The sequence below is a fragment of the Periplaneta americana genome, chromosome 6, assembly GCF_040183065.1.
Source record: "Periplaneta americana isolate PAMFEO1 chromosome 6, P.americana_PAMFEO1_priV1, whole genome shotgun sequence".
NCBI classification, from domain to species: domain Eukaryota; kingdom Metazoa; phylum Arthropoda; class Insecta; order Blattodea; family Blattidae; genus Periplaneta; species Periplaneta americana.
Window position 1 is genome coordinate 152,783,217 of NC_091122.1, and position 1,031,238 is coordinate 153,814,454.

The window sequence follows — 1,031,238 nt, forward strand, 5'->3', positions numbered from 1 at the left end:
ACAAAAACCTAGAACTAACATGTAAAAGTCACTAAAAGATCACTAACATTTAACTCTGAAATAAAGAAGTTGGTAATACTTACTATATTCAACCAAGTGCCCGTCTTCTATGAAATTACCAAACTTGTAAATATTAATGAGACTATAAATATAAATTGAAGCTATTTTTAGTATAAGTTTATAACAAATTTAAGTGATAAGTACATTTTTTTTTCGAAGAAATTGTAGAAATATTCCCAACATTTGATTTCAAGACTCAACAGCACAGCTTAAATGTAAGAATTTCACAACGATGTTAATATTATAATGAGAAGTAACCTTGAAAGTATATAAGACTAAAAACAGCTAGGCTAATAATTCTTTGTACACAAAAATAAAACTCTTTTTAGTGTATGCTATATCTAACCTACAGTATTACATTGTTTTCCTATACATTTTTCCTTTAAACTTTATAATTTAATTTATTGTCAGAGTTTATTTATTTAATTTCAAATAGTAAATATTAAACTACTACACTTCAAAAATTAATTTTTTACTATCTTATACTTCATAAAAGATCCATAGCTACATATGAAAGTGACTTGTAGAATCCGTTACAATTGAATGTAGAATCCGTTACGCTAAAAAAATCTTGTAAGGAAATGAAGTGCAATTCTTAATATATAAACAAGAAAGAGATGAATTTGCTAACCTCATCCTAGAACCTGAACTTTCAGTGAGAATAATGGTAAGTCATGAATTTAACAGAGAGGCGGTAGCATCCGTTACAGCAGCTAAAAACAGTCAGTCTCCTTTATAACTAAGAACTGTAAACCAATATTTTTCAGAATGAATGTTTGACTTCCATATAATCAGAGAATTATAAAATATTTCTTAAAACTGAATTATTTTTTAGAAGAAAAGGGATTTAAGGTGTGAACATGTAGAATCCGTTACAAATGGATTGGCTGTTTTTTTATTCCCTCTTTCCTCGCTCGTCGATTTGACTGCGATTTTACATCGATTTAATATCTGCGCACGAAGAATTTAAAAACTCTGGAATTGAGGTAAGTTAAGTGTCTATTATCCTAAAACATTTTTTTTATTCTTGCAGATCTTTGTTTTTTTTTTTCTATCTTTCAGGTCTCGCTCATTGTCCCGTGCCTCATCGTGGCGGGCGGGTGTAACAAGGAAGGATGCAGCCTTGATTAACTTGCAACCTAAAACTGACATCGGCCGCGTCTGTGGCTCAGTGCTAGCGCGTTGATCTTTCTTCCAAGCGTCCCAGGTTTGATTCCCGGTGAGGTCCAGATGAAATTTGTGGTACACAAAGCAGACGTTTTCTCCGAGTACTCTCGTTTCTACCGCTCCACAAACTCTCCTCTTCCTTCTCATTTCATCTATCATCTGCAATAGTAAGTGAAGTCTTTGTGGTAGTACGAGTTTCCGATGCTGATAGAGGAAGAACTTGAAGTTCCGGGCTTATCAGGCTATTCGTGTACGAATGGGGCATGGCAGGATGGGCCATCCGTCGGCGTCGGATTCACAAAAGCACTATTTCAATAATTTCAATAAAATTGACGTGTTTTTTGCAAATTAAATAGAAAATATTAACACGTAGACTATCGTTACTTCCTGCCCTTAGGAATTCTGGCAACCCTGCTGCAGTAAGTAACGAAATGCTTCTATTCAGATATAATTTCGAAAGTGTTTTCGTAGGGGTGAGCCGGCGTTGCGTTATTGCCAAATTATGCAGGCGTTGTCTAATTTCCTAATTTATTTATTTGAATATACAATTTCTTGAACCCTATTTTACCCGAAAGTACATTAGGGTTATAGTTATAGACTGATATTTTATATTATTACAAGGAGAATTAATTTGACCCAGTCTTGCTACTTGAAATTAACACATATCTACTACATTAATTTGAATTAATTACAAATTCTTAAATATATTACATATAAAATTACAAAATTGTTTATAACAGCATGTTTTTCTGAACACATTGAATAATGGTTTGTCATATATTACATTACAAAAATGTAAATGTCCGACCAAAATAAATCTTCTGTTTTCGAATACTGGACAATGAAACAAAAGATGATCCACAGTTTGCTGTTCCTCACAGATACATAAGTACCTAGCCATTTTCCTTATGTAATTTAAATCGTTCTAAATAAGACCCAAATTTTCCATGACCCGATAAAAATTGGGTTAGTATAAAATCCGGCATAATTTTGTTTGCTATTTAAGCGGAAAAAAGATTTCTCTCGTAACTTTGTACTGCATAGCCATTGGTTGTTCCACCTATTCATTATGTGCTCATTTATTTTTCTTTTCACATATGAGTAAGGACACAGACTACAGCTCAAACTGAAGTTCGAAACTGCAGCACTTTTTGCCGGTTCATCAGCCCTTTCATTTCCTGCTGTTCCACTGTGTCCTCGTACCCGTGAGAAGCAAATGTTTGTCGCAATGTATTAAATTTCTTCCGATTTCCACAGCCAGATGTTGATGTTTATTGACTTTACTGGCTTTGAGCCAGAGGCCGTTTTAGGGTCTTATACGCGCAGGATGCCCTCTCCAGCCATTGTACATAAATAACAATAAATATATATTTACATACTTATACACTATTTCTGGCTTAAGTGCCAGTAGGTGTGTGAGTGCGGTGATTGGCTTTTTATTTATTTTATTTTTTACTTTATTTTTTTTTTTGTTTTAATTATTTTGGTGTAGGCCTAATTTGTTAATTTGGAATGCTTAAGGAATGGTGAACTGGACAAGAGTTCGGGGTAAAAGATATCAGTTGATAGACAGCATTAAAGTATTATATGGGGAGATTAAGAGGAAAGCAAGAAAGGGAAATGCTGGGTTTGCAGTTAAAGACCTGCTCTTGGGCAGAACACTGTGCATACATACATACATTTTTGAGTTTCCCCTTCCGGTGGCAGAAGCGTCTGAATCGTTATGGAGACTTTCATGGTGTGGTGTTATTTTATTCATCTGCGTCTCTGTTGCTGTCGTGTGTCCTCTCAGACAGTATTCAAATTTCCAACACGTGTTTGCGGTTTTGTTTGTGTGTTTTAGTTTGGTGGTTGGGTCTGGTGGTAGTTGTAGAGGAGTTTCTCCAGTGTTGTTCTGTTGTTTGTGTTCGGTGGATTTGCGAAGGTGTGTTGTGTATATACGCGATTTACTGCCGAATGTGTGTATTTCCTGTTTATGTTGTTTAGGTGTGTGAAGAGTGGCTTTGTTTTTGTGGTAGTGTAAACTGTGTTATTTCTGGTGCGTCTGTGCAGGTGGAAGATTTGGCGGAGAATTCTTCTTTCGCGTGCTTCAAATTTCAATTGGGTCGTTGGAGGGGCTTGTGCGAGGAAAATGGAGGGACATATGCATAGGGATCTAACCAATGCTTTGTATAGGTGGAGGAGTGTTTCGGTTATACAACCGGGTCGATTGATGCCACTTAGGTAGCTTATTGCTCTGGTGGCTGCATTATATTTCCTCCAGGTTTCTTTAGCTACTTCGGTCCAGGAGAGTTTGGAGGTGAGGGGTATTCCTAGATATGTGAGATTCCGCTGGAGTGGAAGTTGAGTGTTGGCTATTGTGATTGGGTTGTTCTGGAGGACCCGAGTCCGGAGTTTTGGGCGGAAGACGCATATCTGTGTTTTGTCTGTGTTGACTGTGATCCGCCACGTGTTTGTCCAATTTAGATACTGCCTGAGTGTTGCGTTTAGTAACTTCCTAGCGGAGGGGAGTCGGGGGTGTGTTGCCCAATATGCGACGTCGTCTGTATATTGTGCCAGTCCTACTAGCGGGTTATTAGGTAGGGGAATATCTGCCACATAGATGTTATACAGAGGATTTAAGTTAAACTTATTATCTATAGATTTGAGGGCTGTTTGAGAATCACTGTAGATACAACAATTATAATTATGAATTTTAGTCCATGTCAGTGCTTCCTTAATAGCTTCTTCTTCTCCTCCTCCTTCACGGTTTTAGGCCATGTTAGCCTGTTCCGGCTCCAAAATCTTATGTCCATGTCTTCTTTGGTCGTCCTGGGTTTCTACGTCCTTGGGGTCTGTAGTTGTATGATGCTTGCGATATCCTGTTTACTGACATTCTTTCCAAGTGTTCTTTCCAATTGGTTCTATATTCTGTTATTGTTTTATTTAATTCCTCTATTTTTAACTCTTGTCTTATTTCATTGTTTGGTTTTTTATCTAGTCTTGTGTATCCTGATATAGGTCTGAGAAATTTCATTTCAGTTGTCTGTATTCTTTTTTTTTATACAGTTTTATTATTGAGTCTTTTCTAGTTTTATTTTTTAGTGTTCTCTTTATGATTCCCGTTATGTAATTAAATTTATTTAGTTTTTTATTAATGTCTATTTCAGACCCAAATGTTATTTCGCATCCTAGGAAATTAAATATTGACACTCTTAAATTACATAAGTTAGGTCAGATGCAACAGTGTTCATGAGTAATATAGTTATATATAATAAAAGTAATATAATACAGTTATATGAACACTTTTTAATGATTGAATAAAATTATAAAAATCGGTTAAAAACCATACATGTTTCGGAGGAATGCTCCTCCATCTTCAGTGGTAGTACCACGACGCTAGTACAGATGTTCGACCGCGTAACGTAGCTTAAGGAAGACTCAAGAAGTGGTACTACCAATGAAGATGGAGGAGCATTCCTCCGAAACATGTATGGTTTTTAACCGATTTTAATAATTTTATTCAATCATTAAAAAGTGTTCATATAACTATTATATTACTTTTATTATATATAACTATTGCCACTCTTGTTCTATGCTTTTATTTTCTATAATTATTTTGGACCGGACCGAATGAGTACCTTTAAATGCCATAACTTTAGTTTTCTCAATTGAAATTTCCATGCTTTCGATATTAATAGTAATATGCGTTACAAGAGCGGTATGTTGACGTTTTCATGGTCGAGGAAAAGATTGAAAAAGCGAAACGTAGTTGAGCTTTTTTAATTTCCAAGAACATGAAAACAAACATACCGCTCGTGTATCGTACATTATTTTGTGCGAAGATCGTTTATTACATACCTGAAAGACGAATTTCTAATTAGTTGCAATGAAATCTCCATGTTTGTTTCTGTTTAATGACGGCAACTTCGAAAAACTTAATATCTTCCTTCAACATTGTTGCTATAAAATGTTTTCTGTGTTTACTATACTCCAGCAGGCCGTGATATACGTCTGTCTTTTTTTTTCCCCCAGTCTATAAATGCGAACTTAAAACAAACGGTAAGGTTATGTAATGATTTATTTTTCATTTTAATATTTTAACAATATTATTTATATAACATATTGCAGTAATAACATCCGCATCTGGAATTTTGTTGATTTTTTAACGGCTTCCTTAATGTTACTTATATCAGGAATGCAATAAGTTTCGTGGAGTAGTAGACTTTACTTAATTTTTGCAAACATTTAAAAACAATAATTAACATTGCAATTTAGGTGAAATTGCAGTGGTAAGTTTCCAATTTATAATTATTACTATGTTAAACGTCTCTAAAATAATATGTTAAAAGCCTAAAGCAGTAAAATGAATGTCGCGCTTAAGCGGTAAGAAGAGGGAAATTGTTATGTGTGTTACGTTGGGAATACTGAATGTGGTATTTCACACTTACCGCGTATTGGTTCTGTGCGGAAAACAAGCAAATACGCACGATCTCGCACAAAGATAATTTGTGTGTCATCCTTTGAAGTTCCTCTTCACTTTTCGCTATCAGTATCTGGTCGTCTGCGAGGACCATTGTCTTTACTATTCTTGACCCCAGGTTAATTCCTCCTACTGTTTGTTGTTTCCATAATGTAACCATGTCATCATTGTATAAATTAAAAAGAGTGGTTGACATTGGGCAACCTTGTCTAACACCTTTTGAAATTATTATAGGTTTTCGATTATTTATTCTGATTTTAGTTTTTACATACAGATTTCTAATTACATTTATTAAATGTGTTGATACTCCTTTATTCTCTAATATTTCCCATAATTTTGTTCTACATACCTTGTCAAAGGCTTTCTTATAGTCTATAAAGAGAATGCGTGTTTCTAGGTTAAACTCTCTGCGTTTTTCGATTATTTGTTTGAGGGAGAAGACATCAATACAACTTCTACCTTTTCTTCCTTAATAGCTAATTTTCTAATTAACCACGAACTTAATTACAAAACACGTTAGTTTATTTTAATGTATCGTATTGCCCATTTAATCTGCAAAGTTATCACTTCCATCCTGTATGTGTAATATTTACCGTGAAAAATTTGCTTTTCCCTAATAATTTTTCCTTTGGCATTAATGCCGTATCGCCGCGTGAGCCGGAGTAACGACCGGCAGATCAAAGAAAAGGTTAACAACAATAACAGACCTGTCGATTGCATACTGTTCTAAAGCGATCCTGGATTGCCATTGGCGGCAACCGTTTTTTGTGGAATATGATTGGAGCGGTGGGACTAAAAGAACCACAATCACAAGCGACAAACAATGACTTATAAATATCAAAGACTCGCCGGTCGTTACTCCGGTCGGCGCGGCGATAATAACAGTGGGAGAAATCCGTAATAGTTGGTACCCCTGTATGGCACATCTGTATGATATTTGCATCCTTCCTTGACTAAACAGGACACTTTTCAGATCTTAAATATATTTTCACACTATTAAAAGCTTCTTGCCCTTCCAGCTAACAAAGAGCACTCTTGTCACGTGCCAGGCTATGCCCAGTTATCCTGCAACCTCAGGGAGGTAAGCTATTAGATGGTAACACTGTTTTTTCGCCTAATAAGAATGCGTTTTGATGTGTATTTATAGTTCGGGCAACTAAAATTCAAATTAAGAATTTGAAGTGTCACTGCCAGCTTCGCGAACATTCCCGAGATTTTGCTTAAATGTCAACGTAACTAGTTATGAACGTTTAACCATGAAAAAAAAATTATAATTTTAAGTAAGCATATAAGAATATGTTTGATATAAGCATAGGTAAGTACAGACGAGGTATAATTATTGTTCAGTAAATTATAGTGGACATTGTCTTGTTTGTAATGTCTCATGGAAGCAAATTCAAAACGAAGAAATGTTCCATTTTTAAGGCTAAAGCAACCCTGGGCATAAAGGGGAAGTGAAAGGAAGCAAAAGAACCACCGTTCATTTCTTTTTACTTACACCGCCTTAGAAACAAACAATCTGTAAGGCATCAGTGGTGGATTTTAGGGACCGGGAGAGCAGAAAGTTTGTAAAAGCTCTGTCACTGCTTACCTTCCTGTCTGAGGCCAAAACATGATAGGGACAAGTCCCTGGTTGAGGTTTTTTTCCGATGTTTTCCCCTCAATCCATAGAGATAATTTTTTTAAATTTATTTGACAATTTTTGTACATTAGTACTATCAATTGTGCTTAAATAATTAACGTTACAATAATATGAGACTTGTGGAGAGGGTGACGTCCATTAACGTTCCTCAAAGCATCAACAAATCAGTGTGCCTTTTCCTCTTGAGGCGACGATCAGGCCGTGCAGGGGGTAGGTTCCGAGGGATCTGGTTGATTAAGTTGTTAGAATGTGTTGACAATGTTGCAAATAAGCGTGCGTAGGAAGAATGAATTACAGTCTCTATTTTGGCTAGGTCTAGATCTGAATAAAGTGTTTCATTTCTTACGTACCATGGTGCTCCAGTGATTATCCTTAGTGCCCGATTTTGGAATGTTTGAATACGCTTGATTTGGCTTATAGAAGCCGATCCCCATAATGAACATCCATAGATCCAAATAGGTTTGAGAAGCATTACATATATTAACCTTTTGTTGGAAAGGGAAAGACAAGAGCTGGAAAGTATTGCTTTCAATCGATGAAGTCTGTATCTTAATCTCTGGAGGGTGTAAGTGAGATGTTTATTCCAGGTCAAGCGAATATCTAGGATGAGTCCAAGATATCGTATTTCTTCATGCTGTGGTACTGGTGAACAGTTGAGGTATAATGGAAGTACTTTTTCTTTTTTGAGGTATGTGAATGTTACTGTTGATGACTTATTTGTGTTCATGACTGTTCTCCATTTTTTGTTCCATACTTCAATTTCTTGAAGAAAGTTTTGTAGAATGGTTGTCACTTGTTCACCAGTATCTCCTTTGCTAAGGACAGCAATGTCATCAGCGAACTAAGCTACAGTTAGAGAATCTGATTTAGGTGTTGGTATATCATGAGTGTAAATTAAATAGACAAAAGGGGCTAGAATGCTCCCTTGAGGTACACCTGCAGAAATATATCTAATCTGATACTGTACACCTTCATATATTACTGAATAAGTTCGTCTTCTAAGAAATGATTGAATTAAACGGTAGTATATGTCAGGAAGATGGTTTTTTTAGTTTGAATAAGAGGCCATTATGCCACAATTTATCGAACGCCTTTTCTGTATCAAGGAAAAGGCCTAAACAGATTTGTTTCTTTTCATAGGTGTCAAGAATTATGTCAATAATCCTGTGTAATTGTTGCGGACAGGAATGCATTTTTCTGAATCCAAATAGAGTATTTGGTAACAATGACTCGAGATACGTTAATAGTCTAGGTAATAAAAGACGCTCAAATATTTTTGAAAAGAGAGGCAGAAGACTTATAGGTCTGTAGTTAAATGGATCAGTACGAATTTTATTCGGTTTAGGAATCATCACAATATTAGCGTGCTTCCATGCTGAAGGAAAATATGATAAGCGTATATCATTGCATTGTATATCTGTGTTAACAGTACTATAGTTCTTCTAGGCACTTGCAAGAGGAGAGGTTGTGTTATATAGTCATGTCCAGGGGCTTTTTTCGCGGGTAATCTATTAATCGTGTTTCTGACTTCAGCTGGAGTGAATAGTTTACAAATTGGAGACAGTTGTAGAGGCTGGTCTAGAGTATTATTCACTTTTAAAGTTGTAATATTATCTTCGTTGTCATTAGGTTTAAACTGGTCTTCTAAAATTTTGGAAAATATCTCAGTTTTATCATTCGGGCTTGTGAGCCACTGATTGTCATATTTTAGCGGTGGAATCTTTTCAGTTTCTGTAGTAATTTGTCTTGTTTTACGCATAGACTGCCATCCTTTGAATCTAAGGATTTTAACTGAATGTCAGTTGCCTCTGTGTATAATTCTTTTAGGGCTAATTTTAGTTCTTGTGTAGCTTTATTATAATTTTGCTTATGAGGAGGATATTTTGTTCTTTGCCATAGTGCCCTGGCTGATCTTTTCACATATTGGAGCTGTAAGATATGTGGTGGAAATACTGTTTTTCTTCTAATTCGATTAAAGTTTGAACTATTGGAAGAAGCCGTATTTGCAGCTGTTTTAATATTATTGGTAAGTGTATTTATTGCCATATCTATATCTCTTTTATTTTTTAGGGGACTCTTCAAGTTAGTAGAGATATCAAGACAAGATACATATTCATTCCAGTTAAAGGGGTGTCTTATGAGCGTGTATTTATTACATGAATTCGGAATAGCTTCTGATAAAGTCAGAAGAACAGGTAAATAATCTGAACTCAATTCATGTATAACTCTTGGAACGTTACAGAAATGTTGGAATTGTTTACCAATAAAGAAATTAAGCAGATCAGGCATATGTCCTGAATCTGGATAATGTGTAGGTTCAAAAGGGTATGCTATTTCCAAATTAAGTTTAAAAATTTGATCATATAGCATAATGCCTCGTGGATTGGTTACGTTGGATCCCCATCTAGGGTGTTTGCTATTAAAATCACCTCCTAGTATGAATCTGAATTTCATTTCATGAACTATTCCCCAAATCAAAGTGGGCGTGACACGCTGGTCCGGAGCAGAATAGAATGAACCTATTTGATAGTCAGTATTATCAATTTGTATCTGTACTCTTGAAATTTGTACTTCATCCTCTAAAATTGGGGGAAGTTCGTTGTGACACAAATCTGCTCTGATAATTACTGCAGATCCACCTTTTCTGCTTCCAGAGGGATGATCAGCTCTATATAACTTATATCCAGATATGAAAAAGTTTAGATTTGGAGCAAGTTTAGTCTCAGTAATCAACATTATATCAATATGATAAGTATTCAGGAAGCAGACTAATTCATAGTATTTATTATTTAAACTCTGGCAATTCCATATGCTGATAATGAAACTTGTCTGTGGAATGTTATTCATTTTGCAGTACTCTTGGGAGTAACAAGTTCAATGAATTAACCAGAGGTTATATTAATGATATGAGCATATCTAGTTTCTTAATCATATCAGAGAATAATGCATTATTTGCAATTAGAGTATTATCTACAGTACCTTGCTTGTTAACCGAAGATGCTGCAATACTTGAATATAAGGGCCGATTGGAAAATTCCCTGTGTACATCTGAAAATGGAGAGTCTTGTGCAGGAACCTTTTTCAGCTCTGGAGGGGAAGCTGAAGTTTTATCTAAAGAAGATGTTCCTGGTGCTGGTTGAGATCTGTATGGAATTGTCTGATGCCTAGTTGCTCCTCTTTGTAGTCTTGTATGTTCAGGACAACCTCTGTAGTTGGCTGGATGATTCCCTTTACAGTTTGTACAAATGGGAGGAGTGTCTTTGGTTTATTACATTTCTCTGTAGGGTGAAGACCTTCACATTTCACACATCTTGCAGTCTGATTACAGAAGTTTCTTGTGTGTCCAAATTGTTGGCATCGCATATATTGTACAATAGCTTTTCTTGGTTTAGGCGGCTCCACTTTTATTATTCCGTTATAAAGTCGGGTTAAGCTGTATATTTCAGGATTCTTAGGATTGTGTTTTAAATCTAGGAAAAATAAAGGTAACGGTAATTTGGTGATTGGATGTCTAACTGGTAGCATCTGTATAGGTTCATAACCCAATTCTTTAAGTTCTGACATCATGAATTCTATATTACAACTGTGATGTAGTCCCCTGATGACTACACGAAAAGCTTTCTTAGATTTCATCTGATAGGTATGGAATTCAGCATGATGTGATTTTAAATAATCAATTACCTTTCTGTATCCATCTATGAGATCCATATTTAGCTTCACTTTGTTATTTTCGATAGTTATGTGTCGAAAACCGCTACAGTCCAGCGTTTTGAGCTCATTAAGCATAGAATTAATATTCAGAATATTGTGAATATAAATTGGTGGTGGTTTCTTTGGTGTAGATGTTTCCATCTGAATGTGATACGATGACTCTTGTTGGTCTCTCTCGTTCAAGTCAGTTAAAGGTGCAAATGCATTTGATGTCGGTGTAGTGGTTTCGTGATGTAGTTTTTGACGTTTTGTTGAATTTGTATCAGTCGCAGAGTTGGACATGTTATTTTGAGACATATTAAATTAATTTATACAAATCAATGTAATAGAAGTGATTGTTTGCAATATGAGATAGTCACTTGTCTTAAGTTATGGCAAGATTCACTGATAATATTAAACACAATTAATAATAAAATAAAACTTTTCAGTAGAATGAAATGTCACAACACATCAATGAGTTCACAATTAACAATTATTAATACACAACAAATATTATTGAACACGAATTCCTTTTAAAAAACTTAATATTAAGAGCACACAATCAATCTCTATTCTGCTTATTTCACCGCCTTCTTGATGATCCTCGAGATCAAATGCTGGTAACTTTCGGCGCTGGATCCAGGATTCATCTCGCCAGCATTAGGCCTATCATCTTCATCTCAGACGCTAGCAGTTGATAAAGCGTCGTAAAATAACATCTGAAAAAGACCGAAACATTATTGTCTCAGCCGGGGAGTTAAGTGATAATCTGCAGTGACTGGATTCAGGTATTACTGCCCAGGCTTGAGGTAAAATGTTCTCATCTCTAGCCCATCAATTTAACATTTTTTTTTTCAAACGCGGTTACAAAGAGTGAGATTGGTGACTCGGCAAGGTAAATTGGAAGGTTTGCATAAATTGGTGGATCCTTGAAACCGCACCAACCAAAACGTCTTGGAAAGTATGCTTCGTGCAAAATAAATTAAACAAATAGTCGGTACTTATGAAATAAACATAAAACACAAAACTATCACTGTTTCAGCTTTATATTCCAGAAAACGGAAGTGAAGGAGCCAGAAGTTTCCTACAGGTTACGTGGAAGAAAGAAAATTAAGTAACACGTAATTAATTTCAATAGTTTACGACCATTGAATAGGGAGAGCGATTCTTTGAAGTCCGAAATAGCGTAATGTCTTAGTATTCACTGCCTATACAGTGTAATGGTATCAAAGTAATTTTATCTCATTGTGTTGTAGTGTTTTCGAAGTTTAAAAAATACCATTCGGTATAAAGTAACAGAAGGTAATATATTTCATTTATTCGGTCATTAGGACTACAGATATAATAATACAATGTATATTTATAATGCCTAATTACATTACTTCTGTTATCTGCAGGTTTTGCTCTTAAAAGAGCGTATTTCCTACTGGGATATTTTAGCCTCGAGTTTTAGACCATTTTTCATTGGCATATTACCACAATAGGTTTGATGATGGTTTTGTACAGTTAATCTTATTTTTATGTAGTGTTTTGCTCCCGTAAAAGATTGTCACACTACAAGGTGATCCGTTTGGGTATGGATAAAATTAAAACACCGTAAAACATTTACTACTGAACTTTATTTGTTGAAACTTTGTGCATACAATACTGAAAGATGGGAGATTCCTCAGAGCTCAACATGACCCCCATTGCTCACCCTGCACAACTGATAGCGGTGATGCAATTCAGCCCATGTGGAGTGATTTGTGAAAAGTTTGAGTAATTTTTACTGTCAGATCATCAATGTTCCTGGGTTTCTGTGAATATACAATATATTTAACAAAACTCCACACGAAGAAGTCAGGAAGGGTTAAATCTGGGGAGTTTGGGGGCCAAGCCAAGAGATAGCTGCTTCTCGTACTAGGTTTCGCCTGCGACCTCCTGCATGTTTTTTTTAACACAGAACCTGTTACTGCAAATGTTCGATACCAAAACATTATAGAATTGTATTTAGGTACATTACGCACACCATATTCACGTCGAAATTCCCTTTGAACTCTTTTAACACTCTCAAATTTAGCATACTAAAGAACACATTGTGCCCGCTGTTGATTTGTAGGAGCCATTTTAATCATCTACGATTTTCAGGTTATACATTGTTGATTGTCATATATGGAAACTCCGATCTTTTAATTATAATATAACAAGCAAGAAATTTTTCCTACTATCATAATAGCTTTATAATCAAAGCTCGGACCTTGGGGACTTGTGTGTCGTGTGCTTGAGTAAGGTTACAGGCATAACGTACACAAAGCTCACGCTGCAAGTGCTCAGGGACAGTCGTTTGTACTAAGAAAGTGGTCACATCGAATGGCAAGAAGACGAACGAATAAACTGTGTCACGTCGAAGCCAATGACATTAAGAGAATTACAGGTAAACGGTCTGTTTGAGGAATTAGAAAATACGTGTTATTCGAATGGGTGTTATGGAAGTTTGAAAATGCATTTCTTAAATTTTAGATACAGAATTTCGTGGAGGAATTCTGAGGAGATACATTATTTTCTTCTAATGCAGAGTTTATATCTTGTAAGTTGTACCACACATAAACTAGAGCTGGAAACGGGCATTCATTGAAAGACACTGCAGTCCTTTAAATTGATGGAGAATTTGTCCATAGCCATGGATCAAGTCGTAGAGGGACCTTCCCTAGTAGTGATACACTAATTGAAAACTATTTGCGAGAAAAATTTAGGATATACTTATCTTTCTCATATACGAGATCTGCTGAAAATCGAACAGGAAACAGTGACAGTGAAATATTCAGTATTTTATTTAGACCCAAGACTTTATAATAAAATTTCAAACCATTTTCCAAATTTGAAATTTTTTAAAATTGAAACTTTTAAAAAAGAATTTTGTAAAATTATCCATGATATATAATAGTAACAAATGTACTTTTTTTACCTTTTATTTCTATTGACTATATTCATGTTTTTATTGAATATCATGGCTTCTGTCGGATTGTCAATTTATATTAAATGTGTATTTTTCTCTCGTTTTCCCTTTCTTCTTTATTCTTGCTCTTGTGTTGTATTTATTGGTTTGAATTAAGTTAATTACTGTATTTAGTAAACTGTCCTTGTAAATTTTATGTTATATTATTCACTAAGACCACACCGTACACGAGCCTGACTCTTACGGTAGTGGCTAGAAACATTTTTATTTTATAAATGCAATTTGTACTCACTAGGTAGCTAGTTAAAATAAATGAAATAAAAAAAATTAAAGTTTGCTCCCGTCACTTCATGTGACGTGGAAATAAGTTTCCTTCGTTTCAAATCATGTTTAACTAACAGACGAAGAATTTATGGGTTCGAAAATCTTCGAATGCATGTAGTCATACACTGTAATGAAATGTACAGAGCAGAACTGTAAATTTGATGTATTTTGCATGTTTATTTATATATATGCTATAAAATTAGATGTTTCAACCTATCATAATATTATCATTATGTTGTTCCAGCCAGGAACCACTTTTATAGCAGACCTGACAGTACCTCCGTGCTGGAAGCGGGAGTTTGTTGACATTGAAGTCCTGTCGCTTAGCCACGTTCAAAGACACAAGTCCCCAACTTCCGAGCTTTGTTTATAATAATAAATTAATATTATTCACACCCAAACGGATCAGACTGTATTATAAAGTAGATATGTATCGTATAGTAAACATTCGTTTTATGTAGTTAGTAGAATTTATATTACTTTCCGGTACCCATTATTAGTTTAATTTGTGTCCTAAATATTTTTCAGGATTTCGAACTTCTGTCCGGCAGTCCGCAAGCTGACATCAGCAGCCCTTTCACACGAAACTGTCTTCGCCATTTCACCTGAAATCAGGAACATTGGCTAACACGGGAATACTATCTCAACTCTCAAATACGAACTGTTAAAATACTGTAGCTTCATGAACACAATATACGTTACAAATTAACTATTCAAAACTTTTAATAAACTTCATGTATAAGTAGACGTAATGAAAATGTTATGTATGTTTTCATACATAAGTTCAAATAAAATATACAATCACACTGAATCTTTTAGACATTATCACTGTTAAGAATTCGTTTCCACAATTCTCCCTTCTCAGCAAATAGTTTCCAGTACAATACAACAACTGATCAGAGTTGTATATAGACTTCGGCAAACAGGCTGCCAAAATCAACGTTATTAAACAATTAAAATGGAGTGTGACTGAGATGTTTTAAGTCAAAAACTGAATTTCAGAAGTCTTAAGTGCTGTCCTATTTTACAGCAGCTTTCTACGAGCGGGGGTGCTATCTCTGTCTCTTTCACTCCCGCCACCCCTCATCCCCTAACCTGGCTGATAGCTACTGACTCCTGTTCTGTAAGTTGAGAACTTAGTCCCTATTTACACTTGCTATTTGTCGCGCAACATGAAGCGCTTTCTGTCGGCTATATGTAGCATCACCGTTTACACTTGGCAGTAGAGTTGGGCAACACGATTCTTTTTCAGAAGTCGATTCCAATGATTCAATCATACATTACGAATCGATTCTAACGATTCGTTCACGATTCTTCTCAGTCTGCGATTCCAACTATTCTTTTGAATCCCCAACGAGTTCACGATTCTTCCTACTCTGCGATTCCAACGATTCGTCAACGAACGACTTAGAGGACACTTTCCTTTGCAAACCACGCGTAGAACAAAAACGTTCTACATCTCTCGCATAGATGGCATAAGAGGCGAGACATTGGATTGTCTCTTTCTCATTGGCTGGAACCATTCAGCATGACCTCCATTAGTCTACAAAATTACCCAAGATAATGTTTCTAAATTATAATTTATCAACTGAACCTTATGAAGTACATTTTTTGCATTACATCTCTATTTAACTATGCACATTTCAGGTTTGTGTTCATTATTTTCCATACTCAACAAATGCAGTGTTTTCATTTCACTCTCGCTCGGGAGTATTCGGCACGGTTCGGAAATGTCCGTTGACAGGTTACATCAAACAAGTAAACAGAATCGTGGGTTACGATACCATGTCAATTCGCTGCTATTCTTTTGAACGACGATTCGTTGATACCACGACTCGACTCTTACGATTCTTTATTATTAGTCGTTCGAATGAACGATTCGTTCACGAATCGACCCAACTCTACTTGGCAGATTTTTCGTCCACAAGTCGACGCAAGTTGTCGTTCTTTCTGTCGGCTAAATGTAGTATCACCGTTCACTCTTGGCAGATTTCTCGTCTGCTACTCGAGACTAGTTGTTGAGCTCGAGCAACGTGTGAATGATGTGGTGAGCCTTTTAAATGAACAGAATGGATTTTAACAATAAAAAGTAGCTGTGTTAGCTTCTGCAGCTTCAAGTGTTTTGTTAGCTTGCACTAATGAGAAGCAAAAAAAAAAAAAAAAGAGAGAGAGAGACTGGGAAAGGAGATGGAGGTCCAGATAGCAGGAGAAAGGGCTATTCCATGTTCTCAGTAAAGATTTCAAACTGGAACAAAATTGTTCAATAGATATTTATTATATTAAAATGAATTGAAAGTTTAATTTTTTTTTCTTGCATTTTGACTCCTGATGTTCTTTATTTTTGTTTTGATGTCGGAGGGAATAGTATTGGGACGAACAGACTCCAAATTTTTACAAATAAATTCCAGTGCATTTTCCCTCCGAATCCTATTGTGATAGTCCTTATTTCTGATGTCATAAAAGTATGGAAATTCCTCGTAAAGCTTGATTAATTTCATTACTTGGTTTTTGTTCCACTCTGACATGATGCTACAAAGCGCGCGGAAAGAGAGAAACAGCTGATTAAAAGTTGTCTGCTACTGCTTTTCCGAACCATGTTCGGGTCCTGTTGCGTCAATTCGGCTGGCCCACCTAGGACATGTCGCACAGAAATAGAAACAGCTTCTACTCAGCAATGTCGAAAGGAAAGGAACGAAATCCGTACTGCGCATGCGCCCGCGCTGTAAGTCGAACGACAAATAGCAAGTGTAAATAGGGACTTAGGATTTCGTTTACTAACAATTCTCAAGTTGTGCTAGAGAAACCCCCCCCCTCATCCCTTCGCCCTGGAAAGGGTCCTAAGATCCACCCTGTTTCCATAAGAAATACATGCGTTGACTCCGGTGATAAATGTTAAAGGAGTGGAAAATATCGTTATAATGATTCTTTCCGAAGTTTTATGAACGTTAACACACGTTACTACTGATGTCAACAGTGTTAACCTTATAGCGGACAAAGAGGGTGCAAAAACTCTCTCTCTTGTAATGTTGAGTGTAAGTTTCCCAAATGTGTTTTCATTAGATCAAGGCCACTACGAACCTAGGACTTCGAATCAACTCTATAGTGAGGATCACGTAACTGCAGTTCCTAAAAATCTAATTTGGCCGTCTCTTCAATGTTGCCAACCAATACAAGATATCACCAAAGAGGGTAAAATCACAATGCTACGTACTGAAATAATAATAATAATAACAATAATAATAATCCTATTAACAATAACAATATTTTGCTTATTTACCACATCTCATCTTTATGTTGCGAGGTGTTTCCTAAATGGTTCAATAATTTATGAAATACTTAGTATATTTTCCTCCTGGACTTCTCGCATATTATGTTGGTAATTAGGATTAGTATGATGTAATATTGAAATCTATTTTGTCTGGGAACATGAAATTCATTGCTTTGACTAAACAGTTTACGATTTATGATATCTAACCTAAAAATATATTTACTTGCTTGCATTTTCATCACTATCCTTTACTGCAAACCGAAATTGTTGCTGCCGACATAACAGAAAATAACTGCCAGTTGTAGTATTTGTCAGTATCCGAAATTCGAAATGAAGTTGGTAAAAGAAAATTCAACCTGAGAGCTAGAAAATCACTATAATCCACTAGCATATGTAGTAATAGGGGGAAGAATGGTTAGGTTTCAAGGTGACCCGGGCTATACACCCCTGGAGGATAGGGGCCAGAATTGGTTACAGTGGCTTGAAGATGGCAACACCACAGTCAGTAGCTGTAGCAAATCTAAACAGTGAACGCAACTGCTAACTGCATCATACCCATAGCGAGTTTTAAGCAACTATGGTAATTGGACTCGATCGCGCATTGAGCACAGACAGGCGAAGGCTGAAATTTGTGTAAATCTCATGTTCTGCATGGGATTACAAGACCTGAACCATTCTGCGCGCAATGAACGAGTCACCTCGTTAGCTGCGAGCAGGAGCGCTGGTTGAAATGTTGTTAATTAGTCTTCATTGTGTCCACCCTTCACGCTACTCATTGTGAGGGACAAAGAAGAAAGTAACTTGATTGAAAACTAAATTAGCTGGTCGGGCACCAAATACAGCGCCAGGGGTGTATGAGGATTGCCAATACAATTCCGGAGACAGCCATTTGCGAAACAAATATCGATTGGATTTCGAAAAGGAAGTTTCAAAATAAAAAAAAATCAGTTGTATATTTAATATAATCTTATAACTAGGGACCCTATTCTGTACTAAGGCGTATAGAGATAGGCCTAAGGTTAGTTGTTCATGGACTATATTGGCGTGACGTTATATTTGGCGTGTGGCACAGGTACCATGAGGGAACACCTGCATCTTTTATGAGCTGCTGTTCATGTTCTATTCATGATTCAAAACTGTCCCCGTAGTCTGTTGAAAATGCATTCTAGCGATGAAGATTGATACTATAATGACCTTTTCTATAATTTAAAGTGTTTATTTATTAAGTTATTTACTTTATTTTTACTTGTACTGGCAGAGTAGAGGCCATAAGGCCTTCTATTCCACTCAACAGTATAAAAATACATAGCAAATATAAATAACATCAATACAGAAAACAGTGGAATAATAATAATAATAATAATAATAATAATAATAATAATAATAATAATACGTACTTACTTACAAATGGCTTTCAAGGAAACCGCATCGGTCCCTATCCTGCGCAAGATTAATCCAGTCTCTACCATCATATCCCACCTCCCTCAAATCTATTTTAATATTATCCTCCCACCTACGTCTCGGCCTCCCCAAAAGTCTTTTTTCCCCTCCGGTCTCCCAACTAACACTCTATAAGCATTTCTGGATTCGCCCATACGTGCTACATGTCCTGCCCATCTCAAACGTCTGGATTTAATGTTCCTAATTACGTCAGGTGAAGAATACAATCCGTGCAGTTCTGCGTTGTGTGACTTCCTTCATTCTCCTGTAACTTCAACCCTCTTAGCCCCAAATATTTTCCTAAGAACCTTATTCTCAAACACCCTTAATCTCTGTTCCTCTCTCAATGTGAGAGTCCAAGTTTCACAGCCATACAGAACAACCAATAATATAACTGTTTTATAAATTCTAACTTTCAGATTTGTTGACAGCAGACTAGATGACAAAACTTCTCAACCGAATAATGACACGCATTTCCCATATTCTGCGTTTAATTTCCTCCCGAGTGTCAATTATATTTTTTACTGTTGGTCCAAGATATTTGAATTTTTCAACCTCTTTTTTTTTAAATAAGCTCAAAATTTATCATATCACGAATGGGCCTTTTTATATATAGGGAAGTTACTTTCTGGCAATACTGAACTTAATAAAACAGTAGGCGTAGTGTCCGTATAACATTTCCATGGATTTGAAGAAACTGCTATTTTACAATATTTTACAAGCAGGAAGTTACCACCATATTGTCGTTAATTCGAACCGTGATTTCCAATAATCTCTCAGCCCGGTTACAGGAAGCATATATTTCTTCGTAAATATGTTTAAACTTGTTGAAATATTTTCTATCAGTTTCAGACATTTTTATTACATTAATTGATTTCAATATTATTTTAGTAAACGTCTAAAGCAAGCATAGGTCTACTTGTATAATTGTATTTATATGATGCAAATCCGTTAATTAGACCTTGCGTTTGGGTGTAGTATTGCTTAGAAAAAAATTAAGTTTTAAGTTCAGTATTAATATTACTACATATTGAGTACTGTGGAACGATCCGGACACCCTGGGCCATCGTTTCTCTAAGCTCTTGTCTCTTCTGGTACTTAAGGAAGTCGTAACAATAGTTATTTTAGGCTAATTCGCATATATTGATAATGTTAATAGCGGTTATAGTGACTGTAGTAGCACTACCTGCCACCTAGCGACAAAATAACTTTTTTCATTACTCGCACATAAGCGCTGATTGAGCAGGCAGTGTAAGCAGCCATAAGATGCGATCCAGCAGGCAGTGGGATTAGGTTAAAACATCATTATAACAGTTCATTAACCTGTCGTTTTGCCATTGTCACTCACAAAAGCTGCTTTGCAAAACTGATAATGACATATTGTTTCTCATTTGACATGTAGTTATCGTTAATTCCTTTGTGTGTTGTTAATTTAATCACCTGTGTGTTTTGTATCAATTTTTACTGAAACTTGTTAAATGAAATAAAAACAATTGCGAATGATTTATAGCTGTCATTTGCTTGCATTCGCCTCCTGCAGTATCTCCAACACATCGTTATTGGGAAACGAATTACCGATACGTTTATAATTCCTTACACAGTGCTCAAATTCTTGTTCCTTCAGTGGCGTTGCGTGGGAATTTCCTGGATTTTGCCGGTTCGAAAATGATACCACAGTCGAGTAGAGGATGTATTTATTTCGAGCGTTCTACCACAGTCTAGTACAGTGATGTCAAAGCAAGCGCATTTTTCTGACCTTGACGTCGTGCGCGGGCAGCAAGCGCTAAGTATGGAAAGAGGAAGCAACCTGTTGGATTAAGAAAACAGTGGTGCACAAACTTCAAACGGAACGTGAAATTTTATGTCGTTATTTTTATATGGCTTCTTTCTGTTTAATATTATCTATAGTGTCTGTAAAACAAAAGTACTAACACTGATTTCTTAATATTGCACTTGTGTTTTAAATCTTAATAACATAATAGAGAGTTAAGAAGGAATATTCACTTAAATTCCATAGTAGTATAATATTATACTGTATTAAGAGATGAAACACATCATTCATAAAGAAAGTGATATTCCAAAGAAAGAGTGAGTATGGCATGATAAGTTGGAATTTATATTGATGGTATCTTTAGCCTTACAAAAGTAATCAATAAACTAATCAAAACAATATTACAGTACAAAGCAAAGTTACCTAGGTACTGTATCTGTTTTAAGTGTAACTAATATTACATAACAAAACTCTTATCGTATTATGCTTTTAAGGTGATATTTGTGAGAAACTTCCTATCATCAGAATATTAAATTATTTTCTCGAAATCTGCTGAAGCTATAGAGCTGACATTTTTGCAACACATGGGCACGTATCTTTTGCTTATGATGTAACAGTAGTTGCTTTGTTAATTCATTTCCTTACAAACGATTTCCATGCGAATATTTTCAAAATTTTCAATACACTATCTTCAGTAATACGTATATACGGTATATTAGATTTACGAAAACATTTTGAAAAGCTACTAAATAAATACGCCTATACCTGAAAATTTCACTTTTCTATACGAAAAGTTGAGAAAATATTTCTTTTAAATAAAAAAATCGAACTTGTGAAAAATGAGCATTAAAATTAAAACTTACATTCTTATAATGCACTTATACTTCTCAGGCAAATCTAAAAATTAACATGGATACAGTTTTAATAAGTTCTCTTCCCTTTATCTATTGAATCAGTGCTGGCCATCCCTGAATATAGCTCGACCAAGCGGCATATACCACCCCTTTCGTCTGTCTCTTTCCTTTCCGCTGTAAAGCGCTCAGGCTCTCCTGGGCTCTAAAGCGCGCGCTTTCTCCTGTGGGCATCAATTGACATGCCTGGTCTAGTATATACAGTCACGAAGCTCAATACATAGGGAATATGCATCCATAGATATAGTTTGCTAGTTGATGATTTATTAATGGATTTTAGAAATCATCGTAATATAGCTACGAACCCATTATGTTTCCCTATCATTGCTGAGGTGCAGTCTGTATGATCTTTGACTATACAAATCCATTTTTCCCAGGATAATTCATATTTTGCCACAACTTCTAGAATATCATTTCCCCTTGTATTGCCTCTCAAAGATACAAAATCAAGAAAATCCCCAAATATGTTGAGTTCAGAATCCACACACCGTAGAAAAATAGTTAATTGCGCAGTGTCTTTTGTGTCATTGCTTTCGTCGATAGCCAAAGAGTACCATATCAACTCTCTCAATTTTACCTTTTGCTGATCTTCAGCGTCCTTAGCTATTTCCGTCATTTTGTCTGTGTTAGTTCGCCGAGAGAGACTTATTGATTTAAATATAAATACTTCACTTTTTTCCGAACAAAGATGCTCGGAGACAATCATCAAACATTCTCTAATAAATTCTCCTTCCGAAAAACATTTTAAATTTTCGGCTTTGTGCTTCGAGATAAGATAACTGACTCGAATTACGTTTGTTCCTAAACAAACTGAAGCGTGCTCATGTCTAATTTTATTTCCTTTAACTCTTATAACTTTCTGAGACGGTTTGGACGTATACAGAAGGAATATAAAAAGTATACTTTTATAGTACATTATGCAACGAGCCTATAATGAAGGTAATTAAGAAGCGAGTATGGATATTTATGAAACGAGCGCAAGCTCGTTTCATAATTTTCATTCGAGCTTCTTAATTACCATTATAGGCGAGTTTCATACGACTTTTTATGCTCGACCATATTTCTAAGTTGATATTATTAATTTTCTTTGTATCTGACCTTGACGAATGTCCCGTATGTTGTGAGATGTGCGCAGACGCGAAAGTATTGATTTTTTTCCGAGGAACAGATGTTCACATTGACCTTGCTAGGCCATAAGAACCTACAGAGATAACATTGAAATTAAATTAGACATTGAAAAACAAGATGACAAATTGAATTTATTTGAATATTATTTACAATTAACGCTAATTATTATTGTAACAGAACATAACCTTCTGCGACAGTATTGGATTTCCAGCCTCCGTGACTTTTCGCTAATTCTCTTTCGATTGCATATCCGAGAATAATCGATACTTGCGGTTTTATAACGGTAGAAAGCTGACCTGTCATTGGCTGAACAGTTGTAACCTGAGTCGTCATTGGCTGAAAGACCTGACCTTTAATGAGTAGGTGTACTTTAATGACATGCATTAAAGGTCTGCTACCAGGTGTATAATTACTACATTTCGGCATGGTCGAGCATAAAATAATTTATGCTCGACCATGCCGAAATGTAGTAATTATACACCTGGTAGTAGCCCTTTAATGCACCTCATTAAAGTACACCTATTCATTATAGTACAGTTGTTCAGCCAATGAAAAATCACCATTGTACCATTATAAAACCGCAAGTATCGATTATTCTCGGATATGCAGTCGAAAGACAATTAGCGAAACGTCATGGAGGCTGGAAATCCAATACTGTCGCAGAAGGTTATGTTATGTTACTATAATAATTAGCATTAATTGTAAATAATATTCAAATAAATTCAATTTGTCATCTCGTTTTTCAATTCTAAATCAATTTCCAGGTTATATCAATATTAAATGTTCATGTTATTCTCTAGAATATATAAAGGTCAATGACATTCGTCCCTCGGAAAAATCAATACTTTCGCGTCTGCACACATCTCACAATAGAAGGTCAGTTCCGCTCTTCACTTAGATAACCATAACATGAATACTTACGAATAATTTCAAGTTAGAAATATGGTCGAGCATAAAAAGTCGTATGAAACTTGGCTATAATGGTAATTGAGACGCTCGTATGAAAATTATGAAACTCGCTTGCGCTCGTTTCATAAACAAACATACTCGCGTCTTAATTACTACCATTATAGGCTTGTTGCATAATGCACTATTATGCGTAATTCGGAATATCTTAAAATCACAAACATTTTGTAAAAAATTGTACACATATATAATGAGACAGCCAACTACCTACTGTATATGACAACCGCCATGTGAAAAATGAAATGAAATAACAATTTAAATACACCTGAAAAACATTGTTAACTGTAATCCTTTGCGTTAACAGTGTTAAAATGTCGTCGCACATTAAACAGGGCACAATAGAACAAACGAAATGCCTTATCATTATGAGAGACACAATAGTAATATGCGTTACAAGAGCGGTATGTTGACGTTTTCATGTTCGAGGAAAAGATTGAAAAAGCGAAACGTAGTTGAGCTTTTTTAATTTCCGAGAACATGAAAACAAACATACCGCTCGTGTATCGTACATTATTTTGTGCGAAGATCGTTTATTACACACCTGAAAGAGGAATTTCTAATTAGTTGCAATGAGATCTCCATCTTGGTTTCTGTTCAATGACGGCAACTTTGGAAAACAAATATATCTATCTTCAACATTGTTCCTATAAAATGTTTTCTGTGTTTACTATATTGCAGCAGGCCGTGATATACGTCTGTCTTTTTTTCCCCCAGTCTATGATGAGTCTGGAATCTTGTTCATTTTTTCACGGCTTCCTTAATGTTACTTGCATTACAAATGCAGTAACTTTTGTGGTGTTGTAGAGTTTACTTAATTTTTGCAAATATTTAAAAACAATAATTAACAGTGCAATTTAGGTGAAATTGCAGTGGTAAGTTTCCAATTTATAATTATTACTATATTGAAAGTCTTTAAAAATAATATGTTAAAAGCCTAAAGCAGTAAAATGAATATGACGCTTAAGCGGTAAGAATAGGGAAATTGTTATGTGTGTTACGTATGGAATACTGAATGTGGTATTTCACACTTACCGCGTATTGGTTTTGTGCGGAAAGCAAGCAAATATGCACGATCTCGCACAAAAGTACTTTAGTTTCATTCGAGTTTGAAAACATATTTCTTTGCTCTACCACGAGACATGAGTTCACCACTGATGCCCACTCAAATGTTATGAAAGACATACTGGTGCTTGCCTAGTAAAGGCAGGCAAGTCATGGTAATGGGCGGAAGGGGTTAAAACAAGGACAGAGGGGAGGGAACACAATGAGGCACTTTTCCCCATGACTGGTATAGCCTATGTATAAAAATTTTAAATTTTAAATTATGGTTTATTTAACGCCGAGATATCAGCGTCGTCGGGTGTGCCGGAATTTTGTCCCGCAGGAATTCTGTCGCATTTAAGCACACTTAATTGCCATCGACCTGGGCCGGGATCGAACCCGCAACCTCGAGCACAGAAGGTCAGAGCTATACCGACTGCGCTACCCAGGCCGACCTTATATATATATATATATATCATAAAAATAAATTATACATGAACACTTTTAAGTTAGCTTTAAATTGAGGAAAAATTATCTCAGGTTTGCGATATTATTAATTCTCATAATTTATTAGCCGTGTTTTTCCTTTAGTTAATATCGGTAATTTGCTAGGAGACGTCGTTGCACATAGGTCTGTTTTACACTAATCCTGTACATCTTCAGCATGACGAAATTGTCGTTAATATCATTATTTATTTGTATTTTTTTTATTGGTGCCTTGAAGTGGACATATGAGACATTAGACAAAATGAAAATTAGCAGAAAGCAAAGAAAATGCGTATTTAGGCAAGATAAGCGGCAATTATGATAGAATATACGTAATTTAGTCGATTTTCGTAGAAAAAACATAATGAGGCCCATTCACAACGAAAATTAAACATAACCGTAACATAAACACAGAAGTTTGCGCCCAGGCTACCAAATGGGATCATTCACAATGATTCACATAAGCATTGACATAAACATTACCGTAAGACGTTAACATGAAAGTTTGCAAACTCCAAACTTTCATGCTTATGCTTACGTGATTTGCAGACAGAACACAATCGTGGAGCGCCGAAGTATACGACAGAATATGAGGAAATGGCGTCGTTGTTATGTTTCTATGGTTACCAAGTATGTTTGCGGTTATGTTTATGTTCCCATCGTGAATGATCTTGATTTTACCGTAACGTTTATATTCTTAAGTTAACGCTTACGTTATGTTTAATTTTCATTGTGAATGAGCCTTAATACAATACGTGAAACAAATGAACTGCGAATGATAACATATTTTGCGGTCGTATGACCCCTTATGACATTATGACGTCACAGAGATGAAGGGAATTTGAAGCATGTTGCAACGATACTGTCAACAATGAAGAACACGTTTTAAAAATGTGTCTGAAAACCTGTGAATGATAATATAAAAAACAAAAGTAGTCTAATTTCGCCCTTTCGATTTTTGAAGTAGCCTAAACTGCGCTAAATCGCCCACTTTGTCAACCATGAGGCAGGTTTAAAAAATGCAACGATCCCCTATTATACTTTTCTCGCGCCCCATACCCACATCCCCTGTAACCCCCAATTTATTTTTTATTCCCTCCCCCTCATTGCTGATGTAGGATCTGTGGAATATAATAAATGAAATGGATTATACTACGTTCCGATTTGGTTTGATCATCAGCTATTCATGTATTCAGTCATGTTGTACTGCCAGTCGCATAGTGCATAGTGACCTTACGGGACTGATAAAATGGTAATAGAAATGATTAATGTTGTACGTTTAAACAGGATACCAGAATGAATTTTGTCAGTAGTTTACGACTACCAAACACCAACCGTAACCTGTAACTCGTAAACTACAGTAACAATAGGTGGCAGAATACGACACTTTCACCTTCCTGCCATCTGTTGGAATTTTATAACATTAGTACAAGCTGCAGTACTGGTTGTGTTGCTTTCCAAGAGTTGGTAACATTTAATCTTTCGGATGTACTAACTGAATCGTTTTATAACAGTAAATAATGTATATGAAGGTCTTTTGATAATCATAAATATATAAATATACTTGCAATAATCAGTTTACTTCATTTTTATATGTATTTGAAAATTCATTGTCAGCAATGTATTACACGAATATTAACAGGAGGTGACGTCATGGCCATCACCCTATAAGGTGGAATGGGAAGACTGGAGAAAGTATAAAAGAGCTCGGTGCGGCAACGGAGTTGGCTTCTCAGAAGCCCATCATCCAGTAGTATTTTGTACAAATTGATTGTACGCTCACAATTTTTATAAAAATACAAATGTCAGCAGCACAAAGTCAGACAAGTGTGGTAAGTAAAAATAAGATGAAACATAATTCCTAATAAAGGCACAAAGCCATTTAAGCAGGTATTTTGTTCTAAATGATGACACATCATCTCCCATTAACGGTTGTAACGTGATGTCCATTGCATTCCGTGTCTTGCAAATAATAAATATTCAAGGTAAAAGTATACAGAGAAGTTATTATTCATTATGCATATTTGTAGCTCTATCAAACCATTCAGAACTTGCATATACTCTAATTCGTAAACATTCGTCTAAAGAATTTCTGAAGGAAGTACTGTACGGAAACGAGTACATTTTTGTTTACGTTCGCAAACAATATCCCTTGTCATCCTTTTTGTAAATGTGAATGTATAAAGATATAGTTACGGGATTTGTTGGAGTGACCATGTGAGTAGTAATTCGAGTAGGTAGAGAAGTTCATTAAAATCGAGGGATTGAATGTAGCCTTAAATATGTCCGTATATACCGGTACTGTAATAGAACTATGAAAAATGTCGATTTTTGTAAGTAGATAGTTGTTATATACTGTAGTACATAGAATCGAAACCAAGAGAATAATTTTAATGTACTTTTTTGCACATAGCTATTTCACTTTTGTAGTTAAAATTTTGGTCACATGAGTCGGCTTAAAATGCTGTATGATGGTAACATTTTTAACATCATTAAAACATTTAACTATGATGGACCTTTAAAATTTATTACTTCGTGTAACTTATATGTAGGTATTATGCTGCCAGAACAAAATATGTTAGATACTAGAAATTTTGAATGTGGAAGGAAAAAAAAAAAAAAAGACTACAAGTCATGTTCCTCTGTAAATACTGTACAAAATGGGTTAACATGCTACGTTCATAGAAAATTAGATATTCAATCCTCGAAGCTCATTATTTGGGCAGGTTTTTAATTATTTGCCCGTTCTTTCACAAAAGTACAGGAATAGGCCTATTGTATTATTACTGCCCACGTCCTTTCGATTCTTTTCAAACAATTAGGCGTAGGCCTAACTTAACTTATTTTATCATGTCACTAGCACTTAAAAAGCTGAGTTTAAAGTAACAAATAAAAGTGATATGCACTTTCATTAGAATTATAAGGTAGCTAAAGGCTATTATTAATTTAAAATTTAGTGTAGGATAGATAAGAAATATTACCATATTCGAGAATGAAAAGAATCATCCTTTCTAAGTTTCCATTGGATTCATTGTTGTCTTTGTTGACTGTTCCTAAATATTTAATATCTCTTAATGTATAGTGACGTATTTAGATATAGAACTGAGTAACCATACAGTAATGGAGTAATTGTGGAAAAAGATCAATTGGCAGAGGAAACCAAAGCTTTAATTAAAGAAACTCCCCCGTACCATTTCAAGATCTAAGCCTATCAGAAATAAGTCAGTCCAAACTAGCAGAGCCACATAAGTTCATGTCAACGTTTATGTTAGTCTATTGAAAATCATTATATAGGCCTAGGTATACTACCATATTCTGGCCATTTTTACAAACACATCCTAATAATATTAATTAAAAAGCAAGTGCAGCTACTCCTTATGTATGTAATATTATGAATTATTTCTTTGGGCATATGCTCTGTCCTAAGGAGATTAATTAATAAACCTATGTTTTATAGTTTTCAGCTATCATATACTGTCTTTGTCTTCCATTATAGAATCAGTAACTCTTTAGATGCTGTAGACCTACTACTGTTTTGTGTTGTCTGAAAATAAGTGGTAGTTCAAGTATTGCCGATGAGACAATGTAGTGTCTACAGAATATTCCATTACATGTTTACAACTTGGTGGGCACAATCTGTTGTCGTTTGCAGCCTCTCTGAAGGACAGTTTTTGTTACTTACAAATTAAGGTAGATTGGAGCTTCAAGCATATCACTAATTTTTTTAATAAGAGGAACTTCTTCACAATTGCGTTACCAAAGGAAGGTGATGTACTAAAAGTCTGGATTAGCCAAACCTTTATAATGTTGGTAACTTCGGCCTTCATTTTCTACACATTTTGATAGCTCTGTCTTAAAAATTACTGACTAGAAATTGAAGTTATTTTCCCTTAGATCAGTGATTTCAACAAAATAGCACAGCATTTACCTTCCGTGCTCCCACGCGGATCTGTGCTCTAGAGTAAGACTGTGTACATTCAGGTGGAAACTTGTAAAAAGGTGAATAGAATACAAACACATTTTCTGTTTAATTCTCTTCTTTTCTTGTGTTTTGATATTGTCATTAAATAATAATGTGATAGGTCTACAAATGTTGTAACACAAATGTACATAATTTCATTTGTAGTAAAAAATAGTCGCCATTATATATTATAATTAAGTACCTATATTATTATATTACAATACACAAAACATAAGAAAAACACGTACTATATGCCCTCCTATATTTTAATTTCATATTTAAATGTATTAATATCATGCAAATGTATATACCTAATTTAACTGAATGTTTCCTATTTTGAATTACAATATAAAGAACATAACTAACAAAAACCTACTGTACGTAATACCTCACACTACTACAGTACGGTAATGTCACATAAATTAAATAAATTCAGATTCCTGAACTTCCTCCTAATTGTTATGTGTTTGTGCCATTGTTTTCTGCCATCAGTCTTCGAATGTTTGGTGAGAGATTATTTGCAACAACAAGTGAAAGCATAACCTGCAAATTATTATCATAAAATCTGGATGTTAACTTGAGGTTAGTTAACTTCATTAGAGAGAACAATTGTTCATATGAGTCTGTGCTACCGAAGATTGACAAAATTTGTACAGGAAATTTACGAAATGCTGGGTATAGAGCAGGATTTAAGGCTTTGTAAAAGCTAATAGTATCATCATTATATTTCCTTTTTAACTATGTATCATTTATTAACTCATTTAGTTTAAACTGTAGGCCTAACTCTAAAGTTAACTTCACCCAATGGTCTTTCTTAACATCTTTATATTTCCTCTCGTGGTGGCTTTCATTATGCCATTTAGTGCTACTTTTCTTTGTGATCAATTGTTTTCCACAAATTAAACATAACATGTCCAATTCATGTTCTTTGCATAGAAAATCAACATATCACAGGCCCTCTTTCTAGTTCCCATTACGTTGTAATGTGTGTACTATACATCCCTTGTTGACTGCCGTCTTTGCTATAGAACGCACACTGTTTCTTCCATGCGCACAAGCACGTCTGCACTTCAGTTGACATTACTGCCTTAGATATTGCATTTCATAACTCCATACTGTCTATCCCGTAGCCTATATACTGACAAGGATTAGACTCTAAGGCAGTGATCATAAAATGTGATCTTGCGTGACATGCCCCTGAATGGGCCTGAACCCAGACCAGCATTAAGTAAGGCATCACAACATATCCCTCCTTGCTCCACCCCTTCGCTCAGCTTAGAGTTTAGAAAGTAATATCAGCGACGGAATGGGAAGATAATTTATTTCTTCTGTAGTCAGAACAAGAATGTTTCCAATCAAATTCAAAACATTCTGCAATTCTTAAAAATGAAATATTACAAAATATTAAAGTAGAATACATGAAAGCAGTAGTAGCAGTTTCTTAGAAAATGAAAATACTTCTACTATGTGTCCTGAATAGAAAGATGTTTCACATCAAAAATAGAAAAAAAAAAAAGATAAGTAACCAATAAAATAAATAGTTCCACCGCTATGGAGTAACGGTTAGCATATCTGACCATGAAACGAGCAGGCCCGGGTTCAAATCCTGGTTGGGGTTTTTATCGGGATTTTCCCTCAGCCAATCGAAACAGAATTTCAGGGAACTTTCGGTGTTGGGCCTTGTATTAATTTCGTCATCATTAATCATATATCATTATCATCCATACTATAGCCCGGGTTAAGTTCATAGTATGGCATGCTATACTTGTACAAGAGCACAGCCGTTTGGCTACTCAATCATTCACAGAACATAAGTGGTAAGCACAATAAGCCTCAGGCTGCAGTGTAAGCCTTATGGTCCCTTCGTACAAGAGAGATAGAGATTACAATGAATGTGTGACAATGAGAGTGAAGATTGTGTTATGAGGAAATATAATCTTTGTGTACATAATAATGTAGCATGGAAATTGACATTTTCAATCAAACAGTGGGTTAGCAAGATAGAAAACAAATAGTGAGCAAGAAATTAAAGTGAAAAGATTGTTGAAGGTGAAATACACCTGAAAATTGTACTTTGTCTAAATGTTTGCGCCACAACCCATGTGCAGAAATGGTCCACATGATCCCAGTACTACAAATTTCCAGCTGTTACAGGCTAACGTTTTATTTCAGACAGCACCAGTACACAATATCATAACAAAACAGTGTTTGCCATACTGCAATAAAATATCTTCCAGACAACTTTCCACACATAGTTCAAATTTCATGAAATTATTCAGAATCAGACAATTGCATGGGTGGCTCCTGAATTGTAACATTGTTAACCGAGTTTCCTGACTACTTTTCCTGTACGGACATTATTGTATATAAGTAACAAACTATTCATTATTCTGAATAAAGAAAAGTTATTTTCTACGTTATTTGGCTGTTACTAATTTACTAACCTTAACCTTACTTCTGATTGAGGTTCTGGCTGATAGCCTATATCAGGCAGTTCATGACACTTGAGGAAAAACAGTTGTTGTGTATATCTTAAATCTGAGTAATGAACTATGTTACTAGTCAGCAATGTATACAATGGAGGGGAAAGGAACTGGCCACCATTATCTCCAGGCTTAGTTGCCAATGCTGGTGTACTAAAAAAAATAGCATATGAAATTCATTTATAATATTATACAGTTATTGCATTCATAAAAATTAGGAAATTCTCTTGACTGGTTTCCTAAAATTAACCCCTGCAATAAATTTTAACATTATAAATTAATTTAATAATATTCCATTAATTTTCGGTTCTGCCATAACTAGATGCTTATTCTTAAGAGTTTGGCAAGTAACTGTATAGCTATATATATTTTAGATTCTTTAAAAGGAAAAAATAATTAAATTTTCTCTTAATGAAAATGCAGCCCAGTCCACCGCTGTGAAGTAATGGTTAGTTTGCCTGACCGTGAAGCGAGTGGGCCCTGGTTCAAATCCTGGTTGGGACATCTTACCTAGTTGAGGTTTTTTCCGGGGTTTTCCCTCAATCCAATAAGAACAAATGCTGCGTAACTTTCGGCTTTGGACCTTGGACTCATTTCACTAGCATTATTACCTTCATCTCATTCAGACGCTATATAACCATAGCAGTTGATAAAGCGTCGTAAAATAAATAAAATGCAGCCTATTTTAATAGATTACCGTGGACAATTTCTGAGAAAAGTCTTTAAGTTCTTTCCAAATAAATAATAGGCCTAACACTGGTTAACAGCTATTTTGCATCTAGTGTGTGATATATCAGTTCATACAATTTTTGGTTATAGAATGTGAAACGGCCTTCGGAATTGCTGTATCACGTAAGGTTTTGAGATATTTTAGATTTTATATGAACTTTTTAATATTCTTATATGGCTAATGTTGTCATTTTATCAGAGATAGTGTATCAGAATTATGATGGTTAAATTCTGTATTTGAATGTAATATATGGTGAAAGAAGTTTTCAAAAGATTCACTATATGGCAGAGGTATTTAGTTGTGCAAAAAGAGTACTGGCTTTGCCTGGTAGAGGTGACTCAGCTAGCGATGTGAGCCCTGTAGTCTAGTGCGTACCAAAACGTGATTTTGCTGGTTTATACAAGTTTTTTTATGTTGTCAAGAAAACTTTAGTTGGTTTCTAAGTGTTATGTTATGCTTGAATTTAAAATTGTCCGTATTTACCAATATAATACTGTCTTTGTATTTAGTGCTGTGTATCTAGGAAATTTAATTTCATTTATTATATTCCATAGATCTTACATTAGCAATGACAAAATTTGATAACACAATCTTAAGGGGAAAAAATGGAACTCTCTGTATCATAATCCACAGTTAATTCCCGATTTACCACGAAAATCGTCTGTAGCTGCATTTAGATTGACAACAGGCCATGGCTGTTTGGCTAAACACCTGCATAGAATTGGAATATATCAGTTCCCTAATTGCCCATTGTGCAACTCAAACCAAGAAATGGATTCGGAACACCTCAAAATCTGTGCTTCATTGGCTGGTCATGATAATATCTTTGAAAAATATTGGAGTGCAAGAGGTCAAATGACTTTATTGTCAAACGCCTGGCATTAGAAAACAACATCATTAGCAATGAAGCTTTAAGATGTGAAAATTTTACAACATTACAATTACAATATTACAAATTTTTTTATAATTTTTACAATATTTTACAATTTTTTACAATATTTTGGCGAGTTATAGTGAGATGAGGTGAGGCCCGAGGATTCGCCAAAAGATTACCTGGCATTTGTCTTATGGTTGGGGAAAACCTCGGAAAAAATCCAATCAGGTAATCAGGTCAAAGGGAGTGAAATGAAGTGAGGCCGAGGACGTGATGTGATAAAAAGAAACTGATTTTTCCACTGAATTCAACATAACAAAATTAGGTAAATCCACCCATTTACACACCAGATACACGAAAAAAGTTTTAATGTGTTAACTAGTGTAATTGAGAACCGTTTTTGCAAAACTTGCTAACTGAAAAAAATTAATTTTACAGGAGAGACAAAACACTATAGTAAGTAAGTTTTGCTGTATGTCTTACTTAGAGCAGAAAGCAAGTTTTGAAAAAACGATCACAATTTGACACACTATAATGAAGAGAAATAACCCAGTTTTACTAAGACGCTTTGAACATCATGTAGAGGCCTGCCTTATGTTAACGAATCCATCAAAATCTCAATTTTGCAAATTTTGCAGTTAGCAAGTTTTGCAAAAACGGTCCTCAATTGCTATTCTGATATCACAACGATAAACTAGGCATGCACAGTTTTTTCACCTGCTTTTAAACATACATTAAGTGAATATGCTGTAGCTTGACAGGACTCTGCTCCATCTTGCACAATAGAACATTAGTTTTCTGAAAAATCGGCTTCAACAGCAATTTCAGAATCTCTTCCCTCTCCCATAACTGCACTTGGAAACTTTCTCACAAAGCAAACTTTTGAGTACTTGAATTCCAGGGAAGGGTGCACAATTTCTGAAGTAGCAGCCATTTTGTTCATGGGTTGCATACTATCTTACAACAACACGCTTGTAGCATGTTTTTTTTTATCTCACCATTAGCTTCTGACTGTAATCTGGCATTTTAAATTATTTGTTTTACATTTTGATGTATGGTACATGCAAGCTGAAACTCAATTCATTGTGCCTTACTAATATCTCAGCATCAAGAACAGCTATAAACCTTTGCGGCCACTCGTGTGATTTTTAATCATGAATTCTGCAATATTATTCATATGAATGAATGATAGTCATAATGTTCCATGTTGGGCAAAGGCCTCCTGTGCTGTGGGTAGGACCCCCTTTACAAGAGTGGCTCATGGCTACTCGTTTGGTGAGCCAATCCAGGCAAGTTTATTCATATGTGAAAAGGAAAATAAATGAGCACATAGTGAATAGGTGGAACAACCAATGGCAATGCAGCACAAAGGGATCATTTATGAGAGAAATCTTCTTTCCAGGGATCGACTCCCACGTAAATAGTAACAAAATTATGCCAGATTTCATGTTGAAAATTTTTGTCAGGTCATGGAAAATTTGGCCCTTATTTAAAAGCTTTAAATTACATAAAGAAACTGGCTACTTATGTGTCTGTGAGAGATGAGAAACTGTGGGCCATCTTCTTTTTCATTGTCCTGTTTTCGAAAATGGAAGATTTCTTATGGTCGGACATTTATATTATTGTAATATAATATATGACAAACCACTATGCAGTGTTTTCAGAAGAAACATGTTGCTACAAAGAGTTTTGTAATTTTATATGTTATATACGAGGGTCATTTCATAAGTCATGGCAACTATATTATATCAGCTAATAAAGCTGCATGAATAGAAATTCACTATATGCAATTGAAGATCACTAGAATATGCTTCACAGTTCTAATACCAAATTGGGTCCAGGTACAGGATGCAATGGGTAAGGGAAATTGAAAGATGTGTAAATAGAAATCATTGATATTGAAGCCTATTTACAATCATTTGGGTAACTTTGTACCACTTCTATCACATGTTTATACTTACCTAAAATAATGTCTATTGAAATTGATGTTTAAAAGTAAATTATTAAAAAAAAAACTATATATTTTATGGATTGAGACATAATAAACATCGTCGACCTGGTTGGCAAGTTGGTATAGCGCTGGCCTTCTATGCCCAAGGTTGCGGGTTCGATCCCAGGCCAGGTTGATGGCATTTAAGTGTGCTTAAATGCGACAGACTCATGTCAATAGATTTACTGGCATGTAAAAGAACTCCTGCGGGACAAAATTCCGGCACATCCGGCGACGCTGATATAACCTCTGCAGTTGCGAGCATCGTTAAATAAAACATAACATTAACATAATAAACATCAAAAATCATGTTTTAAATAGGTGAAATTTGGCATTTAATGGTGGTACAAAGTTACAATTAGAGGACCTTTGTACCACATATGTGATTTCCTATTAAATTCTATTCTCTGTATTCCCCTTCAAATTCAAGGTACCGTTTGACCATACAATAAGGAAATACATTAAATTTTATTTCGTATGAAGTCACAAAAAAAAAATAAAATAAAACATTGGAAATGTAGAATATTTGCTAGCCTATAACAGTAAATTATATTAGCACTACAAAAGAAAATATAAACACATAAATGTTTGATATAAGTTATTTTTAAATCACAGTTTTAATTCTTCACAGTTCTAACATAATCAGTTCATACATGCGCCTTTTATTTACCGACTTATTAACTTTCTTTATTACTTAAAACTGGTCAGACCAGATTCAATGCATTCCCTTCTTGACCTTAGAACTGACTTGGTATCTGGAGATAAGACCATGCAGTTCATTGTCATTGTCTGTAGGCCTACCAGGCAATAGTGATCCGTTATATGAGACTATTACAAAGTCATTGTAGCACAGAGCACCAACAGTCTTGGTGAAAACATATTTGACCTCCCAAAATTATTTCTGTGTTTATTTTTCAATTTATTCACTAGTGTTTGTCTTGAGATAGAATAAAATAGTGCAGCTTCTCGTTGACCAAGTTTTCCAGTGTTAGATCATCTAGTGCCTGTTGTAGCGTTTCACTGGAATACCTTGCTTTTATTGCATAATGTCTTGTCTCTGGAGAATCTTTGACCTCTTGCCATCTAAAAATTTCAGCGCATTATGCAAATCCAAGATGAGTGTAAAAATTATAACAGCAGTTGAATAAAGGTGAAAGAAATTTCATTAATAAACCAACTATGTGAGACTTAGTAAAAAAATTAATTCTTCAATATAAACTTAAAGTTTGTCTGTAGTAGATCTAGTAGTTATGTTTCATATTAATTTTATGTAATAATTGACCCATGTTATTTAGTAAACAAATTAATTGTGTTTATTCATAATCAAATTTAAATGTTTCTAATAGAATTGATGTTATCATGCAGACTTTGTAGTGATAGAAAGTAACCCTGAAATTGAACCAAAACAGCACTGTCGGATTAATTTTATAGTTTACAAGACATAGGATTATGTATGTCACGAGGTGGTTGTTATATTTTAAGGAAGAGAGGATAAGCGTTAACATTTACAATAATAAGTAAGATAAAGCTACATACTTACTGTCTTACTAATAAACCGTGTATAGTTTTTATACGAGACTTATGCAGAGTTGAGACAGAAAATGTTACTAATAAACCGTGAATAAGCTATGGACGTATAAACAGGCTGTAACTATACAATGGGAATTGCTTTGCAGTAGTTATATACACGAAACCCCTTGTTTAAGTGTTGTATATAGGGAAAAAATGGCCGCCCCTCTAACAGCTGTTTGTATCGACTGTCATTTTATGATGATGGTTACCTTATAACCACAGAAGAACAAACCAAAGTCCATAGAATTATTAGAATAATATTGCTGTAGCTTGTACTCTTTGACCAAAATATAGTGTGGTAATCGATTAGAGCCAGTTGTACTATCGATATTTAACACGCCACACTAGAGCGCTCTACCAGATGCAATAGAGAACCTCAGATATTCTATTACCTTTCGTAACGAAGTAATGACGAAATTATGACGTAGCTGTGTAACAGTTATACTGTTATACACGACGTATGTAGTGATTATTAGTAAGGAATTTACACACGACTTATAAACGAGCTACTCATTGTATAAGACAGTTAAACGTCTGTATATAGAGTTTTTATTAGTAAGACCGTTACTATATAAAGTTGAAAATTGTTCATAAACCAGCTATTATGAATAGAATTCAATATTTACAGCTTGATTCAGGGATTTTGGCCCCTGCAAAAAGTAAGTAGATAGACCAAGAGCACTTTACTCATCACTACTGGTGGGCCGGGTCACACAGGTCAGGCGGCCAGTCATAACACCTAACATTTCCTTCTTATCATGTCGCGGTACACTCCCCCTTAAAAACACAATATTCTTCCATACGTCCCCTTACTAACCACCGCGTCTGTTGACTAAACAATGTCATGATTTATATTTTCTTGACAGGAGTGTCACTCAGCTTCGAGCATAGATATTATTTTGATTCTTCCTCTTTCCTCTTCCCCTGCTAAGCACATTTGTGATCAAATTTCTTTCTTATGACGCAACACACAACTCACTCACTAGCGAAACAACCAAGGACAGGGGTCATTAACGCTGAATCGAGCTGTACCTATGTGGAGCCTTAAATATTCTTTAGGAACCGCACATAATAGATAGAAAGGAAAGCATAGATGAGGAGCATCGTTTCAAAACGTATTAAGTCCCCCAGTGGACGAAATTAAATTTGTTACTTTCTATTTATTTATCTTTCATGCTGTGAAGTCTGATGGTTCCAAGTCGTCATATTTGTAAACTGTTAAACCAGTACTTAAAAATGGTTTTGTGTAGTGTTTTGAAAACTTCTCCGGTTTACGAGTAATCCAGTTTTTCGTCGTTCATGTAAAAAAATTGTAAGGGGCACATAATACGTTTTGAAACGATGCTCCTCAGATATCGTAGGTTAAGAAGATGACCTCAATTCAAAGATATTACACTTAAGAAACGTGAAAGTAAATCTTCTAGTAAAATCAGAAACTGGTACAAAGTTACACTGACCAGTACAAAGTTACCTCAAATGACTGTAATGAAATTTTTTTACATATTTTTTTCTGTTTACACGGTGTGGACAAAGATATTAAAGAAGTTTTGTCAGTTTGTTGAAGTTGAATATTCGTTTGTGTCATATAAAACACTTCGGTTTTCTCTATTTTCGTGTCTAAAGAAAAGGCTTCAAAATCCTTATTGAATTTTTTCAAAGATCCACTCAATGAAGCTTACTTATGGTTCATTCATAGCCAGCTAAGCTTTTTTTATATCTAAAGAAAATATAAGGAAACAGAACAAGTATTATGGAACTTATGGTGGTACTAAAGGATACAAATGAAAGGCCACTGGAGTAGCTCTGTCGGCTAAGGTGCTTGCCTGCCGATTCGGAGTTGCTTACGGGTGTGGGTTCAATTCCTGCTTGGGCTGATTACCTGGTTGGGTTTTTTCCGAGGTTTTCCCCAGCCATAAGGCAAATGTCAGGTAATCTATGGTGAATCCTCAGCCTCATATCGCCAAAATACCAATTCCATCGATGCTAAATAACCTCGTAGTTGATACAGCATCGTTAAATAACCAAGCAAAATAAATAAATAAAATAAATACAAATGAAAAAAGTAACAAGGCAAGAACATTTTTTATTTTAGGATATTAAATCGGTTATAAAAGAGAAGAGCTCATAGAATTATCAAGATCTGAGTTTGCTTAAGAAAAAAAAAATTATTAAATAGATCAAATCATTTTATGTAAGTAAATATTGTACAACTGTAAACTTCTAGGTGGTGTACTTTAGTGAGAACCATCTCAGATTCTGAATGTGTTAAGAGAAGCTGTACATTGAACAAAAATGAATAAATTCACTCAAACCTGTACAAAAATTGTGATACATTTTATTTACCAGAAACAAATTATTGTATTGTGTTCATATACATCGCCTATTGCTACACTGCTACTAATTGCATTAAATTTCTGGTTTTAGCTGAAGCTGTACCACAGTGTCATTGAAGATGTGATTACTGGAGTACGCGACTCATTCCTGGACGAAGGTGTAGACGAGCAGGTGTTACAGGAGCTGAAACAAATCTGGGAAACAAAACTAGAATCCAGTAAAGCATTAGAGTTGAATACAGATTCTTCTGACCCCCATCCACCTCAGATTGGTAACCAAAAAGATGCCCGAGCCAATATGGCTGCAAAAGCTGGTATGTAAGCTTATATAATATTATACATTTTCTGACTTTATATTTGCATGTGATTAGTTAATTTTTAACCCCTTTCTAAATGTGTTCATAATACAGTGCTGCACAACCATAAAATTCTGGCAAATATTGAGAGATTTGCGTAATTTAAGTGACTATAAGCAGTATTCTCGGAGCACTGATATGAAATCTTGGTATTACATCCCCACCTTCTGATATTTTTTCATTTCGCCTGTTCAGCTATGTTACCATCTCATCTTTTCTGAATAACTGTTTCTAGCTTTAGAAAGAGTGTTAAGCTTGCACAGTATGTGAATCATACTGTATATTTCCCTTATATCCTCGGCATAATTGCAGTTTCATTTTTAAAATTCGCAAGAATTAATTAATATATCAGTTTTTCGTCATAACTTTTAAAATTTACTTTTCTAAAAGATTTAGACATTAAAATAAATACAGCAAAATCTTCTTTATTCGAACTCTAATGGCAATGTGCATCAACTTCTGTTAAAATCGCAGTAACCAAAGATTACGAAACCATGGTTAAAATGTAATTTCTGTGCACCATTCATAATCATTAGTTACTTAAACATGGTAAAGTTTGATTGTACATTGTTTCTACAAAATGACTAAGGGGAAGCATTCATACATCTGCAAAGATAATAGTCAACGTCTAAAAATGGCTGTTCTTACTCCATTCTGCATCAAATTGAACTATCCTACAAATTCGAGTTGCATTTGTTTGTCTTTGGGTGCTGTTATGTTTGCTGGTTGCATTTCTTTGTTTTTCAGGGCTGTTAGGTTAAAAATCTTACAAAATGTTAATGAAATGCGAAAATGATTATATCCCAATGTGAGATTGAAGTACTGATGGGCTTAATTATTAAATTTAAATATGTTATGTTAAAAAATGAAATATCCATAAATGAAAAGGATGAAAAAGATTAGTAGGAATGTGTGTAGACTACAATCCAGGGCCCCATTTATACCAGGGAACTGTGAAATATCCTAAGATCCATCCATAACCTCTCTTTGTTCAGCCTACGACATAGGAAGAGAGATACTCGATTGTTCCCTCTTAAAATACCGAAAATATCAGTTGCATAGTATCATAATATAAGCAGCTGATTCTTAGAAGAAATGGGACTGTTTCTGGGTTATTCTGAGTGATCCATTTGTTGCAGCAGAAATGACGGAGTAGATTTTGTCTTCCTTATTGTATAAGTTTCACTTAGAACACACTGTGCGTGTATAATAAACAAGAACCCCTGTATATATGCTATAGCTCGCACAAGGAACGAACAGCTTCGAAGCTGGGTACCTAGTTCTAATGAAGTGCACTGGAAGCAATTTAAACATGGGGGCATGAGATAGTTACTCTGCCTGCCATAAAAATTCATTTCAATTAAATCCCCAAGAAAAAAAAAAAGGAACGATTACCGAAAAGCAATGGTGATGTTGCTGTCTGTTTTGACGTGTGTATGTAAGCATGCCAAGGGGGTGAGAGATGTGAGCCGATGAAAGTACTGTCTCTTCCAAGAAGATGAACAAATGAGGACATCACTGTGGAAATAAAGAATGTAGCAAGAGAAAAGTTCGAAGCTAATTAAACGTGCAACATATGTTATGAATGAAATAATAATACCATGCGATACAAGACACGTATTCACATGCAATGGAACAAACTAAAGTCATAATGTAACTATCACAATGCAAGACTGATTCTATCGATGTCATTTCTCTTTCGGCTGTACTCTTGAATATCATTCAAGCTACCTCGTGACCTTTTCTGTCATCCGCTCTTCCTTATCACATTGTTTGATTCGCATTTCTTCCATCGGTATTCCCTGCTTGCGAGACCTATACTTGTGGCCAATAATAATAATAATAATCCGTGGTGCTACAGCCCATGAAGGGCCTAGACCGACCAGCCGGCTGCTGGCCTCACGCCCACATGCCGAAGCAGAGGTGGACGATCATCCAACCAGAATGGAGTTATGATGTGGTTAGCACGATGATCCCCCCCCAGCCGTTATAGCTGGTATTCGCAACCGGATTTCGCTACCTATCGTAGCTCCCCAAGTGCATCACGATGCTGGGTGGGCAATCGGTCCCATACATTGGCCGAAATTTCATGAGAAAGTTTCTTCCCCCATGAGGACTCGAACCAGCGTGCATTCCGTAACGCGAGTCCTAGGCGGAATGCCTTAGACCGCGACGCCACGGCGCGGGACCCTATACTTGTGGACAGTCGTGTGAAATTATTGCCTACATACAAGTGTACTCCCATTCAAGACTCGCTCCAAATTTTAATTTTCTATCTGTAAATAGCCATCTGAAGTATGGAATAATGATTCTGAAATAATAAAACTATAAAAACTGCAAAAGAGGGCAATAGGAATAATTTGTAATGTTGATAACCATGCATATTGTAAACCTTTATTTAGAAGACTTGAAATTTTAAAATTTTAACTATACCACCTTTATATATTTTAAGTTGGTTAATATATTTACAAACAAATATTAATAAGTTCAATGCAAATAGTTCAGTGCTTAAAAAAAGGATTTAAGAAAAGGACAATATATAAGTACACCACAACCAATAGGAACTTTGTAGAAATTTGTAAAAAAATTATATAATGTTTTACCAGATAATATTAAATACTTAAACTTTAGACTTTTTAAGAAGGAAATTAAAAACAAATTAATCAATTTGTCGTTATTTAATATTGAAGATTATTTCATCTCATTATAAAGAATGCATAGTTATTATTGTAATTCTACATGCCCTATTTATCTTGTATTTGACAATGCCTGGTAATTTATATGTTTAATGACTAAATAGATAAATAAATTGATTAATAAAAATAAATAAACAAACAAAAAAAGAAAGAAAGAACATTATCTTTTATGTTGTGTGAATGTGTATAAGTCTTTAAAAAAGGTATAAACTGTAGCAGTCGGAATTGACCTTTCCATTATGTTTGGGAATATTCCAGCTGCTTAACTTAAAAGTTCACATCATGCACGCTTTAAACCTGCACGAAAACAGATATCAATAAATTGATATTTATTATTTACTAGCAGTATTGATCTTCAGAACACGAGACTTGGTTTCAGTTCTTTAATGTGGTTTAACGATCATTTTTAATTCTTCTCGAGTATATTGTGCGAGGTTCCAGTATGGTTCTATTTTATCATATTTTTTATATTAATGATAATAATTATCATCATCGGCTCATCATCAACAACAACAAAAGACGTTTCCACTATTGTGGATTGTCTCAAACAAAAACAAAACTTATTTCAAGTTCATGTTTAATCTTTATAAATTGTTTTCTTTATTCTGGCTCTTTTCTTGTTTATATTAACTGTGTTCTGGGTCTTTTTCACTGTTTCATTTCCGTAAAGCTAAATTGGGAATCCATTTTCCTTTTCCATTCTTTTAACAACCCCAAAACATTGTAACCCTTCTTGTCAGATAAATAATGTTAAGACTTTTGCTTGTAGACCCAGATTAGTATTACCATTAATTTATCTAAATTAGGCGAGATCTCCTCTGAATTCTCGAGTTTTTTTTGTCATTCCTGAGTGCATTACTTATAAATTTTCGTCTGTATCTTCATTGATATAGATAATTAATTTATATTGCAAATCAGTCACAGCTGATTTCCTAAAGCAAGTGAGGCCTTGCCTCAGTCACTTGGCTTACTTAAACTCAATTTTTATTTTTTTATAATATATGATATTAGTTATTTGAATGAAACATATTAGTGTTGTAGAAGTATTTGAAAACTCTGTGATGTAGGTCTATATAGACCTGTATTTCACTAAAATTTGTTCCTGAGACCCGAAATGTTCTGGCCGAGTCTGGCTTCTGCATTTCGTATTATTTTACAGCTTTAAGGTTGCACTCGAAAAGCTGCAACTGAGGCACATTTCTTGTGGCCTCGTGACCAGTGGCTTTCACTTTTCTCATCTTGCCAATGCCCGTCTGGAGGGTGGGATAGATTGAGAATAGCAGTGGTGACTCGTCATCCTAAATAAGCCATAAATAACATTAAAATTTCCACTGTCTAGCAGACAATAGCCCATACTGTTCTTTCCCCTTATGTCTCAGTTTATAACTTATGCGAGGGTATTGTACTATTGTGCTTAGTGAGTGTGATCCAGTGTTGTTATGCGTTTCGGGAAATTAAAAGTCAAAAGAGATGCGAGCAATAATGATATAATTAATTCATTGTTAGAGTATCCTTTGTGGAGAAGAAATAATATTGAAAGAAGGGTAGTTTTAAACGTAGACAGAGACCTATGCTAAAGGTGTACAGAATTTTAGCTGATATCTCAAAAATATAACTGATAACCAAAGTGTGAAATATTGTAATTTAAAAAATTACGTGACTTGGCTAAGCGACACGAGGTCTTTGAATATCACAAGGTTAGAGTGAATTAGAAGGGGGGTTAGATAAGTGACAGGAGACAAAGAGATGTTACAAGGTTAGGTTAGGTTAGTTGAGGGGATAAATAAGTGACAGGATATATATTACATACGAATTATAACCTCGTTCACATTTTCTTTTATTTCGTCTTGGCAGAGGTAAAATTAATAAATAATATGAACAATGTGGTAAATAATTTTATGGCTGCTGAAAGTATCTTCGTAAAAGACGAGCTATTTTCTCTGAACCAACAAATTTTATCCAAACAAATGTAACATTGTAAAATTCCTTTGCAGAACGAGAAGTTACATTTGTTCACACCAAATTTCTGCACATTTAAAAGACAGAACTAAAATTCTTTAAACAATTTATTATTGTTATACACTGCTCTCGTAAATTGACTGAGCGTGTTAGAAATACAATCAATGGCTTTCCCAAAACATACTATGAAATGTTTCATATAAAACTATTTTTATCTCGAAAAGGAAGCAAAAAACGAGCAAAATTGTATTAATATTTTTTTTGTTTGAAATATCTCCAAGAATAACACCCTAAAATCCACCCTGTAATCGTATATTTTACTACTGATATTTCGATTGTGTTTTACTTTTTAGCTTCACTCTAGAATATGCCATTAGGAAAGTTCAGGATAACACAGAGGGTTTGGAATTGAACTGGTTACATCAGCTTCTTGTCTATGCAGATGACGTGAATATGTTAGGAGAAAATCCACAAACAATTAGGGAAAACACGGAAATTCTACTTGAAGCAAGTAAAGAGATAGGTTTGGGAGTAAATCCCGAACAGACTAAGTATATGATTATCTCTCGTGACCAGAATATTGTACGAAATGGAACTATAAAAATTGGAGATTTATCCTTCCAACAGGTGGAAAAATTCAAATATCTTGGAGCAACAGTAACAAATATAAATGACACTCGGGAGGAAATTAAACACAGAATAAATATGGGAAATGCCTGTTATTATTCGGTTGAGAAGCTTTTGTTATCTAGTCTGCTGTCAAAAAATCTGGAAGTTAGAATTTATAAAACAGTTATATTACCGGGTGGACTCTCACTTTGACTCTCACTTTGAGAAAGGAACAGAGATTAAGAGTGTTTGAGAATAAGGTTCTTAGGAAAATATTTGTGGCTAAGAGGGATGAAGTTACAGGAGAATGGAGAAAGTTACACAACACAGAACTTCACGCATTGTATTCTTCACCTGACATAATTAGAAACATTAAATCCAGTAGTTTGAGATGGACAGGGCATGTAGCATGTATGGGCGAATCCAGAAATGCATATAGAGTGTTAGTTGGGAGGCCGGAGGGAAAAAGACCTTTGGGGAGGCCGAGACGTAGATGGGAAGATAATATTAAAATGGATTTGAGGGAGGTGAGATATGATGGTAGAGACTGGATTAATCTTGCTCAGGATAGGGACTGATGGCGGGCTTATGTGAGGGCGGCAATGAACCTCCGGGTTCCTTAAAAGCCAGTAAGTAAGTAAGTATTTCGATTGTGTTTTGTTTCACATGGTTCGGTACAGCCTGGTCACTAGTTGCGAGCAGTCGGCTTTATTGTGCATTTCTCCTTTCCCAGTTATTCCAAGAATGGCGTTTGCTCATTAAGTGGTTATAAGATTTCAGCATTGAGATTTTTCACTGCAGACGAGAGTTACAAACTCTTTATTTCTTTCATATAAAAGCGTATTTTTCTCTCATAAATTGTTGTTTATGGTTTGCAGCAAATCTCGGAAATCAGGCAGCTATCTTCGCAACCAACCAACATGGAACACAGCAGACTCTCGGCACCCAACAAGCACATTTGGTTCAGCAAGTTGGCCAGCAACCTACAACACAAGCACAGACTTTACAGCCCCAGTCACAACTGCAGCAGAATTCACAGCAAATGACGCTGGCCTCCCAGAATCTGCAACCAGGGCAGCAGAATCAAACACCTCAGCAGACCACCACTGTGATTACAACTGACCCAAATAAACAGGTTCCTATTCACATAACCCTGCCGCCGCAGCAGGGAAGTCCTGCAGATACACAGAATCGAATCCTTACCATTCAAGTTCCAGCAGCTGCTTTACAAGGTATGTTAGATTCAGAATGAGTGAATCCTTCATCCAGTTATCGTCTGACCTGGAAAAGTATGGTCTAATACATTATTAGTTATTAGTAAAAGTTCTTGTATAGTATGGAGTTATAACTTTCTATTCCATAAAATAATGTACAACAATTGTATAGTATTAGTGAAAAGTTATTAGTGATGTCATAAAAATGTATGGCAAAGAAACTGCTGTTTGCCATATGACGAACGTAAATTGACATTACTGACATTACTTGATTTCAGTAAGGCATTTGATACAGTTGACACGGACCTTCTACTATATAAATTAAGACTTCTGAATCTTTCTGAAAGTTCTGTTACTTGGTTTGAATCCTACCTTCGCGAATGTCAACAATGTCTCATTGCATGCGATTATTCTTCAAAATGATGTGTCGTGAAATCTGGAATTCAACAAGGATCAGTTCTCGGACCTTTACTCTTCATGATCTACATTAATGACGTGACCAATATGATAAAACACTGCAGATGCTGACGACTTGCAAATTTATTTGCATTTCCACCCTGACGAGACTAGTGATGCAGTAAACAAAATAAACGAAGACTTGAATCCGATTTCACTGTGGGCACACAAATTTGGATTAAGGTTAAATCCAGAGAAATCGCAAGCGATCGTAATGGGACATAATCATCTACGAAGCACTCTTGATAGAGTACTATACCACATATAAAATTGAATGGGATTATTGTTAAATACAGTGAAACAGTTAAAAATCTTGGCATTTTTATGGATAGCGATCTAAATTGGATCACTCAAGTAACACACATTTGCAAAAAAAAATTTTCTCAACTTCACTCCTTGTTCCATATGAAAGAATTTCTACCACTTAGTCTAAAAAGGAATCTTATTCAGACGCTTGTAATGCCCCATTTCGATTATTGCGATTTCTTGCTAACTAATGTAAGTTCACTCTTAGCTGAGAGACTACAACGTGTTCATAATGTGTGCATACGATTCATCTGCAATACTCGTAAATTTGACCATGTAACACCTTCCCTCCAGTTACTTTCATGGGTACGTCTGAAGGAACGAAGAACAATACATTCACTGTCTCTTCTCTTTAGAATCATGCATACTTCTACTCCGAATTATCTGTTATCGCACTTTCAATTTCTTACAACTCTTCGAAACCGACATCAAGCACTTCTTTCTATCCCTCATCATAGAACGTCTTTATATTCATCTTCCTATACTGTAGAAATACCTCGCCTCTGGAATTCGTTACCTAATGACGTCAGGGACTGCCGGACTTTATCACAATTCAGAATTAAATTTGAACATTTTGTCTTAGTTAATGTTTTTAGGTATTGCTAGAAGTATTGATTTGTTTTTTTTTTCTTTTTCTTTTTTAATCTAGATTAAAATTCCAAGTTTCTTGTTTACGTTAGTTAATTAGTTAGGATACAATTAATTATGATACTTAATCACTCATTTAAAGTTTGTGTGACTGCAACCTGTGTATATTTTGTGTGGCTTTACTTTGTTTATAGTGTTTTTTTCTCTCTCTCTCTTTATTTCTTGTGTAGCTTTATTTTGTATATAGTATATTTTTTTTCTGTTTATTTCTATTATTTTATTTGTATTCCTGGTGTTGTGGAAGAGAAGGCCTGATGGCCTTAACTACACCAGAATAAATAAATAAATAAATCATATTATGTTGTTAGTTTATGTCCACCTTAGTAATAATTTCGTATTTCAGGATGTAAGGAAAGGTTTGTCACCATTCTTATAATATTTATCTGAATTATTTTATCAGGAATAATGAGAATTTAAATACTTCATCATATATTTGTCAATATGTAAACGCGAAATGACAGTCATAATTTTCCGTGCGTAACAGTATCAATTGTAGTCAAGATACGATCCAAGTATCATTCCCATATGCACACATTAATTTGTTTGTTTATTGTTTCACAAACCAGGAAAATTCCTGAAAACTTTGTTAAAAAAAACATTTTGAAGAGCTAGAGGCAAGGAACATTTAAGTATGTTATTCGTTAGTAATATTTCTTGAGTAATGAGATAGCAACAAAATAGGTTCAAACGTAAGAATCCAGGGCTTAGTTATAAACAATCCAAATGTTTAATATAATATTGTCGGACCATCGGATCTGTTCCCCCATAAGATATGCGAACTGAACCCTTATTCCTTCTCAGCCTCAGCAATTCATTTCTCTCCCTGCATCCCTATCTCTCTCTCTTTCTCTCCCCACTACTCACAATTTGGGGCCTTCTTGCCGGACAGTTTATTTGCACTTGCAGTCCAGTGTTGTCAATTCAACATGAACATTGTAGCAAGGAGTGGCGAAAGAAATATTATTAAGCAACTACATAATAGCATTTTGTGATGAAGAGAAACAAACAGGTCAATATCTCTTTCGTATAAATAAGGCAACGAAAAGAGCAGCTGTGATCACTGGTGAGGCTTATTTTATTTCAGTTGATTACGTATTAAAATTACTTACTTAACTAATACTAATACAACATGTTATGTAATTTATATAGGCAGGTCAGAGCGCCTAATAAAGAAAATCAGGAGAGAGGGAGTCTGTGCAGGGGATGAAAAGCTAGAATCACCAGGGAAGGACAGATCAAGGGAATCTTTAATTCTTGTAGATGATATGAACCGATGTATATTTTAAGAAGAAAGATACAAAAATTTTATACCGTGCAGTAAGAAGTTCCGACATTGAAGAAATTACTGAAGGTTGTGAGAGAAGCAATAATTTCCCAGGTTGGAGGGAAACGCTACGGAAAGTGTTTCGAGACGTGGGATTTAGGTTTAAAAAATGTAGAAATACAAGATGTATTTTGATTGAAAGAAATGATATTGTAGCATGGAGGACCAGTTATTTATGACACCGTTTGACTAAAGTTTGGCGACATCCCTATTCGGCAAGGTTTGTGGCCTGCTGTTTAACGTGGTGGGAGGAAAGCGAGTGGAATGGAGTGAGTACAGGCTTTAACTTTTCCAAGAACAACGACAGCACTGAAGGGGCACAGATCTGATGGTCCGACAATAATAATAATAATAATAATAATAATAATAATAATAATAATAATAATAATAGGGAAAACACGGGAATTTTACTGGAAGCAAGCAAAAAGATAGGTTGGAAGTAAATCCCGAAAAGACAAAGTATATGATTATGTCTCGTGACGAAAATATTGTATACAATGGAAATATAAAAATGGAAATTTATCTTTTGAAGAGGTGGAGAAGTTCAAATATCTTGGAGTAACAGTAACAAATATAAATGATACTCTGGAGGAAATTAAACACAGGATAAATATGGGAAATGCCTGTTATTATTTGGTTGAGAAGCTTCTATCATCCAGTCTGCTGTCAAAAAATCTGAAAGTTAGAATTTATTAAACAGTTATATTACCGGTTGTTCTTTATGGTTGTGAAACTTGGATTCTCACTTTGAGAGAGGAACATAGGTTAAGGGTGTTTGAGAATAAGGTGCTTAGGAAAATATTTGGGGCTAAGAGGGATGAAGTTACAGGAGAATGGAGAAAGTTACACAACACAGAACTGCACGCATTGTATTCTTCACCTGACATAATTAGGAACATTAAATCCAGACGTTTGTGATGGGTAGGGCATGTAGCACGTATGGGCGAATCCAGAAATGCATATAGAGTGTTAGGTGGGAGGCCGGAGGGAAAAAGACCTTTAGGGAGGCCGAGACGTAGATGGGAAGATAATATTAAAATGGATTTGAGGGAGGTGGGATATGATGATAGAGAATGGATTAATCTTGTTCAGGACAGGGACCAATGGCGGGCTTATGTGAGGGCGGCAATGAACCTCCGGGTTCCTTAAAAGCCAGTAAGTAATAATAATAATAATATGTTACAGGTAACCAGCTGCAAACAGCACTAACAGGTCCCATAATTTCTACCATAATGACACTGCCACACCACCTTGCATCTACTGTGCTGCAGCAGCATGTAACAGCGGTATTGCAAGGTCAGGCAGCATCAGGGACGAGTCAGTTGCAACATGTAACACTTCCAGTTGGTGTTGGTCAGAACTCAACCAGCAACGGAAATGTAATGGCAGCACGGCCAGGTTTCCAGCAGACAACTGGAACCATCAGACAATTGGATGGGCTTCACGACACCTCCGATGAAGATGACGACGACGATGACGACGATGACCTAGATGATGATGATGAAAATGATGATAAAGACGATGACGAAAATGAAGAAGAAAATGATGGAGGCCCAGAAGAGGTATAGTGGTTCTAGTTATTTCTGAATGAAATTACAGTAAAACCTCATTATCGCTTCTCCGCATACCATAGAATTGGATACAGCATGGTGACATGTCTCCAATTTTTTTAAGATGCAATATTATGTATTTCAATGTACAGTCTTGGAAAAAAGTTTTGTCGCACAGACACTAGCCTATATAAATCCCAGAGAGGAGGTAGTGTGCAAGATCAGATATACGGGCTATTCCATATGAAATCGATCAGTAAAAAACCTCGCATTTTTTTTATGCTCTAATTTTTTCCCTACTTATACAAGGTGCTGAGGGGAGTGCATTTTCAAAAATATACTATCGAAAGTCAAATGGTTTTCGTATTATTGAGGGACAAATTTAACATATTTTATAAAAACAAGCCTCTTTCAGCGCTTAGAACTCTGGAACCATTTACTGCAGAACATTGAACGAGAGTTTATTTTGAAGCTGACATTTGGTAGGTTATGTTAAGAAGTCATCCTTATTTTTATTGTACACAGAGAGACAGATAATCTGATTTAACTGCTTTTAGGCTTTTTGGCCATTTGTAAAAATGTAAAAAAATATTGAGAAAAAACCTTACATTATTAAGAGGGATTCGGCATTGTTTGCTTAGTGGTATGACAATAAGTTTCGAGGGTATTAAATAGATTATTTTCACATGCCTGGACTTGAACAGCGCAGTACCATACGCACTGGCCAAGAGCTGAAGATAAGTGAGTGTTGGGCGTCATTTTACTCCTGTGTTTATGAAAACCTGTGATAAAGCTAGTATAGCCATGCGCTGCTAGACGACACATCACGTGTTTGTCTCCTGGCCTTGCTTGTCTCTTGGCTAGCTCCACACAGTCAGCTGGTTACTTCACGTGTGTACTATTTATTTTCTTTATTTGATATTTTCAATACTTTCTTATCAACATACCATCAGTAAAAAATATGTGTTTATTTGTACTTTCAATGCGGAATCTAACTAGGCCTATATATTTTTAAAATATTTTTTCGGTGGCAAAGCCATCTTAATGAGAAAAAATCTAAATTTCTCCATTTCCATAAAAAGTAAGAAAATCTGTTTATATGTCAATGTAAACTTTAATTTCTCAGCATCAAAATAAACCATGATTTTGATCATTGGGTGAAAGGGTTTCGGAGCTACAACAGTTTAAAGTTGCTAATTTTATGAAAATACGATAAATTTAAATATTTTAAATTTAAACACTATGAAGTTCTGATGCCTCAAACTTTGCACAAAGCATTGTATCACAGTTCTCTACGTACAAAAAAAGTTTCATTGTATTTGGAAATTGTAAGGTCAATTTTCTCTATATTTCGGTCGATTTGAGATGGAATAGCTCATACAATGATACAAAACTAATTTTATTACCTCAACTAGTCCTCCTCTTGTGAACCAGGTCACTTGTCCTCTGATCGTGCACACTGCCTCTTTTCTGGTACTTATAAAGTATCTGTGTAATAAAAGTTTTTTCTAAGACTGTACAGCACTCTATTTATGTATTTTTTTTGTAATTCAGTCTAGTTTTGCATTCCAGCCTCTTTTATTGTGTGTGTTTTACACAGTGATAAATGGAATGTTGTTCCATTATTTTTTATGTAGAACTGCGTCTTTGTATTTGCCACTGTAAGTCACCAACCGTTTGGTAATGATGTCCAGAAAATGTGTTACATTAGAATTCTTGTAACTAGAGGCACTCGATTTTCGCAAATGATTTTTACACGCATTTCCCTTAATTGAGTCAATCAATCAATCAATCAATCAATCAATTTAGGACATTTCAAAACCAAAGTGGTTTTAGCCTCATTCACGATATATCACCATTCGTCTCTGTTCTCTGCATCTTCTTGTCGTCCTCCCACTGTACAAAGATTATCATATACTTGGTCCTGCCATCGGAGACGAGGTCTACCAAGAGGTCTCTTACATCTTGGAGAAATGTGTATAGGGTCGAAAGCTTTACGTAGAAGAAAGTCTTCATCACGCCGTAGAATGTGTCCAAGCCAACGTAGTCTTAGACTTTTTATTAAGGCTTATATGTCCGGATCTTTATAAATATCTCTTAGTTACCTGCTGTTCAAAATTCTCCATGTGTTATTTTCTTGAATGGGACCAAAAGTCTTCCTCAAGATTTTGTTCTCAAAAGTAAAAAGGGATTTTTTTTTTTTTTTTTAATTCAAGTTTCGCGACAATATAGGAGAGTTGGTAGGATTATTGTTTTATAGCATCTTAATTTTGATAATCTAGAAAGGAGTTTGGAACTAAGCAATTTATCTTAATTGAATCAGAGTTAAAATGTTTATACATATGAGCGAGACCCATTCTATAGACACATTTTATTTCATCGCATATTTTGCTTGCTTTTCCCGTTTTTTGCGAATTTGGAAATTTTTTTGCAATAAACGCGATTCTTTTTACGAATATCGCTGAATCATACATTCATCAGTCATGGAATTTCATTATTTTATTTTCGACAGTGAAACATTCAACATAAGTACGAAAATGGGTTCGTCTTTCTTGTTTTATTACGTGGATAGCATGGCTGCCCAGCTGTAAAAAACAAAAATCTGTTTTCGTGCATGTGCAATGCGTAGGTTAGTTACACACTAACACAATAAGGAGAAAAGTGTGAAAGATATTTACCACATATTCACCAAGAGTATGCAGGAAGACTAAGGAATAATGTATTTTAAATGCGATAATCAAGCGGTCTGTCATAGTCTATAAATGAACATAGGCCTAATGTTTTTTATATTCACGTGACACTTTTCTCCATCTAGTGTGTAACTGGGAAAATCTGCAAGGGACTGAATGTTTTATTACCCATTTTTTAAAAGTGATTTCCATGTTTAAATTCAAACTTTTTTTTCACGATTTACATGTTTAAATACCGACTTTTTTCACGATTTACATATTTAAATAACGACTTTTTTTACGAATTATAGTAAGTTTTGTTTGCCGACTTCGATGTATTATTTTATTCACCATTTTACCGTGTTTCTGCTTATAATGTTCGAACAAACGAACATAGCAAAATGAGAAGTATACTACCGCATAGATAAAGGAATCTCATAACCGTAATCATCCACTTGAGACTGATCGGATCTTCAAGGCTGACAAGACAGGACAAAATATGCGTCGAAAACTGCTTTCTAGCGGCCATTTTATATGCATAACTTGATGAAATCTGAATTAATCAGAATGTTTGAGATATTGATCAATCGAGCACATTGAGATCAACTAACTAAATACAAAGAAACAGTGATCCTGAGTAAATTGGACCTTCCAATTTCAAAAAGTAGTATGTTTCATATCACAGCTGCAACAGTTAAACAACATGAGTATGGTGTTCCAGCAGAATGGTACATTATTTCATTGAGGAAAAGAAGTTCGTGAATAACATTCCACATCAACTGATGGTGAGATCGTGATATCCAGTTACATGGCGTCCAAATTTTCCACACCTGATGTCCCTCGAATCCTTTGTTTGGTGTTTTGTGATAAATTATATCTGTGCACAACAACCCAGGGTATTGATGACCTCAAGGCAAAGATTGTCTCAGTTTTTGGAAAAAAATACCCCTGAAATGTTACATCGTCCATGGGAGAAATAAATCTCACAATATGAATTGTGTTGTGTACGCTCTGGTGGCACATTTTTCCGAGGTTTTCCCCAGCCATAGGGCAAATGCCAGGTAATCTTTTGGTGAATCCTCGGGTCTCACTTCATCTCACTACATCTCGCCAAAATATTGTAGAAAATTGTAAAAGTTGTAAAAATTGTAGTCGTAATCTTGTAAAATTTTGACATGTTCCACATCTTAAAGCTTCGTTGCTAATGTAAGATCTATGGAATATAATAAATGAAATGAAAAAAAAAAAAATTGAGGCCCAGTGTGGGCAAATCTTCCATCCTTCTAGAAAGTATTTACAGATTACTGAAAAATAAATGGCAACTGTTCTCATGTTACAGAATTTTTTTTATGTCTTCCCAAATGCATTACATTTTAGATAGTTTCAAATTTGTTATGAAATCTTTGGAAAAGTTTGGACATTGAGAAAGAGAGTTACAAAATTATTGCCATATATTTTTTTTGGTAGTACTTAGGCAAAATAAGCTGCAGTGAGTTTAAAAAAAAATATATGCAATAAGTATGTTTTCAGGCATGGGTTGCTCTTTCCCAGGTTTCTTCTTCTTCTTTTTTATGTATAAAATAAAAAATTGTTCTTTGAATTTTCGTTGAATAGTTTTTACTGTTTCTGTTTTCTTTATGTTCTTCTTTTAAGTAGATTTTCTACATAATGCAGTGTTATTGTTGTTGTTTTCTAATGCCAGGCGTTTGACAATAAAGTCATTTGACCTCTTGCACTCCAATATTTTTCAAAGATATTATCATAACCAGCCAATGAAGCACAGATTTTGAGGTGTTCCGAATCCATTTCTTGGTTTGAGTTGCACAATGGGCAGTTAGGGGACTGATATATTCCAATTCTATGCAGGTGTTTGGCCAAACAATCGTGGCCTGTTGCCAATCTAAATGCAGCTACAGACGATTTTCGTGGTAAATCGGGAATTAACTGTGGATTTTGATGCAGAGAGTTCAATTTTTTCCCTTGGGATTGTGTTATGAAATTTTGTTTGTTGAAGTCTAAGTATGTAGATTTAATAAATCTCTTCACAGAGTAATACATAGATTTAGTAACAGGTCTGTAAGTAGCAGTGCTGCCCTTCTTTGCTAAAGCATCCGCATTCTCGTTTCCCAGGATTCCACAATGGGATGGTATCCATTGGAATACAATTCTTTTATTGAGTGATATTAATTGAGAGAGCATTTTAGTTATTTTTGCTGTTTGAGATGAAGGTGTGTGTTTAGAGACGATTGATAGAGTAGCTGCTTTGGAGTCTGACAGTATAACTGCATTCCTAAATTTATTGATGTGGCATAGAAGATTCCTGAGACATTCACTTATTGCAATGATTTCACCATCAAAACTTGTTGTTCCATACCCAAGAGATCTATAAAGTGAGAAGAGACAGCACGTAACACCTGCTCCGGCACCTTGTTCTCTGGAGATCAAGGATCCGTCAGTGTATAAATGAAGCCAGTTTTGTGGAGGATACCTAATATTAATTGTCTCTAAAAACAATTGTTTCAGTATTTCAGTGTTTACTTCTGATTTCAGTATTTCTTGTGTTAAATTTAGATTATATTCTATATTTAATAGAGTTAAAGGGTTTACACAAATACAGTGTAACTTCTATTATCGTCATTAATTTGTTCCACCAAACTGCAATGGTTATGAAAACTACGTTATTGAATTATTGAAACCAATATGTGTCTAATGCCTACCCACTTGACTTAATGTGATTCGGATTCCACATATTACAGATAGATGGCGGGATTGTGACCCATTTTCAAGTTGCACACCACTTCGGCCTGCCATGCTGTGCATAATGGGTGTCTGAGTTATGTCACAATAATATCTATTTATAGAATTAATTCGCAATAATGGAACTGACTTGAAAGGGTTGCAATTGTAAAGAAATGTAAAGAGAAGTGAAACAAAGAGCAAAAAGCATGCTTCTTATATATTTATTGCATTTGCAATATTTTCATGCCTATAATTGTGACTTTTAATTCAGTGTAACACTCGTTAATTTTTAATTATGCTGGAGATTTCATACAGTTTTAAGTAATTTGCTCTTACATTGTTTCCAGGAACCACTTAACTCGGAAGACGATGTCAGTGACGAAGACCCATCAGACTTATTTGACACTGATAATGTTGTTGTGTGTCAGTACGACAAGGTTAGTGAAGGCATGATTTATGTTTTAGCTAATAGAGAATTTTAATAATTATCTTCGTATTGAATGTGGGATAGTAAAATAAATAAATAAATGTGTATAGGGTCAACAGTTAAAGCATCTTTCTTCCATGCAATGTTTGTCTTGTTCACTAGCTTTTAGCACAGATGGCTAAGTTAGAATCAAGGCCAGCAGGTTAGAGTTCTGTTACATCAATTTTACATGTGTTGTGTTACTGTCTAACCACAAAGTATTCCATTTCATCAAGTCTTGTTTTTTTATGCAACTAAACAGTTATATTACCGGTTGTTCTGTATGGTTGTGAAACTTGGACTCTCACTTTGAAAGAGGAACAGATGTTAAGGGTTTTAGGAAAGTATTTGGTGCTAAGAGGGATGAAGTTACAGGAGAATGGAGAAAGTTACACAATGCAGAACTGCATGCATTGTATTCTTCACCTGACATAATTAGGAACATTAAATCCAGATGTTTGAGATGAGCAGGGCATGTAGCACGTATGGGTGAATTCAGAAATGCATATAGAGTGTTAGTTGGGAGGCCAGAGGGAAAAAGACCTTTGGGGAGGCCGAGACATAGATTGAAAGATAATATTATAATGAATTTGAAGGAGGTGGGATATGATGCTAGGGACTGGATTAATCTTGCTCAGGATAGGGACCGATGGCGGGCTTATGTGAGGGCGGCAATGAACCTCCAGGTTCCTTATAAGCCATAAGTAAGTAAATATTTCCTAACACAATCAGAATGAGAAAGTTCAAAAACAATTTCAAGAAAGATCCCCAGATCAGATAACAAAGTTCCAAGTCACATAGTTATTCATAAACTGATGAATAATTTTCGGGAGAGAGGGAATGTACGAGATAGGAAGCCTAGATGTCAGCATGAAGTCCTCACTGATGAATGTTGGGATCACATTGCCTAGATAATTCTCCTAGAAAATCACTTCGGCTTTAATTATACAACAATCTGGCATGATCTTGGTGGTCTGGCAGTTACTATACTGGACATTGGATACACATAAATTTATGGTATGTCAAGGAATCCTGTCCCTGTTGACCCAGGAGAGGTCACTATATACAGTATCATTTGGGTGGTCGCATACCTGGCATTTGGCTGAGACTAGTGCAGCATTGTGAGAACACGTGTTTTCTTAAGATTTGGGATTTTCTTTTTATATATCACAATATATATTTTCTTGGAAAAGAATGTCTGTACCTGCTTCAATACTTCTTGTCCCTATTTATGTTCAGCTGGCTTTTGTACTGCAAAATACGTATTTTTAATTATTTTAGGAAGGAGGCGGAATACCTGCATTCAAAGAAAGGTTTAGAAACTTTTAAAAGGAAATAATAAACCTTAATAGGATTAGAAATGTACAGATATTACGAAGGCATGACAATAATTACTCCATCATTACTGAGCTACTGGTCTGACAAATATTTTCTCTATTTTGCCATTCATTTTGTATTCAGATAAATCTAATATAATATAGTGAAAATATTTTGAGTTCAATCATAAGATTTATCCATTTGCAAATGTTTATTTGCTACAATATGTATAAAGTATTAACGTTTTCACCTTTTTGGCATCATCAGATATGTTAAAACACGTAATCTAGAACTTGGACAAATTAACGAATATACATTGTAATATACATGACAGGTAAATTTCATGAGTTTTATGTATTATGTAGTTATGAGTAAAAAGTTTTTGTAAAAATGATTTCAATTTGGAAGGACAATTGTGATTGTATATACATATAACTCATGTTACAAACATATGTGAATGGTTAAATGACACAAATTAAATTATTGCCAAGTACGAATATCAGTGATATGAGAGGTTTAAATTGAATTTGTTAATTATGAGTGAAATGGTAATAGCAATAGATTTAAAAGACAAAGTATTATAAAACGATGAGAGATGATTAATGATTGTAAAATGATTTCAGAACATGTAACTTAGGAAGGACAATTGTGATTATATATACATATAACTCATGTTACAAACATATATGAATGGTTAAATGACACGCATTAAACCTATTGCTGTTACCATTTCACTCATAATTAACAAATTCAATTTAAACCTTTCATATCACTGATATTCGTACTTGACAATAATTTAATTTGTGTTATTTAACCATTCACATATGTTTGTAACATGAGTTATATGTATATACGAGGGGGATCCCGGAAATAACGACCGTTTTGTTGTAATAATTAAAAAAAATATATTTATTTGAAAAAGCAAAGTCTGTTACATAACTGAAACTTCCTTTACTTCTCTACATAATCACCACCTACATTTAAACATTTGTCATGTCTGTTCACTAGCTTTAGAATTCCCGTGTTATACTCCTCTGCCGCCAGTTCATTAAGCCAGTTGTTCACTGTCTTCTTTAACTCTTCATCACTTCCAAAATGCGTACCACCCAGAAAGTCTTTCAGCTTAGTGAAAAGGTGAAAATCGCTAGGAGCAAGGTCTGGACTATAGGGCGGATGATCAAAGATTTCCCAACCGAATTGATCCAGCAATTCTCGAGTTGAAGCAGCAGTGTGCGGGCGGGCACAGATTTTGTGGTAGCCAAGATGTTGCGACAAAATTTCACCAAGCAAAGAACGAGAAATGTCAGGAAAGGCAATATGCAATTCGTCGAGTGATGTGCGCCTGTCTTGCAAGATTCTGTCGTTCACTTTAGTCTTCAGGTCTTCTGTGATGAGTGATGGGCGTCCGGGTCGAGTTTCATCGTGAACATTTGTTCGCCCATTGTTGAACATTTCGCACCATTTTCTCACATTTCTTTCATTCATTACAGTATCACCATACACTTCTTTCAATTGCCGGTAAATTTCTGCAGGTTTCAAATGTCGGGCATTCAAAAATCGAATCACACTCCTCACCTCACAGTAGGCGGGATTATCAATCACGTCGTTCATTTTGAAGTAACACAAAATGCACAATGGCGACTTGTTGCAACCAGTACTCACAACATTATGAGAACACATGTTAAGGAAGCCAGTTGACCTTCAAACAAGGAAGGGGAGTCAGCTGCGCGGCGGGTATGCGCGAACGGTCGTTATTTCCTGGATCCCCCTCGTATAATCACAATTCTCCTTCCAAATTTACATGTTTGAAATTATTTTTACAAAAACTTTTTACTCATAACTACATAATACATAAAACGCATGAAATTTACCTGTCATATATATTACAATGTATATTCGTTAATTTGTTCAAGTTCTAGATTACGTGTTTTAACATATCTGATGATGCCGAAAAGGCGAAAACGTTAATATTTTATACATATTGTAGCAAATAAACATTTGCAAATAGATAAACCTTATGATTGAACTCAAAATATTTTCACTATAAAATATTTTCTCTTCAGAGTATCATGTATTGTTCGAAGAAAATTCTTCTAGCAGGTTGATACCAAACATTTGTAAGATCAGCTATAAAGAGAGACAAACTTGCAACCCCTTCCATTTTGATGTGATTGCCATTTGAGTTCAACACTTAGCAAAATGCTCACATAGCGACCAGCACTGGGTTAAGGGGAGTATTTTTGCTCATGTTCACTTTTGATGCAAATTGCTACTACTACCACAGTCTAGTATATAGTCACGAAGCTCAATATGTAATAAATATGCATCCATAGATAGTTGCTAATCACTAGGATCGCTACAATCACCTCATTACAGACAATGCAAAATACTACCTGCACAGTCTATTGTTCCTGGCAACCTCGCAACTCAAACTTCGTGACTGTATATACTAGACTGTGCTACTATTACACTTTATTATAGATTTCGCCTAACTGAAAAGATAATTATTATGAACAATTTCCATTGTTACAGATTACACGGAGTAGAAACAAGTGGAAATTTTATCTCAAAGATGGGATTATGAACCTCAGTGGCAAGGATTATGTGTTTCAAAGGGCAAATGGTGATGCAGAGTGGTGAGAATTTCTGTACAGAATAAGGAAGACTTTTGTCTGAATTGATATTAAGTTAAGGTCAGTCACTCACTGTTACCAATTGAAAGTAGGCTATCAGCACTCGGGGTGAAAAAAAAAATATATCTATGCAAAAAAATTTAAATAATAATGGGAAAACTAAACACTTGTGATGTGTGAATGTGGCGATGTGTGTTCAATGAGTGCTTGGAAGACAAAGTGCATAATCTTGTTGGATTGAGTTGAAAGAATCCATACTCTTTGAGTCTGGAATACATGTTACAAAGAAAAAGCAGTTCACAGGAAAAGGATATTCTATAGATAATATTCGCAGAGTCCGTAAACAAGCAAGCATATTGAGGCTATTACAGCTCTGGTCAGGCCATTTATTTCAGTCAGTAAATGTAACTATTTGGAAGTGCTTTTGATGTAAGCTCGGTATTGCAGACATTAGATCAAGGTGTGCCAAAACTTTACCCTCCGATTTTCTGATAATAATAAGAATAAGTAAATAATGATAATAAACAAAAAGGAACTTGATGAATAGGCTGTGTATTTTGTGTAGCTTCTGTATTGTGATATAACAACTGAAGAAAGCATTTGGGGGTTTGGGAACCGGGATTACTTAATTGCAGAGCACAACCAGTTAAAATAAAAGACTTCTATTAAGCTTGCATCACCAGCATGAAAATGTTCCTTTCTAATATTTCATTGCATTTTTATTGTTCTTAGATACGCAAACCTGTATAAATACCATTCATTGTGAAGATGTGGGACTATTATTTTCTTTTCCTTCAAAAGTGCAATGAATTTGTTACGAGAAATCACAAAATGAATGTCATAATTAAGTATTTTTGATAGATATTTTGTATTTCTCTTAATGATGATGTGTCTGATTTGAAATTGAGATGTTAGTGAAAACAAATAAGTTAAGTAATGTGTATTTAATTCCACTTACTGTAGAGATGCAAAAATGATTGTGTGATACTTAGACATTAATATTATGTGGAGGGAAGTCATTGTAAGAACTTGAACGTATAGTTTCAGTGAATACACGAGGATTTCTCTGGAAGAAATGCCATTATTTTTTATTCAAATACTACTGAAGCTAGGGAAATTAAATTTATGTATGCTACAGTTCAGATCTTTCTACGTTTTTTCTTCACTTTCTCTAGCACTTGATAAATCTCTTTATCTTTGCTGTGTAAAAGTCATTATACGAGGGTCATGCCGAAAGTAATGCCTCCTGTTTTTTTTTGTTTACTTGTAACATCTGAGTTGGATGTTAGTGGCGTAATGAAGGTTGAACCTTCATACTAATGTCCTGTTAAGGCTGGTCCACAATAAACCGGGAACAGAAACGACAACGAGAATGGAAATATTATTAAAATAAATGTATTTAAATGTGAGCATTCACAATTAACGAGACGCTTGCTGGAGTCTGGGAATGGGAACATGAAAATTAATTGAAGGGTACACGGGAAAAATGAACAATGTCACAATTCCTTTATGGCCGATGTCGTTATTTAATTCACTGTATTACTACAAACTTTAGTGTTATTTTTACCAAAAGTGGTAAAGCAGAATTAAAATCACGGATACACTCATCATATCCTTCATTTCAAGTAGAAAAACCAATAAATTTTGCAGTAATATACTGAAATAGATCAATATCTCACCCTTAATGGAAATGTAACATTGTTCGTTTTTCCCGTATGCCCTTCAATTGCGAATGCTCACATTTAAATACATTTATTTTAACAATATTTCCATTCTCGTTCTCGTTGTCGTTTCTGTTCCCGGTTTATTGTGGACCAGCCTTTAGTTTGGTTGTCCTGCGACAAATAGTGGCAGGCAATCTACCAAAATGGCATCTGATATAGAGGTGTGTAAGAAACAGAAATGTTTTACTGAATTTCTCACTGCCGAACAAATTGCACCCATTGACATCCATCGAAGTTTGCTGAAGGCGTATGGAGACCATACAGTGTATGTGAGGACAGTAAGGCCGAAAGTAGTGCATTTTAACAGTGACAAAAATGACAGTCTTCTGAGATAGGCGAGGTGTGATTCTTTTGGGTGCCCTGGAGTCTAGAGAAACTGTCAATTCTGGCTAAGTTTAAAGCTTGAATTTCCAGAGTCAGGCCAGAGAAGAAAACCTTTTGCTTGCAATGCAATAACACCAAACCCCACACCAGTTTCGCGACCACTGAGCACGTTGAAAAATTTGGCTGAATTGTCCTATCACTTCCGCCATACAGTCCGGACTTAGTGCCTTCAGATTTCCATCTCTTTGAGCCTAGGAAAGTTGGACTACATGGGCAGCAACATTTTCCAGACAAGGATGCTGTCATCGCAGCTGTAACAAAATGACTTGTCTCTGCTGGTTCAGATTTTTACGAGTACGCCATACAGGCTCTTGTTCATCGCTGACAAAAATGTATAACAAATAGTGGTGACTATTGTGAAAAAAAAAAAAAAAAATTGTATGTAGCTGAAACCTTGCTCTATTTAACTGTGTTGTTATGCTCTGTGTATTTGTTGTTTCCATGAAAATAAATAGAAGGCATTACTTTCGGAATGACCCTCATAACATGGGAAACCTCCATGAGAGCATCATTATCACAAGAGCACTCACTACCCTTGAAGTTATTTTCCATAGGAACAAACAGATGGAGCAATATCAGGCCTATGTAGCAGATGTAGTTAAACTATCCAACCAAATTTTTTATTGTAGTCTATTTTAAGTCGCTATATTGGATCTTGTGTAGCAGTGCTGAAGATGTTTTTCTCTGGTCAATTTCACCCAATCTGAGATTTTATCTCCTGTCCCAACATAGTAAAATTCATTATCGGGACATCAACAACTATTATCTCTTTCAATCACCTCAGTGCACAAGCAACTTGATCTTATTATGTCTTTTAAACCACTTCCAATATCACTAACACTTCTGCCTCATAGTGCCGTCTAGTGTTGTTCCCTGTATAATTTTTTTAAATGCAGATAGTTTTCCATAAGCGTATTGCAAGTTTAGGCGCTAAAACTCAGGTCTTAGGCATCTCAAAAGACACTTAAAAATATAAAAATCTGGAAAGAGAAGTACACTAAAATTTAAAACTTACTGATCTTTCCAGAGACTTTTGAAACACTTAAAAAGTTTCTTCTTTATTCTCATTTCCATAGTTTGAATTGTGTACAATGGCAGAGGGCCGTTAACTTACCATTTTTCGTCCATCTCATAGGTGTCTGTATGCCTAGACATATAGACCTTGTATTTAGGGTTCCCCTGTGGCATCCCAACAAATCTCCATTGTCATCTTATCTCATTGCGTGTGTAGCGTAGACCAGCCTCCTATGGCACACCCTGGACAACAACTCTGTCAGTAAATTGGTCTACACAACTGGCTTCATATGGGTGAACAATGAACAGTCAAGTACCCATCTTTAGTATTAAAAAAAAAAAGACAGAATGGAATATTTTATGGGAAAAAAAATATTTTTGTGACAATCTTGTGCAAGTTATGACATCATCGAGAATATTTTAAAATGATATCTTATAGTTTTTTTTAATATTGTCTGAAAGAGCATATTTTTAAATTTATGTATAGGAAGATCTCACTCTTTTAATTAAATTTGAGACCTCTCTGAATTTTTAAAAAATTTATAAGTTTTTTTATCTTATTTTTCGATCCCAGGTGGTGACAGTATTTTTTCTCGTTGCCAAAATTTCAGAACTGCCCCGAGGTTCACTCAGCCTCCTATAAAATTGAGTACCGGGTCTTTCCCAGGGGTAAAAGGCGGTCAGAGCATGGTGCCGACCACACCACCTCATTCTAGTGCCGAGGTCATGGAAAGCATGAGGCTCCACCTCCATGCCCCCCAAATGCCTTCATGGTATGTTACGGGGACACCTTTATCTTATTTTAAACATTCAATTGATTTATTTAATTAGATATTTCGAAATGTTCCCCATTTATGACGTGACAGTATCTAAGGCGCAGTACGAACTCCTTTTTAACATTTTCAGTTGCTGCTTGTTGTATTTCTGTACACTCTTTCCTTACTCCCATCTTTAACTCGTCAATAACGCCAGATCTCATAGCAAATGAAGGTTACACGGGAATAACGATCAAGGTCCATTTTAGAAAGTTTCGAGAATAACGAATTTTAAAGTTTAAGCACTTAATACTTTCTTATGTGTGTATTTAATAGAAATTGACGTAATGGAATGTCAAGAACGATGATTTCTTATTACTAGCTAGACCACATGATAGTACTTCTTTTCCACTATAAGATAGCATTATTAACTCAATTTCGATTTTTGATGGACCTTGATCGTTTTTCCCGTGTACCCTTCAAATATCTTAATTTTCAGACAACCCCATAAAAAATAATCAAGAGGAGAAAAGTCAGGTGATCTTGCAGGCCACTGTACCTGTTCTCTTCTTCCAATCCATCTATTTGAAAACATTTCATTCAGATATTCCCGAACAGGAGCAGCAAAATGAGGAGGAGCACCATCTTGTCAATACCAAATTCTATCATCATTGAGTTCTCAGTTCTGCCATTATCTGTTAAGAACATCTTGTTATATGTTGGTTTTATCAATAAAACTACTTTCATAACACAAGGACTACCAAAATGTAACAGCAGTTAAATTGCTACCATAGTAACCATAACCATAGTGTTTCTATATAAAACAAATAAAGTATTGCATAGTGATATGAAAAATGTTTTTTTTTTTGGACAATTTTTAAAAAACTTTAAAATCACTTATCGATCATTTCATTCAGTAGAACTTAAGTAATTTGGTTTTGTCATGAGCATGGCACGGCTTCATTCAAATTTAACCCAGAGAGAATTTCTGCTGGTGGGAAAATCCTGGCATTAACGAGCAAACCACGTGGAGAAAAGAGTTACGTGAATAACAAAAACATTAGGCATTTGCACACTATGACAGGCTGCTTAGCTTCCGAATTATCAAAATACATTATTCATTAGTCTTAGATGCTGAAAATGTGGAAAACATCTTTTACACATATGTGACACATAGATTTTCATTTTTCACAGTTGAGCAGCCATGCTTTCCACATAATAAAGCATGAAAGACAAACCTATTTTGGTACTTATTTTTAATGTTTCATTGTAGAAAATAAAATAATGGAATTTTGTGAGAGATGAATGTACAATTCAGTGATATTCGTAAAAAAAAATTGTCAAATTTGCAAAATAGGGAAAATGAGCAAAATTCGCGACTAATCGCAAAAACTTGTCTATAGAACGAGTATCATTCATACTTATAAAAATTTAACTCTCTGAATCAATTAACAGCAGAAATTTTCGAAAATTGAATGTCACTAACTATAGGTTGTCATTAAAAAATGTTCTCGATGATGCCATAATTTGAACAAGAATAGCTGTAAAAATATATTTTTTCCATAAAAAATGCTATTTTATAAATATAAGGTTTGACGTGTCTGAAGCTTTTTGTCAAAAATCCTTTCATTCAATTTTAATTATAAAATTATGCGTTGCTTTTGAAAAATCTTGTGTAAGTAATACCTTTCTAAGATTTGTGCTCGCAAATTTGTGACACCTGTTGAACAAAATTAATTTGGTGGGCGAAGAAATAAAAGTTTTCAACATTTACTAAGGTAGCATTGTTCATTATGATGCCTTTCACCAGTATTGTAACACGGAAAATCTTCTACCCATATACCTTGAACACAGCAGTCAGAAGAACTACTACCTGTTTGTTCATAAAACATTTAGTTAGAGTGGAATAACATATTATTTCTTATTAAGTTTCTTGAAATCCAAGTGACATCATTGTTGTTAAATTTATGGAATTTACAGACTTCCCACACTGCTACAATCCAGCTACCAGATTTGAATTATCCTTGCATCATGTACATGAATTCTTTTTTTTTTCTTTTTGAAAATTCAATCCTTAAATAGGGCACATTCTCTCAGTGTTTCGGAAATTAGATCTAAAGAATTAAATATAACAGGTATATACCCATATATCAAAATAGGCAATATAAAACTTTCAAGTCTGCTTCACAAGGAGCTTTTACCTGAAAGCTAGATTTGTGTAATCTATTCGTTACTATAGGTACGTTAACAGAAAGCCACAATTTAAGTCACACAGAATTGTGTGCACTCAAAGTTGGGTTTTTGGCGTCTTGTCAGCCCATTTGAGTTGTATGGATATAAAGGGAAGAATTGTGATGGTGTCGTGTATGGTATCTGAGGTAGCTCAGTCGGTAGAGCATTCGTGTGCTAAGCGAAGGGTCCCAGGATCGGTACCCGGCCCCAGAACAATTTTTCCCTTGAAATTATTCAAGCCTGCTTTAGAGGAAGCTTCTGCCTGAAAGCCAGATTTGCATAATATAAAACTTTATCAAAGTGCTTAGTGTTAAAAAATTCGCATATATAGTGATTTTCGGAACTTTCATTCACAGATAAAATAAACATTTGCCTAGCATTTGATATTTACTATACTCACAACAGCAATGTCATTCCCTGTTTTGGTCCACTGCTACAACTATGTCATCTGGTAGAAAAAAGTGAAAGATACAAGACATGAACGGTATTCACATAGCACAATAAAAATTAATTTTCAAGGTCATATTTCCAAAATAAAAATGTAGGGGCATTTCTTTTGGAACGACCCTCGTAATTTTATACAGTCAATTTAATTATCCACTGTAGTGAGGAAACCAGATAGAGAATGCAAGTGGTTATGTAAAATCTACACACGAATACTTTTGTTAGAGCAGTGTTGTAGAACTGTACTACTGCACGTTGTTAAACTTCTCGTCACTAAGAATCAAGTTGAAGCAAATTTGAAATAATGAAAAATTGTGATCAATTAGAATATTAAACTTATATGTTTATAGTGTTGTGACATTTTTATAAGAACTGTATACGTTACTTGCATGCCCAATATATATGTTTGGTCACTAATAATTTTGTTAATTTTGGAAGTCCCACATACAACTGTTTTGTGTAATATCATGTATTTTATTTTATAAGAAAAGCAGAGGATAAAAAATTTGTTGCTTACAACAACATATATTTACTTAATACTCTTTGAACTCCTATGTACCTTCTTCATTTTGTATTCATATTATTATTGATATCTTTTACTAAGAATTTTTCAACCACCAGCGTGGCTCAGTTAGTTAAGGCGCTTATCTGCCAGTCTGAAATTGCATGCAGGCACGGGTTCGATCCCCACTTGGGCTGATTACCTGGTTGGGTTTTTTTCCGAGGTTTTCCCCAACCCTAATGTGAATGCAAGGTAATCTATGGCGAATCCTCGGCCTCATCTCGCCAAATACTATCTCGCTATCACCAATCTCATTGATGCTAAATAACCTAGTAGTTGATACAGCGTCAATTCAATTCAATTTGTTAAGCCATTAAACATACAGTGATAGGCTGAAACACAAAACATTTTGAAACTCTAAAATTAATGAAAACACTTCACCCTTATGTAATAATTGTAACTAATCTAAATAACTTTTATTTATTAAAAAACAATTTCGTATGAATTTATGTTAAGAAACTCATCTACAGAGTAGAAAGGATTCATTAAAAGCCAATTATAAAATCTAGCTTTGAAACTATTGGTTGGTAACTTATAATATTGAATAATTGTCAGCCCACTTTGAGGTCTGTGGATATAGAGGGAAAAATTGTATCGGTGTCGGTTAGAGTTCCCGGGTAGCTCAATGGTAGAGCGTTGGTACGTTAAACTAAAGGTCCCGGTACCCGGCTCCGGAACAATTTTTCCCTCGAAATTATTCAAATCAACTTTACAGGGAGTTATACCTGAAATCTTGATTTGTATAATACACGTCACTGTTCGTTAACAGAAACCCACAATTTAAGTCACACGGAGTTAGTGTGCACTCGAAGTTGGTTGCTTGACGGTTGTCAGCCCACTTTGAGGTCTGTGCATATAGAGGGAAAAATTGTATCGGTGTCGGTTAGAGTTCCCGGGTAGCTCAGTGGTAGAGCGTTGGTACGTTAAACTAAAGGTCCCGGGTTCGATAACCGGCTCCGGAACAATTTTTCCCTCGAAATTATTCAAATCAACTTTACAGGGAGTTATACCTGAAATCTTGATTTGAACTTATAATATTGACTGGGAAGCTTAAATAATAACCAACCAACTAAGAATTTTCGGTCTCTCCTGTCTTACCCTCTTTGTGTAACGCATCATCAGAAGCAAATATGTATACTGATTTTTGTTTGGGATGTGCTCTTAGCCTCTAAATTAAAAATGAAAAAGCTTTGTAAGGTGTACCAGGAGAATGTTGTCAAGATACTACACGAGTTATATAATAAAATCGTAAAACTCGCCAAATTAGATGTGCGATGTAAAATACTTTAAAAAACTCAAGACAATATATTCATTTCATAACTCACAATCTACAGTGATACAAAAGATGAGTAATGTATTCCTTTGAAAATTCACAATTTACAAGGATATTGAAGATAGTATATTTAATTTGGTTTTGATATATACACACACACAAAATATTATCATGCAGGGAAGAAATTTGACCTTTAAATAGTTAACCATATTAGGTTCAACCTTTATTTGAATTCAACTTCAGCTTTCTTTTTGTTCGGGATGAACACTCATCATAACATGAAATCATTGATTTCAGCTTTCAAAATAAAGTAAAGCTTCCATTAAGCTTATCATTGTTTCTACTAATCATAATTGTTTTCGGATCATGTACCAGGACATTTCACCTGAATGAATGACTAACATTCACATGTCCACACTGGAGAATAATGACCACGAAACAAACTGGCCCAGGATCGAGACAAGGTACCTGGTTGAGGTTTTTTTCGGGGTTTTCCTCAACCCATTAAGAGCAAATGTTGGCTAACTTTAGGTGCTGGACCCTGCACTCATTTCGCTGGCATTATCACCTCATTTCACATAGATGCTAGATAACAATAGCAGTTGATAAAGCATCGTAAAAGAAACCAATTAAAAAAATCATTCGCGCAATTTCGAGCATCCAGCCACACATTCAATCAAGGAAGGAAGTTCATGAAACAACGAAATTTTGATAATTTCAAGAAACAAAATGATCTAACTTTTCAACTCTAGTCATTGACTGTGTTCAGCTAGGACAGCGCTAATTCAGCTATTCATTTTTGCTGAGTTACAGCAGCTGTGAGGTCCTGAATGACCATTGCAAAATGTCCGCTGTGTTTACAAAGAAACACGCTGCTATTGTTCCGTCTACTCCGGAATATATGATACTATTGGTTGTTGCCTACCCCCTCCACTTTCGCTGGCTAGCAGCAGGCTTGCAGCGAAAAAAATTTTGCTATAAAAAATGGCGCCCGCTATTTCAGCACTGTCGGCCAGCAAGGCGTTCAGTGCTGTCGCTATTTCAGCGCTACCTCAGCGCTGTCCCGGCTGAACGCAGCCATTCACTCCAAAAACAAAGACATCACTTCACAGCTTCTGATTAAATTTCACGTTCTGTGCAACATTTCAACACATGCACCTGTCTTCCAAATTATTACAAGTAGAATAGGTACAGCATTAGTTGGGAGGCCAGAGAGAAAAATATCTTTGGAGAAGCCGAAATGTAAATGGGAGGATAATGTTAAAATGGATTTGAGGGAGGTGGGATATGATGATAGAGACTGGATGAATCTTGTACAGGATAGGGACCGATGGTGGGCTTATGTGAGGGTGGCAATGAACTTCTGGATTCCTTAAAAGCCATAAGTAAGTAAGTAAGCAAAGAAGTAGCTGATAGTTTTCAGTCGTGTTTATTGCATATTAGTTTTTCTGGTCACGAAATGTAGCTCTTTTGTTCGGTTTTGAGATTTTTGTTTCTTTACACAATTACTTCAACTACTGTAAGCCCACTGTGACATAAGCATTTAAGATATTATAATTTCAATGTTAAAATTGGTAAACATGACATCTCATCAAAACACGAGATTCATTGTTATTGACTTCTACTACATTTGGTTTTCTTTTAAAGTGGTATAAAATCTAACAGATTTAATATTTTTTATTAAATTAAATGTCATGTTAATGGGTGATATTTCCTGTAATATATAATTTTGCTCAAAACTGTAATGTAAAAGGCATATGCTTATATGTGGCTAGATTTTAGTTTCGAACAAATTTTCATCCATTAGGCTTCAGTGATTTCATAATCATCTTAATTTTATAGACTGAATTGATGATAATCGAAGTTCTTTTGTCGTTTTTTCCTGTAGGTAATCCAAATCTACGTAATCTCTCTTGTGACTGAATTATCCTACAGGGTAGACTCCTCGAACTTCCCTGATTTCCATTGATTCTATTAAAAAAAACTAGGTTTATTTTCTTTTTTTATTTTTATCAGAAAGAACAACTCAAATATTTTCATTGAAAGAAATAGATATCTACATGGGCTCTGTTGATGGCACAAACAATATTAAATTTCTGACCAGATTCACACCAGCGTATATGGTGTGATGGTTGCTACTGCTTCTACGATGCCTGCACGTAAGACATTAATATCAGGTATCATGGTGGAGTACACATTGTCCTTCATTTAGCCCCAGAAGAAAAAATCTAAAGAAGTTATGCCGGGTTAACGAGGAGGCCAAGCTATGGGACTACCGTGGCTGATCCAACGGTTTGGGAAGGCGTTGTTCAAAGCTGTACCCACAATGTTGCTCCAGTGAGGTGGTGCTCCATCTTGTTAAAAGATTATGTTTGGCTGTTTTTGTGCTATCTGAGGAAATGCAAATTGTTCAAACATGTCTAGATAGCCTACGTAATTTGTGACAGCAGGCTCCAAGAAGAAGAAAGATCCAATTATCATGTCCTTCATCAGACCACACCATACATTTACTTTAGGCCTATCTCGAATATGCTCCTGGACTTTAATTGGGTTTTCGGAGCCCCATAAACGAATATTGTGCCAGTTAATTTTTCCGGACACATGGATGTTGTCTCGTCCGAAAACATGAATCTGGCTGATACCTCTATTATCAGGGAGTATATCTCACTTGACAATATGTGTTGGAGAAAAAACAGTAATTGTTGGATACATCTTAAGTCTGATTAGTGAACTACTGTATTACTAGTCAGCTATGTATTCAATGGTACCCCATTATCTCCTGGCTTCGTTGCCTCATGAGTAGGGGCTCTATTTTTTTTCGTGAAATAAGTTGCCAATTAAATTCATTGTGTTATGTTTAATAGAAAACTTGTTACTTTTCTCTTACACATATCTCATATCAGCATTGCCAAAATATAAACTAAGCATGATTTCTGTATTGTCAACACGAAGATTTGTGCAACAGTCGTTTTTCGTTTACACTGAAAAGCTTCTCTCATTGTCCACATTAGATGTATAGTCCCGTTGCTCTAATTTCCGGCAGCCAATCACGTTGCAGGTCGGCTACATTTAAACATGTGCGTCTTGTGATTCACTGATGAAGATGTTAAACATTTCTTAAGGCTGGATAAATACTTAATATATAATTGCCCGCCATTTTGGCCCTTTCGTTGGCATTCGCAGAAAGCACACGAGGACGTTATTTGCTGAATTACAGTGTGTTTGATTTATTATCATAGGAGCTACGACATGATAATATTTAACGGTGTGGCAAATAGATCCCTCGTTTGGTAGCTCGGCAACGAAAGAACAAAAATGGCGAACGACACTACCTACCTAGCCTTTATAGAGCCTTGACTTCCTAAGACGTAAGCAAAGAGGAGGAGTCACGCCGGGAATAACAGCATCGCGACTATAGCAAATCACTCTGCGTACAAATCATACCAAATTCATTGTGGTTCTTCCATTTGTCCCCACAAATTGCCTTTGCATCAAAATATAGCCTCAGATACAAGACATTCTACAGCAGCGATTGAAGAATCTTTTGCAGCCAACTACAAAAATCAATCTTTTTTTGATAGCCACAGATATAGTAAAAGTGTATACAATATCCATAAATATTGGTGTTACCAAGCAGTTGACAAATTAACTGACAAACTCACAAACATGTTTTTTAACAATATTGTAGAAAATTTTGGTGCATATTTCGTAGTTTTTGTAACAGAAGATGTATATATCATGGTTATTGATATACGTATTCTGCACAGTGATTCAAATTTTTCGTTATTTCGCTAGTTTGTTTTGCTTAAATATGATATGTAGAAGGGTAAATGTAACAAAGAAGTATTTATGGAAAATTTCGCTCATATCACTATTACAAAAAAGAAAATAGTCCCTATTCATGTGTTATGCCTTATTGGTGTCACTTATGAGGTTTCAGACTGCTGACTAAACATACATAACCAAATTAAAAAATAATATATTATGCAAGCTTTTATTATGATCGCTATATTCCCAGTGTATTATAACTACAACTTTCCTTCTGTTCTTGAAAACAGGACAGCCATACTGTACTCAGATAAACAATGACAATCAGATTTCAACTCGGTGAACAAGTTCAGAATAAAGAATGCAATATTAAAGTTGCTGTTTCTTTCATTGCTAAGCCAAAGAAAACGAACTACAATAAAATCTTTGGAATATGTATTATATGTCTTTCTCGTGTTAAATTCTATCGTACCTAGTTAATATGTTTGTCTGTTATTGATCTTCTTCAGAACTGGCTGTTGCTGGTCTTGGCACCTTTTGTTTTGTTTCCTGTGGGGATGTGTTTCTGTAGTGTAATGTGGAGTCACATTATGCTACACAAACACACCCACACAGGAATCAGAACAAAAGGCACCAAGACCAGCAACAGCCAGTTCTGAAGAAGGTCAATAACAGACCGAAACATGTTAACCAGGTGCGATAGAATTTAACACGAGAAAGACATATAATACATATTCCGAAGTGATATAGTGTTAAAAGTTGTGTAATCAAGATGTATAATACAATAAAATCTTAAAATATTGAGCATTGTAAAACGTAGTTAAGAATATTTTGAAGTAGAGACCACACTGGTTTCAATCATTATAGTTGCAACAATAGCAACACCAAAAATCGCTTTAAAACTTCCATTTATAAAAGATATCCTGTCTGAAATGCAAAAAGTAGACATACCGTACTAATCTTCATTCCATACAAGAAGACTATGCATGTCAACAAATACAAATGCTTGAAGACCTTCTTTATGGTGCCTAGAGCACAACGTTAATTACTTTCGTGTCTGAAACACATGTTACATATTTTCGAAGTTTTAGTGGAAAATTTGCTGTATTAATAAATACGAGAAAGAAATAAGATATTTGAAGTAGTTAGAAAACTAATTAAGACTGCCAAAAAGAAAAGTGATATGTAGGTGGTATTGATAACAGACTGTTGACAATGGGTCGTGATAACATAACAAGATCCACACCTGTGGATTAACTGTCAGCGCATCTGGCCGCAAAACCAGGTGGCCCGGGTTCGAATCCCAGTCGGGGCAAGTTACCTGGTTGAGGTTTTTTCTGGGGTTTTCCCTCAACCCAATACGAGCAAATGCTGGGTAACTTTTGGTGTTGGACCCCGGACTCATTTCACCAGCATTATCACCTTCATTTCATTCAGATGCTAAATAACCTGAGATGTTGATACAGCGTCGTAAAATAACCCTATAAAATAAATAAAACATAACAAGGAGGTTGTGTAATTTATCTTCGGCTGCATCAACACTCGGTCAGTTTCTGTTACTGTTTGCTTCTTGTGCTGTACTACAATATGTGTTGGTACAGTGCTATGTTAAATTGCTTGAAGTTAATGTACTGCAGTATATGTTCAGCATGATTAATTATCATCCATGTCGACGTTCATATACCTTTTTCTCCCTCTTCTTATGTTGGTAATTCATAATTTGTTCATCTACCAAATTTTGTGATATTTGACCAAGAGTACTTTCATGATCCAGTTACGAACAGTGGTCTAAGGAATATATAAAACAAATTACTTAATTTCTTAATAGGATTATTTTCTTCTTAATCTCGAAGGTTTCCTCTCAGTGAATGATAAAGAATTGGCTGTATATTCTCTCCTTCATAATCATTCTTTAAATGTTTAAGATTACTTACTTGAGATAAAATAAATATATGTACGAGTATTTACATGAATGGTAAATGCTTACAAAGAAAATGTATTTAGCAAATTGCACAGCATATAGGTATGTTTCTTTAAAATATGTTCAGTTGAACAACATACAATCACAAAACCTCTGTAAGGAAACATCATAACACAATTTGAAATACTAATCCATTAATTTTTAATTCTAGTCTTATTTACTGTTTATTGAATGTTGTCTGAGTGGTATTCTAATTACATTCCATTGATGAACTTTTAATAATTGTTCAGAGTCATAAACATTCAGCATTAATGAATACAGGGAAGTTATGTTATAGAAAAACAACTGAAATGTGTGAGTATATATTATCAGTTCCTCCTGTGCTCTACATGATGGTGTTAAATAAAAGAGGAGATGAGATTTTGCCACATTTACTCACATACAAGAAATCGACAAAAACTTTCTGACAAAACAGGTTAACTTATCAAACTATCTGAACTGAGAATCTCTGTTTTAAATACGTTGTATATGACAAAAATTTGCATGGTTGTCCTTGATGATTGTGGCATGATTACAATGTCGGCCATTAAATCAGAGGTTCGTGAATTCAAATCCTGTTGAGAGCAATGTATTTTAAGGGAATACAAGATCTTAGTAAGACTTCTCTTTTAGAAAGGGACGAAAGTCCTGTACTAGATTTTCAACACTTTAAAAACTCTGTCCCTGAATGAGATAGCTTGAGGCAAAATTGACTGTTCGTTTGTCGTCTGTCTTAAAATTCAACTCTTTCAGTTATCATCCCTACTTTTCATTCTGTGGCCAGATATAATAAATCCTGTCTTACTTGCACCCTTAGCTTAGAAATGAAATTTGGCACTGTAAGACTAGCTTACTCCAGAAAGGTCTACCTCACCCGTATTTCAAGGCACTGTAAGTCAATTATTTTATGTTTATTTAATATTAAAGATACGAGCTCATAACCCAATGAGTCCCAAGTGAAATTTGTGGTTATGTTGGGGCAGATTTTTCTCAGGATATTTTCACATCATCTGTCATCATTCCATCGATTTTCCATCACCATCTCATTATCATAGCCTTTTTAGAAAATGCCCGATCTTGTCAGCAATATTACATCATATTGTCTGACACATTGTTTGAGCTTTATATCTGATCAAACACTTTAACTGAAAACAGATAGAGAGAAATTATTTATTTTAATGTTAGTTTTCAACGTCATGTAAAATTTTAATTGTACAGCTATGCAGGAGAATGAATGTGAGTAAATATGGTAAAAAATATAATAGTGTACTCTGGAATAAAATAAAAATAAGTTTATACTTTTAGATATGAGAACTATATAGAAGTCAATTAATTTGTAAATAAATACAGTACATATTTTCGAAATAATAATGTACACTATTTCTATAATATTATGTTTCAAAATTAATTTGCAATAACTTGATAACCATTGAACATATTTTTATTCCATTCGATACTATGAAATGTTCACAAAAGTTCGGAGTTTTCAACTATTGTCAACCCATTTGTGCATATTGATGTTCAGCTATTGCTTTGTTACAAAATTACTAAAGTACTGTATGATCATATATCCAGATGATTCTTCTTCGCAGAAAATGCACTGTTCTTTATTGTGTATGTGAGCAAGTTAGAACAATTTGTTCTACTTCATCTTCACATGCTTCAAAATATCCTGTTCCTGCATTGAACTCTTAATGTAAGAGAGGTTCTTATAAATTTCCTGGGGAATACATTGGTCGAGATGGTTCAGTCACCTGGCCACCCAAGCCACCAGATTTGACAGCCTGGACATTTTCATGCAAAATTATATGAAAGACATTGTTTACATAAGATGTGTTAGAGTCCTCCTGGATATAACAAATTCTCAAATGCCATAACTATAATCACATAAGACATGCTGGAGCAGAGCATAGGCCTACATGGGTACAGATTAGATTATGTCCAAGCAACAAATGACGCACATTTGGAAACTGTAAGAAAACTCCAAATTTTTTTATCCTAAGTGATATAGTGTTAAAAGTTGTGTAATGAAGGTGTATAATCAAAATTTTTGTGAATATTATGTAGCAAACGCAATAAAAATATGAGAGTTGTCAAGTTGTTAAGTTTAGTTTTGTAACATGGATATAGTGTATGTTTTTACTGTGTTTTCACTGTGAATAATGTTCTGTTATTTAAACAGAAAGCAAGTCAAGCCTATGTTGCCAGCATTCTTAAAGAACTACAAGGTTCCTTTCTGATATGTGGCACATTGAGTTTCGCTGGCCTCTTGTTCACTTCAAATCCAAAAAAAGGGACATAATGCGTTGGTTTTTCTTTTCAACTGTTGCAATAAGCTGACAACACAGTTCTGTTTACACAATCAGTCAGTTGTCTCAACTGTATTATGAAATACATACTTTTAACCATGGTTAGACACACAGTACAACAACGCATTTTACTTGTGTGCGCAATACTGGATCAACTGATTTCAATTTATGTACCACTGACACGTCAGAGAACTTGAGAAATTTCAAAGCTCTTACCACAGAACATTATGATATGTGAATTTCTTTGTGTTAGTCGATGAATATTTTTTCTTGCACACAACTTCGTCCTCAAACACATATCTTGTCGTTGTTGGTCAATTGCCTAGGTAATGAAGTCATTCGCCATCTTGCATGCCAGTATTTTTGTATGATTTCATTTTCTTATTGCAATGCTGTGGATCTTTTGATGTGTGTTCCATGTTCATCTCTTCATTTACATCACACAGTACCCAAGCGGTTGTACGAGAAATTCCTGTCCTGTGTAGTAGCTTGCCAAGCAATCATGACTAAGAACAATGTAAAATGATGAATAGTAGAGTAGACGCAAGAAGTGCTTGCCACGGAAAGCTGCGCGAACTTTCGGAAATGTTCGGGTGCACTCGACCTCGCTTCGATTCAATTGGTAAACTGTTGACAGCGCATGTAACGTAATCTAAACCTAGTTGCAGAGTAACTAATAACATGACATTGTTGAAAATACAGAAGCACGATTTTTTTATATATAAAATCACTGAATGAAATGACAAAGATGATATAAGAAATATGTAATTGTTGAAAATACAGAAGCACGAATTTTTTTGCATATAAAATCACTGAATGAAATGACAAAGATGTTATAAGAAATATGTAATTGTTGAAAATACAGAAGCACGAATTTTTTTACATATAAAATCACTGAATGAAATGACAAAGATGTAAGAAATATGTAATAATTGATATTTGACGTTGTAATAAAACACTATTTTTGCGATTTTATTAAAATGTTCCGATAACTAGGGTATTATGGTCGGTTTATTTTAATCTGTATATACTCCTATGTTACGAGCGGAGCCTGTTTCGTTTTTCATAAATTTATAAATGTTATAAACATTTCCCTAGTTTAACTGTGTAATGTTTTATTAGCACTTCCTAATTTAGAGCCAAACGGGGGGCATTGTTAAGTACATTGAATGTTATACAGAACTTTGTTATTTAACAAACACACTTTGAACTATATAAAACTCCTGATATAAGGGACAAAACACAGAGTTTGTAATGCATATGCTGGCTTCTACCCGCTCTGCACAATACACTCCACGATACGAACAGCCCAAGACCGCGCTTTCGAATGCGCCCTGTAATCAGCATTCGGTGATTCATAGCAGTCCTGTAATGAGCATGGCGGCACGAGAACCGAGTATTATTATCTGTGTATCAGTCAAATAGGCAAGCTTTCTTTGCGCTTCCTCTAATAGTAATTTATTTTCCACTACACAGGTACAGTGTGTGGACATTAAAATTGAAATAGAAATATTTAAATAACATAATCATTAATAGCGTCCTTACATCAACAGTGGTTTTACAATAAACATTTACACGAAATAATAAAATATATAGGCCTATAAGTATATAAGATTTTTTTAATAAAATACATCAAAGTCGGTAAATAGAACTATTGTAATTCGCGAAAAAATCGTTATTTAAATATGTAAATCATGAAAAAAGTTTGTATTTAAAGATGTAAATCGTGAAGAAAAAGTTGAAATTTAAACATGCAAATCACTTCTAAAAATTCGTAATAAAACACTCATTCCCTTACAGGCTTCCCCACTATTAAATAAGACCGGTTATATACTAGATTGAGAAATATGTTAAGTGAATATGAAAAACATTAGGCCTATGTTCATTTACACACTGTGACAGGCCACTTGGCTGTGAAATGATCAAAATACATTATTCCTTAGCCTTCGTTGCGTACTCTGGCTGAAAAATGTTGTAAATATCTTTTACACATTTCTTATTGTGTTAGTGCGTAACAAACTTAAGATTGCACATATGTGACACATAGATTTCCAGTTTTCACAGTTGAACAGTCATGCTTTACACATGATAAAACATGAAAGACCAATCTATTTTCGTACTTATTTTGAATGTTTCATTGTCGAAAATAAAGTAATGGAAATTCGTCACCGATGAATATATGATTCAGTGATATTCGTAAAAAAAATTGCCAAATTCACAAAGAAACGGGAAAAATAAGCAAAATTTGCAACAAATCGCGATCGTAAAACATGTCTACACACTGTACAGAGTGCATCTCATTCATATGTACGTACAAAGATTTTAACTCTTGATTCATTTAGTAGAAATTCGTGAAAAAAATCATTGCTGAAAATCGTATGTTCCTAATGATGACCTTATCAACCTAAACATCGCAACAGGAGGTAATTATCGATAAAATTTCCCAGAATTTATCTTTTGCTTTATCCGAATTTTGTTGTTTTTGGGCAGATCTGAATTTACTTTTGATTAGCTGTTTTACAGATTAAAATGGAAGTCCATGTTGTAAAATTTCAGTCCCTTTTAGCCAAAAAGTCTGCTGTTTGTTTCCCTTTATAACACAGTGGGAAGTAATACACTGAAAACTAATTTCTTTTTTCTATAGTTTGGTTAGGCAATAGATAATTTTTTTACAATCCTGAATTTTAGCCCCTTTTGTAGACTGTTGTGAGACTATAGCTTGCATGGCTGCCCTTGGATCTGATAATATAATAGCTTTTTGGAATTTATTTAATCTAGAGGTTTTAAAATATATATATAATAAATAATAATAATAAATTTAGCCCGTACACATCCCGTAAGGGTAAGGGCCTCCTGTTGTCACAGGGAATTGCTCTTAAGTAGACTCCTAAGGTGAGTGAGTCTTTGGGAGCTTGGTCATATTACTGATATTTCTTCGTTTCACTGTTTCCTGACTTCCCTCTTCGATCATTTCTACCATACTCATCTCCCACACTTCCTCATATCACTTCACATGAATTACACTCACTATCCTTGACTTTCTGCCCTATCTGGTGCTTGTCGATTCATGTGTGGTGCCAGCTGCCTCCATACTTCTCTGTCTCGTGCCACTCTCGACCATTGACTTCCCGCTCTGGTTCTGAAGTAGTCTGCCCATCTGGTTTTTTGTCGTCCCACGTGCCGTCATCCTTCTCTCGGGTCTCACATTATGATGTGATTAGTCCATTTCTGGTGATCCATACGTGCTACGTGGCCGCCCCACTTCCATTTTAGGTTTTCTGCCCTTTCTACCACATCACGCATTTTTGTCCTCCTTCTTATTTCCTCGTTTCTGAGTCTGTCTCTTAGTGAAACATTTAGGATCTTCGTTTCCATTCTCCTTTGACAAACCTGTAGCTGTTTTTTCTGTCAAGGACCACGTTTGACAGCCATAGAGTAATGTCGGCATGACACATTTGTCTAGGATTTCAGCTTTCGTACTTGCTTTTTGCCGTTTGTCCATGAGTAGGAATTTGAGCGACCAAAATTTGTTCCATGCCAGTCCTATTCTGCATTTGATTTCATTCTCTGTGTTCTTGTTTAGGGAGATGCTTTTAAAATATATATAAATAGCAGTAAATTCAAAAATCTGTTGTGCTCCTCTTGAATGTACAATACTTGCTCTGTTACAACTTTCTTTAGGCAATGTCTTTTTTTCTTATCAAGAACGAAATCTGTTTCTCATCACAACACACCATTCAGTAGACACGTTTCACTGAGGAAAATGCTTTGCTGTACTAGGTATGTATCTAACCATGGATAAAAATACTGTATTTCTCAATACAGTTCAAGCAGTTCATTAACTGAGATTGCCAGTATAAAATGTCAGCAGAATTGTATCGCTGGCTTAGTGTAACAACTGATGAGGAAAGCCCACATGTTGTGTTCTTTACCAGGCTTAAAGGAAACAAAAGGTTGGGGGAAACCCAACATGCCACCAGCAAAGAACCTTGTATTTCGGTAAGAATGCCAGTAACTTAGGTTTGATTCTATCTGTAAGTTGATTTAGATTCCTGTATCAAGGTCTGACTTAACCAATAATTGTTTTCTATAATTAAATACATTCTGTATATATATATGTTTTTTTTTCTGTTTGTAATCGTTGTTTTAACTTCTGTATTAACATTAAACCTAATGACTGTGCAATTTAACTGATGATAGTGTTATACAGTAGATTCAATAAAAATGCTTATTGAGTATTTGAAGGGACAGAGTGAACATATTGTTATGACTTATGGGGGAAAATTTCATTTGTTTCATTGTCTGAAATTTGTGCCTGGTGTATAGTGGGAAGAGCTTAAAAGTTTGTAAACGAAGTTAACTAAAGAATGATGTGACTGATTTCAAAGTGTTTCACACTTACTGACCCATTCCTGAAATGTATCTTCCTGTCAGCTGTCATTTGGAGTTGTTGAATTGATGTTGCGTATTTTCCATGCATTGTGATCATTAGACCTCGGACTTTTAGGTCCTAAAAATCTTAAATTAGGTACCTAAAATAGATTCTATCACAATTCAAAATAGGTTCTAAAATTATAAAAATAGGTGAACAAGAAATGACATTATTTCATTTCCCATTACAAATTAGCCGAAACATTTGACATTATTTCATTGTACATGTCCATAATTAGAGCCAGAGTAAACAACTAACACCTTTTCTAAATTTTTCATTGAGAAACTGCATCGCTTCTCAGATAACACCATCTTATATGCCGAAAATGAGCATTCCACATCAACTGATGACACCAGAGCATATTTAAATGTTGGTATTAGATGCAAGGGAACAGCATATTCTTGTTCAGGTGTTTTGCCAGCCAAGATGTCAGCAACTGTGCGGAGAACTGCCAGTCCTGGGTTTTTTTGAAGCACTGATTTGAGTTTTTCAGAAACTTTTTCACCAACATAACCAGGAACCAAGTTGATTTTTTCTGTCACCTCTTCTATCAATCCCAGTTGCGTGTAGACCAGTTTGCCTGAAGACTCTAGAGCATTAATAATGGGGACCAGAAATACATAATGTGATTTGATGAATGCAATATCCCGGGCAATTGTTGGGTCCTGCAGAAGTTTTTTAGCTGAAGTAATGCTCAATGCATCCTCCCCCAGTTTCAAAACAAAGTTCTTAATGTCCTCCAAATGATTGCTGCAATATTCCACGGCCTGTAACCATGTTCCCCATCGGGTAAGAATAGGTTCTGGTGGAAGTGGCACATTGGGAAGTTGCTCTCGAAATAATTGAATCCTCATAGGTGCTTTAATAAAAACCTTTTTAATTGTGGAAACCAGCTTATTCACTTGTGGATATTCAAGCCGTATCGTCTCAGCTATGCAATTCATGGCATGGGCAAGACAAGTAATATGGAGCAAGGCAGGGTAAAATACTTTAAGTAATTTAACTGCAGCAATCATGTACGGGGCTGCATCAGTGTAGATTACTAGCTGCGATTGTTGTCAAGGCATGACTGGCATACAGAATTACACAGCGTTTCCATATTACCAACTGTAGAAATTGGAAAATGTAAAATTAGGTAAAAATAGTTTCTAACGTGAAATTAGGTATTTTTAGGTTGTATAGGACCACCATTTTCGAACATATATTACTATAATTCGTATATATACAACTTTTCTTTTGTATATATCATGAGGAACAAAATAGGTTTTTACCTAAAATCCGAGGTCTAGTGATCATAATTTAAAATTATTATCTGCCCTGGTTGTTTGCGTTTATGGAACACATCATTTCTGTCTTTGGTATTTCCCCAACTTAAAGTCTTATGTACTCCTCAGTCTCGCATTCTTTTTCTTCGTCAGGTACTACAACTTTTTAGAACAAAGTTTTGTCCTCGACAGGTTTTCTCCATCCCTTCCTCTCCGGATTATTTTTGTTCAATTTTTAACTTTTAGTTCTTAAGGTTTTTAATCACATCATCTTTCCATCTAAGTTCGTCTCTTCCATGTACTTTAGTTAATAATGGATACCAATTATTAATTTTTTAAACTAATTTGTTATCTTTCATTATATTAGCATGACCAAACCACCCTATTCTTTGGGATCTAACAATATTTATGATATGTTATTATGATGTACCGAAGTACATATGATATTTCAGTGCAGAAATTTTGCGTCATCATGTGATGATGAATGAGTGGAACAGAGGAAAATTCTCTCCGGCACCGAGATTTGAACCCGGGTTTTCAGCTCTACTTGCTGACGCACTATCCACTAAGCCACACCGGATTTCCATCCCGATGTCGGATTGAATCCTCTCAGTTTAAGTTCCAACTCTTGGGTTCCCTCTAGTGGCCTACCCTCATACACTGTACTTCGGTACATCGTAACAATATATATGATATGCGAAAAATAATCACTTCGTGATTTAAGACGGCGCTTATTCCGTCGGATCCCGGCCACTTAGTCACTCATAACGAGTGCACCTCTGCACATGTGTGGACATTGTGCCACTGTCATACATCTATGACGCAGTGCATGAGGGTAGACCACTAGAGGGAACCCAAGAGTTGGAACTTAGACTGAGAGGATTCAATCCAACATCGGGATGGGAATCCGGTGTGGCTTAGTGAATAGAGCGTTAGCACATAGAACTCAAAACCCGGGTTCAAATCCCAGTGCCGGAGAGAATTTTTCTCTGTTCCACTCATTCATCGTTATGATGATGCGGAATTTCTGCACTGAAATATCATATGTACTTCAGTACATTGTAATAATATATAATATGCGAAAAATAATCACTTCGTGATTTAAGACAGCACTTATTCCGTCGGATCTTGGCCACTTAGTCACTCATAATGAGTGCACCTCTGCACATGTGTGAACATTGTGCCTCTGTCATACATCTATGATGCAGTGCATGAGGGTAGGCCACTAGAGGGAACCCAAGAGTTGGAACTTAAACTGAGAGGATTCAATCCGACATCGGGATGGGAAGTGGCTAGAGCATCAACACATAGAGCTGAAAACCCGGGTTCAAATCCCGGTGCCAGAGAGAATTTTTCTCTGTTCCACTCCTCCATCATCAAATATTTATGATGTTTTTATTATGTAATGCTCGTATGATTACTAAGTAAACTAAAAAAACTCCAAAATGAAATAACATTTCAGTGGATACCTAGTCATTGTGGTATACCTGGAAACGACAAAGTTGATAACATTGCAAAACAGGTAACATATTGCAACCAAGACCTCTTCAAGTGATATCTCTATCCAGTGCCTTTGTTTCAGTAAAGTCGCATTTTATATACCTATGGATCAACAATTGGCTCTCTTCTGACAGGAAAATTTTTAAAGTGTGTACCAGGGGCGTATTTTGCGGACTACCGGGGCTACCGGCGGTAGCCCAAGGAAATTACAAAAGAAAAAGTTTATAATATAACATAATGTAATAATTTTGTATTCTTAGTTTTACCATAGTAATTAAAATTAAAATAATTGTTAGATATATTTTGTGTAATAATAGGGTCAGCGGTAGCCCAAACCCTTTAACCAGTATACGCCTCTGGTGTGTACAAAAGAAACTAAATGATCTGGAAATATACAAAAACTTGCCCAGACATATTCAAACATTTTTAACAAGAGCCAGAACAGGTCACATTGTTACAAAATTGTACTACACCGATTTCACCTTTCTGATAATCCTACTTGTCTGTGGTGTAATAATCATGATGAAGATCTGTAAACTGTCCATCCATAAACCACCATCCATAAACCACAAAAGAAGTAAATTAAAATCATCTGTACCAGTTGCAGAAGACAGAGCCCTGCAGTATATATTGACCACACCCCAACTCTGGCTACTAACAACAGGCATCTATAATGAACACCGATCAAAATACCCCTTGTCCACACCTGTGGAGTAACGGTCAGTGCATCTGGCCGCGAAACTAGGTGGCCCAGTTCGAATCCCGGTCAGGGCAAGTTACCTGGTTGAGGTTTTTTCCGGGGTTTTTCCGGGGTTTTCCCTCAACCCAATACGAGCAAATGCTGGGTAACTTTCGGTGCTGGACCTCGGACTCATTTCACCGGCATTATCACCCTCATTTCATTCAGACGCCAAATAACCTAGATGTTGATACAGTGTCGTAAAATAACCAAATAAAATAAAATACCCCTCATTTCTCATGAAAAAAAAAACTGAATCGACTATAGTGGATACAGCAAACAGTTGGATACATTAAGAAGATTGAGTGATTGATTGATTGATTCTACACCATTTGGTTCATTAGTTGGTCCATATATTTTTCTTAAATTTCCCAATATGTAAAGAAAATTTAATTAATAAAATTAACCCTACACAAGCGATAGAAATAGAGTAGCTACTATCTGGACCTGGTTGAAGATATCAAAAAAAGTGACACTCGAAAAGGTGTTCTAAAATTGCTAGCATTCCAAACTGTTCATAGTAGATTTCCTGAGATATAATGGCTTCTTATTTTTATTGTTATATCCCTGCTTCCAAGCAAAATAGAGCAGGTACTGGTGCTACATTTCCACTTTTCCCGTTTTGTAAATCCTTAGATTATGGAGCTACAAATTTTGATGAAGTTGAAGCCATCTACTCGACACTTCAAAATCTCTTATTTTCAACAAGCTGTTATATTCAGTGATTCTAAAGCAGCTATTACTGCTATAACAACTGATCTGTCACCTAAAAGTAAAAAATAACTGAATGTTGGAAAATTATACACCTTCTGATGAAGTTTAACAAAGGAATAGTTTTTCAGTGGATACCAGTACATTGTAGGATTATCTGGTAGTGAAGCCGCTGACAATCTTGCTAAGAAGGGAAGTAAAATCTTACAAAACTCCATGTCAACTTTGTAATTTTCAATAGTTAAAAGATTAATCAACTCAAAGTATCAAGATGCGAGTGTCTAAATGTATACTTACTTACTTACTGGCTTTTAAGGAACCCAGAGGTTCATTGCCGCCCTCACATAAGCCCACCATTGGTCTCTATCCTGAGCAAGATTAATCCAGTCTCTATCATCATATCCCACCTCCCTCAAATCCATTTTAGTATTATCGTCCCATCTACATCTCGGCCTCCCCAAAGGTCTTTTTCCCTCCGGCCTCCCAACTAACACTCTATATGCATTTCTGGTTTCGCCCATATGTGCTACATGCCCTGCCCGTCTCAAACGTCTGGATTTAATGTTCCTAATTATGTCAGGTGAAGAATACAATGCGTGCAGTTCTGTGTTGTGTAACTTTCTCCATTCTCCTGTAACTTCATCCCTCTTAGCCCCAAATATTTTCCTAAGCACCTTATTCTCAAAACACTCTTAATCTCTGTTCCTCTCTCAAAGTGAGAGTCCAAGTTTCACAAGCATACAGAACAACCGATAATATAACTGTTTTATAAATTCTAGCTTTCAGATTTTTTGACAGCATACTGGATGATAAAAGTTTCTCAACCGAATAATAACAGGCATTTCCTATATTTATTCTGTGTTTAATTTCCTCCCAAGTATCATTTATATTTGTTACTGTTGCTCCCAGATATTTGAACTTCTCCACTTCTTCAAAAGATAAATTTCCAGTTTTTATATTTCCATTTCGTACAATATTCTCGTCACGAGACATAATTATATACTTTGTCTTTTCGGGATTTACTTCCAAACCTATCTCTTTACTTGCTATAAGTAAAATTCCCGTGTTTTCCCTAATCGTTTGTGGATTTTCTCCTAACATATTCACGTCATCCGCATAGACAAGCAGCTGATGTAACCCGTTCAATTCCAAACCCTCTCTGTTATCCTGGACTTTCCTAATGGCATATTCTAGAGCAAAGTTAAAAAGTGAAGGTGATAGTGCATCTCCTTTGCTTTAGCCCGCAGTGAATTGGAAATGCATCTGACAGAAACTAACCTATACGAACTCTGCTGTACGTTTCACTGAAACACATTTTAATTAATCGAACTAGTTTCTTGGGAATACCAAATTCAATAAGAATATCATATAAAACTTCTCTCTTAACCGAGTCATATTGCTTTTTGAAATCTATGAATAACTGATGCACTGTACTCTTATACTCCCATTTTTTCTCCATTATCTGTCAAATACAAAATATCTGATCAATAGTTGATCTATTACGCCTAAAACCACACTGATGGTCCCCAATAATTTCATCTACATATGGAGTTAATCTTCTCAAAAGAATATTGGACAAAATTTTGTACGACGTCAACAAAAGTGATATTCCTTGAAAGTTACTACAATTAGTCTTGTCCCCCTTCTTAAAGATAGATACGATTATGGACTCCTTCCATTGTTCGTCTAAATGTATAAGAAAATATAATTCCTGATTAATGTTGACACTTTATTTTAAAATTACTTTCATGTTTAATTGGGAAATACTGAATTCTATATTGACTGTTTTCATTTGTGAGATGATATAAAGTAGACTGAGTAAAAAAAAAAAAAAAAAACGGGCCAGTCCCTCGATTCTTGTGGATGAGGGGTTTGTGGTTTATCTAGCTTGGCAATCCTTGAAATGTGGCAACCCTAAGTGATGACCTGGATCCCTGGACCTTCGGTGGAAAAGAAATCATCTTCATAAGAATGGATAAACAAAAGCAAAACATTGACACTCGTCAGTGAAGGATGCTGGAGTGTAAGGATGATCCCAAGGGCGTAAGACTTGTGCTGAGCATAAAGCAGAGAAGCTCCTGTAGATGAATCAGCTTTTCTCTGGAGCAGGCCTGGCAACATTTACCATACTCAGTCCTGGTGCTGCAAAGAAGGAGAGGAATTGAGGAACAAGAGGAGGAAACTTACATATTGTGAGTAATAACTTTACTGTTTATTGTGTGCAGGCTAATCTTCAACACACTATTGATGCCTCCAGGGTTCTTACCTGTAGGTTGCTGTCTGAGAAAACAAATCACCCTAATACAGGAACCATGGATCCATGAGGGCTGTACTAAGATCTGCTCACACCAATGTGGAAGCAGGAGCGGAAGTAAAACCGACGCGAATTATTGTGAATACAACGGGATATGAATTCATTCACACCGCAGCAACATATTCACGACTGCGTCCAGTTTGATGTGAAAACAAGGACGAATTTCGCAGAATTACAAGTTTCATTGTCGCTCCCGCATTCTGCATTGGTGTGAGTGGACCTTTATGGGTATAAAAGTTCCAGGCTTCTCTATTTTTAGTGATGGTGCAATAGAGAGGCCTGGAAAATGTATTCTTATTAAAGCTATGAACGCCTGGGCAATATCACAGTTCTGTTGTCAGGATATTGTGGCTGTCCTGATGAGATTTAAAGAGGGGAATACAGTAGAATCCCTCTTAACCAGCACCAAAGGGACCAGATGAGATTTTGCCGGATAATTGAATAATACTATAGTATATAATTCTTTAGTTGGCAGAGAAATTTAGACAGAGAAAGATATATTTCTTACCTCTCACTCACTCAGTGGCTGACCGGACATCTGCGGGGGGGGATGGTGGCAAGAGGCAGGCACTCTCCATAAAACTATTTGTATATGCAGTGGCGGATTCTTCTACTTGTACTTCCATGTTGTCGTCACCGTCATCGTCATCACTATCAGAGTCCAAACTTATTACGAAACGATCCACTGCTTTGTCAAGCATTCCATCCCTTTCCCATTAAAAATATTCTTCCTTTTTAACATGTTCACACGCATTTTTCCAATTCTCTGGCGTGAAGTTGGAAAACGCTTCTTCAAATAATTTTATGACTTCACTGGATTTGAAAGATACATTATGTTTCATCTGAATACTCAGATTCAACATAGCGTTCGTATGTAATTTGTGAAGTACGACAATATACTTACAGGTTATATATTTAAGTACGACAATATATGTAAATAAATACATAATGTATAATATTTCTCCCAACGAGTGATTCCTATAATCAGACAAATGCTTTCTGCATGAAGGCTGTGCATAGATGATCATAGCGAGGTGTGATCTGTGATAGCGAGAACTCTCCAAGTGTGTGGAGGAAGGCTCTTCGTCTCTTTATCGCAACACATTTCTCGCTGGCGAAAACTCTGCAAGTGTGTTACGGGCCTTAGAAATGGAATCGCTTAGCAATTATGTTGGGTATCTCTGTCAGAAGCTTCCGTCCGAAGTTATTTTTTTTCTTGATTCATCTGCTTCTCTCTTTTCATTTAGGATACGGTAAACAGTGCATTCAGATACTCCACACGCAAGCAGCAGTTCGTTACGCTTATTGTAGGATTTCCGACTTTCAAGGCATCATACTGCTCTACGAAAAACTTATGTACATTGCACACTATTTCTCTAGCGTCAGACTGTAGTGGCTTTCCTCTTGTTCCTACACCAAGAATCACAAACACTAGGACAAGTAGGCCTAATATAAAGCACAATACTTCTACAATTTTAATTATAAAATTATTATAGGCACCTTCTCAAACTACACTGAAAAATGTTGTTAACACATAGTTGTAATAACATCCACCACTGACAACCTTTCCAGATGTCTTTGGGAGGGAGAGGGAGGAAAGAAAGAGGAAATGCTGTTCTACAAGTGGCTGTGTCATAAGATTAGTTCAACTCACCCTCCCTGACCCTTCCCAAGACATCAGGTAGCTCTGCCAACATAGACCTTCCCAAGTATAGTATATATAAAAAAAAGATTGTATTTCATGGTGCCAAATGTTGAAACTGCAGCCATGTGAAGCTTATTTCTCTTTCACTTGCCCATAACTGAATAAACATAAAAACTGTGTAGATTTTCTTTATTAAAAACATAACACAAATAATATACTACTTTTAGGTTCATAAAAACTTCCTAATTAGGTTCATAAAAACTTCCTAATGTGGCAAAACTGACAACCCAGACTGTGGCAATGTGGCAGATTTAAACTTTTTTTTTTTCTGGCCTAGCCAAAAGTGCCATTGTTTTGGTATTTCCGGTTACGAGGGATTCTACTGTACTAGAAGATTTTGTATGATCGATATACAGGGTGTTTCAGAATTCAACCGAAGAAATTTATCTGGGTACAAAGGGGTTGTAGATAAGCAATTTGAGATAGGGAACCCAGGTGTAAAATTGTCCCATAAAGCCGATGTTAAGTGTTCTGTTTACATAATCCCTCTAAATTTAGTAGGCCAACAAGTAATAATTACTCAGTGATTAAATTAGACAAATGTATTTTCCAACAGCTTTTCTAAAGTTTTTAAAGGACATTAATATGAATCCTTCGCCTGTTTCTTTTAAGAGTTTCGAGGTCATTTTTAAATGCATTTCACACAGTTTACAAAATACACCACCCCTAGTATGACCTAAATACAATCAATCATATTATTCATAACCGATTATCTCCTGGCTTAGTTGCCTCATGAGCGATACCTTATTGGTGTCACGAGGTTTAGACCTGTCTTCAGACAGTTGACTAAACAACAACATATTTATCTTTCCATCGTTTTTTATATTTGATTTCTCTTCCAGCCATTATATTCATTAACTCACCACTAACAGCACTAGGTGAAGGTAACACAGATGGCATTACCGGTTCACAGATCATACTTTCACTTAAAAGCTAATTGAGAATTTTCTTCATTAAATGCAACGGATGCACTTTCCATTGACTCCTTAATACGTCTTTTCTTTTAAAAAAAGTAAACAATGTCTCATGTTTTGCCATCATAGACTGAAATATTTATATTTATTGTATATGCTGTAAGTATTTTAGTATACATAATTATTATATTTACTAAACAAAACGAACACTGAAAACTACACCAATAAAAAAACACAGCACATCCGACTTCTTAACTGTAACAATCAAGACTTAAAATTCAGATGGTTTAAATTTCAGCCAATCAAGATTGGCTGGCAGACCACCAACCTTCAAGAAAACAGCTACCTGAAAATCTACATAACAGAATTAAGTTTGGCTACTGCAGAGTCATATCAGATTTAAATGTTATATGTATAAATTATATATTTTTTTGTTAAAATATGTTTAAAATCTCTGGGGGTGGGGGAACATACTGGAATCCAGCTGAAATTTACTTGCTCCCACCTGGGCCACTCCTTGAATTCATCGCTGCAGTTTGTACCTGAATAAAAACTTATTTGCAAAGCAACCTTCTAATGCGACAAAACCTTTAATATTTCAGCCTTGACTCGTACATCAGATCGTGGTTACTGTCTGGAAGACCGACCCTGATGAAAACCAAAAAGGAAACTCGATCAAGAAGTCCGCGAGAATGATCCTCTGTGGAAGATTTGAAATCCTTGGTGAGTACCAGAATTTATTTCCTTCCAAATAAACTCCTGCTGATATAAATTCCACACATTGGCCCAATATGGATTTTATTTCGTCAGTCCAGATTGTCAAAGCTGTGTATATTGAGTAAGTACTGCTGTATTAATGAGGTACCGGTACTGTATGTTGATTTCCTCAGTTTATCATTTAATATCTGACCAGTTATGCTATATTTGTCTATCTATTAAGGATTATTATTATGCTTCTATTAAAGTGGAGCTTTTATTTGGTATTGTTCAACGTAATTTTCTGATATGTAGACCTAACTGTAGTATATTATATTACTTTTTGTAAGTTGGTATTACCTGATTTTTTTGATGCGAATACGTCTATAAGTTTGATCAACACATTTTAGGCGAGTTTTGTCACACCTAAGATTTCTAAAGTACATCACATATTCCAATTCGGTAAACAGTGATCGACAGACGAAGGATCAATGTATCCAACGTGCCCTTGAGTTGGAGTGACGTCATCTAGTGATATGCAGAAGGAGAAATTTGAGACACGAATTGGCAGGTCGCGCAGCAGCCAAGGCAGGGTAACTCAAAAATGCGAAGTGATAGAATGATCTTAGTGGTGAAGGATGGGTGGAACGGAGAAAAATTGTCTCTGATACTGAGACTCGAACCCAGGTTTTCAGCTCTACATGCCACACCAGTGTGGCTTAGTGGTTAAAGCATCAGCACATAGAGCTGAAAACCCAAGTTCGGATCTTGGTGCCAAGAGAATTTTTCTCCGCTCCACCCATCCTTCATCATATAGTAATGCAGAATTCCTCCATGGAAATATCATATGTACTTCGGTACATCACAGTAATATATGTATAAAATAATCACTTAGTGATTTAAGACGGCACTCATTTTGTCAAATCCCAGCCACTTAATCACACGTAATGACGTGCATCTCAGTACATAGTGTGTTGGACATTGTGCCACTGTCACATATCTGTGACACAGTGCATGAGAGTTGGCCACTAAAGGAAAACTAAGAGGTGGAACTTAAACTGAGAGGATTCAATCCGGCATCAGAACTCGAATCCGGTGTGGCTTAGTGGATAAAGTACCAGGACGTAGAGCTGAAAACCTGGGTTCGGTTCCGGTGCCGGAGAGAATTTTTCTTTGCTCCACCCATCCTTCATCATGTGGTAATGCCGAATTCCTGCATGGAAATATCATATGTACATCGGTACATCACAGTAATATGATATGTATAAAATAATCAGTGATTTAAGACGGCGCTCATTCTGTCGGATCCCAGCCACTTAGTCACTCGTAATGAGTGCACCTCTGCACATAGTGTGTTGGACATTGTGCCACTGTCACAACATCTGTGACACAGTGCATGAGGGTTGGCCACTAAAGGGAAACTAAGAGGTGGAACTTAAACTGAGAGGATTCAATCCGGCATCAGAACTGGAATCTGGTGTGGCTTAGTGGATAAAGCATCAGCACGTACAGCTGAAAACCCGGGTACAGTCCTGGTGCCGGAGAGAATTTTTCTCCGCTCCACCCATCCTTCATCATATGGTAACGCACAATTCCTATACGGAAATATCATATATACTTCGGTACATCACAATAATATGATCGCAGTGGTGTCAAACAAACCAGGCTACAATCTGAATTGAACAGCAATCAGTAGTCTAGAAGCTGAATTAGAAAAATTCGCGAGTGAAGTTGAGTGAAGAGAGAAAATTCACAATGTTGAGTCATACGCAGTGCAAATGGTAGCAGACATACAGTATATATAACTAATGTAACGGGTAGTAAACATAGAGCATGATGATGGCAACCAACATGTTTACGCTCAATGCATACAAGATGCCCCTTTCAGGAGTCCCAGCACAGTAAAGATATAGGCCTACTGAGTTTTCAGGGTATCTTCTTTGATATAGCCTACCTCGATTTTTTTATTATTAATTATCTCTGCAACCTAGCCTTTGCTTTTCAATGTAGGCCTATTCTTTAGGGACAAAGTTCTTGCTATCTGCAATTATGTGTTGGATAGTTTCAGACATTTCTCCATATCTTCGACTTTTGTTCTCTAACTCTGATTCTTTGAGATAAACTTCCGGCAGTTTCTCTACATTTAGTATTAATCAAATCATTCATAATTTTAGTATAAGACATAAGTCTGATCTGCATCTATCCATTCATTCATTCATTCATTTATTTTATTCCATACATCTTACATGAGCAATGAAGCTTTAAGATGTGGAACAAGTCAAAATTTTACAATATTACAATTACAATTTTTACAAATTTTTATAGTTTTACAATTTAGTAATTTTCTACAATTTTTACAATTTTGTGCAATTTTTTACAATATTTTGGCGAGATGGAGTGAGATGAGGTGAGGTCCGATGATTCGCCAAAATATTACCCGGCATTAGCCTTTTGGTTTGGGGAAAACCTCGGAAAAACCCAACCAGGTAATCAAATCAAAGGTGGGTAATCTAATCTGTTAGTCCCAGCTATTATAAAATGGAGTTCGCTATTCATGTATTACAGAAAAAATGGAAAAAGATCATTATGATACAAAGGTTTTGAAGTGTATAAATATAGTGCAAAGGTACTAATTGAAATAATGAAGTGATGTAAGAAGAAAAGTGAGCTAGGAGTAGGAAGTAACCATGACACATGCCAATAAGATCTAAGAAGTAGGAAAGAAATGTTGAAACGGTTAGAATAAATAGTAAATGTAGTGAATAATTTCAAGGTAAAAATTGTTCCGGGGCTGGATATTGATCCCGGGGCTCTGGTTGAACATACCAGCACTCTACCGACTAAGCTACCCAGGAACTCCACCCAACACTGTCTCAATTTTTCCCCTTATATCCACACAACTCGCGTGGGTTTACAAGACACTAGAAACCTACATCAAATGCACACAATACTACATTCCTTGTACATGTAGTGTTGGATGGAGTTCCTGGGTAACTCAGTTGGTAGAGTGCTAAAAAAAAGACGTTTAAATCTGCCATATTCTGGGCCATCAGTTCTACCACATTAGAAAGTTCGCTCGAACTTTCTTTTTCACTGAATATTCCAAACTAAAATTAGTGTATTATTTGTGTTGTGTGATGTGTTTTAATAAAGAAAATCCAAACAGTTTTTATGTTCATTTAGTTATGTTCGGGCCGTCTCAGTGTTGCCACATTAGGAAGTACAAACGAACTTTCGTTTTCAGTTAATATTTGAACCTAAAATTAGAGTAGTATTTGTGTTGTGTGATGTGTTTTAATAAAGAAAATCCACACAGTTTTTATTATTTAGTTATGTTCGGGCCGTCAGTTTTGCCACATTAGGAAGTTCGTTTTCAGTGAATATTCGAACCTAAAATTAACGTATTATTTGTGTTGTGTGATGTGTTTTAATAAAGAAAATCCACACAGTTTTTATTATTTAGTTATGTTCGGGCCGTCAGTTTTACCACATTAGGAAGTTCGTTTTCAGTGAATATTCGAACCTAAAATTAACGTATTATTTGTGTTGTGTGATGTGTTTTAATAAAGAAAATCCACACAGTTTTTATTATTTGGTTATGTTCGGGCTGTCAGTTTTGCCACATTAGGAAGTTCGTTTTCAGTGAATATTCGAACCTAAAATTAACGTATTACTTGTGTTGTGTTATGTGTTTTAATAAAGAAAATCCACACAATTTTTATGTTTATTCAGTTATGAGCAAGTGATAGAGAAATAAGCTTCATATGGCTGCAGTTTCAACATTTGGCACCATGAAATACGATTTTTTTTTTTTTGTATATACCGGTATTTATTCAATTATCCGGCAAACTCTCATATCTGGAACTAGCCCGGTCCCTTTGGTGCCAGTTAAGAGGGATTCTACTGTATTACGATCTTCAATGCACATTTGAAAATCATAACCAGTTGAATTGATAAGCGATGAGAGGGAATTCACACCATGGCGAACCATAGTGAGTAAGATTACCTAAGAATCTGTAATATCCCTCATTTGATTTTTATTGGTTTTGCTGCTATATTGTGTTGCTTCCAAAACTGATAGCATATTGTTCACAGTTGTAATTGTAACGAGGTCTACTTTGTACACGTCTAATATATGGATGAACCATTATATCATCATCATCATCATCATCATCATCATTAGGGCTAGGATTTTGATGACGTATTTACATAATTGGCTTAGTAGGAAAAGAGGTTTTGTACTACTTAATATTTAGACTAGTAATTAAATTAAATTCTACGAGTAGTACCAACATTTAAGTTTATTTAATTTTACATCATGTTTTCTATGTGGTACACTTTAATTAATTATTTCCATGTAGTCCACCACAAGGCCACTCTTATCAGGAATTAGCAGGTATAGAGGAGTCTATATTGAAGGGGTGGTTGGAGTGTACTACGTTAAAATGGCATTATTTGTGTAGAAAAACGATTAAAATATTATACAAAATAATGGGTATTAGCCATAGGCGTAGCTTGGTCGGTTAAGGCGCTTGCCTGCCGATCCGGAGTTACACTCGGCCGCGGGTTCGATTCCCGCTTGGGCTGATTATCTGGTTGGGTTTTTTCCGAGGTTTTCCCAACTGTAAGACAAATGTCAGGTAATCTATGGCGAATCCTCGGCCTCATCTCGCCAAATATCATATCGCTATTACCAATTTCATCGACACTAAATAACCTCGTAGTTGATACAGCGTTGTTAAATAACCAAGTAAAAAAATATGTAGACAAATATCAAAGGAAATAAACATTATTTTATATTAATAATGGGGATTTGTGGCCAAAATTAAATTAAAATGCCTAAAAAAGTCCGAATAAAACAAAAGATGCTCTTATGAGTTGAAACAGGCAAAAAATGCAAAAAAAATGCCCTAACAAATATGTTTTAAAACACTCAGTTTATCACATAACATATAAATACTAAAGCAGCTATGCTTCTGACTTACTAGAAAAAAGATGCAATTTCATCAAAATCCTAGCCCTAATCATCACCATCATCATCATCATCATCATCATCACCATGGGGAGACAGGGTATACATCGTCTACCCAAAAGTCATAAAATAATTCATACTACCAGTATCTATTATAATTTTTTTATATGTTCTTTTTAAATAAATTTCTAAACAGATTTCTTTTAATTTCTGATAAAGTTAATAAAGTTCTGCGTAATCTATTTAGGCACCTCAGAAACAAGTTTCTGCAACCATGGTAGATACTGCATGTGGAGTAGACAGAACATGATCTCTCTCTTCCATCTGCTTCAGTCTCTCGTAGCTGCACCAGAGTACCCGCTATGGCTTCGCTTTAAAAACGTGCGTGTACAGGACCATCTTCTGTCACACACAGAATATAACACAGCTGCTCGCAGGGGCTAGATGTATCTATCCCAGTTTGTACACTGCAGCGATATGATAGTGTTTCCTTCCCGTGATTATTGTTTCTTGTGCTGCAGTTTTTAACATCACAAGCATGGAAAGAGATCAGGTGATGATCAGCGTGAAAAATGTGACTTTTGATTCAGATAGTTTCCTTGAAAGCAATTCTTTGTTGTCTTTAACATTGAGAAGAAGTTGAACTTAAGTCTAAAATAAATAGACAGTCTTCAATTAAATATGTCGAAGAAAGACAAAAACGTGACTAGAAAATGTCAAAGTACTTGGTACCGGTTCTCTAAATATAGGTGACTATATGGCTTTGAGCGGGTGAAGAACCTTGGAGTTGTACTGGTATTTCCACAGTAAAAAGCTCTGAAGTAAAAGCTATAAAAACATATTCAAAATGCAGAAATATTCCACATGTTGGGAATAAACAATAGAAAGCTGGGGGAAACATCATGCTTAGAAGCTGTTGGACATAATGAAAATGTGACATGGAATAGACGAATATTTGATTACATTGTTGATGTAGTATGACACTTCGGAAGGCAAGAATAAATTAGCCTTTAGAAGAAATCAAAAAGCCCAAGAATCAATAAGTAAATACAGTTATTTAGAAACCCTAGACTTAATGGCAATAGATGAAGCCTTCCATGAAAGACCAACTTGTAAGCAATTCTGTTTTTGAAAGCACATATTCCGAACTATTTGGCCCAGTCTGTCACTAATGCTTTAAGCGAAAAGATATTATTGTTCTCGGAATGATTTAGATATTTTGTGTGTATATCCCCATACTTTTTTGTTACGTTTTGCTACTGGTTATTATTATTATTATTATTATTATTATTATTATTATTATTATTATTATTATTATTGTAAATTTATTTCAACTCAACAATAATAATTCCTTTCCACAATTCACAATTAACGCTCTTGGCAACAATGGGATTTGCTCTCCGCACAGCAACACAGCGTTCGTTATTGCACTCCACAAACGACAATGACAATTTACTTGGACTATTAAGAACAACAATGAACTGTTAATCTTAACTAATATTTACAAAGCACTATTTACAAATCAGAACTGTCAGTTCTCAGTTCACAGTTCTTCTAGCTCAGTCACTCGAGTTCACAGTATCTCGAACCACAGACCTTCAGAGACAGTCCACTGTACTCGAACTCAGGTCCCTCCAAGTGCGGTCCACTGCACTCGAACTCAGGTCCCTCCAACTGCGATCCACTGCACTCGAACTCAGGCCTTCGGATGCTGACACAGTTGCGGACGCACACTCGAGTCGAACTCCGGTACATAAGACTGGCTTGCTTGCTCTGGCTTACTCACTGAACTAATCATGAATCACACTCTCTCTGAGTTCCCTCGCGCTTCTTCTTTTATAACCACAGTGACGTGGCCTGGAAAGTTCGAGTTATTTCGACGCTTGTGTCCGTTCTCGAATCATCTCGCACGCTGCTGCTCTTCGGATGAACTTCTCTAGAAGATTCGGGAGGGTCCGTCCCCCCTTCACTCTGCGAGTAGCAGCTGCGCGCGCACTCTCCCCTCGTCGCGTTAACGTAATACACCCCCTCTGCCCTTCAGCATGCAGATGCTCCCCGTACCAGCGTTTCGTCTGCCGCGCGCCCTGTCGGACGCGTGTTCAAACCCCGTTGCAGCTGTCACATTATTATTATTATTATTATTATTATTATTATTATTATTATTATTATTATTATTATTATTATTATTATTATTGGTTGAAAACGGAATGAAAATTAATCAATCCAAAACTTTTGCTATTTCTTTCACATGTAAAACAACCTCCCAAAAATTTAATTATACTCTTAATAATGCCATAATTACTAGGAAAGATACTATTAGAGATCTTGATGTCTTACTTGATTCTAAATTATATTTCCATGATCATGTGCAATATATTTATACCCATTCATTAAGAATGCTTGGTCTAATTAGATCTATAACTTATTCTTTTTTTACTCCTATGTGTTTATTAATTTTATACTATACATTGGTCAGATCCAAGCTTGAATATGCATCTGTAGTATGGAACTCTATTACTTCCACTGACTCGGCTAAGCTTGAGAATGTTCAAAGAAAATTTATTTATCTTTGTTCTTATAGATTTTTACCTATTCTGATGATTATAAATATGAGATTAACTGCAAATATTTTAATTACTGTAGTTTATTTGCCAGACGTCAAGATCTTGATTACTTATTTTTTTGTAAAGTTCTTAAGGGTGATATTGATTGTGAATCTTTCCTAAGCAATATCAGTCTTCGTATTCCTGCTAAGGGTTTAAGATATCATAAAATGTTTTACAATAGAAATTCTAAATCTCTCTCTCCGGTCTGCAGATGTATAAAATATGCTAATTTGCATGGATCAAGCTTGGATCCATTTAATGTGTAGTATATATTTTGAAGTTTTATATCAGTTTTCATTTATATCTTTTGTTTAAATATGTATTTTAATATTATTCTCGCTAACTTTTATATCATTTTGTTATTTATTAACTTACTAGATTCCATCCTTTCATTTTCAAATACAATTACTTTTATCTCATTATGCTATGTAGTTTAGTCATCCATTTTATCCCGTCCATTCATGGTCATTATTGTCGTTGTATTATAATCTTGTATATCTTTGTAATACTATTTTATATGATTCCATTCTTCATTTATGATTCCATTATTTCATTTGTAATTATCTTTTTAATTAATTGCCATTTATTTAATTATTTCTTTGTACTTTTATTGTAAATTATTGCTAATGTTTTTGTTATATTGTCTGTGCTGAACTGTAATTGGCCTCTGGTTGTTGTACAGCACATTAAATATAAGTAAATAAATAAATAATAAATTATTATTATTATTATTATTATTATTATTATTATTATTATTATTATTATTATTATTATTATTATTATTATTATTATTATTACAACTGTGTTAATTTATTTCAGAAGTAACTTAAGAACAGACATAACAACAACTACAGATGCTTTTAAAAATGGAACATGACCCCAGATAGGTCATCTGAGTTATCTAACCTTACATTATATAATTAATGACAAACAAGTGGAGCTGTTATCACTTCTTGTTAAATGCCTTTAGCCATAATAATCGTAAAATATAATGTACAATGTAGAACTATTCAAATATGTACTTGTCGATCACATATTATGAATTCGTGACATTAAGTTAGGATAAGAACTACGTGACCCTTCATAAAAATGTTGTTTGCTCTTCATAGAGCGTCAGGTACAATCTGTGGCAATGACAGCATGTCTGCCAGTTCTATGACATCATTTCCGATCGGGAATGGAACATGTTCATAAACTGCATAATTCTTCTTCTTTAGCTCTTCAAATATAGGTTAATTACTGCTAGCCTATTTGGTGGTACCAGTGCCCATCATTTGTCAGCTGTTTTCTTGATTCCTTATTTTTATTCAGGGTCCTTAAAGGTGTACAATCTGTGAATCTTTCGTAAACAATCATAGCTTTCTTGTTGGTATGAAAGGTGTGAGAACTGAAAGTTTTTTTTTACAACAGAAATTCTAAATCTCTTTCTCCTGTCTCCAGACGTATTAAAACTGCAAACCATTTAATTTATAAACTAAGAATTTGCATAGTTAATTGTTAAATATTTACCATAATCATTTTCATTAGTATTGTATTATTATTATTATTATTATTATTATTATTATTATTATTATTATTATTATTGTTGTTGTAAACCTTGTAATATCCCGTTATTGGCTAATCACTGTTGGCTAGTACATTAATATTAATAATAAATCACATAATAATAAAATAAGATGATGTTGATGATAATAATGATTATGATGATTTAAATTATTTAGATATTACTACTTATAAATTTCCAGACAAACTAGTAATTTTTCTGAATACGTGCTGAATGATTCTTTTGATATTTAAAATAATGACATAAATGGAAAAATTAGGACGAGTGGTGTTCCCCGCTGAATAGACAAGAAAAGAAATAGAAAATCATCGCCAAAATATATCCTTAGTGTTTATCAGGTTTCAGTTCATAAGAAAGTAAAAAAGATCCATGTCTCAGACGTGACATGAACCCATGGCTCCCACGCTTGAATCATGGGATAAATATCAACACGTTTTTTACTAGTGTGCGGTTATACTGGTTGTTAATTTTAAAGAATCCTAATAAACAAACATGTGTTATTTATGTTGGCCAACAGCCCTCTGGCAGAATCTGTGTTTATAAAAACTGAGATATCTATGAATTTGATAATACTCAGGCTGGGTGATGTCTGATGACTGATCTGCAGGTCACTTAGTAACACTAAGTTCAACAGAACGAATGCAGGGAAAGCTCTTGAATCTGGCACAGTTTTTACATGTAAGTAAGTATTCCTCATTTTATCATTCGCTGTAAAAAAATTGTTAAATATATTTTTTTTAATTTTAAACAGTTGATCATTCGAATATATAAAACAAATCTAAGGGAATCTTACTAATAAAATAGTTCAGCATACTCCAGTATCTTCATGAAAAATGTGTTCCCTCTAGCATCATAATTATCCATCTTCTTTATTTACAGGGATTAGCCTAGGTCATATTTCCTGTTTCTTTTTCAAGGGTTGAGCTAACCAATCTTAGTTGATCTGATTTGATTGGTTGGTTCTGTCAAAGCATCAGAAGATGCTACAACATAGTCAAGTACAAATTAGAATAACAATCAAAAACATAGACAATACACTAAAATTGCAAACAACGCTATTAAAATATTTCTCGATATTGTAAAAAGGGTTAATGGCAAGCCATTGATTTAAGGCAGGGGTCGTCATCTCAGTGCACTATGGTGCAGGCACAGTTTGCTCGCTAGCTGAGTTCTATCCCTTAGACATCAACTGTGCAGCAGGAGGTGGGGGAAGGAATCAGGTGATGGCAGTGGCGTCTGTTCACTTGTTCAACCCTTTTAATCAGTCTCTAATAATTATAATGAAAATAAACACGGAAGAAGCATGTACTTAATTTATTTTAAGAGGAACTGTGTAATAAGTGAATCACTTTTCAGTTTAAGACAAGAAACCAGTTGTATTTTTCCGTTATGTATTTTAACGGTTTTGAAAGTAAATAGTTCTTTTTGCATATTAAAGCAATTGAGAACTTACAGACCTAAATTGCATTTTCACTGTTACAAAATATAAACAAATCGAATCCATTAATAATTTAAAATCATGTCATCCTATTCCTTTGTTCAAGTCTCGTCAATAAAATAAAATTACTTATCCATTTTTTTTTATCTGACACTATATCACAAAACCAATTATTTGTTATTATGTATAACATAATGAAACATATTATCGTTTCTGTTACAAGACTGAAGTAGGCCTAAATTATTTTATTACAATGTAAATAACAATAACAATTATTTTCGCTGATTGTTAGCATTGGTTTTCCTGGATTTTTTAATTCATATTCCCCTCACTAACTGGTCAATGTTAGGTGTCAATGCTCGTGTAGAACACAATCGAAGAAGATATTGTAAATTATGGTCAGAAAGTTGGCTTCTGTGATGGCTTGGCTCGACACACTGCACACTGCACAGTACTACCTCCTCAGCCAGCGTCTTGGTGCTCCGAACTAGTATCCAGGCCAGTTGACGATGGCTGATCTAAGGAAACTTTGGCTCTATTAAAACTAACAATGTGAACCCCATAACATACCATTAACTTACAAGGAAGGCTCACCAAAATGATAATGAATTTTCATAATGATTGTTCCCCCATAATTTCCATAACCTCTCTATAAATTTCTACATCCGGAAAGGACCTAGTTTTCGAGATATGAATTTTTCAAATTCTTAAATCCAGAGATAACAGCTAATACAAACAGTGCTATGTGCTAGACATATCAGGCAATAAATATCATTTAGCTGCTTACCATATTGTCAAAATCTTCTTAAATAATGTAAGTTATGAAAATAGCATATCAGATACATAATATTCATGAAATTGACTATAGAACAGTCTATGAAGAAATGATAAGTAAATGTAAGCATACATGAAATTACTCACTGTACTGATCATAGTAGTGGATATCGTTGTAAAAATGCTCAAAACACAGTGACACTTTGCACCACGAACTTTTCAGAAAAATAAGTTGCAGATAAAGACAGTAAAATTAGTGCTTATTGTGAGATAATTTTTCATTGAGGATTGTATTGCATTTCATGACTTAATTCTTTGGAACAAACAATAATTGCTAAAAATTCATTGTTCAGAAAAGTATTGTACATGTAACTTCGAATTATAACAGTATATTCTCAGGTTACCTATTTTGTAAGGAGTACATTTTGAATTCGTTGTATTAGTTTATTCTTTAAGTACTTTATTTTCAATAACAGTTATTTAATTTGATTTAATTCTATTGTTTTAATCTATTCAAGACAACAAATGCAACCTACATTTCCATCTTCAATATTGTTACAGCCTGCGTCACCGTTTTTGGCGTGTGAAATAAGTAATGGGAACATTAAGTGCTAATGTCTTACCTTTACCATAGTCAGTCTGATAACTGTGTTTGGAAAATGTGACGTGTATAGGAAGTGGTACCATTCTCAGCTGCACTAGCAACATGCTCACAAACTGGGCACTGTACTCTAGGACACACGCCAAAAAAGCTGGCGCCAGCTGTACTGATGGAGTATGTTTCAGACGTGATAGAGTGTTAGTGGAGTGAATTCAATCCACATACCACAATAATGCCTGGTCATTAACAGAGAATGTGTAGGTCAGCATAATTGACGATTTTCTCATTGGGACCCTATCAGGAGGGCTATAATAGGAGAGAGAGGTTCAATCCAATATTTTTCCTTTTAATAGCTTTCAACTCTAAACAGCCTGTACTGAGAGTACTAACATAGTGTCTTACCACCATTGCGCCACTGAATTTAGACTCCTGAAAATGGAATATTTACATCCGTGCTCATGGTTCAAATTGTTAGTCCTGGAAATAAATTTTAAGGAAGATATTTTGAATGTTTTTATTTTAGTTGCAGAATTATTGTTTATGCCCGTTATATTGCAATGGCTGTACGTATTAAGGGGAGTGGATAGTGATGCCAGTGCGATTAAAAAATTTCAGTGCAAAAGTTTAGTTCAATATTTCTAGGCTTTCAGTGCTTAGAATGGAATAAAAATTTCCATGTTCATACAATCAATCATTCCGAATTCAGTGGTATAAAAACAACTAATTAGTTTCGTATCTAAGTGCAAAATAAAGGCCCTAACTTTACTAAGTGTACCTCATTCTTCAGGTGCACTTTACTTGCTACAATCTTCACTCATATGCCTTGTATTTTTCATGTTATCTAGTAGTGTATATTTTAAATTCTAAAGCAAAATTTAGTTAAATATTTCACACCTAGTGAAACGGAAAAAATACTGAACTTTGCTTAACATCTTTTTAAATTTTTTTCAGTGCACATATATTTTTTTCTCGTGTTATGTATGTGATATGCTTAAACCCGTAGGTCTACTATGTAGAATACAGGCTGCAGAAAACACTGTAAAAATTTCATGTAAATTGATTCAGTAGTTTCAGAGAAAAATGCACTTAAGTTTTAAAAATGTGAACTTATGGAAAACTGCATTTTTAAAAAAGCAGGATGTACTGTTTGAATTACATGCACCACCAAATTTAAAGAGGCCATTTACAGGACTTATATATAGAAATACACAATATTTATATTGTTTTAAAGAGTAAGTTTTTTACTTTTTTAAACATAAAATAAAAAATCGGATTTTTGGCCTCATAATGCAAGTATTCCGATTGTGGAAATAGGAGGAGTAACCCCACAAAACGTTTCTTCAAAATACCGGGAGAGAGTGAAAGGTGAATTTTCATTTACAATATATAGGAATGGTATCACATAAAACTAATTTGATATAGATTGTAGATTTTCCTAGCCACGTGCATAAATTATAAATCATATGTTACTGGAAACAGCAAACAGTTAATTGCAATAAAGATATTTGTATATGTACGAAATAAAATATGGTTACTAAATAAATCTGATAAATTCTAACACAACAGATTTGATTGGTCATGTCTAATCATTTAAAATTTCGTAGCCCATTTCCTACCTCTACTTTCTGGGATATCATGTTCTGAAAACGCTGATGGTATTGGCTTAGGTTTTTTTTTACAAGAAAGGAGAAAAAAAGTGTAAAAAATTGTAATAGGAATGATTACATTTCAAACATTAATGTAAATATGAATATAACGGTTAGGTGAAGAGAAGTCATTTGAAATTCCCGCCATTTTTTGTGCATGTGGCGCTCTGCTCATGGCTGCTAGAAGCTTCTTGACAGATTACACTTAATCCGGCTTATGAACCCCTCTCTCCTAATATAGCCCTCTTGGATCCTACATCCTATCTGTGCATATAAATGGCACCAGCTACTGAACATTCCTTAGGGCAATTTTGCCTGGATTGTTGGAAGATGTGGGACATGTAACAAGACAGCGAATGCGGTACCAACATGATGGTTTCCTACCATATTATTGTTGTGTGCGCAGGTATTTAGATCCACGATTTTCACAGTACTGGATTGGCAGACGAGGCCCTTTTCCGTGGCATTTCTGTTCCCTGAATTTTGTCTCCTTTACACACTATTGTTGAAGGCCCTACTTTACAAATCACTTTTTTAAACAGGATCTGGTGGTCCAGATAGTTGCAGCAGCAGGGGAAATTAAAGACGATCAAAGAACCTTTGCCAACATAAGGCATATGGTGCAATTTTGCATAGAAGTGAATGGAGGTATTTTGGCTTTTTTTTTTTTTTTTGTAAAACTACCTGACTGGTGGTATGTAGTGTGTTGTCATTAACATAAAATACAAGAAGTATTAATTCTACTATCTTAAAATGTAATATCCTCACAAATTTATGTCTCATTAATATAAATGGCATTAGAAACAATGTTTTGTTTTGAGTCCTGTAGAACCTCTCAAAGTTCAGAAAACAGACAACAATAAAGAACACTATAGACCTTGTCAACAAAACAAAACAACAACACATACCGCACAGTGCAACACTAGCATCTTTCGATATCACTAACTTATACACTAACATACCAATACAGGACACATTACAGATACTAAAACAAATGCTCATAGACAACAACACACCGCAAGAACACATCAAAGAAATCATCGAAATCACAGACATCATAACAAAGCAAAACTATTTCACACACAACAACAAATACTACACCCAAACAGAAGGATTGCCAATGGGATCACCCATATCCAGCATACTATCAGAGATATTTCTACACAACATAGAACAAACATACATACTCAACAATGAACATAACAAATATGCAGACAACATAATATACTGGCACAGATACGTAGACGACATACTCATACTATACAAAGGAAACAAAAGACAAATACACAAACTACACCAATACATAAACAAATTACACCCAAAACTTCAATACACACTGGAACTTGAAAACAACAACTCCATAAATTTCCTAGACATCACCATAACAAAAATTGACAACAAACACACCTTCAAAATATACAGAAAACCAACCACCACCACCACACACATACACAACACATCTAACCACCCCATACAACACAAACATGCTGCATTCAGGACAATGGTACACAGATTACTCAACATACCCACGAGCCAACAACACTACAATGAAGAAGTGAACACAATCAAATACATAGCACAAGAAAACGGTTGCAATCCAAACATAATAGACAACATCATAAAAAAGACAAAACAAAAAACCTTAACAAACACAAAAACACGCAAAACACAACACAGACACAAGAACACAAGAAATACATCACACTAACATATGAAAACAAAAGCACACATAAGATCACATCTTCATTCAGAAACCAGAAATACAACATAGCATACAGAACAGAAAACACACTACAAAGACATCTCAACACACAAAAAACACAAACAAATAAATATGACCACACAGGTGTATACAAACTCACATGTAATAGTTGCGACAAGTTCTATATTGGACAGACAGGCAGATCATTCCAAACATGCTACAAAGAACACATTAAAGCAATAACCAGAGGATACAATACATCTACATACGCCGATCACATAACCAATGCTAACCATACATACAATAACATAAATGCGGATATGGAAATCCTACACATACAACCCAAGAACCAAAAACTCAACACACTAGAACAATACGAAATATACAAACACACTAAAACACACCCTGATCAAATTCTCAACACACAGATCAATTTCAATACACACACACTATTTGTCTCCACTATTCAACACCTTTCAACAATCAAACGCACTCACATAACAGGTAGAGAAGTTCGAGATGATGCCGAGATCTAGTAGGCTCTGAAGATGGTGTGATGATACACCGAAACAGCTGTAAGCCGCACAGACTTGCATAATTAACACGAATAAGTTCCAGTAGTTAATCAATGACCTTTTTTCCTCTCATATTTTCTTTTGTTGCACCCTTTCTTCTCTGTTCGAAAATTTTCTGGCCAGAAATAGCGACAATTGGCGCATCACCCCCCCCCCACAAACTTCGGCCCATCTTCTCCGTTACTCACTCCGGTTTCCCCTCTCTTCACCTATGACCATAGCAAGCAGAGGAACATCAACAGAGACTGGCACACGACATAGCCTATGTATATTTGTCGAAAATGTAATTTAAAGTAAAAAACAGATGTGTTCCTATAAAGTTGTAAATTATTTTTAACATCAGAAAATTTTTTCTTTTGTAGAGTTATGAAGACTGCTCTGAAGATAATTCTCCTTCTCGGAATTACTAAGATTCTGCAAGTCACGTGTTCTCCTTGTATCTGGGGAAGTAACGCAGGCTCCTGTTTCAACAGCAGTCTCACAGAAGTGCCAAATGATGTCAGCAGTGCAATACTCTACCTTGACCTCAATTACAACAATATACCGATTCTCAAAACAACAAGCTTCAGTAATCTCAAACAGTTGATAAAACTCTCCTTAGTCTCATCTGAAGTCTCGCACATCGATAATGATTCCTTCAAATCCATGACATCACTAGAAGATCTCAATCTAGCTAGCAATAACATTAAAAGTCTACAAACTGGAACATTTCACGGGTTGGACAAACTCAAGAAAATCAATTTGTTTTATAACCAATTGGAATCAGTTCAATCTGATGTGTTCTCTTCTTTGAAAAGTTTAGAAGAATTACATTTAAGCCACAATTCCATAACATACATACAGCCAAGAAGTTTCCAAGGTCTTCATGCTCTGCTGATTTTGGATTTACGACATAATTGTTTGGATTCTATTAGTTTTGGCGACTTTCAAGATTTGACCAACTTACAGTTCTTGCATTTAAGTCACAATTCAATAAAACAAATTGCGCCAGATTCATTTCACTCTCTTGAAAATTTAGGTGTGTTAGATTTGTCCTGGAACAAACTACATAGCCTTAATACTGACACATTTCAGGGTCTTCAAAGTTTGACTGTGTTACGACTCGACAATAACGGACTATCTGCATTGCCTGATAATGTGTTCCAAGATCTGTCATCCCTCACGGATTTAGAGCTTAATAACAATTCCTTAAGCACACTCACTCCAGGAACATTTGAAGAGCTCACGAAACTTATGGTTCTCGAACTTTCCGAAAACCAACTCAAATCGATACTGAAGGACACATTCCTGGGATTATCAAAACTTAATTTTCTCAATTTGGCACATAACGTTATAAAGGAGTTAGATTCGAGTGCCTTCCATGGCCTTCAAGGTCAAACTAGCACTCATTATAATGGGCTTAAAATTAATCTTGAAGGCAATAAAATAGAAAGTATACCACACGATGCTTTTACAGGAATCAAATACATCAACACTATTAACTTAGCTAATAACAGCATTAACGGTATAAAGAAAGAAACGTTTCAAGATTTGGGCAGGTTAAGAAGACTATATTTGGATAATAATAACTTGGAAATACTCCGCTCGAATATGTTCCAGTCATTGACAAATTTGGATTTATTGAGTGTTGGTGGAGCCAATATTCATACTATTGAGGACAAGGCTTTCAATGGTCTTGGATATTTGTCAAAACTAAGTTTAGAAGAAAATAAAATTCAGACTATTACTTCTGAAATATTTCATAGCTTGTCCAACTTGCAAACTCTTACTCTTAAAAGTAATATGATCAAAAGCATCGATGCAGCGTCTTTTAAATCATTTGAAAACCTACTGACACTTGAGTTGGAAAATAATAAAATAGAAAAAATTCCGAAAGACTTGTTTAAAACACTGGGACAACTCAGTTCATTAACGCTATCTAACAATTCAATCCATACTCTTGAACCAGGCGCATTCAATGGACTTAATGAAGTTGAAATGCTTCTGATAGATGACAACAAACTAGAAACTCTTGAGGAAGGTATTTTCGATGATTTATCTGTAGTTAGAGCCATATCATTTGTGAATAATTCGATTCGAGTACTGAAGCCTAGTGTTTTTGCGAAATTAGATGATTTACGAGGTATTAGCTTTGAAGGCAATTTAATTGAAAATATAGAACCTGGAACATTTGAAAGTTTGTCTAACATATGGTTTCTGGATATAAGTCGTAATAAAATTAAGTCCCTTAAAAGTGGTGCATTTCGAGGTATACGAGAAATAGATCAGCTATCACTCAGTCAAAATTGTATAGAAAATATAGAGGAAGATGCTTTTGAAGGAGCAACCGAGATGACTGAACTGCGACTTCAGAATAATTCTATACGTTCGTTGCCTCCTGGAGCTTTTAATGGACTTCGGGATTTACGGGTACTTGATTTGGCCTCTAACGAAATTAAAACATTGCATCCGGACGTATTTGAGAGTGTTCCTAGACTGAGGCGCCTATTTTTATCCAACAATCATCTGAGAAAATTAGAGAAAAATACGTTCAGTAGCATAAGGTCCCTTTCTGTACTTTTACTTGAAAACAATAATATTCCAGAAATTGACACAGAAACGTTCAAAAATATGACATCCTTGGAGAACCTTGATCTCTCTTCCAATCCCATATCTCATCTCCAACCAGAACACTTTGTTGATCTTGAAGATCTTGTTTCTTTGGACATTTCTGACTGCAAGATAACACACTTGAAGCCGGGAATATTTAATTCCAGTCCTAATCTCGAGAAATTGAACTTGGCTCGAAACAGTCTTCGTTCTCTGGATTTGAAAGTAGTGCAGCCTTTGGAGCAATTATCAGAGCTTGAATTACACGGAAATCCCCTTGAGTGTGACTGTCAGCTTCAACCCTTGTGGTACTGGATTAGGGAAAAAAAGGTGGTTACCAGTACAGAATCAGAAGGCGAGCCTAAGTGCGAGGGGGCTAACGAACCTGACTGGAACATGCTACAAGATATTACTTGCTCTTTGCAGAAAAAAGCTACAGATGGGGAAAGGACAGTAGTGCTAGTTGGTACAGCTGTCAATGTATTGGAGATGTTTATTCTTTTTTCTATATTTGTACTTATTCCATAAAATTCTGCAGACTTCATGAAGATATGAGTACTGAGATCTACATGCATTGTTTATTGTAATTTGTATTAATTGTAGGTATTATAGGCTCCTCCATATGTGACACTTTTCTGACACTGCGAGCTCAGTGGTATTTTCTGCATAGTTACTGCAAAACTGCCATCATGTCAATGATAGTACCAGTGGTGGTTCCTCGGGGGAGGGAAGGGAGGAACGTCCTCCTCACATTTTCTTCTTTTGAAAGTAAATACCAAATAAAATAATTATGTGCCTTGAAATTCAAGGAAGATTCTATAATTTTTAAGTTCACAGCTATAAGAAAACCTCGGTTGATCGAGTTTCAAACGATGCGCGCTCATGTGCTGCTAGAAAACTGTGAGAAAGATGCGAGATTGTTTGTGTGGAGGAAAGTCAATCCATTTCTCCTTTACTGCAGTTAACACACATAGACAACAGCGCTCTAGCGGCCAGAGAAAGAAGCAGAGTTTTAAAGCACGTAAATGAACGGAAAGGGAGAAGATTCTCCTCTGAATCAGCGCATGGGCGGGAAATAGAAACCAACTGGTCGTGCAGCAAGCTCGCTATCGCTGCCATCTAACGATCTTGCATTCAACCGGACTATAACACATCTAGGAGGAGGCACAATAAAAATAGTTTTAACGCAACACTATGAAAGACACCATAATATACACTTTTTTTTAAATTATAAATCAAATATATTATTCATTGCACTTTATATAGGCTACTATTCATCGTTGAAACTTTCAAGGATATTTGAAAGTTAAAGTCGGGTTTATATAAAACAAAGAGGAAGTAGTTCTATGTTAGTATTGTAGATCTTTTTGGCCCCTGAAATTCACTTCCATTCATTGTGTACTAGACAGGGCAACAGCCAAGTTGTCAGTTTTGTACAAATATATTTGAAATTGAAAGTAGGTACTCCAAACTACATTATTTTTAACATAAAAAATTGGCCACCAGCAACTTTGAACAATAATGGTAATAATTATGACTTTACAAGAACTGATATTCTTCAAAAGCATGTGATACTGAATTTGTAAAATGTACATGTGGCAACACAGACCACATGGGTGGGTGCAGTGTTCTCGCTTTCCTCAGATTATTTCCCATTCCCGATTACGTGTTAGTAGCTATAGTCTCTTCCAACACGTGTGATGCTGTAGTGTGCTCGAAAAATGCTGTGAGGCGAATTTCCTTGTAATTGTTAATTTGTGCAATTATTCAACAATGAATGGAAGTGAAAACATTATATATTTTGGATAATTTAGGAAACTCAATTTACAAGAACAGATTATTGCTATACAGAAGGGAAGGCCAACCCCAACACTACCTGGTCTTACATGTATGCATGTAGGCTAATTTGTAGCATGTTTCATTCAAGAAGGTGTCATTTCGTCCTGTTACCTTCTTTCCTCCTCTTAAGAAATACGCAGGAGCCGCCACTGGATAGTACCTTTGTTTTCTAAAACCTGTTTAGCAGAGAAAATGTTTATAAATATATTAAATTGAATACAAGTGCATCTTACATAAGTATGTCACAAGAAATGCCAAAGTGTCCTCTTCTTGCTTCAGTACGTTTTTGACATCTCGGAAGACTGTTCTGAAATACTAGTATAATCTCTTCTTGATGAATTTCCGAAATGACTTGTCAGGTATTTTCTTCCACTTGTATAACTTAAAGCTGCAAAAACTGGCTGTAATAACCTGTACACCATTATCACACAATTATAAAAAAACGATTAATAATGTTTTTTATGTATTTACAATAATTATTAGTATTATATAACTATATACTGTAATTATGTATGTGCATATATCATGTTATGTAATTAAAAAGTTCACACAGTGTCATAATCGTCACAAAGCGATCACAACTAAAAAACATACATTTACAAAAAGAAGTTTTCAATAGAGCTAGAGCATCATATCTGCAGGTTGTAATAGAATAACTATTCCTAATTTTTTGATGTGATGGGGGACATGAAATTAAACATTTTTTTTTAAATAAAGTAAAGTCCGAAAATGCTTCATTTTCAAGTGATAGTGGTATGAATGGAAAAAAATGAAAGAATCTCAACTTGGAAAGTTACTTTATATACTTTCTCTGATTACACAGTAAAAAAAGGTAAAAGGTAAAGGTATCCCCGTAACATGCCATGAAGGCACTTGGGGGGCATGGAGATAGAGCCCCATACTTTCCATGACCTCGGCACTTGAATGAGGTGGTGTGGTCGGCACAACGCTCTGACCACCTTTTACCCCCGGGAAAGACCCGGTACTCAATTTTATAGGAGGCTGAGTGAACCTCGGGGCCGTTCTGAAAGTTTGACAACGAGAAAAAATCCTGTCACCACCTGGGACTGATTACACAGTAACTTTTTTTATCTACTGTATTAAGAAAATAAGACAAACTGTAGGAACTGTTCAAAATTGCGACCGCCACTGTTGACACACAAAATATAATGCTGTATGATTAAATGACGAATCCGTCGAAATATCTGTGGTCGGTTACGAAGATCGTCAAAAGCAAGAATAATTCTAGCAAGTAATTCTTCTGCTGTGTCGATGGATGTTTCATAAACAATTGATTTAATATCACTACAAACACAAAAATCAACTGGAGTCATATCTGGAGAACGTGCAGGCCAAGCAACTGGACCTACTGTCCCTATCCACAATTCGGAAAATGTACATTTAAATAATTTCGACAATTTAAGCTGCAATTTGCGAGTGCACTATCGTGTAGAAAGATCATGTTCCTCCGAATATTAATCGGGACATCTTCAAGTAGCTCCGGAAACATTTCCGGAAGTAAAATACCATAAACATGTTAATTCAATCGTGCAGCATAAGATATGACATGTCTGCAAGTTTAATATTTGTATACTGATTCATTTTAGTATCATGAAATTAAATTATCGCCATGGCTAACGAGAAAGACAGGTTACGGCGCGACGTCACATTCTTAGTCATAACATGACCAACATTTAACAAGTTTATATATAAATACACATTTAACATGAGTTTAATATAGAAATTCCTTTGTTTTTTAGAACTTTGAACATGTATCTATATTAGGTGATTGTCAAGATGGCCATGACTAGACCATGATAACCACGTGACTCCAAGTCGTGCCGCAACCTGTTTTTCTCGTTAGCCACGATTATCGGTTTGTGACATACAACAACAAACTAACTTCAATTATTATTTCCATGGTAACAAGAACAGCTGAAACATAAATGCAGCTCTAATGTAAATGATGAGCTCTGTCTTTTATACGAAGGATTTCTGGACACTATTTTATTAAGAAAAAATTTTTATTTTCATGTCCTTTATCACATCAGAAAATTAGGAATAGTTATTCTGTTACACCCTCTATGTATGAATCCTTACCTATTGCTATCTAATAATATTATATATATTATATCAGGAAAAAAAAAAATGTCAGTTGATATTGCTTATCCCAAAACTTCACTGAGATCTTGTTTTAAAGAACCGTTGTGGGAACTTCATGCCATAAAATGGCCACACCTGTCACATGAAATAAATTATGTTTTGTAGGATCTACAGTATCTATTATGATTTTCTTTTAGAGATTTTTAAGTTCTTGTGTAAACACTGTAGAAATAAATTTTGAACAAATTGTAACTTGCAGTTTTATTGTAGTGCTATTATTAAAAATATTTTCTTTCTTGAATTATAGCTGAAATGTCACAACCGTAACAATGGAATGATCAACTTATTTAATTGGAATACACTCAAGTCCCTGTGCCTCATGTCATTTGCTCTGATAGTAGGTTATATTGTTTGTGCGAGATCGTGCGTATTTGCTTGGTTTCCGCACAAAACCAATCCGCGGAAAGTCTAAAATTCCACATTCAGTATTCCCAACCTAACACACATAACAATTTCCCTCTTCTTACCGCTTAAGTGACATATTGATTTTACTGCTTTAGGCTTTTAACAGATTATTTTTAGAGACGTTCAGTATAGTAATAATTATAAATTGAAAACTTACCACTGCAATTTCACCTAAATTGCACTGTTAATTATTGTTTTTAAATATTTGCAAAAATTAAGTAAACTCTACAACTCCACTAAAGTTACTGCATTCGTGATGCAAGTAACATTAAGGAAGCCATGAAAAAATCAACAAGATTCCAGACTCATCATGGCGGCTACTTTGACCGGCAAAATTAAACTTCCTGATATTATTACTGCAATATGTTATATAAATAATATTGTTAAAATGCCTATTAAAATGAAAAATAAATCATTACATAACCTCACCGTTTGTTTTAAGTTCGCATTTATAGACTGGGGAAAAAAAAAACAGACGTATATCACGGCCTGCTGGAGTATAGTAAACACAGAAAACATTTTAAAGCAACAATGTTGAAGATAGATTTTTTTTTTTTTTTTTTTTTTTTTTTGCCATCATTGAACAGAAACCAAGATGGAGATTTCATTGCAACTAATTAGAAATTCCTCTTTCAGGTATGTAATAAACGATCTTCGCACAAAATAATGTACGATACACGAGCAGTATGTTTTCTTTCAATTCTCGGAAATTAAAAAAGCTCAACTACGTTTCGCTTTTTCAAACTTTTCCTCGAACATGAAAACTTCAACATACCACTCTTGTAATGCATATTACTATTATCATTACTTAGTAACGAATAAATAGTTTTAATAGAAGTAATCTGTCTCGAATGTTACATTGATGTGATTTTTTTATCAATGTTTTACACGAATTTCACAAAACTCCCCGTGTTATGAAAGTACGAGTACTTACACTAAAATTATCTGAAAGAGACAAACACATAGGCCTACCCATCTATTGATATTTTTGATATTTATTATATTATAGATCACAAAATACCCTTACATTACACACTTTATAATAATTTTTTACGCAAAGATATACTATTATTTAAATACAATTCCTACAATTTACATATTTAATGAACAACATTTTTTTGTTTTATCTTGCACTTGCTTTTAGTTTTGTGCAAGACTCAACTCATTCTAGAATGTAGTTACAATCAGTATTTGTTCACCTTCCTAAGTTGTACTTCCCGCTTCAATCTGCAATGTGCAGCTAGCATATCTAAATCTTCTCTTATTCTAGTATTTTCCATCCCTCTTTCGTTACAGAAATACTTATACAGTTCATACAAGATCTCTCTCGTTGGTAAGCCTTCATTTCTTAATTTTATTTCATAGTATTCTTTTGTCGTACCATCAAAACTATTAAATTTAGAAATAAAAATATAGCTAAATAGTTTCTAACCAAGTCAAATATGTTATTATCGGTGAGTCTAGAAAATGCATACTTGCCAAAATTGAATTTATTTGTCAGTTCAGTAACTTTACTTTCCTTTAATAATTCCATCCTTTTATTTTTTATTTTAGCAATCTTCTCTGGTATTTTATTTTCAGTGTATTTGTTCATTATTAAGAGATGCTGGCTTTCCTCGTATTTCTCCATACAGCAACCCTTGCTACTTTCGTCTATGCATAATTTTACATCTATAACACGAGGGAAAAAAACAAAATAAAATAAAATGACATAAAAATCAAATCAAATAAAATAAGCGTTAAAGACATATTTGTTTGATAATCATTATTCTTATTTTTACTTGTTTGTTTGTTTGTTTGTTTGTTTGTTTGTTTGTTTGTTTGTTTGTTTGTTTGTTTGTTCGTTCATTCGTTCGTTCGTTCGTTCGTTCGTTCGTTCGTTTCTTTCTTTCTTTCTTTCTTTCTTTATTTATATATTTATTTTTTATTTTTTCATTCAATTCTATTTCATTTATTCTTTCCATTCTAATTTTGTGTTATTATTCATCAGGTTTTTTATAGCTATGTCTTTATTTATTTGTAGGAACTTTTCTTTTATAAATTTCGTCCGTATATCTTTTGTATTTTGACATTCAAGAACGATGTGAATGTCATCTTCTCTCCGTCCACATAATGGGCATGTGCCTTGAGAGGTATATTACCTCTATTACTTCTTAATTTCTAAATCCCCAGTCTGAACCAGGCTAGTTCAAATTTTTCTTTCATATTCATATTTTCTATATATGTACTCCTTCCCCATATTTTTTTTTTATATTCATTAAAAAATATTAGGGATCGCATCTCATTGTTACTACTAAAATCATTTTGCCTAGTTATATTTTTACATCTTGATTTAATTAGATTTAGGATTGCTGACATATTTCTTGTAGCTAAGCTATTCTGTAACCACCCTAGCCCTACCCATCTATTGAAACATCAGTATGTTCCCAAGCCATACACTGATTGATGTCTGATTTCCTTTGCATTATTTCATGATCAAAATATGAAAATGAGAAATGGAATAACTTTACAAATATACACCCGACACATATTAAGTATTAATTATTCCGTAAGGTACACATTTTAATTACTTACGTGCAGATTTGTTTCCTACATTTCTTAAAATAATGCAAATGTGCTATGTTAATTTTTATATGCTTTTATTTACACTTGACAGCGGGAGTTTTTAATTCCAATCCTAAACTCGAGAAATTGAATCTGGCTCGAAACAGTCTTCGTTCTCTGGATTTGAAAGTAGTGCAGCCTTTGGAGCAATTATCAGAGCTTGAATTACACAGAAATCCTCTTGAGTGCGACTGTCAGCTTCAACCTTTGTGGTACTGGATTAGGGAAAACAAGATGGTTACCAGTACAGAATCAGAAGGCGAGCCTAAGTGTGAGGGGGCTAACGAACCTGACTGGAACATGCTACAAGATATTACTTGCGCTACGCAGAAAAAAGCTACAACTGGGGAAAGGACAGTAGTGCTAGTTGGTACAGTTGTCAATGTAATGGAGATGTTTATTCTCTTTTCTGTATTTGTACTTATTCCATAAAATTCTGCAGACTTCATGAAGATATGAGTACTGAAATATAAATGCATTGTTTATCATAATTTGTATTAATTATTGTAGACATTATACAGGGACATCATTTTATTTTTACTAACATTTCTAATATTAACATGGCTGTACCAGCGAATAGGGATTATAAAGAATGGACACTGAGCGAATTTTCCTGTGTTTTGTTTCTCTGTGCGCCAGCGGCTAGTTCCACTTTCAAGCGCTAGAGGTAGTGTAATCGAGCATACGCTAAGATAATAATTGAGAATAGAATTAAGATACAGGATCCAAACATCGCCTACCTTACTGCATAAGCCAGTAACGCTTTGCTTCAAATAAATTCAAGTTAACAGCTTTTCCTTATTTCTCAGTGACAAACTAGTTGTAATAATAATATTTTATATTTCAGATATCATAAATTATATTATAAAATAATATAATACATTATAAAATTAAGTATTGAATTCGTTTAATATTTGTATATAATATAATATAGGTATATGGTTTTACTTCTCGTAAGAGTTTTGTTTTTCCATTTTCAGCGCTATCAAATCATTACATATTTTAATTGTTGTTGGGGGTCAACGTCTGAACTCTCATTATAAAGGAACTCTAGAGTCTAGACATTACAGTTAATGAGGATTTATTATTTTATGAATCCAATTTATTTTATTTGAGTACATAATGTACCTAGATGTATTAATTGTATGTGTTATATTTTCGCTGTGTCGACTGCTAGCTGGTGTGATGTCAGCGCCAACTCTAGGGAGAAAGCAGAATCTGACGCTCTAGCTGGCTTGAAGGTCATTGAAATCGGTCCGGCTACATCAAAGGTACCGACTCGAAGTGTCCATTCTTTATAATCCCTATTCGCTGGCTGTACCTTTGGATAAATGGTTGAGAACCGGAAACACAGTTTGCTACCTCCTTCCACGACTGGAGTTCAGTGATACTGGCGTAAAATACAAACAAATCACTTTATTAGGTATAGGAGGGAAGAAAAGTAGTTCATTTATGTAATCTAGGAAATATCGCGATTTTGAGTTTGATAATTTTCATTAGGTTTTTGTTATTACAAATACAGTAGGCTACTGTATTAACAATAAGTGTTTTTACTCACGAACTGAACTATCCATTCGGGCGTATTCATTATGCAGTGTATATTATACTGTCTACAGCACATTAGCGTACAATGTAAAGAATGAAGTTAAATTGAAAAATAATCATAATATGGATATTTAAACACATTTTTTAAAATGGTGGCCGTTCATTTCGATACAGGCTTCAGTTCTTTTATGCATATTATCGCTCTATAGACTATTGTACCTAATTCCAATTAGCAGTTTCTTCCTTCGTATTAGTAACTCATGTTGAAATAATTCTGTACCTACTCTATAAAAGAGTACCTTACATACTGTAAATTCAATCTTCACTTCTGCCCGATCCGAAAAGATAAAATTACTCAGACATGCTATCTACTCTCCGTCCAAGGGGTTATGTCACAGGGTCGTAGAAATGGTGGAAATCGCGTGACAGTTAATTAGTTAACGAGATCCTTTTATTTAAGTTATTTTAAACAGTTGTATAATATTAAGTAGACGTCCAATTCCTAACAGAAATTGTTTTGAGAAAACAGCTAAGACAGTCCAGCCATTAGCCTTTACAGAAGGGTGAGCAGAAGCGGGCGGGAGGACCGGGATGTGACATAGGCAAAGGGACGACAGTACCTGTGCGAAAATATGATTTAATATTGAAAGCTCTTTCGTCACTGGATGTTTACTAGTAGATGAGGAGGGAGTGAACTCGTACATTCAAAAACTCAGATACAATAAAAATTGAAGTAAAAATAAAATGATGTCCCTGTAGATAATATATAGGCTCCTTCATAATATGTGGTGCTTCCTTCATACGGGTACTGCCAGCTGAACAGCATTTCCTCTTATATGCCTTGCACAGTTAATGCAAATCAGCCATCATTTTCATGGTAGTGACTTAAGTTTCTCAAACCTTTTAACTGGGAAAATGTTTATAACAACCTACAGCAAAACTGAATACAAGTGCATCTTACGTGTGTCGCAAGAGATGTTCAAAGTATCCTCTTTCTGCATTAATACGACTTTGACATCTCTGAAGATTGTTGTGAAATACTTGTCTAATCTCTCCTTGCAAAATGTTCGACATGGCTTGTCAGTTATATTCTACTAGTTTTGTATAACTTAGGCCTAAAACTACAAAACTCGCTGCAATTTGCTGTACACATTTCTCAAACAATTGCATGCACTACACTAGACACAAACGAATAATAATAATCACATCAGTTTTTAAACAGTCACAAAAACATAATATGTATTTTATTGCTTTCGCATGTTAAATATTGGGTACAGTAGGCCTACCCTGTTGACTAGTTTCAGCCTTTTATGGGCTGTCTTCAGAACTGATTGTTCCTGGTCTTTGCGTCTTTTGTTTGTGTATGAGTATAGTAGTAGTAGTAGTAGTAGTAGAAGTAGTAGCAGTAGTAGTAGGTTTATTTTGCCTGGCAGAGTTAAGGCCATGAGGCCTTCTCTTCCACTCAACCAGGTTTCAATAATATACATGAAATACAAAATTAGATTACAAAACAACAGAAAAGAAAATACCTTAGAAATTACATAAAATATAGTAGAAAATTACAATAGTCAAGATCAGTTACATAATATAAAATTACAAATAGTCAAGATCGGTTACATAATATATAAAATAAAGTAGAAAATTACACATAATCAAAATCAGTTACATAACATAAGGGGAATATACACACTCACACACACACACACACACACACACACACACACAATTTATAAGACCTAAAATGCCCGAGATAAATTCGACGATTAATTCACTTGAGATATATTATACAGTTAATATACCAATAGGAGAATACATGTGGGTTACAAGACATAAAATGTTGATTAGCAAAGTCGTACTAAATGGCATACAAACAAATGATTAAGTAATATATCAAGATAATAAAAAAAGAAGAAGAAGAGAAAGGAGAAAAAAATAACAATTTGGTCATTTAAGACTATTTAGAAACTTCCGCAAGAGTCTAGTTCTGTTCATTAAAAACATTTCTAAGTAGAGTGTACTTAAAAGATTTTAGACTCCGACTGCTCCTGATTTCCAGTGACAAGGAATTCCAGGAACGAGCTGTGTGTATTGTGAAGGAAGCAGAGTAGAGAGAGAGATGTTTGATGAAATGGAATTGATAGAACAAGGTTATGCTGTGAACGTGTATCACGGTTGTGGTGGGATGCTAAAAGTGTGAAGCGAGGAACTAGGTAAATAGGTGTGGAATTATTTAAAATCTGATACAGCAAACAGAGTGAATGAACTGAACGTCTCTCCCGTAAACGAAGCCAAGATAATTGAAAGAAATACTAGGAGACATGATCATAGTGACGGCTGTTAAAAATGAAACGGACACAAGCATTATGAACATGCTGAAGCCTCAATGACAATTCAACACTAAGATCACTATACAAAACGTCGCAATAGTCAAAGTAAGGCATCACCAGGGTCTGTATCAAGATCTGTAGTGTAATTTGGAGTTAAAAAGTGTGTGTGTTCTGGAAATGAGTTGTGTGTTGAGAATTTCATGTGGATGTGTTATTGTGTACCTTTATATTTCGTATTGTTCTAGTGTGTTTAGTTTCTGGTTTTTCGGTTGAATGTGTACAGTAGTGGCAAAAGAAACCGGAACAATCCTTGTAGCTGATTTCAGAGCCGTGTTCACAGTGACAGCACGATAGACTGGTAACTAAGACTTTCGTGGTTCGAATCCTGCCCGGGGTAATGCTGTGAATGAATGTTGATGTCATAAGATGTCATAAGGTCACACACATGGGTACTTGTATCTCTATTGGCTCGCTCTCACAGCACAAACAATAACATTGTTACACACATATTTATACTACCCTAGTTACAAAATTAGATCACTGTTAATCTCCTGGTCTTTTAATCCCTCCATACAGGAAATAACATATGCAGGAGAGCACATGGTTTTTAAACTGACGTTATAACGATAATATTATCTATCTACTTCGCTCCAATAGATGACGCAATAGTAAGCACATTCCTTTCACGGTTGATCTCCTGGTTGGAGAACAGTACTTTTCGATTGCAGCAATATTTTACTACTTAATTAACTTATTATTCCCAGAACATGAATTTTACCAGCTTATTTTCTAATGGCTTTCGAAATGGGCTACGTCAGCAGTCGAAACTACAACAATTTCAATAGATTACTCGCTATCTTGTGAATGCGGGCGTGGCATGTGCAGTGGCTCATTTCGGGGACTTTGATTATTCTGTCAGTCCGATTTTTTTTGCCACTACTGTAGAATTTCCATGTCTGTGTTTATGTTGCCGTAGGTGTGGTTGGCATTTGTGATATGTTCTGCGTATGTGGAAGTGTTTTGTAATTTTGTTTTGGCTGTGATGTGTTCTTTGTAACGTGTTTGAAATGATCTGCCTGTCTGTCCTATGTAGAAGTTGTTGCACATAGGACAGACAGGTAGACCAACCAGTTCTGAAGATAGCCCATAACAGGTTGGAACTATTCAACAAGATACTGTACCGGCACCTAATATTTAACACGCAAAAGCAATAAAATACAGTAGAACTTGGTTATAACGACATCCAAGGGACCTTGAAAATTATGTTGTTATAAAAGAGTGTTGTAGTAACCGAGATTCATATTATCAGTCTAGTGAGGTGGAAAATGAAAAATAATAAACATAATTAGGCTTATTTTAGATTTGTGTATTCACTTTTAACACAATAAAATACATGTACAATTATAAATACAGTATTCTGTATTAAAACAGTTTGTTCATTACTCACCAAACTTATTTACTGAGGAGAGAAGTAATCAGTCATTTTATTCTGTTGTCTCCTAATTGCCCAATATACACTTTCTAAATTAAATTCTATGTTCATTATTTCAGTTGCAATTTCACTGCTCCTTCTCCTAACTTCATACTCCCTCCTCTAGCTTCATAGAAATGTTCACAATTGTAATGGCTTCTAAAGTGTCACTCACTTCTTTTAGTGGCCATACTGCGTTAAAATGCGTGCACTTAGTGAAAACTTCATGTCGAAACTGACCACATGCAGGTACCATTAATACCGCATGAATTCGGGCAGGTTACAATGGGATGGGGAATCTGCCTGCATTACAGAGGTCTATGATAGGAGGGAACAGTAAAGGATTTGCCAGATTTCAGCAAAATACTTTGGTTCTTAGAAAATTGTATTCCAAATTGAGGTTGAAAATTACGTTATATGCGAGTTAGACGCATATACGTTTGTCGTATTAAGCAAGGTAGAAAAGCAAATGTCTTATGGGGAATTAGTTGGGACCACAGAATATTTGACGTTATAGGCGAGGTGTTGCACAAAACGAGGTCGCTATAACGAAGTTCTACTGTACATATTCCGAAGTGATATAATGTTAAAAGTTATGTAATCAAGATGCCTAAAAACTAATAGCTTACACTACACTATACACGAATGAGTATTTCTTCTGTGTTGCTAAATGATTAATAAACACACAATAGCTTGCACTGTGTTATGCACGAAAGAGTAATTCTTCTGTGTTGCTAAGTGATTAATAAACACACAATAGCTTGCACTGTGTTATGCACGAATGAGTAATTCTTCTGTGTTGCTAAGTGATTAATAAACACACAATAGCTTGCACTGTGTTATGCACGAATGAGTAATTCTTCTGTGTTGCTAAGTGATTAACAAACACACAATAGCTTGCACTGTGTTATGCACGAATGAGTAATTCTTCTGTGTTGCTAAGTGATTAATAAACACACAATAGCTTGCACTGTGTTATGCACGAATGAGTAATTCTTCTGTGTTTCTAAGTGATTAATAAACACAATAGCTTGCACTGTGTTATGCACGAATGAGTAATTCTTCTGTGTTTCTAAGTGATTAATAAACACACAATAGCTTGCACTGTGTTATGCACGAATGAGTAATACTGTCAGTAGCTCACAACAGACTGAGGTGAACTGCACATATGACATGCCCTACAAATGCCCTTGAACTTCGGTGCATAGAGGAAGTGCACTGTGGGAGGCAATATTTCTCTACATCCAGTGGCATCATATACGAGGACTCTGTGTATTCATATTTCAGATTAATGGTATGTAGGCTATAAAGTATTGAAGGAAATAAGTGCAAATATAATTGTATAATGGAGGGAGGGAAATGAACAGGCAAGCATTTTGGCATTTATTATTCACCATGTAGATTTTTACAAATCTTTGGCTTAGTGAAGCTTATTTCAAGGTTTGTAATGATATGTACTTTATAAAACCACATTGTGATTCACGATGCAAATTGATTAAAATGTAATACCGGTAATTGAATTTAAACACTCCCACACACTTTAATGTTATGAAACTTAGTTTGTAATATTTTAATTGACTAATACTACTAAGAACAAATTTACTACTAAAGTTCCGACGCTGTTATTTCCGGCGTGACTCCGCCTCTTTGCTTACGTCTTAGGAAGTGAAGGCTCTATAAAGTCTAGGTAGGTAGTATCCTTCGCCATTTTTGTTCTTACTTTGCCGAGCTACCATACGAGGAATCTATTTGCCACACCGTTAAACATTATCATGTCGTAGCTCCTATGATAATAAATCAAACGCAATGTAATTCAGCAAATAATTGAGCGGCAAATAACGTCTTTGTGTGCTCTCTGCGAACGCCAACGAAAGAGCTAAAATGGCGGGCGATTATATTAAGTATTTATCGGCCTTAAGAAATGAATCAGCGAATCACAAGACGCACACGTTTAAATGTAGCCGACCTGCAACGCGATTGGCTGCCAGAAATTAGAGCGACCGGACTATAATAAGTGTTCGCGTAGGCTTCAGCGGCTGGTGTACATGGTGTGTGGATAAGCTTCAGGGCTTCTACCGCGTTGTCTTGGTGTTATTGGCTGACGTTTCGACCGCTGTGTTGTGGTCATCTTCAGAGCAGTTGTTGGATAAGGAAATAGTCTGCGACTCGTGTATATATATATAGTAGTCTCGATGGGGGGAGTACTTGCGGTGATAGGTCGTAGGTTCTCCTTCTGGCATCTGATTGGTCCTACGTTGTCCAATCCGGTTGAGGTCTGTATGAAGGGGAGTATTCATATTAAATACTGGCCCTCATAAGGTCCGAAAGAGTGCCCTTGATACCGTGCCCGATGTCCGGATGAAGGGGGCCGCCGCGTACTTGTGGAGACCTGGTTTCTCGTTCCTAAGTATGATCTTGGAATAGACTTCCCCATGAGTTGCTGAGTTGTAACCCCTCGTCCTTGTTGATGTAGTTGGGATGTTGTTTGATGTGGAAGGCTTCTTTAACCAGTCTTCTGTGTAAGTTGTCTTCTTTATCTATTATCTGGATATTGTCGAATTCGATGGTGTGGCCTGAATCTGCTGAGTGTAAGGCTATTGCTGATTTTTCGTATGGTCCGTATTTGCAGAGTCGGATGTGTTCCTTCCTTCTATCTTCCACCGTATGTCCAGTTTGGCCTATGTATTTTAAACCGCAGGAGCAAGGGATCATGTATATTCCGGCTGATTGGAAGTATGGAAGTTTATCTTTAACTTTGACCAATGAGTGGGAAATCTTGTGTGGGGCGTTGTATACCTTCTTGAAGATGACCACAACATAGCGGTCGAAACGTCAGCCGCCAACACCAAGACAACGCGGTAGAAGCTCTGAAGCTTATCCACACACCACTTACTACTAATAAGTTTGACTAATTTTTTGTAAGTTCTTCTCTACTATCTCATTCTTAGATACAACATTGCATACCACAAATGATAAAATAAATACACAATTATTCCATTACTCAATTATTCTGCTACATGGTAAGCCATGAAACTAGAAAAAATCTTCATTAATTCATACGCAATCTGATTTATTGGTAAGATATGCATTTCTATATTTCATTTCTTATTGACCAAATTTACAAACCATAAATTTGAAAATATAAACATCATTTTAAACTTAATGAAAGGGATTAATGATTAAAATTGAATTGAAATCAGATAAAAATTGTGGATGTTTTGAAACTATATTGTACATACACTTAATGTCGATATGCATTGTCTCTAAATAGCTTATTTTTTCGTAGTTTATACAGAATGACAAAAAATTTGACCCACAAACTCTGAGAGCTTGTTATTTAGGACATCGCAAAAACCATTGTTTGTAATACCGCACCACATTTTCCTGTGAGGTATTGTATTGCACTATATTGTATTTATTTACATTCCATTCTATTCGTATGTTGCTTCACAGCTAGAATATGGAACATAAAAAAAATCTTAATAGTACTATAATATCATAATTCTAGTCACGGTCTAATTGAAATATATACAGAAGAGTTTTGAATATAGCCTACTAGTACGAGGTGCATCCAGAAAGTAAGTTTCCCCATTTTTTTTTTAAGAACACACACTTTCAGGAAAACCTTTATTGGCAACAGGTACAGCAATGTTTCAGCTATTTTTCAACATAGCTACCATCAGAATTGAGACACTTGGCGTATCGTGGGATCAACTTTTGTATCCCTCTGTCGTAGAACTCTGCCGCCTGTGAATGGAACCAGCATGTGACAGACGTCTTCAGCTCTTCGTCATTGCCAAAATGCTCACCGGAGGACAGGAATTTCTTGAGGTGCAAGAAAATGTGAAAATCGCTGGGAGCAAGATCAGGACTGTAGGGTGGATGATCAAACAACTCCCAGCCAAATTCCGTCAAAACAGCTGCTGTACATCGAGCCGTATGTGGACGAGCATTGTCATGGAGGAGCACAACACCTGCAGTAAGCATTCCACGCCTCTTGTCTTGAATGGCACGTCGCAATTTTCGCAGTGTTTCACAGTAACGGTCAGCGTTCACTGTTTCAATGAGGAAGTCAATGAGCAGAATGCCCTTCCTATCCCAGAACACCGTGCACATCACTTTCCGTACCGACAGCATCTGTTTGAATTTCGTCCTGACCGGAGATCCACTATGCCGCCAATGCATTGACTGCTGCTTGGTTTCTGGGGTGAAGTGCGAAATCCAAGTCTCATCGCCCGTGACGATCTTGTCGAGGAACTCGTTGCCGTCATCGTGATACCATTGCAGAAATGTCAGTGCTGCTCCTAAATGTTGCATTTTGTGTTCCGGTGTCAGGGTTTTCGGCACCCACCTGGCACACACTTTTTTGAACAGCAGGTGCTTAGTGACAATCTCATGCAACAAGGATCGCGATATTTGCGGAAAATGGCTGCCAGAGCTGCCGATGAATTTCAATTGGTGCAATGCTTTGTGCATTAAAGAACCTCGCAGGCGGCAGGAGAAGGAATAAGATCTTCCATTTCGGACCACTGCTGCCACGCTACTGGCACCAGGCGGGACCTGTCCGGCTGGCATATGATTGATACGTCATAGATCTGTTATGCATGCGCAATTGACACGGCTAATTACGTTTACTTTCAAGGGGAAAAAATCGGGAAACTTACTTTCTGGATGCGCCTCGTATAACACAAAGGTTTAGTATCAATACTTAATATAAGACAGAAATATTCATGAAGCATGTCGGCCTGGTTGGCGCAGTTGGTATAGCACTGGCTTTTTATGCCCGAGGTTGTCGGTTCAATCCCGGGCTAGGTCGATGGCATTGAAGTGTGCTTAAATGCGACAGGCTCATGTCAGTAGATTTACTGGCATGTAAAAGAACTCCTGTCGGACAAAATTCCGTCACACTGGCGACGCTGATATAACCTTGGCAGTTGCAAGAGTCGTTAAATATAACATAACATTTCATGAAGCGTTGTTGAATGTTATAAGTTCACTTATAGAATAGAAGGTGTAAGAAATTAGATACGGTACTTCTTTAAATTGGCCCTAAATAATCTTATGTTTTGAGTTTGATTTTTTATAGCCATAGGGAGGCTATTAAACGTTTTTACTGCCATATAATGCACTCCTTTTTGATAGCATGATAGACTTGCCGATGGAGTATGAAAATCATTTTTTTGACTCGTATTTATGCTATGAACTGTTACAAAGTTTTCATGATTACATACGAAGAAGTTTATTAATGAAAAAATATACTGACATGCCATGGGCATTATTTGTAGTTTTTTTGAAAATAGTCCTACATTGCTCCCTAGATTTGACACCTATTATTCTAAATACTCTTTTTTGTAGTAGGAATACTGCTATACTGTTACTATCTGTAGAATTTCCCCAAAATATTGTTCCAGAACTCATTACCGAGTGGAAGTATGCAAAGTATATTGTTTTTAAGGTATTGATATTTACTGTTTCTTCCTATGTAATAGCAAAGCATGCTGAATTTAGTTTGGGGCTAATTTCTTTAATATGATTTTTCCAGTGTAACACATTATCGATTTCTAAGCCAAGAAATTTGGATGTTGCTGTTTCTATTAGTGACTTATTGTTAATTAGATGCTGTTTGACCGCTGGATGTCTCTATCACTGTTTGTGACTTTAGAATTCACGACATTGGGTCAAGTGAATAAAATCTAGCAAAAGCTTTTACTAGTACATTTTACGCAAAAGCTACTAATATCAGTGAATAACATCTAAGATAAAGCTTTTGCTAAATAGAAAGATCTAGCGTTACTAGTAAAAGTTAAATTTTCCAGCATATACTAGAAAAAGTGTGAATAAAATAAAGCATTGTCTTGATTTTATTAGCAATTGCTTAAAAAAATTTTAAGTGTGGGTCAACCCAGACTTGAAGATTTCAGTCTTTTTCTAAACTCTCACCTGAGATGGCGGGATTTATGCAGATGAGGTCTCTCAAGTTCTACAGGGAACGAGTAAGGACCAGGGAAGAAGACTACTGTGATTTCTACAGGTTTAGTGAGGAGAATATGGAATGGATTGCTAATTATTTTCTTGGTGCGACGAATGAATCCAGAGGTGGTGCCTTGTCTTCCAAGCAACGGATGGAAATCTTTCTTCGCTTTGTAAGTGACCCTGGATTTCAGGCAAAACGGTGAGTTTTGTACTAGGCAAAATTATGGCTAAGTCTCACTTATGGATTAAATTTTCTAGAGATAATAATGAACTCAATACTGCCAGATTAGAATGGGCAGAAAAGTATCAATTTCCCAGCACCATAGGAGTCATAGATTGTACTCATGTCCACATTGTGAGGCCGTCACATAACGGGGATGAGTATATAAACAGAAAGGGCGAGGCTACTATCAATATGCAAGCTACCTGTAATACTAAAGAACAATTTACAAGTATAGATGCACAATGGCTGGGATCAGTCCAGAATTCTGAAATGCTCTGATATCTACCGTGCAATGAACAACCAGGAGGATTATGTACTTCTTGGTGATAGTGGTTATGGAATAACTCCCTGGCTCATGACACCATATAGACTACCCAACACTCCTCAAGAAATAGTCTACAACAACTTGTTTACAAAAGAGCGGGTAATAATTGAGAGGTGCTTTGGGCAATTAAAAAGAAGATTTCCTATCCTAAATCACGTGAGAGTTAAACTGGATAAGGTACCTGCTGTAACAATTAGTTGTGCCATACTTCATAACCTAGCCAAATACTTGAGGGATCCCAACCACTTTGAAGGAAATCAGATTGATGAATTTGAAGATGATCTTGAAGAAGGAAATTTGAGACGTCTGGAGCAAAGGAAGAGAGATGACATAAAGGAAGTTATTTATAATTTAAGACTTTAGTTGTATTTCAATTCAAACTTACGAAAATTACATTATTTTTACAATCATTATTAATTTAAATGCAAGAGATGTTTTCATTCTGTGACCATTCACAAAATTGTGTAAGTTAAGTCATTACTCTCACTATTACTTAGCCTATCGTTTTTCAATCTCTCTAATATTAACATCTCTTTTTCTTTTTGAATTTTTGTCAGCTGTAATTGTTCCAATAAAAGAAGTCTTTGTAATTCACTCGTTGTCAAATTCTTCGTTTCCTCTGTTTCCGTCAGAAAGAACTTGGACGTTTTTTAGGTGGCGATGGTGGGGAAAATTCCTAAGTAACTTGGGGTACCTCAGACCAATTACTAACAGTTAGGGCTCCTAAAATGAAAAAAAGTAATGTAAACTTTCATATTTTTAACGTCTCATACTTTTTTAATGTATCTAAGTAAATAAAATTATTTTGCCCCACCTGGAATTTTACTGAAGACAGGATTTTGATCCGAAGTCAGTAAATCTTCGCTCTTTTCCCCATGGCATTAGGACGATTTTCTTGTTACCTGTCGCTGTTTTGTCCGTTTTCTTTTTTGCCTTTGCTTTCATATTCTGAACTTTCTTCTTTAATTGCTTCTCTGAAGTAGACTTCCCTAGTTCTTGCTGATATTCATTCACGATCTCTCCCCAAGCAAGTTCTTTTTTAACTTTGATCATAGGAATCTGTCACAAGCCTTGCTCGGGAATCGCCTCCACAATCATCAGGATACTCACTTTCGGAAGAAGACATTTCTAAAACTACACACCTGAACTAACAGAGTCGAACTAAATAAATATTAAAGAAAACATCTGAATTAACCGAACACAGAGTCAAACTAAAGAAAATAGGTGTTAATTAAAGTAATTTCAACAATCGATAATGGTATTGTCGTCAATACATGCCACACTGCAAATACACCTGTCTAGCCAGCAAAAGCTGAGATTTTCCAGCACTTTCTACCTAGCATTAGCAAATGATTATTCACACAATGTTAAGCTAATGCTAATGCTAGTACTGAATGCTACATAGGAATTGCTTTTGCTAATACTTAATTCTAACAGCTAATGCTTACTTTTTATTCACTTGGCCCATTAGCAGTATTGGACGTGATACTGAATGAATACAATGTTTTCACCTTTTATTTTAACAATTCATGCTACGTTACTTTTTATTGAATACCGAGTGCCACTTACATCACTTCCGATTCACTGCCAAGTCACTCTTAGATCACTCTCGAGTGAGTCGAAAGTGATTTTCGACTCACTCCCGACTCATTAGGGATTCACTCCCCAGTCTCTTAGGTCATTTCCGATTCACTCCCCAGTCACTTCCTTTCCACTCCAGATTCACACTACAGTCACTCCTGAGTTATACTCGAGTCACTCCAAGGTCACTCCAAATACACTCCCGGGTCATTCCAGATTACCTCACGAGCCTCTACTCATTCGTTCCCTAGTCACTCCTGAGTCACTCTCATTACCGAGTTACTCTAGAGGTGCAATCCCGAGTTATCACTCCCGAGTCACTACCGAATCACCCCAGATTCACTTGCAATTCACTCCAGTCACTCCTGAGTCAATCCCGAGTTACTCCAGATTCGATCCCCAGCCAATCCTGAGTCACTCCCGAGTTACTCCAGATTCACTCCCGGTTCGCTCCCCAGCCAATCCTGAATCACTCTCCAGTCACTCCTGATTTACTTTGGGTTCACTCCCGAGTAAGCTCATTCACTCCCAAGTCGCTCCCGATTCATTCACGAGCCAGTCCCTTGTCACTCCCAAGTCACTCGCGAGTCATTCACGAGCCAGTCCCTTGTCACTCCCAAGTCGCTCCCGATTCATTCACGATCCAGTCCCTTGTTACTCCCAAGTCACTCGCGAGTCATTCCCGATTCACAGCCTAGTAACTCCAGAGTCACTCTTAGATCACTGACGAGTCACCCGATTCACTCTCCAGTCACTCATAGATAACTGTCGAGTCACTCTCTGTTCAATACCGAGTCCGTCTTAGATCACTCTCGACTCACTCTCCATTCACTCCCCAGTAACTGTAACATCACTCTCGACTCACTTCCGAGTCACTCTTAGAGCACTTTCGACTCCCGAGTCGCCACCGAATCACACCCCAGTCTCTGAAGTCATTCCCTATTCACTTCACAGTCACTCCCTAGCCACTCCAGATTCACATCCTAGTCATTCTTGAGTTACACCCGGGTAACTCCAGATTAACTCTCGAGTCACTACCAATTCGTCCCCTAGTGACTGCCGAGTCTAGTGATTCCGGAGTCACTACCGAGTTACTCCATATTCACTCCCGGTAAAGTCCCGATTAAATCCTGGGTCACTCCCAATTCACTCCAGTGATTCCTGAGTTACTAACGAATCACCCCAGATTTTCTCCCGAGTCACTCCCTACTTACTCGAAATTTACTCAAGATTCGTTCCCCAGCCAATCATGAGTCACTCTCTAGTCACTCCAGATGTACTTCGGATTCACTCCCGAGTCAGCCCATTCACAACCGCGTCGTTACCGACTCACTTCCAAGTCGATCCCGATTCACTTACAAACCACTCCCTTCTCACTCCCATGTCATTCTAGAGCCAATCTCGATTCACACCCTAGTCACTCCCGTTCACTCCGATACACTCCCGTTTCACTCCGAGTGATTACCGAATCACTCCAGGTTCACTCCCGAGTCACTCCCATTTCGCTCTCGTGTCACTCCCGATTCACTTTAGATTCGCTCTCGAGTCACTCCTGAGACACCCGAGTCACCAATGTTTCACTCCGTGTCACTCGATCCACTCGTATTTCACTCCGAGTCACTCCCACATCACTCAAGATTTACTCCTGAGTCACTCCCGTGTCACTCCCGATTCCCTCTTATGTCACTTTAGATTCAATAACGAATCACTCCACATTCAGTCTTGAGTCACTCCTGAGACACTCGAGTCAATCCTAATCACTCGTATTTCACTCCGAGTGATCTCCGACTTACCCCTGAGTCAATCCAGATTTACATACGAGTCACTCGTGTTTCACTCCGTCACTCGACACAATATCTAGTCACTCCCAGCCAATCGTGTTTCACACCGAGTCACTCCGGCCACTCCCAAGCCACTCCGGGACACTTCATATTCACTGTAGTCACTCTTGATTCACTCCGTAGTCACTCCCGACTTAAAAATTACATTAAAAAATCAAATTAAAAAAGAATCAAGATTTACAATAAAAAATAACTGAAATTTCAAAAAATTTTCAAATTAAAAAATACATATAGGCCGAAAACGCAAGTAACAATGTCAGAACGATCAGTCGGCTGTACATGTGGGAGTGAAGCAATAGCTATTTCAGGTTATTGTGGATTGTAAGTTAGTTATGAAAATATCCTCTCCCATCTGCCCTCTGCCCTCTGCTCTCATGCCCTCTGCCCTCATGACCTACCCTCTGCCTTCGTGCCCTGCCTTCATGCTCTCTGCCCTGCCCTCATGCCCTGCCCTGCTGCCCTGCCCTCATGCCCTGCCCTCGTGCCCTGCCCTCATGCCCTGCCCTCGTACTCTGCCCTCGTGCTCTGCCCTCATGCCCTCTGCCCTCATGCCCTGCCCTCGTGCCATGGCCTCATGCCCTGCCCTCCTGCCCTGCCCTCGTGCCCTCTGCCCTCGTGCCCTGCCCTCTTGCCCTGCCCTCTTGCCCTGCCCTCGTGCCCTGCCCTCGTGCCCTGCCCTCGTGCCCTGCCCTCGTGCCCTGCCCTCGCGTCCTGCCCTCGTGCCCTGCCCTCATGCCCTGCCCTCTTGCCCTGCCCTCATGCCCTGCCCTCGTGCCCGGCCCTCATGCCCTGCCCTCGTACACTGCCCTCGTGCTCTGCCCTCATGCCCTCTGCCCTCATGCCCTGCCCTCGCGCCATGCCCTCATGCCCTGCCCTCGTGCCCTGCCCTCATGCCCTCTGCCCTAATGCCCTGCCCTCGAGCCCTGCCCTCTTGCTCTGCCCTCGTGCCCTGCCCTCGTGCCCTGCCCTCGTGCCCTGCCCTCGTGCCCTGCCATCGTGCCCTGCCCTCGTGCCCTGCACTTGTGCCCTGCCCTTGTGCCCTGCCCTCATGCCCTGCCCTCATGCCCTATCCTCTTCCCTCATGCCCTGCCCTCGTGCCCTGCCCTCATGCCCTGCCCTCATGCCCTATCCTCTGCCCTCATGCCCTGCCCTCGTGCCCTCCCCTCATGCCCTGCCCTCGTGCCCTGCCCTCGTGCTCTGCCGTCGTGCCCTGCCTTGTGAATTGAAACAAATCAAAATAAAATTACATAAAGGAAATAAATTTATATTAAATAAAACTAGTAATTTCAGATAAATTGATATTAAATAAAGTTACAGAAAATTAAATTATAATAAATTAAATAATATGACATTAATTTAAAATAATGTAAGTTAAATTAACATAAATTAAATTAAAATAAATGGAATTAAATTAAAATTAATTTTATTAAATTAATCTCAGCTAAATTAAATTATAATAAATTGAACTAATTAAATTAATTTAAATTAAAATGAAATTAATTATAATAAAATAATTTTAAATTAAGTTAAGTAAAATTGAATTACTGTAGTTAAAATTGCATTGAATAAACTGATGTAGAATTAACTCAATCATTTTTCCGGCTGCCGTGCTTTCCAGTGCCGAGGCATGTTTCAAGTTTCTCATTTTTCCGGTTGCCGCGATTTCCGGCGCTGGGTCGGATCCCCCAGAACCCCGAAGCAGGTTTCAAGAGTTTCGTATTTCTGGTTGCCGCGTTTTCCTGCTCTGGGGCGTCCCAAACATAGCCCAGAAGCGTGGTCCATGCTTCCCGTTTTTCCGGTGGCGGCGTTTTCCGGAGCTGGATTGGGACCAGCACAGCACTGAGGCATGTTTGAAGTTTTTCGACACTCCGATTGCCGCGTTTTCCGGCAGAGCCCCGAATTATGTTTCAAGTTTGTCTTTCTTCGCGTTGCCGCTTTTTCCGCCACTGGGTCGGCCCCGCATGCCCTCCGAAGCATGTCTCAATTTTATCATTTTTACGGTTGCCACGTTTTCTGGAGCTAGGGTGCCCCCCACTGTGCCCCTAGACATGTCTCAAATCTCATTTTTACGGTTGTTGCATTTTCCGGCGCTGGGGCGGCTCCCACCGAGCCCCGAGGCGTGTTTCAAGTTCCCCCTTTTTCCTGTTGCTTCGTATTCCGGCGCTTCCCCATTTCAGTTTGGTTGATAGGCTTTCCCCTCTACTCACACTCTTTACCATCCGTGAAGGGGAAGAGGCTACTGTCTATCTTACTAACGTTCGACTAATTGACTTTGAACATAGTGAAAATTCTTATTATTGAAAACGTTTACCGGTAATCTATATTAGGCGTTTATGCTCGACAATGCCGAAATGTACTAATTATACACCCGGTAGCAGTCAATGATAACTCAGCTTACATGTGTTCAGCCAATGACAAGTCAGCTTTGTACCGTTATAAAACCGCAAGTATCGATTATTCTCGGATATGCAATGGAAAGAGAATTAGCGAAAAGTGACGGATGCTGGAAATCCAATACTGTCGCAGAAGGTTATGTTCTGTTACTATAATAATTAGCGTTAATTGTAAATAATATTCAAATAAATTCAATTTGTCATCTCGTTTTTCAATGTCGAATTCAATAATCAAGGTTATAATATTATAATATCAAGTTTAACGGGACTACGTCAAGGTCAATGACATTATTGTTCCTCGGAAAAAATCAATACTTTCGCGTCTGCGCACATCTCACAATTCACGACCTAGAACAAGGTCACTTCCGATCTTGTCAGATACAAATAAAATGTATACATCTGAATACCGGTAATTTCAAGTTAGAAATATGGTCGAGCATAAAAAGTATGAAACTCGCCTATAATGGTAATTAAGAAGTTCGTATGTAAATTATGAAACTCGCTTGCACTCGTTTCATAAATATCCATACTCGATTCTTAATTACTATAATTATAGGCTCGTTGCATAATGTACTATTATATTTCAGTTTATTGTTGTTTATATCAACTGGCACATTAAAAAGCTACCGACAGCAGAAGATAAATGCTTTCTTCACTGCTAGTTGCTGCTCTACAGCATAAACGACGGAACAATCTGCACTGTGTCGCTCCCCCCTGACTTCATAGTACAAACTAGCATCCCTTTATTTAATTATTAGTTGAAAATATTGTAAAAAACGACACTAAAATATACTGAAACATGTAATTGTCAAACATCTGTGTCACTGTATTTTATATCCATTTATGTACTTTATTTAATATTTTATTTTCTTGTGTGTACAACTTGGGGGGTGCAGGTATAAGAGGTAACAGCTACCGGTCTGTTATAGTGACGGACTCAGGGCAAGTGGGAGGGGAAAGAAATGCCTTCGCATCCTCTCAACTTGTATGAAATGTCGTTTAGTTTATCGTTTTTCTTGTTTCCGCGTTGCCCGGCGCTGGGGCGTCCCCTGCAGAGCCCGTTTTTCCGTTTGCCGCGTTGTCCTTAGTTTGGGGCGGGACCCGCAGAGCCCAGAAGAATGTTTCATCTTTCCCGTTTTTCTGTTTCTCTCGGTTTCCGCCGCTGGGGCGTTCCTCGCTGAGCCCCGAGGCGTTTTCATATTTCTCCTTTTTCTGTTTGACGCGTTTTCTTGCGATTATTCTGCCTTAGCAGAGCCAGGAGTCATGTTTCAAGTTTCCCGTCGTTATATCAGTCTCACTTCACTCCCGAGTCACTCGATTTATTTCCGAGTCCCTCTGCATTCTTCCCGTGTCACTCTTCGCTCATTGTCGATTAATTCGAGTCACTCCATTCAGTCCCGAGTCACTTTCAAATCACTCTAGATTCACTCCATAACATTCTCGATTAACTCAATAGTTTTTCTCGATTCACTCTTTGATCACTCGATTCACTCTCAAGCAACTCGTAGATCACTCTCGATTCACGCCGAGTCAGTCTTAGATAAGTCTCGATTCACTCTCGTGAGTCAGGTCAGCCTCGATTCACTCACGTTTCAATTTCGACTCTTCTGATTACTCCCAAGTGTCCGTATCAGTCTTGAGTCACTTCCGATTCACTTCCGAGTGACTCCAGATTCGCTCCCGAGTCACTTCCCTTTCACTACAGATTCCGGAAATAATTGCTATACCGAGGAACGGGACGCGGCTCTGTATTCCCCCTTGAGTTACTTGTTACACGATAGCATTAAAATCGCAATCGCGAACACTTTTCACTCTTAAACACTCATAAACTCATTCCTAGTCACTCCCAAACTCACTCCAAGTCGCTCACAAATTCACTCCTAATCACTACCAATTCACTCATAGTCGCACTCAAATTCACTCCTAGTCACTTGCACATTCGCTCCTAGTCACTCCCAAATTCAATCCTAGCAACACCCAAATTCACTGCTATTCAGTCCAAAATTCACTACTAGACACTCGATTCGCTACTAGTCACAATAAATTCACTCCTAAATTCGCCTCTCGTCACTCCCAAATTCACTCTTACTCACTCCGAAATGCAGTCCTAGCCACTCCCAAAATCACTGCCAAATTCACTGAGAGCCCATCCCAATTCACTCTTAGTCACTCCTAAATTAACCCTTTAGTCACTCATAATTCACGCCTAGTATCTCCCAGTCACTCGCAATTTGCACCTAGATCCTCCCAAACGCACTCCTAGTCACTCCCAACTTCAGTCACTCAAAATGACAAAGTCTATCCCATTTTCACTCATAGTCGCTCACAAATTAAATCTCAGGCAATCATAAATTCACCCATAGTCACTTCAAAATTCACTCCTAGTCATTCCCAAAATCACTCCTTCTCACTCACAAATCAACACCTAGTCACGCCCAAATCCAATACTAGTCACTCACAAAACGTCACAGTCACACCCATACTCACTCCGTACTCACTCCCAAACTCACTACGAGTCACTCTCAAATTCACTCCTAGTCACTCCCCTTTCACACCCAATTCCTCCCAAATTCACACATAGTCGCTACAAAATTCACTCCCAAACATTCCCAAATTCACCCATAGTCAATTCCAAATCCACTCTTAATCACTCCCAAATTCATTGTCACTCCCAAATTCAAACCTAGCCACTCCCAATCTCACAAAAGTCACTACCAAACTCACTCCCAGTCACTCCCAAAACCACTCCTAGTCACTCCCAAAACCACTCCTAGTCACTCCCAAAACCACTCCTAGTCACTCCCAATTCCACACCTAGTCACTCCCAATTCCACACCTAGTCACTCCCAAAATCACATTCACTCCAAAATACACTAGTCACTTCGAAATTCACTACTATCAGCTCCCAAATTCACTCCTAGTCGCTCTCAAATCCACTCCCAGTCGCTCTCAAATTCATACCCAGTCGCTCTCAAATTCACTCCTACTCGTTCTAAAATTCCCTCCTATTCGCTCTCAAATACACTCCTAGTCACTCTCAAATTCACTCCTAGTCACTCTCAACTTCACTCCTAGTCGCTCTCAAATTCAATCCTAGCCACTCCCAAACTCATTCATAGTCACTCCAAGACGCACTTAGTAACTTCCAAATTCACTCCTAGTCACTTCGAAACACTCCCAGTCATTCCGGAATTCACGCCTAGTCACGCCCAAACTCACTCCTAGTCACTAAAAATCATTCTTAATAACTCCCAAAATTACTCTCAAAATCACTCCTAGCTATACTAAACTCAATCCTAGTCCCTCCAAACTCATAGTCACTCCCAAACTCACTCTTAACCACTCTCAAAACTCTCCCCTAGTCACTCTAAAATTCACTCCTAGTCTCTCCCAGATACGCTCATAGAAACTCCGTCACTCCCTTTCCTAGTCACTCAAAAGCAATCCCGAGTTCACTCCGTGTCACAAATTCAAGTCACTTCAAAATACACTACTAGCTACGCCCAAAATCATTCCTTGTCACTCCAAAATTCACTCCTTGTCACTCCCAAATTCAAATTGTGAAAATAAAAAAAAATACAAATTCTTAAAACAAAATAATTTAAAAATTTTTTAAATTAAAAAAAATATGAAAATTTTCAATAGTTATTAAAATTTTTCAAAATTCAAAATAATTTCAAAAGTTTTCAAAATTAAAAAACAATTTCAAAACAAAAAATTTAAAAAAATTTCAAAATTAAAAAAAATTTCAAAACAAAAAAAATTTTCAAAATACAAAAAGTTCAAAATTTTCATAAATTTAAATTTTTCAAAATGCAAACAAATTTAAACAAATTTTTAAATTTTTCGAGATTAAAAGTAATTACAAAAATTTAAAAAATTGTAAAAAATTCAAAATTTAAGTACTTTCAAAATTAAAAAATATTGAAAATTTTTCAAAACTCAAAATAATTTTAAAAATTTTCAAAATTACAATAATTCAAAATTTAAACAATTTTCGTAATTCAAAAAATTTCAAAATGTTGAAAATTTCAAATTTTTTAAAATTTAAAATTTTTTCAAATTTTTCAAAATTCAAAATAATTTCAAAATTTTTGGAAATTAAAACATATTTCAAAATTTAAAAAAATTAGAAAATTTCTCAAAATTAAAAAAAAAATTCAAAATTTTCAAATATATTTGAAATTTTTCAAATTTTTAAGTTTTTTAAAATTTTTAAAATTTGAAAAAAATTTCAACATATTGAAAAAAAATTCCAAATTCAAAATAATTTTAAAAATTTCAAAACTGAAAGAAATACAAAATTAAAAAAAACCTCAAAATGATATCAAAATTATTAAATTTTTCAAAATTCAAAGTTTTTTTCTAAATTTTAAAAAATTCACAAAAATTACAAAATTTTGAAAATTAAAATAAATTTGAAAATAAAATTTTTTTAATTTTGTAAAATTCAAAATCATTTCAAAAATTTTGAAATTTGAAAATTAATGAAGTCAAAATTTTAATAAATCAATTTTCGTAATGGAAAGAATTTCAAAAATTTTAAACTCAAAATTTTTCAAACTTCAAAAAATAATATTAAATTAAAATTACCAAATGTTCTTCAAATTCAGCGCAGAAAAATTTTCAAAATTTTTTTCAATTTTGACGTTTTGAAAAATTTGAATTTTTTATTTTCAGTGTTTGAAAATTACTGAATTGTGAAAAATTTAAAAATTTTGAATTGATTTTGAATTTCTAAATTTCTAAAAATTTTGAAAATTTTGAAATTTTTTTAAAATTTTGAAATTTTTATTAATTTTGAAAATTTTTGTAATTGTTTTAAAATTTGAAATAATTTAAAATTTTTCAAAATTTTGAAATTTCTTTTTTTTTTTAAATCAAAATTTTTTGAAAACGAACTGTTTTTCAATTTTGATTTTTTTTTCAATTTTCAATTAATTTCCAAAAAATATTGAAATGATTTTGAAAAACTAGAAAAATTTTGAAAATTTGAAAAATTTTAGAAATTTGAATATTCTGAATTTTGAATTAATTTCTAAATTTCTCAAAATTTTGAAAATTTTGAATTTTTTTTTTAAATTTTGAAATTTTTATTAACTTTTGAAAATTTTGTAATTGTTTTCAAATTTGAAAAAATTTAAAATTTTTCAAAATTTTGAAATTTATTTTTGAAAAATCAAATTTTTTGAAAACTAATTGTTTTTTAATTTTGAATTTTTTTTAATTTTAAATTAATTTCCAAAAAATATTGAAAAAAAACTAGAAAAATTTTGAAATATTGAAGAATTTTAGAAATTTCAATATTCTGAATTTTGAATTAATCTTGCAATTTTTTGAAATCATTTTTAATTTTTTAAAATTCTAAAAATTTTTGAAATTTGCATTTTGAAAAATTTAGGAAAATTTTAATATTGTGAAATTTAAATTTTTGAAAATAGTGAAATTTTTTTTCGACTTTTGAAAATTAAAATTTTTTTTTATTTTGAAAGTTTTTTAATTTTTAAAACTTTTCAAAATATTTTGATTTTTGAAAAATATTTTATTTATTTTGAGTTCTGAAAATTTAAAATTTTCTGAAAATTTTGAAATTTTATTCAATTTTGCTAATTTGAATTTGGGAGTGACAAAGAGAGAGTTTTGGAACGACTAGGAATGATTTTGGGATTGCGTTTGGTAGTGAATGCTGAATTTGCAACTCGGAGTGAATTCGGGAGAGCGTATGAGAGTGACTAGCAGTGGGAGTGGATAGGAGCGATTGTGCAAGACTAGGAGTGATTATCGGAGTGACTATAAGTGAATTGTGCGTGATTTGTTGTGATTTTACGACTCGGAGTGGGTTTGGGAGTGACAAGGAGTGAGTTTGGGAGAGACTACGAGCGACTTTTGGAGTGACTAGGAGTGAACATGGGAGTGACTGATAGTTGATTTGGGAGTGATTATGAGTGGATTTGGGAGTGATTAAGAGAGCGTTTTGGAGTGACTAGGAGTGAGTGTTTAGTGACTAGGAGTGAGTTCTGAAGTGACTAGGAGTGAATTTGGGAGTGACTCTGGGAATGAATTTGGAAGTGACTAGAAGTGACTTTGGGAGTGACTGGGGAGTGAATTTTGGTTTGAATTGGAGATTTTTGTAGTGACTAGAAGTGAATTTGAGTGACTAAGAGTGAATTTGGGATTGAATATGAGTGGATTTTTGAGTGATTAAAAGTGTTTTTGGGAGTGAATTTTGGAGTGGATGGGAGGTAATTTGGGAGTGACTAGGTGTGAAATTGATAGTGAATATAAGTGGATTTGGGAGTGACTAGGAGCGATTTTTAGAGTGACTAGGAGTGATTTCGGAAGTGACCAGGAGTGCATTTGGGAGTGACTGAGAGTGAATAAGAGAGTGACTAGGAGTGAATTTGAGCGAATAAGAGTGAATGTGGGAGTAACTGTGTGTGTATTTGGGAGTAACTATGTGTGGATTAGGGAGTGATTAAGTCTGTATTTTGGAGTGAATTTGGGAGTGATTTGTAGTAACTTTGGGAATGGGTAGGAGTGAGTTTGAGATTGACTAGGAGTGAGTTTGGTAGTGACGAGTGAGATTGGGAGTTACTATAAAATTTTGCATGGACAAGGGGTGATTTTAGTGCGTAGGAATGAATTAGGGTGTGACTAGGAGAGAATTTGGGAGTGACTAGTAGTGAATTTGGAAGTGAGTATGGAGTGAATTTGGGTGACTTGGAGATTATGGTAGTGACTAGAAGTGAATTTGGGAGTGACTAAGAGTGATTTTGGGAGTGACTGTGAGTGGATTTGGTAGTGAATAAATGTGAATTTGGGAATGATTTATGGAATGGATGGGAGTGAATATGGGAGTGACTAGGTGTGAAATTGATAGTGAATAGAATTGGATTTGGGAGTGACTAGGAGTGATTTTGCGACTGACTAGGAATGATTTTCGAAGTGACTGGGAGTGAATTTGGGAGTGACTGTGTGTGGATTAGGGAGTGATTAAGACTGGATTTGGAGTTACTTTTGGAGTGGGCAGGAGTGTGTTAGGAGTGACTAGGAGTGAGTTTGGTAGTGACGAGGAGTGAGTTTGTGAGTTACTATTAAAGGACAAGGAGTGATTTTAGTGCGTAGGAATAAATTAGGGTGTGACTAGGAGAGAATTTGTGAGTGACCAGTAGTGAATTTGGGAGTGACTATGGAGTGAATTTGGGTTGAGTTGGAGATTTTGGTAGTGACGAGAAGTGAATTTGAGAGTGACTAAGAGTGAAATTAGGAGTGGCTGAGTGGATTTTGGAGAGATTAAAAGTGAATTTGGGAGTGATTTTTGGAGTGGACGAGAGTGAATTTGGGAGTGACTAGGTGTGAAATTGAGAGTGACTTGGAGTGAATATGGGAGTAACACAGTGGATTTTGGAGTGATTATGATTGGATTTGGGAGTGATTAAGAGTGGGTTTGGGAGTGATTTCAAGTTACTTTGGGAGTGGGTAGGAGTGAGTTTGGGAGTGACTAGGAGTGAGTTTGGTAGTAAGGACAATTGAATTTGGGATGGACTGGAATTGAGTTTGGGAGTGATTAAATGTGAGTTTGGCAAAGACTAGGAGTGAGTTTGGGGTGACTAGGAGTGAGTTTGGGTGCGTCTAGTAGATTTTGCATGGACTTGGATTGAGTTTGTGACTAGTGGGTTTTTGTGAGTTTTGGGGTGACTGGGAGTGAATTTGGGACTGACTAGGAAAGAATTTGGAATTGACTAGGGAGAAATGGGGAGTGATTAAGAGTGAATTCGGTTGTTTGTCAGTGACTATAAGCGAATTTAGTAGTGACTAATTGTGTATGAGAGTGTGACTGGGTGTGATTTTGGGAATGACGGAGTGAATTAGGGTGATGGAGTGAATTTGAGTGACTAGGAGTGAATTAGGGGTGTTCTAGGAGTAAATTGGAGCGACAAGGGGTAAATTTGTCATTGAGTGAAGTTGGGAGTGAGTAGGAGTGAATTTGGGAGTGACCAGCATTGAGTTTGGGAATGACAAGGAGTGAATTTGCGAGTGACATAGATTTAGTTTGTGAGTGTCAAGGTGAGAATTTGGAGTGACAAGTAAATTTTTTAATTTTGAGAAAATTTGAAATTTCTTTAAATATCGAAATATTTTTAGTTTTGAAAATATTTTGAATTTTGAAAAATTTTAAATTTTGAAATTTTTTGAATTTTGGAAATTTTTTTAATTTTCAATTTTTTTTAATTTTGAGAATTTTTTAAATTAGATTTTGGAATTTTGAAAAATTCAAATTTGTGAATTTTGAAAAATTTAAATTTTTGAATTTTGAAAAAATTAAATTTTTGAAAATTTTGAAATTTTTTGAATTTTGAAGTTTTTCTAATCTTGAAAATTTTTTAAATTATTTTGAATTTTGAAAAATTAAAAAAAATTGAAAATTTTTAATTTTTTAATTTGTCGAAATAGGTTAAATTATTTTGTGATCTGAAATTATTGAGAAATTTTGAATTTTTTTTCAATTTTGATAATTTGAATTTGGGAGTGACAGGTAGTGAATTTGAGGTGACAGAGTAATTGTGGGAGTGACTAGGAGTGATTTGAGAGTGACAGAGTGAATATTGGAGTGACTGATAGTTGATTTGTGTGTGATTGAGAGTGGATTTTGGAGAGATTAAGAGTGGATTTGGGAGTGGCTACGAGTGAATTAGTAGTCACAAGTGGTAAATTTGTGAATGAGTGAAGTTGGGAGTGACTAGACGTGAATTTGGAAGTGACCGGCATTGAGTTTGGGAGTGATTAAGAGTGAGTTTGGGAATGTCTAGGAGAGAATTTGCGAGTGACCTTGATTTAGTTTGGGAGTGTCCAGGAGTGATTCTGAAGAGACTAGTAAATTTTTTAATGTTGAGAAAATTTGAAATTTCTTTAAATCTCAAAATGTATATTTTAGTTTTGAAAATTTTTTAAAATATTTTTAATTTTGAAAATTTTTAAAATTTTAAATTTTTTTTTAATTTTGAAAATTTTTTTAATTTTTAATTTTTTTAATTTTGAAAAATTTTTAAATTAGTTTTTTAATTTTGAAAAATTACAAAATTTTTTTGAAATTTGTTTGCATTTTCAAAAATTTAGATAATTTAGAAATTTTTTGAATTTTAAATTTTTTTTAATGTTGAAAAATTTTTAAATTTCGAAAATTTTTGAAATTATTTTGAATTTTGAAAAATTGAAAAAAAATTAAAAATTTTAATTTTTTAGTTTTTGAAAATAGTTTAAATTATTTTGTGATCTGAAATTATTGAAAAATATTGAAATTTTTTCCATTTTGATAATTTGAATTTGGGAGTGACAGGGAGTGAATTTGAGAGTGAATATGGGAGTGACTAGGAGTAATTTGAGAGTGACTGGGAGTGAATATGGGAGTAACTGAGATTTAATTTGGGAGTGATTAAGTGTGAATTTGGGAATGATTTGGAGTTAATTTCGGAGTGGGTAGGAGTGAATTTGGTAGTGACTAGTAGTGAATTTGGGATTGACTGGAATTGAGTTTGGGAGTGATTGGAAGTAATTTCGGGAATGACTAGGAGTGAGTTTGGGGTCACTAGGAGTGAGTTTGGGTTTCTCTAGGAGATTTTGCATGGACTAGGATTGAGTTTGTGACTTGTAGTGGGTTTTTGTGCCTAGGAGTGAATTTGAGATTGAATAGGAAAGAATTTGGAATTGACTAGGAAGAAATGGGGAGTGATTAAGAGTGAATTCGGTTGTTTGTCAGTGACTATAAGCGAATTTAGTAGTGACTAATTGTGTATGAGAGTGTGACTGGGTGTGACTTTGGGAATGACGGAGTGAATTAGGTTGATGGAGTGAATTTGAGTGACTAGAAGTGAATTAGGGGGTTCTAGGAGTAAATTGGAGTGACAAGGGGTAAATTGGTCAATGAGTGAAGTTGGGAGTGAGTAGGATTGAATTTGGGAGCGACCGGCATTGAGTTTGGGAGTGATTAGGAGTGAGTTTGGGAATGACAAGGAGTGAATTTGCGAGTGACCTAGATTTAGTTTGGGTGTGTCCAGGTGAGAATTTGGAGTGACTAGTACATTTTTTTAATTTTGAGAAAATTTGAAAATTCTTTAAATGTCGAAATATTTTTAGTTTTGAAATTTTTTAAAAATATTTTGAATTTTGAAAAATTTTAAATTATGAAATTTTTTGAATTTTGGAAATTTTTTTAATTTTTAATTTTTTTTAATTTTGAAAATTTTTAAATTAGATTTTTGAATTTTGAAAAATTGAAATTTTTGAATTTTGAAAAATTAAAATTTTTGCATTTTGAAAAAATTGAATTTTTCAAAAATTTTGAAATTTTTTGAATTTTGAATTTTTTCTAATCTAGAAAATTTTTTAAATTTTGAAAATTTTTGAAATTATTTTGAATTTTCAAAATTAAAAGAAAAATTGAAAGTTTTTAATTTTTTAATTTTTGAAAATAGTTTGAATTATTTTGTGATCTGATTATTATTGAGAAATTTTGAATTTTTTTTCAATTTTGATAATTTGAATTTGGGAGTGACAGGTAGTGAATTTGAGAGTGACAGAGAGTGTGGGAATGACTAGGAGTGAATTTGAGAGTGACTGGGAGTGAATATGGGAGTGACTGATAGTTGATTTGGGAGTGATTGAGAGTGGATTCGGGAGTGATTAAGTGTGGATTTTGGAGTGGTTGCGAGTGAATTCGGAGTGACAAGTGTAAATTTGTGAATGAGTGAAGTTGCGAGTGACTAGAAGTGAATTTGGGAGTGACCGGCATTGAGTTTGGGAGTGATTAAGAGTGAGTTTGGGAATTACAAGGAGAGAATTTGCGAGTGACCTAGATTTAGTTTGGGAGTGTCCAGGAGTGATTTTGAAGTGACTAGTAAATTTTTTAATGTTGAGAAAATTTGAAATTTCTTTAAATCTCAAAATATTTTTTAATTTCGAAAATTTTTGAAAATATTTTGAATTTTAAAAATTTTAAAATTTTAAATTTTTTTTGAATTTTGACAATTTTTTAATTATTAAATTTTTTTAATTTTGAAAATTTTTTGAATTAGTTTTTTAATTTTGAAAAATTAAAAAAAAAATTTGATGTGTGTGCATTTTCAAAAAATTTAGAAAATTTTTGAATTTTGAAAAAGTTAAATTTTTGAATTTTGAAAAATTTAAATTTTTGAAAATTTTGAAATTTTTTTAATTTTAAATTTTTTCTAATCTTGAAAAATTTTTTAATTTCGAAAATTTTTTAAATTTGAATTTTAAAAAATTGAAAAAAAAATTGAAAATTTTTAATATTTTAGTTTTTCAAAATAATTTAAATTATTTTGTGATCTCAAATTATTGAAAAATTTTGAAATTTTTTCAATTTTGATAATTTGAATTTGGGAGTGACATGGAGTGAATTTGAGAGTGAATATGGGTGTGACTAGGAGTGAATTTGAGAGTGACTGTAAGTGAATATGGGAGTGACTGAGAGTTGATTTGGGAGTGATTATGAGTGGATTTGGGAGTGATTAAGTGTGAATTTGGGAGTGATTTGGAGTTACTTTGGGAGTGGGTAGGAGTGAGTTTGGTAGTGTCTAGTAGTGAATTTGGGATTGACTGGAATTGAGTTTGGGAGTGTTTGAAAGTAAGTTTGGGAATGACTAGGAGTGAGTTTGGGGTGACTAGGAGTGAATTTGGATTTCTCTAGCAGATTTTGCATGGACTAGGATTGAGTTTGTGACAAGTAGTGGGTTTTTGTGCCTAGGAAAGAATTTGGAATTGACTAGGGAGAAATGGGTAACTGATTAAGAGTGAATTCGGTTGTTTGTCAGTGACTATAAGTGAATTTAGTAGTGACTAATTGTGTATGAATGTGTGACTGGGTGTGAATTAGAGTGATGGAGTGAATTTGAGTGACTAGGAGTGAATTAGGGAGGTTCTAGGAGTATATTGGAGTGACAAGGGGTAAACTTGTGAATGACTGAAGTTGGGAGTGACTAGGAGTGAATTTTAGAGTGACCGGCATTGAGTTTGGGAGTGATTAAGAGTGAGTTTGGAAATGACAAGAATTGAATTTGCGAGTGACCTAGATTTAATTTGGGAGTGTCCAGGAGTGATTTTGAAGTGACTAGTAAATTTTTTTAATTTTTGAGAAAATTTGAAATTTGTTTAAATCTCGAAATATTTTTTAGTTTCTAAAATTTTTGGAAATATTTTGAATTTTGAAAAACTTTAAAAATTTGAATTTTTTTTTGACTTTGAAAATTTTTTAAATTAGTTTTTTAATTTTGAAAAATTAAAAGTTTATTGAAATTTGTTTGCATTTTGAGAAATTCAGAAAATTTTTGAATTTTGAAAAATTTAAATTTATGAAATTTGAAAAATTTAAATTTTTGAAAATTTTGAAATTTTTTCAATTTTGAATTTTTTTCTAATCTTGAAAATTTTTTTATTTTTAAAATTTTTTAGATTATTTTGAATTTTGAAAAATTAAAAAAAAATTGAAAAATTTTAATTTTTTAATTTTTGAAAATAGTTTAAATTATTTTGTAATCTGAAATTATTGAGAAATTTTGAAATTTTTTCAATTTTGATAATTTAAATGTGGCATTGTCAGGGAGTGAATCTGAGAGTGACTCAGAGTGAATGTGGGAGTGACTACGAGTGAATTTGAGTGACTGATAGTTGATTTTGGAGTGGTTATTAGTGGATTTAGGAGTGATTAAGAGTGGACTTGGGAGTGAGTGAATTTGGCTGTGGCTAGGAGTGAATTTAATTTTGAAAATTTTTTAAAATTAGTTTTTTAATTTTGAAAAATTAAAATTTTTTTTGAAATTTGTTTGCATTTTGAGAAATTTAGAAAATTTTTGAATTCTGAAAAATTTAAATTTTTGAAAATTTTGAAATTTTTTGAATTTTAAATTTTTTCTCATCTTGAAAATTTTTTAAATTTTGACAATTTTTGGATTTATTTTGAATTTTGAAATATTGAAAAAAGAAATTGAAAATTTTTAATTTTTTAGTTTTTGAAAATAGTTTAAATAGTGACAGGGAGTGAATTTGAGAGTGACTGAGAATGAATGTGGGAATGACTAGGAGTGAATTTGAGAGTGACTGGGAGCGAATATGGGAGTGTCTGAAAGTTGCTTTGGGAGTGATTAAGAGTGGACTTGGGAGTGATAAAGAATGGATTTGGGAGTAATTAAGAGTGGATTTGGGAGTGGCTAGGAGTGAATTTGGGAGTGATTTGGAGTTACTTTTGGGAGTAGGTTTGAGTGAGTATGGGAGTGAGTTTGGTAGTGACTAGTAGTGTATTTGGGGTTGACTGGAATTGAGTTTGGGATTAAGTGAGTTTGGGAATGACTAGGAGTGAGTTTGGGGCGACTAGGAGTGAGTTTGGGTTTGTCTAGTATATTGTGCATGGACTAGGATTGAGTTTGTAACTAGTGGGTTTTTGTGCCTAGGAGTGAATTTGGGATTGACTAGGAAAGAATTTGCAATTGACTATGGAGAAATGGGGAGTGATTAAGAGTGAATTCGGTTGTTTGTCAGTGACTATAAGTGAATTTAGTAGTGACTAATTGTGTATGAAAGTGTGACAGGGTGTGAATTAGGGCGATGGAGTGAATTTGAGTGACTAGGAGTGAATTAGGAAGGTTCTTGGAGTGAATTGGAGTGACAAGTGGTAAATTTGTGATTGAGTGAAGTTGGGAGTGAGTAGGAGTGAATTATGGAGTGACTTGCATTGAGTTTGGGAGTGATTAAGAGTGAGTTTGTTAATGACCAGGAGTGAATTTGGGAGTGACCTAGATTTAGTTTGGGAGTGTCCAGAAGTGATTTTGGAGTGACTAGTACATTTTTCTAATTTTGAGAAAATTTGAAATTTCTTTAAATCTGAAAATATTTTTCAGTTTCGAAAATTTTTGAAAATATTTTGAATTTTGAAAAATTTTAAAATTTTGAAATGTTTTTTAATTTTGAAAATTTTTTAAATTTCAATTTTTTTAATTTTGAAAATTTTTTAAATTAGTTTTTTAATTTTGAAAAATTTAAAATTATTTTTGAAATTTCGTTTGCATTTTGAGAAATTTGGATATTTTTGAATTTTGAAAAATTTAAATTTTTGAAAATTTTGAAATTTTTTGAATTTTGAATTTTTTGTAATCTTGAAAATTTTTTAAATTTTGAAAATTTTTAATTTTTTAATTTTTGAAATAGTTTAAATTATTTTGTGATCCGAAATTATTGAAAATCTTGAAATTTTTTCAATTTTGATGACTAATGAGTGACTAGGAATGATTTTGGGAGTGCATTTGGGAGTGACTCCTGAATTTGTGACTCGGAGTGAATTGGGGAGTACGTTTGAGAGTGAGTAGGAGAGGGAGTGACGGTGTGGCTAGGAGCGAATGTGGGAGAGACTAAGATTGAATTTCGGAGTGACTATGAATTGGGGGTGACGGAGTGAATTTTGGGAGAGACTAAGAGTGGTTGTGAGAGTGACTGAGTTTGGGAGCAAACTCGTAGTGGTTTTGGGAGTGACGGTGTGAATTTGGGAATGGATAGGAGTGATTTTGTGAGTGACTAGGAGTGAGATTTGGGAGTGATTATTAGTGAGGTTTGGAGTGATTAGGAGTGACGGAATTTGGGACAGATTAAAAAATTTTACAGTAAGTTGCAGTGAGATTGAGAGTGAAAAAGAGTGAGTTTGTTAATGACTAGGAGTTAATTGGGGAGCGACTATGAGTGAATATGGAATTGACTCGGGATAATTTGGGGGTGACTAGGAGTGTGTTTGTGAGTTACTATTAAATTTCGCAAGGACAATGAGTGATTTTAGTGCGTAGGAATAAATTAGGGTGTGACTAGGAGAGAATTTGGGAGTGACTAGTGAATTTGGGAGTGACTATGGAGTGATTTTGGGTGTGAGTTGGAGATTTTGGTAGTGACGAGAAGTGAATTTAAGAACGACTAAAGGTGAATTTAGGAGTGGCTGTGTGGATTTGGGAGTGAGTAAAAGTGAATTTGGGAGTGATTTTTGGAGTGGACGGGAGTGAATTTGCGAGTGAATAGGTGAGAAATTGAGAGTGAATAAAAGTGGATTTGGGAGTGACTAGGACTGATATTGGGAGTGACCAGGAGTGAATTTTGGAGGGGATGGGAGTGAATGTGGAAGTGACTAGGTGTGAAATTGAGAGTGAATAGAAGTGGATTTGGGAGTGCTAGGACTGATTTTGGGAGTGACTAGGACTGATTTTGGGAGTGACTATGCATGATTTTTGGAGTTACCTGGAGTGAATGTGAGAGTGACTGAGAGTGAATATGGGAGGAGCTAGGAGTTAATTTGAGAGTGACAGAGTGAATTTGGGAGTGACTATGAGTGGATTTGGGAGAGACTAAAAGTGGATTTGAGAGTGATTGGGAGTGGATTTGGGAGTGATTTGGAGTTACTTTGGGAGTGGGTAGGATTGAGTTTGGGAGTGACTAGGAGTGAGTTTGATAGTGACTAGTAGTGAATTTGGGAGTAACTGTAATTGAGTTTGGGACTGATTAAAAGTGAGTTTGGGAATGACTAGGAGTGAGTTTGGGTTGACTAGGAGTGAGTTTCGGTGTGTAGTAGATTTTGCATGGACTATAATTGATTTTGTGACTAGTAGTGGGTTCTTTGTACCTAGGATTGACTAGGAAAGAATTTGGAATTCACTAGGGAGAAATTGGGAGTAATTAAGAGTGAATTCGGTGGTTTGTAAGTGACTATAAGCGAATTTATTAGTGATTAATTGTTTGAGAGTCTGACTGGGTGAGATATTGGGAATGACTGGGAGTGAATTAGGGAGATGGAGTGAATTTGAGTGACTAGGAGTGAATTAGGGAGGTTCCAGGAGTGAATTGGAGTGACAAGTGGTAAATTTGTGAATGAGTGAAGTTGGGAGTAACTAGGAGTGAATTTGGGAGTGACCGGCATTGAGTTTCGGAGTGATTAGGAGTGAGTTTGGGAATCACTAGGAGTGAATTTGCTAGTGACCTAGACTTAGTTTGGGAGTGTCCAGGAGTGGTTTAGGAGTGACTAGTAAATTTTTTTTAATTTTGAGAAAATTTGACATTTCTTTAAATCTCGAAATATTTTTTAGTTTCGAAAAGTTTTGAAAATATTTTGAATTTTGAAAAATTTTAAAATTTTGAAAATTTTTTAGAATTTTTTAAATTTTTTTAATTTTAAATTTTTGTTAATTTTGCAAATTTTTTTAATTAGTTTTTTAATTTTGAAAAATTTAAAATTGTTTTTTGAAATTTCTTTGCATTTTGAGAAATTTAGAAAATTTTTAAATTTTGAAAAAACTAAATTTATGAATTTTGAAAAATTTAAATTTTGAAAATTTGAAATTTTTTTAAATCTTGAAATATTTTTAGTTTTGAAAATTTTTGAAAATATTTTGAATTTTGAAAAATTTTAAAATTTTGAAATTTTTTGAATTCTGAAAATGTTAAATTTGAATTTTTTTTTAATTTTGAAAATTTTTTAAATTTGATTTTTGAATTTGGAAAAAATTAAATTTTTCAATTTTGAAAAAATTAAATTTTTGAAAATTTTGAAATTTTTTGAATTTTGAATTTTTTCTAATCTTGAAAATTTTTTAAATTTTGAAAATTTTTGAAATTATTTTGAATTTTGAAAAATTAAAAAAAAATTGAAAATTTTTAATTTTTAATTTTTGAAAATAGTTTAAATTACTTTGTGATCTGAAATTATTGAGAAATTTTTTCAATTTTGATAATTTGAATTTGGCAGTGACAGGTTTTGAATTTGAGGGTGACAGAGTGATTGTGGGAATGACTAGGAGTGAATTTGAGAGTGACTGGGAGTGAATAAGGGAGTGACTTATAGTTGATTTGGGAGTGATTGTGTGGATTTGGGAGTGGCTACGAGTGAATTCGGAGTGACAAGTGGTAAATTTGTGAATGAGTGAAGTTAGGAGTGACTAGGAGTGAACTTGGAAGTGACCGGCATTCAGTTTGTGAGTGATTGAGAGTGAGTTTGGGAATGACTAGGAGAGAATTTGCGAATGAGCTAGATTTAGTTTGGGAGTTTCTGGGAGTGATTTTGGAGTGACTAGTAAATTTTTCAATGTTGAGAAAATTTCAAATTTCTTCAAATCTCAAAATATTTTTTAGTTTCGAAAATTTTTGAAAATATTTTGAATTTTGAAAAATTTTAAAATTTTTTTCAATTAGTTTTTAATTTTGAAAAATTAAAAAAATTTTTGAAATTTGCATTCTGAAAATTTAGAAAATTTTTGAATTTTGAAAAATTAAATATTTTGTATTTTGAAAAATTTTAATTTTTGAAAATTTTGAAATTTTTTGAATTTTAAATTTTTTCTAATCTTGAAAAATTTTTAAATTTCGAAAATTTTTTAAATTATTTTGAATTTTGAAAAATTGAAAAAAAAATTGAAAATTTTTAATTTTTTAGATTTTGAAAATAGTTTAAATTATTTTGTGATCTGAAATTTTGGAAAAATTTTGAAATGTTTTCAATTTTGATAATTTGAATTTGGGAGTGACGGGGAGAGAATTTGAGAGTGAATATGGGAGTGACTAGGAGTGTATTTGAGTGACTGGGAGTGAATTTGGGAGTGACTGAGAGCTTGTTTGGTAGTGATTATGAGTGGATTTGGGAGTGATTAATTGTGAATTTGGGAGTGATTTGGAGTTACTTTGGGAGTGGGTACGAGTGTGTTTGTTAGTGACTAGTAGTGAATTTGGGATTGACTGGAATTGAGTTTGGGAGTGATTGAAAGTAAGTTTGGGAATGACTAGGAGTGAGTTTGGGGTGACTAGGAGTTTGGGTTTCTCTAGCAGATTTTGCATGGACTAGGATTGAGTTTGTGACTAGTAGTGGGTTTTTGTGCCTAGGAGTGAATTTGGGATTAACTAGGAAAGAATTTGGAATTGACTAGGGAGAAATGGGGAGTGATTAAGAGTGAATTCGGTTGTTTGTCAGTGACTATAAGTGAATTTAGTAGTGACTAATTGTGTATGAATGTGTGACTGGGTGTGAATTAGGGTGATGGAGTGAATTTGGATGACTAGAAGTGAATTAGGGAGGTTCTAGGAGTAAATTGGAGTGACAAGGGTAAATTTGTGAATGACTGAAGTTGGGAGTGACTAGGAGTGAATGTTGTAGTGACCGGCATTGAGTTTGGGAGTGATTAAGAGTGAGTTTGGGAATGACAAGAATTGAATTTGCGAGTGACCTAGATTTAATTTGGGAGTGTCCAGGAGTGATTTTGGAGTGACTAGTATATTTTTTTAATTTTGAGAAAATTTGAAATTTGTTTAAATCTCGAAATATTTTTTAGTTTCTAAAATTTTTGAAAATATTTTGAATTTTGAAAAAATTTAAAAATTTGAAATTTTTTTGAATTTTGAAAATTTTTTAAATTAAAATTTTTTTTTAATATTGAAAATTTTTTTAAATTAGTTTTTTAATTTTGAAAAATTTAAACATTTTTTGAAATTTGTTTGCATTTTGAGAAATTTAGAAAATTTCTGAATTTTGAAAAATTTAAATTTATGAATTTTGAAAAATTTAAATGTTTGAAAATTTTGAAATTTTTTGAATTTTGAATTGTTTCTAATATTGAAAACTTTTTAAATTATTTTGAATTTTGAAAATTAAAAAAAAATTCAAATTTTTAATTTTTTAATTTTCGAAAATAGTTTCAATTATTTTGTGATCTGAAATTATTGAAAATTTTGAAATTTTTTCAATTTTGATAATGACTATGAATGATTTTGGGAGTGCATTTGGGAGTGACTGCTGAATTTGTGACTCGGACTGAATTGGGGAGTACGTTGGAGAGTGAGGAGTGGGAGTGACGGTGTAGCTAGGAGCGAATGTGGGAGAGACTAGGAGTGAATTTGGGAGTGACTATGAATTGGGGGTGACGGAGTGAATTTTGGGAGTGACTAAGAGTGGTATTGAGAGTGACTGAGTGAGTTTGGAAGTAACTCGGAGTTGGTTTGGAAGTGACTAGGTGTGAATTTGGGAGTGGCTAGGAGTGATTTTGAGAGTGACTAGGAGTGAGATTTGGGAGTGTTTAGGATTGAATTTTGGAGTGACTATTAGTGAGTTTTGGAGTGACTAGGAGTGACAGTTTGGGAGAGATTAATAAATTTTGCTGTAAGTTGGAGTGAGTTTGAGATTGACTAAGAGTGTTTTTGTTAGTGACTAGGAGTGAATTGGGGAGCGACTATGAGTGAATTTGGAATTGACTCGGGATAATTTGGGAGTGACTAGGAGTGAATTTGGGAGTGTCTATGGAGTGAATTTGGGAGTGTCTTGGGGAGTTTGGCAGTGACTAGGAGAGTATTTGAGTGACTGGGAGTGAATTTTGGAGTGTGTGGGAGTGAATATGGGAGTGACTAGGTGTGAAATTGAGAGTGAATAGGAGTGAATTTGGCAGTGACTAATAGTAATTTTGGGTGTCACTAGGAGTTAGTTTGGGAGTGACTAGGAGTTAGTTTGGGTTTGTCTAGTAGATTTTGCATGGACTAGGATTGAATTTGTGACTAGTAGTGGGTTTTTGTGCCTAGGAGTGAATTTGGGATTGACTAGGAAAGAATTTGGAATTGACTAGTGAGAAATGGGGGGTTATTAAGAGTGAATTCGGTTGTTTGTCAGTGACTATAAGCGAATTTAGTGGTGACTAATTGTGTATGAAAGTGTGACTGGGTGTGAATTAGGGTGATGGAGTGAATTTTAGTGACTAGGAGTGAATTAGGGAGGTTCTAGGAGTAAATTGGAGTGACAAGGGGTAAATTTGTGAATGAGTCAAGTTGGGAGTGACTAGGAGTGAATTTGGGAGTGACCGGCATTGAGTTTGTGAGTGATTAAGAGTGAGTTTGGGAATGACTAGGAGTGAATTTGCGAGTGACCTAGATTTAGTTTGGGAGTGTCCAGGAGTGAATTTGGAGTGACTAGTAAATTTTTTTAATTTTGAGAAAATTTGAAATTTGTTTAAATCTCGAAATATTTTTTTTAGTTTCGAAATTTTTTGAAAATATTTTGAAATTTGAAAAATGTTAAAATTTTGAAATTTTTTTTAATTTTGAAAATTTTTTTAAATTTTTAATTTTTTTTAATTGTGAAAATTTTTTAAATTAGTTTCTTAATTTTGAAAAATTTAAACATTTTTTGAAATTTGTTTGCATTTTGAGAAATTTAGAAAATTTCTGAATTTTGAAAAATTTAAATTGATGAATTTTGAAAAATTTAAATGTTTGAAAATTTTGAAATTTTTTGAATTTTGAATTGTTTCTAATATTGAAAATTTTTTAAATTATTTTGAATTTTGAAAATTAAAAAAAAAATCAAATTTTTAATTTTTTAATTTTCGAAAATAGTTTCAATTATTTTGTGATCTGAAATTATTGAAAATTTTGAAATTTTTTCAATTTTGATAATGACTATGAATGATTTTGGGAGTGCATTTGGGAGTGACTGCTGAATTTGTGACTCGGAGTGAATTCGGGAGTACGTTGGAGAGTGAGGAGTGGGAGTGACGGTGTAGCTAGGAGCGAATGTGGGTGAGACTAGGAGTGAATTTGGGAGTGACTAGGAATTGGGGGTGACGGAGTGAATTTTGGGAGTGACTAAGAGTGGTATTGAGAGTGACTGAGTGAGTTTGGAAGTAACTCGGAGTGGGTTTGGAAGTGACTAGGTGTGAATTTGGGAGTGGCTAGGAGTGATTTTGAGAGTGACTAGGAGTGAGATTTGGGAGTGTTTAGGATTGAATTTGGGAGTGACTATTAGTGAGTTTTGGAGTGACTAGGGGTGACAGTTTGGGAGAGATTAATAAATTTTGCTGTAAGTTGGAGTGAGTTTGAGATTGACTAAGAGTGTTTTTGTTAGTGACTAGGAGTGAATTGGGGAGCGACTATGAGTGAATTTGGAATTGACTCGGGATAATTTGGGAGTGACTAGGAGTGAATTTGGGAGTGTCTATGGAGTGAATTTGGGAGTGTCTTGGGGAGTTTGGCAGTGACTAGGAGAGTATTTGAGTGACTGGGAGTGAATTTTGGAGTGTGTGGGAGTGAATATGGGAGTGACTAGGTGTGAAATTGAGAGTGAATAGGAGTGAATTTGGCAGTGACTAATAGTAATTTTGGGAGTCACTAGGAGTTAGTTTGGGAGTGACTAGGAGTTAGTTTTGGAGTGATTAGGAGTGATTTTGAGAGTGCCTAGGAGTGAGTTTTGGGATGACTGGGGGCGAATTTGGGGGTGATAAAGTGTGAATTTGGGAGTGACTGCGAGTGAATTTGGGAGTGGCTAGAAGTGAGTTTGGGACTGACTAGGAGTGCGTTTGGGAGTGACGTAAGTTTTGCATGGACTAGGGATTGATTTTTAGTGCGTAGGAATGAATTTGGGAGTAAGAGAGAATTTGGGAGTGACTAAGATTGAATTTGGTAGTGACATATTGAGTTTGGGAGTGATTAGAAATGAGTTTGGGAATGACTAGCAGTGAATTTGGGAATGACTAGAAGGGAGTTTGGTAGTGACTAGGATTGAGTTTGGGAGTGACTAGTAATTTTTGCATGGACTATGAGTGACTGAGTGCCTAGCAGAGTTTTTTGTGCCTAGGAGTGAATTTGGGGAGTGGCTAGGGGAGAATTTGAAATTGACTAGGGAGAAATTGGGAGTGACTAGGAGTGAATTCGGCGGTTTGGCAGTGACTAGAAAAGAATTTATTAGTGACTAATAGTGTATGAGGGAGGGACTGGGTGTGATTTTGTGAATGACTGGGAGTGAATTTTGGAGTGTCTCGGAGTGAATTTTGGAGTGGAGGAGTTTTTACTCCTTCAGGGAAGAATTAAGACTGTATTTTTGTACATGTTATTTTCCTAACAATAAACAACAATAAACAATTAATATTACTTTATTGCCATAAAACACAAAGTATACAGGCATAGTCAGACATTTACATTCAAATATACAGTAAGTTATATTAAAAAATATCAACATTATATAAACATTCATTTGTTAAAATAGACTTAATTTTATTTTTAAACACATTACCAGGCAAACACCTCATATTAAGATGTAAACTGTTACAAAGTTTAACTGACATAAAATACCAAATGATGACATTCCCTTCATATTACCTATTAACTTTCTTTGCCAATACAAATAATATTATTCAGAGACATTATGACATGAAGCGAGAAAATGGCGGGTTACTGAGTCTGCAATGCACAGGCTGTTAGATGTGCGGGTGGACCCTCAGTCTCCATATGGCATTCACTGTAGTCCAGTTACAAAATCCTTCATCTCTAAAGTGTAGTGATTATAATGTATTGCAATGTCCACCAAGAAAACTAGACGTAAACTCCGAACAAATTTCCAAACATACCTGTCTTTTCTGTTCAAACAATTTCAAAACTCACTGAAAGGTACAGCCTCAGTGAACAATGCAAAATCAAACAGAAAACGTAGTATTCTAACACAAGAAAAATTATATTAGGCTGGTGAAAGAATAGAACTAAGGAGTATTGTTGATATGTCAGGTATGTCTATGGTAGCAAATGGAGACCATTTCCAGCAACGACTGTGAGCATGAGAAGTCCAAATCATCGAACATTTATTGTTAGTATTGTTATGTATTATAGAATTCCCGGTGAAATGGTTACACAATCGCAGGAAACCACGGTAGCATGAGTCACCCGATATTTTTTCGCATCACACCATAATGTCTCTGCTCAATGCATATATTGCATTTTGGTCAATATTGTTGCTAGTCGTAGACATAAATGTCCATGCAATGTAACGAGCAACATATGCCTGTGTTTTGTTTTTTCTCATAATACATCACCACCAACTCCATGGTGCTGAAAAAAAGCAGACATACTCACAGTGATACAAACAGCTTTTATAGGACTATAGCCGAATATGTTTCAATTTGTAAACACGTGTCCATTCCTAATATTACTCCTTATTCTAATTTGATGACATTACACAACAGGGACCTCTTCATACCACTCAACAAATTTCCTCCACTATGGCTGCTGCATCCTTGCTTGGATTCTGTAACCTGACACTTTGTAACAAAGAATATAATTCAATTATGCAAATCTAGTCTTTCAGGTAAGGCTCCCTGTAAAGCAGATTTGAATAATTTCAAGGGAAAAATTGTTCCCTTGAAATTATTCATAATTCAATTATGTTTTCCAAAACGTATCTATAATTTAAAATGTGTCCCAAATCTGGGTGTAATGTGTTGCATCACTCTCATTTGTAAACGTAAATCCTAATCTCCATCTTGTCTGGTAATTATTGCCTTCCCAAATAAATGTATACTGTTCCTACATTCCTTAATTAACTTATAACACAATTCATGTCTCCAGCATCTACGATATTCACAGCGAATAGAGATTATAAAGAATGGACACTTCGCGTCGGTCCCTTTGATGTAGCCGGACTGATTTCAATGACCTTCAAGCCAGCTAAAGCGTGAGATTCTGCTTTCTCCCTAGAGTTGGCGCTGACATCACACCAGCTAGCAGTCGACACAGCGGAAATATAACACATATAATTAATAAATCTAGGTACATTATGTAAAAAGGTTCTTAGGAAAATATTTGGGTCTAAGAGGGATGAAGTTACAGGAGAATGGTGAAAGTTACACAACGCAGAGCTGCACGGATTGTATTCTTCATCTGACATAATTAGGAACATAAAATCCAGACGTTTGAGATGGGCAGGACATGTTGCACGTATGGGCGAATCCACAAATGCATATAGAGTGTTAGTTGGGAGGCCGGAGGGAAAAAGAACTTTGGGGAGGCCGAGACGTAGGTAGGAAGATAATATTAAAATGGATTTGAAGGAAGCGGGTTATGATGGTAGAGACTGGATTAATATTGCTCAGGATAGGGACCAATGGCGGGCTTATGTGAGGGCGGCAATGAACATCCGGGTTCCTTAAAAGCCAGTAAGTAAGTAAGGTACATTATGTACTCAAATAAAATAAATTGGATCCATAAAATAATAAATCCGTCATTAACTGTAATGTCTAGACTCTAGAGTTCCTTTATAATGAGAGTTGAGACGTTGACCCCAACAACAATTAAAATATGTAATGATTTGATATGGAAAAACAAAACTCTTACGAGAAGTAAAACCATATACCTATATTATATTATATACCAATATTAAACGAATTTGATTCATAATTTTATAATGTATTATATTATTTTATAATATAATTTATTATATCTGAAATATAAAAAATTATTATTACAACTAGTTCGTCACTGAGAAATATGGAGAAGCTGTTAACTTGAATTTATTTTAAGCAAAGCGTTAATGGATTATGCAATAAGGTAGGCGATATTCGAATCCTATGTCTCAACCATAGACAAATACAGTAAATAGAAAGACCCCCAACTCAATGTATTACCTTCGACACGCTCAACTCTATTCTCATATTATCTTAGCCTATTCTCGATTACACTAACCTCTAGCGCTTGAAAGTAAAACTAAACGCTGGCTCACAGAGAAACAAAACACAGGAAAATTCGCTCAGTGTCCATTCTTTATAATCCCTATTCGCTGCTATTCCTTCAACACATTCTATTTACGAAATACTAAGCCTAATGATGTCAAACATTTTATACTGTTAGCACTTGCAATACGAGTATGTTAGAGAGTGAATATCACTGAGAATTAAATTACCTTTTATACAGATTACAGTAGTATGTCTTTTATTGTTAACAATTATATTATCTCCTCTATTCCACACGCACACGAAAACACACACACGCAATTAAAATGTTTAATACATTTGAAGAAATAAAATTATTTTATTTAAATAACTGCTTTACATTGGGTGATAACTAGACATCGGATTTTTAGGCACTAAAAATTGCAGTTTTAGGCGCCTAAAATAAGCTCAAAATTTGTAAAATTAGGCTCTATTTTAATGAAAATAGGCATTTTAGGCACATCAAGGTATCATACTTATTTCTTTCACTGAAATTTTTAGTTATACACTAAAATACGCACAAAAAAGTATGTTTAAACATTAAAAAAGAATACTATATTATATTTATAAACAGAGCTGCACAAATTTAATATATTGAGACTAATGAAATAATGATTATTGATATCAAGAATACTCATTTTAAGTTATCGAAATTCAGTTCCATGCTCAGACTTTATTATAATTATCTGCACAGTACACCACCAGAATTTTTTCTAAATTCTCCACAGTTAACCTTTGCCTTTTGTCACTGAGAATCATTCTGAAAGCAGAAAAACTTCTTTCAACCGAAACTGATGTGAGAGGCGCAAATTTTAAATTAGGTACAATAGAAACATCAATACTTACTGGAACATTTACACCTAATCCTAATTGTTGTATTGCCGTATTTCTATCACAAAGTTAGTGGGTTCGAACAATCAAAATTTTAATGACCTGCAAATACTTTAACTATCGGAATTTAAAAGGTTAAAGTGTAGTGGTCTTAAAAAGAATTATACCTCAGGATAGCTCAGTCAATGTATAAATATTATAGGCCTACTCATTAAAATTAATAGAATTTATATATTTCAACTATTGTTACATACCTGTTTGCTACAAATCTTGCAGAATATTATTTTTCCATCATAAGTGAATTCTGAATATTCTGTTAGCCATTGCCGGATCAATGTAGATTTTGCACTTATATTTTTCGGCATTATCGCGTTAAGCTTCACAGGAAAACGTCCTACCGCTCAAAACTTCTCAACACAAATAAGGTGAGGGAAAGAGCAACTGTTAACGAGCATTCAAATGAACCGTTGTTATTGAGATTCAATTGGACAAAAATACAAAGTTCCACTTATTGTTGCATTTCCTGGTAGTGTTAACACTAGAGGGCCATTCTTTTAAATATTTTGTAACGGCTTACCCTACTAATTTGCAGTTTTACGACTTTTCATGAATATTTCAAAAACACTCTTTCTCCAAAAATTGTGATTTTCTGACACTCTGAAGGGCAGTACAGCTAATCGGTTTCAGACCGAAAACAGTCATTTTTATAGTATAGTATATCCCTGAATCGGTAGCAGCACATGTTGTGATTGTTGCCTGCTTCAAAACTAAGGTTGGTTCTTTGTCGGCATTTATGCCTCCAAACATGTTAAATTCGGTGAAATCTATTGCGAGTGTCGTGAGATTCAAAACATTTTGTTTCCTTTATCAATGGTTTCATGGCCGGTGTGAAGCAAACTTTCCACTTTTTAAATGCCTTAAATTTCGCAGTGAATGCATGTATAAATTATAAAAAGTAAGAGTAAAATGCGAAACTTTACAGTTAGTTAGGCATTTTTAGGCGAATATTAACAAATTAGGCTCTAATAACCGTTTTAGGGCATTTTAGGGCACTATAAAACTCTTTGAATACCTTTCAATTTCCATGAAACACAAATATTAATAATTATTTTTACTTTTCTCCTAAAGAAACAAAATAGGCATTTGCCCTAGAATCCGATGTCTGGTGATAACACAGACAGGTACAGATCCTAACAGCACTTTAGTTTACAAAAGCGTTCAAATAGTAGGATACGCAGATGACTTGGATGTAATGGGACGGTCGTTGACAGCAATAGAAGAAGTGTATAATGACCTGGAACAAGGAGCCGCTAAAATCGGGTTGCAGATTAACGCAAGTAAAACCAAACGGATGACACAAATAAGAAATAAACAGAATATATACAACCCTCCTAATCTGACGAGAAACATTTTTGAAGAAACTGAGAAGTTTAAATATCTTGGAACAGTAATGACAAGTAACAATAATGATTGTTTCCTTAATTGAAGTACAGAGTCGAATCACTGCAGCCAATAAGGCCTATTTTGCATTACGCGCAATATTGAAATCTAACTGTGTGCACAAGGAAACAAAACTTAAAATATACAAAACAATTAATAGAAGTATTCTCTGTTATGCAAGCGAGACAGAAGCTAAACTAGGTATATTTGAACGCAAAATACTGAGAAGAATTTTTGGGCCGGTGCAAGAAAATATGCAGTGGAGAATACGTTATAATAACGAGGTATATAAATTATATAGAAGTTTTGATATTGTTACTTTCATCAAATTAAGGAGGCTTGAATGGGCCGGGCATGTCTATCGGGTGGAAGGGAACAGAATACCAAAGAAGATCTTAGAAGGGAAAATACATGGTACAAGACCAATTGGAAGACCCAAAAATAGATGGATAGATGCGGTAAAGATCGATTCTCAGGACTATCTCGGAACAACTGCCTGGAGGAGATTACCACAGGACAGGGACAGTTGGAGGAAGAAAATTGAGGAGGCTAAGGCTCGACTTTGGGCTGTGATGCCATTGTAGTAGTGGTAGTGGTAGTAGCAGTAGTAGTAGTAGTAGTAATAGTAGTTTTTAAATAACAGTCACTCTTCCAAACTTGTCTTCTCCTCACATTGCAACTCTTCACATGTCTAGCTGCAACATGCCACAAGGACACTGCTACATGTATCTTCACACCAATCTGCGACATGAAGGAAACATCACTGCCAGGCTCTCCAGCGACATACGACCATCTACCCAAGGAATCAGCCTGCAAACATAAGCAATGTTATAGCTGCAATATCTCTATGTTTGAAATCAACAATGCAACAAAGAAATGAAATACATAAACAAAACAAAGCAAATGAAGAATGCCATAAGAAAAATATTCATAACTGGAAAATCAAACATTCAAAACAGATCCCATGTTAGAATATATGAAATTAAATAATTACATTCAATTCAAAATATTAATTTCAATTTACAACATAGATACAAATTTGAACTTCGACATCCTATCTCAATGAAGTCTTCTGCCCAATTTTAAAACAACATTTTGTACGTTGCAAGAATAATATATGTCAGAAAATGTGCGACAGGAGAAACAGACACTGCAGATGGTACGAGTATAAGTGTAAGATAAGCAAAGTACAATGCGCTTATAACCACAATAAATGTCCAAATAATTATGAAACTATTTACATAAAGAGTACAAATTATATATCTTCTAAAGCCTAAAAGAGAGGAGCTACCAGATGAGACAAAAACAACGCTAATTGCCAAACAACAATCAGTTCCAAAGCAATTCTCTCACTGCAAGGGATAAAAAATGCACAGCTGAAGAGCACAAGACTACAAAAAAGTGCAAAGGATTTGCTCGATTTTATTCGTCAGTATTAAAAAATATGCGGGGATGCTACAGTGAAAAGGGCGAGTCTCTGAGCACCTTCGTTCTACTTGTGTAGAGAAAATTCTCTTTTGGAAGGACAAAAAGACCATTTTTTTTTCAATATCACTTCCACTACAGTCCACATCCCTGGGGACAGAGGGATGCATTTTATACCACAGATACAGTTCGTGGAGGACTATTCGCTGTTTTTCATCAGCTTTATTCCCACTACACACAATGAGGAGATATGGCGGCGAGAATATCGGCGGAATAGAAGTTTAAAGCCTTGGTATTTTCTCTCGTTAATCAGTTTGTGTTCGCGATTACCATTTTGATGATATCGTGTCCGAAATAAGTCAAGGGGGAATAAAAGAATACATCCCGTTCATCGATATAGAAACTATTCCACCGACATTCTAGCCACTATAACTCCGCAGTACGTGTAGTAGGAATAATGCCGATGAGTGCGTTGAATACAGCTCCTCGAACTCTATCTTCAGTATAAAGGACAACTATCTATCCCCGAGCGTTTGGACGGGAGAGGCCGGCAAAATTAAAAAAAATGGTCATTTTGACCTTCCGAAACCTAAAATATTTGAGTCTCTAATTCCGGAAATAATGGCCATACCGAGGAACGGGATGCGGCCCTGTACACCCCATTGACTTAGTTCTTACACGATAGTATAAAAATGGCAATTACGAACTTTTCCTGATTTTCGAGAAAATCCGCCGACATTCTAGCCGCCATAACTTCGCTGCACGAGCAGGTACAATAATGCCGATGAGTACGTTGAATACAGCTCCTCGAACCCTATTTTCAGTATACAGGACAACTATCTATCCCCGCGCGTTTGCACGGGAGAGACCGGGAAAATTAAAAAAAAAAGGTCACTTTGACCTTCCAAAACAGACATTTTTCTACACAAGGACAACGAAGCGGCTCAGAGGCCCGCCCTTTTTACTGTAGTATCCCCGCATCTTCCATTGTAATCACCGCAAAAATCCAGCAAATCCGGCGCACTTTTTTCTAGCCCCAATTTTTGGGTACCTAAAATATTTGAGTCTCTAATTCCGAATATAATGGCCATACCGAGGAACGGGATGCGGCCCTGTATTCCCCACTGACCTAATTCTTACACGATAGCATTAAAATGGCAAACGCGAAAACTTTCTGATTTTCGAGAAAAAAAGGGGAAACCACTATTCCGCCCACATTCTAGCCGCCATAACTCCGCTGCACGTGCAGTTAGAATAATGCCGATGAGTGCGTTGAATACAGCTCCTCGAACTCTATCTTCAGTATATAGGACAACTCTCTATCCGCGCGCGTTTAGAGAGGAGAGGCCGGCAAAATTAAAAAAAATCGTCATTTTGACCTTCCAAACTGACTTTTTTCTACACAAGGACAAGGAAGCGCCTCAGAGGCCCACCATTTTAACTGTAGCATTCCCGAATCTTCCATAGTAATCACCGCAAAAATCCAGCAAATCCGGCGCACTTTTTTCTAGCCCCAATTTTTTGGTACCTAAAATATTTGAGTCTCTAATTCAGGAAATAATGGCCATACCGAGGAACGGGATGCGGCCCTGTATTCCCCACTGACCTAATTCTTACACGATAGCATCAAAATGGCAATCGCGAACACTTTCTGATTTTCGAGAAAAAAAAAAGCCACTATTCCGCCGACATTCTAGCCGCCATAACTCCGCTTCACGTGTAGTTACAAAAACGACGATGAGTGCGTTGAATACAGCTCCTCGAATTCAATCTTTAGTATAAAGGACAACTCCTTATCCCAGCGTGTGTGGACGGGAGAGGCCGGCAAAATTTAAAAAATGGTCATTTTGACCTTCCAAAACAGAATTTTTTTCTACACAAGGAGAACGAAGCGACTCTGACACCCGCCTTTTAACTGTAGCATCTCCACATCGTCCCTAGTAATCACCGCAAAAAGCCAGCAAATCCGGCGCACTTTTTTCTAGCCCCAATTTTTGGGTACCTAAAATAATTGAGTCTCTAATTCCGGAAATAATGGCCATACCGAGGAACGGCATGCGGCCCTGTATTCCCCAACTGACCTAATTCTTACACGATAGCATCAAAATGGCAAACGCGAACACTTTCTGATTTTCGAGAAGAAAACCACTATTCCGCAGACATTCTAGCCGCCATAACTCCGCTGCACGTGTAGTTATAAAAATGACGATGAGTGCGTTGAATACAGCTCCTCGATTTCTATATTCAGTATAAAGGACAACTCTCTATGCCCGCGCGTGTGGACGGGAGAGGCCGGCAAAATTTCAACAAATGGTCATTTTGACCTTCCAAAACTGACTTTTTTCTACACAAGGAGAACGAAGCGACTCAGAGGCCAGCCTTTTTAACTGTAGCATCCCCACATCATCCCTCGTAATCACCGCAAAAATCCAGCAAATCTGGCGCACTTTTTTCTAGCCCAAATTTTAGGGTACCTAAAATATTTGAGTCTCTAATTCCGGAAATAATGGCCATACCGAGGAACGGGATGCGGCCCTGTATTCCCCACTGACGTAATTCTTACACGATAGCATCGAAATGGCAATCGCGAACACTTTCTGATTTTCGAGAAAAAAAGGGGAAGGGTATAAAACACTATTCCGCCGACATTATAGCCGCCATAACGACGCTGCACGTGTAGTTACAAAAATGACGATGAGTGCGTTGAATACAGGTCCTCGAATTCTATCTTCAGTATAAAGGACAACTCTCTATCCCCGCGCGTGTGGACGGGAGAGGCCGGCAAAATTGAAAAAAATGGTCATTTTGACCTTCCAAAACGGACTTTTTTCTACACAAGGAGAACGAAGCGACTCAGAGGCCCGCCCTTTTAACTGTAGCATCCCCACATCATCCCTAGTAATCACCGCAAAAATCCAGCTAATCCGCCGCACTTTTTTTTGCCCCAATTTTTGGGTACCTAAAATATTTGAGTCTCTAATTCCGGAAATAATTGCCATACCGAGGAACGGGATGCGGCCCTCTATTCTCCACTGACCTAATTCTTACACGCTAGCATCAAAATGGCAATCGCGAACAATTTCTTATTTTCGAGATGAAAACCACTATTCCGCAGACATTCTAGCCGCCATAAATCCGCTGCACGCGTAGTTACAAAAATGACGATGAGTGCGTTGAATACAGCTCCTCGATTTCTATCTTCAGTATAAAGGACAACTCTCTATCCCCGCGTGTGTGGTCGGGAGAGGCCGGCAAAATTTCAAAAAATGGTCATTTTGACCTTCCAAAACAGACTTTTTTCTAAACAAGGAGAACGTAGCGACTCAGAGGCCCGCCCTTTTAACATCATCATCCCCACATCATCCCTAGTAATCACCGCAAAAATCCAGCAAATCCGGCGCGCTTTTTTCTAGCCCCAATTTTTGGGTACCTATAATATTTGAGTCTCTAATTCCGGAAATAATGGTCATACCGAGGAACGGCATGCGGCCCTGTATTCCCCACTGACCTAATTCTTACACGATAGCATCAACATGGAATCGCGAACACATTCCGATTTTCGAGAAAAAAAGGGGAACCACTATTCCGCCGACATTCTAGCCGCCATAACTCCGCTGCACGTGTAGTTACAAAAATGACGATGAGTGCGTTGAATACAGCTCCTCGAATTCTATCTTCAGTATAAAGGACAACTCTCTATGCCCGCGCGTGTGGACGGGAGAGGCCGGCAAAATTTCAAAAAATGGTCATTTTGACCTTCCAAAACAGACTTTTTTCTACACAAGGAGAACGAAGCGACTCAGAGGCCCGCCCTTTTAACTGTAGCAACCCCACATCATCCCTAGTAACCACCGCAAAAATCCAGCAAATCCGGCGCACTTTTTTCTAGCCCCAATTTTTGGGTACCTAAAATATTTGAGTCTCTAATTCCGGAAATAATGGCCATACCGAGGAACGGGATGCGGCCCTGTATTCCCCACTGACCTAATTCTTACACGATAGCATCAAAATGGCAATCGCGAACACTTTCTGATTTTCGAGAAAAAAAAGGGGAACCACTATTCCGCCGACATTCTAGCCGCCATAAATCCGCTGCACATGTAGTTACAAAAATGACGATGAGTGCGTTGAATACAGCTCCTCGAATTCTATCTTCAGTATAAAGGACAACTCTCTATGCCCGCGCGTGTGGACGGGAGAGGCCGGCAAAATTTCAAAAAATGGTCATTTTGACCTTCCAAAACAGACTTTTTTCTACACAAGGAGAACGAAGCGACTCAGATGCCCGCCCTTTTAACTGTAGCATCCCCACATCATCCCTAGTAATCACCGCAAAAATCCAGCAAATCCGGCGCGCTTTTTTCTAGCCCCAATTTTTGGGTACCTATAATATTTGAGTCTCTAATTCCGGAAATAATGGTCATACCGAGGAACGGCATGCGGCCCTGTATTCCCCACTGACCTAATTCTTACACGATAGCATCAACATGGAATCGCGAACACATTCCGATTTTCGAGAAAAAAAGGGGAACCACTATTCCGCCGACATTCTAGCCGCCATAACTCCGCTGCACGTGTAGTTACAAAAATGACGATGAGTGCGTTGAATACAGCTCCTCGAATTCTATCTTCAGTATAAAGGACAACTCTCTATGCCCGCGCGTGTGGACGGGAGAGGCCGGCAAAATTTCAAAAAATGGTCATTTTGACCTTCCAAAACAGACTTTTTTCTACACAAGGAGAACGAAGCGACTCAGAGGCCCGCCCTTTTAACTGTAGCAACCCCACATCATCCCTAGTAACCACCGCAAAAATCCAGCAAATCCGGCGCACTTTTTTCTAGCCCCAATTTTTGGGTACCTAAAATATTTGAGTCTCTAATTCCGGAAATAATGGCCATACCGAGGAACGGGATGCGGCCCTGTATTCCCCACTGACCTAATTCTTACACGATAGCATCAAAATGGCAATCGCGAACACTTTCTGATTTTCGAGAAAAAAAAGGGGAACCACTATTCCGCCGACATTCTAGCCGCCATAAATCCGCTGCACATGTAGTTACAAAAATGACGATGAGTGCGTTGAATACAGCTCCTCGAATTCTATCTTCAGTATAAAGGACAACTCTCTATGCCCGCGCGTGTGGACGGGAGAGGCCGGCAAAATTTCAAAAAATGGTCATTTTGACCTTCCAAAACAGACTTTTTTCTACACAAGGAGAACGAAGCGACTCAGATGCCCGCCCTTTTAACTGTAGCATCCCCACATCATCCCTAGTAATCACCGCAAAAATCCAGCAAATCCGGCGCACTTTTTTCTAGCCCCAATTTTTGGGTACCTAAAATATTTGAGTCTCTAATTCCGGAAATAATGGCCATACCGAGGAACGGGATGCGGCTCTGTATTCCCCACTGACCTAATTCTTACACGATAGCATCAAAATGGCAATCGCGAACACTTTCTGATTTTCGAGAAAAAAAAAGGGGATCTATTCCGCCGACATTCTAGCCGCCATAACTCCGCTGCACGTGTAGTTACAAAAATGACGATGAGTGCGTTGAATACAGCTCCTCGAATTCTATCTTCAGTATAAAGGACAACTCTCTATGCCCGCGCGTGTGGACGGGAGAGGCCGGCAAAATTTCAAAAAATGGTCATTTTGACCTTCCAAAACAGACTTTTTTCTACACAAGGAGAACGAAGCGACTCAGAGGCCCGCCCTTTTAACTGTAGCATCCCCACATCATCCCTAGTAATCACCGCAAAAATCCAGCAAATCCGGCGCACTTTTTTCTAGCCCCAATTTTTGGGTACCTAAAATATTTGAGTCTCTAATTCCGGAAATAATGGCCATACCGAGGAACGGGATGCGGCCCTGTATTCCCCACTGACCTAATTCTTACACGATAGCATCAAAATGGCAATCGCAAACACTTTCTGATTTTCGAGAAAAAAAGGGGAAGGTTTTAAACCACTATTCCGCCGACATTCTAGCCGCCATAACTCCGCTGCACGTGTAGTTACAAAAACGACGATGAGTGCGTTGAATACAGGTCCTCGAATTCTATCTTCAGTATAATGGACAACTCTCTATCCCCGCGCGTGTGGACGGGAGAGGCCGGCAAAATTGAAAAAAATGGTCATTTTGACCTTCCAAAACGGACTTTTTTCTACACAAGGAGAACGAAGCGACTCAGAGGCCCGCCCTTTTAACTGTAGCATCCCCACATCATCCCAAGTAATCACCGCAAAAATCCAGCAAATCCGCCGCACTTTTTTTTGCCCCAATTTTTGGGTACCTAAAATATTTGAGTCTCTAATTCCGGAAATAATTGCCATACCGAGGAACGGGATGCGGCCCTCTATTCTCCACTGACCTAATTCTTACACGATAGCATCAAAATGGCAATCGCGAACAATTTCTTATTTTCGAGATGAAAACCACTATTCCGCAGACATTCTAGCCGCCATAAATCCGCTGTACGCGTAGTTACAAAAATGACGATGAGTGCGTTGAATACAGCTCCTCGATTTCTATCTTCAGTATAAAGGACAACTCTCTATCCCCGCGTGTGTGGTCGGGAGAGGCCGGCAAAATTTCAAAAAATGGTCATTTTGACCTTCCAAAACAGACTTTTTTCTAAACAAGGAGAACGTAGCGACTCAGAGGCCCGCCCTTTTAACATCATCATCCCCACATCATCCCTAGTAATCACCGCAAAAATCCAGCAAATCCGGCGCGCTTTTTTCTAGCCCCAATTTTTGGGTACCTATAATATTTGAGTCTCTAATTCCGGAAATAATGGTCATACCGAGGAACGGCATGCGGCCCTGTATTCCCCACTGACCTAATTCTTACACGATAGCATCAAAATGGAATCGCGAACACATTCCGATTTTCGAGAAAAAAAGGGGAACCACTATTCCGCCGACATTCTAGCCGCCATAACTCCGCTGCACGTGTAGTTACAAAAATGACGATGAGTGCGTTGAATACAGCTCCTCGAATTCTATCTTCAGTATAAAGGACAACTCTCTATGCCCGCGCGTGTGGACGGGAGAGGCCGGCAAAATTTCAAAAAATGGTCATTTTGACCTTCCAAAACAGACTTTTTTCTACACAAGGAGAACGAAGCGACTCAGAGGCCCGCCCTTTTAACTGTAGCAACCCCACATCATCCCTAGTAACCACCGCAAAAATCCAGCAAATCCGGCGCACTTTTTTCTAGCCCCAATTTTTGGGTACCTAAAATATTTGAGTCTTTAATTCCGGAAATAATGGCCATACCGAGGAACGGGATGCGGCCCTGTATTCCCCACTGACCTAATTCTTACACGATAGCATCAAATTGGCAATCGCGAACACTTTCTGATTTTCGAGAAAAAAAAGGGGAACCACTATTCCGCCGACATTCTAGCCGCCATAACTCCGCTGCACATGTAGTTACAAAAATGACGATGAGTGCGTTGAATACAGCTCCTCGAATTCTATCTTCAGTATAAAGGACAACTCTCTATGCCCGCGCGTGTGGACGGGAGAGGCCGGCAAAATTTCAAAAAATGGTCATTTTGACCTTCCAAAACAGACTTTTTTCTACACAAGGAGAACGAAGCGACTCAGATGCCCGCCCTTTTAACTGTAGCATCCCCACATCATCCCTAGTAATCACCGCAAAAATCCAGAAAATCCGGCGCACTTTTTTCTAGCCCCAATTTTTGGGTACCTAAAATATTTGAGTCTCTAATTCCGGAAATAATGGCCATACCGAGGAACGGGATGCGGCTCTGTATTCCCCACTGACCTAATTCTTACACGATAGCATCAAAATGGCAATCGCGAACACTTTCTGATTTTCGAGAAAAAAAAAGGGGATCTATTCCGCCGACATTCTAGCCGCCATAACTCCGCTGCACGTGTAGTTACAAAAATGACGATGAGTGCGTTGAATACAGCTCCTCGAATTCTATCTTCAGTATAAAGGACAACTCTCTATGCCCGCGCGTGTGGACGGGAGAGGCAGGCAAAATTTCAAAAAATGGTCATTTTGACCTTCCAAAACAGACTTTTTTCTACACAAGGAGAACGAAGCGACTCAGAGGCCCGCCCTTTTAACTGTAGCATCCCCACATCATCCCTAGTAATCACCGCAAAAATCCAGCAAATCCGGCGCACTTTTTTCTAGCCCCAATTTTTGGGTACCTAAAATATTTGAGTCTCTAATTCCGGAAATAATGGCCATACCGAGGAACGGGATGCGGCCCTGTATTCCCCACTGACCTAATTCTTACACGATAGCATCAAAATGGCAATCGCGAACACTTTCTGATTTTCGAGAAAAAAAAGGGGATCTATTCTGCCGACATTCTAGCCGCCATAACTCCGCTGCACGTGTAGTTACAAAAATGACGATGAGTGCGTTAATACAGCTCCTCGAATTCTATCTTCAGTATAAAGGACAACTCTCTATGCCCGCGCGTGTGGACGGGAGAGGCCGGCAAAATTTCAAAAAATGGTCATTTTGACCTTCCAAAACAGACTTTTTTCTACACAAGGAGAACGAAGCGACTCAGAGGCCCGCCCTTTTAACTGTAGCATCCCCACATCATCCCTAGTAATCACCGCAAAAATCCAGCAAATCCGGCGCACTTTTTTCTAGCCCCAATTTTTGGGTACCTAAAATATTTGAGTCTCTAATTCCGGAAATAATGGCCATACCGAGGAACGGGATGCGGCCCTGTATTCCCCACTGACCTAATTCTTACACGATAGCATCAAAATGGCAATCGCAAACACTTTCTGATTTTCGAGAAAAAAAGGGGAAGGTTTTAAACCACTATTCCGCCGACATTCTAGCCGCCATAACTCCGCTGCACGTGTAGTTACAAAAATGACGATGAGTGCGTTGAATACAGCTCCTCGAATTCTATCTTCAGTATAAAGGACAACTCTCTATGCGCGCGCGTGTGGACGGGAGAGGCCGGCAAAATTTCAAAAAATGGTCATTTTGACCTTCCAAAACAGACTTTTTTCTACATAAGGAGAACGAAGCGACTCAGAGGCCCGCCCTTTTAACTGTTGCATCCCCACATCATCCCTAGTAATCACCGCAAAAATCCAGCAAATCCGGCGCACTTTTTTCTAGCCCCAATTTTTGGGTACCTAAAATATTTGAGTCTCTAATTCCGGAAATAATGGCCATACCGAGGAACGGGATGCGGCCCTCTATTCTCCACTGACCTAATTCTTACACGATAGCATCAAAATGGCAATAGCGAACAATTTCTTATTTTCGAGATGAAAACCACTATTCCGCAGACATTCTAGCCGCCATAAATCCGCTGCACGCGTAGTTACAAAAATGACGATGAGTGCGTTGAATACAGCTCCTCGATTTCTATCTTCAGTATAAAGGACAACTCTCTATCCCCGCGTGTGTGGTCGGTAGAGGCCGGCAAAATTTCAAAAAATGGTCATTTTGACCTTCCAAAACAGACTTTTTTCTAAACAAGTAGAACGTAGCGACTCAGAGGCCCGCCCTTTTAACATCATCATCCCCACATCATCCCTAGTAATCACCGCAAAAATCCAGCAAATCCGGCGCGCTTTTTTCTAGCCCCAATTTTTGGGTACCTATAATATTTGAGTCTCTAATTCCGGAAATAATGGCCATACCGAGGAACGGCATGCGGCCCTGTATTCCCCACTGACCTAATTCTTACACGATAGCATCAAAATGGAATCGCGAACACATTCCGATTTTCGAGAAAAAAAGGGGAACCACTATTCCGCCGACATTCTAGCCGCCATAACTCCGCTGCACGTGTAGTTACAAAAATGACGATGAGTGCGTTGAATACAGCTCCTCGAATTCTATCTTCAGTATAAAGGACAACTCTCTATGCCCGCGCGTGTGGACGGGAGAGGCCGGCAAAATTTCAAAAAATGGTCATTTTGACCTTCCAAAACAGACTTTTTTCTACACAAGGAGAACGAAGCGACTCAGAGGCCCGCCCTTTTAACTGTAGCATCCCCACATCATCCCTAGTAATCACCGCAAAAATCCAGCAAATCCGGCGCACTTTTTTCTAGCCCCAATTTTTGGGTACCTAAAATATTTGAGTCTCTAATTCCGGAAATAATGGCCATACCGAGGAACGGGATGCGGCCCTGTATTCCCCACTGACCTAATTCTTACACGATAGCATCAAAATGGCAATCGCAAACACTTTCTGATTTTCGAGAAAAAAAGGGGAAGGGTTTAAACCACTAGACTTTTTTCTACACAAGGAGAACGAAGCGACTCAGATGCCCGCCCTTTTAACTGTAGCATCCCCACATCATCCCTAGTAATCACCGCAAAAATCCAGCAAATCCGGCGCACTTTTTTCTAGCCCCAATTTTTGGGTACCTATAATATTTGAGTCTCTAATTCCGGAAATAATGTCCATACCGAAGAACGGGATGCGGCCCTGTATTCCCCACTGACCTAATTCTTACACGATAGCATCAAAATGGCAATCGCAAACACTTTCTGATTTTCGAGAAAAAAAGGGGAAGGGTTTTAAACCACTATTCCGCCGACATTCTAGCCGCCATAACTCCGCTGCACGTGTAGTTACAAAAATGACGATGAGTGCGTTGAATACAGCTCCTCGAATTCTATCTTTAGTATAAAGGACAACTCTCTATGCCCGCGCGTGTGGACGGGAGAGGACGGCAAAATTTCAAAAAATGGTCATTTTGACCTTCCAAAACAGACTTTTTTCTACACAAGGAGAACGAAGCGACTCAGAGGCCCGCCCTTTTAACTGTAGCATCCCCACATCATCCCTAGTAATCACCGCAAAAATCCAGCAAATCCGGCGCACTTTTTTCTAGCCCCAATTTTTGGGTACCTAAAATATTTGAGTCTCTAATTCCGGAAATAATGGCCATACCGAGGAACGGGATGCGGCCCTGTTTTCCCACTGACCTAATTCTTACACGATAGCATCAAAATGGCAATCGCGAACACTTTCTGATTTTCGAGAAAAAAAAGGGGAACCACTATTCCGCCGACATTCTAGCCGCCATAACTCCGCTGCACATGTAGTTACAAAAATGACGATGAGTGCGTTGAATACAGCTCCTCGAATTCTATCTTCAGTATAAAGGACAACTCTCTATGCCCGCGCGTGTGGACGGGAGAGGCCGGCAAAATTTCAAAAAATGGTCATTTTGACCTTCCAAAACAGACTTTTTTCTACACAAGGAGAACGAAGCGACTCAGAGGCCCGCCCTTTTAACTGTAGCATCCCCACATCATCCCTAGTAATCACCGCAAAAATCCAGCAAATCCGGCGCACTTTTTTCTAGCCCCAATTTTTGGGTACCTAAAATATTTGAGTCTCTAATTCCGGAAATAATGGCCATACCGAGGAACGGGATGCGGCCCTGTATTCCCCACTGACCTAATTCTTACACGATAGCATCAAAATGGCAATCGCAAACACTTTCTGATTTTCGAGAAAAAAAGGGGAAGGGTTTAAACCACTAGACTTTTTTCTACACAAGGAGAACGAAGCGACTCAGATGCCCGCCCTTTTAACTGTAGCATCCCCACATCATCCCTAGTAATCACCGCAAAAATCCAGCAAATCCGGCGCACTTTTTTCTAGCCCCAATTTTTGGGTACCTAAAATATTTGAGTCTCTAATTCCGGAAATAATGGCCATACCGAGGAACGGGATGCGGCCCTGTATTCCCCACTGACCTAATTCTTACACGATAGCATCAAAATGGCAATCGCGAACACTTTCTGATTTTCGAGAAAAAAAAGGGGATCTATTCCGCCGACATTCTAGCCGCCATAACTCCGCTGCACGTGTAGTTACAAAAATGACGATGAGTGCGTTGAATACAGCTCCTCGAATTCTATCTTCAGTATAAAGGACAACTCTCTATGCCCGCGCGTGTGGACGGGAGAGGCCGGCAAAATTTCAAAAAATGGTCATTTTGACCTTCCAAAACAGACTTTTTTCTACACAAGGAGAACGAAGCGACTCAGAGGCCCGCCCTTTTAACTGTAGCATCCCCACATCATCCCTAGTAATCACCGCAAAAATCCAGCAAATCCGGCGCACTTTTTTCTAGCCCCAATTTTTGGGTACCTAAAATATTTGAGTCTCTAATTCCGGAAATAATGGCCATACCGAGGAACGGGATGCGGCCCTGTATTCCCCACTGACCTAATTCTTACACGATAGCATCAAAATGGCAATCGCGAACACTTTCTGATTTTCGAGAAAAAAAAGGGGATCTATTCCGCCGACATTCTAGCAGCCATAACTCCGCTGCACGTGTAGTTACAAAAATGACGATGAGTGCGTTAATACAGCTCCTCGAATTCTATCTTCAGTATAAAGGACAACTCTCTATGCCCGCGCGTGTGGACGGGAGAGGCCGGCAAAATTTCAAAAAATGGTCATTTTGACCTTCCAAAACAGACTTTTTTCTACACAAGGAGAACGAAGCGACTCAGAGGCCCGCCCTTTTAACTGTAGCAACCCCACATCATCCCTAGTAACCACCGCAAAAATCCAGCAAATCCGGCGCACTTTTTTCTAGCCCCAATTTTTGGGTACCTAAAATATTTGAGTCTCTAATTCCGGAAATAATGGCCATACCGAGGAACGGGATGCGGCCCTGTATTCCCCACTGACCTAATTCTTACACGACAGCATCAAAATGGCAATCGCGAACAATTTCTTATTTTCGAGATGAAAACCACTATTCCGCAGACATTCTAGCCGCCATAAATCCGCTGCACGCGTAGTTACAAAAATGACGATGAGTGCGTTGAATACAGCTCCTCGATTTCTATCTTCAGTATAAAGGACAACTCTCTATCCCCGCGTGTGTGGTCGGTAGAGGCCGGCAAAATTTCAAAAAATGGTCATTTTGACCTTCCAAAACAGACTTTTTTCTAAACAAGTAGAATGTAGCGACTCAGAGGCCCGCCCTTTTAACATCATCATCCCCACATCATCCCTAGTAATCACCGCAAAAATCCAGCAAATCCGGCGCGCTTTTTTCTAGCCCCAATTTTTGGGTACCTATAATATTTGAGTCTCTAATTCCGGAAATAATGGCCATACCGAGGAACGGCATGCGGCCCTGTATTCCCCACTGACCTAATTCTTACACGATAGCATCAAAATGGAATCGCGAACACATTCCGATTTTCGAGAAAAAAAGGGGAACCACTATTCCGCCGACATTCTAGCCGCCATAACTCCGCTGCACGTGTAGTTACAAAAATGACGATGAGTGCGTTGAATACAGCTCCTCGAATTCTATCTTCAGTATAAAGGACAACTCTCTATGCCCGCGCGTGTGGACGGGAGAGGCCGGCAAAATTTCAAAAAATGGTCATTTTGACCTTCCAAAACAGACTTTTTTCTACACAAGGAGAACGAAGCGACTCAGAGGCCCGCCCTTTTAACTGTAGCAACCCCACATCATCCCTAGTAACCACCGCAAAAATCCAGCAAATCCGGCGCACTTTTTTCTAGCCCCAATTTTTGGGTACCTAAAATATTTGAGTCTCTAATTCCGGAAATAATGGCCATACCGAGGAACGGGATGCGGCCCTGTATTCCCCACTGACCTAATTCTTACACGATAGCATCAAAATGGCAATCGCGAACACTTTCTGATTTTCGAGAAAAAAAAGGGGAACCACTATTCCGCCGACATTCTAGCCGCCATAACTCCGCTGCACATGTAGTTACAAAAATGACGATGAGTGCGTTGAATACAGCTCCTCGAATTCTATCTTCAGTATAAAGGACAACTCTCTATGCCCGCGCGTGTGGACGGGAGAGGCCGGCAAAATTTCAAAAAATGGCCATTTTGACCTTCCAAAACAGACTTTTTTCTACACAAGGAGAACGAAGCGACTCAGATGCCCGCCCTTTTAACTGTAGCATCCCCACATCATCCCTAGTAATCACCGCAAAAATCCAGCAAATCCGGCGCACTTTTTTCTAGCCCCAATTTTTGGGTACCTAAAATATTTGAGTCTCTAATTCCGGAAATAATGGCCATACCGAGGAACGGGATGCGGCCCTGTATTCCCCACTGACCTAATTCTTACACGATAGCATCAAAATGGCAATCGCAAACACTTTCTGATTTTCGAGAAAAAAAGGGGAAGGGTTTAAACCACTAGACTTTTTTCTACACAAGGAGAACGAAGCGACTCTGATGCCCGCCCTTTTAACTGTAGCATCCCCACATCATCCCTAGTAATCACCGCAAAAATCCAGCAAATCCGGCGCACTTTTTTCTAGCCCCAATTTTTGGGTACCTAAAATATTTGAGTCTCTAATTCCGGAAATAATGGCCATACCGAGGAACGGGATGCGGCCCTGTATTCCCCACTGACCTAATTCTTACACGATAGCATCAAAATGGAATCGCGAACACATTCCGATTTTCGAGAAAAAAAGGGGAACCACTATTCCGCCGACATTCTAGCCGCCATAACTCCGCTGCACGTGTAGTTACAAAAATGACGATGAGTGCGTTGAATACAGCTCCTCGAATTCTATCTTCAGTATAAAGGACAACTCTCTATGCCCGCGCGTGTGGACGGGAGAGGCCGGCAAAATTTCAAAAAATGGTCATTTTGACCTTCCAAAACAGACTTTTTTCTACACAAGGAGAACGAAGCGACTCAGAGGCCCGCCCTTTTAACTGTAGCAACCCCACATCATCCCTAGTAACCACCGCAAAAATCCAGCAAATCCGGCGCACTTTTTTCTAGCCCCAATTTTTGGGTACCTAAAATATTTGAGTCTCTAATTCCGGAAATAATGGCCATACCGAGGAACGGGATGCGGCCCTGTATTCCCCACTGACCTAATTCTTACACGATAGCATCAAAATGGCAATCGCGAACACTTTCTGATTTTCGAGAAAAAAAAGGGGAACCACTATTCCGCCGACATTCTAGCCGCCATAACTCCGCTGCACATGTAGTTACAAAAATGACGATGAGTGCGTTGAATACAGCTCCTCGAATTCTATCTTCAGTATAAAGGACAACTCTCTATGCCCGCGCGTGTGGACGGGAGAGGCCGGCAAAATTTCAAAAAATGGCCATTTTGACCTTCCAAAACAGACTTTTTTCTACACAAGGAGAACGAAGCGACTCAGATGCCCGCCCTTTTAACTGTAGCATCCCCACATCATCCCTAGTAATCACCGCAAAAATCCAGCAAATCCGGCGCACTTTTTTCTAGCCCCAATTTTTGGGTACCTAAAATATTTGAGTCTCTAATTCCGGAAATAATGGCCATACCGAGGAACGGGATGCGGCTCTGTATTCCCCACTGACCTAATTCTTACACGATAGCATCAAAATGGCAATCGTGAACACTTTCTGATTTTCGAGAAAAAAAGGGGAAGGGTTTAAACCACTATTCCGCCGACATTCTAGCCGCCATAACTCCGCTGCACGTGTAGTTACAAAAATGACGATGAGTGCGTTGAATACAGCTCCTCGAATTCTATCTTCAGTATAAAGGACAACTCTCTATGCCCGCGCGTGTGGACGGGAGAGGCCGGCAAAATTTCAAAAAATGGTCATTTTGACCTTCCAAAACAGACTATTTTCTACACAAGGAGAACGAAGCGACTCAGAGGCCCGCCCTTTTAACTGTAGCATCCCCACATCATCCCTAGTAATCACCGCAAAAATCCAGCAAATCCGGCGCACTTTTTTCTAGCCCCAATTTTTGGGTACCTAAAATATTTGAGTCTCTAATTCCGGAAATAATGGCCATACCGAGGAACGGGATGCGGCCCTGTATTCCCCACTGACCTAATTCTTACACGATAGCATCAAAATGGCAATCGCAAACACTTTCTGATTTTCGAGAAAAAAAGGGGAAGGGTTTAAACCACTAGACTTTTTTCTACACAAGGAGAACGAAGCGACTCAGATGCCCGCCCTTTTAACTGTAGCATCCCCACATCATCCCTAGTAATCACCGCAAAAATCCAGCAAATCCGGCGCACTTTTTTCTAGCCCCAATTTTTGGGTACCTAAAATATTTGAGTCTCTAATTCCGGAAATAATGGCCATACCGAGGAACGGGATGCGGCCCTGTATTCCCCACTGACCTAATTCTTACACGATAGCATCAAAATGGCAATCGCGAACACTTTCTGATTTTCGAGAAAAAAAAGGGGATCTATTCCGCCGACATTCTAGCCGCCATAACTCCGCTGCACGTGTAGTTACAAAAATGACGATGAGTGCGTTGAATACAGCTCCTCGAATTCTATCTTCAGTATAAAGGACAACTTTCTATGCCCGCGCGTGTGGACGGGAGAGGCCGGCAAAATTTCAAAAAATGGTCATTTTGACCTTCCAAAACAGACTTTTTTCTACACAAGGAGAACGAAGCGACTCAGAGGCCCGCCCTTTTAACTGTAGCATCCCCACATCATCCCTAGTAATCACCGCAAAAATCCAGCAAATCCGGCGCACTATTTTCTAGCCCCAATTTTTGGGTACCTAAAATATTTGAGTCTCTAATTCCGGAAATAATGGCCATACCGAGGAACGGGATGCGGCCCTGTATTCCCCACTGACCTAATTCTTACACGATAGCATCAAAATGGCAATCGCAAACACTCTCTGATTTTCGAGAAAAAAAGGGTAGGGTTTAAACCACTATTCCGCCGACATTCTAGCCGCCGTAACTCCGCTGCACGTGTAGTTACAAAAATGACGATGAGTGCGTTGAATACAGCTCCTCGAATTCTATCTTCAGTATAAAGGACAACTCTCTATGCCCGCGCGTGTGGACGGGAGAGGCCGGCAAAATTTCAAAAAATGGCCATTTTGACCTTCCAAAACAGACTTTTTTCTACACAAGGAGAACGAAGCGACTCAGATGCCCGCCCTTTTAACTGTAGCATCCCCACATCATCCCTAGTAATCACCGCAAAAATCCAGCAAATCCGGCGCACTTTTTTCTAGCCCCAATTTTTGGGTACCTAAAATATTTGAGTCTCTAATTCCGGAAATAATGGCCATACCGAGGAACGGGATGCGGCTCTGTATTCCCCACTGACCTAATTCTTACACGATAGCATCAAAATGGCAATCGTGAACACTTTCTGATTTTCGAGAAAAAAAGGGGAAGGGTTTAAACCACTATTCCGCCGACATTCTAGCCGCCATAACTCCGCTGCACGTGTAGTTACAAAAATGACGATGAGTGCGTTGAATACAGCTCCTCGAATTCTATCTTCAGTATAAAGGACAACTCTCTATGCCCGCGCGTGTGGACGGGAGAGGCCGGCAAAATTTCAAAAAATGGTCATTTTGACCTTCCAAAACAGACTATTTTCTACACAAGGAGAACGAAGCGACTCAGAGGCCCGCCCTTTTAACTGTAGCATCCCCACATCATCCCTAGTAATCACCGCAAAAATCCAGCAAATCCGGCGCACTTTTTTCTAGCCCCAATTTTTGGGTACCTAAAATATTTGAGTCTCTAATTCCGGAAATAATGGCCATACCGAGGAACGGGATGCGGCCCTGTATTCCCCACTGACCTAATTCTTACACGATAGCATCAAAATGGCAATCGCAAACACTTTCTGATTTTCGAGAAAAAAAGGGGAAGGGTTTAAACCACTAGACTTTTTTCTACACAAGGAGAACGAAGCGACTCAGATGCCCGCCCTTTTAACTGTAGCATCCCCACATCATCCCTAGTAATCACCGCAAAAATCCAGCAAATCCGGCGCACTTTTTTCTAGCCCCAATTTTTGGGTACCTAAAATATTTGAGTCTCTAATTCCGGAAATAATGGCCATACCGAGGAACGGGATGCGGCCCTGTATTCCCCACTGACCTAATTCTTACACGATAGCATCAAAATGGCAATCGCGAACACTTTCTGATTTTCGAGAAAAAAAAGGGGATCTATTCCGCCGACATTCTAGCCGCCATAACTCCGCTGCACGTGTAGTTACAAAAATGACGATGAGTGCGTTGAATACAGCTCCTCGAATTCTATCTTCAGTATAAAGGACAACTTTCTATGCCCGCGCGTGTGGACGGGAGAGGCCGGCAAAATTTCAAAAAATGGTCATTTTGACCTTCCAAAACAGACTTTTTTCTACACAAGGAGAACGAAGCGACTCAGAGGCCCGCCCTTTTAACTGTAGCATCCCCACATCATCCCTAGTAATCACCGCAAAAATCCAGCAAATCCGGCGCGCTTTTTTCTAGCCCCAATTTTTGGGTACCTATAATATTTGAGTCTCTAATTCCGGAAATAATGGCCATACCGAGGAACGGCATGCGGCCCTGTATTCCCCACTGACCTAATTCTTACACGATAGCATCAAAATGGAATCGCGAACACATTCCGATTTTCGAGAAAAAAAGGGGAACCACTATTCCGCCGACATTCTAGCCGCCATAACTCCGCTGCACGTGTAGTTACAAAAATGACGATGAGTGCGTTGAATACAGCTCCTCGAATTCTATCTTCAGTATAAAGGACAACTCTCTATGCCCGCGCGTGTGGACGGGAGAGGCCGGCAAAATTTCAAAAAATGGTCATTTTGACCTTCCAAAACAGACTTTTTTCTACACAAGGAGAACGAAGCGACTCAGAGGCCCGCCCTTTTAACTGTAGCAACCCCACATCATCCCTAGTAACCACCGCAAAAATCCAGCAAATCCGGCGCACTTTTTTCTAGCCCCAATTTTTGGGTACCTAAAATATTTGAGTCTCTAATTCCGGAAATAATGGCCATACCGAGGAACGGGATGCGGCCCTGTATTCCCCACTGACCTAATTCTTACACGATAGCATCAAAATGGCAATCGCGAACACTTTCTGATTTTCGAGAAAAAAAAGGGGAACCACTATTCCGCCGACATTCTAGCCGCCATAACTCCGCTGCACGTGTAGTTACAAAAATGACGATGAGTGCGTTGAATACAGCTCCTCGAATTCTATCTTCAGTATAAAGGACAACTATCTATGCCCGCGCGTGTGGACGGGAGAGGCCGGCAAAATTTCAAAAAATGGTCATTTTGACCTTCCAAAACAGACTTTTTTCTACACAAAGAGAACGAAGCGACTCAGAGGCCCGCCCTTTTAACTGTAGCAACCCCACATCATCCCTAGTAACCACCGCAAAAATCCAGCAAATCCGGCGCACTTTTTTCTAGCCCCAATTTTTGGGTACCTAAAATATTTGAGTCTCTAATTCCGGAAATAATGGCCATACCGAGGAACGGGATGCGGCCCTGTTTTCCCCACTGACCTAATTCTTACACGATATCATCAAAATGGCAATCGCGAACACTTTCTGATTTTCGAGAAAAAAAAGGGGATCTATTCCGCCGACATTCTAGCCGCCATAACTCCGCTGCACGTGTAGTTACAAAAATGACGATGAGTGCGTTGAATACAGCTCCTCGAATTCTATCTTCAGTATAAAGGACAACTCTCTATGCCCGCGCGTGTGGACGGGAGAGGCCGGCAAAATTTCAAAAAATGGTCATTTTGACCTTCCAAAACAGACTTTTTTCTACACAAGGAGAACGAAGCGACTCAGAGGCCCGCCCTTTTAACTGTAGCATCCCCACATCATACCTAGTAATCACCGCAAAAATCCAGCAAATCCGGCGCACTTTTTTCTAGCCCCAATTTTTCGGTACCTAAAATATTTGAGTCTATAATTCCGGAAATAATGGCCATACCGAGGAACGGGATGCGGCTCTGTATTCCCCACTGACCTAATTCTTACACGATAGCATCAAAATGGCAATCGCAAACACTTTCTGATTTTCGAGAAAAAAAAGGGGAACCACTATTCCGCCGACATTCTAGCCGCCATAACTCCGCTGCACATGTAGTTACAAAAATGACGATGAGTGCGTTGAATACAGCTCCCCGAATTCTATCTTCAGTATAAAGGACAACTCTCTATGCCCGCGCGTGTGGACGGGAGAGGCCGGCAAAATTTCAAAAAATGGTCATTTTGACCTTCCAAAACAGACTTTTTTCTACATAAGGAGAACGAAGCGACTCAGAGGCCCGCCCTTTTAACTGTTGCATCCCCACATCATCCCTAGTAATCACCGCAAAAATCCAGCAAATCCGGCGCACTTTTTTCTAGCCCCAATTTTTGGGTACCTAAAATATTTGAGTCTCTAATTCCGGAAATAATGGCCATACCGACGAACGGGATGCGGCCCTCTATTCTCCACTGACCTAATTCTTACACGATAGCATCAAAATGGCAATCGCGAACAATTTCTTATTTTCGAGATGAAAACCACTATTCCGCAGACATTCTAGCCGCCATAAATCCGCTGCACGCGTAGTTACAAAAATGACGATGAGTGCGTTGAATACAGCTCCTCGATTTCTATCTTCAGTATAAAGGACAACTCTCTATCCCCGCGTGTGTGGTCGGTAGAGGCCGGCAAAATTTCAAAAAATGGTCATTTTGACCTTCCAAAACAGACTTTTTTCTAAACAAGTAGAACGTAGCGACTCAGAGGCCCGCCCTTTTAACATCATCATCCCCACATCATCCCTAGTAATCACCGCAAAAATCCAGCAAATCCGGCGCGCTTTTTTCTAGCCCCAATTTTTGGGTACCTATAATATTTGAGTCTCTAATTCCGGAAATAATGGCCATACCGAGGAACGGCATGCGGCCCTGTATTCCCCACTGACCTAATTCTTACACGATAGCATCAAAATGGAATCGCGAACACATTCCGATTTTCGAGAAAAAAAGGGGAACCACTATTCCGCCGACATTCTAGCCGCCATAACTCCGCTGCACGTGTAGTTACAAAAATGACGATGAGTGCGTTGAATACAGCTCCTCGAATTCTATCTTCAGTATAAAGGACAACTCTCTATGCCCGCGCGTGTGGACGGGAGAGGCCGGCAAAATTTCAAAAAATGGTCATTTTGACCTTCCAAAACAGACTTTTTTCTACACAAGGAGAACGAAGCGACTCAGAGGCCCGCCCTTTTAACTGTAGCAACCCCACATCATCCCTAGTAACCACCGCAAAAATCCAGCAAATCCGGCGCACTTTTTTCTAGCCCCAATTTTTGGGTACCTAAAATATTTGAGTCTCTAATTCCGGAAATAATGGCCATACCGAGGAACGGGATGCGGCCCTGTATTCCCCACTGACCTAATTCTTACACGATAGCATCAAAATGGCAATCGCGAACACTTTCTGATTTTCGAGAAAAAAAAGGGGAACCACTATTCCGCCGACATTCTAGCCGCCATAACTCCGCTGCACATGTAGTTACAAAAATGACGATGAGTGCGTTGAATACAGCTCCTGGAATTCTATCTTCAGTATAAAGGACAACTCTCTATGACCGCGCGTGTGGACGGCAGAGGCCGGCAAAATTTCAAAAAATGGTCATTTTGACCTTCCAAAACAGACTTTTTTCTACATAAGGAGAACGAAGCGACTCAGAGGCCCGCCCTTTTAACTGTTGCATCCCCACATCATCCCTAGTAATCACCGCAAAAATCCAGCAAATCCGGCGCACTTTTTTCTAGCCCCAATTTTTGGGTACCTAAAATATTTGAGTCTCTAATTCCGGAAATAATGGCCATACCGAGGAACGGGATGCGGCCCTGTATTCCCCACTGACCTAATTCTTACACGATAGCATCAAAATGGCAATCGCGAACACTTTCTGATTTTCAAGAAAAAAAAGGGGAACCACTATTCCGCCGACATTCTAGCCGCCATAACTCCGCTGCACGTGTAGTTACAAAAATGACGATGAGTGCGTTGAATACAGCTCCTCGAATTCTATCTTCAGTATAAAGGACAACTCTCTATGCCCGCGCGTGTGGACGGGAGAGGCCGGCAAAATTTCAAAAAATGGTCATTTTGACCTTCCAAAACAGACTATTTTCTACACAAGGAGAACGAAGCGACTCAGAGGCCCGCCCTTTTAACTGTAGCATCCCCACATCATCCCTAGTAATCACCGCAAAAATCCAGCAAATCCGGCGCACTTTTTTCTAGCCCCAATTTTTGGGTACCTAAAATATTTGAGTCTCTAATTCCGGAAATAATGGCCATACCGAGGAACGGGATGCGGCCCTGTATTCCCCACTGACCTAATTCTTACACGATAGCATCAAAATGGCAATCGCAAACACTTTCTGATTTTCGAGAAAAAAAGGGGAAGGGTTTAAACCACTAGACTTTTTTCTACACAAGGAGAACGAAGCGACTCAGATGCCCGCCCTTTTAACTGTAGCATCCCCACATCATCCCTAGTAATCACCGCAAAAATCCAGCAAATCCGGCGCACTTTTTTCTAGCCCCAATTTTTGGGTACCTAAAATATTTGAGTCTCTAATTCCGGAAATAATGGCCATACCGAGGAACGGGATGCGGCCCTGTATTCCCCACTGACCTAATTCTTACACGATAGCATCAAAATGGCAATCGCGAACACTTTCTGATTTTCGAGAAAAAAAAGGGGATCTATTCCGCCGACATTCTAGCCGCCATAACTCCGCTGCACGTGTAGTTACAAAAATGACGATGAGTGCGTTGAATACAGCTCCTCGAATTCTATCTTCAGTATAAAGGACAACTTTCTATGCCCGCGCGTGTGGACGGGAGAGGCCGGCAAAATTTCAAAAAATGGTCATTTTGACCTTCCAAAACAGACTTTTTTCTACACAAGGAGAACGAAGCGACTCAGAGGCCCGCCCTTTTAACTGTAGCATCCCCACATCATCCCTAGTAATCACCGCAAAAATCCAGCAAATCCGGCGCACTATTTTCTAGCCCCAATTTTTGGGTACCTAAAATATTTGAGTCTCTAATTCCGGAAATAATGGCCATACCGAGGAACGGGATGCGGCCCTGTATTCCCCACTGACCTAATTCTTACACGATAGCATCAAAATGGCAATCGCAAACACTCTCTGATTTTCGAGAAAAAAAGGGTAGGGTTTAAACCACTATTCCGCCGACATTCTAGCCGCCATAACTCCGCTGCACGTGTAGTTACAAAAATGACGATGAGTGCGTTGAATACAGCTCCTCGAATTCTATCTTCAGTATAAAGGACAACTCTCTATGCCCGCGCGTGTGGACGGGAGAGGCCGGCAAAATTTCAAAAAATGGTCATTTTGACCTTCCAAAACAGACTTTTTTCTACACAAGGAGAACGAAGCGACTCAGAGGCCCGCCCTTTTAACTGTAGCAACCCCACATCATCCCTAGTAACCACCGCAAAAATCCAGCAAATCCGGCGCACTTTTTTCTAGCCCCAATTTTTGGGTACCTAAAATATTTGAGTCTCTAATTCCGGAAATAATGGCCATACCGAGGAACGGGATGCGGCCCTGTATTCCCCACTGACCTAATTCTTACACGATAGCATCAAAATGGCAATCGCGAACACTTTCTGATTTTCGAGAAAAAAAAGGGGAACCACTATTCCGCCGACATTCTAGCCGCCATAACTCCGCTGCACGTGTAGTTACAAAAATGACGATGAGTGCGTTGAATACAGCTCCTCGAATTCTATCTTCAGTATAAAGGACAACTATCTATGCCCGCGCGTGTGGACGGGAGAGGCCGGCAAAATTTCAAAAAATGGTCATTTTGACCTTCCAAAACAGACTTTTTTCTACACAAAGAGAACGAAGCGACTCAGAGGCCCGCCCTTTTAACTGTAGCAACCCCACATCATCCCTAGTAACCACCGCAAAAATCCAGCAAATCCGGCGCACTTTTTTCTACCCCAATTTTTGGGTACCTAAAATATTTGAGTCTCTAATTCCGGAAATAATGGCCATACCGAGGAACGGGATGCGGCCCTGTTTTCCCCACTGACCTAATTCTTACACGATATCATCAAAATGGCAATCGCGAACACTTTCTGATTTTCGAGAAAAAAAAGGGGATCTATTCCGCCGACATTCTAGCCGCCATAACTCCGCTGCACGTGTAGTTACAAAAATGACGATGAGTGCGTTGAATACAGCTCCTCGAATTCTATCTTCAGTATAAAGGACAACTCTCTATGCCCGCGCGTGTGGACGGGAGAGGCCGGCAAAATTTCAAAAAATGGTCATTTTGACCTTCCAAAACAGACTTTTTTCTACACAAGGAGAACGAAGCGACTCAGAGGCCCGCCCTTTTAACTGTAGCATCCCCACATCATACCTAGTAATCACCGCAAAAATCCAGCAAATCCGGCGCACTTTTTTCTAGCCCCAATTTTTCGGTACCTAAAATATTTGAGTCTCTAATTCCGGAAATAATGGCCATACCGAGGAACGGGATGCGGCTCTGTATTCCCCACTGACCTAATTCTTACACGATAGCATCAAAATGGCAATCGCAAACACTTTCTGATTTTCGAGAAAAAAAAGGGGAACCACTATTCCGCCGACATTCTAGCCGCCATAACTCCGCTGCACATGTAGTTACAAAAATGACGATGAGTGCGTTGAATACAGCTCCCCGAATTCTATCTTCAGTATAAAGGACAACTCTCTATACCCGCGCGTGTGGACGGGAGAGGCCGGCAAAATTTCAAAAAATGGTCATTTTGACCTTCCAAAACAGACTTTTTTCTACATAAGGAGAACGAAGCGACTCAGAGGCCCGCCCTTTTAACTGTTGCATCCCCACATCATCCCTAGTAATCACCGCAAAAATCCAGCAAATCCGGCGCACTTTTTTCTAGCCCCAATTTTTGGGTACCTAAAATATTTGAGTCTCTAATTCCGGAAATAATGGCCATACCGACGAACGGGATGCGGCCCTCTATTCTCCACTGACCTAATTCTTACACGATAGCATCAAAATGGCAATCGCGAACAATTTCTTATTTTCGAGATGAAAACCACTATTCCGCAGACATTCTAGCCGCCATAAATCCGCTGCACGCGTAGTTACAAAAATGACGATGAGTGCGTTGAATACAGCTCCTCGATTTCTATCTTCAGTATAAAGGACAACTCTCTATCCCCGCGTGTGTGGTCGGTAGAGGCCGGCAAAATTTCAAAAAATGGTCATTTTGACCTTCCAAAACAGACTTTTTTCTAAACAAGTAGAACGTAGCGACTCAGAGGCCCGCCCTTTTAACATCATCATCCCCACATCATCCCTAGTAATCACCGCAAAAATCCAGCAAATCCGGCGCGCTTTTTTCTAGCCCCAATTTTTGGGTACCTATAATATTTGAGTCTCTAATTCCGGAAATAATGGCCATACCGAGGAACGGCATGCGGCCCTGTATTCCCCACTGACCTAATTCTTACACGATAGCATCAAAATGGAATCGCGAACACATTCCGATTTTCGAGAAAAAAAGGGGAACCACTATTCCGCCGACATTCTAGGCGCCATAACTCCGCTGCACGTGTAGTTACAAAAATGACGATGAGTGCGTTGAATACAGCTCCTCGAATTCTATCTTCAGTATAAAGGACAACTCTCTATGCCCGCGCGTGTGGACGGGAGAGGCCGGCAAAATTTCAAAAAATGGTCATTTTGACCTTCCAAAACAGACTTTTTTCTACACAAGGAGAACGAAGCGACTCAGAGGCCCGCCCTTTTAACTGTAGCAACCCCACATCATCCCTAGTAACCACCGCAAAAATCCAGCAAATCCGGCGCACTTTTTTCTAGCCCCAATTTTTGGGTACCTAAAATATTTGAGTCTCTAATTCCGGAAATAATGGCCATACCGAGGAACGGGATGCGGCCCTGTATTCCCCACTGACCTAATTCTTACACGATAGCATCAAAATGGCAATCGCGAACACTTTCTGATTTTCGAGAAAAAAAAGGGGAACCACTATTCCGCCGACATTCTAGCCGCCATAACTCCGCTGCACATGTAGTTACAAAAATGACGATGAGTGCGTTGAATACAGCTCCTGGAATTCTATCTTCAGTATAAAGGACAACTCTCTATGACCGCGCGTGTGGACGGCAGAGGCCGGCAAAATTTCAAAAAATGGTCATTTTGACCTTCCAAAACAGACTTTTTTCTACATAAGGAGAACGAAGCGACTCAGAGGCCCGCCCTTTTAACTGTTGCATCCCCACATCATCCCTAGTAATCACCGCAAAAATCCAGCAAATCCGGCGCACTTTTTTCTAGCCCCAATTTTTGGGTACCTAAAATATTTGAGTCTCTAATTCCGGAAATAATGGCCATACCGAGGAACGGGATGCGGCCCTGTATTCCCCACTGACCTAATTCTTACACGATAGCATCCGCCGACTTTCTAGCCGCCATAACTCCGCTGCACGTGTAGTTACAAAAATGACGATGAGTGCGTTGAATACAGCTCCTCGAATTCTATCTTCAGTATAAAGGACAACTCTCTATGCCCGCGCGTGTGGACGGGAGAGGCCGGCAAAATTTCAAAAAATGGTCATTTTGACCTTCCAAAACAGACTTTTTTCTACACAAGGAGAACGAAGCGACTCAGAGGCCCGCCCTTTTAACTGTAGCAACCCCACATCATCCCTAGTAATCACCGCAAAAATCCAGCAAATCCGGCGCACTTTTTTCTAGCCCCAATTTTTGGGTACCTAAAATATTTGAGTCTCTAATTCCGGAAATAATGGCCATACCGAGGAACGGGATGCGGCCCTGTATTCCCCACTGACCTAATTCTCACACGATAGCATCAAAATGGCAATCGCGAACACTTTCTGATTTTCGAGAAAAAAAAGGGGAACCACTATTCCGCCGACATTCTAGCCGCCATAACTCCGCTGCACATGTAGTTACAAAAATGACGATGGGTGCGTTGAATACAGCTCCTCGAATTCTATCTTCAGGATGCCCGCGCGTGTGGACGGGAGAGGCCGGCAAAATTTCAAAAAATGGTCATTTTGACCTTCCAAAACAGACTTTTTTCTACACAAGAAGAACGAAGCGACTCAGAGGCCCGCCCTTTTAACTGTAGCATCCCCACATCATCCCTAGTAATCACCGCAAAAATCCAGCAAATCCGGCGCACTTTTTTCTAGCCTCAATTTTTGGGTACCTAAAATATTTGAGTCTATAATTCCGGAAATAATGGCCATACCGAGGAACGGGATGCGGCCCTGTATTCCCCATTGACCTATTTCTTACACGATAGCATCAAAATGGCAATCGCGAACACTTTCTGATTTTCGAGAAAAAAAGGGGAAGGGTTTAAACCACTATTCCGCCGACATTCTAGCCGCCATAACTCCGCTGCACATGTAGTTACATAAATGACAATGAGTGCGTTGAATACAGCTCCTCGAATTCTATCTTCAGTATAAAGGACAACTCTCTATGCCCGCGCGTGTGGACGGGAGAGGCCGGCAAAATTTCAAAAAATGGTCATTTTGACCTTCCAAAACAGACTTTTTTCTACACAAGGAGAACGAAGCGACTCAGAGGCCCGCCCTTTTAACTGTAGCATCCCCACATCATCCCTAGTAATCACCGCAAAAATCCAGCAAATCCGGCGCACTTTTTTCTAGCCCCAATTTTTGGGTACCTAAAATATTTGAGTCTCTAATTCCGGAAATAATGGCCATACCGAGGAACGGGATGCGGCCCTGTATTCCCCACTGACCTAATTCTTACACGATAGCATCAAAATGGCAATCGCAAACACTTTCTGATTTTCGAGAAAAAAAGGGGAAGGGTTTAAACCACTATTCCGCCGACATTCTAGCCGCCATAACTCCGCTGCACGTGTAGTTACAAAAATGACGATGAGTGCGTTGAATACAGCTCCTGGAATTCTATCTTCAGTATAAAGGACAACTCTCTATGACCGCGCGTGTGGACGGCAGAGGCCGGCAAAATTTCAAAAAATGGTCATTTTGACCTTCCAAAACAGACTTTTTTCTACATAAGGAGAACGAAGCGACTCAGAGGCCCGCCCTTTTAACTGTTGCATCCCCACATCATCCCTAGTAATCACCGCAAAAATCCAGCAAATCCGGCGCACTTTTTTCTAGCCCCAATTTTTGGGTACCTAAAATATTTGAGTCTCTAATTCCGGAAATAATGGCCATACCGAGGAACGGGATGCGGCCCTGTATTCCCCACTGACCTAATTCTTACACGATAGCATCAAAATGGCAATCGCGAACACTTTCTGATTTTCAAGAAAAAAAAGGGGAACCACTATTCCGCCGACATTCTAGCCGCCATAACTCCGCTGCACGTGTAGTTACAAAAATGACGATGAGTGCGTTGAATACAGCTCCTCGAATTCTATCTTCAGTATAAAGGACAACTCTCTATGCCCGCGCGTGTGGACGGGAGAGGCCGGCAAAATTTCAAAAAATGGTCATTTTGACCTTCCAAAACAGACTTTTTTCTACACAAGGAGAACGAAGCGACTCAGAGGCCCGCCCTTTTAACTGTAGCAACCCCACATCATCCCTAGTAATCACCGCAAAAATCCAGCAAATCCGGCGCACTTTTTTCTAGCCCCAATTTTTGGGTACCTAAAATATTTGAGTCTCTAATTCCGGAAATAATGGCCATACCGAGGAACGGGATGCGGCCCTGTATTCCCCACTGACCTAATTCTCACACGATAGCATCAAAATGGCAATCGCGAACACTTTCTGATTTTCGAGAAAAAAAAGGGGAACCACTATTTCGCCGACATTCTAGCCGCCATAACTCCGCTGCACATGTAGTTACAAAAATGACGATGAGTGCGTTGAATACAGCTCCTCGAATTCTATCTTCAGTATAAAGGACAACTCTCTATGCCCGCGCGTGTGGACGGGAGAGGCCGGCAAAATTTCAAAAAATGGTCATTTTGACCTTCCAAAACAGACTTTTTTCTACACAAGGAGAACGTAGCGAGTCAGAGGCCCGCCCTTTTAACTGTAGCATCCCCACATCATCCCTAGTAATCACCGCAAAAATCCAGCAAATCCGGCGCACTTTTTTCTAGCCCCAATTTTTGGGTACCTAAAATATTTGAGTCTCTAATTCCGGAAATAATGGCCATACCGAGGAACGGAATGCGGCCCTGTATTCCCCACTGACCTAATTCTTACACGATAGCATCAAAATGGCAATCGCGAACACTTTCTGATTTTCGAGAAAAAAAAGGGGAACCACTATTCCGCCGACATTCTAGCCGCCATAACTCCACTGCGCGTGTAGTTACAAAAATGACGATGAGTGCGTTGAATACAGCTCCTCGAATTCTATCTTCAGTATAAAGGACAACTCTCTATGCCCGCGCGTGTGGACGGGAGAGGCCGGCACAATTTCAAAAAATGGTCATTTTGACCTTCCAAAACAGACTTTTTTCTACACAAGGAGAACGAAGCGACTCAGAGGCCCGCCCTTTTAACTGTAGCATCCCCACATCATCCCTAGTAATCACCGCAAAAATCCAGCAAATCCGGCGCACTTTTTTCTAGCCCCAATTTTTGGGTACCTAAAATATTTGAGTCTCTAATTCCGGAAATAATGGCCATACCGAGGAACGGGATGCGGCCCTGTATTCCCCACTGACCTAATTCTTACACGATCGCATCAAAATGGCAATCGCGAACACTTTCTGATTTTCGAGAAAAAAAGGGGAAGGGTTTAAACCACTATTCCGCCGACATTCTAGCCGCCATAACTCCGCTGCACGTGTAGTTACAAAAATGACGATGAGTGCGTTGAATACAGCTCCTCGAATTCTATCTTCAGTATAAAGGACAACTCTCTATGCCCGCGCGTGTGGACGGGAGAGGCCGGCAAAATTTCAAAAAATGGTCATTTTGACCTTCCAAAACAGACTTTTTTCTACACAAGGAGAACGAAGCGACTCAGAGGACCGCCCTTTTAACTGTAGCATCCCCACATCATACCTAGTAATCACCGCAAAAATCCAGCAAATCCGGCGCACTTTTTTCTAGCCCCAATTTTTCGGTACCTAAAATATTTGAGTCTCTAATTCCGGAAATAATGGCCATACCGAGGAACGGGATGCGGCCCTGTATTCCCCACTGACCTAATTCTTACACGATAGCATCAAAATGGCAATCGCAAACACTTTCTGATTTACGAGAAAAAAAGGGGAAGGGTTTAAACCACTATTCCGCCGACTTTCTAGCCGCCATAACTCCGCTGCACGTGTAGTTACAAAAATGACGATGAGTGCGTTGAATACAGCTCCTCGAATTCTATCTTCAGTATAAAGGACAACTCTCTATGCCCGCGCGTGTGGACGGGAGAGGCCGGCAAAATTTCAAAAAATGGTCATTTTGACCTTCCAAAACAGACTTTTTTCTACACAAGGAGAACGAAGCGACTCAGAGGCCCGCCCTTTTAACTGTAGCAACCCCACATCATCCCTAGTAATCACCGCAAAAATCCAGCAAATCCGGCGCACTTTTTTCTAGCCCCAATTTTTGGGTACCTAAAATATTTGAGTCTCTAATTCCGGAAATAATGGCCATACCGAGGAACGGGATGCGGCCCTGTATTCCCCACTGACCTAATTCTCACACGATAGCATCAAAATGGCAATCGCGAACACTTTCTGATTTTCGAGAAAAAAAAGGGGAACCACTATTCCGCCGACATTCTAGCCGCCATAACTCCGCTGCACATGTAGTTACAAAAATGACGATGAGTGCGTTGAATACAGCTCCTCGAATTCTATCTTCAGTATAAAGGACAACTCTCTATGCCCGCGCGTGTGGACGGGAGAGGCCGGCAAAATTTCAAAAAATGGTCATTTTGACCTTCCAAAACAGACTTTTTTCTACACAAGGAGAACGTAGCGAGTCAGAGGCCCGCCCTTTTAACTGTAGCATCCCCACATCATCCCTAGTAATCACCGCAAAAATCCAGCAAATCCGGCGCACTTTTTTCTAGCCCCAATTTTTGGGTACCTAAAATATTTGAGTCTATAATTCCGGAAATAATGGCCATACCGAGGAACGGGATGCGGCCCTGTATTCCCCATTGACCTAATTCTTACACGATAGCATCAAAATGGCAATCGCAAACACTTTCTGATTTACGAGAAAAAAAGGGGAAGGGTTTAAACCACTATTCCGCCGACTTTCTAGCCGCCATAACTCCGCTGCACGTGTAGTTACAAAAATGACGGTGAGTGCGTTGAATACAGCTCCTCGAATTCTATCTTCAGTATAAAGGACAACTCTCTATGCCCGCGCGTGTGGACGGGAGAGGCCGGCAAAATTTCAAAAAATGGTCATTTTGACCTTCCAAAACAGACTTTTTTCTACACAAGGAGAACGAAGCGACTCAGAGGCCCGCCCTTTTAACTGTAGCATCCCCACATCATACCTAGTAATCACCGCAAAAATCCAGCAAATCCGGCGCACTTTTTTCTAGCCCCAATTTTTCGGTACCTAAAATATTTGAGTCTCTAATTCCGGAAATAATGGCCATACCGAGGAACGGGATGCGGCTCTGTATTCCCCACTGACCTAATTCTTACACGATAGCATCAAAATGGCAATCGCAAACACTTTCTGATTTTCGAGAAAAAAAAGGGGAACCACTATTCCGCCGACATTCTAGCCGCCATAACTCCGCTGCACATGTAGTTACAAAAATGACGATGAGTGCGTTGAATACAGCTCCCCGAATTCTATCTTCAGTATAAAGGACAACTCTCTATGCCCGCGCGTGTGGACGGGAGAGGCCGGCAAAATTAAAAAAAATGGTCATTTTGACCTTCCAAAACAGACTTTTTTCTACACAAGGAGAACGAAGCGACTCAGAGGCCCGCCCTTTTAACTGAAGCATCCCCACATCATCCCTAGTAATCACCGCAAAAATCCAGCAAATCCGGCGCACTTTTTTCTAGCCCCAATTTTTGGGTACCTAAAATATTTGAGTCTCTAATTCCGGAAATAATGGCCATACCGAGGAACGGGATGCGGCCCTGTATTCCCCACTGACCTAATTCTTACACGATAGTATCAAAATGGCAATCGCGAACACTTTCTGATTTTCGAGAAAAAAAGGGGAAGGGTTTAAACCACTATTCCTCCGACATTCTAGCCGCCATAACTCCGCTGCACATGTAGTTACAAAAATGACGATGGGTGCGTTGAATACAGCTCCTCGAATTCTATCTTCAGAATGCCCGCGCGTGTGGACGGGAGAGGCCGGCAAAATTTCAAAAAATGGTCATTTTGACCTTCCAAAACAGACTTTTTTCTACACAAGAAGAACGAAGCGACTCAGAGGCCCTCCCTTTTAACTGTAGCATCCCCACATCATCCCTAGTAATCACCGCAAAAATCCAGCAAATCCGGCGAACTTTTTTCTAGCCCCAATTTTTGGGTACCTAAAATATTTGAGTCTATAATTCCGGAAATAATGGCCATACCGAGGAACGGGATGCGGCCCTGTATTCCCCATTGACCTATTTCTTACACGATAGCATCAAAATGGCAATCGCGAACACTTTCTGATTTTCGAGAAAAAAAGGGGAAGGGTTTAAACCACTATTCCGCCGACATTCTAGCCGCCATAACTCCGCTGCACATGTAGTTACATAAATGACGATGAGTGCGTTGAATACAGCTCCTCGAATTCTATCTTCAGTATAAAGGACAACTCTCTATGCCCGCGCGTGTGGACGGGAGAGGCCGGCAAAATTTCAAAAAATGGTCATTTTGACCTTCCAAAACAGACTTTTTTCTACACAAGGAGAACGAAGCGACTCAGAGGCCCGCCCTTTTAACTGTAGCATCCCCACATCATCCCTAGTAATCACCGCAAAAATCCAGCAAATCCGGCGCACTTTTTTCTAGCCCCAATTTTTGGGTACCTAAAATATTTGAGTCTCTAATTCCGGAAATAATGGCCATACCGAGGAACGGGATGCGGCCCTGTATTCCCCACTGACCTAATTCTTACACGATAGCATCAAAATGGCAATCGCAAACACTTTCTGATTTTCGAGAAAAAAAGGGGAAGGGTTTAAACCACTATTCCGCCGACATTCTAGCCGCCATGACTCCGCTGCACGTGTAGTTACAAAAATGACGATGAGTGCGTTGAATACAGCTCCTGGAATTCTATCTTCAGTATAAAGGACAACTCTCTATGACCGCGCGTGTGGACGGCAGAGGCCGGCAAAATTTCAAAAAATGGTCATTTTGACCTTCCAAAACAGACTTTTTTCTACATAAGGAGAACGAAGCGACTCAGAGGCCCGCCCTTTTAACTGTTGCATCCCCACATCATCCCTAGTAAACACCGCAAAAATCCAGCAAATCCGGCGCACTTTTTTCTAGCCCCAATTTTTGGGTACCTAAAATATTTGAGTCTCTAATTCCGGAAATAATGGCCATACCGAGGAACGGGATGCGGCCCTGTATTCCCCACTGACCTAATTCTTACACGATAGCATCAAAATGGCAATCGCGAACACTTTCTGATTTTCAAGAAAAAAAAGGGGAACCACTATTCCTCCGACATTCTAGCCGCCATAACTCCGCTGCACGTGTAGTTACAAAAATGACGATGAGTGCGTTGAATACAGCTCCTCGAATTCTATCTTCAGTATAAAGGACAACTCTCTATGCCCGCGCGTGTGGACGGGAGAGGCCGGCAAAATTTCAAAAAATGGTCATTTTGACCTTCCAAAACAGACTTTTTTCTACACAAGGAGAACGAAGCGACTCAGAGGCCCGCCCTTTTAACTGTAGCAACCCCACATCATCCCTAGTAATCACCGCAAAAATCCAGCAAATCCGGCGCACTTTTTTCTAGCCCCAATTTTTGGGTACCTAAAATATTTGAGTCTCTAATTCCGGAAATAATGGCCATACCGAGGAACGGGATGCGGCCCTGTATTCCCCACTGACCTAATTCTCACACGATAGCATCACAATGGCAATCGCGAACACTTTCTGATTTTCGAGAAAAAAAAGGGGAACCACTATTCCGCCGACATTCTAGCCGCCATAACTCCGCTGCACATGTAGTTACAAAAATGACGATGAGTGCGTTGAATACAGCTCCTCGAATTCTATCTTCAGTATAAAGGACAACTCTCTATGCCCGCGCGTGTGGACGGGAGAGGCCGAAAAAATTTCAAAAAATGGTCATTTTGACCTTCCAAAACAGACTTTTTTCTACACAAGGAGAACGTAGCGAGTCAGAGGCCCGCCCTTTTAACTGTAGCATCCCCACATCATCCCTAGTAATCACCGCAAAAATCCAGCAAATCCGGCGCACTTTTTTCTAGCCCCAATTTTTGGGTACCTAAAATATTTGAGTCTCTAATTCCGGAAATAATGGCCATACCGAGGAACGGAATGCGGCCCTGTATTCCCCACTGACCTAATTCTTACACGATAGCATCAAAATGGCAATCGCGAACACTTTCTGATTTTCGAGAAAAAAAAGGGGAACCACTATTCCGCCGACATTCTAGCCGCCATAACTCCACTGCGCGTGTAGTTACAAAAATGACGATGAGTGCGTTGAATACAGCTCCTCGAATTCTATCTTCAGTATAAAGGACAACTCTCTATGCCCGCGCGTGTGGACGGGAGAGGCCGGCACAATTTCAAAAAATGGTCATTTTGACCTTCCAAAACAGACTTTTTTCTACACAAGGAGAACGAAGCGACTCAGAGGCCCGCCCTTTTAACTGTAGCATCCCCACATCATCCCTAGTAATCACCGCAAAAATCCAGCAAATCCGGCGCACTTTTTTCTAGCCCCAATTTTTGGGTACCTAAAATATTTGAGTCTCTAATTCCGGAAATAATGGCCATACCGAGGAACGGGATGCGGCCCTGTATTCCCCACTGACCTAATTCTTACACGATCGCATCAAAATGGCAATCGCGAACACTTTCTGATTTTCGAGAAAAAAAGGGGAAGGGTTTAAACCACTATTCCGCCGACATTCTAGCCGCCATAACTCCGCTGCACGTGTAGTTACAAAAATGACGATGAGTGCGTTGAATACAGCTCCTCGAATTCTATCTTCAGTATAAAGGACAACTCTCTATGCCCGCGCGTGTGGACGGGAGAGGCCGGCAAAATTTCAAAAAATGGTCATTTTGACCTTCCAAAACAGACTTTTTTCTACACAAGGAGAACGAAGCGACTCAGAGGACCGCCCTTTTAACTGTAGCATCCCCACATCATACCTAGTAATCACCGCAAAAATCCAGCAAATCCGGCGCACTTTTTTCTAGCCCCAATTTTTCGGTACCTAAAATATTTGAGTCTCTAATTCCGGAAATAATGGCCATACCGAGGAACGGGATGCGGCCCTGTATTCCCCACTGACCTAATTCTTACACGATAGCATCAAAATGGCAATCGCAAACACTTTCTGATTTACGAGAAAAAAAGGGGAAGGGTTTAAACCACTATTCCGCCGACTTTCTAGCCGCCATAACTCCGCTGCACGTGTAGTTACAAAAATGACGATGAGTGCGTTGAATACAGCTCCTCGAATTCTATCTTCAGTATAAAGGACAACTCTCTATGCCCGCGCGTGTGGACGGGAGAGGCCGGCAAAATTTCAAAAAATGGTCATTTTGACCTTCCAAAACAGACTTTTTTCTACACAAGGAGAACGAAGCGACTCAGAGGCCCGCCCTTTTAACTGTAGCAACCCCACATCATCCCTAGTAATCACCGCAAAAATCCAGCAAATCCGGCGCACTTTTTTCTAGCCCCAATTTTTGGGTACCTAAAATATTTGAGTCTCTAATTCCGGAAATAATGGCCATACCGAGGAACGGGATGCGGCCCTGTATTCCCCACTGACCTAATTCTCACACGATAGCATCAAAATGGCAATCGCGAACACTTTCTGATTTTCGAGAAAAAAAAGGGGAACCACTATTCCGCCGACATTCTAGCCGCCATAACTCCGCTGCACATGTAGTTACAAAAATGACGATGAGTGCGTTGAATACAGCTCCTCGAATTCTATCTTCAGTATAAAGGACAACTCTCTATGCCCGCGCGTGTGGACGGGAGAGGCCGGCAAAATTTCAAAAAATGGTCATTTTGACCTTCCAAAACAGACTTTTTTCTACACAAGGAGAACGTAGCGAGTCAGAGGCCCGCCCTTTTAACTGTAGCATCCCCACATCATCCCTAGTAATCACCGCAAAAATCCAGCAAATCCGGCGCACTTTTTTCTAGCCCCAATTTTTGGGTACCTAAAATATTTGAGTCTATAATTCCGGAAATAATGGCCATACCGAGGAACGGGATGCGGCCCTGTATTCCCCATTGACCTAATTCTTACACGATAGCATCAAAATGGCAATCGCGAACACTTTCTGATTTTCGAGAAAAAAAGGGGAAGGGTTTAAACCACTATTCCGCCGACATTCTAGCCGCCATAACTCCGCTGCACATGTAGTTACATAAATGACGATGAGTGCGTTGAATACAGCTCCTCGAATTCTATCTTCAGTATAAAGGACAACTCTCTATGCCCGCGCGTGTGGACGGGAGAGGCCGGCAAAATTTCAAAAAATGGTCATTTTGACCTTCCAAAACAGACTTCTTTCTACACAAGGAGAACGAAGCGACTCAGAGGCCCGCCCTTTTAACTGTAGCATCCCCACATCATCCCTAGTAATCACCGCAAAAATCCAGCAAATCCGGCGCACTTTTTTCTAGCCCCAATTTTTGGGTACCTAAAATATTTGAGTCTCTAATTCCGGAAATAATGGCCATACCGAGGAACGGAATGCGGCCCTGTATTCCCCACTGACCTAATTCTTACACGATAGCATCAAAATGGCAATCGCGAACACTTTCTGATTTTCGAGAAAAAAAAGGGGAACCACTATTCCGCCGACATTCTAGCCGCCATAACTCCACTGCGCGTGTAGTTACAAAAATGACGATGAGTGCGTTGAATACAGCTCCTCGAATTCTATCTTCAGTATAAAGGACAACTCTCTATGCCCGCGCGTGTGGACGGGAGAGGCCGGCACAATTTCAAAAAATGGTCATTTTGACCTTCCAAAACAGACTTTTTTTCTACACAAGGAGAACGAAGCGACTCAGAGGCCCGCCCTTTTAACTGTAGCATCCCCACATCATCCCTAGTAATCACCGCAAAAATCCAGCAAATCCGGCGCACTTTTTTCTAGCCCCAATTTTTGGGTACCTAAAATATTTGAGTCTCTAATTCCGGAAATAATGGCCATACCGAGGAACGGGATGCGGCCCTGTATTCCCCACTGACCTAATTCTTACACGATAGCATCAAAATGGCAATCGCAAACACTTTCTGATTTACGAGAAAAAAAGGGGAAGGGTTTAAACCACTATTCCGCCGACTTTCTAGCCGCCATAACTCCGCTGCACGTGTAGTTACAAAAATGACGGTGAGTGCGTTGAATACAGCTCCTCGAATTCTATCTTCAGTATAAAGGACAACTCTCTATGCCCGCGCGTGTGGACGGGAGAGGCCGGCAAAATTTCAAAAAATGGTCATTTTGACCTTCCAAAACAGACTTTTTTCTACACAAGGAGAACGAAGCGACTCAGAGGCCCGCCCTTTTAACTGTAGCATCCCCACATCATACCTAGTAATCACCGCAAAAATCCAGCAAATCCGGCGCACTTTTTTCTAGCCCCAATTTTTCGGTACCTAAAATATTTGAGTCTCTAATTCCGGAAATAATGGCCATACCGAGGAACGGGATGCGGCTCTGTATTCCCCACTGACCTAATTCTTACACGATAGCATCAAAATGGCAATCGCAAACACTTTCTGATTTTCGAGAAAAAAAAGGGGAACCACTATTCCGCCGACATTCTAGCCGCCATAACTCCGCTGCACATGTAGTTACAAAAATGACGATGAGTGCGTTGAATACAGCTCCCCGAATTCTATCTTCAGTATAAAGGACAACTCTCTATGCCCGCGCGTGTGGACGGGAGAGGCCGGCAAAATTAAAAAAAATGGTCATTTTGACCTTCCAAAACAGACTTTTTTCTACACAAGGAGAACGAAGCGACTCAGAGGCCCGCCCTTTTAACTGAAGCATCCCCACATCATCCCTAGTAATCACCGCAAAAATCCAGCAAATCCGGCGCACTTTTTTCTAGCCCCAATTTTTGGGTACCTAAAATATTTGAGTCTCTAATTCCGGAAATAATGGCCATACCGAGGAACGGGATGCGGCCCTGTATTCCCCACTGACCTAATTCTTACACGATAGTATCAAAATGGCAATCGCGAACACTTTCTGATTTTCGAGAAAAAAAGGGGAAGGGTTTAAACCACTATTCCTCCGACATTCTAGCCGCCATAACTCCGCTGCACATGTAGTTACAAAAATGACGATGGGTGCGTTGAATACAGCTCCTCGAATTCTATCTTCAGAATGCCCGCGCGTGTGGACGGGAGAGGCCGGCAAAATTTCAAAAAATGGTCATTTTGACCTTCCAAAACAGACTTTTTTCTACACAAGAAGAACGAAGCGACTCAGAGGCCCTCCCTTTTAACTGTAGCATCCCCACATCATCCCTAGTAATCACCGCAAAAATCCAGCAAATCCGGCGAACTTTTTTCTAGCCCCAATTTTTGGGTACCTAAAATATTTGAGTCTATAATTCCGGAAATAATGGCCATACCGAGGAACGGGATGCGGCCCTGTATTCCCCATTGACCTATTTCTTACACGATAGCATCAAAATGGCAATCGCGAACACTTTCTGATTTTCGAGAAAAAAAGGGGAAGGGTTTAAACCACTATTCCGCCGACATTCTAGCCGCCATAACTCCGCTGCACATGTAGTTACATAAATGACGATGAGTGCGTTGAATACAGCTCCTCGAATTCTATCTTCAGTATAAAGGACAACTCTCTATGCCCGCGCGTGTGGACGGGAGAGGCCGGCAAAATTTCAAAAAATGGTCATTTTGACCTTCCAAAACAGACTTTTTTCTACACAAGGAGAACGAAGCGACTCAGAGGCCCGCCCTTTTAACTGTAGCATCCCCACATCATCCCTAGTAATCACCGCAAAAATCCAGCAAATCCGGCGCACTTTTTTCTAGCCCCAATTTTTGGGTACCTAAAATATTTGAGTCTCTAATTCCGGAAATAATGGCCATACCGAGGAACGGGATGCGGCCCTGTATTCCCCACTGACCTAATTCTTACACGATAGCATCAAAATGGCAATCGCAAACACTTTCTGATTTTCGAGAAAAAAAGGGGAAGGGTTTAAACCACTATTCCGCCGACATTCTAGCCGCCATAACTCCGCTGCACGTGTAGTTACAAAAATGACGATGAGTGCGTTGAATACAGCTCCTGGAATTCTATCTGCAGTATAAAGGACAACTCTCTATGACCGCGCGTGTGGACGGCAGAGGCCGGCAAAATTTCAAAAAATGGTCATTTTGACCTTCCAAAACAGACTTTTTTCTACATAAGGAGAACGAAGCGACTCAGAGGCCCGCCCTTTTAACTGTTGCATCCCCACATCATCCCTAGTAAACACCGCAAAAATCCAGCAAATCCGGCGCACTTTTTTCTAGCCCCAATTTTTGGGTACCTAAAATATTTGAGTCTCTAATTCCGGAAATAATGGCCATACCGAGGAACGGGATGCGGCCCTGTATTCCCCACTGACCTAATTCTTACACGATAGCATCAAAATGGCAATCGCGAACACTTTCTGATTTTCAAGAAAAAAAAGGGGAACCACTATTCCTCCGACATTCTAGCCACCATAACTCCGCTGCACGTGTAGTTACAAAAATGACGATGAGTGCGTTGAATACAGCTCCTCGAATTCTATCTTCAGTATAAAGGACAACTCTCTATGCCCGCGCGTGTGGACGGGAGAGGCCGGCAAAATTTCAAAAAATGGTCATTTTGACCTTCCAAAACAGACTTTTTTCTACACAAGGAGAACGAAGCGACTCAGAGGCCCGCCCTTTTAACTGTAGCAACCCCACATCATCCCTAGTAATCACCGCAAAAATCCAGCAAATCCGGCGCACTTTTTTCTAGCCCCAATTTTTGGGTACCTAAAATATTTGAGTCTCTAATTCCGGAAATAATGGCCATACCGAGGAACGGGATGCGGCCCTGTATTCCCCACTGACCTAATTCTCACACGATAGCATCACAATGGCAATCGCGAACACTTTCTGATTTTCGAGAAAAAAAAGGGGAACCACTATTCCGCCGACATTCTAGCCGCCATAACTCCGCTGCACATGTAGTTACAAAAATGACGATGAGTGCGTTGAATACAGCTCCTCGAATTCTATCTTCAGTATAAAGGACAACTCTCTATGCCCGCGCGTGTGGACGGGAGAGGCCGGTAAAATTTCAAAAAATGGTCATTTTGACCTTCCAAAACAGACTTTTTTCTACACAAGGAGAACGTAGCGAGTCAGAGGCCCGCCCTTTTAACTGTAGCATCCCCACATCATCCCTAGTAATCACCGCAAAAATCCAGCAAATCCGGCGCACTTTTTTCTAGCCCCAATTTTTGGGTACCTAAAATATTTGAGTCTATAATTCCGGAAATAATGGCCATACCGAGGAACGGGATGCGGCCCTGTTATCCCCATTGACCTAATTCTTACACGATAGCAACAAAATGGCAATCGCGAACACTTTCTGATTTTCGAGAAAAAAAGGGGAAGGGTTTAAACCACTATTCCGCCGACATTCTAGCCGCCATAACTCCGCTGCACATGTAGTTACATAAATGACGATGAGTGCGTTGAATACAGCTCCTCGAATTCTATCTTCAGTATAAAGGACACCTCTCTATGCCCGCGCGTGTGGACGGGAGAGGCCGGCAAAATTTCAAAAAATGGTCATTTTGACCTTCCAAAACAGACTTCTTTCTACACAAGGAGAACGAAGCGACTCAGAGGCCCGCCCTTTTAACTGTAGCATCCCCACATCATCCCTAGTAATCACCGCAAAAATCCAGCAAATCCGGCGCACTTTTTTCTAGCCCCAATTTTTGGGTACCTAAAATATTTGAGTCTCTAATTCCGGAAATAATGGCCATACCGAGGAACGGAATGCGGCCCTGTATTCCCCACTGACCTAATTCTTACACGATAGCATCAAAATGGCAATCGCGAACACTTTCTGATTTTCGAGAAAAAAAAGGGGAACCACTATTCCGCCGACATTCTAGCCGCCATAACTCCACTGCGCGTGTAGTTACAAAAATGACGATGAGTGCGTTGAATACAGCTCCTCGAATTCTATCTTCAGTATAAAGGACACCTCTCCATGCCCGCGCGTGTGGACGGGAGAGGCCGGCAAAATTTCAAAAAATGGTCATTTTGACCTTCCAAAACAGACTTCTTTCTACACAAGGAGAACGAAGCGACTCAGAGGCCCGCCCTTTTAACTGTAGCATCCCCACATCATCCCTAGTAATCACCGCAAAAATCCAGCAAATCCGGCGCACTTTTTTCTAGCCCCAATTTTTGGGTACCTAAAATATTTGAGTCTATAATTCCGGAAATAATGGCCATACCGAGGAACGGGATGCGGCCCTGTTATCCCCATTGACCTAATTCTTACACGATAGCATCAAAATGGCAATCGCGAACACTTTCTGATTTTCGAGAAAAAAAGGGGAAGGGTTTAAACCACTATTCCGCCGACATTCTAGCCGCCATAACTCCGCTGCACATGTAGATACATAAATGACGATGAGTGCGTTGAATACAGCTCCTCGAATTCTATCTTCAGTATAAAGGACACCTCTCTATGCCCGCGCGTGTGGACGGGAGAGGCCGGCAAAATTTCAAAAAATGGTCATTTTGACCTTCCAAAACAGACTTCTTTCTACACAAGGAGAACGAAGCGACTCAGAGGCCCGCCCTTTTAACTGTAGCATCCCCACATCATCCCTAGTAATCACCGCAAAAATCCAGCAAATCCGGCGCACTTTTTTCTAGCCCCAATTTTTGGGTACCTAAAATATTTGAGTCTCTAATTCCGGAAATAATGGCCATACCGAGGAACGGCATGCGGCCCTGTATTCCCCACTGACCTAATTCTTACACGATAGCATCAAAATGGCAATCGCGAACACTTTCTGATTTTCGAGAAAAAAAAGGGGAACCACTATTCCGCCGACATTCTAGCCGCCATAACTCCACTGCGCGTGTAGTTACAAAAATGACGATGAGTGCGTTGAATACAGCTCCTCGAATTCTATCTTCAGTATAAAGGACAACTCTCTATGCCCGCGCGTGTGGACGGGAGAGGCCGGCACAATTTCAAAAAATGGTCATTTTGACCTTCCAAAACAGACTTTTTTCTACACAAGGAGAACGAAGCGACTCAGAGGCCCGCCCTTTTAACTGTAGCATCCCCACATCATCCCTAGTAATCACCGCAAAAATCCAGCAAATCCGGCGCACTTTTTTCTAGCCCCAATTTTTGGGTACCTAAAATATTTGAGTCTCTAATTCCGGAAATAATGGCCATACCGAGGAAAGGGATGCGGCCCTGTATTCCCCACTGACCTAATTCTTACACGATCGCATCAAAATGGCAATCGCGAACACTTTCTGATTTTCGAGAAAAAAATGGTCTCTCTATTCCGCCGACATTCTAGCCGCCATAACTCCGCTGCACGTGTAGTTACAAAAATGACGATGAGTGCGTTGAATACAGCTCCTCGAATTCTATCTTCAGTATAAAGGACAACTCTCTATGCCCGCGCGTATGGACGGGAGAGGCCGGCAAAATTTCAAAAAATGGTCATTTTGACCTTCCAAAACAGACTTTTTTCTACACAAGGAGAACGAAGCGACTCAGAGGACCGCCCTTTTAACTGTAGCATCCCCACATCATCCCTAGTAATCACCGCAAAAATCCAGCAAATCCGGCGCACTTTTTTCTAGCCCCAATTTTTCGGTACCTAAAATATTTGAGTCTCTAATTCCGGAAATAACGGCCATACCGAGGAACGGGATGCGGCCCTGTATTCCCCACTGACCTATTTCTTACACGATAGCATCAAAATGGCAATCGCAAACACTTTCTGATTTACGAGAAAAAAAGGGGAAGGGTTTAAACCACTATTCCGCCGACTTTCTAGCCGCCATAACTCCGCTGCACGTGTAGTTAGAAAAATGACGATGAGTGCGTTGAATACAGCTCCTCGAATTCTTCCTTCAGTATAAAGGACAACTCTCTATGCCCGCGCGTGTGGACGGGAGAGGCCGGCAAAATTTCAAAAAATGGTCATTTTGACCTTCCAAAACAGACTTTTTTCTACACAAGGAGAACGAAGCGACTCAGAGGCCCGCCCTTTTAACTGTAGCAACCCCACATCATCCCTAGTAAACACCGCAAAAATCCAGCAAATCCGGCGCACTTTTTTCTAGCCCCAATTTTTGGGTACCTAAAATATTTGAGTCTCTAATTCCGGAAATAATGGCCATACCGAGGAACGGGATGCGGCCCTGTATTCCCCACTGACCTAATTCTCACACGATAGCATCAAAATGGCAATCGCGAACACTTTCTGATTTTCGAGAAAAAAAAGGGGAACCACTATTCCGCCGACATTCTAGCCGCCATAACTCCGCTGCACATGTAGTTACAAAAATGACGATGGGTGCGTTGAATACAGCTCCTCGAATTCTATCTTCAGAATGCCCGCGCGTGTGGACGGGAGAGGCCGGCAAAATTTCAAAAAATGGTCATTTTGACCTTCCAAAACAGACTTTTTTCTACACAAGAAGAACGAAGCGACTCAGAGGCCCGCCCTTTTAACTGTAGCATCCCCACATCATCCCTAGTAATCACCGCAAAAATCCAGCAAATCCGGCGCACTTTTTTCTAGCCCCAATTTTTGGGTACCTAAAATATTTGAGTCTATAATTCCGGAAATAATGGCCATACCGAGGAACGGGATGCGGCCCTGTATTCCCCATTGACCTATTTCTTACACGATAGCATCAAAATGGCAATCGCGAACACTTTCTGATTTTCGAGAAAAAAAGGGGAAGGGTTTAAACCACTATTCCGCCGACATTCTAGCCGCCATAACTCCGCTGCACATGTAGTTACATAAATGACGATGAGTGCGTTGAATACAGCTCCTCGAATTCTATCTTCAGTATAAAGGACAACTCTCTATGCCCGCGCGTGTGGACGGGAGAGGCCGGCAAAATTTCAAAAAATGGTCATTTTGACCTTCCAAAACAGACTTTTTTCTACACAAGGAGAACGAAGCGACTCAGAGGCCCGCCCTTTTAACTGTAGCATCCCCACATCATCCCTAGTAATCACCGCAAAAATCCAGCAAATCCGGCGCACTTTTTTCTAGCCCCAATTTTTGGGTACCTAAAATATTTGAGTCTCTAATTCCGGAAATAATGGCCATACCGAGGAACGGGATGCGGCCCTGTATTCCCCACTGACCTAATTCTTACACGATAGCATCAAAATGGCAATCGCGAACACTTTCTGATTTTCAAGAAAAAAAAGGGGAACCACTATTCCGCCGACATTCTAGCCGCCATAACTCCGCTGCACGTGTAGTTACAAAAATGACGATGAGTGCGTTGAATACAGCTCCTCGAATTCTATCTTCAGTATAAAGGACAACTCTCTATGCCCGCGCGTGTGGACGGGAGAGGCCGGCAAAATTTCAAAAAATGGTCATTTTGACCTTCCAAAACAGACTTTTTTCTACACAAGGAGAACGAAGCGACTCAGAGGCCCGCCCTTTTAACTGTAGCAACCCCACATCATCCCTAGTAATCACCGCAAAAATCCAGCAAATCCGGCGCACTTTTTTCTAGCCCCAATTTTTGGGTACCTAAAATATTTGAGTCTCTAATTCCGGAAATAATGGCCATACCGAGGAACGGGATGCGGCCCTGTATTCCCCACTGACCTAATTCTCACACGATAGCATCAAAATGGCAATCGCGAACACTTTCTGATTTTCGAGAAAAAAAAGGGGAACCACTATTCCGCCGACATTCTAGCCGCCATAACTCCGCTGCACATGTAGTTACAAAAATGACGATGAGTGCGTTGAATACAGCTCCTCGAATTCTATCTTCAGTATAAAGGACAACTCTCTATGCCCGCGCGTGTGGACGGGAGAGGCCGGCAAAATTTCAAAAAATGGTCATTTTGACCTTCCAAAACAGACTTTTTTCTACACAAGGAGAACGTAGCGAGTCAGAGGCCCGCCCTTTTAACTGTAGCATCCCCACATCATCCCTAGTAATCACCGCAAAAATCCAGCAAATCCGGCGCACTTTTTTCTAGCCCCAATTTTTGGGTACCTAAAATATTTGAGTCTATAATTCCGGAAATAATGGCCATACCGAGGAACGGGATGCGGCCCTGTATTCCCCACTGACCTAATTCTTACACGATAGCATCAAAATGGCAATCGCGAACACTTTCTGATTTTCGAGAAAAAAAAGGGGAACCACTATTCCGCCGACATTCTAGCCGCCATAACTCCACTGCGCGTGTAGTTACAAAAATGACGATGAGTGCGTTGAATACAGCTCCTCGAATTCTATCTTCAGTATAAAGGACAACTCTCTATGCCCGCGCGTGTGGACGGGAGAGGCCGGCACAATTTCAAAAAATGGTCATTTTGACCTTCCAAAACAGACTTTTTTCTACACAAGGAGAACGAAGCGACTCAGAGGCCCGCCCTTTTAACTGTAGCATCCCCACATCATCCCTAGTAATCACCGCAAAAATCCAGCAAATCCGGCGCACTTTTTTGTAGCCCCAATTTTTGGGTACCTAAAATATTTGAGTCTCTAATTCCGGAAATAATGGCCATACCGAGGAACGGGATGCGGCCCTGTATTCCCCACTGACCTAATTCTTACACGATAGCATCAAAATGGCAATCGCAAACACTTTCTGATTTACGAGAAAAAAAGGGGAAGGGTTTAAACCACTATTCCGCCGACTTTCTAGCCGCCATAACTCCGCTGCACGTGTAGTTACAAAAATGACGGTGAGTGCGTTGAATACAGCTCCTCGAATTCTATCTTCAGTATAAAGGACAACTCTCTATGCCCGCGCGTGTGGACGGGAGAGGCCGGCAAAATTTCAAAAAATGGTCATTTTGACCTTCCAAAACAGACTTCTTTCTACACAAGGAGAACGAAGCGACTCAGAGGCCCGCCCTTTTAACTGTAGCATCCCCACATCATCCCTAGTAACCACCGCAAAAATCCAGCAAATCCGGCGCACTTTTTTCTAGCCCCAATTTTTGGGTACCTAAAATATTTGAGTCTCTAATTCCGGAAATAATGGCCATACCGAGGAACGGGATGCGGCCCTGTATTCCCCACTGACCTAATTCTTACACGATAGCATCAAAATGGCAATCGCGAACACTTTCTGATTTTCGAGAAAAAAAAGGGGAACCACTATTCCGCCGACATTCTAGCCGCCATAACTCCGCTGCACATGTAGTTACAAAAATGACGATGAGTGCGTTGAATACAGCTCCTCGAATTCTATCTTCAGAATGCCCGCGCGTGTGGACGGGAGAGGCCGGCAAAATTTAAAAAAATGGTCATTTTGACCTTCCAAAACAGACTTTTTTCTACACAAGAAGAACGAAGCGACTCAGAGGCCCGCCCTTTTAACTGTAGCATCCCCACATCATCCCTAGTAATCACCGCAAAAATCCAGCAAATCCGGCGCACTTTTTTCTAGCCCCAATTTTTGGGTACCTAAAATATTTGAGTCTATAATTCCGGAAATAATGGCCATACCGAGGAACGTGATGCGGCCCTGTATTCCCCATTGACCTAATTCTTACACGATAGCATCAAAATAGCAATCGCGAACACTTTCTGATTTTCGAGAAAATCACTATTCCGCCGACATTCTAGCCGCCATAACTCCGCTGCACATGAAGTTACATAAATGACGATGAGTGCGTTGAATACAGCTCCTCGAATTCTATCTTCAGTATAAAGGACAACTCTCTATGCCCGCGCGTGTGGACGGGAGAGGCCGGCAAATTTTCAAAAAATGGTCATTTTGACCTTCCAAAACAGACTTCTTCCTACACAAGGAGAACGAAGCGACTCAGAGGCCCGCCCTTTTAACTGTAGCATCCCCACATCATCCCTAGTAATCACCGCAAAAATCCAGCAAATCCGGCGCACTTTTTTCTAGCCCCAATTTTTGGGTACCTAAAATATTTGAGTCTCTAATTCCGGAAATAATGGCCATACCGAGGAACGGAATGCGGCCCTGTATTCCCCACTGACCTAATTCTTACACGATAGCATCAAAATGGCAATCGCGAACACTTTCTGATTTTCGAGAAAACAAAGGGGAACCACTATTCCGCCGACATTCTAGCCGCCATAACTCCGCTGCACGTGTAGTTACAAAAATGACGATGAGTGCGTTGAATACAGATCCTCGAATTCTATCCTCAGTATAAAGGACAACTCTCTATGCCCGCGCGTGTGGACGGGAGAGGCCGGCAAAATTTCAAAAAATGGTCATTTTGACCTTCCAAAACAGACTTTTTTCTACACAAGGAGAACGAAGCGACTCAGAGGCCCGCCCTTTTAACTGTAGCATCCCCACATCATCCCTAGTAATCACCGCAAAAATCCAGCAAATCCGGCGCACTTTTTTCTAGCCCCAATTTTTGGGTACCTAAAATATTTGAGTCTCTAATTCCGGAAATAATGGCCATACCGAGGAACGGGATGCGGCCCTGTATTCCCCACTGACCTAATTCTTACACGATAGCATCAAAATGGCAATCGCGAACACTTTCTGATTTTCGAGAAAAAAAAGGGGAACCACTATTCCGCCGACATTCTAGCCGCCATAACTCCGCTGCACATGTAGTTACAAAAATGACGATGAGTGCGTTGAATACAGCTCCTCGAATTCTATCTTCAGTATAAAGGACAACTCTCTATGCCCGCGCGTGTGGACGGGAGAGGCCGGCAAATTTCAAAAAATGGTCATTTTGACCTTCCAAAACAGACTTTTTTCTACACAAGGAGAACGAAGCGACTCAGACGACCGCCCTTTTAACTGTAGCATCCCCACATCATCCCTAGTAATCACCGCAAAAATCCAGCAAATCCGGCGCACTTTTTTCTAGCCCCAATTTTTGGGTACCTAAAATATTTGAGTCTCTAATTCCGGAAATAATGGCCATACCGAGGAACGGAATGCGGCCCTGTATTCCCCACTGACCTAATTCTTACACGATAGCATCAAAATGGCAATCGCGAACACTTTCTGATTTTCGAGAAAAAAAAGGGGAACCACTATTTCGCCGACATTCTAGCCGCCATAACTCCGCTGCACGTGTAGTTACAAAAATGACGATGAGTGCGTTGAATACAGATCCTCGAATTCTATCTTCAGTATAAAGGACAACTCTCTATGCCCGCACGTGTGGACGGGAGAGGCCGGCAAAATTTAAAAAAATGGTCATTTTGACCTTCCAAAACAGACTTTTTTCTACACAAGGAGAACGAAGCGACTCAGAGGCCCGCCCTATTAACTGTAGCATTCCCACATCATCCCTAGTAATCACCGCAAAAATCCAGCAAATCCGGCGCACTTTTTTCTAGCCCCAATTTTTGGGTACCTAAAATATTTGAGTCTCTAATTCCGGAAATAATGGCCATACCGAGGAACGGGATGCGGCCCTGTATTCCCCACTGACCTAATTCTTACACGATAGCATCAAAATGGCAATCGCAAACACTTTCTGATTTTCGAGAAAAAAAGGGGAAGGGTTTTAAACCACTATTCCGCCGACATTCTAGCCGCCATAACTCCGCTGCACGTGTAGTTACAAAAATGACGATGAGTGCGTTGAATACAGATCCTCGAATTCTATCTTCAGTATAAAGGACAACTCTCTATGCCCGCACGTGTGGACGGGAGAGGCCGGCAAAATTTAAAAAAATGGTCATTTTGACCTTCCAAAACAGACTTTTTTCTACACAAGGAGAACGAAGCGACTCAGAGGCCCGCCCTATTAACTGTAGCATTCCCACATCATCCCTAGTAATCACCGCAAAAATCCAGCAAATCCGGCGCACTTTTTTCTAGCCCCAATTTTTGGGTACCTAAAATATTTGAGTCTCTAATTCCGGAAATAATGGCCATACCGAGGAACGGGATGCGGCCCTGTATTCCCCACTGACCTAATTCTTACACGATAGCATCAAAATGGCAATCGCAAACACTTTCTGATTTTCGAGAAAAAAAGGGGAAGGGTTTTAAACCACTATTCCGCCGACATTCTAGCCGCCATAACTCCGCTGCACGTGTAGTTACAAAAATGACGATGAGTGCGTTGAATACAGCTCCTCGAATTCTATCTTTAGTATAAAGGACAACTCTCTATGCCCGCGCGTGTGGACGGGAGAGACCGGCAAAATTTCAAAAAATGGTCATTTTGACCTTCCAAAACAGACTTTTTTCTACACAAGGAGAACGAAGCGACTCAGAGGCCCGCCCTTTTAACTGTAGCATCCCCACATCATCCCTAGTAATCACCGCAAAAATCCAGCAAATCCGGCGCACTTTTTTCTAGCCCCAATTTTTGGGTACCTAAAATATTTGAGTCTCTAATTCCGGAAATAATGGCCATACCGAGGAACGGGATGCGGCCCTGTATTCCCCACTGACCTAATTCTTACACGATAGCATCAAAATGGCAATCGCGAACACTTTCTGATTTTCGAGAAAAAAAAGGGGAACCACTATTCCGCCGACATTCTAGCCGCCATAACTCCGCTGCACATGTAGTTACAAAAATGACGATGAGTGCGTTGAATACAGCTCCTCGAATTCTATCTTCAGTATAAAGGACAACTCTCTATGCCCGCGCGTGTGGACGGGAGAGGCCGGCAAAATTTCAAAAAATGGTCATTTTGACCTTCCAAAACAGACTTTTTTCTACACAAGGAGAACGAAGCGACTCAGAGGCCCGCCCTTTTAACTGTAGCATCCCCACATCATCCCTAGTAATCACCGCAAAAATCCAGCAAATCCGGCGCACTTTTTTCTAGCCCCAATTTTTGGGTACCTAAAATATTTGAGTCTCTAATTCCGGAAATAATGGCCATACCGAGGAACGGGATGCGGCCCTGTATTCCCCACTGACCTAATTCTTACACGATAGCATCAAAATGGCAATCGCGAACACTTTCTGATTTTCGAGAAAAAAAAGGGGATCTATTCCGCCGACATTCTAGCCGCCATAACTCCGCTGCACGTGTAGTTACAAAAATGACGATGAGTGCGTTGAATACAGATCCTCGAATTCTATCCTCAGTATAAAGGACAACTCTCTATGCAGGCGCGTGTGGACGGGAGAGGCCGGCAAAATTTCAAAAAATGGTCATTTTGACCTTCCAAAACAGACTTTTTTCTACACAAGGAGAACGAAGCGACTCAGAGGCCCGCCCTTTTAACTGTAGCATCCCCACATCATCCCTAGTAATCACCGCAAAAATCCAGCAAATCCGGCGCACTTTTTTCTAGCCCCAATTTTTGGGTACCTAAAATATTTGAGTCTCTAATTCCGGAAATAATGGCCATACCGAGGAACGGGATGCGGCCCTGTATTCCCCACTGACCTAATTCTTACACGATAGCATCAAAATGGCAATCGCGAACACTTTCTGATTTTCGAGAAAAAAAAGGGGAACCACTATTCCGCCGACATTCTAGCCGCCATAACTCCGCTGCACATGTAGTTACAAAAATGACGATGAGTGCGTTGAATACAGCTCCTCGAATTCTATCTTCAGTATAAAGGACAACTCTCTATGCCCGCGCGTGTGGACGGGAGAGGCCGGCAAATTTCAAAAAATGGTCATTTTGACCTTCCAAAACAGACTTTTTTCTACACAAGGAGAACGAAGCGACTCAGACGACCGCCCTTTTAACTGTAGCATCCCCACATCATCCCTAGTAATCACCGCAAAAATCCAGCAAATCCGGCGCACTTTTTTCTAGCCCCAATTTTTGGGTACCTAAAATATTTGAGTCTCTAATTCCGGAAATAATGGCCATACCGAGGAACGGAATGCGGCCCTGTATTCCCCACTGACCTAATTCTTACACGATAGCATCAAAATGGCAATCGCGAACACTTTCTGATTTTCGAGAAAAAAAAGGGGAACCACTATTTCGCCGACATTCTAGCCGCCATAACTCCGCTGCACGTGTAGTTACAAAAATGACGATGAGTGCGTTGAATACAGATCCTCGAATTCTATCTTCAGTATAAAGGACAACTCTCTATGCCCGCACGTGTGGACGGGAGAGGCCGGCAAAATTTAAAAAAATGGTCATTTTGACCTTCCAAAACAGACTTTTTTCTACACAAGGAGAACGAAGCGACTCAGAGGCCCGCCCTATTAACTGTAGCATTCCCACATCATCCCTAGTAATCACCGCAAAAATCCAGCAAATCCGGCGCACTTTTTTCTAGCCCCAATTTTTGGGTACCTAAAATATTTGAGTCTCTAATTCCGGAAATAATGGCCATACCGAGGAACGGGATGCGGCCCTGTATTCCCCACTGACCTAATTCTTACACGATAGCATCAAAATGGCAATCGCAAACACTTTCTGATTTTCGAGAAAAAAAGGGGAAGGGTTTTAAACCACTATTCCGCCGACATTCTAGCCGCCATAACTCCGCTGCACGTGTAGTTACAAAAATGACGATGAGTGCGTTGAATACAGCTCCTCGAATTCTATCTTTAGTATAAAGGACAACTCTCTATGCCCGCGCGTGTGGACGGGAGAGGCCGGCAAAATTTCAAAAAATGGTCATTTTGACCTTCCAAAACAGACTTTTTTCTACACAAGGAGAACGAAGCGACTCAGAGGCCCGCCCTTTTAACTGTAGCATCCCCACATCATCCCTAGTAATCACCGCAAAAATCCAGCAAATCCGGCGCACTTTTTTCTAGCCCCAATTTTTGGGTACCTAAAATATTTGAGTCTCTAATTCCGGAAATAATGGCCATACCGAGGAACGGGATGCGGCCCTGTATTCCCCACTGACCTAATTCTTACACGATAGCATCAAAATGGCAATCGCGAACACTTTCTGATTTTCGAGAAAAAAAAGGGGAACCACTATTCCGCCGACATTCTAGCCGCCATAACTCCGCTGCACATGTAGTTACAAAAATGACGATGAGTGCGTTGAATACAGCTCCTCGAATTCTATCTTCAGTATAAAGGACAACTCTCTATGCCCGCGCGTGTGGACGGGAGAGGCCGGCAAAATTTCAAAAAATGGTCATTTTGACCTTCCAAAACAGACTTTTTTCTACACAAGGAGAACGAAGCGACTCAGAGGCCCGCCCTTTTAACTGTAGCATCCCCACATCATCCCTAGTAATCACCGCAAAAATCCAGCAAATCCGGCGCACTTTTTTCTAGCCCCAATTTTTGGGTACCTAAAATATTTGAGTCTCTAATTCCGGAAATAATGGCCATACCGAGGAACGGGATGCGGCCCTGTATTCCCCACTGACCTAATTCTTACACGATAGCATCAAAATGGCAATCGCGAACACTTTCTGATTTTCGAGAAAAAAAAGGGGATCTATTCCGCCGACATTCTAGCCGCCATAACTCCGCTGCACGTGTAGTTACAAAAATGACGATGAGTGCGTTGAATACAGCTCCTCGAATTCTATCTTCAGTATAAAGGACAACTCTCTATGCCCGCGCGTGTGGACGGCAGAGGCCGGCAAAATTTCAAAAAATTGTCATTTTGACCTTCCAAAACAGACTTTTTTCTACATAAGGAGAACGAAGCGACTCAGAGGCCCGCCCTTTTAACTGTTGCATCCCCACATCATCCCTAGTAAACACCGCAAAAATCCAGCAAATCCGGCGCACTTTTTTCTAGCCCCAATTTTTGGGTACCTAAAATATTTGAGTCTCTAATTCCGGAAATAATGGCCATACCGAGGAACGGGATGCGGCCCTGTATTCCCCACTGACCTAATTCTTACACGATAGCATCAAAATGGCAATCGCGAGGACTTTCTTTTTTTCGAGAAAAAAAAGGGGATCTATTCCGCCGACATTCTAGCCGCCATAACTCCGCTGCACATGTAGTTACAAAAATGACGATGAGTGCGTTGAATACAGCTCCTCGAATTCTATCTTCAGCATAAAGGACAACTCTCTATGCCCGCGCGTGTGGACGGGAGAGGCCGGCAAAATTTCAAAAAATGGTCATTTTGACCTTCCAAAACAGACTTTTTTCTACACAAGGAGAACGAAGCGACTCAGAGGCCCGCCCTTTTAACTGTAGCATCCCCACATCATCCCTAGTAATCACCGCAAAAATCCAGCAAATCCGGCGCATTTTTTTCTAGCCCCAATTTTTGGGTACCTAAAATATTTGAGTCTCTAATTCCGGAAATAATGGCCATACCGAGGAACGGGATGCGGCCCTGTATTCCCCACTGACCTAATTCTTACACGATAGCATCAAAATGGCAATCGCGAACACTTTCTGATTTTCGAGAAAAAAAAGGGGAACCACTATTCCGCCGACATTCTAGCCGCCATAACTCCGCTGCACGTGTAGTTACAAAAATGACGATGAGTGCGTTGAATACAGATCCTCGAATTCTATCTTCAGTATAAAGGACAACTCTCTATGCCCGCGCGTGTGGACGGGAGAGGCCGGCAAAATTTAAAAAAATGGTCATTTTGACCTTCCAAAACAGACTTTTTTCTACACAAGGAGAACGAAGCGACTCAGAGGCCCGCCCTATTAACTGTAGCATTCCCACATCATCCCTAGTAATCACCGCAAAAATCCAGCAAATCCGGCGCACTTTTTTCTAGCCCCAATTTTTGGGTACCTAAAATATTTGAGTCTCTAATTCCGGAAATAATGGCCATACCGAGGAACGGGATGCGGCCCTGTATTCCCCACTGACCTAATTCTTACACGATAGCATCAAAATGGCAATCGCAAACACTTTCTGATTTTCGAGAAAAAAAGGGGAAGGGTTTTAAACCACTATTCCGCCGACATTCTAGCCGCCATAACTCCGCTGCACGTGTAGTTACAAAAATGACGATGAGTGCGTTGAATACAGCTCCTCGAATTCTATCTTTAGTATAAAGGACAACTCTCTATGCCCGCGCGTGTGGACGGGAGAGGCCGGCAAAATTTCAAAAAATGGTCATTTTGACCTTCCAAAACAGACTTTTTTCTACACAAGGAGAACGAAGCGACTCAGAGGCCCGCCCTTTTAACTGTAGCATCCCCACATCATCCCCAGTAATCACCGCAAAAATCCAGCAAATCCGGCGCACTTTTTTCTAGCCCCAATTTTTGGGTACCTAAAATATTTGAGTCTCTAATTCCGGAAATAATGGCCATACCGAGGAACGGGATGCGGCCCTGTATTCCCCACTGACCTAATTCTTACACGATAGCATCAAAATGGCAATCGCGAACACTTTCTGATTTTCGAGAAAAAAAAGGGGAACCACTATTCCGCCGACATTCTAGCCGCCATAACTCCGCTGCACATGTAGTTACAAAAATGACGATGAGTGCGTTGAATACAGCTCCTCGAATTCTATCTTCAGTATAAAGGACAACTCTCTATGCCCGCGCGTGTGGACGGGAGAGGCCGGCAAAATTTCAAAAAATGGTCATTTTGACCTTCCAAAACAGACTTTTTTCTACACAAGGAGAACGAAGCGACTCAGAGGCCCGCCCTTTTAACTGTAGCATCCCCACATCATCCCTAGTAATCACCGCAAAAATCCAGCAAATCCGGCGCACTTTTTTCTAGCCCCAATTTTTGGGTACCTAAAATATTTGAGTCTCTAATTCCGGAAATAATGGCCATACCGAGGAACGGGATGCGGCCCTGTATTCCCCACTGACCTAATTCTTACACGATAGCATCAAAATGGCAATCGCGAACACTTTCTGATTTTCGAGAAAAAAAAGGGGATCTATTCCGCCGACATTCTAGCCGCCATAACTCCGCTGCACTTGTAGTTACAAAAATGACGATGAGTGCGTTGAATACAGCTCCTCGAATTCTATCTTCAGTATAAAGGACAACTCTCTATGCCCGCGCGTGTGGACGGCAGAGGCCGGCAAAATTTCAAAAAATGGTCATTTTGACCTTCCAAAACAGACTTTTTTCTACATAAGGAGAACGAAGCGACTCAGAGGCCCGCCCTTTTAACTGTTGCATCCCCACATCATCCCTAGTAATCACCGCAAAAATCCAGCAAATCCGGCGCACTTTTTTCTAGCCCCAATTTTTGGGTACCTAAAATATTTGAGTCACTAATTCCGGAAATAATGGCCATACCGAGGAACGGGATGCGGCCCTGTATTCCCCACTGACCTAATTCTTACACGATAGCATCAAAATGGCAATCGCGAGGACTTTCTTTTTTTCGAGAAAAAAAAGGGGATCTATTCCGCCGACATTCTAGCCGCCATAACTCCGCTGCACATGTAGTTACAAAAATGGCGATGAGTGCGTTGAATACAGCTCCTCGAATTCTATCTTCAGCATAAAGGACAACTCTCTATGCCCGCGCGTGTGGACGGGAGAGGCCGGCAAAATTTCAAAAAATGGTCATTTTGACCTTCCAAAACAGACTTTTTTCTACACAAGGAGAACGAAGCGACTCAGAGGCCCGCCCTTTTAACTGTAGCATCCCCACATCATCCCTAGTAATCACCGCAAAAATCCAGCAAATCCGGCGCATTTTTTTCTAGCCCCAATTTTTGGGTACCTAAAATATTTGAGTCTCTAATTCCGGAAATAATGGCCATACCGAGGAACGGGATGCGGCCCTGTATTCCCCACTGACCTAATTCTTACACGATAGCATCAAAATGGCATTCGCGAACACTTTCTGATTTTCGAGAAAAAATTCCGCCGACATTCTAGCCGCCATAACTCCGCTGCACGTGTAGTTACAAAAATGACGATGAGTGCGTTGAATACAGCTCCTCGAATTCTATCTTCAGTATAAAGGACAACTCTCTATGCCCGCGCGTGTGGACGGGAGAGGCCGGCAAAATTTCAAAAAATGGTCATTTTGACCTTCCAAAACAGACTTCTTTCTACACAAGGAGAACGAAGCGACTCAGAGGCCCGCCCTTTTAACTGTAGCATCCCCACATCATCCCTAGTAATCACCGCAAAAATCCAGCAAATCCGGCGCACTTTTTTCTAGCCCCAATTTTTGGGTACCTAAAATATTTGAGTCTCTAATTCCGGAAATAATGGCCATACCGAGGAACGGAATGCGGCCCTGTATTCCCCACTGACCTAATTCTTACACGATAGCATCAAAATGGCAATCGCGAACACTTTCTGATTTTCGAGAAAAAAAAGGGGAACCACTATTCCGCCGACATTCTAGCCGCCATAACTCCGCTGCACGTGTAGTTACAAAAATGACGATGAGTGCGTTGAATACAGATCCTCGAATTCTATCTTCAGTATAAAGGACAACTCTCTATGCCCGCGCGTGTGGACGGGAGAGGCCGGCAAAATTTCAAAAAATGGTCATTTTGACCTTCCAAAACAGACTTTTTTCTACACAAGGAGAATGAAGCGACTCAGAGGCCCGCCCTTTTAACTGTAGCATCCCCACATCATCCCTAGTAATCACCGCAAAAATCCAGCAAATCCGGCGCACTTTTTTCTAGCCCCAATTTTTGGGTACCTAAAATATTTGAGTCTCTAATTCCGGAAATAATGGCCATACCGAGGAACGGGATGCGGCCCTGTATTCCCCACTGACCTAATTCTTACACGATAGCATCAAAATGGCAATCGCGAACACTTTCTGATTTTCGAGAAAAAAAAAAGGGGATCTATTCCGCCGACATTCTAGCCGCCATAACTCCGCTGCACGTGTAGTTACAAAAATGACGATGAGTGCGTTGAATACAGCTCCTCGAATTCTATCTTCAGTATAAAGGACAACTCTCTATGCCCGCGCGTGTGGACGGGAGAGGCCGGCAAAATTTCAAAAAATGGTCATTTTGACCTTCCAAAACAGACTTTTTTCTACACAAGGAGAACGAAGCGACTCAGAGGCCCGCCCTTTTAACTGTAGCATCCCCACATGATCCCTAGTAATCACCGCAAAAATCCAGCAAATCCGGCGCACTTTTTTCTAGCCCCAATTTTTGGGTACCTAAAATATTTGAGTCTCTAATTCCGGAAATAATGGCCATACCGAGGAACGGGATGCGGCCCTGTATTCCCCACTGACCTAATTCTTACACGATAGCATCAAAATGGCAATCGCGAACACTTTCTGATTTTCGAGAAAAAAAAGGGGATCTATTCCGCCGACATTCTAGCCGCCATAACTCCGCTGCACGTGTAGTTACAAAAATGACGATGAGTGCGTTGAATACAGCTCCTCGAATTCTATCTTCAGTATAAAGGACAACTCTCTATGCCCGCGCGTGTGGACGGGAGAGGCTGGCAAAATTTAAAAAAATGGTCATTTTGACCTTCCAAAACAGACTTTTTTCTACACAAGGAGAACGAAGCGACTCAGAGGCCCGCCCTTTTAACTGTAGCATCCCCACATCATCCCTAGTAACCACCGCAAAAATCCAGCAAATCCGGCGCACTTTCTTCTAGCCCCAATTTTTGGGTACCTAAAATATTTGAGTCTCTAATTCCGGAAATAATGGCCATACCGAGGAACGGGATGCGGCCCTGTATTCCCCACTGACCTAATTCTTACACGATAGCATCAAAATGGCAATCGCGAACACTTTCTGATTTTCGAGAAAAAAAAGGGGAACCACTATTCCGCCGACATTCTAGCCGCCATAACTCCGCTGCACATGTAGTTACAAAAATGACGATGAGTGCGTTGAATACAGCTCCTCGAATTCTATCTTCAGTATAAAGGACAACTCTCTATGCCCGCGCGTGTGGACGGGAGAGGCCGGCAAAATTTCAAAAAATGGTCATTTTGACCTTCCAAAACAGACTTTTTTCTACACAAGGAGAACGAAGCGACTCAGAGGCCCGCCCTTTTAACTGTAGCATCCCCACATCATCCCTAGTAATCACCGCAAAAATCCAGCAAATCCGGCGCACTTTTTTCTAGCCCCAATTTTTGGGTACCTAAAATATTTGAGTCTCTAATTCCGGAAATAATGGCCATACCGAGGAACGGGATGCGGCCCTGTATTCCCCACTGACCTAATTCTTACACGATAGCATCAAAATGGCAATCGCGAACACTTTCTGATTTTCGAGAAAAAAAAGGGGATCTATTCCGCCGACATTCTAGCCGCCATAACTCCGCTGCACGTGTAGTTACAAAAATGACGATGAGTGCGTTGAATACAGCTCCTCGAATTCTATCTTCAGTATAAAGGACAACTCTCTATGCCCGCGCGTGTGGACGGCAGAGGCCGGCAAAATTTCAAAAAATGGTCATTTTGACCTTCCAAAACAGACTTTTTTCTACATAAGGAGAACGAAGCGACTCAGAGGCCCGCCCTTTTAACTGTTGCATCCCCACATCATCCCTAGTAATCACCGCAAAAATCCAGCAAATCCGGCGCACTTTTTTCTAGCCCCAATTTTTGGGTACCTAAAATATTTGAGTCACTAATTCCGGAAATAATGGCCATACCGAGGAACGGGATGCGGCCCTGTATTCCCCACTGACCTAATTCTTACACGATAGCATCAAAATGGCAATCGCGAGGACTATCTTTTTTTCGAGAAAAAAAAGGGGATCTATTCCGCCGACATTCTAGCCGCCATAACTCCGCTGCACATGTAGTTACAAAAATGGCGATGAGTGCGTTGAATACAGCTCCTCGAATTCTATCTTCAGCATAAAGGACAACTCTCTATGCCCGCGCGTGTGGACGGGAGAGGCCGGCAAAATTTCAAAAAATGGTCATTTTGACCTTCCAAAACAGACTTTTTTCTACACAAGGAGAACGAAGCGACTCAGAGGCCCGCCCTTTTAACTGTAGCATCCCCACATCATCCCTAGTAATCACCGCAAAAATCCAGCAAATCCGGCGCATTTTTTTCTAGCCCCAATTTTTGGGTACCTAAAATATTTGAGTCTCTAATTCCGGAAATAATGGCCATACCGAGGAACGGGATGCGGCCCTGTATTCCCCACTGACCTAATTCTTACACGATAGCATCAAAATGGCATTCGCGAACACTTTCTGATTTTCGAGAAAAAATTCCGCCGACATTCTAGCCGCCATAACTCCGCTGCACGTGTAGTTACAAAAATGACGATGAGTGCGTTGAATACAGCTCCTCGAATTCTATCTTCAGTATAAAGGACAACTCTCTATGCCCGCGCGTGTGGACGGGAGAGGCCGGCAAAATTTCAAAAAATGGTCATTTTGACCTTCCAAAACAGACTTCTTTCTACACAAGGAGAACGAAGCGACTCAGAGGCCCGCCCTTTTAACTGTAGCATCCCCACATCATCCCTAGTAATCACCGCAAAAATCCAGCAAATCCGGCGCACTTTTTTCTAGCCCCAATTTTTGGGTACCTAAAATATTTGAGTCTCTAATTCCGGAAATAATGGCCATACCGAGGAACGGAATGCGGCCCTGTATTCCCCACTGACCTAATTCTTACACGATAGCATCAAAATGGCAATCGCGAACACTTTCTGATTTTCGAGAAAAAAAAGGGGAACCACTATTCCGCCGACATTCTAGCCGCCATAACTCCGCTGCACGTGTAGTTACAAAAATGACGATGAGTGCGTTGAATACAGATCCTCGAATTCTATCTTCAGTATAAAGGACAACTCTCTATGCCCGCGCGTGTGGACGGGAGAGGCCGGCAAAATTTCAAAAAATGGTCATTTTGACCTTCCAAAACAGACTTTTTTCTACACAAGGAGAATGAAGCGACTCAGAGGCCCGCCCTTTTAACTGTAGCATCCCCACATCATCCCTAGTAATCACCGCAAAAATCCAGCAAATCCGGCGCACTTTTTTCTAGCCCCAATTTTTGGGTACCTAAAATATTTGAGTCTCTAATTCCGGAAATAATGGCCATACCGAGGAACGGGATGCGGCCCTGTATTCCCCACTGACCTAATTCTTACACGATAGCATCAAAATGGCAATCGCGAACACTTTCTGATTTTCGAGAAAAAAAAAGGGGATCTATTCCGCCGACATTCTAGCCGCCATAACTCCGCTGCACGTGTAGTTACAAAAATGACGATGAGTGCGTTGAATACAGCTCCTCGAATTCTATCTTCAGTATAAAGGACAACTCTCTATGCCCGCGCGTGTGGACGGGAGAGGCCGGCAAAATTTCAAAAAATGGTCATTTTGACCTTCCAAAACAGACTTTTTTCTACACAAGGAGAACGAAGCGACTCAGAGGCCCGCCCTTTTAACTGTAGCATCCCCACATGATCCCTAGTAATCACCGCAAAAATCCAGCAAATCCGGCGCACTTTTTTCTAGCCCCAATTTTTGGGTACCTAAAATATTTGAGTCTCTAATTCCGGAAATAATGGCCATACCGAGGAACGGGATGCGGCCCTGTATTCCCCACTGACCTAATTCTTACACGATAGCATCAAAATGGCAATCGCGAACACTTTCTGATTTTCGAGAAAAAAAAGGGGATCTATTCCGCCGACATTCTAGCCGCCATAACTCCGCTGCACGTGTAGTTACAAAAATGACGATGAGTGCGTTGAATACAGCTCCTCGAATTCTATCTTCAGTATAAAGGACAACTCTCTATGCCCGCGCGTGTGGACGGGAGAGGCTGGCAAAATTTAAAAAAATGGTCATTTTGACCTTCCAAAACAGACTTTTTTCTACACAAGGAGAACGAAGCGACTCAGAGGCCCGCCCTTTTAACTGTAGCATCCCCACATCATCCCTAGTAACCACCGCAAAAATCCAGCAAATCCGGCGCACTTTCTTCTAGCCCCAATTTTTGGGTACCTAAAATATTTGAGTCTCTAATTCCGGAAATAATGGCCATACCGAGGAACGGGATGCGGCCCTGTATTCCCCACTGACCTAATTCTTACACGATAGCATCAAAATGGCAATCGCGAACACTTTCTGATTTTCGAGAAAAAAAAGGGGAACCACTATTCCGCCGACATACTAGCCGCCATAACTCCGCTGCACATGTAGTTACAAAAATGACGATGAGTGCGTTGAATACAGCTCCTCGATTTCTATCTTCAGTATAAAGGACAACTCTCTATGCCCGCGCGTGTGGACGGGAGAGGCCGGCAAAATTTCAAAAAAATGGCAATCGCGAACACTTTCTGATTTTCGAGAAAAAAAGGGGAAGGGTTTAAACCACTATTCCGCCGACATTCTAGCCGCCATAACTCCGCTGCACATGTAGTTACATAAATGACGATGAGTGCGTTGAATACAGCTCCTCGAATTCTATCTTCAGTATAAAGGACAACTCTCTATGCCCGCGCGTGTGGACGGGAGAGGCCGGCAAAATTTCAAAAAATGGTCATTTTGACCTTCCAAAACAGACTTCTTTCTACACAAGGAGAACGAAGCGACTCAGAGGCCCGCCCTTTTAAATGTAGCATCCCCACATCATCCCTAGTAATCACCGCAAAAATCCAGCAAATCCGGCGCACTTTTTTCTAGCCCCAATTTTTGGATACCTAAAATATTTGAGTCTCTAATTCCGGAAATAATGGCCATACCGAGGAACGGAATGCGGCCCTGTATTCCCCACTGACCTAATTCTTACACGATAGCATCAAAATGGCAATCGCGAACACTTTCTGATTTCCGCCGACATTCTAGCCGCCGTAACTCCGCTGCACGTGTAATTACAAAAACGACGATGAGTGCGTTGAATACAGCTCCTCGAATTCTATCTTCAGTATAAAGGACAACTCTCTATGCCCGCGCGTGTGGACGGGAGAGGCCGGCAAAATTTAAAAAAATGGTCATTTTGACCTTCCAAAACAGTCTTTTTTCTACACAAGGAGAACGAAGCGACTCAGAGGCCCGCCCTTTTAACTGTAGCATCCCCACATCATCCCTAGTAACCACCGCAAAAATCCAGCAAATCCGGCGCACTTTCTTCTAGCCCCAATTTTTGGGTACCTAAAATATTTGAGTCTCTAATTCCGGAAATATTGGCCATACCGAGGAACGGGATGCGGCCCTGTATTCCCCACTGACCTAATTCTTACACGATAGCATCAAAATGGCAATCGCGAACACTTTCTGATTTTCGAGAAAAAAAAGGGGAACCACTATTCCGCCGACATTCTAGCCGCCATAACTCCGCTGCACATGTAGTTACAAAAATGACGATGAGTGCGTTGAATACAGCTCCTCGAATTCTATCTTCAGTATAAAGGACAACTCTCTATGCCCGCGCGTGTGGACGGGAGAGGCCGGCAAAATTTCAAAAAATGGTCATTTTGACCTTCCAAAACAGACTCTTTTCTACACAAGGAGAACGAAGCGACTCAGAGGCCCGCCCTTTTAACTGTAGCATCCCCACATCATCCCTAGTAATCACCGCAAAAATCCAGCAAATCCGGCGCACTTTTTTCTAGCCCCAATTTTTGGGTACCTAAAATATTTGAGTCTCTAATTCCGGAAATAATGGCCATACCGAGGAACGGAATGCGGCCCTGTATTTCCCACTGACCTAATTCTTACACGATAGCATAAAAATGGCAATCGCGAACACTCTGATTTTCGAGAAAAAAAGGGGAAGGGTTTTAAACCACTATTCCGCCGACATTCTAGCCGCCATAACTCCGCTGCACGTGTAGTTACAAAAATGACGATGAGTGCGTTGAATACAGCTCCTCGAATTCTATCTTCAGTATAAAGGACAACTCTCTATGCCCGCGCGTGTGGACGGGAGAGGCCGGCAAAATTTCAAAAAATGGTCATTTTGACCTACCAAAACAGACTTCTTTCTACACAAGGAGAACGAAGCGACTCAGAGGCCCGCCCTTTTAACTGTAGCATCCCCACATCATCCCTAGTAATCACCGCAAAAATCCAGCAAATCCGGCGCACTTTTTTCTAGCCCCAATTTTTGGGTACCTAAAATATTTGAGTCTCTAATTCCGGAAATAATGGCCATACCGAGGAACGGAATGCGGCCCTGTATTCCCCACTGACCTAATTCTTACACGATAGCATCAAAATGGCAATCGCGAACACTTTCTGATTTTCGAGAAAAAAAAGGGGATCTATTCCGCCGACATTCTAGCCGCCATAACTCCGCTGCACGTGTAGTTACAAAAATGACGATGAGTGCGTTGAATACAGCTCCTCGAATTCTATCTTCAGTATAAAGGACAACTCTCTATGCCCGCGCGTGTGGACGGGAGAGGCTGGCAAAATTTAAAAAAATGGTCATTTTGACCTTCCAAAACAGACTTTTTTCTACACAAGGAGAACGAAGCGACTCAGAGGCCCGCCCTTTTAACTGTAGCATCCCCACATCATCCCTAGTAACCACCGCAAAAATCCAGCAAATCCGGCGCACTTTCTTCTAGCCCCAATTTTTGGGTACCTAAAATATTTGAGTCTCTAATTCCGGAAATAATGGCCATACCGAGGAACGGGATGCGGCCCTGTATTCCCCACTGACCTAATTCTTACACGATAGCATCAAAATGGCAATCGCGAACACTTTCTGATTTTCGAGAAAAAAAAGGGGAACCACTATTCCGCCGACATACTAGCCGCCATAACTCCGCTGCACATGTAGTTACAAAAATGACGATGAGTGCGTTGAATACAGCTCCTCGATTTCTATCTTCAGTATAAAGGACAACTCTCTATGCCCGCGCGTGTGGACGGGAGAGGCCGGCAAAATTTAAAAAAAATGGCAATCGCGAACACTTTCTGATTTTCGAGAAAAAAAGGGGAAGGGTTTAAACCACTATTCCGCCGACATTCTAGCCGCCATAACTCCGCTGCACATGTAGTTACATAAATGACGATGAGTGCGTTGAATACAGCTCCTCGAATTCTATCTTCAGTATAAAGGACAACTCTCTATGCCCGCGCGTGTGGACGGGAGAGGCCGGCAAAATTTCAAAAAATGGTCATTTTGACCTTCCAAAACAGACTTCTTTCTACACAAGGAGAACGAAGCGACTCAGAGGCCCGCCCTTTTAAATGTAGCATCCCCACATCATCCCTAGTAATCACCGCAAAAATCCAGCAAATCCGGCGCACTTTTTTCTAGCCCCAATTTTTGGATACCTAAAATATTTTAGTCTCTAATTCCGGAAATAATGGCCATACCGAGGAACGGAATGCGGCCCTGTATTCCCCACTGACCTAATTCTTACACGATAGCATCAAAATGGCAATCGCGAACACTTTCTGATTTCCGCCGACATTCTAGCCGCCGTAACTCCGCTGCACGTGTAATTACAAAAACGACGATGAGTGCGTTGAATACAGCTCCTCGAATTCTATCTTCAGTATAAAGGACAACTCTCTATGCCCGCGCGTGTGGACGGGAGAGGCCGGCAAAATTTAAAAAAATGGTCATTTTGACCTTCCAAAACAGACTTTTTTCTACACAAGGAGAACGAAGCGACTCAGAGGCCCGCCCTTTTAACTGTAGCATCCCCACATCATCCCTAGTAACCACCGCAAAAATCCAGCAAATCCGGCGCACTTTCTTCTAGCCCCAATTTTTGGGTACCTAAAATATTTGAGTCTCTAATTCCGGAAATATTGGCCATAACGAGGAACGGGATGCGGCCCTGTATTCCCCACTGACCTAATTCTTACACGATAGCATCAAAATGGCAATCGCGAACACTTTCTGATTTTCGAGAAAAAAAAGGGGAACCACTATTCCGCCGACATTCTAGCCGCCATAACTCCGCTGCACATGTAGTTACAAAAATGACGATGAGTGCGTTGAATACAGCTCCTCGAATTCTATCTTCAGTATAAAGGACAACTCTCTATGCCCGCGCGTGTGGACGGGAGAGGCCGGCAAAATTTCAAAAAATGGTCATTTTGACCTTCCAAAACAGACTTTTTTCTACACACGGAGAACGAAGCGACTCAGAGGCCCGCCCTTTTAACTGTAGCATCCCCACATCATCCCTAGTAACCACCGCAAAAATCCAGCAAATCCGGCGCACTTTTTTCTAGCCCCAATTTTTGGGTACCTAAAATATTTGAGTCTCTAATTCCGGAAATAATGGCCATACCGAAGAACGGGATGCGGCCCTGTATTCCCCACTGACCTAATTCTTACACGATAGCATCAAAATGGCAATCGGGAACACTTTCTGATTTTCGAGAAAAAAAAGGGGAACCACTATTCCGCCGACATTCTAGCCGCCATAACTCCGCTGCACATGTAGTTACAAAAATGACGATGAGTGCGTTGAATACAGCTCCTCGAATTCTATCTTCAGTATAAAGGACAACTCTCTATGCCCGCGCGTGTGGACGGGAGAGGCCGGCAAAATTTCAAAAAATGGTCATTTTGACCTTCCAAAATAGACTTTTTTCTACACAAGGAGAACGAAGCGACTCAGAGTCCCGCCCTTTTAACTGTAGCATCCCCACATCATCCCTAGTAATCACCGCAAAAATCCAGCAAATCCGGCGCACTTTTTTCTAGCCCCAATTTTTGGGTACCTAAAATATTTGAGTCTCTAATTCCGGAAATAATGGCCATACCGAGGAACGGGATGCGGCCCTGTATTCCGCACTGAACTAATTCTTACACGATAGTACAAAAATGACGATGAGTGCGTTGAATACAGCTCCTCGAATTCTATCTTCAGTATAAAGGACAACTCTCTATGCCCGCGCGTGTGGACGGGAGAGGCCGGCAAAATTTCAAAAAATGGTCATTTTGACCTTCCAAAACAGACTTTTTTCTACACAAGGAGAACGAAGCGACTCAGAGGCCCGCCCTTTTAACTGTAGCATCCCCACATCATCCCTAGTAATCACCGCAAAAATCCAGCAAATCCGGCGCACTTTTTTCTAGCCCCAATTTTTGGGTACCTAAAATATTTGAGTCTCTAATTCCGGAAATAATGGCCATACCGAGGAACGGGATGCGGCCCTGTATTCCCCACTGACCTAATTCTTACACGATAGCATCAAAATGGCAATCGCGAACACTTTCTGATTTTCGAGAAAAAAAAGGGGAACCACAATTCCGCCGACATTCTAGCCGCCATAACTCCGCTGCACATGTAGTTACTAAAATGACGATGAGTGCGTTGAATACAGCTCCTCGAATTCTATCTTCAGTATAAAGGACAACTCTCTATGCCCGCGCGTGTGGACGGGAGAGGCCGGCAAATTTCAAAAAATGGTCATTTTGACCTTCCAAAACAGACTTTTTTCTACACAAGGAGAACGAAGCGACTCAGGCGACCGCCCTTTTAACTGTAGCATCCCCACATCATCCCTAGTAATCACCGCAAAAATCCAGCAAATCCGGCGCACTTTTTTCTAGCCCCAATTTTTGGGTACCTATAATATTTGAGTATCTAACTCCGGAAATAATGGCCATACCGAGGAACGGGATGCGGCCCTGTATTCCCCACTAACCTAATTCTTACACGATAGCATCAAAATGGCAATCGCAAACACTCTCTGATTTTCGAGAAAAAAAGGGTAGGGTTTAAACCACTATTCCGCCGACATTCTAGCCGCCAGAACTCCGCTGCACGTGTAGTTACTAAAATGACGATGAGTGCGTTGAATACAGCTCCTCGAATTCTATCTTCAGTATAAAGGACAACTCTCTATGCCCGCGCGTGTGGACGGGAGAGGCCGGCAAAATTTAAAAAAATGGTCATTTTGACCTTCCAAAACAGACTTTTTTCTACACAAGGAGAACGAAGCGACTCAGAGGCCCGCCATTTTAACTGTAGCATCCCCACATCATCCCTAGTAACCACCGCAAAAATCCAGGAAATCCGGCGCACTTTCTTCTAGCCCCAATTTTTGGGTACCTAAAATATTTGAGTCTCTAATTCCGGAAATAATGGCCATACCGAGGAACGGGATGCGGCCCTGTATTCCCCACTGACCTAATTCTTACACGATAGCATCAAAATGGCAATCGCGAACACTTTCTGATTTTCGAGAAAAAAAAGGGGAACCACTATTCCGCCGACATTCTAGCCGCCATAACTCCGCTGCACATGTAGTTACAAAAATGACGATGAGTGCGTTGAATACAGCTCCTCGAATTCTATCTTCAGTATAAAGGACAACTCTCTATGCCCGCGCGTGTGGACGGGAGAGGCCGGCAAAATTTCAAAAAATGGTCATTTTGACCTTCCAAAACAGACTTCTTTCTACACAAGGAGAACGAAGCGACTCAGAGGCCCGCCCTTTTAACTGTAGCATCCCCACATCATCCCTAGTAATCACCGCAAAAATCCAGCAAATCCGGCGCACTTTTTTCTAGCCCCAATTTTTGGGTACCTAAAATATTTGAGTCTCTAATTCCGGAAATAATGGCCATACCGAGGAACGGAATGCGGCCCTGTATTCCCCACTGACCTAATTCTTACACGATAGCATCAAAATGGCAATCGCGAACACTTTCTGATTTTCGAGAAAAAAAAGGGGAACCACTATTCCGCCGACATTCTAGCCGCCATAACTCCGCTGCACGTGTAGTTACAAAAATGACGATGAGTGCGTTGAATACAGATCCTCGAATTCTATCTTCAGTATAAAGGACAACTCTCTATGCCCGCGCGTGTGGACGGGAGAGGCCGGCAAATTTCAAAAAATGGTCATTTTGACCTTCCAAAACAGACTTTTTTCTACACAAGGAGAACGAAGCGACTCAGACGACCGCCCTTTTAACTGTAGCATCCCCACATCATCCCTAGTAATCACCGCAAAAATCCAGCAAATCCGGCGCACTTTTTTCTAGCCCCAATTTTTGGGTACCTATAATATTTGAGTCTCTAATTCCGGAAATAATGGCCATACCGAGGAACGGGATGCGGCCCTGTATTCCCCACTGACCTAATTCTTACACGATAGCATCAAAATGGCAATCGCAAACACTCTCTGATTTTCGAGAAAAAAAGGGTAGGGTTTAAACCACTATTCCGCCGACATTCTAGCCGCCATAACTCCGCTGCACGAGTAGTTACAAAAATGACGATGAGTGCATTGAATACAGCTCCTCGAATTCTATCTTCAGTATAAAGGACAACTCTCTATGACCGCGCGTGTGGACGGGAGAGGCCGGCAAAATTTCAAAAAATGGTCATTTTGACCTTCCAAAACAGACTTTTTTCTACACAAGGAGAACGAAGCGACTCAGAGTCCCGCCCTTTTAACTGTAGCATCCCCACATCATCCCTAGTAATCACCGCAAAAATCCAGCAAATCCGGCGCACTCTTTTCTAGCCCCAATTTTTGGGTACCTAAAATATTTGAGTCTCTAATTCCGGAAATAATGGCCATACCGAGGAACGGGATGCGGCCCTGTATTCCCCACTGACCTAATTCTTACACGATAGCATCAAAATGGCAATCGCGAACACTTTCTGATTTTCGAGAAAAAAAAGGGGAACCACTATTCCGCCGACATTCTAGCCGCCATTACTCCGCTGCACATGTAGTTACAAAAATGACGATGAGTGCGTTGAATACAGCCATACCGAGGAACGGGATGCGGCCCTGTATTCCCCACTGACCTAATTCTTACACGATAGCATCAACATGGCAATCGCGAACACTTTCTGATTTTCGAGAAAAAAAAATGACCACTATTCCGCCAACATTCTAGCCGCCATAACTCCGCTGCACATGTAGATACAAAAATGACGATGAGTGCGTTGAATACAGCTCCTCGAATTCTATCTTCAGTATAAAGGACAACTCTCTATGCCCGCGCGTGTGGACGGGAGAGGCCGGCAAAATTTCAAAAAATGGTCATTTTGACCTTCCAAAACAGACTTTTTTCTACACAAGGAGAACGAAGCGACTCAGAGGCCCGCCCTTTTAACTGTAGCATCCCCACATCATCCCTAGTAATCACCGCAAAAATCCAGCAAATCCGGCGCACTCTTTTCTAGCCCCAATTTTTGGGTACCTAAAATATTTGAGTCTCTAATTCCGGAAATAATGGCCATACCGAGGAACGGGATGCGGCCCTGTATTCCCCACTGACCTAATTCTTACACGATAGCATCAAAATGGCAATCGCGAACACTTTCTGATTTTCGAGAAAAAAAAAACCACTATTCCGCCGACATTCTAGCCGCCGTAACTCCGCTGCACGTGTAATTACAAAAATGACGATGAGTGCGTTGAATACAGCTCCTCGAATTCTATCTTCAGTATAAAGGACAACTCTCTATGCCCGCGCGTGTGGACGGGAGAGGCCGGCAAAATTTCAAAAAATGGTCATTTTGACCTTCCAAAACAGACTTTTTTCTACACAAGGAGAACGAAGCGACTCAGAGGCCCGCCCTTTTAACTGTAGCATCCCCACATCATCCCTAGTAACCACCGCAAAAATCCAGCAAATCCGGCGCACTTTCTTCTAGCCCCAATTTTTGGGTACCTAAAATATTTGAGTCTCTAATTCCGGAAATAATGGCCATACCGAGGAACGGGATGCGGCCCTGTATTCCCCACTGACCTAATTCTTACACGATAGCATCAAAATGGCAATCGCGAACACTTTCTGATTTTCGAGAAAAAAAAGGGGAACCACTATTCCGCCGACATTCTAGCCGCCATAACTCCGCTGCACATGTAGTTACAAAAATGACGATGAGTGCGTTGAATACAGCTCCTCGAATTCTATCTTCAGTATAAAGGACAACTCTCTATGCCCGCGCGTGTGGACGGGAGAGGCCGGCAAAATTTCAAAAAATGGTCATTTTGACCTTCCAAAACAGACTTTTTTCTACACAAGGAGAATGAAGCGACACAGAGGCCCGCCCTTTTAACTGTTGCATCCCCACATCATCCCTAGTAATCACCGCAAAAATCCAGCAAATTAGGCGCACTTTTTTCTAGCCCCAATTTTTGGGTACCTAAAATATTTGAGTCTCTAATTCCGGAAATAATGGCCATACCGAGGAACGGGATGCGGCCCTGTATTCCCCACTGACCTAATTCTTACACGATAGCATCAAAATGGCAATCGCGAACACTTTCTGATTTTCGAGAAAAAAAGGGGAAGGGTTTAAACCACTATTCCGCCAACATTCTAGCCGCCATAACTCCGCTGCACATGTAGATACAAAAATGACGATGAGTGCGTTGAATACAGCTCCTCGAATTCTATCTTCAGTATAAAGGACAACTCTCTATGACCGCGCGTGTGGACGGGAGAGGCCGGCAAAATTTCAAAAAATGGTCATTTTGACCTTCCAAAACAGACTTTTTTCTACACAAGGAGAATGAAGCGACACAGAGGCCCGCCCTTTTAACTGTTGCATCCCCACATCATCCCTAGTAATCACCGCAAAAATCCAGCAAATTAGGCGCACTTTTTTCTAGCCCCAATTTTTGGGTACCTAAAATATTTGAGTCTCTAATTCCGGAAATAATGGCCATACCGAGGAACGGGATGCGGCCCTGTATTCCCCACAGACCTAATTCTTACACGATAGCATCAAAATGGCAATCGCGAACACTTTCTGATTTTCGAGAAAAAAAGGGGAAGGGTTTAAACCACTATTCCGCCAACATTCTAGCCGCCATAACTCCGCTGCACATGTAGATACAAAAATGACGATGAGTGCGTTGAATACAGCTCCTCGAATTCTATCTTCAGTATAAAGGACAACTCTCTATGCCCGCGCGTGTGGACGGGAGAGGCCGGCAAAATTTCAAAAAATGGTCATTTTGACCTTCCGAAACAGACTTTTTTCTACACAAGGAGAACGAAGCGACTCAGAGGCCCGCCCTTTTAACTGTAGCATCCCCACATCATCCCTAGTAATCACCGCAAAAATCCAGCAAATCCGGCGCACTCTTTTCTAGCCCCAATTTTTGGGTACCTAAAATATTTGAGTCTCTAATTCCGGAAATAATGGCCATACCGAGGAACGGGATGCGGCCCTGTATTCCCCACTGACCTAATTCTTACACGATAGCATCAAAAAACCACTATTCCGCCGACATTCTAGCCGCCATAACTCCGCTGCACGTGTAGTTACAAAAATGACGACGAGTGCGTTGAATACAGCTCCTAGAATTCTATCTTCAGTATGAAGGACAACTCTCTATGCCCGCGCGTGTGGACGGGAGAGGCCGGCAAAATTTCAAAAAATGGTCATTTTGACCTTCCAAAACAGACTTTTTTCTACACAAGGAGAACGAAGCGACTCAGAGGCCCGCCCTTTTAACTGTAGCATCCCCACATCATCCCTAGTAATCACCGCAAAAATCCAGCAAATCCGGCGCACTTTTTTCTAGCCCCAATTTTTGGGTACCTAAAATATTTGAATCTCTAATTCCGGAAATAATGGCCATACCGAGGAACGGGATGCGGCCCTGTATTCCCCACTGACCTAATTCTTACACGATAGCATCAAAATGGCAATCGCGAACACTTTCTGATTTTCGAGAAAAAAAAGGGGAACCACTATTCCGCCGACATTCTAGCCGCCATAACTCCGCTGCACATGTAGTTACAAAAATGACGATGAGTGCGTTGAATACAGCCATACCGAGGAACGGGATGCGGCCCTGTATTCCCCACTGACCTAATTCTTACACGATAGCATCAACATGGCAATCGCGAACACTTTCTGATTTTCGAGAAAAAAAAATGACCACTATTCCGCCAACATTCTAGACGCCATAACTCCGCTGCACATGTAGATACAAAAATGACGATGAGTGCGTTGAATACAGCTCCTCGAATTCTATCTTCAGTATAAAGGACAACTCTCTATGCCCGCGCGTGTGGACGGGAGAGGCCGGCAAAATTTCAAAAAATGGTCATTTTGACCTTCCAAAACAGACTTTTTTCTACACAAGGAGAACGAAGCGACTCAGAGGCCCGCCCTTTTAACTGTAGCATCCCCACATCATCCCTAGTAATCACCGCAAAAATCCAGCAAATCCGGCGCACTCTTTTCTAGCCCCAACTTTTGGGTACCTAAAATATTTGAGTCTCTAATTCCGGAAATAATGGCCATACCGAGGAACGGGATGCGGCCCTGTATTCCCCACTGACCTAATTCTTACACGATAGCATCAAAATGGCAATCGCGAACAGTTTCTGATTTTCGAGAAAAAAAAGGGGAACCACTATTCCGCCGACATTCTAGCCGCCATAACTCCGCTGCACGTGTAGTTACAAAAATGACGATGAGTGCGTTGAATACAGCTCCTCGAATTCTATCTTCAGTATAAAGGACAACTCTCTATGCCCGCGCGTGTGGACGGGAGAGGCCGGCAAAATTTCAAAAAATGGTCATTTTGACCTTCCAAAACAGACTTTTTTCTACACAAGGAGAACGAAGCGACTCAGAGGCCCGCCCTTTTAACTGTAGCATCCCCACATCATCCCATAGTAACCACCGCAAAAATCCAGCAAATCCGGCGCTCTTTCTTCTAGCCCCAATTTTTGGGTACCTAAAATATTTGAGTCTCTAATTCCGGAAATAATGGCCATACCGAGGAACGGGATGCGGCCCTGTATTCCCCACTGACCTAATTCTTACACGATAGCATCAAAATGGCAATCGCGAACACTTTCTGATTTTCGAGAAAAAAAAGGGGAACCACTATTCCGCCGACATTCTAGCCGCCATAACTCCGCTGCACATGTAGTTACAAAAATGACGATGAGTGCGTTGAATACAGCTCCTCGAATTCTATCTTCAGTATAAAGGACAACTCTCTATGACCGCGCGTGTGGACGGGAGAGGCCGGCAAAATTTCAAAAAATGGTCATTTTGACCTTCCAAAACAGACTTTTTTCTACACAAGGAGAATGAAGCGACACAGAGGCCCGCCCTTTTAACTGTTGCATCCCCACATCATCCCTAGTAATCACCGCAAAAATCCAGCAAATTAGGCGCACTTTTTTCTAGCCCCAATTTTTGGGTACCTAAAATATTTGAGTCTCTAATTCCGGAAATAATGGCCATACCGAGGAACGGGATGCGGCCCTGTATTCCCCACAGACCTAATTCTTACACGATAGCATCAAAATGGCAATCGCGAACACTTTCTGATTTTCGAGAAAAAAAGGGGAAGGGTTTAAACCACTATTCCGCCAACATTCTAGCCGCCATAACTCCGCTGCACATGTAGATACAAAAATGACGATGAGTGCGTTGAATACAGCTCCTCGAATTCTATCTTCAGTATAAAGGACAACTCTCTATGCCCGCGCGTGTGGACGGGAGAGGCCGGCAAAATTTCAAAAAATGGTCATTTTGACCTTCCGAAACAGACTTTTTTCTACACAAGGAGAACGAAGCGACTCAGAGGCCCGCCCTTTTAACTGTAGCATCCCCACATCATCCCTAGTAATCACCGCAAAAATCCAGCAAATCCGGCGCACTCTTTTCTAGCCCCAATTTTTGGGTACCTAAAATATTTGAGTCTCTAATTCCGGAAATAATGGCCATACCGAGGAACGGGATGCGGCCCTGTATTCCCCACTGACCTAATTCTTACACGATAGCATCAAAAAACCACTATTCCGCCGACATTCTAGCCGCCATAACTCCGCTGCACGTGTAGTTACAAAAATGACGACGAGTGCGTTGAATACAGCTCCTAGAATTCTATCTTCAGTATGAAGGACAACTCTCTATGCCCGCGCGTGTGGACGGGAGAGGCCGGCAAAATTTCAAAAAATGGTCATTTTGACCTTCCAAAACAGACTTTTTTCTACACAAGGAGAACGAAGCGACTCAGAGGCCCGCCCTTTTAACTGTAGCATCCCCACATCATCCCTAGTAATCACCGCAAAAATCCAGCAAATCCGGCGCACTTTTTTCTAGCCCCAATTTTTGGGTACCTAAAATATTTGAATCTCTAATTCCGGAAATAATGGCCATACCGAGGAACGGGATGCGGCCCTGTATTCCCCACTGACCTAATTCTTACACGATAGCATCAAAATGGCAATCGCGAACACTTTCTGATTTTCGAGAAAAAAAAGGGGAACCACTATTCCGCCGACATTCTAGCCGCCATAACTCCGCTGCACATGTAGTTACAAAAATGACGATGAGTGCGTTGAATACAGCCATACCGAGGAACGGGATGCGGCCCTGTATTCCCCACTGACCTAATTCTTACACGATAGCATCAACATGGCAATCGCGAACACTTTCTGATTTTCGAGAAAAAAAAATGACCACTATTCCGCCAACATTCTAGCCGCCATAACTCCGCTGCACATGTAGATACAAAAATGACGATGAGTGCGTTGAATACAGCTCCTCGAATTCTATCTTCAGTATAAAGGACAACTCTCTATGCCCGCGCGTGTGGACGGGAGAGGCCGGCAAAATTTCAAAAAATGGTCATTTTGACCTTCCAAAACAGACTTTTTTCTACACAAGGAGAACGAAGCGACTCAGAGGCCCGCCCTTTTAACTGTAGCATCCCCACATCATCCCTAGTAATCACCGCAAAAATCCAGCAAATCCGGCGCACTCTTTTCTAGCCCCAATTTTTGGGTACCTAAAATATTTGAGTCTCTAATTCCGGAAATAATGGCCATACCGAGGAACGGGATGCGGCCCTGTATTCCCCACTGACCTAATTCTTACACGATAGCATCAAAATGGCAATCGCGAACAGTTTCTGATTTTCGAGAAAAAAAAGGGGAACCACTATTCCGCCGACATTCTAGCCGCCATAACTCCGCTGCACGTGTAGTTACAAAAATGACGATGAGTGCGTTGAATACAGCTCCTCGAATTCTATCTTCAGTATAAAGGACAACTCTCTATGCCCGCGCGTGTGGACGGGAGAGGCCGGCAAAATTTCAAAAAATGGTCATTTTGACCTTCCAAAACAGACTTTTTTCTACACAAGGAGAACGAAGCGACTCAGACGCCCGCCCTTTTAACTGTAGCATCCCCACATCATCCCTAGTAATCACCGCAAAAATCCAGCAAATCCGGCGCACTTTTTTCTAGCCCCAATTTTTGGGTACCTAAAATATTTGAGTCTCTAATTCCGGAAATAATGGCCATACCGAGGAACGGGATGCGGCCCTGTATTCCCCACTGACCTAATTCTTACACGATAACATCAAAAAACCACTATTCCGCCGACATTCTAGCCGCCATAACTCCGCTGCACGTGTAGTTACAAAAATGACGACGAGTGCGTTGAATACAGCTCCTAGAATTCTATCTTCAGTATAAAGGACAACTCTCTATGCCCGCGCGTGTGGACGGGAGAGGCCGGCAAAATTTCAAAAAATGGTCATTTTGACCTTCCAAAACAGACTTTTTTCTACACAAGGAGAACGAAGCGACTCAGAGGCCCGCCCTTTTAACTGTAGCATTCCCACATCATCCCTAGTAATCACCGCAAAAATCCAGCAAATCCGGCGCACTTTTTTCTAGCCCCAATTTTTGGGTACCTAAAATATTTGAGTCTCTAATTCCGGAAATAATGGCCATACCGAGGAACGGGATGCGGCCCTGTATTCCCCACTGACCTAATTCTTACACGATAGTATCAAAATGGCAATCGCGAACAGTTTCTGATTTTCGAGACACTATTCCTCCGACATTCTAGCCGCCATAACTCCGCTGCACGTGTAGTTACAAAAATGACGATGAGTGCGTTGAATACAGCTCCTCGAATCCTATCTTCAGTATAAAGGACAACTCTCTATGCCCGCGCGTGTGGACGGGAGAGGCCGGCAAAATTTCAAAAAATGGTCATTTTGACCTTCCAAAACAGACTTTTTTCTACACAAGGAGAACGAAGCGACTCAGAGGCCCGCCCTTTTAACTGTAGCATCCCCACATGATCCCTAGTAATCACCGCAAAAATCCAGCAAATCCGGCGCACTTTTTTCTAGCCCCAATTTTTGGGTACCTAAAATATTTGAGTCTCTAATTCCGGAAATAATGGCCATACCGAGGAACGGGATGCGGCCCTGTATTCCTCACTGAAATAATTCTTACACGATAGCATCAAAATGGCAATCGCGAACACTTTCTGATTTTCGAGAAAAAAAGAAAAACAACACTATTCCGCCGACATTCTAGCCGGCATAACTCCGCTGCACGTGTAGTTACAAAGTGACGATGAGTGCGTTGAATACAGCTCCTCGAATTCTATCTTCAGTATAAAGGACAACTCTCTATGCCCGCGCGTGTGGACGGGAGAGGCCGGCAAAATTTCAAAAAATGGTCATTTTGACCTTCCAAAACAGACTTTTTTCTACACAAGGAGAACGAAGCGACTCAGAGGCCCGCCCTTTTAACTGTAGCATCCCAACATCATCCCTAGTAATCACCGCAAAAATCCAGCAAATCCGGCGCACTTTTTTCTAGCCCCAATTTTTGGGTACCTAAAATATTTGAGTCTCTAATTCCGGAAATAATGGCCTTACCGAGGAACGGGATGCGGCCCTGTATTCCCCACTGACCTAATTCTTACACGATAGCATCAAAATGGCAATCGCGAACACTTTTTGATTTTCGAGAAAAAAAAAGGGGAACCACTATTCCGCCGACATTCTAGCCGCCATAACTCCGCTGCACATGTAGTTACAAAAATGACGATGAGTGCGTTGAACACAGCTCCTCGAATTCTATCTTCAGTATAAAGGACAACTCTCTATGCTCGTGCGTGTGGACGGGAGAGGCCGGCAAAATTTAAAAAAATGGTCATTTTGACCTTCCAAAAGAGACTTTTTTTTACACAAGGAGAACGAAGCGACTCAGACGCCCGCCCTTTTAACTGTAGCATCCCCACATCATCCCTAGTAATCACCGCAAAAATCTAGCAAATCCGACGCACTTTTTCTAGCCCCAATTTTTGGGTACCTAAAATATTTGAGTCTCTAATTCCGGAAATAATGGCCATACCGAGGAACGGGATGCGGCCCTGTATTCCCCACTGACCTAATTCTTACACGATAGCATCAAAAAACCACTATTCCGCCGACATTCTAGCCGCCATAACTCCGCTGCACGTGTAGTTACAAAAATGACGATGAGTGCGTTGAATACAGCTCCTCGAAATCTATCTTCAGTATAAAGGACAACTCTCTATGCCCGCGCGTGTGGACGGGAGAGGCCGGCAAAATTTCAAAAAATGGTCATTTTGACCTTCCAAAACAGACTTTTTTCTACACAAGGAGAACGAAGCGACTCAGAGGCCCGACCTTTTAACTGTAGCATCCCCACATCATCCCTAGTAATCACCACAAAAATCCAGCAAATCCGGCGCACTTTTTTCTAGCCCCCATTTTTGGGTACCTAAAATAATTGAGTTTCTAATTCCGGAAATAATGGCCATACCGAGGAAAGGGATGCGGCCCTGTATTCCCCACTGACCTAATTCTTACACGATAGCATCAAAATGGCAATCGCGTACACTTTCTGATTTTCGAGAAAAAAAGAAAAAAACCACTATTCCGCCGACATTCTAGCCGGCATAACTCCGCTGCACGTGTAGTTACAAAGTGACGATGAGTGCGTTGAATACAGCTCCTCGAATTCTATCTTCAGTATAAAGGACAAGTCTCTATCCCCGCGCGTGTGGACGGGAGAGGCCGGCAAAGTTTCATAAAATGGTCATTTTGACCTTCCAAAACAGACTTTTTTCTACACAAGGAGAACGAAGCGACTCAGAGGCCCGCCCTTTTAACTGTAGCATCCCCACATCATCCCTAGTAATCACCGCAAAAATCCAGCAAATCCGGCGCACTTTTTTCTAGCCCCAATTTTTGGGTACCTAAAATATTTGAGTCTCTAATTCCGGAAATAATGGCCATACCGAGGAACGGGATGCGGCCCTGTATTCCCCACTGACCTAATTCTTACACGATAGCATCAAAATGGCAATCGCGAACACTTTCTGATTTTCGAGAAAAAAAGAAAAAAAACCACTATTCCGCCGACATTCTAGCCGGCATAACTCCGCTGCACGTGTAGTTACAAAGTGACGATGAGTGCGTTGAATACAGCTCCTCGAATTCTATCTTCAGTATAAAGGACAACTCTCTATGCCCGCGCGTGTGGACGGGAGAGGCCGGCAAAATTTCAAAAAATGGTCATTTTGACCTTCCAAAACAGACTTCTTTCTACACAAGGAGAACGAAGCGACTCAGAGGCCCGCCCTTTTAACTGTAGCATCCCCACATCATCCCTAGTAATCACCGCAAAAATCCAGCAAATCCGGCGCACTTTTTTCTAGCCCCAATTTTTGGGTACCTAAAATATTTGAGTCTCTAATTCCCTAAATAATGGCCATACCGAGGAACGGAATGCGGCCCTGTATTCCCCACTGACCTAATTCTTACACGATAGCATCAAAATGGCAATCGCGAACACTTTCTGATTTTCGAGAAAAAAAAGGGGAACCACTATTCCGCCGACATTCTAGCCGCCATAACTCCGCTGCACGTGTAGTTACAAAAATGACGATGAGTGCCTTGAATACAGCTCCTCGAATTCTATCTGCAGTATAAAGGACAACTCTCTATGCCCGCGCGTGTGGACGGGAGAGGCCGGCAAAATTTCAAAAAATGGTCATTTTGACCTTCCAAAACAGACTTTTTTCTACACAAGGAGAACGAAGCGACTCAGAGGCCCGCCCTTTTAACTGTAGCATCCCCACATCATCCCTAGTAATCACCGCAAAAATCCAGCAAATCCGGCGCACTTTTTTCTAGCCCCAATTTTTGGGTACCTAAAATATTTGAGTCTCTAATTCCGGAAATAATGGCCATACCGAGGAACGGGATGCGGCCCAGTATTCCCCACTGACCTAATTCTTACACGATAGCATCAAAATGGCAATCGCGAACACTTTCTGATTTTCGAGAAAAAAAGGGGAAGGGTTTAACCACTATTCCGCCGCCATTCTAGCCGCCATAACTCCGCTGCACGTGTAGTTACAAAAATGACGATGAGTGCGTTGAATACAGATCCTCGAATTCTATCTTCAGTATAAAGGACAACTCTCTATGCCCGCGCGTGTGGACGGGAGAGGCCGGCAAAATTTCAAAAAATGGTCATTTTGACCTTCCAAAACAGACTTTTTTCTACACAAGGAGAACGAAGCGACTCAGACGCCCGCCCTTTTAACTGTAGCATCCCCACATCATCCCTAGTAATCACTGCAAAAATCCAGCAAATCCGGCGCACTTTTTTCTAGCCCCAATTTTTGGGTACCTATAATATTTGAGTCTCTAATTCCGGAAATAATGGCCATACCGAGGAACGGGATGCGGCCCTGTATTCCCCACTGACCTAATTCTTACACGATAGCATCAAAATGGCAATCGCAAACACTTTCTGATTTTCGAGAAAAAAAGGGGAAGGGTTTAAACCACTATTCCGCCGACATTCTAGCCGCCATAACTCCGCTGCACGTGTAGTTACAAAAATGACGATGAGTGCGTTGAATACAGTTCCTCGAATTCTATCTTCAGTATAAAGGACAACTCTCTATGCCCGCGCGTGTGGACGGGAGAGGCCGGCAAAATTTCAAAAAATGGTCATTTTGACCTTCCAAAACAGACTTTTTTCTACACAAGGAGAACGAAGCGACTCAGAGGCCCGCATTTTTAACTGTAGCATCCCCACATCATCCCTAGTAATCACCGCAAAAATCCAGCAAATCCGGCGCACTTTTTTCTAGCCCCAATTTTTGTGTACGTAAAATATTTGAGTCTCTAATTCCGGAAATAATGGCCATACCGAGGAACGGGATGCGGCCCTGTATTCCCCACTGACCTAATTCTTACACAATAGCATCAAAATGGCAAATCGCGAACACTTTCTGATTTTCGAGAAAAAAAGGGGAAGGGTTTAAACCACTATTCCGCCGACATTCTAGCCGCCATAACTCCGCTGCACGTGTAGTTACAAAAATGACGATGAGTGCGTTGAATACAGCTCCTCGAATTCTATCTTCAGTATAAAAGGACAACTCTCTATGCCCGCGCGTGTGGACGGGAGAGGCCGGCAAAATTTCAAAAAATGGTCATTTTGACCTTCCAAAACAGACTTTTTTCTACACAAGGAGAACGAAGCGACTCAGAGGCCCGCCCTTTTAACTGTAGCATCCCCACATCATCCCTAGTAATCACCGCAAAAATCCAGCAAATCCGGCGCACTTTTTTCTAGCCCCAATTTTTGGGTACCTAAAATATTTGAGTCTCTAATTCCGGAAATAATGGCCATACCGAGGAACGGAATGCGGCCCTGTATTCCCCACTGACCTAATTCTTACACGATAGCATCAAAATGGCAATCGCGAACACTTTCTGATTTTCGAGAAAAAAAAGGGGAACCACTATTCCGCCGACATTCTAGCCGCCATAACTCCGCTGCACGTGTAGTTACAAAAATGACGATGAGTGCGTTGAATACAGCTCCTCGAATTCTATCTTCAGTATAAAGGACAACTCTCTATGCCCGCGCGTGTGGACGGGAGAGGCCGGCAAAATTTCAAAAAATGGTCATTTTGACCTTCCAAAACAGACTTTTTTCTACACAAGGAGAACGAAGCGACTCAGAGGCCCGCCCTTTTAACTGTAGCATCCCCACATCATCCCTAGTAATCACCGCAAAAATCCAGCAAATCCGGCGCACTTTTTTCTAGCCCCAATTTTTGGGTACCTAAAATATTTGAGTCTCTAATTCCGGAAATAATGGCCATACCGAGGAACGGGATGCGGCCCAGTATTCCCCACTGACCTAATTCTTACACGATAGCATCAAAATGGCAATCGCGAACACTTTCTGATTTTCGAGACTTTTTTCTACACAAGGAGAACGAAGCGACTCAGAGGCCCGCACTTTTCACTGTAGCATCCCCATATCATCCCTAGTAATCACCGCAAAAATCCAGCAAATCCGGCGCACTTTTTTCTAGCCCCAATTTTTGGGTACCTAAAATATTTGAGTCTCTAATTCCGGAAATAATGGCCATACTGAGGAACGGGATGCGGCCCTGTATTCGCCACTGACCTAATTCTTACACGATAGCATCAAAATGGCAATCGCGAACACTTTCTGATTTTCGAGAAAAAAAGGGGAAGGGACATTCTAGCCGCCATAACTCCGCTGCACGTGTAGTTACAAAAATGACGATGAGTGCGTTGAATACAGCTCCTCGAATTCTATCTTCAGTATAAAGGACAACTCTCTATGCCCGCGCGTGTGGACGGGAGAGGCCGGCAAAATTTCAAAAAATGGTCATTTTGACCTTCCACAACAGACTTCTTTCTACACAAGGAGAACGAAGCGAATCAGAGGCCCGCCCTTTTAACTGTAGCATCCCCACATCATCCCTAGTAATCACCGCAAAAATCCAGCAAATCCGGCGCACTTTTTTCTAGCCTCAATTTTTGGGTACCTAAAATATTTGAGTCTCTAATTCCGGAAATAATGGCCATACCGAGGAACGGAATGCGGCCCTGTATTCCCCACTGACCTAATTCTTACACGATAGCATCAAAATGGCAATCGCGAACACTTTCTGATTTTCGAGAAAAAAAAAGGGGAACCACTATTCCGCCGACATTCTACCCGCCATAACTCCGCTGCACATGTAGTTACAAAAATGACGATGAGTGCGTTGAATACAGCTCCTCGAATTCTATCTTCAGTATAAAGGACAACTCTCTATGCCCGCGCGTGTGGACGGGAGAGGCCGGCAAAATTTCAAAAAATGGTCATTTTGACCTTCCAAAACAGACTTTTTTCTACACAAGGAGAACGAAGCGACTCAGAGGCCCGCCCTTTTAACTGTAGCATCCCCACATCATCCCTAGTAATCACCGCAAAAATCCAGCAAATCCGGCGCACTTTTTTCTAGCCCCAATTTTTGGGTACCTAAAATATTTGAGTCTCTAATTCCGGAAATAATGGCCATACCGAGGAACGGGATGAGGCCCAGTATTCCCCACTGACCTAATTCTTACACGATAGCATCAAAATGGCAATCGCGAACACTTTCTGATTTTCGAGAAAAAAAGGGGAAGGGTTTAACCACTATTCCGCCGCCATTCTAGCCGCCATAACTCCGCTGCACGTGTAGTTACAAAAATGACGATGAGTGCGTTGAATACAGATCCTCGAATTCTATCTTCAGTATAAAGGACAACTCTCTATGCCCGCGCGTGTGGACGGGAGAGGCCGGCAAAATTTCAAAAAATGGTCATTTTGACCTTCCAAAACAGACTTTTTTCTACACAAGGAGAACGAAGCGACTCAGACGCCCGCCCTTTTAACTGTAGCATCCCCACATCATCCCTAGTAATCACTGCAAAAATCCAGCAAATCCGGCGCACTTTTTTCTAGCCCCAATTTTTGGGTACCTATAATATTTGAGTCTCTAATTCCGGAAATAATGGCCATACCGAGGAACGGGATGCGGCCCTGTATTCCCCACTGACCTAATTCTTACACGATAGCATCAAAATGGCAATCGCAAACACTTTCTGATTTTCGAGAAAAAAAGGGGAAGGGTTTAAACCACTATTCCGCCGACATTCTAGCCGCCATAACTCCGCTGCACGTGTAGTTACAAAAATGACGATGAGTGCGTTGAATACAGTTCCTCGAATTCTATCTTCAGTATAAAGGACAACTCTCTATGCCCGCGCGTGTGGACGGGAGAGGCCGGCAAAATTTCAAAAAATGGTCATTTTGACCTTCCAAAACAGACTTTTTTCTACACAAGGAGAACGAAGCGACTCAGAGGCCCGCATTTTTAACTGTAGCATCCCCACATCATCCCTAGTAATCACCGCAAAAATCCAGCAAATCCGGCGCACTTTTTTCTAGCCCCAATTTTTGTGTACGTAAAATATTTGAGTCTCTAATTCCGGAAATAATGGCCATACCGAGGAACGGGATGCGGCCCTGTATTCCCCACTGACCTAATTCTTACACAATAGCATCAAAATGGCAAATCGCGAACACTTTCTGATTTTCGAGAAAAAAAGGGGAAGGGTTTAAACCACTATTCCGCCGACATTCTAGCCGCCATAACTCCGCTGCACGTGTAGTTACAAAAATGACGATGAGTGCGTTGAATACAGCTCCTCGAATTCTATCTTCAGTATAAAAGGACAACTCTCTATGCCCGCGCGTGTGGACGGGAGAGGCCGGCAAAATTTCAAAAAATGGTCATTTTGACCTTCCAAAACATACTTTTTTCTACACAAGGAGAACGAAGCGACTCAGAGGCCCGCCCTTTTAACTGTAGCATCCCCACATCATCCCTAGTAATCACCGCAAAAATCCAGCAAATCCGGCGCACTTTTTTCTAGACCCAATTTTTGGGTACCTAAAATATTTGAGTCTCTAATTCCGGAAATAATGGCCATACCGAGGAACGGAATGCGGCCCTGTATTCCCCACTGACCTAATTCTTACACGATAGCATCAAAATGGCAATCGCGAACACTTTCTGATTTTCGAGAAAAAAAAGGGGAACCACTATTCCGCCGACATTCTAGCCGCCATAACTCCGCTGCACGTGTAGTTACAAAAATGACGATGAGTGCGTTGAATACAGCTCCTCGAATTCTATCTTCAGTATAAAGGACAACTCTCTATGCCCGCGCGTGTGGACGGGAGAGGCCGGCAAAATTTCAAAAAATGGTCATTTTGACCTTCCAAAACAGACTTTTTTCTACACAAGGAGAACGAAGCGACTCAGAGGCCCGCCCTTTTAACTGTAGCATCCCCACATCATCCCTAGTAATCACCGCAAAAATCCAGCAAATCCGGCGCACTTTTTTCTAGCCCCAATTTTTGGGTACCTAAAATATTTGAGTCTCTAATTCCGGAAATAATGGCCATACCGAGGAACGGGATGCGGCCCAGTATTCCCCACTGACCTAATTCTTACACGATAGCATCAAAATGGCAATCGCGAACACTTTCTGATTTTCGAGAAAAAAAGGGGAAGGGTTTAACCACTATTCCGCCGCCATTCTAGCCGCCATAACTCCGCTGCACGTGTAGTTACAAAAATTACGATGAGTGCGTTGAATACAGCTCCTCGAAATCTATCTTCAGTATAAAGGACAACTCTCTATGCCCGCGCGTGTGGACGGAAGAGGCCGGCAAAATTTCAAAAAATGGTCATTTTGACCTTCCAAAACAGACTTTTTTCTACACAAGGAGAACGAAGCGACTCAGAGGCCCGCACTTTTCACTGTAGCATCCCCATATCATCCCTAGTAATCACCGCAAAAATCCAGCAAATCCGGCGCACTTTTTTCTAGCCCCAATTTTTGGGTACCTAAAATATTTGAGTCTCTAATTCCGGAAATAATGGCCATACTGAGGAACGGGATGCGGCCCTGTATTCGCCACTGACCTAATTCTTACACGATAGCATCAAAATGGCAATCGCGAACACTTTCTGATTTTCGAGAAAAAAAGGGGAAGGGACATTCTAGCCGCCATAACTCCGCTGCACGTGTAGTTACAAAAATGACGATGAGTGCGTTGAATACAGCTCCTCGAATTCTATCTTCAGTATAAAGGACAACTCTCTATGCCCGCGCGTGTGGACGGGAGAGGCCGGCAAAATTTCAAAAAATGGTCATTTTGACCTTCCACAACAGACTTCTTTCTACACAAGGAGAACGAAGCGACTCAGAGGCCCGCCCTTTTAACTGTAGCATCCCCACATCATCCCTAGTAATCACCGCAAAAATCCAGCAAATCCGGCGCACTTTTTTCTAGCCTCAATTTTTGGGTACCTAAAATATTTGAGTCTCTAATTCCGGAAATAATGGCCATACCGAGGAACGGAATGCCGCCCTGTATTCCCCACTGACCTAATTCTTACACGATAGCATCAAAATGGCAATCGCGAACACTTTCTGATTTTCGAGAAAAAAAAAGGGGAACCACTATTCCGCCGACATTCTACCCGCCATAACTCCGCTGCACATGTAGTTACAAAAATGACGATGAGTGCGTTGAATACAGCTCCTCGAATTCTATCTTCAGTATAAAGGACAACTCTCTATGCCCGCGCGTGTGGACGGGAGAGGCCGGCAAAATTTCAAAAAATGGTCATTTTGACCTTCCAAAACAGACTTTTTTCTACACAAGGAGAACGAAGCGACTCAGAGGCCCGCCCTTTTAACTGTAGCATCCCCACATCATCCCTAGTAATCACCGCAAAAATCCAGCAAATCCGGCGCACTTTTTTCTAGCCCCAATTTTTGGGTACCTAAAATATTTGAGTCTCTAATTCCGGAAATAATGGCCATACCGAGGAACGGGATGAGGCCCAGTATTCCCCACTGACCTAATTCTTACACGATAGCATCAAAATGGCAATCGCGAACACTTTCTGATTTTCGAGAAAAAAAGGGGAAGGGTTTAACCACTATTCCGCCGCCATTCTAGCCGCCATAACTCCGCTGCACGTGTAGTTACAAAAATGACGATGAGTGCGTTGAATACAGATCCTCGAATTCTATCTTCAGTATAAAGGACAACTCTCTATGCCCGCGCGTGTGGACGGGAGAGGCCGGCAAAATTTCAAAAAATGGTCATTTTGACCTTCCAAAACAGACTTTTTTCTACACAAGGAGAACGAAGCGACTCAGACGCCCGCCCTTTTAACTGTAGCATCCCCACATCATCCCTAGTAATCACTGCAAAAATCCAGCAAATCCGGCGCACTTTTTTCTAGCCCCAATTTTTGGGTACCTATAATATTTGAGTCTCTAATTCCGGAAATAATGGCCATACCGAGGAACGGGATGCGGCCCTGTATTCCCCACTGACCTAATTCTTACACGATAGCATCAAAATGGCAATCGCAAACACTTTCTGATTTTCGAGAAAAAAAGGGGAAGGGTTTAAACCACTATTCCGCCGACATTCTAACCGCCATAACTCCGCTGCACGTGTAGTTACAAAAATGACGATGAGTGCGTTGAATACAGTTCCTCGAATTCTATCTTCAGTATAAAGGACAACTCTCTATGCCCGCGCGTGTGGACGGGAGAGGCCGGCAAAATTTCAAAAAATGGTCATTTTGACCTTCCAAAACAGACTTTTTTCTACACAAGGAGAACGAAGCGACTCAGAGGCCCGCATTTTTAACTGTAGCATCCCCACATCATCCCTAGTAATCACCGCAAAAATCCAGCAAATCCGGCGCACTTTTTTCTAGCCCCAATTTTTGTGTACGTAAAATATTTGAGTCTCTAATTCCGGAAATAATGGCCATACCGAGGAACGGGATGCGGCCCTGTATTCCCCACTGACCTAATTCTTACACAATAGCATCAAAATGGCAAATCGCGAACACTTTCTGATTTTCGAGAAAAAAAGGGGAAGGGTTTAAACCACTATTCCGCCGACATTCTAGCCGCCATAACTCCGCTGCACGTGTAGTTACAAAAATGACGATGAGTGCGTTGAATACAGCTCCTCGAATTCTATCTTCAGTATAAAGGACAACTCTCTATGCCCGCGCGTGTGGACGGGAGAGGCCGGCAAAATTTCAAAAAATGGTCATTTTGACCTTCCAAAACATACTTTTTTCTACACAAGGAGAACGAAGCGACTCAGAGGCCCGCCCTTTTAACTGTAGCATCCCCACATCATCCCTAGTAATCACCGCAAAAATCCAGCAAATCCGGCGCACTTTTTTCTAGACCCAATTTTTGGGTACCTAAAATATTTGAGTCTCTAATTCCGGAAATAATGGCCATACCGAGGAACGGAATGCGGCCCTGTATTCCCCACTGACCTAATTCTTACACGATAGCATCAAAATGGCAATCGCGAACACTTTCTGATTTTCGAGAAAAAAAAGGGGAACCACTATTCCGCCGACATTCTAGCCGCCATAACTCCGCTGCACGTGTAGTTACAAAAATGACGATGAGTGCGTTGAATACAGCTCCTCGAATTCTATCTGCAGTATAAAGGACAACTCTCTATGCCCGCGCGTGTGGACGGGAGAGGCCGGCAAAATTTCAAGAAATGGTCATTTTGACCTTCCAAAACAGACTTTTTTCTACACAAGGAGAACGAAGCGACTCAGAGGCCCGCCCTTTTAACTGTAGCATCCCCACATCATCCCTAGTAATCACCGCAAAAATCCAGCAAATCCGGCGCACTTTTTTCTAGCCCCAATTTTTGGGTACCTAAAATATTTGAGTCTCTAATTCCGGAAATAATGGCCATACCGAGGAACGGGATGCGGCCCAGTATTCCCCACTGACCTAATTCTTACACGATAGCATCAAAATGGCAATCGCGAACACTTTCTGATTTTCGAGAAAAAAAGGGGAAGGGTTTAACCACTATTCCGCCGCCATTCTAGCCGCCATAACTCCGCTGCACGTGTAGTTACAAAAATGACGATGAGTGCGTTGAATACAGATCCTCGAATTCTATCTTCAGTATAAAGGACAACTCTCTATGCCCGCGCGTGTGGACGGGAGAGGCCGGCAAAATTTCAAAAAATGGTCATTTTGACCTTCCAAAACAGACTTTTTTCTACACAAGGAGAACGAAGCGACTCAGACGCCCGCCCTTTTAACTGTAGCATCCCCACATCATCCCTAGTAATCACTGCAAAAATCCAGCAAATCCGGCGCACTTTTTTCTAGCCCCAATTTTTGGGTACCTATAATATTTGAGTCTCTAATTCCGGAAATAATGGCCATACCGAGGAACGGGATGCGGCCCTGTATTCCCCACTGACCTAATTCTTACACGATAGCATCAAAATGGCAATCGCAAACACTTTCTGATTTTCGAGAAAAAAAGGGGAAGGGTTTAAACCACTATTCCGCCGACATTCTAGCCGCCATAACTCCGCTGCACGTGTAGTTACAAAAATGACGATGAGTGCGTTGAATTCAGTTCCTCGAATTCTATCTTCAGTATAAAGGACAACTCTCTATGCCCGCGCGTGTGGACGGGAGAGGCCGGCAAAATTTCAAAAAATGGTCATTTTGACCTTCCAAAACAGACTTTTTTCTACACAAGGAGAACGAAGCGACTCAGAGGCCCGCATTTTTAACTGTAGCATCCCCACATCATCCCTAGTAATCACCGCAAAAATCCAGCAAATCCGGCGCACTTTTTTCTAGCCCCAATTTTTGTGTACGTAAAATATTTGAGTCTCTAATTCCGGAAATAATGGCCATACCGAGGAACGGGATGCGGCCCTGTATTCCCCACTGACCTAATTCTTACACAATAGCATCAAAATGGCAAATCGCGAACACTTTCTGATTTTCGAGAAAAAAAGGGGAAGGGTTTAAACCACTATTCCGCCGACATTCTAGCCGCCATAACTCCGCTGCACGTGTAGTTACAAAAATGACGATGAGTGCGTTGAATACAGCTCCTCGAATTCTATCTTCAGTATAAAAGGACAACTCTCTATGCCCGCGCGTGTGGACGGGAGAGGCCGGCAAAATTTCAAAAAATGGTCATTTTGACCTTCCAAAACAGACTTTTTTCTACACAAGGAGAACGAAGCGACTCAGAGGCCCGCCCTTTTAACTGTAGCATCCCCACATCATCCCTAGTAATCACCGCAAAAATCCAGCAAATCCGGCACACTTTTTTCTAGCCCCAATTTTTGGGTACCTAAAATATTTGAGTCTCTAATTCCGGAAATAATGGCCATACCGAGGAACGGAATGCGGCCCTGTATTCCCCACTGACCTAATTCTTACACGATAGCATCAAAATGGCAATCGCGAACACTTTCTGATTTTCGAGAAAAAAAAGGGGAACCACTATTCCGCCGACATTCTAGCCGCCATAACTCCGCTGCACGTGTAGTTACAAAAATGACGATGAGTGCGTTGAATACAGCTCCTCGAATTCTATCTTCAGTATAAAGGACAACTCTCTATGCCCGCGCGTGTGGACGGGAGAGGCCGGCAAAATTTCAAAAAATGGTCATTTTGACCTTCCAAAACAGACTTTTTTCTACACAAGGAGAACGAAGCGACTCAGAGGCCCGCCCTTTTAACTGTAGCATCCCCACATCATCCCTAGTAATCACCGCAAAAATCCAGCAAACCCGGCGCACTTTTTTCTAGCCCCAATTTTTGGGTACCTAAAATATTTGAGTCTCTAATTCCGGAAATAATGGCCATACCGAGGAACGGGATGCGGCCCAGTATTCCCCACTGACCTAATTCTTACACGATAGCATCAAAATGGCAATCGCGAACACTTTCTGATTTTCGAGAAAAAAAGGGGAAGGGTTTAACCACTATTCCGCCGCCATTCTAGCCGCCATAACTCCGCTGCACGTGTAGTTACAAAAATGACGATGAGTGCGTTGAATACAGCTCCTCGAAATCTATCTTCAGTATAAAGGACAACTCTCTATGCCCGCGCGTGTGGACGGAAGAGGCCGGCAAAATTTCAAAAAATGGTCATTTTGACCTTCCAAAACAGACTTTTTTCTACACAAGGAGAACGAAGCGACTCAGAGGCCCGCACTTTTCACTGTAGCATCCCCATATCATCCCTAGTAATCACCGCAAAAATCCAGCAAATCCGGCGCACTTTTTTCTAGCCCCAATTTTTGGGTACCTAAAATATTTGAGTCTCTAATTCCGGAAATAATGGCCATACTGAGGAACGGGATGCGGCCCTGTATTCGCCACTGACCTAATTCTTACACGATAGCATCAAAATGGCAATCGCGAACACTTTCTGATTTTCGAGAAAAAAAGGGGAAGGGACATTCTAGCCGCCATAACTCCGCTGCACGTGTAGTTACAAAAATGACGATGAGTGCGTTGAATACAGCTCCTCGAATTCTATCTTCAGTATAAAGGACAACTCTCTATGCCCGCGCGTGTGGACGGGAGAGGCCGGCAAAATTTCAAAAAATGGTCATTTTGACCTTCCACAACAGACTTCTTTCTACACAAGGAGAACGAAGCGACTCAGAGGCCCGCCCTTTTAACTGTAGCATCCCCACATCATCCCTAGTAATCACCGCAAAAATCCAGCAAATCCGGCGCACTTTTTTCTAGCCCCAATTTTTGGGTACCTAAAATATTTGAGTCTCTAATTCCGGAAATAATGGCCATACCGAGGAACGGAATGCGGCCCTGTATTCCCCACTGACCTAATTCTTACACGATAGCATCAAAATGGCAATCGCGAACACTTTCTGATTTTCGAGAAAAAAAAAGGGGAACCACTATTCCGCCGACATTCTAGCCGCCATAACTCCGCTGCACATGTAGTTACAAAAATGACGATGAGTGCGTTGAATACAGCTCCTCGAATTCTATCTTCAGTATAAAGGACAACTCTCTATGCCCGCGCGTGTGGACGGGAGAGGCCGGCAAAATTTCAAAAAATGGTCATTTTGACCTTCCAAAACAGACTTTTTTCTACACAAGGAGAACGAAGCGACTCAGAGGCCCGCCCTTTTAACTGTAGCATCCCAACATCATCCCTAGTAATCACCGCAAAAATCCAGCAAATCCGGCGCACTTTTTTCTAGCCCCAATTTTTGGGTACCTAAAATATTTGAGTCTCTAATTCCGGAAATAATGGCCTTACCGAGGAACGGGATGCGGCCCTGTATTCCCCACTGACCTAATTCTTACACGATAGCATCAAAATGGCAATCGCGAACACTTTTTGATTTTCGAGAAAAAAAAGGGGAACCACTATTCCGCCGACATTCTAGCCGCCATAACTCCGCTGCACATGTAGTTACAAAAATGACGATGAGTGCGTTGAATACAGCTCCTCGAATTTTTTCTTCAGTATAAAGGACAACTCTCTATGCTCGCGCGTGTGGACGGGAGAGGCCGGCAAAATTTAAAAAAATGGTCATTTTGACCTTCCAAAAGAGACTTTTTTTACACAAGGAGAACGAAGCGACTCAGACGCCCGCCCTTTTAACTGTAGCATCCCCACATCATCCCTAGTAATCACCGCAAAAATCTAGCAAATCCGACGCACTTTTTGTAGCCCCAATTTTTGGGTACCTAAAATATTTGAGTCTCTAATTCCGGAAATAATGGCCATACCGAGGAACGGGATGCGGCCCTGTATTCCCCACTGACCTAATTCTTACACGATAGCATCAAAATGGCAATCGCGAACACTTTCTGATTTTCGAGAAAAAAAAGGGGAACCACTATTCCGCCGACATTCTAGCCGCCATAACTCCGCTGCACATGTAGTTACAAAAATGACGATGAGTGCGTTGAATACAGCTCCTCGAATTCTATCTGCAGTATAAAGGACAACTCTCTATGCCCGCGCGTGTGGACGGGAGAGGCCGGCAAAATTTCAAAAAATGGTCATTTTGACCTTCCAAAACAGACTTTTTTCTACACAAGGAGAACGAAGCGACTCAGAGGCCCGCCCTTTTAACTGTAGCATCCCCACATCATCCCTAGTAATCACCGCAAAAATCCAGCAAATCCGGCGCACTTTTTTCTAGCCCCAATTTTTGGGTACCTAAAATATTTGAGTCTCTAATTCCGGAAATAATGGCCATACCGAGGAACGGGATGCGGCCCTGTATTCCACACTGACCTAATTCTTACACGATAGCATCAAAATGGCAATCGCGAACACTTTCTGATTTTCGAGAAAAAAATGGGACATTCTAGCCGCCATAACTCCGCTGCACGTGTAGTTACAAAAATGACGATGAGTGCGTTGAATACAGCTCCTCGAATTCTATCTTCAGTATAAAGGACAACTCTCTATGCCCGCGCGTGTGGACGGGAGAGGCCGGCAAAATTTCAAAAAATGGTCATTTTGACCTTCCAAAACAGACTTTTTTCTACACAAGGAGAACGAAGCGACTCAGAGGCCCGCCCTTTTAACTGTAGCATCCCCACATCATCCTTAGTAATCACCGCAAAAATCCAGCAAAACCGGCGCACTTTTTTCTAGCCCCAATTTTTGGGTACCTAAAACATTTGAGTCTCTAATTCCGGAAATAATGGCCATACCGAGGAACGGGATGCGGCCCTGTATTCCCCACTGACCTAATTCTTACACGACAGCATCAAAATGGCAATCGCGAACACTTTCTGATTTTCGAGAAAAAAAGGGGAAGGGTTTAAACCACTATTCCGCCGACATTCTATCCGCCATAACTCCGCTGCACGTGTAGTTACAAAAATGACGATGAGTGCGTTGAATACAGCTCCTCGAATTCTATCTTCAGTATAAAGGACAACTCTCTATGCCCGCGTGTGTGGACGGGAGAGGCCGGCAAAATTTCAAAAAATGGTCATTTTGACCTTCCAAAACAGACTTTTTTCTACACAAGGAGAACGAAGCACCTCAGAGGCCCGCCCTTTTAACTGTAGCATACCCACATCATCCCTAGTAATCACCGCAAAAATCCAGCAAATCCGGCGTACTTTTTTCTAGCCCCAATTTTTGGGTACCTAAAATATTTGAGTCTCTAATTCCGGAAATAATGGCCATACCGAGGAACGGGATGCGGCCCTGTATTCCCCACTGACCTAATTCTTACACGATAGCATCAAAATGGCAATCGCGAACACTTTCTGATTTTCGAGAAAAAAAGAAAAAAACCACTATTCCGCCGACATTCTAGCCGGCATAACTCCGCTGCACGTGTAGTTACAAAGTGACGATGAGTGCGTTGAATACAGCTCCTCGAATTCTATCTTCAGTATAAAGGACAACTCTCTATGCCCGCGCGTGTGGACGGGAGAGGCCGGCAAAATTTCAAAAAATGGTCATTTTGACCTTCCAAAACAGACTTTTTTCTACACAAGGAGAACGAAGCGACTCAGAGGCCCGCCCTTTTAACTGTAGCATCCCCACATCATCCCTAGTAATCACCGCAAAAATCCAGCAAATCCGGCGCACTTTTTTCTAGCCCCAATTTTTGGGTACGTAAAATATTTGAGTCTCTAATTCCGGAAATAATGGCCATACCGAGGAACGGGATGTGGCCCTGTATTCCCCTCTGACCTAATTCTTACACGATAGCATCAAAATGGCAATCGCGAACACTTTCTGATTTTCGAGAAAAAAAGGGGAACCACTATTCCGCCGACATTCTATCCGCCATAACTCCGCTGCACGTGTAGTTACAAAAATGACGATGAGTGCGTTGAATACAGCTCCTCGAATTCTATCTTCAGTATAAAGGACAACTCTCTATGCCCGCGCGTGTGGACGGGAGAGGCCGGCAAAATTTCAAAAAATGGTCATTTTGACCTTCCAAAACAGACTTTTTTCTACACAAGGAGAACGAAGCGACTCAGAGGCCCGCCCTTTTAACTGTAGCATCCCCACATCATCCCTAGTAATCACCGCAAAAATCCAGCAAATCCGGCGCACTTTTTTCTAGCCCCAATTTTTGGGTACCTAAAATATTTGAGTCTCTAATTCCGGAAATAATGGATATACCGAGGAACGGGATGCAGCCCTGTATTTCCCACTGACCTAATTCTTACACGATAGCATCAAAATGGCAATCGCGAACACTTTCTGATTTTCGAGAAAAAAAGGGGAAGGGTTTAAACCACTATTCCGCCGACATTCTATCCGCCATAACTCCGCTGCACGTGTAGTTACAAAAATGACGATGAGTGCGTTGAATACAGCTCCTCGAATTCTATCTTCAGTATAAAGGACAACTCTCTATGCCCGCGCGTGTGGACGGGAGAGGCCGGCAAAATTTCAAAAAATGGTCATTTTGACCTTCCAAAACAGACTTTTTTCTACACAAGGAGAACGAAGCGACTCAGAGGCCCGCACTTTTCACTGTAGCATCCCCATATCATCCCTAGTAATCACCGCAAAAATCCAGCAAATCCGGCGCACTTTTTTCTAGCCCCAATTTTTGGGGTACCTAAAATATTTGAGTCTCTAATTCCGGAAATAATGGCCATACCGAGGAACGGGATGCGGCCCTGTATTCGCCACTGACCTAATTCTTACACGATAGCATCAAAATGGCAATCGCGAACACTTTCTGATTTTCGAGAAAAAAAGGGGAAGGGACATTCTAGCCGCCATAACTCTGCTGCACGTGTAGTTACAAAAATGACGATGAGTGCGTTGAATACAGCTCCTCGAATTCTATCTTCAGTATAAAGGACAACTCTCTATGCCCGCGCGTGTGGACGGGAGAGGCCGGCAAAATTTAAAAAAATGATCATTTTGACCTTCCACAACAGACTTCTTTCTACACAAGGAGAACGAAGCGACTCAGAGGCCCGCCCTTTTAACTGTAGCATCCCCACATCATCCCTAGTCATCACAGCAAAAATCCAGCAAATCCGGCGCACTTTTTTCTAGCCCCAATTTTTGGGTACCTAAAATATTTGAGTCTCTAATTCCGGAAATAATGGCCATACCGAGGAACGGAATGCGGCCCTGTATTCCCCACTGACCTAATTCTTACACGATAGCATCAAAATGGCAATCGCGAACACTTTCTGATTTTCGAGAAAAAAAAAGGGGAACCACTATTCCGCCGACATTCTAGCCGCCATAACTCCGCTGCACATGTAGTTACAAAAATGACGATGAGTGCGTTGAATACAGCTCCTCGAATTCTATCTTCAGTATAAAGGACAACTCTCTATGCCCGCGCGTGTGGACGGGAGAGGCCGGCAAAATTTCAAAAAATGGTCATTTTGACCTTCCAAAACAGACTTTTTTCTACACAAGGAGAACGAAGCGACTCAGATGCCCGCCCTTTTAACTGTGGCATTCCCACATCATCCCTAGTAATCACCGCAAAAATCCAGCAAATCCGGCGCACTTTTTTCTAGCCCCAATTTTTGGGTACCTAAAATATTTGAGTCTCTAATTCCGGAAATAATGGCCATACCGTGGAACAGGATGCGGCCCTGTATTCCCCACTGACCTAATTCTTACACGATAGCATCAAAATGGCAATCGCGAACACTTTCTGATTTTCGAGAAAAAAAGGGGAACCACTATTCCGCCGACATTCTAGCCGCTATAACTCCGCTCCACGTGTAGTTACAAAAATGACGATGAGTGCGTTGAATACAGCTCCTCGAATTCTATCTTCAGTATAAAGGACAACTCTCTATGCCCGCGCGTGTGGACGGGAGAGGCCGGCAAAATTTCAAAAAATGGTCATTTTGACCTTCCAAAACAGACTTTTTTCTACACAAGGAGAACGAAGCGACTCAGAGGCCCGCCCTTTTAACTGTAGCATCCCCACATCATCCTTAGTAATCACCGCAAAAATCCAGCAAAACCGGCGCACTTTTTTCTAGCCCCAATTTTTGGGTACCTAAAACATTTGAGTCTCTAATTCCGGAAATAATGGCCATACCGAGGAACGGGATGCGGCCCTGTATTCCCCACTGACCTAATTCTTACACGACAGCATCAAAATGGCAATCGCGAACACTTTCTGATTTTCGAGAAAAAAAAGGGGAACCACTATTCCGCCGACATTCTAGCCGCCATAACTCCGCTGCACATGTAGTTACAAAAATGACGATGAGTGCGTTGAATACAGCTCCTCGAATTCTATCTTCAGTATAAAGGACAACTCTCTATGCCCGCGCGTGTGGACGGGAGAGGCCGGCAAAATTTCAAAAAATGGTCATTTTGACCTTCCAAAACAGACTTTTTTCTACACAAGGAGAACGAAGCACCTCAGAGGCCCGCCCTTTTAACTGTAGCATACCCACATCATCCCTAGTAATCACCGCAAAAATCCAGCAAATCCGGCGTACTTTTTTCTAGCCCCAATTTTTGGGTACCTAAAATATTTGAGTCTCTAATTCCGGAAATAATGGCCATACCGAGGAACGGGATGCGGCCCTGTATTCCCCACTGACCTAATTCTTACACGATAGCATCAAAATGGCAATCGCGAACACTTTCTGATTTTCGAGAAAAAAAGAAAAAAACCACTATTCCGCCGACATTCTAGCCGGCATAACTCCGCTGCACGTGTAGTTACAAAGTGACGATGAGTGCGTTGAATACAGCTCCTCGAATTCTATCTTCAGTATAAAGGACAACTCTCTATGCCCGCGCGTGTGGACGGGAGAGGCCGGCAAAATTTCAAAAAATGGTCATTTTGACCTTCCAAAACAGACTTTTTTCTACACAAGGAGAACGAAGCGACTCAGAGGCCCGCCCTTTTAACTGTAGCATCCCCACATCATCCCTAGTAATCACCGCAAAAATCCAGCAAATCCGGCGCACTTTTTTCTAGCCCCAATTTTTGGGTACCTAAAATATTTGAGTCTCTAATTCCGGAAATAATGGCCATACCGAGGAACGGGATGTGGCCCTGTATTCCCCTCTGACCTAATTCTTACACGATAGCATCAAAATGGCAATCGCGAACACTTTCTGATTTTCGAGAAAAAAAGGGGAACCACTATTCCGCCGACATTCTATCCGCCATAACTCCGCTGCACGTGTAGTTACAAAAATGACGATGAGTGCGTTGAATACAGCTCCTCGAATTCTATCTTCAGTATAAAGGACAACTCTCTATGCCCGCGCGTGTGGACGGGAGAGGCCGGCAAAATTTCAAAAAATGGTCATTTTGACCTTCCAAAACAGACTTTTTTCTACACAAGGAGAACGAAGCGACTCAGAGGCCCGCCCTTTTAACTGTAGCATCCCCACATCATCCCTAGTAATCACCGCAAAAATCCAGCAAATCCGGCGCACTTTTTTCTAGCCCCAATTTTTGGGTACCTAAAATATTTGAGTCTCTAATTCCGGAAATAATGGCCATACCGAGGAACGGGATGCAGCCCTGTATTCCCCACTGACCTAATTCTTACACGATAGCATCAAAATGGCAATCGCGAACACTTTCTGATTTTCGAGAAAAAAAGGGGAAGGGTTTAAACCACTATTCCGCCGACATTCTATCCGCCATAACTCCGCTGCACGTGTAGTTACAAAAATGACGATGAGTGCGTTGAATACAGCTCCTCGAATTCTATCTTCAGTATAAAGGACAACTCTCTATGCCCGCGCGTGTGGACGGGAGAGGCCGGCAAAATTTCAAAAAATGGTCATTTTGACCTTCCAAAACAGACTTTTTTCTACACAAGGAGAACGAAGCGACTCAGAGGCCCGCACTTTTCACTGTAGCATCCCCATATCATCCCTAGTAATCACCGCAAAAATCCAGCAAATCCGGCGCACTTTTTTCTAGCCCCAATTTTTGGGGTACCTAAAATATTTGAGTCTCTAATTCCGGAAATAATGGCCATACCGAGGAACGGGATGCGGCCCTGTATTCGCCACTGACCTAATTCTTACACGATAGCATCAAAATGGCAATCGCGAACACTTTCTGATTTTCGAGAAAAAAAGGGGAAGGGACATTCTAGCCGCCATAACTCTGCTGCACGTGTAGTTACAAAAATGACGATGAGTGCGTTGAATACAGCTCCTCGAATTCTATCTTCAGTATAAAGGACAACTCTCTATGCCCGCGAGTGTGGACGGGAGAGGCCGGCAAAATTTCAAAAAATGATCATTTTGACCTTCCACAACAGACTTCTTTCTACACAAGGAGAACGAAGCGACTCAGAGGCCCGCCCTTTTAACTGTAGCATCCCCACATCATCCCTAGTAATCACAGCAAAAATCCAGCAAATCCGGCGCACTTTTTTCTAGCCCCAATTTTTGGGTACCTAAAATATTTGAGTCTCTAATTCCGGAAATAATGGCCATACCGAGGAACGGAATGCGGCCCTGTATTTGCCACTGACCTAATTCTTACACGATAGCATCAAAATGGCAATCGCGAACACTTTCTGATTTTCGAGAAAAAAAAAGGGGAACCACTATTCCGCCGACATTCTAGCCGCCATAACTCCGCTGCACATGTAGTTACAAAAATGACGATGAGTGCGTTGAATACAGCTCCTCGAATTCTATCTTCAGTATAAAGGACAACTCTCTATGCCCGCGCGTGTGGACGGGAGAGGCCGGCAAAATTTCAAAAAATGGTCATTTTGACCTTCCAAAACAGACTTTTTTCTACACAAGGAGAACGAAGCGACTCAGATGCCCGCCCTTTTAACTGTAGCATTCCCACATCATCCCTAGTAATCACCGCAAAAATCCAGCAAATCCGGCGCACTTTTTTCTAGCCCCAATTTTTGGGTACCTAAAATATTTGAGTCTCTAATTCCGGAAATAATGGCCATACCGAGGAACGGGATGCGGCCCTGTATTCCCCACTGACCTAATTCTTACACGATAGCATCAAAATGGCAATCGCGAACACTTTCTGATTTTCGAGAAAAAAAAGGGGAACCACTATTCCGCAGACATTCTAGCCGCTATAACTCCGCTCCACGTGTAGTTACAAAAATGACGATGAGTGCGTTGAATACAGCTCCTCGAATTCTATCTTCAGTATAAAGGACAACTCTCTATGCCCACGCGTGTGGACGGGAGAGGCCGGCAAAATTTCAAAAAATGGTCATTTTGACCTTCCAAAACAGACTTTTTTCTACACAAGGAGAACGAAGCGACTCAGAGGCCCGCCCTTTTAACTGTAGCATCCCCACATCATCCCTAGTAATCACCGCAAAAATCCAGCAAATCCGGCGCACTTTTTTCTAGCCCCAATTTTTGGGTACCTAAAATATTTGAGTCTCTAATTCCGGAAATAATGGCCATACCGAGGAACGGGATGCGGCCCTGTATTCCCCACTGACCTAATTCTTACACGTTAGCATCAAAATGGCAATCGCGAACACTTTCTGATTTTCGAGAAAAAAAGGGGAACCACTATTCCGCCGACATTCTATCCGCCATAACTCCGCTGCACGTGTAGTTACAAAAATGTCGATGAGTGCGTTGAATACAGCTCCTCGAATTCTATCTTCAGTATAAAGGACAACTCTCTATGCCCGCGCGTGTGGACGGGAGAGGCCGGCAAAATTTCAAAAAATGGTCATTTTGACCTTCCACAACAGACTTCTTTCTACACAAGGAGAACGAAGCGACACAGAGGCCCGCCCTTTTAACTGTAGCATCCCCACATCATCCCTAGTAATCACCGCAAAAATCCAGCAAATCCGGCGCACTTTTTTCTAGCCCCAATTTTTGTGTACCTAAAATATTTGAGTCTCTAATTCCGGAAATAATGGCCATACCGAGGAACGGGATGCGGCCCTGTATTCCCCACTGACCTAATACTTACACGATAGCATCAAAAAACCACTATTCCGCCGACATTCTAGCCGCCATAACTCCGCTGCACGTGTAGTTACAAAAATGACGATGAGTGCGTTGAATACAGCTCCTAGAATTCTATCTTCAGTATAAAGGACAACTCTCTATGCCCGCGCGTGTGGACGGGAGAGGCCGGCAAAATTTCAAAAAATGGTCATTTTGACCTTCCAAAACAGACTTTTTTCTACACAAGGAGAACGAAGCGACTCAGAGGCCCGCCCTTTTAACTGTGGCATCCCCACATCATCCCTAGTAATCACCGCAAAAATCCAGCAAATCCGGCGCACTTTTTCTAGCCCCAATTTTTGGGTACCTAAAATATTTGAGTCTCTAATTCCGGAAATAATGGCCATACCGAGGAACGGGATGCGGCCCTGTATTCCCCACTGACCTAATTCTTACACGATAGCATCAAAATGGCAATAGCGAACACTTTCTGATTTTCGAGAAAAAAAGGGGAAGGGTTTAACCACTATTCCGCCGACATTCTAGCCGCCATAACTCCGCTGCACGTGTAGTTACAAAAATGACGATGAGTGCGTTGAATACAGCTCCTCGAAATCTATCTTCAGTATAAAGGACAACTCTCTATGCCCGCGCGTGTGGACGGGAGAGGCCGGCAAAATTTCAAAAAATGGTCATTTTGACCTTCCAAAACAGACTTTTTTCTACACAAGGAGAACGAAGCGACTCAGAGGCCCGACCTTTTAACTGTAGCATCCCCACATCATCCCTAGTAATCATCACAAAAATCCAGCAAATCCGGCGCACTTTTTTCTAGCCCCCATTTTTGGGTACCTAAAATAATTGAGTTTCTAATTCCGGAAATAATGGCCATACCGAGGAAAGGGATGCGGCCCTGTATTCCCCACTGACCTAATTCTTACACGATAGCATCAAAATGGCAATCGCGTACACTTTCTGATTTTCGAGAAAAAAAGAAAAAAACCACTATTCCGCCGACATTCTAGCCGGCATAACTCCGCTGCACGTGTAGTTACAAAGTGACGATGAGTGCGTTGAATACAGCTCCTCGAATTCTATCTTCAGTATAAAGGACAAGTCTCTATGCCCGCGCGTGTGGACGGGAGAGGCCGGCAAAGTTTCATAAAATGGTCATTTTGACCTTCCAAAACAGACTTTTTTCTACACAAGGAGAACGAAGCGACTCAGAGGCCCGCCCTTTTAACTGTAGCATCCCCACATCATCCCTAGTAATCACCGCAAAAATCCAGCAAATCCGGCGCACTTTTTTCTAGCCCCAATTTTTGGGTACCTAAAATATTTGAGTCTCTAATTCCGGAAATAATGGCCATACCGAGGAACGGGATGCGGCCCTGTATTCCCCACTGACCTAATTCTTACACGATAGCATCAAAATGGTAATCGCGAACACTTTCTGATTTTCGAGAAAAAAAAGGGGAACCACTATTCCGCCGACATTCTAGCCGCCATAACTCCGCAGCACGTGTAGTTACAAAAATGACGATGAGTGCGTTGAATACAGCTCCTCGAATTCTACCTTCACTATAAAGGACAACTCTCTATGCCCGCGCGTGTGGACGGGAGAGGCTGGCAAAATTAAAAAAAATGGTCATTTTGATCTTCCAAACCAGACTTTTTTCTACACAAGGAGAACGAAGCGACTCAGACGCCCGCCCTTTTAACTGTAGCATCCCCACATCATCCCTAGTAATCACCGCAAAAATCCAGCAAATCCGGCGCACTTTTTTCTAGCCCCAATTTTTGGGTACTTAAAATATTTGAGTCTCTAATTCCGGAAATAATGGCCATACCGAGGAACGGGATGCGGCCCTGTATTCCCCACTGACCTAATTCTTACACGATAGCATCAAAATGGCAATCGCGAACACTTTCTGATTTTCGAGAAAAAAAGAAAAAAACCACTATTCCGCCGACATTCTAGCCGGCATAACTCCGCTGCACGTGTAGTTACAAAGTGACGATGAGTGCGTTGAATACAGCTCCTCGAATTCTATCTTCAGTATAAAGGACAACTCTCTATGCCCGCGCGTGTGGACGGGAGAGGCCGGCAAAATTTCAAAAAATGGTCATTTTGACCTTCCAAAACAGACTTTTTTCTACACAAGGAGAACGAAGCGACACAGAGGCCCGCCCTTTTAACTGTAGCATCTCCACATCATCCCTAGTAATCACCGCAAAAATCCAGCAAATCCGGCGCACTTTTTTTTAGCCCCAATTTTTGGGTACCTAAAATATTTGAGTCTATAATTCCGGAAATAATGGCCATACCGAGGAACGGGATGCGGCCCTGTATTCCCCATTGACCTAATTCTTACACGATAGCATCAAAATGGCAATCGCGAACACTTTCTGATTTTCGAGAAAAAAAGGGGAAGGGTTTAAACCACTATTCCCCCGACATTCTAGCCGCCATAACTCCGCTGCACATGTAGTAACAAAAATGACGATGAGTGCGTTGAATACAGCTCCTCGAATTCTATCTTCAGTATAAAGGACAACTCTCTATGCCCGCGCGTGTGGACGGGAGAGGCCGGCAAAGTTTCAAAAAATGGTCATTTTGACCTTCCAAAACAGACTTTTTTCTACACAAGGAGAACGAAGCGACTCAGAGGCCCGCATTTTTAACTGTAGCATCCCCACATCATCCCTAGTAATCACCGCAAAAATCCAGCAAATCCGGCGCACTTTTTTCTAGCCCCAATTTTTGTGTACGTAAAATATTTGAGTCTATAATTCCGGAAATAATGGCCATACCGAGGAACGGGATGCAGCCCTGTATTCCCCACTGACCTAATTCTTACACAATAGCATCAAAATGGCAAATCGCGAACACTTTCTGATTTTCGAGAAAAAAAGGGGAAGGGTTTAAACCACTATTCCGCCGACATTCTAGCCGCCATAACTCCGCTGCACGTGTAGTTACAAAAATGACGATGAGTGCGTTGAATACAGCTCCTCGAATTCTATCTTCAGTATAAAGGACAACTCTCTATGCCCGCGCGTGTGGACGGGAGAGGCCGGCAAAATTTCAAAAAATGGTCATTTTGACCTTCCAAAACAGACTTTTTTCTACACAAGGAGAACGAAGCGACTCAGAGGCCCGCACTTTTCACTGTAGCATCCCCACATCATCCCTAGTAATCACCGCAAAAATCCAGCAAATCCGGCGCACTTTTTTCTAGCCCCAATTTTTGGGTACCTAAAATATTTGAGTCTCTAATTCCGGAAATAATGGATATACCGAGGAACGGGATGCAGCCCTGTATTCCCCACTGACCTAATTCTTACACGATAGCATCAAAATGGCAATCGCGAACACTTTCTGATTTTCGAGAAAAAAAGGGGAAGGGTTTAAACCACTATTCCGCCGACATTCTATCCGCCATAACTCCGCTGCACGTGTAGTTACAAAAATGACGATGAGTGCGTTGAATACAGCTCCTCGAATTCTATCTTCAGTATAAAGGACAACTCTCTATGCCCGCGCGTGTGGACGGGAGAGGCCGGCAAAATTTCAAAAAATGGTCATTTTGACCTTCCAAAACAGACTTTTTTCTACACAAGGAGAACGAAGCGACTCAGAGGCCCGCACTTTTCACTGTAGCATCCCCATATCATCCCTAGTAATCACCGCAAAAAATCCAGCAAATCCGGCGCACTTTTTTCTAGCCCCAATTTTTGGGGTACCTAAAATATTTGAGTCTCTAATTCCGGAAATAATGGCCATACCGAGGAACGGGATGCGGCCCTGTATTCGCCACTGACCTAATTCTTACACGATAGCATCAAAATGGCAATCGCGAACACTTTCTGATTTTCGAGAAAAAAAGGGGAAGGGACATTCTAGCCGCCATAACTCTGCTGCACGTGTAGTTACAAAAATGACGATGAGTGCGTTGAATACAGCTCCTCGAATTCTATCTTCAGTATAAAGGACAACTCTCTATGACCGCGCGTGTGGACGGGAGAGGCCGGCAAAATTTCAAAAAATGATCATTTTGACCTTCCACAACAGACTTCTTTCTACACAAGGAGAACGAAGCGACTCAGAGGCCCGCCCTTTTAACTGTAGCATCCCCACATCATCCCTAGTCATCACAGCAAAAATCCAGCAAATCCGGCGCACTTTTTTCTAGCCCCAATTTTTGGGTACCTAAAATATTTGAGTCTCTAATTCCGGAAATAATGGCCATACCGAGGAACGGAATGCGGCCCTGTATTCCCCACTGACCTAATTCTTACACGATAGCATCAAAATGGCAATCGCGAACACTTTCTGATTTTCGAGAAAAAAAAAGGGGAACCACTATTCCGCCGACATTCTAGCCGCCATAACTCCGCTGCACATGTAGTTACAAAAATGACGATGAGTGCGTTGAATACAGCTCCTCGAATTCTATCTTCAGCATAAAGGACAACTCTCTATGCCCGCGCGTGTGGACGGGAGAGGCCGGCAAAATTTCAAAAAATGGTCATTTTGACCTTCCAAAACAGACTTTTTTCTACACAAGGAGAACGAAGCGACTCAGATGCCCGCCCTTTTAACTGTGGCATTCCCACATCATCCCTAGTAATCACCGCAAAAATCCAGCAAATCCGGCGCACTTTTTTCTAGCCCCAATTTTTGGGTACCTAAAATATTTGAGTCTCTAATTCCGGAAATAATGGCCATACCGAGGAACAGGATGCGGCCCTGTATTCCCCACTGACCTAATTCTTACACGATAGCATCAAAATGGCAATCGCGAACACTTTCTGATTTTCGAGAAAAAAAGGGGAACCACTATTCCGCCGACATTCTAGCCGCTATAACTCCGCTCCACGTGTAGTTACAAAAATGACGATGAGTGCGTTGAATACAGCTCCTCGAATTCTATCTTCAGTATAAAGGACAACTCTCTATGCCCGCGCGTGTGGACGGGAGAGGCCGGCAAAATTTCAAAAAATGGTCATTTTGACCTTCCAAAACAGACTTTTTTCTACACAAGGAGAACGAAGCGACTCAGAGGCCCGCCCTTTTAACTGTAGCATCCCCACATCATCCTTAGTAATCACCGCAAAAATCCAGCAAAACCGGCGCACTTTTTTCTAGCCCCAATTTTTGGGTACCTAAAACATTTGAGTCTCTAATTCCGGAAATAATGGCCATACCGAGGAACGGGATGCGGCCCTGTATTCCCCACTGACCTAATTCTTACACGACAGCATCAAAATGGCAATCGCGAACACTTTCTGATTTTCGAGAAAAAAAAGGGGAACCACTATTCCGCCGACATTCTAGCCGCCATAACTCCGCTGCACATGTAGTTACAAAAATGACGATGAGTGCGTTGAATACAGCTCCTCGAATTCTATCTTCAGTATAAAGGACAACTCTCTATGCCCGCGCGTGTGGACGGGAGAGGCCGGCAAAGTTTCAAAAAATGGTCATTTTGACCTTCCAAAACAGACTTTTTTCTACACAAGGAGAACGAAGCGACTCAGAGGCCCGCATTTTTAACTGTAGCATCCCCACATCATCCCTAGTAATCACCGCAAAAATCCAGCAAATCCGGCGCACTTTTTTCTAGCCCCAATTTTTGTGTACGTAAAATATTTGAGTCTATAATTCCGGAAATAATGGCCATACCGAGGAACGGGATGCAGCCCTGTATTCCCCACTGACCTAATTCTTACACAATAGCATCAAAATGGCAAATCGCGAACACTTTCTGATTTTCGAGAAAAAAAGGGGAAGGGTTTAAACCACTATTCCGCCGACATTCTAGCCGCCATAACTCCGCTGCACGTGTAGTTACAAAAATGACGATGAGTGCGTTGAATACAGCTCCTCGAATTCTATCTTCAGTATAAAGGACAACTCTCTATGCCCGCGCGTGTGGACGGGAGAGGCCGGCAAAATTTCAAAAAATGGTCATTTTGACCTTCCAAAACAGACTTTTTTCTACACAAGGAGAACGAAGCGACTCAGAGGCCCGCACTTTTCACTGTAGCATTCCCACATCATCCCTAGTAATCACCGCAAAAATCCAGCAAATCCGGCGCACTTTTTTCTAGCCCCAATTTTTGGGTACCTAAAATATTTGAGTCTCTAATTCCGGAAATAATGGATATACCGAGGAACGGGATGCAGCCCTGTATTCCCCACTGACCTAATTCTTACACGATAGCATCAAAATGGCAATCGCGAACACTTTCTGATTTTCGAGAAAAAAAGGGGAAGGGTTTAAACCACTATTCCGCCGACATTCTATCCGCCATAACTCCGCTGCACGTGTAGTTACAAAAATGACGATGAGTGCGTTGAATACAGCTCCTCGAATTCTATCTTCAGTATAAAGGACAACTCTCTATGCCCGCGCGTGTGGACGGGAGAGGCCGGCAAAATTTCAAAAAATGGTCATTTTGACCTTCCAAAACAGACTTTTTTCTACACAAGGAGAACGAAGCGACTCAGAGGCCCGCACTTTTCACTGTAGCATCCCCATATCATCCCTAGTAATCACCGCAAAAATCCAGCAAATCCGGCGCACTTTTTTCTAGCCCCAATTTTTGGGGTACCTAAAATATTTGAGTCTCTAATTCCGGAAATAATGGCCATACCGAGGAACGGGATGCGGCCCTGTATTCGCCACTGACCTAATTCTTACACGATAGCATCAAAATGGCAATCGCGAACACTTTCTGATTTTCGAGAAAAAAAGGGGAAGGGACATTCTAGCCGCCATAACTCTGCTGCACGTGTAGTTACAAAAATGACGATGAGTGCGTTGAATACAGCTCCTCGAATTCTATCTTCAGTATAAAGGACAACTCTCTATGCCCGCGCGTGTGGACGGGAGAGGCCGGCAAAATTTCAAAAAATGATCATTTTGACCTTCCACAACAGACTTCTTTCTACACAAGGAGAACGAAGCGACTCAGAGGCCCGCCCTTTTAACTGTAGCATCCCCACATCATCCCTAGTCATCACAGCAAAAATCCAGCAAATCCGGCGCACTTTTTTCTAGCCCCAATTTTTGGGTACCTAAAATATTTGAGTCTCTAATTCCGGAAATAATGGCCATACCGAGGAACGGAATGCGGCCCTGTATTCCCCACTGACCTAATTCTTACACGATAGCATCAAAATGGCAATCGCGAACACTTTCTGATTTTCGAGAAAAAAAAAGGGGAACCACTATTCCGCCGACATTCTAGCCGCCATAACTCCGCTGCACATGTAGTTACAAAAATGACGATGAGTGCGTTGAATACAGCTCCTCGAATTCTATCTTCAGTATAAAGGACAACTCTCTATGCCCGCGCGTGTGGACGGGAGAGGCCGGCAAAATTTCAAAAAATGGTCATTTTGACCTTCCAAAACAGACTTTTTTCTACACAAGGAGAACGAAGCGACTCAGATGCCCGCCCTTTTAACTGTGGCATTCCCACATCATCCCTAGTAATCACCGCAAAAATCCAGCAAATCCGGCGCACTTTTTTCTAGCCCCAATTTTTGGGTACCTAAAATATTTGAGTCTCTAATTCCGGAAATAATGGCCATACCGAGGAACAGGATGCGGCCCTGTATTCCCCACTGACCTAATTCTTACACGATAGCATCAAAATGGCAATCGCGAACACTTTCTGATTTTCGAGAAAAAAAAAGGGGAACCACTATTCCGCCGACATTCTAGCCGCCATAACTCCGCTGCACATGTAGTTACAAAAATGACGATGAGTGCGTTGAATACAGCTCCTCGAATTCTATCTTCAGCATAAAGGACAACTCTCTATGCCCGCGCGTGTGGACGGGAGAGGCCGGCAAAATTTCAAAAAATGGTCATTTTGACCTTCCAAAACAGACTTTTTTCTACACAAGGAGAACGAAGCGACTCAGATGCCCGCCCTTTTAACTGTGGCATTCCCACATCATCCCTAGTAATCACCGCAAAAATCCAGCAAATCCGGCGCACTTTTTTCTAGCCCCAATTTTTGGGTACCTAAAATATTTGAGTCTCTAATTCCGGAAATAATGGCCATACCGAGGAACAGGATGCGGCCCTGTATTCCCCACTGACCTAATTCTTACACGATAGCATCAAAATGGCAATCGCGAACACTTTCTGATTTTCGAGAAAAAAAGGGGAACCACTATTCCGCCGACATTCTAGCCGCTATAACTCCGCTCCACGTGTAGTTACAAAAATGACGATGAGTGCGTTGAATACAGCTCCTCGAATTCTATCTTCAGTATAAAGGACAACTCTCTATGCCCGCGCGTGTGGACGGGAGAGGCCGGCAAAATTTCAAAAAATGGTCATTTTGACCTTCCAAAACAGACTTTTTTCTACACAAGGAGAACGAAGCGACTCAGAGGCCCGCCCTTTTAACTGTAGCATCCCCACATCATCCTTAGTAATCACCGCAAAAATCCAGCAAAACCGGCGCACTTTTTTCTAGCCCCAATTTTTGGGTACCTAAAACATTTGAGTCTCTAATTCCGGAAATAATGGCCATACCGAGGAACGGGATGCGGCCCTGTATTCCCCACTGACCTAATTCTTACACGACAGCATCAAAATGGCAATCGCGAACACTTTCTGATTTTCGAGAAAAAAAAGGGGAACCACTATTCCGCCGACATTCTAGCCGCCATAACTCCGCTGCACATGTAGTTACAAAAATGACGATGAGTGCGTTGAATACAGCTCCTCGAATTCTATCTTCAGTATAAAGGACAACTCTCTATGCCCGCGCGTGTGGACGGGAGAGGCCGGCAAAGTTTCAAAAAATGGTCATTTTGACCTTCCAAAACAGACTTTTTTCTACACAAGGAGAACGAAGCGACTCAGAGGCCCGCATTTTTAACTGTAGCATCCCCACATCATCCCTAGTAATCACCGCAAAAATCCAGCAAATCCGGCGCACTTTTTTCTAGCCCCAATTTTTGTGTACGTAAAATATTTGAGTCTATAATTCCGGAAATAATGGCCATACCGAGGAACGGGATGCAGCCCTGTATTCCCCACTGACCTAATTCTTACACAATAGCATCAAAATGGCAAATCGCGAACACTTTCTGATTTTCGAGAAAAAAAGGGGAAGGGTTTAAACCACTATTCCGCCGACATTCTAGCCGCCATAACTCCGCTGCACGTGTAGTTACAAAAATGACGATGAGTGCGTTGAATACAGCTCCTCGAATTCTATCTTCAGTATAAAGGACAACTCTCTATGCCCGCGCGTGTGGACGGGAGAGGCCGGCAAAATTTCAAAAAATGGTCATTTTGACCTTCCAAAACAGACTTTTTTCTACACAAGGAGAACGAAGCGACTCAGAGGCCCGCACTTTTCACTGTAGCATTCCCACATCATCCCTAGTAATCACCGCAAAAATCCAGCAAATCCGGCGCACTTTTTTCTAGCCCCAATTTTTGGGTACCTAAAATATTTGAGTCTCTAATTCCGGAAATAATGGATATACCGAGGAACGGGATGCAGCCCTGTATTCCCCACTGACCTAATTCTTACACGATAGCATCAAAATGGCAATCGCGAACACTTTCTGATTTTCGAGAAAAAAAGGGGAAGGGTTTAAACCACTATTCCGCCGACATTCTATCCGCCATAACTCCGCTGCACGTGTAGTTACAAAAATGACGATGAGTGCGTTGAATACAGCTCCTCGAATTCTATCTTCAGTATAAAGGACAACTCTCTATGCCCGCGCGTGTGGACGGGAGAGGCCGGCAAAATTTCAAAAAATGGTCATTTTGACCTTCCAAAACAGACTTTTTTCTACACAAGGAGAACGAAGCGACTCAGAGGCCCGCACTTTTCACTGTAGCATCCCCATATCATCCCTAGTAATCACCGCAAAAATCCAGCAAATCCGGCGCACTTTTTTCTAGCCCCAATTTTTGGGGTACCTAAAATATTTGAGTCTCTAATTCCGGAAATAATGGCCATACCGAGGAACGGGATGCGGCCCTGTATTCGCCACTGACCTAATTCTTACACGATAGCATCAAAATGGCAATCGCGAACACTTTCTGATTTTCGAGAAAAAAAGGGGAAGGGACATTCTAGCCGCCATAACTCTGCTGCACGTGTAGTTACAAAAATGACGATGAGTGCGTTGAATACAGCTCCTCGAATTCTATCTTCAGTATAAAGGACAACTCTCTATGCCCGCGCGTGTGGACGGGAGAGGCCGGCAAAATTTCAAAAAATGATCATTTTGACCTTCCACAACAGACTTCTTTCTACACAAGGAGAACGAAGCGACTCAGAGGCCCGCCCTTTTAACTGTAGCATCCCCACATCATCCCTAGTCATCACAGCAAAAATCCAGCAAATCCGGCGCACTTTTTTCTAGCCCCAATTTTTGGGTACCTAAAATATTTGAGTCTCTAATTCCGGAAATAATGGCCATACCGAGGAACGGAATGCGGCCCTGTATTCCCCACTGACCTAATTCTTACACGATAGCATCAAAATGGCAATCGCGAACACTTTCTGATTTTCGAGAAAAAAAAAGGGGAACCACTATTCCGCCGACATTCTAGCCGCCATAACTCCGCTGCACATGTAGTTACAAAAATGACGATGAGTGCGTTGAATACAGCTCCTCGAATTCTATCTTCAGTATAAAGGACAACTCTCTATGCCCGCGCGTGTGGACGGGAGAGGCCGGCAAAATTTCAAAAAATGGTCATTTTGACCTTCCAAAACAGACTTTTTTCTACACAAGGAGAACGAAGCGACTCAGATGCCCGCCCTTTTAACTGTGGCATTCCCACATCATCCCTAGTAATCACCGCAAAAATCCAGCAAATCCGGCGCACTTTTTTCTAGCCCCAATTTTTGGGTACCTAAAATATTTGAGTCTCTAATTCCGGAAATAATGGCCATACCGAGGAACAGGATGCGGCCCTGTATTCCCCACTGACCTAATTCTTACACGATAGCATCAAAATGGCAATCGCGAACACTTTCTGATTTTCGAGAAAAAAAGGGGAACCACTATTCCGCCGACATTCTAGCCGCTATAACTCCGCTCCACGTGTAGTTACAAAAATGACGATGAGTGCGTTGAATACAGCTCCTCGAATTCTATCTTCAGTATAAAGGACAACTCTCTATGCCCGCGCGTGTGGACGGGAGAGGCCGGCAAAATTTCAAAAAATGGTCATTTTGACCTTCCAAAACAGACTTTTTTCTACACAAGGAGAACGAAGCGACTCAGAGGCCCGCCCTTTTAACTGTAGCATCCCCACATCATCCTTAGTAATCACCGCAAAAATCCAGCAAAACCGGCGCACTTTTTTCTAGCCCCAATTTTTGGGTACCTAAAACATTTGAGTCTCTAATTCCGGAAATAATGGCCATACCGAGGAACGGGATGCGGCCCTGTATTCCCCACTGACCTAATTCTTACACGACAGCATCAAAATGGCAATCGCGAACACTTTCTGATTTTCGAGAAAAAAAAGGGGAACCACTATTCCGCCGACATTCTAGCCGCCATAACTCCGCTGCACATGTAGTTACAAAAATGACGATGAGTGCGTTGAATACAGCTCCTCGAATTCTATCTTCAGTATAAAGGACAACTCTCTATGCCCGCGCGTGTGGACGGGAGAGGCCGGCAAAATTTCAAAAAATGGTCATTTTGACCTTCCAAAACAGACTTTTTTCTACACAAGGAGAACGAAGCACCTCAGAGGCCCGCCCTTTTAACTGTAGCATACCCACATCATCCCTAGTAATCACCGCAAAAATCCAGCAAATCCGGCGTACTTTTTTCTAGCCCCAATTTTTGGGTACCTAAAATATTTGAGTCTCTAATTCCGGAAATAATGGCCATACCGAGGAACGGGATGCGGCCCTGTATTCCCCACTGACCTAATTCTTACACGATAGCATCAAAATGGCAATCGCGAACACTTTCTGATTTTCGAGAAAAAAAGAAAAAAACCACTATTCCGCCGACATTCTAGCCGGCATAACTCCGCTGCACGTGTAGTTACAAAGTGACGATGAGTGCGTTGAATACAGCTCCTCGAATTCTATCTTCAGTATAAAGGACAACTCTCTATGCCCGCGCGTGTGGACGGGAGAGGCCGGCAAAATTTCAAAAAATGGTCATTTTGACCTTCCAAAACAGACTTTTTTCTACACAAGGAGAACGAAGCGACTCAGAGGCCCGCCCTTTTAACTGTAGCATCCCCACATCATCCCTAGTAATCACCGCAAAAATCCAGCAAATCCGGCGCACTTTTTTCTAGCCCCAATTTTTGGGTACCTAAAATATTTGAGTCTCTAATTCCGGAAATAATGGCCATACCGAGGAACGGGATGTGGCCCTGTATTCCCCTCTGACCTAATTCTTACACGATAGCATCAAAATGGCAATCGCGAACACTTTCTGATTTTCGAGAAAAAAAGGGGAACCACTATTCCGCCGACATTCTATCCGCCATAACTCCGCTGCACGTGTAGTTACAAAAATGACGATGAGTGCGTTGAATACAGCTCCTCGAATTCTATCTTCAGTATAAAGGACAACTCTCTATGCCCGCGCGTGTGGACGGGAGAGGCCGGCAAAATTTCAAAAAATGGTCATTTTGACCTTCCAAAACAGACTTTTTTCTACACAAGGAGAACGAAGCGACTCAGAGGCCCGCCCTTTTAACTGTAGCATCCCCACATCATCCCTAGTAATCACCGCAAAAATCCAGCAAATCCGGCGCACTTTTTTCTAGCCCCAATTTTTGGGTACCTAAAATATTTGAGTCTCTAATTCCGGAAATAATGGCCATACCGAGGAACGGGATGCAGCCCTGTATTCCCCACTGACCTAATTCTTACACGATAGCATCAAAATGGCAATCGCGAACACTTTCTGATTTTCGAGAAAAAAAGGGGAAGGGTTTAAACCACTATTCCGCCGACATTCTATCCGCCATAACTCCGCTGCACGTGTAGTTACAAAAATGACGATGAGTGCGTTGAATACAGCTCCTCGAATTCTATCTTCAGTATAAAGGACAACTCTCTATGCCCGCGCGTGTGGACGGGAGAGGCCGGCAAAATTTCAAAAAATGGTCATTTTGACCTTCCAAAACAGACTTTTTTCTACACAAGGAGAACGAAGCGACTCAGAGGCCCGCACTTTTCACTGTAGCATCCCCATATCATCCCTAGTAATCACCGCAAAAATCCAGCAAATCCGGCGCACTTTTTTCTAGCCCCAATTTTTGGGGTACCTAAAATATTTGAGTCTCTAATTCCGGAAATAATGGCCATACCGAGGAACGGGATGCGGCCCTGTATTCGCCACTGACCTAATTCTTACACGATAGCATCAAAATGGCAATCGCGAACACTTTCTGATTTTCGAGAAAAAAAGGGGAAGGGACATTCTAGCCGCCATAACTCTGCTGCACGTGTAGTTACAAAAATGACGATGAGTGCGTTGAATACAGCTCCTCGAATTCTATCTTCAGTATAAAGGACAACTCTCTATGCCCGCGCGTGTGGACGGGAGAGGCCGGCAAAATTTCAAAAAATGATCATTTTGACCTTCCACAACAGACTTCTTTCTACACAAGGAGAACGAAGCGACTCAGAGGCCCGCCCTTTTAACTGTAGCATCCCCACATCATCCCTAGTAATCACAGCAAAAATCCAGCAAATCCGGCGCACTTTTTTCTAGCCCCAATTTTTGGGTACCTAAAATATTTGAGTCTCTAATTCCGGAAATAATGGCCATACCGAGGAACGGAATGCGGCCCTGTATTCCCCACTGACCTAATTCTTACACGATAGCATCAAAATGGCAATCGCGAACACTTTCTCATTTTCGAGAAAAAAAAAGGGGAACCACTATTCCGCCGACATTCTAGCCGCCATAACTCCGCTGCACATGTAGTTACAAAAATGACGATGAGTGCGTTGAATACAGCTCCTCGAATTCTATCTTCAGTATAAAGGACAACTCTCTATGCCCGCGCGTGTGGACGGGAGAGGCCGGCAAAATTTCAAAAAATGGTCATTTTGACCTTCCAAAACAGACTTTTTTCTACACAAGGAGAACGAAGCGACTCAGATGCCCGCCCTTTTAACTGTAGCATTCCCACATCATCCCTAGTAATCACCGCAAAAATCCAGCAAATCCGGCGCACTTTTTTCTAGCCCCAATTTTTGGGTACCTAAAATATTTGAGTCTCTAATTCCGGAAATAATGGCCATACCGAGGAACGGGATGCGGCCCTGTATTCCCCACTGACCTAATTCTTACACGATAGCATCAAAATGGCAATCGCGAACACTTTCTGATTTTCGAGAAAAAAAGGGGAACCACTATTCCGCAGACATTCTAGCCGCTATAACTCCGCTCCACGTGTAGTTACAAAAATGACGATGAGTGCGTTGAATACAGCTCCTCGAATTCTATCTTCAGTATAAAGGACAACTCTCTATGCCCACGCGTGTGGACGGGAGAGGCCGGCAAAATTTCAAAAAATGGTCATTTTGACCTTCCAAAACAGACTTTTTTCTACACAAGGAGAACGAAGCGACTCAGAGGCCCGCCCTTTTAACTGTAGCATCCCCACATCATCCCTAGTAATCACCGCAAAAATCCAGCAAATCCGGCGCACTTTTTTCTAGCCCCAATTTTTGGGTACCTAAAATATTTGAGTCTCTAATTCCGGAAATAATGGCCATACCGAGGAACGGGATGCGGCCCTGTATTCCCCACTGACCTAATTCTTACACGTTAGCATCAAAATGGCAATCGCGAACACTTTCTGATTTTCGAGAAAAAAAGGGGAACCACTATTCCGCCGACATTCTATCCGCCATAACTCCGCTGCACGTGTAGTTACAAAAATGACGATGAGTGCGTTGAATACAGCTCCTCGAATTCTATCCTCAGTATAAAGGACAACTCTCTATGCCCGCGCGTGTGGACGGGAGAGGCCGGCAAAATTTCAAAAAATGGTCATTTTGACCTTCCACAACAGACTTCTTTCTACACAAGGAGAACGAAGCGACACAGAGGCCCGCCCTTTTAACTGTAGCATCCCCACATCATCCCTAGTAATCACCGCAAAAATCCAGCAAATCCGGCGCACTTTTTTCTAGCCCCAATTTTTGTGTACCTAAAATATTTGAGTCTCTAATTCCGGAAATAATGGCCATACCGAGGAACGGGATGCGGCCCTGTATTCCCCACTGACCTAATACTTACACGATAGCATCAAAAAACCACTATTCCGCCGACATTCTAGCCGCCATAACTCCGCTGCACGTGTAGTTACAAAAATGACGATGAGTGCGTTGAATACAGCTCCTAGAATTCTATCTTCAGTATAAAGGACAACTCTCTATGCCCGCGCGTGTGGACGGGAGAGGCCGGCAAAATTTCAAAAAATGGTCATTTTGACCTTCCAAAACAGACTTTTTTCTACACAAGGAGAACGAAGCGACTCAGAGGCCCGCCCTTTTAACTGTGGCATCCCCACATCATCCCTAGTAATCACCGCAAAAATCCAGCAAATCCGGCGCACTTTTTCTAGCCCCAATTTTTGGGTACCTAAAATATTTGAGTCTCTAATTCCGGAAATAATGGCCATACCGAGGAACGGGATGCGGCCCTGTATTCCCCACTGACCTAATTCTTACACGATAGCATCAAAATGGCAATCGCGAACACTTTCTGATTTTCGAGAAAAAAAGGGGAAGGGTTTAACCACTATTCCGCCGACATTCTAGCCGCCATAACTCCGCTGCACGTGTAGTTACAAAAATGACGATGAGTGCGTTGAATACAGCTCCTCGAAATCTATCTTCAGTATAAAGGACAACTCTCTATGCCCGCGCGTGTGGACGGGAGAGGCCGGCAAAATTTCAAAAAATGGTCATTTTGACCTTCCAAAACAGACTTTTTTCTACACAAGGAGAACGAAGCGACTCAGAGGCCCGACCTTTTAACTGTAGCATCCCCACATCATCCCTAGTAATCACCACAAAAATCCAGCAAATCCGGCGCACTTTTTTCTAGCCCCCATTTTTGGGTACCTAAAATAATTGAGTTTCTAATTCCGGAAATAATGGCCATACCGAGGAAAGGGATGCGGCCCTGTATTCCCCACTGACCTAATTCTTACACGATAGCATCAAAATGGCAATCGCGTACACTTTCTGATTTTCGAGAAAAAAAGAAAAAAACCACTATTCCGCCGACATTCTAGCCGGCATAACTCCGCTGCACGTGTAGTTACAAAGTGACGATGAGTGCGTTGAATACAGCTCCTCGAATTCTATCTTCAGTATAAAGGACAAGTCTCTATGCCCGCGCGTGTGGACGGGAGAGGCCGGCAAAGTTTCATAAAATGGTCATTTTGACCTTCCAAAACAGACTTTTTTCTACACAAGGAGAACGAAGCGACTCAGAGGCCCGCCCTTTTAACTGTAGCATCCCCACATCATCCCTAGTAATCACCGCAAAAATCCAGCAAATCCGGCGCACTTTTTTCTAGCCCCAATTTTTGGGTACCTAAAATATTTGAGTCTCTAATTCCGGAAATAATGGCCATACCGAGGAACGGGATGCGGCCCTGTATTCCCCACTGACCTAATTCTTACACGATAGCATCAAAATGGTAATCGCGAACACTTTCTGATTTTCGAGAAAAAAAAGGGGAACCACTATTCCGCCGACATTCTAGCCGCCATAACTCCGCAGCACGTGTAGTTACAAAAATGACGATGAGTGCGTTGAATACAGCTCCTCGAATTCTACCTTCACTATAAAGGACAACTCTCTATGCCCGCGCGTGTGGACGGGAGAGGCTGGCAAAATTAAAAAAAATGGTCATTTTGATCTTCCAAACCAGACTTTTTTCTACACAAGGAGAACGAAGCGACTCAGACGCCCGCCCTTTTAACTGTAGCATCCCCACATCATCCCTAGTAATCACCGCAAAAATCCAGCAAATCCGGCGCACTTTTTTCTAGCCCCAATTTTTGGGTACCTAAAATATTTGAGTCTCTAATTCCGGAAATAATGGCCATACCGAGGAACGGGATGCGGCCCTGTATTCCCCACTGACCTAATTCTTACACGATAGCATCAAAATGGCAATCGCGAACACTTTCTGATTTTCGAGAAAAAAAGAAAAAAACCACTATTCCGCCGACATTCTAGCCGGCATAACTCCGCTGCACGTGTAGTTACAAAGTGACGATGAGTGCGTTGAATACAGCTCCTCGAATTCTATCTTCAGTATAAAGGACAACTCTCTATGCCCGCGCGTGTGGACGGGAGAGGCCGGCAAAATTTCAAAAAATGGTCATTTTGACCTTCCAAAACAGACTTTTTTCTACACAAGGAGAACGAAGCGACTCAAAGGCCCGCCCTTTTAACTGTAACATCTCCACATCATCCCTAGTAATCACCGCAAAAATCCAGCAAATCCGGCGCTATTTTTTTTAGCCCCAATTTTTGGGTACCTAAAATATTTGAGTCTATAATTCCGGAAATAATGGCCATACCGAGGAACGGGATGCGGCCCTGTATTCCCCATTGACCTAATTCTTACACGATAGCATCAAAATGGCAATCGCGAACACTTTCTGATTTTCGAGAAAAAAAGGGGAAGGGTTTAAACCACTATTCCCCCGACATTCTAGCCGCCATAACTCCGCTGCACATGTAGTAACAAAAATGACGATGAGTGCGTTGAAAACAGCTCCTCGAATTCTATCTTCAGTATAAAGGACAACTCTCTATGCCCGCGCGTGTGGACGGGAGAGGCCGGCAAAGTTTCAAAAAATGGTCATTTTGACCTTCCAAAACAGACTTTTTTCTACACAAGGAGAACGAAGCGACTCAGAGGCCCGCATTTTTAACTGTAGCATCCCCACATCATCCCTAGTAATCACCGCAAAAATCCAGCAAATCCGGCGCACTTTTTTCTAGCCCCAATTTTTGTGTACGTAAAATATTTGAGTCTATAATTCCGGAAATAATGGCCATACCGAGGAACGGGATGCAGCCCTGTATTCCCCACTGACCTAATTCTTACACAATAGCATCAAAATGGCAAATCGCGAACACTTTCTGATTTTCGAGAAAAAAAGGGGAAGGGTTTAAACCACTATTCCGCCGACATTCTAGCCGCCATAACTCCGCTGCACGTGTAGTTACAAAAATGACGATGAGTGCGTTGAATACAGCTCCTCGAATACTATCTGCAGTATAAAGGACAACTCTCTATGCCCGCGCGTGTGGACGGGAGAGGCCGGCAAAATTTCAAAAAATGGTCATTTTGACCTTCCAAAACAGACTTTTTTCTACACAAGGAGAACGAAGCGACTCAGAGGCCCGCCCTTTTAACTGTAGCATCCCCACATCATCCCTAGTAATCACCGCAAAAATCCAGCAAATCCGGCGCACTTTTTTCTAGCCCCAATTTTTGGGTACCTAAAATATTTGAGTCTCTAATTCCGGAATTAATGGCCATACCGAGGAACGGGATGCGGCCCAGTATTCCCCACTGACCTAATTCTTACACGATAGCATCAAAATGGCAATCGCGAACACATTCTGATTTTCGAGAAAAAAAGGGGAAGGGTTTAACCACTATTCCGCCGCCATTCTAGCCGCCATAACTCCGCTGCACGTGTAGTTACAAAAATGACGATGAGTGCGTTGAATACAGATCCTCGAATTCTATCTTCGGTATAAAGGACAACTCTCTATGCCCGCGCGTGTGGACGGGAGAGGCCGGCAAAATTTCAAAAAATGGTCATTTTGACCTTCCAAAACAGACTTTTTTCTACACAAGGAGAACGAAGCGACTCAGACGCCCGCCCTTTTAACTGTAGCATCCCCACATCATCCCTAGTAATCACTGCAAAAATCCGGCAAATCCGGCGCACTTTTTTCTAGCCCCAATTTTTGGGTACCTATAATATTTGAGTCTCTAATTCCGGAAATAATGGCCATACCGAGGAACGGGATGCGGCCCTGTATTCCCCACTGACCTAATTCTTACACGATAGCATCAAAATGGCAATCGCAAACACTTTCTGATTTTCGAGAAAAAAAGGGGATTCCGCCGACATTCTAGCCGCCATAACTCCGCTGCACGTGTAGTTACAAAAATGACGATGAGTGCGTTGAATACAGTTCCTCGAATTCTATCTTCAGTATAAAGGACAACTCTCTATGCCCGCGCGTGTGGACGGGAGAGGCCGGCAAAATTTCAAAAAATGGTCATTTTGACCTTCCAAAACAGACTTTTTTCTACACAAGGAGAACGAAGCGACTCAGAGGCCCGCATTTTTAACTGTAGCATCCCCACATCATCCCTAGTAATCACCGCAAAAATCCAGCAAATCCGGCGCACTTTTTTCTAGCCCCAATTTTTGTGTACGTAAAATATTTGAGTCTCTAATTCCGGAAATAATGGCCATACCGAGGAACGGGATGCGGCCCTGTATTCCCCACTGACCTAATTCTTACACAATAGCATCAAAATGGCAAATCGCGAACACTTTCTGATTTTCGAGAAAAAAAGGGGAAGGGTTTAAACCACTATTCCGCCGACATTCTAGCCGCCATAACTCCGCTGCACGTGTAGTTACAAAAATGACGATGAGTGCGTTGAATACAGCTCCTCGAATTCTATCTTCAGTATAAAAGGACAACTCTCTATGCCCGCGCGTGTGGACGGGAGAGGCCGGCAAAATTTCAAAAAATGGTCATTTTGACCTTCCAAAACAGACTTTTTTCTACACAAGGAGAACGAAGCGACTCAGAGGCCCTCCCTTTTAACTGTAGCATCCCCACATCATCCCTATTAATCACCGCAAAAATCCAGCAAATCCGGCGCACTTTTTTCTAGCCCCAATTTTTGGGTACCTAAAATATTTGAGTCTCTAATTCCGGAAATAATGGCCATACCGAGGAACGGAATGCGGCCCTGTATTCCCCACTGACCTAATTCTTACACGATAGCATCAAAATGGCAATCGCGAACACTTTCTGATTTTCGAGAAAAAAAAGGGGAACCACTATTCCGCCGACATTCTAGCCGCCATAACTCCGCTGCACGTGTAGTTACAAAAATGACGATGAGTGCGTTGAATACAGCTCCTCGAATTCTATCTTCAGTATAAAGGACAACTCTCTATGCCCGCGCGTGTGGACGGGAGAGGCCGGCAAAATTTCAAAAAATGGTCATTTTGACCTTCCAAAACAGACTTTTTTCTACACAAGGAGAACGAAGCGACTCAGAGGCCCGCCCTTTTAACTGTAGCATCCCCACATCATCCCTAGTAATCACCGCAAAAATCCAGCAAATCCGGCGCACTTTTTTCTAGCCCCAATTTTTGGGTACCTAAAATATTTGAGTCTCTAATTCCGGAAATAATGGCCATACCGAGGAACGGGATGCGGCCCAGTATTCCCCACTGACCTAATTCTTACACGATAGCATCAAAATGGCAATCGCGAACACTTTCTGATTTTCGAGAAAAAAAGGGGAAGGGTTTAACCACTATTCCGCCGCCATTCTAGCCGCCATAACTCCGCTGCACGTGTAGTTACAAAAATGACGATGAGTGCGTTGAATACAGCTCCTCGAAATCTATCTTCAGTATATAGGACAACTCTCTATGCCCGCGCGTGTGGACGGAAGAGGCCGGCAAAATTTCAAAAAATGGTCATTTTGACCTTCCAAAACAGACTTTTTTCTACACAAGGAGAACGAAGCGACTCAGAGGCCCGCACTTTTCACTGTAGCATCCCCATATCATCCCTAGTAATCACCGCAAAAATCCAGCAAATCCGGCGCACTTTTTTCTAGCCCCAATTTTTGGGTACCTAAAATATTTGAGTCTCTAATTCCGGAAAAAATGGCCATACTGAGGAACGGGATGCGGCCCTGTATTCGCCACTGACCTAATTCTTACACGATAGCATCAAAATGGCAATCGCGAACACTTTCTGATTTTCGAGAAAAAAAGGGGAAGGGACATTCTAGCCGCCATAACTCCGCTGCACGTGTAGTTACAAAAATGACGATGAGTGCGTTGAATACAGCTCCTCGAATTCTATCTTCAGTATAAAGGACAACTCTCTATGCCCGCGCGTGTGGACGGGAGAGGCCGGCAAAATTTCAAAAAATGGTCATTTTGACCTTCCACAACAGACTTCTTTCTACACAAGGAGAACGAAGCGACTCAGAGGCCCGCCCTTTTAACTGTAGCATCCCCACATCATCCCTAGTAATCACCGCAAAAATCCAGCAAATCCGGCGCACTTTTTTCTAGCCCCAATTTTTGGGTACCTAAAATATTTGAGTCTCTAATTCCGGAAATAATGGCCATACCGAGGAACGGAATGCGGCCCTGTATTCCCCACTGACCTAATTCTTACACGATAGCATCAAAATGGCAATCGCGAACACTTTCTGATTTTCGAGAAAAAAAAAGGGGAACCACTATTCCGCCGACATTCTAGCCGCCATAACTCCGCTGCACATGTAGTTACAAAAATGACGATGAGTGCGTTGAATACAGCTCCTCGAATTCTATCTTCAGTATAAAGGACAACTCTCTATGCCCGCGCGTGTGGACGGGAGAGGCCGGCAAAATTTCAAAAAATGGTCATTTTGACCTTCCAAAACAGACTTTTTTCTACACAAGGAGAACGAAGCGACTCAGACGCCCGCCCTTTTAACTGTAGCATTCCCACATCATCCCTAGTAATCACCGCAAAAATCCAGCAAATCCGGAGCACTTTTTTCTACACAAGGAGAACGAAGCGACTCAGAGGCCCGCACTTTTAACTGTAGCATCCCCATATCATCCCTAGTAATCACCGCAAAAATCCAGCAAATCCGGCGCACTTTTTTCTAGCCCCAATTTTTGGGTACCTAAAATATTTGAGTCTCTAATTCCGGAAATAATGGCCATACCGAGGAACGGGATGCGGCCCTGTATTCCCCACTGACCTAATTCTTACACGATAGCATCAAAATGGCAATCGCGAACACTTTCTGGTTTTCGAGAAAAAAAGGGGACATTCTAGCCGCCAGAACTCCGCTGCACGTGTAGTTACAAAAATGACGATGAGTGCGTTGAATACAGCTCCTCGAATTCTATCTTCAGTATAAAGGACAACTCTCTATGCCCGCGCGTGTGGACGGGAGAGGCCGGCAAAATTTCAAAAAATGGTCATTTTGACCTTCCACAACAGACTTCTTTCTACACAAGGAGAACGAAGCGACTCAGAGGCCCGCCCTTTTAACTGTAGCATCCCCACATCATCCCTAGTAATCACCGCAAAAATCCAGCAAATCCGGCGCACTTCTTTCTAGCCCCAATTTTTGGGTACCTAAAATATTTGAGTCTCTAATTCCGGAAATAATGGCCATACCGAGGAACGGGATGCGGCCCTGTATTCCCCACTGACCTAATTCTTACACGTTAGCATCAAAATGGCAATCGCGAACACTTTCTGATTTTCGAGAAAAAAAGGGGAACCACTATTCCGCCGACATTCTATCCGCCATAACTCCGCTGCACGTGTAGTTACAAAAATGACGATGAGTGCGTTGAATACAGCTCCTCGAATTCTATCTTCAGTATAAAGGACAACTCTCTATGCCCGCGCGTGTGGACGGGAGAGGCCGGCAAAATTTCAAAAAATGGTCATTTTGACCTTCCAAAACAGACTTTTTTCTACACAAGGAGAACGAAGCGACTCAGAGGCCCGCCCTTTTAACTGTAGCATCCCCACATCATCCCTAGTAATCACCGCAAAAATCCAGCAAATCCGGCGCACTTTTTTCTAGCCCCAATTTTTGGGTACCTAAAATATTTGAGTCTCTAATTCCGGAAATAATGGCCATACCGAGGAACGGGATGCAGCCCTGTATTCCCCACTGACCTAATTCTTACACGATAGCATCAAAATGGCAATCGCGAACACTTTCTGATTTTCGAGAAAAAAAGGGGAAGGGTTTAAACCACTATTCCGCCGACATTCTATCCGCCATAACTCCGCTGCACGTGTAGTTACAAAAATGACGATGAGTGAGTTGAATACAGCTCCTCGAATTCTATCTTCAGTATAAAGGACAACTCTCTATGCCCGCGCGTGTGGACGGGAGAGGCCGGCAAAATTTCAAAAAATGGTCATTTTGACCTTCCAAAACAGACTTTTTTCTACACAAGGAGAACGAAGCGACTCAGAGGCCCGCACTTTTAACTGTAGCATCCCCATATCATCCCTAGTAATCACCGCAAAAATCCAGCAAATCCGGCGCACTTTTTTCTAGCCCCAATTTTTGGGTACCTAAAATATTTGAGTCTCTAATTCCGGAAAAAATGGCCATACTGAGGAACGGGATGCGGCCCTGTATTCGCCACTGACCTAATTCTTACACGATAGCATCAAAATGGCAATCGCGAACACTTTCTGATTTTCGAGAAAAAAAGGGGAAGGGACATTCTAGCCGCCATAACTCCGCTGCACGTGTAGTTACAAAAATGACGATGAGTGCGTTGAATACAGCTCCTCGAATTCTATCTTCAGTATAAAGGACAACTCTCTATGCCCGCGCGTGTGGACGGGAGAGGCCGGCAAAATTTCAAAAAATGGTCATTTTGACCTTCCACAACAGACTTCTTTCTACACAAGGAGAACGAAGCGACTCAGAGGCCCGCCCTTTTAACTGTAGCATCCCCACATCATCCCTAGTAATCACCGCAAAAATCCAGCAAATCCGGCGCACTTTTTTCTAGCCCCAATTTTTGGGTACCTAAAATATTTGAGTCTCTAATTCCGGAAATAATGGCCATACCGAGGAACGGAATGCGGCCCTGTATTCCCCACTGACCTAATTCTTACACGATAGCATCAAAATGGCAATCGCGAACACTTTCTGATTTTCGAGAAAAAAAAAGGGGAACCACTATTCCGCCGACATTCTAGCCGCCATAACTCCGCTGCACATGTAGTTACAAAAATGACGATGAGTGCGTTGAATACAGCTCCTCGAATTCTATCTTCAGTATAAAGGACAACTCTCTATGCCCGCGCGTGTGGACGGGAGAGGCCGGCAAAATTTCAAAAAATGGTCATTTTGACCTTCCAAAACAGACTTTTTTCTACACAAGGAGAACGAAGCGACTCAGACGCCCGCCCTTTTAACTGTAGCATTCCCACATCATCCCTAGTAATCACCGCAAAAATCCAGCAAATCCGGAGCACTTTTTTCTAGCCCCAATTTTTGGGTACCTAAAATATTTGAGTCTCTAATTCCGGAAATAATGGCCATACCGAGGAACGGGATGCGGCCCTGTATTCCCCACTGACCTAATTCTTACACGTTAGCATCAAAATGGCAATCGCGAACACTTTCTGATTTTCGAGAAAAAAAGGGGAACCACTATTCCGCCGACATTCTATCCGCCATAACTCCGCTGCACGTGTAGTTACAAAAATGACGATGAGTGCGTTGAATACAGCTCCTCGAATTCTATCTTCAGTATAAAGGACAACTCTCTATGCCCGCGCGTGTGGACGGGAGAGGCCGGCAAAATTTCAAAAAATGGTCATTTTGACCTTCCAAAACAGACTTTTTTCTACACAAGGAGAACGAAGCGACTCAGAGGCCCGCCCTTTTAACTGTAGCATCCCCACATCATCCCTAGTAATCACCGCAAAAATCCAGCAAATCCGGCGCACTTTTTTCTAGCCCCAATTTTTGGGTACCTAAAATATTTGAGTCTCTAATTCCGGAAATAATGGCCATACCGAGGAACGGGATGCAGCCCTGTATTCCCCACTGACCTAATTCTTACACGATAGCATCAAAATGGCAATCGCGAACACTTTCTGATTTTCGAGAAAAAAAGGGGAAGGGTTTAAACCACTATTCCGCCGACATTCTATCCGCCATAACTCCGCTGCACGTGTAGTTACAAAAATGACGATGAGTGAGTTGAATACAGCTCCTCGAATTCTATCTTCAGTATAAAGGACAACTCTCTATGCCCGCGCGTGTGGACGGGAGAGGCCGGCAAAATTTCAAAAAATGGTCATTTTGACCTTCCAAAACAGACTTTTTTCTACACAAGGAGAACGAAGCGACTCAGAGGCCCGCACTTTTAACTGTAGCATCCCCATATCATCCCTAGTAATCACCGCAAAAATCCAGCAAATCCGGCGCACTTTTTTCTAGCCCCAATTTTTGGGTACCTAAAATATTTGAGTCTCTAATTCCGGAAATAATGGCCATACCGAGGAACGGGATGCGGCCCTGTATTCCCCACTGACCTAATTCTTACACGATAGCATCAAAATGGCAATCGCGAACACTTTCTGGTTTTCGAGAAAAAAAGGGGAAGGGTTTAAACGACTATTCCGCCGACATTCTAGCCGCCAGAACTCCGCTGCACGTGTAGTTACAAAAATGACGATGAGTGCGTTGAATACAGCTCCTCGAATTCTATCTTCAGTATAAAGGACAACTCTCTATGCCCGCGCGTGTGGACGGGAGAGGCCGGCAAAATTTCAAAAAATGGTCATTTTGACCTTCCACAACAGACTTCTTTCTACACAAGGAGAACGAAGCGACTCAGAGGCCCGCCCTTTTAACTGTAGCATCCCCACATCATCCCTAGTAATCACCGCAAAAATCCAGCAAATCCGGCGCACTTCTTTCTAGCCCCAATTTTTGGGTACCTATAATATTTGAGTCTCTAATTCCGGAAATAATGGCCATACCGAGGAACGGGATGCGGCCCTGTATTCCCCACTGACCTAATTCTTACACGATAGCATCAAAATGGCAATAGCGAACACTTTCTGATTTTCGAGAAAAAAAGGGGAACCACTATTCCGCCGACATTCTAGCCGCCATAACTCCGCTGCACGTGTAGTTACAAAAATGACGATGAGTGCGTTGAATACAGCTCCTCGAATTCTATCTTCAGTATAAAGGACAACTCTCTATGCCCGCGCGTGTGGACGGGAGAGGCCGGCAAAATTAAAAAAAATGGTCATTTTGACCTTCCAAAACAGACTTTTTTCTACACAAGGAGAACGAAGCGACTCAGAGGCCCGCCCTTTTAACTGTAGCATCCCCACATCATCCCTAGTAATCACCGCAAAAATCCAGCAAATCCGGCGCACTTTTTTCTAGCCCCAATTTTTGGGTACCTAAAATATTTGAGTCTCTAATTCCGGAAATAATGGCCATACCGAGGAACGGGATGCGGCCCTGTATTCGCCACTGACCTAATTCTTACACGATAGCATCAAAATGGCAATCGCGAACACTTTCTGATTTTCGAGAAAAAAAGGGGAAGGGACATTCTAGCCGCCATAACTCCGCTGCAAGTGTAGTTACAAAAATGACGATGAGTGCGCTGAATACAGCTCCTCGAATTCTATCTTCAGTATAAAGGACAACTCTCTATGCCCGCGCGTGTGGACGGGAGAGGCCGGCAAAATTTCAAAAAATGGTCACTTTGACCTTCCACAACAGACTTCTTTCTACACAAGGAGAACGAATAGACTCAGAGGCCCGCCCTTTTAACTGTAGCATCCCCACATCATCCCTAGTAATCACCGCAAAAATCCAGCAAATTCGGCGCACTTTTTTCTAGCCCCAATTTTTGAGTAAATAAAATATTTGAGTCTCTAATTCCGGAAATAATGGCCATACCGAGGAACGGAATGCGGCCCTGTATTCCCCACTGACCTAATTCTTACACGATAGCATCAAAATGGCAATCGCGAACACTTTCTGATTTTCGAGAAAAAAAAAGGGGAACCACTATTCCGCCGACATTCTAGCCGCCATAACTCCGCTGCACATGTAGTTACAAAAATGACGATGAGTGCGTTGAATACAGCTCCTCGAATTCTATCTTCAGTATAAAGGACAACTCTCTATGCCCGCGCGTGTGGACGGGAGAGGCCGGCAAAATTTCAAAAAATGGTCATTTTGACCTTCCAAAACAGACTTTTTTCTACACAAGGAGAACGAAGCGACTCAGACGCCCGCCCTTTTAACTGTAGCATTCCCACATCATCCCTAGTAATCACCGCAAAAATCCAGCAAATCCGGAGCACTTTTTTCTAGCCCCAATTTTTGGGTACCTAAAATATTTGAGTCTCTAATTCCGGAAATAATGGCCATACCGAGGAACGGGATGCGGCCCTGTATTCCCCACTGACCTAATTCTTACACGTTAGCATCAAAATGGCAATCGCGAACACTTTCTGATTTTCGAGAAAAAAAGGGGAACCACTATTCCGCCGACATTCTATCCGCCATAACTCCGCTGCACGTGTAGTTACAAAAATGACGATGAGTGCGTTGAATACAGCTCCTCGAATTCTATCTTCAGTATAAAGGACAACTCTCTATGCCCGCGCGTGTGGACGGGAGAGGCCGGCAAAATTTCAAAAAATGGTCATTTTGACCTTCCAAAACAGACTTTTTTCTACACAAGGAGAACGAAGCGACTCAGAGGCCCGCCCTTTTAACTGTAGCATCCCCACATCATCCCTAGTAATCACCGCAAAAATCCAGCAAATCCGGCGCACTTTTTTCTAGCCCCAATTTTTGGGTACCTAAAATATTTGAGTCTCTAATTCCGGAAATAATGGCCATACCGAGGAACGGGATGCAGCCCTGTATTCCCCACTGACCTAATTCTTACACGATAGCATCAAAATGGCAATCGCGAACACTTTCTGATTTTCGAGAAAAAAAGGGGAAGGGTTTAAACCACTATTCCGCCGACATTCTATCCGCCATAACTCCGCTGCACGTGTAGTTACAAAAATGACGATGAGTGAGTTGAATACAGCTCCTCGAATTCTATCTTCAGTATAAAGGACAACTCTCTATGCCCGCGCGTGTGGACGGGAGAGGCCGGCAAAATTTCAAAAAATGGTCATTTTGACCTTCCAAAACAGACTTTTTTCTACACAAGGAGAACGAAGCGACTCAGAGGCCCGCACTTTTAACTGTAGCATCCCCATATCATCCCTAGTAATCACCGCAAAAATCCAGCAAATCCGGCGCACTTTTTTCTAGCCCCAATTTTTGGGTACCTAAAATATTTGAGTCTCTAATTCCGGAAATAATGGCCATACCGAGGAACGGGATGCGGCCCTGTATTCCCCACTGACCTAATTCTTACACGATAGCATCAAAATGGCAATCGCGAACACTTTCTGGTTTTCGAGAAAAAAAGGGGAAGGGTTTAAACGACTATTCCGCCGACATTCTAGCCGCCAGAACTCCGCTGCACGTGTAGTTACAAAAATGACGATGAGTGCGTTGAATACAGCTCCTCGAATTCTATCTTCAGTATAAAGGACAACTCTCTATGCCCGCGCGTGTGGACGGGAGAGGCCGGCAAAATTTCAAAAAATGGTCATTTTGACCTTCCACAACAGACTTCTTTCTACACAAGGAGAACGAAGCGACTCAGAGGCCCGCCCTTTTAACTGTAGCATCCCCACATCATCCCTAGTAATCACCGCAAAAATCCAGCAAATCCGGCGCACTTCTTTCTAGCCCCAATTTTTGGGTACCTATAATATTTGAGTCTCTAATTCCGGAAATAATGGCCATACCGAGGAACGGGATGCGGCCCTGTATTCCCCACTGACCTAATTCTTACACGATAGCATCAAAATGGCAATCGCGAACACTTTCTGATTTTCGAGAAAAAAAGGGGAACCACTATTCCGCCGACATTCTAGCCGCCATAACTCCGCTGCACGTGTAGTTACAAAAATGACGATGAGTGCGTTGAATACAGCTCCTCGAATTCTATCTTCAGTATAAAGGACAACTCTCTATGCCCGCGCGTGTGGACGGGAGAGGCCGGCAAAATTTCAAAAAATGGTCATTTTGACCTTCCAAAACAGACTTTTTTCTACACAAGGAGAACGAAGCGACTCAGAGGCCCGCCCTTTTAACTGTAGCATCCCCACATCATCCCTAGTAATCACCGCAAAAATCCAGCAAATCCGGCGCACTTTTTTCTAGCCCCAATTTTTGGGTACCTAAAATATTTGAGTCTCTAATTCCGGAAATAATGGCCATACCGAGGAACGGGATGCGGCCCTGTATTCGCCACTGACCTAATTCTTACACGATAGCATCAAAATGGCAATCGCGAACACTTTCTGATTTTCGAGAAAAAAAGGGGAAGGGACATTCTAGCCGCCATAACTCCGCTGCAAGTGTAGTTACAAAAATGACGATGAGTGCGCTGAATACAGCTCCTCGAATTCTATCTTCAGTATAAAGGACAACTCTCTATGCCCGCGCGTGTGGACGGGAGAGGCCGGCAAAATTTCAAAAAATGGTCATTTTGACCTTCCACAACAGACTTCTTTCTACACAAGGAGAACGAATAGACTCAGAGGCCCGCCCTTTTAACTGTAGCATCCCCACATCATCCCTAGTAATCACCGCAAAAATCCAGCAAATTCGGCGCACTTTTTTCTAGCCCCAATTTTTGGGTAAATAAAATATTTGAGTCTCTAATTCCGGAAATAATGGCCATACCGAGGAACGGAATGCGGCCCTGTATTCCCCACTGACCTAATTCTTACACGATAGCATCAAAATGGCAATCGCGAACACTTTCTGATTTTCGAGAAAAAAAAAGGGGAACCACTATTCCGCCGACATTCTAGCCGCCATAACTCCGCTGCACATGTAGTTACAAAAATGACGATGAGTGCGTTGAATACAGCTCCTCGAATTCTATCTTCAGTATAATGGACAACTCTCTATGCCCGCGCGTGTGGACGGGAGAGGCCGGCAAAATTTCAAAAAATGGTCATTTTGACCTTCCAAAACAGACTTTTTTCTACACAAGGAGAACGAAGCGACTCAGACGCCCGACCTTTTAAATGTAGCATTCCCACATCATCCCTAGTAATCACCGCAAAAATCCAGCAAATCCGGAGCACTTTTTTCTAGCCCCAATTTTTGGGTACCTAAAATATTTGAGTCTCTAATTCCGGAAATAATGGCCATACCGAGGAACGGGATGCGGCCCTGTATTCCCCACTGACCTAATTCTTACACGTTAGCATCAAAATGGCAATCGCGAACACTTTCTGATTTTCGAGAAAAAAAGGGGAACCACTATTCCGCCGACATTCTATCCGCCATAACTCCGCTGCACGTGTAGTTACAAAAATGACGATGAGTGCGTTGAATACAGCTCCTCGAATTCTATCTTCAGTATAAAGGACAACTCTCTATGCCCGCGCGTGTGGACGGGAGAGGCCGGCAAAATTTCAAAAAATGGTCATTTTGACCTTCCAAAACAGACTTTTTTCTACACAAGGAGAACGAAGCGACTCAGAGGCCCGCCCTTTTAACTGTAGCATCCCCACATCATCCCTAGTAATCACCGCAAAAATCCAGCAAATCCGGCGCACTTTTTTCTAGCCCCAATTTTTGGGTACCTAAAATATTTGAGTCTCTAATTCCGGAAATAATGGCCATACCGAGGAACGGGATGCAGCCCTGTATTCCCCACTGACCTAATTCTTACACGATAGCATCAAAATGGCAATCCCGAACACTTTCTGATTTTCGAGAAAAAAAGGGGAAGGGTTTAAACCACTATTCCGCCGACATTCTAGCCGCCATAACTCCGCTGCACGTGTAGTTACAAAAATGACGATGAGTGCGTTGAATACAGCTCCTCGAATTCTATCTTCAGTATAAAGGACAACTCTCTATGCCCGCGCGTGTGGACGGGAGAGGCCGGCAAAATTAAAAAAAATGGTCATTCTGACCTTCCAAAACAGACTTTTTTCTACACAAGGAGAACGAAGCGACTCAGAGGCCCGCCCTTTTAACTGTAGCATCCCCACATCATCCCTAGTAATCACCGCAAAAATCCAGCAAATCCGGCGCACTTTTTTCTAGCCCCAATTTTTGGGTACCTAAAATATTTGAGTCTCTAATTCCGGAAATAATGGCCATACCGAGGAACGGGATGCGGCCCTGTATTCGCCACTGACCTAATTCTTACACGATAGCATCAAAATGGCAATCGCGAACACTTTCTGATTTTCGAGAAAAAAAGGGGAAGGGACATTCTAGCCGCCATAACTCCGCTGCAAGTGTAGCTACAAAAATGACGATGAGTGCGCCGAATACAGCTCCTCGAATTCTATCTTCAGTATAAAGGACAACTCTCTATGCCCGCGCGTGTGGACGGGAGAGGCCGGCAAAATTTCAAAAAATGGTCATTTTGACCTTCCACAACAGACTTCTTTCTACACAAGGAGAACGAATAGACTCAGAGGCCCGCCCTTTTAACTGTAGCATCCCCACATCATCCCTAGTAATCACCGCAAAAATCCAGCAAATTCGGCGCACTTTTTTCTAGCCCCAATTTTTGGGTAAATAAAATATTTGAGTCTCTAATTCCGGAAATAATGGCCATACCGAGGAACGGAATGCGGCCCTGTATTCCCCACTGACCTAATTCTTACACGATAGCATCAAAATGGCAATCGCGAACACTTTCTGATTTTCGAGAAAAAAAAAGGGGAACCACTATTCCGCCGACATTCTAGCCGCCATAACTCCGCTGCACATGTAGTTACAAAAATGACGATGAGTGCGTTGAATACAGCTCCTCGAATTCTATCTTCAGTATAATGGACAACTCTCTATGCCCGCGCGTGTGGACGGGAGAGGCCGGCAAAATTTCAAAAAATGGTCATTTTGACCTTCCAAAACAGACTTTTTTCTACACAAGGAGAACGAAGCGACTCAGACGCCCGCCCTTTTAAATGTAGCATTCCCACATCATCCCTAGTAATCACCGCAAAAATCCAGCAAATCCGGAGCACTTTTTTCTAGCCCCAATTTTTGGGTACCTAAATTTTTTGAGTCTCTAATTCCGGAAATAATGGCCATACCGAGGAACGGGATGCGGCCCTGTATTCCCCACTGACCTAATTCTTACACGTTAGCATCAAAATGGCAATCGCGAACACTTTCTGATTTTCGAGAAAAAAAGGGGAACCACTATTCCGCCGACATTCTATCCGCCATAACTCCGCTGCACGTGTAGTTACAAAAATGACGATGAGTGCGTTGAATACAGCTCCTCGAATTCTATCTTCAGTATAAAGGACAACTCTCTATGCCCGCGCGTGTGGACGGGAGAGGCCGGCAAAATTTCAAAAAATGGTCATTTTGACCTTCCAAAACAAACTTTTTTCTACACAAGGAGAACGAAGCGACTCAGAGGCCCGCCCTTTTAACTGTAGCATCCCCACATCATCCCTAGTAATCACCGCAAAAATCCAGCAAATCCGGCGCACTTTTTTCTAGCCCCAATTTTTGGGTACCTAAAATATTTGAGTCTCTAATTCCGGAAATAATGGCCATACCGAGGAACGGGATGCAGCCCTGTATTCCCCACTGACCTAATTCTTACACGATAGCATCAAAATGGCAATCCCGAACACTTTCTGATTTTCGAGAAAAAAAGGGGAAGGGTTTAAACCACTATTCCGCCGACATTCTAGCCGCCATAACTCCGCTGCACGTGTAGTTACAAAAATGACGATGAGTGCGTTGAATACAGCTCCTCGAATTCTATCTTCAGTATAAAGGACAACTCTCTATGCCCGCGCGTGTGGACGGGAGAGGCCGGGAAAATTTCAAAAAATATTCATTTTGACCTTCCACAACAGACTTCTTTCTACACAAGGAGAACGAAGCGACTCAGAGGCCCGCCCTTTTAACTGTAGCATCCCCACATCATCCCTAGTAATCACCGCAAAAATCCAGCAAATCCGGCGCACTTTTTTCTAGCCCCAATTTTTGGGTACCTAAAATATTTGAGTCTCTAATTCCTGAAATAATGGCCATACCGAGGAACGGAATGCGGCCCTGTATTCCCCACTGACCTAATTCTTACACGATAGCATCAAAATGGCAATCGCGAACACTTTCTGATTTTCGAGAAAAAAAGGGGAACCACTATTCCGCCGACATTCTAGCCGCCATAACTCCGCTGCACGTGCAGTTACAAAAATGGCGATGAGTGCGTTGAATACAGCTCCTCGAATTCTATCTTCAATATAAAGGACAACTCTCTATGCCCGCGCGTGTGGACGGGAGAGGCCGGCAAAATTTAAAAAAATGGTCATTTTGACCTTCCAAAACAGACTTTTTTCTACACAAGGAGAACGAAGCGACTCAGAGGCCCGCCCTTTTAACTGTAGCATCCCCAGATCATCCCTAGTAATCACCGCAAAAATCCAGCAAATCCGGCGCACTTTTTTCTAGCCCCAATTTTTGGGTACCTAAAATATTTGAGTCTCTAATTCCGGAAATAATGGCCATACCGAGGAACGGGATGCGGCCCTGTATTCCCCACTGACCTAATTCTTACACGATAGCATTAAAATGGCAATCGCGAACACTTTCTGATTTTCGAGAAAAAAAGGGGAAGGGTTTAACCACTATTCCGCCGACATTCTATCCGCCATAACTCCGCTGCACGTGTAGTTACAAAAATGACGATGAGTGCGTTGAATACAGCTCCTCGAATTCTATCTTCAGTATAAAGGACAACTCTCTATGCCCGCGCGTGTGGACGGGAGAGGCCGGCAAAATTTCACAAAATGGTCATTTTGACCTTCCAAAAAAGACTTTTTTCTACACAAGGAGAACGAAGCGACTCAGAGGCCCGCACTTTTAACTGTAGCATCCCCATATCATCCCTAGTAATCACCGCAAAAATCCAGCAAATCCGGCGCACTTTTTTCTAGCCCCAATTTTTGGGTACCTAAAATATTTGAGTCTCTAATTCCGGAAATAATGGCCATACCGAGGAACGGGATGCGGCCCTGTATTCCCCATTGACCTAATTCTTACACGATAGCATCAAAATGGCAATCGCAAACACTTTCTGATTTTCGAGAAAAAAAGGGGAAGGGTTTAAACCACTATTCCGCCGACATTCTAGCCGCCATAACTCCGCTGCACGTGTAGTTACAAAAATGACGATGAGTGCGTTGAATACAGCTCCTCGAATTCTATCTTCAGTATAAAGGACAACTCTCTATGCCCGCGCGTGTGGACGGGAGAGGCCGGCAAAATTTCAAAAAATGGTCATTTTGACCTTCCACAACAGACTTCTTTCTACACAAGGAGAACGAAGCGACTCAGAGGCCCGCCCTTTTAACTGTAGCATCCCCACATCATCCCTAGTAATCACCGCAAAAATCCAGCAAATCCGGCGCACTTTTTTCTAGCCCCAATTTTTGGGTACGTAAAATATTTGAGTCTCTAATTCCGGAAATAATGGCCATACCGAGGAACGGGATGCGGCTCTGTATTCCCCACTGACCTTATTCTTACACGATAGCATCAAAATGGCAATCGCGAACACTTTCTGATTTTCGAGAAAAAAAGAAAAAAACCACTATTCCGCCGATATTCTAGCCGGCATAACTCCGCTGCACGTGTATTTACAAAGTGACGATGAGTGCGTTGAATACAGCTCCTCGAATTCTATCTTCAGTATAAAGGACAACTCTCTATGCCCGCGCGTGTGGACGGGAGAGGCCGGCAAAATTTCAAAAAATGGTCATTTTGACCTTCCAAAACAGACTTTTTTCTACACAAGGAGAACGAAGCGACTCAGAGGCCCGCCCTTTTAACTGTAGCATCCCCACATCATCCCTAGTAATCACCGCAAAAATCCAGCAAATCCGGCGCACTTTTTTCTAGCCCCAATTTTTGGGTACCTATAATATTTGAGTCTCTAATTCCGGAAATAATGGCCATACCGAGGAACGGGATGCGGCCCTGTATTCCCCACTGACCTAATTCTTACACGATAGCATCAAAATGGCAATCGCAAACACTTTCTGATTTTCGAGAAAAAAAGGGGAAGGGTTTAAACCACTATTCCGCCGACATTCTAGCCGCCATAACTCCGCTGCACGTGTAGTTACAAAAATGACGATGAGTGCGTTGAATACAGCTCCTCGAATTCTATCTTCAGTATAAAGGACAACTCTCTATGCCCCCGCGTGTGGACGGGAGAGGCCGGCAAAATTAAAAAAAATGGTCATTTTGACCTTCCAAAACAGACTTTTTTCTACACAAGGAGAACGAAGCGACTCAGAGGCCCGCCCTTTTAACTGTAGCATCCCCACATCATCCCTAGTAATCACCGCAAAAATCCAGCAAATCCGGCGCACTTTTTTCTAGCCCCAATTTTTGTGTACGTAAAATATTTGAGTCTCTAATTCCGGAAATAATGGCCATACCGAGGAACGGGATGCGGCCCTGTATTCTCCACTGACCTAATTCTTACACGATAGCATCAAAATGGCAAATCGCGAACACTTTCTGATTTTCGAGAAAAAAAGGGGAAGGGTTTAAACCACTATTCCGCCGACATTCTAGCCGCCATATCTCCGCTGCACGTGTAGTTACAAAAATGACGATGAGTGCATTGAATACAGCTCCTCGAATTCTATCTTCAGTATAAAAGGACAACTCTCTATGCCCGCGCGTATGGACGGGAGAGGCCGGCAAAATTTCAAAAAATGGTCATTTTGACCTTCCAAAACAGACTTTTTTCTACACAAGGAGAACGAAGCGACTCAGAGGCCTGCCCTTTTAACTGTAGCATCCCCACATCATCCCTAGTAATCACCGCAAAAATCCAGCAAATCCGGCGCACTTTTTTCTAGCCCCAATTTTTGGGTACCTAAAATATTTGAGTCACTAATTCCGGAATTAATGGCCATACCGAGGAACGGGATGCGGCCCTGTATTCCCCACTGACCTAATTCTTACACGATAGCATCAAAATGGCAATCGCGAACACTTTCTGATTTTCGAGAAAAAAAAGGGAACCACTATTCCGCCGACATTCTAGCCGCCATAACACCGCTGCACGTGTAGTTACAAAAATGACGATGAGTGCGTTGAATACAGCTCCTCGAATTCTATCTTCAGTGTAAAGGACAACTCTCTATGCCCGCGCGTGTGGACGGGAGAGGCCGGCAAAATTTCAAAAAATGGTCATTTTGACCTTCCAAAACAGACTTTTTTCTACACAAGGAGAACGAAGCGACTCAGAGGCCCGCCCTTTTAACTGTAGCATCCCCACATCATCCCTAGTAATCACCGCAAAAATCCAGCAAATCCGGCGCACTTTTTTCTAGCCCCAATTTTTGGGTACCTAAAATATTTGAGTCTCTAATTCCGGAAATAATGGCCATACCGAGGAACGGGATGCGGCCCTGTATTCCCCACTGACCTAATTCTTACACGATAGCATCAAAATGGCAATCGCGAACACTTTCTGATTTTCGAGAAAAAAAGGGGAAGGGTTTAAACCACTATTCCGCCGACATTCTAGCCGCCATAACTCCGCTGCACATGTAGTTACAAAAATGACGATGAGTGCGTTGAATACAGCTCCTCGAATTCTATCTTCAGTATAAAGGACAACTCTCTATGCCCGCGCGTGTGGACGGGAGAGGCCGGCAAAATTTCAAAAAATGGTCATTTTGACCTTCCAAAACAGACTTTTTTCTACACAAGGAGAACGAAGCGACTCAGAGGCCCGCCCTTTTAACTGTAGCATCCATACATCATCCCTAGTAATCACCGCAAAAATCCAGCAAATCCGGCGCACTTTTTTCTAGCCCCAATTTTTGGGTACCTAAAATATTTGAGTCTCTAATTCCGGAAATAATGGCCATACCGAGGAACGGAATGCGGCCCTGTATTCCCCACTGACATAATTCTTACACGATAGCATCAAAATGGCATTCGCGAACACTTTCTGATTTTCGAGAAAAAAAAGGGGAACCACTATTCCGCCGACATTCTAGCCGCCATAACTCCGCTGCAAGTGTAGTTACAAAAATGACGATGAGTGCGTTGAATACAGCTCCTCGAATTCTATCTTCAGTATAAAGGACAACTCTCTATGCCCGCGCGTGTGGACGGGAGAGGCCGGCAAAATTTCAAAAAATGGTCATTTTGACCTTCCAAAACAGACTTTTTTCTACACAAGGAGAACGAAGCGACTCAGAGGCCCGCCCTTTTAACTGTAGCATCCCCACATCATCCCTAGTAATCACCGCAAAAATCCAGCAAACCCGGCGCACTTTTTTCTAGCCCCAATTTTTGGGTACCTAAAATATTTGAGTCTCTAATTCCGGAAATAATGGCCATACCGAGGAACGGGATGCGGCCCAGTATTCCCCACTGACCTAATTCTTACACGATAGCATCAAAATGGCAATCGCGAACACTTTCTGATTTTCGAGAAAAAAAGGGGAAGGGTTTAACCACTATTCCGCCGACATTCTAGCCGCCATAACTCCGCTGCACGTGTAGTTACAAAAATGACGATGAGTGCGTTGAATACAGCTCCTCGAAATCTATCTTGAGTATAAAGGACAACACTCTATGCCCGCGCGTGTGGACGGAAGAGGCCGGCAAAATTTTTGAAAAAATGGTCATTTTGACCTTCCAAAACAGACTTTTTTCTACACAAGGAGAACGAAGCGACTCAGAGGCCCGAACTTTTAACTGTAGCATCCCCACATCATCAATAGTAATCACCGCAAAAATCCAGCAAATCCGGCGCACTTTTTTCTAGCCCCAAATTTTGGGTACCTAAAATATTTGAGTCTCTAATTCCGGAAATAATGGCCATACCGAGGAACGGGATGCGGCCCTGTATTCCCCACTGACCTAATTCTTACACGATAGCATCAAAATGGCAATCGCGAACACTTTCTGATTTTCGAGAAAAAAAAGGGGAACCACTATTCCGCCGACATTCTAGCCGCCATAACTCCGCTGCACGTGTAGTTACAAAAATGACGATGAGTGCGTTGAATACAGCTCCTCGAATTTTATCTTCAGTATAAAGGACAACTCTCTATGCCCGCGCGTGTGGACGGGAGAGGCCGGCAAAATTTCAAAAAATGGTCATTTTGACCTTCCAAAACAGACTTTTTTCTACACAAGGAGAACGAAGCGACTCAGAGGCCCGCCCTTTTAACTGTAGCATCCCCACATCATCCCTAGTAATCACCGCAAAAATCCAGCAAATCCGGCGCACTTTTTTCTAGCCCCAATTTTTGGGTACCTAAAATATTTGAGTCTCTAATTCCGGAAATAATGGCGATACCGAGGAACGGGATGCGGCCCTGTATTCCCCACTGACCTAATTCTTACACGATAGCATCAAAATGGCAATCGCGAACACTTTCTGGTTTTCGAGAAAAAAAGGGGAAGGGTTTAAACCACTATTCCGCCGACATTCTAGCCGCCATAACTCCGCTGCACATGTAGTTACAAAAATGACGATTAGTGCGTTGAATACAGCTCCTCGAATTCTATCTTCAGTATAAAGGACAACTCTCTATGCCCGCGCGTGTGGACGGGAGAGGCCGGCAAAATATCAAAAAAATGGTCATTTTGACCTTCCAAAACAGACTTTTTTCTACACAAGGAGAACGAAGCGACTCAGAGGCCCGCCCTTTTAACTGTAGCATCCCCACATCATCCCTAGTAATCACCGCAAAAATCCAGCAAATCCGGCGCACTTTTTTCTAGCCCCAATTTTTGGGTACCTAAAATATTTGAGTCTCTAATTCCGGAAATAATGGCCATACCGAGGAACGGGATGCGGCCCTGTATTACCCACTGACCTAATTCTTACAGGATAGCATCACAACGGCAATCGCGAACACTTTCTGATTTTCGAGAAAAAAAAGGGGAACCACTATTCCGCCGACATTCTAGCCGCCATAACTCCGCTGCACGTGTAGTTACAAAAATGACGATGAGTGCGTTGAATACAGCTCCTCGAATTCTATCTTCAGTGTAAAGGACAACTCTCTATGCCCTCGCGTGTGGACGGGAGAGGCCGGGAAAATTTAAAAAAATGGTCATTTTGACCTTCCAAAACAGACTTTTTTCTACACAAGGAGAACGAAGCGACTCAGACGCCCGCCCTTTTAACTGTAGCATCCCCACATCATCCCTAGTAATCACCGCAAAAATCCAGCAAATCCGGCGCACTTTTTTCTAGCCCCAATTTTTGGGTACCTAAAATATTTGAGTCTCTAATTCCGGAAATAATGGCCATATCGAGGAACGGGATGCGGCCCTGTATTCCCCACTGACCTAATTCTTACACGATAGCATCAAAATGGCAATCGCGAACACTTTCTGATTTTCGAGAAAAAAAAGGGGAACCACTATTCCGCCGACATTCTAGCCGCCATAACTCCGCTGCACGTGTAGTTACAAAAATGACGATGAGTGCGTTGAATACAGCTCCTCGAATTCTATCTGCAGTATAAAGGACAACTCTCTATGCCCGCGCGTGTGGACGGGAGAAGCCGGCAAAATTTCAAAAAATGGTCATTTTGACCTTCCAAAACAGACTTTTTTCTACACAAGGAGAACGATGCGACTCAGAGGCCCGCCCTTTTAACTGTTGCATCCCCACATCATCCCTAGTAATCACCGCAAAAATCCAGCAAATCCGGCGCACTTTTTTCTAGCCCCAAATTTTGGGTATCTAAAATATTTGAGTCTCTAATTCCGGAAATAATGGCCATTCCGATGAACGGGATGCGGCCCTGTATTCCCCACTGACCTAATTCTTACACGATAGCATCAAAATGGCAATCGCGAACACTTTCTGATTTTCGAGAAAAAAAGGGGAAGGGTTTAAACCACTATTCCGCCGACATTCTAGCCGCCATAACTCCGCTGTACGTGTAGTTACAAAAATGACGATGAGTGCGTGGAATACAGCTCCTCGAATTCTATCTTCAGTGTAAAGGAAAACTCTCTATGCCCGCGCGTGTGGACGGGAGAGGCCAGCAAAATTTCAAAAAATGGTCATTTTGACCTTCCAAAACAGACTTTTTTCTACACAAGGTGAACGAAGCGACTCAGACGCCCGCCCTTTTAACTGTAGCATCCCCACATCATCCCTAGTAATCACCGCAAAAATCCAGCAAATCCGGCGCACTTTTTTCTAGCCCCAATTTTTGGGTACCTAAATTATTTGAGTCTCTAATTCCGGAAATAATGGCCATACCGAGGAACGGGATGCGGCCCTGTATTCCCCACTGACCTAATTCTTACACGATAGCATCAAAATGGCAATCGCGAACACTTTCTGATTTTTGATTCCTCCGACATTCTAGCCGCCATAACTCCGCTGCACGTGTAGTCACAAAAATGACGATGAGTGCGTTGAATACAGCTCCTCGAATTCTATCTTCAGTATAAAGGACAACTCTCTATGCCCGCGCGTGTGGACGGGAGAGGCCGGCAAAATTTCAAAAAATGGTCATTTTGACCTTCCAAAACAGACTTTTTTCTACACAAGGAGAACGAAGCGACTCAGAGGCCCGCCCTTTTAACTGTAGCATCCCCATATCATCCCTAGTAATCACCGCAAAAATCCAGCAAATCCGGCGCACTTTTTTCTAGCCCCAATTTTTGGGTACCTAAAATATTTGAGTCTCTAATTCCGGAAATAATGGCGATACCGAGGAACGGGATGCGGCCCTGTATTCCCCACTGACCTAATTCTTACACGATAGCATCAAAATGGCAATCGCGAACACTTTCTGATTTTTGGGAAAAAAAATGGAACCACTATTCCGCCGACATTCTAGCCGCCATAACTCCGCTGCACGTGTAGTTACAAAAATGACGATGAGTGCGTGGAATACAGCTCCTCGAATTCTATCTTCAGTATAAAGGACAACTCTCTATGCCCGCGCGTGTGGACGGGAGAGGCCGGCAAAATTTCAAAAAATGGTCATTTTGACCTTCCAAAACAGACTTTTTTCTACACAAGGAGAACGAAGCGACTCAGAGGCCCGCCCTTTTAACTGTAGCATCCCCACATCATCCTTAGTAATCACTGCAAAAATCCAGCAAATCCGGCGCACTTTTTTCTAGCCCCAATTTTTGGGTACCTAAAATATTTGAGTCTCTAATTCCGGAAATAATGGCCATACCGAGGAACGGGATGCGGCCCTGTATTCCCCACTGACCTAATTCTTACACGATAGCATCAAAATGGCAATCGCGAACACTTTCTGATTTTCGAGAAAAAAAGGGGAAGGGTTTAACCACTATTCCGCCGACATTCTAGCCGCCATAATGGCCATACCGAGGAACGGGATGCGGCCCAGTATTCCCCACTGACCTAATTCTTACACGATAGTATCAAAATGGCAATCGCGAACACTTTCTGATTTTCGAGAAAAAAAAAAGGGGAACCACTATTCCGCCGACATTCTAGCCGCCATAACTCCGCTGCACGTGTAGTTACAAAAATGACGATGAGTGCGTTGAATACAGCGCCTCGAATTCTATCTTCAGTGTAAAGGACAACTCTCTATGCCCGCGCGTGTGGACGGGAGAGGCCGGCAAAATTTCAAAAAATGGTCATTTTGACCTTCCAAAACAGACTTTTTTCTACACAAGGAGAACGAAGCGACTCAGAGGCCCGCCCTTTTAACTGTAGCATCCCCACATCATCCCTAGTAATCACCGCAAAAATCCAGCAAATCCGGCGCACTTTTTTCTAGCCCCAATTTTTGGGTACCTAAAATATTTGAGTCTCTAATTCCAGAAATAATGGCCATACCGAGGAACGGAATGCGGCCCTGTATTCCCCACTGACCTAATTCTTACACGATAGCATCAAATTGGCAATCGCGAACACTTTCTGATTTTCGAGAAAAAAAGGGGAACCACTATTCCGCCGACATTCTAGCCGCCATAACTCCGCTGCACGTGTAGTTACAAAAATGACGATGAGTGCGTTGAATACAGCTCCTCGAATTCTATCTTCAGTATAAAGGACAACTCTCTATGCCCGCGCGTGTGGACGGGAGAGGCCGGCAAAATTTCAAAAAATGGTCATTTTGACCTTCCAAAACAGACTTTTTTCTACACAAGGAGAACGAAGCGACTCAGAGGCCCGCCCTTTTAACTGTAGCATCCCCACATCATCCCTAGTAATCACCGCAAAAATCCAGCAAATCCGGCGCACTTTTTTCTAGCCCCAATTTTTGGGTACCTAAAATATTTGAGTCTCTAATTCCGGAAATAATGGCCATACCGAGGAACGGGATGCGGCCCAGTATTCCCCACTGACCTAATTCTTACACGATAGCATCAAAATGGCAATCGCGAACACTTTCTGATTTTCGAGAAAAAAAGGGGAAGGGTTTAACCACTATTCCGCCGACATTCTAGCCGCCATAACTCCGCTGCACGTGTAGTTACAAAAATGACGATGAGTGCGTTGAATACAGCTCCTCGAAATCTATCTTCAGTATAAAGGACAACTCTCTATGCCCGCGCGTGTGGACGGAAGAGGCCGGCAAAATTTCAAAAAATGGTCATTTTGACCTTCCAAAACAGACTTTTTTCTACACAAGGAGAACGAAGCGACTCAGAGGCCCGCCCTTTTAACTGTAGCATCCCCACATCATCCCTAGTAATCACCGCAAAAATCCAGCAAATCCGGCGCACTTTTTTCTGGCCCCAATTTTTGGGTACCTAAAATATTTGAGTCTCTAATTCCGGAAATAATGGCCATACCGAGGAACGGGATGCGGCCCTGTATTACCCACTGACCTAATTCTTACAGGATAGCATCACAACGGCAATCGCGAACACTTTCTGATTTTCGAGAAAAAAAGGGGAAGGGTTTAAACCACTATTCCGCCGACATTCTAGCCGCCATAACTCCGCTGCACATGTAGTTACAAAAATGACGATGAGTGCGTTGAATACAGCTCCTCGAATTCTATCTTCAGTATAAAGGACAACTCTCTATGCCCGCGCGTGTGGACGGGAGAGGCCGGCAAAATTTCAAAAAATGGTCATTTTGACCTTCCAAAACAGACTTTTTTCTACACAAGGAGAACGAAGCGACTCAGAGGCCCGCCCTTTTAACTGTAGCATCCCCACATCATCCCTAGTAATCACCGCAAAAATCCAGCAAATCCGGCGCACTCTTTTCTAGCCCCAATTTTTGGGTACCTAAAATATTTGAGTCTCTAATTCCGGAAATAATGGCCATACCGAGGAACGGGATGCGGCCCTGTATTACCCACTGACCTAATTCTTACAGGATAGCATCACAACGGCAATCGCGAACACTTTCTGATTTTCGAGAAAAAAAAGGGGAACCACTATTCCGCCGACATTCTAGCCGCCATAACTCCGCTGCACGTGTAGTTACAAAAATGACGATGAGTGCGTTGAATACAGCTCCTCGAATTCTATCTTCAGTGTAAAGGACAACTCTCTATGCCCTCGCGTGTGGACGGGAGAGGCCGGGAAAATTTTAAAAAATGGTCATTTTGACCTTCCAAAACAGACTTTTTTCTACACAAGGAGAACGAAGCGACTCAGACGCCCGCCCTTTTAACTGTAGCATTCCCACATCATCCCTAGTAATCACCGCAAAAATCCAGCAAATCCGGCGCACTTTTTTCTAGCCCCAATTTTTGGGTACCTAAAATATTTGAGTCTCTAATTCCGGAAATAATGGCCATATCGAGGAACGGGATGCGGCCCTGTATTCCCCACTGACCTAATTCTTACACGATAGCATCAAAATGGCAATCGCGAACACTTTCTGATTTTCGAGAAAAAAAAGGGGAACCACTATTCCGCCGACATTCTAGCCGCCATAACTCCGCTGCACGTGTAGTTACAAAAATGACGATGAGTGCGTTGAATACAGCTCCTCGAATTCTATCTGCAGTATAAAGGACAACTCTCTATGCCCGCGCGTGTGGACGGGAGAGGCCGGCAAAATTTCAAAAAATGGTCATTTTGACCTTCCAAAACAGACTTTTTTCTACACAAGGAGAACGATGCGACTCAGAGGCCCGCCCTTTTAACTGTTGCATCCCCACATCATCCCTAGTAATCACCGCAAAAATCCAGCAAATCCGGCGCACTTTTTTCTAGCCCCAAATTTTGGGTATCTAAAATATTTGAGTCTCTAATTCCGGAAATAATGGCCATTCCGATGAACGGGATGCGGCCCTGTATTCCCCACTGACCTAATTCTTACACGATAGCATCAAAATGGCAATCGCGAATACTTTCTGATTTTCGAGAAAAAAAGGGGAAGGGTTTAAACCACTATTCCGCCGACATTCTAGCCGCCATAACTCCGCTGTACGTGTAGTTACAAAAATGACGATGAGTGCGTGGAATACAGCTCCTCGAATTCTATCTTCAGTGTAAAGGAAAACTCTCTATGCCAGCGCGTGTGGACGGGAGAGGCCGGCAAAATTTCAAAAAATGGTCATTTTGACCTTCCAAAACAGACTTTTTTCTACACAAGGAGAACGAAGCGACTCAGACGCCCGCCCTTTTAACTGTAGCATCCCCACATCATCCCTAGTAATCACCGCAAAAATCCAGCAAATCCGGCGCACTTTTTTCTAGCCCCAATTTTTGGGTACCTAAAATATTTGAGTCTCTAATTCCGGAAATAATGGCCATACCGAGGAACGGGATGCGGCCCTGTATTCCCCACTGACCTAATTCTTACACGATAGCATCAAAATGGCAATCGCGAACACTTTCTGATTTTTGATTCCTCCGACATTCTAGCCGCCATAACTCCGCTGCACGTGTAGTCACAAAAATGACGATGTGTGCGTTGAATACAGCTCCTCGAATTCTATCATCAGTATAAAGGACAACTCTCTATGCCCGCGCGTGTGGACGGGAGAGGCCGGCAAAATTTAAAAAAATGGTCATTTTGACCTTCCAAAACAGACTTTTTTCTACACAAGGAGAACGAAGCGACTCAGAGGCCCGCCCTTTTAACTGTAGCATCCCCATATCATCCCTAGTAATCACCGCAAAAATCCAGCAAATCCGGCGCACTTTTTTCTAGCCCCAATTTTTGGGTACCTAAAATATTTGAGTCTCTAATTCCGGAAATAATGGCGATACCGAGGAACGGGATGCGGCCCTGTATTCCCCACTGACCTAATTCTTACACGATAGCATCAAAATGGCAATCGCGAACACTTTCTGATTTTTGGGAAAAAAAAATGGAACCACTATTCCGCCCACATTCTAGCCGCCATAACTCCGCTGCACGTGTAGTTACAAAAATGACGATGAGTGCGTGGAATACAGCTCCTCGAATTCTATCTTCAGTATAAAGGACAAGTCTCTATGCCCGCGCGTGTGGACGGGAGAGGCCGGCAAAATTTCAAAAAATGGTCATTTTGACCTTCCAAAACAGACTTTTTTCTACACAAGGAGAACGAAGCGACTCAGAGGCCCGCCCTTTTAACTGTAGCATCCCCACATCATCCTTAGTAATCACTGCAAAAATCCAGCAAATCCGGCGCACTTTTTTCTAGCCCCAATTTTTGGGTACCTAAAATATTTGAGTCTCTAATTCCGGAAATAATGGCCATACCAAGGAACGGGATGCGGCCCTGTATTCCCCACTGACCTAATTCTTAAACGATAGCATCAAAATGGCAATCGCGAACACTTTCTGATTTTCGAGAAAAAAAGGGGAAGGGTTTAACCACTATTCCGCCGACATTCTAGCCGCCATAATGGCCATACCGAGGAACGGGATGCGGCCCTGTATTCCCCACTGACCTAATTCTTACACGATAGCATCAAAATGGCAATCGCGAACACTTTCTGATTTTCGAGAAAAAAAAGGGGAACCACTATTCCGCCGACATTCTAGCCGCCATAACTCCGCTGCACGTGTAGTTACAAAAATGACGATGAGTGCGTTGAATACAGCTCCTCGAAATCTATCTTCAGTATAAAGGACAACTCTCTATGCCCGCGCGTGTGGACGGAAGAGGCCGGCAAAATTTCAAAAAATGGTCATTTTGACCTTCCAAAACAGACTTTTTTCTACACAAGGAGAACGAAGCGACTCAGAGGCCCGCCCTTTTAACTGTAGCATCCCCACATCATCCCTAGTAATCACCGCAAAAATCCAGCAAATCCGGCGCACTTTTTTCTGGCCCCAATTTTTGGGTACCTAAAATATTTGAGTCTCTAATTCCGGAAATAATGGCCATACCGAGGAACGGGATGCGGCCCTGTATTACCCACTGACCTAATTCTTACAGGATAGCATCACAACGGCAATCGCGAACACTTTCTGATTTTCGAGAAAAAAAGGGGAAGGGTTTAAACCACTATTCCGCCGACATTCTAGCCGCCATAACTCCGCTGCACATGTAGTTACAAAAATGACGATGAGTGCGTTGAATACAGCTCCTCGAATTCTATCTTCAGTATAAAGGACAACTCTCTATGCCCGCGCGTGTGGACGGGAGAGGCCGGCAAAATTTCAAAAAATGGTCATTTTGACCTTCCAAAACAGACTTTTTTCTACACAAGGAGAACGAAGCGACTCAGAGGCCCGCCCTTTTAACTGTAGCATCCCCACATCATCCCTAGTAATCACCGCAAAAATCCAGCAAATCCGGCGCACTCTTTTCTAGCCCCAATTTTTGGGTACCTAAAATATTTGAGTCTCTAATTCCGGAAATAATGGCCATACCGAGGAACGGGATGCGGCCCTGTATTACCCACTGACCTAATTCTTACAGGATAGCATCACAACGGCAATCGCGAACACTTTCTGATTTTCGAGAAAAAAAAGGGGAACCACTATTCCGCCGACATTCTAGCCGCCATAACTCCGCTGCACGTGTAGTTACAAAAATGACGATGAGTGCGTTGAATACAGCTCCTCGAATTCTATCTTCAGTGTAAAGGACAACTCTCTATGCCCTCGCGTGTGGACGGGAGAGGCCGGGAAAATTTTAAAAAATGGTCATTTTGACCTTCCAAAACAGACTTTTTTCTACACAAGGAGAACGAAGCGACTCAGACGCCCGCCCTTTTAACTGTAGCATTCCCACATCATCCCTAGTAATCACCGCAAAAATCCAGCAAATCCGGCGCACTTTTTTCTAGCCCCAATTTTTGGGTACCTAAAATATTTGAGTCTCTAATTCCGGAAATAATGGCCATATCGAGGAACGGGATGCGGCCCTGTATTCCCCACTGACCTAATTCTTACACGATAGCATCAAAATGGCAATCGCGAACACTTTCTGATTTTCGAGAAAAAAAAGGGGAACCACTATTCCGCCGACATTCTAGCCGCCATAACTCCGCTGCACGTGTAGTTACAAAAATGACGATGAGTGCGTTGAATACAGCTCCTCGAATTCTATCTGCAGTATAAAGGACAACTCTCTATGCCCGCGCGTGTGGACGGGAGAGGCCGGCAAAATTTCAAAAAATGGTCATTTTGACCTTCCAAAACAGACTTTTTTCTACACAAGGAGAACGATGCGACTCAGAGGCCCGCCCTTTTAACTGTTGCATCCCCACATCATCCCTAGTAATCACCGCAAAAATCCAGCAAATCCGGCGCACTTTTTTCTAGCCCCAAATTTTGGGTATCTAAAATATTTGAGTCTCTAATTCCGGAAATAATGGCCATTCCGATGAACGGGATGCGGCCCTGTATTCCCCACTGACCTAATTCTTACACGATAGCATCAAAATGGCAATCGCGAATACTTTCTGATTTTCGAGAAAAAAAGGGGAAGGGTTTAAACCACTATTCCGCCGACATTCTAGCCGCCATAACTCCGCTGTACGTGTAGTTACAAAAATGACGATGAGTGCGTGGAATACAGCTCCTCGAATTCTATCTTCAGTGTAAAGGAAAACTCTCTATGCCAGCGCGTGTGGACGGGAGAGGCCGGCAAAATTTCAAAAAATGGTCATTTTGACCTTCCAAAACAGACTTTTTTCTACACAAGGAGAACGAAGCGACTCAGACGCCCGCCCTTTTAACTGTAGCATCCCCACATCATCCCTAGTAATCACCGCAAAAATCCAGCAAATCCGGCGCACTTTTTTCTAGCCCCAATTTTTGGGTACCTAAAATATTTGAGTCTCTAATTCCGGAAATAATGGCCATACCGAGGAACGGGATGCGGCCCTGTATTCCCCACTGACCTAATTCTTACACGATAGCATCAAAATGGCAATCGCGAACACTTTCTGATTTTTGATTCCTCCGACATTCTAGCCGCCATAACTCCGCTGCACGTGTAGTCACAAAAATGACGATGTGTGCGTTGAATACAGCTCCTCGAATTCTATCATCAGTATAAAGGACAACTCTCTATGCCCGCGCGTGTGGACGGGAGAGGCCGGCAAAATTTAAAAAAATGGTCATTTTGACCTTCCAAAACAGACTTTTTTCTACACAAGGAGAACGAAGCGACTCAGAGGCCCGCCCTTTTAACTGTAGCATCCCCATATCATCCCTAGTAATCACCGCAAAAATCCAGCAAATCCGGCGCACTTTTTTCTAGCCCCAATTTTTGGGTACCTAAAATATTTGAGTCTCTAATTCCGGAAATAATGGCGATACCGAGGAACGGGATGCGGCCCTGTATTCCCCACTGACCTAATTCTTACACGATAGCATCAAAATGGCAATCGCGAACACTTTCTGATTTTTGGGAAAAAAAATGGAACCACTATTCCGCCCACATTCTAGCCGCCATAACTCCGCTGCACGTGTAGTTACAAAAATGACGATGAGTGCGTGGAATACAGCTCCTCGAATTCTATCTTCAGTATAAAGGACAAGTCTCTATGCCCGCGCGTGTGGACGGGAGAGGCCGGCAAAATTTCAAAAAATGGTCATTTTGACCTTCCAAAACAGACTTTTTTCTACACAAGGAGAACGAAGCGACTCAGAGGCCCGCCCTTTTAACTGTAGCATCCCCACATCATCCTTAGTAATCACTGCAAAAATCCAGCAAATCCGGCGCACTTTTTTCTAGCCCCAATTTTTGGGTACCTAAAATATTTGAGTCTCTAATTCCGGAAATAATGGCCATACCGAGGAACGGGATGCGGCCCTGTATTCCCCACTGACCTAATTCTTACACGATAGCATCAAAATGGCAATCGCGAACACTTTCTGATTTTCGAGAAAAAAAGGGGAAGGGTTTAACCACTATTCCGCCGACATTCTAGCCGCCATAATGGCCATACCGAGGAACGGGATGCGGCCCTGTATTCCCCACTGACCTAATTCTTACACGATAGCATCAAAATGGCAATCGCGAACACTTTCTGATTTTCGAGAAAAAAAAGGGGAACCACTATTCCGCCGACATTCTAGCCGCCATAACTCCGCTGCACGTGTAGTTACAAAAATGACGATGAGTGCGTTGAATACAGCTCCTCGAATTCTATCTTCAGTATAAAGGACAACTCTCTATGCCCGCGCGTGTGGACGGGAGAGGCCGGCAAAATTTCAAAAAATGGTCATTTTGACCTTCCAAAACAGACTTTTTTCTACACAAGGAGAACGAAGCGACTCAGAGGCCCGCCCTTTTAACTGTGGCATCCCCACATCATCCCTAGTAATCACCGCAAAAATCCAGCAAATCCGGCGCACTTTTTCTAGCCCCAATTTTTGGGTACCTAAAATATTTGAGTCTCTAATTCCGGAAATAATGGCCATACCGAGGAACGGGATGCGGCCCTGTATTCCCCACTGACCTAATTCTTACACGATAGCATCAAAATGGCAATCGCGAACACTTTCTGATTTTCGAGAAAAAAAGGGGAAGGGTTTAACCACTATTCCGCCGACATTCTAGCCGCCATAACTCCGCTGCACGTGTAGTTACAAAAATGACGATGAGTGCGTGGAATACAGCTCCTCGAATTCTATCTTCAGTGTAAAGGAAAACTCTCTATGCCCGCGCGTGTGGACGGGAGAGGCCGGCAAAATTTAAAAAAATGGTCATTTTGACCTTCGAAAACAGACTTTTTTCTACACAAGGAGAACGAAGCGACTCAGACGCCCGCCCTTTTAACTGTAGCATCCCCACATCATCCCTAGTAATCACCGCAAAAATCCAGCAAATCCGGCGCACTTTTTTCTAGCCCCAATTTTTGGGTACCTAAAATATTTGAGTCTCTAATTCCGGAAATAATGGCCATATCGAGGAACGGGATGCGGCCCTGTATTCCCCACTGACCTAATTCTTACACGATAGCATCAAAATGGCAATCGCGAACACTTTCTGATTTTCGAGAAAAAAAAGGGGAACCACTATTCCGCCGACATTCTAGCCGCCATAACTCCGCTGTACGTGTAGTTACAATAATGACGATGAGTGCGTTGAATACAGCTCCTCGAATTCTATCTTCAGTGTAAAGGACAACTCTCTATGCCCGCGCGTGTGGACGGGAGAGGCCGGCAAAATTTTAAAAAAAATGGTCATTTTGACCTTCCAAAACAGACTTTTTTCTACACAAGGAGAACGAAGCGACTCAGACGCCCGCCCTTTTAACTGTAGCATCCCCACATCATCCCTAGTAATCACCGCAAAAATCCAGGAAATCCGGCGCACTTTTTTCTAGCCCCAATTTTTGGGTACCTAAAATATTTGAGTCTCAAATTTCGGAAATAATGGCCATATCGAGGAACGGGATGCGGCCCTGTATTCCCCACTGACCTAATTCTTACACGATAGCATCAAAATGGCAATTGCGAACACATTCTGATTTTCGAGAAAAAAAAGGGGAACCACTATTCCGCCGACATTCTAGCCGCCATAACTCCGCTGCACGTGTAGTTACAAAAATGACGATGAGTGCGTTGAATACAGCTCCTCGAATTCTATCTTCAGTATAAAGGACAACTCACTATGCCCGAGCGTGTGGACGGGAGAGGCCGGCAAAATTTCAAAAAATGGTCATTTTGACCTTCCAAAACAGACTTTTTTCTACACAAGGAGAACGAAGCGACTCAGAGGCCCGCCCTTTTAACTGTAGCATCCCCACATCATCCCTAGTAATCACCGCAAAAATCCAGCAAATCCGGCGCACTTTTTTCTAGCCCCAATTTTTGGGTACCTAAAATATTTGAGTCTCTAATTCCGGAAATAATGGCCATTCCGAGGAACGGGATGGGGCCCAGTATTCCCCACTGATATAATTCTTACACGATAGCATCAAAATGGCAATCGCGAACACTTTCTGATTTTCGAGAAAAAAAGGGGAAGGGTTTAACCACTATTCCGCCGACATTCTAGCCGCCATAACTCCGCTGCACGTGTAGTTACAAAAATGACGATGAGTGCGTTGAATACAGCTCCTCGAAATCTATCTTCAGTATAAAGGACAACTCTCTATGCCCGCGCGTGTGGACGGAAGAGGCCGGCAAAATTTCAAAAAATGGTCATTTTGACCTTCCAAAACAGACTTTTTTCTACACAAGGAGAACGAAGCGACTCAGAGGCCCGTCCTTTTAACTGTAGCATCCCCACATCATCCCTAGTAATCACCGCAAAAATCCAGCAAATCCGAGGCACTTTTTTCTGGCCCCAATTTTTGGGTACCTAAAATATTTGAGTCTCTAATTCCGGAAATAATGGCCATACCGAGGAACGGGATGCGGCCCTGTATTACCCACTGACCTAATTCTTACAGGATAGCATCACAACGGCAATCGCGAACACTTTCTGATTTTCGAGAAAAAAAGAGAAAGGGTTTAAACCACTATTCCGCCGACATTCTAGCCGCCATAACTCCGCTGCACATGTAGTTACAAAAATGACGATGAGTGCGTTGAATACAGCTCCTCGAATTCTATCTTCAGTATAAAGGACAACTCTCTATGCCCGCGCGTGTGGACGGGAGAGGCCGGCAAAATTTCAAAAAATGGTCATTTTGACCTTCCAAAACAGACTTTTTTCTACACAAGGAGAACGAAGCGACTCAGAGGCCCGCCCTTTTAACTGTAGCATCCCCACATCATCCCTAGTAATCACCGCAAAAATCCAGCAAATCCGGCGCACTTTTTTCTAGCCCCAATTTTTGGGTACCTAAAATATTTGCGTCTCTAATTCCGGAAATAATGGCCATACCGAGGAACGGAATGCGGCCCTGTATTCCCCACTGACCTAATTCTTACACGATAGCATCAAAATGGCAATCGCGAACACTTTCTGATTTTCGAGAAAAAAAAGGGGAACCACTATTCCGCCGACATTCTAGCCGCTATAACTCCGCTGCACGTGTAGTTACAAAAATGACGATGAGTGCGTTGAATACAGCTCCTCGAATTCTATCTTCAGTATAAAGGACAACTCTCTTTGCCCGCGCGTGTGGACGGGAGAGGCCGGCAAAATTTCAAAAAATGGTCATTTTGACCTTCCAAAACAGACTTTTTTCTACACAAGGAGAACGAAGCGACTCAGAGGCCCGCCCTTTTAACTGTGGCATCCCCACATCATCCCTAGTAATCACCGCAAAAATCCAGCAAATCCGGCGCACTTTTTCTAGCCCCAATTTTTGGGTACCTAAAATATTTGAGACTCTAATTCCGGAAATAATGGCCATACCGAGGAACGGGATGCGGCCCTGTATTCCCCACTGACCTAAATCTTACACGATAGCATCAAAATGGCAATCGCGAACACTTTCTGATTTTCGAGAAAAAAAGGGGAAGGGTTTAACCACTATTCCGCCGACATTCTAGCCGCCATAACTCCGCTGCACGTGTAGTTACAAAAATGACGATGAGTGCGTTGAATACAGCTCCTCGAATTCTATCTTCAGTGTAAAGGACAACTCTCTATGCCCGCGCGTGTGGACGGGAGAGGCCGGCAAAATTTCAAAAAATGGTCATTTTGACCTTCCAAAACAGACTTTTTTCTACACAAGGAGAACGAAGCGACTCAGACGCCCGCCCTTTTAACTGTAGCATCCCCACATCATCCCTAGTAATCACCGCAAAAATCCAGCAAATCCGGCGCACTTTTTTCTAGCCCCAATTTTTGGGTAACTAAAATATTTGAGTCTCTAATTCCGGAAATAATGGCCATATCGAGGAACGGGATGCGGCCCTGTATTCCCCACTGACCTAATTCTTACACGATAGCATCAAAATGGCAATCGCGAACACTTTCTGATTTTCGAGAAAAAAAAGGGGAACCACTATTCCGCCGACATTCTAGCCGCCATAACTCCGCTGTACGTGTAGTTACAAAAATGACGATGAGTGCGTTGAATACAGCTCCTCGAATTCTATCTTCAGTGTAAAGGACAACTCTCTATGCCCGCGCGTGTGGACGGGAGAGGCCGGCAAAATTTAAAAAAATGGTCATTTTGACCTTCCAAAACAGACTTTTTTCTACACAAGGAGAACGAAGCGACTCAGACGCCCGCCCTTTTAACTGTAGCATCCCCACATCATCCCTAGTAATCACCGCAAAAATCCAGCAAATCCGGCGCACTTTTTTCTAGCCCCAATTTTTGGGTACCTAAAATATTTGAGTCTCTAATTTCGGAAATAATGGCCATATCGAGGAACGGGATGCGGCCCTGTATTCCCCACTGACCTAATTCTTACACGATAGCATCAAAATGGCAATCGCGAACACATTCTGATTTTCGAGAAAAAAAAGGGGAACCACTATTCCGCCGACATTCTAGCCGCCATAACTCCGCTGCACGTGTAGTTACAAAAATGACGATGAGTGCGTTGAATACAGCTCCTCGAATTCTATCTTCAGTATAAAGGACAACTCTCTATGACCGCGCGTGTGGACGGGAGAGGCCGGCAAAATTTCAAAAAATGGTCATTTTGACCTTCCAAAACAGACTTTTTTCTACACAAGGAGAACGATGCGACTCAGAGGCCCGCCCTTTTAACTGTTGCATCCCCACATCATCCCTAGTAATCACCGCAAAAATCCAGCAAATCCGGCGCTCTTTTTTCTAGCCCCAAATTTTGGGTATCTAAAATATTTGAGTCTCTAATTCCGGAAATAATGGCCATTCCGATGAACGGGATGCGGCCCTGTATTCCCCACTGACCTAATTCTTACACGATAGCATCAAAATGGCAATCGCGAACACTTTCTGATTTTCGAGAAAAAAAGGGGAAGGGTAACCACTATTCCGCCGACATTCTAGCCGCCATAACTCCGCTGTACGTGTAGTTACAAAAATGACGATGAGTGCGTGGAATACAGCTCCTCGAATTCTATCTTCAGTGTAAAGGACAACTCTCTATGCCCGAGCGTGTGGACGGGAGAGGCCGGGAAAATTTAAAAAAATGGTCATTTTGACCTTCCAAAACAGACTTTTTTCTACACAAGGAGAACGAAGCGACTCAGACGCCCGCCCTTTTAACTGTAGCATCCCCACATCATCCCTAGTAATCACCGCAAAAATCCAGCAAATCCGGCGCACTTTTTTCTAGCCCCAATTTTTGGGTACCTAAAATATTTGAGTCTCTAATTCCGGAAATAATGGCCATATCGAGGAACGGGATGCGGCCCTGTATTCCCCACTGACCTAATTCTTACACGATAGCATCAAAATGGCAATCGCGAACACTTTCTGATTTTCGAGAAAAAAAAGGGGAACCACTATTCCGCCGACATTCTAGCCGCCATAACTCCGCTGCACGTGTAGTTACAAAAATGACGATGAGTGCGTTGAATACAGCTCCTCGAATTCTATCTGCAGTATAAAGGACAACTCTCTATGCCCGCGCGTGTGGACGGGAGAGGCCGGCAAAATTTCAAAAAATGGTCATTTTGACCTTCCAAAACAGACTTTTTTCTACACAAGGAGAACGATGCGACTCAGAGGCCCGCCCTTTTAACTGTTGCATCCCCACATCATCCCTAGTAATCACCGCAAAAATCCAGCAAATCCGGCGCACTTTTTTCTAGCCCCAAATTTTGGGTATCTAAAATATTTGAGTCTCTAATTCCGGAAATAATGGCCATTCCGATGAACGGGATGCGGCCCTGTATTCCCCACTGACCTAATTCTTACACGATAGCATCAAAATGGCAATCGCGAACACTTTCTGATTTTCGAGAAAAAAAGGGGAAGGGTTTAAACCACTATTCCGCCGACATTCTAGCCGCCATAACTCCGCTGTACGTGTAGTTACAAAAATGACGATGAGTGCGTGGAATACAGCTCCTCGAATTCTATCTTCAGTGTAAAGGAAAACTCTCTATGCCCGCGCGTGTGGACGGGAGAGGCCGGCAAAATTTAAAAAAATGGTCATTTTGACCTTCGAAAACAGACTTTTTTCTACACAAGGAGAACGAAGCGACTCAGACGCCCGCCCTTTTAACTGTAGCATCCCCACATCATCCCTAGTAATCACCGCAAAAATCCAGCAAATCCGGCGCACTTTTTTCTAGCCCCAATTTTTGGGTACCTAAAATATTTGAGTCTCTAATTCCGGAAATAATGGCCATACCGAGGAACGGGATGCGGCCCTGTATTCCCCACTGACCTAATTCTTACACGATAGCATCAAAATGGCAATCGCGAACACTTTCTGATTTTTGATTCCTCCGACATTCTAGCCGCCATAACTCCGCTGCACGTGTAGTCACAAAAATGACGATGAGTGCGTTGAATACAGCTCCTCGAATTCTATCTTCAGTATAAAGGACAACTCTCTATGCCCGCGCGTGTGGACGGGAGAGGCCGGCAAAATTTCAAAAAATGGTCATTTTGACCTTCCAAAACAGACTTTTTTCTACACAAGGAGAACGAAGCGACTCAGAGGCCCGCCCTTTTAACTGTAGCATCCCCATATCATCCCTAGTAATCACCGCAAAAATCCAGCAAATCCGGCGCACTTTTTTCTAGCCCCAATTTTTGGGTACCTAAAATATTTGAGTCTCTAATTCCGGAAATAATGGCGATACCGAGGAACGGGATGCGGCCCTGTATTCCCCACTGACCTAATTCTTACACGATAGCATCAAAATGGCAATCGCGAACACTTTCTGATTTTTGGGAAAAAAAATGGAACCACTATTCCGCCGACATTCTAGCCGCCATAACTCCGCTGCACGTGTAGTTACAAAAATGACGATGAGTGCGTGGAATACAGCTCCTCGAATTCTATCTTCAGTATAAAGGACAACTCTCTATGCCCGCGCGTGTGGACGGGAGAGGCCGGCAAAATTTCAAAAAATGGTCATTTTGACCTTCCAAAACAGACTTTTTTCTACACAAGGAGAACGAAGCGACTCAGAGGCCCGCCCTTTTAACTGTAGCATCCCCACATCATCCTTAGTAATCACTGCAAAAATCCAGCAAATCCGGCGCACTTTTTTCTAGCCCCAATTTTTGGGTACCTAAAATATTTGAGTCTCTAATTCCGGAAATAATGGCCATACCGAGGAACGGGATGCGGCCCTGTATTTCCCACTGACCTAATTCTTACACGATAGCATCAAAATGGCAATCGCGAACACTTTCTGATTTTCGAGAAAAAAAGGGGAAGGGTTTAACCACTATTCCGCCGACATTCTAGCCGCCATAATGGCCATACCGAGGAACGGGATGCGGCCCTGTATTCCCCACTGACCTAATTCTTACACGATAGCATCAAAATGGCAATCGCGAACACTTTCTGATTTTCGAGAAAAAAAAAAGGGGAACCACTATTCCGCCGACATTCTAGCCGCCATAACTCCGCTGCACGTGTAGTTACAAAAATGACGATGAGTGCGTTGAATACAGCTCCTCGAATTCTATCTTCAGTGTAAAGGACAACTCTCTATGCCCGCGCGTGTGGACGGGAGAGGCCGGCAAAATTTCAAAAAATGGTCATTTTGACCTTCCAAAACAGACTTTTTTCTACACAAGGAGAACGAAGCGACTCAGAGGCCCGCCCTTTTAACTGTAGCATCCCCACATCATCCCTAGTAATCACCGCAAAAATCCAGCAAATCCGGCGCACTTTTTTCTAGCCCCAATTTTTGGGTACCTAAAATATTTGAGTCTCTAATTCCAGAAATAATGGCCATACCGAGGAACGGAATGCGGCCCTGTATTCCCCACTGACCTAATTCTTACACGATAGCATCAAAATGGCAATCGCGAACACTTTCTGATTTTCGAGAAAAAAAGGGGAACCACTATTCCGCCGACATTCTAGCCGCCATAACTCCGCTGCACGTGTAGTTACAAAAATTACGATGAGTGCGTTGAATACAGCTCCTCGAATTCTATCTTCAGTATAAAGGACAACTCTCTATGCCCGCGCGTGTGGACGGGAGAGGCCGGCAAAATTTCAAAAAATGGTCATTTTGACCTTCCAAAACAGACTTTTTTCTACACAAGGAGAACGAAGCGACTCAGAGGCCCGCCCTTTTAACTGTAGCATCCCCACATCATCCCTAGTAATCACCGCAAAAATCCAGCAAATCCGGCGCACTTTTTTCTAGCCCCAATTTTTGGGTACCTAAAATATTTGAGTCTCTAATTCCGGAAATAATGGCCATACCGAGGAACGGGATGCGGCCCAGTATTCCCCACTGACCTAATTCTTACACGATAGCATCAAAATGGCAATCGCGAACACTTTCTGATTTTCCGCCGACATTCTAGCCGCCATAACTCCGCTGCACGTGTAGTTACAAAAATGACGATGAGTGCGTTGAATACAGCTCCTCGAAATCTATCTTCAGTATAAAGGACAACTCTCTATGCCCGCGCGTGTGGACGGAAGAGGCCGGCAAAATTTCAAAAAATGGTCATTTTGACCTTCCAAAACAGACTTTTTTCTACACAAGGAGAACGAAGCGACTCAGAGGCCCGCCCTTTTAACTGTAGCATCCCCACATCATCCCTAGTAATCACCGCAAAAATCCAGCAAATCCGGCGCACTTTTTTCTGGCCCCAATTTTTGGGTACCTAAAATATTTGAGTCTCTAATTCCGGAAATAATGGCCATACCGAGGAACGGGATGCGGCCCTGTATTACCCACTGACCTAATTCTTACAGGGTAGCATCACAACGGCAATCGCGAACACTTTCTGATTTTCGAGAAAAAAAGGGGAAGGGTTTAAACCACTATTCCGCCGACATTCTAGCCGCCATAACTCCGCTGCACATGTAGTTACAAAAATGACGATGAGTGCGTTGAATACAGCTCCTCGAATTCTATCTTCAGTATAAAGGACAACTCTCTATGCCCGCGCGTGTGGACGGGAGAGGCCGGCAAAATTTCAAAAAATGGTTATTTTGACCTTCCAAAACAGACTTTTTTCTACACAAGGAGAACGAAGCGACTCAGAGGCCCGCCCTTTTAACTGTAGCATCCCCACATCATCCCTAGTAATCACCGCAAAAATCCAGCAAATCCGGCGCACTTTTTTCTAGCCCCAATTTTTGGGTACCTAAAATATTTGAGTCTCTAATTCCGGAAATAATGGCCATACCGAGGAACGGAATGCGGCCCTGTATTCCCCACTGACCTAATTCTTACACGATAGCATCAAAATGGCAATCGCGAACACTTTCTGATTTTCGAGAAAAAAAAGGGGAACCACTATTCCGCCGACATTCTAGCCGCCATAACTCCGCTGCACGTGTAGTTACAAAAATGACGATGAGTGCGTTGAATACAGCTCCTCGAATTCTATCTTCAGTATAAAGGACAACTCACTATGCCCGAGCGTGTGGACGGGAGAGGCCGGCAAAATTTCAAAAAATGGTCATTTTGACCTTCGAAAACAGACTTTTTTCTACACAAGGAGAACGAAGCGACTCAGAGGCCTGCCCTTTTAACTGTAGCATCCCCACATCATCCCTAGTAATCACCGCAAAAATCCAGCAAATCCGGCGCACTTTTTTCTAGCCCCAATTTTTGGGTACCTAAAATATTTGAGTCTCTAATTCCGGAAATAATGGCCATTCCGAGGAACGGGATGCGGCCCAGTATTCCCCACTGACCTAATTCTTACACGATAGCATCAAAATGGCAATCGCGAACACTTTCTGATTTTCGAGAAAAAAAGGGGAAGGGTTTAACCACTATTCCGCCGACATTCTAGCCGCCATAACTCCGCTGCACGTGTAGTTACAAAAATGACGATGAGTGCGTTGAATACAGCTCCTCGAAATCTATCTTCAGTATAAAGGACAACTCTCTATGCCCGCGCGTGTGGACGGGAGAGGCCGGCAAAATTTCAAAAAATGGTCATTTTGACCTTCCAAAACAGACTTTTTTCTACACAAGGAGAACGAAGCGACTCAGAGGCCCGCCCTTTTAACTGTAGCATCCCCACATCATCCCTAGTAATCACCGCAAATATCCAGCAAATCCGGCGCACTTTTTTCTAGCCCCAATTTTTGGGTACCTAAAATATTTGAGTCTCTAATTCCGGAAATAATGGCCATACCGAGGAACGGGATGCGGCCCTGTATTACCCACTGACCTAATTCTTACACGATAGCATCACAACGGCAATCGCGAACACTTTCTGATTTTCGAGAAAAAAAAGGGGAACCACTATTCCGCCGACATTCTAGCCGCCATAACTCCGCTGCACGTGTAGTTACAAAAATGACGATGAGTGCGTTGAATACAGCTCCTCGAATTCTATCTTCAGTGTAAAGGACAACTCTCTATGCCCGCGCGTGTGGACGGGAGAGGCCGGCAAAATTTAAAAAAATGGTCATTTTGACCTTCCAAAACAGACTTTTTTCTACACAAGGAGAACGAAGCGACTCAGACGCCCGCCCTTTTAACTGTAGCATCCCCACATCATCCCTAGTAATCACCGCAAAAATCCAGCAAATCCGGCGCACTTTTTTCTAGCCCCAATTTTTGGGTACCTAAAATATTTGAGTCTCAAATTTCGGAAATAATGGCCATATCGAGGAACGGGATGCGGCCCTGTATTCCCCACTGACCTAATTCTTACACGATAGCATCAAAATGGCAATCGCGAACACTTTCTGATTTTCGAGAAAAAAAGGGGAACCACTATTCCGCCGACATTCTAGCCGCCATAACTCCGCTGCACGTGTAGTTACAAAAATGACGATGAGTGCGTTGAATACAGCTCCTCGAATTCTATCTTCAGTATAAAGGACAACTCACTATGCCCGAGCGTGTGGACGGGAGAGGCCGGCAAAATTTCAAAAAATGGTCATTTTGACCTTCGAAAACAGACTTTTTTCTACACAAGGAGAACGAAGCGACTCAGAGGCCTGCCCTTTTAACTGTAGCATCCCCACATCATCCCTAGTAATCACCGCAAAAATCCAGCAAATCCGGCGCACTTTTTTCTAGCCCCAATTTTTGGGTACCTAAAATATTTGAGTCTCTAATTCCGGAAATAATGGCCATTCCGAGGAACGGGATGCGGCCCAGTTTTCCCCACTGACCTAATTCTTACACGATAGCATCAAAATGGCAATCGCGAAGACTTTCTGATTTTCGAGAAAAAAAGGGGAAGGGTTTAACCACTATTCCGCCGACATTCTAGCCGCCATAACTCCGCTGCACGTGTAGTTACAAAAATGACGATGAGTGCGTTGAATACAGCTCCTCGAATTCTATCTTCAGTATAAAGGACAACTCTCTATGACCGCGCGTGTGGACGGGAGAGGCCGGCAAAATTTCAAAAAATGGTCATTTTGACCTTCCAAAACAGACTTTTTTCTACACAAGGAGAACGATGCGACTCAGAGGCCCGCCCTTTTAACTGTTGCATCCCCACATCATCCCTAGTAATCACCGCAAAAATCCAGCAAATCCGGCGCACTTTTTTCTAGCCCCAAATTTTGGGTATCTAAAATATTTGAGTCTCTAATTCCGGAAATAATGGCCATTCCGATGAACGGGATGCGGCCCTGTATTCCCCACTGACCTAATTCTTACACGATAGCATCAAAATGGCAATCGCGAACACTTTATGATTTTCGAAAAAAAAGGGGAAGGGTTTAAACCACTATTCCGCCGACATTCTAGCCGCCATAACTCCGCTGTACGTGTAGTTACAAAAATGACGATGAGTGCGTGGAATACAGCTCCTCGAATTCTATCTTCAGTATAAAGGACAACTCTCTATGCCCGCGCGTTTGGACGGGAGAGGCCAGCAAATTTTAAAAAAATGGTCATTTTGACCTTCCAAAACAGACTTTTTTCTACACAAGGAGTACGATACGACTCAGAGGCCCGCCCTTTTAACTGTTGCATCCCCACATCATCCCTAGTAATCACCGCTAAAATCCAGCAAATCCGGCGCACTTTTTTCTAGCCCCAAATTTTGGGTATCTAAAATATTTGAGTCTCTAATTCCGGAAATAATGGCCATTCCGATGAACGGGATGCGGCCCTGTATTCCCCACTGACCTAATTCTTACACGATAGCATCAAAATGGCATTCGCGAACACTTTCTGATTTTCGAGAAAAAAAGAGGAAGGGTTTAAACCACTATTCCGCCGACATTCTAGCCGCCATAACTCCGCTGTACGTGTAGTTACAAAAATGACGATGAGTGCGTGGAATACAGCTCCTCGAATTCTAACTTCAGTGTAAAGGACAACTCTCTATGCCCGCGCGTGTGGACGGGAGAGGCCGGCAAAATTTCAAAAAATGGTCATTTTGACCTTCCAAAACAGACTTTTTTCTACACAAGGAGAACGAAGCGACTCAGACGCCCGCCCTTTTAACTGTAGCATCCCCACATCATCCCTAGTAATCACCGCAAAAATCCAGCAAATCCGGCGCACTTTTTTCTAGCCCCAATTTTTGGGTACCTAAAATATTTGAGTCTCTAATTCCGGAAATAATGGCCATATCGAGGAACGGGATGCGGCCCTGTATTCCCCACTGACCTAATTCTTACACGATAGCATCAAAATGGCAATCGCGAACACTTTCTGATTTTCGAGAAAAAAAAGGGGAACCACTATTCCGCCGACATTCTAGCCGCCATAACTCCGCTGCACGTGTAGTTACAAAAATGACGATGAGTGCGTTGAAAACAGCTCCTCGAATTCTATCTTCAGTATAAAGGACAACTCTCTATGACCGCGCGTGTGGACGGGAGAGGCCGGCAAAATTTCAAAAAATGGTCATATTGACCTTCCAAAACAGACTTTTTTCTACACAAGGAGAACGATGCGACTCAGAGGCCCGCCCTTTTAACTGTTGCATCCCCACATCATCCCTAGTAATCACCGCAAAAATCCAGCAAATCCGGCGCACTTTTTTCTAGCCCCAAATTTTGGGTATCTAAAATATTTGAGTCTCTAATTCCGGAAATAATGGCCATTCCGATGAACGGGATGCGGCCCTGTATTCCCCACTGACCTAATTCTTACACGATAGCATCAAAATGGCAATCGCGAACACTTTCTGATTTTCGAAAAAAAAGGGGGAAGGGTTTAAACCACTATTCCGCCGACATTCTAGCCGCCATAACTCCGCTGTACGTGTAGTTACAAAAATGACGATGAGTGCGTGGAATACAGCTCCTCGAATTCTATCTTCAGTGTAAAGGACAACTCTCTATGCCCGCGCGTGTGGACGGGAGAGGCCGGCAAAATTTCAAAAAATGGTCATTTTGACCTTCCAAAACAGACTTTTTTCTACACAAGGAGAACGAAGCGACTCAGAGGCCCGCCCTTTTAACTGTAGCATCCCCACATCATCCCTAGTAATCACCGCAAAAATCCAGCAAATCCGGCGCACTTTTTTCTAGCCCCAATTTTTGGGTACCTAAAATATTTGAGTCTCTAATTCCGGAAATAATGGCCATACCGAGGAACGGGATGCGGCCCTGTATTCCCCACTGACCTAATTCTTACACGATAGCATCAAAATGGCAATCGCGAACACTTTCTGATTTTCGAGAAAAAAAAGGGGAACCACTATTCCGCCGACATTCTAGCCGCCATAACTCCGCTGCACGTGTAGTTACAAAAATGACGATGAGTGCGTTGAATGCAGCTCCTCGAATTCTATCTTCAGTATAAAGGACACCTCTCTATGACCGCGCGTGTGGACGGGAGAGGCCGGCAAAATTTCAAAAAATTGTCATTTTGACCTTCCAAAACAGACTTTTTTCTACACAAGGAGAACGAAGCGACTCAGACGCCCGCCCTTTTAACTGTAGCATCCCCACATCATCCCTAGTAATCACCGCAAAAATCAGCAAATCCGGCGCAATTTTTTCTAGCCCCAATTTTTGGGTACCTAAAATATTTGAGTCTCTAATTCCGGAAATAATGGCCATACCGAGGAACGGGATGCGGCCCTGTATTCCCCACTGACCTAATTCTTACACGATAGCATCAAAATGGCAATCGCGAACACTTTCTGATTTTCGAGAAAAAAAGGGGAAGGGTTTAACCACTATTCCGCCGACATTCTAGCCGCCATAATGGCCATACCGAGGAACGGGATGCGGCCCTGTATTCCCCACTGACCTAATTCTTACACGATAGCATCAAAATGGCAATCGCGAACACTTTCTGATTTTCGAGAAAAAAAGGGGAAGCGTTTAACCACTATTCCGCCGACATTCTAGCCGCCATAACTCCGCTGCACGTGTAGTTACAAAAATGACGATGAGTGCGTTGAATACACCTCCTCGAAATCTATCTTCAGTATAAAGGACAACTCTCTATGCCCGCGCGTGTGGACGTGAGAGGCCGGCAAAATTTCAAAAAATGGTCATTTTGACCTTCCAAAACGGACTTTTTTCTACACAAGGAGAACGAAGCGACTCAGAGGCCCGACCTTTTAACTGTAGCATCCCCACATCATCCCTAGTAATCACCGCAAAAATCCAGCAAATCCGGCGCACTTTTTTCTAGCCCCAATTTTTGGGTACCTAAAATATTTGAGTCTCTAATTCCGGAAATAATGGCCATACCGAGGAACGGGATGCGGCCCTGTATTCCCCACTGACCTAATTCTTACACGATAGCATCAAAATGGCAATCGCGAACACTTTATGATTTTCGAGAAAAAAAAGGGGAACCACTATTCCGCCGACATTCTAGCCGCCATAACTCCGCTGCACGTGTAGTTACAAAAATGACGATGAGTGCGTTGAATACAGCTCCTCGAATTCTATCTTCAGTATAAAGGACAACTCTCTATGCCCGCGCGTGTGGACGGGAGAGGAACGGCAAAATTTAAAAAAATGGTCATTTTGACCTTCCAAAACAGACTTTTTTCTACACAAGGAGAACGAAGCGACTCAGAGGCCCGACCTTATAACTGTAGCATCCCCACATCATCCCTAGTAATCACCGCAAAAATCATGCAAATCCGGCGCACTTTTTTCTAGCCCCAATTTTTGGGTACCTAAAATATTTGAGTCTCTAATTCCGGAAATAATGGCCATAACGAGGAACGGAATGCGGCCCTGTATTCCCCACTGACCTAATTCTTACACGATAGCATCAAAATGGCAATCGCGAACACTTTCTGATTTTCGAGAAAAAAAAGGGGAACCACTATTCCGCCGACATTCTAGCCGCCATAACTCCGCTGCACGTGTAGTTACAAAAATGACGATGAGTGCGTTGAGTACAGCTCCTCGAATTCTATCTTCAGTGTAAAGGACAACTCTCTATGCCCGAGCGTGTGGACGAGAGAGGCCGGCAAAATTTCAAAAAATGGTCATTTTGACCTTCCAAAACAGAATTTTTCTACACAAGGAGAACGAAGCGACTCAGACGCCCGCCCTTTTAACTGTAGCATCCCCACATCATCCCTAGTAATCACCGCAAAAATCCAGCAAATCCGGCGCAATTTTTTCTAGCCCCAATTTTTGGGTACCTAAATTATTTGAGTCTCTAATTCCGGAAATAATGGCCATACCGAGGAACGGAATGCGGCCCTGTATTCCCCACTGACCTAATTCTTACACGATAGCATCAAAATGACAATCGCGAACACTTTCTGATTTTCGAGAAAAAAAAGGGGAACCACTATTCCGCCGACATTCTAACCGCCATAACTCCGCTGCACGTGTAGTTACAAAAATGACGATGAGAGCGTTGAATACAGCTCCTCGAATTCTATCTTCAGTATAAAGGACAACTCTCTATGCCCGCGCGTTTGGACGGGAGAGGCCAGCAAAATTTAAAAAAATGGTCATTTTGACCTTCCAAAACAGACTTTTTTCTACACAAGGAGAACGATACGACTCAGAGGCCCGCCCTTTTAACTGTTGCATCCCCACATCATCCCTAGTAATCACCGCAAAAATCCAGCAAATCCGGCGCACTTTTTTCTAGCCCCAAATTTTGGGTATCTAAAATATTTGAGTCTCTAATTCCGGAAATAATGGCCATTCCGATGAACGGGATGCGGCCCTGTATTCCCCACTGACCTAATTCTTACACGATAGCATCAAAATGGCAATCGCGAACACTTTCTGATTTTCGAGAAAAAAAGGGGAAGGGTTTAAACCACTATTCCGCCGACATTCTAGCCGCCATAACTCCGCTGTACGTGTAGTTACAAAAATGACGATGAGTGCGTGGAATACAGCTCCTCGAATTCTATCTTCAGCATAAAGGACAACTCTCTATGCCCCAATTTTTGGGTACCTAAAATATTTGAGTCTCTAATTCCGGAAATAATGACCATACCGAGGAACGGGATGCGGCCCTGTATTCCCCACTGACCTAATTCTTACACGATAGCATCAAAATGGCAATCGCGAACACTTTCTGATTTTCGAGACATTCTAGCCGCCATAACTCCGCTGCACGTGTAGTTACAAAAGTGACGATGAGTGCGGTGAATACAGCTCCTCGAAATCTATCTTCAGTATAAAGGACAACTCTCTATGCCCGCGCCTGTGGACGGGAGAGGCCGGCAACAAAAAATGGTCATTTTGACCTTCCAAAACAGACTTTTTTCTACACAAGGAGAACGAAGCGACTCAGAGGCCCGCCCTTTTAACTGTAGCATCCCCACATCATCCCTAGTAATCACCGCAAAAATCCAGCAAATCCGGCGCACTTTTTTCTAGCCCCAATTTTTGGGTACCTAAAATATTTGAGTTTCTAATTCCGGAAATAATGGCCATACCGAGGAACGGGATGCGGCCCTGTATTCCCCACTGACCTAATTCTTACACGATAGCATCAAAATGGCAATCGCGAACACTTTCTGATTTTCGAGAAAAAAAAGGAGAACCACTATTCCGCCGACATTCTAGCCGCCATAACTCCGCTGCACGTGTAGTTACAAAAATGACGATGAGTGCGTTAAATACAGCTCCTCGAATTCTATCTTCAGTGTAAAGGACAACTCTCTATGCCCGCGCGTGTGGACGGGAGAGGCCGGCAAAATTTCAAAAAATGGTCATTTTGACCTTCCAAAACAGACTTTTTTCTACACAAGGAGAACGAAGCGACTCAGACGCCCGCCCTTTTAACTGTAGCATCCCCACATCATCCCTAGTAATCACCGCAAAAATCCAGCAAATCCGGCGCACTTTTTTCTAGCCCCAATTTTTGGGTACCTAAAATATTTGAGTCTCTAATTCCGGAAATAATGGCCATACCGAGGAACGGGATGCGGCCCTGTATTCCCCACTGACCTAATTCTTACACGATAGCATCAAAATGGCAATCGCGAACACTTTCTGATTTTCGAGAAAAAAAGGGGAAGCGTTTAACCACTATTCCGCCGACATTCTAGCCGCCATAACTCCGCTGCACGTGTAGTTACAAAAATGACGATGAGTGCGTTGAATACAGCTCCTCGAATTCTATCTTCAGTATAAAGGACAACTATCTATGCCCGCGCGTGTGGACGGGAGCGGCCGGCAAAATTTAAAAAAATGGTCATTTTGAACTTCCAAAACAGACTTTTTTCTACACAAGGAGAACGAAGCGACTCAGAGGCCCGACCTTTTAACTGTAGCATCCCCACATCATCCCTAGTAATCACCGCAAAAATCCAGCAAATCCGGCGCACTTTTTTCTAGCCCCAATTTTTGGGTACCTAAAATATTTGAGTCTCTAATTCCGGAAATAAAGGCCATAACGAGGAACGGAATGCGGCCCTGTATTCCCCACTGACCTAATTCTTACACGATAGCATCAAAATGGCAATCGCGAACACTTTCTGATTTTCGAGAAAAAAAAGGGGAACCACTATTCCGCCGACATTCTAGCCGCCATAACTCCGCTGCACGTGTAGTTACAAAAATGACGATGAGTGCGTTGAGTACAGCTCCTCGAATTCTATCTTCAGTGTAAAGGACAACTCTCTATGCCCGAGCGTGTGGACGGGAGAGGCCGGCAAAATTTCAAAAAATGGTCATTTTGACCTTCCAAAACAGAATTTTTCTACACAAGGAGAACGAAGCGACTCAGACGCCCGCCCTTTTAACTGTAGCATCCCCACATCATCCCTAGTAATCACCGCAAAAATCCAGCAAATCCGGCGCAATTTTTTCTAGCCCCAATTTTTGGGTACCTAAAATATTTGAGTCTCTAATTCCGGAAATAATGGCCATACCGAGGAACGGAATGCGGCCCTGTATTCCCCACTGACCTAATTCTTACACGATAGCATCAAAATGACAATCGCGAACACTTTCTGATATTCGAGAAAAAAAAGGGGAACCACTATTCCGCCGACATTCTAGCCGCCATAACTCCGCTGCACGTGTAGTTACAAAAATGACGATGAGAGCGTTGAATACAGCTCCTCGAATTCTATCTTCAGTATAAAGGACAACTCTCTATGCCCGCGCGTTTGGACGGGAGAGGCCAGCAAAATTTAAAAAAATGGTCATTTTGACCTTCCAAAACAGACTTTTTTCTACACAAGGAGAACGATACGACTCAGAGGCCCGCCCTTTTAACTGTTGCATCCCCACATCATCCCTAGTAATCACCGCAAAAATCCAGCAAATCCGGCGCACTTTTTTCTTGCCCCAAATTTTGGGTATCTAAAATATTTGAGTCTCTAATTCCGGAAATAATGGCCATTCCGATGAACGGGATGCGGCCCTGTATTCCCCACTGACCTAATTCTTACACGATAGCATCAAAATGGCAATCGCGAACACTTTCTGATTTTCGAGAAAAAAAGGGGAAAGGTTTAAACCACTATTCCGCCGACATTCTAGCCGCCATAACTCCGCTGTACGTGTAGTTACAAAAATGACGATGAGTGCGTGAAATACAGCTCCTCGAATTCTATCTTCAGCATAAAGGACAACTCTCTATGCCCCAATTTTTGGGTACCTAAAATATTTGAGTCTCTAATTCCGGAAATAATGACCATACCGAGGAACGGGATGCGGCCCTGTATTCCCCACTGACCTAATTCTTACACGATAGCATCAAAATTGCAATCGCGAACACTTTCTGATTTTCGAGACATTCTAGCCGCCATAACTCCGCTGCACGTGTAGTTACAAAAATGACGATGAGTGCGTTGAATACAGCTCCTCGAAATCTATCTTCAGTATAAAGGACAACTCTCTATGCCCGCGCCTGTGGACGGGAGAGGCCGGCAACAAAAAATGGTCATTTTGACCTTCCAAAACAGACTTTTTTCTACACAAGGAGAACGAAGCGACTCAGAGGCCCGCCCTTTTATCTGTAGCATCCCCACATCATCCCTAGTAATCACCGCAAAAATCCAGCAAATCCGGCGCACTTTTTTCTAGCCCCAATTTTTGGGTACCTAAAATATTTGAGTCTCTAATTCCGGAAATAATGGCCATACCGAGGAACGGGATGCGGCCCTGTATTCCCCACTGACCTAATTCTTACACGATAGCATCAAAATGGCAATCGCGAACACTTTCTGATTTTCGAGAAAAAAAAGGGGAAACACTATTCCGCCGACATTCTAGCCGCCATAACTCCGCTGCACGTGTAGTTACAAAAATGACGATGAGTGCGTTGAATACAGCTCCTCGAATTCTATCTTCAGTATAAAGGACAACTCTCTATGCCCGCGCGTGTGGACGGGAGAGGCCGGCAAAATTTCAAAAAATGGTCATTTTGACCTTCCAAAACAGACTTTTTTCTACACAAGGAGAACGAAGCGACTCAGAGGCCCGCCCTTTTAACTGTAGCATCCCCACATCATCCTTAGTAATCACCGCAAAAATCCAGCAAATCCGGCGCACTTTTTTCTAGCCCCAATTTTTGGGTACCTAAAATATTTGAGTCTCTAATTCCGGAAATAATGGCCAAACCGAGGAACGGGATGCGGCCCTGTATTCCCCACTGACCTAATTCTTACACGATAGCATCAAAATGGCAATCGCGAACACTTTCTGATTTTCGAGAAAAAAAAGGGGAACCACTATTCCGCCGACATTCTAGCCGCCATAACTCCGCTGCACGTGTAGTTACAAAAATGACGATGAGTGCGTTGAATACAGCTCCTCGAATTCTATCTTCAGTATAAAGGACAACTCTCTATGCCCGCGCGTGTGGACGGGAGAGGCCGGCAAAATTTAAAAAAATAGTCATTTTGACCTTCCAAAACAGACTTTTTTCTACACAAGGAGAACGATACGACTCAGAGGCCCGCCCTTTTAACTGTTGCATCCCCACATCATCCCTAGTAATCACCGCAAAAATCCAGCAAATCCGGCGCACTTTTTTCTAGCCCCAAATTTTGGGTATCTAAAATATTTGAGTCTCTAATTCCGGAAATAATGGCCATTCCGATGAACGGGATGCGGCCCTGTATTCCCCACTGACCTAATTCTTACACGATAGCATCAAAATGGCAATCGCGAACACTTTCCGATTTTCGAGAAAAAAAGGGGAAAGGTTTAAACCACTATTCCGCCGACATTCTAGCCGCCATAACTCCGCTGTACGTGTAGTTACAAAAATGACGATGAGTGCGTGGAATACAGCTCCTCGAATTCTATCTTCAGCATAAAGGACAACTCTCTATGCCCCAATTTTTGGGTACCTAAAATATTTGAGTCTCTAATTCCGGAAATAATGACCATACCGAGGAACGGGATGCGGCCCTGTATTCCCCACTGACCTAATTCTTACACGATAGCATCAAAATGGCAATCGCGAACACTTTCTGATTTTCGAGACATTCTAGCCGCCATAACTCCGCTGCACGTGTAGTTACAAAAATGACGATGAGTGCGTTGAATACAGCTCCTCGAAATCTATCTTCAGTATAAAGGACAACTCTCTATGCCCGCGCCTGTGGACGGGAGAGGCCGGCAACAAAAAATGGTCATTTTGACCTTCCAAAACAGACTTTTTTCTACACAAGGAGAACGAAGCGACTCAGAGGCCCGCCCTTTTATCTGTAGCATCCCCACATCATCCCTAGTAATCACCGCAAAAATCCAGCAAATCCGGCGCACTTTTTTCTAGCCCCAATTTTTGGGTACCTAAAATATTTGAGTTTCTAATTCCGGAAATAAAGGCCATACCGAGGAACGGGATGCGGCCCTGTATTCCCCACTGACCTAATTCTTACACGATAGCATCAAAATGGCAATCGCGAACACTTTCTGATTTTCGAGAAAAAAAAGGGGAACCACTATTCCGCCGACATTCTAGCCGCCATAACTCCGCTGCACGTGTAGTTACAAAAATGACGATGAGTGCGTGAAATACAGCTCCTCGAATTCTATCTTCAGCATAAAGGACAACTCTCTATGACCGCGCGTGTGGACGGGAGAGGCCGGCAAAATTTCAAAAAATTGTCATTTTGACCTTCCAAAACAGACTTTTTTCTACACAAGGAGAACGAAGCGACTCAGACGCCCGCCCTTTTAACTGTAGCATCCCCACATCATCCCTAGTAATCACCGCAAAAATCAGCAAATCCGGCGCAATTTTTTCTAGCCCCAATTTTTGGGTACCTAAAATATTTGAGTCTCTAATTCCGGAAATAATGGCCATACCGAGGAACGGGATGCGGCCCTGTATTCCCCACTGACCTAATTCTTACACGATAGCATCAAAATGGCAATCGCGAACACTTTCTGATTTTCGAGAAAAAAAGGGGAAGGGTTTAACCACTATTCCGCCGACATTCTAGCCGCCATAATGGCCATACCGAGGAACGGGATGCGGCCCTGTATTCCCCACTGACCTAATTCTTACACGATAGCATCAAAATGGCAATCGCGAACACTTTCTGATTTTCGAGAAAAAAAAGGGGAACCACTATTCCGCCGACATTCTAGCCGCCATAACTCCGCTGCACGTGTAGTTACAAAAATGACGATGAGTGCGTTGAATACAGCTCCTCGAATTCTATCTTCAGTGTAAAGGACAACTCTCTATGCCCGCGCGTGTGGACGGGAGAGGCCGCAAAATTTCAAAAAATGGTCATTTTGACCTTCCAAAACAGACTTTTTTCTACACAAGGAGAACGAAGCGACTCAGACGCCCGCCCTTTTAACTGTAGCATCCCAACATCATCCCTAGTAATCACCGCAAAAATCCAGCAAATCCGGCGCATTTTTTTCTAGCCCCAATTTTTGGGTACCTAAAATATTTGAGTCTCTAATTCCGGAAATAATGGCCATACCGAGGAACGGGATGCGGCCTTGTATTCCCCACTGACCTAATTCTTACACGATAGCATCAAAATGGCAATCGCGAACACTTTCTGATTTTCGAGAAAAAAAGGGGAAGCGTTTAACCACTATTCCGCCGACATTCTAGCCGCCATAACTCCGCTGCACGTGTAGTTACAAAAATGACGATGAGTGCGTTGAATACACCTCCTCGAAATCTATCTTCAGTATAAAGGACAACTCTCTATGCCCGCGCGTGTGGACGTGAGAGGCCGGCAAAATTTCAAAAAATGGTCATTTTGACCTTCCAAAACGGACTTTTTTCTACACAAGGAGAACGAAGCGACTCAGAGGCCCGACCTTTTAACTGTAGCATCCCCACATCATCCCTAGTAATCACCGCAAAAATCCAGCAAATCCGGCGCACTTTTTTCTAGCCCCAATTTTTGGGTACCTAAAATATTTGAGTCTCTAATTCCGGAAATAATGGCCATACCGAGGAACGGGATGCGGCCCTGTATTCCCCACTGACCTAATTCTTACACGATAGCATCAAAATGGCAATCGCGAACACTTTATGATTTTCGAGAAAAAAAAGGGGAACCACTATTCCGCCGACATTCTAGCCGCCATAACTCCGCTGCACGTGTAGTTACAAAAATGACGATGAGTGCGTTGAATACAGCTCCTCGAATTCTATCTTCAGTATAAAGGACAACTCTCTATGCCCGCGCGTGTGGACGGGAGAGGAACGGCAAAATTTAAAAAAATGGTCATTTTGACCTTCCAAAACAGACTTTTTTCTACACAAGGAGAACGAAGCGACTCAGAGGCCCGACCTTATAACTGTAGCATCCCCACATCATCCCTAGTAATCACCGCAAAAATCATGCAAATCCGGCGCACTTTTTTCTAGCCCCAATTTTTGGGTACCTAAAATATTTGAGTCTCTAATTCCGGAAATAATGGCCATAACGAGGAACGGAATGCGGCCCTGTATTCCCCACTGACCTAATTCTTACACGATAGCATCAAAATGGCAATCGCGAACACTTTCTGATTTTCGAGAAAAAAAAGGGGAACCACTATTCCGCCGACATTCTAGCCGCCATAACTCCGCTGCACGTGTAGTTACAAAAATGACGATGAGTGCGTTGAGTACAGCTCCTCGAATTCTATCTTCAGTGTAAAGGACAACTCTCTATGCCCGAGCGTGTGGACGAGAGAGGCCGGCAAAATTTCAAAAAATGGTCATTTTGACCTTCCAAAACAGAATTTTTCTACACAAGGAGAACGAAGCGACTCAGACGCCCGCCCTTTTAACTGTAGCATCCCCACATCATCCCTAGTAATCACCGCAAAAATCCAGCAAATCCGGCGCAATTTTTTCTAGCCCCAATTTTTGGGTACCTAAATTATTTGAGTCTCTAATTCCGGAAATAATGGCCATACCGAGGAACGGAATGCGGCCCTGTATTCCCCACTGACCTAATTCTTACACGATAGCATCAAAATGGCAATCGCGAACACTTTCCGATTTTCGAGAAAAAAAGGGGAAAGGTTTAAACCACTATTCCGCCGACATTCTAGCCGCCATAACTCCGCTGTACGTGTAGTTACAAAAATGACGATGAGTGCGTGGAATACAGCTCCTCGAATTCTATCTTCAGCATAAAGGACAACTCTCTATGCCCCAATTTTTGGGTACCTAAAATATTTGAGTCTCTAATTCCGGAAATAATGACCATACCGAGGAACGGGATGCGGCCCTGTATTCCCCACTGACCTAATTCTTACACGATAGCATCAAAATGGCAATCGCGAACACTTTCTGATTTTCGAGACATTCTAGCCGCCATAACTCCGCTGCACGTGTAGTTACAAAAATGACGATGAGTGCGTTGAATACAGCTCCTCGAAATCTATCTTCAGTATAAAGGACAACTCTCTATGCCCGCGCCTGTGGACGGGAGAGGCCGGCAACAAAAAATGGTCATTTTGACCTTCCAAAACAGACTTTTTTCTACACAAGGAGAACGAAGCGACTCAGAGGCCCGCCCTTTTATCTGTAGCATCCCCACATCATCCCTAGTAATCACCGCAAAAATCCAGCAAATCCGGCGCACTTTTTTCTAGCCCCAATTTTTGGGTACCTAAAATATTTGAGTTTCTAATTCCGGAAATAAAGGCCATACCGAGGAACGGGATGCGGCCCTGTATTCCCCACTGACCTAATTCTTACACGATAGCATCAAAATGGCAATCGCGAACACTTTCTGATTTTCGAGAAAAAAAAGGGGAACCACTATTCCGCCGACATTCTAGCCGCCATAACTCCGCTGCACGTGTAGTTACAAAAATGACGATGAGTGCGTGAAATACAGCTCCTCGAATTCTATCTTCAGCATAAAGGACAACTCTCTATGACCGCGCGTGTGGACGGGAGAGGCCGGCAAAATTTCAAAAAATTGTCATTTTGACCTTCCAAAACAGACTTTTTTCTACACAAGGAGAACGAAGCGACTCAGACGCCCGCCCTTTTAACTGTAGCATCCCCACATCATCCCTAGTAATCACCGCAAAAATCAGCAAATCCGGCGCAATTTTTTCTAGCCCCAATTTTTGGGTACCTAAAATATTTGAGTCTCTAATTCCGGAAATAATGGCCATACCGAGGAACGGGATGCGGCCCTGTATTCCCCACTGACCTAATTCTTACACGATAGCATCAAAATGGCAATCGCGAACACTTTCTGATTTTCGAGAAAAAAAGGGGAAGGGTTTAACCACTATTCCGCCGACATTCTAGCCGCCATAATGGCCATACCGAGGAACGGGATGCGGCCCTGTATTCCCCACTGACCTAATTCTTACACGATAGCATCAAAATGGCAATCGCGAACACTTTCTGATTTTCGAGAAAAAAAAGGGGAACCACTATTCCGCCGACATTCTAGCCGCCATAACTCCGCTGCACGTGTAGTTACAAAAATGACGATGAGTGCGTTGAATACAGCTCCTCGAATTCTATCTTCAGTGTAAAGGACAACTCTCTATGCCCGCGCGTGTGGACGGGAGAGGCCGCAAAATTTCAAAAAATGGTCATTTTGACCTTCCAAAACAGACTTTTTTCTACACAAGGAGAACGAAGCGACTCAGACGCCCGCCCTTTTAACTGTAGCATCCCAACATCATCCCTAGTAATCACCGCAAAAATCCAGCAAATCCGGCGCATTTTTTTCTAGCCCCAATTTTTGGGTACCTAAAATATTTGAGTCTCTAATTCCGGAAATAATGGCCATACCGAGGAACGGGATGCGGCCTTGTATTCCCCACTGACCTAATTCTTACACGATAGCATCAAAATGGCAATCGCGAACACTTTCTGATTTTCGAGAAAAAAAGGGGAAGCGTTTAACCACTATTCCGCCGACATTCTAGCCGCCATAACTCCGCTGCACGTGTAGTTACAAAAATGACGATGAGTGCGTTGAATACACCTCCTCGAAATCTATCTTCAGTATAAAGGACAACTCTCTATGCCCGCGCGTGTGGACGTGAGAGGCCGGCAAAATTTCAAAAAATGGTCATTTTGACCTTCCAAAACGGACTTTTTTCTACACAAGGAGAACGAAGCGACTCAGAGGCCCGACCTTTTAACTGTAGCATCCCCACATCATCCCTAGTAATCACCGCAAAAATCCAGCAAATCCGGCGCACTTTTTTCTAGCCCCAATTTTTGGGTACCTAAAATATTTGAGTCTCTAATTCCGGAAATAATGGCCATACCGAGGAACGGGATGCGGCCCTGTATTCCCCACTGACCTAATTCTTACACGATAGCATCAAAATGGCAATCGCGAACACTTTATGATTTTCGAGAAAAAAAAGGGGAACCACTATTCCGCCGACATTCTAGCCGCCATAACTCCGCTGCACGTGTAGTTACAAAAATGACGATGAGTGCGTTGAATACAGCTCCTCGAATTCTATCTTCAGTATAAAGGACAACTCTCTATGCCCGCGCGTGTGGACGGGAGAGGAACGGCAAAATTTAAAAAAATGGTCATTTTGACCTTCCAAAACAGACTTTTTTCTACACAAGGAGAACGAAGCGACTCAGAGGCCCGACCTTATAACTGTAGCATCCCCACATCATCCCTAGTAATCACCGCAAAAATCATGCAAATCCGGCGCACTTTTTTCTAGCCCCAATTTTTGGGTACCTAAAATATTTGAGTCTCTAATTCCGGAAATAATGGCCATAACGAGGAACGGAATGCGGCCCTGTATTCCCCACTGACCTAATTCTTACACGATAGCATCAAAATGGCAATCGCGAACACTTTCTGATTTTCGAGAAAAAAAAGGGGAACCACTATTCCGCCGACATTCTAGCCGCCATAACTCCGCTGCACGTGTAGTTACAAAAATGACGATGAGTGCGTTGAGTACAGCTCCTCGAATTCTATCTTCAGTGTAAAGGACAACTCTCTATGCCCGAGCGTGTGGACGAGAGAGGCCGGCAAAATTTCAAAAAATGGTCATTTTGACCTTCCAAAACAGAATTTTTCTACACAAGGAGAACGAAGCGACTCAGACGCCCGCCCTTTTAACTGTAGCATCCCCACATCATCCCTAGTAATCACCGCAAAAATCCAGCAAATCCGGCGCAATTTTTTCTAGCCCCAATTTTTGGGTACCTAAATTATTTGAGTCTCTAATTCCGGAAATAATGGCCATACCGAGGAACGGAATGCGGCCCTGTATTCCCCACTGACCTAATTCTTACACGATAGCATCAAAATGACAATCGCGAACACTTTCTGATTTTCGAGAAAAAAAAGGGGAACCACTATTCCGCCGACATTCTAACCGCCATAACTCCGCTGCACGTGTAGTTACAAAAATGACGATGAGAGCGTTGAATACAGCTCCTCGAATTCTATCTTCAGTATAAAGGACAACTCTCTATGCCCGCGCGTTTGGACGGGAGAGGCCAGCAAAATTTAAAAAAATGGTCATTTTGACCTTCCAAAACAGACTTTTTTCTACACAAGGAGAACGATACGACTCAGAGGCCCGCCCTTTTAACTGTTGCATCCCCACATCATCCCTAGTAATCACCGCAAAAATCCAGCAAATCCGGCGCACTTTTTTCTAGCCCCAAATTTTGGGTATCTAAAATATTTGAGTCTCTAATTCCGGAAATAATGGCCATTCCGATGAACGGGATGCGGCCCTGTATTCCCCACTGACCTAATTCTTACACGATAGCATCAAAATGGCAATCGCGAACACTTTCTGATTTTCGAGAAAAAAAGGGGAAGGGTTTAAACCACTATTCCGCCGACATTCTAGCCGCCATAACTCCGCTGTACGTGTAGTTACAAAAATGACGATGAGTGCGTGGAATACAGCTCCTCGAATTCTATCTTCAGCATAAAGGACAACTCTCTATGCCCCAATTTTTGGGTACCTAAAATATTTGAGTCTCTAATTCCGGAAATAATGACCATACCGAGGAACGGGATGCGGCCCTGTATTCCCCACTGACCTAATTCTTACACGATAGCATCAAAATGGCAATCGCGAACACTTTCTGATTTTCGAGACATTCTAGCCGCCATAACTCCGCTGCACGTGTAGTTACAAAAGTGACGATGAGTGCGGTGAATACAGCTCCTCGAAATCTATCTTCAGTATAAAGGACAACTCTCTATGCCCGCGCCTGTGGACGGGAGAGGCCGGCAACAAAAAATGGTCATTTTGACCTTCCAAAACAGACTTTTTTCTACACAAGGAGAACGAAGCGACTCAGAGGCCCGCCCTTTTAACTGTAGCATCCCCACATCATCCCTAGTAATCACCGCAAAAATCCAGCAAATCCGGCGCACTTTTTTCTAGCCCCAATTTTTGGGTACCTAAAATATTTGAGTTTCTAATTCCGGAAATAATGGCCATACCGAGGAACGGGATGCGGCCCTGTATTCCCCACTGACCTAATTCTTACACGATAGCATCAAAATGGCAATCGCGAACACTTTCTGATTTTCGAGAAAAAAAAGGAGAACCACTATTCCGCCGACATTCTAGCCGCCATAACTCCGCTGCACGTGTAGTTACAAAAATGACGATGAGTGCGTTAAATACAGCTCCTCGAATTCTATCTTCAGTGTAAAGGACAACTCTCTATGCCCGCGCGTGTGGACGGGAGAGGCCGGCAAAATTTCAAAAAATGGTCATTTTGACCTTCCAAAACAGACTTTTTTCTACACAAGGAGAACGAAGCGACTCAGACGCCCGCCCTTTTAACTGTAGCATCCCCACATCATCCCTAGTAATCACCGCAAAAATCCAGCAAATCCGGCGCACTTTTTTCTAGCCCCAATTTTTGGGTACCTAAAATATTTGAGTCTCTAATTCCGGAAATAATGGCCATACCGAGGAACGGGATGCGGCCCTGTATTCCCCACTGACCTAATTCTTACACGATAGCATCAAAATGGCAATCGCGAACACTTTCTGATTTTCGAGAAAAAAAGGGGAAGCGTTTAACCACTATTCCGCCGACATTCTAGCCGCCATAACTCCGCTGCACGTGTAGTTACAAAAATGACGATGAGTGCGTTGAATACAGCTCCTCGAATTCTATCTTCAGTATAAAGGACAACTATCTATGCCCGCGCGTGTGGACGGGAGCGGCCGGCAAAATTTAAAAAAATGGTCATTTTGACCTTCCAAAACAGACTTTTTTCTACACAAGGAGAACGAAGCGACTCAGAGGCCCGACCTTTTAACTGTAGCATCCCCACATCATCCCTAGTAATCACCGCAAAAATCCAGCAAATCCGGCGCACTTTTTTCTAGCCCCAATTTTTGGGTACCTAAAATATTTGAGTCTCTAATTCCGGAAATAAAGGCCATAACGAGGAACGGAATGCGGCCCTGTATTCCCCACTGACCTAATTCTTACACGATAGCATCAAAATGGCAATCGCGAACACTTTCTGATTTTCGAGAAAAAAAAGGGGAACCACTATTCCGCCGACATTCTAGCCGCCATAACTCCGCTGCACGTGTAGTTACAAAAATGACGATGAGTGCGTTGAGTACAGCTCCTCGAATTCTATCTTCAGTGTAAAGGACAACTCTCTATGCCCGAGCGTGTGGACGGGAGAGGCCGGCAAAATTTCAAAAAATGGTCATTTTGACCTTCCAAAACAGAATTTTTCTACACAAGGAGAACGAAGCGACTCAGACGCCCGCCCTTTTAACTGTAGCATCCCCACATCATCCCTAGTAATCACCGCAAAAATCCAGCAAATCCGGCGCAATTTTTTCTAGCCCCAATTTTTGGGTACCTAAAATATTTGAGTCTCTAATTCCGGAAATAATGGCCATACCGAGGAACGGAATGCGGCCCTGTATTCCCCACTGACCTAATTCTTACACGATAGCATCAAAATGACAATCGCGAACACTTTCTGATATTCGAGAAAAAAAAGGGGAACCACTATTCCGCCGACATTCTAGCCGCCATAACTCCGCTGCACGTGTAGTTACAAAAATGACGATGAGAGCGTTGAATACAGCTCCTCGAATTCTATCTTCAGTATAAAGGACAACTCTCTATGCCCGCGCGTTTGGACGGGAGAGGCCAGCAAAATTTAAAAAAATGGTCATTTTGACCTTCCAAAACAGACTTTTTTCTACACAAGGAGAACGATACGACTCAGAGGCCCGCCCTTTTAACTGTTGCATCCCCACATCATCCCTAGTAATCACCGCAAAAATCCAGCAAATCCGGCGCACTTTTTTCTTGCCCCAAATTTTGGGTATCTAAAATATTTGAGTCTCTAATTCCGGAAATAATGGCCATTCCGATGAACGGGATGCGGCCCTGTATTCCCCACTGACCTAATTCTTACACGATAGCATCAAAATGGCAATCGCGAACACTTTCTGATTTTCGAGAAAAAAAGGGGAAAGGTTTAAACCACTATTCCGCCGACATTCTAGCCGCCATAACTCCGCTGTACGTGTAGTTACAAAAATGACGATGAGTGCGTGAAATACAGCTCCTCGAATTCTATCTTCAGCATAAAGGACAACTCTCTATGCCCCAATTTTTGGGTACCTAAAATATTTGAGTCTCTAATTCCGGAAATAATGACCATACCGAGGAACGGGATGCGGCCCTGTATTCCCCACTGACCTAATTCTTACACGATAGCATCAAAATTGCAATCGCGAACACTTTCTGATTTTCGAGACATTCTAGCCGCCATAACTCCGCTGCACGTGTAGTTACAAAAATGACGATGAGTGCGTTGAATACAGCTCCTCGAAATCTATCTTCAGTATAAAGGACAACTCTCTATGCCCGCGCCTGTGGACGGGAGAGGCCGGCAACAAAAAATGGTCATTTTGACCTTCCAAAACAGACTTTTTTCTACACAAGGAGAACGAAGCGACTCAGAGGCCCGCCCTTTTATCTGTAGCATCCCCACATCATCCCTAGTAATCACCGCAAAAATCCAGCAAATCCGGCGCACTTTTTTCTAGCCCCAATTTTTGGGTACCTAAAATATTTGAGTCTCTAATTCCGGAAATAATGGCCATACCGAGGAACGGGATGCGGCCCTGTATTCCCCACTGACCTAATTCTTACACGATAGCATCAAAATGGCAATCGCGAACACTTTCTGATTTTCGAGAAAAAAAAGGGGAACCACTATTCCGCCGACATTCTAGCCGCCATAACTCCGCTGCACGTGTAGTTACAAAAATGACGATGAGTGCGTTGAATACAGCTCCTCGAATTCTATCTTCAGTATAAAGGACAACTCTCTATGCCCGCGCGTGTGGACGGGAGAGGCCGGCAAAATTTCAAAAAATGGTCATTTTGACCTTCCAAAACAGACTTTTTTCTACACAAGGAGAACGAAGCGACTCAGAGGCCCGCCCTTTTAACTGTAGCATCCCCACATCATCCTTAGTAATCACCGCAAAAATCCAGCAAATCCGGCGCACTTTTTTCTAGCCCCAATTTTTGGGTACCTAAAATATTTGAGTCTCTAATTCCGGAAATAATGGCCAAACCGAGGAACGGGATGCGGCCCTGTATTCCCCACTGACCTAATTCTTACACGATAGCATCAAAATGGCAATCGCGAACACTTTCTGATTTTCGAGAAAAAAAAGGGGAACCACTATTCCGCCGACATTCTAGCCGCCATAACTCCGCTGCACGTGTAGTTACAAAAATGACGATGAGTGCGTTGAATACAGCTCCTCGAATTCTATCTTCAGTATAAAGGACAACTCTCTATGCCCGCGCGTGTGGACGGGAGAGGCCGGCAAAATTTAAAAAAATAGTCATTTTGACCTTCCAAAACAGACTTTTTTCTACACAAGGAGAACGATACGACTCAGAGGCCCGCCCTTTTAACTGTTGCATCCCCACATCATCCCTAGTAATCACCGCAAAAATCCAGCAAATCCGGCGCACTTTTTTCTAGCCCCAAATTTTGGGTATCTAAAATATTTGAGTCTCTAATTCCGGAAATAATGGCCATTCCGATGAACGGGATGCGGCCCTGTATTCCCCACTGACCTAATTCTTACACGATAGCATCAAAATGGCAATCGCGAACACTTTCTGATTTTCGAGAAAAAAAGGGGAAAGGTTTAAACCACTATTCCGCCGACATTCTAGCCGCCATAACTCCGCTGTACGTGTAGTTACAAAAATGACGATGAGTGCGTGGAATACAGCTCCTCGAATTCTATCTTCAGCATAAAGGACAACTCTCTATGCCCCAATTTTTGGGTACCTAAAATATTTGAGTCTCTAATTCCGGAAATAATGACCATACCGAGGAACGGGATGCGGCCCTGTATTCCCCACTGACCTAATTCTTACACGATAGCATCAAAATGGCAATCGCGAACACTTTCTGATTTTCGAGACATTCTAGCCGCCATAACTCCGCTGCACGTGTAGTTACAAAAATGACGATGAGTGCGTTGAATACAGCTCCTCGAAATCTATCTTCAGTATAAAGGACAACTCTCTATGCCCGCGCCTGTGGACGGGAGAGGCCGGCAACAAAAAATGGTCATTTTGACCTTCCAAAACAGACTTTTTTCTACACAAGGAGAACGAAGCGACTCAGAGGCCCGCCCTTTTATCTGTAGCATCCCCACATCATCCCTAGTAATCACCGCAAAAATCCAGCAAATCCGGCGCACTTTTTTCTAGCCCCAATTTTTGGGTACCTAAAATATTTGAGTTTCTAATTCCGGAAATAAAGGCCATACCGAGGAACGGGATGCGGCCCTGTATTCCCCACTGACCTAATTCTTACACGATAGCATCAAAATGGCAATCGCGAACACTTTCTGATTTTCGAGAAAAAAAAGGGGAACCACTATTCCGCCGACATTCTAGCCGCCATAACTCCGCTGCACGTGTAGTTACAAAAATGACGATGAGTGCGTTGAATACAGCTCCTCGAATTCTATCTTCAGTATAAAGGACAACTCTCTATGCCCGCGCGTGTGGACGGGAGAGGCCGGCAAAATTTCAAAAAATGGTCATTTTGACCTTCCAAAACAGACTTTTTTCTACACAAGGAGAACGAAGCGACTCAGAGGCCCGCCCTTTTAACTGTAGCATCCCCACATCATCCTTAGTAATCACCGCAAAAATCCAGCAAATCCGGCGCACTTTTTTCTAGCCCCAATTTTTGGGTACCTAAAATATTTGAGTCTCTAATTCCGGAAATAATGGCCAAACCGAGGAACGGGATGCGGCCCTGTATTCCCCACTGACCTAATTCTTACACGATAGCATCAAAATGGCAATCGCGAACACTTTCTGATTTTCGAGAAAAAAAAGGGGAACCACTATTCCGCCGACATTCTAGCCGCCATAACTCCGCTGCACGTGTAGTTACAAAAATGACGATGAGTGCGTTGAATACAGCTCCTCGAATTCTATCTTCAGTATAAAGGACAACTCTCTATGCCCGCGCGTGTGGACGGGAGAGGCCGGCAAAATTTAAAAAAATGGTCATTTTGACCTTCCAAAACAGACTTTTTCCTACACAAGGAGAACGAAGCGACTCAGACGCCCGCCCTTTTAACTGTAGCATCCCCACATCATCCCTAGTAATCAACGCAAAAATCCAGCAAATCCGGCGCGCTTTTTTCTAGCCCCAATTTTTGGGTACCTAAAATATTTGAGTCTCTAATTCCCTAAATAATGGCCATACCGAGGAACGGGATGCGGCCCTGTATTCCCCACTGACCTAATTCTTACACGATAGCATCAAAATGGCAATCGGGAACACTTTCTGATTTTCGAGAAAAAAAGGGGAAGGGTTTAAACCACTATTCCGCCGACATTCTACCCGCCATAACTCCGCTGCACATGTAGCTACAAAAATGACGATGAGTGCGTTGAATACAGCTCCTCGAATTCTATCTTCAGTGTAAAGGACAACTCTCTATGCCCGCGCGTGTGGACGGGAGAGGCCGGCAAAATTTCAAAAAATGGTCATTTTGACCTTCCAAAACAGACTTTTTTCTACACAAGGAGAACGAAGCGACTCAGAGGCCCGCCCTTTTAACTGTAGTATCCCCACATCCTCCCTAGTAATCACCGCAAAAATCCAGCAAATCCGGCGCACTTTTTTCTAGCCCCAATTTTTGGGTACCTAAAATATTTGAGTCTCTAATTCCGGAAATAAAGGCCATAACGAGGAACGGAATGCGGCCCTGTATTCCCCACTGACCTAATTCTTACACGATAGCATCAAAATGGCAATCGCGAACACTTTCTGATTTTCGAGAAAAAAAAGGGGAACCACTATTCCGCCGACATTCTAGCCGCCATAACTCCGCTGCACGTGTAGTTACAAAAATGACGATGAGTGCGTTGAGTACAGCTCCTCGAATTCTATCTTCAGTGTAAAGGACAACTCTCTATGCCCGAGCGTGTGGACGGGAGAGGCCGGCAAAATTTCAAAAAATGGTCATTTTGACCTTCCAAAACAGAATGTTTCTACACAAGGAGAACGAAGCGACTCAGACGCCCGCCCTTTTAACTGTAGCATCCCCACATCATCCCTAGTAATCACCGCAAAAATCCAGCAAATCCGGCGCAATTTTTTCTAGCCCCAATTTTTGGGTACCTAAAATATTTGAGTCTCTAATTCCGGAAATAATGGCCATACCGAGGAACGGAATGCGGCCCTGTATTCCCCACTGACCTAATTCTTACACGATAGCATCAAAATGACAATCGCGAACAATTTCTGATTTCCGAGAAAAAAAAGGGGAACCACTATTCCGCCGACATTCTAGCCGCCATAACTCCGCTGCACGTGTAGTTACAAAAATGACGATGAGAGCGTTGAATACAGCTCCTCGAATTCTATCTTCAGTATAAAGGACAACTCTCTATGCCCGCGCGTTTGGACGGGAGAGGCCAGCAAAATTTAAAAAAATGGTCATTTTGACCTTCCAAAACAGACTTTTTTCTACACAAGGAGAACGATACGACTCAGAGGCCCGCCCTTTTAACTGTTGCATCCCCACATCATCCCTAGTAATCACCGCAAAAATCCAGCAAATCCGGCGCACTTTTTTCTAGCCCCAAATTTTGGGTATCTAAAATATTTGAGTCTCTAATTCCGGAAATAATGGCCATTCCGATGAACGGGATGCGGCCCTGTATTCCCCACTGTCCTAATTCTTACACGATAGCATCAAAATGGCAATCGCGAACACTTTCTGATTTTCGAGAAAGAAAGGGGAAAGTTTTAAACCACTATTCCGCCGACATTCTAGCCGCCATAACTCCGCTGTACGTGTAGTTACAAAAATGACGATGAGTGCGTGGAATACAGCTCCTCGAATTCTATCTTCAGCATAAAGGACAACTCTCTATGCCCCAATTTTTGGGTACCTAAAATATTTGAGTCTCTAATTCCGGAAATAATGACCATACCGAGGAACGGGATGCGGCCCTGTATTCCCCACTGACCTAATTCTTACACGATAGCATCAAAATGGCAATCGCGAACACTTTCTGATTTTCGAGACATTCTAGCCGCCATAACTCCGCTGCACGTGTAGTTACAAAAATGACGATGAGTGCGTTGAATACAGCTCCTCGAAATCTATCTTCAGTATAAAGGACAACTCTCTATGCCCGCGCCTGTGGACGGGAGAGGCCGGCAACAAAAAATGGTCATTTTGACCTTCCAAAACAGACTTTTTTCTACACAAGGAGAACGAAGCGACTCAGAGGCCCGCCCTTTTATCTGTAGCATCCCCACATCATCCCTAGTAATCACCGCAAAAATCCAGCAAATCCGGCGCACTTTTTTCTAGCCCCAATTTTTGGGTACCTAAAATATTTGAGTTTCTAATTCCGGAAATAATGGCCATACCGAGGAACGGGATGCGGCCCTGTATTCCCCACTGACCTAATTCTTACACGATAGCATCAAAATGGCAATCGCGAACACTTTCTGATTTTCGAGAAAAAAAAGGGGAACCACTATTCCGCCGACATTCTAGCCGCCATAACTCCGCTGCACGTGTAGTTACAAAAATGACGATGAGTGCGTTGAATACAGCTCCTCGAATTCTATCTTCAGTATAAAGGACAACTCTCTATGCCCGCGCGTGTGGACGGGAGAGGCCGGCAAAATTTCAAAAAATGGTCATTTTGACCTTCCAAAACAGACTTTTTTCTACACAAGGAGAACGAAGCGACTCAGAGGCCCGCCCTTTTAACTGTAGCATCCCCACATCATCCTTAGTAATCACCGCAAAAATCCAGCAAATCCGGCGCACTTTTTTCTAGCCCCAATTTTTGGGTACCTAAAATATTTGAGTCTCTAATTCCGGAAATAATGGCCAAACCGAGGAACGGGATGCGGCCCTGTATTCCCCACTGACCTAATTCTTACACGATAGCATCAAAATGGCAATCGCGAACACTTTCTGATTTTCGAGAAAAAAAAGGGGAACCACTATTCCGCCGACATTCTAGCCGCCATAACTCCGCTGCACGTGTAGTTACAAAAATGACGATGAGTGCGTTGAATACAGCTCCTCGAATTCTATCTTCAGTATAAAGGACAACTCTCTATGCCCGCGCGTGTGGACGGGAGAGGCCGGCAAAATTTAAAAAAATGGTCATTTTGACCTTCCAAAACAGACTTTTTTCTACACAAGGAGAACGAAGCGACTCAGACGCCCGCCCTTTTAACTGTAGCATCCCCACATCATCCCTAGTAATCAACGCAAAAATCCAGCAAATCCGGCGCGCTTTTTCCTAGCCCCAATTTTTGGGTACCTAAAATATTTGAGTCTCTAATTCCCTAAATAATGGCCATACCGAGGAACGGGATGCGGCCCTGTATTCCCCACTGACCTAATTCTTACACGATAGCATCAAAATGGCAATCGGGAACACTTTCTGATTTTCGAGAAAAAAAGGGGAAGGGTTTAAACCACTATTCCGCCGACATTCTAGCCGCCATAACTCCGCTGCACATGTAGCTACAAAAATGACGATGAGTGCGTTGAATACAGCTCCTCGAATTCTATCTTCAGTGTAAAGGACAACTCTCTATGCCCGCGCGTGTGGACGGGAGAGGCCGGCAAAATTTCAAAAAATGGTCATTTTGACCTTCCAAAACAGACTTTTTTCTACACAAGGAGAACGATACGACTCAGAGGCCCGCCCTTTTAACTGTTGCATCCCCACATCATCCCTAGTAATCACCGCAAAAATCCAGCAAATCCGGCGCACTTTTTTCTAGCCCCAAATTTTGGGTTCCTAAAATATTTGAGTCTCTAATTCCGGAATTAATGGCCATTCCGATGAACGGGATGCGGCCCTGTATTCCCCACTGACCTAATTCTTACATGATAGCATCAAAATGGCAATCGCGAACACTTTCTGATTTTCGAGAAAATCCGCCGATATTCTAGCCGCCATAACTCCGCTGCACGTGTAGTTACAAAAATGACGATGAGTGCGTTGAATACAGCTCCTCGAATTCTATCTTCAGTATAAAGGACAACTCTCTATGCCCGCGCGTGTGGACCAGCAAAATTTCAAAAAATGGTCATTTTGACCTTCCAAAACAGACTTTTTTCTACACAAGGAGAACGAAGCGACTCAGAGGCCCGCCCTTTTAACTGTAGCATCCCCACATCATCCCTAGTATTCACCGCAAAAATCCAGCAAATCCGGCGCACTTTTTTCTAGCCTCAATTTTTGGGTACCTAAAATATTTGAGTCTCTAATTCCGGAAATAATGGCCATACCGAGGAACGGAATGCGACCCTGTATTCCCCACTGACCTAATTCTTACACGATAGCATCAAAATGACAATCGCGAACACTTTCTGCTTTTCGAGAAAAAAAAGGGGAACCACTATTCCGCCGACATTCTAGCCGCCATAACTCCGCTGCACGTGTAGTTACAAAAATGACGATGAGTGCGTGGAATACAGCTCCTCGAATTCTATCCTCAGCATAAAGAACAACTCTCTATGGCCGCGCGTGTGGACGGGAGAGGCCGGCAAAATTTCAAAAAATGGTCATTTTGACCTTCCAAAACAGACTTTTTTCTACACAAGGAGAACGAAGCGACTCAGAGGCCCGCCCTTTTAACTGTAGCATCCCCACATCATCCCTAGTAATCACCGCAAAAATCAGCAAATCCGGCGCACTTTTTTCTAGCCCCAATTTTTGGGTACCTAAAATATTTGAATCTCTAATTCCGGAAATAATGGCCATACCGAGGAACGGGATGCGGCCCTGTATTCCCCACTGACCTAATTCTTACACGATAGCATCAAAATGGCAACCGCGAACACTTTCTGATTTTCGAGAAAAAAAGGGGAAGTGTTTAGCCACTATTCCGCCGACATTCTAGCCGCCATAACTCCGCTGCACGTGTAGTTACAAAAATGACGATGAGTGCGTTGAATACAGCTCCTCGAATTCTATCTTCAGTATAAAGGACAACTCTCTATGCCCGCGCGTGTGGACGGGAGAGGCCGGCAAAATTTCAAAAAATGGTCATTTTGACCTTCCAAAACAGACGTTTTTCTACACAAGGAGAACGAAGCGACTCAGAGGCCCGCCCTTTTAACTGTAGCATCCTCACATCATCCCTAGTAATCACCGCAAAAATCCAGCAAATCCGGAGCACTTTTTTCTAGCCCGAATTTTTGGGTACCTAAAATATTTGAGTCTCTAATTCCGGAAATAATGGCCATACCGAGGAACGGGATGCGGCCCTGTATTCCCCACTGACCTAATTCTTACACGATAGCATCAAAATGGCAATCGCGAACACTTTCTGACTTTCGAGAAAAAAAGGGGAAGGGTTTAACCACTATTCCGCCGACATTCTAGCCGCCATAACTCCGCTGCACGTGTAGTTACAAAAATGACGATGAGTGCGTTGAATACAGCTCCTCGAAATCTATCTTCAGTATAAAGGACAACTCTCTATGCCCGCGCGTGTGGACGGGAGAGGCCGGCAAAATTTCAAAAAATGGTCATTTTGACCTTCCAAAACAGACTTTTTTCTACACAAGGAGAACGAAGCGACTCAGAGGCCCGCCCTTTTAACTGTTGCATCCCCACATCATCCCTAGTAATCACCGCAAAAATCCAGCAAATCCGGCGCACTTTTTTCTAGCCCCAAATTTTGGGTACCTAAAATATTTGAGTCTCTAATTCCGGAAATAATGGCCATTCCGATGAACGGGATGCGGCCCTGTATTCCCCACTGACCTAATTCTTACATGATAGCATGAAAATGGCAATCGCGAACACTTTCTGATTTTCGAGAAAATCCGCCGATATTCTAGCCGCCATAACTCCGCTGCACGTGTAGTTACAAAAATGACGATGAGTGCGTTGAATACAGCTCCTCGAATTCTATCTTCAGTATAAAGGACAACTCTCTATGCCCGCGCGTGTGGACCAGCAAAATTTCAAAAAATGGTCATTTTGACCTTCCAAAACAGACTTTTTTCTACACAAGGAGAACGAAGCGACTCAGAGGCCCGCCCTTTTAACTGTAGCATCCCCACATCATCCCTAGTAATCACCGCAAAAATCCAGCAAATCCGGCGCTCTTTTTTCTAGCCTCAATTTTTGGGTACCTAAAATATTTGAGTCTCTAATTCCGGAAATAATGGCCATACCGAGGAACGGAATGCGGCCCTGTATTCCCCACTGACCTAATTCTTACACGATAGCATCAAAATGGCAATCGCGAACACTTTCTGCTTTTCGAGAAAAAAAAGGGGAACCACTATTCCGCCGACATTCTAGCCGCCATAACTCCGCTGCACGTGTAGGTACAAAAATGACGATGAGTGCGTGGAATACAGCTCCTCGAATTCTATCCTCAGCATAAAGAACAACTCTCTATGGCCGCGCGTGTGGACGGGAGAGGCCGGCAAAATTTCAAAAAATGGTCATTTTGACCTTCCAAAACAGACTTTTTTCTACACAAGGAGAACGAAGCGACTCAGAGGCCCGCCCTTTTAACTGTAGCATCCCCACATCATCCCTAGTAATCACCGCAAAAATCAGCAAATCCGGCGCACTTTTTTCTAGCCCCAATTTTTGGGTACCTAAAATATTTGAATCTCTAATTCCGGAAATAATGGCCATACCGAGGAACGGGATGCGGCCCTGTATTCCCCACTGACCTAATTCTTACACGATAGCATCAAAATGGCAATCGCGAACACTTTCTGATTTTTGAGAAAAAAAAGGGGAACCACTATTCCGTCGACATTCTAGCCGCCATAACTCCGCTGCACGTGTAGTTACAAAAATGACGATGAGTGCGTTGAATACAGCTCCTCGAATTCTATCTTCAGTATAAAGGACAACTCTCTATGCCCGCGCGTGTGGACGGGAGAGGCCGGCAAAATTTCAAAAAATGGTCATTTTGACCTTCCAAAACAGACTTTTTTCTACACAAGGAGAACGAAGCGACTCAGACGCCCGCCCTTTTAACTGTAGCATCCCCACATCATCCCTAGTAATCACCGCAAAAATCCAGCAAATCCGGCGCACTTTTTTCTAGCCCCAATTTTTGCGTACCTAAAATATTTGAGTCTCTAATTCCGGAAATAATGGCCATACCGAGGAACGGGATGCGGCCCTGTATTCCCCACTGACATAATTCTTACACGATAGCATCAAAATGGCAATCGCGAACACTTTCTGATTTTCGAGAAAAAAAAGGGGAACCACTATTCCGCCGACATTCTAGCCGCCATAACTCCGCTGCACGTGTAGTTACAAAAATGACGATGAGTGCGTTGAATACAGCTCCTCGAAATCTATCTTCAGTATAAAGGACAACTCTCTATGCCCGCGCGTGTGGACGAGAGAGGCCGGCAAAATTTCAAAAAATGGTCATTTTGACCTTCCAAAACAGACTTTTTTCTACACAAGGAGAACGAAGCGACTCAGATGCCCGACCTTTTAACTGTAGCATCCCCACATCATCCCTAGTAATCACCGCAAAAATCCAGCAAATCCGGCGCACTTTTTTCTAGCCCCAATTTTTGGGTACCTAAAATATTTGAGTTTCTAATTCCGGAAATAATGGCCATACCGAGGAACGGGATGCGGCCCTGTATTCCCCACTGACCTAATTCTTACACGATAGCATCAAAATGGCAATCGCGAACACTTTCTGATTTTCGAGAAAAAAAGGGGAAGGGTTTAAACCACTATTCCGCCGACATTCTAGCCGCCATAACTCCGCTGCACGTGTAGTTACAAAAATGACGATGAGTGCGTTGAATACAGCTCCTCGAATTCTATCTTCAGTATAAAGGACAACTCTCTATGCCCGCGCGTGTGGACGGGAGAGGCCGGCAAAATTTCAAAAAAATGGTCATTTTGACCTTCCAAAACAGACTTTTTTCTACACAAGGAGAACGAAGCGACTCAGAGGCCCGCCCTTTTAACTGTAGCATCCCCACATCATCCTTAGTAATCACCGCAAAAATCCAGCATATCCGGCGCACTTTTTTCTAGCCCCAATTTTCGGGTACCTAAAATATTTGAGTCACTAATTCCGGAAATAATGGCCATACCGAGGAACGGGATGCGGCCCTGTATTCCCCACTGACCTAATTCTTACACGATAGCATCAAAATGGCAATCGCGAACACTTTCTGATTTTCGAGAAAAAAAAGGGGAACCACTATTCCGTCGACATTCTAGCCGCCATAACTCCGCTGCACTTGTAGTTACAAAAATGACGATGAGTGCGTTGAATACAGCTCCTCGAATTCTATCTTCAGTATAAAGGACAACTCTCTATGCCCGCGCGTGTGGACGGGAGAGGCCGGCAAAATTTCAAAAAATGGTCATTTTGACCTTCCAAAACAGACTTTTTTCTACACAAGGAGAACGAAGCGACTCAGACGCCCGCCCTTTTAACTGTAGCATCCCCACATCATCCCTAGTAATCACCGTAAAAATCCAGCAAATCCGGCGCACTTTTTTCTAGCCCCAATTTTTGCGTACCTAAAATATTTGAGTCTCTAATTCCGGAAATAATGGCCATACCGAGGAACGGGATGCGGCCCTGTATTCCCCACTGACATAATTCTTACACGATAGCATCAAAATGGCAATCGCGAACACTTTCTGATTTTCGAGAAAAAAAAGGGGAACTATTCCGCCGACATTCTAGCCGCCATAACTCCGCTGCACGTGTAGTTACAAAAATGACGATGAGTGCGTTGAATACAGATCCTCGAAATCTATCTTCAGTATATAGGACAACTCTCTATGCCCGCGCGTGTGGACGGGAGAGGCCGGCAAAATTTAAAAAAATGGTCATTTTGACCTTCCAAAACAGACTTTTTTCTACACAAGGAGAACGAAGCGACTCAGACGCCCGCCCTTTTAACTGTAGCATCCCCACATCATCCTTAGTAATCACCGCAAAAATCCAGCAAATCCGGCGCACTTTTTTCTAGCCCCAATTTTTGGGTACCTAAAATATTTGAGTCTCTAATTCCGGAAATAATGGCCATTCCGATGAACGGGATGCGGCCCTGTATTCCCCACTGACCTAATTCTTACATGATAGCATGAAAATGGCAATCGCGAACACTTTCTGATTTTCGAGAAAATCCGCCGATATTCTAGCCGCCATAACTCCGCTGCACGTGTAGTTACAAAAATGACGATGAGTGCGTTGAATACAGCTCCTCGAATTCTATCTTCAGTATAAAGGACAACTCTCTATGAACGCGCGTGTGGACCAGCAAAATTTCAAAAAATGGTCATTTTGACCTTCCAAAACAGACTTTTTTCTACACAAGGAGAACGAAGCGACTCAGAGGCCCGCCCTTTTAACTGTAGCATCCCCACATCATCCCTAGTAATCACCGCAAAAATCCAGCAAATCCGGCGCTCTTTTTTCTAGCCTCAATTTTTGGGTACCTAAAATATTTGAGTCTCTAATTCCGGAAATAATGGCCATACCGAGGAACGGAATGCGGCCCTGTATTCCCCACTGACCTAATTCTTACACGATAGCATCAAAATGGCAATCGCGAACACTTTCTGCTTTTCGAGAAAAAAAAGGGGAACCACTATTCCGCCGACATTCTAGCCGCCATAACTCCGCTGCACGTGTAGTTACAAAAATGACGATGAGTGCGTGGAATACAGCTCCTCGAATTCTATCCTCAGCATAAAGAACAACTCTCTATGGCCGCGCGTGTGGACGGGAGAGGCCGGCAAAATTTCAAAAAATGGTCATTTTGACCTTCCAAAACAGACTTTTTTCTACACAAGGAGAACGAAGCGACTCAGAGGCCCGACCTTTTAACTGTAGCATCCCCACATCATCCCTAGTAATCACCGCAAAAATCAGCAAATCCAGCGCACTTTTTTCTAGCCCCAATTTTTGGGTACCTAAAATATTTGAATCTCTAATTCCGGAAATAATGGCCATACCGAGGAACGGGATGCGGCCCTGTATTCCCCACTGACCTAATTCTTACACGATAGCATCAAAATGGCAATCGCGAACACTTTCTGATTTTTGAGAAAAAAAAAGGGGAACCACTATTCCGTCGACATTCTAGCCGCCATAACTCCGCTGCACATGTAGTTACAAAAATGACGATGAGTGCGTTGAATACAGCTCCTCGAATTCTATCTTCAGTATAAAGGACAACTCTCTATGCCCGCGCGTGTGGACGGGAGAGGCCGGCAAAATTTCAAAAAATGGTCATTTTGACCTTCCAAAACAGACTTTTTTCTACAGAAGGAGAACGAAGCGACTCAGACGCCCGCCCTTTTAACTGTAGCATCCCCACATCATCCCTAGTAATCACCGCAAAAATCCAGCAAATCCGGCGCACTTTTTTCTAGCCCCAATTTTTGCGTACCTAAAATATTTGAGTCTCTAATTCCGGAAATAATGGCCATACCGAGGAACGGGATGCGGCCCTGTATTCCCTACTGACATAATTCTTACACGATAGCATCAAAATGGCAATCGCGAACACTTTCTGATTTTCGAGAAAAAAAAGGGGAACTATTCCGCCGACATTCTAGCCGCCATAACTCCGCTGCACGTGTAGTTACAAAAATGACGATGAGTGCGTTGAATACAGCTCCTCGAATTCTATCTTCAGTATAAAGGACAACTCTCTATGCCCGCGCGTGTGGACGGGAGAGGCCAGCAAAATTTCAAAAAATGGTCATTTTGACCTTCCAAAACAGACTTTTTTCTACACAAGGAGAACGAAGCGACTCAGAGGCCCGCCCTTTTAAATGTAGCATCCCCACATCATCCCTAGTAATCACCGCAAAAATCCAGCAAATCCGGCGCACTTTTTTCTAGCCCCAATTTTTGGGTACCTAAAATATTTGAGTCTCTAATTCCGGAAATAATGGCCATACCGAGGAACGGAATGCGGCCCTGTATTCCCAACTGACCTAATTCTTACACGATAGCATCAAAATGGCAATCGCGAACACTTTCTGATTTTCGAGAAAAAAAAGGGGAACCACTATTCCGCCGACATTCTAGCCGCCATAACTCCGCTGCACGTGTAGTTACAAAAATGACGATGAGTGCGTTGAATACAGCTCCTCGAAATCTATCTTCAGTATAAAGGACAACTCTCTATGCCCGCGCGTGTGGACGAGAGAGGCCGGCAAATTTTCAAAAAATGGTCATTTTGACCTTCCAAAACAGACTTTTTTCTACACAAGGAGAACGAAGCGACTCAGATGCCCGACCTTTTAACTGTAGCATCCCCACATCATCCCTAGTAATCACCGCAAAAATCCAGCAAATCCGGCGCACTTTTTTCTAGCCCCAATTTTTGGGTACCTAAAATATTTGAGTTTCTAATTCCGGAAATAATGGCCATACCGAGGAACGGGATGCGGCCCTGTATTCCCCACTGACCTAATTCTTACACGATAGCATCAAAATGGCAATCGCGAACACTTTCTGATTTTCGAGAAAAAAAAGGGGAACCACTATTCCGTCGACATTCTAGCCGCCATAACTCCGCTGCACTTGTAGTTACAAAAATGACGATGAGTGCGTTGAATACAGCTCCTCGAAATCTATCTTCAGTATAAAGGACAACTCTCTATGCCCGCGCGTGTGGACGGGAGAGGCCGGCAAAATTTAAAAAAATGGTCATTTTGACCTTCCAAAACAGACTTTTTTCTACACGAGTTGAACGATGCGACTCAGAGGCCCGCCCTTTTAACTGTTGCATCCCCACATCATCCCTAGTAATCACCGCAAAAATCCAGCAAATCCGGCGCACTTTTTTCTAGCCCCAAATTTTGGGTACCTAAAATATTTGAGTCTCTAATTCCGGAAATAATGGCCATTCCGATGAACGGGATGCGGCCCTGTATTCCCCACTGACCTAATTCTTACACGATAGCATCAAAATGGCAATCGCGAACACTTTCTGATTTTCGAGAAAAAAAGGGGAACCACTATTCCGCCGACATTCTAGCCGCCATAACTCCGCTGCACGTGTAGTTACAAAAATGACGATGAGTGCGTTGAATACAGCTCCTCGAATTCTATCTTCAGTATAAAGGACAACTCTCTATGCCCGCGCGTGTGGACGGGAGAGGCCGGCAAAATTTCAAAAAATGGTCATTTTGACCTTCCAAAACAGACTTTTTTCTACACAAGGAGAACGAAGCGACTCAGAGGCCCGCCCTTTCAACTGTAGCATCCCCACATCATCCCTAGTAATCACCGCAAAAATCCAGCAAATCCGGCGCACTTTTTTCTAGCCCCAATTTTTGGGTACCTAAAATATTTGAGTTTCTAATTACGGAAATAATGGCCATACCGAGGAACGGGATGCGGCCCTGTATTCCCCACTGACCTAATTCTTACACGATAGCATCAAAATGGCAATCGCGAACACTTTCTGATTTTCGAGAAAAAAAAGGGGAACCACTATTCCGCCGACATTCTAGCCGCCATAACTCCGGTGCACGTGTAGTTACAAAAATGACGATGAGTGCGTTGAATACAGATCCTCGAATTCTATCTTCAGTATAAAGGACAACTCTCTATGCCCGCGCGTGTGGACGGGAGAGGCCGGCAAAATTTAAAAAAATGGTCATTTTGACCTTCCAAAACAGACTTTTTTCTACACAAGGAGAACGAAGCGACTCAGACGCCCGCCCTTTTAACTGTAGCATCCCCACATCATCCTTAGTAATTACCGCAAAAATCCAGCAAATCCGGCGCACTTTTTTCTAGCCCCAATTTTTGGGTACCTAAAATATTTGAGTCTCTAATTCTGGAAATAATGGCCATACCGAGGAACGGGATGCGGCCCTGTATTCCCCACTGACCTAATTCTTAGACGATAGCATCAAAATGGCAATCGCGAACACTTTCTGATTTTTTTCCGCCGACATTCTAGCCGCCATAACTCCGCTGCACATGTAGTTACAAAAATGACGATGAGTGCGTTGAATACAGCTCCTCGAATTCTATCTTCAGTATAAAGGACAACTCTCTATGCCCGCGCGTGTGGACGGGAGAGGCCAGCAAAATTTCAAAAAATGGTCATTTTGACCTTCCAAAACAGACTTTTTTCTACACAAGGAGAACGAAGCGACTCAGAGGCCCGCCCTTTTAAATGTAGCATCCCCACATCATCCCTAGTAATCACCGCAAAAATCCAGCAAATCCGGCGCACTTTTTTCTAGCCCCAATTTTTGGGTACCTAAAATATTTGAGTCTCTAATTCCGGAAATAATGGCCATACCGAGGAACGGAATGCGGCCCTGTATTCCCAACTGACCTAATTCTTACACGATAGCATCAAAATGGCAATCGCGAACACTTTCTGATTTTCGAGAAAAAAAAGGGGAACCACTATTCCGCCGACATTCTAGCCGCCATAACTCCGCTGCACGTGTAGTTACAAAAATGACGATGAGTGCGTTGAATACAGCTCCTCGAAATCTATCTTCAGTATAAAGGACAACTCTCTATGCCCGCGCGTGTGGACGAGAGAGGCCGGCAAATTTTCAAAAAATGGTCATTTTGACCTTCCAAAACAGACTTTTTTCTACACAAGGAGAACGAAGCGACTCAGATGCCCGACCTTTTAACTGTAGCATCCCCACATCATCCCTAGTAATCACCGCAAAAATCCAGCAAATCCGGCGCACTTTTTTCTAGCCCCAATTTTTGGGTACCTAAAATATTTGAGTTTCTAATTCCGGAAATAATGGCCATACCGAGGAACGGGATGCGGCCCTGTATTCCCCACTGACCTAATTCTTACACGATAGCATCAAAATGGCAATCGCGAACACTTTCTGATTTTCGAGAAAAAAAAGGGGAACCACTATTCCGTCGACATTCTAGCCGCCATAACTCCGCTGCACTTGTAGTTACAAAAATGACGATGAGTGCGTTGAATACAGCTCCTCGAAATCTATCTTCAGTATAAAGGACAACTCTCTATGCCCGCGCGTGTGGACGGGAGAGGCCGGCAAAATTTAAAAAAATGGTCATTTTGACCTTCCAAAACAGACTTTTTTCTACACGAGTTGAACGATGCGACTCAGAGGCCCGCCCTTTTAACTGTTGCATCCCCACATCATCCCTAGTAATCACCGCAAAAATCCAGCAAATCCGGCGCACTTTTTTCTAGCCCCAAATTTTGGGTACCTAAAATATTTGAGTCTCTAATTCCGGAAATAATGGCCATTCCGATGAACGGGATGCGGCCCTGTATTCCCCACTGACCTAATTCTTACACGATAGCATCAAAATGGCAATCGCGAACACTTTCTGATTTTCGAGAAAAAAAGGGGAACCACTATTCCGCCGACATTCTAGCCGCCATAACTCCGCTGCACGTGTAGTTACAAAAATGACGATGAGTGCGTTGAATACAGCTCCTCGAATTCTATCTTCAGTATAAAGGACAACTCTCTATGCCCGCGCGTGTGGACGGGAGAGGCCGGCAAAATTTCAAAAAATGGTCATTTTGACCTTCCAAAACAGACTTTTTTCTACACAAGGAGAACGAAGCGACTCAGAGGCCCGCCCTTTCAACTGTAGCATCCCCACATCATCCCTAGTAATCACCGCAAAAATCCAGCAAATCCGGCGCACTTTTTTCTAGCCCCAATTTTTGGGTACCTAAAATATTTGAGTTTCTAATTACGGAAATAATGGCCATACCGAGGAACGGGATGCGGCCCTGTATTCCCCACTGACCTAATTCTTACACGATAGCATCAAAATGGCAATCGCGAACACTTTCTGATTTTCGAGAAAAAAAAGGGGAACCACTATTCCGCCGACATTCTAGCCGCCATAACTCCGGTGCACGTGTAGTTACAAAAATGACGATGAGTGCGTTGAATACAGATCCTCGAATTCTATCTTCAGTATAAAGGACAACTCTCTATGCCCGCGCGTGTGGACGGGAGAGGCCGGCAAAATTAAAAAAAATGGTCATTTTGACCTTCCAAAACAGACTTTTTTCTACACAAGGAGAACGAAGCGACTCAGACGCCCGCCCTTTTAACTGTAGCATCCCCACATCATCCTTAGTAATTACCGCAAAAATCCAGCAAATCCGGCGCACTTTTTTCTAGCCCCAATTTTTGGGTACCTAAAATATTTGAGTCTCTAATTCTGGAAATAATGGCCATACCGAGGAACGGGATGCGGCCCTGTATTCCCCACTGACCTAATTCTTAGACGATAGCATCAAAATGGCAATCGCGAACACTTTCTGATTTTTTTCCGCCGACATTCTAGCCGCCATAACTCCGCTGCACATGTAGTTACAAAAATGACGATGAGTGCGTTGAATACAGCTCCTCGAATTCTATCTTCAGTATAAAGGACAACTCTCTATGCCCGCGCGTGTGGACGGGAGAGGCCAGCAAAATTTCAAAAAATGGTCATTTTGACCTTCCAAAACAGACTTTTTTCTACACAAGGAGAACGAAGCGACTCAGACGCCCGCGCTTTTAACTGTAGCATCCCCACATCATCCTTAGTAATTACCGCAAAAATCCAGCAAATCCGGCGCACTTTTTTCTAGCCCCAATTTTTGGGTACCTAAAATATTTGAGTCTCTAATTCAGGAAATAATGGCGATACCCAGGAACGGGATGCGGCCCTGTATTCCCCACTGACCTAATTCTTACACGATAGCATCAAAATGGCAATCGCGAACACTTTCTGATTTTTTTCCGCCGACATTCTAGCCGCCATAACTCCGCTGCACTTGTAGTTACAAAAATGACGATGAGTGCGTTGAATACAGCTCCTCGAATTCTATCTTCAGTATAAAGGACAACTCTCTATGCCCGCGCGTGTGGACGGGAGAGGCCAGCAAAATTTCAAAAAATGGTCATTTTGACCTTCCAAAACAGACTTTTTTCTACACAAGGAGAACGAAGCGACTCAGAGGCCCGCCCTTTTAACTGTAGCATCCCCACATCATCCCTAGTAATCACCGCAAAAATCCAGCAAATCCGGCGCACTTTTTTCTAGCCCCAATTTTTGGGTACCTAAAATATTTGAGTCTCTAATTCCGGAAATAATGGCCATACCGAGGAACGGGATGCGGCCCTGTATTCCACACTGACCTAATTCTTACACGATAGCATCAAAATGGCAATCGCGAACACTTTCTGATTTTCGAGAAAAAAAGAAAAAAACCACTATTCCGCCGACATTCTAGCCGCCATAACTCCGCTGCACATGTAGTTACAAAAATGACGATGAGTGCGTTGAATACAGCTCCTCGAATTCTATCTTCAGTATAAAGGACAACTCTCTATGCCCGCGCGTGTGGACGGGAGAGGCCGGCAAAATTTCAAAAAATGGTCATTTTGACCTTCCAAAACAGACTTTTTTCTACACAAGGAGAACGAAGCGACTCAGAGGCCCGCCCTTTTAACTGTAGCATCCCCACATCATCCTTAGTAATCACCGCAAAAATCCAGCAAATCCGGCGCACTTTTTTCTAGCCCCAAATTTTGGGTACCTAAAATATTTGAGTCTCTAATTCCGGAAATAATGGCCATTCCGATGAACGGGATGCGGCCCTGTATTCCCCACTGACCTAATTCTTACACGATAGCATCAAAATGGCAATCGCGAACACTTTCTGATTTTCGAGAATAAAAAGGGGAACCACTATTCCGCCGACATTCTAGCCGCCATAACTCCGCTGCACATGTAGTTACAAAAATGACGATGAGTGCGTTGAATACAGCTCCTCGAATTCTATCTTCAGTATAAAGGACAACTCTCTATGCCCGCGCGTGTGGACGGGAGAGGCCAGCAAAATTTCAAAAAATGGTCATTTTGACCTTCCAAAACAGACTTTTTTCTACACAAGGAGAACGAAGCGACTCATAGGCCCGCCCTTTTAACTGTTGCATCCCCACATCATCCCTAGTAATCACCGCAAAAATCCAGCAAATCCGGCGCACTTTTTTCTAGCCCCAAATTTTGGGTACCTAAAATATTTGAGTCTCTAATTCCGGAAATAATGGCCATACCGAGGAACGGAATGCGGCCCTGTATTCCCCACTGACCTAATTCTTACACGATATCATCAAAATAGCAATCGCGAACACTTTCTGATTTTCGAGAAAAAAAAGGGGAACTATTCCGCCGACATTCTAGCCGCCATAACTCCGCTGCACGTGTAGTTACAAAAATGACGATGAGTGCATTGAATACAGATCCTCGAATTCTATCTTCAGTATAAAGGACAACTCTCTATGCCCGCGCGTGTGGACGGGAGAGGCCGGCAAAATTAAAAAAAACGGTCATTTTACCCCTTCCAAAACAGACTTTTTTCTACACAAGGAGAACGAAGCGACTCAGACGCCCGCGCTTTTAACTGTAGCATCCCCACATCATCCTTAGTAATTACCGCAAAAATCCAGCAAATCCGGCGCACTTTTTTCTAGCCCCAATTTTTGGCTACCTAAAATATTTGAGTCTCTAATTCCGGAAATAATGGCCATACCGAGGAACGGGATGCGGCCCTGTATTCCCCACTGACCTAATTCTTACACGATAGCATCAAAATGGCAATCGCGAACACTTTCTGATTTTTTTCCGCCGACATTCTAGCCGCCATAACTCCGCTGCACGTGTAGTTACAAAAATGACGATGAGTGCGTTGAATACAGCTCCTCGAATTCTATATTCAGTATAAAGGACAACTCTCTATGCCCGCGCGTGTGGACGGGAGAGGCCAGCAAAATGTCAAAAAATGGTCATTTTGACCTTCCAAAACAGACTTTTTTCTACACAAGGAGAACGAAGCGACTCAGAGGCCCGCCCTTTTAACTGTAGCATCCCCACATCATCCCTAGTAATCACCGCAAAAATCCAGCAAATCCGGTGCACTTTTTTCTAGCCCCAATTTTTGGGTACCTAAAATATTTGAGTCTCTATTTCCGGAAATAATGGCCATACCGAGGAACGGGATGCGGCCCTGTATTCCCCACTGACCTAATTCTTACACGATAGCATCAAAATGGCAATCGCGAAGACTTTCTGATTTTCGAGAAAAAAAGAAAAAAACCACTATTCCGCCGACATTCTAGCCGCCATAACTCCGCTGCACATGTAGTTAAAAAAATGACGATGAGTGCGTTGAATACAGCTCCTCGAATTCTATCTTCAGTATAAAGGACAACTCTCTATGCCCGCGCGTGTGGACGGGAGAGGCCAGCAAAATTTCAAAAAATGGTCATTTTGACCTTCCAAAACAGACTTTTTTCTACACAAGGAGAACGAAGCGACTCAGAGGCCCGCCCTTTTAACTGTAGCATCCCCACATCATCCTTAGTAATCACCGCAAAAATCCAGCAAATCCGGCGCACTTTTTTCTAGCCCCAAATTTTGGGTACCTAAAATATTTGAGTCTCTAATTCCGGAAATAATGGCCATTCCGATGAACGGGATGCGGCCCTGTATTCCCCACTGACCTAATTCTTACACGATAGCATCAAAATGGCAATCGCGAACACTTTCTGATTTTCGAGAATAAAAAGGGGAACCACTATTCCGCCGACATTCTAGCCGCCATAACTCCGCTGCACATGTAGTTACAAAAATGACGATGAGTGCGTTGAATACAGCTCCTCGAATTCTATCTTCAGTATAAAGGACAACTCTCTATGCCCGCGCGTGTGGACGGGAGAGGCCAGCAAAATTTCAAAAAATGGTCATTTTGACCTTCCAAAACAGACTTTTTTCTACACAAGGAGAACGAAGCGACTCATAGGCCCGCCCTTTTAACTGTTGCATCCCCACATCATCCCTAGTAATCACCGCAAAAATCCAGCAAATCCGGCGCACTTTTTTCTAGCCCCAAATTTTGGGTACCTAAAATATTTGAGTCTCTAATTCCGGAAATAATGGCCATACCGAGGAACGGAATGCGGCCCTGTATTCCCCACTGACCTAATTCTTACACTATATCATCAAAATAGCAATCGCGAACACTTTCTGATTTTCGAGAAAAAAAAGGGGAACTATTCCGCCGACATTCTAGCCGCCATAACTCCGCTGCACGTGTAGTTACAAAAATGACGATGAGTGCATTGAATACAGATCCTCGAATTCTATCTTCAGTATAAAGGACAACTCTCTATGCCCGCGCGTGTGGACGGGAGAGGCCGGCAAAATTTAAAAAAATGGTCATATTGACCTTCCAAAACAGACTTTTTTCTACACAAGGAGAACGAAGCGACTCAGACGCCCGCGCTTTTAACTGTAGCATCCCCACATCATCCTTAGTAATTACCGCAAAAATCCAGCAAATCCGGCGCACTTTTTTCTAGCCCCAATTTTTGGGTACCTAAAATATTTGAGTCTCTAATTCCGGAAATAATGGTCATACCGAGGAACGGGATGCGGCCCTGTATTCCCCACTGACCTAATTCTTACACGATAGCATCAAAATGGCAATCGCGAACACTTTCTGATTTTTTTCCGCCGACATTCTAGCCGCCATAACTCCGCTGCACTTGTAGTTACAAAAATGACGATGAGTGCGTTGAATACAGCTCCTCGAATTCTATCTTCAGTATAAAGGACAACTCTCTATGCCCGCGCGTGTGGACGGGAGAGGCCAGCAAAATTTCAAAAAATGGTCATTTTGACCTTCCAAAACAGACTTTTTTCTACACAAGGAGAACGAAGCGACTCAGAGGCCCGCCCTTTTAACTGTAGCATCCCCACATCATCCCTAGTAATCACCGCAAAAATCCAGCAAATCCGGCGCACTTTTTTCTAGCCCCAATTTTTGGGTACCTAAAATATTTGAGTCTCTAATTGCGGAAATAATGGCCATACCGAGGAACGGGATGCGGCCCTGTATTCCCCACTGACCTAATTCTTACACGATAGCATCAAAATGGCAATCGCGAACACTTTCTGATTTTCGAGAAAAAAAGAAAAAAACCACTATTCCGCCGACATTCTAGCCGCCATAACTCCGCTGCACATGTAGTTACAAAAATGACGATGAGTGCGTTGAATACAGCTCCTCGAATTCTATCTTCAGTATAAAGGACAACTCTCTATGCCCGCGCGTGTGGACGGGAGAGGCCAGCAAAATTTCAAAAAATGGTCATTTTGACCTTCCAAAACAGACTTTTTTCTACACAAGGAGAACGAAGCGACTCAGAGGCATGCCCTTTTAACTGTAGCATCCCCACATCATCCTTAGTAATCACCGCAAAAATCCAGCAAATCCGGCGCACTTTTTTCTAGCCCCAATTTTTGGGTACCTAAAATATTTGAGTCTCTAATTCCGCAAATAATGGCAATACCGAGGAACGGAATGCGGCCCTGTATTCCCCACTGAACTAATTCTTACACGATAGCATCAAAATGGCAATCGCGAACACTTTCTGATTTTCGAGAAAAAAAAGGGGAACCACTATTCCGCCGACATTCTAGCCGCCATAACTCCGCTGCACGTGTAGTTACAAAAATCACGATGAGTGCGTTGAATACAGCTCCTCGAATTCTATCTTCAGTATAAAGGACAACTCTCTATTCCCGCGCGTGTGGACGGGAGAGGCCGGCAAAATTTCAAAAAATGGTCATTTTGACCTTCCAAAACAGACTTTTTTCTACACAAGGAGAACGATGCGACTCAGAGGCCCGCACTTTTAACTGTTGCATCCCCACATCATCCCTAGTAATCACCGCAAAAATCCAGCAAATCCGGCGCACTTTTTTCTAGCCCCAAATTTTGGGTACCTAAAATATTTGAGTCTCTAATTCCGGAAATAATGGCCATTCCGATGAACGGGATGCGGCCCTGTATTCCACACTGACCTAATTCTTACACGATAGCATCAAAATGGCAATCGCGAACACTTTCTGATTTTCGAGAATAAAAAGGGGAACCACTATTCCGCCGACATTCTAGCCGCCATAACTCCGCTGCACATGTAGTTACAAAAATGACGATGAGTGCGTTGAATACAGCTCCTCGAATTCTATCTTCAGTATAAAGGACAACTCTCTATGCCCGCGCGTGTGGACGGGAGAGGCCAGCAAAATTTCAAAAAATGGTCATTTTGACCTTCCAAAACAGACTTTTTTCTACACAAGGAGAACGAAGCGACTCATAGGCCCGCCCTTTTAACTGTTGCATCCCCACATCATCCCTAGTAATCACCGCAAAAATCCAGCAAATCCGGCGCACTTTTTTCTAGCCCCAAATTTTGGGTACCTAAAATATTTGAGTCTCTAATTCCGGAAATAATGGCCATACCGAGGAACGGAATGCGGCCCTGTATTCCCCACTGACCTAATTCTTACACGATATCATCAAAATAGCAATCGCGAACACTTTCTGATTTTCGAGAAAAAAAAGGGGAACTATTCCGCCGACATTCTAGCCGCCATAACTCCGCTGCACGTGTAGTTACAAAAATGACGATGAGTGCATTGAATACAGATCCTCGAATTCTATCTTCAGTATAAAGGACAACTCTCTATGCCCGCGCGTGTGGACGGGAGAGGCCGGCAAAATTTAAAAAAACGGTCATTTTGACCTTCCAAAACAGACTTTTTTCTACACAAGGAGAACGAAGCGACTCAGACGCCCGCGCTTTTAACTGTAGCATCCCCACATCATCCTTACTAATTACCGCAAAAATCCAGCAAATCCGGCGCACTTTTTTCTAGCCCCAATTTTTGGGTACCTAAAATATTTGAGTCTCTAATTCCGGAAATAATGGCCATACCGAGGAACGGGATGCGGCCCTGTATTCCCCACTGACCTAATTCTTACACGATAGCATCAAAATGGCAATCGCGAACACTTTCTGATTTTTTTCCGCCGACATTCTAGCCGCCATAACTCCGCTGCACTTGTAGTTACAAAAATGACGATGAGTGCGTTGAATACAGCTCCTCGAATTCTATCTTCAGTATAAAGGACAACTCTCTATGCCCGCGCGTGTGGACGGGAGAGGCCAGCAAAATGTCAAAAAATGGTCATTTTGACCTTCCAAAACAGACTTTTTTCTACACAAGGAGAACGAAGCGACTCAGAGGCCCGCCCTTTTAACTGTAGCATCCCCACATCATCCCTAGTAATCACCGCAAAAATCCAGCAAATCCGGCGCACTTTTTTCTAGCCCCAATTTTTGGGTACCTAAAATATTTGAGTCTCTAATTCCGGAAATAATGGCCATACCGAGGAACGGGATGCGGCCCTGTATTCCCCACTGACCTAATTCTTACACGATAGCATCAAAATGGCAATCGCGAACACTTTCTGATTTTCGAGAAAAAAAGAAAAAAACCACTATTCCGCCGACATTCTAGCCGCCATAACTGCGCTGCACATGTAGTTACAAAAATGACGATGAGTGCGTTGAATACAGCTCCTCGAATTCTATCTTCAGTATAAAGGACAACTCTCTATGCCCGTGCGTGTGGACGGGAGAGGCCAGCAAAATTTCAAAAAATGGTCATTTTGACCTTCCAAAAAAACTTTTTTCTACACAAGGAGAACGAAGCGACTCAGAGGCCCGCCCTTTTAACTGTAGCATCCCCACATCATCCCTAGTAATCACCGCAAAAATCCAGCAAATCCGGCGCACTTTTTTCTAGCCCCAATTTTTGGGTACCTAAAATATTTGAGTCTCTAATTCCGCAAATAATGGCAATACCGAGGAACGGAATGCGGCCCTGTATTCCCCACTGACCTAATTCTTACACGATAGCATCAAAATGGCAATCGCGAACACTTTCTGATTTTCGAGAAAAAAAAGGGGAACCACTATTCCGCCGACATTCTAGCCGCCATAACTCCGCTGCACGTGTAGTTACAAAAATGACGATGAGTGCGTTGAATACAGCTCCTCGAATTCTATCTTCAGTATAAAGGACAACTCTCTATGCCCGCGCGTGTGGACGGGAGAGGCCAGCAAAATGTCAAAAAATGGTCATTTTGACCTTCCAAAACAGACTTTTTTCTACACAAGGAGAACGAAGCGACTCAGAGGCCCGCCCTTTTAACTGTAGCATCCCCACATCATCCCTAGTAATCACCGCAAAAATCCAGCAAATCCGGCGCACTTTTTTCTAGCCCCAATTTTTGGGTACCTAAAATATTTGAGTCTCTATTTCCGGAAATAATGGCCATACCGAGGAACGGGATGCGGCCCTGTATTCCCCACTGACCTAATTCTTACACGATAGCATCAAAATGGCAATCGCGAACACTTTCTGATTTTCGAGAAAAAAAAGGGGAACCACTATTCCGCCGACATTCTAGCCGCCATAACTCCGCTGCACGTGGAGTTACAAAAATGACGATGAGTGTGTTGAATACAGCTCCTCGAAATCTATCTTCAGTATAAAGGACAACTCTCTATGCCCGCGCGTGTGGACGGGAGAGGCCGGCAAAATTTCAAAAAATGGTCATTTTGACCTTCCAAAACAGACTTTTTTCTACACAAGGAGAACGAAGCGACTCAGAGGCCCGCCCTTTTAACTGTAGCATCCCCACATCATCCCTAGTAATCACCGCAAAAATCCAGCAAATCCGGCGCACTTTTTTCTAGCCCCAATTTTTGGGTACCTAAAATATTTGAGTCTCTAATTCCGGAAATAATGGCCATACCGAGGAACGGGATGCGGCCCTGTATTCCCCACTGACCTAATTCTTACACGATAGCATCAAAATGGCAATCGCGAACACTTTCTGATATTCGAGAAAAAAAGAAAAAAACCACTATTCCGCCGACATTCTAGCCGCCATAACTCCGCTGCACATGTAGTTACAAAAATGACGATGAGTGCGTTGAATACAGCTCCTCGTATTCTATCTTCAGTATAAAGGACAACTCTCTATGCCCGCGCGTGTGGACGGGAGAGGCCTAAAAATAAAAAAAAATGGTCATTTTGACCTTCCAAAACAGACTTTTTTCTACACAAGGAGAACGAAGCGACTCAGAGGCCCGCCCTTTTAACTGTAGCATCCCCACATCATCCCTAGTAATCACCGCAAAAATCCAGCAAATCCGGCGCACTTTTTTCTAGCCCCAATTTTTGGGTACCTAAAATATTTGAGTCTCTAATTCCGCAAATAATGGCAATACCGAGGAACGGAATGCGGCCCTGTATTTCCCACTGACCTAATTCTTACACGATAGCATCAAAATGGCAATCGCGAACACTTTCTGATTTTCGAGAAAAAAAAGGGGAACCACTATTCCGCCGACATTCTAGCCGCCATAACTCCGCTGCACGTGTAGTTACAAAAATCACGATGAGTGCGTTGAATACAGCTCCTCGAATTCTATCTTCAGTATAAAGGACAACTCTCTATGACCGCGCGTGTGGACGGGAGAGGCCGGCAAAATTTCAAAAAATGGTCATTTTGACCTTCCAAAACAGACTTTTTTCTACACAAGGAGAACGATGCGACTCAGAGGCCCGCCCTTTTAACTGTTGCATCCCCACATCATCCCTAGTAATCACCGCAAAAATCCAGCAAATCCGGCGCACTTTTTTCTAGCCCCAAAATTTTGGGTACCTAAAATATTTGAGTCTCTAATTCCGGAAATAATGGCCATACCGAGGAACGGGATGCGGCCCTGTATTCCCCACTGACCTAATTCTTACACGATAGCATCAAAATGCCAATCGCGAACACTTTCTGATTTTCGAGAAAAAACCACTATTCCGCCGATATTCTAGCCGCCATAACTCCGCTGCACGTGTAGTTACAAAAATGAGGATGAGTGCGTTGAATACAGCTCCTCGAATTCTATCTTCAGTATAAAGGACAACTCTCTATGCCCGCGCGTGTGGACGGGAGAGGCCGGCAAAGTTTCAAAAATGGTCATTTTGACCTTCCAAAACAGACTTTTTTCTACACAAGGAGAACGAAGCGACTCAGAGGCCCGCCCTTTTAACTGTAGCATCCCCACATCATCCCTAGTAATCACCGCAAAAATCCAGCAAATCCGGCGCACTTTTTTCTAGCCCCAATTTTTGGGTACCTAAAATATTTGAGTCTCTAATTCCGGAAATAATGGCCATACCGAGGAACGGAATGCGGCCCTGTATTCCCAACTGACCTAATTCTTACACGATAGCATCAAAATGGCAATCGCGAACACTTATTGATTTTCGAGAAAAAAAAAGGGGAACCACTATTCCGCCGACATTCTAGCCGCCATAACTCCGCTGCACATGTAGTTACAAAAATGACGATGAGTGCGTTGAATACAGCTCCTCGAATTCTATCTTCAGTACAAAGGACAACTCTCTATGCCCGCGCGTGTGGACGGGAGAGGCCGGCAAAATTTCAAAAAATGGTCATTTTGACCTTCCAAAACAGACTTTTTTTCTAAACAAGGAGAACGAAGCGACTCAGAGGCCCGCCCTTTTAACTGTAGCATCCCCACATCATCCCTAGTAATCACCGCAAAAATCCAGCAAATCCGGCGCACTTTTTTCTAGCCCCAATTTTTGGGTACCTAAAATATTTGAGTCTCTAATTCCGGAAATAATGGCCATAACGAGGAACGGAATGCGGCCCTGTATTCCCCACTGACCTAATTCTTACACGATAGCATCTAAATGGCAATCGCGAACACTTTCTGATTTTCGAGAAAAAAAAGGGGAACCACTATTCCGCCGACATTCTAGCCCCCATAACTCCGCTGCACGTGTAGTTACAAAAATGACGATGAGTGCGTTGAATACAGCTCCTCGAATTCTATCTTCAGTATAAAGGACAACTCTCTATGACCGCGCGTGTGGACGGGAGAGGCCGGCAAAATTTCAAAAAATGGTCATTTTGACCTTCCAAAACAGACTATTTTCTACACAAGGAGAACGAAGCGACTCAGAGGCCCGCCCTTTTAACTGTTGCATCCCCACATCATCCCTAGTAATCACCGCAAAAATCCAGAAAATCCGGCGCACTTTTTTCTAGCCCCAATTTTTGGGTACCTAAAATATTTGAGTCTCTAATTCCGGAAATAATGGCCATACCGAGGAACGGGATGCGGCCCTGTATTCCCCACTGACCTAATTCTTACACGATAGCATCAAAATGGCAATCGCGAACACTTTCTGATTTTCGAGAAAGAAAGGGGAAGGGTTTAAACCACTATTCCTCCGACATTCTAGCCGCCATAACTCCGCTGCACGTGTAGTTACAAAAATGACGATGAGTGCGTTGAATACAGCTCCTCGAATTCTATCTTCAGTATAAAGGACAACTCTCTATGCCCGCGCGTGTGGACGGGAGAGGCCGGCAAAATTTCAAAAAATGGTCATTTTGACCTTCCAAAACAGACTTTTTTCTACACAAGGAGAACGAAGCGACTCAGAGGCCCGCCCTTTTAACTGTAGCATCCCCACATCATCCCTAGTAATCACCGCAAAAATCCAGCAAATCCGGCGCACTTTTTTCTAGCCCCAATTTTTGGGTACCTAAAATATTTGAGTCTCTAATTCCGGAAATAATGGCCATACCGAGGAACGGGATGCGGCCCTGTATTCCCAACTGACCTAATTCTTACACGATAGCATCAATATGGCAATCGCGAACACTTTCTGATTTTCGAGAAAAAAAGGGGAAGGGTTTAAACCACTATTCCGCCGACATTCTACCCGCCATAACTCCGCTGCACGTGTAGTTACAAAAATGACGATGAGTGCGTTGAATACAGCTCCTCGAATTCTATCTTCAGTGTAAAGGACAACTCTCTATGCCCGCGCGTGTGGACGGTAGAGGCCTAAAAATTAAAAAAAATGGTCATTTTGACCTTCCAAAACAGACTTTTTTCTACACAAGGAGAACGAAGCGACTCAGAGGCCCGCCCTTTTAACTGTTGCATCCCCACATCATCCCTAGTAATCACCGCAAAAATCCAGCAAATCCGGCGCACTTTTTTCTAGCCCCAATTTTTGGGTACCTAAAATATTTGAGTCTCTAATTCCGGAAATAATGGCCATACCGAGGAACGGGATGCGGCCCTGTATTCCCCACTGACCTAATTCTTACACGATAGCATCAAAATGGCAATCGCGAACACTTTCTGATTTTCGAGAAAAAAAGGGGAAGGGTTTAAACCACTATTCCGCCGACATTCTAGCCGCCATAACTCCGCTGCACGTGTAGTTACAAAAATGACGATGAGTGCGTTGAATACAGCTCCTCGAATTCTATCTTCAGTATAAAGGACAAGTCTCTATGCCCGCGCGTGTGGACGGGAGAGGCCGGCAAATTTCAAAAAATGGTCATTTTGACCTTCCAAAACAGACTTTTTTCTACACAAGGAGAACGAAGCGACTCAGAGGCCCGCCCTTTTAACTGTAGCATCCCCACATCATCCCTAGTAATCACCGCAAAAATCCAGCAAATCCGGCGCACTTTTTTCTAGCCCCAATTTTTGGGTACCTAAAATATTTAAGTCTCTAATTCCGGAAATAATGGCCATACCGAGGAACGGGATGCGGCCCTGTATTCCCCACTGACCTAATTCTTACACGATAGCATCAAAATGGCAATCGTGAACACTTTCTGATTTTCGAGAAAAAAAAGGGGAACCACTATTCCGCCGACATTCTAGCCGCCATAACTCCGCTGCACGTGTAGTTACAAAAATGACGATGAGTGCGTTGAATACAGCTCCTCGAATTCTATCTTCAGTATAAAGGACAACTCTCTATGCCCGCGCGTGTGGACGGGAGAGGCCGGCAAAATTTCAAAAAATGGTCATTTTGACCTTCCAAAACAGACTTTTTTCTACACAAGGAGAACGAAGCGACTCAGAGGCCCGCCCTTTTAACTGTAGCATCCCCACATCATCCCTAGTAATCACAGCAAAAATCAAGCAAATCCGGCGCACTTTTTTCTAGCCCCAATTTTTGGGTACCTAAAATATTTGAGTCTCTAATTCCGGAAATAATGGCCATACCGAGGAACGGGATGCGGCCCTGTATTCCCCACTGACCTAATTCTTACACGATAGCATCAAAATGGCAATCGCGAACACTTTCTGATTTTCGAGAAAAAAAAGGGGAACCACTATTCCGCCGACATTCTAGCCGCCATAACTCCGCTGCACATGTAGTTACAAAAATGACGATGAGTGCGTTGAATACAGCTCCTCGAATTCTATCTTCAGTATAAAGGACAACTCTCTATGCCCGCGCCTGTGGACGGGAGAGGCCAGCAAAGTTTCAAAAGATGGTCATTTTGACCTTCCAAAACAGACTTTTTTCTACACAAGGAGAACGAAGCGACTCGGAGGCCCGCCCTTTTAACTGTAGCATCCCCACATCATCCCTAGTAATCACCGCAAAAATCCAGCAAATCCGGCGCACTTTTTTCTAGCCCCAATTTTTGGGTACCTAAAATATTTGAGTCTCTAATTCCGGAAATAATGGCCATACCGAGGAACGGAATGCGGCCCTGTATTCCCAACTGACCTAATTCTTACACGATAGCATCAAAATGGCAATCGCGAACACTTATTGATTTTCGAGAAAAAAAAAAGGGGAACCACTATTCCGCCGACATTCTAGCCGCCATAACTCCGCTGCACGTGTAGTTACAAAAATGACGATGAGTGCGTTGAATACAGCTCCTCGAATTCTATATTCAGTATAAAGGACAACTCTCTATGCCCGCGCGTGTGGACGGGAGAGGCCGGCAAAATTTCAAAAAATGGTCATTTTGACCTTTCAAAACAGATTTTTTTCTACACAAGGAGAACGAAGCGACTCAGAGGCCCGCCCTTTTAACTGTAGCATCCCCACATCATCCCTAGTAATCACCGCAAAAATCCAGCAAATCCGGCGCACTTTTTTCTAGCCCCAATTTTTGGGTACCTAAAATATTTGAGTCTCTAATTCCGGAAATAATGGCCATACCGAGGAACGGGATGCGGCCCTGTATTCCCCACTGACCTAATTCTTACACGATAGCATCAATATGGCAATCGCGAACACTTTCTGATTTTCGAGAAAAAAAGGGGAAGGGTTTAAACCACTATTCCGCCGACATTCTAGCCGCCATAACTCCGCTGCACGTGTAGTTACAAAAATGACGATGAGTGCGTTGAATACAGCTCCTTGAATTCTATCTTCAGTATAAAGGACAACTCTCTATGCCCGCGCGTGTGGACGGGAGAGGCCTAAAAATAAAAAAAAATGGTCATTTTGACCTTCCAAAACAGACTTTTTTCTACACAAGGAGAACGAAGCGACTCAGAGGCCCGCCCTTTTAACTGTAGCATCCCCACATCATCCCTAGTAATCACCGCAAAAATCCAGCAAATCCGGCGCACTTTTTTCTAGCCCCAATTTTTGGGTACCTAAAATATTTGAGTCTCTAATTCCGGAAATAATGGCCATACCGAGGAACGGGATGTGGCCCTGTATTCCCCACTGACCTAATTCTTACACGATAGCATCAAAATGGCAATCGCGAACACTTTCTGATTTTCGAGAAAAAAAAGGGGAACCACTATTCCGCCGACATTCTAGCCGCCATAACTCCGCTGCACATGTAGTTACAAAAATGACGATGAGTGCGTTGAATACAGCTCCTCGAATTCTATCTTCAGTATAAAGGACAACTCTCTATGCCCGCGCCTGTGGACGGGAGAGGCCAGCAAAGTTTCAAAAAATGGTCATTTTGACCTTCCAAAACAGACTTTTTTCTACACAAGGAGAACGAAGCGACTCAGAGGCCCGCCCTTTTAACTGTAGCATCCCCACATCATCCCTAGTAATCACCGCAAAAATCCAGCAAATCCGGCGCACTTTTTTCTAGCCCCAATTTTTGGGTACCTAAAATATTTGAGTCTCTAATTCCGGAAATAATGGCCATACCGAGGAACGGAATGCGGCGCTGTATTCCCAACTGACCTAATTCTTACACGATAGCATCAAAATGGCAATCGCGAACACTTATTGATTTTCGAGAAAAAAAAAAGGGGAACCACTATTCCGCCGACATTCTAGCCGCCATAACTCCGCTGCACGTGTAGTTACAAAAATGACGATGAGTGCGTTGAATACAGCTCCTCGAATTCTATCTTCAGTATAAAGGACAACTCTCTATGCCCGCGCGTGTGGACGGGAGAGGCCGGCAAAATTTCAAAAAATGGTCATTTTGACCTTCCAAAACAGACTTTTTTCTAAACAAGGAGAACGAAGCGACTCAGAGGCCCGCCCTTTTAACTGTAGCATCCCCACATCATCCCTAGTAATCACCGCAAAAATCCAGCAAATCCGGCGCACTTTTTTCTAGCCCCAATTTTTGGGTACCTAAAATATTTGAGTCTCTAATTCCGGAAATAATGGCCATAACGAGGAACGGAATGCGGCCCTGTATTCCCCACTGACCTAATTCTTACACGATAGCATCTAAATGGCAATCGCGAACACTTTCTGATTTTCGAGAAAAAAAAGGGGAACCACTATTCCGCCGACATTCTAGCCGCCATAACTCCGCTGCACGTGTAGTTACAAAAATGACGATGAGTGCGTTGAATACAGCTCCTCGAATTCTATCTTCAGTATAAAGGACAACTCTCTATGACCGCGCGTGTGGACGGGAGAGGCCGGCAAAATTTCAAAAAATGGTCATTTTGACCTTCCAAAACAGACTTTTTTCTACACAAGGAGAACGAAGCGACTCAGAGGCCCGCCCTTTTAACTGTTGCATCCCCACATCATCCCTAGTAATCACCGCAAAAATCCAGCAAATCCGGCGCACTTTTTTCTAGCCCCAATTTTTGGGTACCTAAAATATTTGAGTCTCTAATTCCGGAAATAATGGCCATACCGAGGAACGGGATGCGGCCCTGTATTCCCCACTGACCTAATTCTTACACGATAGCATCAAAATGGCAATCGCGAACACTTTCTGATTTTCGAGAAAAAAAGGGGAAGGGTTTAAACCACTATTCCGCCGACATTCTAGCCGCCATAACTCCGCTGCACGTGTAGTTACAAAAATGACGATGAGTGCGTTGAATACAGCTCCTCGAATTCTATCTTCAGTATAAAGGACAAGTCTCTATGCCCGCGCGTGTGGACGGGAGAGGCCGGCAAATTTCAAAAAATGGTCATTTTGACCTTCCAAAACAGACTTTTTTCTACACAAGGAGAACGAAGCGACTCAGAGGCCCGCCCTTTTAACTGTAGCATCCCCACATCATCCCTAGTAATCACCGCAAAAATCCAGCAAATCCGGCGCACTTTTTTCTAGCCCCAATTTTTGGGTACCTAAAATATTTGAGTCTCTAATTCCGGAAATAATGGCCATACCGAGGAACGGGATGCGGCCCTGTATTCCCTCTGACCTAATTCTTACACGATAGCATCAAAATGGCAATCGCGAACACTTTCTGATTTTCGAGAAAAAAAGGGGAAGGGTTTACCCACTATTCCTCCGACATTCTAGCCGCCATAACTCCGCTGCACGTGTAGTTACAAAAATGACGATGAGTGCGTTGAATACAGCTCCTCGAATTCTATATTCAGTATAAAGGACAACTCTCTATGCCCGCGCGTGTGGACGGGATAGGCCGGCAAAATTTCAAAAAATGGTCATTTTGACCTTCCAAAACAGACTTTTTTCTACACAAGGAGAACGAAGAGACTCAGAGGCCCGCCCTTTTAACTGTTGCATCCCCACATCATCCCTAGTAATCACCGCAAAAATCCAGCAAATCCGGCGCACTTTTTTCTAGCCCCAATTTTTGGGTACCTAAAATATTTGAGTCTCTAATTCCGGAAATAATGGCCATACCGAGGAACGGGATGTGGCCCTGTATTCCCCACTGACCTAATTCTTACACGATAGCATCAAAATGGCAATCGCGAACACTTTCTGATTTTCGAGAAAAAAAAGGGGAACCACTATTCCGCCGACATTCTAGCCGCCATAACTCCGCTGCACATGTAGTTACAAAAATGACGATGAGTGCGTTGAATACAGCTCCTCGAATTCTATCTTCAGTATAAAGGACAACTCTCTATGCCCGCGCCTGTGGACGGGAGAGGCCAGCAAAGTTTCAAAAAATGGTCATTTTGACCTTCCAAAACAGACTTTTTTCTACACAAGGAGAACGAAGCGACTCAGAGGCCCGCCCTTTTAACTGTAGCATCCCCACATCATCCCTAGTAATTACCGCAAAAATCCAGCAAATCCGGCGCACTTTTTTCTAGCCCCAATTTTTGGGTACCTAAAATATTTGAGTCTCTAATTCCGGAAATAATGGCCATACCGAGGAACGGAATGCGGCGCTGTATTCCCAACTGACCTAATTCTTACACGATAGCATCAAAATGGCAATCGCGAACACTTATTGATTTTCGAGGCCACTATTCCGCCGACATTCTAGCCGCCATAACTCCGCTGCACGTGTAGTTACAAAAATGACGATGAGTGCGTTGAATACAGCTCCTCGAATTCTATCTTCAGTATAAAGGACAACTCTCTATGCCCGCGCGTGTGGACGGGAGAGGCCGGCAAAATTTCAAAAAATGGTCATTTTGACCTTCCAAAACAGACTTTTTTCTACACAAGGAGAACGAAGCGACTCAGAGGCCCGCCCTTTTAACTGTAGCATCCCCACATCATCATTAGTAATCACCGCAAAAATCCAGCAAATCCGGCGCACTTTTTTCTAGCCCCAATTTTTGGGTACCTAAAATATTTGAGTCTCTAATTACGGAAATAATGGCCATACCGAGGAACGGGATGCGGCCCTGTATTCCCCACTGACCTAATTCTTACACGATAGAATCAAAATGGCAATCTCGAACACTTTCTGATTTTCGAGAAAAAAAGGGGACATTCTAGCCGCCATAACTGCGCTGAACGTGTAGTTACAAAAATGACGATGGGTGCGTTGAATACAGCTCCTCGAATTCTATCTTCAGTATAAAGGACAACTCTCTATGCCCTCGCGTTTGGACGGGAGAGGCCGGGAAAATTTCAAAAAATGGTCATTTTGACCTTCCAAAAGAGACTTTTTTCTACACAAGGAGAACGAAGCGACTCAGAGGCCCGCCCTTTTAACTGTAGCATCCCCACATCATCCCTAGTAATCACCGCAAAAATCCAGCAAATCCGGCGCACTTTCTTCTAGCCCCAATTTTTTGGTACCTAAAATATTTGAGTCTCTAATTCCGGAAATAATGGCCATACCGTGGAACGGGATGCGGCCCTGTATTCCCCACTGACCTAATTCTTACACGATAGCATCAAAATGGCAATCGCGAACACTTTCTGATTTTCGAGAAAAAAAGAAAAAAACCACTATTCCGCCGACATTCTAGCCGCCATAACTCCGCTGTACGTGTAGTTACAAAAATGACGATGAGTGCGTTGAATACAGCTCCTCGAAATCTATCTTCAGTATAAAGGACAACTCTCTATGCCCGCTCGTGTGGACGGGAGAGGCCGGCAAAATTTAAAAAAATGGTCATTTTGACCTTCCAAAACAGACTTTTTTCTACACAAGGAGAACGAAGCGACTCAGAGGCCCGCCCTTTTAACTGTAGCATCCCCACATCATCCCTAATAATCACCGCAAAAATCCAGCAAATCCGGCGCACTTTTTTCTAGCCCCAATTTTTGGGTACCTAAAATATTTCAGCCTCTAATTACGGAAATAATGGCCATACCGAGGAACGGGATGCGGCCCTGTATTCCCCACTGACCTAATTCTTACACGATAGAATCAAAATGGCAATCTCGAACACTTTCTGATTTTCGAGAAAAAAAGGGGCATTCTAGCCGCCATAACTCCGCTGCACGTGTAGTTACAGAAATGACGATGAGTGGCAATCCGCTGCACGTGTAGTTACAAAAATGACGATGAGTGCGTTGAATACAGCTCCTCGAATTCTATCTTCAGTATAAAGGACAACTCTCTATGCCCGCGAGTGTGGACGGGAGAGGCCGGCAAAATTTCAAAAAATGGTCATTTTGACCTTCCAAAACAGACTTTTTTCTACACAAGGAGAACGAAGCGACTCAGAGGCCCGCCCTTTTAACTGTTGCATCCCCACATCATCCCTAGTAATCACCGCAAAAATCCAGCAAATCCGGCGCACTTTTTTCTAGCCCCAATTTTTGGGTACCTAAAATATTTGAGTCTCTAATTCCGGAAATAATGGCCATACCGAGGAACGGGATGTGGCCCTGTATTCCCCACTGACCTAATTCTTACACGATAGCGTCAAAATGGCAATCGCGAACACTTTCTGATTTTCGAGAAAAAAAAGGGGAACCACTATTCCGCCGACATTCTAGCCGCCATAACTCCGCTGCACATGTAGTTACAAAAATGACGATGAGTGCGTTGAATACAGCTCCTCGAATTCTATCTTCAGTATAAAGGACAACTCTCTATGCCCGCGCCTGTGGACGGGAGAGGCCAGCAAAGTTTCAAAAAATGGTCATTTTGACCTTCCAAAACAGACTTTTTTCTACACAAGGAGAACGAAGCGACTCAGAGGCCCGCCCTTTTAACTGTAGCATCCCCACATCATCCCTAGTAATCACCGCAAAAATCCAGCAAATCCGGCGCACTTTTTTCTAGCCCCAATTTTTGGGTACCTAAAATATTTGAGTCTCTAATTCCGGAAATAATGGCCATACCGAGGAACGGAATGCGGCGCTGTATTCCCAACTGACCTAATTCTTACACGATAGCATCAAAATGGCAATCGCGAACACTTATTGATTTTCGAGAAAAAAAAAAGGGGAACCACTATTCCGCCGACATTCTAGCCGCCATAACTCCGCTGCACGTGTAGTTACAAAAATGACGATGAGTGCGTTGAATACAGCTCCTCGAATTCTATCTTCAGTATAAAGGACAACTCTCTATGCCCGCGCGTGTGGACGGGAGAGGCCGGCAAAATTTCAAAAAATGGTCATTTTGACCTTCCAAAACAGACTTTTTTCTAAACAAGGAGAACGAAGCGACTCAGAGGCCCGCCCTTTTAACTGTAGCATCCCCACATCATCCCTAGTAATCACCGCAAAAATCCAGCAAATCCGGCGCACTTTTTTCTAGCCCCAATTTTTGGGTACCTAAAATATTTGAGTCTCTAATTCCGGAAATAATGGCCATAACGAGGAACGGAATGCGGCCCTGTATTCCCCACTGACCTAATTCTTACACGATAGCATCTAAATGGCAATCGCGAACACTTTCTGATTTTCGAGAAAAAAAAGGGGAACCACTATTCCGCCGACATTCTAGCCCCCATAACTCCGCTGCACGTGTAGTTACAAAAATGACGATGAGTGCGTTGAATACAGCTCCTCGAATTCTATCTTCAGTATAAAGGACAACTCTCTATGACCGCGCGTGTGGACGGGAGAGGCCGGCAAAATTTCAAAAAATGGTCATTTTGACCTTCCAAAACAGACTTTTTTCTACACAAGGAGAACGAAGCGACTCAGAGGCCCGCCCTTTTAACTGTTGCATCCCCACATCATCCCTAGTAATCACCGCAAAAATCCAGCAAATCCGGCGCACTTTTTTCTAGCCCCAATTTTTGGGTACCTAAAATATTTGAGTCTCTAATTCCGGAAATAATGGCCATACCGAGGAACGGGATGCGGCCCTGTATTCCCCACTGACCTAATTCTTACACGATAGCATCAAAATGGCAATCGCGAACACTTTCTGATTTTCGAGAAAAAAAGGGGAAGGGTTTAAACCACTATTCCGCCGACATTCTAGCCGCCATAACTCCGCTGCACGTGTAGTTACAAAAATGACGATGAGTGCGTTGAATACAGCTCCTCGAATTCTATCTTCAGTATAAAGGACAAGTCTCTATGCCCGCGCGTGTGGACGGGAGAGGCCGGCAAATTTCAAAAAATGGTCATTTTGACCTTCCAAAACAGACTTTCTTCTACACAAGGAGAACGAAGCGACTCAGAGGCCCGCCCTTTTAACTGTAGCATCCCCACATCATCCCTAGTAATCACCGCAAAAATCCAGCAAATCCGGCGCACTTTTTTCTAGCCCCAATTTTTGGGTACCTAAAATATTTGAGTCTCTAATTCCGGAAATAATGGCCATACCGAGGAACGGGATGCGGCCCTGTATTCCCTCTGACCTAATTCTTACACGATAGCATCAAAATGGCAATCGCGAACACTTTCTGATTTTCGAGAAAAAAAGGGGAAGGGTTTAAACCACTATTCCGCCGACATTCTAGCCGCCATAACTCCGCTGCACGTGTAGTTACAAAAATGACGATGAGTGCGTTGAATACAGCTCCTCGAATTCTATCTTCAGTATAAAGGACAACTCTCTATGCCCGCGCGTGTGGACGGGAGAGGCCGGCAAAATTTCAAAAAATGGTCATTTTGACCTTCCAAAACAGACTTTTTTCTACACAAGGAGAACGAAGCGACTCAGACGCCCGCCCTTTTAACTGTTGCATCCCCACATCATCCCTAGTAATCACCGCAAAAATCCAGCAAATCCGGCGCACTTTTTTCTAGCCCCAATTTTTGGGTACCTAAAATATTTGAGTCTCTAATTCCGGAAATAATGGCCATACCGAGGAACGGGATGCGGCCCTGTATTCCCCACTGACCTAATTCTTACACGATAGCATCAAAATGGCAATCGCGAACACTTTCTGATTTTCGACATTCTAGCCGCCATAACTCCGCTGCACGTGTAGTTACAAAAATGACGATGAGTGCGTTGAATACAGCTCCTCGAATTCTATCTTCAGTATAAAGGACAACTCTCTATGCCTGCGCGTGTGGACGGGAGAGGCCAGCAAAATTTCAAAAAATGGTCATTTTGACCTTCCAAAACAGACTTTTTTCTACACAAGGAGAACGAAGCGACTCAGAGGCCCGCCCTTTTAACTGTAGCATCCCCACATCATCCCTAGTAATCACCGCAAAAGTCCAGCAAATCCGGCGCACTTTTTTCTAGCCCCAAATTTTGGGTACCTAAAATATTTGAGTCTCTAATTCCGGAAATAATGGCCATACCGAGGAACGGGATGCGGCCCTGTATTCCCCACTGACCTAATTCTTACACGATAGCATCAAAATGGCAATCGCGAACACTTTCCGCCGACATTCTAGCCGCCATAACTCCGCTGCACGTGTAGTTACAAAAATGACGATGAGTGCGTTGAATACAGCTCCTCGAATTCTATCTTCAGTATAAAGGACAACTCTCTATGCCCGCGCGTGTGGACGGGAGAGGCCGGCAAAATTTCAAAAAATGGTCATTTTGACCTTCCAAAACAGACTTTTTTCTACACAAGGAGAACGAAGCGACTCAGAGGCCCGCCCTTTTAACTGTAGCATCCCCACATCATCCCTAGTAATCACCGCAAAAATCCAGCAAATCCGGCGCACTTTTTTCTAGCCCCAATTTTTGGGTACCTAAAATATTTGAGTCTCTAATTCCGGAAATAATGGCCATACCGAGGAACGGGATGCGGCCCTGTATTCCCCACTGACCTAATTCTTACACGATAGCATCGAAATGGAAATCGCGAACTCTTTCTGATTTTCGAGAAAAAAAGAAAAAAACCACTATTCCGCCGACATTCTAGCCGCCATAACTCCGCTGTACGTGTAGTTACAAAAATGACGATGAGTGCGTTGAATACAGCTCCTCGAATTCCATCTTCAGTATAAAGGACAACTCTCTATGCCCGCGCGTGTGGACGGGAGAGGCCGGCAAAATTTCAAAAAAAGGTCATTTTGACCTTCCAAAACAGACTTTTTTCTACACAAGGAGAACGAAGCGACTCAGAGGCCCGCCCTTTTAACTGTAGCATCCCCACATCATCCCTAGTAATCACCGCAAAAATCCAGCAAATCCGGCGCACTTTTTTCTAGCCCCAATTTTTGGGTACCTAAAATATTTGAGCCTCTAATTACGGAAATAATGGCCATACCGAGGAACGGGATGCGGCCCTGTATTCCCCACTGACCTAATTCTTACACGATAGAACCAAAATGGCAATCGCGAACACTTTCTGATTTTCGAGAAAAAAAGGGGACATTCTAGCCGCCATAACTCCGCTGCACTTGTAGTTACAAAAATGACGATAAGTGCGTTGAATACAGCTCCTCGAATTCTATCTTCAGTATAAAGGACAACTCTCTATGCCCGCGCGTGTGGACGGGAGAGGCCGGCAAAATTAAAAAAAATGGTCATTTTTACTTTCCAAAACAGACTTTTTTCTACACAAGGAGGACGAAGCGACTCAGAGGCCCGCCCTTTTAACTGTAGCATCCCCACATCATCCCTAGCAATCAACGCAAAAATCCAGCAAATCCGGCGCACTTTTTTCTAGCCCCAATTTTTGGGTACCTAAAATATTTGAGTCTATAATTCCGGAAATAATGGCCATACCGAGGAACGGGATGCGGCCCTGTATTACCCATTGACCTAATTCTTACACGATAGCATCATAGTGGCAATCGTGAACACTTTCTGATTTTCGAGAAAAAAAGGGGAAGGGTTTAAAACCACTATTCCGCCGACATTCTAGCCGCCATAACTCCGCAGAACGTGTAGTTACAAAAATGACGATGAGTGCGTTGAATACAGCTCCTCGAATTCTATCTTCAGTATAAAGGACAACTCTCTATGCCCGCGCGTGTGGACGGGAGAGGCCGGCAAAATTTCAAAAAATGGTCATTTTGACCTTCCAAAACAGACTTTTTTCTACACAAGGAGAACGAAGCGACTCAGAGGCCCGCCCTTTTAACTGTAGCATCCCCACATCATCCCTAGTAATCACCGCAAAAATCCAGCAAATCCGGCGCACTTTTTTCTAGCCCCAATTTTTGGATATCTAAAATATTTGAGTCTCTAATTCCGGAAATAATGGCCATACCGAGGAACAGGATGCGGCCCTGTATTCCCCACTGACCTAATTCTTACACGATAGCATCAAAATGGCAATCGCGAACACTTTCTGATTTTCGAGAAAAAAAGAAAAAAACCACTATTCCGCCGACATTCTAGCCGCCATAACTCCGCTGCACGTGTAGTTACAAAAATGACGATGAGTGCGTTGAATACAGCTCCTCGAATTCTATCTTCAGTATAAAGGACAACTCTCTATGCCCGCGCGTGTGGACGGGAGAGGCCGGCAAAATTTCAAAAAATGGTCATTTTGACCTTCCAAAACAGACTTTTTTCTACACAAGGAGAACGAAGCGACTCAGAGGCCCGCCCTTTTAACTGTAGCATCCCCACATCATCATTAGTAATCACCGCAAAAATCCAGCAAATCCGGCGCACTTTTTTCTAGCCCCAATTTTTGGGTACCTAAAATATTTGAGTCTCTAATTACGGAAATAATGGCCATACCGAGGAACGGGATGCGGCCCTGTATTCCCCACTGACCTAATTCTTACACGATAGAATCAAAATGGCAATCTCGAACACTTTCTGATTTTCGAGAAAAAAAGGGGACATTCTAGCCGCCATAACTCCGCTGCACGTGTAGTTACAAAAATGACGATGAGTGCGTTGAATACAGCTCCTCGAATTCTATCTTCAGTATAAAGGACAACTCTCTATGCCCGCGCGTGTGGACGAGAAAGGCCGGCAAATTTTCAAAAAAAAAAATGGTCATTTTGACCTTCCAAAACAGACTTTTTTCTACACAAGGAGAACGAAGCGACTCAGAGGCCCGCCCTTTTAACTGTAGCATCCCCACATCATCCTTAGTAATCACCGCAAAAATCCAGCAAATCCGGCGCACTTTTTTCTACCCCACTTTTTGGGTACCTAAAATATTTGAGTCTCTAATTCCGGAAATAATGGCCATACCGAGGAACGGGATGCGGCCCTGTATTCCCCACTGACCTAATTCTTACACGATAGCATCAAAATGGCAATCGCGAACACTTTCTGATTTTCGAGAAAAAAAGAAAAAAACCACTATTCCGCCGACATTCTAGCCGCCATAACTCCGCTGCACGTGTAGTTACAAAAATGACGATGAGTGCGTTGAATACAGCTCCTCGAATTCTATCTTCAGTATAAAGGACAACTCTCTATGCCCGCGCGTGTGGACGGGAGAGGCCGGCAAAATTTCAAAAAATGGTCATTTTGACCTTCCAAAACAGACTTTTTTCTACACAAGGAGAACGAAGCGACTCAGAGGCCCGCCCTTTTAAATGTAGCATCCCCACATCATCCCTAGTAATCAACGCAAAAATCCAGCAAATCCGGCGAACTTTTTTCTAGCCCCAATGTTTGGGTACCTAAAATATTTGAGTCTCTAATTACGGAAATAATGGCCATACCGAGGAACGGGATGCGGCCCTGTATTCCCCACTGACCTAATTCTTACACGATAGAATCAAAATGGCAATCTCGAACACTTTCTGATTTTCGAGAAAAAAAGGGGCATTCTAGCCGCCATAACTCCGCTGCACGTGTAGTTACAGAAATGACGATGAGTGGCAATCCGCTGCACGTGTAGTTACAAAAATGACGATGAGTGCGTTGAATACAGCTCCTCGAATTCTATCTTCAGTATAAAGGACAACTCTCTATGCCCGCGAGTGTGGACGGGAGAGGCCGGCAAAATTTCAAAAAATGGTCATTTTGACCTTCCAAAACAGATTTTTTTCTACACAAGGAGAACGAAGCGACTCAGAGGCCCGCCCTTTTAACTGTAGCATCCCCACATCATCCCTAGTAATCACCGCAAAAATCCAGCAAATCCGGCGCACTTTTTTCTAGCCCCAATTTTTGGGTACCTAAAATATTTGAGTCTCTAATTCCGGAAATAATGGCCATACCGAGGAACGGGATGTGGCCCTGTATTCCCCACTGACCTAATTCTTACACGATAGCATCAAAATGGCAATCGCGAACACTTTCTGATTTTCGAGAAAAAAAAGGGGAACCACTATTCCGCCGACATTCTAGCCGCCATAACTCCGCTGCACATGTAGTTACAAAAATGACGATGAGTGCGTTGAATACAGCTCCTCGAATTCTATCTACAGTATAAAGGACAACTCTCTATGCCCGCGCCTGTGGACGGGAGAGGCCAGCAAAGTTTCAAAAAATGGTCATTTTGACCTTCCAAAACAGACTTTTTTCTACACAAGGAGAACGAAGCGACTCAGAGGCCCGCCCTTTTAACTGTAGCATCCCCACATCATCCCTAGTAATCACCGCAAAAATCCAGCAAATCCGGCGCACTTTTTTCTAGCCCCAATTTTTGGGTACCTAAAATATTTGAGTCTCTAATTCCGGAAATAATGGCCATACCGAGGAACGGAATGCGGCGCTGTATTCCCAACTGACCTAATTCTTACACGATAGCATCAAAATGGCAATCGCGAACACTTATTGATTTTCGAGAAAAAAAAAAGGGGAACCACTATTCCGCCGACATTCTAGCCGCCATAACTCCGCTGCACGTGTAGTTACAAAAATGACGATGAGTGCGTTGAATACAGCTCCTCGAATTCTATCTTCAGTATAAAGGACAACTCTCTATGCCCGCGCGTGTGGACGGGAGAGGCCGGCAAAATTTCAAAAAATGGTCATTTTGACCTTCCAAAACAGACTTTTTTCTAAACAAGGAGAACGAAGCGACTCAGAGGCCCGCCCTTTTAACTGTAGCATCCCCACATCATCCCTAGTAATCACCGCAAAAATCCAGCAAATCCGGCGCACTTTTTTCTAGCCCCAATTTTTGGGTACCTAAAATATTTGAGTCTCTAATTCCGGAAATAATGGCCATAACGAGGAACGGAATGCGGCCCTGTATTCCCCACTGACCTAATTCTTACACGATAGCATCTAAATGGCAATCGCGAACACTTTCTGATTTTCGAGAAAAAAAAGGGGAACCACTATTCCGCCGACATTCTAGCCCCCATAACTCCGCTGCACGTGTAGTTACAAAAATGACGATGAGTGCGTTGAATACAGCTCCTCGAATTCTATCTTCAGTATAAAGGACAACTCTCTATGACCGCGCGTGTGGACGGGAGAGGCCGGCAAAATTTCAAAAAATGGTCATTTTGACCTTCCAAAACAGACTTTTTTCTACACAAGGAGAACGAAGCGACTCAGAGGCCCGCCCTTTTAACTGTTGCATCCCCACATCATCCCTAGTAATCACCGCAAAAATCCAGCAAATCCGGCGCACTTTTTTCTAGCCCCAATTTTTGGGTACCTAAAATATTTGAGTCTCTAATTCCGGAAATAATGGCCATACCGAGGAACGGGATGCGGCCCTGTATTCCCCACTGACCTAATTCTTATACGATAGCATCAAAATGGCAATCGCGAACACTTTCTGATTTTCGAGAAAAAAAGGGGAAGGGTTTAAACCACTATTCCGCCGACATTCTAGCCGCCATAACTCCGCTGCACGTGTAGTTACAAAAATGACGATGAGTGCGTTGAATACAGCTCCTCGAATTCTATCTTCAGTATAAAGGACAAGTCTCTATGCCCGCGCGTGTGGACGGGAGAGGCCGGCAAATTTCAAAAAATGGTCATTTTGACCTTCCAAAACAGACTTTTTTCTACACAAGGAGAACGAAGCGACTCAGAGGCCCGCCCTTTTAACTGTAGCATCCCCACATCATCCCTAGTAATCACCGCAAAAATCCAGCAAATCCGGCGCACTTTTTTCTAGCCCCAATTTTTGGGTACCTAAAATATTTGAGTCTCTAATTCCGGAAATAATGGCCATACCGAGGAACGGGATGCGGCCCTGTATTCCCCACTGACCTAATTCTTACACGATAGCATCAATATGGCAATCGCGAACACTTTCTGATTTTCGAGAAAAAAAGGGGAAGGGTTTAAACCACTATTCCGCCGACATTCTAGCCGCCATAACTCCGCTGCACGTGTAGTTATAAAAATGACGATGAGTGCGTTGAATACAGCTCCTCGAATTCTATCTTCAGTATAAAGGACAACTCTCTATGCCCGCGCGTGTGGACGGGAGAGGCCTAAAAATTAAAAAAAATGGTCATTTTGACCTTCCAAAACAGACTTTTTTCTACACAAGGAGAACGAAGCGACTCAGAGGCCCGCCCTTTTAACTGTTGCATCCCCACATCATCCCTAGTAATCACCGCAAAAATCCAGCAAATCCGGCGCACTTTTTTCTAGCCCCAATTTTTGGGTACCTAAAATATTTGAGTCTCTAATTCCGGAAATAATGGCCATACCGAGGAACGGGATGCGGCCCTGTATTCCCCACTGACCTAATTCTTACACGATAGCATCAAAATGGCAATCGCGAACACTTTCTGATTTTCGACATTCTAGCCGCCATAACTCCGCTGCACGTGTAGTTACAAAAATGACGATGAGTGCGTTGAATACAGCTCCTCGAATTCTATCTTCAGTATAAAGGACAACTCTCTATGCCTGCGCGTGTGGACGGGAGAGGCCAGCAAAATTTCAAAAAATGGTCATTTTGACCTTCCAAAACAGACTTTTTTCTACACAAGGAGAACGAAGCGACTCAGAGGCCCGCCCTTTTAACTGTAGCATCCCCACATCATCCCTAGTAATCACCGCAAAAGTCCAGCAAATCCGGCGCACTTTTTTCTAGCCCCAAATTTTGGGTACCTAAAATATTTGAGTCTCTAATTCCGGAAATAATGGCCATACCGAGGAACGGGATGCGGCCCTGTATTCCCCACTGACCTAATTCTTACACGATAGCATCAAAATGGCAATCGCGAACACTTTCCGCCGACATTCTAGCCGCCATAACTCCGCTGCACGTGTAGTTACAAAAATGACGATGAGTGCGTTGAATACAGCTCCTCGAATTCTATCTTCAGTATAAAGGACAACTCTCTATGCCCGCGCGTGTGGACGGGAGATGCCGGCAAAATTTCAAAAAATGGTCATTTTGACCTTCCAAAACAGACTTTTTTCTACACAAGGAGAACGAAGCGACTCAGAGGCCCGCCCTTTTAACTGTAGCATCCCCACATCATCCCTAGTAATCACCGCAAAAATCCAGCAAATCCGGCGCACTTTTTTCTAGCCCCAATTTTTGGGTACCTAAAATATTTGAGTCTCTAATTCCGGAAATAATGGCCATACCGAGGAACGGGATGCGGCCCTGTATTCCCCACTGACCTAATTCTTACACGATAGCATCGAAATGGAAATCGCGAACTCTTTCTGATTTTCGAGAAAAAAAGAAAAAAACCACTATTCCGCCGACATTCTAGCCGCCATAACTCCGCTGTACGTGTAGTTACAAAAATGACGATGAGTGCGTTGAATACAGCTCCTCGAAATCTATCTTCAGTATAAAGGACAACTCTCTATGCCCGCGCGTGTGGACGGGAGAGGCCGGCAAAATTTCAAAAAAAGGTCATTTTGACCTTCCAAAACAGACTTTTTTCTACACAAGGAGAACGAAGCGACTCAGAGGCCCGCCCTTTTAACTGTAGCATCCCCACATCATCCCTAGTAATCACCGCAAAAATCCAGCAAATCCGGCGCACTTTTTTCTAGCCCCAATTTTTGGGTACCTAAAATATTTGAGCCTCTAATTACGGAAATAATGGCCATACCGAGGAACGGGATGCGGCCCTGTATTCCCCACTGACCTAATTCTTACACGATAGAACCAAAATGGCAATCGCGAACACTTTCTGATTTTCGAGAAAAAAAGGGGACATTCTAGCCGCCATAACTCCGCTGCACTTGTAGTTACAAAAATGACGATGAGTGCGTTGAATACAGCTCCTCGAATTCTATCTTCAGTATAAAGGACAACTCTCTATGCCCGCGCGTGTGGACGGGAGAGGCCGGCAAAATTAAAAAAAATGGTCATTTTTACTTTCCAAAACAGACTTTTTTCTACACAAGGAGGACGAAGCGACTCAGAGGCCCGCCCTTTTAACTGTAGCATCCCCACATCATCCCTAGTAATCAACGCAAAAATCCAGCAAATCCGGCGCACTTTTTTCTAGCCCCAATTTTTGGGTACCTAAAATATTTGAGTCTATAATTCCGGAAATAATGGCCATACCGAGGAACGGGATGCGGCCCTGTATTACCCATTGACCTAATTCTTACACGATAGCATCAAAATGGCAATCGCGAACACTTTCTGATTTTCGAGAAAAAAAAGGGGAACCACTATTCCGCCGACATTCTAGCCGCCATAACTCCGCTGCACGTGGAGTTACAAAAATGACGATGAGTGTGTTGAATACAGCTCCTCGAAATCTATCTTCAGTATAAAGGACAACTCTCTATGCCCGCGCGTGTGGACGGGAGAGGCCGGCAAAATTTCAAAAAATGGTCATTTTGACCTTCCAAAACAGACTTTTTTCTACACAAGGAGAACGAAGCGACTCAGAGGCCCGCCCTTTTAACTGTAGCATCCCCACATCATCCCTAGTAATCACCGCAAAAATCCAGCAAATCCGGCGCACTTTTTTCTAGCCCCAATTTTTGGGTACCTAAAATATTTGAGTCTCTAATTCCGGAAATAATGGCCATACCGAGGAACGGGATGCGGCCCTGTATTCCCCACTGACCTAATTCTTACACGATAGCATCAAAATGGCAATCGCGAACACTTTCTGATATTCGAGAAAAAAAGAAAAAAACCACTATTCCGCCGACATTCTAGCCGCCATAACTCCGCTGCACATGTAGTTACAAAAATGACGATGAGTGCGTTGAATACAGCTCCTCGTATTCTATCTTCAGTATAAAGGACAACTCTCTATGCCCGCGCGTGTGGACGGGAGAGGCCTAAAAATAAAAAAAAATGGTCATTTTGACCTTCCAAAACAGACTTTTTTCTACACAAGGAGAACGAAGCGACTCAGAGGCCCGCCCTTTTAACTGTAGCATCCCCACATCATCCCTAGTAATCACCGCAAAAATCCAGCAAATCCGGCGCACTTTTTTCTAGCCCCAATTTTTGGGTACCTAAAATATTTGAGTCTCTAATTCCGCAAATAATGGCAATACCGAGGAACGGAATGCGGCCCTGTATTTCCCACTGACCTAATTCTTACACGATAGCATCAAAATGGCAATCGCGAACACTTTCTGATTTTCGAGAAAAAAAAGGGGAACCACTATTCCGCCGACATTCTAGCCGCCATAACTCCGCTGCACGTGTAGTTACAAAAATCACGATGAGTGCGTTGAATACAGCTCCTCGAATTCTATCTTCAGTATAAAGGACAACTCTCTATGACCGCGCGTGTGGACGGGAGAGGCCGGCAAAATTTCAAAAAATGGTCATTTTGACCTTCCAAAACAGACTTTTTTCTACACAAGGAGAACGATGCGACTCAGAGGCCCGCCCTTTTAACTGTTGCATCCCCACATCATCCCTAGTAATCACCGCAAAAATCCAGCAAATCCGGCGCACTTTTTTCTAGCCCCAAAATTTTGGGTACCTAAAATATTTGAGTCTCTAATTCCGGAAATAATGGCCATACCGAGGAACGGGATGCGGCCCTGTATTCCCCACTGACCTAATTCTTACACGATAGCATCAAAATGCCAATCGCGAACACTTTCTGATTTTCGAGAAAAAACCACTATTCCGCCGATATTCTAGCCGCCATAACTCCGCTGCACGTGTAGTTACAAAAATGAGGATGAGTGCGTTGAATACAGCTCCTCGAATTCTATCTTCAGTATAAAGGACAACTCTCTATGCCCGCGCGTGTGGACGGGAGAGGCCGGCAAAGTTTCAAAAATGGTCATTTTGACCTTCCAAAACAGACTTTTTTCTACACAAGGAGAACGAAGCGACTCAGAGGCCCGCCCTTTTAACTGTAGCATCCCCACATCATCCCTAGTAATCACCGCAAAAATCCAGCAAATCCGGCGCACTTTTTTCTAGCCCCAATTTTTGGGTACCTAAAATATTTGAGTCTCTAATTCCGGAAATAATGGCCATACCGAGGAACGGAATGCGGCCCTGTATTCCCAACTGACCTAATTCTTACACGATAGCATCAAAATGGCAATCGCGAACACTTATTGATTTTCGAGAAAAAAAAAGGGGAACCACTATTCCGCCGACATTCTAGCCGCCATAACTCCGCTGCACATGTAGTTACAAAAATGACGATGAGTGCGTTGAATACAGCTCCTCGAATTCTATCTTCAGTACAAAGGACAACTCTCTATGCCCGCGCGTGTGGACGGGAGAGGCCGGCAAAATTTCAAAAAATGGTCATTTTGACCTTCCAAAACAGACTTTTTTTCTAAACAAGGAGAACGAAGCGACTCAGAGGCCCGCCCTTTTAACTGTAGCATCCCCACATCATCCCTAGTAATCACCGCAAAAATCCAGCAAATCCGGCGCACTTTTTTCTAGCCCCAATTTTTGGGTACCTAAAATATTTGAGTCTCTAATTCCGGAAATAATGGCCATAACGAGGAACGGAATGCGGCCCTGTATTCCCCACTGACCTAATTCTTACACGATAGCATCAAAATGGCAATCGCGAACACTTTCTGATTTTCGAGAAAGAAAGGGGAAGGGTTTAAACCACTATTCCTCCGACATTCTAGCCGCCATAACTCCGCTGCACGTGTAGTTACAAAAATGACGATGAGTGCGTTGAATACAGCTCCTCGAATTCTATCTTCAGTATAAAGGACAACTCTCTATGCCCGCGCGTGTGGACGGGAGAGGCCGGCAAAATTTCAAAAAATGGTCATTTTGACCTTCCAAAACAGACTTTTTTCTACACAAGGAGAACGAAGCGACTCAGAGGCCCGCCCTTTTAACTGTAGCATCCCCACATCATCCCTAGTAATCACCGCAAAAATCCAGCAAATCCGGCGCACTTTTTTCTAGCCCCAATTTTTGGGTACCTAAAATATTTGAGTCTCTAATTCCGGAAATAATGGCCATACCGAGGAACGGGATGCGGCCCTGTATTCCCAACTGACCTAATTCTTACACGATAGCATCAATATGGCAATCGCGAACACTTTCTGATTTTCGAGAAAAAAAGGGGAAGGGTTTAAACCACTATTCCGCCGACATTCTACCCGCCATAACTCCGCTGCACGTGTAGTTACAAAAATGACGATGAGTGCGTTGAATACAGCTCCTCGAATTCTATCTTCAGTGTAAAGGACAACTCTCTATGCCCGCGCGTGTGGACGGTAGAGGCCTAAAAATTAAAAAAAATGGTCATTTTGACCTTCCAAAACAGACTTTTTTCTACACAAGGAGAACGAAGCGACTCAGAGGCCCGCCCTTTTAACTGTTGCATCCCCACATCATCCCTAGTAATCACCGCAAAAATCCAGCAAATCCGGCGCACTTTTTTCTAGCCCCAATTTTTGGGTACCTAAAATATTTGAGTCTCTAATTCCGGAAATAATGGCCATACCGAGGAACGGGATGCGGCCCTGTATTCCCCACTGACCTAATTCTTACACGATAGCATCAAAATGGCAATCGCGAACACTTTCTGATTTTCGAGAAAAAAAGGGGAAGGGTTTAAACCACTATTCCGCCGACATTCTAGCCGCCATAACTCCGCTGCACGTGTAGTTACAAAAATGACGATGAGTGCGTTGAATACAGCTCCTCGAATTCTATCTTCAGTATAAAGGACAAGTCTCTATGCCCGCGCGTGTGGACGGGAGAGGCCGGCAAATTTCAAAAAATGGTCATTTTGACCTTCCAAAACAGACTTTTTTCTACACAAGGAGAACGAAGCGACTCAGAGGCCCGCCCTTTTAACTGTAGCATCCCCACATCATCCCTAGTAATCACCGCAAAAATCCAGCAAATCCGGCGCACTTTTTTCTAGCCCCAATTTTTGGGTACCTAAAATATTTAAGTCTCTAATTCCGGAAATAATGGCCATACCGAGGAACGGGATGCGGCCCTGTATTCCCCACTGACCTAATTCTTACACGATAGCATCAAAATGGCAATCGTGAACACTTTCTGATTTTCGAGAAAAAAAAGGGGAACCACTATTCCGCCGACATTCTAGCCGCCATAACTCCGCTGCACGTGTAGTTACAAAAATGACGATGAGTGCGTTGAATACAGCTCCTCGAATTCTATCTTCAGTATAAAGGACAACTCTCTATGCCCGCGCGTGTGGACGGGAGAGGCCGGCAAAATTTCAAAAAATGGTCATTTTGACCTTCCAAAACAGACTTTTTTCTACACAAGGAGAACGAAGCGACTCAGAGGCCCGCCCTTTTAACTGTAGCATCCCCACATCATCCCTAGTAATCACAGCAAAAATCAAGCAAATCCGGCGCACTTTTTTCTAGCCCCAATTTTTGGGTACCTAAAATATTTGAGTCTCTAATTCCGGAAATAATGGCCATACCGAGGAACGGGATGCGGCCCTGTATTCCCCACTGACCTAATTCTTACACGATAGCATCAAAATGGCAATCGCGAACACTTTCTGATTTTCGAGAAAAAAAAGGGGAACCACTATTCCGCCGACATTCTAGCCGCCATAACTCCGCTGCACATGTAGTTACAAAAATGACGATGAGTGCGTTGAATACAGCTCCTCGAATTCTATCTTCAGTATAAAGGACAACTCTCTATGCCCGCGCCTGTGGACGGGAGAGGCCAGCAAAGTTTCAAAAGATGGTCATTTTGACCTTCCAAAACAGACTTTTTTCTACACAAGGAGAACGAAGCGACTCGGAGGCCCGCCCTTTTAACTGTAGCATCCCCACATCATCCCTAGTAATCACCGCAAAAATCCAGCAAATCCGGCGCACTTTTTTCTAGCCCCAATTTTTGGGTACCTAAAATATTTGAGTCTCTAATTCCGGAAATAATGGCCATACCGAGGAACGGAATGCGGCCCTGTATTCCCAACTGACCTAATTCTTACACGATAGCATCAAAATGGCAATCGCGAACACTTATTGATTTTCGAGAAAAAAAAAAGGGGAACCACTATTCCGCCGACATTCTAGCCGCCATAACTCCGCTGCACGTGTAGTTACAAAAATGACGATGAGTGCGTTGAATACAGCTCCTCGAATTCTATATTCAGTATAAAGGACAACTCTCTATGCCCGCGCGTGTGGACGGGAGAGGCCGGCAAAATTTCAAAAAATGGTCATTTTGACCTTTCAAAACAGATTTTTTTCTACACAAGGAGAACGAAGCGACTCAGAGGCCCGCCCTTTTAACTGTAGCATCCCCACATCATCCCTAGTAATCACCGCAAAAATCCAGCAAATCCGGCGCACTTTTTTCTAGCCCCAATTTTTGGGTACCTAAAATATTTGAGTCTCTAATTCCGGAAATAATGGCCATACCGAGGAACGGGATGCGGCCCTGTATTCCCCACTGACCTAATTCTTACACGATAGCATCAATATGGCAATCGCGAACACTTTCTGATTTTCGAGAAAAAAAGGGGAAGGGTTTAAACCACTATTCCGCCGACATTCTAGCCGCCATAACTCCGCTGCACGTGTAGTTACAAAAATGACGATGAGTGCGTTGAATACAGCTCCTTGAATTCTATCTTCAGTATAAAGGACAACTCTCTATGCCCGCGCGTGTGGACGGGAGAGGCCTAAAAATAAAAAAAAATGGTCATTTTGACCTTCCAAAACAGACTTTTTTCTACACAAGGAGAACGAAGCGACTCAGAGGCCCGCCCTTTTAACTGTAGCATCCCCACATCATCCCTAGTAATCACCGCAAAAATCCAGCAAATCCGGCGCACTTTTTTCTAGCCCCAATTTTTGGGTACCTAAAATATTTGAGTCTCTAATTCCGGAAATAATGGCCATACCGAGGAACGGGATGTGGCCCTGTATTCCCCACTGACCTAATTCTTACACGATAGCATCAAAATGGCAATCGCGAACACTTTCTGATTTTCGAGAAAAAAAAGGGGAACCACTATTCCGCCGACATTCTAGCCGCCATAACTCCGCTGCACATGTAGTTACAAAAATGACGATGAGTGCGTTGAATACAGCTCCTCGAATTCTATCTTCAGTATAAAGGACAACTCTCTATGCCCGCGCCTGTGGACGGGAGAGGCCAGCAAAGTTTCAAAAAATGGTCATTTTGACCTTCCAAAACAGACTTTTTTCTACACAAGGAGAACGAAGCGACTCAGAGGCCCGCCCTTTTAACTGTAGCATCCCCACATCATCCCTAGTAATCACCGCAAAAATCCAGCAAATCCGGCGCACTTTTTTCTAGCCCCAATTTTTGGGTACCTAAAATATTTGAGTCTCTAATTCCGGAAATAATGGCCATACCGAGGAACGGAATGCGGCGCTGTATTCCCAACTGACCTAATTCTTACACGATAGCATCAAAATGGCAATCGCGAACACTTATTGATTTTCGAGAAAAAAAAAAGGGGAACCACTATTCCGCCGACATTCTAGCCGCCATAACTCCGCTGCACGTGTAGTTACAAAAATGACGATGAGTGCGTTGAATACAGCTCCTCGAATTCTATCTTCAGTATAAAGGACAACTCTCTATGCCCGCGCGTGTGGACGGGAGAGGCCGGCAAAATTTCAAAAAATGGTCATTTTGACCTTCCAAAACAGACTTTTTTCTAAACAAGGAGAACGAAGCGACTCAGAGGCCCGCCCTTTTAACTGTAGCATCCCCACATCATCCCTAGTAATCACCGCAAAAATCCAGCAAATCCGGCGCACTTTTTTCTAGCCCCAATTTTTGGGTACCTAAAATATTTGAGTCTCTAATTCCGGAAATAATGGCCATAACGAGGAACGGAATGCGGCCCTGTATTCCCCACTGACCTAATTCTTACACGATAGCATCTAAATGGCAATCGCGAACACTTTCTGATTTTCGAGAAAAAAAAGGGGAACCACTATTCCGCCGACATTCTAGCCGCCATAACTCCGCTGCACGTGTAGTTACAAAAATGACGATGAGTGCGTTGAATACAGCTCCTCGAATTCTATCTTCAGTATAAAGGACAACTCTCTATGACCGCGCGTGTGGACGGGAGAGGCCGGCAAAATTTCAAAAAATGGTCATTTTGACCTTCCAAAACAGACTTTTTTCTACACAAGGAGAACGAAGCGACTCAGAGGCCCGCCCTTTTAACTGTTGCATCCCCACATCATCCCTAGTAATCACCGCAAAAATCCAGCAAATCCGGCGCACTTTTTTCTAGCCCCAATTTTTGGGTACCTAAAATATTTGAGTCTCTAATTCCGGAAATAATGGCCATACCGAGGAACGGGATGTGGCCCTGTATTCCCCACTGACCTAATTCTTACACGATAGCATCAAAATGGCAATCGCGAACACTTTCTGATTTTCGAGAAAAAAAAGGGGAACCACTATTCCGCCGACATTCTAGCCGCCATAACTCCGCTGCACGTGTAGTTACAAAAATGACGATGAGTGCGTTGAATACAGCTCCTCGAATTCTATCTTCAGTATAAAGGACAAGTCTCTATGCCCGCGCGTGTGGACGGGAGAGGCCGGCAAATTTCAAAAAATGGTCATTTTGACCTTCCAAAACAGACTTTTTTCTACACAAGGAGAACGAAGCGACTCAGAGGCCCGCCCTTTTAACTGTAGCATCCCCACATCATCCCTAGTAATCACCGCAAAAATCCAGCAAATCCGGCGCACTTTTTTCTAGCCCCAATTTTTGGGTACCTAAAATATTTGAGTCTCTAATTCCGGAAATAATGGCCATACCGAGGAACGGGATGCGGCCCTGTATTCCCTCTGACCTAATTCTTACACGATAGCATCAAAATGGCAATCGCGAACACTTTCTGATTTTCGAGAAAAAAAGGGGAAGGGTTTACCCACTATTCCTCCGACATTCTAGCCGCCATAACTCCGCTGCACGTGTAGTTACAAAAATGACGATGAGTGCGTTGAATACAGCTCCTCGAATTCTATATTCAGTATAAAGGACAACTCTCTATGCCCGCGCGTGTGGACGGGATAGGCCGGCAAAATTTCAAAAAATGGTCATTTTGACCTTCCAAAACAGACTTTTTTCTACACAAGGAGAACGAAGCGACTCAGAGGCCCGCCCTTTTAACTGTTGCATCCCCACATCATCCCTAGTAATCACCGCAAAAATCCAGCAAATCCGGCGCACTTTTTTCTAGCCCCAATTTTTGGGTACCTAAAATATTTGAGTCTCTAATTCCGGAAATAATGGCCATACCGAGGAACGGGATGTGGCCCTGTATTCCCCACTGACCTAATTCTTACACGATAGCATCAAAATGGCAATCGCGAACACTTTCTGATTTTCGAGAAAAAAAAGGGGAACCACTATTCCGCCGACATTCTAGCCGCCATAACTCCGCTGCACATGTAGTTACAAAAATGACGATGAGTGCGTTGAATACAGCTCCTCGAATTCTATCTTCAGTATAAAGGACAACTCTCTATGCCCGCGCCTGTGGACGGGAGAGGCCAGCAAAGTTTCAAAAAATGGTCATTTTGACCTTCCAAAACAGACTTTTTTCTACACAAGGAGAACGAAGCGACTCAGAGGCCCGCCCTTTTAACTGTAGCATCCCCACATCATCCCTAGTAATTACCGCAAAAATCCAGCAAATCCGGCGCACTTTTTTCTAGCCCCAATTTTTGGGTACCTAAAATATTTGAGTCTCTAATTCCGGAAATAATGGCCATACCGAGGAACGGAATGCGGCGCTGTATTCCCAACTGACCTAATTCTTACACGATAGCATCAAAATGGCAATCGCGAACACTTATTGATTTTCGAGGCCACTATTCCGCCGACATTCTAGCCGCCATAACTCCGCTGCACGTGTAGTTACAAAAATGACGATGAGTGCGTTGAATACAGCTCCTCGAATTCTATCTTCAGTATAAAGGACAACTCTCTATGCCCGCGCGTGTGGACGGGAGAGGCCGGCAAAATTTCAAAAAATGGTCATTTTGACCTTCCAAAACAGACTTTTTTCTACACAAGGAGAACGAAGCGACTCAGAGGCCCGCCCTTTTAACTGTAGCATCCCCACATCATCATTAGTAATCACCGCAAAAATCCAGCAAATCCGGCGCACTTTTTTCTAGCCCCAATTTTTGGGTACCTAAAATATTTGAGTCTCTAATTACGGAAATAATGGCCATACCGAGGAACGGGATGCGGCCCTGTATTCCCCACTGACCTAATTCTTACACGATAGAATCAAAATGGCAATCTCGAACACTTTCTGATTTTCGAGAAAAAAAGGGGACATTCTAGCCGCCATAACTGCGCTGAACGTGTAGTTACAAAAATGACGATGGGTGCGTTGAATACAGCTCCTCGAATTCTATCTTCAGTATAAAGGACAACTCTCTATGCCCTCGCGTTTGGACGGGAGAGGCCGGGAAAATTTCAAAAAATGGTCATTTTGACCTTCCAAAAGAGACTTTTTTCTACACAAGGAGAACGAAGCGACTCAGAGGCCCGCCCTTTTAACTGTAGCATCCCCACATCATCCCTAGTAATCACCGCAAAAATCCAGCAAATCCGGCGCACTTTCTTCTAGCCCCAATTTTTTGGTACCTAAAATATTTGAGTCTCTAATTCCGGAAATAATGGCCATACCGTGGAACGGGATGCGGCCCTGTATTCCCCACTGACCTAATTCTTACACGATAGCATCAAAATGGCAATCGCGAACACTTTCTGATTTTCGAGAAAAAAAGAAAAAAACCACTATTCCGCCGACATTCTAGCCGCCATAACTCCGCTGTACGTGTAGTTACAAAAATGACGATGAGTGCGTTGAATACAGCTCCTCGAAATCTATCTTCAGTATAAAGGACAACTCTCTATGCCCGCTCGTGTGGACGGGAGAGGCCGGCAAAATTTAAAAAAATGGTCATTTTGACCTTCCAAAACAGACTTTTTTCTACACAAGGAGAACGAAGCGACTCAGAGGCCCGCCCTTTTAACTGTAGCATCCCCACATCATCCCTAATAATCACCGCAAAAATCCAGCAAATCCGGCGCACTTTTTTCTAGCCCCAATTTTTGGGTACCTAAAATATTTCAGCCTCTAATTACGGAAATAATGGCCATACCGAGGAACGGGATGCGGCCCTGTATTCCCCACTGACCTAATTCTTACACGATAGAATCAAAATGGCAATCTCGAACACTTTCTGATTTTCGAGAAAAAAAGGGGCATTCTAGCCGCCATAACTCCGCTGCACGTGTAGTTACAGAAATGACGATGAGTGGCAATCCGCTGCACGTGTAGTTACAAAAATGACGATGAGTGCGTTGAATACAGCTCCTCGAATTCTATCTTCAGTATAAAGGACAACTCTCTATGCCCGCGAGTGTGGACGGGAGAGGCCGGCAAAATTTCAAAAAATGGTCATTTTGACCTTCCAAAACAGACTTTTTTCTACACAAGGAGAACGAAGCGACTCAGAGGCCCGCCCTTTTAACTGTTGCATCCCCACATCATCCCTAGTAATCACCGCAAAAATCCAGCAAATCCGGCGCACTTTTTTCTAGCCCCAATTTTTGGGTACCTAAAATATTTGAGTCTCTAATTCCGGAAATAATGGCCATACCGAGGAACGGGATGTGGCCCTGTATTCCCCACTGACCTAATTCTTACACGATAGCGTCAAAATGGCAATCGCGAACACTTTCTGATTTTCGAGAAAAAAAAGGGGAACCACTATTCCGCCGACATTCTAGCCGCCATAACTCCGCTGCACATGTAGTTACAAAAATGACGATGAGTGCGTTGAATACAGCTCCTCGAATTCTATCTTCAGTATAAAGGACAACTCTCTATGCCCGCGCCTGTGGACGGGAGAGGCCAGCAAAGTTTCAAAAAATGGTCATTTTGACCTTCCAAAACAGACTTTTTTCTACACAAGGAGAACGAAGCGACTCAGAGGCCCGCCCTTTTAACTGTAGCATCCCCACATCATCCCTAGTAATCACCGCAAAAATCCAGCAAATCCGGCGCACTTTTTTCTAGCCCCAATTTTTGGGTACCTAAAATATTTGAGTCTCTAATTCCGGAAATAATGGCCATACCGAGGAACGGAATGCGGCGCTGTATTCCCAACTGACCTAATTCTTACACGATAGCATCAAAATGGCAATCGCGAACACTTATTGATTTTCGAGAAAAAAAAAAGGGGAACCACTATTCCGCCGACATTCTAGCCGCCATAACTCCGCTGCACGTGTAGTTACAAAAATGACGATGAGTGCGTTGAATACAGCTCCTCGAATTCTATCTTCAGTATAAAGGACAACTCTCTATGCCCGCGCGTGTGGACGGGAGAGGCCGGCAAAATTTCAAAAAATGGTCATTTTGACCTTCCAAAACAGACTTTTTTCTAAACAAGGAGAACGAAGCGACTCAGAGGCCCGCCCTTTTAACTGTAGCATCCCCACATCATCCCTAGTAATCACCGCAAAAATCCAGCAAATCCGGCGCACTTTTTTCTAGCCCCAATTTTTGGGTACCTAAAATATTTGAGTCTCTAATTCCGGAAATAATGGCCATAACGAGGAACGGAATGCGGCCCTGTATTCCCCACTGACCTAATTCTTACACGATAGCATCTAAATGGCAATCGCGAACACTTTCTGATTTTCGAGAAAAAAAAGGGGAACCACTATTCCGCCGACATTCTAGCCCCCATAACTCCGCTGCACGTGTAGTTACAAAAATGACGATGAGTGCGTTGAATACAGCTCCTCGAATTCTATCTTCAGTATAAAGGACAACTCTCTATGACCGCGCGTGTGGACGGGAGAGGCCGGCAAAATTTCAAAAAATGGTCATTTTGACCTTCCAAAACAGACTTTTTTCTACACAAGGAGAACGAAGCGACTCAGAGGCCCGCCCTTTTAACTGTTGCATCCCCACATCATCCCTAGTAATCACCGCAAAAATCCAGCAAATCCGGCGCACTTTTTTCTAGCCCCAATTTTTGGGTACCTAAAATATTTGAGTCTCTAATTCCGGAAATAATGGCCATACCGAGGAACGGGATGCGGCCCTGTATTCCCCACTGACCTAATTCTTACACGATAGCATCAAAATGGCAATCGCGAACACTTTCTGATTTTCGAGAAAAAAAGGGGAAGGGTTTAAACCACTATTCCGCCGACATTCTAGCCGCCATAACTCCGCTGCACGTGTAGTTACAAAAATGACGATGAGTGCGTTGAATACAGCTCCTCGAATTCTATCTTCAGTATAAAGGACAAGTCTCTATGCCCGCGCGTGTGGACGGGAGAGGCCGGCAAATTTCAAAAAATGGTCATTTTGACCTTCCAAAACAGACTTTCTTCTACACAAGGAGAACGAAGCGACTCAGAGGCCCGCCCTTTTAACTGTAGCATCCCCACATCATCCCTAGTAATCACCGCAAAAATCCAGCAAATCCGGCGCACTTTTTTCTAGCCCCAATTTTTGGGTACCTAAAATATTTGAGTCTCTAATTCCGGAAATAATGGCCATACCGAGGAACGGGATGCGGCCCTGTATTCCCTCTGACCTAATTCTTACACGATAGCATCAAAATGGCAATCGCGAACACTTTCTGATTTTCGAGAAAAAAAGGGGAAGGGTTTAAACCACTATTCCGCCGACATTCTAGCCGCCATAACTCCGCTGCACGTGTAGTTACAAAAATGACGATGAGTGCGTTGAATACAGCTCCTCGAATTCTATCTTCAGTATAAAGGACAACTCTCTATGCCCGCGCGTGTGGACGGGAGAGGCCGGCAAAATTTCAAAACATGGTCATTTTGACCTTCCAAAACAGACTTTTTTCTACACAAGGAGAACGAAGCGACTCAGACGCCCGCCCTTTTAACTGTTGCATCCCCACATCATCCCTAGTAATCACCGCAAAAATCCAGCAAATCCGGCGCACTTTTTTCTAGCCCCAATTTTTGGGTACCTAAAATATTTGAGTCTCTAATTCCGGAAATAATGGCCATACCGAGGAACGGGATGCGGCCCTGTATTCCCCACTGACCTAATTCTTACACGATAGCATCAAAATGGCAATCGCGAACACTTTCTGATTTTCGACATTCTAGCCGCCATAACTCCGCTGCACGTGTAGTTACAAAAATGACGATGAGTGCGTTGAATACAGCTCCTCGAATTCTATCTTCAGTATAAAGGACAACTCTCTATGCCTGCGCGTGTGGACGGGAGAGGCCAGCAAAATTTCAAAAAATGGTCATTTTGACCTTCCAAAACAGACTTTTTTCTACACAAGGAGAACGAAGCGACTCAGAGGCCCGCCCTTTTAACTGTAGCATCCCCACATCATCCCTAGTAATCACCGCAAAAGTCCAGCAAATCCGGCGCACTTTTTTCTAGCCCCAAATTTTGGGTACCTAAAATATTTGAGTCTCTAATTCCGGAAATAATGGCCATACCGAGGAACGGGATGCGGCCCTGTATTCCCCACTGACCTAATTCTTACACGATAGCATCAAAATGGCAATCGCGAACACTTTCCGCCGACATTCTAGCCGCCATAACTCCGCTGCACGTGTAGTTACAAAAATGACGATGAGTGCGTTGAATACAGCTCCTCGAATTCTATCTTCAGTATAAAGGACAACTCTCTATGCCCGCGCGTGTGGACGGGAGAGGCCGGCAAAATTTCAAAAAATGGTCATTTTGACCTTCCAAAACAGACTTTTTTCTACACAAGGAGAACGAAGCGACTCAGAGGCCCGCCCTTTTAACTGTAGCATCCCCACATCATCCCTAGTAATCACCGCAAAAATCCAGCAAATCCGGCGCACTTTTTTCTAGCCCCAATTTTTGGGTACCTAAAATATTTGAGTCTCTAATTCCGGAAATAATGGCCATACCGAGGAACGGGATGCGGCCCTGTATTCCCCACTGACCTAATTCTTACACGATAGCATCGAAATGGAAATCGCGAACTCTTTCTGATTTTCGAGAAAAAAAGAAAAAAACCACTATTCCGCCGACATTCTAGCCGCCATAACTCCGCTGTACGTGTAGTTACAAAAATGACGATGAGTGCGTTGAATACAGCTCCTCGAATTCCATCTTCAGTATAAAGGACAACTCTCTATGCCCGCGCGTGTGGACGGGAGAGGCCGGCAAAATTTCAAAAAAAGGTCATTTTGACCTTCCAAAACAGACTTTTTTCTACACAAGGAGAACGAAGCGACTCAGAGGCCCGCCCTTTTAACTGTAGCATCCCCACATCATCCCTAGTAATCACCGCAAAAATCCAGCAAATCCGGCGCACTTTTTTCTAGCCCCAATTTTTGGGTACCTAAAATATTTGAGCCTCTAATTACGGAAATAATGGCCATACCGAGGAACGGGATGCGGCCCTGTATTCCCCACTGACCTAATTCTTACACGATAGAACCAAAATGGCAATCGCGAACACTTTCTGATTTTCGAGAAAAAAAGGGGACATTCTAGCCGCCATAACTCCGCTGCACTTGTAGTTACAAAAATGACGATAAGTGCGTTGAATACAGCTCCTCGAATTCTATCTTCAGTATAAAGGACAACTCTCTATGCCCGCGCGTGTGGACGGGAGAGGCCGGCAAAATTAAAAAAAATGGTCATTTTTACTTTCCAAAACAGACTTTTTTCTACACAAGGAGGACGAAGCGACTCAGAGGCCCGCCCTTTTAACTGTAGCATCCCCACATCATCCCTAGCAATCAACGCAAAAATCCAGCAAATCCGGCGCACTTTTTTCTAGCCCCAATTTTTGGGTACCTAAAATATTTGAGTCTATAATTCCGGAAATAATGGCCATACCGAGGAACGGGATGCGGCCCTGTATTACCCATTGACCTAATTCTTACACGATAGCATCATAGTGGCAATCGTGAACACTTTCTGATTTTCGAGAAAAAAAGGGGAAGGGTTTAAAACCACTATTCCGCCGACATTCTAGCCGCCATAACTCCGCAGAACGTGTAGTTACAAAAATGACGATGAGTGCGTTGAATACAGCTCCTCGAATTCTATCTTCAGTATAAAGGACAACTCTCTATGCCCGCGCGTGTGGACGGGAGAGGCCGGCAAAATTTCAAAAAATGGTCATTTTGACCTTCCAAAACAGACTTTTTTCTACACAAGGAGAACGAAGCGACTCAGAGGCCCGCCCTTTTAACTGTAGCATCCCCACATCATCCCTAGTAATCACCGCAAAAATCCAGCAAATCCGGCGCACTTTTTTCTAGCCCCAATTTTTGGATATCTAAAATATTTGAGTCTCTAATTCCGGAAATAATGGCCATACCGAGGAACAGGATGCGGCCCTGTATTCCCCACTGACCTAATTCTTACACGATAGCATCAAAATGGCAATCGCGAACACTTTCTGATTTTCGAGAAAAAAAGAAAAAAACCACTATTCCGCCGACATTCTAGCCGCCATAACTCCGCTGCACGTGTAGTTACAAAAATGACGATGAGTGCGTTGAATACAGCTCCTCGAATTCTATCTTCAGTATAAAGGACAACTCTCTATGCCCGCGCGTGTGGACGGGAGAGGCCGGCAAAATTTCAAAAAATGGTCATTTTGACCTTCCAAAACAGACTTTTTTCTACACAAGGAGAACGAAGCGACTCAGAGGCCCGCCCTTTTAACTGTAGCATCCCCACATCATCATTAGTAATCACCGCAAAAATCCAGCAAATCCGGCGCACTTTTTTCTAGCCCCAATTTTTGGGTACCTAAAATATTTGAGTCTCTAATTACGGAAATAATGGCCATACCGAGGAACGGGATGCGGCCCTGTATTCCCCACTGACCTAATTCTTACACGATAGAATCAAAATGGCAATCTCGAACACTTTCTGATTTTCGAGAAAAAAAGGGGACATTCTAGCCGCCATAACTCCGCTGCACGTGTAGTTACAAAAATGACGATGAGTGCGTTGAATACAGCTCCTCGAATTCTATCTTCAGTATAAAGGACAACTCTCTATGCCCGCGCGTGTGGACGAGAAAGGCCGGCAAATTTTCAAAAAAAAAAATGGTCATTTTGACCTTCCAAAACAGACTTTTTTCTACACAAGGAGAACGAAGCGACTCAGAGGCCCGCCCTTTTAACTGTAGCATCCCCACATCATCCTTAGTAATCACCGCAAAAATCCAGCAAATCCGGCGCACTTTTTTCTACCCCACTTTTTGGGTACCTAAAATATTTGAGTCTCTAATTCCGGAAATAATGGCCATACCGAGGAACGGGATGCGGCCCTGTATTCCCCACTGACCTAATTCTTACACGATAGCATCAAAATGGCAATCGCGAACACTTTCTGATTTTCGAGAAAAAAAGAAAAAAACCACTATTCCGCCGACATTCTAGCCGCCATAACTCCGCTGCACGTGTAGTTACAAAAATGACGATGAGTGCGTTGAATACAGCTCCTCGAATTCTATCTTCAGTATAAAGGACAACTCTCTATGCCCGCGCGTGTGGACGGGAGAGGCCGGCAAAATTTCAAAAAATGGTCATTTTGACCTTCCAAAACAGACTTTTTTCTACACAAGGAGAACGAAGCGACTCAGAGGCCCGCCCTTTTAAATGTAGCATCCCCACATCATCCCTAGTAATCAACGCAAAAATCCAGCAAATCCGGCGAACTTTTTTCTAGCCCCAATGTTTGGGTACCTAAAATATTTGAGTCTCTAATTACGGAAATAATGGCCATACCGAGGAACGGGATGCGGCCCTGTATTCCCCACTGACCTAATTCTTACACGATAGAATCAAAATGGCAATCTCGAACACTTTCTGATTTTCGAGAAAAAAAGGGGCATTCTAGCCGCCATAACTCCGCTGCACGTGTAGTTACAGAAATGACGATGAGTGGCAATCCGCTGCACGTGTAGTTACAAAAATGACGATGAGTGCGTTGAATACAGCTCCTCGAATTCTATCTTCAGTATAAAGGACAACTCTCTATGCCCGCGAGTGTGGACGGGAGAGGCCGGCAAAATTTCAAAAAATGGTCATTTTGACCTTCCAAAACAGATTTTTTTCTACACAAGGAGAACGAAGCGACTCAGAGGCCCGCCCTTTTAACTGTAGCATCCCCACATCATCCCTAGTAATCACCGCAAAAATCCAGCAAATCCGGCGCACTTTTTTCTAGCCCCAATTTTTGGGTACCTAAAATATTTGAGTCTCTAATTCCGGAAATAATGGCCATACCGAGGAACGGGATGTGGCCCTGTATTCCCCACTGACCTAATTCTTACACGATAGCATCAAAATGGCAATCGCGAACACTTTCTGATTTTCGAGAAAAAAAAGGGGAACCACTATTCCGCCGACATTCTAGCCGCCATAACTCCGCTGCACATGTAGTTACAAAAATGACGATGAGTGCGTTGAATACAGCTCCTCGAATTCTATCTACAGTATAAAGGACAACTCTCTATGCCCGCGCCTGTGGACGGGAGAGGCCAGCAAAGTTTCAAAAAATGGTCATTTTGACCTTCCAAAACAGACTTTTTTCTACACAAGGAGAACGAAGCGACTCAGAGGCCCGCCCTTTTAACTGTAGCATCCCCACATCATCCCTAGTAATCACCGCAAAAATCCAGCAAATCCGGCGCACTTTTTTCTAGCCCCAATTTTTGGGTACCTAAAATATTTGAGTCTCTAATTCCGGAAATAATGGCCATACCGAGGAACGGAATGCGGCGCTGTATTCCCAACTGACCTAATTCTTACACGATAGCATCAAAATGGCAATCGCGAACACTTATTGATTTTCGAGAAAAAAAAAAGGGGAACCACTATTCCGCCGACATTCTAGCCGCCATAACTCCGCTGCACGTGTAGTTACAAAAATGACGATGAGTGCGTTGAATACAGCTCCTCGAATTCTATCTTCAGTATAAAGGACAACTCTCTATGCCCGCGCGTGTGGACGGGAGAGGCCGGCAAAATTTCAAAAAATGGTCATTTTGACCTTCCAAAACAGACTTTTTTCTAAACAAGGAGAACGAAGCGACTCAGAGGCCCGCCCTTTTAACTGTAGCATCCCCACATCATCCCTAGTAATCACCGCAAAAATCCAGCAAATCCGGCGCACTTTTTTCTAGCCCCAATTTTTGGGTACCTAAAATATTTGAGTCTCTAATTCCGGAAATAATGGCCATAACGAGGAACGGAATGCGGCCCTGTATTCCCCACTGACCTAATTCTTACACGATAGCATCTAAATGGCAATCGCGAACACTTTCTGATTTTCGAGAAAAAAAAGGGGAACCACTATTCCGCCGACATTCTAGCCCCCATAACTCCGCTGCACGTGTAGTTACAAAAATGACGATGAGTGCGTTGAATACAGCTCCTCGAATTCTATCTTCAGTATAAAGGACAACTCTCTATGACCGCGCGTGTGGACGGGAGAGGCCGGCAAAATTTCAAAAAATGGTCATTTTGACCTTCCAAAACAGACTTTTTTCTACACAAGGAGAACGAAGCGACTCAGAGGCCCGCCCTTTTAACTGTTGCATCCCCACATCATCCCTAGTAATCACCGCAAAAATCCAGCAAATCCGGCGCACTTTTTTCTAGCCCCAATTTTTGGGTACCTAAAATATTTGAGTCTCTAATTCCGGAAATAATGGCCATACCGAGGAACGGGATGCGGCCCTGTATTCCCCACTGACCTAATTCTTATACGATAGCATCAAAATGGCAATCGCGAACACTTTCTGATTTTCGAGAAAAAAAGGGGAAGGGTTTAAACCACTATTCCGCCGACATTCTAGCCGCCATAACTCCGCTGCACGTGTAGTTACAAAAATGACGATGAGTGCGTTGAATACAGCTCCTCGAATTCTATCTTCAGTATAAAGGACAAGTCTCTATGCCCGCGCGTGTGGACGGGAGAGGCCGGCAAATTTCAAAAAATGGTCATTTTGACCTTCCAAAACAGACTTTTTTCTACACAAGGAGAACGAAGCGACTCAGAGGCCCGCCCTTTTAACTGTAGCATCCCCACATCATCCCTAGTAATCACCGCAAAAATCCAGCAAATCCGGCGCACTTTTTTCTAGCCCCAATTTTTGGGTACCTAAAATATTTGAGTCTCTAATTCCGGAAATAATGGCCATACCGAGGAACGGGATGCGGCCCTGTATTCCCCACTGACCTAATTCTTACACGATAGCATCAATATGGCAATCGCGAACACTTTCTGATTTTCGAGAAAAAAAGGGGAAGGGTTTAAACCACTATTCCGCCGACATTCTAGCCGCCATAACTCCGCTGCACGTGTAGTTATAAAAATGACGATGAGTGCGTTGAATACAGCTCCTCGAATTCTATCTTCAGTATAAAGGACAACTCTCTATGCCCGCGCGTGTGGACGGGAGAGGCCTAAAAATTAAAAAAAATGGTCATTTTGACCTTCCAAAACAGACTTTTTTCTACACAAGGAGAACGAAGCGACTCAGAGGCCCGCCCTTTTAACTGTTGCATCCCCACATCATCCCTAGTAATCACCGCAAAAATCCAGCAAATCCGGCGCACTTTTTTCTAGCCCCAATTTTTGGGTACCTAAAATATTTGAGTCTCTAATTCCGGAAATAATGGCCATACCGAGGAACGGGATGCGGCCCTGTATTCCCCACTGACCTAATTCTTACACGATAGCATCAAAATGGCAATCGCGAACACTTTCTGATTTTCGACATTCTAGCCGCCATAACTCCGCTGCACGTGTAGTTACAAAAATGACGATGAGTGCGTTGAATACAGCTCCTCGAATTCTATCTTCAGTATAAAGGACAACTCTCTATGCCTGCGCGTGTGGACGGGAGAGGCCAGCAAAATTTCAAAAAATGGTCATTTTGACCTTCCAAAACAGACTTTTTTCTACACAAGGAGAACGAAGCGACTCAGAGGCCCGCCCTTTTAACTGTAGCATCCCCACATCATCCCTAGTAATCACCGCAAAAGTCCAGCAAATCCGGCGCACTTTTTTCTAGCCCCAAATTTTGGGTACCTAAAATATTTGAGTCTCTAATTCCGGAAATAATGGCCATACCGAGGAACGGGATGCGGCCCTGTATTCCCCACTGACCTAATTCTTACACGATAGCATCAAAATGGCAATCGCGAACACTTTCCGCCGACATTCTAGCCGCCATAACTCCGCTGCACGTGTAGTTACAAAAATGACGATGAGTGCGTTGAATACAGCTCCTCTAATTCTATCTTCAGTATAAAGGACAACTCTCTATGCCCGCGCGTGTGGACGGGAGATGCCGGCAAAATTTCAAAAAATGGTCATTTTGACCTTCCAAAACAGACTTTTTTCTACACAAGGAGAACGAAGCGACTCAGAGGCCCGCCCTTTTAACTGTAGCATCCCCACATCATCCCTAGTAATCACCGCAAAAATCCAGCAAATCCGGCGCACTTTTTTCTAGCCCCAATTTTTGGGTACCTAAAATATTTGAGTCTCTAATTCCGGAAATAATGGCCATACCGAGGAACGGGATGCGGCCCTGTATTCCCCACTGACCTAATTCTTACACGATAGCATCGAAATGGAAATCGCGAACTCTTTCTGATTTTCGAGAAAAAAAGAAAAAAACCACTATTCCGCCGACATTCTAGCCGCCATAACTCCGCTGTACGTGTAGTTACAAAAATGACGATGAGTGCGTTGAATACAGCTCCTCGAAATCTATCTTCAGTATAAAGGACAACTCTCTATGCCCGCGCGTGTGGACGGGAGAGGCCGGCAAAATTTCAAAAAAAGGTCATTTTGACCTTCCAAAACAGACTTTTTTCTACACAAGGAGAACGAAGCGACTCAGAGGCCCGCCCTTTTAACTGTAGCATCCCCACATCATCCCTAGTAATCACCGCAAAAATCCAGCAAATCCGGCGCACTTTTTTCTAGCCCCAATTTTTGGGTACCTAAAATATTTGAGCCTCTAATTACGGAAATAATGGCCATACCGAGGAACGGGATGCGGCCCTGTATTCCCCACTGACCTAATTCTTACACGATAGAACCAAAATGGCAATCGCGAACACTTTCTGATTTTCGAGAAAAAAAGGGGACATTCTAGCCGCCATAACTCCGCTGCACTTGTAGTTACAAAAATGACGATGAGTGCGTTGAATACAGCTCCTCGAATTCTATCTTCAGTATAAAGGACAACTCTCTATGCCCGCGCGTGTGGACGGGAGAGGCCGGCAAAATTAAAAAAAATGGTCATTTTTACTTTCCAAAACAGACTTTTTTCTACACAAGGAGGACGAAGCGACTCAGAGGCCCGCCCTTTTAACTGTAGCATCCCCACATCATCCCTAGTAATCAACGCAAAAATCCAGCAAATCCGGCGCACTTTTTTCTAGCCCCAATTTTTGGGTACCTAAAATATTTGAGTCTATAATTCCGGAAATAATGGCCATACCGAGGAACGGGATGCGGCCCTGTATTACCCATTGACCTAATTCTTACACGATAGCATCATAGTGGCAATCGTGAACACTTTCTGATTTTCGAGAAAAAAAGGGGAAGGGTTTAAAACCACTATTCCGCCGACATTCTAGCCGCCATAACTCCGCAGAACGTGTAGTTACAAAAATGACGATGAGTGCGTTGAATACAGCTCCTCGAATTCTATCTTCAGTATAAAGGACAACTCTCTATGCCCGCGCGTGTGGACGGGAGAGGCCGGCAAAATTTCAAAAAATGGTCATTTTGACCTTCCAAAACAGACTTTTTTCTACACAAGGAGAACGAAGCGACTCAGAGGCCCGCCCTTTTAACTGTAGCATCCCCACATCATCCCTAGTAATCACCGCAAAAATCCAGCAAATCCGGCGCACTTTTTTCTAGCCCCAATTTTTGGATATCTAAAATATTTGAGTCTCTAATTCCGGAAATAATGGCCATACCGAGGAACAGGATGCGGCCCTGTATTCCCCACTGACCTAATTCTTACACGATAGCATCAAAATGGCAATCGCGAACACTTTCTGATTTTCGAGAAAAAAAGAAAAAAACCACTATTCCGCCGACATTCTAGCCGCCATAACTCCGCTGCACGTGTAGTTACAAAAATGACGATGAGTGCGTTGAATACAGCTCCTCGAATTCTATCTTCAGTATAAAGGACAACTCTCTATGCCCGCGCGTGTGGACGGGAGAGGCCGGCAAAATTTCAAAAAATGGTCATTTTGACCTTCCAAAACAGACTTTTTTCTACACAAGGAGAACGAAGCGACTCAGAGGCCCGCCCTTTTAACTGTAGCATCCCCACATCATCATTAGTAATCACCGCAAAAATCCAGCAAATCCGGCGCACTTTTTTCTAGCCCCAATTTTTGGGTACCTAAAATATTTGAGTCTCTAATTGCGGAAATAATGGCCATACCGAGGAACGGGATGCGGCCCTGTATTCCCCACTGACCTAATTCTTACACGATAGAATCAAAATGGCAATCTCGAACACTTTCTGATTTTCGAGAAAAAAAGGGGACATTCTAGCCGCCATAACTCCGCTGCACGTGTAGTTACAAAAATGACGATGAGTGCGTTGAATACAGCTCCTCGAATTCTATCTTCAGTATAAAGGACAACTCTCTATGCCCGCGCGTGTGGACGAGAAAGGCCGGCAAATTTTCAAAAAAAAAATGGTCATTTTGACCTTCCAAAACAGACTTTTTTCTACACAAGGAGAACGAAGCGACTCAGAGGCCCGCCCTTTTAACTGTAGCATCCCCACATCATCCTTAGTAATCACCGCAAAAATCCAGCAAATCCGGCGCACTTTTTTCTACCCCACTTTTTGGGTACCTAAAATATTTGAGTCTCTAATTCCGGAAATAATGGCCATACCGAGGAACGGGATGCGGCCCTGTATTCCCCACTGACCTAATTCTTACACGATAGCATCAAAATGGCAATCGCGAACACTTTCTGATTTTCGAGAAAAAAAGAAAAAAACCACTATTCCGCCGACATTCTAGCCGCCATAACTCCGCTGCACGTGTAGTTACAAAAATGACGATGAGTGCGTTGAATACAGCTCCTCGAATTCTATCTTCAGTATAAAGGACAACTCTCTATGCCCGCGCGTGTGGACGGGAGAGGCCGGCAAAATTTCAAAAAATGGTCATTTTGACCTTCCAAAACAGACTTTTTTCTACACAAGGAGAACGAAGCGACTCAGAGGCCCGCCCTTTTAAATGTAGCATCCCCACATCATCCCTAGTAATCAACGCAAAAATCCAGCAAATCCGGCGAACTTTTTTCTAGCCCCAATGTTTGGGTACCTAAAATATTTGAGTCTCTAATTACGGAAATAATGGCCATACCGAGGAACGGGATGCGGCCCTGTATTCCCCACTGACCTAATTCTTACACGATAGAATCAAAATGGCAATCTCGAACACTTTCTGATTTTCGAGAAAAAAAAGGGGACATTCTAGCCGCCATAACTCCGCTGCACGTGTAGTTACAAAAATGACGATGAGTGCGTTGAATACAGCTCCTCGAATTCTATCTTCAGTATAAAGGACAACTCTCTATGCCCGCGCGTGTGGACGGGAAAGGCCGGCAAATTTTCAAAAAAATGGTCATTTTGACCTTCCAAAACAGACTTTTTTCTACACAAGGAGAACGAAGCGACTCAGAGGCCCGCCCATTTAACTGTAGCATCCCCACATCATCCCTAGTAATCACCGCAAAAATCCAGCAAATCCGGCGCACTTTTTTCTAGCCCGAATTTTTGGGTACCTAAAATATTTAAGGTCTCTAATTCCGGAAATAATGGCCATACCGAGGAACGGGATGCGGCCCTGTATTCCCCACTGACCTAATTCTTACACGATTGCATCAAAATGGCAATCGCGAACACTTTCTGATTTTCGAGAAAAAAAGGGGAAGGGTTTAAACCACTATTCCGCCGACATTCTAGCCGCCATTACTGCGCTGAACGTGTAGTTACAAAAATGACGATGGGTGCGTTGAATACAGCTCCTCGAATTCTATCTTCAGTATAAAGGACAACTCTCTATGCCCTCGCGTTTGGACGGGAGAGGCCGGGAAAATTTCAAAAAATGGTCATTTTGACCTTCCAAAAGAGACTTTTTTCTACACAAGGAGAACGAAGCGACTCAGAGGCCCGCCCTTTTAACTGTAGCATCCCCACATCATCCCTAGTAATCACCGCAAAAATCCAGCAAATCCGGCGCACTTTCTTCTAGCCCCAATTTTTTGGTACCTAAAATATTTGAGTCTCTAATTCCGGAAATAATGGCCATACCGTGGAACGGGATGCGGCCCTGTATTCCCCACTGACCTAATTCTTACACGATAGCATCAAAATGGCAATCGCGAACACTTTCTGATTTTCGAGAAAAAAAGAAAAAAACCACTATTCCGCCGACATTCTAGCCGCCATAACTCCGCTGTACGTGTAGTTACAAAAATGACGATGAGTGCGTTGAATACAGCTCCTCGAAATCTATCTTCAGTATAAAGGACAACTCTCTATGCCCGCTCGTGTGGACGGGAGAGGCCGGCAAAATTTCAAAAAATGGTCATTTTGACCTTCCAAAACAGACTTTTTTCTACACAAGGAGAACGAAGCGACTCAGAGGCCCGCCCTTTTAACTGTAGCATCCCCACATCATCCCTAATAATCACCGCAAAAATCCAGCAAATCCGGCGCACTTTTTTCTAGCCCCAATTTTTGGGTACCTAAAATATTTCAGCCTCTAATTACGGAAATAATGGCCATACCGAGGAACGGGATGCGGCCCTGTATTCCCCACTGACCTAATTCTTACACGATAGAATCAAAATGGCAATCTCGAACACTTTCTGATTTTCGAGAAAAAAAGGGGCATTCTAGCCGCCATAACTCCGCTGCACGTGTAGTTACAGAAATGACGATGAGTGGCAATCCGCTGCACGTGTAGTTACAAAAATGACGATGAGTGCGTTGAATACAGCTCCTCGAATTCTATCTTCAGTATAAAGGACAACTCTCTATGCCCGCGAGTGTGGACGGGAGAGGCCGGCAAAATTTCAAAAAATGGTCATTTTGACCTTCCAAAACAGACTTTTTTCTACACAAGGAGAACGAAGCGACTCAGAGGCCCGCCCTTTTAACTGTAGCATCCCCACATAATTCCTAGTAATCACCGCAAAAATCCAGCAAGTCCGGCGCACTTTTTTCTAGCCCCAATTTTTGGGTACCTAAAATATTTGAGTCTCTAATTCCGGAAATAATGGCCATACCGAGGAACGTGATGCGGCCCTGTATTCCCAACTGACCTAATTCTTACACGATAGAATCAAAATGGCAATCGCGAACACTTTCTGATTTTCGAGGAAAAAAAGGGACATTCTAGCCGCCATAACTCCGCTGCACTTGTAGTTACAAAAATGACGATGAGTGCGTTGAATACAGCTCCTCGAATTCTATCTTCAGTATAAAGGACAACTCTCTATGCCCGCGCGTGTGGACGGGAGAGGCCGGCAAAATTAAAAAAAATGGTCATTTTTACCTTCCAAAACAGACTTTTTTCTACACAAGGAGGACGAAGCGACTCAGAGGCCCGCCCTTTTAACTGTAGCATCCCCACATCATCCCTAGTAATCAACGCAAAAATCCAGCAAATCCGGCGCACTTTTTTCTAGCCCCAATTTTTGGGTACCTAAAATATTTGAGTCTCTAATTCCGGAAATAATGGCCATACCGAGGAACGGGTTGCGCCCTGTATTCCCCATTGACCTAATTCTTACACGATAGCATCAAAGTGGCAATCGTGTACACTTTCTGATTTTCGAGAAAAAAAGGGGAAGGGTTTAAAACCACTATTCCGCCGACATTCTAGCCGCCATAACTCCGCTGCACGTGTAGTTACAAAAATGACGATGAGTGCGTTGAATACAGCTCCTCGAATTCTATCTTCAGTATAAAGGACAACTCTCTATGCCCGCGCGTGTGGACGGGAGAGGCCGGCAAAATTAAAAAAAATTGTCATTTTTACCTTCCAAAACAGACTTTTTTCTACACAAGGAGAACGAAGCGACTCAGAGGCCCGCCCTTTTAACTGTAGCATCCCCACATCATCCCTAGTAATCACCGCAAAAATCCAGCAAATCCGGCGCACTTTTTTCTAGCCCCAATTTTTGGGTACCTAAAATATTTGAGTCTCTAATTCCGGAAATAATGGCCATACCGAGGAACGTGATGCGGCCCTGTATTCCCCACTGACCTAATTCTTACACGATAGCATCAAAATGGCAATCGCGAACACTTTCTGATTTTCGAGAAAAAAAGAAAAAAACCACTATTCCGCCGACATTCTAGCCGCCATAACTCCGCTGCACGTGTAGTTACAAAAATGACGATGAGTGCGTTGAATACAGCTCCTCGAATTCTATCTTCAGTATAAAGGACAACTCTCTATGCCCGCGCGTGTGGACGGGAGAGGCCGGCAAAATTAAAAAAAATTGTCATTTTTACCTTCCAAAACAGACTTTTTTCTACACAAGGAGAACGAAGCGACTCAGAGGCCCACCCTTTTAACTGTAGCATCCCCACATCATCCCTAGTAATCAACGCAAAAATCCAGCAAATCCGGCGCACTTTTTTCTAGCCCCAATTTTTGGGTACCTAAAATATTTCAGTCTCTAATTCCGGAAATAATAGCCATACCGAGGAACGGGATGCGGCCCTGTATTCCCCACTGACCTAATTCTTACACGATAGCATCAAAATGGCAATCGTGAACACTTTCTGATTTTCGAGAAAAAAAAGGGGAAGGGTTTAAAACCACTATTCCGCCGACATTCTAGCCGCCATAACTCCGCTGAACGTGTAGTTACAAAAATGACGATGAGTGCGTTGAATACAGCTCCTCGAATTCTATCTTCAGTATAAAGGACAACTCTCTATGCCCGCGCGTGTGGACGGGAGAGGCCGGCAAAATTTCAAAAAATGGTCATTTTGACCTTCCAAAACAGACTTTTTTCTACACAAGGAGAACGAAGCGACTCAGAGGCCCGCCCTTTTAACTGTAGCATCCCCACATCATCCCTAGTAATCACCGCAAAAATTCAGCAAATCCGGCGCACTTTTTTCTAGCCCCAATTTTTGGGTACCTAAAATATTTGAGTCTCTAATTCCGGAAATAATGGCCATACCGAGGAACGGGATGCGGCCCTGTATTCCCCACTGACCTAATTCTTACACGATAGCATCAAAATGGCAATCGCGAACACTTTCTGATTTTCGAGAAAAAAAGGGGAAGGGTTTAAACCACTATTCCGCCGACATTCTAGCCGCCATAACTCCGCTGCACGTGTAGTTACAAAAATGACGATGAGTGCGTTGAATACAGCTCCTCGAATTCTATCTTCAGTATAAAGGACAACTCTCTATGCCCGCGCGTGTGGACGGGAGAGGCCGGCAAATTTTCAAAAAAATGGTCATTTTGACCTTCCAAAACAGACTTTTTTCTACACAAGGAGAACGAAGCGACTCAGAGGCCCGCCCATTTAACTGTAGCATCCCCACATCATCCCTAGTAATCACCGCAAAAATCCAGCAAATCCGGCGCACTTTTTTCTAGCCCCAATTTTTGGGTACCTAAAATATTTGAGTCTCTAATTCCGGAAATAATGGCCATACCGAGGAACAGGATGCGGCCCTGTATTCCCCACTGACCTAATTCTTACACGATAGCATCAAAATGGCAATCGCGAACACTTTCTGATTTTCGAGATAAAAAGGGGAAGGGTTTAAACCACTATTCCGCCGACATTCTAGCCGCCATAACTCCGCTGCACGTGTAGTTACAAAAATGACGATGCGTGCGTTGAATACAGCTCCTCGAATTCTATCTTCAGTATAAAGGACAACTCTCTATGCCCGCGCGTGTGGACGGTACAGGCCGGCATTCTAGCCGCCATAACTCCGCTGCACGTGTAGTTACAAAAATGACGATGATTGCGTTGAATACAGACCCTCGAATTCTATCTTCTGTATAAAGGACAACTCTCTATGCCCGCGCGTGTGGACGGGAGAGGCCGGCAAAATTTCAAAAAATGGTCATTTTGACCTTCCAAAACAGACTTTTTTCTACACAAGGAGAACGAAGCGACTGAGAGGCCCGCCCTTTTAACTGTAGCATCCCCACATCGTCCCTAGTAATCACCGCAAAAATCCAGCAAATCCGGCGCACTTTTTTCGAGCCCCAATTTTTGGGTACCTAAAATATTTGAGTCTCTAATTCCGGAAATAATGGTCATACCGAGGAACGGGATGCGGCCCTGTATTCCCCACTGACCTAATTCTTACACGATAGCATCAAAATGGCAATCGCGAAAACTTTCTGATTTTCTAGCCGCCATAACTCCGCTGCACGTGTAGTTACAAAAATGACGATGAGTGCGTTGAATACAGCTCCTCGAGTTCTATCTTCAGTATAAAGGACAACTCTCTATGCCCGCGCGTGTGGACCGGAGAGGCCGGCAAAATTTCAAAAAATGGTCACTTTGACCTTCCAAAACAGACTTTTTTCTACACAAGGAGAACGAAGCGACTAAGAGGCCCGCCCTTTTAACTGTAGCATCCCCACATCATCCCTAGTAATCACCGCAAAAATCCAGCAAATCTGGCGCACTTTTTTCTAGCCCTAATTTTTGGGTACCTACAATATTTGAGTCTCTAATTCCGGAAATAATGGCCATACCGAGGAACGGGATGCGGCCCTGTATTCCCCACTGACCTAATTCTTACACGATAGCAACAAAATGGCAATCGCGAACACTTTCTGATTTTCGAGAAAAAAAAGGGGACATTCTAGCCGCCATAACTCCGCTGCACGTGTAGTTACAAAAATGACGATGAGTGCGTTGAATACAGCTCCTCGAATTCTATCTTCAGTATAAAGGACAACTCTCTATGCCCGCGCGTGTGGACGGGAGAGGCCGGCAAAATTTCAAAAAATGGTCATTTTGACCTTCCAAAACAGACTTTTTTCTACACAACGAGAACGAAGCGACTCAGAGGCCCGCCCTTTTAACTGTAGCATCCCCACATCATCCCTAGTAATCACCGCAAAAATCCAGCAAATCCGGCGCACTTTTTTCTAGCCCCAATTTTTGGGTACCTAAAATATTTGAGTCTCTAATTCCGGAAATAATGGCCATACCGAGGAACGGGATGCGGCCCTGTATTCCCCACTGACCTAATTCTTACACGATAGCATCAAAATGGCAATCGCGAACACTTTCTGATTTTCGAGACATTCTAGCCGCATAACTCCGCTGCACGTGTAGTTACAAAAATGACGATGAGTGCGTTGAATACAGCTCCTCGAATTCTATCTTCAGTATAAAGGACAACTCTCTATGCCCGCGCGTGTGGACGGGAGAGGCCGGCTAATTAAAAAAAAATGGTCATTTTGACCTTCCAAAACAGACTTTTTTCTACACAAGGAGAACGAAGCGACTCAGAGGCCCGCCCTTTTAACTGTAGCATCCCCACATCATCCCTAGTAATCACCGCAAAAATCCAGCAAATCCGGCGCACTTTTTTCTAGCCCCAATTTTTGGGTACCTAAAATATTTGAGTCTCTAATTCCGGAAATAATGGCCATACCGAGGAACGGGATGCGGCCCTGTATTCCCCACTGACCTAATTCTTACACGATAGCATCAAAATGGCAACCGCGAACACTTTCTGATTTTCGAGACATTCTAGCCGCCATAACTCCGCTGCACGTGTAGTTACAAAAATGACGATGAGTGCGTTGAATACAGCTCCTCGAATTCTATCTTCAGTATAAAGGACAACTCTCTATGCCCGCGCGTGTGGACGTGAGAGGCCGGCAAAATTAAAAAAAATGGTCATTTTGACCTTCCAAAACAGACTTTTTTCTACACAAGGAGAACGAAGCGACTCAGAGGCCCGCCCTTTTAACTGTAGCATCCCCACATCATCCCTAGTAATCACCGCAAAAATCCAGCAAATCCGGCGCACTTTTTCTAGCCCCAATTTTTGGGTACCTAAAATATTTGAGTCTCTAATTCCGGAAATAATGGCCATACCGAGGAACGGGATGCGGCCCTGTATTCTCCACTGTCCTAATTCTTACACGATAGCATCAAAATGGCAATCGCGAACACTTTCTGATTTTCGAGAAAAAAAGGGGAAGGGGAACCACTATTCCGCCGACATTCTAGCCGCCATAACTCCGCTGCACGTGTAGTTACAAAAATGACGATGAGTGCGTTGAATACAGCTCCTCGAATGCTATCTTCAGTATAAAGGACAACTCTCTATCCCCGCGCGTGTGGACGGGAGAGGCCGGCAAAATTTCAAAAAATGGTCATTTTGACCTTCAAAATATGTGACTGGTTCTCAGTCAATAAATTGGTATTAAATTGTAACAAAACTAACATAATTCAATTAAAATCCTGTCCAAATTCAACGTCGCAAATGTCTAGGGCAATAATTAATAATAGATCCCTATTAGAAACAACAACAACCAAATTTCTTGGGTTAAAAATCGATAATGTGTTAAATTGGAAAAATCATATTAAAGAAATTACCCCCAACCTAAATTCAGCTTGTTTTGCTATTAGATCAATGCAAAAGGTAGTAAATATCAATACCTTAAAAACAATATACTTTGCATACTTCCACTCGGTAATGAGTTTTGGAATAATATTCTGGGGAAATTCCTCAGATAATAACAATATATTTCTATTACAAAATAGAGTAATTAGAATAATAGTAGGTGCCAAATCTTGGGATTCGTGTAGGACTATTTTCAAAAGACTACAAATAATGCCCATGGTTTGTCAGTATATTTTTTCATTAATAATATTCCTCGTATGTAATCGTGAAAACTTTGTAACTAATTCAACAGTTCATAGCATAAATACAAGTAAAAAAAATGACTTTCATACTCCATCGGCAAGTCTATCGTGCTATCAAAAAGGAGTGCGTTATATGGCAGTAAAAATTTTTAATAGCCTTTCTCTTGAAATAAAAAATGAAACTCAAAACGTAAGATTATTTAGGGCTCAATTAAAGAAGTACCTAATTTCTCACGCCTTCTATTCTGAAGGTGAATTCATGACATTCAATAACACTTCATGAAATTGATACTAAAACTATGTGTTGTACTAGTAGACTATATTGAAAATCTCGTCTGTATATATTTCATCTAGACTGTGACTATAAATTAAGAATTTATAATAGTATAAAGTTTTTTGACTTGTTCCATATTCTAGCTGTAAGCATGTATGAATATCATGGAATGTTAATAAATACAATACAATAAAATGGGATGCGGCCCTGTATTCCCCCTTGACTTACTTCTTACACTATAGCATCAAAATGGCAATCGCGAACACTTTCTGATTTTCTAGAAAAAAATACCAATCTGTATTCTGCCAATATTCTCGCAGCCATAACTCCGCCGTATGTATAGTGAGAACAAAGCTGATAAGTGGAGCGAATAGAGCTCTTCGGACTCTATCTCTATTGCTAAGGACAACTGTCTGCCCCCAGGCATATGTACGGTAGAGGCCGGCAAATTTAAAAAAAATGATCATTTTGACCTTCCAAAACAGACTTTACACAAGGAGAACGAAGGGGCTCAGAGATCCGCCCTTTACACTATAGCATCCCCGCATGTTTACCATTAATCACCGGTAAAATCGAGCAAATCCATTGCACTTTTTTGTAGCTGTATTTTTTGCCTACCTAAAATGTTTCAGCCTCTAATCTGTGGAAATAATGGTGTTATATTGCGATTTATCCAAATTATTCTCATAATTGACAGTATCAGCGGTTTCTCGGTAAATCTAGTGTTGTATATTATTTAACGTTACAATAATACTGCACTCCAAAAATGAAAACGTCACCACAATTCCATATTAGAACAGAGTTTAATGTACAGGACATATAAATTCACTGTGCCTATTAAGGTAGCCTAACGGTAACCCTTCAGAATGAATTTAGATCTACAAGCATTCATGAGAACAACATTACAATGATGGCTAGTGGTCGTGTCCACACTTCTACCAACTTTACATACAAGATCTATCATAATATTAAAAGAATTATACATATGAAATAAAGCGATTAACTAAAATCAATTCATTTTAACTGTAAACTAACTTTTACCAAAAGAGTTTTAAATGTTCACAGACTCAGTAAGGCTGCATGTTCTGTGAAAGACAGACATTAGACATAAGTGTTCAATTTAATATGGCTTACCTGAAATTTCTACTTCTTAGTCAATGGAAGTCCCCTGGCTTCGAAAGCAAAATGCTGCCTCACAGGATGTCTTCAAACTCCACTTCCAGATATTGAGAGCTGCCAGTGTCCACATACACTGCACCATTTCAGACACATTTCCTGAAACAATAGTAGCAGCTTCTAAAGGGTTTCGAATATTTTATAACCAGTTAATAATTAATGTAACTTCTTTTGCTTTGTATCAAGGCTTAAAGATATCTCAATTTCCTATGTCAAGCAATTAAAATACCTTTGTGCGAGATTGTGCGTATTTTCTTGCTTTCCGCACAAAACCAATACGCGGTAAGTGTGAAATACCACATTCAGTATTCCCAACCTAACACACATAACAATTTCCCTCTTCTTACCGCTTAAGCGCCATATTGATTTTACTGCTTTAGGCTTTTAACATATTATTTTCAGAGACGTTTAACATAGTAATAATTATAATTGGAAACTTACCACTGCAATTTCACCTAAATTGCACTGTTAATTATTGTTTTTAAATATTTGCAAAAATTAAGTAAACTCTACAACACCACAAAAGTTACTGCATTTGTAATGCAAGTAACATTAAGGAAGCCGTGAAAAAGTCAACAAGATTCCAGATGCCGACGTTATTACTGCAATATGTTATATAAATAATATTGTTAAAATATTAAAATGAAAAATAAATCATTACATAACCTTACCGTTTGTTTTAAGTTCGCATTTATAGACTGGGGGAAAAAAAAAAGATAGACGTATATCACGGCCTGCTGGAATATCGTAAACACAGAAAACATTTTATAGGAACAATGTTGAAGATACATATATTTATTTTCCAAAGTTGCCGTCATTGAACAGAAACCAAGATGGAGATTTCATTGCAACTAATTAGAAATTCCTCTTTCAGGTATGTAATAAATGATCTTCGCACAAAATAATGTACGATACACGAGCGGTATGTTTGTTTTCATGTTCTCGGAAATTAAAAAAGCTCAACTACGTTCGCTTTTTCAATCTTTTCCTCGAACATGAAAACGTCAACATTCCGCTCTTGTAACGCATATTACTATCACATTTACAAGAAGCATGTAAAGTAACATTTCTAAATTTCTGTAAAGTGGTACGTATCAGCTCCGATGTTTCTGTATTAAATAATTGATTAAATGGCGACCTTACTCGTGTTAATTATGTAAGCATGTGTGGCTTACAGCTGTTTCGGTGTTGCTCGACACCATCCCCAGAGCCTACTAGATCTCGGCGCTATCTTAACTTCGCTGCCTGTTGTGTGGGTGCGTTCGTATGATGAAGAGTTGTGTCAAATAGTGTGTGTGTTCTGAAATTGATCTGTGTGTTGAGAATTTGATTAGGGTGTGTTTTAGTGTGTCTGTATATTGCTTTAGCAAAGAAGGGCAGCACTGCTACTTACAGACCTGTTACTAAATCTACGTATTACTCTGTGAAAAGATTTATTAAATCTACATACTTAGACTTCAACAAACAAAATTTGATAACACAATCTCAAGGGAAAAAATGGAACTCTCTGCATCAAAATCCACAGTTAATTCCCGATTTACCACGAAAATCGTCTGTAGCTGCATTTAGATTGGCAACAGGCCATGATTGTTTGGCCAAACACCTGCATAGAATTGGAATATATCAGTCCCCTAACTGCCCATTGTGCAACTTAAACCAAGAAATGGATTCGGAACACCTCAAAATCCGTGCTTCAGTGGCTGGTCATGATAATATCTTTTAAAAATATTGGAGTGCAAGAGGTCAAATGACTTTATTGTCAAACGCCTGGCATTAGAAAACAACTACAACATATTTCATATAGTTCTAGTGTGTTGAGTTTCTGGTTTTTGGGTTGTATGTGTAGGATTTCCATGTCTATATTTATGTTATTGTATGTGTGGTTAGCATTAGTTATGTGTTCGGCATATGTAGATGTATTGTGTCCTCTGGCTATTGCTTTAATCTGTTCTTTGTATCGAGTTTGGAATGATCTGCCTGTCCAAAAAAGCAAAAACTCAACACACTAGAACAATATGAAATATACAGATACACTACAACACACCCTAATCAAATTCTCAACACACAGATCAATTTCAGAACACACACACTATTTGACACAACTCTTCATGACACGAACACACCCACACAACAGGCAGCGAAGTTAAGATAGCGCCGAGATCTAGTAGGCTCTGAGGATGGTGTCAAGTAGCACCGAAACAGCTGTAAGCCACAAATGCTTACATAATTAACACGAGTAAGATCGCCATTTAATCAATTATTTATATTCAAGTGTTAAAAGTAGTGTACCAAAGATTCAACATGGGTTTCTGTATTCTTTATAAACGGATTCCGAGACCTCGAATCTAGAATAGGAATGGGAGAAATGAAATTCTTCCGATATCGAGGAGATATTTCTCTTCGATAGAAAGCTAAATGAAAATAGCTATAACATAGTTACAATATTTAAAACAGTCAACAAAACATAAACTGGAGGAAAATTGCTGCAATATGAAAATAAAGTAGCCACTTAAATAAAAGGACAAGGACAGCACCCAAGTGCCTGATTAAGAATTTTCAGAATTCGCGAAACATAAACGAATTGTATCTCCATTTATGATTGTTGGTGATGATAATTTGGCGATGTGTTTCCGTGAAAATGACTGCGGAACTCCTTATAATGATAGGCCTGAAGAAAAAAAAGTTAGGGGAGACCAGTGTAAAGCGGCCTACCTGGGTAAAACGGCCATGTGTAAGCATACCTTTAGCAGCATTGCCATATTGCCGATTATGTAGTGCACTACGTCAGAACTACTTCTGAAAGTGGTCTGTAAAGTCGTGGATGGCTGTATTCACAATTTATGATTATTTCGATGTGATAACTGTTTTTGGAGGTTCTGATCTAAAGTATCTACTTATTATTTGATATAATTTCATATATACATAGGGGGTCAAACCATTCCGGAAGTTAACAAATGTAAATACCTCGGAATAACATTTAGCAGCGATCTCGGCTGGGGGGAACACGTTACAGACACAGCGGGAAAAGCATGGAGAGCGTTACACTTTGTGATGAGGGTACTAAGAAAAGGTTCTGATAAATCCAAAGAGATTGCATATAAATCACTAGTACGTCCAGTAATGGAATATGGTGCTGCATGTTGGGATCCTTACAGATTAGAACATATTAAGACACTGGAAAAGATCCAAAAACGGGCTCTTAAGTGTTGTTGGAAAAATTCACCATTAAAATGGGACACACTCACGGACAGGAGAACGCGAATTCGATTATGCGCACTGTTCAAAACATACAGAGGTGAGCCTGCCTGGAAAGAAATAAAAAATAGGTTGCAGCCGCCAAATTACTCTTCAAGGAACGACCACTCATATAAATTGAGGGAAAGAAGGCAGAGGACGGACACTGGAAAGTTTTCTTTTCTCAATCGTACTATCAGGGACTGGAATGCTTTACCTGCAGACTTACTAAAGGCTTTACCAACAACCAAAAATGTATTTAAAAATAGGCTTAAGGACCTTACTAATAGACGGTAATTATACACAGTACTTAAAGGGTGTAAATGATATGTTGTTATTGAAGTGTTGTATCAGTGAAGAATTATGTTGTGTCAGTGAAGTGTGTTGTATCAGTGAAGAAGTATGTCGTGTCAGTGAAGTGTGCTGTGTAAGTGAAACGTGTTCCTGTCAGTGAAGCTGTATAGGTTATAGTGGCAGTGCAAAGTATTTGAACAGTGAAATGTTTTTGAAGTGTTAGTGAAATCAGGATAGAATCAGTGAAATGTGTCGTAGTTCCAGTGCAGTGAGTGAGTTGACAGCGAAATGAGTGTAATGTTGAAAGGTACTTGTGCAGATATGAACATATACTCGTGGGTTTTAGTTCGATCTTAGTTTTAAGATACAAATTAGAATATTTCAAATGTTATTTTAAGTGATCGTTTCATTTAATTTAGTATATTCTCTGTTGTTGTTGTTATTATTATTGTTATTATTATTATTATTATTAGTATTAATTATTAGTATTATCATTAATTGTATTTTTAATTAATAAGTTTATTATTGTCATTATTGAGTGTAATTAGTTACCACTGCCACCGGGTATATACCCATTGCAGTGTGAATAAATACATACACATACATAATATACATAACGTGAAATGTTTATCTACTGCTTGATATAATAGAGGTTATAAAGTTCAACATGCATGTGTTCGAAACTACTTCAAGATGGCGGTGTTATGCTATAAGCTTGTTTGTTTAGATGCATGTGTTCGGTGTAAAACGGCCATGCACGGTGGCCGTTTTACACCGTGCTTGATGGTTTTACTCTGATATCTCTGACGTAATACATTGAAACACTAGAACTTTTACAAGTAATTCGGTTTCTTTTCCAGTATCAACTAGGCTATAAGTAGACGTATTAGGAACACTGATAGAAATTCTTGGAGCAGGGAAAATATTAGGGAAGCCATTAAAGCTGTTCAGGAAAATAAAATGAGAACTACAAAGGCAAGCAAAATGTATGATTTGTCTAGAACCAATCTGAGACGGCGAGTCGAGGAAAGGAATATAGGTGCCATGTGCTGAAAAACTAAAAGAGAAAGCTGAAGCAGCCAGGTTCAAGAAAATAGTTACAAAAAGAAACGTATCATAAAATAATTTTGGAAAATAAGAATACTAAGAACATTGAAATTACAAGTAGCGAAGAGAATTTAGACGATGAGGAAGATGCTGAATGCATATTTTGTCAAGAAAATATCCACTCCATTTCAGCTAGTGGTGAAGGATGGGCTCGCTGTATGTCGTGCATGAAATGGGCTCATGAAGAATTTCCTGGACTTGATCCTGTAGCAGACGATGATTTCACCTGCGGTTTGTATCGCTAGACTATTAAATTTAAATGTCCTAATTCATGTCATAATTGATACCATATTAATGCTTTCTTTTCAATTATATGATCTTAGTTAATTAGATTAACATGTTCCACTTTCACGATAATAAATAATATCGTGTAACTATATGTATTTTTCAACTGAATATGTTTTCTATCATATTTTTTCTAGCATAATATACACTGGGCCATTTTACACAGATGCCAGTGTAAAACGGCCATTATATTACACTTCTGAAAAATTTTAATTTCGACAATATATATATTTTTTCAAAATTTAAAAAATGCCACATCACTGTCCTTGGATGATATACAACTCACACCGTTAAATTTAGACTCTTGAGCACACCGAAAGTTGTGTAAAGTAACACTTAAAATTAAGGTGGCCGTTTTACACAGGTTTCCCCTAATAATATAATTATTCTTAATTTCAAATATTTTTTGTCATAACATAAAAACTGACAGGAGATTTAGAGAAACCCCAGTTATTGCGACAAACGTCAATCTCAATCATTAACATAATAAAGTACAATTTGTAACACAGTAGGTTGGTACAGAGTGCAGAAACAACTTCGATCACACAGTTGAGACTTGAACTAACGTATGAAACACTGGCTTCCATGCCTGGGAAGAATTAGCCACTGAAATTAGCTGTAGAAATTGAGGTGTTTGGTGCAAGAACTAGTTAAATCCACAAAAACACTTCTGAAGTAAATGCGAAAACAAAATTGGACTTACCTGGTTTTTGCACCAAACATTAAAAATCTTATTTATTACTAGCAAAAGGTCACTATTGTCTAAGTAAAGTTCATGAATAACAAAATGTAAACAATACTTGGTAATAATTTTATTAGTAACTAACATTAATCTGAAATATCTATACATGTGAATCATAATATATTACCAAATACAAATTCTACATACAGAACTGAAGAACTAATCAGATTCTTGCTCCAAATTCAACCAAGGTCTCTGTTGGTAACTAAGCATATCTCATTCAGATAAGTCCATAGAACTCTGGTTCTTGCACCAAAAGATGCGCACTGTTTTATTATATATGTTGTTGTTGTTGTTTTCTAATGCCAGGTGTTTGACAATAAAGTCATTTGACCTCTTGCACTCCAATATTTTTCAAAGATATTATCATGACCAGCCACTGAAGCACAGATTTTGAAGTGTTCCGAATCGATTTCTTGGTTTGAGTTGCACAATGGGCAGTTAGGGGACTGATGTATTCCAATTCTATGCAGGTGTTTGGCCAAACAATCATGGCCTGTTGCCAATCTAAATGCAGCTACAGACGATTTTCGTGGTAAATGGGAATTAACTGTGGATTTTGATGCAGAGAGTTCCATTTTTTCCCTTGAGATTGTGTTATCAAATTTTGTTTGTTGAAGTCTAAGTAAGTAGATTAAATAAATCTTTTCACAGAGTAATACGTAGATTTAGTAACAGGTCTGTGAGTAGAAGTGCTGCCCTTCTTTGCTAAAGCATCCGCATTCTCGTTTCCCAGGATTCCACAATGGGATGGTATCCATTGGAATACAATTCTTTTATTGAGTGATATTAATTGAGAGAGCATTTTAGTTATTTCTGCTGTTTGAGATGAAGGTGTGTGTTTAGAGACTATTGATAGAATAGCTGCTTTGGAGTCTGACAATATAACTGCATTCCTAAATTTATTGATGTGGCATAGAAGATTCCCGAGACTTTCACTTATTGCAATGATTTCACCATCAAAACTTGTTGTTCCATATCCAAGAGATCTATAAAGTGAGAAGAGACAGCACGTAACACCTGCACCGGCACCTTGTTCTCTGGAGATCAAGTCGGTGTATAAATGAAGCCAGTTTCGTGGAGGGTACCTAATATTAATTGTCTCTAAAGACAATTGTTTCAGTATTTCAGTGTTTACTTCTGATTTCAGTATTGGAATATATCAGTCCCCTAACTGCCCATTGTGCAACTCAAACCAAGAAATGGATTCGGAACACCTCAAAATCTGTGCTTTAGTGGCTGGCCATGATAATATCTTTGAGAAATATTGGAGTGCAAGAGGTCAAATGACTTTATTGTCAAACGCCTGGCATTAGAAAACAACAACAACAACATATCGGTACAAATCTTCACTCTTGTAGGATTCATTACATAATTTCGATATTATTTCCTCTGGCATCTTCTGGACAAGCCACAACTCTGTAGTCTACAGGAAGTAATACCAATTGCAAAAAGTGCATTCATTCATTTATTATCTTCCGTAGATCTTACATGAGCAATGAAGCTTTAAGATGTGAACAAGTCAAAATTTTACAATATTACAATTACAATTTGTACAAATTTTTACAATATTTTACCATTTTTACAGTTTTACAATGTAGTAATTTTCTACAATGATGAGGTGAGGGCCGAGAATTGGCCAAAAGATTACCCGGCATTTGCCTTTTGGTTGGGGAAAACCTCGGAAATACGCAACCAGGTAATCAAATCAAAGGGGGAAATGAAGTGATGCCGAGGGCTGAATATTGTGTGTGTCAAAGTAGAAAAGTGCATACCGTTCATCATATAAATAGCAATAAAAATGAACAAGCTGATGAAACGCATTCTAGACACCAGCAGTCATTTTTGTTTCTTTCACAGATACTAAATCGTAAGAAGTATTTCAAAATAATGCATGCGTACCGGTATTCTAGAACAAGATCTGAAGTAGTTGTGACTAATGCATGTCAACATGAAGCTCTGCAACTCCTTGTTTTCAATTAGAGTTTGTAAATTATTGTATGATTGGGTACTCTAAATCCAACCTTGGAAGTTACAGATTCAATTCCATCTGGATAATTTATTGCCAGCTATTATTTACTTATTTATTTATTTATTCTGGTGTAGTTAAGGCCAACAGGCCTTCTCTTCCACAACACCAGGAACACAAATACAATAATAGAAATAAACAGAAAAAAATACACTATATACAAAGTAAAGCTACACAAGAAATAAAGAGAGAAGAGAAAAAACACTATAAACAAAGTAAAGCCACACAAAAATATACACAGGTTGCAGTCACACAAACTGAAACTTGCAATTTTAATCTAGATTAAAAGAGAAAAAGAAAAAAAAACACAAATCAATACTTCTAGCAATACCTAAAAAACATTAACTAAGACAAAATTTTCCAATTTAATTTTGAATTGTGATAAAGTCTGGTAGTCCCTGACGTCATTAGGTAACGAATTCCTACAGTATAGGAAGATGAGTATAAAGACGTTCTATGATGAGGGATAGAAAGAAGTGCTTGACGTAGGTTTCGAAGAGTTGTAAGAAATTGAAAGCGCGATAACAGATAATTCAGAGTAGAAGTATGCATGATTCTAAACAGAAGAGACAGTGAATGTATTGTTCTTCGTTCCTTCAGACGCACCCATGAAAGTAACTGGAGGGAAGGTGTTATATGGTCAAATTTACGAGTATTGCAGATGAATCGTATGCACACAATATGAACACATTGTAGTCTCTCAGCTAAGAGTGAACTTACATTAGTTAGCAAGGAATCGCAATAATCAAAATGGGGCATTACAAGCGTCTGAATAGGAATCTTTTTTTAGACTAAGTGGTAGAAATTCTTTCATATGAAACAATGAGTGAAGTTGAGAAAATATTTTTTTGCAAATGTGTGTTACTTGAGTGTTCCAATTTAGTTCGCTATCCATAAAAATGCCAAGATTTTTAACTGTTTCACTTTATTTAACAATAATCCCGTTCAATATTATAAGTGGTATAGTACTATTATCAAGAGTGCTTCGTAGACGATTATGTCCCATTAGGATTCCTTGCGATTTCTTTGGATTTAACCTTAATCCAAATTTGTGTGCCCACAGTGAAATCGAATTCATGGATTTCAATAGGCAATTTTAGAGTTAGTAGAAGATAATTTTGAAAATCTAAGTATGCTCCTCAACAGGAGCTCAGTGGATAACGAAGAATCTATCACACATTTCACTTCAGATGCACTTGTTATCACTCAGATAAAAAATTCTTACCTCTGGGTGCTCACAATACTAAGTGCACCAACATTATTACCACCGCAGCCACCTATAATATCACCACTGCCACCAAACACACTCCATACAGTACTCACTCAACCATCCCATTCAATACCATACCATTATTAAACCTCACCCTTTTCTTTCGCTCCCCTGCAGCAAACAACAGGCTTCTAACTTCAGCAATAAAAGTGTTATCCCTGGGACTATACAGTATATCAGTTATTCATAGATTTCAAAAGACATATGATTCAGTTAAGACAAAAGTTTTATATAATATTCTTACTGAGTTTTGAATTCCCAAGAAGCTACTTCGATTAATTAAAATGTGTCTCAGTGAAACTTACAGCACAGTCCGTATAGACCACTTTCTATCTGATGCTTTTCCAATTCACTGCGGGCTAAAGCAAGGAGATGCACTATCACCTTTGCTTTTTAACTTTCCTCTAGAATATGCCATTAGGAAAGTTCAGGATAACAGAGAGGGTTTGGAATTGAATGGGTTACATCAGCTGCTTGTCTATGCGGATGACGTGAAGCAAGTAAAAAGATAGGTTTGGAAGTAAATCCGAGAAAAACAAAGTATATGATTATGTCTCGTGACTGGATCATAGTACGAAAATTGGAAATTTATCCTTTGAAAAGGTGGAAAAATTCAAATACCTTGGAGGAACTGCAACAAATATAAATAACACTCAAGAGGAAATTAAATGCAGAATAAATATGGGAAATGCCTGTTATTATTCGGTTGAGAAGTTTTTGTAATGTAGTCTGCTTTCAAAAAACCGAAAGTTAGAATTTATAAAATAGTTATATTACCAGTTCTTCTGTGTGGTTGTAAAACTTGGACTCTCACTTTGAGAGAGAAACAGATGTTAATGATGTTCGAGGTTAAGGTGCTTAGGAAAATATTTGGGGCTAAGAGGGATGAAGCTACAGGGGAATGGAGAAAGTTATCCAACACAGAACTACACGCAATGCATTCTTCACATAATATAATTAGGAACATTAAATCCAGACGTTTGAGATGGGCAGGGCATGTAGCACGTATGGGTGAATCTAGAAATATGTATAGAATATTAGTTGGGAGACCTAAGGGAAAAAGATCTTTGGGAAGGCCGAGACATAGATGGGAGGATAATATTGAAATGGATTTGATGGAGGTGGGATATGATGGTAGAGACTGGATTAATCTTGCTCAGGATAAGGACCAGAGTGCTGCATTGGAGTTAAATCGCTCGCTTGAACTCGGTCAAGTGTCGCACCCTCGAGTGAGATACGATCGATCGTGATACGCTCGTAATAAATAGAAACACAGTACAAGGTCATCTCACCGACATGTCTTACCTTGTATGGAAGGCGACAGATAAGATACACATATGTTTTGCTCACACGGTAAAAATAAGGCTTTATTTTCTGCGTTTATGACAAACATTTAATGGAGCAGTCAATGGAATGTAGCAAAACAGGAACATGAAGTTATAAATAAAATAGTATGAAAACTTCGATATACAGTTATTATTGCTAATTAATAATTATTCAATATTTGATTTACCACATATATAATATGATAGGTCAATGCATAGTGTTCCGCCTATATACTGCGACAATGTAGAAACGTTTTACAAAATATTATTGATATAGCAGTAGATTAATAATATTAGTACAGAGATAACGTTACAGAAAATATAATAAAACGAATAATCATGCTGCACAACTGTTACAGACGCAAAGATTGATACACTAATTATTAGAGGCTGCTACTGCTACTGCTACTGCTACTGCTACTGCTACTGCTACTGCTACTGCTACTGCTACTGCTACTACTACTACTACTACTACTACTACTAGAAAACTTAATATAGTTCTTGCATTATCGTGCTTGTGTTCTCCGTTTATAATTTAATAATTACATTTACATCCAATAACATCAGATGTGGCAAAAACAAAATCACTCCTGTGTGGGGGGAAAAAAAAAAAACATTTACCTACAATATTTATATTACATTTTAAAGCAAGTATTGTACTATGGAGAGGTTAGTTAAACACTGCAAAGTTTTGAAATGATAAACATCTATGATGTTACTACACAGTTCATCACTGTAACAAGAACGAATGTCTAACGCTCTGCTTATACCGTTCGAGGATTTATCGCTCGTGACAGTTTTACCCATCATGCATGTGCACTACCTATTGGATTATGCTATGAACTACTTGGCGCTCGAGCAAAAACGTGTGATGCAGATCTCTGATAGGGACCGATGGCAGGCTTATGTGAGGGCGGCAATGAACCGTAGGTTGTCTAAAAGTATGAATTAATAACAATTTCTTACACACAGCATGGAATATTCTGATGATGACATGAATGCCACCCATTTCGTACTTTACCTGAGCTTCATAAGGATAGGAATCTTCTGTGTCAATTCCATGGTTTTCTTTCACATAAGTGAATGAATTATCCATGAGACCTCCTTCGCAGCCGTTGTCATATTCTCCGGAGCAGTCTCTAAGATTCTGTTCACTCAAGGAAACCAGTTTACCAGTCTTCCTGAAGTGTTGACCCTCGAGGGCTCCTGTCTGAAAATTAAGGATTAAAGGTATAATATAGACCAATATGCAAGAATAAGATGTGTTGCTCGGACGAATCCAGAGTCACTTGAGGCCACATATGCCCAAATTACGGATAATTTACTGCCATTCAAAATCCCATCCACTTCCACTCACTAATAACACCTCGCTTAGGTTAGTTTTATTTTAATTTTCATATTTGCCTTAAATCCCGTCACACTAGGAGTTAATTTCCATAAATTTCTGTGCCAATCCCTAACTCTCCATAACATTTCATCTCTTGCTCTTGATCATCAGCCAGGCAATTGTCACAGCCATCACGAGTTAATGCTATAGTGAGGATCACATAAGAATAGTCACCCAAATAGCAAATATTTCTGTCTTGTCAGTGTTGCCAACTGTTACCAGATATCACATGATCCATCGTACTAAATGACTCATTTACTTACCGTACTTTATGTTGGAAGGTTATTCTAAATAATTCAATAATTTCGTGGGTGCTCGTGTAAAGGGGGTTAAATCAAATTGCAAGGTATGTAAACTTCTCTCCTTTGATACTGAACAATTTCCTTTGTCACAAACTATGGAGCACTGTAACTGCATCATAGATGGAAGAATTACTTAACCCCTTTAACACAAGAGGAAAGTAATTGTGGATAGTTCAAATCTGTACTTATTCCAGTTTAACCAATTCATATTTAATCCCCTTTACACGAGCACCCGCGATTTATAACATGTTTTCGTAGGCAAACTATACGAGAAAGGGATCAACATGTCAAGTATTTTGTCTGGCATTACGAAATTCATTGGTTTGACTAAACAAATTGACTCACGAAACCTAACCTAAAAATGTATTTTGTTTGGCCACATGAAATTATTAGTAGGTACTAATTCCGAAAACTTACCTGATTATAGTCTTGAATTATAACCACAATGCAACACATAAAATAACTATTATGTATTAATATTAATACTGATATTATTACTATGTTCAAATTTCACTAGCTTCCAGTAACAGGCTCAGAAATCTAGTACAATTTCAATTTCATGGAACTCCAGTACCGACAAATATTGTCGATATTTGTCTCAGCTGCCAACATACTAGTTACAAAATCACTACAATTTGTAGTATTTGTCAGTACTGAAATTCGAAACGAAGTTGGCAAAAGAAAATTCAACCTGCAAACTAGAAAATCACCACAATAGTTAGGTTTCACCCTTAAGGTGTGAAGTAAGCTGACCCGGACTATAGAAGTGGAATTAAATTAAGGTTACCAGATTGTTTTTCACAATTTCTGGAGATACATATCGACATATGAAAAACTACTTTTAGCATATCTCATAGTTTGCCATTCAAACGCTGCAGAACAGTGGTGCACGCAAGGGGAGGGGGATTACCGGGTTTGAATCCCCATCCCCCTTGAACTTAAAAAAATACATATTTAGATTTAAATATTTTTTTATCCATAATCGTTTTCCCTTATCTAATTTTTCACTATCAGAGTAACAAAATCTACATCGACATAAGGCATAATCCTCCTACCCCTCCTTCAATATAATCCCTGTGCTTGGTGCTGCGAATTATAACAATGCTATCTTTATTACAGAGAGACCTACTGCTTAGTACCAACCTTATAATAAAATGAAACCGACACAATATGAAATTTAACTTGTGAAACATATTGATAAAGACGGTAGTGCAGCGCAGATGTTAAGTATTTGTCGATTTTAAACTCATTCGTTCGTTAGTTTCAGTTCTGACTTTATTGTGAAATGTTCGTTTAAAGTTTTGTGCATTTGACAGATCATATTTTTAATAATAATAATAATAATAATAATAATAATAATAATAATAATAATAATAATAATAATAATAATATAATAGTAATAATAATGATAATAATACACATTTAATTTACCGATAATATAAATTGTAAGCAATTTTAACAATGAACTCCCCCCTTGACAAAATTCTGCCTACGGGCTATTCCATATGAAATCGGTCAGTAAAAAATCTCTCATTTTTTTCATACTCTAATTTTTTCCCTATTTATAGAAGGTGCTGAGGAGAGTGCATTTGCAAAAATATACTATCGAAAGTCAAACGGTTTTCGTATTGTTGAGCGACAAATTTAGCGTATTTTATAAAAACAAGCCTCTTTCAGCGCTCAGAACTGTGGGACCATTTACTGTAGACCATTGAACGAGAGCTCATTTTGAAGCTGATATTTGGTAGGTTATGATAAGACGTAATCCTTATTTTTATTATGTACAGAGAGACAGATAATCTGATTTTACTTACTTTTAGGCTTCTTGGCCATTTGTAAAAATGTAAAAAAATATTGAGAAAAACCTTGCATTATTAAGAGGGATTCGGCATTGTTTGCTTAGTGGCTCGGTAATAAGTTTCGAGGGTATTAAATAAATTATTTTCACACACCTAGACTTGAACGACCCAGTACCGCACGAGAGATGATGATAAGCGAGCGTTGGGCATCATTTTACTCCTGTGATTATGAAAACCTGTGATAAAGCTAGCCCAGCTATGCGCTACTAGACGAAACATCACGTGTTTGTCTCCTGGCCTTGCTTCTCTCGGCTAGGTCCCGTCTCACAGTCAACTGGTTAGTTCACGCGCGTACTATTTATTTTCTTTATTTGATATTTTCAATACTTTCTTATCAACATGCCAACAGTAAAAAATATGTGTTTATTTGTACTTTCAATGCGGAACCTAACTATATATTTTTAAAATATTGTGAATTTTATTAGTAACAACAATGTAATTTATTCGTCACAACAATACTTCCTTTCTACAATTCACCTTAAACGCTCTCGTCAACAATTGGATCTTCACTCAACACAGTATTCGTTATAGCACTCCACCGACGACAATGACAATTTACTTGAACTATTACGCACAACAATGAACTGTTAATCTTAACTAATATTTACAAAGCACTATTTACAAATCAGAACTACCAGTTCTCAGTTCACAGTTCTTCTATCTCAGTCATTCGAGTTCACAGTATCTCGAACCACAGACCTTCAGAGACAGTTCACTGTACTCGAACTCGGGTCCCTCCAACTGCGGTCCACTGCACTCGAACTCAGGCCTCCGGATGCTGATACAGTTGCGGACGCACACTCGAGTCGAACTCCGGTACACAAGACTGGCTTGCTTGCTCTGGCTTTCTCACTGACTGGCTGACTAATCAACTGAAAACTGCTGTCGTTCCTTCGCGACCGTAATTTATAACTACAGCGACGTAGCCTCGAAAGTTCCACGCGTCTCTAGAGATGGCACTCCAGAAAAATCCAGAGCCCTCTCCTCTCTGCCAGCACCAGATGCGCGCGCACTCTCTCTCCACTCTCTCGCCGCGTTGGCCCTTTCCCCTCTCCGCCGCGCGCCATCCCAAAGTGTTCCGCGCGATCTTCTCTCTTGCGGGACGCTGGTCGTGAGTTCGAATCTCACGTCGCTGTCACAATATTTTTTCCTAGGCAAAGGCGCCTTAATGAGGAAAAATCTAAATTTTTCCATTTCCATAAAAAGTAAGAAAATCTGTTTATATGTCAATATAAACTTTAATTTCTCAGCATCAAAATAAACCATGATTTTGATCATTGGGCGAAAGGGTTTCGGAGCTACAACAGTTTAAAGTTGCTAATTTTATGAAAATACGATAAATTTAAATATTTTTAATTTAAACACTATGAAGTTCTGATGCCTCAAACTTTGCACAAAGCATTATATCACAGCTGTCTACGTACAAAAAAGGTTTCATTGTATTTAGAAATTGTAAGGTCAATTTTCTCTATATTTCGGTCGATTTGAGATGGAATAGCTCATACGTCACTGCTGCAGAAGATCATTATTACCACGACCCCGAAGAATCTTGCATGTGTAAATTGTGTGCAAAAAACTGCGAGAGATGCCACATAATAATATGTGACAAAAAGAGCTAAATCAGTGACAGAATACAAGTAGAGACTTGCACGTCCTATATTATTATGCCATTCACTTTTAGTTTTCGTTGAAGAAATGGCAATAAAGGAACGCTTTATCTATGATAGGACAACTGATAAATTCATTGGAGCAGTCAGTACTGACGGGTTGTATGACTCAAGCATAGGAAAATATCCTATGTTAGCAAACAAGCTACTCTGTTTTGTGGTAAACGGTTTGTCTACAAAGTACACAATTCCCGCGGCTAATTTCCTAGTTAGAGGTCTGCAGGGCTGCGATCTCTACCCTTTAGTTAAGCAAGTGATAAATGCTGTAGAAGGCTGTGATTCTATGTACTTAGGATAGTGACAGATAATCATAGGACTAATGTTTCTATGTTTAAGCAATTTGGAGGCGGAGAACTCAAGACGTGTGTCCTCATCCATGCGAGCATAATCGTAAACTTTACTTCAGTTTTGATTATTGCCACGTACTTAAGAATACCAGATCTCAGTTCCTGGAAAGAAAACTCACGGATGGCAATGTGTAATTAGTCCTAAATATCTGAAGGAAATTTATCGATCACAGAGAGATCTGACTGCGAAGTCAGTTCGCTATTTAACAAAAAAAAAAACATGTTGAACCCAGCAACTTGGAAAAGATTAATGTCCTGTCCGCTGTTCAGATATTCTCTCCTGCTGTAACGGCCACAATAGAATTCATAAAGAACAATCAGTCCCAGTTAAACTGTAAGATTGATTCTTCAGAGGCAGATTCAACAATCCAATTTATGAAGTCAATGCACAGATCTTTTACGTTTCATATCAGCGACAGAACTCAGCATCTTAGACAAAATAATGAAGACTGCATGCATTTTTATTCCGTAGTTGATGAAAGGCTACAATGGCTAAACGAAGATTTCAGTGAATATAATATGAAAATTCAAACTGAATCGAAGCGTGCGAAAATGAAGGGCTTAACCAAGGAGACCGCAGAAGCGCTCTTATTTACAGTGAAATCTACAGTAGAGTGTGTGACTTCCCTGCTGCAAAACGGCTTCTTTTATGTCCTTACTAGGAGATTTTCCGGAGATCCCGTGGAGGCTGTATTTAGCGCAGTCAGAATGGGAGGTGGATCTAATGACATTACAGATGCACGTATAGCAGCATGTACCATGAAAAGGATGCTAAAATCTGGCATCATGATTTCTTCTAAAAGTGCCAACGTTGCTAGCAGGAATCAAAATTACTGTGGCGAAAGCTTGCCAAGCAATTCTTCCGGATTACGTAACTATTCTTCTCGATAGAATTCGAGAGCCTGAATTACGGTTTTCATAAAACAGCCACTCAAGCACTGGTTTGTGGATATTGGTTCGTGTTGTGGATGAAAGACTAAGTTGTGACATATGTGTTAGCAACATTTCAATGTCAAATTCATCAACACCACTCATGGAACTAAGCCATAATCAAGACAGAGGAGGCCTTCGCTATCCTAAGCAGTCCTTTGTAGGGCTAATAAAACATGTGCAAGAATTTGTTGAAACTGCTGTGCCATACTGTAAGAAATCGAGCCACATATGGAAAACTATATATAAGTACTTGATTTCACCCCTTTCATAGTGTGATTCAGGTCATCAAAAGATAGTTAGCGAAATTTGTTAGCAAAAAAAAAAAAAAAAAAAAAAAAAAAAAAAAAAAAAAAAAAAAAAAAAACAGAAAATGTGTTCTGATATGTGTGCTTCAGTAAACCACTGTCTAGAAAGGTCCTGAAACTGTGAATTATGCCAACAGGATGAGTGTTAGTTCAAATTTAGAAGATCAAGCCAAATGTAATTTTCTTGCATGTTCGTAAAAATAATATTCAAAACAAAAAAATTGAAATTTTTATGTGTTACCGGATAATTCATACGACTCTTGTACTGTACGGGCTATTCCATATGAAATCGGACAACGAAATACCATGACATGTCAGAATTGTCTGAAAATTCGTACAGACGTTTAGTATATGGGAACTAGTAAATGTACAAATTTTGGCTTTCCTTAGCCCGGTAGTTTTTCAGATAAAATTCCTTAAAATTTAGCGTATTTTGTATTTTCTTCTAACTTAAAACACGTACTACTACGCCTGGCTTCGAAATAAAAAATTAAGCTATAGCTAATTTTTTAATGCACATTTAAGTGTATTAATGGGGTGTAACACATATATTTTATTGTTTGTGGAAATCATGGATATACTGTTTTTTGTGATTTATAACTTGTTACCACCAAAAAAGTATGCATATAAAATACTATAATATTAGTTATTGTTCAGACAAAAATCATACAATTTTTTTAAAAAGCTATTTTAAATGAAAAGCCTTAAAATAAATATTTCAAATCTCGCTATAAAATTACGCGCTCCCTGCAGCGTCATGCGGCGATGTGAGAGGAGCCAGAATATTCTTATCAGCTGGCCTTGAAACAGCTGGTGTGTAGTCACAACAGAAGGAACGAGACGAATACGCGAACCACCAGCCAGTCTTCTGCGTATACAGTGTCTATCAGTCTTATTCGTACAGGTGAAAATATGTAACAACTTTGGTGATAAAAGACACATGAAATTAAAGTATTACATTTTTCTTTGAAAATTCTGTTCAGTAGCGTTATGAATTCAAATAAAACAAAAAGTAAATTCCATATATATACCATAAACACGTAAATAAACGAAATTTAACAAAATATATAATTTCTCTACCTGTCATTTGTATTCGTACAGTTAGTAACAAAATTAAATAACTATACATAAATAACATAAACAATTACGTTCTAATACCTAGTTGCATATCCTCTGGCTTTGATCACTGCCTGACACCTTCTCTGCATGGAATTTACCAACGTTTTACATTGCTGCGGAGTGAAATTTCGCCATTCTTCCAGCACAACAGTTTTGAGATGTTCTTTGGACGAAATTGTATTTTTATGTATATTTTCCTTAAGTTTGGACCACAAATGCTTGATGGGATTCAGATCGGGTGATTGAGGAAGAGTATGGAGTTGTTTCTGGACGTTCCATAACCAGTGTTTATTCATTTCGGCCGTATGTTTGCTGTCGTTGTCTTGTTGGAAAATGCAGACAGACGGCAAATCCATTTTATTGCACTTTCCTTGACATTATTTTTCAAGATGTTGTTATAGACTATATTGTCCATAATTGCATCAATTAAGTCGATGTTACTCACGCCTTTCGAAGACTTATAGCACCAAATCATTATGACCCCACCTCCATGTTTCACAGTGGGAAGATTTTTATCCACTTTATCGGCCTCATTCTTCTTTTTCCACACTCTATGGGCACCATCGGATCCGAAAAGATTAATCTTGGTCTCATCACTGTCCCAAAATTCTTGCCCCTAATTTACATGAACTTTAGGAAATTTAATTCTTAAAGCTCGATTTTTTCTACTTACAAAGGGACTTTTTCTTATGCTTCTACCATGAAATCCATATTTATATAGGACACTTCGCACCGTTGTTACACTAACAGTCTTCCTTCTGGTTTTTGTCATGAGAGAACGTGGTTTCGGCACACTTAACCGTGGATTTGATTTTATGTCTTATTTTAAACTATTTTTCCCTCTCATTAATATTTTTTCTTTTGGTTTTCTCTTCTGATTTGCAGTAAATCCACGGTATTTGAATTTATTAACCACGTATTGTATCGTGGAATGACTTTTGTTTACTATATTGCCTATTTTCCGTAAAGAATAACCTTTAAGAGCCAGTCTAACTATCGTATTCTTTAGCTCGGCACTGAGTTCCTTCGACTTGCCCATTTTGAACAGAACTGACTGCTGAAGAAAAACCAACCCTAGAGCACGCGGTAATGCACACTCGCTGTTACCATTAAGGCACGGCACCCCCGAATAAGTCAAAATTACTCAAGTGTACGAATATAAATGACATAAAGTTTCACTTTCAAAGTAATGTATTTATTAATATTTTTGTTAATTAGAACTTAAAATAAAAACTTGTTGTAAATTAACGTTCTAAGAAATGTTTTAAAGCATGGTACACTACTATTAGTATATGAGTATAATTATTTTGTACATAATGTTGTCTTAATAGTTTAAATTAGATATGTACGAATAAGGATGATAGACACTGTATTATTACAGGGTGACAGTGGATATTCAGTTCCAGTGTTTGAAAGTTTTCTTTTATTGTGTTGCAGAAAATTCAACAAAAACTACTATTGCCTTAAAAGCAAGAAATATAGATATCAATCATGCTATTACAGAATCGCGTTACAAAAATACATGTGCACATTATCGGTACTGACAAGTCAAATCCTTTTTCAAATCTTTTAGGACAGATCGCTGCTTCAACCCCTTCCAACAATTACATAGAAAAAGGACCACAGAAAAGTTGAAGGTAATGCCAAATTGGATATTGGAAAAGTTTAACATTCCCATTAACTTAAACTCTGTGAGAATGTGTAAAACTTGTTCCGTGCAATAAACTTGTTCCGTGCAATTATACAAGATTAGACTATCCCCTACGGACATTACCGGTACTTCTAAATATTGTGCGGAACAAATTACAAATCCCAATTCTGATATATATATAACAGTGATAAAACTGATGTAGGAGGAAGTGCAGTGTTACAGAGGAAAGAACAGGATAGGGAATTATTGAAGTGGATAGTGCTGATAATACAAGCGACGGTACTACTACTTCTAATGACTTTCAGAAATAAATTGCGATTCCAAAATTAAATCAATCGCTCGTTTCTATTGGGGAAAGTCCACTAAGAAAAAGAAGAATGACACAAAAGAAGTACGCGAAAACTAAAGCCAAGAAAATTGCAACAGCTTTAAATAGAAATTTTTTTCAGCAATCAGAAAGCAGTGACACTCAGCAAGAACCTGAAGACGAAGTATTAGAAAATCTTAAAAGAGCATTCACATCCGCTGACAGTAGGAATAAAAAAATTGAAATTTTAACTTTGCTCCCTTTGTCATGGCCCATTTCAAAGATTAAACAACATTTTGCAGCAACAAAACATATGATTCGAGTAGATAAAAATTTAGCAAACAGGGGACTTTTAATGTGTAGCCCAGACAAGAAGAAGGGACAGTCTCTGACAGAAGAAACAATAACTTTGGTTCATGAATTTTACCACTCAGAAGAAGTAAGTCGGACAATGCCAGGGAAAAAGGATTTTGTGACAGTGAGGACAGAAGACGGCAAAAAAAGAACATATTCAGAAGAAGTTGGTTCTGTGCAATCTGATGGAATTGTATCAGCAATTTAAAGATAAATATCCTTCTGTTAAGGTAGGCTTCTCCAAATTTGCACAGTTGAGGCCTCAGAATTGTGTGTTAGCGGGTTCCTCTGGCACACACACGGTCTGTGTCTGCCTAATCCACCAAAATGTTAAACTGATGATCGACGGAGCAAATTTGGCAGCACTGACAAAGGAAGAGGATTTGCCCATAAAATCCTATAAAGATTGTGTTGCTAGAATCATATGCAATCCTGCACGTCCCTCATGTTATTTTAACAAATGCACAGAGTGTCCAGGAACAGAAAATTTAAAACAACAGTTGGGGATTATTTCTAAGAAGTTTATGATTGACAAAGTAGCCTACAAGCAGTGGATTTGTGTTGGTAGAACTAGTCTCGAACAAATGGAAAAGGACACCTATGAATTTGTACACGTGCTTCTCGAAAAACTGAGCATGCTTAAAACGCATTCATTCATAGCTGCACAACAGAATGACTATTACTCTGATGTGAAAACCAAATTAAATCCAGGGGAATACGCAGTAGTTTTAGATTTTTCAGAAAACTACGCCTTCATTGCACAGGGCGAGGTGCACGCATTTCATTTGAACAACCTTCAGGCCACATTACACCCTTTCGTCATTTACCATAGAAACTACGATGCTCTCCAGTGTGTGTCTTTTGTTGTAACATCTGAATGCCTAAAACACGACTCTGTCGCAGTTCACTTCTTTCAGAAACGTTTGGTACATTTTTTATAACACAAATTTGCAAATGTGAAAAACTTTATTATTTCAGTGACGGTGCGGCCTCCCAATACAAAAAAAGAAAACAGTTCATTAATTTATGCCATCATGAGGAAGAATTCGGTGTAGAGGCGCAGTGGCACTTTTTCGCAACTTCACACGGCAAAGAACCGTGTGACGGTGTCGGAGGTACCGTTAAGAGATTAGCTGCAAGAGCTATGCCCACGTGCATCAACGTCGGTTAGTGTAACCATCGGTTAAAATTGTCACCTAATCCCTGATTAAGCATTTTTACGGTGGATCGACCTCGGTTACGACTTAAATAGGAGGTTAACCACAGTAATCTCTAACCGACCAAATATGAGCGGTTAAAGGAGATAACCAGCGATTAGCAGAGCAAGTAAAGCAAAATGGCGGCCAGAACCACAGGTGATTATTTCGAAGACGATTATTATTGTGCAGTATTTGAATTACTTGGATAGAGCGTGAGCGTGAAGGTTCTTTAGTGGAAAGAGAGAATTCTTACGAGGAATTAGGTGACAGAAAATTTCAGGAGGGATTTCGTTTATCAAAATCTACAAATGGATTACTTGAAATAACACAAGAACAATCACATTTCTCCTACGGATCGGCTGCTTATATTACGATTCTATGTAACTGTTATTTTCTGTATTTTAAGAAGGAATACTCGAATACCGGTATCTCTTTCTCTATGTCACTGGCTGAACAAAGAGAGGTTATGGATGGATCTTAGGATAATGCACAATTCCCTGGTGTAAATGGGGTCCAACATCGTACATACATTCCTACCAATCTTCTGCATCCTTTTCCTTTATGGATATTCCATCTTTTTTTATATAATACATTTAAATCTAGTAATTAAGTCTATCGGTACTTCAACCTAACATTGGGATATAATCATTTTTGGATTCAATTTTCCATTTTGTACGATTTTAACCTAACAGTACTGAAAAACAAAGAAATGGAACTCACAAATATAACAGCGCCCAAAGGCAAACAAATGCAACGCGAAAATGTAGGATGCGTTCATTTCGATGTAGAACATAGTGAACGCAGTCGTTTTTAGACGTTGACAATTATCTTTGCAGCGGTATGGATGCTTTCCTTTAGTCATTTTGTAGAAACAATGTACCATCATAGACTTTACTCTGGTTAAATGAGGTGTCAGCTAGCCATGTTTTAGTAATCGGTGATTATGAATGGTGCACATAAATTACATTTTAACCACGGCTACTGTTTAACCGTCGTTTCGTAATCTATGATTACTGCGTTTTTAATCAATGTTGATGCACTTCGCCACTAGCCTGCAAAGGCCCGTCGATAAACAAATAACAACTCCACTTGAATTATTCAAATGGGTTGAAACGAATTTGCTAGCAGTTATAGTTTCTTACTGCACAAATGAAGACTATGCCAGTGAACTAAAAGAGTTAGAACGGAGATTCGAACTCGCCCGAACAGTGTCTGGAACAAGAACATCGCATGCCTTCATACCTGTCTCCACATCGAAGATGGAAATGAAACTTTTCTCCCATGCTGCCGATAGTGTTGAAGTAACCATCAGTAAACAGTAACAGGTTAGTGTAGTGATTATGTAATTATTTTAGTATTCAGAGAAATACATTTTTCACTTCGAGTTGTTTTCAGATGCGTGAACTATACTCGCATGACGAACTTACGAGCTGCTAGCGTTGCCAACTACGCGCACGCTCAGCTTGCCCGCGCGGCGAAGAAATCCACGATGAGAATTCTTTTCTTTATTTTTTTTCCACCCTTACCCAAAGAAAATTTTGGATCTGTAAACTGTGTTTTATTCTATATTAAGTCGCCCATATTGTCGTATTTTTATGTTTGAGCTATTTCGTAAAGAAAAAAGTAAAATAAATAAATCCGTCTAGTCAAGTGAATAAGAATTTAAAAAAAAAATCCCTCCAAAGTCATTATATTACTCTCTGAGTCTGCTTTAAAAATAGATACCGTTGAAAATTCTACCACTAAATGTCTCTGAGCAATGTTCTTCCAAAGCTAAGAATTTTATGAAAGTACGATAAATTTGACGCTCTATAAAATGAAAAGTAGTATTAGTTTGGGATATTTTAATTCACCATTAGGCTTTTCCAGTGAAGGCCTTTCAATGACAGAAGCACCGCTTTTTTTTTTAAATGCGAGTAATTCCATAATTATGTCAACCAAATTGCCATTTTCTCAAAGTGGTTCTAGACAATTCTTGAATGCTATACCAGAGACTTTAATGTCTATATTTTATGAAATCAAAGATAATTGGCCGTATTTTTGCATAAATCATATGCTGGCAGCACTATGAACTGAAGATGTTTGGAAGTGAAGACATATGACAAAGATGATACACTTCATGTAAAATTCCTTCGGCATGAGAGGAAGTCCAATAAATTCTTTTCGCCTGCTATTGGTGATGAGGCTGATATTGACAAAGACCAGGTTATAAAAATTCTACTAGAGCCACAATTTGATAATAAGTTTAAACTAAATTTTCAACATATCTAGTTTGATTATGATGTTCTTTAATTTGCAAATGCATGTAATTTTGTAAAACATATTTGGAATATGTAGTGTCTGTCACAGTTTGTATGTCGTGTCTGTCACTAGAATAGGGCTTAATACATACTTCATAAATGTTTCAAATGAAAAACTATCTGTAGCATATTAAGGAAGGATATTCTACCTTTCTATGATTATAGTACTAACAAAAGAAGTTGCTAATATTGGAAGATATAGTACATTGTTGGACTTCCCTTTAATTTGTGTTCCTTTTTCTGTCGTGTCTGTCACAACATTACTTGTACTTAGATATCTGTAATAAACAGAGATTGATACTTGCTCCTTACATGAAAGTGTAGCTGTGTACATGCACTTTGTATCTGATATAGTTTAAAAGTCTGTTAATGTTATGTTGAAGTAGAAATAAATATTTATATTTTTGTAGAGAGTCATTTTTCGTGTCTGTCACAAATGGAATTACCCGAGGTCAAATTTTCTGAAATTTTGTCCGATTTCACTTGGAATAGCCCGTACGTGATTGCGTGAAGGGGGTGTTAGCTGCTGCCATCTATGATACGCAAAATCGGCAGCATAGAGCAGACAGTTAACAACGAGACGCTAGGCGAAGGGATCCAGATGGCGGTGCTGAAATCAGCTACAAGGATCGGTCCGGTTTTTTTGCCATTATTGTACAAACTAGAAGCAAACTTGTTAGTGTGTTAATCAGTAAATTCACTTGGGAATAGCCAGACTTAAATATTTAATACAATGACTTTGAAATTTAATTATTTTTGTAAATAAGTGTATATAAGTCTAAATGTACACTTTTGACAGAAATAACATTTAATCGCAACATTAAAATTTCTAATATTCACTGCAAAGTAGAGCTCGGTATTGCTGCAAGGACGGCAAATTTTACTACCAAATAAATTCGCGGTAGACTCCAAGGCAGAGTCGCAGTTTTCCCGCTCAAGAAGATGACGCAATATGCCTACATGACGTCACGTATGGCCGCACATTACAAAGTACGAAAAACTGTTTTAATAAAAATGTGGCAATTTAACTTACCTCAATGTAGTGTAGTGAAATGATTCAATATACATATAGTAAGGCAATTGATATAATGGGTAAATGTAGTAACGCCATCGGATATTTATCATATTAGTTCCTTGTACAATGTAAGTTAATTCGTAATCTATTTGCCAGTCAAAGCCACGATAGGAGAAGAAATATCTGAAGGAAGTGAAATAGGGAGAGGAGTACGGCAAGGATGCCCTTTATCATCTACCCAGTTCAACATCTACTTCGAGGATTTGGTGAAGAATTGTTTTCAGAACATGGGAGGGGTAACAGTAGGAGGAAGAAGAATAAAGTGTATCAGATTTGCTGATGATATGGCGTTGTTAACAGAAGAGGAGATAATACTAAGGAATAGGCCTATGCTACTGGAGCTAAATGACAGCTGTGAGCAGTATGGAATGAATATAAATGCAAATAAGACGAAGACCATGGTCATAGGAAGAAAAATAAAGAAGGTAAACTTGCGAATTCTAAATGAGACAGTAGAGCAAGTGAACAGCTTTAAATACTTGGGGTGTACTATAACAGTAACATGAGCTGCTACCAGGAAGTCAAAAGGAGGATAGCAATGGCAAAGAAAGCTTTTAATAGAAAAAAAGGAGCATCTTCTGCGGACCTCTGGAAAAAGAACTAAGGAAGAGAATAGACTAGTGAAGTGCTTTGTGTGGAGTGTGGCATTGCATGGGAGCAGAAACATGGACATGACGACGAAGTGAAGAGAAGCGAATAGAAGCATTTGAAATGTGGATAGACTATGGAGAAGAATGGACCGTGTGAAATGGACAGAGAGATTAAGAAATGAAGATGTGTTGGAAAGAGTGGGTGAAGAAAGACTGATGCTGAAACTGATCAGAAAGAGAAAAAGGAATTTGTTGGGTCACTGGCTAAGGAGAAACTGCCTACTGACGGATGCACTGAAAGGAATGGTGAACGGGAGAAGAGTTTGGACAGAAGATATCAAATGACAGACGACATTAAGATATGTGGATCATATGCGGAGACTATGAGGAAAGCAGGAAATAGAAAAGATTGGAGAATGCTGGGTTTGCAGTGAAAGACCTGCCCTTAGGCAGAATACAAATGTTCTTACGTACGTACCATCGTGCGTGACGTCATATATCGCGTCATTGATCTTCTATTGGTCTGGAAAAACAGCGACCGATTCTTGGATCTTACCAAATTCGCTTATCATTTGCTAATAATGGAACGTTCTTGTATGAATTAACGATAATTTTATGAAAATCACAGAATGTAAAATGCACTAAGTTTTAGGAGGCTATGTCCCCTAACCCCCAAAATATTTACTGCACTAACAAAACTTCCAATCATATACCACAATACAACAGACAAAACATACATCACACAAAAACAAAAAAACCATGTGGTTTTCATAATTTGCTTACGAAAATGGCGACTGCATCAAAATGTGACCACCCTATAGGGCACAAAAACCTTCGCGACGTTAACAAAGTCAGGGTCCCCTACTTTAATCAAAACAGAAAATTTGGAAAGGCACAAGAAATTAAGAAAAATTACTCAGCCACAACAAAATTCAAAATTGGCCTGTATTAACACTTCAATCAACTTCGGAACACACGACTTCCAATCAAATGATATGTTTCGTTGTAGCTGTCCAACACAAATACATCAAACAACACAACACAAATACATACGTAATAATAATTACGGTACGCTTCTCATACCGCTTGAAAATTTTTACCTTGCACTTCGCTGCACAAAAACCTGCACACATTACGTTGTAATAAAGTTCCATATATATGTCAAAAAGTAAAACACTCCACACTCGAACTTAACCACGTATTTGGGTCCAACACACACCATATTCACATCCAACCAACGAACTTTCAAATGTCAAAACGACTATCATATATCGCACGACTCTATGTATCGATTATCGATCACAATAACTCTGTCTTATAATGTAATAACTTACGCCACCAATGACGTTATAATTTCCATGCTCTTTGAATTTACTTTATTAACTACCGAAGAGCTTAAATTCGAGGTAATTATGGAAATGTAAATATAATAATGATAATATGTAAGTATATTGCCGTTCAAAGATATGTGACCACTATGTGATCCTACTAATCGATAATGATCGATAACTTGTTGGATTCATTAGTTATTACTTCTATCCTAGATCATATGATCTAGGCTTCTATGAATAGATGAACAAGATAATAGTCACTGTTGCCAATCCTAGGTAAATATACCCGTGTTATAGAATTCAATTTTTCATCCCACTCTACTAATTGTAAGGGTACGTGCACGTTGGAGCGACGATAAACGATAAAAGAAGCATCGAAGCTATATCAGAGAGAATTGAAGCATGCATTGTCATTGAGTGTGTCAGAGCCTTCTTTAGTTACAAACCGGAGCATGGGTAGGTTTGGCAACGCAGAGTGGAGGCGGGAGATTTTAAAGTGATATTGTGTTTGCTCATTGCTTTCGTTATACGTAACGCGTATTTTTTCAATATTACTTCATGCATAAAGGTAAGATCAAGATTCAGAGTAGTGATGTAAATTATTATGGGTTCGAAAATAATGTTTTATTGCAATCAATTAGCTATACTTCAGAATACGGCGTAAGTAGGCTACTTACATACAAAGGCTGCCACTTAAAATAATTAAAAAAAAACATGTTTTTATTGATAGTACGACGGTAAATAAATAAAAAAAAAAGATATTCCTTGCACCGAAAATAATAAAATCAATAATGCAATAAAGAGGTAAGTTCCTACGCAGTCTTACAAATTTACAAATTTATTTACAATTTACATTTGAATTGAATACATATGAATAGATACCCGAAATGAGCATAATGCTCGTGCTCGGGTACAGTTCAGTAGTCTACATAAATTTTACAGGGTTCAAATAATAATGCTGATGATATAAATGATAGTAACAATAATAATAATAATAATAATAATAATAATAATAATAATAATAATAATAGAATAATCGTGACAGAAATGATACAAAGATTGTAATACAAAATAATTCATTAATAATAATAATAATAATAATAATAATAATAATAATAATAATAATAGTAATAAAACAAAAATATTTACAATAATAAAATAAATACTAAGACGGATAAAATAAAATATAAAATCACTCAGTTAACCATTCAGTTAACAAATTTGTGGCTAGTAAATTGACAATGTTTTGCCGCGTAATGTTGTTTCACCTCTGACGTGAAAGGTGTAGGATATCATATTATGCATTTTAATTTCATGTGATTATGTTGTGTTTTTCTATAAATATTTCAGATGTCCAGAAAGCCAGTTTTAGTTTGAACCTGGCCAATCACCATAACAATACTGTTATCCTAAATGATTTGTTATAAACTTTTTAAAATATAATTTTAAATAAATATAACTACAGAAAACAAGCTAAGAAATTATGCAAATAGGCCTAAAATAAAATGCAAACAGAAGAAACTATTGACATACCTATTATAATAAAAGTATGAGGATGTAAATACAGTTAAGCCAAGTAAAAAAAATCTATGAAAAAATGAAAAAAACATACCTTCAACATAATACGTAACAAAACGCAACATTATCTATTAAGTACATGTATGTGTCAATTAGCGTAAACTCAGTGAACTTTAAATCCTCTAAAAAAAAGATACGAAATGAAAAGAAACATGTTTATACCTAATTTATTACAAAATAAATAATATTAATAAACAAACCTTGAAAACCAACAAAGTCATTATATGCATCTACAAATTATAGGTAGTTCTGACGTACAGCAGGCATTCCGAATCTTCAACAAAACTGCAACATTTATGGGATCACAAAACAGCTGTTTACAATGAATTTGAAAACCAACGGCGTAACTTTATTGATATAGGAGGCGAGACCCAACAATTTAGCTAGAATTCTGTTAAACACAAACCACAAATAAGACTATAAAATGTAGTTATACAATATTTAATATTTATTAGAATAGTCAATTACTTTGTCATCAATAACCGTAAAAATTCCCAAAGACTGCAACCATTTTATTTTCATTTATTGTCTTGTTTTTTATCACCAACGCTCATTTAGTTTATAATACATCAATAATTAACGTTTGGTACGACCGCAAACATAATTCCATCGGCACACACTTATATTGTAACATTAATTTACACTGAAAATCGGCATTAGCACAAACACGTGTCCTGTATGGTCGGCCTCCGGATGACAGTTAATTACAGTGTTGCCGACGTATGGCTCCGGCTTGTAACTAAAGAAGGCTCTGGGTGTGTATATTGGAGTACCGATAAAAGCGAAAAAACACGATAAAAGCGACGAAAAAGAAAAATTCCATTTTATTGGCTCTTGTCGTTCGTATGATCTCTGATTAAAATAATATTAATCTGTATAATAACTGCTGGTTATCAATATATACGAATATTAATCGATTTATGATTATTTTGGCATATTAAATTAATTATAATGGATATTGACAAATTGATCAGTTGTGTAGGCTATTTATTTGTGATACGTTATGTGATCACAAGAACCAATCACATCACAACGAATTTATACTAGCTTTGGGATGAGAAACGGATTCAATTTTGTACGTATTTAAGTTATATTAACCTTGAACCTATAGTCGCGACGCTGTTATTCCCGGCGTGACTCCTCCTCTTTGCTTACGTCTTAGGAAGTGAAGGCTCTATAAAGGCTAGGAAGATAGTATCGTTCGCCATTTTTGTTCTTTCGTTCCCGAGCTAGCATACGAGGGATCTATTTGCCACACCGTTAAATATTGTCATGTCGTAGCTCCTATGATAATAAATCAAACGCATTGTAATTCAGCAAATAATTGAGCGGCAAATAACGTCCTCGTGTGCTTTCTGCGAACGCCAACGAAAGAGCCTAAATGGCGGGTGATTATATATTAACTATTTATCCAGCCTTAGGAAAAGCATAACATCTTCATCAGCGAATCACAAGACGCACACGTTTAAATGTAGCCGACCTGCAACGTGATTGGCTGCCGGAAATTAGAGCGACGGGACTATAGCAGTCGATATTTTCTATACTAATCTTCTTTCATTAAGTGAAAATATTCTTTGATAATACCAAAGCATTGCTAGTTCGTTGTGTACATTGGCGTTCAAAAATACCTGACCTCTACTAATCGATAGTGATCGTTAATTCGTTCGTGTATGTGTGGTTTATTTAGTTATTACTTCTATGAATAGATGGCGAAGATAATAGTCAGTGTTGCCATTCGTCCATAAATATACTCGCATTATAGAATTTAATATTTCATGCCCCTCTGTTGATTGTAAAACAACACCGTATTTAACTGGAAACCGCTCACATTGTCAGTTATGACGAGCTAGGGAAAAGTGCAAAAACTATCTTGCCAGGTTGTATAGTTGAGCTGGCATGGAAGGAATAACAGTAGCAGACTGTATGACTTCTGATGCAGTACAGTTAGTCCATAAAAAGTAGGCCTACTCACAAATGGAAAATAATTCAATATTTCTATTAATAAATTGCAAATTTAAAGACAAAACACTAGAAAGAGCAAAATACAAAGTACAGAGTTTACATTTACTTGCAATGATGAGTTGCAATAAAGAAAGAATACATGTTTCAAGTTGTTAAAAGAAAAACCTTTCTCCTGTCAGACAACAAAGTTTTATACGTAGAAAACGATCGTTCCACATCTGCTGAAACAACAGGACAAAACCTGAAATGATTTATGTCATACCTAATATTTACACTTGTAAAATGTCAGCAATCTTGCTAAGAATGTTGAAACCTGAATTTTTTATTCAACACTATTTTCAATTTAGCACACACTAGTTTCCCAGTCTCAACTTCAACATTGTTAAGATGACTAATGGCAGTTCTCATCAATGTTTTTTGCGTAGGCTACTCAGTTCCGCGCCCGACGTTTCCAAGGTTTGATTAACACCAGGAATGGAGCCAAAGTTTGTCTTAATATATTTTATATTATGTTCAACTGAAGCATCTGTAAATAGTGGTTGTGATATTTGTATTGCGGCAGCATCACCTGAACGAAATGTCTGAATTACTTTCTTCACAGATCGGAAATTTTCAGAATAATAGCAGCACTCTTGCAACCAAGAATCCCAACGAGTAACAATTGGAGATGGAGGAACAGGTAGTCTGGACATTGCTGTTTAAATTTGGAAAGACGTTATAGTAACTTAATAAACGCTTTTTTAACATCTGCTATAAGTCTGTCCGCATCAGGAAATTGTGCCCTCACTTCCTCAGTAACCCTATGGCACGCATGTGCAAGGCACGTTATGTGTAACATGTTCTCTAAGATACTTAGCGTGGAGTAACGGTCAGCGCGTCTGGCTGCGAAACCAGGTGGCCCGGGTTCGAATCCCGGTCGGGGCAAGTTATCTGGTTGAGGTTTTTTCCGGGGTTTTCCCTCAACCCAATACGAGCAAATGCTGGGTAACTTTCGGTGCTGGACCCCGGACTCATTTTACCGGCATTATCACCTTCATATCATTCAGACGCTAAATAACCTAGATGTTGATACAGCGTCGTAAAATAACCCAATAAAATAAAAAATAAAAAAGATACTTAGCCGATTTCATCATAAAACTTGCAGCATCCGTAATAGCCTATATAGTAATACATTTGTATACTTTACAGACAGGGGCGTATTTTGCGGACTACCCAAGGAAATTACAAAAGAAAAAGTTTATAATATAACAATGTAATAATTTTGTATTATTAGTTTTACCACAGTAATTAAAATTAAAGTAATTGTTAGATTTATATGCGCTCTCTGCTCTCGAAAAGAAACAAGTTGTCAAGGCGGCATCGCTGGAGAAACCGCTTGCTACGTGAGGTAGCCTGTGACCGTACCGCGCACGCTGTCCTGTCGCACAACTGCCCGTCCCCCCCGCTCCCTTCTGTTTCCATCGTGCAGTGTAGGCCGGGCGAGTTGCCGCTCTCGTGATCGGTTTCTTCGCAGACGCGAAGCAACAATACTCTTAGCACGCTAGTAATTGTGTTCTTGCAGTGCGGTATTTTAAATTTGTGATTTGTTCGAGTGTCTAAGAGTTATATTAATTGTGAATTATTAAGTTTTTAATTTCCCAATTAAGTGATATTGTAAATAATATGGCAGAACAAGTTTCTGGAGAGGTTTGTGTTGAAAATGACTGTGTAATAGAAGGTTTATTAAAAGTGCATTTTAACCGTCGTACATACAACAAGGAAGTTGAAATTGTGAAATTGGAAAGACCAACTCCTGAGTTAAATTTGTCCATGGACGTAAAAGAAAAACAGCGTGAGTACACACGCCATTTCACTTCAACATCATATGGTAAGTGGAATTGGTTGTGTGGTAGTTCTAAACTGTCTAAACTATTTTGCTGGCCATGTTTGTTATTTAGCCGCGAAACTAATGTGTGGTCAAAAGAGGGGTTTTCTAATATGAACTCCCTTCGAACGGCAGTCCTAGGATACGACAAATCAAAAGCTCATATTTGTAGTAGCATGAACTTTGCAAACTTTGGAAAGACAAGAATTGATTTACAGCTAGATAAGCAAAAAGCTCTACACATCAACCAAACAATGCTCTTGTGAAAAAAAAAAATCGGGAGATTTTACTGCGTCTTATTAACGCAGTCTGCTTTCTAGGAAAACAAGAATTGGCTTTTAACGAGAGTGTGGAATCAGACAATATAGGAAATTATATTGAATATTTAAGTTCCTTAAGTGAATTTGACCATTTACTGGCCAATCATCTTGAGAGTTCAACAGTATTTCGTGGTACTTCTCCCGCAGTTCATAATGACTTAATATTTGCTATAAGTGGGATTATGATAAAGAACATAAAATCTGAAATAGAAGAAGCACCTTTTGCGGCCATTGTTGTTGATGAAACAAGTGACTGCTCTAATCAGAGTCAATTGTCCACTGTTTTAAGATACGTCGATAGTACTGCCAATGTTCAAGAACGGTTTATAGGATTCACAAATGTCAGTTCGGGCAAAACTGCTGCTCCTTGGTTTCAGCATGTGGAAGGTGTTATAGCAGAATACAATGTCGGCAATAAGTTAATTACACAGACATACGATGGTGCTTCAGTTATGGCGGGAAATATTAATAGCTTAAAAACAAAAGTTCAAGGAAAGTATCCTCAAGCACTATTTGTCCATTGTTACAGCCATGTTCTCAATTTAGTTTTGCAACAAACTACTTCATCCATTCCAGAATGCCGCATTTTTTTTTCAAAACACTGTCGGGTTTAGCTGCGTTTTTCTCATCATCTCCTAAAAGATCAGAAAAACTCAAGAATTTATGAAAAAGAAACTCCCAAAAGTAGCACCAACTAGATGCAATTTTACATCTCGGCTTGTAAATACAGTAAAGGAATACAGAGAACAACTGACTGCTTTCTTTGGAAATATCATTTGTAATGACTCTGAAGAAAACTGGGTTGATGATGTAATTGTGCACGCTCAAGGATATTTGTATTTTTTTCACACAGTTTCAGAATATATTTCTTCTTGAAGTCTATGCTAGAGTGTTCGCACATACAGATGTGCTCTACAATATTCTTCAGACAAAAAGTCTAGACATAGCATACTGCTTGCAAGAGGTATCAAAGTTAAAAAATACTATATCCGAGTTCAGACGTGGGTTTCCGTCCATATGGAGTAATATGGAAAATGAAAATTCTTCAGACAATACAATGGAACCACCATTAAAGCGAAGAAAAGGAGATGATGAATTGAAATACAGGCAGCTGTACTACAGCATACTAGATCGTATGCACATGGAAATTACTGACAGTTTTTCTGTTTATGGAAAGCTTCAGTTCACATATCTTCTAGATTCTCAAAAATGTTCTGCTTATAGAGAAAACTTCCCGAATGAGGCACTAAACAAATTATATCAGTCCTATAACAGTCACTTTGATTAAGTACGTTTGAAAAATGAATTAAGTGTAATATATTCAGCAGAAGTCTTTGATTTTTCGAACAAACCTATCCATGAAACATTATCTGCCATATATGAAAACCAGCTGAACCAAGTTATTCCTGAAGTCCTTAAATTGGCAACATTAATTGTGACAATACCAGCTACGTCAGCATCAGTAGAAAAAACATTTTCGGCGTTGAAGAGAATAAAATCCTACTGTAGATCAACTCATACACAAGAACGTTTATCCGGCTTGGCACTGATGTCCATTGAAAAGTCATTTCTACAGAAACTTCGCAAACGGCCCAACTGTAATTTCAATGACGAAGTCATCAAAGTATTTTCGTCCCAATCAAGACGTCTGGAATTCATATATAAATAGGTAAAGAATTTTATTATAGGGACTTTAAAATATATTTTGTGTAATAATAGGGTCAGTGGTAGCCCAGGCCCTTAAACCAGTATACGCCACTGTATACAGATGATGGCCACAGAATTTGCATTGCTCGGTTAAAAAGTTCGCACATGAATAGTTAAGTGTCTATTGATTCACATGTCATACTTGTTTTTTTTTTTTTTTTTTTTTTTTTTTAAGATGGGACACGACAGTTAAGCGGCCGAGCTTGGAACTACAGTGCTATGTTGCCAATATGGACTACCATGCTGCCAGCTGATGGAAGCTAGCAATTGACGTTAAGATGGCTGACGTTAAAACATCAATTTATGCTGCGATATTTACTGTCCCAAATAGTTTAAACTTACAAGCATTTTCTAAATTAATGTATTGCACTTTCTTCTTGTTTTTTTTTATGCGCTCCCTTAAATGTTTTAGGTCTTTGCAACTTGTAGACGTCCACAGTTCCTCGCCACCAAAAAATAGACAAGAGGAACAAAATAAACTGTTTTTCGTCACTTACAGTTAGCCAGGACTTCTTTGTAAATCACAAGTTGCAGAAAGTTCTCCTTTTCATACCATCCGCCTGTGTAAAACTGAAGCCTTTAGGTTGATATGTATCTAGTCGTTTATCTTTAAGTTTATCTTCTACTTTTAACGAGAAAACGATGTTTTAATAGGCAATCCACTTTATTCATGTTTTCACACTTCGCTCGCATGCACTATTCAAAGTTCACATGGACACTTATAGAATTAACCCACTGTTCAGTGGCACTGCGACTCATAGTCCAACAAATAACCGACTGTCGCTTCCGTCCAGCAGACGGGCCAGGTTCGTCGGGCCCTAGCGAGAAGCATTACTCGTGACGGTAACTTCGTAATACTTCGTGAATCTCCGTTGGTAGCGAACATTGCATACCTCGCACCATGTTGAGAGCTAAAGTGATTCAAGTTGTGGGAGTCTTTGATGCGGACCCTAGTTCACAATATTTAGTGTCATACAATCTTTGACGTCTTAAGGCTGGTTCACAATAAACCGAGAATGGAAACGAGAACGGAAATATTGTTAAAATAAATGTATTTAAATGTGAGCATTCACAACTAACTATTGCGAATGCTCGTATTTAAATGCATTTACTTTAACATTATTTCCGTTTCCGTTCTCGTTATCGTTTCCATTCTCCGTTTATTGTGAACCAGCCTTTACTGATACACATTGCGCCATGTTATGAAATTTACTGAAACAATTATGAATCCAGTACACTATCCTGAACAAAATTTACGCATTTTAAATGCGAAAATAAAATTGCTGGGGAACGAAATATTGGTGGGGCACGGCCCCAGTTGCCCCTAAGGACGGACCGCCCCTGAGCATGGACAAGTCTGAGTTTGTGTCCTATATGTTTCCTGAATGTAAGTCGTTTGTCTAGTGTTATTTCCAGATACTTGACTGAAGTTTTCCACTCGATTTGTGATCCAGGCTCGTCGGGCCCCAACGAGAAGCATTATACTCGTGACGGTAACTTCGTAACACTTCGTGAATCTCCGTCGATAATGAACATTGCATACCTCGCACCATGGCAGTTGAGAGCTAAAGTGATTCAAGTTGTGGGAGTCTTTGATGCGGGCCCAAGTTTACAATATTTAGTGTCATACAATCCCGTTCCCAGTCATCTTGTCTGATTCCATGAAGACGAAAGAAATGCCGAGTCGCCTGCAAATAATGCTAAAATACTATTATTAAAATTGGATTGAAAGGTAGGTGGTTTATATAAATTTGGAATAGTATCGGACCCAGAATGCTGCCTTGTGGCACTTCAGCGTTAATGTATCACGAAGTGGAGCGTACATTATTGAGTTTAACCTGGAACGTTCTGTCCCGTACATAATTGTCCAACAATTTCACTAGTCGGTCATTTATATTATTAGCTTATTAATTAATTTGCTTATCAAACCCGCATGCCAGACTCTGTCCACAGATATAGAGAACTACCATATCTACCATTTTTAATAAATAATTGTCAGAATTTTTTTAAGTTCAAAAAAGGGCTTTAAAATAATATAAATTGTGGAGATATCTCTGTTGATAAGCCCTTTAAATAACCTCTTTCAATTTGGTGGCGCATGTAATTCATACATCCTTTTTATTTTTAAATGCATTTTTTCGTATGTATGTATGTATGTATATATATATATATATATATATATATATATGTCCGGCTTCACAGCGAGAAGGGTCGCCTTCCGGATCCCAGTTGCCATCTTCTTCTGTCCTCCCAATCACCGTCTTGTAACTCTCTCTGTGACATAGCATTATTAACTCCTTTAATCCATGTACCTCGTGGTTGTCCTCTTCTTCTTCTCCCATTTGGAACCCATTTCAAGATAGTTTTCGGCAGTCTTTCGTTTTCCATCCACTAAACATGTCCATGCCAAATTAACTGTCTTCTTTGTATTTCTTCGATGACTGTTTTCTCTTTATGCACAAGTCTTCTAATATCCTCGTCCTTAACCCTTAACTTTTTCGTAAGTTAATATTTTTCAGACTTACTTCTCTGTCCACAGATATAGAGAACTACCATATCTAACATTTTTAATAAATCATTGTCAGAATTTTTTTAAGTTCAAAAAAGGACTTTAAAGCAATATAAATTGTGGAGGTATCTCTGTAGATATCTTCTCTGAAATTACTGAATCTATTTACATTAAATTTTTAGAGTATTATCCGCAGACTGCGCTATACAAAGTAGACCTAGGAGTTTATGAATATCACACATATAGCATGGGGGGGAAACAGTGGCGTATACTGGTTAAAGGGTTTGGGCTACCACTGACCCTATTATTACACAAAATATATCTAACAATTACTTTAATTTTAATTACTATGGTAAAACTAATAATACAAAATTATTACATTATGTTATATTATAAACTTTTTCTTTTGTAATTTCCTTGGGCTACCGCCGGTAGCCCGCAAAATACGCCCCTGGGGGGAAAATATATACGTTAAAAATGGCAAAGTTCAATATTTTTTCTGTTTCACTAAATATGAAACATTTAACTAAATTTTGCTTTTAGAATTTACTCGTATAATATACATTACTTGATAACAAAAAAATACAAGATATACTCTGGTCTTCTTATGTATAATAGCCTACCAAATTACCTTAAAGAAATAAAGAGTCCACTGCAAAAACGGGGAATGTCGAATTTATTTCATTTTGCAGGAAATGAAATTTAAACTTTGACATTCCCCCTTTTTGTGTTGTATACCAATTCGTCAACACGATGTAGATCTGAACTATCATCTGTCTTGCAATGCAACAAAGTTTATTGTATTCGACTCCCTTTGATCTATAGTACTGAACCTTCACCTCATTTTTCACAAATTTATGACAGTCCCCCTTTTTGCAGTGAACTCTTCAAATATCTGCACATCAAAAATTTAAGAAAGCTCTTCATAAAATTTTAATCAAAAACTGCTTTTATAGTATGAACGAATTTACTGAAAATTACCATAAATGAATAGAAGAAGTACGTCTTACTTCAAAAATTTTACTTCCTCTTTTCCAGATCCTGATTTCGAGAAGGGATGTCTTCTCATGAAGGACGCGTTGATCGAAATTGACTCCAGACTTCTAAATGAAATGTGATTTGTCTTGTAAAGTGTTACATATGTTCTTGTGATTGTTATTTGTTAATGTTGAAATTATTTATAATAATTAATGTTGAAATTTTGTATCTTGTATTTTAGTTAATGTACTCTATCACAGTCTAGTATATACAATCACGAAGCTTGAGTTGTTGAGGGTACTAGTAACAATAGACTGTGCCGGTACTATTTCGCATTGTCTATGATGAGGCATTAGTAGCGATCCTAGTGGTTAGCAACTATCTATGCATGCATATTCCCTACGTATTGAGCTTCGTGACTGTATATAATAGACTGTGGTACTAAGTTGAATTTTAATTATGTGTTAATTTTGACATGTCCCATATCATGTGTGTGATCAGTTGGACGCAATAAATGAATATGAATATGCGTGAAAATTGTACTTAATAATATGCACCTGAAGATTGAGGTAATACAATTAACAAAGTGAGAAAATAGATTATTAGTTAGGGCCTTCTTTTGCAATTGGATAAAAAAAACTTATTAGTTGTCTTTTATATCACTGAGTTCAGAATGATTTATTGTATAACCCTAGAAAGTTTTATTCTATTCTGAACATTTTAAGGCCATAACTCTGCTAGGTAAAATAAAATAAAATAAAATAAAATAAAATAAAATAAAATAAAATAAAATAAAATAAATAAAATAAAAATAAATAAATAAAACATTAAAAGCCTAGAAATACTGAACTAAATATCTGTACAGAATTAAACCAAATCCTTTAACCCTATTGAATATAGAGTATAATCTAAATTTAACAGAAGAAATACTGAAATCAGAAGTAAACACTGAAATACTGAAACAATTGTCTTTAGAGACAATATTAGGTACCCTCCACAAAACTGGCTTCATTTATACACTGACGGATCCTTGATTTCCAGGGAACAAGGTGCTGGTGCAGGTGTTACGTGCTGTCTCTTCTCACTTTATAGATCTCTTGGATATGGAACAACAAGTTTTGATGGAGAAATCATTGCAATAAGTGAAAGTCTCAGGAATCTTCTATGCCACATCAGTAAATTTTAAAATGCAGTTACCGGTATATTGTCAGACTCCAAAGCAGCTATTCTATCAATAGTCTCTAGAAACACACCTTCATCTCGAACAGCAGAAATAACTAAAATGCTCTCTCAATTAATAACACTCAATAAAAGAATTGTATTCCAATGGGTACCATCCCATTGTGGAATCCTGGGAAACGAGAATGCGGATGCTTTAGCAAAGAAGGGCAGCACTGCTACTTACAGACCTGTTACTAAATCTACGTATTACTCTGTGAAAAGATTTATTAAATCTATATACTTAGACTTCAACAAACAAAACACAATCTCAAGGGAAAAAATGGAACTCTCTGCATCATAATCCACAGTTAATTCCCGATTTACCACGAAAATCGTCTGTAGCTGTATTTAGATTGGCAACAGGCCATGATTGTTTGGCCAAGCACCTGCATAGAATTGGAATATATCAGTCCCCTAATTATCCATTGTGCAATTCAAATCAAGAAATGGATTCGGAACATCTCAAAATCTGTGCTTCAGTGGCTGACTATGACAATATCTTTGAAAAATATTGGAGTGCAAGAGGTCAAGTGACTTTATTGTAAAACGCTTGGCATTAAAAAATAACAATATATTTGTACAGAAATTTTTTAATCGCACAAACATCGATTCCTGCTCCCCCTAAGTCCATTCGGTCTCACATTTTCTTTTCATCTTTTCCTAGGTCTTCCGACATTGCAGTGTCCTCTGGGCTGATATAATCTAATATTAACTTAGGATATCTTCCATTATGTATTCTGTTAATATGATTTATCCAGTAATTAATGTAGGCTAATTAGAGGAAAATATAAACAGATAGTAGTGTGGTGTGACCTAAATATGAAGGCTCAGCATAACTTGTATTGCGGTTGTTGACATTAAAATACTGATACCAAATCTTCAAGAAGTTTTACGTATGCAATGTTCAAAGAGTAGTATGCTGCCGAATTGTTGGGAGCTCAATTTTACCGTTGCGGCAATACTGAATGAAGTGGTCAATCTCTTTCCGCAACTGAAGTAATGGATACACTATGAAGGGAATAATGAAATATCCAGTCCTGTAATAAGATACCTCTATTTCTATGTTGTTTTGTGTTCTGTTTTTTATACAGGGTGGTTCACGAGGATTTACCGTCCCTTATGGCGCTTATTTTCAAAGACATTCTGAACAAAAATGTCATATAAACATTTGTTCTAATCTCAATATTTTCACAGTTACACTAATTTGAAATTGTTTGTAAAATACATTTATTCTTGAGTTTTAAGGGTAAAATCAATCTTCTTAATGTATCCAGTGATTTGCTGACAGCATAAAGTCCACTATAGTCCACTGTAGTCTATTCAGTTGTTGTTTTTCACGAGAAATGGGGGTATTTTGATCGGTGTTCATTATAGATGCCTGTTGCTAGTAGCCAGAATTGGGGTGTAGTCAATATATACTGCAGGGCTGTGTCTTCTGCAACTGGTACTGATGATTTTAATTGACTTCTTTTGTGGTTTATGGATGGACAGTATAGAGGAATGTGTTCCAGATCTTCATCATGATTATTACATCACAGACAAGTAGGATTATCAGAAATGTTAAATATAGCCCCCTTGAAGTCAGTAAGTATGCAAATAGATTTTTCAGAAATTTGAGTAACACACTGAAGAGCAGCATCAATAGCTAGCAATTCAGTGTCAAGACTGGAGGAGGATGAACATGGTATGAAATAACTTTCTTGATATTTTGGAATATAATACCCTGCTCCTGATGTCCCATTATTAGGATTTAGAGATCCATCTGTATAAATTTGAAGATGTTCCTTATATGTGCTGCAGAGTAGTTCCATGGCATCTAACTTAAGAATGTATGAAGGATCATTTTTGGAATGATTTCCTGGAATTTGTATGCTATGTTTTGGAATCACCCATTTCCATGGAGGAATTTCGTTCACAACTCGAGTTTTAGCAATGAGTGTGTCTGTGATGTAAATTGGCATTTCTTCTTTTTTTATTTTATAGAAATTACACAGGATATCATCTGACAGTTTGAAGAACATCTGAGATCTGAATGAGGCTTGCAATTTTAAATGTAATTTTAGATCTTTTGTAATATATATTGTCTGATTGGTTGAATGTTACATTCAATTTTAGGGCAACAGTTGATGTGGTTTGTGGTACTCCTAGGCATAATCTTAAGGCTGAGTTTTGAAGAACATACATTTTTTGTAGATGAGTTATTGATGCTCCTCCCCATATTTCACATCCATAGGTCAATTTTGATCGTATATAAGCATTATAAAAACAGATGCATTGTCGTGATATCTGATCCCCATTTCTTATTAGCTATGATCTCCAAGAGATTTAATCGTGGTAGACACTACAAAGCAACATTGGTTAAATGTGTTTTCCATAAAAATTTTTCATCAAAAATTAATCCTAGGATCTTAGGAGTTGGATTGTACTGAAGGGTAAAGGGTAAAAGAATATTACAGATAAAGAATGAACTATTCAGGAGTATCATTTCTTTAATTAGCACATTTCTGAAGCAAAAAATGTGTTGTGAATTCCATAGTTGCTTCATACTTAATTTTTTTTCGATTTTGAACTACAAAATTACATTTTCTTACGCATTTATCACAACAATTGTTATAAATCACGCCACTCTTGTAAATTCTTCAAGACTGTATATTAGGATGCAATTAAACTGTAAAGAATCAAGTTCTTAAAGTCGTACAATTTGTAAAAGTTTTTATGAGGACTGCATAACAATGATGTCATTTTTAGTTAAAAATTGAAAAACAAAATCTGTACAAAGCAACTGACAGTAGGCTACATTTTTAGCTTCAGAACACTAGCCAATTAAATAAATGATATTTATGAATAGTTCATTCTCTATTTGTAATATTATTTTACCTTTAAACTAAAGAAAAAAGGTATTTTACAAACAACTTCAAATTAGTGTAACTTTGAAAATATTAAGATTAAGACAAAAATGTTTATATGACATTTTTTGCTCAGAATGACTTCGGAAATAAGCTCCGTATGTGACAGTAAATCCTCGTGAATCACCCTGTATGTACTATGTACTTCATGTACTGTGTATGTATCAAACCTGGTTGAGTGGAAAATAACGTCTTATGGCCTCAATTCTGCCAGAAAAAATAAAGCCGCCACCGCTGCCGTCACCACCGCCACCACCACCACCACCACCATCACTACGACTACTACCTACTACTATTCACAATTTGAAACACTGAACTTTTAAAAACTTTATTTGAACATCATTCCTTTTGTTACAAAATACTCCTACAATGTGAAAGTTAATAAATGCTATATTTCATCCATAAACTTACCAATGTTTTATCTTAAAAATTCGCACCCATATAAGGACTAGGGGGCAAGGTGCTTGACTAGCACTGTAGTGTTTGTTTCTTCACACATAAATCTGTAGTACTCTTCTGGAAGTCTCTGCAGTTATATTTACACTAAAGGATAAGAAGCCATACTGGCAATTCCACAGTTATTGTTTCTATTCCGTGCCATCTTTATGTATCCTGACTCTCCCCAATCTTCTCCCCATGAATTCTTCACCAACCAGTATTTTTGCCCAGATTTTTCATCCTTGCCATATCCGACCACAAGAACAGCGTGGTCTAAGGAAAATGGCTCTGACGAGCAGCGGTCGTTATAAAAGACACCTGAAAATAGCAAATAACGTATTCAAATGATTAGTCAATACTCATCAACTTTTTACTTCATATATTTTTAAATCGTTGCCAAAAAGTATTACGAAAAAATTTCATTACATGCAACTTAAAATGGTGTCAATGGAGTTAGCATGTGAAAAATTGCTTAACAATATGCAGGATATAATGCTAATAAATGTAATGAGTTCAGGACTATCAGTCTGATATCGTACTCAGTGAAGATTCTCCTGAAAGTACTAAATTGACGTTCATTTTCTAAGATGGAAGGCGAGTTCGAAGAAAAGCAATTTGACTTTAGGAAGGGAAAAGGTACGAGAGATGTAACTGGACGTCCACACCTGTGGAGTAACGGCTAGCGCGTCTGGCCGCGAAACCAGGTGGCCCGGATTCGATTCCCAGTCGGGGAAAGTTACCTGGTTGAGGTTTTTTCCGGGGTTTTCCCTCAACCCAATATGAGCAAATGCTGGGTAACTTTCGGTGTTGGACCCTAGACTCATTTCACAGGCATTATCACCTTCATCTCATTCAAACGCTAAATAACCTAAGATGTTGATAAAGCGTCGTAAAATAACATAGGCCTCCTACTGTAACTGGACTGCTTAGAACAATCGGCAGAAGATACCTCGAGAAGAATAAAGAATTGTATGTAGTATTTGTGGACCTAAAAAAGGCTTTTGACAGAATGAATTGGAAGAAACTTATGGAGGTCCTGAAGAAAATAGACAAATCTTTATATGAAACAAAGAGACAAAACCAGGATAGGAGAATAAATATCAGAGGAAAGTGGAATAGGGAGAAGGGCATGACAAAATTCCCGTGTACTAGACAGTTATCATCTCCCTTCCTCTATAACAGGCATGTCAGAAATCAGACTCTAAATGTGCAGTTATGTGCGCAGATCACCGGTCTGTGCAGACTGCACCACTCGAGCGTTGCTCTTACCCTTTCTTAGTTGGAGGGGTGTACAATAATCTATTCTGCGCTTCTAGGGATGGATTAAATAGGCATTTGGACATTATAAACACACTTAGCAGAAGGAAAAAAAAAAACAAGGCTATTATCAGTGTCTATACTTGACAATTGCAATACAAGAAACTTTAGGCTTACTCAGTTATACTTGACAAAGTAATGGTTTGTAAAGCATAATTTATTAATATGATTTTTATATAGTACGGTATTTGAAGAAAAAAAAAATTGCAGTAATTTCGAAACAACAAAAAACGAAAAAATAGCTACTAGTAGCTACTAATTATTTTAAAGTAATAGACCCTACTCTTTCATTGCTCGTCGAGCATTATTATTTATTGGGACCATTAGTACAAATGTTGAAGAAAATATTACATTCCCAATTAATTACATGCAGTAGGACATTGTGAAGTTTTTACACTGAAATTATTTCCATGCTGTATATCAATATAAATTAACATTAATGTTAATAAATGATATAAATTAAGCTTAGAATTTAAATTCGCATATAGTTTAAATGGAAAACGTTGAGAGCAAGTATCGACAAGTTGGGAGCATTACTGAAAGAAATTAAAAGTGTAGTTCACAAGCTGAATCCAGAAATGCATATAGAGTGTTAGTTGGGAGACCGGAGGGAAAAAGACCTTTAGGGAGGCCGAGACGTAGATGGGAGGGTAATATTAAAATGGATTTGAGGGAGGTGGGATATGATGATAGAGAGTGGATTAATCTTGCACAGGATAGGGACCGATGGCGGGCTTATGTGAGGGCGGCAATGAACCTTCGGGTTCCTTAAAAGCCATTTGTAAGTAAGTAAGTTCACAAGCTGAGAAGCGACGATATTCTATATATATGTTAGGTTTAAAGGTTTATTAATTATTAGCATAATATAGTGACGTGAGATGGAAAATTTGCCATTATATATTTTCTCAAAAAAATTTTCCGCCTTGCAAATAGTTGCTTTCTTCGCTCCTTACAACCTTAAAAGCCTTACATGTATTCCTCAGTATATTCTCAACACCTCAAAATCTGTGCTTCAGTGGCTGGCCATGATAATATCTTTGAAAAATATTGGAGTGCAAGAGGTCAAATGACTTTATTGTCAAACGCCTGGCATTAGAAAACAACAAACAACATATTCTCATCAATTACCAGCTTATGAAAGTCGTATGTCGTCTAATCTTTGATGGCTATGTTAGTACAGACTCCAAAACAACGCCATTGTGAAGTTCGTTTTTCCGTGAGAGTACTGATTAAGAATAAGCGCTGGCAATATCATGTTTTGAGAACTTTACTAATTTGATCTAAATTGTCACAACACTATTACCTCGATATGGGCTGATGAAAGCTTTTCATTTTAAAATAATTATTGTTGGCTGAGGAAAACATAACAATTATGTTATATGATTCGTAATTTCTCTTCTTCATTATCTGTGAACTCCTCACTTTATTTATCATAACTCATTCACAGACACAGCCAAATCAGCACCCATACTGAAACTGTGTTACTGAAAGAAAAGCTGATATGCTGTTGCAGGTCTGTATAGCCCTGTCGCGTTCCCCTCCAACGCGATTCACTCCCTCCAGGTAGGGGAATAGAAAGTGCACATCGCACAGAGACCACTGCACAATGTGCAGAGTTTTGACATGCTTGCTCTATAATATAGTCTACACAGAATTCCACCATCTCTTTCTCTAGAAGAAAAGCACTGTATATAATGAATTTAAATACTATTATAGTCACAATCATGCCATGGTATGAAAGAAAAATTTCACAACCTCGAGCGGGAATCGAACCTGCGACTTCCTGTTCTCCGGCCAGGTGCTCTACCACTGAGCTATCGAGTTCGTCTCACGCCAAAGGCTTGGAATTATCTTTCATACTGGCGACTCTGTTATAGAGTACTGTCCATAGCGTCTGATCTAGTCAGCACTGCTTATGGGTTGAAAGAAACTTTTTACAAATGCAATCTTCATCTTGCGATGTTTGGTGCGTATACACGTCCGTTGATATGACATATTAATGGATTTAAATACTATTATAGTCACAATCATGCCATGGTATGAAAGAAAAATTTCACAACCTCGAGCAGGAATCGAACCTACGACTTCCTGGTCTCCAGTCAGGCGCTCTACCACTGAGCTATCGTGTTCGTCTCACGCCAAAGGCTTGGAATTATCCTTTCATACTGGCGACTCTGTTATAGAGTACTGTCCATAGCGTCTGATCTAGTCAGCACTGCTTATGGGTTGAAAGAAACTTTTTACAAATGCAATCTTCATCTTGCGATGTTTGGTGATGTATACACGTCCGTTGATGTGACATAATATTTATCATGGTACAGTGAGAGCCAGTGATTTTGGCAGGTGATCTTGATGACAATGCCAGTAGACGAGCCAATGTTGTCCTGTGTGAGCTGTATGAATGAGATGCGATAACACTCTCAGTTATTGTTTACATGTTCATATCCCCGGCTCATATCATTATTATGAAACTCCACAGTACAGTCCCATTCATAGAATTGCCTTCAATGACTTTCATTCGTAATAATTTTACAATATGCCTCCTGAATTTTCTAAATTTAAAGGAAAAAAGCATTGCATACTCAGAACCATGAAATTATTGAATATACGAGGGGGATCCAGGAAATAACGACCGTTTGCGCATACCCGCCGCGCAGCTGACTCCCCTTCCTTGTTTGAAGGTCAACTGGCTTCCTTAACATGTGTTCTCATAATGTTGTGAGTACCGGTTGCAACAAGTCGCCATTGTGCATTTTGTGTTACTTCAAAATGAACGACGTGATAGATAATCCCGCCGACTGTGAGGTGAGGAGTGTGATTCGATTTTTGAATGCCCGACATTTGAAACCTGCAGAAATTTACCGGTAATTGAAAGAAGTGTATGGTGATACTGTAATGAATGAAAGAAATGTGAGAAAATGGTGCGAAATGTTCAACAATGGGCGAACACGCTCTCGCCATGAAACAATACTAACAATACCATCCCATCGCACCTCCTCATACTCATCCTCTTTCACAATAGCCCTGCCAAGACTCTGGAATTCGTTACCTGCTAGCATCAGGGACTGTCGAAATAAAATTCAATTCAAACGCAAACTTACTAGGCACTTGGTCAGTAATTGAGACTCGTTCAGACATGGTTTCTTGTAAATAGTTCTTTTAATCTACCACAAAATATCTCAATATCCGGTAATTTCATCACTATAGAATTTTGTTATTGTAGGTTTAATTTGTAATTTAGTAAATACAAAAATATTCTTTGTTCTTAACTTCTATGATAAAATGTCTAGCTTTCATTAATCAGGTATTCTTGTCGTACTTTAATTTTTATTGTAATTGTAATTGTAAATTTAATATTAATTGTAATCTTATTGTTCATGTTATAGTTGTAATCCCCTGGTAGAGGGGCAGAGAAGGCCTGACGGCCTTATCTCTACCAGGTTAAATAAATAAATCTAAAATCTAAACAAATGTCCACGATGAAACTTGACCCGGACGTCCATCACTCATCACAGAAGACCTGAAGACTAAAGTGAACGACAGAATCTTGCAAGACAGGCGCACATCACTCGACGAATTGCATATTGCCTTTCCTGACATTTCTCGCTCTTTGCTTGGTGAAATTGTGTCGCAACATCTTGGCTACCACAAAATCTGTGCCCGCTCGCACACTGCTGCTTCAACTCGAGAATTGCTGGATCAATTCGGTTGGGAAATCTTTGATCATCCGCCCTATAGTCCAGACCTTGCTCCTAGCGATTTTCACCTTTTCACTAAGCTGAAAGACTTTCTGGGTGGTACGCGTTTTGGAAGTGATGAAGAGTTGAAGAAGACAGTGAACACCTGGCTTAATGAACTGGCGGCAGAGGAGTATAACACGGGAATTCTAAAGCTAGTGAACAGATACGACAAATGTTTAAATGTATGTGGTGATTATGTAGAGAAGTAAAAGAAGCTTCAGTTATGTAACAGACTTTGTTTTTTCAAATAAATATTTTTTTTTAATTATTACAACAAAACGGTCGTTATTTCCTGGATCCCCCTCGTATTTATTACTTCATGAGTGAAAGGCAAAAAATTTGGTACGAACTGTGTCGCATTGTTTTCATTAACAACAAACATCCACGAACTACAAGAATGAGTTACAGAAGTGACAGGAATCGACGGTCGATTTCAAGAGCGATAACCGAAAATAAAGAAATAAGTAATTCGATAAACCAAGCAAAAAACCTGATGTTCCAAAAGGATTAATGGAAACAGATGAATATGATAAATTAATATAATGATTTCATTCATGCATAGTTCGGGTTTACAAGGAATGGCAATCCTTGAATAATGAGGTGGGTTCTAAACAATAGGTCACGAGAAAAGTTGTCGATTTGATTTTTGTGCACATGTTCTCAATAAATCGACGATATGCTGATTACTAGAAAAATTTAAAGAGATAGGATCCCTGTTAAACATAAAGGAAACTAGAAACCCAAGCTTTCTAACCAAGGAAAGATTAGACGAGATAGGAGCAGCCTTAGAAAGAAGTCCGAGGAAATCGTTGCCTCGTTTATCATTTCAGTGATTGTAATTTTTACAATAAAATTTTGGTAGCAGAAATTCGTCAAGTGTTTAATAACGTGTTCAAAAGGTGCCAGGCTTTCCTATTAGCAGAGGGGCGTCATTTTGAGCACCTTCTGTAAATAAAGGTAAGCTTAATCTAGTCACATTATTTCTTAGTTTACGCACAACTCAGGAGAGACAAGCCGGGCCTGATGAGGCAAGTGTGCTAGGCGTATGTGGTAAAAGTTTCGTGGGAGATGTAGGCAAGCGATTGCGTCATATGTGAGAAACCTTGAACTTTTCAAATGCTATTTCAAACGTTATTAAAGTCAGTTATACATTTTTCTAACGACCATGACTTTTTGGCCAAACACCCGCATAGAATTGGAATATATCAGTCCCCTAATTGCCCATTGTACAACTCAAACCAAGAAATGGATTCGGAAACCTCAAAATCTGTGCTTCAGTGGCTGGCCATGACAATATCTTTCAAAAATATTGGAGTGCAAGAGGTCAAATGGATTTATTGTCAAATGCCTGGCATTAGAAAACAACAACAACATTTTTCTAACTTATGTGTTTTTTCCCCAGACCCCATAAAAACATATAAAAGAAATTTTACTGTAATTTCTGAAAATTTGCTATACACAGAACAGACTGATAGGACACAGTATACTCAGGTCACTTCTTCGATATCGGGGTTCTTCAAAATCACGAATTTATGAGTAAATTTTTACAGCACTGAAACACTTTATCTTTTATATTATTAGTAGACATCCCTCTCGTGGGTACTCACCTTGTCGTGGTGAGGGGGCTTAAACTTGTTGTTTAAGCTAACAAGTAACAAAGAGGTACCCACATAAGCTGCATTACCACCAACGCAGTCCCACTATATTTTTCACTGTTTATATTCATGGAGTCCCTCAGTGTAATATTCTCTGGAGGTAAAATAGTCCCTCAATCGGATCTCCGGGTAGGGACTGCACTGAGATATGCCAAGAATCGTACTAAAGTACTTATTTGGAACACCAAAAGTCATACCGTCCAGTCAATCAGAGCCAAATTTAATATTGAAAAGAACCATATAATGAGACAAAGAGGCAAATATAATACCAAGAGGATTGAAGTATGGTGTCAGTCCAATGCAGAAGCAAAATTCGTTCTCTGTAATATAAAAAATGAGGCTAAAAAGAATAAATTCCATGTCTCATTGGGTAGCACATTTAAAGACCGAGAATTGAAATGAAAAGGCAACGTTAACGAAAAAGATATAGACACTCTAAAAATTTTACAATGGAACTCTAGGTCTCTAAGAAACAAAATGGATTTATTAAATCAAGAAGTTCAGGACAAAAAAACCTTCTATAATAATTAATTGATGAACTAGTGGACTTACTCGTGTTAAATATGTAATATTTGTCCGGCTTACAGCTGTTTTAGTGCATCACGCACCATCATCAGAGCCTACTAGATCGCGGCGTCATCTCGAACTTCTCTGCCTGTTAGGAGGGTGTGTTTTATTGTTGGAATGTGTTGGATTGTGGAGTCGAATAGTGTGTGTACTGAAATTGATCTGTGTGTTGAGGATTTGTTCGGGGTGTGTTTTAGTGTGTTTGTATATTTCGTATTGTTCTAGTGTGTTGAGTTTTTGGTTCTTGGGTTGTGTGTGTAGGATTTCCATGTCCGTATTTATGTTATTGTATGTATGGTTGGCATTGGTTATGTGATCGGCGTATGTAGATGTGTTGTGTCCTCTGGTTATAGCTTTAATGTGTTCTTTGTAGCGAGTTTGGAATGATCTGCCTGTCTGTCCTATGTAGAACGTGTCGCAACTATTACATGTGAGTTTGTATACACCTGTGTAGTCGTATTTATTTGTTTGTGTTTTTTGTGTGTTGAGATGTCTTTGTAGTGTGTTTTCTGTTCTGTATGTTATGTTGTATTTCTGTTTTCTGAATGAAGATGCGATCTTATGTGTGCTTTTGTTTTCATATGTTAGTGTGATGTATTTCTTGTGTTCTTGTGTTTGTGTTGTGTTTTGTGTTTGTTAAGCTTTTGTTTTGTCTTCCTTATGATGTTGTCTATTATGTTTGGATTGTATCCGTTTTCTTGTGCTATTTGATTGTGTTCACTTCTTCATTGTAGTGTTGTTGGCTCATGGGTATGTTGAGTAAGAAATATACAAACATACTAAAACACACCCCAAACACATTCTCAACACACAGATCAATTTCAGTACACACACACTATTTGACTCCACACTTCAACACCTTTCAACAATTAAACACACCCACATAACAGGTAGAGAAGTTCGAGATGACGCCGAGATCTAGTAGGCTCTGAGGATGGTGCGTGAAGCACTGAAACAGCTGTAAGCCGGACAAATATTACATATTTAACACGAGTAAGTCCACTAGTTCATCAATTAATTATATTCAAGTGTTAAAAGTGGTGTACGCAAGATTCAAAATGGACTTCTATAATATGCATACAAGAATCTTTACAGATTGCTGATATTTTAAAATTTTACAAATTTGCTGACTACAAAATTTTTAATCTGTTTCGTGAAGATAGAGGGGGTGGAGGTGTTGTTACCATGATCCACAACTCCATTCATGTAATTGAATCTAAACAACAATTTAAAGGCCAAATTGAATACATTATGACAAAATTATTACTTCAAAATAATATTTCATTTTCACTTGTCAATGTATAAATACCTCCAGGCCTAAACCTAGTAATGGATGATATAGAACAATTGATCCCATCTGATCGGAAGTTTATCATAGTTGGTGACTTTAACAGTAAACATCACATATGGAATAATGGACCTTCAAATCAATATGGAAATTAGTAGACATAATGAGAAAGTAGCAGTACAGGATAGGTCTATAAGCCATCATTCTGCATTCGATTATATAACGTCTATATTTACTTACCACTCTTATAATGAAAGAATTCAGTTAAATCAGCAAAAATGGCAACAGAGATAGGCCCAATCGTAGCAACTGCTGCCTGTAAATCTTCTTCTGATCCGAATTGGATGTCAATGAATCCAACATCAGTAGCTCCCACATTCTTCGGATTAAATCGACATGTATCATTCTGTAATAATACAGACCGTCTGTGATGTTAATGATTTTCAGCACTATGAACCAAATACAGTTTAGTAATGGGTGTGGGAGAAAGGAGAGAATAACAGGAGGAATGTATGGCGTAATGTGAAGAGGCATTTAATTGATATCAAGAGGCAAGAGATTGAGCTCCAATGTTCGGAAAAGTCCTCAGTACATCTACAATCAGAGCTCATGCTTAACTGGGGGGGGGGGGGAGTGTGAATACATAAATTCTTGTAACAAGGACAGCAGAGCAGGTTTAGCGTGGCTAAGATTGGGGGCATGGAAGGGTAATAAAATTGTCAACGAAGAAGGGGAGCGTCTTTATCCACTTTGCAAAGAAAAGGATTCCTATATGCATATTTTATCGTGTGTTGAATTAAAACTTGTATGGAGAAAATATTTACCACCCTCGATGCTAAGTCAGAGTAGGAGTTCGCTTACATGTCTTGACCTCATGGGGAATAGAGAATGGGAACAAAAGACTGAATTGTTCCTCTTGAAGGCGAGAAAGATTAGAACTGCAGCTGTTGAAGTCTGCGACGCGAACTGAGGAAGGGATAATAGTATACATCCAACTGTACATTTTTAGGTCTTTTAGGTTAGGATATATTATATAATGTGTTTTATTGTGCCATTTCCATTTTAATATGTGTGTTCTTGTAGAGAGTAGTTGGATGTAATCATAGGTGGGGGGGGGGGGACCTACAAAGGAGAACTTGTTTCGGGTACAAAGCATGAACAGTCAGAAGACCCGTGCATTGGATTAGACAAAATTATGATAATATAAAATATGTATGTATAATATTACTCAATAAATCCATCTATCCATCTAATAATAATGTCTTACACACAGCATGTAATACAGAGTGAGTCAGAACTTTCTCCGCACTAGTGGAATAAGCGAGTACGCGCTAGATACGGAGAATTGAGTGGTACCACTGGCTGTGCTAGTGGAATAAACGAGAGCACGCTAGGTACGGAGAATGAATATAAAACCATTATGAAGCAACAAATCCTAAATATGGCAATAATATTGAAATTCCAAAACACTTACCTACTCTACAGGAGATGTTGAAAATGTCGTCCATTTTCTTGGAGACATATGTCTACCCGTTTCACCTTATTTTCAAAAACCTTGTTCAAAGTTTCCTTCATCACTGAATTGAAAAAGTTTGTTATTACATGTTTTAATTCGTAGATCGTGATAGGATTGGACTGGTACACTTTAGAATTAACTGCTCCCCAAAAGAAATAATCAGGAGGCGTTATTTCGGGGGATCTCAGCAGCCACAATTCTAGCGAAATTATTATTCCGTCGAAAACCTCGTCTCACAATTGCAGAGATCGGTTAGATGTATGAGCTGTGACACTATCTTGTTGAAAGAAACAGCTATTTAACTAAATTTCAATTAATTATCCAGTAAAAGGAAACAATATGTCTGAGCAATAAACTTCAGAGTTTACTTTGTCTTTAAGAAACTTGTCCTATAGGCCTAATGCGTGCTCGTGATATGGCACACCATACCCCAAATTTCTGGGAGTGCAATGGTGTTTCATGTATTGCATAATGGTTTTTGCAGGACCAGATCCGTGTATTCTGGGAATTCATGTAACATGAAAGTAAAACAAACCAAGCTTCGTTTGTAAAGAATTTTCTGTCTAACACGTCAACACCATGATGATGAACAAATCTTTGAAATCAAACAAAATGATTTAATCTTTTCTCATTATCTGTGGGTTTTAGTTCATACACGACTGTTACCTTGTACGGCTGTAATCCTAGTTCATTCTTTAATGTTCTACACGCACTGGAATAAGATATGTCAGTTTGCTGTGCCAATTTTCTAACCGATTTGTTAAGGCTTTTTATCATTCGATTAGAAACCTATAACAGTTTTTCTTCCGTTAAAACTGTGGTTTCCCATGCAGTGAGGCCTATCTGGCGAAATTTACTTACCAGATCGCGCATTGTATCTCGATGAGGTAAATTAGAGCTTGGGAAACGTTCTCTAAATTTCTGTTTCACTTCTTTAGTGTATTTGCCACCTTCTCGCAACACATATTCCACTAAAAAAGCTCATTCTTCAAATGAAAACATTTTACGGAATGAATGCACTTGCTTGCTGCAGGGTTTGTGTATAACCTTGGTGAGGACGCACCGGTATTGTTTGCGTAGCTACCCCATAAGGCAAGGGAGAAATACCAACCTACACCAGGATTTAAGTGTGTCTGCCACTGCGGAGAAAGTTCTGACTCTCTCTGTACTATGTAATGAACTAGAATTAAGGCATGCATAGCAATCGTTCATGCTTTACCTTAGCTTCGTAAGGATAGGAAACCTCTGTATCAATTCCATTGTTATCTTTCACATAATCGTATGCCCTATCTATTACACCACCGTCACAACCATCATTGCCATATGAGCCAGAGCAGTCTACCAGATTCTGTTCACTGAGAGAAATCAGTTTACCAGTCTTCCTGAAGTGCTGACCCTCGAGGGCTCCTGTCTGAAAATTGAGAATTAAAGTTATAACTATGTAATTAAATATTATTTTTGCGTGTGATAAAACACAATTAACAAAGTTAAAAATTCCGAACATGAAGTTTCAAGTTTAAAACCCGAATTTTATTTCACATAAAAACACATATTTTCACAAAAAAATTATGTAAATACATATTTTCAGGAAATATATTATAAACACATCAATCTTGGAGTTTTTTTACTTAAATAATTGTTTTACAAGAACTTTTAAACATTTTAAAACTAAATCAATTATGTCACGCAGAAGTATGTTATCTTTTTAAGAATTCTTGGTTGCTTCGTGTTTCTAAGCACTGTGTGGTGTATCCATGATCCATTTTTGTAACAGTAATATCAGTGTTATTATTAGAGAATAAATTAACATGGACAAGGAGGAGAGGTCTTGCAACACATAATTAGGAATGCTTATTGTTGCTGAAGATGATTTCATTCCACGCTTTGTTTGTGAAACACAACAGATAAGAGCTGGGGTATGAACATTATTTAATTTAAACAAATCTCTCGCCTCTCGCTCATGTCCATCAAGTAAGGCAATACATCTTGTTGTGATTCCCTGTTATCGGGCTTCGTCAATCGATATCCTTCAAGATACATTGAAAGATAGTTGTTTAAAAAACGATTTGGCTTTCCTATTAGCAAATCTAAGCTTTTTGTGTGACTCCATAAAAAAAAAACTCGAAATATCCAAAAATCTGTTGTCTGAAACAGGGAGGTGCGTGCCGTGAAAATTAAACTAGACTCGCTACCAGGTTCAGAAGTACAAGTACTAAGGGACAAATTCCAGAATGTGTTTGGGAAAAACAGTGGATATAAAAAAAAAAGTTGCTTAAGTATTGGAGGTTGTGCCTGTTGGTGAAATTGACGGTGTTTGTGTTTGTGACATTTCTGTCTCTAAATATGCACGTCCGACGTCCTGTGATGTGGAAAGATCGTTTTCACAGTATAAGTCGTTGTTCAGAGATAATCGGCATGCATTTGTGATGGAGAATTTGGAGATGACCTTTGTTGTTCACTGCAATTCTCGACCAACTACTAGCACTCAAGTGTGGTTGGTGAGTACCTAGTAACATTTTTTTTTCCAAGCTAATAAGGTATTTTTGTCATATTTAAAAAAATATATTTTTTTTAGTTTTAGCAAATATTTTCGTACTTTTTAGCACATAACAAATAAATATATTTACATTTTTAGTACATAAAAATCCGCTCCCTAGTTATAATATGCACGAATGTGTATTATTTGAACAACTCCAACAATCACTTGACATAATACATGCCCGAATTATGGATATTATGGCACTTCAAACCTCAGTCCCTCAGTGGTGTAGCATGAAATTTTGAGCAGGGGAAGCTAACTCAAGTTGTCTTTCATGTAGCCTATGAGGAAACGTATTGCAAAAATATAGTCTTAAAGTAAAATAGTAGTCGATGTCAAGTCAGCAGTCCAAAGATTGGTTGGAACCTCATAAGTAACACCATCACCTCAAATGGTAGTGAAATATGATTTCATGGTTTACACATATCTCTAAGAAATAGACACATACAGGACAACCGTTGTAGGCATTGTCACAACGAGGTTGAAACTCTTGCACACGTCCTGGGATCCTGTCCACACAGCGAAGGTCTGCGAAATGCTAGACACTACCAAGTACGATCAATTATAGCCACTGCCCTTAAAGATGCCGATTACAACACCTCTGAAGAAGTACATGGTCTTTCCATCACTGGCAGTACACGGCGCATAGATATAATAGCTTTCAAGGAATCTACAAGATCTGGATTCATAATTGATCCCACTGTGCATTTCGAAACGAATGAGAAACAGCCAGCAGAAGTAGATAAGGAAAAAAAGAATATCTACAATCCTACCATTCCATATTACCTCCAAAAGTACCAGCTAGAAGAGCTTGAAGTAATCGGACTTCTGGTTGGAGCAAGAGGTACCACTACTCTCTTCATGAAAGATGTGTTAAGAGGCTTGGAATACCTACATCTATTATTCCGATTGTAACTTTAGCTGCATTGAAAGGATCAATTGCTCTCCTGAAGCATCACCTATATTCGAAATGAAACCGAGTTCATTAGCATTCTTTCCTTTTTTGTAACACTTACCTCTCTAAAACTAGGTATATTTCCACCAATCACAAAATGTATTTGCAGCTATGTACTTGTAGGAGTTTCATTGTCAAAACAAAATTAATGGTTCACTGAACTTGTAAACATTTATATGGTTAAGTACTCCTTGTCCCTTGTGGCAGCTCACGAATAGTGAGAAGATTTCTAAATTTCTCATTTTAATTTAACATTTGCTCACTCCCTGTCATATTTAGAGAAATCACAATATTAACGGTCCATAGATACAGTGTTAGTAAAATTACGTCAATCAAGGTTAAAATCTTTATCAGAAGATTATTTTTGACTACATAAATTAGTGTCAGGAACTGTTATTTCACTCATTATTTATTACATAAGCCACAATGCACACTAACACTTCAACTGAACACAACTCACGAAAGGGATAACTCGGAAGCTAAATTCTTTCCAATGCCAAAGCTAGCTTCTTGTGAGCCTTGCGACTAGGGTAGTTTAGTTAGAAAGGGATAGAAAATCTGCGGGGTGGGTTACACAGAATAATGCGTGAAAGAAACGAGTCTGTGGAGGGGAATGGAAGCTGGTGTGTGCAGGTTTCATGTTTACTGTTGCATCACAAATCATCCTGAGCTGCCTCATCACAACATTTAAAGCATAAATATAAATTGTATTAAAATTAATAAATAATTTTGTTCATAAACTGAAGGTTTATTATGGAGTTACTATCTAGGGAAGCTGAGCTTTTTAGCTTACATTGACGCTCCGCCACTGCCGTCCATATCCACTCATTAGTAATACAGAAAACCCTCGATTTAACAGACTCGATTCAAAGAATTTTGTATTGTATTGTATTTATTTACATTCCATGGTATTCATACATCACTTCACAGCTAGAATATGGAACATGTCAAACGAGAAAAAAGTCTTAATAGTGTTATGAAGTCTTAATTGCCTATAGTCACAGTCTAGTTGAAATATATATTATACAGAAGAGTTTTACAATGTAGTCTACTAGTACAACACAAAGTCATGTATTGTGGGTCCCTATCACCATGTCATGGCACATCCTCAGGTTGCGGATAGAGGAGACAGCTTCCAGATATGAAGGGTAGCTGCGAATATATTGAATAAGCAGTCGTGGACAGCCGATAAGGGATGGTCCTCCAGCTTGGGGGTTGGGCGAAGGGTTAACAACCCATCAGGAGAATCTCTCAATGAATCTTTGCTTTTGAGTCAGCTAGGAAAACTATATATTATTTTAATGTACTTCGGTACATTAACATAATATATATGATGTGCGTAAATCACTTGTGATTTAAGACGGCATTTATTCCGTTAGATACCAGCCAACCAGTCACTCATAACAAGTGCACCTCAGCACATGTGTGGACATTAGTCCTACATTCATAGACATCTATGACGTAGTGCAGAGGGCGGCCACCAGAGGGAACCCAAGAGGTGGAACTTAAACTGAGAGGATTCGACCCGACACCGGGATGGAAATCTGGTGTGGCTTAGTGAAAAGCATCGCCACATAGAGCTGAAAACCCGGGTTCAAATCCCAGTGCCAGAGAGAATTTTTCTCCTTTCCACTACTCTTTCATTGTAGGAAAACTATGTTTTGCATTTGTGTACCCAAGCAAATATATTAATTTTTGAAGTGATGTTCAATTTCGCCATCAATAAACTGGGATTAACTAATACAGCGGAACCTCGATTTTGGGTTTCTCGATTTAAGATTTACCAGCATTTTGCATTATTCTTTTGCGGTCCTGGCAGAAGTCCCTTATACACAATGTTTTTTTTTTACCCCAATTTAATGTTTCTCGATTTAGTGTTTTACCCGCATTTAAGAAATAAATTTTTTGTCCTAACAAGGCAGACTAGCTTCGAGTGTGTATTTTTCCAGCCCTAAATGTTTATATCCTTGTTTAAGATCGTTTCAGTAACAGTTCTCATCCCTCTCCTTATCTGCCACATGTACCCACGCAAGATACCTGATTTCACACGCTAGTCAGAAACCATGCGTTAATCATGTGCCACAGCGCGCGAAAATCAGTTCACAACAAGATTGAAAGTGGACAATTTTAAGGCTTCTAATGGATGGCTACTTCGCTTTAAGCAGCGACATGACATCACATACAATGTGTGTAGTGAAAGTGCAAGTGTCCCACATGAGTCAGTGGACCATTGGAAAGATGAGGTGCTTCCATGTCTCATTGAAGGCTATGATGCCAAAGATATCTTTAATGCCGATGAGTTGGGACTCTTCTACTCTCTGATGCCAGATGAAAGGAGAGACCTGCCATGGTGGGAAGAAAAGTTGTTGTTGTTGTTTTCTAATGCCAGGCATTTGACAATAAAGTCATTTGACCTCTTGCACTCCAATATTTTTCAAATATATTATCATGGCCAGCCACTGAAGCACAGATTTTGAGGTGTTCCGAATCCATTTCATGGTTTGAGTTGCACAATGGGCAGTTAGGGGACTGATATATTCCAATTCTATGTAGGTGTTTGGCCAAACAATCATGGCCTGTTGCCAATCTAAATGAAGCTACAGACGATTTTCGTGGTAAATCAGGAATTAACTGTGGATTTTGATGCAGAGAGTTCCATTTTTTTTTCCCTTAGGATTGTGTTATCAAATTTTGTTTGTTGAAGTCTAAGTATGTAGATTTAATAAATCTTTTCACAGAGTAATACGTAGATTTAGTAACAGGTCTGTAAGTAGCAGTGCTGCCCTTCTTTGCTAAAGCATCCGCATTCTCGTTTCCCAGGACTCCACAGTGGGATGGTATCCATTGGAATACAATTCTTTTATTGTGTGATATTAATTGAGAGAGCATTTTAGTTATTTCTGCTGTTTGAGATGAAGGTGTGTGGGTAGAGATGATTGATAGAATAGCTGCTTTGTAGTCTGACAATATAACTGCATTCCTAAATTTATTGATGTGGCATAGAAGATTCCTGAGACTTTCACTTATTGCAATGATTTCACCATCAAAACTTGTTGTTCCATATCCAAGAGATCTATAAAGTGAGAAGAGACAGCACGTAACACCTGCACCGACACCTTGTTCTCTGGAGATCAAGGATCCGTCGGTGTATAAATGAAGCCAGTTTTGTGGAGGGTACCTAATATTAATTGTCTCTAAAGACAATTGTTTCAGTATTTCAGTGTTTACTTCTGATTTCAGTATTTCTTCTGTTAAATTTAGATTATATTCTATATTTAATAGAGTTAAAGGGTTTGGTTAATTTGTAAGTTTTCTTGTAAATTCGGGATATTGATTGTGGGAAGAAAAGTAAGAAGAGGCTTACTGTTCTTCTCTGTACAAATGCAGATGGGTCTGAGAAGTTGAAACCCTGGTAATTGGCAAATATGAAAAACCAAGCTGTTTTAAAAATGTTCACACACTGCCATGTAGTTACAAGAACAAGACTGCCTGGACTACAAAGCAGACATCCATTCTTGATTTCTTCAAGAAGTGACAGGTAAACTTAATGCAATCGACCAGTGAACTTAATGTCGTGAAGCTCTTTAATGTACTTTTGTTCTTTTAGTTAAGGCTAGTCCATAAAAATTATATGATGAAAGAGTGATGGAACGGAGAAAAATTCTCTCCGGCGCCGGGATTTGAACCTGGGTTTTCAGCTCTACGTGCTGATGCTTTATCCACTAAGCCACGCCGGATACAACCCCGACGCCGTTTAGAATCGTCTCAGATTAAGCTCCATCTCTTGGGTTCCCTCTAGTGGCCGCCCTCTGCACTACGTCATAGATGTCTATGAACGCAGGACCGAAGTCCATACATGTGTTGAGGTGCACTCGAATGAGTGACTGGTTGGCCGGGATCCGACGGTATAGGCGCCGTCTTAAATCACAAAGTGATTTATTACGCATATCATATATATTAGAGGGAACCCAAGAGATGGAGCTTAATCTGAGACGATTCTAAACGGCGTCGGGGTTGTATCCGGCGTGGCTTAGTGGATAAAGCATCAGCACGTAGAGCTGAAAACCCGGTTCAAATCCCGGCGCCGGAGAGAATTTTTCTCCGTTCCATCACTCTTTCATCATATGATGACGCAGAATATCTGCATGAAAATATCATATGTACTTCAGTACATCAAAATATATACCATAAAAATTAGTTTTTAAATATGTTCATGTGTTTCTTTTCCAATTTTGGCAAAACCCCCATTTTGGGTTTTTCTCGATTCTGGGTATAATTTGTCCGGTTCCCTGAAAAACCCAGAATCGAGGTTTCACTGCAATGAGTTCTTGGCAATAAATCCATTAACTCTCTTGCTCTCCAATATATCTCACACATGATGATCTTAAAGGAAAGGGCTGGACATCACTGAAGATAGGCTAATTGTAATGTAGCAACCATTTAAATGTAAGCTTCATATTTTTAAAATTGTTTGTTGTTTAGTTAACTGCCTGAATTAATATTTGAGGAGAAAAATTCGCTCCGGCATCGGGGATCAAACCCGGGTTCTTGGTTCTACGTACCAAGTGCTCTGACCACTGAGCTACGCCGAATTCAATCCACAGCACAGGACCAAACCCACCTCCTTCAATGTTTCCCTTTGTGGTCTGACTCCAAGTTAGGCATATATGTTGACGTAGCCTATATGGCCAATGTCAACTGCCATTATATTAGGAGCATATTCAGTTGAGTGACTTGTTTTATGAATTTTCATGCTTGGAATTCGAACATGTGTACCATTAGAATCAGTCACCATGGCTCTGTGATTATCTCGAACAGTTGTTTCTAAAGTAGGAAGAGTATCTTGGCGTCCTTTATTAAGGTGAACGTAACTCTCCAATATTAGTTGAAGTCACTCAGCTGAGTGCACTCCTAGTATAATGGCAGTTGACATTGGACATATACGTCAACATATATGCCTAACTTGGAGCCAGGCCACAAAGGGAAACATTCAAGGAGGAGGGTTCGGTCCGGTGCTATGGATTGAATTCGGCGTAGCTCAGTGGTCAGAGCGCTTGGTACATAGAACCAAGAACCCGGGTTCGATCCCCGGTGCCGGAGCAAATTTTTCTCTTCAAATATTAATTGTCAATATTACAGATATTATTCTGTAGGACAAATTAATAATACATCTATAATATAACTATCTGAAGACAGGTTTGAACCTCACAAGTGATACCAACAAGGCACTACTTATGAGGCAACTATGCCAGATGATAATGGGGTAAGGTTCCTTTCCCCTTGCATTTTTTAAAATTATGGCTGTTATATCACCTACAAACAACAACCCTCAAACCGTTTGGAGGATCACACCTGCCATTGGTTAGTCTAAGCTGTATTAAAAAAGGAGTTCGCTATTCATGTATAACAGTCTTCAATGCACTGCCTAATTATCTTAAAGATTTGAAGAACAACGAGAAAAGGTTCAGAAAAGAATTAACCAAATTTCTACATACTCATACCTTCTACACAATTGATGAATTGTTTATGCTTGTGAATTGAATTATTCTACTTAAATGACATGTACAATTTTATATAGCTCAACTAAAATATGTTTTTATATTGACTTAATCTGTTTACTATGTATTGTATTTTTTGTTTAGCATAACTGATGAATTGTATGTGCTGTAAATTGAATAGTATACTGTATAGGTCAACTGATGAATTGTTTAAGCTTATAAATTGAATTAATCTACTTCATATGAATTGTATAGCTTAACGAAAATAAGTTTGTAAATTGAACTAATTTGATTGTATATGTTTGTATAGTTTGGCTGATGAATTGTATATGTTCTTAAAATGATTACTAGTCTGTGTAGCTCTAGTGATGAATTGTATATAGACCTACCGTAAATTGAATGGTAATATGAATAGCTCAACTGATGAATTGTTTATGATTATAAATTGAATTAATCTACTTGATATTAATTGCACAAATTTGTATAGCTTAATGAAAGTATGCTACTTTGTATTGTATATATTTGTATAGTTTTGGCCGATGAATTGTATATGCTTTAAATTGAATAGTAATCTATATAGCTCTACTGATAAATTGTTTGTGTTTGTAATTTGAAGTAGTTTGCACGATATGTATTATCAATTTCTGTATATCACAACTGGTTGAATTGTTTATGCCTTAAATTTAATTAAATTGTTTTGTATTATAATATAGCTCAACTTATGAATGATCGTTTGCGTTTGTAAATTTAATAATCTGATTGGCTATGTATTGTATACTTTTAGTAGAGCCATCGATGTAGCTCAGTCAGCAGACTCGCTGGGCTGCTGATCCGGAGCTGCGTTCGGCTTGGGTTGGATCCCCCTTTGGACTTTGGTTTCTTCGGAGGTTTTCCCCAGCCGTGGGACTGAAGCAGGATGGTCTATGGCGAGTCCTTGGCATCAACCCCTTTGATTTGATTACCCCCTTTGATTTGATTACCTGGTTGTGTTTTTCCGAGGTTTCCCCCATTGTAAAGGCAAATGCCGGGTAATATTTTGGCGAATCCTCGGACCTCATCTCATCTCACTACATCTCGCCAAAATGTAAAATAATTGTACAAAATTGTAAAAATTGTAGAAAATTACTAAATTGTAAAACTATAAAAATTTGTAAAAATTGTAATTGTAATATTGTAAAATGTTAACATGTTCCACATCTTAAAGCTTCATTGCTCATGTAAGATCTATAGAATAAAATAAATGAATGAATGAATGAATGAGCCCATATGACCTGATCGGAAGGATTGTCAGATAACTCTACTGACCATATTCCCTCTTCTCGACTTAATGGCATTTCCTTCATTTTATGGAACAGTTATATCGCTGTAACTTGGTCCCCAGAGCTTTATTTGTTAAAAAACAGGTAGCACCACGAAAAATGAGGATGACAACTCAGTAGTAGTATATAAGTAAAATAACTTCAACTGAATTATGTTAAATCAATTGTCAAGTACTATAAAATAAAAATTCAACTTACTGCACCGAATGCCCAGCAGGACCCACAATGTCCTTGATCTTTCACTGGAGTAACGGCACCTTTTTCCCGCCAGTCAATGCTGTCAGGAAGCTGGACATTTGCAGGGGGGATGAAAGTTGGCTGCCTTCGACATTGTTGCATACTTTCTTCGGGTAAATGTCTCAAACCATTTACTGCCGCTACTGCCTCTTGTAGGGGCTGAAAATATGAGATTTTCGAATCAATACCATTTCGTAACACTTGGTGGTGTATGTGCAAAAAGTATCCATGTCCAAACAGTATGATGCGTCACTTATTATAAGATTTTGATAACCCACATATTGTCGATGAATACAGTCTTGAAAAATCTCTATACTACAGAGCAAGAAATTATGTGAAGGTTACTTATGTCCCAGCCACTATAGGAACTTCGTAAAATATCTTTAAAATGCCTTGGATTTATACTATTGATTAGTAGAAATTGATGTGATCCAGTGATTATATTCAAGAAGTTTAACAAAGGCGTTAAGTTAATTTTAAACTAATATCTTTCAAAGCTATAAATAAAGATTAAATCTCTTTAAGCCTTAGTAACCAATTTACTCCTATAGAATTGCATTCTATTATCATATAAAATATGAATATAAGACCTCCAATAAATTTATTCCTTATTCTCACGTATACTTATGTTAAATATATACGGTATATGTACATGGGAATAGTAAATATTACCTAGAAATAATTTAACAACAAGTTCGTTCGAACCAGTGTCAACTGGCCGAATATCACCACTTTGTGATCACTGCAAGACCCCAGCCAACCCGCCCTAAATACGAACTTTACTTATATACGAAAATCGTCGTGCGTGAATGAAGAATACGACCATATTTCGTTAATGTAACAGTGGGTTTCGGTGTCGTCAACACAGTAATAATCAGCGTATTCCGAATCTCTTTGGACTGATGGACAACAATGACGTCATGCTGCAGTGAAATAGAAACAAAACTGCTGAAAGGTTCGATGGCTGTCATGGCAGCTATACCTACAAGTTGTTGTCTGTGCTACACTAGCAAGATTTTGCGAAATTTCCGAACTGTCATCTCGTTCAAAGAAAAGAGAGCATAAACAATTTATTTCTTGAACCAGTAGTAATAACTGGTCTGTTGACATGTTCGCTCATAAGCCATTAATAACATATTGTTTTTACGTTGTGCTCACTACAAACAATACAGCAGAACCAAAGCAGAACACACCACCATGACACAACAGTGCACGATGTCATTTGCCTGGTAATTCCCGCCCTATACAAGAACCAATCAGATTCACTGATGGTGACTGATGGACACTGCCACCACCTCTGCAAGCTGATGGAACCAGTGCGACACTGGTGGAGCATCAGTGACGTCATCATTGAAATTCGGAACACTGTGATGCCATCAGATTGCTCAGCGCTGAGATTCAGTATATGCTTAATACTACACACCTAATCAAACCTAACCTAACCTGTCACATAATATACACCTAATCTAACTTGTTACATAATACTACACGCCTGTAGTAACATTCCTCACGTTTAATATCATTTCATTTGCATGTACTGCCACTGCCTATGATTTCAAATGCATCAAATTATGATCACCATTATTCAATAAAATTATATACCGGTACGTGTAGTTACCATGTCTGAAAATTTGTTAACTGCAAGTGTGTAGCTATGAAGTCCCCTTGCATATTCTTCATTGTGTTTCTTTATTCTTTCCACATTGTCCAGATATATTCTCATGCGGAACAGTTCTTCTCGAGGACTGTATGTCTTCCCATACGCAATCTGTACAATAAGAATATAATTATTACAATGTTGTATTAACAATTTAAATTATAAATAGAACTCTTTTCTATCCAAAGACACTGAAACAACAGAACAAATCATCGATAATATATTACCAATAGTGGAATATGGCAGGCAATAATATCTAAATATACATCTACAGATAATCAGAATAATCATTTCGTTGCGATGAGGTCATGAGTAAGTTATGTCGATAGAACAATATACATTTCCAGTCACTACTACCCACAATGTTTTTTGATAATTTTAAGACTTTGTGTTTATTTCTTGTGAATGACGTACTTGTTTCAAGTTAAAACACATGGTCAAAGGTTAACTAATTGTACTAGATGGGGAATCATACTTTAGATCAGTGGTGGTTCCTCGGGGGAGGGAAGGGAGGAACGTCCTCCTCACATTTTTCTTCTTTTGAAAGTAAATACCAAATAAAATATGTGCCTTGAAATTCAAGGAAGATTCGATAATTTTTAAGTACATAGCTATAAGAAAACCTCGGTTCCTCGCTCATGTGCTGCTAGAAAACTGTGAGAAAGAAGCGGGATTGTTTGTGTGGAGAAAAGTCAATCCATTCCTCCTTTACTGCAGTTAACACACATAGACAACAGCGCACTAGCGGCCAGAGAAAGCAGCAGAGTTTTAAAGCGAGTAAATGAACGGAGAGGGAGGAGATCCTCCTCTGAATCAGCGCATGGGTGGGAAATAGAAACCGACTGGTTGTGCAGCAAGCTCGCTACTGCTGCCATCTAACGATGCTGCATTGAACCAGACTATAACACATCTAGGAGGAGGCACAATAAAACAGTTTTAACGCAACGCTATGAAAGACACCATATAAACTTTCTTTTAATTATAAATAAAAAAATATTATTCATTGCTCTTTATATAGGCTACTATTCATGGTTTGAAACTTTCAAGGATATCTGAAAGTTAAAGTCGTGTTTGTATAAAACAAAGAGGAAGTAGTTCTACGTTAGTATCGCAGATCATTTTGGCCCCTGAAATTCACTTCTATTCATTGTGTACTAGACAGCAAGTTGTCAGTTTTGTACAAATATATTTGAAATTGAAAGTAGGAGCTCCAAACTACATTATTTTTAACACAAAAAAATGGGCACCGGTAATTTTGAACAATAATGGTAGTATGACTTTACAAGAACTGATATTCTTCAAAAGCATGTGATACTGAACTTGTAAAATGTACATGTGGCAACACAGACCACGTGGGTGGGTGCAGTGTTCTCGCTTTCCTCAGATTATTTCCCATTCCCGATTACGTGTTAGTAGCTATAGTCTCTTCCAACACGTGTGATGCTGTAGTGTGCTCGAAAAATGCTGCGAGGTGAATTTCCTTGTAATTGTTAATTTGTGTAATTATTCAACAATGAATGGAAGTGAAAACATGATATATTTTGGAAAATTTAGGAAACTCAGTTTACAAGAACAGATTATTTCTATACAGAAGGGAAGGCCAACCCCAACACTACCTGGTGTTACATGTATGCATGTTGGCTAATTTGTAGCATGTTTCATCCAAGAAAGTGTCATTTCGTCCTGTTACCTTCTTTCCTCCTCTTAAGAAATACGCAGGAGCCGCCACTGCTTTAGATGGGCTCCATTTTTAGAATTTAACACTGTTTCTTGTTACTTTTAGTTTTACAATAATTGATATTTTAACTAGAATTATATGCTAATTATGTGCGTCTTAAAGAACGAAGAACATACATTCGCTGTTTCTTCTATTTATAATCATGCATACTTCTACTTGGTTACGGTACTCAATGGTCCAGGTAAAATTCGTACTCCCCATTTCAGTGAAGGGGAAGGTGCTACAGTCCGTCGTAAAAACGTTCGACTAATTGACTTACAACACAAAGTGTCAAAATCTATATTTCGAAAGTCTATACCAAGAAATCGATTCTATTTTTATTACTGTCTATATCAATAATTTGCATATTAAAAATATTTAATGAGTTCAATATACGACAGTTACTTGTAACGTAAGAAGAAATAAATACTAAAACAGGCGTACAACTGACATATTAAATTTAAGTACCGTATTTCGATCTTAATAAGCATAGGTCTACTGAACCAGTAGTAATGCGTTTCTACGTTCAGCTACACAAATTATAGTACTATGCAGTGAATTTAAGTCAGTTTCCCCGTCATCTCAGCCACCTTTTCTAAACTGTAAGTTGGATTTTCAGCACATAACGTTTGAAATAAATTCAACACCACTTCACATTGGTTTACCTTTTTATGTTTTATAACACTGCTGGAAGCCATAATGTTTGTTAAATAATTTACAAACTACGATAAAATACGGTCCTAAGCCTAAATAAAAAAAACTATGTACTTATATAAGAAATTAACACTACACTATATACACTATTTCCTATACCGATATTCACAAAACACTACGAAGTAAACTGTAAGGACGAAACAAATCTCAAACCGCTCAGGGCAAAAGATAAATGTTTTCTCCACCGCTAGTTGCTACACTGCGACATTCACACTGGGACAATCTGCACTGTGTCGCTCCCCAACATTCAAACCAACATTCGTTAATTTGATTAGTAGCCAGTTGAAAATATTATAACAATGACACTAAAATATACTGAAACAAGTCATTGTCAAACATCTGTATGGCTGCATTTTATATCCCCTAGTGTACTTTATTAAATATTTTATTTTGTTCTGTGTACAGTGTAGGGGGTGCAGGTATAAGAAGTAACAGCTACTGCTCGGTCGCTAACGGTATCTGGGGAATAGGGAGGGGGGGAAAAGAATGTCTTCGCGCCCTCTCAACTTGCAAGAAATGCCGTTTAGACACAATAGTTATTTCGGAATATCGTACCTGGTTAACATGTTTCGACCTGATATTGGTCGAAACATGTTAACCAGGTATGATAGAATTTAACACGATAAAGTCATAATACATATTCCGAAGTGATATAGTGTTAAAAGTTGTGTAATTAAGATTACAATAGTTATAAGTAGGTTGTACTTACCTTAAACATGTGCCAGTCATCTAATGCCAATTCGAATAAATTGATTCCTTGAGTAGTTGTCACAACTGCCAATAAAGTTATTATTAGACTCTTCATCTTGACCAGTTCTATAAACAAATGAAGTGTTCCATTATTGCTTACGAGTAACAGAGAATTTGTTAATTTAATGTTTTACTCAAAGCAATTAATCATGAATGTAATAAAGAGAAATACATACACTTTAAAATTGTTAAATAAGATGCTGAATGTTATGTTTTATTTAACGATGCTCGCGACTGCCGAGGTTATATCAGCGTCGCCGGTGTGCCAGAATTTTGTCCTGCAGGAATTCTTTTACATGCCAGTAAATCTACTGACATGAGCCTGTCGCACACTTAAATGCCATCGACCTTGCCTGGGATCGAACCCGCAACCTCGAGCATAGAAGGCCAGCACTATACCAACTGAGCCAACCAGGCCGACTGTTAAATAAAATTCTGAGATACTTTACCTATCCCTAGTCTAGTGACCATTTAATTTGAAAGACATTTTTATTATTATTTTACATTCAGATAAGTTGTATAAATACTTACTGGTATAATATATTTTATTATTATTTCAGTCATCAATTTAACAGTGAAGGTTTAACAACCTAGCAATTCGTGATACATGAACTAATTTAAAACACAAACTTTTCGACCATTTAATTGGTCATCTTCAGATGATTGTTTGAGTACAATAAATAATATAAATATTTTGAACACAAGGTTTAGGAGTTGTACCATGCCATATTAAACATAAAATACCGGTACATGTAATTATATAATTAATGAATGATAAACTGCATATTGAGACAAGAGTGAACGTCAATGTAGATTACATAATACAATCTCATTGGTTACTAGCCGTACCCGTGCGCTCTGCTGCACCTGTTAGAAATAAATATAAAGTAATTACATAATTAAAATAGGACGTTTGATCCAGGGAACATTCGTGTTTGATAGAAGGATAAATCATTTAATATGTTACTTAATTTAAATTGTATTTAAATAATTAGAATGCGATCATTTTGGTCCAGAGAGCAATCATTTGGTGCAATGACAATTATTCCTTTAACATGTTTCTTAATTGTTATTACATGCAACCATAGTTTAATGAAGATTGACATACCATTTAGTTTTAATGTGTATACTTTATATTATTTGCTATATGTTTCACAAGTTACTGTAATAACATTGTAGAATTATGTCCATCTAGAGAAACTACACTTTGCAATGGTGAAATAATAATTAAACAATTAATTAGCTTCCGATATTACTTCATACAAACACAGAAACATTCTCTTAGGCTATGTTTAATAGCTTTCGATTGTTGTTGTCCAAGGCCCCTTATAGACGAAGTCATTTGTTTTTATTTCAGTACAGCGCCTTAGATGGCATTATTTTAATTTTAAAACTCATTTATCTCATTAAATATCAGTCCTATCAAAATTTTGTATAGAATGAAACTTATCGGAAATTATTTTTAAAGAAACTTTTGTTATGCAACATTTTTCAAGAAAATCAATAATAAGCGAGATATTTCGATTTATTTAATTCAGGCCCCCTTATAACCCCCCTTTTAAATAAAGTATTTTGAATGCCGTATAGTCTAAAATCTAAGTTACAACGAACTTAATTTATATTCCAATTTTCATATAAATCGGTTCAGCCATTATCGCGTGAAAAGGTAACAAACATACAGACAGACAGACAGACAGACATACAAACAAAAACTTCAAAAAAGCGATTTTCGGTTTCAGGATGGTTAATTATACATGTTAACACCAATTATTTTTGGAAAATCGTAAATTATCAGAAAAATTTTGGCTACAGATTTATTATTAGTATAGATTTTATGTTAAACACATTTTGCTCCTAGACAACATTAAGGTAATGAATCATATGAGGAGACAAAGAGGTAAGCTGAAAATAGGAAAGATTGGAGAAAACTGTGTTTACAGTGAAAGATCTGAACTTGGGCAGAACAATGAATGAATGAATGAATGAATGAATGAACGAACGAATGAATGAATGAATGAATTAATTAATTCATGTACGAGTATGTATATATATATATATATATATATATATATATATATATATATACATATATATATATATATATATATATTTGGCGCCAATAATATAAAAAATTTTTAATCAGTTACGCATAGACAGACAATTTATTTTTAGGAATACGGTACCAGAGAATGCTTCCAACCTGGCAGCATTACTAGAGATGGGAATTGATACGAGTCTGGGAGTTATTCTAAAAAGAAAAAGAAAATATTTATGTAATATCATCAGGCTTCGAGACTTTGGACCCGATACAATAAGTTTACTGTGCTTGTACTATAGGTTGTTGACTCGCTGCGGGTAGTGAAAGGTAGAGATGTGTTGAGGTAACAACGTTGCTATTTAGAATAGAGTACCGGTACAGTAGTATGGGAAACGCACACATATGGACATTCTGAAAGTAAATATACATTACACTATGACAATGTCAAAATAATGTGAAAAGCATTTATTCTCCTGTCTTTTATAAACATTTGGGTTTAATTATACACAGTGTTAATGGTGGAAATAAACATGTAGCAATTTTAATTTCTTCATTTATCCTATTGATCGTCTCTACGAAGTGCAGTTACAGTACAGAATTGCAAAGTACTACAAAATACATTTTCAGTGTCTCAAACGTAAATCTTTTTCAGTTGTCTACCAAACACAGGACGTGATAGGAGCAAAACGAAAAAACCTAACATCATTGCAGTCTCTAAGAGACAGTCCTTCATTCTTGGGTGACCCTATGTCCACTAATTTGCTGTTTATATTACACAATGCTCCATATCCGTTATTTTTACATAAAATTGATTTCCACTTCTGTTTTACACGTTCAGTAACCAGTGTACTGTACTTGTGTCTCATTAATTCTCTGCGTCATTTCCTCATCTAATTTGAGGGCTTCTGGCATCTCTTGCTCTGACTTTTCTAACCATGTAATAGTTTCAGACACAGTTTGAAAATAGGTTTGTATGAAAACCAAATTATTCATCAGAACCTTCAAATCCAGAGAGTTTTCCTTTGCGTATTTGTTGGCATTCATTCTACTGTACCCCCACCCACTGTACGCTTTACCACTATACTCAGTACGCCGTTATGCGGATTTCCCACTGAACTGCTCTATCGGGTCCGAAGTCTCGAAGCCTGAATATCACAGTCTAGTACATACAGTTACGAAGCTTTAGGTGATATTTTGCATTTCTCGTGATACAATGTTCCAAGCAGTTAGCAACTGAGAGTACTAAGAACAATGGACTGTGCAATAGTAGCGATCCTAGTGGCTAGCAACTAAAGTTCAACTGTCATTGGATGCATATTGCCTATTTATTGAGCTTCGTAACTGTATGTACTAGATTGTGGTAATATTTTGTTAAAGAATGATTCAGCAATTATGAAAAAATGTTTTTTTTTTTTTTTTTTTTTTTGTATGGAAGCCGCTAATTGGAAATCGAATTGGCTGAAAGAGCTGGAATTGGAAATAAACAGATTAGGTATAAATTGACTATGGAGAGAACTAGGGACTATAAACACGAAAACTATTGGAAAAATGGTAAAAGAGAGGACAAACGAAATTTCGAGACAAGATATTTTTCGTAATATTACGAACTTCGGATCACTAAAATATTATTGGGAAATTAAAACATTTTGGGAACAGAAAGAATATAATATTATGTTAAATTCAAGAGAAGAGAGAACAGGAATGGCATGGTGGATATTAGGTATCTGGAGGCTCAAGAATAAGACAGGAACATGAAGACAAATGTCCGTTATGGAGACTAATGGAAGACGCAATGCATATAGCTTTAAATTGTGCGGCAATGAATGGTTTGAGAAATTGTTTGGTGGATAAAAAAGTTTTGAACATAAATGCTATAGTGGCATATAAAAAAATCTGCTATCTGCATAAATTAGAAAAATTTCTTTTTAGGCTTAAAATTAGATGGGAAGAGAAAATCAAAGCTCTGAATGAAATGGGATTACAGATGTTGAGAATTCGTACCCGATATGAAGCTACGAAAAGTATTATAATTAATTTAACAAAATAATCTTTAAGTAGATTGAATATAGAAAAGAAAAAGTTGAAGTCCATGGTTTCAAATACAAGCATTCACTAGATGTATTATTATTATTATTATTATTATTATTATTATTATTATTATTATTATTATTATTATTATATGTTGATGATGAATTATACAAATTAGTTAGGAAAATAAATGACATTAGATTAACAAACGTAGAAGAATTAGTAGGCTACTATACTGTATTTTAAATAATAATAATAATAATAATAATAATAATAATAATAATAATAATAATAATAATAACAATGATGATGATAATAATAAATGTTAAACAGATACTTAGTAGGCCTATATACTTATAGGTTGCCATATGTATTGTTCACTTGTAATCATAGTGGGTGATGGCAGATTAAGAACTGGACTATATCTAATCCGTCATGACGTGAATACAGAATGATTTAATAAATAAATAAGTAAATAAATAATGAAATACATAAGTAAATAAATAAATAAATAAATAAAACATAGCCAATTTTTTATTGAAAACAATGTATTATTATTATTATTATTATTATATGTTGATGATGAACTATATAAATTAGTTAGGAAATAAAATAAATGATATTAGATTAACAAACGTAGAAAAATTAATACTAGGCTATACTGTATTTTAAATAATAATAACAATAATAATAAATGTTAAACAAATACTTAGTATATACTTGTAGGTTGCCATATGTATTGTTCATTTGTAATCATTAAATAGTGGGTGATGGCAGATTAAGAACTGGACTAGGTATGTCTAATGCGCCATGACGTGAATGCAGAATTATTTAATAAATAAATAATGAAATACATAAGTAAATAAATAAATAAAACATAGCCAATTTTTTATTGAAAACAATGTTGTATTATTATTATTATTATTATTATTATTATTATTATTATTATTATTATTATTATTATTATTATTATTGTTGTTGTTGTTGTTGTACTTGAAAAATAAAAACATCACTACAATAATTTAATTTTGAATTATTAAAATAGACATTAATCTACGCAGCATTTAACTTCACTCCAATTTGACATACAAGATCTGTCACAAAAATACAGAAATTATGCATACGAAATGAAACAATTAACTGAAGCCAATTAATTTGTACTACAAATAAACTTGTATCAAAAGTGTTTTAAGTGTTTATAGATTCAGTGAAGCTGTAAGTAGCCTTCTATGAAGGACAGACACCAGACTAACTGTTGAATATAATGTGGCTTACCTGAAATTTCTACTTCGTAGTTAAGAGGAGTTCACTGGTTTCGAAAGCACAATGCTGCCTCATACGATGAGCCCTCTCTTTAATATCAAGCTGCCATTCTCCATATCATATTTTGTGTTTACTTTTCTAGATACAGCACTTCAGACTTTGAGCTCCAATTCATAAGACATCATAAGGGGAGATGTGATACCAGTAGTATCATGTTACTGTTGTCCACATATGTTTCAACATTCCAAACACAAATAAATACAAGTACCAACAATTTTATTATTAACTGTCCTGAAAACTTCAAACTTCAATTCCAGATAAGGTTTCGAAGTAGGAATGTAGCAGTAGACGTTTATGGCTTAACCACAGCGAGTTTGAGCCCGGGTGACATATAGTTGACCCGTAAGTAATGTCATGAAATTCAGGCAGTTACCAGTACTCTTTGCGATATTTCGAAAAAATAAATTTAATAGAATTTTGCTCGCTTTAGCTTCCTTTATGGGATAGAAATTGTTTTATATGAAATATTTCATAAATGATTGATTAAATGGCAAACTTACTAGTGTTAAATTATATAACCACGTGTGGCTTACAGCTGTTTCGGTGCTCCTTCACACCATCATCAGAGTCTACTAGATTCCCGGCGTCATCTCGACTTCACTGCCTGTTGTAGGGTTGCGTTTGCGTGTTGAAAAGTGGAGTCGAATAGTGTATGTGTTCTGAAATTGATCTGTGTGTTGAGGATTTGATTAGGATGTGTTTTGGTGTGTCTGTATATTTCATATTGTTCTAGTGTGTTGAGTTTTTGTTGAAATATACAGACACACCAAAACACACCCTAATCAAATCCTCAACACACAGATCAATTTCAGAACACACACACTACTCGACTCCACTTTTCAACACGCAAACGCACTCCTACAACAGGCAGCAAAGTCGAGATGATGCCGGGGACCTAGTAGGCTCTGACGATGGTGTGAAGGAGCACCGAAACAGCTGTAAGCCACACGTGGTTATATAATTTAACACTAGTTAGTTTGCCATTTAATCAATCATTTATATTTAAGTATTAAAAGTAGTGTATGCAAGATTCAAGATGGAAACATTTCATATTGCTTTTTTGAAAAGTCATTGATTTCATTTCCAACATGCTCGATTAGTTTAAGAGAGCAGTGTATTATGATAATAAATTATTGACAGAAATTTAGCTTTGTTCTTTAAATATGCAGAAATTTGATCCAAACAAATGTAACATTATAAAATTCCTTTGCAGAACAAAAAGTTACATTTCTTCAGATCAAATTTCTGCACATTTGAAGGACAAAACTAAATTTTTTTCAATAATTTATGATCATAATGCATTGCTCTCTTAAATTGACTAACCATATTGGAAATTAAATCAATGGTTTACCAAAAACCGCTATGAAATATTCCATATAAAATGTGTGTATATGTTTTTTAAGCATTTACATCATGTTTCATTACAATTAAAGTAATACTACATGACTGGTTGAATATATATAATGATAGCTGTCCAAACCTTGGATTTAAAATATCGGCATCCTAATCAATTCAAATGAACAAAAAAGAAAATGTAAATTAATGTTAAAAAAAGAATATTCTGCGACAAGATTTGGTAGCTATCAGAATGATAAAAATGTATTGAAAATAAATAATATACATTGAATATTATAAAGATAAATAGAGATGGTGATTGATGATGTTCAATGAAGATTTTAAAATGGTTGATGCAATTGTCTGAAGAGTATTATCAGGAACCTTTAATTTTCTGAGGACCTCTATGTTTACAATTATTTTATACTAGCTGTACTCGTGCGCTCCGCTGCACTTATTGGAAATAAATATAAAGTAATTACATAATTAAAATAGAACATTGGGTCCAGGGAACATTCGGGTTTGATAGAAGAATAAATCGTTTAATATGGTACTTAATTTAAATTGTATTTAAATAACTAAAATGTATCATTTTGATCCAGAGACCACTCATTTGGTTCAAATATAATTCGTTTAACATTTTCCTAAATTAGTCTTGAATGCATCCTTTAATAAATCACTCCAAATTAAGAGAGTTAATTGTGAAGGTTAATTAGCTTCTGAGATTACTTCATACAAACACACAAAATATTCTCTGTATACTAATATTGATAAATGTCAAGGCCGCCTTAAATACACGGAGTCATTTGTTTTGATTTCATTGTAGCCATCGTCGTTGTTCCTGCAATAACTCCTATGTCATATATCGATTTTCAGATTTTTTCTCTACTAAATAACTTAATGATGCAGCAAATAATACAATCTACTATATATAATGTAATTACATTTCTTTCTTTCAAAAATGTAAGAACTCACGATCTCCTATGCACTACTGCCATAGAATGAATAAATTTGTTTTTCTTCCTACTAAAAAATTTAATATTTTGCACCTAGAAGTTACGGAACAACGACACTATAATCTGAGGTGGTGGTGGAAATGTATTGTATTGTTATTTTAAAACTCTTGTATATCCTTAAATATCAGTCCTATCAAAATTTTGCCTGGAATAAAACTTATTGGAAATCATTTTTAAAGAAACTTTTGTTATGTAACATTTTTCACAAAAATCAATAGTAAGAAGATATTTCGGTTTATTTAATTCAGGCCCCCTTATAACCCCCCTTTTAAATAAAATATTTTGAATGCTATATAGCCTAAAATCTAAGTTACAAACGAACTTAATTTATATTCCAATTTTCATCGAAATCCGTTCAGCCATTATCGCGTGAAAAGATAAACATCCAGACAGGCAGACAGACAGACTTAAATATCAGTCCTATCAAAATTTTGCATGAGATAAAACTTATCGGAAATCATTTTTAAAGAAACTTTTGTTATGTAACATTTTTCACAAAAATCAATAATAACCGAGATATTTCGGTTTATTTAATTCAGGCCCCCTTATAACCCCCCTTTTAAATAAAGTATTTTGAATGCCGTATAGCCTAAAATCTAAGTTACAACGAACTTAATTTATGTTCCAATTTTCATCGAAATCCGTTCAGCCATTATCGCGTAAAAAGGTAACAAACATACAGACAGACAGACAGACAGACAGACAGACAGACATACAAACAAAAATGTCAAAAAAGCGATTTTCGGTTTCAGGGTGGTTAATTGTATATGTTAGGACCAATTATTTTTGGAAAATCGAAAATTACCAGAAAAATTTCGGTTACAGATTTATTATTAGTATAGATAACATAGCATTCTATTTATATCCATAAGAGATTTGATATACTGTATTGTAATAAATACCTTATGCTAACTTATTATCCTATTCTACATTACTTCTTACTTTATACTAGTTCTATTTCTAATATTGTTCTAGTTTTAGCTATATTTATATTATATGTCTAGTCTACCTCGTAATTACTACATATTTGAAGTTTTACATTTTTACAATTATCAACTTAGCGTCCTTGAGTGAAAAATACTGGAGAGCGAGAGAATAAATGATCTCGTTGTCAGAAATTCAGCATTAGCAAACAACAACAACATTTTCACAATGATTCAAAGTCTATTGAATTTGCAAATTGCATGAATTTTTTACAGTACAATTTTATTATGTCCATCTTATTAATTGGTTGTTTTCCTTTCTTTCTTGTAATTTTGTTCTTGAATGTCGCTCGTTGTGGGTTCAGTTTAGGGCAGTCTTATATCAGATGTTCAATTGTCTGTTCATTTAGGTTGCAGAGACACATTGTTGATTATATAATAATTTTGAAACGGTGAAAATAGGAACTTAGTTTACCATGACCTGTTACAAGTGTGGTGAAATGGGTGTTACATGTAGGTTTGAGAGAGAGAGAGAGAGAGAAAGAGAGAGAGAGAACCATTATATTCTATTGTCTTTGGGGTTATCATTCTTAAAATCTCTTTGGAGTAATGAGGTTGTTATTCCGTACAGTTAAACTACACAAATCTACACTCCCTGAGCTATTACATGACATCTAAAACAGAAAATCTATAATTTTGGACTTGTCAAGTTTTTCCACTGTACTCTATGTAATTATTTATAACTTCATTATGCACCGAAAACTTTGGAGGTACAAAGTTGACACGAAATTTTGTCTGGGGCTACTGTTTGTACTGTGTTATCTCTGTGTGTTGAAATAGAAACAATTCTAAAATACAATAGGTCACTTCCATTAATATACAGTCCCGTTCAATACGTTATTATTACATGCTCCCGAAGTTTTACTGTAGGTACCGGTACTGTAAAGGTACATTTTTACTGCAATATCAGCACCATGTAAAATGCATAGTGTACTGACAGAATCACAAACACAAAACAACACAACACACACAATGAATGATTTTTTTTTATTGGGTTATTTTATGACGCTGTATCAACATCTAGGTTATTTAGCGTCTGAATGATATGAAGGTGATAATGCCGGTGAAACAAGTCCGAGGTCCAGCACCGAAAGTTACCCAGCATTTGCTCGTATTGGGTTGAGGGAAAACCCAGGAAAAAACCTCAACCAGGTAACTTGTCCCGACCGGGATTCGAACCCGGGCCACCTGGTTTCGCAGCCAGACGCGCTGACCGTTACTCCACAGGTGTGGACTGACAATGAATGATATATAACAATTAATAAATGAACAAGGTGGCATGTCTATTATAGGAAACTGATAGATTAATTAATATTATACACCTACATTAAGTATTGATTAATATAGTTCTGATGTGTCAATAACATGAGTGAGCTTATTTCCAGCATGCTAGAACCTAAATTTGGGAACGAATATTTATGAGTACAAGGATCACAACTGAGTCTGGATTAAAGAGATTTATGTGTTTCATTTTGATTGAAATTAGTGTGGAGAAACTCTACTCACATAGATACATTGATGGGAATGGCAGGAGGTGTGAAATGACATCACACTCCTCGAACTCTTTGCGAGCAGAAATCCAAAAGTCGCAGATTGACATGTTTCCAGATTTTATGTTCAGTGAACCGTCAATGAAACTTTTCAGCGGGATTTCTTTCAATGTTAAGATCATAAAAATTAATGGCGACGGTGTAAAATGGATTTTAATTGGGTTTTGTATTCTCTCTCAATTTTTGGAAATTATTTAAAAAACTGTACCTTGAGATTCTGCAAATACCATTTGATTATTATTATTATTATTATTATTATTATTATTATTTTAGTTGGTTATTTAACGACACTGTTACTAGGTTATTTAGCATCGATGAGATTGGAAATGGTATTTGGCGAGATGAGGCCGAGGATTCGCCATAGATTACCTGGTATTCACCTTACGTTTGGGGAAAACCTCGAAAAAACACAACCAGTGTAACTTTAGACAGACAGGCAAGCGCCTTAACCGACTGAACCATGCTGGTGGCTGATTATTATTTAAAAACAGGCAATTGAAATGGCTCTTTTCATTATAAGATCACAATAATATAATCGTAACGAACACAGCTGCAAGATGTTGAGCAAAGAATGCTACAACTACAAAATAATGATTAGTTTTGGAAAGAAGTACTTTTGAGAAATTAAAATTAAATCTTGCCACTCTGCTTGTTATTATAAATGAAATAAAGCGAGAGGGAGAATATAGCTTTCCAAAATTGCGTCATCTTACGTCCAGATCTCTTGTGGCTAACCCTGAATCTGGCCCTGATCATTCAATGTTTATAATGAAATAATATGTATAGCATTTCTAAAATTTTACGTACCCAATAGTATGTCTTTCCATTCCCCTTAGCGTACACGTACCCCTGCTTGAATGCCAGTGATGTAAATAATGTAAACATGAAATACAGTATAGTACAGTAGTACAATTTTTGTAGGATAAGAGTTACATACCGTTATTCACTTTCTGAAAAAATCAGAGAACACGAGGAAAGTATGATTGCGTATAGGGTCAACAGGTTTTCAGAATGCCAGTAAGGGACAGAATGAGGTCGAACCTAGAGGTGTGATGTTTATTGTATGGAAAATGCACATAATTTGAGAGAACCCCACATGCACACCATGTCTGTTCGGAATCAAGGTCTTCCAATGTTTTTGGGATTATTACGATTGATTCGTATTATAATAATAATTAATATTACTATTGCAGAGTTACAAATTCACACCTATATACAAATAATGTATGTTTTCTTCTTCTTGAGGTGGTACAAGTTCATCTAGATGCTTTTTGGACTTTCTTTGCATCAACTTCAGACAATGCTACATAGCAGGCCTCTCTGACCATGTGGTCAACACGATGCAAGCCACTGTGAAGACGTCTATTCATAGCAAAGATAGTTACCCCATGTCAGATTCTACAACACATTGATAAATCTAAGTTACTGAAATTTTACTTAGGTGAGTCATTCCTTAAAGATATGATAATCCCTACCCTCGAGTACCAAGTTATCAAGTCCATAACATATCGTTGTTATGTCACTGTAAATAATTTAAAGTTTGTGTTTAGAATACAGACCTCCGAACTTTGAACTGCATTTCGAGATTAAGTGTCAAGCAGGGAGTGTTTTAGACTCGTTTCTATGTACGACCATAATTTTCACAAAGAGCATGATTTTGACTGCATTAGAATTTCTGACACGGTATGTAAAAAAACTGTCAATTGGTAATTTTATCACACCAAAGATACAGGAATTAATCATTTGTCAATTAGTCTATTTATTTTATTGGGTTATTTTACGACGCTGTATCAACATCTAGGTTATTTAGCGTCTGAATGATATGAAGGTGATAATGCCAGTGAAATGAGTCCGGGGTCCAACACCGAAAGTTACCCAGCATTTGCTCGTATTGGGTTGAGGGAAAATCCTGGAAAAAACCTCAACCAGATAACTTGCCCCGGCCGGGATTCGAACCCGGGCCACCTGGTTTCGCGGCCAGACGCGCTGACCGTTACTCCACAGGTGTGGACCAATTAGTCTAAGCCATAGTGTCAATTTATTGTGATCATGAAAATATTGCGTCATCTAGCAATGTATTACTTACTTACTCACAAATGGCTTTTAAAGAACCCAAAGGTTCATTGCCGCCCTCACATAAGCCCGCCATCGGTCCCTATCCTAAGAAAGATTAATCCAGTAGCTACCATATCCCACCTCTCTCAAATCCATTTTAATATTATCCTCCCACCTCGGCCTCCCCAAAGATCTTTTTCCTTCAGGTCTTCCAATTAACATTCTATGTGCATTTCTGGATTCACCCATATGTGCTACATGTCCTGCCCATCTCAAACATATGAACTTAATGTTCCTAATTATGTCAAGTGAAGAATACAATGTGTGCCGTTCTGCATGTGTAACTTTCTCCATTGTTTTGTAACTTCATCCTTTTAGGTACCTACCGGTACATTATATAGGGTAAATATTGGTAATATTGTGATACTAATAATATTATGATAGTTCTTTTTAAGAAATTTTTTATAATTTTACTGAGCGAGAGGAAGTCGGTTTTTTTGTGTCAATGTATTAAGGGAATGTTCGTGGACAAGTTTCTGCACAAAACCAGTCCTTCTCTCGCTCAGTAAAATTGTAAAAAATTCTCAAAAAGTACTATCATAATATTACTAGTATCACAATTTACCAACCTTTACCCTATGTCTTTTTCTCGGAAGTAATATTTTTGACTTAATGTGTTTTGCTTGTAAACCGACGATACATATATTTTATAGTTTTAGGGGTTAGTATAATTTTATGTTTAACCATAGTAAATTTTGTTGAAGTTATTCCCAAGTTGGAGAGGTTAATAATTAAAAATAATAATTCAATGACTATGAGTAGTCATACTGTGGATATACAAATATACGTAATATATAAATAATAATTAATCTTACTATAAAATAAATATTTCTACAATCCTTTTCAAAAGCACTAGATCACCATAACACATTCTCCTGTATCTCTAAATAAAGTTCAAAGATCGGGGAACTATGATTTAGCAGTATTTAAACAAACTTTAGTGGTACAGTACGAAAACATTTATTTCTATTTATAGCAAACAGCTTGTGACGGACTTTTGACACTTACATTGCATACAAAAGCCCAGGGATCATCTTGTGGGGATTCATTGTGAATACGAAGTGAGGAAAAGTAGGTAAGACAAGTTCATTACATTACACTGAGTTCTGTTGTTTCTTCAATCAATTTAAAAATATTGTCACTTAGTTCTAGTGTTGCTTTATTGAATTGAAACAAGATTGTTGAAAAATTATTTCCAAGTTCATAAATTAACTGAAATTATTACATTACCGGTACTTTTAATTTAAATGTCGACTTAAGTCAAAGTATTACTTCTATGAAATGTATGGGTATTGGATACTTTATTTCTTTAATTTATATGGTAATCAAGAACAGCAATGCAATGTTGTTCACTATCTTCATAATATAAAATGTAATAGTAGCAGAAATAATAATAATAATAATAATAATAATAATAATAATAATAATAATAATAATAATAATAATAATAATCCATGTATTGTGGGTCCCTATCACCACGGCATGGCGCGTCCTCAGGTTGCGGATAGAGGAGACGGCCTCCAGATATGGAGGGTAGCTGCAAATATATTGAATAAGCAGTCGTGGACAGCCGATAAGGGGTGGTCCTCCAGCTTGGGGGTTGGGCGAAGGGCTAACAACCCATCACCGTAAAAAAACAGCTTGTTACGTATCCCTATAATAAGCCTCGGAATAGGACTGATTCTCTGGCACGACCACAGCAAAGGAATAAGGATTTGAGATTTGGCACTTGGAACGTAACTAATCTTTATAGAACAGGAGGGGTAACATTAGTAGCAAAAGAACTAGCTAGATATAGAATAGACTTCGTGGGAGTACAAGAGGTTAGGTTAGATGGGAATGGCATATCACAAATAGGAGATTACTTGTTGTATTATGGGGAAGGAAACAATAATCACCAATTAGGAACAGGATTCTTTGTTCATAAAAGAATAAAATCAGCAGTAAAAAAGGTCGAATTTATCAGTGACAGGTTATCATATTTAGTACTTAAGGGTAGATGGTGCGACATCATAGTTATAAATGCTCACGCCCCTACAGAAGAGAAAGACGACCATATAAAGAATAGCTTCTATGAGGAATTGGAACATACTTTTGATCAGTTCCCTAGATATCACATGAAAATTTTATTGGGGGATTTCAACGCTAAAGTAGGACGGGAGGATATTTTTAGACCAACTATTGGAAAAGAGAGCCTACACGCAATTAGTAGTGACAATGGAGTTAGATTAGTCAACTTTGCCACATCGAAAAATTTAATTGTCAAAAGTACAACATTCCCCCATAAGGATATACATAAATATACTTGGACTTCTCCAGATGGATTGACACACAACCAAATCGATCACATCTTGATAGATAAACGGAGACATACTAGTATAGTAGATATTCGAACTTTCAGGGGTGCAGACTGTAATTCTGACCATTATTTGGTGATTGGAGAATTAAGAGAAAGATTATCAGTAGCCAAGCGAGTAGAGCAACAAGTTAATATTACTAAATTCAATATTTTGAAATTAAAGGACGAGGAAGCTAAGCAAAATTATCAGGTCGAAATTTCGAATAGGTTTGCCACTTTAGAAAGTTCCGACGAAGTTGAGAAAGAATTAGATGTTAATAGCGTGTGGGAAAATATCAGAGATAGTATCAAAATTGCAGCTGAGCAGAGCATAGGTTATTATGAAACTAGGAAAAAGAAACCGTGGTTTGATGAAGATTGTTGCATGGTAGTAGAAAGAAGGAAACAGGCAAAATTGAAATTCTTACAGGATCCAGTTGAGGAGAAGAGAGATAATTATTTCAATGAAAGACGGGAAGCAAGTCGTACACTTAGGAATAAAAAGAGAGGTTACTTGAAGGAAAAACTGAATGAGGTAGAAACAAATAGTAAGAATAAAAACATTCGAGATTTATATAAGGGTATAAAGGAATTTAAGAACGGATATCAGCCAAGGGTAAACGTGATCAAGGATGAGAATGGTGACTTGCTTGCAGACTCTCCATCAATCCTAAACAGATGGAAAAACTATTTTGCGCAACTACTAAATGTACATAGGCCAAATAGAAATGATCGGGACGAAATTGAAATACAAACTGCTGAGCCATTTATACCCGAACCCACGCTTTCAGAAGTCGAAATTGCGATAGAAAATCTGAAAAAGTACAAGTCTCCAGGTATCGATCAAATTCCAGCAGAATTAATACAAGAGGGTGGGAGTGCATTATATAACGAAATTTATAAACTTGTACTTGCTATTTGGGAAAAGGAAATTGTACCAGAACAATGGAAGGAGTCCATAATTGTACCTATTTTTAAAAAGGGGGACAAAACCAACTGTGGTAACTTTCGAGGAATATCACTTTTGTTGACGTCGTACAAAATTTTGTCCAATATTCTTTTGAGAAGATTAACTCCGTACGTAGATGAAATTATTGGGGATCATCAGTGCGGTTTTCGGCGTAATAGATCGACTATTGATCAGATTTTTTGTATTCGACAGATAATGGAGAAAAAATGGGAGTATAAGGGTACAGTACATCAGTTATTCATAGATTTCAAAAAGGTTTATGACTCTGTTAAGAGGGAAGCATTATATGATATTCTTATTGAATTTGGTATTCCCAAGAAACTAGTTCGATTAATTAAAATGTGTCTCAGTGAAACATACAGCAGAGTCCGTATAGGTCATTTTCTATCTGATGCTTTTCCAATTCACTGCGGGCTAAAGCAGGGAGATGCACTATCACCTTTACTTTTTAACTTCGCTCTAGAATATGCCATTAGGAAAGTTCAGGATAACAGGCAGGGTTTGGAATTGAACGGGTTACATCAGCTGCTTGTCTATGCGAATGACGTGAATATGTTAGGAGAAAATACACAAACGATTAGGGAAAACACGGAAATTTTACTTGAAGCAAGTAGAGCGATCGGTTTGGAAGTAAATCCCGAAAAGACAAAGTATATGATTATGTCTCGTGACCAGAATATTGTACGAAATGGAAATATAAAAATTGGAGATTTATCCTTCGAAGAGGTGGAAAAATTCAAATATCTTGGAGCAACAGTAACAAATATAAATGACACTCGGGAGGAAATTAAACGCAGAATAAATATGGGAAATGCGTGTTATTATTCGGTTGAGAAGCTCTTATCATCCAGTCTGCTGTCGAAAAACCTGAAAGTTAGAATTTATAAAACAGTTATATTACCGGTTGTTCTTTATGGTTGTGAAACTTGGACTCTCACTCTGAGAGAGGAACATAGGTTCAGGGTGTTTGAGAATAAGGTGCTAAGGAAAATATTTGGGGCTAAGCGGGATGAAGTTACACGAGAATGGAGAAATTTACACAACACAGAACTGCACGCATTGTATTCTTCACCTGACATAATTAGGAACATTAAATCCAGACGTTTGAGATGGGCAGGGCATGTAGCACGTATGGGCGAATCCAGAAATGCATATAGAGTGTTAGTTGGGAGACCGGAGGGAAAAAGACCTTTAGGGAGGCCGAGACGTAGATGGGAGGATAATATTAAAATGGATTTGAGGGAGGTGGGGTGTGATGATAGAGATTGGATTAATCTTGCACAGGATAGGGACCGCTGGCGGGCTTATGTGAGGGCGGCAATGAACCTTCGGGTTCCTTAAAAGCCATTTGTAAGTAAGTAAATAATAATAATAATAATAATAATAATAATAATAATAATAATAATAATAATAATAATAATGACGACGACAATCGCAATTAATTTTGAGGAGAAATTTGCTGGATAAGAAATGTTAAGCATTAGCAATAGTTCAGTGGTAATGTATGGACTGTGACTACTACAACCATCATCATCATCATCATCATCATCATCATCATCATCATCATCATCATCAGAGACATTCTGAAAGCGGCAGTTCTAAAGTCTGAAAACTGGCCAGTGAATAAAGACAAACTAGTGCACAAATACCATAAGAACTTGATCAAATTTACTAACAATTTACAGTTTGACAAATTACAATGAAAGAAAAGTACAAAATTCATCCATCTATATTGCTTATAAAGTAACTCTTAGAACAATATAAAGTAATTATATGAACATAGTTTAAGGTAAACCAATGCATGTAGTATTACTCCACAGTAATGGAGCATGCAGACTGTAAAAAAAAAATCATCATCATCATCATAACTGCATCAGAACTAGTCCCGTCATTATTGTAAAAAAAGAACTGCAAATTGTGCAGTCTAAGAGCTCCTCGAAACTAAATTGCATTGATACTGAAATGTGGAAATAGGTAGTAATTCTAATGATATAGTGTACTTTCTATGTTAGTCTTTATTAGTAATTAATGAAAAATTTTACTGTTTTATAGGAGCTGGTCAAGATGAGGAGAGTTATTATTTTCTTGGCAATTGTGGCGGCTATTGAAGCATTCACTTTTTTCGAATTGGCTCTAGGAGACTGGGAGGCTTTCAAGGTAAAGTACATAACTGCCATTTCGTATGATTTATATAACATTTCTTAACTTTGTAGAGAGTAACCGTTTTTGGGCCACAAAGAATTACAAGATATGTTTCAGTGTTCTCTTACTTTCAAAGCGATAGTAGTAAACAGGAGGAAACAAACAGAGAGTTTTACAGTTTTCTAACAGAAATTGCGTTTCATATTGTCAACATAATTTTTTTCAATAACCAGAACACTTGCCGAAATGTATTATTATATTAAATTCAAACTGATTTACACTAAAACTGAAAGTTTAAAATTTGGTACAACTAGTGTCATAAATTATAGGATATAGCTCTAACTTTCTATATGTCACTTGTAGTTTAATATGATTTAACTTTTTTCTTTTATTAGTTCCTATTATTTCTATGGTAAATTGCTTGAAATTTATATTTCACTATCTTTCAGTTTTACATTAATTTTTGAGTCTATAGCTTTCGAATTAATTTTAATATTTTAAGTAAAAAGTTTATTAATAAAAATAAAAATGTATTATTCTGAGGAACAGTAAAAGCTATGTACGAGGGGGATCCAGGAAATAACGACCGTTTTGTTGTAATAATTAAAAAAATATATATTTATTTGAAAAAACAAAGTCTGTTACATAACTGAAGCTTTCTTTACTTCTCTACATAATCACCACCTACATTTAAACATTTGTCGTATCTGTTCACTAGCTTTAGAATTCCCGTGTTATACTCCTCTGCCGCCAGTTCATTAAGCCAGGTGTTCACTGTCTTCTTCAACTCTTCATCACTTCCAAAACGCATACCACCCAGAAAGTCTTTCAGCTTAGTGAAAAGGTGAAAATCGCTAGGAGCAAGGTCTGGACTATAGGGCAGATGATCAAAGATTTCCCAACCGAATTGATCCAGCAATTCTCGAGTTGAAGCAGCAGTGTGCAGGCGGGCATTGTCGTGAAGAAGCACAACTCCTCTCGAAAGCATTCCTCGCCTCTTGTTTTGGATGGCTCGCCGTAGTTTTCGTAAAGTCTCACAATAACGATTTGCATTGATCGTAGTGTCTTTTGGCATGAAATCCAGCAAAAGAACACCTTTGCGATCCCAGAAGACAGTAGCCATGACTTTTTGTGTTGAGAGAGTCTGTTTGAATTTTCTCGGTTTCTTGGGTGATGAGGGATGATGCCACTGACGTGATTGGCGCTTGGTCTCTGGGGTGTTGTGAGACACCCAGGTCTCATCACTAGTCACAATTTGATCAAGAAAGGCGTCTCCATCTGTGTGATATCGCATCAAGAATGTCAATGCTGAGGCCATTCTCTGAGTTTTGTGTTGGTCACTCAGTTGCCGTGGAACCCATCGTGCACAGATTTTGTGGTAGCCAAGATGTTGCGACACAATTTACCAAGCAAAGAACGAGAAATGTCAGGAAAGGCAATATGCAATTCGTCGAGTGATGTGCGCCTGTCTTGCAAGATTCTGTCGTTCACTTTAGTCTTCAGGTCTTCTGTGATGAGTGATGGGCGTCCTGGTTGAGTTTCATCGTGGACATTTGTTCGCCCATTGTTGAACATTTCGCACCATTTTCTCACATTTCTTTCATTCATTACAGTATCACCATACACTTCTTTCAATTGCCGGTAAATTTGTGCAGGTTTCAAATGTCGGGCATTCAAAAATCGAATCACACTCCTCACCTCACAGTCGGCGGGATTATCAATCACGTCGTTCATTTTGAAGTAACACAAAATGCACAATGGCGACTTGTTGCAACCAGTACTGACAACATTATGAGAACACATGTTAAGGAAGCCAGTTGACCTTCAAACAAGGAAGGGGAATCAGCTGCGCAGCGGGTATGCGCGAACAGTCATTATTTCCTGGATCCCCCTCGTATTTATTCAAAAGATCATAAAGAATTTTTAGTACATGCTCTCTAAAATCGAAAAACTGAACTTTACATTGTTTCATTATGTCTATCAGATGGCGGTGAGAATATCACAATTGACTCACTATGCCTTTTATACTTGTATATATATTTAACTTTAATTTATTTTATTTCAAATAATTTAGACGGGTTGGGAACAACTGGCCACAGAGGCAACTTGCCACATAATTGAAATTCGTATCAAAGACAATTAGCCACACATTAAAATTCAAGACAATACTCAAATTCGCAGCAATTTATAATTTTCTATGGTAACACAAGACAAATCCAAAATCTGTAAACTAATTCGGAACTATGGCGGAAGAAAATCAGAAAGAGCCTCTGACAAATTAATATATCTTAGCTACATGTACACATTAGTATCAAAGACAATTCGCCACATAATTGAAATTCGTATCAAAGACATTAGTCACACATTAAAATTCAAGGCAATACTCAAACTCGCAACAATTTATAATATATTTCTATGGTAACACAAGACAAATCCAGAAGCTGTAAACTAATTCGGAACTATGGCAGAAGAAATTCGCTTCACAAAATCAGAAAGAGGCTCTGACAAATTAATATATCTTGGCTACATGTACACGAGACTTAGAGGAAATAAGAATGGAGTTGTTTGGCGCTGTGACACGCGTGACGGGTGTAATGCAACAGTCACGTTATCAGAAGATGGAAGCAGTGTCGTCAAAGAACCGTCTGAACACAAGAAGCATTTTGCAGACTGGGGAAGGATTAAGGCAAGAACTACTAATACATGCGAAGCTTGGTACAGGAGGTTGAACCTATTAATGGGGAAAGCGCATCCTTCCTTGTATCACATGCTGGAGCAACTGCAGTTGGAAGTGGAAGAAGTGGACAGATGCATAGAGAGATTGGAAGGTGGTCATTCTCCTACCAAAAAGAAGCGGAAATACATCGACATGGACAGATGAATATCATGTTTAGTTGAAGAATTCCCGCGGTACAAAGCAGAAGGCACCGTCATCTGGTACTTGAGAGCTGTAGGCTACAACATAGCAAGGCATTTTTGAAGCCAAATTTACATGTACATAGCAATTCAGACACTTAGTGGAATTTACAATAATCTCTGTATCCATTCGCAAAATATAGATCTTCTGAAAGTCTTGGATTTATCTTTGTACCTCAGTGTGGCAAATTGTCTATCTGTGGCAAATTGTCTATTTGTGGAAAATTGTATATTTGTGGCGAATTGTCTATCTGTGGCGAATTGTCCCTATTACCAATTTTCTGTGGTCAATTGTCCTAGTTACCAATTTTCTGTGGCCAATTGTCCGGAACCGAATTTAGACAGCTTTTACTAAAAACTATTGTATGCACCATGTACGCAAAATCTTTAGTGGACTCATCCCGTATTTTGGATTCAGCTTATGCCTCGTCCAAAAACAATGAATTCGTCTGCTAAAACCTTATTTTGCGTACCTACTTGATACATAAATAACTATTTTTTTTATTATGACATTTTATAAGTGTTTAATTTTGCGGTTTCATAATTCTCTATCAGCAACATCTTCGTCTATCAGGCCATGGTATTTCATACATATTATTCTATTTACAAATTTAACATCACTTTATTTTATTTTGATTGTGATTAGCCAACCTGAATAATTTACCTTAAAGTAACTTCAGACAACTGTTCCAACCAGTATTATAATAGAAAACTGAAATGAACATTGTAAATTATATTAAACAAAATAGAATATCAGTGTTAGCTTTTCGTGATAAATAATTAACTTCTACAAAAGTACACAGCAATGTAATTTTCTGTAAAACAAAGTGTTGATCGAAGGCAGATGCCCAAAACGCTTCGTGATTTTTTTCCATATTTCACACAAGTTTCAAATCACTGCTTCAAATAGATGCAAGAACTTAATTTCTTTTTAACATTCACTAAGGTACATACCAGTACGAAGGGTTTCAAACCAAACATGGTTGATCCTCATGAAATAGTTCCGAATATATTCAGGGTTTAAATTCAACTGCAAATGGTTACATCCATATAGTGCCAAATTTAATCTCACAATTGCAGCCTTCAGCAGTTAAAAAAATAGTCATTCATTTTGACTACAAGATGAATTAAGATGAGAAGGTGTGTTTCAGATAAACTTAATTTTTGTGATATTGTGGGAAAGTCATGTCTGGCTTGAAATCCTTCAAATAAAATATCTTAAAATATCTTACTAATCGTAACATTGCTCCATGCATCATTTGACAGACGACTTTCTCCGCTGTTTCTATGTGTGTTTGTATGTTTTTACATTTTTTACCGATATTTCGTTGTTTTTCCTCATTACAGATCAAGTATGGGAAAACATACTGTCCTCGAGAAGAAATGTTTCGAATGAATATATTTCTGAGCAATGTAGAAAAAATAAAGAAACATAATGAAGAGCATGCAAGGGGACTTCATAACTACACACTTGGAATTAACAGATTTGCAGACATGGTAACTATCTTGTTACAGAAACTAAGTCCTTTTAAACTTTTCAAAATCAGAAATAATTTTAACTGTATATCCTTTGATAGTAAAAACAATATCTTACAGTGAAACCTTGGTAAGATGCTCCTCAAGGAACCGTATAAAAACAGCATATTAAATGGGACCGTGTATAGCAAGAGTGGGTAATGTTTGGATTTTTTAAATTTTAACATAAAGTTATGACTCAGCATAAACATTTGTTGAAGAAATTTAAGGATTAAATACTGTAATTATGCAGGTAAAAAGGTTATTTTCTTCTCTTTTCTTTCAGAAAATTTTAGAACAAATACACTGTCTTAACAATTAAAGTGCCCCTTTTCGTATTAAAAATGTCAAAAATTGTTTTCTGTCTGGCACTTTATCCAGTACTATGAATAATAGTATTTTCCACACGATTTAAATCCGAAGTAATCTGACTACTATTGGATATTGGATTGTTGTTATTGTTGATTAGAATTGAAGAGAATAAAGCTACAAAAACTTTTTGAGCATTTCATGTAATAGTTGTGTTTTTGTATTAAATTATGTTAAAATGGTGTGTGCCCTTCAAGAGAGAACATAAATCATACTTATTGATTAAATTTCGGAAATTACACAAAATAAGCTGTGTTTTTGTCCCATAATCAACTGATAACAAATATACAGGTTGCCAGGCGACGATAGAAAACAAAAGATGCGAAAACGAATGAAGTGTATAAACAATTGAATGCTCTTTAATATTTAAGTAGAAAAATATAGGGGTACCACTTGAAATTTAAAAGTGAGGGTGGCTGGGGGTGAGGGTGAAATCTAAAATGCAATTAAGCCTGGTTTCAGACTTCCCCCTCAATATCTAAATTGACGTGTTTTTTTGTTTAATTTGAATTCAGTTTAAATAATTAATTATTTAGACTGGGAAGTTTTGAAATGAAAGCTCTGTATGTTTGCAAATTTTTATGAGTTTTATTTCGATTAAAATTAATAAGTATTATTTTGTCGATATTAATATTAAGTCTGTTATGTGTTAGCCACTGTTTTAATTGATTATTAGCTTCATTTATGTTATTCGAGAGGTATAAGATGTAAGACTACAGTAGAATTCCTCATATCTGGCAACTGTGGGACAAACTGGTTTTGCCGGATATTTGAAAAATATGTTTATAGGTTATTAAAGACATACTGTACTGCACAAGCATTTTTTTCCATGTTGAAATTTAGTAATTTTCATATGGATATTTAAAAATAAAGTTTTAAAATACGTACAATGTTTATCTCTAGTACTGAATATGGTAATGTACATTCATCAATTCATAATTATTGTAGTACAGTAATACATAATTGAGTAAAAAATACTAAAAGTTTTTGTAACCTTTTGGCAATTTTAAAGGGCGGTCATGTGACGTGAAGAACAGTGTAGCCAATGTCGCAACTATGAAGGCAATAATGTAGCATTCGATGATATGAACCTCTTTAACATATCACTAATGTTTGCCTAACTAAAAGTGCCGTTGTTTTGGTATTGCCGGTTATTTGGGTACTGGATACAAGGGATTTTACTGTATCTAACATTATAATATTCTATAAGCAAACTTCTGACGTCTTTACATCACTCTGTGTTTGCTAAGCACTGACTGAGCAAGAATGCTCTTTGTGCATACGTAAAAGAGAACTAGCACTTGTACCTAGTTTTGAGTTAGTGTTAATTTGATTGTATTATGTTTAAATTTTAGCTTCTTGAAGAAGTAACAAGAGAAATGAATGGCTTACTCAGAATGCAACCAGATCATCCACAGCACAGCCGAAATGTGGCAACTTTCATCCCCCCTGCAAATGTTCAGCTTCCTGACAGCATTGACTGGCGGGAAAAAGGTGCCGTTACTCCAGTGAAAGATCAAGGACATTGTGGGTCCTGCTGGGCATTCAGTGCAGTAAGTGAAATTTGTGTTATAATTGATTAAAAAAATCAGTTGTTATTTTATAAATTGGAGGACTTTCACTGTACATATTGTGTACCAGTAGTTGATGACATACATCACGTATCGAAGATTATGACTACTTTCATTTTAAGTACACTGAGGTGAAATTTGAATTTAAAATTATTAAAAGGATGGAAGCGCATTATCTAGCGAAATTTATAAGCTTGCATTTGCTACCTGGGAAAAGAAAATTGTACCAGAACAATGGGAGGAGTCAATAATTGTATCTATCTTTAAGAAGGGGAGAAAAACTAACTGTAGTAACTTTCGAGGAATATCACTTTTGTTGACATCATACAAAATTTTGTCCAATATTCTTTTGAGAAGACACATCTTCCTAAATAAGCCACAAATAACATAACAATTCCTGCTATCTAGCAGACATGAGCCCACACTGTTCTTTCTTCTTTTGTCTCAGTTTATAACTTATGCGAGGGTGTTGTACTATTGTACCTCGTAGTACAATAGTGAGTGTGGTTTAATGTTATGTGTTTCGGGAAAACAGGAACCGAAAGAGAATGCGAGCAATAGTGATATAATTAATTCACTGTTAGAGTATCTTTTTACGAGAAGAAATAATACTGAAAGAAAGAAAGTTGTAAATAAAGACAAACGTATGCCATCACTGACAATTTATTTTTCAGAAAGATAATCTTAAAATGCAAGCTTTCAATGCATCCTAGTATGGGCAACAGTGGCAGCTGATTGACTGAGGCAAGTGAGGCCAGGCCTCAGTCACTTGGCTTAACTGAAATCAAATTTTGTGTTTTTATATAATGTATTAGTTATTTGAATGAAGCATATATCGCTGTAGAAGCATTTGAAAACTTTGATGTATATAGACCTGTTTTGCAGTAAAATTTGTTCCTGAGGCCGGGATCGCTCGTGCCGGGTCTGGCTTGTGATGTATATAGACCTATTTTGCAGTAAAATTTGTTCCTGAGGCCAGGATAGCTCGTAACGGGTCTGACTTGTGATGTATATAGACTTGTTTTGCAGTAAAATTTGTTCCTGAGGCCAGGATAGCTCGTGCCGGGTCTGACTTGTGATGTATATAGACCTGTTTTGCAGTAAAATTTGTTCCTGAGGCCAGAATCGTTCATGCCAGGTCTGGCTTAATGCATTTCATGTCCTTTCGCGGGCTTTGAGTTTACGCTTAAAACATTGTAGCTGAGGCACAATTCGGCTGGCCTGGTCAGGTTTCACTCGTCCCATCCATGGACTGGACTCAAGGGTAGAGTGGGGTAGGAATAGCAGTGGTGACTTGTCTTCCTAACTAGTCCATAAATAACAAAATTCCAGCTCTTTGGCACGCAGAAACCCACTCGATTCTCTCCCCTTATGTCTCAGTTTATGACATAAGCGAGGGTGTTCTACTATTGTACTTCGTAGTACAGTAGTGAATCTGGGCCAATGTTGTTATGTATTTTGGGAAAATATAAACAGAAACAAATGAGAGAAATAATGCTGGTGCAGTTAATTCATTGTCAGAGTGTCCTTTTTCGAGAAGAAATAATACTAAAAGAAAGGAAGTTTTAAATAAAGAGAGAGACTACCGAGATACCTACGACATCGCTGATCATTTTTCTGACACATAATCTTAAAACGCGAGTTTCTATTGCATCCTGGTATGGGCAACATAAATGGTTATGTGGTAATGTGAAGAAAAATAAACTTCTCTTGGCCTTGTTTGTTACTGTCAAAGGAAAAAAATAAAAAGAAAAGAAAGAAAGAGGAATTTCAACACATAATATGGGATGCTTCATCACACTGAAACAATCACTGAAACTCAGAGCATAACAGCTTATTTGGTGAGTGAAATTATTATTTTTCATAGATAGTAATAAGAATAGACTAATAATAGTAATAATAATAACAATAATAATAATAATAATACAGTAATAATGATATTAATAATATAATAACAATAATAATGAATATCATAAACAAACATTTCCTATCGGAGGCACTTAAACTAGTTGCATCTGGCCTCACCGAGGATTTTGATCACCGGCCGCTACTATGGGCAACATAAATGGTTATTTGGTAATGTGGTGCAAATTAAACATTTCTGTTTGCCGTACTTGTTGCTGTCGAAATAAAGAAAAAGGAACAGTGTGGTCTACTGAGGGCCACAGAGACCTGAAAAATATTTCCAGGGGAATTTGAACATGTTTCTTCAGCTGAGCATAATGCTTGTTGCTTCATCACATTGGGAAAGAAACTTAAAGCATAGCAACTTATTTTGTGAACAACATTTTATTATTTTTCATTAATAATAATAATAATAATAATAATAATAATAATAATAATAATAATAATAATAATAATAATAATAATAATAATAATAATAATAATAATAATAATAATAAGTACGGTAAGTATATCAATAATTAAATTTTGTATGGGAGGCAGCCTATTTATCATTTATTATCATAAATTGACTAAGCATATTGGGAATTAATTCAGTAGCTTTCCCCAAAACATGCTATGAAATGTTTCATATCAAATAATTTTTTCTCGAAACTTTATAGTTTGAAATATCTCAGACAATAACCCCTTGAAATTAAAGCATTACTTACAGTTCACCCTTATCAGAGCCGTAACCAAGGGGGGTTCCAGGGGTTGCTGAACTATGCTGCGAGCAATCTCTAAAATTATTCTCATACCAGTATACTGTACTCCAACCAGGAGAAAGTCTCACGGGAATGAGACGCAGAAGGGTAATGCTGTGAATGAATTTGATGTCATAAGGTCACACACGTGGGTACACGGATCTCCATTGGCTAACTCTCAAAGCACAAACAATAACGCTAATACACACATTTATACTACCCTAGTTACAAAATTAGATCCCAGTTAATCTCCTGGTCTTTTAATCCCTCCATACAGGAAATAACATATGCAAGAGAGCGTATGTTTTTTAAACTGACATTATAACAGTAATATTATCTATCTACTTTGCTCCAATAGATGACGCAATAATAAGCACATATCTTTCACAGTTAATCTCCTGGTTGGAGAACAGTATATGTAACTTAACTCACAAAACACCACATCGTACTCGGTCATAGTTGAATACAGTAACTAAAAAATCATACTGTTAAGTACGGTAAAACGAAAACAAAATTACTGCCATTTTAGGTTCATGAAGTTTCACTTCAACCCTTTCAAGTGATCTTTAAAATATTTATTGTTTATTGTCTCATTATTGTACCTAATAAAGTAATGATAATTAGTAGATGACTATTAATTTAATAATTTTATACTTGGTGTTTATTGAATTGTGTCCAATGTAAAAAAAAAATTCAACTGAAGACCAAGTTCACTTGCAACCTCTAGGGAATCAGAGCAACCCCTAGTGCTGTCTGCTAATTACGCCCCTGCCCTGTACATACATTGTCATTACCAGAACGAGAAAAGCATAAGCAAAATACCGTATAGGCAATGTTATTTAAATTTCTGTGGTGTACTTTCTGTACAAAAATATTGAAGAAATTTAGACTGGGATCTACTAAGGAGGCAATACAAACTGCATAATATTCCTCATTATTTTTATGATTTATTTTCAGATTGGAACTCTTGAGGGTCAACACTTCAGGAAGACTGGTAAGCTGATTTCCTTAAGTGAACAGGATCTGGTGGACTGCTGTGGATTATATGGTACTGAAGGCTGTAAAGGTGGTCACGCGACATTGGCATTTGATTGCATAAAGGGTTACAATGGAATTGACACAGAGGACTCCTATCCTTACGAAGCTAAGGTAAGTACAGAAACGAATGTTCTAATGTGTGCTACCGTATGTATGAATATTCTTTAAACATATTGTCCATATAACTTACATACATATACAGTAGAATTCCTCATACCTGGCAACTGTGGGACAAAGTCAGTGCTGGATAACTAATTTTGCCGGATAATTGGAAAATACGTTTATAGGTTATGTAACGACACACTGTATTGTACAAACATTTTTTTTCCATGTTGAAATTTAGTAATTTTCATATAGATAATTAAAAATAAAGTTTCGAAATACGTACAATGTTTATTTTTAATACTGAATATGGTAATGTACATTCATCAGTTCGTAATTATTGTAATAGAGTAATACATAATAGCGTAAAAAATACTAAAAGTTTTCGTAACCTTATGACAATTTTAAATGGGAAAAGTGCCGTTGTTTTGGTATTGCCGGTTATTTGGGTGCCAGATACGAGGGATTTTACTGTATACAGACTGTTAAAGAAAAGTATTGAATATTTCGAGAAGTGATAGTATTTACCAAAACAGGAAAAAAAGTCTAATAAAGATGACTCTTAAAATTAATATCTTCCAAGATAAGAGTACTTAATCATCAACATCACAGGAGATGCTCAATGTAATATCCATTACGAAAAATACAATATTGTGAGAGGAGGTAGTCATCATCATCATCATCATCATCCTCCTCCTCCTCCTTCTCCTCCTCTTCCTATCATGTCGTCCTTTCAGAAGGTCGATTTCAAATATGCCTCATTCGTCTCTGTCTTCCCAAGCTTTCTTCATGTTTATTTCTGTAAACTTTTCAAAAATATCAGTTATACATAAACCATAATAAATTTTAAGACTTATTCGTTTAGAAACACATCTTCTCTAGCTAGGGTGACCAGATGCCCTCTTCTGTCCGGACATGTCCTCCTTTTTAGGCCTTTGTCCGGGGTCCGGGCAGATTTTAAAAAAATCAAGAAATGTCCTCCTTTTCGTAACTTGTATGCCTGATATTTTGAAATTATCTGATTTGATGCCCTTTTCAAGTAATTTTCCTGTAGAATCCGAGCGAATTTAAAAAAAAATCAAGAAATGTCCTTCTTTTCGTAACTTGTATGCCTGATATTTTGAAATTATCTGATTTGATGCCCTTTTCAAGTAATTTTCCTGTAGAATCGGGCGGATTTAAAAAAAATCAAGAAATGTCCTTCTTTTCGTAACTTGTATGCCTGATATTTTGAAATTATCTGACTTGATGCCCTTTTCAAGTAATTTTCCTGCAGAATCTGGGCGGATTAAAAAAAAATCAAGAAATGTCCTTCTTTTCGTAACTTGTGTGCCTGATATTTTGAAATTATCTGATTTGATGCCTTTTTCAAGTAATTTTCCTGTAGAATCCGGACGGATTAAAAAAAAAAAAAATCAAGAAATGTCCTTCTTTTCGTAACTTATATGCCTGATATTTTGAAATTATCTGATTTGATACCCTTTTCAAGTAATTTTCCTGTAGATGCCAGCAGCATCAATGGAATATACTACTTGCCAACGATCATAACTCTTTTTGCTCCTACTTGTTATGGTTGTTGCTTTCTTATGTACGTAACTGTAAAATCATTTAATATTATTAAGTTTTATCATAAGTATGCTGTAATAAAATAGACATTGACATCATTTTAAGAATAATATAGGCGTAAGCGTAAATCTAAATAGGTATTTTCTGTCCTATTTAATATTATAGTTCCCTTGGCTTTCATATGTAGTTAACTGTAAAATCATTATTATTTTGTAATAAAATAGATATTAACATACTTTTAAGTATGATATGACTAAATCTGTACTGTAAATATTTTATAATAAAACAGATATTGACGTAATTTAAAGTACCGGTACTGTACCTATAATATAGAGCCTAAGCCTAAATCTTAAGTACAGTACATATTTTGTCCTCTTTTTTCGAACAATGTCCTCCTTTTTTAAGCTCTGTGTCCTTTTTTTTATTGATGTGAATCTGCTCACCTTTTAGAGGAATCCACAAAGTGTTTCTGTTCAATATAATATTGAATATATCAGTATTGATCGAAGTGGATCACAGACAACAGACCTCAGCTGATGTTTCTTATATCTTTATTTTGCTTCGTGGTGTTGATTAACATTCGCAAACACTCTGTCATGTTGCAGGATGGTACTTGTCGGTTTAATCCCAACAATGTGGCAGCTACTGATGTTGGATACGTTACAATCAAACCCAGATCCGAATCTCACTTGCAGGCAGCTGTTGCTACAGTTGGGCCTGTTGCTGTTTCGATATTTTCTGATTTACACGACTTCAGCCTTTACAAGGGCGGTAAGTAAATTCGTGGTCCATTATTCATATATTCTACAATATGAAATATACTTTTATAAACATTTAAAGAATTGAAAAAGTGTAAGAAATGACATCCTGTAAACCAATAAGTGAGTGACTGGTATTTAAACCCAGACATATAAGTTTTCAGATGAAAATAATGTGCATTACAAGCTAAGACTTTTCTAAAAACCTGAGGGAAAAAAACATTTTATCTACCGGTATTTATTTTAGAATTTGTCTTTTAAGCAGCCTTCACTTGGAATAAGCTGAATAAATAAAGTTTATTCAAAATAATATTAACAATAATAATAGGCTATTATTATTATTGCTATTGTTTTATTATTATTATTATTATTATTATTATTATTATTATTATTATTATCATCATCATTATTATCGTCATCATCATCATTATTATCGTCATCATCATCACCATCATCGTCCTTATCATTGTTATTGTTATTTTAATTTAAATTTAATTTTATTTGATTATTTAATGACGCTGTATCAACTACGAGGTTATTTAGCGTCGATGAGATTGATGAAAGCGAGATGGCATTTGACGAGATGAGGCCGAGGATTCGCCATAGATTACCTGGCATTTACCTTGCGGTTGGGGAAAACCTCGGAAAAAATCCAACCAGGTAATCAGCCCAAGCAGGAATCGAACCTGCGCCCGAGCGCAATTTTAGATCGGCAGGCAAGCGCCTTAACCGACTGAGCCACGCCGGTGGCGTTATTGTTATTATTACTGTTATCCTTATGGTTGTTACTGTTACTGTTGTTGCTATTTTATTATTATTGTAGCTATTATTCTTATTGTTATTATTGTTTCATTCTTATTGTTACTGTTGTTACTGTTATTGTTATTACTATTGTTACTATCATCATCATCACCACCACCACCACCACCATCATCATCATCATCATCATCATCATCATCATCATCATCATCATCATCATCATCATCATCATGTGTCAGCCTCGGTAATGTAGTTGGTATAGTGCTGGCCTTCTATGCTCGAGGTTGCGAGTTCGATCCCGGCTCAGGTTGATGGCATTTAAGTGTATTTAAATGCTACAGGCTCATGTCAGTAGATTTACTGGCATGTAAAAGAACTCATGCGTGACAAAATTCCGGCACACCGGTGATGCTGATATAACCTCTGCTGTTGCGTCATTAAATAAACCATAATTAAAATTTATTTATTTTTTTTATTATTATTATCAGGTTGTACAATATTCTAAACATCTCCCTGTACCCATTTTCAGTTTATCCAGTCTTCTCTATTCTCCCATACCCCATCTTTCAATCCCTTTTCTCTCATTGTTTTAATTATTCCTTATATCCATATCAATTTTAATCTTACACTCTTCCTTTTTCCTGTTGGAATCTGTTCACACACCTTCTTCGGCAATTTTATTTTATCATCCTCTTCATACCAAACCATCTCAAATGTTTTGTTTTTATAAATTCTACAAGCGATCCTTGCACTTTCACTTTTTCTCTCTATAACATTATTTCTAATTTTATCCTTCCTTAATACTCTTGCAGATCTCTGCCAGAAATCCATATCTGTAAAATGTAGTTTTGCTACTGTCCTTGACTTCAAATGCCATGTTTCTGAGCCATATGATACTGTGCTTTTAACAATTATTGCATTATAATGTTTGTTTATGCTCGACCATGCCGAAATGTAGTAATTATACACTTGGCAGTAGCCCTTTAATGCACCTCATTAAAGTACACCTATTCATTAAAGTTCAGGTGTTCAGCCAATGACAAGTCACCTTTGTACCGTTATAAAACCGCAAGTATCGATTATACTCGGATATGCAAACGAAAGACAGTTAGCGAAAAGTCACGGAGGCTGGAAATCCAATACTGTCCCAGAAGGTTATGTTCTGTTACTATAATAATTAGCGTTAATTGTAAATAATATTCAAATAAATTCAATTTATCTCGTTTTTCAATTATAAATCAATTTCCAGGTTATATCAGACTAATGTTCATCTTATTCTCTATCAAGGTCAATGACATTCGGCCTCGAAAAAAATCAATACTTTCGCGTCTGCGCACATCTCACAATTCAGATCAGTTCGCACGTAACCATAACATGACCTAATTTTGAATAATTTCAAGTTAGAAATATGGTCGAGCATAAAAAGTCGTATGAAACTTGCCTATATTGGTAATCAAGATGCTCGTATGAAAATTATGAAACGAGCGCTGTGCTCGTTTCATAAACAAACATACTCGCGTCTTAATTACTACCATTATAGGCTCGTTACATAATGTACTATTTTGTTTTTGTCGTGATATCGTTATACTATAGAATGCTGTTTTATTTGTAAATTGCTGTCTCCCTTTGTTAATTCTTCAGGCAGTGTATAAGAAAGATATTTGTATGTAATAATTCGTTGTGGAGGATTTAAATACAATGTGGAAGAGAACATGTTTTGAATATGTTTTCACTATTACAGGTGTATTTTACAATCCTGGATGTGTAGGGGATCGCCCTTCACACCACGCTGTGACTGTAATAGGTTATGGTACAGATAAATCCTCTGGAGAGGACTACTGGTTAGTGAAGAATTCATGGGGAGAGGAGTGGGGAGAAGGTGGTTACATAAGGATTGCTCGCAACAGAGATAATCATTGTGGAATTGCAACTAGACCAGTATATCCTTTGGTGTAAATTTGACTGAAGGAAAATGTGAGATAAAAGTCTCTTAATTTATTTGTGCAATAAAGCTTTTCTTAACTTCAATATGAGCTTCCTTCAATAACATATTTTGTACAGAAAATTACTAAAAATTAAAAGTTGTAACTACAGTAAAATCCCTCGTATCCGGCACTCTGTTGTATTGTTGCATAATGTAATATTCAATACACACTAGAACTTAAAAACAACAACTCCATAAATTTCCTAGACATCACCATAACAAAAATCGACACCAAACACACCTTCAAAATATACAGAAAACCAACCACCACCACCACCACCACACACATACACAACACATCTAACCACCCCACACAACACAAACATGCTGCATTCAGGACAATGGTACACAGATTACTCAACATACCCATGAGCCAACAACACTACAGTGAAGAAGTGAACACAATCAAATTCATAGCAAAAGAAAACGGATACAATCCAAATATAATAGACAATATCATAAGGAAGACAAAACAAAAACTTAACAAACACAAAAATACACAAAACACAACACAAACACAAGAACACAAGAAATACATCACACTAACACATGAAAACAAAAACACACATAAGATCGCATCTTCATTCAGAAAACAGAAATACAACATAACATACAGAACAGAAAACACACTACAAAGACATCTCAACACACAAAAAACACAAACAAATAAATACGACCACACAGGTGTATACAAACTCAAATGTAATAGTTGCGACAAGTTCTACATAGGACAGACAGGCAGATCATTCCAAACACGCTACAAAGAACACATTAAAGCTATAACCAGAGGACACAATACATCTACATACGCCGATCACATAACCAATACTAACCATACATGCAATAACATAAATACGGACATGTAAATCCTACACACACAACCCAAGAACCAAAAACTCAACACACTAGAACAATATGAAATATACAAACACACTAAAACACACCCCGATCAAATCCTCAACACACAGATTAATTTCAGTACACACACACCATTTGACACCAACTTCAACAACCACACAACCTCCTAACAGGCAGAGAAGTTCGAGATGACCCCACGATCTAGTAGGCTCTGATGATGGTGCGTGAAGCACTGAAACAGCCATAAGCCGGACATATATTTCATATTTAACACGAGTAAGTCCACTAGTTCATCAATTAAGTAATATTTTAATAATATGTCATATTAGTTAAAACGTGTTAAAATCATCGTAATTCCTTAAATGTATTACAAAACAATAAACTGCAATGATAACATGATTATTTCATAGCACACTGATAATTATATAATGTCTTGTACTCTTACCTCATTTAATGTTTCAATTCTATGTTACATAAATTCAAATCTATTTAAAATTATAGAAATGAATATTAAAATATAAATAAAACTCAACAAATAATAGAACTAAAAAAGAATAAAATATGCCAAAAAATCAGCATTTCATAATGGTGAGCACTATGCTCATATGCGACCAATGGTGATACAGTCAGATGTGCAACCAATGCTAGGTTAAAACAGTCAATACCTAATGATTGTTTTAAGTGAAATTTTAGAATTGAGGACCATATACACTACTGGTCAAAAGTTTTCAATCAGCTATGAAAACAACTATATACTTTATTTCTATGTACAAACACATCGGAAAAACTAAATAGACCAATAAAATAAATATTTTTTCTCTCTCTCTAGCATTATGATATGATAGAATATTCATAGTTGTGATAGGTGATTGAAAACTTTTGACCGGCAGTGCATATCAGAAATAAATTCAAATGAAAAAATTCAGAACAAAATTAGTAAAAGAACACAGAAAAGTGCAAATATGAGTACAACATGATTAAACAATTGATTTGGAACAAAATATATATCTATAAAGAGAAGATCACCTTCATTCTTCTTCTAATGGCTGGATTGCTGGAAATTCCATTTTCCTTCTAGCTTCCCAAAAGTGTTCTGGAAAGTTGGTTGAGGATGATCCATTGCAGTGGGGAAGGTGCTCAGCGTAGAGTGCAGTTGTCATTGCATGGCATGCTGCATAGGATAAAGAGCAAGATAGCAATGTCTAAAACCTATTTCAAAGCAATTTTAATCTATACTTTGGAAGCATGGACATAAACAAAAGGAGATCTTAAACAGTAGTTTCCAAAAGCCATGCATGTCCTGCCAGGTAATGTGTAGATGGAATTTCGTTTCCACGCAAAAACATCTCTTATGGACAATAAGTTATGATGGTTTCTAATATGCCATGCCACTGCGCACACCCAGTCTGCACATGTCATATTGTTTTTTAATTTATTTTTTGTGTTAAATTAGACATTCTGATACCTTTTATGCGAGATTATTTAATGATAACTCTTTGAATTTCTACAAAATTATTTTGACATAATTAACAGAAATATATTTCTTATACACAATAAAGTGTACTTATGACTGGTATTTCTACAATAAATAACTAGATTAAAAATAATACTTACTTACTTACTGCCTTTCAAGGAACCCAGAGGTTCATTGCCACCCTCACATAAGCCCGCCATTGGTCCTATCCTGAGCAAGATTAATCCAGTCTCTATCATCATATCCCACCTCCCTCAAATCCATTTTAATATTATCTTCCCATCTACGTCTCGGCCTCCCCAAAGGTCTTTTTATCTCCAGCCTCCCAACTAACACTCTATATGCATTTCTGGATTCGCCCATACGTGCTACATGCCCTGCCATCTCAAACGTCTGGATTTAATGTTCCTAATTATGTCAGGTGAAGAATACAATGCGTGCAGTTCTGTGTTGTGTAACTTTCTCCCCATTCTCCTGTAACTTCATCCCTCTTAGCCCCAAATATTTTCCTAAGCACCTTATACTCAAACACCCTTAACCTATGTTCCTCTCTCAAAGTGAGAGTCCAAGATTCACAACCATAAAAAACAACTGGTAATATAACTGTTTTATAAATTCTAACTTCCAGGTTTTTTGACAGCAGACTGGATGATAAAAGCTTCTCAACCGAATAATAACAGGCATTTCCCATATTTATTCTGTGTTCAATTTCCTCCCGAGTATCATTTATATTTGTTACCGTTGCTCCCAGGTATTTGAATTTTTCCACCTCTTCAAAAGATAAATTTCCAATTTTTATATTTCCATTTCGTACAATATTCTCGTCACGAGACATAATCATATACTTTGTCTTTTCGGGATTTACTTCCAAACCTATCTCTTTACTTGCTTCAAGCAAAATTCTCGTGTTTTCCCTAATTGTTTGTGGATTTTCTCCTAATATATTCACGTCATCCGCATAGACAAGCAGCTGATGTAACCCGTTCAATTCCAAACCCTCTCTGTTATCCTGGACTTTCCTAATGGCATACTCTAGAGCAAAGTTAAAAAGTAAAGGTGATAGTGCATCTCCTTGCTTTAGCCCACAGTGAATTGGAAACGCATCTGACAGAAACAGATTAAAAATAATAATAGTATAATTTAATGACTAGCATGGATGAAACAAAGGATCATGAAGATAATAAAATGTTATTTAAAACATCAGTGTTGAAAAGGGGCAATGCATTTAGCCCACATAGATACTGGTACGCTATTATTAGAATCTCCTCTATATTTGTCTCATGTTCTATCAAAGAAATAACTGACAGATCCATGTTGTCAGCCATCTTGACTTAAAACGACGTATTGGCACTCTGTTATGAAAACCAGTCGATTGTATATACTGTATCAACAGAATTTCACGCACGGTGCATCAGATCCATGGCTCTTGGAAATCATCACTTAAGTATGCAGTGGCACAACAACGTAGTTCATTTGAGGGGAGGAGGTAAGAATTTTGTCGTTTGCAAATTTCATAACAAGTCTTACCATAATGGTGATGGGAGGATTAACTATGCTGTACCATCATCAAGCTTAAAACTGTTTTCATTCGCCACAATGAAAAAAAAAAAAGTCCAAAACCCTGTAGCCTATCAGATTAAAACTTTAAACAAACGCTGATTAATGAGCAAATTCAAATTGTGAAAAAATGTATTATTTATTTATTTATTTATTTAAGTGAATGTATAAACATAATTAAAAATTAATTTACAAATACAAAAACACTATTCTTATACAAAAATACATTGTTACAGAACATAAGGACATATATAATTTAATTTAGTAGTCTGCCCTGCGACACAGAATACTCACAATAAAATTTAAAATGAAAAATTATATAAACAGGTTTCTGACAAAAGTGAATAAGACATAAGAAAAAAAATAGAACCAAGTGTAATTTAAATTGAATGTACACCATAAAGATGCTGACGAATTATCGCTACAGAAAATTTTATTATGGTGGTGACGATGGCATCTTGAAGATCTCTCGTCAGCTTGTATTTTTCCCTTCACTTTATAAAGGCTTTCGGGATGCTGCCTCTCGCTCTGAAGAAAAGAACGGTAACTGTGATTTTTTCTATGTTCTATACTTGAACTTAAACAGAGATTAAATAAGTAACAAGTGAATTTATAACCTATAGCTAATCTAACTTAATAATAAAAGCAAAAAAGACAAAGTAATAGTACTTTCCAAATGGACAAGCATAGATCGTGCTCTGAGATTAGTACAAAGAAAAATGAAGGGAAAAAAATTTTAGAACAGATATGTGGTGTAAAAGAAAAAAGAAAGAATGTTGTACCCTACTATTTAAGGCTTTAAAATGCGTTGGAAGCAAATTTCTGTTGGTTTAATCCGAAACATTAGGTATATAAGATGTTAATTTTTATAAAATGTATTGTAAAAATTTATTTAAAACCTTACGTTAAATCTAATTTTTATCTAAAGAGAACAAAAAAAAAAAAAAAAAATCTTACATTGGATGAATTCAACACTGGTTATAATGCAATGTAAGTAACATTTAATGGTATATATTTTCTGGCAAAAGATTACACCTTCCATCAGTTAATATAGTTTTGTATAATGAAAACTCAGAAAGTTGCAAAGAGAGAAGAAATTAAGAAGACAGCAAAACTGGTAATTGAAACCCATTTGAAACATTAATCTACACGTATATAAGTAGACATGGCAACACTGAAAATACTTTCAATGGATTCGAAAAATTAAGCAAAAGTGGAATAAGAATCACTTACCGTACCTGTATTTTGTTTTGGCTGCTCGTATTCATTGACACTAATAATTCAGTAACTCTAAAGAGGAATTTGATATTGTTTTGTATGATGATAAAATCATAAAGTTGCAAAGAGAGAAGAAATTAAGAAGACAGCAAAACTGACGATTAAAACCCATTTGAAACATTAATTTATACGTATATAAGTAGGCATGTCAACACTGAAAATATTGTGGCAACCATGCGGGAATGTTCTCGCTTCCTCAGGAGTCGAACACGCGTCTGGCAGAAGGAGGGTGAGATCGGCGGTCACTGAGTGCAGCAAAGGAAGTTGCGCACGCATCTAGGCAAGGGCAGGTGCGGGGTGGCACGAAGCAAAGGGGGGAAGCTGGAAGTTTCGAAAAGCTACGCGAGCCGATTGTTGTAATGAAACGTCTGGAAATCGAAGGCTCGCGAAGTGTTACCTAGCAATAAATAGAAGAGCGGCGCGACGTGAGTCCAGTTTTGGACAGCGAGTTCAGCTTGTGAATTAGCAGCGCCCAGGAGTCTAGGGTTCGACACGCAAGTGAACTTGAGCAGCGTCCAGGCGGAAGCAACGCACCCAGGAGTCAGTCAGTTTTGTGAAGCAGCCGTGAGCGAGGAAGCCACCTTCGAGACTGGGGTTCGACTTCAGTGAGTTGGTGAAGCAGCAGTGTGCGTCCAGACGGAAGCAACGCAGTTGGAAGTCTTGAGTTCGATATACTGTGAACTTGTGTGAATAAGCTAGAAGAACTAGCCAAGGCAAACGAACTGTGAACTGAGAACTGACAGTTCTGTTTTGTAAATAGTGCTTTGTGAACATTAGTTAAGATTAGCAGTACATTGTTGTTCTCAATAATCCAAGTGAATTGTCATTGTCGTCTGTGGAGTGCAATAACGAATACTGTGTTGCTGTGTGGAGTGAAATACCCATTGTTGACGGGAGTGTTTAAATTCAGTTATAGGAAGTCATTCTTGTTGTAAATAAAAGTAACAACATTATTGCTGTGAATTAAAAGTCACAATATTTTCACTGGATTCGAAAAAATAAGCAGAGATGGAATAAGAATCACTTACCTGTATTTTGTTTTGGTTTCTCGTATTCATTGATGTTACTAGTTCAGTGACTCTGAAGGTGAATTTGGAGATACCAGTTGCTCTTAGGAATCCCGGAATGTTGGTGGAATGGATGGCTTGGATTTTTCAAGTGCTTCCCAGAAAACATCTCTATTGTCTCCTTATAGCATCTGGGAAGCCCGATTCAGTGGTAGTTACAGAAATATTCATGGAGAAAAAAAATTATGCAAAATACATATAAAAAAAAAGATTTTTATGGAACATGAATATTTTGCCAAAATATTATAATAATATAACTTTTTTGACGTTAATTTCATTCTACACATTGTGACTCATGAAAATCTTTGTTCTCATACCACTAGTAGGAATGGTTTGAAGTTTAGAATATGAAATTTCATATTTTGTCTGTCACTACTCATAACTTACTAGGGCTGGATAAAAAGTAATGGCAACAGTTCGATATTTCTGACATGGCTTTATTCACAGGGGTACAACATTTACGTACCTTCTATATAGTCGCCCCTCTTATTTATTACCTTTTGACAAATGTTTGGAAGGCATCGTACACCATCAGCGTGTCCATCTTTGTTAATGTTCCGTATTGACCGCCCTAAAGCACAGATAAGTTCATCTCTGGTATTGTATTGGGTCCCTCGCAGTGGTTCTTTCACTTTGGTGAAAAGATCGTAATCGCATGGACTCATATCGGGTGAGTATGGTGGATGTTCCAGAATCTCCCATTGCCAGCGGCACAAGAGATCCTTGACAGCAGCAGCGGTGTGACTCCTTGCATTATCATGAAGAATGATGGGATTCTGTGCCACCAAGTGTCGTCGTTTTCTCCTGAGACCTGGACGAAGGTGGTGCTGCAGAAACCTGCAGTAGTAGTCTGCATTTGCCGTCTGCCTTGGAGGTGCAGCGTGGTGCAGTATTACCCCATCAATGTCATACGTCACAACATCACCTTCACAGCACTTTGTATAGGGCGCAATTTATTCGGACGAGAAGAACCTGGATGCTTCCATTCATTTGACTGACGTTTCAAGTTTGGTTGGCTCATATGAGCGAACCCAGGTTTCGTCCATAGCGACGATTCGTCCAAGAAAGTCGTCATCTTTCCTTTGGTACCGGTTCAACAAGGCCTGTGCGACTGCATAGTGGTGCCATTGTTAAACTTCGGAAATTTCATGGGGTATCCAACGCCCTGTAATTTTGCGGTAACCCAGAATGTCTTGCAGAATGTGGAGCACAGTTTTGTGACATATTCCGACTTCCGATGTTAACTCACGCACAGTCCATCGGCGATCAGCATCCAACAAGGAAGCAAGGAGTTGAACTGTGTTGTCCTCCACGCGGGGTCGTCCTGTACGGAGGTTGTCCTGAATGGCATCCCTGACTTCCCGGAATGCTTTAACCCATCGTGCGATATGGCAATGCTGCATCGGCACATGCTTCACACAGTCCCTGAAAACATTCTTGTGCACTACGACCTCGTGTCACTTCAATTTTGATCCAGAAACGTTGCTCTAGTTTTGTAAACGTGGTCTTAGGGCACTCGCACTATTCCTATGAAAGTCAACGTTCTACACACTGCAGTAGATTGACAGAGTACTGTCGCCGCTGGCTGCACTAATTCATCTAACAGTCCTTGTTCATGTCCACACAGCTGGCAGCTCTCGAACACACCTTCGTCACGTGACAGCAGTGTTGCCATAACTTTTTATCCAACCTATTTGGCAGTACCCAGTTATATGCAGGTAACGCTAGCTGCTTATTAGATAATTTTCGCCATTAATTCACTTGCAAGCAATTACTCAATACTCAACAGATGGCAACATGTGTACACTTTGGCATGTTCGAAACCATGAGAAAGAACCTTCGAAGTGAAAATCAATAAACATTCTCTTCCGAAAAAAACAATAAATGCAGGTGTTCCTTAAGATGCAGTTTTATCACCTACACTTTTTAATGTCTGTACAGCGGATTTTGTTTGCCACGAAAACTGTCGTTTCATCAATATGCTGATGACACTATCATGTTCACTATCACAAGAATAGTCATAAAGCATACAATAATTTAAAAGGTTACTTAAACAAAATAGAAAATTGGCTCATAAACTGGATAATAAAAATCAGTGCACCTAAGAGTTCCATAGTAATTTTCACAAACATAAGCTTGCAAGAATCATTTGAACTGAAACTTTTTGATGTAATAATTCCAAATCAAAAAGAAAAAACTTATTTGGGAACACTTTTGGACCATAGACTTTTTTTTTAAGCCTCACATAAATAAAATTTCTGCCAAAGAATATGCTATGTTTCAACGTTTGTATCTTTTATTCAGTCGCCATCATAGACTTTATGGACTAAGAAAACATTCTACTATAACAATAATCAGAGCTAGCGTTCTATATGCATATCCAACTTGGTCAACTGTCAATGGGTCTCTACTGAGAAGATTGCGTGGTGTACAGAGAACAATTCTGCACACAACTGCTGAAGCTGATTACAAACATCCAATAAATTTTTACATGGAGTTTTGGACAATGCATCAATTGAAGAGTTTTCAGAAAATTTAAAGTTAAAATTTATACATATATTGAAAAATCATCCAAACCCTCTGATACAGAAATTTAATCATCAAGCATAAACAATAAAATCCAAGTTATATCAGTCATTTTTTTTAGTTGGTTATTTAATGATGCTGTAGCAACTACGAGGTTATTTAGCATTGATGAGATTGGTGATAGCGAGATGGTATTTGGCGAGATGAGACCGAGGATTCACCATAGATTACCTGGCATTCACCTTACGGTTGGGGAAAACTTCGGAAAAAACCCAACCAGGTAATCAGCCCAAGCAGGGATCGAACCCGCGCCCAAGCGCAACTTCAGACTGGCAGGTAAGCACCTTAACCGACTGAGCCACACCAGTGGCATGCATATCTTTTATAAATTCATCGTGGATTTTTTTAGTTGGTTATTTAACGACGCTGTATCAATTACAAGGTTATTTAGCGTCGATGAGATTGGCGATAGTGAGATGGTATTTGGCGAGATGAGACCGAGGATTCACCATAAATTACCTGGCATTCACCTTACGGTTGGGGAAAACCTCGGAAAAAACCCAACCAGGTAATCAGACCAAGCAGGGATCGAACCCACACCTAAGCACAACTTCAGACTGGCAGGCAAGCGCCTTAACCAACTGAGCCACGCCGGTGGTTTCATCATGGATTAACATCAAGAATTGAAGAACTAGAATGAACAGTTTCAAAGAGATTGTAAATTGAAGGCGTCAAAAGAAAGTCATCTTGATCTCCACTCATGTAGACTTTCAGCACAACAAGATGTTGGTTAGTTGGTTGGTTGGTGCGACATCATGCAAAGATTCCTTGAATTTAGTGTTATGCTAAAAATGTTTAAAACTGTTTCCAATTAAAAAGACCCAATCAACTGACCTCTCTAATAGATAAACTTACTTACTTATGGCTTTTAAGGAACCTGGAGGTTCATTCCCGCCCTCACATAAGCCTGCCATTGGTCCCTATCCTGAGCTAGATTAATCCATACGATGTAAGAGTAATGGAATGGAGAAAAATTCTCTCCGGCGCCGGGATTTGAACCCGGGTTTTCAGCTCTACATGCTGACGCTTTATCCACTAAGCCACACCGGATTCCACCCTGGCGTCAGAAGAATCGTCTCAGTTTTAAGTTCCAACTCTTGGGTTCCCTCTAGTGGCCGCCCTCTGCACTACGTCATAATTTATCTATGAACTTAGGACCGAAGTCCACACATGTGCTGAGGTGCACTCGTAATGAGTGACTAGTTGGCCGGGATCCGACGGAATAAGCGCCGTCTTAAATCACGAAGTGGACTTCGGTCCTAGGTTCATAGATATCTATGATGTAGTGCAGAGGGCGACCACTAGAGGGAACCCAAGAGTTGGAACTTAAAACTGAGACGATTCTTCCGACGCCGGGGTGGAATCCGGTGTGGCTTAGTGGATAAAGCGTCAGCACGTAGAGCTGAAAACCCGGGTTCAAATCCCAGCGCCGGAGAGAATTTTTCTCCATTCCATTACTCTTACATCGTATGATGACGCAGAATATCTGCATGGAAATATCATATGTACTTCGGTACATTAAAATAATATATAGATTAATCCAGTTCCTACCATCATATCCCACCTACCTCAAATACATTTTAATATTATCCTCCCATCTACGTCTCGGCCTCCCCAAAGGTCTTATTCCCTCTGGCCTTCCAACTAAAACTCTATATGCATTTCTGGATTCGCCCATATGTGCCACATGCCCTGCTCATCTCAGACATCTGGATTTAATGTTCCTAATTATGTCAGGTGAAGAATACAATGTGTACAGTTCTGCGTTGTGTAACTTTCTCCATTCTCCTGTAACTTCATCCCTCTTAGCCCCAAATATTTTCCTAAGAACCTTATTCTCAAACACCCTTAATCTCTGCTCCTCAAAGTGAGAGCTAAGAGATAAACTGTGATATTTAATTTCACGAATGTTACAGCATATTAACATGTACAGCAACAGTGAGAAAAGCATACATTTACAGCTGAATAGTCGGAACAAGGATCAAAAATACATTTCATGTTAAGGAAGAGTCATACTTTGCAGCAGATTTTATTCTCCACCAAAATACAGAATTTCAGTACGTATTTATTTTTACAAATGAATAAATTCATCATGTATATTACAATTTTAATAAAATTTAAAATAACAGGATTTTCTAATAAAATAAATTAAAGCCATGAATGATACGTAGCATAACATGAACCTTAAAGAGTCAATTCCAATAAAATCTATTCCAACTCGCACAATAAACGATACCAGAATTACCACTAAGCTTCATATTTTGAGACGTATCGCTGAAAAAAAAAAAATGGAAGAAAGTGAAATTCATTAAGGTGAAACAGTAGTTCGTCAATTTATTTTACAATGAAAGTAAGTTGAACTAGATTTAGAATATCACAATAGTACCAAAGGGAAACACAAATAGATAATTCACTGTTAGTGCTAAGCACTAAACCCTGATTACTCTACACAGTAAAGTAAACACTGCAATCTTCTGGTATTATAACAATAGTATTGAAGTCGAATACATACAGCAGGCCTTGCTTTAGTTTTCTCTCTCACAGCAAAGTTCAGACGATGTTGATCTTCCGTGATGGCAAACCTTGTGGACACTAATCTGACAGAATGTGACAAATTTCCCGTAAAAACAAACGAACTTCACCAAAATTAGCCAAAACTGAACATTTTATGATCACAGTTAAGAACACATACCAGAACTTTAATATTTCGATTAAAATGTTGATTTAATTTGACAAATGAAACATCTAAAGAATGTCTTTTAAATCCTGAATCTGACGTGAATTATATCAATATGCTACCAATGAATCTTCTTTCTTGACAACAAACATGTCACTGGTCAACACTGATTTTGTTAAATGTATAATTTCTGCTGTTCTTCTTATGCACTTTTATCTGCTCATTTAAGAAATATAGTCAGAATCTGTCACCCATCATATCTTATTTTATTTTTTTTTTTCACGTATTTTCTTTCATATACTATGCTTATGATACAGTACTAATGGAAAAAAAAAAAAAAAACTTTAAACTGTTATTGGTTTCATTGTTGATTTTAACTATATACCAATTTTGCCTTTGAATCAGAATTCACAGCAAAGGACTTCACATGGCTACATTAATTTATTCTCAGTCGAATTCAAACTGTCCTCATGAAACTACCTTCATTATGTGTACTTCCTACAGCAATAATTCATTTTTAGTGTAATATATTGTATAGTAGCCTATTAATTGATTAATTTTTAATTTGAAGTGTTTAGTGTGTGTTTTGTAAGGTGAAATGAGCACGAAATTGTATGAATCATCCAAATATTGTTTGTTATATCTCTAATGAGTTCATTTTTAAGGGCCAGAGGCGAAATATTACTGCTTTAGTTAAAGCAGTTTATGAAAAGTATTCTGGATACTAAATATGTGGGTCATTTCATAAATAATGCACAGGTTGGCAGAACTGTGAAGTGGATGAAGCAACATCAATGAAATTTACGTCAGTTGCAGTTGAGGGATTGAGGAAGAAGCACGTGTATTCGTTTCGTCCCCAGTATACTCTGTGTTTAGGTAACGAGAGCTAGAAATGGAGCCTACACGTGTCTGGGGTACTGTGATGATTGAAGATCAAAGATCGAATCTGTATGTGGGAAAACCTCACAGAAATCCACAATGGAATGGAGTTTATGATGAGCTTACATTAGACCGTAGTACAGTTTCTCGTTGGGCTATTCGTTTTCGGGTCAGCTTAAACGATGATGCAAGACCAGAAAGGCCGAAAACATCAACACTTGAACAAAGTGTGAAACTTGTGTCGGATGCCCTTCAAGAAGATCGTCGAGCAATGTGCGAGTAATTTTCAGAAGCTACGGAGATTTCACCAAATTCAGTACTCCGTATTTTGACAAAGAATTTTAAGAAGAGAAAAATTTCTGCATGATGGGTCCCTCAGTGCTTGACTGCTGAAGAGAAGCAGAAACGCCTGGACATTGCAAACTTGCTGACAGGACCATCACGAAAACGAGTAACTCACCGAGAAACTGTATTACAGTCCACTATAAGTTCAACACAAACTCCACTCAAAGCACTGTGGAAGTGTGGATTTCTGTGGGGAGGTTTTGCCACATAAAGATTCGATCTTTGGTTTTCAATCATCACAGTACCCGAGACACATGTAGGCTCCATTTCTAGCTCTAATTACCTAAACACAGAGTATGTTATGGACGAAACGAACATACATGCTTCTTCCTCAATACTTCAACTGCAACTGACGTCATTTTCATTGGTGTTGCGTCATCCTTTTCACAGTTCTGCTAACCTGTGCATTATTTATGAAATGGCTCTCTTATGAATAACATGATATACAATGGACTCTTCGTAGCTGGTGTGCCTCATGTGTATCTCTATTAACTGGTTAGCTAAAAGGATCCTATCATATGTCTTTAGCAGTTCCGATAATAAGCAAAACCTAAAGATCATTCAATAGACTGTTACTTTTGTTTGACTAACATCATAGGCGGAGTTATGGGGGGGCACTGCCCCCAAAACTTGTCTGAATTCTTCTTTTTCTGTTAACATTAGAACATATTAAATTCAAAATATTTTTCTTGCTTTTGTTTCTGATTAAGTTTCTGTGCTTAAATTGACGAATTGATGTCTTCAGATCACGTGTCTGGACTATAATATTTATTTTACATTTCTGAATGTATAAGAATTTCTATACCTCATTGAGGAATGGAAGCAATGTTATGTTCTTTTGTAACAGCCTGTACTCATGTGTTAGAAGTCTGCAGGTGTTCAGGCCGCCACTTGGAGAAATATGAATAACATATTACAGAACAATGCAGAAAAAAAATTGGTTCCAGTATAATGTGTAAACTTAATGACGAGATATTAAGTAAAATAATTATAATTTACATTTCACGTGATATCTTCAGGAAGGTAAGCTTCAGATAAAGTTTTGTTAGCACTGTTACGTAGTGTTATTGATGTATACATGTGTTTCTGTACGAAAGAGAAAAATAGGAAGATTGTTTTAAGTTATGCTCTATTATAATTTGTAGTAGACCTACAGTTCAAGCCCTATACAACTCGGTCCGAAATGTCGCGGATATGGACGTAATACTGTAAGAAATATGACCCCTGAAAATGCCTTTATTAAATTATCATATTCCAATATACTGTACCACGGTCAAGCTATAATGGGGAGAGAAGGTAAATAATGTCCCCCATATTCTTGTTATATCGGGATTCTATAGTTTTGCTTTGCCCCCCCCAGGAAACGGTTCTCTCTCCGCCTATGACTAACATATATGGAATAATTTTAAGATCTAAAACATTGTGTTATAAATTCATCTCTATTACCAGCTAGACTAGTGCCTCACGAACCAGAGCTTCCTATACCTATTCACCAGGTAAGTTAGCTTTGATAAAAATATTAAAGTGATGAGGTTCCAAATAACTCATGTGATTACTCAAGAACCCTGGGCGATGAAAAAATTTTGTAGAGATTTGAAAACAGCAGACAAAAGTGTATAGGAACGAATCATTCTCTCTCTTTTCACAGACTTTCTGCATAGATTTCATTCGTGTAACAAGTATTGTATAATGTTAATGTTATGTTTTATTTAACAACGCTTGCAACTGCAGAGGTTATATCAGCGTCGCAGGATGTGCCGGAATTTTGTCTCGCAAGAGTTCTTTTACATGCCAGTAAATCTACTGACATGAGCCTGTCGCATTTAAGCACACTTAAATGCCATCGACCTGGCCCGGGATCGAACCCGCAACCTTGGGCATAGAAGGCCAGCGCAATACCAACTCAACCAGGTCGACAGTATTGTATATCCCCTATATACGCCATGACCGCCTTTCATCTCTCGGGAAAGATCCGGTACCTTACTCAATTTGACAAGAGACTGAGTGAACCTAGGGGCTGCTCTGGAAGTTTTGACAATGAGAAAAAAATCCCGTCACTACCTGGGATATTAAGTAATAAAAATATTTTAACTAAAAACCTGAGCATTAGAAAAATGTGAAGGGATTTGAAATCAGCGCAAGAAAATCTAAAAGAATAAATCACAATGAATATTTTAGAAGACAAAAAGCTAAAATAGTATAGAATTTATAAAATAATACCATACATCTAATATATTTTAAAAGTCATTATTACTAAAAAAAATCGTAAAAAGTTTGAAACCAGTGGAAAAAAATATAACAATCAACCATTCCTTATCTTTGAACAGAGAAGATGTTTAATTTTGTTGACCAGTGTTGTGATCACATTTTGGTACCAAATGAAGAACACATTACAGAATACATATATATTTCTAATTTCGTTAACACATTCCCCTTATTCTAGAAGTAGAAGATTCTATTTACCACACATGATCCCTTATAAATTGTTGTCTTTGTAAAAACAATCACTAAAAATATTCTGATACAATGCTGCATATAAAATACATTAATAATCTCCATGTTACTCTCTTATGAGCCATGAAGGAGATCTGAAAAAATGTCACTTTATCTGAGATCAGTGTATTTACGGATTTTATTTCAATACTCAAACTCCTAAACTGACCAACCCCTATCCCTCATTATCGGACTTTCCTACCTTCTTCACACTAAAAAATACTGCATATATACAAATAAGTTTCCTACACTGGCTTTTTCACGTTTCTGTACAAAGTACAATAAATATACATAAAGCCCTTAAAGAGTTGACGTCACTTGTATGTAGTTAATTTAGATAGAACAACCATACTACCATATAATGCACTGTAGACTACATATCAATGATTGCACATTTTTTCATTATTAATACAGGTTTAAAGATGTATTTATTATACCTATTTTCATAGTATAGAAAGTATTACTTATGTTAATTTTAAAATAATTGTACAACAGTTCAGCCTTACAGGTGAAAATTTTCGTGGACAGAAATAATAAGAAGAGAACATTTTTATAGTTTTCTGTAGATAATTTCTTCCTTGGCATTTTTAGCAGTTAGACATATGTGTCAGGTTGCAATAGGCCTAGAAATATTCAAGTCTTAGATAAAAGACACTGTGCGTCATCCTAGCAAGATTATATTAAGTACTAAAATGAGAGATAGTTTCTTTCATATTGTATAGCAATTTTTACTGTGATAAAACACAAAATATTAACTCATATGAAATTATTGATCAATTTCCGATTACATTAATCATAAAACTCAACAGATGTGCAAACACTAAATTTCTACATAAAACCTTTTATTAAAACAGTACCTAATCCTAATGTGAGAACTTATCTTGATATAATAAGTTTATTCTCTAAACAACAACAATGTTTCATGTTACTGTTATTTAAGTACCTAGAGAATTAGTTTCATAAATTCACAGCCTCATTCTCATAAACTGCATATATATTAAAATATATCACTGATGAACTATTAAATTATTTAAAATAGGTAAAATATGAGTATATTCTACTATACAATAAATGCTGCATGAAAGTTTTAATACATAATTAAATAAATATTAAATAAAATCGATTTAAAGGATGTAGCAATCAATGACTGCTTATTGAATAAGAGAGGTTCAGAGTGAACTCTTTTCATTGCTAAGAAATACACTATTTCGGAAGCTGAATCTATTTTCTTCTGTGCATGAAAAAAGATGCAGTAATTATGAAGTATCAGTATGCAATCCCTCGATTTTAAATCTAGATACTAAATGGTTGATACGAAATGTTAATACTATCTCAGTTCTTCAGCTATTAGAGTGACTTAAGTGTCAAATAGTACCCAGAAGTGAAGTAATCGAGAAAAAAAAAATCCAGCCAAAAACGAACATTTTTATGCTACCATTGCATCAACTTCTTAAAAATCCACAGGAAAGAAAAACGAAAATGAGGACATCCTAAAACTATTTCAAACAGAATTTTGGTGTGTGATGAAGAATACCGATCGACTTGGAAGAAAATTAAATTCCAGCCAAAAAACTGCTACGAAAATAATGCCTTGAACATGACCTACAGTAGCAACACATATTTTGAACTTTCATCACTGCCTTCGCTAACACAAGTATACTTGATATAATACAGGAAGATAATTTAAGAATTTAATTGGGAACTTTCTAGAAATGTAATGCACTACAGAGGCCAATTGAACTTCAATTTGTAATTCCCATTCTGACAAAGTAATGAAACAAATTTACTTATACTGAAAGTGATTTTGTAAAGTAATAAATGTTTCATTCTGCAACTTTCTGACTCATTTCACATTTTGCTCTTATTTGTACAGTGAAACCCCGCTAATTCAGTCTTCACTAATACGGAATTCACGATAATTCGAGAAACTCTTTTTACACAGGACACTTGTAGATTAATATTCCACATACTGCATGTAGAAGTGAATGCAAGGAATGAAAAATGTGTTGATAAATTCAAATTATCCAACATAAGATTCATTTATATACATTAATTGAATTTGTGGACGGTAATCTGAATATCAGAAATGTTCTATTGCCTTAAAAGAAATGCGTCATGATGTACATAAAAAAACATGGACTAAAGAACTTCAAAGTCATTCTTTTTCAATTAATGTTTTGTGTTCCATATGTATGTATTTCCTTTGCAGTAATTGACTTGTACTACTAAATTACTTCAAAATCGTTCTTTTTTTAAATTAGTATTTTGTTTTCCATATTTCTGTAAAATAGAATGATTAAACACTAAAGCCCGGTTCCCAAGGTGCATGTTTCTGTGATAGATTGCATGCTGGGCGTGCTGATGGCAGTTCTGTGTGCTTGCTGGAAATTCTGCGTCCTGGTGACTGCTTTAACATCATGCTGGATTTCGAGGTTAGGTTACTTGCTATTTTTCGTATTGGCTTTTATGCTGGAACCAAAGATGATAATGTAGTATCACCGTTGGAACCATGTTGCCATGGACGTTGTTTTCCAACTAAATCTGTTTTCTTCCTCCCCAGTATTCCTTAGTATCTAAGAAACAGCAATTAAATATCTGACTTTATCTGTTCTCAATTCTGTAAGACCCTAGGACAGCACAAATCGTTTCTGAATGAACTAGCCCTCCTCATAATTAGAGAGTCAGTCAAACTTTTACGAAACCACCTATACGGACTCTAATTCAGTGTACTGAAAAAACTAACGCAACATTATCTTTTTTTTTCTCTTATTAGCTTTCATTGCTTCTTACTTGTAACTTTTTTTATTCTGTAAGTTGCCATTGTTTGTTTGTGTACTTGTTTACTTTCTTTTTTTACTCTGTTACCTTTCATCATTCATATTATTTTGTATGCTTTGTCTAATGGCAGCCTCTAATTTGGGGAAGCACAATAAGATAAAAACAAATATACTTTTGTTTTAATTATATTATTACGATATTCACTATTGTTTTTTATACTAATTTCGGCACCGCAGCCTGAGGCTTATTGTTCCTAGACCCACAACTCTACTGAACACACGCACACACTACAGGACTCTCCTATTTACTGGGTCAGAGTACCTGGGGGCCACTGTGACACACCACACCACACCACACACAGCTGGACAATGGATAAACAACCAGGCCCAGTGAAGAGGTATGAATTACATCCCCCTGACTTCACGCCCGGGAATCGAACCCAGGCCACCTTGATCAGGAGTCCAGCATGCTACCTAAAGACCAAAAAGGCGGACTTCACTATTGTTAAGCTGCGGTTTGTTTACGGCGATCATCGCCGGGTGCACATTGTTGGCGATTGTCGCCTGGAGTTGCTAGCAGTTAAAATGAATGCGCACGGTTTCTTTACAGTGATGATCGCCAACGTAAATCGTTGGACGCGATGTAGATCGCTGGAGGTTGCTTCTGAAGCAAATTCAGGTCGCAGATCGCCGCACACATGTTCAATAATCGACATTTAGAGAAGGCCATGTAGATATACTGAATCGAGTTATGGCAGCAAAACATGAGAATTGACAGGGATGTATGCTGATAAAGAAACCACTTCCCGACGATCATTGCCAGCATTTATAATCTCTGGCGATGTGCATCCTGTGATGATCACCGTAAACAAACCGTAGATTTAATATAGAACTTCAGTTGCTTTCCACTCACGGTTTAGTTTCTTTCTCATCATGAGTGTTGGCAACAGATGATTTTCCAATTTGAACTGTGAAAAGAGCCAGCTACATATGAACAGTAACAAACATGGGAGCCAGCAGTGTACCCATCATAGCACCAAGCTTGCTAGCCAGCAAGGAAACAAGCACCATGGGAACTGGGCTCAACAAAGCAGCCACCACGGGGCAGCAAGCAAGCACGCACGCACTCAGAGCTGCTATCAGCACTCCCAGCATGCAATCCATCACAGAAACAAGCACTGTGGGAACCGGGCTTAAGTTAGTTTAACAACTATACAATATCTTTTTTTTTTCACTTGTCGAAATAATCCAATTCTAGTAAATTCTCTGTAATTCGGACTTTCACTAGTTTAGACTGGATTTTCCCCAGTTAGTCCGAATTAGTGAGGTTATACAATAATTTACTTTCTTCCCCACTGATATGAATGATTTTTAATAGATCGGTTATTTTACACAGAAGATCGACAGTTGAACGCAATTGGCAACCATGAGGGATATTAGAATATAGTTATTTTAAGTTTTCAAGGCATTAGGTCTATAAACTGTAAGTTTATAAGACTGGTATTCGAACTTGTTCAGTATATGAAATCATCCTATAGAGCCTGATAAGATTTGTGCTTGAATTTTATTTACAAATCTGGATACAGCCTACTAATCGCAAGACAAAAGCAGTAAAGCCTTAATTCCTTCCGTGACTAGAAGACAAAACAACAAACTAATAGCTGCGAAATTATAATTTTTGCAACCACATATAAAGTATGTACCTCGATTTGAAAATACGTTCTCTGCCAAAATGTAAGGAAACAAAAATATCAAACTCTCCCACGAGGCATGAAGACCAAAATGGGAACTTCATGTACCTTATAAATCGTGTAATATGCACCGATACTAAATACCAATAACATTCAACATTCGTGTTGCACTATTCACAATACCTTTCAGCTTTCAACAGGAAGAGGAATCAAACTCTCATTTCACATTCTGCATACAATATGAAGTTATTTAATGTTCACACATCCCAACTAAAAACAGAACACATTAGGAATCAAAACAGGTTTCACACAAGTTCCTTTTTATATCCTACCAACATTCTATCATAAAAGAAGTGATCCTGAATCTTTAAAATGTACATTTACTAAAATCCATACAATCTATTTTACAAAATATATTCTAAAACAATAATTTAATAAAAAAAAAAAGTATAACGGAATGTGTAAAGGTTGTAATTTCATGGTTAGTGTTCACATTTTCTTGTGCCTCAGCCATGAAATGCCAGGAAATGTTTGCCACACCTCAATTTTAAATATTATATTTCAACATCAGATTAATAGTGTGTGGAAGGGAGATGTTTCTAGAAGGATTTTGCAGTTTCTATAGTAGCAATTGGAACACTACGTCCCAATGTATCACAACAAAAACACAAATGCTATCAGGTCTGTCAAGTTTTGCTTGCTTCAATATTATTTCCTATCTGATTTCTCCGTGGTAGCGTTGAGGACGTTGTTACAGGACTGTACTTCCTCGTTGGGATACCTGATTGGTCAGTCCTAGTTGCCACTGCAGCAACGAGCTCCGAGGCTGCTAGACTAGTTCTCTGCTTCCAAGTCCCTTTCCCTGGGAGTTTCGACGCAGTCATTATTGGCTGCCGTCCCACTCCCAGTTCCCCCAATGATGGCTGCCTCCTCCGATCCCACGTGTCAGTCAAACTGCACAAAATATTAATACATTGTTTGCAATGATTGGCAGATACAAAACACACCTCAGGGAAATATACAGGGTGATTCAGAATGAATGCGACAAACCCCCAGATCGCTGCAAATGAACAGCAACAAAACAAACCCAAACATCCGAACCTCATCCGTGCCAGAGATACAAAGAGCAAATATCCTACCAATAAATAGCGCAGAAGTTACAGTGTGTACATTTGTATTCGTTTATTCATTTATGAATTGCATATAATACCAGTACGAGTTGTTCTATAATGAATGTAATTTTTTTTAGTTGGTTATTTAACGATGCCGTGGCGTCGCGGTCTAAGGCATCCTGCCTAGGACTCGCGTTACGGAATACGCGCTGGTTCGAGTCCTCATGGGGGAAGAAATTTCCTCATGAAATTTCGGCCAGTGTATGGGACCAATGCCCACCCAGCATCATGATGCACTTGGGGAGGTACGATAAGTAGCGAAATCCGGTTGCGAAATCCAGCTATAACAGCTGGGGGGATCATCATGCTAACCACACGATACCATTCTGGTTGGATGATCGTCCACCTTTGCTTCGGCATGTGGGCGTGAGGCCAGCAGCCGGCTGATCGGTCTAGGCCCTTCACAGGCTGTAGCGCCACAGATTATTATTATTATTATTATTATTATTATTATTATTATTATTATTATTATTATTATTATATAACTATAAGGTTATTTAGCGTCGATGAGATTGGTGATAATGAGATGGTATTTGGCGAGATGAGGCCGAGGATTCGCTATAGATTACCTGGCTTTCACCTTATGGTTGGGGAAAACCTCAGAAAAAACCCAACCAGGTAATCAGCCCAAGCGGGGATCGAACCCGTGCCTGAGCACAACTTCAGACCGGCAGGCAAGCGCCTTAACCGACTGAGCCACGCCTGTGGCTTAATGAATGTAAAAGGTAAGTGAATATGTGAATTAGTAAATCAACAGCCAATTTTGTGGACATATTGTAACTCAAATACAGCACTGAAACACACAGTACCAGAGAACTAATGTGCAGTAATCCCAAGAAAAAAGGCAGGACTCTTGTTCAGGTCAAAATCAGAGTTCACTCATTTTTGTTTCAAAGGAAGATAGGTATGTGACCTCCTAATCGATTAACGATTGAGGTTTATCGAATGTTCGTCACTTGGATGATCTTTGTAACACCATCTGTGATCTAGTGCAGTGATTCTCAGCTGTCGCCGGACCCTGGCATTTCAATTATACTGGGCCATGATATATTCTCCTGGAATTTGTCATTTTTCACGAATAAATATTTTCTAGCAGAAATATTCTTAGGAGAATAATTTTCGTGATTGTGTTGAAAAGCGCAGATCCAGATCATCTCTAAACTCTAAATTCTAAAATCGAAGACCAAGCCACTTATTTTTTAATGACCGGGAATTTTTCAGACTTTGTAACCTTTCAACATAATCTGGTCACCCTACCTATATACGTAGTACTATACATACTCTTCTTTTGAATTGAACAGTTGTTTTGCAACAAATATCCGAGATGAGTGTAGTATATTTATAAAACCAAACAAAATTTAAGTCCATGTTGAATCTTTCGTACACTACTTTTAACACTTGAATATAAATAATTGATTAAATGGTGATCTTACTCGTGTTAATTGTGTAAGCATGTGCGGCTTACAGCTGTTTCGGTGCTTCTTCACACCATTTTCAGAGCCTACTAGATCTCGGCGTCATTTCGAACTTTGCTGCCTGTTGTGTGGGTGCGTTCAATTGTTGAAAAGTGTTGAAATGTGGTGTCAAATAGTGTGTGTGTTCTGAAATTGATCTGTGTGTTGAGAATTTGATCAGGATGTGTTTGTATATTTCATATTGTTCTAGTGTGTTGAGTTTTTGGTTTTTGGGTTGTATGTGTAGGATTTCCATGTCTGTATTTATGTTACTGTATGTGTGGTTAGTATTAGTTATGTGTTCGGCATATGTAGATGTATTGTGTCCTCTGGTTATTACTTTAATGTGTTCTTTGTATCGAGTTTGAAATGATCTACCTGTCTGTCCAATGTAGAGTAACACGAGTAAGATCACAATTTAATTAATTATTTAAAATTTAAGTGCTTTCCATTTAAATATAATATTTCAATTTAAAATAAGACAGCACCTTAAGATCACAGAAATGAAACTTTTTAAGTCGTTCAGATGGAGACTAGAAACTTAATAAGATGAAAAGGCTCTATACCTAACATACATCTAAAAAATTGAACGTAGAAGCTGCATTTGAAAATTTCAAGCAAAGTAAAAGTAAAGCTTTTCAAATGGGGCAGTGTCCCGTGACAAGTGAGCTAGTGGTTGAGGCTCCTGTAGCTGATTAATCAACCACATGAAACTATGCACTATTGCATTACCTTTCAGATTTGATTCACCTTTCTATTTTTCATTCTCTTTTCGTTTATTGCATTCTGAATTGCATTGTAGCTTTGAGATGTGAAACAAGTCAAAATTTCCACAAAAATATGCAATACATAGCAAGCAGATTAATTCAATTTACAAGCATAAACAATTATCATCAGTTGAGTAGAAGGTATGAATATGAATAAATTTTGTTAGTTCTGTTCTGAACTTTTTCTCTTGGCCCTTCAAATACGAGTAATTAGGCAGTGCAATGAAGACAGGATGCATGAATAGAGAACTTCTTTCTTATAACAGCTAGACAAAGAGAGGGTAAATGGAGATCTGATTTGTTTCTAGCATTAAAATTATCAATGTTTTGATTAGTACCAAATGTATCTTGGGTTTTCATCACCAGAAAAAGAATGCATTCACAAGTTATGAACAATGTATATTTTGAAAAACTTGTTTACATGATGTCTAGGGCTAGGATTTTGATTAAATTGCATCTTTTTTCTAGTAAGCCAGAAACATAGCTGCTTTAGTATTTATATGTTATGTAATAAACTGAGTGTTTTAAGACATATTTGTTAGGGCATTTTTTTTTTTTGCATTTTTTGCCTCTTTCAACTCATAAGAGCATCTTTTGTTTTATTCAGTCATTTTCTAGGCATTTTCATTTAATTTTGGCAGTAAATCCCCATTATTAATGTAAAATAATGTTAATTTCCTTTGATATTTTCTTTACATATTTTGTCTATTAATACCCATTATTTTGTATAATATTTTAAACGTTTTTCTACACAAATATTGCCATTTTAATGTAGTACACCCCGTGCAATGGATCAGTCCAACCACCCCTTTAATATACACTCCTCTATACCTGCTAGTTCCGTATAAGAGTGGCCTTGTGATAGACTACATAGAAACTAAAAGTAAAGTAAATCCATGGCACTACAGCCCATGAAGGGCCAAGACCGACCGACTGCTGACCTCACGTCCACATGCTTAAGCAGAGGTGAACAATCATACATGGAAACTGCATAAGGTAAAATATTTAATTAAAGTGTACTACTTAGAAAAAATTATGTAAAATTTAATTTAATTACTAGTTTAAATATTAAGTTGTACAAAAACCTCTTTTCCTACTAAGCCAAGTATGTAAGATCAATTTTTAGGGCATTTTTAAGGGCATTTCTGATACATTTTTAGATCATAAATGCATTGTTTTTAGGACATTTTTTCATGATTTATAAGTTATCAAAATCCTAGCCCTAATGATGTCCATTTATGCACATGTCATCATCCTTAGGACTTTCTTTTACAAAACAAGAATACATTTAGCTTCAGATGAGTTGCACTACAATATTAATCCATATTTCATTGCAGAATGAAAGTATGAAAAGTATAACATTTTAAGGGACAGAGATCAATTTAAGAGTAACATAATCTATGTGTGTTTGGAAGAGCTCAATTTAGAAATAAGATATTTTAATCGTGAATTCTTCAGTTCAAGTGATGGTCCAATTTCAAAGCAAGAAACTTCGACTTTATAGATTCTCAGAGATCAGTTTCATTTAATGTAATATTGTAGCAAAACTGAATACTGTTATATGTATTAAATTTGATTATACTGGTTTCATGAACACGAAGTACTAGTTTATTTGCATTAAACTTTTCAGCCATCACGTTTAACAATGCATTAGAAGTGTTTGTAAAGTGATCAGGTTTACTTGAGATAATCATAATTGTATCATCTGCAAATAAGATTATCTGGGATTATTTTGTAACCTCCATGAAAAAAATTTAACAATTTTCGAAAAGAATATATATTTCTCCTAGAGTCAATTTATCACGGGGAGAACATGGAATGTTCACTAAAATAATATTTAAAACATAACCATTGTAAATAAGATTTACAAGAATAATTGAAGAGTACACGGGAAAAACAATAAAAGTCACAATGCTCATAAGGCTGAAATCATCTAATTCAGTATATTACTGCAAACTTTAGTGTTTTTTTTATTAAAACTAGTTGTCAGCAAACAGCTGGATACATTAAGAAGATTGATTGATTAATTGATTATTAAAACTCGTAAAGGAGATTTATCACCACGGATACAGTCATCCTTTCCTACTTTTTCATTAGGAACAGCAATAAATTTTGCGGTAATATACTGAATTATAAATCGTGTGACAGAACAAGGGCAAGCTTCAGACATAAATTTCCTGTCTGTCCAGTTCTTTGTACAAAAACAATAAAAATTTTAGTGAATAGGTTTAATGAAACAGATTCTGTGAATTATGTGATATAAATTATATATCACACAAGATGGTCAACACTTCTAGCAGCTACTGTGAAGAGGGTGAGTATGAAATGTTATTAATGTAACATAGTACTTTGTAGTATTGAGGGAGAGGGTGGTACAAGCCACTAGTTGGCTGACAGAAACACTGGAAATGTTTGCTGGGACTCATGGTAGCCAAATAGGATAAGAATAAATTTAATTGGGATTTCTATACAAGACCCTATTAGGTACAAACTGAAAGAAAAAAGATAGTTAAATTAAAAAAAAATCTGCAAATCTGATCTAGCAACAATGAAAAGGAAAGAGGATATTCAGGCATACATGCTTACTAAAACTTCACCACAAAATTACTGCAATCTAAACATTTCAAAATTACATTTATTCAATAAATACTTACACCAAAAGTCTGATCAAAGCAGCATAAAAAGAACAAGACATATATCGAAGTTCATTCAATTATACTAGTCTTCAATCTCATTACACATGCAAAAGATTCAGTCTCCCACTGACTCTGTACATTGTTAATTATCAACACATAACACTACAACTCGACTTCCAGGCTTCTATTAACTAGGAACTCATACACATACAGAATGTACCGGTATATCAGTAATAAAGAGAAATAGCCAGACTGCATTCAACTTTCGTTTCCTAGCATTTCGAAATTATTCTAATTAACAATTATTAAAATAGCAGTTACTTTTCCAACAGTTTTAAGGAAGTGCTCTACAAAAACAGTTAAGTTGTGTTCCTTTATTCCGCATTCAATTAGAAAAAATGCTTATAGGCAGTTAATATAGTAATAGTTTTCAGAAATAAATCTTAAAATTACGGTAATTTGAAATAGTTCCCTTGACTTACAGAAAACAATTTAAGATCGCAAACAACAAGTATAAACTCATCTTCTGATATTATTTTGACAAAGACTATAACAAATTAATTATTTTTAAGGCTTTATTGAAAATATCCCTAATGGATTTACCGGTATTTAGGCCTAAAGGAAATGCAAAATGAAATATAAATACGTGCGGTAATGCATAACAAAGTTAATCAGATTTTCATTCCGATTTCATTTTTAGATATTCTAATTTGTTACCAAGAATGCCAATTGCTTCCACATATAGTAGTAAGATTTTCTTGCATGCAGAACAATACAGGCTTTTAATCCTCTTGATAAAAAAATATATATGTATTCATACATGCTTAATATTATTTTTAATTTTAAGTTTCTACATCGCTCAGTGCTGAAATAAGGTTAACAGGCCTACTAGTTAAATAACAAATTATGTTACAGTATCTTATAGAGTCAGCCAAAAGGGGAAATTTCGAATAGAAAATATGAAATGTTCATCACACAGAACACGTGTACTTAAAAAGAATTTAATTCAAAATAAGAGGCACAGAACTGAATAAGATATAAACATAAAGATTATTATGTACAGTATATACAATCCATTTATTTCTCAGTACGAAATGGATTTCCAAGTCTTAAAATTCTAACCTAAAATGTTGTATAATAAATGATCACAATACTGTATGCTTACGAATAATTTCACATTAAAATAATAATCCCTTAGGAAGACACAATATTTTTAGGTCCTCTATGAAGCCACCAATTAATTAGCATAAAACCGATAAGTATAAAGACAATGACAGAGGCTATATTGATTAATAAATTATGTAAAATTTATATACATATTTATTTACACATTCATTGGTAAATAAAAACTGAAGCCATGAATGACTATCCTGTTGATTATTGTCAAGATGCTTAGGAATTCAATTAAAGTTTGCTTTCTTATGTATTTCCCAGGAAGTTTGGCTGGCTCTTAACTCGTATCCTTCATTCCATCTGTCTCAATATTTACGTTTAGAACTTTACAAATACGCAGACAAAAAATATACATATACTGTAGGTGTCCCTGCCGCCATGTCATTCAAATGAGTGCACTCCTTGTGTGATGATGGTTGATTTAATATACTATCAGTAGCGGCTGGTGGTCAAAATAATGAGTGTGCTACAATCTCTTTATTGGCCTACTGTATACACTTATATGTATTTATCTTAATTTGAGACACGCCTAGTGACGAAATGTGAAGTCCATACGACGTTCCTTCCTACTGCAGAACCTGTCAATTACCCTGGTGTTAAACCCTTGATCTTGGATATCATACTCTTTTCTATTGACAGTGTTACTTCACAGAATGGATCCTGTGAATTGTTGGAGGCTATGTTATGTATTGTAACAATTGAATAGCTCCATCTATATTTCGGAAATTGGGTCTTCCACATAGAACCCCAAGTTGTGTCTTTAACACTCTTTTGTTCAGTAGACTACAGTATAGCTGTTGACAGCAACTTCAAGTTCGTGTTCAGGAAAATTATGCGAAAAATTGTCAAAAAATTTGCTGTTTAACAATTTTGTTGCGTCTAGGTAGGTTAAAGACTGGAAACGGTGAGTAGCTTCCTGAATTATACGGTCACATACTACCTTGGCTTCAATTTTCTAGACTGACTGATTCAGGAGGAACCTCAAAAACCAGGTAGATGGCAGCAGCGGTCGGACACTTGAATTACCAAACAAATTGTACATAATTTCGAGGGAAAAATTGTTCCGGAGCCGGGTATCGAACCCGGGACCTTTGGTTTAACGTACCAACGCTCTACCACTGAGCTACTCGGGAACTCTAACCGACACCGATCCAATTTTTCCCTCTATATCCACAGACCTCAAAGTGGGCTGACAACCGTCAAGCAACCAACTTCGAGTGCACACTAACTCCGTGTGACTTAAATCGTGGTTTTCTGTTAACGAACAGTGACGTGTATTATGCAAATCAAGATTTTCAGGTATAACTCCCTGTAAAGTTGATTTGAATAATTTCGAGGGAAAAATTGTTCCGGAGCCGGGTATCGAACCCGGGACCTTTGGTTTGACGTACCAACGCTCTACCACTGAGCTTCTCGGGAACTCTAACCGACACCGATCCAATTTTTCCCTCTATATCCACAGACCTCAAAGTGGGCTGACAACCGTCAAGCAACCAACTTCGAGTGCACACTGTGGATATAGAGGGAAAAATTGGATCGGTGTCGGTTAGAGTTCCCGAGTAGCTCAGTGGTAGAGCGTTGGTACGTTAAACCAAAAGTCCCGGGTTCGATACCCGGCTCCGGAACAATTTTTCCCTCGAAATTATTCAAATCAACTTTACAGGGAGTTATACCTGAAATCTTGATTTGCATAATACACGTCACTGTTCGTTAACAGAAAACCACGATTTAAGTCACACGGAGTTAGTGTGCACTCGAAGTTGGTTGCTTGACGGTTGTCAGCCCACTTTGAGGTCTGTGGATATAGAGGGGAAAAATTGGATCGGTGTCGGTTAGAGTTCCCGAGTAGCTCAGTGGTAGAGCGTTGGTACGTCAAACCAAAGGTCCCGGGTTCGATACCCGGCTCCGGAACAATTTTTCCCTCGAAATTATTCAAATCAACTTTACATGGAGTTATACCTGAAAAATCTTGATTTGCAAATTGTACATAGTTCCGAGTTCTTCCACAAACAAGCATTCTTTCGTTACGCTTTCCTTTTGTAATCTCCAAGCTGTGTTGTGCTGAAGCTGACTACAGCACTTCCCCGCGTAAAAATAGCCAATCAGAGCAGTGATTTCAGCTTCGCACATGCGCATTAATTGTCTACATTCTCATGTAGAGTTTTGAGTAGCACAACGTACCCCCTGAGGCACCAAAGAGCGAAGAGCGAAGACTAAACACTCTATAACGCGTCATGAACATAACCACGGGAAATTGTCAAATGACAGATCAAATACTGTGGTATTGCAAATACATTATTTGAGCAAAAATTATCATTGTGCTGTAGCACTGTAGCACATAAGGATGGGCCGCCCCTGTATACTATATGTCAATATATAAGTCGAACATGGAGTAAGGCCACTAAGGGAAAAGAACCAAAGGAGAAAGATTCGATCTGGTGCAGTGGGTTGAACTTCGGCGTAGCTCAGTGGTTAGAGCACTCAGTGCATAGAACTGGGGGTTCCAGGTTCGATCCTTGGTACCGGAGAAAATTTTTCTCCATTAGTAACAAAAAAAAAAAAAGTCAGTGAGATTGCAATATATGTGATAAATTTTGCCTCTGAAGGTGGAATTGGTAGAGAGTTCTGAAGTACTTGAAGTTACCATTATAGTGGTAAGTAGGAATAAACTCCACACAACAATATATTAGCACAATTAATATCAAAATCTTATTATATATATGAGTACTTGTAAAAAAAAACATCAATTTATTAAATGCCTGAAAACAAATAAGCCTAAATTATATAGAACTAATTAATTAATGTGCACTGAAGTATACTTTATTAGGTGCACTACTTTTAATTTATAATTTAACAATTTTATACGCCATTTTCTTACCTTTTCAAGTTTTAAATATCTGCAACTAACATATCATAATAAAAAGATGAGAGTGGACTACAATTTAAAAGAAAAATAGTAACACGCTATTTACAAATGAGCAAATACGTAAAATAAAGTTAACTATTATTTTCAATAGTAAAAAAAAAAAAAAAAAAGGTAAAGATATCCCTGTAACATGCCATGAAGGCACTTGGGGGGCATGGAGGTAGAGCCCCATGCTTTCCATGACCTCAGCACTAAAATGAGGTGGTGTGGTCGGCACCACACTCTGACTGCCTTTTACCCCCAGGAAAGACCTCAATTTTATAGGAGGCTGAGTGAACCTCGGGGCCATTCTGAAAGTTTGGCAACGAGAAAAAATCCTGTCACCACCTGGGATCGAACCCCGGACCTTTCAATCCGTAGCCAGCTGCTCTACTAAACAGTACAGGTCTATTTATTTCCACAGCACCCAAAAAAAATTATAAGTAACCTAATCTGAAAAATATTGTCCATGCATGAGGCATACTTTTACCCACTCCACTCCAAAAATCTCCACATAAAAGTTCCATTTTCCAGTTTGATTTTGCAGGCAGTGTTTCGGGTTCTCAAAGAATACATACATAGAGGAAATAACAAATCATAATCTGAAAAAATCTTATAATTTCTTCCATTTTGAATTCTGATACTACATATTTTGAAATTGTAACACCTCATATTCTTATTAGTCGTACAAACAATGTATCAAACTCATAATTACTCAGTGAAATGTTTCAACACATGCAGAAATTAAAAAAAAAAAAATTCTAGGGTATCCAAATGATGGAGAAAGCAATGGTGAACTGTCTAGAAAAGGTGTAGATTGATTTTTTTCCCCATTGCTGGTGATGAAAAAGGAAATAGCAATGTTTCGAAGACTAACTCTATTTTCATCAGGCAATAAAAAATGGGATTAGAAGGGTATCCTGTTCATTAGGGTTGTTACAAACAGCTAAATCTGCTTGACTGATCTAGTCAAAGGCTAAAATATTCCGTTTTTTTTTTAAGTTAATATAGTTTAAAATTTTGACTATATTCCACTCTTTTATGAAATTAAAATATATATTAATTAAAAGCAGTGACATAAGATTACACATTTACATTTCCAATGTCTTATAAACATTTCTCAATTCATTTAAAAGTTACTAGTTTTAAGATTATTATAAAATTCTATACAGCATTTCTTAAGGAATATAATCTACTTGGTGAGTAGATTATCTGTGAAACATGAACATGGCGAAACTCCAGTGGAAGATTAGCTTAGCCTTGGCCGACATTTTGGGTGAAGGGAAGCACTGTCTAATGGTAAGTGATGAGGTAGCAGTCTCTTACGAGAGAGTTTACTAAACACAAGTGTTTGTCAGTGATTGTATAAAGTCTGCTGGGAAAAAAAGCGTGAAATAGAAAATAATAGGTCCAGTTATTCTGTTCCACAACGAGAGTTCATTTATGATTCATATGGTCGCACTGAATCTCGTGGTGTCAGGAGATTATTTCAAGAGCAAACGGAGAAATTGATTCTAATCTATTTTTTCCGGACGAAACTTGGTTCCACTTACATGGTATGTGAATACTAATGAAAAATGAAGATAGTTCCAGCATCTTCTTGCATGATATGGATGAGTAACTTCTTAAAAATGAAAATAAGACGTATTATTTTGTTAAGTTTAGCATTGTGTTCTACAATATCAAACCTAAGACCAGTGTTATGGAATACTTGCTGATTTGATTTCTCAAAGAGAAGAAATTCTCTCATGAAATTTCGGCCAGTGTATGGGACTGGTGCTCACCCAGCATCGTGATGATTTTTTTTAAGTTATGTTAATGTTGCAATGAGTTGCATAAATAACTGTAACGTCTGCATATGTAGCAATTTGTGCCATTGGTATTGCAAGAATGTCCAAAGTATAGGTCTATACATTGATTAATATCGGACCTAAGATAGAGCCTTGAGGAATGCCAGCACTAATGGGCCTAATAGAGGAGTGAGTACAACCCACTCTGATTAAGAATGAGCGATTTGACAAGATGTTAGTGATTATGTTGTACAGTTAGTCTGGAATGTCGGACATGATGAATTTGGGAAGCTACAATAGGTAACAAAAATCTAGTTAAGAAAGCGGGGATCATCATGCTAACTACACAATATCTCCATTCTGGTTGGATGATCATTCACTCTTCTGAGGCATGTGGACGTTAGAGCAGCGGGCTTTTTTTTAAGACAGTCACTTTGGAGCAACGAGTTTAACCACGAAATCTTGTTGCCAAGATGCTCTGTGGTCCACGAACTTCATGCCGTGCTCACATTTCATAGATAATCTGCTCACTCAATACTCATAATGGACTGAAACTGTAGCACATGTACACGACTTCGTGGACGTAACTCTCTAGAAATGAATGGCATTCTGGGGGGGAAGGGTAAAAAAGAGAAGAGGTTTTTCCAAGTTACAGTGAAACAATAATACAACGTTCAAATTAGTTGTATGTTCCTGTCACTTTTTATGTCAGCACTATTAAGTCAGTTTGAATAACACAACTCAAGTCTTTTTTTTTTTAACACGAAATCCCTTAAATCCATATGCACGATATTGTCATAATGCTTCCAGTTCTCAGCTAACAGATGGAGTGAAGGATACAGAGCAACAGTGGATTAAGTGTAAGCAACAGAGCAAGTTTACAGCTAACAAGATCATCACACCAAAACCAAAGTCCGCTTGGGACACACACTCTACCTTCCCTATCCTGAAGCTGCAGCATCCAGACAGACATGTAAAGAGTAAAGCATTACATCTCCAGACCTTCCCTGAAATACAGTTGCTGAATTGTGGTATGACATCATAGGTACGTTTTAAATAAAAGCTAGCAAAATATAGGCTACTACTGCATTAACAGTATGATGAAATGAAATTAATTCCAATAAGAAAGCTTACTAAGAAATAGTTCAAAATAATTCGTAACCGTAATGCACATGCTCTAAAATTTTCTGACACATTTTACAAAGCTTCCAAATACGAAAATTCAGACCTCGGCTTCCACCAGTCTACTGACGTGAATAACAATTTCTGAACTGGGGGCGTCTCTCATGAGGAATTCATAACTTTCTATGAGAGAATGATGATTACAGAGTTAAATTTCAACATGTATGAGAAATGGTAGGCAATTTTAATATTTATGCGAAAAATGATTGCTAATTTGTGACTGGAATCCTCTCATTCAGGACCTTTTACATGCCAGAAACCTATGACACGGGTTCCCTGATTTATTTCCCTTCTGAAGGAAGTTTTGCTGAAAATTACTGTTAGTTTTAAAAATCAATTACCTCAATTTTAAACATATGAATTTTGGATCTAATACTCCGATATCAACTTTTCGTACAATACTGCCGAACTTCCTTTTAATTAATCTTTATTATTTATAAAATTTCTTAACATGTCAATTCTTCAACAGTTTTGTAAAGTTGTGATACTAAAAATACGCATTTAGAATTTAAATTCCTGTATTACAGAACAAATTTTGAGAAGTGTAATATTTAAACAGAATCCGAGTTGACAAAAAAAAAAAAGACTTTTACGAATCGTGCAAAAATGGGCAAATATGCATTATTAAACAAGTTACGCGTTTATTTTGAAGGTTAGGGGTGTAATACAGCATTATAAAATATGTGACATTTTTTTAATATTTACATTCTACACGAATACAATGAAATGTGAGATATGAGTTTTTAAAACATGTTCTAATCAAAATATCTGTTAATATAAACAGACACTATATCAACAAATGTAGCACGTTAGAACTTCCTACGAGAGAATAGAGTAGAGGAGAGAGGTTGAATTTCTGAATTATTATAACATATAAGAAATGATAACGTATTCTTACTAATAATTCATATCTGACACATTAGTAGGGTTCAGTAAAAATCTTCACACTCTATAGTTAACTAAAATAAGCAAAAAGTTGTCTACTGTAATTATAATGTTTTTCACGTGACTTAGTTCATAGTCTCATCTTCTTCGTGGCCACAATATTTTGTCTGGACATATGTAATATTTAACTTAGCATTACTAACAGTGACTAAGACTTAACAATACAACTAGGCAACGTTGGTTAAGTGTGAATGGCTCGTGTTGTTCTGGGTCGCTAAGAAGCTGCATTCTCCATGAATTAAGTCGCATGGAAAGGTGTACAGTGATGAATGACAATTTTTGTATGTCAGATTTTGGGGGGCGGGGGGGGGGAGTATAGAAGTGATAATACTGCATATTATACTGGTGACCATTTCCTCTGTAATGGACAAGATCATACAATACTTTTCTGTGAAAAAGAGAAAATTTGTAATAAAAAGTGACAATTAATTGGAAACTCTTTAAAAATAATTCCGTAACTTTTGTTTCTGAGAAATAACAACCGCAATGTATCATATCCTGCTTACCTCACGAGAGGACCCATGTTGTTTTCTGAAGGTAAAGACTGGAGTAGAGAGGGCCCTGCCGACACTGGCCGAATCTGTAACAAAATGACAGGATTTGCAAATCTAAGCACATATGTACAGTAAAACCTCGTTAATTCGGACCCCAATAAACCGGACTTCGCTTAATCCAGACAGGCAAAAAAAAAATAAAAATAAAAATAAGGACGATGAATTTGGAAAAATTAAAGAACCTTGTTTTAAGACTTACTTTTATACATTAAAACTATGGAATTACAATATTACATCTATTATGTTTAAAAACTATACTTCATTGCATGTATTGCTTTACATTTCATTGCACTTTATAGTGTATTTAGGCCTATGCTCTTTAAATACATCATAATAAACGTGTTCTGTTGCTATAAACAGAGTATTAATGCACTTTCTACTGTTCTTTAGGTTATTGCAGTTAATCCAGACTTTCATTAAATTGGTCAACTTATCCCTCCAATTAGACCGGATTAATAAGGTTTTACTGTATTTAAAGTCAAGAATAATTAAGGTAAATATTACAGCCATTACAGGTAAATATTCTCAACCGAATAATAACAGGCATTTCCCATATTTATTCTGCGTTTAATTTCCTCCCAAGTGTCGTTTATATTTGTTACTGTTGTTTCAAGATATTTCAATTTTTCCACCTCTTCAAAGGATACATTTCTAAGTTTTATATTTCCATTTCGTACTATGTTCCGGTCATGAGACATAATCATAATCATAATCATAATCGGTATTTACTTCCAAACCTTTCGCTTTACTTGCTTCCAGTAAAATCCTCGAGTTTTCTCTAATAGTCTGTGGATTTTCTCCTAACATATTCACGTCATCCGCATAGACAAGCAGCTGATGTAACCCGTTCAATTCCAAACCCTCTCTGTTATCCTGGACTTTCCTAATGACACATTCTAGAGCAAAGTTAAAAAGTAAAGGTGATAGTGCATCTCCTTGCTTTAGCCCACAGTGAATTGGAAAAGCATCAGACAGAAACTAGCCTATACATACTCTGCTGTATGTTTCACTGAGACACATTTTAATTAATAGAACTAGTTTCCTGGGAATACCAAATTCAATAAGAATATTACATAAAACTTCTCTCAATCGAGTCATATGCCTTTTTGAAATCTGCGAATAACTGATGTACTGTGCCCCTATACTCCCATTTTTTTTTTCCAATATCTGTCGAATACAAAAAATCTGATCCATTACACCTAAAACCACACTGATAATTTCATCTATGTATGGAATTAATCTTCTCAAAAGAATATTGGACAAAATTTTGTACGACATCAATGAAAGTGATATTCCTCGAAAGTTACTACAGTTTAGTATTTTTTCTCCTTCTTAAAGATAGGTCTACATGCTGAAACTGTTATAACAGAAAACCTATACCGAGTGAGTTAACCACACCTTATTTATATGAAGTTATGCAATCCCGCATGGTTACAGTCCATTCCATAAACACAGTATTCGTAATCATATCTTACTAGATGAGGCTATTAAGGTGTATAGCTAATAGTGATTTGCACGTTATAAAGTAGTTGTGCTTTCAACACTAACATCTTAAATACTTATATGCTCTAGAATTCTCTATTTCCCATTCCTTGTGATGAGTTCTGTTTACTCTAGTAACCACTATATATGTTATATTCATATAGAACAAAATGCCTACCCTTTCGGTCTGAGTGGCAGCATTACAGGAGTCCTTTGCTGCAGAGTTTGTAGAAGATGCATTTGCTGCTGCAGCATCTCCATTTGTATACTTCGTCATCTGCAGTTGTAGAAGCTGTATTGTGCGCTCTTTTTCTTCCAGCTGCTGTTGTAGGAACACAACCTGCATGAAGTTAAATACACTGAAGTAACTGCAAAGTGGCTTTATAAAAATCACTTTATGCTTTTCTATATAAGGAAAGTAATATACATACACTGACACCAGATAATATCTATCACTTAAGGTGATGAGCTACTGAAATTTCTAAAATCAACAGTTTTTGAATATGCACATCAATATCATAATCACACATTGTAAATTTCAATATTTTTTCATAAATACGGTACTTAAAAAAAAAATTAAACTTATTTTGTTTTTTTGTTTTTATATTTTCTTCGTGAAAATCCTATTTCTTAAAAAAAAAAAAATATTTGTTTTTAAACTCCAATTTTTTCTTAATGATAACACTGCATTTTGTGCAATGGAGCATTAGTAATTCCCTACTCTAATTTGTTCATTTGTAAAAAAAATATATATAATTTCGTCAATGTTTTCTAGCAATACAGCTATGCTGAATGCAGCCAACCAAATGCTTCATTTCACAACAGAGATATTAATGAATAAGTATGCCAAGTTTCATCACTTTTGCTTTAACCACTGAGAAATAAAATGAATACTTGTTATTGGAAACAAAGAACATATCTTTATTCAGATAATTAAATTTGAAGTTTTGGTTACAATTAACTCGTTATATAAAAATATATTTATAATTAAGATATTGAGATAAAAATTTTCATGAAACAGTAAATTTTTAGCGAAAATAAAAAAAAAAAATGATAAAATTTGTTAAAATTCGACAATTTTCAGTAGCATATCACCTTAAATAGCCGAGTATTAGGATTAAATTTATTAAATGCTACCAGTACATCATTTTAAAAGTACATAAGTATAATATTCACATTTACAAACAAGACTATTATTTTGGTAATTTCACAGAAACGATGGAAACTATGATATTCCCACAGTCTAGTACATACAGTCACGAAGCTCAGTACGTAATAAATATGCATCCATAGATAGTTGCTAACCACTAGGATCGCTACTATCACCTCATTACATACAATGCGAAATAGTACCTGCACAGTCTAGTGTTCCTAGCAACCTCATCAACTCAAGCTTCATGACTGTATATACTACTGGGTGTTCATTTCAAAGTGTGTCATGACGTCACTGTTGGTGAGTCAGCGATTTGAAGCGAGTTTCAGCTTTTATGTCAGAGAAGTTGTCTATTAATCAAGGCGTTCAATCTGAACTTAAGAACGTCTACGGTATAACTTGAACATCGTAGCAACAGATGGCAGTCTGTATGGTCTGTGTGCTACCATAACCTCTTGCATGGGCAAGTCGTACGCAGGGTATTTGTTATCATTGGTTGTGTATGGCAACATTCCACAATACAAATCAAATGCTCCATGTCCATGTTGACCGTCGAAGTTAATGTCAACAAATATTGTACGTAAGTAATCGTCTTAACCCTCTCCCCATATCCTGACAGTAAGAAAAAACTCACCTCAGTACGTGTTTCCAAACAGTTCACATTTCTGCCACTACCGGCGTTACGGTACATATCGGTAAGTACTCTTCAGAACGAACGCCGTACTTGCTATGCAACTTCTCTTGCACATAGGTAATACGCCTCTGCGGAAGTGTAGGAAGATTGAATTCTCTAGGCTCATCGGCTAGCCACATGACGGCATACAGCGAGCCATGACACACTTTGAACTGAACACGCAGTAGACTGTGATATTCCCCTGAGTTATTCTCTATTATCAATGTGTGAATGTCACATAAGTTATTATGTCATAAGATGACAGAATTATGATCGAAAGATGGAGTAGTGATGTACAGTATTTTGACATTTGAAAGTTGGGTAGTTCGTTAGTTGAGAGGTGAACATGGTGGCAAAACGTTCTGTTGAGTGTGATTGATCAATTACTTGCTTCAGTTCAGCTCATATTTTGGGAAATGTGGAGAGTCGTTTTACTTTTTGAAGGCTCTATGGAATTATTCTATTGCAGTATCTGAAGGCTTGTGTAGATTGTGGAGCAACATTTTTCTCTACGTAGCATAAACGTAATACAGTAGCGTCCAAATTAATCCGAACACGACATATTTTTACATTTTCTGTCATTGTTGGCCTCACAGCTGCTCATACCGCTTTAATTGACATCTGTAGTACGTGTAATTCCATTGTTGAAGGTCTGTCATTATTTTTTTTTATAATATGTGACATTTTGCCTGTCGTTTTGTACTTATAAGCATTTCAGTTGTGTTGAAGACTTAATACTGCAATCCTGTGTACATTCCGTCGTCTTCACAAATGGATACAACTCCACGAAAACGGTCTAAAATTATAACATTAGCAGAGCATTCTTCTATGACACAGAGGCAAATTGCTGCAGAATGTCACATCGGTTTGGCTACTGTTAATTCGATCATAAAACGATACAGGGAGACTGGATCCATCACACCCCAGAAAAAAGGAAACTGTGGCCGGAAAAGGAAGACTTCACCTGCAGATGATCGTTTAATTGTCAGGAAAAGTAAATTAAATCCTAGACTAACTGCTGTCGACTTAACCTGCGAGTTAATGGCTACCACTGGGGCGAATATTCACGTGACAACAGTGCGGTGTAGGCTTTTGGAAGCAGGACGAAGGGCTCGTAAGCCTATTAAGAAGCAACTGCTAACCCCTGTTATGTGCAAAAAACGCTTAATGTGGGCAAAATTACATCAACACTGGACAGTGAATGACTGGAAGAATGTACTTTTTTCTGATGAGTCTCATTTCGAGGTCCATGGCCACCGTGTTTCTTACGTACGGAAAGGATCCGAAAAAGTAACAGCAGCTCATCTCCAACAAGCACCCAAATACCCCCCTAAAGTAATGTTTTGGGGTTGTTTTACACATGAAGGGCCTGGAGCATTAATACCTATCAAGGGAATGATGAATTCTGACAAATATATTCACTTATTGGAAACCAGAATCGTACCCCAGCTGCAAAAATCATTTTCGGATGGCAGAGGTGTGTTCCAACAAGACCTGGAACCATGCCATACGTCTCGAAAAACTACAGAATTCTTCAACAAGAAGAATATACAGGTACTCCCCTGGCCAGGCAACTCACCCGACATCAACCCCATTGAGAACTTGTGGTCAATTTGCAAAAGAAGAATGCAAAAAATGGATTGTTCTACAAAGGAGAAGATGATTCTGCCCTCATTGGTGTATGGTTTCGCGATGAAGAAATGAAGAATATTTGTGGGAAATTAATGGAATCCATGCCAAATCGTCTCAGAGCTGTTATTAGGAATAAGGGAGGCCACATAGATTACTGAGGTATGTCTTAGATCCTTTTTTTATCCCGTTTGAGTGTTTTTGCATAAGTAAATACGTTGTTCGGATTAATTTGCACGCTACTGTATGTTGACATTTGGAGCAGTTTACCTGGACATGCCATTGTTGTACTCATTACTGTACTGCCTCATGTGAGGCAAGTAGCCTATAGCAGTATCATAAAAACAATTGCAATAGTGATGTTATCCGTTACTGGTAGATCATATGTAAAAAAGTAGGTAGAGAACAGATCTTACTACAGTACCTTGAGGAACACCTCAGCTAATGCGATAAAAGGATAAAAGTTCATCATTCAATTTTTATGGGGCCACAGATGTTTCGCAAATGATCCAATCCTTTCACCTGCACCAAGACCTGGGATTTATTCAGCCTCCACTAGAAATGAGTACTAGGGCATTTCCTTGGGGGAGAGGAAACCAGCACGTTAAGACTAACATCCCTTCTGCTATTCAGTGCTGATGGTATTATGATGTGCAACGGGATAGCTTTGATTTACTATTATTGACATTACGTTCATAATGCTAGAATTGGATACAGACAGTATTGTGATAATATCTCACAAGCAAACGTTCTGATGGTGGCAGATAAAAAAGTTAAATTTTTTTCTTCCACCATGTTAATAAAGTCAAAAGAAGTGCTTATACAAATTTTGGCCACTCGACCGCAATTACGAGGGCGGTAAAAAAATAAGTTCACCAGGGGCCTCTAACAGAAAAAAAAAACACAATTTCATTGGACAACTTTATTGAAACGGACACAGCAATTGTTGAGCTATTTTTCAACATATTTTCCATCGGAATTGAGACATTTCTCATATCATGGGATCGACAGAGAGAGGTGCAGACGCAGTCAAACGCTGGTTCCGGTCTGAGGCGGCTGACTTCTACGACACAAAAATTGATCCCATGGTATGACAAATGGCTTAATTCCAGTGGGGGATATGTTGACAAATAGTGCAACAATTGCTGTATCTGTTTCAAGAAATATTTCCATGCAATTGTGCTTTTTTCTATAAACGGCCCCATGGAAAATCACTTTCTGGACGGTCTCGTAATTGCGGTCGAGTGGCCAAAATTTGTATAAGCACTTCTTTTGACATTATTAACATGGTGGAAGAAAAAAAACTTTTTTATCTGCCCCCATCAGAACGTTTGCTTGTCAGACCTTGTCTCATAATGAGAACAAAAGTCAGTTATACTTACTTGTCGCCTAAGATCTGCCACTTCTTCTTGTGGCGACTGGCCAACACCGGATTCATTGCCATCTTCCGTATCGCCACTAGCTACTACCTCACTGCTTGCCAGGGTGTAGAAGAGACCATTCTGAATACACAATACAACTTCTTTCAAACATCTCACTATCATTATCAGAGTTTAATTAGCAATTTCACATTACATGAATTAAAAATATTTAGATTCACATGTATAACAGAATAAAATTGTTTCACAATGTAGTAAGCAATAAAGGTACAAAATTACATTTAGAAATTTAGAATTTTTATTTATGTATCTGTTAAACTGTGTAACCTCTGATGACTATATATCCTTACTCACCTTCAATGTTCCATCGAATGGGTTGAGAGTTTCCGCCTGAAATTCAGAAAACAAATCAGGATATAATGAAGATACAGCACTTACAAAAACTACTATGGTCAACTGACCAGAAAACGTGTTGACAGTTATTGAAACCAACAAATCATAACTCCTCCTACAATTCAACTGAGTTAATGGGAAAGAAATTATATCTTTTGTGCAACCATTCTCTGAAATGCATCAGTTTAGGTTACCATGGCAATTTACCATTTTGGAAAACTTCTATCAAAACTACATCAGTTTCCATGAAGTATATTTGCCACTGTAGGCTGAGTTGACAATGTTGCCTGTGTTCTGCAAGGTAAATGCTAGCCACATTGTCTGTTTCGTTGAGTTTTAACTTACATATAAATTCATCACTTTCAAATTTCATGTAGATGAAATGTCTATTAAGTGATAATGTCAAATTGAAACACATTCAAATACGTTACAACAATCCAAAAGATATTTAAAACAACGCCATCTAAAAAATTAACTCAGTTACTGTATTAATAACAATAATTAACATAAAATAAATAAAAAGAAGTAAGCGATTTTGAGATCAAAACAGAATACTTTAAATTTAAAAAACACATACACACAAATACTGTACATTTCAGTTCAACTTTCTCAGAATCCAGTCTACAATATTTCAGTCTTTTGTGTACCAGTATCAAATGCAGAATGACAGAATCAAAAAAATTAATTTAACAAATACATGACTAAAAATGAATAAACCCAAATGACAACTCGTCACATATGGGACCACGTATTAAAGTTTGGATTATATTGCGTATCATTTCAATATGAAATGGAATAGAATGAAGTGATGTCAGACATTGTAGTACTGGCAATAATGATATATTATGAAGGTTTGAATAAACTAAAATTTTGTTACTGATCATAATTATATTCAAAATGAACTCATTATATTTTACTTGGGCAACCTGACGCTTCTGCTTAGTATCCATTCTCACAAATAATTTTATCTTCTTAGAAAAACAAAGTAGGTGTGCACATTAATTTTGTCATTCTGACAGAAAATATAACCTTACCAGTAACAATCTCCTCATAATAAGATGACAATAATCTATTGTTATTCTTATAACGTGGCAACTTTTGTTTCAATTATTTAAGTTGCATAAAACAAAATTGATATATATTACATAACAAACATAATAACATAATATATATGTATATACTTCAAAAGTTTAAAAATATACACAATTTTCTAAACAGTACTGGTTAGTTCTTATAAATCAATAAGTGTAATCAAACTCAGTAATGTATTAAATTATTATTATTATTCAAAATAAAAATTTAGCATTTATTTTCGTTGAGTGGGTAATCTTTCTTTATATTGAGCCAATAACGATCATTCCATCAGAATTATAATTATTAATAAATAAATAGGATAATTCAAGGGAACAACAATGCAACACAGGATGACATGGCAGTGCAAATAATAAGGGTGTGCAAATATTACTCTGTACTACTCGTACTTTTTATAAAATCAATGACTAAAAATCTGTCAGCTATTTTATAGCTGCTCGCTATATCTGTAACAGAGAACACACAACAGAAAAATCATACTATCAAAATTTTTTGTCTGTCATGCAACAAAAATTTTATGTCCAACATTTTTTAATATGTAGGTAGCAATCATCAGGTGACTTGCGATATTTGCAACTGTCAATATGTGCCATATTAGAAGAAACATGCAAACAGGGTCATTCATTAAGAACATAAATGGGAAGAAAATAGTATTCCACACTAAAACTATAAACACTGAATTCCTAAAGACTGTGTCAATGCTGTAGGGAAGATAAGAATCTAAGTCCATTCTTAGAAATCTAGCAATCAGGTAGTTCAGTTGGCAGAGCAACTAGCTACAGACTGGAAAGTTCCTGTTTAATTCTGGATTGTAGAACGATTTTTTGCATTGCCAAACTTCCAGAATGGCCCCGACGGCCACTTAGCCTCCTGTCAAATTGAGTACTGGGTCTTCCTTAAGTGTAAAAAGATGGTCAAAGGGTGATGCCGACCACGCCATCCCATTCTAGCACATTCCAGGGTCCCCATAAACATTCAAGGCATTTAAATCTTAAAAGGTATATAGCCTACCTGCCACATTTCTTTATTCTTTTGAATCTCAAATTCGAGTTATATTATACACATATTATTTTTTAATTAGACCTAATAATAGAAATTGATACCCCATTTTCTAACGACGATAATAATAATAATAATAATAATAATAATAATAATAATAATAATAATAATAATAATAATAATAATACATATGGCTTTTAGAATTCATTGCCATCCTCACATAAGCTCGCCATCAGTCCCTATCCTGAGCAAGATTAATCCAGTCTCTACCATCATATTCCACCTCCCTCAAATCCATTTTAATATTATCCTTCCATCTACGTCTCGGCCTCCCCAAAGGTCTTTTTTCCCCTCCGGCATCCCAACTAACACTCTATATGTATTACTGGATTCGCCCATACGTGCTACATGCCCTGCCCATCTCAAACGTCTGGATTTAATGTTCCTAATTATGTCAGGTGAAGAATACAATGCGTGCAGTTCTGGGTTCTGTAACTTTCTCCATTCTCCTGTAACTTCATCCCTCTTAGCTCCAAACATTTTTCCTAAGCACCTTATTCTCAAGTATCCTTAACTTCTGTTCCTCTCCCAAAGTGAGAGTCCAAGTTTCACAACCATACAGAACAACCGACAACATAACTGATTTATAAATTCTCTCAGTTTTTTTGAGAGCAGACTGGATGACAAAAGCTTCTCAACCGAATAATAACAGTCATTTCCCATATTTATTCTGCGTTTAACTTTCTCCTGAGTATCGTTTATATTTGTTACTGTTGCTCCAAGATATTTGAATTGTTCCAACTCTTCAAAGGATAAATTTCCAATTTTTATATTTCCATTTCGTATTATGTTCTGGTCACGAGACATAATCATATACTCTGTCTTTTCGGGATTTGCTTCCAAACCTATCTCTTTATTTGTTTCAACTAGAATTTCCGAGTTTCCCCTAATCGTTAGTGGATTTTCTCCTAACATATTCACGTCATCCGCATAGACAAGAAGCTGATGTAATCCATTCAATTCCAAACCCTCACTGTATCCTGGACTTTCCTAATGGCATGTTCTAGAGCAAAGTTAAAAAGTAAAGGTGACAGTGCATCTCCTTGCTTTAGCCTGCTGGAATTGGAAAAGCATTCAACAGAAACTGGTCTATATGGACTCTGCTGTACGTTTCACTGAGACACATTTGAATTAATCGAACTAGTTTCTCGGGAATATCAAATTCAATAAGAATATTATATAAAACTTCTCTCTTAACCGAGTCATATACCTTTTTGAAATCTATGAATAACAGATGTACTGTACTCTTATACTCCCTTTTTTTCCAATATCTGTCGAATACAAATAATAAATATTACTGTGTGAAAGCATTTCAAAATGCTCAGTGTTCAACAGAAGTTGTATAATATCCATTGTATTATTTCCAGTCTCTCTATTATTCCACTGTAACAGCCATGTTATTAAAACATTCGAGATAAATCAAAGAACTTCGTAAGGTGAAGACAACTGCAGTACAGTTGTAGTATCTGCACATCCCTCTTAATAGCATTAAGCTCAGTGCCTTACCCTCGTCAAACCGTTCTCTTCATTCTGCCAAGAGAGAGGGAGAGGGCAGCATCACACCACAACAATCGAGCGACAACCAACAGGGCAACAAAAAACAAGAACAAAACAAATAACAAATTTCATTACATTACAATGATCTCATACAGCAGATAACTGCTATTTCTGTTAATGCTGGACATGCGAGTTATTTCAAAGAAGTGGTTAATTACATATTTTAAGCACTGCTTATGAGATCATTAGCTTTGTTCCAACTCAAGAAACATCCTACACACATAAGATGTTGTTTTACTGCTGTCTCTTGGTAATAGATGTGCAATATTTGCGTACTGTTAGCAACTGAAGTTAGCGGATAGAAAATAATACCGATATGAATAAAACTATTTGTTTTAGGGATTATTTGAGGAGTAGCTGAACATACGTCATCTTTGCCTACTTTCAACAGCATAATTGTGTACTCAATTTATAGACAGTACGCGTCTTTTTGGCTTTATTATTATTATTAAATATCCACGGAAAAGAACCCTAATTCACCAAGCAGTATGCTAGGGTTTTAGTTTTGTTATACGGTATACTACTTATCTATACTACTTATTTTAACACAGATAATGGTGAAATATGTATCTACAGTCTTTTAAAGATAAAGTTTAGCAAGTCTATAAATTGTCTGTAGCAACAAGGTTGGCTTTAAGACATCCATTAAAAAATTCGTGAAGTTCATCTAATCTATCTGCAATATAAATAATAAGAATTACTATCCACCATTCAAATATGGGTCATTCCTTTGTTACGGATGTGATAAATATTTAATTATATTGAATAAAAGACTTAAGATTGTCAATTTCTTATCTTGTACGCAGTTGAAAAAGGTATGGTATATACCTGTAGTTACCTAGCTGATGATCCATAATTATGAAAAGTGTAAGGGGGGAAGACTAAATGTTACAGGTGTGAAAAAACTTTCCATTGGCATTGCACAATCATGTAGTTTTCAGTAACTCTGCCAATTGGTAAGTTCTGAAAGAGTAGGACTTTTTTTTCTGGATGAGAAAAATGAATTGTGTGGGTCCCTGGCTGAGAAGAAACTGCCTACTGAAGGATGCACTGAAAGGAATGGTGAACGGAAGAAAAATTCGGTGCAGAAGAAGATATAGATGATAGATAACATTAAGATATATGGTTCGTATGCAGAGACTAAGGCGGAAAATAGGAAACATTCGAGAATGCTGGGTTTGCACTGAAATACCTTTCCTTGGGCAGAGAACTATGAATGAACAAATAAATAACTTTCTGATGTAACTGTATTATGTTACTACATCATAATAAAATGTTATGCTTTATATATTTTTTATTAACTATCACAAAATAAAAAATTACCCAAACATGCAGTGACGTAAGTAATACAGTACCTATACAGAACACGCATCACAGGAATGGGGGGGGGGGGGGGGGAAGGGCAAGAGTCATAATTATTACTATCATTATAAAAATTTATTACTAATGATAGTATTTGACGTTCTGTCTTTTTTTGACGTAAATACATCTATAACAAAAGGGCAACTAGAGAAATATGGGCGACGGAACAGGTTAGCAGACCTGGGAAGGAAAAGTGTAATACTATTTAAACTTGTGGTAACTCAAAAACTACAAGACTTATGGTATTGAACTCCATAAGTAAAATGATAAGAAAATAAAGGGCTTTAAGTTGGTATAGTATATTTTTCTATATTTATTTACATTTACAATATTTTTAACAACTATTAGTATTATTTATTACTAGATCTCGGATTTTTAGGCACTTAAAAACTAACTTTTAGGCACCTAAAATAGGCCCTGAATTTGTCAAAATAGGCACTAAAACATAGATTTAGGCATCTAAAAATACAATTACAAGCAGCTAAAAAATACTACTCAATGCAACTAAAATGTAATTTCTATCCACTCAAACTATAGTACCGGTAACTATAAAAAAAAAGCAATTAATTAACGAGTATTAAGCATTACGGTATACAGTGACAAAAACAGTACAAAATATTGCGGTTAGAAACTTTATTTCTGTTAAGTCTTATTATGAATACCAGTAGGCCTACGTAATTTTTTATGAATTCATCTGCTTCATTGCTCTGAGGCTGCTAATACGTAAGTGCTCATATTACAATTTAATTAATTAATTTACTAATGAATTTACAATTAACACATTATTCATAATTGGCTTTGCAATACATAATTTTCTATTGTAAAACTTTTGCCTTTTCTTAGATAGAACCATTTTATAAGCGAAAAAAATTCTTCCCAATGATACCGAAGCAATGGATGCATATTTTAATATAGCAATATTTGCTATGATGATTTCTTTAGGGAGAACTATCCTCCCGATTCAGCACATTCATTACCTGCTCAAGTGCTCAACAAAACCAGACACCTTCCAGAAATTTCTTCATTCCTACAACCAAACTATTACAGGATATTTGAATCACACCCACTTCATGACATTCAAAACTTTCTCTTTTACTGTTACGTGAAAATTTAAAAATATACACGCAACAAATAGAAATAGGCAATTTTAGGCTCTAAAACCTTAAAAAATAGGTTTCAGTGGGCAAAATAGGCATTTTAGGAACCATAAAACTGCTTCCAAACGTTCATATTTTATATAAAATGTGAAGATATTTAACTAGTTTTAGTTTATCCCTATATAAAAAAATAGGTATTTAACCTAAAATCCGAGGTCTATTCATTACTTAGTACAGAAAATATGTATTTCAAATTGCGTTAAGAGCGAACAGCTACTATAATATTAAATATGGAGCTAGACATGCTGTTTACAAAATATATAAAAAAGTTGAAGCTTTCTAAATATTGTTCCAAATTTGAAGCAGGGTAATGGTTTGGAAATTACAAGCACTTACATACAACGATAAAAGTGTGTGGTAGTTGTTTAGTAACTATAATTTTATCATTTATATTACAGAACTATTTTAAGTATAACTAATTCAAATTATATTAACATTTTCAATTGTAAAGGGTAGGCTAGGTTATAAATTGCAAATAAATGCTGAGAATAAAAGTCAATATAAAGGATAATTTATAAACTCCATATATTTCACTGTCTAAAAATTAAATTTTTCGGAACCACGATTTAACAGGTTTACAACATGAACTATTATATTTATTATTATTTTACATAAATAAATAGTTTAAAAATTATATTTTTATCATTATAATACATAGGTCTATCTACAGACGTGGACAAATTATTAGCAAAATTTACGATTTTTGTGGCATATTTTTACAAAATTTGACTTCTCAATTTAGACTACTGTTCATACTTTCATGATTGTAGTACTCAGAAATACGTAAAAATGTCAACTGTAGTCTAAATTTAAAAGTCAAATTTCGTAAAATTATAGCACAAAAGTCGTTTGTTTTGCTAATAATAATTTGCCCACGTCTGTATTATAGTACAGCATAATCAATTTAAATTAAAAGTGACATTTTCAATTGTAAAGGATATATTATAATTGAAAATAAATATTGGGAATTAAAGGCAACATAAAGGATAAAATTATAAACTCTTCACACATTTCATTGCCTAAAAAGTAATTTTAATAGACAACGTATTTGCACCAAACTTTTCGGAACCAATATTCCACTGTCAATTTTCATTATTTTTATACATGAATTAAATGAGTTAGGAAAGTAAGGAACAACTTTACGTATTTCCCACTTTTTCACAAAGTCAACATGAGTATTTATGACGCACAGAATGAGTGAAACGTTGAAATGTAAGTATAAGAATAACAGCATTAATATAGGTACTACATGTAAACATACAATGAAAACAGAATCTGTAATGAAAGGTAATAAAGCTCAACATAACCTACCAGTAACTTAATAAAAAAAAAAAGCAGCTGCTGGAGAGGAATTCTGGGATACTACCCACCCCATGGAAATAATTCGAATGATTTTTTTATTCTCTTGCTCGTTTAAGTTCGAATAAGCAAAGTAAATGTATGCATGCTTTTTCATTCAAAAGTTTTCTTTTGTTTGTCAATATTACATTAAAGGTTATTTATATGTTAAAAGACAAATTGTGGAAATTTTGTCAAGCAATAAAATAATACAAATATTCCTTTTACTGATTGCATTCATTTTCATGCCGTAGTAAATACTTTTAAATACAATGCTGTATTTCAGCTTCTTCTTTATTATTGTAACTGTGAGAAGATATTTCTTGAGTCGTGTATTTTTCATGCAGTGCGAATACACTCAAGTGAGCTAAAAGGAACAAAACATTTTTAATTGATATAAGCACACTTTTTTTTAAGTACCAGTATAATAAGTAACACACAAATTGTGTACAACTAATCTGTTGCAACTATATCACCAGTATAGTATTAGCATGATCTTAAGTTTTATTCTGAAATTCAGTAACAATATTACGTATAACTTTATTTACATTTCCAAATTTGAAAGAAAAAACTATAGCCTGATACACCATACTATAACAATCTCTTAAGCTATCAATCAGGTCCACAAGATAATGTTTATAACTGAAGTTGTCATGCCTACAATGTATTTAGATATGATTTGAAATAAGACATAGCCTTTCTTGGTCACTTGGTGTAATACAAAGCAACTTTAAAGAATATATAATCTTTTATTTGAGTTCTTATTTTGTTATAAATAATTCAATTACATTTAATCAATAGCAAGAGAATTTACTACAACTGGAAGTTTTATTTAGCGATATACTTTATTTTTCTCAAATTATACATAAAAAATGAAATAGAATGTTTCAAAATCTAAAATCAGTTCAAAATATTCATCATTACAAAATTAATATATGGCCTGTAGGTACCAGAAGGTGATAAATTGTAAATCAATTAAGATACTAATAAATCTCTTCTACTAATAAGATTTATGTATATTATAAAAATAACATGGTAATCCACTGCAATTTTATAGCTTTTTTTAATATGCCCTGATGCATTTGAACTCAAAGAATGATAAGTAATACATTTATTCAACAATCTGTAAAGATTCCCGACAATTTACAGTTACAATTAACATAATTTACAGATTTAAAAAGATATTTTATATTCATGAAATCTCAAATTATTTTATTGTATTCTATTACAGTATACAGGGTGTATCTGAAATGTAAGTGTAAATGTTACATGAGTAGTTGAGTGGAAGAGAAGGCCTTATGGCCTTAACTCTGCCAGCGAAAATAAAACATTATTATTATTATTATTATTATTATTATTATTATTATTATTATTAATATTGGTCCGAAAATGCTTTATTTCTCTGCTACAGTCTTTTTTTATACAACATTACTTACATTGATGTGGTACATTATGAAATAAAAATAGCATACCACATGGAAATATCAATGTTTCGGCTGGCATTGTTGGAGACGTTTTGGTGGGATCTCATGTTATTCCACCCTGGCTCAACTGAGAGAAATACAAAGAGTTCATGTATGATGGAGCTTCTGCTCATTTCAGTGTCAATATTCGTCGATTTCTAAATCAAAGTTCCATGACAGACATATAGGTAGAGATGGACCAATACCTTGACCTCTGCGCTCCCCAGATCTAAACTCACTAGACTTTTATTTGTGGTGTTATTTAAAAGAGCTTGTAAATGGAACCCCAGTGCAAGACGAAGAGAGTCTTCAAGCCTGTATTTTGGAAGGCTTCGAGACAAAACGACATTGTCCAGGGATATATCAGCGAATCAGAGATGAATGCGACAATGGGTTGATGCATGTATTCATGCTAACAGGGATCATCTTGAACACTTCCTGTAAGATTTTCATGTGGTATGCTATTTTTGTTTCATAATGTACGGCATCATACAATGCAAGCCGAGTTGTAAGAAAAGGGCTGTAACAAGGAAATAAAGCATTTTCGGACCAATGTTCATATAACATTTTGTCATCCTCTATATGAGAGGAATATACATATGCCCCTAAAGTTTTGACATAGGCCTACATTCTAGTTATACCCTGTATAATAGTTCTATTCTAGATTTTTTCTCTCATTTTTGTAAAGGATTCCAAAACATGTTTCTGACCTATAATAAAATTGAACCAATGTAGTTTTTTTATTTCATAACACAACAATGAAATTCCAAAATTATGCACTCTGATGATGACTTTTAGTTGCAACAGATAAGTTATACTAAATATAGCAGCAAGAAAAAGTATGAATGAAAGAAAGCACACGATATAAGAAGTGCAAGAAAAACAGGTACAGAAGATGTTCTTAATTTATTACACTCAAAACACTTAAAGCACTAACTAACAGACAATTATTTTCATATTAGGGCCTATTCAAAGAAAGTCCGAAATTTAAATCAATTTCTAATTAAACATGTTTCAAATAGTAAGCACATTTATCTCTAAACTACATGGTCGTACTACGCTATATACGGTAAAGGTTGGTAATATTGTGATAGTTCTTTTTGAGAATTTATTACAATTTTACTGAGCGTGAGGAAGACCGATTTTTTGCGTCAACATATTAAGGGAATGTTCGTGGACAAGTTTCTGCACAAAACTGGTCCTTCTCTCGCTAAGTAAAACTGTAATAAATTTTCAAAAAGAACTATCACAATATTACTCGTATCACAATATTACCAACCTTTACCCTACTACTAATAAATTCTGAAAATATTACTATGACATCATTAGATTTTTGAAGTTCCAGAGATGCAACAGCACAGAAAATTATATTTTCTATGGCATAAACCTATCTACGACTAACTTCAAAACCAGACCCATAACAGTACCTACCTACTAGAACATTAAACTTGAAAACAGAAAAAATGTGACACATAAAACGGATTACCCATTAACCTACAGTATTTCTCTCCTCAGCTCCAGACTTGTTTCTTCCAATTTATTTTAACTTATTCATTCATTGTATTTATTGTAAAAATTGTTAATAATTATATGAATTTCCACATTTGAGAATAACATTTATTCCTACATATGTACTTATTTAAAAATCACACACACACGTAAACACAGTGTTTGCGGGGTTTAATGTTTGAATAAAGTAGCAATGGATTTTTGCATCATTCCACATAGGAGGATCATAATCTCGCTCAGAACTGCCCTGTCTTACATTGCTGTCCTAGTGTCTCATAGATTTAACTTAAAATTTCATTTTGTCCAATTTTCATTTGAAATATATTTTTAACTTCACTAACTAACCTGATTCTAAAGAGACGAAATCACAATATTAAGAGGAACTGAAAACAATATTTCAACAATTGGTGTGTATGTGACCTATTGGGTGCCCCAACCTCAGGATAGAATTCTTCACGACAATCCCTAGAAAAGTAGGTAGAGGTGCAAATGGCACACATGTCAATATGAGGAGTGTTGGCAAAAAAAAAAAAGAAAACCCAGTTGGTTTATAATTGTCAGTATATGAAGATCTAAATGTCATTGGTAGGGGAAGGTATTTCAGCAATTTGAAATTACAAATTTAGCAATTTAAAAAATAAATTTGCCATTTTAAAGCAATTTTAATGTTAGAATTTAGCATTTTCTAGTGTTTGGAATGGAACATTTATATGGAGAATTTGGTGGTAAAATTCAATATGTTGGCAAAAATGTCAGTACATATGAAGGTATAAATGTCATTGGTAGGGAAGGTAGATTTCAGCAATTTGAAATTAAAAATTTAGCAATTTAAAAAATAAATTTGCCATTTTAAAGCAATTTTAATGTTAGAATTTAGCATTTTCTAGTGTTTGGAATGAAACATTTGTACGGAAAATTTGGTGGTAGAAATTCAATGTCATCAATGTGTTGGCAGGTACATTTTCCAGATTTTTCAGTTAAATTTTCTAAAATAATAAGTATGCAAAAGAACATAAAATTACAGTGAAATTTTGAACATTAAGAAACATGTCAAAAGATATGGTGTGATTTTATCCCAACCCCCTCTTTGCTCAATCACAAACACTCACTACAATATACAACTTGTTTGTGAATGAACACTGGACCTAAAGTGAGTGAGTGAGTGAGTGAGTGAGTGAGTGAGTGAGTGCGCATGTCCAATGTCTTGTACCAAGCTATCTTCTTTCTTTACAACTGCACATCTTCTAAGATGTTCCATATTCATTTCTTCATACCTGAGGCGCTCAGCGTATAAATGGTCCAACCCACAAAATTTGCACATTGAGTTATAGCTTTAAAGAGCTCCTCATATTGTTCTCTTCAAAGTGTAAATCGACCTAGTCATCATTCCCAGTTTTTCCATAAGATTTCAGCACAATTTTAGTTTGTGTATCGCATTTGCGCAATGTTACAATGAGGTAAAGTGGAAATATAATTTTATGGGTTGGGCCATTTGTGTACTGAGTGCCTCACTTGAAAAATTGTAAGAAGCAGTATGGGGTGGGGCTTTTAGGTAGATTTGTTTGCATCTCCTGATCAACAATTTTTTTTAATATTATTCGTTGACAAAATTTGTGTAATTATAAAAAAATAGGTACAGGACATTTCGAGAGTCCTGACAAGTCAATATAGAATGCAGGACATAATCATTGAAGGACATGTCCTGTATACAGGAAGTCTGACAATCCTAATCTCTACCAAAGTTTCTAACACTTAAATAAAAAATACAGCATGATTCCTACCATTCTGAGAGCCTGATATGCTTTTGAAAATTTATTTAATACTCCCTCTATTCCAAAATATGGGATAGGAAGATGTAATTGAAGACATTATTACAAAAATAACCCTTGTCAAAATCGCTATTTTCCAGGAGAACAATAAAAATAAATCGAACAACACATGTCAGCTGTTTCTGTACAACTGGTGTTTATCCTTGTGGCTATTGCACCTGACATGTGTCATTTTTGAAGTCTCTAAACATTTGAAATAGCAGCAAATGTGCCCTTAACTCAATTTCATTAAAAATGACTAGGGCTGTTTTTGTAATAATGTCTTCAATTAATTCTGTTCCAAAATATGGTATACATTTGTTAAAGTTCTCAGTAATATATTGTAACTTAATACATCTTCTAGATACTTATTTGTTTGATAAATTAACATAAGAAAAACATAAAAATTAGGTACATTTCATTCTGTGTGATGTCAAATTAATAAAACAAAAAGCAAACATTGTTTTGAGAGAGGAAAATTAACATAAAAACTGCAATAAATTATGGCCCGTTTTTGTACGACTGTTGTGCCTTAGATGTTCTATCCAAAATTGACTGGGTTGGTGTTACATTTTCTGCAGCAGGAACACCACAGCAGGTGCCCATTTGATTTCTGTTCATAATGAACTGTTTAAATATTATAGTTTGATGCACTACAGAAGACTAGAAACATTCACAACTGCACTGTCTGATAGTCCTTTCACTACTGAACAGAATAACACACGGCGAAACAATTTGTGCGCACATGTGCAATAATCAAACTTGTTTTGTTTGTTACTGTGCCATATTTTGGAATGGAGGGATTAATAAAATATCATAGTTTCAAATTTCTTGCATAAATTAGACCTATCTAACAACTGAACTTTGATATATGTATTTTTCACACAAACAGAATTCCAAAAGCTATAATTCACTATTGTCCAAATGGGAAGAGATCTCTAGGTTGTCCAATGAAGCGGTAGGTTGAAAATTCAACCATGAGATCGTAACAGGCATTAAGGAAGAAAAAGAAGACTCAAATTAAAGCGGAATAGGCCTAGAAATATGCCTTACGATTTCCAAACATTATACCTGAAACACCAACACTGTGCATGCGTGCATGTAGAATTAAATAACACTAACACTTCAATAATTTTTCCACCAGAGACCTAATCCGTTACTGAATTCTTACAATTAATGTCCTCAATTTTTATTTTAGTTCTCACATACCTCCTGCAAGACCCTCTTCAACTTGAGAAGCATAGTCTTAATGTTCACAATGTCCTGGTACATGTACTGGTAGGTTCCTCTATCCAGTCTCAGGCTGCCATCTTCAGTCTCAGAGCTCGGTGTTGCCTGTGCAGGTCACAATTCAAAACAGAATGTCAATTTCTAAATCTGACAACACAAGCCTGAAATATATTTTACTGAAACAAAACAACGACGTTCAAAATATGGGCTTACCTGTCTTGGTGGCCTCAGAGGGCTGCCTGTGAGACGGGCTTTTGTGTCTAAAGACCGCGGTGAATCTGGGGTGCTTCCTGTTCGTGACCTCAGAACTCTAGTTGTTGGTCGTCCACTCACCAGCCTGTAACCAAGAAAATAAAACATTTCATGTTACTCCTTTCACAACGTTTTCACAATGAACGAGATAAAACCATCCTCTTTTTAACATAAATTCTGTATTCTTAAACTGTAAACATCGCAATTATTGCAGTTTTTTTAATTCATCCCACAATGAAGAAATAATATTTGTTGCACAGAACTGAGCATATATAAATTCACTGAAATGCAAATGTATTATTATATCACTACCTATTTACACCTAAAAATGTTATACTTTGTAAAACAAAATCAAATTAAATGCTTGGGTAATTTGCTAGGAAACGTCCACATAGACCACTTTTACACTAAACCTAACCTTAGTGTATACAACTTATACTAAAACACTAACCTAACCTAATGTAACCTGTCACAGATTAAGGAAAAGGTTAGGTTAAGTTAGTTTAGGGTTTTAGTATATCTTGCAAAAAATAAATTTTAGGTTTAGTGTAAAAGTGATCTATATGCAACGACGTCTCGTAGCAAATTACCAATGCTTGAAATGCAAGTCTTTTGAAGATCTCAATGCCACACAATTCATACAGCTTAATCGGTACCGGTATTTCTATTTAGCCCTTTGATATCTTGAAGCAACATACTTCATGATCATCATATAAAACGTGGAATTGTTTGTTAATCTCTGTTCATAATTAATCTGGAGTGAAGACAGAGTTTTATTTTCAGTTTAAATCGATTTTATTTTACATCTTGATTACACAACTTTTAACGCTGTATCATTAAGGGATAAAAATATATAACATAATAACTTTCATGTGTTAATGAACTAGAGTCTACGGCAATTCGGAAGGCGGTAGTCTGCTAGCGTTTGCATCGAGAGAGACAGATAGAGGGAGCAAGGCAGCGTACAACATTGCCACTGCAATACAAATAGCACAGGAGAGAATTTAAATTATCAAAAGACAATAATGAACTTAGCCGTTGATTACTGTAAGCATGACACCAAACAAACCCTGTTTCCTTCACTAACAATATTCTTTGCACGGCTCTCAATCCCACACCACATGCTTCTGCAGTCGTTTCTTACGCATTGGCAATGTTGCAGTCAGCATCAAGATGGCCGGCAGCATTCTGCTTGTCAACGTTTTTAAAATAATTATACACTTTAAACACTATTTTCCGCGCCTGCCTGTGCAATACTTGTCTTGGTAGTTTCCTAGTACCCGGTACTCGTTACATAGGTCGTATTTATGTTTACACAGTGGCTCCTTTCTGAAAAGAATTTTAGTAGTTTGTTACTAGATGTGATTCTAGTCAGTTTGTAATATATTTTTGAATGTTAGGTTAAGTTAGTTTAGTTTAGGTTGTAGTTCATTTCCGACAAAAGAAAATATTTTTATCGTTATCTACAATAATGTGTTCTTAGGTTAGGTTAGGTTAGGTTAGTTTAGGTTGTAGTTCATTTCCGACAAAAGAAAATATTTTTATCGTTTTTCTTTTCAGAAAGGAATCACTGTGTAAACACAAAAACGACCTGTGTAATGAGTACCGGGTACTAGGAAATTACCCTTGTCTTTTTACAGTCTCTCCTTTCATTTATTTATCTTACACACACAATAAATGTTAGTAGTTCTTATTCAATGTATTGAAACACTCACACGTGAACAAACGAACTCGGGAAGTACTACAGTAGTTACAGACTGATTCCGATTGGTTCTACTGTACAAGCTTGTGACGTCACATGCCAGAAATACTACGGCGCATATAGCAGCTGACCTCCTTCCGAAATGCTGTCTAGTCTAAGTTTGAAAATACCTTAGATGACTAGTTTCGGCTTGGGAGCCATTTTCAGAATTGCATGGCATAGTTTCGGAAGATGCACACACAGATCACGCAGTTCTGTAGATTGCTTCCAAGCCAAAACTAGTCAACTAAGGTACTTCCAAACTTAGTTCAGTAACACGTGAAAGTTATATATATATATATATATTATATATTTTTATCCCTTAGATTTTATTTGTTACTGAACTCAAGAAAATAGAGAAACACAGTTTTACTTAATCCATGCAGATAATCTTTGTTTCAGAGACTGAAACAAATGAAGTAACATCAGCTATCTTTCTATATTTTCTAAATAGCAATTCATATTTCAAATTTAATATTAAATTAATATGACAATAGTTGAGAAAAATCCACACCCTTTTCGGTTAATTTTGTAACAAGATTTCCAGATACACTGCTAAAAATTACTTCTCTTTATCAATAATGTATTTTAATTATCTTTCAGAATTTGTGAACGTTATAAAAACGTAAGAAGTAGTGTCCTTCAGACAAAAAACGTTTATTATGTTCACAGACACTACACTGAACTAGACACTGAGACGTTTTCTGTAATATCAACTTAACATACATGTTACGTTGTTTTTCCGTTTCAAGCATATATTGAATCCTTAATAACATACCTTCCTCCTGACAAAATATTTCCCTTCAACAAACACAATGTCCTCTAGGAATATTTGAATGTCGTTCTGCGCAAACTCAAGATTTTATAGTTAAGTTCTTCTTCTAGAGAACGTCTCAATTATTTTCTAACGAGCTTAGTACAATGAAGTATTCCTACACAGCTCTGATTTACAGCATCGTTTCTTGAATCTGTAAAAAGACACTATTTTTACTGGGTACAGGAACCAATATGGTATAAAATTCAATTCATTATCAAGAATTCACTTTCCGCACAGATACCATCTTCTTAATGAGCTACAACTTTATATATGAGCCGTTGAGAGCAGAAGTGGTTTAAGTCAAAATTGGGTAATGAGGTTTAAAGTAAAAGTTCTGTAAAATACAGCACAAAGTAGCAATTAATATATCGTTTGTTGCTATCCACTGACTACTAATAGTTTAAATAAATTGAGTATTAATTGCTACTTTGTGCTATATTTTACAGAATGTTTACTTTAACTCTCATTAACCATTTTTGACTTACGGCTCATATATTAAAAGTTTTCACCTTCTCAACAATTTTCCTCCACTCTTTTCCAACTTAACTGCATTTATTCAATTTTTAATTTTAATAGTTTTCAAAACCTTTATTATATTATCCTCTCACATATTTTTCGATGTGCTCTGAGTTTTTGTTCCAATTGCTTTCCATTTATATATTTTCTCTAACTAACATTTAGTTTTGTCATTCAACGTGCATGTCCAAATCATCCAAGTTTTTGAGATCTAATAAAATGTGTAATATTTTTAACTAGGCTTAATTTATATAATTCATAATATCTCCAATTTTTCAGGTTATTTATTATCCACATTTTTAATTGATCCGTAAATTTTTCTTAATAGGTATTCATTTTTTTTTTAAGTTCTAATAACTTTTGTTTATATGAATCGTTGTGTATCCACGTTTTCACACAAATATACAAGTGTAAAAGAAACAACATAGCTTTATATCGGCATTATTATGCAAAATAATTTTTGCACGCAATTAATATGAGACTGTCATTTCCTGAATTCCTGGAGTTTCAATTACATTATATATTACGTAACAGACATTCTTAATAAGAACTTTCGAAATTATCATCAAAGAAACATTTAAAATAATATAATCAAATGCTAATTTATTTCTCCTATTTTGACTTTATGATAGTCACTCTAAAACAATTAGAATATTCGTTGTCATTACTTCCACACCAAACTTTCAGAATAAAAACACACAAAAAACTATCATAAACAAGACAATGATATTAAAATATGTTCTAACCTATCTCTACATGCAGAAACTGACAGAGCCATGAAGAACACTTGAACTATCCCTAAGATGAACTATGGAATCAATCATTCGATCACACCCTGAGCAGTATGGAAAATCTAACACTGCTTCTATGTGACCTAGTAGATAGAGGAGTGTTCAGAAAGACATTTAGTGTCAAATAGTGACGAGGTTCTTTGTTAAGATCTTGTTGAACTGAGACGAAATGAATAAAATATCAACATAATTTAATTATATTTCACAGTACACAGACATCAGTCATCTTAAAAGTTTAGGACTATTATGAAAGCAAAATGCACTGATACTATATTTGAACTGATGTGCTATTCATTTTTAAATTACAATAATACAGCATAAACTTATTCTATATGAAAATCTCCCTAGTAAAATTATTGAGATTTACATTAAATTCATTGTAATGCTGAATTATTATGTGAACAGTTCTACAAACTCGAAAAAATAATTGTTTTCTTCAAATTAATATTTAATTTCTTAAATTAGAACATCATTAGATAGAAAACGTCTTAATTTTGTATATCTAGCTAAATTAAACATGCCTTTCCTTTACAACTTTTATGTATCTAGATGTCTTTATGAACACACCTTATTGAAATCTGTGCAGCTATGGTTTGTTTCATTTGCAAGGGTCCATTCATACCTTCTTATGCACTATGACTATATTTGCAAGGCTCATAGTATGTTATGATGCATTATCATGCCATGGATCACATCTACTGGATGCTTTCTTTATTCTATATAAAAATTTACCCATTCTCTGGGAGAGAAGCTGTCATCATTGAAGCCATCAATGTTTCGAGCAACAATCTGAGAGGACAAGAAAATTAAACTTCATATTATATTGAACTGAATAGATCATTTCGCTTTTTACTACTATGTCACTGAGTTTGCCATGTAATGTAAAAATTTCAGCATCAAAATTAGAAAATCACTGATATACGTTAATTTCAGATCGTATCAAATATGTTTCTTCCATTAACATTTAAACCAACAAAACAGGAAAAGCCTGTTTCATTGATTCACAATGTCACTTGACATATGTCACAGTGTTTTGTTTCATAAGAGTTATAACCAAGCTTTCTAAGATGCTTGAATACAAAAAGGTTTTAGTTGCATTATTAATTATTGCAATAGCACCTTATTTGTAAAATAACGTTTACTGCTTTCAATACGTTTAATTTGTATTCTGTATTTTATGTTCATTCATTTTGACATTCAGTTAGAACAACAAATTAAGAATGGGATGTTATTTATTTTTCATCTTCAGAGATACCTAAACATTTGGGAAACTAAGACGTACATATTACTTAATTACTAATTATTGTGTTTTGAGTATTTAGATGTATGTTTTATTGTGCTTTTCATTATTTTACACTAATTTATTGTTATGACGTTTAGGTACATATTTTAAAATCATGCGATGTTTTCGTCATTTTCTATGTGAAATGAAAGTACACACACATGAGGGGTCAGAAGCAAAGGGGTATAAGTGTACTTAAGTTATTTGTGAGGTGGTTGAAAGTATTTACGATTTCGTAAATTCTGTGACTTTTCTTATTTTAATTTTAGTGTGTGATGTTAAAAGATGTATACTTTTGCCACTAACATTGGATGCACTTAACTCACGTTTTTAGAAATGTCACTTATACCCCTTTGCTTCTAACCCCCTCACATGAATTCCAACGAAAATAAAGTTTCTATATGGCAATTATTACACATCCAACTCAAAATGTAACAGAAAGTAGCTTCTTCTTCTTCTTCTTTATTTTTTTATATTTATTTACTGTATTTATTTGTTATTGAACATAACAGGCAAAGCCCAATTACAATGTTCAAGACTGACAAACTAATTTATAAAACATAAACAAGGAAAAGGAAACGTACATAAAGTATGTATTACAGAATTGAAGTACACAATACAATTAAATAAATATAAATATAAAAAGTGATCGAGCAAATTAATTTTAAAAGCAATAGTTTATTTTCATTGTTGTATTATTCATTAAGGAGCATCACTTCTTTTCTGGGGGACTTACATTTCGTAGTTTGTTACCGGTATTAAAATGTAAGTTTAATTTTAGAACCCTACAAGCATTGTACTGTACTATAAACTTATGATTAAAAAGGTATATTTCTAGTCACATATCAGCCACGATTGATGTTAAGATATGAGTCATGTATAAAGTTCCATTATACTTTTAACAATTTTTATCGTTTTGATTGCAATAATGATAATAATAATAATAATAATAGCTACATGGGGCATATGTTACAATACTGGCTGGAAATGTTTAACACTGACAAAACTGCCTTTAGGGTGATGATGGGGAAATGGTAGAATAATATGGGAAGTGGGAGCACCTTGAGAAAATAATAATCGCACTTGATCCCAAGTCCTCTGGCATGGAAAGCCAAAGCTCTACATGATCAATTAATTTTACGCCAATATTATGTTTGCATTTTAAGTTGTATATACTGCAGTTCTCTTTATGTTCAGCTAACATTGCGCCAGTATCACATTTGGTACTCTTAACCATAAGAAATGATTTGTAACGTTTACTTTACATAAATTGTTATTTGCTGAAATAATTATGTTGTAATCATTTCCCTATATGTCTAGCTAATGTTGCACCAGTATCGTATTTCATATTCTTAACCACAGAGCAATTAATTAGTATAATGTATGTTGTAAACCAAGCATGTCCAGCTGGGACAACTCTAACCTTCAAACGAGGTGCAACAGTGGTGTAGAATATCCTTTATGCGTGTGCCTAAGATTCTACGTCATTGTTGCACCTCGTTTGAAAGCTAGATCTGCCCCAGCTGGGCATGCCTGTTGTAAACAGTTCTCTATATTGTTCAGCTAAGGTTGCACCAATATCATATTGACATTCTTAATAATAATAAAGCAATGATTTACAATGTATGCATGAAATAAAATTTGCTGAAGTAATTTATGTTGTAAACAGTTCTCTATGTTCAGCTATTGTTGCGCCAATTTTATATTGGTATTTTAATCATAAATCAATAATTTACAATGTCTGCTTTAAATAAAATTTGCTGAAGTAATTTACGCTGTAAACAGTTCTCTATATGTTCAGCTAATGTTGCACTCTCTGTTTCTCTCTCAAAATGAGAGACATTTTAGAATTAGATATTCTACTGGGTGTTCATTTCAAAGTGTGTCATGACGTCACTGTTGTGAGTCAGCGATTTGAAGCGAGTTTCAGCTTTTAATGTCAGAGAAGTTGCCTATTATTCAAGGCGTTCAATCTGAACTTGAGAACGTGTACGGTATAACTTGAATGTCGTAGCAACAAATGGCGGTCTGTAAAGTCTGTGTACTACCATAACCTCTTTCGAACTGTGTTTTGCGCGGGCAAGTCGTACGTAGGGTATTTGTTATCATCGATTGCGTACGGCAACATTCCACAACACAAATCAAATGCTCCGTGCCATGTTGACCGTCGAAGTTAATGTCAACAAATACGTAAGTAATCGTCTTAACCCTCTCCCCATATCCCGACAGTAAGAAAAAAAACTCACTTCAGTACGTGTTTCCAAACAGTTCACATTCTTGCCACTACTGGCGTTACCGTACGTATCGGTAAGTAATCTACAGAATGAACGCCGTACTTGCTAGGCAACTTCTCTCGCATTTAGGTAATACGCCTCTGCGGAAGTGTAGGAAGATTGAATTCTCTAGGCTCATCGGATAGCCACATGACGACATACAGCGAGCCATGACACATTTTGAACTGAACACCCAGTATTAAGCAGAAAAAGAATACTAAAGCAAAATTGTTAATAAACACACGAAAAAAAAAATGATTTTCAGTAATACATATTTTTGCAGTACCGGAGATATATTTTTACTATATAATTAATTCTGTAATAGCCAAATTGGGAAAAACATGTTAGAAAACTGGAGAGAGTATGCATCCCTAAATAAATCCTGCAACGTGTGTCTCATGGAAGAAGATCTATTGGTTGTCAGGTAAAGAGATGGACGAATGTGAAAATGTAATAGACCACTTGATCTAATTATTATTATTAGACTCTAATATATGATGATGATGATGATGATGATGATGATGATACTTTTATTTCCAATTTTTGTAATTCTGGTAGATCTATAGCCTACTGTAAAGAAGTGCTGTATACTTATATATTTTGAATCTCTCCCTCTTTCAAAAATTCATTTATCCATTGCAGCATTTTTCTTTTCTGAAATTATTGATAGTTACTGTTGTTTTAATTAAAGCTATTTCATTGTATCCTAAGCGACATCAGGAAAAGATATATATAATTTGCTGAAATAATAATTATGACACTCCTCCCTTACGTTCAGAACTTGATTCTCGACAAGTATTTTAACTGAAAGTAATCCATTATGAAACTAAAAATAAGAAAAAAGATTTTAAATCAAACACGTGACATACACAGCTTCCTGTTCTGACACTTTAAAAGTCACTGGGGATTAGAGTTTCATTCAATAAAATTCGGAGGGGGGGGGACAAGTAGCTTGTCATTTGACGTAACTCTCTTAAAACGTCTTAACCCCATGTCATGGAGCAACAATTAGTTGCGACATGAAAACTAGGTTTTATATGCTTTAAGTAGGCCATGTCACATCACTGCATCCTGCGAGATAAGCACTTAAACCTCATGAGATGCTCAGAGTAAGAAGAGCAGAAATCAATAACAGCCGGTAGAGTGAGAACGCAAGAGAGGAGAGAAATGGTGAAGCAGTGACGTCACTATATAAAAATTCTGCGCATCTGCAGAGTTTCAACTCGTTACTTCTGGTGTGGACTTTGTTCATTATAAAAAACCGAGCAATGCAGTAATAATGTTCCGAGGCCTCGCTTCGTTCACTTGTTTCGAAGCCAATTATTTATCTCGAATATATGACCTAACCTTGACCTTTCCCCTCGTCCACGGCAGCAAGACCTGACAAGGGTCGTCGGTGAACTGGGTCCCGGAGACGAAGAGGACGTTCCGGATTCTTCAGGGTGGAGGTCACACTTCTTCCTCCTAGCACCACCGACTCCATTTTGAGATGACGAGGGCGGTGATGGTGTCGCAGACGATGTGGTCGGTTGGTGAGGCATGTCTCTCGCGAGTACGACCTAGCGTAATGCAGCCATGGACACCGTCGCGGTAGAATATCCACTTCTCGACCATTGGTGGTCTCACACACACACTACACTAGGCCTATATTGATTTATACTAAAACACCCTTTAAATAATGGAGAGAGGTCTGCGTTGAAAAATTGCATTTCTACTCCTGAGTTACACGCAATATCGACATCACAACCGCTGCACTTGGCAAATCCATTTCAAAGTTCAACAGATGTTAATTTCTCTCAGCAGTAGACGTCACAACTCCGGTAACCTAGGCAACTGGTCCCGAATGAACTCCAAAGATCAAAATAATCACAAACCACTTCGCGTAAGTACATGTTACAGGTATATAATTCATGTTCTCGTATCACCATTGGAAATTTCTTCAGACAGTCTTTTTTTTTTCAACTAAGAAGATAAAAAAGGTAGTAAAACATGACAAAGACAGGTTTACTGCGGCCGGCCGGAGTAAGACAAGTACTTCCAGGATCCCGACGGAAGCATAAACGCGAGAAGTTCATTACCTGAGAGTTTTACTGTGTTATACAAAAAACACCCCCATGTGTGTGCCCCCTTTGACGGGCACATGATGAGTGCACCCCCAGACCGGCACTGACACAACCCTCCGACCTTTCGCTGTGCGCGCGCCGTGCCCACCACAACCGCTCCTCCCCCTCCCTCACCCCACCACTCCGCCAACCCTGGCCGGTGCCTGTCCCTGCCACAGCTCAATACCTTGAGAAGGGATGCTGAGAGTCTCACGTGCTGAGTAATGCTATTACAGGGCCCTTTACGAAATATAAGGCCACGCTTTAATTCCAGAAATATACGACGCCTGGCTTTACTGCATTCCTAATTACAAAGAATGAGCATTTTATGTAGGGTCAAGTAGGGCTATTATGATAAAAAAAAATTACTCTTTCATTGTAATTTTTCTATTAAACCATATACAAAGCCATGTGCTACTTTAGACATATTAGACATAGAAGGATTTGGAGTTACATTTACTTTTTATTTGTAATAATGGATAAAATTAAAACAAAATCAGTGTATCTGTGCGGGCTATTGTGATACACATAGAGGTCTATTCTGATACAGTGCTATAAATCTGACCATATTATACAGAGCAATGAAGTATGGCTATTGTGATACACACAGATGTTTAATGTATCACCTGTAAAAGTTTGGTTGAAATCACATTAAAATTGACTAAAATTTAACAACTTTTGTAACGACTTCTTTTTCCCCCCCATACAAATTTGTACAATTTACTGAAACTTTTAACACTTACTGCCAATACTAGAAAATTGCTGTATGTCCAAATAATTTTTTATGCTCGACCATGCCGAAATGTAGTAATTATACACCTGGTAGCAGCCCTTTAATGGACCTCATTAAAGTACACCTATTCATTAAAATTCAGGTGTTCCACCAATCAGAAAACACCATTGTAGCAATATGAAAGAGCAAGTATCGATTATTCTCGGATATGCAATCGAAAGACAACTAGCGAAACGTCACGGGTTACTATAATAATTAGCGTTAATTGTAAATAATATTCAAATAAATTCAATTTGTCATCTCGTTTTTCAATGTCTAAATCAATTTCAAGGTTATATCAAGATTAATGTTCATTTTACTCTCTTAGATTATATCAAGGTCAATGACATTTGTTCCTCGGAAAAAAATCAATACTTTCGCGTCTGCGCACATCTCACAATTTACGAGATATTGCACAAGGTCAGTTCTGCTCCCCAGTCAGATAAGAATAACATGAATATTTATGAATAATTTCAAGTTAGAAATATGGTCGAGCATAAAAAGTCGTATGAAACTTGCCTATAATGGTAATTAAGCCGCTCATATGAAAATTATGAAACTCGCTTGCGCTCGTTTCATAAACATACTCGCGTCTTAATTACTACCATTATAGACTCGTTTCATATTGTACTATTGTGTGTAAGGAAATAGATTGAGAAAATTATGATACTGTTTGTATTGCTAAAATAAATTAAAATAAGTTTTTAAATAATGATAAATGTATTTTTCAAAGTTGTGTTACATTTTAGCAATAAGAAGAATGACGATTAGTCTAAGCTAAATGTGTTATGAAACATAATATCATAATATCCATAAAATGTGTGTCATAATAGCCCTCCTGATTAACACACTAATTACTGCTAGACTGCTCAACACATTCACAGCTTTTCTTTAGAGAAAAAAGAACTGACACTATTTCAAGCGAATGTTGTACCAAAAAAAAAAAAGTGAAAGGAAAATTAGTTATGAACACTAATGAAATATATACGAATCTTATTTCGCACAATATTACATTAATCAATTTAATCTCCAAGAGAATATTTTTTTAAAGAGAATATTTGGGTAATTTTATGAGAATATTAAAGATAAATGGCATGATTTTAGGAAATAAAATTCCCAACCCTACTTCAGTGCTCAAAGAAATTGTTGCATATTATTTTATTTCAAACTTATGAAGAAATATGCAAATTTATTTTGCATATTTTTTGTAAGTTTGCAATAAACTAATTTGCAACCATTTTTTGAGCAAAAATAGTTACTCAGAACCAACATAATAAATAGGTACCAATATGATTAACTAGAAACAATAAAACAATCCTATTTCACCCATACTTCACGGTTAAAGCCGTTTTTTATTATCTTAATTATATTATAAATAAAGAAAAGGTTTGTATGTGCTAAAGACATTAAAATATTTATTTATCCAATGCTATAAAATAGCCTATTGCATATTAGTTAAAATATTAGAAAATTCTTCTTTATATATATTTTCTACGATAGTGCGTAACCTAGATGGCTCTAGACGTATTTGTCAAATATTTTCATTCTTCCTTTACGAATTTCGAATGAAATAATTACGATAGAATAAGTAAATAGTTTATCTTATTAACTGTACTAGGTCTATATAATTTATTTATTATGCTCGCGAAATAGTCTTACTAAATTAATCTAATTTAATATTAAGCATGGTTATCACGATCGCAAAACAAAAAAAAAAAAACAAAAAACAAAAAAACACATTTTGCGCATAGCCATTTTAAAAGATAGCTGTGTCTTGTGATATGTATTACGTATAACTTTATAAATTACATTAAATATTAATGTTTAATTATCTTTATGAATTATTACAATTTATTACGAAATGTTGGGCGAAATTTTGCATTATATTCGCCTGTAAATGGATTTAATATATTTATGGATGGAATATACTTTTTCTGACTTGTATAATCAACAATTATTATTTAAAACTGTGACAAAAATATTTTTATTAAAATATTATATTATAGTAGCACAGAAAAATGTTTCTATAGTAGTAAAAAGGACATGTCAGCCTGGCATATTTATAGAAGAGTTTACCACTAAGACTTCCACAATTATTTTCACTTAGGCTAATTAAATACAAAGTTATACAACGTAATTAACATTTATTAGTAGCCTACATGTCTACATGGGACGCAATAGTGGCACTGACAACATGCTATGATCTTTACAACACCTCAGATGCAGACTCGTAAAATTGAGAAGAAGCAAATGAAAATAAAAGAAACAAAATTAATTTCTTTACAAGGTTCCTCTAGTATGGACAATTGCATTCCAAAATTAACTATGAATTATAGATTAAAAGCTATGACGACTTGTAAATTTAATCAATATAATAAAAGTATATTTGGAGCTACTTAGTCTGTTTCATAAAATTCGAATGTTACAAAGTTAAACTAACTGAATCCACAAAAGATAGGCTGATTTTCAAATTTTGAGGGATATTACTTTTGAGATGATGATGATGATGATGATGATGATGATGATGATGATCAAAAACGAGGAAGAAGAGTCCTACATCGCGAATATTAATGCCGAACAACGGCTTTGGATAACCTCAAAATGTCATTCAGGCTTCCTACATTAAATGTATTTAGTGTTAGACAATGTTGAGAGAAATTTCATTAGTTGGAGTCACGTCCCTGGTAATATGGCTTTCGCAATAAACCTAGAAGAGTAAACAGGATAATGAGGCTTGGGTGAGAGGCCAGGAGACAAACGAGTCCAGACAAAATGGTCTTCCAGACGCCGTAACACAGTGCGTCTATAACGAGCTTCACGATGCAATAATAACTTGAAGCTTACGGGGAAGCAGTTGTGAAAGAGACGTACAAGTAATATGCAAAATATAAGTAATGAAATAAATATAGGAGTGAAGGGAAATGGGAAAAATAACAACGAAAAAGAGAGAAATTAGAAGAATCAGATACGGAACACGAGAAATTGAGAATTAAGGAAAGGAATAAACGAAGAATATTAAATAAATACAGAAGAAAGGGAAAGGGGAAAAGGAACAACCAAAGAGAAAGCAATAAGAAGAATTAAGCAGATATATGAGAAATTAAGAATGAAGGAAAATATTACATTATGGTTTATTTAAGACGCTCGCAACTGCAGAGATATCAGCGTCGCCGGTGTGCCGGAATTTTGTCCCGCAGGAGTTCTTTTATATGCCAGTAAATCTACTGACATGAGCCTGTCGCATTCAAACACACTTAAATGCCATCGACCTGGTCCGGGATCGAACCCGCAACCTCGAGCACAGAAGGCCAGCGCTATACCGACTACGCTATCCAGGTCGACAGAATGAATAGAAGCATGAAGAATATTGTGGCACCCGTCTGGAACGTTCTGGTTGCGTCTGGTTGCGCGCGCATCCAGCGAGAAGGAAAGCACGTGGAAACGGAAACACGAACCCTTAACGTTAGCCGAGGTGCGGAGTTAGGGGGAAGAAAAAACGACTGTGATGGGCGGAAGTAAGGAAGCATTTGAAGACTGATTGTTGTGGAGGTCCAGAAGCTTCGCGACGCAGAACATTCTAGATGTTCGTGGTAAATAAATAACACCGTGAGTTGCCGACGAAAGTCAGTCGCGAGAAAGTCAGTTAGTTAGTCTTCAGCAAGTCTACAAGTGAGGAAGGAAGCCATCCTTCGAGAGCGTCTGGTAGACCGGGGTTCGACATGCAAGAAACCGCATCTGGAAGGCTTGGGTTCGACGTGCAAGGAACCGCATCTGGAAGGCTTGGTTCGAAGTGCAAGGAACCGCATCTGGAAGGCTTGAGTTCGACGTGCGAGGAACCGCATCTGGAAGGCTTGGGTTCGACGTGCAGTGAATTTGAGTGAGTGAGCTAGAATAACTAGCCAAGGCGAACGAACTGTGAACTGAGAAATGACAGTTTTGTTCTGCACATAGTGCTTTGTGAACAGTAGCTGAAATTAGGAGTATATTGTTGCACGTGTATTGTCATTGTCGCTGTATGGAGTGCAATAACGACTGTGCTGCTGTGTTGTGTTGTTGCAGGATGAATGATTAAGAATATAAGTCACATTGTTGACAGGTGTGGTGGTTAAAGGTAGAATAAAAATTACAGTATTAAATAAATTAAGAGGAAGGAACGGAAAGGGGAAAAAGAACAACGTAAGAGATAGAAATAGGAAGAAGTAGAGATATGAAAAATTAAGAATGAAGGAAAGGAAGAAATGGAATGAAGGAAAGGATGAATAAAGGAAAGGAAAGAGCAATGAAAGAAAAAATGAAATGACAGAAGAAAAGGAAAGGTAATAAGGAAATGAAAAAAGAAAAATGGAGGACAGAAAAGAAAAGCAAAGAAATGAAAGAAAAAAGGAGAAACAGAAAATGAAGAAAAGGAAAGAAAGAAAAGAATACTAAAGAAAATAAAGAAAGAAGAACGAAAGAAAGAAAAGAAAAATGTAGGAATAAAAAAGAATAAAAGAAAATAAAGAAAAATGAAGAGAGCTAAGGAAAAATGAAAAATGAGGAGTGAAGGTAAATAAGTAATGGAAAGGAGGAATAAATATATTGGGGGGGGGATAAAAATGAAGAGAAGAAAAAGGAAAAAAGAAACATTAAAGAAAAATAAAAGCAGAATGAATGAAAGGTGAAATAAATACATGAAAGAAGCATGAAAGAAAATTGGAAACAAGAAGAAAAGAAGGGAAGTAAGAATAGGTAAAAAATAAAGAAAAAGAGTGTGAAACGAAAAGAAGAACAGCTTAATGAAATATGATGGGCGATATGAAGAAATGTGGCAAATAACAAGGAGGAATAAATAAACTGAACGATATATCAAGAGTTGCCGCGAAAAAAGTCAACTTGCTGCATGGCAGGTAGGGTCTATATGCACTTGGCTATTGAGGGACTAGTCGAGGAATCTAAACTCCCAACCCTACTCACACATGCGAAGAGGAGTATCTGAAGACGCCATAAATTTTACGACCCTGCGCCACCAAGCTCCTGTGAATGCGATAGATACACTTTCAGATTGCAGTTGTGATAAAAGACGCGTCAGGTGCAGCAGAGCTGCCAATGCATGCAAGTGAACTAAGAGAGCAGCACAGCAGTGGCGGCAGAGGCTGATTTTTGGTATTAAATATACAGAGTGAGCCGTAAGTAATGTCATTAATTTCATAGGGTTATTCTTTGAGATTTTCAAATACAAAAGTTTAATACAATTTTGCTCGTTTTCGCTTCCTTCTCGAGGTAAAAATTGTTGCATATGAAACCATTTCATTGAGTGTTTTGGGAGTCATTGATTTAATTCTCAATATGCTCAGAAAATTTAAGAGAGCAGTGTATTATGACAATAAATGACTGAAATAACTTTAGTTTTGTCCTTTAAATGTGCAGAAATTTCATCCAAACGTTCTGTTTTGAAAAGAAATTAAAAAATGTTACATTTATTCGGGTCAAATTTTTGCACATTTCAAGGACAAAACTAAATTTTTTCGATCATTTATTATCATATCGCACTGCTCTCTTAAATTGACTGAGCATGTCGGGAATTAAATCAATGACTTTCCCAAAACACGTTATGAAATGTTTCATATAAAACAATTTTTATCTCGGATAGGAAACAAAAACGAGCAAAATTGTATTGAACTTTTTGTTTGAAACACCTTAAAAATAACCCTCTGAAATTAACGACATTACCTACGGACAGTAGCGGCTCGTATTTAAAGGCTCATAGGCGGAGCCGCCCCTATAAAAATCTCCTACAAAAATATTGACATTTGTTTGTGTTTAATAGCAGAACAAAGATTTTCAATAGAGGCGAAACATCGAAATTTTACTCGGCTCGTTCGTTAATAACGGTCAATATATTTGGAACTGTTAGTACCGATGGATGTTTTTGAGATAGATTATATAGTAATAACAGAGGCTCAACCTTCACTTACAATAGAAACAGGACGGGGTGGTTTTCTAGTGGAATCTGGCTAATAAAGGCACAACTAGAGATCTTACGCCTTCAGTCGTTGCCAACATTTTCTAGCTCTGAGTTTTAAAAAACTCTCTTGGAGAAGAGAAAAGAAACAATGTCTGACACTCCATTCTTGAGGTTACGTGTCTGCTCTCTCATTCATTTTACGGTAGGTCATAGACCTAATTGGCATTTTAGGATAACATTACGATGATAAGATGAAGAAGTCGTTTAGTTATTCGTTGACACACCTGGTATCCCATAAAGTGAAAGTTATTCAAACTTCCGTCAGGGACGGGAAAACAACACGACGGAAATTCTAACGCGCGAATTAGTTTGCTTGTCCTTTGTAATACGAATATCGGTATTGTATGCGGTTGTGAACTTGTGATTATGAGAACCGTTTGCGAGTATTTATTTGAGAACAATGAATTGTGTGTGTAATACATCGCAAGAGAGAAGAATCTATTTCGTCTACAGGCAAATGAATTAAGATAAGTCAAGCGTCCGTTATATATTATAATAACGTATTCTTAAAAAATCCCAATTACAGAAATACATGAATAAACAAATAAAAAATAAATAAACAAATACTCATGCTCGAGGCCCTGAAAATTTGCCATTTCATCCTAGAACCTTCCTCAATTTTAAAACCACGAGCGCGACTGCCTACGGATCACCCTGTATTTATACAATCCATGCAGTCAGTTGAAGATTACAGTACAGTGAAGATAAAGTGTACAGCCCCGGAAGTCCGAAGGTGAAAAGGGAAGCACTCTTTTATAATCTCAGCACTAAACGAGAAAAAAAGAGAAAGTAAACGGAAAAAAATAAAGAGAGAGGGATAAAAAAGGGATCATAAAACTGCTTTAACAGAAAAAAACTGAATGTCACAAAAATAACACATACTTTCCGACACGTTTTACGCGTTTCGCAACAATCCTATTATTTTACCACGTTGAAAATAGTATTAAAATTCGTGACGCGACAGCAAATAGAGACTCAAGGACGATCGATCAGCTGACTGCTACATGCTTCAGCTGAGGTGAACAATCATTCAGCCAGTAAGGGGGTAACATGTGGTTAACACGATAATCCTACCAGGAAAATATTACCTACTCTTCATACTTCCGAGCTATTATTTAAAACACAAACAATATTTACTATGAACCAATATAAGACATACTTTTATTTTCTAGGTTATATACAGAAGACAATGTTCATAATCCCCAGAGTAAGTCCCGTAACACACTTGAAGAGTTTTCGCTAGAGAGAAATGTGTTGCGAGAAAGAGGCGAAGAGCCTTCCTCCACACACTTGGCGAGTTCTTGCTATCACAGATCACACCTCGCATCACAGATCACACCTCGCATCACAGATCACACCTCGCTATTTATGCACTGCCTTCATGCAGAAAGCATTTTTCTGATTATAGTAATCACTCGTTGCGGAAAATATTACAGGTTATGTATTTACTTATATTGTCGCACTTAAATATATAACCTGTAAATATATTGTATTACTTTACAAATTATGTACGAATGCTATGTTGAATCTGAGTATCAAATGATGAGGAAATGAAGTTACATGAACATATTTTGTTAATGAAAAGAAAAAGTAGGCCTAAAATTAAAGCCAGAAATATCTGAAAATCACATTGTATCTTCCGAAAATAAGGGCGAGTTTTGGACACTGGTTTCGATTTGAATGATGATACATTTAGGCGTTATTTCAGGTTCAATGGACCACAGTTTTTTTGTCATTCATGATATGATAGAGGTTTCTTTGTTGTGATTAAAATTATGTAAACTGTTAAGACATTATTTCAAATGTTTAAAATTAATACTATTAAATCTCATCAAAATAAAATATAGCCCTATTTATTTTCAGATAATCTGATATTTGTCTCCAGATTTCTTCTTTAAGTTTCGTGTTTTTATAGTTTTCATCCCGTGTATCATATAAATAGGCCTACGGGTGACATCGTACAAGTTCGATAAGTTTCTGACTGCAATTATCAGCCATCTTTCCTCATTTTCAAATAAAAACAATGCAATTCATCGCCACCTGTGATATCTTTTTCCACATTCAATCGTCATAAAGAGTATAATTGTCAAACATCTTTGATAAATGTGTCAAGAAAATTCGCTGAGCTACCGATTCCAGCGAGAAACTCGCGCGAGGTTTTTGCCTCGAATGAGAATCTCTTCCAGTGTGTGGACGTCTATTTGAATCCATGTTATCGATCTTTGAATTTTCTCGCAACACATTTATTGCTGGCGAAAACTCTTCAAGTGTGTTACGGGCCTAAGACACACGACTTCCATATATTATACGATTTCATTAGCCTTACAGAAATTTGAGTAATATAACTATTCTGATATTGTCGTTCCTAACATTATTTTCTATTTACGAAAAATGAAAGGTGCCAGTAATAAAAATATGAACTATTTTAGTGGCTTATAATGTGACTCTTAGCATATTCCTAACTTATCAATTCTTCTCACAACCTTCTTTTCTTAGTGTTGACGGTTGCTGTCAAAGAGCGGTGTTGGTGGAATGAGAGGGAAAACGTGAGTACTCCAAAAAAAATCTCCCTACGAGCTATTCCATCTCAAATCGACCGAAATATAGAGAAAATTGACATTACAATTTCTAAATACAATGAAACCTTTTTGTACGTAGAGAACTGTGATACAATGCTTTGTGCAAAGTTTGAGGCATCAGAACTTCATAGTGTTTAAATTAAAAATATTTAAATTTATCGCATTTTCATAAAATTAGCAACTTTAAACTGTTGTAGCTCCGAAACCCTTTCACCCAATGATCAAAATCATGGTTTATTTTGATGCTGAGAAATTAAAGTTTATATTGACATATAAACAGATTTTCTTACTTTTTATAGAAATGTAGAAATTGAGATTTTTCCTCATTAAGACGCCTTTGCCAAGGAAAAAATATTTTAAAATATATAGTTAGATTCCGCATTGAAAATACAAATAAACACATATTTTTACTGATGGTACGTTGATAAGAAAGTATTGAAAATATCAAATAAAGAAAATGAATAGTACGCGCGCGAACTAACCATCTGACTGTGAGACGGGAGCTAGCCGAGACAAGCAAGGCCAGGAGACAAACACGTGATGTTTCGTCTAGTAGCGCATAGCTGGGCTAGCTTTATCACAAGTTTTCAGGAGTAAAATGACGCCCAACGCTCGCTTATCTTCAGCTCTCGGCCAGTGCGTGCGGTACTGCGCCGTTCAAGTCCAGGCGTGTGAAAATAATCTATTTAATACCCTCGAAACTTATTGCCATACCTCTAAGCAAACAATGCCGAATCCCTCTTAATAATGCAAGGTTTTTTCTCAATATGTTTTTACATTTTTACAAATTGGCAAAAAGCCTCAAAGTAAGTAAAATCAGATTATCTGTCTATGTACAATAGAAATAAGGATAACCTACCAAATGTCAGCTTCAAAATGAGCTCCCATTCAATGTTCTGCAGTAAATGGTTCCAGCAGTGGCGGTTCCTCGGGGGAGGGAAGGGAGGAACGTCCTCGTCACATTTTTCTTCTTTTGAAAGTAAATACCAAATAAAACATGTGCCTTCAAATTCAAGGAAGAATCGATAATTAAGTTCACAGCTATAAGAAAACCTCAATTGATCCATTTTTAAACGATGCGCGCTCATGTGCTGCTAGAAAACTGTGAGAAAGATGCGAGATTGTTTGTGTGGAGGAAAGTCAATCCATTCCTCCTTTACTGCAGTTAGCACACATAGACAACAGCGCACTAGCGGCCAGAGAAAGAAGCAGAGTTTTAAAGCGAGTAAATGAACGGAGAGGGAGGAGATCTTCCTCTGAATCAGCGCATGGGCGGGAAATAGAAACCGAGTGGTCGTGCAGCAAGCTCGCTACCGCTGCCATCTAACGATCTTGCATTCAACCAGACTGTAACACATCTAGGAGGAGACACAATAAAATACAGTAGTTTTAACGCAACGCTATGAAAGACACTATATAAACTTTTTCTTTTAAATTATAAATCAAAAATTTTATTCATTGCACTTTATATAGGCTACTATTCATGGTTTGAAACTTTTAAGGATATCTGAAAGTTAAAGTCGTGTTTATATAAAACAAAGAGGAAGTAGTTCTACGTTAGTATCGCAGATCTTTTTGGCCCCTGAAATTCACTTCCGTTCATTGTGTACTAGATAGGGCAACAGCCAAGTTGTCAGTTTTGTACAAATATATTTGAAACTGAAAGTAAGTAGGTACTCCAAACTACATTATTTTTAACATAAAAAATTGGGCACCGGTAACTTTGAACAATAATGGTAGTATGACTTTACAAGAACTGATATTCTTCAAAAGCATGTGATACTGAACTTGTAAAATGTACATGTGGCAACACAGAGCACGTGGGTGGGTGCAGTGTTCTCGCTTTCCTCAGAATATTTCCCATTCCCATTTTCGTGGTTTCGATTACGTGTTAGTAGCTATAGTCTCTTCCAACACGTGTGATGCTGTAGTGTGCTCGAAAAATGCTACGAGGTGAATTTCCTTGTAATTGTTAATTTGTGCAATTATTCAACATTGAATAGAAGTGAAAACATATTTTATGGAAAATTTAGGAAACTCAGTTTACAAGAACAGATTATTGCTATACAGAAGGGAAGGTCAACCAACCCCAACACTACCTGGTCTTACATGTATGCATGTTGGCTAATTTGTAGCATGTTTCATTCAAGAAGATGTCATTTCGTCCTGTTACCTTCTTTCCTCCTCTTAAGAAATACGCAGGAGCCGCCACTGGGTTCCAGAGTTCTGAGCGCTGAAAGAGGCTTGTTTTTATCAAATACGCTAAATTTGTCGCTCAACAATACGAAAACCGTTTGACTTTCGATAGTATATTTTTGAAAATGCACTCTCCTCAGCACTTTGTATAAATAGGAAAAAAATTAGAGTATAAAAAATGCGAGGTTTTTTAGTGATCGATTTCATATGGAATAGCCCCTACTACTCTGTACCACTACCGTTATCATTAACGACACTAGCGCGACTGCTACTGTCGCGTCGGGGTGTGTGAATAATAAATGCATCCTTTAATGTTGCGTTGGGTAAAAAGAGGACAATCATAATCGAATATTAGGGTACATTACTGGCGGTAACAAGCTTCTAACTCTATCATATGCAAGCAACGCCCATATAACAAATAGGTGGAGCGCATAGTTAAATTGATTCTTAAAATAATCACGCAAGAAATCTCATTGAAAGATGAATTCCATTATGCAAATAGGAGGAGAACTGAATCAGAGTGAACTAGTAATCGACTTCAGAATCTTATAAGAGAATTTAGACAGCTGCAGTGATGTGTCTTCAGCAATGTCAATGTTTTGAGGAAAGAACAACAGAAAAAATAAATACGTAAGAAAAATGAAAGATAAAGAATGTGAGTAAATGAAGAACGAAAAAGAAAAAGAAAAAAGTTTGCATTTTGGAATTCAAATTTATTCGAAATATGTTTCACGTGTTTCAAAGAAAGAAAGATTCCGACAACGAACAAATGACAGTCTTGCTAAAGTTTAAAAATACGATTAAAAACGTGCATAGATTAATTACTTACTGCGCGTTCATATGAAATACAATTTTAGTAGTTTTACAGTTCATATACCTAAAGGACATTTCATAATAACAGCAAAAATTAAAATATGGCTCTTTTAATAAATTACGTGGGCTCAGTAGCTGCATGTAATATTGCACGATACACAATATGATATGATTTTTTTTAATTATGGTTTATTTAACGACGCTCGCAACTGCAGAGGTTATATCAGCGTCGCCGGTGTGCCGGAATTTTGTCCCGCAGGAGTTCTTTTACATGCCAGTAAATCTACTGACATGAGCCTGTCTCATTTAAACACACTTAAGTGTCATCGACCTCGGCCGGGATCGAACCCGCAACCTCGAGCATAGAAGGCCAGCGCTATACCAACTGCGCTACCGAGAGCAACAATATGATATGAATATTCGTTTATTTCAGTGATAATATAAGCGGGAAAAAAAATTAAAGATTGTTTCATTGAATAAGTTACGAGTAATAATATAATGGAAACAACAGTGATATGAACAAATTACAACGAAGACAGAAATCCGAATACCTAAAATTATTTTGTGACGCCAATCAAGAGAACGATGAGATGTGAGCCATCCTAGGAAAAGAGATGAGACGATATTACAGTACAACGTAAGTTGAACACTCACGGGTCCACCAAAATGTGCCCAATTTACAGAGGTGTGCAAGATATAAGACAGGAACAAAAATTCTGAATGCAGCAGTGTAGGCTATACCGGATGTGAATTGAACAAGGAAAGTATACAAGCTATTTTACTGTTACAAATAGTTAAATATTAATTCTTTATTTCAGTTACTTTAATTTCAATTATGAAAAGTTTTTCTTCAAAAAGGTACTTTATTATTATTATTATTATTATTATTATTATTATTATTATTATGATTATTATTATTATTATTATTATTATTATTATTATTATTATTAGTGGACTGTCCGAAGACAGGTTGGAACTTCAGTATTTTGTCCCACGAGACTGCAAGGTTAAGTACTCGTATAACTGAATTTTTTAAGTGGACTACACGTTTGCATATATGCAAGCGAAGTAGCTGACTGGCTGCTCACGTGACTTCTATTTGGTCAAAGTGAACAGAACAAAACATGGATCACTTTAACAATTACATTAATATTTACAATTTAAATTACTTATACTATGTATACTAGAATATACTATTTTTACTACTTACACTATAATAAAGACGTGAGGCCTACATTGATCACACATTATTTACACTATTAAGTTTATATAAAGTGTTGTGTATTGTAATGCAAGGTATTTTATTTCATAATACTATAGCCTACTTATTTTGTAAATAGTGTATATAAATATGTTGATTAATCATCCAAGCAGAGCCTATTCATAAATTCTGAACAAATGAACTAACCACATTTCTCGTTCAAATCAAACATAAAATTAATCTGTTCAACATATGACCACAGGATTACCAAGTTACAGGATAGAGGGGTATTCGAGATAATTATACATGATTCAAACCTTGTAAATTTGTAGCATTTTAACCGGCTACAAAGGAAAATACGATGAAGAAGAAGAAGACGACGATTATAACCTGTAATTCGACCATTATCTGAGTGTTTTGATTTCAGAGGCTCTGATATGTTCAGGTCTACTGTACGAATCTTGAGGAGGCAAAGACGTGGGGAAGGATTGGAAGATATAGGTACATTTAATACACAACATAAACGTCTCGACATGTGACTCACCGATAGAGCTATCTTAGATGTTTATTGTAACAAATGCATTATTTATGAAGTCTGTATAAAAAAGCAGTAGCAGCAGTAGTAGTGTCGGTACTTATTTAAACTTCCAAATATAAAGGTTATTCAGAATCGAAATTCAGTGGCAAAATCGACTCTCCGTCCTTTAAATCTGCTCCAAAGAAGAAGTATCAAAATTTGTCTATATAAACATTTTGATTACCCAACAAAATTAATTTTTCAGGAATTTGGTGTATCAAATCTAGAACAAATTTATAAACAAAAATTGCTGATTTACTTCCATAAAAACCACAATAAATTTAAATTTGATCCTCATGAATACCAGACGAGACAAAACTACAGTTTCTTTCTAAATACTCCCAAATGCCACACAACTGCTGGATTAAAACACAGCAGAAATTTTGGACCCAAAATATATAATACATTAATTAGAGCTTACCCTGAGCTAAGTACACTTAACACACATAGATTTAAGAAACAAATCAGATTAATTATTTAATTGTTTAAGCTAATTGAGTTAAAAATTGTTACTCTAATATTCATGTACTTCTGTATTTTCTATTTGTATATAGACCCTGTTATTACATGCTGTATGTACTTATTAATGTGATTGTGCTCAATGAACTCTCGTAATTTTTTTATATATTTTGTATAACTGATCTGAACTGCGCCCGAGCACGAGCTTCTGCTCTTTCGGGCTGCAATGCCTAATGTAGCTCAAGTGTATAGTATTAATAAATATTATTATTATTATTATTATTATTATTATTATAGTTAACAAGTTTTGACAGGACCTCTCTATCGAGGGCTTAAATCTACGACAAGTCACAAATATAATAGAAATATGCATTTAACCTCAAATTATAACGAAAATATGTAAGTAAAAAATATGAGGTAAAACAAAATGTAAAATACAATATATTTATACGCAAAATAAAAATAATCCCAATTGTGATTATACTAATCAAATTAATATTTAATTTCAGTCTAGAATGAAAACAAAAGAGTGAATAAAAATGACTTCATTAACATCGGAAACCTATTAATAATCCTTGCCATTCCAGTGAGATTATAGTTATCAGCTATGCATGTATCTGTTTCGTACAGGTGAAATGTAGAGTTGGACTCAAGGAAGAGTTACAAAGAACTGGGTCAACGTCCGCACAAACAAAAGGAAAGGTAACAGCCTCTTCAAGCATGGCCAGCGAAGGTGCTCCAAGTTATGTTTAAGAATATTTAAGGAGTAATGCATATTTCAGCTTTCAGCGCATACAAAGGTATATTTTGTTATTTTTTTTAACAATTTAGTGTTTAAACCAAGATTAAGAATATGAAAAATCCAAAATATGGATTACAGAAGAAACGCAGATATTGAATATTTTATTTATGGCAATATGACAACATATAGGCAGTGCACTGTTGTCGGCGAATCATTCTGTGGCCGGGAGGAAAAAGGTCTTAAGTACAAATTTTATACTTTTCAGGAGAGCAGGAGAAATATTGAAATTGGCGTCAATTATAGAGTTCTTTTGATTAAGAGGTTTTTCCTGGATATTATTTGTTTACATTTCTTCCAAAATAGATAATGTTGCTCATTTAACAATTTTCTTTATTATTTCCAAAAATAGCCGCACTTAAGCCCTTTTAAGACTACAACCCAAACTGAGAAGGGACTATTTAAACATAAGACCTTTTTCATGTCAAAATAAATGGGAAATGTTAATTATTAGGAATGCAAAATAGATCTTAAACAATATAGGACAGTTTACTTGGTGCTTAAAGTTTTATATAAAAGGAAAGGGCGTCAGTATGTGATAAAATAGCTAAAATACAAGTTAGACCTTTTTAATAGGGAAGCATAGAAAGTAAACATGTGATGTTTGTAAGGAACAAAGTACTAAATATTCTTAAGACCTTTATTCTGTGTGTGCTCGATTCAAAAAGTACTTAGGACATTTGGTAACGCTCTATAAATCCAGTCAGGAGTCTTATTTGACTTTAACCGTTTTACCAGACTGTAGAGAATTGCTTCCCCTTTCAGAATATATAAAAATCTCATTTTCACAAAAAAATTGACTTAAGACCTTCTTCCTCTCGGCTACAGCATTGTGACAATTCTGCGGCAATCAAAAAGCACTCCATAACTAAATGCGTTGCTGACTCTGCAAATGTATAATATTGGGGCGTTATGATGGATGGAAATTGAGATTAAAAGAACAGATAATCAAAACGAAAAACCGCCTTATCTTCTACTTCGCACGTGCATAAGATTTTGACAGTTGTTACGATAACTCCGTAATGTGATCGCGGAAGTTATAGGCCATTCGGTATCTCGTGAGGGGAAGAAAAAAGTGGACTGAGAAGCTTTCCTCTCTCGCTACGCTTCGACTTGCAAGCTAGCTGGCTCGCTTACCCGCACCATAAGATTCTTACTATGAGCTACAGAGCACGAATGCATTTGGTTTTACGAGATAATTATTGTCGCACCATCGCATCTGTGCCCCTTCAGCGCTGTCGTCGTTCTTGGAAAGGTTAACGCCTCTACTCACCCCATTCCACCCGTTTCTCTCCCACTACGTCAAACAGCAGGCCACGAACCTTGCCGAATAGGGATTTTGCCAAACTTCCGTCAAACAGTGTCATGAATATTTCTTATAATAATGTAAGATTAATTATTACTTATTCATAATTTAATTTAAGTAGGTCTAATGACGCTGATTGACTTACGATTGTTTGCAGATAATTATATTATAACAGTGGATATTTATTGGTTAAATTGAAATTACATCAGAAACATAATCGCTTTGCCAGCATTTTTTAACAGTATAATGTGGATGTATCCATGTTACGTCTAAATACACAATATACTTTCCTTCTCTGCGAAATGCGCAATTTTCTTAAATAACTGGCCCTCCGTGCTACAATATCATTTTTTCAATCAAAATACATTTTGTATTTCTACTTTTTTAAAATCTAACTCCCATGTCTCGAATCACTTTCCGTAGCGTCTCTCTCCCTCCTTGGAAATTTATTGCTTCTCTCGCAACCTTCAATAACTTCTCCAATGTCGGAACTTCTTTCTGCATCGTATAAAATTCTTGTATCTTTCTTCTTAAAATACATCTGCCCATATCATCTACAAGAATTAAAGGTTCCCTTGGTCTGTTCTTCCCTGGTGACTCTAGCTTTTCATCTCCTGCACAGACTCCCTCTCTCCTGATTTCTTAATTAGGCGCTCTGACCTGTCTATATAAATTACATAAAAATGTTGTATTATATTAGTATTAGTTAAGAAAGTAATTTTAATACGTAATCAATTGAAATAAAATAAGCCTCACATGTGATTGCAGCTGCTCTTTTCGTTGCCTGATTTATAGGAAACAAATATTGACCTGTTTGTTTCTCTTCATCGCAAAATGCTATTACTTGCTTAATAATATTTCTTTCAACACTCCGTGCTACAGTATTCATGTTGAGTTGACAACACTGGACTGCAAGTGCAAATAAACTGTCCCGCAAGAAGGCTCAAAATTGTGAGTAGTGGGGGAGAGAAAGAGCGAGGGATAGAAAAGAGAGAAATAGGAATACAGGGAGAGAAATGAATTGCCGAGGCTGAAAAGGAATTAAGGTTCAGTTCGCATATCTTACGGGGGCACAGATCCGATGGTTGGACTATAATGACCTATACAGGAGGTATTGATAGACTTCTTTGCGCTCTCTAAACTCGAATTTCGCCGCCTGCCAACAAAAGGCCTAATAACAGGCACGATAATGAAATTTTCTGTGTTTTACTTGTCAATATGGCAAATCAGAATATTCAGCGCCGAAATTCAACATGGAAATGAAATGGAGGACAAAACTTGTCTGGAGCTCCTCTACAGGGACAGGGTTCTTCTATGTGCCGAAAATTAAACAACAAGGATTCACAGCTTTACTGCCCTCCCGAAGAAAGTCATGCTATGGATTACGTTGCCCCTTAAAATCCCCACCTTCGGCTGTGTTTGAACCTTCAAACTTTGACTCCAACGGCTACCATGGCAACCACTGGACCTCATAGCAAGCCTCCGTTATCGTGTGTTGATGGTGGAACCTCTTAAGTACTCGTACCTTTGATTCGTTTTTATTTTATTTTAGTAAGTTATTTTAGGAAGCTTTTTCAACATCTTAGGTTATTTAGCGTCTGATCGAAGATACTAAATCTCAACATAAGGTTGGGAAACCGAAAGTTGTTTTACGTCGCTTTATCAACATCTTAGGTTATTTAGCGTCTGATCGAAGATATTAAATCTCAACATAAGGTTGGGAAACCAAAAGTTGTTATTTTACAACGCTTTATCAACATCTTAGGTTATTTAGCGTCTGATCGAAGATACTAAATCTCATCATAAGGTTGGGAAAACGAAAGTTATTATTTTACGAAGATTTTTCAACAACTTAGGTTATTTAGCGTCTGATCGAAGGTACTAAATCTCAACATATGGTTGGGAAAACGAAAGTTGTTATTTTACGAAGATTTTTCAACAACTTAGGCTATTTAGCGTCTGATCGAAGATACTAAATCTCGTCATAAGGTTGGGAAAACGAAAGTTGTTATTTTACGAAGATTTTTCAACATCTTAGGTTATTTAGCGTCTGATCGAAGATACTAAATCTCAACTTAAGTTTGGGAAACCGAAAGTTGTTATTTTACAAAGATTTTTCAACATCTTAGGTTATTTAGCGTCTGATCGAAGATACTAAATCTCAACTTAAGTTTGGGAAACCGAAAGTTGTTATTTTACGAAGATTTTTCAACATCTTTGGTTATTTAGCGTCTGATCGAAGATACTAAATCTCAAATTAAGGTTGGGAAACCGAAAGTTGTTATTTTACGAAGATTTTTCAACATCTTAGGTTATTTAGCGTCTGATCGAAGATACTAAATCTCAACTTAAGTTTGGGAAACCGAAAGTTGTTATTTTACGAAGATTTTTCAACATCTTAGGTTATTTAGCGTCTGATCGAAGATACTAAATCTCAACTTAAGTTTGGGAAACCGAAAGTTGTTATTTTACGAAGATTTTTCAACAACTTAGGTTATTTAGCGTCCGATCGAAGATACTAAATCTCAACTTAAGGTTGGGAAACCAAAAGTTGTTATTTTACGAAGATTTTTCAACATCTTAGGTTATTTAGCGTCTGATCGAAGGTACTAAATCTCAACTTAAGTTAGGGAAACCGAAAGTTGTTATTTTACGAAGATTTTTCAACAACTTAGGTTATTTAGCGTCTGATCGAAGGTACTAAATCTTATCATAAGGTTGGGAAAACGAAAGTTGTTATTTTACGAAGATTTTTCAACAACTTAGGTTATTTAGCGTCTGATCGAAGGTACTAAATCTCAACATAAGGTTGGGAAAACGAAAGTTGTTATTTTACGAAGATTTTTCAACATCTTAGGTTATTTAGCGTCTGATCGAAGATACTAAATCTCAACTTAAGTTTGGGAAACCGAAAGTTGTTATTTTACGAAGATTTTTCAACAACTTAGGTTATTTAGCGTCTGATCGAAGGTACTAAATCTCATCATAAGGTTGGGAAAACGAAAGTTGTTATTTTACGAAGATTTTTCAACAACTTAGGTTATTTAGCGTCTGATCGAAGGTACTAAATCTCAACATAAGGTTGGGAAAACGAAAGTTGTTATTTTACGAAGATTTTTCAACATCTTAGGTTATTTAGCATCTGATCGAAGATACTAAATCTCAACTTAAGTTTGGGAAACCGAAAGTTGTTATTTTACGAAGATTTTTCAACATCTTAGGTTATTTAGCGTCTGATCGAAGATACTAAATCTCAACTTAAGGTTGGGAAAACGAAAGTTGTTATTTTACAAAGCTTTTTCAACATCTTAGGTTATTTAGCGTCTGATCGAAGATACTAAATCTCAACTTAAGGTTGGGAAAACGAAAGTTGTTATTTTACAAAGCTTTTTCAACATCTTAGGTTATTTAGCATCTGATCGAAGATACTAAATCTCAACTTAAGTTTGGGAAACCGAAAGTTGTTATTTTACGAAGATTTTTCAACATCTTAGGTTATTTAGCGTCTGATCGAAGATACTAAATCTCAACTTAAGGTTGGGAAAACGAAAGTTGTTATTTTACAAAGCTTTTTCAACATCTTAGGTTATTTAGCGTCTGATCGAAGATACTAAATCTCAACTTAAGGTTGGGAAACCGAAAATTTTTCTTCATGTCCCACTTCCGAGTCTTGCTTCACGACTCGTCCGATTCTCGACACAGAACTGTACAGCCCTGGCTCACATTTCCGTGGCGTGACGAGGCTCGTTAGATTCCCGAACGCACTGCCACACTTGTTTGCTCTGAAGGTGTTCCAACTAATTGCCACTTCAATCTAATTTGGTTGACCTGCCTCCCTCCCACAGCTGATCAACGTGACCCACTTGATGATAGCCATGGGGCTAATTTGGGATCCTGATGATGGTCATTAACTCTGACATGTTAATAATGACCCATTTATACCTTTAAAGTCACAACAAAAGAAGAAGAATAATGAAAAGTTTAGCGAATTCCTATATTTCAATGAAAAATAATTAGAAGACTGATACTAAAACGTTGAAAAGAAAGTAACACTTTTTTTTAGCATTTACTCCATCGAAAACTAAAATAAATTTAGTTCACACAATAACTAGTAAATTAGAGTCAACAATCATTTGAATAAAATTTTTATTAGTTCCAGTACCACATTACAGCCGCCTTAGTAGTTAAATTGGCACTGACTTACGACAAACGCAGACTCGAGTTCAAATCCAGGCGATGACGGAGTTGTATTTGCGTTAGGCACAACCAAGATTTTTTTTTTTCGGAGATCCCTTATTTTTCCTTCTTCATTGCACCAACACTTCCACAATTCCCCTCCATTATCATCCCGTTTCGGAAAACAGAGTACCCACTAGAGTTGAACAACGATCGAGAAAGCAAGACTAACAGCGCCCGAAAAGCCGAAAACCCGCACGACAGTGTTCTATACGTCGCGTCGTTAACGTAAAGACTGCTTGTGAGCGTTTCAAGACATGGGACTTCGGGAGTGACCAACTCTGGAACGTCAAGCAGCCTTGAATCGCCACAGTTGTTTATAGCAGACTGAACTTTCATCTACTTTGACAACTGTTATATATAACAATCAAGTAGCCTATTTGAAACCATCTCTACCTTTCAATGTATAATAATCCGTTCCCCAATCTTTATTTAATTAACAGGGCCTTATTAAAAGGCTAGGAATTTTCTTTTCGTACGTTTGAGATCGTGTACAATCTCAAGTAAATAAATAAATAAATATATATAATATATATATTAACGCTTTATTTAACGTTATGTTTTATGTTTCTTAGAAATACAAATTTATTTGAGATTTTTTTCTATTCATATAACTATAGGTAATATCGTCGTGTGAATGCTAGAACTAGGTAACTCGAAATTAGCGTTTTTTAGTTACCTCTTTTATAGCATAGCAAAAATTGTACAAAATGTAATGCAAGAACTTGGTAACTGATCGAACGATACCAGCGGCATCTATTTTCCAATGTAACAAATAGGTAAATGAAAACGAGACATATTCCTTAGTGCAATAAATAAGTAAATAGGCAATGTCACAAAATATGAAAAATCAAGTTACCTAGTTCTTGCATTCAGGTGACGATATCATATAATAGAACCAGAACATTTTGATAACTAACAATAAGATACTGCTCTGTTTTGTCTTTTTGTATCAATTAAACATTTATAATGTTATTTATTTCAACGATGTATGCTATTCAAAGTTACGAAATCTTTCCACGCCGGCCAAATGCTATTTCGAGAATGATGAGGGAGACTCGAAGTGCACGAGAGTTACGAGACGAGACTCTAAAGACAAATGCAACGAACACAACGAGCGAGAGCGGCAGTTAGTTTTGTTCACCTTTAGTACCTACTACTATATTTGCTCGACGTTCGTTGGTGCTCCTCGTGGTTTGTTCAAAGTTCGGTAGATGGCTGTGGTGGTGGATACTATATGACTGAAATATGTACCTTAGAAAAGAACTGAAGGCAGAACCTGGATACAATTTTCTGGCTGGAACTTGAAGACTTAGATCTTAGAAAGATGAATCTCTGAGGTGCGGCAGACAACCACCAGTGACACGGTATTCGATCTCGTTGGCTCGAGAGAACTGCGTGGTGCACGGATGGAGTAGGCTTAGCCAAACAACACAATAGGTACCGAACTATTCCATAGTAGTTGCACAAGAAGCTTACTTGATTTGCAGTGCAGAAGAACAACCTCGTCCCGCTCAATAGATGTCAATCACACCATTATATTCTGTGAAACATCATTAATAAATCTCCACTTTTGAGGCACTACAGTATCACTGCTCTCTGTGTAGTCAGCATGATGCAGGGCCACTACCCAGACGTCACAGGGCAAGGGACGAACAACTAGTCGCGTGGAATGCAGATGAGCCTCCTTTCATAACACGAATCGAACCACGGACTGTCTACTGGGAAGTGTCCGCATTATCCACCGAGGATAAAACTGCAGCCCATGAAATACATTTTTTTGTGTACAGTACATTATTTTACCCTTGTAACATGAAAGCATGAAGGGCAGTACCCACGCAACAGTGTGACAGCTGTTTTCAAGTGAAGACTTGCAGTGTGAATAGTCAAGATATCCAGAGGCAAAGTCCCGCATTCGCAGCTGATAGCGAAACTGTCGCTGTCGTCGCCGCTGTCGATACCGAGAATGATGAGCTGTATCATCGCATGGGTCATTGATTTGTGTATGTATGGAACCAGGGAGTCTAGAACAAGGCAATAAAGAAATGAAAAATGACAGAAGAGAAAAGAAGAAATAAAGAGAATGACAGAAAATAAAAAGAAAACAGGGACAACAAAAAGACAAAGGATGAAAGCGATATTAATATACAAGAATTAGAAATATAAAGAAAGACATGTAAGGAAAAGGGAATGAAATGAAATGGAATGAAAGGAAAGGGAACTGGAACAGAAAAGGATAAATATAAGAACGAAGAATGAAAGGCGTAAGAATATATAACGAAACTGGAATAAAAGAGACAAATGAAAAAAGTACAAAGATGGAAACCGGAACGAACAGAAATATAAAAGAAAAATTGAAAGAAAAGAAAAAAAGGAAAGAACAAGAGATGGAGAGTAGACAACTGAGAGAACAAGATATGGAGATTGAGAGAAAGCAAGAAATGGAGATCGAGAGAGCAAGAAATGGAGATCGAGAGAGAGCAAGAAATGAAGATCGAGAGCAAGAAATGGAGATCGAGAGAGAGAGAGAGAGAGCAAGACATGGAGATTGTGGGGGAGCACGAAATTGAGATCGGAGAGAGAGAGAGAGTAATAAATGGAGATCGAGAGAGACCACGAAATGGAGATCGAGAGAGAGAATAAGAAATGGAGATCGAGAGGGCAAGAAATGGAGATCGAGAGGGCAAGAAATGAAGATCGAGAGGGAGCATGAAGTGAAGAATGAGTGAGAGTAAAAAATGGAGATCTAGAGAAAGATTAAAAAATGGAGGAAGAGAAAGAAAAAATTAAGTAAGAGAGCGAGAAATTAAAAGAAATGTATACAGAAAGTAAGAAATAGAGAATGAAATTAAGAAATGGAGAGCGAGCAAGAAACAGAAAGAAACGAGAGATACAGAAGCAAGAAACAAAAAGGAAAATAAAATTAGACGATAGGACAAGAGTGCAAGTCTGAACAGCAATCAAAGGAAAAAATGAAATAACACTGACGAGAAATGTTTTAGAGACGAACAAGGTACTAATTAGTAATTACATGCGAAAACTGCAGAAAAAAACCAGCAAAAAATAATGAGAATATAAGACATGAAAAGAAGAATTCCAAGTTAAATTTACAAACCGTAAGCAAAGTACAACGAAGTAAAAGCAGTAAAATTAGATATTGAAAGTCACATAAAAAGAAGAAAGGAAAACCAAGCTAGGAAAAAACAAATACTGAAACGAAATGCATACTACAAGATAAGGAAACGAAACTGTAAAGGAAAATGGGAAAGAAATGTTGAAGTCTGGTCGTTGACTTTACTGGGATATGAATAAATCTACAGCCAAGGTTCTTAAGGTCGGCGTTACTGCAAGTAACAACCAGTTTCGTTGCGAGCGCTGAGTCTCCTCAACTACCGGAAAGTAAAACACGCTAATTAATTATCTGCCCTGACAAAGTTCAACGGACATGCGGTGGACTATTCCTAGCTCAGAAGGATATGGCTGCTGCCAATATCAGCCTGAATTCCAGGGCTCACCATGAAAAATGCATTGTGCGGTATTGTACTCACAACAGTAGCGTATAAACAATGCACAATAGTCAACAGAATTCTTATTTCATACTACAGTACCAACTATATCGGTATTTATTAAGGAGATTATTTAAATCAATCAGTTCCTGCTAGAGTCTTATTCAAAGCTTAAGGTGTATGTACACCTTTACATTAAAAAAATTTTGTGTTACATAATTTTGCTCTGTAAAATTTTTATACAATTGAGAATGGTACCAGAAAGAGAATGAAATGAACAACTCCCTTGAAATTATGTCTAAATTGTTTATACAAATTATTTTGTTTATAATTTTGACATACAACTTGAAACATGATAGCTCATGCAGTTTTTAAGATAGAGCCACATTTTTTTCACTGTTTTTCACTATTCTTTAGTGCCTGACATAGAGCTATTTTTTATTTTCATTTACATTAATTAAATATTACCATCTATGTAATTTATACTAATATTTTATGTTGCATATATCATATAAAAATACATAGATAATTATTAATTATATTAATGTTATTTTACTCATTGTCAGGCACTAGGAGACATTTCAAGCTTCAAAATGACACCAATATCTTTTTGGTATCACCATATTTGACTGATATATCATGTTTAAAAGAATTAAATATTCTAAAATTATTATTTACAGGAAATGAACCACAAACTTTCAGAGCCTAGAAGACTGCATCATCATATGTTACCCCTTAAGCAGCTTCATGTCGGTCCCGTTTCAGCTTCTTTCTGCCTCTCAAATACGTCCTCCTTGTTTTAACTTCAGGTGTTGAATGTTTTTTTTTTTTTGGCATTTGTGTCCTTATTTTCCATTGATGCAACAAATCCTGCGATGGTGTTTGTCCCAGAGTTTATGCTCATCCTCCTCAGAATTTTAATTTCTCCTTTTGGACTCTTATTAAAATGACGTACAACATCACTGACACACAAATTTACAGTTTTATGACTAACATTAAAAGATTATAAATAACTTCATTATGTAAAAACGTGTTTTAAATCTAATGATTATGCCCTGATATCTGTGCATTTATTTTGGGACTAGGAAGAAGTTTATTTTACAAGCAATGCTGGACAAGGGGATTGACTGCTTCGAGGATCACTCCAAAAGTAATCCACAATATTTATTTAAAAATTACATTTTTATTCTACAGCTTTGCTATTTTCATAGAATGTAGATACATCCTTCAGGAACAATACGTCACTTTTCCACATCCCCGCACCTTTCAACTGCCTTACGCCACCTTGGAATGAGGGCCTGTATACCTGCACGATAAAAGTCTGAACCAACACGTCTGAGCTACTCTCTGGCGCCACTCACGGGAACGACTTAAATTAAATTTGAATACAAGGGGGAAGAATGTATCTATGACCTCCATAAATTGCAAAGGTTTAGAATAAAAAATAAATTTTAAAAAGTGTTGTGCATTACTTTTGGAGTGATCTTCGTAGAAGTGACCGTGGCTGATGACGCAGAATTTTGGAAAATGGGACTTATCTGAAAAACCATAAGGCATAAATCGAAAATTCTTATATCAAATTAAAGGGGAGAAAATTCTCTATTAAAATAGTTATATTTTGAAAATTCTAATTTTTCATCATTTTTTGCGTTTTGTGGGTGTACATATACCTTAAGCCTATAATGTTTTCTGCAATCTCATTTGAATTAAGGAATTTCACTGTATAGAAACCGCGTCACCCCAAAAGATGTTTTTCTTCTTAAGGGGACACTCAACTTAAAAATTGGAGAAAAAGTGTCATAGAAATGAAAAATTAAACTTCTACACTAATTTACGTGATAGAACTAAATCAATACGCAGAATTCTTCCCCTATTCATTGAGAAGTCACAGTCAAATGCACAAAGCCAAAAAATAAAAAATGATAATTAAAAGTGATATTTCAATTAATGATTGATTAAAAATTGAACTATTTTTTATTTTGAAAAGTATTGGATCTAATGAGCTGAGATTTTGCATGTTACTTTCCATGTGTATATTAAACTTTTCCTCCAAATTTGAAAAAGATTGGTCAAATAGGAAAAAAGTTCCAAAATATAGTTGAGTGTCCCCTTAAGAAAAGAGCTTCGCATATTCTTAAGGGTTGTGGCCCAAGAGAACAGTGTAAGCCTTTATTCCAGTAGTTTCCAATATTTCGAATGTCATGGACTCACAGAAGCTCATGTTTCATTTTGGCGGAGCCCCAAAATGTTTTGTATTAATTTAGTTTGGTAATCATGTTCTACTAAATAACTGATCGAAAGAATTATGGATGGATATTCTGTCGTATGCAGAAAGGGCGAAAAAAAAAAAATTCTTGTGAATGGTAGGAGACACGTTCCGGAAGAGGACTGCGTCACAAAAGATATAACAGTACATCGAAGTGGCCGCAGAATAAAGATTAAGGAAGCTAACAGAAATTAATGGCCAGCAATTAGAAGCCCTTGTGACCTCGATCTTGGAAGTAGTGCGCTATTGTTCCCGGTGTCATCTCATCGCAAACTGTGGGAGATTCAACACACAAAAATAATAGGAAGAGATGTATTGCGTGACATTACCGGATTCCAAGAAAAACAGACAAATGATACACATGATGCGTGTTGACAATATTCCCACATTTGTTTTCTTTGTTAACATCAAAGATGGGAACAGCAACTCACTGTAAATAAAGAATTTTCAAATGTTAAGGAGTTAGGTACAGCTTACAGCAGTAAAGTTTTTGAAAATATTCAACATTTTTTTCCTTCATTACTGTATCTTGTACAGTAATGAAAATTGGTATGTGTAAAATACTGTCCTTGTCCTTCTGCTTTATGAAAATAATATTTTTACGATTTAAAGATGTATATATATATATATATATATATTTTTTTTTTTTTTTTCAAAATTCAAAATGTTGGCAGTTCACTGTGCAGTGATGAAGCGTTTCCCTCATAACTCATAAATTTGTTAACTTTTTCACGTTCTCTCTTTTTTTATTTTATTGCTGAAAGTCATGTTTACAATATCATGCCTTTCAGTTACATTCCTTAATAAATAATATTTTTTTTTTTTGTGTGTTAGTAGGAAATATTGATATTTAATCAATTTTTAAATGAATTTATTTTTTATCAGACAATCTATCAAAGACAGAGAAGTGATCTTATATCATATTGTATACATGACATGCATAAATACACACAAAAAATTTCACCACAGAATGTTGGATAGTTTTTTAGTTATGTGGGAAACGCTTCATCACTGCACAGTGAACTGAATTTGGGGGGGGGGGGAATGTACAATTTTTTTTTAATTGTAAAATTATTTTTTTCAAATAGCAGAAGGACAGTGTTTTATACATACTAATTTTCATTATTGCACAAGATGCAGTAATGGAGGAAAAAAAAAAGTTGAATATTTCCAAAATGTTACTGCTGTAAGCTGAACCTAACCCCTTAAGGAACTATCATAGCTTGTATGTCTTGTTTCAGTTTCAAGCATTGCGAACTTTGTGCCGTTTCATCTTTATTCTTGAAGACTTAACAAAACTAGACATTCGAAAATAAGACTTCCTATACCCAGGTCGTTGTAACCTTGCACTTGACAGTTATTATTTGTGTTGGCAACCCTTCTTATGGAAAAGTTGAAGAACACTGTGCGGTAGCCTTCTGAACCAATCAGAACGTAGTATTTTCTATCAGCTGCTACTGCTGCTACACGAAGCGCTGCTCTGTTGGCAGTTTGCTACATGCTGTGTTACAAGGGGTTACTACCACGTGCTTAGTTTGTGTTAATGTTATAAAGTTATAAATAAATTTGCAGCACTGCTGTGAACTTTTGCAAAAGAAACTGATAACTCACGTAGTGGCAATCCTTTGCGTAAATAGCCGTCGGAATTGTTGCGAAGGACTCGTCAATTTTACGAGCAGGAGAGGAAATTTGTCCGTATATGTGGGCGTCACGCCATTCCGGTAGCGCAGGTACAATAACAATACAACGGATATAAACAAATTTAGGTATTTCTAAGAGGACAGTAATAAAGAACGGAGTTACACAGAGTAATAACTGCCATTTGAATTAAGGTACAGAATAGTAAGTTAAGTCGGCTGTTGTGTTGTGGTCAATGTGGCAGCATCGCATCTCTCGCTACCAACGTTACGCAAAGCTGTCAGGTGCAAAGTTACAAGGACCTGGGTATAGTCATAATGCGATCAGTAAGATACAAAACCATATTTCAAGAAAGCAGAGAACATCGGTCGTTAAATAAATAAATGTTCTGTCCGATTCATCCATTGATTAATTCACTCACTTCTTTATTCATTCGTGCAGTTATTCATTCATTCGTTTATTTATTTGTTTATTAATTTACCGATTTATTTATTACTTATTTCTTCACTGTTTAATATGCTCAATCATTATTTTATTAAATAACTGACTTATTTATTAACTATTTAATTAATTTATTTATTCATTCCTTCGTTATTGCATCATTTCGTTTATTTGTTTATGCACTCATTTTCTATTTCGTTCACTGATTTGTTCACTCATTATTTCATTTATCTATAAAATGGGTTTGAGAGAGATGGGATATGATGGTAGGGACTAGATTAATCTTGCTCAGGATAGGGACCAATGTCGGGCTTATGTGAGAGCGGGAATGAACATACGGGTTCTTAAAAGGCATTTGTAAGTAAGTATTATTTCATTCAATGATTTACTCATTCATTCCTTATTTCATCCATTAATTCATTCAGTATTATTTCATTAATCTATTTATTCATTACTTCATTAATTTATTTACTCGTTAATTACTTAATTCACTGATTATTCATTCGTTCCCTCATTCATTATGCTTAATTATTTGATACATTGATTTACTCATTTACTATTTAATTCAATGATTCATTAATTCATTATTTCAATCACTGATTTATTTATTTATTTACTGGCAATTATTAATTTATTATTTCATTCACCGACTTAATTATTAATTTATTATTTCATTCAATGAATTATTTATTTATTATTACATTCACTAACTTATTTATTCGTTTATTATTTCATTCAATTAGTTATTTATTAATTTATTATTACATTCACCGACTTATTTATTCATTTATTATGTCATTCACTGACTTAATTATTCATATATTATTTCATTCAATGAGTTATTTATTCATTTATTATTACATTCAATGACTTATTTATACATTTATTATGTCATTCAATGACTTAATTATTCATTTATTATTTCATTCACCGACTTATTTATCCATTTATTATTTCATTCACTAATTTACTTATTTTATTCCCTATTTAATTCATTTCTTTGTTCCTTTATTATTTTATTCCTTGATTTGTTCATTTATTCACTCTTGTATCTATTTATTCATTTACTTATTCTTTTGTACAGTTATTTTCTCGTATATTCATTCTCTCTTTATATATCTGAGGACCTAACATTCTAAATGTGCTAAGTGCCAGAAACAACTTTCTGAGATACTGACGAAAAACACACTGCGAAATGCATGTTGAGATACTTACAACACCGTCTTTTGGCGCACTTGAGCTACGACAAAGACAATTCTCATATGGATGTTTCTCCCTTAGATAGAATAAAGTGAAATTTGAAAAATTCGCACTTAGCACATTTAGATTGTTAGGTCTTCATCTGTTATCTTCTAATTCTAATATTTTTCTATTCACATACTTAATTGTTTGTCCATTCTTCATCACCATCATAACTATCATCATGTACGAATTTGTTACAAACTGCAGCTCCATCTTCTGTTTCAAGGTCAGTGAAGCGAAACGAATGGAGATAAATCTCGATTTGTCCCCGCTGTGAATCGAAGTCGAGGTCGGCCACATACCGTACACGCCAGCATGTAACATAGATATGTATCCCTTGAGTAATTTATTACGGAAACCCCGCGGTGTTATGAAGGGAATAGAACTTTGCAGAGCTAACGGCCCAAACAGTGCATAATGTCAGGCGTTCGGACCCGTGACCACTAGCATGGCAAGTTCACGGTCCGTTTGCGGGGCAGTTCTAGGGGATCCAAGAAACAAAGGCATGCCAGGACGATAAATAATAATATCCACGAAACTGAAATCCTTATAGTGCTCGGATGTTTTCAAAGGAAATTGGTAACGTGGAACATCATACGAGATCTAAATGTAATATTTTACTGCTAAACTTTCCTAATCACAAAAATGATATGCCGCTAGTTAATAATGGAGCAATGGTGTCGCGATGACGGGGAGGGCAGAAATATTCGGAGGAAACCTACACAACAAAAGTTATTTCTATAGCAAATTTCACAGAATTTTCTTAATAGAGAATCCTGACCTTTCAAGAGAAATCGTCAAATATGTGACTGGGATTAGTCACAAAGCTAGATGGTGGAAATATGGGCTAAGAGTGGTAATATGGGCTACCTCGTTTTTTACTATATATGGTGTTCTTACCTAACGGAAAAGATCTAAAAGTATATATTGTGTCCATCAGTCTGCGTGCACAAAGAGACAAACCAGTTGCCTTTGTGGTGTGGATGTGGTATGTCCTTTGTGTTTTTCATCAATTTCAAAGTTTTTGCAGGTATGTAGTTTCAATTTTATTGAAAGAAATATATTTCGTGTTTAGAAATCACGCTTGATGTGTTGCACTGATTAAGAATAGGTCTATCATATGGCATAAGAGTAATATTTATTTTGAACAATAATTGTCATACATAATATCAGAAACCTTCAAGAGTCGAAGTTGTTAATATGGGCTACCGCTGTGTTAAGTATGAGATAGGTAGCCCTTAAAACATTTCAATTATGCTGGATTTATTGATAGGCCCTTCTTGCATGATGCCCTCGATATGCATCCCATTCTTCCACTATAAATAACAAATTTGTTACCTAGGGATGAGGCGCAAAACCGTTGAGCGTATAGTCAGCGCAGTGGATTGTTGGAGCATGTAAACAAGCCGTAGCCTGTTCCCTCCCTCTACGGGGCAACCACACGGGGAGGTAAAGAGCATGTGACCTTGCGTGACTGTTTATATTCTCCAGGTATCCATTGCGTCGAGTGTGCCTCTAGAAGTGCTTGCCGTAGTCCTTTTGATATTTCTTTTCGTTTATTTTACGACACTTTACCAACTACGATGATTATCTAGCGTGAGTGGAATGAAGGTGACAATGTCAGCAAAATCAGTGAAGGGTCCGGGGTCGAAAGTTACCCAGATTTTGCTCTTAATAGGTTCAGGGAAAAACATCGGAAAAAATCTCAACCAGGTAATTGTCGCAATCATTACTGCACACCTTGGACTTTTTAATGTTAGTAACTAAACACCGATGTCGTTATAACAAAGTTGATTCGTTTTTTGTAATTGAAGGCTTTTTATTCTTGACACATACCATTATGTAAGAACGTGCATGGCATGCAAGCAAGTTGCTTTTGTGACACACTATAATTCCGTGATAAACAGGTAAAGACAACATAAAATTAAACAAATCCATTACGATTTTATTAAGGCCCGATTGTATAAACCATTTAACCTTAGATCACAGGTTAAATTGATCCTTGTTTCAGCTGAACTTGGAATTTTGTGTTGTATAAAGTCTAATCTGAGATTAATTTGTCTCAAACTAAAGTCAACTTTGACTGAAGAAATTTCTCCGATTAAGTTAGATGATCCAAGTTCAGTTATTTCTTTTCTGTTTGAAATATATGAGCGACAGATTGTGCAAATAAAATATCCATTATTATTAATATTAATAGATATGTTAGGTACATTTACATATATTTCTTTCAATTTCTTGCCTCAATACACAAACATTCTTATATTTTATAAGGCTCTATCTGTTCAGCAGTATCAAATAACATAACCTATAGGCCTAATTATATTATATTTATAACAACCATTAATAATTAATGGATATGATAGATACATTCATAAATGTTCAATTAACTGTATTACTAAATGAAAATTGTCGTTTTATAAAGCTTTATTATGTTTAGCAGTATCAAACACCATAACATGATAACAACTTGGAGAACATTCTTATTGTCCGCCATTATTTACATTGCAAAAAAAAACAGTGTCTCCAACAGAGTGTAATACGCGAAAAAGTAGTTGTAAAGTCGTTAGATTTCTCATTATCAACAAAGAAAGATTAAATTTTGTCACTATGGGGTGCTAAAAAGGTCACTAAATCCCTATTTAAGCAATATAAAAGTTAAAATAAATTGTTGTTGAAAAAGAGTTAAAATCGCTAGATTGGCAACACTGAACAAACCTGTATAACATGGTCCGCGCATCACGTATTTCACCTGTTTACGCGATGTTACCATATCCTTTTCACGTGAACTTAGATTGCATTTGAACCAAGGTAATTTGATCGCAGAAAAGTTTTATACAATAGAAGAAGTGTCTGAACTCGGTTTACTTTTTGATCTTCGATCAAAGTTGATCTTTAGTCAGGGAGTTTTATACAATTGGGCCTAATAGTTCAGCTACTGCTACTGCTCAATTGACCCTGTCAATGAGTCCCACATGAAATGTTTCTGCTCCTTGTAAATATACGTTTTGACATGAACACAACACAGCGAAACAATTTTAAAATAATATGAGCTGCCTATTTTCTTGTGAGAAGCCCTTCGTGTCACGCTAGTTTCCTAGAACTGCTACGTCTTCAAGATTCAAATTTCCTTACTTCCGTCACCATGACAGGAAATTTGAGCACAGATACGTGAGAAGTCGAGCCTGTAATAAGTACAGGACACGTTGCTCCAATATTCAGTTTTGCACGCAAAATACATATCACGTTTTAAATGCTAATATTTTCAGAAGAATATAAGCTACTCGTACATCAAAAACGAAAGTTATAGCATTCTATAGAAAAAAAATTAGAGATAAAATAATGCTAGAAGATAAACGATAGAACAAATGTGAATAACTTCAATTATTTATTTTGGATACAGTGTGGAACATGAGAGAAACTCAGATATATAAAAAGATAAGCAAATTGAAACTTTCTGCGGAACAATAAAACGCATATTAATGAGGAATTGCTAGAAAGAAACAAACGATATTAAATTTCTACAAAGTATTTCAAAATACTGCACATTAACAAAGCATAGAAAAGAAGCGGCGGAAATGAAATTTTTGAGATTAGCAACTGGTTACAGACTGATGGACCATAAACGAAACGAAGATGTGAGAGAAGAACTACGAATAACAGGAATAAATGAAATAATTCAAAAGTATCGACAGAAATAGTTTGAACACATACAGAGAATGACAATTACAAGATATCCAGATTTACAAAACGTATATTGAATTACAAACCGAAGAATAAGCTAAGAAGACAAGGTCGTCCCCTAAATGAAGCCTAATCCATGAAGATGATGATGATGATGATGATGATGATGATGATGATGATTGCATCAAAATTGCATTCTTCCTGATATTCAATGTTTATACAAATACGCATTATCTTCTTTGTTAAGTGGAAAAAAGTCAATTATTTATTTATTATTTAATCTGACAGGATTAAGGCCATAAGGCCTTCTCTTCCATCCCACCAGATAGCACATATAAATACAAAAAAGAAATATAGACGCTGGTGAAAATAATACAAATTAAATTAAAGCCCTATAGAGGGTCAACAGGGTCAAAAGAAAGAGCTCTCACCGAGCTAATACAAGAAAAAAAAAAGAAAGAAAAACAGAGATAGCAATGATGATAGTGATAACTGATAATAATAATAATAATAATAATAATAATAATAATAATAATAATAATAGGGGAGAGTGTTGTACCTTTAAACACTTTCCACATTTTATTTTTTTTAATTTTGGGAAATGAAATTTTTTTAATGAAAAAATGCTTGAAATAATTATTGAAGATTCCTTTACAACTTCCTGTATGTATTTTCCTGTTCTACAGATCTATTAAGGATGGAAAAAATAAAATGAAGGGATATGTAGTGTGTTCAAAGGTACAACAGGTTCGTGTACCTTGGAACATTCCCTCTTGTAAGTTGGAACACATGGAATATAGGTGGGAATATACAGTAGCTGTAAAAACTGGCAATCATATTTAAAATGTATTTGCCATCATAAACCAGAGCAGGCTTCTCTTTTGGCAAACATATATTTATGGCAGAGTTTAATTATATTTTCTATAAACTTACACATATCTTGTGATGCCAAGTAGGGGTTTCTTGAGTGCTAAACATAAAATGAGAATTGTAACCTCCCAATCCGTAACAGTTCAGAAACAAGCCTACAGTCCAGGTCTGGACGTAACTAATACAACTTGAGAGAAAGTTACATTATCTTCCAACAAAACAAACAGAGATTACAATGTCGAGTAGCTGGATATGACGTAAACGACACGATAGCTGACGTACAGAACTGACTAGTGGAACGCCGATAAAATAAATTATGATACAAAATAACAAGTGACAATCAGTTTCATAGCAACGCTAGTCAATGAATCACGAACCAGAGCGTCTGTTGCTAATGAAGACAGACGATCCTCGACAAAGCCAAGCAAAAAATAAGTATTGTCCCCTCGTATTGTGAAGTGCCACTATCGGAAATCAATAACAAACCGAAATGCAACAGGATGTTGAAGGCACGGTTCCAAGTTATGTTGTTCTTTCATTGTCATATAATTCTAAATCTTTCAATGGAATTCCAAGAATGCAAGTTCATTATTGATTCCTCGATAGCTATGTACGAGAACATGGGCTGATCACTTTTAATCTCAACATTACAAATTCTTTATACCAGCGTTTCTCAAACTATGGTCCGCGGACCACCTGTGGTCCTCGAGGTCTACCCTTGTGGTCCTTCAAAAAAGACAGAAGAAAAAATAAAATTCAAACGAATTGCGTTATCACACTATAGCTGAAAATCTCAGAGTTTATAAATGACACATGGCAATCGCCTTTCACTTTTTCTCTCGGTACCATTTTATGAAATTTATTTACCCTACCCGTCTATCGACTTCCCACTCTACTCGTACTCTATCAAAACAAGAGGGATTTAAAGCACTATGAACGTGGTGTTTCTCGCTTTCTTTTCCGTGCACATCTGGCGCCGTGCCCGTAACCCAGCTACGGACTACCCGAATTCATAACAGGACCAAAGTACCGAACCTTTTCATGTATTTATGACTTTCTTAATAGTTTGCACATTGAAATGGTCACGTACTGTACGTCGTACACCAATAATAGAACAAGCAAAATTGCATCTTTACTTGTTGAAAATCGGGCATGTTTCTGCATTAATTTTTTTCTTTTTCTTTTTGCAGATGATATAAGAAATTTTCTCCTGTTAACATTAACTTAATTAGTTAATACTAATATAAAATTAATTGAATTAAATTAATTTTAATTAATTATTTCTACATTAAAATGTAAGTAACCTAGCCAGGACTACCCGAATTCATAACAGTAAGAAAGTAGCATTAAAATATCCTACATAAATAATAATAATAATAATAATAATAATAATAATAATAATAATAATAATGATTTATTTAACCTGGCAGAGTTAAGGCCATACGGCCTTCTCTTACACTCAACCACACAAATTTTCTTTCGAAGTGAACAAGAGTAATGTGGTCCGCGGAACTGTTCAGACTTAAAAAAGTGGTCCCCACTTCAGAAAAGTTTGAGAAACGCTGCTTTATACCATAAGGCTCCAATTAATCTCACCACTTTTATTTCATATAGTAAAACCAAGTGTCTTTTTTTTTTTTTTCACTCGCTGTTATTTATACTCGCTTTAACATCTCTGGTCATATCGCGAGTTAACCTTTTGGGTGAAATCCGAAGGCCTGTGTACTATTATTAAGAATGGCTCTATTGTTGTGAATATGATTTCGATGATGAATGAGGCCAGTGATATTCAGGGATGTTGTGGCCCGAATTTCCTGTCATTTGCCAGGGAAAACCCTGAAAAACCTCAACCAGGAAATTCAACCCAAGCGGAAATCGAACCCCGGGCCCTCTGCGTAAGAGACCAGCATGCTGACTCCTACACCACAGAGGTGGTCATGTCTTAGGCCTATATTATACATTTCGTTATAATTTAGTTCTTTCACAACGTTTCGAATTATATTATTATACATAGTTTATACTTTTGAAGTTTATTTAAAATACGTACCGGTACACAAGTGAAATAATTTTCTTTCTTTTCTTTTTTCAACGTAAAACACTTTTTGCACGTACCGTTCCAAAAATGTTGTCACAATTTCTGTTAATACGGTGACGTCAAGCAAGCGATAAAAGTCGCACTGTTCCGCTCAGGCTCGAAATATGTATACACCAAATGTAAAAGTTTAAACGAAATATTTAATTTCATTTTAATTTAATTAAAAACTATTATTCGTACACAAATGGGATGATTGACAAATGCGGGAAGTATAAAGACAGAAATCGTTTAAAATAGTATAATTCTACAGTAGGTCTACTTAACCGTTATTGTGATGTACCGAAATACGTATATTTCCGTGCAGGAATTCTGTATTACCATATGATGAAGGATGGGTGGAGCGGAGAAGAATTATCTCCAACACCGGGACTCGAACCCGGGTTTTCAGCTCTACGTGCTAACGCTTTATCCACTAAGCCACACCGGATTCCAATTCCGATGCCGGATTGAATCCTCTCAGTTTAAGTTTCATCTCTTAGTTTCCCTTTAGTGGCCATGCACTGTCACAGATGTGTGACAGTGGCACAATGTCCGGTGCCGGAGAGAATATTTTTCTCCGCTCCACCCATCCTTCATCATATGGTAATACAAATTCCTGCACGGAAATATACGTATTTCGGTACATCATAAATCATAATATGATATGCGTAAATAATCACTAAGGGTGCTATTCATAGACATTTCGCAGCACGAGCTACGAGCGTAGCTAAGCTAGCCCCGGCTATCCACTGGTTACTACTACAGAATTCAAATCACATCCTATTGCTAACACTGGTTTATGAATACGAAAAACGCTGATCATCCACCGGAAGCCCGCGCTAAAAATGTCTATGAATACGGCCCTGTTAGCGCGGGCTTTCGGTGGATGATCAGCGAACTAAGGTTTTTCGTATTCATAAGCCAGTGTCAGCGATATATGATATGAATCCTGTTTAGCACGCTCGTAGCCCGGGCTAGTGAAATGTCTATGAATAGCACCCTTAGTGATTTAAGACGGCGCTCATTCCGTCGGATCCCGCCACTTAGTCACTCGTAATGAGTGCACCTCTAGTGTGTCTTGTTAAATTTAAACGTAAGGGGTATAAAGACAAAATTTAAAAGAAATACCGAATTTTTATTTCAAAATCCCAAACATCCATACAATCCTAACTACAATATGTTCACAATAACAATCAAGAAGTGCATAAACGTTTCACGCAATTACAGGGGTTCGATAGGTCTATATACCCTGTCCCTATTTTTCTGAACTGGACTGAATTGCTGCTCTTGCAAAATGTCAACTGGTGTTCTCATGTTGATCAGTATTCCAACAATTCTCCATAATCACTCAATTAACATAGTCCCATGAAAACTGACAGAACTAAGTGAATATATAATAACCCTTTTCAACTATAATGGATATTCAACAAAGACATATCAGCAGATTAACAGCAGCTGAAATGAAATATCTGCGACGAACTGCAGGATACACACTTCTGGACCACAAGAGGAACGAGGATATACTGCAGGACTCAACATGCAACCATTAGAAGAAAAAATTACAGAATACAGAAACAGATGGCTTGAACACATTTCTCGTATGGAAGCTGGCCGGACACCCCAAGAAATGCTAAAATACCACCACGACGACCTGGACGTCCACAGAAACGTCTATTGGATCCTGTATAGCTGGAACCGAAACAGGTCGACAATGGCCTAATTTCGTGCCTGGAATATGATGATGATGATGATGATGATGATGATGATGATGATGGATATTCAGAGAGGAGATATGAAAATATGGCAATAATGAAGCAATGACATAATAAAAATGACAAGCGAAATTACGCACTACAAAAAATCCACCCCGCTGCAATAACGTCCACAACTAATCTTGCAGGACATGTCCGGAAAAGAAATTTCCGATCTCTTCGTGAGAAGTAGTCAGCCGAAGGAACTATGGATAAACGTCGGAGTCTACAAACTGTATTCTATGAAACGGTCATATACATATTGCTACATGCATTTTACAATCTTTCCTCCTCTTTCTTCTAGAAATTATGCATAAATAGGCACTCAAATGTCATTACATTAAGAATATTCAGTGGCTTACATATAACTACTAAGACTGTACAGACATTTAAAGGGCAGCCTGTATATTTAATCACAGTAAAAGCCCTCCCTCGGTCAGTGACTGTGAAAGAGCTGCGTATTGGTCCAACCTGCGGTGACTCTGCTGCAGGACAGCGATACATTTTATGGCTGAAACCTGAGACGTACTCCAACCGGAAACAAAAAGAGCATTGTGAGAACTTCACTGTAGGAGTGATCTAAGACACATCATACTGCATTTGTAAATATAAATCACAAAGAGCTCAATGTCAGAGCATGGCGAACAGAAAACTGCCTTTATAAAATCCTTACATAATAGTCTAAATGAAGGTCAATGGATAGTCCAACGAAGAGATGGAGGGACTATACAAGTCTGTAAAGAATATTTGAAAGGCGTATGATGGTAAGGTTCTTAGGAAAATATTTGAGGCAAAGATGGATGAAGTTACAGGAAAGTGGAGAAAGTTACACAACGCAGAACTGCACGCATTGCATTCTTTACCTAACATAATTAGGAGCATTAAATCCAGACGTTTGAGATAGGCAGGGCATGTAGCACTGTGGATAAATTCAGAAATGCATACAGAGTGTTATTTTAGAGACTTGAGAGAAAAGGTCCTTTGGGGAGACCGAGACGTAGATAGGAGGATAATTTAGTTTAGTAGGTTATTTTACGACGCTTTAACAACATCTTAGGTTATTTAGCGTCTGAATGCGATAAAGGTGATAATGCCGGTGAAATGAGTCCGGGGTCCAGCACCGAAAGTTACCCAGCATTTGCTCATATTGTGTTGAGGGAAAAACCTCAACCAGTAACTTGTCCCGACCGGGAATCGAACCGGGGCCACCTGGTTTCGCGGTCAGACGCGCTAACCGTTACTCCACAGGTGTGGACAGGATAATATTAAAATGTATTTGAGGGAGGTGGAATATGATGGTAGGGATTGGATTAATCTTGCTCAGGATAGTTTTTAGACACAATTCAAAATCATCGTTGTAAGTTGAGCATTTTAGGACGATTAGTGTTGTTTTATAGAATGTGAGATAATTTTAAGAATAAAATAGTTTTTATGTATTTTTAATGTATTTAATATGTATTTTTGTGATAAATGGTATTGATTTCGAAAAAGAAAAATATGGAGTCAACATTTTCATCGAATGGATAGAAGAATATTACTACATTTAATCCTGAAATACAGTCTGATCCGTTTGGGTATGGATAATATTAATTTATTATTATAAAGCTATTATGATAGTAGGAAAAATTTCTTGCCGGTTATATTATGATTAAAAGATGGGAGTTTCCATAATATATTACAATCAACAATGCATTATCTGAAAGGACAAATGAAAATCGTAGATGATTAAAATGGCTACTACAAACTAACAACGGGCACAATGTGTTCTTTGGTATGCTAAATTTGAGAATTTTAAAAAGAGTTCAAAGGAAATTTCGACGTGAGTATGGTATACGTAATATACCTAAATAAGATTCCATAATGTTGTGGTATCGAACATTTATAGAAACAGATTCTGTGTTAAAAAAAATGCAGGAGGTCGCAGGTGAAACCCAGTACGATAAGCAGCTATCTCTTGGTCTGGCCCTCAAATTCCCCAGATCTAACCCCTCCTGACTGTAGAGTTTTGTTAAAGACATCGCCTATTCACAGAAACCCACGAACATGGATGATCTGAGAGTAAAAATTACTCAAGCTTTGCAACAAATCACCCCTCTTATGTTACAACGTACAGTACATGGGCTGAATTGCATCACCGTTATGAGTTGTGCAGGGTGCGCAATGGGGGTCATGTTGAGCTCTGAGGAATCTCCCATCATTCAGTGTTGTGTGCACAAAGTTTCAACAAATAAAGTTCAGTAGTAAATGTTTTACTGTGTTTTTATTTTATCCATACCCAAACGGATCACCCTGTATAACCCAGCGTAAGAAGTCAAGAGACTTCTAGACTGATGCATTAGTCCATAGAATCTCAACAGGCCACGTCTGATAACGATGATGATAATGGTTTTGTTTGTCGGTTCTCTAGGTGTCGGTGGCGATCTAAGTAAAAAGAAAAATAAACACAGGTGATAAGCTAAGGTTGCTCTGTTCTGATTGGACGTACGTCAGTGTAGTCCCCGTCTCTTACTTCTCACTCGCCGGACAATAGCTAAATATTAATGATGACGGCACACTAGAGATGGGATAAACTGTTCTTTTTAAGAAACAGTTTCGACTGTAACTGTTTCATGAACGATGCTGTTCCAAAATAACAGTTTCAAAGAAGCAGTTTCATATGAATATGTTCACAACATCAGTGCCAACTGTTTCAACTTCTCATCTGCTTCAGAAACATGTTTCAAAGCCCTTGAATCGTCTTAGATCAGTTGTTCAATTTATTATGACGAAAGTCATTTTTCGTAGGTTACTGTTGAAGAGTACAGTAAATAACTACAATTCAAAATGAATCGATTTTAGTAAAAATAACGCATATATCCCGGAGAGTTTAATAACGATAAGACATTTGCCGATAATATTTTTCGCGATATATTAATAATTAACACCATGTTTGGGCACCATGAACATATTCTCCATCAATGGGCGGCTAATAATAATTAATAGCACATTTATTAGGGAATTTGATTAGTACAATTAAATTGCGGTCCTACATAGGCTACTGTTGCACGAAGGCAGTGTGGAGCATCGATGTTATATCTACTTTCGATTGGAGGTCGATGATAGCGCTAAACGTGGTATTTGCAGACAGCAAAGAACAGGAAAGCTATTTAGAAACTGAACTGTTTATCTCTTGGAACCATGTGGAACGTTGAAGTGATCACTGGAGCAGTGCAACACTGTTGGAACAGGTTATTTCACGAAACTGTTTCGGTACGAAACAGTTTCAATTGTGGAACAGTTTCAAAAAAACTGTTCCAGCTTTTTTTACCCATCTCTACGGCACACAGTAGCTCGCTCGTCTAAAAGTTCAATACTTAGGTTAATATAGTTCACAACTTTACTGATAAACTGAATTATTATAAAACGTGCAAAACGTATGAGAACATGCGCCATCCTCGTGACACTTTTTTTTCCTCTACATGCGCCCTGAAACGTTAAATATATAGAAGAGGTTTATGAATTAGAAAACCCGCGCATGTCTCGCACTGTTTGCGTTGCTAGTCATTTTCCGTCATGAAGACAAATGCTCCGATGTGTAACTTAACCTACCGGAAAGAAACGCATTTCTCTCCACTCCCAGGAACTCAGCTTTCTAGCCACTGTTCCGCAATCACTACTCTATTACAAGTTAAATATTCACGGTAGAAGGCAAGAAATTAACTGAATTATGCAACATACAATCTCTGAGAATACCACCTTCAGTAGGAAAAGGCACTGCTGCTGCATTTCTCTTAAACTCTAAAATAAATTCCAACACTTTCATGAGCTTGCACTCGACTCGACGAAAGTTACAAACGTGCCGACTTCGCATTTTGCATTTCGGGGCTTGTTCCCCGTTACGGTATCTCTCTCCTTTTTTGTGCATTTCCACAGGCAATTAAAGCAAATTACAACATAATTACTTTCAAACAGAAAACGGCCGCTTTACAGAGAGTTTTTCGCAGAGTAATCTATCATTCCATCAAAACACTCCACCTCCCACTCATTTCATCTATCATCATCAGGAATAGTAAAAATAGTCTTGGGTGAAGTTTGGGGATAGTACGGGTTTCCGATGCTGATAGGGCTATAGGAAGGGATTAGAGCTCCAGATCCTGGAGCTTATCACGTACTCGCTTGGGGATGGGACCTGGTTCTGTCATGGCTGAGGCAGGATGACACAACTGTTAGCGTCGGATTCACGAATGCCATCCGAGCCACCTGTCGGACTTCGACAATCATAGCATACGGGTTAGTTTAACCTATTTCAAAGATGTCCCGAATTCAGCCCTAGCTAAGTCAAGGAAACCGAAACTATAAGTGAGAACTAGAACTTCTTTCCTATAGCTTGATTAGTAAAAAGAAACAAATAGTGATTTTTACGAAAGAATACTGAACGTTATGGGATATTAAGTGTAAGTCCAGAATACAACGTTGTTAGCAATACAAATGTTTTTTATCCTGTTATTTAACGACGCTATATCAACTACTAGGTTATTTGGCAACGGAATTGTTGATAGGGAGATGTATTTGGCGAGCGAGACCGAGGATTCGCCATGAATTACCTGACATTCGCCTTAAAGCTGGGAAATACTTCGGAAAAAATTCTATGAGCAGAGAAGTACAGCAGAACTCCGATTATCCGTCTCCCTATTAACCGATTGGCGGATTATACGACTGTCTTTCGCTTTTTTTTTTTTTTTTTGCTACAGAAATATGAAGTATTGTACATTATATTAGCACGTTATTTTTTTTCTAGAGAGAGATATTGCAAAACTTTGCCCTTACACAGTATGGTCTACTGTTTGTGTTGTACTGTATCAACAATTCGTTTCTGGAACTCCTTACCCAGCTCCCTCACGAACTATCGAACGATATTGCAATTTAAAAGTAAATTGTTTAAGCACGTGACCAGCATTCATGTTTAATTCTCCTTTGTGTGTATATATGTAATTTTCCTCAGTGTTATATAGTTATAATTTACATTTGAATTTGTTATTCTTGTAATTTGTAATATTGGTTCACTTACCGCTTGCATATCTGTACTGTCTATCGTAATTGGGCCTTTGCCCTGTTAAATAAGTAAGTAAATAAATAAATAAGTAAATAAATAAATATTCATTGAATGTAACTTCTAGCCATATATTACTTTGTAATTATTATTTACTATGTTTGCATTATTTTATTCAACTTATACTTGTATGACTATATAAATTTTTTATTAGTGTTCTTTATATATTAGTATGTAAAATTGTATCACCTTCTTTTGTTTCTGGCTAAGTGGAAAAGAAGGCCTGATGGCTTTAACTTCGCCAAAATAAATAAATAAATATATAAATAAATAAATAAGTAAATAAATAAATAAACAAATAAATAAACAAATAAATAAATAACTTCTATACAAAATGCCTTCCACGGGTATCAAAAGAAATCGTGTTACCTATTCTAAGTATAAAAAAGTGCAAATAACTTAGTGATTTGGGGAACGAGAAACTGTGGTTCATCTCAAAATATGAGATTGGAGTCACAACTGTGTGCAATTTAATAAAATTCAAGGATAAATTGTATAAACTATGTAAATCTACAACACGAGACCTCCACTATCCATATTTCCACAGATAGCCAATACAAGGAGTTTCCTTGCCCCCAAAACCCGTTGTTAACAAGCAGACATATCAGTGAACTTGTGATCCACTACCTAACGTGTTGAATAAAGGACCAAAGAGGAAATTACGAAAGTGTAAGCTTTATTCAATAAATTTACGAAAATATTTTATGATACGGATTATCTGATTTTTTCGATTAATCGTTCAGCCTATTCCCTTCATTATCACGGATAATAAAGGTTTTACTGTATTAATAAAGGGCATGCAATATATTTTCCCTTCATAGGCTATGAAGCGACATTCCGAAATTAGTTCAGCTCACAACAAATTCTTCGCTAGTGTATTGTACCGTCGATGATGATGATGATGATGATGATAATAATAATAATAATAATAATAATAATAATAATAATAATAATAATAATGGTATTTTATTTTACCTGGCAAAGTTAAGACCATAGGGCCTTCTTTAACACTCATCCAGGAGTCAACCTCACTTTAATACTGTAGAACTCGCGATTACAAATCAAACAAATGACCACACAGCTTTGTAGCTATTCTCTATGCCGAGATATTACTGAGAGAGGCCGCGCGACAAGGTTAATTTTATACTCAACTTCGGCGCCCTCATGTCCATAGCGAGGGGAGTCGGCGTCATTGAACATGGTCACACAAGTTACATTGGTTCATGGCTAACTACTAATAATATTAGTATTAGACTGTGGCTCATAGTGTTCTTACAGTAAGCATTTGAAATTCCGAAAATTTTTGTTTCACAACGAACCCCGGTCCATACTCGGTGCGGGGAAGACAATGTTACGTTATAACTAGACCTCGGATTTTTTTAGGCTCGTTTAGCGTAGGCTGAAACATACTATGTTATTTAATGAGTCTAGGTTAGGCAATATTATCACTCGAGAGTTTCTCGTGTTGCATACATTTAAGGATTTTTACATAAAATTGTTGCAACCTATCCTATTCAAGCGTAAAAATCCTAGGTCTAGTTATAACCTAGTGAAGTAATCAGTCCAAGCAATAAGAAACACGGGCACTAGAAAAAAGGCGAATGGTGATAAAAAGAGAAACCAAGATTCAGGAAATGATAGGGAAGAAAGTAGTGAAAAGAATAAGGGTGCGAGTGTAAGTGAAAATCTAGTAAGTGAAAGTGAAAGCGTGGGGGAAAAAATAAAAGTGGAATAGAAGAAGAAATAAAGGATATAGCAGAGATATTTGATACGTTTAAAAAAATGTGGATGTGATCAAAAAGTGCAAATAAAGGGAAACAGGAAAAGATCGAGAAGTATAGGGGAGAGAGAAAGTGTATAAGCAGACGTGTAGAATAAAATATAAGGAGGCTATTTATAGGAAGTGAGAATAGTGAGAAAGTGAAAGTGAGCGCAAATAGGAATGAGAGAAAATAGTGAGAAAGGGTTAAGAGAAGTGAAAAGTGACAGCATAAAATTAGTACTAACATTTGAACGTTGGAACAGTAAATGAATACAAGAGAAAGATAGGAGAAAAGGTCAAAGAACAAATAGGACAAATAATTGAATGTATGAGTGCTGAGCTATACGATAATTTATAGAGATAATTTGAGATTGAGAGTTTAGTGAATAGTAGTTAGAGGATAAAGGGGGTGTGAAAGTAGTATAGAATATTAGATATATTAGGATTAAGGAACAAATAGAGAATAGCAAATGAAATGTAGGAGAAATACTGAAGGGGAGTTTTGACCAAATAACAAAAAAAGGTACATTGCGTAATTGGGAGTATTTGTGTAGACGTGTACTGCAAATAATGTGTTATTGTAATAATATGTTAATGGTGGCACCGGATACAGAAATGTGAGGTCCACCTTTACATGTAAAGAAGCGCTGTGACAAAATATATATCATATCATATCATATCATATCATATCATATCATATCATATCATATCATATATCATATATCATATATCATATATCATATCATATATCATATCATATATCATATATCATATCATATATCATATCATATATCATATATCATATATCATATATCATATATCATATATCATATCATATATCATATCATATCATATATCATATCATATATCATATCATATATCATATCATATATCATATCACATATCATATCATATCATATCATATCATATCATATCATATCATATCATATCATATCATATCATATATCATATCATATCATATCATATATCATATCATATATCATATCATATATCATATCATATCATATCATATCATATCATATCATATCATATATCATATCATATCATATATCATATCATATATCATATCATATATCATATCATATATCATACCATATATCATATCATATCATATCATATATCATATCATATATCATATCATATCATATCATATCATATATCATATCATATATCATATATCATATCATATATCATATATCATATATCATATATCATATCATATATCATATCATATCATATATCATATCATATATCATATCACATATCATATCATATCATATCATATCATATCATATCATATCATATCATATCATATCATATATCATATCATATCATATATCATATCATATATCATATCATATCATATCATATCATATCATATCATATCATATCATATCATATCATATATCATATCATATCATATATCATATCATATATCATATCATATATCATATCATATATCATATCATATCATATCATATATCATATCATATATCATATCATATATCATATCATATATCATATCATATATCATATCATATCATATCATATCATATATCATATCATATCATATCATATATCATATATCATATCATATATCATATATCATATCATATATCATATATCATATCATATATCATATATCATATATCATATCATATATCATATATCATATATCATATCATATCATATCATATATCATATCATATATCATATCATATATCATATCATATATCATATCATATATCATATCATATATCATATATCATATCATATCATATCATATCATATCATATATCATATCATATCATATATCATATCATATATCATATCATATCATATATCATATCATATATCATATCATATCATATCATATCATATCATATCATATCATATCATATATCATATCATATCATATCATATCATATCATATCATATATCATATCATATCATATATCATATCATATATCATATCATATATCATATCATATATCATATCATATATCATATCATATCATATCATATATCATATCATATATCATATCATATCATATATCATATCATATATCATATCATATCATATCATATCATATCATATCATATCATATCATATCATATCATATCATATCATATCATATATCATATCATATATCATATATCATATCATATCATATCATATATCATATATCATATCATATCATATATCATATCATATATCATATCATATCATATCATATCATATCATATCATATCATATCATATCATATCATATCATATCATATCATATCATATCATATCATATCATATCATATCAATCAGTCCAAGCGGGAATCGAACCTACGCCCGAGCGCAGCGCCAGATTAACGCTACCGTCTGAGCTGCATCGGTGGCTAATAATTTTATTGTAATGGCAGGGTATAAACTCGAGAGGAAATGTCTAAAAGTAGACAAGTTACTCAATTACGAACCTGCTATGTGTACATGCATTCTATGGATGTGCTGTACTGGAAGTGAGAATTGATTTATATTGCTGCAGATGTAGATAGAAAGTGCTGCTCATTTATAGATAAAACGTCAGGCGTCTGGCAAGGGCGATACCCGACAACCCCATCAGGCACCTGTCATCACCCAGGATAGATAGGAAGAGGGGCGGAGAGAGTCGGGGAAAGAGAGAGAACAGAGCAGCTTTAGAAGATATTGACAAAGGGTTGGTACACAATGAAGGTGATTTACGTACAGCTTTTGTTAGGAATTTAATTAAAACTGGATCCGAATATCGAAAGAGTAATGAGAATTTATTTCAGTTCTGCATCCTCTAGAGAAAAGTGCTTTAAAATGCCAATGATAGAATTAATTTCCACCCAGATATATTGAACCAAAATCTCTTGTAATATTTGCATCACTACTACGTTCAGACGTATTTCTCGTAACACTGGTTAACAATGATTTTGTTAAATGTTCAATTTCTGCTGTTCTCATGTAATTTCATGTGCTGATTCCAAAAATGAAGTCAGAATTTTTCTACCACCCACCGCTTTTTCGTAACTTTAGAAAAATTGATTTATTTTTATTGTTATATACAATGTTTATCATGCTAACGGAAATAAAATATTTCAAATATTTCATTTTATTGCTTTAACAGTTGACCTATAACGTTAGATCACTGTTGCCTCTGAAGTCAGAATTCATAAAAATGAATTTTATTTCTCATAACACTGCGAGAGTTAGTATTAATTCTCAGTTGAGTTGGAACTTACATTCATGAAACAAGTTTCATAACCTGTGTTTTCTTTGTTCCAATTTTAAGTGTAGTAAAAGTATCTTATAAAGTGAAATATACCTCGAACTGCTGTATACATATCACATAAACAATTTTTGTTATGTTTTTAGTTAGTTAACATTGAATTTTACTACACTAGTTAAAAGAGCTTACGAGTGTTCTTTTGACTGCAAAATAGATGAGGACATGAACTGGGCAGAAATCTGTTGTGCTCCATGTGATTCTATTAACTGCTTGGCTAAAAGGATCCTGTCATATGGCTTTTCCAGTTCCAATGATATGCCGGATCATTCCTTTCTAGGAACTACATCAGAAGTTTACAGAGAACTTGTCAGCGAGCTGATTCAGAACTATATCGTGATGGGGTGTCATATCTCTCAAAATAACTTCTTGGATTCTCATCTATTTTTTCTTTCCTCAAAACCTTCGGGTAGTGGGTACTGAGCAACAAACATGGGGAGCATTTTCACCAGAATTTTTCTGAAATGGAAAGGCGCTACCAGGAAAAATGGAGTCTAAATATTCTGCCAAAATACTGCTGGGAACTCAAAAGAGATGTTTCTCAAGCGAAGTACAGCCTAAAATCTAAAATGTTACCGGATATGAAAATAGAAAAGTCTGAACTACATTTCATACAATTATTCAAAAACCCTGGGTGACAGAAACGTTTTGAAAACAGATCTGAAATCAGCACGAGAAATGCTACAAGAATCACTCATTCTTTATCTTTTAACAAAAATATGTTTAATTTTGTTCACCAGTGTAATTGGATATCAGCCAAGGGTAAACGTGATCAAGGATGAGAATGGTGACTTGCTTGCAGACTCTCCATCAATCCTAAACAGATGGAAAAACTATTTTGCGCAACTACTGAATGTACATAGGCCAAATAGAAATGGTCGGGACGAAATTGAAATACAAACTGCTGAGCCATTTATACCCGAACCCACGCTTTCAGAAATCGAAATTGCGATAGAAAATCTGAAAAAGTACAAGTCTCCAGGTATCGATCAAATTCCAGCAGAATTAATACAAGAGGGTGGAAGTGCATTATATAGCGAAATTTATAAACTTGTAGTTGCTATTTGGGAAAAGGAAATTGTACCAGAACAATAGGAGTCCATAATTGTACCTATTTTTAAGAAGGGGGACAAAACCAACTGTGTTAACTTTCGAGGAATATCACTTTTGTTGACGTCGTACAAAATTTTGTCCAATATTCTTTTGAGAAGATTAACTCCGTACGTAGATGAAATTATTGGGGATCATCAGTGCGGTTTTCGGCGTAATAGATCGACAATTGATCAGATTTTTTGTATTCGACAGATAATGGAGAAAAAAATGGGAGTATAAGGGTACAATACATCAGTTATTCATAGATTTCAAAAAGGCATATGACTCGGTTAAGAGGGAAGTATTATATGATATTCTTATTGAATTTGGTATTCCCAAGAAACTAGTTCGATTAATTAAAATGTGTCTCAGTGAAACATACAGCAGAGTCCGTATAGGTCAGTTTCTATCTGATGCTTTTCCAATTCACTGCAGGCTAAAGCAGGGAGATGCACTATCACCTTTACTTTTTAACTTCGCTCTAGAATATGCCATTAGGAAAGTTCAGGATAACAGGCAGGGTTTGGAATTGAACGGGTTACATCAGCTTCTTGTCTATGCAGATGACGTGAATATGTTAGGAGAAAATACACAAACGATTAGGGAAAACACGGAAATTTTACTTGAAGCAAGTAAAGCGATCGGTTTGGAAGTAAATCCCGAAAAGACGAAGTATATGATTATGTCTCGTGACCAATGGAAATATAAAAATTGGAGATTTATCCTTCGAAGAGGTGGAAAAATTCAAATACCTTGGAGCAACAGTAACAAACATAAATGACACTCGGGAGGAAATTAAACGCAGAATAAATATGGGAAATGCGTGTTATTATTCGGTTGAGAAGCTTTTATCATCCAGTCTGCTGTCCAAAAATCTGAAAGTTAGAATTTATAAAACAGTTATATTACCGGTTCTTCTGTATGGTTGTGAAACTTGGACTCTCACTCAGAGAGGAACATAGGTTAAGGGTGTTTGAGAATAAGGTGCTTAGGAAAATATTTGGGGCTAAGCGGGATGAAGCTACAGGAGAATGGAGAAAGTTACACAACACAGAACTGCACGCATTGTATTCTTCACCTAACATAATTAGGAACTTAAAATCCAGACGTTTGAGATGGGCAGGGCATGTAGCACGTATGGGCGAATCCAGAAATGCATATAGAGTGTTAGTTGGGAGACCGGAGGGAAAAAGACCTTTAGGGAGGCCGAGACGTAGATGGGAGGATAATATTAAAATGGATTTGAGGGAGGTGGGGTGTGATGATAGAGTCTGGATTAATCTTGCACAGGATAGGGACCGATGGCGGGCTTATGTGAGGGCGGCAATGAACCTTCGGGTTCCTTAAAAGCCATTTGTAAGTAAGTAAGTGTAATTAGAGCTTGGATTTCTATAATCTAATAACATGAAAATAAGGACGCAAAACAAATTAAATATTTTCCCATTCTTTGTATTAGTCATAGTGGACTATTCAACCTATGACAACAGAAGGGCGAAAAGAGAGGTGAAAATGTCCAACGTCTGTCCTCTGTGTGACTTTTTGTAGCTATGTTAACAAGGTCACTGCCTGTTTATGAATTACTTACTACCTGGCAACAGAGGGATTGGAACTTCTCAAGTGTCGTATGTTTGGGAGGGATGAAAGGGGTGAAGGGCGAGACCGACCAGCAACAATCTGGCCATTTACTTTAAATTGTTTTAAACAATTGTATAATATTACGCAGACTTTCAGTTCCGAACAGTAAATATTTTCATGAAGGAGCCTATAAGTTATAATACCCCATCCACCAGCGCTTCCAAATCCCTGGCGTAACACCATACACGTTCTTATCCCGTTAAAAAATCGTACAGTAGTGTCCATATCTACACTCATTATTTTTCTAAATCAGTATTAAATAACATTGTTGGGGGGTTATTTCAGTGCCTCACTCCACATCAAACTATAACAGAACTACAGTGTGATGAAATTCCATTATTATAAGACTAATATGAAATTTAAAATATATTCAGGCTTAACAAAAGAAGGGTTATCGTCCAGAACGCGTGTTTCCTTTCACTTCTCTGATGTAATAGTTACCGACGGCATCGAACATTCCATATCCAGCAATTTAAATAAAATATATGGGTCAGGAAAATCCATAAATATACGCCAGAGTTGTTTAAGCCCTTCTTGCGTCAATATCCAAGACCAAAAAAAAAGTCCGCAGATTTCCGGTTGACATGCGACCTGGAGCGCTAGATTCAGAGACGCTAGCTGCGGTTCTTTTCTCTTTTACTTTTTATTACATTCTGTCCATGCAGCCTGGTACCAGAGGCGACCCAAAAGATGTCAACCTTTCAACGTCCAAATCTCAAAGCGCCCAAAGCGATACTTCTCACACAGAGTTGCAAATACTCCCAGAACTCACATGCATCGCCATAATTAATTTTTTTCTTCTTCTCCAAACTTTGACCTGAAGGTCTATCTTTTCCGGTACTATCTTCCTGGACTAGTTGCAAGTAGGATTGTACAATTAAGAGTAAAAATTGTTTTCTAGATTACACGTATAAATCACGCATAAAATACCTAGAAAACTTTAAGTACTTAAAAGCTAGGAAAAAGTAAAACGTTAAAAAAAAATCGTTCTTGTGATGGTTATTGTTACTACGTATAGGTAGCAGAAAACAAAAAGGCTTTAGAAACAAACTTTTCCTTCAGAATTTTTTGTACTGTACTCCTAACATTTATTGGAACATTTCAAATTGTCACATCAACATAATTTATTATTAATATTTGAGGAGAAAAATTCGACACGGCGCCGGGGATTGAACCCGGGTCCTTGGTTCTACGTACCAAGCGCTCTGATCACTGAGCTACGCCGAATTCAATCCACAGCACCGGATCGAACCTTCCTCCTTCAGTGTTTCCCTTTGTGGCATGACTCCAAGTTAGGCTTATATGTTGACGTATATGTCTAGTGTCAACTGCCATTATACTAGAAGCGCACTCAGTTGAGTGACTTATTTGGCGGGGATTCCGCAGGTATGATGCACTGCTAGCTATGAGAATATTATGGATTTTATTAATTTGTCCTACAGAATAATCTCTGTAATGTTGACAATTAATATTTGAGGAGAAAAATATTCTCATAGCTAGCAGTGCATCATAACTGCGGAATCCCGGCCAAATATGTCACTCAACTGAGTGCGCTCCTAGTATAATGGCAGTTGACACTAGACATATACGTCAACATATAAGCCTAACTTGGAGTCAGGCCACAAAGGGAAACACTGAAGGAGGAAGGTTCGATCCGGTGCTGTGGATTGAATTCGGCGTAGCTCAGTGGTCAGAGCGCTTGGTACGTAGAACCAAGGACCCGGGTTCGATCCCCGGCGCCGGGTCGAATTTTTCTCCTCATATATTAATTGTCAACATTACAGAGATTATTCTGTAGGACAGATTAATGAAATCCATAATATTATCATTTATTATGTAAGTATCGCGATTCGCGTGCGTGAGCGTCATATTTTATTATGTTTTAATCCAACCTTCATATTCACACAGGAAAAGCCCTTATTTTTGGTAATATGGTCGACAAAGAAAATCATAATGGTAACATAACGACTTATCAGACGTTGCTTTGAAAATATGTTGTTTACGTCTAAGCAAACAACTGGTTTTCTGCGCCAAGTAAATTAGTAGCGAATTACATGTAATTTACGTAAAAACTTAACGAGTAAATTACCTTGCCAACCCTGTCCAACACAAATCTCACTGATGATAATCTGTATCTTACTCGTAAAAAGCAGTCTGCCAACTATCCTGTGGCTGTACAGTGATGATGACATTAAATTAACAACTTCTGAACATAAAAACGGTCGTTTAGTGCAATATCCGTGTAGATCTGTTTATGGTAGTTGCATACAAGAACCACAAGCGAAGAACGTGACGGGCCGAAGATCCATCAGAAGCTCGTTCACGCAGGTGCATTTGTGGAGCACAAGAAAAAGCGCGTGCAGTCAAGGGCTCCGCGGTTCATTTCCCGACCCAATTTCACGTGCGGAGTAACAATGCAGCGACCACAACGGAACTTGGTGGAGGTGGACCACGCTATCGCCCACGCTTCCCACGACGCTCGTCATCTGGGTCGCGCCTCAAACATCCGATAGGTAAAAAGAAAAAAAATCAAGACACTGGAGAAGATGAGAGGGAGTTTCCCTACAACAACAATGTGGAGTCCGGAGTACCGTTAGCAAAACAACTACAACTACTGGAATGTTTTCAAGACCTACATTAACAACATAGACTAGGATCTTTTACCTATTTCTTCAAGAAATTTTTTTTTTCTTAATCGTTACATTCAATATTAAAATTTTCTAAAAATTTTTATTAAGAAAAAAATATTTCCTGAAGAAATAGATTAAAGATCCTAGACTATGTTGTTGATGTAGGTCTTTAGAATATTTCTGTAAAAGAATCATGCAGATATTTAATTAATTGTAGATATTATTATGTAAATGCTTTACGGTTGTAAAAACTTATGCAAATTTGATATTATTTTTAATTAGACTATTTTAATATTCTGAATAATGATTTATAAAGTGTAATGTATGTATATTATGCATGAAAAGTTTTGTTCATTTAGCTTTTATAGTAGCTCAGATATAAAAAAAATAATTTCATTAAATTTTTGCAGGTAAATGGTGTGCCTGCCCCCCCCCCTTAATGGTAAATCTACAAGATAAAGAGTAAGAAAAAATCAGGACATAAGATAACAACTGAACATACAGAATATTAATTTACAATTCATGTTTTGATTTTCAGATGTCATTATTAAATACAATAAATAAATGTTCAATCTTATAACTTAGCCTATCAATTTAATATTAACATTTGTTAATACATGTTAAATATAAATAATGTATAAACGTTTTCGCCTTTTACGGCATAACCAGATACAGTTTGCTTCTACGATATCTAAATTACATAGTGGAATTTTTGTTTTCTCTTACAGGAAACAGTGTTACAATAATAAGTAATAATATGTAATAATGACTCAAGTTTTATGTATTTTACTTGGAAAAATTTTTAGGTTATAAATAAATCTACATTGTGTAACTAATTATATTCTATTTATAGTCGCGTGACTCCTCTTTGCTCACGTCTTAGGAAGTGAAGGCTCTATAAAGTCTAGGTAGGTAGTATCGTTCGCCATTTTGTTCTTTAGTTGCCGAGCTACCAAACGAGGAATCTATTTGCCACACCGTTAAACATTATCATGTCGTAGCTCCTACGATAATAAATCAAACGCACTGTAATTGAGCAGCAAATAACGTCCTCGTGTGCTTTCTGCGAACGCCAACGAAAGAGCCAAAATGGCGGGCGGTTATATTAAGTATTTATCGAGCCTTAGGAAATGCATAACGTCATCATCAGCGAATCACAAGACTCACACGTTTAAATGCAGCCGACCTGCAACGTGTTTGGCTGCCGGAAATAAGAGCGACGGGACTATAATAGGTACTGAAATACATAAAACTCATGTTAAAATGCTTTCAGTTACATGTGTATTTTAAATTGGTACAATTTTAAATTCAAATACGTTTTCAAACTTTGTGTTTATATATATAGTTTGAAAATGTATTTGAATCTAAAATTGTGATAATTTAAAATACACATGTAACTGAAGCCACTGTAACATGAGTTTTATGTATTTCAGTACTAAATAGAATATAATTAGTTATACAATGTAGACTTATTTGTAATCTCTAAATTTTTCCAACACGTAAAATACATAAAACTCATGAGTCATTATTACATATTATTATAACACCAATTTGATGGTTTACTATAAGAGAAAACAAAAATTTCACTCTAATTTAGATATCGTAATCTGATGATGTTGTAAAAGGTGAAAACGTTTATACATTATTTATATTTGATATGTATTAACAAATGTTAACATTAAATTGATAAGTCATAAGATTGAATATTTAACATTATTTATTATATATACAGAATATTGGCGACTGGGTGGAGAAAAGAAGATCTGAATGGAACCAACATGTATTTGGCATGGCAGTGGACAGAGTTGTACGTCTAGCACGTGATAATCTCCCGGCGGAAGGTAGGAGTCCTGGAGGACCGAGAAAGAGATGAAGGACTCCTGTTTTCTGGATATAACAGACTCTGAGCCTAGTATGAAGAGAAGAAGAAATGCATTCATAAAACATCACCCATCACCCTCAATCGGGCTTAAACTCGAGATACGTCGATCCGGAAGCAAGAATATTAATCATTAGACACATTGACATGAGACTAGAATCCTAATTTTGACGAGAAAATTCTTACACCTAACGTAAATCCAATTCAGCTTTCAAAGGAAACTAAGCTAATAATATCTAACATCCTACAAATCCACCGGACAGTATACGAGAGCCTTGTTCAATTAGTAGGCTAGCAGTGTCAAAGAGGACGGAAGCTTTGTAGTTTCAATAATTTTAATTATGTCGCTGTCCATTGTCGTCGTCAAGTCTTTTGAAGGCCGCTCCAATACTCCACGCGGAGTGTATAAACCAGGGTTGCAAATTTTAGCAGTGTGTCTTGTTCTAGTTCACAGTGAAAATTAATTATATTACAGTTCAGTGTATAATAAAAATGTGGAGGCCGTGTGAAGCGAGTGAAGTGTCGGAACCGATACCCATGAACGTCAATAACGACGATGGTAATAATAATAATAATAATAATAAATCAGAGTTAAATAACAATTCAAATTCAAAAGCTAGACCAAAATTATGTAAGCAATGTCAAACGTTTGTGTGCAATGCTCACACGTATGTTCTGAAAAACAATTTAGGTCAAGGAAAAATTTCGGAGACATCTAAAATTCTTAAATTAAATAGAAATACTGTAAGTAAAATTGTAAAAAAGGGACCTAAGACACCTAAAAAGCGTGGACACAAAGTCACAAAATTTAATAAAGTAGATGGTTTTACGTGTGATTACATTCGCCGTGAAATATATAGTTCTTACAATAAGGGCCAATCCTTAACAATAAAATAATTATTACAAAAAGTCAAACTTTCCGGTTTTCCTTATGGAGAAACATTTAATAATTCCTTTAAATAATTAATTTAAAATAAATAATCTAAATAATCTTCAAATTAACTCATGCTTTGAGCAATTAAGCCTAGCCCATATACATGTTATATTAATATATACCAGCAACAAACAAGACGTGACAACGTCGCATTTTCATTTTATTATTGGTGCATGCAATAAAGACCTACAAATCTTAAAAAGGAATGCCGCTGCCTAATAATTAAACGAGGCAACTTTATCCGATTGAAGCATGGTAACTACTCCCACATAGCCTAGATGCAGTAGCGGCTGGTGGTCAAAATAATGAGTGTGCTACAATCTCTATATCTGCCTACTATATACACTTACATGCATTTATCTTAATTTGAGACTCGCCTAGTGACGAAATATGGAGTTCCTTCCTACTGCAGAACTTGTCAATTACCCTGCTGTTAAACGTTAAATCCCTCCATCCTGGACATTATACTCTTTTCTATTGACAGTATTGCAAGAGCAGTGAGGCGACTCTGGGACATAGTGTTCCTTAAAAAACGTTTTTAAGCGTTTCAAGTAAGAAAAACATCTTTCTGGCTCAGCAGTGGTCATTGGTGTTGTAACCAAAATATTTAACAACTTCGTTACTTCATAGAATGGATCCCGTGAATTGTTGGAGACTATGTTTTGTAACAATTGAACAGCCATCTATATTTCGGAAGTCGGATCTTCCGTGTAGAACTCCAAGTTGTGTCTCTAACATTCTTTTGTTCAGTATAGTACAGCTGTTGACAGCAACTTCAAGTTCGCGTTCAGGAAAATTATGCAAAAAATTGTCAAAAAATTCGCTGTTTAACAATTTTGTTGCGTCTAGGTAGCTTAAAGATTGGAAACGATGAGTAGTTTCCTGAATTATACGGTCAATTTTCTGGGATTCAATTTTCCGTCGCTTGCTGACTGATTCAGGAGGAACCTCAAAAAACTGGTAGATGGCAGCAGCAGTCGAACATTTGAATTACCAAATACATTGTACATAGTTCCGAGTTCCTCCACAAACAAGCACTCTTTCCTTACGCTTTACTTTTGCAATCTCCAAGCTGTGTTGTGCTGAAGTTGACTACAGCACTTCCCCGCGTAAAAATAGCCAATCAGAGCAATTATTTCAGCTTCGCACATGCGCATTAACTGTCTACATTCTCATACAGAGTTTTGAGTAGCACAACGAATCCCCTGAGGCACCAAAGAGCGAAGAGCGAAGACTAAACACTCTATAACGCGTCATGAACATAACAACGCGAAATTGTCAAATGGCAGATCAAATACTATGGTATTGCAAACACTTTATTTGAGCAAAAATTATCATTGTGCTGTAGCACTGTAGCACATAAGGACGGGCCGCCCCTGCCTAGATGACGTATGGAACCTCAAGGACTGTGAGAAAATTAGCACTGATGCGCCTTGTTAGCCAAAAATCTATTAGGATCTATCGGGAATCGAGCCCTGAACTGTTTGGAAGGCAATGAACCCAACCTACCTCGTCTGCAACAAATGGAACCAGACATGTGTACTCCACCGCGCTGTATCCAGAAATCAATGCCACTATTATTGATATGGCAACTCGGATATTGCGCAGGACTACAGTCGTGCTATCCTGCTACCTCAAATGCGATTCAAGCAATGCACTTCTTATACAAGTCGGTCAGTGATGAAATATCGCTATTAACCTATTTAGTGCCCATGTGGTTTGTCGTTTTGCGACGGCTTCTGTGTAAGAGAACTGCAGAACAGCTGGTGGGATCTGCAGTGTATCGGTTCTGTCCGTGCAACGCTAGACTTCTGTCCTCGACAGTTTCATTAATCAATCGCTATTCTGCATTCTTTTTCTTGTTTCTTCCTTGCATACACTCAACATTTTCAATTTAATACTGTGAAACTTCCCTTAACGGACACTTCCCAATAGCGGACTCCTCTCAATAGCTGACATTTTAAAATTCCCCTGCAAAATAACATTGTCCCTTATGATAAAACTCTTCCAAATAGCGGACATTCTCAATAACGGACAGCGTGAAAGAAAAAAACAAAAAAAGACGGTTGTAAATTAAACTCAATTCTAACGGAATTCTTTGCAACAATCATTATCGTGCGTTTGAATGTTCTTGTACTTTATTGAAGGTAAGCAGCACAGTTGTTAAGGCTGGTTCACAATAAACCGGAAACGAGAATCGGAACGAAAACGAAAACGGTAAAATTGTTAAAATGTGTACATTTAAATTTGAGCATTCACAATTAACGAAAAGCTTGCCGGAGCCCGGGATCGGGAACGGAGAGTTGGCCAAGTTTCAACTTTGTCGTTCACGTTTCCGATCACAGCCCAATAGATTCATTCGATTGCCATCTAAAAGCTATTTTGTCGTATATTTTGTAGCAAGAAGACCGTGACATAACCTATGCACTATTTTGTTCTGTGCTTGCATCATGGAGGAAGTTTTATTTGATGAGATTCTAATATTGAGTGTTGAGGAAAATCCTCACGTTTACGCCTCGTATAAAGATGAGAAAATGAAGAAGAATACGTGGCTTTCAATAGCTGGATCTTTGAACACCGATCGTAAGTGAATCATATTTCATTACTGCATTGGTCGTATTACACACTACATATTCATGCTTCAATTCAATAACTACTGTTGTGTTCATTTTTGTTCTATTACAAATTTTTCTTCTCTAATTATTTTACGTTATGGTAGACTTAAAATAGGTTGTGATAATAAAGACGCATGGGCATATTTACAGTACCGTTGAAATTTTGAAGTTGGTTAACCTGTGTTTATGTTGGCTGCCTTGTACTCATGAGAGAACGCCATTGGTCAATTATACACAAATAACATCAGAATGCGTAATATCGACTTTACATGTCGTTATTGACATGCATATCGATATGCATAGTCGTCTACGTTCTCGGTTTATTGTGAATAAAAAATTTTCATATTCACGTTCACTTCTTCTCATTTTCATTCTGGTTCTCCTTCCCGGTTTATTGTGAACCAGCCTTTAGTTGTGATAATATACGTGAGCAGTCCGTACTTTCTTAGTTTGTCAAGTTGAGTGTTCGGAAAGTACAGTCACATTAAAAATGTCACAAAAACATAAACGTTTGTCACTAAAAGAGAAAGTGGATATTGTAAAGCATAGTGAGAAGAAGAAATGAAGTGTTCGTGAGCTGGCCACAAAGTTTAATGTGGCAAAAACTTTGGTTAGTGAAATTCTGAAAACAAGGATGTTATTTTAAAATCATACACTGAGAATGCAAATGAGAACACAAAAAGAGCTTTTCCTAAAACTGAGGGGCTTGCCATTAACAACTTAACAAGTGAATAGTTCTGCCGTGCTAGAGCAAATAAGATCCCTTTATCTGGGATCTCTCTCCGGACGAATACTGTAAACAATCCTACTATCTACTGTACTGTACTGTAAAATATAGTGTTGAATATATATATGAGAAATTTTAATATACTGTATACAGTACATAGTAACGATTTTCTAAATAGCGGACACTTCTCAATAACGGATATTTAATTTTTCCCCGGCGGTGTCCGCTATTGGGAAGTTTCACTGTATATAACAATGACAGTATTGAACAAATTATAAGAATGATAAGAAATTATAAATTATAAGTAAACAAACAATATGAACACTGTAAATAAACAAAATTAATAACAGTGTAATAACATACCGAGGGAACAATATTTATTTATCTCCTGCCCGGAAAGCGGCAGCTTTCGCTACCGGCGGCTGCGCTCCCCCAAGCTAGTTACGGAGACAGCAGAACCGGTGATTGGACAAATCACAAATTATTAATGTTAAATATTACTACATATAATAATTAATGGAACGACAGCACAGAAGGGCCAAACCTACCAGCCTACCAGCCGAGTGCAGGCATCCACAGATTTAGCTTGATATTCACTTCCCATCTCACCTTAGGTACAATTTTTTTTTTTTTTTTCAAATTATTTTCACTTGAAGTTCCGTATAATTTCTTACACGTCATTCTTTTGCTTACAGTAGTTTCAGAATTTTCTATTCTACAAATAATTTTTATTAAGTTTTGAGTTTTTGGAGATATGTGTAAAGCGTCTTCTCTCTGCCTGCAGGAGCAAACGTCTTTCCCGATGTTTCACCCCTTCTGTTCCTTAACTTCCATATTCCTCATTGTCATCACATCAAACCCCTCCGTTTTTTCTTGGTGTTGAATCTTATACAGTCATACCTCCGTATAACGATTATCGTTATGACGATAAACCCCTCCATTGCGATTAAAAATATAGTTCCCGGCATAAAACGTATTCCTTCAATGTAAAAATTCTCCAGATATAACGATATCCTCTATTGCGATATAGGGGGGTAGTGGGTACAGTGAGACACAAAATATTAAGACATATGTATGCAAGTGATAATTCGAGTATTTTTAAAATCAAGTGCAATATAAATACACATTTAAAACATGGAGTATAATAATACATAAATAAAAATGTTAATAGATAAAGGACATAATATACAAAACGTGTTTGTCAAAAAAATGCAAATGTCTCACTGTTTCCATTCAGGAGGGTACAGTGAGACACCACAGTGTCTATTAACGGACATTGAAATGATTTACATTTATTTCAAAAGAAGAAAAAAACATGCTGTCTCTTTATCTTGATATGTTCTGTAGGCTTATTTAGAATCATTTTGATGTCTGACTTCGAAACCATTGAAACATCTGGAATATTTGGAAAAGTGAATTTTCCATGACATTTAAAACTTTTGCGAAAAAATTAAATGAATTTTTGGTGACAACAAAGCTTATAATTATAAGAATTTAATGTAATTCTTTATTATTTTGTTATATTTTCTTAAATTTTGTGAATAATTTTTCATTTATGAAACCATTAAAATGTAATGTATCCATTATTTTAAGCTACAGTTCCTAAATTTATTATTAGTATGTTCATTTTTAATCTTAGTTACTGGTAAATGTAATATAATTACAGTTTGTTTCTGCAAATAATTGGTACATGAGGACAGTGAGACGTCTCATTGTACCCTTTAATGATATGTCTCACTGTTCCCTTTACGCATAGTTAATTTAAAAATGACGCCATCAGTTCAAAATTAAAACAAGAAAGACGAAACTTTGCCAAACATAATCTCAAATACCATAGTATTAGGTAACAAAACATTCGTATTTATATCTCATTTGTATATCCAATATAACCTTCATTAAACACAAGCAGAAATTTTACTTCTAGAGTGAAAAATTACGAATTATTTTTTCATCACTCACATTTATAACTAGAATCAAATCGAGTATGAAAATACTGTTACTTTACTCATACAACATACAACTCCACTGTTACCAACATCTCAACATCAAACTTTACCATCTAATAAAAAATGTCTCACTGTTCTCCCCTTATCTCTATTGAACGACACACTTTAATGGTCCCCAGTGTAGTATATTCTCTCTCTACTACGATAAAGCTCGGAAAAATGAAATGTTTGTCGCTAAGCGATATAGTAAGGTACGTGATCTTACTTGATGTAAATCTGTGTTTAACTGATTACTGCGTATTTAGTGTCTGGATTTAATAAGGTCTTTATGTGTGCCAATTTCCGTGAAGAGAGCTCTGAAACAGATATAAGTGATTTCGTTAAAAAAATGTAGGCCAGTACAAAGGGCAGCGTGTGAATCACTTCAACAGTTCCTATCTAGTGTTAGTGATGTTCCAGAAGAGTGCAGTATTTAGTGTCTTTGGATTTAATAAGGTCTTTATGTGTGTCAATTTCCGTGAAGAGAGCTCTGAAAAGATATGTGATTTCTTTAAAAAAATGTAGGGCAGTACAATGGGCAACGTGTGAATCACTTCAACAGTTCCTCTCTAGTGTTAGTGATGTTCCAGAACAGTGCAGTATTTAGTGTCTTTGGATTTAATAAGGTCTTTATGTGTGTCAATTTCCGTGAAGAGAGCTCTGAAACAGATATAAGTGATTTCTTAAAAAAAATGTAGGGCAGTACAATGGGCAACGTGTGAATCACTTCAACAGTTCCTATCTAGTGTTAGTGATGTTCCAGAAAAGTGCAGTATTTAGTGTCTTTGGATTTAATAAGGTCTTTATGTGTGTCAATTTCCGTGAAGAGAGCTCTGAAACAGATATAAGTGATTTCTTTAAAAAAAATGTAGGCCAGTACAAAGGGCAGCTTGTGAATCACTTCAACAGTTCCTATCTAGTGTTAGTGATGTTCCAGAAGACTACAGTATTTAGTGTCTTTGGATGTAATAATGCCTTTATGAGTGTCAACAAATAAACTGACATAAGTGATTCTTAAAAAAAAATGTAGGACAGTACAATGGGTAACATATTAAGTGGGTTTCATTGATAATTTTAACACTTTGTACCATAATATACACGCCAAGTAAGCTGAATAGAAAGTCTCTTACCAATTCAACTATTTTTTAAAAACCCTCCTTATAACAACACATCTCTTTATAACAATATTTTTCTTTGTTCCCTTAAATAACGCTACAGAGAGATTTGACTGTTAGTCTTCTTGTCCCCATGAACTTTTCATTCCCCTGTAATTAACGACCGTAACTTTATTGAATCATTGTAAAGGTCTTGTCTAGCTCTCTTCATTGCTCCTCTTATATTTAACTTTTTCGTTGTCTGGGATAATGAAAACGCACAATTCAGCGAAGATATCAGAATCTGTTTTTACAGCACCCGTAACACTTTCTCTTTACGTGTACTTATTAACTTCACTCAGCTCCCCCTGCAGTTTCATTTTCTTCCCAGCGGGTAATGCTATGAAATCTTCATTGCCCTCAGTTATGAACAAAGTAGCGAACAAAGAAGAATTATGTCTGAATGACTTCGCTCGTTCACAATTTTTAACGACATTCAACCAGAGAGTTTCAATCTAGAGATTGATTATGCGGCTACAGTGAAGCAGAGACAGTATGTGGCAGAAGATACCGAAGTACTCTAAGGAAACCACGCCGTAACACTTTGTATGTCGCGTCTGTGGCTCCAATGCTAGCGCGCTGTGTTCGAACCCCGGTCAGGTCTGTGTGGAATTTGTGGTGGATAAAACAGACGTTGCAGAGGATTTTTCTCGGGATACTCCCATTTCCTTTATCATTACACCAACACTCTCCATTTCTCCCTCATTTCATCTATCATCTATAATAGCAAATATAGGCTGGGGTGATGTCTGAAGGTAGTAAGGGTTTTCGATGCTGATTTATGTTCTAAGATTCTCCTTACCTGGAGGGGCCAGGAAGAATTCACGAATGCTACTCGGTCGCATCCATCGGACTTAGACAGTCATCGCATATAGGGCGTACAATGGGCCTAAACGGCCTAAGTGCAAGGATCCATCCCAAATCCAGCCCTCATTATATTCAATTCAATTTATTAAGCCATTAAACTACAGTGACAAATATAGAAGGAAAAAAAAACATAAGTTACATTTGAAAATACACATATAATTGAAAACAGTAAAGTTTAATTAGAATGAAAACACAAACCATTTTGAAACTCTAAAAATTAATGAAAATATTTTACCCTCAATGTAATATTTGTAACTAAATGTAAATAACTTTATTTATTAAAACAATTTCATATGAATTTATGTTACGAAACTCATCAACAGAGCAGAAAGGATTAATTAGAAGCCAATTATAAAATATAGTTTTGAAACTATTGGTTGGTGACTTATTATATTGACTGGGAAGCTTATTATATAATTTCATCTCCATAACAGAAAAATTTGTACTAGTTTTATGTAATCTACAGTATGGAATATTAATTTGTTCACTATTTATAATTTCATGATCATGTACATTGGCTAGTAATGAGTAATTGGCTTATATTTTGTCGAGTGTAATGGACTAGGTCGTATATAAATTTATGACAGTTAATATCTGTGATTGTTTGAAAAGTGGTCGACAATGTTCAAGATAGTTTGATTGACATAGAATTCTAATGGCTTTCTTTTGCAAAATCAAGACACTCCCAATTTTGCTATCATTTCCCCAGAAAATTAAAGCATACCGAATTATCGACTGAAAGAACGAAAAGTAGGCACAACTTAAATAATTTTGAGAAACGCAAGTCACTAATTTCTTTAATAAATATATAACTCTCGATAACTTTGTGCATATATATTCGATATGTTTTTCCCATTTTAACTGGAGTCTATAAAATGTCCTAGAAATTTGGTATAGTTTTGTATGTTGTCCTTTTTCATTACATGATTTAGACTAAAAGTTATGTTGATAGTATTTTCTTGATTAAGCAAAAAACCATTAGATTCAAACCATAAAGACATCTGTGATAGAATATCATTGGTTAGAGCATCAATCAATCAATCAATCAATCAATCAATCAATCAATCAATCAGCACTTTGTATGCGAAATAAAAATTCTGCCGGCATATTGGGAACGATGCTTTATGGGGAGCAAGAAATGGATCTCGCACACGGGACCGTTGTGCTTCGTTAATAGCGGGAAACAAAACTTTTGCGGTCTAAATAACGGCCACGTGGAAGTTGCTAACGAGAGGTTTGTTTGGTGTCATGCGAACAGACTGTGGTGAAAGTGGTCGGCATCCTCCCACAAGAAGAGATTTACACCGCCTTCCAGATGTTATGTTTACCAACTTCTTACAGTGTCGGTTATAGCGCACATCGGGAAAGAAAGAAAATCTGTTACGCAAATATTTACCGCAGATAAATATTTTCAGAAGTCACACAGAGATTCTCAAATATGGACATTGTAAAGAAAATGAACAAGTTTAGAGTGAAATAACTGAACTTTAATTTGGAAAAAAGAGGTAAATGAAAGGCGGAACAATGAAGCAAAAAAGATTCGAACAAAGAGAATAACAGAATATAACCTCAAAGTAGAGAAAAACACAGATCGACCCAAATCAGAACTTGACGGTTGAGAAAAAAAAAATTACAGAACGATCCAACAGCGATTCTGTATATTTTATGTAATTGTAATACTTTTATATCACCATCATAAAACTATTAACAGAAAGCTTAGCAACTTATGGAGCAGAAGTTTGGAAATAACTGAAAAAATAAAAAGTGGAAGAGGATTTGATGAAATATCTATGATTGCGCGTAACGTCTATACAGGAAGTAGGGTAATGGGATTAAGATAAATAAATACAATTCGCTGTAAGGTTTAAATGTGTCTAACGAATGGAATAAAACAAGATCTGAACAACAAACAAATCCTCCAATAATAGAGAGTTTAGTACCGGTATTAAGAGAATAAGAAGAGAACTGTTTGTAGTCACAACATATTCCGTAAATATTTTAATTGTTCTTATTTATTAAATTTATTTATCTCTATATGAGAATGCCAAGTTTCTATTAACTTTCTATGGGGTAAAGATTGGTAATAGTGTGGTAGTTCTTTTTGAGAATTTATTACAATTTACTGAGGGAGAGGAAAATCGGTTTTTTGCGCCAACGTATTAAGGGAATTTTCGTGAACAAGTTTCTACATGAAACCGGTCTGTCTCTCGCTCAGTAAAATTGTAATAGATTCTCTAAAAGAACTATCACAATATTATTCGTATCACAGTATTACCAACCTTTATTCTACTTACGGATGTATTGTGCACGCGTCTGTTCCGCGTCCATATCAAAGTACAACCACAGTCTAGTATATACAGTCACGAAGCTTGAGTTTATGAGGGTACTAGAAACAATAGACTGTGCAGGTACTATTTCGCATTGTCTGTAATGAGGCGATAGTAGCGATCCTAGTGTTTAGCAACTATCTATGGATGCATATTTACTACGTATTGAGCTTCGTGAATGTATATACTAGACTGTGATACAACTGAACAAGATTTCTTTAAATACCCGAATGTTGTAACCTACCACATGGATTATTATAAACTATACAAATAATTATGTTCATATGCGGTTCCCCTTGTGGAGAAGAATGGACTCGTTCATACTGTTAGATTTATCGGATATGGCGTAAGCATATTCATAGCGACCAGTGTAATCTCCGTTTCATCAAATCCTTCCTCTCATTTTTTTCTATTAATATAAGTTCAATATAGATGTTACACGTCAAAGCAGAGCTTAAGTGTTTTGGAAATGGAATTTTGGCGATGTTGTTGTGGAATGATATTAACTTCAATTAGGCCTACTAATACCGCGAAACAAAAAGGTGGTATGACATGTACAAAGAATGGAAGAACATCGTTGGCCGAAGAAAATGTTATAATGCTACGAACAAAAAGGGGAATACCAAGGACTTGGTGAAGGCATTTGAATGTAGTTATATCTGTAGCAGTTTTATACCCTGAAGACAAGCAAATAACACACCTAAGGAAATAATGAATGAACGTAAAGCAGGAGAAGGGAAGTACTGTAACCAAGGAATGAAACAATAGATGAAACTGAGGAAAAAAAGAAAGTAGTACAATCTTCCCAAACTATGGAGAGTAAATTAAAGCCGATTATGCCTACAACACCAAGTGTTTCCGCTGAACTAGAAATGTTAATTGTAAAAGTTTTAGTAGCGTTGAACGACTTTATGAATTGATATCCATTACAGTTCTAAAATGATTATAAGTTCCATCAAGTGAAAGAGCAAGTGAAAAGTTTTCGTTGAATTTTATAACGGCGACAAAGTTTTTCAGTAAACTGTCATATCGATTAAATTTATTGGAGAAATAACGATAATGTAGCTGTAAATGTGTAATGAGGTTTTAAAATGTTCGTGCAATGAGAGGCGATAAATTAGGGTTAAATTAAAAAAATTATAATAAATATTTTTCATAATTTAAAAATGAAACAACTGGTTTAAGACAGCTAAAATTAAGGTATGAAAAATGAGCACACAGAACCGAACTGGATGTTTAAGAATTACTTTTCAAATATTTGATTTGCACTTTTATTTGATTTGAAGTCTTTGCATACCATTTAATTCTACATTACTGAGACAAATTGAATCAGGCACTGCGCTCGTTCATGGTTCATGGTCATCATTCACTAAATCGATGACGTTTTGTAATTGAACTGCAGAAGAAAGGTTTAGAAAATATATTTGTCCTGTCCTACATTCTCATACTCATTGCAGTATACTCTTTTTTTCCGTTTTGGTCTCAGTTTTCGGCGGTTCATTTGCACGTTTTATTTCACTTCACGCTCTCGTTCGTTTAGTCCGTGGTTTCGGCATGTTTTCTACAATAAACCTTCCCAATAATGTAATTCACTCACTAGTTTGAGCCATATAACAACAAAACACAATACGGAAGACGCACTGCCTGGCGGCAACCCCAGTCGCACTAAAAATATCTTGCATGAATTCCAAATCTTGCGTAATCTCGTCAGGAATATTGATTAAAACCGAAGATATTGTAACACAGTAAATATGTATAATAGGTCTAAAAGTAACATCAGAAAACAGAAAAAATCTGGGTAAATATAATTATTGCAGAAGAGGAACATTAGGATAGGATATTCTTTCTGCTTATCACTTTCAGATTGTAGGCCTACCCGAGAATTTGACCAATTGCTGAAGACCCTACAGAATAATGTTTTCTTCATACTAATAAAAGCGTATGTTCCCCGCATTTAAAGTGAAACGTCTATGTTCAACATTCAAGAGAGAATAATTGTAAAGTTTTGACATCAGAGGATTACTTTGACGTCACTCATACCACCATGGAAACAGAAGTCTAAGAGGCAAACATTCTCATGGGGGCAGATAAAGAAGTTAATTTTTTCTTCCACCATGTTAATAATGTCAAAACAAATGCTTATACAAATTTTGGCCACTCGAGCGGAATTACGAGTGCCCCCAGAAAATAAATTTCCTTGGGGCCGTTTACAGAAAAAAAAACACAATTTCACGGAAAAAATTATTGGAACAGATTTAGCAATTGTTGAGCCATTTTTCAACTTATTCCCCACATGAACTGAGACATTTTTCATATCGTGAAATCAACAGAGAGGTGCAGACGGATGTCACACACTGGTTCCGATCCCAGGAGGCAGACTGCTACGACACCAGGATACAAAAATTGGGTCCACACCTGTGGAGTAACGGTCAGCGCGTCTGGCCGCGAAACCAGGTGGCCCGGGTTCGAATCCCGGTGGGGGCAAGTTACCTGGTTGAGGTTTTTTCCGGGGTTTTCCCTCAACCCAATATGAGCAAATGCTGGGTAACTTTCGGTGTTGGACCCCGGACTCATTTCACCGGCATTATCACCTTCATTTCATTCATACGCTAAATAACCTAGGTGTTGATACAGTGTCGTAAAATAACCCAATAAAATAAAAATAAATACAAAAATTGATCCCACGGTATGACAAAAAGTCTCAATTCCGATGGAGAATATGTTGAAAAATAGTTCAACAATATCTGTATCTGTTCCAATAAATCATTCCATGAAATTGTGTTTTTTTCTGTAAACGGCCACTTACTTTCTGGGGGTCCCCGTAATTGCACTCGAGTGGCCAAAATTTGTACAGGGACATCATTTTATTTTTACTTCAATTTTTATTGTACCTGAGTTTTTTAATGTACTTCACTCCCACCCCTTCTACTAGTAAACTTCCAACCGTTCACGACACAGAGCCGAGGGCGCGTAAGCAGTACTGACTTAGTGAGTATAGTACGTTCCAGAAATATGTTCGCGTTTTCCAGTGACGAAAGAGCTTTCAATACTGAATCATGTTTTCGCACAAGTACTGTCGTCCGTTTGCCTACGTCGCATCCCGGTTTCCCCCACCTGCTTCTGTTCGCCCTTCTGTAAAGTCTAGTAGCTGGGCTATCTTTGCTCTTTTCTGAAAACATTAATTTCTGTTAGGAAATGGACGTCTACGTAATATTATACAACTGTTTAAAATAACTTAAATAAAAGGGCCTCGTTAAGTAATTAACTGTCACGTGATCCCCCCCCTTTCTACGACCCTGCGACAAAACCACTTGAACGGACAGTAGATAGCATTTCTGAGTAATTTTATCTTTTCGGATCGGGCAGAAGTGAAGATTGAATTTACAGTACGTAAGGTGCTCTTTTATAGAGTAGGTACAGAATTATTTCAACATGAGTTACTCGTACGAAGGACGAAACTGGTAATTGGAATTAGGTACAATAGTCTATAATGCGATAATATGCACATTAGAACTGAAGCCTGTATCGAAATGAACGGCCACCATTTTCAAAAATGTGTTTAAATATATTCATATTATGATTATTTTTCAATTTAACTTCATTCTCTATAGTGTACGCTAATGTGCTGTAACAGTACAATATACATTGCATAATTAATACGTCCGAATGGATAGCTCAATTCTTGAGTAAAAACACTAAGTGTTAATACAGTACTGTATTTTGATTAAACAAAAACTTAATGAAAATTATCAAACTCAAAATTGCGACATTTCCTAGTTTACATAAATGGATGAACTACTTTTCATCCCTCCTATACCTAGTAAAGTGATTTGTATTTTACGCCAGTATCATCGAACTCCAGTCTTGGAAGGGGGAGCAAGCGGTGTTTCCTGTTTGAATCGTTAATAGAAAGGTATAGCCAGATTAATATTAAAAACGTTAGTAAAAATAAAATGATGTCCCTGTATAAGCACTTGTTTTGACATTATTAATATGGCAGAAGAAAAAGAAATAACTCTTTTTTATTTGCCCCGATGAGAATGTTTGCTTCTAAGAGGAATTTCGTGTTTCGTAGTTTTCTAATCTATCTCGCTACATTCTCTATTTAATGCGCCTTGAGGTTTTCAACACAATAGTGTGAAAGCTTACGTCTATTTTCGTCTTTTCCCCTTCAAATTTCTCTTCTGTTTCTTGATATGAAATGACGGAAATTGGAGACAAGTTGCCAATAGGCTTGGAGCTCAAATACATATTTCCCTCTCAGTACCAAATTCACTTGCAAGGACGAGCGATCGCGTACTTTTTGTTTCTCCTCCTATTTCCCCTTCTTTCACTGTCGTCATTGTCACACAATAGCCATGGAAGTATTGAATATATAAGTAATGTACAGTACATATAGGCCTACATCAGCGGTGACCAAAACTCGAGCTGCAGTGATTACATGCGACAGACAGCCTATGAAGTAAGGAGACGGAGGAAAGGTACTTGGCATGAAAACTACAACCAGTGGTGGTTCCTGTACTAACATCTTGATCAATCCCGCGGATAAAAATCTCAAGCTTTGCTGTATCAGTAATGTCACTGCTGTCATCAAGAGCCAGTGAATATTATACAATTTTTCTTGCTTCTTTTTTTAAACTTTCTCTTGAACGTAATAAGGAATTTTCTAAATGTTTCTCTCGATACTTGGTCGATAAATTCGTGGTTTTTCAAAATTAAAAACTTCTTATGGGCAAGTTATTTAAGCTATTTTAATCATTACTCTTTTGAGAAATTCTGTTCTATTAAAAGGCTTTAGAGCACGAGATATTTCAAACCGCAGTAGGTAGCTGACTTCCTTACATTTATTTATCTCATCTTTCTCTTCCTGGCTATGATTTAAGACATGTCAATTCCTGGAGTTTAACAGTTCGTTGGCACATAATATTGAATAAGTTTTTCTACAATATTATTATTAAATGAATAACTAATAAATAGTTACCCTCATCTAAAGATTAAAAAGATTAAAACTGAGATGAACTCTAATAATTTTATCCTTCTAGGAAGAAGATCTAAAATTATCAATATTCATGCACGTAAAGAAAAATTATAGAAACACATACTTGGTGGTGGTGGTGGTGGTGGTGGTGGTGGTGGTGGTAGTATTGACGATGATGATGATGATAATAATAATAATAATAATAATAATAATAATAACAAAAAATTATTCAGCGTGGCAATTAATGTTTCTATATACTCATTTGAACCGTTGACCAAAGTAAACATATTACATTTTACACGATGCAATCATGACACCCGCTTTGGTCACCGCTGGGCCACATGAATATTAAATTACAGTACAGTTTTAAAATAAATTGTATTTTATTACTTCGATTCAAACTACAAACGTTCAATCAATCATTGGAATTTTCTTAAATCCCCAGTCAATTTTTTGCATGCCTTGAGTGAGACTAATATCCGCTTTGGCTTAGAGCTCTCGCATTTTCATAATATCCTCGTAGCTTATACTGTTCCAGCGGCGATTTCTCGCAGCCTGATACAATTTCTTTTACATCCTCGGAAATAAAGGAATCAGAGCGTTAAAACCATTCCAATTAGTCCCGGGGATACTAGCAATAGTTGATTCTTTGCTACTATGACCCAGTGACGGCTATTATTATTTACCTGAGATCTAAACGCGGTGATACTCCCACGACTGAGATGTACTGTATACTTGGCATGTTTTACACCTACACGATCCGCCCTCCATATTTCAAACTGGGCCTGCTTCCACTTTTACTCTGACAATATCGACTTGCTTTCCGCATGACCATATCAAGCGGCGGCAAGTGAAAGGTGTTACATCATGTTGCAATACAAAGGAAATAACATACATATCTACGATTTAAATGTATTATAGCGATCAACAAGTTCTTCCTACTGCGTAGGCAATCAATGAGACTTCTTCACATACTCTAGTGTAGCCAATTCAGCCGTTTTCCCGCTAGATATGACGCTTTTCAGTGTTAGTTTAGCGGGTAAAATTTATGAAATTTGTATTGCTGATATAGGGATTTAGCGGGTATTTTAGCGATTTTAGCACTCACAGCGGCAATATAATTGCATTTTACATTATTACACCTTTACTACGTCATACTGCTTTTGACCAATAAAACGGTGCGAAAGGACGTCTTTCAACCAATCATGGCTGCTTATCGCACAATTTTATCGCTTCCCTAGCATTTGTTTAATTTTATCGCTTCTCTAGCATTTGTTTGTTTTTATCACTACTCTAGCATTTGTTTCTTTGTTTGCCAACATTTCAAACTGCAAATTCTTTACGGTACTATAAAACATGCTTTGCGATCATCGTTTCCCGCATAGATAGTCGACTGAAAATGGCGGCTCCGTTAAAACGTTTCGGTGAAGGTAACATTAGTGAAATAGAATTTTAGCAAGTCAACTAATATCTACTTCATTGTATTAGAGTAGGCCTACTTTATTTCTTCTAATCTTTATATACTTTCATCTGTTTTTATCACCTCCCTATCATTTGTTTGTTTGCCAACATTTCAAACTGCAAATTCTTTACGGTAGGCCTACCATAAAACATGCTTTTCGATAGTTATTTGTTTACAGCATGGACAGTCAACTGAAAATGGCGGCTCCGTTCAAACGTTTTGGAGAAGCTAAACATTAGTGAAATAGAATTTCAGTAAGTCAATTAATATTTTATTGTATTAGAATACTTTATTTCTTCTAATCTTTATATACTTTCTTCTAATCGTGTAATAGTCAATTAAATCCCACTCGAGTTTTGATTTTCTCTAGATAAGTCAAAACCTCTAGTGAGATTACTGTTGACAATATAGCAATTTAGCGACTTCTGAATTGTTTCATAGCGGGTTTTTAACAATCACAGAGGTAAAATAATCGCATTTTACATTGACAATATAGCAATTTAGCGACTTCTGCACTGTTTCATAGCGGGTTTTTAAAAATCGAGTTGGCAACACTGACATACTCTTTAGTTAACCTTGTCCATGGCCGAGTGGTTAACAGCGACCAGAATTCCATCCCCGTCTGGGTCAAAAAGAAATTTGTGATTGACAAAACGGGTGTTGAGGATTTTGGGGGGGGGGGTTATATCTTCCCCCTAACTACGAGTATTAACACAATTCCACCAACACTTCACAAACACTCTTCACTCCGCGAGGTCTCCAGAAAAAATAAAAAGTGACAGGGGATTCATCGAATTATTATATTGCGTGAAACGTTTATGCTCTGTGATTGTTATTGTGAGCAAGGTTCGGTTTGATTTTGTGGTTTGAAATAAAGGTCTGATATTTCTTTTCATTTCTGTCTTCATACTCCCCGCATTTAAATCTAAGAAGGCCAAGTTCTCTCGCAAATTTCTTCATAATTCCTTACTTAGTCCATGAGGCCTAGTCTCGAGACAACAATGCAATTGATAATTGAAACGATTCACACATCCGTTAGCTACGTCACACATCAATATGACGTCAATGAGTTGATTGAAATTAAAATGAATAATAACGTCATTAAAGAGAATAATTGCATTCATTTGCAAATTAATACCACAGTTAAGTGTTTTGGAATTAGACTATGTTAAATTAACTATTTCCGATTTATATTCCTCGCAATTATTAATCATCCCCATTTGTGTACGAATAATAATCAATTCATTATGTCACATCAGCTTCCCCTTTATGTTTCATCACGGTTAGCTGGATTCGAAACTGCTTTGTTTTGAAATCATATTTTCAGTCAATTAAAGCCTAATGTAATTAATGACGTCACCGTATTAACATAAAGTGTGACTAGATTTCTCGAATAACAAGTGAATGAATGTTTAGCATTAAAAAAACGATGTGAACACGTGTATAAAAATGGCGGCGCAATGCCACTGAAAACATTCTTGGAATAATATCGCAGTATTTCGTATGTTTTCCGTGAAAGCTATTGTGAAGGGAGAAATGTTATTTTATAAAAGAAATAGCAGCAACAAAAATGCAGTGTTTATCAGCTATGTGTCAGCAAGCCAACGATCTGTTCGGTGACATCAGCTTGACCCACTTACACTGTTGCCATTAAGTACTCATTACTGCCATTTTCAGACTCGTGTCGGCTTTACTGAAATTACCTACACATTCCAAATTTGGTTAAAAATAGATAATCGGCTTTCGACGATTGACTTACATGACCCAAATACACTTTTAATTGCGCGGCTAACAAAGTGGATTTGTTTTAGAAAATTTATCATTCGATCAAAGACCCAAACTCTTTCTCCGCTGTGAAACAGTGGTAACACGGGCTGCTAAGTAAGCAGAGACGCTTTCGACATTCAGCGTTGGAGATTGTGAATTTATCTACCGCATATTCTAAATAATAATAATAATAATAATAATAATAATAATAATAATAATAATAATAATAATAATAATAATAATCTCTATCTAAAACTGGTTTAACAATGTGTACACATCTTGCAGTGCTCAATATTCTAGTTTTCGAAAATTAATTTTAAACATTCTCTCCAATCTTCTCTGTTAACCCACTCTTGTTCCTCCAATCTTCTTTCCTTCATTGTTGTTTTACTTCCATGTAGTTATTAGGACTCCCTCTCTTCAACCTCTTGGGCGGCAACCATTCCAACACTTTTTTTTTTTTGGTAATCGTTCTTCACTCATCCTTCTTATATGACCGTACCATTGCAATTGCTTATGTTATACATAATCCAATATTTAATTTTTTACTCCCATTTTAGATTTTATTATGTTTCTAATTTTTTATATTAAAGACGATTTTCTCCAAAAGTCCATTTTCATAGTTAATAATAATAATAATAATAATAATAATAATAATAACAATAATAATATTTAATTTAAGTAATCAAATATATGTAAGTAAAAGTAAAGTGATGAATATCAAAATAATAATACAAGAAATATTAATTTCGACCAACTGTTAATTTCAAAATTGTGATTAGGATTATCACCCAAAATATATTGAAATTGAATCTTTTAGTGTTCGAAAATAGCTGCTATTGAGAGTAGGTATAGTGTCGTATGACATAGGAATCCATTTTATTTAGCACTACTAATTCTATAGTATTTACAATTGAATCAGATTTTTTACAGAAGACAACTGTTCCATTAACGACCTTATGGTAAATCTAAACCACTGGTTACATTTTTGATAGAAATTGGTGCATACACTCGTATTTAACATTTTTTTAAGAAATTAGACAAATCCGATGGGAGTTGTAATTTTTATTCATGTTTATAAAGCTTAAAAGAACTTAGATAGCAGGACGCCTACACACGACTATATGGTCACGAAATTTTCGCTGTTCGTAATTGGCTAATTGATCTGCCTTCAAATATTTCGTGCTTTTTCCTCAAATTACAATAACACTTTGATGATGTAATCCGTTTCACCGCTGTAAGCTTTCTTGAGAATCTCACCTCGTCATGATAAGTTATTATTATTATTATTATTATTATTATTATTATTATTATTATTATTATAATGCAGCTTTCATGGAGTTAGGCCACTTGTTAACCTGTTCCAGCCTCGCGTTTCCAAAAGTTGTTTCATAGCTCTTCCCCATCCTTTGACGTGTTAAGGGTAAACAGACGCGAAATTGTTAAATTATTTTTTTATTTTTTTATTCTGGTAGAGTTAAGGCCATGAGGTCTTCTCTTCCACACTACCAGAAGTGAAATTTACGTAGAAAAACAGCAATAACAAAAGTAGTGACACAAATGAAATTTTTTTATTGTTTTAATAAATAGTACATACTTTTCTGTATTAAATACTGAAATATTTTGCTTGTCCGAAGGACCTGAGTGGTCTATAAAATTGAAATACCACAGCGCGGCACGTCGATATTTTCTTGGAATTTAGACAGGCGAACTATCTGAGTGCTAGGAAGGCTGTGGCTTACTACTTCCTTATGGATATGGAGAACACTGAGTGCACTGTATGTGGTGAGATAGTAGATAAATAGTACTACTGTATAACTTTGAACGTCGTTTTCCGTAACTTACATTTTTCAATGTTTTACCTTATTCTCTGCAACCATTAACAGTAAAAATGACATTTTGCACACAAGCTTAGAACTATATTATCTATAATTCCCTGCAGAAAAATTTTGATTTGTTAATATTTGTGAGTTTTATACATTACAAAACTTAGAAAAAAGAAAAAAAAAAGTGTTTCATACCTAACATTTTTTAAAAAGATAATATAAAGCCTAAATAAAATATTTGGTTGCAGGGAAATGTTACTTTAGATATTGGTAACACATATGCAACGTTTTAAGTTGATTGGTTTAGCAAATTTTTAGAAAAAGGTACATCATATTTTTTTATTTCTTTTAATGAAAATTTTGAAAAATAAAAACTATTATTCATAAAATTCTGAAAAAAAAAACTTTAAGGTAAAAATATCCTGTTTTAAAATAATATTTCAAATTTCAAGATCCTGGGTCCAAAAATGTGAAAGTTAGCCTATAGGCAATTCAGTAACGTATTGTTATTTCTCATCCGTCCCCATTGACATCTATATTCGAGCTAAGCTAATAGAAAAAATTAAAGGATTTGGTGGAACGATTTCTTACACAGACTTCATTCCATTTTGGTCGTCTTTAAAACGCTTTCGTCATATGAAACTAATCCCACAGTCTATTATATACAGTCACGAAGCTCAATACGTAGTAAATATGCATCCATAGATAGTTGCTAACCACTGGGATCGCTACTATCGCCTCATTACAGACAATGCGAAATAGTACCTGCACAATCTATTGTTCCTAGCACCCTCACAACTCAAGCTTCGTGACTGTATATACTAGACTGTGCTAATCCTTCAAAGTCACAGAATTAAGCGTAGGCTTATTTGTGTTGAAATGGGAAAAAATTAAAGGAATGTTACATTACATCACGAAGAAAGAGAATAGAAGTAGTATCCGGTTCGAATCCGGATTGTGTGCTCGAGACTTGTAGAGCAGGTTCTTTGGGAAACAACTCCACGTCCCGCGAAACTCTCAAAACAGCAAAACTTGATTCCAGCTCATTTCACTTCCACGTATCCAGTCCTCAATGTCAGCTCTTCGTAACAATAACTTCATTTCAAAACACTAAGCTTCCTTTCAGAATATTATATTTATATAATAAATAGACCACACTTCAGTCGGCAGAGTTATACGCAACAACTGTACCGCACAACTTTGGGGTTACATCCACAATGAAATTTAGACATAAAGGGCCATATTAGCGCGGGCTTCCGGTGGATAATCAGCGAACTAACGTTTTTCGTATTCATAAACCAGTGTTAGCGATATTATACGATATGAATCCTGTACAAGTAATCAGTCGATAGCCGGGGCTAGTTTAGCACGCTCGTAGCGCGGGCTAGCGAAATGTCTATGCATAGCACCCAAAGAAACCGCAACCGTAAAATTACTAGACATACCATTTTGAAGGAAGAGATTCATTGTGTAGGCCTACAGGCATATGTGATTTTAAATTTTTTCCAGCAATTCCATTATACCTATAATAAAGAATTAAATTTCGCTGCTCGAACTCAGGAAATATACCCGTCACTGGGTTCAGACTGTAGACTGAGATTTAAAGAAAGCGATTTTATTGTGTATCTATGTGCTAACCCATCGCACAAAAGAACAAGTGGACAAAGAAAAATCAAGTACAGTATTCACTTTGCATTTCTCTTCCGATGGAATATGCATGTGGCCATTCAACTGTGTAGGCTATCTTTTTTTTTCAGTACGTTATTTTACGACGCTTTATCAACATCTTTGGTTATTTAGCGTCTGAATGAGATGAAGATGATAATGCCGGTGAAATGAGTCCGGGCTCCAGCACCGAAAGTTACCCAGCATTTGCTCATATTGGGTTGAGGGAAAACCCCGGAAAAAACCTCAACCAGGTAACTTGCCCCGATCGGGAATCGAACCCGGGCCACCTGGTTTTGCGGCCAGACGCGCTGACCATTACTCCACAGGTGTGGACTGTAGGCTATCATTTCTCGGAAAAGTTAAAATATGGATTTGACCAAGATTTTTCAAGAACAGCGCCAGAGAAAGAAATTCAATTCTAAAGGCTGACAATACGTCAGTGACAGAAATTCTCATTTGTGAACACAGGGTTCGAATACGTGCCTCTAAGGACGAAACTTGCTAAGCCACGAGTCACAATCTATTTTCTGCCTAAAATCCATACCTCTCGCCCGGATTTTAATGCGCGAAACTTGGGCTCAGAAATAAGCATGGTAATCGCTAGGCCTATAGGCTAATGAAGACAATTCGTACGGCAATAAATAAAAACTGCAGAAATTGAAATATACCGCGACCAATTTCAATATTACAGAAAGTACATTACTTAGTAACAAAGTAAACTTTGTATTAAAGGGAGGCAGAGGTGAATATTTCAAAATCCACAAAATTTATCCGATTTGTTTGAAATTGATCATGTATACTAAGTATGTTATTAGTAATGGACATACCAAGTTTCAACTTTCTAAGTACAATAGTTCTGTAAATATTAATAATTTTATCAAACTTTATATCGTTTGATATAAAATGCTCCATGCACCATATTGTAAGAAATTTTCAATATTTCTTTATATTCATATGTTCAGAGAAGGTATATAAATAATAAGTATTAGTTTATTATGGGACTAATATAGTAATACAGTTATCTTGGTTTTAATTTCATACTTTTAAGGGCACAAAATCAAAAACTAACATCAGAATATCAAAATAAAGATAATAAAAATGGAAAAAAACAAATTTTCATTTTTTCTACAGTTTCGTTCGAAAATTTCACCTCTGCCTCCCCTTAAAAACAAGCTTAAAATTATGCAATGAAATAAAAAAAAATCAAGAGCCATTTCACAACAAAACTGAACAAATGCCAAAATGTTGACACAGTAGATTCCAAACATAACAACATCCTGGCTAGACATGTGATCTCGCTGATATCCCTTCAAGAGTATGTCATGCAACATTTAACACATGGTACCACACTCTAACTTTCCGAGTAATATTTCCCAGAAACAGGGCGCGTACATATGCACCACGTACTGTAATATATATCTCCTGGGACCAATATGCGTTATGCACTTGTTCCGGGAACCTACATCCGGCAACGCTAGACATGCCACAGCGTACGAGTGCACATTGGGGTGGGGCTTCTCACAGCATAGTTTATTTAAACTGCGTGGTTGATGGGCACAGGACTGGAAAGAGGAGTAAAAATGGTGAAAAGCAGAAGGGTCTGAAAGTGACTACCAGGGCCGAATGGGAACTACAGATTGCAATCTAGATTGACGACGTGAGAGAAATTCTTAACCAGAGACGGAGCTCGGTTAGGATAGCCAAAGCTTCTACGGGGCTAGAAATTAACCAGAATCTAGAAGAGGTTATTTTTTTTTTATTTTAGTAGGTTATTTACGACGCTTTATCAACAGCTTAGGTTATTTAGCGTCTGAATGAGATGAAGGTGATAATGCCGGTGAAATGAGACCGGGGTCCAGCACCGAAAGTTACCCAGCATTTGCTCATATTGGGTTGAGGGAAAACCCTTGAAAAAACCTCAACCAGGTAACTTTCCCCGACCGGGAATCGAACCCGGGCCACCTGGTTTCGCGGCCAGACTGATCTAAATAAATTCAATAAAAGCCAGAAAAGATATAGAAGGATCCGAAGGGCTAATAATTCTCAATGAAGTTAAAAGAGGAGCTAAATATCTTAGTAAAGTCAAGAAAGAAGCTAGGTTATTTTAATAATGTCAAAAACGCACGTAGGACTTCTTAACAAGGTTGCAAGATGAGCTAGAACTTTTTAGTAAAATCGAAAGATGAGCTAAGAGTTGTTAGTAAGATCCGAACATGAGCTACGACTTCTTAATAAGATCCTAACATGAACTACGATCCCTTAATAAGATAGCAAGGCGAGTTAAAACTTGTTAATAAGGTCCGGATATGAGCTACGAATTATTAATAAGGTCGTAAGATGGGTTAGAACTTGTTAATAAAATCCTAACATGAGCTACGGCTTCTTAATAAGGTCTCAAGATGAGCTAGAACTTGTTAATAAAATCCTAATATGATCTACGACTTCTTAATAAGGTCGTAAGATGACCTAGAACTTGTTAATAAAATCCTAACATGAGCTACGACTTCTTAATAAGGTCTCAAGATGAGCTAGAACTTGTTAATAAAATCCTAATATGATCTACGACTTCTTAATAAGGTCGTAAGATGACCTAGAACTTGTTAATAAAATCCTAATATGATCTACGACTTCTTAATAAGGTCGTAAGATGACCTAGAACTTGTTAATAAAATCCTAATATGATCTACGACTTCTTAATAAGGTCGTAAGATGACCTAGAACTTGTTAATAAAATCCTAATATGAGCTACGACTTATTAATAAGGTCGCAAGATGAGTTAGAATTTCTTAACGAGATCCGGAGAGGAGATACGGAGTCTTAATAAGGACCGAAGAAGAGCTAGAATTTTTCAATAAGGTCGAAAGATGAGTTAGAACTTTGTAATAATGTCGAAAGGTGAGCTATAACTTGAGCCAGGACTTCTTAATAAGTTAGCAAGGTATGCTTGGAATTCTTAATGAGATCCAAAGAGGAGATACGGAGTCTTAATAGGATCCGAAGAGAGCTAGAACTTAATAATGCTGAAAGATGAGCTAGAATTTCTTAATGAGATATGAAGAGAAGATACGACTGCTCAATAAGGTCGCAAGATGAGCTAGAATTTCTTAAAGGCCGAAGACGATATAAATCATCAATCAGGACCGACAACAAAATAGGGGTGTTTAATCAGGGTTCAAGAGACAACAGGCATCCTTAATCAAAACCGAATAGGGATGAACTCTTAATCAGGGTTGAAGAGAGAATAGGGATCCTTAATCAGAGTCGAAGGGAAAATAGGGGTCCTTAATCAAAGTCGAGGAGAGGACAGTGTATAATTTTGCAAATCAGGATCAAGAATGAAATAACGGTTATTAATGAGGCACGAAGAGAGGATAGGAATCACCAATAACGACCTAAGAAAATTTGAATCAAAGCAAAGGTAGATAACAATGTTTAAGACTTTAATCTGTCGGGCAATATCGGAAAATATATCCTCCACTGATGATCCCATTTTTTAATAGCATGGTCTTACAGCTGATTTTCTACAAACGACAGATGGCACAGGTTGCAAAATGACTGCATGATTGACTTTACCGCCGATTGATCAATTCATCAGCGGCACAATTGTAGAGTAATAGTAGGCCTAACTAAGTGCAATACTGTAACGTGATTCTAGTGCTTGTTCAATGCCGAAGTCAACCAGAGAAGATTGAAGCTGTATTTGGTCATAACAGTTGACGGTTAAGTAACAGATTAAATACCAGAAAAAGCTGATGAGGATATTTGTAATACAATCTTTCTGACGTCAGGAAGGTCGAACACGTCATACCGAAGTTGCAAGGTGAAAAAAACATCCTGACAAGAAAACAATGTCATGACGAATGCTGAATGAAGAAATCTTTACGTTCTATTTCTACAACTCTTCAGCGTATCTCTGCAGTATTTTACATACATTACTACATATCATGATCACCTCACTCGGCAGTGGAGATGTTTATATGTATCTTGCACGAATATGGATCGAATTCCTTTAAGTGGCACTTTTCCTCACGCTTTCTAGGCAGATATCCAGATGGTATCTCCTAAGTTCGCAGCAGTACACGCAAATACTTATCTGTAGAACTCAGTTGTTACGAGACCTGTTCAACCACACGCGATTCCGCTCAAATGCAAACTTCTTTTCGGATCACACGCGAGGTTCATTTCTGTTAAATTCTTTTCCCAATTGCGTCGAAGTTTAGAAACTCTCATTGGCTGCTTTTCTCATACGAACGTGATACTCAGATACGATCTACTTAACTCAGTTCCTGTAGTTCCAATTGGTTTCAATCGTTGTTCATTACAGTGTTAATGAAGCGAACGCGTAACTTGCTCCCTCATGTTCAGTCTTTCATGTCGAATTACTCGCTATTCAGAAGGCTGTGCAATGATGAAGCGTCAACAAATATAGCGCCCGTGTATTGTGGCAAGCTGCGCTTATTTCACAGTCTAGTATATACAGTCACAAAGCTCAATACGTAGGGAATATGCATCCAATGAGAGTTGAACTTAGTTGCTAGCCATTAGGATCGTTACAATCAATGCGAAATTGTATCGGCACAATCTATTGTTTATAGTATTCTCAGTTACTAACCACTTGGAGCGCTGTATCACGAGAAATGCAAAAAATCACCTCAAGCTTCGTTTTTTTCTATTTGATTGGGTTATTTTACGACGTTGTATCAACATCTAGGTTATTTAGCGTCTGAATGAAATGAAGATGATAATGCCGGTGAAATGAGTCCGGGATCCAGCACCGAAAGTTACCCAGCATTTGCTCGTATTGGGTTGAGGGAAAACCCCGGAAAAAACCTCAACCAGGTAACTTGCCCCGACCGGGATTCGAACCCGGGCCACCTGGTCAAGCTTCCTGATTGTATATTAGACTGTGCTCATTTTTAACTGGCGGATCAAGGTCAAGCAACAGACTGCATTTTCCACGTGTGCTTACCCCATTCCTGCACCATTCTCCTCAACTGAAGTCAGCCGGACCAGTGCTTCAGTTTTCAGTTCAGTTCAGTGACTCGTGCGTGGTTTACACGTTTGTACATTTGTACGTGACCTTGATCTGCCAGTTTCAAATGCGCAGAGTGTAGTTCGGTAAATGGCTGATTTAACTTAAATCTCATCTCAGCATTAGAATTAGAACTAGAAACACTCAGAACACAAGAGGAGCGGATTTTAAAACGCAGATTTGTACACGCTTTCTTTTTAAGAAAGAAGAATGCAAAAAAAAATTCCTGTATGGAAAATGAACAAATGTCCAAACCAACTTCATTCCTGTATAAGGCGGAAATCACTGTATTTCCACTAAAAATCATACGTATAATATAAAGGCATGCATTAAAAATTATATTGAAGCATTTTTGTTTTTAATTTTGTACAAACTGCGTTTGAACGTTAACTCCTCAGATGCTTGACATGGGTACGAGAACAAGCTGGGAACACCGGCAATGAAAGGACTGACTTATTTGCCAAAGTAGCAGCATCTTCTAGTTTAGAAAATGTCTATTCGAAATGTCCTTTCTCGTTCATGAAGAAACTAAGAAAGAACATGATAAAAAAGTATGATAACCACTGGAGAAATAGTACCTCTGGATCGCTAATAAAAGAGCTTTCCACACGGTTTTACACTGGGTTAAATTTAAATTACTGGTACCCAACTACATTGTCACTCAATTGCTATAAGGCTATGCTAAATTTGGTTTCTATTTTCAAAGATTTAATATTAACGATGAAAATGATTATATCTATGCAAATGTAACGAAGCATTACAGACTGTTCATTATCTTATATTTGATTGCCCAATTATCTACAGAGAATAACTGAATATCACATCTATATGAATGTAAAATTACATACTGTACTCCTCTTTTCAAAATATCTGTTACACCTTGCTAATATTTTCTCAGTTTCACTCGCAATATTTTAAAAACAATCGTTTAAATAAGAATTATACAATTGTGTATACATTTTACAATAATACATCAAATATATATAAGAGTTCCATTAATTATACATGATACAACATACACCCTTTCGTCATCATTTCAGGTGCACACAATGCACAAACTGTGTACTTCTGCATTGTCTACCGGTCTACGTGTTCAGTCAACAGCATGTCTCCTCTACCAACGTCACAATAAATAATCAATCCCACTCTCACTTCTCCGATCTTCACTTGTCATCGTACGTTTCCAGGACACAATGCACAAACTGTATACTTCTGCATTGTCTACCGGTCTTCGTGTTCAATCAACAGCATGTCTCCTCTACCAACGTCACAATAAATAATCAATCCCACTCTCACTTCTCCGATCTTAACTTGTCATCGTACGTTTCCAAGACGTCAGTCAAGAATTTCATTACGTAATTTAATAAATACCGATCAGAAATTAAATATCTTATTCACGCGCTATGGCGAGCACATAAGGAGTCTGAATTAATTTTAAAGAAATAATGAAACTTTCATATAAAGTCACTTCGCCTTATTCGAAACTCATTCCTCTATCTTCGACATAACGAATGATACGATCAAATAAGGCTAAAGTACCTGTACACTAGTTTTTCCGTAAATATATTTCCGTCTAGTTCCTATTACCATTGCACTGTAAGTATCTCCATTATTGCCATGCTATCATATTGCGCCTCTGACTATTATCCTACGCTTTTAAAAAGATAACAAGGGTAACACAGCCTGTATTTAATAAGAAACTAAATATGTTTGAAAGATTTAAGCGACCGAAGGAATAACAGAATATAAGATACATTATTAGAGTTTATTTTGAGATTCCAATTTATTTTTTAAACAATTTCCCTTCCCGAGAGGAAGTGTAAGCCAGAAATACACCAGCGCCCACAAGTGACGAGTCTGGGAAGTATGTTAATCATGTGTGAAGGACGCCTATTAACATTACGTCAGTTATGATACCATGACAAGCCAAGATAAGCAAACTAAATCCAGTTTCTGTAATGACAAATTCATATACAGACCTTGAACTACACTAAGTTTGGATCTAACTGAACTTTCGGAATAATAACATGCATTTCTTGCCATGCAATGTAAAATATTCTAACGAAGCTGATCTTGCATTCTCAAAGTAGTAATGAACGAGAGCGTTCATATAATTACTCCTGCACCTGGGTCTACTACTCTTACCCATAGCTGCTTATTTTTCTCATATTCCTACTCCACTTGCATCTGCTGCTCAGACTCTTACAGATCCTACAGCTCTTTCTACCTGTACTACTCATAACGATCCGACAACTTTACTCTTCCTACTACCCATACAGATCCTACAGCTCTTTCTACCTGTACTACTCATAACGATCCGACAACTTTACTCTTCCTACTACCCATACAGATCCTACAGCTCTTTCTACCTGTACTACTCATAACGATCCGACAACTTTACTCTTCCTACTACCCATACAGATCCTACAGCTCTTTCTACCTGTACTACTCATAACGATCCGACAACTTTACTCTTCCTACTACCCATACAGATCCTACAGCTCTTTCTACCTGTACTACTCATAACGATCCGACAACTTTACTCTTCCTACTACACATACAGATCCTACAGCTCTTTCTACCTGTACTATTCATAACGATCCGACAACTTTACTCTTCCTACTACACATACAGATCCTACAGCTCTTTCTACCTGTACTACTCATAACGATCCGACAACTTTACTCTTCCTACTACCCATACAGATCCTACAGCTCTTTCTACCTGTACTACTCATAACGATCCGACAACTTTACTCTTCCTACTACCCATACAGATCCTACAGCTCTTTCTACCTGTACTACTCATAACGATCCGACAACTTTACTCTTCCTACTACACATACAGATCCTACAGCTCTTTCTACCTGTACTACTCATAACGATCCGACAACTTTACTCTTCCTACTACCCATACAGATCCTACAGCTCTTTCTACCTGTACTACTCATAACGATCCGACAACTTTACTCTTCCTACTACCCATACAGATCCTACAGCTCTTTCTATCTGTACTACTCATAACGATCCCACAACTTTACTCTTCCTACTACCCATACAGATCCTACAGCTCCTACTCTTACGGATCCTACAGCAATACCATTATTAGGATATCGATGTCTCATCACTAGGGAAAGGAAGTTCGTGCATTTGCATATTTGTTCTCTAACATTGTGTGAATATGCTGAAATATTATCTACAGGAATCACAAATTTCTGAACACAATGATATTACTTTTATTATGCATAAAAGTGCATATTTTGCCTTTATTTATAAAAGCATCATATTTTAACATTTATGCAGGAAAATTGCATATTATTTATTTATTTATTTGTGTCTATAACAGGGCAAAGCCCGAATTACAATAGACAGTACAGATTTGTTAAAAAAACATAGAATTGCATATAACATTAAAAAAGAGATAAAACAGAAACAAATGCAAGATACAAGTGTAATTACAAATTAAAAAAAAAAACAAATATATACTACCTAAATAAAAGACACAGATATAGATATAAATTAAAAATACCAACTAAAAATAAATTTAAAAGAGTTAAGTATAGATATCATAGCCAAAAATGTAAAATGTAGCTATAATTGGCAAATTACAGAGTAAAGGGCTGCCGAACTTTAATTTCCTTTAAATGTAAATTAGAAAAATATCTTATGATGAGTTGCCAGATCTAACGCGTTGCAAATACTTAATGGAATGTGTTCCACTGTATTTATTTTTATTTATTTTTTTTTGTTTCTTATTTTTATTATCTAAATCTTGTTTATTTATCACTTAACGCCAATATGTATCCTACTGTGTTGTTGTTTTTTTTATTAATCCATTTTTTGTGTACATTTTATTCAATTGTTGGTTTCTGGTTTAATTATGTAAATCCTACTTAATTGTAATCTAATACTAATATGTATACTAGGCTAATGTGTTTATTTTTATTTTTACTGTGTACATTTTTTTATTGAATTATCGGCTTCTGTTTTTATGTGATTCGTATTTGATTCTAACAACATTAATATGTATTTCACTATGTTTATTTTTATTTTATGAGGTAAGTTTTATGTAACTACCTCTTTTGACCTCATTATGTATCTAAATTGTATCAGTATGTAATTACTTAATTCCGATCCAGTTTTATGTTCAACTGTGTAAGCGAGTTTTAATCCTGGTTGAGTGTAAGAGAAGGCCTTACGACCGTAACTCTGCCAGGTTAAATAAAGCCATTATTATTATTATTATTATTATTATTATTATTATTATTATTATTAAATATAACACTATGTTAATAAATTCAGTATACAGTATTATAATTATAGTAGGACTAATAGGCTTAATTTATTTATTTAAGAAATTCACTACTACAGAACATGTGTTCCAATTAGTATGATATCCGATTATAACTATAACATGCAACTAGAATTTAACATATCATGAAACTATTGCTGTATGTAACCTTTTCTTGTACATAATGTACGATAACGAGAAATCTAAATCCTGTTTATTTGATAGATGATTGTAAGTTCGAAGCATTAATAAAAGGGGAGACATTTTATGGGATTGTGTTTTTGATGTCTGTAAATAAAAGAGAGATCGCTTTCTCAAATTTGATTTACCAATATTGAAACTAATTAGCTGTAGAAGATCAGGGTTGTCTATTAAACCATTTATGGTTTTGAACAAATACATTTGTTGTGCTCTTATCCTGCGACTACTGAGAGATGGTACATTAAATTCAACCAGCATGGATTCATAAGATTGGAATATGTTGTAACATGAATGTTTTTTCATATATAGCAGTTTTAGGATTTTATTCTGTACTCTCTCTAGAATGACCGAGTGCGAGTGATAGTGAGGGTTCCAAACTATAGATGCGTACTCTAATTTACTTCGTATTAAACTATTATATATTTTTAAGACAGTTTCAACATTCCTGAAATCTTTTGAGTTTCAGTAGATGAAACCTACCAGTTTGAAGGCTCTATTCTATTATGTGTGTTATGTATGTTTATTTGTATTTCCCTCATTTTTTAAAGTGTGTAACCTCGTAAACACGACTAATTTATGTTTATGAATTTTGAACGTAACGATGACGCCCTCATAGGGAGCCTCTCAAGTTAGCAATTGGTATTCCTTTACTGCAGTCTTTAGCAGATTTCGATAGAACAATATCCAGTTTAACATCAGTTCCAGGAAATGTAGGAGATAAAGTGAACGAGAAAACAGCAAATATTCTTTCCAAAAACCCTGGCTATTATCAACTTAAATAAATTCAAGATATTTTCGAAGGAAAAACACCCCAAAAACCAACAAAATTTTCTATAGAACAGCTCACAGCTTTTGTGCAAGCCTCTCTTACTTCTTGTGATGTAGAGCGAAGTTTTTCGCGCTACAAAGCTATGCTGAGAGACAACAGGCGAGAATGACAACAGAAAACATACGTCACTGCTTAGTTGTGAACTGTAACAGCATAAATGGAGCATTCAGAAATGAGGCAAGCACTTCAAAATCCATAGACTAAACATAAGTTATCTATACCTTACTATTCTGTTAAAATAATCTCAGACTGATAATGCGTATTTTATAGCATATGATAAAAGTGTGGCAAAAGACATAGAAACAATTAAGTGAGTGTTCAAGGAGTAAGAGTAACTATCAAAATAATCGGAGGGAGAATTTATGAACGAATAAGTGAATTAGTGTCCAGAGAAACAATAGTTGATAAAAGAAGAGACTAGAGAAAATTAGAAGTGTTTGTTAATAGTAATTGGTAGTGAAATGTTACTAATATTGAAGTGTCGACTAAGTGAGCGTACAATCAGAGAAATTGAAATGATAGGAAGACAGCAAGTATTTCAATGTAAGTTTACAAATGAAGGTTGAGTTGACTTACACAAATAGTGCCAAACGGAAAATTTATCGGGGTGAAAGTGAACATATAAACATGTGATTCAGTGTCTAATGGAGAAATAGGGGATAAGAGTGATGACAGAAGTGAGGAGAGGTAGAACTGATTGTAAATTAGAGAGGAAAGTGAATGAGTATGATTAAATAGTGTTAATAAAAGTTAGTTCAAATTTAGGGAAATTTTAGACGATAGAAGTACTTCAATATAAGTAAACAATAAAAGTGGTGAGGTGTTCATTAGAAAGAAGAGAAAATTTTAAGGTGAGAGGTTTGGAAGCAAATTGAGAATATGTATTATAGTAATAGAGGTAACAAAGGTAAAATAAGATGACTGCACACGTCAATGAAAGTTTGTATGTGTTATTGTAATTAGAAGGTAATGGGGAGCACGAATACAGAGATGTGGTGGCGACCCATTACCAAATAAGAGTTGTAGAAATAAATATATCATATATCATTTTATAGCATATTTATCTATTTTTACGGCATAAATGCATACATATTCTTCACGTTTTTAGGGCATGCATTTTCTTTCCCTGCTCATCACATCAATACAAATAATGAAAATATTACAATATATTCACTTTTTCACATAGGCATTCTTGCTTCAAATTTATAATACGGATTTGAAAATCTCTAACAGTCGGGGTAAGAGAGTGAACCAGCGGACAGCGGGCGATATAGCAGATTGTGTCTCATCTCGTGAGGTGCCAGTATGACTCGGCGTTGTAACTTGCGTGTCTGAATATAATGCAGCCCAATAAAAATAAGAAGCAGACCTGAACCTACTGCACTACATAAGAAGCTATTCAAACGTCGCTCTCACTTCGACTAAGTCTAACAATAAGAATCCTTAATAAAATTGTATTATATAGATATTTCTTACGAAGATGAGTTAATCAATTTTTGTTATGCAATATACGGCAACACTTATAAATGACTTCCATACTCCATCGGCAAGTCTATCGTGCTATCAAAAAGGAGTGCGTTATATAGCAGTAAAAATTTTTAATAGCCTCCCTATCGATATAAAAAATGAAATTCAAAACTTATGATTATTTTGGGCCAAATTAAAGAAGTACCTAATTTCTCACGCCTTCTATTCTCTAGGTGAATTCATGACATTCAACAACGGTTCATGAATATTTCTGTGTTCTATTTAGTATTGGTACTAAAACTTTTGTGTTGTACTAGTAGACTGTATAGGCATATTTTAAAACTCTTCTGTATATATTTCAACTTGACTGTGACTATAATTAAGACTTTATCTAGCTGTGAAGCAATGTACGAATACTATGAAATGTAAATAAATAAATACAAAAAAAATCGGTTATCGCACAGATGTCTCCCATATCAGCAGAGGTGGAAAGATTGAGAATCTGTGAAATATGTAAAAAAGAAAACTTTATGCTCGACCATGCCAAAATGTAGTAATTATACACCTGGTAGCAGCCCTTGGACCTCATTAAAGTACACCTATTCATTAAAGTTCAGGTGTTCCACCAATCAGAAAATACCATTGTAGCAGCCCTTGGACCTCATTAAAGTACACCTATTCATTAAAGTTCAGGTGTTCCACCAATCAGAAAATACCATTGTAGCAATATGAAAGCGCAAGTATCGATTATTCTCGGATATGCAATCGAAAGACAACTAGCGCGAGATTAGACAAAGTAAAAATAGCGGACACTAGTGATAACGAGCTGGAACTTACACCGCCGGAAATTTCGGCAAAAGCACTCGATGTGACTAATAACTTATTAACTTACGGTCGAGCATAAAAAGTCGTATGAAACTTGACTATAATGGTAATTAAGACGCTCGTATGAAAATTATTAAACGAGCGCAAGCGAGTTTCATAAACATACTCGCGTCTTAATTACTACCATTATAGGCTCGTTGCATAATGCACTATTATGAGTTTGCCTCTATTTCAATATAATAAAATTTTGTATCCGTTGCATAATTTATTTATGATGAATTTCTATAATGTTTCACGGACTTATATAAAGACGGTGTAGCTTTATTAATCATCTCGAGTTAAGCAACGATGTTAAATGAAGAATTAGAAATTAGTTACGATTTCTAATCAAAGATACTGTAGTTCACTCGCCCTGAACTGTGACAGCGGAAACCAAAGATTTTACTAATTTTTTTCTCAAATCTTCTAGCAATCTTATAGCAGAAGATTACTGTTCAGATAACCAGTACTCTGACAGGAAACCGTAACATGCCACCGGACCTAATAGTGCAAGGATGCTGATGGTGTGTTGAATTTTATGTAGATATGTATTTTCTCTAATGTCTGGGCTGTCACCTATAATTTAACTTTAGTATAGACATGAAGTGTTATATGCTATAATAAGGTAAGTTTAATTCAAGGTGTTTTCCCTAGGGTAAGATGATAGCGGAGTTCATGAATAAATCCAGAGTGAAGGTGCAGTTGTTTATGCCTGGGTTACTATACTAGTTTACTGCCCTCGAGCCTTGACAGACTTGATGTATATTTCCAGGAAGAATCTGAAGATTCTTTTTTCGTCCAGCGCTTCCTCTGAATCCAGCCAGTTTGGAATTTTAGGAGCTGTGGAGGTGCAGTTAATGTACGACTGTCTGTCACTACAAGACAATACTATAAGTCTACTCATAATGTAGTTAATAATGTAATAAGTAGAAAGAAATGCAAAGAAATTACTTCTTTAAGCTTAAAGTTTATTTCATTGTTACTCAAAACACTAATAAATTTTATCATTGATACTGCTTTTAATGTCGGTTTTCAGAACAGAGAACTTATTCATTCATATTTTCCTGCCCAAAGCAGTTCTATCACTACAAACCCAGCATTTTCCAAACTTCCCTATTAAGTGAGAACTATAAGAAGATATTTTATGTGAATTCTCCGAAGTTAATTGCATGCACTATTTAAACCGCACAATTCATAAATGAACTCAAATATCTTGCCTCAGGGATTATGACGAATTTCAAACTTTTGTTTACAATTCACGAAACGAAAGCGTATCTAATTTCTTGTAATTTAATTTGCGTATGCCTTTTAAGTAATAGTTTAAAACAAGTAATATGATTCACCTAACAAAAGAACTGAATTGTTGTGAATACGTGAAACGTATGAGAAAGTGCGTGTAATACTCGTAACACTCATTTTTTTTTATATAAATCGTCAGTTGATTGCGTTAAGGAAGAGGACTGATGAAATTTGGCCATTTCAGATAAAAAAAAATCTTTTATTTTGTGTGTGCGTGCCTGTGTGTGTGTTTGTGTAAAAATGAATCAGCAATCCCTTATTTATATGCTGACCAATTTTGAGTACCCTGCGGCACTTGGAGGCGACAAAAAATACGCCATATTTAAATGGATACGTTTTTTAAATACCACTGTTTAAATTGTATGTAAACTTTAAAAGCTATTTTCTCACACTTCTTATTTTCAGAATATTTCATGTCCAAACTTTAAACACACAACTCTGATGTTAGGAACATACATACATACATACATACATACATACATACATACATACATACATACATACATACATACATACATACATACATACATACATACATACATACATACATACATACATACATACATACATACATACTGTTCGGTCTTTCAGAAAACCCAGCATCCATCAATCTTTCCTATCATCTGCCTTCCTCTTTGTCTCCGCATATGATCCATATATCTTAATGTCATCTATCATCTGCTCGGAACTCTTCTCCCGTTCACCATTCCTTCCAGTACATCCTTCAGTAGGACATAGCCAGTGACCCAACCAATTCCTTTTCCTCTTCCTGATCAATTTCAGCATCATTCTTTCTTCACCCACTCTTTCCTACACAGCTTCATTTCTTATTCTGTGCGTCCATTTCACACGCTTCATTCTTCTCCATGTCCACATTTCAAATGCTTCTATTCGCTTCTCTTCACTTCGTCGTAATGTCCATGTTTCTGCCCAATACGAAGGCACACACCACCCAAAGCACTTCACTAGTCTCTTTCTTAGTTCTCCACACAAAGCACTTCACTAGTCTCTTTCTTAATTCTTTTTTTCAGAGGTCCGAAGAAGATGCTCCCTTTGCCATTGCTATCCTCCTTTTAGACTTCCTGGCAGCAGAACATGTTACTGCTGATAGTACACCCCAAGTATTTGAAGTTGTCCATTTGCTCTACTGCTTCATTTACTATTCACAAGATTATCTTTATTTTTCTTTCTATGACCATGGTTTTCGTCTTACTCGTATTTGCATTTATCTTCATCCCATACTGCTCACAGCTGTCATTTAGCTCCAGTAGCATATCCCTTAGTATCGTCTCCCCTTCTCCTAACAACGCCATATCATCAGCACGTCTTATGCACTTCATTATCCTTCCTCCTATCACTCCTCCCATATTTTGAAAACAGTTCTTCACTAAATCCGCCAAGTAGATGTTTAACAGAGTAGGTGATAAAGGACATCCTAGTCGTACTCCTCTTCCTGTTTCACTTTCTTCTGACATTTCTACTCTTATCCTGAGTAGGAAAGGCACATGAAAATGTCATTGCATGTAACCTACGATACACTTAGTTAACAAAACTCAGTTCTATTTCTGAAATTTTAAAAGTACATTTTTCTCTATTCCAGAATTTAAATTAAAATTTTGAATCCTAAGTTTTTATACATATATCATAGAAGCTTTTCTGTAGGACGGGACATATTAAAAGAATATGCATTTGTTTAATATGAAATAACTCGATAACTATACAACTGAGTATGATGAAACCAAAATTCAAATCTGTAAGCTAGCTTAAAATTGAAGAACACAGACATTTCAGGCATCATCTCCCTCAAAGCCAGGCCCATAATGCACAAAACATTCTTAAATATTCAAATGTAACACAGTAGTGTTATTTAAATCAGCTGTCAGTGTTTTTGTTTCTGCTCGCTGTACTTGGTTTACATTAACTCCCATCACGAGCCCAGACTGGCATTTGTTGACAGTCGCTTCTCCAATGACAAGTGACGGTGCAACTGCACACGGTGATTTGGAGCGTCAGCATTCTTTACGGTCATGAGATATAAACAAAAACAGACTGAGTGAAAAATATTCTGTTGTCATTCACGGTATAGTTTTATGACTAACGTAAGTATTCACTTTATGAATGTGCTTACAGTTAGATTCTTATTTTCTTCGTTAAGTGGAAATTGATGTTCGGCTGAACTAGGCAGTTTTCTCTCCACTAAATTCTATTTAGCTGTAATCCATCACACATAACTGAACCTGCATCACATTTGTTTGTGCCACATTCATCAGTACTATAGGTTTTCCGTGTCACAGCAATGATGAGAAGAAGATATGGCTGACCCCAACAACAAAGTCGGTACGACGTACTGATCTAAGTTAATTAGAGTCATACTCATTTACCACCGTTGAAGAGCTTGCTGTGTTACAGACAATCTACTTTCAAAATCATAAATAGCATTTCCTTGGATGAAGAAATGGGGCGTGCGGTACCTCCGTAGTTAAAGCCATAGCGCTTTAAGGTAGCGGATTCGATTCCAGGCGAGGTACTGTTTTTTTAAGGCATTTAATCTTTCTATATTAATTCCACTATATGTTAATTTTTTAATGTTTTGTTTTAATTTTTAATTTTACCAGTAGGTAAACATTTTTATTTGTCGAACCTCGAAACCCATGACAGATACTGATGTAGACACATGAATTTAACACTTCCTCCAAATATTGCAAGAATCCCTGTGAAATTACAGATTTCATTAGCGTTTTAATATTTCAACCTTGATCATTTTAATATTTATTAATATTATATCTGTTTTTAAGCTGTAACACTATTACAACTTTTGTATTATTTGGTTTTTATTGTACTCAAGTGCTGGACTATAATTGGTCAACGGCTGTTCACCAGCACACAAACATAAATAAATAAATAAAATTGTTATTACTTACTTACTGGCTTTTAAGGAACCCGAAGGTTCATTGCCGCCCTCACATAAGCCCGCCATTGGTCCCTATCCTGAGCAAGATTAATCCAGTCCCTACCATCATATTCCACCTCCCTCAAATCCATTTTAATATTATCTTTCCATCTACGTCTCGGCCTCTCCAAAGATCTTTTCCCCTCTGGCCTCCCAACTAACACTCTATATGCATTTCTGGATTCGCCCATACGTGCTACATGCCCTGCCCATCTCAAACGTCTGGATTTAATGTTCCTAATTATGTCAGGTGAAGAATAAAATGCGTGCAGCTCTGCGTTGTGTAACTTTCTCCATTCTTCTGTAACTTCATCCCTCTTAGCCCCAAATATTTTCCTAAGAACCTTATTCTCAAAACCTTCAATCTCTGTTCCTCTCTCAAAGTGAGAGTCCAAGTTTCACAGCCATACAGAACAACCGGTAATATAACTGTTTTATAAATTCTAACTTTCACATTTTTTGACAGCAGACTAGATGACAAAAGTTTCTCAACCGAATAATAACAGCCATTTCCCATATTTATTCTGCGTTTAATTTCCTCCCGAGTGTCATTTATATTTTTTACTGATGAGCCAAGATATTTGAATTTTTCCACCTCTTCGAAGGATAAATCTCCAACTTTTATAGTTCCATTTCGTACAATATTCTGATCACGAGACATAATCATATACTTAGTCTTTTCGGGATTTACTTCCAACCCTATCTCTTTACTTGCTTCAAGTAGAATTTCCGCGTTTTCCCTAATCGTTTGTGGATTTTCTCATCTGCATAGACAAGAAGCTGATGTAACCCGTTCAATTCTAAACCCTCTGTGTTATCCTGAACTTTCCTAATGGCATATTCTAGAGCGAAGTTAAAAAGTAAAGGTGATAGTGCATCTCCCTGCTTTAGCCCGCAGTGAATTGGAAAAGCATCAGATAGAAACTGGCCTATACGGACTCTGCTGTAAGTTTCACTAAGACACATTTTAATTAATCGAACTAGTTTCTTGGGAATACCAAATTTAATAAGAATATTATATAAAACTTCTCTCTTAACCGAGTCATACGCCTTTTTTAAATCTATGAATAACTGATGTACTGTACCCTTATACTCCCATTTTTTCCCCAATATCCGTCGAATACAAAAAATCTGATCAGTAGTCGATCTATTGGAAAATTGTCATTATAATTATTATTAAATAAAGTAAATAATATATCTTCTAATATTTATATCTGACAATAATATAGATTTGTTATTAATAATACATGTAAATGGCAGAGTTAGCGTACAATTTCAAGGTCTTATGGGGCTACCAGCACAATTCCAATGTTTCGTACTACCAGCATTATTACGGAACAGGTGCTAAGGTCTTTACTCCAACCGAGAAAAGAGCAATAAGTAAGAATGTAAATTAGGTACTACAACTTGACTACACATAGAGTTAGCATGAGAAGAAATTCTATAAGAGGATATGAAATCTAAAATAAGAGGACATTGCTGAAAAAAGGAGGACTTTTTAAAAATTGGTATGAACAACATCAAAAATAAAAACGATGGCTCACTTTAGTCAGTTTTCTCACTAGTTGCTGGAGCAGTATTACATCTGTACCCTACTTATCGGTGGAGCCCACTTTGTACACACGAGTCTGAAGAGACAAACTTTTATCTTGTAACAAATGACTATGGAAACCGACACGATTGGCAGAGCCGGCAATACATGAAAACGAAATGATACTAAATGTGAAGAATGTTACTACAGGTTTGTAGTATTATGTGATAGGTTAGGTTAGGTTTGATTAGGTGAGTAGTATTATGAGAAAGGCTAGGTTAGGTTTGATTAGGTGTGTAGTAGGTATTATTACTATGTTGGCAACACTGAAACCCACTGTTACATTATTGAAATATGGCGGTATTCTTCGTTCCCGCACGACGATTTTCATATATAAGGTACGTGTTTAGGGCGGGTTGGGTGGGCTTACAGTTCTCCCAGTGATCACATCAATTTCTAGACTACTAATCAATACTATAAATACAAGGCATTTTCAAGGTATTTTATCAAGTTCCTATAGTGGCTGGGACATAAGAAAGATTCACATTATTATTATCATTATTATTATTATTATTATCATTATTATCATTATTATTATTATTGTTATTATTATTTTATACTTCATAGTGTTCTGCCCAAGGGCAAGTTTTTTACTGCCCCAGCATTTTCCAGTCTTTTCTATTTTCTGCCTTCCTCTTTGTCTCCTCATAATATAATAACAATGTTGTCTACTATCTGATATCTTCTTCTGCCCCGAACTCTTCTCCCGTTCACCATTCCTTTCACTGCATTCTTAGTAGTCAGTTTCTTCTCAACCAGTGACCCAGCCAATTCCTCTTCCTCTTTCTGATCAGTTGCAGCATCATTCTTTCTTCATCCACTCTTTCCAACACAGCTTAGTTTCTTACTCTGTCTGTCAATTTAACACGCTCCAACATTCTCCATATCCACATTTCAAATGCTTGTATTCGCTTCTCTTCACTTCGTCGTAATGTCCATGTTTTTGCCCCACACAATCCTACACTCCACACAAAGCACTTCACTAGTCTCTTAGTTCTTTCTCCAGAGGTCCGCAGAAGATGATCCTTTTTTTTTTAATATTTATTAATATTATATACTACGTTCTATTATGTTCTAATAGATCATATTCATGAATATCCTTATAAAATCTTTGAAACCTAATTTTTTCACAGCCATCCAATTCTTAACAAATTCTAACTTGTGTTTAATTTTGTATAATAGAAAATGCTTGTATCATTATTACACTTACACAATAATTATATGTGTGTATTTAGTCAACAGTTATTTGTATATGATAGGTAAGACACTCTTTACATAACAGGAAAATTAATGGAAACAATCAAATATATTGAAATATATATAAAGTTCAAGGGGGGGGTTTCTAATCCGATTACCCCCCCTTGTGTACGCCCCTGTTTGTTTCTCACTGTCAAATTGCCTTTTTAATGTTGGCTACCGTGACTATCTATTTATTCCGGATTTAGTTTTCTTCACATAATAACTATCTGAGACGATTTCGCAGCAGCCATAATTAGTCACCAGTTTGGCGAACATTACCGACATCGGTTATAGCGCGTTGTCTTATAGCGAGGATCAGAACCCGCCCCGCAAAAAGCCACAATATAACCGGAGAGCGGTGCACACTTGTACGTCAACAATGTGGCCGACTTATTTACATGTTCTGAAAATGATTTAAAGGCTGACCTGGAACATATTTCAACCAAAGAATGTTGGCAAACAGACATACGTTACATTATCAGGCTACAATATCGACATCGGTTATAGCGCGGTTGTTTTATAACGAGGGTCCAAATCACACAGTATTAATGGAGAGCAGTGCAAACTTATACAACAATGTGGCTGACTTATTTATATGCTCTGAAAATGATTTAAAGGCTGACCTGGAACATATTTCAACCAAGAATGTTGGCAAACAGACATAAGCTACATTATCAGGCTACATTATCGACATCGGTTATAGCACGGTTACTTTATTTATATATCCCCCCAAAAAATCCCACAGTATTAATGGAGAGTGGTGCATACTTGTACGTCAACAATGTGGCTGACTTATTTATATGCTCTGAAAATGAATTAAAGACTGACCTGGAACATATTTCAACCAAGAATGTTGGCAAACAGACATAAGCTACATTATCAGGCTACATTATAGACATCGGTTATAGCGCGGTTACTTTATTTATATATCCCCCGCAAAATCCTACAGTATTAATGGAGAGCGGTGCATACTTATACAACAATGTGGCTGACTTATTTATATGCTCTGAAAGTGATTTAAAGACTGACCTGGAACATATTTCAACCAAGAATGTTGGCAAACAGACATAAGCTACATTATCAGGCTACATTATAGACATCGGTTATAGCGCGGTTGCTTTATTTATATATCCCCCGCAAAATCCTACAGTATTAATGGCGAGCGGTGCACACTTATACGTCAACAATGTGGCTGACTTATTTATATGCTCTGAAAATGATTTAAAGGCTGACCTGGAACATATTTCAACCAAGAATGTTGGCAAACAGACATAAGCTACATTATCAGGCTACATTATAGACATCGGTTATAGCGCGGTTGCTTTATTTATATATCCCCCGCAAAATCCTACAGTATTAATGGCGAGCGGTGCACACTTATACGTCAACAATGTGGCTGACTTATTTATATGCTCTGAAAATGATTTAAAGGCTGACCTAGAACATATTTAAACCAAGAATGTTGGTAAACAGAGGCAGGCTTACCCATTGTGTCCATTGACGCTAAGCGGTTCCTTCATCGTAACACGCGAGCACTCGTTGCAAGATCCTACGCGCACAACAGCTGAGAGTGGACTGACAGCGGAGAAAGGGAAGGGGACAGATGACTAACGCTGGCGCGGCCATGCAGCGCGGCGCGAGCAGTTCCGACTTGCCAGGTGGCTCATGCAGAGGTAAAGGCTACCACGAGCCAGCCCGTCCGTAGCGGGTTCAAAGTCTGCTTATCGGTCTATCAGCCAGTGCCCTTTAAACGTCATTACAACGTGGTGCACATTTAGGCGGTAAACTTTAACCCTCTCGGCCAAAGTCATTTCATAATTACTATAACTGAACCCGATTCTTAGTTACAACCCATTGTATTCTTATAATGTTCATTTCGAAACTTGTATTTTCTTTTAAGTCCGCCGCTCGATAAACAAATTATGACGAAGTACTTACAAATAATGCCCATGGCTTGTCAGTATATTTTGTCATTAATAATCTTCCTCGTATATAATCGTGAAAACTTTGTAACCAATTCAACAGTTCATAGCATAAATACACGTCAAAAAATGACTTTCATACTCCATCGGCAAGACTATCATGCTATTAAAAAGAAGTGTCTTATATGGCAGTAATAGTAATATGCGTTACAAGAGCGGTATGTTGAAATTTTCATGTTCGAGGAAAAGTTTGAAAAAGCGAAACGTAGTTGAGCTTTTTTAATTTCCGAGAACATGAAAACAAACATACCGCTCGTGTATCGTACATTATTTTGTGCGAAGATCGTTTATTACATACCTGAAAGAGGAATTTCTAATTAGTTGCAATGAAATCTTCATCTTGGTTTCTGTTCAATGACGGCAATTTTGGAAAACAAAAATATCTATCTTCAACATTGTTGCTTTAAAATGTTTTCTGTGTTTACTATACTCCAGCAGGCCGTGATATACGTCTGTCTTTTTTTCCCCCCAGTCTATAAATGCGAACTTAAAACAAACGGCTTCCTTAATGTTACATGCATCACGAAATGCAGTAACTTTAGTGGAGTTGTAGAGTTTACTTAATTTTTGCAAATATTTAAAAACAATAATTTAGGTGAAATTGCAGTGGCAAGTTTCCAATTTATAATTATTACTATATTGAACGTCTCTAAAAATAACATGTTAAAAGCCTAAATCAGTAAAATGAATATGTCACTTAAGCGGTAAGAAGAGGGAAATTGTTATGTAGTAGTAGTATTTATTTATTTAACCTGGTAGAGTTAAGGCCTTCAGGCCTTCTCTGCCCTTCTACCAGGGGATTACAACTATAACATGAACAACAAAATTACAATTAATATTAAATTTACAATTACAATTACAATAAAAATTAAAGTACGACAAGAATACCTGATTAATGAAAGCTAGACATTTATCATAGAAGTTAAGAACAAAGAATATTTTTGTATTTACTGAATTACAAATTAAACCTACAATAACAAATTCTATAGTGATGAAATTACCGGATATTGAAATATTTTGTGATAGATTAAGAGAACTATTTACAAGAAACCATGTCTGAACGAGTCTCAATTACTGACCAAGTACCTAGTAAGTTTGCATTTGAATTGAATTTTATTTCGACAGTCCCTGATGCTAGCAGGTAACGAATTATGTGTGTTGGGTTGGGAATACTGAATGTGGAATTTTAGACTTACCGCGGGTTGGTTTTGTGCGGAAACCAAGCAAATACGCACGATCTCGCACAAACATTTTTAATAGCCTGCCGGTCTGAAGTTGCGTTCGGGCGCGGGTTCGAATCCCGCTTGGGCTGATTACCTGGTTGGGTTTTTTCCGAGGTTTTCCCCAACCGTAATGTGAATGCAAAGTAATCAATGGCGAATCCTCGGCCCCATCTCGCCAAATAACATCTCGCTATCGCCAATCTCATCGACGCTAAATAACCTAGTAGTTGATTTAAATAACCAACTAAAATAAAAAAAATCCAACTGACATTCTACATACATTTCTAGATTCACTCATGTGCTACTTGCCTTCCCCATCTCAAACGTCTGGATTTAATGTTCCTAATCATATCAAGTGAACGATACAATGCGTGCAGTTCTGCGTTGTGTAACTTTCTCCATTCTCCTGTAACTTCATCCCTCTTAGCCCCAAATATTTTCCTAAGCACTTTAACATCTGTTCCTCTGTCAAAGTGAGAGTCCAAGTTTCACAACCATACACAACAAATGGTAATATAACTGTTTCGTAAATTCTAACTTTCAGTTTTTTTGTAAAGCAGACTAGATGACAAAAGCTTCTCAACCGAATAATAGCAGGCATTTCCCATATGTATTCTGCGTTTAATTTCCTCTCGAGTGTCATTTATATTTGTTACTGTTGCTCCAAGATATCTGAATTTTTCCATCTCTTCAAAGGATTCTCCACAGTTGTTTTCACTGCTAAGTGAATCGGGCAGTTTTTGCGACGTCTTTCACAGGTTGAATATAAAAACTAAAAAAACCTATTTCACCTATTTCAAAAACCTAAAATGGTCTTTTTAGAAACCTAAAAAAAATCCGGTCCCTAGTTATAACAGCATGGTTTGACTTCAGATTTCAAACTGTGATAAAACGGGATACCACACTGAAAACGGACAAACATCCATGTCTCAGAAGGGATGTAAACTCACAGTCATGATTAGGGCCGGATTCTTATGTAATTACAAATTGCATTCCTTTATTTGTAGACTACTGAAAATGACAAATGTCGGCGATTTGTACTTCTGATGCGATTATAGTCGAGTTTCATTTTACATATTTTTACATATTCTTAGTAATATTACATATTTTACAAATTATGTAAGAAATGTAACATGTTTGTACATATCTAGGCAATTATTGAGTTTTTTACTTTTTAATTAAATTCGTTTTATTTTCCAGAGTAAAGTATTGCATTTTTTTTTCATAATAGCCTATATAGGGCCTACTTGGAAATAAATCTTAACGTCCCTGTCCCATAACACCGCCTGGAGGGCGCCTTTTGTTCTCACTTTAGTACACGATCCTAGTAAAGGGCCCGAAACTGACGTCGTTATGTTTTGTTCACAACTATAGAAAATACTTCAATTTTAAGCTGACTTAAGAGAACAGTTCTTTTAAAAATAATAGAAACAAACATAAAACTGGGAATTCCAACCCTTTGTTTGTAAAACAGAATACATCGGGGTGCCTCAACTCTATATATTTGTACTAATGCTTTCTCAGAATCTGGGATGGTCACGTGCGCCGGTTATTTATCTTTGTTACAAATTTAAAGTAGGTTATTGTCGAGAGGTTTGGGTGGGGTGTCAGATAAGTCAAAATATCATTATGTGTGCGATGCAAAAATATTTTTCTAGGAAATCTTAAGGCACAAGAAAATCATAGATTTTGTAGGTTATTTTGTGCGAGAGCGTGCGTATTTGCTTGTTTTCCGCACAGAACCAATACGCGGTAAGTGTGAAATACCACATTCAGTATTCCCAACGTAACACACATAACAATTTCCCTCTTCTTACCGCTTAAGCGCGACATTCATTTCACTGCTTTAGGCTTTTAACATATTACTTTTAGAGACGTTTAACATAGTAATAATTATAAATTGGAAACTTACCACTGCAATTTCACCTAAATTGCAACGTTAATTATTGTTTTTAAATATTTGCAAAAATTAAGTAAAGTCTACTACTCCACGAAACTTATTGCATTCCTGATACAAGTCACATTAAGGAAGCCGTGAAAAAATCAACAAGATTCCAGATGCCGATGTTATTACTGCAATATGTTATATAAATAATATTGTTAAAATATTAAAATGAAAAATAAATCATTACGTAACCTTACCGTTTGTTTTAAGTTCACATTTATAGACTGGGGGAAAAAAAAGACAGACGTATATCACGGCCTGCTGGAGTATAGTAAACACAGAAAACATTTTATAGCAACAATGTTGAAGAAAGATATTTTGGTTTTCCGAAGTTGCCGTCATTAAACAGAAACCAAGATGGAGATTTCATTGCAACTAATTAGAAATTCCTCTTTCAGGTATGTAATAAACGATCTTCGCACAACATAATGTACGATACACGAGCGGTATGTTTGTTTTCATGTTCTCGGAAATTAAAAAAGCTCAACTACGTTTCGCTTTTTCAATCTTTTCCTCGAACATAAAAACGTCAACATACTGCTCATGTAACGTATACTACTATTACGACGCTTTATCAACATCTTAGGTTATTTAGCGTCTGAATGAGATGAAAGAAATAATGCCGGTGAAATGAGTCCGGAATCCAACACCGAAAGTTACCCAGCATTTGCTCCTATTGGTTTGAGGGAACCTCCCGGAAAAAAACCTCAACCAGATAACTTGTCCCGACCGGGAATCGATCCCGGGCCACCTGGTTTCGCGCCAGACGCGTTAACCGTTCTCCACAGGTGTGGACGAAAATCATAGATGGTGGCAGAGACAAGTTGTATTCGCAAACTATACAATTGGTGGAAATGGCAAATCAACTTTCCAGGCTGCATCCTACCACTTCAACTGACAATTTAAATTATGACGACATATTTGTGAATTTAATGCATTAGTAAATAGTGATTTTAATTTACATATTTTATTAATATTACATATTTAATTACATATTTCTCCGATATTTATTACATTTTTATGTACATATTTCGCACTCTGATATTACATAAAAATCCACGGCCTAGTCATGATCTTCTGGCACCTTAGCTATTACTACCGCGGTCGGCAGTACGCCCTGTTCATAATTCCCACATTTGCCGTCTTTTAAAGACAATTTTCTTTCTTTTCAAGTGCTTTAAATTGTAGTTCTCATTAACGGCTTGCTATAGAAACGTGACGAAAATCTTAAAATACAAGTGAAGAGAGTCACGTCCAACGGCAAAGGAAGCTGCACCTGGTATGCAACGACGTGAGCAATGTATGAAGTAAAGACGAGGAGAGAGGAGGTCACAAAGACGATCGGGGAAGTTGTGAATCACGATGTAAGTTCAGATGAACTAAACGTCATCAATTAAATTAATATCTTCCTAACCTAGGTCAGTGTTACAGTGTTGGCAGTGAAGTCACGGCCACCTGACGAGCAAAGCCGAGAGGAAATATGCTTTGAATGCAAATCATAACTACGTCGCTGTATAGACTACACGCACAGCATACGTGCAAAAGAAGTTGCCGCTGCATACCGGCGAATAGAGGAATGTATTATAAAAGTACAGGGACATCATTTTATTTTTACTTCAATTTTTATTGTACCTAAGTTTTTGAATGTACTTCACTCCCACCCCTTCTACTAATGAAGCTCAACCGTCCTCCACACAGATCCAAGACCGCATATACAGTCATAGTCGCCACTGTACGTTCCAAAAATATGTTCGCGTTTTCCAGTGACGAAAGAGCTTTCAATATTGAATCATTTTCGCACAGGTACTGTCATCCATTTGTCGTATCTCGGTTTCCCCCACCAGCTTTTATTCGCCAGCTAGTGGCTGGGCTGTCTTAGCTCTTTTCTGAGAACATTAATTTCTGTCAGGAATTGGACGTTTACGTAATATTATACAACTGTTTAAAATAACTTAAATAAAAGGGCTTCGTTAAGTAATTAACTGTCACGTGATTTCCCTCCTTTCTACGACCCTACGACATAATCACTTGGACGGACAGTAGATAGTATGTCTGAATAATTTTATCTTTTCGGATCGGGCAGAAGTGAAGATTGAATTTACAGTACGTAAGGTACTTTTTTATAGAGTAGGTACAGAATTATTTCAACATGAGTTACTAGTACGAAGAACGAAACTGGTGATTGGAATTAAGTACAATAGTCTATAGTGCGATAATATGCACATTAGAACTGAAGCCTGTATCGAAATGAACAGCCACCATTTAAAAAAATGTATTTAAATATCCATATTATGATTATTTTTCAATTTAACTTCATTCTCTATATTGTACGCTAATGTGCTGTAGACAGTATAATATACACTGCATAATGAATACGTCCACATGGACAGCTCAGTTCGTGAGTAAAAACACTCACTGTTAATACTGTACTGTATTTTGATTAAACAAAAACCTAATGAAAATGATTAAACTCAAAAGCGCAATATTTCCTAGTTTACGTAAATGGATGAACTACTTTTCTTCCCTCCTATATCTAGTAAAGTGATTTGTTTGTACATTACGCCAGTATCATCGAACTCCAGTCGTGGAAGCGGGAGCAAACGGCGTTGATCCAGAGGTAAAGGCAAGTTAATATTAAAAATGTTAGTAAAATGATGTCCCTGTAGTTAAGAACAAGATTTATGCGTTATTTATTGTTAATTATGATTTTATTTTTTTTAATCAAGCCTCATTATATTTCTTTTAAATCATGCTTTATTTTGCTATTTGCTACACTTACAAAAATATACTGCTATCGTAATGCATGGTTACAAAACAGCTTCAAATTGTGCGTTGTTTTAGTAATTTTGCTATATGAAATGAAGGAACTCTCCCACAATGGACCAAAATAAAGTTCCTTTATGCCTTTAATATAGCTACTTCTAACTCACCATGGGAATATTTATATGCTATGGAAATCAAAGTACAGGACACAGGGATTTCACGTGGGAAATAAATTTCTCTGCAATACTTCATTTTAGGAAAAATGCTGTAAGTATATTTTTAAGGGCACTATGAGGGGAAATTTCAATTTTATAAACTAAACAAACTAGAAGTCTCAAATTTTGCACAGTTATTATGTTGTATATAAATAGTGTGTATACTGAATTTTATCAGATTTGGTTTAAAAATATGTGAGTTAACATTTTTGTAAAATTAAATGACTTTTAAAAAAAATTGCTATTTCTCCTACAAATTTTAACATTTTTGTTTGAAATTCCATTTTTGTAACTTTCAAACCCTTCCAAACAAAACTTACTATCCAGGTTTTTCATTAGTTTCACCCAAAAATAATAAAAAAAATATATATATATATATATTTATATTGTCAATTCTAGAAACAAGTAAAAAAAATTAGCAACTGTTGTAAAAACAAATTAATATTTTAAAACTGTGTCACTTAAAGAAAATCCTGATAGTTTGTTTGTTACACACATATTCAAACACTCTCACAAAAAATCATGCATGTAATACAAAATTTGTAGAAGAAATAGCATTAGTAAAGCAAAATGTGTAAAAAATAGTTTTACATTTTAAATACCTACCCAGAGCGCGAAGCCTTTTAAGAATGGCCGCCGTAACATGCAATAGGAGGGGCATAACACATGAAAATTGACCCAGAGCTTCCTTAGACCATAAACAATTTTTTAATGCTAAAAATAAAAAATGTGATTTTTGGACAAAAAATGACAAATTTTCACCTCGGTGTATCCTTCAGCATTAAAGAAGTGAATCAGAATATAACAATAACCAATTTATTTGTATTTACTGTTCGAGAAAATTAGCTATGTTACGACTATTTTTTTTTAATTTATTTAAACACGCGTTAATATCTAGCTCATAGTGTTTGTCCGTGAACTATTATTGTGTATTTATACGGTTTGTATTCATTTTGACTGATTTCATATTTTGATTATTATTAAGAGACTAGTGAAGTGCTTTGTGTGGAATATGGCATTGTATGGGAGCAGAAACATGGGCATTACGACGAAGTGAAAAAAGCGACTAGAAGCATTTGATATGTGGATATGGAGAAAAATGGAACGTGTGAAATGGACAGGCGGAATATGAAACGAAACTGTGTTGGAAAGAGTGGATGAAGAAAGAATGATGCTGAAACTGATCAGGAAAAGAAACTGCCTACTGAAGGATGCACTGGAAGGAATGGTGAACGGGAGAAAAGTTGGGGTAGAAGAAGATATCAAATAATTGACGACATTAAGATATATGGATCATATGTGGAGACTAAGAGGAAGGCAGGAAATAGGAAAGATTGGAGAAAGCTGGGTTTGCAGTGAAAGATCTGTCCTTGGGCAGAACACAGTGAATGAATTATGTTAAAGGTCATTAATACGGTGATGAAACATGGTATGTAAATTTCCAATCAGACATTTGCCTTTGTGATTGAAGGAAACCATGGAAAACATCAGTCAGATTGGCCGAGAACGGAGTTTGAACCCGGGATCTCCCGAATAAGAGTCTATTGTACCACCATGCTTGATTTATTAAAACTTTTATTACTTTCTTATATCAATAATTCTGTTTCATTGAAATGGGTCATGATTCGTAACAATATTGTAGGCTAACATAATCAACGCATTAAATTAAAATGTGATGGGCTGTACTTTATTCACATAGATTACTTCCCCACAAGAAAAATTCCCCTTAATTCCTCTTAAATCGTCGTTTTTGGTCCTAGAACTGTTTTTTCCTATGCCTCATATATGTTGTCCTGGAATTCACCGATCCAAAGTTGGTACCCAAGCCATCAAGTCGGGCAAGGCATAGTTGCGCCACACGGTCAGATAAAATGCAGCATATAAAAAAGGGTCCCTGTTTTGTGGGCATAGTTGCGCCCCGTTCCCGTCAGGTAGAGAAAAAGGCATGGCATAGTTGCGCCCCGTTCCCTTCAGGTAGAGAAAAGGTCATGGCATAGTTGCGCCCCGATGAAATAGATAGAGAAAAAGACACTACGGAAATTCGAGCCTCGTAATCAACCAACCTTACTGATTTCTTATTCGATTTATATTCATTATCGATACCGTTAAAATGAACACCATGAAATTGACAGTACTTTATTAACTATTTTTCTACTGTTTATGCAGTGATTATCGATAGCTTACCGTTAAAAGAACACCATGAAGTTGGCAGTACTTTATTAACTGACATATTCAAATGAGTGAACTGTTGGAATATGGGGCCTTAGCAGTCTTGACATTTTATTAGTGATTTTCACACCGTCTGTGGCGTATAGTGAGGTTAATTTAAAATGAATGTTAAGTTTAGTGAAAAGGGTGAAGAGTTAATGATTGATAATGGTTCTAAATTTCAATTTTCGAAACCCTGTACCGTAGGGTTAAGATATCGATGTAGAAACAAAAAATGCACTTCATTTATTGTGTGTGATCAATAAAAGAGTGTTATTTTAAATAGCAAAATTGATCATACGCTAGGCCTACCTGATTTCAATGCAGCTATCACTGTAATATTTTTAAGTAATTTATTTATTTTATGACAATCACTTTCGTGTGTACTATGCTCATCGGGGCGCAACTATGCCATGTCCATCCTGCTACCTGATTTCCTCGGGGCGCAACTATGCCATGTCCCATCTGCTACCTGATTTCTTCGGGACGCAACTATGCCATGTCCCATCTGCTACCTGATTTCTTCGGGGCGCAACTATGCCATGTCCCATCTGCTACCTGATTTCTTCGGGGCGCAACTATGCCATGTCCCATCTGCTACCTGATTTCTTCGGGGCGCAACTATGCCATGTCCCATCTGCTACCTGATTTCTTCGGGACGCAACTATGCCATGTCCCATCTGCTACCTGATTTCTTCGGGGCGCAACTATGCCATGTCCCATCTGCTACCTGATTTCTTCGGGGCGCAACTATGCCATGTCCCATCTGCTACCTGATTTCTTCGGGGCGCAACTATGCCATGTCCCTTCTGCTACCTGATTTCTTCGGGGCGCAACTATGCCATACCGCATCAGCGAAGAGTAACGCTCGATCCGTGTGGCACGCAAGGGATGTATTTGTGAAATGCATGTTCGCAGTTGCATAGCGACACTCCCTAGCCCCGTGCAAGGCGGACCTGATTGTATCAGAGCCAGCACGTCTGCAAGCCACGAGGTAGCAACTGTGCCATTTAATTAGGGTAATGCTGGGCCTATTGCGTAAAAAACTGCTCTGCCGTAAACACAGCCAAGACAGGCAGGCGAATATTACACAACAAAGAGCGGAGTGCACCCGATTGTGTAGCCCCGGCTTCTCAAACAGTGGGGCTCGACACCTTACTGGAGTAGTAGCCACAACTGCGTCAGTCAACTAACGGTTCCTCACCAAATGAAATATTATGAGTCCAGTCACAGAAAGATCTTGTGTGATTTTTATGGGGGACAGTTCTGTTCATTTTTTACGTGTAACGTTCACCTACACTAATAGAAAAAAGTGAAAGGATTTTGTGGGACGGACATTCCACTTCTGTTGCCATAAAAAATGCTTCCGTCATATCGAAAAACTCAGGCTAACGAGAAAGAAAGGCTACGACTGAAGAATATGTATAATTTTCCCGGGGAAAAATCAGATGTGGAAGATGATCCAGATGTAATAATTTAATTATTTATTTATTTACTTAATCTGACAGATCTAAGGCCAGTAGGCCTTCTCTTCCGCCCAGCCAGACTCTAATTCTAATTGAATACAATTGGTTACATCATTATTACATTAATATCTAGACCATAAAACAACATGAAAGTAAATACGTAATGAAAGTTGGATAAGTAATGTTAGTGAGACAATAATAAACATTGGTAAGAAATGATAATAATAATAATAATAATAATAATAATAATAATAAAATGAGATCATTTAAATATTTATTCTGTGATATACATACATACATACATACATACATACATACATACATACATACATACATACATACATACATACATATACGAGTATATCGAAATGATAGCCGTTCAAATCTTGTTGGATTTTAAATATCGGCATCCTAATCAATTCAAATGAACAAAAAAGAAAATGTAAATTAATGTTAAAAATACATAATGAAATTAAAAATAATAATATTCTGCGACAAGATGTGGTAGCTATCAAAACAATAAAAATTTACTGAAAATAAATAATATACATTGAATATTATAAAGATGAATAGAGATGGTGATTGATGATGTTCAATGAAGATTTTAAAATAGGTGATGCAATATAACCTTTGAACATTGAGAAACTTGAAACAGCTATTATTGTTAACAAGAATTGTTAGAAAAATATTTCCTTAGTCCATTCTTAAATTGGTTTGATGTCTGACAGTCCCTGACATTACTCGGTAGGGAATTCCAAAGCCGAGGAACAGCCACAGTGAAAGAAGATGAATATGAGGATGTTCGATGGGAGGGAATGGATAATATTGAGGAGTGTTGTGATCGTGTGTCTAAGTTATGATGGGTGGATAAATTTTGAAAACGAGACGCAAGATAGACAGGAGTGGAGAAATGCAATATTGAAAGAGGAGGGAAAGACGGTGGATTTTTCTACGATCTTCTAGACGCAGCCAGGACGACATTTCGAGGGATGGTGTTAGGTGATCAGCCCGGCAATATTGCAGACGAAACGGACGCACATATTACGAACACGTTGTAGTCTCTGCGCCGAAGTAACGCTTAGGTCAGTGAACAGAATATCACAGTAATCGAAGTGGGGCATCACGAGTGTTTGCACTAACATCTTTTTCAGGGAAAAGGGTAGAATATTCTTCAATCGCCTAAACGAGTGGATTAGTTGACTTGAATGTTTCAATTTAAACTTTTATCCATATAAATACCTAGGTTCTTTACTGATTCACTGAATGGAATTTCGGTGCCGTATATTTTAATCGGAGACAAATTTGGTATGGTAATAGTGCTTAACAAACGTGAATGGACCACAATTATTGACAGGTTCTTCGAAGAGGACCGAGTAAATATTACCGACGAAGCACGTATCGGCCGACCAGTGACCGCTGCAACACCACCCTATGTCAGAGACATTGAGGCGGCAGTCACCCCTCTATAGTCCAGATCTCGCACCGTCTGAATTTCACTTCTTCAGACCAATGAAAAAATGTCTAGGAGGCCAACGCTTTGGTTCGGATGAAGAAGTGAAATCGGTCGTGCGCAGGTGGGTATATACCCAGAAAACGGAGTTTTATGAACGAGATGTACTGAATCTGGTGTCACGATGGGGGAAATGTGTCGAGAGACTTGGTTCATGTGTAGAAAAATAGGTAAAATCTGTAGCTTTTTTTGCATTATTTCGTTTTGCCACAAAAAATTGTTTTGTGCGAGATCGTTCGTATTTGCTTGCTTTCCGCACAAAACCAATACGCGGTAAGTGTGAAATACCACATTCAGTATTCCCAACGTAACACACATAACAATTTCCCTCTTCTTACCGCTTAAGCGCGACATTCATTTTACTGCTTTAGGCTTTTAACATATTATTTTTAGAGACGTTTAACATAGTAATAATTATAAATTGGAAACTTATCACTGCATTTTCACCTAAATTGCACTGTTAATTATTTTTTTTTAATATTTGCAAAAATTAAGTAAACTCTACTACTCCAATAAAGTTATTGCATTCGTGATGCAAGTAACATTAAGAAAGCCGTGAAAAAATCAACAAGATTCCAGGTGCCGATGTTATTACTGCAATATGTTATATATAATATTGTTAAAATATTAAAATGAAAAATAAATCATTACATAACCTTACCGTTTGTTTTAAGTTCACATTTATAGACTGGGGGGGGGGGGGGAAGACAGACGTATATCACGGCCTGCTGGAGTATAGTAAACACAGAAAACATTTTATAGGAACAATGTTGAAGACAGATATATTTGTTTTCCAAAGTTTCCGTCATTGAACAGTAACCAAGATGGAGATTTCATTGCAACTAATTAGAAATTCCTCTTTCAGGTATGTAATAAACGATCTTCGCACAAAATAATGTACGATACACGAGCGGTATGTTTGTTTTCATGTTCTCGGAAATTAAAAAAGCTCAACTACGTTTCGCTTTTTCAAACTTTTCCTCGAACATGAAAACATCAACATACCGCTCTTGTAACGCATATTACTAGTGTATTACTTTTCGATCTTCTCTCGTATAAGAGAAAGATGCATGCACTGTCAATCACTATTGAAACACAAATCGCTAATTCCCTATCGATAAAAACGTACGTAGATCCGCTAGATAGCAGTCGCTAACATTACGTTTCGAGCCATGGAGGGGAACATTTCCAATTTATAAGCAAGTCTCGTTAATTTATGTATTTAGTAATGAAACGTTCTGAAAAGTTTTGCCGAGATGAAAGAGAAATTTTCCATAATGAAATCGACTTCACGACTAAACTGCTTACCCCAACCACCGTAGTAATTTATTTCGACTCCATTACTAATATTAATAGAGATGTAAGACTCAGAAGAGCTTTTCACCTGATTACTTCGAGCAAAGAACGCTTGCAATCTGCAGAATCCGATCGATCAATTATATTTGCCTCCTTTGACACAGGATCAATGCCCTGAATACAGTTACTGGTTCCACTTCACTGGCTTCTCATTTCACGGTTAAACCACGACTTTTCCACTCAGACGAGTTAACCATGTCATACAGCAGATGCAGAAACGTTCAACTACGATATTTCACATCATCCGGACAAATAAACAGTACAAATGAAATCATATTATACGAAAATCAAGGCGAAACAAATTATGGCATTCTTCATCTCCATAAGCGTAGACGGTTTTTAAAAAGTAAAATATAATTGCAGTTAAAATTGGATGAGAGGATTTTGGACAAAAATCTGAGCCAAGTAAAACCCTGTATTTAGAAAGGAATATTTCTACAGAAACAAAATATGTTTGCGACTATTGTTGTGCGAGCTATGTCTTCATCGAGAATATTTTTAAATGATATCCTATATTTTTACCATCATGTCATTCATTCACAGTGTTCTGCCCAAGGGTAGGTCTTTCACTGCAAATCCAGTATTCTCCAGTCTTTTCTATTTTCTGCCTTCCTCTTAGTCTTCGCATATGATCCATAGACTATATCTTGATGTCAATTATTTGACATCTTCTTCTAATCCGAACTTTTCTCCCGTTCACCATTCCTTCCAGTGCATCCTTCAGTAGACAGTTTCTTCTCAGCCAGTCACCCAACCAATTCCTTTTTCTTTTCCTGATCAGTTTCAGCATCATTCTTTCTTCACCCACTCCTTCAAACACAGTTTCGTTTCATATTCCGTCTGTCCATTTCACACGTTCCATTCTTCTCCATATCCACATTTCAAATGCTTCTAGTCGTTTCTTTTCACTTCGTCGTCGTAATGTCCATGTTTCTGCTCCTTACAATGTCACACTCCACACAAAGCATTTCGCTAGTCACTTCCTTAGTTCTTATTCCAGAGGTTCGCAGAAGATGCTCTTTTTTCTATTAAAAGATTCCTTGGTCATTGCTATCTTCCTTTTGAATTCCTGGCAGCAGCTCATGTTATTGCTTATAGTACACCCCAAGTATTTGAAGCTGTCCACTTGTCTACTGTCTCATTTAGAATTCGCACCTTTACCTTCTTTATTTTTCTTCCGATAAATATGGCCTTCGTTTTGCTTGAATTTATCTTCATCTCATATTGTTCACAGTTGTCATTTAGCTCCAGTAGCATATCCCTTAGTATCGTCTCCTCTTCTGCTAACAACGTCATATCAGCAAATCTTATGCACTTTATTCTTCTTCCTCTTACTATCACTCCTCCCATGTTCTGAAAACAGTTCTTCACTAAATCCTCCAAGCAGATGTGGAACAGGACAGGACATAAAAGGCCATCCTTGCTGCATTTCTCTCCCTATCCCACTTCCCCTGACACTCCTTCTCCTATCCTGACTGTGACTCGTTGTTTCACATAATGTGCGTGAATATGAGACTTTTGGTGTCCCGTATGGATTTCATATAGGGGAAGTTTTTCAGGCTTCATATACCTGGCTCAGTATATGGTTTGGTCATACTATACAGGGTGATTCACGAGGATTTACCGTCACTTACGGAGCTTATTTCCGAAGACATTCTGAGCAAAAATGTCATATAGGCATGTGTCCTAATCTCAATATTTTCAGAGTTACACTAATTTGAAGTTGTCAGTAAAATACCTTTTGTTTTCAGTTTTAAGGTTAAAAACTATTACAAATAGAGAATGAACTATTCAAAAGTGTCATTTCTTTAATTGGCTAATGTCCTGAAGCTAAAAATGTGTTGTTAATTGCTTTGTACAGATTTTGTTTTTCAATTTTTAACTAAAAATGACATCATTCTTACGTACTAATCACAAAAATGGTTACAAATCATACGACTTTAGAAACTTGATTCTTTACAGTTTAATTATGCATCCTAATGTACAGTCTTGAATAATTTACAAGAGTGGCGTGATTTGTAACAATTATTGTGATAAATGCGTAAGAAAATGTAATTTTGTAGTTAAAAATCGAAAAAAAAATCTGTACGAAGCAACTATGGAATTCACAACACATTTTCAGCTTCAGATTATTACCTAATTATAAAGAAATGGTACTTCTGAATAGTTCATTCTCTATTTGTCATATTGTTTTACTCTTAAAACTAAAGAAAAAAAAGGTATTTTACAAACAATTTCAAATTAGTGTAATTCTGAAAATATTGAGATTAAGACAAATGTTTACATGACTTTTTTTTTCTCAGAATGTCTTCGAAAATAAAGCTCCGTAATACTGGTGACAGACTACAGTCACTAATCACGATTATCGACCTAATGGCGATCGGGTTTGTAGTGTGTTACCGTCCTGATCGCGATCAGGAGCTAAATCCTGTTTCCAGAACAAGATAATCGCGCTGAGGCACGGCCCAGTGGACGAAAGTAACATTTTAGTAATCTTTGGTTTCGAATAATCTTGATTTGTATTATTTAGGAAGTCGTGATAGCTTCTGCTGTGAAATTTTGTTACCCCTTGCATTGTATTATATGAAATAGAAACGAAAATGAATGGCTAGAAAATGAATTTGGCTACTATTAGACGTAGTGGAGAAATTTAATGATGATGTGAGAAAATTAAAAAGAAATATATTAACAAATGACAGACGAATTATTCATATTTCATATATATAGAGAGCAATAGAAGGCTGCTGAAAGATGTTTCATTTCAATAAATAATGGATTACAAACTGGAACTGGTTTCTTTTCCAGATTTTCAATTTCAGTCTCCATTACGACGCTATCCTTGAGGTTAGGGTTGATTTTAAAGATATGTTTATTACAAAATAATATAAATTTTTGGCATGATGATATAAAGTTTATACGTTATAAAATCTCTTTTCAAAATAATATAAATAGTAATGATATAAATTGTATCAGTTTACATTGTAAAGCATATAACAATTTTAACAAATAAATTCACATATCAAGCTGCAAGAAACAACAAAAAAAGAAAAAACAATGAACAAACATAAGTATGAACTTAGGTGTTGTCGAGGAAGGAAACATATACGTATGTACATAGAGAAAATTGTTTTCTCTATGGTAATTCAGTTGTTGACCAGACGGGACCAAGCGTGACCTAGTGTGTCACCACATTTTCGGTAATCGCGATCGGACCTGATCGCGATAAGTGCTAATCGCGATTAGTACTGTAGTCTGTCACCAGTATAAGGGACGGCATACCTTATTTTTTTCAAGGAGTGCAGTTCGGTGTTCAAAGGAGCCACCAAACTGCACTCCTTGAAATAAAATAAGGTATACATCCTCGTGAATCACTCTGTATAGGCCTACCTAATGCATACTGTACGAGTATATCAGAGCTTTAATGATGAGTTGATAAGCTAATAACAATACAGCAACACACAAGCGATAGCCGATGATGTCAGAGTGCAGGAATCCGATTTATGATTCATAATTCCAAGAGAGCCAGTCCTCAACCTTGAAAGCGCGGGATTATCGTAATAAGAGCTCAAGGGAGGGGGTTGTAGAGGGAGGGAGAGAGAGAGAGAGAGAGAGAGAGAGAGAGAGAGAGAGAGAGAGATATATTGGATTTAGAAAGCTAAACAAAAGTAGAAGGTGAGTGCGCTTTCTGCAGGAAGAACACGACCTCCTACTCCTGCTGCTCTTCCATTTCTACTTTTTCTCATTCCGTTCGAGGAGGTCTGTGACTCCCTCGCTCGCCCGAGTGGAGAAGAAAACAAAAGACCTGCTCAGAGATGAATAATGACCGCTTGCACGGCTGCTTCGTGCTACAAGGAGCGTGTCTGCAAGCGAGGGAAACCAAAGTGCGCCACAAAACTGCGCTTCAAGGATCTCGGAATTTCTGAAATAATTCCTACAAGAACAAAAGTCCACCTATAAAAACTAAAAGCACATCTGAAAACGATCTTCAGATAATTTCTCAACACCTCAAAAATAGCCTAATGGAAAAGAAAATAATTTCAAAATACATTCTTTTTCTAAGTACAGTATAGTCTGGGTTAGCTTACTTCATACCCTAAGGGTGAAACCTAACCATTTTTTCCCCATTACTACATATGCTAGTGGATTGTGGTGATTTTCTAGTTTGCAGGTTGAATTTTCTTTTGCCAACTTCGTTTCGAGTTTCAATACTGACAAATGGTAGTAATTTTGTAACTAGTATATTTATCGGTACTAGAGTTCCATGAAATTGAAATTGTACTAGATTTCTGAGCCTGTTACTGGAAACTAATGAAATTTAAACATACTAATAATTAATAAATATCAGTATTAATATTAATACATAATAGTTATTTTATGTGTTGCGTTGTGGTTATAATTTAAGACTATAGTCAGGTAAGTTTTCGGAGTTAGTACTAATAATAATTTCATGTGATCAAACAAAATACATTTTTAGGTTAGGTCTCGTGAGTCAATTGTTTAGTCAAACCAATGAATTTCGTATTGCCAGACAGAATACTAGACATGTTGATCCCTTTCTCGTATAGTTTGCCTACGAAAATATGTTACAAATTATTGAATTATTTAGAATAAACGTCCAACATAAAGTACGGTAAGTAAATAAGTCATTTAGTACGAAGGATCGTGTGATATCTGGTAACAGTTGGCAACACTGACAAGACGGCAATATTTGCTGTTTAGGAACTGTTCTTATGTGACCCTCACTATACATCGGACAGCGAGAGACCCCTAGTAATTCTTTAGTGGAGTCATCTCAACGTATTTTTGGTACGATACGTCAGTCTCCTAACTATTGCAACTCTTTAACTAAATCCTAACGGCAAATACCAAAGCCATGAGTGTCGAGAAACAATATGTAACCAAGGAAAAAGTCCCTTGAAAAATTCACGAACCGAATCCGAGACCCGCTGGTTAGTAGCCAGCGTAGCTAACCAGTAGGCGAAGATGCATCAGACAACAAATAAAAAACAATTTATTCCGAGTAAGTAATCACGTCAGGCGCAAAACTGTACTAATTTATATATCTTCTCACCATTCGTGAGCTGCCACAAGGGACAAAGAGTACTTAACCATAGAAATTTTTACAAGTTCATGAAAAACCATTGATTATGTTTTAACAATGAAATTCCTACAAAAAATTTCCTGCAAATATTTTTTTTTTTTTTTAGATTAGTAAAAATATACCTATTGTTTGATTTCGAATATAGGTGATTCTTCAGGAGAGCAATTGACCCTTTCAATGCAGCTAAGGTTACAGTCGGAATAATAGATGTAGGTATTCCAAGCCTCTTAAACACATTTTTCATGAAGAGAGTAGTGGTACCTCTTGCTCCAACCAGAAGTCCGATTACTTCAAGCTCTTTTAGCTGGTATTTTTTGAGATAATAGGGAATGGTAGGATTGTAGATATTCTTTTTTTTCATTATCCACAAACAGTTGAACAACGATTGGTAATGAGGTTTTAAGTACAAGGTTCTCCATATAACTCTTCCCTTACTCCGCAAAACTCTGCGACATTTTCTGTTATACATATCGCACAGTTACGATGAAATCAGCCGCCAATTCTACGATAGCAACTTTAGGCTAATTTCTGAAACCTGTTTAGCAGGGAAAATGTTTATAAACAACTTAAAAGTGAATACATGTGCATCTTACAGGAGATGTACGAAGTGTTCTTATGCTTCAATGCATTTTTGACATCTCCGAAGACTGTTCTGTAAATACACTGTACATTGTATACCCCTGGACAAAAAATTTCGCGCTTTAATACAAGATTTCTACTCTCATTTTTGTCATAAATGCTGGTTACAGAACACTAGTTTTTTTTACACGAACTACTGTATAAAGAGAAAGAAGGTTGTGAGACTGCAAAAATATAATAATAATAATAATAATAATAATAATAATAATAATAATAATAATAATAATAATAATAATAATGTTTTATTTAACCTGGCAGAGTTAAGGCCATACGGCCTTCTCTAACAATCAACCAGGAGTTTTCACGGAAATACATGCTGTCTGCATTCCTGATAAACCGAAAATTGATTACGATTATGACTGGATTTTGTTCACAATCAGTATCAACGAATCAATTTATACGGGAATGATGCTTATGAAACATTTTTTTTTGTAAAAATTCTAAGGGTGTGGTCGTAAATAAATACTGCCAGGTTGCTTCGCGAAAAATGTATTATAAATAATAATAATAATAATAATAAAAAAGGTAAAGGTATCCCCGTAACATGCCATGAAGGCACTTGGGGGGCATGGAGGTAGAGCCCCATGCTTTCCATGACCTCGGCACTAGAATGAGGTGGTGTGGTCGGCACCACGCTCTGACCGCCTTTTACCCCCGGGAAAGACCCGGTACTCAATTTTATAGGAGGCTGAGTGAACCTCGGGGCCGTTCTGAAAGTTTGGCAACGAGAAAAAATCCTGTCACCACCTGGGATCGAACCCCGGACCTTTCAGTCCGTAGCCAGCTGCTCTACCAACTGAGCTACCCGGCCGCCTAATAATAATAATAATAATAATAATAATAATAATAATAATAATACTGGTATTATTATTATTATTATTATTATTATTATTATTATTATTGGTGTTATTAGGGTAAAATCCCAACAAGATGCTCTTCAAGGAACCGTGTGTAAACCACGTATTTACAGGGACTACGTATCAGGCGGGTATTCTTTATTATTGGGAGGAATTTAATATACGGTTTCCTTACTACCAACATTTTATTTTAGAAAAAATAGAGTTGTCTGTTTGCCGAAGAGATGAGACTAGTGAAGTGCTTTGTTTGGAGTGTAGCATTGTATGGGGAAGAAACATGGACATTACGACGAAGTGAAGAAAAGCGACTAGAAGTGGACATGGAGAAGAATGGAGCGTATGAAATGAATAGACAGAATAAGAAACGAAGCTATGTTGGAAAGACTGAGTGAAGAAAGAATGAAGCCGAAATTGATCAGGAAGAGAAAAAAAAATTGGCTGAGTCACTGGATGAGAAGAAACTGCCTATTGAAGGATGCAATGGAAAGAATGGTGAACAGGAGAAGAGTTCGGGGCAGAAGATATAAAATAATAGACATTAAGATATATGGATCATATGCGGAGACTAAGAGGAAGGCACAAAACAGGAGACTGGAGAATGCTGGATTTGCAGTGAAAGACCTGCCCTTGGGCACAATACTATGAATGAATGAATATCTAGCTTTATCTAGTGTCTGACAAGTTGATAATGCAGGCGAAATTACTATAGGATCCAGAGCCGAAAGTACCCATCATTTGCTCTTAATGGGTTGAGAGGAAACCTCGGAAAAACCTCAACCAGTATTTGAACACAGGCCAGCTCGTTTACAATACGAGCTCAGCTCTGACCTATCACAACAGAAAAAGTTACGGATAATTGCTCCTAACCTCCAACCGAAGCAATCAACGGATGAAACAGGTTTTCAGTTAATAACGTCACAACAGGAAACCACAAAAAGCAATTATTCCCGAGTTATAACTGGTATATGGACATCAAAGAAACTGTAAATGGTATCCCTTTACCACAAAATGCAACGATATTACACTGACAACGAATCCTCACATCAATAATAGATGTACTAAGGGGAATTGATGTGTATTTAACCTTTGACCTTCGCTGTAAACAAAAGGGAAAGCAGTTACCATGGAAAAAATTACTGTATGTTGTTTGATAAATAGCTACTCCAGATTTGGTGATAAAGTCTGATTCAATATTATGAATTTTTAAAGATTGTCACATTAATTATGAATTTTAATAAAACTGAGCATCGTTCGGTGACAAAGTAGTGCCTATTTTTGAAAGGGTTGTCCGGCAAGGAAATTTAAGCATATATGGTGGATAAATTGAGGGATTATCGTCCTTCGTACGTCACCATGAAAAATTAGGTTGTGGAATTTGAGAACAGAAAAACGGAGATCAAAATTAACACCGTATTAGAAGACCTAAATCTGTCACTACTCCAGAAAATATCGATGCCGTGCATTATATAATTCTGAAGAATCGACAAATTCGGCTCAAAAGTAGGTCTATGCATATCAGAGACGTTGAAAGTTTCCCACGAGCGTATCTTTTAGAACGTGGGTCTAACTTACATAATGATTTCGGTAAGTATCAGAAAATGATCTGCTAAATGGATGCCAAAATTTCTGAACACCGATCAGAAATTACTCAGTCTGACAATTTTCAAGTCGTTTTGTTGCAGTTTTAGGATTGATTCTTCTACCATTTTGGATCGTATCTTAACTATGGATGAAACAGTGGCCTTACGATCCAGAAGCAAAATAACAGCCAAAAGAATTGAGACATTCTGGCTCTCTTTGCTCAAAGAAAGTTCGCGTTAAAAATTCATAGAAAAGATACGCAAATCATTTTCTTTTCAACAGACTACTCAGAACTTGGTAAAATTGTAGCGAGAGTGTATCATAATCATCATCATCATCATCATCATCATCATCATCATCATCATCATCAAAACAAGCATAAGGCCCAAGGCCCGTTACGGTCTCAGTGAGTCATTCTCGGTCCACCTTTTCTTTTGGACGGCTCAAAGATCTCTTCCCTTGGGGACGGTATTGAAGCATAGCTTTTGGAAGTCTATTACGATTCATTCGTTGGACATGGTTTTCATACTGCAGCTGGTATTTATTACATAAACTTCGGAAAAAAAATTGTGGAAAAAAGTCGTGGTAAAACTTCCGAAGATATGCTGCACACATACCAACTTCCTCGTTGCATTGCAGAAAATTTATGGAGCTAACCATGGATGAATATATTATAATAGGATGTGAAACTGCGGTCAGCACCATCTAACGGAAGGGGGTTCAAATAAGATGATTAGGGCCTGATGTCGTGGGTGGTGAACATTAGAACTACGTGTTGGGTAGATTACCCAGACTTCTCTATTTATCCGTTCGTTCGAGCATGCTGATTAATAGTAATATAATAAATTGAACTATCTAAGTATTTTTTGCAGACTTTTCCATTGCGCTGTACACTAAATACCCAAAGAACACAATCCCAATTATTATCTAACCTTTTGCTTTATTTTCTGTCTCTGTTTGGTTATATTATAATTGGGTAGTGTAAAATAGATTGTCTCTTTTATCTTCCTGTTGGCTCCGGTAAGAATTTTCAGTGGAAGATGGTGTGAGAAATAAAAATGTAAATGTTTTATTTTAAATTGGGTTAGTTGAGAATATCGATGAGGGTGGGAGGGAAGGAATATTTTCTGCATAGTTTAACATTTTCGTCGCCAGGTGCACTGCTAAATGCATGGAGTAATTAGTTTTTGTTTTCGTTACTTGGTGCGCTGCTAGATGTAATAAATTCTCCACCGTCCAACAGATGGCAGCAAGATCAGTTTCTACATTAGCGCCTCTAGCATGTGTTACGGGAAACTCAGTAAGTTTCGCATCCTATTATATATTCATCCATGGAGCTGACTTTGAATTTATTGACCATCCGCCATATTCGCCAGATTTATCTTCCTCACGCTGTTATCTATTCGGAACCAAAAACAAGAATAAAGAAAAACTGAAAAGAAATACGCTTTCATAAAATAAAACGGTAATAAATATTGTGGAAGAGTGGTCTGCAGACCAAGAGAAATAATTTTTAAAGGCTTAGAATTGTTTTACGACAGTTGTGTTAAGTGTATAGAGTTAAAAAGTACAATGATGTTAAATGGGCAAAAATTTGTTCTGAGATATACTGGGCTGATGCAAAAGTTCGTAGCGTTTTTTCGCTGTGACAAGAGTTTTTGAAGTGAACAGAAGACAGAAATTAATCAGTAATATAATCTCTACACTATCTATGACTCTGACAACGCTGGGGTAGTTTTTCGATTCCGTGTCTGAATAAATAAGCTGGTTTGGAGTTAAAGAGGTCGTAAAGTCAAATTTGTAAAGCATCTTCGTTATCAAATGAGTTCCCTTGAAGTTTGTTGGATCCCGAAAGGAAAAGGAGGAAATCTGAGGGCGCAAGATCGGGAGAATATGGGGGATGTGAAATCACCTTCCAACCAAGTTCCTGCATTGATGATTTCGTCGTGTTAGCGGAGTGCGAGCGTGCATTATCGTGGTGAAGCAGCATTTGATGCAGTCTTGCCAGTCGTTTTTCTTCAATTGCGGCCGTAAGGCGTGTGAGTTATTGGCAATAAATGTCAACAGTTATGGTTACATTCTTCGGAAGCAATTTATAGTATACGATGCTTTCATAACATCATCATCTATGGATGGACACTAACTTTTGTACCGGGTGTTGTGTGTTGAAATGACAGGATCATTTTCTTGCAGTGATTTCTCCGATGACATTCTCCCCGTATCGAGCCGTCTTCGTTGCCTTTGCTCTTCTACTAAACTCAAACAGAAAAATATGTCGCAAGTGTACAGTCTTAGAAGAAAGTTTCATCGCACAGATACTTTACAAGCCCCAGAAAGGAGGCAGTGCTCATGATCAGAGGACGAGCGACCTGGTTCACAAGACAAGGACTAGTTGAGGTAATACTATTAATTTTGTTTCATTGTATGTCTGATCATGCGCACTGCCTCCTTTCTGGGACTTATAAAGTGCCTGTGCGATAAATTTTTTCTAACATCACCACTTTCTTACATTCTTTTTCTTGTATCATACTGAACGATACAAGTTTAACAGCGATATTTCGTCCACTATTTGCATTAGAAACATGCTGTAAACGCCATTATTATTCTAATTTTATTTAGTTTAATTTCTGCTACATTTATGGTTATTGCTTCATTAAAAAAATTAAACTTTGTGCTGAAAATCCTCTTTTTTCTGATTACCCCATTCATTCTAGGCTAGATTTGTGAGCTCTTAAGTGTCCTTAAATGTAGGGAAAAGAGCTCGTCGACATTAATAATAATATAAAAGATACGTATTTAAGGAGATAAATTTAATTGCCTCAAACTGTATAAAAAATTTTTTCTACTTTTGGTTAATATAAGCTTTTACCCCTCCTCCCAACTACAAGACTACACAGGTAAGCAAGGATTGCTCTTTCGTAAAGGATTAATGACAACTATATGTAAAACCCCAATGCTATGTGTGGATGAATTTCCACAGAAGCATTAAGCCTGAAAACTCTGATAGTATACATTACATAATGTACTTCAACAGTACAATACATAAATTAAGTAAATATCTTACTTTTTGGGATTATGAACACCGCACATTGTCCATTTGTGCATTAATAACTATCAAGCCCTACAAATAAAAGTCCCTTCTGTATTCAACAGTTGATAGTACGAGAAATGGTAGTGAAATTTTTCAGAATATCATTAATTGATATTACAATCAATGTTTTCCCCAATAAGTGTAATAATATACGTGGAAAATAGCACTGTTCTGTAGAAGATAACTTTATACAACAGTCGAAATGTAGTTGAAATGTTGGTATAAATTTTCTGTTACGAAATGTTAACCTTTTACTTAAATATCGGTAGAGGCGATAGACAGCTATTGAAATGATAAAGTTTAAATTAAATTCTATTGAGTCCTTTCAATTAACTTAATACTTAAATTAACACGCCTAAAGTAGACAACAATAAAAAAATTCTAATAGGCCTATCTCCCCTCCCCAAAAAATAATTTAATGACAAAGGTAAAAATTCCAAGTAAAATAAGCCAATAATTAATGGTTTAACGTTAACAAAACCGCTGTACAATCCCACGAACGGCTACGAAAATGTCGGCCTTTATTAGCCCTTACCTCAAAGTCCTCATATCTGTAATAAATACTCTGATATTATTATTATTATTACTTATTTACTTACTGGCTTTTAAGGAACCCGGAGGTTCACTGCCGCCCTCAGATACGCCCGCCATTGGTCCCTATCCTGAGCAAGATTAATCCAGTCTCTATCATCATATCTCACCACCCTCAAATCCATTTTAATATTATCTTCCCATCTACGTCTCGGCCTCCCTAAAGGTCTTTTTCCCTCCGGCCTCCCAACTAACACTCTATATGCATTTCTGGATTCCCCCATACGTGCTACATGCCCTGCCCATCTCAAACGTCTGGATTTAATGTTCCTAATTATGTCAGGTGAAGAATACAATGCGTGGAGTTCTGCGTTGTGTAACTTTCTCCATTCTCCTGTAACTTCATCCCTCTTAGCCCCAAATATTTTCCTAAGCACCTTATTCTCAAACACCCTTAACCTATGTTCCTCTCTCGAAGTGAGATCCAAGTTTCACAATCATAAAGAACAACCGGTAATATAACTGTTTTATAAATTCTTCAGATTTTTTGACAGCAGACTGGATGATAAAAGTTTCTCAACCGAATAATAACAGGCATTTCCCATATTTATTCTGTGTTTAATTTCTTCCCGAGTATCATTTATATTTGTTACTGTTGCTCCCAGATATTTGAATTTCTCTACTTCTTCAAAAGATAAATTTCCTATTTTTATATTTCCAATTCGTACAACATTCTCGTCACGAGACATAATCATATACTTTGTCTTTTCGGGATTTACTTCCAAACCTATCGCTTTACTTGCTTCAAGTAAAATTTCCGTGTTTTCCCTAATCGTTTGTGGATTTTCTCCTAACATATTCACGTCATCCGCATAGACAAGCAGCTGATGTAACCCGTTCAATTCCAAACCCTCTCTGTTATCTTGGACTTTCCTAATGGCATATTCTAGAGCAAAGTTAAAAAGTAAAGGAGATAGTGCATCTCCTTGCTTCAGCCCACAGTGAATTGGAAACGCATCTGACAGAAACTGACCTATACGAACTCTGCTGTACGTTTCATTGAGACACATTTTAATTAATCGAACTAGTTTCTTGGGAATACCAAATTCCATAAGAATATCATATAAAACTTAATAATAAATAATAATAATAATAATAATAATAATAATAATAATTATTATTATTATTATTATTATTATTATTATTATTATTATTATTAAGGAATCATTTTTATTACCATTCGTTCTGATTATTTATTGCAAGGCCGTTCTATAGTACGGTATAGATGACCTCGCTAATCTATCTATAGGAGTAAATATACGACTATTCTCGCAATCTCTGCGAGCTTGCGAGATCCCAAGATTCGTCGATAAGTCGACAAACAGCTGTTCGACAGCAACATGGCGAGATCCTATACACTCCTGCCATCTAGTGGCGGCAATGAACACTGATTGAACAATAGACGCGGGCAGCGACGAAGAGTGGTGGAGATTGTATAGATTCATTGCGCAGACCGCATTGCGCGTCTCCGAACGCATGGGAATGAGAAACTAATGAGTAGAGAACGGATTTTAAAGGAAATTCCTTTTTTTTTTATTTCAACACGAAACATGAAATAGTTAATTACGATGTTCAAAACTATCTTCCACCGACCAAATTATGTGGTTTTGACTTCCCTTTTTTTAGACCATATTAACTTTTTCTCCTTTTTTAAAAAACATATTTTATTTTGGTCCCTTTGACAGAATATTGCAAACATTTAGATAATATTTCTATATGTTTTCCGATAGGCCTATAACTTCCTGAGCAAGCGAAAATAAATATCGTTCTTCTTCTGATTCCAGACACTGAAAAACTAATAAAGTGTGCCGATTTAGAGTTCAGGGTAAAAAGAAAATTTTCACCTCTGGTTTCAGTTGATGTTCACCGATCATTTTCTGTTTATAAAGACGTTCTGCATTCAAAGAGGCAGAATCATATTGAAACATATTGAAATGTTGAATGTGATCAAATACAACACTTTCCTTATGTTGTGAAGCGATAAATATAAACTTGTGTGTGTTATGTGTATCCATGAATGTACTGAAGTGTGTTTTCAATTAAAATAGTACTCTTTTGAAGGAGTAATATAGTCCTTTTTGAAGTCCTTTTTTGAATATATTAAATACATGTCCTTATGTTGAGAAGAGATAAATGTAAGATTGTGTGTGCCATGTATATCCATGAATGTGCTGAAGTGAGTTTTGAGGGGTAATATAGTCCTTTTTCAAGTCCTTTTTTTTTTTTTTTTTTTGGCTATAACTTTCCCTTTTTTGTTCTTTTTTGATGAAAAATTTTCTCTTTAAAATCCGGTCTCTACTGATGAGAATGGAGGAGGTATAAAAATATAGGACACGTCAAAACCCACACATTAACGTCACATTTTAACGACCTATCAAGAAAGAAGGGCAACGAAAACTGAAATAAAACATTTAATTGTAGTGTGATAAGAATGAGGAACTTCTGTTATCTTTTCAATACAACCACAACGACCATAAAAACAATCGTGATGAAAAAATATTTGCACCAAAATTTTATAACCCAATTCTCCTGGCTATCACATATTTACATATTCTTGTGCCACATATTTGTATGCATTTTGTCTAAAGCTTCATTTAGCCCCACCCGTTTAAGATTTAAAAAATGAGTAGTAGCGCCTACTGCTAGAAAAATGTAAGAACTGCACTTTTAACATCAAAATATTCCACTTTTATAAACGCTTAAATAAATTAAATATGAATAAAACCAAGAGGTTACCCTTCGCTACATTAGTGGTTGTTACCTATTGTAAATAAAAGTGTTTGTTGATAAAAATTAAAATGTCTTTATCAGTAAAATTGTGGGTCTTCATTTGTTCACACCTACGTCATATTAACAGCAAGTGCATGTAAATTACATGTCGATATGTAGGATAAATTAAAGCTATGTCTACTGTTGCTGTTGTTTTCTAATGCCAGGCGTTTGACAATAAAGTCATTTGACCTCTTGCACTCCAATATTTTTCAAAGATATTGTCATGATCAGCCACTGAAGCACAGATTTTGAGGTGTTCCGAATACATTTCTTGATTGGAGTTGCACAATGGGCAGTTAGGGGACTGATATATTCCAATTCTATGCAGGTGTTTGGCCAAATAGTCATGACCTGTTGCCAATCTAAACGCAGCTACAGACGATTTGCATGGTAAATCGGGAATTAACTGTGGATTATGATGCAGAGTTCCAACTGTATATATGGAGACTAGAAGTGTACTGTTATTTGGGATAAACTTGACCACAAAACAAAAAAACTTAAACCAAGATATCAGCCCTATTTGTGACTAAAAATAGACAAATCAAAAATACTTAAGAAATGAATCAAAATCAATCTTCTTAATGTATCCAGCTGTTTGCCGACAACATAAATCCACTATAGTCCACTGTAGTCTATTCAGTTGTTGTTTTTCACGAGAAATGAGGGGTATTTTGATCGGTGTTCATTATAGATGCCTATTGCTACTAGTACCCAGAGTTGGGGTGTAGTCAATATATACTGCAGGGCTGTGTCTTCTGCAACTGGTACTGATGATTTCAATTTACTTCTTTTGTGGTTTATGGATGGACAGTATAGAAGAATGTGTTCCAGATCTTCATCATGATTATTACACCATAGACAAGTAGGATTATCAGAAATGTGAAATCGGTGTAGGTACAATTGAGTGACAATGTGACCTCTTCTGGCTCTTGTTAAAAATGTTTGAACATGTCTGGGCAAGTTTTTGTACATTTCCAGGTCATTTGGTTTCTTTTGTACAGACTGCAAAATTTTTCCTTTGTCAGAAGAGAGCCAATTGTTGATCCATAGGTTTGTAAAATGAGACTTTATTGAAGCAAAAGCACTGGATAGAGCTATCACTTGAAGAGGTCTTGGTTGCAAATATGTTGTCTGTTTTGCAATATTATTGACTTTCTCGTTTCCAGGTTTACCACAATGACTAGGTATCAATTGACATTGAAATGTTATTTCCTTTTGGAGTTCTTTTAGTTTACTTAGTTGTTTCTGAATTGGAATAATTCTATATGCGTATAGGTTTGGTACATATTTAATTATATTAAATATAGCCTCCTTGGAGTCGGTAAGTATGCAAATAGATTTTTCAGAAATTTGAGTAACACACTGAAGAGCAGCATCAATAGCTAGCAATTCAGTGTCAAGACTGGAGGAGGATGAACATGGTATGAAATAACTTTCTTGATGAAAAAATTAATTAAAAAAAATATGCTCAGTGGCCAAATTTACTTCAGTTTACGGTATGGAGGGAGTAGGCCTACACCTCCCTATATACACTATAAACTGTACAAGGTCTTCTCCAAAAAAAATAATCCCCCCCCCCAAAGCAAAAACTGAAATGGCGCACCTGATTTTATTTAATCTCTCGAGACTTTCAATGAGACGGAAATTCCAAGAAAGTAATTTATCTTAACCTTCAACTTCGTTTCGGTAGCTAAACTATCTAATTCTAGGTGTTAGCACCCATTCCAGGCATTCACTCTTGTGGTACTTCACTATATCCCAGAAAATATCATATAGATCTATCAGTATTAGTGATCAGATCAATTCCTTCAAACAATATTCTTGATATATCTAGCAGGTTACTAATAACATGAAGTCCACTGTGATCATCAGTTAGGGTTCCTGAAGGGTACTTTGACGAATGTTCATTATAGATGCCTGCCATCAGCAGCCAGAATTGAGGTGTGGTCAATATGTATTGCAAGGCTGAGGCTTGTGCGACTGGTATTGATGACTAATTTGATTCTTTAAGGATTTATGGATGTGTAGTATAAAATAATATGTTCCATATCTTCTTCATGATTATTACACCTTAAGAAAGGTGAAAATGGTGTAGATAGAACTGTGAGACAATGCGACATGTTTTGGCTCTTGTTAAAACTGTTGCAATGTCACAGCAAGTTTCATTTGAATTTTTTGTATGACCTGTAAAATTTTGCTTGTCATATTTCTGTTTTCCAGGAACTCACCTTACCAAAATGTTCCATATAAAACATACTAGTGGCTTGTACAGCAAATGCTGCTGCAAACTAAGTTCGTTAGACGTTCAAATAAAAATTTTTTCAGATTTATTTTCAAAGAAGAATACTTGTCTTTTTGATAGTTATTTGCTTCCATAATAATGAAACATTCTCCCTCTGAATGGATTTTTTTAGGCCAAATACTTTTTCTTGAACCTATCCAACTTCAGTTTTTGAGTTTCAACGCGAAAACGCAAGTATCAATGTCAGGATGATAGCAGTAGCTATTTCAGGTCATTGTGGATTGTAGGCAAAAGTTAAAAAAAAAATGTCAGGTTTGCTAAGCTTTCGAACAATAGCATTTTCATATAGCTGCTGCATGTAGAACTTGAAATGTAGAGCGTAAAATCATTTTATCCTACTAAGAGATCTTGCTGAAATGATCTGGAGACTACAAAATTTTCTAGGCCTCTTATTTTATCAGTAAGTAATACCTTTTTATCTTTCCTTACGAACTGTAATTTTTGCGCTCTCTCGAGCCAATACTGAAGACAATGACACATATGAATATCTACACTACACCGCCATTAAGTATATGAAAAAGACCCAACCCTACTGGGTTAATAAGTATAAAAATATTTGATTTTTAATAACAATATTATTATCTTACTTAAGTTTTGTAGTTATATATAGCAGCCACTCAGTAAATTATAGAAATGAAGATCTAAATTAAGATATTCTCTACATTTACTTACATAACCTCAAAACGTTTCACTTTCATGTAATCAATATAGCATAAATATTATGTAAAAGTAATGAAAAATAGACGCATCATGATATTAACTATAATAATATTTAATTTATAATGATAATAATGTCATCAAACCACCTCAGGTTTCGTAGATTTGAATATCCGATACACAGCTGTACTCAGAAAGTTATACACTGCAGAAGAATCAGTTTTTAATAACAAATTGAATTGAGATCTAAATATGTCGGCAATCCTGCAGGTCATGGCCTTCGTGCAATAGCCTATTGTTTATTGTAGTGTTTGTTTTGTTCTGAAATTCAATCAAGTCGGCCGTGATTCAATAAAATTAGTTCTCAAAACTGACAACAGATGGATTTTGGAAAATAGGAAAATTATGTAGGAAAATTGACATTTCACTGAAAACTATTACTTTTCCGAAAAACTTTGGGTTCCAAGCTTCAAAATGAGGGGCCACTTATTAAACTCCGTTCAGCCATTTTCCCGTAATTTCCATTACCAGTTCAAATTATATATATATATATAGATATTATTCATCTTAGCTAGTCCTTATGTTTTAAGTTTACAAATTACACCTTTTATCTTACCAGTACTGATACATATCTAGTCATTGTTAGTATTATGAGTATGCTTATTATTTAGCTTCCTTCTCCCATTGCTTCTTTACTATACGAAGGGTTCAGAGCACAAATGGCGTAACTCCATCTAGATTACTTTTGTGAAAAATGAGTATTTGTAAAAAGTGAAATAAAAAATTAATAATAACACTAGTCCAAAAATTTAAACTTTATTCATGTATCTGGTGTGTAAATGAGTGGATTTACCTAATTTTGAGGTGCTGAATTCAGTGGAAAAATCAGTTTCTATCACGTCACATTTCCTAGATACACAGCACTAACACAAAGACAGTAATACAATATTGGTAAATATGGACCATTTTAAATTCAAGTATAACATAACACTAACATAACACTTAAAGTTTTCTTGACAACATAAAAAACTCTTATGAACCAACAAAATCACGTTTCAGCATGCACTAGACTATAGGGCTGACATCGCTAGCTGAGTCACCTCTACCAGCCAAAGCCAGTACACTTTTCGCACAACTAAATACCTCTGCCATATAGCGACTTTATTGAAAACTTCTTTCATCATATATTACATCCAAATGCAGAGTTTAACCATCATAATTACGATTTATTATGTGCTATCCCTGAAAAATGACAACATTAACAATGTTGTTGTTGTTTTCTAATGCCAGGTGTTTGACAATAAAGTCATTTGACCTCTTGCACTCCAATATTTCTCAAAGATATTATCATGACCAGCCAATGAAGCACAGATTTTGAGGTGTTCCGAATCCATTTCTTGGTTTGAGTTGCACAATGGACTGTTAGGGGACTGATATATTCCAATTCTATGCACGTGTTTGGCCAAAGAATCATGGCCTGTTGCCAATCTAAATGCAGCTACAGACGATTTTCGTGGTAAATCGGGAATTAACTGTGGATTTTGATGCAGAGAGTTCCATTTTTTCCCTTGGGATTGTGTTATCAAATTTTGTTTGTTGAAGTCTAAGTATGTAGATTTAATAAATCTTTTCACAGAGTAATACGTAGATTTAGTAACAGGTCTGTAAGTAGCAGTGCTGCCCTTCTTTGCTAAAGCATCCGCATTCTTGTTTCCCAGGATTCCATAATACAATGTAAAGATATTAAAAAATCCATATAAAATCTAAAATATCTCAAAACCCTTACATCATACAGTAATCCGAAGGCCGTTTCGGATTCTACAACCAAAAATTGATAAGAATTGATTTATCACACACCAGATACAAAATGGCAGTTAACCAGTGACAATTGTAAAAAGTATTTATTCACGTATAATGACTTAATACACACTTTATTTCATTTAAAAATTTGATTCTCATGTTTTTTGTGCACTGCATACTATCAACAAAAAATAACTTCAATATTAGAAATGGACTTGCTGGGTTTGTACTCTGAAAGTAATTCAGTGCAGTAAGACAAATTCATTATTTTCACAGTCAGAAATTTTGACAGAAGTGTTCAAGAACATGTTGCAAATTCTGACAGTAGGCCTATCCATTGATACACAGGGGGAATATATTTCAGAAGATCTAACATGTCTTCCTTCTTTTCCTGTGTAACCGAAAGACAATTATTTGTAGAGTAACTCTTGTTAAACTTTTTAATTTCCTTCCTTGTTTCTTGTTTGTGAAATTAACGTCATGAACTTCATGGAACTCATGGTCCAAACGGAAGCTCTCTTTTAATTCCTAATTTAATTTCACGTCTTTTATTCTGTAGGTGAATTCATGACATTCAATAACACTTCATGAAACTGATACTAAAACTTTGTGTGGTACTATTAGATTATATTGTAAACCTCGTCTGTATATATTTCATCTAGACCGTGATTATAAATTAAGACTTTATAATAGTATTAAGTTTTTTGACTTGTTCCATATTCTAGCTGTGAAGCAATGTATGAATACCATGGAATGTTAATAAATACAATAAAATACAAAGATAAGAGGTGTTGACCTTCCACAGCGCATACATTGTGTCCATTGTTAGTAGGTAGTTTTATTTTTCATTATCTTTTCTTCCAACTATTTAGTAGAAAAAAATTCTGTACTCTTCATTTCTTGCACTTTGAAAGAGGTTTTATTCTTAAATTTTTCGTAATGTCTATCTAAATATCTCAAGTGTATATACTACTAGGTTCAAAAAGTTCCCGGAATTTTACTACCATTTTTCGTATTAATATATAACAAGGGATATTATACATTTGTTTTGTTGGTAACATTCATGATGTCATTTCCTTAAAGTTTGTTGATAATGGCAATTATTGGTTTTGAGTTGTAGGCAATTGTTTATCATAGTGTTTCGTTTGTTCGTCGCATTTTGTAATTATGTCCACAGAGCAAAGTACAAACATCAAGTTCTGTGTTTTGCTGGGGACATGATCAGTATGGCTGATGAAGATGGTGATTTCTTAAACAAAATGAAACTGGTGCTACTTGTACGACCCAGTCCCTAAACGACAGTCATCTGAGTGGAAATCGAAAACATCTCCTCTGAAGCAAAAATTTCCTAGGGACACTTCCAAAGGCAAAGTTATTTTAAATGTTATGTTTTATTTAACGATGCTCGCAACTGCAGAGGTTATATCAGCATCGCCGGATGTGCCGGAATTTTGTCCCGCAGGAATTCTTTTTCATGCCAGTAAATCTACTGACATGAGCCTGTCGCATTTAAGCACACTTAAAGCAAAGTTATGTTGGAAGTTTTCTTCGACTCTCAGGGTCTCATGCACCATGAGTTCATTCCAGAAGGTCGTACTGTAACGAAAGAATTGTACGTAGAAACCCTCCGTCGCCTCCGGGACGCAGTGAGAAGGAAACGTCCAGAAAAGTGGGTAGAAAACAACTGGTTCCTTATGCATGACAATGCACCTGCTCATCGCGCAATTATTGTAAAGAATTTTCTTGCCAGGCACAACATAACTGCTTTGGATCACCCACCATACTCTCCTGATCTCTCACCACCTGATTACTTTCTGTTTCCCCGTCTGAAAAGTCATCTGAAATGACGGAGATTCACTGCTGAAGAGGTTATCGCAAACGCGACGAGAGCACTAAGACGGGTTTCACAAAATGGCTTCCAGGCCTGCTTCCAGGAACTCTACACGCGTTGGCAAAAGTGTGTTGTTGCGGAAGGCAACTATTTTGAAGGGAATGCTGTAGAATAGTGTTTAAGGTACGTTGTTTCTATGATGCTAGCAAATTCCGGGAACTTTTTGAACCTAGTATGTATATTTTTTCTTGTGGCTGACTGCATCTGTCAGACCAAAATCAGCATCAAAAGCTTTATTTAAAGTTTATGTGATTCTAATAATATACATTAAATAAAATATTAAAAGATTTTGGGATGGAAATTTCAGCACAAAAATCAAAAGTAATGGCATTTTTAGGACAAGACCCAGTCAGAAGTAAGATAATACACAATAACCAATGCCTCGAACAAGTACAAAATTTCAATTATCTGGGTTGTGAAATATCTTTTCAAAATGAAAAAGATGTGAACAAGAAAATTCCCAAATTTACACAAATTCTAGGAATAATAAACAATTCATTAAAAGCTAAATTAGTACAAAAATCTACAAGAACAAAAATATATAATACACTAGCATTACCCTCCCTTTTATACGAAAGCAAGATTTGGACATTAAAGAAAAAAGACATGAACAGAATCAAAGCAACGGAAATTAAACTTTTCAGGAGGACAGCAGGATATACTCTTTTAGACCGAAAAAGGAATGAAGAAATTTTAGAACAATTAGAAGTAGAGTCAGTAGAAGAAAAAATCAACAGATACAAATTAAATTGGCTAGATCACGTAAGAAGAATGGAAAATTCAAGAATCCCAAAAATTATGATGCAGTATAAACCTAGAGGACATCGTCGACCAGGAAGACCTTTTAGAAGACTGCTAGATGCGGCCAAAACAGGTCTACAGAGGCCTAATTCGTGAAGGAAGATGATGATGATGATTCTAATAGCGAGTTCAGAGAAAACTATACTTTACCACTCGATCTTGGACTTACTTAGATTGTGCTCTGAATATGTTCAGGAATTATTCAGTACTGATACACAAATGAAGTGTTGACATTTGTGAGCACTATAATAATTTGATTAACTATTTTCTTGTAACATTGAACAGTATGGGAATTCTTGCTACAAAATATGTCAATAGCTCTATTTACACGAAAAGTGGAGTTACACCATTTGTGTTCTAAATCTCTACATATAAACACTGTCTTAATTTCTTCAAGTTTCTTTTTTTTTTTTTTTTGTGATCTACATAAATTCCTATGAAGGCTAAGCTAGTTTGGAATCCACAAAAAAGAGCAAGAAAGTGAAGAAGACCCAGAAAGAAATGGAGACAAATTATAGAGGAGGAGATGAGTAAAGATGGGAAGAGCTGGAGAGAAGTGAAATGGCTGACCAGAGACAGAGTATAATGGTGAACTTTTACTGCTGTCCTATATATAATTTTTTTTTAACACCGCGCACATTGACGTAGCCATTTACGTCTCTGCCTACTTTTTAGTGAGTTTGGAGCACTAACGATTCTGTTAGCCCTGTGTGGTAGGATGACATGGTATAGAAGTAGGCAGGATAGATGAAGATGAAGGTAGTACTGACTGCATAATGAACCCAGGGTCTGGCACTTCGAAAGTTACTCGGCATTTGTCTGCTGCTCTATTTATTTTTTTATTTTACTGAGCTCCCTCAAATTAGAGGCTGCCATTAGATAAAGCATACAAAACAATATAAGAACAAATAGATGATGAAAGATAACAGAGTAAGAAAAAAAGTAAACAAGTACACAAATAAACAATGGCAATTTACAGAATAAAGAAAGTTACAAGTAAATAAGCGATGAAAGCTAATAAGAGAAAGAAAAAAGATAATGGTGCGTCAGTGTTTTCAGTACACTGAATTAGAGTCCATATAGTTGGTTTCGTAAAAGTTTGACTGACTCTCTAATAATAATAACAGGAAATAAGTCAAGTCAAATATAGCCTCTATGGAATCAGTAAATATACAAACACATTTACCAGAAATTTGGGAAATACAGTGAAGAGCAGTGTAAATAATCAAAAGTTTGATATCAAGACTGGAGGGAATTGAACATGATACGAAGATATCCTCCTCCTGATGTTCCATTAACAGGGTTTCCTGATCCATTTGTATAAATGTAAAGATAACTTGCGATCAGGTAAATATTTAAGAAAACAGCGAGATACATTGAGTACTCCTTGAAAAATAAAACGTGAACAAACCTTTTTGAACAATGCACTCCGCCTTTATTTGCAAGGATTTGAACCTAGTCCCTGTACAGAAAAATAATAAACTATTCATTTGCTTAGTGTTATTCTCATAAAAATCTGTAAAGTCAATCAAGTCGTACAAATCACCAACAGTAATATTCTCTTAAGGTAAGAAGTTACTGCCCATCTCGACAATGTTAATTTCATGAGTTTGGGTGCACGTTACTCAAAAACTGTTACAGACATCCAAACAAAATTTTTAGGGAATGTTTTTAGATCCTTAATCTTTAATAATACCTTCTACAAATTGAAAAATGTTGGCAGATATAATTTTTTTTAATGACACAATTTTTTTGGCTAAAATTCAATATCAATATATTTTTTCCATATGTCCAAGAATATCATAGCAAAATCCATTCCTAATTTTAGTCTTTTGGGTCTGGTTAATGCACACAAAAATTTATTTTGGATTAACAGTTTTTGAAAAAAAAAAAAAAATGCACTAGAATCATTTTTTCTCGGTTTTATGTTTTTATTTTTTTATTTTAGTACGTTACTTTACGACGTTTTATCAACATCTTAGGTTATTTAGCATCTGAATGAGATGAAGGTGATAATGTCGGTGAAATAAGTCCCGGGTCCAGCACCGAAAGTTACCCAGCATTTGCTCATATTGGATTGAAGGAAAACCCCGGAAAAAACCTCAACCAGGTAACTTGCCCCGACTAAGAATCGAACCCGGGCCACCTGGTTTCGCGGCCAGACGTGCTAACCGTTACTCCACAGGTGTGGACTCTTCAGTTTGTAGTAGATATTACTAAATATAAAGGCTGTAAAAACATACCCTGAAAATCTTGTTCAGATATCTATAACAGTTTTTTTTAGTAACATACACTCAAACTTCATGAAATTAATTGTCGAGATAGACAGTACCTTCTTAACTTGAAAGCGTTCTGTAAGATTGCGATAGAACGTTTCTGTTTTATGTGGGTAACCTGAATATTAAGTAACTAAATTACTGCAGAGCCTGGATTAGATATTGATTTTGTGTTAGCATGCACTGCATGCAGTTCCTTACATGCTACTGCAGGAGCTCCCAAGATATCATCACGTTGCACTGCTTCATGTATTGATTTCTTGGCAGCCAACTAAGCACCTGTCATCCTTTCAATACTTCCTGTCTAATAATTCTAATGCAGTGACAACGCCAGAAGATTGTAAAATTAACTCCTGCTAACACAGAAGAAAATTAATTACTTGACACCAAGAGAAATCAATTACTTGACCTAAAATATTTTCAATATATTCCTCAGAAAATAACCTCAGTCCCTTACTTAGTAATTGTCTTTTTTCTCTTCTTCTTCCTCCTTATCCATGCCTCATTTTCATTTTATCTCTCATTACATTTATTTCTCCCATTCCTCTTCTCGTTCTTTTCATTTTCCTGGTGCTCCTTTTTTTTATTTTCTTCGATTTTATTCTGTCATTCATTCATGTTCTTTTTTAATTATACTCCTTCATTTTCTCCTTTCTCTTCTCCCATTCACTCTCCCATTTCTTATCCCTTTCCTTTCATTGTTTCCACCTCATCTTATTTTCTTTCTGCTCTTGATTTTCTTTTCCTCTCAGTCCTCTTCTACTACTTATTCTTTCCTTATTCAATTTGCAATATATCAGGTTTATGTTTCTGTTTCAAGTAATGCCTCATTTCGCCCCACTATGTACAGTTCAACAGAAGCAATTCTCCCCAAAATATGTAATTGGTTCTTAGCCAATAAATTAGTATTAAATTGTAACAAAACTAACATAATCCAATTGAAATCCTGTCCAAATTCAACCTCGCAAATTTCAAGCACAATAAATTAATAAGTTCCTAATAGAAACAATAACAATCAATTTCTTGGCTTACAAATCGATAACGTATTAAATTGGAAAAATCATATTAAAGAAATTACCCCCGAACTAAATTCAGCATGTTTTGCTATTAGATCTATGAAAGGGATAGTAAATATTAATACCTTAAAAACATATACTTTGCATACTTACAATGGGGTAATGAGTTTTGAAATAATATTCTGTATAATATACAGATAATAACAGTATATTTCTACTACAAAAAAGAGTAAATCTAGAGAATCGTGTAGGACCATTTTCAAAAAACTAAAAATAATGCGCATGGCTTGTCAGTATATTTTTTCATTAATAAATTTCCTCATAAGTGATCGTGAAAACTTTGTAACTAATGCAACAGTTCATATCATAAATACTTGTCAAAAAATGACTTTCATACTCTATCGGCAAGTCTATCGTGCTATCAAAAAGGAGTGCGTTATATGGCAGTAAAAATTTTTAATAGCCTACCTATCGATATAAAAAATCAAACTAAAAGTCAAGATTATTTTGGGCCAAATTAAAGAAGTACCCAATTTCTCATGCCTTCTATTGTGTAGGTGAATTTATGACATTCAACAACACTACATGAATATTTCTGTCTTTTATTAAGTGTCGATACTAACCCCTTGTGTTGTACTAGTATACTGTAAAACTCTTCTGTATATATTTAAACTATACTTGACTATAATAAAATTAACACTTTGTAATACTATTAAGATTTTTTTGACATGTTACATATTCTGGCTGTGAAGCGATGTATCAATACCATGGAATGTAAATAAATACAATACAATACTAGCATGAGACAATCACAACTAATTAACTCTTTGATCTTGTTCTCAACTTTGTGCAAGAAAGATGCTTCTAGGTAACGGATTTCTCTTACTGGTGTTCAAACCTAGATCTACTGGATTGAAAACCTTATATATTACCAATGTGCCAGAAATTCGATTTTTTTAAGTCTGCATTTATGGTAACTGAAACAAAGACTTCATAAACTGTTTAAGTGATTGGCTTTCAAGGAATAGGGACTTTCAGCAAGTGAAAAGAAAAAAATATAATATGTACGCTCTCCTGTGATATTTCAAAAGAAATTATTACAAATCAAAGGTAGGAATTGATCACAACAGGTTAAAACAAAAATAAATAGAACAGAAAAGTGTTCGGCAATGTGACACATGGAATTGAAGTTGTGATTTTTTTCTTAACCTCGCATAAGCAGCATTGTGTTCTGATTGCTTTACTCTCAAAGAATGTAATCCTCTTTCTCATTTATTAGAAGACTGGGTGGACCTCAGAGCACCCTAAATATACGATACAAATCTGGCTTTCAGGTATAGCTCCACATTAGAACCCACTACATACTGGTGCTGTATACATAACCATGTTTCAATCACATCTCACGTATATTAGTTTTTACAATTATTATAAATGAGCAGTTTTTGATTACATTACAATTTTAGATGTTCAATTGTCTCAACTTTTTAATTGATATGTTTTTTTTTTTTACTTTTTAATCTGGAATCCAAAAGGATGAAGTTTTATGTAACTTATATCTTTTGAGAACACATTCTTCTATACTGTCCATCCATAAACCACAAAAGAAGTAAATTAAAATCATCAGTACCAGTTGCAGAAGACACAGCCCTGCAGTATATATTGACTACACTCCAACTCTGGCTACTAGCAACAGGCATCTATAATGAACACCGATCAAAATACCCCTCATTTCTCGTGAAAAACAACTGAATAGACTACAGTGGACTATATGTTGTCAGCAAACAGCTGGATACATTAAGAAGATTGATTGATATCTTTTGAGGGTATAACATTCCTAGCTACATACTTGATTGTTTTAGCTTAATTCCATATTTCGATGTAATCAAATTCATTGTATTTAATATGTGCAGTCTTATAGACTTTCAAGGTAAATTATTCAATATTATATATCTTATTAACGCTCATAAAGAGTTATTTTTTCTAATACTACCTGATGATGCCTGAAAAGGCGAAAGTATTCGTTGTTAACACTTAATGTACGTATTTTATGTTATTCACTCCCAAAAAGACAAAGACAAAGACAAAAACAAAAACAAAGATTGTGACAGTCAGTGAAGAATTTTACATAAGAAATTATTTATATACATGACTTTTCGGTCGGACGTAAATAAGTATATGAAGTTCTTATGTGAGAAGTGAGTTTGCTAAAAACTATCTCATGTAGCAGCCGATAAAATATGCTCTGAGAAACTAAATTCATTTAAAATGTTAGCATCAGAATAGAAGAAATGGAGTTTGATATTGAAAGTAAATTAGGAACTGAAATCAAAATTTTCTTTGTTGTTTTCGTTTGCATCAGATGAAAACACTGATATCAGCAACAATATACTATTTATTAGGGGAGTTGATTCTAATTTTAACATCCGTGAAGAATTGTGGAATCTTATGATATTCGTGCAAGTTAGCTTCTCAGACTTTCACTGATATCTTATGAACCAAATATACAAATTGTTAACAAGCAGAAAATTCCGTCCACCCTCAAGTAATACTGAATAATGTTGTATTTAAATAGGGCTAAACAAGTATTTTTATTTCCAGTGTGCTCGAGTTGCAACTGTAGTTTAAAAGAATAATTTAGTTATTTCTTCTGTTTAGTTTTTATTAAAATGAGAAGTCCTCCTAGTTAAAAAACATAAAAACCGTTTATTTTATAATCATTGTTTTCTTCCATTAAATACGGACAAATTGTGATTGATTAAAGATATGAATTCTGCTACTGATGCAACTACAAATACATGGCAGTATTGCAACTTAGTTTTGCTTGTAAGAGGGAGAAAACTTACTTCCCCTCTCGGCTTGTTAGTTCTCAGGGACAGTCTACATGCTGAAGTTCAAAGACTCACAAATGTGAAATGCACTTACCCCTGTTCCTTTGCATGCGTTCCAAGCAGAGATGTCCATTCCCTCAAAACACTGTCAGACTGTGCCTCTAGCTCTGACATCAGAGTTGCTTCGTCAAGTTGATGTAGGGCACCACTTGAATTGTCCAGGCGACTGGAAGTATACACAAAGTATGTAATTCAGAATAGACGGAAATATATTCTTGGCAAACGAAAATACTATCCATACTGATAATTAGGGAACAAATTTTCATGAAAATAAATATTATTTTTTTTTTTTTTTTGCTCATAGAAAAAAAGACTGTAATTAAGACAAAAATTACGGACCAGAGCATGGTAATTTGTGTATAAAATTTTATTTCACATAAAAATACATATTTTTGTAATATTTTTAAATAAATACATATTTTTAATAATTTAGCTATAAATACATAAACTGTTATTTTTTCTTTGTTCTAATTTTTAAATTCAATCCAAAAACTTGTACAGTAGTGGCAAAAAAAAAAACCGGACTGACCCTTGTAGCTGATTTCAGAGCCTAGTTCACTCCAGAGCACAACAGACTGGTAACTAAGACTTTCGTGGTTCGAATCCTGCCTGGGAAGGAAACTTTTTTTGTTCCTTATTCAAATTTATTCCCAATACTTTTCGTTTGCAGCGATATTTTACTACTTAATTAACTTATTATTCCCAGAACATAAATTTTACCAGCAATCGAAAATTATTGGGAATAAATTTGAAAAAGGAACAAAAAAAAGTTTCCTTCCCAGAAAGGATTCGAACCACGAAAGTCTTAGTTACCAGTCTATCCTGCTCTGGAGTGAACAAGGCTCTGAAATCAGCTACAAGGGTCGGTCTGGTTTTTTGCCACTACTGTACATACCACATATTAATAAAAACACAATGTGAATGAATTTTTTCCTTAAATGTATTGCATCGTGACTGTAAACTACACGTGATGTCTAGTATTCTCGAAGGGGAATCCCTTACCTATGAAATAATGGCTGACATAATGCATTCGACTCGAATATTCTCCATCACAGACATTAGCTTGATTCATTCAGGCTGTTTATGCAGTACTGGTATATAAGTGAAGTGATTGGTGATAGAATGCCGAAAGTGAAGTAAAGTGTTCATTCCCATTTGCAGCAATATCTTGCTAAATTTAGTGGAATTTTTATAAGTGATGTAAAAGTTCTATTCTGTCAAAAGTGTGGAAAATCTGTAAATGTGGTTCAGCGATCTCAAGTCTTGCAGCATTCAGCAGGTAATGAACATAGAATAACCGCTTCACATGCAATCTCTAGTCAAGTTCTTTTAGGTAAAGCAGCTTCCTTTTCACAAACTATTTTCAAAAAGTTATGAATATTACGCAGATTTAAGCAAAGCCTTTTTTTTCATCTGATATTCCTTCCTAGGATGACCAGACGTCCTCTTTTGTCCGGACATGTCTTCCTTTTTAGGCCTTTGTCCGGGGTCCAGGAGGATTTTTTAAAAATCAAGAAATATCCTCCTTTTCGTAAGTTGCATGCCTGATATTTTTAAATTATCTGATTTGACACCTTTCTGAAGTAATTTGCCAGTAGCTGGCAGCAACATCGATGGAATACACTCTTTGCCAATGATCATAACTCTCTTTGCTCCTCCTTGTTATGGTTATTGCTCAGAGGTAGCTAGTAAATCGAGAAATCGAGGTGCGAATGTAAATCTAAATAGATAATTTCTGTCCTCTTTAATAATTATGTTGTCGTTGTTTTTTAATGCCAGGCATTTGACAATAAAGTCATTTGACCTCTTGCACTCCAATATTTTTCAAAGATATTATCATGATCAGCCACTGAAGCACAGATTTTGAGGTGTTCCGAATCCATTTCTTGGTTTGAGTTGCACAATGGGCAGTTAGGGGACTGATATATTCCAATTCTATGCAGGTGTTTGGCCAAACAATCATGGCCTATTGCCAATCTAAATGTAGCTACAGACGATTTTCGTGGTAAATCGGGAATTAATAATTATAGTTCCCTTGACTTTCAGAATATGTAGCTACGTAACTGTAAAATCATTATTATCAAGTTTTTTCATTTTTTTTTTTGTAATAAAATAAATATTAACATAGTTTTAAGTATGATATAAGCTTTAAATCTGTACTGTGAATATTTTGTAATAAAATAGATATTGACGTAATTTAAAGTATAATATAGACCACAGCCTAAATCTAAGTACATATTTTCTGTCCTCCTTTTTGAAGCTTTGTGTCCTCTTTTTTATCTTTGTAAATCTGGCCACCCTATTCCTTCACATAATTGGAAAAGTCCAGAGCATAGAAAGTTTCTTCCAAAATTCACAATTTGGAAACACCAGAAGAATCAACATTAAGAAAAATCTATGTCCCTCAGTGTTACGAAGAATTGCTAGGAAAGATCAGAGCAGAATGTGAAAGTAAAAAAATATATATATGGATAAGTATAGACGAATCACCAGACTCTAGTGGTAGGAAAGTGGAAAATGTTGTTGCAGGTGTGACAGGCAATAATGAAATTGTTTCCAATTGGTGTTTTCTATTAGCATGTAGAGAAATATCTGCATTGAATCCTGTAACGATGGCTCGCTTATTCAATGAATATATCTCCTTCTCCCAGTATCGTGCATTGTTTCGCAACAACCGATATCGGTTTGTAATGGAAAACTTGGAGAAAATCTTAATTGTTCACTGCAACAGCGAGCTATTTGAACCCAAAACTGTCTCAACATGAGTGATGAGTGATTTTTTTTATAATTAATTTAATTTATTAGTCTGACCCAATATTTTGGGTTTGCCTTGCAATACAGAATAGCTCACAATAAAACTTAAAATGAAAAATTAGTCAATCTGTGGTAATAATAAACTCAGACTTATTTTACCTCTCAGCTGTGCAGTCAAATATACTTCCTTCGCTGCGCTCATAGTCAAGCATTAGGTCGTCTGATGCAATACTTTCACATGGGGAGAGAGTGTCTACAGAGCCAGTCCTGCTGATCCGTCTTGTCCTTGCAGGGCTGCCATCAACAGAAGTTGAAACCTGTCGTTTAGCACCTATAACAACAATATACAGCCCTTTAATTTATGCAAGTTTATGTGTACTTCAAGCTGAAATTTTGCGTAACAACCAACTATTCAGCACTAAAGGAACAGAGAAAAGTTTACTCTAATCATTACACCATTACCGTATCATGTTGTTTTATGGTGTAGATATTAATGTAATAACTATAGTCCCGTCGCTCTAATTTCCGGCAGCCAATCGCGTTGCAGGTCAGCTACATTTAAACGTGTGTGTCTTGTGATTCGCTTATTAAGATGTTATTCATTTCTTAAGGCTCGATAAATACTTAATATAATCGCCCGCCATTTTGGCTCTTTCGTTGGGGTTCGCAGAAAGCACACGAAGACCTTATTTGCCGCTTAATTATTTGCTGAATTACAGTGCGTTTGATTTATTATCATAGGAGCTACGACATGATAATGTTTAACGGTGTGGCAAATAGATTCCTCATATGGTAGCTCGGGAACGAAAGAACAAAAATGGCGAACGATTCTACCTACCTAGACTTTATAGAGCCTTCACTTCCTAAGACGTAAGCAAAGAGGCGGAGTCACGCCGGAAATAACAGCGTCGCGACTATATATAACCAATTGTATTCAATTACAATTAGAGTCTGGCTGGGCGGAAGAGAAGGCCTACTGGCCTCAACTCTGCCAGATTGAATAAATAAATTATTATTATTATTATTATTATTATTATTATTATTATTATTATATCATACATAGGCTAGATGTAACACATGTTTTTTAACTGTAACTTCCTACATTATTATTACAAAATAAATATTAAATCATATACCAGTAATGCATACTAGGGAGCTTCTGCACACTTAAAAGATTTAGGATTCACTAATCCTGACGGCTAATAACTAGGGCTCGGATTTTGATGAAAAGTCATCTTTTTTCTGAGTCGGATATGATGTATAGTGGCAATTAAGTACATTCTCCAAGAAATTTATTACAACTATGGGTTTTTTATAGGTAATCAAAATGCATTTTTTACATGTTTTCTAGATTAAAGCCATTTTTTAACACATAGATATAGTTTTAGGTCATTTTTACGTTGTCTGTGGCTAAATGTTCATTTTAACGAATCTTTTATAGTTGTAGTAGTCATCTGTATTTTTAAGTCAGCATTTTCTTTATGGATCTTGTTTGTTAGTGCGAATATTCTGCTAGCAAAACTAAGCAATTCTAAATTTCATGATTTCCTTCGATACCACACTGGTAATACCCTAGATCATATATGTAACAGATAACTCATCGCTATGTTAAAATCGGCAGCACTTTGAAGAGAACAACCGCCAGGATCGCCACCTGTCCGCTGTAAACGAACACGAGATGGCAGTACAGTTGTTAATGCAATTGAAATGGGAATTATGACGTGACTCCTTATGTAACAACTAGATAGCAGCATAGTAAACCTGACAAAAGTTGTTAACGTCAAAGCCTATAAGGCCGACCTATTGTTACATATATAATCTAGGGTAATACTCATAGGTGGAGTTATGGGGAGGCACGGGGGGCCCTGCCCCCTCAAACATGGCCGAACTCTTTTTTTTTATTAACATTAGAAAATATTGAATTCAAAAGATTTTTCTTGTTTTTGTTTATAATTAAGTTTCTGTGCTTAAATTATTGTCTTCAGACCATGTGTCTGGACTATAATATTTAGTTTAAATTTCTGAATGTATAAGAATTTCTATACATATACATACAATTCCATTAAATTTTATGTTTACACCATTCTGAACAGCTCTATTTCTTTTATTCAATAAAGAGTTACAATATCTTTATGAACTTAATTCATTTGCTTCTTTATATAGTTAGTGTTCCTTTTAATTGCAAAGTTTACTGCCAGATAATGACACAGCAATAATGGATAAATTATGAAATAAGAAAACCATGAGAAAACTAAGTACAAGTACTCGGAAAAGCCAATCCCCAAACTCACTTTCATCACACATTTCAAAAGAACTACCTGAGATTGAATTCCGGTCCAATTTGGTTAGTTAATGACAGAGCTTTCACTTACTTGCCCAACTATGCCCTAATCTGATTTCAATACTATTTGAGTTTCAGGAATATTCAGTGTATGATTTTCCATTTTATAATTTGAATGGTTTTATTTGAAAATTTTCATTCTTCTTGTTCATGTTCATATTAACACTTGTTATTAATATATAAAACTTTAAAAGTTTTAAAGTTATTTTAAAAGGTGAAGTAACTTATACAACAGGGTACCAATTCAACACTGGTGAAAAGAGCGGGCCCGGGTTCAAATCCTGGTTGGGACAAGTTATCTGGTTGAGATTTTTTCCGGAGTTTTCCCTCAACCTATTAAGAAGAAATGCTGGGTAACTTTCAGCACTGGACTCTGGACTCTTCTCACTGGCATTATCACCTATATCTCACTCAGATGCTAGATAACCAGAGCAGTTGATAAAGCGTCGTAAAATAACTAAAAAAACTAAGGGGAAATTTTTCAGAAAAATTTTGCTGAAAATTTTCATCTTTATTCACCTCTATTCCTATAACGGAAATGATTTTATCTCACTTTTAATGTAAAAGAGATAGATACAACGGGCTCTTTGGAGTTGGAGGGCTCGGAGTTGTTTAACTTGCTTCAAAATACTCCCTATTTCTATTTATAATGGTCATAATTTTATTGAAAGTAGAGAGTGATAAACAGAGACTGGAAGTTTGGTAGAATGCCTTTTTAAATGTGTTAAATCTATCTTCATTTTGAAAGTAAATCTGTACGAATCATAATAGCGTTGGGATTGAAATGTCACAGTTTTATGTTGCCCTTTTCTGCCTTTTTAATATAAATGCCTAATTTACAAAATAAATGTTTTTTTTGCCTTTATTTGATTATTTATCTATTATTTATTAATTTATTATTAATAATTGCCTACAGGTATATTTTAATTTATTTGTATAACCGCTACAATAAAAGTGACTTCACCGGATGTATATTATTGTATTTCAGTCAGTTCATATTCTCTTTGCAACAATGAGTGCTACCGTGCAGAAATGTATAACAGTAAGCATTTTAATTACCGCTTGTGTTTATTTGACAATGCAACAATAAGTGCGGGTCTAACATTATTTTTAACGGTTATTTTTCTTTCAGTTTTCATTGCGACATTGTTGTAGCTAGCTAAATATTTCCTATCGCAACATATCAGCACAACCAAACACAAAAATGCACTTTCCAAGGCTACTGGGAAGAAGATTTCTTTGCTTCCAACAGTAATTGCAACATCGAGTCGAAAATCTCAATTTACATTCGACTTATGTTAAGCTTTTCTGGCCGCCGAAATCCCTTTGTGGAAAGTGCAAGGTTGTGGGTCTGGTGCAAGGTTTTTGTAATTGCCTTTTATTGCGTATTTCAGCTATTTATAATGCCTTTTTGCCTGCCTATTTTAGCTATTTACGATGCCTTTTTGCCTGCCTATTTTAATGATTCATAATGCCTCACTCCCTCCCGGTCTCTGGACTGATAAACATACCAGGTTTAGGACTAGAGTCCACGAGGGTGGCTGTATTTTCCGTCATGGACAAAAGCTGGCTGGTACAACCTCCAGATGATGTGGCCATGTCACCGCTACCGATGGGTCCTGTTGCTGTAGTGTTACCACCATCATCAAACGTCAGTCCAGGCTGGTCTGCAATCTCGTCATCAATAAGGAAGTCCCTTCCTTCTGATACAGACAGAGACAGCGAGGTGGATGCATTGGTGGGAGTGCCAGGGCTATCGGGGGTCAGCATATTTGACGACTGTGGTGTAGATCCTTTGTCAGGATCTTGCGGGCTCTTAGTGTCCTCGTCCTTCTGCAATTCCGGTTGATCCTGATCCTGGTCCTTCTCCATTACTTCTGATGTTGTGCTAGTTGCAGTACTACTACTGAATAGGCTATCAACCGGAGACGTCTCATCTTCTATCATTGTTGGAGAAGCTGCAGCTGCGATTGCTGCAAACAAGGGATCCTCTATGGTCAACATCACCGGCCTTGGTTGCTGGGCAGCTTCTAAAGATGTTGCGGCTGCTGCTAAGTTTAAATTAAGACTCTCTGGTGAGGAACTACGACGAACACCATGTCCGTCCTCGCTAGAACTGCTGTACTCTTCTGCCATCGCCTCACCGTGGCCCCAGTCTTCTTGGTCTTCAATACTGCCTGGCGTGATAAGATCCTTGATCGCTTCAGTCTTCTCGCTATGTGATCGGTCTCTGAAAGCCTTCTCCTCCTCTTCCTCACCACCGAGACCCTCATCATCTCTATATTCGTCTGATGAATCTGTGGAAGAACGCTGCTGTCTGTTATCATTCGGTGTCTGTCTCTGGTACTGCAGTGACCTTTCTTGTACTATCCCTGTGCTTCTATTATTTTGTATTGCACTATTCTTAGGCTTGGAACTTGGAATTGAGATCAAAGATATTTCAGTGATTACGTTCGGGTCATCAGCAGCAGAGGAGTCTTCGTCTTTCAGGTCTCGAACGTCAAAGTACTGGCCATTCACAACCATTTCTAGAGTTCGTGGTTTCTGAGTGTTGCGGTGTCTTCGGGCACCAAATGTTGGACTGCTGTCAAGCTGCTCGATTCCTTGCAAAGTGTCTGTTTCACCATAGCACGCAGCTCCACTCTGGTGACTACTGATGCCAGAATCACCATTAAGCGAACCTTCTTTCGAGGACGATTCCTCTCCTCCCGATGCCTGGTACGATACCTTCCTTGTACTGTTGTTTGCAGCTGTTTTCGCCACTTTGGATGTCTTTTCTCCATCCACAGATGTTAGACGGATAGGATACTGTGGCCTGGGAAGGAGAGAGGTCTGGAGAGTGAATCGGGAAGCTTTCCCAGGTTCGAACTGCTCCAACTGTGGAATGAAAGAGCGAGTCTGCTTCGCTTTGACACCATCACTGCTGTTTGGAGAGTTCTTCATCCCAGATATGACAGGTGTAACTATTTTGCCGCCCCCCTTGGCTCTTGGCTTCTCGGTGTTGAGGACGTTTCTGTTCTCCTGGTTGTGGTGGCTCGATGCATGATTTGCAGACATAACAGTTGGATTATTGTTGCAGTTTGAGTCTGCAACTTTATTTGTAATGGAGGGCACTGGGGCTCGGAAGCCAAAGCGATTTGTTCTGATCAAGTTTCCGTCTGCATCTTTCTTTGGCCGGGAAAGTCTGGGGGTTGACCTTCCTGAAGGAACGGGGCTAATACTGTTGAGTGACTCCTGAGAAGCCGTCTTGCTAACAGCTACGTTCGTAGCATTCTCCAGGATGGGGGTAGATGTGTTTGTAATTGGAGTTGGTATGGCTGATGCTGGCCTCCTCTTGAAACCGAATAGAGTAGCCTGTCCACGTGTGTACGGTGAGGCCCTTTTCGCCAACGCCTTAGTCTCACCCTGGAAAACAAGAAAAAAACAAATGTCATTGTAAAAGAAGCTTATGTTTCTTTATATCTTTAACATTATTGTTACACTGTTAATTCACTATTACAATAGTTAAAAGAAAGAGAATTAGAGGGAGAAAAATGATGAAAGAAAAGGAAAGAAAATAAATAGACAAGGAAATGAAAAGTGAAGGAAGAAAGGCACACAAGACGAAAAGAAAAAAGAAATGAAAAGAGAAGATGAACAACAAAGAAAGGGATAAAAGCAGAGACAAAAAGCTGAAGAAAAGGAAGGAACAAACAAAGAAAACAAAGGAAGAAAGAAAACAAAAGATTTTTTATTGGGTTATTTTACGACGCTGTATCAACATCTCAGGTTATTTAGCGTCTGAGTGAAATGAAGGTGATAATGCCGGTGAAATGAGTCCAGGGTCCAGCACCGAAAGTTACCCAGCATTTGCTCGCATTGGGTTGAGGGAAAACCCCGGAAAAAATCTCAACCAGGTAATTTGCCCCGACCGGGATTCGAACCCGGGCCACCTGGTTTCCGGGCCAGACACGTTGACCGTTATTCCACAGATGTGGACGAAAAAAATTAAAGGGTAAAATAAAGAAAAAGGAAAGAAATTAAAATAAAAACATAGGAAAGGAAAAAAGAGGGAAGAAAAAAGAAAATGTGAAAAAAAATGAACGAAGGGAAGAAGGACAAGACTCGTACCGTAACACTTTTACAATAATTTTAATTAAAAAACGTTTAGCTCAACTAAGTGATTGCACATTACATGAAAATAAAAATATGAATTGAATAGCTTATCTCCCTAGATATCCTTCACTTTCATTCTACTGTATCATGGAAAAATGAGTAGCCTATATTATAACTCTCTTACAATAATTTCAATTAGCAATAAGATATTATCAGTCTTGCACATAGAAGTGGAAATGACCGATTTTGAATAGACTGGTAATTACAACACATACAGAGTGTTGGAAATGTCCGTTTTTTTTTAACAAAAAAGACAATGAAAATATCGGCATTAGTATGATAGATATGGAATTATCCGGTTTTGATTGAACACAATGATTTTATCATATTGTTTCTCATGGAAATGACTGAGTTAGAATACAAACAGTATCATATTCAGAAAGATGTCTCTCTAAACGCACTGAAACCGTAAAAAACTCATTTTTGGTTTTCGGTGGAAATGATCGGTTTTGTTTGCAACCTCCATATATCTATCTACACATTTTGCCATTTTTAGCTACATATTTATGTACATATTTCTTATTTTCACATTACATAAAATTCGGTCTCCAGTTATAGCTAAGCAGATATTTTACATCTTCGATTGTATTTGTATAAGTTTTGCAAAGTGTATTTTAAATTTGCGCACCTGCAGTTGAATACAACAAATTGTTAAGCATACAGTAAACGTGAGTCAATTGCTAAATGAGTCAAGGATAAGCATATTATATATTATTCTACTTGACAATAAAGATAACAATAGAAAAGGGACCTAGCTAATTTGCTGAAATACACACAGTCTGTATTCGTAAGACAAGCAAAGTGTACGGCACAGTTTGCACTGACCATGTGTGTGGGTGTGTGAAAACGAGCAAGGTCGTATTACATTCTAACAGTCACTACGACATAGATCATGACAGACTGGAGATAAGACTCGAATGTGTGCCAGAAACAGGCAGAGTTTCTGCCTAGCTGGTCCCTTACACTAGAACAATAAAATAAAAGGCAGAAACAAAAATACAATAACCAACACATACATAAGTAGGCCTACAGATCTGATTTATATAATTTTAAGATACATAAACATTATTGTAACCTGTTTAATTGTTATTCATTGCTTTTAATCTAACAAACTCGAAAGGATAAATAACCAGCCCTAATAAGTCAATTTTGTAATCGATGCTACTCTGAAGTTCAAAATAGATGGAGGAGAAACATTTCGCCTAATTATTTTGTAACTTCTAAATTTTTTATGTTTCGTGTAAATTTATTGTTACGGACCGGATTTTTATATAATTACATATTATATTCCTTTCAATCTAACCGTATATAAATAACAAACCTTTCTGAATCTTGTAATTACCATTAATATATTAAAATTTGATATTACATATTTTTACATATTTACCCCACATTACATATTATGGCTAGGTATTACATAAATCTACATATTTAGGGGTTTTATTCATTTCTACTTCACTAAAAGGGGGGGGGGGACTTCTGCTGCGGAAGTTTACAATTTGAAATACACAGATTAAAAAAAAAACTTTTTACTTACCCAAGAAGGGATATAATTGTTCTGCACACGTCTTAACAAGTCGTTCCCATGCAATTTGCAACCTTACCCACCCTCTTCCTAATCCTTCCAGGGAAAACCCGTGTCAAGTCTAAAATGAGCCGCAATAAAGTAGCCAAATTTTGAAAAGAAGCTGGAGTAAAGAAACAACCTGGAAATATGTTGAAAGATTAAAATAAATAGCTTTTCAGGTCGTTGCTTTACCTCTTTACTTTAAATTTAGTAGATCTATACGGAAATGGGATTTTCTGAGGAATTAGAAAGTATGGTTCTCGGCTGGAATAATCCTACCCTTCTGAATGAGACAGGAATGTCACTTTTCAAACAAGAGTTTGTAAATGCCTATAGTTTGAGGTTTAGTAGGTACTTTGTTTCTTAAAGGGAGCACATCTCTTATTTTCTCCTAATCCAGTAAAGCGAAACAGTACTTGCAGTACCGTTGTGTCATCATTTCACTCAGTTCTCTAGTTTTAGTACTTACAGTATAAAGTGCATGTGAGTTTACTACTGCTTTTAACTAACTAAAATGGCCCCTGTATCTTCAACCCTAACAACAAATATAAAATCATGGATTGCGATGGACGAAGCTTTCACTACAAATGGAAAAATAGTAATGGTCAAGCGTGCGGTAAAAAATTGGGTGCTCTATGAAATCACAACTGGAGAGTCTTACCTATCCTATACCTGCCATATAATTATTGATATTAAATATTTTCATGATTTTACTTATTTTGGTACATATTCAGCTTATTTTTCTTACATATTTCACACCTTGATATTACATAAAAATCCGGTCCCTATTTATTATATATCATATTTTATAAAATTGAAATACACAAAAATTATCTGAAAGTAAAGTAATATTTAACAATTAGGTTAACTAAATTTGATTATTTAGTTTTTATTTCTTTCAACTACAACAGCTTTATATTCTAAAATATCAATAAGTATTTCATGATCATTAAATATATCGTACTTAAACTATAGCATTAGAAAACAGAGGGACGCCTAAAATGTTAGCCTTCTACTCTGGAACATCGAATTAAAATGCATTTGTTAGAAAACATGTTTTCTGGAGGAGGACATGGTGGTGGTGGTGGTGGTGGTGGTGGTGGTGGTAATATTGATGTTGATACTGATAGTGCTGAGAGTGTTGAGTGCGTGATAATAAATTACACAATCGTAAACGATAAAGATCGAAGCTATTACCTCTTTTTTTTTCTACGCGGTTGAAGGAAAACACGAAACATGTCATAGCAGCGGGCATTTGGTTTCGAATACGGACCTTCCGAATGAAGAGTGAGTACCGCCAGGTTTTGAATAATTTTGTTACTAGCATCGACCGTGTCCTGTATATCAATGACATCGTGAGGCCAACAGCTTCCGACTACTGAAGTGTCAAGCATTCAGAGCTGTGATTCCTCTGCATGAATTATACATACAGCACGTTCACCGTGCGAGAATGTGCGAGTCCACCTACCGCTACACACAGGTGAGGATATCAAACTCTGCGGCATAAAGGCAAGTCCGCTGGGAAATCTAACTTCATATCTGTTGTAATGGCAAGGGAGACCGGCAGTTATTCACTTTTATTAATTCACTATTTAACGACGGTTTACAACTCCCAACATTATTCACATTCATCAATTTTGTGTCGAAAGTAGCAGGAAGCAAGGTAACTATGTCAGGAACATCTATCATCGATATAATCCTGTCCAAATTCAACGTCGCAAATTTCTAGCGCAATAATTAATAATAGATCCCTATTAGAACCAACAACAACCAAATTTCTTGGCTTAAAAATCGATAATGTGTTAAATTGGAAAAATCATATTAAAGAAATTACCCCCAAACTAAATTCAGCTTGTTTTGCTATTAGATCTATGCAAAAGATAGTAAATATCAATACCTTAAAAACAATATACTTTGCATACTTCCACTCGGTAATGAGTTTTGGAATACTATTCTGGGGAAATTCCACAGATAGTAACAATATATTTCTATTACAAAAAAGAGTAATTAGAATAATAGTAGGTGCCAAATCTAGGGAATCGTGTAGGGCTATTTTAAAAAAACTAAAAATAATGCCCATGGCTTGTCAGTATATCTTTTCATTAATAATCTTCCTCGTATGTAATCGTGAAAACTTTGTAACTAATTCAACAGTTCATAGCATAAATACACGTCAAAAATGACTTTCATACTCCATCGGCAAGTCTATCGTGCTATCAAAAAGGAGTGCGTTACATGGCAGTAAAAATGTTTAATAGCCTCCCTATCGATATAAAAAATGAAACTGAAAACATAAAATTATTTAGGGCCAAATTAAAGAAGTACCTAATTTCTCACGCCTTCTATTCTGTAGGTGAATTCATGACATTCAATAACGCTTCATGAAATTGATACTAAAACTTTGTGTTGTACTAGTAGACTATATTGTAAATCTCTTCTGTATATATTTCATCTAGACTGTGACTATAAATTAAGACTTTATAATAGTATTAAGTTTTTTGACTTGTTCCGTATTCTAGCTGTAAGCATGTATGAATACCATGGAATGTTAATAAATACAATACAATAACCACAAATCACAAGAATATCACAAGGATCGAATTCTGGTTCATTTGATGAGCAGCTACACGTCGGGAAGAAGCATATTCAATAAGTAGGGACCGGATTTTTATGTAATATCAAGGTGTGAAATATGTACATATTTATGTAAGAAAAATAAGCTGAATATGTACCAAAATATGTAAAATCATAATATCAATGTCTGCGCTGGTTTGTATTGTTAAAACTAGATATTTTTAGTCTGGTACAATTTTTAATTTTCTGTTCTTCATGACGATTTCTACTGTTTCTGGTGTTTTCCCCCCTCCCCGTTTCTGAGTATCATCATTTCTGTCTTGTCCACATTTATATCAAATTTGTTTTTATTGCACCATTTTACCATGATGTTTATTGTTTCTTTTAACTTTATAAGATCTTTAGACCCTACTACTATGTCGTCCGCTTATGCGTATGAGATTATTCTCTTCTTCATTTTTACAATACAGAGTAGTTGTATGAGAAAGGTTGCCTTTTGTTCACTCATATTTACAGTGAGCGGTAAGGGGTGAGTGCCTCTTTTACTTCCTGGAACTTAGATGTTATGTTTTGTCCCGAAATATATCCTTTCTCGGGTAGGTAAAAAAGCTTATTTCAAATTGTAAACTTCCCCAGCAGCAGTTTCTTTTTATTTTTAAAGAAGTAAAAATGAATAAAACTCCTAAATATGTAGATTTATGTAATACTAAGCCATAGTATGTAATATGGGGTAAATATGTAAAAATATGTAGTATCAAATTTCAATATATTAATGGCAATTACAAGATTCGCAAAGATTTGTCATTTATATACAGTTAGGTTCAAAGGAATATAATATGTAATTACATAAAAATCCGGTCCCTATCAATAAGTTCCCCACCACAACTAGAATCCACACAGATTCTGTGATAATGGCGGACAGATCAAGTGCAGCTTCATCTCAGGATTGTGTTCGACTGTCAAATTAACCCCGTTACTGCTCAATCAATACTGCGTCACCATTCCATCCAGTCCGCTCGGCTACCGCTCCATATACACAGAATGAACCGAAAGTAATGTCATTAATTTCAGGAGGTTATTCTTCGAGATATTTCAGACAACAAAGTTAAATACAATTTTGCTCGTTTTTGTCTTCCTTTTCGAGAAAAAAATGGTTTCATATGAAACATTTCATAGCGTGTTTTAGGAAAGCCATCGATTGAATTCCCAATATTTTATTTTTTATTTTATTGGGTTATTTTACGACGCTGTATCAACATCTAGGTTATTTAGCGTCTGAATGATATGAAGGTGATAATGCCGGTGAAATGAGTCCGGAGTCCTATACCGAAAGTTACCCAGCATTTGCTCGTATTGGGTTGAGGGAAAACCCCTGAAAAACCTCAACCAGATAACTTGCCCCGACCGGGATTCGAACCCGGGCCATCTGGTTTCGCGGCCAGACGCGCTGACCGTTACTCCACAGGTGTGGACGAATTCCCAATATGATCAGTCAGTTTAAGAGAGCAATGTATTATGATAATAAATGTTTGAGAGAATTTTAGTTTTGTCCTGCAAAGGAATTTTTCAATGTCACATTTTTTTCTGACTATTACACTCTTACTACGTCATACTACTTTTGACCAATAAAACGGTACGAAAGGACGTATTTCAACCAATCATGGCTGCTTATCGCACAATTTTATCGCGTCCCTAGCATTTTATCGCGTCCCTAGCATTTGTTTCTTTGTTTGCCAACATTTGAAACTGCGCTGGTCTGGACGTCAACAAAAATATATATATATATATATATATATATATATATATATAATTACAAACCACTCCAGTCGATGCACAGAAGTTTCAAATATGACTCGCATTGGCATTCAAGAACAAGAATTAATAAAAATCACTGATCATACCTATGCTTCTTCTGAAATCCGATTTACAAATAAATGAAGAGCACCATTCGGAAATCCTGAATAAGTTGAATACACCATGTAGGCCTAAATCAACGAGTTCCACTTCTATTACGCACACGTCCAATATAACATCAATTGAACCACCAACCACATTCAAATTTGAAAATTGTACATTCAATAATTATTCCTTTTAAAATTATTCATGTTTATTTTTTATGTCATCGTCGTTAATTAAAACTTTTCTAACACTTGTGTACAGTATATTAGTTAGGTTATGTTATAGCTTCTGCTATATGATATTATGGATAGTCACGTATCAGAGATTGTTTAATATTAAGATTTATTGAAAATCATCTGTCAAGTGACGTTGATTACTGGGATTCGGATAATTGAAGTTGAATGTTGCATTTTAATAAAAATGAAACTGAATCAACAAAGCCTTCTTGACTAGTAACATTGCCATCGTGTATAATAGATCGAGAACTTCTCGACGAAAAGGCATTGCTCACTACTGCCATCTAGCGTAATATTTGTAATGCTGAGATGGTACAATAATACATTTGAAGACAGTTGTATTTTCGTAAGTCAATTAATATCTTATTGTATTGGAGTACTTCGTTACTTCTAATCTTTATATACTTTCTTCTAATCGTGTAATAGTCAATTAAATCCCACTCGAGTTTTGATTTTCTCTAGATAAATCAAAACGTCTAGTGAGATTACTGTTGATATAATTTCTGCACATTTAAAGAACAAAACTATTTTTTTCAATCATTTACTATAATAATACACTGCTGTCTTGAACTGACTGACTATATTGGGAATTCAATCAATGGCTTTCCCAAAACACGGTATGAACTGTTTCATATAAACTATGTCTTTTAAAGGAAACAAAACAAACAAAATTGTATTTAACTTTTTTGCTTCAAGTACATCAAAGAACAACTGCCTGGAACTAATGGCATTACTTACGGTTCACCCTGTGCATGCGTGTGTATGATGTATGTAAAGAGTACAGGGGAAAACCAATCACAGTCACAATTAAGGGTGATGCCATCTTCTGATTCAGTATATTACTGCACAATTCATTGCGGTTCCTAATGAAAAAGTAGGAAAGGATGACTATTCATGGTGATACTTCTACTTACCAGTTTTGATAATAAAAACACTAAAGTTTGTAGTAATATCACAGTCTAGTATATACAATCACGAAGCTTGAGTTGTGAGGGTGCTAGAAACAATACACTGTGCCGGTACTATTTCGCACTGTCTGTAATGAGGCGATATTAGCGATCCTAGTGGTTAGCAACTATCTATGGATGCATATTTACTACGTATTGAGCTTCGTGACTGTGTATATTAGACTTTGGTATTATATTGAATTAGATGATATCACCCTCATAAGCACTGTGACCTTGGTTGTTTTGTCGTGTACTCTTTATATGTATGTATGTATGTACGTACGTACTGTAAACTGGGGTTACTTTGAACACAGAGGAAACTTTGAACATTTTTTCAGAAAATCATATTTAGGTTTCTACATGCTGCACTTGTCATAGGTGGAGGTAAATTTGGTATGAGAATGATTTTATGATGATTTACCTCGATCTATAACAAGTGGAGCATGTAGAAACCCAAATATGATTTTCTAAAAAATGTTCCAAGTTTCCTCTGTGTTCAAAGTAACCCCAGTTTACGGTATGTATTTTATTTTTAGTAGGTTATTTTACGACGGTATGTATGTATGTATGTATGTATGTATGTATGTATGTATGTATGTATGTATGTATGTATGTACGTACGTACGTACTGTAAACTGGGGTTACTTTGAACACAGAGAAAACTTTGAACATTTTTTCAGAAAATCATATTTAGGTTTCTACATGCTGCACTTGTCATAGGTGGAGGTAAATTTGGTATGAGAATGATTTTATGATGATTTACCTCCATCTATAACAAGTGGAGCATGTAGAAACCCAAATATGATTTTCTAAAAAATGTTCCAAGTTTCCTCTGTGTTCAAAGTAACCCCAGTTTACGGTATGTATTTTATTTTTAGTAGGCTATTTTACGACGGTATGTATGTATGTATGTATGTATGTATGTATGTATGTATGTATGTATGTATGTACGTACTGTAAACTGGGGTTACTTTGAACACAGAGGAAACTTTGAACATTTTTTCAGAAAATCATATTTAGGTTTCTACATGCTGCACTTGTCATAGGTGGAGGTAAATTTGGTATGAGAATGATTTTATGATGATTTACCTCCATCTATAACAAGTGGAGCATGTAGAAACCCAAATATGATTTTCTAAAAAATGTTCCAAGTTTCCTCTGTGTTCAAAGTAACCCCATTTTACGGTATGCATTTTATTTTTAGTAGGTTATTTTACGACGGTATGTATGTATGTATGTATGTATGTATGTACGTACTGTAAACTGGGGTTACTTTGAACACAGAGGAAACTTTGAACATTTTTTCAGAAAATCATATTTAGGTTTCTACATGCTGCACTTGTCATAGGTGGAGGTAAATTTGGTATGAGAATGATTTTATGATGATTTACCTCCATCTATAACAAGTGGAGCATGTAGAAACCCAAATATGATTTTCTAAAAAATGTTCCAAGTTTCCTCTGTGTTCAAAGTAACCCCATTTTATGGTATGCATTTTATTTTTAGTAGGTTATTTTACGACGGTATGTATGTATGTATGTATGTATGTATGTATGTATGTATGTATGTATGTACGTACTGTAAACTGGGGTTACTTTGAACACAGAGGAAACTTTGAACATTTTTTCAGAAAATCATATTTAGGTTTCTACATGCTGCACTTGTCATAGGTGGAGGTAAATTTGGTATGAGAATGATTTTATGATGATTTACCTCCATCTATAACAAGTGGAGCATGTAGAAACCCAAATATGATTTTTTTAAAAATGTTCCAAGTTTCCTCTGTGTTTAAAGTAACCCCAGTTTACGGTATGTATTTTATTTTTAGTAGGTTATTTTACGACGGTATGTATGTATGTATGTATGTATGTATGTATGTATGTATGTACGTACGTACTGTAAACTGGGGTTACTTTGAACACAGAGGAAACTTTGAACATTTTTTCAGAAAATCATATTTAGGTTTCTACATGCTGCATTTGTCATAGGTGGAGGTAAATTTGGTATGAGAATGATTTTATGATGATTTACCTCCATCTACAACAAGTGGAGCATGTAGAAACATAAATATGATTTTCCAAAAAAATGTTCAAAGTTTCCTCTGTGTTCAAAGTAACCCCAGTTTACGGTATGTATTTTATTTTATTTTAGTAGGTTATTTTACAACGGAATGTCTGTATGTATGTATGTATGTATGTATGTATGTATGTATGTATGTATGTATGTATGCCTTTATTTGTATATGTACATGTATACGAATTCGTGTCCATGATATTTATCTCCCATGACAGTGTTTTGTTCATACTCAATACTTACGACTCAATCCATCCGGGGAATAATTATGCACATGAAAGAGGCTACCTTAAATTTGACGCGCAAAGTAACCTCAGTTCATTAGAAGGCACTGGGTAACAATTTCACAAAACGAAGGGAAACTAATACTGAAAGATAACTCCACAATCGTACGGAAACAGTGCATCACTTCACGGGTGAAACAAATAAATTATCAACACAATAGAAAAACGCGCTAATTCCAGTCGCACCGCAGGACCGAAGCTGCGATTGAAACACAACAAAGTCCACCGAGTCGCGTCGTGTTCGCAGTCAGCCAAGAATATCTTCTCCCTTCGCCGCCTAAAAATTCAGTGCACATTCCGCTATATGCCACGCACGGTTTTAACTTTTGATTTCCTAACCAACATACGTAAAAAGAAACAAATCTCGCATGGGATGGGTTTGTCTCCACTTAACGTGTTAAATTTATGTGCAATAATGTTATCAGCAATAACACATCATCATGATCATGGTAATTAATTAAAGTTTCTTTTCAACTACAAGGCGAATCAGAGAAAGACATGATGAGATTATGAAAAGCAGAGTACTATAGGAGAACTTCAGAACTGGGAGGAAACCCATCCTACAGCTGCTCCGCCCACTACAAATTTCACAAGTGTAGCCTACCGGAAATCGAATCCCATTTCTTTCATGCTGAGCAGTGGTATTCACTAGAAACTAGAATAAAGCCAAAAGTGAGAAATAGTAATTTGTCGAGAGCTACAATGCATTTCACAGTATTGAAGTTTAAAAAATGCGCGAATTTGTAATTAATAAATTATTTGGCCTATTATTATTATTATTATTATTATTATTATTATTATTATTATTATGTCAATATGAAGTTTAATATTCTGTCAATATGAAGTAACAGAAATGACAAATTACTGGCATTTCGAAGTTGAAGGGTGGACTCTGATATTCCTCTGTAAAATCATATTAATAGGAGCAAGTTGATCTGTTGTTTTATTTCGCCTGTAATGTTTTGCATTTGGCAATTTAGAAAATAAAACGTCACACTCTTTCTCGGGGTGCTAGAGAGTTCTTCTATTAAAAAAATCAATATGTATCTTTGTTCTGGAAATAAGGTATTATTATTATTATTATTATTATTATTATTATTATTATTATTATTATTATTATTATTATGTCAATATGAAGTTTCATATTCTGTCAATATGAAGTAACAGAAATAACAAATTACTGGCATTTTTAAGTTGAAGGGCGCAATCTGATACTCCTCTGTAAAATCATATTAATAGGAACAGGTTGATTTGTTGTTTTATTTCACCTGTAATGTTTTGCATATGGAAATTCAGAAAATAAAGTGTCACATTCTTTCTCGGGGTGCTAGAGAGTTCTTATATAAAAAAATCAATATGCATCTTTGTTCTGGAAATAAAGTATTATTATTATTATTATTATTATTATTATTATTATTATTATTATTATTATTATGTCAATATGAAGTTTCATATTCTGTCAATATGAAGTAACAGAAATAACAAATTACTGGCATTTCGAAGTTGAAGGACGGAATCTGATACTCCTCTGTAAAATCATATTAATAGGAACAGGTTGATTTGTTGTTTTATTTCACCTGTAATGTTTTGCATTTGGCAATTTAGAAAATAAAATGTCATACTCTTTCTCGGGGTGCTAGAGAGTTCTTCTATTAAAAAAATCAATATGTATCTTTGTTCTGGAAATAAAGTATTATTATTATTATTATTATTATTATTATTATTATTATTATTATTATTACATACAGCTAGAAGACCCTACTTAATCTCCACATCTGTAAATGGCTTAATTTCTGCTACGTGGTACGATGTTTTGTTCTCAACTCGTTTTTATGTATGTACGATGGAACATTACTTTCTGTTCAGATATTAAGGACAATTTTAACAATTTAAAGCCAATTTGAAACTGATGATAAGTTACTATACGAACCTTGCCACGAACATACTTCATCCTTCAGCCTGCTACGTTTAGCACTTCCACCTTGTCTAGCAAAAATATTCTTTCAATCATGCAAAATGCCCCTTGTTTGTTTATAGCTTGCGTCTTCATTCAGTCTTGCAACTGCAATGGACGATATATGGCCAATACTTTTGCACTTTGCCCTGGTTTGAAAATGATCCGTTTACGAACAGTGCATAAGAATTACGTCCAAGATGAAGTAGCTATCAATACCGGAACTACTCTGTACAGTGTAAACAAATGTCGAGGACCCAGGGTCAAAGAGTGAAGGTGGGCAGAGAAGTTTCTCTAGCAAATGGACATCCTGAAATTGCAGTTCCCATATCTACAGGTATGCATTCGCTTAGGGCAGGTATGCTGAAAATTGTAAAAGCTCCGATTACACCAGCCGTGGCGAAAATCCCATCGTGCGCCGAGCCACTGTATTCAAGCTTACAAGCTGCAACGTGCATAGCACCTATGGAGGGAGGCGGACACCCGAAGGGGAAGGAAGCAACTGTCTGACTTATTGACGGTTCTTCATTTTCCTTACATCAAGCAAAATAAAATTATATACAGTACAAGGCTACAAACTAATGTTTAGTACGTGTAACGAAGAAAGAAATGAACAAGAAAACATAGGACACATTATCACAACCTAAAATTAATTGTCTTCAGAATGTCTCTGCGACACAGTTTCAAAATCAGGAATTATGTCATTTACTACCAGTCGTAGTTGATCACGAAGGTATTTGTCTGTCAGTCGTGATCTAAATTTGATTTTTACTATTTTCATTGTTGAAAATAATTTTTCACAAACGTAAGTTGTAGTGAACATGGCTTCAACAGAGCAAGCGAAAGAACGAAGCTTCAAATATTTTCTTTTTTCCAAAGATTTGAAAAGTTCAACATTTGTCAAGTCCTTACATCTAGCTTTCATTTAACATCACATTGTAAATCTGTGAGTTTAAATTGAAGATCTAACCGCATTATTCGTACATCTGCTTAAAGAGGATCGACGTACAGAGATGATGATGATGATGATGATAATGATAATAATAATAATAATAATAATAATAATAATAATAATAATAACACTTAACCTTTTAATGTTTCATAGTAACATGTAATAACTTATAATGCCGTTTTATGTTATACAACCGTTTTCCTAGTAATACTTGTGAACAAATCATACATTTAATATTCTCATCATATTGTCAGGAAAAAAATGCATCCTCCCATCCTACTTGAAACTTTCGTTTTTATAGAGGTACATGGTTTCGAGAGAGACATTGCGACGATACGCCACTCGCAGGTCAGAGACAAATACGAATGGAACGGAGTTTGACTCCAGTGAGTGAGAGAGAGAGTGGGGGTTGTAGGTAGGAAGCAAGGGAAATGCACTGCGAGCCACAATGTGCTCGTGAGTCGCATTTTCGCCACGGCTGGATTACACGAATGATGCTGCAGTGCATAACACACACAGTGTACGAACTGGGCTCCGCAACTACATTGCAGCACCGCCTGTGGCATCGCTCTCATACTCTTACAAATATGGATAATAAACTGAATTTGAAAAAGGAAAGAATATAAGCTTACACTGTAATATTCAGTTATTACATTATTTATTATATTTAATATAGTTATATTATTATAATATCACAGATAATGTTATTTTCATATTCCACCATACATTGCGGTCTGTTCAACATGTGGATTCTTTTCTGCAAGTAATCGGAAATCTATTTCCGGTACCAACGAATTTACTCAATGCGCAGCTGGCTCAAAAAATGTTCATCTGTTAATCAGGATCTATGTTTGGATTTAGCAACTTTCGTTATTTAAAATAATTCTTCCCACACATAAGTCGAGGCAAAGGTAGCTGACATAGTGGCAGCGAATAAGCTCATCTTGGGATATTTCGTTTTGTTAATTTTTTAATACTTCTATGCTTGTCAAGTCATATTCTCTGCATTTAGTTCTGAATTCTACGTTACTTTGTAAATCAATTAACCCGTCCTGGAACTGCACCCTCATGGATTGTACTAAATTTACTACGAAAGGATTAACAAAAAGATTAATATCACTTTCCATACGTCTGAAATCACTAAATCTGTGTTCTGTGAATTCCAATTTGAGTTGTTCCAGTACACAGATATAATTAACTATATTTTGTTCAGGCACCATACATCTCTTTACAAGTTCACCATCCGTGAAGGGTTTTAGTGCCTTAGCTAATTCCCAACACACTACATAACTTCCTCCTAAACATAGACTCTAAATTCTTCGACTCTCTTCATTGTTTGGCCTTTCATTAAGTGCTTTCAATTCTTGAAACTCTAAAAATTATTTTATCATAACATGTATTTCTGTTGAAATAAAATCACCACAATAATAATAATAATAATAATAATAATAATAATAATAATAATAATAATAATAATAATAATTGTAATAGACCTAACAATAGTAATAACAATAATACTACTGCTGCTGCTGCTGCTGCTGCTAATAAACAGTAATAATAGCGTTGGTAAATGAATACATATTACAGAAAACAGCTTCCCTGTCACTTCGGCATGTTCTGGATGGCAGAGCGTATAATGTCATTTTATGTTGCTCAGTAATATTCCTGACAGTACCTTATAACATAGTAAACACTTTACCAAACGAAAAAAACAATATGGTATATGTCGTTTGCTTACAGAAGGTTTTGACTCTGTCATTGTCCCGCACTGTTCGTACGTTACTAAGTACTTGAACTGCCTTCCGCAGTCATCCGTCGAGCTTCGAACGAGGAACAGCATGCTCTACATTGGAAGGTTGTGATTACAGAACGTAATCGGGAGTCAGAGAATGAGCATACCTGGCTTAGGGCTAAACATGTAGAACGTACATGCACACGATTTATTATTCTGTGCCGGACAGCCCATAAAGGGCCATGGCTTATCAGCCGCTGGCCTTACGTTCACATGCCTCAGCAAAGTTTTTTATTTGTTTATTTTACAACGCTTTTCAACTGCGATGGTTATCTAGCGTCTGAGTGCTACTTGAATATAATTATTGCATTTATTGCTACTTGCATTTATATATGCATTGTAAAACTAAGATATCCTTTCAATTTAACATACAGCGTGATACCACAGAACATTATAAATGGAATATTTATCTGTCTCTGACCAGACCATAATAAAAATTATGGAAGAACTGTAGAATATGATTGCATGAAATTAACAAGTCAAGAGAGATGAAAGGAGAGTTTAAAGGGAGAAACGGGTGAAATTTTGATCATTTTCAGTCAAAAATAGCACTTTTGTTTTCTTGTGAAAAATGAATAAGCAATCTTTTATTCATATGTTTAGCAAGTTTCAATGCTCTACGGCGCTCGAAAGTATAAACATTACGCATTATATAAATGGCTGCACTCTTGAATTTTAATTCCATGCAAATTTTACAAGCTGTTTTCTCACACTTTTTTTCAACACATTTCGTCAGGTTCGAAGTGTAAAAGCTATTATAATTTTGATGCTAGGAATATTAAATTTTTACTGCATGTTCTTTACACTGGATTTTATGATTAAATGAATAATTTTTTAAATAAAAAAATAAATATTTATAGTGGCAATGGAAAATTGCCGGAAATGAACTGTGTTGTTATGTATAGTATGTAGATGTGACGTGATGGTTTTTGAGTCGGTGGTAGGTTCCTAGGAAGTAGGTGTCTCTTGTTAGTGCAGCGAATAGGGATTATAAAGAATGGACACTTCGCGTCGGTACCTTTGATGTAGCCGGACCGATTTCAATGACCTTCAAACCAGCTAGAGCGTCAGATTCTGCTTTCTCCCTAGAGTTGGCGCTGACATCACACCAGCTAGCAGTCGACACAGCGGAAATATAACACATACAATTAATACATCTAGGTACATTATGTACTCAAATAAAATAAATTGGATCCATAAAATAATAAATCCTTCATTAACTGTAATGTCTAGACTCTAGAGCTCCTTTAATGAGGGTTCAGACGTTGACCCCAACAACAATTAAAATATGTAATGATTTGATAGCGCTGAAAATGGAAAAACAAAACTCTTACGAGAAGTAAAACCATACGTATACCTATATTATATTATATACAAATATTAAACGAATTCGATACTTAATTTTATAATGTATTATATTATTTTATAATATAATTTATGATATCTGAAATATAAAATATTATTATTACAACTACTTTGTCACTGAGAAATAAGGAAAAGCTGTTAACCTGAATTTATTTGAACCAAAGCGTTACTGGATTATGCAATAAGGTAGGCGATGTTTGGATCCTGTGCCTCAACTCTATTCTCAATTATTATCTCAGCGTATGCTCGATTACACTACCTCTAGCGCTTGAAAGTGGAACTAGCCGCTGGCGCACAGAGAAACAAAACACAGGAAAATTCGCTCAGTGTCCATTCTTTATAATCCCTATTCGCTGGTTAGTGATCCAGTTTCGTTTGTAGTCCATATATTGTTCCAATTTTGAAGATTCTGCTGTTTTATTTGTTTCTTGATATGTGATATATATTACAGAGTGTTGGTGGAAGTTTTACTACTGGAGGTGGCTGTTTTGCCTAACTCGTTTGCTGTTGAACGTTAAATATTTGTTACTGAATTTGATTTTATCAACAGTAATCTCACTAGAGGTTTTGATGTATCTAGAGAAAATCAAAACTTGCGTGGGATTTAATTGACTATTACACGATTAGAAGAAAATATAATATAAAGATTAGAGAAAATAAAGTACTCTAATACCATAAAATATTGACTTACTGAAATTCTATTTCACTAATGTTATTCTAGCTTCACCAAAACGTTTGAACGGAGCCGCCATTTTCAGTTGACTGTCTAGCTTAAAACAAATGGCGATCGCAAAGCATGTTGTATACTACCGTAAAGAATTTGCAGTTTGAAATGTTGGCAAACAAAGAAGCAAATGGTAGGGAGGTGATAAAAACAGAAGTACATAAAAATTAGAAGAAATAAAGTACTAGTACAATAAAATAGATATTAATTGACTTACTAAAATTTTATTCTATTTCACTAACGTTACCTTCACTAAAATGTTTGAACGGAGCCGCCATTTTCAGTCGACTATCTATGAGGAAACAAATTACGATCGCAAAGCATGTTTTATAGTACGTAAAGAATTTGCAGTTTGAAAGGTTGGCAAACAAAGAAACAAATGCTAGGGTAGTGATAAAAACAAAAAATGCTAGGGAAGCAATAAAATTGTGCGATAAGCAGCCATGATTGGTTGAAACACGTCCTTTCGTACCGTTTTATTGGTCAAAAGTAGTATGACGTAGTAAAAGTGTAATAGTCTTGTTAATGGATTTTTTCACCTTTCCAAATAATAATAATAATAATAATAATAATAATAATAATAATAATAATAATAATAATAATTTTATTTTCCCTGGCAAACTTAAGGTCATCAGGCCTTCTCTTCCACTCAACCAGGATCAAATCACATACAGAAAAATACATATCGGTATACAAATATTAACTGAAAAATAATAATAAACATAATAAAGTAAAAAGAGAGATTGAATACATATACACAATCAATATTAACTTTAAAATAATAATAATAACAAATATAGGCCTATATATATATATATATATATATATATATATATATATATATATATAAAGAGACTGAATACATAATCACAAACAGGAAAATACATTCTAGTAGCCTATACAAGTATTAAGGTAAAAAAAAAAGAAAAAGAATTAATACATATGAATATAATCTCACAACTAAAGGAATAGTACAATTAGTATGATCAGCACAGCCCGTGCTACATTGAGACAATGACAATTACCTAGATATTAGTATTAATGGAAAAATAAAGTAATGACTGTGTAAAATAATAATAATAATAATAATAATAATAATAATAATAATAATAATAATAATAATAAATAAAAATTATACCTAAAAATAATTCTGTGCATTTAAAATATTTCTAAATAACCTAATTATGAGATTTCCCATGATTTTAAGTCAAATGTTAAATATTTCTCTTTATCTATTTTCTATAAAAACGCTAAGAACTTTCCAGAAAAAGGGATATTTCCCTCGACATACCACACTGATAAGTGGATCTGAAAGGAACCAGCATACTTATAACGCCCCCTCTAAGCACAAAACAGACAGAACAAGATCACAATTTCTGTTTTGATCCACTGGCCAAATGGCCGCTACTCCTATGTTTACACTTATCTTGCGGCTTTTCCAAGTTGACAGGAATAACGCCCGGGGAAATGGGGGAGATAAAAGCCACAGACCCTCAAAACTTCCCCAATCCCATCCCTCAATCCCTTCAAACTGATCCTGAGACAGAAGCAGCCTGTAACAACCTTCGTTCTCTGATAGGCTGCGGTATCCACTTATCTTCCAGAGATTAAACCATGCAAAGCAAGCGTCAGCTGTCATCTTTCCTGATGCTCCGGGCTGTCAGCGAGGCCATTATCCGCTAAACGAGGGAACGTACGTATAGAATATGCTATTAGTAACGCTTCTCCAAGCCTGACATGGGCGGAATGCGATCCTGAGATAAGCACGTGTGTAATAACAAGGCATCTCAAGTTCCTAGGCGCAAATTAAGCGGAAAGGAGTTCGATTACTACATACACTGTACGTATCTCCTTTTAAACGCATGGATGTGAGTTCCTTATCTTGTATTTGCCGTATGTTGCCTTGCACCATGCTCATTATGTGATCAAGGGGTCCCGCTATGTCTGTATATGGGTTATTGCATATGAAATCGATCAGTAAAAAACCTCGCAATTTTTTTAATACTCTAATTTCTTCCCGATTTATACAAGTTGCTTAGGACAGTGCATTTTCAAAAATAAACTATCGAAAGTCAAACGGTTTTCGTATTGTTGAGCGACAAATTTAGCGTATTTTATAAAAACAAGCCTCTTTCAGCGCTCAGAACTCTGGAACCATTTACTGCAGAACATTGAACGAGAACTCATTTTGAAGCTGACATTTGGTAGGTTATGATAAGAAGTAATCCTTATTTTTATTGTGTACAGAGAGACAGATAATCTGATTTTACTTACTTTTAGGCTTTTTGCTCATTTATAAAAAAAAAAATTGAGAAAAAACCCTTCCATTATTAAGAGGAATTCGGCATTGTTTGCTTAGTGGTACGGCAATAAGTTTCGAGGGTATTAAATAAATTATTTTCACACGCCTAGACTTGAATGGCGCAGTACCGCACGCACTGGGCGAGAGATGATGATGATAAGCGAGCGTTGGGCGTCATTTTACTCCTGTGTTTATGAAAACCTGTGATAAAGCTAGCACAGCCATGACTGCTAGACGACACATCACGTGTTTATGTCTCCTGGCCTTGCTTGTCTCGGCTAGCTCCCGTCTCACAGTCAGCTGGTTAGTTCACGCGCGTACTATTTATTTTCTTTATTTGATATTTTGAATACTTTCTTATTTTACTCCTGTGTTTATGAAAACCTGTGATAAAGCTAGCACAGCCATGACTGCTAGACGACACATCACGTGTTTATGTCTCCTGGCCTTGCTTGTCTCGGCTAGCTCCCGTCTCTCAGTCAGCTGGTTAGTTCACGCGCGTACTATTTATTTTCTTTATTTGATATTTTGAATACTTTCTTATTTTACTCCTGTGTTTATGAAAACCTGTGATAAAGCTAGCACAGCCATGACTGCTAGACGACACATCACGTGTTTATGTCTCCTGGCCTTGCTTGTCTCGGCTAGCTCCCGTCTCACAGTCAGCTGGTTAGTTCACGCGCGTACTATTTATTTTCTTTATTTGATATTTTGAATACTTTCTTATTTTACTCCTGTGTTTATGAAAACCTGTGATAAAGCTAGCACAGCCATGACTGCTAGACGACACATCACGTGTTTATGTCTCCTGGCCTTGCTTGTCTCGGCTAGCTCCCGTCTCACAGTCAGCTGGTTAGTTCACGCGCGTACTATTTATTTTCTTTATTTGATATTTTGAATACTTTCTTATTTTACTCCTGTGTTTATGAAAACCTGTGATAAAGCTAGCACAGCCATGACTGCTAGACGACACATCACGTGTTTATGTCTCCTGGCCTTGCTTGTCTCGGCTAGCTCCCGTCTCACAGTCAGCTGGTTAGTTCACGCGCGTACTATTTATTTTCTTTATTTGATATTTTCAATACTTTCTTATCAACATATCATAAGTAAAAAATATGTTTATTTGTACTTTCAATGCGGAATCTAACTATATATTTTCAAAATATTTTTTCGTGGACAAAGGCGTCTTAATGAGGAAAAATCTAAATTTCTCCATTTCCATAAAAAGTAAGAAATTCTGTTCATATGTCAATATAAACTTTAATTTGTCAGCATCAAAATAAACCATGATTTTGATCACTGGGTGAAAGGGTTTCGGAGCTACAACAGTTTAAAGTTGCTAATTTTATGAAAATACGATAAATTTAAATATTTTTAATTTAAACACTATGAAGTTCTGATGCCTCAAACTTTGCACAAAGCATTGTATCACAGTTGTCAACGGACAGAAAAAGTTTCATTGCATTTAAAAATTTCAAGGTCAATTTTCTCTAGGCCTATATTTCGGTCGATTTGAGATGGAATAGCCCATATGGTCTGTGTGACAGAAATGTGAAGGGCCATCAGCCACTTGGGATGCTGTGCTTAATGACAATAAATCACAGATTATATCATATCATATATCATATCATATATATCATCATATCATATCATATATGGTCTATGAAACCACATGACTTAACATCACATTATGAATCACATGAAATGTTACATCATCCATTCTTAAATACTGAGTATAGGATTTTACATCTTCACAGTGAAGTTCTCTCAATAGAGTTTGATGGATTCCTTTTGTATCTCTTCTCCCTGCCCAATCTCTAACCCAAATATGTTTTTTTCTTTTATTTCTTCTCCAGTATTAATGCAATAACCATTACTGCACTTACAGTTGCAACATGCATAGAACTGTCGTGGATTGATTATTAGAACTGTGATGAAAGATGTGATAAAAGCTTTGATATAGTGTAATGTACCCAAAATTAGACATTTGATCATATATTTTTAATCAAAAATGTTATCATATTCTGTGACACAGAAATTTGATAGTGTAATATAGGCCTTATCTTGTATTTGCCTTATGTTGCCTTGCACCATGCTCATTAATAAACAGATAGAAATAATATGTAGCCCTGAAACTTTATATCATTCCTTATTAGTGAAGCAATTGTTCAAGCCTAAAAACTGAATTTTAAAGCACTGTTTTTATCAGATATAATGAGAAATCGTTAGGTGGTCCATTGATGGCAACCTTCCCCTATCCATATTATAGAAATCAACATTTCATCCCCCCTCTAACGATTGTAAAATGCACAATACTTAGCGGGAACCGCTGATACTGTTAATTATGAGAATGATTTACACTTAATCTACATAGGCCCGGTTTCTTCAACCTTTGTTAAAATGCACCTAACATAGCGTTAATTAACTAAGTTAAAAGTATGAATTGCTGTTAAAAATATTGCGTTTCTTCGACTTTACATTTCACATTTTAACATTATGTTTGTTAACTCTCTGTTAGGACCAGAGATTCTAGAGTTTAACCATAACCTATAACCAAGTATAGACTCACTTTTGTTTTCTGAACTCTGACAATTGCGATTCTCGCTTGTTTCCGTTGTTCGATTCAGAGAGAATAGAAGTCTTTCTATTCTCTCAGGTTTGATTTCTGCTTCTTTCCTCATCTGTATCACAATAGCGTGGAGCGGCGTATTGGTATTGCTGTTATGAAATGGAAAACACTGGAACAAAAAGAAATCGTGGGACTAATTTCTCTTCCTTCGAAAGAAACCTTCTGCTGGAAATTATTTCGCAGTATAAACCAATTAATGAGAATAAACAAACAAACGGATCTAAGTTGAAAGCGAAAAGTGAGACTTGGCAGAAAATAGCCTATACCTTTGTATGAACTTCTGTTCTGTCAAATCACAGAAATCATCCGCTCTGTTTATGTATTCATGGATATCATTTTCTAAATGATCCAGATATATAAGTTCAGCATCTAACGCACCAGCCATATTGGATACTTCTACGCTAACAGAGAGTTAAATGATTTAACTGCATGAAATTGGGCAGTTAAATTAACATAGGTTTTAACAGCCTGTTACTACTAACAGTAGTTGAAGAAATGCTTCAACTGCAGTTAAAATGGAATAACACACTGTTATAATTTAACAAAGGTTGAAGAAACCGGGCCATAGTCATTTTCCCCCCCAACACTTAACTCGTCTCAATAAAAGTGTCACTTATTGAGAACTAGCGGAACTGTATTTCAAAATTTGTCAATTTGTTATACTGTCTTTGGTTCTGACTTATCCCGTGGTTAGAAAGTTCGCTTACACGATCAGAAAATTCTAGGTCAGATATCAGCAATAACATACAGCTCCAGACAGTCGACAAAGTGAAACACCGGTACCTTGCAGTTAAAGCGACTATATAAAAAACACTGGGTTCATTTGGTCATTTATTCAATTTCCATGTTGTTGGCATCACACACCACGGCGTTCTCGATTTCCATGCCAAACAGCTGAACATCCTAATGAGCGACATGCCTGAAGTTGTCTTTCATATAACCTGTTTCTCAGTCTGAGCAGAAATGGCTACGCTGCTGTGGGCATTCGAAGTTCTTTCTTTCAAGGCCCCGAGGTTCAGAAATCTTTCTTATGCAGAAGCTGAATCCTCAGTTCACTTGGTTATCATTATTCTGGAGTCCCAAATTGCGGTAAGTGATAGCATATATACCCAGATTGCTTCTCGTTATAGGTTTTGAAGTTAACAACTTTTGTCAGGTTTACTATGCTGCCATCTAGTTGTCACATAAGGAGTCATGTCATAACTTCCATTTGAATTGCATTAGCGACTGTACTGTCATCTCGTGTTCGTTTACGGCGGACGGGTGGCGATCCTGGCGGTTGTTCTCTTCAAAGTGCAAACGATTTTAACAAAGGAACGAGCAATCTATATGTGATCTGGGGTGATAGCAACTCCCCAGTCATGACACCTCGCCGGTGGGATCAGAATTCTAGTGGCATCAACATGTGTTTCATCTCTTTCATTTATTCGAACGAGCTTGAATGTGCCTACGTACAGCATTTATTCCAATTTTTATTAGTTCCCCCCCCTGCAGTTTAAATTTTTAACTATTAAACCTCAGAATATTCCTCTGAAGCATATGTCACGCCAATCAGTAAGGTTCGGATAAAGTAGCTATATCAGGATAGGCTGTACAGCACTTTAGGATAGGGCCTTGACTTGCTGCAGACTAAGTAAACACTACCCCCTTCCACTAGCTAGAACTCTACTTGCTGGGAAGAGCGCTCCCCACCCTCGGCTAAAATATCAGCCGATAGGTACTGAATATATGTCGTCACGTCACTACTGTCGGCTGGGGGACACGCGACTAGTTAATGTTTATAAACAAAACGGACGGACCAAGGATGCCTGTCCTGATACAGCTACTTTATCCGAACCTAACTAATCAGTGTTACAACAATGTAAATCAAATCGGAAGTTGCCACAGTAACAGTAAAAGTCAGGCCAATCAATTATGGACTAATATTTACTTAAAATTTATTTTTTAATTGAGTGCACAGAGATTTTTTTATTACTGTTATGTCCCTTGCAGAATTATAATGTGTGTATATTTTGCAGCATCTCTCTCTTTACATTTAGAAAAATGATGAAATAAACATTAGCTATAATATTCCATTTTTATGGAAACAGAGTAGAGTCGGAATCTCTTTCAGGCTATAGGAATGAAGTTTCGAAAGTGATCGATGGAATGGAAAAGAGTGATAAACTTAGAAACGAACACGCGAACAAAATATTAAGCATACATAATATAAACGACAAAACTGCTGAATATAGATTAGATTATTAACTCACGTACAAGAACACAGATTCAGTTTAATGCCAGACGAAGCTGAACGAAGTGTTTCTGCACTACAAAACCGAGGTTCATTGTACGATCCATTTTGGGCAAAAGAGATGAAATTAATGAACTTACAGGGATGTATTTGGAGCCCTAAGCATACAACAGAGGAAGGTAATACAATTTATCAGTAGTCACCGGATTGGAAGGCATTTCCCACATTAATTCTACATTTAATTTCTTCCCGAGTGTGATTTATATGTGTTACTGTTTCTCCAAGGTAAAAAAAAAAAAGTAAAAAAGTAAATCCATGGCGCTACAGCCCTGAAGGGCCAAGACCGACCAGCCGGCTGCTGGCCTCAAGTCCACATGCCGAAGCAGAGGTGGACGATCATCCAACCAGAATGAAGATATCGTGTGGTTAGTACGATGACCCTGTCTATCTTGCGTCTCGTTTTCAAAATTTATCCACCCATCATAACCTAGATACACGATCACAACACTTCTCAATATTATCCATTCCCTTCCACCGAACATCCTCATATTCATCTTCTTTCACTGTGGCTGTTCCTCGGCTTTGGAATTCCCTACCGAGTAATGTCAGGGATTGTCAGACATCAAACCAATTTAAGAATAGACTAACGAAATATTTTGATAACAATTCTTGTTAACAATAATAGCTGTTTCAGGTTTCTCAATGTTTAATGGTTATATATATATATATATATATATATATATATATATATATATATATATATATATATATATATATATATCACAGATAAATATCTAAATTATCTCATTATTATTATTATTATTATTATTATTATTATTATTATTATTATTATTATTATTCTAACTATTTCTTACCAATGTTTATTATTGTCACACTAACATTACTTATCCAACTTTCATTATTTACTTTCATATTGTTTTATTGTCTAGATATTAATGTAATAACTATGTAAGCAATTATATTCAATTAGAATTAGAGTCTGGCTGGGCGGAAGAGAAGGACTACTGGCCTTAGCTCTGCCAGATTAAATAAATAAATAAATTATTATTATTATTATTATTATTATTATTATTATTATTATTATTATCCCCCCAGCCATTATAGCTGGTTTACGAAACCGAATTTTCGCTACCTATCGTAGCTCCCCAAGTGCATCACGATGCTGGGTGGGCACCAGTCCCATACATTGGCAGAAATTTCATGAGAAAATTTCTTCCCTCACAAGGACTCGAACCAGCGCGCATTCCGTAACGCGGGTCCTACGCAGGATGCCTTAGACCGCGACGCCACGGCGCGGGACGTTTCTCCAAGATAGTTGAATTTTCCCATCTTTCCTATTTTTATATTTTCATTTCGTACTATGTTCTGGTCACGAGACATAATCATGTAACTACTTTATTTTTTTCGGTGTTTACTTCCAAACCTATCTCCTTACTTGCTTCAAATAAAATTCCAGTGCTTTCCCTAATCGTATGTGGATTTTCTCCTCACATATTCACGTCATCCGCATAGATAAGCAGCTGGTAGAACATAATTACCAGCTTAAATTATACAAAATATTTTGGGAGCCCGCCAGAATGAAATATGGGCTTCAAGAGGTCCGTGACACTCAGGAAGTTGGAAACCACTAATCTAGTTATAGACGGTCGTGAATAGCAATGAACCTGACACTACTTTAGTAAAAAATCTACGTATATATGGTGGGCGGAGAATGAGTACAAATCTCAAAAGCCGGTTTCTTCTGTCGGAAGGAAACTCTATCAAACTCAGCACAGATTCGTGAGAAAGTGTACACACGTGAACCATCATTCTAAAGGTTTACGCAGCTCTCATTACAAAAATCTTATGAATATCTCCTATAAACGTGTAATAAATTGTCGAGTACAGGGTTTTTACTTCCCCAATTGGTTAATTCACTTGCCATAAATCTCAAGCAGATGAAAATGATTACAGGTTAATGACTCAAATGAGAGAGATTCATTTAAATATGGCGTCAGCGACCCCGGGCGCCATGACCTTCTTACCAACTTCGCTACTTGGAAGCGCTGTCGGGGGAGGAGTCGATAATCATGACCAGGCAGGAGACATTCCTGCCTACTTTCATTCTTTCTTAAGGGAACGGTTACAAATTACCTTTCTCCTGTCTTCCACACAGAATGTAGCAAACTTCTATGAATTAAGTAGAAGGATGGTTCATTTCACTTGGAATAATAATCGACCAGTACTTACGTTGGGATAAACATGTTATTTTTCTTTGCATTAGATTATTCACACATTTTGTTATTCTACGAAATTCTTGACTATCCATATTTTACGAATGATTTACCCCGCAGTAGTACAAGCTATATTACAATACGGTATTACATAATGGTGTTGTGCTTTCAGTACCTCTCTCATGCCAAAAACACTACTAAAGAAAAGAATAAAAATGTCTTAATAAGCCTTTTGATTATCCCTCAGAACTGTTGTATTTTGACTTTAAAGTATTTAATATCCATCAAATTTATAACAATGTCTTATTTGAATTTCGTACATAAAAACCGAAATATATTTAATTTGTATTCACATAAGTACAGGGACATCATTTTATTTTTACTTCAATTTTTATTGTACCTGAGTTTTTTAATGTACTTCACTCCCACCCCTTCTACTAATGAAGTTCAACCGTCCTTCACACGGATCCAAGACAGCATATACTGTACAGTCATAGTAGCCTTACGGTCATAGCAAACAGTACGTTCCAAAAATATGTTCGCGTTTTCCAGTGACGAAAAAGCTTTCAATATTGAATCATTTTCGCACACGTACTGTCGTCCATTTGCTACGTCGTATCCCGGTTTCCCCCACCAACTTATATTCGCCAGCTAGTGGCTGAGCTGTCTTAGCTCTTTTCTGAGAACATTAATTTCTGTTAGGAATTGGACGTCTACGTAATATTATACAACTGTTTAAAATAACTTAAATAAAAGGGTCTCGTTAAGTAATTAACTGTTACGTGATTTCCTCTCTATCTACGCCCCTACGACATAACTACTTAACGGACACTAGATAGTATGTCTGAGTAATTTTATCTTTTCGGATCGGGCAGAAGTGAAGATTGAATTTACAGTACGTAAGGTACTCTTTTATAGAGTAGGTACACAATTATTTCAACATGAGTTACTAGTACGAAGAACGAAACTGGTAATTGGGATTAGGTACAATAGTCTATAGTGCGATAATATGCCACATTAGAACTGAAGCCTGTATCGAAATGAACGGCCACCATTTAAAAAAAATGTGTTTAAATATCCATATTATGATTATTTTTCAATTTAACTTCATTCTCTATAATATTGTATACTAATGTGCTATAGAAAGTAAAGTATACACTGCATAATGAATACGTCCACATGGACAGCTCAGTTCGTGAGTAAAAACACTCATCGTTAATACTGTACTGTATTTTGATTAAACAAAAACCTAATGAAAATAATCAAACTCAAAAGCGCAATATTTCGTAGTTTATGTAAATGGATGAACTACTTTTCTTCCCTCCTATACCTAGTAAAGTGATTTTTTTGTATATTACGCCAGTATCATCGAACTCCAGTCGTGGAACGGGGTAGTAAACGGCGTTGATCCAGAGGTATAGGCAAGTTAATATTAAAAATGTTGGTAAAAATAAAATTATGTCCCTGTATAAAACTAAAAGATCAGACAACATATGCTTGACAGAACCTCATTGCACAACAACTATAGCTTATAATCACAGTAGCAACTCCGGTCCAAGGCTTTATAACAAGATAACCAAACATTCAATTTGCTAATAATTCTTATTTTAAAAAATCAATTAAAATTTATTGTTTAGGGATTGGAACTTCTACCCGGACTGTTGAAAATTTAAACTTTCGTCTGTCCAGGAACGTTGGAATTACGTTTCTATCTTTTGTAGTTTGGAAGATATAAATATTTGGAATCTGCTCCTTCTTTTTAAATAGATCTTATTATAACAACATTACTAAATATGCTAATGGAGAAACCCTATCCTAACATCATCTGTGCCCATTACAAATGTCACTTTTGGCCCACCGGGGTTTGAAACTCTCTCTCTTTTGTGTAGAAATCCGACACACTAACGACGTACACAATTCCGCCACTGCTCCAGTGCCGCCGAACCATCTCATGTAATTTTAAGAGTCGTTAAATATAGTACCGGTATCTACTTCGTTTCGAAGTGTCCTCCATCTCAGTTTATGGCGGAGTAATTCAAGGAAAGTAGGTGTAATGTACTCTCTTCCTAGAAGTAGCACTTTCCTTTTTGGAATAATCATTAAATACTTGATGCGGTGGAGAAGAGCCAAGCAAAAAAAGCCCCTTTAACGAGAATCGACAACAACAAAAAATGCGCTGCGAGTTCACTAAGAACAAGAAACTTTGGCAGTATGCCCGATTCATTTGCATTTCATCAAGCATTCCGCTCGCTTACGCATCTGCCTACAGTTGCAACTGCACAGATCTTACCTTTAAACCGCGAAAACAAACATGCAGTGTGTTGTAACGCACATACGTAAATATTACGAAATTTAATATGCACGGTGCCGTACAAATAAACACGATCAAATTATTATACGTATCGCACAGTTTTTCAGGGATATTTTTTCCTTAAATGAGTGTTCTACTTACTTATTTTCTAGAATTAGGCTATTTATATTGTAAAGAAATCACAGATAATTAAAGCAAATAAGGATGAAATGATTATACTCCTGATATCTTTACTGTTTTGTTTCTATTATAATTATGATACCTGACGAAGTATTATCAATGGGAGAGTTCACAGTTCAGAAATTTATCACATCCAACTGCTAAGAACTTACACATGTTTTTTTTTTTTTAAGATGGGACATGACAGGAGCGTTGCGATCGGATAAAAGAACTGAATGTCACATAGCGTTGTAGGTCTGTTGCTATGGTAACAACGGTTGAGTTGCCAAACTTACAGTTCCCACATGGCGAGTGCTTAATAGCTCTCTTGGCGACATTTATTGTGCACACAATGTTAGCATTGGTACGTTTCGTCTTTAATCCTCTGTCGATTTTTATATTGTTTTCTTACCTTCGCGTCAATTGTCAATGAACGTTTTAAAGTCAGCCATCTTAACGTCAATTGCTAGCTTCCATCAGCTGGCAGCGTGGTAGTCCATATTGGCAACATAGCACTGTAGTTCCAAGCTCGGCCGCTTAACTGTCATGTCCCATCTTTCAAAAAAACAAGTATAGGCATAATTATTACAGCGGCAGGACTAGACTCCTACTTTTGCAACCGGCATTAGCACACCACTATTCGTTCCCTGATATTTTAGACAGTGGGAAGCAGGGAGTATTTCAGGCCTAGCGGGCTCTGACGGCACCAGGGTAATATTTTTCGAGGCCAAGCGGCACTAGAGCATTTTTATGATTATCATATTATCGCCAAGTTTTGCGTTTATAAAAAGTCATGTTTTATTCACATTTAAACATTTCCACAGTTTACCCCACGGACCTAACAACCTCTATATCTAGATTCGAACTCATGTATTTTCGTCTGACATTTCATAAATATTTGTGTGGAAATTGTTATGATGGTGGTGGTTAATAATAATAATAATAATAATAATAATAATAATGTTTTATTTTCGCTGGCAGAGTTAAGGCCATAAGGCCTTCTCTTCCATTCAACCAGCCTTAATCAATACAATACATATTTAAATTACAAACTACACTTAAAAGGTTCTCCAGCAATATTCTTCAATTTTAACGACTCGTAGACTACATATTTATTTAAATTTAGATAAACCTATAAGGTAAAGTAGTAACTTAATTTATGAGCTAATTTAATTCAATCAATTATAATTAATTTAATATTTGGGATAGCTAGTAAAATGATGAAAATTAATTTAATATAAGCTTACTAGAACTATGTTACAGGGAGAAAAAAATATATATATAAATCTAAAATATATTTTTATAATGAGAATATTAATGTAATTGCCATTAGAGGTTTTGTAAATCTATTTAGAGAAATTAATGATGATAATAAGAATGGACAGATGTTAGTTTCATTATAAGTAACAAATATTAATCAGCAATTAATCTGTTAAGTAAGAATTTATGTAATTTTGACCTAAATGAAGTTATTGTCCAACAACCCCTTACATCACTCGGAAGCGAGTTCCAATTTCTAGCAACTGAAACTGTATAAGATGAAGAATATAAAGATGTCTTGTGGTAGGGTATAATGAGTAAATTGTTATGATGAGATCTTGTACTTAGCTGATGATATGCGGATAAATTTTGAAAACGAGAAGCCAAATAGATTGGGGTAGCGGTGCGCAGAATTTGAAATAAGAGAACAAGAGAATGCAGGGCTCGTCGATCGCTTAGCCTTAGCCAAGACAGAGTTTGGAAAGACGGGGAAACATGATCACACTTACGAATATTACAAATATAACGGACACACGCATTATGCACACGTTGTAGCCTGCTGCTCAAATTTGCATTGAGGTTACTTAATATAACATCGCAGTAGTCGAAGTGTGGCATCACGAGTGTTTGTACAAGGATTAATTTTAATTTATCGGGAAGAAAGTGCTTCAGTCGCTTTAATGAGTGAATAATAGAAAATATTTTTTTGGAAGTGTGATTCACTTGTTCATTCCATTCCAGGTGACAATCCATATAAATACCAAGGTTCTTCACAGTCGAACTGTATGGAATAGTAGTATTATTTACAATTATCGGTGGCAAATTTTGTTTGTCACACTTCGATCTTTGATGTTCTATTAAGATTGCCTGCGATTTACTTGCATTTAAATTAAGTTCGTGCGTTTTCGACCATATGGATATTGAATTCAAGTCATCATTAACTTTAGTTATAGCGTCATTTATGTTATTAGCAGACATCGGATTCTAGGGCAAATGCCTATTTTGTTTCTTTAGGAGAAAAGTAAAAATAATAATTAATATTTGTGTTTCATGGAAATTGAAAGGTATTCAAAGAGTTTCATAGTGCCCTAAAATGCCCTAAAACGGTTATTAGAGCCTAATTTGTTAATATTCGCCTAAAAATGCCTAACTCACTGTAAAGTTTCGCATTTTACTCTTACTTTTTATAATTTATACATGCATTCACTGCGAAATTTAAGGCATTTAAAAAGTGGAAAGTTTGCTTCACACCGGCCATGAAACCACTGACAAAGGAAACAAAATGTTTTGAATCTCACGACACTCGCAATAGATTTCACCGAATTTAACATGTTTGGAGGCATAAATGCCGACAAAGAACCAACCTTAGTTTTGAAGCAGGCAACAATCACAACATGTGCTGCTACCGATTCAGAGATATACTATACTATAAAAATGACTGTTTTCGGTCTGAAACCGATTAGCTGTACTGCCCTTCAGAGTGTCATAAAATCACAATTTTTGGAGAAAGAGTGTTTTTGAAATATTTATGAAAAGTCGTAAAACTGCGAATTAGTAGTGTAAACCGTTACAAAATATTTAAAAGAATGGCCCTCCTAGTCTTAACACACCCAGGAAATGCAACAATAAGTGGAACTTTGTATTTTTGTCCAATTGAATCTCAATAACAACGGTTCATTTGAATGCTCGTTAACAGTTGCTCTTTCCCTCACCTTATTTGTGTTGAGAAGTTTTGAGCAGTAGGACGTTTTCCTGTGAAGCTTAACGCGATAATGCCGAAAAATATAAGTGCAAAATCTACATTGATCCGGCAATGGCTAACAGAATATTCAGAATTCACTTATGATGGAAAAATAATATTCTGCAAGATTTGTAGTAAACAGGTATGTAACAATAGTTGAAATATATAAATTATATTAATTTTAATGAGTAGGCCTATAATATTTATACATTGACTGAGCTATCCCGAGGTATAATTCTTTTTAAGACCACTACACTTTAACCTTTTAAATTCCGATAGTTAAAGTATTTTCAGGTCATTAAAATGTTGATTGTTCGAACCCACTAACTTTGTGATAGAAATATGGCAATACAACAATTAGGATTTTATTTTAATTCAGTTTACTTTACATTTTTAGATTTCGCAAGAAAAGAAGTGCCACCTAAAGCAGCATGTGCAAGGGGCGGCTCATAAGGCTAAAGCTCAGCAGAAAAATCAAATGCAACAAACTTTACTAACACAGCCTACTTCATCCAATCTCAGCAGAAATTTCTATGCTGATTTAACCAGAGCGTTTGTTGCTGCTAACATTCCCTGGAATGCAATTGAAAATCCGGTTTTAAGACAGTTTTTACAAAAATACTGCAAACAAAATATCCCATCTGAGTCGACCCTAAGAAAAAATTACTTAGACAGAATATACAACGAAACTTTAGCTTCCATTCGGGAGTGTATAGGTGATTCTTACATATGGGTCTCTGTGGATGAAACCTCAGATCCTATGAATAGGTATATAGCAAATATGGTAGTAGGAAAACTTAGTCCTGATGGACCTTCGATTCCACACCTCGTATGTGTTACGGAACTTTCGAAAGTGAATAGCCAAGCCATTGCTTATTTTGTAAATAAAGGCCTACAGTCTTTATACTCAGGTAATATAGACGATTCTAAAGTTCTGTTGTTTTGTACTGATGCTGCCTCATACATGGTTGCTGCAGCTCCACTTCTTAAAACATTTTATCCTAACCTCACGCATGTAACCTGTCTAGCACATGGCCTTCACAGGGTTTCTGAAACAATCCGGAATGAATTTCCTCTTGTCAATTCGTTTATTTCTAACACAAAAAAAAATGTTTTTGTAAAGCCCCATCCAGGATTTCGATATTCAGAGAGAACTTTCCAGATATCCCACTCCCACCTCAGCCGGTTGTTACACGATGGGGAATCTGGATTCAGTCAGTGGTGTATTATTCTAAGTATTTTAAAGAAGTGGTCACAGTTATTGATAAATTACCTGAAACTGATAGTGCAGCGTGTGTGAAAGCAGTGAAAGATTGTCTGAATGACTCACGAGTGAAAAACGATATTGCCTACATAACATCAAACTTTTCTTTCATACCTGCAAGCACTGAACAATTAGAACGTGAAAAACAATCTCTTTGTAGCCAAATAGCAATAGTAAAGGAAGCTCAAGTGAACATACATTCTGATTTGGGCGAAACTGGGAAAAAAGTTAAAAATAAGTGGGACAACGTATTAAATAAGAATGTAGGATTTTCATTGTTGGAAAAAGTATCAAGAGTGATATCGGGGGAAAGTGTAAATGTTCCAGTAAGTATTGATGTTTCTATTGTACCTAATTTAAAATTTGCGCCTCTCACATCAGTTTCGGTTGAAAGAAGTTTTTCTGCTTTCAAAATGATTCTCAGTGACAAAAGGCAAAGGTTAACTGTGGAGAATTTAGAAAAAATTCTGGTGGTGTACTGTGCAGATAATTATAATAAAGTCTGAGCAAGGAACTGAATTTCAATAACGTAAAATGAGTAATCTTGATATCAATAATCATTATTTCATTAGTTTCAATATATTAAATGTGTGCAGCTCTGTTTATAAATATAATATAGTATTCTTTTTTAATGTTTAAACATACTTTTTTGTGCGTATTTTAGTGTATAACTAAAAATTTCAGTGAAAGAAATAAGTATGATACCTTGATGTGCCTAAAATGCCTATTTTCATTAAAATAGAGCCTAATTTTACAAATTTTGAGCTTATTTTAGGCGCCTAAACCTGCAATTTTTAGTGCCTAAAAATCCGATGTCTAGTTATTAGGTCGAGTATGCAGATAGATTTGTATGGTGGTGGTGGTGGTGGTGGTGGTGGTGGTGGTGGTGGTGGTGGTGGTGGTGGTGGTGATGATGATGATGTTGATGATGATGAAGACGACTGCGATGACAATGAAGACAATTACTACTGGTACTACCAAAATCCCAGAGCCAGGGCACTTTTTTTGTTCAAAAATACACCACCAGTGTTGCCAACTGAAGCGGAATTCCGTTAGGCCTATGCGTAGCGAAATTTGAATTCTAGTGAAAGGGAGTAGCGAAAACTGAAAAACATATGAAAAATAGCAACTTTTTACTTTTCAACCCTTTTTTACATTTTTCTGTAAAAGATTAGATAAATAATAAGTGCGGTTTTTCAAATATACAAAATTAGTTAAACTCCTAATGTTGCATCGAAACGCAGAAGTTCAAAGAGTTTTCTCGATATAAAAATAAAAAAAGAGGAACAGCTTAAAACCCCAAACACATTCTATTCATAGACATTTCGCTAGCCCGCGCTACGAGCGTGCTAAATTAGCCCCGGTTATGGACTGGCTACTTGTATAGGAATCAGATCATATCATAAAAAAAATTCTCTCTTCTTAATTTTTACAATGAACATCTAGCTTTTATTAATCTGTTAATCTTTTAGTACTTTGATTTTTATTGTATTTGTAAATTCAATATTAATTGTAATTATAATTGTAATTGTAGTCTTAATATTGTAGTTGTAATCCCCTGGTAGAGGGGAAGAGAAGGCCTGATGGCCTTATCTCTACCAGGTTAAATAAATAAATAAATAAATAAATAAATAAATAAATAAATAAATACGACGTAGTAGAAGTGTAATAGTCTTTAAAAGTGTGGAAGTTATGAGGAAAACAGATTATTTCGGAAAACGCAAGTTAAGGGAAATGAGCGACAAACTTACCGTAGATGAGAAGTTTTATCCATATTTAAATGACCAAGTCAATTGACACAGTCTAAAGTTTTAGATTATCACTCGAAAAGTATTAGAGATATTTAAACATTTTTTCATCATACAGACGTGGACAAATTATTAGACTGAAGTTTTTCTTGGAAACATAATATGATTCGTCATATCATTTATTAGTATAATTCACAGAGTCTCTATTGTTGTAAATATGATTGTTTACAACTTTTGGTATATTTTTCCAATGGTTAAGTACGGTATATATTTTTTTCTGGCTATGTTGGTACTACTGGTGTTTTAATTATATACTGCAGAAGATTTTCTCCCATGGCCTGGAAGATGACCGGACATGAACGAAATTGAAAATCTGTGATCTATACTGAAGAAGAGAGTGAACAAAAAGAGGCTTACAACAAAACATGGACTCATTTAAGCACTGTCTGATATCTGGCTAAATGATGCTGATATTCAAAGAAAGTGTCAAACTTTGGTTTCCAGCATCCCTGACAAAATCAACGTGTTAATAAAGAATAAGGGAATATTCACAAAATATTAGTAACCTCAAGACTCAATTTTCTGTTCATTATATCTGTGTAAAATACATTTTTCTTCATTACTTCTGCCGATAAATACCGCTTTGTTGCACATATAATTAATTTAGTCTAATAATTTGTCCACGTCTGTACTATTGAGGAAAGTCCATTAAAAAAAAATTCGCTTCACACAAATTTTCGTAAAAACTCTTGAACAATCCATTTGCATTGCAGTGTTTACTCGGATGTTATGATACTCAATTTTCACCGACTCTTACCTTCTTTCAGACGAGGAACGCGTGACGGGACTCATTCAACGAACTGGGGCAGATTCCCATGACATTGAGTCACACAAGTTAATGACACTTCCTCACACACGTCCCACGGTTTCTTCTCGGCGCAGATGCCAACATGTAAGAATAGCAACTCAGACGAGACAATTTTACATCTTTCGCAGTGGAAGTCGATAGAGGTAGGAAAACCCTATGTTTCACCGGCAGGAGGAGACGTCGGGTCTCGCCGGAGCTGCCCCCAGCGTTACAGTGTCGCCGAATAACTCTCACTTCCCTTTGCACATATCGGATGACACTCCGTGATTGATTTTCGGATCCCTTTATTTGAGCAGAGACATAAAAAAGAACTAACAGCTGTCGGAAATTTGTTATACTGATCGTCTGACTTTCTGTATCTATGGAAACCTAATCACTGTGGTAATCCATTCCAATGTGTACCAAGTAAAAGGATTAAAATACTGTAAATGTCTTCCCCAAGCGATATCGTAGTGGTTAAGGGGCTATGCCGTACAACCAAAGGTCGCGGGTTCGATTTCCGATAAGGTAGGCTAATGGATTTTTTAAATTGACATAACTCCTCTGGCTGCGCTATGACTAGGGCTAGGATTTTGATGACCTATACATCATGAAAAAATGCCCTAAAAACAATGCACTTATGAACTAAAAATCTTTTTAAAAAATGTCCTTAGAAATTCCCTAAAAATTGATCTTACATAATTGGCTTAGTAGGAATATTAATATTTAGACTAGTACTTAGCTAAATTAATTTCTAGTACCAACATTCAAGTTAACTTAATTTTTCTAAAGGTACGGTCACACGTCGCTACTTTTGCAGCGCTGCAGTACAAAAAACTGCGCAACTCTTGTACTGCGACATGTGAACAACGGTGCAACTCGAAAAGTAGCGGCTGCCGAACCTGCTGCCCGCTACTTTTGCATGCTGCGCGCAGCTTAAAAGTAGCGACGTGTGAACAGGGTTCTCAGGGTTGCAGCCGCAGCATTTTTGATATCGGTTTCGTTTAAACTTTCGCTGCGGTTGCAACCAGTGTTGCCACCCAAATGTGCCAATGATACTTTTATTGTTTGGATATATTTTAATGTTAGATGTAATGAAAATAAATTATTTGTAACAGTTATTAAATACACAACACAGTCTGAGCATAACTGCTGACGATATAATTCATTTTTTAAATTTTCCGTAGCGTAGTTCCAAACAGGAGGGTTGCCAACATTGATTACGTGAATATACTGTTGGTTATCATTTAAGTATATACGCGTTTTTAAAAGCTTTATAGTAAAAATAATGCCAATTTCTAATACTAGTTAGTACGGAAAAGCAAATAACAGATAAGTAAGCTTTCGCAAGAGTTCTTAATAATGCGAACATAACCACAAAATGTATATTGAGAAGTCAACACGGAGATGGAAACCTGCAGCATGACTGCGGCTGCAAAAGTAGCGCCTTGTGTGTGAACAGACTCGCAACCTCCAGTTGCAACTTTTGCAGCACTCGGGTTGCGCAGCACGAAAAGTAGCGTGCAGCGCGCTAACTTTTGGCTTACGTGTGAACACGACACGCAACTTTTGCAGCTGCAGAACAAAAGTTGCGCAGCAAAAGTAGCGACGTGTGACCGTACCTTAAGTAGTACACTTTAATTAATTATTTTACCCGATATAGTTCCATGTAATCCACTACAAGCCCACTCTTATCCGGAACTAGCAGGTATAGAGGAATCTATATTGAAGGGGTGGTTGGACTGATCCCTTACGTGGGGGTGTACTACGTTAAAATTACAATATTTGTGTATTTTATTTTATTGGGCTATTTTACGACGCTGTATCAACATCTTAGGTTATTTAGCGTCTGAATGAAATGAAGGTGATAATGACGCTGAAATGAGTCCAGGGTCCAGCACCGAAAGTTACCTAGCATTTGCTCGTATTGGGTTGAGGGAAAACCCCGGAAAAAAACCTCAACCAGGTAACTTGCCCCGACCGGGATTCGAACCCGGACCACCTGGTTTCGCGGCCAGACGCGCTGGCCGTTACTCCACAGGTGTGGACATATTTGTGTAGAAAAACGATTAAAATAATATACAAAATAATGGGTGTAATTGAAAAAATATGTAGAGTAAATATCAAAGGAAATAAATAATATTTTACATTAATAATGGGGATTTACGGCCAAAATTAAATGAAAATACCCCAAAAATGACCGAATAAAACAAAAAATGCTCTTATGAGTTGTAAGAAGTAAAAAATTCAAAAAAAAGTCGTAACAAATATGTTTTAAAACACTCAGTTTATCACATAACATATAAATACTAAAGCAGCTATGTTTCTGGCTTACTAGAAAAAAGATGCAATTTCATCAAAATCCTAGCCCTAGCTATGGCAATGGAGCCAACTAAATCTCTAACAGAAATTGGTACCAGGGAATTTTCCTTGGGAATAAAGATGGCATGCACTTATAACTAACAACCCCACTGTAATTACTAATTAATGCAGACTGTCTGCAAAAAATGAGAGCATTAACCTCCCACTACTCCGTGGTTCTCCAATGCCTGTCATGGGGAAAACTTTATTTTACATTTTACTTCCCTCGTTAGCAACGTGTTTGGAGATAACTAGTGGGCGGATGTTAATGAAAAGTCATCTTCTTATTTTCACATTAGGACGATGCCTATTAATATAGAAATCCTTTCTACGTTTGTATCAACGTAAAAAAGTAATTTCTTATATTGCATTTTTGACGTTTTGTGAACTAATAGGTCATTTTTATATTTGTTCGGCATTTTTTGGTCATTTTTAATACTTTAAAGAACTTTTAGAACAATTGGAATGCATTTTACTTTCTTCTTTACCGATAGATCTGTTACATCATTTTCTAACCAAACAGGTCAGTAATAATTACCTACTGAATAAGTGAATAACAGTGAAGTTTGAGTTTTATAGTTTGAAACAGACTCTAATGCCCATCCCTCATTCCACTGAAGGTTTCATTTCACACAACGGAAGTAATATAAAATGTTTGACAGCAGCTTAATTTAAGTGAGGATTTTGACTGCTACTGTTATTTTGCCTTTACAATTTATGTTTGGAAGGGAGGAAACTTTCACCATGTCCTGGGCAGGACGTTGTGTCCACAACATGGTTTGGAAGGGATGTCTGGTATAGAAGACAATTTGTTTTGTCATTCACACTCCCTCCCTCATCTGGAAGCTCTGGTAACAAAAATGAAGCGCAGGAGGAGACGGAGAATGAAGGCACTAACATGGACCACCTCTGATTGAAACACATTGTAAACCCTCATTAAAATCTATAGTTTTCCCTTAAAACCTTAATTTTGTTGCATATCTTTTCCTTTATCTTAGCCAACTTCCAGAAGTCTCCTCTTTCCGAGATTTGCGGGGCAGTCATTGAAAAAATGTAACTAATTTTTAAGAAGTTGTGGTGCGAGTACAGTAAATAATATTTAAATGCCATTTTCTTTTAATTCTACGTCATTTTTCCATTAGTTTAAGGGCATTTTAATTATCATTTTAAGTAGATTTTTAGGTCATCAACATCCGACCCCTAGAGATAACATACGCTTTCTTTTAAAAAAGTAGAGAACAGAGAAGGAAAGATAAACATACATGTCAATATCTTGAGAAAAAACATTATTTTATATCTTTTTTATATTCAAGTGATCTGTTTTATTGATGCAATATTGTTTATTACTCGTAGTATTGTGGTGAATCTATCGACGAAGATCAATAGCTTTCATTCCCGTCCCCTCTTTTACCTTTAACAAATTTAGCTGCTCTATACTGGATTCTTTCTAAGGAATTTATCTGATATATTCTATAGGGATCCCAATATGTAGTTCCGCATTCCATTAATGGTCGCAGTAACGTTAGATATGCTATTTCCCTCGATTTGGGGCTAGCCTTTTTCAAGATTCTCATAATAAAGTGAAGTGCCCTCCATGCTCTCCCCAAGAAAGTTTGGAGTTTAAATATACTCCTAGATATTTACAACATAGTTCTTGCGGAATTAAAACATAATTGAATTCGTAATTTAGACCACTTTCCTCTCGGGTTTTACAAAATGTTACAGATTTACTTTTAGAACCATTTATTTTCATCCTGTGCATTAAGGACCAGTTATAAATTGTATTCAAGTCCGTTTGAATAGCATCCACATCTGAACTGTTTACAATATGTAATTAAATACACTAAACTACAAACACTATATAATATTCGCAACATGATAAAAAAAACTGGATCGTCTTGCGTGTCTCTGATAACGTTTATTTTCCTGAAGTATATTATTTTTTCGAAGAAGTGTTCTGTGACAAATGGGTTTTTACGAAGTGAGTTAATTTTAAGTCACTTTTATGCTGGTTCTCGTTGAGAAATGATTACCCTAACACAAAGAGTGCCTAAACTAATCTATATAATTAACATAGGCCTAACTGAAAGTACAGATTTTTAATTTTTGGACACTAGGGATTCTATTAGGAGGGCTTCAATTTATGTTTATAAAACTTCCTCGAATTGACAAATTCCTAGACAACATTTAATTTATTGTATTAAAGTTTGTAATTTTATTGAATATACAATATTTGTTACATTGTATTTTAGTACAAAATTGTTACTTATAGTAACAGCCCCCATACACGAGCTTGCTCGGACTGGTGTGCGCTATATTTATTTTTTATTTATTTTAGTAGGTTATTTTACGACGCTTTATCAACAGCTTAGGTTATTTAGCGTCTGAATGAGATGAAGGTGATAATGCCGGTGAAATGAGTCCAGGATCCAGCACCGAAAGTTACCCAGCATTTGCTCATATTGGGTTGAGGGAAAACCTTGGAAAAAACCTCAACCAGGTAACTTGCCCCGACCGGGAATCGAACCCGGGCCACCTGGTTTCGCGGCCAGACGCGCTAACCGTTACTCCACAGGTGTGGACTATATTTATTTTGTATTATGATATGATATGATATGGTATGATATGATATATGATATATGGTATGATATGATATATGTTACGATAGGTCTATGAGATATATATGGTATGAAATGATATATGATATGATATGATATGATATACGGTATGATATGATATATGTTACGATAGGTCTATGATATATACGATGATACGATATGATATGATATGATATGATATGATATGATATGATATGATATGATATGATATGATATGATATGATATATGATATGATATATGATTAATATAATAGATATGATATGAAATGATATATGATATGATGTGATATAATATGATATATTTATTTGTCAGTCAACTTTACAATTCATACTTACGGTGGACCATCACATTTTTGTATTATAGCATATTATAAGCATATTATAGGAATAAAGACAATACACTACAATTGATTTAAAAGGGAGTCATTTATGAAGGGAAATAAAGGATAGTTTGAATTATTTAATAATTCGGATTATGTAAAGTCACACTGATCAGTCTTCTTTTGGTTTACCATTAAATTTAGCACATTTCACTTTTATTCAACATGTACCAGATTCGAAATCCAGTAGTGATGCACTAGTCACTTTGAAACGGAACATATTGGGTTGAGGGAAAACCCCGGAAAAAACCTCAACCAGGTAACTTGCCCCGACCGGGAATCGAACCCGGGCCACCTGGTTTCGCTAACCGTTACTCCACAGGTGTGGACTATATTTATTTTGTATTATGATATGATATATGATATGATATGATATGATATGATATGATATGATATGATATGATATGATATGATATGATATGATATGATATGATATGATATGATATGATATATGATATGATATGGTATAATATATTTATTTGTCAGCCAACTTTACAATTCATAGTTATGGTGTACCATCACATTTTTGTATTATAGTATATTATAAGCATACTATAGGAATAAATACAATACACTACAACTGATTTAAAAGGGAATCATTTATGAAGGAGAATAACGGATAGTTTAAATTACATAATAATTCGGATTATCTAAAGTCACACTAATCAGTCTTCTTTTGGTTTACCATTAAATTTAGCACATTTCACTTCTATTCAACATGTACCAGATTCGAAATCCACCAGTGACGCACTAGTCTCTTTGATACGGAACATAAGTTCGCTTTGCAAATACACCGCATTACATTAATTAGGAGAAACCAGCCCTCAGCAAGGAAGGGTTGTGGTAGGCTGCAATGCAGTTATCGATTACATCTACAGTGTACCCTACTGCATGTAGTACAGGAGTTACTAGAGCGGTAGGGAACAAGTTCGGTGCTCCTGTACCGATCAAAGTAAGAGGAGTGCGGTAAGCGAAGCATGAGTGAACATCCAGCCAACCTGAAAGAAAATAACTACTGAAGGAAGATGCAAATGAGGTAGTACAGTACATTAATCACACGTATTGTCACGAGAGGTTTTGATTTTACCGACACATTTAATTTTCTAACCGCATCAATATCACCGTCTCGGGGTGCACTTTCACCGATTTTTACTCATAACTTAATGTTATTACAGGAATCGGCTTGAAGACGTTCGCTCTTAAAAAAAAAAAAAAAAAAAAAAAAAGCAATATGCGAACGTACACGTGAGAATACCAACTTAATTCAATTCAAGTTATCGGATTGATGGTTGGTGCAAGAGGGACGATAACTAAGCAGTTTGTGAACTTCTGTACATATTTCAATATTGACAGTCAGTGATAAACAGCATTTCTTTCCTTGCGCTGAAATATTCCCTTTACATTCTGCAAAATCATTCATACACATCTTAACAACTTATTCTGGTTTAATGTTCGACTGACCTGTGTTATGCTTTTCTTTTTCTTTCTGCATTGTTTCTTTGCACACTTTGTTTGCAAAGGCAGTACCCAATTGGGGGAAATAAGTAAATAAATAAATGAGTAAATGAGTGAATGAATAAATAAATAAATGAGTGAATGAATAAATGAATAAACGAATAAATAAATAAATAAATAAATGAGTAAATGAGTGAATAAATAAATAAATAAATAAATAAATAAATAAATAAATAAGTAAATAAATAAATAAATAAATAAAGTAAATAACTAAACAAATAAATAAATGAGTAAATGAGTGAATGAATAAATAAATAAACAAATAAATAAGTAAATACTAAATAACCAAACAAAAAATAAATGAGTAAATAAATAAATAAACAAATAAATAAATAAGTAAATAACTAAATAACCAAATAAAAATAAATGAATAAATAAATAAATACATAAATAAATAAATAAATAAATAAATAAATAAATGAGTGAGTATATGAGTAAATAAGTGAACGAGTGAATGAATGAATAAATATATAAATAAATAAGAAAATAAATAAATAAGTAAATAACTAAATAAATAAATAGATAAGTAAATAAATAAATGAGTAAATAAATAAATAAATGAGTGAGTAAATGAATAAATGAGTGAATGAGTAAATGAGTGAATGAATGAATAAATGAATGAATAAATAAGTCAATAAGTAAACAACTAATTAAATAAATAAATAAATGCGTGAGTAAATGAGTGAATGAATAAATAAATAAGTAAATAACTAAATAAATAAATGAATAAGTAAATAAATAAATGAGTAAATAAACAAATGAGTAAATAAATAAATGAGTGAATGAATGAATGAATGAATGAATATATAAGTAAATAAATAAATAAATGATTAAATAAATAAATGAGTGAGTAAATAAGTGAATGAATAAATGAGTGAATGAATGAATGAATGAATGAATAAATAACTAAATAAATAAACAAATAAATAAATAAACAAATACATAACATGTAATTTTCTGTTTAATAGAACACGTGAGACAATTCCTTGTCATGATACACTCAATGTTGAAAGTTAAGACCATGCTCACAAAAAAGTGCAGTATCTTCATCTATTCTTTCAACTTTACAAAAATGACAAAATTCAAGAAATGGCTCATGTAATATAAATCAATTAAAGACAAACGAAACAAAAGAGCATGTTGTAAATATTCGACATTTAGGGTGCTATGCATAGACATTTCGTTAACCCGCGCTACGAGCGTGCTAAACTAGCCCCGGCTATCGACTGATTATTTGTACAGGATTCATATCATATCATAGGCCTATCATATCGCTAACACTGGTTTATGAATACGAAAAACGTTAGTTCGCTGATCATCCACCGGAAGGCCGCGCTAAGAATGTCTATGAATATGGCCCATACAGGCCAAAAATTTAGAATCGTTCTCAAACTGTGCGTCGCGACTCCCTGGTGCGTCACCGGTCTTTATCTGGAGCGTCGCGGCTATATGGGAAACTAAAACCTACGAGTGTAATGTATAATGAAGTGCAACATGCAAATTTTCATTACGTGTACATATTTATTGTATTATAATGTTGTGTCTAGCTATCTCTTCTTAATTATAATTCTTTACATATTGCATATAGACTGAATTGAATTACATTAGCTCATAAATTAAGTTATTACTTTTTCTTATAGGTTTTATCTCAATTTAAGTAAACATGTACTAGTCGTTAAAACTTAACTGAAGAATATTGCTGGAGAATCTTTAGAGCGTATTGTAAATATTCATTATTTAAATATGTATGTAACGATTGTATTGATTAAGGCTGCTTGAGTGGAAGAGAAGGCCTTCTGGCCTTAACTCTGGCAGCAAAAATAAAACATTCTATTCTATCTTCAAATTTAAAAGAATACAAGCCAGTAATGTAAAATATTATTTTCTGAAAAAAAAAAATCGCCAAATCGAAATTGAGTTTATTTTGGGGGGAGGGGGGATACAGGGGCGTCATAAGGAAAATGTGACATGTGAAGGGAGACGTGGTCTCAAAAAGTTTGAGAGATCCTAGTCTACACGAAAAGGTGTGGAAAAGCTTAAGAGACAATAAGTTGGCCAGAAAGATATATTCTGATGATCACGATAATCAATAAAATTAGAAAAAGATTTATTAAATCTACTAGAACAGGCAAATATTTTGAAAATGTAAAATACTGCATTATTTGGAGTTGGTTATATTCCCTGGAAGTAGAAGAAAAAATCGCATTCTCTAGCATGTAACAAAGAAATATGAAGGAAATATGGGATAGTATGTCAATGTAAAACCGACCTGTGGAGGAAAAAGAGATTACGAAGTGACGATGATAATGATGACGATAATGATGATAATAATAATAATGCTAATAATAATAATAATAATAATAATAATAACAATAATAATAATATGTTAATGTGCTCTGGTGTATGAATTATGCTCCTTTGTCTGTTCACATCATCTTTAGAGTAGATGCAAACAAACTGAGCAGTATATACCGCAAGCGCAATTCTCGATGTGACGAAGCACTGGTACAGAATTGTCACAGAGTTAAACTGAACACGAATTCGAAAAAAAAAATAGAAAATAGATGTCACAATTGGATGTAATAATTTTATTCCCCGTTAAGGAACACGTTTTACGACTTTCTTTAACGCACTTGTAATTATAGATACTCAGTTGACAACATTGAAACAAGTTACTGGATAACATTCTTAAATGTTATCTAAGGCACATATGAAAAGAATGGTCAGCCATCATATCAAGTTATCTCTTCATTCTCACGACGATAACTACAAGAGAATAGATCTATTGTAATTGTGTTAATAAGTAGCATTAGCCTTGAATTTATAATCCCACACAACATTCAAAACTGGAGACTATTACCAGACACTTTGGCAACATTTCCCTTTGGTTCTGGTTAGAGCAATGGTTCAAAACCTTTTGAAGAGGCGACCCACTTTTGGGAGAGACTTTTGTTTGCGATCCCCCACTGCCGTACCGATACTAAATCCTATTCGAAAAATAGAAATGAATATAAAATCGAAAACAATGATAATTTTACTAAAAACCAGCGGATACCACCCAATTCCTAATGTACCGGTACCTGCTAGACAAGAAATCGGAATATGCAAACCTATTTTCCAATTCTCTCTGAATATTTAGAATGGCTCTCTGCAGTTCTACTGTATATAGTCTATTATGTTCATTTGATTAGCGACAAAGTATCTATTATGTTGTAGAATCTACTACAACTTCCTCTTAGTCAACTTACTAAAATGAGAGCTTCAACTCACAGCTATTTGTTGAAGGGCTCTCAACCAATGGGAAAACAGTTATCTCCGATCAATTCGACTTTTTCCTCACTCTGAAGACGTTTTGAGCAAACTACTACAGCCTATACGAATGTGTCTGAAAATATGTTACGATGATGGGCGAGGCCAGAGAAAGGAAAATCGTTATCATGCAGAAAAGAGGAAACACCCCGAAAAATCTCTGAGGTGACCTTGCAGTCAGGCAGTCAGTGAAGGAATATTCAACAAAAATTATGTTGTTCGATTCCGGCCAAAGTTTGTAAATAAAATAACTAGACATCGGATTTATATCTGAATTATATCTGAACTGCGACCGAGCACGAGCGCTGCTCATTCGGTCTCAAATTTTCTTAATACACTGTATCTTCTTTTTATATAGCTTGTATTATTTTATTTGTATTTCTCTTTGTTTTGTTTTTTAATTATATTTCTTTGTTCTGTATATTTGAATGTAAATAAATAAATATGTAAATGTATATTTAGTTTCTTTATGCTCGACCATGCCGAAATGTAGTAATTATACACCTGGTAGCAGACCTTTAATGCATGTCATTAAAGTACACCTACTCATTAAAGGTCAGGTCTTTCAGCCAATGACGACTCAGGTTACAACTGCTCAGCCAATGACAGGTCAGCTTTCTACCGTTATAAAACCGCAAGTATCGATTATTCTCGGATATGCACTCGAAAGAGAATTAGCGAAAAGTCACGGAGGCTGGAAACCCAATACTGTCGCAGAAGGTTATGTTCTGTTACTATAATAATTAGCGTTAATTGTAAATAATATTCAAATAAATTCAATTTGTCATCTCGTTTTTCAATGTCTAATTTAATTTCAATGTTATCTCTGTAGGTTCTTATGGCCTAGCAAGGTCAATGTGGACATCTGTTCCTCGGAAAAAATCAATACTTTCGCGTCTGCGCACATCTCACAACATACGAAACATTGCTCAATGTCAAATACAGATAAAATTAATAATATCTAGTTAGAAATATGGTCGAGCATAAAAAGTCGTATGAAACTCGCCTATAATGGTAATTAAGAAGCTCGTATGAAAATTATGAAACTCGCTTGCGCTCGTTTCATAAATATCCATACTCACTTCTTAATTACCTTCATTATAGGCTCGTTGCATAATGTACTATTTACTGGTGATATGGAATTAACTTTTGCAATATGTTTCATGTTATTCTGCTTTTTTATATGAAGTTTTAAGTGCATATAATTGCATATTTCCGGTGTTGCTGCATATTTCATCATATTTCCATGTATCGAGCATTTAATACAGGTAATTTTTAATTTTTAAATTAATATTTAAACACTTTATTGACAAGATAATGAAGTCCTTACTATAGAGGCAATCGTAAGGAGCCTCTCTTAGCGCCACTGACAAAAATCACGTGATGTTACTGGGGAATAACATTCCTATTTACAGTTGGAAGCAGGAGTGTTTGCGATAAGTGAGGTGAGGAGTTACCAATCAGTTTCAGCTGCATAAAAAGACAAGATTATGTCACCATTCAACTGAAATCATGCAGTCCTTCTCTCTATGGAAGTAATCCGTAAAGTTGTGTTGTTGCGACAAAGTCACGTGCTGTCCATTTCTTTATTTATATTGCATCACCGATCAGCTCAACCTTCAACGTTCACAAAATATTTTTAATAGTGAATATTTGCAAAGGGACTTGGCTGTAATCAAAGCACATTTAAAAGTTCAGGCGACAGCTTGATTCTGGTAAACATTATTACAATAGTGACAAGAATCCAAGTAGTGTCCATTACTTGTGGCTATTCAAAAATGATGCTGACAAACATTCCTTTGTTTATTTTCAAATATCTCAGCGAAATGGTCTCTCCAATCCTCTCAATAGCCTAAACATAATTACTGTTATCACATACGCATGTAATAACTAATAAGTTGGTCATAATGTTTTGAGAACCCCGTAACAGAAAAAGGAAATAAACATATTCAAAATATGGGCCTATTTTTTGCATACAATGGAACAAGGAACAACCTATAATAGTACTAGCTTGTGTCAGTCGTGTTTCGTGATAGTGCAAGTGCAGTAAGAAATCAGGTGTCATTGTGATAGGTAGTGGTCCTAGTAGGTCTTATTCCCAAAAATCTACATCTGGTGTACTTAAATATACAGGACGGAAACAACGTTGTAGAAAATTATGGTACACAATTCCTACATTTAAAGCTTGGTTTTGCTCTGATGAAACACACTGTAAAAGGGCTAGATGTAGGTTCTGACGCTTCTGTCCCTGCTGTTGTTGATCCTTCTGAGGATCCTCCCAAGGTAAGGAGACAACAAAGTGTTTAAAAATCATTTTATACGCTAATATTTAATTTTTTACCATTATTTCATTGTAAGAATTAAAAAAAAAATGTTTAAAACACTTTCAAACTGTGAAGGGAGTTTAGGTAAAATTATCCAAGTGGGTCTATTTTGTATATACTGCATAATCCTCTAATCAAAAGTACGGTAATTTGGAACCAATTGTGTGATCCAGTCAAGGCTCAGGGTTGGCAACACTGGCCGAAAGAGCTAATAGAAAACGAGACAACTTTGCAAGTACCAGAACACATTAGTAATGCAGAGCGTGAAGCAACTGACATGACTGTTGTGGCTCCGGTACAATGAAAAGTGTTTAATCTACTGCACACCGGTAGCTGTATGTTAATTAGCTGTTATTTTTTCCGCTTGTGGAATTCACAATGCTAGACGGGAGGATCCCCCGCAGGAGCGCTGATGCATCACCTGTTTCTATTGATTGTTATTCAGATCTCCACAGAATAATTAACAGGTAGAGGAACCGCTCATGACCGTTTGACCTCACAGGTCAACATCACACAAACTTGATAAAATGGCTTCCTACTTCAGCTTTTTGTAAGCTGATTTAAATAATATTAAAGGGAAAAATTGTTCCGGGACCGGGTATCCAACTCGGGACCTTTGGCTAAGCGCGCCAACGCTCTACCACTGAGTTATACAGGAACGATGAGATATCAAATGAAATTAATATTTACTTTGCTAAGACTGAAATTAATATTGACTTTGCTAACATTGAAATTAATATTGACTTTGCTAAAATTGAAATGAATATTGACTTTGCTAAGATAGAAATTAATATTGACTTTGCTGAGATTGAAATTAATATTAACTTTGCTGAGATTGAAATTAATATTGACTTTGCTATGATTGAAATTAATATTGACTTTGCTAACATTGAAATGAATATTGACTTTGCTAAGATAGAAATTAATATTGACTTTGCTGAGATTGAAATTAATATTAACTTTGCTGAGATTGATTGAAATGAATATTGACTTTGCTAAAATTGAAATGAATATTGACTTTGCTAAGATAGAAATTAATATTGACTTTGCTGAGATTGAAATTAATATTAACTTTGCTGAGATTGAAATTAATATTGACTTTGCTAAAATTGAAATGAATATTGACTTTGCTAAGATAGAAATTAATATTGACTTTGCTGAGATTGAAATTAATATTGACTTTGCTAAGATTGAAATTAATATTGACTTTGCTAAAATTGAAATGAATATTGACTTTGCTAAGATAGAAATTAATATTAACTTTGCTGAGATTGAAATGAATATTGACTTTGCTAAGATAGAAATTAATATTGACTTTGCTAAGATAGAAATTGATATTGACTTTGCTAAGATTGAAATTAATATTAACTTTGCTGAGATTGAAATTAATATTAACTTTGCTGAGATTGAAATTAATATTGACTTTGCTAAGATTGAAATTAATATTAACTTTGCTGAGATTGAAATTAATATTAACTTTGCTGAGATTGAAATTAATATTGACTTTGCTAAGATTGAAATTAATATTAACTTTGCTGAGATTGAAATTAATATTAACTTTGCTGAGATTGAAATTAATATTGACTTTGCTAAGATAGAAATTAATATTGACTTTGCTAAGATAGAAGTTAATATTGACTTTGCTAAGATAGAAATTAATATTGACTTTGCTACGATAGAAATTAATATTGACTTTGCTAAGACTGAAATTAATATTGACTTTGCTAAGATAGAAATTAATATTAACTTGGTGAGATTGAAATTAATATTAACTTTACTAAGACTGAAATTAAATTAATATTGACTTTGCTAAATCATAGACTTTGTTACTCATCAGTTAAAAGAAATAATTATTGATATTGCCTGGATGACGAGAAGATCCACAGATTTTGTTATTTTTTATTAGCTAGAATGAATTCATGTTGACATTGCCAAGGTGAGAAAATCCACAGATTTTGCTCTTCATCAGCTAGATGGAATTCATATTGACTTTGCTAAGGCGCAGAAGTAATCCATTCTGCTACATGAAATTCACATTCACTTCGCCTAGATGATGAGAAGATCCACAGGCGATCATATTTATCAGGTACAATGGATTTATGATGTTAACTTTCTTAGGTGAAGAGAAGATCTACAGATTGTGCTATGAAATTCATACTGAATTTGCAATAACGACGAGAAGATCCAAAGATTATCATATTTATCAGCTAGAAATAATTCATGACGTTAACTTTGCTAGGGGAAATAGTAGATCTACAGATTGTGCTATGGAATTCATACTGATTTTGCAATAACGATGGGGGAATCCACAGAGTTTGCTATTCGTCACCTAGATGGAATTCATATTGACTTTATTAAGGTGTTGACTTGATTCAGGGATTATTTACTAATCAGCTAAATAATTGATTTTATTAAGGTGTTCAGCAGACGCATAGAGTTTCCTAATAATTTGCTAGGACGAGGAATTGATATTTATTTTAATACTAGCCGTACCCGTGCGCTCCGCTGCACCCGTTAGAAATAAATATAAAGTAATTACATAATTAAAATAGGACATTTGATCCAGGGAACATTCGTGTTTGATAGAAGGATAAATCGTTTAATATGTTACTTAATTTAAATTGCATCCAAATAATTAAAATGCGATCATTTTTGTCCAGAGACGACTCATTTGGTGCAATGACAATTTCTTTAACATGTTTCTTAATTTTCATTACATGCAACCATAGTTTAATGAACATTGACATCATTTAGATTTAATGTGTATACTTTATTTTACTTGCTATATGGTTCCATTGAATTATGATAATAACTTAATTTTAACCCTTGTTTCCTACGTATTCAGTAAATGGCGCTTGGCCCACTATGGTTGTGAACCCTTCAAATAACTTAAATTATATTATATAATATTACATTACATTATAAATTATATTATATTATATTATATTATAAATCAGAAGTTACTGTAACAACATTATAGCATTATGTCCATCTAGAGAAACTACACTTTCCAATAGTGAAATAATAATTAATTATACAAATTGGTTAATTTAGCTTCCGATATTACTTCATACAAACACAGAAACATTCTCTGTAGGCTATCTTTCATAGCTTTCGATTGTTGCTGTCCAAGGCCCCTTATAGACGAAGTCATTTGTTTTTTAATTCATTACACGGCCTTAGATGACAGTTATTTTAATTTTAAAACTCATTTATCATATTAAATATCAATCCTATCAAAATTTTTCAAGGAATAAAACTTATCGCAAATTATTTTTAAAGAAACTTTTGTTATGTAAATTTTTTCACAAAAATCAATAATAAGCGAGATATTTCGATTTATTTAATTCAGGCCCCCTTATAACCCCCCTTTTAAATAATGTATTTTGAATGCCATATAGCCTAAAATCTAAGTTACAACGAACTTAATTTATATTCCAATTTTCATCGAAATCCGTTCAGCCATTATCGCGTGAAAAGGTAACAAACATACAGACAGACATACAAACAGAAATTTCAAAAAAGCGATTTTCGTTTTCAGGGTGGTTAATTATATATGTTAGGACCAATTATTTTTGGAAAATCGAAAATTACCAGAAAAATTTCGGCTACAGATTAATTATTAGTATAGATGGTATCAAAAAGATCCTGAAAGTTTGCTATTTTTCAGCGAAAAAGAATTCAAATTGACTTTATTAATATGTTGATAGATACATATACCCGTAATTTGCTAATTAACAGCTAAGATAGAGAATTTATTCTTGCTGAGTTGTTAAAAATACACAGTTTATTTTTTTACCTATCAGATAGCATAAAGAATTCACGTAAATTGTAAACTCTGCAAAGACAGGGTGTGGCTTGGCGAATGCTGCACCTGATGACGTGACTCAGGCATTGGCGCCAAATGTATTACAATCCCTGTGCTTCCCTGCCCAGTGGTGAGTAATGCAATCCTCTCCTTAATATCATTTTAAACTACACAGACTATTCTGACATAGTCATCGATGACGATGACGATGATGATTTAGCGATAATGAAGACACGATAAAATATAAATACGAGTAATTTCAGTACTTATTAAAATCTCTCCTACAGTCTCAACTTGTTCGCTAGAAATATCATGAATTAGGCCTATGGTCTCTATGCGTATGTAAACGAAATTCCTCTCTTCGTTTACTAAAACCTACATAATATGGTAATATCCGCTCCTAGCAAAGTTTATATCAGGGCCGGCAAGGAATACTCCCCGCTTTGGCGATATTATGCTTCAGGATCGAACTTTAGATTGTTAAACACATTAAATACAAATTGAAATAATATCACTTAGCCTTACGTCCAGTGTGGCCAATTCAGCGGTCTTCCCGCTAGATCTAGCGTTCTTCGGCGTTAGTTTAGCGGGTAAAATTTATGAAATTTGTATTGCTGATATAGGGATTTAGCGGGTGTTCTTAGCATTCACAGCGGCAAAATAATATAATTTTAAGTTGACAATATAGCAATTTAGAGGTTTCTGCATGGCTTCACAGTGGATTTTTAAGAATCTAGTTGGCAACACTGCTTACGTCCTCACTTAGCACAGTAAGTAAATTCATCCTTTCATCACTAACGATGTCTTTGTATTTTTCAGCATGGAACACATCATAATGCAGCTTTAAATAATTATATTTTCTGCACCTGACATGATTTTACAAGTAATACATTGTCCATCTCCATATTTTGGTTCTTTAAAAAAAGAATAACAATTCCCAGTCATTGTTAAACTCAGTTCCAGGTTTCTGCTTTGCGACATCCATGGAGATATACGTAGTAGATACTTCACCCCTGATCTGTACGAAATGAACTGTCTAGTTTCCCCTTCGCCGCTACCTTAGAGAGGGGTAGCAGTCCTGCCCGCGAGGGAACAAACTTGATTTCACTTGCCCGTACGGGTAAAACGCTCATACGGGAAGCCAATTGCCAGCCCTGTTTTATACGAATTCCCTCCAGGGGTGGCTCAAAAAAAGAGCTCATTGCGCGAACTCGATCGCGTCCCCACGTTTACTGGGACGATACATGTTTGTTGTGGACAAGATCGGATTCGTATCTCTCAACTTCACAAATTTCATTCCCCATATCACCATCTATCTCTCACAATGCATAACATTTCATTTCATCATCGAGAAATGAATGCCATGGATATGATACATTCTTACTCGTTAGTCATTACCAGGGTTGGGAAGTAAAGGGCGTAAAAATTAATTTCTACAAGACGCGTAAAATACGCGTAAAATGTGGAATTTATGCCATAAACGTAAATAATCTTATTTAATCAACAGAAGACAGGTCTGAACCTCATAAGTGATACCAAGAAATGAGACAACTAGGCCAGGAGATAAAGGAGTAGGATGGCCAGTCCCTTTCCCCCTCCATTGAATACATCGCCGACTAGCTACATATTACACTAGTCAGACTTCAGATGCATACAAATAATAATTGTTCTTCCTCTGACACATATCGTCAAGTGAGATGTACTGCCTAATAACAGATGTACATATCAGCCAGAACCTCAATCAGAGAATGTAAATAATGTAATAAACTTAAAACTTGCTGTAATACATTAAAGAAAAAAGTGTTAAATTGTTACTCGAGTTACCAGGCTACCAGCATGCATTATAAAATAAATAAATAAATTTAGCCTGCTAGATCCCGTAAGGGCAAGGGCCTCCTGATTGATAGGGCTTGGCTCAGTAGACTTCACTCGTTAGGTGAGCTGGTCCTAAGGAGTGATATCATCGAACTTGGCTGCATTTCTTCGTTTCTATGTACTAATCTAAACACTATATGGGCTATTCCATATGAAATCAATCAGTAAAAACCTCGCATCTTTTTGTACTCTAATTTTTTCCCTATTTATACAAGGTGCTGAGGAGAGTGCATTTGCAAAAATATGCTATCGAAAGTCAAACGGTTTTCGTATTGTTGAGCGACAAATTTAGCGTATTTTAGAAAAACAAGCCTCTTTCAGCGCTCAGAACTCTGGAACCATTTACTGCAGAACATTTAACGAGAGCTCATTTTGAAGCTGACATTTGGTAGGTTATGATAAGAAGTAATCCTTATTTTTATTGTATACCAGAGAGACAGATAATCTGATTTTACTTACTTTTAGGCTTTTTGCTTATTTGTAAAAACGTAAAAAATATATTGAGAAAAAACCTTGCATTATTAAGAGGGACTCGGCATTGTTTGCTTAATGTCACGGGAATAAGTTTCGGGGGCATTAAATAAATTATATTCACACGCCTAGACTTGAAAGGCGCAACACAGCAAGCACTGGCCGAGAGATGAAGATAAGCGAGCTTTGGGCGTCATTTTACTCCTGTGTTTATGAAAACCTGTGATAAAGCTAGCCCAGCTATGCGCTACTAAACGAAACATCATGTGTTTATGTCTCCTGGCCTTGCTTGCCTAGGCTAGCTCCCGCCTCACAGTCAGCTGGTTAGCTCACGCGCGTACTATTTATTTTCTTTATTTGATTTTTAAATACTTTCTTATTAACGTTGCACCAGTAAAAAATATGTCTTTATTTGTACTTTCAATGCGGAATCTAACCATATATTTTAAAAATATTTTTTCGTGGGCAAAGGTGTCTTAATTAAGAAAAATCTAAATTTCTCCATTTCCATAAAAAGCAAGAAAAACTGTTTACATGTCAATATAAACTTTAACTTTTCAGCATCAAAATAAACCATGATTTTGATCATTGGGTGAAAGGGTTTCGGAGCCACAACAGTTTAAAGTTGCAAATTTTATGAAAATACGATAAATTAAAATATTTTTAATTTAAACACTATGAAGTTCTGATGCCTCAAACTTTGCACAAAGCATTGTATCATAGTTGTCTACGGACAGAAAAACTTTCATTGTATTTAAAAATTGCAAGGTCAATTTTCTCTATATTTCGGTCGATTTGAGATGGAATAGCCCATATGCACTTGTAAGCTCCCTATTCGCACCACACTACACACTGGGGACGGTTGCTTCTAGATCTCTCCATAGCTGTCTGTCTCTTGCACTGTTCGTCCATTGTGCTCCTGCCTTCTTCTTGAAGAAATCGGCCCATCTAGTCGTCTGGCGTCCCACTCTTCTTCTGTCGATCCCACAATGTGAGTCTATGCGTCCGTCTTCTGTGGTCCACCCTTACCACGTACCCTTCCCATTTCCACTTTAGGCTTTCGGTGGTGTTTAGGACAGCATGCATTACTTGCGATAATTAATTCTAGCTCTTCATATGTTTTAATTGATTATTTAACGACGTTGTACCAACTACAGTAAAATCTGCCTTTGCGGTCACTTCATTTAAACGGCCACCTGCCCAAAAGGCCAATTTTCTCTGGAACCAATTGGATTTGCCATAAGATCAATACAAATTCTCTCTTTATTTAGCGGCCACCTCATGCTTCGGCCAGCGGCCGGGGTCTGTTTGGATTGGAACCTGACTATAACGGTCACTGTCCAACATAAATTTTTTTCACGGATACTGTCTGACCTATTTTTTTCGATGGTTAGAGGACAGAGAGCAATATCACGTAGACAATAGCTAAGTGTACAACAGTACACCCTCCATATCTTGGGGTTAGTTGGTTACTGTTTTATGACTCTTTTGTAACTTTCCACTCCGACTCTGTACAGCTATAAATTCTTACTCACTTTTTAAGGATTGAAACACGGACGTCTTCTATCGAAAATGTCACTGTATGTTTTAGGTCAGTAGTTAACCATTCGAATTTTTTAAATTTTTTTCTCCTCTTTCCATCTTTTTCTATTTGGACCAGCTTTTACGAATTTTTCTTCTTTTCATTTAGTTGATTCAGAGGAACTGTGCAGTTAGTTTGAGAGAGAAATCATGTCTAACAATAAATCTAGAGTGGTGTTTAGAGGTGAGACGAAAAATGATTGAAGAAAGTGAGAAGGGAACATCTGCGAGAAAAATTGCAGAAATATTCAAATGTGGAAGGACACAAATAAACGGTATAATTAAGATGAAATATTAAAAGAATGGAAGAGGTTGACATTAATATGCACGATTGTTATACGCGCACAGTACTAAAAAGTCAATGAAATTCAATATTTTCATGCTGATTCATAAAAAAACCGCAACCTTAATCAAGCGGCCACCTGATAAAACGGTCATTTTACAATTTAACTTCAGATGGCCGCTTTAGACAGGTTTCACTGTACTAGGTTATTTAGCGTAGACGGAATTGGTGTCAGCGAGATTGTATTTGGCGAGAGGCCGAAAATTCGCCATAAGATTACCTGACATTCGCCTTACAGTTTGAAAAAAACCTCTGAAAAAACCCAACCAGGTAACCAGCCTAAGTGGGAATCGAACCCACGCCCGAGAGCAGTTCTGCATCAGCAGGAAAACGCGCTACCGCCTGAGATACGCCGGTGGCATTCATGACACGATATTTTGACGAGGTAAGTTCAAGGATTTTGCATGCAACAGTAAGAAATTCACAAGTTACAGTTAATCTTAATGCACAGCGGTACTGGCCGATGGATGTATAAAAAATATCTGGTCAATTTTACTATTAAAATTAATTCTTTAATTTCAGTGTGTAGTACATTTAAGCTATTTATTGTGAGCATTAACGAAATTAATGGTTAAACCTGCGTACAGGACTGTATTTAAAATTTTTCTTACTAATTTCCAGTTCCTAGTGGTGCTATATATTTCTGATTTTTTCACTTCAGCATGTCACCTGATAAATGTTGAAAAATATAGCAGATAAACTACAGCCCTGACGCAATCCTTGGTTTGTTATTCATGTTTTCTGTCCAACTTGTTTTTCCATTATTATTGCAAATGAATATTTCCTGGTAGAGCTGTTGCAGTACAGAATAAAATAATGTAAAATATATGCATATGTTGTGTAATGGTGTACTGTACAAGAACACCTTCCAGAGCCCCAAACAACACGACCATGTGTAGAAACAATTCCCAACACACAGTTGGCTATCTATGTGTTAAGAGAATGCCTCCTTGATGGCTCTAGGAGAGTAGGGTTTCCGGTAATAAAATTATACGCATGTCACCTGTACTTCAAACGGTACTCACTGCATTCCACTATGAATCTCTTATGAAGCTCGTATACAACATCGCACAGGACAAACGTAAAAATTGCTTCCAGGGATTACATGTAGTAACAGATAGTTCTCAATCGCATGAACAGAAAGAACAAGCGCAAAGATAGAAAAAAACAAAAGCAAAGACAGAGAAGAATAAGAGCAAAGATAGGAAAGAATATAACCACAGATAGCGAGCAACAAGAGCAAGATATCGAAGAAGAGCAAAGATAGGGAAGAACAGGAGGAAAGACAGGGAAGAACAAGAGCAAAGATGGGGAAAAAACAAGAGCAAAGATGGGAAAAAACAAGAGTAATAGGGAAGAACAAGAGAAAAGATAGAGAAGTACAAGAGGAAAGATAGGAAAGAATAAGAGCAAAGATAGCGAGCAACAAGAGCAAGATATTGGAGAAGAGCAAATATAGGGAAGAAAAGAGCAAAGACAGGGAAGAAAAGGAGCAAAGACAAGGAAGAAGAGGAGCAAAGAAGGGGAGAACAAAAGCAAATATGGGGAAGAACAAGAGCAAAGATGAGGAAAAACAAGAGCAAAGATGGGAAAAAACAAGAATAAAGATGGGGAACAACAAGAGTAAAGATAGAGAAATACAAGAGGAAAGACAGGAAAGAATAAGAGCAAAGATAGAAAAGAACAAGAGCAAAGAGAGGGAAGAACAAGAGCAATGATAGGGAAGAACGAGAGCAAAGAGAGGGAAGAACAAGAGCAATGAGAGGGAAGAACAAGAGCAAAGAGAGTGAAGGACAAGAGCAAAGAGAGGGAAGAACAAAAGCAAATATGGGGAAGAACAAGAGCAAAGATGAGGAAAAACAAGAGCAAAGATGGGAAAAAACAAGAATAAAGATAGGGAACAACACGAGAAAAGATAGAGAAATACAAGAGGAAAGACAGGAAAGAATAAGTGCAAAGATAGGAAAGAACAAGAGCAAAGAGAGGGAAGAACAAGAGCAATGATAGGGAAGTACGAGAGCAAAGAGAGGGAAGAACAAGAGCAATGAGAGGGAAGAACAAGAGCAAAGAGAGGGAAGGACAAAAGCAAAGAGAGGGAAGAACAAGAGCAAAGAGAGGGAAGAACAAGAGCAAAGAGAGGGAAGAACAAGAGCAAAGAGAGGGAAGAACAAGAGGAAAGATAGCAAGGAACAAGAGTAAAGATGGAGATAAACAAGAGCAAAGATAGGAAAGAACAAGAGCAAAGAGAGGGAAGAACAAGAGCAAAGAGAGGGAAGAACATGAGCAAAGAGAGGGAAGAACATGAGCAAAGAGAGGGAAGAACAAGAGCAAAGACAGGGAAGAACAAGAGGAAAGATAGCAAGGAACAAGAGTAAACATGGAGATGAACAAGAGCAAAGAGAGGGAAGAACAAGAGCAATGATAGGGAAGTACGAGAGCAAAGAGAGGGAAGAACAAGAGCAATGAGAGGGAAGAACAAGAGCAAAGAGAAGGAAGGACAAAAGCAAAGAGAGGGAAGAATAAGAGCAAAGAGAGGGAAGAACAAGAGCAAAGAGAGGGAAGAACAAGAGCAAAGACAGGGAAGAACAAGAGGAAAGATAGGAAAGAACAAGAGCAAAGAGAGGGAAGAACAAGAGCAAAGATAGGAAAGAACAAGAGCAAAGAGAGGGAAGAACAAGAGCAAAGACAGGGAAGAACAAGAGGAAAGATAGGAAAGAACAAGAGCAAAGAGAGGGAAGAACAAGAGCAAAGATAGGAAAGAACAAGAGCAAAGAGAGGGAAGAACAAGAGCAAAGAGAGGGAAGAACAAGAGCAAAGAGAGGGAAGAACAAGAGCAAAGAGAGTGAAGAACAAGAGGAAAGATAGCAAGGAACAAGAGTAAAGATGGAGATGAACAAGAGCAAAGACAGCGAACAACAAGAGGAAAGACGGGGAAGAACAAGAACTAAGAGAGGGAAGAACAAGAGCAAAGATAGCAAGGAACAAGAGTAAAGATGGGGATGAACAAGAGCCAAGACAGAGAGTAACAAGAGGAAAGATAGGGAACAGTAATAGCAAAGTTAGGAGAGAACAAGAACAAAGCTAGGGAAGAACAAAAGCAGGAACAAAATTAAGACAGATTACAGAAGAAGAACAAGGGCAAAAATATCAAGAGCAGAAAAGAGCAAAACAAACGTAAAAATACGATGAGCAAAACTAACAAGAAAGAAATAATGTACGAAAGAACAAGAAAATGAAGAAGATAAAGAAGAAGAAAAAGAACGAAGGAAAGAGAACAAAATATCACTAATGTAGTAATAAAGAAAACAAGACGAGTTAATTTTATTGTTCTTTGAAAACAAGAACTGCATTACGCGGAGCAGCAAGGAAGCTCGTAAGTGAACAGTCTCGTTATTCACTTCGCATTCGCTATTTGAGATATTGTGGCAGGTCAGTGTGCGAGCGACTGACTGGTTTCTTCGCCATATTCAAACTAATTGTCCTACATTCTCACAAAACACAAGTGCGTGCCTCTGTGACTACAGGAAACATAAGTAAACAAAAACTTCACTTTCTCTAAGTTAAAATTCACTACACAAGGCAAACAAAGACGCACTTGTCTGCAAAACGCCCACTTGTGTACGCAAATTACAAGTGAGGGACGAGGAGATGGAAGGAAGCGAACAACGCAACTGAAAATAAATCCTGTGAAGCGTTAACGATACCCGTAACCAACAGAAATTACTGCTGAGTTATGAGATTATTCTATTTGAGCCTGTGTCTGTTGAAACAAGTAACGCGTCAACCAGTGCGTAGATTTCAATGGAACTTAGTAGGAAAGGTATTGTATTAAAATACTTTTTTTTTTTTTTCCGACCATATTGCACAAAATTATTGAAGTTCAGTTTTAACAACACATGAAAGCCACGTCCGTGGTTCGAAGCCCGCTTGCGGCATCGATGAATAGTCAATTGTCTCATTTCAGTTGAAAGAAGATATGCGTCGTACAGGCGTCACACCACGAGAGTACTATTATGTTGCGCGATGGTTTATAAAGTAGCTATGTCTTCACGTTCTATTACGTGCTGTACTTCAATTTCGTTCCAGCAACAGCACGCGCTCAAACCTTATCTCCCCCGCTAGCTGCTACCCCTCTCCTGCCTGCAGTCTAAAGGCGCGTCTCCACTGTTAAACATTTAACAACAACATGTTAAATATAACATGTATATGGACATTTCAAGTCTCAATTGACTTAACATCTTAACTAAGTATTTTTTTATGTTAAGTATTGACTTAATAGAACTCATTTATCAATTAACATTGTACTTAACGGAACCAATATGCCTTTAAAAAAATTAAGTATGTTGAATTTAACACTTTTAACATGTTGGCGTGTTTTCCAGCAGAAATGGAAAACATGTCAAATCAATTCATTTGCTCGTGCAGCGTCGGTACAGTTCGGCAAAGTTCGTACAGTTTCCAAAGCAACAACTGTAAGTTCCGATTTTGTGGCGCGTATCTTGATCATTTTTATACTATCATTGGTCCTTGGTGTTGGCTATAAGTTGTTCGAAGCGATGGAGTGGAAGAAAGAAAATACATTAGTATAAAATTAATGCACTGATGGAAAGGCCTTGTTTGTGAGATGTGTCTGAAAAAGAATACATGGGCAAAACTAAGAAGGCCGACTGTTTTAGAGAACTGGAATTATTATTTAATTGTTCTCGAGAATACAATAGAGAGTTTTCGCACTCTCGTCGTACGCTAAACGTTAATGCTATGTTGACGTCAGTAATGGTCGTATTTGGTGATGTATGTTAACGTTCGTAAAACTTCGGAAAGAATAATTATACGATATTACCCACTCCTTTAACATCTATCATGTCGTAGGTCCTATGATAATCAATCGAGCTGTAATTTTTTAATTGAGATGAAATGGCTGCTCTTAAAAATCTGAGTCCATTGTCCAAGTTTTGAAAATAAAACACTATCTATATTAAAATCTCATAGACTGTTTATGGTGGACTACGCAAAGAAAGTCAAGTTTAACATGTTTAACAGTGTGGACAAAGTGTTAAATAAAATTAACATTAACATGTTCAATCAACATGGTGGGATGTTAACGGTAAACAATTTAACATTTAACATGTTGTTGTTAAATGTTTAATAATGGAGACGCGCCTTTACGCTAAACGTGATAGGGGGGCACAAATTTTACACAGTGCATCCCTCGACCTCAAGCTGAAGAGTAAAGAGTATTGAAGTCAACACTAGAGCCCGGATGTTTAAGGCATTTATTTTGGTTAAAATAGGCAGGCATATAGGCACTAAAAATAGTAAAAATAGGCAGTGAAATAGTCATTTATTATTCCTGGAAACAGACAAAAAAATAGACAAATACTTAATAAACTATCCCATACGGTACTCACTTTCCTTGGTTACATGTCACAACAAGATGCTTTTTTAAGTTGTCAACTGTCATAGTGAGCCGCCTGTCGGAGAGAACGTTTTTCATGGTGGAAAAATATCTTTCTACTTCTACTGAAGTGATTGGAGCAAACTTAAAACAACTTCTTTCAGAAGGACTGTCTCTACTTTCTTTCAGAGATCGGGAAAAACCGACTGTGTATTGTCTCAAAAAGAGTGGTGTGAGAAGGGATTAGAGACTTCAAAGTACGCGTGACTTGTTCGTGCAAGCGACAACAGTAACGGGACCTGGAGACTTGCTTTTAATACTTTCCTCATCCCCTTTCTTTCGCTGGTAAACCCCGAAGTGACCTGAGCACTGAGGGTTATACTGTTCAAACATCTTTGTTAAGTGACATAAAAGATGGAATCGGTAGGGGATAAAAGTTTACGACTTCTTGGAAACATATGTATTGCTGGAGAATAAGATTCTCAGCAAATATTTGTGTGAGGTGAATATATATTTTTAATTTGTACAACCGTTACTTTTTTGGTTTTTGATATAATTCATGTGCGGTTTATTTTAAATGCATTAAAAACATAGAAAATTTACAATAACGACGTAAAAAGGCTAAAAAAGGCATTTAACCTTAAACTAGGCAACGCGAGCTAATAATTTAATACTAGTTAATACTGTTTCATCCATGATTTTAAACATGTGAGTGCATTCACATGCTTCGAATTAAGTGCCGCTCTACGTTTAATAACAATGTTTCCTGCATCATTAACAAGAATTTTTTTTTTGTCAAGCACTTCTCCACGATTGTTCAATTTAAATCCAAACGTTTCACCTAGTTTACCTCTCAAATTCTCATATGACGTAATGGAGTTTGCACTTTTCACAAACCACAGAAAATTGATTTCTTTCTTTATCAAACTAAACACACAACCTTCATAATATACAAATTTAGTACAGAAACTGCAACTGCAAAAATACAGCGGTCGAAACAGAAGACTGGCCCCTATTGTAATCGAATTACCAGATCTTTAAAAGAGAAGGTATTTACGCTCTCACTTGCACACAGTATAGACATGGCTATTTTAAAAGGGACGAGGGGGGGCGAATCCCACAAAAGTTTGTATTTCATATGCTAGGAAGATGAGCTGACAGCAAGGTGGAAGTTTTCTTGGAAACGATAAAACTTAATAAAGGTTTCGCATTGTGTTTCAACTTTCAATAGAGGTAGACTAGATCACTGTCCTCATATTTCCATCTCTTTCTGAAGTGTTTGTGCAAAGATTTTTCCTACTCTACCTGGATTACAGTTACAGTCTTACTAATAAACCGTGTATAGTTTTTATACGAGACTTATGCAGAGTTAAGACAGAAAACTTTACTAATAAACCATGCATAAGCAATGGATGTATAAACAAGTTGTAACTATACAATGGTAATTGCTTTGCAGTAGTTATATACACGAAACCTCTTGTTTAAGAGCTGTATATAGAGAAAAAATGGCCGCCCCTCTAACAGCTGTTCGTATCGACTGTCATTTTATGATGATGGCAAGAGCAGAGAATAATTAGAATAATATTGCTGTAGCTTGTACTCTTTGACCAAAATATAGTGTGGTAATCGATTAGAGCCAGTTGTACTATCGATACTTAACACGCCACACTAGAGCGCTCTACCGGATGCAATAGAGAACCTCAGATATTCTATTACCTTTCGTAACGAAGTAATGACGAAACTATGACGTAGCTGTGTAACAGTTATACTGTTATACACGACGTATGTAGTGATTATTAGTAAGGAATTTACACACGACGTATAAACGAGCTATTCATTGTATAAGACAGTTAAACGTCTGTATATAGAGTTTTTATTAGTAAGACCGTTAGAAAATAACAGTAATATTGTGCTTTTAAGTAAGCAATTTCCGAGAGAGAAATATTGTCGAAATTTTTAGTATGAGTTTGTATTAACAAAATAATAATTCATATCAACTACAACCGATTAATTTTAATCGACTCGATTATTCGATTAAATATTTTTGATCGATTAATCTTAGAACAGAAACTGATCGAGTAATCGATTAGATTTTCATGTTACCGTCCACGATATGTAGAAAGGAGAAAGACGTGGTTATACGACAAGAAATCCCTAATCACAGTGTCACTCCTTTATTTCCTTCCTCTCTCTGCAACAGTGTCCGAGCCAATACCTTTCTACATAAATTGAGAGATTGTAAGATGATGACTGGCATAAAACGCATCTGTTTAAATGTCTTCTCTCTCACGACCTCTTCACAGCAGAAAGAGACGTGTACACAGCTTTCACGGCGTATCACCCATCCTTCTAGTTCTCACACTGATGGGATGTGAAGTGCTGGTTATCCTTTGAACAAAACGCAATTTAAATTGAATTACTACTCAACGTAGTCTATTCCATTAGCTTCTCAAGCTATGATCGCATCAAGCGAAACACACCTCGACATCAAAAGATATCAGCCTGTCTCTCGTCTCATTAAACGGGCTTCAGTCGGGTGACGTTGAAACTGAAAACGTGGAAAGAATCTTTACGGTGATAAGCTGAATGCATAATAGACTATAGTTAAAACAGACCAAATATCAAAGGTGATTTAAATATTCAGCTCTAACATATTACTCAAAGAGAAAACAGAATTCAATCAGTTAATAAATCGTTTAATACTGTGAGGTTTTTCTGTTTCTGCAGTGTCTTTCATGCCGGAAAGCTCAAGTTTCGAAGCTATTTATTTATTTACTCATTTATTTACTTATTCATTTGTTTAGTTATTAACTTATTTACTTACGCATTTACTTATTTGTTTATTTATGTATTTATTTATTCATTTACTTACTGACTTACTTACTTAGTTATTTGCTTATTTATTAACTTATTTACTTACGTATTTACTAATTTGTTTACTTATTTCTTCATTTATGTGTTTATTTAATTATTCATTATTTACTAATTCATTTACTCATTTATTAACTCATTTATTTATTTACTTATTTAGTTAATTGCTTATTTTTTAACTTATTTACTAATTTTATTTGTTTATTTACTTATTGATTTATTTATTTATTTACTTATTCATTTATTCACTTACTCATTTATTCACTTATTTATTTAGTTATTTGCTTATTAACTTATTTACTTACGTATTTACCCACCCATTTATTTACTTATTTATTTAGTTATTTGCTTATTTATTAACGTATTTACTTATTTATTTACTCATTTACTTATTTATTTATGTATTTATTTACTTATTTATTTATTTATCTATTTACTTATGTATTTATTTACTTATTTAGTTATTTGCTTCTTTAATAACTTATTTACTTACGTATTTACTTATTTATTTATGTATTTATTTATTTATTCATTTATTTACTTATTTATTTATTTACTTACGTATTTACTTATTTCTTAATTTATTTATGTATTTATTTATGTAGGCTATTTATTTATCTATCTATTTATTTGTTTATCTATACTGACAGAGTTAAAGTCATAGTACCTTCTCTTACACTCCAACAGGACACAAACTACACAAACAGTGTCTTCACAGTCAGGAAGGAAAGGATTGGACAATCCCCAAGATGGCTCTTAATAAAGGATGCCTTCCCTTCCCTGCATGATGGAGTCCATATCTAGCTCCTAGAAGTTCAATGATTCATCACATATGACACGTGCAAAAAAAAAAAAAAAATCTCGCCATATAAATTGTAAGAGGTGCACTACCAAACCTTAGTAGGTTTATTTATGTTTGTTGTCTACATTTTAAGTTATAACCTTTTGTTTTATTGATGTTTTTAGCTAAACACGGTGTATAATTAAAAATCCTGATAACAATTAAAACCAGTAAAAATAAAACAAAACCAAATATAAAATAATCTTTCTGTCAAGTAGTAGGCCTAGTCCTAAAAGAACTGTTACGACCTGATAAAGTGATTTTCATGCCATCTTTTCATGGGGCATCCCAGAGAGCGTTTTCCATTTGAACGACATTTTATTATTGCCTTACAGAACCCGGATGAGTCCATTCTCAAGACAAGCTCCTTCCAGTTATGCTGATATCTACTGAATAAGCTAGAACTGGTGATATATATATTAAGTTCTTGTAGCACATCTTCATTTTTCTTCCGACCCCATTTGGTGTAGCCAGTAGTTAGGTGCATGAATCTCATCTCACAGGCTGTTACTCTGCTTTCATCCCTTTTCATGAGAGTTCATACTTCGCTCCCGTAATAGATTTTATACAGAGTGAACCGTAAGTAATGTCATTAATTTCAGGGGGTTATTCCTTGACATATTTCCAACAGAAAAGCTTAATGCGTTTGATGGTTTTTACTTCCTTTTCGAGATAAAAATTGTTCTATGTAAAACATTTCATAGCGTGTTTTTGGAAAGCCACTGATTTCATTCCCAATATGCTCAGTCAATTTAAGAGAGCAGTGTATTATGATAACAAATGATTAAAAGGATTTTAGTTTCGTCCTTTAAATATGCAGAAATTTGGTCTGAACAAATGTAACTTTTCGGTCTGAAAACAATTTTTTAAATAATGATGGTTTCAGAACTCGGTTAATGATGCTCACGGATTTTTTGAGTTTCAAAATTTTATCTGGTATATCTAAATTTTGAAGAAAAGATAGTTTTATAATCTAAATAAGTAATCATGTCGAGCAGTTCTAAGAGTTTATTTACACACATTTTCTTTGGTACGGGATGTTTACCACAAAGTCATTTTTGTTCCTGTTTTTTCTTCTGTGGATATTTCCACAGAGCATTTCTGAGCTACAAAATTTAAAATGTTCACTGATCACTGCAAATCATCTTCAGATGTGGCTAATAAAACTAGGTAGTCTGCAAAAATTATTTTATTTAATTTTAAATTTATATTATTCGGGATGCTTCGTGTCTTTTCTTCCTGCATGATTGCATTCACATAATCATCAAACAGAAGAGGTGTGGGTCCACATCCTTGTCTGATATCTGAATTTCTTTGTTTCCATTCAGATGTTTTCCCTCATAGTAGCAGTAGCAGTAGGTTTATTTTGCCTGGCAGAGTTAAGACCATGAGGCCTTCTCTTCCACTCAACCAGGTTTCAATAATATACATGAAATACAAAATTAGATTACAAAACAACACAAAAGAAAATACCTTAGAAATTACATAAAATACGAGTATAGTAGAAAATTACAATAGACAAGATCAGTTACATAATATAAAATTTTTACGGAAATATCAAATTATAATAAACCAGACTTCGACAAGTAAATGAAATTAAATATTTCTATTTTGACGGATTAAATTTATTGGTCTGACCCAATATTTTGGGTTTGCCCTGCGACACAGAATAGCTCACAATAAAATTTAAAATGAAAAATTATATATACAGCTTTCAGACAAAATTGATTAAAACATAAGAAAAGAAATTGAACCAAATATAATTTAAATTGAATGTACACCATAAAGATGCTGACGAAATATCGCTACAGAAAATTTTATTATGGTGGTGACAATGGCATCTTGAAGATCTCTTGTTAGCTTGTATTTTTCCCTCCGCTTTACAAAGGCTTTCGGAATGGTGCCTCTCGCTCCGAAGAAGAGACCGGTAATTGTGATTTTTTCTATGTTGTATTTCGCCGATAGGTACTGAATCGTGGGCTCGTAGATTTTCTTTTTCTCTTCGTTCACTTCAGATGGTCGAGAGCTGAGATTTCAAATCTGATTGCAGGATCAATTATTTCGGCTGTCTGTTTATTTCTACAGGGACATCATTTTATTTTTACTTGCATTTTTATTGTACCTGCATTTCTGAATGTACTTCACTTCCACCCCTTCACTAATGTCCTTGCTCCCGTCAGACACACAAACTTACGGCCGCTGTTGCATTCGAAGTCTTCAAGCAGTGAAGTAAACACTGCAGTGTATAGTGTGTTTCATAAATATGATTGCGTTTTCTATAGAAGAAAGAACCTATATTAATAATATCGTACTAAAAAATTATATTCAAGAAACGATAAATTCAATTTCAGAGAATATGCTTCAAAATGTTTTTAATAATATGCGTACTGAATTGAAGCCTGCATTGTAATGAACGGCAACCATTTTCAGCAACTTGTTTAAAAATTCAGATTAGCTTTTTTGGAATTAAGGTGGCTAGAATCAAAGGAATGCTATTGATATTTGTAATAACATGAGTTAAGTGCATCCAGTGTAAGCTAAAGTATCTAAAATTTTAGTGGTAAAGGGATATTTTAATCGCATCACACATTAAAATTTAAATAAAAATTTCACCGATTTTACGAAAGCTTAAATATTTAAACCCCATTTTCTCAAAAGTAACTTAAGTGCACTTACAGTCCTTTACTTATGACCCCCTCAATTTAAATGCACTCTCTATATTGCATGTTAACACCAATAATTAATATGCTAAATAAAGTAGACATTACATAACGAACATAGCCGCCTGAAAAGTTGAGTTTTTGAAAAAAAAATGTTACTACTCTACTGTATTTTGATAAATTACGTAAAAGTGATGATCAAAATCCTAATATCGTATTCCCCTACAACATAAATGGATACACTACTTTTCTCTCCTCCTATACCTACTAAAATGATTTGTTTGCATATTGCACTAGTAACATCAAACTTCTGTAATAGAAGGGGGCAACAGTGTTTCCGAGTATAGCCAGGTTAATGTTAAAAATGTTGGTAAAAATAAAGTGATGTCCCTGCATTTATAGCTATGATATCGATCCCACGATTGCTTCCACCATCAGTAATACAATGAACTTCCTCGTGAACGTCTTAATAATAATAATAATAATAATAATAATAATAATAATAATAATAATAATAATAATAATAATAATAATAATAATAAACAAAACTTCGACAAGTACATAAAATTTAATATTTCCCATATCAGTGCGGCAATTTTTTTTCAAACAAAGTAAACCTACCCTAAATTATTACAATATTTAACTCTGAAGTACAGAAAGAAACACAATGAAATCAGGTTAAATGCAAGCATATAGCATGAAAGAACGGAAACAGGTCGTGTTTATTTACTAATGATTGTCATGCAATAAGTATGAGAGATTTGCCAAGGACACCCTGTATAATAGTGCGTCACAGATAACAAGCAGTCTCAAGGAAAGTTTGGTCGTTATTCCAGAACAGCAGGAAGAATCTTCAGTCGCACGGAAACGCCTTGACAAGACGTTTATACATTTCTGCAGAGCCAGACTTCGGGGAACTTGCAAACGCTGACAGTCGGTCAAGTTTCCTATCCTGCTAGAACAGTAAAGCTAAAGTAGCTTTCTCTTTGTATCAAAAAGTTTTCGACGCGACATTTTTCACTTCACTTCACCACATTAAGTTGCCTCAGATTTCAGAAGCAATAACTATTCTTTCCAGTAATCTTGTGTTAAAAATATAGGCTGTAATAAACTTGTGCAAGGGGAAAGGAGATTAAGACGAAAACATGTGCAATTGGAACAAATTCTCTGTATTTTTTGTACCAGATAAGCTATCTCTTGAATACTAAATATGAATTCAGTCGGTTAGAGTCAGAACTCGCTTGTTCCAAAAATGAAAATTTTCACAAATGAGGAAAAAACATATTTGTAATACTTGGAGTTCATTTTCTTCACAATAAGGTTAATAAATGAAAGAGCAATATTAAAAATACTATTCAGATTTGTAACAGTATTTATTTATACAGGAGTAGAACTTATTTAGCTTTAAATTATGGATTATACAAGTTCTGACAATGACCTTTGGATCACGAGTGTTCTGAGAGTGCTCCGTTTGGAACATGTAAAGGCTGATTCACAATAAACCGGAAACGAGAATCGGAACGAAAACGAAAACGGTAAAATTGTTAAAATGTGTACATTTAAATGTGAGCATTCACAATTAATGAAAAGCTTGTCGGAGCCCGGGATCGGGAAAGGAGAGTTGGCCAAGTTTCAACTTCGGCGTTCACGTTACCGATCACCGCCCACTAGATCCATTCTATTGCCATCTAAAAGCTATTTTGTCGTCGTATATTTTGTAGAAAGAAGACCGTGACATAACCTATGCATTATTTTGTTCTGTGCTGTGCATCATGGAGCAAGTTTTATTTGATGAAATTCTAATTTTGAGTGTTGAGGAAAATCCTCACGTTTACGATAAGCGGCGCGCCTCGTATAAAGATGAGAATACGTGGCTTTCAATAGCTGCGTCTTTGAACACCGATCGTAAGCGAATCATATTTTATTACTGTATTGGTTGTATTACACACTACATATTCATGCTTCAATTCAATAACTACTGTTGTGTTTATTTTTGTTCTATTACAAATGTTTCTTCTCTAATTATTTTACGTTACGGTAGACTTAAAATAGGTTGTGATAATAAAGATGCATGGGCATATTTATAGTACCGTATATAATGAAATGTTTCAGTTGAAGTTTCGAAGTTGGTTAACCTGTGTTTTTGTTGGCTGCCTTGTACTCATGAGAGAATGCCATTGGTCAATTATACACAAATAACATCAGAATGCGTAATATCGACTTTACATATCGTTATTGACATGCATATCGATATGCATAGTCGTCTTCGTTCTCGGTTTATTGTGAATCAAAAATTTTCATATTCACGTCCTCTGCTTCTCGTTTTCATTCTGGTTCTCGTTCCCGGTTTATTGTGAACCAGCCTTAAGTTTAGAAAGTGACTATTTGGGATCAGGGATTTGACAGTAACAAATTAAAATATTACACAAGAACATTGTCTCAAGCATATTTTAAAATTCAATGTAAAAAAAAAGTGTGTCCAATTATTAAATTCTTTAGATGAGTACATTTTACAAAATAACAAAGTATAATATAAACTGAGAAGTCTAGTCACAAATTTTGGAATAGAGAAATTACATATTCTGAAAGTAGTCTGAGAATTTCTGGCGGAAATTTAAAACTCCAGTGAGATAAGGTATTGCCAGAGATTTTGCAATTATGACACAACATTCTAGAGACGAAAAAACTAAATTTTCTTAGAAAAGCGGGTTCTTCTCTTATCTGAGTCGACCGCTCAATTTACAACCTACAAAACAAATACTGATTATAAATTTTATCAACACTTAAATTTTCCTTACTACTTTCCTTTATATCACAAGATTAACATCGGCTTTCATCAATTCGCACATATGATCAGTATTGTCCTATTGGTTATTATTCACGGCACCATCAATGACATACAATATTATAATTGTGATGAAACACTCGGCCCTGCTTAATTTACCAATACATCACTAGGAGCCAAGCAGGATCAGAAAGGAATATTAATCTTGCTAATTTGGCCTGGTTTCTTTTCGTTATTTCTGGAGCTCCTATACGTTTCCGCGGTCGTCATCTCTCTCCAACCGGTGATACGTTCTCTTCCATAATATTAGGTCTACGTTTAAAAAATGCTCAATTACAGCCGCTAAATTCGCTGATATTTATAAAAATAACAAGGCACATGTAAGATACTCATCCATAACTCTATTCTACACAATAAGTGAAGAAGCGGGAGGGAAATACTGATCGGTGATTGGTCGAGAAACGCTATACAACAGAACTCACAAGATGCAGTGAATCATGAGACTTTTGACAGGAACCGGGAAGTCTGTCGCCCGTTTACACAAGCATCATGTAAGAAATGTGACAAATTAACCTCTGAATCGTGTTCAATGCAGATAACAGCTTGGGAATATAACGGTATCTCAATTTTTAAATTTTTGGAACATGTGAGTTATGACTTTAACCGACTCAATTAAATCTGTCCAACATTTAGATGACATTGCTGTAGACAGAACAGACAGACACACAGACAAACGGCATATTCAAAATAAGTTTTTATGTATCAAAGATGTCGAAAACACGTACTTTCATTATACCCTACATTAATTCTGACAAATGAATATTTCTCTACTCGAAAAGTGTAGGTTTGCCTTCAGACTTCCTTTCTTAGAATCAACGGACTTGAATTATGAATTATGATACGCAATGCGCACATACTATCTTCCTGTTCTTGGAACGCAATGGAAAGTAGTAGGTGGAGGTGGCTCCCAGGGGGCAGGAACAAGCATTTCAGCTTCTCATATCGGCAACTGGAAGACTCGTTCCCAGCTCTGTCCTACGAAGAAATATTCCCACGAGTTTGGACAAGTAAATTTCAACAACGAATACGCATGAATAACTCTTGATGAGACATTCAGGACACTAGTAAAACAGACAATAGAAATAGCACTAAGTTTTATGAATATTTTCAATTTTTATATTCTACTGAAACGGATGTTTTAAATATACCGGATATTTTACATTTATATCCGCAGGCATACTTCCTCAAATAAAAAATCGCTTCTACAGAACTATTACGATTAACCTTCCTAAAGTAATGACCGAAGGTAAGATTTTCGCATACTAAAAGTTAATATTCAATCTATGTAGGTTTAGATGTAGTTATAAACAAATAAGCAATACCCACACTACGGTGTAACTAATGCACTAGCAATAGCCTTATAATTAATTAAGCTCGCGCCATTCACTATAATTGGCCACAGCTTCCACGTAGACTTACGTGGTGGTTTTAGTGGGTGATGCTTCCTGTTTAATATAATTGAACAAATTACAGATTCACAGTTTTTAAGACGCAGCTCTTCTTTCTTAGATTTCAGAGTGTTGTGAAAAAAATCTAAAAACACACCACATCATGGCTTACAAATCGATAATGCATTAAACTGGAACTAAATTCAGCATGTTTTGCTATTAGATCTATGCAAGATTTACTAAATATCAATACCTTAAAAACAATATACTTTGCATACTTCCACTCAGTAATGAGTTTTGGAATAATATTCTGGGGAAATTCTACAGATAGTAGCAGTACATTTCGACTACAAAAAAGAGTACTTAGGAAAAAAGTAGGTGCCAAATGTAGGGAACCGTGTAGGATCATTTTCAAAAAACTACAAATAATACTCATGGCTTGTCAGTATATTTTTTCATTAATAAACTTCCTTGTATGTAATCGCGAAAACTTTGTAACTAATTCAACAGTTCATAGCATAAATACACGTCCAAAATTACTTTCATACTCCATCGGCCAATCCATCGTGCTATCAAAAAGGAGTGCGTTATATGATAGTAAAAATGTTTAATAGCCTCTCTATGGATATTAAAAAAATCAAACTCAAAACATAAGATTATTTAGGGCCAAATTAAAGAAGTAGGGGAATATGGGGCAGGACTGGGAAGGGGGGCAGGACGGGGTATAGCCTCTATCTTCCCAACAAGTAGTGCAATCTACCGAATTTTTTTTAAAACTTCAACTCATGTAAATATATCATCACACAACATTTACTGCCAATCCTTGCACCTGTTGTATGTTATTCGGTTGCTGCAACATATTGTATCATTCATTTGCAACTTTAAAGTGTTCTCTTGTCACACGTAAGTAGAAATGAGATTTATTTAGATAATCTATTTTAATGTCATATTATAGAGTGCTTACCTGGCTTTTAATTCCGAAACTTTCTTAAATTTCGTGCGTTACGTTTCCTGCCAATACCTCATAACTTAGAAACTGTGACTGTGGGGCAAAACGGGGTGGAGCATAACAGGGCAGTACCCCGTCCTGCCCCACGTCATATTTAATTAAGTTTCACCTCCTATAATGGGTTGTTCGTTCTGTTATTTGTCAGAAGAAGGTTGGATTAGATGCGTATCATGTCTGAAATGGGCTCACAATTGTTGAGCAGGAGTAGACAGTGAAGACGAGGATGCCACGCACATTTGCGTATTTTGCGAATTACTTTTTCTAAAGTAAACTTGTAAAATGTTGCAGTATTCACACTTTCAGTATATAATTTTTGTCACTTTTGCCATTAATTATTACAAAAAATAGATACCCCATTTTGCCACATACGTGGGGCAGAACGGGGCAAAACACACATTTCGAAAAACTAATTTATTTTAAGGTTATAATGACCGGATTTCACTCGAAGTGCATATTTTTTTACTTGTTTACAGTGTAATAAAAGCATATGGAGGGTCCAGGGGAAAAACGTGCTAAGTCCAATTTTATCAATTTTTTGTTTTGCATGCCATGTAATACCTCAGGCAATAGAGATTTCAGTGGTTTAATTGTGCAGAGTAAAAACTTGATTAAGACAGAAATATTTGAAAAATGATAATTCAGAGACAATAGAATGTAATGGACCTTGAAACTTTAAACTTGCTCTCCTGTAAAAACAGTATAATGTGACTTAGCATGTTCTTCCCCTGGACCCTTCATATATGTCATAAAACCCATACATTTATATTATTCGATACCAAATAAAAGCATTCAAACATTAACTACCCCGTTCTGCCCCATGTTCCCCTACCTAATTTCTCACGCCTTCTATTCTGTAGGTGAATTCATGACATTCAACAACTCTGCATGAATATTTCTACCTTGTATTAAGTATTAATACTAAACCTTTGTGTTGTACTAGTAGACTACATTATAAAACTCATCTGTATATATTTAAACTATGGTCCGTCCCAGGAATCTGTAGAGTAGAAATATGAAACCTCTGCGCAAGTGGTATGTGGGAGGGCAGGAGCAATGACCGCTCTGGGCGGAGGCATTGGTTGAACAAAGCTACCAATCGCTTGCAGGAAGGGGATCATTTCTATCTTAACACATGAGCATCTTACCCCTTAGCGGCCTCGAGCTGATACTGCCCGCAATACACTCCGTCACAGATAGACTCTGTCCCCATATGCGCCAAATCTCTCTACAGATTCCTGAGACGGACCATAGACTGTGACTATAATTAAGACTTTATAATAGTATTAAGATCTTTTTGACATGTTCCATATTCTAGCTGTGAAGCGATGTACGAATACCATGGAATGTAAATAAATAAAATACAATACAATATAACCACTCAGGTATATTCAGTGCCATTTTTAATATTTAGCACACACAATTCCGGATGATAGTTAAAAGTGATTCTTTGACATTTAATAACTGCAACTACAGCAAAAACGCGAATACATTCATTCATAGGTCTTTCACTGCAAACCCAACATTATCCAACCTTTCCTATTTTCTGCTTTCCTCTTTATCTCCGCATATGGAAAAATACTGGAGCTGTGTTGGTATAAAATGACAGGGGAAACAGATGTACCCACTTACAGTGCGAAGGAGTTTACAACTTGTAAAAGAAAGAGGTGCCCTTCCCCAGGTGTACAAAATTTGACGGAAAAGGGCGAAAATAAAATTAAAATCGCAAAAAAAAAAATTGGAAATAATTCCGTAAATTACATTTTATTCCATAGGAGCTGAACCGTATAGCAACTTCGTACAATATAAAATAAATAATAATTAAGAAATATGGTCAAGAAGGAAGTGACTGTGGCATTAAGTAGTTGATTTCAGATATCTGTATCCCTAAGGCGCTAGAAGAATTAATAACGAGCTCTTTATTAATTAACTTTCATGCGCACGCTTGCGGCTTGCGTGACGCTTACACAATCTGAAATTTGATAACATGATCCATTATGGAATTATGAACACGGAACAAAGGCCTGGACAGTTTTATAAGGTGAAACAAGCTGACAGTTGAAATGTATACACGTTAAAAGTTCTGTGGTACCATTTACAAAGTATTTTATATAATCACATATCAATTAATAGACTGACCAGATTTTCGGACATAAGAAGCAGATACCATTCCTGAAAGTGGTCCTGTAAAGTGCAACTTGGGTTTTCGTATTACATATCATCTAAACTTCATATGAAAACAGTAGCCAGATTAAATACAATGCAAATTTTTAAAATTCTAGACTAGACTAATAACTATCATATATAATAATAATAATAATAATAATAATAATAATAATAATAATAATAATAATAATAATGATTTATTTTAGCTGGCAGAGTTAAGGCCGTAAGGCCTTCTCTTCCACTCAACCAGCAAAAAGTGTATATACATATGCATGAACTTACAAAGAATCCAACAATTTGATTTAGATGAGAGTTACATGTATACAAAAGTTATTTACAAATTAAACAACAAAATACTATGAACTATTAATTAAACACTGAAATAAACTGTGTAGCAGAATTAAACTAAAATACATAGAATGTTAATATATTTCAAATAATATTAGATAATAGAAAGAGATTATTACGAGACAATTAAAATACAGCACAATCAGGATGATGTCTAAAGAAAAAAGTAACAATGTTCAGTGATAGTTTAAATCAGTATGATTGGAGTGAAATGCTAATAAGGTTATCTTTTAAGCTGTTCTTAAAGGTGTTTATTGTCTTGCAGCCCCTAATACTTTGTGACAAGGAATTCCATTGACGCGAGGTGGATATTGTAAAAGATGATGAATAACAAGATGTTCTATGAAGAGGTATACTTAGCGTGCCACAGATAAGTGATCTGGTATTTACGTCGTGGTTAGAGTATAGATAAGAGAAACTGCAGCAAAGAAAATACCGGTAATGAATAAATAATAAAAAAATATATAATAAATTTTGTTATGAGGAAGTGTAAATTGATGTCATGTCTTTATTACTCATGTCTCCGTACGTAAGTTGCTGCCTGTCGAGACGTTGCCATAAGCTCGTTTCGTGCAATGGCTTGAAATTAGGTTTTTTTAAAATTAAATTTACACGAAATCCGTGCACGCTATTGAAATATGCTAGACAGCGTTTCTCAAACTATGGGCCGCACACCACCTGTGGTCCTCGAGGTCTGCCCTTGTGGTCCTTCAAAAAGACAGAAGAAAAAATAAAATTCAAACGAAATGCGTATCACACTGTAGCTTAAAATCTCAGAGTCATTTTACGAAATTTATTACCCTACCCGTCTATCGACGTCCCACTCTACTCTCAGCAACAAAAGAGGGATTTAAAGCACTATATAGTGATGTTTCTCGACATCTTTTCCCTGCACATCTGGCGTCGCGCCTGTAATCCAGCCAGGGACCACCCGAATTCATAACAGAGGACCAAAGTACCGAATCTTAATTCAATTTTAAAATATAATTATACTGGTATTAAAATATGCTACGAAAATGATAAATTTGCTTTCGAGGGAACAAGAGTAAGGTGGTCCGCGGAATTGTTCTGACTTTAAAAAGTGGTCCCCACTTCAAAAAAGTTTGAGAAACGCTGTGCTAGAGGGATAAATTATTCTTTATTAGATTTCCTATCGATATGGACAAAAATCACGATTCTACTCGCAATAGTTACGTAATAAGAGATTGTTAAACATTTGAAAAAAAAATGTCTGAAAATCTATCCACTTTCCACCAATATAATATTACAGTTTTTTGTAACATGCAACATGAGCTATTCGCTCTAAAAATCTGCAAGGCTATTTCACTTCCACCCTGCATATATCATCTTTGCTTCAATAACTGCTCTAAAATGCTGATAAAAGATAACGTAGTACCTTTTTTAATTTACAATGCCGTTTTCACTGCCTTTCTGCCTGCCTATTTTAAGTATTATAAATGCCTAAACACCAAGGCTGTAATTGTAAATAACAATGGCGAATTGTGAACAGAAATCGTGAGGAGGAGCAAGGCAATAAAATCATATGAAAAATGCGAGGAAGAAGTATGGATAAAATTGGAAACGACGGTGAAGATAAAATACAAAGAAATTCTGATGGAAAACGAGAAGGAAATATAGAACTCGACAAGAACGAATAAAAATAATAAAAAGTCCGAGACTATATATGAAGTTGATATATAACACAATGGAAATCAGAAAAAGAAAGTGTGTATGAAGTTGGAAGCTGGTGGCTGTAGTGTAGGTAATGATGACAATAAAGACAGAATGCATCTTTTCAGCTTTTCTCATGTCCAGAAACGATACCCGATTTCTAATCTTGACATATTTCCTCGTGACTGCTGTAAAAGAGAGAGGACTGTGCAGTGTATTCAACAGACATGAAAAAAGAACTAGAAAAATCAGAAACCTATATCTAATTCCAACCTGACAAGTGTTGCAAAAGAAATGTATTATATTCGTTACGCTATGTGAAACCAATCACACTACTCTCTTTTATTCCTCTTCCGACACACGTAGAAAATCCAAATGAATATCGGTGAAGTGGTCTGAATCTTTAGATCGCATGTTTCCGACAAGGCTGAGTTACACAGTTCGTGAGAGAAGTCGTTTATATATGGCCTATTCGTAAATATTCTATTTCTATTGATCGTATTGTTCTAAATTACAGGTATCTTCTGACGTGTAACGTTTATATTCACCTATACACTAATAGGCCTATGTAAAATGAAAGGATTTTGCAGAACGGAAATTACACTTTGGTTGCCATAGAAATGCTTGCGCCATATCCGATGAACTGAACAATGTGAACGAGTCCACTTCTATACTCAAGGGGAGTCCGCATAGGGTGAGTCATAAGTATGTATGGAAAACGTGTGAGCATGCTCCTGGATCGTTTTTTTTATTTTTTATTTTAGTTTGTTATTTAACGACGCCGTATCAACTACTAGGTTATTTAGCGTCGAATGAGATTGGTGATAGCGAGATGATATTTAGCGAGATGAGGCCGATTCGCCATAGATTACCTTGCATTCACATTACGGTTGGGGAAAACCTCGGAAAAAACCCAACCAGGTAATCAGTCCAAGCGGGGATCGAACCCGCAACTTCAGACCGGCAGGCAAGCGCCTTAACCGACTGAGCCACGCCGGTAGCTTCCTGGATCAAAAATAAGAACAAATCCTTACATGAAAATTTGACGGAAAATGCTTATTTACTGGAGAAATGGTCATACTTTGTTTTTGTTTTTTGTTGTGTCACAAGTACATGTTTGGAAACTTGTCATTTAACGTTTACAAAAGGTGCTCAATGTGTCCCTCTCCATTGTTTATACATGCCTGAGCATGACGTGCACACGAGTGGCGAGTTCGCTCAAACACCATGTTGTCATCACGGATCAATTGGCACGCATTTTCAACACGTTGCAATAGCTCCTCTGCATCATTCACTGGTGTTGCATAGACAACCTTCAAGTGACCACAAAAGTAAAAATCTAATGGGGTGAGGTCGGGTGATCTGGATGGCCAAGGCACTGGACCACCGCGTCCAATCAAAACAAAAACAAAGTACTACTTTCTTGTCACTGTGTTGTTTGTAAACAAACACTGGTACAAAATCAAAACAAAAACAACACAATAATATGATCAGTAGACCGCGGGAGTGCGGGCCCTAATACGGCGAATGCAGTTGACTATGCACACGGGTATAGAGTATGACGCAAGTCTCTCTCGCCTTTCGCCGTACTGTTCCGTGCATCGAACCCGAAACATTCAGAATGTGTTTAGCTGTCATGCTGAAGAGTTGCGTGTATGAAATGACACATATTGCAATGCCTAAAACAACTCACTCTGGATGTGCAATACTAAATAATTTAGTGCAACAATTCGGACGCGATATATTTAGGCTGTTATAGAAGAAGAAAGCGTTGTATGTGTCGTTAGATTATTACGAACTAAGAAGTAGGCCTACTATTTTGAAAGACACTGTAATAGTAAAGCACACAAGAAAAATGTTGAACGAAATTCAAACAGGAACCATCGAGTTCAAATACCGGCAGGCGGTCACAATTCAATATAGACTTGTGTGACATGTTGGTACACACGAACATTCCATTCAAAACTTTGGACAATCCCCACTTTAGATAATGTCTGGAAAAATACACAAATGAACATATTCCAGGAGAAAACAAAAGTCACTATTACTCCAATAAATAAGAATTTTCCGTCAAATTTTCATATAAGCAATTGTTCTTATCCAGGAGCACGCTCACGCGTTTTCCAAAAACACTTATGATTCACCTTGTATAATCTACTTGGAAGAATTTATTGTAATTAATAGTAGGTTTGGAATGTGTTTTAAAAAGTAATGTTACTCAGTTATGTTTTGACATAAGTACGAAACAGATGGGTGCACCATACAAGCGTAAATAGTTAATAGAATGCTGGCATTATTCACATAGAGATGGATAAATAACAATAATAATATTTACGGGATATTAGACAGTTTTTGCACATCGCCCGTCAGTAATTCGTTAACGTTATATATACAGAGTGAACCGTAAGTAATCTAATTAATTTCAAGGGGCTTTTCTTTGAGATATTTCAAATAAAAAAGTCTAATACAATTTTGCTTATTTCCATTTCGAGAAAAAAATTTGTTATATGAAACATTTCATAGCGTGTTTTGTGAAACCACTGATTTAATTCTCAATATGCTCAGTGAAAAAGACAGTAGTGTCCTATAATAATAAATGTTTGAAAGAATTGTAGTTTTGTCTTTTAAATGTGCAGAAATTTGAGCCCAACAAATGTAACATTTTAAATTTTCTTTTCAGAACGAAAAGTTACATTTGTTGGGATCAAATTTCTACAGATTTAATGAGCGAAACTAAAATTCTTTCAATCTTTATTTTATTATAATAATACACTGCTTTCTTAAACTTAGTCAGAATAACGGGAATTAAATCAATGGCTTTCCCAAAACACGCAATGAAATAGGCTATTTCAAATAAAACAATTTTTATCCCAAAGAAAGAAGCAAAAATGAACAAAATTGTATTAAACTTTTTGGTTTGAAATATTTCACAGAATAACCTCATGAAATCAATGACATCATTTACGCTTCATCCTGTACATTAACGTATGGTACCAAAATAAGAGTTTTCGCAATTACGTTTGTACAGATGGACAGAGAAACGGCATGGTCAAAATCGCTTTTCCGGTATCGAAGATATTGAAAAAGTTAATTTCCATAAAATTATCTAAATAGATTTTGTGCAGCATCACAATACTGCACTTCCCCTTTATTTTAAAATTCATTTCTGGTTTTTCGATAAGTTAATTACAAAGTCATGAAATATATTTATTTAAAATTTTCAATCAGATGACTTATCATTCTTATTGAAAATTAACATTTGCTACAACATGCTGCTAAAAGAAAAGTATAAACGTTTTCGCCTGTACGGCATCATCAGATACATAATTGTTTAACGATATCTAACAAAAGTATAATGTATTCACTTTGTAATTAAATATTAATTTGTATATTGTGTAACAGTAAGAAGTAATTTACTTAATATTTTAGAAGAAAAATTCGCTCCGGCGCAGGGGCTCGAATCCGGGTCCTTGGTTCTACGTACCAAGCGCTCTGACCACTGAGCTACGCCGAATTCAATCCACAACACAGGATCGAACCTTCCTCCTTCGATGTTTCCCTTTGTGGCCTGACTCCAAGTTAGGCATATATGTTGACGTGTATCCAATGTCAACTGCCTTTATACTAGGAGCGCACTCAGCTGAGTGACTTGTTGGCCGGGAATCCGCTGTTATTATGCACTGCTAGCTGAGAGATCCCCGGCGCCGGAGTGAATTTTTCTCCTAAAATATTAAGTGTCAATATTACAGATAAATTCTGTAGGACAAGTTAATATATCTATAATAGTAAGAAGTAAAGTTATGAGTCGTATGTAGTAATAGTTTAATATACAGTCAACTCTGGATATAGTGAACTCGGTTATACTGAACATTCGGCTATAGTGAACCTAAGTCGTTGGTCCCGACCTGCATACATTAAAAAGTACATTAATATTTCTGTTTATAGTGAACCCTCACTTCGGTTACAGTGAACTTAAAACTAGAACTTTCCCAAGAAAATGTAATTTTAAAATGGCCAAAAAGGTAATTTAGGAAACCCTTTGTCTTGTAAACTTCCAAGAATAGCTATATTCAGAACAAAATGTCAAACCTTCTACTCCTTTAGTGCATTGAAAGGCAAAGGATTCATTCAGCTTCCTGGACAGCTTGAAACATGTTGAAGAGAATAGCGTACAGATGCCTCAAACTAGCAAGCTGTCTCGTACGCGCAGGCGCATAGAGCACTTCTCCCCTACCACTGTCCGCCTACTGCTGTGTACTGTGGACTAGAACGGTACAGCTCAGTTCTAATAACAGTTGAGAAGGCTGCATAGGGAGGGTACATCTTGAATACATTGTCAAGAGGTCAACTTTTCAGATAATATGACTATACCTGGTATCGGAGCCTAGGTGGGCCCCCTCCGTTACTACTTTCCCTCTCCAGGCAGCTTCCTAGTTTGAGGCATCTGTACGCAGTGAGGGATCAAGGAAGGATTAGTTCTGACTCCTTTAAAAGAGGTTATTAGAAGAATAGGAAGAGAAAATGTTTTCTTTTTGTAAAAGAGAGTAGTGTGATGACCAAACGGTAAATACAAGAAGGATTACAGTATAATAGGCAACAACCCTTCCTCCCGCATCTTTGTAAAAGTGAACCCGGGGAAATTCCAAGGCCGAGTGCACAGTAGCATACCTCTAGTGCAGTAGTGTCAAAGTTGTAAGCTCCAAAACCGGTTGTGGAGCTAGATCGGAGTGTGAACTTGCTTATGTCTGTGGAAACACCGGAGCACGCAACCGGTCTAGTGGAGCGCTCCGCTCCGTTTAGTCTCTGTCTGACAACGCTGCTCTAGTGGGAAGAGATGCGAAATCGTCAAGTGCCTACTACCTACATGGCCATGGCCAGATTAGATTCAAGTTTCAAACTGTGAACATCAGGATGTCAAAGAGTAAAGTGTTTAAGTTGGAAGATAAAGAGAACATTAGTACTGATATTGAACGTGGTCTGACCCAAACGGGCATTAACTGTATGTGAGTTATTCCATCTCAAATCGACCGAAATATAGAGAAAATTGACCTTACATTTTCTAAATACAATAAAACTTTTTTTGTACGTAGAGAACTGTGATACAATGCTTTGTGCAAAGTTTGAGGCATCAGAACTTCATAGTGTTTAAATTAAAAATACTTTAATTTATCGTATTTTCATAAAATTTACAATTTTAAACTGTTGTAGCTCGAAAAACCCTTTCACCCAATGACCAAAATCATGGCTTATTTTGATGCTGAGAAATTAAAGTTTATATTGACATATAAACAGATTTTCTTACTTTTATGGAAATGGAGAAATGTAGATTTTTCCTCATTAAGACGCCTTTGCCAAGGAAAAAAATATTTTAAAAATATATAGTTAGATTCCTCATTGAAAGTACAAATAAACACTTATTTTTTACTGATTGCACGTTGATAAGAAAGTGTTGAAAATATCAAATAAATAAAATAAATAGTACGCCCGTGAACTAACCAGCTGACTGTTAGGCGGGAGCTAGCCGAGGTAAGCAAGGCCAGGAGACATAAACGCGTGATGTGTCGTCTAGCAGTCATGGCTGTGCTAGCTTTATCACAGGTTTTCATAAACACAGGAGTAAAATGACGCCCAACGCTGGCTTATCTTCAGCTTCGGCCAGTGCGTGCGGTACTGCGCCGTTCAAGCCTAGGCGTGTGAAAATAATCTACTTAATACCCTCGAAACTTATTGCCGTACCACCAACCAAACAATGCCGAATCCCTCTTAATAATGCAAGGTTTCTTCTCAATATTTTTTTACATTTTTATAAACTGGCAAAAGCCTAAAAGTAAGTAAAATCAGATTATCTGTCTCTCTGTATACAATAAAAATAAGGATTACTTCTTATCATAACCTACCAAATGTCAGCTTCAAAATGAGCTCTCGTTCAATGTTCTGCAGTAAATGGTTCCAGAGGTCTGAGCGCTGAAAGAGCTTGTTTTTATCAAATACGCTAAATTTGTCACTCAACAATACGAAAACCGTTTGACTTTCGATAGTATATTTTTGAAAATGCACTCTCCTCAGCACCTTGTGTAAATAGGGGAAAAAATAGAGTATAAAAATGTGAGGTTTTTACTGATCGATTTAGCCCATGTACTCGTATAGCAACGTCAGCAGTATAAAAACAGACACTTCGGTTATAGTGAACCTCGGATATAGTGAACGAAATATGCTGATCCGCAGAGGTTCATTATATCCGAAGTTGACTGTAGTTATAGGGAATATGTTGATTTAAATTAATTTACATTTGAATTCCCCTTTATTATTCATATAATCAGGAAGTAAAAAAATGTAAAACAAAAGAAGGAATAACTTATTTTCATCTCCCAGGCTCACTTGTTGTGGAAGTATTACGAGCCTTCAAGCAAAAATTCAAGGCAGGAATTCATCTGTAAGTAATTTTTCCGGCAAGCTCCGAATCCGGGAAATTATCTCCCCCATTATTTCCCTCCCACGATGCCAGACAGGATGCTGTGGGGGAGAAACCCTAAAGAAATACTGCAATAATCAATGTTAGATCCGAGGGTTGTGTCTGAACTTCTAAGTGACGACAGGGTGATGTAGAAGGGAGAACTCTTCTCGTAACTCGACTATGTTATTATAGGCAAACAAGGACATCATCTCGATAACAAGTTTGAAGGGAGAGACGTAAACACAAGAAGTCGATAGTGCTGTTTATATAACTGATTACCAAACAGTTATCTCAGTTTGCAAATCTTGTTAAACATCAAAACGCGAGAACTTACCAAATCTCTAAGTTCTCGTTACATCGAGCACTAATAAGATAAACAAGACGGCTGTACACGTAAGAACAGATACTGTAGAATCAACTTTCCATGCCGAAGATCGAGGTTCAAATTCCAAAAAGGCCAAGTGTAGGGTGACATGCGTCCCGATTAATCGGGCTGTCCCGTTTCGAGGGCACACAAATTTCTCCCGATCTTTTTCTTTTTCATAAAACTGCTTTTTCTCCGCATTTTTAATGACAACATGTAAAAACCCGAGAAAGTTATTTCTTTTCATGATGAACTGTTGAATCATTGATAACATCCAGTCGGTGAAGAGTTGCAAATACTGTAGCTGTATCTTCGTTTTATGATGCTGCAGTTGAATTCTTTTTAACTTCTTGGTATGATAGATTTTCACCTGACATATACTACGTTTTCATGGAGTATTCAGATCGATCTGAATACACTTACCGTATTGAAATCTTCATGAAAACGGGGATACAATTCGATCTGAGTGTCAAGGTCGATACACCTAAAAAGAGGGAGCAGATCGTATTCAATTCGAATTAAGTTCCATGAAAACGGTATCGTATTCAATACGATCTCAATACGCTAAGCGCGTGATCGATCGTCATTTGTTTGATGTGTCGGCTGTTTTACCAACAGTGAGGCCAATACGTATGTTGAAAAAGAGTGTTGTAAAACATAATATTTCGTGTTTTCTTAAAAGTCAATATTATCATTATTCATTAAAAGCCAGAATATTAAGTTTTCATGCGCCTCATTTGGAAAACGCAACATTGTTTATAGCTATTGCCTACAGAGTGACCAACACGCTAGTATGTCGATGACATATTAACCAACGTACATAACTACTTCCGAAACTTCAGCTTCCGTAGTCAGATCGTCTCCAATACGTATCGAAAATTGCATGAAAATAGGGATCGTATTCAGTACGGAAAATGTATTCAGATAGATTTGAATACTCTATGAAAACGTAGTAATAATTAGGAACATTAAATCCAGACGTTTGAGATGGGAAGGGCCACGTATGGACGAATCCAGAACTGCATATTGGGAGGTTGGAGGGAAAAAGACCTTTGGGGAGGCCGAGATGTAGATGGGAGAATAATATAAAAATGGATTTCAGGGAGGTGGGATATGATAGTAGAGACTGGATTAATCTTGCTCAGGATGGGGACCGATGGCGAGCTTACGTGAGGGCGGCAATGAACCTTCGGGTTACTTAAAAGCTATTTGTAAGTAAGTTGTAAGGTATGATAGATTATCAAAGTTTTCCACATTTCCATGGACGTTGCTAAAAGAACCGTCAGAATGATCAACACTTGAAATGTTAAATGGTTGTAATATAAAGATATTGCTACAGACGACAATTTATTTCGTGAAATAATTCATACCAAGTTATTTGTACAAAATAAAATTGTATCTGACAGGGAAAAATGGGATGAGTTGATGGCTCGTGAAAAATGGTGCCTTTTTTTTTTATTCTTGCCACACTTTATGAGCTGTCCAGTGATTCCAAGAACATAGCACAATATAGAGTATTTAGCCTTGTTTCTTCACACTAGATGGATGAGAGAAACAGGTTCAGTAGGCCTACCAGAGGCATTAATTATTTTATTCACTTGATTCAGCTTCAAGAAGTTATAGTTATTTACTTGATAAGACTGACTTACTGAATGCAACAGGGACTTGAAAGAAATATTACTGGAGTAAAAAACTTAAGAAAATGCTTTTCATGACACACTGGCACAGGTTATGTTTGCGCAATTTTCTGAACACTGCATAATATATACATCCTAATACTGTATATTATTATATAGGATTTTTTTAAAAGTGATAGTTTTAATTGTTCTTTTTTTTTTTTTTTTCATTTTCTACAAAATCTTAAAAATGCTGGCACTGGCACATTACACAAGAAATGGGACTTTTTTTGCATCATGTTGTATGCTACTACCATTTTGTTCTTGTGCAAGTAAAAGCCTCTCTTCAATGCTGCCTACACAGCTTTGAGTTTTGAGTTCTGGAATACCTGCCACAGTGTGTGCGATTAAGTCCTTCAACTCATCAATTGTCGTCGGTTTGCTCAATGATACTCTTTCCGTCAGCTAGCCCCACAACCAACAATCTGCTGGGTTAATAATCTGGCGATCTTGTAGGCCAAGTTACAGAAAAGTGTCTAATTGATAACACGACAACCAGAACAATCGGAAACAAACTCCCTGTCATGGTGATGCAACAAATTTCATTTCTTGTGTAATAAGCCAGTAATACAATTTTTTAAGGTTGTGTAAAAAATGGTGGAGGAATTAAAATTATCTCTCACCTTTGAAACACCCTGTACATTTTACAATTATTTTCACCATTAAATCGAGAAAAATTTGTTCCGGCACCGGGAATCGAACCCGGGACCTCTCAGTTCTGCGCGCTGACGGCTCTTTCGAACTGAGCTATGCCGGGACACGATCCACGGTGCCGGTCGAACTCCTCTCATTGTACTGTTTTACGGCCTACTGCCTGCATTTAAACCTATGTAAGTCATGTATGCAGGAGCGCATATTTAAATGACTTTTATGGCCATATTCAACAACAGTTTGTGATAACTGTAAACATTTAATACATCAAATCGAAATATTCAGCTCTGCGCGCTGAGGGCTCTTTCCAACTGAGTGGATCGTGTCCCAGCATAGCTCAGTTGGAAAGAGCCCTCAGCGCGCAGAGCTGAGAGGTCCCGGGTTCGATTCCCGGTGCCGGAACGAATTTTTCTCGATTTAATGGTGATAATACACATTGACTACTTCATAGTAGTCGTGTTAATATTCAATGAGGATGGCGAGACCTCATATAATGAATATTTGATGTTACAATTATTTGTTTATTACATGATACTGTTTATTGTACATTCTTCATTAGCCCTATAGGAGTAATATTCTTTTACTGTAAAATTACTTGTTAATTTCATAGTACTATTCATGAGTTCTAAGATAAACTGCAAGATTTTCTTCAAGGAGAAGAGTGATGACAGGTGCCCCAATTTTTACTGAGGCAATTATGTTCACTCTTGTCGAGTGGAATTTCTTGTAGACAAATGTAAACAAGACGAACACTGTTATCGAAAAAAAAAAAAAAAAAAAAAAAAACTGAAGAAGGTAAACTTTCGAATTTGAAATGTGGCAGTGGAAGAAGTGGACAGCTCCAAATGCTTGGGGTATACTGTAAGTAGTAACATGAGCTGCTGCTATGAAGTCAAAAGGAGGATAGCAATGGCCAAGGAAGCTTTTAATAGAAAAAGGAGCATCTTCTGCGGACCTCTGGAAAATGAACTAAGGAAGAGACTAGTGAAGTTCTTTATGTGGTCTGTGCTATTACATAACGCAAAAACATAGACATTACGACGAATTCAAGAGAAAGGATTAGATAAGGAGAAAAGAATGAAGCGTGAAAAATGGACAGACAGAATCAGAAACGAAGCTGTGCTAGAAATATGAAGAAATAATAATGCTGAAACTGATCAGAAAGAGAAAAAGAAACTGTTTGGGTCACTGACATAGAAGAAACTCTCTACTGAAGGATGGATGCACTGGAAGAAATGGTGAGTGAAGGACAAGTTCGGGGCACAAGAAGATATTAGATGCTCGACAATATTAAGATAGCCTACATGGATCGTATGCGGAGATAAGAGAAGGAGATGGAAAGGAATGGAGAATGCTGATCTGCAGTGAAAAATCTGCCCCTGGACTGAATGAATGGACTATGGATGAATGAAAGACAATATTGCTACACGTTTCGTCGAGGTATTCCCGTTTACCTTGCATTTATTCCACCATCTCTCAGCGACAATCTTTCTTATTGCTAATTAATTTACACTGCATTACTTTTCAACTCATTTGGGATGCCCTACGGAGAATACAGTATATGAAAGCGTGGGATTTCTGCAGTTTGCGTCGAGGATTGAGCCATCAGTAACATTAATATGAGTTGAGAAAGACATACATGCAATGGTCACTTTAGAATACAATGAGCGAACAATCATGGATTTTATTTTTCTTCCAACTAGGTTCCTTTGGTGGGAAACATGTTATAATATGGGACTCATTACACTTTTCAACTTTTCACTTTGCAGTTTGCACACTTAATTGCAGTTTCTGATCCCCTATCACTTCTTAAAACTGGTTTGCAAAGTGAAAAGTGGAAAGGAAAAGTACGTAAAACTTTTCAAATATATTATAACCTTTGTTTCACCATCTACAATAATTTTGAAAAGTGCAAAAAAAATTGTTTATTTAACGACGCTCGCAACTGCCGAGGTTATATCAGCGTCGCCGGTGTGCCGGAATTTTGTCCCGCAAGAGTTCTTTTACATGCCACTAAATCTAGTGAAATAAGCCTGTCGCATTTAAGCATACTTAAATGCCATCGACCTGAGCCGGGATCGAAACCGCAACCTCGGATACAGAAGGCCAGCGCTATACCAACTGCGCCACTCAGGGCGACGAAAAGTGCAAAATCTTATGCTGAAAAGTGAATGGGATTTTTTTTGCAAATAACCATGTCTCTTTGCCATTAAGATTAAATTAATTATATTCAATATATTTTTGCTTTAGATTCAGAATAATTTAAAGAAGAAAATAATATAATAAGAGAACACTTCACTATTAAGAGAATAAAGTGACGAAGAATCTCCATCCCCCCCCCCAAAAAAAAGAGTGCGTGTATATAAAAGCAGGATAAATTTCCACAGCCTAAGTCAACTTAAAGTTATAGCTGTTAACTATGATGTAATATCTTTAATTCAAAGACGACAATATGATCGAAATTCCCTGCGTGTCTCTCTCTCTCTCTCTCTCTATATATATATATATATATATATATATATATATATATACATATATATATATATATACACACACACACACACACACACACACACACACACACACACACACACACAGAATGAACTGTAAGTTGCAAACGTGGGGTAATTTCGGTATAATTCTAGATAAGTAACCTAGTTTTCGTTCCAGATCATACCACTTACACAACTTATGGACTGGTGAAAGACAAATAAATATCCGAAGTGTTTTCTGTCCCTAATTTTAATGGGATATATAATGAGCCTTATCAAGAACTTAAATATTGGCTGAATTTTTTTTATTTTGTTAGGTCTAATTAATATTTTCAAATGCCTACCCATCCTCTACATTCTCTTCTACGATACATATACTAACCAATGGATGGGATAATTTGATTTTATAGGGACATTAAAGCATGTTTTACTTCAATAATGTACATTATACCCAAATTTTCCCATCCATGGCATAAATTGAGTATAGTTAAACTTAGGGTTATTATTATGATAAGAAGAAGGCAACATACGTGGAAATGCAATGGAATTATTCTAGAAGGTCAAGGTGCTAACATAAAAAACACAGATTGGAAATTTTTATTGTGGTAACAGATCTCTAACCTCAAAAAACGGTGTTTTTATACGAAATTACCCCAACCCACCCTATAGCTATAGGATAAAAGTTGGTAATATTGTGATATGAGTAATATTGTGATAGTTCTTTTTTGAGAATTTATTACAATTTTACTGAGCGATAGGAAGATCGGTTTTTTTGCCTCAACGTATTAAGGGAATGTTCGTGGACAAGTTGCTGCACAAAACCGGTCCTTCTCTCGCTCAGTAAAATTGTAATAAATTCTCAAAAAGAACTATCACAATATTACTCGTATCAGAGTATTAGCAACCTTTACCCTATACAAAGATTCGTCTTTAAACTAGTCAGAGATGAGATTTGGACTGCAATACGAGAGAAATTGAGGTAAAAATATCGCAAAAATGGACTGTATTTTACGCTACAAAATACAGATCAAATTATATGATGTGGGCTAAATTTTATTGAAAAACTTTCGGTTTTAAAACACGGCGGATTCTCGAAATTTCTTATTGAGTCCACCTCATAAAAGGCTGAAAGTGTAGTGGGCAATATTCTACCACGTCTCAAAAAACAAGTTTTGGAACGGAAGACAACGCGTAACATAAAATTAAGGTATAACAATGATTTTGACATATTTACTACGTTTCACGAACATGCTACAAATTTCAGCAACGCCCACTCGTCTGGAAGTGACAATCGACAACAGATGTGACATGGCACGACATTGAGAGTAACTTTAAAGTAAATGGGCAAGAATAGAATTCTGTAATTTAATGTTGCGCTTCAGAACTATGATAAAGGATTGTAATTCAGACAGGAAAATAATTTGCAAGGTAAGACACTACGTATAAAATTAGAGCTAACATTTCATTTGCCTTACCGAAGCGTTTCGCTCCATGTTGAGTGTGAGAATCGGGAGATTAAATGCAGAGTTCCTGACGTGCGGAGATGCTCAAGTGACGAAGATAATAATTAATGTGAGGTCACACCAAGCAATAGTCACATTTCGCATCCGCGGCTTAAGTAGACATATAAACACAACATGAGGATTTAATTAAAACACTCTTCACACGAGATATCCACTTGGAGTTCTAATCAACTGCAAGCCACTTCTATGCTACACGGATTTTACCCTTTTTCCACAAACACAACCCCTTTATCCCGTCAGCCCCTCTTCACTACTTCGGACAATCTGAGGTCAGGGCGCCGAAGGTGACGCAGCGTCGCCATCATGGACCGGCGCCTGACGTCCGTAATAAAAAAAAAAGAGGTCAAAATAAAGCGTATATAACAGGGGAAGATACCTCACACAGAACAAAGTAACAGATGCCAAACTATTAACACAACTGCAAGGTTCTGAAAATACTGGTCAAATGTAAGTTGTGATAAATTCGGAAACGGGGAGGGGCTAGGGTCAAAATCCAATCCCCCTCTCACAAATTATATCCGCATTAAAATCACGTGTACTTGTGACTCATGAGAATCGAACCGAGGACTGAGGCAAATAAAAGGGGGAGGAGGGGGGATATTTTGGGGGATGAGAGGAGCGGGGAAATATTATACCACGTGATACATTTTGCAGAGCGATGACAGAGCCCTCAGTGCTCCCTGCGGCCACTGCTGTAAACTGTACATGGAAGATCAATAATGCCTACCGCAAGGGAGCGAAGAAGCGCGGGCGGGCCTCAGTTACGACACGACCGTCACCTCAGTGGTGACTGACTCATGAAACTGATACCTACATTGATTTTTATGGAAGGGTACTTTGTAAGCTTTCGCCTAGTTACGATTCCATCAATATATCCGAAAGTTCCGTCAATAGTGAAAAAAAAAAAAAAAAAAAAAAAAAAAAAAAAAAAAAAAAAAAAATTAAAAATGTTCTCTGTTAAAATCAATGACAACAACACATAACAGGGCTTTTTAAAAAGTAATGCATAAAAATAATTAAAATTGAACGAGATTTTGAACAAAAAAACTCATACGTCACACCTTGTAGTTAGAAAGGAATATTTTCATGGGAATTAGTGAAATTCGTTTATAATATACTTTATGAAACAAGTTTATGTTACAGTACTTTATGGCATGAATCAATTGTTAGGGAACGAGCGGAGCGGGTTTCCTAATTTTGACGAATGCAATAACTGCATAACATTAATTTTAAATGTGTTTCATACGTTTATCTGATGCTTTTCCAATTCACTGTGGGCTAAAGCAGGGAGCTGTACTATCACCTTTACTTTTTAACTTCGCTCTAGAATATGTCATTAGGAAAGTCCAGGATAACAGGCAGGGTTTGGAATTGAACGGGTTACATCAGCTTCTTGTCTATGCGGATGACGTGAATATGTTAGGAGAAAATACACAAACGATTAGGGAAAACACGGAAATTTTACTTGAAGCAAGTAAAGCGATCGGTTTGGAAGTAAATCCCGAAAAGACAAAGTATATGATTATGTCTCGTGACCAGAATATAGTACGAAATGGAAACATAAAAATTGGAGATTTATCCTTCGAAGAGGTGGAAAAATTCAAATATCTTGGAGCAACACTAACAAATATAAATGACACTCGGGAGGAAATTAAACGCAGAATAAATATGGGAAATGCGTGTTATTATTCGGTTGAGAAGCTTTTATCATCCAGTCTGCTGTCAAAAAATCTGAAAGTTAGAATTTATAAAACAGTTATATTACCGGTTCTTCTGTATGGTTGTGAAACTTGGACTCTCACTCTAAGAGAGGAACATAGGTTAAGGGTGTTTGAGAATAAGGTTCTTAGGAAAATATTTGGGGCTAAGCGGGATGAAGTTACAGGAGAATGGAGAAAGTTACACAACGCAGAACTGCACGCATTGTATTCTTCACCTGACATAATTAGGAACATTAAATCCAGACGTTTGAGATGGGCAGGGCATGTAGCACGTATGGGCGAATCCAGAAATGCATATAGAATGTTAGTTGGGAGATCGGAGGGAAAAAGACCTTTAGGGAGGCCGAGACGTAGATGGGAGGATAATATTAAAATGGATTTGAGGGAGGTGGGATATGATGATGGAGACTGCACAGGATAGGGACCGATGGCGGGCTTATGTGAGGGCGGCAATGAACCTTCGGGTTCCTCAAAAGCCATTTGTAAGTAAGTAAGTGTTTCATACGTTATTTCTTTTGCACAACAACATTATAAAACAATTGATTAATAAAAAAAATAACATCAGATTTGTAATCATGGGTAGTTTGATATCATGGCCTTTGAAGAAAGCGGTTGCTATGACAACAATGATGTATTAAATATTATAGCATGGCAAATCGTTTCATAATAGTACATTATGCAACGAGCCTGTAATGATAGTAATTAAGAATCGAGTATGGATATTTATGAAACGAGCGCAAGCGAGTTTCATAATTTTCATACGAGCTTCTTAATTACCATTATAGGCGAGTTTCATACGACTTTTTATGCTCGACCATATTTCTAACTTGAAATTACCGGTATTCAGATGTATACATTTTATTTGTAACTGACAAGATCGGAAGTGACCTTGTTCTAGGTCGTGAATTGTGAGATGTGCGCAGACGGGAAAGTATTGATTTTTTCCGAGGAACAATAATGTCATTGACCTTGACGTAGTCCCGTTAAACTTGATAATACTATAATATTATAACCTTGATTATTGAATTCGACATTGAAAAACGAGATGACAAACTGAATTTATTTGAATATTATTTACAATTAACGCTAATTATTATAGTAACAGAACATAACCTTCTGCGACAGTATTGGATTTCCAGCCTCCGTGACTTTTCGCTAATTCTCTTTCGATTGCATATCCGAGAATAATCGATACTTGCGGTTTTATAACGGTAGAAAGCTGACCTGTCATTGGCTGAACAGTTGTAACCTGAGTCGTCATGGCTGAAAGACCTGACTTTTAATGAGTAGGCGTACTTTAATGACATGCATTAAAGGTCTGCTACCAGGTGTATAATTACTACATTTCGGCATGGTCGAGCATAAATAACTATACCATGCCAACTAAAACGACAAAATTAACATTATGCAACGATCATAATAATGATAGCTACTGAAACACGAGTGTCTTAATAGCCCTTATATGAAAGTTACATAAAACTGTTTTTCTACGACCTGTAGTAAGGTTAGACCAAAAACTAATTAATTCGTTAAAAATTAAAATTAATATTTAGATACATAGTTCTTTATTTGACAATATGGAAGTATGAATATGGTTTTAGACAGTGGGAAACAAAACAGTGACGTTTGAGGCAGTGGGTAACAAAAGAATGCAAGTGATTCTTATTTGCAGTTCCTATGGGTACGAAAATAAATAAATAAATGAAATCACAGTTTCTTTTTTTTTTTTTACGTTTTAACGTTAACTGAATCATAAAAATTATTGAGTAATATACATTAAATATTAATGTATACATTAAATAAAATATTAAAAGATTTTGGGATGGAAATTTCAGCACAAAAATCAAAAGTAATGGCATTTTTAGGACAAGACCCAGTCAGAAGTAAGATAATACACAATAACCAATGTCTCGAACAAGTGCAAAATTTCAATTATCTGGGTTGTGAAATATCTTATCCAAATGAAAAAGATGTGAACAAGAAAATTACCAAATTTACACAAATTCTAGGAATAATAAACAATACATTAAAAGCTAAATTAGTACAAAAATCTACAAGAATAAAAATATATAATACACTAGCATTACCCTCCCAAAAATTATGATGCAATATAAACCTAGAGGACATCGTCGATCAGGAAGACCTTTAAGAAGACTGCTAGATGGGGCCGAAACAGGTCTACAGAGGCCTAATTCGTGAAGGATGATGATGATGATTGAGTAATGTTTCATTCAATCAGGAAATGTGTAATATTGTAGTTGTTTCCATTTTAATTGAGTTTACTACACTTCTGCAGTTTGATTAAAGCATTTAACATCCCGGAATCAATGGTACTTATTGAAATAAGAAATCTGTATCGAAATGATAACCTGTATCGAAATTAATGTCATTGCATAATAACTTCATTTCGGTATGGTCGTAGAAAAATATTTTTAAGACGCCAGTTTAATAATGTAGCATATTATGCACGATTTTTACTAACGACTATTCCGTTTATATGACGTCATTCTATTTTCAGCCAATGAAATGTAATGAAATTTTGAATTCCAACCAATCACAGTCATACATCGCGATAATTTCTGCAGTTCGATTTATCACTATCAATTTATCGCATGGTCGTTCTTTTGTTTAGTCAGTGTAGCCAAGTGTTTCCACATAAATCGATGAGCACGAATCCACTGTACTACATAAAGTGCGAAATCTTACTTCCACATCTACATCTTCATTTTCTAATTCCATGTCCATTGTATCTAAAGAAAATGACACTCCTTCATAACAATTGCTCATTTAATTAATGTATTAATCAGGTTATTTGTAATTATAAAAAAGGTATCCCCGTAACATGCCATGAAAGCACTTGGGGGGGGGCATGGAGGTAGAGCCCCATGCTTTCCATGACCTCGGCACTAGAATGAGGTGGTGTGGTCGGCACCACGCTCTGACCGCCTTTTACCCCCGGGAAAGACCCGGTACTCAATTTTATAGAAGGCTGAGTGAACCTCGGGGCCGTTCTGAAAGTTTGGCAACGAGAAAAAAATCCTGTCACCACCTGGGATCGAACCCCGGACCTTCCAGTCCGTAGGCAGCTGCTCTACCAACTGAGCTACCCGGCCGCCATTTGTAATTATACTATAAAATATTTAAATTAAATTATGATTTCAGCCGATAATGAAGAAGTATTTCTGTTAAAATAACAAGAGAAAAGCGCAGTACATGCAATTAACATTTTTAAACCTGTATTTCGCTTTTCTCAATTGGCATTACTGAATAACATTCAATTTCTTTATTGCAGTAATCGTTATTCATCTATTTCGACTTTATAATGTCTGAATAGGTTAAGTATTCATAAATATACAATTGAGGCACTCAGAAGCAAAGTGATACAAGTGACATTTAGTAAGTTTTGAGATAAGTGACTTTGAAGTTGAAACGGAAATTTAAATATCTGTTACAGGACTATGTTGCTGTAAATTTACAGTTGTATATGTTGGTACCTATATTTTTTAACTTCTAAATATAAATTATCTATTCTAAAACTGTTTAGGTAAAATAGGGTCCTAAAGTCACTTGTATTATTTTGCCACGAAAATATTTTTGTGGAAAAGTAATATAAGTGCAAGGGTTTTCGGTATTTTTATATTATTTAAAACAAGAACAAGGACATTGCTTACAACATTGAAACATTGTCTTAACAGCACTTGAGCTTTCCTATTATCATATTATAACAAAACATGTGTCTGTATAACCGAAAGAATCAATCAATCAATCTTCTTAATGTGTCCAGTTGTTTGCAGACAACATAAAGTCAACTATAGTCCACTGTAGTATTTTCAGTTCTTCTTTTTCATAGTAAATTAGGGGTATTTTGATCGGTGTTCATTATAGACGCCTGTTGCTACTAGCCAGAGGTAGGGTGTAGTCAATATATACTGCAGAGATGTGTCTTCTGCAACTGATACTGATGATTTTAATTGACTTCTTTTGTGGTTTATGGATGGACAGTATAGAAGAATGTGTTCCAGATCTTCATCATGATTATTACACCACATACAAGTAGGAGTATTAGAAAAGTGAAATCGGTGTAGGTACAATTATGTGACAATGTGATCTGTTCTGACTCTTGTTAAAAATGTTTGAACATGTCTGGGCAAGTTTTTTTGTAAATTTACAGGTCATTCGGTTTCTTTTTAACGGACTGTAAAATTTTTCCTTTGTCAGAAGAGAGCCAATTGTTGATCCATAAGTTTATAAAATGGAACTTTACTGAAGAAAGGCACTGAATAGAGATATCACTTGAAGAGGTCTTGGTTGCAAATATGTTGCCTGTTTCGCAACGTTATCGACTTTCTTGTTTCCAGGTAGACCACAATGACTATGTATCCATTGAAATTTTATTTTCTTTTGGAGTTCTTTTAGTTCACTTAGTTGTTTCTGAATTGGAATAATTCTATGTGCATATAGGTTTGGTACATATTTAATTATATTAAATATAGCCCCCTTGGAGTCGGTAAGTATTCAAATAGATCTTTCAGAAATTTGAGTAACACACTAAAGAGCAGCATCAATAGCTAGCAATTCAGTGTCAAGACTGGAGGAGGATGAACATGGTATGAAGTAATTTCCTTGATATTTTGGAATATAATACCCTGCTCCTGATGTTCCATCATCAGGGTTTAGAGATTCATCTGTATAAATTTGAAGGTAAATGTTATGTTTTATTTAACGACGCTCGCAACTGCAGAGGTTATATCAGCGTCGCCGGATGTGCCGGAATTTTGTCCCGCAGGAGTTCTTTTACATGCCAGTAAATCTACTGACATGAGCCTGTCATATTTAAGCACACTTAAATGCCATCGACCTGGCCCGGGATCGAACCCGCAACCTTGGGCATAGAAGGCCAGCGCTATACCAACTTGCCAACCAGGTCGACAAATTTGAAGGTGATCCTTATATGAGGTGCAGAGTAGTTCCATGGCATTTAACTTAAGAATGTATGAAGGATCATTTTTGAAATGATTTCGTGGAATTTGTAGGCAATGTTCTGGAATTATACATTTTCATAGAGGAATTTCATTTACAACTGGAGTTTTAGCAATGAGTGTGTCTGTGATATAGACTGGCATGTCTTCTTTGTTTATTTTGTAGAAATTACATAGGATATTATCTGACAGTTTGAAGAACATCTGAGATCTGGATGAGGCTTGCAATTTTAAATGTATTTTTAGATCCCTTTTTAATACATAGTGTCTTACTGGTTGAATATTATATTCAATATCTAGGGCAAAAGTTGATGTGGTGTTTGGTACTCCGAAAAAAGAGGGCTAAGAAAATTTCAAATTTTGGATGAAATTCAGCCTTAGTCGCTGTTCATTACGTCACTAGGCTCATCTAATGAAGTAATATCTCTCTCTGCTGAAACATCTATGTTTCTGTCATGAAGTGCATCTGTAGTGCTCCTACCGCGAATATTCCTTCAAACTTCCTCTTCCACGCACTTTTCCACGTCCTACAGTCCTTATTATAGGCCCATCCTAATGCTTCAGGTCATCAAAGAAAGAGAGTGGTGTATGAGTGGGATGAATTTCTTTAGCTATTGCAAGTTGCTCCACTTAGCAAAAGTTATCCTTATTGGATCAATGTATAGTTGGTCCAGCTCAATGTGTGCAGGCCTTCCACGTAGATGTTTCGAATATGTAATTTATTACCTCTCTCCTTTATGGCAAATGAATTAGTCATACACAGAAGAAACGCAACAACAATATGCAAACAACGCACTTGTATTAGTTTGCCTCTCAGTCAAAACTCTGTATGCAGTGTAATATAAGTGTAAGGCCAACATGGCGCAGCAATGACTGGAACTGCAGTTATATTACTTTTTCTCTGAACAGAAGTGACGTTAAAGATTTAGAATATATACTAATACTTATTCAGAAAAGAATCATTAAAATATGCCTTAATAAACCAATTGATTACTCATCCGAGCTTTTGTTCACTGATTTTAATGTTTTGAAAATTAAACAGATTTATTATATTGCCTTATTAATCTTCATACATAAAAACCGTAATAAATTCAAATTGTATCATCATAAATATGGAACCAAAGATTCGATTTTATACGACTAGAGGAACCAAAGTGTTTCACAAGCACAGCTCTGAGCCATGGTACCTACTTTGGTTCAAGGTTATACAATAAAATAATTGATAAATACCCAAATTTAGAAAATTTTAGTATCAGGAATTTCAAAAATAGCGTTAGGAATTTAATTTTTAAAGAATATATATTGATTTAATATGTATATGTATTTGTATGACTTAAATTGTTAAAATTGAAATTGTATTTTTGAATTTAATTTATTCCTGTAATTTTTTTTTCTTGACCCAGTTTGTGTCAAAAATTATCTTTGTGTTTATCTTTGTGTTCAGATATCTCCCTGAGCACGAGTTTTTTACTCCTTCAGGGAAGAACTAAGATTGTATTTCTGTCAATGTTATTTTATTAACAATAAACAACAATAAACAATAAACTTATCTCACTTTTTAAAAAAATGTCATATTACTTTGCTTCTGAATGCCTCAATTATTAATATTTTGTGAACGAATTTTAGGGATATATTATTCACGAAATAGTCCTAATAAATGTCACTCGAGGTCTGAGATTACTATAGATAAAGGGTGTTTATAATGCTGATGAACAAACTATTATTGCATGAGTATCCTAATTTTTACGAGTCCATCAACTGTGTAACATTATTAACGAGCCTCATACGCTTATTTTTTGTATAAGAGTATTCCTGTGTAACAGAATTAATAAAGACGATATAGGGAAATAAGGTATCAAATTTCTATTAAATTACAAAAGCCTGCAACATATTCGTGACGTCGCTGTTTAAATTTATTGACACTGTTGCTAATATGAAAATCAATTTACCAGCAAATATTTTAGAGGGAACTTATAAAGTAAAATTGGGTTCAAATCACAAATAAATCTCGTGAAAGCTATGAAAGAGAGTACGAGAAACTTATTAGATGGCCGGAGAATAAGAAAATAAAAGAGATTTCACAAACAATGCTTCTGGCATATCAATCTGAACAGGTCGGTTTATTGAATTTTACATTTCACTTTTACGTTTACTTTCAATATTCAGAAATAAGACTGCGTTATAGATTAATAACATATTTCTTTCGTGGCAGGACTAGGAGTTTAACTAAAAAAAATTCAATTTTCATGCGTATTCATAATACAAGTCATTTAGCGGTAAGTACAATATAATTTTAAAAATAATATGCAATGCAAATAAATCAGATTAACAAAGTATTTTGATGTGTTATTCATTTTACGAATAAAACCTCACGAGTTTATGTTCAGATAAATGAATTTCACTTAATTTTTTAAGGCCGGTGGTGTACCTCTCCCCTTAAAAGAATCGAACCCGGATACGTTCGTCAGGTGACCAAGCTTAATACTAATGTTCCGCAAAGGAACAGATGTCTACCTCAACATTTTTTTATGTCTGAGTCAGTACTTTTCGAGAACAGAACCAGACCAATCCTTGAATTCTGGTGATAGTGGGTATTAAGTTACTGTTATGGTAGCGGTAAATATTTAGGGTGAACAAACGTCTTTCTCGCCTTCTAAAATATAACAATTCCCTCACACTAAAATGTGACTGTGCAACTTTACTAGCAGTAACACGAATTTCATTGCTACAACTAACATCTGTTACAAATGTTTCCATCCGGAATTCTAGAAGGTCAAATTATGTCATCTTATGACGAACCAAACTAGAAAGAACGTACAACTGAAGTCTTCGTGAGACTGGAAACTATCATCACAGCGTTCTCAAAATACTGAAGAACAAATTCAATTTCAACTTTCATCTATATATTTCTGTGTGTAATTATTCAGTTTCCTTCCCAGACAGGATACGAGCCACGAAAGTCATAGTTACCAGTCTATCATGCTCTGGAGTGAACAAGGCTCTGAAATCAGATACAAGTGTCAGTCCGGTATTTTTGCCACTGCTGTACATCATTCCTATGTGTCAATATACGTGAATTATTATCTTTTACAAAATTTAGACAAAAAGGATTTAAATCTCAGACAAATATTTTTGTTATAACTAGAATTTGTAACCCTTGCTCTTTTAATATGTAGCTTGGTAAAACGATGTATCCTTCTCTGTAATAGGTTAGAGTATTTTACAGAATCTTGATTTTTTATCAATAACGACAATGAAGTTATACTGTGAAATCACGTGGCTTACTCATAAAAAATAAATAAAATAAATACGATTTTTTAGCCTTCACTATTTTTTTTATACTGAGCGTTACTATATTTCATCTTAACACTCTCCATATTTTCCATGATGTGGAATTGACAAAGGGCTAACTCTAGTCCGTCCGAGAATTGTTAAAAATTTTTACAAGATAAAGTAGAAAGCCTGTGAATCCAATAAATTCATATGAAACTTCTACAAGTAAATTAAGTAAAAATCTAATTATTGCATGGTCTCCACAGGCAAACCTCATTTTTAATTTCAGTAAAAAAACAACGAATACTACGACACTACTGGTTAAACCCCGCAATATCAAATCGACCCCTTCTAATACTAAAATTAGCTTTATTGTTCACGTTTTGAATAACCCACAGGTAAAGAACCAATATAACAAATAGATGGAACAACAAATGGAAATGAAAATTACGTGATAATTATGATAATGATAATGGAACTCAATTACCACCAAATGTCAATATTGAACAAGATTTTAAAGCCGAGCCGTGATTTAGTAGGTTAGACGATTCCCTTTCACTAAAGCGACCGGGTTTCGATCCCTGGTAGTGTCAGTGAAAACTGCGGTAGCCAAAGCAGATCTGGGGCAGGTTTTCTCCTTATAAGTTACCGGTACTCTGGTTTTTCCTGCCAATTTATTCCACCATTCCTCCATCATAATATGCATACAAAATTAAAACTTTACTTAAATTAAAGTTAAAAGGCCAATTCTCTTGGCAATGAAAGTCAGTTTAGGGTACGAAAACAATCAAACAATCACTATTTGAAAATACAATCTTGGGCTAGAGTTGTTTTTATAAAGTACGCCTCATTTGTTAATAACAGATAACAGCCCCGACGAGGGTCCTGAAATTATAAGGAAGCTGAAATACGGGAACAAAAAGGACCACACTAGAATGGGCAAGTTTTTTTTTATGCAGTATATGGAATGCAGAAAAACAAAGAGAGAATTCGAAAAAGTGTAGGCAGCTTTGTTTACAAAAACTGTGCCTCCAAGATTCTACCTTGTTCTTGCATCACGACAATGAATGGGGAAAAAGTGGGTCAGTGTATATCGATTCCTTTCATAATGCACCGCCCCTCTTTTATTATGGATTTCAAAGAACTGTCAATAGTCTACTAGTCTACTTCTGTTAAGGTCACTCACAGTGGAAGTCGTTATTTTCACATCCATGAGTCCGTGACCAATACGCAACCACTTCTAACTCAATACGGGACAATCGAGAAGGACTCTGAGGAAGGAAGTGCTAAGACAAGCCTATTTAATGTAGCAGCGACACCTTCCCGGATATGCAGCGTCGAATCAGGCCTGGATCAATATCCGTCCATTACGTCAATGACACGTATTCGAAGGTACGCGGAGTCGTAAACGCATGTACTATTTGACTGAGTAGACATATTATGCGTGAAACAAAGGAATTGATATACGTCAGGGGGGTATTCTAACCAGAGAGCTGCATAATAGCGCTTACAACCGGTTTAGATTTGACCGGTTAGAGAACATCCGTCAAAGTCGGGCAACAGTCCGAATATTCGATTTTCAACTGCTTGCACCTTATATTTTGCAGGCAGACAGAACACCAGGCGCACTTCATCGTACATGAAACCGACACAAACGGAAGTAACAATTGAAGGAAATTTACTTTGTCTTATTAAATAGGTCTACAATTGATTGGGCACTTTAACACACTTATCTTCATAACTAATACCCTAGATCATATAGGCCTATGTAACAGACAACTCATCCCTATGTTAAAATCGGCAGCACTTTGACGAGAACAACCGCCAGGATCGCCATACGTCCGTCATATACAAACACGAGATGGCAGCACAGTCGCTAATGCAATTCAAATGGGAATTATGACATGACTCCTTATGTAACAACTAGATGGCAGCGTAGTAAACCTGACAAAAGTTGTTAACCTCAAAGCCTATAAGGCCGACCTAACTGGGTATATATGATCTAAGCTAATACATAAATGAACAAATGGACACCGGTAACAACAAAGGAAATAAGTGTAATTCAGAATAATTATGAAATATGGCGCGTAAAGTAATGCAAGAATAAAATAAATTACAGTTACTTAGGCCTACCACAGAGAAGAGCAAACAAGTACATAGACCTACATTATATTGTAATATTTACATTTTAAACTCAAAATGCATACCTCTAAAACAGTAGTTGTTAATATAAGCTATAATGCCTTTTAATTACTCTAAAGAGCTGCATTATTACTTCATTAATAAATCATTTTTAAGACGATAGAGTGTTATTAACAAAAAGAAAAGTACTCAAGCTCAAATGATTGTACTTTCACTAAGCATGTTGTTGCCCTTGATGGTACCCAACTGTAATACCTAGACTGGATGAATGAATCAATCAATGAATCTATGAATGAATCAACTAATGAATGAATGAATAATCAATACATATATGAATGAATCAATGAATCGATGCACGAATGAATCAATGAGTCGATGGATTATTGATTGATTGATTAATTGATTGATTGATCGACTGACTGAACTGAGAGAAGAAGAATTATCAATTAAATGATAGGCCTACACGATGATAAACACGTCCTTGCAAGGGCTCTTGTAACTCCTGCATGATTCAATGTGGTCTGCTTTTGCCGCCCACCCATAAGGAATGAGAAACAACTCGAATATTCGATAAAATAACCCTGAGCCACTCCGCGAGATGGGAAAGCTTTGCATACTGACTATAGCGCCAGGCGTTCAATAGCAATATATACTTTCTATTTTTCGTAACCGGTTGTGCACGACTCTAATTCTAACCCAAGACTTACATAAATAAATTTTTATGGATTCATGTTTTAACAAAAAATATACTGTAATTAGACATTTCAAGTTTTAGAGAGGATTTCTTTTATAATTCTTCAAATGACGTTAGAATTGTCGACCATTGCTTTATACAAACTGAACCAATGAAACTGGCCATTTCAAAATCGTAATAATTATGGCATTGATCGATTTTGAAGAAAAAAAAAAACATTGTCTCTAAATTTAAAGTAGGCCTATACTTATACTATAATACTAATTATTTGTACCTCACAATACTGTGTCTTCAGCACTAGGTTAAGGTTACCAGATTCGTTCCACAATTTCAGGAGCCAGATATCGATAGGCCTATATGAAAAAACAACCTTTAACATTTCTGTTAATTTGCCATTCACTTACAGACCTATTGTTTTACATACTTTAAAGAATTAAAATACCCATTCTACGAGGGTCTTTTTTTATAAATAATGCACAGGTTGGGAGAATTGTGAAGTGGATGACGAAACACCAATGAAAACTTGAAATATAGAAGATTGCTAAGTAATTCCTAACTAAATCCAAAATGTTATTATCTGTTAGTCTTGAAAAAGCGTATCTGCCAAATTTGAATCTGTTTGTTGGTTCCGTGATATATCAATATAAAATTCTCCATCTCACAAAAAAAAAAAAAAAGTCTACGATTTTCACTTCCAAAATCACCTTAACTACCTGTGCGCTAATTTTTCCTCTTAATTCTGGAAAGAAATCATTGGGTCGATTTATAAAACGAGGTCTAGACCACGACCATGGCTTTAAACCGCGTTTGGATTTATAAAACGAGGTCTTTTTAATTTTTCTGAGCCATCGCTCGAAACCATGGTCTGAAGCAGAGACCAAGAGTGGGGTAGGTTTAAAACCATGGCTTCATGTATACAAGATGGAAGTAGTGGATCAGCTGCATAATTATCAAAGGAAAATTTGTGTCTACGATTATTAAATCCCCGGATCAGAGTGATGAGAGACACTACATAACGACGATAATTTCAGGCGGATATTTCGATTTTCGAAGGAATCAACGCAAAATTTAGCAAGAATGCTAAATAATAATCTGCAATGAAATGCAAGAGGCGGCAAGGTTGACCTTTTTTTACACCTTCTTGTTCCTTTGAGGGAAATAAGATATAATATTTTATATTAATTATATCTTTATATCAATAAGATGATAGGTCTATAACCTAATTTTTAGTCTTTACAGTAGTTTTGGACATTCTATTTAATACTCGAAAATGATCTGGGCCTACAAGATATGAAGCAAACGTGATTGTGTCTTCTTATTTTAACTTATATGGTGCTGGGGCCTATTGTATGTGAAAATAGAATCATACTACATTTTAGTTTCAATTGAAATTTTAATCCAGTTTATATTTAGGCTATTAATTCCTTGGAACCGGTTTTTAGGTAGTTAATGTTGGTAGTAGTTATGAACAAATGATAAATTACAACATAAACGCTCGACTTGTGCTAATGATTTCGTGAATATCATTCTGGTATCTAAAAATCCGTTTCCTATTAAATGAACATGCTATATATATATATATATATATATATATATATATATATATATATATATATATATATATATAAATAACACAGTTGTATGAACACTTTACAACGCACGTCGTAGTAAAGATTGACCAGTTTTTCTTCTTCACTAGATTCCATATTTTAACTCACACATGTAAGGTCAATTAAACAGTGTTCATGGGTTAGATAATAAACATACAATATATATATATATATATATATATATATATATATATATATTGTATGTTTATTATGCCTCGTGACCAGAATATTGTACGAAATGGAAACATAAAAATTGGAGATTTATCCTTCGAAGAGGTGGAAAAATTCAAATATCTTGGAGCAACAGTAACAAATATAAATGACACTCGGGAAGAAATTAAACGCAGAATAAATATGGGAAATGCGTGTTATTATTCGGTTGAGAAGCTTTTATCATCCAGTCTGCTGTCAAAAAAATCTGAAAGTTAGAATTTATAAAACAGTTATATTACCGGTTGTTCTGTATGGTTGTGAAACTTGGACTCTCACTCTGAGAGAGGAACATAGGTTAAGGGTGTTTCAGAATAAGGTGCTTAGGAAAATATTTGGGGCTAAGAGGGATGAAGTTACAGGAGAATGGAGAAAGTTACACAACGCAGAACTGCACGCATTGTACTGTACTCTTCACCTGACATAATTAGGAACATTAAATCCAGACGTTTGAGATGGGCAGGGCATGTAGCACGTATGGGCAAATCCAGAAATGCATATAGAGTGTTAGTTGGGAGACCGGAGGGAAAAAGCCCTTTAGGGAGGCCGAGACGTAGATGGGAGGATACTATTAAAATGGATTTGAGGGAGGTGGGATATGATGATAGAGACTGGATTAATCTTGCACAGGATAGGGACCGATGGCGGGCTTATGTGAGGGCGGCAATGAACCTTCGGGTTCCTTAAAAGCCATTTGTAAGTAAGTAAGTATTATCTAACCCATGAACACTGTTTAATTGACCTTACATGTGCTAGTATTTTAAATACACATAATATAGGCTATTCTGTAAATTAGTAAATATAACAATAACTTAGCTGAGAACAAAAGAATGTGACTTACGCAATTGAATAAAAATATTAATCCCGATGTTCATTTCTTACTAATATCGACTGTTTATCAGGATTAAAAGTCGATTCTAAGCTGCGTTGCCATATATAAAACCCACGAACCTCAGTTTCTTCTCAAGCCACATATCGACTTCGTTTTAGAAATCGCATAAGGATTCAGACCAGCGTGTAGGTAATGAAGTATGGACACTTCGCGTCGGTACCTTTGATGTAGCCAGACTGATTTCAATGACCTTCAAGCCAGCTAGAGGGTGAGATTCTGCTTTCTCCCTAGAGTTGGCGCTGACATCACACCAGCTAGCAGTCGACACAGCGTAAATATAACACATATAATTAATACATCTAGGTACATTATGTACTCAAATAAAATAAATTGGATCCATAAAATAATAAATCCGCCATTAACTTTTATGTCTAGACACTAGAATTCCTTTATAATGAGAGCTGAGACGTTGACCCCAACAACAATTAAAATATGTAATGATTTGATAGCACTGAAAATGGAAAAACAAAACTCTTATGAGAAGTAAAACCATATACCTATATTACATTATATACAAATATTAAACGAATTCGATAATTAGTTTTATAATGTATTATATTATTTTATAATATAATTTATTATATCTGAAATATAAAAAAAATATTATTACAACTAGTTTGTCACTGAGAAATAAGGAAAAGCTGTTAACTTGAATTTGTTTGAAGCAAAGCGTTACTGGATTATGCAATAAGGTAGGTGATGTTTGGATCCTGTGTCTCAACTCTATACTTAATTATTATCTTAGCGTATGCTCGATTACACTAACCTCTAGCGCTTGAAAGTGGAACTAAACGCCGGCGCACAGAGAAACAAAACACAGGAAAATTTGCTCAGTGTCCATTCTTTATAATCCCTATTCGCTGTTCAGACCTCGATCGCGGTTTAAAAGCCGAGGTTTAGAACCACGATTTCGTCCGTGTTTTAAAAATATGAGTCAAGTGTGGCATGGGACAATTCAAGCTGTAAACGAAAATACTGCGGTATGTATCAATGCCATAAGAAGCTCGAAAAGTAAAAGTATTATGATGTTAAAACCTGTGAACAATACAAAGTGAAATCTCGCTCAATGTTAAAAGGTAAAGTCACACTGACAATCTGAACCCTACCTGTGAAGGAGTACCGAATCCATTCTCCATGCTGTGGTAGTAGCAGGTGTGTTGTGTGGGACGGGTTGCCGGCGAGGTGGTGTATGCATATGTTTCCTTCCCAGCTTTACATGACATGCATGAGCCCATAAATGCCCTGTTTCAAAGCACTGGCGTGGGCTGCAACATAAAAACAATAATATAACAACTATGATGACCTTTGCGTTATATTTTACTGCGCTATATCACTGAAGAAATAGTTCAGGGCTTTCTATTTCTACTAAAGAAATGTGTGTCACGAATATGAAATTGGCTACATTATCATACATTTTATGCGTTTAGCAACAATTCAGACCTTTTGACATGTTTCGAATGATGCTATTGTTTGTAGTTGAGTCATTTGCAGAATTTGTATAACAATGACGTCCATCAATTCATCAGTGGCGTAGCGTCAATGTAAGCTAAAAAGCTTAGCTTCCCCAGTGAATAATAATTTCATAATAAACCTGCAGTTTATGGAGAAAATTATTTATTAATTTTAATAGAATTTATATTTACGCGTTAAATATTGTGATGCGGCAGCTCAGGATGATTTGTGATGCAGCAGTAAACAAGAAGCCTGCACACACCAGCTTCCAAGCAGACTGGTTTCTTCTGTGTAATCCACCCCGCAGATTTTCAATCCCTTTCTAACTAAACTACCCTAGTCGCAAGGCTCACAAGAAGCTAGCTTTAACATTTAAAATACAGTAAGTAGTTTCAGAGTTATCCCTTTTCGTCAGTTGTGTTCAGTTGCAGCGTTAGTGTGCATTGTGGCTGATATAATAAATATTGAGCGAAATAACAGTTCCTGACACTAATTTACTTGAATTTTTTTAGGACAATTGTATAATCAAAACTGACTTAGAACAAAAGTGTGATTTAAAAAACAAATGACCGACTCCCTTGCTGTCAATGAAGGACACAACCAAAAGACAGACGCATACTTACGTAATGATACTAATATTGTGATTTCTCTAAGTATGACAGGGAGTGAGCTAATGTTATACCTATACGTGTCTATTTGTTAAGAGATATGTGTAAACCGTGAAATCATATTTTACTACGTATCATTTGAGGTCATGCCTTATTGGTGTTACTTACGATGTTCCAACCAATCTTCGACTGCTGACTTGAAATTGACTACTATTTATTTTAAGACTGTATTTTTGTAATACGTTTTCTCATATTGCATGAAAGACAATTTGAGTTAGCTTCCCCTGCTCAAAATTTCATGCTACGCCACTGCAATTCATACTCTTCCTATTATTTCATTTATAATGATAGAGTTATAAATTCCTAACAGTGAGTAGTTTCAATACTAATGTAGTAAACCTCACAAGAATTATTTCCTTCATGTGAAATATTTCACGAGAATAAAATAAAATTCTCATAGTAACAGCTAAAATGCCGTGTCCATACTAGTTAAGTATTTAAAATAGAGTATAATTATGTTCAGATAAAGGTTTGTTTAATAATGTAATTGAGGAAAAAAAATTAAAGAAACATTTGATATTATCAAAACTTCTTCACTTATGGCTGAGTTTATATTTCCTTAAATATGATTGCATAATTATTACTCTAGTCCAGTAAATCAGTCAGGTCTGTTACACCATTCTGTTCCTATGGGTACACAGTTGAAAAAGAAATTCCAGAGATGTTAGTAAAAGCCAGGATGATGCACAAAGAGCCATCTTGATTGTACTGCTATGTTCACCCATTTTGATTTGGCGAGTTTGTGTTTCAAACTCTTGCTTTGTGTTTTAGTCTAAGCGTGCATTTTTACTCTGTCAGATATGTCTATGTTGTGTTTTCGACAAATAACAACATATAAAGTCAAGATCAAGAGGACATAATAGTACACGTGTGCAGTAGTTAAGTTTGCTATTTTGAAGATTTTTAAGCAAACAACTTTTAGGTTGGCACACGGTTTTGTTTGTCTTGTCATGTCTGTTACCTGTCAGGTCTGTTACTCCATGTCATGTCTGTTACATCATATAAAACAGTGCCTTAATTTTTTCTAATTATCTATCATTAAAGAAACTAAGGCTCAAATATCTTCGCCTTAAGAGCAATCTACTAAGATAATTGTTACTGAAAGAATGCTTTTCTATTAGTTACTGAACAAGTTATTATCTTTATATTAGGTAACAGATCTGATATTAAGATATTTAAAATATTTGTTCATTTTTGATCTGAAGTTAGTTCTGTTACTATTCTAGAATATATGCGCTGTTTAAAAAATATCTGATATAGAAAATAAAGGAATTCTATTTCTATAAAAGATTCACTGTCTTATCTTGTAACACACCTGACATTTAGCCGACCATCAAAGATTCATTGATACTTGTAGACAATGCTGAAAGCAAAGTGAGTGTACAGTAATCTGATTGCTGTGGCAGAGACATTGTATTATTCAGTATTAATATATGCAGAATATGCACTAAATAATAATTTTAATTTTGACGTTCTCAATCGTTCATTTGTTATACAAATTTTGCAAATGACCCAGACTTTATTTCCTTGAACTGTCTTTCAAACACGTACAGTCTCAGAAAAGAGACAGTGCGCATGATTAGACATAAAACAAAACAAAACAAATGTTATCACCTCAACTAGTCGTTCTCTTGTGAACCAGGTCGCTCGTCCTCTGATCATGCGCACTGCCTCCTTTCTGGGACTTATAAAGTACCTGTGAGACAAAACTTTTTCCTAAGACTGTACATAATTGAAAATATTCCTACCCTATTTAATAAGCACCAGAATATGTTGAAGAAGCGTTCATTAGTATTTTCGGACTAATAAAATTATCGCCAAACAAAAGCTAATATCGTTAATAAAACAAAGTATCATCACAGTCTAGTACATACAGTTACGAAGCTTGAGTTGAGGGTACTAGGAACAATCGACTGTGCCGGTACTGTTTCACATTGTATGTGATGAGGCGATAGTAGCGATCCTAGTGGTTAGCAACTATCTATGGATGCATATTCCCTATGTATTGAGCTTCGTGACTGTATATACTAGACTGTGGTATCACTATCTTTCATTTGAAATTGGGCACGGCATCAATCTGTGAACTCAGGGGAAGTCTGAAGTATATCTTTTATAACAAGAAGTATTGTGCTACCAGTCGATTTTAGTGTCTCTTAGAATAAACAGCGTAACTCGCAAGTGGTTTGAGATTAATAATTTCAAGGGAAAAATTGTTCCGGAGCGTTGGCGAGCTCAACCAGAAGTCCCAGGTTCGATACCCGGCCCCGGAACAATTTTTCCCTTGAAATTATTCAAATCAGCTTCACAGGGAGTCTTACCTGAAAGTTAGATTTGTACAGTTTGAGATATTTATAATGTGAAAAGTGAATCTTGTACTTCTACATCATGTGTAATTTGTTGTAATTAAAATAGTTTTTAAATGTATTGCACACTTTTCCGGGGCTTAGATATTGTTTAAAAATATAGGTTTTCGTTTTGAACTAGGCCTACAAAAAATCCCAAATTTCCCCTCTCTGACTTTTATATAATACGCTAGGTACAGTCTTATTCTACTAGAATGAAAAATCCTGAAGTGCGGAAAAGTGCACAACATAGACTTTTAAATTATTTTTTTTATAATCCCGTCCTTCAGTTTTATGAGGGCAGCTATTCGATGTCTGGCGAAACGCTTCGAAATCAGAGCGTTTTCTTTGGGGATTTGAACTTCGTGCTTACGAGTTGGAGGATTGTAATGAAAGAGTTCCGAGGGAATGAAGATTAATTTATATTTAAAATATTTTCAGATTTAAAAAAATGAATACAAAGATGCATACAATGGGTCAGAACGCAAATTTAACTGGATAAAATTAATAATTTCTCTCAATTCTACCGGATTTTTATTAAACTTTATATAGACCTAAAGGTAGCATATTTTTTGCTGTATAAGCTCTTATTAAGTTGTACATAAAAAATATACGCTGCCTGTAACTCCTGTACAAAGTTTCATAAAAATCTGTTGCATAGAAAAGACGTTATCAATGTTGTCTAAAACCATCTCCTATAAAAGGTAGTTCCTGTTACACAAACATAATAATTCGTACACAAAAAATACTACCTATAATTCCTGTACAAAGTTTCATAAAAAACACTTCCTATAAAAGGGTATTTCCTATTACACGAACGTAATCAGAGTTCCTACATAAAAATATACAGTATATGCTACCTGTAACTCCTATACAAAGTTTCATAAAAATCTTTTAGATAGAAGAGAAGTTATTAATTTTGTCTAAAACCACCCCATATAAAAGAGTAGTTACTCTTACAAAACCCAATCCGAGTTTCTACACTAAAAATATCTGCTACCTGTAGCTCCTGTACGAAGTTAAAAAATATCTGTTAGATGGAAGAGAGACTAATAATTTTGTCCAGCTAGATCTGTTTTTTTTACACACTGTGCGGCACTTGTTTCTAAGTTCATGACGTTTAGCTTTGTTTGTCCAGCCTAACCAAAGACAGACGATTTTCTGATTTTATAACTTGTGATAATTCCGAATGTCAGAATTTCGCACTTAATGGTTTAATAAAATTTTCTTAATTATGCTCGCTTTTAAGACAAGTATTATTTTGTCACATGAACAAGAAAATATCAAATTTCTCTGTAAACAATTTTGACAAGGTTTCATCGAAGAATTTGCAGGAATTGTAGCCAAATTTGCAGGAATTGTAGCCAATTGGCCAGCAATTCATTCACATAATGTTCAACATCAAACAATACTGCTCTCCAACTAAAACTGCTGTGCGGAAGTAAATTTCAAAAATAATTCTGCAATGCTCTGTTGTAACATTCATTTCGCCCTTAAGAAATAACATTTAAAAAAATGACGTTTTGTTGTAATAATACAAGTAACAAAGATGAAATTTAATCTACGGCTGCATTCATTTCTTGGCAAAACTAAAAAACAATATCCAGTGTCAACAACAGACATAACCTACATTGTTTTATCTACGCCTTGAGGATTAAACTTGCTCCGTGATGATGACGTCATGTATCTATAGGAATAAGTGCTGGAAGCTCACATTAAAAATTGAACACGGGGTAGAATTCGGATTATTTGTCTAGGCTTTAAATAAATTATCCATTTTAAGAAGACATTTTAGAAAATATGTCTCACACGTGCGGTGACGCGTAGAAGCATCATATGAATGTAGGAAGCAGATCTTCCTACAAATAAGATAGAAAAATTTTATCCAGCGAGATTTGAGGACTATATACAGATTGTGATAATGAAAACATCCATGGATAATAAATAAGGCTACATAGAGCATATAAAATGTAAGTATAATATTTTAGTGTAATATTCTTTCTTATTTATTCATTCATAGTGCTCTGCCCAAGGGCACGTCTTTCACTGCAAACTCAGCTTTCTCCAATCTTTCCTATTTTATGCCTTCTTCTTGGTCTCCGTATATGATCCATATATTTTAATGTCATCTATCATCTGATAATTATCTTCTTTTGCCCCGAACTCTTCTACCGTTCATCATTCCTTGCAGTGCATCCTTCAGTAGGCAGTTTCTTCTCAGCCAGTGACCCAACCAATTCCCTTTCCTCTTCCTGATCACTTTCAGCATCATTCTTTCTTCACCCACTCTTTCCAGCACAGTTTCGTTTCTTATGCTATCTGTCCACTTCACACGTTCCATTCTTCTCCATATCCATATTTCAAATGCTTCTATTAGTTTCTCTTAACTTCGACGTAATGCCCATGTTTGTCCCATAATGCCACACTCCATACAAAGCACTTCACTAGCCTCTTCCTTAGTTATTTCTCCAGAGGTCCGTATATGCTCCTTTTCCTATTAAAAGCTTCTTTGACCATTGATTTCTTGGCAGCAGTTCACGTTACTGCTTATAGTACACCCGAAGTATTTGAAGCTGTCCACTTGCTCTACTGCCTATTTAGAATTCGAAAGATTATCTTCTTTCTTTTTCTTCCGATAACCATGGCCTTCGTCTTATTTACATTTATCTTCATTCCATACTACTCACAGCTGTCATTTAGCTCCAGTAGTAATCTCTTAGTAACAACGCCATATCATCAGCAAATCTTATGCACTTTATTCTTTTTTCCTTTTACTATCACCCCTCCCATGTTCTGAAAACAGTTCAATAAATCCTCCAAATAGATGTTGAACAGGGTAGGTGATAAAGGGTATCCTTGACGTACTCCTCTCCCTATTTCACTTCCATCTGACATTTCTTCTCCTATCCTGACTTTGACTCGTTGTTTCATATAAAGATTACTGAACAGCCTTCTTTCTTTCCAATCCACACAAATTTTCTTTACATTCCCACCAGTTTATTTCAATCCACTCTGTCAAAAGCCTTTTCTAGGTCCACAAATACTACATATACTTCTTTATTCTCCTCCAAGTATTTTTCGCCAATTCTTATTAATGTTATAAAATAAAAGTATATGAAGAATTTAAAATCAAATAAAATAAAATAATGAAGTGAAGATGTCGTAACGGTTGTATTTAGATTTTTTTAATTACTCTCAGGAGAAGGCCTCTGTACACCGCCATGTTTCATAGTCATCGGAAAACGAAATAAATTTCTCCCGGGAATACTAATGAACGCTTCTGAACTTATTTTTCCCGTATTTTACACATAAAATGTTACACTTAATTAGATTTAGCATTCCCTCACTCAAGCTCAGCAATGAACCTATCATAAGAGATGCTAACTCCTATAACAATGAGGCTTCACTAATGATGGTGCTCTGGAAAGCCCTGGGAACTATAGCATTCTGAAAAAGTTCGCAACAAGGAGACAGTATAAATAATCCTACATATAATTAAACTTCTGATATAATGGGATCTGATGGCATACTGGACTATTCATTTCACCCCAGATCACATATAGATTGCTCATTCCTATGTTAAAATCGGTTGCACTTTGAACAGAACAACCGCCAGGATCGCCACCCGTCCGCCGTAAACGAACACGAGATGGCAATAGAGTCGTTAATGTAATTCAAATGGGAGTTATGACGTGACTCCTTATGCAACAACTAGATGGCAGCATAGTAAACCTGACAAAAGTTACTGTCAAAGCCTATAGCGCAGAGCAATCTGGGTATATATGATCTAGGATTCCACTTAGGTATCTGTTTATCGTGCTCGAGGAAATAAAATTGAATTAAAATGGGTGTGTAGTCTCTACGAGCGGCAGAAGTAAAACTTAAGCTGTTTAAATGTTCATTTAATGAGAAACAATAATTAGGGTTAACAGTTTCATACTCAGTGCTCTTCATAATTTAAAAATTTGCCCTGCATTCTCGCACTCGATCCAGTTGACTCGTTTCCGTTTTTGATTCAATTTCAGCTGTTCATTTGCATGCTTCCTCTCACGAAACACTTTCGTTCGTTCAGCTCGTGATATTTTCTAGCAAAAGGCTTCTCAACAATGTAGTTTCACTCACTGGTTTCGACTGCATAACGTCACAACACTTACACAGAAGCAGTACTGCTTGGTTGCTGCACCACTCCCACTAATTATACATGAATTTATGTGAATTAGTGGATAACCGCAAATACAAGCAATTTTATATAAGCGATAACATAGCAACTTGCACAATTCTGCAGCAAAAATACCCAAACCCTCTTAAGGTACATGTACACCTTTACAATAATTTTTTTTTGTATAATTTTGCTCTGTAAAATTTTTATACAATTGAGAATGGTACCAGAAAGAGAATGAAGTGAACAGATCCCTTGAAATTATGTCTAAATTGTTTATAAAAATTATTTTGTTTATAATTTTGACATATAACTTGAAACATGATAGCTCGTGCAGTTTTTAAGATAGAGCCACAGTTTTTTTCACTGTTTTATAGCTAAAACTATTCTTTAGTAATTTATTTTCAGTATTTGATCCATCAACAAGTATGATAAATTTATCATTAAACTGAATCAGCACTATGCCTGGCATGGAGCTATTTTTTTATTTTTATTTACATTAATTAAATATTACCATATATGTAACTTACAATAATATTTAATGTTGCATAAATCATATAAAAAATCCATAGATAATTATTAATTGTATTAATATTATTTTACTCATTGTCAGGCACTGGGGGACATTTCAAGCTTCAAAGTGACACCAATATCTTCTTGGTATCACCATATTTGGCTGAGATATCATGTTTGAAAGAATTAAATATTCTAAAATTACTATTTACAGGAAATGAGCCATAAACTTTAAGAGCCTAGAAGACTCCATCATCATATGTCACCCCTTAAGCAGCTTCATGTCGGTCCTGTTTCAGCTTCTTTCTGCCACTCAAATACCTTCTCCTTGTTTTAACTTCAGGTGTTGAATGTTTTTTTTTTTTTTTTTTTTTTTTTTTTGGAATTTTTGTCCCTATTTCCATTGATGCAACAAATCCTGCGATGGTGTTTGCCCCAGGGTTTATGTCCATCCTCCTCAGAATTTTAATTTATACTTTTGGACTCTTATTAAAATGACGTACAACATCATTGACACACAAATTTACAGTCTTATGACTAACAGTAGAAGATTATAAATTACTTCATTATGTAAAAAAGTTTTTTTCAATCTAATGATCATGCCCAGATATCTATGCATCTATTTCGGGACTAGAAAGAAGTTTATTTTACAAGCAATTCTGGACGAGGGGATTGACTGCTACGAAGATCACTCCGAAAGTAATGCACTCCAAAAGTAAGTGACCGTGGCTGATGACGCAGCATTTTGGAAAATGGGACTTATCTGAAAAACCACAAGGCATAAATCGAAAATTTTTATATCAAATTAAAGGGGAGAAAATTCTCTATTAAAATAGTTACATTTTGAAAATTCTAATTTTTCATCATTTTTTGCGTTTTGTGGGTGTACATACATATCTTAAAACGTCCGTCACAGAATTTTGTTTCACAAAGTTCGACTTGTATATTGTCTGAAGTAGTTGTACTTAAGTGGTTAGGTACAGCTTACAGCAGTAAAATTTTTGGAAATATTCAACATTTTTTTCCTCCATTACTGTATCTTGTACAATAATGAAAATTGGTATGTGTAAAACACTGTCCTACTGTATGACAAAAATATTGTTACGATTAAAAAAATATATATTTTTTTAAATTCAAAATGATGGCAGTTCACTGTGCAGTGATGAAGCGTTTCCCTCATAACTCATAAACTTGTTAACTTTTTCATGTTCTCTCTCTTTTATTTTATTGCTGAAACTCATGTTTACAATATCATGCTCTTTCAACTACATTCCTTAATAAATAATATATTTTTTATATTTTATGTTAGAAGAAAATACTGATATTTGGTCATTTTTTTAAGAATTTATTTTTTATCAGACAATCTATCAAAGGTAGAGAAGTGACATTTTCATTATTGTACAAGATACAGTAATGGAGGAAACAAATGTTGAATATTTCCAAAATTTTACTGCTGTAAGATGTACCTAACTCCTTAAAAATCATGTAATTTGAGTTCATTGTCATGTTGTGCCAAGTTCTCCGAATAATGGTAGGTAAGTATGCATTTTAATACAAAATGAGGTCACCGGTGTAGCTCAGGCGGCAAGCGAGATTGTCTGCCAACCCAGAGTTGCTCTCGGGCATGGGTTTCATTCCTGCTTGGACTCATTATAATAAAACCTTGGAAAAACTCAACTAGATAATTATCTAGCTGGTTTTTCCAAGGTTTTCTCCATCCGTAAAGCAAATATCTACGGTGAGTCCTCTGTCTCATCTCGCCAAATACCATCTCGCTATCACCAATTCCATCGACCTTAAGGGACACGAACTGAATTTTGTAACTTTTACAGTTTTTGATTAATTTCTTTCAAATTCGGCGGTCTGTTGTGTCTGTATATTTAAATAACAGTACCAAATTAAGTTTCATTCATTAGTTCCTTAGAAATTAATTTTCACTTATTTTAATGATATTAAAATGCGTAAATTCCAAATATCCCCAATGGCTTCAGAATTGTTTTTGCTTTTAATAATTTTCTATGAAGGACATAAATTTCATGATAAAGAAAACTGCGCACGGATTTTTAAATTAGAGAATTGGTTCATGAGATAAAAATTGTCTTACAAATCATAATTTTTGCTTGACTATTACACTTTTACTAGTCATACTACTTTTGACCAATAAAACGGTACCCGAAAGGACGTCTTTCAACCAATCATGGCTGTTTATCTCTCAATTTTATCGCTTTCCTAGCATTTGTTTAATTTTATCGCTTCCCTAGCATTTGTTTGTTTTTATCACTTCTCTAGCATTTGTTTCTTTGTTTGCCAACATTTCAAACTGCAAATTCTTTATGGTACTATAAAACATGCTTTTCGATCGTAATTGTTTCCCTCATAGATAGTCGACTGAAAATGGCGGCTCCGTTCAAATATTTTGGTGAAGATAACATTAATCATTCATGGCTCTACAGTCCAAAGTGGACCTTCCTGCAATGTCCTCTTCCATGCTGCTCTATCCTTCATCAACTGTAGCCATCCAGTAATTCTGCACCTTCTCGTATCTTCCTGAACTGAATCCCACCATCTATTCTTCGGTTTTCCTCTCTTCTTCTCCCTTCTGGTTGACTGTGGAATATCTGATATATCTTCCTTTCGCTCGTCATTCTACCAACATGTCCTATCCATCTCAATCTGCTAAGTCTAATCGTGGATACTACATCAAGTGAAGTTAACATTAGTGAAATAGAATTTTAGTAAGTAATTAATATTTATTTTATTGTATTAGAGTACTTTATTTCTTCTAATCTTCATACACTATCTTCTAGTCCACACCTGTGGAGTAACGGTCAGCGCGTCTGGCCGTGAAACCAGGTGGCCCGGGTTCGATTTCCGGTTGGGGCAAGTTGCCTCGTTGAGGTTTTTTCCGGAGTTTTCCCTCAACCCAATATGAGCAAATGCTGGGTAACTTTCGGTGCTGGACCTCGGACTCATTTCACCAGCATTATCACCTTCATCTCATTCAGACGCTAAATAACCTAAGATGTTGATAAAGCGTCGTAAAATAACCTACTAAAAATACTATCTTCTAATCGTATAATAATCAATTAAATCCCACTCGAGTTTTGATTTTCTCTATTAAAAAACACAAAATTGACGGTTATTTTAGTTATATATTTTTCCTTTTCTCCTTTTAATTCTATTCACAACCTACAGCATGAGAATTCATGTTTCTAGTAATCCCTCAAATACTATGTCTACAGTACAAACCTGAAAAATCATACAATGACACAACGCCAGAAAAATTGCCTAATAACCACCAGAAATTCCTACAAATGGTAGGCCTAATTATGCGAAGCTAAAAGACTGCTTGTAAAACAAAAATGACAGCGAGAAACACACAATAGTTTTCTACAACACAATTTATGTATAGCTACACGAGCGATATCTCTGACGTATTAACATGAAGATAACATATCAAAATCCGATCTCTGGCCATAATACTACAATTGTGAAGAATAGACAGAGAGATAAAGATACCTACAGCAATAAAAACGCAATTTTAAATTGAGAATTCCAAAGAAGTGAAATATTACTCTGAGAAAATCTGTAAGATTACATTTTTTTCCATACCTCATAATTATCTGACAGGATCCTCCTAGAATCTAACCGAGGTTCTTTCTGGTGAGAGGTCAATGCCAGGGAATGGGCTTGAGTTCTTCTTCTCTTTTAAGTTTAACTCTTTAGCATGTTCCGATGACCATTTCCTCCTCGATCTATCTAAATCCATTTTTTCCTTCGTGGCCGGTAATCTAATTTCTGCAATCCTTTCTAAATATTCACCCCATATTCTATTATTTCACGTTAGTTTGTTTAATATTGATTCCATCTGTAACTCTTACCTCACTCTCTATTATGGAAATAATTCTTTTTCTACCTAAACGCAAATTAATTCTTAAAATTTCATTTCAGCCACCTGAATTTTTCCTTTATCTTTTTCTGATCTTACTCTGCATTCACCTCCACACATTAGAATTGATATTGCAATGGTACCGAAAGAATTAATAAGAGTATCTTTCATTATTTTGTTTTCCAAAGTTATGTAAATATTTCCAAATATGCTTCTAAATTTGTTTAAATTCTTCATCCAAATATATATTCCATTTCATATAAGACATTCATTCATTGAAAGTTTCCTGTTCAAAGGCAGATCTTTCACTGCAAACCCAGCATTCTCCAACATTCCTTATTTTCCGCCTTTCTTTCAGTCTAGCCTAGTCCATACATCTTAATGTCGTCTATCATCTAAACATGCTAAATATTAAAAAATATTCACTTGTTCTATAATTTCATCTTCGTTAACTATGTAGCCTATCGTTGATCTCACTGGGAATTTGTCCTCAAATATCACGATTTTCGTTTTATTCGCCGATATTATAAAATGACAATATTTTTCTATATTCTACAAGGTATATATTTTACAGTTTATCTTCATTATTAAACTTGAGCTTTTAACTTCTAATAAAAACATATTTTGTTTCTTTCGTAAGGAAGAGAGGCCAGAAGGCTGTACTGGAACCTCCAATGCACATATGCCTTACCGCTCCTATGACTTTTAAAGTCCGAATTGTCATGTTTTTGTAGATAATATGATTTATAGTCGTACTGTATCATTTGTCGATTCAATCTGTACGTCTTAACATTCCGGTGGAGTTCCGCTAGAGTGCCCTTCTACCACCCCCAAATCGCACTACGCCTCCTCAAACTGACGCCATCTGTACGTCAGTCGTAATACTATGTCACGCCACATCGTTTCGGGCAGACTTGTATTGATTTGTTTCATATATACATAATATTAAAAAACATCCATCAAACGCAAAAAAGGCAAAATAAAAACTGGTTCTATTGTACCGAAATGGATGGAAACATGTTTTACTTCTTTTAAAAAGGCATTTTGCCTAACTTCCGGGTTCTAGTCATAATGTGTACAAATTTTTTGTGTCGAACTGTGAAAATCTAGTTATACAGATTTATTTACTTAAGGGGTTAGGTACAGCTTACAGCAGTAAAATATTTGGAAATATTCAACATTTTTTTTCCTCCATTACTGTAGCTGGTGCAATAATGAAAATTGGTATGTGTAAAACACTGCCCTTCTGCTATATGAAAAAAATATTTTTACGATTTAAAAACAAATGATTTATATATTTTTTTTTCCAAAATTCAAAATGGTGGCAGTTCACTATGCAGTGATCAAGAGTTTCCCTCATAACTCATAAACTTGTTAAATTTTTCATGCTCTCTCTCTCTCTCTTTTATTTTATTGCTGAAACCTATGTTTACAATATCATGCTCTTTCAACTACATTCCTTAATAAATATTTTTTTTCTAGATGAAAATACTGATATTTCACCTTTTTTAAAAATGAATGTATTTTTTTTTATCAGACAATATATCAGAGGTAGAGAAGTGACCTTGCATCATATTGTATATATAACATGCATAAATACACACAAACAATTTCATCACAGGATGTTAGATAGGTTTTGAGTTATGTGGGAAACGCTTCATCACTGCTCAGTGAACTGTAAATATTTTTTTTTTCAAATCGTACAATTTTTTTTTTTCATATAGAAGAAGGACAGTGTTTTACACATACTAATTTTCATTATTGCACAAGATACAGTAATGGAGGGGGAAAAATGTTGAATATTTCCAAAAATGTTACTGCTGTAAGCAGGAAACGGTATAAAGCAAAACAGAAGTGAAATGCCTTAATTTGGAAATTAAAAGTTACTGCACGTGCAATCCAGTAAATGAAAGTTGATTTTATATGGGTACATATTAAGATATTTTCAGTAGATCTATGTTTTTTTTTTAATAATGGTTCAAGAAAGTAAATTATTAACATTAATACGAGTATAATTCGCAATAATGTTAAGGAACTTAATTTATTGTTAAGACGTGAAGGAACGAAGAACAATACATTCACTGTCTCTTCTGTTTAGAATCATACATACTTCTACTCCGAATTATCTGTTATCGCGCTTTCAATTTCTTACAACTCTTCGAAACCGGCATCACGCACTTCTTTCTATCCCTCATCATAGAACGTCTTTATACTCATTCTCCTATACTGTAGAAATACCTCGCCTCTGGAATTCGTTACCTATTGACGTCAGGGACTGCCGGACCTTATCACAATTCAAAATTAAATTGGAAAATTTTGTCTTATTTAATGCTTTTTAGGTATTGCTAGAAGTGTTGATTTGTGTTTTTTTTTTACTCCAGATTCAAATTGCAAGTTTCTTGTTTAGGCCTATGTTAGTTAATTAGTTAGGATACAATTAATTATGTTACTTAATCACTCATTTAAAGTTTGTGTGACTGCAACCTGTGTATATTTTTGTGTGGCTTTACTTTGTTTATAGTGTATTTTTTCTCCTTTTTATTTCTATTACTGTATTTGTATTTCTGATGGTATGGAAGAGAAGGCCTGATGGCCTTAACTACACCGGAATAAATAAATAAATAAATAAATAAATAAATAAATAAATAAATAAATAAATAAATAAATAAATTAATTAATTAATTAATTAATATAAAAGTGGGTGGAGACATCGCGAACGAGCGCAAGCGAACGAATAGTAAAACACACATTGGTGAATGTTAGTCTGGACTTGGAAACGAACGCGAACGAGCGCTGAAGGACATGACAAAACACGTTCTGCCGCCTGTTGGTACATCAAAGGTTTTGTGCGTCCGTGTTCGTTTACGTTCGCATAGCTTTAACACAGTATCTACTGTACAGCTGCCATTTTCGTTGAACATTTGAGAATAATAGTGTGGTCAGCGTTTATTAGCCACGTTGAAAAATTGTCTTCATTATGAGAACCCAAAAGCCCTTAACTATAATTTACCTTTCAAAATGTCTGAAATTAAAAAAAAAATTATAATAAAAAATATGTAAATAGGAAGCACCACACAGGCTCCTGCCTTGAAATGTTTGTCATCCAAGAATGACAATTTTATCTCTTCTTCATTTTCGATAACGGATTGTTAGACTACAAAATCTGCAAATGTCACTGCAATAGCCCGTATCTCAATTCAAACAGGGAATGAACAAGGACTAATCCGTCAAAATTGCTGCGGGGTGATCGTTTGTGCACGAGTGCTTATTCGACTTCTTTCGTGAACGTTCGTGTTCGTTTACGCTCGTTCGGAATGTCTGGACACACCTTAATAAGAAAATACATGTCGTATTTGTGATTCGTTTCTTAATTCTCGAGGAATTTCGGTCGGAAAATTTCCAGTTAATGGTACTGTAGAGGAAAAGAGAAGTATGTTGTTCAAATTCTTACCAGCTGTTGAATATGGTATGGTAACTTCTTCTTACTTACTGTGTTACCGAATAGGAAGAAAACTGGCAATGGAAATGTTAATATTTTGCCAAATGAAAGCATTTGTTAAAATATGAATATACTCTGACATAATAGGCCTACCTTTATTTAAGGCGATGAGCTACTGAAATTTCTAAAAAATCCACAATTTCTGAGCTAGAGAGTTGAAATTTTTACTGAATATGCATATCAATATCATAACCACACATTGTAAATTTCAATCTTTTCTCATAAATACTTTTCAAAAAATTAAACTTATTTTCTTTTTAATTTTCTTAATGAAAATCCTATTTCTAAAGAAATTATTATTTTTATGTAATTTTTTTCTTATACGTAACACTGCATAATGCATATTGTGCAATGGAGCATTAGTAATGTCATACTCTAATTTATTTGTTGAAAAAACAATACATAATTTCTTCAATGTTCAAACTTTGATAAAAAATAATACTGCTTTACGTATAATTCTCTAGCAATAAAACTATGCTGAATGCAGCCAACCATTTCATAACAGAGATATTAATGAACAAGTATGCCAAGTTTCATCACTCTATCTTTAACCACTGAGAAATAAAATTAATACTTGTCGTTGAAAACGTAGAAAATTTCTTTTATGACATTATTAAATTTAAAGTTTTGGTAACACAACTCTTACATTAACACAACTTCTACCAATTATATAAAAGTATACTTATAATTAAGATATTGAGATAAATTTTCGTGAAACCGTACTACATTTTTAGTGTGAAAATAAAAAATGATAAAATTAGTCAAAATTAGATTATTTTCAGTAGCGCATCGCTTTAATGTACAGTATGTAGCACCATTTGTTTGCAAATAGTAATATGCTGTATTGAAATTCTCAATCTAACATGTTTTCGGGTGTGCGTGTATGTAGAAACAATTCCGTCCATAGAGGATGATGATGATGATGATGATGATGATGATGATGACGACGACGACGACGATAGTGGTGGTGATTATGATAAGGAAACGAGAACACTTCGAGAAACCTCGAACACTACCTTTGTTCACCGCAAAATCCAGTTCGACATGGTGGGATTTCAAAGTCAATCTTCAGCATGAAAAGCTGTAGTTCTGATTCTTTGGCTAACGTTGTGTCTTCCGAAGGCTTCGATCATTATAAAATCTGCATAGTAACCCACTGAAAATTACGTATGCTTCTTTGTGTCTTCATACGCAAAAAGAAAGTATCTGTGGAACATGTCTGCATACAGCAATACATATGTAAGAGTAACAAAATACAAGAAACACTATTATAAGATTGTTATAATGCGTTATGATTGGACTAGACGTAAGCAGTTTCGATCAATCGATGGCTCAGAACCAGACTGTTCCAAGTCCATTTTACTATTTTTTTTTCCAGGAGAGTTATTTTAAGCTCCTGACATTCAAAGCGTCATGAAAAAATTTGGAATGGCTTCATAGCAACCTTATGGAGAGGCATATTTGCAATTCTGTCCGATTCATATATGCAGACAAGAACTGTAACACAATGAAACACAGATTTCTATCTTATAAAAAGTTGGATTTAGAACAGTCTGGTTCTCAGCCATCGAAATGTCATATCTTACTGTATATGAATGAACGCTTTTAGAATCTGAAATAACACATACATGAACCTATAAAAGCATTAAATGAACTTACATGTTCTCTTTTGACATCAAACGTCAATATTCGACCTAACTTTTGTAAGGCTTTCAATCAATAAATGTAATCAGCAAGTCATTTGTCTTTTATTCATACCTTTCGTAAGACCTTTTATGCGTAACTTTCAAACAGCTGTATCTCCACATCCACTGAAAATTGGACATACACAGGGTGTCTCAGTATGAAAGTAGAATACTTCAGGATAATGTAGTTTGGGTTAATATACATCGATTTAACCTGATATACAGTACCTATGTCCGAAGTCTAACGGTTGAGTAGAAATTACCGGGAAAAATACTGGAACGTCTTGCAGTTCCGTGTATTATACTTGATCTTTTGCACACGGTAACATCTGAGCACTGCAACGCCTGTATAACACACACAAATGTTTTTTTCCATGCTCTTTCACAAAAAAATTACCGAGGCAAGATCCATTATACTTTCTACACTCACTATCGCATTTGCGCCGTTTTGAAAACATTTTACACTTAAGTAAACCTGACACCACACTACCACACGAACAGTGGAGCACTGACGAAGAATTAAGAATGACAATGGAAGTTGTAGAATTGGTGGATAACGAAATGTAATACTGGTGACAGACTACAGTCACTAATCGCGATTATCGACCTAATCGCGATCGGGTTGTGTGTCACCGTCCTGATCGCGATCAGGAGCTAAATCCTGTTTCCAGAACAAGATAATCGCGCTGAGGCACGGCCCAGTGGACGAAAGTAACATTTTAGTAATCTTTGGTTTCGAATCACCTTGATTTATATTATATAGGAAGTCGTGATAGCTTCTGCTGTGGAATTTTGTTACCCCGTCTTGCATTGTATTATATGAAATAGAAACGAAAATGAATGGCTAAAAAATGAATTTGGCTACTATTAGACGTAGTGGAGAAATTTAATACAGATGTGAGAAAAGTAAAAATAAATATATTAACAAGTGACAGACGAACTATTCATATAAGGTTGCTGAAAGATGTTTCATTTCAATAAACAATGGATTACAAACTGAAACTGGTTTCTTTTTCAGATTTTCAATTTCAGTCTCCATTACGAAACTATCGTTGAGGTTAGGGTTGATTTTAAAAATATCTTTTATTACAAAATAATATAAATTTTTGGCATGATGATATAAATTTTATAAATTATAAAATCTCTTTTCAAAATAATATAAATAGTAATGATATAAATTGTATCAGTTTACATTGTAAAGCATATAATTATTTTAACAAATAAATTCCCATATCAAGCTGCAAGAAACAACAAAAAAAGAAAAAAACAATGAACAAACATAAGTATGAACTTAGGTGTTGTCGAGGAAGGAAACATATACGTATGTACATAGAGAAAATTGTTTTCTCTATGGTAATTCAGTTGTTGACCAGACGGGACCTAGTGTGTCACCACATTTTCGGTAATCGCGATCGGACCTGATCGCGATTAGTACTGTAGTCTGTCACCAGTATAAGGGATGAACTCTGTTATTTGTCCATGGGGATGAATGGTCTACCCTGTTGTGACTGACCGGCCTCCTTGAGTGGGGGTGGCCTTGCAACGTCTGCTAAACCCCAGACTCCAGTCACAGGGTCGCATTAGATAAGTTTCTGGTATGTATAGCTTACTCAATGAAGAGAATGCTATAATCTTCATTTTTCAGGAAGTAACGGTTTACAGCCTTTAAACTTTCGAGTCATGCTCAAAACATATTATGCTGCTGGAAATTGGACTTTATAAAATTGACTACAATAACGAGATAATATTCAGATCATGGCGGGCCGTAGTTTGGGCGGTCTTGCAGTTCATTTCGTAGTGTTGTGCAGATGGCCGTGGTTCATGTACTGGCCAGCCGTAGGACTGATGTCAGATGGTCTATGGCGAGTCCTCGGCCTCACTTCATTTCACCCTCTTTGGTCTGATTATCTGGTTGGGTTTTTTCCGAGGTTTTCTCCAATCATAAGGAAAATGCCAGGTAATCTTTTGGCGAATCCTCGGGTCTCACCTCATCTCACTACATCTCGCCAAAATATTGTAAAAAATTGTAAAAAAAAAATTCAAAATTGTAAAATTGTAAAAATTGTAATTGTAATCTTGTAAAATTTTGACTTGTTCCACATCTTAAAGCTTCATTGCTAATGTAAGATCTATGGAATACAATAAATGAAATGAAATTTACTTTATCTTCACTTCAGTTATTAATAAAGCTATGTTAGGTTTTTTGAAGGTCATCAGTAATGTGGAGCATTGTGTACAGAAAAGGCTATAGTTCAAATAATGAAATTTCAAACCATACAAGATCGAGTTTCTTTTAAACGATCAGAAATATAGTTATCGAAGCCTTCTCTATATGAGAAATGTTGACGTCACAATATCATGCTTTTCGAATCACTATTATAAGATTGTTAAAATGCATTATGATTAGACTAGACGTAAGCTGTTTCGATAAATGTCATATATTATATGAATGAACGCTTTTAGAATCTGAAATAACACTTATATGAATCTATAGAAGCACTAAATGAACTTACATGTTCTCTTTTGACATCAAACGTCAATATTCGACCTACCTTTTGTAAGGCGTTCAACCAATAAATAAATGGACTCAATAAATGTAATCAGCAAGTCATTTGTCTTTTATTCACACCTTTTGAAAGACATTTTATGCGTAACTTTCAAACAGCTGTATCTCCACATCCACTGAAAATTGGACATATATAGAGTGTCTCAGTATGAATGTAGAATACTTCAGGATAATGTAGTTTGGGTTAATATACATCGATTTAACCTGATATACGTGTATCCATGTTGCCATAATGGTCTAATTTCCTTCCCTAAGCCGAGTACAAATAATGAACTTAAAGAACTCATGCCAAATGAGTGAAAGCAGCAAAAGGTGTGAAATTAATAGTACATTATGCAACGAGCCTATAATGGTAGTAATTAAGACGCGAGTATGTTTATGAAACGAGCGCAAGCGAGTTTCATAATTTTCATACCAGCGTCTTAATTACCATTATAGTCAAGTTTCATACGACTTTTTATGCTCGACCATAAGTTAATAAGTTATTAGTCACATCGAGTGCTTTTGCCGAAATTTCCGGCGGTGTAAGTTGCAGCTCGTTATCACTAGTGTCCGCCATTTTTACTTTGTCTAATCTCTCGCTAGTTGTCTTTCGATTGCATATCCAAGAATAACCGATACTTGCGCTTTCATATTGCTACAATGGTATTTTCTGATTGGTGGAACACCTGAACTTTAATGAATAGGTGTACTTTAATGAGGTCCATTAAAGGGCTGCTACCAGGTGTATAATTACTACATTTAGACATGGTCGAGCATAAAAATGATTACATCATCAAAACAGGGTCACTGCTGAACATGATGGCTATTATACCAAAAATGTGGTTTATTCTGAAGTATTAAGACTCTTCCATTGCCATGAATAGCAATTTTTCTACAACACCATCCTATCTGCACCCTAAGAATAACTCGGAAAAACTAGAGACTGTTGTAACTTCGTATTCAAGATACATGTGTTATTTATTACCATTAATATCATCGTCAACATAAGTAGCAGCAGTTGCTGCTACAAGCCACTAGTAAAATTATATAATTATATCATCCAATTTAAAATTATAAATATTCTGCTACAAGTACAGGGACATCATTTTATTTTTACTAACATTTTTAATATTAACTTGGTTATACCTCTGGATCAACGCCGTTTGCAACCCCCTTTCACGACTGGAGTTCGATGATACTGGCGTAATATACAAACAAATCACTTTACTAGATATAGGAGAGAAGAAAAGTACTTCATCCATTTACGTAAACTAGAAAATATCGCATTTTGAGTTTGATAATTTTCATTAGGTTTTTGTTTAATTTAAATACAGTACAGTATTAACAATAAGTGTTTTTACTCATGAACTGAGCTGTCCATGTGGACGTATTCATTATGCAGTGTATATTATACTGTCTACAGCACATTAGCGTACAATATATAGAATGAAGTTAAATTGAAAAATAATCATAATATGGATATTTAAGCACATTTTTTTAAATGGTGGCCGTTCATTTCGATAAAGGCTTCAGTTCTAATGTGCATTATAGATTATTGTACCTAATCCCAATTACCAGTTTCGTCCTTCGTACTAGTAACTCATGTTGAAATAATTCTGTACCTACTCTATAAAAGAGTACCTTACGTACTGTAAATTAAATCTTCACTTCTGCCCGATCCGAAAATATAAAATTACTCAGACATACTATCTACTGTCCGTCCAAGTGGTTATGTCGTAGGGTCGTAGAAAGGGAGGAAATCACGTGACAGTTAATTACTTAACGAGGCCCTTTTATTTAAGTTATTTTAAACAGTTTTATAATATTACGTAGACGTCCAATTCCTAACAGAAATTAATGTTCTCACAAAAGAGCTAAGTCAGCTCAGCCACTAGCTGGCGAATAAAAGCTGGTGGGGGGAAACCGGGATACGACGAAGGCAAATGGACGACAGCACCTGTGCGAAAATGATTCAATATTGAAAGCTCTTTCGTCACTGGAAAACGCGAACATATTTTTGGAACGCACTGTTTACTATGACCGTAAGGCTACTATGACTGTATATGCGGTCTTGGATCTGTGTGGAGGACGGTTGAACTTCATTAGTAGAAGGGATGGGAGTGAAGTACATTCAAAAACTCAGGTACAATAAAAATTGAAGTAAAAATAAAATTATGTCCCTGTACAAGCAGTAAGGTAACATTGTAATCCTTTACATAACATCAGCTTTCATTGTAATCTAAACAGAGCTGCAATAGCACAAGAACAATACACAGATTCCCACAAAGTCATTAGAAATATGTTAATTTTAACATACAATTTAACCTAGCTTCCATGCACTGCATTAAAAATACGACACATTTCATGGCCTCAAATTACCTAATATATGTTATATTAATTTACATACAAGAATGAAAAGAAAATGCTACATAAACAGAGTGCAAAGAAACTAAGTTCTACCAGAATTCAAGTTTTATAAAAACGAAAGCAGTAACACGAGGCACCAAAATCCACTGTAGTTTTGTAGCAAGACAGTAAGTGAGCTTTCCGGCATTTTCTGCAGAATAAGAAAAAGAGAGAGTCAATGATCAGCAAATTTCCCAACATGACGTACAAACACACATAAGCAAAAGAGGGCGAAGTCCCAAACTACCACCTCAGTACATGCACCAGTCCGTTTGGAGAAGAGACACTGGACAACTGAAATACTCACTAATAACAACAGAATGTATTCACTCGTTCAGGTGCCTGCACGGGCCACGACAAATAATGTACTGTAAAAAACACAGGAAAATATATTATCATCAGTTTATAACAACATTAACATAAACTTTAACTGAAATAAATATGTAGTGAATTTTCAATTTACTTTTTCATTATACTGTAAAGTATATTATTGGAAGTACAGAGTGTCTCTAAAGTCCTTATCCATTTCAATGAAAATGTTGACATTTTCTTTTATTCGCAATTGCAATTAGCTTAGCATAAGATGTTTACTACGGACACTGCCTGCTGGATCACATCCTATGGTTGCTTACACTGCCTGCCCAATCAACGTTTATCCGCGAGTAGCCGCTAGATGGCATATACTGATAATGTTAATAGCTATACTAAGCAATATTCTTGTTAAGGCAAGGGTCCATGTGACCTGAAACTTGTAATGACATGTCTCTTTATTTACACCACCAAATAAAAATAAATAAATAAATAAATAAATAATGTTAATAGCGATGGGCACTGCCTGCCACCTAGCGGCAAAATAACTTTGATTGAGCAGGCAGTTTACGCAGCTATATGATGCGATCCAGCAGGCAGTGACTACGGAAGAACGAGTTGCCATTGTTTGCATACAGGTAATGGATTATCTGTAGTAACTGCACGAGTGCTGTTTCATCTTATTGATAATTTCACGAGCCTGAATGGCGAGTGAAATTACGCTAATAAGATGAAACCACGAGTGCAATTTAATAAGATTATTCAACGAATAAAATTAAATAACTTGCAACACCGAATAGGCCTACTTACGTAAATGATAATTATTATAAAACACAGCAATAAGACATTATAATGTTTCCTTGTAACGAAGTTAAAAAACAAAACAAACTGCTATCTATCACGGCATACTAAATACTATTGCCAACACTACTCACAGCGTAAATACGAAACAATACTTAACCTCAAAAGTAAGGTAAGCTGAAATGTTACATTATCAGAATAAAAGCACGAAAGGTTTTTACAGGGATTTATTTATTATTTGAAATTACAGTTATTGAAAACGCAATTTTCAAAGTTAAATTTTGTTGACATTTCTTGATTTTCTGTGATTGATACTGAAGTATTGTACGAGACGTTTTATCACATAAGACTCTTCCTTACAAAGCGTCTTATCAAGAAACGCAACTGTGATTGGTTGATTTTAAGGTGTTCTGAAACGTTATTGGCCAACAGCGCAAATTTATCCTATAAGTTGAATAGTTATATCGTTATATGAAGACGTCAAAACCGAATTTACCCGTAAATTCCGTAAACCAGCTCCGAAAAGGGTACACATTCGTCTGTTTGTAAACAAATTCAAGCGTATATACCAGCAGTGTATGCGATAAGGAACGTCATGGACGACCATGTATATCGGGAGACACTGTACAGTGAGAGACATAATAGTTGAACGACTCGAGTATTTTCTAAGTCAAAGAATGTCACATTGCGCATGCTCCTTGCCGAAAGTTTTGGTTCATATGACAACGGGATATTCGCTTCACATTTCTGTTAAAGTATTACAATCTATGCTTAGAAGGAATTAAAATTGTAACCTTATAAACCGCACCACAGATCTTAAGATATTTTCGCCTGCTCAGTATTATGTCCCTCGCTGTACATCCTTTCAAGTTGTCAGTGACAAGGAGTCCAAAAGTATCAACTCGGCACCGGAGTACAGAGCTCAAGATCCCTCGCGCGACAGTGTGGAAAATTCTACATTTCACTCTAAGAAAACGTGCTTATCATATCCAAGTTTCACATCATCTTGACGACAAAAATTTCGCCTGTCGTCGGGCAATGTATTATGAGTCTAGCGGCCGGATTTCTACATTTTTACCTATATTTTTCCTTGTTTTTGAACTCCTAATTTCTTCAGTACTTTTCCGAATCATGACCGTAGGAGTCGTATATGTAAATTCGTAATGTTGAACATAAAAAAAAACCTAAATATTGTTGATAAGCGTTATCCTGTATTTAATGCGTTATATATTGATTTTTTTTTATTTTGAGAGAAATATCAATACATTTAGAGAGGGGGGAGGAAAGAACACTCTCGATGTGGAGGAGGCTGCTTGAATCCCTAAGGAAAAATCTATATACCGGTACCTTATTTTATTTCATGGAGTGCAGTTTCATAGAAAGAATTTTGCCGACAGACCTACTGCCCCCTACTAATTGGTTGTCATAAATGTCTTCCTTACAGTGACGGATATCTTGTCTTCTCCTCTTATTAACCAATCACAACCTTCGTTCAGAAGAATTGACAGGCTCTCGTCAAATCCACGTGGAGGCAGAGTTGTCGCATCTTTTCCGAATTCCAAGAATCCCGTCAGTCTGATTTCAAGGGTCACCAGGATTGTGGCAACTGTGCAATGTTGGGATGAGGGGACAGGATGGAATTGTCAGAGTTGTTTGTGTGGGAAGTCATAAATCTGTAAGTTGGTGTTCAAAGGAGCCACCGAACTGCACTCCTTGAAATAAAATAAGGTATACTTAGCAGTAACAACATCTATGGCTCCCTTGCTTTCCTCAAGGCACATTTCAGTGATCTTCCAAAATATAACGAGTACTTGGAATTTTCGTCGCTACAACTGAAAGGTGCAATTGGTGTCATTGACTCGCTTATACAGAAACAGATACCAGGACCCGTGGGTGAAGCCGTCACATTAAAACTGAAGAAAATATTGCAGGGGAATCCACGGTTTGAAAAAATGAAAAATGTACGCTCCATTCTCCAGGGGGAAAGCTTCAATTGTCAGTTACCGTGGGTACCTCCTGCAGTGGCAGCGATGAAATTTGCATCTATGACGTCATGTGCTGTCAAAAGAATCTTTTGGTCCTTCAAATGTATTTTGAGAGACAATAGAAAAAACTTCTCAATCGAGAATCTTGAAAAGTATTTGGTCATATATTGCAACCAGGACCAGTGCCAGTAAATAATGTTTTGTTTGTTTGTTACTTTTTAAAATAATTCTTGACCAAGTTTGAACAAATTTAATTCAGAAGTTGTGTGTGTGTGTGTACTGTACCTTTTATCTTTTGAAAATTGACATTTATGTAGTTATATCAATTTTAAAGGCATGTTGGGTCCGATAAGTATAGTATCAAACAAATAGTATAGGTTTTTTTCAGTCAAATCACTTATCATTAGTACACATATTGAACTTTTATGTTATTACATGAAGTGGTATTTACAAGTTTTGACGAACGTTTTCACCATTAACTATGGCATCTTCAGGTCACAATAAAAAAAGTAAAAAACACATAATGAACACTTAAAATTCAGATAAACACAATCGTTAAAAAGTTAAACATTTTTTTAACAGATCTGGTAGGCAATCTAAGCATATGCCTTTTTTTTTTTTTTTTTTTTCAAACGCCCATAAGCAGCAGCACGAGCGACCTACTTTTTGTAGCATGTTTTCATCATTTTGTGAACTGCACCTAGGCCTACATGTATTCCAGGAATGTTATGCCTTCATCCTGATTTATGTACACGCATCAGTTAGTACGGTGATTTTTGCCCATTCCATGTTTTCATGATGTTTACTTTATACTACATGTAATTTTAATGGCATATGCTTAGATTGCCTACCAGACCTGGTTAAAAAGTTTTTAACTTTTTAACGATTGTGTTTATCTGAATTTTAAGTGTTCATTATGCGTTTTTTACTTTTTTTTATTGTGACCTGAATTTGCCATAGTTAACGGTGAAAACGTTCGTCAAAACTTGTAAATACCACTTCATGTAATAACATAAAGGTTCAATATGTGTAGACTACTAATGATAAGTGGTTTGACTGAAAAAACCTATACTATTTGTTAGTTATATCAAGGCAAATCATATTAGATAAAATGTTAATAATTGTTACAATAACTTATCCAAACTACAAATAATGTTAAAGCGGAAGGAACAAAAATTTCGAATCTTATAAATTTTTATAAATAGTTTGATTCTTGAAAAGGTCAGTTTCGTGGTCCACGATGCCTTAATAAATATATATTTATTTTTAAAGAATAACTGTAAGGATACATTTTCAACGATCGGGCAGATTTTGCGACCCCTTTCACAGGTTGGATATAAAAAAAAAAACTATTTCACCTATTCCAAAAACCTAAAATGGTCTTTTTAAAAACCTAAAAATCCGGTCCCTAGTTATGACCTCCTGGAGCGTGTAAATAAAGAGAATTTAATGGAAAACGTTTTATTCTCTCACTAAACTGTTTTTCATGTGTAGGAAAGAGCACAAACACAACAGCCGAATATGGGCACATGATCAGCCACACACTACATTGGTGGAGGAAAGTTATACATCAAAAGTATATGTTTTGGTTGGGTATGACTAATTCAAAATTATATGGCCCATTTTTCTCTGGAGAGAAATCATTACCTAACAGGTGACATCTTCCTAGACATGGTAGAACTGTTCTTGCAACCGCAGCTTCAACACGATGGCATACCGGATACCGTTGTGTTCCAACAGGACGGCGCTCCTTATTTCGAGCACATTGCTCGTGACTACCTGAACAGGATCTTTCCAGTGAGATGGATAGGCTTGGGGTTACCTCGATTGTGGTCTTCCCGTTCACCGGACCTTACACCTTTAGACATTATTGTATGGGCTTCATCAAGTTCATGATTTACACTAACAAAGCAAATCGTCTACCTGATTTACGTGATTGTATTAGGGCAGCAGCAGACCTTATTATAGTTGCATGGATAGAGATCATATAGAAGTAAAGTGGAATAAGTGTAGAATTTCACAAAAGCAGTGTCATCCCTCATTGAAATGAATAGGAACTTCAGACAAACCCTGTGTTACGATGCGCAAAAACAGACTTCAAGATTTTCACGGAAATATAGGTAAATCTTCGGCTTTCTGATATCGAAAAGATTGTCTTTGGCATAAAGGTGGAACGTGGAGCATCCATAAACATTTCAAACCAAATATACTTTTGTGCACTTGTGATGGAATGAGTTGAGTGCCGATTACAGTATGTTGCCGGGCTAAAACGGCTCCGCCATACGTCATGCTACGTATTCCTCACAGTTCAACGTAAGTCGTCACGTCCCCGTCACACAAACAAGAACATGGGGGCGTCGATATTTCTTACGCAGATCTGTGAGGTCTCTAGAATCCACTACCACTTCCAAACAAAAAAAATATAAATAAATTTTCTCAAAAATACATATTTTCGGTATCCCTGATGTCGAAAAATGGTTTTATTGGGCGTGCCGTCTGTTTTTGTGCAACGAGTTCTTCTAAACTAGTGGATGAATTCAGTATCAACAGGTCAGTTTACCTTAGAATCTTATAATTTTATCGTATACATGAAATAAAATACTTTTAATAAAAAATACATACATATTTATTTGAACTCAGAAACACAAAATAACCATACATTCTAAAACTACTCTAACGATTCTTTTATTTCGTTCATTGTATAAATTAATACATATGTGGGTATAATGTAGGTATAGTTCAAAACTTCCCAGTCTAAATAACTAATTATTTAAATTGAATTTAATTTAAACAAAAAAAAAACACGTCAATTTAGATATTGAGGGGGAAAGTCTGAAACCAGGCTTCATTGGATTTTTAGATTTCACCCCCCCCCCCAGCCACCACCACTTTGAAATTTCAAATGGCACCGCTATATTTTTATACTTAAATATGAAAGATCATTCAACTGTTTATATATTTCATTCATTTATTTCACATCTTTTGTTTCATATCGTTGCCTGGCAACTACGATTGTTATGTTGATTTAGAGCTGAAGCTACAAATACCATTGAACATTTCTTGTAATAGTTGTGTTCGTGTACTAAATAGGCCTACATGATACGCCCGCGCAAAAACATTTTCAACAGTAACTACGAAACGACGCGTCAAAAGACATAGGTTGTTTAACAAAAAGGGTTCCTTATTGTTAGATCTATCACCCCTCAAAGTTTGTCCCAGAGGTTTTGAATCACCCTGTATATTACCGTTCTTACATCTTTATTGTCATTTACAGTATTCTATTTCAATTTCAATATAATTATTCTAAGTTTATGAAAAATATTCATGTTTCTTTTTTATTCATTCATTCATTTATTTTATTCCATAGATCTTACATGAGCAATGAAGCTTTAAGATGTGGAACATGTCAACATTTTACAATATTACAATTACAATTTTTACAAATTTTTATAGTTTTACAATTTAGTAATTTTCTACAATTTTTACAATTTTGTACAATTTTTTTACATTTTTTTACATTTTGGCGAGATGTAGTGAGATGTAACAGACTTCGTAAAACAATTTATAAATTTGTAATTCTTCGCTCTTACATCCCTATAAATATTCTGCGATTAGTTTATTTAGGTTCGGTTCAATCTGTCATCCAGTATGGTATAATAGGCTGGGGAGGAGCAACACAATTTACACTTTCTCCGCTCATATTGCTTCAAAAGCGGATAATTAAAATTTGCTTAAAAAAGTCAATTAAATATCCAACAAATTTGATTTATTCTGATTTTAATGTTTTTAAAATTGAACAAATATATAAATATAGTATATTATTAAAATATTATCATAAGAATCGTCTGAGATAACTATAAAGAAGAACATCTTTATCCTACCAGAGGAAATTTGACTTGTCCTTTAGCTGAACATTAATGTTACAAAACCACTGAAATAAATCATAGCCAGACTTACGGGCCAAGGTTATTTCACATTTTCTAGAACATCTTGCTTATCTTGGAATACACCCGCGTATGAAAACTAGATTTGTTATTTTTTAATAGGAGACACCTCACTCCAATGTAAAATGATGTTCCAATTTTGAAAATAGGAATTCTGTAGCTGTGAATTGAGACTGAAGTAAAATTGAGACTTTTATCATTATATTTTAAGCTTGTTTTCTACCAAAAACATTGCCAATCCTTGTCTAAAAGTTTGAGTTATAGTGCATATCATTTGAGAACTCGCTCACTTCGTAGACCGGTGAAAAAAATAGCCCAGTCCTTTAATAAAAATGGACTTAACGCGTTTTGGGATCATACTCTTCAATTTATAAGTTAACCTACGCAACATATTCCAAAGTAGTAAACGGCGAAAGACAGACGAAGGATCGCTGTATTCAACGTGACCGTAAGTTGGAACGCGTGACGCCATCTAGCGGTACGCGGGAAGAGCGAAGTTGAGGCACGAGTTGGCGGGTTTCGCGGCAGCGTAACTATACAATACGACGCGACAGAACGTTCGCAGTAGTGTCAAACGATTCGTAACGAACCAGACTACAATCTCGATTGAGCAACAATCAGCAGTCGAAAAGTTAAATTGGAAAAATTTGGATGTGTAATTGTGTGAAGAGAGAAAATTTACAATGTCGAGGTAGGCTATATGCAGGGCAAATGGGAGCAGGAGTATAAGAAACGGGTAGAAAACGATAGAGCACGATGGTTAGTGTAGCAACTGACATGTTTACTATGATAACATGAGAGCAGAAGAGATTGGCGGGGATACACGATAAAAATTGTCTATTGTCTAGAGCAGTGTTTCTCAAACTCAGTGGCGCGACCTCCCCACACACACACGCAAAACAATAATAATACTTACTTACAAATGGCTTTTAAGGAACCCGAAGGTTCATTGCCGCCCTCATGTAAGCCCGCCATCGGTCCCTATCCTGTGCAAGATTAATCCACACTCTATCATCATATCCCACCTCCCTCAAATCCATTTTAATATTATCCTCCCATCTACGTCTCGGCCTCCCTAAAGGTCTTTTTCCCTCCGATCTCCCAACTAACACTCTATATGCATTTCTGGATTCGCCCATACGTGCTACATGCCCTGCCCATCTCAAACGTCTGGATTTAATGTTCCTAATTATGTCAGGTGAAGAATACAATGCGTGCAGTTCTGCGTTGTGTAACTTTCTCCATTCTCCTGTAACTTCATCCTGCTTAGCCCCAAATATTTTCCTAAGCAACTTATTCTCAAACACCCTTAACCTATGTTCCTCTCTCAGAGTGAGAGTCCAAGTTTCACAACCATACAGAAGAACCGGTAATATACCGTAACTGTTTTATAAATTCTAACTTCCAGATTTTTTGACAGCAGACTGGATGATAAAAGCTTCTCAACCGAATAATATCACGCATTTTCCATATTTATTCTGCGTTTAATTTCCTCCCGAGTGTCATTTATATTTGTTACTGTTACTCCAAGATATTTGAATTTTTCCACCTCTTCGAAGGATAAATCTCCCATTTTTATATTTCCATTTCGTACAATATTCTGGTCACGAGACATAATTATATACTTTGTCTTTTCGGGATTTACTTCCAAACCGATCGCTTTACTTGCTTCTATATAGTATTAAAAACTATATATAAAAATCGTCTGCTATTGCTTAAAAAATTATGTGTTCCTAATATGGATCCACGTATGGACAAACTTTTAAATGAAAAACGCATTCATCACATTTTAAAAATTGGGCTCTGGATTTTGGTTTTTAATAAATATTTCTTAACAAATGTATCCAATAAACGTGTTTTACATGTGTTAGTTTTTCTCAGAAAATGTGCTTTATGCCTATTTTCACATGTTCAGTTATTTTTATTTCAAGACCTCACCTTGATATGGCACCACGATCCCACTAGGGGGTAGAGATACTCAGTTTGAGAAACTCTGGTCTAGATTAATAGCCGACAACTGTAAGTTATATCATAAATGGATTTGCTTTGATTAACTGAATTTTCAACAATCTCAACAAACGCTTTTGCCATACGATCTGAGCAACCATTAACAAAATTGCTTTCTGTAATTGACACAAAACAGTTGAATAATTCATTGGTCCTAAAGGAATTCGACAATATACGTCGCATTATTGCCAGGAACATTCCAGAAATACAGTACCGGTACCTTATATTCCCGTTAAAGACTAAAATTAAAAAGTGAACAACTGCTTCAACCGTGACATATACACTGTGTCCCAAAAGTCATGGTGGGGTTTCAGAGGATAAATTTTTGAATTAGAGGTAATTTTGGTGCCAGGTAAAAATAAAACTCTCAAAGTTTTTCGTCTGTAAGTTTGGAGTACTGAAGGACACAAAAGACAGTAACAGTCTAACAAAAGCAATAATTTTATTTGTTATAATTAATTATAAAGATGGATGTCCAAAAAAAAAAAAAAAAATCAATGTGTTTTCGTCGCGTATTTAACGAAGAACCATCACACAAGAATAACATTCGTCGTTGGGATATATAGTTAAAAAAAGACTGGAGGCAAGAGAAAAAGCGTACTGGAAGACCATCGACGAAACGGTAGAAGCCATCCGAAGAGCATTTGTTCAAAATCAAAAGAAATCAGTTCGTAAATGTGCCCGGCAGTTAGGACTTCCAAAACAGTAGTTCATAGAGCTTTAAAGAAACGTCTTCATCTGACTCCTTGTAAACTTAAATTGTTACATGCACTTCATCCAGATGTTCATCAAAATAGATGTGAGTTTGCTCGTTCTTCGTTAAATAAGCGACGAAATTCACGTCGTACACAAGTCACAGATTCAAGTTTTGCCAGCCACAAAACACATTGCACTTTTCTTTCGAAGTCCATCTTGTACAATCAATTGTAGAAATGAAAATTATTGCAATTGTTCGATTGTTACAGTCTTTTGTTTTCTTCAGTGCCTCAAACGTACAGACGAAAAACTTTGAGAGTTTTATTTTCATCTGCCACCAATATTACATTTCTACATCTATTCATTCAAAAAATATAATTCTCTGAATTCCCACCACGACTTTTGCCACACAATGTATTTCAAGGATATGCTTATATACGTACTTCTAACTATACTTTACAGAAATCACTAGGCTTTGATTCGTATATGCGAGGCATAACAAAAAGCCCAATCTAACCTAACCCGTCACAGATTCGTATATGCGAGCCTAAACTAATCTAATCTGTTACAGATACGTTTAAGCAAGGCATAGCGTGAGTGTAAACTAGCGTTAAACTTTCTTAATGTCACCTAAGTTATGTTGGTATGACTGTAAAGACAGTTAATATGCATAAACGGGGTGGGAAGAGAACAAACTCAGCGCTAGTTTACGCTACCTTGTGTCGAACTGTGGGTAATCCGTGTAAAAAATATCTTCCTCTTCGAAAATTCACACGTCTCAATTTTAACACAGCTAGTCAAAATGATAATTGATAATTTCTGCTGCTCAAATAAATAAAATAAACGTTCAAGGTTCTTATCTGTGTACTGAATGATATTTTAGAATTAATCCAAACAGAACACAGATAATATGTATAACAGATGTAGCTATAATAGGCCTACTGTAAAACGATTACCTAATTCATTCAGTATTTAATTCAGAAAAGTAATAGCTACATTAAGATTCATGTAAATATATGATTTACCATGTATCCCTCCTGTTTATGATTCTTCACAGCGTGCACATGGAAATTTTCGTACTGTATATAGGAGATTGTTATCATACGAATAGGACTACCTAGACATGAGGGTGTAGGAAGTGTATACGTTTAAAATAATAAAAAAAAAACTTACAATAAATCAGATATTGATCTATAAATTTATATGCATACCTGTCCAAAGTCTTGACAAAGTGTTAGAGCAATTTATTAAAATAGATATTAATAATGATAAATTGCCATTGTTGATCCTTTTTCGAAGAATATTAACTAACGTCTCTCATTGGTCAGTGAGTGCGAGACAGAAAAATGTATATTTTTGAAAGCGAAACAATAGCAACAATGTATAATAATTATTATTTTCGTTATTTCAGAAGTATTTTTCATTTTATTATTCTGGTCATCCTCCTGTAGAATTTTATTATTAGTAATCCTACATCTATTTTAATTCAGCATTGTTCTTTTGTTATTTTAGTAGTTATTTGGAACTGTTTCAACTTTTCTTTTTGTATTATGTCTGTACATAGTTGTATAGGTAGAAGAAGGAAACGGTAAAATGTGCGAAATGGCGCTTATTAATGCAAGAAATCTATTCTATGTTGTTTTATTCGAATAGGCCTAATACTTTCGATAACTGTGTTCAAACTTCCCCACCTTCTCAAAGAAAAGATTCAAGCCTAAGGGGCACTAAGAAATATGTTTTCAAAACATCATTTGAAGGATACGCCTTCGAATAATAAGAAATTCATTTAATTGGAAAGCCTAATATTGTTTCCTATCAAGAAAATTAAGAATTATTTTAAAACATTATCACTATTGCTATTATATTAAATTTAAGGCAAAATTTATCATTAATAATAATTAGAAAACAGTAAATTGTCTGTAATTTGTAGAAATACAAACTTAATAATAATTAATATTATGTTGAACCATGTCGCAAGGTATGTCATTCTATGTCCCAAGGTACATCACCCTTATGCACCTAGGAACAGTATATAGCACTTACGGAAAATTTAAAAAATCCATAACTTATGGTACAAAAAAATTATTTAATTTAAACCTTTTTTTTTTTCTAAGATATTTTACACTTCAAAGATACTGTTGTTAATAATAAAAAGTTATAAAAGCTTATACCTACAAAAATTTAAAAAATTGAAATTTAAAAAAACTGTCCCTGGGTACAACAGCTTCCCCTATGTTAACAGTAATACCTATGAGCAGGGAAAGGATTTATATGTAAATACATATTTACTTATAAAGCTAATATAATTTATATTTTGCATTATCTTTATGTTTCACAATGTGTAGGGTTGAAAAATCCTACTTTTATTTTCCATATTTTTCCATATTTTAGAGTTTAGTACATATTTTCGTTAATTTCCATATATTTTCCATATTTCATATAAAACAGTCCATATTATATTAGGTTTAACAATAAAACAAAACAAAATTCCATTAACTTTTAAAAATACATTTCAACAATAGAGATTTAAACACATGTTCAGTAATCCCTTTAACATCAGAGTTATTTGAAAATTAGCAGTCCTATCAACAATGGGAAAGTAAGTTACAAAACTGTATTAATTTAATTTAAAATTTTTAACAGACTTCAGTTGTGCAGCTCAACAGTTAAATGCCAGTCAGAGTACACATAGGTTCAGTTTTGTAAATCATACTATAAAGACGGTAAATATGCCAAAAGTACGTCATTCAGTCAATTTAAAATCAAAACTAACAAGTTACATTTCAGAATTTAAAGAAGATGGTTTATCAACTGACAATAAAATATTATTTTGTAATTTGTGTCAGTGTGCAGTATCATCTACACAAAAGTTCCTGGTGCAACAACACATTACAACTAGTAAACATCAGGCCAACAAACAACTAAATTCCAAGCAGAGACAATTGTTTTTAACACAACCAACAACATCGAATGTAAGATCTGAGTTTAACATCGACCTGTGCCGTTCTCTCATCTCTGCTGATATTCCTCTCTACAAACTAAAGAATAAGGTCTTCAGGGAATTCCTTGAAAAATATACTCAACATACAATCCCGGATGAGTCAACACTTAGAAAGACGTATGCTCCATCCATCTACGATGAGACAATACAGAAGATAAGAGATGAAATTAAAGATAGTTCAATTTGGGTTTCCATTGATGAGACTCCCGACAAAGAAGGTAGACTTGTTGGTAATGTAGTTATCGGTTTGTTAAGTGAACAATATTCTGAACGAATTCTTTTACATTGTGATGTTCTAGAAAAGTGCAATAACAAAACTATAGTTAAACTGTTCAACGAAGCTATGGGTATCCTGTGGCCAAAGGGTATTATGTACGATAATGTGTTATTCTTTATTAGCGATGCTGCCCCTTATATGGTCAAAGCTGGACAAGCATTATCTGTTGTATATCCTAAATTGACTCATTTTACTTGTGTGGCGCATGCATTTCATCGTGTGGCAGAAGTGGTCAGAGACAATTTCCCTAAAGTAGATTTGTTGATTTCATCAGTGAAAAAAGTATTTCTCAAAGCTCCCAGTAGAGTTAACGTGTTGAAAGAAATGTACCCTGAAATTCCATTGCCACCAAAGCCAATTTTAACTAGATGGGGTACATGGCTAGAAGCAGTTGAATATTATGCCGAACATATAGACTCTATTAACAATGTTCTCCTTGCATTGGACTCTGAAGATGCAGTCTCAATTGATACTGCGAAAACAGTTACCTGTGACATAAGTGTGAAGAATGACTTAGCTCACATTCAGCATACATTTTCATGCATCATAAAAACGCTCAAAAGTCTCCAAAATAGGCACCTTTCACTATCTGAAAGTTTTGAAATTATAAATAGTACTGTGGAACAACTGAATCGTGGTAGAGGTAAAGTTGCAGATGCAGTAAGAGCTAAGGTGGACACTGTACTTTCAAAAAACCCTGGATATGAAGAACTACAAAAGGTTGTTGCTGTGATGAGTGGTGAATCAACAGTGAAGATTAACTTGGACTTATCCCCAGCAGACATTGTGAAATTGAATTATGTACCAGTTACTTCTTGTGACGTCGAACGCTCTTTTAGTCAGTATAAATCTATCCTCAGAGACAATAGAAGAAGATTCACTTTTCAGCACTTGAAAGAAATGTTTGTAACCTATTGTTATGGTAACAGACAATAAAAATTGTGTTTTGTTGAAACTACATTGGAAGATAAGGTACGTCCATTATATTTTTTGTTTAGTTTGATTAAAATGTACCAATATTTAACGTACATAGTCATTTTTTTATAATTTTAAGTCCATATTTAATTCCATATTTTGGTAAAAATCCATATTTAATTCCATATTTTGGTAAAAATCCATATTTAATTCCATATTTTGGTAAAAATAACTACATATATATTTACATATTTCATATATTTTTAGTCCATATAAATCCGTTCCCTGCCTATGAGATAATACGAGTAAGAGTAGACTGTTAGTCGAAAAGTGGCATATTATGTGAACAACTGGAGACTTCTACACAATTTTATTATCATACGTCTGCTCCGTAATGTGCTCTTAAGCCAAAAAATATATAGGCCTACATAAAACATCTGATTTTGAACATTTAAATAACGATTCAAGTTCCGTTAGAATAATAATTACGATATTTCAGAGCAAATAAAATTCTGACAATACAGACATACAGTATACTGAACTCCATTACAGTATTTGGTTGGTAGCACGCACGCACTGTTGACTATTAAATCAAAATACTTCCTCGTAAAGTGACGGAAATGAGGTGATGACGGAGAATTGTCGGACGATACCTAGTATGGGAAATGTAAACATTCAGATAAAACCAGTCCAAACACCATCTTTGTCCAACACATATCCACTTGGAGTGAGATTTAAACCTAACTTTCATAGTTGAAAGTTGTCATTTCACGGCTAATTGCACGTCTACATCCCCCCCCTTATATTTAACGAATGTAGTATACCTTTTTGCAGTATTTACTGTCTAATTTCAATACAAAAAGCAGTAGTTCAATATCCTCTATAGAGGATTAAGGTCAAACATTTTTACATGAGTACGATCTTTCGGTTTCCGTAAAATTCGGCTAATCATCTCAACTTTTAAAAAATATGGAAAGCTGTCATTCTCTTCCTTAAAAATATTTCAGTCTGTATCTTGTGTTTGGTAGACAGCTGTTTACGATAGAAAAAAAAAACAAATAAAAGAAACCATTGCTAACAGTTTTAACATTCAAGAAATTCGATGCTATGTACAATACACCTGTCACCAGTGGCATCGCAGAATTTTTTCATTATTAAAATTGTTTACAATTTACATTATCGGTATTTTAAATTTTGTGTATTATTATTATTATTATTATTATTATTATTACTATTATTATTAAAATATGAACTGTCAAATGCACAAAACATTAAACGAACGTTTCACAATAAAGTCAGAACTCAAATTAACGAAAGGGTGAATACTGCTCTTAAAACGAGTTTAAAATCGATAATGCACCGCAGAACTGTCAAAACAACCTTTTCAATATGTTTCACAGAAAAGTTATATTTCATTATTGTGTGAGCTTCATATTGCAAGGTCGATACTAGGCGATGGGTCTCTCTATAATAAAGACAGTATTGTTATAATTCGAACGTGCAGCAGCAGAAAGCACAAGGATTATATTGAAGGAGGGATAGGAGGACTATGCCTGACGTCGATGTAGATTTTGTTAATCTTACAGTTAAAAATTAGAGAACGGAAAACGATTATGGACAAAAAAAAAATCAAATCTAAATATGTAATTTTTTTTTATTCAAGGGAGGGGGTGGGTTTAAAACCCGGTAATCCAAATCGAATTAAATCTCGATTAAGCAGTAGTGTAAGTATCTGTAATCAATGTGTAAGGCTCGACAATCCTATAGGCTACGAACGATATAGGCCTAAACACTTAACATGCTAATAAACGTGTACCGTAGGCTACTATTAATTTGTTGTTTTTGTTATTTGGATTCTTTCCCATCCTTCTTCACCTCTGGCTTTTAGTTTTACAGAAAAAGTCATACACAACTCAGAAAACTGCATTGACTTTTTAAACAAATAAAATCACATAGTTTTTCCATGTTATGACATTCAATATTATTACAATTAAATAAGCATATGTAGGCCTATATCATTTTTCAATTTTCTTTACAGCAACTAAGCTAGCCTACGTTCAGTCAATAAGTTTCTAAATGCATAAATATAAATTAATGTTATTGGAGGTTAAGAGAAGTGATTTTATTGAAACATTATAGGTTAGGTATGTTTAAAGAATCGAAATAGGCGTCGGAAAGGCATAATATATCTTAACTAGCTTCCAAGCAAAGTTTCTTTAATTTTATTCAACAGACAAATTATTATTTTGAACTTGTTTCATTTGAAAAGGTTATGTAGTTTATTTCAGAAGCATCTTGTTTATACAAAACATGTACCTCTACTCAAAAATTATATATTACCACTAGTGATTGATATTCTCGTGATAATTTTATACAAACACCACATTTTCTAAGAAAATCACATTAATTGTATCTTATGTCCACCTGTCATCCAAGCACAAATACATAAATTTTACTTGTTTTTTCAGAAGACAATATGCTATGAAAACGGTACGTTCGTTTCGAATAAATATATACGCAGGATTTCAAATTCAAGTATAGCGACATTTAATCAAATGATGCATGGAATAACCAAAATTGCATGTTATGTACACCTTATTTCTGTAACAATCTTACCTTTCCGTGAGAGTAACTTGTCACAGGGCACAAAAACAGCATTCAATGCGGTATGCATAGCTTAGTTACGATCTGTCATAAAATAGTTTTTCTTGGTCACTCAGAAAAAATATCACAGATGACTACAACAGCATATAATTCACTAAAAAACTAGGACAAAGCACCACCTGTCAATACACTTGTCGGCCATGCCATACAGCGAGCAGTGAACAGTGAACCCACTTAAAATCCTATAATCGTAGATTTCATTTCTGTGACGTACAGAGAGCTCCACTACGGAGCATGCGCTGTGCAGAATTCTCGCCACTTCACTCGAGCTCGAACATTCTATTCTGCAACTTGTGATATTGCTGTAGAGTAGAGAATATAATATGATCATGTTTGGATCATACTGATTATCAAATTATCCAATGTACCCAAAAATATATGTCGTGAATATTGTCGTTAAAATCTATTCATAAAATAAGCATATTACCATACTGATGGAAGATATGCAAAAGTTAGCCAGAAAGTCCTCTTTTTCTCCAGATATATAATCCCTTTTTGTTAGCCGCTTTCGACGTCCGGCATTTTTTTTTTTTTGTTGAAGTACGTGAGATCTCCCTTTTTCAGTTACTATTTCAATCCCACACCCTTAAAAGTTTTGAACTTTATATTGACATTGGAGGAGCCAGTCTTGAGCTTTACACTCTTGTGAATAATATTTGTCAGTGTTTATTTCAGAAAAAATGTTCTTGGGGGAGGGAGGGGGGGTCGAAGAGACAGAAAAAATTAAATTAAGTTATATGGACATGAAATTGGTGAAACGTTTCAATATCTACTGTATATAACAAATGATTCAACATTGCAACCACATTATTTTTTTCATTTATTGACCATACAGACAGTCTCTGTCACACACGCACATATTCATTAGGCCTAATAATGTCGCACCTTGATATAGAGTTGCAATCTTAATAACAGTCGAATTCTTATTTGTTTCTTACAAGCATATCTCTTCTCCATAGTCTTGTTGAGAAACTCTTTGCTTGGCACATTTTCCCCTTCTACAGATAATATCCTCATGCAGAGGTCAAGTAAAACATCTCCTAGCAGGTTTCTTAATGCAGTCATTATTCCATTCTTGGCACTGAATGATCTTTGAACAGTAAGCTGTTAATGGCACTGTAAATAGTTTGACATGACGTTTTTTAGCTCATCATAACCAAAGTGAGAATTAATAATGTATTCTAAAGGTGATAAACTTCAGGCAAGAAACTTAAATGATTTAATGTCAGTCTGTAAATGATCTTCGTTTATATCATTTAAGTGCTGGCAGACACTTCTCACATCTGACTCTTTAATTTGCTGTATACGTTCAAAGCTTTTAAAAAAATGATCATCCTGAAATGAAATCCACAGCTTGTTTACTGAATCTGTTCAGAGTGATTGGCAATTAGTAGATTTATCAGCCATTAGAGAAAAAGATTTTCCTTTAAGTTCAGTTGATATATTTTCATCAACCACTTCCCCCATGCACTGTAATATTTCACATGCTATATTCTTGCTACAGTATGTTGCTCACTTACTTTTCTTCTGAAGACAGTAGTTTAAACTTGGAACACATGGTGCCATCAAACCACGTACAATTGTTTCATAGTTTGTTGTGTCAGGAATTTCCTCTCTAAATAGGAAATACTAACTTCTAACCAATATTTTAAAGACATCTCTATTTTCTTCAATTTCAGATTTACATTGTTGATATAGCATAGTATGAGCAAATTTTCCTTTGCAACTGCATTTCTCTGATATTTCCTATACTTTGTAAATGGTACATTAATAAAAACACCTGTACTGAACACATTACTGCAGAAAGCACCCCGTTTAGCTTTGTCAAAAATAGGTAATTTATACTTAGCTGTCCATGAAGACATAAAATTATATTCAGGCTTAGTTTTTAGCTGCTTTTCAGATTGTACAGAAAATCCAGATAATAGGGCTGCACACTCTAAGACAGTGGTCATTAGCACTCACTGAAATGTGTAAAGGGTATGCGGTGCTGTCCGGTGTGCACCGTCATGCAACAGGGAGAGATAGAGAGCATACCCGCTAGCAGCTACAGAGTGTACCCTAGGGCACTGCATTTTCTGCAGGTAAGAGAGTCTAGCCCCATTGTGCTCTGTGCTGATGACCCCTGCTCTAAGAAGTACTTGCATGTTGGGAAGAGTTACAACGGTCTTCATTTTCATACTTTCACTCAGTAATGAGTTTTACAATAATATTCTGGGGAAATTCTATAGATAGCAACAGTACATTCCTACTACAAAAAAAAGAGTAATTTAGAAAAATAGTAGTGCCAAATGTAGGGAATCATGTATGACCATTTTCAAAAAACTACAAATAATGCCAGTCAAAAAAATTACTTTCATACTGTACTCCATCGGCAAGTATATCATGCTACAAAAAGGAGTGTGTTATATGGCAGTAAAAATTTTTAATAGCTTCCCTGTGGATATAAAAAAATCAAACTAAAAACATAAGATTATTTAGAGCCAAATTACAGAAGTATCTAATTTCTCACGCCTTCTATTGTGTAGGTGAATTTATGACATTCAACAACACTGCATGAATATTTCTGTCTTGTATTAAATATCAATATTAACTCCTTGTGTTGTAAAACCCTTCTGTATATATTTCAATTAGACTGTGACTATAATTAAGACTTTGTAGTACTATTAAGATTTTTGTTTCCAAAGTGTAGAATAAAGTTGTTTTTTAGTAACTGAACAGAATAATTTGCCAATTTTTTACATCAAATTTTGTCGATTCCTTGGTATCCCGCATTTTCTTCAAAAAAGTTGGCAACCCTAGATGAGTTTCAGTTTAAAATCTTTTCTTTCTTGTTTTACAAGTGTCTTGACTGCCTTCTGGATATGTGAATTAATTACTGATGACAGCTTTAAACTTCCTAATTCTTCCCAAACAGTAAAAACAAAATTCTGTATTGTATTTGGAATACATGTAGAATATGTCACCGTTTCGGGAATGAAACTTCAGTTGTCTTAGTTTGAAAGTTCTATTTTTGTTTCGGTTTACAAATGGAGAATATGGGTCTCTGATAAGAGAAGTAATTAATGAAGAACATGCACTATATTTCCTCTTCATATGAAGTGACATTTCAAAATTAGTCCTAGCTCACAAGTTTTTCACTATGACTTTCTCAAAGTGTATTGTGTCTATTATCACTTTAATATTACAGAACTTGCGATTAGAAATCAAACAAGTGGTCGCATAGGACTGTAGCTGCTCTCGATGCCGAAATATTACTGAGAGAGGCCATGCAGCACAGCTAATTTTATATGCAACTTCAGCACCCTCATGCCCGTAATGAAGGGAGGTGGCATCATTGGGCGTGGATACATATATTACAAAGGTTCATGGCCTAATTACTAACATTAACATTCGGCGGTGTCTCACAGTACTGTTACAGGAAGCATCTGAATTTCTGCTATCTTTATGTTTCATCACGGATCCCAGAATGGGTGTTCATACTTGGTGACTAAAGTATTAATTTTTTTTTTCCTGTGCCGCTACAACACTTCAAGGGCCCAGACCGACCATCCGACTGCTGACCTCACTTTCACATGCCAAAGCAGAGGTGGACGATCATCCAACCAGAATGGAGGTATTGTGTGGTTAGCACAATGATACCCCCAGTCATTATAGCTGGCTTTTGCAACTGGTTTTTGCTACCTATTGTAGCTCTCCAAGTGCATCACGATGCTGGGTGGGCATAGTCCCATACACTGGCCTTAATTTCATGAGAAAATTTCTTCCCCCATGAGAACTTGAACCAGTGCGCATTCTGTAATGTGAGTCCTAGGTAGGAAGCCTTAGATGACGCAACGGCGTAGGACCTAAAGTATTAATACACACCTGATAAATCTTTTTACCATTAACATCATGTATCAAACTATATAATTTATTTAAAAAAAATCGTCTGCCCAGGCATCTTGAGTTGCCAAGAACACAGAATAATATTATGCATACAAGAATAACTGATTACAGATGAGTCACATTTACGTAAACATAGAACATGAATTTTAGAAATAATATAAATTATACATATATTTACCACAATGACACACTATCCAAAACCAAGGGGGAGGGGGAACTATAATATTCGGTGTAAATGGTTTTTCAGGATTACTACAAACCCTTTAATGGCTAAAGTGATTATTTTAGGAATGATGTCATGGATTCCAAATTTTTTAAGTGTTAACAGTTAATTCGCAGGTGCTTGTGTAAAGGGGGTTAAGTATGAATTCGCTAAACTGGGATAAGTACAGATTTCAACTCTCCACAGTTACTTTTTTCTGTGTTAAAGGGGTTAAATCATTCTTCCATCCATGATGCACTTACAGTATTCCTTATTTTGTGACAAAAGGGTTTTGTTCAGTACCAAAGGAGAGAAGTTTATATACATTACAATTTGACTTAACCCTCTTTACACGAGCACCCACGAATTGTGGGATGGTGTCCCTTGCTCCGATCATTAAACGATGCACTTCCCAGGTGCCTTCCATCCGGTATTTTTCTCGAAAATACGGACTAGTAGGCTCATAAATTTGTTGTCTTTCTTTGTTGACCTCAGATGGTTGGGTCTGGCTCATCTCAAATCTAAACTACTATTAGTCTTGTCTAGAGCCATTAATGTACACTCTTCTAATTCTGCCGCCTTCAGATACAATGCAGTACACCTCTTCTTAGATCTCAAAGGATCTTTATCTAAGGGTCTTTGCTATTAGTTATTGGATGTTATGATGGTGCGAATTTCTCAGGAGTTCTCCATGTTGGCAGGATCCTAGGACGTGTGCTAAGGTTTCAATTCATATGAACTGTCTCCACAAAGTTCATCCTTTCATTTGAATGCACATTAAAATTATTTTACCTAGGTTTATGTTTAATAACAGTTCAAGAAAACAAACTAGAAATAATAATATCATTCACGGGATGAAAAAGAAGCTGAACTGTTGCGTACACACATAACACATATACAAATAATAAGAAATTGCGTGTCCCTTTTGGGACACACATTTTTACTACCGTAAAAAATAAGTAATGTTCGAGAAGGAAGATGGAGTAAGGGAAAGTTGTAAGATGTATGCAAGAAAACAAGTCTATTTTCAATCTTAAACATATTTAATATTTCATTCATAATGTGTTAATCTTAAACCCTGTAGGGTAAGTGATTCCTTTATTAAAGGAATATTTGTACTATTTATCTTCATACACTCAGCTTTCCTCATCTTGCTATAAAACACTGTTTTTTAAGATAATTTAAAAGTTACAGTTGTTATGCATTGGGAAATAAAATGTTAGAAAATATTGTGCCGCTGAATGTTATAAATTAATGAAAGAAAATAACAAACAAAGGATAAATCCTCAGATCTTCTATCGAGTAGCTCGAAGGAAGAAGAAAATGCCGTCACACACACACACACACACACACGCACACATACTCACGTACACATTAAAAGTTCTCAGTTTCACTCAGATGAAGGTTCAGTTTTAATAGTTTCTATCTTCTTCTTATCGCCATTTTGGTCAACTTTGTCACCCCATCTGCTCTCATGTTGACTTTCGTGTTTTCCAGTCACATCTGATAAAGTTTCCTCTTTCATATCTCTACTGTCCATGTGCACTACTTGAATATCCCCTGGGTTCAGAAGTGGAGCAATCTTCTCCTGAATTTCACGCAGTGTTATGAAGTAAGTTTCTGCATTCATCTACAAAAAATACAAATATTTTGTTATGTATTGTCTTTGGTGGTATACTGAAACCATGCTTGACATCACACCCAAGATTCACAAGTTTAAATCTGGTTACAGGCAATGTTACCATATGGTCTATGATTGATCCCACTAGATGCTATTTGAAATCCAGCAAATTCCAGCCAAAATAAGCTAGACTTTTTTCTGTGGCTAGAAATTAAAACTCTACAGTTTGTAAGTACTTGATTTTACTACAATTTTATTCACGACACTCTGTTTTTTTTAAGAGATGATGGGTGTATCATCTATACCAGGTCTGCCCAAACTACAGCCTGTAGGCTACATCTGACAAGCCACTGCTTTTTATGTGGTCTGCCTTTGTTCTTGTAAAAACTGAAAATTATATATTAAATTATTAGTCATTTTATAGTTTTATTTCTTGTTTCTTAAAGATCTAGAGTTCCATTGTAAAATTTTTAGAGTGTCTATATCTTTTTCGGTAATGTTGCCTTTTCGTTTTAATTCTTGGTCTTTAAATGTACTACCCAATGAGACATGGAATAAAACTATGGATCAACAATTGGCTCTCTTCTGACAAAGGACAAATTTTACAGTCTGTACAAAATAATCCAAATGACCTGGAAAATGTATGAAAACTTGCCCAGACATGTTCAAACATTTTCAACAAGAGCCAGAACAGGTCACATTGTCACACAATTGTACCTACACCAATTTCACATTTCTGATACTCCTACTTGTCTGTGGTGTAATAATCATGATGAAGATCTGGATCACATTCTTCTATACTGCCCATTCATGAACCACAAAAGAAGTAAATTAAAATCATCAGTACCAGTTGTAGAAGACACAGCCCTGCAGTATATATTGACTACACCCCAACTCTGGTTACTAGGAACAGGCATCTATAATGAACACCGATCAAAATACCCCTCATTTCTCATGAACAACAACAACTCAATAGACTATAGTGGACTTCATGTTGTCAGCAAACAGCTGGATACATTAAGAAGATTGATTGTTTTATTTCTTCAATACGACTGTTTCAGCATGTTTTGATAGTGCAACTTGGATGCAGAGTGCCGCAGTTTGGACGATACACCCATCAACACAGAAGTAGGGTGGCTGAAACGGAGTTGCACACTGACAAGGGTTTTCTCTACTAGGAAAATCCGCAAGTTTCTTAAAGAAAGGTGTTGCTCATGTTAATTGTAAGGTGATCGCAACTGGTTATCTTGTTTAGCATTTCTTGTTGATATAACAAAACATTTCATTTGAATGTTTTGAACAATGTATTAAAGGGAAAGATAAATTAATCAATGATGCGTGCAGTAGGGGAGAGAGGGGATACAGTGGACATGGGGATACAATGGACATATGCAAATTTCCGTCTATATGACCTTCCATGTTGGCATCAATGACCAGAGATATTCATTTGTTCATATCTTATGAAAGTACAGTGTTTTTGACCAGAAGTACAAAGAAGATTTTCGAACAGCAGCATTTTCCAGTTTTTCGTAGTTTTGATGTAAATCTTGAGGTAAGTGCTATTCTCTATTAAATAGTTTCTTTTCAAATCATAATGCAAGTTATAACGTTGTATATTTGTGGATATTATGAGAATTCATTTCATGTATAATACTTTAGTGAGGTTGAAATCCTTTGTGAATGAAAAGGAAAAAAGTACCAAACCAGAACATGGGGATATATTGGACAGTGATGTCCAATGTATCCCCTTGCATTAATATTCTTTTTTATTTTTTTTAAATATGTCTACATTAGATCAATTAACTATTTACTTTATTTGTCTGCAGATGCCTCGAGTCTACACAAGAAAAACAGATCGTGAGTTTTCTGAGGCGGATATTAAAGCAGCAGTTGATGATGTATTACATAATAATATGTCTCTGCGAGCTTCTGCAGAACAGCATGGTGTCAAAAAATCCCGCTTGGCAATGTATGTGAAGAAATCAAGGGAGGTTGGGTTTGATTCAATGAATTTCAAGTCCAATTTTAAGAAACGTCAAGTAATTCCAGGTCACTTGGAATAAGCTCTTGCTGATTATTTGTTGTTATGTTCAACTATGTTTTATGGGCTGACACCAAAACAAACAAGACGATTGGCTTTCGAATATGCTAAAAAGAATGAACTGATGACAATACCTGCATCTTGGAAAGCAAATAAGGAGGCTGGTTTGGATTGGTTCTCAGCATTTTTGTAAAGAAACCCAGCACTCGCCATCAGAACACCAGAAGCTACAAGTCTAGCCAGAATGCAGGCATTCAATAGAGCAACAGTGGGCCAGTTCTTTGATAAGTTGGACATTGTGCTGCAGAGACGTAAATTCATGCCGTATCAGATTTTCAATTTAGACGAGACTGGCTTGAACACTGTGCCACCTGTGGTAAAGTAATCGCAAAAAAAGGTGAAAAAGAGGTAGGACAAGTGACTTCCAGGGAGCGGGGTGAACTTATGACACAAGTTGGTATCATTTGCGCAAATGCCTTACCTCCTGTGTGGATATTCCCCCGCGTTCGCTTTGACAAAGCACGCATGATGGCTGGTGCACCTACAGGGACTTTGGGTCTTGTCCACAAGTCAGGTTGGATGACAGCGGAAAATTTCTTGAGCGTTTTGATATTTTTTAAAGAAAATGTACGTTGTTCAAATGGAAATCCGGTGTTGCTGATCATGGATAATCATGAGTCCCACCTGAGTGTAGAAGGCCCAGATTATTGCAAGGGAAATGGCATTACCATCTTGACCCTCCCACCACACACATCCAATAAGCTCCAGCCCCTGGACCACTGCGTGTTTGGTCCTTTCAAGAAATTCTTCAATGAAGCAGTTAACGCCTGGCACCTTAGTCATCCAAATGAAAGTGTGACAATCTTTGAATTACCACAAATGAGTGCAACTGCATGGGACAGAGCAGCGATCCCAGAAAACATTAAATCGGGATTTAAATCTTGTGGAATTTCTCCATTTGACCGAAATATATTCCCCAATGAACATTTCTTGTCGTCTGTAGTATCAGATCGCCCACCTCCAGTGCTTTTGAACCATCAAAGTTCTCCAGGATCAATTGCAGAAGAACAAGCAGGATCTAAAGTAGAAGATGCTGTAATTACTTCAGTTGTCAGCTCTAGAACATTAGAAATTCCAACATTTTCGACAACCGAAAATACATATGTCAGTCCTGAAGAAGTAAGGCCCTTTCCAGAAGCACCACCTCGCAAATTGTCCTGTCGTGGGCGAAAAAGGGGTCGTTGTATGATAGCAACAGATTCTCCAGAAAAAAATGAGATCGCAGAACGGAAGTGTAAAAACTCAAAGGAAAAACAGGCAGAGAAGAGGAGAGTTCATCAGAGGTCTTCATCACCTTTAGAGGAAGTTGGTGAGAATACCTCTGACTCAGATCAAGATTCACATGAAAATGAAGTTGAACCCATTTACTCCCTACATTCTGGCGATTTTGTAATTGTCAGAGTTAGTGGCAAAAACACTTCAAGAAATTATGTAGCCCAAATTGTTAATCGAGCCGTGGATGGATATGATGTGAAATTTTTTAAACGTCAGATCGCTTCTAATCGGTTCATTGAAACTGATGAGACAGTATCATTTCTGTCATACGAGGAGACTGTGCTGAAGTTGCCTGAACCTATCAAAGACAACAAAAAGCGTTTTGAAAATATGACCTATTTTGACTTTGATTCCATGCCATTTTGTATCCAATAATGTATTGTATTGATTGTACATATATGAATTTAGTTGTAGTTTGTTAGTATTATTGTATTTGAAATTTAGAGACCATGTATGATCATTTTTTTCTGTATACAAAATATTTTGATTTCTGTCCAATGTATCCCCATATCTGGGGATACTCTGGACAAAGTGTATTTCTTCAAATATATTCAAAAGACGATTTCAGTTTTACTAATATGAAAATGATTAAAATTTTTAATGACAGCCAGATGTCCAACAAATCAAAACCAGGTGGAAAGAATATTTTTAATTCATAAGCTTAGTGCACAAAAATTTAATAAGATAAACTGTCCAATGTATCCCCTCTCTCCCCTACAATGAAATAATTTCAATTATTGTATTGTTATTCAGGAGACAAATATCTCTAAAAATGGGGACATTTTCCTACAGACAATGACCTATGAAACCAATATCCCGAAACATCTATAAGAAATGATTATTTTGTGGAAGTTATTGAGGGTAGGCCTACTGAAGAACAGTTTATTAAAAGATCTGTAGATTTCATTGCAGAAATGGTTTGCACATGCGATTGGCATAAATTAATCTGATCTGAATGAGGGAATGATCTATTGCACAAATCTATGGTGAGAAAAATATTCAGTATGCAAGAGCACTTATCTCTCCAGATGGGTATATATGAGTATATGTAATTTGTAATTTCAATAACTAGAGAATGGAATATTTTGTTGAGTTCGAAATGCAGAAAGTGGAATTTTCAAATGGGGAAATTGGTGTTTTTAAATTGTATTTTTCGGAATTTTTTAAATATACAGTTTCACTAGCACACTAAATACACTTGTTTTCAAAATACATTTCATAAAAAAGATTCATATTTTCTGTTGACAAACGATGGCATTTATCAGATAAAACATTATTGTATGACGAGAAAAAGCATTCACAGTTTGCATTTGCACATGGCACATAGAAACAAAAGATGCATTCAGCTGGCTGACAGTGGTTAAAATACGACTCTTGCTACATATGAACAAACCAAAGCCAGATATGACATCAGGAATGTGTTCAGACCAGATATTTCAATGAAAATAGATTCAATGCTATCGAGTATGCAGACTATAGATGCCGACCTTATTATGTTACGATTATGGATTCTACTTACTACAAAAAGTTAAAAAAATTGAACATTCACACACATTATTAACCAACTGCTTAAAAATCATGTGTTTTTCGTAAAAACATGCGAAATTCGTGGCATGATATATATTTCGTGGGTTCAAACCAGGCATAAAAGGATTGAAGGATGCAATTAGATGTTGAGAAATATTTTTCTAAAAACTGCAAAATGTCAGAAACATGGACATTACGACGAAGTGAAGAGAAGTGAATAGAAGCATTTGAAATGTGGATATGGAGAAGAATGGAGCATGTGAAGAAAGAATGATGCTGAAACTGATCAGAAAGAGAAAAAGGAATTGGTTGGGTCACTGGCTGAGAAAAAACTATCTACTGAAAGATGCACTGGAAGGTGGTGAACGGGAGAAGAATTCGGGACAGAAGAAGATATCAGATGATAGGTGACAATAAGATATAGGCCTATGCAGAGACAAAGAGGAAGGCAGAAAATAGGAAAGATTGGAGAAAGCTGGGTTTGCAGTGAAAGACCTGCCCTTGGGCAGAACACTACGAATGAATGAATAGGCATTATTTTCCCCTGTTATCCTATAATTGGGGATAATAAATTTCTTCCATTTCAAAAGTGAAATAAAAATCCACATGGATTTAAAAAAAGGTTTTACTTGTCTTGTCCATATATGGGGGCTGGAAACTAATAATGAGAAAGAATGTTCTCAGTCATCTCTTAAAGTAAACAAATTCCAAAGTGAAGGCATACCTTAACTTCAGCAAGGTCCTGATCAGTGATCTGTAACTTCTCTTTGTAACTCTGGAGCTCTCCTGAAAGATCCTTCACAGTATTTGCTGACTTGGCTGCAGTGTCTTTCAGTCCATTCAATTCTTCCTTGAGGACCAGCATCTTCTGTTCAGTGTCAGTACGAGCTTTTTCACTGCGCTTCAATTGACCCATAAGTTTCTCCACATCTAATAGGCCTCCTTTATACAACACAAATCCTGGAAGGCAATCTACCTTATGTTAATATTATTGACCAAAATCTACAATTTCAGTATTTATTTTGCAACTAACAGTGACAAAGAATCAGTTAAGTGCTCAGTGTTACCAACCAACTGAAAAACACGCACACGCACACACACAGATATGCATTCCTATACTTCTGTCTCTCCAGCTTAAACCATATCCATCTTTCTTTAGAAATAATCAGGGTTTAAGCCACAGTCGGATTTGTCGCATTTTGCTACTTGACTTCTAAAAATGCAACAAACTTTGAATGTAAATGTGCAAAAATGCGACGACGACATTGTACTTCAAAAACAAAGATGGTAATAGAGAAAATGATATCAGAGATGTGTTTGAACTAATCTGAATTTAAATGAAATGCTGCATCAATGTTGGATCTCCGACGTATTGTCAACCCACTTGAGGTCAAATAAATCCATGGCGCTACAGCCCATGAAGGGCCAAGACCGACCAGCCGGCTGCTGGCCTCACGTCCACATGACGAAGCAGAGGTGGACGATCATCCAACCAGAATGGAGATGTCGTGTGGTTAGCACGACGATCCCCCCCCCCCCAGCCATTATAGCTGGTTTGCGAAACCAGATTTTCGCAACCTATCATAGCTCCCCAAGTGCGTCACGATGCTGGGTGGGCACCGGTCCCATACACTGGCCGAAATTTCATGACAAAATTTCTTCCCTCATGGGGATTCGAACCAGCGCGCATTCCTTAACGCGAGTCCTAGGCAGGATGCCTTAGACCACAATGCAACGGCACAGGACACCCACTTGAGGTATGTAGATTAAAAAAAAAAAGAGAATATTTGAGCCGGGGTCTGGTAGAGTTATTCAGTAGCTCAGTCGGTAGAGCACTGGCGTGCTCAGCCAAAGGTCCCGGGCTCGAAGCCCTTCAAATTACGCAAGTCAGCTTTACAGGGAGCTCTACCTGAAAGCCAGATTTGTACATATACTATTGTTCATCTGTAGTTTACAGAAGTAACTGATTTTTGTCTTCAATGTGTAATTATTCAACCTTTCCTATAATTAAAATTTAAAAATAATTTGGCAATCATCTTAGCATGTATTTCCATGAAAGAGTTGGAGGTTAAAAAAATGCCATTTCTGTCAAAGACGGTATTCTATTGTAAAAAAGGGGCAAATTATTATTTCTGTGTATATAACTAGGTTGATACGTTTATTGTTCTGTGCATGGTTCATTGTGCAATATTATGCAATACTACTTGTTGCACAAATGATTGCCAATTTCCAGAGAGGTTTTGGAGTTGCGTCTTGCGATACGATCCATCTCCGTGCAATGTATATGCTTTAGTTCGCGTATTGGCCGCCGGCAATCATTCATGCAACGAGTAACACAGTGGGAATTCGGTATAATTTAGAACAAAATATATTCATTTATAAACGTGTGAACACAGGGTATTCTTATAGATAAGAAGCATACAACACATAGGCCCAATCGCTTTTTTAACAGAGAAAAAAATTCAGGCTAGGGTACCAAATAGAAAATTTTTCTCGAAAATATTTGCAACAATTAGCACAACAAGCAATCTTTTCAATAGGACTGACATTTTTGTTTAAGAGTAGATGGTGAACACTTCGATTATCTGATGTAATGATGAATATCATTCGATTTTTTTCTAAGAAGTACTGTAATTAAAGCAAGTGCATCAGCAAGTCATCAAAACAGTAACTGGTATTTGAGAGGAACATAGCTTTGTCAAAACCAAAACACAGCCAGATATATAATCATATTATTAATGATCTCTATTATTACATCCACAAATTTAAGAAATTTACCTTCAGGGATTGATGGTTTGTCTTTTGGAGGATCTCCAGTATCTTTTCTGGCTCGTTTAGATGGTGGGGAACCTCCTGCTGAAAACACTGGCAGTAATCTTTTATTGCCTGAAAAAAGGAAAAATGCATAAAAATAATTTTAGAACCGTTACACATTACAAAATGACTTTAAAATTACGTTAACTCGTATTCAAATGACAAAATGTAGGTTTAAATTCATGTACTTTTGAATTAATGTTACAGTTTGCTTTATGTTTCTGCTTCAATTCTCAGTCCCTCTTCATTATTCTTTTCCTTCATGTATTGGTTTATCATCTCCTCCCGACCTCAATGCAATTTATGAAATTCTAACAATGCAAAATCTAGAACCTGTTCTGAGGATACCACTGGAAACACATAAAAGCACTTGTAGGGATAAAGAACATACGAAATGGTGGAGGTCAGGCAAAAGCCTTAGACACACTAAGTCCTTTATAGTATGGACAGCTACTGTAAATCTGTAGTAAGGAATTATTACACTGCATTGTTTTTCATGGCTGTACAGGTCTAGGGAATATCGTGTCAGCGAATTACTGTCCTCTCCCCACCAGCCGTAAATATGTGCCTCAACCGCTGTCTTGTTGCTTTCGCTTATCCCACCCGCAACTGACTGTAAATATCTGCCTCGACAGCTGTTTATAATCGACCAATTAGTATTAAAATCATTAGCTATTGAAACCATATGTATAAGATATCCAAAATCTGAATGGCTTCATATTTACATATTTATACAGATGAATCTGTTTGATAAACACAGTAATGCTGGAGCAGGAATCTACAGTGACTTTTTAGCTTTTACATATCTCTTGGAACACTGTCCACTCATTATGATGGTAAATTAGAAGCAATAAACAGCTTTTTCATCACATACATGAATTTAACAAAGTGGTTATACTTAGTGATTGTGAATCTGGACTCCAAGCACTAACATCAAGTCCGCCAGAAAACAGACAAGTAAGAGAAATTCTTTCTGTTTTTAAAATGCTACAAGGACTTCGTAAAGAGAGAGTTTTTCAACAGATACCCTCTCACTGTGGAATAGTAGATAATGAGAAGGCTGACTTCCTGGCCAAAAAAGGAACAAACATCAGACAAACTCAAAATAATACAATCTCTTTTCATGCCTCAAAAGTCAGGATCAAATACACAGTCCAGTCCTTTTGTAAACAGGGATTCCTGAAGAAAAGAGAAGGCAAACCTTGGAACATTCTGCTAGACAGTAATAACATACCAGATTTACCATGAAAAAAGCTGTCGCTATATTTCGCTTAACAACCGGACATGATTGTCTCACCTCTCATCTACATCGAATTAATATCTACCAGCATCCACAGTGCAACCTTTGTAGAAATCAAAACTCCATCATGGATAAAGAATATTTGCTACAATGCCCGGCAATAAAGAAAATAAATGTTGATTTATCATCGCAGCTCACCAAATACTATTGGAATGCCCACAGGAGAATGAAAGAAAATCCAAGATTCTTAGCATTGGTCGTCATCGTAACAACAATATATATATATATATATAAAATGCACTTTACACTTGAAAAAATAGCATTTTACTGATAAAGCGCTATAAAATAGCATTTTTTTTTCGTGATCTCGCAATTTGATAAGAAATTCGCATTTTAGGCACTTTCAATTCTGCTATAGTCCCGATGCTGTTATTTCCGGCGTGACTCCACCTCTTTGCTTACGTCTTAGAAAGTGAAGGCTCTATAAAGTCTAGGTAGGTAGTATCGTTCGCCATTTTTGTTCTTACGTTGCCGAGCTACCATACGAGGAATCTATTTGCCACACCGTTAAACATTATCATGTCGTAGCTCCTATGACAATAAATCAAACGCAATGTAATTCAGCAAATAATTGAGCGGCAAATAACGTCTTCGTGTGCTCTCTGCGAACGCCAACGAAAGAGCTAAAATGGCGGGCGATTATATTAAGTATTTATCGTGCCTTAAGAAATGAATCAGCGAATCACAAGACGCACACATTTAAATGTAGCCGACCTGCAACGCGATTGGCTGCCGGAAATTAGAGTGACGGGACTATAGAAAGTCATGTTAAATCACCTAACAGATGAAGAAAAATACATTCTACCCCACAATTTAAATATTCGCGTATTTCGCAAATGCGAAATTTTCAGGTCCTTATACTAAAAGCTAACAGTGACCTACCTCCTTTCAATGTAATCTAACAATGCAAAACTTGAATTCACAAGGAATGGAATATTCAAGTCAGAGCGAGCAGAAAGCAGCAATACACTCACCATATGCAAGGGCTGCTAATGCTTCCACTGCTGCTGGATCTACTTCTTTGTTCTTATCTTTTGTTGAATCTTTTAATTTTTCAGCATCTTTGTCTTCCTCTTTTGCCCTTGGTTTATCTGTGAGTTTTCTATAATGAAGGGAATCTCGTGTTACTACCTTCTGGACTAGTTTTCTGACCTACGGAAACAAATTGAAATACAATATATAAAATATATTAAAACAACACACAGACACTACATAAAGCCACATGAAAGTTTTTCATTCTTTGCTCACCTGTGCCCTGGAGAGGTTGAGACCTAGTGTATATAAAAGCTCTTCAATATCTTTGTCAAAGATGTAGCCACAATGTGACTGGTCAAAATATACAAATGCTAATAAAAGATGTGGATCTTCTGTATACAATTTAACTCTTTCTTTCTTCTTTTTGTCTTTATCTTTGTCTCTTTTTCTGTCTTTTTCATCTTTTTCCTTTTCTTTTTTGCTATCTTTTGAGTCTTCATCTTCCTGTAAATAAAACACACAAACAGAGTATTAAACATATATTGAAATATTTATAATCTATACTAGTGGTGATTTTGATTCCTCAGTTTCTTAGTCATCACCAATTAGTTATGGGATCCGAATGAGGAATTAGTTTACCTCTGAAGATTATATTGGTCTTACTGTAGCGTCTGCAGACACTTCTTAAATTTATTGTTTAAGTAGTGCCTACCAATTTAACCTTTCTGATAGTCTTATTTGTGTATAGTGTAATAATCATGAAGAAAATCTGAAACAGGCATTTACACTACTCCTCCAATTTAGCAGAATGCATTTGAGTCTAAAGAAAGCAAAAAACAGTACAATGTGGTCTTCTGTTGTCACGAGAATCCAAGCCCCCTGCATACCGGTAAGACATCATGTCACAAAACATTCGTGTCTCAGTATTTTTGACAAAGTAAATGTTATTCAACGCATAGAAAATGACGCAAATATTAAGGGTGTTGTGGAGAGTTTGAGGTAATATTTATTTATTTGTTTATTTAGGTCGATGATTGCTATTTTTGTATGGGCATAACAAAAAAAATATGAAAGACACTGTCTATCCAAACTTAAAACACCCAGATTTCAAAAACAATGTTGTTGTTTTCTAATGCCAGGCGTTTGACAATAAAGTCATTTGACCTCTTGCACTCCAATATTTTTCAAAGATATTATCATGGCCAGCCACTGAAGCACAGATTTTGAGGTGTTCCGAATCCATTTCTTGGTTTGAGTTGCACAATGGGCAGTTAGGGACTAATATATTCCAATTCTATGCAGGTGTTTGGCCAAACAATCATGGCCTGTTGCCAATCTAAATGCAGCTACAGACGATTTTCGTGGTAAATCGGAAATTAACTGTGGATTTTGATGCACAGAGTTCCATTTTTTCCCTTGAGATTGTGTTATCAAATTTTGTTTGTTGAAGTCTAAGTATGGAGATTTAATAAATCTTTTCACAGAGTAATACGTAGATTTAGTAACAGGTCTGTAAGTGGCAGTGCTGCACTTCTTTGCTAGAGCATCCGCATTCTCGTTTCCCAGGATTCCACAATGGGATGGTATCCATTGGAATACAATTCTTTTATTGAGTGATATTAATTGAGAGAGCATATTAGTTATTTCTGCTGTTTGAGATGAAGGTGTGTGTTTAGAGACTATTGATAGAATAGCTGCTTTGGAGTCTGACAATATAACTGCATTTTTAAATTTATTGATGTGGCATAGAAGATTCCTGAGACTTTCACTTATTGCAATGATTTCTCCATCAAAACTTGTTGTTCCATATCCAAGAGATCTATAAAGTGAGAAGAGACAGCATGTAACACCTGCACAGGCACCTTGTTCTCTGGAGATCAAGGATCCGTCAGTGTATAAATGAAGCCAGTTTTGTGGAGGGTACCTAATATTAATTGTCTCTAAAGACAATTGTTTTAGTATTTCAGTGTTTACTTCTGATTTTAGTATTTCTTCTGTTAAATTTAGATTATATTCTATATTTAATAGAGTTAAAGGGTTTGGTTTAATTTGTAGGTTTTCTTTTAAATTCGGGATATTGATTTTCTGTTTTAATTCTTGAACATACCTGCATCCTTGAGGTGGAAAGTAAGTGTATCCCAAAAATTATGATGCAATATAAACCTAGAGGACATCGTCGACCAGGAAGACCGTTAAGAAGACTGCTAGATGGGGCCGAAACAGGTCTACAGAGGCCTAATTCGTGAAGGATGATGATGATGATGATGATGATGATGATGATGAATTCTTGAACAATGGATATGAAACTTTTTTGAGTTTTCAATCTACAGAGAGGACTGTATGAATGCCAATTGTTTCCTGGTAATCTAACAAGTATTTCATATTGAAAAAAGTAAATGTTATTCAACGCATAGAAAATGACGCAAATATTAAGGGTGTTGTGAAGAGTTTGAGGTAATATTTATTTATTTGTTTATTTAGGTCGATGATTGCTATTTTTGTATGGGCATAACAAGAAAAGTATGAAAGACACTGCCTATCCAAACTTAAAACACCCAAACTTCAAAAACAATGTAGAAAATATGTTGTTGTTTTCTAATGCCAGGCATTTGACAATAAAGTCATTTGACCTCTTGCACTCCAATATTTTTCAAAGATATTATCATGGCCAGCCACTGAAGCACAGATGTTAAATGGCAAGTTGTAGCCGATTTAAGTGAACACCATATTTTAACGTTTTGGTGGCTACTTCATTCACACACAACCCCCAGAATGTCTGGAGGACCACACCTGCTGTTGGTCGACGGGTCCATTGGACCTAGCTGGGAGATCTTGTTGATCACCAGCTTTCCCTCCTTAAGCCACTGGAGGACGATTTTAGTGCCATAGCAGGTCAGCACTAGGAACAGAAAAGTAGAAAGAGGAGGAAGGAAAGGGAAATGAACCCCTAGGCCTCGAATGCTCTAATGCCATCGGGGTCGAAGAAAGTAAGAGTTCAGTCAGAGGACTGGATAGGAAAGGGTAAAGAGGGAATTAGGTGTAAAAAATATGTTAGTAGCTATGAAAAATTTAGGATGGAATATGAGCATTAAAATCCATTTCCTTCATAGCCATCTTGATTTCTAAGATAATATTTATTTGTTTATTTGCTCATTTATTTTGTTCGCTTGTTTACATATTTACTTACTTATGTATTTAGGTATTTATTTATTTGTTTGCTTGGCTTGCTTATTATTTATTTATTTATTTATTTATTCATTCATTCATTCATTCATTCATATAGGCTATTTGTTATTTACTTATTCATTCATTCATTCATTCATTCATTCATTCATTCATTCATTCATTCATTTGTTTATATATTATTTTATTTTATAGATTGATATATTCTAAGAAATGAAATTTATTTGTATTAACAGTGTATCAGATTCACTTTTTATAATGAATACCCATTCCCATATGATCAAATTATATATAATGCAACATTCATTCTGTAATAAACTTCACTCCCTGAATTACATGCTCCATACTCTAATCTAATATTAACAAACAGTGACTACTATTACCTCATCATCTTCTTCTTCCTCCTCCTCTTCTTCCTTATCTTCATTTTTTTCCTTCTCTTTTTCCTTATCATCAGTTTTACTTTTCGATTCATCTCGTTTGTCCTTGTCTTCTCTTTTATCATCTTTATCATCTTTTCTTCCATTCTTTTTGTCATCTCTTTTATCATCTTTCCTATCTTTCTTTTCTTTATCTTCTTTCTTATCACGTTCCTTCTTTCGATCCTAGATATAAGAAATGGAAGGAATTACTTTTAGCTTCAATTAATTCTAAAAAAAAATGTGAGGTTATCAAAACAATGGTACTGGTAATCAAATAATTGAAGTTCATATTTAGTCACAATTTGTTCTGAAAATTAATCCTAAATACCCCAAAAAAAACTTTCTTTTGTCAGAAATAGATTTTTGGGTATTCCATAATATCCTGGAACTTAACATTTCCAATGTTTTGGAACAAGATATAGGTTCCATTATTAGGGCAAATAGGTACGGCCATAACGGTTGCCTACTGTGTTGGACTTATTATGTATGGTTCAGTTGTTTGCCATAGTCAGACTAACATGCCCAATAGAGTAGGTGATCCTTCTGGTCATACCTATCTGCCTTGATGATGGAACCTGTATATACTGTAGTTCCGAAACATTGGAAATGTTAAGTTCTTAGACATTGTTAATACCCAAAAATCTATTTCTGATCACATTCATCATGAAAGCCTTTTCTCTGGGACTGAATAAAATTATGTATTACAAGAAAATATCTCTTACCATTATTACATTTGATTTAATTCAATAATAGTACATTATGCAACGAGCCTATAATGCTAGTAATTAAGACGCGAGTATGTTTATGAAACGAGCACAAGCGAGTTTCATAATTTTCATACGAGTGTCTTAATTACCATTATAGGCAAGTTTCATACGACTTTTTATGCTCGACCATATTTCTAACTTGAAATTATTCATAAGTATTCATGTTATTCTTATCTAACTGGGGAGCGGAATTGACCTTGTGCAATATCTCGTAAATTGTGAGATGTGCGCAGACGCGAAAGTATTGATTTTTTCCGAGAAACAAATGTCACTGACCTTGATATAATCTAGAGGGTAAAATAAACATTAATCTTGATATAACCTTGAAATTGATTTAGACACTGAAAAACGAGATGACAAATTGAATTTATTTGAATATTATTTACAATTAACGCTAATTATTATAGTAACAGAACATAACCTTCTGTAACAGTATTGGATTTCCAGCCTCCGTGACGTTTCACTAGTTGTCTTTCGATTGCATATCCGAGAATAATCGATACTTGCGCTTTCATATTGCTACAATGGTGTTTTCTGATTGGTGGAACACCTGAACTTTAATGAATAGGTGTACTTTAATGAGGTCCATTAAAGGGCTGCTACCAGGTGTATAATTACTACATTTCGGCATGGTCGAGCATAAAAAAAATTATTAAACCTATTATACGATGCGTTCAACTATTCCCTCCATAATGCACTGCCTGCTTGTAAGGATGATAAATCTTTCTCTTTCTTCTACTCTCACACTTGTAGAACTAGACTTGACTCAGCACTGACACGCGAAAATGAACCTAAATAACTACACTTGGCGTGTGGAGGGATTAGTTGTACACACTATAATATTTCTCATAGGACTTTAACCTACAGACTGCCATTATTACATAGAGGAACAAAAATATCTTAACAAAACAGAAGATTTACATTACACAGTATATCACCAAAGAGGGTAAAATCACAATGCCATGTACCGGTACTATAATAATAATAATAATAATAATAATAATAATAATAATATGGTATTAACAATAACGATTTCTCGCTTATTTACCACATCTCATCTTTATGTTGGGAGATGTTTTCTAAATAGTTCAATAATTTGTGAAAAAGTAGGCCTATATTCTCCTCCTGGACTTCTCGCACATTATGTTGGTAATTAGTAGATTAATATGATTCTGCCTGACAATAAGAAATTCAATGTTTTGACTAAACAGTTCACAATTCACGAGACCTAACCTAAAAATGTATTTTGTTCGTTCACGTGAAATGATTAGTACAAACTCCGAAAACCGAATGCCACTTTGAAATGTTGCTTAAGAATACTTACTTACGCCTAATAATTTTGCTATTCTAGTTATGTTATAAATGCTGTCTCCGTGCACATAATTCCTTCTTCATTATCTTCTTTCTTCAGTTCATTATACATATGAACTATAGATTCCTGAAGCGCACTCAGAATGGCACACGCTTTCTTTCTTGGAAGAGTCACTGTCGTGCTATTTCCTCTCTTTGACATTATTGTAATAAAAATCTAAACACGAAAAAAATTAATTAAAATGCGAAAAGGCATTTCTATCGATCACCCAAGTGCATACGTCACATCGTATATGTTATATTTATTTACACCTATCTGACTATAATCTTGAACCTATCTGACTATAATCTTGAATTGTAACAACAACACGCAACACATAAATTAACTATTACTTACAAATGGCTTTTAAGGTACCCAGAGGTTCATTGTCGCCCTCACATAAGCCCACCATCGGTCCCTATTCTGTACAAGATTAATCCAGTCTCTATCATCATATCCTACCTCCCTCAAATCCATTTTAATATTATCCTCCCATCTACGTCTCGGCCTCCACAAAGGTCTTTTACCCTCCGGTCTCCCAACTAACACTCTATATGCATTTCTGGATTTGCTCATACATGTTATATGCCCTGCCCATTTCAAACGTCTGGATTTAATGTTCCTAATTATGTCAGGTGAAGAAAACAATGTGTGCAGTTCTGCGTTGTGTAACTTTCTCCATTCTCCTGTAACTTCACCCCTCTTAGCCCCAAATATTTTCCTAAGAACCTTATTCTCAAACACCCTTAATCTCTGTTCCTCTCTCAAAGTGAGAGTCCAAGTTTCACAATCATACAGAACAACCAGTAACATAACAGTTTTATAAATTCTAACTTTCAGACTTTTTGACAGCAGACTAGATGACAAAAGCTTCTCAACCGAATAATAACACGCATTTCCCATATTTATTCTGCATTTAATTTCCTCCCAAGTGTCATTTATATTTGTTACTGTTGCTCCAAGATATTTGAATTTTTCAACCTCTTCGAAGGATATATCTCCATTTTTATGTTTCCATTTCGTACAATATTCTGGTCACGAGACATATACTTTGTCTTTTCGGGATTTACTTCCAAACCAATCACTTTACTTGCTTCAAGTAAAATTCCCATGTTTTCCCTAATTGCAGCAACTATTACGTATTAATATTAATACTGATATTAATTAATTATTAGTGTGTTCAAATTTCACTAGCTTCCAGTAATCGGCTACAAAATCTAGAACAATTTGAATTTTCAGATTTTGCACTACCGACAACTGCTGTCACTGTTGCCAACATAACTATCACTATCAGTTGTAGTATTTCTCAGTACCGAAATTCGAAACGAAGTTCGAATTTAACCTTCAAACTAGAAAATCAACATAATCCACTAGCATATGTAGTAATGAGGGAATAATGGTTAGGTTTCACTCTTAGGGTGTTAAGTAAGCTGATCTGAACTATAATCAGCTTATAGCTGGACACAAGTATTAAGAAGTAAGTATTATTGTGGCATAATATCATATAGATGGCAGGTGCTTTCATATGGATTCAATAATATTTAGAAATATATCTTTCATCTCAAAAATGAATCCCATAACTTCTTGAAGTAATAATAAAATTACAACAAAAAACACTATATTTCAATAAGTTCTATCCCCATTATCTCACCTTTTCATCTTCTTTAGCACGTTCTGGAGCATCATTTAGAGCACGATAAATTCTGAATCCAAAATCCCTCATCAACATTTCATTGAACAATTCAGCGAATAGAGAAACTTCAAATGAATGTTCCTGAAATAAAAGATTCCAATTCACTATTGCTAGTTTGCAAGAAAATTAACTTACAAACCATTAATAAAATATTATGTAAATAGTAACTATAATCTCAGAAAGAAAACCAGTAACCAAAAGCTATGTCCTCCTTGGTGGTCTAGTGGTTACCATGATGATAGGTCGATTGAAGGTTTGTGGGTTCAAATCCATAGTGTGTGAAAAAAATCTTAGTATGGCAACGTTCAGAAGGGAAACCAGCGATTCTATATTGTAGATTTACTGCACATATATAAACTACATATAAAAGCATGACAGAGTTCTGGCAATTACTAGTGGGCATTTCTCACGCAAGTTTACTACCTCATGTGAACAGATGTGTCACTCTTAAGGTTTATGAGACTGCAGAGATCTCTGATGGTCAAATTAAAAACCAGCATTTTTACAAAGGTTCTGAAGACTTCTAGCCTACATTGTCATTAAAATTTCTGAAAGACATGAAACAGAGTTAATAGTACAACGCATGGAGGGATGTACAAACAGCAGACTGACAAATACATAAGCTTACCCCCTCACTCACCACGTAATCTAACCAATAAAAGTACAAACAATATATTAACAAAATTGGTACCCACACATGTGAAGGTAAGAAAGAGGAGGAAAAGGTTAGTTTGTGCAAACTGGTTTGTGTATGAGCTATTCCATCTCAAATTGACCAAAATATAGAGAAAATTGACCTTACAATTTCTAAATATAATGAAACTTTTTTTGTACGTAGAGAACTGTGATACAATGCTTTGTGCAAAGTTTCAGGCATCAGAACTTCATAGTGTTTAAATTTAAAATATTTAAATTTATCGTATTTTCATAAAATTAGCAACTTTAAACTGTTGTAGCTCCGAAACCCTTTCACCCAATGATCAAAATCATGGTTTATTTTGATGCTGAGAAATTAAAGTTTATATTGACATATAAACAGATTTTCTTACTTTTTATGGAAATGGAGGAATTTAGATTTTTCCTCATTACGATGCCTTTGCCTAGGAAAAAATATTTTAAAAATATATAGTTATATTCCGCATTGAAAGTACAAATAAACACATATTTTTTACTGATGGCACGTTGATAAGAAAGTACTGAAAATATCAAATAAAGAAAATAAATAGTATGTGCGTGAACTAACCAGCTGACTGTGAAACGGGAGCTAGCCAAAACAAGCAAGGCCAGGAGACATAAACACGTGATGTGTCGTCTAGCAGTCATGGCTGTGCTAGCTTTATCACAGGTTTTTATAAACACAGGAGTAAAATAACGCCCAACGCTCGCTTATCTTCAGCTCTCGGCCAGTGTGTGGTGTACTGCGCCATTCAAGTCCATGTGTGTGAAAATAATCTATTTAATACCCTCGAAACTTATTGCCGTACCACTAAGTAAACAATGCAGAATCCCTCTTAATAATGCAAGGTTTTTTCTCAATATTTTTTTTTATATTTTTACAAATTGGCAAAAAGCCTAAAAGTAAGTAAAATCAAATTATCTGTCTCTCTGTGTACAATAAAAATAAGGATTACTTCTTAACATAACCTACCAAATGTCAGCTTCAAAATGAGCTCTCATTCAATGTTCTGCAGTAAATGGTTCCAGAGTTCTGAGCGCTGAAAGAGGCTTATTTTTATAAAATACGCTAAATTTGTCGCTCAACAATACGAAAACCGTTAGACTTTCGATAGTATATTTTTCAAAATGCACTGTCCTCAGCACCTTGTATAAATAGGGAAAAAATTAGAGTATAAAAAAAATGCAAGGTTTTTTACTGATCGATTTCATGTGGAATAGCCCGTATGTAAACAGCACTTTAATGTCAGACAAAGCTACAGCTACAATGTGGGGAAGCTAACTCCAATCACTGCCATGCCTGATAACAATACACCATGCAGGGAACTTAGCTTCAACGAAGCTTATTACATTAATTCATGCACATATTTATGTGACTTCCAATAAACATATCTTTTGAGCACTTTAAATTAAGACTCGTTAAAAAATAAAAACTTCCCTTGAATAACACTAATTTCGAATAAGTTCATGCTAAAAAGAAAACTTTCGCATTATTTCACGAGTTTAAACTTACGATATTTTGGTTTATTAGGGCTTCAAACATAATTTTTTTTTGCATTCATCAGCTGAAAAATTGTATTTTGCGAATCCACGGCTAGGAAAAACTAGGTATCTCTGACATCAGTGATTCATGGTCAGTTTTGAAAAGACCAATCTTTGGCTACAAAGGTAAGCAGCTTCCACCATATATAGTCCATACTACAGAACGTCCATATGATAAAACGTCCATAAGATCAAAATGTCCATATTGTCAAAATGTCCATACGGTGAAAATGTCCATGTACTAAATGTCCATATGACAGAAAGGCCATATGATAAAACGTCCGTTAGGTGAAAATGTCCATAGTGTCAAACGTCCATAATGTCCAACTTGAAAAGAAAATTCTGCTTGAATAGAACACAATAAATTTTATTCCATAACTCGTACAAATAAGTTATTAATCATCGGGAACCGGAGCCCCACTTTTAAGATTTAAGAGAATTTCTCCTTTTTCTTTGTACCTGTTGTAGTTTCTCATAATCCGGAGAATTAGTCTTTGATTCGTCAAATAAGTTTCATTCCTGGCTCTTTAATTTGTGTATGCTTCACTCTTGCTTGCAATATTTGTGTCCAAATTCCATTTTCTTTGCGCTTTAGGCACTGTATAAGTCGCCAAGTGGATGGATGTACAGCCATCATGCATTGAAGAAGATTGTGCCAGTCTTCTACCTCGTTGTTTGTGTGCTGCATGCCTTTCAGGCTTGGGAGGTTCATGTTCCTGTATCGCCAATATATTTTTGTCATATCTCTATTAAAGTCATGATGTTGGTACAGGTATCCACGAAAAGAAGAAGTGGCTTATCCTTCTGTTGTGGCACTAACTGAGGATTTCGTTCCGTCTTTAAAAAATTCAGTTCTGATTAGTTCTGCATTTGAAAATTTTTACATAGGTTACTATAACTACCACGAACAATGGATTTAGTGTACATTATAGAGCTATGGACATTATGACTCTGGACATCAGAGTGAAGTGGACATTATACTACTATGGACATTTTGACGCTGGATATCAGAGTGAAGTGGACATTACAGAACTATGGACATTTTGACTCTGGACATCAGAGTGAAGTGGACATTATACTACTATGGACATTTTAACACTGGATATCAGAGTGAAGTGGACATTATACTACTATGGACATTTTGACTCTGGACATCAGAGTGAAGTGGACATTATACTACTATGGACATTTTAACGCTGGATATCAGAGTGAAGTGGCAGAGTGAAGTGGACATTATACTACTATGGACATTTTAACGCTGGATATCAGAGTGAAGTGGACATTATACTACTATGGACATTTTGACTCTGGACATCAGAGTGAAGTGGACATTATACTACTATGGACATTTTAACGCTGGATATCAGAGTGAAGTGGCAGAGTGAGTGGACATTATACTACTATGGACATTTTAACGCTGAATATCAGAGTGAAGTGGACATTATAGAGCTATGGACATTATGACTCTGGACATCAGAGTGAAGTGGACATTATACTACTATGGACATTTTGACTCTGGACATCAGAGTGAAGTGAACATTATAGAACTATGGACATTTTGACTCTGGACGATTTAACATGGACATTTTCAATGTTGACATTATTCCATGAACATTTTGACGTATGGACATTATAATCCTGGACTTTATATCTGGTAACCAGGTAAGCATGACCACTTGAACACAAAGGATAACTGACTAAAAATGTATTCTGCAGAGATTTTAGGTTGTTCATTACACAGGCTCAGTAACAAGAAATAAGTGTAACAAAAAGTGTACTGAAAATTTAAATTCAGTGTATCATGTACCATTTTATTTGGCAAATCACAGGGAAGTGACCATCAATGACACAGAACAATATTTAAGGAACAGGATCTATGTACTAAAAAGAAAAGGGAAAACAGAACACATACCTTAGTGTCTTCTGGCCGATAATCTAAGAGGAGTGACAGAGACATGACAGTACAGTCAAATTTTCCGGATTTGGCTGTGCGTGAGGGATGGACAACAATATGAGGAGATTCTGGCAAAGCATACCGCTTTTCTCTGGCTATACGTTCTCGTTCATCTTGTTTCTTTTTCTCCTCTTCCTGCACAAAGAATATACCAAGTATAGCTATTTTACACACTACAGAAATGTCCAAAATGTTCCAAATTGATGGACATATATAAAAATGTTCATGATCAGAACATATACAGTATATAGATCACATTTTATACTGATGAATTTCAGTTTAACATGGCGACATTTACACTGCCTTTTATAACAATCAAGTCTCAATTACCACAGATTGTATTATTCACATTGTGTAACTGGGAGGGAAGCAAAAGGAAAAGATCACGGCCAACAGTATTTATATGCTTTGCAGCCACAATTCCTTTGATTTTGTTTTGGTTCCTTCTCTTTCTGCCTGTGAGAGCATATGCAACATTAGCTGCTTCGTCACTTTATAAATTACAAATCAAATTTCTTCCAGAAAAAGACGAGTAAGCAAAATGACTCCTTAAAACTCTTTTGGAAGGAATATTATATTCTTTTACGCGATTTATGAGGTATCTTGAGATGGATCATATGAAAATCGACCACTTTTACATTCTCTGAAAAAGATTCTACATGACATCAGGGAAGAAAAACTATCTGTTGGTTTTGATGAAAATGACATAATTTCTAAGCTTACTGCATTAGCAAACAGCATGGTAGAAGAAGAGATTGTAGATAAAAAGCATGAATGGTTCGGTAAAAGGAGTTTATGACCAAGAAAGCAAGCATGAGGAAGAGGTGGTAAGTGGCTTGGAATCTGTACAAGTGTAAGTGGTTTGTGTGACAGTACTTATACATGTACAAGGACTGTCCAAATATTTCAAGGGGCAACAGGAAAGTTTATTGACTGACAGTTATCAATTAAGAAAAAGTGGAGAGATGAAGAGAGATTATGTTGCCAAATTTATGTTTCTATTTTTTAAGCTGTAAATTTACTTTATTTGGAATCAGAAGGTGGAGAACAGTAGTCAGGGATAGAGGACAATGGGCATCAGTTGTGAAGAAAGCAATGGCCAAACTCTGAGGGCTGTATTCTAAAGAAGACGAAGAATTTAGTTTGTAGATAATTCTTTATTTATTGGCGTTAGTGTCTTTGTGTGATAGTGTGTGTGTGTGTGTGTGTGTGTGTGTGTGTGTGTGTGTGTGCGTGCGCGTGTGTCTAGCAATAAAAATCTTTAAAATAAATTCATAATAAGTTTTACTAGTTAATTAAGTTTAACCAGGAAGCACTGAACTAAATTAGCAAATTAAAAGTAAAACTTTACTCAAGTTTTGACAAAATAATCTATGTATTCTTTATTCCAAAAGCAAACATAAAACACCTTTTCTTACTTTTATATACTCCTTGTAAGAAGCATCCCAGAATAATCGATATTAATGTATTAATTTCACGAGTTGTAATACTCTTTCGCTTAACCACTTCTTTTCTTTACTAGCGATGTACATGCTGACAAACAACAAGTATGCATTCAAAAGTTACCTGTTATTGCTCTCTCAGTGAGAACCATAATATTGACACTGAACACAACAAATGTTATGTAACATGCATAACAAATTTCTGTAACATTTCATAATATTTATTTATATGCCACAACAGAGCAAATGCCCCGATTACAATAGCATTATACAAATTATGTTTTCTAGTTTAAATGTAAAGTAATACAACAAATATAAATTAATGCAAGAAACAAAAAGTATTACAAAAAAATACATATAATAATGTTAAATTTAAATATAACACAAAAAGAAAAATCAAAAGAAAGTAAAATTAAAATAAAACAAAAAGTTCTGTAACATAGCTCGATCAGGATGTGGCTTTTTCTTTTTTTAAAATTGGCTTTAAGTAAAACATCCGAGTGATGTTGCCCTTCACACGATCAGGACGTAGTCTTACTTTATAAAGGTCTGCACGGGCCAAAATTCTTAGTCCCAGCCGAGCCTGATCTGAGCCAGACTCGAAATTCGATATTAGCTTAATTATTTTCAACTGAGCCTGACCTCAAACCCGAAATTAGCTTAGAAAGACACGGAGAAGTACAGAATCAAACTAATGGGCGTAGAAACAAAATGAGTTACTTAAAATTATTTGTTTTGCTACTGTCACCAGACTAGTAGATAAAGCAGAGGTCAAGGGTCAGGAACAGAGATTATCACTCCGACTCTTCCAGGTGAAACAATTAATGCATCACAGAGTCGAGACGAGACAAGTGCTATTATGAAATATGAAGTCGAACTAAACAATAACTTACGATACAGGTATGGTAGTCTACTGTTCTGGATGAGTGTGGGGTGGACATCTAATCATGCATGCATTAAAATTTTCATATTATTTTTTAATCAGTACATAATTTGCAAAAAAAAAATTATTTGTGCTTCTTTAAGACTCAAGCCCAGTCCAAACCTGACAAGCATAAGCAAATTTCAACCTGAGCCCAGCTCACGGGCCGGGTCGAGTCTAGGCCTGTGGGCTTCACCCGAGCCCGTGCAGACCTCTATTACTTTATACAGTTTCACCCTGATTATCCGTCACCCTATTAACCGATTGATGGATTATCCATCTTTCTTTCGCTCTAATTTTTGGTGCAGAAAAAATATTAAGTACTGTACATTATGTTAATATATATGTTATTCTAGAGAGCATTATTATAAGCCTTTACTATTACACAATATGTAGTAGGAATGCTACCATTGCCGGCAACACAGTTACTTGTGGAAGGGGGTGTTTCTCCCAACTTTTAAAACAGTCATTACCTACTTTCAAAGAAATAACCCCTAGAACTTCCACACAATTGCAAACCCGTAAATCTTTCAGTCCTTGTCCTACTGTTCAAATGGTCGTACTATATAATGTAAAATGTCTTCCATGAGTGTAAAAAGAAAACATATTGTGTTAAGTATGGAAAAAAAATTCAAATAAATGAGCAGTGTGTGAAAGGAGAACCTATGGCTCATCAGAATACTAGATTGGCATTACAACTATGTGCGACTTAATGAAAGAATAAGAATGAAGTATATAAAGCATGTAAATCCACAACACGAGACCTCTGCTATTCTTATTTTTCTGCAGACAGCCATCACAAAGAGTTTCCTTGGTCCTTAAAAACCCATCATTAACAACTGAGAAAATTATGAAACTCTAAGTACAGTATTAATGCACGCAATTTATGAAAATCTTTCATGGTATAGATCAGTGGTTCTCTAACTTATTAGCACTGCAGACCCCCTTTCTATAGATGAGTATTTTCGCAGACCCCTTCAAAGTCGTCAATGGAATGATGGATATGATGAAAGATGAGTGGAACGGAGAAAAATTCTGCTGAAAACCCGGGTTCAAATCCCGATGCTGGAGAGAATTTTTCTCCGTTCCACTCATCTTTCATCATACGATGATGCAGAATTTCTGCACGGAAATATCATATGTACTTCGGTACATCGTAATAATATAGGAATGATGGATAGCTTAGATTTTGAGATTAATATTAAGTGAATATGAGTAGTGATATTTCTGTTATATTGTACAAAATTGAATTAATATTAACTGTATATGTGAATTAAACAAAATGTAAATAATAACAGTGTACTGAAAAAAAGTAGACAGTCTTCATTAATACATTACAGCAGAGATGATTTTAAAAACAGTAAAGCAAAAAATACTCTAAATTCCAATACAATCTTCGTATAATATTTTACTGAAAAAAAAAAAAAAAAAAAAAAAAATCAAGTTTCCCTACTTCAGTGAGAATGCTGAAATTGCTTTCTTTGTGCTTAAAATGTATATTAGGATCAACGTCAATTATCTTTAATCTCAAGCATGTTGCCACATTTACTCTGTTTTTTAACAGTGATGATACAGCAAAGAACAAAAAATGCCTGCTCACACAAGTCGTGGAAATGGCATTAAATGTTTCAAGGCTCATACTGAGAGTTCTTTATGTTCTGTATGAACTTTCAGCCAAAAATTAAAATGCTGAAATTCACTTAAACATTTTTCCAAACAGTGTCAATGATAACTCAACAAGCCGATCTTTCTCCTTTTGGTGAGATTGTGAGTTTCCGTGTTGATAAAGAGAATTTATAGCCACATATTGTTAGAATTAGGAACCGGAAAATAATCTCTGTGTTTATCTTCATATTGTGCTGACATTTATGCCAATGAGTGCAGTCAGTAGAGCGCCCGAGGTTGGGATTCGATCCTGGCCCAGGTTGATGGCATTTAAGTGCGCTAAAATGCGACAGGCTCATGTCAGTAGATTTACTGGCATGTAAAAACTCCTGCGGGACAAAATTCCGGCACACCAGCAATGCTGATATAACCTCGGCAGTTGCAAGTATCGTTAAATAAATCATAATTCACAATTTTTACAATTTTTTACGCCAATGATTGCTTATAAACAAAATTTACAAAATGTATGTGGTTATTATGTTTAAATTTGTATTTTACTGTTTAATAAATTTAATAACACAAGAAGGCTGTCAAATTATTATTATTTTTTTTCATTTCATTTATTTACATTCCATAGATCTTACAAGTTAAAATTTTACAAGTTTATAATTTTTGGCGAGATGAAGTGCGATGAACGAATTTATAAACTGTACCAAAAACGGCCAATGTACTTGAGACATTATTGTAACACGAAAAATCCTTCCTACAATCTCATACTGTTTAGTAACATACAAAGGCTGTCCACAACATTTGAACGAATATATAAGTTGTCTCAACAAAAATAAAGACCAATGCACTTCTAACATTACTGCCACATAAAAAAATAAAAACCTTTCTGAAGGAAGGAAACAAAGGCCCTTATTCAGAATAATTGCGGACTCCCATAATGAGTTTTGGGGAACCCACTTTGAAAACCAATTTTCTTCGATTAACCATTCAGTCCATCCCTTCATTACCACGGACAACAGAGGTTCTACTGTACCTATAATTTTTTCATACGAACAAATTGCAGTTCATGTCTAAGATGATGAAATCAATTGCTGTTGCATGTGCTTCTCTCACTGGCAAGGGGCCAGAGAATCAGAACAATAGCCAAAGGCAATGTGAATGAAAAACATAATTGGTTTCTAATGTGGAGTTGCGGCTAGCAATGAAGCTATTAGCAACATATTTTGCCAACAGAATGTGGTGTTCCCAAGCGATCACCCATCCAAGTATCGACCAACGTTGCTTGACTTTGGTGAGTGAATGAGAACCGTTATTTTCAACATGATATGGCTGGCAAGAATCTTCTTTTGGTTGTTCTACTTAAGTTGCAATGCAGATAATTCCCGAATAATCGAGAGTTGACTGTACAATGAATAAAGACCATAGCTTTACCTCTTTTTTCTTTTTCTCGTCATCTTTGTCCTCCGAATCTTGCTTAGGCATAGGTTCAGGATCTTCACCCTTCTTGACCTCTTCCTCTTCAGCCTTCTCTGCCTCCGTCTTAATAGCCTTGGTGAGCCGTGCAATAAGCTGAGATTTTAGTCCCTTCGGACTCAAGGTTCGTGCCTCCAATTCCTGTCGAAGTTCATTCACCTGAGCAGGCACACATAACAGCAAATCACCACGATACTAGTTGTGGCACTGTTAAAATTATGTCTTAATGGATTGTCACCAGAACTATTTATCTAATGATTAGCCTACTGCCTGAATTTATAAGGAAATACAACTTACATATCAATATCACATTCTAAAATTTTTATTCTATGAACATTAGATCTCACAAAGGAACTGTTAATGAGTTCATGTGAAAACCTCTCCTTCAACTGCACACACTGTTAGCTCTCTAGAGCAGAGCAGATAGACAAATACAAAAAAATTAGCTGGTCATAAATTCAGTAGTTACCAGCCTTGAGTAGTGCTGTCAGCTATTTTCCATATGAAATGTAACGTGTTGCAACACTTCTTGAGGTCATTGCTCTGCAGCAGGAGTGAGTGTGAGTAATTGCAATCATTCACTCTGCAAGATTTGCAAGACGAGAATGTAAACAAAAATGTCATCAGATACACTTCGATCAAGTTACTGTATATTCGTGACACTTAACATATTACTTAACATTACTGTAAACTTAATTTCTTTTCTAAATTAAGTTATTTTTAATTTCTTCAAAGATAACTTAAATGGAGATTGAGTTACAGAATGTGTATTCGTAATAATGTTATTTTATAAGAATGTACATTCTTTACTATTTTGTAATTACGTAAAAAGTGAAGAAATCAACATACTGTGAATGTTTTTTTATTGGGTTATTTTACAACGCTGTATCAACATCTAGGTTATTTAGCGTCTGAATGAAATGAAGGTGATAATGCCGGTGAAATGAGTCCGGGGTCCAGCACCGAAAGTTACCCAGCATTTGCTCGTATTGGGTTGAGGGAAAACCCCGGAAAAAACCTCAACCAGGTAACTTGCCCCGACCGGGATTCGAACCCGGGCCACCTGGTTTCGTGGCCAGACGCGCTGACCATTACTCCACAGGTGTGGACCTGTGAATGTTAAATAAGGTATCAAAATTAGAGTTAAAGTGGTTATAGCATAACAAAGAATATTAAAAATGAAACAATTTGCGTAATTAATTGATCAAATACTTTACGTTTGCATCTACAGTAATCTGATCAAAACGTATTTGATGAGACGTTTTTGTTTACATTCTCCTCTTAAAAGTCTTGCGGAGTGAATGACTGGAGTTACATTCACCCTCACTGCGAAGAAATGATCTCAAGGAACATTGCACTGTTGCAACACATTACATTTTTTTACATTAGACCATGATAATATCTTTGAAAAATATTGGAGTGCAAGAGTTCAAATGACTTTATTGTCAAACGCCTGGCATTAGAAAACAACAACAACATTTCGTATTCTCAAAACACATAACAAAAAACTTATTTGACAAAACTTGTTCGCATTGACTTCGTCTATTACCACTGTGAATTAATGTAATTGGTTCCTTTCCACCCTATATAAATGGAACTTCAACACAAAAAATCCCTGGAAGCATATTTCCCCGAAAAAGTACATTTTAATAATAGAATGTGAGTGAAAAGTAACACTTTCCATTTCTTTTGTTTGCCGCCATCTTTCAACTGCTGCTAGGGAATAACCACTTCCGAGCTTTCTTACAGCCCAATTCAGTCATAAACCCCTTCCTTACAACTAATGAAGAGAAAAAATGGAGTGATTTCTTAGTTTACACGGAATTTTCAGTTAGTACACTTTCCATCCTAAAATGGTTCAATATTTTGCCGAACAGTGCATTTTTCTCGTTGAAACTTATATTTTACTAAGAAATCATAGTGTAGAATGACCGTTCAGAATGTGGCGAGTAACTGATACGGTATTAAGTAAGAAAAAAATCTTTGTTGAGAGAACTCTGATCAAATGAAACCCTGAAGATAAGCATGTCATATTAGGTCATATTAGAAGACCTAAAATGTCAAGCCATCATCTAGCTCAGGAAATTGGAAAGATTAGAACTTAAAAGTTTGATGTGTTAGCTAAATAAACTTTCTATCATTCAAAGACCGGAATCCCCTGATTTCAATGCAACGGTTAATTTCTACAACTGCTTGCTTCATTCTATCCATGATGGAAATGTCCATAAATCACGCATTTTCATGACAGTCAAGACATAGTTTCGAGTAGACAGTGGTGTATATTCTCAAAATTCGATTTCTGATAATAAAAAACTCCCATGTTGTACATGAAAATCCACTGTACTATCAAAAAGTAGATGTGTGAAATGCTCACTGTGTCACTGGTCTAATATTTAATTAAAGAGACTAGCCGTACCCGTGTGCTCCACTGCACCCGTTAGAAATAAATATAAAGTAATTACATAATTAAAATAGGACATTTGATCCAGGGAACATTCGTGTTTGATAGAAGGATAAATCGTTTATTATGATACTTAATTTAAATTGTATTTGCATAATTAAAATGCGATCATTTTGATCCAGAGACCACTCACTTGGTCATAAAAATTATTTTAGGAAATACAGGAAACGAATGTACAGAATAGCCTATCAAATTTTCTGTGCATAAGAAGCTATTTTAATCTTACCTGTCCTCGACTCACTCAGAAGTTACTGTAATAACATTATAGCATTATGTCCATCCAGAGAAACTACACTTTCCAATGGTGAATTAATAATTAATTATACAAATCGGTTAATTTAGCTTCCGATATTACTTCATACAAACACAGAAACATTATCTGTAGGCTATCTTTCATAGCTTTCGATTGTTGCTGTCCAAGGCCCCTTATAGACGAAGTCATTTGTTTTTTAATTCATTACACGGCCTTAGATGGCAGTTATTTTAATTTTAAAACTCATTTATCTCATTAAATATCAGTCCTATCAAAATTTTTCAAAGAATAAAACTTATCATAAATAATTTTTAAAGAAACTTTTGTTATGTAACATTTTTCACAAAAATCAATAATAAGCGAGATATTTCGATTTATTTAATTCAGGCCCCCTTATAACCTCCTTTTAAATAATGTATTTTGAATGCCATATAGCCTAAAATCTAAGTTACAATGAACTTAATTTATATTGCAATTTTCATCGAAATCCGTTCAGCCATTATCGCGTGAAAAGGTAACAAACAAACATACATACAGACAGACAGACAGACACATACAAACAAAAATTTCAAAAAAGCGATTTTCGGTTTCAAGGTGATTAATTATATATGTTAGGACCAATTATTTTTGGAAAATCGAAAATTACCAGAAAAATTTCGGCTACAGATTTATTATTAGTATAGATAATACAGTGCGTTCGTAGCTCGGTTGGACTGTTCTGCAGCGGCCTTGGACTGGGTAAACGTAAATGACCGGCAAGTCATGGGTACGGAACACTAACTACTCTACTAACATTAGGCTACAGCGCTACTCTGGTGGCAAGTGCGCCAATCTTCACCCAGTCCAAGGCTGCCACAGAATGGTCCGGCCGAGCTACGAACGCACTGTACATGTGGACTATTATATGAAAAACATACTAATACCATTTTTTTGTATGCTCACTGAGAGTGAAAAACATTACACATTCTCAGTAGGACAATGCAACTTTCCATATACCACACTGCTCATTTGATACTCTCTGTCAAATGGTGGCAGTATAATCAGGTCGAGGAATATGGCCATCAAATTCTCCTGATTTGTCTGATTTTATCTGTGAGAAAACTTCAAACAAAAAGTGTATCGTAACAATATGCTCTTTTTGCAAAAATTGGAAACATAGATAAGAAGAATGTTCCACAAAATATCTAACTGCCTATTGCACATTATGGTACATTTATATCAACGAACAAACAAGTTATTGTTAATTATTTCAGATAAAGCTATGCAACCGATACTAATCGTTCGGTTACCAGTTATATCTTCTACCCCATGTCGAAGTGCTAACAAATTTGCTCTTACAAGGGAACCGTCCCAGGTTGTGCAGTTAAGAGAAATAAAATAGACTAGGACATTAATGAGAGAACTGTGATACGGTGTTGCAGAACTATGAGGATCCAAGTACATGCAAGAAACGGCATAAGTAGCATCGATTTTCGAGTCAGTATATTTCGTAAACGAGGAAAAAGCGAAATGAATGATTATCACCATGTTTCTTAACGAACGAAAATTAGATTAAATATGCATTTTCATTAAATTCAAGCACCACGACCTGGGATGATTCCTTTGTTAGATATGGCACCATTAAGAAGCAGGATGTTATGCAGTTTAATGCACATTTTAAAAAGATGTTTACTTTACAGTAACACAAAACACAAGGAATGAGTTAAATTAATTTACGTCTACCTTATTAATTGCACCAACTGAAACTGAATATTTATAGCATATATTTAATAGATTTCTTAAAGTACTCTTACCATTTTGTTACTCTTTAGTTTCAAGAATTTGTAAACTAAAAACTACACAAATAACGAAAGTAGTGTTGAAGTCCCTACCGAGGAATAGTAAGGACTATTCTGTGATTTTGAAGTGTAGAATGTAACAGCTGAGTATCCTATTTTCTAATATAAAGAATGACAAAAATATTTACATCGTGAAATTAAAAAAAAAAAAAAAATTTCCTCTTTGCTTTAATGTTTCAGTGTAGCTAATTATTTATCATCAATAATGCTGAATCTCTGAAACAAAACAATAAGATAAAAGAACATTCAAGATTTTGACATTAAATACTTGGTAAATATATTTTTTCTTTATGGTATTACAGTTGTGTCACCCCATTCTAGGACACTTTCATTTGACAGTTATTTAAATATAAGTCACTCACCTTCATCCCTTTTGGGTCCAACTCAGAGAAATGTGTTGGCTCCTTTTTGATCTCACTTGTACATTCTTCTCCCTCCTGGAACCAATATTGAACAAATTAATTTCCCTTCAACTGCACCAAAGCGTCTGCCATGACTCTATACACACTGCAGTGGAACATGGCAGGGAATTCGATGCAAGGGGGCACAAAGCACAATCTCACATACAACACCACCGCCTCACTAGAAAGCAAAACTGAACAGCACTTACCATTCAACTTTCTTTCTAGCAATATGTAAATACAGCTATGTGCAGTGACAAAACAAAGTCACTAAGGAGAAATCACCAGACACTGTTGTTTTGCCACTACAGGATTAGTACAGCATACATCTGTAATTTCCCTGCTGTGAATAATATTATTTTAGCTTCTTAATTAGGATAAGGAATTGGGTTATGGAAGAAAACAAGTTGAGTGTCTGCTTCCACCTTGCTTGGGGAACTCTGAGCCCACAGCTAGGCACTTTTGACTCCATTCTCGATCAGCGAAAGGATCTCAATGACCCAAAATATCCCTTAACCCAAAACTTTGCTGCATACAGTGTGGTCACCTCTATAAAAAAAAAAGGGCATACCCCCCTTCTCAGTCGTGGGGACAGCATCGATGTTGGAACACCATCCTTCAGGGCTTTGCCAGCCTTGGTGGAACTCCGGTGGCTTTTGGGCATTATTTTTCCTGCATGAAGTAAAATACATCACCTCCAGAACTTAGAAACATGTATGATCCTGCAGCTCAAGAGACGATTGCATCTTTTAGTACCATCCCACCGATTTAAGTGTCCCCAAAAACTGGCTCCACCACTTCCTGTCAGCAAACCGACCAAATTCGATTCTCACCCACTTGCTACCTGACAAGAAAAACAATAAGGTTGCAAGGCTTCAAACACTCTCTCTTTCACACAAACACACGCGTGTTCTTTCACTCTACAATATATACAGGGGAAGAAAATAGAGAAAGAAAAGTAAGGTCTCTAAGAAAAAGAGATGCATAAAGAGGGTTGTGTATGGTTGGCTGTGCCTTTTCATCTGCATTGACTCCATCTGTGCCATCTTGGTCCGCCTTCAGCTTGCGTTCCAGTTGCTTCTTGTAGTTGAGATGCAGGCCATCCCACTCCAGGCGCGTTGGCACACAGCTCCAAACATCTGGGAGAAATAGTACCACTGTTTCAACCCGCGCTGGTACCACACGCCCCTTGTGGGTAGACTCGCCCCGCCGGTAGTATATCTCCAGAAACCGATACCTGTCAGGGTCAGAAGTTACCCTCGCATTACAAGCAACATAGACTACCTTAACTTCGGAGGCGAATGAGCGACAAGCAAGTCCGGAACTCCGAGGCTGCCAAGGTGGATAATTGGATTGTTTCCTGCATCCCTAAAAGTACCCAACATTCATGTCTAGCTCCAACTACGCTTGGAAGTAAATACAACTAGAGTGTACCATTCTGCTACATACACATACAATGTATTTGTTTTGCTCACAAAAATGAAGTGAGCAATATGACATTAACATGGAATGGATTGTCAGTAATAACGACCACAGAAATCACCTCACTTCACCAAACATACATTCACCAACACTTACACTAAGATATATCATTTTAACACGTACAGTCTAATTTAACCTTCCCTATCAAACTATCACTGAAATGTCTATTAATGTAACCTTCAAAATAATAGTTACGTAGCAATGTATATTAAATAACTTAAACACATGCCATTTTAATGCTGGATGGACATCACAGTCGTATATAAGTTTGTTCATTATTAACGCCACAATCTATATATCGTTTTTCATGGAGAATGTGTCCTGGTAACCTCAAAACAAATATCTCATTACATCCATTTTAATTCCTTACCACTATATGGAATTTTCTTCTGCAGCTATGCTTTGAGTTCCCTTTATGTGCCCCACCCTTTGTATTCTGGCTAGAATTAAAATGAGATAACAATAAAATAAGACAGGACAAAAACAAGATTCTTGTAGGACTGGCACAGCTGAGATAGTAGCAAGTTGGACTCAAGATCTGAAGCTGTTCTCGCATGCAGGTTCAAATAACAATGCAGCTAATTGTCTTGTTAGGGGTTTTTAGAGATTTTTCCAAACTGTAAAGCACATATTGGGTAATTCTATGTCAAATCCTCAGACTTACCTCGCCATGTACCATATTGCTATCACCAATTCTACTGACAAGAGCAATAAGCCTTCAGGATATAGAGTGTTCCGAATAGAGTAAATATTTCAAGAGTCGTCCAATATCTATTAAAGGGAATTAAGTTTTCTGCTGAGTCTGACAGTATGATCGAGAATTTCTGTTGTGATTGTGTGACTGAAATAGATGTTTCTCGATTTACTATATAATAGCAGTATCAAAGTTGTTAGTCGCCCTACAGTGTATAATATTGTTAGAAAATGAATAGAGACTAAAAGTATACAAAGGTAAAAGCAATGTTTCGATGAGGAAATCCCCAAACAATATAAAACTCTGTGTAGAATGTTTTTAAATAAAACTATAATATATTATTTTTATTTTTTATGTAATAATTAATGGTGATGATAAGTGATTCTCCAAGAGATTCTTTCACTACTATCTTGGGGATCACATGATGTAAGCTGATAGTGCAGCTATAGATAGTGAAAATATTGCTCAATGGTAAGAAAAGTGCCACTAGGGGAAGGGATGGCAGGTGAGGCTATGAAAACCATTATATTCTACTGAAACACCTTGTACATTTAGCTTTAAATGCTGTTTACCAAAACCTACATTTTCCAAGTTGTCAGAACACTTTGTAGAAAAACTATTTTAACTAGACACAGTAATTTTCACGCTATCTTAGCTCTCTATTACTTTTATTAAGATCATTCTGCCCTACATTTGATTATATGAGAGAAAAAAAGAAATTAAGTTGTTAAAGAAATTCAAATATGCCCAAAGGCCATAATATTTAAACGAACAATATTCCTTCTGGCAAGAGTGACTCCTGCTACTTCTAAGTGTATGTGTTTAAACTGAAATGTAAGAAGAGAGAAAACTGCACCAATGCATGTGTATTTACTGCAATTACTAATGAAAACTTAATTATGATGTTTTGTTTTTTCAAGAAGTAAAGCAATGTATCAGAACTGAATATTTTTTACAACTTTTGCGCGGCCTAACAACTAACTTCCTTAAAGTTTTTAGTCAACCTACATCATATATGTCGTTAGAAACTTGAGAGACTGGATGTGTACAAGACAAAAAGCATAAGAGGATGCACATGTTTTGACGAAAGAAAACCTTTAGAGTAAATACTTTGTGTAGAAAGTTTTCAAATAAAACTATGTGAGTTTTATTTTTTATGGAATATAACTGGTGGGCTAGTAAGAATTTTTTTGGCTACCTTGGAAGCTCATAATGCACTACAAGCAGTTGAAGTGCCACCTAGCAGTAAGAGAATAAAAAATGGATTGTAAGTGATGTGTCGAGTTAATTTTTAATAATTTTTTGTCCTAATTATACTTTATGACTGCCAATTCCTAGTAAAAAAAAATGTACTCAAAAGAGGAAAGAGGTCTATTCCATGTTCATGCAGAGCAGAACTCTACAGATTTTGGGCTCAACTCCTGACTAATTTGAAATATGATAACAGACTGAGTTACAAAACGGACCTTAAGTCGACAAAGCTGTCTTACGTACTTATTTAGTGAAAGAATGTACTCCTTTTTATACACCGTAGCATGCAATATATTCTTTTTTCCACCCATTGCCCTTTTCGCCTTCAAATTCCTGACAATGCATTCTCAGAACTTACAGATATTCAAGCAGATACGAAAATCTCCTGCAAGGACGCGGGAATTGCACAAAACTTTTAGATATTTCTTCTTCCAATTTCCCCATTTATTTTATCTTCACTGTTATGATAGGATTACAAGGCAATATGTAAGGAATTCGGAAGCAAGGAGTCAAGATGGAACTGTCAATGAATACCGCCTCGTTTGACTCCCATTCTCTCCGAACAGAATAACACAATGAGTCAAGTTACTGCAACCAAGTATGAGGAAAAAACTGCAACCTGTTTCGTGGTCTTTCATGGGGAAGAGAACAGCAATAACACATGTTTATATATGCTTGCAAAATCAGCATATCAACATCTACAGCAAAAACTTCACATCATGCAGCAGGTTCATACATAGTGTCAAGAGCAAATAACTGGTAAATGTAATTATCAATTTACGTAAGTATCAATCCAGTCTTAACCTTCATGTCAGTATGTTTTAGGTTTGTTCCAGCATGGTTCAGAATCGATTATGAACCACTGCTCATGTGCAGTAGCTCAGTGTGCATTCCAACAAGACTTGAACTGATTCTGAACTCTCTGTTCCCTGCTCCAACATGCCTTGGAACTTGTTTGGAATGAGCAAAATTGGTTCTCAATTAGAACAGGAACTGGGAATTATGAACTGCTCACACATGCGCAGATGACTTCTGACATTGAGGTTAAAATGCTTCGAGACTGGGCAGGTTAAAATTAAAAAACAGTCGATCATGAGTGATTTGGAAGATGATAGTGATATATATTATGACGAATTAAGTTCGGAAGATGAATATATTTTTAATATGAGAAGAAACTGTGAAGGCCATGAAAGAACAGTTCATGAAATGTTCCAACAACGAAAATCCTGAACTAGTACTCAACTAGCGCATGCGTCAAAAGATGTTTGGTATTATTTCTTAACGTGTTCTGAATTGCTTGCTGCAACATACCTTTTGAGATTATCTTCAGTACAAGAGCATACTAGATATTATATGTAAATTAACTTCCACATTCTTGTTTGCTATCAAGTTTATATAAACTATTATGATAATAAACATTTTGAAAAGACTTTTACTTATGAATAGAGCCCGGATGTTTGGAAAAATGCCTTTTACTACTCGGTTGATGTAAGTCAAAGTCATAAAGAATTAAATACATTTCGAGGTATTTAAGAGAGATAGAGCCAATTTTTATTTTGCCTATTTGCGTGTTTCAGCTTTTACATCCTATTTTAATACGTGAATATTTTCCATTTTTTTAAATAAATTGAAAGATTATTTATTTGCTAATTTGCTATTTTAAGTTATTTTAACAACCAACACTTAATTGCCTTCAATTTAACTTTCTCATGTGTAGGTTTAATGTCGATTATCCTACAGTTGTAACACATTTAATAGAACTTATTTTATTAAATAAACGGAATTAGAAGTATGCTTAAAATCCCCTCCCACCTACCCAAATGCCATTAGTGAGAAGTACAAACTATACTATCTCTAAATACTGGCATACAGGAAATAAAACAAATCTGCCAAACAATGAAAGATAATACTACAGTTGTGGTAAACACAGTCCATCTGCACTAGCTTGCTTCAAACATGCCTCAGTTACGTCAGTTGACTAGCACGATTTTTTCTGCGATAAGAACTATTCTACCTGATAGAAGGCAGAATTTACTTTCTTACTTACTTATTAGCTTTTAAGGAACCCGGAGGTTCATTGCCGCCCTCACATAAGCCCGCCATTGATCCCTATCCTGAGCAAGATTAATCCAGTCTCTACCATCATATCCCACCTCCCTCAAATCCATTTTTATATTATCTTCCCATCTATGTCTCGGCCTCCCCAAAGGTCTTTTTCCCGCCGGCCTCCCAACTAACACTCTATATGCATTTCTGGATTCACCCATACGTGCTACATGCCCTGCCCATCTCAAGCGTCTGGATTTTATGTTCTAATTATGTCAGGTGAAGAATACAATGCGTGCAGCTCTGCGTTGTGTAACTTTCTCCATTCTCCTGTAACTTCATCCCTCTTAGCCCCAAATATTTTCCTAAGAACCTTATTCTCAAACATCCTTAATCTCTATTCCTCTCTCAAAGTGAGAGTCCAAGCTTGAAGGCAGAATTTAACATCTGAAAATCGAAAACGTACCTTGTGGTGATGTGCATCAAATAGTTAGTGGTGTTGCATAAATATAATATAAATTAAGTGATAAAATATATTATCTCTTCCCTTAAACTTACAGTAGATTTTCATGTTTTTAATTGCCATTTTGCCTGCCTATTGCGTCTTTTCTAGATTTATAGTGCCCTTTTTTTTGTCTGCATATTGTCTTTTCTAGATTTACAGTACCTTTTTTCATGTTTAATTGCCTTTTTTTGCCTATCGTGTCTTTTCAAGATTTATAGTACCTTTTTTTTTTTTTTTTGCTTGTGTATTGTCTTTTCTAGATTTAATGTCTTTTTTGCCTGCATATTGTGTCTTTTCTAGATTTACAGTGCCCTTTTTCATGTTTAATTGCCTTTTTTTTTTGCCTATCTATTGTCTTTTCAAGATTTATAGTTCCTTTTTCATGTATTGTATTTTCTAGATTTACAGTATCTTTTTTTTATGTTTCAATTGCCTTTTCTGCCTACTTTTTGCCTACGTAATGTGTCTTTTCTAGATTTACAGTGCCCTTTTCATGTTTTAATTGCCTTTTTTTTTGCCTGCCTACTTTAAATATTGTAAATGTCTGAACATCCGGGCTCAATTTATGAAATATGAATTGTTTTGGGTATACAAGGTGGAATCTTTATGATAGATCAAAATTCTGAATGGGATTTATATCGGAATTTCCATATATATTTTAACAAATGAGCTTAATGTAATGGAAGATAGTTAAATCCTATTTGGAAATTTCGAATATATCATCTAATATAGAGACACTGCGGAGAAAAATAAATTGGTTTATTTTATAAAGAAGAAAATCTATTAAACCGCCAATATATACATGAAATAATTTTAAAATCATTCAATCACCAGATGTTGGCTAAACTTTTATAGTTTTTTCTTTAATGAAGTTTAACCTCAATAGTGAATTTTCCTATATGCATAAACTACAAAGAGCACTAAAACATAAATTTTCTCTTTACTTTAATACAAATGTTTAATATAATCTTTCAACATGAATATATTTCTATCATTCTACCACTATGTATAAACCTGCTGCACCAGATTTGCAAATGTCTGAAAAACATTATACACAAAAAAACCAACATGCCACTTACCCGCAATACATAACAGTACCAGACAAAAACAAAGCAGTGAACTATCTTGAGAAAGAAGATAGCAGTGAGACAGACGGAACACACAATAAGCAATCACATTAAAATTATTATCCCAGCTTCTATATAATATGCATTCAAATAGTAAATTCCCTTTCTGCCCAAAAACACTAAATAAAAAATATCTGAACCACCTGTGAAAATATATAGCATGTGATTGATGCACTGGATAGTTTACCAGAAAATAATGCAATAGACAGCTTCCGATATCTCAAGACAAAAAGTTGCTATGATTCCTAAAAGAAAGGAAAAAAAATAAAAAAATCACAGAAACCAACTACCTTAAATAAAGTAAACTTCGTTGACATTTAGATACACGCAATAAATATATCATATCACCAACTTTAAATTACGCAGATCTTCCAAATTGCTGACTGAGGTTGGAGGAGCACACCTGAAGATGTCCAGATTTTTAAAACAAAAAATGCCACTCAAATAAAGAAAAATCTACAACTAACATAAGTAACATACAAAGAAGAGAACAAAACAATACATAACATACTACAGAGTCTCAAATATTCATAATCTTTCTATGTTTTCTACATTACCATACAAATGCATAATACCTGCTTTCACGTACAGTTTCCACAGTCTATATTCAGAACATCGATGGATTAAGTAGAACTATTCCTTAATTTGTAACTGTAAATGTTAAGTACACAGAAATTACGGGCAAAAAAAAATTAAAAGCTCAATTAGTAGTATAGGTACATATTTAAGAAGCTCTTTCTTAAAATACACCTATGAAGATAGAAATGTGCATTTAATTTCGTCTTTTATTTTATTTCATGATAAAAACACCTCCATCAGGTATAAACATTTGTGGAAAAATTTCAATTCGCATGTTCTCATGTCGAGGAATGGATACATACTTTAGGTGATTAACAAAGCAACAGGGACAAAATTATCATTTGTATAAATGTCTCACTTCTCCAACCATAAACACAGAAGTGTTTCGATATAGAAACCCTAGGGACAGGCACATAAGGCTCAATATACAGAGTTTTATTGGTTTTGTTTACCGATCTGTGGCATGTGGACTGACTGGCACTAGTCTACTGTCTACCAGCCACTCTGCTCCCCGATTTCCCTTCATGTTGGACACATACATGCATGTTGTGATTGTTGAGAGATAAAATATAGAATGGTTCGCTATTTGACTCTAGAAAATAAAAGAAGTGTTTGTATGCAAGACATATTATAAGTAGGAATTGGCTTGCAGGGTCTCTACAGATTTTATTGTGAAATTTCTGAGTAAACTGCCAATGAGACAGGCAGTACATAAGTTAGAGAATGAATTTGAGAACAAGGGGTCAGTGTTGATCAAAAAAGCCCTAGCAACAGACCAGTTTTAACAGAGACTAAAGTAGATGACACTGATGCTATTCTCAAACATGTGATTTTTATCTGTGGGCTACTGTTAAACAGAGTCTAATCCACATACATTTCAAGAAATAACAGATAACGATGAGTTAGGAATTACAACAATTTCAGTGAAGGAACTGGGGAGAATGAACGAGAACATATTTACGTGATGTTATACTTGTGTGGGATAAAAGGGTCGACATTTTCAGCATCTACAGTAGAACCCCGATTATCCATCACCCTATTAACCGATGGGCGGATTATCCTATTGTTTTTCTGTTGCTCCTTTCTTCGTTTCTTTACTACAGAAATAAACATGTAAGAAACTTAGTACTATACCTTATATTATAATCGTATTTTTTCAAGAGTGTTTCATTAAAAGCTTTTATCTTTACATAGTACTACTGCAAGCAATAAGAACGTTACTTGAAAGTGTTTTCCCAACTTGTAAAATAGTCCTAAGAACTGCACAATATATAGCAAAGCTGTGCAGCATTCAGTTCTTGTCCTACTGCCCGAATGCCCGTACTTCATAATTACTATGCAAAATATCTTCCACGGGTGTCAAAAGTGTCTTGCTAAGTATTGAAATAAAAATGCAAATAATTGAGAGGTTTAGGAAAAGAAAAACTGCGGCTCATTTCGCATCAGAATACGAGACTGGCATTACAACTGTGCGCCATTTAATGAAAAATAAGGATAAGGTGTATACTTGGCTCGGAAACATGACGGCCTCTGTTCTTGGAATTGGTAATCCCTCATAAACCCCCATCCTCTACTCAACCCCTAGCCGCGTGGCAGAAATACAATAGATCCCAGCATTGCCAAATATAGCAGTCATTGCCTCTACCTGTTGGGTTTCACCCGTTCTCAGTGTCTTTATCGACGTGTTGTTTTATACCATTGTGCGCTTCAATGTGTCTAATTTATTCCGGCCATGATTAATGAGTGTTGGAGCAGATGATCCGCAGCCAGGCCTCCTGATACACCTGAAGATCCAGGACCATCACGACAAGAACAACAAAAAACACCGTCGAAGAAAACAGAATATCTTATTTGCAGAGGAGCGTAGCTAAGAAAACAAAGTGTTAAAATTGTGTCTAACGTTAGAAATTCTATCCATAAAGTAATCGAAAGTTCAGGCAGTTTAATAAGTATAAATCTTAATCGCTTAACATCGGACGCAACCGGCGGAGTTGGATATATGGGCATAGGAATTAAGAATTACGGTTCACCAACTAAAGAGAAAATAAACAAATTAAAACAGAATTCGGTAAGATAGACGATTTTATACGTGATTTACTTCGCCGAACAGTATGTGAACAGCACGCGAAAGAGATATCGCCAACAGCAACACCGTCCTTAGCAACCTAAATAATGACATTATTCACAGCAGTGCTTAAAAGTTTTCTAACTTACAGCAGTGAATTAAACGCTTTTAAATCACTCTACATGACAACCAACATATTAGCAATAGTAAAATGAATATATATGAACTTCTTCGCCAACAACACAGTACAAAGAAAAGCCCTACAATTTAAAATTAAATTTACATACCAGTAATGGATAAAATATTGTATAGCATACTAGAGTAAACAGATTTTATGCGTTCGTGGAAATTATCACCCAAGGCGAAGCTGATAAAATCTAACTTTACTCTTTTGTACTATAAATTCTATAACTATTCAATGATCACAGTTTCAGAAAATTTTACCGGTGCAACATTCTTAATTAAGTATAAAATTCTGGAACTTCAATAACATGAGAATTTAACACTTATTATAGAAGTCTGCATTTTTTTGTTTATTTAGGCAAAACATGTTAGTGAAAATATAAATATAAAGTGTTTTTAAAATAAGTTTGTTCATTTTTATGCCAATTTTGTTTTAGTAATTATAAATTAACGTATATTTACAAAGATAATATAGTCTTTCTGAAAATCGCGGTTTCACGGAACACAGTTTGAAAAACGTTTGCAAATCACAATGACTTCAAGAATTGGCAACTCGGCTAAGGGTTTATCCCTTGCGCGTGCCTGCAGTTAACTGGTAAAGGGGATGAGGGAAGGTCGTCATGTTTTCGTGCGAAGTATACAACGTATGTAGATCTACAACAGGAACCCTCTACTATTCCTATGCTTCCACAAACAACCATCATAAGGAACTTCCTTGACCTTTATAAACCCGTCGTTGACAACCAGAATCCAATTAGTGAACTTCTGATTCACTATCTAGCATGTTAAACACAACACTACGGAGGATTATTATGAGACTGTAGTATAGACTTATGCAAATATTTTATGTACGAATTATCCGATTTTTTCGATTAACCATCCGTCCACCCCCTTCATTACCACGGATAATAGAGGTTCTACTATATTAAGAAGTCTGTTATAGTTGTAATGTACTAATTCTGGTGGCTGTAACTGCTGTCCATGTTGAGGACACGCACACAAGCACACTGATAAGCCAAACTCTGTACATGACCAGAGGCAGAGGTGTGACAACCTCACACATCAAGTTTAGTTTTGTACTATGGTCATAATGTACCAGGATGTAGACATTTAGCTTAGTAGAATAAATATCGTTATAACGAACGCCAGAATAACGAATTTTTCAGTTTTGCGAATTTTTATACTGATCCCCACCATTTCCCTATGCTTTTAATGTAAAAAGAATGCCTTTATAACGAACGCAGAATTTCAGTTTAGCAAATGTAAAAATGATTCCTTTCTTCAGGAATAAGTATTTGTTAAAACGAATTTTTTGTAAGGAAAAATCGAACATCCTCATGCTGAAATTCAATCAGTCCATGGAGACTTGAGTTATGAACTTATGACTAACGTGCAGCTTTTTGTACACGTCACTGAGTTGCCTTTGCTTACTGTGACTGTATAAAAACTGCCGTACATTTATCTAGTTAGTGACTCTACTCTTTAGTCTTAATATCCAAGCCGACTACTATTACACTATTAGAGTATGCATGAGAAAGAACTGGTAAGTCAAGTAAAATAAACAGTGATATGAAGAAGGGAGATGTGGCCAGGAAGTATGGGATCAGTGCGTCAACTCTCCACATTCCTAAAGAACAGGAAAGAAATGAAGAAAGTCTTGAGTTCAATTTCATAGGACCAATGCGAAAAAAAATTAGGATGAGTGGATTTTAAGATGAAGATAAAGTTGTCTACAGATGGTTTGTAAAGTGTTGAGTATGTATATTGTACATAAAGAGTTCAGAACCATAGTGGGCCAAGCACCATTTACTAAAACCGTAGAAAACAAGGGTTAAAATAAGTTATTACCATAATTCAATGGGAACATATAGCAAGTAACTTAATATAAAATATACACATTAAAACTAAATGATATGTCAATCTTCATTAAACTATGGCATTCACTTAACTTTAACCCTTGCTTTCTCCATTTTTAATAAATGGCGCTTGGCCCACTATGGCTCTGAACCCTTCATATATGTGTGTCTGTATTAAGGGTACTGGGTACAACTATTAACAGTATTTTCGCGTATAAATATGAATACATAATTTTTTTTCCCTTTTTCTATCAAATACAGACTAATGTTCTTTGCACTGTGTGATAAAGAAATGTTGGTGAGTTGTGAGCTGGCCACAGAAACAAATTATCTTTCATTGTTTTAATATAGGAATGGCAGGAAAAAAAAAAAAAAGAGTATTAAAAAAATATATATTATTCTAAATTCAGGAACCATTTAGTCAGAAACTACTTAAGATAAAGGGCTGCAATTTTGTATGCTAATGAAAACTATATAGTTCTTAATATGAATGGGTTACTATTTTAAAATATTTAATTCAAGTAGTGAAAATGTGGCGAGACATGTCATATTTTTATAGCACAAAATAAACGAATGATGGATATTTGTCACATTGTGCTTGTGTAACTGAAAAAGTACTGTTTTTATTCCACTCATTTTCTTAAATAATATGTTTTTTTGCATAAGGGGAAAGATTGAAAAATGTGAGATTAAAACTTTTTGTAACAGGTGTTCCTAACTGTTGACAATCGCAAATTCTTTTCTTTCTTTCTGCCATGCCTATATTAAAATAATGAACGATAATTTGTTTCTGTGACCAGCTCACAACTCACAACATTTCTTTATCACACATTAGCCTGTGTTTGATAGAAACAGAGGAAAAAAATATGTCATATATTCATATTCATACATGAAAATACTGTTAACAGCTCTACCCAGTACCCTTAAAATAAAACACTTTCGATACTTTTAAAATGTGTATGTTATTAACTTATTATTCACTCACCAGAAATGCGACATACAGTATAATGTACAGGGGTTATTCACAGTGAAGTACTCAAATCATTTAAGCCGAAAAATGCCATATACTGAAGAAAAAGTTAAGTCGATAATTATATCAAAGTTTATGGGAATCACAAAATTTGTATTTAAGACATCTACAAACTATTAAAAAGACCACTGCCGGTATATGGTAGCGAAGGATGGTCCATTAAAGAATGTAACAAAGATTACGGGCCGGTTTCACCAAGCTTCACTATGTTTTTAATGAATAATTCATTTACTGGCTCATTGAATCATTTTTATAGCTCACCAAGCAACTTCAGCCCTAATGAGCCAATAATGGTATCATTAGTTTAGTGATAGAAATTGTAAGATTGTACACAATTTGCGATATGCAGTGAAACCTCTCCTTACGGACACCCCCCAAGATACAGACACTCCTCATATACGGACAGATTTTCATGTCCCAACTGAAATAATATATAAATAATGATAAATTTAACTCTCGTTTACGGACACTCTCAGACACGGACACGGACAGCTGTTTCACAGTCCTAAAGCTTGCTCTACCTCCTGACTGCGGATAGAAACTGGATTTCAAGACCTAATGTGTTACAAAAATGGATAATTTAGTTTTGAGAACTGTACAAAAATTCCTTAACATGAAAGAAGACAATAAGGGTCTCGTAGGCTACCACTAGCCTAGCCGGCTACCCCTCGTTAGCTGTTAGCGGGTGGATAAACAAAGTCATAAAATTTAACCTGTCTGATGGGTCCAAGATTTCTGCGATCGTGAAGTTGTATTCGACACATGATCGGGTTAGTAGGATTATTCTCTTCACTTTAATCAGTTGTTCTGTTTCGAGAGACATGGCACCTGAACGTAAAGGTTAAGTAAGTTGAAAACTGTAAATTATAGTACTGCATAACTGTAGACCTAGAATAAAATTGCATGGCACGGTACTGTATTTTCCTTTTTTTGGTCTTATGTACTTTAGTTCAAAGTTGCAAAGAATTTACTGTAGTACTGTATACTGTATTTAGAATTAAACTACAGTAATAAGTTACATTTCATTTAAAGCGTGAAGGGATACATAATGCATATTATAAATTTACTGTCAGATTGGGGAGCCTCCCTCCCAATAATGGACACCTCCCAGATGCAGACAGATTGTTACGTCCCTTCAATGTCCGTAAAAGAGAAGTTCCACTGTAGTAGGCTGTGGTTTCATAAAAAAAAAATGTTCTGATACAGTTATGAAAAATTCCTTGATCGCACTTATTTATCCGTAATGAGCCATTAGTTACTGTTCATTAAATGTAAAGAAAATTTGATTGGTGAACAGCTCGCATTTTAGCGAATCGTTAAATATCTTAATATTCACTAGTTAATGTTTCATTTGGATTGACTTACTAAAGCTTGGTGAAACTGGCCCTAAGATTCATAAGTTGGACCACAAACGAAATGTAGACATCGTAGAATTAAAAATGCAACCAATTTCGGCTTTATTAAAAATTATTTACAGAATTACACAACATAGAGAGGCAGTGAAAGAAAGAATTTCAAAACAACTTCTAAGATACATGCCAAAGAAAAAAACAAATAAAAAATGAGCCAGAAACAATATATCTAGGTTGTAACAGACAACAATGTCTAAGACATGGTGGAAGGGGGAGAAACAAGACGAGGAGAAAGTGCTGATAGTAGTGGAAGTTTTAAGAACAAAAGTAGCATTAGTCTATTTTATGTAGTACAATTCCTTAGTCATAACCACTCAGTGGCATACTGTACAAGCATCGCGAGCAGACATGACTAAAAATATCATACAATACCTACCCATGATGAATATATTTAACATTATAATGTTGCAGAGTGGTTGTATTCAATGTACTCACCATGTATACTTTATACCAATGATGGAAGCAAATACTTCATGCACAGTCTGCATTACAACATGTAAACACAGCTACAGTGCTGTTTGCAGACTATACAAACACGCGAGTAGCAGGCATGACTTACCTTTAACTGCTTGTAGGATAACCGTCATCTATACCAATCCTATCACAACTCAAAATACTTAAATACTTTGTAACAGCTATTCCATCTCAAATCGACCCAAATATAAAGAAAATTGACCTTACATTTTCTAAATACAATAAAACTTTTTTTGAACTGTGATACAATGCTTTGTGCAAAGTTTGAGGCATCAGAACTTCATAGTGTTTAAATTTAAAATATTTAAATTTATCGTATTTTCATAAAATTAGTAACTTTAAACTGTTATAGCTCCGAAACCCTTTCACCCAATGATCAAAAGCATGGTTTATTTTGATGCTGAGAAATTAAAGTTTATATTGACATATAAACAGATTTTCTTACTTTTTATGGAAATGGAAAAATTCAGATTTTTCCTCATTAAGACGCCTTTGCCAAGGAAAAAATATTTTAAAAACATATAGTTAGATTTCGCATTGAAAGTACAAATAAACACATATTTTTTAATGATGGCACATTGATAAAGTATTGAAAATATCAAATAAATAAAATAAATAGTATGCGCGTGAACTAACCACCTGACTGTGAGGCAGGAGCTAGCCGAGGTAAGCAAGGCCAGGAGACATAAACACGTGATGTGTCGTCTAGCAGTCATGGCTGTGCTAGCTTTATCACAGGTTTTCATAAACACAGGAGTAAAATGACGCCCAACGCTCGCTTATCTTCAGCTCTCGGCCAGTGCGTGCGGTACTGCGCCGTTCAAGTCTAGGCGTGTGAAAATAATCTATTTAATACCCTCGAAACTTATTGCCGTACCACTAAGCAAACAATGCCGAATCCCTCTTAATAACGCAAGGCTTTCTCTCTATATTTTTTACATTTTTACAAATTTGCGAAAAACCTAAAAGTAAGTAAAATCAGATTATCTGTCTCTCTGTGTACAATAAAAATAAGTATTACTTCTTAACATAACCTACCAAATATCAGCTTCAAAATGAGCTCCCATTCAATGTTCTGCAGTAAATGGTTCCAGAGTTCTGAGCACTGAAAGAGGCTTGTTTTTATAAAATACGCTAAATTTGTCGCTCAATAGTACGAAAACCATTTGACTTACGATAGTATATTTCTGAAAATGCACTCTCCTCAGCACCTTGTATAAATAGGGAAAAAATTAGAGTATAAAAAAAATGCGAGGTTTTATACTGATCGATTTCATATGGAATAGCCCGTAAGCATTTCATCATTTACAAGTTTTGCTTACAAATCAGCAGGTGTCTTTACAACATTACTGTATACAATAAGCAAATTACCTTACTGAAAATAAAACCAATAAAAATTGGCTTAATTTAACACTACCAAATACACAGTTGAACTCGGTTATAGTATCACTGAAGGGAGTAAAGAAATTATGGCTTAATAAACGAGTGTCGCTATAAATAAATACAGTAGGTAAGTAGAATTCAAAGAAGAAATACATTTACACTCTAAAGTATATTGTAAACCACTACAATTTAATTTGTAATTTTATATAGGCCTATAGTATTACAACTTCTTTACGGAGGGGAGATGGGTGAAATTTTGATCACTTTCAGTCAAAAATTGCATTTACATTAAAAAATGAAACAACAGCAATCTCTTATTTATATGCTGAGCAAGTTTCAATGCTTTGTAGCATTCGAAAGCATATATAAATGGTTGCATCCTTGAATTTTAATTCCATGCAAATTTTACAAGCTGTTTTCTCATACTTTTTTCCAGCACATTTCGTCAGGTTCGAAGTGTAAAGGCTTTTACAACTTTGACACTATAAACATGAAACTTTTACTGCATGTTCTATACACTGTGGTTAACAAAACAGCGCATGGGGTTTATGATTAAACGAATACTTTTTGAAATAGAAAATTAAATATTTATAGTGGCAATGGAAAATTTTTAATATACGCATAACATGAATTCTTAGCGAATTTACATTGTTGCTAAATGTTGCATAAACAAGTTGCTTATTAAAAATTTGTTGTTATAAAGATAATAAATCAAATTTGTTTAATACAGATAAAAAACAGTATTTCTTAACAACTGTTGCTGTAGCTTAGCTATTGCACTAAACATGATCACTATAAACAAGTTCAACTGCATGTGCCTTGTGTATGTGTGCATATATTATACAGTATATATGGCAGTGTTAAGAAATTTACTTTATTTATAAGAAAGATTATTTTCCCATATTTCACACATTTTAAATTCAAAAGTAAATTTTCGTGACAAATTGGAATTTTATAATAGGAAAACATTAAACCTGGCCTCTGGTAGCAGAAATTCCCTATCAATCCTTTCATTAAATAAAGCAAGAATAAATACAGTAGAATCTCATTAGTACGATTTTCTAGGGACAAAAAAATTTGAACGTCATATACGGGAAAACGTAATACCAAAAAACATTTTTCTTCTCATCTGCATTAAAACATCATTGGAGCTGTACTTTTCTATAATAGATGGAAGTGTTGTATTTTTCCAAGATTCGACAGTGTCAGTATTCACTTTTCTATAATAGATGAAAGTGTTGTATTTTTCCAAGATTTGACAGTGTCAGTATTCACACTTGCAGCCTCACCTCGGAAACCTCTGTATGTTAGACTGTGACGATTCCTGAACCTTTCAATTTATGTCCAAAAGTCCCATCTGTAGTGCTAAAAGCACTGTTTTTAGCACGAACGGTGCCATCAATTGATGTATTCGAAGCACGGACTTGTTTAAACCATTTTAGTAATACGTTTTCTAATTCTGGAAATTGAACTTCACGTACACGTTTTCGTTTGACGCTTTTTCCTTCTAAATACACTGCTTCGATGATTATTTCTTTTGTTGACTATCGTATTCAGTGTTGACGGAGGAATGTTGAGTTTCAAGCAATATCAACATGCTTCATGTGATGGGTTGCGGTCCACTTCTTTAATTATGTTCCATTTTTCTTCATTCATAATCTGGCTTACTTTCTTCTTATCCATAGCATACAAACTCGTGGCTTATATACAAACTTCCACCAACACTGAAACAAGTTACTGACGATTCTATCGTGCTTCGTCTTCCTTTGTCATCTTCTAAAGAAAATGAAGTACAGTAAAGCATCGATTATCTGAAACAGTTGGGGATGCGGGGTGTCGGATAACTGATTTTTCGGATACATGATCATTTACGAAAACAAATTGTACCGGTGCCATAGGAGCAGTATGAAACAAAGAAACACTGATATTAAACATAAAACTGTATATACAGTATATATTTTGTACCACACGTCTTACAAATACAGAGAACTAACTAACCTAGTTTGACAAGTTCAAAATGGTCATTAAAGTAGGCCTACAGTATTTTTTTTTTTTTTTGCTTCAGAGCTGAGACTCTGTTTTTTGCTGCTAAATCTCGCAAACAGCTCTAGCAAAACTTCTATATGGTGCGCGCAAATTTGAATTTGCCGAATGGAACGCTTTCGGATAACCGTTGTTTCAGTTGATCGGTATTCGGATAATCGATGCTCCAGTGTAGCAGTGTATTACATGCGGAGGTGAGGGGGTAAGAGTGAGAGATTAAACACATGCGTGTCGGAGCACGTGTGATGTGCGATTGTTCATCAATATGGCCGCCAATCACCAAGTTTCAACGCAGTAAGCAGGAGACGTCAAATGTGTAAACGGATAATTTTAATGTATGTTTAATGGAATTGTGGTTGGGACTTTCAAAAAGAGACGTACTAAACAGGAAAACGTGGTAATGAGGAACGTGCTAACGATATTCCACTGTATTCTCTAAATAAATTCATCACCTTTATGTTATGAAAAACAGAGAAGCCATTCAATTTGGGTAAGTTTTCTGACCTAGTATAACCTTAATCATGTATTGAATTTGGATAAAAATTTACATCTAGTACGAATAATTATGATATCCAGCGAAAATCTTTGGTGCGTTTTTCCTCTGGATCAAAAACACAACATCAAAGCAGTCAATTTGATCGTGGTATTGGTCCAGGGATAAAATGTGCTGAAGATTTTTGCTAGCCATTGTAACACTTTGTACTAAATGTTGTATCTATAATGTGATGAAGTCTTAAATTTCTTACATAATAATATACCATTATTATATATTATGGATTTAAAACTGATGTACATTCTCACTATAAAATGGTATCAAGAGGCTTTCGAACTTTCAGTAAACTGCTGTAACTTTAATGCAAAAAAGTAAAAATAAGATTTGTAAAGCCAGAGGTGATGGCATCATTATTTTGAATAGCAAGCATTTTTGGTAATTGAAAGACCTCTTATTACATACAAGTTTAGTATGTTCAAATACTAAGGGTAATACATTTTTAAGCCCCATTACTTTCTCAGCATGGCTTCCTTTTTAGAAAGAAAGTAATGGTGGATCTTAAATGCCATATATTTACGACACATTAAAGAACAGTGACATCTCTCTTGTAACCTCTCTTTCCATTTTTACTTCTGTATGTCAGCTGTTATTTTTACATCGCAATATAATACAAAATCATAACTTACATTCTTTTCTTCTTCATCACCACAAAAATATGCTGTTATTATCAATTAAACAATAACTACAACCATTTGTGGAGCCATGAATACTTATGATAACTCTTGAAACTCTCAATGTTTGAGAGACAAAGTACTTTGCGGTATTGGAAGCAGTTTGCAGCTATAGTTTGTCATCAGTTTGTGGTTAAATTACAGACCTACCAACTTTCATGAATAATGTGCGCGTCACCAGCAATTGGGTTACAACTTAATATTTTAAAGATATAGTGATTCGTATTATTACTTTTCATTTTTATCACAATAATACTTGTATTCCTTGTTATTTTATACTTTGTCTTTGTAGGAAGTCTACAATAGTAGGAAGTGTTCAGGCTTTAATGGTGTAAAGCTAAGATAATTTTTCATTATACTATTTTAACAGGTGCCACCATGGTGACCTACTGGCTAGAGCGCTGGACTTATAAGTCTGTGGACCCAGGTTCGATCTCCGGCATACTCTCGATTTATACCTTGTGTCAGGCAAGCTCATGGTCCAGGTAACACAGGGTTTTTTCCAGGAGCTCAATCCAGTTCCCCTGCACCATCCCAACAAATCATCATCTCATCGTGGGTGTAGCATAGACAAGTGTCCTATGCTGCACCCTGGGCAATGACTCTGTTGACAAATAGGTCTACAGAATTGGCCTCATATCGGTGAATGACCAATAGTCAAGTATCCGCCATTAGTAAAAAAAAAAAGTATATTTTAACATTCTAGTACATGCTCTGAAAAGGCGTTCATAGATCTATTTCTTATAATTCCGCATATTTCCCTTAGATATTCACATTCTGAGAGTCTAAAATGCTAACCCTAAGTCTAGCTCTCCTATTTCTCACCAATACGGTATATATTATGTTCACTTTGTCTCTCAAAAATTGCGAGTTTCAGTGTAAGATATCGAAGTAATGCTTGGAAATTTTCGCATTTTTCTTCCTTACAAGAATTTACAAGGTACCTTTAAGGTTTCTGTATTAGAATCGGTAGGAAATATATAAGGATAATACAAATGCAGTTTTCAGAATCTTAAAATAGCTGAATGTCATTGTGACATAAAACTCCCGCTTCTTTTCTGTTGTTGAGAAAATAGTAGTTCAGATTTTTTCAAATATTTATATTAAAATAGAGGAAAAGAATGGTATGTGGTGTACATGTAAATTATATTGAACGTTTTAAACAATTTATCCAATAATGTAACATTATGGAAAATGGATTAGTAGAAAACTGTAAAATATTTACATCCAAATTCTCAATTCTTGAAGAAATAAACTACATAAACTATCATACCTACAAGGGAACATACTAAAATATATACAAATGTAGACGATAAGGTATTTATATACAAATTTCTGGTTATCTTGCCTGAAACTTCTTAATGAATATAAAATATCAGTATGACGTCACCTACCATTGTGTACAGTGGGAAAGATCGATGCCTGTGAGTGCCTGGCAAGTTCGGATGGCAGTTTTGATGAGAACAGATGGATCCTTGTCCGGATTTGGTCCGTCTAAAGATGGACTCCAAGGCCCACCAACAGCCATGGTCTCATTCTTCCCTCGCAATCCAACCAAGAAGTTTACAAGTCGAGTTGGATGAACAAAATCACGAGCATCATCAGACGAATCTTTACTTTCTTTGTCTTCAGCCAAAGCACAGCATTTCCTGAAGATCTCTTCCATGGTTGGCATACTCATTAACATCACCTACAAAAGCAACAAACAGATCTTATAATTTCTTTTCCGAATTATGGAAATATTTACATAACACTGTTGATCAATGTATCGTCTCTTTCGGCGTCATATACCAAAAAATCCTGGTGGTTGTTCTCTTCCACATGTTACCATTTCTAACATGGGGATAGCCAATCTGTTATACAGGGTCCGGCATGGAACTATGAAAGATTTTGAATGTATTTTACTATTTTTTACAAAGACTCACAAGATAACACAAAACATATTCATATTCAAGAAACATGGGAGATTCAGTTCAATTCAATTTACATATAATTTTTTTAATATTGTTAGTAGCAAATGGCCTCCCTCATTTTCAATACACTTCTCCAGACATCAGATGAAATCGCCCATTACGTAGCTGTTTTCCGTTAATGCCTGCGATTTCATCTTCAATAAGCCTTCAGCTCCTCGGTGATATGGGGCAAGGTGCTGTACTCAAATCTTTCTAGTAGCCCCACAAAAAGAAATCTGGCGCTGACAAATCCGGGGAACAGGCTGGCCACAGTACATCTCCAAACCTGAAGATAAGACATCCTGGAAACATCTCACGGAGAAGGACCATACTCATTCTTGCAGTGTGGGCTGTTGCCCACCCTGTTGAAACCATATTTACTCCTGCTCTCCAAATGATCGATTTTAGGACACAAATTCTCGATCATTCTCACGTAGCGGGCTGTTGTGACTGTCACTGTTTCACCATTGTCACCTTCAAAGAAGAAAGGCCCAAGTATGCGAGAAGATGATACATCACACCAGACAGTATGTAGGTTTAATAAATCTCTTCACAGTGTAAAACGTAGATTACTCTGTGAAGAGATTTATTAAATCTACATACTTAGACTTCAACAAACAAAATTTGATAACACAATCCCATGGGGAAAAAATGGAACTCTCTGCATCAAAATCCACAGTTAATTCCAGATTTACCACGAAAATCGTCTGTAGCTGCATTTAGATTGGCAACAGGCCATGATTGTTTGGCCAAACACCTGCATAGAATTGGAATATATCACTCCCCTAACTGCCCATTGTGCAACTCAAACCAAGAAATGGATTCGGAACACCTCAAAATCTGTGCTTCAGTGGCTAGTCATGATAATATCTTTGAAAAATATTGGAGTGCAAGAGGTCAAATGACTTTATTGTCAAACGCCTGGCATTAGAAGAAAACAAAAACAACAACAACACCACCACCACCAGACAGTGACTTTCGGAAAATGTAATGGCCGCTCATGAAGCTGATGTGGATTTTTTGTTGACCAGTAATGAAAGTTCTGTCGATTTACAGCATCATTTAAATTAAAATGGGCCTCATCACTCATGAATAAATTGCTCTGAACTGTTCAATCCTTCTGCTGCAATTCCAGTAAATGGGTGCAAAACTCAAACCTCAATCTTTTGTCATTGGCACTTAGCTCTTGAATATTAGCGATTTTATACGGGTGAAATTTCATAATTATCATGAAGGAGTTGTCAGACTGTCCAATCTGACATACCCCGTGCAGCAGCACAACTACATGCTGATCTCTTCGAACTGCGAATGGCGGACATGTGCACTCGTTCCCTGTGTTCAGGTGTACTCACAGTACATCCAGGTCCAGGTGGTGAGTTATCCTTCAGTGAACCAATAGTACGGAAATTCCTCTACCAAGACATGATGATATTGTGGCACGGCACATTGCGTAGCCTGAATTCCCTCCGTAAGTTTCGTTGCATTATTGTGACAGACTTTGTTTCAATACACCACTCTACGCATGTAATACGATGTTGTATGCTCCAGCAATCCATGCTGACTAAACTCCAAAGCATCCTCTTTGAGGTCACAACAATGCTACAATAATCACTGTGCATATAACCCTGTTATTACCCGCGAAAATCTTTCATGTTTCCACGCTGGACCCTGTATATGTGATGAGGGGTATAACCCATATTTTAAGTAGACGCCTAATTGTTATTGTAGACTGCAGGATAAAATGGTTTCTTGGAAGTAACTGGATAAGTTGTTCAACATTATTTCCATACCATGTGGTTTTACACGTCACTGAATCTCTCTAACATCAGGCTGTAGTAGCTCATATGGAATGGAAATGTTAAACAAATATAATTTCATTACAATTTTATCGACTGCAACTTCTCCCAGAATTGCTTAGATTCCGACTTTGCATGTAACTCCACAGTTCTGATTCTAGCGCAATAGAACGAGATACTTTTCATTCACTATTGTGAACAAATTTAAAACTGCTATAAATCTCACCTTAGCAGAGAAAAGATAATCTGCGTCAGGAGGTTCCAAGACAGCAACATTTTCAAGGACGGCATCCACCTCTTTATTCATCACATGGAATGAGCAAGGTTGATCTAATGTGAAAGGATTATGTGGCGGAAAGGCATCTACCCAACGGAAATTCGTGGAAAAGAAATCTGAAGGTATATACATATTGGAATAACGTCTTCGCAGCTCTAAGACATCAGCTTCAGGCCTGTAAAGAAAGTAATTTTTAGCACAATAGAATCCAATGAACAGTATACAGTAGTTGAAAGGAGAGAAAAATTGTTCAGGGAGAAGAGTAAGAGGATGAGGAAGAAAAAGTTGAAAGTAAAGTGATGGAAAAAGTGAAGAATAAGTAACAACATTCAGTGACCAAAATATATAATTTCAAATTAAGTTTTAACACTTTCTTCGCCAGGACAGAAAATATATTTAAATATCATGCATGGATAATATATTATTCTAATATTGACATCCATAGTATGCTTGAGTTTGCTTCATAAAAGCCACAAATTTAAAGATACGAAAATTTTGATACCAAGAAATCAAGGCTTATCCAACCACGAAACACAGATTTTAACATAAGAAAGAAAAAAAATCCAACATTATGTGCAGTTGTACTGCTCTATTAAAAATGTCCACGCATATATTTCTTATTATTTGCTAGGTCATTAATAAATAGCCGAAGAATATTCTTGGTAGATTTAAATCTTTAGTATATCATAAAAAAAAACATATTTTGTCCTGAACATTCTGCACTAATATCATAAAGCATTTCTTTAGTTAAAACTTGCTTTTGTTTTTAGTTTGTTAAAAGAACAAATATATAAAATAAAGAAACTCTCCATATGTATATATTTTGTTTGCCAATGTTTGAATTGTATTCTTGTGATGCATGGCAACAATACCTGTTTTCTTTTTTATTTAATCTGGTATTTTATAAGCATTTGTAGGCAAAACAACAAGTAAGTCACTTCCACAAAGAATTTTTAAACACTAGCTGGTGGCCAAATTTAGCCACTGATAAAACTACTGATGGAAGTGAGTAGGTAGACCTGTTGTTAATAGAACATCCTAAATATAAATTTTCAATTGGAAAGAGTTAAGCAGATGGACAACTTTTGTTGACAATCTTTATGTCTTATGTCAGTGAAACGAAACACTTGTGCAGTGAGATGAAGTGTTGTAAGATAAGACACACACAAATCTTACTCACATATCGAGAGCTATCTTGGGAATCTGCACCATGTATCGAGGAACAATTCTAGTTCTTCTTCTGGGTGCTGGTCTGGGACTCTTGCTACGTCGACGGACTGATGGACTTCTTTTTTCTTTTTCCTCTCGCTCTCTGAATAGAACATAATGCTCGTAACTTCAAATGTACTTTTCAATATTATGTTATACATAACAACATAAAAAAGAAGCATCACGAATTTGAAAACAGTTTCTCATTATAAGTTTTGTGCAAATGTTAACAATTCAGTTCCTTTACTTTGATGAACGATATAACCATTTATAGTTTACTTAACTAGTGTTAAAAATATACTTAAGTGAAATCACTTAATACACACAGAAATTAAAAGATAAATGTTCGTTGTTTGTATTACACACAAAGGGCATTTTCTATAATCCCAAAATTAGTACATTTGACTTAATTTACGACGAAAAGTAACAATTTATACGAAACAAAGGAGTCTGGGGACATACTGGACAACACATATTTCTCTCTTCATCTAATGCAAGGAACAGAATTTAAAAAAAATCGTTGGAATTAATTTCGAGTTCGTTGCCATTTTGTTTTTGATTCCAAATAATAACCTATTATATTTTACTAAAATTATATATATATATATATATATATATATATGCGGCTAGACGCGCTAACTGTTACTCCACAGATGTGGACGATTTTTTGTACCATTACAAAACTTTCTCTAATGGGAAAGTAAAATACGATGGATTTATTACAAAGGACTGGATTCTCCGAACTATGAAGAAAGTTTTGAAACTTTTTACGTATTTTGATAATTTGGAGATATATCCGAAAATGATACCCATTTTTCTCTCTTACATACATTTCCCGCAAAAATAAGCACTACTGTTTAAGAATTAATCTTCATTTCATACAAGATGACTTTGCATGTCAACAAATGCACATGTCTGAAGACCTTCCTATTGGCTGCAGGGCAAAGAACATCTTTATGGCATCTAGACTGTGACGTTAATAGTTCCTTCTCTGAAAGTAAAACCTGTTATATATTTTCGAAGTCTTGATGGGAAATTTAATGTTTTCTAAACAGTAAACGGTAATACGATATATGAAAAATTAATAATATACTGTTCAGAAAGAATATAATTTGTGGGTGGAGTCGAGCACAAATTGTTGGAAAAATGAGGTGTAATAACATAACAAGGAGGATGTGTAATTTTCCTATGGCTGAGCCACTACTTAAAACCCAGATGAAAACGGAGATGGGAATGGTGGTTCTAATTAAACAATCAGTTTTTATTACTGTTTGCTCCTTGCACTGCATAGAATACGGTGTCAGTGCTATGTTGTGTTAAATTTCGTGTTATTAACATCCTACAACTAATGTATGTAGGCTATAATGTATGAGCTAGTTGCCAGTAATTCAGGGCTCAAACATCAAAAGGGAAACTCTTTAGAAACAGTCCGTTACCTGGCATGGATGCTTCATAATGTAAGTACATTCTTGTAAAAATTCCGCATGTATTATATGCTTTATATTGGGTTGTTAGTTTAAAATAATTAATAATTATCTGTTATGTCACATCAAGTCATTGCTCCACACGTTTCAATGCATGCCTCAACTTCCAGCATGAACATACGACCTATCAGCAGTTGGGGTGCGGAAGGATTTTGCGTTATGTTTGTTGATATGCAGAGTCTTCTTGTATGAATAAGGACTTGAATATTTGAGGAGCATTTTTTCAAAAGCTGATAACTACAGTTTTGTCAAAGTTGACATTGCTATGTTTTTGTATACGTAGAGTAGAGCATCGATTATATCCAAAACAATTGGGGACGGGGGGGGGGGGGATGTTCGGATAATTGATTTTTCGGATAACGGATCATTTACGAAAACAAATTGTACTGGTGTCATAGGAGCAGTATGAAACAAAGAAACACTGATATTAAACACAAAACTGTACATAGAATATATATTTTGAATCACATCTTACAAATAACACAGAAAACTGACTAGCCTAGTTTGACAAGTTCAAAACGGCCATTAAAGTGGGCCTACAGTTTAGAAAAAAGAAGTCCAAACTTTTTTTTTTGCTTCAGAGGCGAGACTCGTTTTTTTGGCGCTAAATCTCGCAAACAGCACTAGTGAAACTTCTACATGGCGCATGTACAAATTCAAATTTGCCGACTGGAACGCTTTTGGTTAACCGATGTTTCAGTTGATCGGTATTCGGACAATCGATGCTCTACTGTAGTTTCGACAGCTGAAATGATTGCTTTCTTTACAACTGAAAGTACAGATGTATAAAAGATGCTTGGTTTTAACATTTATACAACAGAAAAACAGTTAAAAATAATTACAACTTTCAAGTGTAGACAAAAGAAATTATGTCAAAACTAGAGTTGAGGTAGACATCGGTTTAAAAAAAAACGCTCATTTGTGAATAAAATAAATAGGTAACAGAGAATACAAATCAAAATATTACGCAATCTTTTCATTATGTATCCATAGAGAAAATGAGTAGCTTAATATCAAAAACAGACATCTGACCTCAATCGGAATTTAGATAGCTGTGGTTTTTTATACAATTTTTCATGCTTTTTCCAGTTATAGTGAAAGCATATGCAAACTCTAACGGTCTTACTAATAAAAACTCTATATACAGACGTTTAACTGTCTTATACTTATACAAAGAGTAGCTCGTTTATACGTCGTGTGTAAATTCCTTACTAATAATCACTACATACGTCGTGTATAACAGTTTAACTGTTACACAGCTACGTCATAGTTTCGTCATTACTTCGTTACGAAAGGTAATAGAATATCTTAGGTTCTCTATTGCATCTGGTAGAGCGCTCTAGTGTGCTGCGTTAAAGTATCGATAGTACAACTGGCTCTGATCGATTACACACTATATTTTGGTCAAAGAGTACAAGCTAAAGCAATATTATTCTACTTATTCTGTGCTCTTTGGTGTGTTCTTCTGTGGTTACAAGGCATCCATCATCATAAAATGACAGTCGATACGAACAGCTGTTAGAGGGGCGGCCATTTTTTCTCTATATACGACGCTTAAACAAGGGGTTTCGTGTATATAACTACTGCAAAGCAATTCCCATTGTATAGTTACAGCCTGTTTATACGTCCATAGCTTATTCACGGTTTATTAGTAACGTTTTCTGTCTCAAAGCTGCATAAGTCTCGTATAAAAACTATACACGGTTTATTAGTAAGACCATCACACTACATTTATAAAATAAATTGTGTTAAATATTACAAAGTACACTGTGAATTAAAAAATTGCCTCTAGATCAAAAACTATGGAGGTGACAGATGTCCGTCTTTGATATTAAACTACTCAAATTTCAATGGAACACTTATTTACATGGAGTTCACACAGTGCCCATGTCAAGTGTTGCATGTTGCCACAGTCATACAACTACATAAACAAATACAATTCTCTAATAATTGTACCTTGCTCGCTCTTCTCTTCTTTTCTTTCTTTCAGTCTCATCTTCCTCTGTATCTCGACTCCTTTCTTTTGAACGTTCTCTACGTCCACTGCCAATACTAAGCTTCCGACTGCTGCGTCCAAAACTACTTGCTGAATTTTCATCTGAGGAAATCCAGTTCGTTATATTAGTCACAATCTACAGTTTATTTCATAAGAAAATTCTTAAACGTGAGATCTTTCATTGGGAAATTCTTAGTGACACTTGTGGCATTTCTCCCATTTCTTCAACAAAGGGACTGACGTAATTTCATCAACAATAAATTCTCCTTTCCATCATCATTTCTCCAATCGCAGATTGGTGATTTGCACTGGCAGCTGTTCCAAGGGGCATGTAGTGTTCTCTGCATGCACCCTGGACATATGATGTGCTTTAGTATAGTCGGCCAGTGTGTAAGAATGTGTCAATATGCCAGTTTAGGCAAGAACAGCAGCTAGCCCAAATTCTGGATAAAAATACTATTACTAAATCTAAACTGAATAGTAGATAGACTTTTATTTATAACCCAATCCAGTAAACTTAAATAAAGAGTTATCCTTGTGTTATGCTTCAATTCAATGTGATACAAGTAATGAAAACAGCAAATTAGATAACCGAAAACACCTTATTAATAATTACTGTGGCATTCTCTGGAACAAGAACTTATATAAAATCTTCAAATTAAGAAACAGAGCATGAAATATTTTACATCTGGAATAACATTACGCAGAACGACATTCAAATGTTTGTAGAGGGCACTGTGTTTGTTGCAGAGGAATAATAATTTGTCACAAGGAAGTTGTTTTATTAAAGATTCAATATATGCTGAAAACGGAAAAACGAGACAATGTAGGTTTAGTTGTTATTCCAGGGAATGCATCAATTATAGCCATTTTTGGAGTTATTTACATAAACAAGCAGCAAAATTATTAGCAAGATCGACAATATTAAGTGAAATTAACTAAACACTGTCAAGTTATTCGCAAGGGACATAGATTTCTACCATTCTGAAAATCTTCAATTAAAAAAAAAGCGCGCGCGCGCGCGCGCACACACACACACACAGATATATATATATATATATAAAGAGTAACTTCACGAAACTGGTATACCTTATAGTAAAAAGTATGAAAGAAGCAGTACTGTAATTTACTTACCTGGAGGAGGGACTGCATTGTAACTATTCTGTGCAGTAGCACTGAAGCCTTTGCCAAGAGCACTCTGGGCTCGGGCAGCAGGAGCCCCTGTCATAGGCAACACCTGAATGCGTGTAGCATTCCATTTGAATGGCATGTTAGGGTTATATGACGCCTCTACCAGCACTCTGTCACCAACAACTGGGTTTGACCCTTTTACACAACAACTGAAATGGACAACCGATGCATTAGACAAGAAAATGAGGATTATTTAGATACATTTACCCCAACAAATTTAAAATTTGATCTCATCAAGTGATTCTTAAATTACTTTTGTACACTATGATCCCATTATTAACTTATCTTTTATTATACAGAGTGATCTGTTTGGGAAAACATCAAATAAAAACGCGATAAAATGAGAATTTTTGCTATTTATTGTTATATAATTTATACATGCATTCTAGAAGAATGGAAGTTTTGTCCAAATTAGACCGCAATGTGCCCACCACTGCGAACACGACACAATTCATATCTTAAGGCTAATTTCTCCCATGTATGGTCTAACATCCCAGAGGTAACATTCTCATCTTTGCTCTGAGATCATGAATATACCTGGGTCGCATACACGAAACCCTAGAGGAAGGAATAGGGTGGTGTCAAGTCTGGGGAATTTGGAGGCCACATAATTGGCATATTAACAGACCCAGTGCCTTCAAACTTGCAAAACCATAACAATATCGACTTGGAACTCAGAGCCTTCTGAACACCATACTCTCGTAAAAACAGACATTACACTTTCAAATTTAGCAAACCACAAGACACATTTCGCTTGTTGTTGTGCAGTAAATGACATTTTGTTTATTCTGTCGTTAACTTCTTTTGTTTCTTATGCAGTAACAATGATGATACAAAATTTTTGTGCTTCAGTATCACATTGGAATTGAAATGCATTCTACAGCACACCCATTATAAATTATATGTCTTCCCAAACAGACCAGACTGTATATTTGCTACATTAATTACATCGGACAAACCTAAAGGATCTGAACATTCTTTTTGAAAGCAAAAATGTTCGTCCTATATAATTGATATAGCAAATACATGCAAACTACAATTTTGTATACTTTTGTGTCAAATTGTGAAGTGTTGCTGTAGCTCCTGTTAGAACTGCAAGATGAGATCATGTCAAAATGGATTTAGGAAAAGGAAATTCTAAAGATGGATGGTGACGTAGTTTATTGTGATTGTTGTAATAAAGACGTAAGTGCTTGTATATTTTGGGGCGCAAGATAGTGTTGTGATTAAGGCATAACGCTGCAAAGTCGGAAGGTCGCGGGTTCGATTCTCGATGGGGTCATTGTCATGCAGAAATGCAAAAGACTTACAATTCGACCTCACTTTGTCCTAAATTTTCTCACTTAAGTACGCACTTGTCACTTCTTGTGAAGTAGAAAGTTCATTTTCTGTGTTCAAGAACATGCTTCAGATAAACAAATGAGCTTAAGGGGACACTCAACTTAAAAATTGGAGAAAAAGTGTCATAGAAATGAAAAATTAAATTTCTACACTAATTTACGTGACAGAACTAAATCAATATGCAGAATTCTTCCCCTATTCATTGAGAAGTCACAGTCAAATGCACAAAGCCAAAAAATAAAAAATTATAATTAAAAGTGATATTTCAATTAATGATTGATTAAAAATTGAAATTTTTTTATTTTGAAAAGTATTGGATCTAATGAGCTGAGATTTTGCATGTTACTTTCCATGTGTATATTAAACTTTTTCTCCAAATTTGAAAAAGATTGGTCAAATAGGAAAAAAGTTCCAAAATATAGTTGAGTGTCCCCTTAAGTGAAGAAAATTGTGAGAATTAGTTGTAGTAGGTACATTGTTCCAAAATAAAATATAAATGTAACATAATATAGAAGTCAACTTTTATAGCATATGTTTTTTTTCGCTCCATTGTGCATGTCTTGTTGTATGATAGTGCATGAATGCATGCATGTTTTAAGCTTTGATAGTGCATGGAAATCTGAGGTTTAACTATTACTGTTGCTGATTTTAGAAATTTGCTTACCTTGTTTGAAAGAAAACATCTTCATCAACAAATCCAAAATTGTCATGTACTTTCGTTACAGTGCCAGTGAACACCCTCTGTTTGGGTGATGGGTTGGGTGTTGCAGGAGGTACAGGGGGCACAGCAGCAACTGTCGCAGCAGTTTGGAAAGCTGTTGGATTGAGTGCCCGAGGTGTTGGGTAGCTCACTGTTGCTACCTGTGAGAACATCTGTTAAACAACAATTTAAAAAATAGACTTACTGCGAATTGTACTACCACTCATTATTTATTTAAACTAAGATTTTCACGTCCACTGCAGAAAATTTGTATTAACCCTAGGATACATAACGGGGAGTTTCCAGGACCCTTAGTACTTTTCAGTCAATTCAAATTACATGTTAAATTATATCAATCTGTTTGCAATTTTTAGTACGCTCTCAGATGTCTTTTGGGTTTGTATCAACGACACTCAAATAAGTTTTGTTAATTTCATTTATTAGATATAAGACAGTTTATGACTGTATCACTTTAATGAATAATGGGAGTTTATGAAACCTTTCATTTATTTTCCTTTATGAAATTAACTGTCATTTACCTGTAAGTGTTTCAGTATTTCTGTAGATAATTGCAACAACTACTGTCCACACTTCACGAGATGATCTCTGCGGGGGGAGGGGGGGGGAATGGTCCTTGCGGGGTAAGAGACGAGGGTAAGGAAATGTACAATAACTCAGCGGGTCTGAAAGAGCAGGTAGATGAGGGTGGAGGCACTGACTGGCTGGGACAAAGTTCAGTGACACTGGACCTGAAAATGTTGGTTTTGCAAACTATGCAAGCATTTTAGTTACTGTTGACATTTCATTGTATGATGTTGGTGTTGTGAATACTGTAGATAACAAGTGTAGTTTATATTAAAACATTCTTAAGTCAGATTTTAATTTCTTAAGTTAACTTAAAGATCGTGCCAGATTGGCTGCATTAGGCTTTAATTAGGCAATTACAGTAGCGTGCAAATTAATCCGAACACGACATATTTTTACATTTTCTGTCATTGTTGGCCTCACAGCTGCTCATACCGCTTTAATTGACATCTGTAGTACGTGTAATTCCATTGTTGAAGGTCTGTCATTTTTTTTATAATATGTGACATTTTGCCTGTCGTTTTGTACTTACAAGCATTTCAGTTGTGTTGAAGACTTAATACTGCAATCCTGTGTACATTCTGTCGTCTTCACAAATGGATACAACTCCACGAAAACGGTCTAAAATTATAACATTAGCAGAGCATTCTTCTATGACACAGAGGCAAATTGCTGCAGAATGTCACATCGGTTTGGCTACTGTTAATTCGATCATAAAACGATACAGCGAGACTGGATCCATAACACCCCAGAAGAAAGGAAACTGTGGCCGGAAATGGAAGACTTCACCTGCAGATGATCGTTTAATTGTCAGGAAAAGTAAATTAAATCCTAGACTAACTGCTGTCGACTTAACCCGCGAGTTAATGGCTACCACTGGGGCGAATATTCACGTCACAACAGTGCGGCGTAGGCTTTTGGAAGCTGGACGAAGGGCTCGTAAGCCTATTAAGAAGCAACTGCTAACCCCTGTTATGTGCAAAAAACGCTTAATGTGGGTAAAATTACATCAACACTGGACAGTGAATGATTGGAAGAATGTACTTTTTTCCGATGAGTCTCATTTCGAGGTCCACGGCCACCGTGTTTCTTACGTACGGAAAGGATCCGAAAAAGTAACAGCAGCTCATCTCCAACAAGCACCCAAATACCCCCCTAAAGTAATGTTTTGGGGTTGTTTTACACATGAAGGGCCTGGAGCATTAATACCTATCAAGGGAATGATGAATTCTGACAAATATATTCACTTATTGGAAACCAGAATCATACCCCAGCTGCAAAAATCATTTCCGGATGGCAGAGGTGTGTTCCAACAAGACCTGGCACCATGCCATACGTCTCGAAAAACTACAGAATTCTTCAACAAGAAGAATATTCAGGTACTCCCCTGGCCAGGCAACTCACTCGACATCAACCCCATTGAGAACTTGTGGTCAATTTGCAAAAGAAGAATGCAAAAAAATGGATTGTTCTACAAAGGAGAAGATGATTTCTACCCTCATTGTGTATGGTTTCGCGATGAAGAAATGAAGAATATTTGTGGGAAATTAGTGGAATCCATGCCAAATCGTCTCAGAGCTGTTATTAGGAACAAGGGAGGCCACATAGATTACTGAGGTATGTCTTAGATCCTTTTTTTATCCCGTTTGAGTGTTTTTGCATAAGTAATTATGTTGTTCGGATTAATTTGCACGTTACTGTATCTTAAATTAGTAATTTAGTTAGACAATAAGTTACGAAGTTGTTTAGTCAGTGAAATATTTAGTTAAGTAGTTTTAAAGCGAAATAGAGTTCTGTTTGATTTCAATAGTGTCAGATATCAGTTATCATAATGTTTACAAAGCGTAAAAATGGAAAAACTATACATAGTGAAGCATGACAAAGTATAGCGAATGTAATAAAGATGCATGATGAAGAAGCAAGGCAGAAGAGATTATTGTGTCTTTTGATGAATGCTACAGAAAGGGCTGCTAAATACGCAGGTATTTATTTATTTTTTGTAATTTGATACTAATTTCAGTTACAATGACTCATAATGTCAACATTAAATCATTGAAACTTACAATGACTTCAGTTAACCATGGGTGTGACTTCGAGAGGGGAACAAATGTAAAGCTTTAGTTAGCTCAAAAGTATACATGAAGCTTTAATATTTCATTTAAATAACATGCAGCATTATACTCGTAAAAATTTTAATTTTTATATATTAAAAAAGATCTTAATAAATTTTACGACGCTATGTCATCATCTCAGATTATTTAGCATCTGAATGAGATGAAGATGGTAATGCCAGTGAAATGAGTCCGGGTCCAGCACTGATAGTTACCCAGCATTTGTTCCTATTGGGTTAAGGGAAAACTCCGGAAAAAACCTCAACCAGGTAACTTGACCGACCGGGATTCGAACCCGAGTCACTTGCTTTTGTGGCCAGATGTGCTAACCGTTACTTCACAGGTGTGGATTATGCAGTGTAGGTTATTTAATTATTATTATTATTAATTACTATATTGTAAACCAGAAATATAATATTTACATTGACTGGTGTGGTATAACACTGTCACTGAATAATTGCTTTCTGTAATTAACTTAATTATAGATATTAAATGTATAATATGTAGCCTGTATGAATTAATAATCTGGATACAACGTTAATGTTTTACTGATGGACAATATTTTCACTGTAGTTGATAGCGAAAGTTTAGAGCACACAGACCCGGTTCTGTCTCGATGTCTGGTTGTGAGAGTGGGGGGAAAACCTTGCATTCCTTGCTCGGATCATCTTGTGAAATGTGGAAGTATGTTAACACTGGCTGGTGTGTTTATCTCCCATCCTTCTACTAATAGGCCTATAGAACAACTTGTCCTTTTATAGTTTTTTTAATCTATGGTTTTGTGATTGCTATTTTTCGTCCTAATGTAGGGATAGTTCACGATGTGAAGCTAGTCAAGAAGAGATGTTATATGTGTCCACATAAATTCGCGAGAGAAACATGCCAAGGATGTTGCAAATGTAACAGAAATATACTGATGTAATGAACATAATGTAAGAGTCTGTGAACGGTGTTTTGTAAATGAGTGAAAAAGCACACACTTTGTTGAATTTGTCATTGTTCTGTGTTCACAAGAAAAATTATTTCAAACGAAAATGTAATATTTAAGATTTATGTAGACTATCAAGATCTAATTTTAATTTGTTGAAACATATAAACGATTTAGAACACCTAAATTTTTCCAAAGAACTTAAATTTGTGTAGTAACATTTTTAATATAAGTTATAATATTAATTGATTAATACATTTTTGGAGTATGACAAGGGTGCCCTTTATCATCTACCCTCTTAACATCTACTTGGAGGATTTGGTGAAGAAAAGTTTTCAGAACATGGAAGGGGTAAAAGTAGGAGGAAGAAAAATAAAGTGTTAAGATTTACTGATGACATGGTGTTGTTAGCAGAAAAGGAGACAATATTAAGGGATATGCTACTGGAGCTAAATGACAGGTGTGAACAGTATGGGATGAAGATAAATGCAAACAAGACGAAGACCATGGCTGTCGCAAGAAAAATAAAGAAGGTAAACTTGCGAATTCTAAATGAGAGAGTAGAGCAAGTGGACAGGTTCAAATACTTGGGATGTACTATAAGCAGTAACATGAGCTGCAGCCTAGATCATATATGTAACAGATATGTCGGGGTTATAGGCTTTGAGGTTAAAAACTTTTGTCAGGTTTACTACGCTGCCATCTAGTTGTTACATAAGGAGTCACGTCATAATACCCATTTGAACAGCATTAGCGACTGTGCTGCCATCTCGTGTTCGTTTACGGCGGACGGGTGGCGATCCTGGCGATTGTTCTCTTCAAAGTGATGCCGATTTTAACGTAGCGAGGAGTTATCTGTTACATATATGATCTAGGGCTGCAGCCATGAAGTCAAAAGAAGGATAGCAATGGCAAAGGAAGCTTTTAATAGAAAAAGGAGCATCTTCTGCGGACCTCTGGAAAAAAACTAAGGAAGAGACTAGTGAAGTGCTTGTGTGAAATGTGGTATTGTATGGAGCAGAAACATGGACATTACGACGAAATGAAGAGAAACAAATAGAAGCATTTGAAATGTGAATATGAAGAAGAATGGAGCGTGTGAAGTGGACAGACAGAATAAGAAATGAAGTTGTGTTGGAAAGAGTGGGTGAAAAAAGAATGAAGCTGAAACTGATCAGAAAGAGAAAAAGGAATTGGTTGAGTCACTGAGTGAGAATAAACTGCCCACTAAAGGATGCACTGGAAGGAATTGTGAACGGGTCAAGAGTTTGTGGCAGAAGAAGATATCAGATGATAGACGACATTAAGATATGTGATCATAAATGCAGAGACTGAAAGGAAGGCAGAAAACAGGAAAGATTGGAGAATGCTTGGTTTGCAGTGAAAGACCTGCGCATGGTCAGAACACTTATGTATGTATGTAATACATTTGTTATATTTTGAGCTAGACATTATTATTTAATAAAGGTGTTGACTACTTTAGGTTTTTCATAGTCCCAAGGGAAGAAAATTCATATTTACTCCATTAATTACAAAAGGGGTCTTCAAGAACCCCGTTATGCATTTTGTATATTCCAACTGTCATGCATCCTAGAGTAAATTTTAGCAGAATTCATTTCATTCCTTATTATATGTAAATATAAATATTGGTTTATTTTTACATCAGACTAATGATGATTATGTATTTAATTTCCATTTACATGGTACTTGTAAAAGTAAATCCATAGCGCTACAGCCCTGAAGGACCAAGACTGACCAGCCGGCTGCTGGCCTCATGTCCACATGCCGAAGCAGAGGTGGACGATCATCCAACTAGAATGGAGGTATCATGTGGTTAACATGATGACCCCCCCAGCCATTATAACTGATTTGCAAAACCGGATTTTTGCTACCTATCGTAGCTCCCCAAGTGCATCACAATGCTGGATGGGCACGGGTCCCATACACTGACCGAAATTTCATGAGAAAATTTCTTCCCCCGTGAGGACTCGAACCAACGCGCATTCTGTAATGCGAGTCCTAGGCAGGATGCCTTAGACCGCGACGCCACGGTGCGGGACACATGGTACTTGTAGTTTCTAATAATTGTTTATTTCCAAAGTATTTTGAATCTATTTAATGATTTATACTACGAGTAGTTATCATACTGTTCCAACGTCTATAGTTAGTGTATTTATTTGTATTAACTAACAAACTGTGATTTTGCATAAAGTGAAAGTACGCGAACTTCCCCAATGATGTCTAGCGTACAATAAACCCGACACTGTTCTAGTTAACACAACTGTCGCTACCCACATCTGCAACCCTCCCACTCGAGGTCATGAGCTTACGCAAGTAGCATCTTGCAAGTGATTCAGTATAGACGATCCTGGAAAAATCGGGACAGAAGATATATTGCAGGCTAGCTGACAAGGTAAGACACTTCCTTATGAGAATGTGATATAATGGAACGGTAGATTTATGAACTGATGGCAAGGAGAGAATGGAAGTGAACCTAAGAACTTTTCCTGGCAGTGTTTTTATCCATCAGAAATTTTACAAAGACTCACTACATTTTGAACTTTGATCTCCAGCATAGAAAGCTATAGCTTGTTTAAAGTCATGGAACATATGTGAGTAATGATATGTGGCACTAATAGATCATCTTTTAAACGCAACTAAATCTATCTGGTGTAGTTCCAGAGAATAGCCCTTGCTAACAGATCCAACAGATACGTTTCTCTTTTCCCAACCTTCACTGATGATGGAGCTAAGTTGTAGCCCCAAAACAATGGCTGTCTCTGCATCTATGACGTAGGACACAGAACCTAAAATCAAGCACCAAGCTGAATACTGTGCTGGACAAGATGAACAGTAACGGTTCTGTGGTGTCCTCAGATGTTCTGGGCAGCACACATGCTATACACAGAAGGAATCAGTATGTTCTCCCTGGTTGAAAGGTCCAGGTTAGTATTGGGCATAATCTAAGGTTTTCAAAAAACAAATACAGTGAAACCTCCTTATAGACACCCCCAAGATACGGACATTCCTCATATACGGACAGATTTTTATGTCCCAACTGAAATAATATAGAAATAATGATAATTTAACTCTCGTTTATGGATACTCTCAGACACGGACATGGACAGCTGTTTCACAGTCCTAAAGCTTGCTTTACCTCCTGACTGCGGACAGAACTTGGATTTTAAAACCTAATGTGTTACAAAAATTGAAAATTTAGTTTTGAGAACTGTACAGAAATTCCTTAACATGAAAGAAGACAATGGGTCTCATAGGCTACCACTAACCCAGCTGGCTATCCCTTGTTAGCTGGAAGCGGGTGGATAAACAAAATCATAAAATTTAACCTGTCTGATGGGTCCAAGGTTTCTGCGATCGTGAAATTGCATTCGACACATGATAGGGTTAGTAGGATTATTCGCTTCACTTCCATCAGTTGTTCTGTTTCGAAAGACATGGCACCTGAACGTAAAGGTTAAGCTGAAAACTGTAAATTACAGTACTGCATAACTGTAGACCTAGAATAAAATTGAATGGGACAGTACTGTATTTTCCTTTTTCGGTCTTATCTACTGTAGTTCAAAGTTGCAAAGAATTTACTGTAGTACAATATACTGTATTTAGAATTAAACTACAGTAATAGCCTACATTTCATTTAAAGTGTGAAGGGATAAATAATGCATATTATAAATTTACTGTTACATTGGGAAGCCTCCCTCCCAAATGCGGACAGATTGTTATGTCCCTTCGATGTCCGTAAATGTCCATATTTGAATACATTTATGAATCGAAATTTTCCCTCGAATACTGTCAAATACGAGAATTAGCGTATATGAATCCTAGAGTAATGATCTCATGTCTATAATTAATTGCACTCAGATTGCTATTGATGTCCTACATTTTCAATAATGTTTCCACTCACGTGATGCCATTATAGATTAATAAGATTATTGCTTGATTACACTAACTGAAATAAAGTTTATCTAAGTTTCGTGATTATACAATTAATTAGCATACAAGAATATAGAACAAACACAAATTAAATTAAAAAATATGAAACCATAATATAAATTTCAAAACATTTATATACAGAGTAAATCGTAAGTAATGTCATTAATTTCAAGGGGTTATTCTTGAAGATATGTCAAACAAAATATCTAAATTTATCAAAATCACTGGCGTCATTAATGCCGTCTTCAAATCCTCCCATGTTCAGAAACATACAAGGCTAAAGGTATATAAAACACTAGCTCGACCGGTCCTCACTTACGGTAGCGAGGCATGGACAATCAGAAAAGCTGATGAGCAAAGGCTGACGACAGCGGAAATGAGGTTCATGAGACGAACAGCGGGATGCTCTTTGCTGGAACACCGTAAAAATGTGGACATATTGCAGGAACTCAAAATGGATCCTATAGTTAATTTTGTTCAACAATATCGACTTCAGTGGAAAAAACATGTCGAAAGGATGGATCGCACTAGATGGCCTAAACAGATTCTTACTTATGTACCAAGAGGAAAGAGGAAATTGGGAAGACCACGAAAGCGCTGGCATGAGACCGTAACAGATCCTGTAGGGTCTAATACGTGAGGGATATGATGATGATGATTCTTTGAGGCATTTCAAAGAGAAAAAGTTTCATACAATTTTCGTCGTTTTTGCTTCCATTTTGGGATAAAAATACTTTCGTATGAAACATTTCGTAGTGTGTTCAGGAAAAGTTATTGATTTAATTCCCAATATCCTCAGTCAATTTAAGACAACAGTGTATTTTTTTTATTGGGTTATTTTACGACGCTGTATCAACATCTCAGGTTATTTAGCGTCTGAATCAAATGAAGGTGATAATGCCAGTGAAATGAGTCCGGGGTCCAGCACCAAAAGTTACCCAGCATTTGCTCGTATTGGGTTGAGGGAAAACCCCGGAAAAAATCTCAACCAGGTAACTTGCCCCGACCGGGATTCGAACCTGGGCCACCTGGTTTTGCGGCCAGGTGCGCTGATCGTTACTCCACAGGTGTGGACGACAACAGTGTATTATGATAACAAATTACTGAAGGAATTTTAGTTTTGTCCTTTAAATGTACATAAATCTGATTCAACAAAGGCAACTTTTAGTTCTACAAAGCAATTTTATAATGTTACATTTGTTGGGATCAAATTTCTGCACGTTTAAAGGACAAAACAAAAATTCTTTCGATCATTTATTATCTGAATGTATTACTCGCTTAAAGTGACTGAGCATATCAATGGGTTTCTCAAAATGAACTATAAAATGTTTCACACAAAACAATTTTTTTCTGAGCATATCAATGGGTTTCTCAAAATGAACTATAAAATGTTTCACACAAAACAATTTTTTTCTTGTAAAGGAAGCAAAAGTGAGCAAAACTGTATTAAACTTTTTGTTTGAATACCACAAAGAATAACCCCCTAAAATTAATGGTATTTTTATGGTTCACTTTGTATATACCCCCGGCATTCCCCACATGTGCAGTGACATTGAAAACCGGTAACAGGAGCAGAGAACTTGGCATAGAGAATATCAAAGAACTCTGCTGACTCCAGTATTCGAATACTATGAAGATTGTCTATTGAGAACTCGTAAGTATCTAATTCTTCGACATTTTGCCAAACAAGTACTTTAGTACGATTCTTGACATCTCTCAGTGCAGTCCCTACCCGGAGATCCGATTGAGGGACTATTTTACCTCCGGAGAATTTTACACTGAGGGACTCCATGAATATAAACAGTGAAAAATATAGTGGGACTGCGTTGGTGGTAATGCAGCTTATGTGGGTACCTCTTTGTTACTTGTTAGCTTAAACAACAAGTTTAATAATGAACAAGTTCTATAATGAACACCGATCAAAATATCCCCCATTACTCGTGGAAAACAATTGAATAGACTACAGTGACTATAGTGGACTATATGTTGTCAGCAAACAGCTGGATACATTAAGAAGATTGATTTTGACATTTTGCACTCAAATGCTCCCATCAGTAGTCCAGGTAACCCATTAAATCTCTTTCATACTTCCCAAATACCGTATATAAATCTAAATCCACATCAAAAACTTACAATATAAAAAATTATTTTGAAGACCACACCTCCCTATTAGAGGAATCAAACATGAAAACAGCACTATTTGCAGATGATATAGTTTTGTGCACTTCCGGATCTTACAGACATAGAGACAAAATTCAAAATTCTGCTCTTAAAGCTCTAAATCAACTACATGAATGGAATACATCAAATTTGATGACACTCAATTTAAGCAAAAGTAACTACCAAATATTTTCACTCGGTAAAAAAGAAAGAGAATTCAATATCCTATACAATGGCCAACACCTTCCTAGGACTTATGAATCCAAATATCTTGGAGTTATTTTCGATAGCAAGTTAACATGGAGCAACCATTTGAAATACATTTCTGAAAAAGCTCGTAAAAGATTCTCCCTTCTAAAAAGACTAGCAGGAAAGAAATGGGGATGCTCTAGGAATACTTTGAACACTACATACAAAATGTTTATACAGCCAGTGCTGACATATTGCGGAGAAATTTTAATTACTTCACCTTTCATAAACGACATAGAATATGTTCAAAACCAAGCTCTCAGACTCATTACTGGTGGAATCAAAACAACGCCAATAGATTCTATGAGATTCCTCACTAATATTCACAGCATCAAAAAGATAATAGAAGAAAAAGCACTGATTCAATATGAAAAACTTATCAGATTACCAGGTAACAATTGGCATTCATACAGTACTCCTTGTAGATTGAAAACTCAAAAAAGTTTCATATCCATTGTTCAAGAATTAAAACAGAAAATCAATATCCCGAATTTAAAAGAAAACTTACAAATTAAACCAAACCCTTTAACTCTATTAAATATAGAATATAATCTAAATTTAACAGAATAAATACTGAAATCAGAAGTAAACACTGAAATACTGAAACAATTGTCTTTAGAGACAAAACTGGCTTCATTTATACACCGACGGATCCTTGATCTCCAGAGAACAAGCTGCCGGTTCAGGCGTTACATGCTGTCTCTTCTCACTTTATAGATCTCTTGGTTATGGAACAACAAGTTTTGATGGTGAAATCATTGCAATAAGTGAATGTCTCAGGAATCTTCTATGCCACATCAATAAATTTAGGAATGCAGTTATATTGTCAGACTCCAAAGCAGCTATTCTATCAATCGTCTCTAAACACACACCTTCATCTCAAACAGCAGAAATAACTAAAATACTCTCTCAATTATTATCACTCAATAAAAGAATTGTATTCCAATGGATACCATCCCATTGTGGAATCCTGGGAAACGAGAATGCGGATGCTTTAGCAAAGAAGGGCAGCACTGCTACTTACAGACCTGTTACTAAATCTACGTATTACTCTGTGAAGAGATTTATTAAATCTACATACTTAGACTTCAACAAACAAAATTTGATAACTCAATCCCAAGGGAAAAAATGGAACTCTCTGCATCAAAATCCACAGTTAATTCCCGATTTACCACGAAAATCGTCTGTAGCTGCATTTAGATTGGCAACAGGCCATGATTGTTTGGCCAAACACCTGCATAGAATTGGAATATACCAGTCCCCTAACTGCCCATTGTGCAACTCAAACCAAGAAATGGATTCGGAACACCTCAAAATCTGTGCTTCAGTGGCTAGTCATGATAATATCTTTGAAAAATATTGGAGTGCAAGAGGTCAAATGACTTTATTGTCAAACGCCTGGCATTAGAAAACAACAACAACATTTTGAAGACCACAGTTATTCAATTTTTTCCTGCACAAAAACAATGTTACAAAAAAACCTCTCTTACTTCCACATAGTATTTCTTAATATTGTATATGAAAGTGTGTCTTATGACGTCAATAGTGATATTCCAATGTAAAGGCTTTGCCTGAAAGTGTCATTCTTCTCTGTCTTTACGGTTTTCGCAAAATGGTCATGACAATATAGGTCTACAGTGATCAGTCTCATAAAGTTTGTTACTTCAGTCTGAAAAAATTAAGTCTCAAAGAAATAAGTATCAATGATTGAAATAATCATTCTGTAGAATATAATGTGCATCACCTAGACAAACATTCTGTAGAATATAACGCACATCACTTATCACTTGGACAAATCGAACAGAGAACACCTAAATTTCGGATGTCACGTGACTCTCATTATACACTGCACCCAATTTAAAACCTTACAGCTAAAGTGATACTTTGCCTGCAAATGTTCTAGCATTTTCCATCATCAGTAGAAGTTAAGCGATTAAAGATGTTTGTATTTTAAGTTTCGTAGGAGGAAGGTTGTATAACTTGTAAGCTTTTTATTTGTATGTTTGATATCACAAAATTACATGTAGTAGTGCATTATGCCGTAGTCCTTTTCACCATTCTTCCATACCATCATTGGTCACAATATATCCCATAAAATATGGGAAAGTCTCTTTTTTTTATGCTAATGTGTCCCATTGTCCTAACTGAAAAAGATCTTTGGAACATGTTTCTGTCCCATTTAGAAATTAGTGACTATCAACTGCTATTTTTTTTATATATATCAGTCTCCATCACTGTTGATGACAGTGGAATTTGCTACATTGGCAACATCGAGGGTGACACTGAATGCATACCATATTCTCAAAATAATTCCTACTATGAAGCAAATGGCTACCAGATCAAAAATGGTTGAATCTCACTTGTTTGGTGAGCTCATAGCAAGTGAAAAATGTGCTGAATTCTGAAGGAGATAGTGAATTTATTGAAGGAAATTCTTTAATGAACGCACTTAGACGAAGTGTGGGTAATCTGTCCAAAAATATTGATGAAACACTCCCAATTTTGAAAACTGATAGAGTTCATTATGTGTATCCCTGGTATAAATGCAAATTCTGAAGGATTGTTCTCCATCATGAACTCAATGTGGACTGATGAGAAACACAAGTTGCATATAAAGACAGTTTGTTTGGCCAAACACCAGCATAGAATTGGAATATATCAGTCCCCTAACTGCCCATTGTGCAACTCAAACCAAGAAATGGATTCGGAACACTTCAAAATCTGTGCTTCAGTGGCTGACCATGATAATATCTTTGAAAAATATTGGAGTGCAAGAGGTCAAATGACTTTATTGTCAAATGCCTGGCATTAGAAAACAACAACATATAAAGACAGTAAAATCAATGCTTATTGTGAAACCATTTTTGCGTTGCATTTCATGACTTAAGGCTGAACATACAATTGTTACAAGAAATTCATTCTTCAGTATTGTAGAAGTGACTCTGATTTATAACACTGTATTCTCAGATTTGAATAATTTCAAGGGCAAAATTGTTCCGGGATCGATACCCGGCCCCGGAACAATTTTTCCCTTGAAATTATTCAAATCTGCTTTACAGGGAGCTTCACCTGAAAGACTAGATTTGCATAATGTATTCTCAGGTTTGAATAATTTCAAGGAAAAATTGTTCCGGGGCGGGCATCGATCATGGGACCCTTGCTTAGCGCACGAATGTTCCTTTATATCCACACAACTCAAATGGGCTGACAAGATGCCAGAACCCAACTTTGAGTGCACACACATTCTGTATGACTTAAATTGTGGCTTTCTGTTAACGTGCCTCCAGTAACGAATATATTTGTGTGCTAAGCAAAGAGTCCCAAGATCGATGCCCGGCCCCGGAACAATTTTTTCTTGAAATTATTCAAACCTGCTTTACAGGGAGCTACTACCTGATTTCATTTTGTTCAGTTTATTCTTTAAGTACTTCATTTTCAACAACAATTGATTTACCTGTATTGTTTTAATCTGTTCACAATGATAATAATGGTTTTATTTAACCTGGCAGAGTTAAGGCCATAGGGCCTTCTCTAACACTAAACCAGACCATACGGATAAGCGTGGTGAAAAATATACAACAAAGATCAATTTTTAAAATCAATGCTAAGGGTCCCGTATTTTTTCTGATGTTTTTGGGAACTCTACTCTACAAATCACCTTAGTCTATTTTTAATATGCAGCTGATAAGCTATAATACGAGACCAGCAGCTACATTACATCAGGCTTTGGTCAATGTAGAGTATCCACCGCCCACTGAACGAATATTGGTTAAACGAGCGTTGAGCGTCTTCCGCCGATTTTGGAATAGACACCAACGCACTTAGGTTAGGTTAGTTTAGGCTTTTATTATCACGTCAAGATGTTTAGGATTAGTGTAAAACTGGCCTATGTCTCCTATAGTGGGCGGGACATAAGTAACATTCACCCACAATTCTTAGAAAATATGCCTGTAAACTGACAAACGACATTTTAAATTCTACAACAGCTGCGGGCAGTTACAAGCAGTTAGGTTTCAAATTGGGCACACTAAACAAGTATCTTGCTGTCTGTCTTTTGGAAATAAGATTTTTATCTTTGAAGCATCTCTCACTTAACAGTAGTATAATCGAGACAACTGAATAAGAAAATAAAATTTCACATGTACAAAAAAATAGGGGGAGGGAAATTGATCATTAAATAATATGCCATGAAAATTTAGTTTTCGATCCATATTCTAGCTTAACAAACTATACTATCTCAATGTATGACTTCTCAATACTTCTTTGTTCTAACATTTATTAGTTAGGGTTGGAGATTTTAAGCAAACCATATTACTAACTACACGATATTCTGAGCTACTTGTGTTAAAAAAAAATACTAACTGAAGGCTACAATAGACTACAGTGAACTAACTTCATGTTAGGCCTATCATTATCCTGCTGGATATGTTAAGAAATTGAATGCTAAACCTACCTGAGTCCCTCCAATTGCTGTTGGCATAGCAACGCTTGTAGCACCCATTGCACCTGTCATTGATGTCATGGTCATTCCAGCCTGAAATAGAAGGGAATGGGACGGACAACATTAACTAAAATACTGCAAAGATAATGTCACCTATGTTGCAAAATTGCAACCTCCGTGGATGTTCCAGTCAGGCACAGAAAAAACTGGGTGAAGCAGCAATACGGGGATCACAAACTGCTATCCGGAACCTGGACTTTCACTTCAACAATTATCCTACAAGCCAATACTGCAACATTTAGCAACCTGTTGCATTCCCATCGGTGTCTGGAAGACTTGTTGTGGCTGCTGATATTGAACCATGGTCGGGTTGGCAACCATAGTGGTCTGCCCCATCATCTGCGTTTGGAGCTGCTGTTGCTGCTGCGTCACACCAGTAGCCATCGTTTGAGCTGCAGACAGAATTGTTCTCACTTAAAGCCACTGGCTATCTCACATTGACGACTGCAATCCACGCCTGTCCAGTACACCTAACAAATCTGACAATATTATGAAAAAAAAAGCGTGCCGTACACGTTTGCAAAACTGTGTTGTTTGCACCTTAAGCACGTTCAATATTCTACATTATTTCGCTGTTATTACACATTACCAAGCTTACCTGTCGTCCGAACCCATGGAGGGTTTTTTGCTGTTGCTCCAAACTGAGACATGGTATTTGGTACCTTTCAAAAACCTGAAACGTGGAAAAACTTTGTGAAATGCAAGTCCACCACAATACTTTTGTTTACGTAAGGTTTATATATACCTACATTTAAATATTAGTAGCCCACATGATATGAACAGATTAGGCCTACATTACTAATAAAAAAACAACATTCATTAACTGTATTTCGATGAAAGCTTCCTTAAGGGCAATGAATACACTTGTTTAATAACAAAAATAATACTCAGGAATACATGCAAGTCAATATATACACAACTTTGTAATACAATTATACATACTTCGTTGAAATTTCACTTTTGTAAATGGTTATTCACAAATAACACACACATAACATGCTCATAGTGTTAAGCATTGGTAACGCCATTTACTACGTAGTGTTAGTCGAATAAGATATTAACAGCTTTAAAATAAAAATATCAATTATATTCTTAGTTATATTATCAACACAAATATTTTTGTTTCAATGGAACAGTAGCCTTTGACAATAAATTTTATAATTAAATAACATGCGATTGACTTGATAGGTGGATTTAATGATCTGCGCATGCGTTCAAAGAATTTTTATCAGAATCATACTAGCTTTATTTTCAAAATTACAATATTTAAAATAACTTTAAAATGCAATTATTAACGTAATATTAATAACTAGATATTTATATAATCGTTACTTAAAAATATAAATGTTGATTTGGTTCACAACAGTAAGTCCACGGACTACGCGTTACTTCCGCAAAAGAAAATAGTCCCTTTATTTTACGTATTAATTAATATTAAATATTGTATGGTACTCTTAAAAATACTTCATTATTTATAAAATTATAAGTTTCTTAAAAATAAATTATTTGTCTTTAATTTACATAACAAAGTTTCCATATAATACACAGTCATATCACTTGCGGCTAAAATGGCTCACGCAGCGTTAGGACTTTACCGCCAATCGTGGTCTCGGTGTTCTTTTCAGAGAATCGGCATCGCTAGTGGCTTGCAGTCTGGTTTGTGTGTAGCTGTTCTTCGGAATTTGTCGTCCAAAATGGGTCTCCCAAGAGTATTTTTCGACATGAGTGCCGACGGCCAACCTGTAGGAAGAATTGTAATGGAGGTAAGAAAAAATTCTTGTTATACTTTCAATGGTATGATTAAAAATAATGTGGTGGCCGTGACACTCCATTGTGATCGTATTTATTGACTGGCAATGGTGCCGGTTTTCGTGTTTAATGTCACATGGCAGAACTAAATTTTGTTGCTCATGAAGTGTGGAATGTAATTTTGAATAAAATCTCTCAGCAGTTTAATGCACAATGTGCGAATAAGTGAAATTTCATTATTGCCACGAGGTTGGCGTCAGTCTGAACGTGAACCCATATCCAAAATGGTGCTTGATTGACTTTCATAATTATGGATAATATAGTAGACAAAATCGACTTTTGTAGGAGTAATGCTATTTTTTTTAAGAAAAACTTGATAATTTCGTAATTTATAATTATGTGAATTTTATATTTTCAGCTTCGGAATGATGTAGTACCAAAAACAGCCGAAAATTTCCGTGCCTTGTGTACGGGCGAGAAGGGATTTGGTTACAAGGGTAGCACCTTCCACCGCGTTATCCCCAACTTCATGTGTCAGGGAGGAGACTTCACTAACCACAATGGCACTGGAGGAAAATCAATTTATGGCACCAAATTCGAGGATGAAAATTTTCAACTGAAACATACTGGTCCCGGTACGTGTATTATATTCGAAAGTAAAATAACTGTACTTATAAAATAAGTGGATATAATTTCTTATAGCTATACATTATCTTTGGTTATAGGAATCCTTTCCATGGCTAACGCTGGACCAAATACTAACGGAAGTCAGTTCTTCATCACCACTGCGAAGACAAGTTGGCTGGACAACAGACACGTTGTATTCGGGTCCGTTGTAGAGGGAATGGATGTAGTGAAGAAGGTATGTTTTTCAGTGTGGGAATACCGCAAACTTTTGCGAGCGTCTGAAATAACTGATATCGGGCTAATTCGCTTGATTTTATGATTGCAGTTGGAAAGTTTGGGGTCCCAGAGTGGCAAGACGAGCAAGAAGATCAATGTTGTGGATTGTGGCCAAATCTAAACTATTACTATATATTTTCCTTTCCAATTTATCTGCAGCATTAACATTGTATGACTTTTCCTGTTTTAAACTGCTAATTTGCAATTGGTATAAGAATTGGTAAAAAAAAAACACCATGACTGCAGTAATTTTGGCACATTGTGGATAGGCAGGCAGTGTATTGAGACCATCATTCCATAACCTAGTTAATTTTCTGTTTAGGTGGTGGTATGCCAAAGAACTACATAGTTGTAAAAACTGCAACAAGAAAGAAACCTCACAACTGATAGAACTTATCCTAGCCAATACTATTATTAATAGGTAGTTTTTATGGTTACGAAGAATCCTCAGTGTTTCAAAATGTCGGTAATGATAATCTCTATGTGATATTCAACTTTATATTAGTCTACAATTTGATGGGGGGATTCGTTTATTTTTTAACAACTTGTAGGTAATTTGTGTTCGAAGTTGCTGTCTTGACTCCCTATGAACTACCTTGCAGTCCCCATGAGTTATGTGCATGCATATACTAATGAAAGCGATGTTAACTTGGCATTCCTCAGAAGAGTATGTGCTTGATATTGAATGGAGTTTAATTTTTCTATTGCCTTTTGTTCCAATTTTTTCATATTTCAAAGTCAGTTGAACAAAATAAAAAAAATTAAAGGATGTATGTTCTATCATTTTCGTCCACACCCATCATAAGGTTTACATAATTGCTGAAGAGGCAGGGGGGAATGTGGGTTTGGGTTGGAGGGGGGGGGAGGAACGTGATAGTGAGAGGGGAAGAGAGTGAAAGTGAGGAGTTTCTCGAGATTTTACGGCGTGGGAAGGGCATGCATTAGCCATTAGTAGCCAGTTATAATACAGCAGTGTAAACGTGGCAATAACTGGAATCTTCGAGGAGGGGAAGTGCATAATAGATATGTTTAACCTTGAGATCACGAAAATTTTCCACTCGTCAGACCATGAGTTAGTACTATCGGAATGCGAAAGAGACGCTGCATTCCGGTAGACAGATCTGCCATCTATTAAAAGAATTCGCAATTCAACCTCGTGGAGCATGTCGATACTTCAGGTATCGATCGATAAATAATAATTGTGAGAAGTTTAATCTATAACGTCGTCATGTAACATTTAAACAAAATTTGAACTTAGAACATCTCATGCTATCGTTTGTACATAATACGGATTAGTAATTGTAGACAAGTGGTTCTGATGCAATTTACCTATATCGATCGTCACGCTCAGTGTGACGAATGCAAAATTGGAATAAATTATGAATAGCAGATTTACCAATATCGAATAACAGTGATTGTAGGTGAAGGGAATGAACAAGAAAATACTCTACGTCATAACTGAGAATCAAAGTACATGCAGCTATACGAAAATGCTCTAATACTTGCACACAAACACGAAGTACATATTTCAAAACAATTGGACTACATTTGTCCTCGAAAATAATTTTACAGTAATTGAGAAGTGCTTTTCCTCGAGTTCGTACTGCACTTCACAGACTTGTATTGTACAACATTTTTTGCACGATCATCATTTTAAAATTGCAAATACAATATATTTTGCATTGAAAATTTAGAGCAATATTATTCCAAAGCCTTCGCAAAACTGCACTGTAATGGTAACTAAGTAACTAAAATTTTCTTTTATTTCACGATGTAACATTTGTGTCAATATTGCTTCAATTTAAAGACACTTTACCATAGACAGTTGCTAACCACTAGGATCATTTTTAAAAATTTAAAAAGTAACAAGTGCACTGTAATGGATATATTTCAGTATAGTTTTATGTTGTGAAGAATGGTTTCTCTAGAAACAAGCTTGTGTGGGAATTCTAACGTTCAGGGCCTAACAACAATAACTGTAAATACAAAAAACACGATCGTTCAAAAACATAAATTGCACACTACTTCAGTTTTTATTCACAGTCTGCAGAGTATTGCTAGAGGAGTAACTGGATTAAAAGCTGGAAAACCCGTATTAAATTGGTGAGTTGGCTTGCACAGGAATGCTGTCAGCTGTGTAGAAGGTGAGTTCGAGTGACATGAAAATAAGCAGGTCATTGTACACATTGTTCAGGAATAAATAACTCGTTTGTTAAATTTTAGGGTTTGTGTTTATATAGGTGATTCAAAAAGTTATGTCTATACATTGGGCAGTGAAAAGTTGTTGAGATTTGCAACTATATAGGCCTATTAAATTTTGTTTCTTGCACCTTTTCCGTGGTGTAAATAAATCTAGATTTAAAAATGTTAAATTTTTCTAAACGATATATAGCTTGAAAACTGTCTAATGGGAACAAATTTATATTTAGTCTTACCTGGGTGAACAACTAACAATCAAGTACGGGCCATTATTGAAATAAAATATATATAGTAAAATTATGACTAGTATTCTCATCTCCTAATATATTAATATAACACAATATATTGCATCAGTTAGTACCTCAATTTAAGGGGACACTGCTGAAATTTCCAAGTTCCATATTTTTTAAAGATTCACAATAGTGAAATTACTACCATAGTTATGAATCTAGAGTCATCAAATTTTGATGGTATATCTGGTTAATAATGACAAATATACGAAATTTCATCAGTCTATGATAAAATTGTTTTCATTTTGTAATATTTTATTGAAATAATGAATTGCTTTGCATAAGAAGTCCCTTGCATCACAATTTAAATTATTCTTAACCGATATTCACTTATATGGATCCTTATATACACGTGGTCAAAACTTACTATAGGATTTTGCTGTAAAATTATTCAGTAATTTACTAGAATTTTTTGATTATAAAAGAATAAAAAACATTAAACATAAATTTCTAGTAATTTACCAATTCACTGTACAGAAAAACCCAATAGTAATGTTTGTTCTAATTTATATAAAGATCATATTAAGTGAATATCAGTTAAAAATTAATGTAAATTGTGGCGTAAGGATTTTTTTTTATATATAAAATCATACAATATTGTATTCAGTTATTAATCAAATACAAACCACTTATCATAGAGGGATGAAATTTTGTAAAAGTTATTAACCAGGTACACCAGTGATAAGTTTTGTGAATTTAGCTTTAAAAACCTGGAAGTTAGTAATTTCAGTATAGTGTCCCCTTAAAATTTTGCATATACACAATGAAACTGGATTGAATACCATAGGTACTTCATACAAAACAAATTATAACACATATAGAATATTGAATAGAATAAATAATACATAACCTTCAGTTTTTATAGTTCAAAATCACACTGCACCAAGGCTCCAGGAGCTCAGACTGAAGAGGTAAGAACAATACAGACCAAAGGTCAGATGCATTATACAAGAAGAGAAGAAATTTGGAAGAAAAAAAAAAAAAGGAAGAGAAAAATATAAATTGTAATTTGTAAAAAAAATTCGAACATCTCTAGAATAATTAACTAAAAACCGTGCCATAACATTACGAGAATTTTTGTCCTAGCTGTAAAGAGAAGTTTGGGTATTTCTGTACTATTGCGTTACCACTCCGTAAGGTATGAATATATTTAGGTACTTGGTTTCTATTTGAGTCACATGTATCGTTAACAAAGAAGAAAAATTGAGTGACAACACCAAATTCGCACCGAAATCAGGTTGGAAAGTTGCTGTGAAAGCGGTGGCCAACAGAGAAGCAGGATCACATGCATTGCATGTAAGCTTATTTGGTACTGGTAAGTACATAAATAGGTGGAAAGCAAGTTGTCGTAAAGTCTAGTATCAGTAACAGGTTAGGTAGGTTAGTTCAGGCATTCGTCTTAGTTCAGTCTATAAATGCCTTGCATATGTATACACGTATTTTTGTCCGTAGGTGGGTATGGATATGTCATTTCTTTTTGGTAACTATAAAAAATTAACGAACTTTAAACTATGTGGAAATTTATGAATCTAAATTCGGGCAAAATATTACAAAGGAAACATGTCTAAGGCCAATGAGTTTTTTTAATGGAGCCAACCATACTATCAAACATTTATTTATTTTTTTTTTTTTTGGGTCTAGGGAAAATACTCGTTCATTTACTTTTTTTTTATCCAGAGAAACTACCTCATTTCATGGGGTGATTATTTTTGGTACAAGGTAAGTACAATTTTTTTTTGTCCCAGATAAAATACTCTTATATTCGCTGATCTAACACGCAACTCATTTCGACTTAATTTTGCGCCATCTACTAAGCTAGCCTACACTAAACTAGCCTCTTGCGAGAAAAATAAATTAACAATGAAATAACGCGTATACAGTTTTACCCAGAACAGTAAGGAACTTTTCCGTTCTATTTCGCGTGTAGTGCACGTCTTTAACTGTACGCCAAATGTTCTGTTTTCTAATATGAAGATGAAAACTTAGAACGTAGGATATGTGACATTCTATTTATTTTACAATAGTGTTGTTACAAAAACTAGATGATCTCTTTCTACGTTTTGTCCTTCATTGAATTTTATGTCCCTTGAAGAAAACCTCAGTTTCAAAGTATTTTATGATTAGATGAGCTTTTTTCTATTGTTATTCGAATATTAAGTTAATATAGAATGTAATTATTAGAGGTCATTATCGCTTCTGATTTATTTTATGGAGAAGAAAATGAACAGTTGAAAGCAACGTCGACTGTTATGACTACACGATCGTTCTAATTGGTGCACCAACACTACAATATTTCAGTTAAATTTGTTTTGAGTATATTTCTATGAAATGCATTTAGAGATAGTTTTTATTAACAACATTTAATGAAGAGATGAGAGAAACAGACATTCAACTGATGAAATAAAAGAATTTTACACATTTTTACGATGAAAGTTGCAGTGCTTTTTATATGTAGGCCTACTCTTTAATGAGGGATTGAGAATTGCACGTTCATGTGAAAAGTATTAACTTGTAGTTCTATTCATGTTGAGTATATTTCCATGACGGGAAAAACATTAATTTACCTTAAAGTTTAAAAATAAAATAGCTATACCAATCATTATGCTAATGAGTGATGCAGGAATATATCTCAATATGAAAAGTTAAGAGGGTAACTAGCAGTAAGTCAATATTATCGATCGCCGACTCATGGTGTCAAAAGTTCTATGTCGATAATTGTGTTCTTATTTCTTCTTCCTAAAATCATGTAACATTAAATTCACACGCCACCTCCGTTCCTCCTCCCTTCCCAACTACTGATCGAAGTCATTTTTCCTCGTATCGATCACTAATGCCAGAACAGTTTGGTTTCTTGTATTGTCGAGTTTAGCCGAAAATTCGAAAATCAAAATATATGTTAAACGTTTTATAGCGTCAGCTTTTAATCGATTCAATGTACAGGTATATATTGAAACTTTTTCGGTTAAATCAGCTAATTTATTATTGTTTTACACCAACTGACGTAACTGAAGCATTTTTGAAGGAAGGTAGTGTAAACATTACTGTACGTCTGAGGGTCTGCCTACCACAACTAGGTATATTATTCCCTTTCATTATTTGGCAGATTATTTCGTATAAGCCAGTGTTTAGAGACATTACACGTTTACCTACACTTTTCACTAATTGCATTAATTGGATTCACCGGAGAGGGTTTTATGCGTACTGAGTAAAAAATGTAGTTCTATAAATATGGGATAGTCAACATTAATTCACAGTCTAGTATACAGGGTGTTTCAAAAATACGGGGCATAATTTCAGGTATGTATTTCCCACATGTAGACAATCAAAATATTTCATTACAACATGTGTCCGGAAATGCTTTATTTCCGAGTTATGGCCTTCACAACATTGAAATTCACCGGAACGTTTTTCTTTCCGCAGGTCGTTGCCGTCAAAGGAGACATTAAGAGGGCACTCTGACAGTTCATTCCGAGGCGAAGGTTACATTCAGTGTTGTGTAGGCGTTAGGCTGTGCGACATGTATTCAAATCAAGAGCTGGCAGAGATACACTTCATGTACGGTAAGGCGGACGGCAATGCTGCGCTGGCTCGTCGTTTGTACCAGGAGAGGTACCCACAGCGACAATGTCCAGATCGGAAGACATTTGTACGTCTCTATTACCGTCTGTGCGAGTATGGAAAATTTAACTCTCCTGATTTGGGAAGGGGGCGACCAAGATCTACAACTCCAGAAGTACAGGAGGAGATTCTGGAGGCTGTGAACATGACTCCTTCTATCAGCACACGAAGGGTAGCGTTGCAAGTCAATGTTCCTCATACGATTGTCTGGAGACTATTGAAAGAGTATCAATCGGAATCGAATTGTGGCATGTTCTGAGGACATACGCAATACTCCTGGAGTTTGGGATCGTGTTCGCAGGTCAATGAGACATCGATGTGAGGTCTGTAATCAAGCAGGAGGTGGACATTTTGAACATCTTCTGTAATGACAACTACCTGCGGAAAGCAAAACGTTCCGGTGAATTTCAATGTTGTGAAGGCCATAACTCGGAAATGAAGCATTTCCGGACACATGTTGTAATGAACTATTTTGATTGTCTGCATGTGGGAAATACATACCTGAAATTATGCCCCGTATTTTTGAAACACTCTGTATACAGTCACGAAGCTTGAGTTGTGAGGATGCTAGGAACAATAGACTGTGCCTGTACTATTTCGCATTGTCTGTAATGAGGCAATAGTCGCGATCCTAGTGGTTAGCAACTCTCTATGGATGCGTATTTACTACATTTTGAGCTTCGTAACGTATATACTAAACTGTGCTATTTAGCGTATTTAAGGTCAACCTGAATGTTTAAAATAGCCTACCCTTCTGTCATGCCTCTTGTTACCAGTTAGTGGGTGTGGAACAATGACGTCATACGCTACTCGAGAATGGAAGCGGTATGTTTTGAATGTTGTCTGGCTAAGGTTATTTAGCATCGATAGGATTGGTGACAGATAGCGAGATGAGGCCGACAGTTCTCCATGGGATCATCTGGCATTCGCTTTACAGTTAGGAAAAACCTCGTGGAAAAAGAAGAAAAAACAAACTAGGTAATCAGTTCAAGTTGGAATGCAATTTACATCCAGTAGGCAAACAAGCTACCGCCAGAGCTACGCGGCGCAGGTGGGCCGAAAAAGAGACAGGGAGATAGAGAGAATGTTCTAGCAACTCAGGTAAGTATCTTGTATTCTCATACGTAATATAATTAACACAAAAGATCTGTTTTACTGTGCATCCTTGAATACTATTTTTATGCACCGGTACCTGAACTAGTTTTCCTGCCTTATGGTTGTACTCGCACAACAGGGAAACGGAACATGATCAAGCCCTTTTTCCCCCTTCAAATGATCCCCCTTACTCGAACGTACAATAGCCGTTCCCAACCACGTTTTAACCCTGAAAGAAGACAAAACTCTGACTGTTAAACGTAGCTGTGAAGCTTGCATGGATATACCGTATTTCTCATACCAACTTGCGAACTACAAAAAAGAACTTACATGTTCTGCTATGTACAGCAAAGTTAATCATCTGATTTAAGGCTGTTACAATAAACATAAAGTCTTGAAAATTAATATTTATGGAATCTATGGTGTATAATGTATTTCAGTTCCCACAGTTATATTTATTTATTTTATTTATTTATTTTTAGATTTAGATATATTCAAATCCAAATAATACAAATATATTATAATGAAAGATAAAAGTAGTAGTATATCGAAATGATAGGCGTCCAAATCTTGGATTTAAAATATCGGCATCCTAATCAATTCAAATGAACAAAAAAGAAAAAGTAAATTAATGTTAGAAAAATACATAATGAAATTTAAAAAAATAATAATATTCTGCGATAAGATGTGGTGTGCGATAAAAATTTATTGAAAATAAATAATATGCACTGAATATTATAAAGATGAATAGAGATGATGATTGATGATGTTCAATGAAGATTTTAAAATGGATGATGCAATCGTCTGAAGAGTCTTTTCATGAACCTTTAATTTTATGAGGATCTCCAATGTAAATTTGGGAATTGTTCCTCGCGCACCAAACATAAGTCCAAAGACATTACAATCTTGAATATTATATTTATGACTGAGATCGTCACAAAAGCACAACACAAATAATAACAAAAATTAAAGAGAGAAAATACACGTTCCTCTTCGTTAAGGTTCCAAATGGTATTTAAACTACAGAGTGAATAATAAGTAGGCCCTATGAAATATTGTTAGTAACTCCTTAAATTTTAATTTTACAAAAAAAAAAGTGTTATACAAAAACTGTTGGAGATAAACCATACAATATTATACCAGTGTTCGAAAACAGTTAGTTATTCAGACATAGAGGGTGTGACGGTAAACTACTTTCTTTAAATGAACCTTATATTCAAATTTACATATTCCGAATCTCCTTTAAATTTTACGTATGAAAGAGTAGAAACTTTATCCATTCTCCTGTTTCTTGTGTCATAACTATTTATTAAGTTGTTTCGTGAACTTCAAATTTGAGACAAATAAGCAGGTGCGAATTAACGAGGGGGATGAGGGAATTCCCCCCTGTTTGAAAGTTATCCCTCCTTCCCTACCAGGGATAACTTCTATCCCTCCCTCAAAATATAATTGTTTTAATACGAGTATATATACTTTATAAAGTATAAAGTAAGCAAAAAAAATAATATTGATGTATTATCATCACCAACAAGCTGACAACAATCAATAACTTAGGAATTACACATCTTATTTTAAGCCTGCTCACAGATATTATATTATTATTATTATTATTATTATTATTATTATTATTATTATTATTATTATTATTATTATTATTATTATTAGTATTATTATCATCAAGAAGCAAGATAAGCTACTCAGTGCAACCAAACTTTGAGTCGTATCGAATGAGGATAATAATAATTTTATGTAGCCTATGATATTCTCTATCTAGGATTCTATCCCCTCCACCAGAAATCTTAATTTGCACCCTGCAAATAAGTATGTAAAATCATGTTGAGTAGGCCATAAAACTAAACAAAACACTATGATTAACCAAACTTAATCACAGATGCTCAAAATGAGATCCATTCACAACCAAAAAATATTCCAGTCTCACGAAAATAGTCCATTGTCTTCCTTACTGTTACATGACTGTTCTGTTCCATCTCATATCTAAAATGGACTGTTTTTGTGATAGACTGGAATACTGTATAGTATATTTAAATAAAATGGAGCACTGGTGGATTTCTCTTTATAAAATCATTATATAATCTTGGGCCGAAATTATAACTGTGCCTTAGAATTGCTTCAGCCTTACATTTTGGTTCAATGAGTGGGAGCGAAATATTATACCTTCTTGTATTGTGATCATGTCGAAAGATATAAACTTAATTTGATATTTAAGGTAGAAATTCAAAATAATATATTGGTCGCAGTTGAACAAATTTGTTCAGAAAAATAGTCCTTAGTGGAAAACAACTGCTGTATAATTAAAAAATTAATAACAGTAATTGTACAAATAACTATAATTGTAACTATCAACCCATGTGAAATATTTAGGTAAGCCTACCGTATTTTCAACGATCAAAACTTAAAATGGAATTTTCACGTTAACTACTTATGTGTTAAACTACGTGCTTCATTTTACTTAAATATACTGTACAGTGTTCCATTTTATGGAAATATACTACTCAGTGTTCCATTTTATTTAAATATATTACGCAGCGCTCCTTTTTATTTACATATACTATACAGTGTTCCATTTTATTTAAATATACTCCACAGTGCTTTATTTTACTTAAATATACTGTACAGTGTTCCATTTTATTTAAATATACTGTACAGTACTCCATTTTACTTAAATATACTAGACAGTGCTCCATTTTATTTAAATATACTGTACAGTGTTCCATTTTATTTAAATATATTACATAGTGTTCCATTTTATTTAAATATAGGCCTACTATACAGTGTTCAATTTTATTTAACATAGCGCTTCATTTTACTTAAATATAGTACAGTGTTCTATTTCATTTAAATATACTGTACAGTGTTCCATTTTGTTTGAATATACTATACAGTGTTCAATTTTATTTGAATATACTGATTGGTGTTCAATTTTATTTAATTATACTGTACAACGTTCCATTTTGTGCAAGATTAAACGAAACAAGATACCTTAACTTGAATAGTAACACATGTTCATCAGCTAAAGTTGAGGTGGAATTAAAAAAGGATTCTAACATTAAGTAACATGTTGATGGTAATTCAATTGATTCTGGGAAGTATTACGGTATTTGTTCCTAAAAGAAATTGTGCTATGAATTATTTCATCAAATGTAAAACTTTCTTCTCAACCACGCTATCCCGTATCGATTATCCTTGACATTGACTTATATTCTTGCATTTTCTGAGGAAACCTACAAATAACGTTTCCTGGCTTCCGTAGTATTATTACACAACTACACAACCAAATCTTCAGTAGTACTGTAGTAAGTAATAAATAAATAGCATTAATAGCACCTGCACCTGTGACAGTGGTAACAATGACTAGTAGTAGTAGTAGTAGTAGTAGTAGTAGTAGTAGTAGTAGTAGTAGTAGTAGTAGTAGTAGTAGTAGTAATAGTAGAAACAGTAATAGTAGACGTATTAGAAGTACCGGTAGTAGTAGAAGGCCTGTAGTAGAAAAGTAGTAGAAGATACTTACTTACTGGCTTTTAGGGAACCCGAAGGTTCATTGCCGCCCTCACATAAGCCCGCCATTGGTCCCTATCCTGTGCAAGATTAATCCAGTCTCTATCATCATATCCCACCTCCCTCAAATCCATTTTAATATTATCTTCCCATCTACGTCTCGGCCTCCCTAAAGGTCTTTTTCCCTCCGGCCTCCCAACTAACACTCTATATGCATTTCTGGATTCGCCCATACGTGCTACATGCCCTGCCCATCTCAAACGTCTGGATTTAATGTTCCTAATTATGTCAGGTGAAAAATACAATGCGTGCAGTTCTGTGTTGTGTAACTTTCTCCATTCTCCTGTAACTTCATCTCTCTTAGCCCCAAATATTTTCCTAAGCACCTTATTCTCAAACACCCTTAACCTATGTCCTCTCTCAAAGTGAGAGTCCAAGTTTCACAACCATAAAGAACAACCGGTAATATAACTGTTTTATAAATTCTAACTTTCAGATTTTTTGACAGCAGACTGGATGATAAAAGCTTCTCAACCGAATAATAACACGCATTTCCCATATTTATTCTGTGTTTAATTTAAGTAGTAGAAGTTGCAGTAGTAATAGTAGAAAAAGTGATAGAAGTAGAAAGTGGAATAGTAGTAGTGGTAGTAGTAATAGTAGTGGAAGTACAAGTAGTAGAAGTAGTAATAATATAAGTAGTAGCAGTAGTAAGAGAATAGTGATAGTAGTAAAAGTAGTAATAGTAGTAGAAGTAGTAAAAACAATACTAGTAGTGGAGGCAGTAAAAGTATTAGCAGAAATAGTACAAAGTAGGAGTAGTTCTAGTAATAGAAAAGTGGCAATAGCTATCGTAGGCGTAGTAGTAGTAGTAGTAGTAGTAGTAGTAGTAGTAGTAGTAGTAGTAGTAGTAGTAGTAGTAGTAGTAGAGTAGTAATGGTTGCTATAGACGTACGAAAGGCCATTGAAATAACATAATGAACTTCTGAAAGACAGACAAGGGAACGATTCAGAAAGAAAGGATTGGCCAGTCGTAGAAATCACGCTATGGGAAATCTTGGCGGAGCAGACTTAGTTGATGTTCTAAAACCGAAAGACATGTAGTCCCGTCGCTCTAATTTCCGACAGGCAATCACGTTGCAGGTCGGCTACATTTAAACGTGTGCGTCTTGTGATTCGCTGATGAAGGCGTTATGCATTTTCTAAGGCTGGATAAATACTTAATATAATCGCCCGCCATTTTGGCTCTTTCGTTGGCGTTCGCAGAAAGCACACGAGGACGTTATTTGCCGCTCAATTATTTGCTCAATTACAGTGCGTTTGATTTATTATCATAGGAGTTACGACATGATAATGTTTAACGGTGTGGCAAATAGATTCCTCGTCTGGTAGCTCGGCAACGAAAGAACAAACATGGCGAACGATACTACCTACCTAGACTTTATAGAGCCGTCACTTCCTAAGACGTAAGCAAAGAGGAAGAGTCACGCCGGGAATAACAGCGTCGCGACTATAGTACCGTATTAATAGAATTCTTTATGAAACGGGGTAGATAATGATGATAGCGTAATGATGATGATGATGATAATAATAATAATAATAATAATAATAATAATAATAATAATAATAATAATAATAATAATAATACCACCAAGCTCCAGTAAACTAGTCAAAATTATTGAACCAGAAACCGTTGTTTCTATCTGTGCAGTTATCTAGTTGGAGGGGATAAAGACATTAATAATATTTTGACAATAAGTGAGCAATAGATTTTACTATGTGTGTCTCCTGAATATGGAACACCAGGTGACAACAGTACTGGAAACGAGAATCGTAAACCCACTCACTGTAAAGACTGCTTGAACGGACCTTGAAAGTGCCGGCAGCTGTGATAGTTTTCAGACAGCAGAAACGTAGCGTCGCCTAGCGTTTCACATTATAATTATATAGAGAGGCACTACTTTGTACAGGGTCCGGGAGATGGTTCTGATTAGTTCGGTTGAGCTATAAAATGAAATGAGAGTAGCGAAAATGAAATGTTGTCAAGGCAACATGAACTTCCAAACATGTAATTTTGTTAATCATGGAAGCTTGGCCAGTTAATTTACGCAATTTTATAGTATCAGTATATATTGAAAGTAAGTCCGTTGTTCAAACACAACGTCGATTTCGCCGAGAGTTCAATGTTCAGGGACACAATAGTGAGTTGGTTTAACATGTTTAATCCCAGAGGCAATTTACAAACTTCTTTTCATGGTAGTAGGCGTTATGTTCGTACTCCAGAAAATATCCAAAGAGTGAGATTGGTTGTGCAACGAAGTCCGTCAAGATCTGCAGTGCGACATGCAGCGCATATCTGACAAGACAGTTCGTCGGATATTGCACAAGGATCTAAAATTTCATCCCTACAAGATTCAAGTTGCTCAGCAGTTGAAACCACAAGATCGGGCTCTCGACTTCATTTTGCAATGGAATTTGGTGCCATTCTTCAAGAAAATGATAATGTGTTGAATAATTTGTTTATGTCAGACGAGGCACATTTTCACTTAAAGGATTTCGTCAACAGTCAACATTTCCGATACTGGAGTCACACAAATCCTATGGCACTGCATGAACGGCCATTACAGATGCCTCAAACTAGCAAGCTGTCTCGTTCGCGCAGGCGCATAGAGCACTTCTCTCCCCTACCACTGTCCGCCTACTGCTGTGCACTGTGGACTAGAACGGTACAGCTCAGTTCTAATAACAGTTGAGAAGGCTGCATAGGGAGGGTACATCTTGAATACATTGTCAAGCGGTCAACTTTTCAGATAATATGACTATACCTGGGTATCGGAGCCTAGGTGGGCCCCCTCCGTTAGCTCTACTACTTCCCCTCTCCAGGCAGCTTCCTAGTTTGAGGCATCTGTACACTGTGAAAAGGTATGGTGTGCTGTTTCTCCTTAGGGTGACCAGACGTCCTCTTTTTTTAGGCCTTTGTCCGGGGTCCGGGGGGATTTAAAACAAATCAAGAAATGTCCTCCTTTTCGTAACTTGTATGCCTGATATTTGAAATTATCTGATCTGACGCCTTTTTCAAGTAACTTGCATGTGGGTGGCAGCAGCATCGATGGAATATACTCTTTGCCAACGAACATAATAACTCTCTTTGCTCCTCCTTGTTATGGTCGTTGCTCACAGGTAGCTAGTAAATCGAGATATCGATTTTTTTTATTTTATTGAGTTATTTTACGACGCTTTTTTTTATCAACATCTAGGTTATTTAGCGTCTGAATGAAATGAAGGTGATAATGCCGGTGAAATGAGTCCGGGGTCCAGCACCGAAAGTTACCCAGCATTTGCTCGTATTGGGTTGAGGGAAAACCTCGGAAAAACCTCAACCAGGTAACTTGTCCCGACCGGGATTCGAAACCGAGCCATCTGGTTTCGCGGCCAGACGCGCTGACCGTTACTCCACAGGTGTGGACTCTTTAATAATTATAGTTCCCTTGACTTTCGTATGTAGCTAACTGTAAAATCACTACTATTAAGTTTTTTTTCATAATTATCTTGTAATTAGGCATAAATAGATATTAACATACTTTTAAGTATGATATAAGCCTAAATCTGTACTGTAAATATTTTGTAATAAAATAGATATTGATGTAGATGAAAGTATAATATAGGCCTAAACCTAAATCTAAGTAGGCCTACATATTTTCTGTCCTGTTTTTTCGAACAATGGCCTCCTTTTTGAAGCTTTGTGTCCTCTTTTTTTTATCGATGTGAATCTGGCCACCCTATTTCTGCTGCAGTCGTAATTGGTCCCTATTTTTTCGAAGATGGAAATGAGAGAGCTGTTACGGTGAATGGTGAACGGTATCGACAGATGTTACAGACATTTAGAGGCGCATTAAACAGGGATGACATGCGGTTTCAACAAGATGGGGCTACGGCCCATACTGCCAAAAACACACTGCGATTGCTGAGAAATTTCTTTCCAGGACGCATCATTTCTCGGTTTGGGGATATCAATTGGCCGGCTCGATCCCCAGATCTAACAACACCTGACTTCTTTTTGTGGGAACACCTCAAAGCAAGAGTGTTTCAAACCAGACCACATTCTATCCAGGATCTGAAGAGCAGGATACAGTCTGAAGTGCAAGAAATCAACCAAACCCCAGGTTTACTGCAAAGTGTCATGAACAATTTTCGTGTAAGATTACAACAGGTCATAAGATACCAAGGGGATAGGGGCGGCTCTACAATAAAAACTACAGAGCTGCAGAACCGCCATTTAATTGGACCTGAAAAAATTAAAAATGTAAAACGTGCTTTTATGTAATCTAGTTCATTGTTTCATTTATTTTTCCCATTCATTCTCCTTCGATTCGAGATTTTACACTCTGTAGGAGCCTTGAACTGCTCGAGAATTTTATCTGTAGTGTACTTTTCGGATCTGTGATCGGCAGTTCCTGGAGCTCAACGTAGGGTAGTCGGCAGCAGAAAACAGGTTTTCTTCACCGTCCCATAAGACTGCATTATACCTGGTAAGGTTTATCTTGTCTCAGTAGCAATAAAACCAAGTCCCTTCAAATGAGGGTGGAGATTATAGGAGGGTTGTAAATTTTCAGTATTCCTTTCAAAATCTTGTTATTGTGCAGGCTACCGGAACTCAATTTCTTGAAAGACAAGCTCAGTGACGGAACTACACAGTACGAAGAGAGATATTTTGTAATTTTATTTTGCGCTACAGAATGTATCAACTGGTCTCTTCCGCCACTGGATGGATGGACGGCATCGCTCTATTCCCCCATCGCCATAACAACACAGACGAAGTAAGACATATCTCCTTTCTCTCTCTTTTCACAGTGAGACAAGATACATCACACAGACTCTAGAGCTGCAACCGAAGCAGGTCTCTCCGAATATACAAAAGAACCGTCAACACCCTCCTCTCTTTATGACCTGCGTTAGAACACATAGGCTTCTGGACTACTGTATATCATTACAGTTCCAGTGTGTTATAGTACTGTGGGTGGTGTGATGTGATTAGTCAGTGTGTCTAAGGAAATATTTTATATTTAAAAATGAATGAAATGAAAAACCTAATCGACCAACCTTTTTCGAAATTAAAAGAGAAATTGCACGTTAACTTAAGAAATTAGGACGTCCTACACAAAATTTAAGTACTGAAATTTCTGGAAAGAGTCGAGGAAATCATGTAGCCTACTAGTCATTTTAATACCGAAATGTGTAATGGAAACGATTGGTTTTTTGCTGCGCTCATGAAAACGCTTTCCCCCCCCCCCACCCATGTATTCTGTTTACATGGACGAACACCGGAGTGAAGGATTTAGTTAATTTGACTTAAAATCTAGAAAAGCATGTGGGGCACATCTCCACTACGTGACTAGTTGTACCAGGTGGGAGAGGTGTAGCGCACGGATGGTTGGAGTACAATTTCGGGTGCACAGTCAACTTCGAGAAGGGGTGTAATTACACGCGTTATCCTATTTAGATGCAATAAACAGCATGCGTTTGCTAAACACACTATTTTTCATGCAGAACTGCCAACCTTTGTAACCGCTGGCCGCTACTGCAAGGGGATCACTTGAAATGTGTAATTTTCATAAATGAAGACATTCCAATAAACTGCATTATTCAAGCTACATACTGTGTTATTTTTTTAATTTTTAAACCTTGTAGTTCCTTTACTACAGCATGTTGAAACTCATCAGAACCAAATACCGGACCCTGTATAGCTTACAAGTTCGTGATATGAAAGTAATAAATAATTTAATAAGTGATAAATAAAGAATAACTAAATGAGTAGGCAATAAGTAAGTATAAATTTGTCAGATTATTTCATTTTTAAGCATTAAGTCTGTATCTCACACGGTACAACATTTGGTGAATAATTTAACCCATTTGTGCACTTCTAGTACTGCCTTCAGTGGCTGCTCTTTGTACCAAATTCCTTTGTAAAGCGTAATAAATTATTGCTTGTTTTTCCTTCCTTTTAATTACAGTCTCATTATTTAGGACTTATAACTCAGAAATAATGCTCGTGTTATCGATTCTATACAACAGAGAAAGAAAAACAATTGCTAGCACTCGATCTCTATGTACAAGACGTTCAGATAATCTGTCTCCCATTTGTGTAAATACTGGAATGGCTTGGTTACATTTAGCAACGTATAAATTACAGAATATTGATTTGACAGTATTCGTGGAAACATAATTCATTTGTAAGAGACTATCGTGACATAATTTGTGGTACTGTTGCTATGTTGTAATGAAAAGTAGAACTTCCGATCAATAATACCTATACTTCGTTCCATAATGTTTGACAGGCCAAGCAAACATTGTCGGCATAGGAGGAAAGAAGTATAATTGCTATTCAATAAATGGCAAAGGTCTCATTCCACGCTTGACTTGAAGTTGGGCGGTCTGAAGCGTTCTACCCCCCGCCCAATGGATAGCAATTATACTTCTCTCCTCCTCTGCCGACAGTGTTTACTTCTCCTGTCAGGCATTATGGAACGAAGTATAGTGCTTTTATATCACCTCCTCGTCGTCGTAATCATTAGGGAGCGTATTTTGTCCCAGGACGCTACAAGATTAAGTATTACTGGAGTTTTTAAGTGGACGACGGACGTGCATCTAGCAAGCGAAGTACTAGACTGACGGTTCACGTGACTTTTGTTTCGTAAAGTGGGGCAGAACAAAACATGCATCACTTTAACAACTACACTAATATTTACAATTTAAATTATTTACATTATACATACATACATACATGTTCTGCTCATGGGGAGATCTTTCATTGCAAACCCAGCATTCTCCAATCTTTCTTATTTTCTGCCTTTCTCTTGGTCTCCGCATATGATCTACATATCTTAATGTCGTCTATTATCTGATATCTTCTTTTGCTCCGAACTCTTTTCTCGTTCACCATTCCTTCCAGTGCATCCTTCAGTAGGCAGTTTCTTCTCAGCCAGTCACCCAACCAATTCCTTTTTCTCTTTCTGATCAGTTTCAGCATCATTCTTCCTTCACCAACTCTTTCCAACACAACTTAATTTCTTATTCTGTCTGTACACTTCACCCGCTCCATTCTTTTCCATATCCACATTTTAAATGATCCTATTCGTTTCTCTTCACTTCGTCGTAATGTCCACGTTTCTACCCCATACAATGCCACACTCCACAGAAATCACTTCACTAGTATCTTCCTTAGTTCTTTTTCCAGAAATCCGCAGAAGATGCTCCTCTTTCTATTAAAAGTTTCCTTTACCATTGCTATCCTTCTTTTGACTTCCTGGCAGCAGCTCATGTTACTGCTTATAGTACATCCCAAGTATTTGAAGCTGTTCACTTGTTGTACTGTCTCATTTAGAATTCGCAAGTTTACTTTCTTTATTTTTCTTCCTATGACCATGGTCTTCGTCTTGTTTGAATTTATCTTCATTCCATACTGTTCACAGCTGTCATTTAGCTCCAGTAGCATATCCCTTAGTATCATCTCCTCTTCGGCTAACAACGCCATATCATCAGCATATCTTACGCACTTTATTCTTCTTCCTCCTACTTTTACCCCTCCCATGTTCTGAAAACAGTTCTTCACTAAATCCTCCAAGTAGATGTTGGACAGGGTAGATAATAAAGGGCATTCTTGTCGTACTCCTCTCCCTATTTTACTTCTTCCAGACATTTCTTCTCCTATCTTGACTTTGACTCGTTTCATATATAGGTTACTGAACAGCCTCTCGTCTTTCCAATCCACACTTATTTTCTTCGGGATGTCCATCAGTTCCCCTTTTCATAGGGTATGGATCAAAGCTCATATAGACCACAGTACAGTATTATTAATTGAAGTACCTTACATTACAATACACATATGCTTAATGTGTTTCACACAATGTACATTAAAATTAGCTATTTTTACTGTTTACACTGCAATAAAGAATTTAGGCTTACAATGAACAAACATTATTTACACCGTTAAGCTTATGTACAGTGTTATATATTTGTAATTTGTGTATTTAATAATACTAGGCCTATGATCTATATGAGGTTTGATCCGTACACTATGAAAAGGGGAACTGTACGGATAATAATTTGTGATGACCATAACAGTCAGAACATTTGAGTAGCTTAATATCAAAGACGGACATCTGTCGTCTCCATAGTTTTGATCTAGAGGCAATTTTTTAATTCACAGTGTTCTTTGTAATATTTAACACAATTTATTTTATAAATATAGTGTTAGAGTTTGCATATGGTTTCACTTTAACTGGAAAGAGCATGAAAAATTGTATAAAAAACCACAGCTATTTAAATTTCGATTGAGATCAGATGTCCGTCTTTGATATTAAGCTACTCATTTACAGTATATTATTTGTCTGTTGTTTTTTTTCCGTTGTTGGTAACTATAGCATCTATTAGATACCTTTATGATTGTGCTAACAGATGGAGTTACTTATCAACAATGTGACGCTGAAACGTGTGTTCAGGTTCTGCCCAGCGACAGTCCTGATGTATTTTTATATTTGTGATGATAATATTAACCGGGCACACTCACAATCATACAAATTTCTACACTCTAGACACCCAGGGAATTCCTCTTCTTCAAGAAAAATTCACCGAGAGCCGTGCCCGGGGATCGAACCCGGGACCTCCTGGTCTGGAAGCCAGCATGCTGATCAACAGTCAAAACATCTATATTATTTGTCTGTTCTTATTGTCAACTTTATCTTTCGTAGTGACTGTCACTTGTTAATTACTCGCAATTCTGGTCTCCTCCCTCTCTTGTTACGCTGCCAGATGTTCAATTATTTCTCGCGGAGTTCACAGTGAATACTTATTAATTAACAACGTTGCGTCGTGCCATGAAGCCAAGTCAGTCCGCTGCCCGCAACTCTCGGCTTGTGCAGCGTGATAATAAGGCCGAGTGTGGAAGTTGTGGGGCTATTATCTTGAAAATATTGTGTGCTTAAAGCAGACGTATTGGACAGATATGAAGATATAAAAATGAATGTCACGGAAAGGACATAATTTACTATACTTTCTCATTTTAAGGCTGGTTCACAATAAACCGGGAATGAGAACCAGAATGAAAACGAGAAGCAGAGGACGTGAATATGAAAATTTTTTATTCACAATAAACCGAGAACGTAGAAGACTATGCATGTCTATAAGCATGTCAATAACGATATGTAAAGTCGATATTACGCATTCTGATGTTATTTGTGTATAATTGACCAATGGCGTTCTCTCATGAGTACAAGGCAGCCAACATAAACACAAGTTAACCAACTTCGAAATTTCAACTGAAACATTTCATTAGGTACGGTACTATAAATATGCCCATGCATCTTTATTATCACAACCTATTTTAAGTCTACTATAACGTAAAATAATTAGAGAAGAAATATTTGTAATTGAACAAAAATGAACACAACAGTAGTTATTGAATTGAAGCATGAATATGTAGGCCTAGTGTGTAATACAACCAATACAGTAATAAAATATGATTCACTTACGATCGGTGTTCAAAGATGAAGCTATTGAAAGCCACGTATTCTCCTTCATTTTCTCATCTTTATACGAGGCGCGCCGCTTATCGTAAACGTGAGGATTTTCCTCAACACTCAATATTAGAATCTCATCAAATAAAACTTGCTCCATGATGCACAGCACAGAACAAAATAATGCATAGGTTATGTCACGATCTTCTTGCTACAAAATATACGACGACAAAATAGCTTTTAGATGGCAGTAGAATGAATCTAGTGGGCTGTGATCAGAAACGTCAATGCCAAAGTCGAAACTTGGCCAACTCTCCGTTCCCGATCTCGGGCTCCGGCAAGCTTTTCGTTAATTGTTAATGCTCACATTTAAATGTACACATTTTAACAATTTTACCGTTTTCGTTTTCGTTCCGATTCTCATTTCCGGTTTATTGTGAACCAGCCTTTACTTCCTACAAGTTTGGTAAAACTCACTTTCTGTTCTTTGTTATGAATTATATTACATATTACGTCTATCTCCTTTTTCAACCAGGATTTGAACTCTGGCCCACTCGTTTCACGGTCATCTATTGTGTTAATGAATATGTCTTGAATTTTTCAATTTTCAAGAAAGTGTGTGTTAATTATGGGCTAAAGAAATGGAGTGTCTAGTAGAAAAAATCGGGGTAGGCAGTATCGGAAACATAGCTGTAAGTTGGATGCCTGAATACGTTGCTGATAGAATTGCTGTTAAGGTGAATGTCAACAGTAACAATTAACATATCTTCTTTCCAGATATCCTGAAAACCAAGCCTGTATTGGGACTCCTTAAAACATCTTAAAAATCTGCAAACAATATTCTTCAACATGCTTTTTTCCTAATTAGAATCTGACTACTACTTTTTGAGTTATTATTAAGTAAAAAAAATGCGAAAATATTCTGCTTCATTGAAAGTCTACATAAGTAACGCCTTCTTCCGTTATTGGCTGACAATTAGGAAGGAGGAGGTGAATAGTATTATTGTGTCACTCTTTAAGATTGACGCATGCGCAGAACAACGGAGTTTACTAAGTTGTTCCCCTATAGATATAATGTTTCGTCATAGCTGTTTATATTACTACGGCAACCTTGCGGTATTCGTACGGAAAAGAGAATCATAACAATGTTTTTGCTGCACGAGTACAGCAAAGAACTTTCTAACCAACAATGTGTTATGAAAAGTAAAGGCTCATTCACAATGAAAATTAAACATAACGTAAGCGTTTACTTAAGAATATAAACGTTACATTAAAATCAAGAAGTCATACCATCATTCACGATGGGAACATAAACATAACAGCAAACATACTTGGTAACCATGGAAACATAACAACGACGCCATTTTCTCATATTCTGTCGCATACTTCAGCGCTCCACGATTGTGTTCTGTTTGCAAATCACGCAAGCATAAGCATGAAAGTTTGGAGTTTGCAAACTTTCATGTTAACGTCTTACGGTAATGTTTATGTCAATGCTTATGTGAATCATTGTGAATGATCCCATTTGGTAGCCTGGGCGCAAACTTCTGTGTTTATGTTACGGTTATGTTTAATTTTCATTGTCAATGGGCCTTAACAATTTCCATGTAGATATGCAAGAAAATATAGTTAATGTTAATATTATGTAGTCTGTGTGACTGATTTTACACTTTTTTTTTTCTCAAGAATTGGCCCACGTGGAACGCATTCTTTCAACAGCATTTCGCCACTGCTCATACAGCAAACATTTCCCTACAAGAAATTAATAAAGAGATTCAGAATAGAGTCACTGATGTTAATCTGTGGATTCCTCGATCTTCCAACCTGGTCTACTGTGGTTTTCAACTTAGGCGTTAATTGAAAGATCTATCGTAGAGTATTTTGGAAAGGAAAGAAAAGAAACTACCAGACGAGACTATATGTGAAACTTCGAACTATCTGAACTGGAGATAAGGCATTACCATGAAGCAGAAACTTTGCTTAGCACTTAACAAATACAAGATATGTAAAGTTGAACAAATATTGAGCGATAAGAATGAAGATTGATGCTTGTTTTGTGTTATATTTTTTGCTGCTTGTTAAGTTGATTTATGATAGCAATAGCTTTGAAAGGTGATCGTATTTCTATCACTGCTTATCAAAGTATAGCTAAGTCTGGTGTCTACTGACGGAGATATTTATACCTAGATTACATTTGACGTGATGGATGAGTATATGTGAACGTCAAGCTTTTAGTTCTTTACTGTCTCGTTACACCAACTATGAAGATCAAGTCTGGAGAAGCTGCGAAAAATGTATTTTAAGATTTCCACGGAAATACGCGCATTGTTACTGATACCGGGGGGGGGGGTCATCCCAACAAATCTCCATCGTGGTTGTAGCGTAGACCAGCCTCCTATGGCGCACCCTGGGCAACGACTCTGTCGGTAAATTGGTCTACACAACTGACTTAGCCACCGGGGTACCTCAATCTGCTAAGGCGCTTGTCTGCCGATCCGGACTTGTGCTCGGGCGTGGATTCGAATCCCGCTTTGGCTGATTACCTGGTTAGGTTTTTACGAGGTTTACCCCTACAGTAAGGCGAATGTCAGGTAATTCATGGCGAATCCTCGGCCTCATCTCGCCAAATACTATCTCGCTCTTATCAACACCATCAACGCTAAATTATCTAGTAGTTGATACTGCGTCGTTAAATAGCCAAGTAAAAAAAAACTGGTTTCTTATGGGTAACGATGAACATTCAATACCCGCCATTGGTAAAAGAAAAAGTATCACTGACTTTGGGCATGCAATCTATAGGACTTTCTCCTAAACTATTTTACACATTTTATCCATATTCGGTATCTACGAGTCAACTTATCCGGAACTGACGAATATGAAATGAGACGTTAGGTTTAAAAATCTTTCTCATACAGTTTCTACGCTTTTCCATAAACCACAAAACAATTTTTGTAAGGTATTATTCATTCATTCATTCATTCATTCATTCATTCATTCATTCATTCATTCATTCATTCATTCATTCATTCATTCATTCATTCATTCATTCATTTATTTACTTATTTATTTATTTATTTACTTATTTAGTGATTTACTTATTTATTAATTTACTTATTTATTTATTTACTTATTTATTTATATTTACTTATTTATTTATATGTTCATTTATTTACTTATACATTTACTTATTTATTTACTTACTTATTTATTTGCTTATTTACTTATTTATTTATTTATTTACTTATTTAGTGATTTACTTATTTATTAATTTACTTATTTATTTATTTACTTATTTATTTATTTACTTATTTATTTATATTTACTTATGTATTTACTTGTTCATTTATTTACTTATTTACTTACTTATTTATTTGCTTATTTACTTAATTATTTATTTATTTACTTATTTAGTGATTTACTTATTTATTAATTTACTTATTTATTTATTTATTTACTTATTTATTTATATTTACTTATGTATTTACTTGTTCATTTATTTACTTATTCATTTACTTATTTATTTACTTATTTACTTACTTATTTATTTGCTTATTTACTTAATTATTTATTTATTTATACGGTTCGTTCTCTCATCGCAGCTTCTATCCGTCAGAATGCTTCCTATGAGGTTTATGAGGAGGTTGGTTGCGTCTCTTCTGATGGCTCTACTAGACGGCCTGATATCATCATAATTGATCGGCAGAAGGATAAGGGTGTCATTCTTGATCCCACAATCCGTTTTGAGATGCATGAGCAACAGCCACAAGAGGTGTGTCGTGAAAAACAAGTCCTATATGAGCCTTGTTGTCAGCATCTTGGAGTACAATACCACATTACACATTGGACAGTTTTTGGGCTCATGTTCGGTGCCCGTGGCACGATCCCACGTGAAACTTTAAATCAACTTAAACAATATAAAATTTCTGATGCAACGATTGATGCCATAGGATCTCACGTGTTAAAATCATCCTTAGCTATAATTAGTAATAATTTGTACCCAACAAAATTTTTATTGTAAATGATTTCCTACGTTTTCTTATCTTAATGTTTTTTCTTTTTCTTTCCAAGTGTCACAAAATTGTTTTGTTTACTTATTATTCTTTATGAATTGATTAGTAGGCCGATCTATCGAACCCTTATTTAGGGCGGCTTTTGTTTATACAAATTATCTATCTCTTTTATTTATTTATCTATCTATTTACTTATTTATTTATGAACATAACAGGCAAAGTCCTATTACAAAGTTCAAGACTTATAATTTACATAATTTATAAAACATAAACAAGGAAAAGGAAACATACTCTTATTAAAAACAGAAATAAAATAGAAGAGAGAAAAAGAAAAAAAATTGAAAATAAGGTGTAAACATAGCTTGAGACTAACTTCACTAATAACAATATTTTGCAAAATATAACAAATTATTCAAATTATTCTGTATTCAGAAAAACTCATATTGAAAATATCAACATTCGAATGAGGATGTAATTTGTTGCATAATTGTAACATTTGGAAAACTGAGGAATTTTTGTGTGATTCAGTATTTGCTCTTGGTATGAAAAATAAAATTCGAAGTTTTGTATTAAGCTTGAATGCAAATAATGTTATATAATAAAGTAAACTAATACAGTTCAACTTATTGTTAATAATTTTATAAAGAAAGTTTAAAGTTTGACAATTTCGTCTAATTTGCAAACTAGTAAAATGGAAATGTTGAAGCATTGTGGAATAACTCTCACAAATAGCGTAATTATTGTAAAATCTGTAATATAATCACTTTAGAAATTTATTTTGAATTATTTCTAGTAAAAAAAACTATATTGTTAGTAACTGGATTCCAGATAATCGCAGCATACTCTAATTTAGATCTAACAATGGAATTATACAAAATCATTTTAGATTTTGCTTTAAATTTACAAGAATTTCTCATAACAAAACCTGAACTTTTATAATGTTTGATAATCTACTTAAACCTACGTGTTAAAAAGCAATAAAATAGAAGAAGAAAATCAGTCTGCAAAGATTCAGCCTTAAAACTACACAAACTAACAAAATAATGTACTGTATAATATTTTTGATAAGATGTTGATTGGAACCGTTCACTGAATAACATCCAATTTCTTGATTGCAGTAATCGATAATCATATATTTCAACTTACAATGTCTGAATAGGTTAAGTATTCATAAGTTTACAATTATTAACATTTTATGAGCGAATTTGGGAGATATGTAATTTAAATTTTTTATTTTATTCACGAAATAGTCCTAATAAAATGTCAATAATTGTCTGAGATTGCTATAGATAAATATATTCAATTTCGATAAAGTTTAATATCGATCGGTCAGTGAAAAAAAAATAAAAACACATGTTTTTGCAAGGGTCGTTCGACAAGGACATTTATGCGGATATGGTAAGTACATTGAGGGATCAATGTCCTTCATACGCCATGAAAAATTGGGTTGCGGAATTTAGGAGAGGAAAAAACTATTTTAAATTATAACTTACATGTCTTACGAATGATAATTAAAGAAAATAAACTTTACGCACAAGTAATATTTCTAACACAATATGAGAAAGATCGTAGTTTTTTTTCGAGACGCGAAAAATACATAACAGGAAAGTGTCATCTGCGTGATACTGGTTATTTTTTTATGTCTGCTTGTACTCAACGCTGTTAACCCAGTTTCGCTTTGTCCGTTAGGTTTATCGACTTCCATAACCTTCGTAACAATGCTGAGGTCTGATTTCTACTTTCTTGATTCGAGCATCAGATTCTGCTGCAGGCTAACAGACATTCGTGCAAAGCAGTAACACGAGCGAGAAAACTCGCTGGCACTTTTAATGTGGAGCGACTGTATTCAAGAGTCAGATTCGTTAAGTACCGTAAAACCACAGTCTACTATATACAGTCGCGAAGCTCAATATGTAGTAAAAATGCAAACATGGGTAGTTGCCCACCACTAGGATCGCTACTATCGCCTCATCATCGCAGATCTCTCTCCTAGTAGACGACAAAATATGTTACACTTTCGTTGTCGTGTTCTTTTGGAAAAATTAACACCTTCCTTCCATTATTGAAATATTAAATGCATAAAGTTAATTTATTATTTTAATGAAGTATATTAAATTCCACCATAAACTCGAAGATACCTGCAAGAAATAAGTTAATATAATTTTTGTTTGTGCAAAACGAACTGAAATCTATATATATATATATATATATATATATATATATATATATATATATATATATATAATTTGAACTGGTAATGGAAATTACGGGAAAACGGCTGAACGGATTTTAATAAATGACCCCTCATTTTGAAGCTTGGAGCCCAAAGTTTTTCGGAAAAGTAGTAGTTTTCAGTGAAATGTCAATTTTCCTACATAATTTTCCTATTTTCCAAAATCCATCTGTTGTCAGTTTTGAGAACTAATTTTATCGAATCACGGCCGACTTGATTGAATTTCAGAACAAAACACACACTACAATAAACAATAGGCTATTACACGAAGGCCATGACCTGCAGGATTGCCGACATATTTAGAGCTCAATTCAATTTGTTATTAAAAACTGATTATGCAGTATATAATAACTTTCTGAGTACAGCTGTGTATTGGATATTCAAATCTACGAAACTTGAGGTGGTTTGATGACATTATTATCATTAGAAATTAAATATTATTATAGTTAATATCATGATGCATCTATTTTTCATTAATTGTACATAATATTGATGCTATATTGATGACATGAAAGTGAAACGTTTTGAGGTTATGTAAGTAAATGTAGAGAATATCTAAATTTAGATCTTCATTTCTATAATTTACTGAGTGGCTGCTATATATAACTACAAAACTTAAGTAAGATAATAATATTGTTATTAAGAATCAAATATTTTTATACTTATTAGCCCAGTGGGGTTGGGTCTTTTTCCATATACTTAATGGCGGTGTAGTGTAGATATTGATATGTGTCATTGTCTTCAGTATTGGCTCGACAGAGCGCAAAAATTACAGTTCCTAAGGAAAGATCAAAAGGTATTACTTACTGATAAAATAAGAGGCCTAGAAAATTTTGTAGTCTCCAGATCATTTCAGCAAGATCTCTTAGTAGGATAAAATGATTTTACTCTCTACATTTCAAGTTCTACATGCAGCAGTTATACGAAAATGCAATTGTTCGAAAGCTTAGCAAACCTGACATTTTTTTTTTTTAACTTTCGCCTACAATCCACAATGACCTGAAATAGCTACTGCTATCGTCCTGACATTGATACTTGCGTTTTCGCGTTGAAACTCAAAAACTGAAGTTGGATAGGTTCAAGAGAAAGTATTTGGTCTAAAAAAATCCATTCAGAGGGAGTATGTTTCATTATTATGGAAACAAATAACTATCAAAAGTCAAGTTTTCTTCATTGAAAATAAATCTGAAAAATGTTTATTTGAACGTCTAACGAACTTAGTTTGCAGCAGCATTTGCTGCACAAGCCACTAGTTTACTATAATCGCTTCACTCATTCAAGATTATAGCGATAATTAACTACGAAACCAATAAATATTAATTTGCATTTCCCTTTACAGCAATAATAATGGAAATATGAATTAATGGAGTAACTTACGTGTACCGGTACTTGTAGTGTAGGCTTACGTAGTTAACAAAGTGGGATGAGGTTAAGCAATAATAATAACACCAGAATTGAAAATAAAACGTGATCTTTAAATTTTTCTACGTCTCTAGTAAAGTAACAAATAAAAATAACAACAAAATTAACAGCTATAATTAAAAACATATCCTTTGAAAAAAAAAGTAGGCCTAAGCAATAATAATCCCATCAGAATTTAAAATAAAACGTGATCAATAAATTTCATTAAAACAAACTTAATTTTTCTACGTCTCTAGTAAAATATTATTATTCCAATTATTGTATTTTAGCCATAAACATTTTCATTACAACCAATAACGAACATTTCACAAGCATCAATGTGAAATACGCAACGAGCTAGCACTCGATGGAAATACGACACTGTCCAAAGTCGACCGTGGACAGTCTATTGTTTCTAGTTGCTAACCGCTTGGAGCGCTTTATCACGAGATTTGCAAAAAATCACCTCAAGCTTCGCGACTGTATATAGTAGACTGTGGTAAAACTATGAAGGGTAGTGGCGTTGCATCGCTAGAAATTATAGATAAGGAATACGAAAGGGTTCCTGAACCAAGGAAGGTTAAGAGATTAAATTCAATAGGTCAATGTTGGCTTGGCTTACTCGTATGTTTTCCCCGAAATATACACCCAGTAGAATCCATCAGTAACTTCGGGGTATTGTGTGTCTACTCATAAAATTCCTACAGTCCAGAAGTTAGGCACAATATCTTTTCAACTGACTATATATAAACGAAAGAGTTTAAGGGGGAAAGTACACCATTGGTCTATAAAAATTTAGTGAAATTAATATTTGTATATCTCAACTACTATAAATGCTAAATGAACAAAACTTTTCATGCTTAATATACATACATTACACTTTATAAAACATTATTCAGAATATTAAAATAGCTAATAATTACCTGTAAAAATAATATCAAATTTGTATAATTTTTTACAACACTAAAGCATTTACATAATAAAACCTACAATAATTAATTATCCGCATGATTTTTTACATAATTATTCTAAACACCTATATCAACAACATAGTTTAGGATCTTTTACCTGTTCCTTCAGGAAATATTTTTTTCTTAATAAAAGATTTTATACAATTTAATATTGAAGGTAACGATTAAAAAACATTTCTTGAAGGAATAGATGAAAGATCCTAGACTATATTGTTAATGTAGGTCTTTAAAACATTACAGTAAAAGAATCATGCAGATATTTAATTAATTGTAGGGTATATTTTATTATGTAAATGCTTTACGGTTGTAAAAAATGCAAATTTGATATTATTTTTACAGATAATTATTAGCTATTTTAATGCTCTGAATAATGCTTTATAAAGTGTAATGTATGTATATTAAACATGAAAAGTTTTATTTAGCTTTCATAGTAGCTGAGCTATAAAAAAAATGAGTTTCACTCAATTTTTGCAGGCCAATGGTGAACTTTCCCCTTAATAAACACAAGATAACACTGAATAGAAAATGGACAGAAGAGAAGAGAAGAGAAGAGAAGAGAAGAGAAGAGAAGAGAAGAGAAGAGAAGAGAAGAGAAGAGAAGAGAAGAGAAGAGAAGAGAAGAGAAGAGACAAGTCACGATAAGATTAAAAAGTGATGGGAGATAAGATTAGAATAGCGAAGAAAAAAGATTAGGCATTAGATATTAGAAAAGATAAGTGGAGAAAAGAAATAGATGTAAGAATACAAAAAGAAAGAGAGGAAACAAGGGACAAGATATGACAGAAGACAATGAGAGAAAGAAAGAGCGAGAGAGAAAGAGACAGAGAGAGAGAGTGTGGCAAGCTGTGGAGGATGCAGACATAAGAACAGACGAAAAAACAGAAAAGAGATGACATAAGATAACAAAAGAGAAGAATGGGAATGCGAGGAATAGTACTTATATACAATAATGTTGAATAAACATGACTTAACTAGCAAGGAATTGTAAGCAAATCATTGAGAAAGAACTTACAAGCCATCTATCGACCACCAGAAAGGGGGAATGGTGTGAAGGAGGTGTGGTTATCGATATTTTAATACATTATCCCTGTCACATTTCGTATGCTAACCAATGAACATTGCAGAATAGAGAATTGCCGTGTACCAATCGATTTGTCTGCCCCAACCTAGAACCATTGTTCGCGGCAAACAGGAAATCATACCCTACAGAAATATGTTCGAGGTGCCGAATGAGGGATCCTTAATTACGAAATTGCATGCTGACTTTCAAAGGTCTTGCTGCTGGTCTTATTGTTTGACCCTGGAAATCAGATTTTACTCTAACATAACAATCGCATAATTACTGACATACAGTATAATTTTTAACTTCTTATTCGTAATAGGCCTACATTCTTTGTCGAGGACAATGGTTTCGTGATTATCGCGTCTGTCTTTTATTCAGGAGATCCGGAATCGATCCTGACTTAGGTTTTTCGTGGTTTCCTAAATCTCTCCAGTACCAATTACTTACTTACAAATGGCTTTTAAGGAACCCGAAGGTTCATTGCCGCCCTCACATAAGCCCGCCAGCGGTCCCTATCCTGTGCAAGATTAATCCAGTCTCTATCATCATACCCCACCTCCCTCAAATCCATTTTAATATTATCCTCCCATCTACGTCTCGGCCTCCCTAAAGGTCTTTTTCCCTCTGGTCTCCCAACTAACACTCTATATGCATTTCTGGATTCGCCCATACGTGCTACATGCCCTGCCCATCTCAAACGTCTGGATTTAATGTTCCTAATTATGTCAGGTGAAGAATACAATGCGTGCAGTTCTGTGTTGTGTAACTTTCTCCATTCTCCTGTAACTTCATCCCGCTTAGCCCCAAATATTTTCCTTAGCACCTTATTCTCAAACACCCTGAACCTATGTTCCTCTCTCAGAGTGAGAGTCCAAGTTTCACAACCATACAGAAGAACCGGTAATATAACTGTTTTATAAATTCTAACTTTCAGATTTTTGGACAGCAGACTGGATGATAAGAGCTTCTCAACCGAATAATAACACGCATTTCCCATATTTATTCTGCGTTTAATTTCCTCCCGAGTGTCATTTATATTTGTTACTGTTGCTCCAAGATATTTGAATTTTTCCACCTCTTCGAAGGATAAATCTCCAATTTTTATATTTCCATTTCGTACAATATTCTGGTCACGAGACATAATCATATACTTTGTCTTTTCGGGATTTACTTCCAAACCGATCGCTCTACTTGCTTCAAGTAAAATTTCCGTGTTTTCCCTAACCAGTACCAATTACAAGGACTTTTTTTGTTACTAGAAAACTAGGTTTAGGAACTTTAAAATTTTCACTAAACTACGTACAGTCTGTATTCTACAGAGTAAGCCTATTTATTTAACGACATTTTTCTATCCTACATAGGCCTAAAATTTCAAATTTGTGATATGATATGATATGTGATATGATATGATATGATATGATATATGATATATGACATGATATGATGTGATATGATACGGTGTATGGTATGGTTATGGTTATGGTATGATATATATGGTATGATATGGTATGGTATGGTTGTGGTATGGTATGGAATAATATGATATATGCTATGATATATCATATACATGGTATGGTATGAAATGATATGATATATATGATATGATATATCATATATATGGTATGGTATGGTATGATATGATATGTATACTGCAAGTGGGCAAGCACCCGGTAGCAGTGGTAGCCTATACACAATATAAACAATACACAATAAAATGATAAACAATACACAATAAAATCATAAGCAATACACAATAAAATTTACAATACACAATACAATTACATACACAACACTATTTAACACAATAATTACAATTAATAATATAACATAAATAAAATACCTAATTTTGCAATACAACCTACATATGTATAGGCCCTATATAAGTTTCAATAGTCTTTCACTTCACTCTCATCTCACTCACTGTAGTGGCACTATGACGCATTTCACTGACACTTTAGGACACATTTCACTGACACTATAAAACACATTTCATTGACGCTATAAATTATCACTGATCGGAACTATTCACTTCACTGTAAAACTATAACTTCACTTACTCACCTCGCTTCACTGATACAACAGTTCAAATAAGTCAGATAATTACACCCTTATGCATACTTATAAACAGAACTACATTTAAGCTAAACATTTCTAGTCTAAGGCCCTCTTACACGCTATGTTTAAATAATTTACAATTCAAACCAAGGGAGTAACTCGTCAGGCTAAATAAATACATGTCACCTTAAAAATTAAATGTTAAAATGTCACCTTAAATTTTAATTTGCACTTTATACACACCTTTTGAAGTTATTCTTGAATCTCCTTAAGGAAGGACAGCCCTCAAAGACTGCTGCAGGTAGGTCATTCCAATCATTTATAGTTCTATTTAAAAATGAGAATTTACCTACATCCGTTTTCTGTTTCCTACATTTGATTTTAAAATCATGATCGTTCCTACCATAGTACGTTGGCTTTTCTAACCGAGCCGTTATGTCTACCCATGCTTTCTGACCTAGATGTGCTCTATACAATGATGTTATTCTAGTTTTCCTACGTCTGTTTTCCAAAGTTTCTCATTTAAGTTCTTTTATCGTATCGTTTCCATCTTCTCTTTTACCTTTAACAAATTTAGCTGCCCTATACTGGATTCTTTCTAAGGAATTTATCTGATATATTCTATAGGGATCCCAACATGTAGTTCCGTATTCCATTAACGGTCGCACTAACGTTAGATATGCTATTTCCCTCGATTTGGGGCTAGCCTTTCTCAAGATTCTCATAATAAAGTGAAGTTCCCTCCATGATTTACCCGTAACATTATCAACATGCTCTCCCCAAGAAAGTTAGGAGTTTAAATACACTCCTAGGTATTTACAACATTGTTCTTGCGGAATTACAACACCACTGAATTCGTAATTAAGACTAGTTTCCTCTCGGGTTTTACAAAATGTTATAGATTTACTTTTAGAACCATTTATTTTCATCCTACGCATTAAAGCCCAGTTATAAATTTTATTCAAGTCTGTTTGAATAGCATCCACATCTGAATTATTTCTAATCATATGATATAATATGATATGATGTATATGTACGATATGATATGATATAATGATATATTTATTCATTCATCATTTATCAGTAAGATAGATCTGTTATAATTCTATATTACCCCACATCTGCCTTACTTTACAATTTTATTCACCTATGCCAAGTCTTACATTACCCTGAGAGACTAGTTCATTATTTTTTTTAAACGTAACATCTTCAATTAGCTGTAGGTATCCTACAAGGAAAACTCAGCTCAGACTCGCGCCGCGCATGCTATACGCGTACACCTCTTACGGGCAGTAGGCGGGTACTATAATAAGCGGCTACTGGTATAGCTATAACGGCTGCGGTTGCAGACATGTGCACTCAAAGAGCAGCTGTAACAATAACCAATTAAGTGAATATAACATTACAAGATGTCAACATCGTCTCTTTCTAAGTCACAATCGCTATCTATCTTCACTTGAACTGTCCTAATATTTAAATTTTAAATATTTAAATTAAATTAAATTAATATTTAATATAAAACGCTTTGTGACTCCCTGACTCTGTAGCAATAACACGTGTTCAGTTCAGCACAAGAAGATAATACGTGCGCATGCGCATAGTGTCGGTGGTGTGATTGGAGACGGGGAGCATGCTGGGAAAGGGAGCATACGTCATCTGCGCGAGACAGTCACGGCCGCTGGTTTCTGCGCACTGAGTTTTGTTTGTTGGATGCCTATAGGTACTATCTAAACACAAGCCCTCTCCTAATCATATCCATATACCACACCTTATGCTCTAAGCAGGAGAAAAACACACACACACGCACACACGATCAATTTAATACATAATTGATTTTAACTTTCTCTTCCCATTTCAGCTTCACTATCATTAAACATTTATCTATTTTTTTTAAACTCTCTTATATTAGTTGTACTACATATTTTCTTATATGCTACATATCTATTCATACTCAATTTTTTTTTCTAACCACTTTTTCCTTGTATTGTATGTTTCTTGACATTCTATCTAATACTATATGGAACGCGTCTTCTCCCATGCTGCAAAGGAGGCAGACATCCTTCTCTAAATTTGGGAGCTTTCATGAACACTTCTCAACAGATCCAACCAGACTACACCTAAATATTTTGATTTAATAATTACTTCAATTCACTATCTTCTTTGAGATTCAACTGATGGTCTTAACTCTGCCAGGAAAAATAAAACTATTATTATTATTATTATTATTATTATTATTACATTCAGTGTCGCCTCCAATGTTGCCAATGCAGCGAATTCCAATGTCACCAACAGTGATGGAGACATATTTAGAATAAAACAGCATTTGATATTCCCAGCTTTGTTTCTTCAGTGAGACAAAAGCACAGGGGCGGCTCGTCCATAAGAGCTGCGGAGCTGCAGCACTCCCTGCTTTGACAGGAAAATAAAAATAATATTTATTTTAATTTGAAGAATTGTTACAGCGTTTATTGGTAAATTGCTTTATATTTCATCTGGCCGGGAATATGTACTATTATCTTACGCATTATCTTTTTGCGCGTCGACTGTACTGGAATTGACACCGCATTCAAAGTCGTCCTGGGATCTGCAGGGTGGGACAGCTCGTTAGAGAGTGTGTCTTGACGGTCAGAGAGGTGAAGGGAAGCAGAGGGAAACTGCCGCTGTTTAAAATCGATATTTCGCTGCAGTGACTTGCAGAGCCAGGCGACAAGGGAAGATCTTTCCTCCCCTCCCACACCGCTATTGTAATGCTACGTCAAATGGATTCTCTATTCCCTTGAAACTTAATGACAGAATTTTTATTTTCTCTTCACATACTTATTGTTGTAGAATCTTATCGAGTTAATATAACGAAATTAATACTCTCTTTTGCCTTATTATTATGTATATATCCAGCAGAATCTCGTGATTGCACGAGTATAATCCTTTTGATATAGCACTAAAATACGAAAGAGAGTTCTTTTCCAGTTTTAGAAAATTGTTCACCATCAGTATATCTGAGTGTTGCTTCGGTGTGACGTTTTAGTACCGTAACTTAACCAGAGCAAATGTGCAAGCATGTGTGTGTGTGAATTACAGAATATTAATTTTATTTTTCTCAACTTTCCCTTGCGGGGAAAATTGATGTAATGAAGTGAAATTAAAGGGTCGTTAGTTACCCGACTTAAATCTTACTTAAGCTTCATCAAGTATAACAATGGAATTTACGCTGAGCATTTGTGATTGCCTCCTCTTCGGTGGTGATACTGCATAGACTAAGAATGGTGTGACAGATTTAGGACATTTGCCCCTAAAAATTAAAAAGCACGAATCTTCGCAATCTCACCTGAAAAATGTTGTTTCATTGGCTATGTTAGACAAAACTCATATTGCTGCGCAATTAAGTGAAACGAACATAGCAAACATTCTCAAACATAATCAAGAAGTGAGAAAAAATCGTGGAATTATAAAAAAAAATTTAGATTGTATCAAATTTTGTGGCCAATATGAACTTCCCCTTAGGGGATATGATGAAAAATCGGTTCGAAGGACTCTGGTGTATTTCGTGGGTTGCTACAGTTCGTGAGTGATCTATACGAGCCTCTCAAAAATCATTTGGAACATGCCACTGTTTAAAGGTAATTCTAAGATAATTCAGAATGGACTGGTAGATTGAAAGTTGAGTGTCTGCCGATCAGAAACTCAGACTGAAATCGATGGTATTAGTTTTCTTTTAGCGATTAGCAAATGATGCCACAGACATCTCCCAATCAAGTCAGAAAGTTTTGGTTTTTCTATATATACTGCATTTATTTTTGTCCTATACTGATTAGTAATGGTATCAAGAAGTGAGATTTGTATGTACCAAAATCTACTGCAGCTCTCCCAATCCACAAGTTCACGAGCCGCCACTGCAAAAGCATGTTCCGGAGACCTCTTTCGGAAAAACGGGACACATTAGTGAAGAAAGAGACATCCCCGTATTTTACGGGAAGTATGGGAACTAAACATACTCCACTTACGAAATTTCATTTACACGTTTTCGTGTGCGACTGAACTGTTACAAAAAATACTGCAGTACATTTGGGGCTACGGCAGGCTGGCCCCACGGTATCTCGTCAGCATGCTGCAGGGAGCAATGACCTTCTCCAACATGTAGCACGTCGATGAGCGCTAAAATGACTCAAGATGTAGGGTCACTAAATTAGGAGCCCGTACTCAATACTTTGTAATCATGTGTAGACTGGTTGAAGTTTTTATCGACAGTTGTTGTTTATTAAAACCTGACCAAAAGGTAACGATTATGAATCAATATCTCTGGCCCACTCTTACTTATCCCTTACAGCGTGCTCCACTCAACCAAATCAAAACCAAATTTCTTAGTAATTTAGATAAAGTTACCAGAGGAGCATGCAAAGAGCTTATTGGTCTTCCTCATGACTGCCCTGACGGAATGCTTTACTCCCTTAAAAAAATCGTAGTCTTTCGTTAATGAAAGCGGGAAGCTTATGTGCAACACATAAATATCTGTAATACTCTTCTTCTTGTTGATGGCTACCATGTACATATTGTTAGGGACCCTATAAGCGAAAAAGTTTCTGCTCTGTCAAAATTGAATATCACAACTATTGATGCTATCAACTGGTCAGGTCGTAAAATTCGCAAACACTTAAGAAATGAAGCATTCCACACTTGGACAAACCATACCTTGTGTGGTAAAGGGGTTATTGTTTATAATGATCTCCCCAAGACTAACTCATGGGTAAGCAATTGAAAGGGCCTATCTTTCTCAGAATGGATCAGTGCTTTAAAAATGTCGAGCAATATTTCGGCGGTTCGCGCAATACCGGGCAGAACTCTAAGCACAACCCGCTGCCGTCATCCAGACTGTAGTGAGCTTGAAACACTTGGACACGTGCTTGGACAATGCCCCAAAGGCGAGCTGCTGATCAATGCTAGACATCATCGTGTACGACATGCTTTGGCGACATCGTTAAGAACTTTAAATTGGGAGATTCATGAGGAAGTACATTGTGTATCATCAGATGGTTCTTTCAGACGGGCAGACATTATTGCTATTAACGGACGCTTAAAACGGGTTCTTGTTCTTGACCCTACTATCCGTTTCGAAAGGAACCTAAATCAAGCCACCGAAGTTGATATTGAGAAGAAGTCTATATATGAACCTTGTCTGCCGTATCTTTCTCAAAAGTACAACGTCTCTCTTAAACAATGGTCTGTCATTGGTTTGCTGTTTGGCAGTAGAGGTTCTATTACAAAATTCACATGGAATTATATTAAGGAACTTCACATTCCTTTTCATTATGTAAAGTCCAACCTTATAAATATTATCAAGGATTCTCTTCAAATATTACATCATCATCTCTATTTCAATTAATCCACTTATATTATTTGCCTTCAAGAATTAATTTTCTTTTTTTTTTAATATTTCAAATCACACTATTCTGTACATGTTTATTGTATTCAGGACCCTTGTGGTCACTCAAATTCTTTGAGCTGATGTCTTTAGTGAATAAATAAAATAGTTCAAACATATGAACACGGCAATTTCAAATTTACTCAAATATTAGAAGGGCTCGGCCTCTGTGGCCCTTAATGAACTGTTGTCCCTGTAAGTTACATGTGTAGAAAATTACAAGAACGGCACTACTTTCTTGAGTATAGCACTTACCTGAGAACATGAAACAAATGAAATCCAATCGGTGGTAGTTGTGGAAGTGGCGACTTCTATAGAACATATGAGAATCAAAATCTTTGTGATTGTAGTCCTCTTGTTCAGGGGGCCTAGTGGGCCTATTATATTTCTTGTCCTCAACTATGACACGACATAATCTTCCTTACGCGACATTCGAATTGGAACTGGAACATCAAGTTTTGAGTCATAGTTTTATGAAAATTCGTATCTCTATCCTACTTCTCTCTACAGGGTGTAACAGAATAATTATTTCTAATTTTCTGATGTGATGAAATAAAATATTTTTTCTTATAAAGTAATTTCCGGAAATGCTTCGTTTTCAAGTGATAGTGGTATGGAGAAAAAAAATGAAAGAATCTCAACTTGGAAAGTTACTTTATTTACTTTCTATGGTTACACAGTAAATTTTCTTTTATCTAATACCAGATATTAAGAAAATGTTATTGACAAAGTATAGTAACTGTTCAAAATCGCGACCACCATTGTTGACACACAAAGTATAACGCCGTATGATTGAACGACGAATCCTTCGAAATATCTGTGGTTGGTAACGAAGCAAGAATAATTTTAGCAACTAATTCTTCTGCTGTGTCAATGAGTGTTTCATAAACAATTGATTTAATATGACCCCAAGCACAAAAGTCAACTGGAGTCATATCTGGGGAACGTGCCGGTCAAGCAACTGGATCTGCTCTCCCTGTCCAACGGTTAGGAAAATGTATATTTAAATAATTTTGACAATTTAAGCCGAAATATCCGAGTGCATCGTCATGTTGAAAGGTCATGCTTCTTCGAATATTAATCGGAACATCTTAAAGTAGCTCCGAAATATGGTGCTGAGGCTGTTGTTCCTCATAGATTCGCTTTGCCAAATTAGCATTGCCGTAAATTGCTCCAAATGACTAATGAATGTCTGCAAATTCAATATTTTTGTATACCGATGCATTTTAATACCACGAAATTGAATGAACAGATCTCACAGACGATATTTTGTGACATACAACAACAACAAACTAACTTCAGTTATCATTTCCATGGTAACAAGAACAGTTGAAATATAAATCAGCCATAATGTGAATGATGAGCTCTATATTTTATACGAAGCATTTTCGGACACTATTTTGTTAAGAAAAATGTTTATTTTCATGTTCTCTATCACAGCATAAAATTAGGAATAGTTATTATGCTACACTCTGTATAACATTAAAATTACTGTTTAACTTGGCTACCACGAATATTAGTAATTTTAGTTTGCTAATATGAAAATGTGTGTTAGGCAAACAATCAATAAAACTAAACAAAAATAACCAATTACAGAAAAAAAATATTATTTTGATTGTAATAATTTCATAATTTATGTCAATAATAATAATAATAATAATAATAATAATAATAATAATAATAATAATAATAATAATTTTAAACAAGAATTTAATACCATCTCCAGAATCTGTAAAATAATGGTTATTGTTAGATGACCCTGTAAGAAAATTACGAAATGATTTGTAACAGTGAGGGATTAAAGTATTAAATAAATTTATTTTTAATCCATAATAAATTCACAGCAAGAGCAAGTCATGTGGATCATATCTATACATGAATTTCAATACATCTCGTGTTACTCAAACCAGTTCTATACAACATGATACAGAGTGAAACAAATAAGGTGGTAAAATATTTGAAAATATCTGTCTCAAGAAGCATTTGAGTACAAGAAGTCAATAATTTTATTCAGTATTTCTTCGAAAATACATACGACATTATTTGAAAGATCAAGAAGAATAATTTTATAGAAGAAAAACGATGAAGTTATTTTTTATTGAATTATTATTACATGTAATATGATTTGATTTAATACTTGGATAAAGGGTGTGGTGTACTTCTTAAGTTTTATGTCTCACGATAAGTTCTGATATTTTTTTGAAAGAATATTTAAGATTCACGTAAATAATACAATGAGTTCATGACGTGGTTTATACAGGAATTTCTAATTTGAAACCCGAAGATTATTTGTCAAGCAATATTCAATCTCTTAACATTTAATTTGTTTTAATTTATGTTAATGGCATTGTCCAGATTCTAATTGCAACATAATGTGTATATTAAGCTACGAAAATGAGTGAATATACCTGTATTATATTAATAGATAAAGGTCATGAACCTATCTTTTACTAATGAATAAGATATTACAATCTCATTTCGTATAATTCAACAAACGTTTTTAACCTTTAAAGATCATCTTCAGAAGGGTGAAATGGTTAGATATCTGATCTACGATTTTATGATCGTGTAAGCAAACTTTCCAACCACTGGATAAGTTAGAACCAAAGATATAAAAAAAAAGTACAAACTTTGAAAGAGTTCCGCTAGTTCTCAATAGATGACACCATTATAGGGGTGGTTAAAAAGTGTTAGGGAAAATGATTATGTAGATTAAACATAAATTATTCTCATAATTAACAATATCAGCGGTTTCCAACTAAACTAGTAGATTGGGATGAAAAATTGAATTCTATAATGCGGGTATATTTGTCTACGACTGGCGACATTAATTACTACCTTCGCCATTTATTCATAGAAGTAATAACTAAAGAAGCCACACTTACACCACAGTCTAGTATATACAGTCACGAAGGTCAATACGTAGTAAATATGCATCCATAGATAGTTGCTAACCACTAGGATCGCTAATATCGCCTCATTACAGACAATGCGAAATAGTACCTGCACAGTCTATTGCTCCTAGCACCTTCACAACTCAAGCTTCGTGACTGTATATACTAGACTGAGCTTACACCAACAAATTATCGATCACTATCGATTAGTAGGTTCAGATATATTTTGAAGTGTACATTGGCACATTTAAATATATAGAAAACGAGATCATGTCACTTTAGATTGAGATTACGAACGTCTCAGTTATTAAGCAAATGCAGTACACGACGTAATACATCAGATTCTATGTATGTCCAAGTGCATGAAGCGATCGGACAATTCTTGAGATCTTTGTAAATAATAATTCAATATCCACAAATTTATGTCACATCTGACACTATATTTCAATACTTAACTTCATTCTACACAATACGATCTGATGCATCAAGACATACTGCTTTTACAGTTTTTATTTAGATAGATTTTAAGTTAAAATTCATTGATGTAACGTTCAATCATATTGCTCAATATTTGAAAACATTAAGTAATTATACAACACATAGCGATATGTCATAACATTCTTATAATATACAGTGTTACTATAATTGATCTTTCCGATTACAAACTTGAATAACTATCGTTAGGAGACACTTAGAAACATGATATTGGTATCAATGGAAAGAGAAACTCAAATATTTTTGTTATCTATTCGGTTAAATCACATGTGCTACTCTTAAATCAGCAAAAATGAGAAAACATGTAGCCTAATTGGTATCAACAGAAAAAGAAACTCCAACAATTTTTAAAAATTTTCACTGGAAAACATGAAACAGAAAGAGAAACATTTGGTTCACAACCGTAAGTAAGTCACATGTGCTCAATGTGTGCTCCTTGTGTCACACGACACACATCACGTCTGTAGTTAATTTCCTGCCATACACGATGTAGCATTGGACCATCCACCAGTGCAATGGCCTCTGTGATGCAGACACGAAGATCCTCAATGGTAAGTGATAATGGTGGCTGATACACTTGTTTTATAAAACCCCACAGAAAAAAATCACAAGAAGTGAAGTCGGGGGAACGTGGAGGCCAATGCAAACATTCTAAATCTTCACGGCCAGCACGTCCAATCCATCGCCTTGGAAGTCGTGTATTCAGTTCCTTTCTGACATCAAAGTGGTAATGGGGTGGTGCTCAATCCTGCTGAAAAATGAGGCCTTCGATGTCCTGTTCCAGTTGTGTAAGAAGCCATAACTGTAACATGTCTAGGTACGAATTACCTGAGACTCTCGACTTGTTCACTCATATTCTTTTAAAATTGCGTTGTATAGTGACAACAGACTGGGATATGTGAAAATCTAGCACACAAAATACCCTCCTCTTTTCGTTTGCAGCCATTTTTCTATTATATCGTCTCCTAGTAACGAAATTAATAAATATGCGACAGGTTCACCAACATAACAAAAATATTTGAGTTTCTCTTTCCATTGATACCAATATCATGTTTCTAAGTGTCTCCTAACGATAGTTATTAAAGTTTGTAATCGGAAAGATCATTTATAGTAACACTGCACTTGGAATGCAATAATATTACCGCATTCTACTACTTTTTCAGTGTATGCTTTAATACTACCCAATGAAGTAATACTTTTATTTGTATGTTTTAATGTGTTTTTTTGCAGATTTTAACAATTTTAACTTCATAATGATTTATTGACAAAAAGTTTGTGCTAAATAGGATAATTCAATGTAAAGTGACATGATCTTGTTTCCTACATATTTAAATGTGTTCAACGTACATTTCACTCAAACTGAAGATGGTTTTTCATGGTTGAAAACATTTGTTGAATTACAATATAAGAGATTGTAATATCTTATTCATTAGTAAAATATAAGTTCATGACTGAAAGCCTTTATTCATTAATATAAAATACTTGTCTTATCGGGAAAACATGTCTTTGAACATACCGACAGTCATGAGACATGTTACATTACTTTTATATTTCAAGAGAAATTTTCAAAATGTTTTTTATACTTCAAGAGAAAACATTTTCAAAATTTTAAACATTTTTGTGCCATTTCTAAATATCTAAACTTACTAACATCCTGAATTTATTATTAACATTTTCTTTCAAAAACAAGCACCAAACAAAATTATATTACATCTTATTTTTACATTTCATTTATGAATTACATTTTATTTATGTAACCTTCTCTTTGGTGGAATCACAGATGATAAGTATTTTATTGTAATGTAACAACGATGAACAGGCAAGACAATATTTTTCAGTGATCGATTTTCTACACGGCTGATAGGGTGGGAATTTTGATTATGTCACAGTTGGTATCTAATACCAGATATTGTTTCTCGCTTTTTAACTAAGTTACGGCACTTACTTTCATAATCATTAATAACAATGACTACACATACTTTCTCGCACAGCCAACAGACAAACTGATCTTAAATCTACTTTTCAGAATGTGTAATTTTTAAAATATTTACAGATGAACTATCAACATTTTTCTATACAAACAATCACATGTGAGGAATTCATTCATCATGCTCTATTGTGGGACAGTTTTCGAAGTAAAATAGATATGATTCTAAGTCTAAAATAACACGAATAAAATATCATACTCAATTTTACAGAATATCATAAAATGCAATCACATTTTGACTAGTGTGTAGGATGTTATATCTATATGTTTTTTTTTACAAATATATATGTATAGGCATTGTGGGAATATATGTACATAATTCATGGATGTTTCAGACTTATATTTGATTACATATAACTACAATATTCTGATCGATCACAAACATGACGACCTTGGGTGGATATGATACCGCACAAGGTTGAGATACCCTTATCATCCCAACCGCAATCTACACATGTGCCACGATTGTATGTACCTGATATACTTGTGAAAAATATCAACGGGGTTTTAATGTGCTGAATCAAAAGAAACATCTATAAACTGTTTCTTTATTATCACATATTTGTTTAAAATTCTAATGAAACAATTTTTGAACGTATTATTTTAATAAAATTCTTTTAATCTCGGCTAATATTAAGTTATCATATATACTCTGTGCAATTTATATCTTAATAAAATATTTATAAGCTTTAGAATTTTAGTACGTTTGAATAACGCTGTATTCTTCTTAACAACATACAGATAAAAATGACTATCTCTACCCAAAGCTCCTACGTTCCCCGAGCTTTCATGATGTGTGCGCATTACTTGAAGGAGAGGTACCAAACCCACATTCACTTTGTTCACTTTTGGGACGAAAACATGGATGACAGAGGTGAGAAATTTATTGGAATTATAGAAATGTAACCAGACTTACGTCATCGGCATCAGAGCGAAATATCAATGCAGTGTGTTCAGTTCAGAAGGAAATGTGTCTGATTGCGGTCGTAATGTACTTAATAGCACCGTGGCTGCTGGGCTTTCTGATCTTTCGCGCGTACTACTTTCCTTTCTTTCGTGAACTCACTGTATAAAATATATATCGGTATTTCAAAGAACGAACACTTAACGAAGACTGAAATTTTCTTCAACAACTTACCATAAAATTACACCAGCAAACAATTAAATTTTAATATGATTATTATTGAATTTATAGCTATAGTAGTAAAGAGAGGTAATATAAGCTTTTTAAAGATTCCGATCAATTAAGTATAAAGTGACGACAGATAAATTCAAATATAACTGTAAGCGACTGTATAATCTCATTCAATTAGTTTGAAAATTAGAATCCATTAATATATACGATTTTATGACGCGTTGAGATAAAAAATGAGTTTAATTAAAACTTAAGGAGAGACTCCACTGAAAATCATGAAAACTTTCCAAAAAAAATTGGGTATTTCACTTCTTTACAATGTATATTTCCATACCCCAAATGGATTTAGTTCAATTCTGATTACAAATATGTTTAATTTTTATTTTAAATTAAGGCTGTAAGGGGGCGTGGTATTTAATGAGCTGTTAAAATTATTTTTTTTATCAAATAATTCTTTTTTTACAAATTTATGATTGCAAATCTAGTAACTTTTTGTTCTAAAGTTGGCTCCCTGGAAGTTACTAGATGAATGTGGCGGAGGATAATTTTAATTTGCATGAATATTCATCTTGCTTTCAAATCCATTTTTCCATCAGTTTATTTTTCTTGATTTAACTCCAATTTTTTATGCCAAATATTAATCAATCTGAACGAAATTTTACTGCAAGAAGGTAGCTGCATGTTTCTAGTCATTGATTTGATGATAAATGCTGATAGTTTATTTTATTAATATTTTTTCATGAATTATAGAAAAAAATAACGTTTTTTTTCTTTTAAATTTAAAGAACATTTTCCAAAGTGAAAAAAATGAGATATTTCATAAAACGAATGAATAGAAATGTTTCTTTATGTCTTGTGAATGTAACAAGAAAACGAAGCTCAAAAATTGAGATTTTCTACTAAAGATTTTGCTTTGAAAATACTTCTAAAAAGAATAGAAAAAAATAAAAAATCAAAAGCCAAAAACATTTGGAAATTAGAAATTGTATTTTGTTAGTCCTTTACATAGCAAGCATGCTTTCAACAATTGGTTGAAAAAAATCAATAATGAATGAAGATAAAAGTTGTCATTTTAGTGGAGTGTCCCCTAAACGATTAGAAAAGAGAATGTGTATAAGAATTTTTAGGAAACAGTTAATAAAAGATTAGACATATTTATTTAATATTTGAGAAGTTTCTTTCAATTTCTTTCTTAGTTTAGTTTAAATGAATTGTCCAATAACCACAGAAGAACCTAAGAATGCAAGAAACATGCATGGAGATGAAAACTTCCGACTGTTTCTGGATATTAAAGAACATTTTAGCAGACTTGTCAGTAGCAATTTCTGATCTCTTTTCATTCCGAAATTCATCGAGTATGTATTAAGCACTTCTTCGCCTCTGGCCATCCATCCGAAGGATACATTGAAACATTATTTGAGAACACATAACAGGTGTAGCTTTGTACATTTGGCATGTGGTCAGATAGTCTTCCAGGAAGACACGATTCTCACAAACTACCACTGCAGGTACTCTATAGTTTCTTGTATATGGGTAGGAACAATGTAACGAGTATATTATGGGAATAATCTTTCAACTCTTCATCGACTTAGAAAATAACACGGCGATGGTAGGAACATGAATGCTACAACATATTGTCAACATTGTTTGGAATAAATACTGACTTTGTCAACTAACAGACAAAAATATCTCCGTTTACAGAAACAATGGATCTGTTTCTTTCAGTTGTCATATTAAAATTATTATATTACATACATTATTTGTTAAATAGTATGATTTTTACATAGATTTTCATTCTCACCATTATTGAAATGTTGAGGACACTCTGAGTGTATTAAGTTATCAATATCACTGACACTAAGATTTCTACTTCAATATAGCTTTATTGTCATGAATACGTGTTCTTGATATACCCTATACCGGTGATGTCAAAGCAAGCGTATTTTTCTGACCTTGACGTCGTGCGAGGGAATCAAGCGCTAAGTTTGGAAAGAGGAAGGGTTGTGTATATGAATAAGCAGCCTGTTGGATAAAAAAAACAGTGGTGCACAAACTTCAAGCGGAACGTGAAATTTTATGTCGTTATTTTTATATGGCTTCTTTCTGTTTGATATTATTTATATTGTCTGTAAAACAAAAGTACTAATACCAATTTCTTAATATTGCAGTTGTGTTTTAAATGTTAATAACATAATAAAGAGTTAAGAACAAATATTCACATAAATTCCACAGTAGTTCAACTATACTGTACTAAATGAATGAAATACATCAATCGTAAAGAAAGTGATATCCACCCCCCCCCCCCAAAAAAAAAGAGATTGAGTATGACATGATAAGTTGGAATTTATATTGATGGTACCTTTAGCCTTATAAAAGTAATCAATAAACTAATCAAAACAATATTACAGTACAAAGCAAAGTTACCTAGGTGCTGTATATGTTTTAAGTGTAACTAATATTCCATAACAAAACTCTTATCGTATTATGCTTTTAAGGTGATATTGGTGAGCAACTTCCTAACATCAGAATATTAAATTATTTTCTCGAAATGTCCTCAAGCTATAGGGCTTACATTTTTACAACACATGGGCACATATCTTTTGCTTATGATGTAACAGTAGTTGCTTTGTTAATTCATTTCCTTACAAACAATTTCCATGCGAATATTTTCAAAATTTTCAATACACTATCTTCAGTAATACGTATTTACGTACATTAGATTTACGAAAATATTCTGTAAGGCTACTAAATAAATAGGCCTGTGCCTGAAAATTTCACTTTTCTATAAAAGAAGTTGAGAAAATATTTATTTTGAATAAAAAATGAAACTTGTGAAAAATGAGCATTAAAATTAAAACTTACATTCTTATAATGCACTTATATTTCTCAGACAAATCTAAAATTTAACATGGATACAGTTTTAATAAGTTCTCTTCCTTTTATCTATTGAATCAGTGCTGGCCATCCGTGAATATAGCTCGACCAAGCGGCATATACTACCACTTTCGTCTGTCTCTTTCCTTTCCGCTGTAAAGCGCTCAGGCTCTCCTGGGCTCTAAAGCTCGCGTTTGCCCCTATGGACATCAATTGACATCACTACCCTATACTATTAAACGAGAAATTTTTGTTTATTTGAATATTCCTTTACTTGTACATTAATTGGAAATTTTATCTTAAAAATGGGTCTAGGAATTTTGATGAAAATGAGTGAATCTGCAGTTTTCGGGTTGCAAGAAATGTGAAAGTGGAAACGTTGTGCAGAATGTAAATACTAATAGCGATAGTGTTGTAAATTAACAGTAATGATGTGGGCCTAAATAGTAGTGGTAATATTATAATTAGTGTAAATTTGGAAATAAGTCAGAAATTGATGTTAATTTTTAAACGCGGTTTTCCTGAAACAACATTTTTATGTATATATGCACCTATATCTCAGAAACTATTAGTGTTACAGAGTTGAAATTTTGCACGTTCATTGTACATCATATAATGACTTAATGGTAGCACTTTTACATTGACATAATATTATGTATTATAAGATTTAGATATATTTTTGTATTGGAAATTTCAGGTTTTTCTCGGTAGAATTTTTATAAAAGTTTAGTATTAAAAAAAATTGATAAAATCGAGCTAGATTATAATTTTGATAGTGAACGTAGATAAGTATATTGCAAATATGTATGAAAAATTTTAGCAATGTACATTAACCAGTTTCCAAGAGAAAGGTTAATAAATTTAACATTTTTTTTGTTTTTTTTTTCTTCTTTCATTTGAATACAAATTTTTTAAAACTCAATTATCATCATCATCATCATCGTCCTTGCAGGTACTAGGCCTAGTGGTCGTCCCAAAGATCGTCTTCCATGTGGTACATAGCGGAGAATTTGTCTTGGGAGTCTGGAACGGTCCATCCTATTGACATGGTTAAGCCATTTTTGTCTATAGTGGTTGAGATGTTCATAAATAGGCGTAATTTTCAATTCTTTTGTAATTAGTTCATTCCTTTTGTGGTCAAGCAAGCTGTAGCCGGCAGTCCTCCTTAGAAATCTCATTTCTGCAGTTGTTAGGCGTTGAACATCTGAGTTACGGACAATCCAGGCCTCACTACCATACATGAGGACAGGTCTTGCTAGAACTTTATATGCTTTTAACCTGGTATGGTTTTGGGTTTTCGTGGTTGTGAAAATCTGGTTGATGGTTCTTAAAGCTCCATTAAAATGTTTAATATTTTCAGATATATCAGTAACAGGTAAATATGTCAAATTATAACCTAAATATTTAAATGAGTTTACCTGTTCTAACGTATGGGTTCTTTTTGCTGCAAATGAAGACGAGCTGCAATACTCAATACATCACCTGAATATAATAGCACAAAATTTCAATATGAAAATTTCCCCAAACAAAAAAAAAAAAAAAAAAAGAAAATATGGCGTTCCAAGGTAAACAGCCAGTTAGGAGTAAAACTCAATTATAGCAGTTAATATAACAAACTAACAAACAAAAAAATTCTAAAAGTATGTAGAATAATATGTAAAAATTTGAAAATAACACCTTTTATACTTTCGGAGAAATACCCACTTAAATTTAGCATTGCGCACTATGAAAACATCTAGACTACCTTGTCCTCTAAAAAAAGAAACTCATTTAGGGTGTAAAATAACTGGATTTAGGGGGTTCCACTTCTTTTGATTGAGGAGGGACCCGAAGGCTTGCAAATATAGCCTGATGCTTATTGTGCTTACCACTCCTGTTCTATGAATGATATTTGTCGCCGAACGGTCGCGTTCTTGTATGAATACAGCACGCTGCACCGTGAACTCAACTCAGGTTATCGTAATAATGATAATGATATTGAATTAATGATGGCAAAACGAGTTCGAGGTCCAACGCCGAAAGTTACCCAGCAATTCTGCTTCATTTGGTTAAGCGAAAACCTCAGAAAGACCCTAACCAGGAGTTCCATTGTTAAGGTAATTTCAACTCAGAATTCCGTTATATCGCAACTCGTGTAGTGTTGCCAACTTCGGCGATTTCTCACTGAATATTTTTGTTTTTAGTTAGTGCTTAAAGGGAAATGAAATGCCGTCGGTTGTCTGGGCAATTTTGAAAGGGTTTAAAGTTTTGTTCAGATTTTAAAATAGTAATATGCGTTACAAGAGCGGTATGTTGAAGTTTTCATGTTCGAGGAAAAGTTTGAAAAAGCGAAACGTAGTTGAGCTTTTTTAATTTCCGAGAATTGAAAGAAAACATAGCGCTCGTGTATCGTACATTATTTTGTGCGAAGATCGTTTATTGCATACCTGAAAGAGGAATTTCTAATTAGTTGCAATGAAATCTCCATCTTGGTTTCTGTTCAATGACGCCAAATTTGCAAAACAAAAATATCTGTCTTCAACACTGTTGCTTTAAAATGTTTTCTGTGTTTACTATACTCCAGTAGGCCGTGATATACGTCTGTCTTTTTTTTCCCAGTCTATAAATGCGAACTTAAAACAAACGGTAAGGTTATGTAATGATTTAGAGTTTACTTAATTTTTGCAAATATTTAAAAACAATAATTAACAGTGCAATTTAGGTGAAATTGCAGTGCTAAGTTTCCAATTTATAATTATTACTATATTGAACGTCTCTAAAAATAATATGTTAAAAGCCTAAAGCAGTACAATCAATATGTCACTTAAGCGGTAAGAAGAGGGAAATTGTTATAGGCCTATGTGTTAGGTTGGGAATACTGAATGTGGAATTTTAGACTTACCGCGGATTGGTTTTGTGCGGAAATCAAGCAAATACGCACGATCTCGCACAAAATAATTTTGTACTTCCTTCTGCGAGTCAATGCTGGAGAAAATGCCAGTAAATAAATCTCAATGACAACTGACAACAATAATTCATTTACTCCGTTTTGCGCTCCTTTTGAATTATCCAATAGCAAGAAAGGAAAAATAAATAAAAGATTATTTATTTGAATTGATATTATCTACAATTATTATAGTGAACAGTTATAATTAATCAATAATCGCAGTAACATTATAATCACGTCTTTAAAGATTAAATAGTAGCTGCAGTAGTGTTTATATTGTGATTATGGTATAATTAATCCTAGGAAAACATAAAATGCAGTTAGAAAAGATTGGCTGGAGAATATTTGTTTAGAAAACTGGCTTTTAGAAGTGTCTGAGAACTGAGCTAGTATAGTGAAGTGTAAATTTTTCGATCCAATTTAAAGACAACATTTAATGATTTAATTGACCAATCAAAGACAAATAAATATAAAACTGTCGTACAACCATTTACTTAACACGCCAAATGAAATTGAGGTTCTCTCCCGCCGATAAAATTAATTTGAAAAACTAATAATCTACTAAAATAAAATAAAATATAAGAGGCACATTAACAACTGGATGAAGAAAAGATATTTACGATGCAGTAATACACGAATGAATCAATTTTTAACCTCCCGACCGAAGCCCCCGCAACAAGATTTTTATAGTATAGGTTTTATAAATCTTGTATTGAAAATGGGCGTAAGAATTTGTTGAAATTAGATGATTCTACTGTTTTCGGATGTGAGAAAGCGATTTATCAATGTCTTGACTTCGGGAAAACTTATTTAGAGAGTTAAATAACCGGATTTAAGAGATGAAAGAACCAGTGTCGAAGCTCTTAAGTGGCTTTTGAGACTTAATCTACCCCCAAAAAATTAGTTATATCTAATAACAGTATAAGTTCGTAATAACGATGTACTTGTATCTTAACACTTGGTTTGACTTCGATTCGTTCATATATTAAATTCACTTGTGTAATCATTTCACTGCGAGAGGCTTGTGGCAGAAGCCTCCTAGTGAGGCACGACGGCCTCGCTCACAGGCAGCTGTACTCGCAAGCTTGAGGAGAGTTGGGGAGTAGGGGGTATCGATTGACTACGACTCAATAGCAGGATGCAGGGCTAGTCTCAACCGCCTTATAATACGCCGCGTTATATTGGTTTTCTGTGAATGCGCTGCATTGCTCAGTGTTAGTTTAATCAAGAGTGCATACGTGTATGTGTTTACATATTAATTTTGTGTAAAATGGCTCATACAGAGAGAACATTGAGGTCATTATTTGCAGAATTAAAAGAGAAACCGTTTTCAAGTTGCAAGTTGTGGGTATGAAACGAAATGAGCTTACAAAGAAGATCGACGCTACATCTATATATTAAAATAGTGGATGGAGGAAGACTAAATAGAAAATTTCAATTTTCATGGTATAAAAAATACTCTTGGCTAACACGGCGCTCTGAGACAAATAAGTTATATTATTACACCTGTATTTTGTTTGCGAGTGAAAATGAAAGCCGAGACACATCTGCTGTATAAAAAGATATAAGGTACGCGATTTTTTTTTCACCCTACCCAGTACTTACAACTTAGCTTCGCCACTGGAAATAACAAGATTGAGAGCTGTGGTTCTCATTTTGAGCATCTCCTATCAAGTTTGGTTAGTGAGAGTGTTTTTTTTTTTTTACTTTTATGGCCTTCTCAACATGATTTTACATATTTATTTTTCTCAAGTTTGAAATCCACTAAACAAGTTTAATAAATAGATAAAATACATGAAACGGGTGAATGGCTAAAATTTCTACACATACTTAAAATTTATTGAAGATTCGGAATATGTAAATTTTAACATAGAGTGCCATTAAAAAAAATTAATTGTACTGTCACACCTGTAACTAACTTTTTTCGAACACTAGTATCATATCATATTGTATGGTGTATCTCTAACACAATGTGTATAAAACTTTTCTTTTTTGTTGTAAAATTAAAATTTGAGAAGTTATTAGTAATATTCCATACTTATTTTTCGGCCTATATAGGGTAAAGGTTGCTAATACTGTGATACGAGTAATATTGTGATAGTTCTTTTTGAGATTCATTACAATGTAACTGAGAGAGAGACGGACCGATTTTGTACAGCAACTTGTCCACGAACATTCCCTTAATACGTTGACACAACACAAAAAGCCGATCTTCCTCTCTCTCTCTCTCTCTCGGTTTTTTGCGTCAACGTATTAAGGGGCTAGGTACTTACAGCTTACAGCAGTAAAATTTTGGAATCATCCAACATTTTTTTACTCCATTACTGTATCTTGTACAATAACGAAAAGTAATATGTGTAAAACACTGTCCTTCTGCTATATGAAAATAAATATTTTTACGATTTAAAAGAAATTATTATTATTTTTTTTCAAAATTCAAAATGGTGGCAGTTCACTGTGCAGTGATGAAGCATTTCCCTCATAACTCAAAAACTATCCAGCATTCTGTGACGAAATATTTTGTGTGTATTTATACATGTCATATCTACAATATGATATAAAATCACTTCTCTACCTTTGATAGATTGTCTGATAATAAAATTAAATAATTTTAAAGAAATAGTCAAATATCAGTATTTTCTTCTAACACAAAATAAAAAAAAATTATTTATTAAGGAATGTAATTGAAAGAGCATAATATTGTAAACATGAGTTTCAGCAATAAAATAAAAGAGAGAGAACATGAAAAAGTTAACAAGTTTATGAGTTATGAGGGAAACGCTTCATCACTGCACAGTGAACTGCTACCATTTTGAATTTTGAAAAAAAATTAATCGTAAAAATATTTTTTTTTCATATAGCAGAAGGACAGTGTTTTACAAATACGAATTTGTATTATTGTACAAGACGCAGTAATGGAGGAAAAAAATGTTAAATATTTCCAAAAAAAAAAAAAATACTGCTGTAAGCTGTACCTAACCCCTTAAGGGAATATTCTTGGACAAGTTGCTCCACTAAACCGGTCCTTTTCTCACTCAGTAAAATTGTAATAAATTCTCAAAAAGAATTATCACAACATTACTCATATAACAATATTACCAACCTTTACCCTACACCTCGTCTCATTTTGTATTATTTGTTGGCACATTTATAAGTGCTACACTTACATTTTTTTAAGCACATGCTGCAAATAATTTCTGAGAGTTTGTTTCTACTCAAGCATGTATGCTAAGGAGAAATTCTGTTCTGTGCAGTGGAACTCTCTGAGGAGGTCATGTGATTTATAACTCCGAATGTCATTTATCATAAGTAACGCCTGGACGCGAATGGAATTTGTAATGCAATAAGTTACTCGCTAACTCAATACAGCCACTTCGCTATCTATATGTACAACAATTTTTTCATAAGATCGCATGAAAGCAGATTACTATCCTGTTCGGAAAATTAATGTACACAGGATGTCAATTCAATTGCGTTTCATGTAACTAGTACACATATTTTGTTTGTTATCCTTGGGTACTTATCAGCATTTATCTAATATGCAATAAGTATTAGATGTAAAAATGAGTGTCACGAGGATTCTATACTTTCTCGTGATAGTTAACTTCGTGAAAAAATAATAGAACAAGTTTATATAATTCTATAGCAGCCATTCAATTCCATTAGTAAAACTTTTTTCCCCTCCTCACTGGACATCCTGAATTACCAGAACGTCCTCAAGCTTCTAAAACAAAATGACAAAACAGTTGCAATCCAGTGGATCTCAAGACACTGTCAGATTTAAGACAACGAACAGGGAGACACACTAGCCAAAAAAGGAGGTAACCTAGCTATATCCCTCCAGAAATCTGTGCCATATATTTCTGCGAAGAAATATTTAAAAAGTTTTTAAAAAAGGAATCCATGCATGATTTAGATGTCAAAACATTCTAAAAGCAATGAAGATCCTCGATCCAGAACACACAATGTTAACAAAGAAATGCAATGGCTATCTTCCGTCTCAAAACTGGTCACGATATATTAGCCAAAAACCTCTACCGTTTGGGAATCTTACAATTTCCAGCCTCCGTTTTTTGAAACCTTGAAGAAAAAGATATCTTCTTCACTGCTCCGCAGAATTTGAACGCTACTTGGAAGCAAGAATGAAGATTACCTTTTTTTCAGTTGTCTTTTTTTTTATACAATCAATGATCTACATATTATGTATCATAACTAACCTTTAGATAAGTAAATAAATACATATCTGAATACATAATAGCATATTTATTTGCAAAACTGATCTAGATGACAAAATACAAGAGTATAATAAATTGAATGGAACTAATAGAAAACATTTTGGCAGCAGATGATAGTGAATATGAAAGTAAGATTGTATAACGTTACGTCAAATGCAGTTATGGCATAAAGTCTGGATTTTAAACAAATGAAATCACAGAAACTGGAAGCAGATCAGATACGCTTTTTGAAGTCACTATTGGGAATAACGAAACTGAATCATCAAAGAAATATAGCTATCCGAGAAAAACTACAAATCACTTCGTTAACCGAAGAAACCCATTATCAACAACAGTGGAAGGACCATCAAATCCCACAACACTTTTTCTAATAACACAGACGATTATGCTGCTAAAGAGAGGAGAATTGCTTTGGTCTTCAAATATATTTAGGTGAGTTAGCTGCTATCAGTTTTGTACTATCATATAAATATTTGTATTATTGCTTCCCTCATATAAAATTGCAACGCACGCACTGAATGCTACCAAGTTTTCTAGCATGAAGACTGCAAAAACTAACCTGAATACTGATTTGGAAACTTTCTTAAACAAAAGTGAAAACACTTTAAAAGTAATCTTTAAAATCAAATCGGCACTAATGAAAAAAGTTTACTTTATATCTCACATTGGTTTCAGCAGACAGCGGAATCGAAAGAGAAAAATGCAGCAAACAAACAAGACTATCAAGGGTTTGAGTTGAAATTCCGGCCAATCCACTCTGAATTTATAACTTGCGTTGGGTAAGCCCACGGTTTTCTCCAGATACTCCAGTTCTCCTGTGATATCCCAACAATATTCTCCACCATCACTTTTTACGAGCGAAATGTAGACCCACCGCCTGTGGTGCACTCTGGAGTGTCTCTGACGAACTAAACGGTCTACGCTTCTCGACACTAGCGATATCTATGAACCACAATCGTAGTCAGGGAGATTAACGGTAAGTTAAGGACCCTGACGTTGCAGAAAAAACAAACTACTATAGTCCCGTCGCTCTTATTTCCAGCAGCCAATCACGTTGCAGGTCGGCTACATTTAAACGTGTGCGTCTTGTCATTCGCTGGTGATGATGTAATTCACTTCCTAAGGCTCAATAAATACTTAATATAATCGCCCGCCATTTTGGCTCTTTCGTCCCCTTTCGTAGAAAACACACGAGGACGTTATTTGCCGCTCAATTATTTGCTCAATTACAGTGCGTTTGATTTTTTTTTATCATAGGAGCTACGACATGATAATGTTTAACGGTGCGGCAAATAGATTCCTCGTATGGTAGCTCGGAAACGAAAGACCAAAAATGGAGAACGATATTTCCTACTTAGACTTTATAGATCTTTCACTTCCTAAGACGTAAGCAAAGAGGAGGAGTCACGACTACAGTATAATCTGGAATGAAATAGCGTATCATAATTCTTTACGTTTAGCAGAAGTACTGAAATATATTAGTCAATACTTGAAGCTCAGATATGTAATCTCTTGATTACAAAGTAAGCTACGAAACAATTAATTTCCAAATATTTTGTGAAAACATTTTACATAACCTCATAACACTAAAATATTCTGTGTTACATTCTCTTCTGTCACTTTTCGAATTTCTCTCCGATTTATGAATAATTGCATATAAAATTTAATGTTTACTAATTGTGCGTTTGTTTGCAGACTGAGTACGCCTATTGCTCTAGTCTTTTTGTACAATTTTGTACCACGGGTGTAAGATTCACAAACAATTTACAAATTATACTACCGCAAAATCTTCTTTATTTGGGTGATATGTGATTAGTGATATGAAATTACTTTCAACGAAATTTTATAGCTACATTCATGCAGCAGCCTTGATTAGACCATAAACTACTAATAGTACCCTGTTTATTGAATTTTCACTCAATATATTGGTTTTTAATCTTTTTAAGTACCTGCCATAAGATTTCACCACACGAAGAAACTTTTTTAAAAATAGTTGTTAAATTTTATATTGCAAAATAGTACGTGTATATGTATACTGTAGCACATCTTTTTGAAAGTACATGTCGCACTCTCAGTAAAAGAGTGTCATAACTCGAAAATTGTGACTTGTTACGTCATTCGTTATCTTGTAAAACCAAATGCATTCGTGTGCCGTAACTCATAGTAAGAACCTTATGGTAGGGGTAAGCGAGCTAGCTAGCTTGCAAGTCGAAGCGTAGCGAGGGAGGGAAGCTCCTCAGTCCACTTTTCTTTCCCCTCACGAGCAGGTTAGGTTTCACGATATACCGAACGGCCTATAAAGATATGCTATTTCCTAGTAAAATACTGCTGTAATAGTACATTATGCAACGAGCCTATAATGAAGGTAATTAAGAAGTGAGTATGGATATTTATGAAACGAGCGCAAGCGACTTTCATAATTTTCATACGAGCTTCTTAATTACCATTATAGGCGAGTTTCATACGACTTTTTATGCTCGACCATATTTCTAACTTGATATTATTAATTTTTTAGCAATGTCCCGTATGTTGTGAGATGTGCGCAGACGCGAAAGTATTGATTTTTTCCGAGGAACAGATGTCCACATTGACCTTGCTAGGCCATAATAACCTGCAGAGATAACATTGAAATTAAATTAGACATTGAAAAACGAGATGACAAATTGAAATTATTTGAATATTATTTACAATTAACGCTAATTATTATAGTAACAGAACATAACCTTCTGCGACAGTATTGGATTTCCAGCCTCCGTGACTTTTCGCTAATTCTCTTTCGATTGCATATCCGAGAAAAATCAATACTTGCGGTTTAATAACGGCAGAAAGCTGACCTGTCATTGGCTGAACAGTTGTAACCTGAGTCGTCATTGGCTGAAAGACCTGACCTTTAATGAGTAGGTGTACTTTAATGACATGCATTAAAGGTCTGCTACCAGGTGTATAATTACTACATTTCGGCATGGTCGAGCATAAAATTGTTTAATAAATAGGTACCAAAACCTTTAATAATTTAGGCCTATTTTATTAACAGAATTTCATACCTGCAACCAGTAAAACAGTATTGGAAATTATTTACGAGAGTAATAAGTAATTTTCGACGTATGACAGTATTTAACTGGATGTGCGATGTGTATGTGGCTTGTATGTACCCAAGCAATTTTTAATTTTGAGTGTGTATACATGTGTACGTATCCGTTCCATTTGAATATTACATGCGAAGGGCCTGCCTTTACCTTTTTAGTAAAATTAATATAATAATAATAATAATAATAATAATAATAATAATAATAATAATAATAATAATAATAATATGGTAATTATGATGGTCTTGAAATATCAAAGAAGAAAAAATATCCATAAGATGTCGGAGAATGATTTCCAACAAAAGAAAAATACATATTAAGTAAAATATTTATTAAATAGAGAAATTATTAAACTGAAAAATAAGTAAAAGAGGCTTTAAATTTCTATTATAACGGTACCATTGTTGCGGATGAACCCATTCAGTTGTTAACCAAGATTGAAATTAATGACAACGATTCAACAAATGAGGCGTTCAGAGCTAAATTGGATCAAGTCACAAATTTTCATATATCGAGTTTTATTCATTTTCTGATTATTTATTTGAAGTTGGATCTTTTCCGAGCAGTAATGGATCAAGTCTTAATTCCAAGCATTCGCCGGTAGGTGACATCAGTCACTTTTGGCTTAGATTATATTTGTTCACGATGTTCTGAGCCATAATGGATCAAGTCACCAAAGCGTTGCATCAATTTACATCACAATTATTTAAATTTTATAAATTTAGAATTTGAGAATGGAGCAATAAAATTATTGCTATTGAAATTAGATAATCCACTAGAGCAAGTTAACTTTAAATCCTATTATCTCAAAACTACATCTCATGGACTTGATCTACTTTAGCTCTGAACGCCTCAAATGTTTTAATGTGTTTTATGGCTAACATAATTAAAATCAGTTTACACGCTTCCAACGTAAGTTTTGGCTACTGAATGTTGTTTCTTCACCTAGTTTTAATTTAATTCAGAAATAGGAAAGACGTCTGAAAGAATTTTGCAGTGTGGCAAATTAAAAATTATCAGAAAGACCAAAAACAGTTGGCAAAAATGTTATGAGTATTAAGATAATCATTCCAAAGAAGTCTAGGTATCCTTTCCAATGTTGCTTATATACAACTACAGCTTGCTGACCACATATTTCTCAATGCGTTTCATAAAAATGTATGCGTGCATATGAGTTTCAACTGTTACGCCAAATTAAACCAAACGAATGTGCGTTTAGAAGACAGTTTTGTAATAAAATGTTACTGAAAATAGATGGAAATGGAAATTTCCTCAATTCTGTATGCATCACAGATGAGCAACGTTCCATCTGAATGGTAGTGTGAACAGATATAACTCTAGACTGGGGAAACCAACCGCCTTAACAAATCACTGAACACCAAAGACATACGGAATTGATGCTTGCTAACACATGGAATGAGACAGATTGCCGTTTCGATGCGTGTAGTGTAATTAATTGAACACATATAAAATGTACTACTACGTATAAATAGTTATTTGTGTTACTTGTATGTAAGTTCAGTTTCTATTTATAATTAATATTTTACTTCATATTTATTTTTCGTTTATTGGACACAATTCTGGGACTTTTAGTATTTAAAATACAGTGAAACCTGCCTTTGCGGTCACTTCATTTAAACGGCCACCTGCCCAAAAGGCCAATTTTCTCTGGAACCAATTGGATTTTCCATAAGATCAATACAAATCCTCTCTTCATTTAGCGGCCACCTCATGCTTCGGCCAGCGGCCGGGGTCTCTTTGGATTGGAACCTGACTATAACAGTCACTGTCCAACAAAATTTTTTTTTCACGGATACTGTCTGACCTATTTTTTCGATGGTTAGAGGACAGAGAGCAATATTACGAGTACAACAACTAAGTGTACAACAGTACACCCTCCATATCTTGGGGCTAGTTGGTTAGTTTTATGACTCTTTTGTCACTTTCCACTTCGATCCTGCACAGCCATAAATTCTTACTCGTTTTTAAAGGATTGAAACACGGACGTTTTCTATCGAAAATGTCACAGTATGTTTTAGGTCAGTAGTTAACCATTCGAAATTTTTATATTTTTTTTCCTCCTCTTTCCATCTTTTTCTATTTGGACCAGCTTTTACGAATTTTTCTTCTTTTCATTCAGTTGATTCAGAGGAACTGTGACGTTAGTTTGAGTCTAACAATATATCTAGAGTGGTATTAAGTTTAGAGGTGAGACGAAAAATGATTGAAGAAAGCGAGAAGGGAACATCTGCGAGAAAAATTACAGAAATATTCAAATGTGGAAGGACACAAATACACGGTATAATTAAGATGAAATATTAAAACAATGGGAGGAAAATATGCATGGTGGCCAAAAAAAGAAGAGAGAATCTGTGTTTAGTAATGTGAATGATTTCGTTTACGAATGGTTCAAGTGTGCGAGGGCGAAGAAATTGAGTTTTGAAAAGGCTAGTTGCAAGAATGGAAGAGGCTGACATTAATATGCACGATTCTTGTACGCGCACAGTCCTAAAAAGTCAATGAAATTCAGTACTTTCATGCTGATTCATAAAAAACCGCAACCTTAATTAAGCGGCCACCTGATAAAACGGCCATTTTACAAGGTAACTTCAGATGGCCGCTTTAGACAGGTTTCACTGAATACACTGGGTGCCTTTGTACTAAAGCATGACAGAGGATGCTAATTTGGAACAAAGAACATTCTTTGTTTAACCAATATTTTTTGTATGGAAATTTGTATTTATCTTTTTAAGGGTATAGGTACGTGAAGGACCACAAATATTATCAGAAACTGCAGGCTCTAAATTTATACAATTTTATAAGGAAATGAACTCACAATTGGACAAAAATTACAAGGTACCACAACAAGACTTATTAGAACTTAAATATCTGATAAAAATAAAAAAGGTTACTAATATCATTTTTTAGAATTCACTTTTTACTTTGAATTAAATTTACCAAAATTTGAAAATTTTCACACATTATTTCGTAACTCCACAACCATTAGAGATATAATTCAGAAATTTTGTACACTGATTTAACATGCATTTATGCAAAAGGTAGACTACAATAATCGCCATTTCTTTGAAAATAGAAAAATTAGGTCACAAAACATTATGCAAATTTTAAAATATTTTATATAGGAAAAATAAAAAAAAATAATCGTAATAAAATAAACAACTCTACATGTCTGAGAGTAGTCTACTTTTCAGAAATAAGTGTTTATTACATGCAGGAAAAATATTAAAGATGTCAGAAAGACCATAACAATGTTATGGTTACCAAATGATGTAATTGTAGACTTTTCTTGTTTTTTTTTTTCATACTTTAATAAAACTGGTTTCAATAATATTATTAGTAAGGTTTTTATACTTTTATCAGATATTTAAGTTCTAATAAGTCTTGTTGTGGTACCTTGTAATTTTTGTCCAGTTGTGAGTTCATTTTCTTATAAAATTTTAGAAATTTAGAGCCTGCATTTTCTGATAATATTTGTGGTCGTCCACGTACATATACCCTTAAAACACTCACACTTTAATTCAGTTGGTATACATGTCAGCAAAATTGCTTACTCTTTCGGTCGTATTTCTAGCTGCTGACATTAAGAAATTCTGAATCGAGTCAATATCCTGGCAAAGGTACGTCCACGTGACAAACACGTTAAAGATTATATGATTTCAATTACTTTCTTTATGTGATTAATGGACATCAATGTAAAAAAGAAAAGATAGCACCTACATATTGCAATTTCTGTAAAGTAGTTTCCCATAATGAAATTACTGATAATACGAAAATACAGTATGAAAATATTGGTAGGTACTCTGGATCCTAAAATATTGAAACCTAGTACTCTAGAACCTAAAATATTTGAAACCTAACACGAAGTATATTAACGTTTTTTGCTGAAAATATTGTTCTTTGCCAGATATTATATTAAAGTTACTTAACGTCCTTACACTTTGTATACAAAAAATGATATGTCAGTTTTCTTTAACCGAATGAAAGACATTCAAGATACAGTCATGAATTACTTTTAATTATTGTAAAAATCTGGAGTATAACACTAAACAAAAGTGTTTGTCTTCTCATTCTGTATTCCTATCTATCGCTTTGTACAGTGCTATCCTTTTTAATAAAGACTCACAGGTATCTAACTCCCTATGGGTCACTATCAAAGAAGTGTCTCCCGACTCATGCTGCCCCACTTTTTCTACATGATAAAAAGTAATAGTTTACAAGAAATTTATTTAAAATATCGAGAATGAATAAAAATGGTATTGAGATAAAACAACCATTCCGTAACTCACTTTCAGCGAATTTAATTCGGTAGCCTATATGGGCCTATTATATTTCAGCAATGAAAGAGAAAGGTTTTCAATGGGAAACTTAAAATTTCCAGTCCTATCCCTGTACGTTGCAAAGCTTACTTGATTTTCTTCCTGTTGGTGTCCTGTACCTTGCCTGAGAGGCAATTGTGTAACCTAGTAGCAGCTGTGTTTGTTTTACTCAGAAATATTTACGCTACGTGCTATTCTAATCTATTATCGATTTCAATTTCTGCAGAGGGAGCGAAGCAAATCCTTGTGGTACAGAAAAATTTCTGTCCTCCCCATGTAATTCGATAAGAGTATACACAACATATCAATATATAGGCGAGAATGCTATCTGCTTCATTCTTCAGAGAAGGTAGCAAGAATTAAAATTTGAAAACCTGTGAAACAGAACTGTCGTTTATGTTTTCAACCTTATCGCCTTAGCTCTTAAATCTATTGTTTATGTACATGAATCTGATATAAAGGCGATAATCTGGCTGAATTCTCAGATATTGTCGCAAAGGATGCGTCATTTCCTGAGAGCTTATACAGAGAACAGTTGCTGATGTTTCCTGCAGCTTTTCGTTATCAAATAATTATCTCATTGTTTTTACTGTACATAATTTGAAATTATTAATTGAAATCTCAGATAATGTCGCAAGTGATGCGTCAATTACTGCGAGAGAGAGGAGAGAACAACAGCTGGTGTCTCTCTGCTGCACCTGACTCGTTCAGAAACGATTTGCTCAATGTTCTTGCTCTCAAGAACTCGAGAATTTTGGCTGGATTCCCAGACGTGGCTCATTATTTCACAAACAAGTCCTTGAGTGTGGAGCAGAGTGAGGTATCGCAAGTGTCTGACGCCCCGGCTTCCTCCTCCGCGTCTTTGTTTCCAGAAAACCAAGACGACGACCCCGAACCTCCAGATCCACTTGCAGCTTTGGTGCTGTTCTTAGTTGGAGACACCTTGGAGTTCTGCGGAGACGACGCTACTGGGCTGTCGTTTCCGCTACCTCGTCTGGCCAGGAATACTTCTATAGCACTGCCCAACACCTGAGCATCCACGACGGAACCGCTTTTCCCATCCCAAACAACCTTG

At 37.5% G+C, this 1,031,238-nt stretch overlaps 10 protein-coding genes and 5 non-coding genes across 27 annotated transcripts in view; 7 read left to right on the forward strand and 8 right to left on the reverse strand.

Annotated features, from left to right (window-relative positions):
• Nucleotides 1–26,949: 26,949 nt before the first annotated feature.
• TfIIA-L (transcription factor IIA L) lies at nt 26,950–80,981 on the forward strand. Its single transcript, XM_069829309.1, has 6 exons — nt 26,950–27,123; nt 39,326–39,548; nt 45,733–46,086; nt 49,988–50,364; nt 56,108–56,197; nt 60,076–80,981. Exons 1-6 carry the CDS (start codon nt 27,094–27,096, stop codon nt 60,181–60,183), a joined length of 1,182 nt encoding a protein of 393 aa, XP_069685410.1. The 5' UTR covers nt 26,950–27,093; the 3' UTR covers nt 60,184–80,981.
• A 19,559-nt stretch (nt 80,982–100,540) lies between these two features.
• LOC138701938 (protein artichoke-like) lies at nt 100,541–113,538 on the forward strand. 2 transcript variants are annotated; one of them, XM_069829307.1, is made up of 2 exons: nt 100,541–100,697; nt 107,118–113,538. In XM_069829307.1, exon 2 carries the CDS (start codon nt 107,122–107,124, stop codon nt 109,870–109,872), a length of 2,751 nt encoding a protein of 916 aa, XP_069685408.1. In that variant the 5' UTR covers nt 100,541–100,697; nt 107,118–107,121; the 3' UTR covers nt 109,873–113,538. The 2 variants fall into 2 exon arrangements, with proteins under 2 accessions (XP_069685408.1, XP_069685409.1); XM_069829308.1 differs by having other exon boundaries at nt 100,559–100,701.
• Nucleotides 113,539–161,617: 48,079 nt separating this feature from the next.
• LOC138702317 (cathepsin L-like peptidase) lies at nt 161,618–433,816 on the reverse strand. The gene is made up of 4 exons (XM_069829908.1): nt 433,565–433,816; nt 433,261–433,449; nt 421,912–422,052; nt 161,618–161,657 (listed from the first exon to the last, which is right to left on the reverse strand). Exons 1-3 carry the CDS (start codon nt 433,568–433,570, stop codon nt 421,984–421,986), a joined length of 264 nt encoding a protein of 87 aa, XP_069686009.1. The 5' UTR covers nt 433,571–433,816; the 3' UTR covers nt 161,618–161,657; nt 421,912–421,983.
• Nucleotides 433,817–464,322: 30,506 nt separating this feature from the next.
• On the reverse strand, nt 464,323–495,409 carry LOC138701941 (cathepsin L-like peptidase). The gene is made up of 7 exons (XM_069829310.1): nt 495,259–495,409; nt 489,877–489,983; nt 486,698–486,847; nt 485,041–485,238; nt 475,751–475,942; nt 473,256–473,421; nt 464,323–464,766 (listed from the first exon to the last, which is right to left on the reverse strand). The coding sequence occupies exons 2-7, from the start codon at nt 489,970–489,972 to the stop codon at nt 464,549–464,551; spliced, it is 1,020 nt and encodes a 339-aa protein (XP_069685411.1). The 5' UTR covers nt 489,973–489,983; nt 495,259–495,409; the 3' UTR covers nt 464,323–464,548.
• TRNAS-GGA (transfer RNA serine (anticodon GGA)) lies at nt 467,822–467,894 on the reverse strand. Its single transcript has one exon. It is a non-coding gene; the product is annotated as a tRNA-Ser (tRNA).
• On the forward strand, nt 483,053–483,125 carry TRNAM-CAU (transfer RNA methionine (anticodon CAU)). Its single transcript has one exon. It is a non-coding gene; the product is annotated as a tRNA-Met (tRNA).
• Nucleotides 495,410–503,272: 7,863 nt separating the features above from the next.
• Nucleotides 503,273–523,022, forward strand: LOC138701942 (cathepsin L-like peptidase). 2 transcript variants are annotated; one of them, XM_069829311.1, is made up of 7 exons: nt 503,273–503,380; nt 507,666–507,770; nt 512,019–512,168; nt 513,911–514,108; nt 517,729–517,920; nt 520,083–520,248; nt 522,736–523,022. In XM_069829311.1, the coding sequence occupies exons 2-7, from the start codon at nt 507,678–507,680 to the stop codon at nt 522,948–522,950; spliced, it is 1,014 nt and encodes a 337-aa protein (XP_069685412.1). In that variant the 5' UTR covers nt 503,273–503,380; nt 507,666–507,677; the 3' UTR covers nt 522,951–523,022. The 2 variants fall into 2 exon arrangements, with proteins under 2 accessions (XP_069685412.1, XP_069685413.1); XM_069829312.1 differs by having other exon boundaries at nt 503,312–503,376.
• Nucleotides 523,023–532,776: 9,754 nt separating this feature from the next.
• Nucleotides 532,777–532,848, reverse strand: TRNAY-GUA (transfer RNA tyrosine (anticodon GUA)). Its single transcript has one exon. It is a non-coding gene; the product is annotated as a tRNA-Tyr (tRNA).
• Nucleotides 532,849–533,790: 942 nt separating this feature from the next.
• Nucleotides 533,791–882,886, reverse strand: LOC138701943 (uncharacterized). 8 transcript variants are annotated; one of them, XM_069829318.1, is made up of 16 exons: nt 882,637–882,883; nt 866,393–866,453; nt 844,031–844,189; nt 734,729–736,622; nt 731,036–731,207; nt 728,157–728,288; nt 582,372–582,428; nt 577,736–577,859; nt 577,502–577,627; nt 567,605–567,628; nt 563,909–563,944; nt 563,558–563,677; nt 558,899–559,060; nt 557,191–557,264; nt 555,494–555,509; nt 543,481–543,614 (listed from the first exon to the last, which is right to left on the reverse strand). In XM_069829318.1, exons 3-16 carry the CDS (start codon nt 844,157–844,159, stop codon nt 543,606–543,608), a joined length of 3,075 nt encoding a protein of 1,024 aa, XP_069685419.1. In that variant the 5' UTR covers nt 844,160–844,189; nt 866,393–866,453; nt 882,637–882,883; the 3' UTR covers nt 543,481–543,605. The 8 variants fall into 8 exon arrangements, 7 of the variants coding, with proteins under 7 accessions (XP_069685414.1, XP_069685415.1, XP_069685416.1 ...); XR_011332730.1 differs by having other exon boundaries at nt 543,547–543,614; nt 555,494–555,564; XM_069829313.1 differs by lacking the exon at nt 555,494–555,509 and having other exon boundaries at nt 533,791–543,614; nt 882,637–882,881.
• On the reverse strand, nt 551,210–551,281 carry TRNAD-GUC (transfer RNA aspartic acid (anticodon GUC)). The gene has a single exon. It is a non-coding gene; the product is annotated as a tRNA-Asp (tRNA).
• Nucleotides 551,702–551,773, forward strand: TRNAD-GUC (transfer RNA aspartic acid (anticodon GUC)). The gene has a single exon. It is a non-coding gene; the product is annotated as a tRNA-Asp (tRNA).
• Nucleotides 882,887–887,798: 4,912 nt separating the features above from the next.
• LOC138701945 (cell division cycle and apoptosis regulator protein 1-like) lies at nt 887,799–967,361 on the reverse strand. 4 transcript variants are annotated; one of them, XM_069829323.1, is made up of 21 exons: nt 967,106–967,361; nt 966,762–966,836; nt 966,410–966,555; nt 966,116–966,196; nt 951,643–951,851; nt 949,581–949,786; nt 948,407–948,548; nt 944,938–945,069; nt 943,707–943,932; nt 941,127–941,422; nt 921,393–921,615; nt 920,340–920,414; nt 915,384–915,566; nt 909,933–910,109; nt 905,762–905,884; nt 901,954–902,175; nt 898,661–898,891; nt 898,387–898,564; nt 896,077–896,184; nt 894,023–894,270; nt 887,799–888,404 (listed from the first exon to the last, which is right to left on the reverse strand). In XM_069829323.1, the coding sequence occupies exons 2-21, from the start codon at nt 966,811–966,813 to the stop codon at nt 888,165–888,167; spliced, it is 3,498 nt and encodes a 1,165-aa protein (XP_069685424.1). In that variant the 5' UTR covers nt 966,814–966,836; nt 967,106–967,361; the 3' UTR covers nt 887,799–888,164. The 4 variants fall into 4 exon arrangements, with proteins under 4 accessions (XP_069685424.1, XP_069685422.1, XP_069685421.1 ...); XM_069829321.1 differs by having other exon boundaries at nt 894,023–894,258; nt 915,384–915,584; nt 967,106–967,360; XM_069829320.1 differs by having other exon boundaries at nt 915,384–915,584; nt 967,106–967,360.
• Nucleotides 889,740–892,339, forward strand: LOC138701946 (uncharacterized). Its single transcript, XM_069829325.1, has 2 exons — nt 889,740–889,947; nt 890,222–892,339. The coding sequence occupies exon 2, from the start codon at nt 890,881–890,883 to the stop codon at nt 892,144–892,146; it is 1,266 nt and encodes a 421-aa protein (XP_069685426.1). The 5' UTR covers nt 889,740–889,947; nt 890,222–890,880; the 3' UTR covers nt 892,147–892,339.
• A 355-nt stretch (nt 967,362–967,716) lies between the features above and the next one.
• LOC138701947 (peptidyl-prolyl cis-trans isomerase) lies at nt 967,717–969,584 on the forward strand. The gene is made up of 4 exons (XM_069829326.1): nt 967,717–967,926; nt 968,331–968,547; nt 968,638–968,774; nt 968,865–969,584. The coding sequence occupies exons 1-4, from the start codon at nt 967,732–967,734 to the stop codon at nt 968,934–968,936; spliced, it is 621 nt and encodes a 206-aa protein (XP_069685427.1). The 5' UTR covers nt 967,717–967,731; the 3' UTR covers nt 968,937–969,584.
• Nucleotides 969,585–1,029,017: 59,433 nt separating this feature from the next.
• Nucleotides 1,029,018–1,031,238, reverse strand: part of LOC138701948 (uncharacterized) — a 492,762-nt gene continuing 490,541 nt past the window's right edge. The window contains exons 3-4 of the mRNA XM_069829327.1: nt 1,029,685–1,031,238; nt 1,029,018–1,029,654 (exon numbers count right to left, since the gene is read on the reverse strand). The exon at nt 1,029,685–1,031,238 is cut by the window's right edge and continues 1,388 nt beyond it. Of these exons, the coding sequence (XP_069685428.1) occupies nt 1,030,944–1,031,238 (295 nt within the window). The 3' untranslated portion in view covers nt 1,029,018–1,029,654; nt 1,029,685–1,030,943. The remainder of the gene's footprint in view (nt 1,029,655–1,029,684) is intronic.

Coding starts and splice junctions, on each gene's coding strand:
- LOC138701942 (XM_069829311.1), top strand. CDS start 507,678: ATGAGGAGAGTTATTATTTTCTTGGCAATTGTGGCGGCTATTGAAGCA. Junction 507,771..512,018: donor GAGACTGGGAGGCTTTCAAG/GTAAAGTACATA, acceptor TCCTCATTACAG/ATCAAGTATGGGAAAACATA. Junction 520,249..522,735: donor CTTCAGCCTTTACAAGGGCG/GTAAGTAAATTC, acceptor TCACTATTACAG/GTGTATTTTACAATCCTGGA.
- LOC138701945 (XM_069829320.1), bottom strand. CDS start 966,813: ATGTCTCAGTTTGGAGCAACAGCAAAAAACCCTCCATGGGTTCGGACG. Junction 951,852..966,115: donor CAGCAATTGGAGGGACTCAG/GTAGGTTTAGCA, acceptor GTTGTTTAACAG/ATGTTCTCACAGGTAGCAAC. Junction 941,423..943,706: donor ATTATCTTTTCTCTGCTAAG/GTGAGATTTATA, acceptor TTGCTTTTGTAG/GTGATGTTAATGAGTATGCC.
- LOC138701943 (XM_069829314.1), bottom strand. CDS start 844,159: ATGGGCTCATGCATGTCATGTAAAGCTGGGAAGGAAACATATGCATAC. Junction 567,629..577,501: donor TGAAGAGGGTCTTGCAGGAG/GTATGTGAGAAC, acceptor CTCTCTTGGCAG/AATGAAGAGAACGGTTTGAC. Junction 563,945..567,604: donor AAGAGAACGGTTTGACGAGG/GTAAGGCACTGA, acceptor TCTGAATTTCAG/GCGGAAACTCTCAACCCATT.
- LOC138701941 (XM_069829310.1), bottom strand. CDS start 489,972: ATGAAGAGTCTAATAATAACTTTATTGGCAGTTGTGACAACTACTCAA. Junction 486,848..489,876: donor ATGACTGGCACATGTTTAAG/GTAAGTACAACC, acceptor CTTATTGTACAG/ATTGCGTATGGGAAGACATA. Junction 485,239..486,697: donor TTAACAAATTTTCAGACATG/GTAACTACACGT, acceptor TCATATTTTCAG/CCCCTACAAGAGGCAGTAGC.
- LOC138702317 (XM_069829908.1), bottom strand. Junction 422,053..433,260: donor CCTATCCTTATGAAGCTCAG/GTAAAGTACGAA, acceptor CTATTGTTTCAG/GAAATGTGTCTGAAATGGTG.
- LOC138701946 (XM_069829325.1), top strand. CDS start 890,881: ATGACACAAGTTGGTATCATTTGCGCAAATGCCTTACCTCCTGTGTGG.
- LOC138701947 (XM_069829326.1), top strand. CDS start 967,732: ATGGCTCACGCAGCGTTAGGACTTTACCGCCAATCGTGGTCTCGGTGT. Junction 967,927..968,330: donor TAGGAAGAATTGTAATGGAG/GTAAGAAAAAAT, acceptor TTATATTTTCAG/CTTCGGAATGATGTAGTACC. Junction 968,775..968,864: donor GAATGGATGTAGTGAAGAAG/GTATGTTTTTCA, acceptor TTATGATTGCAG/TTGGAAAGTTTGGGGTCCCA.
- LOC138701938 (XM_069829307.1), top strand. CDS start 107,122: ATGAAGACTGCTCTGAAGATAATTCTCCTTCTCGGAATTACTAAGATT.
- TfIIA-L (XM_069829309.1), top strand. CDS start 27,094: ATGTCAGCAGCACAAAGTCAGACAAGTGTG. Junction 27,124..39,325: donor CACAAAGTCAGACAAGTGTG/GTAAGTAAAAAT, acceptor TTCTGGTTTTAG/CTGAAGCTGTACCACAGTGT. Junction 56,198..60,075: donor TTGTGTGTCAGTACGACAAG/GTTAGTGAAGGC, acceptor CCATTGTTACAG/ATTACACGGAGTAGAAACAA.